Below are 975,175 nucleotides of genomic sequence, written 5' to 3'. Positions count from 1 at the left end.
GCTAGCGACAGTCTAGAATAATGTTTCATCCATATTGAATAAGTTTTAAATCGTTAGTTCAAATTTTTCTTTATGTCAGTAGGGTAGTTTCAACGTAACACAATATGTATTATTTTGATCTAGAAAATGTATTTTCGACATGTAACATGTGACATACGCGAACTTTGTCATTTCTCTTATTAGAGTTTTTTTTGTCCTACCCACGTCTCGGAACGTGGCCGCGCCTCTGCTGTAATGCTACGTTTAGACAAGGCAAGTGAATTGAGCAAGTCGCTTGAATCGAACGCGAACTGAACGTGTAAACACCTTAGTTCAATTCACTTGAACGAAAAGAAAGTTGAACATGTTCAACTTTTGGCAAGTCAATTGAATTCAACTGAGTTGTTCAATTCATTTGCTCTGTCAAAACGTAGCATAAGAGGCGAACTTCCCACACAGAAAAAATAAAGAGCCTAAAAAAAAAGTTTAAAGAACTCAACTTTGAGTACGAAGTTCAAATTTTTAACTCAATATTAGGTAGTTTTCTCACTCCCTCTCATGAATGTTATTATAAACAAAGAGAGCTGCATCGACCCAACGTGTGCTGTTCCGTGGAAGAAGCCAAATTTGAGTTGTTTTCACCATAGTCTCGAGTGAGTGAAAATAACATAAATTTGAGTTGGTGAAACTTCATAGTGGGTGAAAATTCAACACGGGAGTAAAGGCAAAGTACTCACCGGATTTTTTCGCATTTTACTTATTTTTGGCTTCTTCCACGCAAGGTCGGATTTGAGTGAAAGGAACCGTCAAGTGAGTTGTTTCGCGGTTCCGTGCAGCACTGAAGAGATTTCTCTGCTTATTTTCATAGGGGCGTAACTGTATTTTGTTAATAACTCAATTGTTTCAAAAGCTACAACCGTGATTATTGATTTTGGTGCAAGATACAATCATCCTTTATCACACCAAAACATTAAATCATCGACAAACTAGCGCAATTCGGTACAATAATAAAAACAAATCGACGAAGAGAAATCGATTTATATAGTTACGTCCCTATGAAGCTAAGCGCGAGATTTAATAATGTGCGTGTCGAAGTTTCTTTTCTTCATGGCACGATCCATTGACGAATAAGAAGCGTTATCGAAAGCTCCTTCAATATCCAAGAAAGCACAAAGTGCTATTTTTTTTACCGATACTTTAGATACCACTGTATGAAGTGCAGTAATTGTTGACTTACCAGACTGGTAAGCAAACTGGAACTTAGACAGTCGATATTTAATCATGTATTTTGAGTTGATATAATCACTCAACACCTTTTCCATAGCTTTCAACAGAACTGATGAAAGACTAAAGGGCCTGAATGATTTAGGATGCGTCTTATCTCGCTTTCCTATTTTTGATATGACAAAAACGTCTTCTTTCCTCCATGAAGATGGAACATAATTCAGTCTTAGACTTGCCTTGAAAATCTCAATTAAAGGCGAAATCAGCACTGATTCGCCGTTTTGAAGCATTGCTGGAATTATTCCGTCCGGTCCTGCAGATTTATAAGGCTCAAAAGATCTCGCTGCATTCTTTACCCTGGCTTTCGTAAATATATCGTCAGTCATGGCTTGTGCAACATTTTTCGCATCAACAGACATTTTAGTTGTTCTTGCTGAACATTCATTCATTCATTTATTTAGTCTACATCTAAACAGATAACACTGAATCAACAATTTGACGCCACAATACACGGTTCGAGGCCGCATCTCTCCATCCTCGAATACGCCCCACGCTCGCCAAGTCGTTCTGCACCTGGTCTGCCCATCTCGCTCGCTGCGCTCCACGTCGTCTCGTACCTGCCGGATCGGAAGCGAACACCATCTTTGCAGGATTGCTGTCCGGCATTCTTGCAACATGCCCTGCCCATCGTATCCTTCCGGCTTTAGCTACCTTCTGGATACTGGGTTCGCCGTAGAGCTGGGCGAGCTCATGGTTCATTCTTCGCCGCCACACACCGTCTTCTTGCACACCGCCAAAGATGGTCCTAAGCACCCGTCTCTCGAATACTCCGAGTGCTTGCAAGTTCTCCTCGAGCATTGTCCATGTTTCATGTCCGTAGAGAACAACCGGTCTTATTAACGTCTTGTACATGACACATTTGGTGCGGTGGCGAATCTTTTTCGACCGCAGTTTCTTCTGGAGCCCGTAGTAGGCCCGACTTCCACAGATGATGCCCCTTCGTATTTCACGACTAACGTTGTTGTCAGCCGTTAGCAAGGATCCGAGGTAGACGAATTCCTCGACCACCTCGTAGATATCCCCGTCTATCGTAACACTGCTTCCCAGGCGGGCCCTGTCGCGCTCGGTTCCGCCCACAAGCATGTACTTTGTCTTTGACGCATTCACCACCAGTCCAACTTTTGTTGCTTTACGTTTCAGGTGGGTGTACAGTTCTGCCACCTTTGCAAATGTTCGGCCGACAATGTCCATGTCATCCGCGAAGCAAATAAATTGACTGGATCTGTTGAAAATCGTACCCCGGCTGTTACACCCGGCTCTCCGCATGACACCTTCTAGCGCAATGTTGAACAACAGGCACGAAAGTCCATCACCTTGTCTTAGTCCCCGGCGCGATTCGAACGAACTGGAGTGTTCGCCCGAAATCTTCACACAGTTTTGCACACCATCCACCGTTGCTTTGATCAGTCTGGAAAGCTTCCCAGGGAAGCTGTTCTCATCCATAATTTTCCATAGCTCTACGCGGTCTATACTGTCGTATGCCGCCTTGAAATCAATGAATAGATGGTGCGTTGGGACCTGGTATTCACGGCATTTTTGAAGGATTTGCCGTACAGTAAAGATCTGGTTCGTTGTCGAGCGGCCGTCAACGAAGCCGGCTTGATAACTTCCCACGAACTCATTCACTAATGGTGACAGACGACGGAAGATGATCTGGGATATCACTTTGTAGGCGGCATTAAGGATGGTGATCGCTCGAAAGTTCTCACACTCCAGCTTGTCGTCTTTCTTGTAGATGGGGCATATAACCCCTTCCTTCCACTCCTCCGGTAGCTGTTCGGTTTCCCAGATTCTGACTATCAGTTTGTGCAGGCAAGTGGCCAGCTTTTTCGGGGCCATCTTGATGAGCTCAGCTCCGATACCATCCTTACCAGCTGCTTTATTGGTCTTTAGCTGTTGAATGGCATCCTCAACTTCCCTCAAGGTGGGGGCTGGTTGGCTTCCATCGTCCGCTGAACTGACGTAGTCATCTCCACCGCTGCCTTGACTTTCACTGCCTGTACTCTCAGCGCCATTCAGATGTTCCTCGTAGTGCTGCTTCCACCTTTCGATCACCACACGTTCGTCCGTCAAGATGCTCCCATCCTTATCCCGGCACATTTCGGCTCGCGGCACGAAGCCTTTGCGGGATGCGTTGAACTTCTAATAGAACTTGCGTGTTTCTTGAGAACGGCACAGCTGTTCCATCTCCTCACACTCCGCTTCTTCCAGGTGGCGTTTCTTCTCCTGAAAAAGGCGGGTCTGCTGTCTCCGCTTCCGTCTATAACGTTCCACGTTCTACCGGGTACCTTGCTGCAGCGCGACCGCCCGCGCTGCGTCCTTCTCCTCCAGAATCTGTTTGCACTCTTCGTCGAACCAATCGCTCCGTCGACTTCGACCCATATACCCGACGTTGTTCTCCGCTGCGTCGTTAATGGCTGCTTTGACTGTATTCTTCAGTCGCTCTAGGTCGCACCGCGGCGGTCGTCGGTACCGAACATTGTTGATGACGGATAGTTTTGGGCGCAGTTTAACCATCACCAGATAGTGGTCAGAGTCGATGTTAGCGCCACGATATGTCCTGACGTCGATAATGTCGGAGAAGTGCCGTCCATCAATCAGAACGTGGTCGATTTGTGATTCTGTCTGCAGTGGTGATCTCCAGGTGTACCGATACGGGAGGCTGTGTTGGAAGTAGGTGCTGCGAATGGCCATAATCTTGGAGGCGGCGAAATCAATTAGTCGTAGGCCGTTTTCGTTCGTCAGCCGGTGAGCGCTGAACTTTCCAATAGTCGGTCTAAACTCCTCCTCTTGGCCAACCTGAGCGATCAAATCTCCTATGATGATTTTGACGTCGTGGTTTGGGCAGCTGTCGTACTCACGTTCCAGCTGCGCGTAGAATGCGTCCTTATCATCATCAGTGCTTCCGGAGTGTAGGATATGGACGTTGATTATGCTGAAGTTGAAGAACCGGCCTTTAATCCTCAACCTGCACATTCTTTCATTGATCGGCCACCACCCGATCACGCGCCTTTGCATATCGCCCATCACTATGAAAGCTATTCCCAGCTCAAGTGTGTTGCCGTAGCTCTGGTAGATGGTATGATTACCTCTAAACGTTCGCACCATTGATCCCTTCCAACAAACCTCCTGCAGCGCTACGATGCCGAATCCACGGTCCTTGAGCACATCGGCGAATATGCGTGTGCTCCCGAAGTTGAGAGATTTGCAGTTCCACGAACCGAGTTTCCAATCGCTAGTCCCTTGTCGTCGCAGTGGTCTTCGCCGATGGTTCCGGTCCGTACTCTCTTGTTGATTGTTCGTTGCGTGAGTTTTTTTTTGGCTGGCTTGCAGGGCCTGACACCAAACCCCCTAAATTTCCTGAGGACCATTCCTCCTTATTACCGGTGGACCATGGTGCACAGTTTCACTTAGAGTCCCTCGCTGGCACTCGGACGATGATCAGCCGCCCCTAACATGGAGAACAGACGCTGTTGTGAGCCGATCCTGACATGGAGAACAGACGCTCAGTAAGATTTGCACCTCCGGAGAGGAGCAAAGCCCCCCTTCCCTGTTAGCATACGACCATAGTTACCACCGGGGTTGGTTACTCGATCTTCCCTAAGGTTGCTCGTATACCGGCCAGCACCACGGGGAGGTAGGGATAGGAGCTGCTGGGTAAGAGGCTAAGGACCGCAAGATGGGGTCTATTTTATTCCTTCAGGTACGCGAAGTACCAATGGTACGCTTTACCCAGCATTTGCCGTGCCTCTAGCTGAACATCTTTGACTTTCAAACGAACCACTTGTTGTTGGGTCTACACACATAATCGATCCAGGAAAATGGGTTTCCATAATCAACTTTAATGTTTCACCAGAAGTTTGTGTGGAAAATCCATCCTCTTTTTTCAGTTTCCCTAGTTCATTAGATTCCTTAGCAAAATGCACCGAATTTCCGAAATTTGCACTTTAAGAGTGATAGCTAAAACCCAAGCTGCATTCCATTGGTTCCCTGTGCAATTTCGCAAGTTCTAGTCAATCACGGAGTAGCAACTACGAATTGTACGGTCATCCTGCTCATGCTCTCATGGTCATAAATGTTGCGACCGTCTTGCCAAAATCAAATTTTTGCTTAATAATAATAAGTTTATTCTATCACAAGTCTTCATTTGTGGCACCCTGATGCAGTATGTATACTTTGGCGCAATTTTACTTATTAGAAGATCGTTGAAATGTAGACTGCATCTGTTTTTTTCAACATGTCATTCAAAACGGAGATGATCATTATCGAAAACTGTCTAACTGGAGAAAAAACAACAAGCCGAAAATAAAGCTGATAACATGTCTCTCTAAAGTCGTTTCGTACATTTTCTATACATCGATACAAACATATTGATCGGCATTATCCATTTGGGTAATCACTTCTAGTTTTGTATCCTTGCTTCTTTCTTTTTTTTTCCGATTCGTCACTGGTTCACGGATATGATCACATCGTCGTCTGATCGTTGCGCGCTCGAGCGAAAGGGGCTTCTGGTTTGTGCGACGTGTCCCGAATCGGGGGACATTAGATCTCGACCGAGCTAAAACAGTATCCAGAAGCCAAATCATTAGAGGCATGTGTGCATTTTACCACTGGCAGATTGTCTTTTGTTATCAGTTCACTGCACGACGTCATGGACGGACTCTGCGGCGGGGATATCAATTTCATCCGGCGACATGTCTGCGCCTAATGGGTCATCCGGGAAACTTTTTGTCTGCTTCCAGTCGCGGTCTTAGTTAGTTGCAATTCGATTGCCAAACGGTTCAGGATGGATAGCTTTGACGATTCCACGGAGGACTTCCTATCCAATGGGTTTTATCAGTTTTATACCGAATTCCACGAAGATCTGTTCGACGTGTTCCTGCCTGGAGACAATCTTGTGGTGGAGACGATCGAGTCGGAGGTCGTTGAACTGGAGCATGCGTCAGCTGGAAAGGAACTTGTGGATGTGGGCCTAGAAGCGCAGGTGGAAAACTTTATTTTGGATTACAGCAGCATTGAGTTCAATCAGATTTGGGATAATGACTATCAACTACCAGATCGAACATTTCTGTGCGATGGCTCATGCGATGCATTTCTGCGAAAAGGAGAGACAGAATTGGAACAAGTAAGAGTTCCGAATGAGCAAGATACCGCCGAACTAACTCCGACGAATTTCGTTTGTCCGTTTGAGTCCTGTCGAAAAGTGTATGCCAAACCGGTGCACTTGAAGGCCCACCTCAGGCGACACGTGGGCGATAAACCGTACCAGTGCAAGTGGAACGGGTGCAAGTGGCGGTTCTCGCGTTCCGATGAGCTGGCTCGGCACTTCCGTTCCCATTCAGGCGTTCGACCGTACAAATGCGACTTCTGCCCGAAGTGTTTCTCCCGATCGGATCATCTGGCCAAACATAGGAAAGTGCACGAGCGAAAAATTGCGGCCGGGAAGTCGAAAGCCGTTTGGATCAGTTTGCCACGAAGCAAACCGGGGCGGAAACCCAAAAGTGCAAGCAAAGTGTGATAAAGATTGTTCCTTGTTTTTGGTTTCAATTTTTGGAAAGAATTATATTAAAATTGGAATAAATATAATAACCTACTACTTTATCTTTCTTAATTCAGTAAAATTTTGTAGGCTTCGTAGCCGTCTGGTTAGTGTCTACGAAGGTCAAGTTTGGGCTCATTTTCCACCTCAGTTGCCAAACTATTCGTAAAAGAAAATTTTCGGAAGTGCCAATGGACGTTGCATGCTGGTCCGTTGTCTGGTGTTGTAATTCCGTCAATTAGAAATGTTCACTTGCCATAAGACGAGTTTGTACTATTCCATTGAGTTCCACTACCTAAATAATAGATTAGTGGGTGGAATTAAATGGATAGTACAAACTCGTCTTATAAGTGAATACATTGCGCTAAAAGCTCAAAACAATTTTATTAGTGTGATGTTTTGTTTCATAATTAATATTAAATAATAATCTACTGGGTATTATTGTTCCTCTCTAATCGGTTACTTCGTTTGTGATTTTTTTTTCCCTTGCACTCTTACTATATGACCAGCCCACTATTTTTGACTTAAAAAAATAAAGCTGAGTGATTATTCTATGATTCATTTATGTCAACATGTCGTCACACAATTAACATATGATGCCATCGCTAATTACATAACGGCACAGTTGGCATTTTTTAACTCCACATAGGGACCCGACAGGTATTTCCGTCCATTGTCGTTGGGGCTAATTCCAACGAAAGCAACGTCAATTTTCTAGAGCTCCACTATATCAGAACGTTTCTTCTGAGCTTTCGATTTAGTACGGATGAGTTTGACAAAAAAGTGTCTCTTTTATTGGTTTTCGAGACTTTGACGAAAAGATATTATTTGAACAAAAGATTCTCAAACGAATTGAAGTTAGTTTGCTGTGTTGTACAACCTTAACAATATCCATTCCATGCACCTCGTTCGTACAACTAAATAGTGATTTATGAGACGCCGCCAGATGCCGTTTTTCTGTTTATCGTCGAGTAATGTCCGCAGCACATTACTCTCAAATTGTATGGAAGCTCTCCGATTAGCCTCCTTTAACTTCTAAGCAGAGGCGTCGCGTGATCAATTCTTCAACCTGTGCACTATTTTAATATTTCGAGAAAAACACATAAAAGGGACCTGTAATGATAAACAAATGATTTTCCAGCGCGCAAGGATGTTATCGATCATTTAGTAATCTACGACCTGTTAAGGCGAGTTGAAGAAAAACCTTCGCACTGAAAGTCCACCATACAACACATTTTGAAATTAGACCTCTGGGATGAGTTATTGACCAACTACTAAATGATAGAACGCAGATTACTAAATGATCGATAACATCCTTGCCAGCGCGTTTCTCAGTATGTTTGCTTATTTTGTTGCATCTAACTGGTTCTTAGCTACTTCTTATTTTCTGAATTAACTCAAACTTAACTAAGCTTCAAAATGATTTAAGTAAAATTAAAAATTACTATCATTATTTTAGACTACTCAAGATATTCCGATATATAGAATTCTCCTCAGTGTAAATCTTCTTCTTCTTCTTCTTCTTCTTCTTATTGCCATTACATCCCCACACTGGGACAGAGCCGCCTCGCAGCTTAGTGTTCATTAAGCACTTCCACAGTTATTAACTGCGAGGTTTCTAAGCCAGTTTACTATTTTTGCATTCGTATATCATGAGGCTAGCACGATGATACTTTTATGCCCACGGAAGTCGAGACAATTTCCAATACGAAAATTGCCTAGACCGGCACCGGGAATCGAACCCAGCCACCCTCAGCATGGTCTTGCTTTGTAGCCGCGCGTCTTACCGCACGGCTAAGGAGGGCCCAGTGTAAATATTCTTATCCAATCCCAATCCAAAATTGGTCAAACATTAAAAAAGTTATAGCAATTTCAATTTGGGGTCAATTTGACCCCAGAGCACAGACAACGTAAGTTTTTTGAAAAAAGTACACTGTAGCGCATATTTTCAAGATTTTTCAAGCATCTGGGAGACAGATCTCGGCGAGTTTTACCAAACTACCAAAAATTAGGACAATCGGTTGAAAACTAAAAAAATGGCAGCCACTCAAAGTGGCCTGGGGTCATATTGACCCCAGAGCACAGACAAAAGGTTAATAGTTATATGAAGCCACCGAAAGAAACAGGAGTCATCTAAGCGGTTAGAAAAAAGTACCTAATTTTAGGTACATTTTTTTCTCTTGCACCTTGGGGTCGTACACTTATTACTAGGGGTGGTGGAAATTCGCGGCAAAATTTTTAAAATTTCGCGGGCAGCCAATTTAGAAAATCTGAAAATTCGCGGCAATTTCGCGGTAAATCATATTTCGGTACAAAAAATAAAAAGACAATGTAGGTTCCATATTTATTTAAATTGTTGCGTTTATTAAATTCATTTTTTTTTTTAATTATTTCTTTGCATTGCTGGTCAAAAGCCAATTTTTTTCCGTTAACCTGATCTGTGATAGAGCGTTCATCCTGGTACTGCCCCACGAAGTTTCTTGCGATTGGTGTTAGTCGGCGGCATAAAATTTAGGAGAGTACACAATCCAGCTTATCGCCCTTTTTGTAGATGAGATACACGCCACCTTCCATCTACTTTTGCGGCAGAACCTCATCCTCCCAAACCTTGGTAATTGCCCAGTTCAGCGCTCTAGCCAATGCTTCACCACCGTATTTAAACAGCTCTCCTGGTAGCTGGTCAACTCCAGGGGCTTTGTTGTTTTTCAGCCGGCCGATCTCCTCCTGGATTTTCTGGAGATTCGGGAGCTGGAAGTCGTATGTCCTGCGCGCAGTCTCCCAGGTTCATTACCATACCGCCACCGTTGTCTGCCACATCGCCATTCAGGTGCTCTTCGTAGTGCTGCCGCCTCCTTTGGATCACCTCACGCTCGTTCGTAAGAAGATTCCCGTTTATGTCCTTACACATATCGGGCTGCGAGACGTGGTCCTTACGTGAATGGTTTAACTTTCGTGCGTTATGTTATAAATTACATAACGAGAAAAAGCCAAATTTTTAGAAGACAAATTTCGTTCAACCTCCCATACAGGTATTAAAAATCTTACAATGCATTGTAATGGTTCAGTTAGTTTGATTGAAAATTCTCTGTAAACTTACTTGATCTGAATTTGCCTTCAATTTCATGTTTTACCACTCAGATAATCCCGTTAAAAATTGAAAACAGTTTCCCTGATTTCTTGCAAAGAAATTCGACAATGCGCAACAGCAATCTCAAATAATTAGTTCAATATGTTATAAAATAAAAATCTCCCATCCCATACGGTTGTAGAGGGGTATGTCGAAGCACAATAGACTGACGATACCCTTCCATTCTTATACCTATTACTTGATAAGTTTAGAACTTGGCCGCCAGGTGGTGGTATATTTGAATTCATTATTTTAGACTACTCAAGATATTCCGATATATAGAATTCTCCTCAGTGTAAATATTCTTCATATTCTTCAAGACGAACTGCAGTGGTTCGTTAGAACCTAACCTCCAGATTCAAATAAAACTTCGCATAAACTCGTTGCGAGTCAGAGGTGTTCTCGGCTTTCAGTGGGTCTGTGACTGCATCATAAATTCCTTTACATCACCGATAGACCGTAGGAACGTGGTCAGCGCCACTATTGACCATTTAAAATAATGGAGCTCTCGGACTGTGCGCATACTGAGGTTGAAAACCACATCACATGCCTACATCAATCGGTACCCTTTCTAGCAACTGCTAAATGGTCTTACAAATAGTTCATGCTGATTAAGCAAGTTTGTTAGCTGTTGTTAGCAAGTTTGTTTAAAAACGAATTTTTAATATATTAGAAAGTAACAAAAACTAGCAGGTACTATGTCCAAGAGCTTGACGATTGCTTCCCAGGCCATCTGCGAGTTGTGGGACTTGCCTAGGATGTGATGGGGTTTGGGCCCTGTTAAATTCCTATAAAAAGCTGCATGTATCCGCAAGTAGGCCCCACCAAAGCGACCGTGTGCCGCTCAAAGCGCATAAGCCCAAGTCCTGCTGTTAGGTGGGACGCTAACAGCCCTGACACGACGGCCCTCCGACGAGACAGGAGGTTTGCGCAGGCCCAATAATCCGCCTGGAAAACCAATAATTACGAACAACATAAGAGATAATGCGACTCGATATAATCGGCAAAGACCTAGGCGACGAATAAAGGATCACGATTAAAAGCTTGGAACACGGAACTGCAAGTCGCTAAGTTTCGCAGGTTACGACAAGATGATCTACGATGAATTACATCCCCGCAACCTCGACGTCGTGGTGCTGCAGGAGATTTGCTGGACAGGACAGAAAATGTGGAAAAGCGGGCATCGAGCAGCTACCTTCTACCAAAGCTGTGGCACCATCAACGAGCTGGGAACTTGCTTCATAGTGCTGAGTAAGATGCGCCATTAGAGTGATTCAAATTTTGACTTTTTTGCTCCCCTATGCTTAAACGATGACATTTGCCATTTTAATAATCGTCCTAAATTTTAAGCTAATTTGGATGTTATTTGCCTGAGCACAAGCAGTTTGAAGCTTGTATGAAAATTACTATGAAAACAGTAACTTTTGTGAAAAACCGTTCCTCATCATTGCCCATTAAGCTCTAAAAAAGTATGAATACGTTAGCAACATAGGAAATTTAACTAGGGAAAATATCGTCGATGTTGCTAAACGATTTGATGCTGGCAACAAAAGTTATAAGAGAAATACTGAATTGTGGTAAATTCAATTTAACACGTAAAAGAATAACATCAATATCAATAATGAGCATTTCTGTTTTCTTTATAATTTTGCTCACAAAAGTCAGATTGCTTCGCAACAACAACTGACTTTCAGCGTAGGATCTATTCTATGATGCCGATGCGTTAAATATATTCAAATAGATTCTGGGCTGCTTCACGAAACGATCCTTTACATAAGTGGTATTTCTCATAGTAATTTTCATATAACCTTCAAACGGCACGTGCACAACCAAATAACATCAAAATCAGCTAAAAATTTGGGAGAACTATTAAAATAGCAAAAACAATCGTTTAAGCACAGGGGAGCGAAAAAGTCAAAATTTGAATCACTCTAATGCGCCATCGTGTGGTTAGGTGGCATCCAATCAACGCAAGGATCTGCAAGCTGAGGATAAAAGGCCGTTCCTTCAACTATAGCATCATCAACGTGCACTGCCCACACGAAGGGAGACCCGACGACGAGAAAACGAGAAAACCGTTCTACGCTCAGCTAAAGCAGACATACGATGGATGCCCACCGCGGGACGTCAAAATCGTCATCGGTGACATGAACGCACAGGTAGGAAGGGAGGAAATGTATAGACCGGTCATCGGACTGGATAGTCTGCACACCTTATCGAATGACAACGGCCAACGATACATAAACTTCGCAGCCTCCCGCGGAATGGTAGTCCGAAGCACCTTCTTTCCCCGCAAAAATGTCCACAAGGCCACATGGAGATCACCTAATCAAGAAACGGAAAACCAAATCGACCACGTTCTGATCGACGGTAAATTCTTCTCCGACATCATGAACGTCTGCACTTACCGCAGTGCGAATATTGAATCCGACCACTACCTCGTTGCAGTATGCCTACGCTCAAAACTCTCGACGGTGTACAACACGCGTCGAAGTCGGACGCCGCGGCTTAACATTGGGCGGCTACAAGACGGTAGACTAGTCCAAGAATACGCGCAGCAGCTGGAAGTGGCACTCCCAACGGAAGAGCAGCTAGGCGCAGCGTCTCTTGAAGATGGCTGGAGAGATATTCGATCCGCCATTGGTAGCACCGCAACCGCTACCCGATCAAGAATGCATAACAAAATTATAACAAATGGAGTTATTTATTTCAGAAAAATATTGTAACAAAATGTGTTATAAATTTTGCTGGTTAGTTGTTAAAATAACAAAAATTATATCAAAAATGCCTCTAGCCATAACATAATTAAAACAAAGGTTGATACCTTCATATCAACATTATAACAAACGTTGATATAATTTTTCTGTACAAAAATCTACTTTCAAGGTAATTGCCTACATCACGGATAGAAATCTGGTACGCTACCACGCCGGAATTCCATCCATAATGTAGACAATTAACTTTGTTCCAGCTATGCATCAATATCGAGCGGGTTCAAGTTATACTGAAGGTGATTACCTCCGATTTTTTTTCCAATGCCTACAAAAAATGTAGGCAATTATTTTTTTAAAATAGGGTAAATCACTACTTGGGCCTATGGACCCGGTTCCCGGCTCACTGCACAGAAAACTAATGATTTATACTGTTTGGATGCCGTAGGTTAATGATTGATAATTTTAAAAAAGTCTCCCATTTATTTTTCACAATACTCAATATTTTTCAATCACTTTTTTTACTCCTAATTGATCCAATTGTAGAAAACAAAAATGTAGATTTCAAAATTCGCTCTCCGATGCCACACCACTGAGCCGGAGTGAATCTTTCCACTTTTACAAAACGGTATCATCGAATAAACACCTACCTGAAAATCATCACAGAGCTCGATACAACCATTGCTTGAAGCTGTTAATCACCACACCATAATTCTAAACACAAGCACTTCAATTATTTCTATTTGTTCGTTTCACTAGAACTTATTTAAACATATTAGAATACATTTTAAAATGTATTATCAAACCGAACAAAAATTCACCTCGGCCCAAGAACTTCTAGCCGCACCGTGCTGCCAAAAGGCCAGAATTATGAAAATAATCCTTCATCTTTAATAGGAAAATTGTCTAATACGTTGACGCTATCATGTTATTTATAATTCTCTCGATTTCAAAAGGTGGAAAAAGTATTGTTTTTAAGTATTTGGAAGAAATTTTGATGAGTAAATATATCTTCTCAACCAAATAAAAATGATTATAAATGATACCATCTGGCATCTTGTTGTCGTGGAACGTGCATATTTTTGTTTACGTCGCATTTTCTACCGTCCCGAGAGAGAATGAGAGTAAAATATTGAGAGATTGAGCGAAATTTTGCTTAGGCCGGGAACCGGTTTTGAAGTGGGCCGGAAATTAAATCGCTATAACTGAAATTAGTGCTGGACCTCGTTAATTTAAATCAAATAAAAGCTTTTTTGAACGATATTTAGCTCGAATAACTATTTTTTAAGCAGAAGTGAACCCCAATGCAGTATAATACAGACCACAAAATTCAGCAGAAGTTGCTTCCTGTCATAAATATCAATTAAATAATGCAGTCGTACGCATGTTCGGCCGGGAATGGGGTAAGAAACCCTATTCATAACTAATGTTGTTATAATTTTGATATGAAATAAAACTGGCCGAAGACACATTTTTTTCGAATTATCTAATTATAACACACGTTGTTCTAAATAACAATAATTGATAGAATTGAGTTACAATTTTGTTATTCTTTCCTGATCGGGGTGGGTCGCATGTAGTGGCTGTGCTCGGAGCAGTTGTGTGTTGAAAGCGGTTTCGGGGCGGTTAGGATTGAGTTTTAATATAAACAGATGTAGGATTGAACAAAGTTATAACCTTCAGGGTTCATATTGTGGAGACTATTGACAGCCATAGTTCCGGTATCAGCAGTGGTATTCATAACTAATACTCAGAGCCGTAGTGTGGACTCCCAGCGCCCTTGGCGAAAGTTCATTGGGCGCCCCTTTCTTACCAAAAAATGTGCAATAATCAACATTAAGGTCACTCCTGACAGAATCCAAGTTTCAAAGTGCTCGCGTTTTCGGGGGCACACCACTCGATACGGAGGCGGCGGACAACTGTCATTTTTGTTGATTCAGCTTTGCTGCGTCGCAGCATGCGTGAAAAAAATAAAAATTACAGTTGTACGTTGCTTCCGAGTGGCGTGCCTCCGAAAACGCGAGCACTTTGAAACTTGGATTTTGTCAGGAGTGACCTTAAAAGAGCAATTCGATCTTTCCTACCCAAAAGAAGTAAGAACAAATGTTCAGATAATTGAAAAACATTCAATATTCAGCGGCACTTATACCTGAAAGTTTACGTGGATTACAGTAATTTCCCCCAAATGGAAGAACATTAAATTTGTTCAAAGTTCTTTACAGAAATTTACAAAGTATAACACGGAAAGGCGGGGCTTAAGAAACATATACGTATCAAATAAAATTTTCAGATGTTCACAATCATCAATTTTTACCCGATGCACTAAGGGTTTTTAAGCCCCTGAAACTTATGCTCGAATATGATTGAAACAGATAGCTAAATATTTAAAAAAAAATGCATGAAGTCTAACTCAGTGCGTCGGTTGAAAGTCGGAATCGCTATCTGACGTATTCGGATCAAGAAAATCTAACTCTGATGTGGATGTGTCGACGGGTTATTATACCATACTGCTGTTTCAATTTGGACAATAAAATCTAACTCCAATAAGATGGCCGGTGTTTAGAATCGCCATCGAACTTAATGGAATCAAGGAAACCTCTATTCCATAGTAAATTAGTTGAAGGCAGGAAACGCTATCTTACCAATTCGGAGCAAGAAAAATACAACTCTGGAGTGGTTCTATCGAAGATTTGGGTCCAGGTGTGTACATAGTAGTGTCAATGAAAATCTGCTGGAATGAGCGGAATGAGTCTGTTGATTGTCGGAATCACGACATGCTATAGTGGGTTGGTTGGTGGCCGAAATCGCCGTAAGACATATTCTGGTCAAGACAAATGTTACTCTGGTATGGCTCTGATGGTGGTTTGCAGACACTGCTGTACATAGTTGGGTCAAAACATTCCAACTTTAAAATACGTCCCAATTACCATAGGAAGCAAGAGTACTAAGAAGAAAATAAAACTCTGGACTGAAACTAAAAAATTTAGTTGCCAAAATCCCACTATGCAGTTGCTCTATCAAAAACGTCAGATAGCTACAAAAGAGATTATACACGCAAAAAAAAGCGTTCCCGAATTCGTGAACCAGCAAAAATACACCGTGATTTAGTTCATGGATTCGGGAACAACAGTCACGTTTTCCAGAACGTTCCTGAAAACGTGACTGTATTCCCGAATCCGTGACTCTTGTTCCCGAAAAAATACACCGTGAACTCGTTAGTTCACGAATTCATGAACGCTTTTTTTTGCGTGTAAACTATCGAGAAAGATTGCGAAGGATTGTCGTTGTTGTCGCTGTCCGGAACATCTTTTGTTGAATGGGTTTAACGGGAGCAAAATGCCATTGCAAAATCCACACGGTTTGACAATTCTGTACTCAGCATATTTTGGACAGCAAAACTGTGTTCTTTAATCACAGTTCTACTGATTTCCGGGAATCGGAAATGGCACTTCAGCCATAGCACCATTTGAATTTCAATGAAATTTCTAATAGCGTTATTCTTGATTTCGGCGCCCCCTAGATGCTGGCGCCCTTGGCGGGGGCCAATCCGGCCAACCCCACGCTACGGCGCTGCTAATACTACCTACAACCACCGTCAATACAGGAAGTCTGTGCTCACATCGTGATTACTTCAAGGACAATCCGAACATCCTCTGTGAATTGCAGATAAGTATTGCGTTTATATTTTAATTGCACTGAGCTCGTACATGAATTGATCGATGAATGAATTGACTTGTCACATATTTAGATGCATCATGAATAATCAATATCATTAGTAAATTTCAATATTCCCGTAGATTAGAAAAGCAAGTGCATAAATTACTATTTTATGGCAACATATCACTACGAAACGGGACCCTTCGGAGCCTTAAGTAAGATCTCGGTCCGGTTGCATCTAAGGAGATCTTAGTGCAGTGCACACCGGACGTGTTGCCCGGTAGACGTATCGCTCAGCGGTATTTAAATAAACGCAGATAGGCTATGGTCAGAGGGCACGTTGATATTACAAGAAGAATAAAATATTAAATTTAATTCAAAACTGCATTAGTATTAGCGCGGATTTGAATAAAATCATCGTCATTATCGGTTTGATTACGGTTTATAGAGCCTTAAGGAAGGAAGGGGCTACTCTTCTTATGTTGCACGACAGTTTTGACTTCGCAAGGCAAGCAAACCGATGGAGACGCGTGGCTATTCGTACGGTACATCGTATGTTTGCTGATAGGAATAGGGATGTTGGAGTTTGTTCCCTCAATTTGGCCTATCTGAGATGTACGGTAATAATGTGAATATTGTGTGTTTTTGCAAAATATCTACTTGTCAGTGCTCGTAGTGCACATGAGAACCAGACGCCGCAGTTTGGCTAGAAGTATCGCGGATCTTTCGGATAGTATCTATAGTATAACAAGACTTTTTTTTTTATTTTTTCAATATTTTCATGTCTAAAAATATTTATTTATAATATTTATATTGAACTTTTCAGTGTGTGGTTGGGATTCTCAGAATTAATTCTTCTTTTCTGTTTTTTTTCGTTATTTTAGTGGTTTGCTGTTTTTACCGCCGGTTTTTTCTCTCAACACACCTGTAACACTCTGTCTCCTTTCACTCCTTCAGATACCCTTCGTCTGCCTTCATGCCCAATAGATGTAACTAGAGTGTTTGTGAATTCTGTATTCGCATGTTTGGAATCAGTAAGCAATAAACTCGAATATTGATGGAGAAGGGATATTTTACGAGGGTGCAGCTCGTTTTTTTTACATCTGCGCGTTTTGTTCAGAATCGATAACAATTTATACTTGACGCATCTTCTGTTCATGATCTTCTTTCTTCGACTTTGTTATTAATGATTGACATATCTTACAATGTTTTTTGCATCAAAAAATGAAAAGGTTTGAATAGAACAAACTGACATTGATACGTTTTTCGTTAGGAAGAATATAAGAAACAATTAGATGTGAATGTTTGAGTTTCGTTTCCATCGTTCAATTTTCCACCGATCCTTATCTTTGCGTTCTTAATTTTGAGTTGAATTTTCACTTGAAACCTCGAGAGATCGAGACACTCTGCGTTGATTTAGATTAATTTTTGTTTCTTTTGGTTTTGTGTACTCAGAGAGGGTCGATAACCATAACTAACATTACGAGTTTCTCAAATACTGTACAATACTCTGCATTAATTTATACTGTAATCACTAAGAATTTTGATAAATTCAAATTAATATGCTGTTTTCTTCACTCTCTTCTGCATATATCCATTGATTTACTGCCTAGTTTCTACAAATAATTCTTTGATTTTGTTCACCGTGTTACATAAGGTCTGCTTTGCGGATTTGTTTCTTTAGTTATAATTTATTTTAAATTACAGTAGACTTATAATTTAACATTTGTAGCATTTTTGTTTGTGTAACTGGTTTCCGCTCTCATTTCACTAAGTAATGTGTATGTGTGTGTGTCTGCGTACAAAGATATTATTCCAACTACTCATATATACGACTGACTTGGTGAGTGTGTTTGCTATTCTCTATAAGCTATAGATAATGAATGAACTGATACAGCTGCTGTACGTGTCTAAAGATTCTTGAATCTGTATTCCTTGATGTAAGTCACTTCTTTTGTTCGGGCTTTTAAAGGTTCTATGTTACATTCAAATGATGACAGTTACCGTTCCAAAATCTTGGAAATTTGTGATGTTAGTCACGAGTTTTGCTGAATTTCGATGTAACAGGAAACAAGGAAGGTTGCTGCAATTTAAGCTACTCTTTGTCTACACCTTTCGAGTGGTTTAGTAGATAACCTCATAGACGGTGGCCTTCTTATCGCCGGAGCCGGTAACGATGTACTTATCATCGGTCGATATATCACAACTAAGTACTGACGAGGTCTCCTTGGACTGAAATGAAGCAAAATGAGGTATAACGTTAAAAAATACTCTATATCGCACATCAAGAATAAATTCGAAAAAATAATTGATAGCCAGCTCATTCTAACAGAACTAACTCCCCAACCAGCCGGAACTGAGGAACGAGACTCGATGGACGACACACTCACTTCCATCGATAAACCGGAAGGCTCTGCCCATAGCAACTCATTCACCACCGTCGAATCTACTCCTCAGACCTTGACCAACGCTGACTCCCAGGATAGTTCTCGGATCTCATCCGACCCTGTCTTTCTCTCACCCCTTCCGATCAAGAAGAGAGTGAATTTAGGCGAGGTTACGCCGAAACCATCGGCAATCTCGGAACGCTCTGCCAACTCGACACTCACCAGTGTCGCAAAAGTTCGGTTATCCCCTTAAACTTCTGGCATCAGACTTGCCGAGAAGAGGAGTATCGCTAGCACATCGCCAGAATCTCTCTCATCAAGACCGATTTCCGGGAAACCCGGGGATCTCCACCCGGGCGATAAGTCCCAACTATTTCAGCGTCCTGGGCTCTCCGCGCACTCCAACCCGAACAATAAGTCTCACACTCACCGTTCCTCTCCCACATCCGGTGGTACGATCAGAGCAGGCCTTCCCGGTTGCATTATGTAACGCCTAGAGCAGCGGTTCTCAACCTTTTTCTTGATAGGTACCCCTTCGAACTTTTGCATTAATTGAGGTACCCCCTCTCGAAAGTAGGCTTCCAGTCCTCTTGAAAAAATAATTCCGAAGCCTTTGAAGGGAAGATCCTTTCAGCTTTTGAATCCTTATCCAAGAGGTAGGTTTCCGCACCTCTTGATTAAAGGCTTCTGAGCCTCTTGTAGATAGGCTTCCGAGCCTCTTGAAGGCGGTTCTCGAGTCACTTAAAAGGGAGGCTTCCTTTGCATCTTGAAAGGACGCTTCTGAGTCTCTTGATAGTATGCTTCCAAGCCTCTTGAAAGAAGAATTCCGAGTATCTTGAAGCGAGGCTTCCGAGCATCTTGAAAGGAGGCTTCCGAACCACTTGAAAGAAGACTTCTGAGTCTTTTGAAAGCAGGCTTCTTAGCCTCTTGAAAGAAGGCTTACGAGCTTCCGAGCATCTTGACAGGAGGCTTCCGAACCACATGACAGTAGTTTTCCGAGCCTCTTGAAAGCAGGCTTCCGAGCCTCTTAAAGGAGGCTTACGAGCTTCTTGAAAGGAGGCAACCTAACCACTTGAAAGGAGGCTTCCGAGCATCTCGAGAAGAGGCTTCCGAACCTCTCTAAAGGAGCTTTCCGAGCAACTTGGAAAAAGGCTTCAGAGCATCTTGAAAGGAGGCTTTTGAGCCTCTTGAAAGGAGGCATTTGAGCCTCTTGAAATGCTACTTCTAAACCTCTTGAAAGAAGGCTTCAGAGCCTCTTGAAAGGAGGCTTTTGAGTCTCTACAAAGAAAGGTTTTTGATCTTCTAGAGAGAAGGCTTCTGAGCCTCTTAAAGGAGGCTTTCAAGCATCTTGAAAGAAGGCTTCCAAGTCTCTTGAAAGGAGGCTTCGAAGAGTCTTGGAAGGAAGATTTTGAGCCTCTTGAAAGCGACTTCCGAGCTTTTTGAAAGGAGCCTTCCTAGCCTCTTGGAAAGAGGCTCCGGGGTCTTTTGGAAGAAGGCTTCCTAGCCTCTTAAAAGGAGGCTTTTGAGCTGCCTTCGAGCTGCTTGGAAGAAGGCTTCCGAGAAGCGTAGAAGGTCACAGGCTTGTCAAAAACTCCTCGCCGAGTAGAAAATGAGCAAGAGCAAGAGTTTTTTTTGAGGAGCACAAATAAGCATTAAAACTCACAACATTGTGCATCATTAAACCAGAGCTTGTGCGTCGCAAAACAAGAGCGAGTCTATCTGTTCATCTTTTTCTTATTGTACGTCACTCATTCACACTCACACTCAAAACAGCCTCCAAGATTTTTTCACATACAAAGCGTCGCTCCGGAGGCTCAATGAGAGCTTTTTCGCCCGATGCCTCACTCACATGTGTTTTTATTTTGCTTTTCTTCACTCTGTTTTTTTTTGTTGCTTTTTACGCTTCCACTCAATTGTGAGGATGCGAAGGCAGCATTTTGCTGATGATGATTTGATTTGACTCTAGCGAGTGTGAGGAGTTGCTTCTAATCCTCTTGCAACGATGCAAACGAGCTTTAGTGAAAAATATAACAAATCGTTTTGTTCATTCGACGTTTTGTTCGTTTGATCTTTTGTTCCGTAGCCCTTCATACATTGTGCTGATTGTGGAAGGCAGGATTCAATTGGGATTCATTCATTGCATTGCATGTTATGTACAATATGAATTTTTGAAATAAAAAATACACAATTATCAAAACTTTATCAAAGATATGGAAATGCTAATATCATCTTCCAAACTTGGACGTACATGTTCATGATAGAATTAGAGGCGAAAGTATAGAATTGATAGTTCCGTTAGGATACGGCAGGCATGAAGAATGTTTTTATAGAAGTCGATTTGAAAGCGAGCGGAGGGCAATATTTGTGATGGCACATATCACACGACCTTCCTTCTGCCAAGCTCCCGTATGAAGGGGGAGGGAAGAATATCAGTGTGGAAGCTGATATATCTCCACTGGCAAAAGGAAGGTGGTTTGACTTGCTCATATGCCATCGCGTGCGGAAGGATTTGCTATCGACGAGTACTGTCTCCAAATTTCTAATATGACATCAGCATTTAGTCGAATAGGATTTTTATTGCACAGTTCTGTTTTCTCTATTAGCATTTCCATATAATTGTAAATCGTTTAACTTCACGTAGAAGTAACACACACGAAATCAATCATTTAGTTTATCAAAGAGTTTTGATTGGATTTGAAATACGTCCGCCATGTCCGAGGTACCCCCTAGGGCCAGCGAAGGTACCCCCAGGGGTACATGTACCCCAGGTTGAGAACCGCTGGCCCAGTAGATCCAGTTTTTTCTCGTCATCACCCGCGACGCATCGAGCTCCGAGCCAGCCAGTGGATCTCCTTCTTCCTCTTGCTACGGGCTTTCCAGGATACCTCCAAGATCAGCATCAGGTACGGTAAGAAACCCCCCTAGTCTTTTACCATCCTTTTTCCCAGCTCCGGCCCTCCCGCTGGAGGTCAAGTTTTGTCTCCAATGGAACATAAATAGGTTTTGGAACAACCTTCCAAACCTCGAGTTGCTGATGCACCACTTATCATCATGAAACATCGCTCTCCAAGAGGTTAACCGCGTATCCAACACCCTCATGGATCGAACCCTCGGAAGCAAATACCGTTGGACCAGCAAGGTCGGGAACAACTTTAGGCACTTCGTAGCCTAACCGTAACCTAACAGTAGTAGTAACTGCTCGATGTCCTCGATATCGACGAAGACCTGAAGATTTTGTGGTGACTGGTCCCCTCCCTGCTTCTTCTTGGGGATATGAACGCCCACCATCCTATGAGAGGAGGGTCAAGGTACGACCCTCGAGGCACCGTGCTAATCGAAGCGTTCCAGGAAGGTGACCTCGTCACACCCAACCTTCTTCAACCTTCCTACTTCTCAACGGACACTCTGCAGCGGCCATTGATGTTCCTGTGGTAAGTAGGTCCTTCTGCCGCGCTTCTCCTGGAAACCCGGCACCGAGCTGTACGGTAGCAATCACTACCCGGTGCAGATTTCCACCAACGCTCTTGCGCCGAGCAACCTCCCTCGTCCCTCACCGATTTCACCGATATGATTCTCACTGCTGCCCAGCGAGCCATCCCCCAGTACAAGCAGTGGAAAGACTTCGTTGACAGCATCAACCCTTCCCAAACCACCGCCGAACTGTGGAGGCGGATAAAGGCGATAAGCGTTAAATCGAGGGCGATCCCTATCTACCTTGACCAGGGCAACCAAACAATATCTGAACCCGCACAGGTTGCCAACACTCTCGGGACATCGGCTCCTACGGCTCTGCATCCGGAAAATTCGCCGAGAAAACTGGCATCCCCCAAGGGTCGGTTCTTGCAGTCACTCTATTTCGGCGTTCTATTCGGCGTCCTACCGGCTAACGTCCATCTTTTCGTGTATGCCGACGACATTCTCCTAGTCGAACGAACCAGAATAAAATGTCATTTAACGCTGGGCTGCTGGGCGGTCAATGGCATTTAACGCCGGGCTGCCTCCATCGGATTTGTCATGAACGCCGGAAAGTGCATTCGGGGCCACGTCTGCTATGGCCGCCATCAACTCGTAGGTCCATCCATCGTGCTCGGTCGTGTGTGGCAGTGAAACAGCACTTGCCGTTTACTATACAAAGCAAATATTCAAATGCTTCTAAACCACCAAAGTAGGCCTAATGTGCACCACAACCGATGGTCGCATTATTATTAATCAAAGCAATCGGGATATATTTTGATAGAAATGTAGTGTACTATCAAATGACATAAGGTGTCCAAAGTGGATCCCGCTTGCCTACACTCTACAGTCAGATTAAACTCCACAGGTCGTGATACCATTTCAAATCAGAAAATTGTTCGTGTTTTCGGAGTGGATATCGATCGGTGACATCATCTTCCTTCCACATTTCCGAGCAGTTAATGTGGCCTGCAAGTCCCAGATTAGCTTGATGAAGACTTTGGCCAAAAACACCGTACAAACAACAGGCACACTAGATTAAGAGTGGGCCAAGCAACGATAGATAGTCGCCTGCTCTATGGCGTGGACTGGAGCTAACTTATCTGCACGGACAAACTTTATGAACGTCAGTACATTCAGGAAATAGGGAAAGCAGCTGTCTAGCGTACTGGGGTCGTGGGATCAAAGCCCATCGAAGGGGCGGTTACCCTCCAATACCTTTTCCGAACTAAATCTATCACATGTTGTGCATATGCATAATCGAGTTTCAGACATAGTAGTTTATAAACGTGTTATTCTCCGTCTTCAACAATTACGTTCATCTGGCTCTGGACTTCTCCCTTCTACTCCCTTCTACTCCAGCCGAAGTAGCTTGTGTCGACGCCGGTATCACCCCATTCCGACATAGGGTCCTCACAGCCTTGCTCACAGCCATTTGTTACAAAGCCGCTTCCTTTGTCGCTGTCCTAATTCTTAAGGAACGTGTCCGAGACCGATCTCCCCGCAGTGGCGCGGGTCCACGGGCATGGAGCAAGAAGCTTGCGAATGCCTCCCGCCAGTATCGACCACACCATCGCCACCCGATTCTAAAGAGGAGACAACACGGAAGAGCTAAGGAGATCAGTCCTAGAACTAATAGCAACACGGTTCCGCAACCATGAGGTCCGATATACGGATGGTTCCGTCTCCAGTCGAGGTGTCGGTTTTGGAGTTTCCGAGAGCTGCGCCCGCCAGTGCAATGTCTTTTCAACCGAATCCACTGCCGTTTTGTTGCCTCCACACACTCGGCCGATAAGCCGATCGTAACTATCACCGACTCTGCAAGTGTTGTTGCCGCCCTTCAGAGTGAACATCCCAAGCACCCGTGGATCTAAGGAATCCTTACCGGCATGATACCCAGTACCACGTTCGCTCGGATCCCCAGCCATTGTGGCTTCAGGGGGAACGCTGCTAATATGCTTGCTGGTACTGGACACCTAGGGCAACGTTACTCTAACTCCGTTCCGCTGGCCGACGCGAAAAACTGGACAAAGAATGTCGTCGGTCGCTTTAGAGCTTCAGGAACTCAATCTCTCTATGAAAAATCAAAGGTTCTACAGATCCTTCCCAAGTGGAGGAAATCGTTAGTTCCAAGTTCCGGACCGGACATACCCGGATCTCCCTTAATTTCGGCGGAGGCCCATTTCGGGTCCATTGCGATATCTGTGACGTAGTCAATAGTGTTGAACACTTTGTTTGCCGTTGTCCCAAACACGGGTCCGCGACGTTAGGCATAAGGACGGTAGGCATAAGTACATTAGGTATAATGGACGTTTTCTTTTTGTTTTAATTGGCTTTTTTCGGTGACAGTTAAATCAAATCAGCTCGGAGGTTGCCAGCTAGTAGCGTCTGATGATGGCTGAAGCGTAGTAAGCCAAAACGCGTAACGCTAAATTGCTGTTCTGATTTAATTGTCACCGAAAAAAGCCAATTAAAATAACAAATAAGTGTCCAGTCCACGGTGATTAAAACCTCGTCAGTGTAATGAACGTTTGGCATAATACTGCCTTTTTTATGTCATAGGCTGTTCTTTGGGTCATGTTATGCCTAACGTCCGTTATCCCTAACGTCCATTACGCTTAACGTCCGTTATACCTAACGTCCATTATGCTTTACGTACTTATGCCTAACGTCCTTATGCCTAACGTCCTTATGCCTAACGGTGTACACACCCAAACACGGCCATACCAGGGAGTTATACGACTTCACGGTCAGTATTAGAAACGCACTTGCTGACGACGAAGCTGCGATCGCAGCCCTCATCTGTTTCCGGTTGGACGCAGGATTATATTTCGATATTTAGTTCCTTCCTCGGGTCCCGAACACCTTGATTCGGGGATAAGTCCTATTGCCATGGGCGAACAGGCCGTCTAAGAATATAAATCCCACCTACCCAGTGATCGCTTGCCTCCGTTCAGCTAGGCGAGTGGGCTTCAGCCATCAATCTAAACACCGGTCTTACACGCCAAAATATATGCTGCCATATCGTCGATGTGTTTTCATAAAAGAAAGGTCGAATGAACCAAAAGGATTTTCTGTCGGCAGCTAAATTATGGCTTGTAAACGTTATGATTACTGGCATGTATGAACTAAACCCAGTCCTTCAGGCATAGATTGTTTACCACCAGAAAACAGTGCACACTAGGAACCGGAAGAAACAGCAGACGAGACAGCAGAGAACAGGAGCATTAGGAGTAAGGTTACGGGAGCAATGTCTTCTGGACCACCGCACCAGAGGGGCTTTCGGAGCTACAACACAACAATCTTAACCTAAAACCCCGTCATCATACCACGTTATACGTCTTTTGTGTTGTTCTTCTTTTAAATTTATTTTATTACTGCGATCACCAAGCAATTTTTAAGTGACAGTCTTAAGTTTCAATTAATCGGCGAAGCCCTTGGTTGGCTCGCAAGGTGGCCCTTCCGGCCTAGCCTTCCTTTATTAGCTGTAATTACCTAACTCCTGGCGGGACTCAAGGTTGGCTCGCAAAGGGAATCCTTCAGATTCTTTGTAGTTTTGATCTTGCTTTTAAGAGCTTGAGCTTGAGCTTGATTAACTGCTCATAGTTGCTACCAGATCAGCTTTTCTTGTACAGAGAACCCAGTGACTAGCACACATATTCAATGTACAAGTACTGGTGATCTCATTTGTTAGGTCATACTGGCGCCTGCCACGCCAGAATGCAAGTCAATGTAAGGAAAGGGGAGGAAATGATGATGCAATCACTCGCCCACTGCAAGCCGAATATACCTCTGCACTTGCCACGAGTTCATACGGAATTTATTGGAATTTTTGGGTTAGGTTCGAGAGGCAGAGGTCCGTCTTGGTCAACGAGCTGCCAATGTGATAGATAGGAGAAAGCAACTGATGGAATTTCTAATTGGATGTAGGAAACGAGCTTTTTAACTCATTTCCAATTCTAGCAGATACTGCTAGATTAGTCAAGTTGAAGGTAAAGGAATAGAAATGGAAACAGTATGGAAGTCCATTTCCAGTTCTAGCGATTGCTAAAACATGATAAATATAGAGAAAGATACAATGTAGGAGAATGGAACGGGCCTGGGATTGAACCCACGACCTCCTGCGTATGAGGCAGAAGCAGGAGCCATATGACTACCAAGCCCGCTGGTGGTGTTGACCTTGATTTTAAGATTGAAAGAACACCCTAATAAAGATAAAAAGAGCATTCATCCACCCGAATAAACAAAAAAACTTTCTTTTTGCATAAATAAGCCGTTACACGAAAATGTGTTACCGCTCATCTTCTCAAACTTGTGATTGCGCTTACCGCTAATTGCTCTTGAGTTACCGGTTGCACTCTTGAAGTTCTTTTACAAGTGCGCAATTCTAGTCGAGTCGAAATAAATACCCAGGAAAGCGTAGTCAAAGTCAACCGTTACTCACCTGGAATATACTGGCGCCGTACGGCGTACGCCAAGCGTTCAGCAGATTATCCTTGCCGGTCGAGACGAACCATTTGCCACCGGCGGCAAATCTCAGCGATAGCACGCAACTCTCGTGTAAATGCAGCTGGTACTTATCCTGTTTCGAAGCGTGTAGCACCTCCACGTGCGAGTTCTCCATTCCGACGGCGAGCCACTCACCTGTTTCGTCAAAGACTAAGGTTTTACATTCGAAACCATTTTCCAAAAAACTAAAATTCAGCGGTATGCTTACCCGTCGGGCAATAGCCCAGCGAAAAGATTTGCGAACTGAAGTCATGTTGCTGGAGTTGTCGTCCCTCTCGCAGGTCCCACGACCGCACCGTGTTGTCCAGACCTCCGGTCCACAGCCGGACGCCATCGGGGCTGATATCGATACAGGAGGCGCCGTCTGTGTGACCCTGGAACTGCCGCACCAGCGTTTGGTTGTGCAGGTCCCACACGGCAATGTTGCCATCGCTGCAGCAGGAGAAGCATACCTTCGAGTCGGGACTGATGGCCAACGCGTAGCAGGCCGGAGCCGCCGAGGTGAGTTCAGCCTTGATTCTCGGTGTCGGACTCGCCAGGTCCCAGATGGATAGGTTCGATGCTTCACCGCCAACGATCAACGTCCGGCCGTCCGGTAGAAGCTTCACCGATCGGATATAGTTATCTCGTTGCTGCAGAGGTAGGAACGAATTTCGTTAATGTTGGGGAAGTTAAATTCTGATTAGCGAAGTCTTACCAAGCAATCCAGTTGACTGACAGGACTCTTGCTTCCGGGCTGGGAGATGTCCCAAACTTTGACACATCCTTTTCCGCCGGTATAGACGTATTTGGTAGGGTTGGAGATGGTAACGGCACACACGACTTCACCGTGCGAAAGGGTGTTTATCTGGCGGGCATGTCGTGGAATTCCGGGTCCTGTTAATGCGTCGGCAGGAAATGGTACTGGCTGAGGTCCACCTTCACCGTTCATGTGAAAAGAATAGGCACTGAACGGACAATAAAAAATTTGAAAAAAAAAACAAGTTAGTTGACGGAATTCCAAAGCTTCGAGTTCTACTCACGGTTTACCACTCGAGACAGGTAGAGGGATTCCGTTCGTCCGCAGCTGGGCGTGTGGATCAAACGGGATTGGCTGTCGACCGTACGCATCAAGCGGTGGTCGCACGTATGGGTCTGATGGTCGTTGATATGGTGAAGCCGGATAACCGCCGGCCGTTGGAGGTACTGCTGCTTTGGGGACACCCGGGGTGGAAGAGTTGGGCGTAGGTACGCGTACCTTCGCACCAGGGGTGCCAGGTTTGTCGAGCTGTAATGTAGCTCGCGATTAGTAATGATACAGTTGAAGAAAATTGTTTAGATCAGCTGATTGACTTACATCTTTAGTTTTGAGGCTAGGGGTTGATCGAGACGAGCTGGAGCCGGAGCGGGAAGGCGGCCTGTCATTCACACCTTTTAGACTGCTGGAACCGGCTTTGTCACTTCCGTTCAAACCTACACTATCACGATCTCGGTTCTCGAGTGACGCATGGTCACCGTTTGGGCGCGGGGATGGAGTACCCTGCAAGCATTTTAAAACGAGCGGTCATGATTGAGTGTTAATGTAGGTGAGCCTTTTACTAGGATCGTGGAAAACGTAAAACTACATTGGGCGGGAAACTCTGATCTAGATCCAGTAGATACTAGGGTGATCTAGAAATTAAGCTTCTTAGATTTTAGAGTGCGTTTACGTGATTAACAACAGAGCGAGCTTGGCATAGTTGTGACTGATAGTTCACTATGGGATAGTGGTGGTAGTAACACATGAGCGTTGAAAAAATAATATTGTTTCGAATAAATTAGTTGAACAAAGTAACGTTTGCGAACTAAGGAAGTTAAACCAAAAAAGTGAACTCAAACTCCGTACTCATAAAGGATTTGTAGATAGTTTCCTCTTTGTACATAAACCGCTTACCGTGTCATTGGCGACGTCCACTACCAAGTCCTGCTCGTTTTTATCGGCGTCGTCCTGTAAAATAATATGAGGAATTTTGTTTGATACAAATCGAATAACAAGTGTAGAAAAAAATAACAACATAAAATACGGTTATACAGGCTATTTTGCAATCATTATTATTTTAACTTAAGATAACTTTAGTTTTGATTGAATGATTCGTTGCATAATTGTGTTATGCTGTTTGGTGTATTTTGATAATAATTGAACGTTTCAGAAACTCATTTAAGTTTTCACCATATCGACATACACATCGCAGGTGCTCGCTCTGTTGGTAGTCAATATGTTTTGGAAAACAATATTTTCCCGCCCGATGTTCTCTGCACATGTTAAATTAAAATCTGCTGGCCAGACATGAAAGACTCACATGGTTAAGTTTTTCCTCTTTCCGTCGCTTTGTTTCGCTGTCCAGGTCCAGGGGTGAACGAGGTCGGTACTTTTCACGATCGGCAGGAGATACGGAGTTGCGCTGAAATTGAACAATAAATTACGTTAATTCTTCAGTTGATGCGTACTATTTGTAAATAGAATACCATTGACAAAAATAAACAATATAGGTATCTACCGCTTGTTTTTTGGTAACGAATATTCAAAACCAAATTTCAATTTGTCCAATTAAATCAATGAAATCAATGAATCAGTAAACAGTCACTTCGCTGTTAGCTGTTCAACTTTTTTTTTCTGGAACAAGATTATGATTTTTTATATGTTAAGGCTTCCCCAGACCTAAGCGATTTCATCGCCGCGATTCTATCGTTGGGTCGCTGCAGGCAATGTTTGATTTACGCTTCCATACCAACGGCGACAGAATCGCTGTCGCCAAGCGATAGAATCGCGTCGTGCCTGCAGCGACCCAACGATAGCATCGTGGCGACTAGTTGTCGCCGTCGTGACGATGAAATCGCTTAGGTCTGGGGGAGCCTTAATGCTGAACAAGCCAGTCGTCACGACTGTTCTTATTTATCGCGTGCCATGGAGACGCATGGTTTATTATTGAATATTGTTTCGTTAAAATGTATTATGCTAGTACATATGTAAGGCGATACCAGCTATTAGTCTAATGGACCTCATACACGCTCCGACATGTTGTACAACTTTAACTCCGACCCAAGGAAATTTGGTTCCGTTGGAGCAACGTCGATCTGTGGGCAAGTTGTAATGTGTACAAGTTGTTGGACAATACAACTTGCCTACAGACGGTGTGACTTTACTCCGACCTAATCAAATTTACTGGAGGCTGAGTCAGAGTTGTACAACATGTCGGATCGTGTATGGGGCCCCTAAGACATTTTTTTAAAAAGTAAACAATAGTAAACGAATCAACAGTTCGCCAGTCAATGCGAAAAGATGAAAATCGCCGCCAACCGCAAGGTCATGAGGCCAACTGATGTGTCCCTCTGAGCAGCAATAAAGCAATTCCTTGAAATTGTCGGTAAGTTTTGAAAGAATTTCCAATAGAAATTTATAAAAAAAGTTCAATGGAATAACTAGACTTTCTCACGTCGAGTCAAGTACGAGCATCAAAATTCAATCATGTGCACAGTGGCTAAACTCGTATTTTTAGCGCGTTTATTTAATAGTACCATCATCGGGGTGACAATGGGTCAAATGGGGATGAGAATGGGTCACTGTTTCAACTACTTAGAGTGCTTGTAGAATAAATTAAATGTATCTGAGGGCAAGCAGGGACTATGTCCAAGGGTTTGACGATCCCTCCCCAGGCCATCTGCGAGTTGTGGCGCCTGCCTAGGATGTGGTGGGGTTTGACAGTGGGCCCTGTTAAACCTCTATAAAAAGCTGCATGTATCCGCAAGTAGGCTCCGCCAAAGCGACCGTGTGCCGCTCAAAGCGCACAAGCCCAAGTCCTGGTGTTAGGTGGGACGCTAAACAGTCCTGACACAACGGCCCTCCGACGAGACAGGAGGTTTGCACAGGCCCAATAAGCCGCCTTTAAAAACAACCATTACGAACGACATAGAAGATAATACGACTCGATACAATCGGCAACGACCTAGGCGACGAATAAAGGATCACGATTGGAAGCTTGGAACATGGAATTGCAAGTCGCTAGGCTTCACAGGTTGCGACAGGATAATCTACGATGAATTACATCCCCGCAACTTCGATGTCGTAGCGCTGCAGGAAATCTGCTGGACAGGACAGAAAGTGTGGAAAAGCGGGCATCGAGCGGCTACTTTCTACCAAAGCTGTGGCACCACCAACGAGTTGGGAACCGGCTTCATAGTGCTGGGAAAGATGCGCCAACGCGTGATTGGGTGGCAGCCAATCAACGCAAGGATGTGCAAGCTGAGGATAAAAGGCCGTTTCTTCAACTATAGCATCATCAACGTGCACTGCACGTGCACACGAAGGGAGATCCGACGACGAGGAAGAAGCGTTCTATGCGCAGCTGGAACAGACATACGATGGATGCCCACTGCAGGACGTCAAAATCGTCATCGGTGACATGAACGCTCATGTAGGAAGGGAGGAAATGTATAGACCGGTCATCGGACCGGATAGTCTGCATACCGTATCGAACGACAACGGCCAACGATGCATAAACTTTGCAGCCTCCCGCGGAATGGTAGTCTGGTGCACTTTCTTCCCCCCGCAAGAATATCCACAAGACCACATGGAAATCACCTAATCAAGTAACGGAAAACCAAATCGACCACGTTCTAATCGACGGTAAATTCTTCTCCGACATCACGAACGTACGCACTTACCGCAGTGCGAATATTGAATCCGACCACTACCTCGTTGCAGTATGTCTGCGCTCAAAACTCTCGACGTCGGAGTCGTCCGCCGCGGCTAAACATTGGGCGGCTACAATACGGTAGACTAGCCCAAGACTACGCGCAGCAGCTGGAAGTGGCACTCCCAACGGAAGAGCAGCTAGGCGCAGCATCTCGCAACCGCAACCGCAACCGCTGCTAGCCACGGTGGCTTCGGATCAGAGAAACGACTGGTATGACGGCGAATGTGAGCAGTTAGTTGAGGAGAAGAATGCAGCATGGGCGAGATTGCTGCAACACCGCACGAGGGCGAACGAGGCACGATACAAACGGGCGCGGAACAGACAAAACTCGATTTTCCGGAGGAAAAAGCGCCAGCAGGAAGATCGAGACCGTGAAGAGACAGAGGAACTGTACCGCGCTAATAACGCACGAAAGTTCTATGAGAAGTTGAACCGTTCACGTAAGGGCCACGTGCCACAGCCTGATATGTGTAAGGACATAAACGGGAACCTTCTTACAAACGAGCGTGAGGTGATCCAAAGGTGGCGGCAGCGCTACGAAAAGCACCTGAATGGCGATATGGCAGACAACGCTGGCGGTATGGTAATGAATTTAGGAGCACGCGCGCAGGACATGCGACTTCAGCCTCCGAATCTCCAGGAAATCCAGGAGGAGATCGGCCGGCTGAAAAACAACAAAGTGGAGTGGACGGATAGTGTCGTATGTCCCATCTACAAAAAGGGCGAGAAGCTGGATTGTAGCAAACTACCGCGCAATCACATTGCTGAACGCCGCCTACAAGGTATTCTCCCAAATTTTATGCCGCCGACTAACACCAATTGCAAGAGAGTTCGTGGGGCAGTACCAGGCGCCCGCTTATGGGTGAACGCTCTACCACAGACCAGGTGTTCGCCATACGTCAGGTATTGCAGAAATGCCGCGAATACAACGTGCCCACACATCATCTATTCATCGACTTCAAAGCCGCATATGATACAATCGATCGGGACCAGCTATGGCAGCTAATGCACGAAAACGGATTTCCGGATAAACTGATACGGTTGATCAAGGCGACGATGGATCGGGTGATGTGCGTAGTTCGAGTTTCAGGGGCATTCTCGAGTCCCTTCGAAACGTGTAGAGGGTTACGGCAAGGTGATGGTCTTTCGTGTCTGCTATTCAACATCGCTTAGGAGGGAGTAATACGAAGGGCAGGGATTGACACGAGTGGTACGATTTTCACGAAGTCCGTCCAGTTGTTTGGTTTCGCCGACGACATTGATATCATGGCACGTAACTTTGAGAGGATGGGTGAAGCCTACATCAGACTGAAAAACGAAGCTAAACGGATTGGACTAGTCACCAACACGTCGAAGACGAAGTACATGGTAGGAAGAGGCTCAAGAGAGGTCAACGTAAGCCACCCACCACGAGTTTCTATCGGTGGTGACGAAATCGAGGTGGTTGAAGAATTCGTGTACTTGGGCTCACTGGTGACCGCCGATAACGATACCAGCAGAGAAATTCGGAGGCGCATAGTGGCTGGAAATCGTACGTACTTTGGACTCCGCAAGACGCTCCGATCGAATAGAGTTCGCCGCCGTACCAAACTGACTATCTACAGAACACTTATAAGACCGGTACTGCCGTAATCTGGAAAAGTGACGTAACAGGCATTTTACAACATGCATGTTTTTCATTTTTCTGTTAAAGAGCTCGATGAGTAGTACTCGTTAACACCATTTTTGGAAAATGGCGTATACGTCACTTTTTCAGATTACGGCAGGGTAGTTCTCTACAGACACGAGACCTGGACGATGCTCGTGGAGGACCAACGCGCACTGGAAGTTTTTGAAAGGAAAGTGTTGCATACCATCTATGGTGGGGTGCAGACGGCGGACGGTACGTGGAGGAGGCGTAGCCAGAATGTCGGACTGTAATCCGGTGAAAATGGTTCTCGACAACGATTCGACGGGAACAAGAAGGCGAGGTGCGCAGTCAATCTAATACGCATAACAAAGTACAAGTAATGAACTTTAAATCTATACCTCAACTGTAGAGTTGTAAGCGAATGTAAGGAATGTTTCATCAAAAGCCATTTCCTATTATGCAAAGCAGAAATCAATCTCCCAGACCGCATCGTGCTTTCTTGCTGTGCGGTTCTTTTCTCTCTTTGCGAAGGAAGTTTTTAATACTACCAGAAGCTATTTTAATTTCAACAGTGCTTCTCAGCGCTATTTGTACCTACTGATCCCGTTACGATCTTTGCAAGGACCCGTGCCTTCGTTTTACGTTGGACCCGTTTGCGGAAGTAACATTCCGACAAGCGGTGGTAATCCTGCAGGGACACCGTTCCGGGAAAAAACCTCTTAGAAGGTCACGTCTCCACGCTCAGCAATGAGCATTAATAAAAAAGGGGAAGGGGGAGTCGCTAATGACAATTCTATTTTTGCTGATGAGCAATTTGGTTTTCGCCATGGGCATTCAACCACTCATCAGTTATTAAGAGTTACGAATTTAATTCGACTCAACAAATCTGAAGGATATTCGACTGGATATAGAGAAAGCATTTGACAGTGTTTGGCATGAAGGTTTGATTGTAAAATTGATTAATTTTTATTTTCCTATTTACATTATTAGACTGATCCGAAATTATTTATCAGAATTGTAAATCTGATAGATTACCTGTAAGAGCTGGTGTTCCCCCCTGGTGATCTCACGAGATCGATCAAATCCCTTAGACCGAACATATGTGAAATACTTGTTTTGCAGGCTGTTATTGCTTTTAAGGTCTCCAAACATCCTGGAATACAGCCCTTTAATCTCCATGGAATATATCCCTTTTATCTACGAACGTAACATATACACAGCAGTCTGTAGATATGTATTTTATTGAAGCACAGTCCTGTAGAGTTCAAACTAGAAAATTGTATTATGGTTTTGTGTGTATTGAGTTGTACAGATGTTCTAAGTTGCCCAAGGACTCCGCGGAATACAGGCCTTTGTATCTACAAGCGCAACAGGTTGAAGGATTTTTCAAATTGGTTCAGACTCTTAACCCTCAAAACAAGTAAAGGGAATACAATATAAAGCTCTATGAAAGCTATACGAGCTCCATGTAATAAAAGCTTCAAGATGTACAAGTATACTGCAACAATATTTATTTAAACATTATGTACATGAACATCCTCAACAAAATCATCATTCATTTCTTCTAGATCGATTAAAATATCTGCTAGGGAATTTTTCTCTGTACTCGAATCTGTTGTACTGCAGGAGCTTTCAGTCACTAGAAAACATTGAACATCTTCTGGATATTCCAGATTAGATTTATTTTGAAGTCGGTTACCTAAGTTGAGGGAGCTTATCAAAGGATCCGACGAGTTCATAGCACGAATGAAAACGTCATGGAAATTGTGAAAGTAAAAGTTTGTTTTTTGTCCGGTCGTGTTTCCTCACACGTAAAAAAATGGCAAAAAACCATTCGAAAATACTTATACTCTTCATTATGCCACCTAATGAATGATCCCATATCAAAAAGCTAATAACATTCATAAGTTAATGAAAAGTATAAGTTTTGGAATGTATGTGACTAATGCGCTGTATAAGTTTTTTCTTATACATATCATAAAGCGCCTGCTTTGGCAAAAAAGTATTAAAAATATTATTAATAAATAACATTAAATTTTTTTACGTGCAGTAAGCGGATCGGCCGTTCATCGAAATTTGGTTTTGCTTTGTGCGGAAGGCAAAACGATCGGCCGGTCGCCGTAATTTTGCTCTGTTTTGCGCGGTGAGTAGGTAAATAAATCAGAAAGTAAAAGTTTGTTTCTTGTCCGGTCGTGTTTCTCCAGTAGGCGGATCGGCCGGTCGTCGAAATTTGGTTTTGCTTTGTGCGGAAGGCAAAACGATCGACCGGTCGCCGTAATTTTGTTCTTCTTTGCGCGGGTGAGTAAATAAATCAGAAAGTAAAAGTTTGTTTCTTGTCCGGTCGTGTTTCTCCAGTAAGCGGATCGACCGGTCGTCAAAGTTTAGTTTTGCTTTGTGCGGAAGGCAAAACGATCGGCCGGTCGCCGTAGTGTGTTCTGCTTGCTTTGTACGGAAGGCAAAACGATCGGTCGGTCGTCGTAATTTTGTTCTGCTTTGCGCGGGTGAGTGAATAAATCAGAAAGTGAAAGTTTCAGACAGCGAGAGTGTTTTTTCCTATCCCATAGATCGCATCACTTACCAAAGTGAATCCAGATAAATTATCCTTTGTAACTAAAACGATATCCTATCCCAAGACAATCGTGGAGATGCAGAGGTATACTCAGCCTCTAGTAGGGTGGTCGGTATTGGCCTTTTTTGTCAAATACCGGTATTCGGTATTTGATGGAGTCAATACCGGTAATACCGGTAGAATACCGGTTTTTGTGAAAATTACAGGTAGTAAAAGAAAAGCTTTTGATTTGGACTTTTGGATGAAAAACAATATTTGTTGACAAACTTCAAATGTTAAAATCATTGCTTGTTGAGCTGGGCAAAGCGAAACTTAAGTAGACATTACATACTGAGCGACTCATCTCCCAATCCGCATTGGATTTTGTTAGCAATGTTGCCTGATAATGCCCTCTTTGGTCCTACTTCGGTTAGTAGGATGAATGGTTCCAAGACCGTCAAAAATCAGTGTCAAATACTTGCCCTTAATCCCTTCCGATTCATAGTAGGAGAATTACTTACGGAAGGATCCTGACGTCAACGTATTTGCCACCAGCAACGTAAGTGTTTTGCTCTGCTACAGTCTCTTCACAAATGAATCATTTGTTTGAGAAACTGCATAAGTCCATTTTACACAATTTCGAGAAAACAACAAAAAACTGTTTTTGAACAAATTGGCACCGAACCTTTCGATTTCTTCAATACAGATCAATAGTTTTTGGCAAAACTCAACACCCTGGGGCACTTCCAGTGCAAAAACTGTAAGCAGTACTCCATAATTGCTCTTCAAAGTGCGTGGACATATGTAGTTTCTCAAACAAACGAAAAAAATTTCATACATTCTTGAACAAAAATTTTTTTTCGTATTTTTTGCCAGAATACGTATTTTTGGAAGAGGATTCAGAATATGTGAAAATCTCATTTTGGCCAAAAATGTTACATATGCAGTTTCTCAAACAAACGGTTCAAATTGTTCTTTAACTTATAAACCAGAAAATATCCATAGAGGCATCTTCATCATACCGATCGTCGTATGGTCGTTGTCTCAGTTTCAACGATCGCATCAGGAATGATTAGACGCTTCAAGATCCCATACGCTTGCCTAATCAAAGTATCTCTGGATGACTCGAAGAATATGTCAAAATTGTTTCTGATTATTGCTTCACGGCAGAATCATTCAAAAAAGCAAAAAGATCGGCTTATTTTGATCGTTTTTCTTGGATTTATTCCTTAAAAGCATCGAAATAGTGGCGGAAATTTCTGTATCTTGATTTGATAATTGTTCCAACGTAAATTGGAACGCCACGTGAAGAACTCACAGAGCAGTAGTTCCACAACAGCTTGAACAGCACAATTTCATACATTGCGGGAAAATTCTCGGCGATATCAACGATATCAACATTGAAGAAAAAGTCATTCACAGTTTTACAGATGGCTAAGAGAATGGAGCAACATGTTTGATTAATGACGATGTTGATCGATTTTTGTTGTAGCGTAAACGTCCTCAATGATGCTTACCTGAGCAAAATTACTCATGCGCGCATTTAATTGTTGTATTTTTTGCTCGATGAGTCTTTACTGCTTGTAACCGAATATTTGTCCCATCTATGCTGGATTTCCTGTTTATATAGGACAGATATGCGATTACAGACAGTTGAGCTGATATAAGTAGGTGAAAATTATTCGAGATTTTTTATACTGACAGCAAAATTTGAAATACCGAAAATACCGGTATTTTCCGTCTCTAATACCGGTATTTTCGGTACCCAAAATTGGCCGGTAATACCGGTATTACCGGTTTCGGTACTACCGGTTAGATCACCCTAGTCTCTAGTAGCAACGAGAGTCGGACTAACAATCCTTCCCTTCCTATATGACCGTAAGGACGTGGCCGGCGCCGTTATTGACTTTAGATATTTGAGCTCCCGAAACTTGTACATTGAGAATGGGTAGCTAGTCCCAAGCCCCATTTATTGTGTTCTCTGTACAATTTCGCAAGTTCTAGTCAATCACGGAGTAGCAACTACGAATAGTGCGGTCATAATGCTCATGCAAATGAAAACGTCATGGAAATTATCCTTACACCTCATACCACACGACCCTCTCCAAAGCTATCATAAAGGCTTTCTGTACAAGTTGTTTTCTTTTCAGGTACGCTTCCTTTAATATCTTTGGCTCTGGCTCAGCATGATAAAATTCTTCTAATTCAAATTCTGTGTCAAGTCATTCATCATTTTATAAGTCAAAGTAAGTTTTGAACCATGCTTCACCAAACACTAAGTAAAAACTCTTCACGTGATTTACCTTCGCAATCACAGCTCATGATTCACTCAGATAGAAATTCATAAATGCTATTTATTTATTTCACCTAGGTACATGTCAATATTGTTCGAAAGATTTCCCTAGGTACAGACATTTTCGTTTCTTGTATGTACATATTGTTTTTAAATTAATATCATTCTATGAAATTATTTCAAATGAAGCCCAGAAGATTTACGTAATCCTCAAGAGGCCAGTGTTTCTTTCATATTTAATTACTTGATAGAAAAGATATTTTAGTTACTAGATAAAGATTGTCGCTTCGGTTCCCTTTGTTCTGCTGTCCGGAACATGTTGGGTATCAAGCTGTCAAATCGTATGGATGTTCCTTCTTTGACATTTAGTTCCCCTATCTTCGCCAGCAAAAGATGTTCCGGACAGCGATGACAGCGACAATCTTTATCTAGTAACTAAAATATCTTTTCTTGATAGATAATGAGTTACATCCTCTTGGTGAGCCTGCGCCTAATGGAGTATCATATAGCTGCATAAGCTATCGTGTACACGGCCTACCACGAAGCCAACGGCACCTTCCGTGTTATCTACTCTTTCTATTTTATTTGGCATACGTATGAAATTGGTATCCAGCCCATCGCAGTCTGCCGTGTATTTAAGGGATACCCATATTTAATGTTTCATGACTTTTTTCGAAAAAGTGATCGGAATCGTAGATTTGCAACCATAAGCAGCTGGATTTTATTTTAATGCCTTCTGGGAGGACCAAAGAAAGACGTAGGGGTAGTCGCTAAGCGAAACTTTTTTGTATGGAACTTTTTGTATGAAAAAAATATATTTTTTTCGTCGGGTCGTATTGGATGTTTTATCTCCTATTTTCCCACAAAAAGCCACTGTAGCCGAAGATATTGGCAGTTGAATAATGCATTGATTTTTCAAGAACTAAAAAGTGTCTGGTTCTGATGTCTATGTCTTGATAACCATATGGCTTAGAGTGCTGATACTCTGGGGTTTAATGCTCCAAAACATAAGCATTTAGTAGGTCAACTAGAATTACGAATCGAAGAAAGTCGATATTTTTATTTTCGGCCACCTGATAGTGCGGCGCCAGTCATGATCAATGACAGCTTCGGAGATCGGTTGATCGACTAAGCAGAGGTGGCTGCTAGGTGGAAGGAACTCTTTGAGTTATGGTTGAATGGACAATCGGACAGAGAGGGAACAAACAGAATCAGGAATGAGGATGATGGACAAGCAGTGGAGCCATCAACGCTAGACGAAGCGAGAAAGGCTGTTCGAGGGCTAAAGAACGGAAAGGCCGCTGGGGAGGACGGTATACCGGCCGAGCTTCTAAAAGTTGGGAGTGACTGGCTGAACGAAAAAATCCACTAAGTGATTGAAATGATTTGGGAGGGAGAAGAAATACCTGCGAGCTGGCTTCATATTGGCTTAATCATATGTCCTATCTACAAGAAAGGGCACAGGCTCGATTGTGATAATTATCGAGATAAACACTCCTCAATACCGCATACAAGGTAATCTGCCGTACCACTCAGTGAAACGGAACGAACTGTGGCATAAAACGCTAGAACATGGCTTCCCGGCAAAGCTTATTAGCAGTACTGCAATTTCTCAATTACAGTGAGAAATACCAATGTCACGCAATATTTACGTATCTGCACCTTCCAGTTTCTATAGAAACGCAACAATGGAAAGGCATGCAACAACAATCTCAACCATATGTATCTCCTGACAGGGCATGAAAGTGTGCAATATTTGTTTAATACCCTTTCATGACTGCTTTTTATGCGAAATTGATCAAAGAGCCCACGATACTTCCATTTGGTTATCTGAGATAGAAAAAGGGGCTTTGCTTTCTGTCTTATGACGATCACGACCTTTTGCAGTACCACTCATCAGGCTGATTCGTGCGACGCCATATCGAGCGTCAGATAATTAAGATATGATATTAAAAAAAAAACCGATTCAATAGATTGTATTTAAAAATCAACAACTCACCATTCGTTCCTCGGCGGACGGACCCCCGAGGGGCACCTTGAGATCCTCCCGGTGCAGGTCGGGTGGCGCTTTCAGCAAACTCTGCGGCGCACCGTGTGGCAGTCCCATCGGGCCGCCAAACGCCGTCAGTGGTCCGGCCAGCGCGCCAAGCCCTGGTATCGGTTGCGGTGGTCCTCCCGGGATTTGCTGTGCGTGAATCTGTTGCTGGCGAGAGACGGAACGCAATTGGAAATTAATTACCATCAACTATTGTGGCTATTGATAGCGGCGGTGTTTGTGAACAGTGTGTGTATGTGAATTTTGGTGTGATGTTCGAGAGTAGCGGGGATGGGGATGGTAGCGTGAATTCCAGAGCCGGATTTAAACAGCCGATGAATACAAACACAATGCAATGCAGTAGCAGTGGTAGCAATTTGGAATGGTAAGCATGCAATCGGTAGCGGATAATTATATTGCGAAAATGATTCAATTGTTGTCATGCTATTATCATAATGCGTCAATAAAGTATCACTTTCATTTCATTGAAATTACGGTTAATTATGGTCGTGCATCAAAGTTTTGGTATTGACATATAATATACAGAACTAACATCCTTTCATGATATTTCATGGAAACTGAAAGTTGTTCATCTGTTATATACACAGCCTCTATATGTAAAGTTACAAAGTTGCGGAATTAAGAGGATTAGTATTTTAGTATAGCTCGTCTCATATCAAGAGAAGACATTCCACTAAACGAGCTAACAAAATTATTTTCTTTCCTTGTACCCACCAGTACCCAGCCATCCCCTTTTGTTGCTTGTTTATGACATTAGAGTTAAAGAAAATACATGTCCTACACACAAACGTTAATTCGATCAGCTCGTTAAGCTGTAACCGGAAGGCACAACATCAAACAATAATTTGTTGAAAACCAACAAGTATCGAAAGACACACACACTCAATATGAAAACAGGTCATGCTTACAAAGGTTGTACATAACTTCTGCACAGTGCAGTTCGCGGAACACAGCGAACATCAAACGGTATGCACGACACTTTAAATATGAATGACAGCAATTAAACTGTTCGTTTAAATAATAACTAAAAACAATCATAAATGCAAATGGTACACCACACATGAATTGGGTAAGAGGCGGATACCCGTCCCCATGCACCACCAGCGATGTCGTGGCTCGTTCGCACATGATGCCTCGCCAAAATCGACCAGTTGCATCCGTAATTCTTCTACGGATGGCTTGTGGAAATGTGTCCCATCCATGACAACATTTATGCATGAACCCTCCGGCAGTGAGTGGTAATCATGCCGCGAAATGGTGAAGTTTGGTCGCGGTTTTCCACACACACACGCACACGGTCATGAATGTGGCGATTTGATTAAACACACCGACAATGGAACAGTGACTCTGCGGCGAGGGTGGGTTCGGTCGATTGATTGATGATGATGAGTATGGCAGCGAGACACTCATTCATTTTATGCGGTTTTCCGGGCGGGTAAATGCGGATCAGGGGCGTCGAGGGGATGTTTCAGCGGTATGGGCGATCTGTTTATGGCGCGATTTTTCACGGGTGCAATATTGGATAATGAGTGGAATTCATTCATGTGCGGTTGGGGATTGAACCGAGCGTGCTTTGAATGGTTGTTATTTTTGTTTTATGGGGTAGGCTTTTGTAATAACTGGTTATTTGGCTATGATATTGTTGCGTTTGATAAACTGGATACGTATGAATGTCGCAGTGAGCCGTTAAACGATGGATAAACATAAATTATTTGAATTGGTTTTGAGCACAAATATATTGAGTTGATAAAGGGGTGTGAGGATAAGTAAGTAGGATCATAAAATAAAGAACTTGATGAAAATTATCATTGCGGTTTGGTGATCACGATTGTTCACAATCGTAAATTATCAAGCAACACAATGCTCAGTTATTAACTGCAGAAGGGCTCAATAAATAGGGTAAAATGCCCAATAGTAGCGGAATTTTGCTCTTCCTGTCATAAGGAAAAAAAATTTTCAACATTTTAATTCTGCTTGATATCTAATACCAAGTTCTGCATCTCCTCTTTACGATGGAACTGTACCGGTTTTGGCCATGTTCCTAATTTGGCCAATTTTGCGAATAACTCCAAAAATAAAGCAATTCGGGAGGGTTTTATTAGTTCCAACCAGAGATATATCCCTCACGATTCAACGCTGCTTTTGACTGATCGATTATTTTGGAAAAATATGTATTTTTCAGGGTTGGCCAAAATAGGCACTAAGTTGGCCAAAACCGGTGCACTTGCCCTACATACATAAAATTCTTAAATACACGACGTTATTCGTTGAAATTAACAACATTAAATTAACAATAATAGGAAATTGCTTCATTTGATTTTTATGTTCCGTTTCGGGACGTTTTTCTTCCCTATTATGGACCCCTCAAAATATTCCTATAATGGACACTCTAGTGCTTCTTCTTCTTTTTATTGGCATTACATCCCCACACTGGGACAGAGCCGCCTCGCAGCTTAGTGTTCATTAAGCACTTCCACAGTTGTTAACTGCGAGGTTTCTAAGCCAGGTTACCATTTTTGCATTCGTATATCATGAGGCTAACACGATGATACTTTTATGCCCAGGGAAGTCGAGATAATTTCCAATCCGAAAATTGCCTAGACCGGCACCGGGAATCGAACCCAGTCACCCTCAGCATGGTCTTGCTTTGTAGCCGCGCGTCTTACCTCACGGCTAAGGAGGGCCCTCTAGTGCTTATTTTTTTATAAAATCAAGTGGAAACAAAAAAAAAATAAAGTGTTATATAGCGTAACAATATTTCAAACCTAGTAGAATAACATCGAATTGGTTAGCCTAAAAGATTTGGCCTTGTTCGTGTGCTGAATATGCATACATACATTTTATATAGGGTAGGGAAAGAATAAATAAAATTCCTCGTAGAATCCTGCATGTATGTCAATAGCCGTGACATTGAGTTTTGATTGCACGAAATTTAAACTGTGGCAATCAGGGATTCAGGGATTCAGTCGGTGAAGTCTTAGATACATACATAATTGAACATCTTCTTCTATCTTCTTCTATCTTCTATATAACAAAAATGAAATGGTCTGTGTTCGTATCCGCATAACTCAAAAACGGCTCGATGGATTTTCTTCATTTCTTCAGCAGGTATGATGGTTATCGTTTCCGACGGGTTTATATGATATTTCCTCATCCGAAAATCATGAATAAGGTTGAGTAAATTGTGAAAAACTAAAACAAAGATTCTTATGGGAATTTCTCATAGGCATTTCGAAACGCGCATTTTCGCCTACTATGTAGGACAACGTCTGCCGGGTCAACTAGTAGTCAATAATGATCAGTTGGACTGTACATCGAATGGAACTTAATGCTAGGAAATGCTTAATATCTTCCGGATAATGTTTTTCATATTTTCGGTGCACAACCACACAAACGGATAGACAATACCAGACAGACAGACATTTGTTCAATTTGTCTAGCTTAGTCGAATACTAAGGGTCTTCGTACCTAATATCGAAAGTTTAGTTTTGGAGTGAAATTATTGCGTTTTGGTACAACTTTATTGTGTATCGAATTCATATCTTATTTTTAAATGGCATAGAGGGAGAGGCCCCACAAAGCCACTGTTGGCAGAACGGGTTAGATGTTCGAAACTAGGCATAAGGTTATGAGAGTGTGGATGACTGAAAATTTCCACCTTTGGATGAAACCTCTATCGATTTAGTCATTTAAATTTGTTTGCCAAATTATGCTTCAACAAGCTTCAATTGACCATAATTTATGCATCATGTTGTAGTGCATGCTTCGTTCCATCACCAACATCTGTTTGACCCTTGTAGTACCGGTACTTTGGATGTCAGGTCAAAGAAACCTAGATGTTAGTCACGCGAACAGGAACGACATTAGCAATCTCATACTTTTGAATCAACTATTTAACGATGCATTACTCTTCCGCGACACTAACCTACGATGTACCATGCGCCTCCACTGAATGCACTGTCAATTAAAACAACGAGGCAAGCGGCTGTGTGATGCAAAATTCCACAAGATCTGTCATTCAAAGCCGCGATTTTTTCGTTTCGTTTTCGCAGTTGCTTGCTGATTGTAGTGCTTCATTAGCTTTTCCACACTGTAGCGAAACGACTTAACATCGCTATTTTGTCGCGTTACAACGCGAAACCAAAAACAATTCTTACAATATTGTTTAAAACTTGGCATATACCTAGGCCGTGAGGAACCGAAATCCGTATAGCACCAACACTTTTTTACTTCCTGAGCTAAAGGGTGCTTAAGGGAAATAATTTATATCATTCCCTCCCATTTTTCTTATCCTGATCATATACATAACAGTAAGCTTTCTGGTTATTAAAATGGAAAGTAGGCTCTGAAACTAAATTTAACAATTAAAAAACAAATCGCCAGTTTCAGGTGCTATTTGTTCGCGTGTTGGACATAATTGTGCCGAAAGTAACTGTGTTTAAATGCAAATCGCAATTAATAGCGAAAGATCAGAACAATGAAAATCAAAGGGATCGCTTCTCAAGATGCGTATTGAACTATTTACAGTGGTAGTCAGTCTGCTTCAATTTTAATATTTAGTTGGAAAATAGCTGTCCACGGTGGACAGATTTCGATTCAGAAGGTACTGATTTCGTTCGTAAATTTATTTTTCTCTGTTTTCAATGCACTTCAGAGGAGCACTTAGCAAATAGAGGCCCTCGTGCACTTGTATCAATGACGAACTTTCTATTTGCATTCAATTCGTATTTTCTAGAAACTTTTTCAAGGACTTTTCATATACTGAACACTTGAGTATGCGGCCCGAGTAGCACAGATGTTCCAAGTCGGTTGCCGCAACTTATATGTGACTGAATTCGGTCACATTCAAGTTGTGGCATTGAAGTGTGCTTCTTGGGGGATTTCGATGCTCCACAGTATAGAGGCATAATTCTAACAAAAAATGTGATTAGTGATTCTGCGACCGAAAATTGCAGTCGCGAAGATTTGGGGAACAATAATAGGCTTCCATGAGTTTTGCGGCAACAACATCAACTCTGTTAAGAAATGTGAATATTATTGATAATTAGTGTTCTGGCAACCCTGCCCAGACGCAGCCGCGTCACAACCAACATTTGGTCGATTAGGTAAATGTCAGTTTAACAGATGATATGACGGTGAGAGTGAGCGAGAAAATAGAGCTAGTGAGAAGAACCTGAGGTAGAGAGAAAAAAGATAAACAAATGGCCGAAGTGAGAATAGTTGATTGATATCGAACTTATTGCAAGAGTAAAGAAGTAGTTTGGAAGTTTGGAATAAAGATAGTATTAGTAGTTGGAGTGGAGTAAGTGGAGTTTGGTCAGCAGATCACAATAACGCACACTGTAGGTTGGTCGAAATACAAATAAACACATAGTAAAATTATAACATTATAAACAGCTGACGGACGACAGTACAGTGGTGCTGAAACTATTGCGGAAAACCCACGGAAGAGTAAGACGACAATTAGACGAACGATATATAAACGAGTAGGACAGAGGTAAAATACGGTACACGCTAAAAATAGACAAGAGACAATAAATGAAGAGTTAAATTATTTGATAGAAAAGGTCAAAGAGGACGATTGAGACGGAAGTCAAAGGAGGAAAACAAATTCAAAATTGTGAATCCTGTAATAAAAATTAAAATAAACTTTTAGTTTGATCATCCTTTTAAAGGTTGATGCCCAAAAACGGTTTCGTTTAAATTCCGACCGTTCGAACAAAATCAAAAAATTTATATCGGATTACATCGGAATGGCTTCCTCTCCTTTGAAAAATGAGCATTGTTTGTTCTGCTCAATGTAGGAGTCGATGTCGGAAGATGTGGATTGGGTTTAATGTGGGAAATGTAGGTAGTGGGCTCATTTCTCCTGCGCTGGCGTAGACCAGGCCCAAGTAACCATTAGCACTATATTACGCCAAACCGCCATATAGAGCCAATATACGGCTATTTAAAAACTTATAAGCATTAAAGTAGCACTATATGGCCGATTTGGCGTAATATAGTGCTTATTGGTTACTTGGGGGAGGTCGTGAAAGCAGATTGGTGCTGTCTAGTGTGTGTTTCCGCTGGTACTCAGCAGTTGAAGGTTCCGGACACGAGGAGCAAGACGCGAGGTGGTAAGAAGGCCGGCCAAAAGAGCGATGGATCCGAGCAGGGAGTTGGTTCCGATGCAGATACGACTGACAAGCAGTTAGGAGAGGAACAACTCGCCAAGGAAAAGGCCTTTGCAAAGCGGATGGAGACGCGTAAGAAGCTACTCGCCAGGTAAAAAGCGTGGAAGGAAGAAGAGCTGAGGCAAGAACGGGAGATGCGTGAGCTGGAGCTACAGGTGCAACGCGAGGTACAAGAACAGCAGTTACAGCAAGAGCAGGAAATGTTGGACGCACAACTGGCTGCGGAGAAGGAATTTTCGGAAAGGCGGGATGCGATCCGGCAGCAATTCGACAGCAGTGTCAAGAGGGTTAACGCTTTGAAGGACCAAGACGGTGCTGTTGGCGGGACGAAAGAAGAACAGCCCAAGCGGAAAGTGGAGAAGTGGGACGTCCACACCAAGAAGACGATCGAGCAGCTGTTGACCACAGACTTTCAGGGAGCATATCCGAAAGGAACAGACCTGCCGTGCATGGGAGCAGTTATCTGCAAAGTTAATGTGAAACCTAAGTCTACGAAGAGAGTACCGATACTCGCTAACAGTAGAGACGAATCGGACGAAGAAAGCGAAACCACCGAAGAGTCGGATGACCAGGTGGAGAGCAGCCACAGCCGGTGTGCAAGGCAGCCGAAGCCCTGATGGGCCGGGGCGTGAAATCGATCGTATCTCGAAACGGCAGCTAGCCGCTGGCAAAGCCGTGTCTCAACATCTTCCAAAATTTCGTGGAGAACCGGAAGTCTGCCCGTTGTTCATCAGTAGTTTCGAGCACACGACAGCGGCATGTGGGTTTTCGAACCTGGAAAATTTAAAGCGGCTGCAGGGTGATGCAATCGAAGCAGTCAGGAGTCGGCTCGTTCTGCCAAACTCGGTACCAGATGTGATAAACGACCTTCGAAATCTATTCGGGAGGCTGGAGAAGTTACTGAAGACACTTCTGACCAAAGTCACTGCACCGAGAAGTGATTAACTGGAGACCTTTTTCAAATAAAAATTTAATTAAACTTTTACAGTTTGATCATCCTTTTAAAGGTTGATGCTCAAAAACGGTTTCGTTTACAATCCGACGAACAATTAGGATTTTTTGAAATACCATCAGATGCTTATCTAGAGCACTCTAGTTCAAATGGCATTGTTAGGAATCCTAATATATTAGAAGTAGAGGGCGAACTTCCAGCATAGTTAGAGTGGTTGAGTTTCCTTAATTCGGGCACGACTGTCTAGCGTCACGAATTCACAAACAGAACGATACGTTATGATAGCCAACGATTGGCATTTGAAACGGTTGCTGAACAATACATCAGAAGCTTGACGAGCGAATAGGAGATGCCAATGTATCTACGTCAACAGATTGTGGGAGAATATCGAAGCAGCTGTGACTACAACAGCGCAGGAAGTGTAAGGCAGTGCACAGCAACGCCAACAAAATGGTTGGTATGATAAGGAGAACCAGCAAACGATGGACGAGTAAAATGCTGCCAAGAGTCGGATTCTAGTAGCTGGTCCCCGATGTAATAGAGAACGGTACAATATAGTAAGGGCAGAAGAGAAATGAATCCACTGCAGAAAGACAAGACAGCGTGAAAAGAGTGTGGTAGTTTAGGCGCAGGAGAACAAGGATTGAAACGATATGCGGAAGCTTTACGCGATTGTTAATGGGCCGCGTTCCAGTACCCGTCATGTGCAATGACCAAGAGGGGACTTTGCTGACAAACAAGACTATGGTGGTAGCCAGGAGGAAGGTGCACTTCCAAGTTATGTTGAACAGTGAAAATCAACGTATATTAAGGAGCAGGATGGCCGACTGGCTGGTTAGATGGCTTCATAAGCCCGATCTATAAGAAGGGCACATACTAGAGTATGCCAATTACAGAGGGACAACTCTTCTGAACCTAACTTACACAATTCTGTCGCGACTTCTGTTGGCCTGCGGTTCCGGGAGTACAACTTGCAGACTCACTCAGTATTAGTATGAGTTTTGATTGTCGTTTCGCCAGAATGGTCGTTTGGCCGAAATGGTCGTTTGTAATGAAGGGCCGTAAACTGTCATTTGGCGGAACGGGTCATACAGACGAAAATGTTATTTGTTAAACGAATAATATGACCAAAAAGCCGACCTGCTCGACAAGATAACGTCTTCAGCCAATCTCTGCCAAACGACCATTTCGACCAACCGACTTTCCGGCCATAGGTCCAGTTCGGCGGCATGTCGAAAGCTTCCTTTCAAGAGACTCGGAAGCCTCCTTTCAAGAGGCTCGGAAGCCTCCTTTCAAGAGGCTCGGAAGCCTCCTTTCAAGAGGCTCGGAAGCCTCCTTTCAAGAGGCTCGGAAGCCTCCTTTCAAGAGGCTCGGAAGCCTCCTTTCAAGAGGCTCGGAAGCCTCCTTTAAGAGGCCGGAGAAGCCTCCTTTCAAGAGGCTCGGGAGCCTCCCTTCAAGAGGGTCGAAGCCCTCCTTTCAAGAGGCTCAGAAGCCTCCTTCAAGAGGCCTCAGAAGCCTCCTTTCAAGAGGCTGGAAGCCTCCTTTCAAGAGGCTCAGAAGCTTCCTTTCATGAGGCTCGAAAACCTCCTTTCAAGAGGGTCGGAAGCCTCCATTTCAAGAAGCTTGGGAGCCTCCTTTCAAGAGGCTCGGAAGCCTCCTTCCAAGAGGCTCGGAAGCCTCTTTCCAAGAGGCTCAAAGCCTTCTTTCAAGAGGCTCAGAGCCTCCTTCAAGAGGCTCAAGCCTCCTTTCAAGAGGCTCGGAAGCCTCCTTTCAAGTGGCTCTGGAGCCTCCTTTTAAAAGGCTCAGAAGCCTCCTTTCAAGAGGCTCAGGAAGCCTCCTTTCAAGAGGCCTGGAAGCCTTCTTTCAAGAGGCTCAGAAGCCTCCTTTCAAGAGGCTCGAAGCCTCCTTTCAAGAGGCTCAGGCTTCCTTTCAAGAGGCTCAGAGCCTTCTTCAAGAGGCTCAGAAGCCTCCTTTCAAGAGGCCTGGAAGCCTCCTTTCAAGAGGCTCGGAAGCCTCCTTTCAAGAGGCCCGGAAGCCTCCTTTCAAGAGTCTCGGAAGCCTCTTTTCAAGAGTCTCGGAAGCCTCCTTTCAAGAGTTTCGGAAGCATCCTTTCAAGAGTCTCAGAAGCCTCCTTTCAAGAGGCTCGGAAGCCTTCTTTCAAGAGGCTCAGAAGCCTCCTTTCAAGAGGCTCGGAAGCCTCCTTTCAAGAGGCTCGGAAGCCTCCTTTCAAGAGGCCCGGAAGCCTCCTTCAAGAGGCTCGGAAGCCTCCTTTCAAGAGGCTCGGAAGCCTCCTTTCAAGAGGCTCGGAAGCCTCCTTTCAAGAGGCTCGGAAGCCTCCTTTCAAGAGGCTCGGAAGCCTCCTTTCAAGAGGCTCGGAAGCCTCCTTTCAAGAGGCTCAGAAGCCTCCTTTCAAGAGGCTCAGAAGCCTCCTTTCAAGAGGCTCAGAAGCCTCCTTTCAAGAGGCTCGGAAGCCTCCTTTCAAGAGGCCCGGAAGCCTTCTTTCAAGAGGCTCGGAAGCCTCCTTTCAAGAGGCTCGGAGTCCTCCTTTCAAGAGGCTCGAAAGCCTCCTTTCAAGAGGCTCGGAAGCCTCCTTTGAAGCAGCTCGGAAGCCCCTTTTCAAGAGGCTCGGAAGCCTCCTTTGGAGAGGCTCGAAAGCCTCCTTTGGAGAGGCTCGGAAGCCTCCTTTGGAGAGGCTCGGAAGCCTCCTTTGAAGAGGCTCGGAAGCCTCCTTTCAAGAGGCTCGGAAGCCTCCTTTCAAGAGAGTCGGAAGTCTCCTTTCAAGAGGCTCGGAAGCCTCCTTTCAAGAGGCTCGGAAGCCTCCTTTCAAGAGGCTCGGAAGCCTCCTTTCAAGAGGCTCGGAAGCCTCCTTTCAAGAGGCTCGGAAGCCTCCTTTCAAGAGGCTCGGAAGCCTCCTTTAAAGAGGCTCGGAAGCCTCCTTTGAAGAGGCTCGGAAGCCTCCTTTCAAGAGGCTCGGAAGCCTCCTTTCAAGAGAGTCGGAAGTCTCCTTTCAAGAGGCTCAGAAGCCTCCTTTCAAGAGGCTCGGAAGCCTCCTTTCAAGAGGCTCGGAAGCCTTCTTTCAAGAGGCTCGGAAGCTTCCTTTCGAGAGGCTCGGAAGCTTCCTTTCGAGAGGCTCGGAAGCCTCGTTTCAAGAGGCTCGGAAGCCTCCTTTCAAAAGGCTCGGAAGCCTCCTTTCAAGAGGCTCGGAAGCTTCCTTTCGAGAGGCTCGGAAGCCTCCTTTTGTATGGAATTTTCGAGAAAATCATTTTTAAACAGCAGATGCAAAAATGTTGATGGTGGCGTATGTTACAATTGATCAGACCAGCTATGGCAGCAGATGCACGAACACATATTTCAGGATGCACTTATATGGTTGATCAAAGATGGATCTATGATGCGCATAGCTTGAATTTCTGGGGCATTCTCGAGTCCCTTTGAATCGCGCAGAGGGTTATGGTAGCGCAAAGTGGCAGAAGATCTCACATGTTTTGGACCCCGCAAAAAGCTCCGAGCGAATAGAGTTCGTCGCCGTACCAAACTGACTTTCTACAAAACGCTTATTAGACCGGTAGTCCGGAAGAAACCTGTTGCACGCCATCTATTGTGGGGGTGCAGATGGCAATTGGTACGTGATGAAGGCGAATTTACGCACTGCAAAAATCGATCGACTGCGGTGGGCCGGGCACGCTGCAAGAATGTCGGACAATAACAAGTTGAAAATGGTTCTCGAGAGCGATTCGACTTGTACAAGTAGGCCAGGTGCGCAGCGATCAGAGTGGGTAGATCAAGAAAACGATTGTGGACCCACCGTAGACTGCTTGGCTGGCGATGTGCAGCCATGAACCGAGCTGGATGGAAACGACTCCGCTCTTAGTTTGAATGAAAAAAAAAACAACGTACAAGCTCATTTCTTTTCCGAGAATTCAGTTTTTTTTGTTTATTCTTCTGATATGGGCACCGCCGAGTTTCGACTAACTAAAATGTCAGATAATTTCCTTACACTGATTGCTTTCTAGTTCCAGTGGATTATCCATAGTCCATGAACGAACATTTGGTGAGAAATTGTTTGCACTTCAATAACGCACCAGTTATTTTGCCTCCCATCGCGTGAGGCGCAAAAGAAAAATGGAAAAGCAATATTTATTCAGTACGCGATGACAAATGGGAAACAACATGCGAACAGGATCCGCCTTTGAACTATTGGAGCGAAGACCGAGAAGGATGGTTGAATGTCGTTACCGTTCGCGTGACTAAAATCTGATATGCCACGACCTAGCGATTTCAAGTGCCGATACAAAAAGTGTAAAATAAATGCTTATCGTCGAAAATAACATGAACTTATAGGGTAAAAAACGGTATTGGCAGTGTACCCTAAACATGTTTGCGTAATCCGGTAAACATACATCACTTATGCACATAACTAAGATCCAAACTTACAATTTAAAGTTTAGGATTCCAATCAGTTGTTTGTGTAAAAGTAGAAATATTTGAGGAATTATTAATCGAAACAAATGTGCACCTGCGAAATCCTTGCCATTATTGCATTGCTAAACAAAACAGCACATAGAGAGCAAAGTTTTACCTACTGTTTTGGATCGTGTGGTTTTCCTCTTTATTGTGTATTACACGACAAATTTCCAAAATAAACCACTTAACACATCCGAACACCACTTAATTATAATTAATTATAAAATATATATATATATTATAAAATATATATATATAAATATATTCGTCCTAAAATTTTGAAAAATTTGTCAAAACATAATACCCTCTATCCAGATTCTGATGTTAACAATAAATTTTATTCAATAGTGATAGCCACAATTTGTTTTGCGATGTGTAAAATTGCTTTTGGCTATCTGCCTACATGACTTAAACTTGATGCGAAAATTATCAACTCAACAAACTTAATTTTTGTATTAAGCCTGTTTCAATTATTTAGAAAAACTGTTCCAAGATTGAGTAGATGCAGACGAGCGTGCGACCCTTCAATATAAGTGCCTTTTTCTACTGACAGATATTCACAAACAGAATTTAACACCAATACAGAAGCTCCGTCTCTGGTTGGCAAATGAAGCAAATTAATTGCTAACAATAGAAATTGCATTGCTAGTTAAAGACAGGTGGACCTGTTACTTTATTAATTAAATTACCAATACTAAGTAATCCGTAATGTATAATAGACCTTTGGTCGAAGAAGGTGATTATGTCTTTTTTCTGCCACGAACTTCTTCTAACTCACTTGCTCACTTGAAAAATGACAAGCTTCTAACTTCTAAAACCACCAAAGAGAAGCTTGTCATTTTTCTATCCATAATTCTAAATTCTGTAAATTCTGTTTTACACGAGGGATACGAGGGACACATACAACTCAAACCAAAATTATTCCGAAGTAATGCTCAATACAAGTATGAACAATAAACTACCTGAATACATTTGTAAAATAAAGCCGCCTGAGAGCAAAATTGAATTGAGACCAGATTATATCATAATGTGGTTATACGATTATAATTATGCCGGCAATTTAGTTCATGATCCACTATATACTACGCTTCGATAGAATCCATAGCAGCAGGTGGGCGAGAGCCACCCAAATGGAGACCATTAGCATCTGTTTTGTAAGTTAATTGATATGGAATGCGACCGATAATTGAGGTTTTGCTAATTATGTTTGAACATATTTCTTCTTTGTTACGATGTTGGCCGGTTGTGTATCTTAGTTAGATGGCGAAAGACTAATAGAAGCAGATTAGAATGCAGTTAACTCAACTCACGTTTAGCTTTACACTTGACTGTCGACGGTAATTTCAAAAGCATGCAGTACCACGAACAAACGAAAAATACAACCCCAGTACAGCTTTCAGATTCACACTGCACATTGCCTGCGGATGATTCAACAAACAAACCAACCAACCACCCCATAACATATCATAATCTATAAAGCAATTTCGCATCCGACCGGGTCAACCCCATTTCCTTGTCGCCCACGGCCGGCTGTTTCAGCCAACCCTTACCCAACCGGCAACCCACCCAGATGGGAGAACGGGGAGGCAGGAAAAAACCCATCACGGGAAATGTTATAAACGAGGTTTATTTCATTACATTATATTTTACTGCCACACATATTTCTCGGGTCGTGTCCTGCCCAACAACACCGAACCATTGCCTCAGTCTGTGTTGTTGGTTGGATGGTCGTCGGTCCGACTAACTGATGCTTTGTGTTCGCTTCCTCGTCTTCCAGCACCCCTTCCGTCCCACATTCGTCCGAGGACGATTCAACATATTTGGAAAAGAAGAGGTCTCCCCAATAATATGGACCCGCCGGGGAGGTTGCCTACACACATCGCACGTATCCTCCGTTCGCCAACAGAGAGCTAGCAGCAGTCAACAAACCATCACCGCACACCGGCAGCGCGATGGAAGGAGAACGATTTGTTTGTGATGGAGCCGGAGTGGGTTGAGGCGACACAACACACTATATTCGGTAAAGGGATTCACAAAGCGGTGGTGGGGGTAGCTTCGCTTCACTATTTATCGGTTGACGGGTTTCCAGCATTCGGGTGCTTGCTACTAACTTTTAGGGGTTGTGAATTGTCGTTATTATTATTGTTTGTGTCCTCGTTGCTGTTGGTAGCGGTAAAATGGGGTTTCCGCATTTTGCGAGAGAAGATTGGGCGGGAAAGCATCATAAAGTAAAAGATTCGTTCAGATTTGAAGTTACAAGTTGCCAAGATTTTTGACGTGAGACTACGTCTGTCTTTTTCGTTTTTCTTGGACCATTCGATCAAGGAAGAGTGAATGCTTCATACCCGATGTACACTTCGTTTTTTTACGCGGATCGCTTTTTACGCATTTTTTTTCACCCGGATTTCGGTATTTACGCGGTTTTTTAGGCGTGTTTTGGTATTTCCGCGGTTTACAGTGCCACACTCTAGATCGATTAATGTACGATCCTTCTAAATTTCTTTACAATTGATCAAGTTGTTTGCATGGTGGTGTTCGAACTATTCCAGGAGAAATGTCTGTCTTTCTTTATATACATAGCTACAAACACAGCTGATCCCAAGACGATTGGTAAGGAAATCTTGCAAACCGTTTCATCCGTTCGTGAGTTATATTGCCTCAAAGGAAATGTAAACTCATTTTTATATATAGAGAAAATTATCTACTACTAGTTGATCCTGCAGACACTGTCCTGCATATTAGGCGAAAATGCACACTGTGAACTGCCGAAAAGTTCAGTTTATTTCTGTTAATTTTCGTTAATTTTCGCGTTTTCCTCTGAAAGAAGCATTTGACGGTAGCATTTTGCTTACGTCTATTGGTACCAGCTAGGTACCAGTGGAGATGCTCGGAATCTACTTCGCTGCTGCAGTGGAAGCGTTCTGGGAAACATTCTTTGGCGTTTTTGCTGATTCCTAATGTCGTTTTCGGTTTTAGACCTGGGTCAGGTCCGACCCCGACTCTGAATAACCGAACGAAAAACGAATCGGGATCGAGTCAGTATGATGGTGTTAGTGAGAACTCAAGCCCTATCACCTGTTTTGTTTTCATTTCGTACTCTGAAACAGACTCTGTTGAATTTTATTATTAGTGTTATTTTTTTTCTTGTTTTATGAATTATGAGGGAAATCAGATGTTTCTTCTGTCAATTGTTTAATTTAAAAAATGATTATTAATCCATCAATAAATTTATGTGATTAGGAGCTTGTGATAAATGACGACGGCAATGTGGATTGCCGTAAAAGAATTTTGGCGCTTTGGAACATTGCCGGCAATTATGCCAATCCGTGTTTTCCGATAAATTTTTATGCTGATTCTTTAAGGCTTTTTGGGTAACAGTGGTTACGTTACAGTAGATTTGAGTTATCAATTATGTCATTCAAATGGAACAGAACAAGACAATATGGAAACATTTTGTAAAAAATCCAATACAAAATTTATTGGGTTTTTTCTATTTTAAAACATAGAATCAAATCGCACAATTTTAACGGATTTCGATTATTAGATGTAGATAATCGAATTATTTTACCTATAAATAATCAAATTCGAATTTTAGTAACAGCAACGACTATAGTCTATATAGGGTTCTTTTTTGCTATTTTTCCCCAACTCCCCCGACTCTTTGGGATAAACAAAAGATATTTTAGTTACTAGATAAAGATTGTCGCTTCGGTTCCCTTTGTTCTGCTGTCCGAAACATGTGTGGTACATACCTGTCAAATCGTATGGATTTTCCTTCTTTGACATTTAGCTCCCCTATCCTCGCCAGCAAAAGATGTTCCGGACAGCGACGACAGCGACAATCTTTATCTAGTAACTAAAATATCTTTTGGATAAACCGTGATTTCGTCAGAAATGAAAAAACCAATATACAAGAGAGGCACATAATTTTTCACTACATAATCTAAACTAGAGATTCAACATAATAAATATCAATGGGATAAATTATGTAAGTCTATGTCAGTTTTTTAACGAATTACAACTAAAAATCCACATCCACTCAAAAATTATGCTCAATTTAATTATGTTCCTAAATAGACATTTGAATTAATTTATAAATAATTAGAAAGAACGTATCATTGCGGTACGCTATTTTACAATTGAGTGAGCAATTATACCTAAAGTATATCTTCGAATACCCAACCAAATAGTGAATAAATAGCAGCTACCTTCTCGTCACTGCATTTTATAAATCACATTTTCAACCAAATTTTCAACCCTCATTTTGTTTATAATGGAGCTACCATATGAGGTAATCAGCGAAAAATATGTTGATATCAAAATCCGATTCACCATCAGAGAAACATGAAGACAGCACACAATTAAAATAATCCATTTTTGCGTGGAAGACAGCAATTTAACAAATGAAACAAATAAAATCAAATATCCATCTGTGTTATTTACGTTTTCATTTTCCTTTGGCGTAAACATAAACACCAGTTTGACAGTTTGTGTTCGAATGTATTGGTGAACCTAGGTTGGATCTCGATAAATCGGCAGAGCGAACCTCATTCATTTTGGGTCGGATCTGGTGCGGATCGCGATCCAACCTGAACGAATAACCGAACGTTTTGACAGCTGTTAGAGCGGATCCGGGGCAGAACTAGGTTCGACCCAGCAATAACCGAAAACGACATAAGTGTCTGCCGGAGTAAACGCAACGTCCGACGCAACTCACGAGAAGGAATAATCTTCTTTGTCGCGCCGTCGCCATAGTGTCTACTCTGGCTTCCCCCTAGGATGACCACCAAATGCTGTTGACAGCTCCAGCTTTAACGATGGGCTTTTCTATTATGAGCCACCGGGGGCTTAGACTGACTTCGTGGCGGGTGCTTCATTGTTCCAGTTTGCGTCGGTAATGTCTGAAGCGGTACATTATCAGCAATGGTTGCGGTTGTTGGAGGTGATTGCTGCAGAAAATTCATTCGCAAAACGATGGCGACGGCAGCGGATTAAGAGAGGGTTTATACTGATATTTCGAAGTAAAATACCAATGTACTAAAGAAACACTAAGTAAATTTACAAAACTAGACCAAAATTTAAAAAGGGCTAGACCAAAACTAGACTAGATCAGAAAACTAGACCAAAAAATATAAACAGCCAAAACTCATTCTGTATATTTTGTAGTGTATATTTTTTCACATAGCCCCATTGATTACCTAAACCTTTGCCAAAGACACCAGAATGATCGGACAAGCCGTTTTCAAGTAATATTTTTTTTTAAGTGTTCAAGGTGTTTTTGCTTAGGCCCTTGTCAAAAGTTACACCAGAGTTAAAATGGCAAACCAATGATGCAGATAATGTTTTTGGCCATAAAGGATGTATATTCAATTTCAGGGAAATAAAAAAATACAAATATAAACCGACTTTCGATTTCACAGAGAATTGCTCTCTTTCCATATCCTTGCCCACATACATAGCTATATACATAGACAAAGAACGGGAAAGAATACATTTTGGCTGTTACTTCCTTTTCGAATGTTGGTCTAGTTTTGGTTTCTACACAAGGTACAAACCTAAAATATTTAAAAGACTATTATTCTTCCATTTACTTCCAATAGAATAATAGTCTTTTAACCTTGTAGCATTTCCCCTAAGACGCTCTAAAATAATTAATCACTAAAATATTTTCAGAATTTCTCCGAGTATACATGCAGGAATTCTTCCACAGATTCCGTAAGAAGTGGGTCATGAGATTCATCCAGGACAGGAGTTCTCTCTGCAATTCCTGGGAAGTTCATCGCGAACTCGTCCAGCAGTTTCTCCTAGAACAAAACTAGAAGCAATTCCAGTGATTATTCTAGGGATTTCGTCAATAATTCCTGATGAGAATCGTTCAGCAGATTCCAAAAGAAGCTCCTAGGAGAAATCCAGCATGAATTCCTAGAAGAATCTCAGAACAATTGTCTGAAGAAATCCTTTGATCGACTTTTAGAAAGGGATACGGAATGGCGAGCTTACACCCGGGAAGGGGCACTCATAACTCATAACTCGACCGCCAACTAAGGGTTGCGTACATAGCTGGTAGTGCAACATAGACACTTTTGTTCTTCTGACTTTAGTTAAAGTGAGGGGGTGCGACATCCCGACCAGTAGATATAACAGAGTTTGTTATAAAACTGTACATTAGTAATTTAAAAAAAATTGTAACAAAATTTCTTCTAGTTTCAACATAAACGTTACTAAATATGTTCTCAATTGAACCAAAAATACAACTCGATATGTTACGTTCAGACACTGAAGACGACCTTACAGTTGCAGGGCGACCTTACAGTTGCGATTCTTTGATCAATAGAAAAACCCAGAAGAATCCACCTAGCGGTGATGGAGCCTTTCTCGTGTGTTATAAAAATAGTATTTTGGCCGTAACTTTTGAGCCCATAGTCCGATTTGGCCAATTTTTAAATCCTGTCCCATTGTTTAGGACAGGATTCTGCGTCGAATGCAACTTGTGAATGCAAGTAAATCAGTTAAGGATAAGTGACTTAAAAACGAGTGAGAATTTTGTACGTGCTTCTTATGTAAACAAATAATAATTTTGGCCATAACTTCGAAATCCATAGTCCGATTTATCCAATTTTCAATAGGAAATAATGGGACAAGATTCTGCGTCGAATGAAACTTGTTGCGAGCAAATCGGTTGAGGATAAGTGCCTAAAAATGAGTGAGAATTTTTCTTGTAAAAAAATATATTTTGGCCATAACTTCGAAGCCTATAGTCCGATTTGGCAAATCGGTTACGGGTAAGTACCTCAAAAATGAGTGAGATTATTTTGGGCACACACATACACACACAGACATCACTTCAATTCGTCGAGGTGAGTCGATCGGTATATAACACCATGGGTCTCCAGGGCTCCTATAAAAAGTTCGTTTTTGGAGCGATCATATAGCCTACATATAGTATACGTAACTTTGTATACGAGAAAGGCAAAAATTAAATAATTTATGTCACGCGATGTTTTAAATGATAGAGCGTAAATAATTTTATGGCTCATAAATAAACGAATTCTTGCATTACTAATAGCCTATTCAAACTCCAAGCTTTATCACTTGATAGTGATTTGATGTCAAAGTTGACAGATTTAAATTTAACTGAGAATAAAGTACATGACGTTCAATATCAAGATACATTATTTTATCAATTGATAGAACACCTGAATACGCCATGAGACGTCTCACTTCTCACTTCTTATCTCATACTTTTTACTGTAAAAAGTGAGTTGTACGAGGTAAGTAGTGAGACGTCCACCTTCTCACTTTTCACAGTGAGAAGTGATGATGATGATGATGATGATGATGAAGATGCCGCCACATACCCCTACAAAGCTTTGAGCTGGAAGAGTTATATTTAAGATAATTAAATAAGTAGTGAGTAATAAGGCGTGAGAAGGGAGTAGTGAGACTCACCTCTTCCTTCTCACATCTCACTCTGAAAAGTGAAAAGTGCGTTGTGAGAAGTGAGACATGAGAAAGCTAGAAGTGAGAAATGAGAAGTAAGAATTGAGACGACGAAAAGGGAGATGTCTTATTTTTGACTCCTCATTTCTCACTTCTCACTGTGAAAAGCAGTAATGCGAAATAAGAAGTGAGACGTCTCACTACTCACTTATCACTTCTCACTTTTCACAGTGAGAAGTGAGAAATGGGCAGTGAGTAGTGAGACGTCTCACTTCTCACTCCTTATTTCTCACTTCTCATTGTAAAAAGTGAGTAGTTAGACATCCCTCTACTCACTTTGCCCTTCTCACTTTTTACAGTGGGAAGCGGGAAATAAATAGTGAGAAGTGAGACGGCTTACTTTTCACACCTCATTTCTCACTTTTTAAATCACTTATTCGGCCAAATGAATTATTCTGCCGAATAACCAATTCGGTCTAATGACATATATCTGTCTTATGACCTGTTCGACCAAATGACACGTTCTGTTAAATGTCCGAATCAGCCAGATGGGTTTCGGCCTAATGGTTTATTCGGCCTAGTGGCATTCGGCCAAATAGGTTTTGGCCAAACGACCCTTCCCCATTTTCTCGAAATTCTTTTCAGAAGCCCGATATCAATTTATGAGGTGTATCAAACTTTTAGCGCTTAAATGATTCTATAACTTTGTCTAACAGGACATTGCTGTTAAAATAGACGTGGGTGGCAAAATTATTATTCAAATGACAAGTGACATTTTGAAAAGATTTCACTATCAAGTGTTATAGGATTATTAAAAATTATGAAGATATTTTGACTTCTTAAAAAAGTTTTAGACAAATTAGTAAAATGACATACAGGTGACAATTTACAACAGTGGGAACGAGCAAACGAAGAAACGAGGAATTTTGGATCGCGGAATGGCAGAAATGTTTTCAACCAAAAAAATATCTTACTAAAACCAAGCAATGATGGTAATTGACCTTTCCCGTCGAAAAGTTTTATTCGCTCAATCGATTATTTAATCGAGGTTAACTTTCCCAGAGAACTATTTTTTTTGACAAATCTAACGGTTTTTAAAATTTAAAAGAAGATATAAAAATATGCTGTTCTTCAAACTTGCCTGATTTTGAAACAACACCAGGCGAACCCTTCAGCCGAAAGTGCTGCACGCGTACTTTTTCAGTTTTTGTTTTCGATTTTTTGAAAGATGAATCAAATAATTGACTAAGACTATAAAACGAGATACACAGACGAACTCTTCAGCCGGTGTACGTGTGCAGCACTTTCTCAGTTTTTGTTTTCGATTTTTTTAAAAGACGAATCAAATAATGAGAAGACTGAGACTATTAAAAGAGATACAATTTTTGAAGGGAAAGGTCAATTGAGCTATGACAATACAAAGGACTAGATGGCAAATAGTTGAAAAAAGCAGCCTGGAGTACTGGAAGTCACTATGGAGTAGAACTGGATAAGACAAAAGGTCGGAAAGATGGAGCGTCTCTCTAACGCTCAACCGAGCGGACAGAGTTGATTACAATCAGCATAATTACGTGCGACAACCAGCATGCTTAACTCAGTTCCAGCGGTCCCAGGTGCGAATACGGACATTTTTTTATTCTTTATTATCGTGATAACGAATCCGGTCAATTGGAAAGCAAAATAGACAAAGTGTTATTCCCCAAATCAGTTAGTAATAATATTCCAATTGTTAGGTCTACAGAAGATCTATCAAATATCGTGTAGTTATCAACCAACATTCATACGACATATTATTAGGATGTGTTGTGTTCGGATCCCAAAGTATTGCTTACTTTTCATACACTCATATGGAAAACATTAACATTTTGAATTTTCGAGAGAGTGTAAATATAAATCCGCGATTTTCGCGACAACATTTAAAGGCACCTGCAGTTGAGGTCGAAGTACATATCTGTAAAGATTACAACGTGGTGGAATTAAATAGATTAGTACTTAACTCGTCCAATGACAGGAGCAAAACTGCTTGCATTTGGTACACAAGGTTTTGTAGGAGCCCGGGGCCTTGGCGACAAAGCAAAAACAAAATACCAGTCCGAAAAGAACGCGGCGCTGTGCGTCGTTTGGCCAAAACCCATTCGGCCGAAAGCCATTTGGCCGAATGTCACTAGGTTGAACAAACCATTAGGCCGAAACTCATCTGGCCGAAAGTCATTTGGCCGAAAGGATTGTTTGACCGAAAGGGTCATTTGGCCGAATAGGTCATTTAGCCGAACAGGTCATTTATAAAATCAGAAATTAGGAATGAGAAGAAAGACGTCCCATTTCTCACTTTTCATTTTTCTCTTCTCACTGTAAAAAGTGAGAAGCGCGAAATGAGTAGTTTTCAAATGACCATTTCGGCCAAATTACTTTCGGCCAAACAACTTTCGGCCTAGTGGCATTTGGCCAAATGGCTTTCGGCCAAACGACCCTTCCCCCTGTTTATACATTGCTCGAAAACTGGCAGCACGGCTAAGACTAAAACAATCTTACACCTCTATCAAGCAAGCCTGTTTGTCCGCTAGAAATAGAAAAAATCATCTGGTTCGAATCTTTGCGTATATCTATCAGTTCTAGACCAACATTTGAAAAGGGTGTAACAGACAAAATTTATTACTTCTGATTCTTCGTCTACATATAAAGCTATATATGGGTACAAAGAACCAGCAGGAATAATTTTTGGATGTTACGCCCTTTTCAAATGTTGCTTTAGAGTTGTCCCGAATGTAGCCTACAAACACAAAACTACAGCATCGGCACCTCATGCGATGCCGTTTCAAAATAGTGTCTCTGTTGGGCGATTGTTCGTGGGTGGTTTGCCCACTGAGAACGGTAAACGAATAACTGGAACATACCCCAGCAGGCTGTGACTAACGGAGTCATTTCGGTGTGGAACATTGTTGCACATTTGCTGGCAATTGTTTACAGATAATTTATTTGATTTTCATGAGCATGAGTTTTCATAATCATGAGCAAGTACACTTGATATTATAAAATATGCAGATGAAATCCTAAACTCATGATTAAATGAATAAAATAACAAAAATAATAAAAAATCAGACATTGTGTGACTCTAAAGTCATTTTAATCCGGTAATATTCCACGGTTATTGCCTATTCCTGTCCATTTTTTTTGTCTTAATTAGAGAGACTTTCAATGCTTACATGTCTCTAACTATCCATCAATTTATCTATCTATTCATTTGTCCAACCATCAATCAATCTGTGTATCAATTTTTCCAATAATCCATCTATCTATCTATCTATTTTCCTATCTAATCCATCTTTCTAATTATCCATCATCATTTCATCTGTCCACTTGTTTTTTTTTTAGATTTTTCAGTTTAGTTGTGAAAATGTGAAAATTGTCGTTATATTATAGATTCCACGTCTACATACATAACTATATACATTGACAAAGAACGCGAAAGAATAAATTTAGGCTTTTATGCCTTTTTCAAATGTTGGTCTATATCTTAGACGATAATTCTATTCGCCGGTATCGAACCACCATAAACGTAGGAATAAAGCTTCACCCTAAGTCGATAGACAAAAGGACAGCGCTGAAAGGCGGATGAATTCCGTGAAGTAATAAAAGCGACTCCACAGTAATCATCGTCATCATCATCATCAGCGCGATGACTCGATGCCTCACCGAAGAAGACTGAACAGATACGGATCGTCTTATTCACTCCCGGTAGAGCGCCTCTCCGTCGGCAGTTAGCAGCTACCGGTCGACTAGCGGAGAAACAACGGGAAACCTTCAAGAGCAGATCTCGAGGAAGTGACTCTTTTGTGTGTACTTCCTTTGCTATAGGTGGGAATGGTACCGTGCTGACGACGACGGCGGAGGACGGAAGCATCTGCCTGATCTATCCTGCAAACATTGTGGAATTCCACTGACTGCAGTCTAACTCCGCTTGTAACGCTAGCAGAGAGGAAGAGAGTGAGTAAGTTTTCCAGGAGTAAATTGAAGCAACCGAATAAGTGGACGAGTGCTACACTGCCACTGATGAGGCTAAAGTGATTTCAAGACTTTTGCTTTCCCACCCACCCATCGGGCTATGGCAAGGTACCGATGGAGCGGGATGTGGGCGGTTTCGGTAAAGTGAGCCATAAATGTGAAGCGTTTCGTGTTCTTGGGGGTGTCGACTGACTGGTTGGTTGATGGCTTGGCGGTGGCTCCTCGGTCGGTCGTTTGTAGCCGAGGAACGAAGGAATCTTACTACGTTGTATCCATGTCTATGCTGTAGACCGACACCGACCGACCGACCAACCAACCCACCGACGATACAGTCAAGAAGGAAAATGATTATGTGCTTTTGGCGGAGCTAAGTTTGGAAAGCTGTGGGAAGAGAGCGGACTGCAAACATGGCAAGCAGGATAATAGAGAAACTTATGGAACGTGATGATGTTGTTAATTAAATGTTGAATGCGGACCAAGTGTGGGGAATCTTTTATTTGGGTTAGGGGATTTAGCTGATAGCTGGGTGTGACGAGCTGAAGATGGAGAACGATGAGCTTTGATACGAACCATAAAGGGTTTTGTGATAGGGTTATCGAGAAAATTGCTTGATTATGCGGATAAGCAGCGTAAGATGTTAAAGACGTTTTGTGTTGGCGAAACATTCAAATCTGAGAGGAATTTGTATAAGATGGGATAAATGAATATACAAACAGCAGGTATTCTCAATGCTTTAGAACTTTCTTTTCGAACAGATATTTTCGTAAGACTCTGTTTTCACAAGCTGCATTGTGAATTGGCGAAGAGTTGGTTTTAAAAAATAGATTGCGAAAGTTCAGCTATGTGCCTGGTGTTGGAAATTTGATCTCATCAGTAGCCTTCAGAGCTGGGGAGAGGTCCTTCGAAGCTTAGTAGGGAAAAGCAGCTGTCTAGCGTACTGGTTTTGTGGGGTCAAACACCACCGAAGGATACATAAGTTAATTAGTTCAGTGCGTGTTGGCTCTTGTTTCCGAACGGCAGAACGATCGCGCGATTTGGCCGAAATTTTTGTGTTTTAGTTTTGTTTTTCCTTAGGGACGGTTCGTAAGTAAATTGATGGAATATATTTTATTATTTTTACAGCATATTACATTGTTATTGACAAAAGCGCTCTATATTGTCGAATAGAAGCTCCCTATTATTCACCTTTCCCACTAACTGAAATTTTCCTTCCTGAGGAACATCTATGAAGGTAGTATGGGTTCCTCGGGGCATCTTCACTAGTAGACAAGTTGAACTAACATTCCTTCCCTTCCTTTCAGGATTGTAAGGACGTGGCCAGGTATACAACTGCTACTATATAGGAAAAGGTACTAATCCCAAGTACCCAATTTGCGATAATATATAGTTAGTATGAATTGCTCAATTCAAGCTCTGTCTGGTGGGGGCGGGTGTCGCAGGAGAGGTTCTCTTCGTCGACTTCCCCTCATTTGAATGGAGGTGACGGGCAGGGAATTTCTTTGCGGTTTATCACCTCAGAATGCAAGTTCGCATTGTTTTTCTTTCGTTCTGGGTGTGATAAACCACAGAGAGATCTGCTCTCTTGTCACTTTTGTTTAGGGGGAGGGGAGGTCGAGACGGGAGAGTCCTCTCTTGCCGCATATTCCAGATGGACTTGAATTGAGCATTGTATAGCCACCCACGATTTGTACAATCACATATGCTATGCTATGCTATGCTTATGCTCAAACACCACTGAAGTTGATACATTTTATATTTTTCTGAACTAATTCTTACACATGTTTGTGCCAGTAAACTGCACAAATCGAGTTTCAGACATAGTGAATTAATTTCCACACCTGGGTGGATTTTGCCAGATACACCGAATAAGCCTTCATAATTAACTTTTGATTAGTACTGGAGGTCTAAAATGGATCGAGAAACACCTGGGAATCCATCATTCGGTAAAAAGCCAATGAGTAAGGAACTCATTCAAGGAGATACGGAAGGTATTGAATCTGTTCAAGCGTCAACTGAATCTTTCGATTCGCAATCTATTTCCATCTGGTTTGTCTAAAAAACGATGAAACGTGACTTCAAAAGACTTCAACCCACTGAACTGGCCGGTACTTCGCCCAATTGAAAAAAAATGAGTTAATGTGAAGTCCAAGCTTCGTAAAACACCTATGGTATTCGAGACCGAGTTGAATTTAATGAAACAGTCATGGAAATGATTTATCAAAAAAAAAAGTCGGCCACACTCACGTACAAAAACCTTGGTAGAGAGGGTAATCAATGATTCAGTTATGGAATAGAAACCTGACCGATAACAAGTGTTACGGCCTCAAACTGTTGGAAGAAAAATTAATAGAAAATGAATTTCAGTCCGCTATTTTGGTATATGTCCTGCCTTTTTATCGTGTACAGTCTTTACTAATTCCATTTTGACACATCCATCGACAAAATCCTTCAAAGTATATCGACAATAAAATGAGCGCTTCGCAAATAATACAAAATAATCCAACAGCTCATTAACCTCCAATAAACCACGTGTTGATTGATAACGATAAGGCTTCCGCACTTGGCTTGATAAATGGACGTCCACCGGCAAACACGTTATTTGCTGAATTCCCTTTTACCACCCCGTTCACCATTTGGAAAATTTTCACGGTGATCACCTCATTATGTATTTAGTGGTTTCGGTTGAGCCATGTTGAGCAGCGAAGCCGCACAGTGATGCCAAAATTCTCTAACTCATTCGAAACATTGTACTATGTTTTTTAAAAGGTATTTCTTCGTATAGTGATTCGTGTTCAATATCCATCCTCACATATTTTGCGTTTTCATGATAAATAAGCTAATGAGAAATTTTTATAGGCATCCCGTAAATATTTTCTCATGCTATGCACTTCCAGCACTGAAGTGTAACAAAGCGTAAACGATACAGTTTAATCCACCTTCATGTTTGTTGATAGTTTTTGAAGCCACGGGGCTTAGCATTCCAGATGTACAGTGGTTCCACTCTACATAGTTATAATCATCGATTCATCAATATGTACCGTCAATATTCGTCAATGTTTCAATACGTTTATTGAGCTATTCTGGAACAATGCTGGGAAAGGATGATACTCGACAATAATCCCCACCAGAGGCGCCAAGCGATACGATCAAATAATGGAAATAATGAACATTCAAATACTGGAACAAACATACAGGCATTCGTTGAAAGGGATGCAAAAACACTACAGGAAAAGGAAGGGTCAGAAAGGGGACAGAGATTGAGCTGATTAATTTGCAATGAAATTATCATGAAGTGTTTCTGGTTCGGAATTCCTTTCCGGTGAAATCGGAGAGCGTTTACAAACAAAAAGTTAAATGGAAACAGTAAAATGAAAACGGGATTCATTGTTGGATTGGGGAATAATGGGGAATTTATATTGACTACGAGTATTAAATCGTGTATATTTATTAATCCTATCTGAGGTACTCAAGGATGATTAAATGTTTAATTATACTTCGAATCTCCAAAAATGACCTATTGTATTCAAATTGTATTATAAAAAATATGCCAGAACAAATACGAATTCCTTCGTTTGTCTTGGTTGACTTTAGATAACAAAAGAGGTGGGATATAAAGAATAAATGAACAAATTGATTAAATCGCAAAAACCCATCAATTTTCTTAAAGAATTTTCTGGAAAAGTTTAATATTTTATTATTTTTCGAATAACATTTTGTTGGATTTCCTCCTCAACAATCAAAACAGCCACAAATAATGGAAGGGGTTGATGGCAGAAGAAGAAAGAAATATATTTGATTTAGAGTCCTGAAAATGATTGAAATAAGCACTACTCGAATATCTAAAAATATTTTCCAAAAGTTTTCCAAAATTTAAACTAAAAACATGTTTATATGTGTTTTTGAAAATAAGTTTTTTGCCTCAGATATTTTCAGATGCAACAATTCAGCTTCACCGTACTAAAAATGTTTATCTCAAGGCATCATACAGAGTGAAATCCGAGAATAACGATGTAACTACATTATTTTTACGTCTTTTACGGATAACCATTTCCGTACGGAAATATATGTCGAAAACCAATATCTTTTACAATAGGCTTACTTCAAATATTTTTTTCACAGAGCAGCCAAAATGGATTTTAATTGTAGATCAATAAATATCGCATGTTATTGAGAATCAGAGAATTCCTGACAGAATTTGGATAGTTAGTCAAAACATCTGCATGATTAAACACCTATGGACAACAACATGTGATGAGAGTTTGTTGCTTGGAAAGTGCTTTGTTTCGTTATGGTTATTTCGAAGTGTTACATGAAATATCGGCTTGGGAAACCAAATATTAGAAAGTTGATTCGATAATTTTGGCCAGCAGCTGCTGTTGAATTTCTGTACTGTTGAGGCTGCTGCTTTAAGGAGACAAAGCAGGATAGTTTCTGGCAATTTAGTGCACACGTATTAAAACAATTATTATCGCCAAAATATAAGAGAGAAAAAAAGAGAAAAGGTTTTCATTTTTTTGTAAACAAACCGAAACACTCTGCGTAGGAAATGGACTGGGATCAGGAAACGGGCCAGGGGCAAAGAAAAATCTTGCCATAAAGTACAATCTTTCGGGAACAGATTGTTACCGAATACAGAACGTATTTTTCAAAACTAAAGCAAACAACCAATCGAATGTGTACTTAAAAATTCAGATTTCAGCATTCCAAAATCCTATGTTGAAAGAACACTAAATCATGGGAAAACTCAAATGACAAACAAAAACTTCTCGTTAAAAAGGAACCGAACGTTACGGTGGGAAGGCGACTTATGATGCGTAACTTACCCCGATGATGGCATTCAGCTCCGGCATCGTGACTTGTTTCGCTCGTTCCACTGCCTGTGCGACTTGCTGTTGGTGTTCGGTGGCCAGAAACGGCAATAGCTGTCCTATGAGCGCGTTCAGGCGTTTGGCAATTTCCGTCTGGAAGTAAAATAAAAAATATTGTTTTCAAATTAGTTGTTTTGCATATGAGGTAGAGGATCGATAATAAATATTGAGCCATTTAGCTGAATTATTTGAAATTTTGAGCATATTTTAGATAGCATCAGCTAGCTGTTCGTCAATAGCTGGATGCTGCATTCAGTAAGATCAGTAATAATTAAAATTGCGTGGATAAACAATTCAAAAGATTTTTTCTTAGATATTAAAAAAAAATCCCATTAAAATTTAAAACTCAAGTGCCGGAGGATTCCTCGCAGGAATTCAGAAAAGTTGTTTACATGTTCCGCATGTTTTCCTCTGCGTCTCCACAAGAACCACAGGAAAGATTATCATTTAGTCAGTAGGCATCGTTGGTCTTCCTGGATTCACTCTGATAAACGATGCGGCTGTGCCATTTTTTTTAAAAAAGGATTCTGGTTCAACTATGATCTTGCTACACAAAGCAGGAAAATAACTGAACTTCTGCATACCGAGCAGGAACACGGTGGTCGAACGCGTTCTATGAAGCTGATTTAACTTCCTCGACCACAGGCGTTAAAGTGACATAGATACTCAGAATCGTTCTGACTTTGAGAAAGCTCTATGGGAACCGATCAATGAACACTTCCTCTGTACCATGCATGCCTGGTATGGCAAAATGCAAACCATGTGAGAGGATCGCAGTTTTGGAAGACTGAACTGACGCTGGCGGCACTTGTGTACACACACTTGCCTGATGGCTACCGGGTACAAACTGCATGGGAAGATCGTACGCGTCTCACCGTCCGGAGAAAAGCGCATGTCCACCGAGTACCAAATAGACCACAACCAATAGACCAATTGAGGTGATGTCTGTGTGTATGTGTGTGTGTGTGTGTGTGTGTATGTGTGTTTTTTCCCCAAATAAATGGTGTGTGAATCTACCTGTCAGACATCCTCACACCCAGGAAGTGTGTTAGAATACCTCCAAACGAGGGAGGCAGGGACTGCATCCCTGACCCAAGCTAAAACCGTTTCCATTGCCCGCCAAGCCCATCGTCCTCTTCGGTTCAACCAAAAAGTAATGCTTCAGTAAGGGGCAAATGCTTGCAGTGCATAACGCACCCTCGAGGTTAGCTGCGTGTTCTTGCAGTATCGAACATCGTGAGCTCCGCTTTTTTAGAATAGAACACCATGGTATCGTGCCAGCGCATTGCCGGCTTTCCAGGTGGCCTTTACCGCATTCCTCTCATGTGTCCCTCGGAAGAGTGTGGAAGGGTCACGACTTCGCGCCTGCTTCCTCTGCATGACTCAACAGGTATCAAGAATGATGATGCACCCCAAATTGACCCCTCTCTGCGATAGGGGTCATTCGTCCAGCATTGGTTGTGAGGGACTTGCCGACGCAGTGTGCTATACGCCTGCCTCAGCCTTTGACGAGAGAACCTCCTGTATCCGTCCGCGGGCTCGTAAACTACCTGAAAGCTAGCTGACTGACGCCGCAAAAGTGACGATACCATGTTTGTTCTTTCACGCGGCTACTCACTCGATACAAAAGGATCGGAGTTCGGACCACAGGGGCAGCGGTATGACCCATGCAAGCTGACTCCCGATCCTCTTGGACTACCTCTTATTTTGCGCCTTGAACTAGCTTTTTCATCGCTTGAGTCCACGCGCCACCTTCTGTAGTAGCTCCGAGATTACCCAGTCGATAGCAATGATAAAACGGCGTTCCAGCCAACTTCATTCTTCACACATCCCTCCGAAGTGACGGTGGAGAAATGTCATATCGATGTCATGGGACTCAATTTGCTAAGTAGAACTTTCCTCACAAGTCACGTTTACAATTATTTTTTCCATATTAACATGTAGCCCTCAAAATGACCCGAAAACTTTTTCTAATAGGTAATTTCTCTAAATATGATATTGGCGGCGTGAGAGCCAGCGAATTAGTGTCCAGATGACATTAATGTCATGACATTCCGTGACATTTTTTAATCCTTCGCTCCTCATGGCTCACATTTTGTATTTAGAACAATGATCTGTTCGACAAAGTTCTAGGACCCTTTAAGTACTACATGTTAATGAAAAATCTGAACTGTAGATGACTTTTGGAAAAAGTTATTACGAAATTAGTAATAGCAATGACATGACATTTTTTGACATTTCCCATCACTGCTCCGAACTAGGGGTTGTCCGGGGTAGTGTCCAGACCACATGTGGCAAAGCATGTGGTCACGCATTGCGCGAAAACGTGAGCACACGAAATAAACACGTGTTCCGCCGTTTCCTCTAAACCTGCGCATACCAAACACTCAGAGCGAGGCTGAGTAAGCCAGCTGGTGTTACCTGCAGAATTTTACTCAGTAGCACGCTTAAACGCTACATCGAACCCCCATGGGGTGCCATGCTCACATTTACCGAACAAATCAAACAATTGGGAGGGTTCGTGTAGCATTGTGCCTTATGTCCCTTCCAATCCGTAGCGCGTCGGCAGAGATTACTTCTGGTCAGGGCCTTTGCAGTCCCATTGTTTGTGCTTCTAAGCCCAGGTACTAGCTAAAACTTTCTGGTTGCTTGTATATGCCTACAGGGCATACCGACCTCATCCCACCCTGACGTCTCCCTTGTAATCCTGATCTTCACTCTTGGAGGCGTCTGCCGTAGCATAGCCAAACCAATGCCATACTCTGCATCCCTGCTTGACCTTTTCCGACCTTTTCAGTTCCACTTCACACTGTCGCCGTAGTTCCTTCCAGACAAGTTCTTCGACTCTGGTGATCTCAAGTCCAGGTCTTTAACCTTGTAGATTCACCTCCGCCGTGAGTGCCCTCACCTTGACCGTCTCGCCTAGGGACTTCCGGCTGTCAACTTCTTGTAGGTAGCGCCTTTTTGGTGAGAGACGCTCCGCTTCAGTTTGAGGTGATCATCTCGCCCATCCGGATACGTCTTTATTCGACGTACGTCGGTTACAAAACACGAAGGCTTGACGTCACTCCTCATCGCCTTCAAGACGTCCGTTGAGGTGTGTGTGTTTGTGTGTGTGTGTGTGTGTTTGTGGGTGTGTGCGGGTGTGTGGATGTGTATGTGTGTCTGTGCGCACTCCCACCAAAAAAAATCTACACTCATATTTCGGGTACTCATCCTTAACTGATTTAGATTCGCAACAAGTTGCATTCGACGCAGGAAATACTCGTACCATTGAGCCTGCAATAAAATTGGCCAGACTGGATTAAGGGCTCCGCGTTGCGGCCAAAATACTATTTTTATAATGCATGAGAAAGGCTTCATCACCGCTAGGTGGATTAATCAGGGTTTTTAGATATCGAAAACTATTTTTGATTTAGAAACCACTTCGTATCAGAAAACATTTCTCTTTGCAGAACAATTCAGATCGATTTGGATGATTCTCGAATTTTACAGTCTTTTTAATTTTTGCAGAGAATTCTCTCACCTATTCAGAAAACTATAATTTTCAAAATCTAGGCAATTTTATTTTATGACATTTCGATGCAGATTTTGAGCCGCTTTCGAACGTGAGCAACAACAGAAAACCCATGTTATTCTGATGACTCATAAAAAATGCTTTACAATTCCAAATTTTTGTTCATCGGTAATAAAATATGGGGAAGGGTTGTTTGGCCGAAATCCATTTGGCCGAATGCCACTATGCCGAAAAAACCATTAGGCCGAAACTCACCTCAATGAAAGCCATACTTGCACAGAAAAGTCATTTATAAGCGTAAAGAGTCATTTTGGCCGAAAGGGTCGTTTGGCCGAAAGGTTCATTTGGCCGAAAAGGTCATTAGGCCGAAAGGGTCGTTTGGCCGAATAGGACGTTTGGCCGAATGAGTCATTTGAAAAGAGAGAAATTATGAATAAGAAGAGAGACGCCTCACTTCTCACTCTTCATTTTTCTTTTCTCACTGTGAAAAGTGAGAAGCGCGAAATGAGTAGTAACCCGACTAGAACAGCATAACAAAAATTGAACATACCTCTTAACATATTGTGATATTTATAACTATTTTGATATAAATTTGTTCTCAGTAGCTTTATCTTCAAATTGTAACAGGATTATATCATAACATGATTTGAAAATGCTGTCACCGAATTGCCGCAACAGCAGGCACCAAAATAGATGTGTGCAAAGTCTCCCAGCTCAGATATCACAACGCTGATATAATTGCAGTACAGTTTTGTTTGTAATGTCGTTAATTTCATGTTCTCGAAAATATTCTTGGTTCAAATAAAAACAAATTACTATGATTGTTGATCACAATCTGAGACCTATCAATGACCTGTAAAAAGTCCAACTGCACAGAAACAATATATTTTGTATCTGATCTCCTGTTATAAATTTCTAACAAAATATGTTAGTTTTGATAAAATTGTAACAAAAATTAGATAGTTTTTTGTTTCCAGTAGTGTGTAGTTTTGATAGAAATTTAGATATTTTAACAAATATCCTGTACCATGTTTCTAAATAAATTTTGTTATAAATATTTAGTATAAACAGGCCAAATATAGGATGATATAATTTTGATATGACCCTATCGGTAAATATTTCACTACACGCTTACTGCATTACTCGCTTTTCACAGTGAGAAGTGAGAAATGAGGAGTGAAAAGTGAATACACACTACTCACTTCGATCTCCTTTTTTATTTGCAGTGAGAAGTGAGCAATGAGGAATGAGAATTGAGACGTCTCTTTTCTTACACCTAATCTCAATTTTCATATGACCTATTTGGCCAAATGTCTTATTCGACCAAACGACCCTTTCCCCAAAAATATCTCAAAGCATTTTCGAATATTATTCTCAAATGTCTTAGGAATGCACGAACCGTCGAGATCTGGTGATATATGGGAAAAAAATGACTTTTTGGGATTGAAAACATTTGGCGTAAAAAATAGATTTCGAAAAAAATTCAAAGTTCCAAAAATTTACTAGATCCCAAAAAGCCAATCATTTTCAAACAATTTTTTTTCGAGATAACACCAGATCTCGACGTTTCATGCATTTCTACAACATTAAGCATCAATAAAAAATTTCAAGGTAAACGAAACGAGCCAGCCTTGGGCTGCAAGTCCCTCTAATAAAGATATAAAAAAAATAATTTCAGGTCCCAAAAAGTCACTTTTTCAAAACAATTTTTTCGAGGTTATACCAGATCTCATCGTTTCATGCATTTCTAAGACATTAGACATAAAAAAATCGATTACAAAATTTGACCGTGTTTCATATTTTCCCGGGAAATTTTTCGTATTTCAAAACAGTCAAACATTGACCGCTTTTGTTATTATTAGTTTAATAGTTAACAAAGTCCAATTGAACTGAGATTTTGCATCATAGGGACTTTTATCTAGGTATTGAAACTTTTGAGCTTACTTAAAAAAAACATTTGACTTGAAAAAATACATCCCACCAGCTCTTGTTATGCCTATGGTCGTAGTTGAAAACAGATTATAAGACGATTTATAGTCGAAACGTCAGGAAACATCTAAAACAGTCGTTTTGATTATCCAATACAACAGTGCCGTTAGAAGTAGCTTCGAAATATTTACTATGCTTTCTACAATTAATTCAATTATTTACGATTATGTTTGTAAATAATATTAGAGAAGTAGATTTGATTGTTGACAGGTTTGCGATTTCAATCGAAACGGGTGTTACAAAACTTAATCAACCATACTTTTCACCATTGTAAAGAGTGTTTTAGCCGGTCCAGACATAGTGTGTAGGTTGGTGACTCTTATAGTATAAGTATGGCAAATACTGTAGAATGGATTATGTTTGATTCATTAGTTTTGACAAATAGATTGAATTTGTCTCTAATTTTTGAATGCAAGTGATCGCACGGCGCCTGTTGAACTAATCAACTTATAGGTACACTTCTGGTCAAAATTTGCTTTTCAGCATATGTTTGGGTTATTCAGTAAAACATAAACATTCAAGACACAGTTTAGTCTGTCAATATTCAAAGGCCTTCAACATTACAGACACTGCAATTGCTTCCTAATCTGAAAACCCCTCATCACCACCCGAAAATTGGTAGCATTGTTGTTGCTTTCCATTAACAATGCACCCCAATACGCCCCCTAAAACAAATTTGGATCAATTTTAGACCATGACAATTTCCGAAGAGTACGCTCACCAATTTAGTTCTTTGATGATGACTATACAGAAACGATGATGATGATGCCTCCTACCCGCATCTAAGTAAAAACAAAATCGATATCAGACCTCCGACCCGCTCGGGGAAGGCTAATAGTAGTCAATGCCCATGGAAAGCCACGCATGGGGTCACTCAAGTTGCAGGCCAGGCTGCTGCCATGGTAATCGATTTGGCAATATCGCACACCCGACCCGCACTTTCTCTCAGCGTGTGTTCGGTTTCCCGATGCACCATATTATGAACAAAGAACTCACAGCGAACGCTCATCACACGTTTCGATTCTATCGTTTCACAGGCCGTTCTGGAATTCAGAACAATTTTGAGGAACGCCACACACATGACTCCAGTTTATCAGGGTTGACCTTTGTCTACCGAAACCAAACATTGAAAGAACAGAATTTAATAATTGCCTTAAAGTTTATTTTTTTCGTTTCATAGATTCATCATACAGAAAGGGGGTCTTCAGTTGTCCAGTTCATTTAGTAAGCTCTATAGACACAGCTCTTCGGAATGTTAAACTTGTAGGTCTTGTCCGATGAATATCTGGTAAGAGCTGGTTTATTGCCGCGGGCAATATCGGATTTCAATTTCTTCGCTTCGGAGGAGTCCTTATCGAAGCAGTGGACATCGACGTACTTGCTGATCTTGTCCGTGGCCATGCATTTGGAATGACAGACTGGAAGCGGACGCAGCGTGGAAGCATGTTGATTGCCCTGTTCGATATACTGATGCTGGTGCTGAACCGGACATTCCTTCAGAGTGTGCTCTTGGCGGTGTGGGTGATATTCCTTTTGTTCGTTCTCTTCGGAGCTGGAGCTGGAATCGGAAGATCTATCACGAGAGTTGGATTCCGATGAGGACGAGGACGAAGAATCGGAAGAAGAGCTAGACGAAGAGCTGGACGAATCTTCGACGTTGTGGTTGTAGAAGCGATAGCGAGGGTGAGAATTTTCATGAGCGTAGATGTAGTTGCCGTGGTAAATCTCATGCTTAACACAATGTTCCTTTGCCTTTTGATGATAAGCGTAGTTGAAGGCCTTCGCTGGTCCGGAGCAGTTGTAGCCGGTGATGGCGTATGAAGCAGCAAAGAATTCAGGTTTGCTCATATAGCACTGGTCGGGAGTGACGAATTCATCAACGTATTCACCATTGTTGGTTCCGCACAGACCAACAAAGTTGTTGTAGTAAGAATAGTCCGAGAAGAAACGAGCACGGTATCCATCGGTGGCGAACTTCAGTTTTCCTCCGAAGAAGCTTACTTCCAAATCCTTGTTAGGATAAGCAAAAGCATAGAAGAATGGAATTCTTTCGTAGCCTTCCCTGTATTCAAAGTGGGCAATGTTGTGCTGGCTGATGTCGTAGGGACGTCCGTTGAATGTCACGTATGGAACATCTCCGTTGTTAGGGAACACTTCAATGTAGTTGTCTCCGAACAGGAACTTGAAGTACAGCTGTTTGTCAGCTCCACGGCGGGCCAGAGCAGCAAACTGTTCGTACTCTTCGAATCCATTCTTGTACTTGTACTCGAAGTCAGAGTTGTAGAAGTGAGATTGCTGAGCATAGAAGTCGTAGTCGGGCTTAACGGTGTACAACACTGTATGCCAGCAATCACCCATATCGTAGAAATATTTCTTGTCGTCGAAAGTGTAGAAATAATCGCTGGAGAACGAGCATGACGCTGCAAAAATAACAATAAGTTAGTAAACAATAAACGAATAGCTTTGACAAAACTTACGGTACTGGGGTTTACGAAGCTCGCACCGGCAAACTGCTCGTAACCAGAGAGTTCATGGTAGGGACGATCGCGTCTCTTGTGCGATGGTAGGCGATGCAGGAAGTACGGCTGGTAGCGCGGGAAGAAAGTATACTTGAAGAAGTATGGGAAGTACGTCGAGTAGTCGTTTTCTACAGGGTAGTTCATGACCTGGAATGCATAGCTTGATCCATAGAACGAGGCATTGTAGTAATCACCATAAGGTGCCCATTCGAATTGAGCCCTGATTTGGTTTGGCTTTCCGTGATAGAAGAAGTTTGATTCGAAGTATGGATAGAAAGCATACTGGAAGTAGTTATAGAACTTGTTGGTGAGATTCTTAGCAACGATACCGACGTCCTTGTATTCGCACGAGTAATCGTAGAAGTCGTAGTAGTAAGCCAGATCGATAGCCTGTTGGCATTCCTCGAACTGGTAATATCCATTGGCCATTTGTTCTTTGCAAGTCTTTGCAACATCGGAGAAGCGCAGGTAGTCGCGATATTTACTGGTCTGCTTCTGCTTTCCCTTAACTGAAATGTGGGCTCCACCTTCGGGTATCAATGATTCACTGCACAATATGTCGGGTACCAGAGTAGCGTCTCCATAATACTTGTCAATGTCCGAGAACTTAAGATATGGAACTCGGGGGAATTCACTTGTAGCTGTTGCGCAGAGCTGGAACTGTTTTCCCTTGAATGGAATATCCTTGAAGAATGATTGGCTGGCGAACATTGGGCTGGCATAGAAGTAGTACAACTGACGAGAGGTGTAATCTACTGGACTATCGGCGAATGCGGTGGAGAAAACAAATTCACTCTTCTGCTGTGGAGCGTAGAACTCGAAACCAAAGTCGGGCTAATTGACAGAAACTGCTTCTAACAATTGGTAAGTGCAGAATTGCGTAAGAACTGTTCCGAGTGACGTTGGTCGCCCGCACCGTATACGAAGGGTCAGTATAATTTGATTCGTAGTAGCTTCCGGAGTGCGCGCGGCGTGGTTATTGCTTTTGGTGCCTGGTTTCCTTCGAAAGCCAGGCAACGAACCCCTGATGAGCGAAGAATTTGAACGATTTCGCATGAGAGCGTTGAGCATCGTAGTACAGATTCACCTGATGGTATTCATATGGTTGGTAAATGAACGGATGGTTGACAGCAGAGACGAAGTCGTGCTTCTGGATCATGTTCCAGAACTGTTGCATGCTGACGAGGTCAGAATCGTATTTTGCGTGGAGTCGTAGAGCAACACCGGTCATATCTTGACCGAAAGTGTGCTCCAAGGTCTTGGTGGTTTGATCATCGTCGTGCACAATTCTGGCATTCGGGTTTTCAGCAATGGGGCGCATATCGGTGATGTCTTTGAATCCTGTGTAGGGCCATGAGCTCAAGTGGAACAACAAATGATCTTCTTTAGGATCCTGGAACTTCATTTCCATCTCATACTCATCATTGACAAAGTCCAAATCCAATTCAACGTTGAGGGGAAGATATCCTTGCAGTTTTTTCTGGTAGCCAGCAATGTAGCGTTGGTGATCGAATGGAGTGATGAATCCAACCTTGGCATCAACCATGCGGTGGTACAACAAGTTCACATCTACAGATCCGTTCAACGACTGAGGGATGTAGAAGAAGTCATCATTTTCGTTTTCAGGATGACCAGCTGGCTGTTTGTAAACTTGCGGGTGAGTCCTGGCAGTACCCACCCTTTCGACCACAACAGTTGGAGCTTTCAGTAGTAACAATGGAAAACCAAGCTACAACGGCCAGGCAAGAACAACATCTTGCTGTTGGTAGAATTTGGTGAGGTCAAAGGCGTAGCCATCTTCCAAATCTTCAAACAAATGTCTCAGTTTATGCGGGATGTTTTCAATTGTCTGGTTATCGAACGCGTGGAAGATGTATCCATTGAATAACCTGAGCAAAAATTGTCCTTGCAATTTCTCAGCTTCTCTGGCATCAATGTTGAGCAGTTTGGCAATACGAGGTGCGGTGAACATGGGCGGTTCCTTATCGTTAAAGTCCTTTTTCTGCCCGTGGTACTTCTGGTAGTATTCGCTATCCTTGTTATAGTAGTACTGCTTGTAATATTTGGAGTATTTGTCAAAGTTGTAGAAGTTTGTGCTGTAGTCAGCCGATTTGTAATAGTCAGCAAAGTTTTTAGTGCTGAATTGCTTCTCAAAGAGATCGAAGAAAGCTTCCATGCTCGAAAGTTCATGTAGTAAAAGTGGAGGTACTTCCTTTTGAATCCACCCATTTGTTGCTTTCACGTAGTAGTGATAGAACATACCCTTCGGGTAACGATGGTCATCGGAAGCGATTTCTCCGTAGTACATGCGATAGGAGAGATCAAGATTCTTCACAAGTAGCTGCGGATGTGGTTGGTTAGAGAACTGAGGGCTGGCATCTTCTGCCATCAGGAATGGGAGAGCAGCCTTGGCGTTGTTGGCAAGTTCGCAATTATCATCATAGTCATCGGCCATAGCAGCAGTTTCAATGGCGGACTTGACGGCAGATCGTACGTAGGGGCTTGGGTCGTAGTGAGTGAATTCAGCCATGCGCTCACATGAGCTGGTGGGTTGGTGCGCATCAACATATAAACAGCAGTGCTACGTATTTCGTTGGTATCGGCGATATTCTGGTAGGCTCCGAACAACGTCTCTACGAGATCTTCTGGTACGCTTTTCAATTAATGCGTCAAGACAAATAATTATATTCAAACGGTCCGCAACAGTAAGTTCAATTGTAGAGTTAATTATTGGATCGAAGATTGACATCACCTCAGGATGGCCAAGGTTTCCAAGAGAGCGAATGTAGACTTGTTTTTTGATGCTGTCTTCATTGTGGATGGCCTCCCGCAATTGGTGTGAAAACCAAGGAATAATCTTGTGTTCGACGATCTTGTAATCGGCATCAGCCAAACGTCCGAAGCTGAATACTGGGTAGTAGTTGTAGGCTGAGCGGTCGCTTACGTGAGCTCTGTTGACGAATTCGGAGAACGCGAACAGAGCAGTAGTATTCAAATATTCCTGGTGCAAGACGACATCACTGGTTACCAACAGGAAGAACTCGTGCATGAGCTGTTCAGTTGGGAAGCGGATGGATTGGGCCAGAGTAGAAACCACAATAGCAGCTTCATAACCACGAAGTTTCTTCTCTTTGATGAAATCACAAATCAGTTTGAAGGCGGATGGAGTGCCGGCTTCGGCAAGGGCGTCACGCATTGCCACCCAAGCGTCGGAACGCTTGCTGAACTTCTTATCAGAGAACTGGGCCACTTGACGTTCCTTCTGGGAAACGAAATATTTCTGAGCTAACTCGTACATATCTTCGTATCCCATGGCACGGATTGCGCGAGTAAGGATGTTGAATTTACTCAGTGTGTTGGCCTTTGGCAAGGTGGATGGGTTTTGCAGGTCATTGGCGATTTCCTCGACAAGATTGCCGACCGTTCGCAGGGTGTCGACATTTCGTGCATAGAAGATGTTGTATCCCTTGTATCCGGTGAAGAATGGCAAGAACGGGGCTTCAGGAGCGTAAGTGAAGTTGGTCGGTATTGGCTGGTAGTAGATTTCTTCGCTGCTCAAAGAGTAAGATTCCGAGGAAGAAGACGACGAATCAGACGACGATGATGAGTCGGAAGAAGAAGATGATGATGAGGAGCTGGAATCGGAATAGGTGCCATTGCGGCGCTCATGGGATTCCGAAGAGCTAGATGATGAAGAATCATCAGAGCTGCTGGAATCGGACGAAGTATCGTTCAATCGACTCAGACGGTACTGATCCAGTTTGTAGGCTTCGTAGTACTTCTTTTCCTTGATTGCGTTCAGATCACGGCGGTTACGGTTTCCACGTTTCTCAACACGATCCAGCTGAGCTTTGTATTGTTCAACTGGGCTTACTTTCGGGTTTTCCTCAGACTCGGAGCTGGAGCTGGAGCTGGAGCTTGATTCTGATGAGGACGATGAAGAGGAAGACGACGATGACGACGACGACGACGAAGATTCAGTCTCGTTGCCCGGGCGAACGTTGTTTTTCTTATCGCTTGACAAGTTGTAGCTGTAGACTAGATCAACAAAGACTTTCTGATCCTCAGCAGGACCCATTGGGACCTTATCATACATGTGAACATCATGAAGCGTCAAGTTGACTTGAGCGAACACAATAGCTGGTTCCTTATTCACAAGAGAAGGAGCTACGGCGACCTTGTTGATCATGCTGGATGATTGAATGGTGAAGTTGTACCAGTTTCCAGTTAGGTACATGTAAGATACCAATGATTTAGAAGCAACATTTCCCATTTGGTTTGTGTTGGGCCTGAAGTCGCTGTATCCGGTGAATCCAAAGTGGTATCCCATGCGCTGCTCGCAACGGTCGAAGTTTTGAGTCTTGATGACTTGAATGAACTGGTCATCTTCTTCGCGCAGTTGGTGTCGTGGAACCCAGTATTCGTGAGACTGGATCATGTAGGCGGGGATCAGATTGACGTCGTAGTGAGTTTCACATTCACCAGTAACTAGCGGCTCCATAACCTTGTAGTGACCGTTCCATTCACCCTTGGATGGATGAACAGGCTGGCTAGAGTGCATTCGGTTGGCACCACGGGTGTCAACTTGCAACTGGCTGGCCCAAGCCTTCAGGATGTTCACTTCATTGTTAGGTACGGTCCGCTCGACGTACAGTCCCTTGATGACTCCCTTGTGGTACCGAATTCCGAATGGCTTGGTGCTCATGGGCATTGGGCGGAAGTTGAAATTTCTATGCATGTTGGTGTCATATCCGTGTGGCAGACGCTCATTGAACATGGCATATTCGGGCTGTTTGACGTAGGCAACGACATAATCCCGGCTCTTAGGACGAACAACCAAGTATGCACGGGTGAAGACCCCAGTCCATTGGTCGTCCAGTTCCGCCAGAGCGGTCATGGTCTTGGACGTCACATTGTAGACGTACTCGCGGTTTGGCATCCACGAGCTGAACTCGAATTCAGTTACATTCGGACGGTACTTGTAGAACGCAGCCTGGTAGGCGTTCTGGTACCCGTATTCGAATCCATTCTTATAGCCGCTGAAGTGGTTCTCGTACTCGTAGGCAGCAGTGAGTCCCGCTGTGAACGTAGAATAGAATAGTAATCAGAGCTCGACGAGTGTGGCTCTTAGAACACTTACCCAAAGCGAGAAGAAGTAATTTCGCTAACATGATGTCTTCAAGGATCCAGCTACTTCGCCGTCTGTGCTGTTGTCCTCCTCGTTAAAATGGAAACGAGAAGTGATACCATATGTGGCGTTCGAAGGGGTTTATATTTGAAATTGACTGCTGACTTTCTTGTGCATTTTTCTGCTCCCATCAGCAATGAATCGCAGCATCCTTTTGCGATGATAAGCATTCGGTCGGTTCACCGTTCGCTCTTTAATCGGCGCAAGTGATAAGATGCAATGCACCACAGGTGGTAACAGCGTAATCATACCTCAGTTTGCAGATAATCTGATTTTTTAATGTTTCATTGAAAGTGTAGTCCATGTAGATTGGATTGATAGAAACTGGATTGTGACACCGTTTTCTAACAACGAACGCTGTTTGATTTCACGGTCATTGACATAGCATGTGAGATTGGCGTAATCGGGGTCACACGTGATCACAGTTTGTGTACGACAGGAATCCTGATTCGCTTAGATTATGAAACTATAGCTCTGTGTGCTTTACCATTGAACCATAAACGTTTTTTTTTCAAAAAATATGCAGTTAAGAGATTAAAGAAAATATAACTCGGATTTTTAGATAAATATCAATTTTAGCGGGCAACAATAGAAATACGGAAATATTCTTTAAAATCCGTAGAGTTTTTTTATTTTTTGATATCTTTGCGATTTTCTGAAGCAATTATCATCAACTAATTTGCTTCCAACAATTTATATTTTACGAGGAATCCTGTCCCTCTGTTTCTAATTGATAATATGTGAGAGCTGCGTTTACGTTATGGACAAAAGCTCATTAATTTTTAAGCCTCACCATCAACTGATTTGCCTGCAAAAACTGGCATTCGGTGGAAAATTTTGCAATGAATAGAGGAGCTATGTTTAAAATGCACCAGTCAGCTAATATGCGCCATGGCAATTTCTGAGTTAATAGACTGAATATAGTTACAAAACCGTTGGCAGCTGACGTCAAAACATGTTGTCGGATCACTCAATTAAAAATATATGGTAAGATATCCTCGATAAAATTCTAGGCTTCCGTTTCGCTAAGGTTTTTTTTTTTCACTAGATAAAAACATTTTCTCAATAACTTTAACATATGCCTAGAAGAACAAATTCATAATGATTGTGCCACGTTACTAAACACTTAACTTTACTACATTTTTCATAGAAAAATACAAATTTAAGAAAAAGTTTACATGGTGGCCGAAATGCGCCAATCAGATATGCTTGACTGTGGATGTCATAGTTTGATAAGGGCGTATGGCATAAATGATGTATTCATAAATTATAGTATATTAACAAGTAAGAAAAATTAGAAATGAGCGATGGAAAATGAGAAATTAGAAACGACAAAGGAGAAGTAGAAATCAAGAATTTCACTCCGCTTTTCGCACATTGGCGTGAGAGTGAGAGTCATCCACCGTATTTCATAAGTCATAAGAACGAAATTAGTTTTGTCATACGATGCAGGATTGAAAAAAAAAACAATGAAGTTTGTTTGAATAAAGCAGTGAATCAGTGTTGAAACGAAAAATTTGAAGAATAGAAAATTAACAAAAAGCCTCATTGTTTGATGCAACAAAACGTAACAGTTCTTTCAATCGTACAAGGATTCTTCTGCGACCTGTATGAAAAAACTTTTCAAAATTTCTACGAGGAATTTCCCGGAATTTCCACTAAACCTTTTCAGAATTTAAGCATTCAATTTTCACATTTTTACGAAAAGCTGAAATTCCGGTTATAAATGAAGAAGGGTTTGACTAAAAATTTCATTTGGCCAAAGCGAAAAATCGGCCAGGAAAAACCGTTGTCTTCTAACACAGGCTGTTGGCCAGAAATTGTCGTTTGACCGAATGAGTCAACAGGTCGGAAATGTCGTTTGGTCTTGTAATGATCACGTTTGACAGAAAGGGCCATTTGGCCGAATGGATTATACGACTAAATGGCCATTGAGCCAGATGGCCATTTCGGCCAAAGAACCTTTTCGGCAAACAGTATTTCCGGTCAACCATTTCGTTTATTTATAAGGCTCAGTCATGTTTAACACTTTACGGAGCCGTTAAGCAGTATTGTACATTATTACAAAAATACGTTTTATCGACATAAATTCAATATTATCTAAAACTAATTTTTTCAGAGCATTCGCCAGAATCCTAATTTTTTCTTCTTCACAGCACAATAATTTCACTTGCCGTTCCTTTTCATCTTCGATCCACGCGTACTGATGGAATTTCTACACTTTTCCTTCCTGTTCGAATGGGTTGAATTCGGAAACGACAGGAGAGCATTCTGTTTATTGGTAAGCTGGGGACTTCGTTTTTCTTCCTGAGATTTGCTTACGGCAAGCGTTTGTTGTCGCTTTGGTTCTTTTTTTCCTACTTTTTGGTAAAGTGATTACTTTTTCAACGGTCTTTTGGTTAAGCTCCGGAATCCACTTCTTCTGATCTCCGACGACGGTAAAAACCTTCCTTCCTTGGCAACTTCATGAGGGATTATTCTCAAGCGCTACTTTTTCTTTTTTCTGCCCACTACCTGGGTAGAAGAAAATAGCAAAAAATAACAAGTTTTACCATTAATATATGAAATAACAGAATGGCAGAAATCTGATGTTAGTTTGTTTGATAGGAAGTTGCATAAAATATAACTAAAAATAATAGCAAAAGTTGTTCGAGAGTTCATTTTATATTAGTAAAAGAGCAAACCAATAGCAAAAATAGGGATATTTATAGAAAGTAAAATATCAAAATCAATAGTTATTATTGATATGTTGAAAATGCAAATGATAAATGAATAACTCAAACTTTTGTTATAGATTGCAAAATGTGTTTCTCCGTATTTGTTGATTCTGTTTATTCCATACAATAACATCTTAATAACAAATTTTACTATTATAAATAAAAGAAGAATTTGCTGTTAGGATGCTATTTTATGTTGTTCATGACATATGAATATAGGTTTATTTGCTTCTGTTATTTCACCTCTACCTGGCATGGTACGCGCGTTCTTGAATCATCGGACATACCTTTTTTTAGATGCGTATCCGACTTGCAGACTTGCGTATCCGACTTATGAAAAAATTTCAGTTTCAGCCCCTCAAAATATATTCGTCCTTTTAGCTTTCGAAAATATAGTTCCTCCAGAATCGCCTTTTCCACTTTTAATGTTACAAGCCGATACCGAACACCAGTACATATCGGAGTTTGGTACTCCGCAGGGAAACGCTTCTCGTATCGCACGTTTTACTTCCTTCCATACTTCCCGGGTAGAGGTGAATAACAAACAAATAACATAATAATAACAAATTTTGCTATGATATTTGATTTAGTTATTCCCTTATATTATCAATAAATAACATAAAGATAACATTCCAACTTTAACAAATTTTGACATTATAATAGTAAAATAAAGTTATTTTATATGTTATTGTAAGAAGGCAGCAGGAACAACAAATGAAGTAAACACATTTTGCAATCATAGCAAAGTTTGTTATTCATTTATCATTTGCATTTTTCAACATACCAATATTAACTAATTTTGATATTTTTCTTTTTCTTCAAATATTTTTGCTATTGGTTTGTTATTATAATAGCAAAATGAGTTATTCTATAAGAGTTATTTGCATTAGAGCAATGTCATGTTATTATTTTAAGTTATTTTAGCAACTATATCAAACAAAATTAATATCAAATTTTGCTGTTATTTCAGTTATTTCATTTAGCATATTAATTAGTGTAAAATTTGATATTATTTTGTTGTTTTCTTCTACCCGGGTTTGACATCACCGATCCCGGGTAGAGAGGTGAATAACTTTCGAACAAATAACATAATAATAACAAATTCTTGCTATGATATCAGATTTAGATTATTCTTATGTTATTGGCATAAATAACATACAAAATAATATTCCAACAAACAAATTTTGTTATAATAGTAAAATAACAAGTTATTTTATATGTTATTGTAAGAAGGAGCAGAACAACAAAATAGAAGAAACACATTTTGCAATCATAGGCAAAGTTTGTTCATTCATTTATCATTTGCATTTTCTCAACATACCAATAATAACTGATTTTGATATTTCCTTTTTTTTTCAAATATTTTGCTATTGGTTTGCTATTATAATAGCAAAATGAGTTATTCTATGAAGTAATTTGCTAGAGCAATGTCTGTTATTATTTTTGCTATTTTAGCAACTATAGTTCAAACAAATTAATATAGATTTTGCTATTTCGAAGTTATTTTGATAAATTAATAGTAAAATTTGATATTATTTTGTTGTTTTTCTTTCTACCCGGGAGACACATTCCGGGTAGAATAGAAAATAGCAAAAAATAAATAAGCAAGTTTTACCTATTAATATATAAATAACAGAATAGCAAAATCTGATGTTAGTTTGTTTGATGTAATTGCCAAAATAAAAAAAAATAATAGCAAAAGTTGTTCGAGCCGAATATTGCTAAAGAAATAACTCATATTTTGCTATTATAAGAGCAAACCAATAGCAATAAATATTTATAGCAAAGTAAAATATCAGATTCGGAAGTTTTTCGCTGTAGTCTTAGGTAAAGCAAAATAAGTTTACTTCTGCATCCTATTGATGCAGAAGTAATACTTGTTTTTGCTGGGTGTTACAAGACTGCTACAGCCGGAAAAGCTACTCCTGTTCTGTCATTACATACCCACAGTCGTCAAGCATTAATTCGTAAAATATCAAAATCAGTTATTATTGATATGTTGAAAATGCAAATGATAAATGAATAACAAACTTTGTTATGATTGCAAAATGTGTTCTCCATTTGTTGTTCTGTTATTCCATACAATAACATCATAATAACAAATTTTACTATTATAACACTACCCGGGTTTGCACCATCACCTTTCTCCCGTTGCTGTAAATAAAAGGCAACGTATCATCATTGTTTTCCAATGAATACTTTCATCGCGTCTTCTGTTTTGAAGCGTATAAAGACTTCGACTTCTCGTCGGATACTTTGGTATGCTGTCTCCATCATCCACATTATAACAAAACTTGTAGTTGGGATGCTATTTTATACTATTTATGAATAACTTAAGAATAACTAAATCTGATATCATAGCAAAATTTGTTATTATTATGTTATTTGTTTGTTATTCACCTCTACCTGGGATATGCTGATCTCCTTTTATCGATTTAATAAATCGGACCATATCAGCAAGCGTTGGCTGATTGGCACTGTCCGGGAACGATCAAACGCGTCTGTGCACAACGAGATGTGATCGTCCACTGTATTTTCGGTCAATTGACCTACACCCAATATTTTGAAACACGGTTGGTATTCTTTAAATTTCCGGTTAACCTGATTTTTCACTGCTTTTGGAATAGCACCAGAACTTTTTTGATTTTCCTTGTGAATTTTTTCATGGGGTTAGAATTGATTTAGTGGCTGAATAAAAATTGTATTGCTATCTTTTTCTATTCATCGGAATTTTACGTTCAATTTCTGTCAAAAGCCAGGGACAACTCAAAAACTATGAGTAATCCTGCTTTTGACGGAAATTGAGTAAAATTTCTCGTGGGGAGAAAAGAGATGGCAATACTAATTTTATTCGTGAAGTCACTGAGAGTAGGTGAAAGCGTGAAGGTCATAATCGACTAAAACCCACCCGTGTAAAAAAGAACTGGGTGTATTTGACCAAACGACGAATGACCTAACGATATTTTCGGTCGTATATCCATTTCTTTAAATGACATTTTCGGCCAGATGGGTCTAATCGATTTATTTGGCCCCAACGACACCTTTCGACCAAATGACCCTTACTGTCGTTTGGTCAGAAAGATTATCTTCGACGGAAAACCATCAATTCGAATGTCAGCTTTGGACGAATAACAAGGTAAGTCGAATTCCATTTGGCGGAATTATGTAAACGATTGTAAAGAAATGGTCGAAAATGGTTAGACCGAAAATGTAATTTGCTTAACAAAGTTGTTAAAGCAACCCTACAGTAGGGCTGAAAACTACCGTTTGGTCGAAAATATCGTTTTGCCGAATAGATCATTTAGCCGAAAATGACCTTTCTGCAAAACATTTCGACACCTAAGGCAAAATAGAATTGAAAAACGGATAATTCTTCAGAATTTGCACTCGAAGTTCTACTTTGTTTTTTCAAGAAAATTTGAACGTGATGATTTGGAGATAGCTATCGGGAAAATCTTCGGACTTCGATTTAGCAACGCCGTTACTTTTATGTGTACTTGTCGTAGCGCAAAATGTTGCAGTTTTGGTAAGCATAGCACTTTGCATTTCTCTGAGCACTTCTCTTTCGGTTATGTTGATAATTCTCCAACAGTACATTATCACTAAAATAAAAATGCATTAAAATGAACAAAATGCAATGCCACCACTAGACTACTTCTGCTTGCGAAAGTAAAACAAATTGGTTATTCGAAAAACTTTTTGTAAAATATTTTTCATTACATCCGCAAAAGCTCTCGATCTGGAACAATAACAAAGTTTATTTTGACTCTTGTGGATTTCTGGACAGTTTTCAATGCGGAATATGGAAAAATGACCTTTCTAAAAAATTTACTTCTATAATCTTTGCAAAACATTTCTGAACGAAAATTCTCTTTTTCTTCTATCTCCATTTTTCGTGGTATTTAAGAGGATTCAGTAAGTTACCCTACCGGGGTCACGTTACCTCCATCGCGCTGGAGGGGCTGCCATCTTAGGTATAGCCGATGCGATACAGCGATACAGCAACGCTGGTGAACAGCAGACGCTCGAGGAATGTAGCCACGCCTTATATATAGTGCGGATGTCAGAAGGACAACAGTGCATTGCAGGCTAGCACGCAACCCTTAGCTGAGGGGTCTTTGTCATAGTTCAACCCTGTGGAAGCGTAGAGATAAAGGAACCAGTGCGGACCAGAGCTATGTTGTACGCTCCTTTCTTGGATACGTCAACCCACCATTTTGCAGCCCAGTTATTCAGCCGCAATGGAAAAATTGAATAAAATCAAATATTCAACTGTTTCTTCCACACATTTTATCCCAGAATACACCAAAGACGTACCCACACACCCAATTTGGGAAGTTGAATTTTCTTCCAGAACCACACAGCTCTAACGTCTACTTGCATATAGAAAGACATCGAAGACGTAGCAACTCACTCGGAGGTTTGATTTTCCCTCAAAGGATCCAAACTAAATTACCAACCAAGGGGAACTGTCTAATGTTAGTCATCTAATGCGCATGCGATACAAGCAACAAAAGAGAACCAACGACAAAGCTCTGTTTTTGCTCGGAGACCCTTGGCCGGAGATAATAATAGCAAATATCCGGAAACAAATTGTCCGCAACAAAAAAAGAAGACAACTTTGTTGCTAGCTTTTCATTCCGTTATTCTGCATTATCTCTACAGCAAATTTCTGGTTTTATGCTTTTCTGCTTTCATGGAAATATTTGAGAATCTAACTTCTGATTACAAAAAATAGTGTGTGTCCGTATTCTCGAGCATACTAAGGCAATAGTGATTCTCTTACTCATATTATGTTCAGGTTTTGAAAACGGTTTTATTTTGCCAGGTGCGTTTGTCAGTAACAAACTCTATTGATGTCAAAGGGTATATTGTTAGGCGTTGACGAATATTGATTCCCTGATTCCAGCATAATGGTTTCGACCTTCAAAATAACTTTTCGAATTGCACAGCTTTCGAGATATTCAACTCAACTTATAACCTTTTGTACACTGGGGCCGCCAAGCGAATGAATGCCAAACTAAATTGTATTTCAATATAATGGTTTCGACCTTCCAATAACTTCGTAGAAAAACTTTTCAAATTGCACGGATTTCGAGATATCCAGCTCAAATTCTAGATTAAATTGATAATCAACAAAATGAGCCCATCAATTTTACATAAAATGTTACATCTATAAATGAGCAATTATTCACAGTAAACAATTCTGCAACAGCCCTGCGTTGCCGCCGTTCGCAAATGAAAATTTCAAACATACCGTCACTCCGGGTAAACCACGAAAAAAATAGAATGCCGTACGCACTACAGCAAAAGAAAAAAAGACTTTTGCATTAACACTAAAATTCGTTCATAATTTTGATATGAAGGTTCACAGTACTCACCATTCCTCGCCATTGTCAGAGTCCTGTGGTAATCAAAATCGTAATGCCCCGCAAACACGAAACACTTTGAAGCTTAGATTCCATCAGGAGTGACCTTAAATAAATTACAAACACTTATCTCTTTTTCTCTATTTTTTTATTTCTCTTTTCTTTTTTTATATTTATTTCATGGTGCACTCACATGCACTCTCACCAAGATCATTTTACACCGTCATTTGCGCGTTTTGCCCCAATTATTTTAAGCTGTTTTGATATACGTTAGAAAAGTCTATAAAAATCTTGTTGTTCCAGATAGTAGATCATTTGCAGAAATGTAGCTAGTCGTTTAAACTTCCATCTACACGTTGGAATGTTTCGATATTCTTGAAAAAGCTTAAGAGGTGCATTTTGAACGGTTCTCCCCTAAACCTGGACGAATTAGAAACCCTTTTAACAGTTCTATTGGAAACAAGAAGGCCGCTCCAACTATATCTTATTTTAGTTTTCTAGTGCTCTTAGCTTTTGAACCTTCTTCTTTTACCCATCATGAAGGGATTCTCTGCTTTACAACTGTGAGCACACCAACCCTGCAGAATCCTGGCGGAGGCTGAAACTGTCAAACCACAAACTGGACTCTCAATTATCCAGCAGCAGTGTGGTTGCTCTGGTTCCGTGAAGAAATTGTCCCGGTTAACGGCAAAGGATAGTATGGCGATCATGCCATCATCATCCGGTGGTAATGATTATGTGCGTGTTTGCTCCCGAAGAACCAATGGTCCTTTTACGATGTGGTGCAGTGCCGCTGATGCACCCAACGGCTGCACATTTGCGGCCATATGTTCATATGCATGTTATCCTATGATGTTGGAGTGCGAAGCCGATAAGCAATTTCTTCGAAGCGCAAATGAAATAAATCATTCATATCCTTACCTCACGAGTGACTGCAAATGTGTGAGGCGAAAACGCGTTCGGATGGTGGCAATGGTTTCGGCGTCTATTCGGTGGGTCGTGCAGCATGTTCACGCCGAGATCTCCGGCCACTTGTATGCCATACCTTTGAATAAAACTTCAAATATATCAAAACACTTTTCGGCTTCCTGTTTATCCGTATAGGTCACGCTGGAAGGATACAGGAATAAAAGTACCGACCAAGAAACCATATCCCAGCCGGCAGGCTATGGCACAGGTCTTTCCAAAAAGCCATTAGTGGTTTGCAACAAACGACAAAAAGCGAGCATCAAGAGCGACAAACAGGAAGTAACACCATTATGTAGCGCAATGCATAAATAGCGCATTTGTCGGTTGAGGGCAATCAAAACATGGGTGAAGCTGAACTGTGTGCGCGCTTTCAGTTACAGGTTGAAATGTATCGTTTCACTTGTCGATGATTCTCGGATCGATTTCCTTTAAAGGGCAAAATTGAGAAGAAGCGTTTTCTGACATAATTGTCGATGTCAAGATATGTACATATATAGGATGTAAGGTGTTAGGAAACTGCGTTAGAACCCGTAAGATTTGGTCATAATTTTGTATGGAAATACAGATATTTCAGATAGTTTGTAACATTCAAATTCTAAGCCCAGAATAATTTCTTCTTCTGAGCCAGATTTACCACACATGCAATTTTTTCTACCGGCTTACCTGTTGAAATTAAAAAAAACAGATGAATAATTTTTGGCTGCTTCTCCAACGACCCATTGGGTGAGGTAATCAAAATATCATTTCAACACTGTTCATCAACCACAACATGTAAATATATTTCCCCATTTCGCTCCCATATGAACCTTACCACTTTCGCAACGTAACCGATTAATTTGCAAAAATAAATTAAAAATTGATCCTGCCCTGAATGTGGCAATGCGATACATGTACCCTGTTATTGCCAATTGATTGAAATCTGTCCATGCAAGCAGAGCCAAAAAGCAACAAAAGCAACGTTCCGGTGTGCATTGAATTCTACCGTCAACCGAACCAGCACCGTTTCATTGCGAATGACAAAAGTGGCTAACTGCCCAACCACAGCCAGCAAAGTGTGAAGCAATAAAATTAAAAATAAATAAAATCACCTCATTGGCTTCCAATTTTGGAAATTGCACGGGATCACAGGAGCCCGTACTGAGTCTCTTCATACGCGCGCCGTCCCACCGCCGCTGGCTGACAATAATTATAAATCAAACCGTAAAATTTAATTGATACAACTATTTATTATCATTAAATTATCAAGCTGCCACTTGGGCTCGAGTAGTGAGCGAGTCTGAGTTGCACAAGTGGACCGGAATCATAAATAATATGATCAACAATGCCATTTTTTCCGTTACTGTAATCAGAATGTGAGAATATGTAATCTGCTAAAGATAGAGTGAACCTGTAAATTTCACAATTTATGAAGTACATCACAATTCGAACAAAACCTGTAAATAACATAAAGTTATTAATTGATTTAAATTTACACGTGCTGTAATTTCATGATTCATATGTTTAATGGAGAATAAAAAATAGGGCCAACATGGGGAATCGAACCTCGTTAGCCATTCGTTAGAATCGTTACTCGAACCTCGTTAGAATCGAATCTAGTTAGCCACTCGGGTATATCCACTTCTTGAAAGAGAGTCAATCCAGGTATAATAGGTTAAGCGTTCTGGTGATTCAATTATTCTTCATCATAGATTAAACGATAGCTTAAATTTACATGACATGGAATCTTTTTTCGAATCGGAACTGTTGGAGATTGCTTTCGAATAAAACATCACAGATGTCACGTCGGAATGAACAAAAAACATAGAGGCACAGCGATGAAGTGCAGCTTCATAAGCTGTTTTGTTTTCGTATGCAAATATATTTATTTGGTTGATGCTTATATGAAATAAAATGAGGTGCTTGATCGCGGTTTGCACTTGAAATGCAGTGAAACTTTAACGTTTTGATTTATTGTGACAGTCACTCCAGCTCAGTTCACAAGCTCGTTAACCAAGGTTTCTGAGTAGAATCAAAGTAAAATTAAGATATATTTAGATTGAAATTACAATAATATTTATCATTTTATATCACAGAAACTTGAAATTATGATCTGGTACACATTCTGTTATCAGAACCAGGTGAGTAGTATGCAGGTAGCAGAAACCAGTTCATACTTCCGCCCGGATTAGGAGAGACTGATACTCCAAAGCGTCTTCAAACCTGGGAAACACGTCGATCTAGTTTCTGTTGATATTTCGAAAGGATTTTTCTCTTATTAAAATCCTCATCTTTACGATATCAACAGATTACAATTCTATCCTAATGATCATGAGTATGAGCATGAGCATGGTTGACCGCCATGGTTGCTACTCCGTTATTGCCAGGCCAGCTGTGATTACCTAGAGAACTAACAGATGATATTTGATATATATGATATATGATATATATAACAATCCGCAAAGTATCAAAAACAAGTGATCAATAATTAAAGAAAAGCAATGCAAAGCCGCCCGTGTCCGAATGCAAGAACAATAGAATGGGTAGGAAAAATCAATTGGCGTGACCTTTGCTGCTTTGATGGAAACCGACGAGTCCATCTGCACTTCCGAAATCGCTGGAATATTGGATTGAGGGGTAGGGAAGGTAGCTAGTTTGAAGGCACAAAGCAGAACCGAGTAGTTCAGATCTTTTGGATCGTTTTTTTGCACTTCAAACGCGTTCCATCATGCACTAACATTTTCTGCGTTAGACTTAATCCTAAATTAAAAAAACACGCATTAATAAAGTTTAATAAAAACTTTTTTTTTTGTCACACACAAGAGCAGAACAAAATAACGTGAATCTCGAGAGATTGTTCTGTGCTTTTTAAAAACACGTCTGATCGCGCACTAATCATTTCCTATTCAACCGCACGAAAGCAAGAACAAAGAACGCAGATTTCGAGTTCATTCTGCGCTTTTTCAAAACGCGTTCGATCGATGCACTAACCATTTTTAATCAACCGCCCAAGTAACCCGAATCTCAAGATCGATCGATCGATCACGTACTAATTGGATTTTGCAGATTATAATTTTATCCCAATGATAATATTCAGTCTTAATTTTAGTTAGCTTTACTTTTATTTTACAAGATTCTGCGGAACGGCGACGAAAGTGGAAAATTTGACACAAAATATAATACTCCAATCCTGCCGTTTCCGTCGCCGTTCCGCTTCATTTTGTGTGAATGCCTTTATACTAAAGTTCCTGGCCAAATGTTGAATTTTTAATTTCAGCCTGTGCTGATAGGTAGATCTCTTGAAAAGAATAGATCGAGAAATATGAAAGTCAGAATTCATGTCATAAAAGTATTGAATGCTCTGCACGCCTTACTGGAAATGGGCAATATTTTGCATGGAAAAAGAAGAAGAATTCTTATTGGGAGCTACTCACATATGAAGCGTCCACTACTTTTGATATTAATAGACCCCTCCCTCCACCCTCGCTTTTTGTACATACCTAATATATGCACTGTCACAAAATCTTAGACCTCTCCCATCCTAAAACTTGTGACGTCCTTTTTGAACGACCCCTAGGCAGAAATGATGAGAACGGAGACACCGACTAGGAGCATTAATTCTAAGAGAGGACTACAAATGTGGACAATCATCTTTAGATTATAATAGATAGGAAATTAAGAACGATCTAGAAATTTTTCGATGGAAACTCAGAAGCCCCAAGCCTATGAACTTACAGCGATCTTCGAATCTTGGTAAAGTCGAAGTATCGTTCCACAACAGATGATTTGTAACACAAATTTAACAATTTTGCGATTCTGCACACAGATTTGAATTCGGAGATTACTAGGTTCCCAAACAACAGATGGTATTGGTCCAGAAGAAACTGCGATGTCCGAATTTTACTTTCTATCATACGATGATTGATCTTATCGATGACTGCTGGAATACTCGAGTATGAATCTTGTCAGTCAGCTGTTTCTTTTCAATACTTCAGAAGAATATGAATGGAAGTAAATAAACTAATGTCAGATTATTGCTCGTCGAGCACTTCGGCATAAAACCATGCTAATGTTCAGATATGTAATGCAGACAGTTATGAGAAAGAAAGTTTCATACCACATTTTCGAACAATTTAGAGGCTGCAAGCAGTGCAGCTATTCCACGATAGTTTTTGACTTCCCTATTGTTGCCGGAAACCGCACTCGAACCCCACTAATACGCATGACTGACGCTGGAGTGAGGAATGAGGGTTTCTCTGGTAAAACCCTGGTGAGAAGACGTCTCACTTCTCACTCCTCATTTCACACTTCTCACTGTGAGTGATTGAGATTTTTCACAACTTACTTTGCGCTTCTCGCATGTTACAGTGAGAAGTGAGAAATAGGGATTCAAAAGTGAGACGTCGGTCGACTTTACCATGTTGGCCAGAAAGAATATCCGCGAGCAGGTAGCCGCAAGGAGGCGGCACCGGCTCTCAGGCTCTAGTCTCCAAAATCAGTGGGCAGCTGATCCGACAACATGTCTGCAAGGTCCTTGGTACTCGATCGACCAAGATCTGTCGTTTGGCCCTCATTTCAAGAGCGGATTAAAAGTCGGCTACCAGATCAAAAGATTCCGACATAGTTAAAGAGCCCGATCAAAACAGCCAAGGACACATAACAGCTCGGACACCGTGTTGCTGAACACCGAATTTAGGAATCGTGAGCACTGACAGTTCCGTTTCGAGAGAAGGTGTCGGCTTAGGTGTTACTGGGAATATCCATACGTTGTCGGAGAGCCTTCCGGAAGGATGTAGCGTCTTATCAGTGCGAAACCGCAGCTGATGTTTATTACCGCCACCATTTGACAAGCCCAGGTTCTAATCTGACCCAGTTCGCCAGTTCCATCAGTGCGCTGCACCCACATGGAATCAGGCTACACTCGCTTCACCGAACAACAGTCGACAACCTTCGCGCCTAGATCTCCAGGCATAACTGTGGGGTGCCAGGAGACATTTTGAGATGGAGTTGGACACCAAGATCGGCGTTCCACGATATCGAGTTCCCTGGTTTACGTTAAGGCCACTGGATCAAAAAGAACTAAGAGCCAGCTTTCATCGTCACACGCAGCTATGGAAGGTCAAATAATCCACGGCAGCCTGGAACGACATGCCAGTTTCGAGGACCAAGTCATCTCCACCTCCACGTCGACCACACCCGGTTCCTCCTCAACTTTGAATTCTCATCGTTTTGCCTCATTTTACCACCAACCGACCAACTCCTGTATTTATGTATATGCGGGAATACGAAGGAGTCACTCTAAAATTGAAGCCACGTGTGTTGCTTCAGAAGAAAACTACTGATTCTAAGCAGATATGTTTTCGACAGCTACATATATGAATATTGCTATCGCCTAACCCTCGGCTCTAAGGGTTTCATTTTTCAGTCGGTTTCGTGGATAAAGTTTGGATTCCTGGAAATCCGTGCATCCATAGTTGGGCATTCAGCCAAAGCTTATGGTTGAGATTCCTCACCGTGGAAGCCGGGGTTGTTATTTTTTGTCCTGTGTTTCCTATCAACTTTATTTTCCAACGCCCTTCTAATTTTGCAGGGTTTTGCCCTTCTCCGTACAACGAAGTTGCACCGCAAGAGCTATCATTTCCACTCGAAAAGGAACTTTTTATAGAAGCCTCAGGAGACCCACAGTGTTATTTACCAAGTCCCGACTCAGCCTCGACGAATTGAAGGCACATGTCTGTCTGTCCCGTGTATATGTATGTGTGATAACGCTGTGTGGCATGTGTATGTGTGTGCACAAAAGCTAAGAAACATCAGACCCAACTTTTCGTTATAGTAATCTTTAACCCGATTTTCTCGCAACTTAAGTTTTTTATTACGACAGGGGACAAAGGGCAAAACATACTGCGCATATATAAACAATAAAGACGGATCCATAAAAAAATTGAAAACGATCCACCAAAATGAAGCATCTGAATGTTCCATAAAACGCTACCATAAATCCATTAAATAGATCAGGAGATTCCATAAAGAATAATTTTTCGATCCATAACTAAGCTAAAATTTAGCAATTTATAGGAAAATATGTTCCATTAACATGGCCAAGAAAAAACAATACCGAGGTCTTGCTATTATCCATGAACGTATGACAAATGATCCATAAATCTTTGAAGAAATGATCCACAGAAAAACTATATTTTAATCCATAGAACTTTAAAATTGCGCATTTTTTTATCGTGATGATGATCCATGAAATTTCACTAATATGATCCATAATTTTAGGTGCATTATGACCCATAATTCTGGCCATATGATTCATAACTTTGTTCAAATGATCCATAGTTTTGGTAATATGATCCATAAATTTTACTAAATGATCGATAGATTCTAAAAAATGTGTGGATCAGATAATATAGTTTCATTGGCCTTCTTTCTTCAAAGCATTATGGATCCCATTATCAAAATTATGGGATCATATAAACAAAATTATGGATCATTATAACTAAAGCTTATGGATCATCAATACTGAAATTATGGATCATCATCAGGATAAAAATGTAAATTTGTAATTTTATGGATCAAAATATGAGTTTTTATGGAGTCTTTTTTAAAGATTTATGGATCATAAAATTATTTTTTATGGAATCTCTCGGACTATTGTATGGATCTATGGTAGCGTTTTATGGAACATTCAGATGTTATTAACGGATCGTTTTTGCACATTGAACGGTGCAAAGTAAGGGCTGCCTTACATCAAACAACTGAAAACCGAAATACGCCGCTTCAAAGTTACGAGGTGATAATGCAAGAAAGAGACAAAGATAGAAAAAATAACTTTGGTGTGTAGTGCTTCCCCGAGGTCATAACTTAAGGCTCTATAAACCGTTATCAATCCGATAATGGCGATGATTTTCTTCGAATCCGCACTAATACTAATAAAGTTTTTAGACTAAATTCAATGTTTTTGGGGCTATTGTGCCAAGCTTACCTCCATCATAATATATTCATAGCATTTTCCATATTAATTTTCCTTATCCAAATAAACAATTACTAAGAAATTGCAGGGAAAAAGCTGGCTACGCTTTTTCCTGGGCCAGCATTCGTATTAATGTTAAAAAAGCGATCTCGTCAGGGGCGGAATTGAAATATTCTAAGCAGCTTATCATTGATGCCACTAACGGAGATGATCGCGTTGTAACTGACCCAGACCAAGACGGTTTAAAACCCGTTGGTTTATGAGTGATTACTCGAGAGACTCTGAAAAAAGTGACGTTTGCGCCAAATTACAATATACAAGATTCCCATTTTTCTTTTAAAGGGCTCGAAGAGTATTACTCGTTTACACCATTTTTGGATACTTTTTCAGATAACGGCAACGTGGAAGTCGTTGTTTTTAGGAATTATAGGAACAAATTATGCCAAAAGCCGTGGGAGTTTCACGATTGAACGCGATTCGTTATCGGAAGCGGATCCGGGTACTTAGATCTATTTTTGTGCGGTCGGAAGAAATGAAACTCCCGTGCTCCCCTATCGAAAGAAACACAAAATGATCGCACTTTGATCATAAGAAATGAATTAGTTCTGCTTTGCGCTGCTGAGTAGTAAGTGCTTTGACATAACTTCGAACAAAATAAATTATTTTGTGTCCTTACTAAAAGGCAACTTCCTATACATTAACTTCTAACGAACTATCCCTTTCCGTGGCGCTCACGGGGATGCAAATGATATCTCGGTCCCTTGTAGCAATGAGTGTCGAACTATTTTCCGTAATCCTAAATTGACTGTGAGGACGTGACCTACATCGTTATTGGTCTTGAATCAATGAAACTCCAAAGCATGTACACGGTGAGAATATTTTCCAATCTCAAGAAGGCGTATTTGAAATTGATGAGCTGTTGCATGATTTTGTTGTTTCTTGGCCAATCGTGATAACCTTAACTTCGGAAATGTACCATAAAAAAAATTTTACTTTTCACTGGAAATGTAATCAATAAAACTAAATGTAAATGCAGATCATGTAATCGTTTTTCTCTAATGTAATTATGCGTTGAAAATCATGCACATAAACAGAGCATGAATTAAACCGTATAAATACCAGCACCTTACCATGTATGACTACACTTTATTGAAAGCAATACGCTTTATTCACCCTGAAAATTCATTTATAAACAATTAAGTTTACGCTTGATATTATGTAGAACCCGAAACTAAAGATGGCCCACGCTTGCGACGATCTCGGTAAACAAAACAAGAACAATTCCATCAAGGCGGCTGCCAAATTAAGCGTGAAAACCTTCGTTTCGACCACCGTCCTTACTAAAGTGAAAGATTTTTCATTACTGACTACAAAGCAGCATCCATGATGCTGCATTTCATCGGTGTATGCTTCATCAGGCGTTTACTTAAATCGATAGAAAAACTTTAAAATCTTGCACTTCATTCAGTCAGATATTTTACGCCCTTGACGATGCGCATTCTTACTACTCCAAGTGCATGTAACTTTACATTACACCTAGCCAGGAACCCGATCACGACAGGTTCGATACTATATTTGAATCGCCATAACTCAGAATCTGCACCACTCTGTATGGGCATCGTCGGTTTCAAGAAGTAAGAAGACAGGTAAGAGTGGTATCAGAACGGGCTATCACTCCCGCGGACCTAACTTCGAGTTCTCGTGTAACCGATTTTTTTTTATTTATATAGCATGGAAATATAGAAAGCGTGAAATTTAAAACAACAGATGATAAGTGATGTAAAGATAAAATGAAATGGAAATTTCTATCGTTTATCATGCTCCAATTATATGCATGATATTTGATGTAAATGTTACATGCATTCAGCTCGAACCAAATTGTACAGATCCAATCAAAGCTAAAGCTAAGCTCTAAATTCTGCCGACAACATACTAATGAAGCTTGTTGATTGAACGAATCAAAAGATTTTTAGGGGAAAGGTCAATTTAGTAGAAATTTTATCCCGTTACTTCAATTAGATTTTAATAACATTTTGTCCAGAATTTATTATAATCACATTTAGAAAGAGATGGTCCGTGCACCATGGGACCTGTCAAAACTGTCTTCTTCTTCTTTTTTTTACACGGATTCCTATAATGTATGCTGCGTTAATTTGTGCGAGAAATAAAACCACCATCCTAATAAAGAAAACACCATTTTTTCCCATTCTGTACCTCTGTGCGATAACAAACGTAGCGTAGACGCGACGACGACAACCGGCCGGGGCTGCCAAAGGTTGTTGTTCATCTGCTTTCGTTTAACTTTCGCATGATTTCTGATTTGCATACACCATTTGGGGATAGGGAGGAGAGCTCAGCCCGTATCAGCAGCGCCGTCGTTTGCTGATGAAATTAATTTGCTCGACGACCAGAAGCCCGATTGGTTGCGATTTACAGCACTAGGGCGGACGATGAAAACGATTGGATGGGACGGACCTTGGTGGTGGTGCCACCCAACCTGTCCGTCCAGTCAGTGTCAGCTCATTATCTCTGTGCCGCGCGCGCTGAGGGTGTAGCCATCACGAGCTGAAACTGCTGCGTAAATTGGTGAACGTTTACGTGCTTCAGGGCTTGTGGTCTGACCGCAGAATCCAGCGAAGAAGTGGGTGGTTTGTCAACTTGGTTCAATATTGCACGACACACGCAACCGTGCCGATCGGTAATTATTCCGCCGGACGGTTGCACCAGAAACATGTACCACTGTTGATCACATTTAAAAGTAACAATTTTTTTAGTTTTGGCCCAAGGATTAGTTTTAAGCAAAAAGCAGCTGTAACTTCCTTACCCAACTCTTCATCTGAGTTCCATTCAACCAAAGCGCTTAATAAAGGGATGGAAAGTGTGCATTGTTTGTTGCGTGATTATTGAATATTGTCACATAGTTTAATTTAATTAATTGATAATTACTTGTTGTGTTAATGTTAAGACATGGAACCCAACGTCTGCCGTCAAGCCTTAACACATCGTTAAAACCTTTAAGTCTATGGTAAAACTGCCTTCACCGTTGATAGATACAATATTTTCGATTATATTATACACTCCGACCATAAGCGTGAACTATTCTCTGAATGCATGCCCACGTTAATGAGCATAACTCGATCGTCTCATATATAATTTATTTGTTCAAGTTCATTGAAATGATAATGAGGGATGTTTTATTCGCAAATGTTTGTATCTGTGCTTGCAGAGCCAGTAACTTACTAATTTTGAAAAGATCAATTTATAATATATATTGAGATCATAAAACTCACTAAACTGTAGATTAAATATTTACACGCGATGTATAAATTACCAGGAAGAAGACGACGACACGTTCCAAGAAGGTCAGATAACAAAACTTCGAAAGTGATTTGAATTTTGAACTCAACAGGCGACGTTCGTACTGAAGAAGAATAAGAAATGCACAACAGCGTGACCGCAAACTTCCATGAGCACTTAAGTGCAGTTAGGTACGCTTGCGAATGTTCACCAGCTGGAGCCCGTAGTTTTTGATGACCAGGGGTGGATGGGTTTTGGTAAATAAACCGTAATGCTTCGTAGACCGGAGGCATGATTGATGACTTACTAGTCACGATCAAATAGATTGCTATTGACTGGGTTAGGGATGGGGAGGGTATGATGAATCGTCATACGTTTTGGTTGAACTACACTTATGTTCTGGTTTGGTTGATCACATGTCAGTTTTTTTATCGAGCAATTTGCAGAATGAAGTAGAGGTGTAATGACGCATAGTGTATTTATAATTCCTTTTCCGCCATAACGTTGATCAATACTTATTGAAGCTATCGGTTATTAATCGCTTTTGGGCCCTATCTAACATAACCAAAACCTGCTGTGCCTTTTTTAGTTCGTTATGAAAACCTATGTTTTATTCTTATTTTTTATATTTAGATGCCAATTTTTGCATAATTTGTAAAGAGCGACACATCTATGTAAAGTTGAAACTTTAGTCCCCTAGGAATTTGCCTAGACGCAAATCTATTTGAGTGAAATATTATTCTAATGAAAATGTTTCAATACATGTGCTGAGCAGAATGAATCTCAGAAAGGGCGTAGCCATAGGGGGGCCGTTGCCGTCCCCTGAATTATGTAAACTTTGATGAGTACTAAAAAAACGCTTACCATATAATAGTAGGTATATGATGTACATACTATGGTAGTGGTTTCATTCAAGAATTTACCACCGTTTCCTAAAACTTTCTATGGCTACTCAACAATCAAAATTTTAATATATTTATATCCTTCTGATTTTTTAAATTTTCCAAACTATTCAACTGTTTTCTGAAGATTTTTTAACAATTTTCAAAATGCTGATTAATTCTTCACGAAAGCTCAACCAAATTGAAATTATGTTTTATTTAGTTGTATCTCTATTTGATTTAAGGTTGTTGATTATTGTCTGCTAAGATCCTGTTGTTTCGTTCAATCATCCAACACAGTGTCATATTCAACGGCAATGAACGTCAATAAAATGCAAAACGTGAGAAAATCAAAGATAAGTATCATTCCAAAAAGAACCATTTCACTTCCATTTTACCCATTTCTATTATCAGTCGTCCGTGTGCTAAAGACACGATTTCTAAATGCACAGTTGACTGTGTATGAGTTTTCGCACTATCTTATAACATAGGCAGGTAACTTTACTCGTAATGCAGCACTTCTTTTTTAAACTGCTAATCCGATCACCACCCGGTTCCGGTTGTCGAAAATAATCAGGTTTCAGATAGAGATTTGTGATAAAAACACTCAAAGCAATTCTTGGAAAACCAGTAATTTATTATTGTGTACTTCAATTTCAGTAAGAATTTCCTAATGAATTCCTTAAGGGATTTTTAAAAGAGAACCTGAGGGGATGTCAAAAAATCCTGATGGAATTTCAATACAAAAGATTTTACTTCAAAGGAATTCCCCCTAAAAAAGGAATTTCAAAAGCACTCTTATGCAGAATTCTAAAAAAAGATTTTTTAAGAATTCTCGAAGGTGCATATCTAGGAATGTCTAAGAATTTCCGAAGGTGCATATCTATGAATGTCTCAGAAAATATGTCTAGAAATAAAATATCCCAAGCTGAGATGTATGTTCAAAAATATCTATGCGATATCTATGTCTCCAAAACGTCGTGGAGTTGAGGACATGCGATCTACCCGATCATCCAAGTCTTGAACGATGTATTCATGCATCGTTGAACATCATCAACAGGAGTCCATTGAGTCTTGAGTCGATAGAGTTTCACTCATTACTTTTACAAAGTTCTACAGTCCTTTTTGGTTCTCCGCGAAACGATCCTGGAGCTGTATTTTAATGTGCACGTGTACATTAGGGCAGTTCACATTTAAAAATGTTCAATTTCAACTCCATAAGTCTATTAGCATCATTTTGATAATATAGGAGTCCTGGCTTAAAATTTCAGGCAATTCAGTCGGTATTCCATTTAGGGGTGGCGCGAATTCAGATTTATGTTTATATGGAAATTTGTATGGGAAAAACTTAAAATTTAAAAAGAAGAATCTTCAAGTGGTTTTATGAAGGAATGTTCTGAAGGAATTAACTTTCCAGAAAAAAAAATCCTAAGAAGTTTTCTAAAAATTCTTTTGAGGAATTACCAAGTGAACTTCTAAAAACATTTCTAAGTAAATCCTCGAAGGAATTTCAAAAAAGATTTGTAAAGGAATTTCCAGAAGTATTTACGAAGAGTATTTCCAAAAGAATTTCTAAATACTTTGCTGAATATTGAAATAAAAATAGCACTACTATGTTTTTTACTACTGCCATCAGGGGAGTGACAATGGGTCTGGGGGGTGAGAGATGGGTCATCGCTCTCACCACCGGCAGCCCTGGAGGTCGTAGAGCAAAACCATTCAAAAGGTCTTTTCATGCATTTTGAGTCTTCTTGCCCTCAGATACATTGCAATCCATTCTACAGAAGCATTTTAAGTAGATGGAAACAGTGACCCATTCTCACCCCCATTTGACCCATTGTGTCACCTAACGGCAGTAATATTATTTCTTAAGTTGTGACCAAATTAGTAATTTTAGTTCCAGAATGATACAGTAGAATTCTGATTTTCAACTTTTCAGTACATTATATTGATATTAAGAGAGACCATTTTACATTTAGGCTGGAAAATTCATAAAAAAGATTGCAGAAAAGTAGAAATACACTGGATTTTGTTTTACGCGATTTACATTTCTCTCAATTTTCCACTCATCCTAAATGTTTAACATATATTAATTATCGTGTGATTTTCTTTGATTTATTTCTGGATTTTTGAAACATGTTGCAGAAGAGTTTGGTAGCAGCGATTGAAGTCACACGATCAAAATACTGAAAAAAATCGTGTAAAAACAAAATCCTGTGTACCACCACTTCAGTTTTCATTAATGTTTAGGTGCTGTTTGTAAAAGCCATCTTAGAATTCATGATAGAGTACTTTGTATTGTGATGACAATAGGAGTCATATTTTCCTATGTTTATATTGACGAATCATTAACTTTTGGAGTTGCGAATTAACGAAGCAATTACAACACAAAGGTTTTGTGGGGTTTGAGTAAAGATTACCTTAAGCGTGTGATTACATATTACCACCTCAGCGTGTCAATCGGTAAGCAGCAAAATGACTCTCGGCCTCTTCTCGTCCAGATCTCCGTAGCGTACACACGCACCGACGGAGAGCTGCTGTCAACTACATTTCGCTCCAGCCATTTGGAGCCACACATTTTGGCGATCCTGCCAGGTTGTTTTTATGAATCCTGACGCCTTTGATTTTAAAAGGTGGTAGAATTCCAAGTGTTTAATGTTCGAAAAATACAGTATTTAATGGTTTGAAAAGAATTATAACCAAAGTGGTTTGTGTTGCAACAAAGCGCGTCGGGATGACCATGGAAAATGGATTGTGGTTTGGAAAGCCACAAAGCACGTCAGGATGACCGCTGGAAATGGATTGTGAGATTTGGAAATTCACAAGGTGCGTCTGAAAAACTGCCGAAAAATAGTTTATGATTTGTAGTGTAAAATCTAAAAGCGCGTCTGGGGAGACTGCAAAAAAGTGTGTTGCCGATCTAGAAAATTCCAGGATAGAGTCCTGGAAGCATAGATTTTAGATTAAAATAAATTTAATTTGAAATTTATGCCATTGACGAGTATACCATGAGACCACAAGTTAAGCTTATTCTAACTTGGAATCTGAGACATATGGAGAACCATCATATGCTGCACAAAGTTGTTTGGACCGGCGAAAAACATTATCTTGAAGTTTTATTTTGCAGGATTCACTGGCTTAGTAGTTTTATCAGGAATTGCCCGTTGGATCAGATATCCGAAAACCCACGACGTTTAAAAAGAAACGTTGCCAGCTTTCACAAAAGCTGGAGTTTGGAGATTGAAATAAATATCATTTCAGGCGATTGGTTGGAAGTTGCTTATCGACATGATTGAAGGTCGGACTAAGGTGGTGTTACTATACATGAGCCTGATAGTTGGGAAAAAATCAGCAGAGATAAGTTGTTTTAGATTATTGCTGCAATCTATAATGCGTCTTGAAGATCAATATCATAACACTTTTTCGTACCAACTTAGATTACCATTTAAAGCAGTGACATTCTATTGACTTCAATATAGTTGTTTCTGCCGATTGAAAAGACAAAGTTTATTTTGGAGTTCAGTTTTCAAATGCATTAATAATCGGTTTTTTTTCAAATGTTATACGTTCAAATGCAAAGTTCATCTCCGTCTCACAAAAAAAAGTTTTGAAAAAATAAACATTGCGTCCTATGCTAAAGGATTTTTGTTGTTGCTTTTTTGTGAGAGAAAGAAAAGGAATGTGGGGTTTGAGTAGAGATTACATAAGGCGTGTGATTACATATTACCACCTCAGCGTGTCCAATCGGTAAGCAGCTAGCCATGACTCAAAACCTCTTCTCGTCAGATCTGGTGGCGTACACACACCGACGGAAGCTGCTGTCAACTACATTTCGCACCAGCCATTTGGAGCCACACACAGTTTTCTAAAATTCAGGCCTCCGACCTTATCCTCGTTGATACTCACAGCGATTAAAGATTATTTTACCTATCACCAAAGTTTCAACTATTTTTGAAAACCAGTCTTGGTGCAAATCACACAAATAGTATTGTCAACCACATCAGATTAAGAACTTTTTCGTTCGGAGGAACTGTTCATCCACTTACTTGTGCCAAGGTAATGTAACCTTCATCTTTTCAAAATTGAAGCTTTTTATGTTTCAGATAATTCGCTTGCTGTTGGACTGCTTCTAAAGTAGGCGCTTTTGTCTGCGCTCACTGCTTGCGAAAGTTCAGTATTTCAATTTTGTTTGGCGAGAGAAGTTTTTTAACTGCCCGGTCAAATGTTGTGTTGACAATTGTTTTTTAAAGACTTTTAGGCCGTGAGCCGGAAACTATAATAAAAATTGCAACCTTAATTGCCCTAAAAGATGTCAAGCTGTCGTCCGTTTATTGACCGCAGTTGACCCCGGGTCCAGTTTGTGAGAGGGATTTTCGATAACATAAACCACAAAGCTGAAAACCAAGAGCATCGGAAAGTTTCGGATAAGGGTAGGGTTTTCCATTGGCTGTAAGATCACCTGTGGAGAGTGTACGAGCAGAGTGAAAGAATCGAGAACCGGAGAGGAAAAGATCCCGATCGTGTTAGTTTGGTCTATTTGTTTCGAATTCTATCAACTAGAAATTTTTAAGTGCATGGAGCACCATAGCTGGCAGCTTTTATGGCAGCGATGAGGCAGACAGGTTCCCTGGCTGATAGACCCCCAAGGCACCGGAGACGATTACCACTTTTACGCTTTAACTCTTTTACCCTCATTCTCTTTTCACATCCAATTTTGCAGGGAGCTGAAAGATCAAGGAGTTAAAGAGAGTGAGAAGAATTATGAAGAAGAACGGTTTTGATTAGGGAAGATACACCATCAATTGTAATTACGTCGTGTCAAACTTTGATCCTACAATACCCGGCCCCATGCAGTGTTTTAACTGCTGGGATTTCGGCCATACGGATAGGAGGTGCCAGACCAAGCACCAAATGTGCAGAAAATGTTCGGAACTCACCCCATGGCCGAAAATAAAAGTGTTTCAAACAATAAATTTTACCTCAAATGCCCAACCAGTGACTATGCCCTCTCCGGAACAACTTGTCCGCTCTACCAAGCCGAAATTCAACGAATGAGAGCTGCCCATGGATATCGTATTCCACAGGTTTAAAATGGACCAAAAGCTTTTGCTAATGGCGCTCAGGGAAGCAATGAGGAGCAGCTTATACAAATATCCAGCAAGGATTGACCTTTAATCATCCCAAATTTACGGAAGGGTAAGGATCCATCGAGAATCTGCATAATTTCCACCGCCAGCCTGCAAACCAAAATCCTCTTGAAGATCAAAAGACCAGGATCGCTGTGCTCTTGTGCAATAACAAACGTCGCAAATAGCTACGCTTATCCAATTTGTCACCAGCTTACTCTCTGCTGTTATGCCAGCCCAATCTGTCTCTGTTATGACTGAATTGGAATCCATTAAAATTCCAGATAACCAACCCACAATCCCGACAATTTCTGCCACCAAAGAATTCGTCATACCTGGGTCTAATAAAGACAATCATTACACACCACAACCTGTTCGGACCCTGCAAAGCGGGTGCATCCGAGAAGATTCCAGATCAGACGCTTCTGTGCCAACCATCACTCCTGTAATAAAAACCCCCAAACGGCAAAAATAGTAATGTTTAGTGCACTGACGTCAACCCATCACATAAAAAGTTAATACTCAAGCAGGTCTAGTTAATGCTTTGCGGTTCTTTTGAAGAAATTCTTCGTCATCCTAAAGATTGCACCTAATTTGAAACACAATTGAGAAGTCACATCTCTAAACAAAGCAATAAATCTCTGTTTACCTGCGAAACCGATGACCTGCACGTTTAATGACAATCCTTCTACCAATCCGAACCGGTGGTGACCTGAAGCGACCAACTAGCTCTCTTTTTGAGACACAGCAGAAACGTCAATAAATGGAAAACCATAAATATTTCTTTGTTACCAAAATAACTTTGGCTTCAAATAAATGAGACATCCACATAACGCATAGATGTTAACCCTATTTAGCCTATTCTTAATGTTACATCTCAATCCATTAATATTTTAGTCGTTATGCCAAACTGCACAATTATATAACAGTATATGAAATGCATCAGTCGTGACCCCTAAGGTTGGGCGCGAAAGGAGATTCCTCCCACTTCCTCCTTTTCTTAGATTTACGCTAATCTTAGTGATGAACTCAAATTATATATAAAAAAAAAACAAAAAAATAAAGAAATAAAAAAAAACTTTTAAAATAGAGCTTGCCGCGCCTTCTGCGTCCCTTCAAGTTTTCGTTGCTAAAGCAGAATTCAAATCCACATATCTTGATGGTATCCAATATTGCAATTCCTGAGCGGCTTTGGCACTTGATTTACTGCTTTAGTCCCGTCAGCTGGAACCGGGAGGTTTTCTTTAGAAGATAGCCATTATTTGAAATTTTCCTAAGATCGTTACACGACTAAACGATTATGTAGGATCAATTTTCACTAATAAAGACGTGCATTATTGCAGGATTTGAATTTTCACAATCTATTCAAAAAGAATATACTACACTCGACCTTGCTGCAAAATTACCCGAAAACAAAGATCTACTTTAACAGTTTTTTAGTTTGAGTTTTGTATTTTTTGAATATCCCTTCGGAAAGTTCCTTCAGGATTGATTGGTTTTCCACTGAAAAGAAGTTTTGCTTAAGGTATTTTTGGAGGAACTTTCCTGGAAAATATGGTTAAGTTTCAGAAGGGGAATTTCGAAAGAGAATTCAAAAAGAGTGGCCAAAAGACTTCCTCGCAGAATATTCTAAGCTATTCAGAAGAGTCCCGAATGACGAAAACGAATTTCAGGAGGAATCTCCGAATGAATTTATTAAGAGATTTCCGAAAAAAAGAAATCCTGGGATTTTCGAAAAAAACATCCTGATGGAATTTGCGCAAAGAATTTGATAAACGTGATCCCATGGGAATTTTAAGTATTCTTGGACAAAATGGAATTTTTTGAAAGAATTTCTCAAAGAAGTCACTTCGAAGGTTCAAAAGAATTTTGAACAGTTGCTGAAATTAATTCCTGTGAAATGGCCGAAGTAATTATTGGAGAAGTTTTCAAAGAATTACGTGGATCATTTTCCTTTAGTTATAGTAATAGAAGTTTGCGAAGAAAATATCTCAAAAAAAAAAAATAAATAAGGAAAAGAATTTCCAAAGAAATTTCCGGTGTTCTTAATCAACTCTGAAGAACATCCAAGAATTCAGTTTTCAGAAGTTTTCAAAGACATTCTGGAATTCGTTATAGAGGAACGAGTTCGGCATTTGCTTCATCCTCATAGCTCCATTTCCATCCCAACCAAAAACCAAGCAATTAAAAGGAATTTGAGTTTGTTTTTTGTTGCATTGCACATGGATTTTTTCAGCAGTGAGCGTATGTTAGCAAAAAGGAGCGACAAAGATTGGTCTGTTTTGCGATGAGATCGATGTTCATGCTTGTTCATGTTTTTATTTGGTGACAGGCCTCCTGTGTTTCCTTAACCGCACCTGTACTCGAGGATCTACTGTGCTTATTCTACCGTACAGAATCCACAACATAATCCTATTTTTAGACATCCATAATTTTTATAGCTATTGACGTTACCAGTTCATTGGATTTGGCATCATTTATCTGAGGAACATCGGAGGAATTCACTCCGAGAAGAACAATTTGTCCAGTCGTCATCAGGCATCGTATCGGTGAGACACGTTCCCAAAAACGCCACCGTTACCGAACTGCGGCAAGACTTGATACAAGGGTTTTAACGATGGAACTTGGAATGGAACTTGGAGATCAGAACCCATGAGCATTCCACCCACACCCAATAATATTTTTTACATGATTGGGTATTTATTAATTTCATCAAGTTAACCTGAACATTCACAGCTTTTGAAATACCACCTGAATTCTCTTTGATTGTTTGTGATTTTTTCGTGGGGTGTCAGTCATAATCGACGGTACTTATATGCCGATGATTAGAACATTATAGAAACCTTGGATTGATCCCGGTAGAATACCTTCCGGTTAAAATTTAGAACATTATGGAAGTTACCTTGAGCATCTGTTCAAGAAAATTGGGTTCTATATGTTGTGCATATGCTTATTGAATCGGATTGGGTAATTGTTGTTGAGGACATTACCAAAAAAGCTTTGGTTGATCAGTAAAGCTTGGGTTGAACTTGAGAAACGTTTTGGAGTACCTAGAATACCTCGTACTCATGGGAAGGGAGTTCAACTGAGTGAACATATGCTTATATGATGGATTGAGTGTATGCCGACGATTATTAACATTGTAAAAGCCTTGAGATGACCTGCTACCAGATGCTTTGGAGGTTGATCTTAGGGGACTTTTAGGTACATTTTGAACATCTCGTATTCGAGAGAAAAGCTGGATTTACATGGTGTGCATATACTTATTGAACCTGAATGGCTAGGATAAAGATGTTAGGGACATTTACCAAATCCTTGGTTGACCCGATACGATACCTTGCCCAAGTTGAGCTTGAGATCGTTTTGGAGTCCTTTGAACATCTCTGTATCTCGAGAAAATTGGGTCTACATGATGCGTACATACTTATTGAACTGGTGGGTATATGCCGAAAATTGTATAAGCATAATCATAAGCATTGCATAAGCCTTGATTGATCAGGTAGATAGCGTGGGCTGAACTCAAGAACATTTTGAAAAACCTTGAACATCTCGTATTCCTGAGAAGTGATCCTGGCTCAACTTTCAGGGTTGGCTTCAAACTTAGACTGTAGTATTCAAAAATTATCAAACAATGTGGTGTAAGAGTTCAAACATTTCAGATTCATTTTGATTCAGAAGCAAGCTCTTCCCAGCGTTTCGGATATATGGGTCTTTAGGGTATAGTCAACATGACCTTCTAACATTTTTTCCTATGAAGTCGACATTCTTATGAACAATTCTAGACCAACATTTGAAAAGGGCTGTGACAATAGCCAAAATTGCTATTCCTTCTTATTCCTCGTCTACGTATACAGCTATGTATGTGGACGAGGAATAAGAAAGAATAAACTTGGCTATCCTAACACCCTAAATGTTAGTCAAAATTGCCTCTTTATGATTTTTCACATCCAAAACTAAAACGTTGGTATATACTTATTACAATTCCGTCCCGGAGGGGTTAAAGTGTTTTCCAAAGTATTTCTAAATAAATTTTCAACTGAATTCTCCAAAAAAATCTCAAAGGAATTTCGAAAGAAATCCTGATAGTCACTTTTAAAATTGTTTCTGACGGAATTTCCGAAGAAATTTTAGAAGGAACTTCTCAAAGACGTTCCAAAGGAATTTTGAATGACAGTTATAAAAAGAATTTCTAAAGAAATTCGTGGAAGAATTTTCAAAAGAATCTTCAAATGATTTGCTGAAGGGAATTTGCGTGGAATTTTCTACTGGAAGTGAACTTTCCAGAAAAAAACCCTAAAACTTTCTATAAAATCGCTTTGAGGAATCACTCACATAGATGAACTTCTAAAATCATTTCTAGTAAATCTCCGAGGAATTTCAAAAAGAATTTTGAAAGAATTTCGAAATTTTTACCAGGAAGAGTATTTCCAAAGGAATTTCTAAAATATATTTTTAAAAAGATCCCGAAGGAAATTCTTGAAGGGTTTCTGAACAAATTTTCCAAAAAAAGAAACCTGTAAAAGAAATTTTTCAAAATAGATCTCTTAAAAAGATTTAACAATAACAATTCGTCAAGGTGTTTCCTCAACTTGTTTTCTTAAATAATTTTTAAAGGAATTTCTAGAGTGAAATTCTGAAGGAATATTTCGGAAAATTCGATTCAATTTCGGGAGATTTTTCAAGAAATCCTTGGAGAAGTTTCTAAAGGAATTACTTGGAGGAGTATCCAGAAGGAATTCAGGGGCAACAGGCAGGACTATGTCCAAGGGGCTTGTGATCCCTCTGAGCCATCTGCGAGTTGTGGCGCCTGCCTAGGATGTGGGTGGGGAGTTTGACAGTGGGCCCTGTTAAAGCCCCTCTATAAAAAAGCTGCATGTATCCTGCAAGTAGGCTCCGCCAAAAGCGACCGTGTGCCGCTCAAGCACAAGCCCAAGTCCCTGTAGTGGTGTTGAGTGGGACGCCTAACCAGCCCTGACACGACAGCCCTCCGACAGACAGGAGGTTGCGCATGCCCAATAAAGCCGCCTTTACCCCAAAACAACTATTACAGACGACATAGAAGATAATACGACTCATTCACAATCTGCAGCAGCCTGGGGCGACGAATAAAGGATCACGATTGGAAGCTTGGAACATGGAACTGCAAGTCGCTGAGGCTTCGCAGGTTTGCGACAGGATAATACCACGATAGATTACATCCCCGCCCAACTTCGATGTCGTGGCGCTGCAGGAAATCTGCTGGACAGGACAGAAAGTGTGGAGAAAAGCGGGCATCGAGCGGCTACCTGCTGCAAGCTGTGGCACCACCAACGAGCTGAGAACCGGCTTCCATAGTGCTGGGAAAGATGCGCCAACGCGTATTGATTGGGGGCAGCCAATCAACGCGCATAGTAATGTAAACAACAAAGCTGAGGATAAAAGGCCGTTTCTTCAACTATTAAGCATCATCAGCGTGCACTTCCCACACGAAGAGGTAGATCCGACGACGAGAAAGAAGCGTTCTATGCGCAGCTGGAGCAGACATACGATGGATGCCCACTGCAGGAACGTCAAAATCGTCACCGGTGACATGAACGCTCAGGTAGGAAGGAGGAAATGTATGAACCGGTCATCGGACCGAATAGTCTCTGCATACCGTATCGGAAACGACCAACAGCCAACGATGCATAAACTTTGCAGCCTCCCGTGGAATGAAGGTAGTCCGAAGCACTTTCTTCCCCGCAAGAATATCCATAAGGCCAGAACACGCCGATCACCCTAATCAAGTAACGGAAATACTAAATCGACCACGTTCTAATCGACGGTAGATTCTTCTCCGACATCACGAACAGTACGCACACCTACCGCAGTGCGAATGCGGAATCCGACCACCACCTCGTCGCGAAGGTATGTCTGCGCTCAAAACCTCGATGATGATCGCACGCGTCGGAGTTGTCCGCCAGTGGCTTAACAACGTATGGGCGGCCCTGCAAGACGAAGAACTAACCCAAGAGACTATGCGCAACGGCTGGAAGTGGCACTTTAACGGAAGAGTAAGCTGGGCTGCAGCATCTCTTACGAAGATGCCTGCGACCGTCGATCCGCTATTGGAAGCACCTGGCCACTGCCTAGCCATACGGTAGCTCCGAATCAGAGAAACGGCTGGTATGGACGGCGAATGTGAGCAATTTAGTTGAGGAGAAGAATGCGGCGTGGTGGTGCTTAAGCCGCAACTTCCACGCGAGGGAAGCGAACGACAAAGGCTGATATAAACGGGCGCCAGAACGAAGACAAAACTGATTTTCCGGAGGAAAAGCGCCAGCAGGATGAAATCAGAGACCATGAAGAGACGGAGGAACTGTACCGCGCCAATAGTCACATCTTTGAAAGTTCTATGAGAAGTTGAACCGTTCACGTAAAGGGCCACGTGCCACTTTGTACGATATGTATACGGACAGCAACGGGAACCTTCTTGCGAATGAGCGCGTGAGGTGATTAAAGGTGGCGGCGCTTTTCTGAAGCGCACAAATGACGATATGGCAGGACCAACGGTGGCGGTACGCGTACGATGGACCTGGGAGAACCGCGTTGATCAAGGCGGCGATGGGATTGGATGATGTGCGTGCCTCGAGTTTCAGGGGCATTCTCGAGTCCCTTCGGAAACCTGTAGAGGGTTATGGCACGGTGATGGTCTTTCAGTCTGCTATATATTCAACACTGCTTTGGAGGGAGTAATAATGAAGGGCAGGGATTGACACGAGTGGAACGGATTTTCACGAAGTCCGTCCAGTTATTTGGTTTCGCTGGACGACATTGATATCATGGCACGTAACTTTGAGAGGGCCGGAGGAAGCCTTTATCAGACTGAAAAGCGAAGCTTAAACGGATTGGACTAGGTCATCACCACGTCGAAGACGAAGGCTACATGATAGGAAGAGGCTCAAGATGTCATCGAGCTACCCACTACGAGTTTCTATCGGTGGTGACGAAATCGAGGTGGTTGAAGAATTCGTGTTATTTGACAGTCACTCAGCTCGTTCACAAGCTCTTACAAGGTTTCTGATAGAATCAAAGTAAAATTAAGATATATTTGATTGAAATTACAATAATTTTATCATTTATATCACAGAAACTTGAAATTATGATCTGGTACACATTCTGTTATCGAACCAGGTAGTATACCAGGTAGCAGAAACCAGTTCATACTTCGCCGGATTAGGAGACGTACTCCAAAGCGTCTTCAAACCTGGGAAACACGTCGATCTAGTTTCTGTGGATATTTCGAAAGGATTTTTCTCTTATTAAAATCCTCATCTTTACGATATCAACAGATTTTCTATCCTAATATCTTGAGTATGAGCATGAGCATGGTTGACCGCCATGGTTGCTACTCCGTTATTGCCAGGCCAGCTGTGATTACCTAGAGAACTAACAGATGATATTTGATATATATGATATATGATATATATATTTAATCCTCAATGTCAAAAAACAAGTGATCAATAATTAAGCAATACTGAAGCCGCCCGTGTCCGAATGCAGAACAATAGAGGAATGGGTAGGAAAATGTTGACGTGATATTTGCTTTGATGGAAGCCGACGAGTCATCTGCACTTCCACGAGAAATCGCTGGAATATTGGATTTAGGGGGTAGGGAAGGTAGCTAGTTTGAAGGCACAAAGCAAGACAAAATGATTCCGATCTTTGGATCTTTTGCACTTCAAACGCGTTCCATCATGCACTAACATTTTTCTGCGTTGAACTTAATCCTAGAATTAAAAAAACACATTAATAAAGTTTAATAAAAAACTTTTTTTTTGTCCGCACAAGGCAGAACAAAATAACGTGAATCTCGAGATTGTTCTGTGCTTTTAAAACACGTTCGATCGCGCACTAATCATTTCCTATTCAACCGCACGAAGCAGAACAAAGAACGCAGATTTCGAGTTCATTCTGCGCTTTCAAAACGCGTTCGATCGTGCACTAACCATTTTAATCAACCGCCCAAATCTGAATCTCAAGATCGATCGATCGATCACGTACTATGGATTTTGCAGATTATAATTTTATCCATGATAATATTCAGTCTTAATTTTAGTTACTTACTTTTATTTTACAATTCTGCGGAACGGCGACAAGCGGAAAATTTGACACAAAATATATGTCAATCCTGCCGTTTCCGTCGCCGTTCCGCTGTTTTGTGTGGATGCCTTTATACTAAAGTTCCTGGCCAAATGTTGAATTTTAATTTATGTGCTGATAGGTAGATCTCTTGAAAAGAATAGATCGAGAAATATGAAAGTCAAATTCATGTCAAAAAGTATTGAATGCTCTGCACATACTGGAAATGGGCAATATTTTGCTGGAAAAATTCTTATTGGGCTACTCATATGACGTCCACTACTTTTTGATATTAATAGACCCCCCTCCCTCCACCCTCGCTTTTTTGTATACCTAATATATGCACTGTCACAAAATCTTAGACCTCTCCCATCCTAAAACTTGTGACGTCCTTTTTGAACGACCCCTAGGCAGAAATGATGAGAACGGAGACACCGACTAGGAGCATTAATTCTAAGAGAGGACTACAAATGTGGACAATCATCTTTAGATTATAATAGATAGGAAATTAAGAACGATCTAGAAATTTTTCGATGGAAACTCAGAAGCCCCAAGCCTATGAACTTACAGCGATCTTCGAATCTTGGTAAAGTCGAAGTATCGTTCCACAACAGATGACGTAACACAAATTTAACAATTTTGCGATGCACTGATTTAATTCGGAGATTACTAGGTTCCCAAACAACAGATGGTATTGGTCCAGAGAAACTGCGATGTCCGAATTTTGCTACTACCATACGATGATTGATCTTATCGATGACTGCTGAATACTCAGTATGAATCTTGTCAGTCAGCTGTTTCTTTTCCAATACTTCAAATATGAATGAAGTAAATATTAATGTCAGATTATTGCTCGTCGAGCACTTCGGCATAAAACCATGCTAATGTTCAGATATGTAATGCAGACAGTTATGAGAAAGAAGGTTTCATACCACATTTTCGAACAATTTAGAGGCTGCAAGCAGTGAGCTATTCCACGATAGTTTTATACTTCCCTATTGTTGCCGAAACCGCACTCGAACCCCACTAATACATAGGCAACTGGTGAAATGAGGTTTCTCTGGTAAAACCTGGGAAGAGATCTCACTTCACTCCTCATTTCACACTTCTCACTGTGAGTGATTGAGATTTTTCACAACTTACTTTGCGCTTCTCGCATGTTACAGTGAGAAGTGAGAAATAGGGATTCAAAAGTGAGACGTCGGTCGACTTTACCATGTTGGCCAGAAGAATATCCGCGGGCAGGTATGCAAAGGGCGGCACCGGCTCTCAGGCTCTAGTCTCAAAATCAGTGGGCAGCTGATCCGACAACATGTCAAGGTCCTTGGTGCCTCGATCGACCAAGATCTGTCGTTTGGCCCTCATTTCAGAGCGGACAAAGTCGGCTACAGATCAAAGATTGACATAGTTAAAACCCGATCAAGGCTGTAAAGGACACATAACAGCTCGGACACCGTGTTGCTGAACACCGAATTTAGGAATCGTGAGCACTGACAGTTCCGTTTCGAGAGAAGGTGTCGGCTTAGGTGTTACTGGGAATATCCATACGTTGTCGGAGAGCCTTCCGGAAGGATGTAGCGTCTTATCAGTGGAAACCGCAGCTTTGTTTATTACCGCCACCATTTGACAAGCCGGTTCTAATCCTGACTGATTCCGCCAGTTCCATCAGTGCGCTGCACCCATGGAATCAGGCTACACTCGCTTGCGAACAACAGTCGACAACCTTCGCCTAGATCTCCAGGCACTGTGGGGTGCCAGGAACATTTTGAGTGGAGTTGGACACCAAGATCGGCGTTCCACGATATCAGTTCCCCTGGTTTACGTTAAGGCCTGGATCAAAAAGAACTAAAGGCCAGCTTTCATCGTCACGCAGCTATGGAAGGTCAAATAATCCACGGCAGCCTGGAACGACATGCCCAGTTTCGAGGACAAGTCATCTCCCACCTCCACGTCGACCACACCCGGTTCCTCCTCAACTTTGGTCTCATCGTTGCCTCATTTTACCACCAACCGACCAACTCCTGTATTTATGTATAGCAGGAATACGAAAACAGTCACTCTAAGAGTGAGCCACGTGTGTTGCTTCAGAAGAAAACTACTGATTCTAAGCAGATATGTTTTCGACAGCTACATATATGAATATCATACCTAACCCTCGGCTCTAAGGTTTCATTTTTCAGTCGTTTCGTGGATAAGTTTGATTCCAAAATCCGTGCATCCATAGTTGGGCATTCAGCCAAAGCTTATGGTTGAGATTCCTCACCGTGGAAGCCGGGGTTGTTATTTTTTGTCCTGTGTTTCCATCAACTTTATTTTCCAACCTAATTTTAGGGGTTTTGCCCTTCTCGTACAACGAAGTTGCACCGCAAGGCTATCATTTCACTCCGAAAAGGAACTTTTTATAGAAGCCTCGGACCACAGTGTTTTACAATCGACTCAGCTCGACGAATTGAGCACATGTCTGTCTGTCCGTGTATATGTTGTGTGTTGTGTGTGTGTATGTGTGCACAAAGCTAAGAAAAACATCAGACAACTTTTCGTATAGTAATCTTTAACCGATTTTCTCGCAACAAGTTTTATTCGACAGGGGACAAAGGCAAAACATACTTTTGCATATAAACAATAAAGACGGATCCATGAAAAAAATGAAAACGATCCATAAATAACATCTGAATGTTCCATAAAACGCTACCATAAATCCATTAAATAGATCAGGAGATTCCATAAAGAATAATTTTCGATCCATAACTAAGCTAAAATTTAGCAATTTATAGGAAAATATGTTCCATTAACATGGCCAAGAAAAACAATACAATTCTTGCTATTATCCCATGAACGTATGACAAATGATCCATAAATCTTTGGAAAATGATCCATGAAAAACTATATTTTAATCCATAGAACTTTAAAATTGCGCATTTTTTTATCGTGATGATGATCCATAATTTCACTAATATGATCCATAATTTTAGTCATATGACCCATAATTCTGGCCATATGATTCATAACTTTGTTCAAATGATCCATAGTTTTGGTAATATGATCCATAAATTTTACTAAATGATCGATAGATTCTAAAAAATGTGTGGATCAGATAATATAGTTTCATTGGCCTTCTTTCCAAGCATTATGGATCACTATCAAAATTATGGATCATATAAAAAATTATGGATCATATAACCAAAACTATGGATCATATTACTGAAATTATGGATCATCATCAGGATAAAATGCGCAAATTTGTAATTTTATGGATCAAAATATGATTTTTATGGATCATTTTTAAGATTTATGGATCATAAATTATTTTTATGGAATCTCTCGGACTTTAGATGGATCTATGGAGCGTTTTATGAACATTCAGATGTTATTAACGATCGTTTTTGCACTTGAGAACGTGCAAAGTAAGCTTTACATCAAACAACTGAAAACCGAAATACGCCGCTTCAAAGTTACGAGGTGATAATGCAAGAAAGAGACAAAAGATAGAAAAAATAACACGGTGTGTAGTGCTTCCCCGAGTCACCTTAAGGCTCTATAAACCGTAATCAATCCGATAATGACGATGATTTTATTCGAATCCGCACTAATACTAATAAAGTTTTGAACTAAATTCAATATTTTGGGGCTATTTGCCGACTTACCTCCATCATAATATATTCATAGCATTTCCATATTAATTTTCACTTATCCAAATAAACAATTACTAAGAAATTGCAGGAAAACGCTGAAAACTGCCTTTTTCCTGGGCCGGCATTCGTATTAATGTTAAAAAACGATCGTCGGGGCGATTGAAATATTCTAAGCTTGTTATCATTGATGCCACTAACGGAGATGATCGCGTTGTAACGACCCAGACCAAGACGGTTTAAAACCCGTTGGTTTATGAGTGATTGCTCGAGACTCTGAAAAAGTGACGTTTGCGCCAAATTACAATATACAAGATTCCCATTTTTCTTTTAAAGGGCTCGAAGAGTATTACTCGTTTACACCATTTTTGGATACTTTTTCAGATAACGGCAACGTGGAAGTCGTTGTTTTTAGGAATTATAGGAACAAATTATGCCAAAAGCCGTGGGAGTTCACGATTTAACGCGATTCGTATCGGAAGCGGATCCGGGTACTTAGATCTATTTTGTGCGGTCGGAAAGTAAACTCGTGCTCCCTATCGAAAGCAAAATGATCGCACGATCATAGAAATGATTAGTTCTGCTTTGCGCTGCTGAGTAATTTGACATAACTTCGAACAAAATAATTATTTTGTCCCTTACTAAAACAACCTTACATTAACTTCTAACGAACTATCCTTTCCGTGGCGCTCACGGGATGCAAATGATATCTCGGTCCCTTGTAGCAATATGTGTCGAACTATTTTCCTTAATCCTAAATTGACTGTGAGACCGTGACCTACATCGTTATTGGTCTTGAATCAATGGAACTCCAAAGTATGTACAGTGAGAATATTTTCCAATCTCAAGAAGGCTATTTAATTGATGAGCTGTGCATATTTGTTGTTTCTTGGCCAATCGTGAGTAACAACTACGAAATGTACACAGCAAAAAAATTTTACTTTCACTGGAAATGTAATCAATAAAACTAATGTAAATGCAGATCATGTAATCGTTTTCTCAATGTAATTATGCGTTGAAAATCATGCACATAAACAGAGCATGAATTAAACCGTATAAATACAGCACCTTACCATTATGACTACACTTTATTGAAAGCAATCTTTATTCACCCTGAAAATTCATTTATAAACAATTAAGTTTACATGATATTATGTAACCGAAACTAAAGATGCCACGCTTGCGACGATCTCGGTAAACACAAACAATTCCATCAAGGCGCTGCAATGCAGCGAAACCTTCGTTTTCGACCACCGTCATACTAAAGTGAAGATTTTTCATTACGACAAAGCAGCATCCATGATGCTGCATTTCATCGTGTACTTCATCAGGCGTTTACTTAAATCGATAGAAAACTTCAAAATCTTGCACTTCATTCAGTCAGATATTCCCCTTGACGATGCGCATTCGCCTACTCAGTGCATGTAACTTTACATTACTGCCAGAACCCGATCACGACGGGTTCGATACTTTATTTTGAATCGCCAAACTCAGAATCTGCTACTCTGTGGCATCGTCGGTTTCAAAGAGGAAGACGGTAGAGTGGTATCAGAACGGCTATCACTCCGCGGACCTAACTTCGATTCTCATGTTAACCGATTTTTTTATTTATATAGCATAAAATAGAAAACGTAAATTTAAAACAACAGATGAAGTGATGTAAAGATAAAATGAAATGGAAATTTCTATCGTTTATCATGCTCCAATTATGTGCATGATATTTGATGTAAATGTACATGATTCGCTCGAACAGTGTACAGTCAATCAAGCTAAGCTAAGCTCTAATTCTGCCGACAGCATACTAATGAAGCTTGTTGATTGAACGAATCAAAGATTTTTAGGGGAAAGGTCAATTTAGTAGAATTTATCGTACTTCAATTAGATTTTAATAACATTTTGTCCAGAATTTATTATAATCATTTGAAAGAGATGGTCCGTGCCATGGGACCTGTCAAAACTGTCTTCTTCTTCTTTTTTTTACACGGATTCCTATAATGTATGCTGCGTTAATTTGTGCGAGAAATAAAACCACCATCCTAATAAAGAAAACACCATTTTTTCCCATTCTGTACCTCTGCGATAACAAACGTAGCGTAGACGCGACGACGACAAGCCGGGGCTGCAAGTTGTTGTTCATCTGCTTTCGTTTAACTCGCAGTTTCTGTTGCATACATTTGGGGATAGGGAGGAGGCTCGGCCGTATCAGCAGCGCTCTTTGCTGATGAAATTAATTTGCTCGACGACCGACGATTGGTTGCGATTTACAGCACTAGGGCGGACGGAAAACGATTGGATGGAACGGACGGTGGTGGTGCCACCCAACTGTCCGTCCAGTCAGTGCTCGCTCATTATCTCTGTGCCGCGCGCGGAGTTGCCATCACGAGCTGAAACTTACTGAGAATTGTGAACGTTTTACGTGCTTCAGGGCTTGTGGTCTGACCGCAGAATGACGAAGAAGTGGGTGGTTTGTCAACTTGGTTCAATATTGCGACACACCTGTGCCGATCGGTAATTATTCCGCCGGACGGTTACCGAAACATGTACCACTGTTGATCACATTTAAAGTAACAATTTTTTTAGTTTTGGCCAAGGATTAGTTTTAAGCAAAAGCGCTGTAACTACATACAACTCTTCTCATCTGAGTTCATTCAACCAAAGCGCTTAATAGGGATGAAGTGTGCATTGTTTGTTGCGTGATTGTTGAATTTGTCACATAGTTTAATTTAATTATGATAATTACTTGTTGTGTTAATGTTGAACATGGAACCCAACGTCGCCGTCAGCCTTAACACATCGTTAAAACCGGTCTATGGTAAAACTGCTTCACCGTTGATAGATACAATATTTTCGTTATATTTACACTCCCGACCATAACGTGAACTATTCTCTGAATGCATGCCCACGTTAATGAGCATAACTCGATCGTCTCATATATAATTTATTTGTTCAAGTTCATTGAAATGATAATGAGGGATGTTTTATTCGCAAATGTTTGTATCTGTGCTTGAAGCAGTAACACTAATTTTGAAAAGATCAAATTTATAATATATATTGAGATATAAACTCACTAAACTGTAGACAAAATATTTACACGCGATGTATAAATTACCGGAAGAAGACGACGACACGTTCCAAGAAGGTCGGATAACAAAACTTCGAAAGTGATTTATTGAACTCCAACAGGCGACGTTCGTACTGAAGAGAATAAGAAGTACTTTCAACAGCGTGACCGCAAACTTATGACATGAAGTGCAGTTAGGTACGCTTGCGAATGTTCACCAGCTGGAGCCGTAGTTTTGATGACCAGGGGTGGTGGGTTTGGTAAATAAACCTGCTTCGTAGACCGGAGGCATGATTGATGACTGCTAGTCACGATCAAATAGATTGCTATTGACTGGGTTAGGGATGGAGGGTATGATGAATCGTCATAAATTTGGTTGAACACACTTATGTTCTGGTTTGGTTGATCACATATTGATTTTTTATCGAGCAATTGCAGAATGAAGTAGAGGTGTAACATGTGTATTTATAATTCCCTTTTCACGCCATAACGTTGATCAATACTTATTGAAGCTATCGGTTATTATCGCTTTTAGGTCCTATCTAACATAATCAAACCTGTTGTGCTTTTTTTAGTTCCTGATGAAAAACTTATGTTTTTATTCCTATTTTTGTATATTTAGATGCCAATTTGCATAATTTGTAAAGAGCGACACACCTATGTAAAGTTGGCAAGTCCGATTTGCCTGACGCAAATCTATTTGAGTGAAATATTATTCTAATGAAAATGTTTCAATACATGTGCTGAGCAGAATGAATCTCAGAAAGGGCGTAGCCATAGGGGGGCCGTTGCCGTCCCCTGAATTATGTAAACTTTGATGAGTACTAAAAAAACGCTTACCATATAATAGTAGGTATATGATGTACATACTATGGTAGTGGTTTGTTCAAAAGAACACCGTTTCCTAAACTTTCCTGGCTACTCGGCAATCAAAATTTTAATATGTTATATCCTTCTGATTTTTTTTAAATTTTCAAACTATTCAACTGTTTCTGATTTTTTTTAACAATTTTCAAATGTTGATTAATTCTTCACAGTTCCAAATTGAAATTATGTTTTATTTAGTTGTATCTGTTTGATTTAAGGTTGTTGATTATTGTCTTGCTAAAATCCTGTTGTTTTGTTCAATCATCCAACACAGTGTCATATTCAACGACAATGAACGTCAATAAAATGAAAAACGTGAGAAAATCAAGATAAGTATCATTCAAAAAGGGCAGCCATTTCGCACCATTTTTCCCATTTCTATTATCAGTCGTCCGTGTGCTAAAGACACGAGTTTTAAATGCAGTTGACTGTGTATGAGTTTTCGCACTATCTTATAACATGAGCAGGTAACTTTACTCTAATGCAGCACTTCTTTTAAACTTAATCCGATCACCACCCGTTCGTTGTCAAAGTAATCAGGTTTCAGATAGAATTTATGAAAAAACACTCAAAGCAATTCTTGGAGAAAACCAGTAATTTATTATTATTATGAATTTTAGTAGGAATTTCCTAATGAATTCCTTAAGGATTTTTAAAGAGAACCTGAAGGATGTCAAAAACATCCTGATGGAATTTGTGCAAGATTTGCTAAAGGAATTCCCTAAAGGAATTTCAAAGCATTCTTGAGCAAATTCCTAAAATAATTTTTTAAGAATTCTCGAAGGTGCATATCTAGGAATGTCTAAGAATTTCCGAAGGTGCATATCTATGAATGTCTCAGAAAATATGTCTAGAAATAAAATATCCCAAGCTGAGATGTATGTTCAAAATATCTATCGATATCTATGTCTCCAAAACGACCTGGAGTTGAGGACATGCGATCTACCCGATCATCCAAGTCTTGAACGATGTATTCATGCATCGTTGAACATCGTAGCAGGTCCATTGAGTCTTGAGTCGATAGGGTTTCACTCATTACTTTTACAAAGTTCTACAGTCCTTTTTGGTTCTCCGAAACGTCCTGGAGCTGTATTTTAATGTGCGTGTACATTAGGGCAGTTCACATTTAAAAAATGTTCGAAAATTTCAACTCCCATAAGTCTATTAGCATCATTTTGATAATATAGGAGTCCTGGCAAAATTTCAGGCAATTCAGTGGCCATTTAGGGGTGGCGCGAATTCAATTTATGTTTATATGGAAATTTGTATGGGAAAAACTTAAAATTTAAAAAAGAATCTTCAAGTGGTTTTATGAAGGAATGTTCTGAAAGTCTTTCCAGAAAAAAATCCTAAGAAGTTTTCTAAAATTCTTTTGAGGAATTACCAAGTGAACTTCTAAAACATTTCTAGTAAATCTCGAAGGAATTTCAAAAGAATTTGTGAAGGAATTTCCGAAGTATTTTACGAAGGTATTTCCAAAAGAATTTCTAAATACACTGAGCGAAATAAAAATAGCACCACTATGTTTTTTTTTACTACTGCCATCGGGAGTGACAATGGGTCTGGGGGGTGAGAATGGGTCATCGCTCTCACCACCGGCAGCCTGGAGGTCGTAGAACAAAACCATTCAAAAGGTCTTTCATATTTTAGTCTTCTTGCCCTCAGATACATTCAATCCATTCTACAAGCATTTTAAGTAGTTGAAACAGTGACCCATTCTCACCCCCATTTGACCCATTGTCACCCCCAACGACGGTAATATTTTCTTAAGTTGTGACCAGGTAATTTTAGTTCAGAATGTAAGTAAATTCTGATTTTCAACTTTTCAGTACATTATATTGATATTAAGGGAGACCATTTACATTTAGGCTGGAAAATTCATAAAAAGGTGCGAAGTGAAATACACTGGATTTTGTTTTACGCGATTTACATTTTCTCAATTTTCCATCATCCTAAATTTTAACGTATATAATTATCGTGTGATTTTTCTTTGATTTATTCTGGATTTTTTGAAACATGTTGCGAAGAGTTTGGTGGCAAATTGAAGTCACACGATCAAAAATACGAAAAAAAATCGTGTAAAAACAAAATCCTGTGTACCACCACTTCAGTTTTTCATTAATGTTTGGTAATATTTTAGCAAAAACCATCTTAGAATTCATGATAGAGTACTTTGTGATGACAGTAGGAGTCATATTTTCCTATATTTATATTGACGAATCATTAACTTTTGAGTTAAATTAACGAGCAATTACAACACAAGGTTTTTTGGGGTTTGAGTAATTACCTTAAGCGTGTGATTACATATTACCACCTCAGCGTGTCAATCGTAACAGCAAGCCTTGACGCCTCTTCTCGTCAGATCTCCGTGGCGTACACACGCACCGACGGAGAGCTCTGTCATCTTTCCTCCAGCCATTTGGAGCCACACATTTGGCGATCCTGCCAGGTTGTTTTATAATCCTGACGCTGATTTTAAAAGGTGAGTAGAATTCAAGTGTTTAATGTTCGAAAAAATACAGTATTTAATGGTTTGAAAGGAATTATAACCAAAGTGGTTTGTATTGCAACAAAGCGCGTCGGGATGACCGCTGGAAAATGGATTGTGGTTTGGAAAACCACAAAGCACGTCGGGATGACCGCTGGAAATGGATTGTGGTTTGGAAATTCACAAGGTGCGTCTGAAAAACTGCCGAAAAATAGTTTATGATTTGGTAAATCATAAAGCGCGTCTGGGAGACTGCAAAAAAAGTGTTGCCGATCTAGAAAATTCCAGGATAAGTCCTGGAAGCATAGATTGTTAAAATAAATTTAATTTGAAATTTATGCCATTGACAGTATACATGAGGACCACAAGTTAAGCTTATTCTACAGGAATCTAGACATATGGAGAACCATCATATGCCACAAAGTTGTTTGGACGGCGAAAAACATTATCTTGAAGTTTATTTTGGGATTCACTGACTTAGTAGTTTTATCGGAATTGCCCGTTGGATCAGATATCCGAAAACCACGACGTTTAAAAGAAACGTTGCCAGCTTTCAAAGCTGGAGTTTGGAGTTGAAATAAATATCATTTTCAAGGCGATTGGTTGGAAGTTTAACATCGACATGTTGAAGGTCGGCTAGGTGGTGTTACTATACATGAGCCTGATAGTTGGAAAAATTCGGCAGAATAAGTTGTTTAGATTATTGCTGCAATCTATAATGTGTCTTGAGAGATCAATATCATAACACTAGGTACCAACTTAGATTACCATTTAAACGTGACATTCTATTGACTTCAATATAGTTGTTCTGCGATTGAAAAGACAAGTTTATTTTGGAGTTCAGTTTTCAAATGCATTAATCGGTTTTTCAAACGTTATACGTTCAAATGCAAAGTTCATCTCCGTCTCACAAAAAAGTTTGAAAAAAAACACTGCGTCCTGCTAGAGGTTTTTTTTTTTTTTGTTTGTGAGAGAAGAAGGAATTGGGGTTTGAGTAAGTTACCTTAAGCGTGTGATTACATTACCACCTCAGCGTGTCAATCGGTAAGCAACTAGCCGACTCGGCCTCTTCTCGTCAGATCTCCGTGGCGTACACACGCACCGACGGAGAGCTGCTGTCAACACATTTCGCACCAGCCATTTGGAGCCACACAGTTTTCTAAGGAATTCGAGCCTCCGACCTTATCCTCGTTGATACTCACAGCGATTAAAGATTATTTTACCTATCACCAAAGTTTCAACTATTTTTGAAAACCAGTCTTGGTGCAAATCGCACAAATAGTATTGTCAACCATCAGATTGAACTTTTCGTTCGGAGGAACTACATTCATCCACTTACTTGTGCAGGTAATGTACCTTCATCTTTTCAAAATTGAAGCTTTTATGTTTCAGATAATTCGCTTGCTGTTGGACTGACTAAAGTACGCTTTTGTCTGCGCTCCTGCTTGCGAGTTCAGTATTTAATTTTGTTTGGCGAGGAAGTTTTTAACTGCCCGGTCAAATGTTGTGTTGACAATTGTTTTTAAAGACTTTTAGGCCGTGAGCCAAAAACTATAATAAAATTGCAACCTTAATTGCCTAAAAGATGTCAAGCTGTCCGTTTATTGACCGCAGTTGACCCCGGATCCAGTTTGTGAGAGGGATTTTCGATAACATAAACCACAAAGCTGAAAACCAAGAGCATCGGAAAGTTTCGGATAAGGGTAGGGTTTTCCATTGGCTGTAAGATCCTGTGGAGAGTGTACGAAGAGCGAAAGAATCGAGAACCGGAGAGGAAGAGATCGCGATCGTGTTAGTTTGGTCTATTTGTTTAGAATTCTATCAACTAGAAATTTTTAGTGCATAGAGCACCATAGCGGCTTTTTTATGGCAGCGATGGCGGGAACGGAGTTCCCCTGGCTGATAGACCCCCCAAGGCACCAGAACGATTACCCTTTTTACCTTTAACTCTTTACCTCATTCTCTTTTCACATCAATTTGCAGGAGCTGAAAGATCAAGGAGTTAAAGAAGTGAGAAGAATTATGAAGAAGAACGGTTTGATTAGGGAAGATACACCATCAATTGTAATTACGTCGTGTCAAACACGATCCTAATACCCGGCCCCATGCAGTGTTTTAACTGCTGGGATTTTGGCCATACGGGTAGGAGGTGCCAGACCAAGCACCAAATATGCAGAAAATGTTCAACTCACCCCATGGCCGAAAATAAAAGTGTTTCAAACAATAAATTTTACCTCAAATGCCAAACCAGTGACTATGCCCTCTCCGAAACAACTTGTCCGCTCTACCAAGCCGAAATTCAACGAGTGAGCGCTGTCCATGGATTATCGTATTCCACAGGCTTAAAATGGACCAAAAGCTTTTGCTAATGTCGCTCAGGCAAGCAATGAGGAGCGGCTTATACAAATATCCAGCAGGATTGACCTTTTAACATCCCAAATTTACGGGAAGGGTAGGATCATCGAGAATCAGCGCAATTTATACCGCCAGCCTGCAAACCAAAATTCTCTTGAAGATCAAGAACTTAAGGATCGCTGTGCTCTTGTAATAACAAACGTCGCAAATAGCTCACACTCAACTTTCAACAGCTTACTCTCTGCTGTTATCCACTCAATCTTCTCTTTATGACTGAATTGAATCCATTAAAATTCAATTAAGCAACCAATCCAACATTTCTACACAAAAATTCATCATACCTGGGTCTATTAAAGACAATCATTCCACACCACAACCTGTTCGGATCTTACAAAGCAGGTGCATCCGAGAAGTTCCGGATCAGACGCATCTGTTCCAACCATCACTCCTGTAATAAAAACCCCCAAACGGCAATATAGTAATGTTTAGTGCACTGACGTCAACCCATCACATAAAAAAGTTAATACTCAAGCATTCTAGTTAATGCTTTGCGGTTCTTTTGAAGAAATTCTTGTCATCCTAAAGATTGCACCTAATTTGAAACACAATTGAAAGCATCTCTAAAAAAAGCAATAAATCTCTGTTTACCTCGAAACCGATGACCTGCACGTTTAATGACAATCCTTCTACCAATCCGAACCGGTGGTGACCTGAAGCGACCAACTAGCTCTCTTTTTGAGACACAGCAGAAACGTCAATAAATGGAAAACCATAAATATTTCTTTGTTACCAAAATAACTTTGGCTTCCAAGTAAATAGACATCCATAACGCATAGATGTTAACCCTATTTAGCCTATTCTTAATGTTACATCTCAATCCATTAATATTTTAGTCGTTATGCCAAACTGCACAATTATATAACAGTATATGAAGACATCGGTCTGACCCTAAGGTTGGGCGCGAAAGATTCCTCCCCTCCTTTTCTTGAATTTACGCTAATCTTATGATGAACTCAAATTATATATAAAAAAAAAAAAAATAAAGAAATAAAAAAAACTTTTAAAATAGACCCGCCTTCTGCGTCCCTTCAAGTTTTCGTTGCTAACAGAATTCAAATCACATATCTTGATGGTATCCAATATTGCAATTCTGGCTTTGGCATGATTTACTCTTTTAGTCCGTAAGCTGGAACCGGGGAGGTTTTTCTTTGAGATAGCCATTGTTGAAATTTTCCTGATCGTACGACTAAACGATATGTAGTGTCAATTTCACTAATAAAAGACGTGCATTATTGCAGGATTTAATTTTCAATCTATTCAAAAAGAATGCTACACTCGACCTGCTGCAAAATTACCGAAAACAAAGATCTACTTTAACAGTTTTAGTTTAGGTTTTGTATTTTTTTGAATATCCTTAAGTTCTTCAGGATTGATTGGTTTCACTGAAGGATTTCTTAGGTATTTTGGAGGAACTTCTGGAAAATATGGTTAAGTTTCGAAGGAATTTCGAAGGAATTCAAAAGAGTGGCCAAAAGACTTCCTCGCAGAATATTCTAAGCTATTCCAAGAAGAGTCCGATGACGAAAACGAATTTCAGGAGGAATCTCGAATAGATTCATTAAGATTTCGAAAAAGAAATCCTGGGATTTTCGAAAAAAACATCCTGATGGAATTTGCGCAAGATTTGATAAATGAATCCCATGGAATTTTTAAGTATTCTTGGACAAATGGAATTTTGAAGAATTCTCAAAGAAGTCACTTCGAAGGTTCAAAGAATTTCGAAGAGTTGCTGAAATTAATTCCCTTGGAATGGCCGAAGTAATTACTGGAGAAGTTTTCAAAGAATTACGTGGATCATTTTCCTTTAGTTATAGTAATAGAAGTTTGCGAAGAAATATCTCAAAAAAAATATGAAAGAATTTCCAAAGAAATTTCCGGTGTTCTTAATCAACAAAGACATCCAGGAATTCAGTTTTCAGAAGTTTTCAAAGACATTCTGGAATTCGTTATAGGGAACGGTTCGGCACTTCATCTCATAGCTCCATTTCCATCCCAACAAAACCAAGCAATTAAAGGAATTTGATTTGTTTCTTTATTTTTGTGATTTTTTCAGCAGTGAGCACGTATGTTAGCAAAAAGAGCGACAAGATTGGTCTGTTTTGCGATGAGATGGAAAGTGTTCTTGTTCGTTTTTTTGTTAGGGCACTCTGTGTTCCCGCACCTGTACCGAGATCTACTGTATTCTACCGTACAGAATCACACATAATCTATTTTGACTCCATAATTTTTTATTGACGTTACCAGTTCATGTGTCATTTATCGAGGAACATCGGAGGAATTCCTCCGAGAAGAACAATTTTTCAGTCGTCATCAGGCAGCCGTATCGGTGAGACACGTTCCCAAACGCCACCTACGAACTGCGGCGACTGACAAGGGTAAGGATGGAACTTGGAATGGAACTTGGAATCAGACCCATGACATTCACCCACACCAATTTTTTTACGATTGGTATTTATTAATTTCTCGGTTAACCTGAACATTCACAACTTTCGAAATACCACCTGAATTCTCTTTGATTGTTTGTGATTTTTTTCGTGGGGTGTCAGTCATAATCGACGGTATATGCCGATGATTAGAACATTGTAGAAACCTTGGTTGATCCGGTAGATACCTTCGGTTAAAATTTAGAACATTATGAAGTGCCTTGAGCATCTGTTCAAGAAAATTGGGTTCATATGTTGTGCATATGCTTATTGATCGATTGGGTAATTGTTGTTGGGGACATTGCAAAAGCTTTGGTTGATCCAGTAGAAAGCTTGGGTTAACTTGAGAACGTTTTGGAGTACTGAATACCTCGACTCATGGGAAAGGAGTTCACATGATGAGCATATGCTTATATGCCGGATTGGGTGTATGCCGACAGTATATGTAAAAAGCCTTGGATGACCTGCTGAATGCTTTGGGTTGATCTTGGGGACTTTTTGGAGTACCTTGAACATCTCGTATTCGAGAAAAGCTGGATTTACATGGTGTGCATATGCTTATTGAACCTGAATGGCTAGATAAAGATGTTAGGGACATTGCAAATCCTTGGTTGACCCGATAGATACCTTGGATTGAGCTTGAGATCGTTTTGGAGTCCTTTGAACATCTCGTATTCGAGAAAATTGTTCTACATGATGCGTACATACTTATTGAACTGGTGAATACCGAAAATTGTATAAGCATAATCATAAGCATTGCATAAGCCTTGATTGATCAGGTGATATGGCGTGGGCTGAACTCAAGAACATTTTGAAAAACCTTGAACATCTCGTATTCCTGAGAAAGTCCCCCTCAACTTTCAGGGTGGCTAAACTTGACTGAGTATTTAAAATTATCAAACAATGTGGTGTAGGATTCAAACATTTCAGATTCATTTGATTCAGAAGCAAGCTCTTCCCAACGTTTCGGATATATGGGTCTTTAGGGTATAGTCCAACATGACCTTCAACATTTTCCTATGAAGTCGACATTCTTATGACAATTAGACAACATTTGAAAAGGGCGTAATGCAAATTTTTCTTCTTATTCCTCGTCTGATTACAGCTATGTATGTGACGAGGAATAGAAGAATAAACCCCCCTTTCAAATTTGTCAGAACCACTCTTTATGATTTTCACATCCAAACTAAAACGTTGGGCATATATGACCCATCCGTCCGAGGGGTTAAAGTGTTTTCAAAGTATTCCTAAATAAATTTTCAACTAATTCTCAAAAATCTCAAGGAATTTCAAAAGAAATCCTGATAGTCTTTAAAGGTGTTTCTGACGAATTTCAAGAGAATTTAGAAGGAACTTCTCAAGACGTTCAAAAGAATTTTGAAGACAGTTATAAAGAATTCTAAAGGAATTCGTGGAAGAATTTTCAAAAGAATCTTCAAATGATTTGCTGAAGGAATTTGCGTGAATTTTCTGGAGAAGTGAACTTTCCAGAAAAAAACCCTAAAGCTTTCTATAAAATCGCTTGAGGAATCATAGATGAACTTCTAAAATCATTTCTAGTAAATCTCGAGGAATTTCAAAAGAATTTTGAAGGAATTTCAAAATTTTTAAAGGTATTTCCAAAGGAATTTCTAAATATATTTTAAAAGATCCCGAAGGAATTCTTGAGGTTTCTGAACAAACTTTGCATCTACACGTTGGAATGGTTCGATTATCTTGTCTATATCGGTTTAAAAATCGAAAAAGCTTAAGAGGTGTATTTTGAACGGTTCTCCCCTAAACATGACGAATTAGAACCCATTTTAACGGTTCTATTGGAAACAAGAAGGCCGCTCCATCTAAATCTTATTTTAGTTTTCTAGTGCTCTTAGCTTTTGAACCCTAACTAGCACCCATCATGAAGGGATTCTCTGCTTTGCTTTGTAGGCTACAACCCTGCCCCAATCCTGGCGGAGGCTGAAACTGTCAAACCACAAACTGGACTCTCAATTATCCAGCAGCAGTGTGGTTGCTCTGGTTCCGTGAAGAAGTGTCCCGGTTAACGGCAAAGGATGGTATGGCGATCATCACCATCATCATCACGGTGGTAATGATTATATGCGGTTGCTCACCGAAACCAATAGTCCGTACACGATGTGGTGCAGTGCCCGCTGATGCACCCAACGAAAACTGCACATTTTTTGACTGTGTTCCTATGCATGTTGTCTATGATGTTGGAGTGCGAAGCCATTAAGCTGATTTCTTCGAGCGCAAATGAAATGAGCTCATTCATATCCCGCCTCACAGTGACTGCAAATGTGTCAGGCAAAAACGCGTTCGGATGGTGGCAATGGTTCCGGCGTCTATTCGGTAGGTCGTGCAGCGTATACACATAGAGATCACGGCCACTTGTATGCCATACCTTTGAACGAAACTAAAATATATCAAAACACTTTTCGGCTTCCTGGGCTATCCAAATAGGTCCCGCTGGAGGATACAGGAATAAGTACAACCAAGAGCCATATCCCAGCCGGCAGACTATGGCACAGGTCTTTCCAAAAGCCGGCTAGTGGTTTGCGACAAACGACAAAAGCGAGCATCAGAAGCATTTCGGCTGGAAGCAACACCATTATGTAGCGCAGTATAAATAGCGCATTTATCGGTAGGGAGCAATCGAAACATGGGTGGCTGAACTGTGTGTAGCTTTCAGTTACAAGTTGAAGTGGCCATCGTTTCACTTGTCGATAGTTCTCGGATCGATTTCGCACACAAAGGGCAAATTGAGAAGAAGCATTTTGCAGCATGATTGTCGATGTCAGGAATGTACATATATAGGAAATGTGGTGGTAGGAAACTGCTGGAAAGATTTGGTCATAATTTTCACAATATGGAAATGCGAATATTTTTGATGGTTTGTAATTCAAATTTGAGCTTGGAATAATTTCTTTATACAGGCCAGATTTACCACACATACAATTTTACTATAAACTTATAATTTGAAATTAAAAAAAAAACACGGATGAATAATTTTTTGACTCTTCTCCAACGACCCATTGAGTGAGGCAATCAAAATATCATTTCAACACTTTGTTCATCAACCACAACATGTAAATATGTTCCCATTTCACTCCCATATGAACCATACCACTTTCGCAACGTAACCCGATTAATTTGCAAAAATAAATTAAAATTGATCCTGCCCCTGAATGTGGCAATGCGTAATACCCTGTGGCCAATTGATTAAATCTGTCCATGCAACAGAGCGGAGCAACAAAAGCAACGTTCGGAGTGCGTGTAATTCACCGTCAACCGACAGCACCGTTTCAGCTGCGAATGACAAAGTAGCTAACTGCCCAACCACAGCCAGCAAAGTGTGAAGCAATAAAAATTAAAAATAAATAAAATCACCTCATTAGCTTCCAATTTCAGTGCACGGGATCACAGAACCCGTACTGGAGTCTCTTCATACGCGCGCCGTCCCACCGCCGCTGGCTGACAATAATTATAAATCAAACCGAATTTAATTGATACAACTATTTATTATCATTAACAATTATCAGCTGCCACTTGGGCTCGAGTGTGACGAGTCTGGTGCACAGTGGACCGGAATCATAAATAATAGGATCAACAATGCCATTTTTTCCGTTGCTGTAATCAGAATGTGATTTTACATATTCTGCTAAAGATAGAGTGAACCTGTAAATTTCACAATTTATGAAGTACATCACAGTTCGAAGTTATTTACACGTGCTGTAATTTCATGATTCATATTTTTAATGGAGAATAAAAAAATAGGGCCAACATGGGGAATCGAACCTCGTTAGCCACTCGTTAGAATCGTTACTCGAACCTCGTTAGAATCGAATCTCGTTAGCCACTCGGGTATTTCCAATTATGGAAAAAGAGCTGATTCAGGCATAATAGGTTAAGCGTTCTGGTGATTCAATTATTCTTCATCATAGACTAAACGATAGCTTAAATTTACATGACATGGAATCTTTTTCGAGTCGGAACTGTTGGAGATTGAGTTCGAATGAACAAAAAACATAGAGGCACAGCGATGAAATGCAGCTTCATAAAGGCTGTTTTGTTTTCGTATGCAAATATATTTATTTGGTTGATGCTTATATGAATAAAATAGGTGCCAGTCGCGGTTTGCATGAAATGCAGTGAAGTTTGTTTTGATTTGTTTTGACAGTCACTCAGCTCGTTCACAAGCTCGTTAACCAAGGTTTCTGATAGAAGCAAAGTAAAATTAAGATATATTTGATTGAAATTACAATAATTTTATCATTTATATCACAGAAACTTGAAATTATGATCTGGTACACATTCTGTTATCGAACCAGGTAGCAGGAACCAGTTCATACTTCGCCGGATTAGGAGACGTACTCCAAAACGTTTTCAAGCTGGGGAAACACGTCGATCTAGTTTCTCTGGATATTTCGAAAGGATTTTTCTCTTATTAAAATCCTCATCTTTTCGATATCAACAGATTACAATTCTATCCTAATGATCATGAGTATGAGCATGGTTGCTACTTATTGCCAGGCCAACTGTGGTAACCCAGAGAACTAACAGATGATATTTGGGACTAACATTATCCTCAATGTGTAAAAACTAGTGATCAAAAATTAAGCAATACTGAAGCCGCCCGTGTCCGAATGAAGAACAATAGAGGAATGGGTAGGAAAATGTTGACGTGATATTCGCTTTGAGCCGACGAGTCATCTGCGCTTCCACGAAAAATCGCTGGAATATTGGATATAGGGGGTAGGGAAGGTAGCTAGTTTGAAGGCACAAAGCAAGACAAAATAATTCTGATCTATGGATCGTTTTGCACTTCCAAACGCGTTCCATCATGCACTAACATTTTTCTGCGTCGAACTTAATCCTAGAATTAAAAAAACACATTAATAAAGTTTAATAAAAAACTTTTTTTTTGTCCGCACAAGGCAGAACAAAATAACGTGGATCTCGAGATTGTTCTGCGCTTTTAAAACACGTTCGATCGCGCACTAATAATTTCCTATTCAACCGCACGAAGCAGAACAAAGAACGCAGATTTCGAGTTCATTCTGCGCTTTCAAAACGCGTTCGATCGTGCACTAACCATTTTTAATCAACCGCCCAAGTAACCCGAATCTCAAGATCGATCGATCGATCACGTACTAATTGGATTTTGCAGATTATAATTTTATCCTAATGATAATATTCAGTCTTAATTTTAGTTAGCTTTACTTTTATTTTACAATTCTGCGGAACGGCGACGAAAGCGGAAAATTTGACACAAAATATATGTCAATCCTGCCGTTTCCGATGCCGTTCAGCTGTTTTGAGTGGATGTCTTTACACTAAAGCTCCTGCCCAAATGTTGAAATTTTAATTTATGTGCTGATAGGTAAAGAATAGATCGAGAAATATGGAAGTCGAATTCATGTCAAAAAGTATTGAATGCTCTGCACATACTGGAAATGGGCCATATTTTGCTAGAAAAATTCTTATTGGGGGCTACTCACATATGACGTCCACTACTTTTTGATATTAATAGACCCCCTCCCTCCTCTGTCACGCTTTTTTGTATACCTAATATATGCACTGTTACAAAATCTTAGACCCCCTCCTATCCTAAAACCTGTGACGTCCTTTTTGAACGACCCCTAGGCAGAAATGATGAGAACGGAGACACCGACTAGGAGCATTAATTCGAAGAGAGGACAACAAATGTGGACAATCATCCTTAGATTATATCAGACCGCATCGTGCTTTCGTGCTGTGCGGTTCTTTCTCTCTTTGCGGAAGGAAGTTTTTAATACTACCCGAAGCTATTTTAATTTCAACGGTGCTTCTTAGCGCTATTTGTACCCACTGATCCCGTTACGATCTTTGCAAGGACCCGTGCCTTCGTTTTACGTTGGACCCGTTTGCGGAAGTAAAATTCCGACAAGCGGTGGTAATCCTGCAGGGACACCGTTCTGGGAAAAAACCTCTTAGAAGGTCACGTCTCCACGCTCAGCAATGAGCATTAATAAAAAACAAGAGGAAGGGGGAGTCTCTGAATTCTCCACTTCCTTCAAAGAAACAAGGTTTCAAGACCGTCCTGCCAAAGCGCGGAAAAATAGAAGGAAGCTGGAGAATTCAGATATTCCTTCTAACTCTAATATCGGAAATAATTCTTCTCCAATCGAACTGAGCAATCAGTTCGATTTGATTAATGATGAGGTTGAGCAAATCGAATATACCTCTAGCCCAGGTGATTCGATTCATGCGAAAAGCAAAGGATTCCGCCAATTGTGGTATCTGTTGCCGAGTTTTCTGGCTTCCGGAATGAGATTTTGAGTAACCTTCAGGGGATCAAGGTTTCATTTCAGATTGCTAGGAAGGGTGACTGCCGCGTTTTGCCGGGATCCTTTGACGATCGCAAACGTCTTCTTCAGTATTTAACTGAGAAGCGCCATAAATTCTTCACATACGACGACAAAACTGAGCGATTGTTCAAAGTCGTCTTGAAAGGTCTCCCCAGTGATGATAAATCACTGGATGAGATTAAAATTGAAATTTCTCAATTACTTGGATTTTCACCAGTCCAAGTAATTAAGATGAAAAAAAAAATCCCACTCTGGTACTTCCCAGAGGGGCATTTCTCAAGAATTTTATTTAGTTCATTTTAACAAAAGTGAACTAAATAATATGAAAAGTTTGGAAAAGGCCTGTATTATGTCTCATGTCCGTGTTACATGGGAACATTTCCGCAGGCCTGGGGGAAATTTCCAAAACCCCACCCAGTGCCGTAAGTGCCAAAAATGGGGTCATGGAACCAAACATTGTCACATGGATGCTAAATGCATGATTTGTGGTGGAACCTCTCACGCCAAGGACGCATGTCCTGTGAGAGAAGATTCCAATAAATTTAAATGTGCAAATTGTGGGGGCAATCATAAATCCAATTTCTGGGAATGCCCTTCACGCAAAAAAGTTTTGAATTCCCGTGCAAAATTGATGACGGGAAATTCCAATCGGATCCCAGATTCGACGGGTAGAAATTTTTCAAACGCTCAAATTTCGAAACCAGTTACCGGTCGAGCAATTCATACCCACCACAATTCACAAACAAATTTTGCCGCTCGTCAACGGGTAGCAAGCACTTCAGTAAATTCCAATTTTTCGAATGTACCTACGTATGCAAACATCGCTGCTGGTAGACAAAATTTCTCTTCTCAAAATGAGGTTTATACCCATGTCCCAACGAAAAATAATGGTCATGTTGCCGATTCAGGTAGCATGACTGCTTCCGATTTTGATTTTTTAACTGAACAATTGCATCACATGATTGATGCAATGTTCAAAGCAAATACCATACCAGAAGCTGTTCAGGTTGGTATAAAGTACACACAAAAAAATGTTATTGGACTCCGTTTCAATGGATCTAAATAATTGTGTGAAAGTTCTAAATTGGAATGCCCGCTCTCTAAAGGGTAAGGAAGATGAATTATTCAACTTCCTAACAGTTCATAATGTGCATATTGCCATTATAACTGAAACCTATTTAAAACCAGGACTCTCCATTAAACGAGATTCAAATTATTTTATCTACAGAAATGATCGTCTTGACAGCGCCTGTGGTGGGGTCGCCATTGTCATTAATAGACGTATCAAACATAAATTATTTTCTTCGTTTGAAACCAAAGTTTTTGAAACCTTGGGAGTTTCTGTTGAAACAAATTTTGGTCAATTTTCCTTCATTGCAGCCTATTTGCCTTTTCAATGCAATGGGCAGCAAAAGAATTTGTTGAAAGCTGATCTTCAAATTCTGACTCGCAACAAATCAAAATTCTTCGTAATTGGTGACTTCAATGCCAAACACCGTTCATGGAATAATGCTCAAAGCAATTCCAACGGCAAAATTTTATTTGAAGATTGTTCTGCGGGATATTATACTATTCAATATCCCAATGGCCCTACTTTTTTTTCTTCCAGTCGAAATCCTTCTACAATTGATTTAGTTTTAACGGATTCAAGTCAGCTGTGTGGCCGATTGGTAACTCATGCTGACTTTGACTCTGATCACCTTCCTGTGACATTTGAAATCTCACAAGAAGCCATTTATAATCCAATCAGCTCTACTTTCAATTATCACAGGGCTGATTGGGATTTATATAAAACGTATATCGATAGGAATTTTGATGTTGATATTCCTCTCGATACCAAAAGTGATATTGATATTGCTCTCGTATCTTTGACAAATTTAATTGTCGAAGCCAGAGGCGTTGCAATTCCAAAATGTGAAATTAAATTCAACTCCATTATTATTGACGACGATCTTCAGCTACTGATCCGTCTAAAAATGTAAAGGCGAAGGCAATACCAAAGAACTCGCGATCCCGCGTTGAAAGTTATTTGGCGAGATTTGGAAAATGAAATTAAAAAACGTTTCGCTATTCTGAGAAATACCAACTTTGAGAATAATGTCTCAAAGTTGGATCTCAGTTCGTAACCCTTTTGGAAACTAACGAAAATTATTTAAAAAACCTCAAAAGCCAATTCTAGCGATTAAAGAGGGAAATCAAATTTTAATAACAAATGGCGAAAAGGCTCAAAAACTTGCTCAGCAGTTCGAGAGTGCCCATAATTTTGGTCTAGGTCTCACTAGTTCAATTGAGGATCAGGTTACACGAAGCTTCGAAGACGTTCTCAATCAAGGTAATGTTTTTGACCCTTCGTTGGGAACTAATTTGGATGAAGTGAGATCTATTACTAGAAAATTTAAAAATATGAAAGCCCCGGGTGATGATGGTATTTTCTACAATTTAACAAATGTTTTCAATTGGCATACTTCCCAGATAAATGGAAAAACGCCAAAGTTGTTCCAATTTTGAAGCCGGACAAAAATCCAGCTGAGGCTTCTAGTTATCGCCCAATCAGTTTGCTTTCTTCAATAAGCAAACTGTTTGAAAAGATTATTTTAAATAGAATGATGGTTCATATTAATGACAATTCTATTTTTGCTGATGAGCAATTTGGTTTTCGCCATGGGCATTCAACCACTCATCAGTTATTAAGAGTTACGAACTTAATTCGGCTCAACAAATCTGAAGGATATTCGACTGGAGTTGCTCTTCTTGATATAGAGAAAGCATTTGACTGTGTGTGGAATGAAGGTTTGATTGTAAAATTGATGAATTTTAATTTTCCTCTGTACATTATTAAACTGATCCAAAATTATTTATCAGATCGCTCACTGCAGGTTAACTATCAGAATTCTAAATCTGATAGATTACCTGTAAGGGCTGGTGTCCCCCAAGGCAGCATACTGGGGCCCATTTTGTATAACATTTTTACTTCTGACCTACCTGATTTACCACCAGGGTGTCAAAAATCTTTGTTTGCAGATGACACAGGTCTCTCAGCCAAAGGGCGTAGCCTTCGTGTCATTTGTAGTAGATTGCAAAAAAGTTTGGATATTTTCTCCACTTACTTGCAAAAATGGAAAATTTCCCCGAATGCTTCCAAAACTCAGCTTATAATTTTCCCACATAAGCCGAGAGCTTCTTATTTGAAACCTTCTAGCAGACATATTGTCACTATGAATGGGGTTCAATTAATTGGTCTAGCGAAGCTAAATATTTAGGACTTCTGCTAGATCAAAAATTAACTTTTTAAAATCACATTGAAGGCCTTCAAGCCAAATGTAACAAATATATTAAGTGTCTATATCCACTTATAAACAGAAAATCAAAACTTTGTCTTAAGAACAAACTTTTGATTTACAAACAAATTTTTAGACCTGCCATGTTGTATGCTGTGCCAATATGGACTAGTTGCTGCAATACCAGAAAGAAGGCACTTCAGAGGATTCAAAATAAAATTCTGAAAATGATTCTGAAGTTGCCTCCGTGGTATAGTACCAATGAACTTCATAGAATTTCTAATATTGAGACATTGCAACAAATGTCCAACAAAATAATTTCCAATTTTAGACAAAAATCGTTGCAATCTTCTATTGCAACGATTAACTCCTTGTACCCTTAGTATAAAATAGGTTAAGATTAGTTTAAGTTGAAAACATTGTAATTCCTACATGGTTCAATTCAACCAGAGGAAAAATTCTAACTGCCAGAGGCAATTGAAATGTATTAATAATAACTAAAAATAAAACATAGCAAATAAGGATGATAGTGTTAAGAAAACACGGAACACCTAGTCTAAGAGATGAATGCATGTATCTAATACTAATATTAGCAAATAAAATTAGTTAAAAAAAAAAAAAAAAAAAAAAAAAATCGTTAGATTATAATAGATTGAAAATAAAGAACGAAAGCACTAGGCCGAACAAACCATTAGGCCGAAATCCATCTGGCCGAATAGGACATTTGGACATGAGAGGTGAGAAGTTAGACGGCTCACTACTCACTTCTCATTTCTCACTGTTCATTGTAAAAAGTGAGAAGTGAGTAGTGAGACGTCTCGCTTCTCACTTCGCACTTGTAACTTTTACAGTGAGAAGTGAGACGTCTCACTTCTCACTCCACATTTCTCACATTCGCTGTGAAAAATGAGTAGTGCGAAATAAGAATCGGAACGTCTCACTACTCACTTCTCACTTCTTACTTTTTACAGTGAGCAGTGACAAATTAGAAGTGAGTAGTGAGACGTCTCACTTCTCACTCCTCATTTCGCACTTCTCACTGTGAGTGATTGAGATTTTTCACTACTTACTTTGCGCTTCTCGCATTTTACAGTGAGAGGTGAGAAATAGGAAGTGAGAAATGAGACGTCGGTCGGCTTTACCTCGATCGACTAAGATCTGTCGTTTGGCCCTCATTTCAGAGCGTTCAGAGTCGGCTGCAGATCAAAGATTGACATAGTTTAAACCCGATCAAGGCTGTAAAGGACGCAAAACAGCTCGGTCGCCGAGCTGCTGAACACCGAATTTGGGAATCGTGAGCACTGATAGTTTCGTTTCGAGAGAAGGTGTCGGCTTAGGTGTTACAGGGAATATCCTTACAGTGTCGGAGAGCCTTCCGGAAGAATGTAGCGTCTTATCAGTGGAAACCGCAGCTTTGTTTATTACCGCCACCATTTGACAAACCGGTCCTAGTCCTGACTGATTCCGTCAGTTCCATCAGTGCGCTGCACCCATGGAACCAGGCCACACTCGCTTACAAACAATAGTCGACAACCTTCGCCTGGATCTCCAGGCACTGTGGGCTGCCAAGGACAATTTGATTGGAGTCGGACACCAAGATCGGCGTTCCACGACATCAGTTTCCTTAGGCTTAAGCTTAGGTTAAGGCCAGCTTTCAGCACTACGCAGCTATGGAAAGTCAAATAATTCCCGCCACCCTGGAACGACATGCCCAGTCGCGAAGACCAGCAAGTCATCTCTCACCTCCGCGTCGACCACACCCTGTTCTTCCTCTACCTTTTTCTTTATTCCTCTCTTTATTCTTTAATTTATTCTCCAACCTAATTTTAAAGTTTTTTAAAATGTTGATTAGTTTTTTTTGTTTGCGGAAGGCCGTAGGTTTGACTAAGGGTAGGTTTTTCAGTCCCCTTCCCTTGCCAGCCTCTACTTTAGCACTGGCGATATCATAAGAAGTGAAGAACTGAAGATAATTCAAAATTCACGGAAGTAAAGAATAAAATTAAATCAATTGCCCGTTTTTTGTCATCAATCAGAAGTTTCGTTTTCAGGATCTTATCCATATTCCAGAACTGCCTTAAGGTGTGATCTAAAGTTACTTCCATTTCACGATTTAGTTCAATCAAAAAACGGCAGCCAGACATGCTTGAAATCGTGTTAAAGCGATCGTCGGGGCAATTGAAATATTCCAAGCTTGTTATCATTGATGCCACTAACGAAGATGATCGCGTTGCAACAACCCAGACCAAGACGATTTAAAACCCGTTGGTTTATGAGTGATTGCTCGAGGCTCTGAAAAAGTGACGTTTGCGCCAAATTACAACATACAGGTTTCCCATTTTCTGTTAAAGAGCTCGATGAGTACTACTCGTTAATACTATTTTTAGATACTTTTTCAGATAACGGCAGCGTAGAAGTCGTTGTTTTTAGGAATTATAGGAACAATTATGCCAACCGCCGTGGGAGTTAACGATTGAACGCGATTCGTATCGGAAGCGGATCCGGGTACTTAGATGTGTTTTGTGCGGTCGGAAAGTAAAGAATGCGCGTTTACTCGTGCTCCCTATCGGAAGCGGAACGATCGCGCGATTATCGAAATGATTAGTACTTCTTTGCGCGGGTGAGTAAATTACTTTGACATAACTTCGAACAAAATAATTATTTTGTCCCTTACTAAGGCAACTTCCTATACATTAACTTCTAACGAACTATCCCTTTCCCGTGGCGCTCACGGGGATGCAAATGATATCTCGGTCCCTTGTAGCAATGAGTGTCGAACTATTTTCCTTAATCCTAAATTGACTGTGAGGACGTGACCTACACCAATCAATGAAACTCCAAAACATGTACAGTGAGAATATTTCCCAACCTCAAGAAGACTATTTAATTGGTGAGCTGTGCATATTTGTTGTTTCTTGGCCAATCGTGAGTAACAACTACGAAATGTACAGTCAATCAAGGTAAGCTCTAATTCTGCCGACAGCTATGGGCAGCATACTAATGAAGCTTGTTGATTGAACGAATCAAAGATTGTTCACTACTTCAATTAGATTTGAATAACATTTTGTCTAGAATTTATTATAATCATTTGAAAGTGATGTTCCGTGCCGTGCCGTGACCTGTCAAAGCTGTCTTCTTCTTCTTCTTATTTTACATGGATTCCTATAATGTATGCTGCATTGATGTTTGCGAGAAATAAAACCAACATCTTAAAAAAAACACAATTTTTCCCATTCTGTACCTCTGTGCGATGACAAACGTAGCGTAGACGCGACGACGACAACCGGCCGGGGCTGCAAAGTTGTTGTTCATCTGCTTTCGTTTAACTCGCAGTTTCTGATTTGCATACATTTGGGGATGGGGAGGAGGCTCGGCCGTATCAGCAGCGCCGTCGTTTGCTGATGAAATTAATTTGCTCGACGACCGACGATTGGTTGCGATTTACAGCACTAGGGCGGACGATGAAAACGATTGGATGGAACGGACGGTGGTGGTGCCACCCAACTGTCCGTCCAGTCAGTGCTCAGCTCATTATCTCTGTGCCGCGCGCGCGAGGGTGTGGCCACCACGAGCTGAAACTTGCTGGCAAATTGGTGAACGTTTTACGTGCTTCAGGGCTTGTGGTCTGACCGCAGAATGACGAAGAAGTGGGTGGTTTGTCAACTTCGTTCGATATTGCGACACACCTGTGCCGATCGGTAATTATCCCGCCGGACGGTAACCGAAATATGTACCACTGTTGATCACATTTAAAGTAACAATTTTTCTAGTTTTGGCCAAGGATCAGTTTTAAGCAAAAGCAGCTGTAACTACATAGCCCAACTCTTCTCATCTGAGTTCATTCAACCAACGCGCTTAATAGGGATGAAGTGTGCATTGTTCGTTGCGTGATTGTTGAATATTGTCACATAGTCTATTTTAATTAATTGATAATTACTTGTTGTGTTAATGTTGAACATGGAACCCCACGTCGCCGTCAGTCTTAACACATCGTTAAAACCGGTCTATGGTAAAACTGCGTTCACCGATGATGGATACAATATTTTCGTTATATTTACACTCCCGACCATAAGCGTGAACTATTCTCTGAATGCATGCCCACGTTAATGAGCTTAACTCGATCGTCTCATATATAATTTATTTGTTCAAGTTCATTGAAATGATAATGAGGGATGTTTTATTCGCAAATGTTTGTATCTGTGCTTGAAGCAGTAACACTAATTTTTGAAAAGATCAAATTATAATATATATTGAGATATAAACTCACTAAACTGTAGACAAAATATTTACACGCGATGTATAAATTACAGGAAGAAGACGACGATACGTTCCAAGAAGGTCGGATAGCAAAACTTTAAAAGTGATATGAATTTGAACTCCAACAGGCGACGTCTTATAGTTCGTACTGAAGAGAAGAATAAGAAGAACTTTCAACAGCGTGACCGCAAACTTATGACATGAAGTGCAGTTAGGTACGCTTGCGAATGTTCACCAGCTGGAGCCGTAGTTTTGATGACCAGGGGGTGGTGGGTTTGGTAAATAAACCATGCTTCGTAGACCGGAGGCATGATTGATGACTGCTAGTCACGATCAAATAGATTGCTATTGACTGGGTTAGGGATGGGAGGGTATGATGAATCGTCATAAATTTGGTTGAACTACACTTATGTTCTGGTTTGGTTGATGTGAGGCCACATATTGATTTTTTCTATCGAGCAATTGCAGAATGAAGTAGAGGTGTAACATAGTGTATTTATAACTCCCTTTTCACGCTATAACGTTGACCAATACTTATTGAAGCTATCAATAAAAAATTAACCTGGAAAACGGTTATTATCGCTTTTGGGTCCTATCTAACATAATCAAAATTGCTGTGCCTTTTTTAGTTCGTTATGAAAATAGTAGTTTGTGCAACTAGTTGCAAAAAGATGTTATTTTCAGCATGAGTTGTACGCTACGAGTGTTGAAAAATAGAATTTTGCAACGAGTTGCACACGCTATTTTTTGCAATGACGATAAATGGACTTTAATATGGTAAATCTGTACCAAAACAGTTCAGACTGATTTACTTCACATGATCAATCTTACCAAAATATCATGCTGCTGCGGAAAACAAACGTATTCCATGTTATTATGCCACATCGTATGTTCGATAGACCATAAAGTGATGGATAAACCTGCCTTTGGAGAATTAGATGTCATGTCCATCAAAGTATTTCATTTATTACGTGACTATTTGAACACTCACCCAAGCTAATTGAGCTAAATGTAGTCATGTAATTATTGTTCTATTGCTGGTTTTCCATTATAGCACCCAAGTGAGTGCTATAATGGATTTCATGCAACCCATTTGAGTTGCATAATGCTCATTAACGCACCCATTTCATTGGTAAGGAAAAGTAGGCCTTTTTATCACTCAAACGCCAACTGTAAACCAGGTAATATGATCTGTAATTGCAAAAACCTATTTTTTATTCCTATTTATTATATTTAGATGCCAATCTGCTTAATTTGTAAAGAAAAGACAGCAATTTACCTATGTAAAGTTGGCTTAGTCCCCACGCTTTGCCTAGACGCAAATCTATTTGAGTGAAAATATTATTCTAATGATAATGTTTAAATAAATGTGCTGAATAGAATGAATCTCAGCTAAGGCGTAGCCAGAGGAGGGCAGGGGTTGCCGTGGCCGTTCCCTGAATTATGTGAAGATTGATGGGTAATAAAAATATTCCCATAGATATATAATAGAATATGGTAGAGGTTTGTTCAAAAGAACACCGTTTAGGGAACATGACTTGCCAAATTGAATATTTACCCTAAGGGACGATTCAAATATGATGTCCACTTTTTGAGATTTCTAGACCTCTTATTCTCCCTCTGTCACGCTTCTTAGTGTAGTACATGTACTGTCACAAAATCTTAGACCTCCTGTGACGCCATTTTTGAAATGCTAAAAATGTTGTGTAATAATAAAATATTACAATTGGAAATGAATTGAATATTTATGGATCGTTGTTCTAATCTATGGGCAAAAAAATGTTCTACCAAAGGAATTCCTAGACAAATTTCAGAAAGAATTCATGAAAAAACCCCGGAGCAATTCCTTCGGAAGTTCCTTCAGGATTGATTGGTTTCACTGAAGGATTTCTTAAGGTATTTTTGGAGGAACTTCTGGAAAAAAATATGGATAAGTTTCGAAGGGAATTTCCGAAGGAATTCAAAAAGAGTGGCCAAAAGACTTCCTCGCAGAATATTCTAAGCTATTCCAAGAAGAGTCCCGAATGACGAAAACGAATTTCAGGAGGAATCTCCGAATGAATTCATTAAGAGATTTCCGAAAAAAGAAATCCTGGGATTTTCGAAAAAAAAATCGAAAAAAAAAGAATTCCCATGGGAATTTTAAAGTATTCTTGGACAAATGGAATTTTTGAAGAATTCTCAAAGAAGTCACTTCCGAAGGTTCAAAAGAATTTCGAAGAGTTGCTGAAATTAATTCCCTTGGAATGGCCGAAGTAATTACTGGAGAAGTTTTCAAAGAATTACGTGGATCATTTTCCTTTAGTTATACAGTGTTGACCCGATTTTGTCACTCCCCGATTTTGTCTACCCCCGATTTTGTCTACCCCCGATTTTATCACGTTTTCGACCCGATTTTATCACGTCCCGATTTTGTCACGTTTTCGACCCGATTTTGTCACCCCAAAAATTTTTGTCATTCTTTTTATTTTCGTAAATAATACCAAAAACAGCATTGATTTTCATGAAATAACTTTCACCGCCTGTAGTTTACTACGAAAGACTTCTGAGTACCTGGGAAATATTCTGTAAGCAATTTCAACAAGAAATAACGGGTACCGTTCACGCATTTGGCCTTTCCAAGGCATAAAATGATTCATGTTTGAGGAATGAATTAAAAAAATGGAAATATTTTTTTTTCCAATTTTGTCACATACCCTGTTTTATCACCCCAAAATTCACCAGGGGGGTGATAAAATCGGGATATTACTGTAGTAATAGAAGTTTGCGAAGAAATATCTCAAAAAAAATATGAAAGAATTTCCAAAGAAATTTCCGGTGTTCTTAATCAACGAGTTTCGTAAAGAATAGCCCTAGGAATTCCTAAAGAATTTCCAAATGAATTTCTGAAGAAATTTCCGAAAGAATTCTTAAATCAATTTAAGGAGGAATTTCAAAAAAAATTCTAAAGGCAAAAATTAGCATGGAAAGAACTGAAAAGGCTTTGAAAAAAGTTATCGGATGTCCTAGGATATCCAAACTTTTCTGGAGTGCATATCTACGAATGTCTCCGAAAATATTTCTCGAAACAAAATATCCTAAGCTGAGATGTATGTCCAAAAATACCTATGTGATCATAAGACATGAATTATCCGAATTTTGAATAAATGTAAACTATTTCAGGGTCTCCAAAACGTTCTGGAGCTCAGAACATTCGATCTACCTGATCAACCAAGCCTGAACAATGTATCTGTGCATCGTTGAATATCCCAGAGGGTCAATTGAGCCGATACAAGTTCACTCATTACTTTTACAAACCATTACAGACCCTTTTAGTGGTCGAAGCAGAGGAATGCAGTATTAAAATATTTTCTAGGGTACACCGATGGGTCTTTCGAACAATTTTCCAAGGAATTATGCTTGAGTCAATGACCCTTCCAATGGTCAACTGCATTACAGACCCTGGTTCTTCAAAACGTCCTAGAGTTCGATCATCAACGTATGAATAATTTATGATATGATATTCCAGAACCTCCATCGAGTTTATATTACTTCAATCATTTTTTATACTAGCTACTGGAGGCCTTTTTGGTTTTCAAAGACATCCTGGAATTCGTTATAGGGGAACGGTTCGGCACTTCATCTCATAGCTCCCATTTCCATCCCAACAAAAACCAAGCAATTAAAAGGAATTTGATTGGTTTTTATTTTTGTGATTTTTTTCAGCAGTGAGCACGTATGTTAGCAAAAAGGAGCGACAAGATTGGTGCTGTATTTCTCTGTTTTGCGATGAGATGGAAAGTGTTCATGTTTGTTCATGTTTTTATTTGGTAGGCACTCTGTGTTCTTAACCGCACTTGTACCGAGATCTACTGTGCTATTCTACTGTACAGAATCCACACAGAACCTATTTTCAGATATCCATATTTTTTTTATTATTGACGTTACCAGTTCATGGTTGTCATTTATCGAGGAACATCGGAGGAATTCCTCCGAGAAGAACAATTTTGTCAGTCGTCATCAGGCAGCCGAATCGGTGAGACACGTTCCCCAAAACGCCACCGTACGAACTGCGGCGACTGACAAGGGTTTGGCGGAGGAACTTGGAATCGAACCCATGACCATTCACCCACACCCAATATTTTTTTTACACGATTGGTATTTATTAATTTCTCGGTTAACCTGAACATTCACAGCTTTTGAAATACCACCTGAATTTTCTTTGATTGTTTGTGATTTTTTTCGTGGGGTGTCAGTCATAATCGACGGTATATGCCGATGATTAGAACATTGCAGAAACCTTGGTTGATCCGGTAGATTCATTCATTTCATTTATTTAGTTAACATCTAAACAGATAACACTGAATCAACAATTTGACGCCACAATGCACGGTTCGAGGCCGCATCTCTCCATCCTCGGATACGCCCCACGCTCGCCAAGTCGTTCTGCACCTGGTCTGCCCATCTCGCTCGCTGCGCTCCACGCCGTCTCGTACCTGCCGGATCGGAAGCGAACACCATCTTTGCAGGGTTGCTGTCCGGCATTCTTGCAACATGTCCTGCCCATTGTACCCTTCCGGCTTTAGCTACCTTCTGGATACTGGGTTCGCCGTAGAGTTGGGCGAGCTCATGGTTCATTATTCGCCGCCACACACCGTCTTCTTGCACACCGCCAAAGATGGTCCTAAGCACCCGTCTCTCGAATACTCCGAGTGCTTGCAAGTCCTCCTCGAGCATTGTCCATGTTTCATGTCTGTAGAGGACTACCGGTCTTATTAACGTCTTGTACATGACACATTTGGTGCGGTGGCGAATCTTTTCGACCGCAGTTTCTTCTGGAGCCCGTAGTAGGCCCGACTTCCACAGATGATGCGCCTTCGTATTTCACGACTAACGTTGTTGTCAGCCGTTAGCAAGGATCCGAGGTAGACGAATTCCTCGACCACCTCGAAGGTATCCCCGTCTATCGTAACACTGCTTCCCAGGCGGGCCCTGTCGCGCTCGGTTCCGCCCACAAGCATGTACTTTGTCTTTGACGCATTCACCACCAGTCCAACTTTTGTTGCTTCACGTTTCAGGCGGGTGTACAGTTCTGCCACCTTTGCAAATGTTCGGCCGACAATGTCCATGTCATCCGCGAAGCAAATAAATTGACTGGATCTGTTGAAAATCGTACCCCGGCTGTTACACCCGGCTCTCCGCATGACACCTTCTAGCGCAATGTTGAACAACAGGCACGAAAGTCCATCACCTTGTCTTAGTCCCCGGCGCGATTCGAACGAACTGGAGTGTTCGCCCGAAATCTTCACACAGTTTTGCACACCATCCACCGTTGCTTTGATCAGTCTGGTAAGCTTCCCAGGAAGCTGTTCTCGTCCATAATTTTCCATAGCTCTACGCGGTCTATACTGTCGTATGCCGCCTTGAAATCAACGAACAGATGGTGCGTTGGGACCTGGTATTCACGGCATTTTTGAAGGATTTGCCGTACAGTAAAGATCTGGTCCGTTGTCGAGCGGCCGTCAACGAAGCCGGCTTGATAACTTCCCACGAACTCGTTCACTAATGGTGACAGACGACGGAAGATGATCTGGGATATCACTTTGTAGGCGGCATTAAGGATGGTGATCGCTCGAAAGTTCTCACACTCCAGTTTGTCGCCTTTCTTGTAGATGGGGCATATAACCCCTTCCTTCCACTCCTCCGGTAGCTGTTCGGTTTCCCAGATTCTGACTATCAGTTTGTGCAGGCAAGTGGCCAGCTTTTCCGGGCCCATCTTGATGAGCTCAGCTCCGATACCATCCTTACCAGCTGCTTTATTGGTCTTTAGCTGTTTAATGGCATCCTTAACTTCCCTCAAGGTGGGGGCTGATTGGCTTCCATCGTCCGCTGAACTGACGTAGTCATCTCCTCCGCTGCCTTGACTTTCACTGCCTGTACTCTCAGCGCCATTCAGATGTTCCTCGTAGTGCTGCTTCCACCTTTCGATCACCACACGTTCGTCCGTCAAGATGCTCCCATCCTTATCCCGGCACATTTCGGCTCGCGGCACGAAGCCTTTGCGGGATGCGTTGAGCTTCTGATAGAACTTGCTTGTATCTTGTGAACGGCACAGCTGCTCCATTTCATCGCACTCCGCTTCTTCCAGGCGGCGTTTCTTCTCCTGAAAAAGGCGGGTCTGCTGTCTCCGCTTCCGTCTATAACGTTCCACGTTCTGCCGAGTACCTTGCTGCAGCGCGACCGCCCGCGCTGCGTCCCTCTCCTCCAGAATCTGTCTGCACTCTTCGTCGAACCAATCGTTCCGTCGACTTCGACCCATATACCCGACGTTGTTCTCCGCTGCGTCGTTAATGGCTGCTTTAACTGTACTCCAGCAGTCCTCAAGAGGGGCCCCATCGAGCTCACCCTCTTCCGGCAACGCTGCCTCGAGATGCTGCGCGTATGCAGTGGCGACATCAGGTTGCTTCAGTCGCTCTAGGTCGTACCGCGGCGGTCGTCGGTACCGAACATTGTTGATGACGGATAGTTTTGGGCGCAATTTAACCATCACCAGATAGTGGTCAGAGTCGATGTTAGCGCCACGATATGTCCTGACGTCGATAATGTCGGAGAAGTGCCGTCCATCAATCAGAACGTGGTCGATTTGTGATTCTGTCTGCAGTGGTGATCTCCAGGTGCACCGATACGGGAGGCTGTGTTGGAAGTAAGTGCTACGAATGGCCATATTCTTGGAGGCGGCGAAATCAATTAGTCGTAGGCCGTTTTCGTTCGTCAGCCGGTGAGCGCTGAACTTTCCAATAGTCGGTCTAAACTCCTCCTCTTGGCCAACCTGAGCGTTCAAATCTCCTATGATGATTTTGACGTCGTGGCTTGGGCAGCTGTCGTACTCACGTTCCAGCTGCGCGTAGAATGCGTCCTTATCATCATCAGTGCTTCCGGAGTGTGGGCTATGGACGTTGATTATGCTGAAGTTGAAGAACCGGCCTTTGATCCTCAACCTGCACATTCTTTCAATGATCGGCCACCACCCGATCACGCGCCTTTGCATATCGCCCATCACTATGAAAGCTGTTCCCAGCTCGTGTGTGTTGCCGCAGCTCTGGTAGATGGTATGAATACCTCTAAACGTTCGCACCATTGATCCCTTCCAACAAACCTCCTGCAGCGCTACGATGCCGAATCCACGGTCCTTGAGCACATCGGCGAGTATGCGTATGCTCCCGATGAAGTTGAGAGATTTGCAGATCGAGTTTCCAATCGCTAGTCCCTTTTCGTCGCAGTGGTCTTTGCCGATGGTTCCCGTCCGTACTCTCTTGTTGATTGTTCGTTGCTTATGATTTTTTAAAGGCTGGCTTGCAGGGCCTGACACCAAACCCCCTAAATTTCCGGAGGACCATTCCTCCTTATTTCCGGTGGAGCATGGTGCACAGTTTCACTTAGAGTCTCTCGCTGGAACTCGGACGATGATCAGCCGCCCCTAACATGGAGAACAGACGCTGTTGTGAGCCGATCCTGACATGAAGAACAGACGCTCAGTAAGATTTGCTCCTCCGGATATCAGTATACGACCATAGTTCCCACCGGGGTTGGTTACCCGATCTTCCCTAAGGTTGCTCGTATCCCGGCCAGCACCGCGGGGAGGTAGGGATAGGAGTTGCTGGGTAAGAGGCTAAGGACCGCGAGATGGGGTCTATTTTATTCCTTCAGGTACGCGAAGTACCAATGGTACGCTTTACCCAGCATTTGCCGTGCCAGATCCGGTAGATACCTTCGGGTAAAATTTACAACATTATGAAGTGCCTTGAGCATCTGTTCAAGAAAATTGGGTTCACATGTTGTGCATATGCTTATTGAATCGGATTGGGTAAATATCAATGTTGAGGACATTGCAAAAGCTTTGGTTGATCCAGTAGAAAGTTTGGGTTGAACTTGAGAACGTTTTGGAGTACCTTGAATACCTCGTACTCATGAAAAAGGAGTTCACATGATGAGCATATGCTTATATGACCGGATTGGGTGTATGCCGACGATGATAACATTGCAAAAGCCTTGGATGACCTGCTGAATGCTTTGGGTTGAACTTGAAAACTTTTTGGAGTACCTTGAACATCTCGTATTCGAGAAAAGCTGGATTTACATGGTGTGCATATGCTTATTGAACCTGAATGGCTAGATAAAGATGTTAGGGACATTGCAAATCCTTGGTTGACCCGATAGATACCTTGGATTGAGCTTGAGATCGTTTTGGAGTCCTTTGAACATCTCGTATTCGAGAAAATTGGGTCTACATGATGCGTACATACTTATTGAACTGGTGGGTATATGCCGAAAATTGTATAAGCATAATCATAAGCATTGCATAAGCCTTGATTGATCAGGTAGATAGCGTGGGCTGAACTCAAGAACATTTTGGAAAACCTTGAACATCTCGTATTCCTGAGAAGTGATCCCTGGCTCAACTTTCAGGGTGGCTAAACTTGACTGAGTATTTAAAATTATCAAACAATGTGGTGTAGGATTCAAACATTTCAGATTCATTTGATTCAGAAGCAAGCTCTTCCCAACGTTTCGGATATATGGGTCTTTAGGGTATAGTCCAACATGACCTTCAACATTTTTCCTATGAAGTCGACATTCTTATGAACAATTCTAGACCAACATTTGAAAAGGGCGTAACAGCCAAAATTTATTCCTTCTTATTCCTCGTCTACGTATACAGCTATGTATGTGGACGAGGAATCAGAAGGAATAAATTTTGGCTGTTACGCCCTTTTCAAATGTTGGTCCAGAATTTTGCTCTTCTATGATTTTTCACATCCAAACTAAAACGTTGGGCATATATGACCCATCCGTCCCGAGGGGTTAAAGTGTTTTCCAAAGTATTCCTAAATAAATTTTCAACTGAATTCTCAAAAAATCTCAAGGAATTTCAAAAGAAATCCTGATAGTCTTTTAAAGGTGTTTCTGACGGAATTTCCGAAGAAATTTTAGAAGGAACTTCTCAAGACGTTCCAAAAGGAATTTTTGAAGACAGTTATAAAGAATTTCTAAAGGAATTCGTGGAAGAATTTTCAAAAGAATCTTCAAATGATTTGCTGAAGGAATTTGCGTGGAATTTTCTGGAGAAGTGAACTTTCCAGAAAAAAAAAACCCTAAGAAGCTTTCTATAAAATCGCTTGAGGAATCACCAGATGAACTTCTAAAATCATTTCTAGTAAATCTCCGAGGAATTTCAAAAGAATTTTTGAAGGAATTTCCGAAATATTTTACGAAGGTATTTCCAAAGGAATTTCTAAATATATTTTTAAAAGATCCCGAAGGAATTCTTGAAGGGTTTCCTGAACAAATTTTCAAAGAACCTGTAAAGAAATTTTCAAATAGATCTCTTAAAGATTTAACAATAACAATTCGTCAAGGTGTTTCTCAACGTTTTCCTTAAATAATTTTTAAAGGAATTCCTAGAGGAAATTCTGAAGGAATATTTTCGGAAAATTCCGATTCAATTTTCGGGAGATTTTCCGAGAAATCCTTGGAGAAGTTTCTAAAGGAATTCTTGGAGGAGTATCCGAAGGAATTCGGGGCAGCAGGGACTATGTCCAAGGGCTTGACGATCCCTCCCCAGGCCATCTGCGAGTTGTGGCGCCTGCCTAGGATGTGGTGGGGTTTGACAGTGGGCCCTGTTAAACCTCTATAAAAAGCTGCATGTATCCGCAAGTAGGCTCCGCCAAAGCGACCGTGTGCCGCTCAAAGCGCACAAGCCCAAGTCCTGGTGTTAGGTGGGACGCTAAACAGCCCTGACACGACGGCCCTCCGACGAGACAGGAGGTTTGCGCATGCCCAATAAGCCGCCTTTAAAAACAACTATTACGAACGACATAGAAGATAATACGACTCGATACAATCTGCAACGACCTAGGCGACGAATAAAGGATCACGATTGGAAGCTTGGAACATGGAACTGCAAGTCGCTAGGCTTCGCAGGTTGCGACAGGATAATCTACGATGAATTACATCCCCGCAACTTCGATGTCGTAGCGCTGCAGGAAATCTGCTGGACAGGACAGAAAGTGTGGAAAAGCGAGCATCGAGCGGCTACCTTCTACCAAAGCTGTGGCACCACCAACGAGCTGAGAACCGGCTTCATAGTGCTGGGAAAGATGCGCCAACGCGTGATTGGGTGGCAGCCAATCAACGCAAGTATGTGCAAGCTGAGGATAAAAGGCCGTTTCTTCAACTATAGCATCATCAACGTGCACTTCCCACACGAAGGGAGATCCGACGACGAGAAAGAAGCGTTCTATGCACAGCTGGAGCAGACATACGATGGATGCCCACTACGGGACGTCATAATCGTCATCGATGACATGAACGCTCAGGTAGGCAGCATTTAGACCGGTCATCGGACCGGATAATCTGCATACCCTATCGAACAACAACGGTCAACGATGCATAAACTTTGCAGCTTCCCGTGGAATGGCAGTCCTAAGCACTTTCTTTCCCCGCAAGAATATGCACAAGACCATATGGAAATCACCTTATCAAGTAACGGAAAACCAAATCGACCACGTTCTAATCGACGGTAAATTCTTCTCCGACATCACGAACGTACGCACTTACCGCAGTGCGAATATTGAATCCGACCACTACCTCGTCGCAGTATGTCTGCGCTCAAAACTCTCGATGGTGATCAACACGCGTCGGAGTTGTCCGCCGTGGCTTAACATTGGGCGGCTACAAGACGGTAGACTAGCCCAAGACTACGCGCAGCAGCTGGAAGTGGCACTCCCAACGGAAGAGCAGCTAGGCGCAGCATCTCTTGAAGATGGCTGGAGAGATATTCGATCCGCCATTGGAAGCACCGCAACCGCTGCACTAGGCACGGTGGCTCCGGATCAGAGAAACGACTGGTATGACGGCGAATGTGAGCAGTTAGTTGAGGAGAAGAATGCAGCATGGGCGAGATTGCTGCAACACCGCACGAGGGCGAACGAGGCACGATACAAACGGGCGCGGAACAGACAAAACTCGATTTTCCGGAGGGTGATTGAGACCGTGAAGAGACGGAGGAACTGTACCGCGCTAATAACACACGAAAGTTCTATGAGAAGTTGAACCGTTCACGTAAGGGCCACGTGCCACAGCCCGATATGTATAAGGACATAAACGGGAACCTTCTTACGAACGAGCGTGAGGTGATCCAAAGGTGGCGGCAGCACTACGAAGAGCACCTGAATGGCGATATGGCAGACAACGGTGGCGGTATGGTGATGGACCTGGGAGAACGCGCGCAGGACATGCGACTTCCGGCTCCGAATCTCCAGGAAATCCAGGAGGAGATCGGCCGGCTGAAAAACAACAAAGCCCCTGGAGTTGACCAACTACCAGGAGAGCTGTTTAAACACGGTGGTGAAGCACTGGCTAGAGCGCTGCACTGGGTGATTACCAAGGTTTGGGAGGATGAGGTTCTGCCGCAGGAGTGAATGGAAGGTGTCGTGTGTCCCATCTACAAAAAGGGCGATAAGCTGGATTGTAGCAACTACCGCGCAATCACATTGCTGAACGCCGCCTACAAGGTACTCTCCAAAATTTTATGCCGTATACTAACACCAATTGCAAGAGAGTTCGTGGGGCAGTACCAGGCGGGATTTATGGGTGAACGCTCTACCACAGACCAGGTGTTCGCCATACGTCAGGTATTGCAGAAATGCCGCGAATACAACGTGCCCACACATCATCTATTCATCGACTTCAAAGCCGCATATGATACAATCGATCGGGACCAGCTATGGCAGCTAATGCACGAAAACGGATTTCCGGATAAACTGATACGGTTGATCAAGGCGACGATGGATCGGGTGATGTGCGTAGTTCGAGTTTCAGGGGCATTCTCGAGTCCCTTCGAAACCCGTAGAGGGTTACGGCAAGGTGATGGTCTTTCGTGTCTGCTATTCAACATCGCTTTGGAGTGAGTAATACGAAGGGCAGGGATTGACACGAGTGGTACGATTTTCACGAAGTCCGTCCAGTTATTTGGTTTCGCCGACGACATTAATATCATGGCACGTAACTTTGAGAGGATGGAGGAAGCCTATATCAGACTGAAAAGCGAAGCTAAACGGATTGGACTAGTCATCAACACGTCGAAGACGAAGTACATGATTGGAAGAGGCTCAAGAGAGGTCAATGAAGGCCACCTACCATGAGTTTCTATCGGTGGTGACGAAATCGAGGTGGTTGAAGAATTCGTGTACTTGGGCTCACTGGTGACCGCCGATAACGATACCAGCAGAGAAATTCGGAGACGCATAGTGGCTGGAAATCGTACGTACTTTGGACTCCGCAAGACGCTCCGATCGAATAGAGTTCGCCGCCGTACCAAACTGACTATCTACAAAGCGCTTATAAGACCGGTAGTTCTCTACGGGCACGAGACCTGGACGATGCTCGTGGAGGACCAACGCGCACTGGGAGTTTTCGAAAGGAAAGTGTTGCGTACCATATATGGTGGGGTGCAGATGGCGGACGGTACGTGGAGGAGGCGAATGAACCACGAGTTGCATCAGCTGTTGGGAGAACCATCCATCGTTCACACCGTGAAAATCGGAAGACTGCGGTGGGCCGGGCACGTAGCCAGAATGTCGGACAGTAATCCGGTGAAAATGGTTCTCGACAACGATCCGACGGGAACAAGAAGGCGAGGTGCACAGCGGGCAAGGTGGATCGATCAGGTGGAGGACGACTTGCGGACCCTCCGCAGACTGTGCAGCCATGGACCGAGCTGAATGGAGAAGTCTTTTATGTGCAGCACAGGCCACTCCGGCCTTAGTCTGATGATAAATAAATAATCCGAAGGAATTCTTGGATAATTTTAAGAATTTTGGAAATTGCTTCAGGAGCTCCTTTGGAAATTCCAATAGAAATTCCTAGAACTTCGTACTAGGAATTCATGACAGAAATTCTGAAAGAAACGCTGGATAAGTTTCGAAGGAATACGTGGATAAATTTCTGAAAGAATTTCCGAAGGACTTTGTGGAGGAAGATAAGATAGACTTTCTGTAAAATTGCCGCATGGTTTCCCGAAGGATTCTCTGGAGGAATTTCCGAAGCAAGTCCTGATAGAAATTTGGATGGAAATCCTGAAGGAATTTTTGAAGGAATGTCTGAAGGAAATTCCCTCAGAAATTCAGGAATTAAAAGTTTTTTGAAAAACTTCTCAAAGAAATTGTTGAGGCTTGTCCACTAAAATACTAAACAATTACAAGACAGTAAAATACAATTTAAATTTTGTAATATTTGAAACTGCCTGAAAACATTTCAACAACTCAATAACTTCTCCAATATAGTTCTTACTACTGACGCCAAATGAATCGATTTCTCCAAAATTACTGGAGCCAGAACTCCGCCAGTGGACGTTTTCCATTATTCTATAAAGGATTTGGTTGCAGGGTTTTCCAGAAGCTCATCCGGATCCGTTTTGTGACTTAGCGTTATGCTCGAGTTCTAACACTTGTGTACACAGTTTTATCACACAAAACAACAAGCGCACGCCACCCTTTGGAATGAATACTCAAGCAAAGCTAAGGTTACCAGTTTTGAAATATTTTTGTCGTGTAAAACCCTTAATTATCCAGTAGCTAGTCGACACTGGGATTTGCGAAATTCTCATGTGTCCCAAGCAGGTCACATTTGCTGGTTGTCGAATAAGTTTGAAAAATTTTCGAACCTAAATTGAAATAGTTCCCATGTACTAATAATCATGAATTTATATATAATTTTCAGAATATGGAATAATTTTAAAAAGATATTTTTGTAAAGTTTTTCAAAACCATGATCTTGAAAAATTGATCCCTACCTGTCCGAAATCCTGACTATGCTAATGAATCTCTACGGCGTTTTGAGAAATACATTTCCTGACTAATAAAATTAACTGAGGGACGTTTCGGTTACTTTATTAATTCATTTTCAGTGGATAAAAAGGATTAATCCATTAAAAAAGGATCAATAAAAGTAACGAAACGTCGAATCAAAAATAATACAGCGTTATAGTCGGTCTTCAGACTGCATAGCCGATAAACACTACACCCGTCCGATAAATTTGAAAAAATAATTAATCTAAAATCTTCCAAATCCCATCACACAATATCTCTGCTATCATACCGATTCGATCCCCATCCCACCACAGTCAGAAACCCCCGGGCGTAACTTTTCAATTTCATTTTTCATTCCATGTCCAATCCACTATCATCCTGTCACTCTCACCATCATCCCAACAAAGCACCATTTACCATGGAATTTTTATTCGATTGTGTTTTAAATATTTCAATTATTCCATTGATATTAATTTCAACCAACATGCAAACAAATATGTGCCACCCGCTCCGCCCACCGGGCTTTTATTCACTCTAAATAAAAAATGCAAAGCTGCCACCAATGCAAACCAGCAGTCTCCACTGTAGTAGGTACACCTTTCAAGCACACCTGCTGCTGCTGCTGCCGCACGCCACCACAGTTCAACGAAAAGGCACTCGGATGGCAGTGGACGATGGGTGAACATTGATTTTCAATTTTTATATATTCATTTGTTTCACCGACAATAATTTGTTTCCATTTCGCACCATTTCGATGGCAGCTCGCTCCCCCGGTGCAGATTGAATGGTCGTCGCCGATGAAGGGCGGGCACGCAGGACGGGGAAGGCGATTTGTATAAATACTTTTCCACAGATTGCCATTGACTGTAGGTGTGAGAATGGGCCGGCGGAGGTTAACTACCACGAATGGGATTGGGGTTGCGTTCAATGGTTGCACGAATCCCAATCACGCAAAAATGTGCACACGGGTGGGGAGGGGACATTTGTTGGGGTAATGGAAATGAAAATAAAAAAAGTAAATCTACTACTGTTGGATGGTGTCTGTTGAAATATGAAGTCTGTAGAGAAATGCGCCAGGGCACTGATTGAATTGCGAGACTGACAATTCGGTAGCATTGATATTGTAATCGGCGTATATTTTTTCTGTGCTGGCAAAAAAAGGTTGAGTCGATTAAATGTGTTGTGGAAAATAATACTGGAAATGCATATCAGAAGGTGAGAAAAAAAAATGGAGACGCATTATACTTTCGAATTAGGTAAATATAGTTTGATCCTTGAATCAATTCGCTGGATGATGATGGAGGAATAAAATGTGTATTTGAACTTTAGAAAAACTGAACTACTAGTTACATGGCCCTGCTCTATAATCCTAATCCCCTTTTTCCTATTGATTTTTACAATCTATCCTAGATTCTTTCGAAATGTTTTAGTTAAATATATCCGATCGTGAGTTAGACGGTGACAAGTGACATTAGTGACAAACTTCAAAAGCACGACATTTTTTCGGCCAATTGACATATTCTGACTAATGCAATTCGGACAAATGTTAAATTCGGCCGAACAGCTTACGGCTTAGTGGCCTTCGGCCAAACGACTCTTCCCTAAAATGAATAATAAATGTGGGAAATCATTTGCCATTTCTGTTACCAACTCGAACCAAAATCTATTTTCTCATCAAACTGCAGCCCATCATAATTTCCCATTCCACTGATCCGAACTCGGTAACAGCTCGCTAACCACTTTTCGTTTTATTATTTTTCAATCAAGCTTCCCTCGCTCCAAACCCACACACCCCAAACATTTTGCACCGCAGCAAGAAGATCACCACTTAATTTCTTCCACAACTTTTCTCTCGCTAACAACTGTCAGGCGGCACGACGATGATGGCGGCGAGACGACCCTTACTGTGTATTAAGAACCCACCAAGACGGGCTCTGGCGGGGAGCGAAAATCTGTCCTTCCAATAAAAGCTCAACCAGCAGTACCCCCGGGGCGCACAGAATGAACTTTTTCCAACCGACGGCGATGACGATGACAACGGCAGCTGAGCAGACGGAGAAAAAGCCGTAGCAAATAAAATAAGAATCGATTTTAAGGACTATAAAGTTGCCGCAGCCGTATTACCACACCGCCGCGTACAGAGGCTAAGAGTCAGGAGGTTCTTTACTCGCCTCTCAATTTCTTTGAGCAAGAAAATGATGCTGAAGAAGATGGAAGATGAAAAAACAACTAACTGCAGGAGCAAGAACGGAACCCCGGAGGGAAATAAAAATTTATCATCTTTACCCTCGTCCTTAAACTGGGGAAAACTTTTCCTTTGCTATGTACATTGCCGGTATATACGAACAAGTGTTAGTGGAAAAAGATTTTATGCCTTCCGCGCGCCGGGCTTTTCTACTGGTTTTCCTTACGCTTTATACAAAACACACGCTACGAAAATATTTTCACATTATAGCGCTCTTGGGCGGCCGCTGGCTGTGCGGTTGGCAGTCACTTCGTAGTTCGATGCAAAGGAAATTTTTCCCGTTGTTTCTTGACCGGCAGTAAAGTGATTTTTTCCTGTTTTTGATGTTATTTTTTCCAATATTAAATATTGATTACGTAAATCTGAAGCTGGAGAATTAGATCTGCAGTTGGGGCATGTCGCTGTTAATCGACGATTAACAAGCTATTCCGAAATGATTTTGAACTTAAAGGCTCAACATTATTACAAAGACTGAAGATTGAAGACGGCCTCATAGTTAAGGTCGAAATACGTATCTGTAAAGATTACAAAACGTAGTGGAATTAAATGGAAAGTACTAAGTTTTGTTATAATTTTGTGAGTAATAAATGCTTAATCAGAGCATTTTAAATCACATTTATCACTGGTTTCTTAATTATAAATCACTGAAGCTGTTATAATTGTATAGTAATCTAATTAAATTTTACCCTCCTAGTTGAGGTAGTACATCTACAGGATAGGACATTATTACATTCAGCAGAGAGAGCATTCAATTGAAAACATTCATTTGCAATAAACTTACCTTGCATAACAAAAATTATATTCGGAATTTTCTCAAATGAGGAAAGTAACTACTTAATGAATGCTGACCATTTGCTACAAACCACATATCCGGTTTGTTTGACCGGTGAGTGTATAAACATTCGATGGAACTTATTGTTTGCTGATTTTGTATAACACAGTTTTTCACTGAATGCTTCTCAGCGGAACGGTTTTCTGGATCAAAACTTATAATTCTGGAATTCAGAGAAAGTATTTTTTTTATTTTTGTTATTTGTAATTTAATACCAGTTTTAAGCGATCCAGTAGATAAAAACCTTAATTTCAGGGCATAGAAACCTTATTTTTAGGACACAAAAATTTGATACAAATGAATGCCAAATAAACGGTATTACATAGATTAGTTCCTTCTCATCGAATCTAACTAGTATTCTTCTTAGAAAATTGTTTAATGCATTGGTGGAGTTTTAATGGAAGTTGGTTCCAGGTTATAATTTCTTTGACGAGGTCATTCTTCCTCATAAAGGTCTTGTGTCATGGAATCAAAATAGCACTGGGTATTGCGTAAGAAGCTTTGTAGCTTAAAAGTAGATCTTTCAGATGCTGCTGACGGGTTTCTTTGCGTTTGGGGTTGTAATACTGGTGCAAATCTTCGAAAAGTACGAAGCGCTTTTAAGACTTTGGCCGTTGCGTCGTTCACTAATATGACCCATTTGAGGAGCTTTGCTTATTCATTCGTAGACAAAGATAAGTAACGCTATCAAAAGTAACTATTCTATCATAGATCCACAGAAAACAATGTCAACTTTAAGTACAACATTTCCAGTTGCTTTCTTTTTTTGCGCTATTCGGACGTAGCAGTCTGCTCTCGGTAGAAACGCGGTACCCGACTAGAAGGTCATATCAAAATTATATCCACATATGTTATTATATTATACTAAATTTTTATAATAAAATTTGTTAGAAACTTGGTGCCTGAGCTAAAATATCTAAATTTATATCAAACATTACACTACTTGAAACAAAAAACTATCAAATTTTGTTACAGAATCTGATACAAAATACATTGTTTACAATGCAGTTGGAAATTTTTACAGACGGGTCTCCAGATTGTGATCAACAATCATAAATTTTTGTTTTTGTTTGAACAGGATTATTTAAGAGCATAAAACTAAGTTCATTATAAAATAGGCCACCTTTTTAAATTATATTAGCGTTGTGGTATCTATGACTGGGACACTTGCTGCATCCATTTTATTGCCTATTTTTGGGCAATTCGGTGTTAAGCATTTTTTAAATCATATTATGATAAAGTTTTGTTATGACATTTAAAAACTGCCCGACTAGAAGGTCATATCAAAATTATATCAACATATGTTATTATGTTATATTAAATTTTTATATTACAAAATTTGTTAGAAACATGGTGCAGGATATTGTTAAAATTTCTAAATTTCTTTTTATCATAAAAATATCATACTTTGTTAGCAGTTTATAACAGAATCAGATACAACATATATTATTTACTGTGCAGTTGGAAATTTTCACAGGTCGTGATAGGTCTCCAGATTGTGATCAACAATCAGAAATATTTGTTTTTGTGCGAACAAGAATATTTTTCAAGAACATGAAACTAACAAACATTACAAATAAGACAACCTGTTCAAATTATATCAGCGTTGTGATATCTTTTACTGGAGACATCCATTTGAATTGCCTATTGTTGGGCAATTCGGTGTTAAGCATTTTTTAAATTTTATTACGATAAAATCCTGTTACAACATTTGAAAGATAATGGCTACTAAGAACAAAATTATATCAAAATAAGTTATAAATATAACATTATGTTAAAATTGTGTTCAGTTTTTGTTATGTTCTTCTATTCGGCTAGCTTGTGCTTTTGTTAGATATGGTTTTTGTTCGATCTCGAAATAGTGGACAATGAAAGTGTTTTGCCATAAGGGCAATTCTTATTCCCCGTAGGAGCTCCTTCTTCGATGTTTTCACCAATATGAACAAGAATACCGAACCATTTTAAGTATAGATGCAAAATTTACAAACCCTAGCTGGATTTCACAATGATCTCTTATTCAAAACGATAAGATTTTCATTTTCTAACGAATTTGAAAAATGTTTTAAAAATAGGCCTGGGGCAAAACGCCCGAATGGTGGTGTAAAATGACTCAATTGCATGTGAAATAATGGTGAACGCACTGTTGTTTATTTTTCCTTAATGGATTGAACGAGAATCTTACGGTGGTGGAAGAGGTGAGGTGGATGAATCGCAAATCGTTAAATTTGAGTGAATATGAAAGGATTTTGGGGTCAGCGACGTTAGGCATAAGGACGTTAGGCTTAAGTATGTTAGGCATAATGGACGCTAGGCATAATTCTGCCTTCTTTATGTCATAGGTTGTTCTTTGGGTCATGTTATGCCTAACGTCCTTATGCCTAACGTACTTATGCCTAACGGGGTATAAAAAAAATTGCATATGTACGCATCTTTGATCACCCACCGGAAATACCCGATAGCATTGTGATACCAGTACTCGCAAGATTTGGAAAAGTAGGAAAAATATTTCGAGAAAATTTCCCAGTGGGATTGGGCCTCGATCACCTATACACTGGTGTCCGGGATGTATATATGCAGGTGGGAAAAGAAATACCACCATCTTTGCAAATAAGTAGATGGAAAGTAAGGATTTTCTATGATGGGCTGAAGAATAAATGCTTCTTGCGCAAGGGACATAAAAGAGATGCGTGTCCACAACGGAAAACAGGAGTTTCAATAGGAAGATGTTTCGATAGAAAGAAGCTAGATGTTGTTTCCTATGGTGGAGTCGTGGGATCCGGAACGCCGACGTTATCCGAGGAAATGGTCGTAATCGAGGAGGAAATTGTCGACGAAACTTTGGATGAAGTTACAGTAGAATGCGGAACAGTGGTGATTCATTATAGCGAAGAACAAGAGGAAGCGGAACAACGGAAAGAAAGACAGGAGATAGTAATTGCTGGTTTGACTAAAGTTGTTACCCTAGTGACTGATGCAAGCGAAAAGAGAGCTCAATACGTAGTGATGGAATCAACTTCAACGGAAATGTTACGTCCGTAAAAAATACGGCGAAAAAGTAAAAAATGATTTTGTATAGTTTTATATTATGTAAAATTGATATCAATTTATCATGAATGATTCGGCTCCGTTAAGTGTAATTCACTATTGAGCCTATTAAACAAACAAATATGAAAAAAAGTACAACATTTACTTTTGTGAAAATGATCGCCTTGGTCTTCTCCAGAAAAAGAATTTTTGGTGTCCATTGTCCTGCTATATCTGCATATAGCATGGTTGAATTGGAGTGTCCGAGAAAGGCTGTTAATATAAAGGAATTGGGCATAACTAGGACCCCTGTGGTGTACCATCAGTAGGGTGGCTCAGATTAGTATGGGAAAAACTTTGTTCAGCTTTTTTGATGGGCCACCCTCTTATTCGGTTCTATTTGATGCCCTGATGCTCTGGACAAAATTTCAGCCAAATCGGCCAACGTTTGGGCGGTGCTAAACTCGTTGGAAGTTTATATGCAAAAATGTATGCAGAAACATCCAAAAACAGTGAATTGCAGTTGGACGGCACAACTTACGATGAAGAACTATGATACTCATTCAGATCTTGAAGAATTTAATACAGAATGTTATGCAGAAAACCGCGAGAAGATTAGAGTTTTCCCGGCTAAGTTATTAGCATTTCTCTGAAGTGGGGTTTGAGCAAATTTCGTTTCTTTTACCTTTGAAAAGAAATAAATTCACACCTACAACACTCCAGTAAAATGCTAATATCTTTGCCTAAAAAACTCTAATCTTCTCGCGATTTTCAGCATAACATTCTGTATTTAATTCTACAACTTTGACCGATTTGGCTGAAATTTGTCTAGAGCATCAGGGCATCAAATAGAACCGAATAAGAGGGCGGCCCATCAAAAAATTTGAAAAAGTGTTTTTTGAGCCACCCTAACCATCAGCTTATGGAAGCTTGGTGATAGTATGTCACTATATTTAACAGCTTTACATCTCAGGCAAAGGAATGTGCAGATTAGATCACAAGCTTCATGATATAAAAAGAATTCGTCGTATTTCTACTTCAATTTCCTGTGGTCCACAAAATTAAAAACTAGGAAAAATCGACTAACACCATGACCGTACAGTCTGTCCTGTCCCCGGACTGGTTTTAGGCGAGTTGATCTGGTATAGCTTCATCATTGTTGATATGTTTGATTATCTGCTCCAGAAAAGCACGATACTCAGTCTAGTTTTTGGGCTTCAAGAGTTCTTGGCCTCAGGATAGGCTCTCTTCCAAATAACTGGGAATGTTTGTGCATCTGTTATAGACAGGGATTGAATTCAAAAGAGAAAGAAAGAGACTTTTTTTTGCAAGCTGTCATGATAAAGAACTGATTCGGGAGGCTATCCCTCGTGATAAATTTCTTTTAAAAAGCTTCAAAGCTCAGCTGTGTAGTCGTTAACATAAAATATGCGAAAACAAAGCGAGAATCATCACTTCTCTGTAGGGGCTGCCTATCCGATTCTGTTTTTTCGCACTTGTATACAAGTTTGATAAATTTGTTATCATGGCTTGTTATGATTCGGAGCAGTTTTTGCCTATCTTTTATCGTTGTTCGTTATCTTTTGAGAGCGATTTCTGAAAATTGTGATTGTAGCATTATTAAGATGTATAAGCAAAAAAATGGATTTCCAATTTGCTCCTTCTGCGTTTTATTGAGCCTCCGTAACATTCAGAGCAGCTTCCGGCAAACTAAATGACAGAACTCAGTTTACTGAATGATTGAACACATTCTTGGTACAAGAACCTAATCATCGACGAAAGAAAAAAAAAACAAAGCTGGGGAAGAGTTGTCTGTTGTCGGTACACTTTGGGTCTTGTTTTATAACTTTCGTCCAGATTTTTATGGTGGGAGGTGAAATTTGGGTAATGAGGAGTGAGAATTGAGAAGTGAGTTATGAGGAGTGAGGAGTAAGAAGTTGTTCCTCACTCCTCATTTTTCACTTCTCACTTCTCACTGCAAAAAAGGAGAAAAGCGAAATGCGATGTGAAAAATGAGAATTAAGAAGTGATAGGTGAGAAGTGCAAGATGAGACGTCTCACTTCTCACTTCTTACTCCTCATATCTTACTTCTCACTTGTCACCTGTTAAACAGGATCAGAGCAGTGCGTATATGAGACTGTCAACTCACACTTGCGCTTTTGAATGCAGATTAAGAAGCAAGTTTATCGGGAGAGAAAATTAATCCGTATCTACGTCAATTATTTTTACGATTAAAATATATTAAATGCCTTAGAGTAAACGTGTAAGACAAAACAATATTCATATTCAACATTGTTTGGTCTGCGTGGTTTATGGCCATAACGGATGTTATAGTAACCTAAAAAATTAAATCAACGGAAACCGCAATTGAGACATAAATAGGACCCCGCTTCCGCAGAAACATATCCGTTAATTGAGGTAAATTGCAGGCAGCAAGCTTATTACCAGCACCGATCAATTGCTTCCACCCAGATATTGCCAGAAACGGGCGACATAAACTATTCCATTACTCACAATTACGAAACAGCAACAAACGACAGCCACCATGAGGCCGCGTCCTGAAAAGGTTACCGCAATGTATTGCGCTGCTACGGAACTGTCCAACAGCAGCGGGGGAAGCTCATTTCCGGACTCGCCAAAAGCTAATAGATGTAGTTACCGGCTATAATGACCCTCAGCCGCCATCTCCCAGTTGGAGGAAACTCGTTCGACCGGCCTGGATCCACCCGACTGTTTTGGTGCCCGGAGGAGAAAACAGAAGTAAGCAACAAAATCACCCATCCGGCAAAACTTTCACGGCACTTTTCCAACTGTAATTGAAGCAGGCAAATGAATAATTGTTTAATTAGAGAAAATATGCTCTCGACCAGAAAAGAACTTGTGTACCGTGCACGTAGACCATTAGGAAAAGTTTTACTGCTCCCCGCCGCCGTTGCGTCACGTTGCCATCCTGCTATCGTCATCACACCCCGCAGTCCGCCAGCCGAGAGCAATCGCGCCAGAAATTCAACAGCTTTCCCTTAGGTTCGGAGCACTTCACAGGAAGAGGGACGGTGCCGTTCCAAGTCAATAAAAGATGTGGTAATTAGAGAAGAAAAACTTTTTTCTGTTTCTTGCTTAAGCATTAGGAGGTGCGTAGTAGTTTTTGCTACGGTATCCAAAGGTAAGCTATACTGACTTTTGAGAACAAACTTTTGAATCGATAAAAAAGCAATTCTATTCAATGATTTTCTACAAATGATTTAAAAATTTACACTTATTTTTTTTAACGATTGTTCGAATGTTTAAAGGTAGTTTTGAACAGAATACATCCGAATGAATACATTTTTAAACATTCATGCCCTTCCCTACTACCTGCCATGGGTTGTCATTGTCTTGCTACAAAATATCGAGCATCGAGCGAGCCACGACTTGTGGGTTGGATAAATCGCCCCTCCTTCGGTCGATTTCCCCGAGGGAAATGTCGTTAGGTGTGGTGCAGAAAATAAAACTCTCCGATTACACAACCCAACCCGGTCCCTTTGGACAAAGCCCAGCAGGGGCGGGGGTCGGAAGAATCCAAGCAATTGGAAATGAAATTGAGTTTATTAGTAAATTAATTAAGATAAAAACAGGAATCGTTGTTGGGCTCGTACGTATGTACGCTACAGTGAACTTATTCTCTGGGAGGGTGTAGTTTTCGCTTGCAGCCTCAATGTTGGGTGTTTTTTCTGTTACAGGGATGCGATGGAAAATTGGAACCCTATAGAGGTGAAAGCGAAGGAAAAAACATACGCAAATCGTGCAAAGGGCGGAGGGGATTGCGATCCGTTACAGGAGGAAAGCGGCGAAAATGAATTAAAAAACACAGCGTATTGAAAAAGGAAAATGAAAATTCTGCGAGGATGTTTAAATCGGTAGCGATGGGCGTTCATGCTGGTCCATCGTTACACGTGGATCTAGATTGAATGAAACGCAGAAGTAAAATAGTAAACAAATTGGGGTGGATTTAGCACTCTACTGCTTAAATTTGAGTTTAATTTAGATAAAAAGGTTAATAAACCATACATTGTTTTCAAAGTTTTGCTTTCTAGTATTATAACATTAGTGGTTTCTGAATACTTATGGGTCATTTTTGGGTCATATGGCTGCATTTTTGATCACTAAGACTTTTTTTTATAATTATGTTAGTTACAGACACTTCGGGGTCACCTTTATTCTGCATATTTGAAAAATTGACAGGTTACTTCTTTTCTCTTAAGGGTTACTTCTGGTCACAACTGATCTTCTGCATCAATACCAACTAATCTGGCAGTGCATCTCAGAAGGAACTTTCAAATTCAAATCTTCAAGCCATCTCCTTGAATTTTATTTGTTTTTCTCTGCAGGTAAGTGGCAGTAAAAAGCCATTTCTATCGCCGTGGGAGTGCTAAGGTGAATCGTGTCTTAAACCGAGAAAGAACAACTATCTGCGAAGGTGTCCACAGCTCGTCCGAGATCAGCTCGCATTCCGAGGGTTATATAGGTTCCGATCTTAATCCACTGAACTACACAGTATAGCGGTTCATGGAAGCCAATGCCTGTCCTTAGCGCCACCCGAAAACAGCAATGACCAGAAACAGAGAATTGAATTCAGGCTACAATAGTAGGATCTGTCGTGTGTTCAAGTTCAAGATATTATTCCAGGAATTCCTCCGGATGTTCCGACAACAATTCCTATAGATGTTCCGTTAGAAATTCCTTCGGAAGTTCCGTAAGGTGTTTCCTTGGAAGTTCCGTAAGGAGTTCCTCCGGAAGTTCCGTCAGGAATTGCTCCAGAAGTTCCGTCAGGAATTGCTCCGGAAGTTCCCTCAGGAATTACTCCAGAAGTTCCGTCAGAAATTTCTCCGGAAGTTCCGTCTGGAATTGCTCCGGAAGCTCAGTTAGGAATTCCTCAGGAAGTTCCGTCAGGAATTCCTCCGTAAGTTCGGTTGGGATTTTTTTCGGAAGTTCCGTCAGGAATTCTTCCGGAAGATCCGTCAGGAATTCCTTCGGAAGTTCCGTCAGGAATTCCTTCGGAAGTTCCGTCAGGAATTCCTTCGGAAGTTCCGTCAGGAATTCCTTCGGAAGTTCCGTCAGGAATTCCTTCGGAAGTTCCGTCAGGAATTCCTTCGGAAGTTCCGTCAGGAATTCCTTCGGAAGTTCCGTCAGGAATTTCTCCGGAAGTTCCGTCAGGAATTCCTCCGGAAGTTCCGTCAGGAATTCCTCCGGAAGTTCCGTCAGGAATTCCTCCGGAAGTTCCGTCAGGAATTCCTCCGGAAGTTCCGTCAGGAATTCCTCCGGAAGTTCCGTCAGGAATTCCTCCGGAAGTTCCGTCAGGAATTCCTCCGGAAGTTCCGTCAGGAATTCCTCCGGAAGTTCCGTCAGGAATTCCTCCGGAAGTTCCGTCAGGAATTCCTCCGGAAGTTCCGTCAGGAATTCCTACGGAAGTTCCGTCAGGAATTCCTCCGGAAGTTCCGTCAGGAATTCCTCCGGAAGTTCCGTCACGAATTCCTCCGGAAGTTCCGTCAGGAATTCTTCCGGAAGTTTCGTCAGGAATTCCTCCGGAAGTTCCGTCAGGAATTCCTCCGGAAGTTCCGTCAGAAATTCCTCCGGATGTTCCGTCAGGAATTCCTCCGGAAGTTCCGTCAGGAATTCCTCCGGAAGTTCCGTCAGGAATTCCACCGGAAGTTCCGTCAGGAATTCCTCCGGAAGTTCCGTCAGGAATTCCTCCGGAAGTTCCGTCAGGAATTCCTCCGGAAGTTCCGTCAGGAATTCCTCCGGAAGTTCCGTCAGGAATTCCTCCGGAAGTTCCGTCAGGAATTCCTCCGGAAGTTCCGTCAGGAATTCCTCCGGAAGTTCCGTCAGGAATTCCTCCGGAAGTTCCGTCAGGAATTCCTCCGGAAGTTCCGTCAGGAATTCCTCCGGAAGTTCCGTCAGGAATTCCTCCAGAAGTTCCGTCAGGAATTCCTCTGGAAGTTCCGTCAGGAATTCCTCCGGAAGTTCCGTCAGGAATTCCTCCGGAAGTTCCGTCAGGAATTCCTCCGGAAGTTCCGTCAGGAATTCCTCCGGAAGTTCCGTCAGAAATTCCTCCGGAAGTTCCGTCAGGAATTCCTCCGGAAGTTCCGTCAGGAATTCCTCCGGAAGTTCCGTCAGGAATTCCTCCGGAAGTTCCGTCAGGAATTCCTCCGGAAGTTCCATCGGGTATTCCTCCGGAAGTTCCATCGGGAATTCCTCCGGAAGTTTCGTCAGGAATTCCTCCGGAAGTTCCGTCAGGAATTCCTCCGGAAGTTCCGTCAGGAATTCCTCCGGAAGTTCCGTCAGGTATTCCTCCGGAAGCTCCGTCAGGAATATAATAATAATAGTTCTTTTATAGCCAACGGGCAAAGATATTCGGCGGCGGATTCATTCAAAGCGGCGGCGCAAAGGTCTATTTTTAATGCACTTAAGTTTATCAAATTCATTTCCGTTATTTCTTGCCGCTTGCCACGCTCAGAAGTTCCGAAGTAAAACAGTCTTATTTTTGTCCACTGAAACTCGATATTCTCCTCAAACACTGGTTTAGAAACCTCGCAGTTAATAACTTTAAAAGTGCTTTATGGATGCTGAAGTGCAAAGTGTCAATGCCTCACATACAGGCTTCGGAATTCTCACTCATATGAATAAAAACCTGCGATTAATCCATTTAGCGGAGTGTGATTTTTCATGGTCCCTCTGTGAGGAAGTATTCTCACACAACATTTTTATCCGGATAGAATGGCGGGTGATAAATTCGTGAGCGCCGGATCGCCGGATAATTTAATTCTAATCCACAAATTTTCCTTCTCGTCGCCTCATCAGATAAATTTTACAAGCATATTTACAAAAATTTAGGACCGCAACGGGATTCGAACCCAAAACAATTTTAAAATGTTCAAAACGACCACTAAAACCACACCACCACATGAATTGATTGAAAGCAAAGGGAAAAACTGCTGTTTTGCACCTTTTGCTTATCGTGACGCATCTTCAGATTCAATCAGCTTGGAGAGGCAAAGTAAGCAGCATTTGATTTTCGCGAAACATGGGAAGAAGGATAACAATTTTTTGCACCATCGCTTGTGCCGGAGTTTATCGCACTGTAATTTATCCGGATAAAATGCATGGTGGAGTGATCTGTTGTCGCGTGAGTGAGTGAGAAATCCGAACCCTGCTCACATATGAAATGCGATGACATTGCATTATTGTTTAAAAAACTTGGGAGTTTCTAAATGTTTTAGTAGCCGAGAACAGTTATCGAAACAATCAGATATTTCTGATTTTGATGATTTATGACTCCAATCAGAAAACGAATAATACGTAAGCTTATGTCGGAAGGCTGACATATATATAAAAAAAAACAAAATTTGAAAATTTTACTAAAAGCTGAAGACAGAAAAATGGTAAATATTTATTTTCTTTGCGCTTGCAAATCCGTTATCCTTTTTCTAGAGATTCATGTCCTTCTAGCAATCGGGAAAAATGCCAGCCAAATCTCAGGGGACACCTTTTAAGGTAAAATCCACAGCTTTACATGAATATTGAAAAATATAAGCTCAAGTATTTATTATGTTAGCTAATATGAATTTTAACATTAAATAGTACGTTATCTAAAATACGAAGATCAATAAAAAATACTTACGAAAGTCTTAGTATTGTAAAGTATTGCGACATACCTGAAACAAAGGAATGAATGTAGTCATTATTATGGAAAATGTCTATTTGGAGTCTCTATTTGAAATCATTAATCACTCTCATCAGTCAACACTATGTAAAGCAAACATTGATTCGTCTATTGGTTTTCGCTTTTCAATGCTTAACCAACATCTTATTTCAAATAAACTGTTACACTCATCCATTTTTAAACACCTACAGAGGTGAAAGATATCTTAATTAATTAGTCGAGAACATCACGCCGACAGACAACAACCCCCCATGACAAAACCCGGCAAGGTCATTTTCCAAAAGTAAAAGTACAAACAAGTTTATAATTCCTGCGGAAAACGCATTAAAACCGACTTTCTCCCCCATCAACCAAGAGGAAGCACAAACTAACAAAAACAAATTAAATTTCCCACTTTTCCCATTTTCCGAGCTCGCTCACTTAAACACGCCAACGAGCAGCAAAGCAGCGCTAATAAAAGAGCGTTGAAAATCCACAACCACCCGCTCCGTTTCCCACCCGTCTCCACCCGCTGATATCAAAACAAAGCAGAACACAAAAAAGAAGGACAGACACCGGGCGAACAGAATAAATTTTGTATAATTTACTTTGGCCCTCTCCCCTCCTGTTTTCCAACTGGAGGCGGTCATAGCCTACACACTCTCTATAGGATGACCCGACTCGACGCGACGAGAGCCTTATCTTTCCTCCCTTACTAATTTAATGTATTCCCGACCGACCAGACCCCATTCCCGTTCCCTCCCCCATCACCACCACGGAGAAAAGCGAAAAAGTTGCGAATCGCTGTGTAAATAAAACAGTGTCAAATTGTGATGAAGATTAGATAATATACATTTCCTATTCCGACAGAGTTCACCTACATAAGACCGGAAAGCCACAGGAGCCATACCAACCAGCCAACCAACCAACCAAGCGTTCCACCAGAGGAGCACCCGCCCCGGCCCGCCCGGGGACGACGATCCGTGAGGATGAGGATGACGTGAAAGCTTTATAAGCGTGTCGCCGTGAGGTGGAAGAACCGGGAGAAGCGAACGGTAAACCGCTATACACATTCCTATCTCGACTCAATCTGACATCGTTGAAATTCAGAGTCGCTCGTCTTCAGCAAATAAACCTCAACCCACCACAATGATCCCCACCACCACCACCATCATCATCATCATCACCGTCAGTAGCCTCACCCTCACCTCATCCACTACGTCTACCACTCCGCCGCCTTCGTCATCAACAGGAACAGCCTGATCCTTCGTCAGAAAAACTTTCTGCGGCAAGCAGGGGCGTGCGAGAAATCTTTGTATAAGGGATTGCTACGTAGTGTAACTAGGGGTGAGGGTTATTTATTTCATTATATTTCCTGGAAATTACAAACTTTTTTTTTCCAAAAAATTAAGCTTCATTTATTATCGTAGCTTAAGGGCCGTATATAGAGATATATTGCGTTGAAAGATTGAAATAAAGGTTAAAAGGTTAATGAAATTTAAAACAAACCCAGAGACCTCCGATTATAATTATTTTTAGATCTACTTCAATAGTACATATACAATTTGCCACTGTTTTACAATTTTCTTCCATCCCACAATTTTGCGATTCGACTGTATCATTACGAACGGTGTAGAATTTGTTTTAATAATATCAATAAATATTCCTTAAATTTTACTCGTAATATATTCTAAAGCATGTTGTTCCACAGCGCTTGTCTCAATTTGCACACGCCGATGATAGACTCAACTGATGGCTGTCATTATGGCAGCAGCGCCTTCGTCCTCGTTTACAGACACAGCAAAAGTGGAACCTTCTGTTTTCTGCTCGGGATAAACCTCCAGCAGCGTAAACACTTGAAAAAGTTCTCCAACAACCACCCAACCTAACTCAACCCAGCTCACATTCCCAAACCACCGCGCAGATTCACCGATCTGATAATACAGCACAATAACACAGGCACTTCAGCCGAGTTTCACCCCCCATGCCACCACCCGACCGACTGACATCACTTCATCCTTTTCGTATCATTTTCTCTTCTTTTATATTTAATTTCATAAACATGATCCCCCTTCCCCCCGCCAGCATGTGTACGTGCCGGGACGTTGACGACGACAACGATGTTCTCGTCCTCGTAGTCCCCAGAGGGTTTTCTCAACGCTGGCTGTTGATGCCGCACTCACCGCTGCTGTAGCCAACGAAATCCCAGTACAGTATAAGGTACCCTCGGGGCTTACGAAAAGGAAAAAAGGATCAGCCAGCAGCCAGCAACAACTGAGGACACGGTGGTGGCGGAATCGGAATGCGGGAGCTAAGCCGGGGAAAAGCCAATGGCATAACAACCGAGGGTGTTCTTTGGTGGCAGTGTTTGTTGGCTTCTCTTCTTGTTGGCTTCTGCTTGTTTGATGAGCGGGAAAATTGCAGAAACGCGGGAGAGCAGAGCAAGCGGAGCAGAGGGAAATCGTTCTCCTCGGTTGTGCGTCCTTGCTCCCATACGGTGTGCGGGGGCAAGATTCGCCGCTAGCGGAAGCAACCTGAAACAGAAGTGGGTGGTACAGTGGATTTCTACGAGGTCAAAATACTGGAAATGGCAATTTGACAAAACTTTTGATAATCGTCCTGGATAAAGTGCACACGCTAATACTTGTAGACAAGTTTTAACGTTGAATTCCTATCGAATAATAAATTGATCAATTTATATTTTTTAGGAAAGAATTCCTAGATCCCCAAATTCTTAAATTTCTAAATTCCTAAATTCCTGAATTCCTAAATTCATAAATTAGTAAAATCCCTAAATTCCTAAATTAGTAAACTCCTACACTCCTAAATTTCTATTATATCCTCTATTTCTATTTTTAAATACGTTTGAAATAAACATAATGTTACATTTGAAGCAAACGAAAACTATTTTTAAATCAAATATGCATTTTAAGTTGCTTCAACCACCGAAATTATTGAATCAAACATGGATATTATTGTTTTGGTTCGACCGCAAAAATATTTTCCTATCAATTATTGCAATATTTATATCCTGGTAGCATTTGACTACCATATTCCACAATTGCTAACGTTCACATTTCATTTACTTACCTTATTGAACCTGAAAAACATCCTCATCAGCAATTTGGAAGCAAGAAAAAACTTGCTTCCCTTTCTTTGCTGGAATCCAATCGGACCTGACCCGAACTGAAGTTTTTGTTTACTTTTGCAAGAGCGAGCGAGGGGCTACCCACTAGTGCACGCATAAAACAAACAGGCATTAAATTTAATTTTCAAAATAAATATGTTTGATTCAAACATATTATTAGTTTGTGAACAAACATGAATATTTTTGAATCAAATGGATGAAATTTGTATCCACATTTGTACAAGTTCCTAAATTCCCAAATTCCTAAATTCCTTGATTTTTTAATTACCATATTCCCATATTCCCATATATTCAATTTCAAATTTATAAATTCCTAAATTTATAAATTCCCAAATTCCTAAATTCCTTAATTCCTAAATTCCTAAATTCCTAAATTCCTAAATTCCTAAATTCATAAATTCCTAAAATCCTTAATTCCTAAATTCCTAATTTCCTAAATTCCTAAATTTCTAAATTACTAAATTCCTAAATTCCTAAATTCCTAAATTCCTAAATCCCTAAATCCCCAAATCCCTAAATTCCTAAATTTCTAAATTCCTAAGTTCCTAAGTTCCTAAATTCCTAAAGCTCAAATTCCCAAATTCCTAAATTCCTAAATTCCTAAATTCCAAAATTTCTAAATTTCTCAATTCTTAAATTTCTATATTCCAAAATTCCTAAATTCCTAAATTCCTAAATTCCGCAATTCCTAAATTCCTAAATTCCTAAATTCCCAAATTCTTAAATTCCTAATTTTCTAAATTCCTAAATTCCTAAATTCATAAATTCCCAAATTCCTAAATTCCTAAATTCCTAAATTCCTAAATTCACAAATTCCTAAATTCCCAAATTCCTAAATTCCTTGATTTTTTAATTCCCATATTCCCATATATTCAAATTCAAATTTCTAAATTCCTAAATTTCTAAATTTCTAAATTCCCAAATTCCTAGATTCCTTGATTCCTAAATTCCTAAACTCCTAAAATCCTAATTTCCTAATTTCCTAAATTCCTAAATTCCCAAATTCCAAAATTTTTAAATTTCTAAATTCCTAAATTCCTAATTTCCTAATTTCAAAAATTCCTAAAGCTCAAATTCCCAAATTCCTAAATTTCTAAATTCCTAAATTCCAAAATTTCTAAATTTCTCAATTCTTAAATTCCTATATTCCAAAATTCCAAAATTCCTAAACTTATAATTTCCTAAATTCCTAAATTCCCAAATTCCTAAATTCCTAAATTCCTAAATTCCTAAATTCCTAAATTCCTACATTCCTAAATTGCTAAATTGCTAAATTCCTAAATTCCTAGATTCCTCAATTCCTAAATTCCTAAATTCCTAAATTCCTAAATTCCTAAATTCCTAAATTCCTAAATTCCTAAATTCCTAAATTCCTAAATTCCTAAATTCCTAAATTCCTAAATTCCTAAATTCCTAAATTCCGCAATTCCTAAGTTCCTAAATTCCTAAATTCCTAAATTCCTAAATTCCTAAATTCCTAAATTCCTAAATTCCTAAATTCCTAAATTCCTAAATTCCTAAATTGCTAAATTGCTAAATTACTAAGTTCCTAGATTCCTCAATTCCTAAATTCCTAAATTCCTAAATTCCTACATTCCTAAATTCCTAAATTCCTAAATTCCTAAATTCCTAAATTCCTAAATTCCTAAATTCCTAAATTCCTAAATTCCTAAATTCCTAAATTCCTAAATTCCTAAATTCCTAAATTCCTAAATTCCTAAATTCCTAAATTCCTAAATTCCTAAATTCCTAAATTCCAAAATTCCTAAATTCCTAAACTCCCAAATTCCTAAATTTCAAATTCCTAAATTCCAAAATTCCTAGTTTTCTAGGTTCCTAAATTCCTTAATTTCTATATTCGAAAATTCCAAAATTCCTAAACTCCTAAGTTCCTAATTCCCAAATTCATAAATTCCCAAATTCCCAAATTCCCAAATTCCAAAATTCCTAAATTCGTTTATTTCTTAATTCCCATATTCCCATATTTTCAAATTACTAAATTCCTAAATTCCCAAATTCCTAAATTCCTTAATTCCTAAATTCCCAAATTCCTAATCATGTACTTGAATAATTCCTAAATTCCATTCCATTCTTAATTTTTTTCTCGGTAGGTTTGACGTGTTGAAAGACTTGTTTTGTTGTTTATTTTCGGTCTACTGTAACAGAGATATCTCAGACGCTTAAAACGGCCATAAGGCCAAATGGTTATTACGAAGTTAGTTCCCTTCTTCTTTGTTCTTTCATCTTCCTTATTCCTTCTTCTTTCTTTGGTTTATTTTTTTTTGTCTTTTTCTTCTTTCTTCCTTCTTCTTTTTTTATTCTTCTTTCTGATTTTCTCTTCCTCCTTTTTTATTTTCCTTCTTCCTTCTTTTTTCTTCTTCCTTCTTTTTTCTTCTTCCTTCTTTCTTCATTCTTCTATTTTCCTCTTCCTTCTTCCTTGTTCTATCTTCTTTTTCTCTCAACTCAAATTCTAGAAGCTTAATAATTTCGAAATTCCTAAATCCCATTTCAAATTCTTATTTTTTCGTGGTGATAAATAGTTTTTTCGTTTTGTTGTTTATTTTGGGTTTCAGACAATTAGGCCTAAGGTCGTTATGCCGAAAGTCATTAGGCTGAACGGTTATTAGTCAGCTGAGAAGTAAGTTTTTCCCTCCTCCTCCTGCTCCTAAATAGTTTTTTCGTTTTGTTGTTTATTTTGGGTTTCAGACAATTAGGCCTAAGGTCGTTATGCCGAAAGTCATTAGGCTGAACGGTTCTTAGTCAGCTGAGAAGTAAGTTCTTTCCTGCTCCTTTCCTTTCTATTGTCTTCTTGTGCCCTTTATTTTTATTCTTATTTCTTACCTCATCTTTCTATCTATTTCTTTTTTATTTCTTCCCCTTTTCTTCCTTTTATTTCTTATGGCTGTTGCTTTAGTTCTTCGTCCTTCTTACTTCCTCCTTTTTATTTCTTCCTTTTTTCATCTTCTTTCTTCCTCCTTCCTTCTTTTTACCTTTTTTATTAATCCTTATTTTTAACTTCTTTTGACCTTCTTTATTGTTCCTTATTCTTTTTTCATTTTATCTTGTTCTTTTTCTTCTTCCTTCTTTTTTTACCTTATTCCTTCTTCCTTTTACCTTGTTCTTTTTTCTTTCTTGCTTCTCCCTTCTTTCGTATTCCTTCTTCCTTCTACCTTCATTCATCTTATTTCTTATTAACTCCTTCTTCCTTCTTTCTTCGTCCGTTTTTTCTTCGACTTTATTTCTCTTTCCTTCTTTCTTCTTTTTTGACGTAAACTACGTCTAAGGGGAAGACTTGGATTAGGATTTATATATCAATCGATTCGCAAACTCTCCACCAATTAGCCAGTATGTATAGTATTAAAACTTCTGAATATCAACGCTGAACTATTGAAAATTTTAGTTCTTTTATGCATTATGCATTTCCAATGCAGCGCGTTCCAATCCTTGGCAATTGCCTACTTTTAGGGTATTATCAATTGAACTGTGGTGTATGAATGGGGTGGCCCAGCTGCTAGACAGTGAGGTCCCTACTCCCTCACAGAGTGGGTGATGTTGCTAAAGCAGGATAGTTGTGTCGATGGGATAGTCTCTTCTCTTCTATATTGAGCGGAATAATTGGTTCAGTGTACTATATTTGGTTTCACGTAGTTTACATCGAGCGGTCGTGTCTTGTATACAATCCCAAATTTTGTTTTCTCTCTTTTTCCATCTTCCTTCCTTAAATTTCTTTCTTCCCACTTCTTCCTTCCCTCTTTCCCACATTGCACTTCTCACTACTAGCTTCCCATTCTTTGCTTCTCATTTTTCCATTCAAACTTAAAATGTTTAAATATCAAACGATAACTTTTGAAACAAAAACTAAATATACAATTTATCTGTGACGTTCCATTGTTATTGCTCACATGGTTAACAATTAGTCATCAGTAAATGTTTAGATATTTATTCGAGGTGACAACCATTGCAAATTAATTTCTTAATGTAAATTTGGAACAAACAAGCACATTTTTTGCACCATTTTATTGCTAAATCATTCGGAACAGAATGCAGGCAACTAATTGACATAACTTAAGACCCTTTCGAGTTTCCTTCAATTCACCCAAACAATATCCCGTTGTGCCAACAGCTCACATCACAACCCACACAGACCGGCTCGCTACTCCACCGCACGACAGAAAACGGAACCAAACAAGCCGACATGCAGTCCATGTTTCCTCCGGTATAGTCCCAGTCCTACGTCAGCGTCATAAGTGGCAATACGGTCGGACGGTCGTCGGTGGTAGAACCATAACAATTTCAACACCAACTTTTATCCGTCTTTTTGGTTTGCTTTCACTTAACATTACACAACATCATCAGCAACTCTCGGCCGACCCACCACCCCATCGCCGACACTGGGTTTTGTATTGCTGTCTATGTTTTTGCCGTTTGTTGATGTTGAACTGTGTTTAAGCAGCCACAAGCCCTGCTCGGATACGGAGGGAAAGTGCCACCTCCAATGAGGGGATGTTTAAGGACGGAGTTTGTGCAGCTGGGAATGGGGTTTGGTAAGATGAAAAGTGGGCGCTGATAATCACACAAACATACACGCGGGATGCTCGATGGATCGTGTTAGGGGTTGAATGAGGTTAGCTTCGAAAATATCTGTTTCACCGAAAGATTTTCCACAGTGCCAATCTTGTGCTGCCGTTGTTAACTTACTCTGGTTTTCCAAGTTGATGAAGGTGAGAAAAACGGTAAACTCCCCAGCTTCGGTCCCGCGGGGCCTGCTCATGCACACAGACACTTTTGTGGAGAGCACGGAAGACAGGTACGAAGCGCCACTTTTTCCACTCATTTCGCAATCCTCTGGCGGCGCGGCGGGTGCTGGATGGTGATTTACCGCCAATGGAAATTCGAGTCAGTGGGGTTCAGGAGGATGGGAAATTGCACGCTTATTTGTTCGAGCGTTTCAGGCGGGCGCAGGTAAATATAAAAGTTAGACCAGCTGCCGAGGGAACTGAGGGATCGGAGAAGGAGCCGGAAGGAAAAAAAAAGTTGGCAAAGGTGGAAAAAAGAATTCATTACGGAATAGCTGGAAGGGGACCGGGCAAGGCTCGACCTTTTTTTTCGAAGGCTTTTGTGAATTGTTGACGAGAGTTCAGGAGACCAAACCATCTGAAGGAAATGGGGACTGTTGGGTGAGAGTTCCTGGCAAAAAGTACGTAAACTAGGCGACGGAAATGGTAGCGGACGTAAATGGAACTTGTTTTCCATTATTCTCTCCTCAATTTATTATCTGTTTTTTGTTGCCGGTCAGTCATGGGACCATGCGCTTAGGTTTATTATTGGAGTAGTACAGTATACGATGTAACATGTAACATGTGTTGCCAAACTCTGCTTATTCCACATGAGCTTACTTCTTGATAACATGATAACAATTTAGTAACCAGAATAAATGATTACCAGTTCGGTGAGAGCGTAATAGGTGGTTGTATTATTTGAGAGCATGGAAAACTTTTTTTTTCGGGAAAACAAAGAGAGAAGCGAAGACACATCGCCAACACTGGTGAAAGAAAAGCTGATTAAGATTAATTTATTTGTGCGGAGTGGTGGTGTGCTTTGGAGCACGGCATTTTTCCAAAGTTTGTCTTTTGTGGGATAAATTTACTGGAAGTTTCCCTGAACGGATCAACACCTTCAAAGATTAGCCTTAGGTTGGATTTGAACTATATGTATATTATAAACATTTAATATCATTTGTTCTATATATTTTTGTTATGCATTACTGATGACTTTATGATTTGACATAACTAATATTTTGACGTAATCATTGATAACAGAATTATCTAACTGCTACTGTATTCAAATCTCATTTGGGTAAAAGATAATTGGAAACGAAATCACAAAAAAAAAAGCTTTTTGCATAAATTAAATTATCAATGACCGCAAATTGCTCAACTCCTTACCGAAAAAGTCTAGAGAAAAAATCATCACAAAGGAAGCGCACAAATCCAAAAGACGCAATTTGGTTCCGGAAAATACAGCCAAAAAAGTGAAATCCAACTCCAACGATTCAACTCATTCAACCAAACGGTGCTCTCGGCACTACGCTGTCAAAAGCCAGAACAAAATAACAAAAGAACTACTTGCTGCCAAAGGAGCAAAATTTCAAAGGACTTCTCGTCTGCTTTTGAGCGCATCTCCACCACCCGGTATGATGACAACGTGGGCTGAAGCCAACACTGAAATGTGGCGGCAACGATGATGAGCTTTGCTGCTTTCACTCCATCCGACGAGGGGCGGTGATACCTTCCTAACCATCATCAAAGTTAGCTTTCCGCTCTGGCTGGTTGGGTTGGTGGCGGAGCAATGAGAGTGCAAGGTGCCACAAAGGAATGAAAATGATTCACTGCTCAGATTACTCATCTCTTGCAAACGTTTCGTTGCAAGTATTTTCTACGACAACGTGAGGCCTTCAACAGTTTGTCCCGAAAGGCAAACCTTGCTTAAAAAAATAAAATTATTCTTAGAGAATACAAAATAAAAACGTCAGAGCCAGAAATTTAATTCAACGAAAGAATCGACTAGGAAATTTCCATAAAAGAATTTAAATCTTACTATCATATTTCTAGATATTCTATACACCAAAAACTTATTTTATCGTTGAAAATGTAATAAAAAATGCAGAACAAAAACTTAGAAAACAAACAAGAAGTCATAAAAATATTAAAATATATTATGATTAATTATGATTGCTTGTCATAAGTCGAGTCAAGTACGAGACACTGAAGACGGTCTTACTGTTGAGGTCGAAATACGTATCTGTCAAGATACAATTAAGTGGTGGAATTCAATGGGATTGTACAAACTCGTCTTATGACAAGTGAAGACATTCCACTAAAAAGCTCAAAATAATTTCTTAATTATGATTGATTAATTCATTTAGCAAGAAGATTTATAATTCATTTTTTTCATGAGGCATAAGTGTTTTAGTTGAAGTTTAGTAGAATTTCAAGACACAATGAAAGAATAATAAACAATCACAACGTAAATGTTCAAAAGATTGTTATACTGAAAATTACAAAACCAATAATAGGGGAAACTGGACACACATGATCCCCACTTTTTGTTTAGCATATTTCTCGATGTAACATGCACATATCTGCACGCTTCTTGATGGACTTGATAAAGAATTTAATAAGCTATTCAAAAACGTCATTGGAAGCAATTATTTGTTCATGAAAGTTACCAAAAAATCGATTTTGCCGAAAGATAGAAAATTTGGCAATTTCAAAACTTGCGGGAGACTTGATCCTCATATATGGGGAAATTGATCCCTTTCAGAGCTGAACATGTTTAGGTTCTTCCAAGTCTAATGAAAGGTTGAATTGTCTAGCTTCAAATCCTTACAATTCTTCATAGTCTGCCGTAATATCAGTCGTGCGAAAATTAAATATTGTTAGTATTAAGCTAGGCAAGTATTTTAGTTCTCGAATAAAGTAATAGTGACAGATAAAATGTCTGCTATAGCAACAAAATTTGCATGGTGATGATGATTTATCTGCAAACCATTCACTCCACTAAAAGACTCCACTAAAAGACAGTAAGACTATAGGCATATCACGAAAACCATGATGTTCCCAAGAGGATCTCTCTTTGTGATTGATACAGTTATGATATACCAAAAATGGTTGATCGATACATAAATATATCTTTGTAATTTTAGAATCTTATTATTCTTTAAATCTCTGAAAATTGGCCACACTGCAAATGCCATGGCCAATGGTAAATATCCCTGAGTACCTGTTTTGGGACCAATAGAAAAAGAGTGTGATACCTTCATTCGGGTCGACAATGGGTCTGAGAGTGAGAATGGGTCATCGTTCTCACCGGCAGTCTAGAGGTAGTAGAGCAAAATTGTTCAAAAAGGTCTCTTATATTTTGGTCTTCTTGTCTTCAGATGCATTCAATCTATTCTACAAGAATTCTAAGTAGTTGAAACAGTGACCCATTGCCTCTCCCGACGACTGTACATCGAGATCGCCAGGCTACTATCAATACCACAACCGCGATCATACCAGGATGATGACTTCATAAATACATCAATATGCTACTGTCACGCATCATCAGTTTTGTAGTGCGTGTTATTATTACACGACTGCGATTTCTCTTAAACGACTGACCAAAAGATGTTGAATGAGCCTATTATTAAAAAATCTTTAAGAAGATTTACAAATAAATGGTGATTGTAAGCAAACTTCTCCTAGTTCAAACGGAAAAAAATTTAATACCAGATCGAACAATACTGTTTTTAGGCCCTGTGATTTGTTGAGTATTTAAAAAGCCTAATTTACACTCTTTTTCATTGAAAATAATGTTAGAATGCACTTAATAAAACTAATCAAAACTTAGTATGTTCATGTTCAACTACACTTTTTTCTGGTTAATGAAATAGGCCAATTGAGAAATTCAAATTGCGCGTGTATTGTCTGATTGACAAATTTAAAAAAAATAACATTATTTATACTTTTTAACTAGAAAGGAATTTTAACAGATCAATTAGTTACATACAATACAATAATATGCGACGGTATACAACAAACGCCTTAATATATGCAATATCGGGATCAAGTGTGTCCAAACTGTGGGGGATCAAGTGTGTCCATGTTGAGTATTTATCTTGTTTTGTTTTTGTATTCAATGGAAAATAAGCAATAGTTAATTGAGTGAATTTATTCAATTCTACAATAATAACACTTTGTCCAGTAAAAATTTGGTACGTTTTGGTTGGACATATTCAAAGTTATTAAACTTTTCTCCTTTGAAGAAAAAAAGGATTGAGAATGCTTAAATAATAAAACCTCTCTAAAACTCATATACATAAAGTAACTAATACCAAATGTTACTCAGATTCAATATTCTATCTAACGGATTCGTTTGAACATATCACTGGTATAAAAATGTGATTAGTTTTCGAGAAAACAGGGGGGGATCATGTGTCCCCGGGGATCATGTGTGTCCAGTTTCCCCTATGGTTCAAAACATATGTTTTATTTTGCAAAATCGGTTGGATGAAAAGACATTTAATGAATAGAACTAGACTGTTTTTGATAAATCTGTCATCTCCGATCTTGCTTTTGAACGTTTGGTCCCTTTTGACTGTTTTATCTTCCATTGAATCTTTTTCCTCGTGCCTCTTGGTTCCGACCTTTAATCATAGAATCCCCAATAATGTCGTTTTGTCTTTTAGGATCTTTGGGCCGTCGTCATTATCCTCACCGTCGTACTTGAATGACGTTTTCCCTTTTGTTGTCGAGCCACCCACAATCATCGCCCTTTATTTAGGCTTCTAATTTGAAGCGGCGAATTTTTTCATCCTCATCTCTGCTATCCAAGTGAACGCAATAACCAACAACAAAGACTACCGCAAAAAGTGTGAATTAAGCGTCTCTGGAGAGGATGGGCTCTCAATCAAGTTTCCACTTTATTAACGCCTGAGTACGAACGTCTTGGTACTGGTTCTGTTGTCTGCTCTTCGCAGATGCCACGTGGTGAGAACCAGTGATTTACTCGGAAGTGAGTGCATGTAGAATGGTTCAGTTAGTAATGGAGCTTTTTTTTTATTTCTGTTTGTTTTTACAACGGTATAAAGCATAATGAGAAGTCTACCAGGAACTTTCTGATATCAGATATTTATCAAAACAAATGGTAAAGATTTCTACATTTGTATGTATGTTTTTTTATATCTTTATTATAGAGATTTGCAGCCCTAGGCTGGCTCATCTCTGGTTATATGTATGAGAGTGGGGAGCAGTTGTATGGAAAAACGCAAACTTCATCCGATCAAGTAAGATCAAGGTTTTTCTGGATCGTTTTGGCACCCCAATCAACTGTGCAAAATATGGGCTCGGTTGGTTGCAACCTCGCATGCCGCATCGCGTTTTAAATTTACATGGAGATAAGTATGGAAAAACGTACTTTTTCACATTTTATCTTTTAGTGGCTTCTATTTATCATCAATCACGTGACTCAATACGTTAGCATAGTCTGAAAGATGCCGAAAGACTTTGGCGAAGAAGGTATGTAGCTGGAAGGTCTACAAAAATTGTTATTACGTTTCGAAAAATGATTGTTTAAACCATATGCAAAAAATCAATGTTTCTGCCAGCACTACCCGGCAACCTATGGTTATCGAAAATCAAAACCCATCTTCCTTCTTGCCGTTTTTTTTTCTTTGTGATATGATTCCGGATAGCTCCCATCAGCTCTAAAGCTCTATAAGATCAATTATTTTGAAATAACACTCAGTTGAATTATTGGTCTACGTAGTTCGGCAGTGCTGGCAGAATAAACCATGTTTTGCAAATGATTTGTACACTCAATCTTCGAAGCGTTATAACTTTTTTTGTAGACGTTCCAGCAACGTGCCTTCTTCGGAAAAGTTTTTCGGCATCATTTGAGTTATACTTTAACGCAATGTGCCATTTGATTTACGATGAACTGAAACCTCTAGAAGTAGAAATGCAAAAATATGCGTTTTCCCATTCAAATTTCCATACAAACTTCAATCGCGATGCGGAAAGCGAGAAAGCAACTAATCGGTCCCAAATTCAGCACAGTTATTCAGGACCCAGAATGGCTTCGAAAAACCATTGATTTGAAAAAATGACCATGACGCCCCACTCTAATATGTATGTATATGTAGTTATTGAGCTCAGAAAAGGACTACGCTTCCGAGTATAATCCAGAGGTCGAGAGATAAGATCCTTAAAAATTCATATTGAAGTTTTCTGCATTTGAGAAGTATTTTCAGCAGTCAAATTGAAACTCATTCTATGCGCATTTTTTATCAATTGACTTTCTTTAACAACCATAATACTGCTATAGCACTATCATGTCGAAACGAGAGTGTAATCAACCTGTGCAACGGGAAGGACTCATGATCAGTACTCAGATCCCAGGATCCTTAATCTTCTCATATGTTTGAGATATTTTGTGGGAAAATCGGTGGATATGCACAACATTGTGGCTGAGTAAGTTATAACGCCAAACTTCGACAAAACATGAAAAAACTCAAATAACTTCAAATGTGTTGGTGATGCAGTTTAACTTGTTTTATACATCTATGCAAAAAAACTCAAGAGAGAATCATTATCGTTTTGTAGCACAGTACTAATCAGGTCCCACGGTATACAAAAAATAAGTGTGTCTCTCTTTCAACAGAATGGTTATAGATGCCACTAGCTTGTTTATCCCAATAACGATAAGCGATCCCGGAGTTCTTTATTGGTCAATGGAAAATATCAGCATGGCGGAAAACCCTCGAGCCTTCCAGAAATCCCATTTAGCCTATTTACATCGATATCCATATGTCGTTGGTCAGTGACCCTCCCTTCAGCCGACATTTTAACCCTTGCCAACTTCACTGTCGTTTACCATGTAGGAGCTTCATCATAATCTGACCAATGATAGCAGCAAGTCAGCCACATTCGACGGGATTGAATGCTCCTCTTAAAAAGCTTTTACCCTGTTTGGGATAAATCTAGTTCCTGTGGGCAGTTAAAATATGTATATGTGGAAGAAGCATTCCTACCATATATAATTTACCATCCTCAAAGTCGAGTATACTCCGTTAGGTATAATGGCCGTTGGGAATATCGGACGTGGGGCATAATGGACGTTAGGCAGAATTAGGCCTAACGTCCATTATGTCGAACGTAATTATGCCTAATGTCATTACGCCTAACGTCTCTGACCCTCCAAATACAATCTCTCGTCCACAGTGTGCATGACAAATTTCGGCCCATAGTCTTTATGACGTGTTGCTAGTCGTAGGTTGTTAAACAATCCCCTCTTTTCAGGGTTTGTTTATCAATGTAAAAGGAGACAACTTTCCTATTTTCTGATTTTTCATGAATAGAAAGTATACAGATAAAAAGTTGTTGAAATTTACACGAAAGTAATGCACATGGTAGCCACATGGCTTCCCAGGGTTCGGAAATACATAATTTTCTATCTCTCTCACCTATGTGGCTGACAAAACAACTATCAACGCACCCCCAGTAAGACTTTCGGTGTTAACCTCCAGTCGAGTGCAGCTTTCATCGACTCTCCTGTTAAGTCTCCTGGCCAAGCCAAGGCTACAGAACGTTACGTCTATGAACAACTTCACTCATTCGGAATGGGTGCTGGTTGAGTCGTCATTGACTAGCACCACCTTGAGTGTCTAATATGGTGCAGCGGTTCTTCAAGCATTGGAGTCACCTGCTAGGATATTTGATTTCCGAACCACGAGGTCGAACAATAGCCATTGAGCCATTTGGTGAATTTGGATACTGAACCTTCTTGATGTCCGGAATAAACGCAGCGCTGAAATCGCGTCTGACCATCATCTTCTAATTTCCGAGATCTGATTACGCATTGCTCGGATTCAGCAGCGGGAAGAGAGACTCGGACGACGATTCAACACACGCCGACTAGACGATCCAGCTATGAAGAGTTCGTTCGTTGAAGAACTAGGAACTCGGGCAGCGGATGTTACGGAATGTGGCAGCGTTGAAGAGCAGAGGGCGGCCTACAAGATTGTTTTTATCGAAACATTTGAGAACAACGTGGGTGAGCTGCGCACTCACAGGAAGGAGTGGATTACAGATGCAATCTGGCGGAAAACTTAGGAGCGTAGAGAAGCAAAGGTCGAGATAGAGCGGGCAAGAACCAGAGCAGCCAAGTACGAGTCCCGTCGACGGTATTCGGCTCTACAGAAGGAAGTTAAACGCTGCTGCAGACGGGACAAGCGAGCATGAGTAGACTCCATGGCCAACGAAGGGGAGAAAGCTGCAACAACTGGCGATATTCGCCTCCTCTACGATATCTAACGGCACCTGAGTGAAGTAAGGAGAATCAGTTACTCACCAACTTGACTGATCAGCAGAAACGTTGGTTCGAGCACTTCGAACAACTTCTTTAAGTTTCGACGCCCGACCAACCATCAACATCTCGGCAAGAGTCGCCAAGGGTGCGACGTACCACCTGCGTCAACTCTGAAGCTCCATTCTTCTTCTTATTGGCATTACATCCCCACACTGGGACAAAGCCGCCTCGCAGCTTAGTGTTCATTAAGCACTTCCACAGTTATTAACCGCGAGGTTTCTAAGCCAAGTTACCATTTTTGCATTCGTATATTATGAGGCTAACACGATGATACTTTTATGCCCAGGGAAGTCAAGACAATTTCCAATCCGAAAATTGCCTAGACCGGCACCGGGAATTGAACCCAGCCACCCTCAGCATGGTCTTGCTTTGTAGCCACGCGTCTTACCGCACCTCCATTGTTGCAGGAGATTAAAGCAGCCATCCGAAGCACGAAATCCAACAATCGCATATCAGCAGAGCTACTTAAAGCTGACCTAATGCTATCTGCGCAAATGTCGCTTTAACTATTCTTCAATATCTAAAAAATCGCGACTTTTTCGGCCGACTGGATGCAGGCATGGTGTCTTTGTAAAGGTCCCAAAAAGGGGGATCTGACTGTGTGCAACAATTAGCGGGGCATCACATCACTGTGCAATGTTCTCAAAGTTCTGTGTAAAGGTATCCTGAATCGGATAAAGGAGAAAATAGACACGACGGCTCTATCTGACTCTTCATTGACTACGAAAAAGCTTTCGATCGTCTGTACCTGTGGGGCTTCCCTATATGCAAGGGAGTTTCGGCCTCATCGAAGCGTAGTACGAAGGTTTTGCATAATGGAGCTTTTTCTGACCCCATCTGGGTAGTTGCTGGAGTGAGGAAAGAATGTGTTGTATCTCCGCTACTGTTTATCATCGTAATCGACGAGATCATGGTGCTCTGAATATTACTATGGAGCATCTAAACGACTTAGGTTTGACTGATGATATTGCTCTACTAGTGCAACGGCGCTCTGGTATGCAGAGTAAGGTGAACCTCAGTGAACGCTCCTCCACGGCGGGTCTTACCATCAACGACAACAACACTAAATCGTTGGATGTCAACAGCCCCGTTGATGTTAAATATCGCCACTCAAATGGTGTTCTACAAAAGTTGCCACGATCCGATTCTTCACAATCCTATAGGTTGGGACTTGAATCGAAGCAACTAAAACACCTTTCAACAAAAGGTGCTTGGAACATGCTTACTGGGCATATTGACCGGCTAACCTTCAGTTTTCGGCACCAGGAACAGTTCACCTGTCCTGGTGCCTCTGACGCTCTGTCCTTTAGTTTCCTTGCCTGGTTGGAAAATATTGGCTAACACCACCCACCCTGAGGTTTAGTAGCCTGGGCCGCACAGTTGCCCTTCCCACGTTTGGGCACCCTCTCTTAATGATTGGGCGCCATCTCAAGCACGGCCGTAATGATCAAACGTCGCTTGGCCTTGACGTTATCGGACTCACCCCCAGGTTGCTGTTTGACGCGCCTGAAGTGCACGGCAGTCCGGTCCAGGTTGACACTTGAGGCGAAATCAATCACCTCTTGCGCCTTAACCGTACCTCCGAGGAAGTAGAGGGCTTCAGCCTGCGAGCTTACCTATGCCTTCTCGCTTCCAATCGACCTCGTAGTAAGTGCATCTTGTTCTAGCTTTCCAGATTGAAGTGACTGTCGATTTACAGAACTGTTTTAGATCCTTACTAATATTGTTTCGACCGCTCGCGAACCCGATGAGCTCATCGACGTTTAACCGGATCGCGGATAGTGGCCCGTCGATTGTGTTGGAAGCCAGAGTTTCACTTTGACTATGAACTCTCGTCGCTGAGGGAGTGCTAGCAAAGTAATCGCTAGCCCTTCTAGTGGGGAAGACCTCGCTAGACTAATTCTTGTGAAGGAATCTTTTGCTGCGCTCGTAGGTCTTCTATTTTTTACACTTGGAGAATCAAATATTTCGAACAGGGCCCTTTACAGTTGCCATCGAATTCTAATGAAATAGTCGTCTTTATGATCTTATGGTATTCTATTAGACCTATTCATGTTTTCAAAAAGTATTAATAATTCAACCGGTCAGCCCAGAATCAGAATTGTTGTGCTAAAATAAGCCTCCTGTCAAAATTTCAGCGAATTTGGATAAGAATTCAAGATGGCTCAAGTCGATTTAGTGTTTTGGGCTATTTTCAATTCTAAAAAAAAAACTAGGTATGTAAACGCCAAAAACCATCGCTACAACATCTTAACGGAACTTTTTTGGTGAGCTCTACAAGTCTTGTCAACTTCGCGATTCGTTCCGTTTACATTTTGACCATGTTAAAGTGATTTCAAGCTTTTAAGTGCATAAAACACTGTTTTCCTTAAAAGTCAGCTGAACATTTGACAGAAATTTCAAAAATTTACACGTTAGGATTTCTTCAAACGAGTTTATCGAACAAAGAGTACGTTTTGAGACAGTTTCCGCTTTTAACATAATTGCATAAGATCTTTTTGAGATACGGGACTACACACAAAATATTGTAATATATTTGTTGAGAAACTAAAACAAAACATGATTTTATGAGTGATTTTTTAAAGATTTTTTCTAATAAAACTAAATCCTTGCGATATGAATGAAGCGAAAAAAATGTTCTTTCCAATAAACAAAACACTATCGACAAAGTGGTCGTGGCATGTGAAATTACACGAAAAAAAAAACAACTAAATTCACCGAGTGGTGATACTGCCTTTCTCGCATTTAGCTAAGACACCAACCTTATATGTCGCTTATATAGTTCGATTCCATTTTCTTTATAACTTTTAAACGCAATGGTCGATCGTTATCAAATTCAATAGTGATCAACAAGGCTTTGTCCCCTTTTTTTTTTTTTATTCCTTTCTTTATTTGGTAGGCACTCTGTGTTACTTATCCGCTACTGTGCCGTGATCTACTGTGGCATTTCTGCTGCCAGAATCCACACAGAATCTATTTTTAGATTTTCCATTATCATTATTGTTGTCGTTGCTTGTCCATCTCATCGTGAATCCATTGTGTCCGTTTGTCCATGTCGTCTATCCAATGATCGTTGCATTGTTCGGTTGCCATTTATCCGGGTAACGTTGGAGGAATGCCTCCGAGAAGAACAAGTTGTCAGTCGTCATCAGGCAGCCGTGACGGTAAGGCGTGCACCCCAGAACGCCACCGTATGGGCTGCGGATCCGGCGACTGACGAGGGTTTATGTGAGTCTGGGAATCGAACCCAAGACCATCCGCTTGTAAGACGAACTTGTAGCCAACTACGCTACAGGGACCCCCCTAAGGCTTTGTCTCCTGTCGAATGCAAATTGCTGCGAGAAAATCGGTTAAGAATTGCTATGTGAAAAAGTGGCTAATGTATTCGTTTTTCGTGTGCACACACACACATACACACGGACAGACAGACATTTGTTCAGTTCGACGAGCTGAGTCGATTGGTATATAACATCATGGGTCTCCGAGACTTCTATAAAAAAAAGTTCGATTTTGGAGTGAAATGATAGCCTTTCGGTACAACTTTGTTGTACGAGAAAGGCAAAAACGCAATGTTGTTAAAATGTTTCAATTAATTCATCGTTATTATCAACAATTTGTGATACTGTTCAATTCTTTTAATACCAAAATTTACATCAACAAGTTTTATCATCAGGGCGGATCTGAATAGCAAAAATACTAGCTATCAATATATTTAGTTATCTTATCAGAGTTTTATGCTAATCTTGAATGCGGTTATATGCTCACTTTGATTAACCGACAAGTGTTAAGCAAACCTTAGGAAAATGTTTTGAACGCTTTCTCTAGAGTGGGCCTTTTCCATTTTTTAACAAATTTATGACTGTCTCGAACCAAGATTGTATTAAAATTCGTATTATATATGATTTTCAGGCACAGGTTTTGATGTGTGCTTCAAGTGCACAATAAAATTAATTTGGTTACTTGAGCGTAGTTATCAACTAGGTGACAGAAGTCCCAGCAAGGTTGTTCTTACTAGCATCAGTCTCAATGCGCTAATGCGCTCTCTTGGTAATGTTGCTCATTTAGTCACCTGGTCTTGTCAACTTCGGTTGACTACCCATAGTTTGCACCCATCGGTTGGCTGTCGAACGAGTATTAATTTAACCGGTCGTTCAACAGGACTTCTTCCCGCTTCTTCGATGTTGTGGAGCGCTCTTGGAATTTTGAGTAAATTGAACTATGATAACTGAATTGAATTCAACACCCATATTGTCCTATTCGTATTCGGGCATGCCGCAAGTGATTTTACATAGTTCTAACATGTCTTGATTAGAACTAAAATTGATAAACTTCTTCCAAGAGTTCCGTCCTGCTAAATTGTACAATTTTTCTAATGTCCTGGGCGAGACATAAGTATTTTTTATAAGGTTTTTCGTGCCCACCTTCCCTCTTATAAGATTTTTCCCATACAAATTATTTTTTTTATATGGAGAGTAAGAAGGGTTCCGTAGCGTAGTTGGCTATACCTTCCCCTTACAAGCGGATGATCCCAGCCCCTCGCCAAACCCTCGTCAGTTACTGGATACGCAGCCCATATGGTGGCGTTTTGGGGAACGCACGTCACCGTCACGACTGCCTGATGACGACTGACAAATTGTTCTTCTCGGAGGCATTCCTCCAACGTACCCGGATAACCGACCATCGAACAACGATCATTGGATGCACGACAAATGAACCCAATGGACTCACGATTAGATGGACTGGCAACGGCAACAATAATGAGTAATGTTATTCTAAAAATAGATTCTGTGTGGCGTCTGTACAGCAAAGTACCATAGTAGATCTTCGGCATAGTAGCGTTTAAGTAACACAATGCCCAACAAATAAAAAAAGGAATAAAAAAAATGGGGAGTAAGAAAATGACAGATACCCCTCCCCACAAGTGCTTTCGTAATTAGTGTACGGGATTTGAACTGCCTTATCCATTACATAACTATCTTCTGGGGCGCTATTTTGACGCACCGAATAAGTGTTGAATTGATCCATGCATCAAAATTTCCATAATAAATTGAAAAAAAAAAACACTAGTTTTCTAGTACAAAACATTAGACTCTTGTAACGAGACTCGAACCCAGAACACCAACGAACACCTAGGGAAGTGCCCATTCTGGCAACAACGCTATATAATGAGTATCGGTAGCCGGTTATTTTTTACACAAGCTCGACTTGAGGAGAGTTATATGAGAATAGAATACGAAGATTTTTTTTTGTCACATATAAACATGATTATCGCACCATGAATTATTTTCTCCTTTCTGCTAAACAATTTTCGATGGAAGTTTGCTACATCCTCTGCTCTGAAATTGAGGGGAAAGCTCAGCAAATATTTGCTGAACGCAAACAAGTCGTTGTTTTCAAGGTTAACTTCAACACCTTAATGTCGCTTTTATTTTTATTTTTGGAATTGAGGCTATATTATTCAAAATTCATTTTTGTTCACTATAAAAAAAACGGTGTTACATATCCTAATTTTGAACATGTTCATATATATTTTGTCTTCAATGCCTTCCTTAAATGACGAGCATGAGTGCATGATTCATATTAGGACGCATAACAGCCGCGTAATTCAAGTTTTGACTAAATGTCTGCATAAATTAGTGCACAATTCGTGTTCCCTAATACGAACACGCCAATTTGTTTGTGTTTTCGCGATATGTAAATATAGATTGCGTGTTTTCGAGAAGTACGCAGAACGATCACGCGATCATCCGAAATTATTTTGTTCTGCTTTGTGCGGTGAAATAATTAATTACCAGGTAATATTGTGTTAGTTACAAAGCATATTTTATCTGAATTCACTTTGGTAATCGATGCGATCTATTAGATGGGATATACTCACAATTTTGCTCACGTTCCTATCGAACAGGCGTCTAACCTAGAATACGATTAAATTAGTAACTAGTGCGAGTTTGGCCGTATTCTAGGTTAGCCGCCAGTTCGATAGGAACATGAGTAGGATATTTACAATGCGTTTAAGTATATCCTTTATCATAGATCGCATCGCTTACAGAGATAAATCCAGATAAAATATCCTTTGTAACTAACACAATATCCTATCTCAAGACAATCGTGGAGCGACAGAGATATACTCGGGGTCTAGTAGCAACGAGAGATGGACTAACAATCCTTTCTTTCCTATAGAACCGTAAGTACGTGGCCGGCGCGGATAGGCCGGCCGTTGGGCATAAGGACGTTAGGGATAAGGACGATAGGCATAAGTACGTTAGGCATAATGGACTTTAGGCTTAATGTACTTTAGGCATAATGGACGTTAGGCATAAAATGACCCAAAGAACAGTCTATGACATAAAGAAGGCAAAATTATGCCTAACGTCCATTATGCCTAACGTCCGTTATGCCTAACGTCCGTTATGCCTAACGTCGCGGAATCTGGCTGGCGCCGTTATTGCCTGAAAACATTTGAATTTCCGAAAAGTGTACATTGAAAATGGAGAGCTAACCGCACGCTCCATGTATTGGTGTCAGACAATTTGGCCGAAGCCGTTTGGCCGAACGGGTCGTTTGGCCGAATAGTTAAAAGAAATTGACCTCAGTTTACGAGTGGTCCTTCATCCTTACTCCTTCTTCCTTCTTCTTTCTTCCTTCTTTCTTCTTCCTTCATCCTTTTTTATTTTTCCTTCTTCCTTTTTTTCTTCTTTCTTTCTTCTTTGTTTCTTCTTCCTTCTTCCTTCTTCCTTTTCCTTCCTCTTCCTTTTCCTTCTTCTCCCTTTCCTTTCTTCTTCCTTTTCCTTCTTCCTTTCCCTTCTTCTTCAGAGATTCAGAGATGATCTTGCTTCGTATTGATTGCTACTTGCTATCCCACTTATCACTTCTTACCAATAACTTCACACTACTCATTTGTTACTTCTCTCTGCTTCTTGCTTCCCATTACAAACACTTCTTGCTTCTCTCGTCTCACTTCTCACTTCATAAGGAAACGTATTTCAACTATTCGACCAAACGGCATTCGGCCAAATGGCGTTTGGCCAAATGACCCTTTCGGCTAAATGGCATTCGGCCAAACTTCATTCGGCCAAATGACCCTAAACCCATTTATTTGTACAGGGAACTACAATTTCGCAAGTTCTAGTCAATCACGGAGTGGCAACTAAGAATTGTACGGTCATGATGTTCATGCTCATACTCAACGTCTTCGTAAATTGATGAGCACGAAACTTAAATAAGAACATCCCAGCAATTATAACGAATCTGTATACCAATATAAAATGAAATGCTGTAGCAGATATTTTCGTTGTTGTTTCCGACGAGATTATATGATATTTCCCCATGCGAAAACCATGAGTAATGTTGAGTTAATCGTAAAAACTAAAATTGAGATTCGTATGGAAGTTTTGCATGGGCAGTTCACAATGCGCTTGCCTACTATGCAGAACAACGACGGCCGGGTCAATAAAGTAATGAATAGAAATTGTATTGTCCATGATCATATCAATATTTTGCCTTTTTTGCTCCTGATTAACTGATTTCCACAAATGTATCGAACATTTCTGAGTGGCCAATGAAACATACAACATTGAAATAAACCAGATCGATAGACACCACAAACGACATAAGCCGCAATATCTTCGTTCTTCCTCCCTTTAATCTGATTCCGTATCTAATTGGATTATTATTGCTTAATATACACATACGCAGTCCACTACCACTCCCATCTTAACCGCTACAGCATTGAATATCTAAATGTGCCTCCAAAGTAACACGAGGAAGACTAAGACGTTTTGCTTCCGCTATTGTAGGCGAACAGAAATCTTACACGTACCAGAACCCATATCAGGAAACCTCACCGACATAACTCTTCACGGTTTCTTCCGTTATCCACACCGCCCCCTTCATTCTGATGGATAAACAACACCAGTCGACAAGATTTCACAGCCCAACTGATTCCATCATGAACCCGCACCCCACAAAACTTTCCCCACTCTATACTGGGTGTAATTCATTCCGTCTTGTGTTCTTCAACCCTCTATCTAACTGCTCCATTAAAGCTCCAACCCTCAGCACATCTTGCGTACAAAGCCACAGCAAGAACTTGTCTACGAGTTGATTATTATTCCAACTTTGAGTTCTCCCACCCGTCGTCGTCTCGGCTCGGAGCAATCTAGAACTAGTGTCATCGTCATCATCGTCATTGAGCAAAAGGAGCTTCCGCAGCGTAAGGAGTTGTTTCATTGCTTTCCGTCTTTCCGTGGACGCTGCTGTTTGTTTTTGAATGTTTTGAAGGTGTTGTCATTCGAATTCCAGCCTTGTAGGCAGGAATCGCCGCATACATTTCCGGAGCAGTATAGCAAGAAGTGTAATCTTACCATTTCATTTGATATCTGGAGAAAATGTTCACATAATCTAGGATTCATCACATATACTATAATTGTACTGCAAATTTATAATAAATTTTGGAAATGTATCATCAAGTTATGAGCAATAGATTTCCAAATAAATCACTCAAAAATACTTGGAGATTTAAAAAAAAGGTACCTTTCTGCCTTTCTCGTACACCAAGGTGTAACGAAAAGGCTATATATTCACTTCCAAGACGATTTTGTGATAGAAGGTCCGGAGACCAATCGACTTAGCTCGACGACGAATTGAGATGATGTCTGTCTGTGTGTGCGTGTGTGTATGTATGTGCGCAAAATAAAACTCACTCATTTTTTAAGCTCTTATCTTGTTTGCAATAAATTGCATTCGTCGGGGAATCCTGTCCCATTTTTTCTTATTGAAAATTGGTCAGATCGAATTGTGGGATCAAAATTTATGGCCAAAATACGATTTATATACGAAAAACACTCTAAAAATTCTCACTTATTTTTGTTTTAGTTTATCTAATGTACGAGAAAGGCACAAACAGATCGAAGCATGTCGCGACTGAGTGAAGACGTTTAAAATTTCTCGCGTCAAATTTTCCAAAAAGTATTAATCGGTGAATATAACAAGTACCTTCACAAACATGAATTCTATTGATGAAGCAGATCAAGTTTGGGTTTATCAACCGGATAACCAGAGCATGTCAAGTCTGGCGCCATATTTCAATAGCTTGAGGGGCCGCTACCTGCAATTGTGAATCTCTCGTTGACTGACGGAGCGTTTCTAAGCTGCTGAAAAAGGAATATGTGTTTCCAGTTTGTGAAAACCTCTAGAAGACGACCGTTTTTCAAGTACTACTACAGAAGCTTGCCTGATGCGTGGCTTCGATGAAAGATTCTGCGATGGAGAAAGTTGGAAGACATGAAAGGCATCTAAAAACTATCAACACTTGGTAGAAGGACGCATGAACCGGAACATCGGATAAGCAAGTTGCATAACAGGTTGCTCAATTATCTAGACTGGTCAAAGGATTTTGGTGAGCTCATTCTGATTTGTTCGTATTGTTAGTTTAGAAATGTACATACGTCGTTTTCTCTTATTTCTTCTATTGAAGAAGCTATTGGTTCAGAGCACTCATGGGTTCTAACATCTTTCCATATGTCTCTACCCTCTATACATAAACCTTTATCTGGAAAATTGTAACAGTAACTACTAGAATCGTAAACGAAAGTTCTTTTCTACGCTTAGCAAATCAATTAAATTATAGCGTTACAATTTTTTTTTAATATTCTTTTTGAAGTGATTTTTTTAAATTTGATTAAAATTTCATCACTGACATAAGTTGCTCTCGTACCAAATTGACAATTCCTCGGGTATAGAACCTACCCCATATTCCAATAAATTGCAATGTGCAAACTGCAAACTTTGTACAAGGAGTAAAAAATTATTATAACATATAATATTTCTGATTTTATTTTTGTGTAGTACAGTATTGCCAGCATTATCTGAATAAGTTTAAATCACAGTAGATTTAATTTGAATGGGGTGGGCTCCGATTGGCTCTACATTCCAACTGGAACTTGACCTGCTTTTCAACTTAGTATTGGCATTTCCACAGTTATTAATTGAAGGCTTTCCGACTCGCCATCTCCGGATTGGCAATCCTACGCTTTTGCATGCAAGGCTAACTGGAGATTCTTGTTGTTTACCCAATTTCGTTTTATCAAACTTTCGGGATTTCTAGTTTTTCTAGGTTGAGCAGGTTGAGTTGTTATAAATACGTCAATAAATCAGATTTTTCCTTATCGTTGTCACATTTTACAAAAATTATGTTCTAAATCTAAATCAAGTTTGTACGAATATTTTATTTAAGTACTCAGAGGTGGTGTGAATAATGTTGGCCAAGACTGATGTGTTATATGTGAATTTTTTTTAACGCGGATTTTCTGTTTCAAATAAGGTAGTTTAAAATTTTACAAGATGATCGAGATTACGATAAAAAATACGCAGCTGTTGTAAGTAAGTAAACGTTGTAACTTTTTTATCGCCATACGACACTAATTTATAATAATTACACCGCAATGTACCTTATACTATGTTCGCACTACGGCCTGAATAACATGTATTCAAATTATCGACAAACTAAAGCTCATCAAGATAGCCGAATAACATGTTACAAGGCCCTAGTGCGAACATAGTATTATCATATAAAGTGTTCAGTGTGGCGTAAGGTATGTAATTGAGCACTAGGATGCAAATAAAGAATGCGCGTAGTAATATTTAGTATATGCTGAATGTGGGTGAGGGTAAGATTTAGAAGTAATCGTTGTGATACAAAATGTAGAGTGCTTGATAGATCGCGTTGAAGTGCGCGTCGGTTTGTGAGATTTTTTCTTCGTCGCGAGATAACGGAATAAATATAAGTTAATAAATCGTAAAGAGTGCAAGTGTGTTCGTATTTTATGTTGGACGCAGTACGGTCGCGCGGTTATCAAAATATCTGATTCCGCTGTGTTGGCGAGTAAATTGGAAAATGAAACAATCAGTTCAGTGCAGATTTGTTCGTGTTTTTTATTGGACGTAGAACGATCGAAGATCGCGTCCAGACGTGCTTTCTTCAGTGAGCAGAATGATCGGCCGGTCATCGAAATTTTGTTTTGCTTTGTGCGGTAAGCAGAACGATCGGCCGGTAACCGAAATTCTGTTCTGCTTCATGCGTGTGTGTAAATTATTAAGAAAGTAAAAGTTTAAATCGCGTCTAGGCATGTTTTCTTCAGTAAGCAGAACGATCGGCCGGTCATCACTCATCATAGTTTTATTCTGCTTTGTGCGGTAAGCAGAACGATCAGCCGATCACCGAAATTTTGTTCTGCTTTGTGCGGCCTTTAAAAAAATAGTATTGTTTTCATAGATCAAACTACACGCTATACACGGCATACCGTTTACCAAAACGAACCCTGCCACACTCCCTATCCTATATATCCAACATCCCAGTGATTTCTCGTGGAAGTGCAGATGACTCGTCGGCTCCTATCAAAGCGAGTATCACGTCAACAATTTCCTACCTATTCCTTTATTGACCTGCATTCGGACACGGCCGGCGCTGGTATTGCTTATTTTTTTGGGTCACCAGTTCTTACACATTGAAGATGATGTTAGTCCCAAACTTCATCTGTTGGTTCTCTGTGTAACTACAGCTGACCTGGCAATAACGGAGTAGCAACCGTGGGCGGTCAATCATGCTCATGCTGTACGAGAATGGCACAAACACCAGGGTTTTTTACTAGCATTCAATTTTTTTACAAGCATTCAAAATTTTGAATGAGGCAATCAAAACGATTGTTTTTGTATCATTTTGTTCCATATTTATACGGTTTTATTCTCAAATTGTTGTCATTTGTAAACATTTCTTAGGTTTCAAATATGTTTTGAAACAACTTAATATTAAACAGTGTCTCTTTCAACTTTAGGACAGCACGGTCTTGCTCTTTATTCAATGATATTACAGAGAGGCACTTGATAGTTTTATCTTAAACATTAAGACACACAATCAATCATTTTGAGGACAGAAAAAAAAACTTGAGTGCAAGTTTTCAATTTTTAAATTTATATTTTTTTAAATTTCAATCTATTTTTTTTATTGATTTTCCACATTGTTTGTATATATAATTCTATTAAACTATTTTACATGGTATTGTATAACTACCATTAGACAATAGTAGGAGAAATTAAATATCACCTTATTACTACCACAGTCAGTGCATCGAAATATTAGCGCAACTAACGACCAACAATGGTTCACTTGACTGCCAAGCATGCCAACCACTTTTCAAAACTTGACAGTTTTCTAACTCGCACAATCCCCATCCCACAAGCCGCAACAACGCTTACCAGCAAAAGCGGAGGCATCATAGGCGACCGAAATTCCCATTCCATCTTCCTCCATTCAATCGCTGAAAGTAGGTACTATAGGTACCGGATCCAACTTCTGTGGAAATTGGTTGCGCTACACATAAACCCACACTAATTTTGCTTTCCCCCTCCTGTTTGCCGCCGCTGTCGTCAACCGACCAACAAAATCCGTGTCAATTTCCACTCGCACCGAAGAAATCCCTGCTTGCTGTTTCCGGCAAACTCATAGCACGTCGTCGTCGTCGTCGCTGGGTTGGTCGGAACGAGCGCAATTAAGCAAATACATTCCGCACCGACCTCAATCACACAGTCACCATCCTGCAACAGTGGGGAAATTTTCACAGGATCGGAACAAGTTGACTTTCGGTTTTGGGGGTGGCACGGCAGGGATGGTGGGTTCTCTTCCCAAGCTGCGAGACTCGATTCTCAATACGGTTGAGTTAAGTGAGAGTGAAAAAGAGAGCGATCCCCAAGCAGAATCGAGCGTCAAAGCGAGCAAGAAAGCAATTTAAACGAGTTCATGATTTTCCTACTTTTCATGCTTTCACAGCTATTACTGTTATTTTAATTTAATAACCCTCGCCTTCACTTCGCTCGCACCAAAGGTTGGTCGGTGGGGTGGTAGATCAATTTACAACAGTCCTATCGGGTGGATGAGGATAGGAAGTGGATGTTTTCCGTCGGATGCAGGAGCTCCCAGAATCCGTCGAATCAATTAGAACTGTATCTTTGACCGAGGGTTTATGGCCATATTGTATCTGAACGGTTGAGAACCACTGCTTTGGGGCGCTTATAAAGGATGCTTGAGAATATTATAGCCACCCACCATCGCACAGCTCGTCGACGATGGTTCCGTCGAAATGGTTCTCTGGAATGGGGGCTATTTGAGCGTTGGTTCTTGTCGTCATGGGTCGTGTTTAAGCTAGCCAAGACAGTGTTGCCAGTTCGGTGCGATAGGGGTAATTTCCGAAGCGGATGGGTGTGAATCGGTTAGCGAAGTTTGGCTTCCACCGTTGTCGTCTTCGTCGTCGTCACGCTAAATCTGATAAGAGTGAACGCGAAAAGGAAAAGGACTCCGGTGCTGGTTGGTCTCACCTCATCGCAAGTTACCGCATCAAGTTGTCTGCCGACAGGGGAGTAGGGAGTTTGTCTTTTCGTGCCATGACATTTATTTAATTTTATGTGATTATCTTATTTACAACAGGGAAAACAAGACAGAAAGAGTGAAAGCTGTGGCGCTTTATTTGGTGAATTCTAGGAGCGGAGGAGTTGTTTGTTGATGGGGACCGATGTTCATTAGGAAACCCGATCTAGGATTCGATTCGGTTGGACTGAATTACATGATTAATGCAAATAGCGATGGCAAAGTTGGTTGCTCTCTAATTAACTTACCTGTTTGTGCATTTCAACGTTCAGGCCGTACGACATTTCGTAGTACTGTAATGAGTAGAAAAAGAAATAGTGAGTTGAAAATCATTTAGTAGGCATAGTTATTTTTTGGGAAAGTTTAGAATAAGTTTATGGCATAGCCGTTATAGAAATGGTGAAAATACTAGACACTGAACTTATTTTTTTGTGCTTGTAAAAACAAACGTTATTTGAAAACAAAACTATATAAAGTTTTTCCTTTACGAACTGATCCGTAATACAAAAATCGAGATAATCAGATGACAATAATCGTGCAAGATAAAATCACGCAATATAAACCCACGTCCAAGCATAATTCAATTATGTAATATGGCAGCGGTTCCCAACCTTTTTCTTGGGAGGTACCCCTTCGAACTTTTGCATGATTTCAGGTACCCCCTCTCGAAAGTAGGCTTCCAATCCTCTTGAAAACATAATTCCCCTGTCATAAGACGAGTTTAAACAATCCCATTGAATTCCACCACTTAATTGTATCCTGACAGATACGTATTTCGACCTCAACAGTAAGGCCGTCTTCAGTGTCTTGTACTTGACTCGACTATTTCGACGTACAAGACACTGAAGACGGCCTTACTGTTGAGGTCGAAATACGTATCTGTCAGGATACAATTAAGTGGTGGAATTCAATGGGATTGTTTAAACTCGTCTTATGACAGGTGAAAACATTCCACTAAAAAGCTTAAAATAATTTTCTTATCAACATAATTCCGTTATGCTTTTGAGCCCCTTTAGAGTAGGCTTCCGCGCCTCTTTATTAGAGGCCTCTGAGCCTGTTGTAGAGAGGCTTCCGAGCCTCTTGAAGGCGGTTTTCGAGCCACTTAAAAGGAAAGAACGCTTCAGAGCCTCTTGATAGTATGCTTCCAAGCCTATTGAAAGAAGAATTCTGAGCTTCTTGAAGGGAGGCTTCCGAGCCTCTTGAAAGGAAGACCCGATCAATAATGCATAACAAAATTATAACAAGGGGAGTTATTTATTTCAGAAGAATATTTTAACAGAATGTGATATAAATTTTGCTGGTTAGTTGTTAAAATAACAAAAATTATATCAAAAATACCTCTAGCCATAACACAATTAAAACAGAGGTTGAAACCTTCATATCAGCATTATAACAAACGTTGATATATTTTTTTCTCTACAAAAATCTACTTTCAAGGTAATTGCCTACATCACGGATAGAAATCTGGTACGTTACCACGACGGATTTCCATCCATAATGTAGGCAATTTAACTTTGTACTTTGTTCCAGCTATGCATGAATATCGAGCGGGTTCAAGTTATACTGATGGTTATTACCTCCGATTTTGTTTCCAATGTCTACAAAAAAATGTAGGCAATTATTTTGTGAAAATAATCATAACTAATGTTGTTATAATTTTGATATGATATAAAACTGGCCGAAGACACATTTTTATCGAATTATCTAATTATAAAACACGTTGTTTTAAATAACAACTATTGATATAATTGAGATATAATTTTGTTATGCATTCCTGATCGGGGATGCCGAGCCTCTTGAAAGAAGGCTTCCGAACCACTTAAAAATAGACTTCCGAGCCTCTTGAAAAAAGGCTTCCGAACCACTTAAAAATAGACTTCCGAGCCTCTTGAAAAGAGGCTTCCGAGCCTCTCGAAATGAGCCTTCCGATCCTCTTGCAAAAAGGCTTCCGATCCTCTTGCAAAAAGGCTTCCGAGCCTCTTGAAAGGAGGCTTCCGAGCATCTTGAGAGGAGGTTTTTGAGTCTCTAGAAAAGGAGGCTTTTGAGCCTCTAGGAAATAAGGCTTTTGAGCTTCTTGAAAGAAGGCTTCCGAGCCTCTTGAAAGAAGGCTTCCGAGCCTCTTGAAGGAAGGCTTCCAAGCCTCTTGAGAGGAGGCTTCCGAGCCTCTTGAAAGGATCCTTCCAAGCCTCTTGGAAAGAGGCTTCCGAGCCTCTAGAAAGGCTCTTGAAAGGAGGCTTCCGAGCCTCTTGAGAGGAGGCTTCCGAGCCTCTTGAGAGGAGGCTTCCGAGCCTCTTGAGAGGAGGCTTCCGAGCCTCTTGAGAGGAGGCTTCCGAACCTCTTGAGAGGAGGCTTCCGAGCCTCTTGAGAGGAGGCTTCCGAGCCTCTTGAGAGGAGGCTTCCGAGCCTCTTGAGAGGAGGCTTCCGGGCCTCTTGAGAGGAGGCTCGAGGCCTCTTGAGAGGAGGCCTGAGCCTCTTGAGAGGAGGCCTGAGGCCTCTTGAGAGGAGGCTCGAGCCTCTTGAGAGGAGGCTTCGAGGCCTCTTGAGAGGAGGCTCTGAGCCTCTTGAGAGGAGGCTTCTGAGGCCTCTTGAGAGGAGGCTTCCTGAGCCTCTTGAGAGGAGGCCTGAGCCTCTTGAGAGGAGGCTTCTGAGCCTCTTGAGAAGATGGCTTCCTGAGCCTCTTGAGAGGAGGCTTCCAGAGCCTCTTGAGAGGAGGCTCTGAGCCTCTTGAGAGGAGGCCTGAGCCTCTTGAGAGGAGGCTTCCGAGCCTCTTGAGAGGAGGCTTCCGAGCCTCTTGAGAGGAGGCTTCCGAGCCTCTTGAGAGGAGGCTTCCGAGCCTCTTGAGAGGAGGCTTCCGAGCCTCTTGAGAGGAGGCTTCCGAGCCTCTTGCGAGGAGGCTTCCGAGCCTCTTGAGAGGAGGCTTCCGAGCCTCTTGAGAGGAGGCTTCCGAGCCTCTTGAGAGGAGGCTTCCGAGCCTCTTGAGAGGAGGCTTCCGAGCCTCTTGAGAGGAGGCTTCCGAGCCTCTTGAAAGGAAGCCTTCGAGCTGCTTGGAAGAAGGCTTCCGAGAGGCGTAAAAGGATGCTTCTAATCCTCTTGCAACGAAGCAACCGAGTTTTAGTGAAAAAAAAAATGTTTTCATTCGACGTTTTGTTCGTTTGATCTTTTGTTCCGCAGCCCTTCATACATTGTGCTGGTTGTGGAAGGTAGGATTCCATTGGGATTTATTGATCGCATTACATATTATGTACAATATAAATTTTTGAAATAGAAAATACACAATTATCAAAACTTTATCAATGATTTTTGATTGAAATTGTAATATGTCCGCCATTACGCATTTTTGTCCGAGGTACCCCCTATGGCCAGCGAAGGTACCTCCAGGGGTACATGTACCCCAGGTTGAGAACCGCTGTAATATGGTATGGGACTATTCAGCATAGGGGCCCTCCTTAAAGCAAGACCATGCTGAGGGTGGCTGGGTTCGATTCCCACTGTCGGTCTGGGCAGTTTTCGGATTGGAAATTGTCTCGAAAATTGTTACGTCCATTCCACAATAAGTGAAATAGTTGACCATATGAAAGCTTGAAAATGCTAATTTTGAGCTATTTTTCACAAGCAATACAGATCAATATGACTCGAAAACGTAAATTTATCAGTGTAGAAAAAATGGGCCTCATTCGCTGCCAACGCATTTACCCAGCTAGAAAAGATCAAAGACTTTTCGCGTTCTTATCGATTTACTGTGCCTTTTTTGTCTGCTTTTCCGAAGTTCAACGGACAGCCAAACAGATTGCGAGAGCAAATGCGATGGAAATCATGAAACATGATGATGAAGAAAAAAATCAATGAAACTCATACCACCGGATTGGACTCAAGCTTCCAACGATGGCAAGAAGTCAAAATGCGTAATCTCTGACTGATTTAGGGTGGTGGTTGTTTCTTGAGGGGCAAGAGAATTCATCATCCTCATAGCACAGCCAACCAGTGTGGTAAAAACGCAATGAATAAGTTTGATGACGGTGAGGGAAATTTGATAACTTTGGCGTCAGATTTGATGTCGATAGAACGTGCAACGATAATAAGTGTTTACGTTGCTTCTATGTTTGATGATTACGGATGTGGATTCGTTGTACTGAAAATTATTATCCCCTCTCATTCGTATTTGGATTGCCGTTATTGGGCTTTTTGTTCTCCAGTTAGCCATGCGAGCAAAGGTGAAGGAATACCAATCTGGAGATGGCGATTTCGAACAGCATATTTTCAAAAAAAAAGAAAAAGAAAAGACACGAATATGAATAAGTTTCCTTGAAAGTCGGAACGTTATTTCCAATTTCTCATATATGTGTCATTACTGGATATACTGACCGAAGTGAGAAACTCAAATATTTCAATCACTCTAATAAAATAAATTTAAAAAAATAAGAATAGGATAGACTGAACTTTGATGAATAAAACAGGATAAACGCAACATCGTTGATGAAATAAATAACTTTTAAAACGGGATATGCGAAAATTGTGAGATTAGTGGTCGAATAATTTGTGTACACTCAACTCTCTTTTCACGGTACTTATTGGGGGGACGTAAAAATAATTTTCGTTTAAATTACTACTTTTCATTTGATTCCACTATGTTTTGTTATTTTTACAGATACGTAATTCGACCTCAACTGTGAGGCCATCTCCAGTGTATCGTAATTGACTCGACTTGAAAAAAACAATCGCCGCTAAGTACTTAATCTAATCTTATTTGACTACTTTATTAAACTACTAGCAGACCCGACGAACTTCGTTTCGCCTAAAATTGATTCATTCTCTAATTAGTTCTCGAGTTATGCAGTTATTTCTATTTCATTTGTATAGGAGCCCCCTTCCCAGAAGGGGAGGGGTTTAGGACCACCACAGAAACATATCTTCCCTGCCAAAACCTCCACATGCCAGATTTGGTTCCATTTGCTTGATTAATTCTCGAGTTATGAAGAAATTGGTATTTCATTTGTATGGGAGCCCCCTTTCCAAAGCGGAGAGGGGTCTCAAACCATCTTAAGAAACTTCGCCCGCCCCAAAAACCTCTTTATACAAATTTTCACGCCGATCGATTCAGTAGTTTCCGAGTCTATAAGGTTCAGACAGATTGAAATTCATTTTTATGTATATAAAGATACAACTAATTGGAAAGTACTAAGCTCGTCCTAGACAGAAGACATTCCTCTAAAAAAGCTTAAATATTTTTTCTTAAATTACTAGTTTTCTTTATTTAATTAATTGATTTTTGGACTATTTGAAATACGATACATAATCATAGCAATTCTAAGACCCAAACTGGATATGTTATTATCACATGTTCCAGGGCTTCCGAGAACTCCATGGAGCTTAGGCTTTCAGGCCTCTACGCAAAAACTAACATCTATAGGTATTTTTGATATGGTACATACTCCCAGCGGTCTAAACATCAATATTCCTTGCGATTCTTTAATCAAATTGGACGTGCATTTAACATTTGTTTTATTCCAAACCATCTAAGAATTCCAAGGACTGGAGTACGGGCCAGAAGGTCAATACGCGTAACGAAAGATCTGTTTGTTTCTTTTGGAAATGAAAAATGCTCTTAGAGATCATTTGAACCAAATTGGATATGGAAAGAATGCATGTTCCATTCCATTAGCCATGCGTGAATTCAAAGAAGGAGAATACAAGCCTTAAGGTCAATACGCGTAACGAAAGATTTATTTGCTTTTTTATAATTTAAGTAAGCTCTTAGTGATAATTTGAGCCAAATTGTATATGAAATGAATACATGATCCATTCCAGGCTATCCATGAATTCCAAGAATAAAAATACAGTCCTTAAGGTCAATACACGTAACGGAAAATCTATTTGCTCCTTCTAAAAATGCAACAACCTCTTAGTGATTATTTCAATAAAATAGAATATGAATGGAATGCATGTTTCATTCAACGCCATCAAAAAATTCTAAGAATTGGAGCTGTACTGTACCTTAAGGTCAATACACATAACGAAGGATCTTTTAGGAATTCAACGTGCTTTTAGTGATTATTTAAATTAATTAGGAATTGATTCCTTCACTGTCATAAAACGAGTTTAGCACAATTCCATTTAATTCCACCACATCGTAATACTTTTACATATACGTATTTCGACCTCAACTGTAAGGTCGTCTTCAGTGTCTCGTACTTGTCTCGACTTAAGTCGACTTGCCGACTCGGCGGTAAACAGGAGAACGGTATCTGGCGGCGTCGCATGAATCACGAGTTGTACCAGGTGTATAAAGGGCTGGATATAATTAAGCTTATACAACACGGCGCTACGGAAGGCTGGACATGTTGATCGTATTCCGGAAGAACGTCAAGCGATGATAATATTTAGTAGAAAACCCGGAAGAGGCTTCAGGCTTCGTGGAAGGCCGTGTACACGATGGCTTTTTGCAGTTGAAAAGGACCTGAGGGCGCTCAATGTTCAGGGCGACTGGAATCGATTGGCTTAGGATCGAGTCCAGTGGAGAAGGATACTCCATTCGGCGTAGGTTCATCGAAGAGCTGTAGTCCATCAAGCAAGTAAGTAAGTACTACAAAAGTTCAATGAAAAATAACGTTACGAAAGAAATAACAGTCCTTTGGGTACGCATGACCACATCAATGCCAAAGCTGCAGTGAATTTTTGAATGGACTGAAAAGAACAACTGATGAACGCTCATCCCATTCAGTTCTATGGATCGCATAAGCATAAACGATCAAAAAAGGCAAAACGCTCTCAATGAGCTGAAAGTCAATACCTCAGGAAATTATTGGTTGAACTGGGATGCAACAATAGTTGAAGGTATATCCATTTTTTTTTTCTATGGACTACAAGGGCATTCATCATTTTTGGAAATCTATTACAGTCCAATCTCCATGAGTCGATGTTCTATGACTCGATATCGACTCATGGAAGCAAATTATGCCATACTAAACAAATATTTCTGGGTTACTGTGATGGTCCTTTCAAACCGTTATTCAAGGAATTTCTATTCCACTTCTCGATATTTCCATAAGTCGATGGTCCTTTCAATATCAACTCATGGAGGTTTGACTGTAGAGACTTCTGGTTATGCGTGTAGAATTTAAGTCATATGCTCCAGGGAATTATTGGATGACTCTTTGAATCAAAAAGGGCACAAACTATTGTTAAAAGAGAAAACTGTTTTTTTTTTTGTTACGCGTGTAGACCGGGGTAGGAGTTCTTGGATGACCTGGAATGGAAAGGTTATTGAAGGCGGCTCCAGGCGTAAGGATTTAAAAGAGCATGAATCATTAAAAAAAATAGACCTTTAGTTACGCGTGTAGATCCAAGGCCTATATTCCAGTGATTCTTGGAGCACCTGGAGAAAAATAGCTATTGAAGGCATATTTAATTTTGTTTAATAGATCAAATAGAGCATGAATTATTTTCAAAAAGAGATAACAAACCTTTTGTTACGTGTATGAATTTCAAGGCCTATACTCCAGGGAATTCTTGGATGGCCTAAAATGCAAGGTTTTTGAAGGCGCATCCAATTTGATTTCATGGATCAAATAGAGCAGGAGCAATTTGAAAATATATGAACCATCTAGTAACTTGACCTGAACAGAAAAGTTATTGATGGGGTATCCTATTTGATTATAAAGATCATGTAGACATCAACACCTATACTCCAGGAAGTACCTGGGATTAAACATTCATTAAAGGCATTTCCAATTTGATTCTACGGAATTAAAACCCCTTTGATTGCGCATGTAGACGTTAAGGCCTAGAATTCAGGGAATTCAGGGACAAACTAGGACGAATAAATAATCCAAGACGAATCCAATTTTTTTCAACAATGTTAAAATAGCGAGAATATCCGTTTAGTTACGCGTGTAAACCTTAAGTCCTATTATCCAGGGAATTCTTGAATGGACTGGAAAGGAACAGCTTTTGAAAGGATATACCCTTTGGTTCACTAGATCGAATAGGACATGAACTATTTGAAAACGAGATAGCAGCCTTTTGGTTAGGCGTGTAGACTTCAAAGCCTATACTCCAAGAGAATTCTTCGATGAACTGGAAAGAAACAGCTATTGGAGGCGTATCCTATTTGTTCACTAGATCGAATAGGGCATGAGCCATTTAAAAAAAGAGATAAGAGCCCATTGGTTACGCATGAAGACCTTAAGGTCTATACTCCAGGGAATTCTTGGATGATCTGAAATGAAACAGTTATCGAATTTAAGCATTAACCATTAAAACAAAGATAAAAGCCTCTTGGATACGGGTGTAAACCTTGTTACCGAATGAGGTGACAATATAGTCAATTACTGGCTCCATAAACATCTCATCATCTCATCTGGTAAAAAAAACATCTCATCAAAAAAAATATACTAATACACCCCTGGACATTTTTCACATGCGGCGAAATGAAATCAGGCAACCCGCATTTTAGAGCGAAAAGGCGACAACCCTAGAACTGAACGAAAGTGGCAGCGAAGAGAGACGGGAAAAATGAATCGGGGAGTCAGTAGTAGACAGTTGAAGCGTGCAGTTCAAAGGGAAGAAGCGTCATCATGTCTATTTTTTGGTACATGACTTGATTTGACCATGGTGCCAATCCGGCCGGATTTATTAAGGGGGGGTCCTGGGTCAGATGCAGTCAAAAACGGGTCATTTTTTTTTAAACCATTGATAAATGAACGAATCGTGGTCAATCATCATTGACCAGCATCAAAAGTTAGTTTTGATACATTTGAATCACCAGGACATGGTTCCGGATGTTCCGGGAACCTGGTTCCCTGGGGTATCCCTGGGGTGGTGGACACTTTTCAAGTGGACACAACCCAGTCTTGCGACATATCAAACTTCATGGTTTTGGAAGAGAATCCAAATAGATGAGTTTTTGGGAGGTTTTGGACACATTGGCCACATCCGGAAGTGTTCCCGGGATCCTGGTTCCCACAAGGAAGTGGACAAATTTCGATTAGCACCGAAACCCATCTTGCGACATATCAAACTCTATGATTTTGAAAGACAAGCTCAATAGATCAGTTTTTGAGAGGTATTGGACACAGTGGCCACGTTCGGAAGTGTTCCCGGGAGCCTGGTTCCCTCAGGGAAGTTGACAAATTTTGATTAGCACAGAAACCCATCTTGCGACAAATCAAACTCCATGATTTTTAAAAACAAGCTCAATAGATGAAATTTTGAGAGGTTTTGAGCACATTGGCCACGTCCGGAAGTGTTCTTGGGCGCCTGATTTCCTCAGGGGACCGGACAAAGTTCGATTAGCACCGAAATCTTGCGGCATGTCAAACTCCATGATTTTAAACGAAAAGCAGAAGACATGAATCTTTGAGAGATTTTGGACACATTGGTCACGTCCGGAACCCATCTTGCAACTCATCAAACTCCATGATTTTGAAAGACAAGCTCAATTGATGGGTTTTTTTTAGAGATTTTGGACACATTGGCCACGTTCGGAAGTGTTCTCGGGAGCCTGGTTCCATCAGGGAAGCGGACAAATTTCGATAACCACCAAAACCGATCTTGCGACACATCAAACTCCATGGTTTTGAAAGACAAGCTCAATAGATGGGTTTTTGAGAGATTTTGGTCACATTGGCCACGTTCACCACGGAAGTGTTCTCGGGAGCCTGGTTCCATCAGGGAAGCGGACAAATTTCGATAAGCACCGAAACCCATCTTGCGACACATCAAACTCCATGGTTTTGAAAGACAAGCTCAATAGATGGGTTTTTGAGAGATTTTGGACACATTGGCCACGTCCGGAAGTGTTCCCGGGAGCCTGGTTCCCTCAGGGAAGCGAACAAATTTCGATTAGCGCCGGTACCCATTTTGCGGTATGCCAAACTCTGAGAGGTTTTGGACACATTGGCCACATCCGGAAGTGTTCCCGGGAACCAGGTTCCCTCAAGAAAGTGGACAAATCTTGCCTAGCACCAAAACCCATCTTGCGACATATCAAACTCCATGATTTTGAAATACAAGCTCAATAGATGAGTTTTTGAGAGATTTTGGACACATTGGCCACGTTCGGAAGTGTTCCTGGGAGCCTGGTTCCCTCAGAATAGATGGGTTTTTGAGAGATTTTGGACACATTGGTCACGTCCGGAAGTGTTCTTGGGCGCCTGATTTCCTCAGAGGACCGGACAAAGTTCGATTAGCACCGAAATCTTGCGGCATGTCAAACTCCATGATTTTAAAAGAAAAGCAGAATACATGAATTTTTGAGAGATTTTGGACACATTGGTCACGTCCGGAAGTGTTCCCGGGAACCTGATTCCCTCAGGGAAGCTAACAAATTTCGATTAGCACCGAAACCCATCTTGCAACACATCAAACTCCATGATTTTGAAAGACAAGCTCAATTGATGGGTTTTTTTTAGAGATTTTGGACACATTGGCCACGTCCGGAAGTGTTCCCGGGAACCTGGTTCCCTCAGAGAAGTGGACAAATTTTGATTAGCACCGAAACCCATATTGCGACATATCAAACTCCATGATTTTAAAAGGCAAATTGAATACATGATTTTTTTTGAGATTTTGGACACATTGGCTACGACCGGAAGTGTTCTTGGGAACCTGGTTCCCTCAAGGAAGTAAACAAATTTAGATTAGTACCGAAACTCATCTTATGACGTAAAAAAATGAAGTTTGATATGTCGTAAGATGGGTTTTGGAGCCAATAGAAATTTGACCGCTTCGCTGAGAGAACCAGGCTCCCGTGATTACTCTCGGACGTGGCCAGTGTGTCCAAAATCTCTCATAAATTCATGTATTGTTCTTGTCTTTCAAAATCATGGAGTTGGACATGCCGCAAGATGGCTTTCGGTGCTAATCGAAATTTGTCTGGTCCTCTGAGGGAATCAGGCTCCCGGGAATACTTCCGGACGTGGCAAATGTGTCCAAAACCTCTCAAAAAATCATGCGTTATGCTTGTCTTTCAAAATCATGGAGTTTGATATGTCGCAAGATGGGTTTCGGTGCTTATCAAAATTTGTCCACTTCCCTGGTTCCCATGCTCCCGGGAACACTTTCGGACGTGACCAATGTGTCCAAAATGTCTCAAAAATTCATGTATTCTGCTTGTCTTTTAAAATCATGGAGTTTGACATGCCGCAAGATTTCGGTGCTAATCGAACTTTGTCCGGTCCCCTGAGGAAATCAGGCGCCCAAGAACACTTCCGGACGTGGCCAATGGGCTCAAAACCTCCCAAAATTTCATCTATTGAGCTTGTTTGTCGCAAGATGGGTTTCGGTGCTAATCAAAATTTGTCCACTTCCCTGAGGGAATCAGGCTCCCGGGAACACTTCCGACCGTGGCCACTGTGTAAAAAACCTCTCAAAAACTCATCTATTGAGCTTGTAAGGACTGTATTGAAAATAAGTTATCCACAATATTTTATTCTAATAAAATAGGATAAATTTTAAAAATTTATTAAGAATTGAATAGCAATATATTTTAATTCTGTTTGTTAAGTTTTATGAAAAAATATAATACTGAATAAATATTGCACTATTCCAACATTTATTCAAGCATTTTTCTTCCTGGTCACAAATCGGCATAAAATTGCCTCGTTTTATAACATGATTACTTTCTGGTCCAAATTCCGGTCACTTGATTTTGATTTTCTTCCTTTTACGACAGGTTAGTGAACGTGTAGTATTCCCCAAGCTTGTTGACCATGAATTTTTACCTTTGGGGGTGGATAGCGAAACGCTTGGTCAAATTATCCATCTCGATGCCCTTCTTACGGAGCCATGTGTCCAAAACTGGAATTTCGATATCACTTTCAATTTGCGATACATCGGAAACAACAAATTTTCAACAAACAAACTAATTCTGATTTGATACTTAACATATGAATACATCGATTGCAGGGTAAAACAAACCAATACCTTCATGAGCTTCTAAGTAGTAACACTTTGAAAATGGATAACTTATTTTCGATACAGTCCTTATTTCAAAATCATGGAGTTTGATATGTCGCAAGATGGGTTTCGGTGCTAATCGAAATTTGTCCACTTCCTTGTGGGAACCAGGATCCCGGGAACACTTCCGGATGAGAATTTCATGGCAATCGGACGAAAAATGAGCCTACACGGGTTATTTCAATTTTGATTTCTAGGTCAGACCGAAACGGGTTAAAGCAATGGTGGATATTATCCCTTCATTAAAAATAGGCGTTTGCCAGTACTAAAGCAATGGTGGATATGATTCCTTCTTTAAAAGTATCCCAATCAGGAGAGAATAACTAATTTATATCATATTGTGTAACTGAGTTCAACAGTTTTTCTAAAATAGGCTGTTGTAAACGTGGTTCAGGATGTTGTAAAATAACTAAATTTTCTATCAAAACAATGAAACATAACTAATTCTGTTATTATTTTGTTAAGAAAAAATGTGATAATAATTTATCATAACTCGATTATAACAACGGATGTTATAAGCAACAAATTATGTTATAATCTTGTTTTACCTTCCTAGTCGGGATGCGCTTGTCCAGATTAAGGCAATGGTGGATGTGATCATTTTTTTGAAAATAGGCGTTTGCTAGAAATTAAACAATGGTGGATATGATCCATTTTTTTAAACGAAGGCGCTGGCTCCGATTAAGACAAGGGGGGTAGTCATTAGTTAATGATGCTGAATCCCCGTTATGCAAAATTACCTTCTTTATATAATTCTGTTTCTATGTTACTATTCCAATAATAATCGGAATTTCCAGTTTTACTATTTCTGGGGAATGATCTATTCTGGGGAATGGCTTTCTGGTATATGGTCCATTCTGGCAAAAATCATTCTGGCAAATTGATTCTGGCAAATGGTTTTCTAGCAAATGTCATACAATCAACCAAATAGCCCTTTCGGTCAAATGACCTGTTCGACCAAACGACATTTTCGGCCAAACGACATTTACGGCTGAATGACCCGTTAGTTCGGCCATATCTCGTATTTCGCCCATTAAGTAAGTATTCTATTTTTGAAGGATGGCGTTTCTTTATTGCACACTGAGCAGTTATTTCGTTACCCTCCTTCGGTCATCGCAGATCTGCCACTTCTGATGAAATTGGAATCCCAACTTAACATATGACCACATAATATATTTTTAAAAACATATCTTACCCACTTTCATTTGACAGATCAGTGATCTTGAACATTTGTTATATAGAAAGGACCATAAAGTAAAGGAACATATACTTTGGAAATAAAATAACAAATTTTTTTAATGATATGGAAATGCTAATATCATCTTCCAAACTTGGACGTACATGTTCATGATAGCATTAGAGGCGAAAGTATAGAATTGATAGTTCTGTTAGGATACGGCAGGCATGAAGAATGTTTTTGTAGAAGTCGATTTGAAAGCGAGCGGAGGGCAATATTTGTGATGGCACATATCGCACGACCTTCCTTCTGCCAAGCTCCCGTATGAAGGGGGAGGGAAGAATATCAGTGTGGAAGCTGATATATCTCCACTGGCAAAGGAAGGTGGTTTGACTTGCTCATATGCCATCGCGTGCGGAAGGATTTGCTATCGACGAGTACTGTCTCCAAATTTCTAATATGACATCAGCATTTAGTCGAATAGGATTTTTATTGCACAGTTCTGTTTTCTCATTGCGTCCGTCTCGTCGCAACCAACTTGGCTGCCTCGGAGAGAACAAAGCAGAGAAAGGCACTGCTGCTGTACCGTCGACCAATAACAGCTGAATTGATGGATGCCCCCACCGAGGGTAGTACACTAAATTAATGATTTCGTGTGTGTTACTTCTACGTGAAGTTAAACGATTTACAATGATATGGAAATGCTAATATCATCTTCCAAACTTGGACGTACATGTTCATGATAGCATTAGAGGCGAAAGTATAGAATTGATAGTTCCGTTAGGATACGGCAGGCATGAAGAATGTTTTTTGTAGAAGTCGATTTGAAAGCGAGCGGAGGGCAATATTTGTGATGGCACATATCGCACGACCTTCCTTCTGCCAAGCTCCCGTATGAAGGGGGAGGGAAGAATATCAGTGTGGAAGCTGATATATCTCCACTGGCAAAAGGAAGGTGGTTTGACTTGCTCATATGCCATCGCGTGCGGAAGGATTTGCTATCGGATTTGCTGTGCCATCACAAATATTGCCCTCCGCTCGCTTTCAAATCGACTTCTACAAAAACATTCTTCATGCCTGCCGTATCCTAACGGAACTATCAATTCTATACTTTCGCCTCTAATGCTATCATGAACATGTACGTCCAAGTTTGGAAGATGATATTAGCATTTCCATATCATTGTAAATCGTTTAACTTCACGTAGAAGTAACACACACGAAATCATTAATTTAGTGTACTACCCTTGATGGGGGCATCCATCAGTTCAGCTGTTATTGGTCGACGGTACAGCAGCAGTGCCTTTCTCTGCTTTGTTCTCTCCGAGGCAGCCAAGTTGGTTGCGACGAGACGGACGCAATGAGAAAACAGAACTGTGCAATAAAAATCCTATTCGACTAAATGCTGATGTCATATTAGAAATTTGGAGACAGTACTCGTCGATAGCAAATCCTTCCGCACGCGATGGCATATGAGCAAGTCAAGTCAAGTACGTCCAAGTTTGGAAGATGATATTAGCATTTCCATATCATTGTAAATCGTTTAACTTCACGTAGAAGTAACACACACGAAATCATTAATTTAGTAAATTTTTTTAATTTAGCCACCTTAGAAACAAAATTATTTCGAAGAAAATCGGTCTGTAGGGTAAGTACATTTTGAACCCAAAACTACCCCAGCAGGTTCGTTTATTCATTTTGTTGTGTTGAATTGCCCTTTTATTCATTCATTCAAATAACTAGCAACATCTATGTCCTCGCTTGATATGACTACATTTAAGTGCATGATTTTCCGCTTATTACGCGAAAACACAACGATGATTCGAGCTCGAGCCTTCCCTTTTTCCAAACGGGTCGGAACCATCATCATCGTTAGAAGAGGAAGCTACGAAACTGGAAATAGTCGTCCCCAGAGTCGTTGTCCTGTCGCCGCGGCCGCACCGCCGCCGCTCGCTCGCTTCCCTCGTTATTTGCCATAGGACTAGCCACAACCTCGACCAGCACGGGCCGGCACACGGCACCGTCATTCCACTAGGGCGCTAGGCTGGGTGGAAAGGAAATCGCATAAAATAATAATAACTTTATATGAGCACCGAACCCATCCGGGAGGGATTCTTGTTGATTTTTTGCTCTTTTTTTCGGGGCCAGTTGGAGAACATTTTCGCAATTTTTCTCGCAATCATTTTCACATAAAGCTCCAAAGTTGGTGAAAATGAGTGCCATTTGGCGACACGGTGGCACGGCACGGGGAATGGTTCTTAAATTTGCATAAAATATATGCATGGGTGAAGCTAGCCAAGCGTGTCGAGCCAGCAGCAAGCTGTAATAAACTTTATGAGGGTGTCGTTTTGATGCTACGAAAAAATATGACAATTTGGAATATTGAGCCAAACTTTGCGTCGTCAACAGCGGAGCGGTTTCTGACGTGATATATTTTTCTATTAGCTTTCAGTGTACGCGGAATCATCTGGCACTTTTGTGCTGTAATTGGCGTTGTTTCCGCTTCAGTAGTTTCTATTCCATTTCCAGCGTACGTTGGCTATGGTAACGCAGCGCAAAATTGCTATCCAATCAAATAAAATATTTTCTATTTCTATACATCGATCTCTGTGAAAACAGAGCGAACTCTGTGATCTTTTATGTAAATAAATCACTTGAAAATTTCAATAATACCATATTAACGAGGAAATATCGTGGAAGGCAGTTTTACAGCGTAAATTTGGTGGTTTAAGTTATTTCGTTTTTCGTTCATCTACCTCATTACCTACTGATTGAATAAAAACTGTCTCACTTTTAGTGCCCTTCTCCCATTGCATTGTGCAAGTGGATTAATCACGATTTGTTTTTGCTTCCCAACCGATCGATGTGCTGCCAACCAACCAGCATCAATTGCATGGATCTGTCAGCCGTCGAGGTGGAACTCGATTACCATCCTAACTCACATTTTCACCATTTTGCAATGGCAGTTGCATTCGAACGACCAAATGCGCTGGGGAAAATCCCCCAAATCCAATCGATTTCAAAAGCAAACGACGACCATGAAAAAAGGAAAAAAAGAAACACCAACTCTCGGGAAGCAACAAAACCATCAATCATGTCATCCACCCGAACCCGAAATCAACCTAACCTCCCGAGCAACTCCAGCATTTTCCACCATCCGTCAGTGCGGTGGTGGTGGTGATGAAAAAAAGGTGCGGGAAAATCCGAGCTACTTTTTCATCCGATCCTATTCGACTCACCCCCCTGGAACACTTTGGCATGACATGTTTCGGTATTCCGAACCGGGGATATGACTGGTGTGGACCGACGACACGGGTGAGTGGGGGCGCAAGATCGAAGAGGGATTTATCGGCCGCGTTAGATGTTTTGGGGTTGAGAGAGAATATTGGTATCGATGTTCGAATTCAACTCAATTTACAGCGCGATTTTCATCCGTTCCCAAGGGGTGGTGATAGAAAACTTGATGCGACCCGAGAACGGAATGAACTGGAGGGGATCTGTTTTTTTTTGCATATTGTGTATATTAGCATACCGTATGGAAGGGAAGCTTTTTTCGGATCTTTAAAGATTGAACAAAATTGTTTTTTAGTCTTCAACCAATACTTGTTTTTATACTTTTGATTAAAAATCTTTTGTTTGAATAGAATTTGTCGTCACTCGAAATTTGTTCTACAATCGGTGTTTCAGACAATAAAAATGCTTTGATGAGTGTAGATGGAAAAAGGATGATATAAGTCATCATTTACATCAGCTCTTTGGAATTTTTATCCCGCTATTCATACCTCAGACATCAGACATCTACGGTGAGCTGATATTATAGCCAGAATGTCGGAATAGAACCTGGGGTTGGTTTTTGATAATTATCAGTGGAAAATAGGTTCGCTGCGTGCAAGTTTGTCAGGTGGAAAACGATTTGTAAATTGAATGGCACACGAATGGGTAAAAAAAATTATCAACTGTAACATTTTATGGATTACTTTTATTACCAAAAAGATACCGCCAATTTGCCCAGGACTAAGTAATGCAATATTTGGATTGCGTAAGGTTTTCTGAGTATTCGAGAAGATTCATATGGTTCCGTAATGTGTTTAGACTACTAAAATACGTCAATATAAAGACTACTAAAAACGCATTTTCACACTTTTTGTTCTGGAAGAACGAATCAATCCGAACGAAAACTTTATCAAGTCATAATTAGCTACACGCCATTCCGTTGACCGTAATCATCCAATCAACACAAAAATCGCTTCCGGACCGAAATCATATTCTTTCCTACCATATTCCTATTTACCCTAATCACCACTTTTCTATCAGGAAGAAGAAAAAATACAACCCAATGCCATGATTGACATCCCAAAGCATCTTTATTTCTTTTCGCTCGGATCTATTCACTACCCGGCAGCTCGACAAAACGATGAACGGCGACCGAAAAAAGGAAAATACATTATCGACATGGCTGACTGACTGACACAGTGCGTCGGCATGGTGAGGAGGCGAGGAGCCCATCTCCATCCAGGATCAACTTTCTCCCTGGTAGAGCTCTGCAAGAGATCTTTGTCATCTCGTAAATACATTCATCTTTCTTTATTCGCCTCCACCCTTTCCAAGCTTCTTCCGTGCTCTGATCCTTGAACCTCCCGAACAGCCCCAGGTTCCAGCTTCAAATATTTATTCAATCTGCTTCATTCGTACCCTCTTCCGCCCCGAGGCAACCAAGATCCATCAACCGTTCGTTGGGGGGTGTTGCAAGAGCTTAAGCTCAAGTATTTTCGACTTTCCACCCAAATGGCATTCACACATAGCTATGGTTCCCCTCATCCCATTCGTTCGCATGATCATAAGTGTTTGTGTGTGCGCTTGAGATGGGTGGTGAAGAAAAGTTACATATTTTCCCTCGAGCATAACGAACACACGATTGGGTTTTACCCCACTGTTGTGGGCTCGGGAAGGAAGCGAGTAACATTCTTGTGAAAAGACATCGACTTGTGTGCAGAATGTGAAAAACATTCCTTCCACCTCTCCTAATCCCCGACCGAAGGATCTCTGAAGAAGGCAGCGAGCAGAAACCGAAATGATATATGTAAATAGAGATAAGTTGTAAATTCATATAAAATTCATACAATCTCCCTAAAGGATGCTGCAGCAGCAGAAACACTCCCAACAGCACCCGTTTCCCCGCTTTCCTTCTCCCCGTTCACATTATCTTTCACTCTTGCGTGACTTCTGCTTTCTCCAGTCGTTCAAGTCTGATGAAGAAAAATGGAAAGGACGGTCTTTACATTTTCATTTCTTATTTCCTTTCGACCACCCTACCCCGCACGGTTGGGCAGAATCGTTCCTTCGACTTTTCCACCACCTTCTTATCCTTTTGATGCACAACAACATTTCCGACTGATTCCAGCCACCCGATTTTTTTTTCCTGCCCCGCACACTTGTCGCCTTCCTGATGGCATGACAATTTGCTCTTTACATTCCTTCTTTGAAAATAAAATAAATTGTATTTGCTTTTTAGGGGTGTTTTCCGCTTTGGGAGACTTCTCCGCTAGGTCCAGTTCCGTGTCGCTTCCTACTGCTCAATTTAGAAGCCCAATTGCGGGGAAGTTGAAATTAGAAAGAGGCTCTTTAAATTTCCGGACTAATTTGACAACATTTTCTTTTTTTTCTTGGTAGCTAAACTTTTGACTAAAAAAAAGCTTTAAGTTCAAAATTTGAAAATCCGTGTAAAAAAAGTTTTATAATTTCTCGACGAATCATGCAAAATAGAGCAACTTTGCAAACATTTTGTGTGGAATTTTTTTTACACGGCCGTGTAAAAAAATTCGTGTAAAAACAGAATCGGGTGTATAGTCGTCATAAGTTTTGGATACCATACAAACAATCAAGGACCATACATTCACGGTATTCAAAACGTACAGCACCATCAAATAAATCACGCTGGTTGTTCTTAACTGCGTGCTTGATCCAGGACCAGTTAAGTCCAGGAAAGTTAACAGGATTAAAAATGAAATAGAAAACATAATATTCGAATGAGGTACAATGGTACATGTTTGAAAAATCGTATTGAAAAAAAAATACCATGCGCCTCCATTCTGCGCTTCGTTTTACAGCACTTGACCTGGAACGCACTAAAACTAACGCAGCCATCAAACTTTGAGTGATAAATCGGTAAAAAAGAACCATCTCGATACACAATGTAACCCAAAGTGTTATGCATCATTCCATCATCCGACGGAGCCCGAAAATCCATCGGTCTTTGTGTTCCACGTACCACCCTGCATTGCCAACACATCGTTCACACACGTGATAGATCTCCATCAGGGCGCGAAACGAATGACTAAAATAAGCACCGCTTCACCGACGAACTTGGGAGATCGGCGTAGAGAAAGCTTGTTCGCAGAACCAGCCCAGATCACCCAACCGGGTGTTGTCGCGTCGCGACGGTAGGACTAGTTTCTAGTTCGGAGGAATGGGTTTACATCATTCAACAAACCACTGACGACTATACGTTCCCATGGACGTATATCATAGTTGCATCCGAGTATGCACCACGTTTCTGCCTTTATGTAGAACTTTTTTCCACCACTTTACCAGGGGGTAGTTTTTCAACAAACTACCAACCGACCTCGGTTTGCATGGCTGTCTTTCTATTTGTTCAGCACTTTTCCACGCGTTCTATATGGTGCAGAGTGAGGGCACTGCTTTGTACACACTCTACCCATTCGCGTGTGCTATCAAAGCGTGTTAGAATCTTCCTTTTGCGATTCGTGACCATGGGTAGCATAGGCGTTATAGAGTCGAAGAGTTTATCATATTGTGATTCACAGTAACTGACTAGTTAAAGCTTTTGTAATACAAAAGTAATTTGTTGAAATAAGTTTTTGCAGAGACTTGAAAAAATCCGAATTATAAATAAAAATCATTACAATTATGCATTTTGCATACAATATCTGTTTAAGAAGCTTAAATTTTTTGAAAAGAAAACTACACACCAAAAAAATTTGACTTTTACTGGTAATGGAATCAATGAAACTAATGTAAATACAGATAATGTAATCGTTTTCTCAATGTAATTATGCGTTGAAAATCATGCACATAAACAGAGCATGAATTAAACCTCATAAATACATCACCTTTCCATTATTACTACATTCTATTGAAAACAATACTTTATTCACCCTGAAAATTCATTTATAAACCATTAAGTTTACATGATATTATGTGAACCGAAACTAAAGATGGCCACGCTTGCGACGATCACGGTAGAATGTAAACAAAACATTCAATTCCATCAAGGCAGCTGCAAATGCAGCGGAAAACCTTCTTTTTCGACCACCGTCATACTAAAGTGAATTTTTTTCATTACTACTACAAAGCAGCATCCATAATGCTGCATTTCATCGGTGTACTTCATCAGGCGTTTTCTTAAATCGATGGAAAAGCTTAAAATTCTTGCACTTCATCCAGTCAGATATTTCCCCTTGACGATGCGCATCCGCTTACTCAGAGCATGTAAATTTACATTTCCTAGCTAGAACCCGATCACGACGGGTTCGATGATGTATGATTGAATCGCCATAACTCAGAACATGTTACTCTTTGGGCAACGTTGGTTTCAAGAAGTGAAGACGGTTGAGTGGTATCAGAACGGGCTATCACTCTGCGGACCTTAGTTTGATTCTCATGTTAACCGTTTTTTTATTTATATAGCATTAAATAGAACATGTAAATTTAAAACAACACATAAATTTGAGATGATAAGTGATGTAGAAATAAAATGAAACGTGAATTTCTATCGTTTATCATGCTCCAATTATGTGCATGATATTTGATGTAAATGTACATGATTCGTTCGAACAGTGTAATTGTACACGCGTAATACAAAGCAGCGGCGATTGTTCCCAAGCGCAGCTCGTAGCTTACAGTTGTGATGAGATTTTTTACAAAATCTGGCCCACTTGATTGACGGGTGCTAAGATGACGGGTACATGCACGAACACGGATTTCCGGATAAACTGATACGGTTGATCAAGGCGACGATGGATCGGGTGATGTGCGTAGTTCGAGTTTCAGGGGCATTCTCGAGTCCCTTCGAAACGCGCAGAGAGTTACGGCAAGGTGATGGTCTTTCGTGTCCGTTATTCAACATTGCTTTGGAAGGAGTAATACGAAGGGCAGGGATTGACACGAGTGGTACGATTTTCACGAAGTCCGTCCTTTTATTTTCACACCAGCCGGTAGATTTAAGCGTAATACTCCGTCATACATGATATTCCACAATGCAGGGAATCAGCTATAGCTGCCTAGCTAGCGTTATTAAATGCATTCTTTACATCTAGTGTAATCAATGCACAGTACCTAATTCCTCTCCTGTCCAAACCACGCGCTGTCTTAGCCATTTCCGTTACTGACCGAATTGCTTCGATTTCATATCTGAACATAGCTGGAGGGGCAAGAATCGCGTGCTTAAGGACCAGGTTAGGAATATAATCCAGCCCTGGTGCCTTGTTTAGCTTAAGTTTTCTTGCAACGACGATAAGCTCATCGTTAGTCACTAGCGGTACCACGTTCACTGACTCGTACGGTTTCCGATCCTGGCTAACATCTTCGGGGATTTCTCAGCAGGTGTGCTGTTGTGTGTGTCATCACTATCCTTTTGCATCCCCCCATGGAGTATTATTGGCCATCCTACACAGCTTTTCAAAGCAGGCTCTCTTACTACATTTGATTTCGTAGTTCAGAGCTCTGCTCGCTGTTTGGAACACCCGGCGTCTTTCTAGCCTGTTCGCTTCGGTTCTAGCACGTCGCAACCTTCTTTTAGCTCTAAGACAGGTTCTGCGAATATCAGCTATCGTGCTCGTCCACCAGTGCACCGGCATAGTCCTCCTGGGCATTGTCACGTCACATGCTCGTGTTAGGACATCGGATAACTGATCACCACTAAGGCCTAGATCAGCTTTAAAGACCCGCCATGTGGTTGTGTTGGAGGTATAGTTGATGACGAATTTCCTGATGGTCACTAGCAGTATACCCTTCGTGAACCCTCCATTCAGGCTCCACCGTTCATTCCGCTCTGCAGATGGCCACATCGATGCATGACTCGCCATTCGGTCCTCTGAACGTTGACGCTTGGCCCTCGTTCAGCAGGACTACGTTCAGTACCGCTAGAGACTCTAGCAGGATATGACCTCTAGCGTTAGTGAACCGAGAGGCCCAATCCACTGCCCACGCGTTGAAGTCACCTGCTACAACTAATGGTTTAAGACCAGTTAGTCTCGCTACAAGATTATCTAACACCTTAGTATACTGCTTGGCCTCGCAGTAGTGGTTGAGATTTAGCTGAGCTACTTGCATGACTGAGCCCGTCTGGAGGCCGGACAGGCCTACCCACCGGATGGGTGTTTGTTGTCTGTGCCAAGACCACCGATCAAACACCTTCAGCTCCACACCTCCGGCAAACCCGCCTCCGATCACGACCTTTGCAGTCATATGACTTATGTCCGTAATCGAAGCACTTGAAGCAGGCCTGAGGTTGTTTGTTTGCACTCACCGAGCATACCGACCAACCCACCTACAGCTTGGCCTTATCCAGTACCTTCTTGGCGTCAGACACAGGTACTTGGAATGAGGCAACCTGCGTTCCAGCATAACATTTCCGCAACCGAATCGCGGTATCCTGGATTTCAACGCTACACTGATCTCTCAGTGCAGCTACCAGCTCACCGGCCTCGGTAATTTCGTCCAGGCCTCGGCATTGGATTACCTCTATTGGGCATAGGACACACATCTGAGCGCCTCTTCTGCCAACTTTTTGTACGTGGAACAGCATTCCACTTCAGGATGAGGATCATCTCATCCTTCTGCGTTCTGCGGATGCAGTTGACATCATCTCCTAGGCCAGTGAGCTTTTTATCGCCCCGCAAAGCCTTCAGAACGTCTGCATAGCTCTTACTATCCTGCCGTAATCTGGAAAAGTGCCGTAACAGCCATTTTACAACATGCATGTTTTTCATTTTTCTGTTAAAGAGCTCGATGAGTAGTACTCGTTAACACCATTTTTGAAAAATGGCGTATACGTCACTTTTTCAGATTACGGCAGTATCAGCCTTGACGATAATTGCTTCGCCTCTGTCCTTCCTGCTGTGACCAATGGAAGGTGTACCCCATCTACGGACACTCCCCTTCTTGTCCAATGGCGCCTTCGCCTCCTCTACCGCTTTTTGCTTCTTCTTCGCCTTTTTGGGATTCACAACTTCCCTCCAGGGCAGACCTTCCTCCCGGCGAACTTCGGTAGACCTCGTAGGAGGAGGGACTGGTTTCCGTCGTTCCTTAGGGCCGGCAACCTGCTCAACCTTATCCCGACGGATTTTAGTAGCCTTCTTCTCGTGCAATACCAGCTTGGCGCTAGCATCCTTCAGGTCAGTTGCCATACTTACCTTACTAAGCTTCGAAGTTTTTTTCCAAGTTCGTTTATTTGGTAGGCTCAGGCGTGTATAACACTTTACGGAGCCATGGTTCTTTGCGATATATACAATCAATATCATTTATTTCAATTAGTAAGAGAGAGGTAGAAGCCAGCGTACTCGTTGTGACTCGAGGTTAGTTTACAATGTTTAAGGATGGACGGGGCTAAGGATTTTGGATCAGGGAATTTTTGCTTCTCATCCGGGTATTTGGCGTCAGGGACGATGTGGCGTGTCGTCGTGCTCGAGGAATGGTTCGACTGGGAGCATCTTCCGGATGGCAAGAGCTATGGTGCTCTATGGAACAGAAAGCAGAGACTAAACACACAAAAAAACTTTGAAGAAAGAAAAAAAACAAACTATTAGATTTTGATATCAGAAGCACAAAGAAAACTATAAATGGCCTGCATATAGACCACATCACGATCTCCCAAAACACCTCGAACTTCCCTGAAGGGTTGTTTACCTCGGGCCACTAGGGTATCCAATAATTGCTCTCTGGAGGCGTCATTTTCCGAGCAGGACCAAACTACGTGATCGATGTCATCATAACCTACATAAGTTGCTATCGACAAGGTTTATTCTGTACAGATGTGCGTTTAGTGAATAGTGATTAGACATAAGTCTCGACATCACGCGAATGAAGCCTCGACTTAAGTCCTCACCTCTGAACCACGCTCGCCCAGAAACTTTTGGAACTATAGAAAATAGCCACCGTCCAAGTTCGTTGTGTGTCCAATTTCTTTGCCAACTTTGAAGAGTACTCTGACGGACTAATGGGAAAAACTCGTTGCTCGAGAATTGTCTATCATAAACCTCACCTTCCTGTGCGCCCACCTTTGCCAGCGAGTCTGCCTTCTCATTGCCGTAGATTGAGCAGTGAGAAGGGACCCAAACAAAGGTAATCTTGAATGATCTTTCGACCAAAACACGCATCTGCTCTCTTATGTTTGTAAGAAAGTAAGATGCGTGCTTAACAGGTTTCATCGACCGGAGTGCCTCGATAGAGCTAAGACTATCCGAGAAGATGAAATAATGGTCTACGGGCTGATTCGAAATTATCCCCAAAGCGAAGTTAATTGCTGCCAGCTCAGCAACATAAACCGAACACGGTTCCTGAAGTTTTTGGAAGGTGGTTGAAGTAACATTGAAAACACCGAAGCCAGTGGATCCGTTAATGCGAGAACCATCAGTGAAATATCTGTTGTTGAAATTGACATGTTCATATTTTTCAGAAAAAAGTGAGGGAATAGATATTTGTCGAAGATGATCTGGTATTCCTTGAATAGCATGTTTCATGGACAAATCGTATACAATTGAGGAACTGTCGTTGGTGAAGTGAACTCGAGGGGGATTATAACACGGAAGACAAAGATCTGATGATATGTAGTTGAGATAAACTCTAAGGAATCTTGAACGACAAGTTAGTTCAAGCATATTATCGAAGTTATCTAGAACAAGTGTGTTACTTGTTCCACATTTGAGCAGTATTCTAAGTGAGAGGGCCCAGTAACGTTGCGTTAAAGGAGGGACTCCAGCAAGCACCTCCAGGCTCATGTTATGCGTTGAATGCAGGCAGCCAAGGGCAATACGCAAACAACGATACTGAATTCGTTCCAATTTGATCAGGTGGCAATCAGCTGCTGAGAGGAAGCAGAAGGAGCCATACTCTAAAACAGAGAGAATAGTCGTTCTATAGAGTTTGATGAGGTCTTCCGGGTGAGCACCCTAGCTTCGAAGTTGTTCCAGTAACAGCCATGCGTCTGCGGAGTTCTGCAGTCTGGCTTTCTGTCAGCTGCTTTTCTTCTGTAAGGACTCGAATCTTTGACTCGGCTTCCTTGCTGGCCTCCACCACTTGGCTCACTGCCAACTCTTTCTCCTCGGTAAGTTCGTCCCGCCGCCTTACTTGCCTACTTACCTACTTGCCTACTTGCCTTACTTACTTACTTACATTGGATCTAGCAGGTCAACGTCGCCTGGTTTCGGTGCTACACACAATCGGTGGATAGAATGTAAATATTCGGACAGTATAGTGTATAGTGTTATACTGTACTTGTCCCAACACTGTTTGCAAATATATTATATTAACAATATGGTTCACTTCGAGTTTTTCCATACAACGAAATGGCGAACAATTTGCCGGTGATAACAACATCATCTAGCGAGCAAAGAGGAATCTAAACCAGCCCCCTGAAACGGCTGTCATCTGCATACAACATGATTGAAGCCGAAAACTTGGTGCTAAACTTGGTGCTAGCTGTCAAGCAGTGGCTTTAAGCACGGAACACAGTGACGCATGCGACAATATCGCTCGAGAAGAAATTTAATTCGAATAAAAAAAATAAAAAACAGTTTTTTTTAAACGCTGAAATATGTTTCATTAATGTATTGCAATTATCTCTGATTCGTTAATTTCAGATACACATGTTTCGTTATAGCGCGAAAGTTATCAGCACTGTATTTGTCACAATAACAAATTCCAAATTATTGATAATAACAAATTTGTCAAGTCTGCCTAATACTCATGTCGATATCTTAACGGTTTGATAGATGTCTGAAGGTATTTGACAAATATTTGGCATTGTGTTAAAGAGTGCATCGTTCTGTTGAAAAAAACAAATTTTTGCAAGTAGAAAAAATAAGACTTTTATTTATTTATCATCAGACTAAGGCCGGAGTGGCCTGTGCTGCACATAAAAGACTTCTCCAGTCTGCTCGGTTCTTGCTGCACTTCGCCAAACATGCAGTCTGCGGAGGGTCCGCAAGTCGTCCTCCACCTGATCGATCCACCTTGCCCGCCCTAGTAACATTTTGGTTTTATGATGTTTTTGTAACACCCTTGAAGAGTGAATTATGGTCTTCAAGAGCCTTATAAAACTTAAAATGTTACTTGAGCGCTGTGCACCTCGCCTTCTTGTTCCCGTCGGATCGTTTTCGAGAACCATTTTCACCGGATTACTGTCCGACATTCTGGCTACGTGCCCGGCCCACCGCAGTCGTCCGATTTTCGCGGTGTGAACGATGGATGGTTCTCCCAACAGCTGATGCAACTCGTGGTTCATTCGCCTCCTCCACGTACCGTCCGCCATCTGCAACCCACCATAGATGGTACGCAACACTTTCCTTTCGAAAACTCCCAGTGCGCGTTGGTCCTCCACGAGCATCGTCCAGGTCTCGTGTCCGTAGAGAACTTAAGGTCTTATAAGCGTTTTGTAGATAGTCAGTTTGGTACGGCGGCGAACTCTATTCGATCGAAGCGTCTTGCGGAGTCCAAAGTACGTACGATTTCCAGCCACTATGCGTCTCCGAATTTCTCTGCTGGTATCGTTATCGGCGGTCACCGGTGAGACCAAGTACACGAATTCTTCAACCACCTCGATTTCGTCACCACCGATAGAAACTCGTGGTGGGTGGCTCACATTGACCTCTCTTGAGCCTCTTCCTATCATGTACTTCGTCTTCGACGTGTTGATGACTAGTCCAATCCGTTTAGCTTCGCTTTTCAGTCTGATGTAGGCTTCCTCCATCCTCTCAAAGTTACGTGCCATGATATCAATGCCGTCGGCGAAACCAAATAACTGGACGGACTTCGTGAAAATCGTACCACTCGTGTCAATCCCTGCCCTTCGTATTACTCGCTCCAAAGCGATGTTGAATAGCAGACACGAAAGACCATCACCTTGCCGTAACCCTCTACGCGTTTCGAAGGGACTCGAGAATGCTCCTGAAACTCGAACTACGCACATCACCCGATCCATCGTCGCCTTGATCAACCGTATCAGTTTATCCGGAAATCCGTTTTCGTGCATTAGCTGCCATAGCTGGTCCCGATCGATTGTATCATATGCGGCTTTGAAGTCGATAAATAGATGATGTGTGGGCACGTTGTATTCGCGGCATTTCTGCAATACCTGACGTATGACGGACACCTGGTCTGTGGTAGAGCGTTCACCCACCCCACCCTGGTGCTGCCCCACGAACTATCTTGCAATTGGTGTTAGTCGACGGCATAAAATTTGGGAGAGTACCTTGTAGGCGGCGTTCAGCAACGTGATTGCGCGGTAGTTGCTACAATCCAGCTTATCGCCCTTTTTGTAGATGGGACACACGACACCTTCCATCCACTCCTGCGGCAGAACCTCATCCTCCCAAACCTTGGTAATCACCCAGTGCAGCGCTCTAGCCAGAAGCACCACCGTGTTTAAACAGCTCTCCTGGTAGTTGGTCAACTCCAGGGGCTTTGTTGTTTTTCAGCCGGCCGATCTCCTCCTGGATTTCCTGGAAATTCGGAGCCGGAAGTCGCATGTCCTGCGCGCGTACTCCTAGGTTCATTACCATACCGCCGCCATTACCATACCGAAAAAATAAGACTGCAAACCAATTAACTGATTGATCAGCAGTGATTTATTTTTCCTCCGAATTTAAGAACACTATTCTCGTTGGAATCTGAAGCAAAATAAAAAAAAAAAACGCTGGTATCTCCAGCAGTTTTCTGTTCATGTTTAAATTTTATTTAAATAAATAAAATAATTATTTATTCTGTTGCTCAGAAATGCGTCGTAATTGCAAAGTGCATTGATCCAAATTCCGTAGTTAAAATAACGCGTTCAATCGCCAAAACATACAAAATTTGAATCTCGTGATTCAATCTGCAGAAAATACAGGGGTTAGACAAAAAGGTTGAGATAGGTAAAAATAAGTCGAAATTCATATTAGCATAACTTTTTGTATAATAATCTGATTTTGATAAAACCAGGACCATCAGAAGCGGACACTCTTCTAGTATACTGTCCCCCTGCAAAACCTGAGATTGGTCCTTGGCCACCGGAAATGTTCCGGGTTTTCCAAGGGTATGTTTAAGATGTATTTTTTCCACTGCTTGTCATTTTATGTGACGTTAACTTTCATCATGTTTTATGCTTTCTCCGAAAACTAGAACTAATATGCCGGCCAATGGTGGCTGTAGAACGAGAATCCATCTAAACTACACAGAGATACGACCATTTCTGTAAAACGGTACCGGGAACATGATGAAATGATAACAGATAGGAATAATGCAAGTATGAGTATCTGACTTCATGGATTTGCGAGACGATGATTACAGAAACATTTCCAGAATGATAGTGTCCACTGCCACCATTATAGCAGTTTCCATGGGCTTTCCAGGAGGGGCCGGTTTTGGCACCATCTGGACCCATGCATATATGGGTGTCAAAATTCATGTTTTCCTAAGACGATGAATATAGGATCTTTATTAGAGATATATTTTGAGGACTGTAAGACTCTTTGGCCAATTTGTAACAGGTTCCGGAAGTTCTGCGAAAGTGACATTTGTTCAGGGTGTATGGCCAATCCCGTATCGTTTTCACGAAAATGGCCATATTTCTGCGTATACCTGCGGTTTTCAGAACATTTTTTTTTTTTGAAAAAAAAAAGTTTCTTCTAAAAAATTTGTCTCTGGGGGGGTTTTATGCCCAAAACCACCCCCGTGGCTACGCCACTGATGATGGCAGCAAACGTCGTAAAAAATTACAAGAAGCAGAAAAAACGCATTTTTAACATACCCTCAGAAAACCCGGAACACCACCGGTGGCCAAGGGCCAATCAGAGGTTTCGCATAGGGCCAGTATACTAGAAGAGTTTCCGCGTCCGATGGTCTCAGTTTGATCAAAATCGGATCATTCTACGCAAAGTTATGCTGATTTGAACTTCGACATTTTTTTGCCTATCTCAACCTTTTTGTCTAACCCCTGTAGAACAAAGCGGTGCAACAGTTTTGAGCTTTTGAATCTGAACTTAAATTAATCTGAGGCAGCTGTTGGGAAAATGCATGTTTCAGATTCATATTAAAATTATTAAAACAATTTGAATCACTACTAATCTGATTTTATTCTTGGATTACTTAGGATTCTTAAGATTAACTCATAATCGATAAAAATTCAAATGTTATACATTTGCGACATGAGCAGTATGGTTAGGTTTCTCGTCAGCTAAAAGAACTTTTTTCCGGTGCATGAAAAGATATTTTAGTTTCCAGATAAACATTGTCGCTGTCGTCGCTGTCCGGAACATCTTTTGTTGGCGAGGATAGGGGATCTAAATGTCAAAATGGAAAAATACATACGATTTGACAGGTAGGTACCCAACATGTTTCGGACAGCAGAACAAAGGGAACTGAAGCGACAATCTTCATCTTGTAACAAAAATATCTTTTGGTGCATGATCATTGGCAGCTCGATAGTTATTATTTTTAGTCTCTTGACTTTAACGCTAAGTCAATTATGCTTCAAAAAACTATTATTCTGTCAACACACAAATGGTCCAGTTTAAAGAAAAATTTTATCCAAAATGCGACATCCACTTCCAGTTGGATCAGATCAAATGTAAAGAAAAAGGTTCCAATAGTGTTTCATAAAACACCTGTCGATGACACGTACAATGACTAGATTAATTTATCTTAGTTTCGACGCCCACATTATAGTGAGCTCAAGTTTGTAACCAAAGAGTTAATGCGTCAAGATCAAATAGATGAATTAAGTTCGTCAACTGAAAAGTAGTTGCTGTCTCATATCTCATGGAGGCAGCTCAATAATTATCTTATAATATAGATTTACGTTTTAATGGTTTTGGGAGGTGCATCAGCCTTTTTTAAGACTGGGTATTTTTTAAATCTTCGAACTGGCAGTGGCAAAAGTTTAGGGTAAATGTTGTATTTTGGATCCCTAGAGGAAGTGCTATATCCGCTTATATCTTTCAAATGAGACGTGTGATACAGCCTAAAATCACAAAATTTCATAGATGAAAGTCTTATTTATGAAAAGGAAGTTTGAAATGAACACCGGATGTTTATAAATCGCTTAGATTTTTAACTATCTGAAATGAAAATATTCTTCGTTTTGGAAAGTGCAACATATTTTGGACCCCCAAATGTACACATTTTGGACCCCCCCTTTTAGTCTGTTCAAAAATGAATCTTCAATTTGCACAGGTCATTTGAGCTAAAGCAAAGTCTTATCTTTCGATTGACATGCATCAATGAGAAGATTGCATCGATTTAAATTTCCAATTTCAACATGAACTGATTGTGTTCGTTCTGAGATATTCAATGATGTATGCTTTGAAGCGTGACGCATTGTAACGCTTGCCTTCTTGAAAAAATTGATTTCATCAACATTTCATCCAAATATCGTTATTTTCGCACATGAAACTAGTCAGCAGGGGCATTGAATTTAGTTCAGATATCAATAAAATGTCAACAGGAGGGTCCAAAATATGTAGGGGTCCAAATCAAGTTGGTTACTCTAATTTTCCGGTCCAGGCATCCCTAAATTGTCAAAATCGAATGATAATTGTGGTCATCTACAGCATCTTACGAGCGCTAACGGCCGCTTATTTTGGAATGTCTAGAAGTAGTTTGATTTAAAACGGAAAACAGTACGAGGTTTGACTTTTCTCATATGTACTGTGTATCAAGTGTGATATCACAAAATAAAATTTGATATCGAAAATTTGCGAAAAAACTGCTAACTCCTCGTGCAATTTTTTTCAAATATTATCCTTAGACTTCCTCTTCTTCATGCAACCTTTATTCGCCAATAATGATAAATTCATGAGGATGATGATGATCGCTGCGATGACAAACGACACAAGACAAAAGTCAAATAGATTGCACCTTACCAGAACATGTTAAATTGTGGCGGCTATTGAAATTAATTTATTGTTTTTTTTTTTTTATGATGATTTCGGCTGATTTTGATGATAATTATATTGTGGCAGCTATTACCGCACGTAAAATGCTGGATAAATGAAGAAAACAGAACAATATAACTTAAGTTATTGAAATTTAAATTTTCACGATCGAAAATCATGTTGCGATACATAATTAAATACCCGCGCGAAATATACGGTACAATATGAACGGAGCTTTAAACTTCAAGAACAGCACTAGCGCCACACCAACAAACGGTGGCTTCAAGAACTAGTGCTTGTTTCACGGGGTTGATCTAAACATGTAGCTTGTGCTGGAAAACCCTCCTGCCATCTTCCGGTGAGTAGTCATACAGTTGTTCGATGACATTTTACAGTGTGGGGATGTCCATACATTTTTCAATAAATCGATTACCGGAATATCGACTTTGTTAAATGCAAACACTACTGTAAATATTTCGATGAAGCAGTGCAAAGCAGACAAACTACACCTTTGCTTCAATCGTTCAAACTGTGAAAGCCGTTCCGCAAACATTAAAATGATTGTTCCACTGTAAACATTTCTATCATTTTCTTCAGCAAGAAATTTGATTAATTCTTTCTGAATATTATCGATATTATTCCAATGCATCATTCTTCTTCCTCTTCGGTGTCCTAAATTCCTACTGGAACTCAACACCTGCGTTGCAACTTATTATGAATTGAAAACTTTTTGCTGCCCACCATTGATTGAATGAATATGTATCTTGAGTGGAAAGCCATGAAGATGACACTCATCCGATTGCGTTTTGTTATGTTGCGCTTATCATAATGGGTATGATTATTTTGTTACATTTAGACATGGAAAGTGAATTGAACAAGTCGCTTGGAATAAACGAGTCCAAACACCTTCGCTCAACTCACTTGAACGGACAGTAAGTTGAACATGTTCAACTCTTGGCAAGTAAATTGCATTTAACTAAGTTGTTCAATTCACTTGCCCTTTCAAAACGTAGCATTACGGTGAGATATTTCGGCTAAACTTAATTACGCCTATTTTATTGTGCTTTCTCGATTTCGTATCCAATATCAGATATTTTTTGGGATTTAATAGATTATTTTCGATACTTTCGCAAGAAAAACTAGTTGAACGTACCCGACCTTGCTCGGGATTATACTACAGTCGCTCTCCACATCTCGATATTGAAGGGACCATCGAGATAAGGAGAGATCGAGGAATGAAAGGAAAATTTAAATGGGTACTAGATCCAAAACAGCTTGTTGCTATGAAAAACGACTCATCTGTATTGTTATCGTCCAAATATGGTCTAGTAGCCTAAAAATTTGAACATATCGACATAAGGAGAGTGAATCCAGAACAAAATACGATTACAACACATCGGGATAGAAAGATTTCAAGATAGGGAAGTTATCGAGATGTAGAAAGCCAAAATGTATGTAGATTGAAGGGACCGAGGAAACCATCGATATAGGGAGAGATATCGAGATATAGAACATCGAGATTTACAGAGTCAACTACACACTTAATTTTTTTTACCGGGATCTCAGCAAAATGTTGAACTTTTACCGAGAATCGCACAGCCGTGCCCCAGCAAACATGTTTTTTGCCGAGATTTCTGTCAAAATTGCTGGAAACCAGCAAATAATTTGCCGAAAATCAGCTAACAAACGCTATTGCGTTTGTGTATATTGTGTATATTTTGCATTCTTACTGTCTATATTGCCTCAAAGGAAATGCAAACTCATTTTTATATAGAGAGATTGTACCACAAACGTAATTATGTTTGAATTGTATTTATATCAGACTCTCATATCGGGCAGTTCACAAAAGTACGTTTCTCTCTGTCAAATCATATTCACAAATTGATAACAATTTGGGAATTCTCAAAAATGGGATTATGCATGCGAGTTAATTTGAAAAGAAATCATCATTGATTTTATAAAACCAAGATAATTCAACGCGGTGTGTGACAAAAAAAAGAGCATCGCTAATACTTTCACTACGTAAAAATATAGCTCTTATGGGCCAAACACATGGGAAAACTGTCAAAACGCACGCAAACGTGTCCATTGTGTTTGACCCTTTAAACTTTCATTTCGTGACTATTTGAAAAAAATCTACCGAGGGGTCCCAAACAACTTTTTTTTTTATGGAGATTATGCACTGGTTCGATATCTTTTTTACATATATACCCAATTCTTTCTCAACACCTGCCAAAATTGAAACTTGTTATGCGAATGAATAAGTTTAACTGGTGTCATAAAATTATTCAAAACGATTGATCATGGTAAACAATAATCTACCATAGTAATATAAAAGCCTTCCTTAGCCATGCGGTGATATCCCAAGCAACATTACAAGTTTTATTCCGTTCTAGGGATGGTTTTCAAATATCAATTTAAAATAATTGTAACAGCAATATCCCTGATCTCCCTTGAATATATTGATATTTCTCCCTAGTATATTTATAATGCAAATCAACTACCAAAAAAGTGTTTTACGTGGTGAAAACATTGTCTTATCATGAATCATTGGAACGATTAATTGAGATGCGGTTTACACTGAGTGAAAGCTGTTGAGTATTCCTTTTAGCTATGTAGGTTTTCTTTTAACCTGCGCTTGATGGGGAAACGTCATTAACAGTACAACGAAAAAATAATTTTCCCCATACTAATTTGCATGCAAACTTGAAACAGCTTGTGCTAAATCAGTTTTAATCCAAATGAGCTCAAATTTAGGGGCCCTCCTTAGCCGTGCGGTAAGATGCGCGGCTACAAAGCAAGACCATGCTGAGGGTGGCTGGGTTCGATTCCCGGTGCCGGTCTAGACAATTTTCGGATTGGAAATTGTCTCGACTTCCCTGGGCATAAAAGTATCATCGTGTTAGCCTCATGATATACGAATGCAAAAATGGTAACCTGGCTTAGAAACCTCGCAGTAAATAACTGTGGAAGTGCTTAATGAACACTAAGCTGCGAGGCGGCTCTGTCCCAGTGTGGGGATGTAATGCCAATAAGAAGAAGAAGAAGAGCTCAAATTTCAGGGGAAACTCAGAACATGGTAAAGAATCAGATGAGCACTGTGGATCAAAATCAATTTTTTGAACCACCCTAATGCTCATCTCACAAGTAGGTAGAATATTTTGATCATATCATCCTTGAAAATGTGATAAAAATCGTTACGTTTTCAAAAATCCTTAAGTCTTGAATGTCGGAATTCCATCGTTTTTCGAGCTCAAACAATCATTTTGTAAACTCTTATGCATCTATAAATCTATAAATCATAAATCTATAAATCTCTACGAATTTTGTTAATTTACATTTAAATTCAAAAAGTGTATCAAAACATAAGTTAATTGATCAGGGTCACTTCCTTGCTGTTAAAAAATACCAGTGAGTTAAACCATTGCCTAGCGGTAATGTTTGCTAGCCAAATGTTGAATTCAATAAATTCGGCTCCGTAAGTGTGTGTGTGTATAACGATCGTCATATGTTGGGTAGTTTAATTATAACGTGTATCGTGTATCGTGGCGCCACATGTGGGGTCGCCAGAATTTCGTGAGAGTGAATCATATTGTTAATATATTATGCATCTCGAGATAAAATAGAATACTGCGGCTTCCTGCTGGTTGCTTCTCAGGTAATCGCAACGGTCACTAAACACAACAGTGTCAATGAAAATCTCACCCACTGTATGCACTTGCCATGATAAACACTCTCCATGTACTCAGTGACTCCGGTTGCCTCTCACTAATACAATCGAACACTGTTGTCATTTCGCGAAAAGCACGTGGTTTTGTTTTGAGCGGGAAAATTCTGCCTATCTTTTAACACGGCGGCTATCTTGACGTTTACCTTCACAGTCGAGCCTGCGAGTGTAAGACCGCCGCAGCATTCTAGAAAAAGATTAGCGCGACAATAGTACATTTGATAAAAGTGTTGCAGTCAAATGAGCAAACAGCAACATGGTGTGCGAAACGGAGAGCGAGTAGGTGCACCGGCATGGTCCCGCCGGATACAGTTCAACGAGCTTATTATACTTATTATATATAATTTATTATACATTTCCACAAAAATATGCCTACCACACTTCTGCTACAACATTTGATTTTCCATTTGCATTCGATTAAACATAATCGATTAAGTTTGCAAAAAAAAAACATTAAGCATCCCTACTTTTTTCATGATGACATTTTGAAGTGTGTGTAAAACGATCGTCATATTTTGGGTAGTTCGATTTACGTGTGTATCGATCCTTTCGGACGCAAGTTGGTGCCACATGTGGTGTCGCCAAAATTTTGTGAGAGTGAATCATATTGTTAATATAGTATATTTGCTTTTTGATAGGCATGCTGGGTTGCTTTCGGTTGGATGACCTTGTGGACTAATTGACATGAATTCCAGAACAATTTGGATCAGGCGTAGTTTCCCTTCTAGAACAATTGATCTGAACTTTAAAACAATATATAAAGTCTAGAACAGCGGTTCTCAACCTGGGGTACATGTACCCCTGGGGTGCCTTTGCTGGCCCTAGGGGGTACCTTGGACAAAAATGCATAATGGCGAACGTATTACAATTCTAATCAAAACTCATTGATAAAGTTTTGATAATTGTGTATTTTTTATTTCAAAAATTTATATTGTACATAATATGCAATGCAATCAATAAATCTCAATTGCATCCTGCCTTCCACAACCAGCACAATGTATGAAGGGCTGCGGAACAAAAGATCAAACGAAAAAAACGTCGAATAAACAAAATGATTTTTTTTCACTAAAGCTTGTTTCCTTTGTTGCAAGAGGATTAGACGCATCCTTCTACGCTTCTCGGAAGCCTTCATTCAAGCAGCTCGATAGCCTTCTTTCAAGAGGCTCGGAATCCTCCTGGGCACTTCAGAAGCCTCCTTTCAAGTAGTTAGGTTGCCTCCTATTCAAAGGCTCGTTGGCGTCCTTTCAAGAGGCTCATAAGTCTCCTTTTAAGAGGCTCATAAGTCTCCTTTTAAGAGGCTCGAAAGTCTCCCTTCGAGAGGCTCGGAAGCCTTCTTTCAAAAAGCTCAAAGGCCTCCTTCAAAGTGGCTCGGAGGCCTTCTTTTAAGAGGCTCGGAAGCATCCTTTCAAGAAGCTCAAAAGCCTTCTTTTCTAGAGGCTCAAAAGCCTTCTATCTAAAGGCTCAAAAGCCTCCTTTTTGTAGAGGCTCAATAGACTTCTTTCAAGAGGCTTGGAAGCCTCCTTTCCAGATCATTTTAAGATGCTCGGAAGCCTCTTTTCAAGAGACTGAAATGCTTCTTTCCAAGAGTCTCGGAAGGCTCCTTTTAAGAGGCTTGGAAGCCTCCTTTCAAAGGCTCAAAGTCCTCCTTCCAAGAGGCTCGGAAGCCTTCTTTCAAGAGGCTCGGGAGCCTCCCTTCAAAAACTCGGAAGCCTCCCTTCAAGATCCTTTCAAGAGGCTCGGAAGCCTCTTTTCAAGAGGCTCAGAAGCCTCCTTTCAAGAGGCTGAAAAGCATCTTTCCAAGAGGCTCGGGAGGCTCTTTTCAAGAGGCTCGGAAGCCTCCTTTCAAAAGGCTCAAAAGCCTTCTTTCAAGAGGCTCGGAAGCCGTCTTTCAAGAGGCTTGGAAGCCTCCTTTCATGAAGCTCAAAAGCCTTCTTTTCTAGAGGCTCAAAAGCATTCTTTCTAACGGGTCAAAAGCCTTCTTTTCTAAAGGCTCAATAGCCTTCTTTCAAGAGGCTCGGAAGCCTCTTTTCAAGATCCCTTCAAGAGGCTCGAAAGCCTCCTTCCAAGATCCTTTCAAGAGGCTCGGAAGCCTTCTTTCAAGAGGCTCAGAAGCCTCCTTTGAACAGGCTCAGAAGCCTCTTTTCAAGAGGCTCTGAAGCCTCTTTTCAAGAGGCTCTGAAGCCTCCTTTGAACAGGCCCAGACGCCTTTTTTTCCAAGGTGCTCAGAAAGGGGCTTTCAAGAGGCTCGAAACCCTTTTTTCAAGAGGTTTTGAAGCCTCCTTTCAAGTGGTTAGGTTGCCTCCTTTCAAGAAGCTCGTAAGCCTTCTTTTAAGAGGCTCGGAAACCTGCTCGGAAGGAAGTCTGTTTTCAAGTGGTTCTGAAGCCTCCTTTCAAGACGCTCGGAAACCTCGCTTCAAGAGGTTTGGAATTCTTCTTTCAAGAGGCTTGGAAGCATACTATCAAGAGGATCAGAAGCCTCCTATTAAGTGGTATTAAAACCGCGTTCAAGAGCCTCGGAAACCTATCTACAAGAGTCTCAGAAGCCTTTAATCAAGAGGCACGGAAACCTACTTTTAAGGGATTTAAAAGCTGGAGCTTCCCTTCAAAGGGTTCGGAATTATTTTTTCAAGAGGATTGGAAGTCTACTTTCGAGTGGGGGTACCTAAATTAATGCAAAGTTCGAAGGGATACCTCTCAAGAAAAAGGTTGAGAACCGCTGGTCTAGAACATTAATTTGGACTGCACGTAATGCGCAAGGACTCGAGGGACTTATAGGGACAGGTTGGGTTGATTTCATCGTAACTGACCTGGTAGACCTAAAGATCTGAATTCCAAACAATTTGGAGAAGAAAATTATTTTAAGCTTTTAGTGGAATGTATTTACCTGCCATAAGTTTGTACTATTCCATCCATAGTGGAATTACTACTTTATTGTACCTTAGACAGATACGTTTTTTGATCTCAATAGTAAGGCCGTCTTCAGTGTCTCGTACTTGATTTCAAACATTAAAAATCAATTCAAATTTACAGAATACGAGACATAATCGAATAAGCGTGATGGGAATGGGATGAAAATCGATTTTCTGATTCACCGTACAGTCACGTATTGCACTTTTTTTTGAGTTTTTGAAGGTTGATCAACCGATTTCTGAACAAATAGAACAAAACCTGTGAAATTCCGTTAAATTTGATGTAACAAATTGATGACAACATAAACTTATAGGTTGTTGTATATTTATACGCATTGTGCATAGAAATTCAGTCCGCAGAGTGAGAGCCTACGCCCTTAGCCACTCGGGCATTAAAAATGAGCTGATCAAGGTATAACAGGTAAAGCGTTTGATGTTTCAGTTATTTTTCATCAGACTAAAGGTTAGCTTAAATTTACATGACAAGGAAACTCCTTCGAGACAGGAATTTTTGAGACTCAGTAAGCTGAATGCATCACAGATTTCTTGTCGAAATGTGTAAAAAGCCGTGGGTTATAACTATGAAATGCTGTGTCGGGATGGCTACATTATTGGAAAATCGGAATATATCCATTTGGTTAACATTCATATGAATAAAATAGGCGCCAGCTGCAGTTTGCATGAAAAGGAATTAGGTTTGATTTGATTTGTTCTGACAGCCACGTGCTCGCACACCAAGGTTTCCGATGGAAACATGTAAAATAACGACATAATGAATTGAAATATAAATGATTTAACCGTTTTCATAACAGAAACATAAAATTATGATTTGATTTTTATTCAATATTTGATTTACATTCAATGATAAATTTCGTTGTGTCTAATTTTCATAAAATTTTTCTGTGTATCATTCAACTACACATTCAGTTCTTTTCGCTAAAAAACTACCCCTTCGGTAAGCAGTTAGCTAATTATCTCTATCAATGCGAAATTTTCAGAGAAACTCAGCAGCAAAACCCTGCGAAGATAAACGCTCTTTGTATCTAACTCATCATTGGCATCTCATCAAAAATTATACAAGTGGATCTTGTCGTGTCTGCCAACAAAGACCTCACATGATTCTGCACCGAAGACCCAAAAACGTTTCAATAGCAAATTTATTGCACCCAGCAAACTAACAGATCCTCGGCAATCGAAAGATTATCCTAGTCATCGGTCCAAGCTCCACAAATCAGCCATTTTTTTAAGTCCTTCGCCAATGGTGATGAGCATATTGTTTGAAGAAGCATGGTAATTCTTATGAACTTCAATAATCTGAACGAAGCTCATGAAGTTATTAAGAACATTAAAAATGCTTATCAAAATTAATTTCTGATAGACTTAAAAATAAACTTAAGAGAATGTTGAGAGTTTTTTCAAGTGCGATTGAGTTCATAAGAAATAGAAGGAAAGCTACCTTGTGGATTTTCGGAAAACCAAACGTGTTAAAGATAATGTGTATCATTGTACATTTTCATAAAATTCCATTCGGAAGCCAGTCACTGTGCGTCGGCGGGTGGTGAAAAGGGCATGACAAAAACCAGCCGGTTAGCAGAAGAATGAAAAACGTAAGTCCCATTCCGAGCGGGGGTTGGTTTTCGATTGCATACTGCACCTTGCACCGCTATCCAATGCCGCCATGCATCATCATCGTGCTCATCATTGAAACATGTTTCGCGGGGACGGGGCAGTCATCATCGTCGTCATTCTTCCCATGTGCCAGTCAGACGGATGTTGCACCCAACCAAAGCTCGTTCAAAGCCACTAAAAAGTGGCACTATAACCCGCCCCCGTTTTGTCCGCCTTGCTGTTCGCGTTTCTTGCAGGACCACACCGCGCCGTCGAACGCACTGTGTCGTCCATAGCCGTCGTTCTAGTCGTTCGTCGAGAGTAACGATGAAGTTGAACGTTCGAGTGCGCAAAAAAGAACGTTCACACCATCTGCCCACCACCTCCAGTTGGGAACTTCAGGACACGACCAGCGCACATTTACCGAGTTATGTACTCTGGCGTGCGCTTCTGCCATCATCCACCGGCACCGCCAGGAGTCCAGCAGGGCTATCCGTTTTTCCAGCATATGCCATGTATTCACAATGAATAAAAGTGGTTTGAAGAGTGCTGGTTGCTGGTAGCTGGAATACGCCGAGAGACGGGCAAGTGCACTCTCTTACAATCCGTACGTGTGGGAAGTATATTTTTCGTTTCCCCTTGCGACCCAACCTACCGGGGCCGCCCGAAGTCTAGTTCCGAGGAGCAGTGCAGTTACAGCAGGGCATGGTTGCTGTTTCGCTGTTGGCACAACATCAACCGTGCCGGGATCTGGCCATGCTGTGGGAAATGCGAGAACACTTGCACACATCGCCACCCGACTCGGGGGGATGATGAAGGGACTTGTGCACTGTGCATAGAGGCACCGTCGTCGTCCATGGCATGGAAGTCATCGCTGATACGCTGGTTGGCCCCGGAATCAACGCGCCTGGACTGCCCTATATTAAATGCAACAAATTTATTATTATGAATGTGAATATTTATGGCACCAACCGCAGCTTCTCGATAGGCAACCCTATCCCCATGCACCGGAGGCGACAATGGTGGGGCGTTCTCTGACGCTGTAAGTGGTGTGTGAAAGTACATTATTACTCTCCCGGCTAGTGGATGGTATGTGATTTAGTGGGTTTGAAAGGTATTTTTTCTTGCTAGAATGGATGCTTCCTGTAACCATGGAATTTTTAGAATGGTTCGTACAAGGTCCTTGGATTTGTTTGCGTGATTTAGCAATGTAGCACGCATTTAGAATGGCTATCCCGGTATTATAAATTACTATTGTTTTGTTTTCAACAAATTTGGTTGGATCAACATGCACATTTGAATTACAGGATTGCTGAATAGGGGTTTCGTTAACCATGATCATGGATTCGAGGCCTGAACAGCATTCAGGCGGAGTCATAAGTACCCACAAATTCTAGCACAGAATTCGACAGGAATCTTGAAACAACTGAATCTGTTGAAATACCGTCCATGAGATAGGAATCCTTGACAATATTATGTCAGAGTTCTGTTTGAATCCGGCCAAACAGGAATCTATCGGGATCCTAAGTTGGATGCTACCGTGATCCTGAATATGTTTCTGTCAAAATACTGGACATATGCGGACAATTCGGCACCAACATTTCAAAAAGGCGAAACTGGTTTTGTAAACAAGAGCTTCTCACGTCGCTGGTGGCCTAATTTGAGCCCACCCACAACATCCAGCACCATTGATTGAAAGGACAGGATTCGCTGCTTTCATCAGTGGCGTTGGATTGTGTGAGTGGGCTCAAATTAGCCCACCAGCGACGTGAGAAGCTCTTGTTTACCAAAGCAGTTTTTCCCTTTTTAAATGTTGATGGCGAATTCTGAACATATTTCTATCTGAATCATGCACACATTCCTGTCGTACTCCTGAATATATTCCTGTCAGATTCTATCGGAATCCTGAACAGGATCCTAAACAGTATTCTGTCGGAATCCTAAACAGGATTCTGTCGGAATAGAATTCTAACAGAAATTTGCTTAAATCCTTAATTCCTAAATAGTATGCTGCCGTAATCTTAAACAGGGAATTGTAGGAACCCTGAACATATTTCTGTCTGAATTCTTAACATATTTCTGTAGGATTCCTAAATAAGATTTTGAGGAAAAACTGAATTGGACAAGATTTTGTCACTAATCTGTATCTGTTGGAATCCTGAACACATTTCTGTCGGAATCCTGAATAGGATTCGGTTAGACTCCTGAACAGGATTCTTTTGGAAATGCGAGCAGGGTTATTTCGGGATTATGAATAGGATTTAGTCGGAACTCTTAACAGTGTTCTGTCAGAATTCTGAACAGGAATCGGTTAGAATACTTAGCATATTTCTGTTGGAATCCAGAACAGGATTCTGTCCGAATCCTGAATTCAATTTTCACAGGAATCTCCCGGAATCCCAAACAGGGGATTGTTGGAATCCTTAACATAATTTTTTTTTGATTTCTAAACATATTTCTGTGGCAATCTTGAACTGGATAATGATGAAAACCTGAACAGATTTCTGACGAAAGCCTGAACAAGATTTTGACACAAGTCTGAACTTGAATCTTTTGGAATTATTAACAGGATGCGACAGGAATACAGAACAATTTTAACAAAAATCTGCCGCAATCCTTGGCAGGGGATTATCGGAATTTTGAACATATTTCTGACTGAATTCTTAACATATTTATACGGGAATCTTGGATAAGATTCTGACGAAATCCAAGAACCAGATTTTGTTACAATCCTAAACAGTAATCTTTTAAAATCATGAACAGGAATCGGTTGGAATACTGAACATATTTCTGTCTGAGTCCCTAACATATTTCGGTGGTAATCCAGAATAAGATTCTGACGAAATCCTAAATTAGATTTTGACGAGATGCTGAACAGGATTCTGCCCGAATTCTGAACGGGATTTGGAATGACGGGATCCTGTACAGGATTGATCAGATTACTGAACATATTTCTGTCGGAATCCTGAACAGAATTCTTTTGGATTTCTGATCAGGATTCTGTCGCCATCGAATCGTTAACATAGGTCGACTGTCGGAATCCCTGAACCGGAATCTGTTGGAATTCCTGAATAGGATGATGTTAGAATCCATGAACTAGGTTCTATCGGAATGATGAACAGAATTCTGTTCAAATCCTGAGCAGAATTTTGTTTGAAGGAGATTTGAAATCCTGAACAGTTTTCTGACGGAACCCTGAACAAGTTGTCGTCACAATGCTGAACATGAATCTTTTGAAATCCTGAGCATATTATTGTCGGAATTCTGAATAGGAGTCAGTCGGGATCCTAACCAGGATTCTGTAGGAATGCTTAACAGGATTCTGTCGGATTCCTGAACGGGATTATGTAGGAATTCTCGAATCCTGAACAGGATTCTGTTCGAATCCTGAACAGGATTCTGTTCGAATCCTGAACAGGATTCTGTTCGAATCCTGAACAGGATTCTGTTCGAATCCTGAACAGGATTCTGCTCAAATCCTTCGGAATCCTTATTTGAATTATGAAAGCAATCTGCTTGAACCTTAAATAGGATTCTGCCGGGATCCTAAACAGGGGATTGTCGGAATCCTGGACAGGATTCAGTCTGATTCTTAAACTGGCTTTTGTCGAAATCCTATTTAGGATTCTTTCATATACAGGAATCTGCGGAACGTAAAATGCGACTTTGCCGGAATCCTAAACATATTTGGGTAGGAATCCTGAATAAGATTCTTTCGGTATTCTGAATTGGATTCTGACGAAATCCTGAACAGGACTCTCACTAAATCCTGAACAAATTTTTGTAACTATCCTTAGCAGAAACCTGTCGGTCTGAATACTGAACACATCTTAATATCTTAATATTTGTATCTTAATATTTGTGATCAACTAAACTGTGCTATAAATATCGCATACAATGAATATAATTTAAAAACTGAACGTGAAATCAAGACTAGTCCAAAACATTTTTTCAGTTATGTGAACACTAAATTAAAATCAGCCAATTTTCCATCGAAACTTTATTTAGATGGTAGAACAGGTAATGGTCCAGAGGAAATATGTAATTTGTATGCCGATTTCTTTAAAGAAGTATACACTACCCACTCAGAAGATGATCGAGATAGCAACTTTTTCGATTTTATCCTGAGTTTTCAAATGACGTTTGCGTCAACCATCTGAATGTACACGAAATTTGTGATGCCCTGAAACATCTAGATGGGTCTAAGAGCTCCGGACCCGATGGAATACCTCTAGTGTTTATTAAGACTCTAGCAATTGAACTTACTGCTCCATTATTTTGGATTTTCAACATGTCACTGGAATCAGGATGTTTTCCGTAAATATGGAAAAAATCATTTTTAGTTCCAATTTTTAAATCTGGTATAAAATCCAATGTTCGTAACTATCGTTGTATTGCTCTTATATCTTGCATACCGAAATTGTTCGAATCAATTGTTATTGAAATAAATATTTGTTCAAATTAAAAATCGAATCACATCTAAGCAACACGGTTTCTTTAAAGGTCGTTCGACAGCCACAAATCTAACAGAATTCGTTAATTATTCTTTGGATGCAATGGATAGTGGTCACCATGTAGAAGCCTTGTACACAGATTTTAGCAAAGCTTTTGATCGCGTTGATTTACTCATGCTTTTGTTCAAACTGCAGAAGATGGGAATTCAACCAAAACTTCTTCATTGGCTTGAATCGTATCTAACAAGTCATGTACAAATTGTAAGATACAAAGGAAAATTATCAACCCCAATACAAGCCTCTTCTGGAGTTCCTCAAGGATCTCATTTAGGTCCATTACTTTTTATTTTATTTGTAAATGACCTCCCTCTTGTGCTTCATAAATTGTGTCTGTCTACATTTATGTCTGTCTTAATTTATGCAGATGACAAACTGTCGAGGATATCGTTACATTCAAAGATGAAATATTGGTATTCCATCTTCTTCTTCTTCTTCTTATTGGCATTACATCCCCACAATGGGACAGAGCCGCCTCGCAGCTTAGTGTTCATTAAGCACTTCCACAGTTATTAACTGCGAGGTTTCTTAGCCAAGTTACCATTTTGCATTCGTATATCATGAGCTGCGAAATGGTGAGTTGACATCCGGGAAGGGGCGCCTAACATAGCTCTGGTCCTCACAAGTTCCAATACTCACGCTTCCACGGGTCTTCCGATGACAATTGACCGCCAGCTAAGGGTTGCGTACTTAGCTGGTAGTGCAGCCTGGGCACTGTTGTCCTTCTGACATCAGCTAGAGTGAGAGGGTGCGTCCTGTGGGGTCTGCCTAGGATGTGGTGGGGTTCGACAGTGGGCTCTGTTGAACTTCTCTAAAAAGCTGCATGTGTCCCCAAGCAGGCCCTATCAAAGCGACCGTGTGCCGCTCAAAGCGCACTAGCCTAGTCCTGGTGTTGGGTAGGACTTAAAACAAATTTGACCCGACTGATCGAGCGTCTGTCCACCAAGGAGGTGCGGCTCCATCAGCGTCTGTTCTGGCATCCAGCGGCTGAGTATGAAATGCTATTCCCCGGAAGCTATACCTAAGATGGCAGCCCCATCCCGGTGGATAGGGAACCTTGGGCCAACAACCTACTGTTCCCGAAACATCAATTTGTTCGAGATACCGATAATGAAAGAATACGGACTGATTTTACGGCGACGACTCTTAGCGCGAAACAACGGACACGAATAGGAACATGGAACGTTTTAACCTTAGCCCAGCAGGTTAAATTGGCACAACTTGCCAATGAGGCACGCCGCATGAAGCTTGAGATCCTGGGACTGAGTAAAGTCCGTTGGCCAAACTTTGGAGAACACAGAACGCCGTCGGGACAAGTTCTGCTATACTCTGGTTTACGAGGTGAACACGCTCCCCGGCAACGCGGAGTTGGCTTCCTACTAAGCGCTCAGGCACACTCTGCGCTTATGAAGTGGGAACCTATAAGTGAAGGATAATCGTTGCCAGATTTAGAACACGGGTCCGAAACCTTACTATAATCCAATGTTATGCGCCAACCGATGCTGCCGATCTGCAAGACAAAGAGAACTTTTACAGTCAACTCAATGCCGTCGTAGATAGAATTCCGAAGGGTGATATCAAGATCTGTTTGGGCGACTTCAATGCGAAGATCGGATCCGACAACTCGAACCATGAGCGCATTATGGGACGCCATGGTCTCGGAGAAATGAGCGAAAACGGAGAGCTGTTCGCAGAATTTTGTGGTAATATCGACATGGTGATCGGGGGATCACTCTTCCCTCATCGACCGGTTCACAAGGTCACGTGGGTCTCCCGTGACGGCTTTACAGAAAATCAAATCGACCACATATGCATCAGCCGAAAATGGAAACGGAGCCTTCTTGATGTACGGAATAAACGTAGTGCCGATATCGCGTCTGATCATCACCTCCTCATCGGCGAAATACGCCTGCGCATTGCGCGGATTCGACGGCAGGAGGAAAGAGTTGGACGACGATTCAACACACGCCGACTGGAAGATGCCACGGTGAAACGGTCCTTCGTTGAAGAACCGGAGACGCGTGCTGCAGATATTCCGGAAGGTGGCAGCGTGGAAGACCAATGGACCGCCATCAAGAATGCCTTCATCGCCACCAGCGAGAACAATCTGGGCGAACTACGCACCCAGAGAAAACAATGGATCACCGATGAGACCTGGAGGAAGATAGAGGAGCGAAGAGAAGCCAAAGCCGAGATAGAGCGATCAAAAACCAGAGGAGCCAAAGTTCTAGCCCGCCAACGATACGCGACTCTTGAGAAGGAAGTAAAACGCTCATGTCGACGGGATAAGCGAGCGTGGGCAGACTCTCTGGCCGACGAAGGAGAGAGAGCCGCCGCAACCGGGGACATTCGCCTCCTCTACGATATCTCACGACGCTTAAGCGGGGCGAAGATGAATGCAACGATGCCTGTGAAAGACGCGAATGATCAGTTATTGACCGACCCAACCGACCAGCTGAAACGCTGGTTCAGGCACTTCGAACAACTTTTTCAAGTGCCAGCCAGGCCATCACCACCTCGGCATGATCTGCCTAGGATCCGACGTATAACACGCGTCAATACCGAAGCTCCATCACTGCTAGAGATTCAAACAGCCATCCAAAGCATGAAATCGCATAAAGCCCCAGGGGTCGACCGCATATCAGCCGAGATGCTCAAAGCTGACCCCATGACATCCGCTCAACTACTGCATCGTTTATTTCGTAATATCTGGGACACCGCAACTTTCCCGGTCGACTGGATGCAAGGTATCTTAGTGAAGGTGCCAAAAAGGGTGACCTGACTGTATGCGATAACTGGCGAGGCATTATGTTGCTGTGTACCGTTCTCAAAGTTCTGTGCAAAATTATCCTAGCCCGGATTCAGGAGAAGATCGATGCGACTCTCCGGCGGCAGCAAGCCGGATTCCGCGCCGGAAGATCCTGTGTGGACCATATTGTCACGCTCCGCATCATTCTGGAGCAGGTCAACGAATTCCAAGAGTCCCTTTACTTGGTATTCATTGACTACGAAAAAGCTTTCGACCGTCTCAATCACGAGAATATGTGGGGCGCCCTGAGACGCAAGGGAGTTCCTGAGAAAATCATCGGCCTCATCGAAGCACAGTACGAGGCCTTTTCGTGTAGAGTGCTGCACAATGGGGTCCTGTCCGACCCTATCCGGGTCGTAGCTGGTGTGAGGCAAGGATGTATCCTATCACCGTTACTGTTCCTCATCGTAATCGATGAGATTCTGGTAGGTGCGATTGACCGTGAACCAAACCGCGGGCTGTTATGGCAGCCTATAACCATGGAGCATCTAAACGACTTCGAATTGGCTGATGACGTTGCACTCCTCGCGCAACGGCGCTCTGATATGCAGAGTAAGCTCAACGACCTTGCCGAGCGCTCCTCTTCGGCAGGTTTAGTCATCAACGTCAACAAAACCAAATCGTTGGATGTAAACACGGCGACTCCTTCCAGTTTCACAGTAGCCGGGCAACCAGTGGAGAATGTTGAAAGCTTCCAATATCTTGGTAGCCAAATGGCGTCGGACGGCGGTACCAAGATCGACATAGGCGCACGGATCAAGAAAGCAAGGGCTGCCTTTGCGAGTTTAAGAAATATCTGGAAAAACAGGCAGATAAGTGAACGCACCAAAATACGAATTTTCAACTCTAACGTGAAATCTGTGCTGTTATACGCTAGCGAAACATGGTGTGTATCAGTGGAGAACACTCAACGGCTGCAGGTGTTCATTAACAGATGCCTGCGGTATATATTTCGGGCCTGGTGGCCTCACAACTGGATCTCAAACAATGAGCTCCATCGTCGTTGTCACCAGAGGCCGATAGCAACAGAAATTCGGGATCGGAAGTGGGGCTGGGTCGGCCACACTCTACGTAGGGGCGGAAACGAAATCTGTAAACAAGCATTAGACTGGAACCCAGTGAGACATCGCAGCAGAGGCAGACCCAGAGGCTCATGGCGGCGAAGCCTGAATAAAGAAATAAAAGAAGTCGACCGAAATCTAACCTGGCAACAGGTTAAAGCGATAGCCGGGCAATGCTCAGGATGGAGATCTTTCAAGTCGGCCCTTTGCACCACCGGAGGTGTACAGGATCCGTAAGTAAATTACGATCTTTACGACATCGTCAAATATTCTCCGTAAATTATCATCGAACAAACTATGCAAAAAATCGCCCAATGAATCAAATGATATTCACTTATAATAAACATTGTGACACTATTGACTTATCGATGTCCAAAACACAGCTGAAACAGATCTTCTCTCGTATTATAAGCTAATGACACTTTACAATAAGTTTAAACAGTATCAACATTATTTAATGTTATTTAGAATAGTTAAGAATACAAATGTAAATAGGTCTACAATTATTGTCACGTCACCCCCCTGCCAATCATCCACTGTGGCGAATTTGTGCTGCGATCATCATTATGGTCACTCAATCGTTGACCAATACAGCGATACACTGACCACCAGCGCAAAGAAGGATGGAATAGATGATAAACAAAACAACAATAAATTGTTCCTCATGCTGCATTAAGAGTTGTTAGAATAAGTTAATTTCTATCTTAAACGTATACTTAAAACTATTGTGCTACTCATATTCCTAAGACTAAAGTGCCAATAACTGCATACAGGTAACGAACGAAACAAATACTTAGGTAGAAAACATGCAATTATGATATATTAAAATTAACCTAAATTGATTGCAGACCTATGTAGATTTTACACCCGATCTATATATGATAGCTCGGAGACAATCAGGAAACTTTGCACCGTGGTTTGCACAGAAATGTGAGTAATGATATTAATTTAAACAGGCATCAGTAAACATATTTATAATGAATTTGTAGCCAAAGTGTGAAGCATAGCCAGATCCCAGAGGGTGATAAGATCCCACACTCTAAAGTGTTCACCAAAAAATGTAAGCTAGTGATAGGGTAGCCAGATCGATTTTCCGCTAATAAACTCATTGCTTAGCTTTAAGCTTACCATCACAAAAGCGGGTTTGCTTAAAGGAATTTGGAACCTTTCCCCACCACAACATTCTAAAAGATTTTTTGTACGTGGGTAGCAAGAATGGACGGACATCACAGCCAAACGGGATTCACGTGTAAGTTATGCAGTCAGCTTGATTCGTCGGGAGCCCATATGATTGCCTGCGATCAGTGCCGTCAATGGCAGCATTTCGCTTGTGCCGGCATGATCGAGTCCATTCAGAGTCGTCCATTCATCTGTGGACAGTGCCGAGAAAGCAATGCTGCTGGTTCTATGATCTCTTCTCGATTGCGGTCTCAAACCAAACGAGTACCGTCAGCTAAGGCGCCGGAAGGCAGACCAAGCGCGAATACTTTCGGGAAGGAAGCGTCGATCCAAAGTGGGAGTAGTCGATCGTCGGTCGTTAGAGCCCGAATAGCCTTGATCGAGGAAAAAACGAAGCTGAAAAGGATTGAGCTGGAAGAAGAAGAAGCCTTCAGAAAGCTTGAACAGGAAGAAGCCGAAAGGAAATTAGAAGAAAAGAAACGCCAGTTGGAGGAGGAACGGAAGCTGAAGGATGAAGAATCAATCCTTCGACAGCACAAGCTGGAAGCAGATAAAGCGCGTCTGTTAAAACAGCAAACGATTCGCCGAGAGTCGTTAGAGAAGAGAAACGAGTTGATGTTGCAGATTTCCGAACGTGGTAGTGTGATAGAGTCGAGTAGAAGCTCTAGAGAAAAGGTCTCGGACTGGTTGGTGGCCCACTCTGCACATGGGAAGACCGGTTGGGAAACACTGGGTAATCGGAACGATGTCCCAGCTGAATTGGTTCCTCCGGCCCCCAAAAATGTCAGGCCAATAACCATCGATGTTCCTTCCAACAGGGCATTCGTATCGAAAACATCCGTATCACAAGTTCAAACAGCTGCAAATTATGTTCACCCCATACATCCCACCGACTCAACGGTCGCAAAGGACATTCTGGAGCCCAATTCTCGCTCAACGAATTACGGAATCCAGTGCCAGACCGTACGATCGGCTACCATCCGTGAGCCCTTCCAACAGCTCACGACGTCGTCAAGGAAATTTCAAGCATTCCCGCGTCAGTATACTCGTGTCCTCCGGCAATTCATCGGTCAAACGCTCCAGCTTATTATGTAGATGCAAATGTCCACCAGAGTTGTTATCAGCCAGAACCAACTTCCAGTACCCCCATCCGGTATGGCGCAATAGCAAATCCCCAGCCGGAGAGTCATCGTTCCTTCGTTCCTGCAAATGAAGGTCGTTTGGAATCGGAACATCAAAAACCATCATCGAAAGGTCCAGATAGGTCACAGAATTCCCATCTATGGACGCGGAATGAGGCACCAGGGGTTCTCAACTCGCAACAAATAGCCGCAAGGCAGGTCGTAGGCAAGGATCTGCCGACATTCAGTGGGAATCCGGCGGACTGGCCGATGTTTATTAGCAGCCTAGAGCAGTCAACAGTGGCGTGTGGATACTCAAACTCCGAAAACCTTGTACGTCTGCAAAGATGCCTCACAGGACACGCGCGAGAAGCAGTTCGCAGCAGACTGTTACTTCCCGCTAACGTACCACAAGTCATTAGCACCCTTCGCACGCTCTATGGTCGCCCAGAGCTGCTGATTCGTTCGCTACACGAGAAGATCCGCCAAACGCCTGGACCCAAACATGATCGTCCGGAATCCATTCTGGAATTCGGGCTGGCAGTGCAGAACTTCGTGGACCACCTTCAGGCGGCGGGCCAGGAAGAGCATTTAGCTAACCCAATGCTCATGCAAGAATTGGTCGAGAAGCTGCCGGGGCCGATGAGAATGGACTGGGCCACTTTTAGGGGCCAACAAGTGCGAGCTACAGTGTCAACCTTCGGCGACTTCATGGCTAAGCTAGTTAGCGCAGCTAGTGAGGTCAGTTTTGAGCTCCCAGGACTTTCCAGAGGAATAAAGGCGGATAAGCAGCAGCGACCAAGGGAAAAGGCTAGAATCCAAGCCCACTCTACTGAAGCAACTTCATTCCACAAACCAGTTACCGGAGATGCACGCAAGCCAGCGAAGGTGTGTGGAGTTTGTGAAAGCGAGGGCCACAGAGTGGCTGATTGCTTCAAGTTTAAGAAGCTTGACTTGGATGAGCAGTGGAAACAAGTTCAGAATCGAGGTCTTTGCCGAACGTGTTTCAACAACCATGGAAAATAGCCATGCAAATCATGGAAAGGATGCGAATTCGATGGATGTCGACTAAAACACCACACTCTTCTTCATTCTTCAACCCCTCCAACAACCTCGACACACTCGGTGAATGTATCGTCGGGTACACAAGCTGCTGACGGTGGGAATACGCTTTTCCGAATTCTGCCAGTTGTGCTCCATGGAAATGGGAAAAGTCTAGCTGTGTTTGCATTCGTGGACGAGGGTTCACAAATTACGATGCTGGAGGACAAGATCGCGAAAGAACTTGGTGTTTCTGGCCCAAGAAAACCTCTCACTCTTCAGTGGACAGGGAACGTCAAACGCAACGAACAAAGGTCTGAAGAAGTTAATCTGGAAGTAGCGGGGAAACACAGCAGAGTTCGCCACGAGTTGCGTAATGCGCGGACCGTTAGTTGTCTTCTTCTACCTACGCAGCGTTTTAATTACAAGGAGATGGCATCGCGCTTCCCGCATCTGAGAGGACTTCCAATTGAAGATTACGATCTAGTGCGACCAAAGCTCCTAATCGGACTAGATAATCTGCGTCTCGGTGTTCCACAGCGGTTACGTGAGGGAGGACCGTTTGATCCTATAGCAGCTAAGTGCCGATTAGGTTGGGCAATATATGGCGCATCAACAAAGACGCTGCCGAGAGCGATTGTTAACTTCCACACGGCTGCGGCGCCTACCGTGGATGATCTACTAAACGAACAACTTCGAGATTATTTCACTCTGGAAGAAAATGGAACTACTAATCCAGGAAAGACGATTGAGTCAGACGAGGACATAAGAGCGTGGAAGATACTGGCGGATACAACAAAGCGTACAAAAACTGGGTTTGAATCTGGCCTCCTGTGGAAAGTTGACGATCCACAGTTCCCGAATACGTACCCCATGGCCATTCGCCGAATGAAAGCGTTGGAGAAGAAGTTGCAAGGAAATCCTGCATTGATGCAGCGAGTTAGCGAGCAGTTGTGCGACTTCGAGCGGAAGGGCTATATACGCAAAGTCAGCCAGTCAGAAGCGATCTTCATCGACTCTCGGAGGACTTGGTTTCTACCTCTAGGCGTCGTGATCAATCCGAAGAAGCCGGCGAAAATTCGGTTGATATGGGATGCTGCGGCAAAAGTTGGAGCGGTTTCCTTCAACTCATACTTGCTAAAAGGTCCGGATCTTCTCACACCCCTGCCAAAAGTTCTCAGTGGTTTCCGATTGTTTCCTGTGGCAGTTTCAGGGGACATCAGGGAGATGTTTTTGCAAATAAAACTGCAAGCTAGCGACAAGAACACCCAGATGTTTGTATATCGCCACAAGCCTGAGGAGCCGGTTCAAATCTACGCTATTGAAGTCACTATGTTTGGTTCCACGTGCTCTCCGTCTACTGCGCAATTCGTCAAGAATACAAACGCCCAGCATTACGCACTCCAGTACCCTCGTGCGTCGGCAGCAATCATCGACCACCACTATGTGGACGACTATTTGGACAGCTTCATGACAGTTGACGAAGCTGCACAGGTGGTAAACGAAGTCAAACTTGTCCACTCAGGAGGCGGGTTCGAAATACGCAACTTTCTATCGAATGAAGGCGAAGTACTGAGGAGAACTGGGGAGAACGAACCAGATTCATCCAAAGATTTTGTTCTAATGCGTGCAGAAACTACCGAATCAGTTCTAGGGATGAAGTGGATCACAGCCGAAGACGTCTTCACGTACAGTTTTGCTATGCGCGACGATCTACTGCCTGTTCTCGATAAGGATCACATTCCGACGAAACGCGAAGTCCTGAAAGTGGTCATGAACCTTTTTCATCCCTTTGGGATTCCTGTCTTTCTTCCTAGTTCACGGCAAGGTATTGATGCAGGACATTTGGGCATCTGGAATCGGTTGGGATGAACGAATCAGCGATCAGCTCTACACCCGTTGGCGTCTATGGACCAACTACTTTCCGCAATTGGACACTGTGCGGATTCCTCGCTGCTATTTTCGTGCTCCATTTCCCACTAACTTTGACGGTGTAGAGCTCCATGTTCTCGTCGACGCTAGTGATTCCGCTTATGCTTGCGTTGCATATTACCGCCTCGAAACGGAGAACGGAATTCATGTAACGCTGATCTGCTCGAAGAACAAGGTGGCACCTCTCAAGGTACTATCGGTCCCTCGCTTGGAGTTGAAAGCAGCGGTCTTGGGAGTTCGGATGCTGGAATCAGTGCACAGTTATCACACTTACCCTATTCGTCGAAGGTTCCTCTGGAGCGATTCAAGTACCGTGCTGGCATGGATTCGGTCTGAACATCGTCGATGCAATAAATTCGTCGCCGTTCGGATTGGCGAGATTCTTACCGCAACAGATGTCCGCGAATGGAGATGGGTTCCCTCCGGGTTAAATACGGCAGATCTCGCCACTAAGTGGAAGAATGGACCAGATTTTTCGCCAGACACTCCTTGGTTCGACGGACCGTCGTTCCTCCACCAGCCAGAAGACTCCTGGCCACAACAAGTGCAAACAATAACCACCAGCGAAGAACTGAAAACTATTCACACCCATTCTACGGCTGCATCGTTAATCGACCCCTCACGGTTCAGCCAATGGCTACGTCTGCAACGAACGATGGCGTTTGTACTCCGGTTCATCAACAATCTAAACTGTAGACGAAGTGGTGTTACACCACAACTTGGCATTCTCTGCCAAGACGAGCTGAAACGTGCTGAGGAAGAACTGTGGAGGGTAGCACAAGGTGATGCCTTCCCGGAAGAAATGTCCATCCTCTCGGAAACCCAAGGTTCACCTGATGCGCGTCACAGACGCGTAGCTAAATCCAGCCCGATTTACAAGAACTGGCCATTTTTAGACGTACGTGGAGTACTACGTCTTCGTGGCCGAATTGGTGCTGCCACATTCGCACCAACCGAAGCTAAGTACCCTGTGATTCTTCCCCGACAACACATAATCACCCTCCTAATTACAGACTGGTACCATCGTCGTTTCCGCCACGCCAATCGCGAAACCGTCGTCAACGAGATGAGACAACGCTTCGAAATCTCCAAGCTACGCGCCTTGGTCGAAAAGGTCGCGAAAAACTGCATGATATGCCGACTGAAGAAAGCCGCGCCAAGTCCTCCCGCAATGGCTCCACTTCCTGCGGCTCGTTTGCAACCATTCGTTCGGCCATTCAGCTTTATTGGGTGGATTATTTCGGACCGGTATTGGTCAAAGTAGGAAGGAGCCATGTGAAGCGGTGGGTAGCTCTGTTCACCTGCCTTACGATTCGTGCCATACATTTGGAGGTAGTACACAGCCTGTCTTCTGAATCCTGCATAATGGCAGTACGACGCTTCGTAGCTCGTCGCGGGTACCCGGTCGAGTTCTACTCGGATAACGGAACATGCTTCCAAGGTGCGAGCAAGGAACTGCAGAAAGAAGAGATAACGAAACGGAATAACGCATTGGCCACAACGTTTACAACCGCTCAAACTCGATGGTGCTTTATACCACCTGCCGCCCCACACATGGGAGGCGCATGGGAGCGCCTCGTTCGCTCTGTAAAGGAAGCTATAGGAAACCTAGCAGAGGCCCCACGTACACCGGACGATGAAGTTCTAGAGACGGTGCTGCTCGAAGCTGAGGCTCTCGTCAACTCACGCCCACTCACTTATATTCCTCTGGAGTCGGCGGATGAAGAAGCCCTCACCCCCAACCATTTTCTTCTGGGGACTTCCAGTGGCGACAAATGTCCAGCCAATGAACCTGTGAGTAGCCCGGCCGTATTACGAAGCAGCTGGAGACTGTCTCAAGCAATAGCCCAACGGTTCTGGGCAAGATGGATCAAAGAGTATCTACCAGTAATCACACGCAGATCAAAGTGGTTTGAAGAGGTTCGGGACATTCAACCGGGAGATTTAGTATTGGTTGTTGGTGGAACGGCGAAGGACCAGTGGATCCGCGGACGAGTGGAGACGGTGATTCCTGGACGGGATGGGAGAGTACGCCAAGCAACAGTCAGGACGGCAACTGGAGTGCTACGACGGCCAGCAGTGAAATTGGCAGTACTCGACGTTCTAGATAGGAGTGAACCAATCGGATATGTCGCAGAGCAACAAAAACGTGACTAGGGTTCACGGGAGGGGGGATGTCACGTCACCCCCCTGCCAATCATCCACTGTGGCGAATTTGTGCTGCGGTCATCATTATGGTCACTCAATCGTTGACCAACACAGCGATACACTGACCACCAGCGCAAAGAAGGATGGAATAGATGATAAACAAAACAACAATAAATTGTTCCTCATGCTGCATTAAGAGTTGTTAGAATAAGTTAATTTCTATCTTAAACGTATACTTAAAACTATTGTGCTACTCATATTCCTAAGACTAAAGTGCCAATAACTGCATACAGGTAACGAACGAAACAAATACTTAGGTAGAAAACATGCAATTATGATATATTAAAATTAACCTAAATTGATTGCAGACCTATGTAGATTTTACACCCGATCTATAGATGATAGCTCGGAGACAAATCAGGAAACTTTGCACCGTGGTTTGCACAGAAATGTGAGTAATGATATTAATTTAAACAGGCATCAGTAAACACATTTATATTGAATTTGTAGCCAAAGTGTGAAGCATAGCCAGATCCCAGAGGGTGATAAGATCCCACACTCTAAGGTGTTCACCAAAAAATGTAAGCTAGTGATAGGGTAGCCAGATCGATTTTTTCGCTAATAAACTCATTGCTTAGCTTTTAGCTTACCATCACAAAATCGGGTTTGCTTAAAGGAATTTGGAACCTTTCCCCACCACAACAATTATGATTGACGACAATAAATAAATAAATTTCTGTTGGATTCCTGAACAAGAATCGATCTGAATCCTAAAGAGGACTCTGTCCAAATTCCGAAAAGGAATCTGGCGGAATCCTGAACAGGATTCTGTTGAACTCCTGAATCGGATTCTGTTGAAACTTTGAAATCGGTTTGGTTGGAATATAGTTTCATGATGTTGAACTAACATTCTTCCAGGAATGTGGTCAGGTAAACTACTGCTTATGTGTACGAAAAAGTACTAACCCCAAGTACCAATATGCGACAATATATAGTTGAGTATTTCATAGCCACCCACGACGTTAGGGTCAAACTAGGCCATATTTCGCTTCGGATGCAACCTGTTGCGAGAGAGTCGAATAATGTACATGTACAAACAATCATACAGATATCACTATGGGTCTCCAAACCTTCTATTAAATGTTCGGATTTGGATCCCATAGCTTTAGTATACAAAAAACGCAAAAACAGAAAACTCCATCTAGCAAGGGCTGTGTCTCCCTAATGCATAATAGAAAGTAATTAGCAGGTTGGAAAAATCAAAAACAGCACTTCGGAACGCAACAGCCGATCTATTCATTTGAGGATATGTGCCTCACTGGTCGTCACTACTCACAGCTAGATATTAACTCAATCCGTCGATCCTTCTATCGTAAATCGTATTTGAAGTTAACATATAGCATTTCGATACACCTTTGTATACGAGAAGAGGAATTACATATTGATATACACGAAAGGCCAAAAAACAATTTCTTTAACGTATTTCGACAAAAACTGAATGATAAAACCTTTCTACTTTTTCCATTTTAGTTTTCCCTTAAGCGAAAGTAAGAAGTAAATAAAATTCAATATTACCACAGATCTGAACCAGTGCAGAATTCAAAGAGCAAATTCAACAAACAGAAATGATGTCGACCTCAATTGATTCTAATCCGAAAACGATCCTCCCCACCCCACCGTAAGAAGATAAAACCAGGATGGTGGAATTGATTTACACAGGAGACTCTCAATAGTCCGTACCCGCCATTGGCATTGTGAAGATGCTCCAATCGTCTCCAGCTTAGTAGCTCTCTTTTCAAGCCACACTGATGGCTGTCGTCTTTCACCGAGAAGAGTGGGTGATGATTTGGCTTCCGGGCATTCCGATGGGAACCGGACGGAAACACTGACGACAGAGCGGAATGTTATAAAACAATCAAAACGATTTGAGTGGAAAACTAAATACCTCCACCGGTACAACTGGCTTCTATAGAAGTACTGCTCATGACGAAGATACGGATACGGAACCGAATGATCTGGTTGTGCTGATGAGGAAGTAAAGAGTGAAAATATGGCAGACGGAAAGCCAACATAGTCTTGTTTTCCGAGTTCGATATGGTGTTCGCCGGTTGTGAATCAAGATTCATGCGGTCGCTCGGTGGTGGTGTACAAAAGCAAGTGGTGGAACCCTTCTCGAGCAGGATCGTCGTCGTCATCGTCATCATCGCCTTCGGAACAAACATGAGCCTGATGAACAGCAGTTGTCGAGAGCAGTTCAAGAGAAAACTCACATGCCGGGCTGCTCAGTAGCTCCGCCGGGGCGCTGACAGGGAGAAACCGCCGGAGCAAGGATTGTTAAATGGGTTTTCCCAGTCGTGTTATTCGTTTTGGAAGTTCAATCGTTTAACAAGTCGTTCCGGAGAAAACTGTTTGAGGTGGGTGTTCATTCACGGAATGGGGTGTGATTATCTCGAGAAAACTTTGGCTCTTGGCTTTCGTCGAAACTCAATCGGTACAAATTGGATTGCATCGCTTCTGGTGGTTTTGATGGGTGAGAGTTTAGATAGATTTGCTTTGGGATTAATCGGAATGTTGTTTGAGGTGTTTTAAGATTTTTGGTACGTTTTAGACCATGACTTCTATTCAAACCAAGGAAAATATTTTCTTCAAAACGAAACAGCTGAAACCGGGCAAAAAGTGTGTAAGGTCGACAGTTTGGATTCATTGTTGCGTGCGGTTGATGCTGAACATAAAATTGAATTTGAAAAATGATTCTTTCTGCAATCAACATGCTACTAAAATCACTTGAAGCAATTTTAGTAATCTTTTTTTTCCAAGATATGTTTTCATACTAGGGTAAGACGGTATAATATGCCCCCCCTAAGGCAACTCCTTGATAACTTTTTACTTTTCAACGCATTTTATGCAAACTTTGTGTTATTTGGTAGTCCAGGAAGTCGCAAATGCATTGCCCGTGAGTAGTCATATAAAAATATTACAGATAACACGTAATAAAACTTTTTTGAAAAGTCGTGAAAAAATAAATTTTAAAAAGTGCCTGGGCAATACGCCCCACCTCAACCAAAGACGTTTAATAGCCCTTCATTGGTATTTTATCAATCCCATAATAAAAAGGCTACAAATCCTTATGCGTTTGGCATTAAAAAACCAACATAGGTCCGTTCAAGTAGGTGTGAATTACATTTCAATATTTTCCATACAATTTGGAAGCAACTGCTGCAGGCTCGCTGCGCTTGTGTCCAGTTGGTAAGGGCATATCGTCCTGCCTACACTGGGGCGTTTTGGCCAGTGAAACATGTTTTCGAAAATCGTTACATTTTTGAAGATGGAAGCAATTTTATATCATATTAACCACTGAGAAAAGTAATTTTGTTGCCCAACTGAGTGTTCCAGTGCAAGTTTTGCGGACAGTATGCCAGAGTCGCTCCAGAATGTTGAGCAAACAAACATGAAAAGTTACATCAAAACTGTAACTTTTTGTATTTTGCTATTATTTTCATTGTGCAATACAAAAATACTTCCACATTCACAAAGTATGATGGGTTTACAAATACCTATAGGTACCAACCGATTTTAACCCTTAATTAGTTATAGTTTTCTAGAAATCAAAGGGGGGCGTTTTGGCCAGGTAGGGCGCATTATACCGTCTTACCCTACGTTTTAGCCTTTGGTAAAGCTGATATAATGGAAATGGGGGATCAATGAGCTCAATGAGCTCTCAATTAATAGCTGTGAAGAACACTAAGTTAACAATCGACCATAAGGTCAACCATAAGCTAGTTTCCATAAAAAACACTTTCCAAAAAAGCTTGAAAAATGTATGAAATAGATAGCGCCACCATAGAAGTTATGTCAATATTTCTCATGTGTTAAAATTCATTGCGGTGAGATTTAAATTGCTGAATGGTTCATTACAAAATTGAATTCACCCAATGTGTAGCAAATAAAAAAGTACTTAAAAAAAATTCAACGGAACCGAGAATCGAACTCGCCTCTCCCGTATTGCTAATTTTTGCCTTTGCTCGAAAGCTAACCAGCCGAGTTTGTCATATTTCCAAGTCATGGAACGTCATTGTGGATGATGGTGTTCCGCTGTGTGTCGTTGGTGCTCGTTGAAAGTTAGCGACAATACTGGCATGGTGGTGTGGCGACACAAGGGAAGACTAATAAAATAAAGCAATTGAGAAGAATGAGTCGTATAAATGTTTCGGCATTACGGGTCGTTCGCTTTTCATACTACCCCGCAGCATTCCCTACGGGTGGCGGCGGTGTTCCGGCTCCGGACCACTACCGGAGACGAAAGTGGGAATGGGTGGTTTTCCCCCGAACAAGAGGATGAAACTGAACTGGCAATCAACACTAGGTTGTTTGAATCCGATTCGGTTTGGGGTGAGAGGTTGAGTTTCTCTTTTTTGTGTCGTTTCGATGTAGCCATACGAAACGGAAGCAGTCGAATGCTGCCAGCTAGGAACGGATCAGGAAGCGTTGGGGAGGGATAAGAGCAATTACAAACTTGGACTTACCATGACATAATGTCGCTGCATTTCAGTTTTCTCGCTGGCGAGTTTATCACATTCTAGCTTCAATCTGTGAAAGAGAAACAAGAGAGCAAAGCAGAGCGTTAGAGTGAGTGGCAGTACGGGAGCGAATGAAGAAGCTGAGCGAGCGCTGGGCATACCCGACCTCTGGCATGAATGGAGCCGGAAAATGGGGCGAATTAATTAAGATTTATGTGCTTGTTTTCGAGAAGGGTTGTTGCAAACTTTGGCAGGAATGATTTGAAATTTAATTTGTTGGACGTTGTTTGAGCAGTGGAGAACGGGAGAGAACGAAAGCGAGAGCTTCGGAATTAAATGAACAATTTTGCTGAAGGGACTCCGGGATTTAGGCGACCGCTGTGAAGAGTCTAGTCGAGGGTGGAATGATGCTTCTGGCGCTTCAATTATTAATTATGTCTGGTAATTAAAATAAATCTGCACGATTAGGGTGATATGATAGAGAGTGAATTGCGAAATGCAAAACTGTTGGAATATGAGCTGTAGGTTTTCTTCAGCTCATGTGAGTAAGAATTGTATTTAGGGTTTGAAGGCGAAGAAACGTTAGAATTTACTTCAACAATAATTGCATTTAAACAGAAATAGAAGTCTTTGCAAGGGGCTCCATACACGATCTGACATGTTGTAAAACTTTGACTCCTCCCCAGGAAATGTGGTTCGGCCGGAATAAAGTCGGACCGTCTGTGGGCAAGTTATACTGTCCAACAGTTGTACAACTTGCCCACAAACGATCCAAATTTCAACAAGTTGTACAACATGTCGGAGCGTGTATGGGGCCACTAGAGGATCTTAGATATGTAGCAAATTATTTTGTTGGTCATAAATTTTCAACAATTATAGTGCTTAATGAACAAGCTGCGAGGCGGCAATGTCCCAGAGGGGGATGTAATGCCAATGAATAAGAAGAAGAAGAAGGTATTACAATTAATTATGTTTTTTACGCATATTTCAATAATATTTATATTCAATTATAATAATCAACATATCTTACTATAGCTCATCCACTTCTCGAGCAACAATTGAAACTACAATAGAAGATTTTTTCTAGCTTCTATCTCAGTGGCGGGATCCCGCCTGTTCTGCTTTCTTCCACTATATTTTAACAATTTCTCACAATCCTCTTGCAAGAGAAAAGACTCATGTGAATATAAAATCGTTTTGAGGTGTCTATGTTTTTTAGATTTAACAGATTTATTGAAAGGGTATAAAAAAAAACGTTCTTTGAAAAGAGGTTATAAGAATTCTCCCTTATTGCAGGATTGCAATCCTGCAATTAGGGAGAATTCTTATAGCCTCTTTTCAAATAACAAGCAATCGATTGCTTGGGCTGCAGAACTAAACAACAACAAATGTTCAAGACAGAAAGCCAACATATTTTGAATGAAAAATATTCAAAAATTTAGCACCTTCATTCTTTTATCAAACAATATATTTGTAGAGAAAAAAAAATCTCCTGAATATGTTGAAACACTCGAGTTTGTATAACAACAATTTATGAACTATCGTACATCCAATAAAGCTAAATTGTATGTGTATGAGAGTCTGTGCGAAAACCAAATGGCACGCTACCACGCCGGATTTCCATCCATAATGTAGGCAATTAACTTTGTTCCAGCTATGTATTAATATTGAGCGGGTTCAAGTTCTCCTCCGATTTTTGTTTCCAATGTCTACAAAAAATGTAGGCAATTATTTTGTGAAAATATTCATAACTAATGTTGTTATAATTTTGATATGAAATAAAACTGGCCGAAGACACATTTTTATCGAATTATCTAATTATAACACACGTTGTTTTAAATAACAACAATTGATAGAATTGAGTTATAATTTTGTTATGCATTCCTGATCGGGTACGGACGTCCCACAACGCAGAATTCTGATATTTTTGCATGATGCGCCCTATCAATGCAGAGGAAGGAATTCAGACACTTTATATCCTACCTAATGAATGTGGACGTTCCACTACGTAGAATTATGATCATTCAGATCAACAATTGCACTACTCTTCTTGCAGGTGTCCCACCGAAGCATAGGCACACTTCCCACTATTTTATATCAACACAGGGCGGGCAAATTTCAAGCGACCCTATCTGGTATTCATCGACAACGAAAATTTCCGCAGTATGCCAGCGCTCAAAGCTCTCGATGGTCTACAAAATGCATCGGAGTTGAACGCCTTGGGTAAACATTTAGGGGCTATAAGACACTTTCAACGGAAGAACAGCAGTTCAGTGCAATGTGTCCCCGGATCAGAGAAACTATTGATACGACGGCGAATGCGAGCAGTTAGAGAAGGTTAAAAAGGCATGCTACAAACGGATGCGGAACATACGAAAAACGATCTTCAGAAAATCCAGGAGGAGATTGCTCGGTTAAAAAACGACACAGCCCCTGGGATTAATTGACTACTAGGAGAACTATTTAAATACGTTTGTTAAGGCACTAGCTGGAGCATTACATTGGGTTATTACCAAAATTTTGTAGAAAGAGTTTCTGCTGCAGGAGTAGCTGGAAGGTGTGGTGTGGCTCATCTACAAAAAGAGCGAAGTTCCTCCAGGAATTCCCCCCGAAGTTTCTCCAGCAATTCTCCCGGAAGTTCCTCCAGGAATTCCTCCGGAATTTCCTCCAGGAATTCCTTCGGAAGTATTTCTAAGAATTCTTCTAGAAGCTCCTCCAGGAATTCCCCCGAAAGTTTCTCCAGGAAGTCCCCCGGAAGCTCCTTCAGTAATTCCCCCGGAAGTTCCTTCAGGAAGTCCCCCGGAAGTTCCTCCAGGAATTCTCCTGGAAGTTTCTCCAGTAATTCCCCAGGAAGCTCCTCCAGGAAGACCCCCGGAAGTTCCTTCAGGAATTCCCCCGGAAGTTCTTCCAGAAATTTCCCACGAAGCTCCTCAAGGAATTCCTCAGGAAATTCCTTCAGGAATGCCCCCGAAAGTTCCTCTAGGAATTCCCTCGCAAGTTCCTCTAGGAATTCCTCCGTAAGCTGCTCCACGAATTCCCTCGGAAGTTCCCAGAAAATTCTCCAGGAATTCCCCCGGAAGTTCTTCCAGGAGTTTCCCAGGAAGCTCCTCCAGGATTTCTTTCGGAAGTTCATCCAGGAATTCCCCCAGAAGTTCCTCTAGGAATTACCCCGGAAGTTTCTCCAGGAATTCCCCCGGAAGTTCCTCCGGAAAATCCTACGCAAGTTCCTTCAGGAATTCCCCCGGAAGTTCTTCCAGGAATTTCCCACGAAGCTCCTCCAGGAATTCCTCCGGAAGTTCCTCCAGGAATTCCCCCGAAAGTTCTTCTAGGAATTCCCTCGCAAGTTCTTCTAGGAATTCCTCCGTAAGTTGCTCCACGAATTCCCTCGGAGTTTCCAGGAAGATTCTTCAGGAATTCCCCCGGAAGTTCTTCCAGGAATTTCCCAGAAAGCTCCTCCAGGAGTTCCCCCGGAAGTTTGTCCAGTAATTCTCCCAGAAGTTCCTCCAGGAATTCCTCAGAAAGTTCCTCCAGGAATTAACCCGGAAGTTGCTCAAGGAATTCCCACGGAAGTTCCCGGAGCTTCCTACTGGAATTCCTCCGGAAGTTCCTACAGGAATTCCTCCGGAAGTTCCTACAGGAATTCCTCCGGAAGTTCCTCCAGGAATTTTCTCGGAAGTTCCTCCAGGAATTTTCTCTGTAGTTCCTCCAAGAATTCCCCCGGAAATTCATCCAGGAATTTCTACGGAAGTTCCTCCTGGAAATCCTCCGGAAGTTCCTCCAGAAATTCTCCGGAAGTTCCTCCAGAAATTCTCCGGAAGTTTCTCCAGAAATTCTCCGGAAAATTCTCCAGCAATTCCCCCGGAAGTTCCTCTAAGAGTACCCTCGGAAGTTCCTCCAGGAATTCCCACGGAAGTCCTCCATGAATTCAACCGGAAGTTCCTCCAGGAATTCCCCGGAAGTTCTTCCATGAATTTCCCTGGAAGTTCCTCCAGGAAATCCCGCGGAAGTTCCTTCAGGAATTACCCCGGAAGTTCTTCCAGAAATTTCCCAGGAAGCTCCTCCACGAATTCTCCCGGAAGTTCCTCCAGGAACTCCCGCGGAAGTTCCTCTAGAAATTCCTCCGTAAGTTGCTCCAGGAATTCTCTCGGAAGTTCTTCCAGGATTTCCCCCGGAAGTTCTTCCAGAAATTTATCAGAAAGTTCTTCCAGGAATTCCTTCGGAAGTTCCTCCAGGAATTCCTCCGGAAGTTCCTCCAGTAATTCCTCCGAAAGTTACTCCAGGAATTTCCATGGAAGTTCCCGAAACTTCCTCCAGGAATTCCTTTGGAAGCTTCTCTAGTAATTTCCCCGGAAGATCCTCCAGGAATTATCTCGGGAGTTTCTCCAGGAAATTCCTCGGAAGTTCCTCCAGGAATTCCCCCGGGAGTTCCTCCAGGAATTCCTCCGAAAGTTCCTCCAGGTATTCCTCCGAAAATTCCTCCAGGCAATGACGTTAACGATCATTCAGTAATTTGCGTTCGATCATTTGGTAGTTTGTCAATAATACATTCCAGAAGCTGAATTTCAAAATATTTTGTATGGTGGACTTCTAGTGCGAAGGTTTTTCTACAACTTTGTCTAATGGTTCGTTATTATAATTCAACTAAAAACGGAGTTAGAGCGCTAGTTGCAGTAACGTAAACTGAATGATTGTAATTTTGTTATCATTTAGTCTAAGTTACTGAAACTATAGCTATAACTCCGTTACTAGTTGAATTCAAACAACGAATCATTAGGCAGAGTTGTAGAAGACCTGCGCACTAGAAGTCCACCATACAACATTATTTGAAATTCTGCTTCTGGAATGCGTTATTATCAAACTACTTAATGATCGAGCCCAAATTACTGAATGATCGTTAACATCCTTGCCTCCAGGAATTCCTCCGGAAATTCCTCCAGGAATTCCGCCGGAAGTTTGTCCTGGAATTCATTCAAAAAATCTTCATGGATTCCTTCAGAAGTACCTAAATAAATTCTTCAGGGTGTTTGCTCAGGGAAACTCCGAGAAGTCCTGTAACTCATTGAATAATTATTCATAGAATTTCTCCAGAAACACTCTCTGGAGCTCCTCCAAGATCACTTCATAAATTATTTCGCAAACTTTACAGAAATTATCACGAGGAATCTTCAGATTTTTCTGCTGAATTCCTTCAGAAGTTCACATGGAATTTCATTAAACCCACCTCCCGGGGATTCTTTCAGAAAAATGTACAGAAATTCTTTAAGAGCTTCTTCTGGAAATTAAATTGCGTAATCTAGATCTAAAAAATCTTACGCGCATTCCTTTATGAATTCTTCCAGAAATAGCTTCCCTAAAATTCCTCCAAAGATTCTTTCGGAAAGTCGTTCATAAATAAATCATTCTGGAAATTAATTCTCCAGAAATTTGCTTAGGGAGGATCCATTAATTACGTAACGCTAAAATTGATCATTTTCAGCCCCCTTCCTCCCTTTGTCACACTGTATGAAGCATCTACAAATTTTGTATGGGTCGTCACACTTCAGGTAACCCCTTACCCCTTCCAAGCGTTACGTAATTTATAGATGCTCCTATAGGATTTTTTCTGAATTTTTTTTCAAGAACTCCTTCACAAATTCCTTCATGAATCTCTCCGGCATTTCCCCCAAAATACTTCGAAAGTTCTCCCGCTTTAAATTCAGAGACTTCTTTAGAAATTCTTCAAGAATCCTCTCAAAAATACCTACAAGACAACCGACGAAATTTCTTTCAAGAACTCTTTCAGAAATATCTCTTCATGTTCTCCTGGAAAATTACTTAAGGAACTGCTCCAAAAAATTCCTCTTCATGAAAAATTCACGACGTAATTTTCGTGGTAAAATAATACGGTAATAAAGGTTTTGATGATCAATGCACGAAATATTTCTTGAAGTATTTCGCAAATGAATTATTGTCTTTAAACTCTTACATAAATTCTTGGATGAATTTCGTGTGGATTTCCCGATGGACTTCCTGAAAGAGTTTCTTTACAAATACAAGAAGTAGACGTACTATAGTATTAACTAATAAAGAGTTTCAAAAAAAAAATATATATATAAAATTTTGAAATATTTAAATATTTTACTTTTTTTCTTGCCTTCTTACTTCTTATTTCTTACTTCTCACTTCTTTCTTCTTATTTCTCACGTCTTACTTCTTACTTTGTACTTCTTACTCTTACTTTTTACATCTTACTTCTTACTTCTTACTTCTTACTTCTTACTTCTTACTTCTTACTTCTTACTTCTTACTTCTTACTTCTTACTTCTTACTTCTTACTTCTTACTTCTTACTTCTTACTTCTTACTTCTTACTTCTTACTTCTTACTTCTTACTTCTTACTTCTTACTTCTTCCTTCTTACTTCTTACTTCTTACTTCTTACTTCTTACTTCTTGCTTCTTCCTTCTTCCTTCTTACTTCTTACTTCTAACTTCTAACTTCTAACTTCTAACTTCTTACTTCTTACTTCTTACTTCTTATTTCTTACTTCTTACTTCTTACTTCTTACTTCTTACTTCTTACTTCTTACTTCTTACTTATTACTTCTTACTTCTTACTTCTTATTTCTTACTTTTTACTTCTTACTTCTTACTTCTTACTTCTTACTTCTTACTTCTTACTTCTTACTTTATACTTATTACTTCTGACTTACTACTTCTTACTTCTCACTTCTTGTTTCTCACTTCTTACTTTTTACTTCTCACGTCTCACTTTTCATTTCCCACTTCTCACTATTCATTTCACACTTCTCATTTCTCACTTCTCATTTCTCACTTCACACTTCTCATTTCTCACTTCACACTTCTCATTTCTCACTTCACACTTCTCATTTCTCACTTCACACTTCTCATTTCTCACTTCACACTTCTCATTTCTCACTTCTTACTACTCAATCCTCACTTGTCTCTTCTTACTTGTTATTCGGCTTAATGACTTACAACTGGAGCTCTAATGCTGTGCTCCTTCGACGAGGCCATCAAAAACCGGTATCAATGAAAAATCTTGAGCACAAATGGAGGTGGATCGGTCACACATTGCGAATGAGCGTAGATGAAATTTGCAAGCTTGCCCTGGAATGGAATCTGATTTTGGGCACCGTAAACTGCGTGGTTGACAACGTGCAGCCATATAACGAGCGGAATAAAGACGTCCTTTATGTACTGTACAGGCCACACTGGCCTTTGACTCAATAAACAATAATAATAATAATACCTAAAAATAATTTTCCTTATTATTTCATTCAATCTATTTTACAAATTTATAGAGCAAGACTATGTTGAAAGAGGCTGGGTAATTGCCACTCCGGACTAGGAAATCTTCGGGTTGGAAATTTTTTCGGCATCGCTGGGCACTAAGTATCATTATTTTAACCTCATGCAACAAGAATGCGAAAATGATAAGAAGAGGTGCTAAATGAACATTAGGTTACGTTTGGTAATGTCCCAGTAAGGCAAAAAAAGCATGTAATACCAAATAAGAGGAAGAACTTCTCTCATTATAAATTTAATGAGACCTACATTAATTCTTTGAAAACAAAACAATTCCTGATATTCTACATATTTTACAATTTGAAATTCACATTCGCTTATAAACACATTTGATCAATTATATTTAGCAATTAACCACCACTTTCATTACATAATTAATTGAAATATATCTAACGGTATTATTTTTCAACAAAACATTCGATACAGCTCGACACACAAAATGAGGTAAAACTTTATTTCACTACACCATCCTTCCCAAGCGCAAACAGCACCACAAAGCGGCAAAAGAGCAAATTCAATAAATTACTTATTTCTTTATCGCTTCATTGAGCTCGGAACGAGCCAACAGTGCTACCGCTATTGTACTTCCGAACCATCAACTCCAACCCTTACCAATCCCAATCAATTTTCCCGCTCCACAATCTCACACAGATCGCTCAACACATTAAAGAACCCCACCGCAAGCATCGAGTCTGTATCAATTTTTGCTCCGTCTACGTGACTTGTCCATCTTTGCCCTTTCTCCGCCGCTGCTTCATCGCCGGACAACCAGTCGCGAACCTGCAACAGGACATGACAAACAAGACAAACAGGATGGCCGCACCCACCCTGCAATCCTTTCCGTACCGTCGACTTCGTCGTCATCGTCGTTGGTCACACAATCCGGTCCGGAGGTGCACTAACTTGGCTGGAATTGTTTTCCGATCCCTTCCTCCGCCTTCCGCCAGTTACTCGTCACATCCGGGTTTATATAAAACTGTGCAACCCGTTCCGTCTATTTACGGTTCAAATCGATCCTCTTACACTAACCCTTCTCCCCTTCCATATACAATCAGCAGGTCCCAATCTCAACCGGCGACTATGGCCGGTGGAAGCAATTTTCCAGGGAGCCATTTTTCCTCGATGCGATGTCGGTCGAGTTCCAAAGTAGTCGCTTCGGAAAAACGTCTGTGTGTACATTTCCCAGTGAGAGCCGGTTGCGGTCGGTTGGTCGGCTGGCGGGGTGGCATCAGGCAAACTACTAGTACTAAACTCAAACAATCAACTTCGCTTCGTTACCTCCTTCTTCTGGCCGAGCGGGAGGATGTTTGAGGGCACCGTCGTCGTACCTATGTAGGTACCGACACTGACTGGCTGGACGAACTAAATGGCGGTGGCTGTGCGCCCACCCAGAACTCGGGGACTGGCTTGTGTTCAAATTTCCCAACTCCAACGTGCTGGGGTGCTGCACAACTGTTCGGCGGTCAGGTCGTGGCCCAGAGCAAGGGGGAAATTTACACCGAAAACAGCTTTAAATACGAAACTGTGGCAAACGGTTGCGGTCAGGAGATTGGGTGTACACATTCTCGCATTATTGTTATTGTCCGGAAAGGTGGGGGTTGGTTTTTCGCTTTTTAGTTGTGCCACTTGGATTCTGAGGAGGGGTGGTTGCACAGTAGTGGAACAGTGGAGCTTTGTTTGAACGGAATTGGGAAGAATGTGGCAAATGGCTGTACCTCTCTGTTTTAGGTGGGGCCATTTCGTACACCATGTTCCTATTTAATGGTGTTAACAAATTCGAGTTGGAAGGTGTCGGTCGGCAAATTGGAAAGTGGTTTTGAGGAGCTTGAGTCTGATTATGTGCGGCAGATTGAATCATACGCTCCGACAGGAATGCATCGAATAGTTGTCTTCTTGATATGAAAGCATCGAATAGTGATGGAAGAATGGAAGCGCATGGTTGTTTGACGAGATATTTGCTTACAGACAAAAAATCAACTGCTCAAATATTCTCATTTGCAATTTATAGTTTTTTTATTGTTATTTTTGGCAGCATAAAGTTGATATACGGCCGAATCCTTATATACAGTTGGGAAAGGAAGAGAATATCTGTGTGGTGGTTATTGTTGCAATTTGACACTAAGAATACATCTGCATCTCTACAGTTATCATGGGAAGAAAGCATTGTGTGGAAAGCCGATGCATGAAGAAAAAAAATCCGTGGAATGTGCAACAAATATACTAAATCCAATATGGACTAATTAATGGCTATGCTTTTGTTCGAAGCAGACATTATCAACAATCACTCGTGTCGTGTTCATTCAACAAGTAGAATGAAATACGTTCAAATACCGACTTAAAATGTGTAAAATAGACAGTTGCCTTGGATCGGTGGCTGCGCATCTCCATTTACGCGGTCGAAATGGATCCACAATTTATATTCCACCTGATCGATCCACTTGCTTGCTGCGCACTGCTTCTTGTTGTGTACGATGAATCGTTATGGAGAATTATTTTCAACGGATAATTAATCGACATTGACCCACAGTCGTCATTCGTCTCATTGACGAACCGTCTTCAATCAAGATGATTTAGATTTAGCAGTTTTCTTTCAAATACTCTAGGTGCTCGTTAGTTTTGTCACGAGCATTGTCTCTTGTCCGTTGAGGACTACTGCGTTTTGTAGATAGACATCTGATACGACTGGGAACTCGTTTTGGTTGAAGTGTCTTGTCTCCGAAATTCTTTTCTGGTATCGTTCTTGGCAGTCATCAGCATACGAGCCCATCAACCATCTCGATTTCGTCACTACCGATACAAACTGATGGTAAATTATGTGTCGTTTACGACTTAGTTATGTTCAAATGCGATGCTCTAAGTCCTCAAAATTCTTCCATCGTTCACACCGCCAAAATCGGACGACTGTGGTAGGCGGGGCACGTAGCCATAATCTTGGAATTCGGTCTGGTGAAATTAGTTCTCGATTTACGAATACTGCGTGAATAGTGGTGTACAGCCATGGAGACGACTTTCATGTACTACAGAGGCCATTAAAAAAAATTTAAATTCTTCGATAATGAGCCAACAAAATTAAAAAAAAAAAAAAAAAATTAATCAATATCTTCCACATAACGTACATATTCACATATGAGTTTCCATAACATTGTAAATTAACGTCCAAGTCGGGTGGTTAATCCCCGGAAATAGGCAATTAACTTTGATTGAACTGAACCTGAGTTGCGTGCTCTTGCCTACGCAATGCGGTCGGGTCTGAGCTTGACGACCGACTGGCAAATGCTTACACAACCTCACTTGATCAGTACCGTTGCTGATGAAGAATGTGTATAGCCGCCAGACATTCTAAATACTCACGCTCCTCTAATGTGGACGTGTACAATACACATGTGGAAGTATTGGCTTGAGAAATGGATTGCGAGTGATTTGACTATGCGTCCAATTTGGGAATCTCGAGCTCGTTCAGTAGCCGCTAGGTTGCGAAGGCCGACGGAGGTCCTTCGTAGCTTAGTTGGTTAAAGCACCAGTCTAGCGTACTGTAGGGTCATGGGTTCGAGTCCCATCGAAGGGAAAGTGGGTACCTCAATACATTTTCAAATCAATATCTTCCACATAACGTACATATTCACATATGAGTTTTCATAACATTGTAAATTAACGTCCAAGTCGGGTGGTTAATCCGACTAATAGGCAATTAACTTTGATTGAACTGAACCTGAGTTGCGTGCTCTTGCCTACGCAATGCGGTCGGGTCTGAGCTTGACGACCGACTGGCAAATGCTTACACAACCTCACTTGATCAGTACCGTTGCTGATGAAGAATGTGTATAGCCGCCAGACATTCTAAATACTCACGCTCCTCTAATGTGGACGTGTACAATACACATGTGGAAGTATTGGCTTGAGAAATGGATTGCGAGTGATTTGACTATGCGTCCAATTTGGGAATCTCGAGCTCGTTCAGTAGCCGCTAGGTTGCGAAGGCCGACGGAGGTCCTTCGTAGCTTAGTTGGTTAAAGCACCAGTCTAGCGTACTGTAGGGTCATGGGTTCGAGTCCCATCGAAGGGAAAGTGGTTACCTCCATACATTTTTCAAATCAATATCTTCCACATAACGTACATATTCACATATGAGTTTCCATAACATTGTAAATTAACGTCCAAGTCGGGTGGCAATTAACTTTGATTGAACTGAACCTGAGTTGCGTGCTCTTGCCTACGCAATGCGGTCGGGTCTGAGCTTGACGACCGACTGGCAAATGCTTACACAACCTCACTTGATCAGTACCGTTGCTGATGAAGAATGTGTATAGCCGCCAGACATTCTAAATACTCACGCTCCTCTAATGTGGACGTGTACAATACACATGTGGAAGTATTGGCTTGAGAAATGGATTGCGAGTGATTTGACTATGCGTCCAATTTGGGAATCTCGAGCTCGTTCAGTAGCCGCTAGGTTGCGAAGGCCGACGGAGGTCCTTCGTAGCTTAGTTGGTTAAAGCACCAGTCTAGCGTACTGTAGGGTCATGGGTTCGAGTCCCATCGAAGGGAAAGTGGTTACCTCCAATACATTTTTCAAATCAATATCTTCCACATAACGTACATATTCACATATGAGTTTCCATAACATTGTAAATTAACGTCCAAGTCGGGTGGTTAATCCCCGGAAATAGGCAATTAACTTTGATTGAACCAAAAATTTTAAAGTAAGTGTGGGATGAACTTGTGACCAGGAGTGTAGGTAATGTTTTATGACAAAATTACTAAATTTAGATAGGGTGGAAGCAAAGAAAAAAAAATACTTCTACTTCTTCAATTCACAATTTCAAAAACAACTATTTACGGTATTTAGAAAGCTCATTTTTTGGTAACATAAGATGGTCGATAGCTCCATTTTCAAGCATGCTTTAAGCCTTCTTTATCTGAAAAACACATATACCTTCTTCTTCTCCTTCTATGGCTCATTTATATATCATATGGATCATATGTATCTGCTCATACTTCTACAATAGCGCCAAATGACTGCTTCTTCTTCTATGGCTTTACATTCCATCTGCAATTTGCCCTTTAGTTCAACTTTTTTTCTTTTTAATAATCTTTCAATTCTACATAATATATAAAAAAAATTGGAGATGTTCGACAACCTGTTCCAAAAAAAAAACGTTTTTTTGATTCACCATACAACACGATGCTGAGTAGCCTTGCGTCTCCATGAGCATTTAAAAGCGACCCAGTAGTTCAAAAGTTATGATCTAAAATGTTTTTTTTTCGAAGATGTTGATTTTTTCGACCACCCTATATTGAAATTGGTAAAATAAAAACATGGAAAAAGACTTGTCATAAGACGAGTTTGTACCTTCCCATTTAATTCCACCATTTGATTGTACCTTACAGGTACGTATTGTACAGGTACGTATTTTGATCTCAACAGTAAGGTCGTCTTCAGTGTCTCGTACTTGACTCGACTTAGGAAGGTACAAACTCGTCTTATGACAAGTGAAGACATTCCACTAAAAAGCTCAAAATAACTTTCTTAATGGAAAATGAACAATTTTACTAAACATTGTGAAAATCCGAGAGATGGTATATGTGTTTCATGAGGGGTCTCCAGTAGGGCAGTTCAAATTTCAAAAATGTTCGAAAATTCCAACTCCCATATGTCTATTAGCATCATTTTGATAATATAGGAGTCCTGGAAAAATTTCAGGCAATTCGGTGACCATTTAGGGGTGGCGCGAAGTCAATTTATGTTTATATGGAAATTTGTATGGGAAAAACTTAAAATTTATTCAAGTCTGCCTACAATTGTCTAATTGTGATGAATTCAAATAAAATTCCCTCCCTTTTTGGAAACTATATAAATGAGACCTCCGGATAACACATTAGTTATGAGTGGATTGAACGGTTCTATTGACAGTGTGAATATGAGATAAATGGCTAAAGTGGTGTAATTAGCCTCAACGCAGGAGTGGAAATATAAATCAAAATTTATGAGTTATCCACTGGTTGAGCTCAAATAGATTCCAAAAATGGAGGTTGGGGATGTTTATTTGAATTCATCATGATTTAAGAGTTGTAGGGGGATTTAATTTTTTTAAAGTTTTTCCCATACAAATTTCCATATAAACATAAATTGACTTCGCGCCACCCCTAAATGGCCACCGAATTACCTGAAATTTTTCCGGTACTACTATATCATCAAAATGATGCTAATAGACATGTGGGAGTTGGAATTTTCGAACATTTTTGAAATGTGAACTGCCCTAGTCTCCAGTTTGCCAATCCGGAGTTAGCGAGTTCGATTTACGGTCTGGTATAGGATGTTTTCGAGTAGGAAACATTCTCGACACCCTGGGCATAGTGTATCCATTGTACATACTCATGTAATGGCGGGCCTAGAAAAGCATTCAATTAATAACTGAGGGAATGCTAATAGAATACTAAGTTGAAAAGCAGTCCAAGTTCCAGTTGGAATGTAGAGCCACATGAGAAGAATAAGAAGATAGCTTAGCTTAGGTTAGACTGACTGAACATATCAATGGTTACTACTCCGTGATAGATCAGAACTGGTTCAAATTGCACTACGATCCAAGTGAATAGTGGTTGATCAATAACGGTGCAGTCCAAGTCCTTACAGTCAGTTGGGAAAGGGAGGGAATGTTAGTGTGTGGTTATTATTGCTACTAGATACCGAGAATATCTCTGCATCTCCACAATTACCACGGGAAGGAAGCTGTGTTAGTTGGGTGGAATAATCAGTAACATAGAGCCTCGAAGGATTGAAAAATATATCTAACAAAATTTTGTCGCAAAAGGGTCACCCAGCCCATCACATTAATACAAGCATCTAGAGACCATGCGAGTCGAATAGTTCACAATTTAGATCTGACGACCCCAAGGCCGTAGGCTGGTGGTGATAGCGGGGGACTTCAACGCTTGGGCCGTGGAATGGGAAGCCGATCCACGAATCAACGGGGGCAGATCCTGCTGGAATCACTGGCCATGTTGGATGTGGACTTGGCTAATGTCGGTACCAAAAGTACCTACAGCTGGAACGGTGCCGAGTCGATTATCGACGTTACGTTCTGGAGCCCTGGGCAAACGAGTAGTTCGAACTGGAGGGTAGATGATGGCTACACTCACAGCGACCACCTGGCGGTTCGCTACAGTATCGACTATACGACCAGCATTCAGCGGACGGAAGAAGGGGCGAGGCCTAGTCCTCGTATGTGGAAGACATCATACTTCGACGACGAGGTGTTTAAGGAAGCGCTCCGCCGCGAGCACAATACTCTCGGTCTGAGCGGCGAGCAGCTGGTAACAGTACTATCGCGTGCATGCGATGCCACCATGCCTAGAAATGTCCACCCTAGGAATGGGAGACCACCGGCTTACTGGTGGACTCAAGCAATTGCGAACCTGCGCCGCGCCTGCCTACGGGCAAGGAGGCGGATGCAGCGAGCACGCACAGAAGAGGAGCGTGTTGAACGACGGGTGGCGTTCGTGGCTGCTAGAGCCGCTCTGAAGACTGAGATTAGATCAAGCAAAAAAGCCTGCTTCGAGGGCCTGTGTCAAAGTGCCAACGCGAATCCAAGACATGTGGGGCGATGGCCCCTACAGAGCGGTCTCCAGCGATGCTGGAGAGGATCATCGCGGGGCTCTTCCCACGTCACAACCCAAGTCCCTGGCCTCCCTTTGTGGAGCTGCCGCGGGCCAGGGTGGCTGACGAGGGAAGAGTAACGGTGGCGGAACTTGCGGGGATTGCACAGTCCCTTAGTGTAGGTAAGGCGCCAGGACCGGATGGTATTCCGAACCTGGCCATCAAAGCGGCCATTGCTGAGGATCCCGAGATGTTCAGATCTGTCATGCAGAGATGCCTGGACGAGGGAGTCTTCCCTGAAGCATGGAAAAGGCAGAGCTTGGTTCTATTGCCACCACCGGGGGATCCGTCGGCATATAGACCAATATGCCTGCTTGATACGGCGGGGAAGGTGCCCGAGAAGATCATCCTCAACAGGTTGTTGATACGCACGGAGGGTGCGGATGGTCTATCGAGTAACCAGTTTGGCTTCCGAAAGGGTAAGTCGACCGTAGACGCTATTTTGTCGGTTACCAAATCCGCGGAGATAGCTATCCAGCGTAAAAGGAGGGGAGTTCGCTATTGTGCAGTAGTGACTCTCGACGTGAGGAATGCTTTCAATAGTGCCAGTTGGGCAGCTATTGCAGATGCGCTCCTGCGTCTTGGAATTCCCGAGTACCTGTACAAGATTCTCGGAAGCTACTTCCAGAATCGAGTACTGGTATACGACACGGAGGCGGTGCGGAAGTGCGTTGACATAACCTCAGGTGTTCTGCAAGGTTCCATACTGGGTCCGGTGTTATGGAACATCGCGTACGACGGTGTCTTGAGGTTGAAGTTCCCGGTGGGCGTGGCAATCGTCGGCTTCGCTGACGATATTACGCTGGAGGTCTACGGCGAATCGATCGAAGAGGTGGAGTTGACTGCAGCCCACTCGATCGCAATTGTGGAGGAGTGGATGAGTTCCAGGAAGTTAGAACTGGCTCACCACAAGACTGAGGTGGTTGTTGTTAACAACCGAAAGTCGGAGCAACAAGCGGTGATAAGGGCAGGCAACTGCACGGTCACCTCTGAACGCTCCATCAAACTCTTGGGGGTAATGATCGACGATAAGCTCACCTTTGGGAGCCACGTCAATTACGCCCGCAAGCGTGCCTCCACAGCTATAGCGGCATTGTCCCGGATGATGCCCAATAGCTCTGCGGTTTATGCCAGCAAGCGCAAGCTTCTGGCTAGCGTTGCTCTGTCCATACTGAGGTATGGGGGGCCAGCTTGGGGCACGGCCCTGCGTATTAACTGCTACAGAACGAAGTTAGAAAGTACGTATAGGCTCATGTGCCTAAGAGTTGCGAGCGCGTACCGTACCGTGTCGCACGATGCACTTTGCGTCATCACCGGTATGATGCCTATTGACATCGTTATCGGTGAAGACATAGAGTGCTTCGAAATGCGCGGCACGAGAGGCATTCGTAGGACTGTCAGGTTGGCCTCAATGGTCAAATGGCAGCGTGCGTGGAACAGTTCCACTAAGGGTAGATGGACACATAGGTTGATACCGGAGATAGGACCGTGGGTCAAGAGGCGCCATGGGGAAATCACTTTCCACCTGACCCAGGTCCTTACAGGCCATGGTTGCTTCAGACAGTACCTACACCGGTTCGGACACTCGGTAGGTTTAGAGGAAACGGCGGAACACGTGTTGTTCGTGTGCCCGCGTTTTCGCACAATGCGTGACCACATGCTTGCCACATGTGGTCTGGACACTACCCCGGACAACCTAGTCCGGAGGATGTGTAAAGATGAATTTGGCTGGAACGCCGTTTTATCGGCTATCGTCCAAATCGTCTCGGAGCTACACAGAAGGTGGCGCGTGGACTCGAGGAATGGCTAGTTCAGGCGCAAATAAGAGGTGGTTCAAGGGTTCGGAGTCGGCTTCATGGGTCATGCCGGTGCCATGTGGTCGAAACCGATCCTTTTATCGAACAAGTGGCCGCGTGAAGAACAACATGGTATCGTCGCTTTCACGGCGTCGGTCAACCGGGCGGGTTCCGAGCCCGAGGACGGAAAGGGGTCCTCGTCAAGGCTGGGGCAGGCGTAGGCACCGCGTCGGCAAGTCCCTCTGTGTGCTGGCGAATAGGCCCTATCGCAGAAAGGTCAATTTGGGGTGCACGCGGCATCATCATTCTTGATACCAGTCGTGCAGAGGGAAGCAGGCGCGAAGTCGACCCTGCCCACCTTCCGAGGACATATGGCGTGGTAAGGCCACCTGGAAAGCCGGCAATGCGCTGGCACGATACCATGGTGTTCTTCTAAAAAAGCGAGTCACGATGTTCGATGCTGCAAGGACACGCAGCTAACCTCGAGGGTGCGTTATGCACTGCCCCCCCCCTTTGAAGCATTACTTTCTGGTTGTACCGAAGGGACGATGGGCTTGGCGGCAATGGAAACGGTTTAGCGGGTCGGGGATGCAGTCCTGCCTCGTTGGAGGTGGCCCCTTATCCCGCACTTCCTGGTCAACCCAGGATGTCTGTTGAGCAGATTCCCCCTCCATTGCTTAGGAAGGAAAAAAAAAAAAAGACCCCCACTATTTAAATTCTGTTAGGGTGATTCATCACATTTTCATTCAAATCATTTGAATTTTATATAAATGTTTTCTGAACCCATTTAGTCCATCTAGCCACATTTCGGGACGCCCTAAAATGCTGATTGGGGGAAGTGGCCACTTTTTGATCAGTTCCTAAACTTGGCTTGCGACGTGTCTCTAACTTCATGATTAGCATTAGCATTGAGCAATTCCCACAATGTCGTAGGTGGTACTAGCAAAGACTATTGTATGAGAGTAGCATCACTTTATTAATGTATCACGTATTACCACAGATATTGATTTGGGACTAATCACTATCTCTTTGATGGAAGCAAGGCACTCTCCAATAGTCGAGATCTGTCCTGGCCATGTTCTTGCGAATGCTGAGGAAGGGGAAGGATGGTTAGCTGGACACCTAGTTAAGAAAGATGCAGAGAACCCTACGACCTCTCATAGGTGCCACAGGAGGTTTTGGGATTGTGGAAGGTTATAATAGTAGGAATCGTTTTGGTAGAACGTGATAGAAAGAACTAAGATAGAAATACAAAGTAGGAAAGGGACGAGCCTGGAATTGAACCCACGACCTCCTGCTTATGAGGTAGAAGCGGTAGCCACTAGACCGCCGAGCTCGTCTGCGATGTGTCAAACTTCATGATTTTGTAAAAAGAAGCTCATAGAAATGTTTTCTGAGGCCATTTACGTCATCCGGCCACATTCCGGGGCATTCTGGGTGAAGTGGCCAGTTTTTGATAAGTTCTAAAACCTGACGTGCGATTTATCGAACTTTAAGATTTTTCAAAAGAAGTTCGTAGAAATAGGTTCCATCTGGGGAAGTGGTCACTGAAACCTGACTTGCGACGTGACGGACTTCTTGATTTTACAAAAGAAGTTAATCGAAACGGTTTTTGAAGGCATTCAGTTCTTTGGAGAAGTGGCTATTTTTCAATAAGTTCTCGATTAACCATTAATTAATATAGGAACAACTGAATAGTAAAATCTGTTATTGGTTTGTTTGATATAGTTGCTAAAATAGCAAAAATAATAACAGAAATTGTTCGAGAAAATAGCTTATGAAGAACAATATTCAAAAAAGATAATATCAAAATCAGTTATTATTGATATGATGAAGTTCCAAACGATAAATGAATATCACAATTTGCTATGATTACAATATAAGTTCTCTATTTGATGTAGTTTCTTCCTTACAATAACATGATTATAACAATTTTTGCTATAATGATTTGTTCTTGCGATGCTATTTTATGTTATTCGTGAATAATCTTAATATATCTATCTATATTCTATCTATAATATATAAAAATAGAAACATAGAATACAAATCTGTGTAATGTATATTTGTATGTATGTTCGCTAACTACTTCCGAATCACTTGACCGATTTCAATCAAATTTGGTACACATTCTCTAAAGGGTGTACGGAATCAAATTGCATCACTTTGAACTACTCGCCAAAAATTAGTCTATCAACCGATTGTCATGAAATTTTCAGGGACTGAAATACAATATAGAAACTTTGACTACGTATCACTGTTTCACTGTAATTCTTAAATACATCCAAATGCTGAAGCTTTTTTCTTAAATGAACTCATAAGATTTTGTACATGTACCTAACTAACATTTTTCATCCTCAAACAAACCATATTTTTTGACGCCTCAAACTATTACAAAAATCTAAAACAAAAAATCAAAAGTGCTGCAGTGTGGTTCGGCCTGAACAATGAGATTGATGCTCTATCAAAATCTGACAAATATCAGTCCAAAATTAGATTTCAGCGCTTTTCTTATTTTTTTGATTTTGGTTTTTAACTATAGAAGCGACAAAGCAGAAAGTTTTTTGAAAAGTTTATCTGGATTAGTCAGATAAACGAAAATATTAACGTTGGAGTTAGAAACCAATACGAAATGTTGACGCGAAAGGCCAAATCAACATTTTATGTTCCGTAATGATCAATTTCGGAGGCTTCCGAAGCTCGTGTTTTCATTCCAGACCAGTATATTTCGATCTGCCGCAATTCTGGTGATTTCGGGGTCAAAAGCACAACATAGGATTACTAACATCTTTTTATAAGATGTGGAATATGGAGGTGAATGCGCAAGATTTATTTTCACACGTCCTGTTCCTTCGGCTGTATTTTCGAAACTACTGGAAGTTTCGTAATGAAATTCACGCAGTGTGAATAACACATGCTGAAGCCGTCCACCACAAAATTTTGTTAAAATCAGCCCAGGCGAAATGTTATCGACTTCTGAAAGTGATGCAATTTGATTCCGTACATCCTTTATCCTCAGGGGAAAATAACAACGGAGCGAGAAAGTGATTAGGAAAAGGGGGACGGGTAAGGGGAGGGAATTTGCATAGGGAACGAACAATCCAGTGTTATTTTTCAACCCCCTAGACCGATTTCAACCAAGCTTTGTATACATATCGACTATGAGGAGACGATTATATGGAATTCTCTGTACTAAGGGGACGATTATAGGAAAAAACAAGCTATAATGGAGATGATAAGGGAGATGGAAGAAGAGGAAATTAAAAGGAAATGGGAGTGGGAAGAAGGAGAAAGGTAGAAGGAAGAAAAAAATGGAGAAGGCAGAAGGAAGAAGAAAAGAGGAAGAAAAACGAGACCAATGAAAAAAGAGAAGGATGTAGGTAAGAGGAAAGAAGGAAAATCATATAAATAGAGTTGCATCTATGTATCGATCTATCTCTCTGTCAATCTATCTGCCTATGTGTTTGATGCTGCAATTAGACTTTTGAATTGCATAATTTACATTTCAATCCCGATCAAAGCCAGGTGCATAAAGCTAGTATGAAAATAAAAATAAACAGATATCATCACAAAATCTGTTATTGACGTTCTCCTCTACACGGGCTGAATTCTTGCTTGCGACATGTCAAACTTTATGGTTTTTATTCAGGAGATCTTTCGTCTATGCAGTCTGATGGTTTCAGAACAACTTTTTGAATTTTGTCCTACATTTCGACATCGGGTTTTGCCAAGTCATGAAGTTTGACACGTCGTAAGCCAGGTTTCAGATCTAATCAAGAAGTTACCACTTTTTCCCGGGAACCAGCATTCCAGGATGTATCGGAATGTGGCCAGATGGAGGAAGGAAGGAAGAAGAAGGATAAAGTAGAAAAAGAAGAAGGAAAACGGAAAAAGGAAAATAGAGGAAAGAAGAAGTAAGAAGAAGAAAGAAGAAACAAGCACGAAGATGGAACAAGGAGAACGAAGAAAGAAAAAGGAAGAAGGTAAAAGAACTGAAGGAAAAACTTTTCACTTCTCATTTCTAACTTATCACTTCTGACTTCTTTTTCGGTCTAGATACCATTGGCCATGAAAGGCCTGATTTTGATTTGTCCAAATAAGATGTACAAAATTCTCCAAGTCATTGTTATAAGCGACCTCAGTGTACACGCCATTCATGGCCATGCGTATGAATAACATTAAACAATTACAATATTTTCCACAAAATATTCTTGTTCCACAGAAAATTATAAATTTTCTACAAAATAATCAATAAAAAGCAATGAAGAATTATGAAAATTTGATAAAGAAATATAAAAAGCCATAAAACTGAGCATTTTTCCATAGATTACCCCTTCTATAACAGCGTTTGAAGTTCATGGAAAAATTTCATCAGATTTATTTTTTTTTTTTTAATGGAAATTTGTATTTTTTTATTGCTCTTTATTTATTACTAGCAGACCCGACAAACTTCGTTTCGCCTGAAATTGATTTATTCTCTGATTAGTTCTCGAGTTCTGCAGAAATTTCTGTTTAATTTGTATGGGAGCCCCCCTTTCCAAAGGAGGGAGGGGTCATGAACCATCTTAAGAACCTTCCCCGGCCCCAAAAACCTCTGCAGACAAATTTTCACGCTGATCGGTTCAGCAGTTTCGGAGTCTATAAGGTTCAGACAGACAGAAATTCATTTTTATGTCTATAAAAGAAGATAAGAAGATTTCGAAATTTCTTTCAGCCTTGGCAGTCTGTAAAAGCAGATTGCCAAGGCTTGAAGAAATTTGTAAAGCTAAAGATTTATTTATGAAAATTTTGTATTTTTTCGTTTGAACATTTAGATTTTTTTTATGGAAAATCCTTCTTTTATAATTGCAGTTTTTGCTGTTAAAAGTGCTATTTTTTCTGTGGAAAATTCTTAATTGTTTATAGAGCTTTTGCATTATTTGTAGAAATTTTCTATTAATGTTTTGCTTTGCTTATTTTCTGATTTCTTTATTGGAAATTTCCTATTTTTTTGTAAAATTTCTAATTTTTCATGGAAATTTTATTTTGCTGCCTTCTCAAATCAATTCGATTTTTTTATTTCGTTCTGCATAAATGTTAGGAAGAGTCTTACAAGCTGGTTTTAGCACATAAACCTGAAAGTTATACTTGCAGCAATAGTTTAACTATTATTCAAACATCTATCAGCACGCTGTATTGACTAATTTTTATCCATCATCAATCGCTGATATTGTTTTTAAGGAACATTTTCTCGACTTGTACAGATACCGAAGTTGCTTAAAAGCTTCCTTTTTTTTTCATTTATAGCGACACTACTGTTTTAGCCATAAGAAGAGAGAATTTTCAATGTGAATGTTACTCGTCGTAATAAGGAAAGTTGCTAACAAGCAACCAAATTGCATGCACGACCTCTTAATCGACTAGCTGGGTTGCTAATTCAGACAAGGTTGTTTTATGGCTGTATGGAAGCTGCATAAACGATAGGTGAAATATATTCAGCACAAATTAACTAGCAGGTAGATATTTAGGAAACAGTCGAGTGGAAGCTTAAGGAATTATTCGCGGTGGCTCAACTTTCATTCAGCATTTGCTGCTTTTATTCGAAAATGATACTGCCCGAGGCTAGAAAATAAACCTTCTAGCACCAAAATCGTTATTTGGGACGATTGATCGCACTGATTAAATTGCTCACTGACCTTACAAAACAGTACAAAATCATCCGGATCTCGGAAATGTTCCGCGTCCTCAACGAAACACGTATGAAATTTGATTTTAAATTTCAAGGAATAATAACATCTCCTAACAGTCCTAATAACATATTCCTAAAATTTTAGATCATAATACATTAGATACATTATTTACATTTCCACTAGATTTTAACTTTTCCCCTGTTCACATTTGTCACTCTGACACCTTCCACAATAGAACTTTACCTGAAAACTGGACGTATTTTATAAACATGACGTTACAGGGATAAAAGGACATTTTTATAATTATGCGTTTCTAATTACCCCTGCATGGACTTCTTATCTTCACCCCTTCCTACATTTCCCCCAGCTATAAATTCAGCTGTGGACAATTCGGTACAAATCGTTTTATACAGCATGTTTGGTGGAACAGCACATCTAACCATAGCAGCCCTGATACCATAGCATCAACCGAATTTCCACTTCAATTAGCCTCCGGTGGACCATTCTCGCTGCATTGTCCAACCGGCAACGCAGCGCAGCGACGGCCGCTTAGCATCAGTCCTTGCATTGTTATTACTTTCGTACCTACCTACATAATATGTACTTATGGAGCTGGTTCTGATCCCGGTCCTGTGGGTAAGATATGTAGTCTCCAATCAAGTGATGGGATCAGAAGCGGCACGATGACGATGATTTGTCCTTGGTGGATCGACTCCAACGTCCAAGCTCGAGCTGGTCGGTCGGTATGGCGATTGGCGTTTGTTCGGTGCCTCGGAACCGGACGACGCAGGATGGCGTGCATAGATGCGTTGCACTTGGTCGGAGTAGGTTAGTCAGTTGTCCTTTGGCGTCGAATTACACGCGCCGTCGCTACTGAACCTGGGGTCGTTGATGACGATGATGATGATGATGATGATGATGATGATATGGTACGATGGTTGTTCGCTCGGAGTCATCCACCGGAATGGGTATCTCGGATGGCAATTCCTATACGGCCTGAGCTCCTTTATGTCAGTGCGGTGAGTTGTAATGGAATAAATGAGTAGTCACGACCAGCGCGCGCCTCACGTTCGTTTAGCACCGGGCGAAGGACAGTAGCTACGTGGATGGTTAAGGGAGATTGCGTTCTCGATGGTAGGCTACCGGAAGCTTGTTCGCTTTTTCAACCGTACGGGATAATAATGAAAGGATACGGAGGCGTTGCTCGCTGAGTATGATGCTGGGATTATGTAGCCCAGTTTGGCATGGACTTCAGCAACATTCGATGATAAATTAGATAGGATAGGTGGTGTTTTGAAGCAGCTTAATCTGACAGTGGTTTGGAAACATATCGGATATCATACTACTGCTCCTCATCAATTTCGATCGTCATAGAAACGACTGATAACTTGAAATTCATATCGTTTTAAGCTTGTATGTACCTCAAAGTGATGATAAAAATTTAATCCATTTAAGCTCTGCTAGGGGAAGCATAACAAACCGGTTCAAATCCACTGATTCATCAGACTATACAAAGCTAAACAATTGATGGATATCCTCCCGTCCACCAACGGAGGAAAATAAAGCCAAATCAAAATCGAAACAAAATATACACTCGCTTCAAAAATAAAAATAAAAAACACACAAAAACAAAATGAATAGAAAACAGCTACCGGTCGGTGCCATATTCACCCCTTTCGAAAAAAGTTGGAACTTTCGCAACGCAATGAAGTTCCTCCCTCTACCATCGAAACATGTACGACGGCTGGTGGATATCTCACTTCAGCAAATATTCCAAACCTTTCCAGCCAAGCGGCCTGCGAAAATGTGCCAAACGAAACGTATAAAATCTGTTGAATATTTAATTTAGCACATTTGCGCAAATATTTGCCGATGATTTTCCCTCCCGGCTGTCGCTTCAGGTTTGGATTTGGCTTCAGGTCCGAACGGGGGGAAAACCTACCAACCTATACCTTTCCAGTAATCAATGAAACAAGCCTTCTCCTGCCGCGTGTGGTACTTTATCACGATGAACAATAGGGAACTATGTTGGATAGGAAATGTCAACGAAAGATGAAAAAATAATAGACTCGTGTGGTTTCCGTTGTACTGTTTTGGAAAAAGTTAATTTACAATGTATCTTTACAGCTGTTTATAACTTTGAAAAAACTTTCGGAAACTTTGTTTTTTGAAGCCACAAAAAAATCTGTTGAATATTTATTCGTAATATTATTTGTAAAAACGTTAGAAGCCTCTTCTAAAATACATTAAAAAAACGACTTCTGTGAACCTTTTTCTGGAACTTTGTTTTAGCAGATTTTTTATGACTCCAACATGATCTGATCAGTAATTTTTGCACAGCAAATCAACAAATGATGTTGCATCCGATTTTTGAGCACCCGGCATTAATCCACCAAACGGTAAGGCTGCCTTTCTCTTGTAGTGTTATTAAAAATAGTATTTCGGCCAAAACTTTTGAGTCTATTCTCCGATCTGGCCCATTTTCAATAGAAAACTATCTAAATCGAATGCAACTTGTTGCTAGCGAACCGGTTAAGAGTAAGTGCCAAAAAATGAAGGAGTTTTTTGCGCACGCACAAACATACACACGTACACAAAAACAATATCTCAGTTCTTCGAGCTAAGTCGATTGGTATGTAACACTTTGGGTCTCCGGACATCCTATAAAGAATTCGTTTTGGAGTGTTCCTAAAGCCTTTCGATACACTTACTGTACTGCCGCCCTAAGCATAGCGATTCTTAATAACTTGAATGGGTTATTGGGAAGTCTGGCCATGACATCTGATTACTTGTTTGAATTTTTTTTACAAAGTATTTCATCATTAGAGAATGTTGGTACGTGATTATTGTAGATGGTGCTGTGAAATGATGATCTGTAACATAGAACTGGATTCACCTGGGATTGCAATGTTATCTTTCTCATAATTATAATATTGTGAACGTGATAGTTTTGTTACCAATAAGAATTATATATTAATTGCTCATCTCCCACTCGATATGATTATTAATTATCGACAAACACATGCACTCTCCCCTCGTTTACGTGCGGCCATTCGGTTGTCGAGTTTTCGTAACCATTATTACTTCCCGCATTTTTCCTTGCTCTCGGTAATTTTTCATCCTTAGTATTTCAAAACGCTAATATCTTGCCTCTGAACATCCGTCACTCGGTGCACCTCCCCAGGATCCCTTTCGGAAAATTTATTCATAAAAGCAAAGCACAACCCCTATTCATTCGCGTGATTTCACCCTCGTTTGTTGTGCTGGCTTCAATCGCCGTCCCAGTTGATCGCATCGCGACGACAGCACAACGACGACTCAGATTATAACAAAATGCGAATGTTATGGATTCTGCTCGTTATGTATGTGTGTTCCTGCTATTCGAGGGCGCCCACCTCACTGATTGTTTTCGTCACCCTACAATTTTCCATATCCTTATTATTCTGCCTTACCATCCGTCGTACTCCGTCCCGCGCCGTCTTCTTGCTTCCCATGTTGTCGCACAATGTTATTTGGTCAATAAATACATTACACACCATGCTAGCCCAAGACCGAGCATAACCCACACGCTTTCTCGCCCTGTTCAAACCGAACCGTCGTCATCGTCGTCACTCGTCGAATCATTACCATCGTCATCCCTGGCTGTGCGCGTCAGCACCCTCATCTAGAGCTCACAATAATCTAATGGAATCTATTACAACACCCCACCCTAGCCGGAGCGCCAGTCAGTGACGAGGACAACGCTTCTAGCGCCAAAGCAGAGTCCTTCTCCCCTGCCCCTTCCGCTTCGCACCGATGAAATCGAAACGAAGCGCTTAGCCCTCAGCTTGGAGTGAGCCACAGAGGAGCGACACAATTTGATCGTTCCTTCTTGTTTAATTTTCCCTTCGTCGGGCTTCCTGCCATTCGCCACACGCACCATTGTTCGTTCCCTATTATTCCATTTAACCAAATTTCACTCATTTAGTCCTTGATAATCATATTTCACCCTTGTCGTCGTTGTAGTAATTTGGTTCGTTCGCTCCGTTGTAAGACGCTTGCCCTTGTCTCGGCTTTCCTGCACCAGCTCGAGTCGGCCTTGCCTCCACAGTCGTCGGATGTTGTTATTGTCGCATGGATGCCGTCGTATAGCCGTTGCGTTGTCGCCATCAGAATTGGTGCGTTTTTATTTCAATCTAGATACTGACTTCGGCACGCGGATTGTAGCTCCGCTACGACTTTTGCACACTTGTCGAGTCCTTGTGCTGCGCACTTCTAGACTACTGGAAGTGGAGTGGCACTAATTCGAGGGTGATGCCTTTGGGTACGTGCAAAAAACCCGTGTGCTTCTGATAGGGAGGATTAAGGATTGCTTCATGCGATTTTTATTGTTTTGCTTTCTTTGTGTGGTTCGGCTCGTAACGATTTAATCGTACAACAAGAAGAAGATAATCATTTGTGGGGTGATTATCTTCTGAATGGGAATACGAATCGAGAAGCATAACTTTTTGAATATTTTTGCAGATGAGATTTCAATTGTGTGGCCCATATTCAGGCATCCACATGCGAATCGAATATCAACTATCAATATCCCAATTACAAAACTCAAAATTCAAATTTGAATGTTAATCCAATTTCAATATACAATAATCAAGATTTGAATCCAAAAACTAAATTCTGCATCAGATATATAATATCTTGCTCCAGTATTACTAACCCTTACCTTGTTGAATTTCAACAACAAGCCAATCTAATGTTTACATCAATATTTCAAATAAAGCATTTAATTTCAATATCCAGATATAATATCACAATCAAATTCAATAAAAAATGAACCACGAGTTGCATCAGCTGTTGGGAAAACCATCCATCGTTCACACCGTGAAAATTGGACAGCTGCTGTGGGCCGTGGACGTTGCCAAACTGTCAGAGTTTAAACCAGTGCAAATAGTTCTTGGCAGCGATACCACGGGCACAAGAAGGCGAGGTGCGCAACGAGCAAGGTTCCGTTTACTTCAGTAGTTTTCGAGTTGGGCAGAAATTTCTATTATGTTAAGAAAATTATTTTGAGCTCTTTAGTGGAATGTCTTCACTCTTCACTTAATTGTATCTTGACAGATACGTATTTCGACCTCAACAGTAAGGCCCTCTTCAGTGTCTCGTACTTGACTCAACTTGACTAATAACAAATAACAAATAATGACACACTTTGTGCACACGAATTTGATCGAAACACGAATCAACAGAATGAATTCGTAAAAATCGGCATACCGATAAGGCATAATGATTTTTTTTTCTCATAGTTCTTTTATTTGATAGGCTCAGGCGTGTATAACACTTTGCAGAGCCATGGTTCTTTGTGAAATGTACAATCGATGTCATCTTGATATTAGGTTAGACAGTACTCGTTGTGACTCGAGGTTAGGTTTACTTCTATTTACTGTCTCGGTGAATTCCTGATAGTCTATTGGGAATCCCGGAGGATTCTTTGGGAATCCCGGAGGATTCTTTGGGAATCCCGGAGGATTCTTTGGGAAGAATGACGAATCCCGCAGGATATTTTGGGAATCCCGCAGGATTCTTCTGGAATCTTGAAGGATTCTTTGGAAATCCCGAAAGATTCTTTGGGAATCCCGCAGGATTCTTTGGGAATCCCGCAGGATTCTTTGGGAATCCCGCAGGATTCTTTGGGAATCCCGCAGGATTCTTTGGGAATCCCGCAGGATTCTTTGGGAATCCCGCAGGATTCTTTGGGAATCCCGCAGGATTCTTTGGGAATCCTGCAGGATTCTTTGGGAATCCACAGGATTCTTTGGGAATCCCGCAGGATTCTTTGGGAATCCGCAGAATTCTTTGGGAATCTCGCAGGATTCTTTGGGAATCCCGCAGGATTCTTTGGGAATCCCGGAGGATTCTTTGGGAATCCCGGAGGATTCTTTGGGAATCCCGGAGGATTCTTTGGGAATCCCGGAGGATTCTTTGGGAATCCCGGAGGATTCTTTGGGAATCCCGGAGGATTCTTTGGAAATCCCGCAGGATTGTTTGGGAATCCCGTAGGATTATTTGGAAATCCCGCAGGATTCATTGGGAATCCTGCAGGATTCTTTAGGAATCCCGCAGGATTCTTTGGGAATCCCGCAGGATTCTTTGGGAATCCCGCAGGATTCTTTGGGAATCCCGGAGGATTATTTGGGAATCCCGGAGGATTCTTTGGGAATCCCGGAGGATTCTTTGGGAATCCCGGAGGATTCTTTGGGAATCCCGGAGGATTCTTTGGGAATCCCGGAGGATTCTTTGGGAATCCCGGAGGATTCTTTGGAAATCCCGGAGAATTTTTTGTGAATCCTGGAGGATTGTTCCGTCGGTAGCGCTGCAGCAAGGGACCAGACAGAACGTGGATCGGTATAGACAGAAGCGGAGACAGCAGACCCGTCTTTTTCAGGAGAAGAAACGTCACCTGGACGAAGCGGATTGCAAGGAACAGCTGTGCCGAGCTGGACTGTGAGAATTTTTGGAGATTACTATTTTTAATTCCGCCTACAAAGTGGTATCTCAAATCTTCTTCCGTCGTCTTTCACCAATAGTGAAATAGTTCATGGGAAGTAATCGAGCCGGCTCAGTTGACGGCCGCCGGGCAACGGACCACATCTTTACTGTACGTCAAATCATCAAAAAATACCGTGATAACCAGGTCCCAACGCACCACGCACCTTTTTTTTTTTTTAACTAATTTTATTTGCTAATTATCTAATACATGCATTCATCTCTTAGACTAGGTGTTCCGTGTTTTCTTAATACTATCATCCTTATTTGCTATGTTACGCTTTTAGTTATTATTAATACGTTTCAATTGCCTCTGGCAGTTAGAATTTTTTCCTCTGGTTGAATTGAACCATGTAGGAATTACAATGTTTTCTACTTAAACTAAACTTAACCTATTTTATACTAAGGGTACAAGGAGTTAATCGTAGCAATAGAAGATTGCAACGATTTTATCTAAAATTGGAAATTATTTTGTTGGACATTTGTTGCAATGTCTCAATATTAGAAATTCTATGAAGTTCATTGGTACTATACCACGGAGGCAACTTCAGAATCATTTTCAAAATTTTATTTTGAATCCTCTGGAGTACCTTCTTTCTGGTATTGCAGCAACTAGTCCATATTGGCACAGCATACAACATGGCAGGTCTAAAAATTTGTTTGTAAATCAAAAGTTTGTTCTTAAGACAAAGTTTTGATTTTCTGTTTATAAGTAAATATAGGCACTTAATATATTTGTTACATTTGGCTTGAAGGCCTTCAATGTGATTTTTAAAAGTTAATTTTTGATCTAGCAGAAGTCCTAAATATTTAGCTTCTCTAGACCAATTAATTGTAAAATAGCGTTCCATAGTTACCATATGTCTGCTATAAGGTTTCAGATAAGAAGCTCTCGGCTTATTATAAATTAAGGTGAAAATTATAAGCTCAGTTTTGGAAGCGTTCTGGGAAATTTTCCATTTTGCAAGTAAGTGGAGAAAATATCCAAACTTTTTGCAATCTACTACAAATGACACGAAGGCTTCGCCCTTTGGCTGAAAGGCCCGTGTCATCTGCAAACAAAGATTTTTGACACCCTGGTGGTAAATCAGGTAAGTCAGAAGTAAAAATGTTATACAAAATGGGGCCCAGTATGCTGCCTTGGGGGACACCAGCCCTTACAGGTAATCTATCAGATTTAGAATTCTGATAGTTTACCTGCAGTGAGCGATCTGATAAATAATTTTGGATCAGTTTAATGATGTACAGAGGAAAATTAAAATTCATCAATTTTACAATCAACCCTTCATGCCAAACACTGTCAAATGCTTTCTCTATATCAAGAAGAGCAACTCCAGTCGAATATCCTTCAGATTTGTTGAGCCGAATTAAGTTTGTAACTCTTAATAACTGATGAGTGGTTGAATGCCCATGGCGAAAACCAAATTGCTCATCAGCAAAAATAGAATTGTCATTAATATGAACCATCATTCTATTTAAAATAATCTTTTCAAACAGTTTGCTTATTGAAGAAAGCAAACTGATTGGGCGATAACTAGAAGCCTCAGCTGGATTTTTGTCCGGCTTCAAAATTGGAACAACTTTGGCGTTTTCCATTTATCTGGAAAGTATGCCAATTGAAAACATTTGTTAAATGAATTAACCAAAAGGATAAAGAGCTCTCAGGAAGTTTTTGATAAGTATGTAGAAAATACCATCATCACCCGAGGCCTTCATATTTTAAAATTTTCTAGTAATAGATCTCACTTCATCCAAATTGGTTCCCAACGAAGGGTCAAAACATTATCTTGGTTGAGAATGTCTTCGAAGCTCCGTGTAACCTGATCCTCAATTGGACTAGTGAGACCTAGACTAAAATTATGGGCACTCTCGAACTGCTGAGCAAGTTTTTGAGCCTTTTCGCCATTTGTTAATAAAATTTTATTTCCCTCTTTAAGCGCTGGAATTGGCTTTTGAGGTTTTTTAAGAATTTTTTGTTAATTTCCAAAAGGGTTTCGAACTGGGATCCAACTTCGAGACATTATTCTCAAAGTTGGTATTTCTCAGAATAGCGAAACGTTTTTTAATTTTATTTTGCAAATCTCGCCAAATAACTTTCAACGCGGGATCGCGAGTTCTTTGGTATTGCCTTCTTCTCACATTTTTAAGACGGATCAGTAGCTGAAGATCGTCGTCAATAATAATGGAGTTGAATTTAACTTCACATTTCGGAATTGCAATGCCTCTGGCTTCGACAATTAAATTTGTCAAAGATACGAGAGCATTATCAATATCACTTTTGGTATCGAGAGGAATATCAACATCAAAATTCCTATCGATATACGTTTTATATAAATCCCAATCAGCTCTATGATAATTAAAAGTAGAGCTGATTGGACACCACGCACCTGTTCATCGATTTCAAAGCGGCATACGATAGACCGTGGAGCTATGAAAAGTTATGGACGATAACAGCTTTCCTGGGAAGCTTTCCAGACTGATTAAAGCAACGGTGGATGGTGTGAAAAACTTTGTGAAGATCTCGGGCGAACACTCCAGTTCGAATCGCGCCGGGGACTAAGACAAAGTGATGGATTTTCGTGCTTGTTGTTCAACATTGCACTAGAAGAAGTCATGCAGAGAGCCGGGTATAACAGCCAAGGAACGATTTTCAACAGATTCAGTATTTTTTGTTTCGCCGATTACATGGACATTATCGGTCGAACATTTGCAAAGGTGGCAGAACTCTACAACCGCCTTAAACGATAAACAACAAAAGTTGGACTGGTGGTGAATGCATCGATGACAAAGTACATGCTAGTGGGCGGAACCGAGAGCGACAGGGCCCATCTGGGAAGCAGTGTTACGATAGGCGGGAATACCTAGTGCCGGGGATACCTGGATAGGTGCCATGAACAAAAACGCTCATAAGTACGGAGTACGATAGTCCTCTACGGACATGAAATATGGACCATGCCATGCTCGAGGAGGATTTGGAAGCAATAGTAGTATTCGAGAGACGGGTGCTTGGGACGATCTTTGGCGGTGTGTGGCGGCGAAAGATGAACCACGATGAATACAGTAGATTGGTTATTATATCTCGGGTACTTATTCAAAAGGACGTATGTGATTTTGTAAACAAAGATTCAAACGTCGATTTGTCCAATCTGATGGCACTCCCACGCAAACCAACACCACCAACAGGTAGCCGAAGCCTCCCCCTATCTGTCTATGGTGATGGTTTGCGTGGGAGGGCTATCAGATCGGACAAATCGACGTTTGAATCTTTGTTTACAAAATCACATACGTCCTTTTGAATAAGTACCCGAGATATTTCGTCTAAGCTCAGTAGCGTCTAATAATATTAGAATGTAAACAAAATAGAAGTAAGTATAACTGAAGGGCTAATGTGGCCAAGCACTCTTAATCAAGACCAAAGGTTCAAAACTAAAATGACCTTATTGAAATCATTTTTTTGAAGAAAAGGGCCAATTTGTTATCCAATATCAAAATCTAAATGCAATATCCAAATCAAGTATTCAAATCAAACATCGAAATATCCAAAACCAATGCCCAAATTTAATAGGACGAACATCCTCAACTACTCTCATAACTCTTAATATCCAAGTTCGATCTTCAAATTTATTCAATATTCAATCCAAACCAAACATCTAATACACAAATTCATCGAATGAATATACCCAATAAGAAAATGTGATTTACGAATAAACGATACAAAAACATGCTGTTGCTGCATGGGGTGGACTGGTTTCTCGAATAACTCACATGTCAAATAGAAGTTCCTATTAGCCATATGTAACTAAATTAGGTGGCATTAAAGTTTTTGCAACAAAACTTGTCTGGAATTGTGTCGTTAGGGTTGGTAATATATTGGAAAGTAGCAAATAGGAAAAAACGCCAGGGAAAAGAGACCACAAAACAAAATATAATTGAAATATAAATACCAGCAAGCAGCGACTGGCGCGCAAGGTCTGGCTTTTGTTGAATATGAATGTGCTGCAAAAAAGGTAAACATGGAATACAATTAGGCGATTAAGGGTGTTTTTCCCTTCGTCTCTGCTTGGGCTTTTGTAGTAGTTTATCGGTGCACGTATTTCCCTGTCTGCGCTACAGCTAATTCGATTGTTTGCCTTACGGCCGGATGAAACCCGTGACTATAGATCAGAATGGACAGGCGAAGCAAATCCCGGAAACAGATGGTACAAATTGAAGGGCCAGTTGCATCAACCAACGTGCTTCGGTGTCCAAGCTGTGGCAATTCAATTTGTGAAATCACAAAACTCGAACGGACACCCAATGCAAGGGCTGGAATCCTTCGGGGAGGAATTTAATATTAATTAGCTTTTAATCAGCATTATAAGCCCGGAAGTTTATTGAAATCGGCTCCAACCCAAAGCCACCATTATTGGCGTTGGTTCGTGTGTGCGATTGTGAGCGCATTAATTCACACTTCGGGCAGCATCATCGTCATTATTATCGTCATCATCGCCGCCAACAACAGCCATCAGCCACATAATTATTATTGAATGCAGTCGTATTTGCTAGTTGAGCGAGTTTGAATACGCGAGTATGCATACCCTTAAACCCCACTTTGGAAGCCGCCGAGGATAATTTCCGACCCATATCAATTTCATCGCCATTTCATCCCACATTTTCCATTTTCAATTGACTTTATGATGCCACCGCTTCGGTTGGCGATGCTGGCCAGGGGTGGTGGTGGCGACGCTCAACAGGATTGAAAATTGTCGGCAGCTGGGTCATAATAACAATTAAATTAACGACTCTCGTGTATGTGGGTTGGTATGCAGAGGGAGCGGGCTGCTACCTGAAAATCATATCGTTGGCATGTGGGACGAAATTGAACATGATTCGGTAAAGCAGATATCCCTAATAGGAAATATTAGAAGTAGCACTCTTATGTATCAATCTAATGGTGGTGTTGCTTTTCTGATTATATCCAAGAAATTTTTTGTATGCTACGTTCTCGCCACATCTTATGAGCGCAGAAATCGATTGTAATCAAATTTAATACACAATGTTATGTAATGGAATGTTTATTGTTATTGGATAAACAGAACGACTTAATTAATGTTATTAACCGTTGTGTGGCCAGCAAAAAAAAACACCCTTAACAGGCCGGCAGGGTACCCGGGTACCCACGAAACGGAAATGCTTATATCTCTGGAAATTTGATACCGATTTCAACAATTTTGGGCTTATTCGATTCAGAATTTTCTCTTCTATAAAGATGTTATCAGGATGAACCGATCCGGTCAATTCGATTTCTGGAAAGTCCGGATTTCCAGGAACATGTCCTGCATAAATGATACTGATCGTGGATTTCGGTAGCTAATCAGCTATATGGGTATCAAACTTCTTGATATTTCATCACTAGATTGATTTTTATCGATTTGAGTCCATCAGAAGTGCAGACTTTCGATTGACCATTCTAGAACAGGTTCCTAGAGGGGTCATAAGTGTCCATGAACATTATTCAATGGACATCAACAATATGGGTATCAAACTTCATGAAATTAACTCTTGCGTATGTCCTTCATGATCCTAGGCTCACCAGACAAGTTGAGTGGCCATTCTGGAACAGGTTCCAACAATACGGGTGTCAAACTTCTTGAAATTGTCTCAAGCGTTTATTTCTTATCTATTTGGGTTAATTTCCAATTCCGGAAAAAGTTCCCTAAAGAGTCAGGAAAGTTCATAAATATTTTCAGAGCCGCATTTTGTTTTAAATCAATTTATCTAGCAATGTAAGTGCAAAATCAATGCAAGGACCACTCATTGACGCCGGGTGACCAGCAGGAGACCCACCATAAGATTTCTGACACTCGGAGATATGATCGATTCCAGAAATTCTTCTAGACAGATGTGACTTTTCATAAACCGTACATCCAGAGCAGTGGTCAATTATTGCAGTTCGTTCTAGAAGCTTTCGAAAATCGTTTGTAGTAGCAGTATAGAAGCAGAGTCTTTGCTCGCGCTTAGAATCATAGGGGCGTGACTGTATTGATCGATTTCTCTTCATCGATTTTATATTTACTTCAGGTAGAAGATGCAATCATCTTTCATTACAACCATGAACTCGTCGAAGATAAATCGATCAAAACAGTTACGCCCTTATAATTCTAAGCGCGAGATTGCGAATATCATTCATTGATCCCGAGTGGCCACCAAGAAGTCCTCATGAAATACCGGAATTCCCGAAGCAATCGTCATTTCTTACATTTTGTTTTCAACAGTTGCGTAATCGGGAACATTTTTTTTGTAACAAAGTAAAAAGAGAAGGAGAAGAGAGCAGGTTTGGTAGTCATAAGGCTACTGCTTCTGCCTCATACGCGGGAGGTCGTGGATTCAATCCAAGGCCCGTTCCATTCTCCAACTTTGTATCTTTCTTTATGTTTATCTCTAGCAATCGCTAGAACTGGAAATGGACTTCCATACCATTTCCATTTCTATTTCTATACCTTCAACTTGACTATTCTAGCAGTATCTGCTAGAATTGAAAATGAACTAAAGAGCTTGTTTCCTACATCCAATTAGAAATTCCATCAGTTGCTTTCTATCTATAACATTGGCAGTACATTAACCCGAAATGACCCGAAAATTCCAATAAATTCCGTACGAACTCGTGGCAAGTCCAGAGGTATATTCGGCTTGCAGTGGGCGTGTGATTGCATCATCGTTTCATCCCCCTTCTCTACATTGACTTGCATTATGAATCCACTGATAATCTGTGTGAAAAAAAAAATCTGTATCTAGATGCGCTCCCTCAGTAGATAAAGAAACTGGCTAGTCTTATCAGTTTCTTCGTTCCAGTTTCTAAATCTACCTGTCTGGCCGTGAAGGCCGATCAACGACGGATGAGATGTTTAACCTGAAGATGATCCTTTATGAATATCGGGAGTACAACTTGCAGACTCTGTCTATTGATTTTAAATCAGCGTACGACTCAGTGAGAAGAAATTAGCTGTGACAGATAATGTCTGAAGATGGTTCTCCGGCAAAGCTGATTACGATGATACGTGCAACGCTTGATGACTCGAAATAAAGTATTCGGGTTGCAGACGACGTATCAATCGCGTTTGTGGCCGTGGAGAGATTGAAGCAGAGTGATGCGCTTTCAAATTTATTGTGAACTAGCAGACCCGAGGAACTTCGTTTCGCCTAAAATTAATTTATTCTCTGATTAGATCTCGAGTTATGCAGAAATTTCTGTTTCATTTGTATGGGAGCCCCCTTTCCAAAGAAGGGAGGGGTCTCGAACCTTCCCGGGCCCCCAAAACCTCAGCATACAAATTTTCACGCCGATCGGTTTAGTAGTTTCGGAGTCTATAAGGTTCAGACAGACAGAAATTCATTTTTATGTATATAGATATGTATATAGATATTGCACTCGAGGGGGTGATTAGGAGATCTGGTGTGCAGAAGAATGACACTATCATCACATGGTCGCATATGCTCCTGATCTTTGCGGACGACATTGACTAGATTCGATCGCAGGGCAGTAGTGGAGGTTTTTGCCCTAATCAAGAGGGAGCCGGTGAAGATAGGCTAAATCATCGACTCTACCAAGACGGTGTACATCTTTACATGACATGTGACATGTGACAATAACGTTTCCTGTGAAGTGAAAAGACGTATTGCTGCTGCGAAAAGGGCTTCCTCGAATATTGGAAACGAAATTTGCTCTGATTCGTAAGGATGTAAAAAGAGGCGGACAGGAAAGCTTTTGACGACTTCGAATAAAAAGTGCTACGTACAATTCTCGTTGGAAAACTAGAAAAAGATGTGTGGCGCAGACGCATGAATCACGAGCTTTATCAAGTGTATAAAGAAGAAAATATTGTGAATCGTATAAAATACGGCAAACTCCAGTCGGCCGGTCACTTAGTGCGAATGTCGGAAGAAAGAATAGCAAAAACAATATTCACTAGAGATCCGGATAGAGGCCAGTGACTTCGCTGACGGCCATGAACACGCTAGCTGCTGCACGCGGTGGAAATGGACCTGGGAACCCTAAACGTTTATGAAATCTGGAGGAACATCACCCAAGATTGACAATTGTGGAGCTCTACAATACGTCAGTCAAAAGTTGTTTAGTGTCTTCACTTGTCATAATACGATTTCGTACTATCCCATTTTATTCCATCACTTGAAGTGAACGAACGATTTATTGAAAGTCGCAGCATTATTGGATGTATTGTGGCTATCCGTTTAAATTGCATCAATTATGCTCTCACATTTCTCAACAAACGATTTCTAAAAACTCACAACTTTCTAGGACGACTTAAAAATTGGCACATCATCGAAAGTTCCGAAGCTTCCAGATGCTCACCTAACGGCCACACGGTGTCAATGAATGATCCTCCAATTGTTTTTATCGCACACAGCTACTAGGGCGAGTTTCTAGAATTGATTACCTTTTCGGCTATTCCGGAGCTTCTGGAGCACCTAGCTTCTAGTGGCCTCCCGGGGCCAACGTTCGGTTCTTGAAATGATATTGGTCTCATTTTGATGCATAAATCGTTTTGTGAAACAGTACGGTTTACGAGGATGAATTTAAAAATTGGCTCTTTTCTCAGAATGCTCCGGAGGACCATTCGGTGTTTTGCTCTCACGTTCATAACAAACCGCTGTATTCTAGAACGATTTTCAAGAATTTGTCTTTACTATGGGTGCTCCGGACCTTCAGTGCCAGATGACCAATGGTGGTCAATGCCTTGTTCATGCAATGATTTTACTCTCACAATGCTACAACAAGTAATAGTTTTTAGGACGGATTTCCAGAATTGGCATTACGCCAACAATAGATTTATAAAAAAAATCGCAACTTCAAAATATAATCTTCTACACCGGGTCTTTCTCCTGATGTTCCAGCACTTTCTAAAAACCACTTAGTGGCCATCCGGGATGAATGAGTAGTCCTTGTATTGATTTTGCTCGCTCATTGCTACAACACTAAAATTCTAAAAAGTCTCAGTTTTCTAGGATAAACTTTCAGAATCTGCAACTTCTCCGGATGTTTTGGAGCTTTCGGTAGTTCACTTAGTTGCCTTCTGGTGTCAAAGGGTGGTCCTTGCAATGATTTTGCTCTCATCACACGGATTACAAAAAAACTGCAGCTCTCTATTTTTTTAAATTATATTTATTTATATTGACAAGTATTTATGGCCACTTAAGACCCTACGGGGAACCTGTACTGGAATGGAAACTATAAAGTCAGCACGTCTGGTGGCTCTAAAACAATCAGAAACAAACTGCTGAGGCAATTTCAAGACGTTTGATGCCCATATTGTTGAGGTTCCATTGAAAAATGTTTATGACCATTCTTGGCCCCACTGGGAACCTGTTCCGAAATGGCCACTCAAATTTTCACACATCTGTTGAAATCAAGATAATAAACAACAGTTTGCTGTGGAAGTTTCAAGAATTTTGACATCCATATTGTTGGGGATTCAATGAAAAAGGTTTTTGGCCAACCTTTACCAAACACCCCCCCCCCCCTCTCCCTTCACGACCCGGGAAACTTGTTCCAAAATGGCCACTCTGGAGTCAACTTGTCAAGAACACACGCTGGAAATAATTTCAAGAAGTTTGATACCCATATTGTTGATATTCCCTTGAAAATTGTTCTTGGCCATCTATGACCCCTCGAGGAACCTGTTCTGGAATGGCCAATTGAAGATCTGCACGCCTGATGGGCCCAAATCAATAAAAATCAACCTGCTGATAAAATATCAAGAAGTTTGATACCCATATTGCTGATTACCTACCGAAATCCAGGTGCAGTATAATCTATGCAGGACATGTCCCTAGAAATCCGGATTTCCCGGTGATCCGAGGGACCGGACCGCTTCGATCCTAAAACAGCATGATAAAGGACAAAATTCTGAATCGAATGAGTCCAAAACGGATGAAAACGGTTAAAAATTGTCAAAGATATAAGCATTTTAGTTTCGTGGGTACCCGGGTACCCTGCCGGCCATTTAAAGGGTAAAAAAATGTCGGAACCCCTCCCTCCACCCCTCCTTAATCAAAATTTCAGTTAACCCGTACAATCGATTTTGGCTGTCATTATTGTGGATATGACAGAGTTTCAACCTCCTACTATGAAAATTCATTTAGATATCGTGAATTGAATTCCAAATAGGTACCCGGGTACCCAGCCGGCCACACAAGGGTTAAGCATGAAATGTTATGATACAAAAATGTTATTATTAATAAAAAACTGATCATTTGGAGGTCGAAGCATAAAATTGTTATAAAAAAATGAAGAAAACAATTGTACAAATCTACAAATTTTCATAACATTTGTGATTCGACCTTCACAAAATAAGCTTTTTGCCTTTCTCGTACAACTAAGTTGTACCGAAAGGCTATCATTTCACTCCAAAATCGAACTTTTGATAGAAGTCCCGGAGACCCATAGTGTTATATACCATTCGACTCAGCTCGATGAGCTGAACAAATGTCTGTCTGTCCGTGTGTGCGTGTGTGTGTGCACAAAATGCCATAAAAAACATTAGCCAAATTTTCACATAGAAACTCTTAACCGATTTTCTTGCAACAAGTTGCATCCGACAGAGACTAAAACGCTGTTGATTAATCTGGGTTTTTTAATTCTAACAGCTTCAACAAAAATTCTGATTTAAACGACAACCACCCTAACTAACTTTGTGCCAAAAAAAAAGGCAATAACTGATTACAAACAATTTATATGAAGAACTAGTCGTCTATATTGATCCATAGTTTATGTCTGGAAAGTCGAAACTCTAACTAAACAAGAACACAAAACAAATTGCCAATACTCACGAATGATACTGTGCCTGCAGGAAGTTGAACTCCTCCTTTATCCGTTCAAGCGTTTCTGCAATTGTGAACTGTCGCCCCTGAGGGGGAGGACCCTGTGAATGACAAAAAGAAAGGAATTCATTAGACCGAGCACGCACGAGCCGCAACAAAAAAAGAAAAAGCCACCACCACATTAGCCGGAGTAGTCTCCGCACTTAATTACCCGGCACCATACACTCATTATCGATTATTAATTGCCCGCCTATAGTTATCGGGAACATAGTTCAACACAAATATTCCTGCCGACAACGTAGAGATGGCTATCAAAGCGAGCTGCACCCCACCCGCACGCAGCAATTTCGAAATTCGATTCGAAACCAATCATGTTCAAGTGTGTAAATGTAATTATCCTATTAGGCTCCACACCAATCACCGCACGATAGGTGAGGTGCCCCTCTCGTTTCAAAGAGCACACAGACACATGCGTTGTTCATACAATAATCGTGGATTTATAATCATAATTCATTGAACTCTAATTAGCTAAGCTGTGCTGCTATCGTCAACAATTTAATGTGGGTGGGATGGGGATTGAAAATGCAACTAGTGTTCCGGATTGAAAGGTTGGGAGTTTTGAAGTACGAAATGTCGAGATACTTCTGGCTATCATCAGTCAGTGCTACAAAATGTCAACCGATTTTTTTTTTAAATTTTTCACGACTACAGAAATCGACTTATTACTATGATTGTGCCAATTTCGAGATTTTATGACCACAAATTTGAGATTTTCAAATCTGTGGGTTCGTTGCTAAGGAATTATCGTTGAATTTGTTGAGGCCATATTATACCTCCATGGTGCAGAATACCAACTGATTTTTACAATGATAATGTCCCTAAGGCACAGTGTTTTCTAACCCAAGAATTCGTGACCAAAAATATGTTGGTCTTGAAAGAATGATTTTAGAGATAAAGTGATTTCGGAGAAGTGTTTCAGTATATTAAATGTTTCAGTAAGTTTAAGTAAGTTTAAGATGTAGAAACAGTTGCTATAAAAAGTTTTGCTATATTTAATTTCAGTTCTATTTGCTACAGAAGTCGAGATATGGATCGTTATTTATGAACGACAGTTTTTTCACGATACTTTCGTCAATATATTTTTTAGATATTTCAAATTTTCTATAAAATATATTGACGAAAGTATCGAAAGTTTTCGTCCGTCGTGATAAAAAACATAATTTTTTCAAAGACAGTTTCTTTTTATACTATATATAATAGCCCTGTTTGTCTGCCCGGTGGCTAGCCAACCAGACGCGCACGCGGGGAAATTCTCACAAAAAATAAAATATTTGACACTTCAATTCTTTTTTACTTTCAGATGCTTGAAACAAAAACAGTGACAACCTTAGACAACCAGACACAGTGTTTGATGAAAAAAATCACAGACAACAGACGTTGAATAACACATGAACCGTTTATATTGAAAAAAAAAAGACACTTGCCAGGGGCGCTACTGCGTCCACAAATAAACTAGTATTCAATATTGATGAAGCTATTGAGATTCCCACGTCCGAATGTGTGAGTGGCGATAAAAGGAAAACAAACACTCCTAGATGGTGCAACTCAGAAAGATTGGGTAAAAATGAGTATATTTCCATATATTGTTTTACTCTTTTGAAATCATTGTGATAACCCGATCATTTTTGAGGTTATGAGCAGAAGGAAAACAAACATGTTTTTACACATGACGAATTGTACATTATAGTGTGCGAGCGCTAAACGTCACTCATCTCTATTGACGATTCTCGGTTAAAAAATGAGCATTTTGACATGAACTGTATACATTTAAGGGCAAAGTGGGACAGAATTTCAATTATGAATGAAAAGTATAACTCAAGCATTACTCAATAACTTTTTAAAACATTCGAAAAATCTTAAAATTATATTGACAAAAGTATCGTGAAAAACCTGGTTTTTGGTGGTCGTACATAAATAACATTCCATATCTCGACTTCTTTAGCAAATAGAAATGAAGTTTTTATAGCAAAACTTTTTGTAGAAACTGTTTCTACAACTTTCATAAATTTTCTACAACTTTTTGCGAGAAAGTTTGTCAAGCCTGCATGTTCATTAGTACGGACAGATGGAGACGTATGGCTAATCGACTTATATGACTATTTTTCATTAATTCATATTCATTAAATCGTTAGATTGCTACAACATATTAACGAGTGCTGAAACCAACGATTTGACAAATTAACGAATGATAAGAAAATTATTTTGAGCTTTTTAGTGGAATGTTTTCACCTGTCATAAGACGAGTTTAAACAATCCCATTGAATTCCACCACTTAATTGTATCCTGACAGATACGTATTTCGACCTCAACAGTAAGGCCGTCTTCAGTGTCTCGTACTTGACTCGACTAAGTCGAGTCTAAGTCGAGTCAAGTACGAGACACTGAACACTCGACTAAGTCGAGTCAAGTACGAGACACTGAAGACGGCCTTACTGTTGAGGTCGAAATACGTATCTGTCAGGATACAATTAAGTGGTGGAATTCAATGGGATTGTTTAAACTCGTCTTATGACAGGTGAAATTAACGAATGTTTTGTATAACATTCAACTGATGAATTGTACAATTTTTCATCGGAAACACTTTATCATAATTTTGCCCAACATTTAGCGAAATGAAACTTTTTTACGGAATAATATTTGATAGATCACCTACACCTTTTCGAAAATGCTTTTGGTTGTAGAATAATAAATTGAAGAGAATTGAACGAAATGAAAGAAAAGTTAATAAAGCTTCGATACCTTCCTAAAGTATGTGAGTCAATATGACCCGGATCGCATTTTCAAATTGTAATCACTTTTGAACGCAACAATGTGAACGTCTGAAACTTCTAGGCTTTTCCTATTCCGTGGAAAGCTACATTCTTGTACGTTGACCCACTTTGTACGACGTTTCTAAAGGGCATACAAAATGTTTGGGTCATATTGATCCGGATTTGACTTAGCAATATCTCACGCATTTCTCTTAAAATTCACTTGTCAATTTACCAAATTAATCAGCCACACCTACATCCTGTAATCTTTGGAGGGAGGATAGTCGGTTGGTCATTATTATGTGGATGAAAATTGCACAATAATACCGCGCATGGACGATTTTATTACTGTTTTTTTAGCCCAATACTATTTCAGAGATGACGAATAACGAATGCAGTCAATATTTTTACAGATGTTCTAGGTTCTCCAAATCATTCTGGAGTTCAGAACCTTGATCCACCAGGCCCACAGTAGACCTATGCGCCGATTGAAATATTATCGGCGGCGGGGTGATAGATCATTTTCAATCAGTGGCGGCGGTGTGCCGGGCGTCACCCCGTTGGTGATGTATGATGGATTCCTCCGTATTTTTTCGGACATATTTTCAGGAATTTATCCAAAAGTTACCCAAGAATTGCCGCCGAAAGTTCCTCTAAGAATTACACCGGAAATACATCCAGTAATTCCACCGGAAGTTCTTTTAGGCATTCCCTGGAAGAAATTCCTTCCGGGACTCCGCCGAAAATTCCTCAAGGAACTCTGCCGGAAGCTCCTCCATGAATGTCGCCGGAAGTTACTCCAAAAATGCAGCCGAAAGTTCTTCCAAGAATGCCGCAGGAAGTTCCATCAAGAACTCCGTCGAAAGCTCCTCCAGGAACTCTGTCGGAAATTCTTCCCTGAAATCCGTTAGAAGTTTCTCCAGAAATTCCACTGGAAGTTTCTCTAAAAATTCCACTGAAGAAATTCCTCCGGGAACTTCACCGAAAACCTCAGGAATTTCCCCGAAAGTTACCCCAGGAATTCCGTCGGAAATTCCTCCAGGAATTCCGAGCCTCTTGCAAGGAGGCTTCCGAGCCTCTTGCAAGGAGGCTTCCGAGCCTCTTGCAAGGAGGCTTCCGAGCCTCTTGCAAGGAGGCTTCCGAGCCTCTTGCAAGGAGGCTTTCGAGCCTCTTGCAAGGAGGCTTCCGAGCCTCTTGCAAGGAGGCTTCCGAGCCTCTTGCAAGGAGGCTTCCGAGCCTCTTGCAAGGAGGCTTCCGAGCCTCTTGCAAGGAGGCTTCCGAGCCTCTTGCAAGGAGGCTTCCGAGACTCTTGCAAGGAGGCTTCCGAGACTCTTGCAAGGAGGCTTCCGAACCTTTTGCAAGGAGGCTTCTGAGCCTCTTGCAAGGTGGCTTCCGAGCATCTTGCAAGGAGGCTTCCGAGCCTCTTGCAAGGAGGCTGAGCCTCTTGAAAGGAGGCTTCCGAGCCTCTTGCAAGGAGGCCTGAGCCTCTTGAAAGGAGGCTCTGAGCCTCTTGAAGGAGGCTCTGAGGCCTCTTGAAAGGAGGCTCTGAGGCCTCTTGAAAGGAGGCTTCCGAGCCTCTTGAAAGGAGGCCTGAGCCTCTTGAAAGGAGGCCTGAGCCTCTTGAAGGAGGCTTGAGCCTCTTGAAAGGAGGCTTCTGAGCCTCTTGACAGGAGGCTTCTGAGCCTCTTGAAAGGAGGCTTCCTGAGCCTCTTGCAAGGAGGCTTCGAGCCTCTTGCAAGGAGGCTTCGAGCCTCTTGCAAGGAGGCTTCTGAGCCTCTTGCAAGGAGGCTTCCGAGCCTCTTGCAAGGAGGCCTGAGGCCTCTTGAAAGGAGGCTCTGAGCCTCTTGAAAGGAGGCTTCTGAGCCTCTTGAAAGGAGGCTTCTGAGCCTCTTGAAGGAGGCTTCCTGAGCCTCTTGAAAGGAGGCTTCTGAGCCTCTTGAAGGAGGCCTGAGCCTCTTGAAAGGAGGCTTCCGGAGCCTCTTGAAAGGAGGCTGAGCCTCTTGAAAGGAGGCTTCCAGGCCTCTTGAAAGGAGGCTCTGAGCCTCTTGAAAGGAGGCTTCTGAGCCTCTTGAAAGGAGGCTTCTGAGCCTCTTGAAAGGAGGCTCTGAGCCTCTTGAAAGGAGGCTCTGAGCCTCTTGAAAGGAGGCTTCTGAGCCTCTTGAAAGGAGGCTTCTGAGCCTCTTGAAAGGAGGCTTCCTGAGCCTCTTGAAAGGAGGCCTGAGCCTCTTGAAAGGAGGCTTCTGAGCCTCTTGACAGGAGGCTTCTGAGCCTCTTGACAGGAGGCTTCTGGGCCTCTTGACAGGAGGCTTCTGAGCCTCTTGACAGGAGGCTTGAGCCTCTTGACAGGAGGCTTCTGAGCCTCTTGACAGGAGGCTTCTGAGCCTCTTGACAGGAGGCTTCTGAGCCTCTTGACAGGAGGCTTCTGAGGCCTCTTGACAGGAGGCTTGAGCCTCTTGACAGGAGGCTTGAGCCTCTTGACAGGAGGCTTGAGCCTCTTGACAGGAGGCTTCTGAGCCTCTTGACAGGAGGCTTCTGAGGCCTCTTGACAGGAGGCTTCCGGGCCTCTTGACAGGAGGCTGAGCCTCTTGACAGGAGGCTTCGAGCCTCTTGACAGGAGGCTTCTGAGGCCTCTTGACAGGAGGCTTCTGAGCCTCTTGACAGGAGGCTTCTGAGCCTCTTGACAGGAGGCTTCTGAGCCTTGACAGGAGGCTTCTGAGCCTCTTGACAGGAGGCTTCTGAGCCTCTTGACAGGAGGCTTCTGAGCCTCTTGACAGGAGGCTTCTGAGCTCTTGACAGGAGGCTTGAGCCTCTTGACAGGAGGCTTCTGAGCCTCTTGACAGGAGGCTTCTGAGCCTCTTGACAGGAGGCTTCTGAGCCTCTTGAAAGGAGGCTGGAGCCTCTTGAAAGGAGGCTTCCGAGCCTCTTGAAGGAGGCTTCTGAGCCTCTTGGAAGGAGGCTCTGAGCCTCTTGGAAGGAGGCTTCTGAGCCTCTTGGAAGGAGGCTTCCGAGCCTGTTGGAAGGAGGCTGAGCCTCTTGGAAGGAGGCTTCTGAGCCTTTGGAAGGAGGCTTCCTGAGCCTCTTGGAAGGAGGCTTCCGAGCCTCTTGGAAGGAGGCTTGAGCCTCTTGGAAAGAGGCTTCTGAGCCTCTTGAAGGAGGCTTCTGAGCCTCTTGGAAGGAGGCTTCTGAGCCTCTTGGAAGGAGGCTTCTGAGCCTCTTGGAAGGAGGCTTCTGAGCCTCTTGGAAGGAGGCTTGAGCCTCTTGAAAGGAGGCTGAGCCTCTTGAAAGGAGGCTTCTGAGCCTCTTGAAAGGAGGCTTCTGAGCCTCTTGAAAGGAGGCTTCTGAGCCTCTTGGAAGGAGGCTTCTGAGCCTCTTGAAAGGAGGCTTCTGAGCCTCTTGAAGGAGGCTTCTGAGCCTCTTGAAAGGAGGCTTCTGAGCCTCTTGAAAGATGCTTCCTGAGCCTCTTGAAAGGAGACTTCCGAGCCTCTTGAAAGGAGACTTTGAGCCTCTTGAAAGGAGACTTGAGCCACTTGACAGGAGGCTTCTGAGCCCTTGACAGGAGGCTTCCTGAGCCTCTTGATAGGAGGCTTCTGAGCCTCTTGATAGGAGGCTGAGCCTCTTGAAAGGAGGCTTCCTGAGCCTCTTGGAAGGAGGCTTCTGAGCCTCTTGAAAGGAGGCTTCTGAGCCTCTTGAAGGAGGCTTCGAGGCCTCTCTTGAAGGAGGCTTCTGAGCCTCTTGAAAGGAGGCTCTGAGCCTCTTGAAAGGAGGCTTCTGAGCCTCTTGAAAGGAGGCTTCTGAGCCTCTTGAAAGGAGGCTTCTGAGCCTCTTGAAGGAGGCTTGAGCCTCTTGAAGGAGGCTTCTGAGGCCTCTTGAAAGGAGGCTTCTGAGCCTCTTGAAAGGAGGCTTCCGAGCCTCTTGACAGGAGGCTTCCGAGCCTCTTGACATGAGGCTTCCGAGCCTCTTGACAGGAGGCTTCCGAGCCTTTTGAAAGGAGGCTTCCGAGCCTCTTGAAAGGAAGCTTCCGAGCCTCTTGAAAGGAGGCTTCCGAGCCTCTTGAAAAGAAGGCTTCCGAGTCTCTTGAAAGGAGGCTTCCGAGCCTCTTGAAAGTAGGCTTCCGACTCTCTTGAAAAAATGTTTCTGTTCCTTTCAAAAGGAATCTTACGAGCTGCTTAGAAGAAGGCTTCCAAGCCTCTTGTAACGATGCTACTGAGCTTTTCGGAGGAAGGCCTTCATCATTTATTTTTTCCCTTGAAAAAAAGTTTAAAACCGACAATTTTTTTTACAAAAATACTGGCAATGCATTTTAATCAATGCAAACACATGCAAAACGATCGAAAAAATGTGATCTATTTCCCTTAAGAGCTTTTTTGACCTTTCTGATGTGATTTTTTTTCATAAATATTAAAATGCACGAGAAATCACTGCTAGGTGGATTAATTTGGGTTTTTTTTAAGTCCTGGTGGTGCTGGTGCAATGTGCAAGATTTAACGGCTTTGATATATTGATCACCATGCATATTATATACAATACCATGTTTTGAAATAAAAAATCATGCAATTGTCAAAAATTTATAAAAAATTATAAGTTTTTATTGGATGTATTCCGTTATTACAAATGTTTACCCGAGGTAGCCCTTGGAGACCTCGAAGGTACCCCGAGGGTTACATGTACCCCAGGTTGAGAACTGTTACTCTAGGAAGCTCCTGCGGAAATTACTCCAGGAATTCCTCCGGAGGTTATTTCTAGGGATCCGGAAACATCTTTAGAAATTTCTCTTGAATCCAGAAATTCCTCTGATTATTCCTTCCGAACTTTCTCCAAGAACTTCTTCAGCTATTCTTGCAAAATAAATTCTCCAAGAAATTCACTCGGAAATTCCTTCATAAATTCCCCTTGGAGTTTCCAGAAATTCCCAGAAGAATTGTTCATAAATTACTCCGATAACTCTACAGAAATTATCCTGAGAACTATCCAGAGATTTCTTCTGAATTCCTTTCGAAATTCACGTGGAATTCCTCTAAAGCCACCTCTCTTCTACATTCCTGGAATTCTTTCAAGAACTCTCCCGTAAAACCGTATAGCTTTTTATTTCCTCCAAGTATTCGTAGAAATATTCGTTTGCTAATTCATCTGGCAAATCCCCCAAAATAATCCCCCACGAAATCCCTCATGAAATTATCCTTCTAAGTAAGAAATTCCTCTGGAAGTCGATTCCCCCAAAAGTTCTCCAGTAATTCATCCAAAAGGCCCTACAGGATTTTTCTCAAGCTCTTTCTCAGCAAAAAAATATATCCACCAAAAACTGCACCGGGAAATTACTTTTTCAGGAAGAATTTCCGTTTAAAAAATGTTTCTGGGAGTATCTGAACCGAAGGAGGTTACCAAAGTTTTTCTTGACAAATTTTCTGAAGTATTGCCTCATACATACCACCACCTAGTGGCCAAGGGCAGTTCAAAATGGGTAGGATTTTCAGATATAAGCAAAATAAGCATATCACAGTTTTTTACACTTTCTCACGAAACCCCCTATCCACGAGGTACCTGCCCACCTATAGTCAATGCTCGGTAACATTCTGGAAGATGATTAAATTATCTCTTGAAACAGCCTAAAAAATCCTAAATTGGCCAAACAACAAAAAGTTACAGGAACTTCAATTTGGGGTCAATATGACCCCCTAGCACAGACTATAAGTTTTTTTGAGCACAGACAAAGGGTTAAAAGCGTTCATTATTTATGGAAAAGATTACCAACTATATTAATTCTTATTTAAATTTTCTTATTTTGCTTTGTTTATTATTGATTTTTTGTGGATTGTTGTTCATTTTTTGTGGAAATAAAAATTTGGTCGAAAGTTTTGTAATTGTTGTAGTAATGGAAATTTTGTCTTTTTCTAATGGAAATATTTAACTTCTTTATGTAACATTCTTCTTATATAATTGTAACTTTTACTTTTTTAAGTGCCAATATATTTTTGTTTCGTAGAATATTCTTTATGGTTTATGGAAATTTTATTTTGCTGCCGCTTAGATTTTTTAAGCCACATGGTCATATGATAGGCGAAGGTTTAAGAAGCAACATTAGTTCAAATAATTAACAAATAAATGAATTCTCGGCCATACTAATGGATAAGAGTCGACCTCGCCGTCTCAAGACTGTCAATTGAATGCCATAGGCAGCTCTGCACATTCATATAGAACCCGAATGGTAATCTCAATCAACAATCCCACCTTGGTGCTTATTATCTGCCGTTGACCCATCAAATCTAAACAATCACAGCGATACCCCCGAACATAACTACATATACACACATGCAATCCGCAGCATAGCGCGAAAGTTCCAATTCACACACCCACTCTCTCCCATTAGCTCGTTCTCTCGTAAAATTGCATGTTTGAAATATTTACAAGCACAAATTAAATATAATTATCGCCCACCTTCAAATTGGCAGTCATATTAACGACTTGTTTGCTGAGCACTGGAATTGTGGTGGCTGGTTGATGTGTAAATCCGTGAACGGGAGAGGGATGGGGATCCGAGCACCGATCTGGCACCCCTGTCGGCTGGGAGGAACGATGTCGAGCTGTGACACGACGACGGTTTAAAAATTAATCACTTTCCACGAAAACGACTGTTTCCACTGGTTGACACTTTGATTCACTGAAACACTGATGGTTGTTGTTACCACCACGAACAACGACCACGGCTGCCACCACACAGCGTAAAACCAACTTTATATCATCATTTATTACGGGCCAGCTCAGCCACTTACCCTTCTTCAATATCCACCCAACTCGGAAGTGGAGGACAATAATTAAACTGATTAATTCGTCCGATGGAAAATGTGCTTTATTTTATTATCGTAATATTGATGTTTTATTCATGCACTATATAATATTGATAGGGAGGGAGATCACACTTGTGCAGATACAATTGGAAGCTACTTCCTACGCTTCGGTGACCGGTAACTGTTTCCAATGTGATTATGTTTAATAAATGATTGAATTATGATGTGTTCCTTCCTGCCGTTGTCAGTCCCTTTGGGTTGAAAGGGCACACTGCTGAAGGGGGGAAAACTTTTACTCTCGATGATTATTGACCCTCGTCACCCACCACCCACGCGGCCCACAACACTGGCTGTCGTCAAACGAGCACGACGAAAACGATTCAAGCGAAACAAATTGTGACACTTTTTCCGCCCCAACCAAACACTCTCGCTTTTGTTGACGTACACTCTGGATATTCACTGCTTCGCAACCCCACCCAACAGCACCGTTGGCACCTGGCCAATTCAATTACGGACCGATATTAATCCAATTTGAAGTACGATTTTCCACCGAATTACACACTCGCAGCACCAGTTTTGTGTGCCGTAATCCGTCTTCGGTCAGTTCTACGATGACCTTCTTTATTTCTCAATTTTCTTCGGCGGCGTTCAACCGCTTCTGATACTTGGTACCAATTTTCCTCTTTTCCTCGTGCTGTTATCCTTTTGTTTGTATCCTTCGGTCGCTTGCATGGTTCTTCTTCCACGAAACAAAAAAACAAATCGCGCACACTAATACAGCTGCAGTAGACCTAAGCAACGAAAACGCGGATTCAAATCACCAAAGCGTGAAGCGCAAATCCACACTTTAATTCAAGCTTGTTTATTACAAAAACACACGGCATCCAGCGCCAACATCATCGACCGCTACAGCGAGTAAACGACTCAAGGATCCTTCCTGCACCGGAGTTCGCACACAAATGAAATACGTGCGGATGCGGTCGTCGTCACTGTGTTGTCGTGAAAGCATGCGAAAGGACAACGCCGATGGGTGGTTCTGGCGTGTTCTCTCCCGCTCACAAGGATCTGTTCGCGTGCGAGACGAGGGCTCTCTTGCTAAAAATATGTTGAACAGCTGCTGGCTGCTTTTCCTGCAGTAACTGAGCACATAGTTGCCAGATCTTTTGCCAGATTTTTTACTATAGATCAATCATTAGTTATTAATTAGGTAGGTAGTGAGCTTTGAATAATGTCCCAAAAATACAAAAAAAAAATCAATATTAGGATTTTCATTCAAAATGATTCATACTTCGATGTGCATTAGAAACGCGGTGATAATGGTTTGTTTATTATTTAATTTATTGATGGATTTTGAATACCTATTGTTGTTGTTAACATTACTTTATTAGGGATCCGCATAAATTAAACTGAGCTTTATGGAATTCGCAAATAAAACAAAAATTATTTATAGACGGACTTAGGGCTGAACAATTCCAGATATTGAGATTGTCATATCCGTGTCATCCTGACTGTCGTGATGATCACTTGACCTACGCGGTGTTTGAAGTGAAGTGTTCGAAACAAGATTCGAAATTAACGTTCAGCTTCAGAAGGCGAATGCAAAGATGAAAATTTCACGAAAATTAGGAAGAAATTATAAGTTTGAAGATTTAAAAAAAAATGAGGAAAAAACTAGAATAAGCTAACACAATATGATAAAACATGATAAGGCACGTGACCCACAAAATCGATTATTTCTCTTTAATTATATACGCCAAAATTGTCCTGAGAAAAATAACTGATTTTCCGCCAATTTTTAAAATCACTGGCGGAGTTAAGCTGGTGCACGATGGGGCATGTGACCTTTGGAAATTTCTTCGAGAATTCATTCTGAAATTTCTCCAGGAATTTATTCGAAAATTGCTTTCAAATATCCTTCAGAATTGTTTTCCAGTCCAGGAATTCTCTCCAGGACTAATTTAGAAAATTCGATTTTTGTTTCATTTGAGTTTCTTTCAGGGACTCCTTCCGAAAATCCTATTGAATCGTTAATTCATCAAGAAATTTCTTTAAAAAAAATTATTCAGAAATTACTTTGGCAACTCTTTTCATTAGTAAAACCATCTATCTGAAAATCTGTTGGACAATTCTTCCGAAAATTCACTGGAATAGTTTCTAATAAGATTCCTAAAGGACTTTTCGAAGGAGTTTTTAAACGACTGTACGAAGGAATTCCTGAAGTAATTTCCTGAAGATGCTATTTATTTTCCAACAAAATTTTCGAAGAAATTTTCGATGAAATTTTAAACGGAATAGTCAATGAATTCCTAAAGAAATTTCCAAAGAAATTCCAAAAGGATATTTCAAAGAATTTACTATAAGCAATTTGTAAGGAATCTAAGGAAATGCTCGAAGGTATTCCTAAAAAAAATCCAAATTATTTCTCAAAAAAGTGTAAAAAAATCCTAGAAATTCTTTTAGGAATTTCTAGAGAATTCTCCGAAGACATTTCCGAAGATAAAACATCAAAGGAATTTTACAAGAAATTATTAAAGGAATTCTGAATGTTTGGAGGAATTGTCAAAGGAGTTTCCCAAGAAACTCGTAGATAAATTCTTGAACAAATTCAAAGAAATTTCTAAACCAATTTTTGAAGATATCTCTACGCCTATTTTCAAAACCTATAAAATCCGAATGAATTCTAAAAGAAATTTTCGAAGGAATTTCCGAAAGATTTCCCAAAACATTTTCCGTAGGTATTTCTAAAGCAATTTCGGAAGGTAATTTTGTATTCATTCTTTAAGGTGATTATAAAATTAGTCCCGTGGTGAATATTAAATTAATCACACGTTTGTTCTACTCCCATCTTCAATATGTAAAATATGACATAATTCATTCCATACGGTGCTGAAATTTGAGTCGATTGTATAGCATAAGTGAGCGAATGGTTCTACGATTGAATTGCCACTATGTGGGTTATAGTTCTCTCAATCCATTCTCTCAAAAAAAGCACGTGGTTTCCAAGATAGCCGATTTGTGGCTTTGTTGCATTACCACCTTAAATTCCGGAGGAAATTTAAAAGATTTTCGAAGTTATTTCCGGAGGATTTTTCAAAGGAATCCCTGGGGAAATTTCTGAAGAAGTCGAGAAGCAATGCTCAAAGTAATGTTTGAAATTTCTTCAAGATTTTCCTTGAATTATGCTCTAGACTATTCCTGAGGGAATGTTTTCCTAAACAAACTCCCGAAGAAATTTGTTGTGGAAGTTTTGAACTGATTTCTGAAGAAAATTCCGAAGAAATTTTCGAATTTCCGAAGGAATTACTTCATCATTTCCGAAAGATATTTTGAAAGAAATCTCTAGAGTGTCCTACTCTGAAGCACTTTCAGAGTGAATTGCTGAAGAAGTTTCCAAAGGAATAACCTTGGGCTAAATAATAATATCCAAGAATTTTTGGAACAATTTCAGAAGGAATTCTCGAAGGAGTTCCCGAAGGAATTTCCGAAAGCATTCTAATAGGTATTGCTACGGAAATTCTATTCGTAATTTCTTCCTTAAAAACTTTAGGACTTGATCGAAAAAGCGCTTAGGAACTCTTACGAAAATTCCTTTAGGAATTCCCTGTAAAAATCCTTTTAAAAAACATTGGAAATTAAGAAATAAGAAAATCTTTCAGAAATTCCTTTGCGAACTACCTAGTTTCGAAAATTCCTTTAGTTTTTTTAATTCCTTTATGAAACCAGTCGATTTTTTTGGGAATTTATTCGGAAATCCCTCCTGAAAATCATTTAGATATTTCTACATGAATTCCTCCAGAAATTCTTTCGGGAACTTCTTCAGAAATTTCCACCAGGATTATTTTTTTAAATATCCGGTGCAAATTTCAAGCTTGGTCAAAAATAGCATTACCTTACTCGACGTTGGCTGACTTAGACCTGAAAGTAACCCGACATCTGACCCGACTTTTGCCCATTATTTACTAGAAATTCGTTTGACATAGAACATGCATAAAACCTCCCTAACTCAATATTTTCCAATACCTCGTAAGAATCCTAAGAATCATGGGAATTGAAGAAAACAGTATGTACAATGTCTCTAGGTAATAACATTAGACTCCATAAGATGATGTCATACCTACATGAATACTCATGATAATTTATTAAATTATTTCGTTAAACCTCCAAAACTAAAATTATTTTTCAAAGTGTACATTATACTGAAAAAAAATGTACGCTAAAGGGTGTATTCGATAAAAATGGCCCACCGAAAATCTCCTATAACTTTTGAACTGTATGAGTAAGAAACCTGAAAATTTGACCAAATCTTATTCATAGTGTATTGTTTACATCTGCAGAGTTTCATATTTATTCATAGTTCCAACCATGTAGTCGGAACAAGAAATTGCCAGTGAAAAAATTGTGTGCACCTACAATCAAAATCCGGAGGCGTCCCACCGATCGATAGCAAAACACTTAGGATTGCAAATTCAACTGTATCTCGTGTAATAAAAACCTTCAAGGAGCATCTGAGTGTTCAAAGGAAGGAAGGGAGTGGTCGTAGAAGCAGTCTAATGAACATTAAAATAACTAGGAGTGGTAGAACAGCTCAAGAAGTTTACAAACGAAATGTTGTTTACAAGTCCAAGGTGTCGGTTGGTTTCGTGCATAAAACCCACGAAACGTGCTGGGTTACATGTTTACAAGGTGCAAAAAGCCCCAAACCAAAAGCAAAACACCACTGCAAAAACCCGTGCCCGGAAACTTTACACGAAGTTGTTCACCACATCCTGTTGCATCGTGATGGATGATGAAACCTACGTCAAGGCTCAATTCCGTCAACTTCCTGGGCATGAATATTTCGTTCCCAAGTCCAAAATCGATATTCCGGAGGATGTCCGAACAAAGAAGTTATTAAAATTTGCTAATAAGTCAGGCCATTTGCGGATGTGGTGAAGTAAGCGTTCCCTTCATTACTTCCGGAACATTCAACCATACGATTTACACCGAATAGTATCTCAAGAAGCATCTTTTGGCATTCATTAGAAAACTCAAAGTATCAACACTGTTTTGGCCTGATCTGGCGTAACTACGCTCGTAACGTATTGCAGTAGTACCGAGCAAACGAAGCTAAATTTATGCCATAAGATATGAACCCACAAAACTCACCGGAACTTCGCTCAAATGAAAAACTCTGGGCAATTGTGAAGACGAAACTTCGAAAACATCCTAAAATTATTAAAACAGATGAACTCGATTTATGCATATGCATAACATATGATAGATTTTAGTTCGCAAAAGGTATTGGAGGGTAACACTCTCCCTTCGGTTGGGCTTGATCCCACGGAACAAGTACGCTAGACAGGTGCTACTAAAGTACGAAGGACCGCCGTCGTCCTCCGCATCTTAGCGAGAACTGATGAAACAAAATTCCAGCACCATGCGCGTAGCCGAACTGAAAAATGGATTGCGAGAGTTCGGCTACGTGTCTGGTGCTGTGAATTTGGTTTCATCAGTACCCGCTAAACTGGTGGAGGACGACGGAGGTCCTTCGTATCTTAGAAGGGATAGCACCTGTCTTAGCGTACTGGTTTCATGGAATCGAACCCCACCGAAGGGAGTGGTTACTATCCAATACCTTTTCCGAACTAAAATCAAACACATGTTGTGCATATGCATAAATCGAGTTTCAGACATAGTAATTCTTTCAAAAAATTCTATAATAAATATCTAAAAAAATCTTCTCCGGAATTTTCTCTTCAGGAATTAATTAGCATTAGCATTGAGCAATTCGCACAAATTCGTAGGTGGTACAAGCCAAGATTATTGTATGAGAGGAGTATCACTTCATCCGTTACCACAGATATTGATTTGGAACTAATCACTATCTCTTAGATGGAAGCAATGCACTCTCCAATAGTCGAGATCTGTCCTGGCCACGTCCTTGCGAATGCTGAGGAAGGGGAAGGATTGTTAGTTGGACACCTACTTAAGAAAGATGCAGAGAACTCTAAGACCTCTCATAGATGCAACAGGAGGTTTTTGGATTGTGTGGAAGGTTATAACAGTAGGAATCGTTTCGATAGAACGTTAAACACAGAAATAACTAAGATAGAAATACAATGTAGGAAAGGGACGAGCCTGGAATTGAACCCACGACCTCCTGCATATAAGGCAGAAGCGGTAGCTACTAGACCACCGAGCTCGTCAGCAATTTAACTCACACTACAGTACACAAATGTGCCATATGTCTTGAGGAAGAAAAAGACAAAACTTTTGAACTTCCACATCCGTAAAAGCATTAGACGCGGAACTTTATAGAAGGGGGAATGGTGAAATTTTTGCAAGAAGATTTTAAAAAGGAAGCATGAAATGAACTCACCGCGTGACCCATTACATTTCTGTCCATCTATTCATCCATACGGAATACAATTGGTCCCAGCATTTTTTTTCATACGTTGATCATATCCCGTTCTGATCACAGGCGCCACAGTCTCGGCCTATATTGCAGTCGTAGCGCGATTTCCGTACTTAAGCTTGCTGGATTCGTTGTTTTGAAAACTATCAGTTCATGTTGTAGAAAAATCGATCGAAAATTTGCTCTGCAATTCACCGAGCCGATCTTTCCATTGGTGGAATGATTTTTTTTTTCATGTTCATATTGTGCATTTAGATCAAAACTGTTTGTATGACGCTGATGAACTGGCAGCAAGGCCCACTTCCGACGAGATTTACACGGAAAAATAATATAAACATGCAGCACTATCACAAAATCGAGCTTGTTTTGTTGCTGACAACGTCGCTGTCACCAAATTGAAGTTCAGAAGTCGATTTCCACACTTCCGAACGCTCTTCCGACAATGTGTTGCTAGCAAATTTTAATTTTGTTCTGACGTTCATGATATCGGAAGTAAGTTCGGAAGTTAAACGTCGGAAGTCGGAATACAATTTAGTGCTGGCGACACAATAACCCCACAAGCAAACAAAAGGGGATTCCTCGTTGCATACTGCGACCACTGCGAATCAGTTCAATTTGCATAGTGGTACGGGGACCTGTGGGAACGGAAGACAGTTGAAGTTTCTACGTCTGTATGCGGAAACCGATAGACCTTGCACACTCCCAACTACTGGACCACTAACAGGTCGTCACGTGTGATGCGTTCTGTTCTCTAAGTTCTTCGATTTGGAAGAAATTCACGAGTGAAGGTTATTACTATATGCGTACTTGCGGCTGACAACACGGGCGACTGGCTGGCTCATTTGGACTTTCTTGAGCAACTTTCTGGCTAATTTCTGTACAATCTCATCGAAGAGGAGCGTACAACCCAGAAGCGTACACCTTATAGAAAATTGATGCAGTTTTATCCCTAGCTGCTGCTGGTTTTCCGAGATGCACTTCCACTGCATACTGGGCCAGAAAGGATTCAGCCGGAATACACCGTTTTTTCCGGCTGCGGGAACTTATTTTGATAAAAACAATTGAAAATTACGTGAGCAGAATATTTTGCGTCTTTTTGTCAGCACGGCACACTTCGATCATTTTCTCTTCAGGAATTAATTTAGCAAATTTTCAGCATTTCGGAAGTTCTTCCAAGTGTTCCATTCCTACCGTGATTCCGCCGGAATTCCTTTCAGAAACTTCCGAACGAATTTCTTAAGGAATTTCCGAAATTTTTTAATAAATCTGTACATTCCTCCAAGAATTCCTTCAGAGTTTCCGGCAGGGATTCTTTGATAATGTATCAGAAAATAACTTAGGAGATAGATCCAGAAATTCTTTTCGAAATGCATAAAGCTAACCCTTCAAAAATTTCTATAAGAAAATCTTAAAAAATCCTTAGGGAATACTTGCGTCTTGAGAACTTCTTCAAAATATCCTTAACGAATTATTTAATGAATTTTTTGATCGGAATTCCAACACCCAAAACAATCATCAGAGAATGTCATACAATGAACTCTCTCTAACTCGATATTTTCTCTTACTCGATTAAATTCAAAGTCCCTTGAATTCTGCATACTGCGTTACCTCCGTAAGTCGTTATCCCCTCACTCGATATTCTCTAAGTCACCTTGCTTACTAAATGTTGTCAGAGTCAGTTCACATGCAAAATACCCAAGTAACAATTTCCATGCTTCTTGGATTTATTTAATTCTTATAGCGGATTTATTATATGTAGCAAATGCCATAGCTAGTAGCTCAGTTTTATTGTCGATATTATTGCTATCAACGAAACCTCTTATAAATATGCTGAAAAAGCTTCAAACGACCTTATGAGCAGCTCTACGGTCATGATGCAGAGTGTGATAAATCCTATTTTCAAAGCTCGATAAAAGCTACAATTTTTGGTCGTAATGTGGTCAAACGAATTAACCCAATAAGAATATTTGCATTGCAAAGAACTTATGACGGTGGTTAATAAAAGCAACATTTTTCTGATTGATATTTGTGATGGCCATATTGAAAATGGAGACGCATTTTAAGTCAGTGAAATTTATCACTGAAACTCATAAGACGACCTTAAACACTTCTTTGATGATTGATTTGCATTACAAATATATTAGAGTGAAACATCAGTTGATTCAATTGAGATTCACGATGTTGCAGTTATAATTATTGTAACTACTTTATTTTGAGAGCGCGTGTGTTTAATCTTATTTTTTCACTAGCTTTCACAATGAAATTGAACGCGCACCTCATTTATTTAAATAGAAGTGAATTGAAAAACAATCTTAAAAAAACTATTTCTCTTTTATCAAGCAATATTTTTGACAGCTGCCCAGCCAAATTCCCTTTTTTTGCGGGTGGTTTAAAAAGGATTTCTTTATACTTTTTTTTGAAGGTTTATAGTGGTTATCTGGAGAGGGCCATAGTGGAGTACAGAAGGTTTTATTGTTAGATCTTATAATTTTGTGTGTGTGTGTCATCTTCTATCCCTCACCCAGCTGGGGGTGTTGGTCAAATAGTACTACGAATAATTTGATCAGATCTCATGCTCCGCAATGGTGCCCTTTTTGTTACGAAGACTAGTACTGCAAAAAGGATTCACTTCTGAAGCAAGAAAGGCTCCTTCAAAAAGTGCAGGGAATGGGATGTACTAGTTGTTCATAACAGGTACAGCAAAACTTCACAAGGACGCCCTTATTCGTACTAACTATTCAGGGAGTAGAAGGTCGAGAAGAGCCACCGTTGCTAACTAAAGTGTGAACCGAATACCTGGGACTCCCACAATATCCGCAGCAATAGAAGCAAACGATGCCCTGTACGTATTTAGTGGTACTTTTTCAAATGAATTTTTAGGTTTTTATGAAGCTAGGTTTTTCGTCGCAATGAAGAAAGTAAATAATTGGAACGTGCTCTCCGGTTAGTTACTCCTCCATCCAAATAACTTCCTTTGAACATGTTTCCTGCGCTTCGCGTTTGATCTCTCTTGATCCTACTTTGCTCCCATCGGAATTGTGGCCTCAATGCTCTAGTGCGGATGGTTCGGCGGCTGCGAAGCTGCTCGTCACTTTTGTAGTCCTTATCAATCGTATAGTTGCTAGATCAATCAAAATGACGACAACGTTATCGGAAGACTGCCGTTGGTTTTGTTGCAATTTTTCCGTTTCACGTTGGAATCCTAGTCTAGTATACTTCTAGAAGGTCCATAACGCTTACAAACGTAACGCTTAACGTAACGTAATACAGCTATTCGCCATCACAATCTGCTACCCCTCTCAAATCCAGATATTTGCACTTTTCCGGCCAAAACGAAATGACAGAAACTGCAGCGGTTGAAAAAAAAAAAATCATTGGTAGATCTTATAATTTTATATTGAACACCATTCCTAGGGCGGTATATACGATGTCGGGCAATTTGGCCGAATGCCGGTTGGCCCAAAAGTTAAAAAACTTGTATTGTGAGTAATGAGTACTAGGTATTAGAAATGTGCAGAGAGTAGTGAAGAATGAGACATTTCGCACATCTCTTAGTTGGAAATAGGAAGTGAATAGTGAAAAGTGATAGGTGAAAAGTGAAAAGTGGGAAGTTAGAAGTAAGAAGTGAGAAGTAAGAATTGAAAATTGAAAAGTGAGATGTTAGAAGTGAGAAATATAAGAGGTCAGAAATGTGAAGTGGAAAGTGAATAGTGAAAAGTGTAAATTGAGAAGTTTAAAATAAGAAGTGAGAAGTAAGAAGCGAAGACTTAAAAGTGAGAATAAACGAATTCGAAGTGAGAAGTGTGAAGTGAGAATCACAAATAAAAAGTGAGAAAAGAAAAGTTAAAAGGGAAAAGTAAACTGTGAAAAGAGAGAAGTGAGAAGTAAGAAGTATGAACTGAGAATTGAGAAGTGAGAAGTAAAATGTGAGAACTAAAAAGTAAGAAGGGAAAAGTGAGAAGTGAAAAGTAAGAAGTCAGAAGTGAGAAGTAAGGAGTTAAAGATAAGAAGTGAAAATTTACAAATTCGAAATGAGAATTATGATGTGAGAAACGAAAAGAGAGAGAGAGAAGAAAAATAAAAAGTGAAAAGTAAATTGTGGAAAGTGAGAAGTCAGATGAAAGAAGTGTGAAGTGAGAAGTAATAATTGAGAAGTGAAAAATGAGAGGTCAGAAGTTAGAAGTGAAAAGTTTGAAAAGTGAGTAGTGAAAAGTGAGAAGTGAAAGGTGAAAAATTAAAAGTGAGAAGTAAGAAGCGAGAAGTGAAAAATGAGGGACGAGAAGTGCGAAGTGAATGGTGAGAAATGAGAAGTACAAAGTGAGTAGTGAGAAGTGAAAAGGTGGAAAATGAGAAGTGCTGATTCCGAACATTTCATTTCTCACTTTTCAATTCTAACTTTTCACTATTCATTTCGAACATCTCACTCCTCACTTCACTTAATCAGGAAATTAATTTCAACTTTTCGGCCAAACGGCATTCGACTAAATGGTATTCTGTCAAATATCCCTTTACTATATTTCTACATGTTATGAAAAGTTTTTGATATTTTGGAAAAAAAATATAAATATATTTTGTATCTCGATACATCTCTAACTCGATGGTCACTTCAATATAGAGTAAGGAAGAGTTCATTGTACTTTCCCAGAAATTTTTCCCAGTAATTCCTTGAGAAATATCCTAGGAATTTCGTGAGAACATCATCCAGGAATTCTCCGGAAAATTAATTAGTCTCAAACCTTTGGATATTCTTTTGAACAATTTCCGGTAACCACATCAGAATTTCATTCAGAAATTCTTTTAAGAATAGCTCGGAAATAACTACAAGAGTTCTTTCGGAAATTTTATCTGGAAATTCTTTAGAATTTCCTCTTCCGATAATTCCTTATGTATTTCCTATTTCATTTTTTAATAAACTTCCTGAAAAAACAAAATTTCCGAAATGATTACTGCAGGAATTTCGGAAGAAATTCCGTGAGGCTTCACTGAAAGGATTTCCGAAGGGTTTGCTGGAGGTATTTTTTGAGGAATTTTCGAGAAATTTACAAAGGCGTTTCCAGAGAATGTTCAGAAGGACTTTCTGGACAAATGTCAAAAGGAATTCTTGACGTCTTCTTCTTCATCTTACTGGCATTACATCCCCACACTGGGACAGAGCCGCCTCGCAGCTTAGCGTTCATTAAGCACTTCCACAGTTTTTAACTGCGAGGTTTCTAAGCCAAGTTACCATTTTTGCATTCGTATATCATGAGGCTAACACGATGATACTTTTATGCCCAGGGAAGTCGAGAGAATTTCCAATCCGAAAATTGTCTAGACCGGCACCGGGAATCGAACCCAGCCACCCTCAGCATGGTCTTGCTTTGTAGCTGCGCGTCTTACCGCACGGCTAAGGAGGGCCTTGACGTAATTTTCTTAATAATTCCTGGAATTAATTCATGGCGAAGTTTTCAAAAGAATATCTGACAGAAATTTTTCAAAAATTTTTTTTCAAGAAATTCCTAAATCAATTTCCGAACAAATTCTTTAAAAAATTTCCAAAGCAACTGCTAAAGAAATTTACGAAGTATTACTCCTGAGGCAATTTTTTGAAGATATCCCTAAAAGAATTTCTGTTGATATTCCTAAAAGATTTTCCTTAGGTGTTTTCGAAGAAATTTTCAAAAAAAAAATAAAAGGCATGTCAAAAAAAAAAAAATACAGAAGAAAATCCTAGAACACTTCGTAATGTATATTCCGAAGAAAATTTCGAAATTGTCTGAAGTGTTCAATTTCTAAAGGAATTTCTGGATATATCGCCGATGTTATTTTCAATCGATTTTCTGGGGAAATCCATAGATGAAATACCGAAAAAGATATTTTGAAGAAATTTAGGATATTACAGAGGAATTATTGGAGACATTTCCGAGGGAATAGAATTTCCGGTGGTTTCCGAAAGAATTCCTGAAATAATTTTCGAAAGTGTTCTGGCAGTTTTCTTGAAGTTTATTGGAGAAATCCTGGAGGTATTTCCTTAAGAATTATAAAAGATATTTACGAACACAAATTCAGAAGTTACTTCCTGAGAAATTCTTGAGAACATCAGAAGAATTCTAGTCAGTAGTGAAACCCGGATTTGACTCTGGAATTCTTTGCTAGAAACCTCTCCAGCATGTCGCAATTACAGTCTATCCATTATCATACAAGAATTTGATTTTTTCTGGAAAATATTCCAATAAAAATCTTGTGACCTTTTTAATTACAGACGATAAAGTGCACTAAAATTTCTTTATAAATACTTGAAACTGCTTGACATTTTCAAATTGATTTCAGGCCCCAATTATAGTTCGTACTACTGACGCCAAATTATAAATGAACCAATTACGCCAAAAATGATGGTGCCTCACTATTACTAGAACTAAAATTGATATCAACGAGACGCCATCAACACTGCATGCCAGTAATGAACATCGTTGAATAACTTGTTGTATTTCGTGTTCGGTTCGGATCATCTCGTGATGGTCACGACATTTTGCAAGACTGCTGAGACTTTTCATAGATTTTTGTGTAATTATTTATGTTACAGTGATTTTATGAAATGCTTTCTTCTGCAGCATATAGCAGGAAAATACTGTTGTTCGACATACTCATCCATCATGTATATTTAAAATTTCTGGCATCACTTTTTCCGTCATCTTTGTGTTCTCACGATCAATCGTTTCTCAATGCTACTACGGTGCCATATTGAGTAAATTCGCTCCCAACTTTCTTCCGCTCTCTGCCCATTGCACCCAAAATTCAGCAAACTCGCTTCCACTTTGTGCTCATGAATGAAAGTTGTTGAAATGTATACTCTCTTCCGCACCCCTGTCCCCTCTGCCATCACTTTTCTGGTACTGCCACTTCCAACAGCTTGATACGGAACCCCGTGATCCCGTGCTCCCAGATGCGTGTGTGAGTGTTATTTTATTTCTGTTTTTTTTTCTTTTCTCCATCGTCCTAGTCGTCGACGCCGTCCTTGCGAACGACTCCAAGCTCGAATCACCTCATCCCAAAACCAACTCGGCTGTCGTTGTCAGGAAAGGACGAATTAGTGTGGTTTGAGGTTCGCGTTGACTGGAAAAGGATCTGCTGCAGCAAGCACTTCCCTTTCCCTTCCCTCCGCCTTTCAGCGCCCTGTCGAGCCCAGGTTTTGACAACTGTGCGAATAGCTTGAGTCTTTATTGAAGGCGGCAGAAGGGACAGGAGCGTCTCTTACTCTCCCCATCGATACGATCGTTGTACCTTTTCCGACCCGACACTGCTGATTGCTGTACAAACATGGCAATGGCAACAGAAGAGCATACACAAACGCATTCGTTCAGCCACACGAGGATGATTCTCGGGACTTGGTTTGAATGATGGCTAAGCATGGTGTTGTATAGGCTGTGGCAGTGGTTCAATAATTGCTAAATTTTGTGATTTACTGGCCTACGCATACTTTAGAGTGATAATAAGAAATTCATATTTATATTCTAATAACCGACTATGTTCGGATTAAATAACTACAAATTAGATCTGGTGAAGCTTTGAATTTTTCACACCTCGAAAACCAACAAAGAATCATTCAATTTATTGAAGACATCAAATAATCTGCGCATATTATTAAAGCAGTTATTCTTCCAACAAACCATGGTACCCGTTGTTCAAATTAGGAAACACTGACCCACGTAGCAGAGGAACCAAAGTGCCACCACCATGCTTGGCAGCATTCTACCAGAAGCTAGAACTGGGATGGGTATCGCGCTGCTGTGCGCCTCGTCACCCTGCCAGGGGATGCTGCAAGGATGGAGAAACGGCGGAAAAGGACGAGCGCAGCGGATACGAATCCGAGCGCAATCATCATCGTCATTGAGCCGTGCGCTGGGAGATGGTTGTGGAAGTACTCACAGCGCTGTTCTTCTATCAATCCGAAAGCAGTGAAACTCGACGGCAGTAGGACGTCGAACGATACAACGGCGATAGACAAACAGTACTGCACCACCGGTTATAAGCAAGTGAGAGAACAGAAAAAAAAATCTGTACTAGAAAGCATCACACACCACGTAGGTATTATGGGTAGGAGGTTCGGTCACGATGGCAATGGATCAGCGCCGGGGTACGGCTCCTGTTCGCAAAAGCAATCGATGATGCCTACGAAAGTGCGTGCTATGCGCTGGCTGCTGAATAGCTTTTGCCTCGAACTTCTGCCCTCACTACGCAACGCTGCATGTTGAGGTTTCGCGTTGGCAGTGAACAGTGATCCAGAGAGGCGAAAATGATAAGTTTTTTGTATGTGTTGTGTTCTTCGTGCACGCAAATGTGACGAGACATTTTTTTAAAGGGAAAAATGGTGTTCGCTAATCGACTCAGTCAAGTGATAACTATTTGTTCATGTGCAAAAAAAGCAAGACATATTTTGGATACGCCGACTTGGCCGAACAATATGCAATTTCTTTCGTAATATGCATTCTGTCCAAATTTGATGCTATTGGCAGTCTAATGTTGCATTAAGAAGGAGAAACAGATAGATAATATAAAAAAATGCACGAGAAAGCATACGCAGAAATTTTTGAAAATCTACTCAAAAATTCTAGAAGCAATTTAATTAAAAACGATAAGCAGTACGGGGTTGAAAGTTTATTATAATCAAAATCAAAATCAAAATCACTTAATAAAATTCAAAATCGAAATAAGGCGGATATTATACAATTCAATAAAGACTCAAAAAATTCAAGAATTCCTGCAATTCCTCCGGAAGTTCCTCCAGGAATTCCTCTGAAAGCTCCTCCAGGATTTCCTAATGAAGTTCCTCCAGGAATTTCTCCGGGTGATCATCCAGGAATTCCTCTGAAAGCTCACTCAGAATTTTCGTCTAGAAGATCCTCCGGGAGTTTCTCCGAGAATACCTCCTAGAATTCCTCCGGAAATTCCTCAGGAAGTTCCTCCGAAAGTTCCTCCGGGAATTCCTCCGGGAATTCCTCCGGAAGTTACTCTGGAAGTTCCTCCAGGAATTCCTGCGGAAGTTCCTCCAGGAATTCCTGCGGAAGTTTCTCCAGAAATTCCTGCGGAAGTTCCTCTGGGAATTCCTGCAGAAGTTCCTCTGGGAATTCCTGCGGAAGTTCCTCTGGGAATTCCTGCGGAAGTTCCTCTGGGAATTCCTGCGGAAGTTCCTCTGGGAATTCCTGCGGAAGTTCCTCTGGGAATTCCTGCGGAAGTTCCTCTGGGAATTCCTCAGGAAGTTCCTACGGGAATTGCTGTGGAAGTTCCTCCGGGAATTGCTGCGGAAGTATCTCCGGGAATTCCTGCGGAAGTTCCTACGGGAATTCCTGCGAAAGTTTTTCCGGGAATTCCTGCAGAAGTTTTTCCGGGAATTCCTGCGGGAGTTCCTCCGGGAATTCCTGCGGAAGTTCATCCGGGAATTCCTGCGGAAGTTCTTCCGGGAATTCCTGCGGAAGTTCCTCCGGGAATTCCTGCGGAAGTTCCTCCCGAAGCTCCACCAGGAATTCTACCGGAAGTTTCTCCAGTATTTTTTTCGGATTTTCCTCCAGGAATTCATCCGGAAGTTTCTCCAGGAATTCCTCCGGAAATTCCTTCAGGATTTTCTTCCGAAGTTACTCCAGGAATTATTATGGAATTTCCTCAAGGCATTACTTCAAAATCTCCAGTAAATCAGGGACTGATCTTGAAATATCTTCGTGAGGGATTCTTGAAAAATTCCCGTATTTAATTTAGAAGTAATTTTCGATTTGTTTTCCCTTAAAAATACATTTCTTCTGGATGAAATTTCAAAGTAATTCTCATGGGAAAAAAATCTGGATGATTTCTTTGTCGATTCTCTTTTTGTAGATTTTTTTAAAAGGATTTATGCAGCTAACAGCACTATTGATTGCAATTCGAAAATCTTTACAGTATGTATTTAATTAAATAGTTTACGAAGCTTTAAAATATGGCTGCATATTTTGCCATTTTGTTGGATCGTGTGATAGTGATATAAAATCCGGAAAGCTGGAGTGGATAACTGAATGATGACACCAACATTGGTTTGTGGGAGTAGGTGCTTCCTGATGTTGCTGCTGCTGTATGTTTGGGATAGGTAAATTGATCACACAGCTCAGTTTAAAATTGTTTCGAAGGGGTGGGCTATGAAGACAAGCTAAGCTGTAACAAAATTTCCTAGATTTTGGTATGTAAGGTAAGACACCCAGAAATCGCCTTCCCCCCAGTTTTCGCCCACCTATTTCAAAACCTTCATTTCTCGAAAACTAGTTGATGGAAACAGATAAGTACAAAACATAATTCATTGATGCTTGTATGGAAAAACTTTAACTGTAACTGTTTTCAACAACTAGTTTACGAGAAATGAAGATTTTAAAATAGGTGGGCGAAAACTGGGGGGAGGGCGATTTCTGGGTGTCTTACCCTATCTCAAGCGATCTATTTTACGCTTATACATAATGTATTTTGGTTTGGGTTTTCATCCAATCAGACAAGGCCGATTTTATTTCAAGTAGCAGTTGCTTGCTTAAACTGGTCATTTAAGTACATACTTTCGCCAAAAGAGTTTGTTTATCCAATTGAAATCCAAATGCAGAGGCCAGTAGGACTTCAATGATCAAATATGTAATAGCAATAAGATGCACGAGTTCATAGCAAACCACGCTCATGGTGACTGGGCGTGAGTATTGGTTCGGTGTAAGAGTTTTTTCGTGTGGGAAATTTAGCGACTCTCCGATTGCTAGACGTTTAATATACGAATACAGAAATAATAGCTAAGCTCAGTGAATAAAAGTTCAAAGCTGCAGAGCCAATGCAGTTCTAATAACTGTTACATAAAACCTAAGGCAAGCCGTGACCGTGGTAATTTGAACTTTGCGAACTTTGAGCCATCTAAATTTAATTATGATTTATCTCTTATATTTTCAATTATAATCAGATATTGTCCGCTTGGGAGGTAAACACCCGTTAAAGTACTCCCAAGACAGACAACAAAGAAAAGTTGACAATGAAGTAGGAGCCACATGCCAAACACCATATTTTTTGTAAATCAATCCCCCTGAAATGTCGTCGTATTATATCCTTTTTATGTTTCCCACCGCACCACATGATCTTCTTCTCCAGCGCTCTTTGACATCGCCGAGAATTTTCTTACCAGCATCAAATGGGAACAAGCATTCCGAAACACTCCGCAATAAATGTACATAAACTCACAGCTAGCGCCGGTTTGTTTTCAGAAGAGAGCACCGCAGCCTTCCGTTTCCTATTTCGAGTTTCACCGGAGGTCGGGTGCCAAGCAAGTAGCAGTAAAAATGCCAACTTGATGAGAATGCCAACCCACCTACAGCATGCTTCCTCAAAAAAGGCAAGCCAAAGCGAACAAAAAAAGGATTTCATGCTTTCACCATCACCACGCGTTCCATCAGAAAAACCCCCATCCCATTACGAAAACCATCGTTCATCTCACTTTTTATGGCACCTCGCTCGAAAGGGAGTCCCACAAGTTAACGACACGCAAAATTGAAGGAAGGGTGACACGGCAACGGGCAACCCAATTCTCCCACTTTTCACCTTTCCCTCCCAGCTTCCATCGGGTGCGACTCCTTCCGCTTCGAAATCCTTTCCCTACTTTTTTTTATTTATCACAAAAACACAAAATTAACACAGAAACCTCTAACCCCGCGGGGAAGGGTTTTGCTCGTCCGCCCGAGTAGGTACGTTATGGGATGATGTTTGGGGATATGGAATCTCGCTTTTCCACGGCTCATTCCGAGCGCTCCGAGTGCGAGTTTTGTTTTCCACACCAAGAACAATATGACGGGTGCGGGATCTGGTCTAGCCTCCGGAAGTTAGCACACCGGAGGCGCCGGGGTAGGATTGGAAAACAGCTTATTCGCTGTGTAACAAGCAGTTGGTGACGGATAGTGAGGCTCTCCGTGGAAAGTTTGGCCGAAATTAATAATTTGAAAAATTTTGTAACATTTGATCTATAGGTAGGTTGCCTCCTAGGTGCTCCTTCTAGCCTTGGAAAGACTATTATTTTTTCCCTTATTTTGGCTTTTGTTCCTCTTTTCATCTGAATCGGTGTTTATTGTTGAACTGATTCTGTCGTGCATAGACTTTTTTTAGTATAATAAAACTTTCCCCATTCGCCCAAACGTAATCTTAATTCTTAATGTTACTTAATGCTAAATTCAATCTTCATTGGCTCATTCATGGTTTCCAAGGGGATTTGAAATAATATGAACTTTAGAAATATTTTTATCTTATTTAAAATGTTGATTAAAACAATTTATTCATGGGAAAATGGAATAAAAATACGATGATAACTTCAACAACATCGTGACGTGACGACAGGCGGTCACAGCTTTGGTTCGGGGGAACCTCAAACGGACAGTGGACAGGCATAACAACATTCTGCAAAAAACGATCACGAGATTGGATAAGTCTCTCGGCGGAGAATCACAGGTGTTTATGTGTGTTATGATCAGACCTTAAAAAAACAAAAATCCATAGCGAGTTATAGATAACTCGTATGATCATCGAGGTCTAGTCCATGGACATTGCGTCACTTGAATGCCACTCGAAGCCGATCTAAACTTCAGTGACGCAAAAAAAGTGTTCAATCGTCCTTAATTCCTGTATGAAATTAACGTTTCGTTTCGTAACACGTTAAAGTCCTTAATTGACTCTAATTCCAAACTATCTCCTATCGACAAATAGTTGTTTCTGGTTACTTCCATTTCAAAGGTTACTAAGAAGGTGGTTGAATCAGTAGAGCAAACTGCTGTTATTTTTCCTGTCGCCTGAAACCTGCTGGAAAATCTGCAATAATTACTTTAGATTGGGAACATTCCGAAGAATTTAAAGAGCAAACAGCTTAACTAAAGGAGCACTTAAAGTGTCAACGCAATGTTTCAGAACAGAAGAAGGAATGCCGTCAGGGCCGGCAGCTTCAATTTCTTTGTTGCAGCTATCACCATGTTCACCAAGACGTCCTGAATTATCGTGGGATCACCTCTTTGTACGCCTGTTCTAAGCCGTTCGAAACAATTGTTTAGAAGTCACTGTTTTCGTGCTCTAGACTACATCGACGCCGAGCAAAATGGATTTTACCCGAAGCGATCAGTCTCAACAAATTGGATGCAGTTCACCTCCAACTGTTTGCGGTGCATGGATTCGGGGTGGCAGACCGAGGCTGCGTATATGGATTTAAAGGCGGCATTCGATTCAGTGCACCATGAAATTCTTCTCGCTAACCTGGAGCAGCTTGACCTTTCATCAAGCTCTGTACTTTGGTTCCGATCCTACCTGATGAACCGCTCAGTTCGAGTTAAGATAGGCTCGTCAGAATCGGAAATATTCTGCAACTACTCGAGAGTTCCGAAGCGCAGAAATCTTGGTTCTCTGCTTTTCTCGATTTTTTTAAACGATGTCTCATGGTTGCTATCCAGCTGTCGCTTGTTTTACACAGATGACACGAAAATTTACGAAGTAATAAATTGTGACATGGAGCTTCAACATGTGGTGCATACCGTAATCCGGGGGAACATTGATCACCGGGGATAAGTTTCACCATTTTCAAGAGAAGAATAAAATATTATTTCCTGTTATCACAATTACTTATTGTGAGTTAGGCATCGTAATCTTGACTAAATTTGCTACTGAATGATATAATGTTCGGATGAATTTGCATTTATTTTACGCCAAAATTTGAACAATAAAAACAACAATAATTTTTGAACTCATAGCAAGCTGACAAAAAAGCACTCAAAACACGATGACGCTTGACGATCTCTCAAGGCCATCTGCGATTGTGGTGCCTGCCTAGGATGTGATAGGGTTTGACAGTGGGCTCTGTTAAACCTCTATAAAAAGCTGCATGTATCCGCAAGTAGGCTCCGCCAAAGCGACCGTGTGCCGCTCAAAGCGCACAAGCCCAAGTCCTGGTGTTAGGTGGGACGCTAAACAGACTTAACACGACGGCTCTCCGACGAGACAGGAGGTTTGCGCAGGCCTAATAAGCCGCCTTTAAAAACAACCGTTACCTACGACATAGATGATTATACGACTCGATACAATCGGTAACGACCCTTTCGGCCAAATGACCCTTTCGGCCAAATGACCCATTCGGCCAAATGACCCTTTCGGCCAAATGACCCATTCGGCCAAATGACCCTTTCGGTCTAATGACCCTTTTAGCCAAATGACCCTTTCGGCCAAACGACCCTTTCGGCCAAATGACCCTTTCGGCACATAACATAAGTGGATCTTCGAACAAAATCCAATCCAAAAGTTGACCCCCTTTCGATGAGCCAAAACTGTTATAATTGGGAACGGGAACATCGTTCTGTCATTTTCAAGTATAAACAAATATCATATGACCAGAAAATTTTAACACTTTTTTACAAGACTACAAAGATCAAGATCTGTAGCCGAAGTAGAATGATATTTATATTTCTATCATCAATTTTATACATTGTTTTTAAAAATTACGGATTGCATCCAAAAGAAAGTCTCTCCTATGCTGTTACTAACCAATTTATATTTAATGAAATCTAATTTGATTTATTTGTAGGGTAAACTTCTATTTTCAGGCGATTTTTGATAAAATGTTCGTCTTTTATCCATTTTAACTTATTTATCATACGAAAATAAAATTCCTCTAAAATTGATATAATATTTTCGAGTCAGCATGGCAAAAATCTAGATTTTATTCAACATGTGTAGAAAAGTATATTCCTTAGAACTGTTCTACATTAGGAACGAATCTGTATATACGCAGTCTTCGGTTTTTCCGAAAGGATGACGAGGGATATACCAATGTTTGTCTAAGATGCGCAACAATCACAAAATAGATAGATTAGAAGCAACATTTTAAATTATCAATCGTACGAAAGCAAACTCGCGTATCATAATGCAGGAGAGCATCGCAACTGTGAGGTATTTCCAATTTGGATATCATATTAAATGAAAATGTGATGATTCAACATTGAAATCAAAATAATCTTTATAATATTAATATTAATGTCATCTCTATTCATGGCATTCTTTTCATTATTAGAACATTGCTTTTATGTTGATAGTATTCCGAATACTCTCTACCATAATGTGACCAGACGTCGCTGCATTTTTCAACTTCGTTTTACAAATTTATTACAATTCATACAGCCTTACAAATATTTTTCCATTTTTTTGGGCCAAAATCTATGCGAAATGCACTTTTGGAGGATCCATTTTCAAGCCAGTGACGGAATCCAGATAGGCGTCCCGTGTGTCGCAGCATGCGTCACATTACTCTACCAAAAGTAGAGCAATTTCAACGACATGTAAAAAGGAAACAGAAAACACCAAAACTGTGCATTAAACATTTAACTGAGGGTAAATCCAGGTGAGGCATCTCCTTTTTAAAAATCGATATTTCTTCAAAATAATCCGGATAAATGAAACTCTACTTGCTGTTATTGATAGTTTGAGGAAATATAGTGTAGAAGACTTTTGAAAGACAAAAAGTCGGTTACATACATGTTAGAAAAAAAAAGGCAAATTCGGGTGCAAAGCCACACCACTGGGAGAGACGCCACACATGGGAAATGTTTGAGAAATGCGATTAATAAATAGGCTCATAGCAATTTCAACCAAACACCAAACAAATTCATGGTTTACTGGTTAAGAACCCGTGCGCGGCGTACGAATGGATTTTTTCGAATTTTTCGAATCACTATCAATACAATATAAAATCAGTTACATACCTTAAACTCCTTTCTTTTCTACTTTAATATTGTTTACTCCTATCTCCAATTAATTATTAACGCCACTAGGAAAAATCTTTTGTTTAATTCCAACGCGAATCGTATTCAGATATACAATATAAGTCGCGTGACCCCTTGTTAGATCAAATACTGTTATACTATCTTCTGACGTTTCGATGTTCCGTATAACAAATAAAAAGTGTTATAAAGGTACAACTTTTGCTACCCGAGTTACACATATGTTATGTGCTTTCGGCCTAATAACCATTTCAGCCAAAGACTCTTTCGGCCAAATGACTTTCGGCCTAATGGTCTGTTGTGCCAAATGGTACATTCGGTCAAACAACTTTCGGCCTAGTGGCATTCGTCCAAATGGCTTTCGGCCAAATTACCCTTCCCTTCAAAAGTGATATTTATAATGCTCTCGTATGCTGCGATATTTGTGTGATCGAATTGGAAAAGGAAATTAGATACATATATAGATATAATAAGAATGCCTTTCCTTCTACATGGTGCTTCACAAAATTCCTTGTTTTTCAAAAGTATAAATGTATTCAATTCGATGCCTACACAGATCAAACGTGCAGCAACACTAACACAGTTTGAGAAACAATGTATTTCACACGTCAAAGCTGCTTTTCGACAAACTTTAAATCTTGACGAAGTTGCGACCAACGGATTCATTTCATTTATTTAGTTAACATCTAAACAGATAACACTGAATCAACAATTTGACGCCACAATACACGGTTCGAGGCCGCATCTCTCCATCCTCGGATACGCCCCACGCTCGCCAAGTCGTTCTGCACCTGGTCTGCCCATCTCGCTCGCTGCGCTCCACGCCGTCTCGTACCTGCCGGGGTTGCTGTCCGGCATTCTTGCAACATGTCCTGCCCATCGTACCCTTCCGGCTTTAGCTACCTTCTGGATACTGGGTTCGCCGTAGAGTTGGGCGAGCTCATGGTTCATTCTTCGCCGCCACACACCGTCTTCTTGCACACCGCCAAAGATGGTCCTAAGCACCCGTCTCTCGAATACTCCGAGTGCTTGCAAGTCCTCCTCGAGGATTGTCCATGTTTCATGTCCGTAGAGGACAACCGGTCTTATGAGCGTCTTGTACATGACACATTTGGTGCGGTGGCGAATCTTTTTCGACCGCAGTTTCTTCTGGAGCCCGTAGTAGGCCCGACTTCCACAGATGATGCGCCTTCGTATTTCACGACTAACGTTGTTGTCAGCCGTTAGCAAGGATCCGAGGTAGACGAATTCCTCGACCACCTCGAAGGTATCCCCGTCTATCGTAACACTGCTTCCCAGGCGGGCCCTGTCGCGCTCGGTTCCGCCCACAAGCATGTACTTTGTCTTTGACGCATTCACCACCAGTGCTTTGATCAGTCTGGTAAGCTTCCCAGGGAAGCGGTTCTCGTCCATAATTTTCCATAGCTCTACGCGGTCTATACTGTCGTATGCCGCCTTGAAATCAACGAACAGATGGTGCGTTGGGACCTGGTATTCACGGCATTTTTGAAGGATTTGCCGTACAGTAAAGATCTGGTCCGTTGTCGAGCGGCCGTCAACGAAGCCGGCTTGATAACTTCCCACGAACTCGTTCACTAATGGTGACAGACGACGGAAGATGATCTGGGATATCACTTTGTAGGCGGCATTATGGATGGTGATCGCTCGAAAGTTCTCACACTCCACCCCTTCCTTCCACTCCTCCGGTAGCTGTTCGGTTTCCCAGATTCTGACTATCAGTTTGTGCAGGCAAGTGGCCAGCTTTTCCGGGCCCATCTTGATGAGCTCAGCTCCGATACCATCCTTACCAGCTGCTTTATTGGTCTTTAGCTGTTGAATGGCATCCTTAACTTCCCTCAAGGTGGGGGCTGGTTGGCTTCCATCGTCCGCTGAACTGACGTAGTCATCTCCTCCGCTGCCTTGACTTTCATTGCCTGTACTCTCAGCGCCATTCAGATGTTCCTCGTAGTGCTGCTTCCACCTTTCGATCACCACACGTTCGTCCGTCAAGATGCTCCCATCCTTATCCCGGCACATTTCGGCTCGCGGCACGAAGCCTTTGCGGGATGCGTTGAGCTTCTGATAGAACTTGCGTATATCTTGAGAACGGCACAGCCGTTCCATCTCCTCGCACTCCGCTTCTTCCAGGCGGCGTTTCTTCTCCTAAAAAAGGCGGTAGTCGAGCTCACCCTCTTCCGGCAACGCTGCCTCGAGATGCTGCGCGTATGCAGTGGCGACATCTGGTTGCTTCAGTCGCTCTAGGTCGTACCGCGGCGGTCGTCGGTACCGAACATTGTTGATGACGGATAGTTTTGGGCGCAATTTAACCATCACCAGATAGTGGTGTGACCAACGGATGTTTATGTTTAATCTGTACTATTTCTTATTTATTGAGGCATTTATTGACAACAACGATCGCCTCGATGATGGATTTTGTATCGTTGACGTAATTATAAATTAAATCTTTTTTGTGTAGTCTACAAAAGCTTGAGCCTCGCGCGCGTAATACAAATATAAGTTGTAATATAATTTATTCCAATCATTGACATTTTTTACCTATTTGCGCGATTGATGAAAGTGAATTTTGAATGACTAGTAATGAGTGGAAAAAGATTATTGGTCTTGGCAACCTGGTAGATTCTCTTTATATGCGATGGAAGTCGAGTTTTCGATATCGACGGGAGGTATCACAAGCTTAGGCGTTTCGTTGTCGAAAGTCAAAATAAATGCTTTTTTTATTTTTATTTTTTTTATTGTCTGGCTCGAGGCTGGCTCGTCTCCGAAACAAAATAAATGCTAAAAAATACCACCGAGGTGTAGAACGCGCTTTTGTTGATATGACGTGATTCTTTGTAAAGCAGTTCCTGACGGAACTTTTGAAATCTGTGCGAAAGGTATCACTACCGGTGTTTGCTGAGTGGTGTATTAGAACTGCAGTTCATTTCTTAAAAGTTTAGTTTTTTTATGTATATATGATGTTTAGATAGACAGTATTAGAATTTATATCTGTAAGGTAATCTGATCGTTTTTTCGTTATTGGCAAATGATTAAATTGATCTTAACCCTCAAAAGGCCGGGACGACAGTCAACTCCTTCAAAGTGCTTGTTCTCAGTAAAGCGTTGACCAAATTTCATGACCCCGGACTTTTCTCAAAGGGGATTAGTAGGGCTTTCTTTTGACATAGACGCCCTGCTAGACCCCTCCCCGCGTTCATGAGTATCGAAAATGTCTGTGTTTTTTCCTTATTTTTGCAATGATGGCCAGCTTTGTTCAATAATCAAGTGCAATAAATTTCTGGCGTCATAAAATAAAGTAGATACATGAAATATATCAAGTAGAAGTGATTTTGAAAGATTCCAAGTTATCTGATTACTGTAATTACCGAAATTGAAAGCCATATCCCTGATCTAAGATTTATGGTCATATTTCTTAAAATCTTATCACGAAATAAACCAGACAGGAGGGAAAAATATCACAAAAAAACTGTAGACATATGAGTAATCAATTTTATGTATTGAAGATACTATTTTGGAACATTCCAGTTCATCCAAAATATCCGTGAGTTCAGGTCTTGAATTCTACCATAGAAGCGAAATGTAATGTGCACATAAAAATACTCCTACTCAGTTCAAAGATATTAAATGACTCATGGGAAATTTTTCTGCGTGTCTCATAGTGACATTCTAGAATGCGCGAAATGTTCTGAAGTTCAGTTCAGCTTAAGACCTACGTAACAACGGCCTCGAACATGTTTTCGGCAGCTATCAAAACCTTTCCCAACAGATCTTTGGATACCTGCCAAGAAACGTTATACCGATCTTTCTGCACTTCAGTACACTGCAGGTCATCCAAAACGTTCTTGAGTTCGGGTCGTCAGATCTACAATCAAGTAGAAGCGCAACGGTTGTTTCAAATCAAGCTCAGGTCATCCTGCCCAGTTCAAAGAAATCAAATGAGTTATGGGAAATATTGCTGCGTGCCCCAGAATGCCATTCTAGAATGCGCGAAATGTTCTGAAGCTCGGCTTAAGAAGCACCTTGAGTGTTTTGAAATACAGAAAGATCGGTATAACATTTCTTGGCAGGTATCCAACGATCTGTTGGGAAGGGTTTTGAATTTTGATACGCAGCAGAATGGTACGCAGGAGAATTTTTCATAATTCATTTGATTTCTTTGAACTGAGCAGCACGACTTGAGCTGAATTTGAAACAAGAATTGCGCTTTTATTTGATTGTAGATCTGACGACCTGAACTCAAGAACGTTTTATATGGCCTTCAAAGTATTTAAATGTAAAAAGATCAGTATAAAATTTCTTGGCAGGTATCCAAGGATCTGTTGCGAAGGGTTTTGATAGCTGTGGAAAACATTTTGAAGGCCGTTGTTGCGTAGGCCTTACGAGCCGAACTTCATAACATTTCGCGCATTTTAGAATGTAATTATAGAGCAGGTAGACAAATTTTCAATTAGTCATTTGGTTTCTTCGAACTGAGCAAGACGATCTGAGCTTGATTTGAAATAACCATTGCGCAAATAACCATCTACTTGATTGTAGATCTGACGACCTGAACTCAAGAACGTTTTGGATGGCGTCCAGTATATTGAAATGCAGAAAGATCGGTATAACGTTTCTTGGCAGGTATCCAAAGATCTGTTGGGAAAGGTTTTGATAGCTGCGTAAAACATTTTCGAGGCCGTTGTAACGTAGGTCTAACGACCTGAACTCAAGAACGTTTTAGATGGCTTTGAGTGTATAGAAATGCAGAAAGATCGGTATAACGTTTCTTGACAGGTATCCAAGGATCTGTTGAGAAGCTTTTTGATTCGCCTAAAACATTTTCGAGACCGTTGTAGCGTAGGTCTTATGAGCTGAACTTCAGAACATTTCGCGCATTCTAGAATGTCATTCACGCTGCAAATTTTGCAATAAGTCATTTGATTTCTTTGAACTGTGTCGGAGACCTTAGGCTTGATTTGAAACAACCATTGCGCTTGTACATGATTGTAGATTTGATGACCTGAACTCAAGATCGTTTTGGATGGCCTTCAGTGTATAGAAATGTAGAAAGATCAGTATAACCTTTCTTGGCAGATATCCAAGGAGCTGCTGGGAAGGGTTTTGATACTTGCCGAAAATTTTTTGGAGACCGTTGTTACGTAGGTCTTAAGAGCCGAACTTCAGAACATTTCGCGCATTCTAGAACGGCATTCTGGGGCACGCAACAAAATTTCCCATAACTCATTTGATTTTTTTTTTAACTGGGCAGGGTGACCTGAGCTTGATTTGAAACAAGCATTTCGCTTCTACTTGATTGTAGATCTGACGACCTGAACTTAAGAACGTTTTGGATTACCTGCAGTGTGCTGAAGTGCAGAAAGAATGGTATAACCTTTTTTGGCAGGTATCCAAGGAGCTGTTGGGAAGGTTTTGATAGCTGCCGAAAACATTTTCGAGGCCGTTGTTGCGTAGGTCTTACGAGCCGAGTTTCAGAACATTTCGCGCATTCTAGAATGGCATTCTAGGGCACGCAGAAAAATGTCCAATACCTAGTTTGATTTCTTTGAACTGGGCAGGATGACCTGAGCTTGATTTGAAACAAGCATTGCGCTTCTACTTGATTGTAGATCTGACGACCTGAACTCAAGAACGTTTTGGATGACCTGCAGTGTACTGAAGTGCAGAAAGATCGGTATAACGTTTCTTGGCAGGTATCCAAGGATCTGTTGGGAAGGGTTTTGATAACTGCCGAAAACATTTTCGAGGCCATTGTAGCGTAGGTCTTACGAGCTGAACTTCAGAACATTTCGCGCATTCTAGAATGTCATTCTGGGGCACGCAGAAAATATTTCAATAAGTCATTTGATTTCTTTGAACTGTGCCGGATGACTTGAGCTTGATTTGAAACAACCATTGCGCTTCTACTTGATTGTAGATCTGACGACCTGAACTCAAGAACGTTTTGGATGGCTTTGAGTGTATTGAAATGCAGAAAGATTGGTATAACGTTTCTTGGCAGGTATCCAAGGATCTGTTCGGAAGGTTTTTGATAGCTGCCGAAAACATTTTCGAGGCCGTTGTTGCGTAGGTCTTACGATCCGAACTTCAGAACATTCCGCGCATTCTAGAATGGCATTCTGAGGTACACAGCAAAATTTCCCATAGCTCATTTGATTTCTTTGAACTGAGCAGGATGATCTGAGCTTGATTTGAAACAAGCATTGCGCTTCTACTTGATTGTAGATTTGACGACCTGAACTCAAGAACGTTTTGGATGACCAGCAGTGTACTGAAGTGCAGAAAGATTAGTATAACCTTTCTTGGCAGGTAACCAATGATCTGCTGGGAAGGTTTTTGATAGCTGCCGAAAACATTTTCGAGGCCGTTGTAGCGTAGGTCTTACTAGCTGAACTTCAGAACATTTCGCGCATTCTAGAATGTCACTATGAGACACGCAGAAAAATTTTCCATGAGTTATTTGATATCTTTTAACTGAGTAGGATGTACTCTGAGTATTTTTATGTGCACATTACCTTTCGCTTCTATGGTAGAATTCAAGACCTGAACTCACGGATATTTTGGATGAACTGGAATGTTCCAAAATAGTATCTTCAATACATAAAATTGATTACACATATGTCTACAGTCTTTTGTGATATTTTTTCCTCCTGTCTGGTTTATTTCGTGATAAGATTTTAAGAAATATGACCAAAAATCTTAGATCACGGATATGGCTTTCAATATCGGTAATTTTAGTTCAGATAACTTGGAATCGTTCAAAATCTTTTCTACTTGATATATTTCATGTATCTACTTTTTTTATGACGCCAGAACTTTATTGCACTTGATTACTGAAGAAATTTGGCCATCATAGCAAAAACTAAGGGAAAAACGCAGACATTTTCTATACTCGGGGAGGGCACCTATGTCAAAAGAAAGCGCTACTAATTCCCTTTGAGAAAAGCCCGGGGTCATGAAATTTGGTCAACGCTTTACTGAGAACGAGCACTTTGAAGGAGGTGACTGTCGTCCCGGCCTTTCAAGGGTTAATTAACTATAATAGAAAACTCGTCTAGCTCAAACCTATATAGGGGTATGTCAATCTACATTCTGTTTCTCCTTTCTTCCTCTTTCTAACTTTATTCCTTCCTTTATCCTTTTTCCTTCTACTGTCTTATATCTTCTTTCTTCATTCTTCTTTCATATTTTATCTTTTCTTCTACCTTTTTCTTTCCACTTTGTACTTTCTTTCTTCTTCCTTCTTTCTTCTTTCTGCTGGTTTCTTCCTTATTTTATTCCTTCTTTTTTCTTTTTTTTTCTGCCTCCTCCCTATTTTATCATCTACCTTTTCTAATTTTATCATATACCTAACATCTAACATCTACCTTTTTGACTTCTTTCTTCCTCCTTTAAACTACTTTTACTTTTTCTTCTTCCTTAATCCTTCTCTCTTATTTTCTTTTCCTTCTCTTTTCTTCCTTCTTACTTCCTCCTGTTTCCTTCTTACTTTTCTTCTCATTTCCTTCTTTTTGTTCCTACTTCCTTCTTCTTCTTTTTTCCTTCTTCTTTCTTTCTTCTTCCCTATTTTTTCAGACATCTTCCTTCTTCCTACTTATTTCTTCTTTCTTCCTCTTCCTTCTTCCTACTTCCTTCTTCCTACTTCCTTCTTCCTTCTTACTTGTCATAAGACAAGTTTGTACAATTCCATTTAATTCCACTACTTATAAAGTACACTATTTATAAAGTACACTACTTATAAAGTAGTGGAATTACATGGAATTGTACAACTCGTCGAATTCAGAGACTCCCCCTTCCTCTTGTTTTTATTAATGCTCATAGCTGAGCGTGGAGACGTGACCTTCTAAGAGTTTTTTCCCAGAACGGTGTCCCTGCAGGATTACCACCGCTTGTCGGAATTTTACTTCCGCAAACGGGTCCAATGTAAAACGAAGGCACGGGTCCTTGCAAAGCTCGTAACGGGATCAGTGGGTACAAATAGCGCTGAGAAGCACTGTTGAAATTAAAATAGCTTCGCGTAGTATTAAAAACTTCCTTCCGCAAAAAGAGAAAAGATCCGCACAGTACGAAAGCACGATGCGGTCTCTACCTGTTTTTTCTTCTTTCTTCCTTCTTTTAACTACTTTTATTTTTTCTTCTTCCTTCGTCCTTCTTTCTTCTTTTCTTTTCCTTCCCTCTTCTTCCTTTTTATTCCCTCCTGTTTCCTCCTTACTTTCAATCTCATTTCATTCTTTTTCTTCCAACTTTCTTTTTCTTCTTCTTTTTTCTTCTTTCTTTATCCTTCTTCCTTTTTTTTCTTTCTTCATCCTAATTTTTTCTGACATCTTCCTTCTTTCTACTTATTTCTTCTTTCTTCTTCTTCCTTCTTCCTATCTCCTTCTTCCTTCTTACTTGTCATTAGACAAGTTTGTACAATTCCATTTAATTCAACTACCATTACTCGTCTTATGACAAGTACACTGCCGTTCTACGCATAATTGTCCCATGTTACCTTTGATGAAAAAATCCAAACTCGAGTCAATTTGTCCCACCAATTTAAGAATCGATTCGATCCTGAAATTTAACAAATATTTTTGGGATGTTATGAGCGTAGGCAACACTTTTCCAGGGCATAAAATGAATCCATATTTATTTAAATGGTTTTCAGCTTCTATTATCATCAGACAACAACTTCATTTTTTCAGTGGGACAAATTGACTCGAGTTTGAGATTTTTCATCAAGGGTAACATGGGACAATTATGCGTAGAAGGGCAGTACAGGGGTTAGGCAAAATGATTGAGATAGGCAAAATTTGGCCCAAATTCAAATCCTTATAACTTTTTGAAAAATTGATGAAATTGGACAAAACCGGAAGCATTCGACGGCAAATTTAGTCAAGATTTGGGAACATGCACGGTCACGAATACTGGCCACCGAATACCGGAAATGTTCCGGATTTTCGGAGGCCATGTCAAAAACACATTTTTTCTGCCGCTCGTATTTTTGTGTGGTTTGAAGTTACATCGATAAACACTATTTTCCTAGAAACTAGATCTCATTGAAAATTGAATGCGGGTGGTTGCGCTAAGATCCGTTGAAAAACATCCGAGATATGGCCATTTCAGTAAACCTGGTTCCGGATACTATGGTCAATTATGTATATCCTTCCAATCACGTATATATTATCCGGTACCATATCAATATTGGTATCAATCTTCAAGATTTTTCTTGGAGATGCTTCAGGAAGCATATGCAGGACGATCAGTTGCCCTGACCACTCTGTAGTAGGTTCCAGGTGCCCCGGGGGAAGTGGCCAATTTGAAAAACGTTCAGAACCCTATCAATATGGGTATCAAACTCCAAGATTTTTCATGAAGATGCTTCAGGAAGCATATTCAGGATGATAAGTTGCTCTGACCACTCTGTAGTAGGTTCCAGATGCCCCGGGGGAAGTGGCCAATTTGAAAAACGTTTAGAACCCTATCAATATGGGTATCAAATTTCAAGATTTCTCGAGGTGATACTTCTAAATGCATTTTAGAACCAGCAGCTGTCATGACCACTCTGTAGTAGGTTCCAGGTGTCTTGAGGAAGTGACCAATTTGCCAAATGTTTGAAACCATATCAAAATGAGTATCAAAGTTCAAGGTTTTCCATGGATATGCTTTTTGACTCTCCTGTCGAATAGAGTTCGCCGCAGCACGAAGTTGACCATCTACAAAACGCTCATTAGACTGGTCTGTTACAACTCGTGGTTCATTGGCCTCGACTACCACCTCCGTTGTCTTCCATCTGCACCCCACCATAGATGGACCGCAACATCTGCAACTCCAAGGGCGCGTTGGTCCGTCGCCAGCAACATCCAACTTTCGTGGCCATAGAATAGTGTTTATCGATGTAACCTCAAACCACACAAAAATACGAACGGCAGAAAAAATGTGTTTTTGACATGGCCTCCGAAAATCCGGAACATCTCCGGTGTCCGGTGGCCAGTATTCGTGACCGTGCATGTTCCTAAATCTTGACTAAATTTGCCGTCGAATGCTTCCGGTTTTGTCCAATTTCATCAATTTTTTAAAAAGTTATAAGGATTTGAATTTGGGCCAAATTTTGCCTATCTCAATCATTTTGCCTAACCCCTGTAAATACATTCCACTAAAAGCTTAAACTAATTTTCGTATCAAAATTTCTTCTTCTTCTTCTTCCTTTTTCCTTCTTCTTTTTTCTTCCTTCCTCCTTCTTATTTTTTTCTTCTTTTTTTCCTGCTTCCTTCTTTCTTCATCCTTCATCCTTCTGACATCTTACCTTTTGATTCCTGCTTGTGCCTTTTTGCTACTTACTTTTTCCTCCTTCCTTCTTTCTTTTTCCCTTTTCCTTCTTTCTTCTTTTATCTTGCTTCTTGCTTTTCCTGCTCTATTTTTTCCTTTTACTTCTTCGTTCTTTTTTTTTCTTTTTTTAAATAATGGCCCGCCACTCTACCCCACACCAAGAAGCTCTAATTTGATCTTCCTGGTAATGGATACAACTATCTCAGCTTATTAACTGGCAACAAAAAAGCAAAACATATTCGAATAATTTTAATTTAAAAGCTGAGAAGATAAACAATTATGAATCTAAATACGAGAGTGAAAATCACTCTAGCATTTAGATCCTGTTTTAGATTGTATACCTTTTTCGTTATTCCTTTTTCTTTACTGCACACAATTCACTTCTCAGTACTCATTTCTCACTACGTATATCTCATTTCTTACATTTCTTACTTTTCATTGTTCAATTGGGAATTGTTGGAAAGCTTGTCCATGATAGATACCATATTTAGTTAGGATATGCGGAGCGTGAATACTCTCAATCGGTAAGTTTTACACAATTTCAACTGTTTTGAAGTCCATATTAAGCACTATGAGCTTTGCACACGATCGAGTTAGCGCCTGATTATTTAAATTATTGAAATATAAAAGGTTTTTTTATTATCTTTATCAAGGAGAGTTTCAGCCGTAGGCTGGTTCGTCTCCGATATAAAAAATTAAAAATATTAGGATTGAAATCTTGGAATCCATAAGATTAAGATAATTGTCAATTTCTACAGAGTTTATCAATAATTAAGGACAATTATCATAAGGGCTGCAATTTGCAATGTTTAAACACTTGAGGTTATTAGTGTTAGAAGCCGAAGATTAAAAGTGACATTTTGGTAAAATTTTAGTTAGGTAAAACAAAAAACGGTTTTGTTGGGTCGTTTCATCTGTGGTTTGTTGAAACACATATTGAAAGCAGCGTTTATTTTTACGTCAGCTTCAATGCTACGAATATATTTCAAATTAGATAAATTTACATATAATCACTTAATTATTAAATATCTTACATGATAGTTTCCTTACTTCCACTGAAACAATCCAACTTAAATCCTTACTGTTTTCTCTAATACTTCATTATTTCCAACTAGCCCAACAGTGTCGCCAGTTTCACTGCAACACCTTAAACCATTTTAACAGGTTTGATTTTAGCACTTTGTGGGAATGTAATACCAAGCGGGCTTGGTATATGGCTACTGCTTTTGCCTCATGCGCAGGAGGTCGTGGGTTCAACCCCAGGTCCGTTCCATTCTCCTACTTTGTATCTTTCTCTATATATCTCATGTTCTAGCAATCGCTAGAACTGGAAATGGACTCCATACCGTTTCCATTTCTATTCCTATACCTTCAACTTGAATATTCTAGCAGAAATCTGCTAGAATTGGAAATGAATTATAAAGCTCGTTTCCTACATCCAATTAGAAATTCCATCAGTTGCTTTCTCCTATCTATCACATAAGCAGCTCGTTAACCAAGACGGCCCAACAAACATTCACTAGTTGAACTAACATCAGTGTGATGATTTAATTCAGCGCTGTGTTGAATTATGTCTGTACTATTTCTTATCACAACTTCTGTTCAAGCGTTGTTCACACAATTTTGGCGAAGTTATACAACTATAACATCTCATTTTGAAAAACAACTTTATTAACTTATTCGTTAAACCTTTAATAAGCATTTTACTAAGCCTCAATTCAGCTACATGTGAATTCTTCGAAAATAATAACGCATAGAAGGTAACATCAGTAAGATCTTTAATGAACGTATTTTGAAGCAATTGCTATTTTCATACAGATATGTTCCGATTTTATCACGTTCCGATTTTGTCACGCTCCGTTTTCGTCAACAAAATTATTCCGTTTTTATCAACAAGAAAATTCAATCATTTTTTTTAAGATTTAGCTTTTAAAATTAAATAACTTGGGTTAGTGTCTGGCCAAATGTTGTATCTATAGTATTTCAAGCACTAGCGATAAAAAAAAGCCGTAACTAACAAAACAAGTTTTCTCTTAAACGACTTCTCTCCATCGAAATAAAAGAGACAAGATGCGGGTTTGTTTACACTTTATTTCTTCATGACGAAGGATTACATTGTTATCTGGCGTTCTTATATAACCGAAAAATCGTTGAGAAACTTTTTCGGATGTTCTAGGCCAGCGGTTCTCAACCTGGGGTACATGTACCCCTAGGGGTACCTTCGCTGGCCCTAGGGGGTACCTCGAACAAAAGTGCGTAATGGCGGATGTATTACAATTAATATTCAATATTATTGATAAAGTTTTGACAAATGGATAATTTTTTATTTCCAAACTTTGTCTTGCACATAATATGTATGACGAACAGTAAATTAAAGCCAATTGAATCCTGCCCTTCACAACCAGCACAGTGTGTGGAAGGCTGCGGGATAAAAGATCAACAGGGTAACACGTCGAATGAATAAATTCTAGACCAACATTTGAAAAGGGCGTAACAGCCAAAATTTATTCCTTCTGATTCTTTGTCCCCATATATAGCTTTATATGTAGATGAAGAATCAAAAGGAATAAATTTTGGCTGTTACGCCCTTTTCAAATGTTGGTCTAGAATTAAACAAAAAATATGTCTACTTGATCAAAACAAAATAATGAATTAAATGCTAAGAATATGCTTCTGGACTAAAATCTAGAGTCTAAAGGTTCTGAAGCCACCATTTGAGAGGCATGAAGGCTTTTTTTTCGAAAAGTCAGTTGCTTCATTGCACTACGATTGTTAGCATCCTTCTACGCTTCTCAGAAGCCTCCTTGCAAGCAGCTCGGAAGCCTCCTTTTAAGAGACCTCCTTTCTTGAATGCTTGGACGCCTCTTTACAAGTGGCACGGAACCCTGCTTTCAAAGGGCTAGGAGGACTCCTTTCAAGAGGCTCGGAAGCCTTCTTTTCAAGTGGCTCAGAACCCTCCTTTCAAGAACCTTAGAGGTTTCATTTCAAGTGGCTCGGAAGCCTCCTTTCTCGAGGTCCGAAAGCAACATTTCAAGAGGTTAGGAAGCTTCCTTTCAAGAGGCCCACAAGCCTCCTTTCAAGAGGCCCGGAAGCCTCCTTTCAAGAGGCCCGGAAGCCTCCTTTCAAGAGGCCCGGAAGCCTCCTTTCAAGAGGCCCGGAAGCCTCCTTTCAAGAGGCCCGGAAGCCTCCTTTCAAGAGGCCCGGAAGCCTCCTTTCAAGAGGCCCGGAAGCTTCTTTCAAGAGGCCCGGAAGCCTCCTTTCAAGAGGTCCGGAAGACTCCTTTCAAGAGGCTCGGAAGACTCCTTTCAAGAGGCCCGGAAGCTTCTTTCAAGAGGCCCGGAAGCCTCCTTTCAAGAGGTCCGGAAGACTCCTTTCAAGAGGCTCGGAAGACTCCTTTCAAGAGGCCCGGAAGCCTCTTTTCAAAAGGACCGGAAGCCTCCTTTCAAGAGGCCCGGAAGCCTCCTTTCAAGAGGTCCGGAAGACTCCTTTCAAGAGGCTCGGAAGACTCCTTTCAAGAGGCCCGGAAGCCTCTTTTCAAAAGGACCGGAAGCCTCCTTTCAAGAGGCCCGGAAGCCTCCTTTCAAGAGGCCCGGAAGCCTCCTTTCAAGAGGCCCGGAAGCCTCCTTTCAAGAGGCCCGGAAGCCTCCTTTCAAGAGGCCCGGAAGCCTCCTTTCAAGAGGCCCGGAAGCCTCCTTTCAAGAGGCCCTGAACCTCCTTTCAAGAGGTCCGGACGCCTCCTTTCAAAAGGCCCGGAAGCCTCCTTTCAAAAGGCCCGGAAGCTTCCTTTCAAGAGGCCCGGAAGCTTCCTTTCAAGTTGCCTTGAAGCCTACCTTCAAGAGACTCGGAAGCCCTCAATAGTCATAAAAGTCCTATAGGAAGCTGTAAGCCTATTTCTACGCTTCTCGGAATCCTCTTTCCAAGCAGGTCTCCTTTCAAGTGGTTCGGAACCTACCTTGTAGGAAGCTTGATGTATAAACTAAACTTGTATTGTTAAGAAAATTATTTTGAGCTTTTTAGTGGAATGTCTTCACTTGTCATAAGACGAGTTTGTAAGAGTGGTGGAATTCAATGGGATTGTACAAACTCGTCTTATGACAAGTAAACTTGTATTGGGAAGTTTCACGGAATAATGAAAATTTGAGCCAACTTCATGGAGAGCCATATATACCGTTAGTTTTGAGGTCTATTTTTCACATCTGTTATAAGTTACGCTTATTTACATTCACAGAAAAAATAGGGGGTACCTCAATTAATGCAAAAGCTCCAAGGGGTACCTCTCAAGAAAAAGATTGAGAACCGCTGTTCTAGGCCGTCCAAACTGTTCCGGAGTACATATCCTCGAATGTATTAGGAAATATGTCTACAAACAAAACTCCTAAGCTGGGATTTATGTCCAAAAATATCTATGTGATCATAAGACATAAATTGATCGAGTTTTGAATAAACGTAAACGTAAACGTAAACTATTTCAGGGTCTCCAAAACGCCATGGAGTTCAGAACATGTGATATACCCGATCAACCAAGCCTTGAACGACGTATTCGTGCATCGTTGAACATCTTCGCAGGTACATTGAGCCGATAAGATTTCACTCATTACTTTTACACGCAAATATAGGTCTTTTAGTTTCTCCAAAACATCCTTGAGTTCAAATCAGTTCAGAACATGTGAACTACCTGATCAACCAAGCCCTGAACGATGTGTCCATGCATCGTTGAACATCCCAGCAGCTCCATTTAGCCGATAGTATTTCACTCATTATTTTTACAAGCGGTTACAGGCCTTTTCGGTTGTTCAAAACGTCCTTGAGTTCAGAACATGTGATCTAGTTGCTCAACCAAGTCCTGAAAGATGTACCTGTGTATCGCCAAACATCCCAGCAGGTCCGTCAAACCGTTAGAATGGTTCTTATTACTTTTACAAGCTACTACAAGTATTTTCTGTTCTTTAAAATGTCGTAGAGCTCCGAACATGTGATCTACCCGTTCAACCTAAATGATATATCCGCGCATAACATCACAAACATTCCAGTAGTTTGATCGAGCTGATAGGATATCACTTAATTCTTTTACAAGCTACAGTGGATCCTCCATGAGTTGATGTTCTAAGACTCGATATCGACTCGTTGAAACAAATGATGCCATACTAAAATATTTACACGGTTACTTTGATAGTCTTTAGTCTTTTCGAACAATTTTCCAAGAATTTCTGTTCCACATCTCAATTCCGACTTTATTACATCTCTTCAAAACGTCATGGGGGGCAGCAGGGACTATGTCCAAGGGCTTGACGATCCCTCCCCAGGCCATCTGCGAGTTGTGGCGCCTGCCTAGGATGTGGTGGGGTTTGACAGTGGGCCCTGTTAAACCTCTATAAAAAGCTGCATGTATCCGCAAGTAGGCTTCGCCAAAGCGACCGTGTGCCGCTCAAAGCGCACAAGCCCAAGTCCTGGTGTTAGGTGGGACGCTAAACAGCCCTGACACGACGGCCCTCCGACGAGACAGGAGGTTTGCGCAGGCCCAATAAGCCGCCTTTAAAAACAACTATTACGAACGACATAGAAGATAATACGACTCGATACAATCGGCAACGACCTAGGCGACGAATAAAGGATCACGATTGGAAGCTTGGAACATGGAACTGCAAGTCACTAGGCTTCGCAGGTTGCGATAGGATAATCTACGATGAATTACATCCCCGCAACTTCGATGTCGTAGCGCTGCAGGAAATCTGCTGGACAGGACAGAAAGTGTGGAAAAGCGGGCATCGAGCGGCTACCTTCTACCAAAGCTGTGGCACCACCAACGAGCTGGGAACCGGCTTCATAGTGCTGGGAAATATGCGCCAACGCGTGATTGGGTGGCAGCCAATCAACGCAAGGATGTGCAAGCTGAGGATAAAGGCCGTTTCTTCAACTATAGCATCATCAACGTGCACTGCCCACACGAAGGGAGATCCGACGACGAGAAAGAAGCGTTCTATGCGCAGCTGGAGCAGACATACGATGGATGCCCACTGCGGGACGTCAAAATCGTCATCGGTGACATGAACGCTCAGGTAGGAAGGGAGGAAATGTATAGACCGGTCATCGGACCGGATAGTCTGCATACCGTATCGAACGACAACGGCCAACGATGCATAAACTTTGCAGCCTCCCGCGGAATGGTAGTCCGAAGCACTTTCTTCCCCGTAAGAATATCCACAAGGCCACATGGAAATCACCTAATCAAATAACGGAAAATCAAATCGACCACGTTCTAATCGACGGTAAATTCTTCTCCGACATCACGAACGTACGCACTTACCGCAGTGCGAATATTGAATCCGACCACTACCTCGTCGCAGTATGTCTGCGCTCAAAACTCTCGACGGTGATCAACACGCGTCGGAGTCGTCCGTCATGGCTTAACATTGGGCGGCTACAAGACGGTAGACTAGCTCAAGAATACGCGCAGCAGCTGGAAGTGGCACTTCCAACGGAAGAGCAGCTAGGCGCAGCATCTCTTGAAGATGGCTGGAGAGATATTCGATCCGCCATTGGAAGCACCGCAACCGCTGCACTAGGCACGGTGGCTCTGGATCAGAGAAACGACTGGTATGACGGCGAATGTGAGCAGTTAGTTGAGGAGAAGAATGCAGCATGGGCGAGATTGCTGCAACACCGCACGAGGGCGAACGAGGCACGATACAAACGGGCGCGGAACAGACAAAACTCGATTTTCCGGAGGAAAAAGCGCCAGCAGGAAGATCGAGACCGTGAAGAGACGGAGGAACTGTACCGCGCTAATAACGCACGAAAGTTCTATGAGAAGTTGAACCGTTCACGTAAGGGCCACGTGCCACAGCCCGATATGTGTAAGGACATAAACGGGAACCTTCTTACGAACGAGCGTGAGGTGATCCAAAGGTGGCGGCAGCACTACGAAGAGCACCTGAATGGCGATATGGCAGACAACGGTGGCGGTATGGTAATGAACCTAGGAGCACGCGCGCAGGACATGCGACTTCCGGTTCCGAATCTCCAGGAAACCCAGGAGGAGATCGGCTGGCTGAAAACAACAAAGCCCTTGGAGCCCTTGACCAACTACCAGGAGAGCTGTTTGAACACGGGGGTGAACCACTGCCTCGCGCGCCGCAGTGGGTGATTACCAAGGTTTGGGAGGATGAGGTTCTGCCGCAGGAGTGGATGGAAGGTGTCGTGTCCCATCTACAAACAGGGCGATAAGCTGGATTGTAGCAACTACCGCGCAATCACATTGCTGAACGCCGCCTACAAGGTACTCTCCCAAATTTTATGCCGTCGACTAACACCAATTGCAAGAGAGTTCGTGGGGCAGTACCAGGCGGGATTTATGGGTGAACGCTCTACCACAGACCAGGTGTTCGCCATACGTCAGGTATTGCAGAAATGCCGCGAATACAACGTGCCCACACATCATCTATTTATCGACTTCAAAGCCGCATATGATACAATCGATCGGGACCAGCTATGGCAGCTAATGCACGAAAACGGATTTCCGGATAAACTGATACGGTTGATGAAGGCGACGATGGATCGGGTGATGTGCGTAGTTCGAGTTTCAGGGGCATTCTCGAGTCCCTTCGAAACCCGTAGAGGGTTACGGCAAGGCGATGGTCTTTCGTGTCTGCTATTCAACATCGCTTTGGAGGGAGTAATACGAAGGGCAGGGATTGACACGAGTGGTACGATTTTCACGAAGTCCGTCCAGTTATTTGGTTTCGCCGACGACATTGATATCATGGCACGTAACTTTGAGAGGATGGAGGAAGCCTACATCAGACTGAAAAGCGAAGCTAAACGGATTGGACTAGTCATCAACACGTCGAAGACAAAGTACATGATAGGAAGAGGCTCAAGAGAGGTCAATCAGAGCCACCCACCACGAGTTTCTATCGGTGGTGACGAAATCGAGGTGGTTGAAGAATTCGTGTACTTGGGCTCACTGGTGACCGCCGATAACGATACCAGCAGAGAAATTCGGAGACGCATAGTGGCTGGAAATCGTACGTACTTTGGACTCCGCAAGACGCTTCGATCGAATAGAGTTCGCCGCCGTACCAAACTGACTATCTACAAAACGCTTATAAGACCGGTAGTTCTCTACGGACACGAGACCTGGACGATGCTCGTGGAGGACCAACGCGCACTGGGAGTCTTCGAAAGGAAAGTGTTGCGTACCATCTATGGTGGGTTGCAGATGGCGGACGGTACGTGGAGGAGGCGAATGAACCACGAGTTGCATCAGCTGTTGGGAGAACCATCCATCGTTCACACCGCGAAAATCGGAAGACTGCGGTGGGCCGGGCACGTAGCCAGAATGTCGGACAGTAATCCGGTAAAATGGTTCTCGACAACGATCCGACGGGAACAAGAAGGCGAGGTGCACAGCGGGCAAGGTGGATCGATCAGGTGGAGGACGACTTGCGGACCCTCCGCAGACTGCGTGGTTGGCGAAGTGCAGCCATGAACCGAGCTGAATGGAGAAGTCTTTTATGTGCAGCACAGGCCACTCCGGCCTTAGTCTGATGATAAATAAATAAATCAAAACGTCATGGATCTCAGATCATTTCACTACCGAATTTTCAAAACGGATTTGACCTATCCAATGATCCAACTTATAAATGATGTTAGATATGACACCCTAGTGAAACCATTTAGCTTATATGACTTCAATCATCACTAGCTAGAACCATTGCAGGCCTTTACGGTTGGCTAAAATATTCTGGAAGTCGAATTGTTTTATGTAATCGTCCAAGTCCGTTATACGCCTCAATAAATAAGTCCGCAGCCAAATTGCTCGACACAAACACCTCCTTAGTTATTGTGCATCTAATAGATATCTTTATCTTAGCTCAAGATAATTTTGGATGACCTTGAACATCTTCTTCTTCTTCTTTTGCTATGGCTCTACATTCAAACTGGAACATGACCGGCTTTTCTACTTAGTATTCTATTAGCATTTCCTCAGTTATTAATTGAAAGCTTTTCTATGCCCGCCATTGCATGAATATGTATCTTGGGAGCCAAGTACAAAGGGAACGCTATGCCCAGGGAATCTAAAATGATTCCCAAACGAAAAAATTCTAGACCGGACCAGATCTAACCATGAACAGCTCGTATTCCAGAAATTTGTGTTTATATTATACCTATTGGAGATTACCAAAGACATTGCAAAAACTTTGATTGATTGATCTGGTAGATACCTCGAGCTGAACTCGAGAATGTTTTGGAGTACCTGGAATATCTCAAATTCAAGATAATTGAGATTGCATGGTGCGCACATGCTTATTCAAACATGTTGGGTACATATCGATGTTGAGGACATTGCATGAAGCCTTGGTTGTCCGGTAGATACTTTGGGTTGAACTTGGGAACGTTTTGGAATACCTTGACCATCATTGAGAAAACTGGATTTAAATGATGCGCATTTAATTTGACTGGACTGGACGCATTGGACTGGATTGGGTATATGACGATGATGATGACTTTGCATAAGCCTTGGTTGATTTGGTACATATCGTGGGCTGAATTCGAAAACGTTTTGGAGAACCTAATGCATCTCGTATTCCAGAAAACTGATCACTGTCATGACGTTCAAGATGACTAAACTTGATTGAGTGTTCAGATTTATTAAACAATGTGGTATAGGATCCAAATATTTCAGATTCATCTGCAAGCTGTCAGAAGCAAAATCTTCCCAAGGTTTTGGATATCTATTTCTTCAGGTCAAACTTGACCTCCAATATTATTTCTGGGTAGCCGACATCCTGATGAACATTTTTGCTGAAGAAAGTGGGGACCTAGCTCTGTTTTGTATTTTTCCACAGCCAATCTAAAACGCTGGGCATATATGGCCCATCCGTAGCAAAAGGGTTAAGGAGGTAACATATTTTAAAATTTATTGTTATGTTATCACCGTATTCCACATTATCTTAGGTAACGTCCATAAATTACGTCACGCGGAAGTGGAAGGGAGGGGGTTTCTAAAGTGTGACTACTCATATCAATTTATATGAAATTTCATACAAAAAGTGGGGCAATGAATGAAGGAGGTATTGACAATGATTAATTTTCTGTAACATCATTTATGGACGTACACTCCTTGCTTGTCAAGAACCTCAACCAGTCACAATTGATGATAAATATATATTTCCTATGTCTTTTCACTAGCCCTTTCCACCCACTAGCACGTATACGTGGTTTATGTTCAGTCCTTTAGCATTTAAAAATGTTAGAACCTGAAAATCTCACACTTTACAACCAATAAATCATTGAAACTAAAATTTTAGCTTAAAAAATCGTCTATGAAAATTATTCCGATTTTGTCACTGTTCCGATTTTATCAACTGAAACTGATGGACCGTGTTGATAAAAACGGAAAATACCTGTATAATCATTTTAAAATTTTCCTAAATCGGGTCTCGAACTGCTGTCATTTGATCATCCGCCGGTAACGTTGTCATCCGCGCCATCCTTGATTTGTTAGATATGGCTCACTCAATGCATAACATAAATAATCTTATTGCTGAATATGAATCATAATTGGACTCTTATTCAATAAGTCGATCTGTCAAACTACAGTTTGTTAATAACTGTACAGATTTTTATTTCAACCATTGTTCAGCCAGCCAGCACACTAGGAAAGATACGTAAAAATAATGTCGATAAACATTAAAATAAAATCCGTTCCCAATGCTATTTATGAATTTATGAAAATAAAATCAATGTATATTCGGCCTTCCTCAGAATCTCTTGATAATCGGTTGCGATATGATTTTCAAATGCTAAGATTATTCCAATTTCGCCGCAATAAAGATCAACATCCATGCGATAATATTGCAATATAATCCCATGGGATTCCACACATCAAAGATTCAATAATTTCCCGATGTTATTCAACGACGTTATGTCCGGCTTTTAGTAAATTTCGTTAGTTAGTAAAAAAATAGTTCAGCATGAAAGCATGATTTTTTTTATTGCTCCAGCAGTTTTATTCGTTATAATCTCCGACACTTTAATAAATCACGAAAATAAAAAGCATGTCTTGAAAATAAATCTTTATTTTTCTATAAATCAAATTTCCCAAATCTAGATTCCAGATTTTCTCTCAAACTGAAAAAGCATGTTTTTCTTCCACTGTGCGATAGATCAGATAAATGTGAAATCCAATGGTTAAGAAGGACAAAGGTTAAGAAGGATGTCTAATGCCTGCTTATTAACTTACTATTCAAACTCAATTCGACCACCCTTTCAGAGCATCACATCATAGTCAAACAGAGAACTTTAAAAATCATTAGTTCAGTACATTGTTAAACTTCCCCAATGTGCTGAAATGTGATAAAACGAAAACGTAAGTTCGACTTCAAATAAAGGTAGTAAACAAATAAATAGGCCATGTCGAATAATAGTTAGATTAAATGCTGAAATGAAATCTGTCTAGCAAATTATTCAGCATCCATTTTATTCAGCTATGAAGATCACTAATAAACAATAATTTAACCTAGATGCTTATTTGTAGCTTGTCGTTGTTTGTTGGGGGACCTCTGCCTCTCGAACCTAACCCAAAAATTCCATCAAATTCCGCATGAACTCGTGGCAAGTGCAGAGGTATATTCGGCTTGCCGTGGGCGAGTGATTGCATCATCATTTCCTCCCCCTTCCCTACATTGACTTGCATTCTGACGTGGCAGACGCCAGTATGACCTAACAAATGAGATCACCAGTACTTGTACATTGAAGATGTGTGCTAGTCCCAAGCAAACATCTGTTGGTTCCCTGTGCAAGAACAGCTGATCTGGTCATAATGGAGTAGCAACTACGAGCAGTCAATCAAGCTCAGGCTCAAGCTCAAGCTTTGTGGGAATGTAATACCATAGTTTCTACGAAAATCATAATTTATTTTAAAATCCTCAGAAAATTAAAAAAAAGACAGGAACACATAAACACACAGGAACAGCATGAGACAACGGACAGGACACATAACACCCAATGAACCAGTGAAGAACTTTTCGATCACGACAGGTTTCCTCCTTACCGGGGCGGGAATCGAACCCACACTCCATAGCACATGCGCCTAGACAATTGACGTCGTTAACTGCACAGCCACGAAGCCCAATGATTTGTTGAACTATCATACAATTTGTTTAAAACGATACATAGGTCACAGCTCAAATTTCATTTTTTTTTCGAAAACTCCAACCTCCGACGTGTGTTCATAAGTATGCATTTGATTTAAAAAATTTGTATTATAAATATGTTTATGATACCCGAAAGGGGCCTCCTTAGCCGTGCGGTAAGACGCTCGGCTACAAAGCAAGACCATGCTGAGGGTGGCTGGGTTTATTCCCGGTGTCGGTCTAGACAATTTTCGGATTGGAAATTGTCTCGACTTCCCTGGGCATAAAAGTATCATCGTGCTAGCCTCATGATATACAAATGCAAAAATGGTAACTCGGCCTAGAAACCTCGCAACTAATAACTGTGGAAGTGCTCAATGAACACTAAGCTGCGAGGCGGCTCTGTCCCAGCGTGGGGATGTAATGCCAATAAGAAGAAGAAGAATGATACCCGAAAACCTTCTATTGAACAAGGTTAGTTATGGAAAAATACTAAACTACAAATATTTCACTCTTCAAAACTATACACGGAGGAACAAAAATTACTCAGTTTTCAATATTTTTTATAAATTTGTAGAATTATGAAATTCATCTTTGAACCACATTTAAACATGCATTGAAGTTAATATTATTGATCGACATAAAGAACTTTTTAAAATCTGAACAATGAATCGCATACAGTAGCTGGTTTCCTACCCTCACTAACGTATATGTGATAATAGCCAGAATGAGTTAACCACCTAAAGTTCGTATGGCGAAAAACATCTAACGCGGGCTTCTCAACAGTATTCATTTTCATTTATTCAGACTAAGGCCGAAGTGGCCTGTGCGGTATATAAGAGTCTTCTCCATTCGGCTCGGTCCATGGCTACACGTCGCCAACCACGCAGTCTACGGAGGGTCCGCAAGTCATCTTCCACCTGATCGATCCACCTTGCCCGCTGCGCACCTCGCCTTCTTGTACCCGTCGGATCGTTGTGGAGAACCATTTTCACCGGGTTATTGTCCGACATTCTGGCTACGTGCCCGGCCCACCGCAGTCGTCCGATTTTCGCGGTGTGAACGATGGATGGTTCTCCCAGCAGCTGATGCAGCTCGTGGTTCATTCGCCTCCTCCACGTACCGTCCGCCATCTGCACCCCACCATAGATGGTACGCAGCACTTTCCTTTCGAAAACTCCGAGTGCGCGTTGGTCCTCCACGAGCATCGTCCAGGTCTCGTGTCCGTAGAGGACTACCGGTCTAATTAGCGTTTTGTAGATTGTCAGTTTGGTACGGCGGCGAACTCTATTCGATCGGAGCGTCTTGCGGAGTCCAAAGTATGCACGATTTCCAGCCATTATGCGTCTCCGAATTTCTCTGCTGGTATCATTTTCGGCAGTCACCAGTGAGCCCAAGTACACAAATTCTTCTACCACCTCGATTTCATCACCACCGATGCCAACTCGCGGTGGGTGGCTCACATTGTCTTCTCTTGAACCTCTTCCTATCATGTACTTCGTCTTCGACGTGTTGATGACTAGTCCGATCCGCTTGGCTTCCCTCTTCAGTCTGATGTAGGCTTCCTCCATCTTCTCAAAGTTACGTGCCATAATATCTATGTCGTCGGCGAAGCCAAATAGCTGGACGGACTTATTGAAAATTGTGCCACTCGTGTTAATCCTTGCTCTTCGTATTACCCCTTCCAAAGCGATGTTGAATAGCAGACACGAAAGACCATCACCTTGCCGTAACCCTCTGCGGGTTTCGAAGGGACTCGAGAATGCCCTGAAACTCGAACTACGCACATCACCCGATCCATCGTCGCTTCGATCAACCGTGTCAGTTTATCCGGAAATCCGTTTTCGTGCTTCTCAAAAGTAGGAACTTTTCATGAAAAACTATTTAGTACCAGTTATGTAGGAAAGTGTCTGCTACTACACCTACCAAATACTGTTTCGATTAAGGTGCTCATTTTCGAGATACATATTGAACTTTAGATGCCTTGCGCCATAGTGATTTCCGAAAGTTGACTCATAGTGTGCCGCTGTAAACACGCTCAAAGTAGGCGATTCATTAAATATTATTATCATCCTACTAGAAACAGCAACCCAACTCTATGACGCAACGCTCATGGAGACGCATGACTGGCTACCCCGATTCGCTAGTTGGCTACCATGCTTCGGTCAAATGAAGTTTGTCCCACTATTCCGGAACCTCGGCCACCGTTCCACCAACGCAATGCTAAACAACAATATTTTCCCGTCACTTTTTGCCCTGCATCCAACTCAACCGGCAAACACTGATCTGCTTCAACCACGATGATTCTTCGTAACATGACATGCAGCTAGCTAGATGGCTGGCATATAGTGGTAGGCCCCACCATCGTCGTCGTCGTCGTCGCGGTGGTGAAGTGATTCCGCTCCCAGACTTTGGCTCCGTAGCACAGGGACAATGGTTCCCAGTTTTGAGAGCTGGGAAAAAAGAGCCACTCCACTATCGCCTCCAATGCTGGCACGTTATGCGAGAAAATCATGGAACCGTGCGGGGATCAAAGGTGGCAGTGGATTGGGGATCCTTCTCATCTATCCATCTATCCGGTGAGTATCTACCAGAGTTGATGGGAGTTTTCCCATCCAAACCACTGGATCGAAAACGCGCGCGGTAGCAGAAGTTGTGAAAAGTGGAGTGAATGACGGTGCTGATGATGATGATGATGAATCTCGCTAAGTGGAAGGATGAGTGGAGATGCTTTTTTCCTCTTTGGTGTGTTTGCCACGACAACGACGAGAGACTACGACAAGGATGATGAGCCTCAAAAGCCGAGGGTAGGGAGCGAAAGCATCATGATGGGTTCACATTCATCACCATTTATTCATTCCACGGAAGCACATCAGCTTGGGCATCGTCAGTCGGTCGGTATTCATGTCATGCTCCAAGTTGAATGGCTGGAGGAGGTGGCAGGGCGATGTGGGATGCGGCCACGCAACACGGATACTCAGGGATTCAGAAGCTGTCTATTTGCAAGATTAGGTTTGGTGGGTAAGTTGATTTGTTAGGTCGAAATTGCTAACGAAATACAAATCAAATCAAAATACCTCCCAACTCAATTTGGAATGCGCTGTGCTGAACCACATCCAGGAGAAAGTTAAGCTATTAAAACTTGGGCTACGAAAAAGGGAACGATGATTTCCATTCTCTGCAGCACAGATTCTGCCGCCTGCTCAGTAATAGAACAATAATGAAATAATATAGTCGTCGTTTCCCTCGTGCGGAAATAGCCAACCCTCGAGACCAAACCAGCAGGAGCAGGAGCAACTGGGGAAAATAGTCAACCGACAATGCTATCATCATTGTTGTCTGAGTTTTTCCCTGTTCGGAAAATCTTATGCATCATCGTTTCCACCGTCTTCGCTGCGCTAAGTATGTTCATCTTTCAACAGATTATTTGCCGAACGGTGATGGGCCTAGATGGGGGCTTGCTTGGTACCAACACTTGGGGACGTACGATAAGAATAATAAGAAAACGAGTATTTCGCTAACATAGGACTAGCCATCGTGGCTATATTTACATGGTCAGTTAAAAAAAATCACATTGAAAAGTTTTGTCTAAGAAATAAAAAAAAAATCGGGTTTGCTATAGAATCTAACTTTTGTTATAGCTGTGCTTCTGTTTAAATGTTGACAACGACATCCATTAGAGAGGACAATGTTGTTGTCATTGGCTATAGATTAGATTTACATCGCTGTTCGCGGCTACAAAGCAAAACATACTTGAATGGTCTGCTCTAGATAACTTCTGACTCACTGCATGACCGTCTTATTTCCTCATAAATGTATGAAGTTACCATTTATTCGAAACTTCCAACATTGAAACCTTGCAATTGATAACTGTGGGAGTGCTCAATGAATACTAAGCTGGTGACAGCAATGTCCAATGATAGGATGCAAAAAATAAAATGAAAGATGTCCCTAAAATTCACGGTATTCAATTTCCTTTTAAACGCCTCTGATCACTTCACGGTACCAGCAGCGAAGTCAACCAAGTACCGAAGCGAGAAAACTTGAAAAGTGACGTTGATGATATGGAGCTCACTTTTCGAGAACAATTTCCCCTTTCCGCTCGATTCATCCTCCTCCACCCTAAACATCCGTAACCACACCGCTATCGCATCTGCTGCCATTTCCCCTCATCACTACTGCTCCCTGCTACTATTACCGGTTGTTGGTGCGAATCGTGTTCATATTCTCGACACACATAACAACCCTCGGTGAAGCCCTTTTAGTTCTGCCACAGATAACAGATATTTAGGCTAGAACAAATTTTATCGAAAATCCTGTGTAAACTTTTGAATTGATATACGTTGGCCCACTACTGCCATCTACTCAACTGATTGCGGCTGTACATACGAACGCAGCGGATTAACAACCGTCGAACGCAGCCAATGTATTTGACAGCTGCATTTGGGCTGCGTTTTCAATAACAATGATCCTTGCTCCATCTCCCAATCGATTGCCAAACGCGGTCCCAATTTAAAATACATTTGAATTAACGGTTGCGGATGTTTACACACGTATCGGATGCCAGCCTCAATATCTGTTATCTGTGGTTCTGCTTTCTTTTCTCAAATCCCTCCGCATAGCGGCGCACCACTCACCTCGTGAAGCCCCCCAACCAAAAGTCTTATTTCATCGTTTCCGACCGGCTGGTAGAGCGTGTGCAGCATTGTGAAATCAAATGGCGGCATCGTCGTCGTCGTTGAATCGACTGAAGAAAGTTTCTTGAAAAACACTCACCACTCCGACGAAGCGGAGGACGAGCAAAAGGATGCTCCTTCCGGAGCTTTCGTCTTCACCGCTAGCACTCGACCAGCCCCACACACATGGTCGGAAAATCGCTTCAAGCATTTCACAGCAAATTGAGCCTCAACAACTGGAGTCCCCCGTCGACGGGACGGACGGGAGAAGTCTGGAGTCTGTTTCTTGGTTTATGGTTTTCAGTGTTCTTCCACAAAGACGACGGTGGCATACCGCATCATAGACAAGAGTTCGGGTTTTAAGAGGCAGACAAGTGATGCACTGGGAAATTGAGCTGAGAGTTCCGGTTGGAAGACGGTTCGCATTGATTTGGAACTTGTACTAGGGATTAACGTTAAATAATTCGGCACATTTGAAGCGCAATCAATACCAACATGAAGTACATACGTTTTAAATCAACGACTATGTATTTAAGTAATTGCATGCATTGAGTTAATCAAACAGGTTGGCCTGTGTGCAGATTGAAAATTAAATGGCGGTAGCGTAATAGTTCTTTTTCAGCTATCGCTAGGCAGGTAGGCGTGACCTGATTTCAAGTGTCAAAAATTCTTCGGTGGAACTTTCGGAATTCCGGAAGTTCATCCAGGAATCTTCCGGAAGCTCCTCCAGGAATTCTTCAAGAAGATCCTCCAGGAACTCCTCCGGAAGTTCCTCCAGGAAATCCTCCGGTAAGTCCTCCAGGAATTCCCCCGGAATTTCCTCCAGGCATTCCTCCGGAAGTTCCTCCAGGAATTCCTCTGAAAGTTCCTACAAGAATTCCTCCGGAAGATCTTCCAAAAAAATTTCTGGAAGTTCCTCCAGAAATTCCTCCGGAAGCTTCTCCAGGAATTCCTCTGGGAATTCCTCCAGAAGTTCCTCCAGGAAATTCTTCGGGAAACTGCTTCAGGAATTCCTACAAAAGTTTTACTAAAAATCCTCCAGGAATTCCTAAAAAAAATCGTTTTTTTTCAGAATTTCTTCGGAAGTTTGTTCAAGAATTCTTCCGGAAGATCCTCCAGGAATTCCTAAGAAAATTCCTTCAAAAATTCCTCCGGAAGCTTCTCCAAGAATTCAGACTTCCTGCTGAACTTCCTCTGGAAAATCATCCGAAAAATCTTCCCGAAGTTCCTCCATGAATTCCTTTAGAAGTTGCTCAATGATTTGTTTTAAGTTGCTCCTAGAATTCTTCCGAAGGTTCCACCAGAAATCAGTTGGGAAGTTCCTCCAGGAATTCTACGGAAAGTTTCTCCAGGAACTCCTCGGAAAATTCCTCCAAGAGTTCTTTCTTTAATTCCTACAAGAGTTTAATAAAAATTTCTCCATGAATTCCTCAGGATGTTTCTTCAAGAATTTCTCCGAATTTTTTTTTTCCAGGATTTCATTTGGAAGTTCCTCAGGGAGTTCGTCCGGAAGTCCCTCAGGTAATTCCTCCGGAGCTCCTGAAGCAATTTACAAATTCCCTTTTAAAATTTCTTCGTCCTCCAGGATAGTCCCGATAGTCCCGGATAGTCCTTCAGACATTTTCCATGAACTCCTACCGAATCTCACTTAGAACTTCAAAATATTAAGGAATTCTTCCGTAAATATCTCTAGAAATTTTTCTATGAATACTTAGAGATGTCCAATCGCGAATTCCTCCTAAATTTTGAATTTTTTTTAGCAATAAATTCCTCCAGAAATGCCTCCAGGTATTTCCCAAAACATTATTCCTAAAAATCCGTTTCCAGAAGTTACTCTGGACATTTCCGAATAAATAAAAAAAAAAGACAGGACCACCCTCTTCGACCAGAGGTCGCATAGACTAAATACTTAACACATTAACAAGAAAACGTCCTGACCGTTGTCTTGTTAAGGTGTCACACAACACCCAGTGGACCAGTCGAGAATTTTACGCTTCACGAAAAGTGTTGCACCCTACTAGGGCGGGAATCGAAACCACACTACACGACTCGCAAATACGATTTGACGATTTTCCCCAAACATTATTCCTAAAAAATCGTTTCCAGGAGTTACGCTGGATATTTCCGAATAAATAATTCATTTATTCAGACTAAGGCCGAAATGGCCTGTGCGGTATATAAGAGTCTTCTCCATTCGGCTCGGTCCATGGCTACACGTCGCCAACCACGCAGTCTACGGAGGGTCCGCAAGTCATCTTCCACCTGATCGACCCGCCTTGCCCGCTGCGCACCTCGACTTCTTGTGCCCGTCGGATCGTTGTCGAGAACCATTTTCAGCGGATTATTGTCCGACATTCTGGCTACGTACCCTGCCCACCACAGTCGTCCGATTTTCGCGGTGTGAACGATGGATGGTTCTCCCAACAGCTGATGCAACTCGTGGTTCATTCGCCTCTTCCACGTACCGTCCGCCATCTGAACCCCACCATAGATGGTACGCAGCACTTTCTTTTCGAAAACTCCAAGTGCGCGTTGGTCCTCCACGAGCATCGTCCAGGTCTCGAGTCCGTAGAGGACTACCGGTCTAATGAGCGTTTTGTAGATAGTCAGTTTGGTACGGCGGCGAACTCCATTCGATCGGAGCGTCTTGCGGAGTACAAAGTACGTACGATTTCCAGCCATGATGCGTCTCCGAATTTCTTTGCTGGAGTCACCAGTGAGCCCTAGTACACGAATTTTTCAACCACCTCGATTTCGTCACCACAGATAGAAACTCGTGGTGGGTGGCTTACATCGACCTCTCTTGAGCCTCCTATCATGTACTTCGTCTTCGACGTGTTGATGACTAGTCCAATCCGTTTAGCTTCACTTTTCAGTCTGATGTAGGCTTCCTCCATCTTCTCAAAGTTACGTGCCATAATATCTATGTCGTCGGCGAAGCCAAATAGCTGGACGGACTTATTGAAAATTGTACCACTCGTGTTAATCCCTGCTCTTCGTATTACCCCTTCCAAAGCGATGTTGAATAGCAGACACGAAAGACCATCACCTTGCCGTAACCCTCTGCGGGTTTCGAAGGGTCTCGAGAATGCCCCTGAAACTCGAACTACGCACATCACCCGATCTATCGTCGCTTTGATCAACCGTGTCAGTTTATCCGGTAATCCGTGTTCGTGCATTAGCTGCCATAGCTGGTCCCGATCAATTGTATCTTGTATCATATGCGGCTTTGAAGTCGATGAATAGATGATGTGTGGGCACGTTGTATTCGCGGCATTTCTGCAGTACTTGGCGAATGGCGAACACCTGGTCCGTAGTGGACCGTTCGCCCATAAAACCCGCCTGGTTTCCCTTGCAATTGGTGCTAGTCGACAGCATAAAATTTGGGAGAGTACCTTGTTGACGACGTTCAGCAATGTGATTGTGAGGTAGTTGCTACAATCCAGCTTATCGCCCTTTTTGTAAATGGGGAATACGACACCTTCCATCCACTCCTGCGGCAAAACTTCCTCCTCTCAAATCTTGGTAATGACCCAGTGCAGCGCTCTAGCCAATGCCTGACCACCTGCTCTTCGTAGTGCTGCCGCCAACTTTGGATCACCTCACGCTCGTTCGTAAGAAGGTTCCCGTTTATGTCCTTACACATATCAGGCTGTGGCACGTGGCCCTTACGAGAACGGTTCAACTTCTCATAGAACTTTCGTGTGTTATTAGCGCGGTACAGTTGCTCCGTCTCTTCACGGTCTCGATTTTCCTGCTGACGCTTTTTCCTCCGGAAAATCGAGTTTTGTCTGTTCCGCGCCTGTTTATATCGTACCTCGTTCGCCCTCGTGTGGTGTTGCAACAATCTCGCCCATGCTGCATTCTTCTCTTCTACTAACTGCTCACATTCGCCGTCATACCAGTCGTTTCTCTGATCCGGGAGCACCGTGCCAAGTGCAGCGGTTGCGGTGCCTTCAACGGCGAATCGAATATCTCTCCAGCCATCTTCAAGAGACGCTGCGCCTAGCTGCTCTTCCGTTGAGAGTGCCACTTCCAGCTGCTGCGCGTATTCTTGGGCTAGTCTACCGTATTGTAGCCGCCCAATGTTAAGCTGCGGCGTCCGACTTCGACGCGTGTTGTACACCGTCGAGAGTTTTGAGCGCAGGCATACTGCAACGAGGTAGTGGTCGGATTTAATATTCGCACTGCGGTAAGTGCGGACGTTCGTGATGTCGGAGAAGAATTTACCGTCGATTAGAACGTGGTCGATTTGGTTTTCCGTTTCCTGGTTAGGTGATCTCCATGTGGCCTGGTGGATATTTTTGCGGGGAAAGAAGGCGCTTCGGACTACCATTCCGCGGGAGGCTGTGAAGTTTATGCATCGCTGGCCGTTGTCATTCGATACGGCTTCTTTCTCGACGTCGGGTCTCCCTTCGTGTGGGCAGTGCACGTTGATGATGCTATAGTTGAAGAAACGGTCTTTACTCCTCAGCTTGCACATCCTTGCGTTAATTGGCTGCCACCCAATCACGCGTTGGCGCATCTTACCCAGGACTATGAAGCCGGTTCCCAGCTCGTTGGTGGTGCCACAGCTTTGTAGAAAGTAGCCGCTCGATGCCCGCTCTTGCACACTTTCTGTCCTGTCCAGCAAATCTCCTGCAGTGTCACGACGTCGAAGTTGCGGGGATGTAATTCATCGTAGATCATCCTGTCGCAACCTGCGAAACCTAGCGACTTGCAGTTCCATGTTCCAAGCTTCCAATCGTGATCCTTTATTCGTCGCCTAGGTCTTTGCCGATTATATCGAGTCGCATTATCTCTTATATTGTTCGTAATTATTGGTTTTCCAGGCAGCTTATTGGGCCTGCGCAAACCTCCTGTCTCGTCGGAGGGCCGTCGTGTCAGGGCTGTTTAGCGTCCCACCTAACACCAGGACTTGGGCTTGTGCGCTTTGAGCGGCACACGGTCGCTTTGGTGGGGCCTACTTGCGAATACATGCAGGTCGGACAATGGGCTCAGTAATTATGCCCAAAATACCTTTCCCATTCGCAAAAAAAAAACGCGAAAAATTTTCAAGCACTAACCCTTAACCAGCTTACTCGCAACCAATTTCAATCGACAGCAAGGGCCTCATACGCCTGTCACTGGCGAACAAAGCTCGTGTACTCTGCATCGAAGCTTAGAACCACTGTTAGGGCGCAATCGTTAATGCGAACATTTTTATATTCGGTTAGTTACTGCAAATAAATTCTTTTTCGAGTCCCTTTAATCAAGCAGGTATGTTAAACATACCACATCGTTATATTGCTACATGATTGAGTGTTTAATTTTGATAAAATATCGAAAACAAAAGTGTGCATAAAAATTCCCATAAAAAGGTGGTAAAGAATTAACACTGTTGTTTACATTTTAGAACCAGCACATTTCGGGGTAGGGATTCAGTGCTCCGCCTTCTCCCCCTGATCGACAGAGAATCCTGTCACCTTGTTCGGCCACTGCGGATTATGGGCTCAAAAGTATGGCCAAAATACTATTATTGATGATGCACGAGAAAGGCACTATTACCGCTAGGTGGATTATCTGTTTTTTTTAAATATATTTTGAAAATGTATCCAAGCTTATTGAGTACTATTGGCGTAGAAACATTGTTATTTAAGCTTCATTGACATGTGGTGTCAGTTGATAAGAAGATGAACTAATTATGATAATAAAAAATCAAGTCAAGTACCGAGACACGGCGTTACTATAAATGACGAAATTCGTGTCTGTAAAGTTGTAATCCAGTGTCGGAATCAAATAAAATAAAATGGTGTGAACTCGTCCTTATGACAAGTGAAGACAGTCCACTAAACAGGATATACCTACAAATGATTTTCTACTTAAAAAGGAAGAGCAAAGGGAACTTCTGATGGTTGCTGATTTATTCCTCCTTTCTCAATGATTAAACTATTCAGGATGACTGAGAAAGGAGGAGTTAATCTGCACCAATCAGGTTGAGAAGGTGTTAGATAAGCTCAAGTAAATTACCATGAAAATTAGTATGTTGCTATCTTATTGTTGTTGTTTATGCTACTATGTCTGCCAATACCCTTGTGAACCAATCTGGTTCAATCTTTATGCAGTATTCTTAGCACATTCATCTGTATCAGAAATTATTTCATCATCCTAACCCAAAACATCATCAACATAATCTTGAAATCATTCCCCACTTCACCTTTAGCTCAGTATCGTCTATTGCACAGAAAGCAAAACGATGGTCGATGTTTCCATAAACCTTTTCGATGCGGGGCGATAACGGGAGAGCTAGTGGAAAGGGTATCCTATCCATTTTACATGCGTCCTGTATCGACACACAAAACTACACATACCGATTGGGATCGGATGTATCGGCAGCGACGATGCCGACGGGAGGAAATCGACCGGCTGGAAAACAGCCTCCCCACAGCAGTGGCAGAGAGATAGGCAGAGGCGATGGGACGAGTTGAAACGACGATTATTTGATCGAATGAAAAGTTAGTTAAACATACAATGAATAAGATATGAGCCACATATGGATACGTAAAGAGGATAAAACCATCATCCTCTGCGGTGCGGTGCAGGCTGCATTTTGCTCTTCCTACTGGGTGCCCTTCGGGAGCAGTAGAATTAGGTATGGATTGCGGGCCGCAATGAGCGTTCCAAGGAATGGGTGTTGAACCCTTTGCTCAAAGCAGCATGTATGAATTACGAAGTGCTGATGTTTTGAACGCTTTTTTATACTTGTATAAACCACAATTTAGTAATGAATCCTTCAATTATCGCTCATATTATAACAATGTCCTACTGTATGAACTCTGCAGGCGAAATTGAAACCAAAACGGGTACACAGATTGTTTGTGAAGAACTGAAGAGCTTTTAAACAAAGTTTAAAAAAAACAGTAAATCTAATAATTACTGATTATGGATCGACTGTACGTTTAAATTATATTTATCAGTCCTATAATTTTGCAACGAGTTTATTATTTATCCGACGTTAAGACGCGGGTGTTGTGTCTTTATTAATTATAAGTTCTAGTATAACCGACGCAAACTTGTAAATGATCCATGATTACGAATTCGGTGTACTCTAGGACCAGAACCACTACAGCTCCTGTGCACATCACCCGTAGGCACACAATGTTAGTAGCAAGCACATGACTTCAACCTTTGCCAGATGGTGCCCTGCTCTCTGAATATCCTTCCCCGTACGTCGACGTGACCAACCTGCCGGTCGGTGGTTGAGACAAAAGTCGGAAGCAAAAGTCCTCATCGTCATCGTAGAGACCCCTCACGGGCCATCATCCTTCGCAGGCATCGAAATTCTCCATCGTCGGAATCGACATCGACGATGCACTTTCCTGCACGAACAAAATGTATATGCTCCGTAATAACAATGAGACTGTTAGCAATATTTACACCTATTTGCTTCAGAGCTTGATGCACGTAAAATGGAAATCAAAAACATTTCAATAATCCTGTGATTTTCGGCAGTACTGAACTGCGGATAATTCTTCAGAATTTCCAAGGGAATTTTATTCAATCTCAATTTTTATCTAAAGTTCTACGGGAAGTTGTTCTGATTTCCCAAGGAAATAATTGATGAACCGGTGCGAAAAAAAATCACTCTAATAACGGATAATAAAACCCTACGAGAAATTATTCTAAACTAGCAGACCCGACGAACTTCGTCTTGCCCAAAATTGATTGATTGAATAGTTACCAGCATTCACCATTCTGCTTTTTACACAATTTTTGATCAAACATTTCCAATTGATAACATATGAAGACGAATTTGGAATTATACGTTACACTTCTCAATGTATTTATTTAGTTCCGATTAAAATCACATTTATTTTATTACTTAAATTCAGTTTAATTTAATGCCGCTTGATACACTACATTTCTTGTTTTATTGTCCGGTGCGTACACAAACAACGTTGAAGGTCTGCCTACGCGTCATTGCGAACGCTGAGCGAGTTGGAAATTGAATACGCTTGAATTCAAACGGCAAATCAGTTGGAGTTATCGGTATTCTCGGGATTAGCACTTTTTTATTTTTAAATTTTCCTTTGAGCAACGTTGCTTGAATGACATTATTCTTGAGTTGATTCACGACCAACCTTGTTCTGTTGCACATTTTTGGTTGATTCAGATTTCGTAGCATCATTATGATAGATCCAACTTTAAGCTGCAAATTGTGCGGTGGTAATCCAAGCAAATCCAAAGAGTTTAAGAACTCCGTTGGATAGTTGGTTGCTTCGTCCAAATTAGTCACAACCGATTTGTAAGAATGTAAGTTTCCAAAAATTGCATTTTGAATTACCAAATTCAAAGAATCCACTTCATTATTTTTCGCTGCAAGAATTGCACGTGCACTCAACCAATCGTGGTTTGAAATATTCTGGTCGGTGTTAGGAAACACTTTTGAAATAAGCTCCTCTTTCGTTGATGCGAACTGACAAAAGTTTGGTGGAAAAGATATCAGTCCGGTGGCAGCGTCAACCGGTATCGATCCATTCCTAATCGCCAACAATTGGAAAATAGTTCGGCAGAAGGATCATCTTGTAACGTTACTCGCACTCGTTGTCAATCGCAATTTTGACACATAACGCCACAAATACAAAAGCTTCAAGCAAGCATTGATTTCATCGGCTGCCGTTGACCGGGGAATGACAGGGAGTGTTTGACGAAAATCACCCGCCAGCAGAATCATTGCGCTTCCAAAAGGTCTTGAATTATCAGGCAGATCTTTCATTGTGCGATCAAGTGCATCCAGTGATCGTTTGTATGCCATAGTGCATTCGTCCCAGATAATAATTTTACATCTTTGTAACACCTTGGCCATCACAGAAGTTTTTGAAATGTTACATGTCGGTTTTTCAGTCACTTGAAGATTTAACGGTAGCTTAAACGCAGAATGAGCCGTTCGACCTCCTTCTAGCAATATGGCTGCAATTCCTGCTCTTGAACGGACTGAAGCTAACAGTAAAGACATGAGGAACGTTTTGCCAGCTCCTCCAGGCGCATCGATTAAATTGTCTTTTGCTGAGTCAATAACGGAACATTCGTTTGAACTTCCTGGCTCAAAGCATCTCGATCATATTCTTGTTCCCGCGAAAATTCTCGATTGAATGCATTGTGCACAGCACGATTAGCTGTTCGCATACCTAGTTGACTCAATAAATGACCGCATATGAGTAAGCACATATCTTCTATTAAAATCACTCATCATTCGCGTGCTTGCTCTACTGATTCCAGTGATTGCAAGAGCCGATTACAACCGAATGGAAAGGATGTTGATCAAAAGGTATTGAGTGCAGTAGGTGCCAATTCTGTGTGGAGTACTGTGTATGATATATAGCACACATTCTACGGTGCCTTCAATTCAAGCCGCGTGTGTATAGTGGAAAGAAATTCACTTCGACTATGCCGGAGCGATTAGCGATTTGGGTATACACATGCGTTTGTAACCAACATCGTTGTAGTCGAATGGTAACGCTTTTCTCCAAAACTAATTGGCGCGTCTAATATAAAAAAGCTTAATTTATCGGATACATATCGCGATAGTGCGATAGTGATATCGCGATTTACATTATAAGTGTTTCTTCACAAAAGCATGTACTCCCCTCTCGATAACAATTAAATTTTAAGTAAATAAAAAATGTTGTTTTTTCCATAGTCTTCTCACAACATAAGGTTGAGCCATGTCCGTGTGAGAGAAATGGTTTAATATATAGATAATAAGATGATAAAAATAAAAATAAAACTCGTGCAAAATGCATCATAAATCGATTTATCGATAATGTTCAATTTCGGTTTTAAAAGTTTACCAGTTATATCATAACATTCTTCCTTGTAAAAAGATGAACAAAACGAATATAGAACCGTTCGAATCGGTCTACCCATTCCTGATTGATGCGCGGTCGTACAAACACCAACTTTGTTTTATATATATAGATTTACCCGGAGTACTCCATTCTTCTCAATTTCTACGAGAAGATCTTACGAATTTCTAATAGGTTTTGACGTAAGATTACGTCTCTTAGGAAGATAGGGGGGTCACTCTGCAGATTCAAATTTGAGACCGTCAGCCGTCTTTCAACATATTTAGGCACATACAGCACTGTTAATAGTCGGTTAACCAACCAATACCGTACGTGCATCACAAGCACAGACATCAAAATCGTGCAAATGACAGGCTGGATTCCAATTCTCAGTTCAATGAAGATATCAACTAAATCAAACACGAGGGCCTGTGGCATTGAAGGTTGAAAAACGAATATTTTCAGAATCTTCGTTTTACACAAGAAAAGGTAGAGCCTTGAAACATTTTTTTTCAAGTGCGAATCATAATCGCTTGACAACGGTTTAACTTCTTCGTTGATAGCAGCGCAAGCGCTTGGCGGAGGGAGACGCTTCAATAATTCATTTGCATGGATGACGTCTCAAATCATAGAGTGGTTGACGTCAGTATCAGACATATTTTTATGTTTTCGTTTGTTTCAGGTTTAGGTTTTGCTGTTTGCGATTGGAATTTGGTTCATTTCAGAACCAGCATTGTTCACACGAGAAGGTTGAGTCAAACTAATTGTTTTTCAATATGGGTTCTTTCTAAAATTATGTAACGCTAAATATGGTGATATGGACACCCACCCTCCCTCTCGTAACACTTTTTGTATGAAAGGAGTAATTATTTTGTATGGATCGTAACGCTAAGCTTGACCACCTCCCTCCCGCTTCAGCGTTACGTAATTTGTGAAAGGCCACTATGCCAATTATAGTCGCTTGGCGATGGCAGTCGGTAACAGCGCAAGCGCTCGTCGGAGGCGGTAACTTTTCGAGTGCCTTACGTTGGCGTCAGTATAGCAGTGAAGTGGAATTATCTTTCCAAATTCTGATTTTCTGCGTGCGTGGGACGAAAACCCCTCTCTTCTGTGAGCGCTCCTGGGTCCTGAAACGGGCCGTTTTGGGTGGATCTGGTCATTTGGCCAAAAGGGTCGTTTGGCTGAAAGGGTCGTTTTGCCGAAAGGGTCATTTGGCCGAAAGGGTCATTTGGCTGAAAGGGTCGTTTGGCCGAAAGGGTCGTTTGGCCGAAAGGGTCATTTGGCCGAAAGGGTCATTTGGCCGAAAGGGTCATTTGGCCGAAAAGGTCATTTAGCCGAAAGGGTCATTTGGTCGAACGGGTAATTTAACCGAAAGGGTCGTTTAGACGAAAGAGTCATTAGACCGAACGGGTCATTTGGCCGAAGGGGTCATTTGGCTAAAAGGGTCATGACCCTTTCGGCCTAATGCCCCTTCCGGCCAAATGACCCTTTTGGCCAAAAGATCCTTTTGGCCAAATGACCCGTTCGGCCAACCGACCCTTTCAGCCAAATGACCCGTTCGCCCAAATGACCCGGTCGCCAAATGGGCCCTCCTTAGCCGTGCGGTAAGACGCGCGTGGAAGTGCTTAATGAACACTGAGCTGCGAGGCGGCTCTGTACCAGTGTGGGGATGTAACGCCAATAAGAAGAAGAATAAGAAGAACCTTTTCGGCCAAATGACAGTTTCGGCCAAAAGACCTTTTCGGCCAAATGACAGTTTCGGCCAAACGACCTTTTCGGCCAAATGACCCGTTTGGCCAGATGGGTTTCGGCCTAATGGTTTGTTCGGCCTAGTGGCATGGCTCTCGGCCGAATGGGTTTCAGCCAATCGACCCTTTCCCGAGTAAGTGAAAGTTGGCGTGATGAATCTCGCAATTGGTGATCGTTTAGAGTTTGTTGTAGTGTGCTAGACGGAAGGGAGGCCTCATCCGCGATACGCTCGAAGATGTCGTTTATGAAGCTGTGCATGCTGCACATCGCTTTCGACGTCGTTCGGTGCTGTTTCTGTACCTTGCAGTTTTGAATAGAAGATTCTGAAATGTAAATAGTTTTGTTAATTTTGCACCTACACGTTGAAATGGTTCGGTATTTTTGTTTATATTGGGAAAAACATTGAAAAGCTTACTGTCCCTTACTAATTATTTGATGAGTAGAATGTCAAGCGATTGCTGAAGATAGATAAAAAGAAATGAAGCAAAAATTAAGGGCAAGGACGTGATATGCCTCTATTAAATGTACAAACCGAATCGATTGATTTTGCATTAGCGAGCATCTCAAATCAACAGGCAATATGTAAATGATGTGCCTGTAATTCTCATGTTCTCGCCATAATTATTATAAGAGAAGAGCAATAATAATACTAAAACACCTAGTGGGGAATAAAGTGAGTCTAAATAAAGCATTCGCATTTTTTTTGGTTACATTGATAGATAAAGTGCAACGTATGTCTTATTTCATAATAGAAATAAGGAAATTAACTCAAATATTTTCAAATGCCAATAATAAAAAAAGGAAATTAATCCACCTAGCGGTGTAGGAGCCTTTCTCGTGTGTTATAAAAATAGAATTTTGGCCTTAACTTTTGAGCCCATAGTCCGATAATGGTCAATTTTCAAAAGCAAATAAGATAAGGAAATAATAGGACACTGCGTCGAATGATAGAGTAGAGTGGGGTAAGAGTACGTTTTCGATTTTTTGAAGTAATAAAAAAAGATAAACTAGCAGCCAGGGTTGTGTTCAATCATTCTCACACGATAATGATTGGAGTTATCATTTGATAACATCTCAGGTGTGACAAGTAGGCGAGTTTTCCTTGGCGATAACTTTTCAAATTTTGGAATCAGTTGATAATAAACACAAAATTATCAATTAAATTTAAACCTTTCCAATACAAATTTAATGTCAACAATGAAGGTCATTCAGATGATTGGCATTGTGTTTTATTGTTAGGTAGAGAAATAAGTTCAAAAAGTAACGGTAAGTGCTTAAATCGAGATACAATTGTCGAACGATTCTCACTCGCTAGCGAGTTTTTATCAATTGATAATTTGGATTTGTGATCGCATGAGAGTGTTGCTCATCCTCGATTATTTGAAAATTTGATTTTTCCCATGCCTGCTAGCAGCACTGCATCAGTTTGACAGGTATTCCGGCCAACTATTATCATGTGTAATTGTATTGTAGAGGATTCATACAAATAGTGTAAGATAGGGGGAAGGGATGATGAAATAGCCAAATTTTACGTTACGCGATTGGTGGACTTTCTTTAAGGTAAATGCCTTTGTATACGCCACGCGAAACGTGATATATATTTTTACATCTGTAGTTTTTTGTATACATAAAAAAAACAATAGTTTTTCGTATGAAAGTGCACATTTTTAGGACCCCCTCCCCCTTTAAGAGTTACGTAATCTTTAAACATTCCCTAATATATGCTCATTAAACATCAATTAAATGTTATTAACTCTTATTTGTGTTAATATATACTTGAAGCACATGATTGGATAAATGCGTACTCTTACCCCACCCGATGAGCACTTTTACCCCACCGTTGGGGTAAGAGTGCGTTTTTCACTTGTCTTGCAATAAGAGTTCTACTAAAACGAATCTCAATAATTTCAATATTTTTTCCACTGGGTAATATAAAGGAAGAGTATATGAATCATCGACACTGATTTGATATGCAGAAGCTTGCTTCATAAGGGCCACATGATCGATTGAAAACTAAGTGCGTACTCTTGCCCCACTCTACTCTACATGTTGCGGGCAAATCGGCTAAGAGTAAGTGCCTACAAATGAGTGAAAATTTTCCTTGTAAGAAAATGTATTTTAGTCATAACACCGAATTCCATAGTCCAATTTCCAATACGAAACAATGAGACAGGATTCTTTAGGAATATCAGGTAGTGTGCGACGCTTCGCTGTAGATCGAAGATGGATAGGAAGCAGGCGCCAGTTGGTTGTAGTTGCTCTTGGGTAGATTAAGGAATATTGTTATGGATGTATTGTAGATACCTATTGTTGAATAAAGAGAACTACAGCTACTGGCAGAGTTATCAGTCAGCATCAGCATTGGCATCAATGCAATATTATGTACCCCTTGAATCATTGTCAAAAACAAAAACAACAATACCTGTGATCATCACACTGGGGCGGAAAGAAAATGGCGATAGGCAAAATGATGCGCGGGAAAATTTGGGATGTTCTTGGGAAAAGGATATAAAAGGCCACAAGCCCCTTGGAGAGCTCTCTTGTAATTTCGATACTGGCCCGGAGGAACGAAGAAAGCGGCAGCGTCGTCACACAGTCAAAGTGACCACGCGTTTCAAACAGTTATTTTATAAAAGTTGAAAGTGAGATCAATTAGAGAAGCCACACGGTTACGTCTTAATTCCTCTAATTGAACTATCAAGTGAGATTAGTGTGTACTTAAAGCCTGTTCTAGCGGTCTTTAATAAAGAAAGCGTATATACGTCGCGAGTGAAAGCCAGGTTGTTGAGAATCCAACCAGTAGCGGTGCTGGTGTAGTGTAGTGCCGAACAGTTTACTGTAGTCAATAGACAGAAGCCACCGGACGACAAGACCGCTAGAAGATTACCGCATGTGATTCCGACCTAAAAGTTAGTAATCCCACTCGATTCTGCAAAGACTCGCGTTAAGTAGTGCACACGGTACCGTTCCCCGGGCCCACAGTGAAACGTTAGGCCATTTGTTACAAGGCCAAGTTGCCGCGGAAGCAAAACTGGACGCCCTGTCCGAATTGCATGTGGAAGCTGATTGGTGTCCCTCGCCGGCTGCGTACGTCCCAGCCGCACACCCCTCCTGCCTGAAGCCCGCCCCAGTTCTACAAGTCGACCAACGAGCATCGGCCGCAACGAATAGTGAACATAAAATGAGCAAGTACCTACATAAATGAATAAAATGAACATGCGTTCCGTATCCTCACTGTTCCTTTAGAATGTTTAATAAACAAATTTAATGTGCATGGTCCAAGCAAATCAAGCCCTTTTTTGTTATGATTGAATGTAATCCATAAATGCCCAATGTACCGTCTGTTCATGAAATAAGCAAGGGTGAGTAAAACATTAATTTAAGTTTGTCCTAGAGATCACTGTAGTGAATACGACCCAACAAGTGTGTGGCAACCACTGTCTTGAGATACGGCTCCTATAGAGCAGTGGTGCTTAACCGACAGGAGTTCTCAAGACACCAGTGGTTGGCAACGGACTTTTTAAATGACTTTCAATTTATGAATGCGATTTACCGTCGATGTCCCCAACCCGTAGCGCTGGGTAGACACCTTTGCGTGGTGTGTTACGGGGAAAGATCTACAACGGTTACATGGCCAGCTACAGGCAAATCCTGACCCAACGAATACCTTTCTCATTATCCAACTCCGTGGTAATTATGAGGGTGTCGCTAAGTCGGTAGCCTCTCGTTAAGTAAGTACCACATCAACACTTCCTTCCTCTCCCTAGTTACGGTGAAGATGGGCGTGGCCTGGAGTAGTAATCCTCATGCTTTTGTTATTTTTGTTTAAGACTGGAATCAAGGGCCACGCCTTCTTGATTTCTGATAGTATTCTAAATAAGGATCTCAACAGTAAAACAAAAGTGTCACTAGTGTCCAATCTATGAATTACACCGTAACAATGCTAATGCTAATTTACCGTCGATGTCCCAAAATGTCGAAATTAGCTTCGAGAAATATTATTCCAGCTTGAGCTTGAGCTTGATTGACTGCTCGTAGTTGCTACTCCATTATGACCAGATCAGCTGTTCTTGCACAGGGAACCAACAGATGTTTGCTTGGGACTAGCACACATCTTCAATGTACAAGAACTGGTGATCTCATTTGTTAGGTCATACTGGCGCCTGCCACGTCAGAATGCAAGTCAATGTAGGGAAGGGGGAGGAAATGATGATGCAATCACTCGCCCACTGCAAGCCGAATATACCTCTGCACTTGCCACGAGTTCAGTAGCCATATGACTACCAAGCCCGCTTCGAAATAAGTATCACGCACTGAACTGATTAATTTTATTGCCGGCCGCGCAATGCAGAACACAATAATTCGGCCGACCGCGCGATCGTTCTGCTGTCCGAAACATGAGAGATCACGCACTGAACTGATTAATTTTATTACCGGCCGCACAATGCAGAACACAATAATTCGGTCGACCGCGCGATCGTTCTGCTGTCCGAAACATGAGAGATCACGCACTGAACTGATTAATTTTATTACCGGCCGCACAATGCAGAACACAATAATTTGGTCGACCGCGCGATCGTTCTGCTGTCCGAAACATGAGAGATCACGCACTGAACTGATTAATTTTATTACCGGCCGCGCAATGCAGAACACAATAATTCGGCCGACCGCGCGATCGTTCTGCTGTCCGAAGCATGAGAGATCACGCACTGAACTCTTAGCTTCGAGAAATATTATTCCATGTGAATAACTAGTCTCTAGTTTATTCGTGAATATTCCTACTTTATGAGAGTCCTTTCGTTTGGCTATCCTCACCTTACCTTAGCTGGTTGAGGTGGATGCCACCCGACCGGAAAGTGGTGATCCAACAAATGCGAGCGAACGAAGATTCAGTGTCGGAGGAGAAACGAGGCGTGGTGCTGAGCAAATGCAAATATTATTCAAAGATTCATCCGATACGATTAAAACATTTATTGATTGGAAGTGTCTCCTTCGGGGCGTGGTGGTGGTGATGGTTTCAGATCCGGACGAAGCCGCCCAAGAGGCAATAGTTCTTGAAAGAGGAAATTGATACCACACACGTCTGGACTGGAGAGTTTGTCGTGAGAGGTAGACGAAGTTTGTTTTAAGCAATGTTTTTCTGTTACGATTTCTAATCTCCTCTGCGGTTTGTTTGAATTTGCATCAACTGTGGCTTACCGGAAAAGGGCTAGGGGTTGGGTCTTGGATTAATATTGATATTCGTTTGATTCGCCTACTTGACTTTTGGGGTTGTGTTCATTTGACTTACTGCATTTGCCAATGTAATCGATAATGACTTACCTGGAAAGAAAGAAATATACATTTATTAGATTCATTAGGAATTGTTAAAGAAGATTCTGATCAAGACGATAACAAACTTAAGCTTTCAAAATACTCTTCCATATTACTCTGCGCTTCAACTGAATACCCAATTTGATTCCGATAATCAGATTAATTTGTTGATCAGTATCTGAATTCAAATTGAAATCCAAATTATGTCGATGTTCTATTTTGCACCCGATCAGTGTATTAAACCAACCTTGAATGGAACGGGCTGTTGTTGTCAGAGGGGTACAACAAGTAGGTTATCATACCGTCGCCTGGAAGCAAAAAAATACCAAATAGATTCTTGTTTGTGCATCTATCAACCTCAAGCGGTTGGTGGTTGCCATAATAATCATCATAATATTTTCACAATATTTTCCGGTCATCCGTCTTTCTCGTTTCATCCAAGCGAAGCACACCAGGACCGTTGCAAAAAGAATTTGATACCAATAAAAATATCCACAAACAACCAACACGACAACGGTAATCGGCAACAGACTACAGCTCCCCAAGAATATTTCTACTGCACTCTTCCACGCACCTCTTACAAACCCTCCACAATCCCTGGAGGTTACAACAGAGCAATCCAAATCAAGGAGAAAAGCAATCTCCTTCCGCACGACTTGCCATTACAAATGTTCGGCGCTCACATTAGCATATTATATGCGCTGAGAATCTCCACTACGCGAACCCAACCCGGCGGAAAAACCGAGGACGAAGGAAGCGAACTGGGTTCAAGCTAAATTGAATGAGAATTTATCCCTCGTTCCTCTTCCCAGCAGACACTCAATGCTCAACCTCAAGGTGATATCCGCTCGCATACGCTTAAGGGATCGCATTTTTTCTCCGAGGGTTTACTCCCCTCACCCTCGAGCAGTCCATATTTCAATCCAACGACCTGTCGCCACGCCACACTGAAAACGGAGCCTGAAAAGCTTCATGGAAAAGCGTGGAAAATTCCCACATAAAAATGTATACCTAGCTATCTGTGCCACTGTGCAAAGTACGTCGGAAGTGGTACGATGACGAGAATAACTAAACGGAAGACACGTAATAGAGCCCGCACAAACATCTTAGTACTAACTACTTGAAAATTCATACAGAAGTTGGTGAATGACAAAAATATTGCAATAAACAATATAAGAGGGCAATTGCACACACATATATTTAAAACTCTTATTGGATATGTATTCAAATTGGATTGAAATCTGAATTTTCTATTCAAATATGGATTTGAATACGGACACATATTATATGGGTTGGATGGATCTTGTGGATTGTATTACCTTATCCAATTTATAGCTACATATGGCAGTATGGATTCCTGCAACAAGTCCTGTAAAGCTTATTGTAAATACGCAACTAAAAAAGGCTCTGATTTTTAGGTGCTTAAAGTATGTGAACTTTAAATTATGTTTTATTTGTTTCTAGACTTATAAAGCTTTAAAACTACAAATTCCATACGAACGAATTTTATCATTATTTTTACTCTCTTCCTTTTTTATCGATGCATAATAAGGAAAACTGAACAAAATATTCAACACAAACAACCCTTTTTGCCCCATGGGGATATGACTTCCGATTTACTTTACCCCTTTTCCTTGCTGTGCTGCTTTCCGTAGAGCGGAAAGGGAAAATTGAATCCAATGAAAATATGCTGACTGCACTCGGTCGAATTTGGGGCTGGCAAACCCTCCGGCACCTTTATCATCACCGTTATCGGAATCCGTTCGGAAAGAAACCAAAAAATTCACCCGATGCCGCTGAAAAGGGAAGTGAAAAGGATCAACAAAAATCGGTTGGGATCGGCAAGAGGTTGCCCATCGAAGGGCGAGGCAGTGGTAACGATGGTAACGAAAATTGAGCTGTTTCCAGTTGTTGGAAACGATTGCTTTTGCAGTGCTTGTTTTCCGGTTCTTTAGTTATCACGTTGATGGAAGTGAAGGAGACGGTTCCTGAATGTAACTAAAACTTCGAGGCTAGGTGGAACTATGCTGTACCGCTTTTCCAATTATGACTTCAGAATGAGTAGAAAAACACCCGCGTTTCAGGCTTACTTCTATAATTCTATGACTACAAAACCCAGATCAATCCACCTAGCGTTGGTGGTGCCTTTCTCGCGCATTAAAAAAAATAAGAAAAACACATAAGAGAGGTCGAAATAGTACTTTAGGAGGGGGATAGATTTTACTTTTTCCATCAATTCAGATGCATTTGCGGTCATTGGAATGCATTGCCGCAACCTTAAAAAAAAATTTTTTTTTTCGTTTTTGAAATTTTTTTCCCAAGGGGGGACAATGTTTTTTCAATAACTTTGGAACACAATGATCGATCGAGCCAATTTTCAATAGGAAACAACTAGACCGCAATCCGCGTCGACTAATGCTAAGTACGAATAATGCTAAGTACCAAAAAGTGTGTCTCACATTTTTGTACACACACACACATACGGACATCATCTCAATTAGTCGAGCTGAGTCGATTGGTATATAACACTATGGGTCTCCGAGCCTTCTATCAAAAGTTCGGTTTTGGAGTGATCCTATAGCCTTTACGTATACTTTGTATACGAGAAAGGCAAAAACAAAGGAGGTGTCAACAATTATAAAAGTGTAGTGCTCTCGAAAAAGCCGTGATGAATACGTCTCACTGAATAATGAGTATGCCGCCATGGTCATTTTTTCAAATCAACAAATTTTTCGAAACCATTCTGGGTCCCAAACAACTGTGCAGAGTTTGAGCGCGATTGGTGGCTTCTTCGCTTTCCGCATCGCATTTGAACTTTGTATGGAAATTGGTATGGGAAAACGTATATTTTTGCATTTTTACTTCCAGAGGTTTCAGTTAAAAGTAAACCAAGTGGCACATTGTGTTAAAGTATAATCCAAAGAATGCCGAAAAACTTTACTGAAGAAGGTACGTTGCTGGAACGTCCACGAAAAAAGTTATAACGCTTCGAAGATTGATTGTTCAAACCATATGCAAAAAATCGTTAATTCTGCCAGCACTGCCGAACTACGTGGATCAATAATTTAAATCAGTGTTATTTATATGTTATCTATCCAAAAGTAACAACTACCAAAAAGCAACTCGAACAATTAAACGATAAATGAAAAGTATAAATCACCTCACATTTTCCTCAAGAGTTGTTTACCTCGGGCCACAATAGTATCCAATAGCTCCTTTCAGGAGGCATCATTTTATGAGCAGAACCAATTTTTGTAATCAATGTTATCGTAACATTACGTTTAGTAACATCACTCGGATGAAGCCAAGTGTAATATCCCGACTAGAAGAGCATAACTAAAACTTAACACATTTTTAACATATTGTGATCTTTATAACTTATTTTGATACAATTTTGTTCTTAGTAGCCATTATCTTTCAAATGTTGTAACAGGATTTTAACATAATAAGATTTAAAAAATGCCTAATACCGAATTGCTCAACAGTAGGCAATTAAAATAGATGTAGCAAAGTCTACTGCCATAGATATCACAAACGCTGATATAATTTGAAAAAGTTGTCTAATTTGTAATGTTCTTAGTTTCATGTTCTTGAAAAATATTCTTGTTCAGAAAAAAACTAATATTTCTAAATGTTGATCACAATCTGGAGACCTATCACAACCTGTAACTGCACAGTAAACAATGTATTTTGTATCTAATTCTGTTATAAGTTTCTAACAAAATATATTATTTTTATGATAAAATTGTAACAAAATTTGATAGTTTTTTGTTTTGAGTAGTGTAATTTTTGATAGAAATTTAGATATTTTAACAACATCCTACACCACATTTCTAACAAATTTTGTTATAAAAATTTTGTATAACATAATAACATATTGTGATATAATTTTGATATGAGCTTCTAGTCGGGAGATATCACAACGCTGATATTATTTGAAAAGGTTGTCTTATGTGTAATGTTGTTAGTTTCATGTTCTCGAAAAATATTCTTACTTAGACAAAAACAAAAAATTCTGATTGTTGAACACACTCTGGAGACCTATCATGAACTGTAACAAATTGCAACTGCACAGAAACAATATATTTTATATCTGATTCTGTTATAAATTTCTAACAAAATATGTTATTTTTATGATAAAATGTAACAAAATATGATAGTTTTTTGTTTCCAGTAGTGTAATTTTTGATAGAATTTTAGATATTTTAACAACATCCTGCACCATGTTTCTAACAAATTTTGTTATACAAATTTAGTATAACATAATAACATAGATTGATATAATTTTGATATGTCCTTCTAGTCGGGATATCATGTTTTTGTTTTGCCTATTCCTGCACTATAAATCTCGATCTCAAACAACAAACTGCTGTTACTCACATAATTTGCTGAAAACTAACAGATACAACAATTTGCACATAAATAATCAGTTTGGGATAAATTTGAAGGGTTCTTGTGGTAATTGCACCAAAAACTCACTGGATTTTTATAAAACAAGCGTAACTGTCGTAAAAACTTCCCAAAACTGAATCCTCCGCTAATATCAACATTTTACATGTTATTCTGAGTAAATTCTAAGGGCCAAGAGGTTCTTTCTAAAATTTTAGAGAATTTATTATTAATTCTGATGATCTGGGGGGTTTGAAATTATGGGGAATTTATTATATAGAGACAGGAGGGGTTTCCAATGAAGATCCTAAAGAGTTTTCAGTTGAATTTTTGGAAAGGCTCCCATTGAAGATGCTGGAGGATTTTTTAGTGATGCCTCCGAAACCTAGTAGAATTCTGAAAGGAATTCCTGGGAGATATCGCTGAAGTAATTACCGCAGGAACTCGTTGATGATTACCTGACGGAATTCCAGGAAAAATATGTGAATTCTTGCAACAATTCCAAAAGTAGTTCCAGAAGGATTTCCATGAGAAGTTCTCCATGAATTCCAGTAGGAATATTTGAAGAAAGTCCAATAATAGTTCCTATAGCAGATCCTGGAGGAACTTCAAGAGAAATTTGAAGAAGAACAGCTGGAGAATTTTCAGGAAGAAGTTCGGGATGAATTTTTTTAAATTCTACTTTGTGCTCCTCCTGAAATTACTTGTGGAGATCTCATCCAGGAATTCGTCGTGACTTCCTCCAGAAATTCATCTAGAAATTCTCCAGAAATTCATTCTTAGTTCAGAAATTCATTCTAAATTCTCCCAGGAATTCATTCTAAGTTACCTCAGGAATTCACTTTGTATTCTCCCAAGAATTCCGAATTCCCCAAAAAAAAATCTTTCTGGATTCCTCCAGCAATTCATTCCGAATTGCCCCAGGAATTCCAACAGGCGTGAGTTATTCCAAGAATTCCTGGAGTAACTCCAAGATACGTTACTGGAGTGACTCAAAGATGAACTTTTGAAGAAATTCCTCTATAAGGAATTACTGGATCAAATCCGGGATGAATTGTTGGAGGATCTCCAAAAAGGAACTTTAAGAAGAATTCCTGAAAGATCTTTAGGAGCAATTCCTAAAGGAACTCCTGAAAATTAAAGGAGAAATATTTGTAAAAAAAATCCAGAAGGAAATCCTGCGGGAACTCCAGGAGTAATTTCTGGAGGAACTCTTGGAGTAATTTCTGGAGGAACATCAGTAGTAAATTCCAGAGGAGCTCCAAAAAGAATTTTCAGAAGGATTCCCGTAAGAACTCCGAAAAGATATTCTGGATAAACGCCAGGTAGAATTCCTGGAGAAACATCAAGAATTATTTCCGAAGGAAAACGAAGAAAAATTTCCGAAGAATTTCGGGGGAAATTCATAATGAATTCCTGGGGAATTCAGAATGAATTCCTGGAGGAATTTAGAATGAATTACTGGGGGAATTCAGAATGAATTCCTGGGGGAATTTAGAATGAATTCATGGGGGAATTCAGAATGAATTCCTGGAGGAATTCAGAATGAATTTCTGGAGGAATTCAGAATGAATTCTTGGAGGAATTCAGAATGAATTCCTGGAGGAATTCAGAATGAATTCCTGGAGGAATTCAGAATGAATTCCTGGAGGAATTCAGAATGAATTCCTGGAGGAATTCAGAATGAATTCCTGGAGGAATTCAGAATGAATTCCTGGGGGAATTCAGAATGAATTCCTGGGGGAATTCAGAATGAATTCCTGGGGGAATTCAGAATGAATTCCTGGGGGAATTCAGAATGAATTCCTGGGGGAATTCAGAATGAATTCCTGGGGGAATTCAGAATGAATTCCTGGAGGAATTCAGAATGAATTCCTGGAGGAATTCAGAATGAATTCCTGGAAGAATTCAGAATGAATTCCTGGAGGAATTTAGAATGAATTACTGGGGGAATTCAGAATGAATTCCTGGGGGAATTCAGAATGAATTCCTGGGGGAATACAGAATGAATTCCTGGGGAATTCAGAATAAACTCCTGGGGGAATTCAGAATGAATTCCTGGGGAATTCAGAATGAATTCCTGGGGGAATTCAGAATGAATTCCTGGGGGAATTCAGAATGAATTCCTGGGGGAATTAAGAATGAATTCCTAGGGGAATTCAGAATGAATTCCTAGGGGAATTCAGAATGAATTCCTGGGGAAATTTCTAAACTCCTAAACTCACCTCCCATTCACATTCTGTTTCTTCATACTTGTTCGTACCCTAGCGAATGGCTTTCAATCTTTTGATTTGCAAATAGTAACTTTTGTTTATCGATTATCCCTCATACTAAATAAATCAATACAAATCCTTAAAAAAAATCCTGAATTTAAAATTCCTAAATTGTAAAATTTGATGTGTCGTCATTACTTTAGTTTGCAGTTTTCAGCCTGGCTCTTGCGCCGCGATTCAACTTCGTTTCCCTTCGTGATCATAATCTTATCAACTGCACACAACATCCAAATTCTAGTCCAGTTTTTAGGTAGGTATAAGAAAATGATTTATTTTTCTTGCTCATTCTTCACAAACGGGAATTTTAGAAACACAGATAAAACTAACTATCGATGAAACAAATGTTAAATTTCATTTGGCATAAAATGTTTGATGGTTTCAATTCGCACGGCTTTCATACAAGCAGTGCGGTACGACTTGCAAACAACATATTGCAACTTGTAAGTGTTGCTAAAAACGTGGAACGGAATATTCCGGCTGGTTCTCAGCGGACAATGTACGGATTTACAATTTGTAGTCGCTAACGAAATCCTGATATCTTACAGATTGTAACTGGAAAGAATCATAACAATTGAACTAAAAACACCTGAGATATATCGGGGCAAAGTTGCCGTTTCACACTTTTTGCAGGGGTTGGTACTTGCGGTGTTAAAGAGGTTGAAATTGAAAAAATGGCAGAAGATCTCTTCGGACATAATTGCAGTGAACAAATGAAGAGTTTATATAAAGTGTTAGATTCGTTAAACAATGTTTAGAACACTGTACGGACAATTATAAGGCTTTTTTTCTGATAATGAGCTCAATGAAAAGATTGTTTTTGTTGAATTTTTTACTGAAAAGATTTTGTCTTTGTTTTCTTTGATTTGTTATTTTCCATGCATTCTTTTATCCCTTTTTCTTGTTTATTATACTTTTACAACTGCTACTACTTTCGATTTTGTATTGAATACATCAAAGGGATGCACCTTTATCTGCACAATAGACAATAATCGTACCTAGGAACCAAATCCGTTCGCTCAAATGATTAATTATTATTTTCGTGGAAATATTCATATATCCCGAGAACGACTAGTGGACGTCTTTCTGATCATCACCAAGCTTCCCAATTGGCCGCCCAAGCTAGGCACAATTCACCCCCAAATTATCACCCACACTCGCTCGCTTCCCTTCTGTGCGGACCGCCAACGATGATGCTTCCTACGATGACGACGACGACGACGATAATTTGCAGCAGAATATTTATAATCCCAAATAAACACGGAGCGCAGCACCCGCCTCAACTGCTGCTAGCGGCAAATGTGCGTTCGTTCTACCGATCAACCAATCCAACCGAGCCCGCCGCGAACTCGAAATAAGTGCATGAGTAGGGTCATTTGTCTCGACCAAGTGGAAACACACTCATCCCAAAATTCCAATTCAGTACAAATTGGGTGGCGGTTGTTGTCGTGGGGTGGAATGGGTCGCGTGTCCTCTCGGAAAATAGCGCGAGAGCAAGTGCCACTGTTGTTGGCGATGATGATGATGGTGATGATAATGTTATTGCTGGCGACAGTGGCGTAAATAAGGGAATATCACACCCCATAGCAAAATTTCAGTTTCATTTCAATTCAATTTAATTTTCTTCTAATACATATTGCATTAGATATATCTATAGTGATTGGATAGTCAATGTGGGTCTTCAATTATTCTTGCAAGTTTCAGTGAGAAACACAGAAATTTCATACATACGACATAGTTTATTGTAGTTTGGATTTATGTTGTACAAGTCTGGGATAGGCGTGCATTTTGGAGCCCCATCCTTGTTACGCCCACTGCTGTTGAATACGGCTGGCGTGTTTGGTCTGTTTATTTTATTTCCAATTCCGACTGCTCGTCTCCACAGTCCATATTCACAATTCGGAAACGGCAATACTGGTCTGCGTTGCGTTGAATCGGGGATGCGGTCATGGAAAGAAATGCGAAGGGTAATGCCCGGAACACATGCTCGAATTTTCATGTATGGCAAGAGAATCGTTTCATGGCTCGGTAAGTAATCATAAATTCATTTATTTTCGTAGCTCTGCGCTCGGTTGAGTATATGTGCTCACACTTCAGGGGCTTCTGGTTTTGCGTTTCTTTCCAAGAGGAATACCCCTCGTTCACTGTATTTTGGGTGCCACCGGAGAGTGGGTGATGATTTCTGATCTCACACATAAGCGGACAAAACAGGCTCATTGAGCAGAGCAGAAAATATATATTTATAAATTAATTAGTCCAGTAATTACCCTCCTCGAAGAGCAACACTGGCCAATCTCACCCTTGTCGTTCGGATGTGGCATGGTGACAAACGGCATAACAATTTATCACTCTCCCAATGAAAGGAAGAAAATGATTGTATAATCTTCTACTTAATTCGCTCCCATTCCCTTGGCCGGAAGGAACAAAAAAGCGAACCAAATCCTCCCCATTAGGAAAAAGCCAACCAAAGAAAAGCGCCCAAGTCATCCAACCGACAAACGAATGGCACTGAACCATAAATACATTCATCCCATCCAGCGCGCCACCACCAACCGAGACACCGTCGTCGTCATCGTCGTCCATGTCGACCGGAGCCGAAGCAAGAAAATCCAACGCCTGCCCCCCATCTACCGCCCCTTCGAGGACATCCCATTAGCAGTAAGTTGCCACAGGAGCAAATCTGTCCAAATTTTCTTTCAGCACCACCAAACCAACCAACGAACCAACAGCCCCCACACCCACTTTGAGTTTTCTTTTCGTTTTATTATCCCACTTCCAGCAGCTTATCTTAATAGAAGAGATCTGCCGTCCGTCGTAACCAACATTGCCGCTGCCGCCGCCGCCACCGGCACCGCACCATCTCCGAAAGATATCTCACTCCACTGACTTCCAGGCGGGCGTCCGTTGGATTGCTTGTTTGGGTGAAGTGCTGAAATTGGTTGGGAAATGGAACGAAGAATGAAAACATGATTCGTCTTTTCTCCGCTTTGGCTTACAGATATCCACCCCGACCAGGCCAACCATTGCTGAGAGGGGGTTCTTAGAACGCCATCATCATCATCATCATCATCATCATAATCATTGCCGTCGTTGTCGCTGTTTTCCTCGACGTCGTCGTCGTTGTCGACGTCGTCATCGTGGTTGTCATCACACTTGGTTATTTTTTGTATCTTGAGCATAGTTGTCGGCGAAATTTGTGGAAAACAACTAAGAGGAACTGGATTTCAATGGGGGGATTTTTATTATGATTTCACGGAATTTGGTTTTATGGGCATCAAAGGCAAGAACGTTCCATAAGTTCATGATTGATATGATGGCTGTTGATTAACGTACTTCGCTGTGGGAAAATTGTTTTTCGGCTTAATCATCAAAGATAAAACTGTAGGGGACGGTAGGTTAATACGCACCCCTGGAGCCAACACCAATTCCAATCACAGGACAAAGTCTGCTGGAAGCGTGCGTAAAACAAATTTCCGTTCGCCATCCCTCTTTCACCTGTCTGGATTGGGAAGAGTTAAGGCTTACTTGTTCGACCCGATATCGAAAGCGTTGGAATTGTAAATAAACCGCCAGAACATAAAAATACACCTAGGAGTTGCAGGAAAAATTAAACAAGCCAAGCCATCAAAAACGAAATGGCTAACCGTTAGATCCATCTGGCCACTTCTAGAGACTCGAGGCTCATTCTAGGAATGAATTCGCAGTACGAAAAGCAAGGTACAATAGTCATACGCACATTGGCTATTTAAAAATATAAACATTTATTTGCATTTCCATATTCTCATTTTTAGGACTTTTTTTGTGCAGAAATGATTGAATTAAAGCAAAGTTAAACCACCAAATCTCTGAAGAAGAAAATTCTTGAAATTTTGGATTCGAATGAGGTATCTTGAACAAATCACGCGTATATAAACGGATAACGGGGCAACATGATAGCTGCCTTGAAAATTCTACAGAAATCTGCTTCGAATTTCTTTTTCTGGTCGTTTTCTATGCAGCTAAAACAGCATGGTTAGAAAGCAACATTATTTTTTACTTGGATGCCATCTGGGCCTTGGGAATGACGGCTTAGGTTGCGTCCACCGTCTATTTCCCTTCTGTAAATGGAACTTTATTTTAGATAGTTCGCCTGTTAAGAATAACATTTCCCAGGAGCCTTTCAGTAGTAATTACGAAGTTGTTACCTTCTGTTGGGTGTTTCTCTATCACTGTCTTAAATATCTAAGAGAGCTTTAATATAATAACAGATTTTACTGCCACGTTGGGAGTTCATTTTTAGACGTTTTAAATTATATACAAACCCTTTGTTGGACACCTGAGAGTCAACAATGTTGACTGCATTGTGGAGAAAGAAAGGGAGGGCCTCGTAGGTTACCATTCTTGGCACAACTCTCCGATCTGATTACTATACAAAACCACTCTTTGCCATCTTCTGTTCGTTATATCGAAACGCTTCTTCTTCGTTCCACCGGATGGCGCCTATTTCTCTCGCAAGCCTTCGTCCAGCGTATTCACGAATACGAAGGTTAGAGGCATTACCTCACTCTTATGGCAAAATCTCATTGCTATCTGTCAGACTGTGCGTGAAACATGGCCGCCAATCACCCCCTACTTGTCCCTCCACAGTAGACTGGCCCAGATTACTATGGGGAGAACCAGTAATCTGGCCCAGATTACTACGTCACTAATTCGATCTGAAAATTGGTTCTGATTGCTCGATTGACCTCAGAATTGCAAAAACGGCAGTTGGTATGCTACAGAACAATTTCACAGAACATTGCGTGATGATTAAATGAACTTTTATATAATTTTCGGCTGATGTATTAGGAGCTGATTTGTGTATTTTTGGGTTTTTTGATCGAATCGCATCAGCCGAAACCTATATAAAAGTTCATTTAATCATCATACAATATTCTGTGAAATATTTCTGTAGCATACCAACTGCCGTTTTTGCAATTCTGATGTCAATCGAGCAATCAGAACCAATTTCCAGATTGAATGAGTGACGGAGGTGTATTTTCCTATACATTTTGGCTGAAATCCCCATACAAACTTCAAATCAAATGCGCCAGCTTATGCAACAAGCGATTAAGCTGAAATTTTCAGAGATTGATTTTCTCACCCAAAGACACAATCCTGGGGGGTGCCCCGTGGAATTAGACAACTTTTTGTTTCCTGGGCCAGTCTACTCCACAGTAAAAACCCATAAGGAACTGTCAGACTGTGCGTGAAGAATTTACCTTCGTAGTCGCGAATCGACGTGAGGAAACGAAAATCACGAAGGAACAGAAAATTACGCATCTCTCAATATAAAAAAATGTGGAATTTTATTTTGATCTACACTTAGATATACATTAAGGATTTTATTATTGACTAATGTCAAAAACTTTTCAATTCTGAACAATTGAAAATAACAAATAATAGTCAAAGTACCCGCCCGGTGTTGGGCATCAGAAGGCTAAGAAAATTGTATCCGAGACACGACCGCCAATTGGACGTAGGATTACGTGAAGTGTAAAAGATTTTATTTTGAAATTCTGAATATGTTACCTGGCGTTGATATTGCGGTATTGCGGACCGTGCCCTCGTTATGTTGGCAGTGCCCATGCATTTAAAGGTATTGTTTAATCCTTCCGATACCCGCAGCCCCATGACTTCACGGTTGAAGCATCTCGTATGTCCAAGATAAATATTGTCTATCCGGAACAAAGTTAGAACGTTTACACCGAAGTTGGATTTTTCTCCAGATACAGGCAACTCTCCCAACTTCGGAAGTAGTGCGCTGGACTCGCCTAAAGATGCGTTAAACAACGCATCAATTAGTTTGACATATAAAACTTCGGAATAAAGACCGGTTCGGAAGTCCTGACTGCTGGATTCTAAGTTGGTGCTTTACCGACAATATCGGGGAAAGACTGGACAGGTTTCTGATTTTGTTCCGGTGCAAGTTCCAGACACTTGTCTTCATTCCACATGAGTGTATGTTGTTGTCCAATGCTGTTTGTCCGATCGCAGCCAAGTTTTCTTCATTGAAAACAATTCCATTCCGCCTTTAGAGCGGTGTAGTAACCAGATAGTCCAGCCATGCTTTAACGGTACCTTTCTTCAGGTAGCCGGACAAGTAACTTGATTTGTGTAATATAAATGCACACGTTGATAGCATAGTCGTCATCCAGTTGGCGAGGAACTACGCCTACCATTACACAATGGTTCGAGAGCAGCCAAAACCTCAAAAATCTAAATTCGTGTTTCCGTTAAAATTATATTTTTCTCATTTTACAGAATACTTACGCGATTCAAATTCCAAATTTGAAGTAGTTCTGTTGAGTTTTGACTTTGTTACATCATTTTGAATTGAACATAAATGTTGATTTTCGATTAAAAACGCTGTTTGACATAGCGTTTAGATCAGCATAGTACGGCTTCAATTACATAACTAATCCCAATATTGTTTCAAGACTGCATTGTCAGGATCTTAAATAGCATGTCTATGTCAAATATAGGTGACAGAACACAATTTTAGTTAACTTTGAATACAAAATTAGTTTGAATACTCACAATTTTGAGATTGAACTGCTCCAAAAGTATAGGTGCCATTGAGTGCTCGTAATGATTCTATGCTCATTACAAAGCTTAAAGTAATAGCTTTCTATTAAGCACTATTTTGTTTTGCGAAAAGTTGTGATAAGCTGTTTTTTAACCGTTTTGGTTTGAAATGCGCATAGTGTTTTTTGGTCTGTTTCTAACTGAAACCTTACAAATGCGTATTTTTTATTCACAAGAACATTAAAAATGCCTTTTTTAAATTTTTAGATTGAAGCTGAAACTATAGATATAATAATTATATATTATATTCAAAACATATGTAATGAAAGCCTTATCCAGCATTTTACGCGCGCTAATGGCTACCACAATCCAACTCAGTTTTTGGTAGGGTGGAAACAGTTTGAAGTCTGGCTTGTGTCGTATGACACAAAAACGATAAGTTTTCATCATCATAATGATGAATTCATGATGATGATGATCACTGCTGTGTCATACGACACAAGCCAAACGTCAAATCGAATGCATCCCACCAAAAAGTGAGTTAAATTGTGGCGGCCATTACCGCACGTAAAATGCTGGATATGAAAGCTGAAAAATTAAATGATATCGTAGCATAATTATTCAATGACGGAATAATTTATATACTTTTATTTGAATATTTTTCTTGCTGTTTTAAATGGAATTATTTGGTAGTTTTCTTCTCAAACGACTAGAAGATACCACTCACAAAGTTTCTTATTTCCAAAACTTTCTCCTGACATCCGAAAATCCACCAGTTTTAGATTTTTTTTACAAGAATTTTATTCCTGGAATTTTGTTTATGTCTAATAATCTGGAATACGTAATCATGCTGAAAACTTTTCTAAAGCAGAAAATGAATTGAAAATTCTTAGTATTGGAAATTGGTATTGTTCAATACTTTTCCATCAACATGATTCTGCAATACATATCTAGAGTTTCAAGTTCTAATGTTTGAGCTCGAGCTAAAATGTAACACACTCTTCTTGCCAGCAATAGAGAATGTTGGTACTGAGATTTGAACTGCAAAGCTGAATTTACTCTAACTATTATCTTATAGAAAAGACAGGTTCCTTTAAATGAGCAAAGAAAAGTCTGTTTAGAGTCAAGATGATGAAGAATGCAATTGTAAAACCTGTCCACGTTAAATTTCGGACACTGAGATAATGTCCAAATGTTTTTCAGCCATTTTATCAATTTGGACGAAGATGAAAACGTGCTAAATGCATCACATAAAGCGGATAGATTCAGCTATGCAAAAATTTATCTTCTCTGCGGTTTGTGAAAATTTTAAAAATCGTATTGGAAGATGGGTGTCCGAAATTTAACGTGGACAGGCTTTAAGTACACAGTTGTTATAAAAGTTGTTCGTTTGTCATTCAAATTAATTCTTTTCAAATACCTACAACTTTTTGTCAAAAATATTTCATAATTATGGATATTCCAAAAAATATTATTTGTCTTAGCACATGCACAGCCAGTTTTATGATAAGAAAATTATTCATATCTTTTTTCACTTTTCATAAGACGAGTTTGCGCTATTCCATTTAATTCCACCACTTGAGTCAAGAAGGAGACACTAAAGACGGCCTTACCGTTGAAGTCGAAATTCATAACTGTAAATTAACAATCAAGTAAAATTAAATGGAATAGTATGAACTAGTTTTATGGCAAGTGAGATCTTCTTTGTTGCGCAACAATCTGTTTTCAAAATTCGAATTTAGCAGTAAAATGAAAGTATTTACTGTTTACAGAGTTGCCGAAAACGGCTGTATAGTGTATATTGCCAAAGTTGTGCTTCCAACACCCACGTTCAAGTCTATATGTGACAAAAACCATCAAAATATCATAATATAAACATAAGGGATATTTTTAGGGACATTTTGAGGTTTTGGCCAACCTTTGTTCTGGAGCGAACCACTGTGCATTAGGGCCACGTCGACTAGAATGTTGATAATTTGACCGATAATTGCCAAATTACCTGTTGCATGTAAATGAAAATAGATTAGCAAAATCATATATTTATTTGATGTAATAAATTTTTAAGTAAAATAACTTTTTCACAAACCTGCAATATGCCGCAAACGACGAAACTGCATGAAATCGATCCTGGGAGACACCAGTCTTGTGGTGAAAGAGTCCAGCGGAGGCAAATTGGACGGAAACTTGGGATATGTAAAGCCATTTGATTGCGACAATGTGGGAATTGATCCGCGGTTCAGGCTTGTTCGACACGTAGCACACGCCGAAAATCCTTCCACCGTTTCGAAATAATTTGTCGTAAGTAGCACGGCAGCATTTGAGTTGGAGATTGGTTTCAAATCATTCCTGAACCAGATTCTAGCACACACATCACATGCGCAACCAAAATCGTTTTCCACGAATCGTTTCTGGAACTCCCAATCAGCCCGATCGAAATTGGGTTTGTCTTGTGTTAAAAGTGAAGAAAATATGTTCGCCATCATCAGCGACAGCAGACACGTTTTCTTCAACGTCACCACGCTCATCATCGACATCTGATCTTGCGGACTGCATCACAACATTTTCACCGGCGTCGGAATCTTCATGATCACAGTTAACAACTGTATCAGCACGGATTAAGTTGAATTCTACTCGAAGAAATTGTAACACGGGAACATTAATCCTTATTGACAGACAGATATAGGGGAACTGTTCCGATCTCCATCTCACTGTACATATATCCATCTCATCGCTAAACAAAGAAATACGTCACTAAATTCGTCGTTTCTTTTTGGCAACATGCGTGCTCACTACTGAAAAAAATCACAAAAATAATAAACAAACCAAATTCCTTTCCATTGCTTTGTTTTTGATGGGATGGAAATAGGAGCTATGAGATGAAGTGGTAAACCGTTCCCCTACATAATTGACAGATGCATTCGCATTTAAAATGACTGTACCAAGTACAATAAGACATGTAGAAACATAAAAGATTAAATGAAAAGTTATGGCCAAGCGTACTATAAACAACAATAGCATAATAGTATAAAATTCAAGTAGCATGTGTTTAGGATATATTTATACAAAACACACTATCTCAGTCTCAGCTCAAGCTTCTCCCATGTAATATGATGGTTATGATAAGGAATCTATGACAAAAGGTCGAAAGGACAAAAGGTCGAAAGACAAAAGGTCGAAAAGACAAAAGGCCGGAAGGACAAAAGGTCGAAAAGACAAAACGTCGAAAGGGGCAAAAGGTCGAAAGGACAAAAGGTCGAAAAGGACAAAAGGTCGAAAAGGACAAAAGGTCAAAAAGGACAAAAGGTCGAAAATGACTAAGGTCCAAAAAGGACAAAAGGTCGAAAGGGACAAAAGACAAAAAGTAGATGAAGAACAAGTTGATAACAAGTTGGGTGTATTCCGAAAGAATTTATGAAATGCATTTAACTTCAAGTAGAAATAACACACTCATAACATCAATCAAAGTTGAAGAATGAGCAATTTTCAAAGAAGGAGTAATTACTATGAAACAATATTATGAATATCTAGATAGTTCTGTTAGAGATAAAAAAATTGTTGATTTAGGAAATGAATAAAACTTGTATTGCGCGAGACAGAGTTGTCCTATACAATTTGCAAAAAAGTTGCTCTTTTATTTTAAGTGGACTTATTTGTGGACGCAGTAGCGCCCGTGGTAAGTGTTTTTTGTTCAATATAAACGGTTCAATAATTCATGCATTAAAAAAAATCAAAATTTTCAATGTCTGTTGTCTGTGATTTATCTCATCAAATGCTGTGTTTGGTTGTCACTTGTTTTATTTTCTGCATCTGATAGTAAAAAAGAATTGAAGTGTCAAATATTTTATTTTTTTGTGAGAACTTCCCCGCTTGCTGCGTTTGGTTGGCTAGTCACCGGACAGACAAGCAGGGCTATTATATATAGTACTATACTATTTTTAGCAATTAAATGAAAATCATTCAATGAGTGCAAATAATAGATGAAAATCTATCAACCGTCCAAGACGAATTAAGTACTCTCCATTTAATTCCACCAATTAATTTTCGATATCTTTGCAGATACGTATTTCGACCACAACTGTGTAGTCGTCTTCAGTGTCTCGTTTTTGACTCGACTTTTCAAAGTCACAGTCAAAGTCGAGTCAAGTACGAGACACTGAAGACGACCACACAGTTGTGGTCGAAATACGTATCTGCAAAGATATCGAAAATTAATTGGTGGAATTAAATGGAGAGTACTTAATTCGTCTTAGACGGTTGAATACATTCCACTAAAAGAGCTTAATATATTTTTTCTGAAAATCTATGTTTTCTGAATGTCGCTTCAATCTGTCAAAAGAGTGTACTCCGTAGCCACACAGGCGCACGCATTGAAAATACACCGGCGTGTAATATACGCCGGTGTATTTGATGTGCGACGTGCACCATTTTGATAAATCGAAGTGACATTTATAAAACTCATCATCCATCTATTAGTTGTACTCACTGAATGATTTTTATTTATTTGTTAAAAATTGTGAAAAATAAAAGATCAGAGTTTTTGCTAACTGTGTAGGACAACTCTGGTGCTAGATTGACTCTCTCCGTTTCAGTTCCTTGTCCATTTCAACCTTTTGATCTTATTGATCTTTAGTTTCTTTCGACCTTTTGTCCCGTTCGACATTCTGTCCGTTTCGACCTTTTGTCCCGTTCGACGTTTTGTCCTTTCGACCTTTTGTCCCTTTCGACCTTTTGTCCTTTTCGACCATTTGTCCCTTCGACCTTTTGTCTTTCGACGTTTTGTCTTTCGACCTTTTGTCCTTTCGACCTTTTGTCTTTCGACCTTTTGTCCCTAACCCATGATAAAAACCATTTTGTTTTCCACAATACGCCAATCACAAGCAGCACCACAGCTTATGATCTGTACTTTGAAAAATCGGCTCAATTTTCTCTCGTATGAAATTATGATTCTGAGAAGTACCCATTCGTTTCCAGTAATGCACCTTCCCAATCACAAGCAGCGACAAAACCGAAGCAGAATCTAGAGAAAATTTCATTTCATTGCTATTGCTACTGACCCCAATGTCAGCCAATCGATAAGTTACCGCTAAAACGCGATAGACACCATCCATGCGAATCAATTTTCGCAGCATCCCCCTCCGAAGAGCGCTTGCGCTGCTGTCGACGCCAAGCGATTATAATTTGCACTTTGAAGAAGTAAAAGAAGAAGACGAAGAAGAGTCCCTGGTTATGTACGAAAACACTGGCATCGAATAAAAGAAAGGCGGAGCAAGCAAGCCGATGCCCAGCGATTATAATTTGCACTTTGAAGAAGTAAAAAAAGAAGAAGAAGAAGAAGGAGAAGAAGAGGCCCTGGTTATGTACGAAAGCAGTGGCATCGAACGAAAGAAAGGTGGAGCAAGCAAGCCGATGCCAATGATACGGCTCCCAAAGGGGCGTGGCCTCGGACTCCATGCAAACGTATTCTGACCAGCCGAAGTCTGGTGTTCTAGGAAAATCGGCAGGACAATTGCATCGCAGCGCCAACCAGACATCACCGGCGGTGGAATGGCTGCGGAAAAGGCAACAGCAACGATAATTGCTACGAGCGGCAGCAGCAAGGCTCAGAGAAACATCATCAAGGACGTCTCATCGAAGGCGTGGAGCATTATAAACAGCATCGTAAACGACATCTTCGTGCGTGTCGAGCAGTGTCGAGGAAATCAAAAATTTGTAATGAATTTCCACTACTGATGCCACTGTCAGCCCATTTATGATTTGCCGCTGGAACACGATAGACGTCATCCATTCTAATACATTGTTCTGCAACGTCTCCATGCAAGGAGCGCATGGGCTGCTACTGACAAAGAATTTTGTCCATCACCAAGTGATTATGATTTGCATTTTTTGCAGATTTTTGTCTCGGCTCAAATTCTATCGTGTAAAAAGGTTTTTGTTTGTAATGTCGCGCCTTTCCAATTATAAACAGCAAGTTTACCGATATCAGAATCTTGGGAAAATCTCATTTGACTGCTAACGCAACTCAATGATGTGAGACGTCATCATTGTTTACTTCCCGCACTTTTGCTGCTATCTATTCCAACTTTCTACCGTCGCCAAGCGGTTATGATGTGCACTTTGAAGAAAATATTTCGGCTCTACCTTCTCTTGTGTACAATGGTAGATTTGACAAGAATCGATTTTGATCCACAATGCGCCTGTCTAATCATTCATAGCAAACAAACAATAGTCCGTATCTCGCGTAAAAATTTCACTTTTCTGCTAAATACCCACTATTAAGAAAACATTTTCAGGCCACCGGTATCCGGGGACGTAATCGATGCCATTTTTGCAATCAACTCTTTCTTCTCATAAAATTTTGGTCCTGAGAAGAACCGATTTTCTTTCCAAAATGCGCCACTAACAGTAACTAAACGATAGTCCAAAGATTGTTGCTTTTGGCGATGGCCTCTCAATGTTCCGCTTTCTGCTGAGACTGCTGCTACGGGCGTCGTCGTTGTGCCCGCTCTCCGAGAAAATTTAATTGAACTGAGGATTGGAGTCGAGCCCGTAAGTTGCACGATTTTGATGTCTGTGCTTGCGATGCGCATACGCGATTGGTTGGTTTACCGATTTTCAGTGCCTAGTAAAATTCAATTTTTCAATAGTTTAGCACCTTGAATGCATTTTTTCGATAGTTGAGCAAAATCTTAAAGAGTTTGTCAATCGATTAATACCAGAATCTTTGAAATCGGTTGAAAGACGGCTGAGTTATTAGCCCATACTTCCTGACCACTTTTCGTGACGGTCTCAGATTTGAAACTGCAGAATGACCCCTCTATGTTCCGGAAAGACGTAATCCTACGTCAAAAAAAGTTTTAAGGCCAACAGTCTTCTTCTTCTTATTGGCATTACATCCCCACACTGGGATAGAGCCGCCTCGCAGCTTAGTGTTCATTAAGCACTTCCACAGTTATTAACTGCGAGGTTTCTAAGCCAGGTAACCATTTTTGCATTCGTATATCATGAGGCTGAACACGATGATACTTTTATGCTTAGAACAAAATCGATATATTTTTCCATACAAATGATAAATTCCTGTCATCGTTTGTAGGAGTTTTTGATTATGTTAAAAAATGAAAAAATCACAACGAATCAGGTTTTCAGACGTAAAAATGGACATAAAAACTCGCACCAAAGAGCCACTTTTTAACGGGGAACACAGATTGGCATCAAATCACTACACAAATCCGTATTTTTTTTTTTGAATGAGTAATTGTGATATTTCACGGTGTTGCACTACAACAATCACAATTTCCCGAAGGACGGGAAGAGACAGACGACACACCGCCACAAGCTTTTTTAATCGCCCATTTTTTTCTGAGCCTTCAGATGGGGAAGGGTTGAAACCCATTCGGCCGAACAAACCAGTAGACCGAAACACATCTGGCCGAAAGCCATTTGGCCGAAAAGGTCTTTCGGCCGAAAGGGTCGTTTGGCCGAAATGATCGTTTGTCCGAAAGGGTCATTAGGCCAAAATGATCGTTTGACCGAAAGGGTCGTTTGGCCGAAAGGTTCATTTGGCCGAAAGGGTAATTTTGCCGAAAGAGTCATTAGGCCAAAAGGGTCATCAGACCGAATGGATAATTTGGCCGAAAGGGTCATTTGGATGAAAGGGTCATTTGGCCGAAAGGGTCATATGGCCGAAAGGGTCGTTTGGCCGAAAAGGTCATTTGGCCGAATAAGACATTTGGCCGAATAGGTTATTTAAAAAGTGAGATATTGTCTGGTCTCTTGTCCGCTACACTTGTGGTTGGTCATCAACGATTTTATGGTCTTGGTCAGATGAGGGGCTTCTATTTTTACGTCGAACGGCACCTCATCTGACCCACCATGGCCATCACCTTCGCCTCTCCCCGGCGACCTTTGGGGTGACCGATTAAGGCTACTTCGTCTAGCGAAATGGTCCTCCTTACCGCCAGACAACGCTCCAACGTCTACTTTCTTTTACTTTGTTGAAAGAATAATTGCTGTTTGGTCCTCCTTGCAGCTGCTGTGGAATCCTGTTGGTGTCGTCGCTTTATTGATCCCATGGTTATCTATACATACTTTGCGGTACGAAGGGAAGCCATGCGAGAGTTGACACTTTCGTGTTCAGAGCCAGACCATCGCTAGTCAGGAATGAGCATCTGAGCCTACCCCACGCAGTTTGACAACTGTGTGACAGTATTGTACCACGTGCTACAAGGACCGCCACGGTTTTATGGGACGGGAGACAGCCCGACCATTAGCCCATTCGCCGTTTCAGGTCGGTGTCATCCCCTACTAAGAGAATGGAATGTCCAGACTATAAGCCCTCGCTTCACAATATTGCAATACTCAAGAACACAGTCGAATAACAGGCATCCATTACACCATAATCTGGATCTTACTGTAATCAACCCTGATGTGCCACCGATGACCCTCCCTGGGGATTATCTGTCCATTCCCAATGTGCACGTTTTGGAAACTCATGTAGTTTCAGGCAAGTTCAGTTAAATGTGAATAAAAACGTGTTTTTATTGGTTTATCTTGCGTAACACACAAAGCGAAAAAAAAATCGATCAACACACTAATTTATTTACTTTCCGACCGCACAAAACAAAACTAAGCAACTGGATCCGGGCCCGATACGAAACATGTTCAATCGCGAACAAAATGATCGCAATTTACACCAGTTCCGATTAATCACGGAGTAGCAACCAAACCAAAATAAACTAAGCTAAGCTATAGAAGAGTGGAAAACAAATACATAGTCCTACGTCAGCTTTGAGTACAACCCTTCCGAATTTTGTCCACAATAAAATGTTCTAATCTTGTTCAAAAACCCTGTTAAATCCAGCAAAAAAAAATACTAAAAAAATAAAATTAAGTATTTTTAGAGTGTTTTGGTCATAAAAAATAGTATTTTGGCCATACCTTCTGATCCCATAGTCCGATCTGGTCAATTTTCAATAGCAAACAATGAGACAGGATTCCCCGTTGAATGGAATGGAGCCTGATGCGAGCCATTCGGATAATTGGATAATTCTAAATTCCAAAAGGTGTGTCTACGAAATTTGTACACATAAACATGTGTGATGCCTGCCTCAGTTCGTCGATGGGTTTATAACACTATGGGTCTCCGGGCCCTAGAAAAGGCATATGACTAGGTTGTTTTCCATCATACATTACATAGGACATGTTATTTGCAATAAAACGCATAAGCCCCACTTAAACAGATATTATTTCACAACTGAAATGGGATCAGCAACTAATGAGTGCAAAATACATAAATTTTCAGGGAGAGGAGAGTTTAGCTTTTTCTTCTGCTACGTAGAAAAAAGCGTAAAAATAAATCACAAATATCCTTAAGTAATTAGTTTATCGTTCTTGTACTGATCTTGTTGGAACCATAACGATGTTTTTTATTATTATCATAGTTCTATTATTAACGTCCCATGAGGCCGCACACCGCTACGCATACGCTACAGCACATCTCAAAGGACCAAGCACACCGGAACAGATGGGGCATAATACTGCCAACACGCTTCAATTTCAGCATGTTTACATCGGGAAAGCTAATTAGCGATTCATAAAGTAAATTTTCACAAACTCTGTTATTATTGCTTTCTTGTGCTTCCAACGGATGAGTCGCTACTCGGTATAAAGCGTTTGTCCGGAGCAGCAATTCCCAAGTAACTACCAATGGGAATTGGTAACCCAGGAACCAATTTGAAATTTGTTAATTCGTGTTTGTCAATCTACTTGCTGGCTTAAAGATGTTGTTTCCTTTCGAATAAGTTATTGTATTTTAAAAGAGGAGCCAGCCTCGTATGTATGTTTTTTCATCTTTTCATCTCATCTGTGGCATTACATTTCCAATTTGGGAATATTCCCGCTTTGCGGCAAAATAGTAAATGAGAAATATTTCTAATGATAAATATTTTTACTACGAATAATTTTTAGATATTCTGAGCTTTTTTGGCACTGTACTAACCCCTTCTATTTTGCATCAACTTCAACTAGGGTAGAATACGGCATTGGCAGGGTGCGACAGTTGTTGGCACCCTCAACGATATTTGCGTTTTCCAGCAAACATACACTATTTATGAACATAATTTTAATTCAATCACACAATTTCAAGTCTAAGCTTCCATTTGAATAAGTTGTTTGTGTAAAAGTAGCAAGATTTGATGTTTTAATCACCGAAACAAATTTGCACCTACGAAATCCTTTCCATTATTGCATTGCCAAAGAAAGCAGCGCAAGAAAAGCAAACTGTTACTTACTTTTTTGGATCGCCTGTTTCTCCTTTTTATTGCATATGACACGACAAATTAAGTACGTGAACTACTTTTTACACTTTATCACAACTTGATTATCACCAGAAAGAGCAAATTTATGCAATATTTGCTTTAGGTTTCACTAAATAAAATTGGGACTGTTCGTTTTCTTTGACAGCAGCACACTTCGGAATAGAGCGAGAGAATGTGTTTGTGAGCATATCAAACACACGCTAAAAGGATACCACGCACAATTCTATGTGATTTTATTTTAGCAAAAATACGAACAAAATATCTGGCGATAGCATTTATTTAAAAAAAAGTGTTACAAATACAATACAAATGCTTCTATTCAGATTTTTACGCAGACCATGAATTATATCAAAAGTGATAGCCACACCGTAACCCTTATGTGGCTGACAGGACCGTTTTCCTTTTGCAACTTCAATACTTTCCAAGCTCATCAAAAAAATCATAACCATTCCCGATCCTACATAGCGCATTTCAACCATAAATAATTGCCTACTTTTAGGGTATTATCTATTATTCAACTGTGAAATGTAGTGTAAGAATGGGGTGGCTCCAGCGGCTGGATAGGATGGTGCTGCCCATTATTCAACATATGAAGATTCACGAGGTGGAATATATTGTTAATCTACTATACTACCAGAACCGACGAGCTTCGTTTCACCTAAAATTGATTAATTATATATTTTTTACATTATTTAAAAGACGGTTAAGTATTCGAAATTTGCAAATTTGGATTCCATTTTTGCCTTTCTCGTATACAAAGTATACGTAAAGGCTATATGTTCGCTCCAAAAACGAACTTTTTATAGGAGTCCCGGAGACCCATAGTGTTATATACCGATCGACTCAGCTCGACGAATTGAAGTGATGTCTGTGTGTATGTGTGTGTGTGTGTGTGTATGTGTGTGCGCAAAATAATCTCACTCATTTTTCAGGCACTTATCATTAACCGATTTGCTCGCAACAAGTTGCATTCGACGCGGAATCTTGTCCCATTGTTTCGTATTGAAAATTGGCCGAATCGGACTATGGGCTTCGGAGTTATGGCCAAAATATATTTTTTTACAACAAAAAATCTCACTCACTTTTTAGACACTTACTCTTAGCTGATTTACTCGCAACAAGTTTCATTCAACGCAGAATCTTGTCCCATTATTTCGTATTGAAAATTGGACAGATCGGACTATGGGTTTCGAAGTTATGGCCAAAATCCACTTTTTCACATGATAAACACGTACAAAATTCTCACTCATTTTTCAGGCACTTATCCTTAACCGATTTGCTCGCAACAAGTTTCGTTCGACGCGAAATCCTGTCCCATTGTTTCGTATTGAAAATTGGTCGAATCGAACTATGGGATTCGAAGTAATGGCCAAAATACATTTGTTGACAAGAAAAATTCTCACTTATTTTTTAGGCACTTACTTTTAGCCGATTTGCCTGCAACAAGTTGCATTCGACGCGTGTGTGTGTGTGCGCAAAACTACTCAAAAAATGTCACTCATTTTTCGGGCACTTATCCTCAACCGATTTGCCCGCAACAAGTCTCATTCGACGCAGAATATTGTTTCATTTTTTCCTATTGGAAATTGGTCAAATCGGACTATGGGCTCAGAAGTTATGGCCAAAATACAAATTCATACGAAAAATCGCGTAAAAATGTCACTCATTTTCGGGCACCTATCCTCAATCGATTTGCTCGCAACAAGTTGCATTCGATGCAGAATCCTGTCCCATTGTTTCCTATTCGAAATTTGCCAGATCGAACTATGGGATCAGAAGTTATGGCCAAAATACAAATTCATACAAAAAAAATCGCGTAAAAATGTCACTCATTTTCCGGGCACTTATCCTCAATCGATTTGCTCACAACAAGTTGCATTCGACGTAGAATCCTGTCCCGTTGTTTCCTATTGAAAATTGGCCATATCGGACTATGGGATCGAAAATTATACCATTTTTGCCTTTCTCGTATACAAAGTATACGTAAAGGCTATATGTTCGCTCCAAAAATGAACTTTTTATAGGAGGCCCGGAGACCCATAGTGTTATATACCAATCGACTCAGTTCGACGAATTGAGGTGATGTCTGTGTGTGTGTGTGTGTGTGTGTGTGTGTGTGTGTGTGTGTGTGTGTGTGTGTGTGTGTGTGTGTGTGTGTGTGTGTGTGTGTGTGTATGTGTGTGTGTGTGTGTGTGTGTGCGCACCAACCCAAAAAATGTCACTCATTTTTCAGGTACTTATCCTTAACCGATTTACTCACAACAAATTGCATTCGACGCAGGATACTTTACCATTGTTTCTTATTGAAAATTAGTCACATCGGACTATGGGCTCGGAAGTTATGGCCAAAATACAATTTTTCATAGGAAAATTGCGTAAAAAAATGTCTCATTTTTCAGGCACTTATCCTTAACCGATTTACTCGCAACAAGTTGCATTCGACGCAGAATACTCTCCCATTGTTTCCTATTGAAAATTGGCCGGATCGGACTATGGGCTCAAGAGTAATGGCCAAAATACTATTTTAATAATGCACGAGAAAGGCACCATCACCGCTAGGTGGATTAATCAGGGTTTTAGATTAATTTTCGATTAAAGCAGAAATGTGTACTTTATTTGTATGGGAGTTCCCCTTACAGAAGAGGAGGTGTCTAAGACCATCATAAAAATTTTCATCGTTCCCAAAAACCTCTACATACAAATGTTCATGCCGTTTCCTAGTCTATAAGGGCAGACAGACAAAAAATCATACTTATGTGTAGAGATGTCGTAATATTTTGATTAATCGATTAGTAACTAATCGATTACTCTCGGTTCTTGACGATTATTGAATCGATTCATCGTTGAGTAGTAATCGATTCAAAATTGATCGATTATCACAACGATTGATCGATTATTCGAAGTAATCGACATCTAAACGTTGTCGTGAAACCCCGATTAATCGATTATTAACTAATCGATTACTATCGATACTTGTCGATTATTGAATCGATAATTCGTTGGAAAGTAATCGATTCAAAATTAATCGATTATCACAACGATTAATCGATTTATCGAAGTAATCGATTAATTTACGACATCTCTACTTATGTGTATAGATTTTGTTTTACGTAGTTTACGTCGAGCGGTCGTGTCTTGTACACAATCAACATGATTTTTTTAAATGAAACAAACATATCATGTAAGGACCGCAAAGAGCAAGTTGTATATTTGAAACTGGTTGATAGACTTTTGCTTACGACTCTAAGGCATTACAAAAGACAAAAGATGTAAATCTTGGTAGCGGACAAAAAGCATATAAGTTCCTTTCTCCAAAATGGTCAACATTATTCAAATAGGTTGAAAATGGTAAAAGTTATGAAAATGTCAATATCTGGGTACACGGGTACCCTATCTGCCATTCACGTCTGTTTTTTGTTGGCCGCATACACTGAGCTTAATTACCATCTAGATTTTATGTGCAGCGCACATATATTTTTGCAATCAAGCTTTGCAAATATTTTTTATTGGTCATGCACATAAAACTTGAAAATTTGGTGGCTCTTAAATTTTATGTGCAACGCACTCAAAAAATGAATGCACATCAAATACAATTTATTTAGCTTTTCTAATGTTTTTTAAATGCAGCCGCAAGTATTATTCGTGTGCCAGCTTTATAAACCAAATGAATTCTGTTTAGCTCATTTCTCGATTATAAAACAAAATACAAAAACAAAATGTATTCAAATAAGTCTTTTTTATTTTCCACTAGAAGAATAAATCGGTGATACAGATAGGTACTTACAATGTAGCACTAACAACAGAACAAGAAAAAAATTGCTTGCCGTTGTGGGAACTTCGAAGCATCCCTTGTAGTTCCAGACGGTGGATAGTATCCACTGTTTGAATGTGGATGTGGGTAATGTTGCCATGGCTGAATGGGAATCGGTGGAGTATCGTTGTTTTCTACGGGGGTTTGTGGATATTCGGCCTTTTCCCGAATTCAATGTGACTCGGCGTATGGTTGTTGGTATAGTTCCAGCAGCTGATCACAGATATTCTCCGGAATTGCCATGATCACGTTCTTAATATCCAACCACTTTAAATAACCAGACTGCTTCATGATCTGATCCGAAACCGTGAATTTGCGAGGTAGATGACCAAGGTAGGACGATAATTTCTGGTTCTCACAGCAGTAAAAAAAAATCGTTCACAAAGTTCCACATAAATCATGCAATTTTGATGATGTCCTTGTACTTCTTCGAAATCTCCTCCACCTTACTGGTCACAACACGCTATCAGACAAATAAACGACGCTGGTAATTTCCACCGGTTAATAAGCACGCAACGCGGCAATGGGGCAGAAAAAACTATAAATTAATGCTGCGCACACGTATACAAGGCAGGAATTGGAACAAAACTGAAAAATGAAAACTCATTAGTAATTATTATAGATATTAAACAGAATTTGCTTACATTTTGTCGCCAGAAGAAAATTTTATCCACCGACCAACATTTCACCAGAAAAATATCTATTTTGGTTGCCATTGAATTTTATGTGCAGGTATTGATAATTATCAACTATCGATCCTTGCACATAAAAATCATTGGCAGGTCCAATGGCATATAAATAGATTACCTTTATATTCCATATAGTTGGCTTTTAAATATCCTTGTTGGTAGAAAGATTTCAAATGCTGCACATGAAGTCGTGGTAACTCCAGTCGAATCTGTTTTATATGATTCATGCACATAAAATATAATGGTGATTTGATCTCAGTAAACTGGTTAAATTGGTTTTACAATGTGTTTAAATGCTTTTGCCTATCTTTCTACATGACATAAAATTGATGCCAAGGCTAAAAATTCATGTTTTGTTTTAAACCAGTTTTGATAAACAATAAAGTTTGTTCCAAAATTGAGTGAAGCGAGATGAGCGTGCGGCCGATTAATATGAATGAATTTTACTACTGGAGGATATAAACAACCAGCATTTGGCACCAATACATTACCAGTTTTCTACTTCCATGTCTAGTTGCTAAAGGGAGCAAACTCGTTGCTGATAATAGAAATTGCAATGCCAATAGAAGAAATGTTGACCTGTTACTTTATATTAAATTTACTGAGTTTGTGGTAAAAGCTGTTATATTTAGTGAACACCAATCATCAAAGAAAGAGCATACAAATGTATACCAGTTGAACTGTACCTGTGTTTTAGTGTAATTATTCATTATTTTTATCATTCAATTTGGCGAATGTCTTAGACTGCCAAGAATAGGTATTTTCCCCTACTTGAAAATCTGTACCAGGAAGGAGTCATTTGCATATAGCGCCACTGCCTCCTGCTTTTTAGCGATGCTGTTATGCTGCTGCGACTTCGCTAATCATTGTTGGACGGAGCCTCAGAGGAAGACTCGTTCAGGTGTAGTTAGCTGGTCTCGACAACCGCTCTTTTGGCGCGGTTCCATTGTTTCTTGGTTCGCTTCTCTTCTTTATTATCCTTCTCGCGTGTTGTAGTGCCATAATCAAGAACACGATAAAACAAATTCGTTCGTCGCACCTCTTATTGAGCATCCAATTTCTGATTGTTCTACACCGCGAGGAATTTTGTGCACCTTCTTCGTTCACGCCGAACTATAAAACCAAGGGGAGCACTGACTGCTTTGCCAGGGTAATTCCCTTTGTTAGCAGGGGTGTTTTAACCTCTTGTGCTTAGATTTGTCATTATTTTATTTCCGAACATATTCAAGGTATTTGATCATGAAGAGCTTTTCTATCAATGAGACGAAAAACGTCGGAAACCCTGTGTAGGAGATTTGGTTCAACTTTGGATGCGTTTCATACCCTTTCACTACCATCAACGAATATTAATTTAGTGATTCAATTCGCCATCCTAAGAATTGATATTCAAAGCATATTTTTAAGACGCTCGTTCCCCACCTAAAAATGATTTCTCGTTTTATTGAAACTATTTCATGGCATTTATATGGATGTTTAGAATCTTTTTATTGTTTAAGCTAAACAAATTCAAAAACACATTTTTTATAATTCGATTAGATTAGAGAACAAATTAGAGGTGAATTCTAAATTAATCTGTATACCAGAACAAATCCCAACTTCCTCTAACGTAAAATCATTGACTACCAACTGAAACGACCACCGCCATCGTTGCCGTTGTCAGCCAAATGGGTTATAATAACATTAAGCATTAAACAGTCATTATCGTTTACGATCTCATTCTCAGCCGTGTTGGGCAACCGAAATCTCCGCCACTCCACATGGTGTCCCTTGTATGGCACCTCCGGGAACCGGCAATTTCTTGCACACTTTGGAACTTCTCAACTTCTTTTCACCGCCGATCGGGCCCTCGGCTTCTACAGCCACAAGAAACTGGCTGGCCGTGGCTGTAAAATTACCGCACTACAGATGGGCAAGGCTTAATGATAGGGCGGTTGAAAATTTGTTAACTTGGAGACCACATGTAAACATTTTATTGAAAAGCAGATTCTTGAATATATTACTTTTATTATCATAATATCATAATATCATTAGTAAAATAGGATTTCGCGTTCATGGGTTAAACTCATTGATTTAATTACGATTAATTAATAATTACGATTTTTCAAATTCACATAAATTGGAATTTTGAATACCTGCTAATTTGGAACCGCTCTAAAAAAGCACACTTACATACCAACGATCTTTGGTGCGAATCTGAACGTGTGCGAGTAGAAATAAAGCCACCCGGTGGTAGATGGGGATCAACTTGAGTGATGGGTTCGATAAGAAGGTGATTTGCGAGGTGTTATTTGGTTTCGTCTGCTTACGGATGGTCAATTTTTAGCAGGCGATTTTGCCGGAGTCGTTCTGCACATGAAAAAGAAAGCCACTCCTATGTAAAGTGCTTCAATTTGTTCAAAGAGACTGCAATAAATCAACAAACTCGTTTTGGCGGTAAGGTAATACATGTTTGTTCTTGATTAGTCTTTTTACTTTATCGCAAGAGGGATAGAGAGGTAATCGAGTTCTTGGAAATGTTTTGACGTAAACAACGTCTAAGAGGAAGGCTCGCATACAGAGTGCAACATAAAATTTGCAAAATTTAAGACCGTCACGAAATCATGTAAGATTTTGAACGATAATAGCGCCTTTATCTTTCGGTAAATATTCTAGATTTATATTCCAAACGACTCGGAAACTCTACGCCAATTAGCAAATTTTACTGAAACTTTTGATTGTCAACGTGAAACTATTGCATCCCCAACACGGACATCAGTTTTATGTAAGTTACGGTCCTTTTGGCCCACACCGCTTTATTTTCTCTATGCATAAAAAGACCCGTGTTTCGGGTGCGCACATCATTTTCGTTCGAACATTCCCAGAGACGTGACGCTCCGTTGGTAGCAGTGAGGCGATAGTCGGGCGGATGGCAGACCATGGGATCGGATAGCGATCCCAACGGCTGCCACATCGATGGCGTCATGGATGACGATGGTGGAGCGTCGGTCGTTGCTGATAGTGACTGAAGACATAAAAAAATAATTCTTTCAAAACCGATCTGCCGACGCCGATTTATTCCCAATAATGTCCGTTTCAATCACAAACAGCAACAACTTGATTGCTACTGACGCCAGCATCAGTCACTCGATGAATTGCCATGGAAATGCTAAAGACGCCAGCCATGTGAATACATTTTTGGAGCGTCTCCCTTTGACGCGCGCTTGTGGTTCTGCTACCGCCGGAAACTTTCTGCCGATTCTGGGACCGCTCTCCGTGACATCTCGAACAAAATAGCTCGCGCGCGCGGGAAAACATCTTTCTTGTAATCAATTAAGAAGGACCATTAGCCTCGCCTCATTGTTGTAGTAAAATTCATTTCTATTTTTCAATTTTTTACATTGGTCGTACGTTTAAAGTGTTTAGCCGACTTGGCCCTTCATCTTAAGTTTTTTAATTTTTCTAATTTAATTACTATTTATAAATCTAGGATAAATTTCGCAGGATGGCCTTGAAGAGGCATTGATTTTCTAGTTTTAAATTTGATAACCTAACTACTACGTACACTAATATTTACATTGGAAATTTGACAACCTAGATTGGAACTAGCGCCCTAATATCGGCCTGCTCCAAGGCTAATCAACAGGCCCTTAATCAATCGTTACACTCACCAAAGCGCTCGTGAAGTGTTTTAATACCAGCCAGACTTTGGACCTCGGAGTTTCGTGTCCTGGGAGGAGTGTTGAGGATCATTCTCAGGAACTTGTTTTGCACTCGTTGGAGCTTCAGATCTGCCAGACTGGCATGCCGTATTTGATGATGGTTTGCTTGTAGACATCAAGCTTATTTTTCAGGGACAATGACGATCGCTGGTTGATGAAAGGGTATAGTAGTTTCAACAAAACGTTATACTTTGTTACCGTCTTACCGACTCGAGTAGTCGGTGATAAATTGCTTTTTCAAACAGCTTGGATAACCCTGACAGGAAGCTGATGGAACGATAGCTTTTTAGAGAGGAAGGATCCTTCCCAGGCTTCTGGATGCGGATGGCTTTCAGACTTTCGAGACGATGGGAAGTAGCTGAGTCATATACACTGATTGAAGATCAGCGAAAGGTGCTCAAAGAATGGAGCACTCATGGGTTTGAACACGAGATTTAAGGATGCTGGGGCCTTAATGTTGTTTGATGATTTGAAATAGGTTGTCGATTTGCCAGCTGAGATCTCCAACTTCTCCGTGAAGTCGTTTGTAGTCAGATGGATGTTGTTTGCAAGCTCGCTGACAGCTGCTTCACGTGGAATGCTGATGTTCTGTCCAAGACTGTGTGAGCTGACGAAATGGCGACATATTTCGGTTGCCTTCTCTGCAGGAGTTATCAAGCGATCCTTAGAATCATTGTTGTCTAGTGGGATCAAAGGTGGAATGGGCCGATGCTTGGTTTTTAGAATTTTGGTTAGCTTCCAGATCGGCATAACACAGTCTGGGCGCGAGTCTAATTGGAAAAATCACTATTTGCGTGGTCCACCATTTTGGCCGGGATAATTTTGGTCATGCAGTTGCACCGGGTCTTAAGCGCAGACAGCCTAGTACGTTGATACTGCCTGCGAGTGACATTTCGCAGACGGATCAAATCTTTGGTGAGTGTATCGATGGCTAGGGTGTTGCTTACCTGCTGGGCATTTGGAACATGCTGTTCGCGGGCTAGAGAAAGCGCCTCCTGGATAGCTTGCAGGTGTTCGTCGACGTCTTCGGGTGACACTGAATCCTGAGCAGCACAAGTCAGACAAATATGGTTGCAGCAACTTGGTTGTGACTGAATCCGATCACATATGAGTTGCAGTAACCTATGTGGAATATGTGCGCTGCTAGGGATCCCGCTGGTAGTCGATGCTCTCGTCCACGCACCGTTGAAACCGACCCCAGTCGACTTGGTGATAGTTTCACCGGGTTAGCTCGGGCCGATTCACCGAAGTTCCAACTTCCACCACCACCGGATAGTGGTCCGAGCTGAGCTCCTGTAAGACGACCTGCTGGAAGACGCGATCGTTCATTTTCGTGATGAATATGTTGAGCGTTGCATGGGCCTCGGACTGTGTCAACCGGGTAGGGCTCAGGATGCAGTAAGGAGAGGGCGACAGTGCGTGCTCAATACAGATTTCACAAATGGCGATCCTGCCAGGAGCCCCTTTTTCTAGGTGGCAATTTTTCCTCCTTCCATTTCATATTGCTGTTAATGTCGCCCATCACACACAAGTGCAGTTGCAGTTAAATTAGTTACTAGGCAAAAAAAAACTACAGGTAGGTATACGTTTTCAAAAACTGATGCACAAGGATACTGGTGCTGGTTTCTCAGAGTTGTAGAAAACTCGACCGACCAAGGGCTACTGTTTTCATTTGCACGGGGGAGTTTTCCGGGAGCAAGATTGCTCACTGGTTCGATCCGGCCACTGGTGCTGATCTTCAGAGTTGGAGAAAACCCAAGCGAGCCAGGGCTAATGTTTTTGATTTGCACGGGGGAGTTTTCCGGGGGAGTTTTTCATTGTCATGATAACAAACTTTTGGCTAGGCTGCCACAATAAATCTGCTAGACGTCTGTATGAACTCCTGCGCAGATCTATGGAGACGATTTAATGCGTCAAACAAGCAAAACTGCCATGTTGAGGAGCTAGCCAGTTTGGTTTGATTAAAATAAATCTAGCAAACCATGCGCCTCATAAACGATTGTATTAAGGATTTTCAGCAATTCCATGGAAACCAAAGAGGAGGAGAATACCGTACACATACTTACTTGCGGCAGGCAGCCTAGTACGTTGGTACTGCCTGCGAGTGACATTTCGCAGACGGATCAAATCTCAGGTTGTGTGCTGGGCGACAGTGCGTGCTCACCCGGCAGTTTGAACACCGAGGAGGACGACTCTTTATTCAAAGCAACGCCTGCTTTGTTGCGTGTAGATCAGGGATGTATCGAGGAGTGCATAAACACTATGCGTTACGTATGTACGATAGGGTTATCAAGCCGCCTCTCACAGCAGTAGTGGCCTTCTAGCCGTTTGAGACGGTGTTTCCCTACGATTGGTGTTTTGCGTTCAGGTCTCCGGCGATGATGAGCTGCCCCTGCCACTAAGTGCCGTCGTCGACTTGTGTGGGGCAGTAAGCCACGATGAACATGACTACTCCGACGGAGGTGGTGACTTCCACTCCAACGGCTTCAATTATTTTGAGCTTGAAATCCGGCAACAGGTGGCAGGCGATGTTGCCCACAAGGCGATTGCCACTTCTCCTCCTTTTTTTCAATCATGAAAAGGCCCAGAGTGTAAATCTGGTTGAACCGGGATTTGCAGCTTCGAAGCCGAGCCGCAAGTTGGCTGAATATCGAAGCCAGCTGCTCCGGGGTGTAGATCGGAGCGGAATCCTCCAGGGGTAGAGGGTGCTCATCTGGCTGCCGGCGGAATTCAGGACGAGGAAGCGGCGGTCACGACTTGAGACGGTGACTTCTGGTCACGGCCACGGAAGTCGTCTGGGGTGGGTTACAACCACCTCTTTTCCCAGGACCGGCTCTTTGCTATTCTGCTGATCAGGGAACAAATAAACACTACACAGCGATTTCACTTTTTCGTAACTATTTTCATTATCACTTACCGTGTGGCGTGTCTCGTGTAAGGTGATGGGCTGGCCAGCGATGACGGCATGTTCGAGATAGAATAGGTTGGGCGGCGGAGTACTCTGCAGGCACTGCAGACCAAACGACGTGGTCCTTTCGGCCAAGATAGCTGCCGGTGAACGATGTCGCTCTACGACGCGGTGCGATTTCCCACACCTCTGCGATAAGTAACGATGAGTCCTGACTTTAATATATTAAGCAACCTGATTCCAACAACACTGGATGTGGTATCTACCACTCTTAAGGCAGCAAAGATGCTGTTGTTTGTAGCTTAGGGAACTTTTTAACTTTTAACTATTTATCTTTCGGTAGACTTGATCCGATCACTATGACGGTTGGAGCTGAAAAGAGTGATCTTCTTACCCAGTAGCTAAGACTCATAAGACCCCTCCTTCCCTCATGCAACCTCATCCCATTCCCTTTTCTTGTATCCTTTCCGCAGCTCCAATGCCTTCCCAATCCCTTGTCATCCCGTAGATCATTGTATCGAGTGTTTAATGTGTGAAGTGTGCTTAACTTAATGATTACTGCATTAAGGATCTGGCTTTCTCAGTCTCTGGGTTGATAAAAACGGCTATATTTTGAATTGCCCGACGTTTCGGCAGGATGTATTCTGCCTTTTTCAAGGGAAAATTACTAAAAATAACACATTGCACAATTAGTAAACTTAACACATAACAATTATTGAACGTAAACTTACTCAGTCAACCGTTTTTCGTTTTAAAATATGTGTCTGTTTCATGTTTTTGGGCTTCTTGTATGCATCACTTAATAAATATACATAATTGTAGGACGAAATTTTAAACATTTTAACATGATACTCACAATTTTGGACATTGCTCAACGACTATTTTAAAGATGGTGGTGAGAAGTTTTTAACTTATTTATCGTCTGCTCTACCGATGTTAGAAATGTGTCACATACACAACACTCCTAACATGGTAAACTTTCGTACTGATGTAGATGGACTAAACTCATCGTATGCTGGTATTTTACATACAGTTAAAACAAAACTCTCTCGCAATAGAAAATCGAGTAGAAATTCACAGAGCACCACAACAGCAGTCGACATAAATGATTAGTCGATAAACAAGTTAAAAACTTCTCACCACCATCTTTAAAATAGTCGTTGAGTATTATTTAGTGTGCAGTGTTTTTCCGTTCTGTTAATCAATTTATTATTTTCAATGTCCAAAATTGTGAGTCCCATGTTAAAATGTTTAGAATTTCGTCCTACACATAATAATTACATTATTTAACTTGGCAGTTGGTTTATTGGAAGTGGCTTATTCAATTTTTTATTACAGCGGTTTTCTCTCCTTTGAGTTCATATTGAACAGCAGTAATAGAGAAAATAGGGTAAACGTACCAGAATGGTAACAGCTTCTTCCGTTTTATCTTGGGACCCAGCAGATTGCTGGCATCACCATCCTTGAGCGAGGAGTACTTGTTGCTCAAGAGAAGCTTTTCACTTCCCTCGTCGGCAGCAACCTCCTTCGATGGACGGTTTCGCGTTTTATTCGCGATCGAATTGTCCGCGGTATCTTCCATGACGGGTCCGTGAGAAAATAACACTGAAAATATTGTAGGGGAAGAGGCCCCAAAACGCCCTCCCGATGCAAAACGCCTTTTGTGGTTTCCCTCATTTTTACCGTCATTAATATGTCCGTAACAAAACTAGATCTAAAATTATGTAGGATAAGCGAAGAAAGTTTCAAAATAGTGCATGGGAAGGTCGGAAAAACCGAAAATTTCCACATTTTGAAGAAACATCTAACATTTTGGCGAGGCAAAACGCCCTAGTGGCAATAACCTACAAAGTACTTGCGTCTCCACGGACTATCCATACTAGAATGATGATTCGCCGACGCGTGGTACTTTGTTCCCTAGGAGCCGCCAGCTGAAAGGCGTTTTGCCTCCTGAGTTTTCCGGCAACAAAATATCACCACTTTTTTGAAATGTGAATATTATCAATATGATTGAGATTTTTGATAATTTTTGAATGGCATCAACTAGCTATCTTGTTTTACTGATGCATAATGTAAAAATACCCATGAATAGCGTTACAAATAAGACAATAGAGCAGTGTTTGCTTAGGTAGGGCATATTGCCCCCCCTTCCCCTACACGCTTGTATAGTGTTCTTTTTCACGTGCATTGAACGTGTTTCATCACTCACCAATTTTATGTACAATCCACGTTCGATTCTGTATTAATGTTATTGAATTTTAACCACTTGCAAAAACTGTTTAATTCAACGTGTTTTGAATATCGTTCCACCAGTTCATGCATTGGCGAAAACAGGAACATGGCGCTCAGTGATAATACCTCCTGGGAGGATTTAAAAACAGTTTTCGACGTTCTTAAAAATTGATTTACTTTGTTACCACATATTCATCCATTCCGATTCAACATTTTCTGGAAGAGTATGCACATTTACAAAGGTGAGTTAAGGCCTGAATTTTATCGGAATTTATTTATCAAACAAAATCTTATTTCCAGAGTGTATTGATTATGCGATTACGAAAGTTTCATGTGGGAAAACGATTTTTCAGACGAGCCGCTCAACACGCAACTGAGATGCATGTGGTAAACTATAAAAAAAATCTGCGGAAGTATCTATAAGGATTTGATTCTCAGATTGTCTTCGAAAACTGCAGGCTATAGGCTGGTGAATCAGTGTGAAAGCTTTAGGAATATCTAGCTAAATTATAGCAATAATCAGAAACAATTTAGCTAAATGATAACAACTAGACAAAATTCCAATTTATCGCAAATATCATCATGTATTTCAATTGTATTAACAACAATAAAAGCAAATAGAAAATATGTTTATGTTGAATAATTATTTTGTTGGTTCGATTTATTCAATGTTTTCCTGGGCAAGAAAATGTAATCCCTTAAAATTGAACGTGAAACGCTTTTGAAATTGTCTACTATTCCATGTCAATTTAACGTGTTTCGCATTATCATTCTTCAAGCAATTCAAATGTATCTAACGATCTGCACTTTGACATTTGGAACTGGAAATACACGATATTTCAATGTGTTCATCAATTAGTGAAAATTCATGTGTAAAACCAGTTGAGTGAACGTGTACAATATTTTCAGTGAACGCCAACGCGACGAAGCGAAAACGTAAACACAGTGAACGAACGAGAAACCCGCCTAATTATTATTGGTATGGTGCAAATATTATGTGCAACCATAACACTGACCAAAGGGGCGGGGCTACAGGCCTCATTTTCTCTATGTATAAAAAGACTCGTGTTTTAGGCGCACGCGTCATTTGCGTTCGAGCATGTACGGAGAGCGGAAACGACGCTCCGTCGGTAGCGGTGAGTGTGCATCGGAGACGATCGTCAGGCGGAGAGCAGACCATGGCGTCGGGTGGCGATCCCAGCGACAATGGCTGCCGAAGCGATGGCATTGGTGGCGTCATCGATGGTAGAGTGGCGGTGGTTGCTGATTGTAATTTGAGATATTGAAAATAAACTGGTTCTTTTTAGGACCACCATTATTTTTGGTTTTGTAGCATGCATATGAAATGCATATTGTTGAAGGTAATTAATTCTTTTCATTGGCACAATTTTATACAAGGGAATGTTGAATCTGAACGAAATTTCTCTAACACATTCGCTTGGCAATGGAAGGCAGTTCAACCGTAAAGATTCCGCCGATCGTAGACAACTTTTCTTCAAAGTGCAAAACATAATCGCTAGTAGAAGAATCACAAGGCGTATGATTACTAGAGAAAATATATTCAGCAGGGTGCGTCTCTAGCGACTCGATGGTAATTATCCTCAATTTCTAACATTTTAATGGTTAAATATAGTAAAGAGTGCAATTTCTCATGACAAAATGAAATTTGCAATAGAAGGATAGGACTTACGTCTTTCTTTACTATACTGGGTGTCATTTAGATTTTTGGAAATCGAGAGCGTTACGCTGGAAGGGAAGATTTTGATCGTTACTAGCGCGTTTATCTATCGATGGATTTTTAAGATTTATATATCAATCGACTCGGACACTCTCCACCATTTTGCCTATTTCATTGAAACTTAAGATTATTAACGATAACCATTGAAAACTTCAATTCTTGATAAAGCCAGTAAAAATTTCATATGTAACCAATCCCGTGCATTCCTAACACGGACATCAAAATGCGGTATGTCACGGGCCTTCGTGTCTACCGGAAGATTTTCTTTGTGTATAAAAGAAACAGTGCCTGCCGTGTGCGAGTCATTACAGTTTGTGACAGCAGTGCGTACTGACGTGCTTTTTACTCGCGCATTTTTCGTTTCGTTCGCTGTTTACCTACACATCGACAGCATGCAGTCACTAGCGGTAGAACTGCCGGTGGGTCTGCGAGTATGCATGAAAAAAGTGGGCGCGTTTTTTTGTCATTCTGTGCTGTCAATATGATGGTCGGATGCAGTGGTGTCGGTTGCGATGGATGCAATCGCCCATCGCATGGCTCGGAGCTCACGGCTAGAGGCCGATGATGACTGAGGCAGCGAGGGCAGCGGTGGTGAATGAAGAAGAATAAAATTGGATAGATTTGGTCTGCTCATCCAGGTGATTGGTTTCATAATCCACATGATCCCGGGATGGGTACGAGTCATGTTATATGACTGACCATTAGGGCAGTTCAAATTTCAAAAATGTTCGAAAATTCCAACTCCCATATGTCTATTAGCATCATTTTGATAATATAGGAGTCCTGGCAAAATTTCAGGCTATTCGGTGGCCATTTAGGGGTGGCGCGAAGTCAATTTATGTTTATATGGAAATTTGTATGGGAAAAACTTAAAATTTATTCAAATCCCCCTACAACTCTTAGATCGTGATGAATTCAAATAAACATTCCCAACCTCCATTTTTGGAATCTTTTTGAGCTCAACCAGTGGGTAACTCATTAATTTTGATTTATATTTCCACTGCTACGTTGAGGCTAATTACACCATTTTAGCCATTTATCCCATATTCACACTATCAATAGAACCGTTCAATCCACTCATAACTAATGTGTTATCCGGGGGTCTCATTTATATAGATTCCAAAAAGGGAGGTTGGGGATGTTAATTTGAATTCATCACGATTTGACAGCTGTAGGGAGACTTGAATAAATTTTACGTTTTTCCCATACAAATTTCCATATAAACATAAAATTACTTCGCGCCACCCCTAAATGGCTACCGAATTGCCTGAAATTTTGTCAGGACTCCTATATTATCAAAATGATGCTAATAGACATATGGGAGTTGGAATTTTCGAACATTTTTGAAATTTGAACTGCCCTACTGACCATATGTTAAGTTGTGCTTGGTACTACACGACACGTACATTAAAACATGGTTATACTATAACAGTTCTGATTCCCCAGCAAAAAAATCAACTACACTGATGAAAATAAAAATTTGATTAAAATAATTAGATTAGAAAATTTCGCTGTATTACATGTGAATGTTTTAAAAAATTCCGCAAAAAATAATTTCCAGAAGAATATTTAAATAAACTATCTTATTCTTTGTTTTTCATTTTCTGAGAAGTTGTATTATTAAACTTGACGTAGACTCGGAGTTTGGAATCAAAACATTAAATAATTTTTCGTTGATGTATTAGCAGTACCTCCTCTATTTTAGTAGGGTTACTGCTCCTTGACTTATTGTTTCTTATTGTTGTGATTTTTTTTCACCAGTAAGCACGCATGATTGCAAAAAGAAGCAACGCAATTGGTGCTGTATTTCTTTGTTTGGAAAACGGGACAATTCCCCTAAAATAGCACATTTTGCCCTTGTTTGTAGATTTTGTAAATAGAATTTTTAAACTTCAAATACTATCATCAATAAGAAATCTATAAATGCCCTGCATTTGCTTGAGTAATTAATAGCTTAATAGTTAGAAACAAAGCAATTCTAATTATGTATTTAATTTTTAGTTTTATCTCCAGAAGTTTTTTAGTTAAACAAATTGCTAATAATTCTACACAGCATGGAAGTTGTCGTTTCCAATATCAATACAATAATCAAACTTCATAGATCCAAAAATACGAAGTTAAATGTAAATACGTTACGTGTATACAAGTCCTACGTGTACTCGCGTTCATGTTGAAAACATTATCCATTGCTTGTTTTTTCATTTAAAAAAATGAAAATAATTCAAAAACTTTTGAATTTCATGGTTTTTTAACAAATTTAAATTAACACGAGAAATTCGTTTGAATTTAAATCTCATCGGGACATTTGTCTAAATCCCCAAGGAATGTTTGACTGAATTTCCATAGTATATTGCCATAATTTCTATTGGAAGGTCGCCTAAAACTATATAGTACTAATATTGTATTATGATACCAGTTACAGAAAGTTACACATTTTCTAACGAAACTGTTAGAATAAAGAAAATCAGAACCAGGTGAGATCTTATACGTTGGCCCTATGTACCGCTAGATGTGTTCAGGACTTTTGTGTAAGTGAGTGGAATGCTAATTTTCCAATATTCATACAATTTAAAACTCTACGAAAGAAGCTTGAACTACAATAAAAAAAATCTTTAATTAATTGCTAAGCAAAAGCATGTTCCTTATCCAAATTTCAAATCATTCTTTCAATGCTAATTGAATCATGGGGTGTGTGAGCTCCAGAAGCTGTTATAAATTTTAACATCCAAATTAAAATTTATACCTGCAGATAACTTCACTACAGTTAAGTCCATTCCCATCACAGTTCTTAGGAACCATCACAAAGAGACCACTAAGCAAAATCCCAGAACTCATCATATTTTAACCGAGCAAAGCGTGGAACAAAATAACGATAATAATTGCTATCAACAACAATAATAACGGTCGGCTAAACACGGCGCAAAGGTTCCAAACGGAACATCTAAAGAACAGTGGAAACAAGACCAACAAGCTTCTCGCAAGTCTGAGGCACATATAAAATGAGCCCCTCTGACTAGCCTGGCCCAGTCAGCGTCAGTGGCTCCGCGATGCGCGTACACACAGAAGCGGCCATCAACTGGACTCCACGTGGAGTGGTGGTGGTCCAAGGAAGAGGACCCCTGACTGAATGAGAAATGTATCAAACTGAGTAAGGAGAGATCCTCCACATTCCAGTTGTATGAAATTGCATGCAATTTTCTACAATTATTCCTGGATATTCTTAAGCTACACGATCATTAGCTGTCTGACATTTGGTACCCATTAGCATCAGCGATGACTCATGGTGTCAGACATGTCTTTGGGGAACGTCCATAAATTACGTGGGGCATATACTCAATTTTTATGTTGCTTAATAAACGTATTTCAGAGTTCTTCTTGCAAACTAAGGGGGCTACTTTGGCTCTTTGATTTTCTTTAAAAATAAACGAAAAAAAATTCAAATTCGAACCAAAAAGTTGGAAATTTGATACTAATTTACGTTATATTTCTTGTTTCAAAATGCCTAATGTAGCCCCCCATTTGTCAAAAGAAGCACGACGGTAACTGGTAAGCAAAAATGGAGATGCAGAATAATTGATATTGGTAATTTTTGTAAAATTAAGAAAGCCGTTCGACATAGGTTCATCGTATATTTTAATTTAAATTCTGGAGACGAGTAAGCCTCGGGCGGACAGTCTCCCTAACAAAGACAAAAAAAATAGATTCTAAAAAAAGTTATAAGTATGAAAGAAATCTGTTTACAGCCCAGTTGATCGAGTTATCCATAATAGGAGACTACCACCGTCAGTTGGAATCGACACTCACTATCCATCATTATTTCAAATTTGCTCTCGTACCACTGTGTATTTGTTCTCGTATTCGCCATTAGTGCTCGCATGCCACCCTGACATCAATCAATCCAACTCGGTTCCAACTTGAGCGGTGTCATGCCGGTCAAGTCGATGATATTATTGTGTAATCAAAATAACCACCCCCCAAACTACTACTGCACAAATATCGAACTTCCCGTAGGTGCACCCCCACAGTGCCTTGCATGTGCAAACATTCGATAATGATACAAATTAGCGGAATAAACACACTCATCGGAAATGAAGTCAGGTTTCAGTACATTCCGGCCACTGCTCCGTGTCTTCTTGTACCGCACCATATCCCATCAACGTCAACCACAATCAAACAGAGTGTATACAATTTTGCCCCCTCCATACCCCGCCACCGTACCCACGATGATGGTGATGTCGCACGAATGCATTGCGTCCATCACGGGTGGAAGCTTCTCTCCTGAGCTTTAGTTGCTGTTTGTGCGCCTCTAATACACCTAATAATGCCCGCGAGGGCGTTTGTGTTTTATAATCAAACCGTGTCACACAGTGGAGGTATTTTAAACAAACTCCGGTTGGAATCTGTTGTTTTCGACCGGAGGTCGCACAAACTGCACACAACACCCAGGACCAGTAGAGAATTTTTAGCCTAATGAAAAGTTTTCTCTTTACTAGTGCGGGAATCGAACTCGAATCGGGCTCTCAAAAACGTTAAGACGACTGAAGTTCCTCCAAGAATTCCTCCGAAAGTTCCTCTATGAATGATTCCGGAAGTTACTCCAGGAATTCCTCCGAAAGTTCCGGCAGGTATTCCTTCGGAAGTTCACCCAGGAATTTTTCCAGAGGTTCACCAAGGAATTTCTCCGGAAGTTCTTCAAAAAATTCCTCCGAAAGTTCCTCAAGGATTTCCTCCGGAAGTTCCTCCAGGAATTCCTCTGGAAGTTCCTCAAAAAATTCCTCCGGAAATTTCCAGGAATTTCTCCGGAAGTTCCTCCAGGAATTCCTCCGAAAGTTCACCCAGGATTTTTTCCTGAAGTTCACCCAGGAATTTCTCCGAAAGTTCCTCCAGGAATATCTCTCGGAGTTCTTCCCGGAATATCTCCAGGAGTTGCTTATGGAATTCGTTCGGAAATTCATCCAAGAATTCGTTCGAAAGTTCCTCCAAGAATTACTCCAGAAGCCTCCTCCAGAATTACTCCTCCTCCAGGAATCTCTCCGAAAGTGCCTCTAGGATTTCTTCCGGTAGTTCTTCCAGAAAAATTCCAGGAATTCCTCCGGAAGTGCCTATATTAATGCTTCAGGATGTTTGCTCAAGAAAAACCCGAGAAGTCCTGTAACTTCTTAAATAATTACTTATAGAATTTATCCTGAAATTCTCAGTACATTCAAAGTTAATTGCCTATATGCCGGGTATTAAGCCACCCGGAGTGGAAATTAATTACTATGTCTGAAACTTGATTATGCATATGTACAACATGTGATAGATTTAGTTCGGAAAAGGTATTGGAGGGTAACCGCCCCTTCGGTGTGGTGGCGGTTACCCTCCAATACCTTTTCCGAACTAAATCTATCACATGTTGTACATATGCATAATCAAGTTTCAGACACTTAAATTCTCTCTAGAGTTCCTCTAGAAACTCTTTCAAGAACACTTCATAAATTACTTCGCAAATGTACATAAATTACCATGAGGATTCTTCAGATATTTCTTCTGAATTACAAAATTCATAATTTTACTGAAACCACCTCCCGGCAATTCGTTCGGAAAGTTGTCCAGGAATTCTTGTAGAACTTCTTATGAAAATTTAAATTGCGAAATCTAGATCTAGAAAATCTTACGCGCATTCCTCTGGGAATTCTTCCAGAAATTCCTTCCCCAACATGCCTCCAAGGATTTTCCCGTTTACAAATAAATTATTCTGGAAATTAGTTCTCTGGAAATTTGTTTACGAATTCTTCCGAAAAATTTTCCAAGAACTCCTTCACAAATTCCTCCAAGAATCTCCCCAGCAATTCCCACGGAAACTACTACTACTACTACTACCTTATAGGATGTTTCCGGGAAATTCCCTTGAAAACTCATCCGAAATATCATAAGGAAAATACTCCGAAAATTCTCCCGCCTTTTCTTTAGAGACTTCTTTAGCAATTCTAAAAAATTCTCTCAAAAAATACAAAAATATCAAAAATAAAAATTCTCTCAAAAATACTCAAAAATATAAAAATACGAGAATATCCGCGATAATTCCTTCAAGAACTCTTCTAGAAATATCTCTAAATATTCTCTTGGAAATTTCTCTATTCGCAACGGATTTTTTTTTGAATATTCGAAGGACTTCATAAAAAATTTGATGATCAATCTATAAAATATTTCTCGAAGGAACTCGCAAATGAATTCCTGGTTTGAAACTCTTAAGAAATGTTTATGTAAATTCTTGAACGATCTTCGTGTGGATTTTCCGATGGACTTACAGAAGGAATTTCTAAAAAAGTTTCATTAGAAAATCTAGAAGTAGACGTATTTAGTTCATAAAGGATTTAAAAAAAAAGATTGTTGAGTTTCCAAACAATTTTTAAATTAAATTAAAAAAAAAATTCAGACCGAAATGTTTCAGTACGTACTGCCGAAGAAGTTCTAGGAACAATTCCTTGAATTCCGTAAGCACAATTCCCTTGTTTGCTGAGTAAATAATCGTCAGGTGCATTATGTTTGAACAAATATTGTTTTGTTTGACCAAGCATACGTTGAACAACTAGGGAACTAGTGGACAATTCAGGCTAAATAAGCCACGTTTTTAGCAGAAAAAGCTTATTTTTAATTAAATAAGCTCTTTATCAACTTTCAAAACTGTTAGGTCTGGACTTTATTGGAAATGAGAATAAATGCTGCATAATTGTGAAGAAGATAATTGTCATATGAATTTGGCTAAAATATGTATTTCCGACAGAAGCTAGATAAATATCGGCGCGTGGTATGGTACAAAAAATATTCGACAGCGTGGTCAATTTTCATACGGTGGCGCGCCGATTCATTTTTGACGGCGGTGGCGGTGTGAGAAAATCGTTGGCGGCGCACAGATCTAGATAAAACAACTTTAGGCTGAATGTCCTCACACAATTTTTTTCCACGAGTCTTGTGACAAGTAGTGCAGTGTGACCATCCCCTTTTGATAATTATCGAATACTAATCGTTTAAACTACAATTCCTAATTGCAATTGTCAACCTAATTATAACGATTATTTTTTGTTGCCATTTTGCATTCACAACCATGGAATTGGTTTTTATTCTGGTTCACTTGTTTATGACAAGACCGATGTTGAAAAATCCCCGACTACTAGCAGCACGGCGAAAGCAGTAACAAATTACCCACCAGGGAAATAACGCCGCATTGTGCTTGCCGGTGCTTGTCAAATTGATCAGCGGTTCTCAACCTTTTTCTTGAGAGGTACCTCTTCGAACTTTTGCATTAATTGAGGTACCCCCTATGTTTTTTTGCTATAAATGAAAATAATCTGAACTTTTGAGATATATGAAAAATGGACCTGAAGACTAACGGAATTATGGCTCTCCATAAACTTTTCTGAAATTTTCATTTTATTTGAAACTTTCCAATTCAAATTAAGTTCATATATCTCTCAGAGCATCTCACAGAACTTCGTTGACTATTGCAGGCGTATTGAAAAGAGGCTTCCGATGCCTCTTGAAACTAGAATTCCGCGCCTCTTCCGAGACAATCTTTCGAGCCTCTTGAAGAAAAGCTTCCTCTCTTGAAAGGCGGTTTTTTAACCACTTAAAAGGAGGTTTCCGAGCATCTTGAAAGGAGGCTTCCGAGCCTCTTGAAAGGAGGCTTCCGAGCCTCTTGAGGCTTCCGAGCCTCTTAAAAGGAGGCTTCCGAGCCTCTTGAAAGGAGGCTTCCGAGCCTCTTGAAAGGAGGCTTCCGAGCCTCTTGAAAGGAGGCTTCTGAGCCTCTTGAAAGGAGGCTTCTGAGCCTTTTGGAAGGAGGCTTCTGATCCTCTTGAAAATAGGCTTCTGAGCCTCTTGAAAGGAGCCTTCGGAGCCTCTTGAAAGGAGGCTTCTGAGACTCTTGAAAGGAGGCTTCCGAGCCTCTTGAAAGGAGGCTTCTTAGCCTCTTGAAAGGAGGCTTCTGAGCCTCTTGAAAGGAGCTTCCGGATCCTCTTGAAAGGAGCCTTCAGAGCCTCTTGAAAGGAGGCTTCTAAGCCTCTTTAAAGGAGGCTTCTGAGCCTCTTGAAAGGAGGCTTCTGAGCCTCTTGAAAGGAGGCCTGAGCCTCTTGAAGGAGGCTTCTGAGCCTCTTGAAAGGAGGCTCTGAGCCTCTTGAAAGGAGGCTCTGAGTCTCTTGAAAGGAGGCTTCTGAGTCTCTTGAAAGGAGGCTTCCTGAGTCTCTTGAAAGGAGGCCTGAGCCTCTTGAAAGGAGGCTTCTGAGCCTCTTGAAAGGAGGCTTCTGAGCCTCTTGAAGGAGGCTTGAGCCTCTGGAAAGGAGGCTGAGCCTCTTGAAAGGAGGCTTCTGAGCCTCTTGAAAGGAGGCTTGAGCCTCTTGAAAGGAGGCTCTGAGCCTCTTGAAAGGAGGCTTCCAAGCCTCTTGAAAGGAGGCTTCCAAGCCTCTTGAAAGGAGGCTTCTGAGCCTCTTGAAAGGAGGCTTCTGAGCCTCTTGAAAGGAGGCCTGAGCCTCTTGAAAGGAGGCTCTGAGCCTCTTGAAAGGAGGCCTGAGCCTCTTGAAAGGAGGCTTCTGAGCCTCTTGAAAGGAGGCTTCTGAGCCTCTTGAAAGGAGGCTTCTGAGCCTTTGAAAGGAGGCTTCTGAGCCTCTTGAAAGGAGGCTTCTGAGCCTCTTGGAAGGAGGCTTGTGAGCCTGTTGAAAGGACACTTCTGAGCCTCTTAAAAGGAGGCTCCTGAGCCTCTTGCAAAGAGCCTCTTGAAAGGAGGCTTTTGAGCCTCTTGAAAGGAGGCTTCCGAGCCTCTTGAAAGGAGGCCTTTGAGCCTCTTGAAAGGAGGCTTCCGAGCCTCTTGAAAGGAGGCTTCCGAGCCTCTTGAAAGGAGGCTTCCGAGCCTCTTGAAAGGAGGCTTCCGAGCCTCTTGAAAGGAGGCTTCCGAGCCTCTTGAAAGGAGGCTTCCGAGCCTCTTGAAAGGAGGCTTCCGAGCCTCTTGAAAGGAGGCTTCTGAGCCTCTTGATAGGAGGCTTCCGAGCCTCTTGAAAGGAGGCTTCCGAGCCTTTTGAAAGGAGGCTTCCGAGCCTCTTGGAAGGAGGCTTCCGAGCCTCTTGGAAGGAGGCTTCTGAGCCTCTTGAAAGGAGGCTTCCGAGCCTCTTGAAAGGAGGCTTCCGAACCTCTTGAAAGGAGGCTTCCGAGCCTCTTGAAAGGAGGCTTCTGAGCCTCTTGAAAGGAGGCTTCTGAGCCTCTTGAAAGGAGGCTTCTGAGCCTCTTGAAAGGAGGCTTCCGAGCCTCTTGGAAGGAGGCTTCTGAGCCTCTTGGAAGGAGGCTTCTGAGCCTCTTGGAAGGAGGCTTCTGAGCCTCTTGGATGGAGGCTTCCGAGCCTCTTGGAAGGAGGCTTCTGAGCTCTTGAAAGGAGGCCTGAGCCTCTTGAAAGGAGGCCTGAGCCTCTTGAAAGGAGGCTTCTGAGCCTCTTGAAAGGAGGCTCTGAGCCTCTTGAAAGGAGGCTTCTGAGCCTCTTGAAAGGAGGCTTCTGAGCCTCTTGAAAGGAGGCTTCTGAGCCTCTTGAAAGGAGGCTTCTGAGCCTCTTGAAAGGAGGCTTCTGAGCCTCTTGAAAGGAGGCTTCTGAGCCTCTTGAAAGGAGGCTTCTGAGCCTCTTGAAAGGAGGCTTCTGAGCCTCTTGAAAGGAGGCTTCTGAGCCTCTTGAAAGGAGGCTTCTGAGCCTCTTGAAAGGAGGCTCTGAGCCTCTTGAAAGGAGGCTTCTGAGCCTCTTGAAAGGAGGCTTCTGAGCCTCTTGAAAGGAGGCTTCTGAGCCTCTTGAAAGGAGGCTTCTGAGCCTCTTGAAAGGAGGCTCTGAGCCTCTTGAAAGGAGGCTTCTGAGCCTCTTGAAAGGAGGCTTCCTGAGCCTCTTGAAAGGAGGCTCTGAGCCTCTTGAAAGGAGGCCTGAGCCTCTTGAAAGGAGGCTTCTGAGCCTCTTGAAAGGAGGCTCTGAGCCTCTTGAAAGGAGGCTTCCTGAGCCTCTTGAAAGGAGGCTTCCTGAGCCTCTTGAAAGGAGGCTTCTGAGCCTCTTGAAAGGAGGCTTCTGAGCCTCTTGAAAGGAGGCTTCTGAGCCTCTTGAAAGGAGGCCTGAGCCTCTTGAAAGGAGGCTTCTGAGCCTCTTGAAAGGAGGCTTCTGAGCCTCTTGAAAGGAGGCCTGAGCCTCTTGAAAGGAGGCTGAGCCTCTTGAAAGGAGGCTCTGAGCCTCTTGAAAGGAGGCTCTGAGCCTCTTGAAAGGAGGCCTGAGCCTCTTGAAAGGAGGCTTCTGAGCCTCTTGAAAGGAGGCCTGAGCCTCTTGAAAGGAGGCTTGAGCCTCTTGAAAGGAGGCTTGAGCCTCTTGAAAGGAGGCCTGAGCCTCTTGAAAGGAGGCTCCTGAGTCTCTTGAAAGGAGGCTTCTGAGCCTCTTGAAAGGAGGCCTGAGCCTCTTGAAAGGAGGCTTCTGAGCCTCTTGAAAGGAGGCTTCCAAGCCTCTTGAAAGGAGGCTTCCAAGCCTCTTGAAAGGAGGCTTCTGAGCCTCTTGAAAGGAGGCTTCTGAGCCTCTTGAAAGGAGGCTTCTGAGCTTCTTGAAAGGAGGCCTGAGCCTCTTGACAGGAGGCTTCTGAGCCTCTTGAAAGGAGGCTTCTGAGCCTCTTGAAAGGAGGCTTCTGAGCCTCTTGAAAGGAGGCTTCTGAGCCTCTTGAAAGGAGGCTTCTGAGCCTCTTGAAAGGAGGCTTCTGAGCCTCTTGAAAGGGGGCTTCTGAGCCTCTTGAAAGGAGGCTCTGAGCCTCTTGAAAGGAGGCTTCTGAGCCTCTTGAAAGGAGGCTCTGAGCCTCTTGAAAGGAGGCTTCTGAGCCTCTTGAAAGGAGGCTTCTGAGCCTCTTGAAAGGAGGCTTCTGAGCCTCTTGAAAGGAGGCCTGAGCCTCTTGAAAGGAGGCTTCTGAGCCTCTTGAAAGGAGGCTTCTGAGCCTCTTGAAAGGAGGCTTCTGAGCCTCTTGAAAGGAGGCTTCTGAGCCTCTTGAAAGGAGGCTCTGAGCCTCTTGAAAGGAGGCTTCTGAGCCTCTTGAAAGGAGGCTTCTGAGCCTCTTGAAAGGAGGCTTCTGAGCCTCTTGAAAGGAGGCCTGAGCCTCTTGAAAGGAGGCTTCCTGAGCCTCTTGAAAGGAGGCTTCTGAGCCTCTTGAAAGGAGGCTTCTGAGCCTCTTGAAAGGAGGCTTCTGAGCCTCTTGAAAGGAGGCCTGAGCCTCTTGAAAGGAGGCTTCTGAGCCTCTTGAAAGGAGGCTTCCTGAGCCTCTTGAAAGGAGGCTTCTGAGCCTCTTGAAAGGAGGCTTCCTGAGCCTCTTGAAAGGAGGCTCTGAGCCTCTTGAAAGGAGGCTTCCGAGCCTCTTGAAAGGAGGCTTCCGAGCCTCTTGAAAGGAGGCTTCCGAGCCTCTTGAAAGGAGGCTTCCGAGCCTCTTGAAAGGAGGCTTCCGAGCCTCTTGAAAGGAGGCTTCCGAGCCTCTTGAAAGGAGGCATCCGTGGTTTTCAAAAGAATTAGAAAAAAAGAATGTTTATAGAAAAAAAGCTTAAAAGAAGGCTTCTGGGCCTATTGAAAGAAAGTTTCCGAACCTCTTAAAATGCGGCTTCCGGGCCTCTTGGAAGAAGGTTTCCGAACCTTTGAAAAAAAGCTTCAGAACCTCTTGAAAGGTGTTTTTATTCAACATTCTGTTTTAATCAGGTAGATTGCACAGAAGATTTTCAAAATTTGTTCGTTCGAGGTTTTGTCCTTTTGATCTTTTGTCATGCAGCCCTTCATCCATTGTACTGGTTGTGGAGGACTGGATTCAATAGGCCATGATTTACTGATCGCCATGCATATTATGTACAAGACAAAGCTTTGAAATAAAAAAAATACAAAATTATCAAATTTTTATCAATAAGTTTTGATAAAAATCGTAATTCATCCGCCATTACGCATTTTTGTCCGAGGTACCTCCAGGGGTACATGTACCCCAGGTTGAGAACCGCTGAAATAGACGAATTAAATTAATCTTTCAAAGTGGTGGCAAAAAAGGACAACTAGATGTCTTATTCCATCTCTGTACATGTTTAAAAACTTTTCAAGCAAATCTAAAACGTGTTTTAAACAATTCTACTCAAAGTGAATGTGAATAGAAATTACATACTCCAACCCTAATGTGTATCCCAAACATTTTGTCAAATATTTTTTACTGTATTCATTTTTTGAGAGAAAGAATTCAGGTATGGTTGAAATAAATTTATTAGTTCGATTTCAAAAGGAACAATTTAAACCTGCCATGCGGTCACTGTGTTGCTTCACTCTCTAATATTGTTGTTGCTGTTGTTTGCCACTATAGTGTAATTGTTGGTGGTGATGACGTTGATAATGACTATTGAACTCGTTCCCTGTATACAAATCGTCGCCATGCTCCTTCGATATGCCGTGGTATTGCACGACGCTTTGATAATGCTGATAACAATGGGTGGCACTAATGGGAAGGCGTCGAGTGCCGGCAGTGACAACAATGATGATGACTGGTCGATATGGGCTCGGAAAGGTGGAATTGCGAAAATGTTTGATTGCACATTTTACTTTGTTTGCGCGGGGTAAATACATATGTTGGATGTACAGATGATCGGAAAGCAAGCTGACGAGTGGAATCAAGTGGTGCTCTGGAAGCAAATGAGGTTTCAATCATATACGCTTAATTATGATGACAATCCTTTTATAAGATGAAATTTGATCAAGCAACTGACAACAGGAATACTACTGCGGTTATTGTTAAATGAAACATAACACTATTGTGATAAAGATTAGAATTAATAATCAACAAACGTAAAGTCCCGTAACGTGGCAGCGTACTGTGTATTGAACATGTATCGACAGCTAGTTCTAAAATTGGCCTATTTTGTGTCACGTAAGTTGTGAATAGCACTTAGGGTGCTGCATAGAGAAACTATCAACTGTATCCTGATAAAGCTGGATCAAAGTTAATTGCCTATTCTCCAAGTATTGGACCACCCGACTTGGACATTAATTTACAATGCTCTGAAACTCTGATGTGAATATGTACATTATGTGGAAGATTTTGATTTGAAAAATGTGTTAGAGGTAACCACTTTCCTTCGATGGGACTCGAACCCACGACCCTCAGTACGCTAGAATGGTGCTTTTAACCAAATTTGGGAATCTTGGGCACATTCAGTAGCCGCTAAACTGCGAAGGCCGACGGAGGTCCTTCGTAGCTTAGTTGGTAGCGTACTGAGGGTCGTGGGTTCGGGTTCCATCGAAGGAGAGTGGTTACGTCCAATACATTTTTCAAATCAAAATCATCCACATAATGTACAAATTGTCTTTTGATATATTTTTTTGGAACAATTGCATGTGTTGATTTGCCGCAGCAAGTGATTCGAAATAACTCTTTCTCCATTGGTTGCGAGCTGCAGCTGTCAGGCAAGAATTCCATGTTCAAGTCCTTCCAAGATGTTTCGATTGGGGAAACTGTCGAAACGTACGCATATCTATCTATTGTATATCTATTGTACATAGAGTTTCTCTTTTGTTATAACTTCATTTCATAGCCAGAACGTCTTTTCAGGTGTTCATGTTTTGATACAATAGATTGTTGCTTTTAATAGTGTTTGTAATTTATTGATGGTGTTTATTACTGTTAATAAATTTAACTCAACGAATAATAATGGTTCGACAGTTTTTTCGTTAACTTGGTCGAGCTATGTCTAACTGATGGTATTATTAACAAAATTATTTGTAATCTGCCATTAAAAACTTCATATTTCAGCAACACTTGTTCTATCTCCGACTGGACGGATTTCCAACGGGCTGTTGTTCTCAATCTGCCACCAATAGGGGAAGTGCACCGGTTTTGGCCAACTTAGTGCCTATTTTGGCCAACCCTGAAAAATACATATTTTTCCAAAATAATCGATCAGTTTAAAGCAGCGTTGAATCGTTAGGGATATATCTCTTGTTGGAACTAATAAAACCCTGCCGAATTGCTTTATTTTTGGAGTTATTTGCAAAATTGGCCAAATTAGGAACATGGCCAAAACCGGTACACTTCCCCTATGCATCTCCTCCCTTTATCCAACTTCCATTTTCAGTACACTCGGTCTCTGAAGCATGGCTAGCAACTGCGTGTACGTATGTGATGCGTTCACAGAGGAGCAATTTTCAACACTGTGTGCTCTCGTTTCCCATTCATTCTCCAGCAAACCCACCATCATCTCCGCCTCGATTGCCCATTCGATTTAATAAGCTTTTATTGATAAATTAATTCGATGATTTTCGAACTAATATATTTCGTTGATTGGTTTGCTTTTTCATTCATGCCTCCGGGCCGGGAGCCCCGTGTTCCACCACGAACGCAGCTCTCGAACGCTCGATAATTTTCACTGCCCTGGCCGGAGCAGCAGCCGGTCGTCGATGCTGGCCCCACGATCATCGTAATCATCACCATCGAGCAAGCGAGCTATTTGTTTTACTCACTCGTACGGCGATTCTCCTCTACGACTTCCCCTTTCAAACCTCCACGACTGAAATCAGATTGGAAGTGCGACTCGATTGAAAGCAGCTCCAACCCCACATTTCTGTATACCGTAGCCGCACATGACTGAGGCTTGAGCAGCTATACGAGGAGAATCCACTGTGTCTCACGGTTTGCTGTTTTCCAATAACATCGTGTTGTTTGTGGTTAGATGTTTTCAGATTCGAATATGGAGGATCGCTTTGGCGAGAAAACTCTTTTGAAACAGGAATGTTAGTGAAAGATACACGGGTAAAAATCCGTAACCGAAAACATGACTAAAAAGTCATTATTTCATAAAACTTGTTTGTTCATGGACTACAGCTCATGATTTCATGACCGAAACAACGATTCCCATAGCATTTTTTCTCAGACTACGTTCATAACCGCTCAAAGCGTTATCAAAACTCTATCTGCTTTTTTCATAAATAAAATATTATGACTTTGTGCAATGTTTTCATGACTCTGAGTCATGAAATCATGAAGCTTGGTCATGAAAAATGACGCTGAGTAGTGGAAACATGATTCAGAGTCATGAAAACATGACTCAAAGTCATGAAAATATGTCAAAAATATCCGAGTTTAGCGTTACGCAGCTTGTATAATTGTTTTTTTTTATTCTGTCAAGGCGTCCCTTGCAGATGTTCTCGGGCCGTGTTTTCGTTTTCAATTTAAAATAGTTAATCAATTAATCTAGTTTGCATACGGTAGAAGATTTAGTTGTTAATTTTAGCGGAGTACGCGAAGTGTGCGATTGCGTTTACGTCATCACTGCTCCCGTTATTTGTATTTCGCCCAGCGTTCCGCGTTTTGTATCGTGGCTAATTGGAAAAGTGTCTTTTGCAATCCCGGTCCGGTTGCTTGTGCTTTCGCGGACAGTGTAATTAATGTGTATCTATGATTGCATAAAGTGTTTTTTCGTTGATTTTGTTTTTTTTTGTTCTGTTGATCGGTGCTCGTGTTTCATACCGTTCTTATGTTACTGTTGCTTCATAGGAATTAGGATTCGGTCAAATAGGTCAATCGTGGTGGAAATTATTTTCTGTGTAAGCAGGGCAGATTCCCGTTTTGTTCCCAAGATTAATAATATAATACAGAAAAAACAATTCGCATCCCAGGGACGCAGTGGCGTGGCACCCAACCAGATACCGGAAACCGAGACTCCACTGTTCCCGTATAGCTCTTCACAGATGTTGTAGTCAGTAATGCATTCCAACTCACGATTTTTATTCTTGGATTTAAATCGACGCCCTGGGATCATTAATGACAGATGCCAGATTCATGAATCATGTTTCTACGTCATGATATCATGACCCGAATTCCCAATTTCCGTCAAAAAATTCGGAACCATAAGTGACAGATGCTAGATTCATGAATTACGATTCTGTTTTCATGACTTCAGTTCATGGTTCCGGAGTCCATGCTTCATGGTATCATGACTCTGTTGGTCACTTTTCGCCACAAAATATGTAAAACGTAACGCCAAGCTAGCGTTACAGCCAAATGAGTCATGATTTCATGACCTTTTTTCATGGTGTATTTTCATAACATAAAAAACACATTTTTCTTGAAATCATGACTCATTTTGCCACTTTTTGGTTCCGGATTTTTACCCGTGTATTTACTGAAAATCATAGCAAATCAAACTCTATTTATTTAACTTCGGAGTTGACTTGTAATGATTTTAATAGATAATTACTGTTTTGCTTAAAGATTATTATCATTATGAAGATATGGCGACCTTTTTTGATTTAAAAGAATTAATTTGGATTTACACGTGGAGTGTTTGGTAAAATGTGCCAAATAAACAACGACTCGCTTTATTTATTCTCTGAATCCTCATTATGATATAAATCAACTGCTTAACTCAACCAATTATCGTTTGTTGCGAATTGTTAGTTTAAACGCCGTTGCACCTTCGAGTGCTAAGTTGAAAGACAGATTAGAGAGCACATCGTCCTGCTTCATTCTATCTAACGCCACAGTAGAATCACAGAAAATTCTGATGCTCGATTTGCGATTTGCTTTCAATATCGCACGAGTTAGCCTTATCAGCTTTGTCGGAAAGCCATGTTCTAGCATTATCTAGTTCTAGCACAATTAATTTCGTTCCACTGAGTCGTATGCTACCTCGAAGCAGCGCAGAGTTTCAGATGAACTTGAGATTGATGAAGATTTCTGCTGAAAAAAATACGCAGGTTGACTAACAATTCTGATTAGTTATTCCGGGTGAAGTAGAACTCATTTGTAGCTGAAAATATAGCAAGGTAAATCTGAATACCATTCCTTTCTGAGGTACCGTCAACTGGGGGGAAGATGATCATTGAGGTGAAGATGATCATTTAATGTGTCAGTCAAAAGCGCCAATTTTTTTTATGAAACGGTAGTCAACAATATTCTCCGTTCAAGTAATGTTACCGCTAGGTGGAAATCCGAGTTTTTCGATCATAATCATGAAAATGTATTTTGTGGAAGAAAGAGAGAGATAGTCTTAAATGACGCTATTTTCGTTTCAAATATTGACTTCTTAGACTTCTTTACGTAGTAAATTCAACATTCATACAAATAACCTAGTGTATTTTGACTACTAGGTTATAATGGATTTAGTAGAGCTGTCTTGATCAACTTCACCCCAAACCAGATTATTCAAAAATGTGTGATAATTTAATTTATTTTAATAAATGCGAACGCATTTCAGAAAACTAAAGTTGTTGATTATTGCAACGTATAGCAGTACATGTTTTGAAAATATTTGTTTCGATTTAAAATGTAAACACACATTGTTATTGCATGTTTTGACATAAAAATGATCATCTTCCCCCCAGTTGACGGTAATGAATAATTAATTTTCTGATGCTCCGAACTGCCTTATTTTTTCTTAGGTAACGTAAGAAATTTATCAGAATCATCCGAATTATCTTTTTCACACAACGTAGAAAATTCCCTCATCCATTGGAAACACCTCTCATCAATTGTAACTCCATTACAGATAGCAAACCCATAAACCGACGTAAAACTACTCAAACAGCAATCATAGATAAAGCTCCAACAGCAGGTCGGTAACAATTGGGTCATAAAGCTCACAAATTTGCATTGAAACGAGGGGGTTTGCCCGTGAACATGGGAACCGGGGAACGCCTCCCCTGCACCAACATCAGCCACTGCACTGCTCCGGTAATCCCCACATGCACAATAATGTATGTAAATTGAATGATAATTGATATTGATATGACATGCCAGATATCCAGTTAATTGAGCGTAGAAAATTGCACTTGCACCTCTCAGACTGCATCAAGCCAACGGCGACCACAAGCTTATTGCATGGTTTATGGAAGAGAGAGAGACAGAGAGGGAGACTGATGTTAGGCTAGCCATAGGAACTACAAGGGTGGAGGGGGGTGGGGCTTATCGATTGCTGTCTGCTGTTGTAGTCGGCCACTATTAGTGCAGAAGCGAGTACGGGTCGGCTGGAGGTGCTATTATCGAAGTTGTATCCAACAATTATGAAGCCGTGAAGCAACAAAGTTGTTCACGATCTCACAGGTGACGTGACCGACCATTTATTTTTTTTGTGTCTGGCATACCTACTGCTAAATATTTTTTGTTGTATTTAATTGCGGTGAAGCTAAGCTTTGCTTTGAATACACGAATGTGATAGTCGTTGTTAATAAATAGGGTAAGACATCCATAAATCCCCAGATCCCAGTAATCGCTCATCTACTTACAAATATAGTACATGGGATAGATCATGCACAGTAAATATTTTCATGTTTTCAGAAAGTCTCAAAAGTGCCGGTCAGCACCGAATCATAATTCTTATGCTAAAATAAGCCTTCAGTCAAATTTTCGGCAAATTTGTTTGGAGGCTGTTCGGCCACATTGAGAGTTGACGTAAAGTCAATGTCAACTTCTCTTCCCGAACAGCCAAGATAGCTGTGTGGTGTCGGCAGCCAGTTATCCAGTTGTAAAAGTCCACCCCCTAATTCTCGGTATGACGCGGCTTTATGCTTACCGTACCTACAAATGAATGGTTAGGAGGGGGGGGGGGGTCGAAAAAGAACCTAACCGCAAACCGAGCCTGTGAAGCACCAGGGCACCCTTCACAGTATTGAGCCCTTACTGCGCTAACTGGACCTATGGTGTAGTTGACTTTTTGCTTCTCCGAAATAATTGACTACTCTGGCTGAGGTTAAATAAGGGTGGGATTATGAGTTTTTATTTAGTCAACAAATTGACACCTATATGGATTCGCTTTATGCGTTATACACATTGTACTCTGTGGTTCGTCTTTGAGGTTCTTGATAAGATACCAATTTGGTTTCATCGTTGCTGTTCATGTTAATGCTGAAGTTGTGGAGTGTCTTATCCAGTGTTGTGTTGAATCATTATCAGACGATAATGATCGCAATTTTCATGTGAAAACTTTTCACGTGAAAACAGTAGGCGAGTTGTCACCGGCGACAACTTCTCAAATTTTGTACTCAAGCGATAATAAACACAGAATTTTCATTCAAACATTAATCTTTACTAATATCAGCTAATTGTCAACAGTCCCGTTATATCTTCTATTTGGCGTTATGGTTTCATGGTAGTAAGAAAAAAGAGTTCAAAATGTAACGGTAAATGCTTCAAATCAAGATACGATTTTCAAACGATTCTTAATCGCTGGCGAGTTTTAATCACTTGATAATTTAAAAGTCGAACGTCTGTTCACCAGGAGGTGCGGCTCAAACAGCGTCTGCCTGGTACCCAGGGGCTGATTAACGAAATGCTGTATCGCGTCAGCTATACCTAAGGTGGCAGCCCCATCATCGCGATGTAGGTAACGCGACCCCGGTAAGGTAGCTTATTGAAGCCTCTCAAATACCACGAAAAATGGAGATAGAAGAAAAAGAGAACGTTATTTTTGGCAACCGATCCGGCAACGAAATAAGGACTATGATTGGAAACTCGGTACCTGGAATGTCAGGACCCTAAATGAACCTGGACGAGTGAGCCTTCTGGCACGTGAACTGCAGAAGGTTGGAGTGAACGTGGCTGCTATTCAAGAAGTCCGATGGCCTAGATCCGGAGAACGTGAATTCCGAGCCGTGGACCCCACGACCAACACTGCATTCAAGTATAACATCTATCACGGTGAAAAAGCAGAGCATGGAGTTGGTTTCGTAGTGATGGGCAAGCAGATGAAGCAAGTGATGCAGTGGAAACCCATTAGCGAACGAATCTGTGTGTTGAGGATACGGGGCAAATTCTTCAATTACAGCCTAATCAACGTTTACGCACCGACAAACGATAAATCCGACGACGTGAAGGACACGTATTATGAATGTCTTGATAAAGCCTATGGAGAGTGCCCAAAGCATGACGTGAAAATTGTTATCGGAGACTCCAACGCTCAGGTCGGTAGAGAGGACTTTTTCCGTCCCATAATCGGTAGGGAGAGCCTTCACTCCGCTACCAATGACAACGGCCTACGGCTAGTAAATTTTGCTGCTGCCAGAGGGATGGCCATCAGTAGCACCTACTTTGCACGAAAGAACATCCGAAAGCACACCTGGAGACACCCAAATGGTGAAACTTGCAACCAGATAGACCATGTTCTGGTGGATGGGCGCCATTTCTCGGATGTTATCGATGTGCGGACATTCAGAGGTCCGAACATGCTCGGAGACGAGCCAGCCTCGGGCTGAAAGTCTCTTTAATAGAGATACAAAAAAAAAAAAGGTCCGAACATTGACTCTGATCACTACCTCGTTGTCAGTAAAATTCGATCACGGTTATCAACTGTATCGAACGAAAGATCACAGCGAACGATGCGTTACAATATCCAGCGATTGTCGGCGGAAGGAGTATCGGCTGAGTACCGCCAGAAGCTCGACGAACGGATAAGTGCAATCAACGTTAGCGACAACATCAACGATCTATGGGAGTCGATCCATGGAGCGGTGAGCACAACAGCACGAGAAGTGGTAGGCACTGCACAGAGGCGACCCAGGACGGGTTGGTTCGATGTTGAGTGTCAGAGAGTGACAGACGAGAAGAACGTTGCCAGAAGCCGGATGTTGGTGTCGGGTACCCGATCGAATAGAGATCGGTACAAGGAAGCAAGAGCAGTCGAAAAACGAACCCACCGCAGGAAGAAAAAAGAGTACGAAGAACAAGTTATTAGTGAGGCGCAGGAAAAAATGGAGCAGAACGATATGCGGAGGTTTTATGAGTCTGTCAATGGCGTGCGGAGAATGACAGCGCCATCTCCCGTCATGTGCAACGACCAACAAGGGAATTTGCTGACAGATAAAACTGAAGTGGCTGCCAGGTGGAAGCAACACTTCGAGACTTTGTTGAATGGAGGAAGTGACGGTGCATCGGTGAACAGAATAAATATTAGCGACGATGGACAAGCTGTGGAGTCACCTACACTAGATGAGGTTAAAAAAGCTGTTAAAGAGCTGAAAAACAGTAAGGCTGCGGGGAAGGACCCGCTCCCGGCTGAACTTCTCAAACATGGCAGTGAGCAGCTTTATGAAGTTCTGCACCATATTATGTCGAAAATATGGGAAGACGAGGAAATGCCTGCTAGCTGGTTGGACGGCCTCATTTGCCCTCTCTTTAAGAAAGGGCACAGACTGGAGTGCGCCAATTACCGAGGAATAACCCTCCTTAATTCGGCGTACAAATTTATGTCCCGTATTCTGTTCAACAGATTGAGACCGCTTGAAGAGTCCTTCGTCGGCGAATACCAAGTAGGTTTTCGTGAGGGCCGATCAACGACGGATCAAATGTTTACCCTGAGACAAATCCTTGATAAATTCCGGGAGTACAACTTGCAGACACATCATCTGTTTATTGATTTCAAGGCGGCGTACGATTCAGTGAAACGGAATGAATTATGGCAAATTATGCTTGAACATGGTTTTCCGGCGAAACTGATACGGCTGATTCGTATAACGTTGGACGGATCGAAATCAAGTGTAAGGGTTGCGGATGAAATACGATTAGGGATTAGGGATGACGATTAGGGAGCGATTGGGAGAGCTGGTGTGCAAAGAAGCGGTACCATTATCACAAAATCGCATATGCTCCTGGGATTTGCGGACGATATCGATATTATCGGAATTGATCGCCGTGCCGTGGAAGAGGCTTTTGTGCCTTTTAAGAGGGAGACAGCGAGGATTGGACTCACGATCAATACCAGCAAAACGAAGTACATGGTCGCTGGCAATCAACGTGTGTTCATTAGTGATGGTGGTAGCGAAATGGTGCTGGATGGTGAAAAATTTGAAGTGGTAGAAGAATTTGTGTATCTTGGAACATTAGTGACGTGCGATAATGATGTTACCCGCGAGGTGAAAAAGCGTATTGCAGCTGCAAATAGGGCTTATTACGGACTTCGTAACCAGCTTAAGTCCCGTAGTCTACAAACGAAAACAAAACTCGCGCTGTATACTACTCTGATTCATCCGGTGGCTTTATACGGCCATGAGACATGGACGTTAAAGGAGGCTGATCGGAGAGCTCTCGGAGTGTTTGAGCGTAAGGTGCTGCGGACAATACTCGGCGGTAAACAGGAGAACGGCATCTGGCGGCGTCGCATGAATCACGAATTGTACCAGGTGTATAAAGGGCTGGATATTATTAAGCTTATACAACACGGCAGACTACGGTGAGCTGGTCACGTTGTTCGTATGCCGGAAGAACGTCAAGCGAAGATAATATTTAGTAGAGAACCCGGAAGAGGCCGCAGGCTTCGTGGAAGGCCGCGTACACGATGGCTTTTTGCAGTTGAAGAGGACCTGAGGGCGCTCAATGTTCAGGGCGACTGGAAGCGATTGGCCCAGGATCGAGTCCAGTGGAGAAGGATACTCCATTCGGCGTAGGTTCATCGAAGAGCTGTAGCCCATCAAGTATCAAGTAAGTTATTTAAAAGTAAGATCGCGGGTGAGTTTGATCACCCTCGATTTTTTGAAAATTTGATTTTTCCCATCCCTGGTCTTATCTTAATTCACAATGGCTTCAGTTAAGATACCTCAAATCAATCTTCAGCATAAAAGAACAGCAACGATTAATCTTTGTAGACTTATGCAAATTGGTAAATCCCAAGTGGCTTTGGTGCAGGAGACCTATTTTCGCAAGGGTACTTTCTACCTTGGTAACCTAGTGAACCCGGTTATTGCTGTAAAGAAATGGGTAACTCTCGATCAATGCCGCGTGCATGTGTGCTTGTTAACAACGTTATCATTGCTACCCTTATCTCTGAACTAACAACCAGAGATGTATGTGCTGTCACAATTGGAACCCCCGTCAGGAAATACGTCTATTGTTCGGTTTATTTACCACATGATAAAACATCCCCTAAGGATGATGCTAATCCTCATCACATCATCTGGGGTAGCTTGGATATCAGACTGTGAGGCTCCAGCTTGATGGAATAGTACCGAGCTTAACATAGGCTATCGCCCAACCTTTATGGTATCTAAAAGAGCAGAGGTGTTAGACATCGTCAATCACGAGTTGACGAATTGGCATGTGTCAGATGACCATCGCTACATCTACTTTGATCATTTGAATGTTCCTTCGCAGACCTTGCGTATTAGAAATCCTCGTTCAACAAACTGGGATCTTTATACAGAGTTGCTCTCTACCAAATTTCATGGATATTTATGTACCTTCTATAGAAACTCCTACCGACTTGGATGATGCAGTTGATACTGCAACGTTGCACATCGTGGAAGCTTTCGAAGAAGCTTGACTTTTGCGTTCTGTAAAAACCTCAAAAGGAACCCCGTGGTGGAATTCCGATTTGGCTAAGCTAAGGAAGCAGTGTAGAAGGAGTTGGAACAGACGCCATTCAGCAGGGACGGATTCTTTCAAGCTGGCTCGCAAAGCTTACAAGAAGGCTCTACGATCTGCTGAACGATCCGGCTGGAAAAATCTTTGTGCAAATGTTTCCAATTTGAGTGAAGAAAGTCGATTGAATAAGATTCTTGCGAGATCCAAGGATTTCCAAGTTGGCGAAATTCGCAAGCCAAATGGCGACTACACTTCTTCTGATAAAGAATCGTTAGAGCACTTATTTGATACGCACTTTCCTGGATGTGTCGATATAATATCTTCGGATGATCCTGATGTCTTTCCATGTAGCTATGGGTCTTGTGCTCAAGCTCGTAGAATCATAACTACTGAATCGATTCAATGGGCACTTAACAGTTTTGCTCCATACAAATCTCCAGGATGGGATTTATGCCGTTCTACTTCAGAGAGGTTTTGAGCACATCAAACATGTTTTGAGAAAGCTTTTAGTATGCAGTTTTGGCTACTAGGTATATTCCCATATCCTGTGGGGATGTCACTGTAAAGATTATCCCAAAAGGAGGACGTGCTTTATATGAAGAAGAAAAGAGTTCATCAGTATGGCCTCATTTCTTTTGAAATGCTTAGAACGTATTATCGATCATCACATTCGTGATGACTGTTTTGCAAACATGCGTGAAAAACGTTATCGTAATGGTATTCGTCCATTACATCTTTTTGGTTCTGAAATCAATGTAACGGATCAGGTAAAGTATGTGAGTTCAGAATCAAAAAGGCTTGTATGGCTTTCGGTCAATGCCGACGAACTTTTGGTAAAACTTGGGGTCTTAAACCCAAATATATCAAATGGATTTACACGACAGTTGTGCGACCAATTTTGGCCTATGGATGTCTTATGTGGCGGCAAAAAGGGGAAGTGAGGACAATTCAGTCTAAATTAGGCCATCTTCAAAAAGGATGTGCCTTTTGGCATTGACTGGTGCGTTCTCTTCAACTCCTATGGCTGCTCTCGATGTTCTCTTCGATGTGACCCCACTACACATACATCTCAAACAAGAAGCATTTTCTTGTACTTTCCTATTATGGGTACTCGGTTTTATGGAAGAGAATCCTGTAAACCGCAGTTCTACACTCACTTCGTTGTTAATGTTACCGATTATGATAGAAGTTTTCCTTATAGCACAATTCATCTGGCTGTTTGTAGAGTATGTCGGACAGCATTGTTTGTTACACTGACGGCTCCCTCCTCGAAGGTAAGGAAGGTGCAGGCGTCTATTCGCGTCAGCTGAGATTGGAACAGTCACACTCACTGGGTAGACACTGCACTGTCTTTCAGGTGGAAATATTTGCCATCATGTGTGGAGTGCAATAGGCACTGCAGCAACGCATTATGGGCAAAGTAATATACTTCTGTTCAGATAGCCAAGTAGCTATTGAAGTTCTCGCTTCAGCCAACTCAAGGTTGAAGTTATTAATCGCAAGTCGAACTCAAATTGAGGAACTGAATTCAGTCAACACTTTATACCTTATACGGGTAACTGAACTGCATATCAAAGAATATTGTGGCCAAATTTCATAAAATTTGGTCAACAAAAACCCCTCTGACAATAATAGAACAAAAACTGCCGAAGCCATCATCTCGCTTACTTTGATTATTTTGAAAATGTATTTAAAAAATATAAACCGAATATTTCCTGGCCCACCAGCAAGTATGTAGTTATCCTGGGAATTGGCCCGTGACTTGAAAAGGTTGGGCAGGCCTGCGCTACGCCTACTTCACCGTAACTTGGATGGGGAAGGAAGTGTTGATGTCGTACTTATCTAATGACAGGCCACCGACTCAGCGACACCCTCATAAGAATCACGGTGTTAGATATTAAGGACGGTATTCGTTGGATCAGGATTTGCCTGTAGCTGAGAATGTGACCGTGGTGGATTTCACACCGTAACACACCACGCAAAGGTGTCTACCCAGCGTTACGGTTGCTGTGGAGAGGCGACTGTAGATATAAGGTTACTAAGATGTGGCTGTCACTTTCAAGCTTGATTTGTGCAACTCAGCAAAAGTACATTTATCGAATGAGGCTTCCGAATTGAATTGATACTACATATTTTTAAGGAGGCCCTCCTTAGCCGTGCGGTAAGATGCGCGACTATAAAGCAAGACCATGCTGAGGGTGGCTGGGTTCGATTCCCGGTGCCGGTCTAGACAATTTTCGGATTGGAAATTGTCTCGACTTCCCTGGGCATAAAAGTATCATCGTGTTAGCCTCATGATATACGAATGCAGAAATGGTAACTTGGCTTAGAAACCTCGCAGTTAATAACTGTGGAAGTGCTTAATGAACACTAAGCTGCGAGGCGGCAATGTCCCAGTGGGGGATGTAATGCCAATGAAGAAAAAGAAGAACTACATATTTTTAAGGAAATGTTGATGTACTGTTTTGACTCAAATCAATTATTTCGGACTCTTGGTCTTAAATGGCCATTTCAAAACGGTAGGTAGCTAAAAATGTATTGGACGATTCAGCGACATGGAGTTGGAGATTTCGAAAGTAACTGTTGGGTTTGAATTTACCTGAATTTTGAAATGTTATCATTTTACACCTTCCATACGCCGAAAAGGTGTCTACCTGATGGCAGCCAGGTGATGGGACCACTTCGATGATTTGTTGAACGGTGTATCAAGGAGCAGGATGGACATAGTCGGTGACGGCCAAGCTGTGGAACCACTAACGATGGGTGAGGTAAAGAAAGCTCTAGACGAGCTGAAAAACTTTAATGCTGCTGGGAAGGACGAGGTCCCGGTCGAGCTTCTCAAACACTGAAGTGAGCAGCTGCGTCAATCATTCCTCCACATTATCCTGCCGGCTGGTTAGATGGCCTTATATGCCCAATCTATAAGAAAGGACACAGACTAGAGTGTGCCAATTACAGAGGGATCACCCTCCTGAACTCGGCGTACAAAATCCTGTCGCGTATCCTGTGTAACAGACCGAGACTGCTTGAGGAGTCCTTCATCGGCGAATACCAGGCTGGTTTTCATGAGGGCCAATCAACGACGGATCAGATGTTAAGTCTGTGGATAATCTATATAATAAAAATGAGTTGAGATTTAATTCGCGAACGGGTTGACCGATTTGCAAGATTTTTTCCCTAATCGATTCGTTTTGAGATTCACAAGGTTTGTATATACAAAAAGTTAATGAATTTAAAGGGGAAATATAAAAAAATAATAGAATTTAATTTTAGGCCAGCTGTTGAGGAAAACAAAACAAACGCACGGATATTGATCTAGAGTGCGGTGCTGCAAATAAGTTCATTGTGACATTTGCAACACCCGGGCAAAGCTGGGTATCTTCCGCTAGTCCTTTATAAATTCCGGGAGAAAACTTGCAGACTCACCACCTGTTAATTAATTGCAAAGAAGCGTACGATTCAGTGAAAAAATGAACTATGTCAAATAATGTCCGAACATGGTTTTCCGGCGAAACTGATTAGACTGATACGTGCATCCAGGGTCGAATTTGACCGGAATGTGGCCCCAGTTTTCGGGACCCTCAAAATGTACATAAAAGTTGATTTGTGGAAGCCTGGGGCCATGCCCCCTAAACCGCCCTAAATCTGGTTCTGCGTGCAACGCTTAATGGCTCGCAATTAACCATTAACTCCACCAAGACAAAGTACATGGTTGCGTGTAGAGATAGAGGAAGACCTAATTGTGTTGGTGCTGAGGTATTACTTGATGGGGATGTGTTTGAAGTTGTTGAAGATTTTGTTTACCTTGGAACGCTTGTGACATGTGACAATGACGTTTTCTGTGAAAAGTGAAAAGGCTTGCTACGGGTTACGTAACCAGCTTAGATGCCACAACATGCAGACAGAAACGAAAATTGATCTGTATAAAACTATGATTCTACCAGTGGCCCTTCACGGACATGAAGCGTGGACGTTAAAAAAGGCGGACTGGAGAGCTTTGGGGGTTTTCGAGCGAAGTGCTGCGTACAACACTCAGAGGGACACTAGAAAATGGTGTCTGGCGCAGACGCATGACTCACGAGCTGTATTAAGTGTACAAAGAAGAAAATATTTTGTGTCGTATAAAATACGGCAGGCTTCAGTTGGCTGGTCACTTAGTGCGATTGTCGGAAGAAAGAATAGCAAAAGCAATATTCAACAGAGAACCGGATAGAGGCCGACGACTTCGTGGAAGGCCACGAACACGCTGGCTGCACGCGGTGAAATCGAATCTGGGGACCCTGAACATTCGGGGAAACTGGAGGAACATCGCCCAAGACCGACGATTATGGAGCTCTACAATACGGCAGGCATAGGTGTATCGACGCTGAAGCCAACCAGGTATCCAGGTAGGTATCGCCAGCAAGCGCAAGACAAAACTCCTCCGAACTCGCCATGGCTCCAAACATTTGCATAATATTGTGCAATCGCTGAGACCCGGCAAGCAATGTGTATACACCTTCAAAAGATAAAAACCGTCGTTTTACAGGATTCAAATCTAAAAACATTGAATAAAACTCACAAATAATAATAAAAAGAATAGTTTATCAATGCCATTATTATTGAGAATCAATGCCATCGTCACACAAAATCATTCTTAAGATCAATCCCAAAGAGATCGAAACAGCAAGCACTAATCAAAATAATATCCCAAAATTTACTACCTATAGCAGCTTTTCCCACTTCCTACCCCTCGGCCGAAAAAGATCTATATCATAAAAATGATGAACCATCACACGATATTTCCTTTTATTTATCCCCACTTTTTTCCCATGCGGCAAATTATTAACCTCGCCACACATGAGCAGCACCATCGACCCAATCAAGCAACGTATAGCACATGACACATGGCCTTCCAACGATTCACTCATCATCGCCGTCGTGGTCGTCGTCTATAACGCCATCGTTTCATCGTTGGCGGCAAACTGATGGCGGTTTTCTCTGCACGGCTCCACCTGCTGGCAGCCACCTCCCCCTTCCCAACCGTAATTCCCTTTTAGCACAACGAGTTTCCCATCTTTCTTACGTCGTCGCACTAAACAGCGATTTCAGTATACATTTTTTTTGCTCGTCTTCGTCAGGTGGCAATAAGAGGAGCCAGCAGCAACGCCGAGCTTCGTGTGCGCTTCCCACATCAGAACCACGACCCCAACGAGAGTGGTTTCACCCGGCTCTGCTGGCTGCATGCTTTCCGAATTTCAACACCCAACACCCAGCGCATTCCTCGTCGACCGTATACACATATAATCAATGAAGTTGAAATAATAAACCTATAATGTATCGATTTTATCCTACCCTCCGCGTGTCGCATGTTTCATCGTATCATTCGGTCGTTTTATTGCCTTTCTCGTGCTGTGGGATATGGCGAATGGCCGTACGGTCACTGAAAAGAGTTCACTAAATTGCCACTGAAGTGGAGTAATCGAATTCAATTATTTTTGGACAAAGCTACACAACTTCGATTGTTAATTGTTTTTATTAGACGAATGGTTTTGTTTGCAATCCGATTGTAGAGTATTCAGTTTGATCATCGAAACAAGAAACACCCGCACTGTAAGGAGAATTAGCTCAAGATCCCATGTCCCAAACCGGCAGGCGAAGGCGACGCGGACGACGAAAACGAAGTCGTGTACAATGTCAGATTGGTGTGATCAATTTAATGGGCTTGCCCTTTCCCCCCAACATCCAAACCAACGAACGACAAAGTCGACAACGATTGGCGATTGTTTGCTTCCCCATTTGCTTTGTGTTTGCCACCGTCACAAGGCGATTCTGTTTGGAATCTTGGAATGGAACAATCAATCATCGAGGGGGGACTTAGCAAATGGGTAGAGACGGGAAAAAAAATGGAAATTGGTCTATTAGTGATTCCTACGGGTAGGGAACAAATGTATCGAAATGCAAATATTGTTGAATATGGAGATTTCGATGCGGAGTGGTCTGATTCTCAAACAGCACTGAAGTCTTCAAGCCGCTTTAGTGCTCACACGGAGTTGCATGCTCCTCCAGCGGCTTACTCATTGTTGTGATAGCTGCCCTGCAAGGCGCATGCCCTTTACCCACACCACGCATTGTAGCGGAGATGGCGACTAACAGTGCGAATGATCCATCAGGGTTGTAATTGCTGAGTCCTACTAAAATAAGAATTATTTCTTAAATATTTTTTTCAATTTGGGGTCGTTCAATAATGATGTCACAGGTTTTAGGAGGGGAGGGGGTCTAAGGTTTTGTGACAGTACATGGACTAGATATACAAAAAAGCGTGACAGAGGGGGGGGGGAGGGGGTCTAAAAATCCCAAAAAGTAATGGACGTCATATTTGAATCGCCCCTTTCCACTATAGAAATTCCTTTATGTGGAATGCGTATTGGAATTTCCAATGAAAATTCTTCCAGATTTGAACACAGTCAATTAGGACAAGGTGAGGAAAATTAGTTCGACACTCATTGCTACAAGATACCGAGGAATCCTCTGCATCTCCATGAGCGGAATAGTATGTTAGTTGGGATGGAAATCTATTGGATATCTTGGTAGTCTTGGTAAGCGACAAATTATTTATTTTGAACGAAATAGATTTTTTTTCATTCTCGCAACGACTACAGGGTACAGTGCGTATTTACTTGTTTGATGGCTACTGCAAACTCTTCCAAATTTCCACGGAAAAATCATTCACATTTTCAGGACATACTCGGAAAACTTTTTGTACTGGGTTATGAGATATTCATTGGAAATTCCACGGAAAGTTCATTGGAATTTCGAATATCTCAGGATTTTTTTAAGAAACTTCCATAAAAAATTCATCAGAATTTCCTCACAAACTCTTTGGAACTTCATCGGAAAATTCTTCAGAATTTCGAAGAAAAATCCTTTGGATTATACACGGGATATTCTTCGAAACTTCCACGAAAACTTCTATAGAATTTCCTCGGAAATCTCTTCGGTATTCTATAGAAAATTAATCGAAACTTGTACGGGAAACTCTTCGGATATTGGGCGGGAAATTATTGGGAACTCCTGCGGGACATTATTTGAAATATCCATAGAAAATTCTTCAGAATTTTTTTGGAACATTCCGAATAATTCATTGTGAACATTTGGAACTTGAAATTATACGCAGATATTTAAAAAAATCCGAAGCGAATACATTTTTTTTCGGGAAAGGGCCGTTTGGCCAAATAGGACGTTCAACCGAATAAAACATTAGGCCGAAAAGGACATCTGGCCGAATAGGACATTTGACTGAATAAGTCATTTGGTTGAATACTTCATTTAGCTGAATAGGTAATTTGGCCAAACAGTTCATTTGAAAACCTTTAACTATTTCATTCTTCTTTTTCTTGATTCCCCCTTTTTTCTACGCATTCTCTTATTTCTTCTTCTTCTTTCTTCCTTCTTTCATCTACTTTCCCCCTCTTTACCTTTCTATCTTTCTTATTCCTTATTTCCCCCAATTTCCCTTATTTCTTATTCCTCCTTCTATCTTTCATCTTTCTTCTTACTTCATCATTCTTCCTTTGTTTTCTTCTTCTTCCTATTTACTTCTTCATCCTTTCTTCTTCTTTCTGTCTTATATCTCACCACTCGCTTCTCACTCAACATCACGCTTCTCATATCTTCTCATATCATTTCTCACTTCTCATCTATTGCTTCTATTTTCCTCACTTTTCACTTCCTACTTTTCACTTCCCAACTTACGCATCTCGCTTCTCACTTTTCATTTCTCACTTCCCACCACTCACTTCTCATTTGCTACTGCACACATCTCATTACTAAGTTCTCACTTCCATTTCTCAATAATCACTTCTCTCTACCTTGTACTCACTTTAAACATCTCATTGTTTATTTCGAATATCTCACTTCTGCCTTCACTTAATGATGAAACAATTTGAACTATTCGGTCAAACTACATTCAGCCAAATTGACCCTTTCTTTCAAAAGTGACCCTTTAATTTACCATTATAATCACCAATTCTATAATTCATGAATTCGTTAATCCAATATCTTGAATTCGGCCCGTTATGCAAACACAAGGCAAGGTCAGGATGGAATCGGAGCTGAGCTCATGGTCCCGGAAAAAAATGTTAACATGCCTGAACAAACTGATTGTCAGAATTTGGAAACAGCTACCGGAGGAGTTGAAAGACGGGGTCTTATGCCCCACCCACAAGAAAGGCGACAAGCTGGAGTGTGGGAACTTTCGAGCGATCACCATCCTAAATGCCGCCTAAAAAGTGGTATCCCAGATCATCTTCTGTTGTCTGCACCAATAGTGAGTGAGTTCGTGGAAAAATATCAAGCCGGTTTCGTTGACGGTCGCTCGACAACGGAGCAGATCTTTACTGTACGGCAAATCCATCAAAAATACTGTGAATACCAGATCCCAACGCACCATCTGTTTATTGATTTCAAGATGGCATACGAAAATTTACTAGAAAAGCTTTGCTGGGAAACTTACCAGACTGATAAAAGCAACGGGGACTAAGAGAACTTTGGTGTCTGTTGTTCAACATTATTGCGAGAAACGGGTTTATGAGTCGGGGTACAATTTTAAACATTTCCAGTCAATTTATTTGCGTCGCGGATGACATGGACACTGTCGGCCGAACATATGCAAAGGTGACAGAACTATACACCCGCCTAAAACGTAAAGTGATAAAAGCTGGGAGCAGTGTTACGATAGACGGGGATACCTTTGAAGTGGTCGATGATTGCGTCAACCTTGGATCTATGCCAACGGCCGATAATAATCTTGGTCGTATAATACGAAGGCGCATTATCTCTGGAAGTCGGGCCTACTCTGGCTCCAGAAGAAACTGCGGTCGAAAAAGATTCATGCACCCACCAAATGTGTCATGTGTCAAAACGCTCTTTGGCGGTGTGTAACGGCGAAGGATGAACCACGAGCTCTATGACGAACCCAGCATCCAGAAGGTAGCTAAAGCCGGAAGAATGCGATGGGCAGGGCGGGTTCCAAGAATGCCGGACAACAACCCTACAAAGCTGATGGCAGATACAAGACGGCGTGGAGCGCATCCAGCGAGGTGGGCTGACCAGGTACAGAACGACTTTGCGAGCGTGGGTCGCATTCGAGGATGGAGAGATGCGGCCTCGAACCGTGTATTAGATGTAAGCTAAATAATTTTAAATAATGCTCGTGATTTAACATGAGGCAATATCATAGAAACCCGTCGAAAATTATAACAAAAGTATCTGCGGAATGGAATGAAGGAATAAAGAAAATCTATTCAGCCATTTTCAAGTAATGCGGATGCGAAAAAAAAAAACATTTTATTTTTAGATACAGATTTAACGTTAATCGTCGTTATTTCATAGAAAACTTGTTAGGAAGAGGACCATTTAAGCGCAAAATAACGCAAATTTCTGGATATCAAGCTTTACGGTTGCGTACCTTACATAAACATTATTTTATTGCAAATTTGTTCCAAAACGCGAAATGCAAAGATCTTGCAAGAAGATTCCAACCAAAATGCAAGCAGCGAGCTGTCAACTATTGTGCATCTCGAGATAAAATGGAATACTGCGGTTTCCTGCTGGGTGCTTCTCAGGTAATCGCAACGGTCACTAAACACAACAGAGTCAATGAATATCTCACCCACCGTATGCACTTGCTATGATAAACACTCTCCATGGACTCAGTGACTCCGGTTGCCTCTCACTAATACAATCGAACACAGCTGTCATTTCGCGAAAAGCACGTGGTTTTGTTTTGAGCGGGAAAAATCTGCCTATCTTTTAACACGGCGGCTATCTTGACGTTTACCTTCGCAGTCGAGCCTGCGAGTGTAAGACCGCCGCAGCATTCTAGAAAAAGATAAGCGCGACAATATTAGGCTTTTTTTTCGAAGCGCGCCAAAAACAGTGATGCCAGACTTTCAGGAATGACTTTAATTGTATAATTACGACAATCAAAAGATATGTTTTTGAGGTGAAATTTGTAGTGTTTTACCAAGTATTTCACTGTTTTGAAAATTTTATATTTCTTGGAATATACACGTAAAAAAATTTAATGTTGTTTATTATTAATATTTCTAATACTTTTTTGCCAAAGCAGGCGCTTAATGACATGTATAAAAAAACTTATTCATCGCATTAGTCACATACTTTTGGAAACTTATACTTTTCATTAACTTATGAATGTTATTAGCTTTTTGATACGGGCTCATTCATTAGGTGGCATAATGAAGAGTATAAGTATTTTCGAATGGTTTTTTGCCATAACATATAAGGTTATTTTTTTTACGTGTAGTGTGGCTGAAAACTAAAGATTTTATTTGACTGCACGCAGAAAAAACTACGTTAAAAACAAACATATTCTAGGTAAATCCAAACATAAATTCAGTTTGTCCTGGCATCAAATATAAATATGTTTGGATTTGGTTCGAAGTGTGCCATGAGTTGATTCGGATGTTTTTTCCCAAGTGTAAAATTTTTTTAGAGTTTTTTTTTTCAATCACAAATATTAGGCCGCTGGTACCCAGATGATTAAAAAATAATTAAAAGTTCTGTTAAGTGCTACCTTAATATTCACGATGAATTTTTGGAGACTTTTGTTTGTGGCTAGGAGAACTGCTATGTCATCAAAATTTGTTTCAATCCTGGATATCCCGAAGACATGAAGGACGAGGAAAGCCTCTCGGAATAAGTTGAAGTACGAAGCTAGATATCATCGCCAACGGAATCCTGTGAGTTCTTTCCGATTTACATATAAATCTTTAATCATAGAGTTAAATGATTTAATCATAACCAATTTAATCATTCATTGGAAGCTTTATTCAATAACGCTCTATTTTAACATTTTTTTTTCATTTTTCATTTTTCACCCGGAATTGTTTTTCATAAATTTAAATTTATTTATCTTCCACACTAAAGAGTTTATCTTTTCGGTGGAATAAAGTTTTATATTTAATATTTTATGACATGAATCAATGTTTTCGTACTATACTGACACATTTAAGAAATCAAATATTTAAAAAAACATGGTTTTAGGTTGCCACGTTTGAAGGTTGAACTATAATATCGGGTCGATGGATACCCTGGGCTATGAATTATAATTCTTCAGGAGACGCATATGGTAGGAATAATTCTGTATTACAGTCGGTCTCATGGGTCATTGAAGTTCAGTCAATGTAATTTGTTATAAACATCTTTCAACGTGATCTTCAATGGCTCTATGGTGTTTGAGTAATGCAGAATGGTTCATAGGCATGGTTTTGCTTCGGGAGGATGTAATCCTGTGCTGGTAGGATTGTACGAACTGGGCTTAATAGGAACGCATCTAGTACCGTTCCGTAGATGGAATAAAGCTGTGTAAATTTGGGACTTACATTGACACGTACTCTCCTATACGGTTTTTTCAATGATCAACAGGGCGCGTGCTACCGGTCGTGGATCGAAGCTAAGGGAGGTAAAGTATAATTCGACTGAATTTATTGAATAAAGATAAAAGGAACTTTAGTCAGTCAGTTCTACTTAGCCTCCTATTGCGTTGTAACTGTATACTGTTAAAGGCGGTTATCAGCTGATACAAATTTTCAAACGCCTTATAGAGGGAAACACGGCTTTGGCAGGTTTTGTTCTGTTATTGGCAGGGGGGTTTTTGTCGACCAAATTTTATGAAATTTGGCCACAATATTCTTTGATATGCAAAGAACGTTTAGGCCAAATTTGAGCCTAGTCAGTCATAAAAAAAACTCCCCTGTCAATGGTGGAGCAGGGCCTGCCAGGGCCGTCATTCCCCATATTACCGCAACTTAATTTCTCTAGAGTAATTTCTTTTTCTACCAAAATAATTATTAGTGAATATGAATGAGCAAAAAACTTTGATTATATACTGTTTTGTTAGAGTTAGAGTCCAGCAGAATATCTATTCATTATTATGTGGATGATTTAATTAAAGCACTAGAGTCCTCCAAAAATTTATTCTCATTATGTAGTTATATTCAATGTCATTATTAAAGATGTAAGTGGCTTCATCAGTGCTATGAATGCTGATTTGGGGTATTTGATATATAAACATTCATCTTAAATGTAAACATTGTGAAGTGAATACGATACAAGGCATTTCTTTTTATCTATCACAGGCTATTTATTTAAAAGTAACTTTTAAGTTTTAAATTCACAATAGAACCACCCCTGAAAAGGTCAAGCAGATGTATTTTGAGTAACTTTCTTTGTAGTAGCCAGACTTCGTTTATTTTGTTTTAGACTGTTTTTCACAACATCTATGGACTTTCTGCACAGGATTCTGTTTTTACACAATTGACATTTTTTCAATTTTGCAGTCATCCCAAATGTTTAACGCATCGTAATTACCATGTGATTTTGCTTTGAATTATTTAAGATTTTTTTAAACATGTTGCGATGATTTTGGTGACAAATTGAAGTCACACGATCAAAAATACGAGCGAAAAAATCGTGTAAAGGAATAATCCTGTGTATATATATTTGATACACAGAACATTTTTCTTCTAGTAAATAGAATAAATTGATAGGGTTTTCAACATGCTTCTCTTTTTTTGCATTTAAGAATTCATTGAATAGTTCGTCATAATAGATGACGACTCATATAAGCATTAATATCCCGGTTAAAATAATTAAAAGCATTTTTTTTTTCATATTATCAAAGTTGCATGGATCGCATCACTTACCAAGGTGAATCCTGATCCGTGTAACTACCTAACCCGCCCACTAATAAGAATCCTTCCTGTGGCAACTGTGGAGATGCAGAGGTGACCTCGGTCTCTAGTAACAACAGATGTCACACCAACTATTCCTTCCCTTCCCAGATGACCGTAAGGACGAGGCCAGCGCCGTTATTGATCCTTTAATTACTGAACTCTCGGTCTGTGCACATTGAGGTTGGAAAGCTAATCCCAAGCCCCAACTATTGGTTCCATGTGCAATTTCGATGGTTCTGGTCAATCACGGAGTAGCAACTACGAATTGTGCGGTCATCAAGCTCAAGCTCAAGCTCAAGCATCAAATATAAATATGTTTGGATCAAACATATTGTTGCGTTTGAAGCGAACGAAAACTTTTTTTGAATCAAATGTGCGTTTCAAGTTGCTTCAACCAGCTAAATGTTTGAAGCAAACATGGATATTATTGTTTTGGTTCGACCACTCATAATATTTTGTTATCAATTCTATTAATTTTCATATTATGGTAGCTTTTGACTACCAGATTTCACAATTCAAAACGCTCATATTTCATTTACTTACCTTTCTGTACCTGAAAAACATCCTTATCGGCAAGAAAACATCTGCTTCTACTCTTGCTTCTACTCCTCTGCTGACTTCCGATCGGAACTCGAGTTTTTGTTTACTTTTGCAAGAGCGAGCGAGGGGCTGCCCACTAGTGAATGTATAAAACAAACAGGGATTTAATTTGGTTTTAAAAATAAATATGTTTGATTCAAACATATTACCATTTTGGAAATAAACATGTATATTTTTGAAGCAAATGAATGAAATTTGTATCCGTGTGTAAGATATCAAAACATTTTTATTTTCATTGCCAACAACACTGGTTGCAAGATTTTCAGGCCGTCCTCAACATTTACTAGCCAGATTCCATGCATTTTGACATTCCACTGCAACCTGCAATATTCAAAAAATCCAAAATGGCCTACGAATTAAATATGGCCGCATCAATTTTTTATCATTGCAAATTGAGGCCGCACTATTCCTCTTCCCAATGATGACTTATAAGATCGGTTAAGAACTGTTTGACTTAATGCATTTTTCGTGAGCCAAGATTTTTCAAAAATAGGGAGCTCCATTAAAATGATTTCGTGCATAACTAACAAGGGGTTCATCGTTGAAGAACTGACCTCGGATCCTGCATATACTGACCAAAAGCTTTCGAATGAACAAAAAATCAAGCATTTTCAAGAACCTCGTGGCCCAAAGATTGGCCTTCCAGTCATATTTGCATTATTACAGCATAATATAAACATTTTTCTATGAAATTCTATCGGGAGAGCCTACCTTACATTCTGATGATTTGATTAGGGTATCCAATCATGGTTTGAGCCAAAAGGCACGGATCAGATGAGCCATCAGAACAATGTTCATTTCATTATACAGACATGTTGCAATACTTATATGAAAGCTTGGTTCATTATCTTTCTAAAAACATCCTTGGTCGCATATTTATGCTTAGTTTCATTGAAAAATTACATAACTTTGGTTCGTACCATGGTTTGAAACACACTGCTTATGTTGTGAACTAAATACGTTTCATGGTTTGATGTGCTGGCAGCTGCTCCTAAATATAATACTAATTGCATGCATGAAACGCTGTGTCATGAAATGCGTTCGTTACGAGCTTTTTAAATTGTGCCACTAGTGGGGGGATTATATCGTAAATTCCGGACGTTTTCAAATCACTGCATTTTACTACTTAAACAGTATGTACGAAATTTTATGTGACCTCTATCACTTCCAGTGTACCTAAATTTATTTTCGAGACCACGAAACGATACGAAATCAAGGTCAAATTAATTCAAATTTTTTCGAAACGAAACGATTTTTTTTTTAATTTCGTTATCTTTGCAGATACGTATTTCGATCACAACTATGTGGTCGTCTTCAGGAGGTTACTCTTAGACGGTTGAATACATTCCACTAAAAAGAGCTTAAAATATTTTTCCTTGATTTTTTTTCGCGGAATATTTGTTGATTTGCTTATGTACGCAATTTAAAATAAATTTTTGGAAGTCAAATAAGGCTGTAATAAATATTTAATTTAAATTATGCCCTACATGTCTCCGAAAGGTCGAGGGTGGGCGGGAGTGCGTGGTGGAAAATAAAAATAAAATAAAAACAATCAAGAAACTTCTCGGATTTGTTAAAGATTGTTTTGAAAATCTTCAAAATCACCCGAATTCTTTTTTTGTTGCCCCCTCAAAATTCTATTTTTGGGCAAAAAAAAAAAATCCGAAGGTACACGGAAGAAAAAAAGTACCCAAAATTGAGTATTTTAAACTTACTTTTGAGTTATTTTTCTCTTCTCTTTCATCCACCCTTTCTTTTGTTGTCAAAACAAAAGAGCCAAACAATCCAACGACGCCAGTTCAATACGGGAAGCCAATTTTGAGTTTTATTACCTGAGGTCGAAATTGAGTGAATTAAACTTACATTTGGGTAAATAAATTTTCCGTTGGGTACTTTTTTAACATAGGAGTAAAGGCAAACTACTTCGACCCTACTTACTCAATTTTGGCTTCCCGTACGGATGTTCGAGGTTGGGTGAATTAAACTCACTATTGGGTAGTTTATTTCTTCCGTGTAGGGAGACAACTGTTATGCAATAAATAGAGTTTTAGTAACAGAAGAAGCAGGTTATGGAAGCGGTTTCAAAGGAATTTATCGTGAAGCGTATGCCAACCGAATATGATCAATTTTATTTTTTTTCTCGTGATGAGCACTTGACGGATATAATTCTGTTAAAACCCTTATTTCAGCTTGAAATTAATTGATTACGAGCTATCAAAGGTTCGATAGCGAATCCGATCATCGACCGATCCACTTTAGAGGTGACTAACCATCTGAAATTATTTTTTGTCAATGCTTTCTTTTTAACAATGCAGCGAATTTAGACAGTTTGTCATAGAGTTTATAGTTTGAGGTGGTAAAGGATGGTTGCATCTTTCTTTCAGAAGCAACCGTCATGGTTGTAGCTTTGAATCTTTTGCGTTATTAACGAAAGATAAAATCGACGAAGAGAAATCGATCTATGCAGTTACGCCCTTATGAAACTACGCGCGAGATATGATTTGACACGATTTGTCATGTTTTTTAAATCCCTCAAGACTTTACTTGTGTTATGTCGTCTGTCTTTTTCCGTCCGTCGTCTGGACAGTATGGGATGAACCATGAGGAAGGCAATCATGAGTCTTTACTATCAGCAATTCTACAGATCTTTCAATCCGTTCTGGATTTCGTTAATTCGCTGGATAGGGGCTGTAATATCACAAATAAGTTATATGGAGAATATTTAATCTCCTAAAAAAAATCTTTTGATTTTTTTAGAGGATTTTAGAGATTTAAATCGTAGTTTAATATGAAATGTTGCACATTTTGTTTTTTAGAGCCTTCTTCATGCTCACTTAACTCTTGAACGGTGTGTTTAAGGCCTAACTGAAGGTAAAGGCTTTTTAGTAAGAAAGACGCTTGGAATCCACGACTTTGTCTGCTAGACAAAGTTATCAGTATAACCAATTCTTATAACGAACATTTACACTCTAAGCCTGACGTACTAAAAATTTCGTAAAAACCGACCCATTTTCGTTAGAAATAGGATAACCCAAAAATTAGGTAAAAGATTCTTTTCATTTTCTGTTGAATATTTCCAACAAAACAACTGAAGACGTTTTCTAGAAAAAGAATGATATTAGTTTAAATTAGTTAAGAAATTCCGCGAAATTCCGTGGAATTTGGTTTCGAGCCACCTGAAACGAAATTTTTCGAAACACCGCATATGCTTACTAAATATGCCATTCATACTGATTAAGGTTCATTTCCTGCAGGCCTTGGAAAATTCGTTTAAAAACGAATGAATGCTTCGTTTTCAGCCCACAGTGAGGATTTCATCTCGGTGCACCGATTGATGTTCGATCTATGACGTGCTGCCAAGTAGTGCCGAGGAGGCATCGTTCAGTCGGGCAGCGTGGAATGAGAATGCTTCCTTCGTTCATCGTCATCGTTTCAGATGCGAGTGAGTGTAAAACTCAGTATAAGTGAGGCAAGAGAGTTAAATATTCTCTGCACTAGCGGGTGTTTGATTTCACTCTCCCACTGTTCTGTACAACAGTGGCATATGGAGCGAGCAAGCATTCTTCACTAAGCACTTTGAAACTGTTCTCTCATGAAACCATCTTTCTTGGGAGTATATCTGGTGCTGAAGCATCGGTCCTCATCTTCATTGCTTCATTCATCCAATCCCTGATTTCCTGCCAATAACATGGTAATTTCGACCGATTTCAAAATGGTTCAAACCATGATACGATTTTCACTAGTTCAAACCTTGATTGGATACCCTACATGCATGGAATGATATGGAAAGTAAAAATAGATGTTTTTTACAATTTTGTAAAAAAGAAATACGAGAGTGTCCATAATAGGAAAATTTTGGTTGGTCCATAATAGGGAACAAGAACATCCTGAGACGGGACATGAAAATCAAATGAAGTGTCGACTGTAGGGAAGCAATTCAGACTTTGAATGGTTAATTTAATCGTTATGTACTTGAGTGTTTGATGTATGTATTGAGAAGGGGAAATACAAAACTTGATATTAGATATCACGCGAATTTGTTATGTTGTAAATTTCCACTCCTTATGGCAGGAAGAGCAAAATTCCGCTACTAGGGGGTCCACAATAAGGTATTTTACCCTATGTTGTTATGCTCTTTTTTGTATGAAGCGTTAGAAAATGACGCCACCTCCTTATCGCATTATTAGTGTACAGTTCTTTTGGTTCATATCATTAATTCTCAAAGTACTGTTCGATAATTATTTTAAAATATCAACACGCTAAAAGTTCTCAGCGTATTTACAACCACCTACAGCTTCAACCCAGGGTCCTCGAATGACACGAAGATTTTTCCGGTGTTGTAGAGAAAACAGCATCTCTCTCAACTTTACGAGCAGGTCGCCCTTATTCTCTGCCAGAGTGCCATTGTGTGTCTTCTATACTAGAAGGTCAGTACACATTTATATAGAAGAGAATCGGGCATAATGGACCCAGGGAATGAAAATCGTTCTTTTCTGTTATCTGTTATCCAATTCGTAAAATAATATGTTAAAATAATATGTTATTTTTAGGAATGTATAGAAACATGTCTTCACAAGAATCGTGAATGTACTTGATTCAATTAAGAGACACTGAAGACAACCTTACTGTTGAGATTGGAATATAGATACTACAGAGTGGTGGAATTAAGTGGAATAGTACTAACTCGACTTATGACAAGTAAACAATTCCAAGTTTATTTGGAGTATAAATGGGAGTTATGGCAAACTTTGTTGCTCATATCTAATGTTGATATAATTGAGATAATATTGCATATCGTACTTAAGTTACTAGTACAGATTATGCCTAATATGCAAAAGCCCCTAGCAATGCAACGTTATTCGTAGTTATCCCATAGTACAAAGTGAAAATAGAATTGAAATGGCGCATCCGGTAACATCCTCCCTTAGCAGCCAAACACGCAACCCCACCCACCCACCGGCTGCTCGCTCTCTGATTCAACTGGCTTCAAACCAATGTAGGAATCCGTGACTTACCCGGAGGAGCGGTGCGGCATTCGCCGGAAAACCCCAAAAGGATCAAGAGAGCAATCAGGTAGTGTGTTTTTCGCTCGTTTGCAAATATGTCTGTATTAATAATGTCTGCCATGTTTGCGGCGCACATTCGGACTGCTTCCGAAATGATGTCGGATTAGGACGGCGCACAGGGGTCGAATACCCGAATTGGATCCGTCGTTTTTTGCTTCACTCGAATAAGAAAATTGTCAAGGCCTTTCTCGTACAACAGTGTTTTGTTATATAATCTGGCTTCTAGTAATATTCCTTCGACGGTCCTTGATAGGGTAATGGAAGCAAGCACCAGTCTAACGTACTGAGAGTTGTGAATTCAAACCCCATCGGAGGAAAATGATTATCTCCAAAACAAATTTTCGAATTAAATCTAACACTTGTCGAAGAGCATTGAAAGCATTTAGGATGAAGCCAAGATAGTAGGTATGTTTATGATAAGTAAATAACATAATTTTGGTTGGTTATTTTTCTATGTCTAAAGTATATTATCTTATCGTGTTTTGGACGATCATACAAAAATCCGTTTTTGAAGTCTTAGTACAATTTTGATGGCTAAAGCATAGAATACTTTCTCCCGGAAGCATCGTGCAGGGCTTTAATTTTTATCCACATTTGCTTGGAAACCCGCCACTGTAGTAACAACCACATCAGTAAGGCAAAGCGCAGCCAGTGAGTGGTGCCAGGTGGGAAGGTGTACAAGACTGCGTGGTGCTCCTCATCTATGCTGCCGTGTGTTCTTAGCTTTTATACTCGCTGATTTGTGACAAAAGCATTCAAGAGCTGCTTGTCGAATGGGTGACGACGGTGGAGGGATGAGTTCCCCACTTGAGATTATAGCGAGAAAGAGATGAGGCAATAACAACACCATTCGGTTGCTGGCAGCTGCGGTTTGGGATGTTCCAGCTTGGGAAACGGTTTCTCGGTAGCGAAGCGAGAAGTGGATCATTGTCTGGGCTGGGGATGGGAGATGAGATTGAGGCAGTAGAGTGGGCAGCGAAAAAATATCATATTGAGGTTAAGAGGAGGTGAACCAATGTTCAGAAAGCCGGAAAGTTATCCCGGTGAGATTTGTCCTTATGTTTGGCTCAGAGTGATGCCAAATTTCGTACTTTCCTGTTTTTTTTATAATACAAACTCCAGCTCATAAGTGGACGACTTACCTGAAAGAAGGAAAAAAATATGCATCAGAATTGGTTATTTTCAAGAAAAAGAGTAGAATAAAATATACTGAAAGTGTTTCCATTAAAAAGCAATAAAAAAACAGATTCTGGAAAACAGTTCCAAAACAAATAAACTTTGCAGAAGAGTGAGATTTTGTACTTATTCGCATGTCGAGTCAACAAGTGCCAATGGTTTTAGCGTGTGAGAATTTGTGTTGTGTTGTTTTTATTTTATAGGTCACCCAAAAGTACAACATGCATATTGCGTATAGAGGACTGAAGGGTTTCGAGAAGCGTGAAGATTTGTACAACTGAATAGAGATTTACTAAAATGGTTATCGGGTCGTCGGGATATCGACGATGAGGAGAGAGCAGAGATTCCTGCTACTGCCAAAACGTGGTAAAGCAGCAGGTGACCCGTCAGCTTTCCGAGAAAATCATGCACATAGAGAAGATGGTGGATATGTTTAATACGGTCAGGAGTACCGTTACGTTGGGATATGGATACTCGGAAGTAGTGCGTAACGGTTTAAATTCGGTCATATCGCCAGGCTCAGTACAACACTGAAGCTGACAATATGGTTTTCCTGACTTCGTACCTCAAGGTGTCAGGCGACCCGTGCCGAGGGGAAGAATGACCTGGCGGGTGAAACAATTAGCCAGGTCGTTAACGGAGCCTGTGGAGGTTCCACAGAGTGAGGGCTGCTTCGGCGGCAAGCGGGTGGCAGTGGGCGGTACCCACACACCCTCAAGTGGTGCACATGAGGTGCAAGCGAATGGGAGCAGGAGTGTCGGGGGGTTGATGCTTCTGCGGCACCTCAGAAATTGGAGACGTGTAAGGTAAGTGGTGCCACTCCGTTGCAGGAAGGGGTGACCACCACACTGATTGAGGACTATCTGGGCTTCGAAATACCAATAGGTGGGTACTGCCTGCAAAGTACCTGTCTGAGACCCTATTGGCAGAATCAAAGCCCGGGTAGGTGAGTGTTAGCACGTGTTAGGCACGCGTGACGTGCCGGATATTCCACGTCCAAACGATGTACAGCAGGTGCACAGAGTGGATACAAATGGGAGATGGGGGTATTACAACCCCCACTGAGTGAGAGACTGAATGTCAAGAGAGTGGTGCACAAGAGGTGCAAGCGATAGGGACTGAATGTATGAGCGAGCACACAAGTTAGACTCGCATGGTACGTGTGGTCAGAGTGACTGCTTAGGCCAGCGGTTCTCAACCTTTTTCTTGAGAGGTACCCCTTCGAAGTTTTGCATAATTTGAGGTACCCCCTCTCGAAAGCAGGCTTCCAATCCTGTTGAACACATAATTCCGAGCCCTTTTGAAGGGAAGCTCCTTCAAGCTTTTGATTCCCTTTAAAGTAGGCTTCCGCGCCTTTTTATTAGAGGCTTCTGAGCCTCTTGTAGAGAGGCTTCCGAGCCTCTTGAAGGCGGTTTTCGAGCCACTTGAAAGGAAGCTTCCGTTGCATCTTGAAAGAACGCTTCTGAGCCTCTTGATAGTATGCCTCCAAGCCTATTGAAAAAAGAATTCTGAGCTTCTTGAAGCGAGGCTTCCGAGCCTCTTGAAAGAAGGCTTCCGAACCACTTGAAAGTAGACTTCCGAGCCTCTTGAATAGAGGCTTCCGAGCCTATTGAAAGGAGCCTGATCCTCTTGGAAAAAGGCTTCAGAGCGTCTTGAAAGGAGGCTTTGAGCCTCTTGACAGAAGGCTTCCAAGCATCTTGAAAGGAGATTTTGAGTCTCTAGAAAGGAGGCTTTTGAGCCTCTAGAAAGAAGGCTTTGAGCTTCTTGAAAGGATGCTTCTGAGCCTCTTGAGAGGAGGCTTCAAGCCTCTTGAAAGGAAGCTTCCAAGCCTCTTGAAAGGAGGCTCTGAGCTCTTGAAAGGAGGCTTGAGCCTCTTGAAAGGAGGCTTGAGCCTCTTGAAAGGAGGCTTTGAGGCCTCTTGAAAGGAGGCTTCTGAGGCCTCTTGAAAGGAGGCTTCTGAGCCTCTTGAAAGGAGGCTTCTGAGGCCTCTTGAAAGGAGGCTTTGAGCCTCTTGAAAGGAGGCTCTGAGCTCTTGAAAGGAGCTCTGAGCCTCTTGAAAGGAGGCTTCCGGAGCTCTTGAAAGGAGGCTTGAGCCTCTTGAAAGGGAGGCTTCTGAGCCTCTTGAAAGGAGGCTCTGAGCCTCTTGAAAGGAGGCTTCCTGAGCCTCTTGAAAGGAGGCTGGAGCCTCTTGAAAGGAGGCTTCTGAGCCTCTTGAAAGGAGGCTTCTGAGCCTCTTGAAAGGAGGCCTGAGCCTCTTGAAAGGAGGCTCTGAGCCTCTTGAAAGGAGGCTTCCGAGCTCTCTTGAAAGGAGGCTTCTGAGGCCTCTTGAAAGGAGGCTTCTGAGCCTCTTGAAAGGAGGCTCTGAGCCTCTTGAAAGGAGGCTCTGAGCCTCTTGAAAGGAGGCTTCTGAGCCTCTTGAAAGGAGGCTTCTGAGCCTCTTGAAAGGAGGCTTGAGGCCTCTTGAAAGGAGGCTGAGGCCTCTTGAAGGAGGCTTGAGCCTCTTGAAAGGAGGCTTCTGAGCTCTCTTGAAAGGAGGCCTGAGCCTCTTGAAAGGAGGCTTCTGAGCCTCTTGAAAGGAGGCTTCTGAGCTCTTGAAAGGAGGCTTCTGAGCCTCTTGAAAGGAGGCTTCTGAGCCTCTCTTGAAAGGAGGCTCTGAGCCTCTTGAAAGGAGGCTTCAAGCCTCTTGAAAGGAGGCTTCTGAGCTCTTGAAAGGAGGCTCTGAGCCTCTTGAAAGGAGGCCTGAGCCTCTTGAAAGGAGGCTTCTGAGCCTCTTGAAAGGAGGCCTGAGCCTTTTGAAAGGAGGCTCTGAGCCTCTTGAAAGGAGGCTTCTGAGCCTCTTGAAAGGAGGCCTGAGCTCTTGAAAGGAGGCCTGAGCCTCTTGAAAGGAGGCTTCTGAGCCTCTTGAAAGGAGGCTGAGCCTCTTGAAAGGAGGCTTCTGAGCCTCTTGAAAGGAGGCTCTGAGCCTCTTGAAAGGAGGCTTCTGAGCCTCTTGAAAGGGAGGCTGAGCCTCTTGAAAGGAGGCTTCTGAGCCTCTTGAAAGGAGGCCTGAGCCTCTTGAAGGAGGCTTCTGAGCCTCTTGAAAGGGAGGCTTCTGAGCCTCTTGAAAGGAGGCTTCTGAGCCTCTTGAAAGGAGGCTTGAGGCCTCTTGAAAGGAGGCTTTGAGCCTCTTGAAAGGAGGCTCTGAGCCTCTTGAAAGGAGGCTCTGAGCCTCTTGAAAGGAGGCTTCTGAGCTCTTGAAAGGAGGCTTCTGAGCCTCTTGAAAGGAGGCTCTGAGCCTCTTGAAAGGAGGCTTCTGAGCCTCTTGAAAGGAGGCTTCTGAGCCTCTTGAAAGGAGGCTTCTGAGCCTCTTGAAAGGAGGCCTGAGCCTCTTGAAAGGAGGCTTTGAGCCTCTTGAAAGGAGGCTTCTGAGCCTCTTGAAAGGAAGCCTTCAAGCTGCTTGGAAGAAGGATTCCGAGAGGCGTAAAAGGATGCTTCTAATTTTCTTGCAACGAAGCAATCGAGTTCTGAAAAAAATCATTTTGTTCATTCAACGTTTTGTACGTTGGATCTTTTGTTCCGCAGCCCTTCATACATTGTGCTGGTTGTATTAATTGGGATTTATTGATCGCATTACATATTATGTAAAATATAAATTTTGAAATAGAAAATACAAAAATCAAAACTTTATACACAGGATTTTGTTTTTACACGATTTTTTTTCGCTCGTATTTTTGATCGTGTGACTTCAATTTGCCACCAATCTCTTCGCAACATGTTTCAAAAAATCCAGAATAAATCAAAGAAAAATCACATTACAATTAATATACGTTAAACATTTAGGATAAGTGGAAAATTGAGAAAATGTAAATCGTGTAAAAACAAAATCCAGTGTAAATGAATTTTGATTGAAATTGCAATATGTCCGCCATTACGCATTTTTGTCCGAGGTACCCCCTAGGATCAGCGAAGGTACCCCCAGGGGTACATGTACCCCAGGTTGAGAACCGCTGGCTTAGGCAGTGCACACTAGTTCAAAAGCCACCTTTTAATTGTTTACGTAACATTTGTACTAAAAAACGTACATTAAGGACTTTTTTAATCGATTAAAACTAATAGTGTAACAAGACGCAATTAATTGCAGCGGATCATGTGGAAAAATTTTCCATTACGCTTGCGTGGGGATCACCAAAACACATTATTCCTCTTGGTGGGATAAAATCGGCATGTATTAGTTTGCGGCTTTTGTCGGATGAATTTCGATCCTGCTGTGTACAATCGAGAAAAAACAATCATGAAAGCGTTGCGTGAGCTGCTCATTCGTACGGATTCAATGGACACGCGCCTCGGAAGTTATGGGGAAAATCTTCGCAAAATAAATAGGACTTTATATTGCACCCCACAGCAAACGAAGACGTCATTCAGTTCACTTCCTAATGATAATTTTTCGGAACGTATTGACGAAATAAATTTGGATGATACCACGGAAGATCATGTGAACCGCTCTAGGTCGTGCGATGACACTTCCTTCTTCGAAGTCCTGGATGAAGTGAACACTTCCATCGCCAATATTCCGGATAAGTTTGTTGTTGGGACCAATAAGCGTGTGCAGATAATCGAGAAACCATCAACCAGTTCTGGATTCAGCAGGAATACAGCCCATACAACAGTTTCTACTCCAGCCGCTCCAACTGAAAAGAAAGGACCAATAAGTCAAGTACCACCTGCTGCTAGAAGCATAAATCGTTCCGTTCCCATTGACGCCACTAAGGATAACGGTTTTCGCGGCGGTTCATGCAGTATTCCGCTAAAAGTGGCTAACAAAGATCAAGCCCCGAGTGATGTCGAATCCTTCTACGTAACTCCGTTTGCTCCTGACCAGGAAGTTGAGGAAGTAAAAAAGTATGTCATTGAGATTTCCAACGTCGATGCTTCTCTAGTCACCGTTACAAAGCTTGTCCCTCGCGGCAAGAACATAGACGATCTCTCTTTCGTTTCGTTTAAAGTATCGGTCTGCAAATCGGTCACAAGTGTGATCGGTGATGCCTGGTATTGGCCCGATGGCATCAGTGTCCGACCTTTTGCACCTAATCAAAAAAACGGATCAGCCACTCGCCTGCCGAATCTACAATAAGAATTACAGCATCACCCATCCATCGTTGGAAACTGGGACGCACGACTGCCCAAAGTCTAATGGAAGCCTCGGACCCCCCCATCACAGTCGAGCCATTCCAGTCAACGACCAGCAGCCGTCCCGGTCCTGTGTTTGGAGTCGGTGAAGAGGTCTTCCAAAATCCTAACACGGGCAAGTACCTTTCTTATTCGAACTTTTCGTGTCCTGAAATATCTACGACTTCCAGCCAAACCATCCATAACCAAATAGTCGTCCAGCCACCGTTTCATTCCACCTCGATAAACCATCTTTGGAAACTGGGACGCACGACTTCCCGAAGCCTATTGGAAGCCTTGGACCCCCCCCATCACAGTCGAGCCTTTCCAGCCGACGACCAGCAGCCGTCCCAGTCCTGTGTTTGGAGTCGGTGAAGAGGACTTCCAAAATCCAAATTCGGGCAAGTACAGTTCTTTCTTGAACACTTCGTGTTTTGAAATATCTACGACTTCCAGTCAACTTTCTCCGGACGAATCAAACCGTACTGTTTGCATCGAGTCACCGGGACGCACACTTGCCGCAAGCTCTATGGAAGCCTCTAAGCCACCCATCGCAGTTGAGCCCTTTCCGTCAACGACCTGCAGCCGTCCTGGTCCTGCGTATGGTGTCGGTGAGGAGGTCTTCCAAAATCCTCGCGCAGGCAAGTACCCCAATGTTTCGCATTATTCCCGTATTGATTCGTCCGCCGCTTGCAGTTCCACACATCCGATCCAGAAGCCACATAAACGACTGCTGCTTTACTACCAAAATGTGGGCGGCTTTAATTCCATGGTCGAGGATTACCGCCTTGCAGCATCTGATCAGTGCTTCGATATCATAGTTCTCGTTGAGACTTGGCTGAATGATGACACGCTTTCCAGCCAGATATTTGGTCCTGCTTACGAGGTTTTTCGATGCGATCGAAATTCCAACAACAGTCGTAAAACAATAGGTGGCGGTGTACTGATTGCCGTGAATTCTAGTCTTAAAGCAAAAGCTGTCCAAAAATCATCGTGGGACTGCCTCGAGCAGGTTTGGATAACGATCGAACTTAGTGACCGTAAACTGTTTTTGTGTGCGCTATATATCCCACCTGACCGAGTCCGGGATACAGAATATGTTGAAGCTCACTGCAGTTCGCTTTTTAATATTCTAGAAATAGCAACTGCGCTTGATGAAATCATAATTTCATCCAACGGCTATCTCTATCCAGACATAGATCATTCCTCTCTACACACCGGCGCGGTAAAGCTTCTCGATAGTTATAGTTCAGCACCATTAGTTCAAGTTAGTTCCATCGCCAACGAGAATAATCGTCACCTTGATCTCTGCTTCATCAGTGATCATAGCACAGCTACATCTTCACTGATTTTACTGCACTGCTAGTAAAATCAGTGGCACACCATCCGCCGCTGCTCGTCGTGGTCAACCTCGGATTGACGCATGATTTCAATACCTCTTATGAATCCGTATCTTTCGATTTCCGCAAAGCCGACCATCATAACATCACTGAGCTACTATCTTCCATCGATTGGCGTAACATTCTGGACCTAGAAGATGTGAATATCGGAGCGCAAACTTTTTGCAATGTCTTGGCGTACGTCATTGATCAACACGTTCCAAAGAAATTTGTCGTAAGATAGTTAGTCCTCCATGGTACTCCAGCTCGCTGCGACGGTTGAAAACTACTAAAAAAGCTGCTTTACGGCAGTTTTCCAAGCATCGTTCAGTCTCACTGCGCAACCATTATGTTAGGCTCAATTATGAGTACAAGCGAGCCAGTAAGGAGTGTTACTCTCGATATCAGCTTAATATTCAACGCAACCTCAAATCGCATCCTAAACGCTTCTGGCAATACGTCAACGAGCAACGCAAGGAATCTGGATTACCTTCCTCCATGACGCTCAATGACAACACGGCATCTACGACCCAGGACATTTCCGAGAAGTTTTCGAGCGTGTTCTCAAACGAGGTACTAACAGCCGTGGAAATTGAGAACGCTGCGATTACTGCTCCGACCGTCAACCAAACTCTTGGCGCCTTCGACATTGATGCAACGATGGTTATCAGTGCTTCTTCTCGGCTTAAATGTAGCTTCTCTTCGGGACCCGACGGTTTTCCCTCGGTTCTACTGAAAAGACATTTGAACGTTTTGGTGTCTCCGATACTTCTTCTCTTCCAAGCATCAATCAATAGTGGTATTTTTCCTGCTTGCTGGAAAACTGCAAACATGTTTCCGGTTCACAAGAAGGGCAACAAACGCGATATCAATAACTACCGCGGGATCACTTCGTTAAACGCTGTTTCCAAATTATTCGAGCTGGTTATTTTGGAGCCACTTGAAACCCATTGCAAATCGTTTCTCAGTAACGACCAACATGGCTTCACGTCTCGGTGACCGACAGCTACTAATTTGCTTTGCCTGACTAGCTTTATAACCAATAGTATGGTACAAAGTGCGCAGACCGATTTGATTATCACGGACCTGGCCGCTGCATTCGCTAAAGTGAATCACGACATTGTGATTGCAAAAATGAACAAGTTCGGCAATAACGGTAGCTTCTCCATCTTAGAATACTGTTCTGAAGTCTGGAGCCCAAACTACAACAATGGCGTTGAGAGAATCGAGTCGGTACAACGCAGGTTTTTGCGCTACGCACTACGCAAATTACCATGGAGAAACCCTGTTCCTCTGCCGAGTTACCACGATCGTTGCCAACTAATACATCTGGAGCCCCTGTATGTGCGTAGGAATACGGCGAGGGCTTTCCCAGACAACCAGAATGCATGCATAATAGATTTGTTTTTCTGTTATGCGATGCCTATGCGCACAAATTTCATCGCTTACCAGTCGCGAAAACACTTTTTACGTACAAAAGTGGAGGCGATATAAGTGTATTTCTTATCCGACGTTGCACGGAAGTGTATGCGATGTGCACGATTTTTTTGCGAGTTTGTTCGTTATGCATTGCGATGTAGTTTGAGATAACAAACTCTGTTTGACAGAAAATCCGATTTCATGTGAGTTTGATTGCAGGAATATGTGATGTCAACAAATGAAGCTGGAATAAACTCGTAAAATAGCCTACTGTGCGGGAAAATTTATAAATAAACTGATGAGCTTTGCACAACAATGCGAATCTGATGAAACTTGGATCGGTAAACGATTTTGATCGTGCATTCTTATGCGATGTGTGGTTGTCTGGGTTGTTCATCGCCGACGCTCTTCAAGGTCACTTAGACTGTCCAACGATTCTTGGGCATGTGAACATTAACGTTGCCCCTCGGTCTTTGAGAAATAACCTCATGCTCCGTTTACCTTTCCAACTCACTAACTACAGCATGCACGGTGCGATTACTGGATTGCAAAGGATCTTCAACAGAGTGGCTTCAGTGTTCGACTTTAGTGTTAGTCGTCCTAATCTTAGACGAAGGTTTTCCAATTTGTTTGCTCTTCGTACATAGTTCTACTTTTCGTTTATTTTGTCACTTGTTGAACCATTAAGAGCCTGTACGCTTTAGTATTAGTTTGAATAGCATTATATAAAATCATTTGGGCTGTAAGATGCCTGTTGATAAACACATTAAATAAATAAATATTTAATTGTGGGGTGCCAGTTCAAAAAAGACGGAACAAAACAAAACGTTGTGCATTCGCTGGCTTTAAACCGAACCTTTCAGATTGTGGCTGTTTGGTTTGGATAGATCATTGATATTTTCTTATCCAAAGGAAGCATAAGAAATATGTAGTATATAAGATCAGGTCTATGAATTATCGAAAAAAAATAATGACGTCTCAGCAGTGTGTTATAAGCAGTAATTAAATTTCCGATTTGAATATACTCTTTTGTTGTGGTTTCTTCCAAACGTGTTGGGAGCTATCTTAGGTTCAAGGATGCTTCATTCCATCTCCGATGTAAACAGTTTGGAATGATCGTGCAAAAGCGGGAGTGAGTTCAGTTTGCTGAGTATTGTTGAGACTAACGGTCGAGACTGGAAATCTCGTTCGGGTCACGACAATGACGCAGCCGGTAGTTAATTAAAACTATGTTTTTGTGATTGTGTTTGTGCTCCCCGAAATCAAAATTGTAGTGGATTAGACAATCGATCAGGTAAATATGTAAAACCGAAGTGAAAGAGCGAAAATACAACAAAAAAAGACAGATTGTTTACGTCTCCGGTAGGCTCCCTGACGGAAGGGCAGAGGAGTAGGCCGGGAGACTGAAAAGTGCAAAAAAGAGGGCACAATAAGTATACAAAACAAATATTTTATTTAATAATTCACGTGATTTATTGATAGATTAATACGTAACACACCTGCGTAACGCATACAAAGTGAAATTATAGACACTTGCGAAGGAAGGGTCAAAAAGACAGATTGTTCACGTCTCGGGTAGGCTCCCTGACGGGAGGGCAGAGGATTGGATGCGAATTGAATTTCAATTGAATTTGAATTGGATTCAGAATGGATTCTAATTGGCGATGGACTGATTGATTTAAATTGGATTTGCATTGGTTTTAGATTGGACTAGATTTGGATTGGATTGCATTTGGATTGAATTTTCATCAGATTTAAATAGGGTTTTTTGGATTAAGATTAAATTTCGGCGGAACTTGGATTGGATTTAAATTGGATTTGAATTAGATTTAGATTTGGTTTGGATTGGATAGGATTTGGATTGGATTTTGATTGGATTTAAATCATTTTCAGAATGGATTTGGATTGAATTAGATTTGGATCGGAAGTTAGATTGGATTTTTATTGAATTTGAAGTGGATTTGTAATAGATTCTAATTGGTTTTGGATTATATTTAGATTGAATTTGGATTTGATTGGATTTCATTTAAAATGGTTTTAGATTGGATTTAGTTTACATTTGGATTGGATTTAGATTGGATTTTGATTAAATCGCATTTGGATCGGAATTTGGATTGAATTTCAATTGAATTTGGATTAGATTTGCATTACATTCATTTGGCTTTGGATTTGAATTGATTGATTTAAATTGAAGTTGCATTGAATTTGGATTGGATTGGATTTGGATTGGATTTAGATTGGATTGGGATTGAATTGGATTTGGATCGGAATTTGGATTGGCTTCACCCAAAAAACAGATTTTACAATTATTGAGCATGAGCATGAGCATGAGCATTATGACCGCACAATTCGTAGTTGCTACTCCGTGATTGACTGAACTTGCGAAATTGTACAGAGAACACAATGAATGGGGCTTGGGATTAGCTACCCATTCTCAATGTACACGTTTCGAGAGCTCAAATATTTAAAGTCAATAACGGCGCCGGCCACGTCCTTACGGTCATATAGGAATGGAAGGATTGTTAGTCCGACTCTCGTTGCTACTAGAGACCGAGTATACCCCTGCATCTCCACGATTGTCTTGGGATAGGATATCGTCTTAGTTACAAAGGATAATTTATCTGGATTCACTTTGGTAAGCGATGCGATCTATGGGATGGGAAATGACACCAATACGAGTTAAAAGTTAAAAAAAACATGCACGCCCGGTGGCATATGCAAGCTAAGGCGATTCGCGTTTTGGACGACCGCACGGAAGCGCAGCACTCTGTACTCACTTGTTCGATGGCTACAGCAAACTATTGAAGAACTCGCGCTTTTCGACCGCGCGCGACATGCGCATGAGCCAACGAACACAAGATAGATACTTTATTTCTTTCCCTACGACTAAAACACGCACTGCACTTACTTGTTCGATAGCTACTCTTATTACCAGCCGCGCAATGCAGAACAAATATTTCGGCCGATCGCGCGATCATTCTGCAGTCCGAAACAAGAGAAATCGCGCACTGAACTGATTTTTATTACCGGCCGCGCAATGCAGAACAAATATTTCGGCCGATCGCGTCATCGTTCTGCAGTCCGATACAAGAGAAATCTCGCACTGAACTCCCAAAAAACAGATCTTACAATTATTGTATAAAAACGTGGCATATACAAATCTGTAAGATTTTTATACAGAAATTGTATTAAAATAATACGAATCTGTATAATTTCAATACAACGATTGTATTAAAATCTTCCAAAAATTGTATATGCCCAATTATTATACAGTTTCTGTAAGGTTCTTATGCAGAACTGTATTAAAATCTGCCATCCGCTGGTTGGGTGTTTTAATTGAATTAGGATTGGGTTTGCAATGCATTCTTTTTGGCTTTGGATTTGGATTTAAGTTTGATTCAAATTGAATCACAAGAAGGCGAGGTGCGCAGCGGGCAAGGTGGATCGATCAGGTGGAAGATGACTTGCGGACCCTCCGTAGACTGCGTGGTTGGCGACGTGTAGCCATGGACCGAGCCGAATGGAGAAGACTCTTATATACCGCACAGGCCACTTCGGCCTTAGTCTGAATAAATAAATAATAATCAAATTGAATTAGGATTGGATAGGATTTTGATGTCATTAGGAATGAATATTTTTTTGAACTGGACTAGGATCCGAATTTGGATTGGATTTTCATTGAATTTGGATTGTATTTCAATCAAGTTCAGATTGGATTTGTTATGGATTCTAATAGGCTTTGGATTGAATTTGGTTTTGAATTGTATTCGTATTTGGACTTATATTGAATTTGATTTAAATTCGATTTGGACGGTATTGGATTTAGATTGGAATTTGAATTGAAATCAAATTGAATTTGGATCGAATGGATTCTTATTGGCTTTGGATTTGGAATGAAATTGATTGATTCAAATTGAATTTGGATTGAATTTGGATAGGATTTTGATTAGATTTGACTCGGATTCAGATTGGATTTGGATTCAAATTGCATTTTGATTGAATTTGTATTGAATTGGATTGAATTTTGATTGGATTCAATTTGAATTTGTATTGCATTTGGATTAGACTTAAATTTGATTTGAATATGAATTGGATTTGGGTCTTTAGTAGCCTTGCGATCAAAGGCGTAGGATTGCCAATCCGGAGATGGGGAGTTCGATTCTCGGTCCGGTCTAGGATGTTTTCGGGTTGAAAACTTTCACGACACCCTGGGCATAGTGTATTCTTGTAATTGCCACACAAGATACATACTCATGCATTGGCGGGCATAGAAAAGCTTTTAATTAATAACTGAGGAAATGCGAATAGAATACTAAGTTGAAAAGCAGTTCCAGTTGGAATGTAGAGCCATTGAAGAAGAAGATGAATTGAATTTAGCTTGGATTTGGATTAGGTATGGATTAGATCTGGATAATAATTCAGCAATAATAAGGATTGGATTTTGTAGGAATTTAATTGTTTTTCTCATGATTTCAGTAGTTTCATAGATGTTTGAATTTTAATTTACTGAGCAATGAAAAAAATGTGAAGTAATCGATGTGGATCAAGGATCAAAAATATATAGCAATAATGTCATTTTTCGTTCATTGTGTATCTAGAGAGTAGAGGAGAAGGAGAATGTAGTATATAAGATCAGGTCTATGAAATATCGAAAAAAATAATGACGTCTCAGCAGTGTGTTATAAGCAGTAATTAAATTTCCGATTTGAATATACTCTTTTGTTGTGGTTTCTTCCAAACGTGTAGCGAGCTATATTAGGTTCAAGGATGCTTCATTCCATCTCCGATGTAAACAGTGAGTGAGTGAGTTCAGTTTGCTGAGTATTGTTGAGACTAACGGTCGAGACTGGAAATCTCGTTCGGTTCACGACAAAATATACTTCAACTCTTCTGAAGACACCATGACTCAAAAATGTAGTTTTCAGGCCGAAAACTAAAAAACGCACGTTTTGGGGGCTTTTGAACCAGTGTGCAGTGGTGTGATCTGGCTGCCAGGGATGGATTGAATGAAGTCTTGCTAGGCCTGACAGAAGTGTCGGGGGGCAGATACATCTGCGGCACCTCAGAAATAGGATACATGAAAGGGTCTGCCTCGTAGCTGAGGTAGGAGCGGCATGGAAGCTACAAACCTAGGGTCGCCGCCGGCTTGGTAGACAAGTGGTGCCACTCTGTTGCAGGATGGGGTGAACACCATAATGAATGAGGACTGTCTATGTTGTTAGATGGTGGCATGGGGTACCTCCTGCCAAGGATGTTATCGATCATAAAGTAATTTGCGTTCGATCATTTAGTAGTTTTTCAATAACTCTTTCCAGAAGCTGAATTTCAAATTGTGATATATTATGGACTTCTAGTGCGAAGGTTTTTTTACAACTCTGCCTAACAGTTCGTTGTTACAATTCGACAAATAATGGAGTTATAACGCTAGTTGTAGTAACTGAAACTAAATGATTGGAATTTTGTTATCATTTAGTCTAAGTTACTGTAACTATAGCTATGAAACCGTTACCAGTGGAATTCAAACAACGAACCATTAGGCAGAGTTGTAGAAAAAAAAATTGCACTAGAAGTCTACCATACAACACATTTTGAAATTCAGCTTTTGGAATCAGTTGTTGACAAGCCACTAAATGATCGAACGCAAATTACTAAATGATCGATAACATCCTTGCCTCCTGCAGGGTACCTGTAACTCTCTTGCAATCATTCGAGCGGCATAGGCAGGTGAGTGTTGGGGCACAAGTGGTACCAGTGTGTCTTGTGCACATGTAGTGCATGGGGAGTGCTAGGACAGTTGAGGCGCATAAGTGCGCTTGTGTACGTCATGTAGGGGGCGCAATGCCCAATAGTCATCCGCCGAAGTATTGCTTAATTGCGGGCCGGGGGAATGACTGGAGAGAAAGGAGTTGGTTTTAGTGGGTTGGAAGCAGAGTCTCTTAATTCTCGTGTATACATGGATGAGACAGTGTGCCATGAGCTACAAAAGCTCACGTAGCACCGATTCAGTGTGACGAGAGAAGCTAGCGCGCGCATGAAATAACTAAGTGAGCGTGTCTCAATGTACGTCTCATGAGACTCATCTCATGCGCTAGAAATGCATAGCTGGCGTTACTTAGGCGACGATATTATTGAATGAAAATTTCCCGCCCAAGCTGTTTTACGCATCTCCGCTGTTGTTTGCAAAGGTTTGCCATGGCAAACAGCGCATGAGCTGATCGCATTGAGATGTCTCAATGCGACTCACCAATGTTAATGTGAGGTACACAAGCTTCGTGAGACTCGCGCGCGCTAAATTTTATGTGCGCGTAGCAGTCGTTGCTCAATCTCATCCTTTTTTTGTACGCGTGCATGATGTCTGGTTGGAAGTGGTGATCCCATCCCCACACTACCTGGGTTCGCCTCTCCAGGTGTCTGGTTGCAGATTTCCATTACCTTCGTTAAAAAAGGGAGTACCGACGACGGATTGTTCTTCGCGGCAGTAACGCTGGATATAAGAAATATTGTATTTGGTCTTTATCAAAAACTAGTTGAACGTTCTTACATTTTCCTAATTTTGCACTCATCCTAAAAGTTTAACGCATAAAAATTATCATGTGATTCTTCTTTGATTTATTCAGCTTTTTTTTTTAAACATGTTACAACGATTTGGTGGTAAATTGAAGTCACACGATTAAAAATACGAGCGAAAAAAAATATAAATCGGTTAGACACCTGTAGTGCCGGTGCTTTGGCTGCCAGATTGAAGTAACCTAGATGTTAGTCACGCGAACAGGAACGACATTGTAGTAGTAACAGATTAGTAATTGAATTATGTGAATGAAATCGACATTCTAATAGTAGGCGTCAATTAATACAGAAATATGAGATCGATTGACAGAGTGAAATGAGAATTTTGGTGCAATACCTAGAAAAATTGGTGCAACACCTATTTATCACTAGAGCTTCTTGTTCTGTCGGGACATACTTGTAAGTTCATAGCCCATGACAATTCAGATATTCGACGAATGTCTAAGGCATTTGCTCGGCCACGACATGGCGCAGTTAGTAGCTGGCCGTGCGAAGGTATTTTTTTTGTGTAAAAGAGAGAAATAGATTGCAAGAGAGGAAAGAAAAAAATAGAGAAAGGAGGAGAAAAATAAATTGCAAGAGAAGAATGAAAAAAGAAGAGGAAAATGTGATGTAAAAAAATAGAACTGCTCTCCGGTGGAAATAGACGTAGAAGCAAAAGTATAAAATGGTCTGGACAAAAGACTAGAGTAGAAGAGTAGAAGAAGTGCTTAATTTTGGGCCATCAGTTTTTTACACATTGAGGATGATGTTAGTTCCAAATATCATCTTGCTGATTCTTCGTGTAATCACAGCTGGCGGAGTAGCAACCGTGGGTGGCCAATCATGATCATGCTCCAACTCATATAGGTATCACTAAAACAAATCGTGTACATATCTAGAATTGAGGCATTCCACGGGGGCATGTCAGTCGATCCTGAGCGACCATTTCGAAAATATTTGAAACTCTGCACAGTTTTTCAATTTCATCTAAATCGTCATTTTTCGATATCAAATCTTCATATTGAGTCACGACTAACTTTTCAAAAGGGTGTATGTGAAAATGGTTCAAAAATATTTAAAAAGCTGCACAGCAAAAACGGAATGTTCGATTGTTATGATTTTTTCAGCAAAGTTAGACAACTAAATGGTGATTCTTAAGAAAATGTGCACAGTAAAAAAATTGTTTTGCCTTTAAGAATATCATTTTTGTCACAAAAACTCAAATATCTCAAAACCCTATCTTTTTTCGAACGTAATTTTTTTAGGGAAAACGGTCCATTATATTAGCTATCTACCATAAAAATTTGGTGATGGTAAACTAATAAACAAAAAAGTTATGACATTTCAAACATTTCACAATTTTCACATTTAGTAAAAAAATTTTTTTCTGTGTAAGTTATTTCGAGAATTGCAGTTTGATGCAGATTTTATTGTTAAGGGACGTGATTTAAACAAGTTGTTTTCATGATATTTTGATTTAATTATTCATAGCATCTATAAGAAACTTAGACACGATCCAGTGTTGTGATCAAAAGTATTGATAGTGTCATAATTTTCATTGCACGTGACTGGCGAAAAATTCTTTTAATAGTGTTGAAACCTGTTGATAATAACGTTGATAGAAACATATCAGAAATGTTATTTTTAAGACAAAAGCTGCAAAATCAAAGATTTATATACACGTGTACGTCTATAGTTTACCTGCAAAAATATACCTCTTAGAGAATAGACTTTATGATCGGGAGGAAACGGGTATCTTCAACAACAACAAATGCATGATAGGTACATACCATGACAATGCTCACGAAAAGCAAAAAATTACTACTACTAAGGTTGTTAAAGATCTTATAGTAATTTTTTCTTCAGTCAAGCAAATGACACCAAACTAGTCAGTAAAAACTTAAAAGTGATTTTGTTTATTGAAATATTACGAACAACATGAGTAGCCGCTTTCTCAACTGTTGTAGGCCGTTTGATGGAAAAAGTGTTCAAAAGAGTTACGAAATCTCACCGAAAGCACCATAGATAAACTGAAAGCGACTGGTTATGCTCCAATGTCCACATTGAATACAAATTTACGCATTTGCACGTCCTGCCGTCTAAACGTTGACAAAAGAGCAATCTGTATATCATCGGTTGAGCAGAGCGCAGGAAGTTCGAAAACGACAGCAACTGAGGAATTGCCAGATGTATCGACAACAACTGAGGAATTACCAGAAGTATTAAGTGCTGAGAGCCTTGCCACCGTACCATCAGCGAAATCTGTTTCAACAAATCAATCGGAAGATGAGTGTATCCAAAAGGTCAACATCGAACGCTTTAACGAGGGCATAGCTGGGATAAAAGTGACTCCGATTAAATGGAGTAAGATGGACTACGTTTATTACCCGGAGAAAAATACCGTGAAATAAACGAAGCTGTACGAAGAAACCTCTTCAAATTAGGGACCTGATGATGTGGAAAATACAGACTACGATGAGGTAATTATAAATATGAAGGAAAGGTTCTCGAATGCAGCCACGACAAGGAAAGAAAAATTATTGATTTTGTCGATGCTGCCAAGTTCGTGGTCTATTCAGGATGCCATTGATGAGTTCAAAACCAATAGAAATACAGTAAAAGAGGCAAAACAATTGAAGAATAACTGTCTTTCAACCAAAAATACTAGGTCTAGTACTGCATTAACAGATGAGACAAAAGAAATAGTAGTTCAATATTTTGAAGATGATGAAGTAAGTCGAGCTATGCCTGGTCAAAAGATTATGTATCAGTAAAAAGATGGAAAGCGTCAAGCAATCCAAAAACGATTAATGATGACGACTTTGAAAGAAGCGTACACACGCTTCAAGGAAATTCACGATAATATTAAAATAGGGTTTTCCTCATTTGCAAGCCTTCGGCCAAGGCAATGTAAGCTTCTTTCCAATTCAGGAACACATAATGTGTGTGTGTGCACAACCCATGAGAATATTAATCTTATTTTACATAGTTTGAAAAGAATCAATTTAACAAAGGATATTAAAATGTTAACTGGTAGTCTTTTGTGTGAAAATACAACATCAAATTGCTATCTACGATCTTGTTCGGATTGTCCAGATTCTTCATCATTGGAAAATACTTTATTCGCTGAGTTTGAAGAAAAATATATTGATCAGTTATCATTTGAGCAATGGGTGACCACGGATAGGTGTGACATAGAAACTATTGTAAAACCTGTAGATGAGTTTGTGTCATATTTTTTCTTGAAATTAGAAAGTTTAATCCTCACGATTTCATTAAAACAGAACAATCCAGCTTTTTGAAAAATACGAAAAAATCATTACAAAATGGTGAATTTTTAGTCATTTGTGATTTTTCTGAAAATTACAGCTTTGTATTGCAAGATGAAGTGCAGTCCCATCACTGGAACGTACAACAAGCTACAATTCATCCATTCGTTATTTATTTTAATGGAAGTACGCAAATTGAACACTTAAGTTTTATTATAATTTCCGAAGATTTAAGACACGATTCAGTATCCGTAAACTTGTTCATTGAAAAATGATTAACTTTTACGCGTTGATAAGCATAAAGAAGTCAAAAGATATATTTCATGTCTGATGGAGCAGCGTCACAGTACAAAAATCGTAAGAATTTTCGAGCCTATGTCAATTTAAATCAATGTACGGAATTGATGCAGAATGGCATTTTTTGCTACATCACATGGCAAAGGTCCTTGTGATGCTATTGGAGGAACAATAAAGCGCATGGCCACAAGAGCAAGTTTAGCCAAAGAATGTGAGCATCCAATTAAATCTGCGAAAAGAACTTTTGATTGGGCAAATCGTAGAAAAGAAAAGATTTAACCAAATTATCATTTTGTTTTACTACTACTGAAGAGTACGAAATAAAGGCTTCAGAGCTCAGCGAGCAATTTAATAACGCGAAAACGATCCAAGGAACCCAAAAATTTCACTGTTTCATTCCATTGTCGGAAAATAAAATTAAAGCAAAACTACTCTCAAACTGTGCTGATAATAATTCAAAAGTGTTCGATATTTTAAAAATTTGAATAAAATAAATAAAAAATAAGTATTAATAAACTGTTTTCATGATATCATAACCCATACCAAAATTCAAACCCAAAACTCTTAGAGTTTCTATAACAACATTGTGTAACTGCCACATTTAATTTAATACTTAGGATAATATTAATTCATTTTTATTTATTTATACATATAATATTTATACATATAATATACATAATATCGATGAATACATAAATATGGAATATCATACAAACAACTTGTTTAATTCACGCAAGGCCCTTAACAATAAAATCAACATCAAACTGCGATTCTTGAAAAAAAAAAAATACACGGAAATTTTTTTTTGTTTACTATATGTGAAAATTGTGAAATGTTTGAAATGTCATAAGGGGCCGTCCAGAAACCACGTGGTCATATATGGGGGGAGGGGGGGGTTTGGAAAATGACCACGATAAGCCACATGGGGGGAGGGGGGGTTTTGCTCTCGAACCACGTGGTTTTTTTTACACGAAAAACTTTTGGTGAATAACAATAGCGGTGTAACAAATACAAATCATTAAAATTTAATGATTTGCCGATTCCCACGTAGTGTCTTTTCAACTCAGTGTTAAAAAGACGTAGGTGTGCATCGAGAAAAACCGGTAACGCAACGTCAGTCTCAACGCCGTTAGGGCGTTCTGCGTTATTTGACCATCTTAGCCTTAGATCCTATTTCCATAAAAAAATAAACGAAAAAGCAGGTTGCTATTCAGTTTCAATTTCAACAAAAAAAAAATTCGCCGCGGATGGTTTTTGGCATCACGCCGCCGACACTTTTGCATCAACGGACTGCAGGTACAATTTTGAAAATGATCATGTTTTTACAATAATCCAAGAAAAAATCTTAAGAAAAAAACTTCAAAAGAATTTCTTGTGGATATTCAGGAAAAATCCAGTAAAGAAATTTCCTGTAAAAACTTTTACATTACTTCATACAATCCTGATAAAGTGCTGGCATTCAGAATGAACAATTCTCCCTGAAAAATTTTGCTTGGAAATTTTGGTACAAATTGTTAATGAAAAAAAAAAAACATCTCCAGTGTAAGTTCCGAAAAATTTTCCTTAAAACTCCGATAAAAATTCCATGTGAATTCTGTCTGAAAATTAAAACAATCCCATGGGAAATACATATAATTTTCGGTGGAAAAACATGTTCATATTTTCATATTTTTTTTACCATTCTAATGAATTTCTTCGACAAATTCTTCCGAATCTGCACCAGAAATTCTTCTTCATTTACAAAAGAAGTTTTTCGAACATTTTAAGGAGTGCACTTCAAAATGTTCAGTCTCCAGTTAGCCTTGCAAGCAAAGGCGTAGGATTGCCAATCCGGGTGTTTGCGCGTGGGAAACATTCTCGACACCCTAGGTATAGTGTATTCATCGTATGTACTTGCTACACAAGATATATAATCGTGCAACGGCTGGCATATTAAAGCATTCAATTTAACTGAGAAAATGCTAATAGAATATACTAAGTTGAATGTAGACCACCATCAGTTGGAATGTGGAGCAATAGAAGAAGAAGAAAAAGAAGACAGAAGACACATGAAACACTTTGATATTTCCGTTGATTTTTATTTTTCGAGGCATTATTTAAAATTTCCCCAGAAGAGTCTATGGATTATCTCCAGAAGAACCATTGGTTTTTCAAAAAATAAATCTTTAGAATTCTCAAGGTTTATGTTTTTTGAATTTGCAGCATAAATTCTTCCAAAATTTCATCGGGAATTCATTCTTCTTCGGGAAGTCATTTAGATTTCTTTGTAGGTTCAGCTAAATATTGCTTTAAATCTTTACCATGCAAAGATGCACAGGAAATGATTTTGAAATTTTAAGGAACTTTCACAGAAAATTACCTAATTCATCAGAAAATCAGGAATTCCTACTGGAAATGCTTCAAAAGTACAATTTTTTCGTTATTTCCACTTGTAAAAACATCGGAATTTCTTCAGAAAATTCATGATTGGTGTTTCAGATGAACTTTTTTCGATTTTCTACTGGAAAATTTTAGGAATTTCCAATAGTTGGCATATTACGAAAAATTTCTTTTGGAAATTAAAAAATAACTACTGAAAATTTCTAAGAATTTCTTCTGGAAAATGAAAAAAAAAATCATTGGTGATTTAGAAGAATTTCCTTTGAAGATTCATTAAAGTTGCCCAGGATTCTGAAAAAAAAAATTTGAAGATTCTGTAAAAAAAAGTAAGAAGGATTTTTTTTTCTAATTTATACTGGAAATTCTACGGAATTTTATGTTTATTGGAATTTTCATCGTAAATATGCATTTCGGATCCTTCTACGGATTCTTCTAGTTCTTCAAAATTTCTATCGACGTTTTTCGGAACTCTTCCACAGAATTTCGGAAAAAATGTCGTTGAAATTCTAAAGATTTTTCTTGTCAATATTCCGGAGGGTTTCCCTTGCAACTTCAGGATAATTATTCTTGAAAATTCAGAAGATATTGGAATTTAAAATTAATCCAAGCAATAAATGTAGGCAATAATTTAGGCTTAAGAAGCCTAGTTTTTTATGATATTGAACAATTGGGATAACTGATCGAAAAGTTTAATAATGCACCTAAATTTTCTAAATGCACAAAATTCTAGTAGTGCGTATGAAAAAGGTTATGACATAGCTTGTGACATAGAGAAGCTTGCATTTAAAAAATCAACATGAAACTTTTTTTTTATTTCTTTATTAAAGAGGCTTGCAGCCCAAGGCTGGCTCACCTCTGGATAAACATGAAATTCTAAATAAAATGCTTTTTAAATTCATAAAAGGGTCTTAGAACTAAGGAGATTCCTGCGAGTATATAGTAGTATATAGTAGCTTGTAGTGTCTATAGTAGCTTGTATAAATAATAATTGAAGTCATATCAACCCAATGGACCTTCTGGGATGTTATATCATACATCATTCATAAGTTGGTTAATTGAATAAATCGAATGATCCGAACTCCAAAATAATAATTGGTCTAAATACATTCATTCCTCTATGAGTCGCTTTTGAAAGGACCATTGACTGAAGCATATTCGAGATGTGGAATAGAAGTTCCTTGGAAATTTATTCGAAAGAACCATCAGAGTGACCGATTAAATATTTTTAGTATGTCATCATTGGCTTCCACGAGTCGATATTAAAATAAAATTTCAATGAGGAATTAGAAATTTTGAGAGATGAGCCAGTTCTGGACTGAAAATCTCTTTAATAAAGAAAAAAATAGAAATTTTCCATAATAAAATAGGAAATTGCCAATATGAAATCAGGGTATGAGTATTAAATAAATATAAAATTCCATAAATAGTTGAAAAATTTCCACAAAACAATAATAAATTAGCACTTGTAAAAGCAAAAATTGCAATTATGAAATAAAAATTTTCATAAAGAAATCAAAATGTTCCACAAAAAATTTAAAAAAAAAATCATGAATAAATCAATATTAGCAATAAACAATTACAAAAATTTTCACAAAATAAATATTTCTTTCAACAAAAAAATATTTTTTCTCCACAAAATCTCTATATAATAAAAATGAGTTGAGATTTCCTTCCTTACGATTTAACTCGCGAACGGGTTGACCGATTTGCAAGATTTTCCCGTAATCGATTCGTTTTAGGATCCACAATGTTTGTAAATATTGCAGTTTGCGTTGAGTTTGCCAAATGCACGAAGTTGCAGCAAACATGCAAAAGATCTTGCATACAGTGTTGCTGATTAATTTATCTTTCAAGAAGATTAGGTTATAATCGAAGTCGTAATGATTTGCCATTCTATTTAAGCAACATATAATGAGCTCTTACTCCACATTTAAAATACTGTGATAGAAAGTTATGTTTTTACAGGAAACTAAAATAAAACTAATAAATAAAGTGCCAATGTTTGACATACTTCCCCTGAAAAGTAAGTAAACCAGGTTAGCACCACTGCTCCGATGTACACATCAAACTAAAACTAACATGAATCCAATGAATAACACGCCTAAAACAGACGAATCAGCATGAATTTTGACAGCTCGTTCCTGTGCAAGTTTATTTGCAAATCGCAATACAAAACGATGGTGAATTTAACGGGGAAATGTAAAAAGTAATTAAAATACAATTTTTGGTCAGCTGTTGAGGAAAACAAAACAAACGAACGGAAATTTATCTAGAGTGCGGTGCTGCAAATAGTTCATTGTGACAATTGCAACACTTGAGCAATGCTGGGTTTCTTTCACATCAATAAAGAGCAATAAAAAATAAGAAAATTAAAAAAATACTCAAAAAATAATCAAATTGATAAAATTTTCCATGAACTTCAATTGCTTTTAAAGAAGGGGTAATCTATGGAAAAATTCTCAATTTTATTGCTTTTTTATATTCTTTAATGGAAAATTTTCTTTTGTTTCCAATGCTCTTTATTGATTTCTTCGTGGAAAGGTTTTAATTATTTAATACAATTTAATAAATTTAATAAAAAAGATAATAAAAAAATATTTATTTTGTGGAAAATTTTGTAATTATTTATTTCTAATATTGATTTATTTATGGAATGTTTGTATTTTTTACGTGGAACATTTCGATTTCTTTATGGAAAATTCTTCTTTTATGTTTGCAATTTTTGGTTTTAAAAGTATTAATTTTTTTTTTGTTTTGTGAGAAATTTTTAATTGTTAATGGAAATTATTATTATTTGTAGAAAATTTAATTTTTTTTTTGCTCATACCATGATTTCTTTATTGGAAATTTCCTAATTGTTATGGAAATTTTTTATTTTTTTTTAGGCTGAGCAATAAATGAAATCGCATCGGCTCAATAGACCTGCTTGGATGCTTAGCGATGCACGGATACATCGTTCAGGACTTGGTTGATCGGGTCGTTTCAAAACTCCGTAATATCATGTCTTAGGACATTTTGTTTCTTGACATGATTTTTGATACTTTCGAGGATATGCACTTCAGAGCAGTTTGGCCTATGACACCCGAAAAAAGGACGACTTTTCAGTTCTTTTCATACTAGTTTTGCCAAGATCAAGTGGAAACCCTAAATATGTACGTTAAATCCTTTTTGCAACGTCCTGAAAGAGTTAAATGTCAAATTATAACAATAAATTCTAGAATACCAAAAGGAATCCAAAGATATTAAAGACTGTAGATTTAAAATGAAAACTTGCATTTTAAGCCAAAACTGTATAATTCAGGCAAAGGAATATAAAGGACATTGTATTACGGATCTGATTAGAATCATAGAATCTTGGCATAATGAAGAGAGTTTTGAGATTCTGAATAAAACGTGTATGCCCTTAGAAAAACCTATTAATATTGGAAGGTAAACTAATATTGATGATTCTGAAAACAATACTAGAATTTCTACAGGAATGCTACTCAAAAGAAACAACAGTAGGAAGTTTTATTTGCATCTCTAAGATTATATATTAACTTTGTGATTCTCTGATAAACTTTTTGTTATAAGAGTTCAGGTCAGATTCTTCGCTGAGGTTAATATATCTTTAGAATTTCCAGTACCTCCAAAGCTACGGGAAATCCCAAATACTGTTAGGAATCTATAGTGATATTCAGTGATGAACTTCATAATTACCTATTTTAAAAAAATCACCGACAAAAAATTTAAAAAAAAAGTATAGGGATGTTTTGGAAAATGTCTAAACCATTACAAATTACATTGCGAGTTAAAGATATCCTAATACCTGATACACATTACATCATCGAAATATTCGAATTCATGAAAATTTATAATTTCCATGCTGGGTTTAGTTTGATTTTGAATTAGTTGAAATTTTCTATCTTCAAAATTGATCGGATTAACCATATGTTTTAGTTAATTGATTTTTTTTTAATTTCTTGTCCTTGAAAAAAACCACGTGGTCAAAGGGGGGGGGGAGGGGGGGGTCTGCCGAATGACCACGATAGACCACATGGGGGGAGGGGGGGTTGAAAATCTTCAAAAATATGACCACGTGGTTTCTGGATGGCCCCTAACTTTTTTGTTTATTAGTTTACCATCACCAAATTTTTATGGTAGATAGCTAATATAATGGACCGTTTTCCCTAAAAAAATTACGTTCGAAAAAAGATAGAGTTTTGAGATATTTGAGTTTTTGTGACAAAAATGATATTTTTAAAGGCAAAAAAAATTTTTTTTTTACTGTGCACATTTTCTTAAGAATCACCATTTAGTTGTCTAACTTTGCTGAAAAAATCATAACAATCGAACATTCCGTTTTTGCTGTGCAGCTTTTTAAATATTTTTGAACCATTTTCACATACACCCTTTTGAAAAGTTAGTCGTGACTCAATATGAAGATTTGATATCGAAAAATGACGATTTAGATGAAATTGAAAAACTGTGCAAAGTTTCAACTCAATAGAAAATCATGAATTAAAAATTTTCTTAAATTTTGATGCTGTTGCTTGGAATCGCTCAATTATAAATGTGTATACAAGCTGTTCAATCGTAAAACCATCGATTTGAAGCAAATGTTACTTCACAACTAGATTAACATCGTCCAAACGCTTCCACAACCTTGTTTACAACTGATTTCTGTATTCTTCCTCTCATATGCTTAGATCAACATCACGTCAGTAGTTTCCTCCCACTAGCTACTATGGATGGAATTGTATATAAAGGACAAATGATAATAATTACTATTCCGTGATTTCCGAATATATGACAATTGTGACATAACTCTTCCATTATTTGTTATTTACTTCATGAATACATACTTGTTTACTTAAACCAATTGAGGACAAGACCGCTGGTCTTGATTGGGTTTTCAACAGTGCACCAGCGTTCAATCCCTTCGAAACAATTCGTGAAACGTTTTTTTCTCTTTCCAATGTTCTCATTAATTTAAATTTTATTTAGCCACTGAGTATGCCATAGTGCCGCCCCGTATACAAACACAACAAAAAAGGCGATGAAAGATCGCCGGCTGCTTCTGCTGCTCGTCAAAAATCATGCAAACTGACGCTTTTTATGGCAAATCGGACTGGCCCGTGTCCTCCGTCATCGGTCTTCCGTCTCCGTTTCATTCCAACTGGACGGAGAACACAAGCCGGTGGGCAATAATTTCGCAGGGTGAACTTTTTCGCCTCTTTACGCACGGATCAATGCGCCGGTGGCGACGGCGGCCTGACTTTGATGTATCTTTGCTTTATCATGTGTTTTTATTCAGCCGCTCGTGGAACCATTGACCATGCTGGTACGCTATTTAGAGAAAAGACAAGCGTTATTGGGCATCCCGGGGAAGATTGTTATATTTAATATATGTTTGGACTTGAGTACAATTCCACAAAATATCACAAATGTCATTTAAATAAATGAGTATTCTACAACGTTGAAAATCAGCTCACCACTTATGCAAAAATGTGAGCTTTTTTTAAGTACATACAAAAATACTAGTATCTATTTAACTTTAATAAAAAATAACAAGCAGTGTACCTGAAAAAATAACATGTTACAAAAAAGTGTTTGAGGCGGTACATGTAGAGGAAATCGCCAAATGTTGAACGGCTAATTTTTTCGCCTATTGTTGAACGCCCATAAGAAATGCACGTGCGTTCAACAATAGGCAAGAAAATTAGCCGTTCAACATTTGGCGATTTCCCCTACTTGGTGTACAAAAAAGCAGGAATTTAAAAGATTTCTAAAGATGTTTGATTCCAGATGAAATGTCGTTTGGAAAATTATTAAAATATAGTGTCATATGTTTTTCGTAGAACTTAATCTGCATAGATTCTAAACTCCATAATTTTTTTGACCGATTTTCAGCCACAAATCATTTAGTTTTCCCAAATTGGAATAAATTGAATTAGTGCCAATAAACTGTAGATGAATACACAATTTATACATTCGACTCATTACGCATCAACGAACGAGTACAAAAGAAACCATAGCGGCAATCCTTTTTAGTAGACTACCTCCATTCCACTGTTGGACGTGTTACGGTTCCTAATCAATGGTATTTTGCTAATCCGTTCGGAATGATAATGGAATATCGGATATGTGAACGATGTACAAAGCCGTAATAAACAAATCGCGTCAACTTCAGAGACTGCCTAAGATTTACGAGTTCAATAACATTTTTCGTCGGTGTCAACTGATCACACCCTATAAACTTTTTCATAGCGACATATGATGAATTTGAAATTCAATTAGGGACTTGAAATAATAGGATAGGAAGATGGCAAAAGAATTGCCTAACTTTTTCAATTCGCATCATATAAGATCCTGTCTCAATTGCCGAATTGTTTACATAGCATGAGGCAATTAGCAAATATCTTATTTTTTTAATAGATATCTTATCGAATAGCAAAATAATTGTCAGATAATCAGATAATTTTTAAATTTTAAACTGTCATGTTTAAGTTTTGTTCCTAAGGAGTTTTATTGATTTTCTCCATTTTAATATTTATTTTTTATTATCCCCCCCGCTTGACCTTTCCAAACCAGTAGGACAAGGGTACTTTCTACTTGACGTGCACCGAAACTAATTATGAATTTAAAAACCATTTTGACCTTGAGCTTGATTGACTGCTCGTAGTTGCTACTCCATTATGACCAGATCAGCTGTTCTTGCACAGGGAACCAACAGATGTTTGCTTGGGACTAGCACACATCTTCAATGTACAAGTACTGGTGATCTCATTTGTTAGGTCATACTGGCGCCTGCCACGTCAGAATGCAAGTCAATGTAGGGAAGGGGGAGGAAATGATGATGCAATCAATCGCCCACTGCAAGCCGAATATACCTCTGCACTTGCCACGAGTTCATGCGGAGTTTGTTGGAATTTCTGGGTTAGGTTGGAGAGGCAGAGATCCGTCGTGGTTAACGAGCTGCCAATGTAATAGATAGGAGAAGGTAACTGATGGAATTTCTAATTGGATGTAGGAAACGAACTCTATAGTTCATTTCCAATTCTAGCAGATTACTGTTAGAATACTCAAGTTGAAGGTATAGGAATAGTAATGGAAACGGTATGGAAGTCCATTTCCAGTTTTAGCGATTGCTAGAACATGAGAAATAATGAGAAAGATACAAAGTAGGAGAATGGAACGGACCTGGAATTGAACCCACGACCTCCTGCGTATGAGGCAGAAGCAGTAGCCATATGACTACCAAGCCCGCTAATTATGAATTTAAAAACCATTTTACTTAAAAAGAAAAATTATCGAAAGCTACAAATATTAGATCAACTTAATACAAAATACATGTAAAAAAAAACTATTAAGCTCAATCACAACAATAAAAAAATTGATTTTTTTTAACTAGCTGTACGAACCCGGCCTTGCCAGTTTGATTTGCAGCTTGCATCCACAGGGTCATTTTCGGGGGAATGTTTTTTTTTAAGAACGTCTGGGTCATTAGGAATAACTTGGAACCGTGGAAGAGACTCTTATAGATAAAGTAGATCAATAATATATTCTGATAAATGTAGACTGATGGTAGGAGTTTTTCGGAAATATAGACGAACGGAACGGCAGATGACATGCTATATTAGCTTATTTTTATTTTTATGCTTGTAAAAATGGTATTACATCCGACATTGCCTTGTAACAAGGTTACAAGAAGGGATTGTTTAAAATAAAATAAAAATGGTTGGACTTTCCACTCCTCGGGTTAAAAGAGAGCCGAAAGTCCAACACTTGCAAATAGGGGTAAGATTTGAATTTTAGAATTGTTATCGACCGCAATGCTATGGATGGCGAGAATTTGAAGCATCCATTTTTTACGGATCGCGAAGCAGATCACATCGCTCCGCTCCAGAATTGGACAGTATGGCCAATGGTCTAGAAAAAAAGATGATTTGCTAAATTTGGAAGTAGATGTATGTGTGGGAATCTCGCGGTTACGCAATGGCCAAGGTAAAGGTCATCTATTTTTAGTCCGAGTATCGTTCTTTCTCGAGTCGATCGGCATAGTGAACGGACGTAGGTCCCGAAGATAGTGGAAGCAAAATATTACTAGTTGTTAGCCAATCGCAAGTTATATTGTTAGTAGTATAAAAAGCAAAAAGCTTCCAATATTATAAATGTTAATTTATATTGTATCCCATAGATATCGAGAATTTTCCAAGTGGTTGAGGACGTGATAAAAGGCCCAAGTGCGCCTAGTTATTTTTACTGGAAATGTGAGTTTTTGTAAGAGAGTTAGTGTTTCCTATTTTAATGTTCAATGTCTGTAGATTAACGAAAGGTCAAGTGTATTTGCCTACGAATCGGAATTAAGTGATTGAAATTGCTCGAGGACAAGGTAAATGTTCGACACAAATATTCTAGTCCATGGGACCGAAATTTTAATGTTGTGTGTTATCGCTTGAAGGACAAAATATCCTTCAAGCGAAGGTGTTTCGTCCGTGTAGGTGTAGGGGGTTACGCACGTCGCGTGGCCTCTGGGAAGGTCCGAAGACTCGTCCGCTTGTAACTGGTCTCGCGACGGGTTAGTGATCAGGCCCCAGTGCATCTACGGGCCATCGGAAGTGACCACTGCTTCCGGGGTGTCAGCCGGTCGTCAATAGCCGGCCACACTCCATTGTTGGCCTCGAAGCAGCGCTCGCGAGTGGAAGAAGCGGGCCCGCCAACCAACTACCCTGGTGCGCACGGGTCGTAAGTCGAGACACCCACCACTGACAGCATCGCATCGAGCAGCAGGTATCCTTCAGCGAAGCATCACAAACAGGTCAGAGATCTCATTTCTATTGTATTGCAAAATATTTAAAACCTTGACCACCGGTACCGCCCCAAGGGGGATTAGAATACTGGGGTCGCTCCCCATAGGCTAAATAAATAAAAAAGGGACTTGCCACAATCGAGAGTTGAACTCAATTACTTTGAAGGGTCGGTAAAGAAGAGCCGAACCCTGTAGATTAAGCGATCTATTGAAACCAAAAATACATTTTAATTCCGCCCGCTCGAACTGTTGAACGAGGAGAGAAAAGCGATAATCGAGTTTTTTTTTAGTTTTGCATGCTTTATTTTGATTTCCCGTTGACCATAGACAATAGAGTTTGGAGAGTGTGAGGTGGTACGATTCGCCGGTTCGGTTGTTTTTTTGAAGGACTCGTCTTGAGGAGTCTCGCCGGGATACTAATCTTGCCTCTTCGCATGCAGGTGAAACTTTTTGCCTGCTTGGCGCTTAAGCGAAGTGATTACTCCAACCGATTCGGACGGCGAAGCTAGCTGACCGTTACAGCCTTATTCCGATGAAACGCCTATTTTAATAGAAAGGATCAAACCCATCATCGCCTTATTCCGAGCAAACGCCTACTTCCAAAGAAAAATCGAACCCACTATTGCCTTATTCCAGGCAAGCGCCTACTTTTAAAAAAGGAATCACATCCAGCATTGCCTTATTCCGGACAAAAAACTATTTATCGCCTTATTTCTGACAAATTAAAAAAAATAACATCCATCATTGCCTTTATTCGAATAAATATCTACCCCTGAAAAAAGAATTACATCCACACAACAAAAGAAAACACATTAATCATTGCTTTTTACTGGGCAAGCCATGGTTCCAATACACTCAAACCTCCATGAGTCGATCTTCTATGACTCGATATCGACTCATGGAAGTAAACTATGCTATATTAAAAAATATTTTCTGGGCTACTGTGATGGTCCCTTCAAACAGCTTCCCAGGGATTTTTTATTCCACATCTCGATATTTACATAAGTCGATGGTCCCTTCAATATCGACTCATGGAGGTTTCACTATAGAGGAATAAAAATTATCATTGCTTTATACCCAGCTCATTCATGCTTTCCACGAAAGTATTATATATGTCTTTTCAGTGACGTAGCCGGAAAATTCTCCATTGTGTTCGATTAAGCAATTTGAATATTTCATCTCTAATACTGATTATGGATTTTATTTAGCTTTGATTCTGCCCGATTTAACGTTTCGCGTCTCTCAAATACAATCAGAATCTCAGTTTCTTTCCGAAAGTTAAATAATACGCAGTAGATGCGTGTTCTTTCGCAAAAAATTAAAGTTCAGACACACTTGTTCCAATCGATATAGTGCAAGATCAATGCTGAATTATTAGAGTGCTATGAATGAAAATAAATCATTTCATATACTAAGGGTCATATACATATTCACATCTGCGTTTTCAGAACTGTAGTGATTGAGAAGGGTATGATAAAATATATATATAAAATGAATAAAAGGGCATATAGATTGGTGATGAGTGCCAGATGAGCGAAGTTAGCTTTCAGTTTTGTGATGTTTTTCGCGGGAAGAAGATCCAGCAGCAGCTGGAGACGGCTGATTCGGATGAGGCCGTCTCCTCCGTACACGACAAGAGCATTGTAAAACATTTCATATGATCTCGTTTCATTTTGAAGAATGGGAGTTTTTTTTTATTTTAATACATTTAGGCCGTTACAAATATTTAATTAAAATTATGTCCTACTGGTCTCAGGAAGGTCAAGGCGGGGGGGAGGGGGTTGTAAAAAATCTTCAATATACATAAACATGAATTTATGTCTGACCTTATAGACTCCGAAAGTACTCGACCGATCGGCGTGAAAATTTGTATGCAACCGGAGATGGTTCCCTAGATGGTTCGAGATCCCTCCCTCCTTTGGAAAGGGAGGCTCCCATGCAAATGAAACAGAAATTTCTGCATAACTCGAAAACTAAGCAGAGAATAAATCAATTTTAGGCGAAACGAAGTTCGTCGGGTCTGCTAGTAATAAATAAAATGAAAAAAGTCAAAAAACTTCTCGGATTTGTCAAAGAATGTTTTGAAAATCCTCAAAATTATCATAATTTTATTTTGTTGACATAATTGTTTTTAAATATTTGTATCAGCCTTACCCATAATACTTAACCGCAGTTGCTCATTTTCGAAATGTTTTGCAGGGAATAAGAGATAGGTATCTATTAAGTCATAAATTCATTTAATTTCATCTGGATTATCCACTTCTTAGCAAAAATATTTTACCAATGAAGAAAAAGTCAAAACCAAATCAAGTTTATAGTGAATCTATATACATTAAAATGAATTTCGGTCTGTCTGAACCTTATAGACTCCGAAACTACTGGACCGATCGGCGTGAAAATTTGTGTGCAGAGGTTTTTGGGGCCGGGCAGGTTCTTAAGATTGTTCTAGACCCCTCCCTCCGTTGGAGAAGGGGGCTCCCATACAAATGAAACAGAAATTTCTGCATAACGCGAGAACTAACCAGAGAATAAATTAATTTTAGGCGAAACGGAGTTCGTCGGGTCTGCTAGTTTTAAATAAAACTAACTGAATGGTTACAATGCATTGTGAAAAGCACAACATCATCGAAAAAAAAGCACGTTTGTCTGACACAACATAGGCCTTCTCGACTTATCTCCTCAGAGGTCACTCGAACGGTCGCTGGCTGAAATCTGAAATCACGTCAGACACATTATATGCCAGCATAACATACTCAATATTTTTACATTAAAGGTATCAGTGTATCGTTGTTGACTTTACAAATTGAGTTACAATTCAGAACAACATTGAACCCCCAGATGACAGCATTCCACTGAACAAAATGTTGGAGAAATGAAGATGAATGCTAGAAGTCGATAAATCGCCTGTATCTTCCGAAAATTCTCAGAGAGCTTCCGGATTATAATTGGAAGGCCGTACTCATAAGTTCTATTTAGCGGCGCATTAGATTTAATTAGATTTTAATATATGGAGATTTGAACAAACATTTTTTTCTTCTAAAAATTACTGATACCGAACGTTACCATCTTTTCTTTAATTTCATTTGTGTTTGTTAATTGTAAATCCCTCTGTAAACAAAAATTCTACTGGGATTTGCCAATTTATTATGTTTTTTTTTGTATTTTAATAATCCACGTTTTGCTATTAGTTTCATTTGTACAGTATGTCCCATAAAAAATGCGAAAATCCATACCTCAGTTTCAAATAAGTTCATTTCATAGAAAATTTAAAAAAAATCATAATTTTATTTTAAAAATCGTTTTTAAGCCTTTCATGATTACATTACTAAATATGTCCACCATTTTTCTCGATCACTTTCTTCAAACGGGGACGAAATCGCGAGCATACCTTCTGAATGTATGAGTCAGTCATCGAGGCCCATGCCTTGGTAATGGAAGCTTTTAGGGCGCCAACACTGGGGTGAGAACGTTCACAAGCCTTAGCCGTTGGATGCAATTGCCCCGAAAACCATGACTCCGGCCGGATGTTTGGTTGTGAACTTGAAGTTTTTTTCTAGAACATCCTCATTCTTCTTCGGAGAAATAAACCTTACTATACGTGTGTTAGATACGGGATCGATGGTGAACATTTTCTTATCGCAGAATACGCTTCTTTTTTAATGCTGACACCAAAAATTTCGAGCGCTCCAGCCGTAGTCGTTTGATTCGGTCCGTTATAAGGTGGCGCTTTACTCTTGCCCTGGACGAACATTTTAAGTCATCTTGGACCAACCATTGGCGTTGCATGATAGTTTTTGAAACATTGGCTTCCTTAGCCAATTTTGGGATCGATCTGATAGGATTTTGCCTCACTTTGTCTCTCACTGATCTGATGATTTTCGGTGTGCGAGCGGACCATGGACGGCCCCTTCCCGACCTCCATGGTCCATCAAGAAGTGAACGTTGGATATGGTAAACGGTAGCCAGGTCGCATCCCACAATCGTTGCAATTTGTTTTACGGGCTAGCAGCAAACTACCCGAGCAGCACAAGTAGGCCAAAAATGTTGCAGCCACTTGATTGCGACTAAATCTAGTAACATTTAAGTTGCAGTAACCTTTGTCAAATATGTGTGCTGCTAGGGTAGTCATGACCTTGTTTACGTACATGTTTCTTAACTTTATTACCCGCAAACCACTGTTTCGTTTACATCGTCTCAGAGTATACAGTCAGATGATTACATACACGCATTAAAACAGTAAACATAATGCTGTGAGCTACCCAAAAATAAGTATTGCCAACTTTCGCATTTTTATGGGACATACTATAGTAAGTGTCCACTACCAGAAAAGTCCCTAGGATTTCTTTCGTAAAAAAAAGTCAAATGGCATTTATGCCAAATGATCTCATGCCTAATGGCGTTATGTCAAATGGCTTCATGGGGAATTATACACTCTTAAAGAACCTCGGATAAAATAAGGAATAGGGAATTTAAATTATGCGTAACCTCCATTAGGCCTAACATGCATTATGTTTAACGTTATTATGCTAAACATTCTCACGCATAAACTCACACTCTACACCACCCACAAACCTTCTTCTTCTCCAAATGACCGTCCCACTCCATCTATAACTGGATTGAGGATAGAATTTGTGTGTCTCAATAGTGGTGGAAATCGGAAGTTATACTGAATTGTTTGTTTTCTAAACAGCCCCAAACTCAACTAACTTTCCGCGCTCCAAAGGCCCCCTCTATAATTGTTTCCTTGGGATAGAGAATACGTGTAGTTTGAATCGATCCATGCTTTCAAAACTTATACAAAACTGTTCGTTTCATAAATACACCTCTTTCTCACTTCCCTGTATAACGTGAGGAAGGGCCGTTTGGCCGAATACCGTTCGGCCGAATGCCATTTAACCGAAGGCCACTAGGCCGAAAGTTGTTTGGGCTCATACACCAGTTCATTCAAAGTTAATTGCCTATGTTCCGGGTATTAAGCCGCCCAGAGTGAAAATTAATTACTATGTCTGAAACTCGATTGATGTCTATGCACAGCATGTGATAGATTTAGTTCGGAAAAGGTATTGGAGGGTAACCGCTCCCTTCGGTGGGGTTTGATCTCATGAAACCAGTACGAGCGGACCGTGGATGGCCCCTTCCCGACTTCCGTGGTCCATCAAGAAGTGAACGTTGGAACTAAAACTAAACAATACTAATCCTCCTACGCTCCCTCTCCCTATTCCAATGATCCTACCACCATTACTTTGGTTGTGTCTTTATACAGAGAATTAGTGTTACAAAATTGATGGATATCGGCCAAGGTGTTCTTCTTCTTCTTATTGGCATTACATCCTCCACTGAGACATTGCCACCTCACAGCTTCATTAGGCACTTCGAGTTTTGCATACGTCTAACATGAGGCTAACACATTTATGCCCAGGAAAGTCGAGAAAATTTCCAACCCTAAAATTTCCTAGACCGAACCGGGGTCGAACCTTTAGCATGGTCTTGCTTTGCAGCCACACATTTTACCGCACGGCTAAGGAAGGCCCCTCAGGGGCTCAGAAGTTTGGGATCAATAAGGGGTTCAGAAGTTATAAAGAATTGTTTGTTTTCTGAATAATACTCCTGCCCTCCTCCCCCTTTTTAAAATATCATTCCACATTCCCCTCCCCCTACTGTTATACCCTCAAGATATAAAATGTTTGTTCCAAATTTGGTTGAAATCAGTTAATGGGTTCATAAGTTATGCTGCAACATACATACAAACATGCAAACATTGACATCCAGAAATGTTATTCTCTTCACATCTGCTCTGCATAACACGATTTTTGGCTTCTTAAATTTAAGAAAATTGACAATAGCGGGCTTGGTAGTCATATGGCTACTGCTTCTGCCTCATACGCAGGAGGTCGTGGGTTTAATCCCAGGTCCGTTCCATTATCCTACTTTGTATCTTTGCGTTTCCATTACTATTCCTATACCTTCAACTTGAGTATTCTAACAGTAATCTGCTAGAATTGGAAATGAACTATAGAGCTCCTTTCCTACATCCAATTAGAAATTCCATCAGTTACCTTCTCCTATCTATCACATTGGCAGCTCGTTAACCAAGACGAACCTCTGCCTCTCCAACCTAACCCTGAAATTCCAACAAATTCCGCATGAACTCGTGGCAAGTGCAGAGGTATATTCGGCTTGCAGTGGGCGAGTGATTGCATCATCATTTCCTCCCCTTCCCTACATTGACTTGCATTCTGACGTGGCAGGCGCCAGTATGACCTAACAAATGAGATCACCAGTACTTGTACATTGAAGATGTGTGCTAGTCCCAAGCAAACATTTGTTGGTTCCCTGTGCAAGAACAGCTGATCTGGTCATAATGGAGTAGCAACTACGAGCAGTCAATCAAGCTCAAGCTCTTAAATTTAAGAAAATTGACAAAAATTTAAATAAATGTTATGCTTCTTTTTTTCAATGATACCTGGTGTTAAATTTTTTTCGATTGTTCGACTGCGATTGTTCATAACGGCCCACCTATATTCTACATATTTTATTTCAAGCTGGAAACGTTCAAAGGGCATTTTTTCACCATATAATGATTTCCAGTTCCCCGCGATGGCTGATAGCCAAGCCAATTACCATCGAAACTGATAACGACATCAATAGACATCTGGAAGCATGTAATCAAATTGGTGGATTGCCGTAATGGTTGATAGTCTTATCTAATCGATAGACTTTAATAAATCATCGAAACGTACTCTTCCTTTTATTCGCATTCCTATATTTATCCAGCCACCTATGATAAAAATCGGATGTGACCTAATTTTTCGGCTGGATATAGTTTAAGTGGGGTTACTGCTGCTGGACTTCCTCTTAAAGCTCCTACTTATGTTCCCTTCAATGTCAAGCAAGGCAAAGTTGACGGTATTTTCTATAAGTTTTATTTATTGGGCAGACGAATGTTTACGTGGATGCTACAAAGTTTCGATCAAATTTCCCGTCAGTCAAAAGGGGTTGGGGCGCATTTATCTCCCCCGAAATAAGCTAGTGAAAAAAATGCATGCTTTTTTCGCAGATAATATTCCACTGCGAAGTCTAAATCCAAGCCTCCTGGGAAGAATCCCAACGTGGGTGATAAAGCTTATTACTTTTGAAATCGTGAAACGGAATAGGAACGAGGGGAGAGCAGATGTCTGATGCGACAATCGAGATAACAGCAAAGCTTCGGCGCGTGATGCACGAATATAAACGTATTGTAGGTTGATACCGCTGATGTCACGAGTGTTTTCTTTCAGTTTGATGTCGTTGATCGTGTAGGACAATGCAATTTGATGTCGTAGAAGTTCAATCAATCAAAATTGATTGCTTCGATAATTCTTTTTTGCTTGTTTGAAATTAATTACCAACTCTGATATATTTTAATAACAAAAATTATTATCAAAGCTTTGAGTAAATTGACTTCTGATTAATTCTGTCAATTTGTTTAGATCTTTTCTAAAAAAGTCTACTCTAATGTAAATATTCAATAAAATACACTTCAAACTTTCACCTGTATCCAAGCGAATCCATTTATTGCTACGTTCAACAAGTTAATCTCGCAACATCTCGCGTATGTAAATGGTTTGGCAGCTGTCTGTCGCGAATTTGCTTTAGCACACTCTCCTTCTGTCAGTCAGCATTGACTGGAGGTACCTTCACTGCTTTTGCGTCTCAAATGCTCAGCAAGTTGTCCACTCATCCATATTTATGTCCGACTGTCTGGCCCGCATGCAAGCGCAATCAGCAGCTAATGGGTACGAATCCGCTACTGAACACCATCATCAATCCCGAAGTTTTGAAGGACTCTGACTGCTGACGACACGGCAATAATGGTTCGAAAACAAAGATGATACCATTGGGCGGGAAGCATATTGCGGTAATACCACAGTGTCCAGTTGTGTCATTCCATAAATGGCATCTTCCCTTCGATTGTAGTTTTGTACGTACTTCACTATAGAAAAGATGACCAATTCATATTTGGCAACCTTTATCATGGTTATTCCTCGATTTTTGCATCACGCAATCAAGTATATCAATCCACATGTGACATATGACGAAAACGGGATTCATGATGGAAATACTTGACTATACCCTGTCTAATATGATACACTCGGAACGGCTAGTCCCAATCGTGGCCGTCGTCGTCGTCGTCGACGACTTCATTCGTCTCCGACTGATGGCAAGAATTAGGTTGAGGGCGTAAGAGGCCACGCTTAACGAGAATCATGTTCCGTCGTTCTGCTACTTCGTCGTAGTCGTATCTGCTTTCTGAGTGGCTCCTCAGTTGGCCACTGATGACAGAGCCGGATTCCACTGTTTGCGATACAAAGTGTTCGTCTGCGGTTAGAGTCACCTCGGCAGTAGTTCCATCAATCAGCCTGAGCAGTTGGTCCCTGGTTGGCCATCCCCGGAGAGCTTGTGAAAGATATTTACGCTCGACACACTGTGTATTTATCTAAGTTATTTACATTCTCTGGTTTTAACAAAATAATCATAAAGATGTGTCAATATTTGCACACTCGGCAAAAGCAGCTCATCGTCGTCGTTGTCACATTTGTTTGCCGTAACTTCTTCGCTCCTCACGTTGCGTCCCAAGAGAATGCCTTCCTTCCCACTAAAGAGTGTAGTTACCGTTGTGTTTCCTCTTCCAGCTTCCTCGAGCCGCGTGTTGACGTTGTCATCTAGTGATTGTCATGCAGCAAATTGCGAGCGAATGTGTCTCTATATGTATGTTCAACGATATATAGTAGGTACACTTGTTGAAACATCTATGTCGACACCCCGGCTTCGTCTCTTCTGGCTCAGTGAATGAGACACACATTTAGTCTAATTAGAACACTTGTAAACCTGTCGGATCTTTCTAATCTACATGAAAAGTTCTGCCGTGCAGATTGGGAAGCAATTTGATTTTGGGTGAATCTTTAACAATATCGTTGAGTTCATAAAAACGGTCAAAACTTGAATTCACATTTAATTAGGTTAAACTTAACATAAATATCTACAGAAATTAAAAAAATCAGGATAATTTTACTAACGCTTTCATCGGCATACAGCAGATCTCTGATAAAGAATGCATAACAAAATTATATTAAGGGGAGTTATTTATTACAGAAAAATATTGTAACAAAATTTGTTATACATTTGGCTGATTAGTTGTAAAAATAACAAAAATCCCTCTAGCCATAACATAACTATAACAGAATCGCCAAGCGATTCGAATCATAATGATCGTATATCGACCAAGGGCTTGACATTTTCTGAATTACGTAAGTCAATGATAACCATTATTGGATTGGTCCAACGCCTTGAAATGGCCGATGAAATCAGTTTGATCTCTGCCGGAAAACCTAGTCGTCGTTTCGCAGCGTTAAATCCAGTATTGGTAGATGCCCTGTTAAGAGTAGGGAGTAGACTCGAAAATGTTCACTTGCCTTATGATACTCGCCACCAACTATTACCCCCTAATAAAAGTCCAGTTTGTGAACTCCTCATTCGCGATATGCATCTAGAAAATTTACACCTTGAACCGTCCGGATTAATGTCGCTGTTGCGACGAAGATTCTGGTTGATTAACGCCAAATCAACCATTCGTAAGGTATTGAAAAGATGTGTAACATGTTTTCGAACTCGCCCTCGCTGTCTTCAACCCATGATAGGCCGATTGCCCGAGGCTCGTGTTGTTCCGTCCATTCCATTATTTCGAACCGGTGTAGACTTTGCGGGACCGGTGTACATAAAGGTTGGTCTGCGAAAGACCATTGGAGTAAAGGCATACGTCTGTTTCTGTATATTCGTGTGCCTTTCTGTTAAGGCTCTTCATTTTGAATTAGTTTCTGGCCTGTCATCCGTAGCCTTCATAGCAGCTTTACAGCGATTTGTCAGCCGCTGGGGCTTAGTAGAAGAAATTTATTCTGATCACGGTACAAATTTTGCTGGTGGGATCTTCATGAACTGTTCTTAATGTTTCGAGATGATTAGTGAATAAGAAAAATTGATGATTTTTGTTCCGCCCGAGAAATACCCTGGAAATTTATCCCACCTCGTTCTTATAACTTTGGAGGGCTATGGGAAACAGGGGTGAAAAGTACAAAAATGCATTTGCGCAAAGTGTTGGCCAATGCCTGTCTGAATTTCGAAGAGTTGTACACCGTCCTTACGTAAAATTGTTAATTCTCTGGACACTCATGAACCATCTGCCTTAACACCAGGCCATTTTCTCATTGGTCGAGAGTTGATAGCCATACCCGTCACGTTTTATACCTCTGATCCCGACTAGAAGGTCATATCTAAATTATATCAACATATGTTATTATGTTATACTAAATTTTTATAACAAAATGTGTTAGAAACATGGTGCAGGATGTTGTTCTTCTATCAATTCAATTCTATTCTATCAAAAATTGCACTACTGGAAACAGAAAACTATCAAATCTTGTTACAATTTTATCAAAAAAATAACATGTTTTGTTAGAAATTTATAACAGAATAGATACAAAATATATTCTTTTTGTGCAGTTGGATTTTTTTTACAGATAATAATTGTAATAAGTCTGCAGATTGTTGTCAACAATCAGATATTTTTGTTTTTGTCTAAACAAGAATATTTTTCAAGAACATGAAACTAACAACACTACAAATTAGGAAACCTTTTCAAATGAGATCACTATAGCGTTGTGATATATATGGCTGATAGACTTTGCTACATCTATTTTAATTGCCTACTGTTGGGCAATTCGGTGTTGAGCATTTTTTTATCATATTATGATAAAATCCTGTTACAACATTTGAAAGATAATGGCTACTAAGAACAAAATTGTATCAAAACAAGTTATAAATATCACAATATGTTAAAACTGTGTTCAGTTTCTGTTATGCTCTTCTAGTCGGGGTACCACTACCATTCTTCACTGCTGCTGCTCCAACTACCGCTTGATAAAGTCCATCATTGGTTGCTCATCTGAGCCCTACCCAGGCAAATAGTGTAGTATCCTTGTCCCGATCCATTTTTTACCCTTCTTACATCCTAAGAAGGGTATAAAGATCGCTTGAAGAACTGACTTTTTATCCGAGGCTCGGAGACCCAAGTCGTATATACCAGTCAACTCAGCTCGACGAACTGAGCACATGTATGTATGTGTGTGTGTGTGCGTGTGTGCGTGTGTGCGTATGCGTGTGCGTTACAAAAATGTCACATCAAGATCTCAGCTGTCCGTGGACCGCCGTCCGTGGATTTGCACGATTTTAACACTAAACGAAAGCTATGACTTTGTCATTGTACGAGTTTAATTTTTTTTGCAATCGGACATTTGGTTCCAGAAATATGTGAGAAATACGAACATGAAGTGTATTTTCAGAAAACTAACAAAATAATGTCACATGAATATCTCAGCCGTCTGTAAACCAATTTGCATGATTTTATCTTTAAACGAAAGCTATGACTTTGCCATTGAACCCATTGTATTTTGTTTTTGCAATTAGACATTGGGTTCCGGAGATATCTCTGAAATACGAACATAAAGCATTAGATGTATCAACTTCACACATTGGTAAAATATGTCCCATCAAGTTCTCATCAAGTTAAACGAAAGCTATGTTTTTGTCATTGGACCCATTAATTTTTTTTCTGCAATCGGAAATTCGGTTTCAGAGATATCTGTGAAATACGAATATGAGACATCCCGACCAGTTAGTCATAACAAAATTTTATCACAATTATATCAATATGTGTTACAAATAACAGAACTTGTAATAATTTTGTTATAAATTCCCTGTCAAAGTTGGAGGAAAGAAAATTTCATGGTCGTCATAACATGATTATAACATAATGTGTTAGGTTTTTTTTCCGAAAAAAGAATTGCCTACATTTTTGGCAGATAGGAATTGGAAAAAAACGAAGGTACCACCTTCAGTATAACTTGAACCTACATTCAAAGTTGAAGCAGCAGGACAAAGTTAATTGCCTACATTATGGATATTCTTTTTCAATAACATAATTTGTTATAGTATAAGATATTTTCACCGCTTTTTATGTAACACATCGAGTTATATTTTTGTTCGAATCATAACATATTTAGTAATATTTTTGTTAAAACTAGAAGAGATTTTGTTACAATTTTTGTTATTTTAACTACTAATGGTACATGTTTTATAACAACCGCTGTTATGAAAAACGGCTGTAACAGAATAACAAGTTCTGATATAAATCTGTTACTATCTACTGGTCGGGATATTTTCAGACTACTAATGAAGAATTGTCACACCAATATCTCAGCCGTCTATGACCCGATTTGAACTCTTTTGGGCTTAAACAGAAGCTGTAATATTGCCATTTAAGGCGGCAAATCAAATCTACAGTCTTTTTGTATTTTTTTAAAATTGTTAAATTTCCAGAAATATCCCTTATTATTTTGAAATCGATAAAAGCATGATAATATCAGTTATTTTATATTCAATTTAAGGTCATATACATAGAAATTGTAATATGCACTGAGCACACACAACCATTCAAAAGTGTAAGAAGGGTTGCGTTCACTGTAGGTGGATTAAGTCGGGTTTTTTTTTTAATTTCAGTCCAACGGTTCGAAAGCAGATGGTTCCATACTAAAAATATGTTCTCGGTTACTCTGCTTTCCTGCGCGGCTACAATACAAAACCAAGCTGAAGATGGCTGGGTTGTAATTCCGGTTGCAGTCTAGTAAATTTTAAGATTAAAAATTTTCTAGACTTCCCAGGGCGTAAATGTATCATCGTGTTAGCTTCATGATAAACGAATGCAAAAATGTTAACTTTGCTTAGGAATCTCGGAAAAGTTCCAGTGAGGGATGTAATGCCTATAAGAAAAAGAAAAAGTTACTAGGATGGTCATTTCGAATTATTTTTCAAGGAACTTCTGTGCACACTTAACAGTTCTGAACTTTCGAACACAGTGAACGCAAAAAAAAACCTTAGCTATATCGAATGGACATTGCTGGACACCTTCTTGTTCATTGTGCATCTTGAAATCGAAAACATATGCTTATTCAACCAGATTGGGGATATTTTAAAAGATCTAATTGATCTTGTAGGTGAATACCTTGGCTGAACTCGAGAACATTTTTGAGTACCAACATCTCGTTTTCGGGAAATTCAGGTTCATATGATGCGCATTTACTTATTGAATCCAGTTTGGATTTGGCGATGATAGAGGCATTGCAGAACCCTTGGTTAATCTACTAGATATCGAGGGCTGGCATAATAAACAATTTTTTGCATATGGCTTGAACATCCAAACTTGGAAGCGTTATAACTTTTTTCGTGGAGGTTCCAGCAACGTACGTTCTTCAGCAAAGTTTTTCGACTTCTTTCGGGTCATGCATTAACGCAATGTGCCCCTTGGCTTACGATGAACTGAAACCTCTAGAAATAAAACCCAGCGGTAATGGTGCCTTTCTCGTTTCTTCCGAGTGAGTAATTTCTACACTCTTTTGGTATGAGCGCATAGTCTGATCCGGCCAATTTTCAATAGGAAATAATGGGACATGGTTCTCCGTTGCGAGCAAATCGGTTAAAGATAAGTGCCTGAAAAATGAGTGAGATTAGTTTGCGCACACACATACACACACAGCAATCAATCGAGCCCAAATTCTGCACTGTTGTTTGAGACCCAGAATGGTTTCAAAAACCATTGATTTGAAAAAAAAAAAAGACCTCAACGCCCCACTCTAGTATATACCGACGACGAGGACATTGCAAAAGCCTTGGTTGATCTAGGAGATAACGTGGGCTTAACTAGAGAACGTTTTGAAGTATCTTGAATATATCGTATTCCTGAAAATTGATCACTGCATCAGGGCACTGCACGGAAACATCTCTTTCTCTTTCGTTCCTCATAAATTTTGACGTTTACTGGCCTTGTTGTTTTCTAATTTCTTTGCAATGAGAAAGAGATGAAGCAGTCCGTGCAGTGCCCTATTATTCACCTTACCCACTAACAATAAGATTCCTTCCCGAGACATCTATGAAGGTAGTATGGGTTCCCTGCATCTTCACTAGTATATGTTAAACTAACTTTCCTTTCCTTCCTTCCGTGATTATAAGGACGTGGCAAGTAGGGGTTCTATTCCCGGAAACGATTTCCCGGGAAATCAATTTTCCCGGGATGAACACTTTAGTGTCCCGGATTTCCCGGGAAATTATTATGTTGAATTATAAATTAGGGTGGGTGTACCAATTGTCGCCATACATAAGAACAACTATTTTCAAAAAAATAAGTAAAAGGCATGTGGGTGGACTTTATATATCAATCGAAAGGTTTTACTTCCTACTCCTTAGAACAGCTGTGAAAACCACAATAAAATGTGTTATAATCATCAAAATTGATTAATCCATAATAGGAACGCATGCACCAGTTGTGGCACTATTCTTAATTTTGGTTCCTTATTTGGCAAATCCCATTGATTTCTTATGGGATTGGCCAAATAGGGACCACTAGTGCGACAACTGGTGCAAAGGACGTCAAAAAATAAGCAAAATCAATTTTTACAATTATGCTTTGCTTGTTTTGGAGGAGATCAAAGCTTTTATCGTATCATATGAATATGCTTTATCGATATGAACTTGGTTTGCGGTGATTTGATTGGCCATTTGGCATATAAAGCACTAGTGCGACAACTGGTGCTATAGCCACAACTGGTACATCTAGCCTATTTACCAATTTTTGGAGACGACTTTGATCTATGGTTAAAGTATTTGGAAATCCTTTTCTTATTTTGAAGGACGGAATTTGATGAGGGACGGAATTTGATGAGGACGGAAGGAATTTGATGAGGGAGTATCAATGATATTTTTGATTAACACTGTTCCCATAATGAAATTTCTATTTTATAGCATATTTCGCTTTAAAAGTTGATTGCTCCCCATATTATAAAAAAAAAAAAGTTTTTGTCTGTAGATGCTACAGTATTGTACTGTTCAACCCTAATGCATGTTGAAGGGAGACGAAGCAAAGCATAAGTTTCCATCGTTTGTTTATTTATTTAGTATCACCGGGCATTACGAAGTCGAAATAAAAATCTAGTATTTGTTAAAATGTCTTAATAGCAAGAACAAAGTTATTTAATTGTGCAGACCGACAAATTTTCTCCAGATCGCAGAGATTTACGCAAGGCAGTGGCGGCTTTGGTAGGTTTATTGTCAGAGGTATATTTTTAAAACTTTCAATACTTTTTGATTCAAACCCCGATAAGTGTTCCAAATAGACTCATGTTCCGAGCACTCGTTTTTGTTTTGATATATGTCCTTCTTTGTCTAAATTATAATGAACTATTGAGAATTTACTGTCTGGATATATCAGAGTACAAAAGTTAACATATTTTAGGTCTTTACTATAAGGTCATTACAACAGAGTAATAACAAAAACTCGCCAAACATATGCAATGTTATGCGTTTCTGGTGCTGCTCAGATTTCACACAAAGCTTCACAGAAACAATCATTTAATATTGATTGTTAAGATTTGTAAGGTACGACCATAAAACGCTCGTCTGAAACTATTTTTTCGGCATTTGAAAAAACGAGCAATGGGTAATGTTTTCAACATAACCGCGAGTAGACGTAGGACTTGTATAAACGTAACGTATTTACATTTAACATTTAACTTTTGGATCTATGGAGTTTGATTATAGGTATTGATATTGGAAACGACTACTCCCATGCAATGTAGAATTATTAGCAATTTGTTTATTCAGAACTTCTGGAAATAAAACTAATAAATAAATACATAATTAGAATTGCTTTGTTTCTAACTATTAAGCCCTTATTTACTCAAGCAAATGTAGGGCATTTATAGATATATATGATAGTATTTGAAGTTTAAAAATAATATTAATGAAAAAAGGAATACAGCACCAATTTCGTTGCTTCTGTTTGCTTACTGCTGAAAAAAATCACAATAATAAGAAACAATTCAAGGAGCAGTAACCCTACTAAAATAGAGGAGGTACTGCTAATACGTCAACGAAAAATTATTCGATGTTTTGATCCCAAACTCCGAGTCTACGTCAATTTTAATAATACAATTTCTCAGGAAATGGAAAATAAAGAATAATATAAAGTTTATTTGAATATTCTTTTGGAAATTATTTTTTGCGAACTCTTTTAAAACATGTAATAAAGCGAAATTTTCTAATTTAAAAAGGATATTAACACTATTGATGTTTGTGCATCATTTGATTGGCAATGCCTTCTGCGAATGAATGAAAATAATTATTTTCAATTAAATTTCTATATTCACTAGCGTAGTTGATTTTTTTTGCTAAGGAATCAGAACTGTTATAGTGTAACCCTGTTTTAATGTACTTGTAGTTTAGTACCAACCACAACTTGACATATGGTCAGTCATATGCCATGACTCGTTCCCATCCCGGAATGATGTGGATTATTAACCAATCACTTTCCCTGGATGAGCAGACTAAATCTCTCTGGGCTAATTTTATTAATTATGGGCTAAAATTTTTTTTTTTTTTTTTTTTTTTTTGAAGGTTTACTGGCGGGACTCTGAATAGAGTAGAAACCTCTGCACCAGGCCTTTGATGATACCGTTGCATAATTCCGTTCGAAGCAGTTTGCCAGCCGTACACGGAACATGTCGTCCAAGAAGACGCTGTTGCAACTGAATCAGAGGGAATTACGTTCATAGATAGTCAGAGAGGTCTCATGCTAACTAACATCGTAATCTTTTTAAGTCATTTTTGTCGTTTTCTTGTCAGAGTCACATTATTTAGCCAGTTTTTATGCTATTTAGACGTCTATTGTCATTGTACGCGTTCAAAATCAACCGAAGCAGTTTATCCGACTCACATGGAACATGCTGCCCAATGCTTCATCGTAGAAACTAAGACGGAAGTTTTTTTTATCAAATATAAGAAAGTGTTCAATTCCCGATTTATAAAAAATGACAAGCTAATAACTTTTGAAGCAGTTTTCCAGCCGTACAAGGATCATGTCGTCCATTAAGACACTGTTGAACTGGCTCAAAAGACATTATATTTACAACTTTAATAGATATTCTCTCCCATTATCTCATTCTTAATTATATAGATTGATGTGTACGATGTCATTTTTGTCTTTATTGTCAGAAGGTATGGGTTCCTCGAATTGCATTGTTTACCTAAGTTATTGGTTCTTCATGGTTTTTGTTCTGTGTCAATACTATCAAACACAATGTAAGTTGTCTTGTAAAAAGTGGAAACTGATCGTGCATTTGGTCTATTTTATTGTTATTCCTTTGTCAAGGTAGTCTAAGACTATTATTATTCGTTTCTAAACTGTCAATATCTATAAAGTACTAATGATCAGCTATGAGTCAGCTATAGGATTCACTTTTCGGTGGCAAAGTAAAGCTTCATCACGCCTATTCCCTACTATTAGTAAAAATTATCGAGAATGAAGCCGTCATAAGATTGTTCATATACCATCATTATAATGTGTGGTATTTTTTATTATGGCTCTTCGAAGTGAGACATAACAAAATAAGACTGGCACCACGTTCCTAGTTTTAAAAAAACTTCTACTCAGTGAATCCAGTAGTCATTTCCCTACGAATGTCTTGAATACATTGTGTATCAATAAATGCCTAGCTAGCTAAGTATAAGCGTGGCTACGACTCATCGTCACAGGGAACGCATCAGAAAAGTATTGCCGAAAAGAAGAGAACTCACATCATTATCACTGATGAAAAAGGCCTCTGCCTGACTGCACTACCATTCAAGGCTCTAAGACACGATGTCCGTTGGATTACATGCATATGCCGTAAATTGGTGCGTCAATGCCAGATATGTAACGCGGCACCGAACAAAAATAGTCAACATGTGATACCACCACGACAGGATATGTCTTTGGTTGCCATATCAGTGCTAATGGCGTAAGCCGACCCACCGCGGCAAGGTAACATATCCGAGGGGAAGGTTTAATTATGGGCTAATATTATTAATTTAATATTCTTCATCCACCACCGATGCCCTCGCAGCCTCTAGCCGTGAACTCCGAGCGATGCGATGGGCGATTGCATCGATCGCAACTGATATCACTGCATCCGAGCATCATCAAGCACAGAATGACAAAAAAGTGCGCCCACTTCTTTCATGCATATTCGCAGACCCACCGTCAGTTCTACCGTTGGTGACTGCATGCTGTCGCTGTGTAGGTAAACAGCGAACGAACGAACGAAACCAAACAAAAAAGGCGCGAGCAAAAAGCACGTCAGTACGTGCTGCTGTCACAAATTGTAATGACTCACACACGGCAGACACTGCTTCTTTTATACACAAAGAAAATCTCGCTTAACTTTTCAAAAGGACCTAAGTAACATTTTTTTCACGAATTAATTTGAATACTGCAATCAATAGCTTTCATGTTGTTCTGTTGATTGCGCTATTCTAATTAATTCATAAAAAAAATGTTACTTAGGTCCTTTTGAAAAGTTAAGCGAGAAATCTTCCGGTAGACCCGAAGGCCCGTGACATACCGCATTCTGATGTCCGTGTTAGGAATGCACGGGATTGGTTACATATGAAATTTTTACTGGATTTGACAAGAATTGAAATTTTCAATAGCTTATCGTTAACAATCTTAAGTTTCAATGAAATAGGAAAATCAATGCTTACATACTTCAAATTCAAAGGCGAAATGTGCTCAAGTGTTCGTATCATGGTTCGTATTATAAATCAAATTTGACCAGAATTTTGTTTGCATTAAGAAGATATACGGACGAGTACCAGAATGGTTGATTTTAGAAAACTTCCGGCAATAACAGAACAAATCCTGTCAAAGTTGTCTTCTCCTCTATATCAAGGAAGAATCAAGGAATCATCTGGACACAGCAGATCTTACTCTCTAACGAGAGCAGATGCTGAAACTTTGCCATCTGATGCTCATGATATAGCGAACGTTTTGCAGACAAAGGTAACGCTTATCAAACTAAACAGAGAAAATTTTTCAGACTTTTCAACAACATCATTTTTGCATCATTGCAGCAAGTATCAATTTCTTGAGGTCAAGAGTATATTTTTATTCTAAGTTATTATTTCACGATACGATTGCGCATAATTGTTTTATTTTCCGGGATCCCGGGAAATCCCGGAAGTTAACATTTTATTTCCCGTTTCCCGGGAAGTTGATTCCCGGGAAAATGGAACCCCTAGTGGCAAGGTATACAAATACAACTGCTACTGTATAGGAAAGGGTACTAATCCCAAGTACCAATTTGCGACAATCTACAGTAGATTGCTCAATTGAGCATTGTATAGCCACCCACGATTTGTACAATCACATATGCTATGCTATGCTAACTAAACATGATTGAGTATTCAAAATTATCAAACAAAGCGATGCAGGATTTAAGTATTTCAGATTTATTTGCATGCTCTCAGAAGCAAAATCTTCCTAAAGCTTCGGATATCTAGGTCTTCAGTGTATAATCACACTTGACCTCCGATATTTTTCTTGTAAAGTCCACACCCTGATTAACATATTTTTTGAAAAAATAAGGACCTAGCTCTTTTCTGTTATTTTAAACAGCCAATATAAAATGCTGGGCATGAATGAGTCATATGACCCATTCGTCCCGAAAAGGTTCAAGAAATTTATTTTCGGATCTTTTGGGGTCAACTTATGGTCTTGGGAAGAACCAATTTATTTTTAATAATGCGCATTTTTTTAATAGAGAATTACCAAAGGTCGTACAGACTGGACACATTACACCTTGCATTAGCCAACGGACGGGACATTTACTCAATAACCAGTGGACTAGCGGAAAATTCTCCGCTTTACGAAAAGTTTTCTTCGGGAATCGAACCCACACCCCACAGCACGCAAATACGCCCAGACGACTGATGCCCCTAACCACACACCACAGCCCACAATAACCGTCCCATACGCAATGCAGCGGAACGGCGGCCGCAGTATTTAACAGATAGCCCATATATTCATGCCGTTGAATGACAAAAGCAAAATCAGAATCATTAAAGAAATTTACACTTGACTATTACTAGCGCCATCCATGCAAATAAATTTACGAATATTAGAATATTGAGGCAAATTTCACGCGGCTGCCATTAACGACATCCATGTGAATAAATATTTGCGGCGTCTTCATCCGACGCGCGCTCGTGATTCTACCTCGGACGGCAATTTTTTGATTTGCATTTGGAATAAAATTCGTCTCGCCTCAACAATCCCTTGCATATAATGGCGGTTCTGAAAAGAACCTATTGATCGTAGCGAAACAGGCAACCGAAAGTCCGAACTTAACTTTTTTTGACATTCGGGGACTTGTGCCGTTGTAAAAAGTACAACACCTTCGAAAAAAGCACGCTTCTCGTTCACTACAGAACCGGGACTGCGTGAACGGTCCAGGACCAATCGAGTCCCGGAAGGTTAAACTCAAATTTCATTATTTTATTACTCTGTTTTACAGTTTTGTACATAGTGAGTGGTTGAACTTTGATTCTCGCTTTTCTTCTCTTTTAGTTTACAATGATTTGTTTAATAATATTTCGGTTTTACATTTCGTCCTTTACAAGGAATGAGCTCAGTTTAAAAAAATTGATATCCTAAATAGCTAATTCCATTAATATTTACACCATCAATTTGATAACCTACCCGAGTAGCACAATTTAGAACAATTTAGTTGCACTAACTCATATGTTACTGGATTTGGTCGTACATATGTTAAAGTTACTCGTTTGTGACAAGTTTGCTGCTTGGATAGTTTAGGAATATATCCCAAATGTTCTGCTGGTCGGATGTCTGGCAACGCACAACCCTAAGCCTTTCCTTGCACTCACCAGAGCGCTCATGTAATATTTTGATCCCGGAGGACCTCTCAAGATCGTGTCTTGGGAGGAGTGTTGAGGATCATTCTCAGCTCTCCCATTCTGGCATACCGGATTCGATCACGGAGAGGATGGTTTGCTTGTAGGCAGCAAACTTATTTTGCAGGGACACTGACTACCGAAGGGTACAGTAGTTTCAATAAACCGTTTCATTTCGTCACCGTCTTGTCAACCTGTTGCCGGAAAATAAGCTAGTCGGCCTCATTGGCCCATTCCACAGTCGTGCCATTGAGGATGAATCCACAGTCTTCAGGCGGAACAAGTTTGGAGCCGTGTTGATACAGATCTTCCAGTTGGTGAGCTACTCTGTCAAGGTATCCAGCCTTCGTTGGAGTCTTGACACTAGCGCTCTGATCACTGATGAAGGTGTCATCTCCGAACAGAGACAGAGTGCCACCTTCTGGAGGCTCTGGCATATCGGAGGTGAACAGATTGAAAAGCAGGGGCCCGAGGATACTGCCCTGGGGGACGCCTGCGACGATATTGTGCGCATTGGAACTCGCTCCGCTGATTGAGACCCGGAATGTCCTTGCCGACAGGTAATTGTTGATGATTTCCACCAAGTAGCTGGCAAAATTGACCGACCGCGTCGGAAACCAAACTGTTCCTCGAACAAGATGTTGAGATTTTCGGCAGACTCGAGTAACCGGTGATGAATAGCTTGGATAATCCTGAGAGAAGGCTGATGGGACGATAACTTTTGGGGGAGGAAGGATCCTTCCCAGGCTTCCGGATGGGGATGACTTTCGCTGACTTCCAGGACGATGGAAAGTAGCTGAGCCGGAGACACTGATTAAAGATCAGCGAAAGGTGCTCGAAGAACGGAGCACTCATATGTTTGAGTTCGAGATTCAGAATGCTGTCGAAGCCTGGGCCTTTATGTTTTTCGATAATTTAATATAGCCAATTCGTCAGCTGTGATCTCCAACTCTTCCGAGAAGTCGTTGGGAGTCTTATGAAGGATGTGTGCATACTCGTTAACGGCTGCTTCGTGTGGACTGATGATGTCCTGTGCAAGATTGTGTGAGCTGACGAAGTGACGACCTATTTCAGCGACCTTCTCTGCAGGAATCTTAGAGCCATTATTGCCTACTAGTATCAAAGGTGGAATGGGCTGAGGCTTGGATTTTAGTATTTTGGTCATTTTCCAGAACGGCTTTGACTAGTCTGGGAGATTGCGGATCTTATTCAAGAAATCGTTATTTTTTGGGTCCCCCATTCTGGCGTTGATAATTTTTGTGATTCAATTGCAGCGTGCCCTAAGCTCAAGAAGTCTAGTACACTGAAACTGCCTGCGAGTGATATTCCGCAATCGAACCAAATCTTTGGTGAGTGTATCGATGGTTAGGGTGTTGCCTACCTGCCGAGGCGTCGGTACATATTGATCACGGGCCACCGAGATCACCTCCTCGATGGAACGCAGCTGACGATCAATAGCTTCAGACGTTACCGGCCGCGCCTCGTAGTCGACATTGGCGTCCACGCACCTTTGGAACTGACCCCAGTCGACTCGATGGTAGATACGCCTGGACCGCTGATGCCGATCAACCGAGGAGCCCACTTCCGCCACCACCAGATAGTAATCCGAGCTAAGCTCCTGGTACACGACCGGCTGGGAGATGTGATCGTTTATGTTGGTGATGTACAAGTCGATTGTCGAATGGACGCCGGACCAACTCAGCCGAGTGGGGGAATCCGGGCTCAGGATCGTGTAGTGACCTTCCGCCATATTGTTGCTCTAGATGGTACCGTTTTGATTGCCACGACTGTTGCCTTAGGGATCGTCCACAAATTACGTAACGCTTAGAGGGAGAAGGGGGGGGGGGTTGAGCGAAGTGTGACGGTCCATACAAAATTTTGAAATGTTTCATACAAAAAGTGTGACATAGGGGGGGGGGGACTTTGTCTCCGCGTAAGCTTGACGATGTTCCTCCGAAGGGCGGCCGATAATCCATCGTTGGCTTTGGCTTGAGTTAGGAAGCTCACCTCCGTTTTTAGATGCGTTTCAGTGATGAACACCACGTCAATTTTCTTCTCTTCAAGTAAATCCTTTCTCTCTGTGGCTTTGCTATTGAGACCTGCTCGAAACGAGTTTTACATCCGCGCAGCCGAGTGGTGACATTTTCGTTCCCCGGCTGCCGACGGATTCCAGGAGGAGGGAGCAGAGGCCATTCGCTGGAGGATAGAGCCGGTGGTGCAAGAGCTTGAAGCAACGCAGCTGCTACTGCCAGTCGCTTGTGGGGTTGCAACTGTGAAAGGTTTGGAATCTCTCGTCAGATAGTTTGCCTCGGTTCAGGAACACGATTATTCTTCGGCAGAGTCCTGATGGAAGCCTTCTACCGGATTTCCAAGAACTCCGCTCGCTTTGGTCAGCCCTTTGTGGTGGCCCGATATTTGTCGCCACAATTGGCACATTTATGATCGGCCATCTCCATCTTGTCGCACTCGTCGGTCGGATGGGGTTCGCCACACTTGTTGCAGCGCGGCTACATACGACATGGTGCCGTGTCCGAAGTTGAAGCAATTGGTGCACTGCTTGACGTCGCAATGCACGGGCCGATATCGCTCCCAGTCAACTACGGTGTAATTCATAACGCCGATCAGCTTCAGGTCCTTCCAGGTTGTAGGGCTGTGATCCAGATGAATCAGGTAAAGCTGGTCGCAATAGCTCCTCGCTTTGTCGTAACGAGCGATCTTGTGTATGGCCACTAGCTTCAGGCCGCAACTTTCTAGCTCAATTAGGAGCTCTTCTTCCTTCATGTTGTGGAGTCCTCGCAGCAAAGCCTTGGGCGGCTTCGTGCCGGGGTGATCATGAGTGTAGTACTCGTACTAGTGGACCTCGAGAAACTCAAAGACTGATTGATGACGGCATCACTTTCACGCCCTCGCTGCAGAGCCGAAAAGTACATTTCAGCCCCTTCGCAATCAGTTGGCGAAATTTCGGACGCAAATCCGGCGGATCACCCTTAACGAACACAGGCGAGCACTTCTTCTTGTTGGACCTGTGGCAGTTGCGGATGCTGCTTCTTACGCTTCTTCGGCGGATTGAAAGCGTCGTCAAGTTCGAACGACAAAAACACGTTGCTTGCCAGAATATTCTTCGAGCGGTTTCCCGCGCTTTCATCTGTGCTGCGCTTTGACACATTGGCAGCGACTGAATCGGCCACCGAGTCTCCCACGCCAACGCGACGAAGCGAAAAAGGTAAACACAGCGAACGAACGAGAAAAAAACACTTGAAAAAAATGCACGTGCAAAAAGCACGTCCGTACACGCTGTTGTCACAAACTGGAATCTGACTCGCACGCAGCAGGCACGCTTCTTTTATACGGCACTGCACGGACGAATCTCTTTCTCTTTCGTTCTTCATGAAATTTGACGTTTACTGACCTTGTTGTTTTCTAATTTCTAATTTCTATTTAGTGATGAACTCTTAAATTTACTGAAAAATTACTCTAATAAAGATTTAAAAAAATCTAATTTCTTTACAGCAAGAAAGAGACAAAGCAGTCCGTGCAGTGCTCTATACACGAAGAAAATTTTGCGGTAGACCAAAAGCCCGAAACTTAAATCGATATGATGTTTGTGATAAAAATCTAGGATAGGATGTGACAATTGAATTGCGACTGCCTTGTTGTTTTCTCAGTCGATTGCTTCGACGAGGTGGTAGCTAGTGCTTCCGAATAATTTTTATGCAAAATCCGCCAAACAAAATGTAACAAATTCATGTTTTCTCGTTCATTCCTTCCATTATTCATAATAAAAGATGCTATGTACTATCAGAAAAAAGTTCTAACATGGAATTAGATGAGTTTTATAATGAAATGGGTAAAAAGTTGATAAATAATTCTTAAAATCAAGTGTTTTAAATTAGCATAACACTACACAGAAAAAATAAAGAACCTAAAAAAAGTTTAAAGAACTCAACTTTGAGTACGAAGTTCAAATTTTTAACTCAAAAGTAAGTAGTTTTCTCACTCCCTCTCATGAATGATATTATAAACAAAGAGAGCTGCATCGACCCAACGTGTGCTGTTCCGTGGAAGAAGCCAAATTTGAGTTGTTTTCACCATAGTCTCGAGTGAGTGAAAATAACATAAATTTGAGTTGGTGAAACTTCATAGTGGGTGAAAATTCAACACGGGAGTAAAGGCAAAGTACTCACCGGATTTTTTCGCATTTTACTTATTTTTGGCTTCTTCCACGCAAGGGCGGATTTGAGTGAAAGGAACCATAACGTGAGTTGTTTTGCGGTTCCGTGTAGAGAATCATGCATATATCATTTGTAGTATAGTATAAATTAATTTTACCCAAAGAATCAAAAATCAAACTTTTGAATTTTTTCATAAATTTCAATTTATTTACCCAGCAACACGCCCAGGCTAACAACGAGCTGCCCTTTTGAAAATGTTATACCGCCGATCGAAGTAATAGATTGTCATTTTCACCAAGTCAGCAACCGGCACGATAATGACAGAAAATCGGTACGATTTTTACTGACTAATTGGCACATCCTATCCTAGATAAAATGAACGGGATTGTTTGGATCTGAAATTTTTACTGGGTACGACAATAATTGAAATTTCCAATAATTCATCTTAAATAATCTTTTGTTCAATGAAATTGATAAATTGATGGAGAGTTATCGAGTCGATTGATATACAAACTTCCAAAATCCATTAAACATGAGTGGGCTATTAAAATTCAAATTCTACACACTTAATTCTATTTACCGAGCTCGGTTATCAAATTACCGATTTCTCAACAGCTGAGCTCTCGGCAGTTACCTCAGTAAAAAGTTTGAAGACTTACCGAGGTCCCGGTTCTGCATGCCCGGTGGTGAAATGTCAATTATAACCGAGTTGTTCTGTACAAAATAACTGAGCGCTCGGTAAAAAAAATACTGAGGGATTCTGCAAAAAGTAATGCGGTAATATTAGTAATAAAAGGAATGTAAATAAGTAAATAATAAAAAACTATGTTGAGAATTTTTTATTTTATTTATTATTTAATACATCCATTGAATACACAATATTCATTCAATTACAATTTATTGTTTTGAACGGTTCAATCCAGCAATCGGAGCAGCGTCTGCAAAAACTGTCGGTACGATGGTCATTGCGGGTCATTGTCTGGAACTTTATGAATATAAGTTAATATCAAACCAATTTTGCAAACTGGTAAAAGGGTAAAAGTTTCCTAATGGGTCTTACAGGCAAAACATTTTTGAACTTGCCTGAAACCGGAACCAAATTCGTACCAGTAGCAGTGCGTTAACTGAATACAAAACACATGTATGCAAAACGGGCTGCGGAACTTTTTGCAAAAAAATATGGCGTCATGTCAAGCGGCACGTGGTTCGGAACTGAGTGCTCGGTATCTACTATACCGGGTATTCAGCAAAGCGCGTTGATTTTTACTGAGTTATCGGTTTATTTTTTGACAAGTACAGAATATTTTCTTACAACTGAGTTGATCGGTAATAAATATTACCGAAACTCAGTATTTAATTTTAAATTACTGAGAGATCGGCAAGAATTATTGCAAAACTCAGTAAATTCACCAAAATCAACTGAGCACTCAGTAAAAATCTTGTTTTATCGTATAAAATCGGTAAAAAATATTATAGAGCTTAAATTCCTCGATTTAAGTGTGACATGATTTCGAGACGATCCCCAATTTTATTCTGTTTTGACAACCAGTACCTTTGGGACTTTCAATCAAATGATGAGGTATCAATATCAAAACATAATTACTAGTGTCAAAATAAAAGAAGAAAATATGAAGTATCATACGAAAACAAAAACCATTCGATTTTGGCAATATAAACGTTCCGAATAGAATGGGGTCTGTATTTATTTTATCGAAGTTTCGGTGTACATATATTATAAGGATTTCTAAAATCCGGTGACAGTCTCCCGAAAAAAAAAACACGTCGTCACTTTGTAAAATGGTGATTAACATTTCTGTATAACAAACAGTTAATGACAACAACGACAATTTCAGGGAGCTGATTGCAAGATTGCCGAAGAGATGAAATCCACCAACCAAACATTAGCAAGCACGTTCGTCAACGCTAAAATTGAGTGGGTTTTCAATGTACAGTCCAGTGCGAATAGTTTTTTATTCTTAAGAAGGCCATCCAATTGGTGGGCTGTGCATATCTGTTGTTTCTTGACCCAGAAGCTATAAGTGTACAATCATTCAAGCTGAGCTAAATGAAATTCGTTAGAATTTTCTCGGAAAATTCGTTAAAATTTTCCCAGGAAATTCGTATATATTTCGTTAAGAAATTCGTTTCAATTTCCTGAGGAAACTTGTTTTATTTCATCGGGAAATTCGTTGGAATTTGCTCAAGAAGTTCGTTGAAATTTCCTTGGAAAATCGAGAACCTTATTCAAACGAAGATTGTTTTCGTTCATAAACATGGAAACAGTAACAGTATGATTTGACAGAGACAAGTTTTCCTCATCGAGCAAACCTCCTCAGTGGTAAGAAAGCACAATTTTTCTCACGTTCGACAAAAACCCACTCAAAGCTAATTACAACTTTAATTACTTGCCCAAGCCCGCCCGAAGGCTTGCAACCGCTAATCAGTCTTAACGGTCAGCCAACTTTTCACGTGTGCAACTTTGTTGCTCTGTTTACATCGTGTTCCACGCTTCAATTTATGCCGCCCTGCCGCTACATCCTTCCAAGCGAATGTTGAGAAAACTCCGTCTATGCCACTGCACTGCCAGAAGGTGATATCTACGATGATGACGAACCTCATCACCGCCGAACCGCTGACCATCCGAGAAGGTGTGAGGTAAGCATGGAAAAGTGAATACATTTGAACGGAATTTGTACAATGCAATGTTGATACACCCCCTCGTGTCGTGGAGCACACTGCATTGATACTCGTCGCATCCATGGCTGGGCACAGACCGAGCGGAAAAGTATAACGTGTCTGGCAAGCGCGTTGGAAATGTTATTGAAGCATAACTGCAACCAGAGCGTGAGCAGTTTTGGTTCTGAGTTAGGAGAAACTTCTTATCTGTGAGTAGCACATCAAAACCTCAAATTAAAAAGATTTATTGTGATGGAGGGATTCAATTTGATATGGACAATTGAACATAAGATCGATGGCACGTATTCTTATGTTTAGTCGTCACGATTTGTAACGACTGTAACGTACAATGGAATGATGCGATACGCCTAGCACTTGAGCAGAGAGGGATCCTCCAATTATTTTTCCTATCATTTTGGGTGACTAATACATTAGAACATCTAATTGATATACACTCAATTATTACAAATAGTCGTTGTCTTATCACTAATTCAATCAGCAAATTATTCGCTAGAAGGAGCTGTCGGCTACCGATAGTCAAACCATTCGAACAACCAATCAAATCAGTTGTTATCTCAAACTTTGGGAACCCCTTGCTGCCTTCAAAATTGAATTTAAATACGTATTTCAATCTTCTTGTTAACGATTCTTGACAGCACCAAATTGTTTCACGCCTCTAAGATGTTATCAGCAACGGCGTGTACAATTACTTACCACTCCTCCGTCTCCTCTCTTATCATCGATAATAATTAATCACCGCCGGCTGGAGCGCCCCGAGCGATATCAGTGAAACGACAAATTTGTCGCTTTTCTTACACACTGTATTGAATCGGCGAGCTGATCATTTCACATTTTTGCCGCCACCTCCTGATAACGGCTACGCCTTTTTCCATTTGTGATGGCTTGGATCGAACAAGATGTTTTCGCTTGTTTCCTGGGCCAACATCATTCGAAGAACCCATTCGATAATTTGGTCTGACCTGTTCGAACAAGCAATACTTCGTCCGAATCTTTTTTTGTAGATAGTGTGTTTAGCATGGTTTTACTTTGTATCCGGGCATCTTACTGCACGGCTAAGGGAGACATTTAATTATCGAAATAGTAGTTGCATGCCATTTTTTGATTTTCTGTTTGAACACTTCCCACACTTTGGCATTGCACTCTCGAAAATTCTTTTTAGACAATAAATGTGTATAACAACTGAATCATTTGTTTGAGAACCACATGTGTTACATATGCAGTTTCTCAATCAAACCGGCACGATCCTCAATAACACAGTTCTTCTTGCGAACGTCCCACCACCCCAGAGGAAGTAGCTCCTGAATGCGGGTGTCCCACAACGCGAAAATGTGATCATTCCGATCCGCAATTAAACCATTAAGGTTTCCCCAAACACACGCGACGCGACAGTCGCGACGCGATTCTATCGCTTGGCGACAGCGATTCTGTCGCCGTTAGTATGGAAGCGTATATAGAACATTGCCTGTAGCGACCCTACGATAGAATCGCGGCGACTAGTTGTCGCCGTCGCGGCGATGTAATCGCTTAGGTCTGGGGGAGCCTTTATTCTTTTGAGCGTCCCACTAACACAGAGACAAAACCTCATGAATGCGAGCATTCCACCAGAATAATCTTCTTGGCGTTCCACCAAAGCAGTGGAAAATCACTTGAATGCGAGCACCCTACCACGCAGATTTGTGATCATTACGATCCTCAATAACACTGATCTTCTTGCGGGCGTCCCTCTAACACAGAGGAAAAAGCTCTTGAATATGGGCGTCCCATAACGCAGAATTGTGATCCAATCACAGCTACACCAAGTGTAAGCTAAATAAATGCAATACGGGTTGATTGATCGTTCTTTACAAAATACGTTTTGATATTCGGCAACAAAGAATTTCTCCAAGCGAGCCATAGGGATATCCATTCGAAACCAATTCGATCACACTGCATAGTTGATTGCTTCATTTAATGTATGGAAGTTTGGCCTAGATTTGGCCTTCCGAGAGGCCTTACAATTATTCATTTTTTGAATAATTCTAGTCCTGGACGCCTGACCACGATGTTCTTTGCCTAACAAAAAGCCATCACTGGCTTACAACTCAATTACAATTACCATCCATGCGCTAACCTGAATTCACCCGAAAAAACGATTTTTCTGAAACCAATTGTCGAAATGCTCAAAATCAACCATTTAGTCGAGTCGGGATGTTAATATACCGCCATTTGCAATAAAAATAGTTTACCATAATATCACTTAGTATAATGGCATTTGCTCATAACAAGACGCAAGAGTTTATGCATTTGAAGCGCGCATTTGCACGGAAAATGCAAAATGATCTTAATATTTCAACCATTTGGTAAAATGTCGTTTGGTATAATGCCTTGAGGCATGATTAGCGAATACATTTGTTTTACACCTGTCAGAGTCGTCATTTACCTCATATTCTTATTTAGCTAGTGATCGTAAATTCTATTTTAACATTGTCAGTGCAGTGTATTGAAAAGCAAATTCATATCATGGTTTAAGCAATGATCAAAAAGCCTTTGAATAGAAGACAGTCTAATGTCACAATTATCAAACTGATGAATAAATAAACTCACCGTAGCTGACGGGTGTCGCGCCGGCGCCGGATACATTTTTTCCTCTGATTTTATACGCCTCAAATTATTACACTTTACACAGCCGCTGTTGATAATTGGAATGGAATGGGTTTCCTCAGGCCGACACCTTCCACAAGATCCCCCTGTGTGTGATGCCTAATTGAATTTTCGGCTATTCTCCGCCGCTTGCACACCGGTGATGATGCTGCTGCTATTGTTGCCGTTGATCCACTTACTACTTCCGATCGCACGAGATTGACGTCGTCACTATGCAATCGTGATCGCCGTCCTGACTCTCTTCTCACGCCTTCATCTTCTTCGGTTGCCCACCCGACGAACCGGTTTCTCACTACTACTGGGGCCCAATGCTTACACGAAAATAAAACCGGAGCAAATCGAGAAATAATTTCTGCACCTACTCTTGGTGGTGGGAATATTTCTTCTTCTTTCTTCTCCAGGGCTACGCACTTTTATTACGATTAATTATCTTTTATTGCCGACCCGACCGAACACATTCGGCGTCACTGATGCCGTTTCGGACGAACGAAACAGAGAATTGAAAAAGAGCGCACAATCAATCAATTTACCAATCAGCGAGTGATTTTCTCCAGCACTGGTTTTTATTTTCTTCTTTCGCACTCGGATTGGTAACCGCTAAAATTTTATTGATTCACTTTTTTTGCCAGCTTTGGGCAAGGGGACTGGGGTAAATTTCCTATTTGCTTCAGCTTAACATATTTTGCTTATTACTAATTAGCGGTAGACTCCGGCACCACATCACCCGTTGCTGCCCAACTGGGTTACGTTACTGTTGAACTTCTTCATCGGAAAGGTGTTTTTTTTTCGGGGTAAATCGGATCAGGTTTAATACGGAACAATGATCGCACGCAGATTGTCGGCTCGCAGTTTCACTGTGGGAAAAAAAGATAAAATAATGCTAATCAATTTGGGTGGTCTGGTATTAACCTTTGTATTAAATGTATTTGATATAACAGATCCCTTGTACTTGCCACACAAGATACATACTCATGTAATGGCGGGCATAGAAAAGGTTTCAATTAATAACTGAGGAAATGCTAATAGAATACTAAATTGAAAAGCAGGCCATGTTCCAGTTGGAATGTAGAGCCATTGAAGAAGAAGAAGATGGTGGAAAACTGGAGCAAATACAGCAGAATAGTTCAAGGGGTTAACCACTAATTCAATAATCCGCTCCAATTCAGAATATACAAGCCAAATGCATCACCTTACCGTAGATCCAGCAGAAGTCTCTGCAGACATTCGTTCCACATGACCAGCTTACTGTAATCTACCGTATTTCATCAGCTAGAAACACACATGGCGTATATACACATATACCTAAATCATCCGTCAGGCACCTTTATTTTAAATTACGCTGAATGTTAACCCTTAAATGCGCAATGTTGTTTTAAAACAACAAACCGGAAATACGTTTAATATTAATGATTTTAATAGTTGTTTAAGTTAAAAAATATTTTCGACGATTTCTAAAAAAAATCGTCTTGTGCCTTCAAGGATTAAGCATAGCATTTTCGCCTTGAACACATCAAGTGCCTAATAATGTGCCTACTATCTTCTAGTGAACTCTCGCTTACTTGATGCTATAACTAGTAGCCTCATAGGTAGCGAAGTTTGGGGCAAGTGTGTCACCTTAAGCGAATTGTTCTGTAACTTTAAAAAACTCCTAATTCTGTCCAAATAAAAGAGACAAAATATACGAAAACAAGTTTGGAAACATGTTTCCAAAGCAAAACCTAGCTTATAACATTTACCAGCGATTTCTCCTTCTTTGTTTCATGGGCAGTTCTTTACCAATTTACCAGGCGAGCATTGTATGATTTTTATCAGTTTTCGGGACGGTGAAGCTAAATTATTAATACTTGTAAGATCGTGCAATTGTAATACGTATCGCTTCTGTCAAAAGAAGTGCGATCCTCCATAGTTTGCAGAAAAGATATTTTAGTTACAAGATAAAGATTGTCACTTCGGTTCCCTTTTTTCTGCCATCCGAAACATGTGTGTGGTAAACTAATCTAAATATTACTAAATAATTTAGATCCCCTATCCTCGCCAGCAAAAGATGTTCCGGACAGCGACAATCTTTATCTTGTAACTAAAATATCTTTTGTTTGCAGAAACACTACGAACTTTGGTTGAGTGTGCGGGTGCACGTTTGAAATAAACACAGTCTTAGTTTTGATATTTGCTTCAGTGTCGTACAATGAACTATTGCGCCGCCACCCAACGCGACTTTCTATACATTTCCTTCCCAACTAATCCAAATTTTCTTTCCAATGTCGAGCAGGGAGATACAGAAAATAATCAGTCTCTTGTTGAAATAAGTGTCAAATTAATTTTCTACACCTCATCCTGTATTAAATGTAATATTAAATATAGTCCAAAACATGTACAATTGTACAGTAATTATATATTTTCGTTTTATACATAAAAAATATATAAAACTATTTTCGAATCCTTGAGAAAGATCCAATAAGTATCGAAACGTTGGAAAAAGAGAACATATTATAGTTGTTTTTCAGTCAAAAACCAGACTGAAACGCCAAATATATCACCGAAAAGTAGAACACTAAATCAAATCTACATGAATTATTTCACATTTTTGTTAAAGAAAGGGGATTCAGCCTAGCGAAGTTCCATGCAAAATGTCTTAAATGACCATTGTTCACGTTATGTAATTAATGGAATTTACGCAAGCACTAGAAGTACAGAATGACCACTAACTTTTCCGGCGACCACCACGACGCAGACTGCCGCGAAACCGATGAATGACGTTAAAACGAGTAATTTTCTTTGGTTTTGCTCCGCTTCGCTGCGCTTTTTGCCGTTTCAACCGGCCGCTAGTTCACCGCCGTACCAAGCCTGTCTTGTTTATGCTATTTTGTCAGCCACCCATATCCTCGGAGTCGCTGTACAAATCTGCACTCTAAACAGGAGCTACATAAATTTGATTTCAGGATTTTTTTTGAATTTTCAAACACTCCGAATCCTCTAGTAGACTGGTGTGGATAACCCTTCTCCCTCCTTAAATGTCTACGTAGATCGTCAAAAATATTGGAAACAATAGGACACAAAAACATGCTTCAATAAATCTTTTAATTTGGCATTACATCCTCCACTGAAATGGCCAGAGCTTGCAGAAATTGCAATTCATTGAATTCTAAGTCGCGAATGATGCAATCGATCAAGACCAGCGATAGGTAATGTAAGAACACGGATTTCCGGATAAACAAATACGGTTGGTCAAGGCGACGCGCGCAATGGATCGGGTGATGTGCGTAGTTCGAATTTCAGGGTAATTCTCTAATCCCTTTATAGATAACAACAAGGAAGGTGATGGTCTTTCGTGTCTGCTATTTAAGAACAATTCTCACGGAATCCAAATTTAAAAGTACTCACGTTATCTATAGCCACTTTGTACGGAAACAACGCACAACTGTCATTTTTATTATTTCACGCATCGCAGGCTGAAATAATAAAAATGACAGTTGTGCGTTGCTTCCGTATTGAGTGACGTGCCCTTGAAAACGCGAGGACTTTCAAATTTGGATTCCGTGAGGATTGTCTTTAACATCGCTTTGAATAGAGTAATACGAAGGGCAGGGATTGACACGAGTGGCATGATTTTCACGAAGTCCGTTCACCTATTCGGATTTACCGACGAAATTGATCTTTAGGCACGTAACTTTAATTTTCTTTAATGCTCAAAATAATTTTCTTATCATGTAACTTTGAAAAACTGAAGGAAGCCTACATCAGACTGAAGAGGGAAACAAAGTTGATCAGACTATGCGTCAACGCGTTGTAGAGTGCGATAGGAAGAGGCTCAAGAGAAAACAACTCGATCCACCCAAAACGAGTTTGTTGGTGACGAAATCGAGGTGGTTGAAAAATTCGCGTACTTGAGCTTACTGGTGACTTCCAAAAACGATACCAGCACCGAAATTCGAAGACGCATCCAGGCAGGAAATTGTACATACTTAGGACTTTGCAAGACACTAGAACTCGCCCCCGTACCAAACTGACTATCTACAAAACGCTCGTTAGACCGGTCCCCTCTACGGACTCATGAAAATCAACACACACTTGAAGTTTTCGAAAGGGAAATGCTGCTTACTATCCATGATTGGGTGCAAATGGCAGACGGTACGTAGAGAAGCCGAATCAACTACGAGTTGCATCAGCTGTTGGGAGAACCATCCATCGTTCACACCGCGAAAATCGAATGACTGCGCTCACAGCGAACAAGGTGGATCGGTCAGGTGGAAGACGATTAGCGAACCCTCCGTAGACTGCGTGGTTGGCGAGGTGCAGCCGTGGATCGAGCTGAAATAAGTACACTTATAAACCCTACTCCATATTCTGATAAATAATAATGCTGGACTGGAAAGGTGAATAATTATTATTGGAAACAAATCGGTTCTTTTTAGAACCATCATTCAATTCAAAAGAAGGTTGAGCCGGAACTATTTTTTTTTTTTCAAAGTTCAAAACCAAATCGCTTGGCGACGGTAAAAAGTTGCAATCGGTAACAGAATCACAAGTGCTCGCATGGATGACGTCCATAGCGTTTTACCGAGAAATCATCGAGTGACTGACGTTGACATGAGTACCTAGCAGTGAAGTGCTATTTTCTGATTTTGGTTTTGTTGATGATTGGGAAGGCGCATTATTGGGAATAAATTGATCCTTGTTTGGGCCATCATTGTATACAATAGAAAGTTAAAGGAAATTTCTCCAAATTAGGCACTAAACACAGCCGCAGAGCATTCATGACGACTAGTGAAAAACATACATTCTATTTCTTTAATAATATTTTTTGCCGAAAAGCCGCATGGAACTATGGAAGTCGGATGACTGTAGTTCAATCGCAACGATGGTATGGATAGCGGTCACAGCAGCTTTAGATTAGCGTCAGCAAGCATATATTCAGAATAGGGAAGATCCATTAATTACGTAACGCAAAAATTGGCCCTCCCCGTATGTCACACTTTTTATATGAACCATAACAATTTTTTGTATGGATTGTCACACTTCGGTCAACGCCCCCTCCCCCCTCTGAGCGTTACGTAATTTATGGATGCTCCCATATCAAAATTGAATAATTTACACCTTACGTAATACTACGTCGAACTGGCGGTTGTGCCTAGGACACAACCTTCTACTTTTTTACGAAGTGGTAAAAAATATTATAGACAATAAAAAACAATATCATCACTGAATGAATAAATCAAAATGACTTCTATTTGAAAATATATACAGGTTTACCTCGATTATATGGACCCTCGATTATATGGACCCTCGATTATATGGACTTCGATTATATGGACTTTTTACCTCGATTATATGGACATTTTTTTTCGCAAATTTTTTTTTTGTGTTTTGGGGTTTTAAAAAGATGTTGAATATTGTAAGTCATATTTTACATTGATTCTATATTTATTATGGGACATTGGGGCAAATAAAGGCCCGTAAGGCATGTTGTGATGTTATATATGAAGATGCACTCTGAGTCATATGTTCGATTGACTTGATTGATTTACCATTTTCGCGTTGGAAAATTTCATTGTATATAATGATAAATATACAATTCTTTAATCTGCAACAGCCACGGCCACGTCCTTACAAATAGGTGGTGAAAAATAATGCGTATTTTTGGTGATCTCTGCCATACGAAAACGTGAAGTGAATTGTCAGACTGACAGTATGCGGAGCAAGTGATAAGATGAGATTGTCATATTTAGCTGTTAGATCTTTGCTTCCAACCTTTTTCTGCTTTTGGTGCATGGAATTAAGTATAGAAGGACGGATGATGCATTAACATTTAGCAAACCGGACCCACTGAGACTGATTTTTCAGGTATATCCACGAAACTGGAAGAGTTTATTTTAATATGTGATACATAAAGTTCCAAATGGTTTTCAAACCTGGCATTATTTCTTCTGGACGAACTTGATAATTATTTGAATGTAAAAAACTGAAAACTCTTCAAGCAGTCTTTATGTTTAAATAAATGTTGTCGAATATCCTGGTATCACATTTGTTCAGCATAAGGCTTAAGGATTATACTGACGCTCAACGGTAGGAAAAGAAATTGAATAACTTTAGAATGTTCTTTTTAGCAGTTCTTAAATCAATTGCTGCTAAACCGTTCAGCTAAGCGTGATCCTGAAACGCTCATGCAAACTCGTTCATGCTGTTTAATGTGAGCGATGTGTTTTTCGTTAGTGTTGTACAAAATACAACAGCGCGCGGTGGTGAAATTTTGAATGCAATCTCAAGTTTTGTCCGGGATTTTTATGAGGGCCTGCCACTGTGCGTCGTTTTGAATTTTAAAACCCGTTGCAAAATACAGCCCTGCTTTAATATACGAACATAGTCCAAAATAGCCATAACACTTTATCCTTTAATATTCCACTTAGCAGGTGTAGGTGCACTGTGCAATTGACCTTTCCCATCAACAATTTTTATCCGCTCAATCGATTCTTCAATTTTTTGAGGACAACTTTCCCAAAGAAACCATACTTTTTGACGAATAGTGCTGGTTTCCAAGCTTGACCTAACATTCGCCCGATTTTGAATTAAAATAAGGCCAATTCCTATTCTTCAAACGTGCGATTTTTTTTATTCTTTCCGATTTTTTTATTCTAAAATATGAATTCTGTGAAAAAAGTGGAACTTAAATAAGTCAAAGAATTGACTGAGACAATAAAACGAGATACATTTTTTGGCGGGAAATGACGGGAAACGGGAAAAATTGGTTCTTGTAAAAATGACACTGATACGTGGATAGAGCCCCTTATTTACATTGATTTAAATTCTTTTTAAGAATATCAATCAAACGCAACTTGTTGCAAGGAGATCTTTCAAAGATAAGTGTCGGAAAAGTGAGACTGTTTCTACGCGATTTTTGCATAAACAAATGCATTTTGGCCATATCTTCTGAGCCCATAGTCCAATCCGGCCAATTTTCATAAGGAGACAATAGGACAAAACTTTACATCGGTTTCAATTTGCTGCGATCAAATCAAAAGAAGACAAGTGTCAGTCCTTCTATAAAAAGCCAGTTTTTGAAGCTAACATATACCTTTCTCGACCACTTATTGTTTGCTTTGTTGCTGAAACAGGAAGGCACTGTAGTTAGAATTCGTGAATAATTATATTAGTGTGCTGGGCGAAGTCTTCATTAGTAATGTAATATTAGAAACAAGCGGTTAAAAAAAAGGTTACGTTCTTATAGAAAAGCATAATCTACTAAGTTGTCATAAAATGAGCCCAAACATGCGGATTAGACTGTAAGGCAATATATGGATATTTTCTTTCAACTTTTAAGACTTATTTAATCGTGTAACACAAATTTTGAGAAAAAAAAATTTGCTTCGATTATATGGAAAATTCGATTATATGGACTTTTTTGCATCGAAAAAGTCCATATAATCGAGGTATACCTGTATATTGTCTCGTTTTGTGTAAGCGACGCTTAGCGTGAATATTCTTTCTGCTTGCTTACTGTTGTTTGTGCTCCAGCTTCGTTGCCCCTTATTTTGTTTACACGCGGAATCAAGCTAAATGTTGGCTTTTATCTTCTTTCATTCCCGTTTTCCTCAGTGACACACCCATTCTCTCGCCACTGAATTGGATTTACACGATTGTATGCTAATTGGGACCCTTGAGCACTACCTTTGTCACTATTTCCAATATCTTCTTACACACTTTCTTCCATCAGCCACCTGGATTTGATCCGACCAGCAATAAGCCGCGAAACATCACGACTCACGAACGAGCATGCACTGAGATTCCTTGCGAGGACATCCACACTGCAGACTGGACAATGTTGATAGAAAATCTCAGATATGAGCAACGTTTCGTTAAAAAGTTTACAAATAGTGGCAATAATTAATAATCGGATAATCTCGGATTAACATAATATACATTATATTAATAAGAAAGAAATCCTTTTCTGTGAGTTCTACTCATCGACCGACAGCTTATTTTGAATTCAAAAGCTATTTGTGGTGATTTTGTAGCACTCAACTATTTTACATTACTTTCGAATACTAGCAAAAAATATCATTAATATAGCCTTTAATGGTTTAATTATTATTTGTATGCTAAGTAACCAACAACAGATATTAGTATCAACGGAACTTTTATTGTCCATTGAACCGTTCATTGTCTAGTCGTTCTCTGCAGTCAATACCAACCAATTTGAAAAATTTCGATATTCCGACTCTCCGAGCAGCGATAGTAATTCGCGACAATAGCCGGCAACGTATAGCTGCAACAAGCGAAGAGTGCAAATTAGCTTCCCACCGCAAACAGCAGCAACAACTCTCGGTAGCAAAAAGCAGTAAGCAGAAGTGGCACCGAATTAATTAATTATTTATTATGACTTTTTATCCGTCGACACCTTTTCCCTCGACGGGGCCCCATCGACATAACGACGATGGGGCCGGTAGGAGGGATTCAACACCATCACGGGCGCTGAGTAACGGTCGAGCGAACGAGCGCGCCAAGTCAAGCGAAGTCGCGCGAATGACGCTGTGTGCTGTTCAGATACCACAGCTTCAGTCACCGACAAGCGCGCTGCTGATGCTGGTACGCTACGATGACAACCGGCAGGTAGGTGGTCATCACGAGAAGCGGACGGAATGACGGATCTGAGCAATTAATTACGTGCTCACGTGGCGCTACACTGCCTGCATCGACAACTGCAGGCACCACCACTTCGGTGGTGATCTTCTTTTCGGTCTTTTGCTGATGGAATCAAAGCCGAGGATCGACACTAGTAACTGTTGATTCTCGTAATGCTGGGTAGACACCTTTACGTGGTGCATTACGGAGTAAGATCTTCCACACTGTGTTCTAGTTCTTAGTATTCTTGTTGATACTTATGAGTGATGGTCGGAAGAGTATGGAACGACTATAATTTGATTTTAGCTGACCCACCTTTTACTCCTTTTGGATGGAGTCAATGGAGTAAATTGTTAAAACGAAACTCAATCTTATGCTGGTTTCGAAGCCAAAGACATGAATCTCGGAATTAACGGACCAGACTGCGCGTTTGTTTTCTATTGGACATAACATATGTAACACGATTTACTTTGACATAACTTCGTGCAGCATAACTATTTAGTCGCTTTCTAAGGCGACTTCCTTCATACTTATTTGATCAACTATCCAATTCGTGGCGCCCACGGAGTTACAGAGGATTTCTTGCTATCTTGTATGTGGATTTTTTTTTTAATTTTTTTTTTATTTTCTTGATTGGTGACTTGTGAGGGAAGTCAGTTTTTATTTTCTTTTTTTGAAAAAGATGTTTAATAATTTATTTATTTTATTTTTAAACTTTTTTTATGGTTTCTTACCCCATTCCCAGCCTAACATGCGTACGAATGCATTATTTAATTGATATTTATGACAAGGAGCAGCTTTTCCTTAATTTTATTGGCCGTGTAATACTGCAATGGGATTCACCTATACTCAAAAAATAGCTATTCTTGCTAAACGCGGTTTGAAAAAGCTTTTAATTGATTTTAATTAACATGGTGCAGCACTCTTTTCAGCCACAGCGATGGCTTTTCCGGCATACCCCAAGTCTCTTCGGCATACTCAATCTCTCAACATGAAGTGACTAGGAATAAATTCCCAGGAGGTCATCATTAGTCTTTCCGAAAGATCTGGAACACTTAGAGAAAGAGAAGTAATCACTTAAGAAAATATAACGAAAAACTTTAACTCTTAAAGTTCTGTGGAAAATTCTAAGAAATCAAACCCTTCAGAGTCTAGGGAAGGCCATCTAAGAAATTGCCTTCCAAACCTTTTACTTGATTCCCAGGTGATCCTGATTATTCGTGATCACTAACTGGAAACCGCAACTCTATGAACTCTTTAAGATGACTGGAGACCGGTTCTTCTGATGCCTAATACCACGTGGTCAATGAAACGCGCCTGCAATTATTTTGCTTTCTGAGTTCTGAACTGATTAGTTGAATAAAGTCCCAGCTCTGTAGAACAAATTTGAAGGTTTTTCAAATCTTTCGAAACTTCCGAAAAAAAACATAGGGTCGAAGCATAATACTACAAAGGTTTTGCTTTCACAATGATATAAAAAAAAAGATTTTGAAAAGTTCCGACACAAGATTTAAAATTGGCAACTTCTCGGAACCATTCAAATGATCAATTGGTGGCAACCCAGATGATCAAATTTATTCCGGAATTTCGCCAAACTTCATTTGTTTTCGCTTAAACCAATTTTTCGGTGAAATTTTACCAATAACCAATACAAATTAAAAAAAAAAACAGATTTCAACATTACCAAACTCCGCGAAATTCAGCGGAACTTGGATTCGAAACACCTGAAACGGATTTTTTTTCGCAAACATTTATTAAACACTAGCAGACCCGACGAACTTCATTTCGCTTGCTATTGTGGAACAGTTGAGCTATCAATGGAACCGAGCAATCTTTTGACTAGTATGATAAGGATAAATCTGGAAAAAAGGAGGACATTTTTGGTCAAAAGGAGGACGGGATGACATTGTATGCAAAAGGAGGACATGTCCTCCTAAAGGATACCATCTGGTAAGCCTACATATGACGCGTTCGGCTAAATTACGTTTTCAGCCTATTCGACCTATTCGGCAAAATAGTCTGTTCAGCCAAACGACATTTTCGGCCATATTACTTTGGCCAAAAGACATTTTTAGCCAAATGGCCCTTTCTGCCGAATAACTTTTACGGCCAAATTACATCCTCGTCCGTATGATCCATTTGGCCAATTTACTTTGTCTGTCAAACGACACACAAACACCATTTGAGGATTATTCGGATGCTCACCCTGACGCTCCACTGCTATGCATCGAGGTGTCGGTAGCGGTAACTGAATGAGCCTACGCTACGGTGCTCCTGCCTAGACATGCGCGACTCTCTCTCAACCGAAGCAGCCCACGCACTACCATACATCAGTACTGAGGGTCGTGGGTTCGAGTCCCATTGCAGGAACAAACAAACGGACGTAACACTTAAACTCAATGTACGATAGATTCCGGTAATCCGGAGGAACATTGGTCACAGGGGTAACATTGATCAGTTTCACTATTTTCAAGAAATGAATAAAATACAATTACTTATTGTGAGTTAGGTATCTCAAAATTGACTAAATTTGCTGATGAATTATATAACCTTTAGATGAATTTGCATTTTTTTGCCAAAATTTCAACAATTAAATCAACATTAATTTTTGAACCCACAGCAAGCTGCAAAAAAGTACTCAAAACAAGTATAATAACAAAAAAAAATAAGTCGAGTCAAGTACGAGACACTGAAGACGACCTTACTGTTGAGGTCTTAGACGATTTAATACATTCCACTAAAAGAGCTTAATATATTTTTCTGAAAATCCGTCAAATCACTTGTTGCACGGTAAAAATTTTTGGTTTATTTTTTCGGTATGAATGTTGATTATTAAAATCAACGGGAATATGCAACTTTAAACGAGTGTTACATGCCGCTATATTTTTTAAACAAGTTTAATGATAGTTTGAAGGCATTTTGTCATATATTTATGTGAATTCGAAATATTTTAGATTTCTTTAATATTCTTGATATCAAGAAATATCAACACTTTTCGTACAGTGCATGCCATTTTGAAGTTTCCGACACTCAGTCTGCTTCTTCTTCTTTGCTCCGCAAAATTAGAATTTTTCTCTTTTCTCGCAATAATACGCAACGATCCTCCTGCCTAGGCATGCGCGATCCATACTCAATCTTCGGCCGTGCCTCGAAGTGACAATAGTGGTGACACAATGAAAATAGATACTAAGGTATGGAAATCCATATATTGTTTGCGTGCCTTTCGTGTATGGCGAAAAAGCTTTCACTACTACATTCGAACTACTACATTCGAACAAGCTCCCATAAGAAGCCGTGCAAATATGTACGTCACCATTTGCTGTTTACATTTTTCATCATCTACTAATAAACTTGCATTTGGTCTTCTTCCTCACCTTCTATCTATTCTCATTGGTGGTGACGCACTATGACACTCCTGCCTCAGCACAAGCAGATCACTCTCTCTTAGACGAAGCAGCCCACGCACTACCCTACCATACCTCAGTACTGAGGGTCGTGGGTTCGAGTCCCATCGAAGAAATGTACATATTTACATCTGAGTTTTCAGAATATAGTCAACTTCCATCAACTTAATAACTTCAGATCGCAGAAGAAAGAAATGTAAAATTAGGAGTGTGAAATGAAAAGTTGTGAATAAATGAAATTCATTTCATTTCATTTATTTAGTTTACATCTAAACAGATAACACTTAATCAACTATTTGACGCCACAATATACGGTTCGGGGCCGCATCTCTCCATCCTCGAATACGTCCCACGCTCGCCAAGTCATTTTGCACCTGGTCTGCCCATCTCACTCGCTGCGCTCCACGCCGTCTCGTACCTGCCGGTTCGGAAGCGAACACCATCTTTGCAGGGTTGTTGTCCGGCATTCTTGCAACATGTCCTGCCCATCGTACCCTTCCGGCTTTAGCTACCTTCTGGATACTGGGTTCGCCGTAGAGCTGGGCGAGCTCGTGGTTCATTCTTCGCCGCCACACACCATCTTCTTGCACACCGCCAAAGATGGTTCTAAGCACCCGTCTCTCGAATACTCCGAGTGCTTGCAAGTCCTCCTCGAGCATTGTCCATGTTTCATGTCCGTAGAGGACAACCGGTCTTATTAGCGTATTGTACATGACACATTTGGTGCGGTGGCAAATCTTTTTTGACCGCAGTTTCTTCTGGAGCCCGTAGTAAGCCCGACTTCCACAGATGATGCGCCTTCGTATTTCACAACTAACATTGTTATCAGCCGTTAGCAAGGATCCGAGGTAGACGAATTCCTCGACCACCTCGAAGGTATCCCCGTTTATCGTAACACTGCTTCCCAGGCGGGCCCTGTCGCGCTCTGTTCTGCCCACAAGCATGTACTTTGTCTTTTAAGCATTCACAACCAGTCCAACTTTTGTTGCTTCACATTTCAGGCGGGTGTACAGTTCTGCCACCTTTGCAAATGTTCGGCCGACAATGTCCATGTCATCCGCTAAACAAATAAATTAACTGGATCTGTTGAAAATCGTACCCCGGATGTTACACCCGGCTCACCGCATGACACCTTCTAGCGCAATGTTGAACAACAGGCACGAAAGTCCATTATCTTGTCTTAGTCCCCGGCGCGATTCGAACGAACTGGAGTGTTCGCCCGAAATCTTCACACAAATTTGCACACCATCCACCGTTGCTTTGATCAGTCTGGTAAGCTTCCCAGGGAAGCTGTTCTCGTCCATAATTTTTCATAGCTCTACGCGGTCTATACTGTCGTATGCCGCCCTATGCCGAAATCAACGAACAGATGGTGCATTGGGACCTGGTATTCACGGCATTTTCGAAGGATTTGCCGTACAGTAAAGATCTGGTCCGTTATCGAGCGGCCGTCAACGAAGCCGGCTTGATAACTTCCCACGAACTAATTCACTAATGGTGACAGACGACGGAAGATGATCTGAGAAATCACTTTGTAGGCGGCATTAAGGATGGTGATTGCTCGAAAGTTCTCACACTCCAGCTTGTCGCCTTTCTTGTAGATGGGGCATATAACCCCTTTCTTCCACTCCTCCGGTAGCTATTCAGTTTCCCAGATTCTGACTATCAGTTTGTGCAGGCAAGTGGCTAGCTTTTCCGGGCCCATCTTGATGAGATCAGCTCCGATACCATCCTTACCAGCTGCTTTATTGGTCTTTAGCTGTTGGATGGCATCCTTAACTTCCCTCAAGGTGGGGCTGGTTGGCTTCCATCGTTCGCTGAACTGACGTAGTCATCTTCTCCGCTGCCTTGACTTTCACTGCCTGTACTCTCAGCGCCATTCAAATGTTCCTCGTAGTGCTGCTTCCACCTTTCGATCACCACACGTTCGTCCGTCAAGATGCTCCCATCCTTATCCCTGCACATTTCGGCTCGCGGCAAGAAGCCTTTGCGGGATGCGTTGAGCTTCTGGTAGAACTTGCGTGTTTCTTGAGAACGACACAGCTGTTCCATCTCCTCGCACTCCGCTTCTTCCAGGCGGCGTTTCTTCTCCTGAAAAAGGCGGGTCTGCTGTCTCCGCCTATAACGTTCCACGTTCTGCCGGGTACCTTGCTGCAGCGCGACCGTCGCGAGTGCAAGCAATGTAAACATGATGGGTGATTCATATGTGCGATGTTAAATTGCACAAGCACCCGCCTGCATTCTTCGGTCAAAATGTTGCCTTCCTTATCCCTGCACATCTCGGCTCACGGCTTAATCTTTCTCGTGAACTAATAGAAGAGGATCACCCTGAAAACGAACTTTTTTATAGGAGGTCCATAGTGCTATATGCCACAAAATTTTATTGAGATTCCACTGCGATGCAACTAGCGACGCTTGGAAAACGACTTCTGCAGCTAGACCGTACTTTTCGTATCCGTGAAGTTGAGGGCCGGCTATACATACTTCCTATTCAAGGTGAACGTGACCATTTTCCGATATAAGAAATGACATTGCGACGCCAACGGAATTAAACCACTGCGGCCTTCTTATGACTCAACTACTGATTTTAGTAAATTTAGTTATTGAATAGTCCGCGTCATGGTTCTCTGATCCTGTCAGTCTTGTGAATAGGGAGTGGTGCCGCCGCTCACCTGCAAGCTTCCACACCGGCGTTCTTGGTGGACTGCTTTCCTAACTAGTCCAAGTGATTTGTTCACTTCTCCAGTTTGCAAATGGGTGCAGGAGCGAAAATTTAACATGAACCAGGAACGGCAATATGTTAATAGTAATTACTTGTTTTCTTAGGCCACCAATTACTTCATCCAACAGCCGCCGGCAATGAAATCGATGATGATGATCATGTTTTCTTCAATTGTTCAATCAATCAATTTGAACCGCATTCAGCGAGAAAACCGTGACTCACTAAATTGAATTTCCGAATAGGGTTACCATTCGGCACACTATGGTTGCCATTTTGGCTTATACGTTCTTTCCGGAAACTGACGAATCTAAACAAATGTTTAACACAAATAATCATTTCGTAACTGTTTTTCTCCTGGAGCATTGGATAAATACGTAACCGCACCAGACATACCCTCGCATAGCTTCTCTTTCACGGCCACTTAAACTCATAATACTTGCTCACTCAGCGTTAGCCAAACCATTTAACGGAGCAGTTCGAATCTGGCAAACAGAAGCAGCAACAGTTAAAACTTGGCCAAGAGACGTAGGCGGCCGGCGGTAGCACCGAGAAGGCATGTTTCGTTTCACACTCAAGTGTGCCGGATCCGCTTGTAAACTCTTCCTCTCCTACTCGACATTACAAATCGATCCCGACTCGCTCGAGGAGGTGACGCTTGTGTAGCTTATTTATTTTACTTATTTTCCCACTAGTGAAATTTAGCAACTTCAAAAAATGGGGACAAAGCCGCTAATTTAACGCTTCGGCAATTTTTCACACATCACAACAATGCCCTTGAAATCGATGCCAATGTTTGCTCTAGTTGGTTCAAGCGATTGTTATTTTAAGGACATCATCATTTACCGCCAAGCGAAGAGATTAATAGCCCATCAGGAAACCGCACAATTCATTTTAATTAACTAATTGAGAGAGTGAAGTAGAAGTGCTCCGAAGAGTCAATTAGCACTCTCCACCAACTCACGTGCACTTGCACACCAGCTCCATTGAACAGAGAAAACAATAACTGCTCTCGCACTACTCGACAAAACGACATTACCCTTTGCTGCTTTCGATTCTCCATAATCGAAAAAAAAACAACTAAAGCAAAACGACCGGTGTGAACAAGCCCCACAATATGTTAAACGCTTCTCACCTCTCTTCACGCTCTTTGCTCTTCCTCTTTGTGCTTCGCAGATGGCGCTTCCGTTGAAAAAAGCAATCTTCTCGTAGTCGTCGCTTCGCTGCCGTAACGACAGACCTTCGTGTATCGTGTCTACCCACAGGAGAGGATAAAATTCACACTTTACCACACACTGATTGCCTTTCTCCCGTTTCCTATGACCCCTCCCCTCAGACATCCACAAATTTGTTTCCACAATCTAACCTCTCCGCAAAAAAGACACACTTTTGCGCATTTGCATAACAATTCGTAAAATAGCTACAGCTATTCGAAAGCAAATATGCGACTCTCAAACGTTTCCTCTCAAAGAAACTCGCACAATTTGACACCTTGGTCATTTACCCGAAAAATCACCGACAATAATCGAATCAAATTGGACGACCCCCCCAACTCCGCGCCATCTCCCGGGAGCCGCACTCCAATGTAGTGCCAGTAATTGACACACCCCTCGCTAACAAACCGCCAAGATGGTCGGCAGTGATGATGATGGCCGTGAACCGTCGTAAATTATAACACAAACACGAGCCGTGCAGTGAATGCGTGAACACCGCGCGTGACACTTGCCAGAAATTCCGACGAACGAACGAGCGCGTTGATTGGCTCCCATAAACAAACCTCCGACGGAGTAGACGAACGCTCGCAATGGGTTCGCAAGTACGACTGAGCGCACGTTTCATGCCTATGTGTGCCGGTATGCTCCCCGTGCGATCTCCCATTCAAGAGAAAGAGAATACACGCGGGGAAGCACGACTACACGAGTTTCAAATATTCCGTGTGCACGGGATGAGCTTCGAGAGAGAAATTGCGCTGATTCACGTGTGGTACTTGTGTTGGGTCGTTGGATCATGTATTTAAGATATTTTAATTTGGCTAAAGTATTACCAGCAGATTTGATTTTTAAAAGGCGTAGCTAAGAATATTCACATAATAAATATGCAGCAATGACAATTTTGTTAGATAATTATTATCAATGAAATTGATGTAGCCGACTCTAACATAGTCGACTGACCGACTGTATGTGTTTGTGGAAACGGTCGGAGAATTTGTTGGTAAACAGAGAGAAATAAAGATGGCCGTCTTTTGAAACTTTATCCTCTCTGTTGTTAATACTCTTTGACACAGCGCTCAATTGGCGAACGCTTGGAAATGACAGAACAGATCGTTTGACCGATTTGCAGGGGTAGAGCAGTCAGATAAATGCGAAAACCGAATCTTGTTATCATTGAAAATACTGTTTAATGCTGTGATTTTGTGATGAAAACTTGCGTACAGAAATGATCATGTGAAGCATTGAGTTGGTTGATTGATTGCATACAGTGTTTGGGGAATGTACCGCGAAAAACTGTTACAGTCTGCACCAAACAAACAGTTCGCCAAAAAATGTCACAATATTTTTTAACCTTCAATCTTTCTCTGCCGCAGGCTATTTCTTGTTGCGGCTCGTGCCGCGTGCGCAGCAGCGCAAACAGCAAGTTAACACCGGTGGCTCAAAGCTTTTAAAGTCTGCTAGCTGCTACTACTGATTCTTTAGTCTCAATCTCTCAATTAAGCGAGAAATAATGAAATGAATCGAATACCGAAGATAAGTTATGAAATTATTGTACGAAAACATTCTTTGGGAGGGAAATAACCGGTCTACAGAACTGTCTGACTTTCGTCGGCGATGCTAGGCCTTCCCGTGGATTTTTTTTGACTACTTCCCGGAATTAATGGTTTAAAATAATGTCTACCATTCCCATCCCTGATTGCATGAAATAAAACTTTCGTTTTTACCGGATCAAATATTTATAAGCTCAGGCATAATGGACGTTTGGCATAATTCTGCCTTCTTTATGTCATGGGCTGCAGTGTTGGTAAAATCACTCATAAATCTCAATCAACGAGCCCTCCCGTGCGAACGAAATCGTCTGTGATTTTAAAGGAATGCATCACACTTGAGTTTTTCATGCTAAAACGCATCGTTTCACTCATTTTCCAAAAAATCGTTCTGATGCAAAAATGCATTTGAAATCATTTTGGGGGCAATTTATTGTTTGTACATGGAAGAGCATCTATTATTTTATGCGACAAACGAAAATTCACTTTTTTTAACGAAGTAGAACTAAAGAAAACCTACGATGATTCAAATGGATGATTCAACTCATTCATGAGTTTTTAGGAGCTGAAGTTTGATTTGAATCGTCCATGAGTTTTGAGATTTTGAGTTTTTACCAACACGGGCTGTTTGTTTGGGTCATTTTATGACTAACGTTCATTATGCCTAACTTCCGTTATGTCTAACATATATCATGCCTAACGTACTTATACCTAACGGGGTATACCCCAGGTTAGGATATTTCAGCTGCTAATCGTGTAGCGTCGTACTCAAATTATGGTTCGTAGGGGAGACTATCGAAATTAGATTTTTATCGCAATTCGTACGTTAAACCTGATTTCGCTAATAGTGCGCTAGCACGCGCTATAGTCTTATTAGGAGCTAAAAGTCGATAATAGTTTTGGACTTATGTGAGACGCGCATATAAACTAGCAACCCTATAACCAGAGACCGATGGAGTAAAAAACTGTCAAAATGGTGTGAAATTGTGAAAATAAAACAGGCATTACTTGAACAGTTTGCTTGCTTCTTATGGATGAAAATCAGATGGGTTATATACAAGATACGACCACCCGACGTAAACTACGTAAAACAGATTATAAGATAATTCTTTTGATTACCATTGTCACTGGTTTGAGCATGAGCTTAGAGTGATTCAAATTTTTACTTTTTCGCTCTCTTATGCTTGAACGATAACATTTGCTATTTGCATGAACCTCCTAAATTTTTAACTGAATTGGTTGTAATTTGACTGAGCACGAGCAGTTTGGTACTTGTATGCGAAATTACTATAGAAATAGCCCGTATGTGAAAGATCGTTTCGTGAGGCGGCCCATTAACTATTTACATATAACCAACCCGAAGACTTCATAGAATATTTTCTAATCTGTAAGACAGTTATTGTTGCGAAACGATCGGAGCAAAGTTAAAAAGAAAACAAAAAATGCTCATTATTGATATTTATGTTATTCTTTTACTTCTTAAATTTTCCAACGATTCAGTATTTCGCGAGTCTGTTCTACACCGATCGCGACCCAATTACAGTCGACTCTCTACATCTCGATGTTCTATATCTCGATATCTCTCCCTATGTCGTAGTTTTCTCAGTCCCTATCATGGCCGGATTTAGCCGGAAGGGGCTCCGGGGCCGACAGTTTGTGGGGACCCCAAAATGTACAGAAAACGTTGGTTTTAGTACATTAGATTTGTGGGAGCCCGGGGCCACGGCCCCCCGGACCCCCCCTACATCCGGCCCTGGTCTCTATGAACTACATCCATTTTTGCTTTCTACCGGCAATCCGCCGAAAAAGAGAAAGAAGCAGCAATCGCAGCTGCCGTAGGTGCAAACTGAGCGGATGGAAAAGTGCCCTCCTGTTTTCGTTAAGGGCGATCCACCGGATTTGCTGCCGAAAATCCGCCAGCTTATTGCAAAGGGCCTCAAGCAGACATCATGTACGCGTACAAAAAAGGATGAGATTGAGCAACGACTGCTACGCGCACATAAAATTTAGCACACGCGATACTTGTGTACCTCACATTAACGTTGGTGAGTCGCATTGAGAAATCTCAATGCGATCAGCTCATGCGCTGTTTGCCATGGCAAACCTTTGTAAACAACAGCGAAGGAGCGTAAAACATGCTTGGGCGGGGAATTTTCATTCAATAATATCGTCGCCTAAGTAACACCAGCTATGCATTCCTAGCGCATGAGATGAGTCTCATGAGACGTACATTGAGACACGCTCACTCAGTTATTTTATGCGCGCGCTAGCTTCTCTCGTCGCACTGAATCGATGCTACATGAGATTTTGTAGCTCATGGCACACTGTCTCATCCATGTATACACGAGAAATAAGAGACTCTGGCCTCAAGTGCACGTTCCGGCTTTGCAGCGAGGGAGTCAAGGTGATGCCTGCTAATCAAGATCACCACAAATCTATCGTGGAGTTCCTACAGGTCCACAAGTATGAGTTTTACACTCATGACCTCCCCGGCACGAAGCCGCTCAAGGTAAGACGTGCGCTATCATCTCGGCGGATCCGGGTTTTGTTTGATTTCCCTAATGGCGGCAGAACGCACAGGCTCCATCACCTTCAAGGATCTGAAGCTGGTCGGAGTGATTAACTACACCGTCGTCCGCTGGGAGCGATACCGTCCCGTGCACCGTGACGTGACACAGTGCACCAAATGTTACAACTTCGGCCATAGCACCCTGGATTGCCACATAGCCGCGCACTGCAACAAGTGTGACGAACTGCACCCAACGGGTGAGTGCAACAAGATGGAGGTTGCCGATCCAAAGTGAGCCAACTGTGGCGAAAAACATCGGGCCACTACGAAAAGCTGTCCGAAATGCGCGGAGTTCCTGGAAATCCGAAAGAAAGCATCCACCAAAGCCCATCCGAAGAGGAACCGTATTCCAGTGATCGACAAGGTGAACCTTCCTGCTATCACGGCTTCCCGACGAGCGGTACCAGTACTTCTACCGTTGCAGCCGCACAAGCGACTTGCAGCAGCAGCAGCATCGATTCAAGGCCCAGCACCACCAGCTCCATCCTCCAGCCAATGGCCCCCGCTTCCTCCTCCTGGATTCCGTCGGCACCCGGAAAACCAAACTGACTCGCCGAAAGAATCTGCCCCGCTCTACACTCCGGAGTAGCTGATGCCGATCTTTGCACAGCTCGCCATTCAGCTGCGCGGCTGCAAAACCCGTCTTCACTATTGGCATGTTTATCATTGAAAATGGCTGCTAGGGTGAACCTGGCCAACCGGAACGCTTGCTCGTTCAAGAGCAAAAGCATCGAACTGGCTGATTTCCTCGAGGAGAAGGAGATCGACGTGGCGTTCATCACTGAAACGTACCATAAACCGGAGGTCCACATCCCGACCTTCCGAACTGGCTATCGCACTTCGATGTAAAATAAACTGTCGCCTGCTGCCAAGCTTCCAGCTGAGTATGATCGAGGCCATCGGAGTCGAAGTGACCACTTTCGTCGGCACAATCACGCTCATCGCGGGGTACTGTCCAACGCTAGCCAAAGCCGGCGATGGATCATCGGCATCGTTAAGCTTATGCGAAGACAAGCTCAGTATATGATTGCCGGTGACCTGAATGCCAAACATCAAGCCTGGGGCAACAATCAAGGCAAGGCCATTACACGAGGAAGGCCATTACACGTTCTTGAGTCCAGATTCCCCCATTCGGCTGAGTCGGTCAGCCCAACAAACATTCACTAGTTTAACTAACATCAGTGTGATGATTCAGTTCAGCACTGTGTCGAATTATGCCTGTACTATTTCTTATCGCAACTTCTGTTCAGGCTTTGTTCACACAATTTTGGAGAAGTTATACAGCCACAACATCTCATTTTGAAAAACAACTCTATTACCTGATTCGTTAAACCTCCAATAAGCATTTTATTTAGCCTTAATTCAGCTACATGTAAATTCTTCGAAAATAATAACGCATTGAGAGTAACATCATCAAGTTCTCCATTGAATGTATTGCAATTGCTATTTTCATATAATCATTTTAAATTTTTCCTAAATCGGGTCTCGAACTGCTGACATTTGATCATCTGCCGGTAACGTTGCCATCCGCGCCATCCTTCATTTGTAAGTTATGGCTTACTCAATGCAAAACATAAACAGTCGTATGGCTGAATATGAATCATAATTGGACTCTTAAACAACAAGTCAATCTGTCAAACTACAGTTTGTTAATAACTGTACAAGATTTTCATTTCGACCATTGATAAGCCAGTCATAACCATTCAACACTGGGAAAAAATATAAGAAAATAATGTCAAAACGATAAAATAAAATTCGTCTCCAATGATGGGGCTTATGAAAATTTAATGAATTTATGTTCGACCTTGCTCGGAATCTCTGAATAACCGGTTGCGAAATGATTGTGCCATCAATACCACACATGCAGCGAGTAAATAACTACACATATCAACATTTATTACATATAGAAACATATAGAAAAATAACTAGTACATAGGAAATCTGTAACAGACAACCAATATGGTCGATTTTTTGAGAATTTGTTTGTGTTTGTTTCCGCATAAAGTTACAACAACTGCATGAATTTTCTTCATTGCTCCAGACATTTTGTTCGTTGGAATCTCCAACAGGAATCAATTATGTATTACGAAACAATTATGCATTGCCCCACGAATATAAAAAGCCTGAGTGTTCTTGACAATGATTCCAACATTGTCTTGAAAATAAATTATTATTTTCCTATCCAAATATCATCAATTCAAGCCTTCGTGATTTTCTTTCTAACGGAAAAAGCATAAATTATTATAATGTTTTCTTCCACTGTGCGATAGATCCGGTAAAGGTGAAATCCAATGGTTAAGAAGGACAACGGTTAAGAAGGATGTCTAATGTTTGCTTATTAATCTACTATTCAAACTCAATTCGACCACCCTTTTAGAGCACCACATCATAGTCGAAAAGGGAACTTTAAAAATCATTAGTTCAGCACATTGTTAAACTTCCTCAATGTGCTGAAATGTGATAAAACTAAAACGTTAGTTCGACCTCAAATAAAGGTGGTAAACAAATAAATAGACCAAGTCGAATATTAGTTGGATCAAATGCTGATATGAAATCTGTCTTGATACTAAGTGAAACTTTATGGAAACCGGTTGAGAACCCCTGTAACGGTATTACCATAGGAGCAGTGGTCCTCAACACGGTTTCACTTCAGGGTCGTTTTCCAACTCGATTCTCCCGGATATTTCTTCCTATAATTGGTGGCAAGGCGGACTATACAGAACAAAATGGCGGAGAACAAGATTTCTTTTAAACAATTAACGTGAAACAACTACAGTTAGAATTTAGCAGGCCATACAAATTTATTAAAGCTAATTTCAATGGATTGACTCAAAAAAACTTTTAATTTGAATTATCAATTTATTTTTTTTTCTTTCGTGAGCTCACCGTTGCGGCCGATGCAGGAATCGTTGGCATGCATACTGGACGACTCCTCCACAGAAACTCGAAACTGCTACAGCTATTCTTCTTCTTCTTAGGGTCTTCTTGGCTTACTCACAGGGAATCACTTCTATTAATTCTCGGCTAGAGAGCGTTCACGTGTCGGTGTGGCCTATGGTGACGGAGGCCAAAGTCCCTGTCCGGGGAGTGGTGCAATTTCGCGCGCGTTTTCACATAGTGGCTAATCAAGCGAGCTTGCACCCCATAGAGGCCGGAAAGCCACAGATTTGTCAGATACCATTGTTCTTCATTCACACTACTTTCCGGCTAGCCACTTCTTACACTGCAGTCTACTGTCCACCACTTGCTCGCTTGATTCCAAAGTACGGTTTTATAATCATCGAGAAACTAGCGCGGTCAGAATTAACTTTAAAATACTTGGTGCACTTTTCCAACCGTTAGTGGTGATATCACGATGATCCGTACTTTAGATTTAGTTTAACTATAGGTGAAACCTTTTAATGGTATTTTAAACTGTGGATTTTGTTTTTTAACTATAGGTTCTATCACACCTTTTTCGTTTTAATTTTAGATTGTAAGTTTTAATTTTATAAACTTTTGACAGTTCTTTCTTTTTAAAACTTTTGGAACTATCGCGGGTACTATGTTGACGAACTATCCCGCGTACCGACACTCTAACTTCACTCCTCCGGACTTTAAATTATACAAGAGACTGACCCTATTGGGAGATCCCTTTTTATATCATTCCCTCCTCCTTAATTTCATGCCAATGACGTGGCAATTTCCAGACGATGATGATGGCGGCCAAGAAGATGATCATGATAGTAGTAGCGATGATGAATACACGAACACTAACAGGAACCTTACACTATAAAATATTTTGGTTGATATCCTATACTAATTTACATGTTTACTCCGACACTGGCTGCATGCTAAGCCTTAACAATTAAAAATACCCTAACACTTGTTTCCGCACAATAATTAATAAAAATTACAAATAAATGAATAAGCAATTGAATAAATAAAATATGGATGAATAAATAAGTAAAGAAATAATCAAATGCACAAAATAAGTAAATAAAGAAAACTATGTGAACAGAAAAATTGATATATAAATAAATAAAAATAAATAAATAAATTAATGAAAAAATAAATAAATAAATAAATAAATAAATAAATAAATAAATAAATAAATAAATAAATAATTAAATAAACTAAAGTCGGAGTAAAAGAAACGAACAAAATAAATAATAAATCTGAAGACATCAACCAAAAGCTACTGAACACAAAATAAATATCACTCAAACACTACAAAAAGTGGAGACAGACATTTATTGAATATTCAGACATTTACAACAACACAAGACATTTATAACAATGTTTTATTTGGGCTAAACCACTAACTGGCCTTCCCACCAAGTATTCTATTGTGACCCGAAAATGAACGGTCACAGTCTAGCGAATTATTCAGCATCCATATTATTCAGCTATGAAGATTACAAATAAGCAATAATTCAACTTAGATGCTTATTTGTAACTTGTCGTTGTTTGTTGGGAGGTGTCCACGCAACCCTCGACCTATACATAACCAACATGAACAACCACGTCTCTCAGCCGGTCGTCTACCAGGAGCTCAGTTCGGATCACTATCCGGTGGTGGCGGAAGTGGGCTCCTCGGTCAATCGGCAACAGCAGTTCCGGCGAAACTACCACCGAGTCGACTGGGGCCTGTTCCAAAGGTGCGTGGACAACAATGTCGACTACGCGGCGCGGCCGGTAACGCCTGAAGCAATCGATCGGCAGCTGCGTTCCATCTAGGAAGCGATCTCAGTGGCCCGAGAACAACATGTACCAGCGCCTCGGCAGGTAAGCAACTCCTTAAACATCGCTACACTCACCAAATATTTGATTCGATTGCGGAATGTCGCTCGCAGGCAGTTTCAGTGTACTGGACTGCCTGAGCTTAAGGCATGCTGCAATCGAATCACAAAAATTATGAAGGCCAGAATGGTGGACTTCAAAAATAACGATTTCTCGAAAAAGATCCGCACTCTCGCAGATTAAGCTAAGCCTCGGCCCATTCCACCTTTGGTCCCACTAGACAATAATGGTTCTAAGGATCGCTTGATAACTCCTACAGAGAAGGTCGCTGAAATAGGTCATCCAGCTTACACAATCTTGGGCAGAACATCGTCAGTCCACACGAAGCAGCCGTCAACGAGCATGCCAACAACATCCATGTGATTCCCAACGACTTCTCGGAGGAGTTGGAGATATCAGCACATGAGTGCTTCGTTCTTTGAGCACCTCTCGCTGATCTTTAATCAGTGTCTTCGGTTCAGCTACTCCCCATCGTCCTAGAAGTCAGCGAAAGTCATCCCCATTCGAAAGCCTGGGAAGGATCCTTCCTCCCCCAAAAGTTATCGTCCTATTAGCCTTCTCTTAGGATTATCCAAGCTATTCGAAAAAGCTATTCATCACTGGTTATTTGAGTCTGCCGAAAATCTCAACATCTTGCTCGAGGAACAGTTTGGTTTCCGACGCGGTCGGTCAACCGTACACCAACTAACTCGGGTTACCAACGTCCTCAGGCGGAACAAGTTTGTCTCGAAAACACGCATCATGGCCTTACTCGATGTCGAGAAAGCATTTGACAATGTATGACATGATGGCCTGGTGTACAATACAACGCAACAATCTCCCAGTTACCTGGTGAAAATCGTCAACAATTACCTGTCGGCAAGTACATTCCGGGCACAAAACAGATAGACATCATAGAACAAACTGCAAATTTCAAAGTTGGCTCTTTGTGTATCAACAATCGACGAACGACACTCCCGTATATCCAGGGCGACAGAAAGAGAAAGCAAAGCAAGCGATGCTGCTCTGTCTTATGTGCGTTGTTCAGTAAAGCTTGACTTCTACCGCTAGGTTCGCTAGCGTTCCAAAATAATCTAAGGACCGCATTCCACGGCAAACATGCCTATATGTTATGTGTTCCGGGTCTTAATCCCCTGCTGTTTAAACTGTTCACCTTCGACATGCCAGAACCTCCAGAAGGAAGCATTCTGTCTCTGTTCGCAGATGATACCTCCATCGTCTACAACGATAGAGTGATCAAAGCGATTGTGGCAAAACTCCAACGAGACCCTGAATGAATACCTCACCAGCTGGAAGATCTGTATCAACGCGGCGAAGACTCAGGTCATCATTTTCCCCCACTCTAAATCCCCTAAACATGTTCCGCCTGTGGACTGTAAAATCATCCTCAACGGCACGACTGTGGAATGGGCCAATGAGGCCGACTACCTTGGCTTGACCCTCGACAGCAAGCTTATTTTCCGGCAACAAGTTGACAAGACGGTGACAAAGTGTAACGTTTTGTTGAAGCTACTGTACCCTTTGATCAACCGTCGGTCGTCATTGTCCCTGAAGAATAAGCTTGCTGTCTACAAGCAAATCATTCTACCTGTGATCGAATATGGCATGCCGGTCTGGGGGAGCTGCGCTAAAACTCATCATCTGAAACTCCAACGAGTGCAAAACAAGTTCCTGAAGATGATCCTCAACACTCCCCCCAGGACACGAACTTCTGAGGTCCACCGTCTGGCCGGTATTAAAACATTACAAGAGCGCGTTGGTGAGCGCAAGGAAAGGTTTAGGGTTCGTTGGGCCTTTTCGGACCAACCAGCAATTAGGGCGCTCGTTCCAATCTAGGTTAACAAATTTTTATTGTAAATATTTAGTGTACATAGTACAGTAGCCGTTCGATAACTGCAAAATGTTTACTTTTCAGTTAACGAATACCGTTCGATAACTGCAACGCATTCTAGACGTCAAACGGTTGCCAGTCGACGTCAGATGCAATAAAAGTGCATGTAAATGTGCAGCGCAATGCAGCTGTCATAGAGATCGACATCAGTTTGAGGTTTAGCGGTCCGATAACTGCAAAACTGTTGCAACTATCGAATTGCAGTTAAAAAGCATTGCAGTTAAATGACTTGCAGTTATCGAACATCTACTGTAGTTAGGTTCTTCTTCTTCTTATTGACATTACATCCCCACACTGGGACAGAGCCGCCTCGCAGCTTAGTGTTCATTAAGCACTTCCACAGTTATTAACTGCGAGGTTTCTAAGCCAGGTTACCATTTTTGCATTCGTATATCATGAGGCTAGCACGATGATACTTTTATGCCCAATTATTTCCAATCCGAAAATTGCCTAGACCGGCACCGGGAATCGAACCCAGCATGGTCTTGCTTTTAAGGTCACTCGTGACGGAATCCAAGTTTCAAAGTGCTCGCGTTTTCGGGGGCACACCACTCGATACGGAAGCAACGCACAACTGTCATTTTTGTTGATTTAGTTTTGCTGCGTCGCAGCATGCGTAAAAAAATAAAAATGACAGTTGTGCGTTGCTTCCGTTGTAACGAACTTCCTTTTTACGATGTATTGTTCACGCACAAATGAAGTATGAAGCGTTCTAAGCCGACGGCGCGGCACTGGTTTTTCGGGTTTTTTGTTCAAACACTCAATCACGATTGGAATAAGACCTTTTTATTTATGTAACACTATTTAGTTCTTACAATTATACTTTTCTTCTACTATGTAACACTTGTTTCTTATAATTACACTTTTTCCCTAGAAATTAAACTCAAATATTATCCATTTCAACGGATTTCGCACTATTTTCCGTATGTAGTTTTCACAAGTTTCTAACACTTGTTTTCGATACTTATCAAGAGACTCTTACACCGATTTTCGATTTTACCGCGACGGACTTTTTAACTGTTCACTTATGCTTTTTCACAAAGTTAATTAATTTAAACTTAGATCTCGATTCGTGCACTAGTCACGAGTGTCGAGGTGTCTAAGGGACAACCCTGATTCAATTGGAGTGTTCGGTAGGCCGGCTAGGGAAACCTAGAAAGCGCCGAATTCCAATAAAGGTGCTGCTGAATATTTGGGACTGACCCCCTGATTCAATTGGAGTATTCGGTAGGCCGGCTAGGGAAACCTAGAAAGCGCCGAATTCCAATAAAGGTGCTGCTGAATATTTGGGACTGACCCCGAGCTTGGAAAAGCGCACGGTATATATAGTCAATCCGAGTTCTGAATTTCATAATGATTTCATGAATTGCATCAGACTGGACTTTGGACCCCACGAAAGATCCGAGAATCCTTAAATAACGTAATCATTTTCTTCATCCCACATTTATCTGTTCAGACTATGTGGTTTTAATTTCAACTTCGTAAATATCCTCAATTTTTTTAGCATCCATTGATTACCTAACTTTGCATTCTTTATGGATGCTCCCTAAAGTTCTTTTTCACGAAATGCTTAATCAACTTATTTGAAAAATCCATAAATTCCGAAACATCTTCCTTTTTATTCCAAATTTTTTCAACAGTTATTTAATTTCTTGTCATAGATTACCCAATTCAGCCTTAATATTGGACTTCCATACTTTACGAAACTTTGCCGCCTTTTTTTGGATGTTCCCTTTGAAATTCTCTTGGAAAAATTCTGTTCTCTTTTCACTCTCTAAAACTCTCTTATTTCGAGCACACATTCAAGTGGCTACTTCAATTTACTAATGTATTAATTCATATAATTTTTTGTATAAAATGAGTATCTCTAAGTCCTGCCCCTTTCTTTACACTTAAACTTGAACATTGCTGTCTCACAGAGTAATGTTCAACAAGTCCCAAATGTTTTATAATGCATGATACTACTAAACCAACGAAGTTGTGAAAACATTCACTTAAAAATCTGTATTCGAACCCAGCATGGGTTCTTTGTAAAACAGCGCATCATACCGCCGAGCTATTAACAGCTACCGCTTGTATTACTCTTTGATGTTAAGTATACTCTTAAAAATCAATCAATCAGTTGTTTTCTCTTTCTTTCAACTGGGCTTTGAATTAAATTCCCCTTTCCCTAAAGAATCATTACCCCTTCGGGTCGGCTCTTCCTTTTCCCGAACCACTAAGACCCCAATATCAATATTTCTTTTCAAGTTTATATTGGTAAGAACAAAATCATGTTCTCTCTGTTTTTCATACTGGGCAACAAACCCCTTTAAATCAATACACCTGTATACGTGTATGTAGATTCAATGAAGACTCTTATTGTCTCTATCATTTTGGCTAAGTTATTATTCCGCGCTCCTCACCCAAACAAATTCTTTCCTTAGTGTCCTATACATATGCGCCAATGCATCATCATCAATGACGATCGCGGCTATGTACCGCTATATCGTGCACTGTCCAATACGTTTGAACATGTCAATCCACCGCGCTCCAGTTTAGTAAATCTGACTAAGCTGTTTTCGACGGTTTCGCCAAACCGTGATAAGGGTATGCGATATTTCACATAGCTTTTAAATTGATGAAAAGTAAATTAACCCAACAATTCCTACATGCAACATTTTTAATTTATGTTGATTGCTTAAATTACTTTGCGTTGAGTAATTGAATATATTCGGCCTTGTTTTTACAATATCTCACTGCCATCGGTATTTAAAATTGTTTTAGGAAGGTGTCGGCACATAAGGCTGTGCACCGTATCGAGTGGTGTGCCCCCGAAAACGCGAGCACTTTTAAACTTGGATTCCGTCAGGAGTGACCTTAAGCCGCGCGTCTTACCGCACGGCTAAGGAGGGCCCCTTAGTAGTTAGGTTATCAAATTTAAAATCTAGCGCCTCTTCAAGGCCATCCTGGGAAATTTAAACCATATGTTAAAACACAACAACTTTACAATGATATGGAAATGCTAATATCATCTTCCAAACTCAGACGTGCATGTTCATGATAGAATTAGAGGCGAAAGTATAGAATTGATAGTTCCGTTAGGATACGGCAGGCATGAAGAATGTTTTTATAGAAGTCGATTTGAAACCGAGCGGAGGGCAATATTTGTGATGGCACATATCGCACGACCTTCCTTCTGCCAAACTGCGATATGTGCCATCACAAATATTGCCCTCCGCTCGCTCTCAAATCGACAGTGGGAACCATCAATTCTATACTTTCGTCTCTAATTCTATAATGAACATGCACATCTGAGTTTGGAAGATGATATTAGCATTTCCATATCATTGTAAATCGTTTAACTTCACGTAGAAATAATACACTTAAATCATTAATTCGTGTTACAATAACTTTTAAAAAAAATCTGTATATAAACACCAAAGCTGAAAGGCCAAATTGGCCAACCACTTAGTATGTAAGATGATTGTAAACCGCAAAATCTGACTTAAATAAAATGAATTTTTACTACTATTACTGTAGACGATCGAGTTTATTGACGGACGCGGAAAGTGACGGATCACTCTAGAGGCAGGACGCTTCGGAATCGCTCTTGGATGCAGCTAGAGCTATTAGCGATGGACGGATCGCTTGGGCAGCAGCGAAGAGGAAGACGATCGGACTGCGGACGGCGGCGTCAACCTATGGATATCTCCGCTTCATTACGGTGAGCAAGCGGGTTGCACCGCCCTCTGCTGGATGAAGCGTTGAGTAACATGTAAAAGGCTCTTTGTCAGAGCCAAGCATTATTGTTAGCCATCTTAGCCATCTTGTAAAAGTAGCGCGATCCTTCCAGCAAATGAGAATAATATGACGAAAGACTACGACAATTGGTAGTCAAGATTGAAGAAAAAATTTAAACTCAGTTAGTGAATATGTTTTAGAAGTGTTAAAATCAAGGAAACAGTGGGAAAAGATCAAGTGAAAAATCAAGTGGGTGTGTTTGCTCCGAACGATCGGAGTTAGTATGCGTTCGATAAAAATACGAATGTCGGCCTAGAAAAAAAACAGTTTTCAGCGTTTTTCCAGCAATTCAATCATGGAGGTAAGTGGGCAAATAAGCACCAAAATATTGAATTTAGTTCAAAACTTTATTAGTATTGGTGTGGATTCTAATGAAATCATCGTCATTATCGGATTAATTACGGTTTATAGAGCCTTAAAAGAACCGCAATGTCAGTCACTCACCGATCCAAGTGATGAGCTGACACGTTGACTCACGCACTTCGAATACCTGCTACAAGTTGACGATCCGTGTCGATTTCTAATCGGTTTGATAGATATCCGGATAAAAATGACAAGATTTAATATTTATCACTAGGACAAACAGTGGACTACGGGCTTCAGCTTGGCAAACTGCTCTGTAGGAGTTTTATAAGCAATCTGTATAGAGCGATTGTTATCGAATGGAATCAAAGGAGAAATGAGTCGAGGATTGAATTTTGGTTAAGACTCAAATTACCGTCATCCAGTCATTGACGAGAAAGACAGCCACGTGCTCGTACTACCCCCTGTAATAAAACCACCCACCGAGGAGAAAAAGTAGTCTCCAGCTCGATGGGGGAAGTATTTTTGTTTCAAAACTTATATATCAGAGAGCGTGAGAGTAAATCGTCGATTTCCCCTCTTGGGAAAAATGTTGCAAAAGGCAGTTTTTTTTTGAAAACTAAAGCGAAATACAACCGAATGAAACATGCACCGGATGTAATTATGTCTTCGCTATTGGATGATGTAGTTTTGAAACAAAAATACTTCTCCCATCCAGCTGGAGACTACTTTTTCTCCTCGGTGGGTGGTTTTATTACTGGGGATGGTACGAGCACGCCCAAGTAACATTTTAAGATTTATCATGCTCTATAAAAGGTTTTCATGACCAGTCGCTAATAAAACTAATAACTCCACCAAAACCTCTTCCTAACATTATTAAGATAGCCTTCCGGCCTAATGGACCAATATAGAAGAAGTTATTAAAACCGTATTAAGAGTACTAATAAAACTGCAATAAAACATTGTATTGAATTTGTTGATACTCTATAAGAGGTTGTCGTGACCATCATAAGAGTAACAATAAAACTGTTTAAATTTCATATTATGGATTAAATTTATTGTCATTCCATTGCCTTTGTTTTTATTTTCACTAGATAACAATGTCCCCTGATGTGTGGAAAATGAAGCTTCTGATTTTAATTTTAATGGTTGATGTTGAAAATGAAGTATTGTTTAAGTAGTTTATACAGCATAATGACATGCGCAACGAAATTTATCGTGAATATTGAGTTTGTAGAAGCTTAAAATCAACGCGCCTCGAAATTATCAAATAATCACATGAAAATAGGAAATTAAATAATTTTCTAAATTGCTCAAAATATTTCAATTTCAAATAGTTTTCAATAAAGCAACTGTGCTTCTTTCAGAAAACCTCTGAAATAATTTAATTCCACTAATGAATAATCAATTTGATCGTAATTGATGTATTTTTTCAATCACGGCTATAACGTTGATCATTATTTCAACATGGCGACATTCCTTTTTATGAAAACAAAAAATCTGACGATAAATAGCTCAATGGCTTTTGTGATAACCTCAATAATTCTCTTTGGCTACTTCATGACCGTTTTATACTTGGTATAAAACTTTGTCAAGATTACACTTCTCTACAACAGATGGCTTTCGGTTTGATAACATGCAGCCTAGTGGCTGAGGCGGGAAGCACTTTTTCATCCTACGGGCTCACGATGCCAGCTCTCCTCGCAGCTCTCGGCAGATTTGCGGATCCGTATAAGAAATTTACGAATGCTAGTAATTTCCTGAAATTAGTGAACCTGCGAATATATGGAATACTAGCAGACCCGACGCACTTCGTTTCGCCTAAAATTGATTTATTCTCTGTTTAGTTTTCAAGTTATGCAGAAATTTCTGTTTCATTTGTATGGGAGCCCCCCTTTCCAAAGGAGGGAGGGGTCTCGAACCATCCTAAGAACCTTCCCCGGCCCCAAAAACCTCTGCACACAAATTTTCACGCCGATCGGTTCAGTAGTTTAGGAGTCTATAAGGTTCAGACAGACAGAAATTCATTTTTATGTATATAGATTACCCATTCGTATTTTTGGTGAGATTTGTAGTGTGACGGTAATTTGAGCCTTAATCTCCAGAATGGCTTACATCAAGCTCTATCTGGAATAAGGGCGAATGTCGCAAGAGAAGATTCTCTTCGTCGACTTCCCCTCTTTTAAATAAAATTGACAAGCAGCTGTTTTCTTTGTGGTTTATCACCTCAGAACTATAGAAAACAATGCGAACTTGCATTTTGAGGTGATAAACTGCAAAGAAATCCTCTGCTTGTCACTTTTATTCAAATGAGGGGAAGTCGACGAAGAGAATTCTCTCTTGCGACATTCGCCCTTTTACCAGATAGAGCTTGACATAATCAAATTTTATCAAATCTACCGAAATTAGCACAGCCGAGTTCTCAGCAAACATATTTTTTGTCGAAATTTCTGTAAAAGTAACGTTTCGTTCCAGCGACAGCAAATAATTTGTTGAAAATCAGCTAATAATCGTCATTTTTGCCGGAATATCAGTTCTTTATTTCGGAGAGGGCCTAGGGCTGAAAATCTCCTAAATGAAGATAATAATAAAAAGTTCTTTGTTTTACCTCGTATTTTGCTGAGTAGACAGCGGTGTGGATTTTCCCGAGCTGCAGTGATAAAAACTGAGTGTGTAGCTATCTGGGAGAGTGTTGCTTTTATTTTTGAGAAATCACTTATTGTGAGGTCCACCAATCATTCTCGTTTTGTTAATTTTGATAATTCCTTCGGCTGCAACGTTTCTTAAGAGCAGGTAGCCCTGTACATTGGTACTGCCTACTGCCTGAGACATTTCGCAGACGAGTCAATTCTTTATCGAGTGTATCAATAGTTAGGGTGTTGCTAACCTGACGAGCCGTTGCAACGTGCTGATACGTGTTGTTCACGGGACTGCGAAAGCGCCTCTTGCATGGCGTGGAGCTGCTCGTCGATTTCCCAAGGTGTGCTCGGACTTGATGATATAGTTTCGTTGAGATTGCTGATACCGATTATTCGATAAATCTATTTCCATAACCAACGGATAGTGAACCAAGGTGAGCTCCTGGTAGACGACAAGCTGTGAGATGTGGTCGTTCATGCTTGTGGTGTATGAACTCCGAACCGACTCATCCGAGTGAGAGAATCCAGGCTTAGGGTCGTGTAGTGGCTTTCCTCCAAGTCGTAACGTAAAAGAAAATCACTCGGAAATAAACGAACAAAAGCAAAAGCGTCCGAACGAACTTCTATCACTGACTAGATTCACGTATTCCTGGTAGTCCGCAGCGATACATATAGGATTCTAAGGATTCCTGAAATTAAAAAGAAGTTCTTGATAATTGCTTGAAACCATACAAGATTTTTTAAGATTTTCTAAAATCTGTAATCACTCCTGGAAGCTTCTCAAGATATTTGAAGATCAGAATTCTTGGATGTATGTCATATGTTTTTTAAATCCTAGATGTACCCTGAATACAATGTTGTCCTAAAAATAGAGATGTAATTAAATCATGTGTGATGTGTTGAATTGGTTTTAATTATCCTCTTAAAACATATACACCCAGGTTTTTTACACGGTTTGGTTTTGGTCGATTCACCTCGACCTTCAGCGTCAATGAAGCTATGAGTTAACCCCACGAAAAAAATCACAAAAAATCAAAAAGCTGTGAAAGCTGTGAAAGCTCAGGTTAACCGAGAAATTAATGAATTCCAACCGCGTATTGCCTGATTTTCTCAAAATTGCACGCGGCGAACCCTTCATGAAAGGTACCGCCGCGCTTTCTGCACCCCGTTTACTTGATTCTTATGGGTGAATAGCATTGCGGTGTATCGTTTGGCGCGGCCGTACCTTTCGACAGTCATTCGCCACGTGAAGTTTTGTGCAAGTACCCATTTGGGAACACTACAAACGCCGCGCTGTGTATCATATCCAGAAAATCTGACAATAATAAAACCTTGTGTGTAGGAAGATATTTCAACTGAGGAGCATCGGGCAAAACGGGCAACGGAAGATCTCTTGAAATACAGCAGGACTTCTGAAAAGGTTATGAATCATTCTAAAAGTAATTTCGATAGAACTGATAATAAAAAGAACGCGCCAGTGCAGTGTAAACACTGTTCAGGCATTATACACATCACGACCCGTGATTTAAAAACTGATGCAAGTAATACAAAGTAAATTAAAAAATGTGACTTCCTCTATTACTACCAGCGCCATCTCGGATCGCCTAGCATCACCACAGCTTATCGTTTATCACTCATTTGAAGAAAAGATTTCGCTTATACGTTATCCGTGTGTGTTGTGTTCTGCGTTATTCCGCTTGACGACTTCCGTTAAACGTTGCGTCTTACACTAATTCATGTAAGTAGTGGTGATTTTATGATGATACCGCTCTCACCATATACGGCAAACGTTCCGTTCAACGGGAGACATTTTGCTTTTGTTATGAAACAAATTTGCGAAGCAAACATGCGCGTTTCCAATGCTTTTTTTGCTCGCCGCTACCACACGAATCGAATTCGTTAAATCTTTTGAAGATATCATATTATAAAGATGGGTACCTTTGTAATGCGCTGAATACTTATATTTTCGGTTGTAATCCATAGATTTTTTTTCACTAAACAAGCTTCTTAATCGATGGGATGACTCTGTTCGATCTTCTCGTAACGTCAGTCGAACTCAATTTTAAAAGGGCCTAATTAATTTTGATTACAGCTATATATTCATCAAGTCGCAACTAAGTACCATTCAACTGATGATTATTTCTATGGCTGTTCTATTTGTGAATTTCTGCTTTCCTTTCAAATGGTTGTCTATGAGTTTCAACGGATGTCGTTATTCTTACACAAATCAATTTTGCTCACACTGCTACATTGGCAGCAACAACGAGCCGTTAGCAACAATCGAGCTTAGCGGTGTACCATTCGACGCTGTTTCATGTGCCTTCTATCTATATGTGGTGGTGCGGTACCGCCTTGTTTCGACTGTGGGCCTAAGATCTGACTCAAGGGGCTTGTTGGCTATCCGTTACCAGCTGGTACGCTCAGTTGCTCGCTCGCTTTCGTTGGGTTCGCAGTGAGAAAACCAAAACAAAGTTGTCCCTCCCCCGAAGGGTTTCGCTTTCTTTGCCCAAGAGTTCAAGAGTGTCAGTCATTTTATGTGACCAATAATAGACCAAGCGCGATTCTTTGTTGAACCAGAATTACCCAAGAACAAAAGTTTCTGCATCAGCGTTGGAAAAAATCTATGGATTTTTTTGTTCTGAAACGAGAATTAGTCGTTCCTGGATCGCATTGGGTGATTTGAAGGAAGCCCTGGGGGTTTATTTTCGTGCGAAGTGCAGGTCGAAAAGTTTCGGAAGAATTTACACGTTCAAATAGTTACTCTCGGTTCGAAGTTAGAGAGTGATTTTTTGGTGCACTTCCGGTACGGTACGCGAACTTTGTTGAAAGAACTTGACCCGAATATTGAGGCTGAAAGTTTTGAGTGGATTCAGTGAGGATACACAGTGCAGTGGCCACCCAGTAGAAACCATCTGTTCGATTTTGTATATGTATGGTTAATATACGGGCTACGCGATTTGGAATTGGTGAGATTAGTTTTGTTCCTGATACTACTTTTGACCGCTTTAGAACGGACAGAAAAGGCGCTGCAATCTGCCTCAGTCGCTGAGAACCGTGGAAGAATGTCATAAAAGAGGTATAATGTAACACGTAAAAAAGAAAAGGAAATAAGGTTCAAATTATTGGCAATACAAGTGACCCGAACCGAAGAAATCAGGAGAAAATCGTGATTGGAGGCGAACAATAGAATTGAGGAATCAGAGGAGTGCGATCGAAGAAAAGAGCTAAAAATAAAACACCGAGGTGACGGAAATCTAAGAAGCGATCCCGTGTATACGGTGCAAGAGTTGAAAGTGCGAAAGAGAAAGATCTAGAATCAAATTTGGATCCGACGTAGTTCAGCGCAAAGAAGAAAAATCCCCGAGGTTCAGTGTTGAGTGTTTGCCACCGATAGTGTGTGTTGTTAGTTATATTACTATCCAGAGGAAGCATTTCCTAGTGTGAGTTGTACAACATAGAATACAGCGCAGATGGCGATGCTGGCGATAGCGATGGATAACAAAGAGAACGTTTTCAACGCAGCTCGTGATGGCAAATTGGTTGTCCTGAAGGTAGGTCGTCCCGTTCCACCGTGATCTTCGTCTCGTTGGTGTGCAAAGATGTGTTCCTGTGTGGTGGGTTTGTTGTCGTCGTCCAATTATGCGTGGATGCCACTAGTAGTAGGGTTCAAGGCAATTCACTCACTCTGCAAGAGCTGATATCCAAATGGATAGGAAAAACGTGACGGAAATGCATTTTGTGCATTTTATATCGTGGTCGGATTTGATTGAGTGATGGATGGGATACGGGCACGTTGACTGTAAGCAATAACGTATTTTTATCTTCAAGTGAGAATCGTTACATAATAATATCGTTCACCCGTCCTGAGGAGCAGGAAGTAAAATAATTTTCGGTTATAGTTAGTCCGTTGTAGTTATGATCAAAATGTTTATAAGAGATTTGTCATGATACAATTTCTCATCGTGCAAATTTTCCTTCATCAGAACTATATTTCGTGTTTCTTCGATTTGATTTGGACAGACATCCACTTGTTAAGAGTAAAGTTGAATCCAATGCATCTAAGAACTGCAACTATATTTTTTGCACCCCTTTTTTCATTTGTTCGGCCAGTAAGTCATTCTGATTTAGATTTATGGCCAAATCACAGAATTTGTATGACAACCCAAGTAACCAGAAGTTCGGATAACAAAGGCCATTTTGGCTTAATCAGCTCTCATTTTAAGTAATTTTCTGTATGGTGGGAGCGTAAAAGTGAACTTTAAAGTTCCGTTAAGGATGCTTGGAACTTGATATGAACCATAGTGAACCAATTAGTTCGGTTAAAAGTAAATTTAAGTAAAATCTGAACTTCTGGTTGCTTGGGAAGGGAATACCTAGAAATCAACAACTGAAAAATAAATATTTTATTTGTTCGAAAAATGTAAATGAGTGAATAAAAATGTAAATATATAATGACAAAAAAAATCGAATGTACCACAAACAACAATGATTTTCAAGAAATATCGAAAATATCTTTCTCCGCCTGTGGTTTATTAGAATCATTTCTGAGTACCTGGTACCTGTCAAGAATTTTTGAAAACAAAATAACGGGTTCCGTTAATGTATTTAGCCTTTTCAATGCATAAACTGATTCATATTTGAGAAACAAATGAAATTTTTTTCCAATTTTGATAGCTTCTCTATTAGAGTGATTCAAATTTTGACTTTTTCGCTCCTCTATGCTTAAACGATGACATTTGATGTTTTATAAATCCTCCTAAATTTTCAGCTAATTTGGATGTAACTAGACTGAGCACGCAGAGTTTCAAGTTTGTATGAAAATTACTATGAAAACAGTCACTTTTGTGGTAAACCGTTCCGCATCGTTGCTCATTAGGCTCTAAAAATATATAAATACGTTGCCAATATAGAAAAAATTTGCAATGAAACTGATCGTCTTTGTTGCGAAACGATTCTATGCTTGCAAGATTAGTTATTAGAGAAATAGGGGTAATGACGGCTTTGGCAGGTTTTGCTCTATTATTGGCAGGGGGGTTTTTTATGACTGATTATGCTCAAATTTGGCCCAAACATTCTTTGCATATCAAAGAATATTGTGGCCAAATTTCATGAAATTCGGTCGATAAAAACCCCCCTGCCAATAATAGAACAAAACCTGCCAAAGCCGTCTGTTCCCCTACTAAATCGTGGGAAATTCAATCTAACACGTAAAAGAATAACACCAATATCAATAATGAGCATATTTGATTCATTGATAACTTTGCTTACAAAAGTCAGATCGCTTCGCAACGACAACTGGCCTCTCGCTTAGGAAGTATTCTATGAAAACATCGTGTCGATTACATTTGAATAGTTAATGGGTCGCAACACGGAACAGTTTTTCACTTATGTGGCAATTCCTATAGTGATTTCCATACAAATTTAAAACTGCGCGTGCTCAGTCTAGTTACATCCAAATTAGCTAAAAATTTAGGAGGGTTAATAAAACATCAAATGTCATCGTTCAAGCATAGAGGAGCGAAAAAGTCAAAATTTGAATCACTCTAATCTCTATATTAATGTAGTGGCACAGAAAAACAGACTGATACAAACTGTTCAAAAAATTATCGTCATTCGCTTTTCAGAAAACACTACTGCCATCTGTTACCAGAATCGCGAGAAACACAGTCGGCCATGATTATTTCCCATTTGACGTTTGCTCCTAACGCATACATTTATATCAATCATCATCATCATCGTCATCAACACAGAAAACATTCAGCAGCATATACTGCTAATCAAATGTCAAAGCGATTGAACACTAGCGCCTCTCTTGGCACAATCGCGTAGCACAGATGTATTTCAAATCAACCGTTGAACACGTGAACAATGTTGAAATGAGAAGTTTTACGTCTGTTTGTCTGTGGTAGTGGGATTAATTATATGCTATTTCAGATCTTCCTTATATGCTTCTCTAATTTTTATTTCACTTTATGTATGCTATCTCTTTAATTCTTAGCTTAGCTTAGCTTAGCTTAGACTGACTGTACATATTAATGGTTGCTACTCCGTGATTGATCAGAACTGGTGCAAATTGCACTACGATCCAAGTGAATAGTGGTTGGGATTTACCAACTATTCTCGAAGTGCACGTTTCAGCAGCTCGCAAATGTTGATCAATAACGGCGCCGGCCAAGTCCTTACAGTCAGTTGGGAAAGGGAGGGAATGTGAGTGTGTGGTAATTGTTGCTACTAGAGACCGAGAATACCTCTGCATCTCCACATTTACCACGGGAAGGAAGTAGTGTTAGTTGGGTGGGGTAATCAGTAACATAGATCGGGATTCACCATGGAAAGTGATGTGACCTATGAAACTTCTACACAGCAGTATTAGCATTTCCCTAAATTTGTTCAATTGTTCATTCTTCGCAAGAATAAACAATCATTCGCTCAAAGTGAGCAATTGTTCATTTGAATTTCGGATTAGGCGCCCGCGTTATCATTTCATTAACGTTTTCTTACGTAAAAAAGAAACGGAATTAAAATTGAAAATAATTGATGGTAATCGGAAAGCTAATGTTATTCAGCAACCCTTATTTTATCTCTATTTGACGTTAATTAAGAATGTAAATTTACGTTCATTTTACATGCCGTTTGTCCCGCGCGTGTGTGTGTGTCACTTCCCTTGACCAGTATACCATAATCAGGATCTCACTGGTATTAACCCTGATGTGCCGGTTGGCATTCGTGTTGGGCTTGTGCGCTTTGAGCGGCACACGGTCGCTTCCCAGTCTACATAAAATCGCACATGGTGCAATACAAGATGCTAAATTGGAGACGATATACATACATGTTGTGTGGAAAAGTACCTCTATCGCCTGCACTTCAGCATCCTACACGACACCATATACGTTCATGTGTTGACTGGGTTTGATAGGGCCTGCTTATGGACACATGCAGCTTTTTGTAGAGGTTTAACAGAGCCCACTGTCAAACCCCACCACATCCTAGGCAGGCCCCCTAACTCGCAGTGGCCATGGGAGGGGTCGTCAAGCCCTTGGACATAGTCCCTGCTGCCCCTTATGTATGCTATCTCTTTAATTCTGCTGAAAAATCGAAGCCTTCACCTACGTGTTGATGGTGCTGATTTGCGTGGGAGTGATTCAGATTCGTCAAATCGACGTTTGAATCTTTGTTTACAAAAGCAGATAAGTCGTTTTGAAAATTTGGTTCTGAATTGTGCGTTGCTGAATAGTGTGCCCTTGAAAACGCGAGCGCAATTAATTTTGGATTCCGGTGGCTTTTCTTTAAATCTTTGCACCTGTTAGCATCATGTAATTCCCGCACAATTCTAGAGATACTGCAGATTTTTTTTTTGGGCCAATCGCTTCCAGTCGCCCTGAACATTGAGCGCCTTCGGGTCCTCTTCAACTGCAAAAAGCCATCGTGTATGCGGCCTTCCACGAAAATATAAATAAATAATAAATATTATCTTCGCTTGACGTTCTTCCGGCATACGAACAACGTGTCCAGCCCACCGTAGTCTGCCGTGTTGTATAAGCTTAATAATATCCAGCCCTTTATACACATGGTACAATTCGTGATTCATGCGACGCCGCCAGATACTGTCCGCAGCACCCCGAAAGCACTCCAATCAGCCTCCTTTAACGTCCATGTTCAATGGCCGTATAAAGCCACCGGAAGAATCAGAGTAGTATACAGCGCAAATTTTGTCTTCGTTTGCAGGCTACGGGACTTAAGCAGGTTACGAAGTCCGTAATAAGACCTATTTGCAGCTGCAATACGCCTATTCACCTCGCGGGTAACATTATTATCGCACGTCACTAATGTTCTAAGATACACAAATTCTTCTACCACTTGAAATTTTTCACCATCCAGCACTTGTCTAAATAGTCAGGAATTAGACGTTTGATGTCCCCGCCACTCTTATTAGTTGGAATAGCTCCAAGGGACATCATTAAAGCATTCCTTTGCGTGCAAGGAATGTTGCTACAGTACAGCCGATAATATGGTGGTATCGGTTAGTGAGGCAAGCGTTTTACCATTTCGATTGTCCTGGCTATCAAAAAGAATAAGAGAATCGTCAGACAGGATTGAAAGAACAAGTTGGTTGCTTCCAATTCCACGTAGCGATTGTTTTTTCAAATACACGAGTAAAAAGTTTTTTTTTTTTCGATGCACTATTGTCCGAGCTGCAGTATAGGATGTTCTGCGATTTCTAATCAATTTTAATGGTAAACGAAACACAGGGATTCAGCGCATAATTTGTAGGATGATTTTCCACAAGAACGGTTTCTTTGGAGCCTCGATATCGACTCATGGAAGCAAATTATTCCATATTAAAAATTTGTTTGTGGGTTACTGTGATGGTCCCTTCAAACAGCTTTCCACGGATTTTATATTCCATATCTCGATATTTTTATGAGTCGATGGTCCTTTCAATATCGACTCATAAAGGTTTGACTGTATTGGAAACCCTGGCAATAAAGGTTTCAAAACACTTAGAATGCTTCAGAAACATGTTTTCACGAGTAGTTCAACCATTGGAAAGTTTGACTGTTCCAGGCCTACCGTCCTATGCCCCAAAAACTTATGAAAACATGGTTCCGAAACATTTCCAGAAATGATGATGTCCATTTTTCCAGGTGTGACCATTTTATGCCACACGGGAAGCTATCCCGTAATGACAGTTCCGAGAACATGTTTCCATTACGTTGATAAGTCAAAACTCTTGATTTTAATACGAGATTCGTCACTCAGGATACTTTATTACGTTTATATAACTTCCACTTATCCGATCTTTGAGGCGTAGCCTAGTTAATCCATAATTCCGGCGACAAGGTAAGCCGGATCGGTTCTTTTCGACATGGTTCGGATAAAGTTTTTAAATCCATACCAAATTAAATTCTCCAAAATGGTTTAATTTTGACGAAGTTATGGTCATTTTAAGTATATGAGTACCCGGATATCTTTGTCATTACGTTGTGAAAGCCCCTCCCCTTCATTTTGCTGGATTTTTATTCTGAGATCATCCGACAAACCTATGTTTAGTTCGAAGAAGATGTCACTGAGCATTAGGGAGTGAGTGCTAGTAATGGACCCCTTAACGACAAAAATTTACTTCAGTGGCTGCGCTAGAGCGAGCCTCTTGACTAATTGTAGTTCTGCTGCACCAGATGACATTTTTACCAATAAAGAAAGCATTTTATACTTATGTAGCTAGCATGCCTATTATGGTCCGAGTTTGTTTACATACGTTTTATGGTCCCCCCATTTGATTTACATATTCCATTCCCACATGTTCCTTGTGCCTATATTGGACCCCCCCCCCCCCTTGTGTGCTAGTAATGGACCCTTTAGTATGTTTACATTTACAAATTAGTTAGTATAACTAAATTTCAGTTACCCTGTCTGTAACTAATGTATGGAACTGTTGTCCTATTACATGAAGCAACTTCTCCCAACGGAAGTTTGTAGAAAATAGTCGATTCCAGCGTTTAAATTGGGATTTGGTACAGGGGGTCCATTATACGCACGCGGTCCACTACTAGCACTCACTCCCTGATTTCCAGCGTTATTTGAAACTAAACAAATGTTTTACATGTAATTGAACGTGAGTTTTGGTTAACACGAATTTTGGCGTTTGGTTAAATCTTCACTGATTCTAATAGGACCAGGAGCCATAAGGCATCGGCAGAAAAGGGGGTTGGGGTTCCAAACCTTAGGGTCCAACTAAGTGGCACACAAAATACATTTTAATTCGGCCTTTTGCATCACTCGAGGTGCACAGAATACATAAGAAAATACTTAAGTAAAATTTGAAGTGCCGCGATGGCATTGGTAGAGTCAGATAGGTTCAGAATAGGTTTATCCGCAGGTGTAGTTGCAGCTATGAAAATGGCTGCAGCTGCAGCAGGGAATACGTTACATTGCATTGCGTGCACCGGCTGTTGGAGACTGCTAAATTTCTCCCCCGAGACCTCTATTCCAACTTCCATTCGAGACACCCAGCCATCGATGTGGTTGGGTTCGTATCCAGCGTAGTCAGCACCCAGCATCTTGGCTGCAGATCTTTGGAATGCTTCCGAGTTGTCTTCACTTCACTTCACTCTAGCTACTTGGAGAGGACAAATGTCGATCATCATTTGCAAAATGTGGTCCCCTCGAGTAAGGAAAGAGATTCTGCGTTCTCCAGAGGTCTCAGAAGCAAAGAAGGAGGCCTTACGGCGCATTGTCGCCTGCAAAATTCTCCGGAAAAAGACTTCTAGTAGTAACGGAACTCTAAATAGAAGACCAATATCCGTCTACTGAATCCAGAGTGCTTTGCTGACCAAAGACCATACAGATCTTCAAGAATTGAATTCAAGAATACTTTGAAGTACCGTTGACGTTCTGGGAGTATTGTGACATGTACATGAAGAAGAAGATATGTTCCTTGTAGCTATTCTAATTCAAAAATCTGAAACCCTATTCATGCATTTGTACAGCATGTGAAAGATTTATTTCGAAAAATGTATTGAAGGTCACCACTTGTTTCGGTGGGGTTTGATCCCAAGACCCCAGAATGCTAGACAGGTGCTTTCCTTTCTAAGCTACGAAGGACCTCCGTCGTGCTCCGCAGTTCAGCAGGTACTGATGAGACAAAATCTCAACATTAACACACTTTTTTCAATTCCTAACTCCATAATACTACTCTAAATCTCCCAAATTCCTCCACAAATTCCCACGAAATTTCTTCAGGAATTTACTTGCTTTTTCTATCAGAACTTGCTGAAAATTTTTATAGGAAGATTTCTTCACATTCCTTCAAGCATAGCTTCGTAAATTTCTATAAGGGCTTCTTTGGAAATTTTTTCAGGAATTCAGAATCTACTGCAGAACAGGGATTTTCTTTCGGGAAGTTGTCCGGGTTCTGTGCAAAATTATCCTAGCCCGGATTCAGGAGAAGATCGATGCGACTCTCCGGCGGCAGCAAGCTGGATTCCATGCCGGAAGATCCTGTGTGGACCATATTGTCACGCTCCGCATCATTCTGGAGCAGGTCAACGAATTCCAAGAGTCCCTTTACTTGGTATTCATTGACTACGAAAAAGCTTTCGACCGTCTCAATCACGAGAATATGTGGGGCGCCCTGAGACGCAAGGGAGTTCCTTATAAAATCATCGGCCTCATCGAAGCACAGTACGAGGCCTTTTCGTGTAGAGTGCTGCACAATGGGGTCCTGTCCGACCCTATCCGGGTCGTAGCTGGTGTGAGGCAAGGATGTATCCTATCACCGTTACTGTTCCTCATCGTAATCGATGAGATTCTGGTAGGTGCGATTGACCGTGAACCAAACCGCGGGCTGTTATGGCAGCCTATAACCATGGAGCATCTAAACGACTTCGAATTGGCTGATGACGTTGCACTCCTCGCGCAACGGCGCTCTGATATGCAGAGTAAGCTCAACGACCTTGCCGAGCGCTCCTCTTCGGCAGGTTTAGTCATCAACGTCAACAAAACCAAATCGTTGGATGTAAACACGGCGACTCCTTCCAGTTTCACAGTAGCCGGGCAACCAGTGGAGAATGTTGAAAGCTTCCAATATCTTGGTAGCCAAATGGCGTCGGACGGCGGTACCAAGATCGACATAGGCGCACGGATCAAGAAAGCAAGGGCTGCCTTTGCGAGTTTAAGAAATATCTGGAAAAACAGGCAGATAAGTGAACGCACCAAAATACGAATTTTCAACTCTAACGTGAAAGCTGTGCTTTTATACGCTAGCGAAACATGGTGTGTATCAGTGGAGAACACTCAACGGCTGCAGGTGTTCATTAACAGATGCCTGCGGTATATAATTCGGGCCTGGTGGCCTCACAACTGGATCTCAAACAACGAGCTCCATCGTCGTTGTCACCAGAGGCCGATAACAACAGAAATTCGGGATCGGAAGTGGGGCTGGGTCGGCCACACTCTACGTAGGGGCGGAAACGAAATCTGTAAGCAAGCATTAGACTGGAACCCAGCGGGACATCGCAGCAGAGGCAGACCCAGAGGCTCATGGCGGCGAAGCCTCAATAAAGAAATAAAAGAAGTCGACCGAAATCTAACCTGGCAACAGGTTAAAGCGATAGCCGGGCAACGCTCAGGATGGAGATCTTTCAAGTCGGCCCTTTGCACCACCGGAGGTGTACAGGATCCGTAAGTAAGTAAGTGAAGTTGTCCGGGCATCCCTCTAAGCATTTTTCTCCGGGTATTTCTTCGGAAAGTCAATCATTTTTTTTAATGCCGGCAAGGAAACCTTGGAATTTTTTTCATGAGTTCCTTCGGAAATTAAATTGCTCCACGAGTTTCTTCGAAAATTTAGTGATCGGATTAATATCCTATCATTTCATCAGTATATTTTTTGTAAATATGATGGGATGATTTGCAATGACTGGAATAATTTCTTATATAATTATTGAGCAATCTCTAGGGTGAATATTCGAAAGACCCGAAAAGTATGAATCGATTTTTTTTTTGGAAATCAATTTGAAAAATACCTATGTTTACATGTGTTTTAATGTGGTTTCGGTTGTTGTCTCTAAATTTTATTTGTCGAAATTCTGCAGTAATCGTGAAATTGGATTCTGACGTAACCAATTTCTGCTAACCTGAGACTTTAAGCTGCACTTATTGGCAAAACAAATAAAAGTTCAAAAATGCAGAACGTTTTTATCGATGGTTACTTGAATTGTTGAATCCTATACATGCGGAGTCCTCTTCTACCTATGAAACGCGTCAACGTGAGGCTGCAAAAATAACATGAAGCACGAAAAATTGTTTTTCTAATAATTCTACGGGTTACCCACGTCTACTGCCTATTTATTTTCAGTTCTCTATATTGTATTTTTTTTTCACATTCATTACCAACAAGTGTTTGTTTTGTTTACCATACTCTTCATGTCGATTGCTGCCCTTCTGGTTTTTTTTTTCAATACCCTCCGAAATATAGATTCCGTTCAGTTTGAGTATCTCCTCACCACTATTGCCAACCCTCAAACTAATTGTGCTTAGCAACCTAAAATATGAAAGGAGAAAAATGCAGATTGGCGCAACTTTGGCCCTGCTTCGCTTCGAATTGCACAGCACCCCTAAACCGTTCGTTGTTACGAGAGTGCAGTTGCAGTAGGTATGTAGGTAGGAGCTAGGTAGGCTACAGTTTGCAATGCTTCATTCCAGCCACCAGCCAGTGCTGTTGTCGTTGATCGTGACGACACACCACCACTACACTAGACCAAGCAGCGACTAGTGGCGCACATGCTGAATGTTGGCAAAGGTTGGAGGAGAGCGTGAGCAAATGGAACAAAATATGGATTGCAACATCGCTTTGTGCCACTACAGGCTGTACTAAACGGCACACACTAGCCTGAAGATGGTTTAGCGAGGCACCCCTCGGTCATATGAGCAAACGCACTTTTTGTCTGCTGTAAATATGACTGAGTAGGATTTATTGACTTTTTCGCAAGCGTAAAGAAAGATTTTGTTTGTTATTAATTGCTTATCGCCTCGCCCGATTTCAGTGAACTGCTGCTCCGCCGATGGACTAAGAGAGGAATTTTCTTGTTGATTTATATATAATGTCAAAAATCCGATGACCCTAATTAGCCATCAAATGGTGGCTTGCGTCGAACTGATAGTCTCTTTGTTTTGCCCAGTTGCGTCTAATAAAATTATAAATAATTGCAAGCTGAAGAAATTTCGATGTGATTATTTCAATTTTGCATGCTCTCAGAAGTCAGAATGCCTCTGGGCTGCAAAGCAAACGCCCAAGCGTTATTCTCAACTAAAAATTATGGTAATTTTTTTGAAAAGTATGTGACAAATAAAAGTGATTCAGAGTTTTGTTCATTATACAAACATGTGTTTCAAAATAATAAAGGATAAATTAAAAAGCTATCCATACATCAATATGATTCCCTATTATTGAATCTTTCATTGAGTTATTGAGTATATTCCCTATCCAATCAAATAGATTTGCGACGGTCAATCAAATAGATTTGCGACGGTTTTAAAGCTATTCGAAATAGTTCACACCTCTACGTATTTCAGCATCTGTCCATATCGACTGACTGTGGTAATTTACGGGTGCGAATCAGACAGCAGCCAAACCGACTTGTGAAGTATTCGGTCATTGCAATCGAAACTGTCCTGGGGTACAGAACAATAATTGTTTATTTGATTCGGGCGCAAAAAAATCGTAATAGCAGTGTGATAACACAACTGATAGGAAGCTCGCCTTCTATCTAAGCACACGACGACTAGGGCTCGGTTCGCCGGCATACACGTTTCACTATTGTGGTGTGAATGTAATCATAACAAAATTAATACGGTGGCGACTAGACAAGTGGTACGGTATTGCTTTTTTTTTTTGCTGATTGTTCAGTATCTCGACCATGTCTTGTGTGAATTGAATTCGACCGTTTCTTGCTGCAAGTTCGGGAGAAGCACTGTCACGAACATGCGATGCACCTCTAGTTGGTTCGGAAGGTCCCATGATAAGATAAGCATTGAGTGACTTGACCGATACGATGGAGTGTGTAAATCTTCTTCCAATGAAAGATTTGTAGAAAGGAATATGTACCAATGAAATTCATATATGCTATTCTTAGAAAAACCAAAAACATAATTTCTACTTCAGTGCAATTTGTAATAACTAACTTATTTGAATCAACTCAGATCGAAATGGAACTCAAGACCAGTGTGCCATCTCAGCTGATGATCCAACGAAAAATCAACGGAAGGTATTATTTTTGTGTAATTCGGTTATCTTATAATAAGGGGCTGTAATAATATAATAATAAACCACGTAGACTCTCAAGGGAGGGGGTTCTTGAAAGTCTGTTTGTCTACGAAAAAAAATTCTTCTGTATTGAGTTGGTGAATTCTACTAAGTTTTCTACAAAATCCTAGCATTTCCACCAAATTCTCTGGAGATTTCTCGAAAAAATGTTTGTAAATTTCACAAGAAATTCTTTAAAATTTTCTCGGGAAATTATTTTTAATTCAACGGAAAATTCTTTAGAATTCTTCGAAGAAAAGCCTTTAAAACTTCCAAAGAAAATTCTTTTGAATCTCCAAGGGACGGTCTTCGAAATTAGCAAGGCGAATTTTACGAAATATTCACGAGAAACCCTTTAGAATTTCCGCAAAAAAATATTGGGAAAAGTTGGCGGAGGATCCATATGAATATTTTCGGAATTTCCACGAGCAATTGATTGAAAATCCTCGAGAACTGTTCGGAATGTTCACGGAAAAATCTTCGGATTGTATGACATTTTCCAATTTTCATTGAAAACACTGCATGGAAGAAAATTGTTCAACATTTCCACGGGTGATTATTTGAATTTCCCACCAATTTTTTTTCTTGTTTCCGAAAAAATGCAATTTCCACAGGAAAGCCTTTGTAGTTTTCATGGAAAATTATCTTAAATTTACCAATATTTCCACAGAAAATTATTCTGAAATTCTTGAAAATTTCCACAGGAAATTCTTTGAAATTTTCACAGAAAACTGATCAAAACTTGCAGTCCACACAAATTATCAAATTTTCTATGGAAATATTCTACATTTTCACGGAAATTTACTCGGAATTTCAAAATTCTTTGGACTTCTTCGAATTTGAACTGACGTGTTAAATAAATAAAAAAAAAAGATCGGCGGCGTAGCGCACACCTCTAAGAGGAATCGGATCTACCAGAAATTCCATTAGTTGACTTCGAGATCTGATTTTAGCAGCCATAGACAGAGGATTAAATTTGATTTTGTATCAAATTGATTTTTATATTGTTGATTTTTTTTAGTTCAAAATTTAATTTTTGTTGCTATATTTTTATACTTAAACGTATTTGAATAACTGAATTACTTAACACGTGATTGATCACCATATTATTTCGATTATTACGATCGTAATGTGGTCATGGTGCACTATAAATATGTTCTTTTTTTATTTTGGAAAAGTCTACGTAGACTTCAAGGAGATGAGGAGGGGTTTTGGAAAAGTCTATGAAATTCTACTAGGGGGAAGGAGGGGGGTTTAAAAATGGAAAATTTGGTCTACGTGGTTTGAGCACAGCCCCTAATATAGATTGTTTAGAAAACTCCTTGAAAGTTCTATGAAACTTTCCAAGAAGTTTTACATTCTTAGGTCCGTTGTCCACGAAGCTTCTTTTCAACGCTGCGTGCACGCATGAACTTATGTTCGACTCACGATTTTCCGCTTCAAGAATTGCCCCGGTTTTCAATATTTTTCGATAATATTGATATTGGATATTGGAACCAAGTGATTGTCAATCACTCTAGTCCCCGTTTTGCGGTACTTTTTGACGTAAGACGTAGGATTTTCTGTACCGGGGTAAACTACAATTGCAAAATTCGCCACGAAAATATGATAGACTTTGAACGTTAATATCTCAGCCGTTTCTCGACGAATTATAATTGCACCAACAGAGAGTCAATATTTGACTGTACTATTGGGTGGAACCGTATGCAGAGCAAGACTCAAGCCAGTTTGGTGGATAACTACATACATACATACATACATACATTCGATCAAGCGAGAGTCAACGCTTATTTGTTTTTGTAAAATACTGATTTTCAAATATTTACTATCGATAAATAGTAAAAAGTTTAGAAATTGGTAAACCAACCAAACTTGCGGGTTTCGATCTAATCTTCAGTTCGAACAAGATTTCACGCAGAGCGGAAGCAGCGGAGCGGACGCTATAGCTCTTTGGTCAGCAGCAGTGGCGAGTAGCTGTCGCCGACAACAGCAGCACTTATCTTTTGCAACGATGACGCCTGTGGTAGAGGTCCTATCAGATTACAATTTACAATCATTGCGTAGCCGTCCCCGACCACAGCAACACGAATAGACCTGTGTGCCGCCACGCTGCCGCCGACACATTTTAATGAACGCTGACGCCGATTAAAGAGTCGGCGACGTGCAGCCAACCGGTGTATGGCGAATTTCATATTGCATCTCTCTCATCTCTCATCATCTCTCTCATACACACAACCACTTACTCATTCACTTCCTCTGCCTCATTAATTATTACTCACTTACCCACTCTTACTCTCTCATCCACTTTCACACACGCATTTAATCTGAATCACTGGCTATCTCTTTCTCGCTCTCTCTTTCTCGCTCTCTCTTTCTCGCTCACTCTTACTCGTTTACTCACTCACTCTTACTCGTTCACAGCCTTACTCTTAGTCACACACTTACTCTTACTCACTCACTTATTCACTCATTTCCTCCGCCTCACTAATTATTATTCACTCACCCACTCTTATTCACTCTGACACACTCTTACTCTCTCATCCACTTTCACACACTCATTTACTCTCAATCACTTGCTCTCTCTTTCTTACTCACTCACTTTTACTCACTTACTCTTACTCGCTTACTCACTCAATCTTACTCGCTCACTCCCTCACTACTAGTGGTACTGGGGTACTGGCTCATTCGGGGTAATGTACCATTAGGGATAATGGCATTCGAGGTAGTGACTCATTCGGGGTAAGGGCCTTCGGGGTAAAGCTGTGCACCGCCGCGCCACGCCGCCGACATTTATTGACGTACGCCGACGCCGGTCAATGTGTCGGCGGAGCGCCATACGCCGGTTGGCTCCACGCCGCCGAATTTAGTATTTCACGCCGATGATTGGCCGACACATAAATCGCAACCAAGGCAAGCTATCAGGCATTAATTAAATAGCTATTTTACGTTTAGCAGATTTGTTTGCTTCTATCTCTGTCACTTTTACCCGCATTGACGTGTTAAATGTTAGGTCATCCAATAAATCGAGGTCCTATAAATCGAAGAGCGTGGCGATGAACCTCTAATCTCATGAGTAACTGCATGTGGAATAACCGCATTCTGGTCGCATTGGGTGGTTCATCATCTTTTTATAGGTTTGAATGTCACATATCTTAATTACGGTCTAATGCTAATATGCGCGACTACAAGTTAAATGTTAGATTTGGATTACCAGTCTGGTAGGATTTTTTTAACTTCCCTGGGTATGGAGTTTCATTGTGATATGCGAATTTAAAAATAATAACTTGACTTCTGGAGCTAAAGCACGTGAACATTTCTTCCACTCTTCCTTGTACTTAAATTACCAGAATTGTTCTGAAAAAACTGGTTTCGATTTATAAATAATTTCCAAAGAAATTTCTTGGTTTTCTTGAAATAATTTCCGAAGTAAGTCCTAAAGGAAGTTCTAAAGAAATACCAGAGGAAAATTCTTGGAGTCTTGAGGAATTTCTGGATTTATCTCCGTAGTAATTTCTGGAGGATTTTTCTGACGGAATCCCTGGAGAAAATTCTGAATTCTTTCAGGAGTATCTTTGGAAATTGCTCTAAGAGTTCGTACGGAGATATCTGAAAATTCGTCCTAGAATTTTGGAAGGAAATTCCGAAGGAATTACTATATAAATTTACGAGGGAATGCAGGCCTGGTAGTGGGTCACCTTTTTCGGGCAAGTCACTAAAAAGTCTCTTTTTTCTACCATTTTTTTTGCAAAAAGTCACTATTTTCAGCTCTTTTTAAACTATTGACTAAGATTTTTTTTAAATAAAGCTTTATGTATCCGTCGGATGATGTTTTGATCATGGCGGAAATGAAATTACGGATCTGAAAAATGATCGCTCAGAAACTTCGCCAGCCATTTAACTCGCTGCTCTTATTCGCTTTTCACCGGTAGCTAACGGAAGGTGTTTTACGTCACAATTTTTAAATTGGTATACAATCATGCAAGCAGGAGACCTGCCGATTCCGATTTTGTTTTAAAGCTTAAACTTTATACAGTAGGGGAAGGTTGGAAGACGTTATTTCTTGGGAGACTTGACCCTTGGGAGACTTATTTTACCGAAATCGCATATCTGTCCCATCTTTGCTGGGTTTCCTATTCATACAAATATGTGATTCACGGCAGTAAATTAGTATTGTTGTAATGTATTTTTATTATAGTTCCTCTAAACAAATGATCGTTATGTGGTGAGTTATTTTTTGATTGACAACCTTATTTACTCTATTATTTACTGTGTTTTGTCCCTCCTAAAGGTTGTTTTAAGTGGCTACGCAAAATTTGAATAACTTCTCCTAATAATGACAAAATGCTATCATTATTTTCACAGCATATAGCCGTAAATGTGCTTCACTGATAAAAATGCCAACATCCCACCACATTTTCAGGATAATTGGATTTCGCGTTGTTGCCACAATATGAGAAGATTTGATCATTGAGACTTGAGAAGTATGCCAAAAAAAAATTCAAGAGAACATAAATTGTTCTCAAGTGGCTATTTTTTGTAGATGTGACAGATGTAATGAAGGGGTTGCACTAATAAAATATTTATTAGGAAGATATCATAGAGAGATAACCAAGTCTCCCCAATTTTGAAGATTGCATGCGCTATCAAATTCCATAGCAAAAATCGTTTATGAATAACCACAGCAAGTTGGAAAATTTGCGTATTTTGGAGAGAAATTATTTTAAAATTCAGAAAGCATGATCCTGCAGGTCGTGCTTTCAATCTCAGGTTCGTTGTACCTGAATCGTTTTCGTTTTCTACCAAATCGATCCGTACTGTTGTTACTTTTGCACTTGAAATTCCAATAACTTCCGTGACATTTATGACAAATCGTAGAGTTCTCTGCATCTTTCAGCTAATCCGATGTTCAGCTAATCCAGTGAACGTAATTTTCACTCATTCTCACAAGAAAAGAATCTTCATTCACGCAGATTTTTGCCTAGAAATCATTTTTCGGAAAAGGCAAATAGGACTTATGGGTTATAACCATGTTTCGCTCACTTCCAGTGGCGTAAAAATTTGATCTGTTCCCAAGACTACTCATAGTTTTGAGTAGTCATGCTTTTGACTGATATTTAGTAATATTCCCGTAGGATTCAAAGAGAGGGCAATACAATGTTACTTAGTCACTGAGTAGATTAAAGTTAGCGTGTACAATTTTCTTTTCTCTTCTGAGTTCGTTCTAAGAGAAAAGAGTGGTGAATGAAAGATATTTTCCGCCACAAATTACGAAAAAAAAAGAAACGCATTCAACCCAAAAACGCTTGATTTCGTCTCATCGAACTTGCAACTGAAACTGAAAGTCCCTATTTGGTCACTTTTTCTGCAACTGAAAGTCACTATTTGGTCCCTTTTCTCGTCAGCTTTGGTCACTAAAGTCACTATTTTGAGCGCCATCGGTCGCTACCAGCCCTGGGAATGGAATGTCTTATGGAATACAAGGAGAAAAATCGTGTGGAATTGTTAAAATAATTTCCGAAGGAATTTTGTATGTATGTATGTATGTACGTACGTAGTTATCCACCATCCTGTCTTGAGTCTTGCTCTGCATACGGCTCCACCCAATAGTACAGTTGAATTTAATTACCCTTTTGCTTACAATGCACTGCTGCATGAAGGGCAAAAAACGGAGGTGGCGGACCCGTGAACAGAGACATTTAGATAGAGAGAATCTCCTTTTAACTGTGTAATCCAACTGACTAATAAATAGATTCGCAATCCTTTTTGAGCTTTCCGAGAGATGACTTCTTTGAGGAAAGGCGCGCCAAATCCATTACAACTTCGGGGAAGTGTACCCATCTACATGGGTAGAAACTTTTAGAAGTATTCCAAACAGAATTTCTAAAGAAATTCCTAATGTAATTGTCAGAATTAAACTTAGAACATTTTTTAAAAGAATTTCCAGAACAATCCCCAAGAAATTCCCATAGGTGCTAAGAAGTTACGAAGCAATTCCTTAGGGAAATTTTAAAGAAAAACCTGGTTTAATTTGTGAAGATTTTTTTTAAAGGAATTCCCGATCGAAATTCTGACGGAATTTTTGAAGGTATACTAGAAAGAGTTTTTGATGACTTACCGAATAAATTGCTGAATGTATTTCCCAGGGAATTATCAAGAAAAAAAAATCTGTAGAAATTTTCGAAGGAACTCTTGCAGTAAACTCCCAAGGAATTCTTGAGAATATCCGAATATCCTTAATCTCGATATTTTGGGAGTTATTCTTGGCATGTAGTCTTGGTTCTAGAGTCAAAACTGAGTTTATTTAACTACTGTCTGGATTTTCAAAGAGGAAGGAGGAATATAGGAATTTCTATGTAAATTCCAATAGCTATTTATTTGAAAAATCCATTAAAATCTCAATCAGATTTCTTTCTGATATTCCTTTAGAAATTCATTTAAAATTCTGTTCGAAAATATTTTCTCTTTTGGTTATTCCTTCAAGAATTGAGTCGAAAACTCCTCCATGAATCTCTTCGAAAATCTCTTTCGAAAAGCCACCAGGATTGGACATTCATCCAGGGATTCCTTCAGAAAACCCTCCGGAAAGATCTTTGTAATTTTTTTTCTTCTGGAGTTTCTTTGGAACTATCTCTAGGAAGTCCTTAGGAAACTCCTTCAGTAAACCATACAAAATTCCTGCAGAGATAGTTCCGGAAAGCATTTGGAGGATTTTATAAGGGAATTTTCGAAGGAATTTCCAAAGGTATTTGAGTATTAAACTTATTTTCAATTAAAAAAAATCCCGGAAGAATTCTTAAAGGAATTTTAAAAGAAATTTTAGAAGGTCTACAGGAATTTCTGAAAAAGTGCCCAAAGGAATTGGAATTTCCGGAGGAATGTCAAAAGAAAAAGAATTGCTGGAGAAAGTCCTAAATAAATTCCAGCGAGAAATTTCGAAAAAAATGTCAAAAATATCTCCCTAGAGTTTCCGAAGAAATTCCCTGAGGACTTATAAGAAATTCTTTAAAAAAATTATAAAAAAAGTCCTTAATCAAATTCCGAAGGATTTTTCCTAAAGGAATTTCCGAATGTATTCCCAAAACAGTGTCCGTAGGTATTCCTATAGAAGTTCTTGAAGGATTTTACATGGGTATTTCCGAAGGAATTCTTGAAGGAATTTTCAAAGGAATTCCTGAAAGAGTTTTCGAATGAATTTCTGAAGAAATTCCCAAAAGACTCCGTAAAGAAATTTCCGAAACAATTCTTAAGGGAATTTCCGAAGCAATCCTTAAATGAATTTCCGAAGCAAAGTAGTTTCCAAGGATATTCCTGAAGGAACTTTTGGAGAAATTTTGGAAAAAAAATCCGAAGAAATTCCCAAATAGATTTTTATGGGAATTCTTGACGGAAGTTCTGTATAGGAATTCATTAGGGATATTCTAAATTATTTTTTTTTGCATAGGGCATATTTGAGGGCCTAGCCATAATTTTTTTTTTCAAAGTCTCAAAACAGTCGATTTAAAAAAAAAATACTTTAAATTAAAATTAATTTAATTAATTAAATTAATAAATTAATTATTTTTCAAACTAATTAATTAATTAATTAATTAGTTAATTAAATTAATAAATTAAATAAATTAAATTAAATTAAAATAAAAAAAATAATTTTCAAAGTTTCATGTATTTTGAGTCCTTTGGTATCAGAAAACAAAAAAATCATTTCCCTCTTGTGAGAAAAAAATAAAGTCTTGATTAATTTTGAGCACCCCTGCATAGGGGGATATTTTTGGCTACGAAAACGTTTGCGTATCTTCCGGTGTTAAAATTCGATGAACAAAATGTTCATCATCTGGAAAAATTCTCAGTCCCAAAAATGTTCTGAGAAAAAATCAATTTTTTTCAAAAACATTTTTTTTTAGATAGCGTAAGATCTCGACGTTTCATGCATTTTTAGGTCATTTGGTATCAAAAATAAAAAATCGATTTTCGAATTTTCCTTTGGTCTCCACTTGGGAAAATTTTCATGGGTAAAAATTTCAAAACTTTTATGAAATCATGTCCGATTGAGCTCAAATTTTGCATGGGATCATATTTTGGGGTAATGAAACTTGTGAGCAATGTCGTTTTTTTGAAATTCGATGACAAGTTTTTTCCCACACATTCCATTGGTACCCTACTATATAGTCGTGACAAACATAACTCAGCAGCATTCCAGCCAGCCTGTTTTTTTCCCACGTGATTCCCCTGCCCACCAATAGCTTTGCCCTGATTTATGACCAAAATGTGACCGTGAATGTCCACCTTGTTTTGTTTAGATGACGCTTCTGCAGACAATAATAGCTGAATGTGAATCCTAATCGGATCAAAGCATAGAGTCTCACGTTCCACATGTGTTGCGCACATTTGACCACCCCCGGTGAGGACAACGCCCAGCAGTGTACGCAAACGGAACCGGAAAAATACAACCGCGTGGAATGGTAGGGCACGTGACGACCGTTCGCAAACGGACGGCGACGCGACGTCATGAATGGGAAGCGGTCCTGTGTCCATCAGGGTCATGCATTGACGGCTGCGTACTGCACAAACTAAACGTGGGTAGATCATGTGTGAGGAAATTAGAAAATCTAACAACGGTTCGAAGCAATCACCGGCACGAGCAAACGCATTTCTGTCAACAAATACTCTTTAGATTCAGACAAAAACAAACATTGCATGGGAAAACCAATGTCTAATTTTAAAACCGACACAACAGCTTGTCTGCTTCAGATAGCACTTGGAGTATCGAAAACAAATGTCAAATTACTTGTATTCCGATTTACAGTGTTTGTTTTCAAAATGCAAAGCTATTCTGTATCTCAGTAGCATCCCGGAAACGAAAAGACGGCAGAAATTACAAAATGGAAACAGTATCAGTCACCATGTTACAATTATTTTGCGGAGCCATGAACTAACGACACGTGACAGCTAATTGCAACTTATGCTACAGAGCGCGTGAAAACCATACAACTCTATTGGTTGCACATGTTCCAAATGGGGATAATAAGAACCAGAGCAAAATAATTTGAATTTATCACGATTGCTATCTTCAAAGAAGAATAGATTGAAAAATCTAATCATGGCAAACATTTATTGGTAGATGCACTAGCAAAATAGAACAGTGTCCCGAAACACAACACTCTCGACCTAAATACAATGGCAGAGATGAAAAATCCTACGGCGTCATTTTGGTATGAAATCTAGGTCGTGCGTGCAATTTTGCGAAATGGTACTCAACCGCACGTTTGGTGGATTTGACTTGAACATTGTTAATACACATTCATTCTTCCTCCTGCATTGAAATCGGGACGCAGGTGATCTTGACTTGAATGATTTCGTTCCATTCACGAATATCGAATATTTTGGTGTGTTATTTGTGGATTTGACGTTCGTAGAAAGCCAACCCATTTCACAAATAAAGGTTCCCCCAAACAAACGCGATGCGACAGTCGCGACGCGATTCTATCGCTTGGCGACAGCGATTCTGTCGCCATTGGTATGGAAGCGTAAATAGAACATTGCCGGCAGCGACCGAACGATAGAATCGTGGTGACTAGTTGTCGCCGTCGCGGCGATGAAATCGCTTAGGTCTGGAGAAGCCTGAATATATCCAATCATTTTCAATTTATCAGTTTTTCGTTGTAAAACCGAGGTGTGAATGAATTCATTAAAATCTGTTATCTGAAAAATCCTGGCTGCCTAATAAAATTTGATATTTGTTAACTCGCTTACTCAACTGGGTCAGTGTTCAATGCACTACAATGATTCAGTTACATTTGTTTTCACCATAATAACAAAACCTATTATTTATGCATCCGTAAAACGAAGAATTCTACTTAAAAATCTTAATAAATCAACAATGTATTTTATTAAAAAATCATATGAAATCAATGAGTACCCTTAAAGCTTGTAGTTTTGATAAATCCAGGGATTCATAATATTTTTCTTTAAAATCTAACTATAATCTAACTAACCTTCAATGAAAGAAATGAAGGTTAGGAATATATTTTTACTGAAGTACATTTTAAGGGTTGTTTAAATAAAGTCAAGCATGGCTACGAATGGTACTTGACATATAAGTAACAGACGAAAGAAAAGTTTCGCGATAAAAAATCATAAAATTGAACTGACGTGCACACCCGTTTAGGCAATTGCATTTCAGCTACATCAAACTCACCTCGTATTTGAAACTGTTTCACCGTTGAAACAGTCATAAACCAATTCTAATCCTTCCCAATAATCTCCTCGAAACGCATCGCAATGTATACACTGTCGGGATTTTAATTGTGCAATAAAATTTAGTTCATTATCACATAACATGTTCACCAGCACCACTTTGAGCGGTTCCAATCCGGAGCCCATTGCGGGTGGGAACCACGCACTCGCCGCAACGCCGCCGTTTGGTTCATGGGGTTTGGAAAAGTTGTCTCGACCGGCAATTGCAACGCTGCGCTGCACAGACAGCTTGCAATCAAGCAGCGATGACGAAGACTAGGCCACAGTCACGCTCAATTAGTCACGAACGGTCGCTGTTTCGTTCGTATCGCGTGAATCACGATAAAATTGGGAGAAAAAAAAAGTCTATCGAAACAAACAATTTCGCACTGAGGAATTACGTACACACGAAGAATGGCCATGGGAACTGGATATGTTTTTCTGTCAATTTGTGGGAATAATTTGGACTGGTTCTTTTGGGCCCTTTTAGTATCTTGAATGCTGGTAGTTAAGTTTTACAAGTTTGTAAAAAAATGCCTTCACATGTGGATGATTCACTCCACAAGGTGACAACCGCACCTTCGCACGGCATATCCGTGTGTTGCGGCATGTGACAGTAGGCTCGTCATGAAAGACTAAAATCCATTTAATGCTTTTCCACATTGAGTACGTTCGTGTGATGGGCTAAAAATAATACAGTCATGAGGTTCATCGACGCAATGCGTGTAGTAGTTACTTTATGTTTTCCATGCAAGTTTGTTTAATCACAACTCAGCAATCAGCTTTGTTAGGATTTCCAGCAGGTTTCTGGCTATAATTTGTGTAGCTTGCGTTTGTCATACCCCATTGTCCTCAACATTGTCATCTAATGGCAGAGTATCTCTCTTCTCTTTCTAAGTTTTGTAATGCTCTTTAGTAATCTGATTCCTTCTTTTTTGTTTCTCCCACAGGTATGTTCATATGATAAATCCATCTGGTTTCATGTGGTGCCAAGGATGTCATCGTGTAAGAATTTGTGTTCTGTATTCGAAACGAAATGTCGGTATTTTATTTAAATGTTTAAAAAATCAATTGTTTCATATCTCTATATAAAGATTGAGAAAAAAAAAAACATCTCCATATAAAAACGAGTTTACAATTTTTATTTTTTTTTTAAATTTATTTTTAATGCCCTCCTCTGACTCCCATACCAAAGAGCTCACATTCTGAGCCCCCTGGTAATGAACACTTACTATCAATCAAATTAAAACGCGGGGTAGAAACTACTATCATGAATTAAGGTGAATCCCAGAGGAACTTAGCTCCTTTGAAGAGATTCCCGAAACAAAATCAAAAACTATATTACAACAAAATGATAACGATGTGGCTTTACTTAATTATACATACTATTGAACTACAATTAACATAAGATGCAGGGAAAAACTAGCAAGTGCTAGAAAACCCGCATTCGCAAACGGTCGACACGATTAGAAAAGAAATTCGTTTACATTCCTAATTACATACTGCTTCAACTTGTTTTTAAAAATGATGTTATTTGTTATTGATTTCAAATCTATTGGAAGCAAGGGCATAGCCAAGGGGGGGGGGGGTTAGGCCGGGGGGAAAGTTATCCACAAATTCCTCTGAAAATCGTTCGAAAATCCTGCTCATGTAGTTGTAATTCCTCCTTATCTAGAAACCCCCCACTCATTTTTTTTAGGAAATTCACGAGGAAATTCCTTGAAGATATCTTTTCTTCTCTCCAAGATTTACTTCTAGATATTTCTTCGGCTATTCTCTCTTCAGGACTTCAGGCAGAATCTGGCGTTTCCTTCAGGCATGCATTCGAGAGTCAAGAATACATACGGAATTTCTTCCCAAAATTCTACCAGAAGTTTCTTATCTATAAGAAATTCCTTCGGAAATTCTCCTAGGAACTTCTCCGGGCATTCCTCTCGGAACTCTTCCTTTAATTCCTCCGGGATTACTTCCAGGAAATTTTCCGGGAATACCTCCAAACATTTAATAGCGAAATCATCTAGCATTCCAATCTGGAATTCTTTTCGCAATTACTTCAGAATATCCTTCAAGAAATCCTCTAGAAATATCTTCATGAATTTCTCCTGGAATTCGTCCAAGTATTTCCCCAGAAATTCTTACAGGTATTTTTTCGGGAGTTTCTTCTCCAGGAATTCCTTCAGGAACTTCTCCGGGAGATTTTCCGCGGAAGTGTACTAGAATTCCTTCTGGACTTCACTCGGAATTTACTCGGATATCTGCCAAGAGTTATTCCAGAAATTTCTTCGGAACAATCCGCAGAGATTTTCTTCAGCAATTCATCTGGGCATACTTTCAGGATTTCATCTGGGAATTTCTGCATTAACTCCTCCTGGTATTTTTCTGGGCATTCCTTAATATATTTTTTCGGAAATTCCGTTAGGAACTTCTCTAAGAATTATTTCAGGACTTCCATGTGGGAATTCCTCCGGAAGTGCTTGTGGGATTTCCTCCGGGAGTTCTTCCAGGAGTTTTTACAAGAAATTCTCCGGTAATACCTCCAGGAACTTTACAGGGAATTCCTGGAAGATATTTGGCAGGAATTTCACGGGAAATGAGATTTCGGATGTTCCTTCAGAAATATTTTTTCTCTTCCTCTAGGGTATTCCACCGGATGTTCCTCAAAGTTCCACCAGTAGTTCCTTCGGGAATTCAATCAGGCTTTCTTCCAGGAATTCATTTAGCATTTCTTTAGGCATTTATCTACAAATTCCTCCAGAAGTTCCTCGGAGAATTTCTCTGGGAGTTCTTACGGGAATTCGTCCGGGAAGTTCTTTTAAGAATTCTTCTAGGAGTTCCTCCTGGAATTCTTACGGAAGTTCGTTTGGGAGTTCATCCCAGAATTCTTACAAGAGTTCCTCCAGGATTTCCTCCGGAAATTCTTCCTGTAGTTCTTCAATAAATTCCTCCAGAAGTTCCACCGGCAGTTCCTCCGAGAATTCCTCTGATAATTTCTCCGGAAATTCCTATTGAAAATTCCCAGGGAGTTCCTCCGGAAATTACTCTGGGAGTAATTTCCGACTTTTTAGAGAAACACCCGGAGAAACTGCCGGTGGAACTCCCGGAGGGATTCTCATAGAAACTGCTGGTGGATCTCCCGGAGGAATTCCCGAAGGAACTGCCGGAGGAGCTCCCGTAAGATCTCCCGTAAGAACTCCCGGAAGAATTTCAGGAGGAACTCTTAGAAGAATTCCTAGAGGACCTCCCGGATGAGCTCCCAGAGAAACTATCGGAAGAACTTCGGGAGGAATTTCCAGCTTAATTTCTGGAGAAAGCCTAAATGATTTCCTGAAAAAAAGCCAGAATAATTTCCTGGAATAGCTTCTGGTGGAACTCCCGGAGGAATTTCCGGAGAAACTTCCGGATGAATTGCTGGTGGAATTCCCGGAGGAACTCTCGAAGGAATTTTCTGGAAGAATTTCTGAAGAAACTCCCGGGAGAATTTTCAAAGGAACCCCGGGGAAACTACCAGAAGCATTCTCGGAAACAAGAGAATTCAAAAATTTCCAAAAAATTCCCCCCCCCCCTTCTCGAAATCCTGGCTACGCCCATGGTCGTTTAAGACCTTCAGCATCAATGAAACAATGAGTTAACCCCACGAAAAAATTCACAAAAAATCAAAGAAAATTCAGGGGGTATTTGAAAAGCTGTGAAAATTCAGGTTACCCGAGAAAATAATGAAATCCAACCGTGTAAAAAAAACCTGGGTGTACTTGGTTCTTTGTAAACGACCAGAATTACCTACGAAATTCTACATATCCTTAATGTTCTGCTTCTAGAAGTGATTAGGCTTCCAGTAACTCAGGAACTCATATGGACAGGATTCAAACATGCAGAGATTTTCATATGCCTCTAGGAATTGAAAAAAAAACTACCTAATTCAGTAGTGAGTAGTGATACTGCCTTTCTCGCATTTAGCCAAACTTTTAAATGCAACGGCCGATCGTTATCAAATTCAACAGTGAGCAACTAGGCTTTGCCCCCTGTCGAATGAAACTTGTTGTTGTCTAACGTTTTTCTTAGCTTTTGTGCACGCACATACACACATAAATACGCACGGGCAGACAGACATTTGCTCAGCTCGTCAAGCTGAGTCGATTGGTATAAAACTACTAGAATCGGGGCCTCATTGCGCATCTCCTTTCGACAGCGCTTTCGTATGACAGTTTGCATGATTTGCTCGTTTCGAGTCGAGATGCGCAATAAAGAAAACTTGCTTAACTTTTCATAAGGACCTAAGTAACATTTTTTTCATGAATTAATTTGAATATAGCAATCAATAGCTTTCATGTTGTTCTGTTGATTGCGCTATTTGCCGAGAAAAGGCAAAAATTGTTCCGAATCATAACAAGCCATGATAACAAATTTATCAAACTTGTATACAAGTGCGAAAAAACAGAATCGGATAGGCAATCCCAACAGAGAACTGATGATTCTTGCTTTGTTCTCATTTTATGTTGGGGGCCGCACAGCTGTGTAGAACAAGTTGAAATGCATCATCAGAACCAGTGCTCCCCGCGTTTGGAGCTTTTTAAAAGAAGTTTATCATGAAGTATAAGTCTCCCGAATCAGTTCTTTATCATGACAGCTTGCGAAAAAAATCTATGCTACATATCGTATACGTGTAAAGATGTTAAGAGACTGTTTCATTCTCTTTTGGATTCCATTCCTGCAATAGACGAATTTAAGTAAGAAGAAGAATAAGAAGAAGACAACTGACAGTGTATATGTAGTACATGTTAGGAAGTTTATTTCATTTTTTTTGTATTTTTTCCAGAAATGTATCTTTCATATAGATCTGATCTTTTTCTGTATCGCACACCAATCAGATTTTTATTACATTTTGTCTAGAATTTATTATAAGCATTTAAAGTTATCTTGCTATGCTGCGCTGTAAGATCTGTCAAAGTTAACATCGTCGTTTTCCTTATTTTTACTTGGATTCGTCTATAAGTTTGTTTACATATTTTGGCAAGATATTTTTATCAAATTTAAACAATCCGGTGGATATCTTTCACGATTAAAAGTGGAATACGTCACTTGTCATATAACGAGTTTGTACAATCCCATTTAATTCCACCACTTAATTGTACCTTGACAGATACGTATTTCGACCTCAACAGTAAGGTCGTCTTCAGTATCACGTACTGTAAGTCGGGTCAAGTACGAGACACTGAAGACGACCTTACTGTTGAGGTTGAAATACGTATCTGTCAAGGTACAATTAAGTGGTGAAATTAATTGAGATTGTACAAACTCGTCTTATGACAAGTGAAGACATTCCACTAAAAAAGCTCAAAATAATTTTCTTAAGTTTTAAGATTGTGAGCGATGTGTATTTAATTAAATACATGTAAAGAAGCAAGAGGCTCATTTTTTTTTTGTTTATAAGAGTTCTAAAAGCGCGAGCGCGAGTGTATTATCAATGCTGATTCGTATTACAATATAAGCAGAATGAATCGAAATGGTATTCAATTTTCAATTTTTCAACTGCCGTGTATATCTGCCATCTTGATGATTATAGGAGATTGCAACTGGTAGAATAGATATTTTGACGTTGGCTTTCTCAGTCTAATTTAATTAAGACTGCTAGTTTGGCTTAGCCCGACGTTTCGGTCCCGTGTATTGAACCTTTTTCAAGGGATAACTAGAAACATTAAACATTTTATAACATGGAAACATTAACATGAACATTTGTTTAAACATACGCTGTCGGCCGACTCTCGTTACATACAGAATGAATGCCTTAACTGGGTAGTTGGAGCTTCTTGTAGTTGCCTAATATTACATTACATCATTACAAATTAACGATTATCAGAACATTACTTAGCATTATACAAACATGTGAAGAAACACATACACATTTGATATTAAAAATTAATTAGAAGACAATATTCACTGCACATAGACTCAACGCATACACAACTTGACGGTACTAAACGGTGGGTTTAAAAATTGAAGACAGATGGAGTTATATCCATCATGGCGATTGTTGGGTTTGGCCGATGGTATCAGTGATAGTATTACGGGTAGTATGGCGGGATTGTTCTCTACACATAAGTGTTGTCTTCACTGTGTGCAGAATACCAGCGTATGTGGTGTTGAGGTTGTCAACGTCTGTACGATAATTTACCGTATGTGGCGCGTTTTGGATGTGGCACATCTCTAACACTGGCAAGACAGTTAGTCGTAAGAATGAATCATTATCATCATGGTCAATGAATGTATCACAAAAAAAACTACATATTGGAATAAACAGATTGACATGGAATTTATCTTCAACTAATATTTCATAACTCAATTGCCATAGATTCTAAATACATCATTACTTACGTGGTAGATACGCGTGTATCATAATCCCCAATTTCTTTCTTTCTTCATATTTACGAAATATGCAATGTACTTTGGCAATTTCTACTCCTCAAATTGGCATGAGTGTGTTTGCAAAAAAAAATAGCAGCATGAAACCATTCGCATGAAACCATTCGCATGTAATAGATTATTAAACATCTTAGTGATTATTTTCCCAACTTTGGAGACATTTCAATGGTTTTTGTGTTTTATTCGAGACCTAATAACCATTAATCCATAATTGGTTCACCTTTATGGTCAACTGAGGAGCACTATGGTCATATCTGGTACATATTCACCTAGTTTTGAAACTTATTTTAAAACATTTGTATGCAGTTCACATGAAAACAGAGAATTTTATCTGTTTTCGGAATCCTTTAACTACTATCTCGTTAGACTCTCTAGACGTCATCCATTCGTTGAGAGAATGCCGTGGCCAAAACTGGTATACCCATTTAGGGTAAGACGGTATAATATGCCCCCCCTAAGGCAACTCCTTGATAACTTTTTATTTTTCAACGCTATTTATGCAAACTTTGTGTTATTTGGTAGTGCAGGAAGTCACAAATGCATTGCCCGTGAGTAGTCACATAAAAATATTACAGATAACACGTAATAAAGCTTTTTTGAAAAGTCGTGAAAAAATGAAATTTAAAAAGTGCCTGGGCAATACGCCCCACCTCAACCAAAATCATTTAATAGCCCTTCATTAGTATTTAATCAATCCCATAATAAAAAGGCTACAAATCCTTATGTGCTTGACATTAAAAAACCAACATAGGTCCATCCAAGCAGGTATGAATTACATTTCAATATTTTCCATACAATTTGGAAGCAACTGCTGCAGGCTCGCTGCGCTTGTGTCCAGTTGGTAAGGGCATATCGTCCTGCCTACACTGGGGCGTTTTGGCCAGTGAAACATGTTTTCGAAAATCGTTACATTTCTGAAGATGGAAGCAATTTTATATCATATTAGCCACTGAGAAAAGCAATTTTGTTGCCCAACTGAGTGTTCCAGTGCAAGTTTTGCAGATAGTATGCCAGAGTCGCTCCAGAATGTTCAGCAAACAAACATTAAAAGTTACATCAAAACTGTGACTTTTTGTATTTTGCAAATATTTTCATTAAGTAATACAAAAATATTCCCATATTCACATAGGATGATGGTTTTACAAATATTTATAGGTACCAACTGAATTTGACCCCTAGTTAGTTATAGTTTTCTAGAAATCCAAGGGGGGCGTTTTGGCCAGGTGGGGCGCATTATACCGTCTTACCCTACTCCCTGTCTCGGACAAATTTTCATTTTGTGTTTGATTATTTTGTCGATTACCTAATAAAAAAATGTTATAAGGGAACGGTTCGGCACTTCATCCCATAGCTCCTATTTTCATCCCATCAAAAACATAGCAATGAAAATGAATTTGGTTGGTTTCTTATTTTTGTAATTTTTTTCACCAGTGAGCACGAGTGTTAGCAAAAAGAAGCGACAAGATTGGTGCTATATTTCTTTGTTTTGCGATGAGCTGAATATATGTTCAGTGAGATGGAAAATGGAACAGTTCCCCTATTTGAAACATCTTTGGCCAACTGGGCTTTCGAACTCTGAAACTTTTTAGCAAGATTCGAGTACGTGAAAATATTGCCTATTTATTTTGTTTGTTTCCTTTAGTAAGAAATGGGATTTCAACAAAGATGCTAGGAGACCACGCTACGGCTCTGTTTAGAGCTTATTTATTTCGATTAAACGAGTTCTCGATAATTGAAATTATAGTTCTGCCAGCTTCTGTTCGATCTTCCAATGATAATGAGAATCATTACACGGTACTCTTACCAACAGGTTATAACCGGCGTGTTAATTGCCTCTCAAACCAGACGGAGTATCTCGTCGATCCAGTCCCAAACTGCCCTATCATGATCGGTCATGAATATAAATAGACAATACATACACGAACATTTAATGGACGGGATGTCCACGCGTTAAAAACGAATGTCTGTCTATCGCTCCATCACACATGATCTACTGCAGCGAGCTGTGACTTCCTTATTGGCGAGCTGCGCTAATGTTGAACTTGTTGAACGATAAAGGTGGCCGTACATTACTGAACGAACCCACTTCAGAGCGGCGGGCGACACCCGATACCGGTCGTTAATCTTCTTCCATATGTGGACATAATACCAATTACCGCGCTCTAACGGTGCGATCGACGGACGGCGACAAAAAACAGCCCGAGCAGAGGAAAATAACTTCACCATACTTGACTCGAGTATAGTTACAATATAACCAAAACTCGCTGCTATTATCAAACGGAGAACAGAAGGTGACTTTTGTATGGGAATCAATTACGATTTAATTTCAAAACAAGCCTTCACATTTTTTTTTAAATTTTGATTTCACAGTAGTATTATTACTATTCGCTGCAAGAAACCGTACTATGTTCCAAAAATCATTTAAAATTATTCTCTTTTTCATCGGGAACAGATGCCCGTAAACTTGACTAGCAAAAACACAACAAAATGCCTAATGCAAGAACTTTTGTTTTTATTCTATCTGCGTTATCACGCTTTGGTTGTTTGGGACATGATGTGGAGACATGATACGAGGCTATGCATATGGGTGTCTATTCCTGTTATTAACCGCGTAGCAACCGAACAGGAACGCGATTGCACAAAGGTCATGAATCGACAACTAATCGAAAAGCAAATGTTTGCGTGAGTCAGTCGAATCACCTCCACTGATATATTGTGCGGGTTAGTTGAATGATTGTGCTCTTTCATTGGAAAACTATATGTACCTCGCCTATGGGTGCCTTTGTGCTGCACTGCTACGTGAGTTCTGTCGAGTAGAATCAACTCCTTGTCGAGACGACATTTGTGTTCAACACGGTTGCAATTAATCCTATACCGATGTGTGTAGTTATGCGCTTACCGGACGACCACTGACTGTCTGGTTTACAGATTAACAGCAACGACCACCGTTGATCGGGAAGCTGTTGACCTTCACGGCGCAGTGGAAGAAAAGGCTATGTATCGGCTTCCGGATATACTCGTTCGTTCCGCATCAAGTTTGAGGGTACAATTAAGTAATTAAGTTTGAAATCATATTTGATCGATTATGCCAAATGCACAAATGTCCTGTCACCTACCTCCACCCCCTTCAATAATCAGTAGGAATTGGCATTGAGATTGTATTCCGTTGAAATGAAATGCCCATAAGTTACGTTCAAATGTCGATAGGGAGAGTTTTATTATACAAAAAGTTCGGCGTAATTAATGAATCTTCTCTTAATCTATATCACATCCATCCTGTGCCAATATTTGCATTTCAACTTTAACCCAGTCGTATTACCGGTTTTCTAACCACGTAATCATTTCACGATTCCGACTGATTCGAGAATAAATAACATCAATGGTGCTTGTCAGATTATTCCCGCATATTTAAAAGTTAGTAAACAACGTGTTCCTATCTACGCGTCGGTATTCTATAGTTTGAATGGTAATGGTATTCACCTGTATTGGATAAAGCAAATTTGCGGATCACCTTTGTGCTCAAATAAACAACCGTAAATATCATCCAAATATGGTGCGACCCATTAATGACCCAACCCGGAACCAGGGGTCGTTCTAGGATGATCACGATCCCGGAAAACAAATCCCTTTCAATACCAACGTATGTAAACAAGCGCTCACCGCAGAAAGACAATCCAATCAAATCTCTTCACTCCATGGGTGCGTTCCTTATTTGGCCACAGTGAACGATCACGACCACACTGTCTGGTCCGAGTCCGGGTCCCATCATCTGAGTTTTGCTTTCCTCCATCGATCGACCGCACGGTTCGATCTAGCTTGCTCTGGGTCCCACTGTTTATCTGTCTGTCTTCCGGGGTCATCGACGGTAAATACACAAATTGATCGGCGGCGCGCGATTGCATCGGATACACAATTGGCAATTGATGTTTTGCCCGCTATAAATAGCTTCAGTCGTCGATGTCATCATTTTGAAAGTGGGAGAGGTCACTTCGGTGGTTCGTATCTCTGAGTAGACATCTTTATAGCGTATTCAGACAATAAGCTTTATATTTTGAAAAAGAAAAAAAAACAGACGATATCATGGTGGGTGCGATTAACCACGTAACAATCCGTTGATTGTGGAAAATCGAAGGAAATTCCCGATTTGCCTGTGGTAAATGACAGGAATTTTCCGCTGCAGCTATTCAAAGGATTTTTTTTGCATGAAATTTCGTAAGAATTTCCTTTAGATATCCAGAGCGATTTCGAAATTTTCCAGGCGAAGTGATTGTAATTATGGCCCGATAACTGAATGAAACAACATCAGGAACATCCGAAGATGCTATATCGACATATCCAGGGAAGTGCGTAACAAATAAGTGCTTTACCGCTTCTTCGTCAGAAGAAGTGTAGTCGCCATTTGGCTAACGCCAATCATTGTATCTCGCAAGAATATTATTTAACCGATTGGCTTTACTCAAATTGGGAAAATATGCCCAAAAGTTTTTTTTTTCATCTGGATCGCTCAGCAGCATTTTTGAAGGCTTCCCGAGCCAACTTGAAAGACTTCGTCTCGGCTGAATTACGTCTGTTCAAATTCTTTCTGCACTGCTTCCTGAGCTTAGCAAAATCTGACTTCCACCATTGGGTTCCTCCACCACAGGACGCAAAGAGCAAGCCTCTTTGAAAGCTTTCACGATGTGCTATGCTGTAGTATCAACGGCATCATTCAAGTCGGTAGGAGTTTCAATGGATAAAAGATATCCACGAAGACCACCTGAATAGCGTTGTGGCAGACAACGATGGCGGTACGGTCACGAGCCTGGGAGCACGCGCAGGACATACGTTTTCCACCTCCGGAGTCTCCAGGAAATCTAAGAAGAGATTGGTCGACTGAAAAACGACAAAGCCCCTGGGGTTGATCAACTACCAGGAGAGTTGTTTAAAACCGGTGTGAGGCACTGGCTAGAGCGTTGCACTGGATAATTTGATTTCGGAGGATGAGATTCTGCTGCAAGAATGGATGGAAGGTGTCGTGTGCCATCTTCAAAAAGGGCAATAAGCTGGATTGTAACAACTACCACGCAATCACAATGCTGAACGCCTCCTACAAGGTACCCTCCCAAAGCCAAAACTTATGCCGTCGACTACCATCAATAGGAAGACAGTTCGTGGGTAGTACCAGGCAGGATTCATGGACTAACGGTCTACCATGGACCAGGTGTTTGTCATGCGCCGTGGCCACACATCATCTATTCATCGACTTCAAAGCTGCATATGATACAATCGATCTGGACCAGCTATGACAGCTATGGCACGAAAACGGATTTCCGAATAAACTGATACGGTAGACCAAGGCGACGATGGATCGGGTGGTGTGCGTAGTTCGAGTTTCAGGGGCATTCTCGAGTCCCTTCGAAATGCGCCGGTAAGGTAATGATTAGGGGTGGTGGAAATTCGCGATTTCGCGGAAGCCGCGTAATCCGTGAAATTTGATGTTAGCCGCGAAATTTAAACATTTTCGCAAAAAACCGCGAAATTAACCTTTCCCGTCAATAATTTTATTCCATTCTATCGCCTCAGTAGATTTCTTGACCTAGTCAATACCAACTCGACAAACAACGCATTTTTTGGCGACTCGATTTTTTTTTTCAAGTGCAGAGTCCGAAATTGGTCGAATGTTGAGCCAAAAGTAAACTGCAGAACAATTTTGTTTTTCTTTCAAATTGTAAAAATAGTATAGACTATTTAGTATAATAGACTTTAAAAAGTGAGTGCGTGATCTCTCATGTTTCGGACAGCAGAACGATCGCGCGGTCGGCCGAATTATTGTGTTCTGCATTGCGCGGCCGGTAATAAAAATAATCAGTTCAGTGCGTGATCTCTCATGTTTCGGACGGCAGAACGATCGCGTGGTCGGACGAAATATTGTGTTCTGCATTGCGCGGCCGGTAATAAAAATAATCAGTTCAGAGCGTGATCTCTCATGTTTCGGACGGCAGAACGATCGCGTGGTCGGACGAAATATTGTGTTCTGCATTGCGCGGCCGGTAATAAAAATAATCAGTTCAGTGCGTGATCTCTCATGTTTCGGACGGCAGAACGATCGCGTGGTCGGACGAAATATTGTGTTCTGTATTGCGCGGCCGGTAATAAAAATAATCAGTTCAGTGCGTGTTCTCTCATGTTTCGGACAGCAGAACGATCGCGCGTTAGCCGAATTATTGTGTTCTGCATTGCGCGGCCGGTAATAAAAATAATCAGTTCAGTGCGTGATCTCTCTTGTTTCGGACAGCAGAACGATCACGTGGTCGGACGAGATATTGTGTTCTGCATTGCGCGGCCGGTAATAAAAATAATCAGTTCAGTGCGTGATCTCTCATGTTTCGGACGGCAGAACGATCGCGTGGTCGGACGAAATATTGTGTTCTGTATTGCGCGGCCGGTAATAAAAATAATCAGTTCAGTGCGTGATCTCTCATGTTTCGGACGGCAGAACGATCGCGTGGTCGGACGAAATATTGTGTTCTGCATTGCGCGGCCGGTAATAAAAATAATCAGTTCAGTGCGTGATCTCTCATGTTTCGGACAGCAGAACGATCGCGCGGTCGGCCGAATTATTGTGTTCTGCATTGCGCGGCCGGTAATAAAAATAATCAGTTCAGTGTGTGATCTCTCATGTTTCGAGGCGGGCTTGGTAGTCATATGGCTACTGCTTCTGCCTCTTACGCAGGAGGTCGTGAATTCAATCCCAGGTCCGTTCCATTCTCCTACTTTGTATCTTTCTCTTTATTTCTCATGTTCTAGCAATCGCTAGAACTGGAAATGGACTTCCATACCGTTTCCATTACTATTCCTATACCTTCAATTTGAGTATTCTAACAGTAATCTGCTAGAATTGGAAATGAACTTATAGAGCTCGTTTCCTACATCCAATTAGAAATTCCATCAGTTACCTTCTCCTATCTATCACATTGGCAGCTCGTTAACCAAGACGGACCTCTGCCTCTCCAACCTAACCCAGAAAATCCAAAAAATTCCGCATGAACTCGTGGCAAGTGCAGAGGTATATTCGGCTTGCAGTGGGCGAGTGATTGCATCATCATTTCTCTCCCTTTCCCTACATTGACTTGCATTCTGACGTGGCAGGCGCCAGTATGACCTAACAAATGAGATCACCAGTTCTTGTACATTGAAGATGTGTGCTAGTCCCAAGCAAACATCTGTTGGTTCCCTGTGCAAGAACAGCTGATCTGGTCATAATGGAGTAGCAACTACGAGCAGTCAATCAAGCTCAAGCTCAAGCTCTAGACTATTTAGTATAATAGACTTTAAAAAGTATGGATTCTTTAGGAAAGTTAGAAATTCTCAAAAGGCTACTTCCCAATTCACATGACCTGCAATGCTCACATTATGGGATTGATCGGTGAAATTTGGAGAAAAAAGTTTTTCAACGTTGATCGTCTCGTGGCATGTTTCAAATCTATTTTTTCTCATTCGGCCTCTTTCCGTTTTCCTCAGCACTTCAAAATAGCGGTGAAATATCTGTCTATTCCTGGAAACTCGGTAGATGCTGAACGTAGTGTCTGCCAGTACAATTTAATCAACACTTCCCAGCGCCAAAAGTTAACGGGAAAAAAATTGGCTTTTGACCAGTTATGCAAAGAAATAATTAAAAAAAAATATTTGAAATTAATAAACGCAACAATTTAAATAAATATGGAACCTACATTGTCTTTTTTATTTTCTGTACCGAATATCCCTAGTGATGATCTTCCGTGTCTGCTATCCAACATCGCTTTGGAGGAAGTCATACAAAGGGCAGGGTTTGACACAAGTGGTACGACTTTCACGAAATCCGTTCAGCTGTTTGGTTTCGCCGACGACATTGATTGATATTATGGCTCGTCACTTCGAGAAGATGGATGACGCCTACATCAGACAGAAAAAGGGAAGCTAAGCGAAATGGACTAGTCATCAACACATCGACGGGTGGTGACGAAACCGAGGTGGTTGAAAAATTCGTGTGCTTGGGCTTACTGGTGACCTCCGAAAACGATTCCCACAGTGAAATTCAGAGACGCATTGTGCCAGGAAATCTTGCGTACTTTGGACTGCGCTAAACGCTCCGATGGACATAGAGGTCGTCGTTGTACCAAACTGACTATCTTAAACTGTCTGTGTACCGATAGTCTCCACGGGCACGAGACATGGACAATGTAATGTTGAAGTTTTCGAAGCAAAGTTCTGTGTATCATCTATACTGCCTATGATCGCATATCAGTCCCATCCTTGCTGGATTTCCTATCCATATGGGAAAAGTATGCGATCTTGGGCAGTATGCTGGGTGCAAATTGCGATAGGTATGTGGAAAAGGCGAGGGGCCCTCCTTAGCCGTGCGGTAAGACGCGCGACTACAAAGCAAGACCATGCTGAGGGTAGCTGAGTTCGATTCCCGGTGCCGGTCTAGACAATTTTCGAATAAGAAATTGTCTCGACGTCCCTGGGCATAAAAGTATCATCCTGTTAGCCTCATAATATACGAATGCAAAAATGGTAACCTGGCTTAGAAACCTCGCAGTTAAGAACTGTGGAAGTGCTCAATGAACACTAAGCTGCGAGGCGGCTCTGTCCCAGTGTGGGGATGTAATGCAAATAAGAAGAAGATGTGGAAAAGGCGAATAAATCACGAGTTGCATCTGCTGTTAGGAGATCCACCCATCGTTCACAAAGCAAAAAGCGGAAGTCTGCGGTGAGCCGGGTACGTAACCAAAATGTCGGTGAAAATGGTTCACAACAACGATCCTACGGGCACTACCCAACAAACATTGGAGGAGAGTAAAACGCTCATTAAGTCCAAAATAGTCTTCTTCAGCTAAAATAAATGGCTTATTCAGCTGACATTATCTGTTGTGGATCGACCAGATGGAGGACGATTAACGGACCTTCCGTGACCTGCTTGACTGGCGACGTTGGACTGTGTTGAATGAAGACGACAAAGGCCACTCCGAGTCCAATTATCTCGACCTATCGGAATAAATTTCTAAATAAATTTTTGCGTGATTTTTTTTTGGCGTTTTAGTTTTATGTATTCAAAACGATGCAATGTGTTTTGTTTTGCCCGACGTTTCGGTCTTTTATTTGGGCCTTTTTCAAGGGTAAAACTGTCTATCGTTTTTCGCTTCTATGTTTGCCGTTCTTCATGTAGAGAGGGCTTCTTGTAATTAATTTAAACATTTAGTGTGGACGACTAAGGACTTTGGCAATACTGCCGTTTTACAAGACTTGCACTACACAAATAGACCGGACAGGAATCCTCTAGACATACCGAAAGGAACCTTTAGGGAATGTTCTCGAGAATGTTCCAGAGAGTCTGAAGATAATGTTCCAGGAATTCCAAATCCTCCCGGGATGTCGAGGGGAATCATCCATGGATTCCGACGGGAGTGTTTCAGGAATTCCGACGGGAATGCTCCAGGGATTCCATTGAAAATTTGCTAGAGATTGCGAATGGAATCCTTCAGGAATTCCGACGAAAATATTTCAGGAACTCCAAGGAATCTCGTAGGCAATGTTTCTGGGATGTAGAATGATTACGGAGCAATCTGTCGAGAGACCCCGAAGCAAATCGTCGAGGGACTCCGAATTAATCCTCCAGGGATTTCAATAAGAATCCTCCAACCATTCCGAAGGGAATCCTCCAGGGATGTAGAAATGTAGAAAGAATGAACCCCCTAGGATTAGTTAGTTAGCAGTGATTTCAAGCATTGTGAATTACTGAAAAATTAAGGGATTCCGGAGCAAATCATCGAAGAATTTCGAAGCAAACCGTCGAATGATTCCGAGGCAATTCTTCAAAGGACTCTGAAGTAAATCGTCGAGGGACTGCAAACTAAATCTTCGAGGAATTCCGAAGCAAACCGTCGATGTATCCCGAAGCGAATCGTCGAATGATTCTAAAGAATTCCAAAGCAAATCATTAGAGGGATTCAGAGGCAAAGCAACGAAAGCCTCTGAATTAAATCTTCAAGGAATTCCGAAACAAATCGTCGAAGAATTTTGAAACAAATCGTCAAGGAAAGCAATCTCCTAACGATTCCAAAACGAATTTCCGAACGATTCCGGAGGAATTCCGAAGCAAATCCTCCATGAATTATAAAGGGTATCCCCCACAGATTACCAAGGGTATCCTTCACCGAAACCGAAAGGAATCCAATGTGAATTCTTCTGGATTCTGGTTGGAATACTTCGATGATTCTGATGGGAATTCCTTTCGGACTCTAATGAGAATCCTTCTGGGATGCAAAAGGGAATCTTTCTCAGTAATGAGAAACAAGCTCATTAAGGTGACTCGGGAAGGTACTACACACCGTGTAATTTTTCCTATCTTTTGTCTCTTTATACCATTGTCACTGTAAATGTATCGGCATATAGATTGCGAGTAAGCACGCGCCGGTGATACTTATCAAAATCATATTTGTTTTAGAAAAAAAATTAAACATTCAATGATGAAAATGATGACGATTTGATGATTGTTCGTGCTTCCCGTATCACCTTAAATGATGGATTTTGTCTTTCACTCATTTCATTATGATAGGGTTCAATAGGAAATAACTCTTTTGTCTTCAAACTTTTTCAGTAATTCATTATGTTATATATTTACAATTCATATAACTGCTAACTAACTTGTCTAATCCTAGGGAGGCTAATTTTGTTCTAGGGAGAGCTGTGGACCCACCCCCCCCTTATTTACGCCAATGAGTAGCCTAAAACCTTGAACATATCGACACAAGGAGTGTGAATCCAGAACATCGAGATTATCGATTAATCGAGATTAAGAATTATCTTCTCAGTTCGCCTTATACCAAGCAAACGCGTTAATTTGAAGAAGGAATTGTTTCTTCTTTTTCCCTTATGCCGGGCATACGCGTTGATTTAAAGAAGGCATCAACTCTTCTAATTGCCTTATACCGGGCAGACGCTAGAACAAAAGTTATTTTTCATAGCCTAAAATAGTAGATAGCAAAAAAAAAATGTTTAATTATGAATCAATATTCACTTGAATATTTTCAATACTTTCACTATTTTTACACCCAAAATTTATTATATAAGCAGTCTAATGAAACTATAAAGCTTTGTTTGATATTACCTTTTGTTGTTCGATGAAAGTTGGAAGCTACCATGCGAAGGAAATGGTTCAAGAAGGCATTATTCACTCTGCTAGCTTCGTGCCGGACAGATGCGTTAATTGCAAGAAAGCATTATCTCATATCTCGTACAATAGCACCTTCCCAGATAGTAATGTCGTAATTCTGGGAGGCAGTTCCTGAGGGAAACTATGGCGGAGCCCAAGGTTAGTTTAGTCGGTATTATCTGTGACTGGTCGAGTCCGACACTGTAGTACACTCCCGTGTGGTGGCTTGGCATTCTCTTTTGTAAAACAAACAAAAGATAATATTGGCGCAGATTGACAGTCCAGCTTAATTAGAAGTAAATCAAAAATGTTGGTTAAGCAGAATCTTTATTGCGTTTCTCTAAGTAACTCTAAGGGTCTGTCTAATTTGGAGAATGAAACTTAAAAGTGACAGTTCGAAAATTCAAAAAAAAATCACCCGGTCATACGAATGGCTGGTGCTATTCAGCAGATCCAATAGGACATCGATGAAAAATGATTCTGTATCTGTCAAAAGTAATCTTGCTCTGCGAGCAGGGTTATTCGATAATTATTGAAAGGTCACTTTTAAGTTTAATTTCAGTTTAATTATCCAAATGAGACAGACCCTAAGAAGTAGATTTTTCCGCTTTGCAAATATTTTCATTTTGCGATTCATTGGCAACTGTATCGAAATATTATCGTGGTACCGTCATTCGGGGTCGCCAGGTTTATGTTTTTCCTTTCGTTTTTCATATTTTTCATTAGCCTGCAAGAGAAATATTAATTTTGATCCGTATCGCCATTTTGTAGAGCAGCGGTTCTAAACTTGGGGTGTATGTACCCCTGGGGGTAACTTATTAATAAAGTTTCGATTTTTTTTTATTTTCAAACTTTGTAACTTTCGAATCCTGCCCACCACAACCAGCACAGTGTGGGAAGAGCTGTGGGGTAACAGAACAAAAGGTCAAAACGTCGAATGAAGAAGTTTTAAAAAAATGTAATACCGGATTGAGACAAAATGTTTACAAATATGATAAAAATATGCTACCTATCTAAAATCTTGGATTTAATGGTTTGGAAACCTTTATTTGAGAGACACGATGGACTCTACCGAAAAACTCAGTAGCTTAGTTGCAAGCAGCGTGGGAGGCTCCTAGATGCCTCAGAAGCCTCCTCCCAAACCGCTAGTAAACCTCCTTTCAAGAGGCTCTGAAGCCTTTTTTCAAGAGACTCATAGAGCTCCTTTTAGAAGACTCGGCCTCATTTCAAGAGTCTCCTTTTAAGAAGCTTGGAAGCCTTCTTTCAAGAGGCTTTGAAGCCTCCTTTTAAGAGGCTTGGAAACCTCCTTTCAAGAGGCTCGGAAGCCTCCTTCCAAAAGGCTCGGAAGCCTCCTTTCAAGAGGCTCGGAAGCCTGCTTTCAAGAGGCTCGGAGGCCTCCTTTCAAGAGGCTCAGAAGCCTCCTTTCAAGAGGCTCGGAAGCCTCCTTTCAAGAGGCTCGGAAGCCTCCTTTCAAGAGGCTCGGAAGCCTTCTTTTGAGTGGCTCGGAAGACTCCTTCCAAGAGGCTCGGAAGCCTCCTTTCAAGAGGCTCGGAAGCCTCCTTTCAAGAGGCTCGGAAGCCTCCTTTCAAGAGGCTCGGAAGTCTCCTTTCAAGAGGCTCGGAAGCCTCCTTTCAAGAGGCTCGGAAGCCTCCTTTTAAGAGGCTCGGAAGCCTCCTTTCAAGAGGCTCGGAAGCCTCCTTTCAAGAGGCTCAGAAGCCTCCTTTCAAGAGGCTCAGAAGCCTCCTTTCAAGAGGCTCAGAAGCCTCCTTTCAAGAGGCTCAGAGCCTCCTTTCAAGAGGCCTGGAAGCCTCCTTTCAAGAGGCTCGGAAGCCTCCTTTCAAGAGGCTCGGAAGCCTCCTTTCAAGAGGCTCGGAAGCCTCCTTTCAAGAAGCTCGGAAGCCTCTTTTCAAGAGGCTCGGAAGCCTTCTTTTGAGTGGCTCGGGAGCCTTCTTTTGAGTGGCTCGGAAGCCTCTTTTCAAGAGGCTCGGAAGCCTCCTTTCAAGAGGCTCGGAAGCCTCCTTTCAAGAGGCTCGGAAGCCTCCTTTCAAGAGGCTCGGAAGCCTCCTTTCAAGAGGCTCGGAAGCCTCCTTTCAAGAGGCTCGGAAGCCTCCTTTCAAGAGGCTCAGGAAGCCTCCTTTCAAGAGGCTCAGGAAGCCTCCTTTCAAGAGGCTCAGAGCCTCCTTTCAAGAGGCTCAGAAGCCTCCTTTCAAGAGGCTCAGAAGCCTCCTTTCAAGAGGCTCAGAAGCCTCCTTTCAAGAGGCCTCAGAAGCCTCCTTTCAAGAGACTCAGGAAGCCTCCTTTCAAGAGGCTCAGAGCCTCCTTTCAAGAGGCTCAGAAGCCTCCTTTCAAGAGGCTCAGGCCTCCTTTCAAGAGGCTCAGAAGCCTCCTTTCAAGAGGCTCAGGAAGCCTCCTTTCAAGAGGCTCAGAAGCCTCCTTTCAAGAGGCTCAGAGCCTCCTTTCAAGAGGCTCGGAAGCCTCCTTTCAAGAGGCTCAGAAGCCTCCTTTCAAGAGGCTCAGGCCTCCTTTCAAGAGGCTCGGAAGCCTCCTTTCAAGAGGCTCAGGAAGCCTCCTTTCAAGAGGCCTGGAAGCCTCCTTTCAAGAGGCTCAGGCCTCCTTTCAAGAGGCTCAGGAAGCCTCCTTTCAAGAGGCTCAGGAAGCCTCCTTTCAAGAGGCTCAGAGCCTCCTTTCAAGAGGCTCAGAAGCCTCCTTTCAAGAGGCTCGGAAGCCTCCTTTCAAGAGGCTCAAGCCTCCTTTCAAGAGGCTCAGAAGCCTCCTTTCAAGAGGCTCAGGCCTCCTTTCAAGAGGCTCAAGCCTCCTTTCAAGAGGCTCGGAAGCCTCCTTTCAAGAGGCTGGAAGCCTCCTTTCAAGAGGCTGGAAGCCTCCTTTCAAGAGGCTCGGAAGCCTCCTTTCAAGAGGCTCGGAAGCCTCCTTTCAAGAGGCTCAGAAGCCTCCTTTCAAGAGGCTCGGAAGCCTCCTTTCAAGAGGCTCGGAAGCCTCCTTTCAAGAGGCTCGGAAGCCTCCTTTCAAGAGGCTCGGAAGCCTCCTTTCAAGAGGCTCGGAAGCCTCCTTTCAAGAGGCTTATTTTCAAACTTTGTAACTTTCGAATCCTGCCCACCACAACCAGCACAGTGTGGGAAGAGCTGTGGGGTAACAGAACAAAAGGTCAAAACGTCGAATGAAGAAGTTTTAAAAAAATGTAATACCGGATTGAGACAAAATGTTTACAAATATGATAAAAATATGCTACCTATCTAAAATCTTGGATTTAATGGTTTGGAAACCTTTATTTGAGAGACACGATGGACTCTACCGAAAAACTCAGTAGCTTAGTTGCAAGCAGCGTGGGAGGCTCCTAGATGCCTCAGAAGCCTCCTCCCAAACCGCTAGTAAACCTCCTTTCAAGAGGCTCTGAAGCCTTTTTTCAAGAGACTCATAGAGCTCCTTTTAGAAGACTCGGCCTCATTTCAAGAGTCTCCTTTTAAGAAGCTTGGAAGCCTTCTTTCAAGAGGCTTTGAAGCCTCCTTTTAAGAGGCTTGGAAACCTCCTTTCAAGAGGCTCGGAAGCCTTCTTCCAAAAGGCTCGGAAGCCTCCTTTCAAGAGGCTCGGAAGCCTGCTTTCAAGAGGCTCGGAGGCCTCCTTTCAAGAGGCTCAGAAGCCTCCTTTCAAGAGGCTCGGAAGCCTCCTTTCAAGGGGCTCGGAAGCCTTCTTTTGAGTGGCTCGGAAGACTCCTTCCAAGAGGCTCGGAAGCCTCCTTTCAAGAGGCTCGGAAGCCTCCTTTCAAGAGGCTCGGAAGCCTCCTTTCAAGAGGCTCGGAAGTCTCCTTTCAAGAGGCTCGGAAGCCTTCTTTCAATAGTCTAAGAAGCCTTCTTGTAAGAGGCCCGAAAGCCTCCTTTCAAGAGGCTCGGAAGCCTCCTTTCAAGAAGCTCGGAAGCTCGGAAGCCTCATTTCAAGAGGCTCGGAAGCCTCCTTTCAAGAGGCCCGAAAGCCTCCTTTCAAGAGGCTCGGGAACCTCCTTTCAAGAGGCTCGGAAGCCTCCTTTCAAGAGGCCCGAAAGCCTCCTTTCAAGAGGCCCGAAAGCCTCCTTTCAAGAGGCCTCAAGCCTCCTTTCAAGAAGCTCAGAAGCCTCTTTCAAGAGGCTCAGAAGCCTTCTTTGAGTGGCTCAGGAGCCTTCTTTGAGTGGCTCAGAGCCTCCTTTCAAGAGGCTCCAAGCCTCCTTTCAAGAGGCTCAGAGCCTCCTTTCAAGAGGCTCAGCCTCCTTTCAAGAGGCTCAGGCCTCCTTTCAAGAGGCTCAGAAGCCTCCTTTCAAGAGGCTCGGAAGCCTCCTTTCAAGAGGCTCGGCAGCCTCCCTTCCAGAGGCTCTGAAGCCTCCTTTCACGAGGCTCGCAAGCCTCCTTTCAAGAGGCTCAGAGCCTCCTTTCAAGAGGCTCAGAAGCCTCCTTTCAAGAGGCTCGGAAGCCTCCTTTCAAGAGGCTCAGAGCCTCCTTTCAAGAGGCTCAGGAAGCCTCCTTCAAGAGGCTCAGGCCTCCTTTCAAGAGCTCAGAGCCTCCTTTCAAGAGGCTCGGAAGCCTCCTTTCAAGAGGCTCAAGCCTCCTTCAAGAGGCTCAAGCCTCCTTTCAAGAGGCTCAAGCCTCCTTTCAAGAGGCCTGGAAGAATCCTTTCAGAAGGCTCAGAAGCCTCCTTTCAAGAGGCTCAGAAGCCTCCTTTCAAGAGGCTCAGAAGCCTCCTTTCAAGAGGCTCAGAAGCCTCCTTTCAAGAGGCTCAGAAGCCTCCTTTCAAGAGGCTCAGAAGCCTCCTTTCAAGAGGCTCAGAAGCCTCCTTTCAAGAGGCTCGGAAGCCCTCCTTTCAAGAGGCTCGGAAGCCTCCTTTCAAGAGGCTCGGAAGCCTCCTTTCAAGAGGCTCGGAAGCCTCCTTTCAAGAGGCTCGGAAGCCTCCTTTCAAGAGGCTCGGAAGCCTCCTTTCAAGAGGCTCGGAAGCCTCCTTTCAAGAGGCTCGAAAGCCTCCTTTCAAAAGGCTCGGAAGCCTCCTTTCAAAAGGCTCGGAAGCCTCCTTTCAAGAGGCTCGGAAGCCTTCTTTCAAGAGGCTCGGAAGCCTTCTTTCAAGAGGCTTGAAAATTTCCTTTCAAGAGGCTTGGGAACCTCCTTTCATGAGGCTTAGAAACCTCCTTTCAAGAGGCTTGGAATCCTCCTTTCAAGAGGCTTGGAAGCCTCCTTTCAATAGGCTCGGAAGCCTCCTTTCAAGAGGCTCGGAAACCTCCTTTCAAGAGGCTCGGAAGCCTCCTTTCAAGAGGCTCGGAAGCCTCCTTTCAAGAGGCTCGGAAGCCTCCTTTCAAGAGGCTCGGAAGCCTCCTTTCAAGAGGCTCGGAAGCCTCCTTTCAAGAGGCTCGGGCGCCTCCTTTCAAGAGGCTCGGAAGCCTCCTTTCAAGAGGCTCAGGCCTCCTTTCAAGAGGCTCAGAAGCCTCCTTTCAAGAGGCTCAGAGCCTCCTTTCAAGAGGCTCAGAAGCCTCCTTTCAAGAAGCTCCAAAGCCTCCTTCCAAGAGGCTCGGAAGCCTCATTTCAAGAGGCTCGAAAGCCTCCATTTAAGAGGCTCGGAAGCCTCCTTTCAAGAGGCTCGGAAGCCTCCTTTCAAGAGGCTCGGAAGCCTCCTTTCAAGAGGCTCGGAAGCCTCCTTTCAAGAGGCTCAGAAGCCTCCTTTCAAGAGCCTCAGAAGCCTCCTTTCAAGAGCTTCAGAAGCCTCCTTTCAAGGGGCTAAGAAGCCTCCTTTCAAGAGGCTCTGGAAGCCTCCTTTCAAGAGGCTCGGAAGCCTCCTTTCAAAAGGCTCAGCCTCCTTTCAAGAGGCCCGGAAGCCTCCTTCAAGAGGCTCAGAAGCCTCCTTTCAAGAGGCTCAGAAGCCTCCTTTCAAGAGGCTCGGAAGCCTCCTTTCAAGAGGCTCAGGAAGCCTCCTTCAAGAGGCTCAGAAGCCTCCTTTCAAGAGGCTCAGAAGCCTCCTTCAAGAGGCTCAGAGCCTCCTTTCAAGAGGCTCGGAAGCCTCCTTTCAAGAGGCTCAGAAGCCTCCTTTCAAGAGGCTCAGAAGCCTCCTTTCAAGAGGCTCGGAAGCCTCCTTTCAAGAGGCTCGGAAGCCTCCTTTCAAGAGGCTCGGAAGCCTCCTTTCAAGAGGCTCGGAAGCCTCCTTTCAAGAGGCTCGGAAGCCTCCTTTCAAGAGGCTCGGAAGCCTCCTATCAAGAGGCTCGGAAGCCTTCTTTCAAGAGGCTCGGAAGCCTCCTTTCAAGAGGCTCGGAAGCCTCCTTTCAAGAGGCTCGGAAACCTCCTTTAAGAGACTTGGAAACCTCCTTTCAAGAGGCTTGGGAACCTCCTTTCATGAGGCTTAGAAACCTCCTTTCAAGAGGCTTGGAATCCTACTTTCAAGATGCTTAGAAACCTTCTTTCAAGAGGCTCGGAATCCTCCTTTAAAGAGGCTTGGAATCCTCCTTTCAAGAGGCTTGGAATCCTCCTTTCAAGAGGCTTGGAATCCTCCTTTCAAGAGGCTTGGAATCATCCTTTCAAGAGGCTTGGAATCCTCCTTTCAAGAGGCTTGGAATCCTCCTTTCAAGAAGCTCGAAAGACTCCTTTCAAGAGGCTCGAAAGCCTCCTTTCAAGAGGCTCGGAAGCCTCCTCTCAATAGGCTCGGAAGCCTCCTTTTAAGAGGCTTGGAAGCCTTCTTTTAAGAGGCTTGGTACCCTCTTTTCCAGAGGCTTGAAAGCCTTCTTTTTTAAAAGACTCGGAAGTCTCTTTCAAGACGTACGGAAGCATACTTTCTGGTTGCCCGGAAGCCCCCTTCAAGAAGTTTGGAAGCCTCCTTTCAAAATGCTCGGCAGCCTTTTTCTAAAAGACTCGGAAGCATGCTTTTAAGAGGCTTGGACGCCTCCTTGTAGAAGCTTTGAAATCTCTTTTAAAGTGGCTTGGAAACTTCCTTGTAAGCCTCGTTTTTGGAAGCTTGGTAGCCTCCTTTCAAGAGGCTGGGAAGCCCCCTTTCAAGAAACTTGGAAGCCTTTTTTCGAAAGGCATTGGAAGCCTCCTTTCAAGCGGCTTTCCAGAGGCTTGGAAGCCTCATTTCAAGAGACTCAGAAGCCTCATTTTCAGGAGGCTTGGAAGCCTCCTTTCAAGAGGATCGGAAGCCTCCAAAAATCCTCAAAGTCTTGTTGGAAGTTTGATGAATACTCGTTCACGGGGCAAAGAATATTTCTGACAACCTCTTGGGGAGCAATAAATATCGTTAGTTTTCAGGTGCGTTTGTCATATATTTTATGAGTTACGCTTATTTTCATTTACAGCGAAAAAATAGGGACTACCTCAATATACGCAAAAGTTTAAAGGGGTTCGGTTGAGAACCGCTGTTGTAGAGGATGGACGAGGACGAGTATTAGAATACAACCAGGTTGATTTCAGAGTTGAATAACAATGACTATTTATTGTAGTCTTATGTCAAAGTACATAATCTCAGAACTACTGCGATCTTACACATGTGCATTTAAATATGCTGATGATACTGTATAGATATACGAGCCTTTTGAGTCTTGGAGAAAAGATATGAGATAAACAAAAGTTTTCAAACTACCTTCGAATTTTGCCCTCATACACTAGCTCACCGGATTAGATGTTTCCCCTCTACCTTCCTCACTTATGACCGCCTAATAGTGAAAAATTCGTCCCACAGCCCAAAAAATGCCTCATTTAGTTGCACATAGTAAACGAAGATATTATGTCACTAACTCTTACCGATCCGCGTTTCCCATGGGTAATGTAGGCCAGCTCAGGTCTTCCATGACTCTTTTGCACTCCACTCTATCCATCATACAATGGATGGTTGTTCGCCTGAACTAATTGCTTTATTTTGCGTCTTTTTTCTCCACCTCTATTTATAGGTAAGCGAAACGATTGCATCTTTTTATCTCCCACATGGTTCGCTTCGGTGCACCACATTTTAGAGAAGAGCTTCAACCTAGAGATAGATCGTTCATTAATCGGTGTCGTCATCATCAGCAGCGCTACCAACTGATATGTAAGTAATCGAAATTTGAAGTGAACGGACGAAAGGGATCCACATAAAGTCTTAAAGTCATAAAGGACATAAAGGACAATCAGTTGAGGTAGGTAAAGTTCTTGTAGCAACGTAGAGATGATCCTCACTGTGAATCGAAAGTAGTTAATAAATCTACTCACGATTTTCTAAAGATTCGGGTTTTCGTATGTAGGGGGAAAGACGGCTTTGGCAGGTTTTGTTCTATTATTGGCAGGGGGGTTTTTGTCGACCAAAATTTATGAAATTTGGCCACAATATTCTTTGATATGCAAAGAATGTTTAGGCCAAATTTGAACCTAGTCAGTCATAAAAAACCCCCTGCCAATAATAGAACAAAACCTGCCAAAGCCGTCATTCCCCCTAATATAAGAAAAATTAAAACCACATCCAATTGAAATCATGACACTTCAGACGGTTTGATTTAACAGTGCCATGAAGGTGTCATAAATGTGTCTGATGTTGCTGATCAACTGCTCACTAAAGCTCAAAAATACAATAGTCCAAGCTTCGCTAAGGGTAATATTACCGTGATAAGCTCGGAAACCAATGGAACCACACTTTTTTCTCTCTAGTTCCCTTATCAAAGCATAGTTTGAGGAAGCACGTCCTGATACGACGGTGATAGCGAGATAATGCTGATTTCTGATGACGGAACTTGGAACCTCGTTGAGAAAATCTGACGTGTTTACATCGTTTTAGCGAATGAGATTAAATGAAATAAGGTTCATGGTACAGATTAATTGTCTAATCAAATCAAGAACGAAAATGAAATTGTTCATTCTAGCTACATTTGTATCAACTAAGAAACAAAAATAATGACAACCTAACACGAACACGAATCAAAGCTACGGGCGGCAAGCCCGGTCCGGTGAATCCTTCTCGTGCAAATATGACCGTCGGGCGGATTTTCCCATAACAAATTGCGTGAAAATGAAAAGCTTCACGCGTCAACGCCTGTTGAAAGGCCATCGGTAAATAGCGTGTGCGCTATTTTAAGCACAATCCATACCAGACGCGGATTCACCACCATCATGCACGAACAACAAACACAGAGCTCAGCCTAGCCGCTAGATCACTAACTAATATTACGTTCGTGGCTAGGTATCTGATGTTGTTGGGTGGGAAGCGCTTGTTGCGTTGAACGCCGAGATGCCGGCGAATCGTTTGACAACATCTATTTCGCGGCCCTCCCGGCGGAATTCATGTCGTAGCTCGTATAGATAACTCTGTTTAAAATCAATCAGACATCAGAAAAATATATTAAGCTCTTTTAGTGGAATGTATTTAACCGTCGAATTAGACGAATTAAGTACTCTCCATTTAATTCCACCAATTAATTATATTTAATATATTATATTAATATACATTAATAATAATATATATAATATATTATATATAATAATAATTGGTGGAATTAAATGGAAAGTACTTAATTCGTCTATTTCGACGGTTCATTCAGACATGTACGTGTGAAACTGATAATTAAAAGTGAATTTCGTACTGAAAAAAATATTTAATGCTCTTTTTAGTGGAATGTAACCGTCTAAGATGAGTTAAGTACTCTCCAAAGAATTAAATAGAATTTCATTTTTTTTGGGCAATATTGAAATTAGTGACTGAAACAGAGTGGAATTGATCTACCTCGTGTTTCTTAGGCGAACTAGTTCGGTTCATAACTTTGGCCTTCTGCCATGGCTATCGGAATATCGAAATGAACTTATGAAGGCATTTCTAACAAAATGTTTTAAAGAATTTTGGACGGAGTTTCTAAAGGAATAGTCAAAGGGATTTCCGAAGAAATTCAAAAACAATTTTTAGTTAAAAGTTAAGTTAGTTAGTTAAAAGATTTTTCCGAATTTCCAAAAGGGTTTTCCAATGGTTTTTCAGAAAAAAACTAAAGGCATTTCTTAAGAAAATCTAAAAGGAATTCTAAATTGTCAGAGGAAAAAATTTCCGGAAATTTTTTTGAGGAACTCCTGCATTAATTCCAAAAAAAAAATTGCAACGAAATTAAAACTCGAAGAAATTTTTGGAAAAATGTTCGAAGGAATCACTGGATTCATATCCGGAGGATGTTTTGCCCAATGCTCTGGGAATTTCAGAAGGAATGTCTGGAGTAATCTTGAAAGGATTTTTGGAGAGATTTTAGAACAAGTTACTGGTTGAAATTTCTGAATGAATAACTACCTGTGACTATTTTTGTAATTCCTGGAATAAACGTAGAAAAAAAAATCTGGAAAAAAAATCTTCGGAAATTCCAATACCTACATATTTTTACGGAAATTTTATTTGGAATTTCTTCCTAAAATCCTTTAGCAATTGTTTCGAAAATGTATTTGATAATGTAACTCCTTCGAAAGTGCTTTTAGGAATTCCTTGTGAAATTCCTTTAAAAATTCCAATGGAATTTTTTTCAAAAAATCCCTCAGAAATTTTATTAAGAACTCAGTAAATGGATTTTTTTTCGAGAATGGATTCGCCAAAATGTTTTGGAATTCATTTAGAAATTCCTACAAGAATTCCCCCACAAAACCATCCAGAAATTCTTTCGGGAACTTCTCCAGGAATAGTTTTAAAAAATCCGGAACAACCTTCAATCTTGGATCTTTGATACTAATACCTTAACATTGGCTGATATAGATTTGAAAGCAACCCGACATCAGTTCTGAATTTTTCCCAATATTGACTAGACATTTGTCCGACATAGAACGTGCCTAAAACCTCAATATTTTCCACTACCTCGGGAGAATCATGAAGATTGAGTGAACTTAATAAAACAGTAATCACAAAGTCTCTAGGTGATAAAATAAAACTAAATCCGATGATTTGATCCCTATATGAATGCTACCAAATTATTTCGGAACAAATACTTGAATTTTTTTTACGACGCTTGTTATATCAGAGAAAAATGTACGCTATATCGAGTGACGTTATAGAGAGTGTACGTTATATCAAAGACAACCTGTAGTTCTTCATGGCTTCCACAGTCAAGCATATCCGATGGATGCAATGTTAGAAAAATTAATATTGAAATCACTGCTGCAAAGTGTCACCGTTCAAGTCACGCAAAGCGTGATAATAAGAAAATTCAGGACATGTGTCAAGTACTCAATTGTGATGCTCAATGTGGATCTCACATGCTGGGTGTCAAGATTTTTTTATGTACAGGTTATCCGACTTGTCAATATCCTCAACTCAGCCATCTTGGATTTTACTATGGAATTTATGCTCGTTTGTTTACGTTTTGCACTGAAAATGTATGTTTCCCCCCCCGCGCACATAGGAGTAATTTCTTGGCTAATTCTTGGCCAAAACTATTTTTTGCGGTTATTAGGGCCTGATATTCCTAGGACGAAGTAATAATTACCAATTATGGCTAAATCTTTCCACTTAACAGTGTCAAATCAGATAAAAATCTCAAAATACATATGTTTTCAAATAAAACCTCGCGTTTTATGTAAAATTTCTTACTTCCGGTACGTGAACTATTCTAAAATGGTTATATTTCACAAAGTAGCAAGAAACCCGTAGTTAAAACTCTATCCTTAAATGGATTTTCTAACATTTACATAGGAAAAAAACATCTAACTCATTTTAACTTATTCGGACTCAAGATGCCAAAAGAAAAATGGTTGTATAAATTCGCATCACAAAAGTAAACACTGTTTTCTGCTTGAACACTTGTCAGGTCCAGGAGATGCTGTGAATATAAATAAAAATATATCCATAATTTGCGTAACAAAAAAAAAGTTTCGCAAATTCTGACCTTGATGACCCAGAATATCCCAAAATTACATCAAATTGATTACCATGTCCGAGTCGAAGCACACAAACTATCATAGCTAGCCATGACGAAACTATTATAATAAGGTACCGTTCATAAATTATGATCACTTTAATGAAAACGGGTTCATCCTAAATCTAGGTTGTAACAGATTTCTCTACAATGCAGAATTTATAGATAAGCGATTTTAATATAAGATTTTCAAAAAATATCAACGCGCCTCATGGGAGACCATTTTCATTTTTCATTTCATTTATTTAGTTAACATCTAAACAGATAACACTGAATCAACAATTTGACGCCACAATGCACGGTTCGAGGCCGCAACTCTCCATCCTCGGATACGCCCCACGCTCGCCAAGTCGTTCTGCACCTGGTCTGCCCATCTCGCTCGCTGCGCTCCACGCCGTCTCGTACCTGCCGGATCGGAAATCATGGGAGACCAATTATTCTATTTATGTCTTAACAAAATGCATGCTAAATAGCATGCTATTTACATTTTTTTCACTGGATTCGTTATATGTGGTAATTTATGAAAAAATATTGGAATTTTGTTTTAAAATGATGAAAAATCGCATTTTATTCAAATAGCTCAAAAACTAATTTGCGGACGTTTGCGGACGAGTTTTCACGTGGAATGCTTAGTCCACATCTTGAAGTGACACCCAAGTGATTTATCTCTGCCGGATCTTGCCGTATAGATTACCTTTTCTTCTGAAGAAAAACATGTGAAATAGAAAAAAAAACAGTGATTTTTAAGTGGTCATCACCTGAACCATAAAATTTATAATTTGACCATAAACATGAACAAAATGGAGACATACATACAACTATAATCTATTCATTGTGTACTAATAATAGCTCGTTGATAACATTTATGTTGTGTAAAAATCAGATTTTCCAAATACGCCACAAATCTATATATATAAAAACCAATCTATGTATGTATGTTCGCTAACTACTTCTGAACCACTAGGCCGAATCCACCCAAATTTGGTACACACGTTCTCTATCCTCAGGGGAAGTTAACAAAGGGGGTGGGGGGGTCATTTAGGAAAGGGGGAGGGGTTTTGTTTAGAAAACGAACAATTATGTGTAACTTTCATCTCCCAGGACCGATTTCAACCAAATTTTGTACACATATTCACTATAAGGAAACAATCATATGAGAGATTTTGGGAAAGGGGGAGGGGTCTGGAGGGAGGGTATTGTTCAGAAAACGGGTAATTTAGAGTAAATTCTGAACCCCTGCACCGATTTCAACCAAATTTGATACACACATTCTCTACCCTAAAGAAAAGATAACAAAGGGGGTGGGGCGGTCATTGTAAAAAGAGGGAGGGTATGGGGGGGAGGGGTTGTCTTTATAAAACGAGCAATTCAGTGTTACTCCCAACTTCCAGTACCCATATCAACCAAATATTGTACACATATTCACTAAGAGAAGTCGATCACATGGAAGTGTAATTTGGGAAAAAGAGGAGGGGTCTGGGGGGAGGGGTATTGTTCAGAAAACAGGCAATTCAGTGTTTCTTTTGAACCCCTGGACCGCTTTCATCCAAATTTGGTACACACATTCTCTATCCTAAGGAGAAAATAACAAAGGGGTGGGATGATCATTGGGAAAAGGGGAGGGTAAGGGGGAAGGGTTGTCTTTAGAAAAAGAGCAATTCAGTGTAACACCCAACTCCCAGGACCGATTTCAGCCAAATTTGGTGCACACATTTTCTATCCTAAGGAGAAGATAACAAAGAAGGTGGGAGGGTCATTTTGGAAAAAGGGAAGTTATGGGGGAAGGGTTGTCTTTAAAAATGAGCAATTCAGTGTAACTCCCAGGATAAATTTCAACCAGATTTGGTACACTTATTCTCTATTTTTGGAAGATGTTTATTGAAAAGGTGGAAGGGCCAAACAAAGATATAAAAATATATTGATACAAAGGTTCAATTCTATGACCGGTAGATCTACCTCTGTGGGTTTCTGTGCTACAGCATTGGACATTTTAATTCTATAATTTACTTTTCAGTCCCTAGCAAAGCCGGATACATATAGCTATTAGCTATCTATATATCTCGGATACTTATTCAACGTATGTGACGTATGTGATTTTGTAAACAAAAATTTAAACGTTGATTTCTGCAATCTGATAGCACTCCCACGCAAACTATCGCCACATACAGGTAGGGGAAGGTTTCGGCTACATGTTCGTTGTGTTGGTTTGCGTGGGAGTGTCATCATATTTGACAAATCGACGTATGCATCTTTGTTTACAAAATCACATACGTCGTTTTGAATAAGTTGCCGAGATATATAAAACTCAATGTTTGTATGTTTGTGTGTATGCTCCAGCCTAACTTCTGAACCCATTATTGTATTGTTTAGTTATCGATCAATTCAACCATTTATCGAAATCATGGTTTGCCCAACGTGAAAAGCAATGATTAATGTGTTTCCTTCTGGATGGTGAATGTGATCCCTTCTTTAAAAATAGACGTTTGCCCGGAATAAGGCATCGGTGGATGTTTTTCCTTCTTTAGAAATAGACGTTTGCCCGGAATAAGGCGATTATGGGTTTGATCCCTTCTTCAAAATCAGTCAATGTTTTCAAATGAAATCTGCCTTCTTTTGATCAAATGATGAAGTATCGATAAGAAAACGCAATTATCCTGTTGACCAATTGGTTTATTCATTTTCCGATTGTGAAAAAAAAAACTGCGAATCAAACTGGCAATTCCGAGCAAGGCCGGGTACATAAAGCTAGTAAAGTATATAAAATCCAATTCAATACCTCAATTTTGAGCCCTAATTATATTTTTTTACAAAATTTTGGGTCACTTCTGAAATAGTCACAGTATGCAGAATGCTTTTAAGTATCTAAAAAAAAAATGAGAAGGTACAAATGTTGAAGAAAAAATTTTGGGTTTTGTCCACGAATTTGTTCTAGTTACTCTTCTGTGCCGCGCTGGTTATTCCCATCTACTGACGAAGTCGGATAACCTGTTCATAAACAAATCTTGCTTGGTGTAACGATCACCATGAAAGTGACATTTTAGTTACTAGCGCTTGGTCACTCACCATATCTTCACTTCTTCTTGTCATATACGTGTCATCTTGACTATCGTGATGATCACTTGACATATGCGGTGTTTGGTTCGAAATCAATGCTCATCAGCAATGGAATAATCCACTTAGCGGAAATTAATCGATTTTTGCTGTAATAAAAATGCATGAAGTAAAATAGAACTTTTTGACTTTTTGTGCAATATTTTAAGAGGTGCTGTAAAAAGAAAAGCACATACATAGTTTTTCCAAATTTGATCCAGACTATCTTTTGAAAAAGGCCAATTTTTTTCAAATGGATACAATCAAAAACGAAACGTGATTATATTCCCTACCAACCGTCCATACATCGCAAGCTTGACACTTTTAAGGGAAAAAAGTTTTTCTTGTCGGAATTGATTTTTTTTTTCAGTATCAAGGAGTGTCAGTGGATTTAATGTATACATACATACATACATATATTAAAATATTCCTGTACAGTCAAGCAGAGTACAATATTTAGGTCGTAACTAATCGCAACGGATAAAAATACACTGAAAATAATTTTGACAAGAAAAAGTTTTTGTTAGAAATTTTTTTTCCTTCAAAATGCCCAGCTTGCGATGTGTGGACGGTTGGTAGGGAACATAATCACCTATCGTGAGGCACAATTTTATTCAAATTAAAAAGGGGTTTTTTTTTGCAAATCGATTTTTAATTTTTAAAACTGATTTTTTTCTGTTTGGGGCTCAATTTGAATTGTTTCCGATAACTTTATTAGAAACTTTGACTGATTTTGCGATAGTCACCCATATAATTTTTTTTTGTAGGATGCGTCGTTTTTTGATTGTATCCATTTGAAAAAATCAATAACAAAAATTTGGCCTTTTTCATAAGATAGTCTGGATCAAATTTGTAAAAACTTAGTTTGAAGCCATTCATAAATACGGCCCATACAAATTTCAGAACCCTTCCATACAAAATACGTTACGAGAGGCCCTTTCCAAATGTACAGCCTTTCCGCTGCAGTCAGTTTGGAAGAGCACTAACTGTCGCTTTGCATGCTATCAGTCGCTCCATGCTGCTTACTTCTCCTTCAACCCGAAGTGTCGTAGCGACGACATACACGAATGCACGATGCACGCTGTTGCCAAACTTTCAGCATCACAGCAGCTAGTTCGACATTGTAGCGCCGTGGATGTAGTGAGGCGGATGGGCTGTTCATTGTAAATGTTGTCTTGTGTGCTTTGACGCTCATTCGTCGTCATCAAGACAGCCGGCATTACTCGAAGAGATTCTTCGGTTTTTTCGTATGAACTGTCAATAAAACAGTTTGCTCGCGGCTGTCATGGGGTGTCTACCTAATGTGTGTTAGTAGAGCTGATTTGACGCTCCAGCTAAATTTGGTACATCCTACTCTTAACCATCCTCAATTTTCTTTTCTGCTTATTTCTTTGGTTTTCTGATACCAAGAGATACAATTAAATTGATTTCACAAAACAGCTGTAAAAATGCCGATTTGCTCACATCTGTTCAGCACGCGCGCGGTTCTGGAACGCTCATACAAGCTCGCTCGTGCTGTGTACCACGAGCGATGTTTTCTTGTTAAATAGTGTTGTACAAAAATACGCGCGTGCTCGAGTGTTTAAATTCTAACTGTCCGGATGTAGGGTACAGCGGCTGGATTCCGAAATTGATTACAATTTAACGATATATCCAGCAAAGTTAATTAAAATATGGTTCATTTTTACCATCTCCATATAATCATAATGCGTCCAATCAATTTTAATATTATTGATTCAAACTTGCTTGTTTATAACATGTGGATCCGATATTCCTTAATGGCAAAGGCTTCCTTTTCTTTTGAAGGGATTTCGGCAAGTATTGTTTTAAGAAGTGTCCCGGTACTAAGAAGTGTCCGGCGTGCGCTGGGGGATCTCTTCCTTTACGTCCATGTTTTGTCCGATAAAAAGTATTTAATGTTGTGCTTCTGAGTCACATATAAAAGTGAAGGACAAATTTGAAATGCTACTTAATAACTATTGAATTACTACGCAAACTCAGTTTTCACCTTGTATAAATGATAAATTTTAAATTATTTTAAAACGGTTCACGATTATGTAACATCGATTCTAGACAGAAATGGTTTTCTAATTTGATATCCCTTCTCTCCATAGGATGCGTCCCTTTTAGAGCTTTTTGGAATTGTGTCATTGGTGGAGGAAGGACGTTTTTGAATGGTTTAATATTACTAACTATTTTTTTTTGTGGAAAAGTTTCATTTGATTTTCCATAAGATTTATAGAATTTGAGAAGATCTTTCTCGTAGAATTTCTAAAGGAATTACCAAAAAATCGTCCCGTAGTACTTTTGTGGATTTGCTGGAACTGTTTTCTGTGCAACTTGTTTAACAGGGTGGCCACTGAAATTCGCTTTTTAAATTCCCGTTTTTTCGCTTTTTCCGATAAATTTCGTCAAATTTTCCCGGTTTTTATTTTACTCAAGTAAAGAATTCAGGGTAAGAGTTTATGAACTGTAACTAGGTATTTTTATTTGTGACAAAACCGGAAGTCAATACTTTTTACTTTTCGATACGGATGCAGGGGTACACTTCCCAAGTTTGAAAAACGAGCGCTTCACGAAAAATGATAGACTTTCGTAGCTAATAAGATATTTACATTCCAATCGATTTTCCACACCAATTTTTCGTAAGCATCATTTTTTATTCATCTTTTATTTGGAAGGCTAATTTGCCGTGAAGCATTATGGAGCCGAACACATGTTTTATAATACATTTTTTTATGATTCCATTACAACATTGGTAGTTTTGAGGAACCGAAAGTCTCGTGTTTTTTTTCAAGGTGGTAACAATAAATTCCTCCAGTTATTTGATGGTACGAATATGTTGGATATTCCATTAGTTCAGGCTATACATTTTAAAGTAGTTTCGTATTCTACTTCTACAGTTTGTACAGTCAATTAAAGGGCGAACCTTTGAAATAGATACAATAAATTAGCAACAACGTTATATGCGAAATGCTTTGATCATCATATTTATCAGCACACTAGCACCGCGCAACGGGGGCATAACGACCTACTTCAAAATGACCAGTAGAGTAGAGTGGGGCAAGAGTGCGCGTGGGGTAAGAGTACGTTTTCGATTTTTTGAAGTAATAAAAAAAGATAAACTAGCAGCACTGCATCAGTTTGACAGGTATTCGGGCCAACTATTATCATGTGTAATTGTAAACGATTTGAATAAACAACAAGGGAGATATGGAGTTAGATAACTTTTTGGTCATTTTGCTAAAAATAATTGGATTTCCGCAACTAGTATTTCATTACCATATATACGTTCAATCAGGTGAACATTATACCATTTCGATAACCTATTGTATAGAGTACTTTATGGTACAGAACACCAATCTGGTTGGTTTTCCAAGAAGTCAAAACCATTACTTGAATGATTTTTGGGACTGTGGGGTAAAAGTACGCAGTAACCGGTGGGGCAAGAGTACGCATATGAATCTTCAAGTTATGATGTCAAACCCGTATCTCCGGCCGATATTAGACTTCTTCCAAAGCGTAAAGATCCACAACTAAGAAAAAAGGGATATAATTTGAAACTATCACAAGTTTTAGGATAAGTTGAAGTAATTCGGTGTTAGAAAGGACTTAGCGAACAAAGCACTGAAGCAAAATAATGAAATTGTATTAGGACTTGTTGTACACCTAAACATAGTACGAAAACACAATTTCATCTAAATGATAATTTCATTTAATCAAAAGAAACATTCATAAATTACGCAACGTTTAGCTGGGAGGGGTTGCAAGATGTGTGACGATCCATATAATTTTTAGAGGATTTATACAAATTGTGTAAGATAGGGGGGAAGGGTGATGAAATAGCCAAATTTTACGTCACGTGACTGGTGGACTTTCTTTAAGGAAAATGCTTTTGTATACGCCACGCGAAACCTGATATATATTTTTACCTTTGTAGTTTTTTGTATTTATAAAGAGCAATGGTTTTTCGTATGAAAGTGCACATTTTTAGGACCCCCTCCCCCTTTAAGAGTTACGTAATCTTTAAACATTCCCTAATATATGCTCATTAAACATCAATTAAATGTTATTAACTCTTATTTGTGTTAATATTTACTTAAAACACATGATTGGATAAATGCGTACTCTTACCCCACTCGATGCGCACTTTTACCCCACCGGTGGGGTAAGAGTGCGTTTTTCACTTGTCTTGCAATAAGGGTTCTACTATAACGAATCTCAATAATTTCAATATTTTTTCCACTGGGTAACATAAATGAAGAGTATATGAATCATCGACACTGATTTGATATACAGAAGCTTGCTTCATAAGGGCCACATGATCGATTGAAAACTAAGTGCGTACTCTTGCCCCACTCTACTCTACAAACTTTTACACAAGCACGCGAATGAAGATAAACGTCTGTTCTCTATGTTAAATCGATGTTTTGAACAGAATTTAGGAATGAAGTAAGTTAAGCAGTGTGTAACTGGATCATAGTAAATGGTATTGCTTTTCTAAAAATCAAAAAAAAATATAAAGCAACTAATTTGAACAAATTTAACCCGAAGACTCAAGTCTTTGTTTCCGATAAAAATCATCATTTTGTTTTCTAAATTGAATCTAAATCTAGAAATCCGACTCGTAGAATAATCAATTATTTTTGTGTATTCAAAAGTTTGAACGTTTCCTTCCGTAACAAGTTGAAAAATAAAATAGAGTATATGTTTCACCATCAAAACCTTCTGTTTGGGGCAGTTGTTAAAAAATACTAAACTTCTTTAGAATGTTACAGACGAAATCATGAAGTATCAAAAAAATACATTTTTTAATGATTTGTAGAATCTATCTATCTATCTTCTTCTTCTCTTCTATATAAATAAAAATGAATTTCTATCTGTCTGGACCTTATAGACTCCGAAACTACTGAACCGATCATCGTGAAAATTCGTATGCAGAGGTTTTTGGGGCCGGGGAAGGTTCTTCAGATGGTGTGAGACCCCTCCCTTCTTTAAAAAGGAGGGCTCTCATACAAATGAAACAGAATTTTCTGCATAACTCGAGAACTAAGCAGAGAATAAATCAATTTCAGGCGAAACGAGGTTTGTCGAGTCTGCTAGTTAGTAGCTAGTAAATAAAGATAATTTCAAATAAACTCTTGAAAATTTGTTATTTCTATATTCATTTTATTCGAATTCTATAATTGCATACAAAAATACAGAAGAAAATAATAGAAGTACCTCGTCTAAAGGCGAGTCTGGGCATTAGAAAAATAATTTAAAGTTTAATACATTCAAAAGAATGATTATTTCGATATTCTATCCAATGTTCGCATCATAACACAATACTTATAATATATATCAATCGAAATGTTATCAAAAAATCTAGTGACAACATATACTTAATTTTTGTACTTCATACACATTATGTACTAAAACCAAATAATTCAGTTAAAATCCGTCTGAGTAATTAACATTATAGAGTTTTTTCCTGAAATCAACTTCATTAAAAACTATGAAAAATTTTGAATGTAACTTGACGAAGCAATATTTTCCGGGTACTTGTTCACTTTGCCAGTTTTCTCGCTTTTTCCCAATGACTCCAATTTCCCGTTTTTCCCGGTTCGTTGGCCACCCTGCTTTAAGAATTTCTTGGGAAATGTTGGAAGAATTTCCTGAAGAAAAGACGTGGTTAATTAGGTGACAATTCGATTCCGATTTGTTTAAAAGTCTACGTAGACTTCATGGAGCGGGAAAAAGGGGTGGATCCAAAAAAAGTCTACGCAAGTCTAGTAGGGGGGAGGGGGATTTGAAAACGTGAAAATTTGGTCTACGCGATTCATGGACAACTCCAAATAGAAAGAATGAAAATATTGAATTTTTATTTCAAACCCCTTCTCCCACCTAGTAGACTTTCGTAGACTTTTCCGAAACCCCTTCCCCACCCCCTTGAAGTCTACGTAGACTTTTTCAAATTTTACAAAATATCATATGTGATTGGAAAAAATATGGAAATCAACCACGTTTTCAGCAATTCAGCTATACAAATCCATCTACAAATTCATTGTGAACATTACAGTAAAATTCAAATTTCAAACATAACAAAATCAAACTGAACAAAATCCAGCACAATATTTATTAAAAAAAATCAAATTCAATCCTCTGCTCATAGCTCCTGAAACCAAAGCTCGAAGCCAATTAATTTAATTTCTGTTGAAGGTGAGGTGTGCGCCACCCCCACCGCACTTTCATCGGCGCGCCGCGCCACTGCTTAAAATCTGTCACGCATCTGAATTATAATTCTTCATGCCGGTTCAAATTTGTAGAAAACCCAAGAATTTTCAGAATTTCGAAAAATTTCGAGTTTAAATGCCGAGAATATCAAGTTTACATTCCAATAAGTTTTTCGTGGAAATTCCGTAGAATTTCTCGATTGATAACCAGAACTCTCCGTGATAATTCCGATGTCTTGAAAATTCCATACAATATCCCGATGAATAATCATCCGTTGAAATCCCAAGAATTTTTTTCTAAATTCCAAAAGTTTTCCCGTTAAAATGTCGAGTAATTTTCCGAGAAAATTTATAATTATTTCCCGTTGAATTTCAGCATGTTTTTCTACGATATTTTGAAATTTCTTTTGCAAAGTAGGAGCGATTTCCTGAGGAAATTTAAAAAAATCCTTTGGACATTCCAAAGAGTTAAAATAATTTTCGGTTCAACATATGGAGAATTGCAGTTGACTTTGTGGTGAATTTATCGTAAAAAATTCGAATAAATTTCATTCAATTACAAACGCTTTCTTACAAGAATTGCAATATTTTTTTGTGGAAACTCAAAAAGTTTTTGGTGGGAAATTCAAATAATTTCTCGTGAAGGTTTTCCACAATATCTTTTTCCATCGATAATCAAAAATAATTTGCATTAGAACTGCCGAATAAATACCGTGAAATTTCGAAGAACTCCGCTTATATGTATGTTCCTAGAATTCCTCGCGAAAATTCTAAAAATTTCCGAAATTAAAAAATATTTTCCGGGGACTTCGCAGAAAATCTTCAGTGGAAATTCTGACGGGATTCTCAAAGAAATTTTGGAATGTCTTTTGGAAATTCCAAAGACTTCTTCTTGGCTATATACCAATCGATTCAAATTGCACTATGGATTCGGAAGTTATGGCCAATTTGTTACAGAAAAATGACGTAAAACAAAATGCATTCAACACAGAATCCTATCCCATTGTTTCCTATCTAAAATTAGTCCAAAATACATTTTATTTACAGAAAAATCACCTAACAAAATATTACTCATTTTTTTGGCCCTTATCGTTCACCGATTTGCTCACAACAAGTTTCGTTTATTCCTATTGAAAATTGGCCAGATCGAACTAAGGGGCTCCGAAGTTATGGACGAAATTTAGTTTTTTTACTCAAAAAGTGCGTAAATTTTTCAAATAGTATTATCCATTACTTTTGTTGAATTACAGTTATTAAAAGCTTAATACCTTGATATATTATTCCAACAGTGACTTGTTTGATGCTGATTGCATAGGTCATACTTGGTTTTCTAAAATGTAATGAAAGTATATTCAGATTAATGCTCGTAACATGCAATAAATAATCAACTACCAAACTGAATAGGCACTCAAAATAGTTTTATATGCACTCTGAATATTTCGAAAGTACTGTGGATTTTGGAAATTTTATAATAACTTAAATTTTTCATTTTTTCACTTCTTTTTTTTAATTATATAAACGCATTCAGGCTTTTGATTGATTATTTTTTGCACAATTCAACTTAATAAAATGTTATTTTCAATATTTTGCAACGTTATTACAAACAAATATGTACTCTAAGCCATTAATTCCTTTTTGTGCTGTTTAAACCACCCCAATGATCTTTTCTCGTTACATATTATAATCAACAAAAAAGGCATCTACACCAATAGGTGGGATAACCTTTTTTTAATTCGTTTCTTTTATCTCACAGCCCTAGCGAAAGATTTAACTTTAAAACATAATATTTTGTTATGTCAAGAAACCAGAAGCGATGACTAACAGATCAATGGAAAACTGAGAGAATCGATTAAAAAATCACGGAGATAATGAAATAAATTTTCACTTTTTTCTACACGAATGTATCCTTGTTAGTTTTTTTTAGTGGATGTATCCTAGTGTTAACCAATCTCTAATAAAATTTTATTGCGACCTTAAATTGTTTGACATTTGCTATGAAATTTTTTCGTCTTTTGAAATATATAAGCATCCCAAGTCCAGTTGAGTAATGGAACATTCTAGCGTATCGGATAAACCTGTTGTTAGCTGTACGGCTACAAAGTAAATGCAAACTCAATTTTGTATGTAAGTACTTGTAGTAATACGGGCGGTGGATTTAAAGAAGGGAAATTTAATAAATTAAGATAATGTAATTAGAAAACCAATAAACCGTTTTGTACTTAATTTATTTGTACCCATTGAATGAGTAATCCGTTTTCTTTAACAATCTTGTTCGCTTGCATCGAAAAAAAAAATCGCCTTGTAACGGCATTGCGCAACACTCTTCAAATGGGCGGAGCCTAACATACTCAATTATTGATATAAAACGAAGAGTATCACCATTCTGCGACATTCACTCAACGAACGCGGTGACGGACGGTCACACCAGTGGGTCGGCGCTTCCCCAAGTAGCAGTAGGTCGGACGGGCCTAATTCCTCCCACAGAAGGGAGAGTATTTAAGCAGTGGTGCATTAGCACCACGGCTCATTCTTCAGACGGACGCGGTGACGGACGGTCACACCAGTGGGTCGGCGCTTCCCCACGCAGCAGTAGGTCGGACGGGCCTAATTCCTCCCACAGAAGCGAGGGTATATAAGCAGTGGTGCATTAGCACCACGGCTCATTCTTCAGACGAACGCGGTGACGGACGGTCACACAAGTGGGTCGGCGCTTCCCCAAGCAGCAGTAGGTCGGACGGGCCTAATTCCTCCCACAGAAGGGAGAGTATTTAAGCAGTGGTGCATTAGCACCACGGCTCATTCTTCAGACGAACGCGGTGACGGACGGTCACACAAGTGGGTCGGCGCTTCCCCAAGCAGCAGTAGGTCGGACGGGCGTAATTCCTCCCACAGAAGGGAGAGTATTTAAGCAGTGGTGCATTAGCACCACGGCTCATTCTTCAGACGGACGCGGTGACGGACGGTTACACCAGTGGGTCGGCGCTTCCCCACGCAGCAGTAGGTCGGACGGGCCTAATTCCTCCCACAGAAGCGAGGGTATATAAGCAGTGGTGCATTAGCACCACGGCTCATTCTTCAGACGGACGCGGTGACGGACGGTCACACAAGTGGGTCGGCGCTTCCCCAAGCAGCAGTAGGTCGGACGGGCCTGATTCCTGCCACAGAAGCGAGGGTATATAAGCAGTGGTGCATTAGCACCACGGCTCATTCTTCAGACGGACGCGGTGACGGACGGTCACACCAGTGGGTCGGCGCTTCCCCAAGCAGCAGCGGCATCAGTTCGGGTAGATTCTATCCCCGTCCTGTAATAACGAGTTAATTAAATAATTTTCCGAATTTTCCAATGGATGGTCAACAGCCTCGAGAGGCCACGCCTCTACGTCCCGGCAAGACACCATCGGAAAATTACGACAATGGCGCAGCCGGTACAAGAACAAAATCTCCTAATCGGTAAGTGTAAAAAAAAGAGAAGAAAAAAAATAATAAAGAAAGAAAAGGATCTGTAGTCGAGGCAGTTTCCTTAGAAAATAGGAGCTCTGATAGTCAAGACAGAGTGTCCTACATTGAATTGACCTATGAGCTCTGATAGTCGAGGCAGAGTTAGTAGCAATAGGTTAATACATGCGTGTTTTTTTTTGTTGTTTCCACAGAAAACCAAAAGCTAAGGTCACTAAGAAAATGTTACAGGAACAACTTTCGGCCTTGAAGGCCGAGTTGGCTACAGTGCGTGCCGAGAAAAGAAGGCCATTGAGGGCACAACCACAGAGGACAACGATTCAGTGAATTTCAAACCAAGCGAATGTTTTGAATCACGACCCTCCACATCATCAGGGAACGAATCCTTGTTGGCTACTATGAGCAACATGTCGTTCGGGTCGCTGAATATTCCAGAATGTAGACCGTCTGATGGCGAGACTGATGTCGACAAAAAGGCGTATGAACACTGGAAGGAGATACTTACGGCGTCTTTCAATCTGGTCCGAGCTACCGATGAGCGTTCGAAGATGGACATCTTTCGAATAAAAGCTGGCCCAAAACTACTAGAAGTGATGCAAGGAACGTCATCAACAACAGACATGCCAGGCGAACAATCGCACCCCTTCTCTAATGCAATGGCTCGATTAGATCACTATTTCGGATCGAGAACCTACATCATAGGCCAAAGAGGTAAACTGATGAATACAACACAACACAGTGAGGAATCCAGCGTGTCTTTCGTTCGTCGGGTTGCGGCGGCCGCAAAGTTATGCGGATACGCATGTGACGAGGAGATGGAGGCGATGGTTCGTACTATTGTCAAAGGTACCTCCGATAGCCGGGTACGTGTTTTAGCCCATCGGAATTGGGTGAACCAGGGTGACATGAACAGCCTTATCTCAATGGTACGTGATCGGGAAATGGAAATATTCAACGAAGAGGAATATCAGAAATTGACCCGCCAAAACAGTGCGACAGTAGCAGCGGTAATGGAAACCCCAGAACAGAGATTACCATACCGACGTGGTACAAGATTACGATTCAGAGGCGCCCAGCGTGGGCGAGGAACTTTTCGACGAGGATCAGCTCAAATTCAAGGTAGGACACGTGCTTCATGCTGGCGTTGCGCAAGTATGTACCACGATCCCGCAACTTGCCCCAATCTTGACAAAGTTTGTCACAACTGCAAGCGCCGCGGACACTTGGCCCGTATGTGTGCTTCCCAACCTGCGTTTGGAATTGGATCAAAGCGGGCATCTAACGACCCAGGAGATGGAGAACCCAAGCCAAAGATTGCTGCGATCAAGCAAAACGGCGAAGAACATGACGAAAAGGTAAATATGAATGTTGATCCAGAATAATTGTTACACAAAGCTATTTCATCTGACACTTGAAGAAAAATGTTAAAAGTTGAAAAAGACAAAATAAAAGCACAAATGTTGAATTTACAGATAAAGCGCGTTTGATATTTATTTGATCTCTTGCCCCTTGTTTTTTTCATCTGACTTAACTGCTAGATAAGGCGACTTATATTCCGAACTTGGTCTATATTTTGATTTCATTGAAGCCTATTTGACTTCAAATCAACTGTCCTTTATTTTGGGGTTGGATGTCATCAAGAACCATCCAATATGTGTTAAAACACCAATATTCGGAATATGGGTTAAGTTATTGATTCGAATTAAAAAAACTATATTAAGCAATGATTTCTATAAGGAAAAATATTTACGTATCATATGGTGTTCAAGTAAAAAGTTAGATGAGATAGCATAATTCCAAGATCGTAGATGGGTTTTAACACTTCAAATTCTAGGTACAAGTGTTCCCACCGATCACGTCAAACGAAGGTAACCGAACCGAGGAAATTATATGCGCAGTACCCTCCACAAACCTACCTACAGAAGAAGATGCCTGCATTGTAGGGCGTGTAGCTGGGACACGTGTTATATTTTTTATAGATTCCGGGGCTCAAGTAAATACCGTAACAAGAAAAACACTTGATAAGATTCTATCTAATAAGTCCAAATTGAACACGGTGGTTGATCTATGCTACTCCTCGGATAAAAGGTTGCGCGCATATGCATCACAAGGAGAGATCAAAGTGATAGCAACCTTTTCAGCTACATTATACGTATCACGGGACAGACCAGTGTATATTGAAAAATTCTACGTTGTAGAAGAATCAAGATCGTTAATGAGTTTTAATACAGCCGCACGATATAGTCTACTGGACGTTGGCTTACGAGTTCCCATAGGAACATTTACGAATATCTGGAAATGTGAACTAGCATTGGTGGATAAGGTAATGGACGCCACAGTGGAAGAATTCCCGAAATTTAATATTCCGCCAGTGCTGTTGCATTATAACAAAGACTTGCCTCCCGCTAGAAACGTATACACTCACATACCACCTGGGTTTAAGAGGTTAGTTCAGTTAAAGCTCAACGAACTATTGAAATCAAAAATTATCGAGCCTGTGACTGAATAAATGGATCGATCGTTCTGCTCGTCATTACTGGTGGTACCCAAGGCTAAGGATGACATTCGCTTGGTGATTGACCTGAGAGGCCCAAACAAATGCATATATCGTACGCCCTTCAAAATGCCAACTTTTGAGGCAATACTTATGGAACTGCATGGAGCTCGATGGTTTTCGACCATCGACTTGAAAAATGCATTTTTTCACATAGAATTAGACGAAAAATGCCGCCATTTAACAAACTTTTTTTCGGGCGAAGGTCTATACAGATGTCGGCGGCTTCCATTTGGATTGTGTAATGCGCCAGACATTTTCCAGGAGGCAATGCAGGCTATCATTCTTTCTGGATGCAATGGCACAATAAACTATTTGGATGATGTACTTGTTTTTGGGGAAACAATAGAAGAGCACGATGCAAACCTCAAAGAAGTGCTGAAACGACTAGAGGACCATAATGTCAGAGTCAACGAAAGTAAATGCTTGTTGCGGCAACAGGAAGTACCTTTTCTAGGATTTCATTTGTCTGGAGATGGATGGAGTGTTGAAGAAGAGAAAATAAGGTCGATCAGGAATTTCCGCAGACCACAGAACCAGGACGAAGTCAAGAGTTTTCTAGGCCTAATAAACTATATTGATCGCTTCATACTCCACCGAGCAGATCGAACTTGGCGATTGAAGGAGCTAGCACGAGCGGAGAGTTTTTACTGGTCCAAAGATTTAGATCAAGAGTTTGAATATCTTACAACTACAGCATGGACGCAGATCAAAACTCTAGGCTACTATAACCGGACTGACGAAACGGAACTTTATGTTGATGCTTCACCTCATGGTCTGGGAGCCGTGCTGGTTCAAATGAACAAGGATTCAAAACCTAGAGTTATTGAATGCGCATCAAAGGCGTTATCTCCAGCAGAACAAAAGTATCCCCATACCCAGAAGGAGGCCTTAGCTATGGTATGGGGAGTGGAAAGGTTCTCTAATTATTTGCTAAGCATCTCATTCAAAATCCGTTCGGATGCCAAATCTAATGAATTTATTTTCGGCGGAATGCACCGAATCGGTAAAAGGGCTGTATCGCGAGCCGAAGCATGGGCGTTGAGGCTGCAGCAATACGACTTCACAGTAGAGAGCATCCCGGGCAACGAGAATATAGCAGACGCGCTATCTAGAATGGTAATAGAAACTAAACCAATCGAGGCTTTCGACGACTCGTCCGATCATCACTTGCTCTTTGCATTAGATGTGGGTAGCATGGAAATCAACTGGAATAATATTGAATTAGAAGCTGAAATCGACACGGAGCAGATGGAAGTAAGAGAATGTATGATGCTGGCCAAATGGAGCAAACACTTGCAAGCATATGAATGCCATGCCAAGCAGTTACGACTGATGGGTGCGTTAATATTTAAAGAAGATCGAGTAATTTTGCCTCAAACTTTGCGAACTAAGGCTCTTGAGTTAACACACCAAGGGCACATAGGAGCAGCTTCAATGAAACGGATCTTGAGAAACCACTTCTGGTGGCCAGGAATGAGTGGAGAGGTTCAGAAATTTATCGACAGCTGTGAAACATGCCTGAGACTTTCGAAGAAAAGCGCGCCACTTCCGCTTGTCAGTCGAGAGTTACCGAATGGACCCTGGGAAATTCTCCAGATAGATTTTTTTTCAGACAGAGATTTTGGATTAGGAGAATTTCTTGTGGTAGTAGATACCTACTCTCGATACATTCATGTAATCGAGATGAAAAATATAGACGCAGAAACAACTAATACAGCGCTCACCAAAATATTTGAAATATGGGGTTATCCCCTGGCAATGCAAAGCGACAACGGTCCTCCGTTTCAAAGTGAGAGGTTCACTAAAACGTGGGAAGAAAGGGGCGTTAAAATTCGTAAGTCCATCCCTCTGAGTGCGCAGTCCAACGGCGCTGTGGAGAGACAGAACTGTGGAATAAAGAAGGCGCTAGCAGCAGCTCGTCTGGATAAAATAAACTGGAGAGTAGCCTTGGATCAATACGTTCACACGCACAATAAAATACGCCCCCTTTCGCGTCTTGGGGTTACCCCATATGAACTGCTAGTGGGCTGGAAATGGCGCGGAACCTTTCCTAGCCTTTGGGAAACTAACGCCCTGAACCCATTGGACCGCGCAGACATTCTCGAGAAAGACGCAGTATCCAAACTGAAAAGCAAACAGTATGCCGACAGACGTCGAAATGCAGAACTATCGGATATAAAAGTAGGAGACACAGTTTTAGTAGCTTTGCAGAAAAAGCAGAAGTTGGACCCTACATTTTCAGAAGAACGCTTTGTTATAGTAGCTAGAGATGGAGCTAAGGTCGTAATTCGCAGTCAACGAGGCGTGCAATACTCTCGGAATGTACAAGACGTTAAAAAAGTTCCGACATGTCTTGAGGTGTCTCCGAATACTAGCCTAGAGAAGCAAGGAGAAGAAATAGATGGGAGACAGGACTATGCAGAAAGTTATTCTACGGTTGATCTGGAAGATGACATAATTGAAGACGAGGGCATCGTCCAACGACCAAAGAGATTAACTCGGAAACCAAACCGATTCAAAGATATGGTGTTATTCAGTATTTTTGAATAAGGCAAGTTCTATAAATACTTATCTAAAAAAAATAATAATAATAAATAAATGAGATTTTTTCTTATCTACTATTAGGAGGACTAATTGCAGCATCGGCGAATTAGACAAGAAAGTGGGATTCACCTGCAGCGTTGAGAAGGATGCATGCAAGCCCTGATAACAACTTTAAACAAACCGTGACTGGCGTTGGAATTATTTCAATATAACAAGAACAGAATGTTTGAAAAAAGATAACATTAACAATAAATAAAAGAAGTTATTTTGTACCGATGAATTCGAATAGAGAGTAGAGGACTAAAGTATTGTAGTAATACGGGCGGTGGATTTAAAGAAGGGAAATTTAATAAATTAAGATAATGTAATTAGAAAACCAATAAACCGTTTTGTACTTAATTTATTTGTACCCATTGAATGAGTAATCCGTTTTCTTTAACAATCTTGTTCGCTTGCATCGAAAAAAAATCGCCTTGTAACGGCATTGCGCAACACTCTTCAAATGGGCGGAGCCTAACATACTCAATTATTGATATAAAACGAAGAGTATCACCATTCTGCGACATTCACTCAACGAACGCGGTGACGGACGGTCACACCAGTGGGTCGGCGCTTCCCCAAGTAGCAGTAGGTCGGACGGGCCTAATTCCTCCCACAGAAGGGAGAGTATTTAAGCAGTGGTGCATTAGCACCACGGCTCATTCTTCAGACGGACGCGGTGACGGACGGTCACACCAGTGGGTCGGCGCTTCCCCACGCAGCAGTAGGTCGGACGGGCCTAATTCCTCCCACAGAAGCGAGGGTATATAAGCAGTGGTGCATTAGCACCACGGCTCATTCTTCAGACGAACGCGGTGACGGACGGTCACACAAGTGGGTCGGCGCTTCCCCAAGCAGCAGTAGGTCGGACGGGCCTAATTCCTCCCACAGAAGGGAGAGTATTTAAGCAGTGGTGCATTAGCACCACGGCTCATTCTTCAGACGGACGCGGTGACGGACGGTCACACCAGTGGGTCGGCGCTTCCCCACGCAGCAGTAGGTCGGACGGGCCTAATTCCTCCCATAGAAGCGAGGGTATATAAGCAGTGGTGCATTAGCACCACGGCTCATTCTTCAGACGAACGCGGTGACGGACGGTCACACAAGTGGGTCGGCGCTTCCCCAAGCAGCAGTAGGTCGGACGGGCGTAATTCCTCCCACAGAAGGGAGAGTATTTAAGCAGTGGTGCATTAGCACCACGGCTCATTCTTCAGACGGACGCGGTGACGGACGGTTACACCAGTGGGTCGGCGCTTCCCCACGCAGCAGTAGGTCGGACGGGCCTAATTCCTCCCACAGAAGCGAGGGTATATAAGCAGTGGTGCATTAGCACCACGGCTCATTCTTCAGACGGACGCGGTGACGGACGGTCACACAAGTGGGTCGGCGCTTCCCCAAGCAGCAGTAGGTCGGACGGGCCTGATTCCTGCCACAGAAGCGAGGGTATATAAGCAGTGGTGCATTAGCACCACGGCTCATTCTTCAGACGGACGCGGTGACGGACGGTCACACCAGTGGGTCGGCGCTTCCCCAAGCAGCAGCGGCATCAGTTCGGGTAGATTCTATCCCCGTCCTGTAATAACGAGTTAATTAAATAATTTTCCGAATTTTCCAATGGATGGTCAACAGCCTCGAGAGGCCACGCCTCTACGTCCCGGCAAGACACCATCGGAAAATTACGACAGTACTTAGCTTAAAATAATTATTTACTCTAAGTACTGAAATAATATGTTAAAATATTCAATACATGTTCGTTAGGTGAATTTATCAATTAATTCGAACTCTTTACTGTAAATACTTCCATAACCATACTTCCCAGAAACAATTTTAAGACACTCCTCAGGAAACTAAAAGCATGAAAGTGATCCAATTGATCAATTGATACTCTGTTTCGGAATTGAATTACGAACTAATTACGTTCGAAGATGATAATTACTTTGTTCTGTACTAATATGAACATCTTTATTTTTTGAAATTATTTAACCCGCGAACAAATGACTCACATCTGTCGGTCTACGCAACCGCCGTACGGTGCGATGGAGTACCTGGTACCTTATACCTGAGAGCTATTAACATACATAGCAGCACTATTGCATCGGCCACGGATGGATTCGCAATGAACGAAAAGCAGTTAGCGAGGCAACAGTTACCTCTTTACTGCAGTAGTCAACATCCGCAGCAGCAAACGAAACGCATGTTAAGCGCACGAAAAATGTGCCGAACGAACAGACGCAGCTGTCGGGAATAACGAACGACCCGAAAGCAAATGAATGAAACTGTCTTACAACGTCACCCGAGAGCAGCGTTAACTCTCGTAGGATTGCGTGTATGTGACTGTCGCATATGAACCGATAGCACGGCTGTCATGGTTGAGCAAAGGCGACAATCATTGGTAGGCTGTAATGATGCGGTACTTTTGGAAAGCCTGCGAGAGGGTGGGTGGGAGCTGAAAATGGTCCATTTTAGCGTTATGTAATTTGTGAAAGTACCCTTAATTTAACTATTCAAGACAAATTTTTCAAAACCACTTATCTGCTTTTGTAAACAAAGATTCAAACGACGATTAGACGAATCTGATAGCACTCCCACGCAAACCAACACCACCAATAGGTAGGTGAAGGTTTCCGCTACCTGTTGGTGGTATTGGTTTGCGTGGGAGAGCTATCAGATTCGTCAAATCGTCGTTTGAATCTTTCTTTACAAAAGCAGATAAGTCGTTTTGAAAATTTTGTCTTGTATCGATTCATCCGATTTATCAATTAAAAACGACGTCAGTCCAATCAAACGACAACAAAATCAATCAATAACGGTGCTCACCTGCACTTTTGACAGCTGACTAACCTGATGCTCTTTATGGCTCTCAGCTTGTGGTTGTCAATCTGGGTGTCACGTTTACCTAAGGTACTCACGTGTCAGCTTCTACATGTCACGATGCGCTTGCAGTGATTGTCAGTAAAGAACATCGTTTAAAAGCGTGGTGGCTTTTGTTTTCATATTTGAGCATCTGGTGATGGTCACGACATTTTGCAAGACTGATTGAAATGTGTGTCTTATTCAGTGGCGTAGCCAGAAAATTAGTCTGGGGGGGTTTTCTGAATATTTTTTTTTTCGAAAAAAATATTTTCTTCCAAAAATTTTGTCTTTGGGGGGGGGGTTTATACCCAAAACCACCCCCGTGGCTACGCCACTATCTTATTGTAAAAACCAGATTATTCCTTCACATAAGACCGCTTGAAATCCACACACCAAAAATTCATTTTTAAAATCCGACAGATCCTTATTCTCAAAGTACTCGTGCAATTAATTTTTTTCTCGCACGCGCTTTTCTTTCGGAATTAGCGCAGCGCTAAAATCGAGTATGACCATCGTCTTCTTATTGGCGAGATCCAATTGCGCATTGCTTGGGGCTACGAAATGGTGAGTTAACATTCAAAAAAGAACGCATAACATAGCTCTGGTCTTCACAAGTTTAAATACTCACGCTTCCACGGGTCTTCTGATGGCAATTGACCGCCAGTTTAAGAGATGCGTACTTAGCCTGGGCAATGACTGTTGTCCCTCTTTTTTATAGAGGGATGAAGGCAAATCTGCAATCAAACACTTGAAATTATCACTCAGGGAGTAGGGTTGACAGATGGCTGACCCACTAAACCAACCCAAGTAGCGGAAGGTTACTTGAGTTACCCTCTCTGCTAATACCCTGGTTCCCCTGCGTCCTGAGCGAGTCCCCATTTATGCTCACACAGGCACCCATCCCGTATAAGGCTTACTTGGGTGCTCTTTCTAACATACCCTCTGACACACCCTGACACTCTTTCTGACGCACCATATGAGTCTTACTTGCATGCTCACCACTAACATTCCGTTTGAGTCTCACTTGGGTGCTCAAGCTCACCCTTTACTCACCATGTGAGACTAACTTCAATGCTGACCCTACCATCTGATTTACGCTCTAGCACGCCCATTTGAGACTTATTTGGGTGCTCACTCTAAAGCACACCCTGCCACTCCTCCTGACACACGCTCTGACATACCATGTGGGACTTACTTGGGTTCTCACTTCTGACATACCACGTGAGGCTGACTTGGATGCTCACTCTACTCTCCTCTGCCATGCCTCGAGGTGTCGATAGCGATAGGCACCAACAGTTCTACGCTACGACCCTCCTACCTCGGCCCTCGGCATGTGCACACCTTCTGACTGCGGTTGCTACCCGCTGCGACACTCTTATCTCGACTGACGTGTTAGTCGACTGCTGCTCGGTGCACCAGATTCTCTGCAAGCTGCAGGCAATCTGAGTGGTTGCAGTCGAAACTGCATTCCACTTCTCTACCGCTTGGCATATCCTCTGGATAAGGGTATCCGGGGTTGTGTCCCGACCGCAAACGTCTAACCTGGTTCTTCTTTCGACGTCGAAGCGAGGACATACGAACAATATGTGCTCTGCAGTTTCATCAACACCTGGGCAGTCAGGGCAGACGGGGCTCTCCGCGTGCCCTAACATGTGGAGGTACTGCCGGAAGCAGCCATGGCCTGACAGGAATTGTGTCAGTTGGAAGTGAACTTCCTTGTAGGGTCTCTCCACCCAACTCGATTTGTTAGGTTTCAGCCGGTGGGTCCACCTACCTGGTTACCCCCAGAGCTCTCGCCCAGGATGGACAGCCGTACGTCTACTGGCACACACCTTGGAACTGTTGGACATCATCCTCGATAATGCCGCAACAGCAGTCAAAGCCCTTTTGCACGCATAGTCGACATGGTTGGCGAAGGTCAGCTTGTCATCTATTACGACCACAAGGAGCTTCAAACTCCGCTTTGATGCGATCGCGACTTCTCCCACGTGAATCACTGCATGTTGAATCGACTTGCGGTTGTTGACGACAACCACATCCGTCTTATGTTGAGCGAGCTCCATCAGGCCTCTAGCGCTTATCCAATCTTCCACCGTGCTGATCGCGTGTGCTGCGGTCAGTTCTACCTCGGGAATTGACTCTCCGTAGACCTCCAAGGTTACGTCATCGGTGAAGCCGACGATTTTAACACCAGGAGGGAACTTTAGCTTCAGAACCCGGCATACATAAGGTTCCACAATACCGGGCCCAGTATTGAACCTTGCGGGCTCCTGCGGTAATAGGAACGTTTTTCTGACAGGCATCGGTCTCGTATAATAGTACAAGGTTCTGGAAATAGCTTTCCAAAATCCGGCCCGGCAGGCTAAGCCGGTATAACGAGAGCGCGATGGCATCCAAGCATCCATGGCATCCCAAATCTGGACTATTTTATGGGTGTAGCATAATTTCCATCCAACGATATTCATTTGGGATTGGGACTTATCACTATTAGATAAGAAGTGAAGGCATTCTCCGAAAGTCGAGACCTGCTCTGGCCACACCTTTGCGAATGCTGAGTGAGGGAACGGATGGTTAGATAGATGACAACTTTGAAAAGGTGGAGAGAACTTCACAACCTCCTGTGAGTGGCATGAGAGGAGCGGGAATTGGTAGTCACCATACCCACCGAACTTGTCATATCAACACCACTTATGCTCTGTGATGACTTAACGGAGCCTGTTGCATAAGCGAAATCCGTTACAACATGCTAATAACTAGCAATGTTCGCATCCAAGTGTAAATTGTATATACTAATATAAGATCGACTTGTTACCTGTGCGCCGAACCATTTTGAGCCGGCGGCGGCGTGTATGGTATTTTTGAACGGCGGCGGCGGCGTAGCCGGCGCCACGCCGTCATCATTTTCGGCGGCGGCGGCGGCGGCGTCGATCGGCGCGGTTCAAAATTATTTCTTGAAAATAATACAGAATCACTCTGCAGTCTAACTTCAAAGAGATATCCAACAATATCGTAACAAATCGACGGGTAATTCGGCTTTCATATGTTGTTTTTTTTGAATGAAAATTGTCCAAGGATGGGTAATAGCTAAATAAATTAGAATTATCATAATTATGCGAAGAAATGGTGTTTATTCATTGTTATGATATCTTCAAAAATACAGCAATTTTCATAGATTCAAATTTAGTTGCCAAGAGACGCTCGGCACATTTCATAATTGTCGTGCACGAAAATAGTTTTATTAACATTCGCCGGATGTATTGACGATCTTCTTGCCGAAACTGTTAATCCAGCCACATTAAACACTCTTTCACTTGGAGTACTCGTCGCTGGCACGCATAGATACTTCGAAGCCAGTGTAGAAAGCCACGGAAATTGTTTCTGCCTGTCGCTCCAAAATTTAACGACGTCGTTTTTAACCTGTGAAACATTCACCGAGGAAATGTAGGTCTGACATTCTTGCTCTATTACCGAGTCCGTGAATTCGTGCTCATGTGAATGCTTAATCGCCAATGCACAGATCGAAGTTGTTGACGATGGTTGAATTGCTTCCGGCGTAACGATGGCGTTAGACAATTCGACGCCGTTATCTTTCAGCTCTTTCAGCACCATGCGCGCAAGAAAATCTGATTTACTTAACGATTTCTTCATCAGAATTTCGGTTATGCTTTTCAGATTAACAAAACGAGGATCGAGAAGGGCTGATGCTAACATTATGTCTGAAATCGGGAAACGTCGTTCAAACTGCTCATTCATGCTCTCTTTCATTTGGACAATCGCCAAAGAATCGTCGTCGCTTGCTCGGATACAGGCTTCAATTTCCGATCGCAACAAAAGTGCGACGTTGATTGTTGCATGTTTCTCAGAAGATAGTGAAGTAACGATCGTCTGTCGAATTAAAAACACAAAAATATATTGATAAAAAAAATGATTAAAGTTCCGTGTGCGTTGAATAGATTCATGCAATTTACCTCAAACGGTTGCAAAAAAATGATCAAATCCTCAACTAATTTCCATTCACATGACGTTAGTATTAATTCTGGTTTATCGATCCGTCCAAGTATGGTGTTTATTCCACATCTGTTCAATCCAAGGCTTCGTAACATATTGAGCAAGGCATGCCAACGTGTAACGGTATACGTTTTAAGCGTTGGAGAAGGTTTAGGTGGACCATGGTATACCTCTCCAACGTGATCTGGTGGATCGTCATATTCCTCTTGAAACAATATCGGATACTGTTCATCCGCTTCCAGAATATCACCAGAGCTTTCAATTGAGACAAAGATTTCAGGGCAATGTTTGTTCATTTCCGCTTGAAGCTCTGTAGCATCGAGCCTTCACGATTTTCGAAGCTTTTTTCACAACTTCTGCTGCGCGTGAGTTATTCTTCAACCCTCCATTTATTATAAGATTGTGGAGTCCATGTCCCAAACATGAATGATTCGGAATGCCAGCAAGTTTGCACGCTAATTTTACATTCGACCCCGCATCGGTTACAGCGTACAGGATTTTATCTTGTAAACCGAATGATTCGCGGACATTCATGATAACGTTCTTAATATTCTCACCGGTTTTTTTTTCATCCATTGGATTTGTACAGAGTGTTATTTTCGAAAGACTCATGTCACCTGAAAGAAATATACGTGCATTCAATTATATACTGGGCAAGTGTACTAGTTTCGGACGATTTGATTCCTGATTTGGCCACCCGGAAAAACATGTTTTGACGTAGGACTACGTATGTGTTTTCTATATATGATATATTTTAAACGTTTTGATAAGCAAGGATATTCATTAATTTTATACAGTAATATTTTAGCCTTTTTGAAGGATTTTAGATTTTCTCTGATCATTTGATCGAGGAAGAGTCAATGCTTTAATTCTAGCATTTCAAAATATTGACTAAAGTCGATTTAAAAGTTATAAGGCCATAAGCTACGTAGTTCTAAGTCGCATTTGCAGACAAACCGTTTGGGCTGTACCATTGACTTTTTGAGTGGATTTTTCACTAATCATAAGACGAGTTAATACTTAGTTTACTTGCTTTTCTACTTAGTGTTTTGTAAGTATTTCCACAGTTATTACATAAAAGCTTTCCTACCCTAGTAATATTTTGGTTTTATGCTGGTTTTATCACACTCTTGCAGAGTAAATTATGGTCTTCAAGAGCGTTATAAAACTTAAAATGTTAGCTGGGTATGCAACTCCAATGAGTCATTCTCGACTCTCTTAAACATCATAAACAGGACCAAGAAATGAATTCACCGTTCTCCGAATGGAGATTGCACGCCTTTGCTCGCCAGGCAAACTTGAGACCCCAGTTGGTCTTGCGTATCTGTAAGGAGATTGTAACTTTACAGATACGTATTTCGTCCTCTACAGTAAGGCCATCTTCTGTGTATCATACTTGTCTAGGCTAAGATGGCGAGTCAAGTACGAGACACTGAAGACCACCTTATAGTTTAGGTCGGAACACATATACAATACAGAGACAGACTACAACGGTGTGGAATAGTACTAACTCGTTTTATGACAGGTGAAGACATTCCACTAAAAAAGAGCCTAATAATTTTCTTGTAAAAGTGGCTAAATTCGAATCTACGACCGAATCAATATAGATAGGAATCACAATAATACGTATTAAAAACCTACCATCCATAAAATGATAAGTGAACGTAATGTACGATCTACGTCTATAGCCATCCGTCCATAAGTCGAAGGTAAGGGTTCCAAATTTACCAGAATTTGAGATCTTTTCCTTCACAAAAGTCATCATTGAACCATAAATATCGCTCAATGCTTCTCTTGAAACCGTCGTACGGCTGGGTAGATTTTCCTCTTTTCCAATAACACCATATTTCTACAGAAATAAACATAAATATTTATAGCCGATAGTTTCTACTTTATTTAATGTCCATTGAAGACTGCACACACCTGAATACTAACGCAAACTCATAAATTCTTACTGATAATCATGTGTATTCCTAGATGCTTTAAAGTTTTGGTATTCATATCAGGAAGCCTACTTAAAAAGTTACTATACTATGTCTCCAAAGGAAATAAAAATTATAATAATTATGTTTTAATTATATGAAATTGATAATAATAGGAACGGCACCACGAAGAAAATATTCAGTCATATTATTAAGTAGTTTGTAAACAACAGTCATCAACTGGACAAGTAATCGTTGTACTTTTACTTACTCTCATAAAGTCAATCATGCCCCGGTCAGATACTGCACTAAATGGCTGCAAATCGCAACTAAACCATAGAGCTAAGTCTCTTGCCAGCAAATACCTTGCTGATTTATTCGTTGATGATGATGACGAACCCGGCCTTGGGTTGCTAGAGAAAAACTTTTCAATGGTTGCATCAGTCTCCACAACACCATGATCTTCTCGAAGATGACGAGTCAAGTTTCCAGTGCTAGCAGAACTCGAATACGATTTCACGGAGAACCTATTTATAATTAATCGGCAAATCAATTAAATAATGTTTTTCAAAAAAAATGTACTGCAAAATAGAAGCGGCCTTCGTACGATTAAAATAAGCCATATTTGAGTTACTGCAATCAAATCATCCTCAATTGTGCCAAAGCACCTTACTTTTGCCTTTTCCCAACTTAATTCACCGAGTGGTGATACTATCTTTCTCGCATTCAGCCAAGACTTCAACCTTGTTTGGTGCTAATATGGTTTGATGTACCATGGCCTTCATAACTTTTAAACCAGTGGTCCCCAGCATGCTCACTATTGAGGGCCGCATTGCAATTTCGAACTGGTGAAGCGGGCCGCAGTATATTTACAATATTTGTTTTTTTATTTCAAATTTAATTTTAGTGCAACATGATTTTTATAAATAAAATAAAATTTGAACAAAATATTTTATTCCCGTAAATCTCTTTTGACTAACATACTTGGAAGGACATTCAGTTCTGCAGGTTTTATCGCCATAGCTGACTGACCGTTTCTGCCCATTCAGACTTGATATACGAGAAAATTCTTTTGCAACACCATCTTTTCGGTTCAGTTAGCAGAAAATATTCTGTGCTGTTTGTTTCCAAATGATTATATGACCTTATGTATTTATTTTTAAGGATATATTGTTCACTTTAAGTTGTCGGGCAAATGACAACGACTAAAATAAAAATTGAAATTTTTCATAAAAAATAAGATAATTGCCTATGAAGAAATCAGTGTATGAGCAATAAATTAATATACAATTTCCACAAATAATTGAGAATTTTCCACAAAACAAAAATAAATTAGCACTTTTAAAAGCAAAAATTGTAATTATGAAAGAAGAGTTTTCCATAAAAAAAAAATTAAATTTTCCACGAACAAAAAATACAAAATTTTCATGAATTAATAGATTTGAAGAATTTTACATAAAATAAATATTTTGTCAATTTCCTATTTTATTTAAGGAAAATGCTTTATGGAAATTTTATTTTTCTGCCAATAACGGCAACATGTTTTAAAACAGTTTTTGAAGCCAGATAATAATGCCAGCAGTGTTGAATAGAAATCGAATAAATCTGCATTCCGAGCCTTGCTTTCGTGCAAATTGCTTGATCAATTCCTGAAACCTTTTCTTCAACAATATCGGAGATTGGAAAAAAATAAAAAAAAGTTCTATATTTTCCGTAGCTTAAAGTACATTGGTGTGTCAAGTGATAGTCTGCGTGTTTTCTGGAGTTAATAATCCAGCAATTATCCAGTTGAATTTTGCCGAACCATAATTTATTTTTATGAGTAAAAGCATTCTTCTTACGGAGCAGTGTAAGGCAACAATAATCTTACATGAAGTTCAACACTAAGCGAAGAAAAAACACACATTTGCTATTTTTATAGCCCGGGACAATGATAACAGACAATGATAAATTATATTGATGTAGTGATCAATTTAATAATTCATGATAATAACACGATTCATGCTTCATTTATCAACAATGGTGCAATCTTGACAGAATATCCAAATGCAACGAAAAAAAGCGCAATGAAAAGCTTCTTTGGTCATATAACGTCCAACAATGGACCACATGTAGTGTATTCTCTGAAATCCTTCGCGGGCCGCAGGAAAAGGCTTGGAGGGCCGCATGCGGCCCGCGGGCCGCACTTTGGGGATCACTGTTTTAAACGCAACGCATTAATTCACTTAATTCAGTGGTGACACTGCCTTTCTCGCATTTAGCCAAGACACCACCCTTATATGGCGCTTTCATAGTTCGATTCCATTTTCTTAATAACCTTTAAACGCAATGGTCGACCGTTATCAAATTCAATAGTGATCAACTAGGGTTTATCCCCCAAATGCAACTTGTTGCGAGGAAATCGGTTAAGAATTACTAAATGAAAAAGTGGCTAATGTTTTTCGGTTTTCGTGTGCACACACGCACACACATACACACGGACAGACAGACATTTGTTCAGCTCGACGAGCTGAGTCGATTGGTATATGACATCGTTGGTCTCCGAAACTTCTATAAAAAGTTCGATTTTGTTGTACGAGAAAGGCAAAAAACCTATTGATTTTCATAATAGATATAAAAATTCAAAAATCTAAAAGTGCTAACATTAATAAAGCTAGAAATTTAAAACAATCAAATGGATCTAAGAAATTGAAAACCATTTATAGATCCAAAGGATCTAAAAAATTGAAATGAAGGATCTAAAAAATTTAAATTTAGATAAAACCAAAAATCAAAAGTCCCAAAATCAGAAAATAAAAAAAAATGAATTCTTCAAACCTTACGTCATTAAGCCTATAGCATAGATCTGTTTAAAAGCTTTGTAATAGCTCCGTCCAGAACTTAGTTTTTGGTAGTTTTGTAAAAGCATGTTTTATGCAATATTTAACGAACAAAACAGTTTGGTACCCCACAATACCCCGCAGTAAAACATCATGCACTACACTGTTGAACTCCTAAACTTTGAGGACCATGAATAAAATTCTGCCCAAATTCACCTTTTAATAAGATACATGAATTTGAAAAATTGCCCATTTTTACCTTTCTTGTGTACTAAGTATACGTAGAAGCTATATGATCGCTCCAAAAGCATTTAAAAGAAAGCCCGAACACCCACAGTGTTGTATACCGATTGAATCAGTTCGACAAATCGAGGTAATGTCTGTGTATCCGTGTGAGAATGTCTGTATGTGTGTGTGCAAAAACGATCTTAACCCTTTTTAGGCACTTACCCTAAAACGACTTACTCGCGACAAGTTTCATTCGTCGGAGAATTTTGTTCCATTGTTTCCTATTGAAAATAGGCTGCCACCAAAATACATTTACTTATAATACACGAGAAATGGTAAACTTATACATATATGATACATTAGTGATTATAGTGGAAGTAAATGGAAGTTTGAAAAAAAAATTTAACTTTGTAACATTTTCCCTTAAGACGCTCAATATTAATTATTTCATTACTCAATAATGCCAATTTATTTAAATTTGGCGGCGAATACAATTTACATACCTAATTCCGCCCATTGCCTAATACTCCATTGCACAGTGACGTCACACACGACTTTTGACAGGTACTGGTCCTGTTGTTTACAGACGACTTTATTTTAATTTTGAGATACTTCTATCATTCTTTGGATTTTTTGATCGGTAATTACCTAAGCTTATCGATAATTACCAATATTTGAATACGGAATGTACGGAACGTCTACAACATTGTGAAATAGGCAGATTTAATTTGGATCAAAAAAATTCTAAGTCCGAAACGTAAACAACAGGACCAGTACCTGTCAAAATAGTGAGGTTAGGTTTGCCGCGCGCAATGACCTATACCGTGGTTTTCATAAAAAATCAGAATCTGGCTATCATGGATATCGTATTATTTGGTGAAATGTTCAAACATATTAGGTCACGGTAACATTTTAAATGGGAGTGTTATGTCTTAACGTTGCGCCTACTTCAAGAAAATTAAAATAAATAGATACTATGCCGAAAATTTATTCCATACTCCATCAGAAAAAATATTTTTCTTTGCTATGTATGTTTTGATGATAAATTAATGCAGGATGCATAATTTTGGCCAAAAATATCTCCTTTTTTTCCTATTGTGGAATCCAAAAATAAAAAAAAAAACCTTGATAAATCCACCTAGCGTGATGCCTTTCTCATGCATTAGATATACTAATTTTTTGAGTTTTTTTTTGCTATTTTTATCGTGTTTTATGTATGAAAATGATATTTCATCCATAACTTCTGGGGCCATAGTCCAAATCGACAAATTTGTCCCAAACAACAGGACAGGATTCCCCATCGAATTGAACCTGTTGCGATTAAATCGGCCAATGCCAAGTTCCAATTACTGTATCTACAAAATTTTGTACACATACACACTAGAGCGCTTCAAATTTTGACTTTTTTTGCTCCCTTGTACACCCAGGTTTGGTTTTAGTCGTTTAAGACCTTCAGCGTCAATGAAACAATGAGTCAACTCCACGAAAAAAAAAACACAAAAAATCAAAGGAAATTCAGAGGGTACTTAAAAAGCTGTGAAAGTTCAGGTTAACCGAGAAATTAATGAATCCCAACCGCGTAAAAAAACCTGGGTGTACTTAAATGATTGTTTTTTTTATTTTAATAGTCATCCTAAATTTTTAGCCGATTTGGATCAAGAATGTTATCGATCATTTAGTAGTTTGTCGATAACTCATTCCAGAAGCTAAATTTCAAAATGTGTTGTATGGTGAACTTCTAAAGTGAAGGTTTTTCTGCAATTCTGTCTTATGATTCGTTTTTTGAATACCACTAGTAACGGAGTTATATCCATAGTTTCAGTAACTTAGACTAAATGATAATAAAATTCCAATCATTTAGTTTAAGTTACTGCAACTAGCGATATAAAATTCAAATAACATGAGTAACTGAAATTAATAGAATTTGACATGTAATCCTTATAGTTTTGAAATATTCCTAGCAAATGCTGCGAAATTAAATTTAATTCAATGCTACGAAATGTACTTCTGAAACAAATGAGCACGGAATTTCTCGAATATAAAATTTTGTCGTCTCGATTTTCGTATGGGAAATTATTAATATTCTTTGCTATTTTTTTCTATACGGGTGGAACGCTATCCGGCAATGTTCCAATAGTAATATATTACTAATATAGAAAAAGTTTTGCAATACTGGCATAATACTCACAGTTTGAAGTATATTAGGAAGACTTTTTTCACTTTATTGATGGTTATTATGATTCTTCGTAATGAACGATTTGAGCGTATAGTCATGGGCAAAATTGTGTTAGAAAATGTGTTATTAAGCTAAGCAAAAACAAATAGACATGGCATTCGAGAGTTTCCCAACGAACATTGATTGACTGCCCAATTCAGATGATTAGATGACTTATTTGTCATTCGTGTCATTCGCCATCTGGTTCGTGATATGTTCATTTTATGGAAAAACAACTGTTGTGTTAGTCCTCGATTATGATTTACCTATATAACTCGAACTCGAAGCAAAAAAAAATATAATGATGGTCCATTTAAGTTCCATAACAATGCATACAGAAAAAAAATATGCCAAATTTGGAGGAAGATTGCAGGTTTTATCAATTGATTAGACTTTTTTTGTATTTCTTCATGTAAAACTGACATGGTAAAAAAGAAAACTGACATGGCACGCTTATGCAAATAGGGACAGTTTACGAAAGGCGTAAATCTTACATGTCAGCATAGGAGGAGGGGGTGTGGGTTTGAAAAACCCAGAAAAATTTCTTACGTAATTAGGTAACGGTCCTTCATATTTGTCGGCGATATTAGTGTTATTGTAAAAAACTTAATAAACATTCATGATTAACACTGTCCATACAATCACTTTTAATTAAGTTATGATTATAATAGGTAAACTTTATAACTTTTTCTGTTTATCGAAATGGCATCTGTGCTACCCATAATCAATAAAATACGATTACAATAAGCTGTGGAAAATAAGCTATTGAGATTTAAATTTTTGTGTATTTATAATTTTCCCCTATTGGAAATATTCAAATCATTTTTATTCTTTGCAACTAGAACTTACTTGCCGAACACCAAAGACTTATCGATAATTGGATCGTTCTCAATATCTCCAGACAGAACTTCCTGCAAATCAACACCGGCCTTTTGTTTTGCTTCGGCCAAACACAAATTGCAGAAAACTTTTCCGGTAACCAGGTGATGAGTTACACCATTTTTTACACATTTCAGCGCACCAAATTTTTTCCAGACATCGCTGGTTCGATTTCCATTATTTGTATCAATGTAAACACTCGCGATCGGAATTTTATCAATATTTAAGGAGGACATTTTATTATTTTTAAATTTTCACACTCGAGAGATTCCATGAATTTTAAACACGTTACTGTAACCCGAAAAAATGCACTCCGTTAAAAAAAATGACAAAGCAGATGATCACCGTCTCGTTCAGATTGATTAATCATCAAAATGTCATTACTTGTCATCAGTAATAAATTTAGTTTTCTAATACAGAATGAAAATTACTGAAGGGGTACATACACGGGGAAAAAAAATCATCGGCTGGCTTGAAATTCTCCGGCGGCGCGGTTGAAAAAATGCAGCGGCGCGCCGTTCAAAATTGGTGGCGGCGGCGGCGCTTGAAAATAGGCGGCGGCCGCGGCGCGGCGCGGCGGCGCACAGCTCTACTTGTTGTTTGTTGAGAATCTGTGGTGTATTATTGATAACCCAAGAAGATAAAAATATCAGTAGGGTAACGGTACCAATAGTGGAGGTATTAGTAGATCCACAGAAGAAAATATTTTTTTTTTTTGAAACTGATAATTATGAGAAATTTACAGTTTTAATATCTTAGTCAATAGATAAACTAATAAATTTGCTAACAAAAATGAGATAGATGCCATTTAACATTAACAATTACCAAATATTGCTTGCACCACTATGGGTACACTGTTCCTTTTGTGGCGGTAAAAATTAATTTTGGTTCCTATAGTGGTTCTATTCATTGGTTTGTTATGAGACTCGCCACTATTGGTACAGTTGCACCACTATAGGTGCAAAAATGTCAATTTTGTTAAGGAAAATCATTGTTTTCAATAGTTTTTCAAGCGAAATCTTAGAATAAGTTGCACAGGATATTTGAAGCACGACGCATCAACTGAAACCATCGTAAAGTGTATAAATATGATAAATCTAATTAAAACCCCACTACCTCCACTATTGGTGCTACATCCACTAAGGGCACGGTTACCCTAATGCTCGTATTTTCCCTCTGTGCTACGTCACGCTTAAGAGACCAATCACACAAAAACATCTATGACACATCTTCCATAATTAGCAAAAACATTAGCATCACAAACAAAACAAACACATTTATTATTTTCCAAAATAGTGTACCTAAGAATTATTTCAGTCGTATCCACCTAAAAGTTACGTAAAAATAAAATGTACTTTGTACATATTTTAAGGAAAATGATTCTAATTCAATCAGTATTATTCAAAATTTCACATTTTGTTACTGGTTGGAATGTCATCGAAGTAAATATGTAGTAGGAACCTATGTGGTATGCTGCATTCATGCTATATTTGAAAAGGTATAATCATTATGCAATCAATCTGCCCGTCATCTCGTTTTACCTTACACCACGTTCCATTTGCGAAACGCACAAACACTTGGAGCAGCTGAGGTACGAAACAAAAAAAATAGATCAAATGCACAGCCTGATCTCGCAGTTGAAGTTACTTGTTCGCACATTCGAAAGGGAATCTCCTCGGAGCGAGGTTGTTGTTTTCGAGCGAATTGCGCTAACGTTTGCCCAACACCCAAGCCGCCAGCACCGCACCGCAGCGATTCAATAGGGAGCAATTTCCATTGCGAAAATCTCGTCAATGCGCGCGAACGGGCGCGTGTCGTTCGAATTTTGAATTAATTTTCAAAAGCTCTAAGAGCCAGTTGCAATCCGCAGTCAGTCAGTAGGTTACCATTCATTCGGCCAGCAGCAGCCGGCGGCGCAGAAATCAACCAAGGAGAAAAGTGATGCATTTTGCTACGACTGGCAGTGAAGCGAGCGACCGGCGCGACGGCCCACTCCACCAACTCTGCTAGTTGGGGGGCCCTGCAATATTTTACTACTGGAGCTAGTCGAATGCCGCCGGCGAGCGTTTCGGAGTAGGAAAGTTGTGAGCAATAGGTGCTTCGTAGGGAGGCTTGCGGTCGGTGTTGTAAATTCATGTGCAACCACACGTGAGAAACTGGGACAGAAAAAGGCATACAACCGTGAAGATTCTGCCGGGAGATGACGAAGGAATTTCCTGAGGAAATTGGAAGGAATTTCCTGAGGAAATTCGAAGGAATTTCCCGAGGAAATTCGAAGGAATTTCCCGAGGAAATTCGAAGGGAATTCGTAGCAATTTCCCGAGGAAATTTGGAGCATTTTCCCGAGGAAATTCGAAGCAATTTCCCGAGGAAATTTGAAGGAATTTCCCGAGGAATTCAAAAGAATTTCCCGAGGAATTCGAAAGTATTTCCCAAGGAATTTCGAAGAAATTTCCCGAAGAAATTCGTAGGGATTTCCCGAAGAAATTCGAAGGAATTTCTCGCGGAAATTTGAAGGAATTTCCCGAGGAAATTCGAAGGAATTTCCCGAGAATTTTTGAAGGAATTTCCCTAGGAATTTCGTAGGAAATTCCAGAGGAAATTCAAAGGAATCTGCCGGGGAAATTCGAAGGAATTTCCCGAGGAATTCGGAAAAATTTCCCGAGGAATTCGAAAAAATTTCCCGTGGAAATTCGAAGGAATTTCCCGAAGAAATTCGAAGGAATTTCCCGAGGAAATTCGAAGGAATTTCCCGAGGAAATTCGAAGGAATTTCCCGAGGAAATTCGAAGGAATTTCCCGAGGAAATTCGAAGGAATTTCCCGAGGAATTCGAAGGAATTTCGAGGAATTTCGAAGGAATTTCGAGAAATTCGAAGGAATTTCGAGGAATTCGAAGGAATTTCGAGGAATTCGAAGGAATTTCGAGGAAATTCGAAGGAATTTCGAGGAAATTCGAAGGAATTTCGAGGAATTCGAAGGAATTTCGAGGAAATTCGAAGGAATTTCGAGGAATTCGAAGGAATTTCGAGGAATTGAAGGAATTTCGAGGAATTCGAAGGAATTTCCTGAGGAAATTGAAGGAATATCCTGAGGAAATTCAAAGGAATTTCGAGGAATTCGAAGGAATTTCCCAAGGAAATTCGAAGGAATTTCCCAAGGAAATTCGAAGGAATTTCGAGGAATTCGAAGGAATTTTGAGGAATTCGAAGGAATTTCGAGGAATTCGAAGGAATTTCGAGGAAATTCGAAGAAATTTCGAGGAAATTCGAAGAAATTTCGAGGAATTCGAAGGAATTTCGAGGAATTCGAAGGAATTTCCGAGGAAATTCGAAGGAATTTCGAGGAATTCGAAGGAATTTCGAGGAAATTCGAAGGAATTTCGAGGAAATTCGAAGGAATTTCCGAGGAATTTGAAGGAATTTCGAGGAAATTCGAAGGAATTTCGAGGAAATTCGAAGGAATTTTCTGAGGAAATTCGAAGCAATTTCGAGGAATTCGAAGGAATTTGAGGAAATTCGAAGGAATTTCGAGGAATTCGAAGGAATTTCGAGGAAATTCGAAGGAATTTCGAGGAATTCGAAGGAATTTCGAGGAATTCGAAGGAATTTTGAGGAATTCGAAGGAATTTCGAGAAATTCGAAGGAATTTCCCGAGGAATTCGAAGGAATTTCGAGGAAATTCGAAGGAATTTCGAGGAATTCGAAGGAATTTCCGAGGAAATTCGAAGGAATTTCGAGGAATTCGAAGGAATTTCGAGGAAATTCGAAGGAATTTCCGAGGAATTCGAAGGAATTTCGAGGAATTCGAAGGAATTTCGAGGAAATTCGAAGGAATTTCGAGGAATTCGAAGGAATTTCCGAGGAAATTCGAAGGAATTTCCTGAGGAAATTCGAAGGAATTTCGAGGAAATTCGAAGGAATTTCGAGGAAATTCGAAGAATTTCGAGGAATTCGAAGGAATTTCGAGGAATTCGAAGGAATTTCGAGGAATTCGAAGGAATTTCCTGAGGAAATTCGAAGGAATTTCGAGGAATTCGAAGGAATTTCCCGAGGAAATTCGAAGGAATTTCCCGAGGAAATTCGAAGGAATTTCGAGGAAATTCGAAGGAATTTCGAGGAATTCGAAGGAATTTCGAGGAATTCGAAGGAATTTCGAGGAAATTCGAAGGAATTTCGAGGAATTCGGAAGGAATTTCGAGGAATTCGAAGGAATTTCGAGGAAGGAATTTCGAGGAATTCGAAGGAATTTCCCAGGAAATTCGAAGGAATTTCCTGAGGAAATTCGAAGGAATTTCCGAGGAATTCGAAGGAATTTGAGGAAATTCGAAGGAATTTCGAGGAATTCGAAGGAATTTCCTGAGGAATTCGAAGGAATTTCGAGGAATTCGAAGGAATTTTCGAGGAAATTCGAAGGAATTTCCTGAGGAAATTCGAAGGAATTTCGAGGAAATTCGAAGGAATTTCCTAGGAAATTCGAAGGAATTTCCTGAGGAAATTCGAAGGAATTTCGAGGAAATTCGAAGGAATTTCGAGGAATTCGAAGGAATTTCGAGAAATTCGAAGGAATTTCCGAGGAATTCGAAGGAATTTCGAGGAAATTCGAAGGAATTTCCAGAGGAAATTCGAAGGAATTTCGAGGAATTCAAGGAATTTCGAGGAAATTTCGAAGGAATTTCGAGGAATTGAAGGAATTTCGAGGAAATTCGAAGGAATTTCGAGGAAATTCGAAGGAATTTCGAGGAATTCGAAGGAATTTCGAGGAAATTCGAAGGAATTTCGAGGAAATTCAAAGCATTTTCGAGGAATTCGAAGGAATTTCGAGGAAATTCGAAGGAATTTCGAGGAAATTCGAAGGAATTTGAGGAAATTCGAAGGAATTTCGAGAAAATTCGAAGGAATTTCCGAGGAAATTCGAAGAAATTTCGAGGAAATTCGAAGAAATTTCCGAGGAATTCGAAGGAATTTCGAGGAAATTCAAAGGAATTTCCCGAGGAAATTCGAAAGAATTTCCCGAGGAAATTCGAAGGAATTTCCCGAGGAAATTCGAAGGAATTTCCCGAGGAAATTCGAAGGAATTTTCCGAGGAAATTCGAAGGAATTTCCCGAGGAAATTCGAGGGAACTTCCCGAAGAAATTCGAAGGAATTTTCCGAGGAAATTCGTAGGAATTTCCCAAGGAAATTCGAAGGAAATTAGAAGGAATTTCCCAAGGAAATTCGAAGGAATTTCTCGAGGGAATTCGAAGGAATTTCCCGATGAAATTCGAAGGAATTTCCCGATGAAATTCGAAGGAATTTCCCGATGAAATTCGGAGGAATTTCCCGAGGAAATTCGAAGGAATTTCCCGAGGAAATTCGATGGAATTTCCCGAGGAAATTCGAAGGAATTTCCCGAGGAAATTCGAAGAAAATTCGAAGCAACTTCCCGAGGAAATTCGAAACAATTTCCCGAGGAAATTCGAAGCAATTTTCCGAGGAAATTTGAAGGAATTTGCCGAGGAATTCGGAGAAATTTCCCGAGGAATTCGGAAGAATTTCCCGAGGAATTCGAAAGTATTTCTCAAGGAAATACGAAGAAATGTCCCGAAGAAATTCGAAGAAATTTCCCGAGGAAATTCGAAGGAATTTCCCGAGGAAATTCGAAAGAATTTCCCGCGGGAATTCGAAGGAATTTCCCGAGGAAATTCGAAGGAAAGGAATTTCAAATTGAGTAGTTTTGGTTATCCTCAGACTGAGAAAACCTCATCCATAAAACAACTATAATTCCAGTCGATAACAACTATTTTGCTGGTATTTCTAGAAATGCGAATATTCAAATTTATGTTATGAAATTTCCGAGAAAAAAACTAAGTTCATTCAATTGCCAAGTTTAAACTAAGAATATGTATCGCTAAATTAAATCCATCTCTTGGTGTCTCTTTGAACGTTACAGAACTAGAGGTCGTCGTCGAAACAACAAACCACGTGCTCCCTAGCGCCTTTATGTAGCGTTGCCCCCTCGTACAATACAATGTTTGATCAATCGTGCAGCACCAGCACGGAGGAAAATTGATGAGTATTCCCCCAGTGCACCTCATGGGAAACTCCGGGTGCAGATTTCCGATGGTGTACCACCGAACGAAAAGCGAAAGTGAAAAATAACGCCGGGACTGTTGTCTGTAGAGCTCCATCACAACACAACACAACTACAAAGTCGGCTCCGATGCCGGGTGGTTTGTTTGGCTCGGTTGGGACACCTCTATGGCAAACGATTGGATTTTTAAAAAGAATTGAAATAAAAATGTGTAATAATGTAACTATTCGGCGCTATTATTTCATTAGACATCGTCCCGAGGCACCGTTCGATGCGGTGCGGCATAGAGGTGAAACAATGCCAATGGCGGATGGGGAAAATGGGTCTGTAGGCTTCTAGAGTTGATTGACTTGATCGTTCACGTTCAGATACGCGCGCGGGGTTGAATCCAAACCAAAACAAAGTCGAAACAGAGTCGATTGAAGATTAATCGGTGATGGTAATTATGATGGCGATGACTTCATTTATGAAGGTACGCATTTAACGGTACCTATGACTATTATATTTTTGATGATTGGGTTGTTGACCATAGAAAATTATTTAGTATTTAACAACTCATTAGATTGAGTGCACAATCATAATCGTAATATATTTATTACAAACGACGAAAAAAAAAATCTGTAAATTTTGAGCTTGGAACTCACTCACTTTCTTTTTGGAGCGAACATATAGCCTTTACATATACTTTGTATACGGGAAAGGCAAAAAAGGTAATGAATGTAAAGAAAGATTCAAAACTTTTATATTGTGATCTCTAAATACTTTTATCCATTTCCCATTTTGAAACATCAGACGGAATACTAATATTTTGTTTTCTTTTTTAATTTCAGGTATACACGAAGACGGTGCCCATTATTCCAGTTGAATATACGATAAATACGAGTTTCTGAGCTACAACGTTGTTTCAAATCGACTTAATTGTTTCATATGAAACTAGAACACAGCAGACAGCATTCAGACATAAAAACAGCAAGGCAACCAGGTTTTGATCAAAATATGAGCTAGATTGTCCTTGGATTTACTTCAATCATGTAAATTATAAAAAATGAATAAAAACAAAAAATAAGTATTTCAAAGGACCAAACCATAAAACAGTCGGTGCACAAGCAGCTCCAATGCTCCAACCCTCCCCATTTTAAGCTATTGCACATTAATAGAGAAATGCTTCATCATGTTCTTCTTCACCATAATTTTCCCATTTTACCATTTCATGCACGGGTCTTCTAATCATGATGTAGCAGAATAAAAAACTTTCCATAGAACTGGTTAAACTTCAAAGCAGAGTTGATCGAAACCCCTGCAAAGACTAGAATTATATTTCCCTTCTACCCACCTTATTTTCCATCATCATTTTTAATCCCGGCAAAAATGCAGTTGACAGCATAATAACATGCTTCCATTTTACATCACCGAGAATCGATATCCATCTACTGAAGATTGCATGATGGTTCCAACCGGTGATACACCCATTCTTCGTAACAAACCATCAGAGGTAAGCTTTGTATCGCATGTACGTCTACTCAGAGCTATTACACAGTCTACCATCCGATCCTTAAGCATACTGACGTGACGTGATATATCAACTTACTTACTGCAAGACGTCTGAGAGGAGCAAGAGACCGTTCTATTCGGTTCGTTGAATTCACCTTTCCATCACATCCCACGCCACGCTCGCATATTATTCACAGGTTATGACTTCCAAAGTCAGTTCACTCGACGGCAATCGTATCAAAACAGTACAAAAAGGCAACAGGATTGAACTCGTTTGCCGGCGATTATTATTAAGAGGACATGTCTACGAATGCGCCATATCATATTGATTCATCAAATTGATATTTGCTATGCATTTTAAACGACTTCGACATGGTTGATGTTTCGACCATTTCGGAACGCCACCAAAGATTCGCCTGTTTTACTTGAGCTTGAGCTGGGGCAATCGATGACTTACATGTTTGATTTTTTTTTTCTTCAATTTTCAACGGGGGTTCGAGTCTCTATAAGCTGAACCTTCTCTCCAACTTACTGCCCTCTCATACCGATGTAAAACGACGTTCAATGTCTATTGCGCTTAGTTTGGGGTTTTGATTCGCTCTTTCTTTCTCGGTGCATGGCGGCGTCTGTGGCTGTGGGCCGGTGGTCTCCGAGGCTGCGCTACCACTGTTTGCGAGTTAAATAACCAGGTTATGGCATTTTAAAAGAGTTGCACCAGACACATTATTACAGTTTTAGGTCGTAGATAGATAGATACAGGTCGGTCGGCATGCCCGCCACCGCCGCCGTGCTGCCGGCTAACTGACTCACTAACTGACTGGTTGTTACCTCCTGCCCTTGGCTTTTTTTCTGATTTCATAGGAAATTGTGCTGTTCAAGTGAACCACCGCTGTGGGGAATGGTGCAGTTTTCAATTTGAATGGGTTAAGTGAGATTGGCACAATCGCTGTGCATTAGATATGGTGGGAGCGAAATGCCATACGTATTATGATGGTATGTATACTATTTTTTGTAAATTTCTGATGAGATGTCAGTATGGGTACAAAGAAAGTGGTTTAAATCTGCTGAATATCAAATGGACACAAATTATTCAGATAAGTTATTTAGGAAAATATGGGAAAAGTTCTTTTGCTTGTTCATAAAGAATTAATTTTTGGATAAGAAAATTATTTTGAGCTCGTTCCGCTTCCGAGACACTGTAGATGACCTTTCTGTTGAGGTCGAAATGCGTATCTGTTAAGGTACAATTAAGTGGTGGAATTAAATGGGATTGTACAAATTCGTCTTATGACAAGTAATTTTTGGAGTTAAGTTTCATTTAGACAAACATACAGAGTTGTCCTACAATTTAAGCAAATAATCTTCTCTTTTATTTTTCATCCATTTGAACAATTAATTAAAATTCCTTCAATGAGTGCAACTCAAAGATGTACGTTTGAATTTCCTAACTGTCATTTCGATATGTCAAAATCGTGGACGCCGGAGCCAACCAACTGAGAAATTCAATATAGATCAAAGTGACAAACTTTCTTCGTCATAGTTGTTGATCCGATTTGTTTGTAATGCTTTAGTAACTATTATTTCGGGACCGATCGCGATTTGGGCGTAATATGTTCTGTAAACAAACATTGTTTTGTAAATTACTCTCGCTTATATTTTCTTCGTTTTAAGATGTGTTTCGACAGTTCTCGAAAGTCATCACTTTAAAAGAGTCCCAGGAGCAATTTCTAGGAACTACTCGAAATCTGTGGCAAGTTTATCATCGTAAAATAACTCTTACAAATAAACGTTTGAAAGAATTTCTTTTGTACAGTTTCTAAAGATTCTTCTCAGAAGTATTTCTGAATAAAAATGTTTTTCAATGCTCACGAATATCTAGACAACCGGTGGGACGTGGCTCCGAGCCCCCACAAATCTTATGTACCAGAATCAACCTTTTCTGTATATTTTGGGGCCCCCACAAGCTGTCGGCCCTGTGGCCCTCTTCCGGCTAAATCCGGCCTTGAGTGCAAGATTATAGCTGTTTAATTAAAATGCTTCGAATTAATCATTTCATATGTTCTTAATTCATTTTGAAGTATGGTAGATTTTTTTTCATTTTAATTTGGATTTTTTTTTTGAAAAGCTGCAGTAGCCTATTTTTTAAATGTTTCCACGAAATCGGGGAAAACTAATACCGTGGACCCCCGATAATTTGAACGGTACATCATTTAAATTAACGGGGTTCATTTTTAGTTTGAACTTCTGGTTACTCTATTCGCATAAGAAAAACTGGTTTCTGGCTGCTCTCTTTGTTGGTTTGTTTTGATTCTGCGTTCCATTTCACGATGTTCCATTTTTCTTTCCTCGATTCCACGTGCTAAATGACGTTTGATCCATTTTTTATTTGAACGATGTTCAAACGAACGGGGTTCAAATTAAAGAGTGTTCAGATTAAAAAAGGTTAAATTACCGGGGGTCCACGGTAGTATAAATTCCTTCGATGTCATCGGCATTACCCAACCCTCTGTAAAAAATGTTCCAGAAATAAAAAAAAGGGAAAATCAAGCTAACACATTTTAATCCAAATTAGCTGTATCATTGTAGGAAGCACAAAATTATCGGAAGAAGCAGTTTTGTTGTACATAACATGGACCAGCATACTATACTTGGTATCATGCGAGTTCCGGAAGGTACAATTCACTCGATTCAAATCTAGATCAAATAGAAAAATATTAGCAATAGTTTTAATTTTAAGGGTAAACATTTAAGTAACAGTATTCATAGAATTCTTCTCGTCTATGCTTTTTCGCTTTTCTCGTATACAAAGTATTTTATGTAGAACTAGTCGACCCGGCAGACGTTGTCCTGCATAGTAGGCGAAAATGCGCGTTGTGGACTGCCTATGCGAAATTTCCATACGGTTCTTAGTTTTAGTTTTTTACGATTTACTCAACCTTATTCGTGATTTTCGCATAAGGAAATATCATATAAACCCGTCGGAAACTGTAACGAATGTTTCTGCTGAAGAAATGAAAAAAATCCATCCAGCCGTTTTCGAGTTATGCGGATACGAACACAGACCATTTCATTTTTATATATAAGATAATGGCGGTAGTTCGAGGATTTTTAAAATAATTTGTTGTAATAAACATGAATGCATATTACATCAGCAGAAGCCATCACGGCTGTAACTTTTAAAACAGTTGAATTATTAACGACAAGATAAAATCGATTAAGAGAAATCGATCAATATAGTTGCGCCCTTATGATTCTAAGTAAAAGATTTTAAAATTTTCAATTTAGTTAATTTAATTCTCCAACTTGATTCAAACTTTTCGACACGTATTCTCACCTTAAAAGTGGGCTCGTTTTCAGTATCTCTTCCTTGACCTGACAGCACTAACTCACCTTATAAGCAGCATTCCGCTAAACCAGAGCTTCCCAAACTTGTGGGTATGCGACCCCCCTAGCAAAATTCTATATGTCTCGTGACCCACCTATGAAAAAATGCATTTTATAAAGTAGTATCAAGCATTAGAATGTCATCTGTTTCGGCAAGTTTTACTAAAATATTCTCGTTACCTTCATGTACAAATGCAAACAATGACAAACATGATATTGTTTGTCAAAATGTTTTTATTTTACTTCATTAAGGGGACAGCTTTTAGGCATAAATGTTTTCTAAAATAGCGTGGTGATAAATATTTAAAATAAAATGCGGTTTGAACTTGAAATTATGTTCCTGAAAAAAACTATCAAAAGGTTCGGCATTCGAGCTGCAATTAATATTTGTTCTACGCGACCCACCAACAATCCGCTCACGACCCCCCTGGGGGTCGGGACCCACAGTTTGGGAAACCATGCGCTAAACAATTTATTGCATTTATTTGCCCATTAAAAGTCGATATTGGCCTACCTCTTATTAAAGTGCACAAAGGATTTTCAGATTGTTATTGGAAGGCCTTGCTAGTTAGTCCTTTGAATTTTGAATAAGTTAGGACTATGTGTGCGTGAGGTGATCCAAAGGTGGCGGCAGCACTACGAAGAACACCTGAATGGCGATGTGGCAAACGAAGATGGCGGTATGGTGATGGACCTGGGAGAACGCGCGCAGGACATAATCTTACCGGCTCCGGATCTCCAGGAAATCCAGGAGGAGGTTGGCCAGTTGAAGAACAACAAAGCCTCTGGGGTTGACCAACTACCAGGAGAGCTATTTAAACACGGTGGTGAGGCACTGGCTAGAGCGCTGCACTGGGCCATTACCAAGATTTGGGAGGAGGAAGTTTTGCCGCAGGAGTGGATGGAAGGTGTCGTGTGTCCCATCTACAAAAAGGGCGATAAGCTGGATTGTAGCAACTACCGCGCAATCACATTGCTGAATGCCGCCTACAAGGTACTCTCCCAAATTTTATGCTGTAGAGTGTCGACTAGCACCAATTGCAAGGGAGTTCGTGCGGCAGTACCAGGCGGGTTTTATGGACGAACACTCCACCACAGACCAGGTGTTCACCATTTGCCAAGTACTGCAGAAATGCCGCGAATACAACGTACCCATACATCATCTATTCATCGACTTCAAAGCCGCATATGATACAATCGATCGAGACCAACTATGGCTGCTAATGCACGAACACGGTTTTCCGGATAAAGTGACACGGTTGATCAAAGCGACGATGGATCGGGTGATGTGCGTAGTTCGAGTTTCAGGGGCATTCTCGAGTCCCTTCGAAACGCGCAGAGGGTTACAGCAAGGTGATGGTCTTTCATGTCTGCTATTCAATATCGCTTTGGAAGGGGTAATACGAAGAGCAGGGATTAACACGAGTGGTACAATTTTCAATAAGTCCGTCCAGCTATTTGGCTTCGCCGACAACATAGATATTATGGCACGTAACTTTGAGAAGATGGAGGAAGCCTACATCAGACTGAAGAGGGAAGCTAAGCGGATCGGACTAGTCATCAACACGTCGAAGACGAAGTACATGATAGGAAGAGGTTCAAGAGAAGACAATGTGAGCCACCCACCGCGAGTTTGCATCGGTGGTGACGAAATCGAGGTGGTAGAAGAATTCGTGTACTTGGGCTCACTGGTGACTGCCGAAAATGACACCAGCAGAGAAATTCGGAGACGCATAGTGGCTGGAAATCGTACGTACTTTGGACTCCGCAAGACGCTCCGATCGAATAGAGTTCGCCGCCGTACCAAACTGACAATCTACAAAACGCTCATTAGACCGTTAGTTCTCTACGGACACGAGACCTGGACGATGCTCGTGGAGGACCAACGCGCACTTGGAGTTTTCGAAAGGAAAGTGCTGCGTACCATCTATGGTGGGGTCCAGATGGCGGACGGTACGCGGAGGAGGCGAATGAACCACGAGTTGCATCAGCTGTTGGGAGAACCATCCATCGTTCACACCGCGAAAATCGGACGACTGCGGTGGGCCGGGCACGTAGCCAGAATGTCGGACAGTAATCCGGTGAAAATGGTTCTCGACAACGATCCGACGGGCACAAGAAGGCGAGGAGCGCAGCGGGCAAGGTGGATCGATCAGGTGGAAGATGACTTGCGGACCCTCCGTAGACTGCGTGGTTGGCGACGTGTAGCCATGGACCGAGCCGAATGGAGAAGACTCCTTTATACCGCACAGGCCACTTCGGCCTTAGTCTGAATAAATAAATAATAATAGGACTATGTTTTTAGCATAAGTTGTATTCGGCGGGCGTTGCCCCTCTCCTCACCTTATACCGGGCAGACGCGTTCTTTTACAGAAGGCATTTTCAATTCCTTTCGCCTTAAACCGGGCAAATACATCAATTTGAAGAAGACGTTATCTTTCCATTCGTCTTATACCGAGCAGACGCGTTCTTTTAAAGAAGACATTATGAACTCCTTTTGCCTTATACGGGGCAGGTGCAAAAGCATCAATTTAAAGAAGTCGTTACATGAACACTAAGCTGCAAGGCGGCTTTGTTCCAGTGTGGGGATGTAATGCCTATAAGAAGAAGAAGATGGTACACATTTAAATCATTTAACAGATTTCGGTGAATTTTGCTTCAATTCACCGAAATCTCAACAGCAGAACGGTTCGGTAATTACTTTACCAAATTTCCTGCGATTTTTCTTTTGTTAAACTGTCAAAATTAACGAAAATCTGTAAAATTATTCACCGAACAGTTCTGCTGTTGAGAATTCGGTGAAATTTCACAGAAATCTGCGATTTATTTTAAGTGTGTATCAATAACAGAATAAGATATTATTGAGTTAAGTTCTCCTGCTCGGGGACTAACCACGTCCTTACATTCACGGATGGAAAGGAAGGAATGTTAGTTCAGCATCTACTAGTGAAGACATTTCCCCGAATATGACATTTCCACGAAAATAGCATCTGCCTGAAAATAACATTTCCTTAAAAAACGATTTTGTTAACAATTAATTGCATATTATACGGCAACTCGGCGGTTCGAAAACCATTTGTTTGTTAAATATCTTGGCTGTGCATATGCACAGCACTTGTTTCGAAATGGACAAATTGATATGAAATTTGCGAAAAAGAATCCACGTGTCTTGGAGGGACTCGAACCCTCAACCTCCTACTCTCTAGATAGGCGTGATAACGCCTACACAACAAGACCATTTAAAGGTCACGTTTGCGGAAAAGATATCAGAATCCGAGTACCAACCTCCACAGCGGTTAGATCTTTTTTACAAATTGAATATCTTTCGGATGCTTAATTTGTCTAATCTTCACATGTCGAATCATGTCGATCTTGTTGAAAATAACATTAATTCGAAATGGCCGGTCACAAAATAAAGGAACCACATACATTTGGGCCTTAAACTGGACAAGCTTTCTGCTATCAATACATCCCTTCCCGGATTTTTTCTTATTCGGGGAATAAGTTTGCGGCGAGCTGTTCCTTTGGTGCATTTTATGCCCAACGTCTGTTATGCCTAACATCTATTAGGCCTATCGTCTATTATACCTAACTGAATATTCCCGTTCTCTACGTTGGCTGTGGAAAACAACCAGCATAATATAGCTATGGTACAGCTCTACCTTCATGAGAGCCGTAGATCTCATTTCTATGGGCCAGTCAGCTCTCGACAAGGACCGGTAAACGAGACTCTGATAGCTATTAGGTCCGAGCCGTTTCCTCACTTCGTCGCAATGTTGGCCGGGAAACCAGGAACCAGGTTTTGAGGAAAACCAACGGCACTTATCGTCAGTAGCTCGCTATTCTGCATGCAATGAACTGCCTATATTTATTGATGACCAGCATTTAACCAAAACATCGCCTTTGGCTTGAAATGGAGTGAGTCTTCAATTGAACTACCACAAACTAACAGACATATGTAACACATTGACCGTTTTTCATCAAATTCATCATTTAAAATGACCAGTAAAACAGTAAACGATGAGTATTATGTCTGTTTGTCTGAAAAAATACCTTTGTCTTCGCATCCACGAGCACACACTCACATAATGTCAAAAATGGCCTTTTGACTGAAAATGTAAAAAACCGAAAAGTTCGTTTGACCGAATAGCCCATTCGCCTGAACGAGTCATATGGTTGAAAACGATATTTAACCGAAAAGAGACGTGAGAGAGAGACTTGGTGAGACGTCTTCAACGCTGAACGAGTCAGCAAATCTATTCGTCGTTCATTCAAAGCGTTTTTTTTTTCGTTTATTCAAAGCGTGTCGATCAATAACTCGCCACACCCAACCGGCGGTTGTTAGATTTTCTAACAATTCTGTATAAGAATCTACCAACACCTGTATAAGATCTGGGCATATGCGAAATTGTTAGATTTTTATATAAAAAAATGTAAGAAAGGCTTACTAAATTGTTAGATTCTTATACAATATTTGTATAAGAATCTAACAATTTCGCTTATGCCCAGTTCTAGTAGATTCTTATACAGAATTGTTGGAAAATCTGACAACCGCCGGTTGGGTGCACCTTTGGTTGAATCCAACCTGAACGGACTGCAGACTTACGATCTCAACCTACCTACTTCAACTTTAACGGATTTGGATGTCCGGAAGAAACTTCGGGATGTCAACAGCTCCAAAAGAACAGGGTAAGATGGACTCTTACAATAATGTTAAAAGTTTATTTCTGCTGAGAGGTATGGCCCCTTCTGAAACATCGAAATAAAATGTTTTCAATACAAGAGATATGTAAGCGATAAGATGATTAACAGAAGCATCTACCCTGCTTGGTCACAATCAAGCGAGTTATCACCCCCACGTGTCGTACGGTCCATTACTTGGCAATCAACCGCCACCGGCAACGGTGACAGTTCGAAACGGGAAAAGAAAAATTGGATTTACAACGGATTTAACAGCATTATCACGTCCCTGCCTGCTGTCACGTCTTCACGGCCGGCATCGTAAATTCGTTTCCACGCTAAGCATCCGCCATCCGTTTTGCATCGTGCAGTTTTGGAACTGCATGTGCAGAAATGTTTACCGGCTAGGGTGGTTCGGAAAATTGCTGAAATATCAACATAATTCAAATTATGACTATTAAATAAAAAATGAGAGCTGATTAATTTGGCTACTGAATGTGCATAATTTGAAAAAAAAACTAATTTAGTGTAGCTTCAAGCAGCGTTTGGATGTTTATACTGAAAAATAGTGCTTTCACATTCTACCATAAGTATCTAAGTCTAGGCTTGTACACCAATGACGAATCAATACAAAATTTAATCTCTTAATGCTAAGGATAAATTCCAATACAAGGTTTTATTAAAACTAATACAAAAACAAAATAATTACTGTTACAAAGCCATTTAAATCATCTTTATTACCGTTGAATTGCGGTAAGTTTATTCGGAATTTTGGATAATATCTTCACTTACATTTCCCAGCAATAATTCTTTTACAAACTTAAAACACCTTGTCTAAAGGCAGTCCACCCTACTGCTTCCCTATCGGCAAATGGATATATGGTTGCTTGTATTGGAATTGCAAAATCAAATTACTTACTGATGATTTTCGGAAATGACACATTCGCATGATTTTGTTACTTCGGATGCTTACTTTTTCAACCGAGTGATGGGAAACGAATTCGATTGGAGCAGTGAATAATAATATCGATAACGATAGACGTACTTTGAATTTATGTTTTTTGTTCGGTGACGTCACCTTTAATTCATTAAACTTTACTGTGATAGTAAGATTATTCAAAGATCATGAAAAAGATTTTTAAATTATTTTAATTTTTAATGCTTCTGATAATAAATGATGATTGATTAATCAAATTACTAAAAAGCACAAATGTTTTTGTTTGATCAAATTGATTTAAAACTACTGAATGAATAGTTGAATAAAGAAAGTAGACGATTAATAGTTTTAACTTGAATCTAATTATAATAGTTCACGGTTTCAAATCACATAACTTTCTGGGACTTGCAGGGCAGTTTTGCCTGACAAAATAATCCAAATTATAGGGTCAATTAATCTTCATATAGGGTAAAACGTCCTATCGTTGTGGTATGCCCTAATGTTGCGGTAGTGTTAAAGTAGTCCATTCGGGATATAATACCATTGAAAACAATTGTGGGTACGCTAAAACTCTTCAGATTAACCACTAGAACAGCTTTTGTTTGACAAAATTCCGTTCAAAATGATGAAAAATCAGCATTTTTCGTTAAAAATTTGAATCCTTTGAGCCTATTATTGCGGTCCTATTGTTGCGGTATCGCTCTCCATAAGAATTACATGCAATACCGGAACAATAGGACTGACCTACAAAAAGTATTGCAACGATAGGCAACTGCGTCCTATTATTGCGGTAGTTTGTTTTTATTGTGATAAAAACAAAACAACATAAGTTCAGCACAATTGACGTAATTTTTACAAAACTATAGTTTACGAGCATCCTATTTAACTATTACAATGTGAAAATCGACCAACAGGTAATTTTTGAGAATTTTTGTAATCAATTTTGTTTTTACACGGTGCTTAACCCCTCCATAATAGGTCGTTTTACCCTACTCTTTTTTTATTGAATTTCGTCAAGTAGCTGATCAAAACGGCCAATTAGAGTCAAAATCCAAAAAGAAAAGAGTTGCATCTGCCACCAAGTTAATCAAATATCAAACGCATAACCCCAAAACTAGTTATGTTAACCTTCCTTAAGGGTCGCAACAACCGGAATTCGACACAATGGCTGCTGGCTAGTACAGCCGAACCAACCGCGGCGCTAGCTAACCAAGGTCAAGGAACACAATGTCTAGATCTTCCTATCTTCCAAACTAGTTTCACGGTCAGCAGCAACGGTTGTATTAGCTTTTATTCATGCAAATCAAGGTGAAAGAAGCCAAACCGGTCGTGAATTTCGATTCATCACCACTTCTGACTGGTTTAATGTTGTTCAGAAGTAATAACCGACCGGCGGTTGAACGATGCCTGGCTGCTATCACGTTAATGGCCTTTTTTATTCGATTATCGAACGAATCCACCAAACCTCGGCAGGTATCGTAACCAAATTATTAATTGATCGATGGGGGTGGAACCAGCAACCGCAAAAAATCGCTTCTCAGATTCATTTTTTTTGCGATTTTGATGCCATGAGCATTGGCTTAGCAAGTGGGGGCTATTCGGGGCCAAGTCTTAGACACAAATTTACATTATTTTTTTTCCTATGCTATTTTTACTTCAAAATTAACTACATATTATTATGAGGCTCGATGGGAGCCTTTTTTAAAGGTGTATAAGAGCCAACACCCAGAAATCGCCTCACCACAGTTTTCGACCATTTATTTTAAAATCGACTTTTCCTGACAAATTGGGCAAATTTTTGAAAACTCGGATGAGCAGCTGAAATATCTCAATCATTGTTCCAACCCCTTCCATCCTAAAATTACCCTTATTTTGAAAAATTTTGTCGCCAGAACTGCGGCTCCGCAAAGGGTCACACACACGACGAAACCTACCAAATTAATAAAGTGTCTAAGACGAATTAAGTACTCTTTATTTAATTCCACCAGTTAATTTTCGTTATCTATGCAAAGATAACGAAAATTAACTGGTGGAATTAAATGGAGAGTACTTAATTCGTCTTAGACGGTTGAATACATTCCACTAAAAGAGCTAATATATTTTTCTTAATAAAATGGTTAAATGTTTCTTTGTGAATAAGTTTGTGTACACAAAATCCAAGCAAAACATTTATCAAATCATTTTAAAAACCTAAAAATTCGTTTCAAAATCTAAAAATTATCTCGTAATAAGCTACGTTTGACGGACAGCAAAGTCTTAAATTTTAAAATGGTCGGGTGTTTCGTTAAATCTTTTGATCTAAAAGGTTGTCGTCTTGACTCATCAGAAACGCAGTGTCAATACTAGAACAAATTATCTGTTGTGACGAAATCAAAATGGTCGATGATTTTTCGTAAACAAACTCACTGGTGACCGCCAAGAACGATACCAGCAAAGAATTTCGGAGACGTGTCGTGGCATGAAATCATACTTTCATCAAGACACTTCAATTGAAAAGAGTTCGTCGTCGTCGTTCCAAATTTACCATCTACTAAATGCTCATCAGACCGATAGTCCCCTACAGACACGAGACCAGAACAATGCTCGTGGAGAGCCTCCACGTACTGTGGCGGGCCGTAGCCAGAATGTTGAACAATAACCTGTTGAAAATGTTTTTCAATAGTAATGAAACTTATATAAACAAAATTTCATGATCGCAATTCACCGTTTTGATTTTTTTCAGTACCACAATTTTATTCAAATAAAGAGTTGGTTTGCATGAAACCTCAATCGGGAAATCCAGGGAAATGGATCCTGAACTTCTGTTTACCTTGAAAATAGTGCCGTGGATAGTTACTACTCCGTACATCTAATACTTCTAACATATCCGTAGTTATGAAATCTCTCATAATCAAGAGAGGACCCCGAAAATATAATTCAAAATAAAAAAATCGTTTACACAAAGAATACGTGCGCATTAAAAGTTATCAGAACCGGTCATTTGGTTGAATATATCATTTGACCGAATAGGTCATTTAGCCGAATAAGACATTTACTCGAATATGTCATTTGACCAAATAGATTATTTGAGGTCAAACTTCTCACTTTTTAATCATCGTTTCTTACTTATGAGTTGTATGAGCAATGATGAGTCAGAAGAGAGGCGTCTCTCCCCTTCTTACTTCGCTCTTCCCAGTGAGAAGAAATAAATGAGAAATGAGGATTGAGAAGTGAATCGTCTCACTTCTCACTCTCATTTTGAAATGAGTTTTAAATGAGAAGCGAGACGTCTCACTACTCACTTCGCACTTCTTACTTTTCATAGTGAGAAGTAATAAATGAAGAGTGAGAAATGAGACGTCTCTGTTCTCACTTCGCCCTACTCATTTCTCACTTTTCACTGTGAAAAATAAGAAATGCGCACTTCTTTTACAGTGAGAAGTGAAAAATGGTTAGTGAGAAGTGACATATACATATTCGGCCAAATGTCCTGTTCGACCGATTGACCGATTCGGTCAAATGACCCGCTCGGCTGTGTTGAACTTATTCTAAAGATTAAATAAAACAGCCTTAAAGAAGAAAAAAATATTACCCGTTCGGCCAAGGGTGTTGGTTGGCCTAATTATGTTTTGGGCCTAGTGGCATTCGGGCCAATTACTTTAGGCCGAATGTGTTTCGGCCAAACAACCCTTCCCCAATTCAATTAACTCAAATAACTGGCTTGCTGGTCGCATAGCTACCAATTCTGCCTCATACGCAGGAGGTCACGGATTCAATTCCAGGCTCGTTCCACTCTCCTACTTTGTATCTTTCCATATATTTCTCATGTTTTAGCAATAGCTAGAAGTGAAAATGCATTTTATTCCGTTTCCATCATCTTCTTTTCTATACCTACCATTTTATTAATTTTAGCAGTAACTAATAGAATTCAAAATGAAAGAAAGCTCGTTTTGGCATCCAATTAGAATACACCATCGTTCATTCCTATCGCATTGGCAAAACGGTTAACCAAAAACTTAATTAATCTCAGCACCGGTGATGGCTAACCCAGACTTAGTCTGCCGTTCTGTGTCCAAACGAACGCAAGTGACACGACAATCGTGGGAGTTCTTACGCAGGTCCAAAATGGGCAGGAAAGGGTGATCGCATACCATTCCGAAAAACTAAAAGGTGCGGAACTGAATTATCATGCAGCTGAAAAGAAGGGTTTAACCGCCTTACACTGCATTGATAAATTCAGGTGTAATTGATAAATAAATTACATCGAAGGCACACGTTTCACCTTGATGACTGATTCATCCGCTTTGACCTTCAGCATGAAGGCCAAATGGAGGTCATCATCACGTCTGAGCAGGTGGAGTATTACTCTGCAACAATACGACGTGGAGGTGAAACATAGGAAAGGAAAGGACAACAGTGTGCCAGATGCCTTATCTCGATCCATGGAAGCTCTAGACGTAGAGGATAAGGACGAGTGGTACATTAATCTGTACAATGCGGTAGAAGAAGATCCAGATAAGTATATGGACTTCCGGATCGACCAAAACAAGCTGTACAAGCTAGTGTCAGCCCGGTCAGACGTTGTGGACTATAGCTTTCAGTGGAAAGAGTGCGTTCCAGAATCTTCTCGTCTTCAAATCTTGAAGCAAGAACACGATGGCAATCTGCACATAGGCTTTGAAAAATGCTTGGAAAAGTTGAAAAGGAGGTATTACTGGCCTCGAATGAGCGTCGACCTCAAGAAATTCCTCAAGAACTGCGTTCCTTGCAAAGAAAACAAGCCTTTAACAATTTCCACGGCACCAGAAATGGCCCAATAACGTATAGCAACAAAACCCTTCCAGATCATTTGCATGGACTACATCCAGTCTCTACCGTGGAGCAAGCAGGGAAATGCACATTTATTAGTCATTCTTGACATCTTCTCTAAGTATTGCCAGCTTGTCCCGGTAAAGAAGATCTCATCGAGTAGTTTGTGCAAGATCGTAGAAGAAATGTGGCTGCGAAAGTTATCGGTACCCCAATATCTGATTTCCGACAATGCAACGACATTCTTGTCGAAAGATTTTCAAGAACTACTAAAAAAAATACGAGATTCGTCATTGGGCAAATTCTCGTCACAGAAGTCAGGCAAATCCAGCCGAACGTCTGAACCGCACAATCAACGCGATGATTAGATCATACGTCCGATCAGATAAACGACTGTGGGACACTAAAGTGTCTGAGTGACTGCATCATAATTTTCCTCCCATCCCCGATAGACCGTAAGGACGTGGCCGGCGCCGTAATTGACCGTTGGAAAAAGTCTAGAGCTTGGCAAGCAACTTCCATGCTCCATCCATTAGTTCCCTGTGCAATTACGATTGTTCTGGACCGGGTCAAACACGAAGTAGCAACTACGAAATGTACAATCATGAAAAAGAAAAAAATTTCTATCAACTCAAATTTTTGGAGGACACTCAGAACATAAGACAGATTCGGGGGTGTGGAATCATTTTTCGGTACCGCCTAAATATATATGCATTGTTTGACTTCTAAATGTATTAACATAACCAAAAGTTGTTATCATGTACAATTAGAAAGATAACGATAACAATTTAAAATTACTTCATCCATGTATCGTATGCCACCATTTCAAATTAAACAATAGAACTGGGCATTTGTTTTTGTTGGATTCTTTGAATTAAAAGCTATTTTAACCGGTAATCGAACCATAGGTAATTGAGCCTCCAGATAATCGAGTCTGACCTGTTGTATCATCTAATCCAAACCGATTGGCTTCGCCAGGGTTAACAAATCACAATGGAATTTTTTGGACGGGAATCGATTTTAGATTTTTGCTGGTTTAGTATCAAGCTCCATTTTCAATAGAATTGTTCGTGAAGCATGCAATGATAAGATTTTCAATTTTCAGATAAATTACAATGAGTTAAACGGATTTTGGGTTCAGCGTCGATGTGTCAGACCGTTTCGGTGATTTTTATACGACACCATGGGTGAGCAAATGGTATTCACAGTTTTACCTCACGGCTGAACGGCGGAACCGCATGTTCCATCACAATATCTGGCATAATTTGTTCGGCGATGGTTGGTTAAAAATAATGTTAAACTTATACTAGTGAAAATTAATTGACTCATTATTCTAATTATTTTTTTTAATTCCAACTGACAATTTCTTTTTAAAATAATCACTAAGTTCAACGACATTAGCTTGTTACCGTCCACGATAACAATGGACCATTTATTCAGCCACTCGCTTTTATGAACAATAAGTTATATTTACCCAAAATAGAAACCCCTTCAGAATTGTCAAGAAAAAAGCTAAACCTACTAAAAAACGAAATCGGCTCCGGGCTTTAGCCCTTTAGTCTAAATCTCCATTTAGACCCCACCAGAGTGTATGTAATTAAGAGTGGCGACATGTGGCGCATTTGACAGGTCTCCTGTTCGTTTGGAACACGATTTTGTATGGGAATGACAGATAAATTTTGTTCCAATTCTGACAGTGTCGCCACTCTTAATTACATACACTCTGGACCCGTCTAGTTCCGGGGCGAAGAACGAAAAAAAAGCCGAACATAGAAATACGGGTTGAGCGGAACAAGGGAGAACAATTCAGAAAGTGAACGACATCAGACGTGCTTCAACGACGGGAGAAAAAAAAAACTTGGTAGGTGATTTTTTATCGTCTTTTTCCTTGACTGTTTCGGTGAAGTGCGAGTGTTTAATACTATAGGAAAATCGACGAAGTGCCCGGAAAGGTTGGGCAAGTGTTTCTTGCGCCTGAAAGTCGGTGAAATTCATCTCTGGCGAACTGGAAAACCACGTGCCGGTACAGTTTTAAAACCGAACCCAACACAGCCTCTGGCCTCCTGAATCAAGTCCGGCTTAAGGACTGCCGAATCCATCTCCAGAAGGTCTGGAGATACTAATCCCGCCGACCGAACGTAAGAAGATTTATCACCAAATCAACCCCCCCCCCCCCCCCCTTCGGCATCAAACAATCCAATCCATCCGAAGAGAAAGTATCATCGTGTCCCACCTATCAAGCACCATCGAAGGAATTCCTGCAGCAAGTGCCAAACCCATCCTTGCTCGGAGGCCCAGAACAGTGGATCCTGGAAGCAAAGTGCCCGAAATGACCGAACCCACACCCACGTGGATTTCAGCGACAAGTATCCCCTCCTCGATCGAAAGCCCCGAAAGGAGGATCCTCGAAGCCACACCTCCGAACCCTTCATAGCTCAGACCCGGTGTCGACCCGAGCCTGCCCCGAACGATTTTGAGCCCCACTGGGCCGAGAAGCCGGCCAGTTCCTTTCGCCGGTTACGTACCTCTGGCTCACCTGAAGAGCACTTGCAGCGGCCAAAGCGACGTCAGTATTTGGTGTATTGGCAAGTCCCAATAATTCTCGGGCCATCGAAGATATGTACGGACAAGATTTCGTACCTCAGTCATGTGGCGTAAATCAAGCATGCCACCATGGGCTCCAGCCCACCTATCGACAGCATCAGCTATACTAACCTTTAATAACCCTATTCAAATGAACTGAAACTAACCTTCTTACAATAACATGAGCTTTCAATTAAAAAAAAAATCAAGTGAAATGTATATATATAATGATGATGAATATATATAATGGCTTATTCCTATTCGTTCATAAAGTGCATGACTGTCCGTTGGTCCATAAAGGCCTTTCCTCTGTCCGCTTCGTGGTTGCAAGTGTGTCCCTTCGAGCCGGTTAAGCGTCGACCCTGAGAATAAGAGGTGAGCTAGTTAGGGGCGTAAGGACGTCCACTGCCCAGACGTAGGGACGTCACCAGCAGTTACAAGCTATGTTACCCAATGCCTTTGATTTTTTTTTTAAATTTAAAAAATAACGAAAGTGAAATCCGTTTGCTGTTTTCCAATATATATCCAGATACCTGTATTACCATTAGTTCTGCAGTATGAATGAAATTCATTCGAGACTCGAACATTCTCATCGGAATTCAATCAGAGGCTGTTTTTCTTCTTTTCTCGTACAATAAGTATACGTAATATTTGTAACTATTTGTTTCTTCTAAATAATATAACAAAATCGACTAGTTCTCGTCAATATAAATAAACATGAAGCTGAAAAGCTGTGTCATGTCTCTAAAGAAAACCCCCCTAAAACGCCAATGGTCGTGAAGCGTGCGCTATTTGCTTCAACATTCCAGCAACAACCGGGCGGCTTCGGGGAAGACCTTGGCCTCGATTTTTACTTTCAATCAGAAGAAGCGCTTAAGTGGCAACGGAACCGACCCGAAAACTTCGACAATAAATCTGGCAGCAGCAGCAGCAACGCATCAGGCTGGCTGCTGCCGTTGCGGAATCCAGTCCACCTGTAGATGAAGGGCGACGAAGAGGGGTGTGTTGTTAAAATGCGTATTACGTTAGCGAGGTATGATGGGGGCATGATGATCATGGTTGTGCGTTTCCGAGTGCGAGTGCGTTGAAACTAATTCGGCATCCGATGCCGGTCGGTAGATCCCGCCGCGGTAGACGGTGTGAGGTGTTGAAATTGTAAACAAACGATCGCGCTCACGAAGGGTTTGCTGATCGGAAACGCGACAAACGTTCGAGCCCACACCTCTTGTACATGCCGCTAATTAGTAAGGTATTGCCCAACAATATTGATCGACGGCTAATGGCTATAAGTGCCGATGAAATCGATTATTGATTTATGCTAGATTGAATCGAAATAAACTAATTGGTCAAATATTGTACCGCGCATAACAAAATCTACTCCTCCGCTTATTTTTAGTTGCAACGAAAAATAAGCGCCAGATAGTCGCCTAAGAAAAACATACCTGAAGAAAAAAAGCTACTTTGATATTTTTGAAAATTTGGCCGCCACGTGGTGGATTATGGCGATGAATGCTTTGATAGCACGTGCTTTTTGTTCTGCGGAGAAATTTTACACATCTATGAGAGCCTTGGAAAATGATCACAAAAGTTGTCATTTTGTTGCAAGGCACAATATATTTAGTAGGGAAGATCGGTGCTGGTTGGTCGAGTGGCTTTGGTCAATAGGCTATAAGGCACGTTAAAGTCGTTAAAGTGATAGTGATGAGGTATTATACACTATATCATACTTGAAACACTAATCTATATTCAACCGATTTAAAAAAAATTGGTATGCTGGAAAGGCTTTTCACTTTTGTGTTTGTAAATGAACCGGTGCCAGCGAAAGTGGTACATAAACCATTTTTGTCGATTTTGTGTTTTTTACACCAACGGCTTCTGTTAGCAAAGATATATAGTAAGGGAATAATGAAAAAGTGATTTTCGACAACTAAATCAGGAGATACTTTTTTAATTTCTGGTAGGGTAACCGTACCCTTAGTGGAGGTAGCACCAATAGTGTAGGTAGTGGGGTTTTGATGATACTTATCATATTTATACACGTTACGATTGTTTCAGTTGATGCATCATGCTGTAAATATCCTGTTAAATGCAACTTATCTTAGGATTTCGCTTGAAAAACTATTGAAAACAATGATTTTCCTTAACAAAATTGACTCTCTTGCACCTATAGTGGTGCAACTGTACCAATAGTGGCGAGTCTCATAAGAAACCAATGGATAGCACCACTATGGGAACCAAAATTAATGATCGATCGATTCTCCAATAAAAGCAGCTAAAGAAAGAGAAAATGATATTAAATATGAGTATACGCTGGCGGAGAGCGAGAGTTTCAAAAAGTTCACTTAAAATGTCAAAAAAGACTGAAAGGTGAAGAGTTAAGATTTTTACGTGCCTAAATATTAAAAAAATCATGAAGACTACCACCGTACGGGCTTCTTTTGACTCCGGGGGCTAGTTTAGATGTTTAATTTTCTAAACATAAATTAAAGGAAAAAAAATATAAAATTTAAAACAGAAAGCTGCCATTCGACTATCAACAAGACACGCGAATAGTAATAATGGCAATTTTAAAGTAATTTACTTTATAATTCTAGTTTCAAAATGTCAAAACTGTCAAACACGAAGGTACCTTTTTCCTTTTTTTCCTCATTTTTTCCATCGATGGAAATATGTCACAAATGTGCCCAAGACTTGTATATTTATAACCGTGTAAACCGTTTTTTGAAAAGTCTAACCAAAATGAGTACAAACATTCCGAAAACAAAACACGACCAACCGACTTCCCCTAATTTATTAAGTTTTATTGAACCCTATAAACATGATCAATCCCTACATCTTCCTCCTGCTCTACTCTTTTAAAATTTTATTATTATTATTATTTTGCTCTGCTTTATAATGCCCAAGAACATCAATCTTACACCAAATACAGAAGAAAAAAAATCATCAACAATATTCTAGGCAAATCCTTGCTTACAAGTTCTTACCATCTGTTTACATTTTCTAACACTGAACTCAAGTCAACCACTGATTTCGGCGATTTCAAAATGCAGTCATGGATAGAGTTTACCAGGCTCTAGAACATCAATCTTGCATCAAAATCAGAAACAAATCATCAACAATATTCCACCCCAGTCTTTGCTGACTTTGCTCTCACTCTTTGTTTACATTTTCTAACACTGAACCCAAGACAACCACTGACCTCGAAATGCAGTAGTGGATAGAACTTACCACGCTCTAGAAAATCAACCCTGCATCAAAATCAGAAATAAATCATCAACAATATTCTACGCAACTCATTGCTTAGATGTTTCTCTCTTTGTTTACATTTTCTAACACTGAACTCAAATCAACTTATTATCTCGGAATGCAGTCATAGATAGAGCTTACCAGGCTCTAGAACAGCAATCTCTCATCAAAATCAAAAACAAATCATCAACAATATTCTACGACAGTATTTGCTTACATGTTCTTACTCTTTGTTTACATTTTCTAACACTGATCTCAAATAAACCAATGATCTCGGAATGCAGTCTTGGATAGCACTTACCATGCTCTAGAACATCAATCTTGCATCAAAATCAGAAATAAATCATCAACAATATTTTACGTAACTCATTACTTACATGTTTCTCTCTTTGTTTACATTTTCTAACACTGATCTGAAATAAACCAATGATCTCGGAATGTAGTCATGGATAGAACTGACCAGGCTCTAGAACATCAATTTTGCATCAAAATAAGAAATAAATCATCAACAATATTCCACGCAACTCATTGCTCACATGTTTCTCTCTTTCTTTACATTTTCTAACACTGATCTCAAATAAACCAATGATCTCGGAATGCAGTCATGGAACATCAATCTTGCATCAAAATAGAAATATCTCATCAACCATATTCTACATAACTCATTGCTTACATGCTTCTCTCTTTGTTTACATTTTCTAACACTGAACTCGAGTCAACCTCGGAATCTCGAATCACGGAATGCAGTCTTGGATAGAACTTACCAGGCTCTAGAACATCAACCTTGCATCAAAATCAGAAAAAAATCATCAAAAACATTCTACGGAACTATTTACTCTCATGATTTTACTCTTTGTTTACATTTTCTAACACTAAACTCAAATCGATCACTGATCTCAGAATGCAGTCACGGATAGAACCTACCAGGCTCTAGAACATCAATCTTGCATCTAAATCAAAAACAAATCATCAACAATATTCTACGCAAACTATTTGCTTACATATTCATACGGTACACTCTCGGGGGAATGATTGTTTACCCTATCAGGAATACCCTCTCGGGGGAATGATTGTTAACCCTCTCGGGAGAATTATTGTGTACCCTCTCAGGGGAATGATTAATTACCCTATCAGGGATACCCTCTCGAGGGAATGATTGTTAACCCTCTCGGGAGAATTATTGTGTACCCTCTCAGGGGAATGATTGTTTACCCTATCAGGGATACCCTCTCGGGGGAATGATTGTTAACCCTCTCGGGAGAATTATTGTGTACCCTCTCAGGGGAATGATTGTTTACCCTATCAGGGATACCCTCTCGGGGGAATGATTGTTTCCCCTATCAGGGATTACCTTTCGGAAAAATTATTGCCTAGTTCACACTGATCATAACATACCGACTTGGCCATTGTCGTGTCCTCAGGAGACGGCTGCATCCGAATCAGCCATCTCCAGCTGCTGCTCAATCCGTAGCAGCTCCGAAGCACTACTGCTTCCTGCGAAATACATCACAAAACTGAATGCTCACTTCGTTCAACTGTCACCTCTCGCATCTAGTACTCATGACTATATGTCCTCTTATTCAGTCAATATATTTACTCATACCCCTCTCAATCCCTACACATATATGCATACATATATGCAAAATAATAAAAGCAGCAAAGCTGGGTTCGACAGTTCACAACTATAACAGACATAAATTATGAATTGAATCGCAAGTCATATTCGAATTCTGTTATAACTAATTTCGCTTGTTTGTTTAAAAAATGTTTAAATGACCTACTGTCCGACATTCTAGCTACGTGCCCGGCCCACCGCAGTCATCCGATTTTCGCGGTGTGAACAGCTGAGCTGATGCAACTCGTGGATCATTCGCCTCCTCCATGTACCGTCTGCCATCTGCACCCCACCATAGATGGTACGCAGCACTTTCCTTCCGAAAACTCCCAGTGCGCGTTGGTCCACCACGAACGTCGATCAGGTCTCCTGTCCGTAGAGAACTACCGGTCTTATAAGCGTTTTGTAGATAGTCAGTTTGGTACGGCGCGCGGCGGTGAACTCGATCGAAGCGTTTTGCGGAGTCCTAAGTACGTACGATTTCCAGCCATGACACGTCTCCGAATTTCTCTACTGGTATCGTTATCGGCGGTCTCCAGTGAGCCTAAGTTCGTCACCACCGATAGAAACTCGTGGTGGGTGGCTTACATTGGCCTCTCTTGAGCCTCTTCCTATCATGTACTTCGTCTTCGACGTGTTGATGACTAGTCCGATCCGGTTAGCCTCCCTCTTCCGTCTGTTGTAGGCTTCCTTCATCCTCTCAAAGTTATGTGCCATAATATCAATGTCGTCGGCGAAGCCAAATAGATGGACGAACTTATTGGAAATTGTACCACTCGTGTTAATCTCTGCTCTTCGTATTACCCTTTCCAAAGCGATGTTGAATAGCAGACACGAAAGACCATCACCTTGCCGTAATCCCCAGCTCGTTTCGAAGCGACTCGAGAATGCCCTTGAAACTCGAACTACACACATCACCCGATCCATCGTAGCTTTGATCAACCGTGTCAGTTTATCCGGAAATCCGTGTTCGTGCATTAGCTGCCATAGATGGTTCCGAACAATTGTGTCATATGCGGCTTTGAAGTCGATGAATAAATGATGCATGGGCACGTTGTTCTCGCGCCATTTCTGCAGTACTTGGCGAATGGCGAACACCTGGTCCGTGGTGGAGCGTTGGCCCATAAAACCCGCCTGGTACTGCCCCACGAACTCTCTTGCAGTTGGTGCTAGTCGACGGCATAAAATTTGGGAGAGTACCTTGTAGGCGGCGTTCAGCAATGTGATTGCGCGGTAGTTGCTACAATCCAGCTTATTGCCCTTTTTGCAGATGGGACACACGACTCCTTCCATCCACTCCTGCGACAAAACTTCCTCCTACCAAATCTTGGTAACGAGATGATCGGCTTGGAGATCCGGAGCCGATAAAATTATGTCCTGCGTGCGTTCTCCCAGGTTTATCACCATACCGCCATCTTCGTCTGCCACATCGCCGTTCAAGTGTTCTTCCTAGTGCTGTCGCCACCTTTGGATCACCTCACCGCGGTACAGTTGCTCCGTCTCTCCACGGTCTCGATCTTCCTGCTGGCGCTTTTTCCTGCCGAAAATTGAGTTTTGTCTGTTCCGCGCCCGTTTATATCGTGCCTCGTTCGCCCTCGTGCGGTGTTGCAGCAATATCGCCCATGCTGCATTCTTCTCTTCCACTAACTGCTCACATTCGCCGTCATACCAGTCGTTTCTCTGATCCGGGGGCACCGTGCCAAGTGCAGCGATTGCGGTGCTACCAATGGCGGATCGAATATCTCTCCAGCCATCTTCATGAGTCGCTGCGCCTAGCTGCTCTTCCGTTAGGAGTGCCACTTCCAGCTGCTGCGCGTAGTCTTGGGCTAGTCTACCGTCTTGTAACACACGAGAAAGGTTCCATCACGGCTAGGTGGATTAATCTGCGTTTTTGGTATAGATCAACGACGTTTGTCAGTGACGAATTCCCGAGTCTCGGTAAAAAATTATGTTGATTACTTCGATGTTTACTTATTTTTACTGAACAAAACATTAAATCCGTAACTTGCTGAACGGCTCAAAAAGTCGGTAGAAATGTATACAGCGCCACCGGTGAAATATGAAAATTTACCGACTAAATTTAGTATTTAAAAAATACTAAATGCGATTATAGAGCTTCTCGCTCTTGTTTTGTTGCTTATTTCTTACCTATTGAGCTGGAAAACCATTTTGTAAATAATTTCCGTCGTGCTGGTTGGACATGGTTTGCATAAGTGAGTTATTTTGTGTTTTACAAAACTCGTCCACAGATTGCACAGCTGTTGAAAACAAGTTGAAATGCATAATGAAACCGGTGCCCTCTGCCGTTGCAACTTTTTAAAAGAATTTCTCATGAAGTAAAGCTTTCCGAATTAAATTATTATTATCGTATTGAACATCTTTCATATTATACTACATATCGTAAGTGATGATGATAATAAGTGAGAGATTTTCTTTTCATCCATACTCTGTCTGACATTAATCAATCAAAATCTTCCAAAGTCTTTATTTCTCCATACCACCACATACCAAAAATAAACATTGATTAAATATACTGTCCAGTCAGTAAAATATTTTTCCTAAAAGCAAATCCTCATTTACTGACTAGCTTTGTTATGTTCATTTGAGTGCCCCGTAGTCCAAAAACTCAAAATATTTACCTGTGTAGGGATTTGATCGTCAGATTTCAAAGGGTTCTATTAGCCCCTTGCTGAAGAACTAACGTCTTTGTTTAAAAAGTGCCGGCACATCGGCATACTAAATGTTCAAAGTCTTCTTTCTGTATGTCACGAAAGTAACAAGCATCTTGAAGTTTTTCTATCAGCTTCAAGTGATAATGGTTCGGACACTGGCCTATGATAAAGCCTGTGTACAAGATTTATGATTTTGCGTGTGACTGAAATTTCCGGAGCTACTGCCTAGCAATAAACGTGCTACTCCAATTGGTTACAACCTTCGAATCTTTAGAATCTTTAGTATTTTAAAAAAAAAATCTGCGAGAATTCCACAGGAATTGCGTCTCCGTGGATAATTGTTCAAAATGAGAATTCCAACAAAAAATTCTTCGGAAATTGTTCAGAATTTTCTTCAATAAATTCTTAGGGAGTTTTACAGGAAATTCTTCGGAATTTTACAGATTTTTTAAAGTTTCTATGGATAATTGCTCGGAATTTACACGAAGACTTTTTCCAGAAATTCCACTTATTTTTTTTCAGAGTTTCTACGTTTCACTAAAACTGTTTCCAACATTTCAACTGGATTTTGTTTCAAAATTTTGAAGTTTTTTTTATATCTACGGAAAGTTCTTTTTAATGTCCGTAAGTCATTCTTCGGAAATTCCACGAGCATCCACGATCCACTAAATGAAGAATCGTTTGGCCGAAAGTCATTCAGCGGAACACCATTTGGCCGAATGCCAGTTCACTGAATAACACGTTAAGCCGAAAGCCATCTAGCCGAACTTCATTTGGCCGAAAGGGTAATTAGGTCGTAAATCGTTTGGCGGTACGATCGCACTGGTAATTTGACCGAAAAAGCCTTATGTCTTACTAGGTCGTTTAACCGAAATGATCGTTTGGCCGAAAAGTGCGTAGTTGAAAATTCCATTCGGCCGAAATGGTAGTTTGGCAGGAAAGACTATTTGGCCGAAAATGTCATTTCCTGAACAGGTGAACGGCTAAAAAAATCAACCCGTTCGGCCAAATGACAAGTTTTGGTTCATCTGAATAATCGTTGTTCGACCGAAAGTAATTCGGTGGAAAGCCTTTTATCAAATGCAACTTGGCTCTATAACATGTTAATACGAGAGTCATCTAGCCGACTTCCATTTGGGCGAAACGGTTATAAGGTCGAAAACGGTTGGGCCGGAAATGTGATTTGGCTGAAAGCTGCATGCGGGCGAAGTGGTCATACGGCCGAATTGATAATTTGCCCGAAAGATCATTTTTCCGAAAATAGAGTTTGGCCAGAAACGTCGTTTGGTCGAAAATGTCATTTGCTAAATGGCCTTTTCTTCTAAACGGGCACTTCGGCCAAGCGGCATACTACTAGCCATTTTTTTATATAAGTATTCCGGAGCACCATTAAGTTACATGCGTCATAATATCAATGCTGTAGTCAGATTGTACTTACAAATGTTTTAAAAAAAATCTCGGTGCTTTGAAATGAAATTCTTAAATTGAGTTCTCCATATAAATAATGGTGTTATTGATTGTCAACAGAGGTTATGAACTATACACTGTAAACCCGACAATACTCATTAAAGAGTAAAAAAGCCCCAGTTTTCGCTGATATATGAATCTGTCAAAATAATGGGTACTTTAGATTTTTTGATAATGTGTATTTTTTCCCCATTTTAATGTTCAAAGCTTTTACCCATTAATGGGTGAAAAACAACTTGGTCACATTGTTGGCACAGAGGAATCACAATGGAGGCTGAAAGTATTTCAGTGAGTATTAATATTATTTGATTTTATTGATGTTATAATGATTTAATAAAATATAATTGGTTTGTATTTCAGCTGATAGAAACTTCGTGAATATTTCATTAGTGCCGGAAAAAGAAAAAAATACCCACAACTGGTGCCGACGGGAATCGAGATTATGACACGGGAGTAACGACCACCTTTGCGGCAGGATGATCCTTCGGTATATTGCTCCTGTTATCGAATCCCTTCTTCGCGATGGTATCGGAAACCAATGTCAGCACATAGAAACAATTGCCGATCACCGACATCACAGGGAGCAACTCGCTAGGCTAGTGTTTATTACCCAGAAGCGCACAGTGCCATTCAAAAGCCCCGCCAGACGGTAAATGGTTTCAGATTGCGGATCCCGGAATTCTCTATACGGAACAAGCTCCCGAACGACAATTGACGCGTCTCCGATTCATAATGCCACTGCCTCATTTCTACCGAAAACAAAGGTATCAGAAGTTAACGAAATATGTGTTAATATTTATAATGTGCATGTATGCTTACAAATAAATAAATAAATAAATACCATAATTTTGATGCGAAATATGAATATAATGTCTTTGTACAATAATTTGGTTATAATCTAATTTAAATTTTTTATAATTTTCGGGAATACTTTTTTTAAATAATAAAGAGTGATTTTTACACATTTTCTTGAAAAACGTTTTTGAAATAATGGGTAAAAATCACTCGGGAATTTGACGTATGAGCGGTTTACCCATTAATGAGTAAACGCTGTTTACTCTTTTAATGAGTTGAACTATTTAAGTTCATAATGGGTACTATTTTACCCATTAAAGAGTACTTTGGTGGCACAGTGTAGAGAAAGATTTTCGCTTCGGTTCTCTTTGTCTTGCTGTCCGAAACATGTTGGCTACAGAACTGTCAAATCGTATGGATTTCTTGCATTGTCCCTGGTGGTTTTGCTGCAATTGGATTACCACACACTTTTGTATTATACATCCTTCACAGTAACATTAGTGTTGGTGATTCTGGTCTTGATGAACTTAATTGGCCATTTTTATGAATGTCGTTGATTGTGGGTCCCATAGAAAAGCGAGAAAGGCACTATCACCACTAGGTGGAATAAATCTCTGATTCTCAAATTTCATGGGCGATTCAAATCAAGCGCGATCCCTTCAGACTCATGGCCCAGAGAATCGCTCATGATTCGAATCTCGATTTGCATCATTGCATGATTTTTACGTGTTCTTCATTGTTGAATACATTGATTTTACTTGCCGATTGCGTTTTGCGATTTTTAGAGCGGAATCATTTTCGGCGAGTGAGCGAAGCGATGCGATTCTGTCCCAGAAACTCAAGCGCGATGCTCTCCCTACAGAATCGCAAGCGAGTTAGCTCGTGAATGAAGCCTCGATGATAGAATTTTGAGTATGATTCTACCAACACTGGGAATAATATGGCTTTTTATTAAAAGAAATGCCTAATGAATACTGCGAGGCGGCAATGTCCCAGTGGGGGATGTAATGCCAATGAAGAAGAAGAAGTAGAAGAAGATGGGTAAAAATATGACTGCGGATAATCGAGTCCACCACGTGCACCCAAATCGGTTAAATAAGCATATGATCCTAATTTGGTCTGTATTAGCTTGAAGGATCTCCTGAGATGTTCAACGCTGAACAAAACGGTCGTTCAAGGTTTAGTTGTTTGGGTAGATCGCATTTCTGAACTGCAGGACGTTTTAGATACTCATAAATAGTTTACGTTTATTCCAAACTCGAAAATGTTTTGTCCTATGATCACAAAGATATTTTTGGACATATATCTCAGCTTAGGACATTTTGATCCTAGATATATTTTATAATACATTCGGAGATATATACTCCAGAACAGTTTGGATGGTGGCCTAATGCATCCAAAAAAACAAATTTCAATGCCATTCAAGTTTTTTCTATATTAGTTTTGGCAGGATCCAGCGAAAATAACTCAAATTGGCACGTTAAATACAAGTCGTCCTAAAAGGGTTAACGAAATTTTGATAAAACGCTCAAAGGCCTTGTACATAAAAAATATTCAAATTGGAAAAGAATAATGAGAACTCACATAGTGGAAAGAAATTCTGTGACTTCCATTTCTATATGATATCATGGATATTTCACCTTTTGCTTCTACCCTGGTTTACACTCGAAACGAACCTGCATACAAGTGCAATCTTCTAATCACTTTGCTAGCAACGCAAAGCAGGTCTTCTAGATAAGATCTGCTTTCACCATTAGTTCATCCTTAAGGCAATTGTATAACAAGGCAATGCACCATAAAATCATTATTTGTCTGTGCATCCATCCCGCATACAAAGCGAGACATATTTACCAGGCCAATATTTATCCCAGCGCGAACAACAAGTTCTTGGAACTTCACTACTGGTTGGAGTCAACTTCTAACGCCGTCGAGGCCGGTCATTTGTAGTTACCCCCTTCGTTCGCGCAAGAGTTCACTTTAACTACACACAATATTTGCTCATTAATGGGTATAAGTGTAGGTATCTTGCACCTCTAGGACTTGGTAGACCATGGAGACGACGGCAACGAAACCGGTTCTAAAGATTAAAATTAAACATAATTACAAGACTATTCCAGAGCTGGCTTTTAGCGGTGACGATGGCAGCGAATGCCGATGGGCATCCGTTCTCCAGCAATGTAATTTGCAGACGTTAGAAGTCAAAATTACCTAGAATGAAAAATTAAATTATTTATTTATAATTGTTTTGAGATAATAGATCTAATTACGAATGTTGGAAAGCCGTTTGCACTTCTATTACATTTGTTTTAGACAGATACAATCCTTTGAAAACTGTGTTTAAAAAAGGAAGCCATTGTAACTGTAAGTTTGATTTTATTTCATGAGAAAGATAATTCAATGGAATAGTATGGTACGGACTGTTTTTCAGGATTTGACATTGAAACAATCGGGTTTATATTTGGACAATATTTATACAACAATTAGCCTTAGTGCACTTCAAAGATAGATGGTACACTCATATGCCACAGACAAACAAATATTTCTCTAAAAAAAACTATTTCTTAGCTATTTCGGCCACTACCGTAGCGGCGTAAAATTAAAATATCGGAATACTATAAGCTAGACTCACGCTGTGAAGTTTGCAATCAATGAAATTTTAACCAAGCTCAGTTTTTGTTCACAATCGATAAGAATTGCAGTAGTGTTAAGTCTGTTCATCTGCTCGGTGTGTATTTGTTATTGGCGGTGGGTATTGGGTTTTTGCATGCAAACCCGTAGCATGCATTCTGCTCGGCAAACTCATTGAGTGCAATTGCAGAGTGGTTGGGGTAATCGCGCGGCAACTTTCCGAAGGTTGCCATTTAATCAAAGGTCAACGGGTGCTTAGAAGCGATCGTGGGGTGGTGTAATTAGTTCGACTTTGGGAAAGTTGTAGCTAGGCGTTGGGCTTCTGGCGGGGAGTTGTTCAAATTGAGTAATTAAAAAGTCGAGCTTTGAAATCATCACTTGGTCATCTAAATAGCAAGCACGACTAATTTATAGTTTTCTCACTGGACACAATATTATGAATTACAATGTCTTGTTTGATGTTTGAGATGTGTTTATTAGTGCGTGAAGTTAAATGCATTTAAAAATATTTTGGAAATGCTAATACCCTCTTCCATATTTTTACATATTACATTTCATGATATAATCAGAGGCGCCTGACAGTTCCATTAGAATACGGCAGGCATGAAGAAATTTATTTTGAAAAAATGTTTTTAAAGAATGCGGAAGGAAATTTTGGAGACGACATAAATCAAACGATCTTTCTTCTGCCGAGGTTCCATTTAGCCCGCACGAATACTTCTACACCCAGCGTAGCCAGGAAAATGTCTTATAATGGACGATAAATCGAACCCAGATACCTTCAGCATGATCTACTTTGTAGCCGCGCGTTTCACGGATAATGTCCCTGACATTTAGTCGAACCGTAATTTAAACATCATGTATGTAGTAAAGATTTCTAATCACTCTCTGCATTGTTTCCAATCTAAAATCTGAAAACCGAATTGAAATAAAGCCAAGTGATTAGAATCTCACGTTCCACATATGATCTATTTCCGTCTTGCTATGAAACCTAATCCAATACAACAATCTAAAACAACATCGTCAGCCGCCGCATGATCATGATCGAGGAAGAACGAAACGAAATTAAAAATAAACTCGAACCTCTTCCCGATTTATTCCACCCAACAGCGGAAAACTATATTTCAGCGCATGGCATATCTACATTTGGCACAGTATTTAAAATCAGCAGAGACAGCTGTCCAACTGATGGCAGTCGTTTTCGAAAGCCAGAAAATTATTTATAAGGGTCAAAGAACTCCTTCAATTAGCGTTCGGTGTACCACCGCCGAACAGGCCGCCAAAGAAATTCCCTAATTGAGCAAATAATCCGGACGTGCTTCCGTTCGCCCCGTCGGAAACGTCCGTTCCAACATTCCCGAAAACGTTCGGCACACCGTCGACTATGTTGATCGTCAAATTGGCCACATTTCCTGGCGGGAGCCGAATGATATGATTACCAACTTGAATGAAGGATTCACTCGTTACGGAGGGATCCCCCGGAACTGGAACCGGCGTTAGAGGGACCGCCCGACGACCCCGAGTGATGGTAAGACCGTTGATGATGGTTCCGTTGTCAGTCATGGCACTGGTGTTGAGACGGTTTCCGATGGCAATGTTCGCCATGATTGGACGAAGCGTCGATGATGAGCTGCTGGAACTGGCAGCGCTGCCACTTGTTGTGGTAGTTGGTAGGAAGTAGTTCCACGGAAACCAGAAGATGGGCACACTCAGCGTGGCTGGGAGCTAGAAAAAAGAAGTCCGTGATTAGACGCGATGTATCATCATCGTGTACCACAAAAAATTACTACACATAATGTGACAGCAGCGATAATACTGAGTCTGAGGGAGATCATTCTGAGCCATACTAACAGACTCCGAAGTAGACAACAGAATTATATACGCAACCCTGCACTTGACCAATGAGCGACAAATATTTGATCAAATGTTCCCCTAGGCTGTAATATTCATATTTCAAGGGTCGCATAGATAAAAACCGATGCATTTGGAATACATAATGTCTACAGATGGTTCAATCTCCTTGCATTCATAATTGACACGGCAGTGTTCCATTAGCATTTACACAGTTATTATTGGAAACTTTTCCATGCATGCCATTGCATAACATATACTATGTCCAAGGCGCTCTTTCTAGGGATTCGTCCTTCTGTGAAGCGTTGAGAATATTTTCCACCCAACAACTTTCTACATTGAACAGAAAATTGAACCACATCCAGATTACTGCCCACGATTTCTTAGTTGGCGTATCAACCATTCGAAAATTTAGCAAATTTCACTTATTACGCGTTTATTAGAGTAAATAAACCGCTGCAACATCGATACGATGCTTGTTCCAGACCTTATTTAGACGCTTGCGAGTTGAAACGATTTAAATTTGCGATGTTTGTCTCTAAATTATTCGAAATAAATGCAAACGTGCAATGGATCTTACAACTATGAAATCAAGGCCATATTAGCAATCCACCACCTTTGCTCGAAAGTCTATTTCTTTGCCCTGTAATGTTTATAAATAAACTAGCTGTATGTACGAAATAGCGAAGTTAATTTGTTAGTTGCTAATCTGTTAAGAAAACCGAATTTAAATCAGTTCCAATAAAAATTCATTTCAAATCCTAATCCAACCCGATTCCCGAACAATCCCAATCCCATTCAAATTCAATCCAAATCCGATCCAATTCAAATTCAGTCCAAATCAAATCCAATCCAATCCAAATCTAATCCTAATTCAATCGTAATCCAATCCAAATCCAATCCAAATCCAATCCAAATCCAATCCAAATCCAATCCAAATCCAATCCAAATCCAATCCAAATCCAATCCAAATCCAATCCAAATCCAATCCAAATCCAATCCAAATCCAATCCAATCCAATCCAATTCCAATCCAATCCAAGTCCAACCCAATTCAAATCCAATCCAATCCAAACCAATCCAAACCAATCCAAACCAACCAAACCAATCCAAACCAATCCAAACCAATCCAAACCAACCAAACCAATCCAAACCAATCCAAACCAATCCAAACCAACCAAACCAATCCAAACCAATCCAAACCAATCCAAACCAATCCAAACCAATCCAACCAATCCAAACCAATCCAAACCAATCCAAACCAATCCAAACCAATCCAAACCAACCAAACCAATCCAAACCAATCCAAACCAATCCAACCAACCAAACCAATCCAAATCCAATCCAAACCAACCAAATCCAATCCAAATCCAATCCAAACCAATCCAAACCAATCCAACCAATCCAAATCCAATCCAAACCAATCCAAATCCAATCCAAATCCAATCCAAACCAATCCAAACCAATCCAAACCAATCCAAACCAACCAAATCCAATCCAAACCAATCCAACCAATCCAAACCAATCCAAACCAATCCAAATCCAATCCAAACCAATCCAAACCAATCCAAACCAATCCAAACCAATCCAAACCAACACAACCAATCCAAACCAATCCAAATCTAATCCAAATCAATTCCAAATCCAATCCAAACCAATCCAAACCAATCCAAAGTCCAATCCAAAAAATCCAATCCAAACCAACCATTCCAACCAATCCAACCAATCCAAACCAATCCAAATCAAACCAAATCTAATCCAAATCCAACCCAACCAATCCAAATCCCATCCAAACCAATCCAAACCAATCCAAATCAATTCCAACCAACCCATCCACAGCCAATCCAACCAATCCAAACCAACCAAATCCAATCCAAACCAATCCAACCAACCAAACCAATCCAAACCAATCCAAACCAATCCAAACCAATCCAAACCAATCCAAACCAACCAAACCAATCCAAACCAATCCAAACCAATCCAAATCCAATCCAAACCAATCCAAACCAATCCAAACCAATCCAAACCAATCCAAACCAATCCAAACCAATCCAAACCAATCCAAACCAATCCAAACCAATCCAAACCAATCCAAACCAATCCAAACCAATCCAAACCAATCCAAACCAACCAAACCAATCCAAACCAATCCAAACCAACCAAACCAATCCAAACCAATCCAAACCAACCAAACCAATCCAAACCAATCCAAACCAACCAAACCAACCAATCCAACCAAACCAATCCAAACCAATCCAAACCAATCCAAATCCAATCCAAATCCAACCAAACCAACCAAACCAATCCAAACCAATCCAAATCCAATCCAAACCAATCCAAACCAATCCAAACCAATCCAAACCAATCCAAACCAATCCAAACCAATCCAACCAATCCAAACCAATCCAAACCAATCCAAACCAATCCAAACCAATCCAAACCAATCCAAACCAATCCAAACCAATCCAAACCAATCCAACCAATCCAAACCAACCAAACCAATCCAAACCAATCCAAACCAACCAAACCAATCCAAACCAATCCAAACCAATCCAAACCAATCCAAACCAATCCAAACCAACCAATCCAAACCAACCAAACCAATCCAAACCAATCCAAACCAATCCAAACCAATCCAAACCAATCCAAACCAATCCAAACCAAACCAATCCAACCAACCAAACCAATCCAAACCAACCAAACCAATCCAAACCAATCCAACCAATCCAAACCAATCCAAACCAATCCAAACCAATCCAAACCAATCCAAACCAACCAAACCAATCCAAACCAATCCAAACCAATCCAAACCAACCAAACCAATCCAAACCAATCCAAACCAATCCAAACCAATCCAAACCAATCCAAACCAATCCAAACCAATCCAAACCAATCCAAACCAATCCAAACCAACCAAACCAATCCAAACCAACCAAACCAATCCAAACCAATCCAAACCAACCAAACCAATCCAAACCAACCAAACCAATCCAAACCAATCCAAACCAACCAAACCAATCCAAACCAATCCAAACCAATCCAAACCAATCCAAACCAATCCAAACCAATCCAAACCAATCCAAACCAATCCAAACCAATCCAACCAATCCAAACCAATCCAAACCAATCCAAACCAATCCAAACCAACCAAACCAATCCAAACCAATCCAAACCAATCCAAACCAATCCAAACCAATCCAAACCAATCCAAACCAATCCAAACCAACCAATCCAAACCAATCCAAACCAACCAAACCAATCCAAACCAATCCAAACCAATCCAAACCAATCCAAACCAATCCAAACCAATCCAAACCAATCCAAACCAACCAAACCAACCAAACCAATCCAAACCCAATCCAAACCAATCCAAACCAATCCAAACCAATCCAAACCAATCCAAACCAACCAAACCAATCCAAACCAATCCAACCAATCCAAACCAATCCAAACCAATCCAAACCAATCCAAACCAATCCAAACCAATCCAAACCAATCCAAACCAATCCAAACCAAACCAATCCAACCAACCAATCCAAATCCAATCCAAACCAATCCAAACCAATCCAAACCAATCCAAACCAATCCAAACCAATCCAAACCAATCCAAATCCAATCCAAACCAATCCAAACCAATCCAAACCAATCCAAGTCCAATCCAAACCAATCCAAACCAATCCAAACCAATCCAAACCAATCCAAACCAATCCAAATCCAATCCAAACCAATCCAAACCAATCCAAACCAAACCAATCCAAACCAACCAAACCAATCCAAACCAATCCAAACCAATCCAAACCAATCCAAACCAATCCAAACCAATCCAAACCAATCCAAACCAATCCAAACCAATCCAAACCAATCCAAACCAACCAAACCAATCCAAACCAATCCAAACCAATCCAAACCAATCCAAACCAATCCAAACCAATCCAAACCAACCAATCCAATCCAAACCAAACCAACCAAACACAATCCAAACCAATCCAAACCAATCCAAACCAATCCAAACCAACCAAACCAATCCAAACCAATCCAAACCAATCCAAACCAATCCAAACCAATCCAAACCAATCCAAACCAATCCAAACCAATCCAAACCAATCCAAACCAATCCAAACCAACCAAACCAATCCAAACCAATCCAAATCTAATCCAAACCAATCCAAACCAATCCAAACCAACCAAACCAATCCAAACCAATCCAAACCAATCCAAACCAACCAAACCAATCCAAACCAATCCAAACCAATCCAAACCAATCCAAGTCCAATCCAAACCAATCCAAACCAACCAAACCAATCCAAACCAATCCAAACCCAACCAAACCAATCCAAACCAATCCAAACCAGTCCAAACCAATCCAAACCAATCCAAACCAATCCAAACCAATCCAAACCAATCCAAACCCAATCCAAACCAATCCAAACCAATCCAAACCAATCCAAACCAATCCAAACCAAACCAAACCAATCCAAACCAATCCAAACCAACCAAACCAATCCAAACCAATCCAAACCAATCCAAACCAATCCAAATCAAACCAAACACAATCCAAACCAACCAAACCAACGCAAACCAATCCAAACCAATCCAAACCAATCTAAACCAATCCAAACCAATCCAAACCAATCCAAACCAACCAAACCAATCCAAACCAAACCAAACCAGTCCAAACCAATCCAAACCAACCGAATCCAATCCAAACCAATCCAAACCAATCCAAATCCAATCCAAACCAATCCAAACCAATCCAAACCAATCCAAACCAATCCAAACCAATCCAAACCAATCCAAACCAATCCAAACCAATCCAAACCAACCAAACCAACCAAACCAATCCAAACCAATCCAAACCAATCCAAACCAATCCAAACCAATCCAAACCAATCCAATCCAAACCAATCCAATCCAAACCAATCAAACCAACCAAACCAATCCAAACCCAAATCAAATCCAATCCAAACCCAACCAAACCAATCCAAACCAATCCAAATCCAGTCCAAACCAATCCAAACTAATCCAAACCAATCCAAACCAATCCAAACCAATCCAAACCAATCCAAACCAATCCCAAACCAATCCAAACCAATCCAAACCCAATCCAAACCAATCCAAACCAATCCAAACCAATCCAATCCAATCCAAATCCAAACCAAACCAATCCAAACCAATCCAAACCAATCCAAACCAATCCAAACCAATCCAAACCAATCCAAACCAATCCAAACCAATCCAATCCAAACCAATCAAACCAACCAAGTCCACCCAAACCCAAATCAAATCCAATCCAAACCAATCCAAACCCAACCAAACCAATCCAAACCAATCCAAACCAGTCCAAACCAATCCAAACCAATCCAAACCAATCCAAACCAATCCAAACCAATCCAAACCAATCCAAACCAATCCAAACCAATCCAAACCAATCCAAACCAACCAAACCAATCCAAACCAATCCAAACCAATCCAAACCAATCCAAACCAATCCAAACCAATCCAAACCAATCCAAACCAATCCAAACCAATCTAAACCAATCCAAACCAATCCACATCCAATCCAATCCAACCAAACCAATCCAAACCAATCCAAACCAACCAAACCAAACCAATCCAAACCAATCCAAACCAATCCAAACCAAACCAATCCAAACCAATCCAATCCAAACCAATCCAAACCAACCAAACCAATCCAAACCAATCCAAACCAATCCAAACCAAGTCCAATCCAAACCAATCCAAACCATCCAAACCAATCCAAACCAATCCAAACCAATCCAACCAATCCAAACCAATCCAAACCAATCCAAACCAAACCAATCCAAACCAATCCAAACCAATCCAAACCAAACCAATCCAAACCAATCCAAGTTCAAGTCCAATCCAACCAATCCAAACCATCCAAACCAATCCAAACCAATCCAAACCAATCCAAACCAATCCAAACCAATCCAAACCAACCAAACCAATCCAAATCCATTCCAAATCCATTCCAAATCCAATCCAAATCCAATCCAATCCAAATCCAATCCAATCCAAATCCAATCCAAATCTAATCCAAATCCAATCGAAATCCAATTCAAATCCAATCCAAATCCAATCCAAATTCATGTCTAATCCAAATCCAATCCAAATCCAATCCTAATCCAATCAAAATCCAATCCAAATCCAATCCAAATCCAATCCAATTCCAATCCAAATCCAATTCAAATCCAATCAAAATCCAATCAATATCCAATCCAAATGCAATCCAAATCAAATTCAAATCCAATTCAAATCCAATCCAAATCCAATCCAAATCCAATCCAAATCCAATCCAAATCCAATCCAAATCCAATCCAAATACAAATCCAATCCAAATCCAATTCAAAACCAATCCAAATCCAATCCAAATCCAATCTAAATTCAATTCCAATACAAATACAATCCAAAACATTTCCTTATCCAATCCAAATCCAATCCAAATACAATTCAAATACAATCCAAATCAAATTCAAATCCAATGAAAATTCATTTCAAATCCAAATACAATTAAAATCTAATCCAAATCCAATTCTTATCACATGCAATCCAAATCCAATACAAATCCATTTCAATCCATTTCAAATCCAATCCAAATGGAATTCAAATCCAATCCAAATCGAATTCAATTGAAACACGAGTCAAATCCAAACACAACCCAAATCTTATTTAATTTACAATCCAAATCAAATCCAAATCTTACCCAATCAAATTCCAAATTCAATCCAAATCAAAACTAAACCTAAATGTATCCCAATTCCAATTTTGAATAAAATTCAAATCCATTCCAACTCAAATACGAATCCAATTCATATCTCATTTAATCTAAAAACAATCCATTCAAATCCAAATCTTACCTAAATCAAATCTAATCCAAATTTAACTTTAATTTAATCAAAATCCAACGTAAATCTAGGGTAAAATTTATTTCTTCACAATTTATCATTGAAATGCCGTAGTTAATTCAATGCATTTAAATTTAGAGCACAATGACAATAAATGTATCTTGCTTTATTGGCTGTAACATACCTCCAATCTGAATACAGGCCAATGCTAACTGATTCAATTACAAGCATCACAGCATAGCATTGTTTCTACCAGGCTTTTCAGATGGATTGTTTACTTGCCTTAACTAGACCCGTGGAAAGCATAGAAGTCCATTAAGCTCAACTCAATGAAAGTAAACTGCATTCAATTATCTACGATGGATGTGATGCTATTTGCAGTAATAGAGGAATCTCTGTCCGCTGATGGAGTGCGCTACAGAAGCCGTTTCGAAGGAAAGGCTTGCTGTACAATTTTCCTATCCGAATGAGGCACAGTGGCTCGAAGCCGGCACATTGCGCCAGTAATAATCCATTACTGCAATGATCTTTGATAAACATCCAACAATAAGCGGCGGATTTGTTCGACCGGTGGTACGTTTTTGATGTTAACCATTCTGAGCCTCCGCAAATTGCGTCCCAGTACTCTGTTTGTAGTAATTTTACGAGCTGTTAACTCCGCAATTGCAACACGCTGGACCACTCCCCTCGTGTGCCGAGACGGTCTAGCCGCCACCACCGTCTCAGCCACTAAATTTCAATCACAACCGCAATCATTTCGTGACGGTGAATTATGCGCTCCACGGTTTATTACAAGTGCATACAAAACTGGTTGACCAACAGGGCCAGCCTGCACGCATCATGCCGGTACCTACCCCTCACATCATGCGGCGAAACTGCGAACAAATTGGTGGCAAGTAGTGCTCTGGATTTTTATGTCGATATGGTTCGGAACTCTTTGATGGAGCCTGTCCGTTGTGCGATTAGATGAAGAATGGCAGTGCATTCATCAGAGGCTGGTGCACGGCCGCACAGTAGCATGAACAGAAGGTCGTATGTTGAAATCTGGAAAGACAAAAGAGCGATTGGGAGAGTAGAAGGTTCATTAATTTTCATATCATCGTAAAAATTATTAATAATTTAAAATTATTTCATAAAGCCATTACACCATATTGACCAATAAGTAACATCAGAAATTAATAAGAAATACTAATTTTGTTTTATTTCTCTTGTTTCTTCCAGGTAATTTTTTGACCGAATTTCTATGCAATGGAAGGATGAACTGAACCGGATATTATGTTTATTCATTGGTAATTCTTTTAAGTCTAAAATCTACGGCTGATAACTGTTAGAGTTAGGGTGAGTTTTAAGTAATTTATTCAATGTATATGTCTTAGTCTTAGATTATTGTTGATTAATCATACGGACTGATGATGAATTTTAAGATCTGAGGTTTTCACGGGCAGAACCTTAATTTTTCTTGTTAACTGTTGATCAGCTTTATTTTGTACGACATAAAATGTTGGTGGTTCTTCTACAAGTATCGATAGATGTACGGATTTTTAGGTAGCTTGGAATCCTTCCTCCAAACGCAACGAACTTAAGGACATAGTTGGAAGAGTACCACGATGGCAGTCAATATGGCACCGGACCTTCCACGGGTCAACCCCACACCTCCCGCACTCCTCTCCCACCAACATTCGAATGCATCGAACAGCATCGAACAAAAGTATAATATTCAAATTACTAACCTGTTCACAGCATATTTATTCACTTCCCGTGATAATGAACATGTTTCTCCAAAGAATCCTATCTATTTCGGCTCGAATAATATCATAAATCAGCAGTTTCGTGCCAATTAAATAGCCGTTCGCGATTTGGTGGGGTTATCACTGCACTTCACTTCTTCTCAAAGGGCATTGAAAAAATCAAGTTTTCACACACTTCTCCGCACAGGAGCAGCCCGAAATGTTGATGGAATGCAAATTAAACATCACTTTATGAACTCAGTCACTTGTTTGAAGCGAAAACTTAATAAAAACTGCTATTTTTGACCGGAAAAAAACACTAAAAACGGTTCGCGGAGCGAATGTAAACACCGGCAGCGGCAGCAGCAAACTAATAATTAGGGTGGTTCAAAAATGATTTTACTCCGCCGCGCTCAGTCGATTATGATTCATAATTTGGTTGTCATCCGATGGTTTGGGTTGGTTTGAATAGAGGCTTACCGTGCACAGGTCGTTTCAGGTTTGTATGACAGTTGATATGGCGAGGTTGAATTTTACATTATTTTGATTGTGGCACTCCGTCATTGGGCGCTGGCGAGGGGGGAGACCATATGACTGGATGAAATATTCAAGAGCTTTAATTCCATAGACAATGGACATTGAATGGTCATTACAATGGTTGGGAGTCAATTTTAATCGAGGTTGCGAAAAAAAATTCAGCATGATAATTAGGCTTCTCAGAAGGCATCAGTGAAACGTGTAATTCAACAAAATAGCCAGAACTTGTTTGTGATATCTATCGCACCAGGGGCAGATACTTCATACAAAAAGTGTGATATTGGGGTGAGCGGGGTATGAAATGCTATTTTTTGCGTTACATAATCAATGGATCTTTCCTGCGGTGCGGTTTTCGTTCAGTGAAGTCTCTGGAATATTGCTTTGAGCTATGTGGGTTCTCTTTCGCCAGCGTTTGGAGGAGTTTGAACCACCCTACTAATATTCATTGTTTTTTATAAATACGACAGCAATACTACTACTGTATGTGACAAGTTTTATTGTACCAATACTTTCAAAGCTTTGTTTTGGTACTCAACCCACCTTCACCTTAAAAACTGCTTCTATTCAAACACTGGTCCCTCTCGATATGTGGGTCTTCCCTTCCACCAATTGTGTCTTACTTGAAAATCGCGACATAATAAGTATATGGAGTTCTCGTCATCTTCGTCGTCGATTGTCGCCAACATTGCATTGTGCAAAGAATTGTATCGGCGTGAAACAAGCATGACAAAATAACGATTGGCAACAATGCAATTGGTCATCATCGTTAGAGCGTCGGATTGGTAACCGTATTGTTGTGTTGCATAGTCGGATTGATACTTTCTTTCCGATTACTCAAGGCTACGAGCGTCATATTTCAGCCCGTGTGTCGATGTGCAACAAGTCGTAAAAATTAATCGACCCATTCTAAACAATATAATTACTGATTTGATTTGTGTTTGCATTCATCGTTCGCCTTGAAAAGACAGGAAAGCTGGAACAATGTAGTACTGTGCTTAAACGTTCATTTGATTATTTCAAAATCTAACTTATTGAGCTTTCAATAGTTGTCGTGAAATGTCTGAACTAATAACCTTTCAATAATAATAAGAATAATAATAACATGGTGACGCACAAATATTGATATTACAGCTAACGTGATTGATAAACATGTCCCTGCATTAGCTGAGTGTCAATACACTTCGTAGTTGAAGTTCCGTGTTTGACTAAAGCTTGTATAATTGTACAAAGCATCAATCAAATGAAGCTCGGGAAGCTTTATTGACTTGATTAATGTCATGATTTATTTTGCGTTTCAGTCATTTTTTGAAAAATTATTTAAAACGTTTTTTCGCCATTTTAAAATTTAAATTATATTTTAAATTTTATTGGAAGTCGAGCTGCTTTTCTAGACCTTTGCCCACATTATTTTATTTATATAAAACCCTAATGTCATGATAACATACTTTCGTTTTTCGAAACTAGCTGCAATGGCGCTTTATTGTGGGTTTAGTGACCCCAAAGTTCACGATGGTTTAATGAAATTTGGATTTTTGAATGCATTTTTTAAATGATTCGATGTAGAAATCTCCAAAATTCTAAACTTTAAGAGGCATCGTGAGTGAGGTTTCTGAATTTGTGTCATACTTATCATGATTCACTACTAGGGGGAAATTTCTATTGTTGGCATCCTAAGCCTTCCAAAAATCAACTCAGCGAAACAAAAATATCAATCAAGTTAATTTGTGTTTTTCTCCATATCACATCCACTCACCACTCACCTCCTCAATATTGTTTTGCTAATCAGTCGCCTTGATGAACCTTACAATGGAATTCCATTAGCAGATCCAGTGAGTTTACCCTGCCAGAGACAGAAGTCACAGCTATTAGAGATTTATTGTTCGATAAATCACCACTGTGGTGTTGTGTAACTTATATGGAATCAGATAACGTTCAAGCATTCAAGGTTTCGCTTTCGTTCCTAATGCATTATTCAACAAGGATTCAATCGATAAATCTTGTAATTACAAACAAAGCACCTACATCCATCAGCTTCACTCCATTGGAATAAATATAGGCATTAACATAAACAATAATACGTAGTATTTTCTTTGTATCGGCGTAGAATCTCGCACCCCAAGTTGCTCGATTTCAATCTGATATCATGCAGTTAGTCGTCGTGCAACGTGTCTCATTAACTGGAATTCCCTTTTCTGGAGCCTGCATGAGATGAAAGCAACCACGGCGCCCTGTTTTCGTTGCAATTAATCCGAAGTGCATCCAATAGTTGACATTACTCCTATATTTTCCGATGGCATTCTTCTTAGCCGTTTACATGCTTTTACTTATGGCATATTGTCTGTTCTCAATTTATTGGTTCTGAGGGGCCGTCCAGAAACCACGTGGTCATATAGGGGGGGAGGGGGGGGGGTTTGGAAAATGACCACGATAAGCCACATGGGGGGAGGGGGGGTGTTGCTCTCGAACCACGTGGTTTTTTTTAACACGAAAGTAGCCCACGTAGCGTCTTTTCAACTCAGTGTTAAAAAGAATTTAGCATTAAGCATCGAGAAAACCCGGTAACGCAGCGTCGGTCGCAACGCCGATGCATATCTGAGTTATTTGGCCAACTTAGCTTTAGATACTATTTCCACAAAAAAAATAAACGAAAAAGCAGGTTGCGTTTCAGTCTCAATTTCCACCAAAAAAAATTGGGAAAGAAAAATGAAAAAATATTTTTTTAAAATTCCGCCGCAGATGGTTTTTGGCATCACGCCGCCGACACTTTTGCATCAGCGGACTACAGCTACAATTTTAAAAACTGTTCATGTTTTTACAATAATTCAAGAAAAATCTTCAAAAGAATGTCTTGTGGATATTCAGGAAAAATCCAGTAAAAAAATTTCCTGTAAAAACTTTAACCTTACTTCATATAATCCTGATAAAGTGCTAGCATTCAGAATGTTTTTGAACAATTCTCTGGAAAATTTTGCTTGTGAATTTTGCTACAAATTGGTCATGAAAAAAAACAAAACATCTCCAGTGTAAATGCCGAAAAAAATTCCATGTGAATTCTGTCTGAAAATTCAAAACAGTCTCGTGGGAAATACATATAATTTTCGGTGGAAAAAATGTTCATATTTTCATATTTTTTTTACATTCTAATGAATTTCTTCGACAAGTTCTTCCGAATCTTCACCAGAAATTCTATTTCATTTCCAAAATAAGTTTTTCGAACATTTTAGGGAGTGCACTTCAAAATGTTCAGTCTCCAGTTAGCCTTACGAGCAAAGGCGTAGGATTGCCAATCCGGAGATGACGAGTTCGATTCTCGTTCCTGTCTAGGATGTTTTCGGGTTTCAAACATTGTCGACACCCTAGGTATAATGTATCCTTCGTTCTTGCTACACAGGATATATAATCGTACAATTGCTGGCATTTAAAACTTTCAATTTATAACTGAGAAAATGCTAATAGAAGAAACTAAGTTGAAAAGCAGACCAGTTGGAATATGGAGCCATAGAAGAAGAAGACTTCTAAATTTTTCAAGAAAAAATCTTCTGAATTTTCATGAGAAATTAAATAGCCAATGCCACATGAAACACTTTGATATTACCGTTGATTTTTTGGTTTTTGGATTTTTGTTTTCAAATTTGGAATTTTGAAAAGAAATTTTTTACGCTCTTTGTGAATTCTATCACATTTTTTAAATTTTCCAAATATTTTTTTTATTCGAGGCATTATTTAGAATTTCCACGGAAGAGTCTATGGATTATCTTCAAAAAATACTTTGGATTTTCAAAGAATAAATCTTTAGAATTCTCAAGGTTCGTGTTTTTTTTAATTTGCACCATAAATTCTTCCAAAATTTCATGGGAAATTTATTCTTCTTCGGAAAGTCATTTTGATTTCTTTGTAGGTTCAGCTAAACATTGCTTTAAATCTTTACCATGCAAAGAAGCACAAGAAATGATTTAAAAATTTTAAGGAATTTTCACATCAGAAAATCTTTAAAATTTTGATTTAATTTTCTAAGGAATTCCTATTGGAATTGCTTCTAAAGTACAACCTTTACAAGTACTACAAAAGTACAATTTTTTCGTTATTTCCACTTGTAAAAGCATCGAAATATCCTCAGGAAATTCATTATTGGTGTTTTAGATGAACTTTTTTTCGATTTTCTACTGGAAAATCTTAGGAATTTCCATCGGAAATATTTTGGTATACTCCAAATAATTTCTTTCAAAACTGCTGAAAATTTCTAAGATTTTTTTGAAAAACGAAAAAAAATTCCATTGGAAATTTAGAAGAATTTCCTTTGAAGATTCATTAAATTTGCCCAGGATTTTGAAAAAAATCTTTAGAGATTCTGTAAAAAAAGTAAGCTGGATTTTTTTTCTAATTTATACCGGAAGTTCTTCGGAATTTGATGTTTATTGGAATTTTCATCGTAAATATGCATTTAGGATCCTTCTACGGATTCTTCTAGTTCTTCAAAATTTCTACCGAACCTGTTTTAGGAACTCTTCCACAGAATTTCGAAAAAAAAGTCGTTGAAATACTGAAGATTTTTCCGTGGAGACTCCGAAGAATTTCATCTAACTATTCTGAAGGGTTTCCCTTGCAACTCCAGAATAATTATTCTTGAAAATTAGGAAGATCTTGGAATTTAAAATTCATCCAAGCAATAAATGTAGGCAATTATTTAGGATCAAGAAGCCTAGTTCTTATGATATTGAATAATTAGGCTAATTGATCGAAAAATGTAATAATGCATCTAATTAGAACATTTAGGTGCATTTTTAAATTTTTCGATCAATAATGCACAAAATTCTAGTAGTGCGTATGAAAAAGGTTATGACATAGAGAAGTTTGCATTTAAAAAATCAACATGAAATTCTAAATAAAATGCTTTTTAAATTCATAAAAGGGTCTTAGAACTAAGAAGAGTCCGGCGATATGAAAAAAAGTGGCAGTGTTCCAGAAAAAACACTCCAATTCCTAAAACAATCTAGGGTAATAAATAGTGTTATAATAACGATTGAAATTGAATTCCAAAACAAATCTCAACCCTTTCAGGACGGATGGGTCATATATGCCCAGCGTTTTAGATTGGCTATTAAATCACAAAAGAGAGCTAGACCACCATTTTCTTCAGTAAAATTGTTCATCTAGATATTGGTTTTACAGAAAAAATATGGGAGCTCAAATTTGACTGACCCTGAAAACTCAGTTATCCGAAACTTTGGGAAGATTTCGATTCTAAGAGCATGCAAATGAAGTTGAAATGTTTGAATCATTCTGAACACTCACATAAGATGGGTCATCCTGAACGTTAAGCCAGTGATTGCTCTCAAGTTCAGCCCACGACTTCTCGGGTGATCAATCATGACATTTGTAATGTCCTCATCATCGGTATGTACCCAATCCGATGAAATAAGCATATGATCCTAATTTCCATTAACATGAGATCTAAGAGACAGACAAGGTACCCAAAATTATCTTGAGTCAACATCAAGCTGCACAATGACTATGCCTTTTTTGTAGGGCCTTAGAAGCACTGGGTTCACGGACTTGAATGATTAAGTAGTTCAAACATTACGACTTCCAGGACGTTTTTTGAAACCTAAAAGTTTTGTATAACCTAAGTCGAGTCAAGTACGAAACACTGAAGACGACCTTACTGTTGAGGTCGAAATACGTATCTGTCAAGGTACAATCAAGTGGTGGAATTAAATGGGAAGGTACAAACTCGTCTTATGACAAGTAAAGACATTCCATTAAAAAGCTCAACATAATTTTTTTAACTAAAAAGTAGTAGCTTGTACAAATAACAATTGTCATATCAACCCAATGGACCTAATGGGACATTATATCATACATCATTAATAATTTGGTTAATTGGATAAATCGAATGATCCGAACTTCAAAATGATAATTGATCTATAATACATTCATTCTTCTATGAGTCGCTTATGTAAGGACCATTGACTGAAGCATATTCGAGATATGGAATAGAAGTTCCTTGGGAAATTATTCGAAAGACATCAGAGTGACCGAGAAAATATGTTTAGTATGGCATCATTGGATTCCACGAGTCAATATCAAAATAAAATTTCAATGAAGAATTAGAAATTTTGAGAGATGAGCCAGCTCTAGAGTATTTATTAGAGAAAAAACAGAAATTTTCCATAATAGAATTGGAAATTGCCAATAAAGAAATCAGGGTATGAGTATTAAATAAATATAGAATTACTGCAAATAATGCAAAATTTCCATAAACAGTTGAAAATTTTCCACAAAACAATAATAAATTAGCACTTGTAAAAGCAAAAATTGCAATTATGTATTTAAAAAAATCACCAATAAAGAAATTAAAAAATATAGGGATATTTTGGAAAATTTCTAAACCATTACAAATTTTTCTCGAAATTTTTATAACATATTCGCGAGTCCGCATTTTTTTTGTATCCTCCTGATGCATCGAAGGTATGCGAGTTCTAGATAACCTAATACCTGATACACATTACAACATGATAACATCATAAAAATCTTCGAAATAATGAAAATTTATAATTTCCATGCTGGGTTTTAGTTTGATTTTGAATCAGTTGAAATTGTCCATCTTCAAAATTGATCGGATTAACCATATGTTTTAGTTACATAGGGTTTTTTTTTATTTTTGTACTTGAAAAAAAAAACCACGTGGTCAAAGGGGGGGGGAGGGGGGGTCTGCCAAATGACCACGATAGACCACATGGGGGGAGGGGGGGTTGAAAATCTTCAAAAATATGACCACGTGGTTTCTGGATGGCCCCTGATGTACCTACTTCCACAGTTATTAGTTAAAAGTTTCCGATGCCAAAAAATCCCCTCAACTAGATATGAAACGAACCCAACACTTGCCGCATGGCAACATCCGATGAATTACCGAATAATCTAATCGGCGATCTCCCTGATAATGCCTCGCTTAGTTTCATCATCTGAGGAAGACCGAGTGAAATAATCTCAAACAAAGCATTCACCGGTTTCTACTTCGGGATTGGTATAATTCATGGTAAGTCATGCACACCAGACCGGTCCGTGCGTCGTCGTCGGTGACAAATGTCAAACGCTGCAGCTAGAAGGTGGGGTACACACATTCCATGCAAAGCGCGGTTTACTGCAGTTGATGTTTAATTAAATATTAATGCCCATACACGTAACAACAGCGAATTTACGATAGAACTCTGTAGTCCGAGTCATCGAACAGCAAATCCCTTCTGGTGTGATGATTTATGAACTCGTTAGTAGCGCGAGAATTGAATAAAATTAGACTAATGTGCACATAAACTGCTGGGTCTATTGCAAACTGCAATGGAAATGAGGAAATTTATTATTAACAACTATTATGCCGTAAATCGGAGCGAGTTTCACTGTATTCTGGAACAGAATTTACTCAAAGATGCTTTCATAGTGATTTATGCTCAATATTCCAAATGACGCAAGTAGTACATCTACGAATCTCGTGTTGGTAATTTGTTGCCACCGGCGATTAGATAACCGATTGCGAGTGGACGAGCAAAGTGATATTCTGTAGTTTTTTTTAACATCCCTCTGTTACGATGGACAAATGTATGCTAACAATTAGACGTCGGGTTCTAACAAGTATTCATTTGATTCATTTCAACAGAAAATTTAGAGCTATGTGCCACCCATGTGGCCCATCAGGAGCTCCTCAAAACTTTAAGTTGTCCGTTTTCTGAAACGATTGATTATTCACTAAAGGATAATCCTCGCACTATCTGTGGTTTTACTTCTTCCTGCGAGGTGGGGGGCGGTGCTCTCAATAGGTATGAATCGTTTGTTGGTTCGCTGTTGGGTTTAGTTACAGTATTTTACAATCGTGTGTTCGGCTAGTGAATTGGGGTTTTAAATCGGTGTACATAGTTCATGTGAGTGAGTGAGTGAGTGAGTTTTCCCATAGCTGGCTCAAAAAACTTCAACATCCATATATTTTGAACAAAATCGGTAAACTTGCTAAGACGGAGATGGCTATTCAAGGCATACGGAGTTTCCAATTAGTAACTGAAAGTATTCCTAAAAACATAAAAGCTAAAAGGCAGAGTGAGTTCCACTAGAAAGAATTAATATAGCCCTGGAAAGAAGATTGTCAGATTAAAACAATAATAACGTGATAAGCCACCAACACCCTCTGTGAGCATTTCTATCATTTATATAAATATTGAGAAAAAAATACCACCCCGCCCCCTCTATGATTTGAAAAGTCAGTTAGCAGTGATATCAATTTTCAACATATAGCATAATGAATTACTGAAAAAGTTCGAAGACAAAAGTGTTATCTCTGATATTCACCCTATCCAGGCCTGGTAGCGGGTCAATTTTTAGTGACTTGTTTCGATCAAGTCACTAAAAAATTTCTCGATCTCAAGTCACTAAAGTCACTTTTCCTCGGAAAAAGTCACTTTTTCAACTGTTTTGAAACTATTGAAAAGATTTTTTCCATAAAGCTCTATGTATCCGTTGGACGATGCTTTGTTCATGGCGGAAATGAAATTATGGATCTTGGAAAAATGATCGCTCTGCAACTTCGCCAGCCATTTCACTTGCTGATCTTATTGGCATTTCACCATTAGCTAATTGAAGGTGTTTCACGTCACAATTTATAAATTGGTATACAGTCATACAAGCAGGAGACCTACCGACTTCGATTTTATACAGTAGGGGAATGTGGGGATACTTGATTCCTTGGGAGACTTGACCCCTTGTCATAACAGCACAATTCAAATCTATTTGGTTGCGACGACTGAATTCGGTTGCTTATGGGTCACAGAAACTTTTGTGTTACATGTGTGCTGTTCGGGTGGGAGAGTTGATTCTCCCCTGTTTTACCGAGAACTAAAGTAGTATTATTATAGCGCATCTTTAAAATAGATCCTCTACACAAATGATCGTTATGTGGCGAGTTATTTGACAATCTTATTTACTCTATTATTTACTGTGTTTTGTCTCTCCTAAAGATGTTTTCAGTGGCCACGCAATATTTCCCAATAATGACTAAATGCTATCATTTTTTCACAGCACAAAGCCATACATATCCCAAGTAACATTTTAAGTTTTATTCCGCTCTAAGAATGGTTTTCAAGATCAATTTATAAGATCTAACAATAAAACCGAGTAATACACGGCAACCATCTGATGACCACTATAAGAGTAAGATATTGCCAAGTGGCCCTCTCCAGATAACCACTATAAACCTATTATAAGAGCATTTAGAAACCCTTTTTAAACCACCCGCAAAAAAGGGAATTTGGCTGCGGCAGCTGTCAAAATGTTGCATTAAAAAAAAGAAACAAATCTTTGCAGGAAAATAATAACAAAATGGATTGTTGATAAAAATTATGATGATGACAACAAAATAATATCTTATTTCAGGTTGTTTTTTCGATTCTTTACCATTGAAAAGAAGTGCGCTTCCGATTTTATGGTCAAATGTTGTGAAAAAAATAAGGTTGAACACCACGCGCCGGCCATATAACGAAGTTCAGAGAAATATATCGAAAATTTTGATTTTCGATATATTTCTCTGAACTTCGAACTTCGACACTGAATTTTGACACTAGGGTGTCCACTAAATCGATTAGTATTTTTGCCCAAACTATTAATTAATAAAATTATTTATCGGAAAATGTATGATAAGCGGTGAAAATTTCGTTGAATCATGCATTTCAGTGATATATTTCACTGACTGTGAAATGCTTTTCCGTTTTCAATATGGCCATCATGGAATTTGATCAGAAAAATTTTGCTTTTATAAAACACCGTCATAAACTCTTCGCAATACAAACATTCTTATGCGGGTAATTCATTTGACCACATTATGGCCAAAAATTGTAGCTTTATTCGAGCGTTGAAAATTGGATTTATTACGCTCTTCATCACTACCATAGATCTGTTCATATGGTCAATAGGCATTTGACGTTTGAAGCATTTTTCAGCAGATTTATGGGAGGTTTATTGATAGCAATAAGAGCGCCAATAAAACTGAGCAGTCAGCTTCGTGATTGCTGTCATAAGTCCGCAATAAGAATTAGATAAATCCAAGAAGCATGGAAATTGTTACTTGGGATACTAAATGATCTGATAAAAATGCCAACATTCCACCACAATTTAAGGATATTTGGATTTTAAGTTGTTGCCTTAATATTGAGTAGATATCATAGAAAGGAGATCAAGTCTTCCCAATTTTAGAGATTTCATGCGCTGTAAAATTCCATAGCAAAAATCGTTCATGAATTCACAGTGATCGTAATTTTCACTCATTTTCACGAGAAGAGAATGCTCATTCACGCAGATTTTCGCCGAGAAATCATTTTTCGGGAAAGATACGGAACATGATAACCATGTTTCGCTCATTTCCAGTGACGTAAAACTTTTTTTACTCATAGTTTTTAGTAGTCCTGCTTTTGACTGATATTGAGTAAAATTTTCTTGGGATTAAAATAGAGGGCAATACAATTTTACTTAGTCTTTGAGTAGATAAAAGTTAGCGTGTACGTTTTTCGTTTCTCGTCTGAGTTCGCTCTAAAAGAAAAGAGTGGTGAGTGAAAACCACAAATTACGAAAACAAAAGATTCTCCTTCATCCCAAAAACGCTTGATTTCGTCTAATTGAACTTGCAATTGAAACTAAAAGTCACTATTTGGTTACTTTTTCGGCAACTGAAAGTCACTTTTTGGTCCCTTTTTTCGTCAGCTTTAGTCACTAAAGTCACTATTTTGAGAGGTATCGGTCGCTACCAGCCCTGCTATCATAATCAAATGAGTGGAAGACAAATAAGTCTGTTTCTCATTTCTGCTTGAACATGGTTTTCCGGTGAAACCGATACGGCTGATTCATATAACGTTGGACGGATCGAAATCAAGAGTAAGGATTGCGGATGAAATATCGACGTCATTTGCTACCTTAGACGGATTAAAGCAGGGTAATGCACTCTCAAATCTACTGTTCAATATAGCGCTCGAGTGAGCGATTAGGAGAGCTGGTGTGCAAAGAAGCGGTACCATTATCACAAGATCGCATATGCTCCTGGGATTTGCGGACGATATCGATATTATCGGAATTGATCGCCGAGCCGTGGAAGAGGCTTTTGTGCCTTTTAAGAGGGAGACAACGATGATTGGACTCACGATCAATACCAGCAAAACGAAGTACATGGTCGCTGGCAATCAACGTGGGTTCATTATTGGGAGTGGTTGCGAAATGGCGCTGGATGGTGAAAAATTTGAACTGGTAGAAGAATTTGTGTACCTTGGAACATTAGTGACGTGCGATAATGATGGTACCCGCGAAGTGAAAAGGCGTATTGCAGCTGCAAATAGGGCTTATTACAGACTTCGTAGCCAGCTTAAGTCCCGTAGTCTGCAAACGAAGACAAAATTCGCGCTATATACTACTCTGATTCTTGAAATAAAGACGTTAAAGGAGGCTGATAGGAGTGCTTTCGGAGTGTTTGAGCGTAAGGTGTTATATTTACCACCAAGTATTATCCGGCGGTAAACAGGAGAACGGTATCTGGCGGCGTCGCATGAATCACGAGTTGAACCAGGTGTATAAAGGGATGGATATTGTTAAGCTTATACAACACGGCAGACTACGGCAGGTGGACTGGACACGTTGCTCGTATGCCGGAAGAACGTCAAGTGAAGATAATATTCAGTAGAGAACCCGGAAGAGACCGCAGGCTTCGTGGAAGGCCGCGTACACGATGGCTTTTTACAGTTAGATGAAGATCTGAGGGCGCTCAATGTTCAGGGCGACTGGAAGCGATTGGCCCAGGATCGAGACCAGTGGAGAAAGATACTCCATTCGGCGTAGGTTCATCAAAGAACTGTAGCCCTTCAAGTATCAAGTAAGTATCTCATTTCTGTTGAAGATTCCTGAGTGGCAGTTAAATTTTTCTTGGTATTAATTATGAAAAGGCATCCTATTGATTTGGAAGCATCAAAGTAAGCTTGAAATGAACAACAAAGAGCCACCAAAATATCAATCAAAGCAATCGTGGTACTTCTCTAGCTGCCAAAGACATGTGGTCAACCATCACGGACTGGAGTGACAGTTTATCAGCAGACTTCCGCTTGCCTAGCAGTATGATAATATCAACAATTCCCATCAGCATTCGAAATGGATTCTCATCAGAATCCGAGAAGAATTCTCATTGGAAACTCTAAAGAATTCCTTTCAGAATCATCGAAGTATTCCAACCGGCATCTAAAAGAATTCACACTGGATTCCTTTCGGTATCGTTGAGGAATACCCTTGAGAATCTGTGGGGGATACCCTTTATAATCCATGAAGGTTTTGCTTCAGAATCTCTCAACGATTTACTTCGGAATTCCTCCGGAGTCGTTCGAAGATTTGTTTCGGAATTATTCGGAGATTTGCCTTGGAATCCCTTGAATATTAAATTCGGAGTCTCTCGACGTTTTGCCTCGGAATCCTTCAATTATTTGCTTCGAAATCCCTCGACGAATTGCTTCGGAGTCATTCGACGATTCGCTTCAGAATACATCGACGGTTTGCTTCGGAATTCCTCGAAGGTTTAGTTCGGACTCCCTCGACAATTTATTTCGGAATTCCTCGATAAATTGCTTCAGAATCATTCGACAATTTGCTTTGAAAACCTTCAATGCAATGGTTTGCTTCGGAATCTCTCAACGATTTGCTTTAACATCCCTGGAGGATTCCCTTCGGAATCACTGGAGGATTCCCTTCGGAATCACTGGAGGATTCCCTTCGGAATCACTGGAGGATTCGTTAGGGAAGATCCATTAATTACGTAACGCAAAAATTAACCTATTTCAACCCTCTATGTTACACTTTGTCTATGAATCATTTAAAAAAATTGTATGGATTGTCACACTTCGGGTAACCCCCCTCTATGGGGCCATACACATATTACGTAAGCACTTATGGGGGAGGGGGAGTCGGTCAATATCTTACGCTCCATATAAATAAAAAATCATTTATTTGAAAAAAATCTTACAAGCGGGGAGGGGGTATCGAAAAACCCAGAAAAATTGCTTACGTAATAAGTGTACGACCCCTATCTAATAGATTCTCATTTGAATCCCTGGAACATTCCTTTCGGACTTCTTGGGGCATTCCTGTTGGAATGACTAGAGGATTTTTATCGAAATCCTTAGAGGATTCCCTTAGGAATCCCTTGAGGAACGTTTTTCTTTCCATTTTTTTCTTTCCATTTGAGACAGATAGAATATTTATAAAATATGCAAAAATATTCACTGCCTCGGTGGGAACCTGACGGCGATCCATCAGATATTGTCCTTTGAGTGTGCGAGACAAAGCCAAGCGCTACTACACTTAGACGTAATAGCCATACGCTCTCAATTTTAGTCGTTGTAGCAATCATCGGCAGGTAAACAAACACACTTCGATACTGTGGGCTACAACAGAAAGCACGTGCTTGAGAAAAGAGAATATGGATGAGTCGCTTATAATGAATTTGAATGCAAGCAAAACAAACCTTCAGCTCTACCCGATTTCACCCAAACCAGCAAAGATGCCGCCGAAGCTACAATCACCCAAAAAAGTCATGGTGAAAGGCACTCCGCGAATGGTAAAGCTATGTCCATTTAGAATCCGGAATAATAAAATCATCTGTATCTCGGTAACGGATTGACGTACAAATAAGGTTAATACATCAAAACAAGGGTAATTCACTGTACTTTAAGGAAAAAATATTGATATAAATCTTTCTTCTTGTTTCTAGTGAAAATTCGCACCTTCTTCTTTACTCCTCTCATCAAAAGTTGCACACCTCCGGAGTCAACTTCCTTGGCACATTTGTTCCACATTTTGGTCATCTGAGTCGCGTCCCGAGCTGGTTTTCCACTTTTCTTAAGCTTCCGCTTCATTACTGCAAAAAATGTCTCGATGGGCCGGAGCTGTGGGCAGTTGCGTGGATTTAGGTTTTTATCGATGAAATCTTCGTTATTATCGCGGTACCACTGGATGGCTTCCCGGCTGTAGTGGCAACTCGCCAAATCTGGCCAAAACTTCACGGGACCTTTTTGGGCTTTATGGAAGGTAGACCGCGGTTTTTGAGACATTCCTCCTTGTACAGCTTCGAGTCCATCGTCTTATTCGTCACAAACACATAGGTCTTTGCTCCACAGCTGCATATCCCTTGCCAAAATCATCTGTTTTTTGTTTACAAGTTTGTCCAAAAAGCAAACTTAAACTTCGCAGGAACTACTCCTCGTGCCGTCGCCATGTAGAATTTTTGGCTAGGAAGCTGTCCGAAATCCATTTTGACGTAGGTTCCATCGTCGGGTTATTAACGTGGGTGTGCAGATTTTTTTCTCTCCTTTCGGCTTCAATCTGGAATAATTTTTGACTCGCTGCACGAAACATCGTGAAATTTATACCACAGCAAGTGGGCGCCTAGGTAGACAAACCGCTGTAAAAGAATTCTTGCAGCGGTCACTTTCCGTGCCGCTGCAATACAATAAATGATTCCGGATTCTAATGGACATAGCTTTAAAAGCAAGGAGAAAAGCCCTCCAAGCTTCCCGCTGGTCATCCAGGCAAGTTAATCGCGTTGCAGTTGTACAAAGAGAAACATTACGAATGTTTGGCTAACGCACTCTGGGAATACTTCGCAACATTAGTTTCGGTAAGCCAATACACACCTGAGTTCCAGAGGACCATCGTCACAAGATCTTTATTTCTGCCAAACTTTCGAGTTCCCCCGGATGCTAAACCAGCTTTGCGAGAACTGGACACCAAGGTCAGCGGTTCTCAACATCCGTCCCTCTGGGGGATACCAAAACTTGGATAAAAAGGTATTGTGGGAAGACTGGAACCGCAGTTGGAGATCATCTACCAACACGCAACTCCGCAAAGTAAAAGGCACCACCTCTGCTTGCACAGACCTCCCAAATTTTACCGCAGATCATCTCCCGGCTCCGAACTGGTCACACCAGGACCTTTTCGAATACACTGTGAAGTCTGCGATGTTCCTAACTCAGTAGAACATTACCTCTGCCAGTACCCCAAATACTAAGCCTCCAGGGAGGCGTATGGGATACCCACAAGCATGGGGACCTATATCATAACACCTAAAGACACATCATTCCTTCGGTTCTCCCGATTAATGTTTTGGGTGTAAGATCCAGTATCCGAGGCGCACGGACACTGAAGCAAGTCTTCGAGTTTCTACAAAATTGATTTATTAAAAAAACAATCAGCTGGGCCCTCTCCAAAATTAAAATTCGTCTACAATATTTCATCCCTCTTCGTATTTTCTGGCAAATTCCTCAAGTTGTTTGTCGGAATACCCAAAAGACTATCGCTGAAACGCAGCGTTATGAGTAGATTTCAATTTTGATATGCATATTGTCCTGCCATTCAGGCGAACTCAAATCAAATTTGCCGTCGGATTTCTTTTCCGTTCTAAATTATTTTTATTGACCACAGGGTCGAACTCTGACGATTTTGGGGTTCTGCCGTCACATCAAGCAAGAATAATAAGGTCCCGACTACAACACCAACGGATTGGTTTTCAGTTGGACCTGAGGGGGGCTACTTTGGTCGCCTCCCCTTAGGCTGAGTGCCCTTCCGGCCTCGGCATCACCATGACAAGTGAAGAACTGACTATCAAAGTCAAAACTCACATTAATAAAGTGGAAAAAACTGCAAGCTTTTCTGTGCCCGTCATTGCATGAGAAAGTATGTGTCTTCTGAGGCAAGCACAATGGATACCTATGTTCAGGATGTCGCGAATGTTTCTCACCATACCAGACCGGGAATCGAATTTCTAGATTAACCATTAGAGTGATTCAAATTTTAACTTTTTCGCTCCCCTATGCTTAAACGATGATATTTGCGGTACGTATAATCCTCCTAACTTTTTAGCTAATTTGGTTATTATTTGATTGAGCACGCGCAATTTGAAGTTCAAGTTGAAGTATGAAAATTATCATAAAAATCGTCACTTATGTGAAAACACGTTTTGAAAGGTGTTAACAATTTTAATATAATCATTATTGATATTGACGTTATTCTTTTACGCGTTAAATTGAATTTCTCACTATTCAATATTTCCCTAAAAACTTTTCTTGCAAGCGTCAAATCGTTTCGCAACAGAGACGATCTGTTACCTTGCAGGATTTCATATGTTGCCAACGAACTCAAATATTTTTAGAGCTTGATGAGCAACGTTGGGGAACGGGTTTTTCACAGACATTACTGTTTTCTTGGCAATTTTCATACGAACTCCAAACTTCACGTGCTCAGTCAAATTACTTCCAAATTAGCTAAAACTTTGGGAGGTTTATCGCAACAATAAATATCATCGTTTAGGCATAGGGGAGTGAAAAACTTCAATATTTGAATCCCTCTTTTGGCCATCCTAGGGTAAGACACCCAGAAATCGCCCTCCCCCCAGTTTTCGCCCACCTATTTAAAAACTTTAATTTCTCGTAAACTAGTTGTTGAAAACAGTTACAGTTAAAGTTTTTCCATACAAGCATCAATCAATTATGAAAAAACCTAAACTTTAACTGTTTCCAACAACTAGTTTTCGAGAAATTAAAGTTTTAAAATAGGTGGGCGAAAACTGGGGGGAGGGCGATTTCTGGGTGTCTTCCTCTACGTCTCAAAACAAAGCAATGAAAACGTATTTGATTTGTTATTTATTTTTGTGATTTTTTTCAGTAGTGAGCATGCATGTTAGCAAAAAGAAGCGACAAGATTGGTGCTGTATTTCTCTGTTTTGCAATGAAATAAATATATGTTCAGTGAGATGAAAAACGGAACAGTTCCCCTATTTGACGACTAGACATTTGTAAATTTCTTAATATATTTGTAAAGTGTCAGCAATCGCAAATCTCGGGCACTTATTCAAAAGGACGTGTGTGGTTTTGTAAATAAAGATTCAAACGTCGATTTGTCCAATTTGATAGCACTCCCACGCAAAACATCACCACAGACAGGTAGGGGAAGCCTTCGGCTACCTCTTGGTGGCGTTGGTTTGCGTGGGAGTGCCATCAGATTGGACAAATCAACGTTGGAATCTTTGTCTACAAAATCACATACGTCCTTTTGAATAAGTACCCGAGAAATATTCATTTGGAAACATTTGAGTTTCATAAGAATAGAGTTCCAGAAAATATAAAGTATTCACGATGGTTGAACATGCCTTGTCTAGTTCATAGAAATTACAAAACTCACAGTCAGTAGAAATCTGTTCTCTTTTAATACTTTTCGGATAACATTTTGCGTGTTCCAATGCCCGAATTTATCTCAAATCTAGCTTTGAAATAACAGTTCAAAAATATGAATAATTCTGTTCGAAGATGGAGATTAACTTTGTAAGACACATAACTACTTCCGGAAAAAAAATGTTTTGTTTGAAAACTAAATAATGTTCATGACTTATAATTTCAAAAAATTTTGATTATTAATTCAAGAATGTGAATTATGTGGACGTTTGTTTCCGGTATTTAGGAACAATGGAGTCATGTACACCGCCGGGCGGGACTACTTCTAACCACATAGTCTTTTTATTTTCATACGAAGGTTTTAGTCTGATTTTAACCAGAGATAAACCTCGAAATCTGTCTAAATTATGTATCGTCTATTGTCTAAGTCTATTTGTCATGTGGAACATTCGTATTTAAATTCCCCAAAGGAACGTTGTCGTCAATAACATCATGCTGAATATATTCTGAATAATCAATGAATTCGCCAACCATCGAAATCATAAGTTGCAATTCTAACTCCTCAATCCATTTCCTTTTTTCAGGTAATCTCTCCTACTTGATGCCGTTAACACAAAACTTCCCGATTGCCATCATGCTAGAAAAAACGGAACAAACGGGTTCAAGGTTCTAGCACACTGAAAATAGCTATAAATCATAGAATCAATACCCGCCCTCGTCGGCAAGGTTATCCTTTCGCTAATTAACTTGGCATAAATTAAACACACTGGGTGCCCGTTAGGTAATCCTTATCACAATCGCACCTCCGTATGCAAAGTGAGGTAAGTTCGTCTTTGGTAAAATAAATTATCGTTCTTTCCTAATCTTCAAGTTCGCATCGGAACTTAGCGGGAAACGGCAATCAAACAGCAATCACAGAGACTGTGTCAAGGGCGCAACAACCATCGTCGACGTCGCCGTCGTCGTTGAATTTGGGGAGCACGAAAAAGCGAAAAACTAGAAGCACCTGCACCCCAATACCAACCAATGGGGTGGAAATTCGTTGGAAAAACACCCTAAACCTACTTTCGCTTCACGTGGGTCTGGTACTGATGTTTTTGAATGAAACGAAATGATTTTCATATAGTGATAGTGCTGTGTTTGGCTGTTTAGTTTTCCGGCTTTCCCTTGTCGTTTCTAATCACAATCGAAATATATTTTCCTTTTTGTTTCCATTCGTTATTTTCGAGGTTCTATGCGTGACTCGCGGGAAAATATGCTGAACGTATTACGTATTTCATTCCGATCATGCAAAAGGCGACTGACCTTGTCCGGGTGGAGGTCACACTTCATTCGATTGAATTCATGACCGCTAGGGAATAACTAATTACTAATAAACTTCTCAAGCAAGGCCTCGGAATAGTCATCACTCGTAGATTAAAACACTCGAAGAAAACCATCGCCGACGGTGACGACGAGGAGCGTAATCTTAACGGGGACGACCCAGATTTTTGCGGCCCAAGAATTCCAATCAATCGAGTTGACTTGCTGATGTAATTGTTTACACTTGTAGCATCATTCGATTATTGACGGAGATTTGATGAATCCGGGCTGTCTGGGTGTGGCCATTTGTTTGTTGACTGATCAGCCAACGCAAAATGTCACAAATGTCGTACATAATGTCACATAAAATGACGAATTTGGAAGCGATATACTAGCTTTCCATCTTAGGTGCTTTCATGGCGGGTGTTCTAGGAAGTGTTTTGAGCTACTTATATTGTAGACTAGCGCAGCAGCATAGCATGGAGAAGTGTGAAGAATTCTCGGAAATGTATACTGCGGGCTGTTTGTTTATCAACATTCACCACGTGCTCGGAAATGAGATAACCGCCTCATTCGCGTATATGTAGGTCTGGCATGGCAGCAAACGTCTGCAGAGAAATACGAAAACGATTATGTTGTTTTTCTTTCAAATAATATGACAATTGACCCATTTATAAATGTTAGGTACATACTAGAGAAATGCTCAGTGATGGTAAATTGATTATTTATTTCAATGCACCCTGAATTATTCGTACGCAATACAATAACTATCTTATTCAGTGGACGACATCAGTCGTCACGAAAACATGAACCGCGTTTAAACAAGTGCAGTTTTCCCGTGTGCAAGTTCGCACTCAAACATGCATACTAGATCCAAACCGAGTTCATCATAAACCGAACCAAAATCGCACCCGGTTTGAACACGAGTGTGCGCCCAAGTTCAAACACACGGGTTTGAACATGGAAGTTTAAACATCAATTTACACACAGCATGCTGTCCATCTGTTCATGTTGGTCAAGTGGTTTCTCTTCTTAAGTAGTAGTGATGAGCTAGTTGTAACTCGTTTGGCGCTCACTCTGGACACTAGTGTTTGAATCCTTGTCTTTGGATTTTTTTTAGGAATGGCACATGAATAGTTTTAGTTTTATAAATGCCACTTTTCAGTCCTTGTCAGGTGGTTTGCACTTAGTCCGATATCTCAATATTACAACAATTTGTTTACTCAACATTTTGCATACAATCTTCAGATATTATTCTTAATGTTATTCTTAATGTTGAATATGATGTGCATTTTTCCGGTAAGACAACCGGCAGCCTTCAATGTAATGATTATTTAAAGTGTCCTTGCGTTTATGTTCTAAACGAGGTAAAATACATAAGTCTCTGTTCGTCTGTCCAAAATGTAGCCCCTAATTATTTTATATCCGTTACATATGCAAGTATGCATTTTGTTTTGTTAGATACGATGGGATTTGCATATCGTGAATAAAATATAGATAATCAACATCAAAAGCTCTAAGACACAATTTTAGTGGGGGAGGGAGGTTGTTAACCAAAAATTCAAATTGATAGAAATTTAAAAAGATAGTAAGGGTCTGTTCATGATGTATTCTATATTGCTATGTATAAAAAATACGCCGATGACATTATGCAATACAAAGAAAATTCACAAACGATGGAGCTCCAGGTCAGAAATGAGCCCACAAATCCTTAAACATAAAAGTCTTATAAAAGATAAAATCTCCAATTATGACAATCTAAAAAATTAAGAAACTGGAATTAAAGCCCCGTTGATCATAAGGCTCTTCAAAAAGGTCGAAAACCCTCTCCCTGGAATAAAGAAATCTCTATGCAACCCAGAACTTCGCTTCAGATTCTCGGTATATTTATCAAGTACTACCGCAAAGTAAGTAGAATGAATATAAACGTGTCAGAAAAATCTTATCCCAAAATTTTAGAAATATGAACTAATCAGTTTTTTGGTGATTGCAAAATCCCGAAATCCTAAGAAGAATTGCTTTCAGAACCTCGAAAATGGAACAAAAAGCTCCGCTCAGAGCAGATTCGAACCTAAGACGTCCTGAATGAAAGGCCTGAATCAAGACCTCACTACTATAAACGCTTCGTTAGGCAAGTGCGAAAAATGTGCACAACATGCTTCAATTTTTCAATCATATCTTCATTGAAGTTTGGTTAAATTCTCTTATTCGAGATATGAATAACAAGGCTGGGAAACGTGAAGAATCAACAATAGTTTCCTTAGCAACCCGTTCATTTACCCAAGCGTAGCATTCTCGTGTGCAAGCGCACATGTTTGAACCCAAGTTTAAACTCAATATTTGAACATTGTACATTGCGCCTGGGTGTATCGGAGTTCAGGCTCGTGTTCAGATTGCTATGTGCAAGTTCGAACATAGCAAGCATTGTTTGATTGGGTGCACAAACTTAGGTGAACATCTCAAACATGTTGCACCTTGAAGACTGGACGACATACATACATAAGAAAAGATGTGTTCCTATCTGCCTAGAATCAAGCCGCAGGAAGCGTCTTCAATTGTCAAATCCACAACCGTACCTTCGAAATGACTTTCACAATCTTTAGCGGAAATAGTAGGGGAGACTGGGTAGACTTGATCCCGTTTTCTGATTTCCGATGGATCACAGCCAAAAATAAATAAACATACACTATAAGAAATATAGTATTTAACTTTACTGATGTATGACAGTCCGTACATTATTGTTGGTATTGATACACAATCGATTTTTTAGAGTGCTGTCAAAAGTCTACTTTTAAAACATTCGAGGGAAATTGATCCCTCTTCAAGAACTTGCTTTGATAAAATTAGAAAGGTGGCCTCAGATTTTTTAAATATTTTTCCTTCAAAATACGCGCAATTTTCGAATTGCTGTGCGTATAAATGAACGATTTTTGTTATTGAATTCGACAGCACATGCAATTTTAAAATTTGGGGAGACTTGATCCCCTTTCTATGAAATCTACCCAATAAATAATGTTTCCTGCCAACCCTTCATCAAATCTGTCAAATCTACAAAAAAAAAACAGAAACCTGAGAACAGATTTATATTTTTTTGAATTTTTTCGTCAAATTTTTATATGGGGGATCAAATGTCCCCATATTGAGGCAATAACTTCATATCCAAATATCCTAAAACTTTGATGGAATGTTGACATTTCCACCAGTACAAATCATTAAGCACATTTATGGCTTTGTGCTGTGAAAAAACGAAAGCATTTGGTCATTGTTATGAAAAGTTATTCAAATTTTGAGTGGTCAATAAAAAAAACTTTAGGAAGGTCAAAACATACAAACCGCCCTGCAGAATAAATAAGGTTGTCAACCCAAAAAATAACTCACCACATAAAGGTCATTTGTCTAGAGGATCTATACTAAAAAATACGCTAGAACGAAACTACTTTAGTTCTTGATAAAACAGGAGGTGATCAAGTCTCCCGGGGATCAAGTCTACCCACCTTCCCCTACTGGGGGATTTAGGGTGCGAACAGATTATGACCTGTTAGAGCATTCAGGCCTACATATGTAGAGTTCAGCCCCAATAGAATCTCTGCTTTTGATGATGATGAAAGAAATGCTGGCATATCGAAGGTGAACAGATTATACAGCAAGGTTCCGTGGATACTACTCTGAAGGATACCTGAGATGCTGTCGATTGCACTGGAGTTCATTTTGTTGATGAAGGCATACGTCCTCACCGATAGACAGCTGTGCATGATTTTCACCAGATGGTTGTTGAAGTTTTTACACCACCCATCAGAGCGTATTCCGTATTTATAACTCATCTGAACCACGACCACGACGGAGGTAAAACTGCTCCACGAGCCGGATGTTGTGAATTTAGTAGACTAATAAAGCTGGCAATGTGCTCAGATAAGCCTAGGATGAAACTGGTGAGACGATAGCTTCTGTGACAAATACCTCTCCCATCTCGAAAGACCAGACCAGAAGCTGTACCCCAATAGAATCCATCGGACCAACCTGGGTACCCTAAGATGGTTACGGAAGGGGTAGTCGGATGGGGAGTCGGGAGTCGGGATGTCGGTAGACCAGACACCAATACCCCACCGGAACGACCGACCTGGTATCTAATGGACAAAGATAATAAGTAGAGCCCCGTTGCGGACGTCCTTCCCACACCGGAACTGGGAAATATCTCTCAGCGCAATATAGCAAACGCAAGTCGCAGACTCTTCGGAGGACTCTAAGGGAATGAAAAGTGTCTAGACTGGTGTTTAGGGACGTTTTGTGAGGACGTGTGAGGGACGTTTTCCAGCGGTGTGAAGATAGTGTAATCAGAAGAATACAGAAGATGACTCAAATTGATCTTCAGCCTTTCTTCCATCTCTGGAATAGTTATCTCTTCCATCTTAATGGCATGGGATTTGAACAACATCAACTCGACGGTATCCTTCGGAATGGTTACGACTTTTGTGGTTAGTCTTGAGCCAGTTGAGAGGCAGCACTTTGCTGGTCCGCCGTCATCTTTGAAATCAATTTCTGCTGTAAAAATTTAGCCAAACCTTCCAGCTTGTCGATTAGTCTCTCACGATGAAACCCGTAGAAACCCATCGACATAACGCCGTAGATCTCTTTGGCCACGTTGTCCTCCATTTGTTTCAGCGCTGAATGTATTTGCAGTACTCCTCGAAGCTTGGACGCTTTTCCGTGATACGTTCGATCTCGTCAATGTCGGTACTATTCATCAATGTCATATATTTGTCGAAATCTTGCATTCGCAGTTCTGGACCGATTCGTTGTTCCTCGAGAATGCCGTAGATACGCAATTTGCACTCATTTATTACTTCACTGGATATCTCCGGCTACATTTTATAAATAATTGTTGATTATTTTTATTAAATTACCCCAAAGGAAAATCAATAACATGAATGTCATCTATAGAAGTGTAATGTATACCGGTAAAAGTCATCAAAACGCTATTGCCGAGCTCCAGGAGAAACTGGATAGAATCATCTGTCTTTCTGGAACACTCCTCGGATTTCACGACAAACCTTGTAACGATTTTGTCAACAAAATATTAAATTTGCGCATCTTTAATTATGTGTCAAGATTTGTTCATCACGACACACTGTGAATTGCGCATCTCAATGTTCGCTACAATACGCTGCATCAAGCCTTCTCACACAAAGCAAAGCGAACGATCGGTACCTAGCGCGGGTATAAAAGAAGCCTCCATGCATCGAATCGGGGCTCAGTTCACTACAGTCGATGGGCGAAAGTCGACTCTAAATAAGCATCCCGGGACAAACAGCCAGCCTTGGCTTTGGAGGAAGCCGTCGCCGGGAGAGCAGCCAGCATCGTTAAATTGCTGGTGCGGCAAGCAGTCGACGCGGGCCATAGGTAGAAGTCTGCCCATCGCTGGTGCCGTGTGGAGCGTTCAACGAGTGAACATGACCAGACGTGCAGTGCAGCAGTTCCGCAACAGCCTCCCACCCACCACCAACGTGTAGAATGTTGGAAATTGCAAATGTTTTTGCAACCAACTACAATAAGAGTTATTAAATAGTTTTCCATCATGTGGTGCGTCAACGATGGGGGCGAGTGATACCATACGCACAATGCAACTGAAAACCGACGTAAGTTAAGTGCAAATTAGAAGATCACGCTGTGTAATTTTTGTGAATTTTACTCCGCAGCGCGAAGCGGTCGGTTTTTTTTTGTTCGGAATTTGGATCCGATGAGAAAGTGTACGTCTAGCTTTGTAAAATGTGAGGAAGTTTGATTCGGTTAATAAATTTCGTGATTTGTTTGAAGTTTGGTTGACGAATCGTTTAGTGTTGAAAGTGAATATGATTGAGCAGATTCCGCAATAACGGTTTTCGGACCACGACGTGGCCGACTAGCAAGCTGGGCAAATTAAAATGAATCTTGGCAATTCCTTTCGAGGAATTGGCGCAAAAGCCAAGTTTTTAAGCGGAATTTGTTCGTCTTCACTATTTTTAAAATTTTATGTTGACTCCACCGGAATAAACCGTTACATTTGGCGCCCAACGTGGGGCACAATAGGCTAAATAAGGTCATCTGGTGGAGTTTTGTGTAATTTTGAATAATGTTATTTTAGGAAATTTTTAGTTTTCACAAAGTGGTGAAATATGTTTTTTGTGTAAAATAAAGTCTTTTGTGAAAGATCAGAAGCATTATCAGGTCATTAAAAGTCTTCGATGTAAGTTTCGGAGCATTCAATACAAAAAAAATCTTCTGCGAAAGATCAGAAGTACTCAAGTCTTCGACAGTTAGTTTGGAGCATTTTTGTAGTTTAAAAAGTCTTCTGCGAAAGAACAGATGCATAAAAGTCTTCGGCATTTGCTTGGAGCACCATTTCGTAGCATTAATTTTTTTGGTTAGGTTTAGTATTATTTAAAAATATAAAATTTCCTAAAGCAAATTTTCATTTTTCACCCCGGGAAAAAATGAATGTAACGATTTAGTCAGCAAAATATTAATTTTTCAATTTAATTTTGTGTCAAATTGTGTACACTTTGACACACTGTGCATTGCCATCGGAAACAATGCAAACGCTGATTCAAGCCTTCTCACATACTGCAAAGCGGATAATTCGTACCTAGCGCGGGTATAAAAGAAGCCTCCATGCATCGAATCGGGGCTCAGTTCACTACAGTCGATGGGCGAAAGTCGACTATAAATAAGCATCCCGGGACAAGCAGCAAACTTTGGCTTTGAAGGAAGCCGTCGCCGGGATAGCAGCCAGCATCGTGCAGTTGCTGATGCGGCAAGCAGTCGTCGCGGGTGCTGTAGGTAGAAGCCTACCCATCGCTGGTGCCTTGCGAGTGGATAGTCAACGAGTGAACTATGCAGACTAGACGGACAGTGGTTCGCCAGCACTTCCCCACCCACCACCATCGCTCAACGGTTGGGATTTGTAGTTGTTACTACAACCAACATTATAAGAGTAATTAAATAGTTTTTACAACATGTGGTGACGATGTGGGCGAGTGAGATCATACGCATCTTGTAACTGAAACCGACCGCAAAGCGGTCGGTTTTTTTTTGTTCGGAATTTGGATCCGATGTGAAAGTGTACGGCTAGCTTTGTAAAATGTTGTGAGAAAGTTTGATTCGGTTAATAAATTTCGAAATTAGTTTGAAGTTTTGTTGACAAATCGTTTAGTGTTGAAAGTGAATATGATTGAGCAGATTCCGCAATAACGGTTTTCGGACCACGACGTGGCCGACTAGCAAGCTGGGCAAATTAAAATGAAGCTTGGCAATTCCTTTCTAGGAATTGGCGCAAAAGCCAAGTTTTTAAGCGGAATTTGTTCGTCTTCACTATTTTGATAATTTTATGATGACTCCACCGGAATAAACCGTTACAACCTATCAGGTAACCTCTAACTCCAATCTATCTCCCCGAGATTCTCCCGAAGCCTTCAACATCAACCATGATAACTGGTTCACTCCTACAGGAACAAACTGCACTATCTCGAGCTACTTACTCACGACAAATCCCCGTGGGTTATCTGCCTTCAAACGGTCTTTGGACCGCAAATTCGGTGGAAGTACAACTGAATATATAAGATCAGAATCAATTTCCGACACTTGGTGACGATTGGGGTTCTATGGCATGTCCCTTTTGACACCATTGACATCAGTGATAATTTTCTAGTTACAGGGGCTCGTCTCCGTGGTTGTAATAGCATTGCAATCGCCGTTATCAACGCGTATCTTTTTTCTGTGATTCTGTTCATGGTGTAAAACAGAAAGTGAGTAATATCGTCAGCCCTCCCTCTCCTCTTCCTCGGAGTCTTGACGGCTCGCTATCCTATATGGGGTTGTTCTAGGACTGATCCTCGCGACGTTGCCCTTATCAAAGTCTTTGAGAATGAAGACCTGGAAACTCCTAACGATGGCTTATTTCAACGGGCATTCTGCTACTTCTTCCTACATAACTCGGTAGAAACTCATAATCCGGCCTCTTTTCCCGAGTTCATGCTGTCCTGGATGATACCAAGGTTCCCATTCCGGTAACCAGCTGTCGTCCCAAGGGCCGAGCTCTCAGATGGTGGTTCAACTTTACCCTTGCTGGGTAAACAGCATTTCTCAACATAATCAACCAAATATGGAGTAAACAAATTGGCAAAAGAGTCCAGTAATTCCGATCACGAAAAACCAGGTATCAGGTCGGAATCTCTCCAGCTTCAGCTACCTTTTGCCTCTTCAAAATAGTCGAAAGACATGTGAACTGTATTCGGAAGAAGTTGGAAGATGACAGAAGATTGTATTTCCAGCAAAATGCGTTCTGTGCTGGTTATGGAACCAGCACTTACTTTGCTGGTTTGGGGATCGTACTCCATAATGCCTTCGATCAAAAGGAAAACACGCGGACCTAGTCTCGTTGAATACTTCGAAGACATTTAATCGCACCTAGACCCACTTGGTGCTGAAAGATTGGGTAGACCGAGGGCTTTCAACATATCTCCGGTATTACTAAGCTCAAAGGAACTCTGCGTCCAGAACCTATCTGAAGGACGATCTGGCTATGACCCTATTTTAAGTCGCCATGAATGGGGTCTTCTGGGTTTTCCTTAGCCGTGTCGATCGTTCTGCTTACTGAAGAAAACAAGACAAGAATCGACACAAATTCTTACTTTCTGATTAATTTTATTTAAATTTCGATGACCGGCCGATCGTTCTGCTTACTGAAGAAAACACGACCAGACTCGACACAAATTTTTACTTTCCTGTATTAGCCTCATGATATACTAATGCAAAACTTGACTTGGTAACTTGTCTTAGAACCCTCGCAGTGAATATCTATGAAAATGCTTAAAGAATACTAAGCTGCAAGGAAGAAATGTCCCAGTTTGGCCGATTGATATGAAGAACCTATCCAGATCCCCCGGTAGTCGCGGTCCTCCTCAGTTCGGACGTCATTCCCACACCGGGACTGGGGAAAGCCCCCGGTACCGGGAAATAAACGATCTTTCCTTCTGACCAGCGCAGTGCCTATTTTCGTTGAGGCAACTTTCAAGCCATCTTTACAACCCCTACGCTTCTACAGGAGGTTCGACTTTGTCTTAGGTGGAACATTAACGGTATTTGGAACAACTGGCCCAACCTGGAACTGTTTACCAACGACAGTTAGCTCTGAATTGTAGCTCTCCGGGAGGTCAACCGTATCTGACCAGCCTCTATAGAATGTCCCTTAGACGTACGTATGAGTGGGTTATCAAGGTAGGTAGCAGCATCCGGCATTCAGTGGCAATTGGGATCCTTTGGGACATCCCCTTTGACATAATTCAGTTCAGTGAAGGCCTTCCAGTTGTTGGCGTCCATCTCCTTTGTAGCATTTCAGACATTAAACAAAAGGCGATTGACATCATCAGTAAGATACCTTCTCTCTTCTCTTCTTGGGAGATATGAAGGCTCTCCACCTTTTCCTGGGAAGGTACAAGGTTGGATTCTCGTGGTATTGTCTTACTCGAATCCTTCGAGGCGGCAGATCTAGTGCCTATCACCAATAATGGTTCAAACGGCGATTTGACTTGCGTCATCGATGTGATCACCGTGCGACGGTCCCTTCTGGTCGTACCAAAGTGGGAGGTTGTTTCCGACACTTACGGTAGCAGCCATTTCTCAATTCGGGTGAGACGTCAGCAGTGACCAGTTCACCAACAGGCCGCAAAAGCGCTAAGAGTCCTTTGATAACAACATCCGACGCGCGTTATAGCATATGTACTACTCGGCTAACGCTTCCGGACTGTTCCATAATCGTCATCGATGCCGCTGATTCATCGGCTCGGCCCGAACGTATATCTCAATGTTGGTGGTCAGACGAAAGGCGTCATGTTGTTAAGGCCAGAAGGAAGGCACTCCGAGTGCTCAGGAGACCTCACATTGATGATCCGGGAAAGGTTAGTGCATTGGAAAATTAAGCGTTAGCGTTGTTACGGTATACTTCGTAGATTGGACACTAGTGATACTCATGTTTCTTATGGAATCCTTATCCAGATTGCTATCGGAAATCAAGGTGGGGAGTTACCCTTGATTCCAATCTAAGATAACAATGGCATAAGCATGAGGATTACTACTCCCGGCCACGCCCATCTTTACCGTAACTAGGGATAGGAAAGGAAATGTTGATGTAGAACTTACTTAACGAGAGGCCCCCGACTTGGCGACGCCCTCATAAGTTCTACGGAGTTGGTGGTTTGGTAGGGTAAGGTAGGTCATGGAGGTTTGCCTCAAGCTGGCAATTCGACCCACAGACTATGTAGTTTACCTGTTTTTATTTAAACTCTTGCCAGCCGGCTGTCGAAAGAGTATGCTAATATCAATTTTATTTACAGTTTATTCTTTAAATAATTTACAGACGATTTCTTAACCTCAATCTATCAACAAATATCCGTTGAACAAATCTAAATTTACCAAATTTGTACTTTCTGCTCAGTGAGCAAAACGATTCTTCTAGGTTCATCGAATACAAAAATCAAACCATGCCTTTTAAAGATAATTATACTAAACTTTTTACAAAGTTTTATTTCAAGTATTTTCGCGATTTCTGATATAAAATTCAATAGCAAACAATCAAACAAAATTAAAATATTCTACAAATATTAACAAAACTATACCGTTTTGACTCAAATCCCGAACATAACACATATTCCGAACACTGGCGTTTCGACGTGCTAGATTTCAAAATTTCATCGGAAGATCAAGATTACAATCAAATTCAACATCCATCCCATGGAAAGAACCACGCGATTAATGACGAAACGGTCATTAATATCCAGGTGCTCGAAATAGGAGTCATGTTCGGGATTTGAGTCAAAACGGTACAATATCAAACTTGAATTATAGATAAAAAAAATCATGAATTGTACTCTTTTGTACTCTATTTTCACTTTTTGTAAATGTACTCTTTTTAGTCAAACCGAATCTGGTAACACTAAACCTGCCTTGTCCACCGTAACCTCATCAGTACCCTGTCGCCGACTTTCAACCAGTACATGAGAGTTGCTTCTGGATTGCTTCCGTCCACACCTGCCTATCCGCCTGTGCCAAGGTAGGCATCCTGCCATTCCGCCTGCGTGTGCTGCCCTCCATCTACCGCAAAGCTGAATTCACTTATTCCACATCCTCTTTTTATTGAGGGATCGGTTCTGCGCACTATAGCTGATTTCTCCCTTATGGCTCGGGTCTACTGGCTTGAATCAAGGAGCTGGTACTCCTCTTCAGCCACCAGCGCAACGTTTCCAATGGTGCACGGAAGGGTCGGTTTCAAGCCGTGGAGTTGAAATCGTGGTCACTGGTCCCAATATCACCATTTTGGACCATTTGGTAAACCAACGCCAGTACACGACTTTTGCATGGATTCCAGGGCACTGCGGAGTCGCCGGTAACACCATCGACGACCTCCTTGCTGATGTCGGATACCAATGTCAATGTTTTACGACGTCCAATCCCCCTGGCGGACACAAAGCCATGGAATCATAAGGTTGTCTGAGAAGATTGGTATTGCAGCTGTAGGGTCGGATCTCCACAACGCCACAGCTACGCAAAATTAAAGGTTCCCCATAACTTTGAAGTGGGCCCTTTTCGCAAAATTAACGATATCTGTGAGGTTGTCAACACCGCCGAACATTTTTTTTGTGTCGCTGCCCCAAGCACCAGGCCCCAAGGGTGGTAGCGTGATGTTGTTCGCCACAGTACGCACACTTTTACGGTCCGAAAGAAATTTTACACTGTACTTGCTCTAACGTGAGAACCTGCGACGGTTTTTCGTTCCGTGCTCAACGTGTGACGAGTTGGACCAGATACTGCTGGTCGGAGTATTCCCGGGTTAAGTCCGAAAGAATTTCCTCTTCCAGTTGTTTCCGCCTACAGCTGCGAGAAACCCCTTTCAGTGGCGAGAACAATGAAAAAATGAATGAGATTGAAAATTTTGCAGAAACCAAATCTAGGACATAAGGTCTAGGTATCTAGGTATATAATATCGAAAAAAGTTATCCACTTTACTGCATTGTGATATTAGCAATCAGTAAATTTCTTAATATAGTATACTCTTTTGTTGTGTACTTATTTTTAATGAGTAGCGAGCTACCTTGGTTTTAAGACATATTGATTCAATCTACCACGAAAACATTTCGGCGAATCAGTTTCAGTATTGTTGCGACGAACGGACGAGCCTAGAAACCTCGACTGGGTCACGACACCCAGGAAGGACTTTGACCGAATCCGGGTAGGATTCTGACCGAATATAGAATCGTTCTGATCGCATCCCGGAAGGATTGTGACTGAATCCGCATCCCGCAAGGATTGTGACTGAATCCGGGGTATGATTCGGAATGGATTCTGACCGGAACCGTGAAGAATTTTGATTGAATCCGGGAAGGATTCTGACCAAGACTCTGACCGAATCCGGGAGAATAATGACCGAATCTGAGAAGGATTTTGAACGAATCCGGGAAGGATTCTTACCGAATTTGGGAAGGATTCTGATTGATGCCGGAAAGGATTCCGACCGAATCCGGAAAGGATTTTGACCGAATCCGAGAAAGATTCTGACCGAATCAGGGATGAATTTTGATTAAATCCTGAAAGTATTCTGACTGATTTTGTCTTAATCTGGGAAGGGCTCTGACCGAATCCGGAAAGCATTCTGATGGAGTCCAGGAAACATTCTGACAGAAATAGGAATGGATTCTGATTGAATCGGGGATGGATTCTTATTGAATCAGGGATGGATTCTAATTGAATCCGGGATTCATTCTGATCGAATACGGGAAGAATTCTGATCAAATCCGAAAAGGATTTTGACCGAATCCGAGAACCATTCTTATAAAATTCGGGAAGGACTCTGATCTAATCCGGGAAGCATTCTGACCGAATCTTGGCAAGATTGTGATTGAATCCAGGCAGGATTCTGACCTAATCCGGAAAGGATTCTGACCGAATTTGGGAAGTATGACTGACTGACATCGAGAGACATTCTGACCGAACTCTGGCAGGATTCTGATCGAATCCAAGAGACATTCTAACCCAAACTGGAAAGTATTTTGTACCAATCCGGGAGGGATTCTGACCGAAGCCGGGAAAGATTCTGGCGAAATCAAAAAAATAATTTTAACCAATTCCAGGAAGAATTTTGGTCGAATTGCGGAAGAATTCTGACCACATCCGAGAAGGATTTTGACCGTATCCGGGAAGGATTCTGACCGACTCTGGGAAGCGTTTTTTCAGAATTTGGGAAGCATTCTGACCAAATCCGGGATGGATTCTGATTAAATCTGGAAAGTATTCGAACCGAATCCGGGAAGGATTTTGACTGAATCTGGGAACGATACTGCCCGAATCCGGAAAGCTTTTTGACTAAATCCGGGAAGAATTCTGACCGAATCCGAGATGGATTCTGATTGAACCCAGGAAGGATTTTGACCGAATCTGGGAAGGATTTTGACCAAATATGGAATCGTTCTGATCGAATCCCGGAAGGATTGTGACTGAATCCGGGAAGGATTCGGACCGATTTCGGCGGGTGGATTCTGACCGGAATCGGGAAGATTGAATTCGGGATGGACTCTGATAACGACTGACCGAATCTGGGAGAATAATGACCGAATCTGAGGGTTCTGTACGAATCCGGGAAGGATTCTGATCGAATTCGGGAAGGGTTGTGATTGAATTCGGGAAGGTTTCTGATCGAATATGGGATGGATTCTGATTGAATCTGGGATGGATTCTTATTGAATCCGGAAAGCATTCATCCGAATTCGAGAAGTATTTTGACAGAATCCGGGAAGGATTGTGACCCAATCCGGAATCATTCTTATCAAATTTTGGAAAGGATTCTGATCTAATCCGGGAAAGATTCTGATCGAATCCGGGATGGATTATGAATGAATTCGGGACGGATTATGATTGAATCCGGGCAGGAATTTGACTAAATTTTGGAAGGATTTTGACCGAATCTGGGAAGGATTTGCACCAAATCTGGAATCGTTCTTCGAAGGATTGTAACTGAATCCGGGTATGATTCGGAAGGAATTTGGAATGGATTCTGACTGGAACCGGGAAGGATTCTGATTGAATTTTGATTGATGGGTTCTGACCGAATCCGGGAAACCGAATGAGAATAAAGACAAATCCTGGAGAATAATGACCGAATCTGAGAAGGATTCTGACCGAATCCAAGAAAGATTCTGGCCAAATCCGGGATGGATTCTGAGTTTGCTGAGTATTGTTGCGACGAACGGACGAGCCTAGAAACCTCGTCTGGGTCACGACATCAAAGTCAATACTATTCCTTGCCAGAATGCGTCTCCGAAATTCTCTACTGGCATCATTTCGTCCTTGTGCACGAACTCATAATGTCTTCTAGTCGGCAAAGCCAAATAGCCTGATGTTAACTCCTGTTCTTCCTATCACTCCCTCTAAAGCACTGTTGATCAGCAGACAGAAAAGAGCCTCGCCTTGCCACAATCCGCTGCCCGTTTCAAACAGACATGAAGTCGTGCTTGAAACCTGAATTACGCATATCACCCGATCGATAATCACATTGACTAATCAAGTCAATTGGTTCGGAACCACAGCTGATGTATGTCTGGTACTGTCCCAAGTCTCACGAATTCTTTAGTACATACCTGAAAATCTCTATAAAACGTATGAATTTAATACATTAAATGCAAATAGAATTAATTGACTGTGTTGCCCTTGAGCCAATCATTCTAAAGTGCTATTATTGTTCTTTTCGTGTGCTTTTCTCAACACTTGTCAGGATACATGAGAAATTTTTGTATTTTTGTTATAACATATGCCAAACATCTGGGCTGAAGGATTTCTTCGTTAAAGGTTAGGACTCCAGGATTGGTATGTACATATATGAACACCAAATAATTATATGCACTCAAGCAAACACCCACATTTAACTGTACCCGGGTATCATTGCAATGACCTATGAATAAATTTTATAACTACATTCTTATACCTAGCTGCACTTGTCCTCTCGATAAGAAAGGAATTTCTTCACGGGTGTTTTTTGTTTGTTTAGCTCACACTTCCTCGCTTGGATGATCCGCCATAATCTGTTTCATTTTTTTTATTGTTTGTTGTCATACCTCGGGTGATTGCACGGCTTGGCTGCTGGTGTCACCAACCAGCAGAAGTATAGTCGTCGTGTGTCGCCCATAGATTCACTTTTGATTGCACTTGAAATGCAATTTGAGCAAACAAAGCTACCGCGCCACAATACCTAGCCATTGAAATCGAAGAACGAGCTTTGTTGCTTTGTTGTTCCTCATACGAACCATGCGACATCGCAGTTACCTACTTGGAACCGGTTTCAATCGAGTAATTTTATAAATATAAAACGAAGCAATTAGGTTTTAGAATGGATATTTGTATGACTAAGTAATTTCATGTACCTACCGAACAGTACGAAATTTTCGTTTTATGTTTGACACAACACATGCTTACGCAAATTCCAAAGATTCATTTACCTTTTTAATCTACGCGTAAATCGCTTCAACCAGCATCAACAAAGAACATTCCTCCCAATAGCGGCTGTCAGACTTGATCTCACCATACCGAGCATATCACCCTTATAAGGCAGCTTGCCGTTTGTTCGCGCAATCAGAGAGTTTGTTGATCTCTGTTCTCGCACCATCGACTCACTGCACTGTACTTACGGTGGTGGCGTGTGCTCCGCGGCCATACATCTACGTTCGAGTTCTTCGAGCCCGAAATGAAAACATGTGTGTAGTAGGAACGAATGCTCACACAAGGCAATATGCGGAAACCCTTCGTCGGTGGCAGCGTTCACCGTGCGTCGCAAGAACGTAGCGTGAAACCCCGCTGAACTTGAACTTGACCATTCCGCCCGGTGACGGCAACGAACGACAACGCAGGAGATGTGATCACACGCGTAAATATCAAAATAACTGCCATGGATACAGTTTTAAGTCCATGGCCACTACTGTAATGGTCCGTTGGGTGTGACACGTCCAATCGACTGCCGGAACCTGAACACTGTGAACAGTAATCATTCGTCAAGGTTTTATCCTACACGGTGAGCGGCCCTATTTGAACAAGGACGTATAGTGATTCTAATGCAATTCAATAAATTCTGTCACGCTCCAAGGAAGTTGAATGCATTGGTCATAGCGTAACAAAGAAAACGTTCAAACTTTGGGAAATTATCGACATGGCAGCTCAAGGGTGTACTGGAATAAATCATTTCCGACATCACTGATCTACTGTACTGTGGGGAAATCATTGGCGCGCCACCCGTATTCTCGTCTCGAACATTATTTAGTACTCAATCACATTTAAACCGCATTACTTAATGAGATATAAATACGACTGAATAAACTGCAAAGCAAAACACAGTTCTAACAGATTAGGAAGGCCTAAGAAGCCTTAATGTTTCAAAACATGATGCTTGATAAGGCAGTCATTTTTTTTTAAATAAAAGCGCTTCCTGGAGATTTATTAGAAAATAAATTAATAGTGCAAAAGGCGCAAACGATTACTGAATACACCAGATTCTATTTTTACACGGATTTTTTCACATGACACGCATAACACATAACATTTGATTACATTATTAAGGAATTCTTAAAACATATTGGAGTTTTTTTTTAATTAAATAAAAAATGCATTATTTTATAAGAAGTATTCTGATCAATATAAAAAAAATACGCATAAAACAATCACAAAAAGTTCAGAACAAATTAAAAAAACCCAGATTAATCCATCTAGCGGTGATGAGGGGCCCTCCTTAGCCTAGCGGTAAAATTCGCACCTATAAAGCAAGACCATGCTGTCTATAAAGCAAGACCGGTGGCTGGGTTCGATTCCTGTTGCCGGTCAAGGCAATTTTCGGTTCTGAAATTGTCTCGACTTCCCTGAGCATAAAAGTATCATTGATTGTTTTGAGAGTTCTTCGAGGAAATATTTCGTGAGAAGTTTCAGAAATTCCTTCAAGAATTCTTCCACAAAATCATTATAAAATTCTTATAGATTGTTTTCGTGAATTCTTTCAAGATTTCCTCCCAGAGTTCTTCATGAAATTTCTTCGGAAATTCTTCCAGGAATCTTTTCTTGAATTATTCTATGTATCCTTGTTGAATTCTTCCAGGAACTCATTGGGGGATTCTTTCAGGCATTCCTTAATAAATTCTTCATGAAAAATTCCAGGCTATGTTATAAAATGTCATCGGCATGTCACTTGACTTATTTATCCAGATCTTTTGTAGAAGCTTGTTTCACTTCATAATTTTTATGAACCCATAATGCCCAATATTTTTGCCCAAATGTACGTGGCTCTAATATTAAATCTGAGGTTAGAGAGTGGAATCTCTCCAAAATAAAATGTAACGTGTCATTTGGCATAATGTAATTTGAATGACATTTTGCCTCGCGCCCCAGATTACGATTTAATTGCTACAAGCTCTTCATATTGAATGATATGCTGTCTAGCTTTTGTAAAAAAGTTCTCGGAAAATTATACAAATGAATGCCAAAGACATTTTACAACACTGATTCCAGGTATGCATTAAGGAATTCTTCCAAGATTTCCTTCGGGAATTCTTCCAGAAATTTCTTCAGAAATTTCACAAGGAATTCATCCAGGAATCCTCCGGTATTTCCTTTGGAACTTCTTACAAAAATAATTTAAAAATTCCTCGGGAAATTCTGTATTGAATATCCGGATGAATTATGAAGGAATTTCCAGAGGAACTTTTGGAGGCGGGAGTAGAGAAATTCCGTAATTTTCGGGAATATTCATTGGAAGATTTTTCGGATGAATTTCTTCAGGCATATGTGGAAATTCTAGGAGTAAGAGGGAATATTTCCGAATCGAGCTCCAGGAGTGCTTTCAGGAGGCTTCCTAGAAGAGTTCCTAAAGAAAGTAGTAAACAACTTTCAAAATCAGTTTTAGGAGGAATTGTTTTTGGAGGATTTGCAGAAGCAGCTCCTGGAAGATTTTTGGGAAAACCCCATTTAGAAATTTCTTGACCATCTGCAATATTTTTAGAAAATTTAAACTTTGGAATGACCCTCCTGTCTTACCGAAAGACAAAATTCTACGTCAAAAAACTTATGTAGGAATATCAATTAACCACTTGAGCTTTTTGACTTATTTGAGGTTAATTTCCAAAAGAACATAACGTTTTTAAAGCCTCTAATTATTTTAAAAATTGAAGAAAAATGAAAAATAGCTTCATTTCTGAACTAGCCTGATGTTGGTTCAAAATCGGTCAAATGTTCAGCCAAACTAAAAAACAGCCTTTTGTCAATTTTTAGTTTTGAATTTTTTAAATAGTTAGAGACGTAAAAAAGCATGGGTTCTTTGAGATAGTTGACCTTAAACATATCATCGATTGAGCGAATAAAAACGAGAAGGGTCAATTGGAAGTCAAAAAACATGTGATAGGCCGTTTGGCCCAAACTCACAATTGTAACCAAGCAGGATGCCTGAAGTCTGCATTTCTTCTCGAATACAACCTGTTGTGAGGAAATCGGATAATGCTTAGTAAATACCCAAAAGTGTGTCTCAATATGTTTCAATATATGGAAATTTTGAACTGTTGTACTTTTACAACATGCGAGTTTTCATGTTATGAAAGCTGTTGTGAGTCCTGGAGGGTTAAGTAAATTTTATTTTATGTTGAGTTGCTTCAACTTCAATTTAGGAAGACCTCCTTGCAAGAGGCTCGGAAGCCTCCTTGCAAGAGGCTCGGGAGCCTCGAGAGGCTCGGAAGCCTCCTTTCAAGAGGCTCGGAAGCTTCATTTAAGGAGGCTCGGAAGCCTCCTTTCAAGAGGCTCGGAAGCTTCATTTAAGGAGGCTCGGAAGCCTCCTTTCAAGAGGCTCGGAAGCTTTCTTTCAAGAGGCTCGGAAGCCTTCTTTCAAGAAACTCAAAAGCCTTCTTTTCTAGAGACTCGTAAGCCTTTTTTTCTAGAGGCTCGGAAGCCTCCTTTCAAGAGGCTCGGAAGTCACTTTTCAAGAGGCTCGGAAGCCTCCTTTCAAGAGGCTCGGAAGCCTCCTTCCAAGAGGCTCGGAAGTCTCCTTCCAAGAGGCTCGGAAGTCTCCTTTCAAGAGGCTCGGAAGCCTCCTTTCAAGAGGCCCGGAAGCCTTCTTTCAAAAGGCCTGGAATCTTCCTTTCAAGAGGCTCGGAAGCCTCCTTTAAAGAGGCTTGGAATCTTCCTTCCAAGAGGCTCGGAAGCCTCCTTCCAAGAGGCTCGGAGGCCTCCTTCCAAGAGGCTCGGAAGCCCTCTTCCAAGAGGCTCGGAAGCCCTCTTCCAAGAGGCTCGGAAGCCTCCTTCCAAGAGGCTCGGAAGCCTCCTTCCAAGAGGCTCGGAAGCCTCCTTCCAAGAGGCTCGGAAGCCTCCTTCCAAGAGGCTCGGAAGCCTCCTTCCAAGAGGCTCGGAAGCCTCCTTCCAAGAGGCTCGGAAGCCTCCTTCCAAGAGGCTCGGAAGCCTCCTTCCAAGAGGCTCGGAAGCCTCCTTCCAAGAGGCCCGGAAGCCTCCTTCCAAGAGGCTCGGAAGCCTTTTTCCAAGAGGCTTGGAAGCCTCCTTCCAAGAGGCTCGGAAGCCTCCTTCCAAGAGGCTCGGAAGCCTCCTTCCAAGAGGCTCGGAAGCCTCCTTCCAAGAGGCTCGGAAGCCCTCTTCCAAGAGGCTCGGAAGCCCTCTTCCAAGAGGCTCGGAAGCCTCCTTCCAAGAGGCTCGGAAGCCTCCTTCCAAGAGGCTCGGAAGCCTCCTTCCAAGAGGCTCGGAAGCCTCCTTCCAAGAGGCTCGGAAGCCTCCTTTCAAGAGGCTCGGAAGCCTCCTTTCAAGAGGCTCGGAAGCCTCCTTCCAAGAGGCTCGGAAGCCTCCTTCCAAGAGGCTCGGAGGCCTCCTTCCAAGAGGCTCGGAAGCCCTCTTCCAAGAGGCTCGGAAGCCCTCTTCCAAGAGGCTCGGAAGCCCTCTTCCAAGAGGCTCGGAAGCCTCCTTCCAAGAGGCTCGGAAGCCTCCTTCCAAGAGGCTCGGAAGCCTCCTTCCAAGAGGCTCGGTAGCCTCCTTCCAAGAGGCTCGGAAGCCTCCTTCCAAGAGGCTCGGAAGCCTCCTTCCAAGAGGCTCGGAAGCCTCCTTCCAAGAGGCTCGGAAGCCTCCTTCCAAGAGGCTCGGAAGCCTCCTTCCAAGAGCCTCCTTCGACCACCGTAAATTGTGCCCCGGAAGTGAAGTTGAATGTGCACCCTGAACCCTCCGGCAATCCCATCACTAATCGGACCCCCTGGACCATTACTGATTATTCAGGAATCGTATTGGGATGTGTACCAGACTATTACCTGATTCCATCACGACGCAGTAAGCTGGCGAGCCCTTTAGCGCCGGTAGTCTACGAGCCCCAATCGTTATCATTGTACCACACGCCGCGGAAGTGCCATAACCATAGTCTTGGAGGTGCGGGTCTATATTCTGAAGATATTCTGCAATATATACACAGGTTTCTGTTTTTACACGTTTTTTTCGCTCGTATATTTGATCATGTGACTTTAATTTGCCACCAAAGTCTTTGCAACATGTTTTCAAAAAATCCTGAATAATTTAAAGAAAAATCACTTGGTGATTAATATGCGTTAAACATTCAGGATGAGTGCAAAATTGAGAAAATGTTAATCGTGTACAGACAGACAGAATCCTGTGTACTTGGAAAGATTCATAAAGAAGGAAACGCGTATCTATCAAGTTTCCGAAACAACGAATGAAATTGGTCAATCAGGTATCAGAACGTCGGCTCAGGAGGCACGTTCCCCTCAATTTGGGAGATTTGTGCCATCGCCTTCACTGGCCTTTCTCATCATTTACCTGACGGAAAAGGAAGTGAAAAGGGGAAAGGAAGAGGAAGTGAAGTTGGAAAGGAGAATGGAACCATTTATAGGAAAGCCAATTATGTAGACGCATTCAGCTAGGGACTAAAGAGAGGTGTCACAAAAACACAGAGGACGTAACAATGGACGAACGTCAAAGACCAAACACAGAGTGCACTGTAAAAACGCATAATGCGAATTCATATAGGTGACAATCACAAAGTACATTGTAAAAATCGCATAATGCGAATCCATATAAGTGGCAATTTGTTGAAAACTAAGTAAAACACATATTCATAACCCCATTCTTATTGAACCTCACGTTGAGATTGAACAAGAGTAGCCGAACCCAAACGTCAAGAACGAAACACAGAGTACACTGTGAAAAAACGCATAATGCGAATCCATATAGGTGACAATTTGTTGAAAACTAAGTAAAACACATATTCATAACCCCTTTCTTATTTAATCTCACGTTGAGATTGAACAAGAGTAACCGAAGCCGAACGTCAAGGACGAGACACAGAGTACATTGTGAAAAACGCATAATGCGAATCCATATAGGTGACAATTTGTTGAAAACTAAGTAAAACACATATCCATAACCCCACTCTTATTTAACCTCACGTTGAGATTAAACAAGAGTAGCCACTGTGAAAAACGCATAATGCGAATCCATATAGGTAACATACACAAAGTACATTGTAAAAAACGCATAATGCGAATCCATATAGGTGACAATTTGTTGAAAACTAAGTAAAATACATATCCATAACCCCACTCTTATTTAACCTCACGTTGAGATTGAACAAGAGTAGCCAAAGACGAACGTCAAGAACGAGACACACAGTACACTGTGAAAAACGCATAATGCGAATCCATAAAGGTAACATACACAAAGTACATTGTAAAAAAAAACGCATAATGCAAATCCATATAGGTGACAATTTGTTGAAAAAAACTAAGTAAAAAAACCATTTTCATAACCCCACCCTTATTCAACCTCAAGGTGAGATTAAACAAGAGTAGCTGAAGCCAAACATCAAAGATGAAACACAGATTACACTTTGAAAAACGTATAATACGAATCCATATAGGTGACAAACACAAACTACATTGTAAAAAAAAACGCATAATGCGAATCCATATAGGTGAAAATTTGTTGAAAAACTAAGTAAAAAACATTCATAATCCCACCCTTATTCAAACTCAAGTTGAGATTAAACAAGAGTAGCTGAAGCCGAACGTCAAAGACGAAACACAGAGTACACTGTGAAAAAACGCATAATGCGAATCCATATAGGTAACATACACAAAGCACATTGTAAAAAACGCATAATGCGAATCCATATAGACAATTTGTTGAAAACTAATTAAAACACATATTCATAACCCTACTCTTATTTAACCTCACGATGAGGTTGAATAAGAGTAGCCGATTATCTCGGAGAAGTAAAGAGTCAACTACGCCATATCTCCGGTTAGCGCAGCGAGGGCTAAAATACTGTGAAGGGGCCCTGGTGCTTCACAGGCTCCGTTTGCGGTTAGGTTCTTATTAGACCCCCCTAACCATTCATTCGTAGGCACGGTAAGCATAAAGCCGCATCACACCGAGAATTAGGGGTCACCTGTATGGTGGACTTTTACCACTGGAACAGGCAATCCGTAATGTTATTCTTAGCCAGATAACCAGCTGCCGACACCACACGGCTATCTAGGCTGTTCGTGGAGAGAAGTTGACATTGACTTTACGTCAACTCTCAATGTGGCCGAACAGCCGTGAAAATTTGATCATGTGACTTTAATTTGCCACCAAAATCTTTGCAACATGTTTTCAAAAAATTCTAAATAATTTAAAGAAAAATCACTTGGTGATTAATATGCGTTAAACATTCAGGATGAGTGCAAAATTGAGAAAATGTTAATCGTGTACAGACAGACAGAATCCTGTGTACTTGGAAAGATTCATAAAGAAGAAAACGCGTATCTATCAAGTTTCCGAAACAACGAATGAAATTGGTCAATGTTCAATGCGTCATAAACAAACACTTTCGAAAAGAACTTTGATTCAAACGCAAACGATAGAAAAAAACGAGAAAGGCAAGAATCTCTTAGGAATTTTAATAATTTGTTGTTCTCATCAGAGGTGGAAACCTTGATGAAAAATCGAATAGAGTAACAGACGTAACATTTGGTTAAATGAGATTTCAAAGTATTTTAAACATCAATGCATAAACGGTACTGTCGTTATATACGGTACGTATTGGATAAGTACCCAAAAAATGTATGTGTAAAAAAATATGTTGGCCATAACTTCTAAGCCCATAGTCCGATCCGACCAATTTTCAATGGGAAACAATTGTATTTTGAACATAACTTCTAAAACACAAAAAAAAACAAAATTCTGATGAATTTACATAATTTTCTTTGCATAAACGACTACGATTAATATGGATCAAAAAATATGCAACAGTTCATTCACCTAAACAATAATTAAGTAAATTATAATTGTAAATGCTAAAAGGACACAAGTCTGAATCTCAAACTCATATGGTATGCTATTCCACCTTGGGTGACAATTTAACAAACATCTAATTGAAGACATATACCTATGCATCTATGTCAAATAATGGTCTGATCAGAACAGAATAACACATCTACCCATCTAGGAATCATTTGAGCAGCGCCTTGCCTCACTTTCAAACATAAGACTAAAGACAAAGAACGGCAGATTTGATGACCTGCTCGCTTGTTGCTATTTTTATAGAGCGCCGCCGCCGCCGCTCATCGATTCATCAATAACAATCATTCCACTCGGTCGGTCGGAACAGGTTTCATAATTCAGGAAGCTGTGACCGCTGCGACTGAAACCGCCAAGGTCACGGTGGATGGTTGGTTCATTGGACACAAATCCCTCTAGGCAAGCGGTTCTCAATTTTTTTTCTAGCTGTCACCTATCTTTGAAAAGTAGCTCCTAAGGTTTTGCTAAAATTTGAGAAAATAGGTACAATTAAGATTTTTTTATTAAAATTGTGAAAAATGAAAAAAAAAATCTTTAATCAAGTCAAAAGCTTATCGAAATTTCAAATACCTACTCATTCGATTTCGACCCATTTATGGAATGCATTATTTTGTGATGGAATATTGACATAAAGAGGCCGATAACAGAAACCAGTATTGCAACGATTAGCTCCTTGTACCCTTAGTATAATATACTATACTATACAATAATATACTATAAGGTACACTGGGGGAAGTGGAAAAGGAAAAATCGATAGTGCATGTTTGAATTAGTGTAAAACCAGTTTAAATGATCTAAATGGGTTCAATTAAAATAGGCTATCAAAAACAGTCAATTTTGCACCAACTGTGTGGTAATTCATACCATTTTGGCCGCTTGAAATTTATGGAAATAGCTTTTAAGATTAGAAGTTATTTTTCCACTTACCCTAGTGCGATGGGGTATGTGGAAAACCCATGTTACCTCGACCTTCAATAGTGATGAGTAGTTACATATAACTAAAATCAATACGATAATTGCTCTGAGTATCTTTTGTGGAATAATTTCACCACCTTAACGGAATAGATCCTCAAGGAATTCTCGTAATAGTTAGGGGAGGGCTGGTTTTTCCTTCTCGAACACTAAGTGTACGTAAAATCTATATGTTCGTCCCAAAGATAAACTTTTTATAGGAAAAATGGGCCTTACAGGGTAGTAAACTGATCAACTTAGTTAAACGAATTGAGATGATGTCTGTATGTGCGTATTTGTATGTATGTGTGTGCGCAAAGCACGTACAAAATTATCAGCTATTCTTAAGCACTTGTTCTTAACCAATTTGTTCGCAAAAAAATTGCATTCAACGGCGAAACTTGTTATGAATAAAAATTAATGTGAATTATAGAATATATTTACCTATCAGTGCTATTTCTAACTTTCTTATACATTTTTTTCATATGTAAAACATGTGAAAGGCATCAATACCGATAGGTGGATTAATCAGGTCTTTTCTACTTTATATTAGTCCAATCGCCACTGAAATCACAATGATAACAAAGAAGGAACATATTAAAATTCAAAGTTATCGAAATAAACCCTGGAAAGAAAAGAAGAAAGAAAATGCGTAATTAGAACATTATCCACTTCCCCCGCAGTGTTTGATACCTGGGGTAAGTGTAAATTCTTTGAATTATTTTTTAGTGTACCTTATAGGTTAAATTTAGTTTAAGTTAAAACATTGTAATTCCTACATGGTTCAATTCAATCAGAGGAAAAATTCTAACTGCCAAAGGCAATTGAAATGTATTATTAATAATTAAAAATGTATCACAGCAAATAAGGATGATAGTGTTAAGAAAACACGGAACACCTAGTCTAAGAGCAGAATGTATGTCTTAACTAATTAGCAAATAAAATTAGGTAAAAAAAAGAAACTAGCATTTTAATTGGATTGGACAATCCATTGAGTTATGGAAAATCGCTCCAATTTCAATTGTAGAATATTTTTATTATAGTTTGGGAATCACTGCATTGAACTGACGGATAAACAAACTGTACTCGGCAGTCGGCGTACAGTTCAGACAGTTAGCGATGAGTTGCGAACAAAATGCAACTCGTTGCTTCAACATTTTGTCGAGTCACAGTAGATAGAGGAAACTTGTTTCAACGATTCTACGACTTTCGGTGGGCACATGTGGGTTGAATTGCAACAAGGAGAATTATGATGATGGTCAGCACTGTTATTGGTCAAATTGTAATGCTTTGAGTTAATTCTTTTTAGTTCAAAGGATTGATTTAAATATTTCCATCCTACTGGATGATAATTTCTATAAAGTCTTCCAATTATTGTTTTATTCTCTTTTACGTATTCTATCCTGAAAGTATCTATCATTCATTGTATTTAGCTTTGTTCACAACTCCCGAATTGAATTCAAACTTAAAAATGTTATTTCGATAATTCAAAATTGCTTATCGGTTATTTGAAAATTAACGAACTGTCCTTTCTAAGTTTGATAATGTTAATTTTATGCCAAGGGAAGTCGAGAAAATTTCCTAGACAGAACTGGGAAGCAAACCCAGCCACCCAGCATGATAATTCCTCGTACCTGCACATCTCACCGCTAGGCAAATGGGTCCAATAGCTATCCATTATCAATGTAAACGGTTTGGAAGCTCATGTACTTTCAATAATGGCGCCAGTCAGGTTCTGATGGTTATATAAAAATGACAGCTTATTATTAGTTCGGCCTCTAGTTGAGATACCTACCTACCTGGTTGGTAACAGCGTCGATACACATATGCCTGGCGTATGGTAGAGCTCCATAATCGTCAGTTTTCACCTTTCAACAAATCTTCGGAGTGCTCCTTCCACCTGGCTGCCACCATAGTCTTGTCTGTCAGCAAATTCCCCTCTCGGTCATTGCACATGGCGGGCACTGGCGCGCCATTGACAGTTTCTATCCATGTTCTCCTGCGCTTCAGCTATCACACTCTCTTCGTGTTGCCTTTTTTTCTGCGGTGGATTCGTTTCTCTACTGCCCTTGCTATACTGTACCGCTCTCTGTTGGAACGGGTACGAGCCACTAGCATTCGACTCCTAGCAACATATTTCTCGTCCTTCACTCGCTGGCACTCCTCATCAAACCAACCATTTCGTTGGCGTCGCTCCTATCCGCTCGTCCAACTTCTGGTGGTACTGTTCAGCTACTTCTTCAACTGACAAGCGTTGGATATTGAAACGCATCGTTCTGTTGTTTCATGAATTCGTAACGCTGGAGAGTCGCGCCCGAATTTTTGCAACTACAAGATAGTGATCAGAGTCGATGTTCGAACCTCTGAAGGACCTTACATCTATAACATGCGAGAAATGTCGTCCGTCGATCAGCACGTGGTCTATCTGTCAGCATGAGCAAGTGTCTCCACTCGGATATTGCCAGGTGTGTTTGCGGATATTCTTACGTGCGAAGTAGGTACTGCTTATTGCCATCCCTCTAGCAGCAGCAAAGGTTACAAGTCGCAGACCATTATCGTTGGTAGCGGAATGCAGGCTTTCCGTACCAATGACAGGGCGAAAGAAACTTTTTCTTCCGATCTGCGCATTTGCACCCCCGATGACATCGTGTGTTGGGCACTCTCCGTAGGCCTTATCAAGGCTCTCATAGAACTCATAACCTTCACGTCATCAGGCTTATCCTTCGTTGGGGCATAGATGCTGATCAGGCTATAGTTGAAGAATTTGCCCTTCATTCTCAACACGCAAATGCGGTCGCTTATTGGCTTCCACCGGATAACATGCTTCATCTGCTTCCCGATCACCATGAAGCCAACTCCTCGTTCTGCTCTGTCACCGCCGTTATAGTAGATGTGGTACTTGAATGAAGTGTTCGCGAAGGAATCTACCGCCTGGAATACTTATAAGTTTTTAAATAGCCGTATAGTGGCCCTATATGGCGATTTGACGTAATATAGTGCTGGTGGTTACTTGGGCAGTTTTTCACCTTTGCTCACATGCTAATGTGCTAATCGCCCATAAATTTACATTTGTGTTAGGGAAAACGTAAGGTGAGGGGTATGACGATTATTGTGGCAGCCATTTTTGGACTCTATCGTGATTGTCCTTAAATCTACAATTTGACGTTATGGTTTCGTGATAGAAAGGAAAAAACGTTCGAAAAGTAACGGTAAGCACTTCCGATTAACCCTTTCAGGACGACTTTTTTTACATTGATTTAACGTACAGATTTAGGTTTTTCCACTCTAGTATAGAACTAGTATAGAAAAAACTAAAAAGGTGTTGAAATATTTTTAGGATGTCCTAGGCCGTCCAAACTGTTCTGGAGTACATATCCTCGAATGCATAAAAAAATATCTCTAGAAACAAAACGTTCAAAGCTGAGAATATGTATATATCTATGTGATCATAAGACATGAAATTATCGAGTTTTGAATTAACGTACAACCGATTCTGTTTTTACACGGATTTTTTTTACAAGGCTGTGTAAAAAAATATCCCTTACAAAATTTTTACAAAGTTGCTCCATTTTGCATGATTTGTCAAGAAATCATAAAACTTTTTTACACGGATTTTCAGGACCTCCAAAACGGCCTGGAGTTCAGAACATACGATCTTACCGATCAACCATAGACATGTGCGCCGAAGTATTTGTGAACGGCGGCGGCGTAAGGCCATTTTTACACCGGCGGCGTCGGCGGCGTCACGCCGTAAGCAATGTTCGGCGGCGGCGACGGCGGCGTGAATCGGCGTGAATAATTTTAATCTGATAAAAAAAAAACACGCAGCAAGGCCTATCTTGCTTTTATTGTATTTTAGGGTCTTTGTACAATTGCTACAGACAGATTGATAGGGTGAACATGCTAATAGCTATAACTTGTACCTCCACAGCAAAAGTTTACATTACATCCTCCACTAGGATATTGCCGCATCACAGCACATGAATTCACTGGAAAGTACTTCAGATATAAATCCAGAAATTCGTTTGGAAAGATATTCCTCAGAAAATTTGAAAAAGGAATTCGGAGAACTAATTTAAAAATACCATATGAATTTCTTCAGAACTTTCTCCAAGAATTCCCTTGAAAATTTATTTGGGTGTTGCTTCGGAAATTCTTTCCAAAATGTTTCCAAAAGTTCCTTCAGGAATTTCCTTGGAAATTACTTTAGGGATTGCTTCGGAAATTCCTTTACGGAGTCTTTTGGCAATTTCTTCGGAAATTCATTTGAAAACTTTTTTAGAAATTCCTTCGGAAATTCCTTTGAGAATTCTTTAAAAAATACCCATGGAAAATCCTTCATGAATTTCCATTGGAATACCTACGGAAATCCCTTTAGGAGAAATCCTTCGGAATTTGATTTAGTTTTTTTTTAATTCCTTCAAGAATTTCTAATAGAAATTCTTCCAGTAATTCCTTAAAGAATTTCTTCGGAAAGTCTAAGAAGATACTTTTGGAATTCTTTCGAAATTTCCCTCTGGAACTTATTTAGAACTTTCTCCAGGAATTCTTTCGCAATTTCCTATAGGAATTCCTTCGAACATTCCCCGGAAATTCCTTTAGCAACTCTTCCAGAAATTCCTGTAGAACTTCGGAAATTTCTTTTAAAATTCCTTAAGAATTCTTTCGGGAATATCTTCATAAATTTTTTTGTGAAATTTTTGGAACTTTCGTTTGTAAATTCCTTTAATTTTTTTGAACCGTTGAAAATAACACACAAATACCTTTGGAAATTTCTTCGAAAATTCCTTTATAAATTCTCCCAACTTAGAATTCTTTCCGGAATTATTTCTGAATGAATTTTGTATGGTTTATTAAAAGAATTTCCTCCTGGAGGAAATTCTGAAAAAAAATACCTCCTGGAGGAATTTTCGACTCAATTCTTGAAGGAATAACCGAAAGTAAACCTGAAAAAAAATTCTAACAGAATTTTCAAATGAATTTCAAAAAGGTAAACCAGGGCTGAAAACCTCTATAATAAATTTTGTTTGACTATCATCGGCTCTTTCTGTCTTATAAAGCAGATAAAACGTTGTTGTGTTTATTTTCCGACATTTCGGTGTAGGGTAAGATGCGCCCCACCTGGCCAAAACGCCCCCCTTTGATTTCTAGAAAACTATAACTAACTAAGGGTAAAAATCATTTGGTACTTTGAAACATTTGTAAAACTATCGTACTATGTGAATGTGGAAGTATGTTTGTGTTACATAATGAAAACAATAGCAAAATACAAAAAGTTACAGTTTTGATTTAACTTTTAATGTTTGTTTGCTTAACATTCTGGACCGACTCTAGCATACTGTCCGCAAAACTTGCACTGGAACACTCAGTTGGGCAACAAAATAACTTGTCTCAGTGGTTAATATGATATAAAATTGCTTCCATTTTCAAAAATGTAACTAGTTTCGAAGATATGTTGCACTGGTCAAAACGCCCTAATGTAGGCAGGACGATATGCCCTTACCAACTGAACGAGCGCAGCGAGCCTGCAGCAGTTGCTTCCAAATGATATGGAGAATATTGAAATGTAATTCACACCTGCTTAAATGGACTTATGTTGGTTTTCTAAAATCAAGCACATAAGGATTTGTGACTGTGGCTTCTGAAATGTTTCACGATGCTATTCAAGCTATATCCCACTTACATTTTCGATAAAAGCTATGTCATACAGGATACACACATATACAACAAACAGTAGCCTCTAAATCCCTGAAGAAGGTGAAATATACACCGAAACGTCGGAAAATAGACGCAACAACGTTTTAGCTCAGGCCTGCCCAACCTTTTCACGCCACGGGCCAATTTTTAGAATTCACACTTGCTGGCGGGCCAGAAAATATTCGGTACATGACTTTTTTTGAATTTTCAAAATTATCAGTTTTTTTTTTCATTATCGATCGTTGCATGAGGAATCCATTTGAAACATTTCAGGTAAATTATTCAAATCGGTAAACGGTGTTGATAAAATGGGAATTTCGTTACTTTACCAGCATATTTGCATGAACTGTTTCCAACAGGATGATGGAAATGTACCAGATTTCAGCAACCCACTGTGCCAAAATGCTTCATGTTCAAGTCATTGAGATGTTTGGCGATATCTGCTAGAAAATCCAAGTCACTCATCTATTCAGGATCATTCAGCTCGAGTGAATAATGAACTTCGCAATAATACAGGAAGTCTTCGTATTCGTCATTTCCGTCAACATCATTTATAATTGGTTGGGTTGAGATCCCTAACGTTGATAACGTTGATTGTCTTAATAACAAACGTCAATACTTGAGGAATATTGATCGTTTTCGCATATCGATTCTATTGGTGAATATGCAGTATGGCAGGGAATATCGCCATATCTTTGTGATTGCTTTTCCATGCTTAGAATTGTCACAACGCCATTGTTATTTCCTGTCATTGATTGCTGGTGCTGCATCAATCGTAAGGTCACTTAAGTTTTCCAAGGAGAAAAATAGTTCCTTCGCACAAGTCATATCAGCCCTCAAGGTTTCCCGTTAGTTGTTCCCTGCATAGGGTTCGAAGCTGCCAATTTCTCTGTCACTCGAAAAAGACCATCAATTCCTCTTATGATCAAAGCCAATTTTGTCACATTTCTATTAATCTTTATTACAGAAGCTTGCAGCCCTGGGCTGGCTCACCTCTATGCCACGTTTTTCACGTCAGTATTTTCATCGTTAGCGAGAGAATGTCACGTAACGTAGCTTTCAAATCTTCTGCGAGAACTTTTACTCGTTTTACCGTGTTCCGCGCAAACTAATGCTTCTGAAGGAGGCTATTTCCTTGAGACTTACGATGTTGTAAACAACAACCGAAATGCTTTCCTTAACAAGCTCTCCGTCCTGGAAAAATTTCATCCGTTTTTCCAAAATCCTACTAACAGCAAAACTGGCCCGTACTGCATTTTCAGACTGCGTATTTTTTGAGTGAAGAGAGTTTTGTTTCTATAATCCATAGTACCAATAATTAAAATCAATGAATGTAAATGTGCCCTACCTTTGAAATTCTACCATCTTTTGTTTCGTACCTGAGCCTTCTCAAATATCATATTCCATAGAATGCTTGGATCCAGATTTTATTCTTTCAATATAGCAAAACTTTCTGAACAAATTGAGCAAACCGGTCTTCCTTTTTTTCAACGTGAACGTAAACTACTGGTGCCAATCTTTATTGGAAACGTTTCAAGATTTGATTTAAAACTTACGTATTAAATAATGAATAATAAAAATAATAATAAAAAAGAGCTTCCCGAGCCAGCTAGAAAAACTGGCGGGCCGAATCTGAGTTTATTTTTCTTACGCGCCGCGGGCCACAAAAAATGAAGCCGAGGGCCGCATCCGGCCCGCGGGCCGTACGTTGGGCAGCCCTGACCTAGAGCATCCCGTGTTCAAGAAAATAGGATTAGCATAATGCGTATATACTTATTGAACCAGATCGGGTGAATACCAACAATGAGAACATTGCAAAGGCCTTGATTGATCTGATAGATACCGTGGGCTGATCTCCAGAACGTTCTGGAGTACCTTGAGCATCCCGTATTCAAGAAAATCAGATTTGCATGATGCGTATATGCTAATTGAACCAGGTTGGGTGAATACCGAGGATGAGGATATTGGCCAAAGCCTTGATTGATCTGTTAGATACCGTGTGTTGAGCTTCATAACGTTTTGGAGTACGTTGAGCACCTCGTATTCAAGAACATAGGATTTGAGTGATGCGTATATGCCTATTGCACCGGATTGGGTAGATTGGGTAGATTGGTTAGATACCGTGGGCTGAACTTGAGAATGTTTTGGAGTACCTTGAGCATCTCGTATTCCTGAAAATTTATTATTTATACAGGCATGACGTTCAGGATGGCTCAACTTGTCTGAGTATTGAGAACTAGGACTCAAACATATCAGATTTATTTGCATGCTCTCAGAAGCGAAATCTTCCCAAGGTTTCGGATATCTGGGTCTTCAGGATATAGTCAAACTTGACCCCTGATATTTTTCTTGCAAAGCCAACTTCCTGGTGCACAGTTCTGCTGAAGAAAGTGGTTACCTATCTCTGTTCTGTGATTTCACACAGCCAATCTGAGACGCTGAGCATATATGACCCATCCGTCCTGAAAGGGTTAAGATACGATTTTCAAACGATTCTTACTTGCTGGTGAGTTTTTATCAATTTATAATTTAAAAGAAAAATAGATTCTTCCCATCTCTCTCTGTGCTTGCCGTGAATGATGAATGAAGAAAAGCGTTAATGACGTTATTAAAATATCTTCAGCCCATCTATAACATATGTTAAGGGCTTAAAAGCCAAACGTAAACTATTCTGAGCACATGTTGGCTCGTTCATGCAAGCTAATGGACACAGCATCTGCGAGCGAAATCTTTATTTTGAGGAAGGGGGGCAATATGCCCTTACTAAGCAAAGACTGCTTTAATGTCTTAGCTGCAACAGCTTTATGGGTATTTTTGTTTCATGCAACAGTTAAACAATATAATTAGCAAATGACATCTTAAATCTGTAGAAAATCTCAGTCATATCGATAATATTCAAATTTTCAAAAAAAAAAAGGGCTGATATTTCGTTGCCGGAAAACTCGTGAGGATAAACGTCCGTTAACTGGCAACTCTTAGGGCCGATTTCTTCACCTCCGCTTAGTGCCTAAACCAGGTTTAAACGTATGGGTAAGCAACGCTTAAGAGTTAAGCGGAGGTGAAGAAATTGGCCCTTAGGGAACAGCACAACACGCATCGGCGAATCAGCATTTTGATATGGCCGGTACGTGGAGACGCGTAGTACATTGTAGCACATAACATATAGGCATGTTTGCCGTGGAATGCGGTCCTTCGATTATTTTGGAACGCTAGCGAAGTCAAGCTTTACTGAACAACGCACATAAGACAGAGCAGCATCGCATGCTTTGCTTTCTCTTTCTGTCGCCCTGGATATACAGGAGTGCCGTTCGTCGATTGTTGATACACAAAGAGCCAACTTTGAAATTTGCAGTTTGTTCTATGATGTCTATCTGTTTTGTGATTGTAGGTTAGACCAACTAGGGCTTTTTGCCTGGCCGAAATGTTAAATGTTCCATCAAAATGTGGAAAATTTCGGTTTTCCATACCTTTCAATCTATTATTATGACACTTTTTTCGCCTAACCTATATAATTTTAGGTCTAGTTTCGTTACGGCCATCGCAAACATAGTAAATATGAGGGAATACCGGCGTTTTGTATCAAAGGGGCGTTTTGGGGCATCTTTCTGATGCTTTATCGCTTGCTATCAAAAATAGGATATACTGATTATACGAAATGTATTTCAACAAAAACACTCAGGAACATTGGCTTCAAATAGGGTAAAGTAACCAATAGTGGACCCCCAACCAATAGTGGACCCTCCAGCCATTTTTGCATTATTACTGCACAATGTCAACTTTTCGCTATGAAATACTATCGGGAGAACCTACCTTACAGTCCTATGATTTGATTACATGCGTTGGAAATGCTATGGAAAGTCAAATTAGATGATTTTTTACAATTCTATAAAAAATAAACACGAGAGTGTCCATTATAGGAATATTTTGGGGGGTCCATAATAGGGAAGAAGAACGTCCCGAAACGGGACATGAAAATCAAATGAAGTGTCAACTATAGGGAAGCAATTTCCTATTATGGACCCCGAGGGGGTCTACTATAGGGCGAATTCAGTTAGACTTTAAAATGATAATTTCAACGAATAACGTCGTGTATTTGGGTGTTTTATGTATGTATCGTGAAGAGGGGACGCAGAGCTTGTTGTTAGATATCAAGCAGAGTTAATATTTTGAAAATTTCTAGGCCGTATGACAGGAAGAGCAAAATTCCGCTACTAGGGGGTCCACTATTGGGCATTTTACCCAACTCACCTGAGGGCCAGGGATTGAATGCAAAGCGAAATGAAAAAATATCGACGTTTTTCACAAATTGTTATGACATGAACTGTTTCGGAGGGCTATACCACTTGATAAATTCCTTTAAAGAAAGGTTCTAATAGCGGGAAGCTCCAATTCTGATGATGTATATCAACTTGTTTTTCACAAATGTGCAAAAAAATATAGTCCCCAACGGAAAATGAGCGAGAATGAAGCCTTCTTTCATAGCTTCTCGGTTGAGGGCTGCTTGTATACAAGTGGGCTAAACTTGTTCTCATGACTTGTAATCATTCGAAGAGGTTTTAGCATCTCTTCTATCGTTGTTTGTTATCAATGGAAAGCGATTTCTACAAACCCTGTGACATTATTGCAAGCACTGTCAAGATGAGATCTATGAATTATAAAATTAAATGTGTATTCAGTTAAGTGGTCAATCATGTCATCATATTTGGGCAGCATTCTGCACTTTAAAATTAACGAAACTACCACTACTTGATCACGTCGGCGAGACGTCGGTCTATGTAGGGGAAGGAGGGGCAATATGCCCTAGCTAAGCAAACACTGCTCTATTGTCTTATTTGTAACGCTATTCATGGGTATTTTTACATTATGCATCAGTTAAACAAGATAGCTAGTTGATGCCATTCAAAAATTGTCAAAAATCTCAATCATATTGATAATATTCACATTTCAAAAAAGTGGTGATATTTTGTTGCCGGAAAACTCATGAGGCAAAACGCCTTTCAGCTGGCGGCTCCTAGGGAACAAAGTACCACGCGTCGGCGAATCAGCATTCTAGTATGGATAGTCCGTGGAGACGCAAGTACTTTGTAGGTTATTGCCACTAGGGCGTTTTGCCTCGTCAAAATGTTAGATGTTTCTTCAAAATGTGGAAATTTTCGGTTTTTCCGACCTTCCCATGCAGTATTTTGAAACTTTCTTCGCCTATCCTACATAATTTTAGATCTAGTTTTGTTACGGACATATTAATGACGGTAAATATGAGGGAAACCACAAAAGGCGTTTTGCATCGGGGGGGCGTTTTGGGGCCTCTTCCCCTATAACAAATATTTGACTATCAGACAAATTCAGACTAACTATTACATTCAGACTACAATGGTCTCATGAGTTTTCTGGCAAACACATTTCCACACGCACCAAAACTCGGCGACTCGTTGGGCTGTTTATATTTTTCGGCCAACTTCGAATTCTCATAGTTCTCGATTATATATGAGCTTCGTTGTTTCGCCAGTCCAACCGAACGGCCCGATTCCTTCCTACAATTGACTGATTAGCACTTTTCTAACACACCTCTCGAATATTGCGTCGAGAATTCTATAGAAGTGAACCAACTCCATGGCCAAAAAAATTATTTCGAGGGTAAATATTTGTTCCTCCCCGGTTGTGCAGCGTTTCGTTTCGACGTCGGTTTCGCTACAAAGTTTGCGGATTCTGTGGGCAACGAACGTCACCCGACGAGCGAACTTAGTCCCGTTCCGCGTCGATCAGAACAAGCAGTCAGTGGAATATTCCTCTGGATGCGTCAGGTGCGCCCGGCCCATTCGATTCAATCGCTTACCAGCGATCGATGAGTCGTGAGATAAAGTGGTTTGGAAAGTTTATGTTTGAAGATGATTGAAAGCATATAGAGGTACCGCATCTAGTTTCGTTGGAAAAGTGATAGTTGACCGAACGTGTCGGGAGTGACGACATTTGAAGTGAAGTGAACTTTCGATTGCGTGATAGGACAACTGCAGTACCGGGATCGACATTTACAATGACGAAGTTCCCGGATTGAATGTAAAATCCGGATGGGTGATTCAATAGAAAACAAGTGTTTCGGTCTCCAGTAGAAATCAAGTGGTGAAACAGATAGCTGTGTCAGTGTGCACTGTGCAGGTTGGTTAGCAATTAGCAAACAAGTTCAAATGTGCGACAACGTGGTGCTATGCTTTAGTGCAATTTTGAAGCTGCTTCAATGGAAAATTCTGAGGAGTTACATTGCATCTAAGGTGATTGTGCTCCGGATTCTGCTCATCGGGATCATTGTTCTGCGTTCAAGGCTTGGACTGAAAAGAAGTAAATGGGAAAAGTCGATGTGGCAGGTAAACAATCACTTAGTTCAATAATACAGTCGATACATATAGATCAGTCATTTTTCTAGCAAAATGATTTATTAGGCTTTTCACCATTATTTACGTGATAGCCTATAACTAATGTTTCGTCAAATGTCATAAGTTAATCGGTAACAGACCACGAGAAAACGAATCACAAAATATGGCCGCGAATCCTACCGCTATGACATGTGGCGCTCGCGGAGATGAAGGGGATTCCTTGGTCTCTTGAAGCAATGAGTGTTGAACGAATTATCTTTCTTAATCCTAATTGATTGATTGAGAATAGCGAGAAAACTGTTTATTAACAAGGATGAATAATATTTGTATCAGTATCAATAATGCTACAGATACCCTTCGAACAAATGATTTTTCTAATTTGAGAAGAAAGTATTAGCTATTATATAACCACCACTCTACTCGCTAAACAGAACCATGACTTAATGTTGGTTGTTAACAGAGTTGTAGTTCTACAACTTGTTTATCACAATCACCTTGGAACCATTGTTTGCTCCTTTTCATTAAAAAATATTGTTAAAAAATGTCAATTTGAACAAAAATTTACACCTTATTGGACGACCTTGATATTAAAAACCTATCTACCCATCAACTTCCGTCAAAACTAGACGGAAATTGAATCGTAAACCAGTTCGAGAAAGGCTCGAGGCTCTGAAAAAACGAGTTAAGACTTACTTTACCTTATTCCAATGTTCTGGTCAGCTGACATAAGAAAGCATGCATCGCATATCCAAATTCGGAGGTTGTTATTATTGCGCAATGCCCAATCGTGCATAGGCCACCATACATCTATAAAGAATGATCAACCGACCGGTTTCGCAGCCGGTAAACTAGCGGTTTTTACTATTTTGATTCGATGTCTGTTTTGGACAAACACCCACCCGCCTTCCAGCACACGACCCCTTGCTCCATCAATGTGTTGTGGTGGAAAATGTAATATGAATAAACTTCATCTCTATACCATTATAATAAGACGATAATTGCCTAGTCCCCATAAGTTGAATGTCAATTATAATGATACATCCGAAGCTTCAAATTTGTTGGTCGTTTCTGTGTTGGATGTGTTTATTGAGTTTAATGCATTAGTCTTCTTGATTGATCGGAACAAACTTATAATTAATGAAGCAGAATACTGAGAGTTTCATTTTTTAACACATTACCCATCCAAAATAAACACAAAATAAGTTTTTTATTCATAACGCGACCGGCTTTGAAACAAAATGGCTAAAGTATCTTATTGACAATGAATTGAAACGACTTGTGAAGAAAGATTTAAAAAAAAAATCCAATGACAAGACGGAACCAATCGAAATCAGAATGTGATTGCTCTTTGGATTCTTTACAATCCAAACGAATGATACTAATATTATCCCCAACAGCACTTTCCTTTCGAAAACTCCACGTGCGCTTTCGTCCTCCACGAGCATTGTCCAGGTCTCGTGTCCGTAGAAGACTACCGGTCTAAGCAGCTTTTTGTAGATAGTCAGTTTGGTACGGCGGCGAACTCTTTCCGATCGGAGCGTTTTGCGGAGTCCAAAGTACGTACGATTTTCTGTCACGATACATCTCCGAATTTATCTGCTGGTATCGTTATTGGAGGTTACCAGTGAGCCTATGTACACGAATTCTTCAACCAACACGATTTCGTCACCACCGATACAAACTCGAAATGGATGGTTTACATTGTCCTCTCTTGAGCCTCTTCCTATCATGTACTTCGTCTTCGACGTTTCGACGTATTGATGTCTATTCCGATCCACTTTGCTTCCTTTCTCAGTCTGATGTAGGCTTCCTCCACCTTCTCAAAGTTACGTGCCATAATATCAATGTCGTCGGTGAAACCAAATAGCTGAACGAACTTCGTTAAGTCGTAGTTGTTCTAATCTAGATTATCGCCCTGTTTGTAGATAAGGCACACGACAGCTTCCATCAACTCCTGCGATAGAGCCTCGTTCTCCCAAACCTTGGTAATTACTCAGTGCAGCGCTCTAGCCAGTGCCTTATCACCATGTATAAAACAGGTCTAATGGTAGTTAGTCGACCCCGGCAGCCGGCCCCCGAGCAACACATCCGTCATAACCGAGTTTCTTCAACATTATTTATTATTATTTATTCAGACTAAGGCCGAAGTGGCCTGTGCGGTATATAAGAGTCTTCTCCATTCGGCTCGGTCCATGGCTACACGTCGCCAATCACGCAGTCTACGGAGGGTCCGCAAGTCATCTTCCACCTGATCGATCCACCTTGCCCGCTGCGCACCTCGCCTTCTTGTGCCCGTCGGATCGTTGTCGAGAACCATTTTCACCGGGTTACTGTCCGACATTCTGGCTACGTGCCCGGCCCATCGCAGTCGTCCGGTTTTCGCGGTGTGAACGATGGATGGTTCTCCCAACAGCTGATGCAATTCGTGGTTCATTCGCCTCCTCCACGTACCGTCCGCCATCTGCACCCCACCATAGATGGTACGCAGCACTTTCCTTTCGAAAACTCCAAGTGCGCGTTGGTCCTCCACGAGCATCGTCCAGGTCTCGTGTCCGTAGAGGACTACCGGTCTAATTAGCGTTTTGTAGATTGTCAGTTTGGTACGGCGGAGAACTCTATTCGATCGGAGCATCTTGCGGAGTCCAAAGTACGTACGATTTCCAGCCACTATGCGTCTCCGAATTTCTCTGCTGGTGTCATTTTCGGCAGTCACCAGTGAGCCAAAGTACACAAATTCTTCTACCACCTCGATTTCGTCACCACCGATGCCAACTCGCGGTGGGTGGCTCACATTGTCTTCTCTTGAACCTCTTCCTATCATGTACTTCGTCTTCGACGTGATGATGACTAGTCCGATCCGCTTAGCTTCCCTCTTCAGTCTGATATAGGCTTCCTCCATCTTCTCAAGGTTACGTGCCATAATATCTATGTCGTCGGCGAAACCAAATAGCTGGACGGACTTATTGAAAATTGTACCACTCGTGTTAATCCCTGCTCTTCGTATTACACCTTCCAAAGCGATGTTGAATAGCAAACACGAAAGACCATCACCTTGCCGTAACCCTCTGCGGGTTTCGAAGGGACTCGAGAATGCCCCTGAAACTCGAACTACGCACATCACCCGATCCATCGTCGCTTTGATCAACCGTGGCAGTTTATCCGGAAAACCGTGTTCGTGCATTAGCTGCCATAGCTGGTCCCGATCGATTGTATCATATGCGGCTTTGAAGTCGATGAATAGATGATGTGTGGGCACGTTGTATTCGCGGCATTTCTGCAGTACTTGACGAATGGCAAACACCTGGTCCGTGGTGGAGCGTTCGCCCATAAAACCCGCCTGGTACTGCCCCACGAACTCCCTTGCAGTTGGTGCTAGTCGACGGCATAAAATTTGGGAGAGTACCTTGTAGGCGGCGTTCAGCAATGTGATTGCGCGGTAGTTGCTACAATCCAGCTTATCGCCCTTTTTGTAGATGGGACACACGACACCTTCCATCCACTCCTGCGGCAAAACTTCCTCCTCCCAAATCTTGGTAATGACCCAGTGCAGCGCTCTAGCCAGTGCCTCACCACCGTGTTTAAATAGCTCTCCTGGTAGTTGGTCAACCACAGGGGCTTTGTTGTTCTTGAGCCGGCCAATCTCCTCCTGGATTTCCTGGAGATCTGGAGCCGGTAGAATTATGTCCTGCACGCGTTCTCCCAGGTCCATCACCATACCGCCATCTTCGTCTGCCACATCGCCATTCAGGTGTTCTTCGTAGTGCTGCCGCCACCTTTGGATCACCTCACGCTCGTTCATAAGAAGGCTCCCGTTTATGTCCTTACACATATCGGGCTGTGGCACGTGGCCCTTACGTGAACGGTTTAACTTCTCATAGAACTTTCGTGTGTTATTAGCGCGGTACAGTTGCTCCGTTTCTTCACGGTCTCGATCTTCCTGCTAGCGCTTTTTCCTCCGGAAAATCGAGTTTTGTCTGTTCCGCGCCTGTTTATATCGTGCCTCGTTCGCCCTCGTGCGGTGTTGCAGCAATCTCGCCCATGCTGCATTCTTCTTCCACTAACTGCTCACATTCGCCGTCATACCAGTTGTTTCTCTGATCCGAGGGCACCGTGCCAAGTGCAGCGGTTGCGGTGCTACCAATGGCGGATCGAATATCTCTCCAGCCATCTTCAAGAGACGCTGCGCCTAGCTGCTCTTCCGTTGGGAGTGCCACTTCCAGCTGCTGCGCGTATTCTTGGGCTAGTCTACCGTCTTGTAGCCGCCCAATGTTAAGCCACGGCGTCCGACTTCGACGCGTGTTGTACACCGTCGAGAGTTTTGAGCGCAGGCATACTGCAACGAGGTAGTGATCGGATTCAATATTCGCACTGCGGTAAGTGCGGACGTTCGTGATGTCGGAGAAGAATTTACCGTCGATTAGAACGTGGTCGATTTGGTTTTCCGTTTCTTGGTTAGGTGATCTCCATGTGGCCTTGTGGATATTTTTGCGGGGAAAGAAGGTGCTTCGGACTACCATTCCGCGGGAGGCTGCGAAGTTTATGCATCGTTGGCCGTTGTCATTCGATACGGTGTGCAGACTATCCGGTCCGATGACCAGTTTACCTGTGCGTTCATGTCACCGATGACTATTTTGACGTCCCGCAGTGGGCATCCATCGTATGTCTGCTCCAACTGTGCGTAGAACGCTTCTTTCTCGTCGTCGGGTCTCCCTTCGTGTGGGCAGTGCACGTTGATGATGCTATAGTTGAAGAAACGGCCTTTAATCCTCAGCTTGCACATCCTTGCGTTGATTGGCTGCCACCCAATCACGCGTTGGCGCATCTTACCCAACACTATGAAGCCGGTTCCCAGCTCGTTGGTGGTGCCACAGCTTTGGTAGAAGGTAGCCGCTCGATGCCCGCTTTTCCACACTTTCTGTCCTGTCCAGCAAATCTCCTGCAGCGCAACGACGTCGAAGTTACGGGGATGTAATTCATCGTAAATCATCCTGTCGCAATCTGCGAAACCTAGCGACTTGCAATTCCATGTTCCAAGCTTCCAATCGTGATCCTGTATTCGTCGCCTAGGTCTTTGCCGATTATATCGAGTCGCATTATCTCTTATATTGTTCGTAATGATTGGTTTTCTAGGCGGCTTATTGGGCCTGCGCAAACCTCATGTCTCGTCGGAGGGCCGTCGTGTCAGGGCTGTTTAGCGTCCCACCTAACACCAGGACTTGGGCTTGTGCGCTTTGAGCGGCACACGGTCGCTTTGGTGGAGCCTACTTGCGGATACATGCAGCTTTTTATAGAGGTTTAACAGGGCCCACTGTCAAACCCCACCACATCCTAGGAAAGCCCCACAACTCGCAGATGGCCTGGGGAGGGATCGTCAAGCCCTTGGACATAGTCCCTGCTGTCCGCGAGTTTCTTCAACATATTCGGTCTAAATTGTGCTGCTCGGGCCGAAGTCTTTCTGGAGTTCCTAGAGATCTGGATCCGGAAAACGTATGCCCTGCATGCGGGCTCCTAGGTTCATTACCATACCGCCACCGTTGTCTGCCACATCGTTATACTGATGCTCTTCGTAGTGCTACCGCCACCTCACGCTCGTCCGTGAGAAGGTTCCAGTTTATGTCCTTAGCCATGTCCGTGGCCCTACCGTGCACGGTTTAACTTCTCATAGAACTGTCGTGCGCAGGGTTTCCAGAAATTGCTCTCAACAGATAACGAACAACGATAAAAGAGAGGCAAAAACCTCTTCGAATCATAACAAGCCATGAAAACAAAACTATCGCACTTGTAGGGGAACTGTTCCCTTTTCCATCTCCACTGAACATATATTCATCTCATCGCAAAGAAATACGGCACCAATACAAGTTGGAAAAAACTGAATCGGATAGGCGCCTCCACCGATGGGGTTTGATAAAACGCTTTGTTTTCATGTTGAGGACCATATTTTTTCACACAGTTGTGTAAAACAAGTTGAAATGCATCATCAGAACCGGTGCCCCCGCAATTGGAGCTTATTAAAATAAATTTATCATGGGTTGTAGCCTTCCGAATCAGTTCATTATCGTAACAACTACCAAACCGAAAATTGCGTAGACCGGCGCCGGGGATCGAACCAAGCCACTTTCAGCATGGTATTGCTTTGTAATCGCGCGTCTTACCGCACGGCTAAGGAGGGCCTCATTTCCTAAAGATAGTAAGCCTCTATCTCTGGAAAACAAAACAACAAATATGCATAGCTCACCAATCGAATAGCCTTCTTGGGATTAGAAAATCATTCTCACTATAGGGTCACTGTACCAGTTTTGGCCATGTTTTCTCTCCAGGCCAGTTTCTCTCATAACTCCAAAAGTAAATAAAGTGTCGAGGATTTTGTTAGCTCTAACAGGAGATACAAGGGTTATACAAAAAGGTTAAGATAGGCAAAATTTTGTCGAAGTCCAAATCAGCATAACTTTGCGTAGAATGATCCGATTTCGATGAAACCGGGACCTTTGGACGCGGAAACTCTTCTAGTATACTGTACCTCAGATTGGCCACCGGAGATGTTCTGGGTTTTCCGAGGATATGTTAAGAATGCATTTTTTCTTCTGCTTGTCGTTTTATCTGACGTTTACTGCCATCATGTTTTATACTCTCCCTGGAAACTAGAACTAATAAGCTGACCAATGCTGGCTGCAGATCGAAAATTCGTTTGGTATACGCAAAGATATGGCCATTTTCGTAAAATCGGTACGGGATTGGGCATACACCCTGAACAAATGTCATTTTCGCAGAACACCCGGAACCTGTTACAAATTGGCCAGAGAGTCTTACAGTCCCCATAATGTATCTTTAATAAAGATCCTATATTCATCGTCTTGGGAAAACATGAGTTTTGCCACCCATATATGCATAGTTCCAGACGGTGCCAAAACCAGCCCCTCCTAGAAGGCCCTTGGAATCTGCTATAAGGGTGGCAGTGGACACTATCATTCTGTAAATGTTTCTGTAATCATAGTCTCGCAAAGCCATAAACATAGATTCCCATATTTGCATTATTCCGATCTGTTATCATTTCATCATGTTCCCAGAACCGTTTTTACGGAAATGGCCATATCTCTGCGTAGTTTTGGTGGATTCTCGATCTACAGCAACTATTGGCCGCCATATTAGTTCTAGTTTTTGGAGAAAGCATGAAACATGATGAAAGTAAACGTCACATGAAATGACAAGAAGTGGAAAAAAATGCATTTTGAACATACCTTCGGAAAACCTGGAACATCTACGGTGGCCAAGGACCAATCTTAGGTTAGTATACTAGAAAAGCGTCCGGTTCTGATGGTCCTGATTTTATCAAAATCGGATTATTGTACGCAAAGTTATGATGATTTGGATTTCGAAATAATTTTACCTATCTCAACCTTTTTGTCTAACCCCTGTATATCCCTCATCTTTCTTCGCTGTTCAAACTGATTAGTTTTTGTAAAATATGCATTTTTTAGGGTTGGCCAAATTAGACACTAGGTGGCCAAAACCATGATTTGGATCAAATTCAAGATAAATACTGATAACAGTCACGACCTTTAGGATAATGAGAAGAAAATAATTTTGAAACTCTTTGATACAAGAGACCGAGGAATCCTCTGCACCTCCAGGAACGCCACAGGAAAGGACAAGTTGGTTAATCTTCCTAATGTATTCGGGTCAATATGGCTTGCATCGCACTTACAAATCGTAATAACTTGTTAACACAACAATGTGAAGTTCTGAAACTTCTTGACTTTTCCTATTTCGTGGAAAACTATGAACAACTGAACGTTAGTCTACTTTTACGACGTTTTTGACGAGCTACAAAAAGAATTCACACATTGACCGAAGAGATTCTTTGGAGATTCAATGCTTTTGAACCCATTATCACTTACTAACTTCATACCGATACCTATGGGCTGGCACCGCCGTCATACCTGGCAACCAAAACGCTCACGAGACTCGCCGATGAGAAAAGGGAGGCATCACAGGCATATCCGAAAGCAGTGCCGCTGGTTTCAAAATGCTGCTCCGTCGACGACTTTATCAGTGGCGACGATACCGTGGAGGAAGTAATCCACTTTGCGAAACGAAATGACTAGTCTGATGGCTAAAGGTGGCTTTCTGTTGCGCAAGTGCACATCAAATCGCCTGGAAGTAATGCAAGGTCTTCCGCAAGATCAAATCGGAACGCAATAGTCAATAAAATTCGACCCGGGAGAAGCTGTTAAAACCTCAGGTATTACGTGTGGGAACCAGAATCTGACTGCCTAAGGTTCAATACCAGCGTCAAGGAAGGCGAAGGTCATCTGACAAAGCGGAAAATTCTGTCCTACTAATTGTCCCTGTTGTCATTACTGCGAAGATTATAATACAAACACTATGGCTTATTCCTATTGGATGGGACGACGAAGTACCCGCGGATCTCCAGGAACTTTGTCATGAGTTCCGATCAACCAGCAGCCTGCAAGGTCGATCGGTTCGTGTTCCTGCCGTTCCTGCCGGCTACAAAGGGAAATTTTTAACTCACTTCTAGGAGGATCTATAACTGAACTTTACATTTCAAAAGATGCATCTCTTCATTCCTGAAAGCTTATCAGGTAATGCTGAACCTTTAAATTAAAAGGTTTCAAAGTTATTTAATTTTGATCGTGATATTGAATGTTTTGAACTTCAATACATTGAACACTACTTCTGAATGTAACATACCCTACCCACTCTTGCCTACAAGAGGTTTCACATGTCAGTTAGAGAAGAAAGCTAGGACTTTCAGATGCCACCTGAACCAACTGCGCCATTTTGCGCCGGAAGGAGTTACTTATGGTAAAAGTTAGTCTAAAAATTATAGAAAAACTTGAATAATTTTAGTTTAAATGGTAGAACTTCTCTTTAGTGATCGAAACGCGTAATTCGTCGGCCCGAATAACTTTGTAGAAGACCACCGAAAATGTAAAAAATCAGATTGAAAAAACTGTTTTTAAAGGGGCCATCCTCAGATAACGCTCATATTTCGATACCTTTAATAGATAGAGCTTCGAAATGTTCTACAAAGTTTCTCGTAATACACTATACCTTTTCTGAAGATCTATCTATGTTTTTGGTGAGAAGAAAATTTTCATCTCACTTTTAGGTGGATTAATTATCAAACTCATTACATCAAAAGATGCATCTTTTTATGTCTAAAAACTTTGTAGAAGGCTCGGTAGAAGGTACCAAATATCCAAATCTAACAGTTTGGAAGTTATTCAATTTTGATCGTGAAATGAAAATGTTGAACTTTTACCGAGATTCGCACAGCCGTGCCCCAGCAAACATGTTTTTTGCCGAGATTTCTGTAAAAATAGCTGAAAATCAGCAAATATTTTGCCGAAAATCAGCTAACAAACGTCATTTTTGCTGAAATATCAGTTTTAAATTTTGCTGGCGCACGGTTGTGCGGATTTTTGCCGAGCTGCAGAAATAAAAACTGAGTGTGTAGGACAGTGGCGTAGCCATAATACCCCCAGAAACAAAAAATTCGGATGAATTTTTTTTTTCGAACCCTCTCAAATTAGAAATATGTTCAGAAACCACGCAACCACCCCCTTCTCCCCCATCAAACCATCTCAAAAATATATTTGTGACGATTTCTAGTCAATTTCGATGCTTCCACAATTTGAATACAACAGAATTGACTGAATTCAGGGCCTGATTCAGGGGTCACAGTGGGCTACAAAACCAATTACAATGAAATATGCATGCGGATACACAGACTTTACAAATCTGGAGTATTAAAAACTTAATTCTCCATTGGCTTTTTAAAATTCTTATCAGGGTCGGATTCAGGGGTCAATATGGGAAAAACATGGGCAATAACAACAATTACATCGAAACTGCAAATCCGGCTGGTCAACCTTCATGAAAACACAAAAGAACTTAAATGAATGCTTCTTGAACTTGAAATATATCTTCTGATATTTCGATCAGGGTCGGATTCAGGGTTGAAAATGGGCAGAGCGGGGTCATAATATCAATTACAATGAAACTGTGCATGCGGCTCTTCTAACTTCATGAAAATACTTCTGGAGCTCAAAAAATGCTATTTGAACTTGAAATTGACTTTCTCAAATTTCGATCAGGGCCGGATTTAGGAGTCAATTACAATGAAACTGAACGTTGAAAATACATCTGGAGCTCAAAGAATGCTATTTGAACTTGAAATTCAGCTTGAAATTGAGCACTAAGGCAAGATTTAGTAATCAAAATTGGCAAAGGGGGGCATAATTCCAATTACAATGAAACTTAGCATGCGGCTGCTCAAACTTCATGAAAATACTTCTGGAGCTCAAAGAATGCTATTTGAACCTGAAATTGACCTTCTGAAATGTCGATCAGGGCTGGATTTAGGTATTCAAATGGGCAGAGCGAGGCCATAATTCCAAATACAATGAAACTGGGCATGTGGCTGCTCAAACTTCTGGGGCTCAAACAATGCTATTTGAACTTGATATGACCTTCTAAAATGTCAACCAGGGCCGGATTCATTGGTCAAAATTTATTTATTTATTTATTTTATTTATTAATTTCGTCAACCGTCGTAGACTAGTACATATAAATATACATAATTTTCATTTCTTAATGCTAATATACATAAATTGTGAAATATTTACCATATATTTATAATAACAAATTAACTAGAGATTAAATAGTACAGATAAAAAATGTTATATCTTTTGTCTTATGTGTTGCGATTTCGAATTCTATTAAAATATGTTTTAAGATTCTGCCGAGACATTGTAAAGTCGATAGCTTCGCAGTGTTGATTGTAAACGTTCATTATTCGATTCAAAGGTCCAAATTTGGCATAATTTGTTCGATGATAGTTTGTTATAAATAAGGTGCGATTACGAAGTTGCCTTGAAGGAATATAAAAGTTTAATTTTGATAAGATTTCAGGTGAATCAACACGTTGCGAAACGATATCATTTACGAAGGAAACCATTGCTATTTCACGCCGCTCTTTCAAAGTCTGTATGTCAATAAGCATGCAGCGTGCTTTGTATGATGGGAGTGGAAATGATGTCCAGCCTAATTTACGAAGAGCAAATAGTAAAAATGGCTGGCAGAGCGAGGCCATATTTCTAAATACAATGAAACTGGGCATGCGACTGCTCAAACTTCATAAAAATACATCTGGATATTAGAGAATGCTATTTGAACTTGCAATTGATGTGTGATTTCGACCAGGGCTGGTTTGTTTGTTTGAGCAGCCGCATGCCCAGTTTCATTGTTATTGGAATTATGGCCCCGTTCCACAGAAGGACCAATCTTCAAAAAGACGGTCAAAAACCATATTTTCAAAATGATCCAAATTGAAAACTTGGGTCATGGGTTGTTAGTAGAATACTTGACGATGAAGTAAACATAGTTTTGAGTCATTTTATTCGGGTGGATCAAACCTTTACAGTCAATACAAGTTGAGCATGTTGTCGATTTTTAATTCTGTTAAATCTTGTAACATTTATCTTACTGCTTCATTATGTTGGCCACAACGTATACATCATCCAAACCTATTATATTTGGCACCATTACAAAGTGTAGTCCAAAAACTAATAAAGCCACGCATATACGTTCGTAAATTATTTTTGATCGCGCAGAAAGTACTCGGTCTTTATTATGTATAAAATTATTATTGTATTATCTTCTTGCTGTATTCATTGTGAAATTCAAGAAGGTACCCATCGGTACCCATAAATAAAATTCACACTGTAGTTTCATTTTTTTTGTCAGGAATCCAATCCTGCAGAAATTAGGTTCCGCCACCCTCCGCCCGCAAAGTTATTTTGGTTTTACTGACAGTGGTCGTTTCGGTCTTGCCAATCAATTTTGATAAAAAGCAACGCACAATATGTTTTCTCTTCTCCTTCTACTTCTCATTTGCCCCAATACAATGATGCGACATCAGCTGAAAATTGTCTAGGGGTTGTACACTTATTACGTAAGCGTTATTTTTGGGTTTTTTCAATATCCCTCCCTTCATGTAAGATTTCTTACATACAAATGATTTTTTATTTATGACAGTTCCCCTCCCCCATAAGGGCATGCGTAATATGTGTACGGCCCCCTAGTACCATTCGTTCTTGTCTCATGCATACTTTAATTGAGAAAATTCCACGTGATCATGAGTTTTTACAGGCACTTGCGCACTCATTACAGGCACTTGAAAATATTGTTAAAGAAAGTAGGACAAACTATCAAGTCATGTCTTTTTTAGTCGCAATGCAGGGAGAGTATCTTGTTTGACCCCTACATCTGATTTTCCATACTTACTCTGTAAAAAGATCATGAGTTTTTTACATGAGCCGTAATATCAAGAAACGATTTGCGCCTCTACAGCTTTACTTTGTGTGACGATACAAAATCCATTCTATATGTTTACAAATTCTTATAATGGAATACAATTTTACGTTAGCACTGCAGTGAGGTGGCAGAAATTGGTAATTAAAGGTAGCAGTTAATATCTGTGAAAGTGCTCATAGAAATAGAACTCTACACTGGCGGCGCCAGCCATTGATATTTGATGAGGCACCACTTGGTGCAAGCACGTTGTCTTTGAGAACGTTAGCGTGCCTGCGACGACTGGTGACCCACCTCTCGTTCCGGTAGTGGATCTCTAGCTTGCGGGTCGGTGATGCCGAGAAGATGAACTATCCATTCAATGAAATATCATAATATGTGGCCTGCTAGACCATTTTATTCACTTCTAACATTTTTGACCGTCTTTTTTGGAATTGGTCCCACTGTGCGTTCTGCCCATTTTGACTCCTGAATCCGGCCCAGGTCGAAATTACAAAAAGCCAATTTCAAGTTTAAATCGCATTATTTGAATTCCTGATGTGTTTTCATAAAGTTTGAGTAATTGGTGTTGTTGTCTATGCTCTGTCCATTCTGACCCCTGAATCCTGCCCTGTTCGAAATTTCAATTTAATTTCAAATAGTATTATAAGCTTTAATCTTTTGTGTTTTTATGAAGTTTTAGCGGCCGTATGCCCAGTTTCGATGTAATTGGTGTGATGGCCCATGCTATGCCCATTTTGACCCCTGAATCCGGCCCTGAATAACGGGAAAAAAGATTTGTGCTGTTTGAATTTAAGAATTTAGGAACTTGGAGATTTAAGAATTTGGGAATTCTGTAATTACTTACAATTTTAGAAATTTTAAAATTTTGGAATTTGGCAATTTACTTTATTAGGGATTCATGAATTTATGAATTTGGGAATTTGGCGTCTTTGTAAATTAAGAATTTTTGAATTTAGGTATTTACGAACATATCAATATAGGAGGAGCAGTGCGGTAAGACGCGCAGCTACAAAGCAAGACCATGCTGAGGGTGGCTGGGTTCGATTCCCGGTGCTGGTCTAGGCAATTTTAGGATTGTAATAAATTGGGCATAAAAGTATCATCGTGTTAGCCTCGTGATATACGTATGCAAAAAAATGGTAACTTGGCGTAGAAACCTCGCAGTTAATAACTGTGGAAGTGCCTAATGAACACTAAGCAGCGAGGCGGTTCTTTCCCAGTGTGGGGATGTAATGCCAATAAGAAGAAGAAGAAGAAGAAGAAGAAGAAGAAGGAATATAGGAATTCATGAATTTAGGAATTAAGAAATTTGGAAATTTAGGAATTTTTCGAATTTATTAGTTGAGCAGTTTAGGAATATGGGAATTCAGGTATTAAAGTTCTTCCAGAAAGTCTTAATGAAGCTCGTTTAGGAATCCAATCTGAAGCCTTTCAGAAACCTATTTACATTCAGAGGAATCCCCCGGACACTCAAGGAACTATACAAAAAGATCTTTGAGTGTTTCTCCAGAAATTCCTTCTGCAGTTCCTCCGAGAATATCTCCTGAAGTTCAGCCAGAAATTCCAGCAATTCTTCCAAAAATTTCTCCTGTAGTTAACCAAGAAATTCCCCCTGAGGAGCCCATAGCAATTCCTCCTGGAGTACCCACACAATTACACCCAGAAGTTTTTTTCACAAATGTGTCATGAAGTTCCTCCAAAAAATCCTTCTCGAATTTGACCAGAAATTCCTCCTGGAGATCCTACAATAACTGCACCCAGATATTTTTTAAAGTTCCATCAGAAAACAGGGAGTCCATCCAGTCGGGAAAACCGGGAAAAGCGGGAAAAAACGGGAATTGGACTCGACCGGGAAAAATGCGGGAAATCATGAAACCAATCGGGAAATTGAACTATCGATCAAATCAAAAACATTAATAACCAAATTTATGAACTAGCCCCTAGCCTGTGTAAATCTTATGGAAGGTGGTCGCGATCCCTCAACTTTGGTAAGCTATGGTATAAAGTTTTGATAAATAATTTCAGATGATTTTTTCATGGAAACCGATTAATCTGAGCGGAATTAGAAGTATTCAAGAGAAGACTGTGGGTGAAATTTAACAGCTTATAAATGATTTTTTATTATTTTGTTCAAAAAAAATCTGTAGTTCTGAAAGAATGTTTGGTAATTTAGAAAATTTTCATTAATTTGAGATTTTTTTTAAATCCTGATTATTTCTCTAACTTTTTACATATAAAATAAATAATAAGTTCCATAACATTGAAAATTCTAATATTGCAATATTGGGTGGAAACTTTAAATGTGGTGAAAAATCGGCATCAATAAATAATATTGAAAAACAAAATTCTTAAAAGTCAAAATTCCTTTTAAGAAAGTGTTTTTGAGCAGTGAAAACAAAAATTTTTGTTAAGAAAGTTATTTTGAGCTTTTTAGTGGAATGTCTTCACTTGTCATAAGACGAGTTTGTACAATCCCACTGAATTCCACCACTTAATTGTATCTTGACAGATACGTATTTCGACCTCAACAGTAAGGCCGTCTTCAGTGTCTCGTACTCGTACTTGACTCTTGAAGTCAATTCAAGTACGAGACGCTGTAGACGGCCTTACTGTTGAGGTCGAAATACGTATCTGTCAAGATACAATTAAGTGGTGGAATTCAATGGGATTGTACAAACTCGTCTTATGACAAGAGAAAAAAATTTGCCTAAGAGGGTTGAAGATTCTAGAGTAATTTAGGTTATTTGAGGTTAATTCTGTGTTGATGAATTGAGAGGAAAATTTAAGGTTAAAAGACTATTATTCTTCCATTTACTTCCACTATTAACTTTTTTATGTATCAACAATCAGATACGCATTTCGTTTCCTACTTGGAAACTTCTTCAGTGTTTGTTATCGACTGAAGAAAAACATTGCTCATTAACTTTAAATATGGTGTGTAGGTAGAACTGTAGGTAAAAATTAGGGCATGTCGCTTGTACCGATTCGTCGTCGTCCCGTGGGTAGTAATCTAAACAGCCAGGTATATCCGTTTCCTTGATCTTTGTTAAGTAAGTTTATTTGTTTTTGTTTGTAAATTTCTAAGCTTTCCGCTACGTCAAGTTTCCAAGGATTTTGTATTTGTCTGAGAAGTGATATGTTGTCTTTGGTTAATTGATGATCTTCGTTAAATATATGTTCGGCTACTTTAGATTTGAAATGATAATGTATACCTTTTTGTCTTTGTTTGCTTTAGTTACTTCTGCCAAATGTTCTTTGAACCTCGTGTCTAGTGTTCGTTTTGTCTGTCCTATGTAGATTTTGTCACAGTGTGGGCATGATATTTTATAAACTCCAGATTTTCCTAATGCGTCAACGGGGTCTTTTGTGCTTCCAAGTAGTGTCTTCAGTTGGTTGTTCCTGCTACTGAAAACTAATTCGATACCAATTTTTCTAAATTTAAATTTAGATTTAGATTAACCTTGTAGCATTTCCCCTAAGACGCTCTAAAATAATTAATCAGGAAAATTTAAACCTAAGTCACTTCAAAAAGAAATTATGTTTCTGCTTTTTCTGTTCTATCAATCAAAAGTTATTTAGGATTTTTTTGAACTAATTGTTTGGCTTATTGAAGATATTTGCGGCCCTATGCTGGCTCATCTTTGAAGATTGTATGTTCTAGAAATAGAATCCACAATAAATTATTGTAGATTCTAATTCCTTCGATTCCGCATGTGACAAAACTGAGATTGATTCATATTGAATGGATCTAAGAGATTCCTAGTTCTCCCTCTAATAAAACAAACATGAAAAATAGCTAATTTATTGCTTAGATCCGCTATTATGATATTTTAGTATAAGTTCCTCCAACCGAGAAAAAACCGGGAATCTAAAAATCGATTTTAAATGGACACCCTGGAAAATCATTCTGGAACTACTCCAGTGATTCCTTCTTTGGTTTCATCAGAAATTTCTCCTCGAGACCCTTTAGGAATGTCTCCTGAAGTTCTTCTAGGAATCCATCCTGAAGTTTCACAAGCAAATCCTTTTTGATTTCCTCCTGAAGTTGCTCCAGGATTTTTTCCTGTAGTTACTCCACGAATTCATCAGAAGTTCCTCCACTATTTTATTCTGGAGTTCCTCTTCGTGTTTCTACAGGAATTCCTCCTGGAGTTAGAGGTGTGCGCTGGTCTAGAAATCGTAGGCGGCGGAGTTTGTCGTGATTTTGCCTGGCGGCGGCATTTTCTCCGAAATTTCCTCAGAGTTTCTATGGCAGAAACTTCCGCAGAATATTCTTTGGATTCCCGAACAGAATGAAATAACCGATTTGTAACAGGTCGTGTTATTAAGTTATGTACATTTTAACTTTAAGAATCTAACAGATTATATTACCATTTAGAAGTCAAAATATCAAAATTGTTAACCAAAATAATGAAACACATCTGTTATTTGATAAAATTTTTACTCGAAACGAATGGCAGTTACTAAATTAAATCAACAGTTGTTATTTATATCTGAAGTTGTTATAAGATTAATATAATTTTGTTTTGTCGTCCTGGTCGGATTTCACTCGAGAAATTCCTCGATTTTTTTGGGATATTCTTCGGAATTCTCGTGGACGAATATTTTTCGGAATTTCTTCCATGAAATATATTTATAAACGAAATTCTCTGAAATTCTCACGGCAATGTTTTTGGAATTTCCACTGAATTTTTAGGTTTTTCACAAAAAAAAATGTACTGGAAGTTTGAGAATTTTTACGGGAAATACCAAATTTATAAATTTACTGTTGAAAGATTTTTTTACTTACATTTGTCACTCCTAAAAGCTTAAACCGACGTGATGTTCGCGGAACGCGGATTGAGCTATTCCAAGAATTCCTGAGTAAACTCCTGGAGTAGCTCCAAGATAAGTTTCTGGAGAATCTTAAAGGTGAAATTTTGAAGAAACTCCTGGAGAAGCTCCAGGAGGAATTCCTGAAGGAACTTGAAGAAAAAATCCTGAAAGGACTTTATAAGGAAAACCTGGAAGAGCTCCTGAAAAATCAAAACAGAATTATTTAGAAGAACTACAGGAGCAATTTCTAGAGGAGCTCCAGGAGGAATTCCTGGAGGAGCTCAAAGAACAATTTTTGAAGAAACTCCAGGAAGGAATCTTGGAGGAGCCCCAAGAAGAATTCACGGAGAAAATCCAGGTATAATTATTTTAAGAGCTGAAATAATCACACTCTCTCTTTTCCAATGATCCACTCCCCCTCTATAATACTTTTCTTAGGACAGAAAATATGTGTTCCAAATTCGGTTGAAATCGGTCAAAAGGTTCAGCAGTTACACTGAGTTGATGGATAACTTAACAATACCTCAAATCCCTCATACCCCTTGCTTTTTCTCCAATGACTCCCATCTTGGTGAAAACCGATCAAGGGATTCAGAAGTCAAACTGAATTATTCGTTATCTAAAGAATACCTCTCCCCCACACCCCTCCCCTCATCTATCTTCCAAACATTTTGTTTTATATATAGCGTAAAGTGCCCAATAGTGGACCCCCAACCAATAGTGGACCCTCCAGCCATTTTTGCATTATTACAGCACAATGTAAACATTTAGCTATGAAATTCCATCGGGAGAACCTACCTTACAGTTCTATGATTTGATTACATTGATTAGAAATGCTATAGAAATTTAAATTAGATAAATATTTACAATTCTATAAAAAATAAACACGAGAGTGTCCATTATAGGAATATTTTGTGGGGTCCATAATAGGGAAGCAGAACATCCTGAAACGGAACATGAAAATCAAATGAAGTGTCGACTATAGGGAAGCAAATTCCCATTATGGACCCCCAGGGGGTCTACTATAGGGCGAATTCAATCAGACTTTGAAATTTTAATTTCAACGAATAACGTCGTGTATTTGAGTATTTTATGTATGTATCGTAAAGAGGAGATGCAGAACTTGCTATTAGATATCAAGCAGAATAAATATGTTGAAAATACCTACTCCCTTTGGCAGAAAGAGCAAAATTCCGCTACTAGGGGGTCCACTATTGGGCATTTTACCCTACATATCTAAAATCAACCGCAGGCTGACCATCTGATCTATCGCTAATCGACCCGCATGCAACCTGACCTGGGGTGGCATTGCCGGCATTGCGCATCTCGACTCGTTCGTAACTAGCAAACCATGCAAACTGTCATACGAAAGAGCTATCAAAAGGAGATGCGCAATGAAGCCCATGATTGGAGCTCGCCGACGAAGGTAGTTGTCGTCCATTGCCAGTGCGCTTCACTGACAGCATCGCTCGGGTACATCCCAACAAGCTGAAAAGTAAAGCTGAAAAGTAGTCTGGTGGCCATCATTCAAACTACTGCAAACCTGTCATTCAAAAGGCTGGTGTTTGGCCTCTTGTGTTTTTCATGGTCATGATTTCTCTATGCTTATCAGTTGAATCACTTCTCCAAATTGTCCTCTATAGACTAATTAGTTTTTGATCACTCATCAGGTGAGCCTGGTTTTACTAAAGTACTCAGTGGGCAGAGATTCCCCAAAGGTGCTAATAGCACTTATCGATGGGTTTGATTCAATAGGTATTATGGCTTTTCATATTTCATTACCTCTAAACTACAAAGCGATGTACAATATCCTCGGTCAAGAACGGCGGCGACCAGAACGAAAACAAACACAAAAATGCCAAACACGTGAATTCAAATTTATTTTCGATTTTTCAACACAACTGCAGCGCCAATCGGTATGTTTGAACCATTAACCCGGCAATTTCAATCCCTACCACCACCACCAACTCACCATCAATCCGACGGTGATCACTTTTACTGATTATTTATCGTCTGTGCTTGTTGTCTGATTCGATTGATTTTGCGGCGTCGTTTGGCAATACCACGGTTACCAGAACTGGGTAGATAGGTCTAGGTGGACTTTCATTTGGCGTCGTTGATCGTTTTCGTCGTCGCAATTGAAAGTCACGTCAGCATTTCTGGTGACAATGTATATACAGTATAGCGACCTATAGCAAGCGACCGGTAATTATTTATAGACACCGAACTGTAACTGTCAATATTTATGCAATGCATGTGCTGTGATGCGCGGTCGGTGGCCGTTGATTTCACGCGACTAGAACTTCCCTGTTCTCAGTTGCACTTGTTTGTTATTAACATCACTTCCTCATAATCAGATGATGCGTCTAATCCAAGTACATGACATTTTGTAATCGTTTATTTCGTTTCAATCTCATCTTTTACAGCGATACATCAGCGGGCGGCCCCAGAATGAAATCGAAATGTTGGTAACGGCAAAGACAGGTGGCGCCACACCACTGCTGATCGCCTGCAAAAATGGCCGTTACGATGTAGTACAATACCTAATCCAACGGTGCCACGCCGATGTCGAACAGCCAGGCTCAGGTACTCTGATCTGATTAGATTTAAACGAAATGCATTCAAGCATTTGCCCATTTTTTTTTTGTAGTGATATTCGACGGTGAAACGATAGAGGGTGCTCCGCCTCTATGGTGCGCCTCTGCTGCCGGCCACACCAGCGTAGTAAAACTTCTAGTCCAGCACGGTGCCAAAGTGAACAGTACAACCAAGACAAACAGCACACCCCTGCGAGCGGCTTGCTTCGATGGTCACTACGAAATCGTAAAATATTTAGTTTCACACGGTGCCGGTAGGTGTCACCGTCGAGTCTTCGTATGTAGATTTCCATGGTGACGCGCTTTTTGACATTTTTTTTTCCAGATATTGAGGTGGCGAATCGCCACGGCCATACCTGCCTGATGATCGCCTGTTACAAGGGACACTACAAAATTGCACAATACCTTCTATCGCTCAAGGCGGATGTGAATCGGCGTAGCGTGAAAGGCAACACCGCCCTGCACGATTGCGCCGAGTCCGGTTCGCTAGAAATCCTCCAATTGCTCCTACAGCACGGTGCTACTATGGATGTAGATTCCTACGGTACGAGCTTCAGTTGTTCGCTAATCACATACTCAGAGCTTATTTTTAAAAAAACATATTTTCAGGAATGACACCCCTGTTAGCAGCCAGCGTCACAGGACACCTGCCCATAGTGGAACACCTCATTAGTTTGTCATTCGTAAAACGAGGAGACAGGATAGCTGCCCTTGAACTCCTAGGTGCTACCTACGTGGACAAAAAACGTGATATGCTCGGTGCCCTCTCTTTCTGGAAGCGTGCCATGGAAGATAGGTTCGTCCATCATTCCATATCGTCCTCCATAGTCCAACTAACTCAAACTTGAACTCTCTTCCCAGATATAACAACAGCCCAGTCCTGCCGAAACCCGAGCGTGAACAGGTCCCCGCCTACGACTTCGCCCAGGAAGTGAATGACCTTAGCGCCCTGGACGAACTGGTGATGGATCCGGACGAGATGCGTATGCAGGCGCTACTCATACGTGAACGGATACTCGGACCAGTCCATCCAGATACCAGTTATTACATTCGCTTCCGAGGTGCCGTCTACGCTGACTCAGGTCGCTTCGACCGGTGCATAGAACTGTGGACGTACGCTCTGTCGATGCAGCAGAATATCCTGGAACCCCTTAACCCTATGACGCAATCATCGCTGCTGTCATTTGCCGAATTGTTCAGTTTCATGCTAGGCGAAGCCGGTCGGCCGATCACCCGGGGCCGAATTGTGCCTCCGATCGAAACTCCCGATATGTTGATCATTTTCAAGAAATCGATCCGCGAGGTACAACTCGGCCAGCGGATGCTGGAACAGATGCCATCCCAAGACCGGGACAGCACAGCGCTGAACCGGGCGCTCGTCATTTCACTGCATTTGGCCTGCCTTCTGGCACGGTTACTCGACGAAGATGAGGAAATTTGTTGTGATAGTATGAAGCACCAGATACTGCGTGCATTCTACGAATTAGTCAGTTTAAAGGTAGGCGTTGAAATAATCTATTACGCACGGAGTTCGTAATAATAAGCTTTACATGATTTTAGGTCGTAGCCAAATCCGGGCGGACAGCGCTACATCTTGCGTGCTACAAGGAGGCTGCCCTGGTTGGCCGCTATCCGGCCTGCCAGCTGCCATCGCCACGGCTCGCCAAGGCACTGCTTCAAGTCGGTGCCAACCCGAACGCACAGGACGAAGCCGGCAATACCCCCCTGCATTTAGCTGCACTAACGCGACCTTGCCCGGCCGATTTAGCACGAACTCTTCTGGAATACGGAGCGCATCTAGTAAGTAGTTTTTTTATATACATATTTATGTTGTTTTTATGCGTATGAATATGTTGTTAAATTAGGTTTCAACTTTTCTGGAGTACTAGCACATACCATATAGGCATCTTTGCCTTGGAATGTGGTCCTTCCATGATTTTGAAACACTAGCGAACACTAGCGGTGGCAATCAAGCTAAGCATTGGACAGAGCAACAGAGCTTGCTTTTTGTCTCTCGCTTTTCGCCTTAGATAAACTGGAGCGCCATTTTTGATACACAAAGAGTCCACTTTAAAACTTGCAGTTTGTTCTATGACGCCTTGTTAGGGTTCATTTTATCTTACCTGTATGTAAAAAATGTTTGAATGGAATTGTGTTCGTACCATTTCTACCATTTCTAGAAGCATCCACAAAAATTTCTTTAATTTGATTGGAGGAAAGGTGTTGAGGAGGACGATTACTTCCTAATCTAACTTATATTATGCAATCTCTAACAAATCAATCCATACAATCATGGAACTTCGATCATTGCCAACGGTAGCGGTAACGATAACAAAAAGCGATAAACGAAAATTTTCTCCTGCAGCATTACATACAGATGCCAGAAAACAGGAAAGAAACACCCAACTTGGTGACAGAACTTAAAATTACTAAACTTACATTTAGCTAAGTGAAAAATTCTGTCCTCATCACCTGAGTTACAACGTTTTCGTCGGGGAGCCATATTAGACAAAAATGTTAAAGACATACAAAATAGACAATAAACACAACCATCAATGAATTAAAATAGCTAACGATATATCTGTGCCCCGAGAGAAACGTCCAATATGTTGCCCATTCCGATATATGACGAGGTTTCCTTATAAGATTTTGGTCCAATATCAAATATCGCAAATGTGTTTTCACTGCGTTTTGCATTTTGTCGACAACAGCCAAGTCGTTGTAACATACAAGGATGGACAAAATAAGTAGCATAAGCAAATTTTGGGCAAAATTAGATATGTTGTGTAACTATCTTAGTTATTCTCCGATTTTGACAATTCAGGCATGCCTCAACTAGAAATTTAATGCAGTTTCACGGTATGTCTATGGAACCGACTATGGTCACCGGATCCGGGTTTTTCGGAGGTAGGTTCAAAACCGTAAATTTGAGATGGATGTTAGGATAAGTTAAGGTTTAAAATTGAAAAATATTAGTAACCACAAATGAAGTAGGGCTTTTGCCGATTAGAACCATATATTGGGATTTGGAATCGGACCAGAATCAAGTGAAATGGACCATTGACGGCTCTTACCGCTTTCTGGACCTACGGATAGCCCCCGTTGAACCTATGGAAGGGGACATTCTAGTTATAGCACCAAAACCAGTCAATCGACGGTTGTTCTTACGGTTTTCGATCAGGAATCGAAGTATGAATATAAAATGGATCATTGACGGCTCTGACTGCACTCAGGAACTACTGATTGTTGGAATATCAGGTAGTGTGAGACGTTTCGCTGTAGATCGAAGATGGATAAGAAGCGGGCGCCGGTTAGTTGTAGTTGCTCTTTGGTATAGATTAAGGAAGTTTGTTATGGATTATTGTATATATACCTATCTATATATATAAAAATGAAATGGTCTGTGTTCGTATCCGCATAACTCGAAAACGGCTGGATGGATTTTCTTCATTCCTTCGGCAAATATGTTCGTTATCGTTTCCGACGGGTTTATATGATATTTCCTAATGAGAAAATCACAAGTTAGGTTGAGTAAATCGTGAAAAACCAAAATTAAGATTCGTATGGAAATTTCATATCGGCAGTTCACAACACGCATTTACGCCTACTATGCAGGACAACGTCTGCCGGGTCGACTAGTTGTTGAATAAAGAGAACTGCAACTACTGGCAGAAATATCAGTCAGTAGCCTGCCGTGGTGTAGAGAGGGAACTCTAGTTGTTATTCTTTGTGAGGGGGTTCGGCCGCATAAGTCGCGTGGCGCAGTGGGATCATGGATCAACCACGTAAGTCTTGAGTAGCGGCGGACGGAATTCATCAGGAGGTTGGAACGTTCGGTAGGATGCTGGCTGGTCAGCAGAACTCCAGGAGGAGCATCGGAACATTCAGGAGCTGGTCAACAGAGGGTGCTGTGCAAACGTCGGATAGAGGCCATTTGTACGGGCAACGGATTGGGCCAGGAGAGGAATTGTTCGGCGAGGAGGAGCTCTGGACGGGAGGCTCGGTGTTACAAGGAGCCAAGAGAGTTGCGAGGCGTGCACACTAAGGAGGAGTGTTGGAATATCAGGTAGTGTGCGACGTTTCGCTGTAGATCGAAGATGGATAAGAAGCGGGCGCCGGTTAGTTGTAGTTACTCTTTGGTATAGATTAAGGAAGTTTGTTATGGATTATTGTATATACCTATTGTTGAATAAAGAAAACTGCAACTACTGGCAGAAGTATCAGTGAGGGGGTTCCCTTCTCCGGTCAACACTGATTGCCCCGGGATTACCTGTGGAAATTATCGTATTTTCGATCAGGAAACGAGGTATGAATATAAAATGTCAGGATTATTTTAAAAATACTACTCAAATAATTTATTTTTAAGTTTCATTACTGCCAGATGATACTTAGACCTTCAATCTGAATGCAATCAAAGTTATCAAGAATCTATTTTATATTCATTATAAGAACCATGAAATGAGAGCCGTAGAGTGACTGGTTTTGGTGCTAAAACTGGAATGATCCGGTCAAAGACGTCAATAGCTCCTTTTTATATTCATACTTCGCTTCCTGATCGAAAACCATGGATAAGGCAAATGTTATACCCGAGCAAAGTTGATTAAAAAAATGAGATCAAATTGATATTGAGTTCTGCTGTTGAGATTATATTGAAAACAAAATTTGTTGTCTTATTATTTAATAAAAAATGATATCGAAACATATTTTCAATATGCATTCCTCAGTTATCATAATGATAGAAGTTTTACATAAAATTAAGTTGTCGATTATCTAATGTGAGTTATTTACATGGCTCTTACAACAGTCGCAGATTTTGCGATTTTCGCGGGTTTGCTCTTCCAGTCGCGAAAATCGCGGATTTATATTTAAACCCTCTCGAAAATTCAAAATGGTAATGGGGTCTCCAGTAGCCTCATTCGACTAATTTGTCTAAAACTGTTTTTAGTTGTTGAATTCAACGGAATCCATGAAGTCGAGACACTGAAGACCGCCTTACTGTTGAGGTCGGAGTACGTATATGTTGCAATCAGCTGCAATCAAGTGGAATTAAATGGGACAGCACCAACATTTATGACAAAAGGCCTGAAATAAAGTTTGTTCACATAATAAGTTACGCCAAATCGCAAATCTTTCCCGAATTTGACATTGTGCTTCCGAAAAAAGATTTCAAGAATCAAATGAATGCTAATAACATTTCACAACACTGCTCGCGCCTGAGCATATTACAGAAATTTAGACTCCATGGTAATATACAGTTGGTTGCAAATCCGAAGATCCACTGCTCGCATTGATGGGTCAATAGACGATGCAATCCCTCCGACTGAGTACTTGTATGTTCATGGGGAACATAATCGCGCAAGTCCTGTATTTCCATCTGCTCCAATATGATCAGTTCAGCTGCTATGCTAAGTATTCTTCGCTTCGTGAACCATATGTTGGCTAATTTGTTAAACAATCCGCAGACCTTACAGTCATTTCTATCCGCCTCCGCATCTGTTTATCAAAGAGTTATTCAAGCTTTGTTGGGTAGGATTTAAGGACCCCTCTAGAGAATCAGTTTGATAATATCGAGTTCTTAAGAATTCTAGTCTCTTGGTTTCTAAATAGTTAACACATTATAAGTGATTGCTCTTCAAGATTATCATAAACCAATTTGTGATTTATGTGTGACCTAACGACATCTGAACAACCTACTTAGAACCTGGGGTGGCATTGCCTCGATAAACCAACCAAGAGTAAACCAAGTAAACGGTTATACGAAACAGCTGTTGTATCGAGATGCGCAATGAGGCACCTGGTATTTTTCGATTTTTCGATTTCATGTCGGATGTGTAGAATTCAAACTGGCGGCTTTCCATTTGTTCTACCATTAGTTCTGAGTCGTTGTGCTTATCACACTAGAATCAAATTCATACAATCGCAGGCTTCGAAACCCTTCAATTGACTGAAATAGCATTTAAGTATTTTGGCTGAATTTGAGGCCATTTGTGGGTTGCGACTTTTTTTATTGTAGTCGCGGATTTCATTTTGTTAGTCGCAAATTTCGCGGATTGAAATTTGGTTGTAACAGCCCTGTATTTACGAAGATTAAAAGAAACCTGCAACCAAAATATAGACTATTCCAGAAATTATAAGCACACTTGGTTTCTTAAATATTTTGATTTTTTTTTTCAAATTTTGAACAAGTTTTGGCTACGTATAGCTTATTATCTTGTCTACTTTCTTCTATTATCGAGCTTTGCAGATTTTATAGAATATAAGTCATGTTTTAGGATATTTTCCTTCACACGGCTTTGAGGTGTTTGCAGAACACAGTTTCAAGTGCTTTCTTCATATTTCTCATCAATATCCACACTTAATCCATTGCATATGGTCATTATAGGGTAAAAGCACTATATTCCTCCACACTAAACTTACGTTTATCTCTAAAATTGACGCAGAATTCTAATTATTGGGGAGGTTTCGGTATTACTATGTAAAACTAGTTCTTCTCTAGCACATCTGATTTAATAATGATGATAAATTATTGTTAATTCATATAAATATACCGTTTAATTAGCAAGTATTCTGATTCAATTTTCGCCACACATTTTTAATTTTCGCCACCCCCATGATCTAGTTTTCGCCACCCCTTGCTCGTCCTCTTGGAATGGTGGTTTGAACTTCAATTCACTAACGCCCTGAGCTTAGGCAACACGTATTGCGCGTTCAGAAAATCTGTCGAATCCAAGTAAAAATAAGAAGAACACAACCGATGCTGATGATGGTGGCAAAAATTAACTCAGGTTTAAATTTCAGAACTGTGAAAGGAACTTCGCCAGTAGCAATAATTGAAATCACCAAATTTGATGTTCTAAATTTCGCCACCTTTTATTTAACTAAATTAAGACAAAAACATGAACTTTTTACCGTTAGTAATCACATTTTATGAATAATTCTTATGATTGTGTTTGTATATACGAATAAATTAGAAATGAGATTGAACGTTTCCCAGTTATATTTTTACTGTAATTACCGATATTAAAAACCTTATATTCCTTATCTAAGAGGTATGGTCATATTTCATGAAATTTTGCCACGTAAACTAACCAAATTGTGCCAGACAGGAGGGACAAATATTACAAAAAACTGTAGACATAATGCAATCAGGTTTTATATGTTGAGGATACCATTGGAGACATTACAACTCATCCAAAACATTCATGAGTTCAGGTCTTAAATTCTACCGTAGAAGAAAAAGGTAATACGCTGAGTACATCCTGCGCTGTTCACAGATATCAAATGATTCATGTGACAGTTCTCAGCGTGCTCCACAGTGATATTCTAGAATTCGCGAAATATTCTGAAGTAAGGTAAATCACTACTTGGGCCTATGGACCCGGTTCCCGGCTCACTGCACAGAAAACTAATGATTTATACTGTTTGGAGGCCGTAGGTTTATGGTTGATAATTTTTAAAAAGTCTCCCATTTATTTTTCACAATACTCAACATTTTTCAATCACTTGTTTTACTCGTAATTGATCCAATTGTAGAAAATAAAAATGTAGATTTCAAAATTTCGCTCTCCGATGCCACACCACTGAGCCGAAGTGATTTTTTCCACTTTTACAAAACGGTATCATCGAATAAACACCTACCTGAAAATCGTCACAATGTTCGATACGACCATTGCTAGAAGCTGTTAATCACCACACCATAATTCTAAACACACGCACTTCAATTATTCTTATTTGTTCGTTTCACTAGAACTTATTGTCGGCGTAGCACCAAGTTAGAATTCGGAAGTCGGGACTTCCGAACCGAACTTTCTTCCGAAGTTTTATTTGTCAAACTAATTGATGCGTTGTTTAGCGCATCTTTAGGCGAATCCAGCGCACTACTTCCGAAGTTGGGAAAGTTGCCTGTATCTGGAGAAAAATCCAACTTCGGTATAAAAAGCGGTATAAATTTATTCCGGATAGACAATATTTAAACATATTAGAATACATTTTAAAATGAATTCTCAAACCGAACAAAAATTCACCTCGACATAAGAACTTCTAGCCGCACCGTGCTGCCAAAAGGCCAGGATTATGAAAATGATCTTTCATCGTTAATAGGAAAATTGTCTAATACGTTGACGCTATCATGTTATTTATAATTCTCTCGATTTCAAAAGGTGAAAAAAATATTGTTTTTAAGTATTTGGAAGAAATTTGGATGAGTAAATATATCTTCTCAACCAAATAAAAATGATTATGAATAGTACCATCTGGCATCTTGTTGTCGTGGAACGTGCATATTTTTGTTTACGTCGCATTTTCTACCGTTCCGAGAGAGAGAAAGAGAGTAATAAGTGTAATAACCGAGATACTGCATATAACCGGAGGTGGACAAACGACGAATTGCAAGAGGAGTTAAAATTAAAACACATGTTGTTAAGTTGGATGTCGCAAATCAACTGCGATCATCGTTTATTCGATAGAGTATATCTGACGATTACTCTTTATCTCTCATCATTCTCGGGGTGCGTTCGTAGGGCTGATACAACAACTCCTACACCCTTTAGTTTTCTGCCTATGTCTACTTAATCAATTAGATGTTTGCATTTACAATTTCAGAACAGAACAATACGTAGGAAGTCTCAGAGAAGACATTTACTCGTAAATTATGTTTTATATACACTACATCTTTTATTACACAATAAAGTTATAATAATATAATGACTTCTAAAATATCTATTTTGTCAACTTATCGTCATTTTAAACATCATTAAGCACAAATACATACAAAATATCCACAAAACTTTTTTTTTTTAAATCCCTAAATATTCTCCTACGTATTGTAGGTATAAGATTATCACAAGCGAATACAAACCAAAGCGTTTTTCTCACATAATATCTTTTTGTCCATTCGTAATAGCTATGGCCATGGCGCTCATTCTTCCTTGAGCACCAGAAACAATAGTCGTGTTCATCCATTGCACAAAGAAAATCAAGCACAGCTTTAATTATTTCTCTCTATCCGTAACTAATGGCTAAGGATTCTACATTTATTCTTTGGAGTCAATATAAAAACAACAGAAGTGCTTTTCTCTATCACAAACAAAAATGTACAAATTACATGGTAATCTACGTCATACCAAAAAAATGCAAAAAACATAACAAAAATACGAACATATCATAACGTGACTACAACACAAAAAAATCTTTCTCAAAAAAATGTATATAGTGTTGAAAAACAAATGCTTCACAAACCGAAACGGGCAAACACGCAGAGCATTGATCAGATGAAAATCATGCAAAACCCGCCAAACGAAGCAAAAAATCACATCAAATGTCGACCTTGTGAGGTTTTCACTATAAAATAATAATTAGCGCCATTTCACACGCAAAAGCAATTTTTCACGCTATGCTATTCCCACACATACACTAAAACATTCAAAACTACTTTGGCAAACATTTTAAAATTGTGAAGTAAAAATAGTCCAATTTGCGCGGTAACACTATTCACCAAACAACTTAAGTAGTTACTCCGGAAAAAATCACGCCAAAAGCACCAATGCCGGCGGTCGTGAAAATACAAAATAATTGCGCGCAGTGCACGCACAATAAACGCCTATTTCATCCTCGTCGCCACTGTAATAACCGAGATACTGCATATAACCGGAGGTGGACAAACGACGAATTGCAAGAGGAGTTAAAATTAAAACACATGTTGTTAAGTTGGATGTCGCAAATCAACTGCGATCATCGTTTATTCGATAGAGTATATCTGACGATTACTCTTTATCTCTCATCATTCTCGGGGTGCGTTCGTAGGGCTGATACAACAATAAGTTGAGAGATTGATCGAAATTTAACTTAGGCCGGGAACTGGTTTGGAAGTGGGCCGGAAATTAAATCGCTATGACTGAAATGAGTGCTGCACATCGTTAATTAAAATCAAATACAGTGATCGTTCGCTAATTGGGGCACGACCTCACCCCAACTAGCGAATGCCGTTCGCTAACGGATAAAATGAATTAAGCTATTTAGCTTACTGTTTATTCCTTCTGAAGCTTTTACAAATTTTATTTGTTACAGGGATTATTAATAAATTCAGCTTAGCTTGCTTTTTAAGCATTGCAATGATTTTATGAAAAATAAACTTTTGAATGCTTAACAAGCTCACAGTGTTAATATTGAGACTTGAGAAAAATATTCATTATCATTTTGTCGTTCAGCAAGGTAGGTCGTATCAAAGCCATATTTCTTGAGATTTTTTTCAGGTTGTTCCAGGGGATTTTCTAAACCAATATGTCGTCATTCCAGTCCGGCTTGAGTCAGTGTTTGCACAGTCGGCGATAACTCCGAAACTACGCATTATTACACTTGTTCCGGAGTGCCACCGAATCGAAAAAGCAATCCGCGAGAGGGGCGACAGAAATTCTCCAAACCGAAGATTGCCGAAAAGACGGAATATCTGAAAAAACATTACCGCATTTCTTGTGCGGAATTTGGCGTCTTTTTTGTGGGATGTACCATCTTTTCGGGATATTCGAGGCTAGTAAAATTTGTGGCGTTCTCCTTGGCAATCCCAAAAATACAATTGGTTTTCCCATATAATACCCAAGCACCTTGTGAGCAAGTACTCAAGTTACAATTAGGCTGCAAAAATTCAAACCGAAATTCCCCTGTTCATAACTACAATTGCTCCTAAAGCGATCTATTTTTTTTTTGCTTTTGGTATTTTACGCTTTCATCCCGCTTGATTTTTTGTTTTCATTTCTATCTTGGAACAACAAACCTGTCAAAAAAGAAGCCTCGCGTATATTTGAAAGGGAATAAGCATTCCAAATGATTAAACGCAGATTAAGCATTGAAAAGCTTACCTTAAAAATAATCATTAGAATGAGTGGATAGACGGAATATGGTTTTAGATTAAAGTTTAAGCTATTTAGAATATTTATATTTATCCGTGTGGGGCGTTTTGACAAGCGTCAATGTTGTTTACTTTTTGCGTTGAACAAAGGAAAATTTTACGCGCCAGAAAAAATCGATCCCGCCAAACACGGAAACAAAACGTCAACGCGTTTCTGACATCAGATTCTGACGTTTAGCTGCTTTTTAATTGGGTTTCGCCCCAATTAGCGAACCCCCAACTAAAGAACGCCCCAACTAGAAAAAACCCAATTAGCGAACGTTCACTGTAAAAGCTTTTTTGAACACATAGCACGGATAGCTATTTTTATTTAGAAACGAACCTCAATGCAGTATTATACAGCCCACAAAATTCAGGAAAAGTTGCTTCCTGTCATAAATATCAATTAAATAATGCGGTCGTATGCAAGTTAGGCCGGGAATGGGGTAAGAAACCCTATAGCTCGTAGGGCATGTGTAGCAGAGACCTCCAAAATTACCTCGGCATCAATCAAAGTTCTTCTCGACAGACCCTTAGATGCCTGTCAAGAAATGTAACAGTTCTTATTATGCATTTCAATGCACGTAAGGCCATCTAAAACGTTCTTGAGTTCAGGTCATCAGATCTACAATCATGCAGTAGCGTAATGCATGTTTTACACCAAGCTAAGGTCATCCTGCATAGTTCAAGGATATCAGATGATTATAAGGAAATATTTGACATGAACCACAGTAATATACTAGAATTCGCAAAACGTTTTGAATTTTAGCAGTAACGGCCTTGAAAAATTGATACCAATTAGATCTGTGCACCGATTGAAATTTTGTTAGCGATGGCGACGTCACGCCTTTGGCGCGGTGTAAATTTGTTTTATAAATTAAAAAATATTATGTTATTTTTTCAGAAGAGCCTGAACGCCGGAGGTTCTTCCAAAAAATCCTCCGGGAGTAACTCAGAAATTCATCCGGATATTCGCCTATGAATTCCTCCAGAATATTCTCCAGAAATTCCTCCGGAAGTTCCTCCAAGAATTCCTTCGGAAGTTCTTCCAGGAATTCCTCCGGATGTTCCTCCAGGCATTCCTCCGGAAGTTCGTACAGAAATTGCTCCGGAAGTTCGTCCAAAAATTCCTGTGGAAGTTTCTCCGGAAGTTCGCATAGGAGTTCTCCAGAAGTTTGCCCAGGAAGTTTTCAGGAAGTTCACCCAGGAATTCCTTATGAAGTTTGTACAGAAATTTCTCCGGAAGTTCCTCCAGGAATTCCTGCGGATGTTCTTCCAGGAATTCCTCCGGAAGTTCCTCCAGGAATGCGTCTGAAAGTTCCTCCAGGAATTGCTCCGTAAGGCCCTCCAGGAATTCCTCCGGAAAATCCTCCAAAAATTCCTCCGGAAGTTCTTTCAGAAATGTCTCCGGAAGTTCCTCCAGGAATTTCCTCCGAAAGTTTATCCAGGAATTCGTCAGGAAGTTCTTCCAGCAATTTCTCCGAAAAATCCTCTAGGAATTCCTCCGGAAGTTTCACCAGGAATTCCTCCGAAAGTTTATCCGGAATTTTCTTCGTAAATTTCTTACGAAGTTCCTCTGGAGCTTCCTCCAAGAATTTCTCCATAAGATCCTTCTAAAGTTTCTCCGGAAATTCCTTTGAGAATTCATGTGGAAGTTTCTCCAGGAATTCCCACGGAAGTTCATCATAGGAATTCCTAAAGAAGTTCGCAAAGAATTCTTAAACGTTTCTGGAGAAGTTCTGAGGAAATGGTAGACCAAAGTTCAAAGAAAATTCTTAAATAACTTTCCACTGATACACAAAATGCATTTTAGTAAGAATTTCTGAAGGTGTTCTAAGAACAAATCCTTAAGTCCCACCTGATTTCAAAACTGTTTTGGAGAGGCAAAGATGCATTAAGGGAAGATTTTGTATGGATTTTATGGACATTTTGGAAACCGTTACTGCATATGTATCAAAATGACCTAAGCGTGATTTGGCATCTGCATTACCCTTCTTCATGATTTTGAATCTGACAACCTGAAGTAAAGAACCATTAGACAGAGTTGTAGAAAAACCTTCGCACTAGAAGTCCACCATACAACATACACTACCCGCCAAAAGTATGGAAGCGCAAAAATAAGTATTGCAACACCTACTTTGAATATTGCAACACCCCCAAAAAAGTTTAGCATCACTTCAGAACTCCCATATTCCCATCGGATCTTTTCCATTTAGAATAATGGGACCTTCAACAAAATTGTTCACGACGATAAGTGCATTAGGCCGGACGTCAATTTACCTCCCTGGGTGCCTTGGCCACCGGGTGGACATCCGGATGCTCCGGATTCTGGAACACGTGTGAAGTCACAATTTAATAAATGCATTCATTCCAGCGAGATGCGGTTTTCATCATCGTTCGTAATCGCAATATGACAGGAAAATCAAAGCTGACTGACGTTTGCTTGACCAGTTAGTGGTAGCCTCCCACTGATTCTCCGGGAGTTCCGGTACATCCGGTAAAGTGATCAATTATTGGGGGGAAATGCTTATCTAATCTTCCGGTCAATGTCATCATATAGTGCATATACTCCTGTATATATACGATTGTGATGCATCACCAGTGCTACGATGTGCACGTATTACCTGGCAATCTAACTGCATTGATTGTCTGCCTTTTCAGAATTCCCAATAAAATTCCGTTGAAATATCACAAATGATGGTAATTGTTTGTGGAAAGGGAAAGAAAAGTGCAGTGGGTACTGGCCAAGTTCCCCTGGCGGTGCTAAAATGATAAGCGGGAACAATGCCTAATTTCAGTTAAATCGTTTAGTATCATTAGTGATTAGCACACGTTATTATTTTATGTCAGGCGGCTGACCCATGCTCGACCAAAATAGTAAAATTTAGCTAGAATACTTTAATTTTGTTTGATTGTTTGCTATTGAATTTTATATCAGAAATCGCGAAAATACTTGAAATAAAACTTTGTAAAATGTTTAGTATAATTATCTTTAAAAGGCATGGTTTGATTTTGTATTCGATGAACCTAGAAGAATCGTTTTGCTCACTGAGAAGAAAGGACAAGGTTGGTAAGTTGAGATTTGTGCAACGGATATCTGTTGATAGATTGAGGTTAAGAAATCGTCTGTAAATCATTTAAAGAATAAACTGTAAATAAAATTGATATTAGCATCCTCTTTCGACAGCCGGCTGGCAAGAGTTTAAATAAAACAGGTAAACAACATAGTCTGTGGGTCGAATTGCCAGCTTGAGGCAAACCTCCATGACCTACCTTACCCTACTAAACCACCAACTCCGTAGAACTTATGAGGGCGTCGCCAAGTCGGGGCCTCTCGTTAAGTAAGTTCTACATCAACATTTCCTTTCCTATCCCTAGTTACGGTAAAGATGGGCGTGGTTGGAGTAGTAATCCTCATGCTTATGCCATTTTTATCTTAGATTGGAATCAAGGGTAACTCCCCACCTTGATTTCCGATAGCAATCTGGATAAGGATTCCATAAGAAACATGAGTATCACTAGTGTCCAATCTACGAAGTATACCGTAACAACGCTAACGCTAACGCTAACGCTAACGCTATCCGGTAAAGTGATCAATTATTATTATTCGTCCCAGGAAGCTGCGATTTTTTCTAAACGGCTTGTGGAGGTATTGTGAGAGAAAAATCAATGAAAGCATCACTAATTGACCCCAGGTGGTCTCCCAGTATTCCTCCGGAAGATCCGGAAACATCCGGTAAAGTGGTCAATTATTTAAATTCGTCCCAGAAAGCTGCGAGTTTTTCTAAACGGTTTGTAGAAGCATTTTCAGAGAAAAATCAATGCAAGCATCACTAATTGAACCCAGGTTGTCTCCCAGTATTCCTCCGGAAGATCCGGAACATCCGGCAAAGTGGTGAATTATTAATATTCGTCCCAGAAAGCTGCGATTTTTTCTAAACGGTTTGTGGAAGCGTTGTGAGAGAAAAATCAATGCAAGCATCACTAATTGACCCCAGGTGGTCTCCCAGTATTCCTCCGGAAGATCCAGAATATTCGGTAAAGTAATCAATTATTTAAATTCGTCTCAAAACGCTGCGATTTTTTCTAAACGGTTGGGGGAAGCATTGTCAGAGAAAAATCAATCCAAGCATTACTAATTGACCCCAGGTGGTCTCCCAGTATTCCTTCGGAAGATCCGGAACATCCGGTAAAGTGGCCAATTATTTAAATTCGTCCCAGAAAGCTGCGATTTTTTCTAAACGGTTTGTGGAAGCATTGTCAGAGAAAAATCAGAGCAAGCATCACTAATTGACCTTAAGTGGTTTCCCAGTGTTCTTCCGGAAGATCCGGAACATCCGGTAAAGTGGTCAATTTTTAAATTACGTCCCAGCAAGCTGCGAGTTTTTCTAAAACGTCTGTGGTAGCATTGTGAGAGCAAAATCAATGCAAGCACCACTCATTGACCAGTGGATAATCTAGTGAAGTGGTCATATTTAATGGTTTTATAATGCATCCCAGAAAACTGCGATTTTTCCTATACCGTTTGTACAGGCAAACCTCAATGAGTCGATAATAAAGACTCGTTTAAATATCGAGACGTGGAATAGAAAATCATTGAAAATCTGTTTGAAGGGATTATCACAGTAACCCAGAATATTTTTTTTTCAATATGGCATATTTTGCCTCCATGAGTCGATATCGAGTCATAGAACATCAACTCATAGAGGTTTGACTGTAATAGTAATGCCAGAGTTAAATCAATGCGAGCATCTCCCATTGACGCCTGGTGGCCACCTAGTAATCCTCCGGGAGCTTTAGAATATCCGGAGAAGTGGAAAATTTCTGTAATTCAACTCAGAAAGCTGCAACATTCTGAAAATCGCTTGTTGTAAAAATGTCAGAGCTAATTCAATATAACAACCAGTCGTTCTCCTCGGATGGTCCTCTAGAAGTTCTGGAACATTCGGTGAAGTGGTCCATTTTATAAATTCGTCTTAGTAATCCTCCCTCGTAAGTTAGATGTAGCAATATGAAAGCAAAATTTCACTGAGTGGTCCTCAGGAATAGACCTGTGCGCCGCCACCATCAAAATGAATTGTATGAAAATTTACCACGTCCAAATATTTTTTACAACGCCGATGGCTATTGTAGGCAATAGGATTATGGATTTCGAACTTTTTTCCAAAAGAGCATTAACAGTAAAGTCAAGTTCAGTTTTCCAGTTTCGTCTAACTCCTGTCAGAAATACATATTTTCCACCATGTTCATATGACATTTTTCCACTTCTAATGATGCAGAATATAATCTCATTTCCGATATAGTTTATAAATCGGAATCACCCAAAATTATTTCAAACAATTTTGTAAAAATTTCTTCAAATTCAAATCAGGAATATCTTCGAGAATTTCTTAAGAACGTTGTTAAAAAAATCCTTCAGGAATTCCGTTATGAATTCTTTTAGGAACTCCTTCAGATATTCGCATAAAAATTCTATCGTAAAATCTTTCTGGAAAGGGAATTTCCAGGAGCTATTCCTGGATTTTTCTTGAGAATACCTTGAGAAATTTTTGGGGGAATTTCGAAACGAATCTATAAAGGGATATCTGGAACAATTCTCCACGTAATTTCCGCAGAAATTCCTGGTCATTTTTTGGCAGAATTCCTTGTGGAATACAAGCCCTCCTTGTGGAAGAAAAAGTGGAGCATTTCTGGGAGTATTTTCAGGTTAACTTCTTTATAATATTGCAAGAGTATTTCCTGAAAATAAATCGTGAACGGTTTTCTGGGTGATTTCTGGGAATTCCTGAAAGAACTTCTAAAAATTTCCAAACGGTTTTCTGGCGGAAAGCGGAATGCGAAATTTCAGGATAAAATATCGGAGATCGGAGATAGGTGGGCTTAAAAGAATTCCATGTGTATTTAGAAACGAATTCAGAGGAAATTTCTGTATAGTTCTCAAAGTAATTTATGTAGAGATTTTGGGGATTTCTGGAGTAGGTCCTAGTGGAATTTTGGACTCCAGTGGAATTTCCGGAGGAATTCCTGCAAAAATTTCAAGGATTTTTGGAAGAACGGACGGAAAAACATTTGGAGGAATTCCTGGAGAAACTTCCGGTACACTTCCTGAAAAACTCCCGGAGGTATTCCTGGAGGAAATTCTTGAGTAGTTCATGGAGGAACTTCTTAAGGAATTTTCCGGAGGAATTCGGAGGGACTTCTGGAGGAATTCCTAGAGGAACTTCTTGAGGAATTCCTAAAGGAACTTCTTGAGGAATTCCTGGAGAAACTTTCGGAAGCAGTCCTGGAAGGTGAAGGATCTTCCGGAAAAATTCCTGGAAAGAATTTCTGGAGGAACTTCCGAATGAATTTCTGGAGGAGCTTCCTGAGGAATTTCTGGAAGAGCTTCCGAAGGAATTCCTGGAGGAACTTTCGAAGGAATTCCTGGAGGAACTTCCGAAGGAATTCCTGGAGGAACTTCCGAAGAAATTCCTGGAGGAACTTCCGAAGGAATTGCTGAAGGAACTTCCGAAGGAATTCCTGGAGGAACTTCCGAAGGAATTCCTGGAGAAACTTCCGAAGGAATTCTTGGAGGAACTTCCGAAAGAAATTCTTGGAGGAACTTCCGAAGGAATACCTGGAGGAACTTCCGAAGGAATTCCTGGAGGAACTTCCGAAGGAATTCCTGGAGGAACTACCGAAGGAATTCCTGGATGAACTTCCGAAGGAATTCCTGGAGGAACTTCCGAAGGAATTCCTGGAGGAACTTCCGAAGGAATTCCTGGAGGAACTTCCGAAGGAATTCCTGGAGGAACTTCCGAAGGAATTCCTGGAGGAACTTCCGAAGGAATTCCTGGAGGAACTTCCGAAGGAATTCCTGGAGGAACTTCCGAAGGAATTCCTGGAGGAACTTCCGAAGGAATTCCTGGAGGAACTACCGAAGGAATTCCTGGATGAACTTCCGAAGGAATTCCTGGAGGAACTTCCGGAGGAATTCCTGGAGGAACTTCCGAAGGAATTCCTGGAGGAACTTCCGAAGGAATTCCTGGAGGAACTTCCGAAGGAATTCCTGGAGGAACTTCCGAAGGAATTCCTGGAGGAACTTCCGAAGGAATTCCTGGAGGAACTTCCGAAGGAATTCCTGGAGGAACTTCCGAAGGAATTCCTGGAGTAACTTCCGAATGAATTCCTGGAATTCCTGGGAGGTCTTCCGAAGGAATTCCTGGAAGGTCTTCCGAAGGAATTCCTGGAAAGTCTTTCGCAAGAATTCCTAGAAGGACTTCCGGAGGAATTCCTACAACTTTGCCACAATTGGCTTAGAAAAAGTCGCAGCTTTTTAGGACGAGATTCAAGAATTGGCCACTTCACCGGATGTCCCGGATCTTCCGGAGGAACAATACGAGGCCACTTGGGATCAATTAGTGATGCTTGCATTGATTTTTCTCTGGCAATGCTCCCTCAAACCGTTTAGAAAAAGTCGCAGCTTCCTGGAGCGAATTTTAAAAATTGACCACTTCATCGGATGTTCCGGAATTTGCGGAGGACCACTGGGAAACCATCTGGGGTCAATGAGTGATGCTTGCATTGATTTTGCTCTGATAATTCTGCCACAATCGGCTTTGAAAAAGTCGCAGCTTTCTGTGACGAATTTCAAAATTTAACCACTTTACCGGATGTTCCGAAACTCCCGGAGGACCACTGGGAGGACGCCAAGGGTCAAGCAAGCGTCAATCAGCATTGATTTTTCTGTCCTATTGCGATTACGAAAGATGATGAACATTTGGCATGTCGCTAGAATGAATAGATGTATTAAGCGGTGACTTTACACGTGGTTCAGAATCCGGATAATCCGCGGTCTACCTGGTGGCCAGGGCACTCCAAAGAGCTAAATTGTCCTCTTTCGCAATGCACTTATCGCCGTGATAAATTTTGTAGAAGGTTCCACCATTCTAAATGTAAAGGATCCGACGATAAATCTTCACGAATATGTTAGTTCCGGAGTGATGCTAAACTTTTCGGAGTGTTGCAATATTCAAAGCAGGTGTTGCAATACTTATTTTTGCGCTTCCATACTTTTGGCGGGTAGTGTATTTTGAAATGCAGCTTCTGGAATGTGTTATTGACAAACTACTAAACGATCGAACGCAAATTACTGAATGATCGTTAACATCCTTGATCTAGAGATCTGAAAGAAATTTTCATGGAACATTACATGCATTCCAATTTGCCGTCTATTTCTTATAATTTCGGAAACAGTCTATATGTTGTTGCTGTTATGAATGCTCATGAGAATAATCGAATCGAATACTCATTTTCATATCACATTAAAAATCTCATGATATTTAATTTAGTTATCATGTTGATTTGATTGACAGCAAAATTTATTTTCCATATGATTCCACAGTGTAAAAATATGCTCTCATCTCTGCAGGCGGAGTTAAACTGGGGCTCCATGGGATACGTGTGCTTACTGTTCAGCACTTCCACAGTTACTAACTGCAAGGTTTCGAAGCCATTTTTGCATTCGTATACCATGAGGCTATGCTTTCATGCCCAGGGAAATCTATACAATTTCCAATCCGAAAATTGCCTAGACCGGCACCGGGAATAATCCAGCCACTCTCAGCATTGTCTTGCTTTGTCGCCGCGCGTGTTATCGCTAGGCTAAGGAGAGCTTAATCCTAGAAGCCTAGAAGTTATGGCTAACGAATAAAATGTCAAAAGTCTCCGCTTTATTTTGAGATCCAAAACTAATCACATAAAAGTGAATACTTTAATCGTATTAACATTCATCCTACTTTTAGATATATGGTCAATATCTGTTATTGTAAACTACCGTGGGGAGCCAAAATCCGTACAGCACCGAAGTCCGTCCACTGACTGTCACATTCAGATACTTTCATTAGAATATGCTCTACTTGTCCCAAAACGCCCAGACACCACTGAGTATATGAAGGGTTTGATATATAGACGTGTTTTTTGTTCTTGGCGACAGATATTAAAGTTCTTATTGGCATTACATCCCCACACTGGGACAGAGCAGTTTAGTTTTCACTTCCACTTTAAGCATTAAGCACTGCGAGGTTTCTAAGCCAAGTTACCATTTTTGCATTCGTATATCATGAGGCTAACACGATGATACTTTTATGCCCAGGGAAGTCGAGACAATTTCCAATCCTAAAATTGCCTAGACCGGCACCAAGAATCGAACCCAGCCACCCTCAGCATGGTTGTGCTTTGTAGCCGCGCGTCTTACCGCACGGCTAAGGCTAAGTACATAAAACGGGGTGGAAATATCCTGAATTAATCTTTGAAGGAATTCCTTAAAGAATTTTCAAAGGAACTGACCTTTCCCGTCAAAAATTGTAACTCGTTTTATTGTCCCAGTCGTTTCTTTGATTTATTTAAGGTAAACTTTCCCAAAGAACCCATATTTTTTGAAAGCTCTAACTATTTTTAAAATCGAGAACACAAACCGGAAAAGTGCTGCTCGTGTGCACCGGCCTGCAAAATTCACCCGATGTTCGTTCAAAATCGGGCCAATCTTTAAAAAAACAGAACTTTTTCGATTTGAATTCCAAGAATTGGAGTTCAGGCGTTACGGTCAATACACGTAACAAAAGATCTACTTGCCCCTTTTAGAAATCAAAGCTCTTAGAGACCATTTGAACCAAATTGAATTCAGGGAATTCTTGGTTGAAGTGGGATGCAACAATAGTTGAAGGCGTATCAATTTTTTTTCCATGGATCACAAGACTACTGGTTACGCGCGTAGAACTTAAGTCATGTACTCAAGGGAATTTTTGGATTGGTAAAAGAGAAAACAGTGCTTTTACTACGCGTGTAGACCTTAAGACCCTTTTTCTTTTTTTTTTTTTATTGACTTTATTAAGGAGACTTTCAGCCCGAGGCTGGCTCGTCTCCGGGGTACCATTTTTCTTCTTTTTCTTCAATGACTCAACGTTCCTACTGTAACTTGGCCTGCTTTTCAACTTAGTATTATATAAGCATTTTCTCAGTTATTAATTGAAAGGTTTTCTATACCCGCCATTGCATGAGTATGTATCTTGTGTGGCAAGTACTATGGATACACTATGCTCAGGGTGTTGAGAAAGTTTCCAACCCGAAGACATCCTAGACCGGACCGAGAATCGTACTTGCCATCTCCGGATTGGCAATCCAATGCCTTTGCTCGCAAAGCTATTGGAGACCTTGATACCAATACTTCAGGAAATTTAGAATGACCTGAAACTGAAAAGTTATTTAAGTTGGTTTAATGGATCAAATAGAACATGATCCAGTTACAGCCATTTGGTTTGTGTGTAGATTTTAAAGTCTTGGTTACGCGTCCAGGGAATTCTTGGATGAGTCGAATCAAAAACGAGACACTGAAGACGGCTTTACTGTTGAGGTCGAAATACGTATCTGTGGAAATTACAAACCGTGGTGGACTTAAATGGAATAGTACTCAATTCGTCTTATGACTCGTCCCATTGTTTAAAATGTTACATCCTGAACGCATTTTTTTCAAATCACCCAAATTCTGTTTCAATTCTCCTACCATCCATTTCAGGACACGCGAAATCTGGACGGGGACACGTTCGAATCGCTGCTGCAGAACCAACGCCTCCACGAACTGGTCAACCCCCTCAAGCACACCCGTCTGTCCTGTCTGGCCGCCCGGGTCCTGCAGCGCCACGCCATCGAATACCACAGCCAGGTGCCCAAGTGTTTGTACGAGTTTATCGATTCGCACTAAACGAGATGGATAATTTCCGGAAGGATTAGATCGTTTCGTTTTATTGTAGCGTTAAGAATGACGAGACCGGGTGCGTGTATCAGAGTAGGAATGAACTTGTTTTAAAACCATTTAGCGATTTTAAGTTCCCGCGAAAGTGCTTCTCGCTTCCCTCACAATTTCACTCATTCGGTGATGCTTATTCGATATGATGCCCCCTACCCTATCGCTGTGAAACCATTTTCATTGAATTATCATGACGACCATCAGCTGCCGATTTGAGCGAGCAATGCAAAACGGACAAGAGTGATGAGTTTCAGTTACTTTTAATTCAGGAAGCGAGCCCAGCATGACTCGGCTGCGAGTTTCGAGTGCATATAGCAGGAAGGTTGCATTTCTTAACTAATGAAACAGTTCGCCATTATGTATGAAATTCGCAGCGCGAGAAAAAGCATTCAGAGTCTGAACCATTGAACGAAGAATGAATGCTCGATGAGATGATTTTGATTCTACTTCGTGTTCACACAGTAAGATTTTTCTGTTTAGTTAAGTTAGAATTCATATTTTGGCCATTTACAATTTTACGCATGTTTGAAATTGTGAATGAGACGCATAGGCGTCGGACGAAACGTGTGGTGATAATTAAGGTTGAGTTGTATTTTAATGTGAACCAACTAATTGAAAGTTTACATTTTCGCTCATTCAAGTTATTTTCCCGAGCTTTATTATTCTAGTGAAACTATTTTTACAGTTTGTACCGTTTATGTTTTAGATTAGCGTTTAGGATGATATTCTGCATGTGTATCTTCATTTAAGTTCTCAAGTGTTCAGGAAACGAGTGTATATGTTTTAGTCTCCTATTTGCAATGGCAATTATAAATGTTGCAATCTAACTATCATCGTGAAAGCAGCCGGTTTATCTGCTAATCATCATTAGAATATAGGAAAAGTTGGTTGATATACGCTCCGCTGGATAACTGTTCTAGATGCTAGTATACCTGCGAGAATATGTAGAATACTCCCTAGTTAGCAAAATTTCATAATACACATTATCAGTCCTATTCGGTCTCATACAAGCAGCAATAATAGCATCACATTTTTAGGCATAACATGAATCGATATACGAATTTCCCTAATACTAGGGCATCGATTTCATGATTTACAAGATTTATTTGACAAAAGTTGGTTATATTCAAATGTATCTCAATTCGTGTTCAGGACACGTGAATCATGAATGCGAAGCACATTTCGCATTCTTGATACGCTGGTTTGCAAATCGAACAAGAAAATATTTCTCGACACGAAATAAAGCAGACTTAACATTTTGTTTCATAAAGGCCGCTTACTAGCTACTATAATAGTAATGCATCTATTTCAACGACTGTTGTACTTTTTGAAATAACAAGGATTTCGAGATTTTTCGAAAATTTCGATTTCGAGAGGATTTCGAAAATCATAAAAATATGTGTCAAAAATACAGTGATTGACCAATTTTAGAATACATACAAGCCGCCATTGCCGACGTTGGAAACCGATCAAACAAATTTAATATTTCGAAGACAGCATGAAGTTTGATGCTTAATTGACTTTGAACAGTACAGCGTCCCATACTCGGTAAAAGCGGTAGTGGTATGTTGAAATCCATCAACATTGCCCTTCTGGACTCTCCAGGAGTAATGGCAAATGGAATTGTTATATCTTCGAAAAAGTTTAAAGGTGCATATGATAGTTTCGATTTTGGTATTATCTTTCGTTTACTATTGTCTTTATTTCGCGCACAGTCAAAATGAGAAAATATTATCATTTGACAAGTTCTACAGCGTTTCAAGTAGCAAAGTCGACAAAAATAAACATCTTGCAAAACAATCGCCATTTCAATATGTTACAATTAATATAGAATGTATCATTTTATCCGCGTTGACAAAGGGAAGTGTATATTTAAACCAAACTATGGAACTATGTAACAGTTTCATTGAATAAATAAACGCATATAGAGGGAAAACCAAGTGAGAGCGAATAGGAACCACATTGATAACACTCAAAAACCAGAACGATTATTAGTATGAAAAATTATACAAAATAAAAAATGTTAAAAATGAATGATTGTATTGTTAGCTTTTATTATTAGACAGTAGAACGAAAGAAATCTCTATTTTAAATGGCTCTTTGAGTTGATGCGACCTCTGATTATCATTAGGTTTGCCGCTCTCAAATTTGAATTTCTTTATTCAGAAATTTGTTATAGGGTATATGGTTCAAACCTTGACCTAATATGCTGCCGTTGAGCACATACATCGTTGTAAATCTTTCTTAGCCTTTCTCGTACACTAAGTACGACTATATACTACTATATAAAGGCTATATATATTCGTTCCCAACTAAGCCGTGCGGTAAGACGCGTGGCTACAAAGCAAGACCATGCTGAGGGTGGCTGGGTTCGATTCCCGGTGCCGGTCTAGGCAATTTTCGGATTGGAAATTGTCTCGACTTCGCTGGGCATAAAAGTATCATCGTGCTAGCCTCATGATATACGAATGCAAAACATGGTAACCTGGCTAAGAAACCTCGTAGTTAAAAACTGTGGAAGTGCTTAATGAACACTAAGCTGCGAAGCGGCTCTGTCCCAGTGTGTGGATGTAATGCCAAGAAGAAGAAGAAGATATTCGTTCCAACAACAAACTTTTTATAGGATTCGCTGAGACCCATAATGTTATAGCTCGGCGAACTGAGATGATGTCTGTCTGTGTGTGTATGTGTGAATGCATGTGCGTTTCTCGAGGAAATTCCAAACAGTTTCTGAGCAATTTTCCTTGGAAATTCTGAACAAATTCTAGAGGATACATTTTTTTCGATTTACGAACAATTTTCCAAGGATATTCCGAAGAACTTCCCGATGAAATTCTGAACTATTTCCAAGGAAATTCAGAGCAATTTTCTGAGTAAATTCTGAATCATTTCCCGAGGAAATTCCAAACAATTTTCCGAGGATATTTCGAAGTATTTACTAAAATGTTTAACTATGTGGGATTTCTTCAAACTTGCAGAGGGATTGAGGCATTCAATTCAATTGGTAATCAAATTATAATAAGCTGTTTATTCATCTTCAACGCTATACATTGATCACTTAGGCGCAATAGGAAATGAGAACCCAACCAGTAGGATTTACCTTTCTACCGAGTGGACTTTGCCACTACAATTCCTCCCGCCTTTAAAACAGAACTATATGTCGTTAACAAGAACCGTTACTTACTTGATACTTGATGGGCTACAGCTCTTCGATGAACCTACGCCGAATGGAGTATCCTTCTCCATGGACTCGATCCTGGGCCAATCGCTTCCAGTCGCCCTGAACATTGAGCGCCCTCAGGTCCTCTTCAACTGCAAAAAGCCATCATGTACGCGGCCTTCCACGAAGCCTGCGGCCTCTTCCGGGTTCTCTACTAAATATTATCTTCGCTTGACGTTCTTCCGGCATACGAACAACGTGACCAGCCCACCGTAGTCTGCCGTGTTGTATAAGCTTAATAATATCCAGCCCTTTATACACCTGGTACAATTCGTGATTCATGCGACGCCGCCAGATACCGTTCTCCTGTTTACCGCCGAGTATTGTCCGCAGCACCTTACGCTCAAACACTCCGAGAGCTCTCCGATCAGCCTCCTTTAACGTCCATGTCTCATGGCCAGGGAATCAATATTCGAGCAACGCCTAACAATATACCTTTTGTCATCAACCGAGTTTGTTACTGACAAACGCACCTCGCAACAAGCCTTTATCAGAACCCGAACATAATATGACAAGAATTGTTTGCCTTGCATGCTCTGATATTTCCTTGAATACGATGCTATTTTAGTAATCAGAGTAAGATTCTCGAATATTTCTATAAAAGCAGACACTCCGATATCAGGAATCCGAAATTTGCTGTAGACATAGTGCAAAATAACGGGATGAAAAGTTAGCAACAAAATTGTCTTCTTTCTTGTTGCTGACAAAAATGTTCGGATCTTTGTCATTATTATCTCCGACAAAAACAAAGCTTTGTCGTTTGTTCTCTTTTGTCGCTTGTTTCGTATGCGCATCTACGAAAAATTGATTCCCTGCTCATGGCCGTATAAAGCCACCGGAAGAATCAGAGTAGTATACAGCGCGAGTTTTGTTTTCGTTTGCGGACTACGGGACTTTAGCTGGTTACGAAGTCCGTAATAAGCCCTATTTGCAGCTGCAATACGCCTTTTCACCTCGCGGGTAACATCATTATCGCACGTCACTAATGTTCCAAGATACACAAATTCTTCTACCACTTCAAATTTTTCACCATCCAGCACTATTTCGCTACCACCACCACTAATGAACCCACGTTGATTGCCAGCGACCATGTACTTCGTTTTGCTGGTATTGATCGTGAGTCCAATCCTCGCTGTCTCCCTCTTAAAAGGCGCAAAAGCCTCTTCCACGGCACGGCGATCAATTCCGATAATATCGATATCGTCCGCAAATCCCAGGAGCATATGCGATTTTGTGATAATGGTACCGCTTCTTTGCACACCAGCTCTCCTAATCGCTCCCTCGAGCTCTATATTGAACAGTAGGTTCGAGAGTGCATCACCCTGCTTTAATCCATCTAAGGTAACAAATGACGTCGATATTTCATCCGCAACGCTTACACTTGATTTCGATCCGTCCAACGTTATACGAATCAGCCGTATCAGTTTCGCCGGAAAACTATGTTCAAGCATAATTTGCCATAATTCATTCCGTTTCACTGAATCGTACGCCGCCTTGAAATCAATAAACAGATGATGTGTCTGCAAGTTGTACTCCCGGAATTTATCAAGGATTTGTCTCAGGGTAAACATTTGATCCGTCGTTGATCGGCCCTCACGAAAACCTGCTTGGTATTCGCCGACGAAGGACTCTTCAAGCGGTCTCAATCTGTTGAACAGAATACGGGACATAATTTTGTACGCCGAATTAAGGAGGGTTATTCCTCGGTAATTGGCGCACTCCAGTCTGTGCCCTTTCTTAAACAGAGGGCAAATGAGGCCGTCCAACCAGCTAGCAGGCAATTCCTCGTCTTCCCATATTTTCGACATAATATGGTGCAGAACTTCATAAAGCTGCTCACTGCCATGTTTGAGAAGTTCAGCCGGGAGCTGGTCCTTCCCCGCAGCCTTATTGTTTTTCAGCTCTTTGACAGCTTTTTTAACCTCATCTAGTGTAGGTGACTCCACAGCTTGTCCATCGTCGCTAATATTTATTCTGTTCACCGATGCACCGTCACTTCCTCCATTCAACAAAGTCTCGAAGTGTTGCTTCCACCTGGCAGCCACTTCAGTTTTATCTGTCAGCAAATTCCCTTGTTGGTCGTTGCCCATGACGGGAGATGGCGCTGTCTTTCTCCGCACGCCATTGACAGACTCATAAAACCTCCGCATATCGTTCTGCTCCATTTTTTCCTGCGCCTCACTAATCACTTGTTCTTCGTACTCTTTTTTCTTCCTGCGGTGGGTTCGTTTTTCGGCTGCTCTTGCTTCCTTGTACCGATCTCTATTCGATCGGGTACCTGACACCAACATCCGGCTTCTGGCAACGTTCTTCTCGTCTGTCACTCTCTGACACTCCACATCGAACCATCCCGTCCTGGGTCGCCTCTGTGCAGTGCCTACCACTTCTCGTGCTGTTGTGCTCACCGCTCCATGGATCGACTCCCACAGATCGTTGATGTTGTCGCTAACGTTGATTGCACTTATCCGTTCGTCGAGCTTCTGGTGGTACTCAGCCGATACTCCTTCCGCCGACAATCGCTGGATATTGTAACGCATCGTTCGCTGTGATCTTTCGTTCGATACAGTTGACAACCGTGATCGAATTTTACTGACAACGAGATAGTGATCAGAGTCAATGTTCGGACCTCTGAATGTCCGCACATCGATAACATCCGAGAAATGGCGCCCATCCACCAGAACATGGTCTATCTGGTTGCAAGTTTCACCATTTGGGTGTCTCCAGGTGTGCTTTCGGATGTTCTTTCGTGCAAAGTAGGTGCTACTGATGGCCATCCCTCTGGCAGCAGCAAAATTTACTAGCCGTAGGCCGTTGTCATTGGTAGCGGAGTGAAGGCTCTCCCTACCGATTATGGGACGGAAAAAGTCCTCTCTACCGACCTGAGCGTTAGCGTCTCCGATAACAATTTTCACGTCATGCTTTGGGCACTCTCCATAGGCTTTATCAAGACATTCATAAAACGTGTCCTTCACGTCGTCGGATTTATCGTTTGTCGGTGCGTAAACGTTGATTAGGCTGTAATTGAAGAATTTGCCCCGTATCCTCAACACACAGATTCGTTCGCTAATGGGTTTCCACCGCATCACTCGCTTCATCTGCTTGCCTATCACTACGAAACCAACTCCATGCTCTGCTTTTTCACCGCCGCTGTGATAGAGGTTATACTTGAATGCAGTATTGGTCGTGGGGTCCACGGCTCGGAATTCACGTTCTCCGGATCTAGGCCATCGGACTTCTTCAATAGCAGCCACGTTCACTCCAACCTTCTGCAGTTCACGAGCCAGAAGGCTCACTCGTCCAGGTTCATTTAGGGTCCTGACATTCCAGGTACCGAGTTTCCAATCATAGTCCTTATTTCGTTGCCGGGTCGGTTGCCAAAAATAACGTTCTCTTTTTCTTCTATCTCCATTTTTCGTGGTATTTGAGAGGCTTCAGTAAGCTACCTTACCGGGGTCGCGTTACCTACATCGCGATGATGGGGCTGCCACCTTAGGTATAGCTGACGCGATACAGCATTTCGCTAATCAGCCGCTGGGTACCAGGCAGACGCTGTTTGAGCCGCACCTCCTGGTGAACAGACGCTCGAGGCGTACCTTCTCACTCTAGCTGATGTCAGAAGGACAACAGTGCCCAGGCTGCTCTACCAGCTAAGTACACAAGAACAAGAACCGTTACTAAACTGATAATTGACTTTTGCGTAAACTACATCAGCAATAAAATAAAATCAGACGGCAATATTACAGAAGCAAGTACAGAAGCATGCCTTAACAAAATTCAAACATGGATTTCCAAACTTATATGCAAACTATCCGAAAATTCACTCAATTCAATTGACGAATCCAAGAGATAAAAAGAAGAAGACATGCGATGGTGGGAAACAACAAAATCGTTCATGGCGAAGTATACGGCGGCGATTTTAAAATGCTCGTATAAAATTCTAAAGGTATTCTAATTAAAAACTAATGAATGTAATGTGCGAGAAAAATGAAAAGCTATATAGATTTAGAACACATTATTCTAAAAAAAAGTTTTTTTTCGTGTAATGCACCTAAAATATAGATTTCCATTTTTCTCGCACTTTACATTGATTAGTTTTTAATTAGAATTGGTTTTTAATTTTATACGGACATTTTAAAATCACCGTCGTATACTTCGCCATGAACGATTTTGTTGTTTCTCACCATCGCATGTCTTCTTCTTTTTATCACTTGGATTTGTCAATAGTACACAACTTCTTATTTCCTACGCTTCTTCGGATGGTTGGAGCTCGAAGCGGCATCGTTTGTGATAGATTTACAGCGGTTCATCCTCGTCACACATTCGCGCCTCTATGTTTTGGCGCAACACTATTTGCATTCCTTTACGCTACCTGCGCTTTATAATGTACTTTGTATTTTTCTCTAAATAAAAACCGATTGTTGTAACCGCGTGTGTTTTTATGAACCGACTAGAAAACGTTCCGTTCCTGGTTCAATTCCTTTTTGCCGACTTGGATCCACTGCTGAACCTGTCCCCTTTGACCCACAGGTTATGGGCCCGGTGGAGGTTTTAAGGAAGGATCGTGATTTTATGCAGTAAAAGCGAAAAAGTTTGTTCGTCGCCGGTTGGCGCTCGGAACGGAAAGTGCCGCTCGCGTCACGTGTACTATAAAGTGCGAAAGTGTATTCGTGTTGTTGTTGTTCGGTCGGTATTTGTGTGGTTTGAGAAGCCAGGCGATGGATACCATCAGCAAGTTCTCGAAGCTGAATAACTAGAACTGGCAGTCCTGGAAATTCCGGATGGAAATGCTCCTGACCAGGGAGGAGCTGTTCTATGTCATAGATGAAACAGAGCCGGTTCCTGTAACAGCTAAATGGACGAAGGATGACAAGAAGGCGCGCGCAACAATGGGGTTGTGTATTGAGGACAACCAGTACAGCCTTGTCAAGTCTGCTCAGTCGGCCCGTGAGTTTTGGGACTGTTTACAAAAGTACCACGAGAAAGTCACCGTGACTTCTAGGGTGTCTCTTCTCAAAAAGTTGTGCAACTTGAACTTGCGAGAAGGAGGAGATGTGGAATCACACCTTTTCGAATTGGATGAACGTCCGATCGTCTAGAAAACGCAGTCCAGGAGTTGGAGAATCAGCTTAAAATCGTCATGATCCTGAGGAGTCTGCCGGACTCGTATAGCGGTCTCGACGAGTTGGACGAGTATGAACGTCGGAAGGAGCGATCCGGACATGGATCTTCCGGCGAATTGAAGGCGATGAGAAGCGGCGTGAAGCAGCTCAGTTCAGCGAAAGACAAAACAGAGATTGTGTCCTTCTTTTGCAAAAAGTTGGGTCATATGAAGCGAGACTGTTTGCGGTGGCAAGCGTTGAAGAACAAAAGTGACAAATAAAAGCGAGATGAGAGAAAAAGTGATCGGCCTAAGGCCAAGCAAGCAGCGGAGAAGAGCTCTAGTGCGGTGCTGTTTATGGCCGGAGAGAAGAGGCAAAGTTGCTGGGTGGTAGATAGTGGCGCCAGCAGCCACATGTGCAACGACAGAAGTGTATTCACATCGCTCAGCGAAGAGAGCGCTCCGGAAGTAATTCTCGCGGACGGAACTGTAGTGCAATCGGCCGGATGCGGTACATGTGTGCTAACTGGTGTTGATGGATCCGGTGGATCGGTTGAAATTACACTGCAAGAAGTGTTGCTAGTGCCGTCGTTGAATAGCAGTTTGCTTTCAGTGGCGAAATTATCCGATAAGGATTTTGTTGTGGTCTTCCGTAAAAACGATTGTGACATTTGCGATCGATCTGGTAAAGTGAGAGTGAAGGGCGTCCGCTATGGGAGCCTGTATCACCTGAAGTTGGTAGAAACAGTGATGAAGACTGAAGCGAAGCAGCACAACGAACTGTGTCAACACCAGTGGCACTGCCGATTTGGTCACCGCGATCCGTCGAGTGTAGATAGAATGAATGAAGAGAAGCTAGTGGCTGGCATGAAGCTGAAGGACTGTGGTATCCGATTGACATGCGAAACGTGCTTAGAAGGGAAGTTGGCAAGGACGCCAATTCCAAAAACGGCTGAAAAAAAATCGACGCAGATTTTGGATGTGGTCCACACGGACCTGTGCGGCCCAATGCGGATGGAAACACCCAGTGGCAACCGATTCCTGATGACAATCATCGACGATTTCAGCAGGTATGCAGTCGTGTATCTCCTTGCCAGGGGCTGCAAAATGGTGGGTTGACATCAAGGAAGGAGCGCCCAACAGAGCTCTGGTCCCCACAAGTCCCTATCTCACGCTTCCACGGGTCGTCCGATGACAAAAGACCGCCAGCTACGGGTTGTGTACTTAGCTGGTAGTGCAGCCTGGGCACTGTTGTCCTTCTGACATCAGCTAGAGTGAGAAGGTACGCCTCGAGCGTCTGTTCACCAGGAGGTGCGGCTCAAACAGCGTCTGCCTGGTACCCAGCGGCTGATTAACGAAATGCTGTATCGCGTCAGCTATACCTTAGGTGGCAGCCCCATCATCGCGATGTAGGTAACGCGACCTCGGTAAGGTAGCTTACTGAAGCCTCTCAAATACCACGAAAAATGAAGATAGAAGAAAAAGATAACGTTATTTTTGGCAACCGACCCGGCAACGAAATAAGGACTATGATTGGAAACTCGGTACCTGGAATGTCAGGACCCTAAATGAACCTGGACGAGTGAGCCTTCTGGCTCGTGAACTGCAGAAGGTTGGAGTGAACGTGGCTGCTATTCAAGAAGTCCGATGGCCTAGATCCGGAGAACGTGAATTTCGAGCCGTGGATCCCACGACCAATACTGCATGCAAGTATAACATCTATCACAGCGGCGGTGAAAAAGCAGAGCATGGAGTTGGTTTCGTAGTGATGGGCAAGCAGATGAAGCGAGTGATGCGGTGGAAACCCATTAGCGAACGAATCTGTGTGTTGAGGATACGGGGCAAATTCTTCAATTACAGCCTAATCAACGTTTACGCACAGACAAACGATAAATCCGACGACGTGAAGGACACGTTTTATGAATGTCTTGATAAAGCCTATGGAGAGTACCCAAAGCATGACGTGAAAATTGTTATCGGAGACGCTAACGCTCAGGTCGGTAGAGAGGACTTTTTCCGTCCCATAATCGGTAGGGAGAGCCTTCACTCCGCTACCAATGACAACGGCCTACGGCTAGTAAATTTTGCTGCTGCCAGAGGGATGGCCATCAGTAGCACCTACTTTGCACGAAAGAACATCCGAAAGCACACCTGGAGACACCCAAATGGTGAAACTTGCATCCAGATAGACCATGTTCTGGTGGATGGGCGCCATTTCTCGGATGTTATCGATGTGCGGACATTCAGAGGTCCGAACATTGACTCTGATCACTATCTCGTTGTCAGTAAAATTCGATCACGGTTGTCAACTGTATCGAACGAAAGATCACAGCGAACGATGCGTTACAATATCCAGCGATTGTCGGCGGAAGGAGTATCGGCTGAGTACCGCCAGAAGCTCGACGAACGGATAAGTGCAATCAACGTTAGCGACAACATCAACGATCTATGGGAGTCGATCCATGGAGCGGTGAGCACAACAGCACGAGAAGTGGTAGGCACTGCATAGAGGGGACCCAGGACGGGTTGGTTCGATGTGGAGTGTCAGAGAGTGACAGACGAGAAGAACGTTGCCAGAAGCCGGATGTTGGTGTCGGGTACCCGATCGAATAGAGATCGGTACAAGGAAGCAAGAGCAGCCGAAAAACGAACCCACCGCAGGAAGAAAAAAGAGTACGAAGAACAAGTTATTAGTGAGGCGCAGGAAAAAATGGAGCAGAACGATATGCGGAGGTTTTACGAGTCTGTCAATAGCGTGCGGAGAAAGACAGCGCCATCTCCCGTCATGTGCAACGACCAACAAGGGAATTTGCTGACAGATAAAACTGAAGTGGCTGCCAGGTGGAAGCAACACTTCGAGACTTTGTTGAATGGAGGAAGTGACGGTGCATCGGTGAACAGAATAAATATTAGCGACGATGGACAAGCTGTGGAGTCACCTATACTAGATGAGGTTAAAAAAGCTGTCAAAGAGCTGAAAAACAATAAGGCTGCGGGGAAGGACCAGCTCCCGGCTGAACTTCTCAAACATGGCAGTGAGCAGCTTTATGAATTTCTGCACCATATTATGTCGAAAATATGGGAAGACGAGGAAATGCCTGCTAGCTGGTTGGACGGCCTCATTTGCCCTCTCTTTAAGAAAGGGCACAGACTGGAGTGCGCCAATTACCGAGGAATAACCCTCCTTAATTCGGCGTACAAAATTATGTCCCGTATTCTGTTCAACAGATTGAGACCGCTTGAAGAGTCCTTCGTCGGCGAATATCAAGCAGGTTCTCGTGAGGGCCGATCAACGACGGATCAAATGTTTACCCTGAGAGAAATCCTTGATAAATTCCGGGAGTACAACTTGCAGACACATCATCTGTTTATTGATTTCAATGCGGCGTACGATTCAGTGAAACGGAATGAATTATGGCAAATTATGCTTGAACATGGTTTTCCGGCGAAACTGATACGGCTGATTCGAATAACGTTGGACGGATCGAAATCAAGTGTAAGGGTTGCGGATGAAATATCGATGTCATTTGTTATCTTAGATGGATTAAAGCAGGGTGATGCACTCTCGAACCTACTGTTCAATATAGCGCTCGAGGGAGCGATTAGGAGAGCTGGTGTGCAAAGAAGCAGTACCATTATCACAAAATCGCATATGCTCCTGGGATTTGCGGACGATATCGATATTATCGGAATTGATCGCCGTGCCGTGGAAGCTTTTGCGCCTTTTAAGAGGGAGACAGCGAGGATTGGACTCACGATCAATACCAGCAAAACGAAGTACATGGTCGCTGGCAATCAACGTGGGTTCATTAGTGGTGGTGGTAGCGAAATAGTGCTGGATGGTGAAAAATTTGAAGTGGTAGAAGAATTTATGTATCTTGGAACATTAGTGACGTGCGATAATGATGTTACCCGCGAGGTGAAAAGGCGTATTGCAGCTGCAAATAGGGCTTATTACGGACTTCGTAACCAGCTTAAGTCCCGTAGTCTGCAAACGAAAACAAAACTCGCGCTGTATACTACTCTGATTCTTCCGGTGGCTTTATACGGCCATGAGACATGGACGTTAAAGGAGGCTGATCGGAGAGCTTTCGGAGTATGGTATCTGGCGGCGTCGCATGAATCACGAATTGTACCAGGTGTATAAAGGGCTGGATATTACTAAGCTTATACAACACGGCAGACTACGGTGGGCTGGTCACGTTGTTCGTATGCCGGAAGAACGTCAAGCGAAGATAATATTTAGTAGAGAACCCGGAAGAGGCCGCAGGCTTCGTGGAAGACCGCGTACACGATGGCTTTTTGCAGTTGAAGAGGACCTGAGGGCGCTCAATGTTCAGGGCGACTGGAAGCGATTGGCCCAGGATCGAGTCCAGTGGAGAAGGATACTCCATTCGGCGTAGGTTCATCGAAGAGCTGTAGCCCATCAAGTATCAAGTAAGTATCTCCTTGCCAGAAAGTCGGAGGCAGCCGACAAGGTCATCGAGTATGTCAGGTATGTACAGAACTTGTTTGGTAGAAAGCCGCGAGTCGTCTGCTCTGACGGAGGCGTCGAGTATGATAACAAAAGGCTACAAGCATTCTTCGCGGAAGAAGGGATTAGATCGCAGTTCACTACCCCATATACGCCGCAACAGAATGGGGTAGCAGAAAGGCGCAATAGGTATTTGCAAGAAATGGCTACTACCATGTTACTCGATGCAAAGCTAGACAAAAAATATTGGGGCGAGGCGGTACTGGCTGCCACCTATCTGCAGAATAGATTACCTTCACGCTCGGTAGATACAACTTCTTTTGAGAAGTGGTTTGGCCTGAAACCTGACGTTAGGCACTTGAGGGTTTACGGGCCACAGGCTTGGGTTCACATTCCAGATGTGAAGCGTAATAAATTTGAAAGTAAAGCACGCAAATTGACGTTCATTGGCTACTCAGAGCAACACACAGGCTATCGTTTTGTAGATTTAACGACTGAAAAAGTTATTAGTCGTGACGCTAAATTTTTGGAGTTCGATTGTGTGTCCGACATCGAGAGGGGCGACTCGTTGAGTGACGGAGTTGAGTGGCTTCCTGCATCGGAGAATGGACCATTCACGCCAGAGATTGAACCGATGGGCGATAGTGTAATTGCTAGGATGGGCAGCACGTGGACTGCCAGGACAAAGGCCTCGGCAAGCTTGGCTAAGCAACGGCCTGCCGTGTGAGGCTGGGTATCACAACTACCTCTTTTATCGGCTAGCTCGATCTGGAGAACCTCTTTTGGTCTCAAGGTCGGCTGGAGTATTCTCTACTATGCTAATCAGACCTCGGATATGTGGGGAGTAAATGAAGTAAATCACAAAGTCTTGTGTATCACAATATTTTCGTATATTTTCCCATTCTTTTACAGACTGTGTAAGTGTGTGTCAGTGTAGTGTAGGTCTTTTACATATACTTGACTGGCCAATAGACAGTTCGATGCACGGTTACGATGACTGCTGGTGGAGACGAGCCTCGTGCTCGTAGTGGAGTCCGGAATGGTTCTGGATGATTGGCGACCGGTTCAGGGTCGTCGGACGGGCAGGGCTCACAGACGTATACCTTGGAGCAACTTTCGACCTTACTCGGGAGATATTCACAGGCACTGTTTCACAGAAACTTGCCACTTCTCTGTGAACACTGGGTGGTTTGATACCGTGGTTGTCAGGAAATGACATAAACCGGGTCCTAACAGGTATATGGACTTCATAAGTAATATTCCATAGCAACTGATAACTAATTATACCTGATTCTACTTTCACTCGTTGCACCTTAACCAAAAAACGGCACTATTTCACCACTATCTCAACCTTGAAACTTTTTTTATGAGCTATAAAGCTCACTAACGTCTGCCTTGTATAAAGTCCACTTTAGAAAAGAGCTCAATAAACTTTCGTCTTCTCTTTAGGAAACTTTTGTGAACCTCTCTATTTGATTTAATCTCGTATTCTGTCTACCTCTGCATCCACTGAACTGTATTTCTTATTCCATGTTAAATGTAGTGTGTAGTGTGCTTAACCTAAGACCTAGGGGTATAGTTTTATGGCATTTTTATTTAAATTTAAATAGGATTAGATTTACACGGAGTTTATATATATATAAATAGGTAGGATGAACAAACTTTACATTAATTTACAGGCTTATTGTTACTAACGGTAACACTACCACATACTCCCTCTAGAAAATAAACTTTATCAAAGATAATGTTTATTTTCATTAAAACATTACCAATCAAATTAAGCCCAGGTTTGAGACAACACCTTGTGTGTTTAACTCGACTAATGGGAAAAGTAGCATTATGAACGCGACATTCAACAAAATAGCAAATTTGTTCCTTAATTTCGAACAAGTACCATTTTACGCGCTTTACCCTATTACTTTTTCTGGGTATGTTTGTATTTGCTGCTATAAATTCAACTAATACTTTTCTCCGTTTTGCTTACTGATAGAGCTTCTCTCAAGCAACACAATAGCCATTTGCTTTCCAAATCGCTTTGTGCGGTACGCTGTATTAAGTGTTGTGGCAAAATACTGGGATAATTTAGTGTTCTATTGCGAAGTTAATCTACCAAAATTGCCTCCTTATTGAGTGCGGAGCGGAACCGGTTAAATTTGCTGCTACGCACATTGATTGCCTGCATTTATCTGTTTTAATCACCCTGATCATTTCGACAATTTCAATGAGCACGCTACTCGCTTAGGGGCAATGGCAGAAGAGGGAGGGGGGCGATAGTCTGGACTATGGACAAGGAAACATATTTGCACTAACACCTAACACGCAAGCTTGAGCTTCTATCTAATATCTCTCTGCTTTGTTTACTTTTAGCGATCGATCGATATTTCTGTATGGACAATTGACCATAGACGAACTATTGGACTGAACTATTTATCTTGGACGAACCTATCATGACTCAGACGAGCAACAAAAAAAATCAAAAACAACTCGACTGACGTGACCCTATGCTATTTCGTGATTCCGGGCTTAAGATCAGCAGCGGAGAATACCCCTATGTTCTTCCCCTGATCGTCGGCAAGCTCATAAGAGTTAGTTCCTCTACGCGCGACAATTGTACATGAAACGTACGCTGGGCCTAATTTAGCATTATACGTATCTGCAGCAGAGGATTGAGTGAAATTACGACGATAGACGTGCTGGCCAACTTGGTACACCGGTGACGGTTTATTGTACCGAAGATTGTAATTGCGACGACTGTGCTCATGTGCTTTCTCGAGATTCCTCCGAACGATCTCAGCAAGCTTACTATCAACAGATTGCTTCTGTTCGACGCGTTCTTGGTGAGATAAGTCTCTCACATCAACCTCGCGTCGGTGTTGATCGCCAGCAGAGACGATCTCGTGACCAAAAACTATTCGGTACGGCGAAAAACCGGTTGATGAGTGTAGAGTGTTGTTTATTACATGCTCTACCTCCGAAATACGTGTGTCCCACAATCTCTGATCGGTTTTAACGTAGGTTCTTATGGAAGCATTGATACTACGGTTAAGCCTTTCCACCGGATTGGCTTGACTGTGGTGTCTAGCATTAGTCCAATGTTTTACTTGGTACCGCTCGAGAAAATTTTTGAAATCATGACTGACAAAACTCGACGCATTGTCGGAAATGAGAATTTCGGGAACCGAAAACCGTCGGAACCACTGTTCCTCAAGGACTTTGATCGTTAGGCTGGTCGAGATTTTTCGAACTGGTACTAACATAGTCCACTTTGAATACAGGTCCATCATAACTAAGAGATGCGCATTGCCAGACCGACTTCTCGGCAATGATTGAATATAATCAATGGACAGAATCTGAAATGGTTTAGTTACTAGCCGGGGTTTACCCATTTCAGGGTGCTGCGAAACATTGGTGGGTTTTGCTTCTTTGCACATCCGACATTGTTGGACGTGCTTCTGAACTGACGCGGACATTTTTGGCCAAAAGTACAACTTTCGCACACGGTCTAGTGTTTTCTCGTAGCCGCTATGCAAAGAATTGTCATGCTCTTGCTCTAATACTTGACCACGTAAGTCAGAAGGAACGCAGAGCTTCCATTGATGGGTGTAGTCTAATACATCGGTTTTAGTAGGAACAAGCTTATAAAGCTTCCCATCTTCGATTTTATAATCGAGGTTTCCCTCAGGAGACTCTCTCACTTTTCTTGTGAGATCGGAGTACCAGGTATCTTCTGAGTCCGTAACATCTAAACACTCGACGGCTCTCGACAGAGCATCGGGAATGATGTTATCTTTTCCGCGTCGATGCTTTATCTCGAGATCGTAGCTCTGGAGCTCGATACTCCAGCGGCTCAATCGCGAAGATGTTCGCCACTTACCGCGCATGATGTATGTGAGCGCAGATGCGTCTGTAACGACAACAAAATGTGTACCCTCTATGTAGGGACGGAATTTATCAATAGCGCACAGCACCGCTAAACCTTTCTTCTCAGAAGCCGCGTATGCTTGCTGCGCTGGCGTAAGCTTCTGAGAAAAGTAGGCGACGATCTTCTCACCGTCGTCGTGCTGCTGCGTCAATACTGCCGCTATCGCCGTATCGCTCGCGTCACTTTGGATTTGGAATGGTCGTGAGAAATCGGGATTGCAGAGAATAGGAGCAGCTACTAAACATTCCTTAATATTAATGAATGCTTTCTCCGCTTGCTCATTCCATACAATGGTTTTTGGCTTTTTGCGAAGCAAATTCGTGAGAGGCGCAGTGATCTCACTAAAGTTGCTAATAAAGCGACGGTAGTAATTCGCCATGCCTAAATAGCGTCGAAGTGCGCGAATTGACGTGGGTCGCTCATAATTCACGATCGATTCAATTCGATCGGGGTTCGGTTTTAAGCCATTGGGTGTGAGCAAATACCGAGATACGGAAGTTCATTGAGACAAAATTTGGATTTGTCCAAGTTGACAGACAGATTAGCGTTTCGGAGACGACGTGCTACTTCTGTTAAACTCTTTAAATGACCATCGAAAGTTTCGCTTACAATGACGATGTCGTCAAGATAAACGAACACTTCTGGTTCAAGTTCCCCATACCCCAGTACTTCGTCCATCAGCCTCGAGAGGGTGGCAGGGCTATTGATGAGACCGAAGGGTAATCGGGTAAACTGATACAAACCTCTGCCTAACACCGAGAAAGCAGTATATCGCCTCGATTTGGGTTCAAGAGATATTTGCAGAAAAGCTTTCGTGAGATCGATTGTCGACAACAGCTACATATCCCCAATCGGCTCAATATGCGGTCCTGGTGAGGTAAGGGGTATGCATCGCGTTGGGTGCGGTCATTTAAACGGCGAGTCTTACCTCTCCGTTTGGTTTTGCAACTGGTACGGTGTACTCAAAGACCAGCCGCTGTGACTTCTTTCAACGACCTGTTGAGCAATCAACGTGTCCAGTTCGCAGTTAATTTTCGATAGCATTAGCGGAGATGTTGGGTATGGGTTTATGCGTATGGGTGATCAAGGGAGTCGTATCAAGATACTCTCCCTCTACCGCGATTTTAAATTGTCGTTTCACTAACTCAAGCTGATTGATCTGATGATCTGTGAGCTCGAGCTCTTTCTCGGGCTGGTCAATCTCGTCTACCTCCACTGTCGTCTGTACTGTGGGACGAATATTGAAAGCTCTCCAAAAATCGCCTGCTCCGAGAATCAATCGTCGGTGCAGTTTTGGTGCGACAATCATGGGAATAATTCTCACTTGGTTGTCGAAACAGACAGGTAAATCCACACAACCACTAACAGGGATTCTATTACCTGCTGCGTTGATTAGGGTGGTATTAGATGGGCGTATTTTAATTTTAAGTGTTTGTAATAGTTTTTCGGCTCCTCTGCCTAATACAGAGCGTTCTGCCCCGCTATCGAGGAGGCCAATTATCTCCCTTCCCATTATTTGTATTTTTACGAATGGACGTGCGTCTCCATCGTTATATATGAAAAGCTCTTCCAGCTCTGGTGATTCGTATGAATCAGTATCGGAAAAAGGAATGAAGCCATTATCTCGTAAGCTTTGCGAAACGTCTGTATTGGAGGGATTTTGACGGAAAAATTCAACTTGCCCTCTCAAGCCGAATTCTCCGCGTTTTTTGAACAGACTGGGCAAGTACTAGTGAATACATTACTGAAACCACAAACTCGGCAGAATCGTTGAAGCTTCTCTTTGCATTCACTGTAGTGGTGCCCTGATTTCCGACAGTTATAACACACGCCAATTGGAGGACGTTTATAGTCTTCGGCTAAAAGTTTTAGCGTTCCACTACTCGAACCTTCCATCGCGTCTGAGGACTTACTGTTCTGCCTGGCCTCTTTACCATGGTCTGGTTGGCGTGGTTTTTCGGATTCGGGTTTGGTAGTTTTGTTAAACGATTGTTTAGAGTTTTGAAATATTCGGGTAGGCATGTTATTCGACGAAGAATCCTTCTTGGATTTGTCTTTTGTCCCTGAAATTTCGTTTACTTGTGGGTTCCTTGCCTTGTGGCTGTCAGACGGTCTGTGGTACAAGTACCAGTTATTTTCGTCTACAGTACGACCAAAACGCTTGAGCTTAGACAGACTACGAATGTTTGCCCCAGTCATCGCATTTTTATATTCATGACGCATATTCCTCCAAACGATATCAAATTTACGACGATCGGATATTGATTTCGTCATGGAGTGGAATATTTTCTGCATCTCGTGAAAGTAATCCACAAACCTTTCCCCGCGACCTTGGCGACGGTTTGTCGCTTGAATTTCCAATTGGAAATCCAAGTCTGGAGGCAAAAATTCCCTCTTGAGCTCCCGTTTCAATTGAGACCAGTTTCTAAACTCTTTGTTTTCATAACCATCGAGAAACCAGTCTCTGGCTCTGCCTGAAAACAGATGGATTGCTGATCTGAAAAGTTCCCTATCCTCTACCTCTTCGGCACGAGCTCTCATTTTAATCTCTTTAAGAAACTCCGAGAGCTTTCTACCCTCGTCTCTACCATCATATTTCAACCTCCATTCAGAAATGGGAACCCGTCTAGTCGACCTAGATCGTCCCCTCTTAGCTTTCCTCTTTCTGTGTCGTCGGTGACCAGCAGAGCTTTCGGAACTCGGCTGTGACGATGATCTACCACTACTACTACTACTGTTCGTTTGATCAGAACTCTCTGAGTCAGTACTTTCGTACTTCCTCGAACTCTTCCGCTTGGACTCTCGCGCATGTTTAGATCGGGATCGGGGAGTATAAACTGATCTCCGCGGTCGTATTTTAGTCGATTTTCTGAGTGGCGGTTCCAAGCTTACGTTTGAGCCATCCGAAGAAAAGCTCTCCTTTTCGCTTGTGGAACCTCTGATTGACTTTTTATCGTCGAACTTGACCTTCTCTAATTGCTTGGGTATTGCACCACTTGACCTTAAATGTTCATGGGTGATATTTTTCTCGGTTGACACGGTGTTTAGATTTTCGTTCAAATTTGCCAACAACTTTTCTAGCCTAATTTTGCTCTGAATTTGCCGTTCAGCTTCTTTAAGTTTTTGCTGTTCTCTTTCTATGTCTCGCTGTCTACGCTTCTTTTCCATTTCTGACGACTGTATTACAAAGTCTTTAAAAGCCTTCAACAACTTTGGGAGGTCTTCTACCTGTCCATTCTCATATTTAGTTAATTCACCTAGTATCTCTTCTGTTCGTCTGACTGATGAATCTAGCTCTTTCTCTTTCGTTGCAATCAAAAAGTTCCTACGTTCGTTGCTCTGAGCCTCTTCGGACTCGATCGGAGCAATTGATTGATTCAAATCTTCTATCTCCGTTCTCACCTCTTCTAGCGCTTTTGATAATTCTACCTCCACATCTTCATCTTGAGTTACCGAACTCGTTGACGGAAAATACTGCTTGCAAATATGGTTAACTTCTTTCTCTAGTCTAGCTGTCTCTGCGGCGAACTTGTGAGAATCCGACGCTGAGTGTAATCGTGAGATTCGCACTCTGTAATGCACCAATCTTGTGTACAATTTTTCCCTATTTCTAGCATCCAGTTTAGGATTCTCTAACAGGCCTCCGATTGTGACCAGTTTGGAGAATATCACTCGCAATTCATCGGATGTGGTTGTCCAGGTACCACTACCTACCAACACTGGACTACTCAACGCTTTTTCCTGCCTCAACTGATCCTTCAACTTGCGTCGCTTCACGCTCTCGTGCTCATTCAAATTGTACGAAATCTTCCGAATGAATAATTCATACTCAACCTCATCAATACTCAAGTGTGACACATCCATCTTATGGTACTGTGTAGTAAGCTCCATGTTTATTTATTGTATTACAATCAATGAAAAAAATGAAAATTTGTTATTCTAAGTCACCGCACTTGCGGTATAGTATCGCAGTTACTGTATGATCAATAAAGATTATCAAAATTTGTTATTCTAGGCCACCGCACTTGCGGGAAAATATCGCAATTACCAATTCTATGAAACTTTCAATCAGTAAGCAAAATTTGCTACCAAAGCTTTATCGAAATCGAATCAAGACCCGTTTCCAACTAATCTACTCTCGGAATACTTGTTTAAACTTCTCTCCCTCGTTCACTTCTTTGCTGAAATCTGTCCGAATGCTCTCTTCACCAAACGTACGCGCACTAGTAAGCCGCCTCTGAGAGGTTCTATTATATCAGGAATATAGGGTTAGTTACCGTGTATTGCTGCAAAATTTGTTAAATTTGTCTTCCCTACTCTCCGTATGAAAAAAATAATGCCAATTATTTTTTTGAGATCTGATTAGCTTTTCGATTGATTTAGATGGGCGCCATTTGTAATTGCTAGGATGGGCAGCACGTGGACTGCCAGGACAAAGGCCTCGGCAAGCTTGGCTAAGCAACGGCCTGCCGTGTGAGGCTGGGTATCACAACTACCTCTTTTATCGGCTAGCTCGATCTGGAGAACCTCTTTTGGTCTCAAGGTCGGCTGGAGTATTCTCTACTATGCTAATCAGACCTCGGATATGTGGGGAGTAAATGAAGTAAATTACAAAATCTAGTGTATCACAATATTTTCGTATATTGCCCTATTCCTTAACAATCTGTGTGGGTGTGTGTCAGTGTAGTTTATTAACATATACCTGGCCGGCCGGCAGACAGTTCGATGCACGGTTACGATGACTGCTTGCAGAGACGGGCCTCGTGCTCGTAGTGGAGTCCGGGAATGGTTCTGGATGATTGGCGACCGGTTCAGGGTCGTCGGACGGGCAGGGCTCACAGACGTATACCTTGGAGCAACTTTCGACCTTACTCGGGAGATATTCACAGGCACTGTTTCACAGAAACTTGCCACTTCTCTGTGAACACTGGGTGGTTTGATACCGTGGTTGTCAGGAAATGACATAAACCGGGTCCTAACAGGTATATGGACTTCATAAGTAATATTCCATAGCAACTGATAACTAATTATACCTGATTCTACTTTCACTCGTTGCACCTTAACCAAAAAACGGCACTATTTCACCACTATCTCAACCTTGAAACTTTTTTTATGAGCTATAAAGCTCACTAACGTCTGCCTTGTATAAAGTCCACTTTAGAAAAGAGCTCAATAAACTTTCGTCTTCTCTTTAGGAAACTTTTGTGAACCTCTCTATTTGATTTAATCTCGTATTCTGTCTACCTCTGCATCCACTGAACTGTATTTCTTATTCCATGTTAAATGTAGTGTGTAGTGTGCTTAACCTAAGACCTAGGGGTATAGTTTTATGGCATTTTTATTTAAATTTAAATAGGATTAGATTTACACGGAGTTTATATATATATAAATAGGTAGGATGAACAAACTTTACATTAATTTACAGGCTTATTGTTACTAACGGTAACAATAGCGATGCTGATGATGAAGTTGATGAAGCCGATGACCAAATGAACGACGACGATGAAGATCAAAGTGAGAGCGAGCAGTTTTTTGATTTAAGCTGGACTTCCCAATTAAATGATCCTCTAGATGTTAAACGAGAGACCGAGGAAAGCCACGGTGAAGGTGAAGCGAGCAGCCGTGTCTTTCGTAAAACCCATAACAAGTTGCCTGGAAAATATAAGGATTTCTCGGTGGGTGTAGCCACACATGCATTGATTGAACCAGCGACATACAACGAAGCAGTGAACTGTCCAGAGCGAGATTTTTGGAGAGAAGCCATGGACGACAAGATCTTATCGCATAAGGAGAATGGTACCTGGGAATTGGTAAAGCTGCCATTAGGAAAGAAGGTGATCGGGAGTCGCTGGGTGTATAAGGCGAAAGTGAACGAGTGTGGACAAGCCGTGCGGTTCAAGGCGCGTATTGTGGCTCAAGGGCACACACAACGATTCGGTGTGGATTTTAATGAAGTGTTTGCGCCGGTGATACGCTACGCCACATTAAGAACACTGTTGGCTCTCACCGGCAGAGACAAGATGATTATAAAGCACCTGGATGTGCGTACAGCGTATTTATATGACGATAATATCAGCGAAGAGACGTACATGCGTCAGCCCCCTGGCCAGTGTTGGGAAATGTACAGTAAAACACTGTGATTGTTGCCGAACTCGCTGGGCACACTGATGATGAGGCTTGTGTCCATTCCCTCGATCGAAAAGCGAATTAAGAAGAATCATTTTGGTCTGCCATCGCGCCGTGCTGTCGCAATAGGTGAATTCAATTTATTGAAAAGTAATTTTCTTTCTAAAATTAGTTTATCTTGTTTTTAAATAATCATTAGCAACTAGTTTCCATTAGGTGAGCAGATAAACTGTTTGATATGCGAATCTCATTTTAACTGTTTAATTTGATTATTTAGGAATTAGCGCACATAATCGCCGGAAACATAACCTCGATATTGTTTATTTCGAAGTCACTGAAAATGTAAGGCTATAAAACTCAATGTAAATCCCAACTAAATTTACTTTAATAAAAATTTCAGCTTTGTAGCTGCTCTACCGGCAACTAACAAAACAGTGTCCTTTCGAGTTTCCACAACAAACTACAAAGATTTTCACACCCACAGTAGGGTTGAAAATCCACCAAAGACAAAATGCAGATCGCTTCGCAAGAAAACACGAATTGCAAAAAGTGCACCAGACCGGATGATGCCGAAAACATGGTCGGTTGTGATACATGCGACGCCTGGCAACACTACGGATGTGCAGGCGTGTCGGAATCGATCGCTGGTTCCAATCGATCATGGAAGTGCGATGGGTGTCGCCTGAAATCAATACCAGTAGCCGAGGCAGTAGGCAGTCCAAGTTCGACGGCTTCGGCGTACACCTCCGCTTCAAGCAAGAAGTCACGACAAGCTCAACTTCGTCTTGAATTATTGGAGCAGCAAAATGAGATCAGGATGAGGAAATTAGAAGAAGAAGAGAAATACTTAAAAGAAAGGTTCGAACTACTTATGCGAATCGAAGAAGAGGAAGATGCTGCCAGCAGTAGAAGTAGAGTAAGTGCAAGGTCCAAGCGGGATAGATTGGAGGAATGGTTGGAAGCAGAAGTACCGGCAGCCTCGAAATGCTTGGAAAGAGAATGTGGCGATCTGGAGGTTATACACGATCAAAGCGGAAATTCCCGAAGGAGCATACAAGCAACCGCCGAAGAATTATGGATGACAGCACCTACACTTGAAACGCAGTCAGTTTCAAGAGAGGTGAATAATCTAAACCCCTTCTTATCGCAAACTGTGTCCGCTCCAGCAGCGATGAAGAATCCTCCAAATGTTGTTCATCCGGCTCACACAATCATGCATGATAGTTTGAGAGTACCTCCCGACGAGCCTCCCGCTGCACATCTGCAGCAGAACCACTACTTTCTTTCGGAGAAATTCACCAGACCAGGTCCAGTAAATGAAAAAGGGCCAACCATGCCCATGAATACTCGTCAAACTATTGCTGACGACGTGCTTGTTTCTCCACGCCACGAACAACTTGGTATGCCCTTAACGTTTCCGAGAAAGCGAGCAATACTCGAGTCAACGCAGGCAAAACCTCAGATACACTACCCGAATCCAGAACGCTGCGAGACAGAGCCAGTCGTGCTCGGACCAACAGCAACTCAGCTTGCTGCTCGGCAAGTAATGGCACGGGACCTGCCCTTCTTCTCCGGCGACCCAGAAGACTGGCCAATATTTTACAGCAGCTTCAAAAACTCCACTGCAGTCTGTGGGTATAGCGACGCTGAGAATCTGGCCCGATTACAACGGTGTCTGCGAGGAAGTGCACTGGATTCAGTTCGAAGCCGACTCCTTCTACCTTCATCAGTTGCCAGCGTGATGGCAACACTTCGGATGCTGTTTGGAAGGCCAGAGATTCTCATAAACTCTCTTCTACGACGGGTGCGATCGTCACCGGCACCCAAAGCCGACAACTTAAAGTCGATAGTCGACTATGGATTAGCGGTTCAAAACCTGATCGACCACATGATTGTATCGGAACAGCAGAACCATCTGGCAAACCCATTACTACTCAACGAATTGGTTGAAAAACTACTAACACACTTTAAGTTACAGTGGAGTAGCTTCAAGCAGACACAGTTACACATTGATTTGAGGACATTCAATGCTTTCATATCGAATCTCGTCTGCTTGGCGTCGGACTTGCTGGTGAATTCCGAAGCATTTCTCGGTAACGCAAAAGCATCTCGCTCAGACAAGCACAAGGAGAAACTTTTCGTGCATAGTGAAGGGTCATTAAACGAAACGGAAAAAGAGCATCTTGCTATGCAGCAAATTCAAGACCGACCAGCAAAAGGCTGTAGCTACTGCGAGGAAGAAAGTCACCAGATTGCAGGTTGTCATTCGTTCGAAACTCTAACCATCGACGCCCGCTGGAAGTCCATCCGTAGTAAAAATCTATGCAGAACATGCCTGGTGCCACATCGGAAGTGGCCTTGCCGCTCTAAAAAGGAATGCGGAATAAATGGATGTCGATCGCGTCACCACCAACTATTACACACCCAGAATACCCATCAGTTGGAGCAAGTATTACCCCATACAGGAGATGGCGTTCAGGCTCATCAGAATCATCACCGTAGCCAGTCTGTCTCGATATTCCGCTACATCCCGGTGAAACTGTTCAGTAACAACAGAGTAGTCCGTATTTTCGCCTTTCTGGACGAAGGGTCTAGCTCAACACTACTCGAAGCCCAAATAGCAGAAGAGCTGGGACTAGATGGGCCATCCGATTCATTGTGGCTATCGTGGACAGGAAATATTTCCAGAGAAGAGAAAGGATCCAAGCGCATTAGTGTAACCATTGCCGGTGATAACCTGAAGCAAAAGTACACAATCGATAACATTCAGACCGTCGACGAGCTAAATCTACCAAGACAGTCATTCGACTACGAGAACCTGGCTGGTCAATTCCCACATCTTGTCGGATTACCTCTTAAAGGTTATACCAACATCACTCCTAGAATAATCATTGGTTTGGAGCATGTGCGACTCCTCACTGCTCTAAAAACACGCGAAGGAAGGAACGGAGGGCCAGTAGTAGTAAAGACTAGATTGGGGTGGTGTGCCTTTGGCAAAGATTCTGGAAAACTCCGATCATCATCGGTGCATCTAAATCACCACGCGCTTGACACCATGTCTAATCAATCGCTGCATGAAGTAATGCGGAGCTACTTTGCAATAGAGGAAAGTGCGGTTTCGGTGAGACCGGAAGGAGAAGATGACAAACGTGCCATTCAAATTCTCGAACGTACTACGGTTAAGAAAGACAATTATTATGAGACCGGTCTACTCTGGCGAATGGATGATCCGACGTTTCCCAATAGCTTGCCAATGGCGATAGGTCGACTGAAGAGCTTAGAGAGACGTTTAGCTCGGGACCCAAAACTAGCGGCGAATGTTCAACATCAGATTGCGGATTACATAGAAAAAGGCTATGCGCACGAAGCTTCTGAAGCAGAACTACAGAATTCTGATTCCCGACGCGTGTGGTATCTTCCGTTGGGAGTTGTCGTTAGTCCGAAAAAACCCGATAAAATAAGGCTCATTTGGGACGCAGCGGCCAAAGTGCAAGGAATCAACTTTAACGACCTCCTGCTCAGGGGACCCGATTTGCTTGTATCACTGGTGGAAGTCATTCTTCGGTTCCGAGAGAGAAGCATCGCAGTGTGTGGTGACATCTGCGAAATGTTTCACCAGATCAAGATTCGGTCAGAAGACAAGCAATACCAACGGTTTCTCTGGCGTAACGAACCAGGGCACAAAATCGAAGTGTACATCATGGATGTTGCCACATTCGGCGCAACTTGTTCGCCCTGCTCAGTACATTACGTGAAAAATAAAAACGCTGAAGCACACGCCGCGGAGTATCCACGAGCAGCAATGGCAGTTATTAAAAATCACTACGTCGATGATTTCCTCGACAGCACAGACACAGTGGAAGAAGCCATAGAACTAGTGAATCAAGTAAAAACCATCCATTCTGCAGCAGGATTCAAAATTAGGAAATTTCGATCAATTGCACCAGAAGTCGTTTCAGCTGCTGGTGAAACTGAACAACTATCGGGAAAACCAATCAACGGAGAAAAACAAGTCGCCGGTGATCGTGTACTAGGGCTAATCTGGGACCCAGCTGAGGACGCTTTTACGTTCGATGCGTCCGGTATCGATAAACAGCAACTGCGAAACGGATGTGTAATCCCAACAAAAAGACAGGTGCTTCAAGTAGTGATGAGGATATTCGATCCTCTCGGTTTCGTTTCACACTACACGATTCATGGAAAAATTCTGATGCAAGAAATTTGGAGAAGCGGGACCAACTGGAACGAACCAATATCCCAATATTCCAATATTCTGGATTTTTGGTATCGGTGGTCAGAACTCCTAGCGCAGATAGGAGAAGTGAAAGTGCCGAGATGCTATTTCGGGGAAGCTCCGTCCAATTCATTACAGGAACTGCAAGTGCACATATTTGTTGACGCAAGCGAATCTGCTTACGCATGCGTGGCATACTTGAGAATGAACTGCGTTGGGGGTATACACTGTGCATTCCTAGCATCCAAGACTAAAGTAGCTCCTCTCAAGCCTCTTTCAATCCCGCGGTTGGAGTTACAGGCCGCTATGATAGGAGCAAGATTGTTACAGACGGTTTGCACCTCCCTAAGTCTTCCGGTCAGCAAAAGGTATCTGTGGACGGACTCCACAACGGTGTTGGCTTGGCTCCGCTCAGATAGTCGCCGATACCATCAGTTTGTTGGATTTCGAGTAGGCGAGATATTATCGCTCAGCAGCATTGACGAATGGAAATACGTACCATCCCGATTAAACGTCGCTGACGAGGCCACCAAATGGACCACCGGACCAACGTTCCACAACCACAATCGCTGGTTTTCTGGACCCTCATTTTTAATGCAAGACGAACGCGAATGGCCGATGGAAAAACATTCTTTCTCGCTTAACTTTTCAAAAGGTCCTAAGTAACATTTTTTTCATGAATTAATTTGAATAGTGCAATCAATAGCTTTCATGTTGTTCTGTTGATTGCGCTATTCAAATTAATTCACGAAAAAAATGTTACTTAGGTCCTTTTGAAAAGTTAAGCGAGCTTTGAGCGAAACTACTAGCGAAGAATGGTCCAATGCACCGAATGAACACAATGACGTTTGAGACGGGCGCTGTTTACTAAAAATGAACACTTGCATGAACTCGATGAATGAAAAAGTATTCATTCTTAGTAAACAGCGCCCGTCTCAAACGTCAATGATGAACTCGGTGCATTGGACCATTGCGACCCGTATTTTTTTTTTTCTTTTCTTCGTTTTTGGCTCAGACCTATCGATCCGTACAGCCAAGGCTTGTGAATGTTTTTTTTTTTTTTTTTTCTTGAGCAAGGGTAAACGGAAATCTGCAACCAGACACCTGAGGAGGTACTCAGGTAGTGTGGGGATGGGTATGTCATGTAACTCTTACCCGACCCACTAAAACCAAAACCCTTTCGCCAGTCCGTACCCCGGCCCGCAATTAAGCAATACATCAGGGGGGGGACTATTGAGAACGCTCACGCCTATGCTAACGCACTTGACGTTAATACACACAACATCGACTTCAGGGGTGGCTACCTCACCACCCGTCGATCGCAAGCTATGATAGTAACCTAACGGTCCGTATCATAATCTCACGTTGGAGACGAGCACCCGACAACAACCACCGCGCGTGAACCGCAATGACCTCTATATCTACATACTGAGGTCCCCGCAGCCCACCCGCGACATGTTGGTTGTCGGGGTGAGCAAGGTGTTCACTGCATCACAGGTGCCCTTACTGCACTCGTTGGTTTTGTTCAAGACGCCACCACCGCTGCAGTTTCGACATGATCTGTTGAGATGCTGTGTTCACCGCATTCCATATAGCTTCTTCCCGGCACATCCTCTCGACGAGGTTGTCCGGGGTTGTATCCATACCACTAATAAGCAGCATGGTATTGCGTTCTACCTCGAATCGCGGGCATGCGAACATCACATGCTCTGCCGATTCTACCTCACCTACACATTCAGGACACTCCGCAGAATCTGCGAAGCCAAACCTGTGTAGGAATTTCTTAAAGCAGCCATGTTCAGACAACACCTGTGTTAGGTGGAAGTTGACTTGACCATGCTTCCTATCAACCCAGTTGGACACATCTGGAATCAGTCTGTGGGTCCAACGACCTTTGACTGCGGTGTCCCATGCTCTTTTGCCTTTTAGCAACGAAGCTGCTCTCTTGACACGTCGCACTTGCACCGAGTCCCTTTCGTTGTAGCACTCCACATCCTCCTCTAGGAGTGTGTCTATCGGCATCATTCCAGCTATAACGCACACCGCCTCATATGATATGGTGCGATATGCGCTCGCGACACGTAAGCACATCAGCCGGTGTACTCTGATCAATTTCTTTACATTGTACTCGGCTTTTAGTGCTACGGCCCATGCCGGCACGCCATAACGGATGATAGACAATGCTACGCCAGCTATCAGCCTACGCACTTGACTATGCACCGCCGATCTGTTGGACATCATTCGTGATAAAGATTTTATCGCCAATGAAGCCCGCTGACATGCATAATCGACGTGGCTCGTAAAATTGAGCTTATCATCGATCATCACGCCCAGATACTTGAGAGACCTCACGGAGTTAACTGTGCAGGGCCCTACTCTTATCTTCGCTTGCTGCAACCCATGACGGTTATGCACCACCACGACTTCCGTCTTGTGGTGTGCAAGGGACAACCGCCTCGAGTTGAGCCATTCCTCCACTCTGCCAATCGCGTATGAAGCCTTCAGTTCGACTTCGTCGAGAGTGTCACCTGCTACTTCTAGCATTACGTCATCCGCGAAGCCTTCTATCTTTACTCCGGCCGGGAGACTTAAGCGCAATACTCCGTCGTACATAATATTCCACAGAACCGGTCCGAGGATCGATCCCTGTGGAACACCCGCGGACACTACGATCGACTTTTGACCAACATCAGTGTCGTATAACAACACCCTATTCTGAAAATAGCTTTTCAGTATCCTGCACAGGTAATCCGGAACTCTCAATCGGTGCAGGGAGTCAGCAATTGCTGCCCAGCTAGCATTGTTAAACGCGTTTTTTACATCAAGTGTAATCAACGCGCAGTACCTAATACCTCTCCTGTTTAAACCTCTCGCTATCATGGCCGTATCCGTTACCGCTCGAATTGCTTCGATGGTAGAACGGCCCTTACGGAAGCCATACTGGTTGCTAGATAAGCCACCAGCACACTCTGTATAGGCCGACAATCTATTCAGAATGACCCTCTCTACCCGAGCAACACACATGTTGTAAATCAGTTGATGATACTCATATATGACCGAATTTGGTCATACATGAGTTATTGCAACCAAATCAACGTGAATTGTGCTGCTAGGGTAGCAGCTTTCCAGCTGTGTCGAGTAGGCAAATTGGTCTATATGCCGAAGGATCCCCCGGCTGTTTGCCAAGCTTCGGTAATAGCACCAATTTCTGCCGTTTCCATCGATCTGGGAAGTTTCCTTCGTCCATGCATCTCTGGAGGCAGCTCCTGAACATATCTGGATTGGCAAGAATGGCGTGTTTAAGGGCCAGGTTTGGAATACCATCCGGGCCTGGCGCCTTATTGAGCTTAAGTTTTCTTGCTGCTACGATAAGCTCTTCGTTAGTCACTAACGGTACCACGTCAACTGACTCGTAGGGAGTAGCGGGCCAGTTCGATGATTCATGCCTCGAAACAACCCGTCTACTATTTTGGCCAACATCCCCGGAGATTTCTCAGGTGGCGTGCTATTGGTCCTAGCCATCACCATCCTGTATGCATCTCCCCATGGATTGTCGTTTGCCATCCTGCACAGCCGCTCGAAGCAGGCTCTCTTACTACATTTGATCTCGTAGTTCAGAGCTCTGCTCGCTGTCTGGAACACCCTGCGTCTCTCGACCTTATCAGCGTCTGTTCTGGCACGTCGCAGCCTTCTCTTTGCTCGAAGACAGGTTCTACGAAGGTCTGCAATTGTGTCAGTCCACCAGTACACAGGTTGCCGGTTTCCGGGAGGTTTGGTCCTCCTAGGCATCGTCACATCGCATGCACGGGTTAGTACATCGATTAACTCGTCGCCACTTAATCCCGTTGTTCGCGTCTCCCATCGTAGTGATTCCTCCAAGAGTTCTGGGTTGAACTGCGAGGTGCGCCATCCTAGATCGGCTTTGCCGATCCGCCTTGTGGCTACGTGGGTATACCGGATCATAAAACGAATTTCCTGATGATCGCTGGAGGTATGCCCCTCATGAACCTCCCATTCTGGCTCCACCGTCCATCCCGCGCTGCAGAAGGTCACATCGATGCATGAATCACCGTTCGGTCCCCTGAACGTTGGCACTTGGCCTTCATTCAGCAGGACTACGTTTAGTACCGCTAGCGACTCTAGCAGGGTATGACCTCTGGCGTTTGTGGACCGGGATCCCCAGTCCACTGCCCACGCATTGAAGTCGCCTGCTACAACTAACGGTTTTAAGCCAGTTAGTCTTGCTGCAAGAATATCTACTACCCTAGTAAACTGCACTATACTCCACCTGGGAGGACAGTAGCAGCTACAAAAGTAAACACCGTTTACCTTTGCTATAACGAAACCCTCATCGTCAGGTGATGATATTATCTCCTGAATGGGATATCGCCCGCAAGTCCAGATGGCCACCATCTGGGACTTATCCGCAATCCAACTACCGTTACCGGCAGGGATGCGATAAGGATCGGACAGCAAGGCTACATCAGCTTTACACTCAGTAACCGACTGTTGTAGCAGCAATTGAGCCGCCTCGCAGTGGTTCAGGTTAAGCTGTGTTACCTGCGTGTCTGGGTCCTTCTAGAGGCCGGACAAGCCTGGACACCGGTGAGGTGTCTGTTGTCTGTACCCGGGGGACAGATCAGACACCTTGGTGCAGCCTGACAGGTGCGAGCTTGGTGGCCTTCAGCTCCACACCTACGGCATAGCTTACTGCGATCAGGTCCTTTACAGTCATAAGACTTATGACCGTTGCCAAGACACCTGAAACAGGTCTGAAGTGGTTGGCTTATACTTAGCGGACATACCGACCAACCCACTTTCAGTTTAGCCTTATCCATTACCTTTTGGCCTCAGCCTGAGGTACTTGGAATGAGGCAACCTGCATTCCGCGAAGCATTTGCGTAACCGAACCGTAGATTCCTGGATCTCGACATTGCACTGATCTCTCAGTGCGTCGACCAGGTCTCGAGCCTCGGTTACTTCATCCAGGCCCTTGCACTGGATGTTCGAAACTGGACATAGGGCTCTTACTTGAACCCCATCGCCCAGGACTTCCTCTGTCAACTTTTTGTACTCAGAACTCTTCTGAGCAGCATCCCGCTTCAAGACGAGAATCATCTCGCCTCTCCGCGTCCTTCGGATGCAGTTGACATCCTCTCCTAGGCCAGCGAGTTTGTCATTAACTCTCATGGCCTTCAAGACTTCGGCGTAGCTCTTATCGTCAGTACTGACGATAATCGCCTCACCTCTATCTTTACGCTTACCACTGACATGGGAAGGTTCACCCGTCGTCTTCTGGGCTCTACCCTTCTTAACAGTGGCGCGTATCGCTCCGCCTGCCGCTTTCTCTGCGGTCTGCTGTCGTTGTCGTCTCGCCTTCTTGGGGTTCACGACTTCCCTCCAGGGTAGGTCTTCCTCCCGGCGAGCTTCAGTGGTCCTCACTGGTGGAGGCACTGGGTTCAACGGCTTGGGATGGCCATCCTTCTGCTCGACCTTCTTCCTTTTCGCTGACTTCGGGGCTGCGGAATTCTCGACAGCTGTTTTCAGGTTCGCCTCCTGCGTAACCTTACTCAGCTTCGGAGTCGCTCCCGTTACAGCCATCCTTTTGCGGAGTTCCTCGACCTGGCTCTCCGCCAGTCGTTTGCCCTCGGACAAGAGACGAATTTTCAATTCCGCCTCCTCTTTGTCCTTATCCGCCTGCTTCCGCTCCTTGACGAGTTTGCGGAGCTCTTTCTCTGCACTCTTACTGGCCTCTAGTAGGGACCTCCACTCCGTTTTGGCCTCAACTACTAGGGCACAGAGTGCCTGTACAGCAAGTTTCAAGTCCTTGCTGTAGTTAACCCGGATGTCTAGGAAGGACATAATCACGTCGGATACTTCCGTGACTACTTCCATCGTGTGACCACCGCGTTCTTCGTGGTTCGCCATCACAGATTTGATGACGCGGGTCAGGGTAGGGCCGTCCATCTTTACTTCAACCGGCACCTCCTCAGACCCTCCACGGGCTTCACCATCGCCTTCCCCGGCGATCTTTGGGGCGACCTTTCCAGGCCGCTGCGTCTGGTGAAAGGGTTCTCCTTACCACCATTCGCTTCACCTCCTTCCTTCGTCGTTTTTGTTTAATGGGATTACTCATGTCTGATGGGTCCCCCTTGCGGCTGCTGTAGAATCCTGCTGGTGTAGTCGCCTTCACGATCCCATGGTTATCTATACATACCTTGCGGCATGCAGGAGGCCATGCGAGGGTTGACACTTTCGTGTTCAGAGCCAGATCAGCGCTAGTCAGGGAAAAGCATCTGAGCCTACTCCCACTCAGCTGCCAGCTGAGCGACAGAATTGTACCGCGTGCTGCAAGGCCCGCCACGGTTTTAGCCCATTCGCCGTTTCAGGTCGGTGTCACCCGGCCTTACTAAGAGAATAGAATAACCAGACTACCAGCCCTCGCGTTCACAATATCTCAATATCCAAAACAAGACCAATAACATACATCCAGTATACCATAATCAGGATCTTACTGGAATCAATCCTGATGTGCCAATGGCACTCCCTGGGCTTGTGCTTTTGAAGCGGCACACAGTCGCTTTGATAGAGTCTGCTTACGGGCACTTGTGGTTTTTTGGGAGGGATTTTAACAGAGCCCACTGCTAAATCCCACCACGCCCTAGGCAGTTCTCCCTGACTCACAGACAGCTGGGGAGGGGTCGTCAAGCCCTTGGACATGGTCCATGCTGTCCCTACTGTCCCTGCTGCCCCCAAGGCTTGTGAATGTATGTGTTATCAACTGTCACACTTATCGAATATCGACCACGACTTTTGATATCCCATGTGGCAAATTTTGTACTTTTTGTTTCGATAAGCTCATTTTATTTTATCGACATAAATGATAATCCAGCTTTCCACGCTCGGTAATGGCGGCTTGTCGCTGTGTAAAAATCAATCGGTCACTGCACTGTTTGACACTAGCTGGAGGAAAGCTCACTGGCGTTCCTGGATGAGGGGAAGGGAAAAAAGGCCTTTTCGCCAGTGAGTTTTCCTCCAGCTAGTGTCAAAAAGTACAGTGACCGATTGATTTTTACACACCGAAAAGCCGCCATTACCGAGCGTGGAAAGCTGGATATTCACTTTTGTTTTTTTTTGTTTGTATATTTATTTATTTATACTTCTCAAACATTTGCGTTGATTGTTCTCAGGTATTTGGCCAGTGATTTATAGTTATCAACGTTAAGGTCAGCTAGTAAAACTGGTAAATCGACTTTTTGTTCAAGCATGTGATGGTATTTTCTAGTTAAGCTATGTTTAGAGCAGTCATACAGTATGTGTATTAAATCTTCTGTCGTTTTACAATGTTCGCATCGGTCGTCTCTTATCAAATTCCAACTGTAAAGTCGTTCTTTAGTTGCAGTATGTCCGGTTCTAATTCTTGTTAGTCTTATTATATCTAACGTTTGGAGGTCAAAGTGTTTAAACCATGGTTTTAGTGTAACTGTCTTGGCATGTGTATAGTGAAATTTTCCCTTTTCTGTTGATTCATGTGAATATTTATCCTGCCACATTCTTAATGTTTCTTGTTTGAATATTTGTTGCATGTCACCTATAGTGTAGCTGTAATTTTCTTCTACATTCCTTGTAATTCCCAATTTTGCGGCATTATCTGCTCTGTCGTTTCCTATATGACCTATATGTCCTGGTATCCATTGAATTTTTATTGTCTGTATTTCTAATTCCAATATTTTACTTTTCAACTCCTCTATTAAGTAATTATCCGTTTCATTTTCCTTGTTCAACAGCGTGCATGCACTTTTTGAATCTGTAAAAATGTTCAGTTTTCTTTTCTTTACAATATTCTATTGCCTTTAGTATAGCAACAATCTCTGCGTTCATGATCGTGAATCCTGTTTTAAGTTTTCCACTGTATGATATCCTCTCTTGTGGATCATATAGTAACCAATCCCTACTAGTGAATTTATTACCCAACAAACAACGACAAGCTACAAATAAGCATCTAGGTTGAATTATTGTTTATTTGTGATCTTTGTAGCTGAATAAAATGGATGCTGAATAAATTGATAGACAGATTTCATTTCAGCATTAAATCTAACTAATATTCGACATGGCCTATTTATTTGTTTACTACCTTTATTTGAAGTCGAACTTACGTTTTCGTTCTATTACATTTCAGCACATTGGGGAAGCTCGGGGGAAGTTCAACAATGTGCTGAACTAATGATTTTTAAAGTTCTCTATTCGACTATGATGTGATGCTCTGAAAGGGTGGTCGAATTGAGTTTGAATAGTAAGTTAATAAGGCCCGATGCCCACGTAGCGTCTTTTCAACGCTGCGTGCACACGGCGTTAAAAGGACGCATGTGTGCATCGGGAAAAAGTGGTAACGCAGCGTCGCCGCACCGATGCACACCTGCGTTTTTTCAACGGCACGTGCACGCAGCGTTGAAAAAACGCTACGTGGGCATCGGCCCTAAGCAAGCATTAGATATCCTTCTTAACCTTTGTCCTTCTTAACCATTGGATTTCACATTTATCTGATCTATCGCACAGTGGGAAAAAACATTATGTTTTTTCAGTTTGAGAGAAAATCTGGATTCTAGATCTGGAAAATATGATTTATAGGAAAATAATTATTTGTTTTCAAGACATGCTTTTTATATTCGTGATTTATTAAGCTGTCGGAGATTATAACGAACAAAACTTCTGGAGCAATGAAAAAAAAATCATGCATTCATGCGGAACTAAATTTACTAAAAGCCGGCTTAACGCCGTTGAATAACATCGGAAGATTATTGAATCTTTGGTGTGTGGAATCCCAATATTATCGCATGGATGTTGATCTTGATTGGGGCGAAATTGGAATAATCATCGCATTTGACAATCATATCGCAACCGTTTATCAAGAGATTCTGAGGAAGGTCGAATAAACATTGATTTTATTTTCATAAATTCATAAATAGCATTAAGGACGGATTTTATTTTATCGTTTATCGACATTATTTTTACGTATTTTTCCTAGTGTGCGATGGTTATGACTGGCTGAACAATGGTTGAAATAAAAATCTTGTACAGTTATTAACAAACTGTAGTTTGACAGATCGACTTATTGAATAAGAGTCCAATTATGATTCATATTCAGCAATAAGATTATTTATGTTATGCATTGAGTGAGCCATATCTAACAAATCAAGGATGGCGCGGATGGCAACGTTACCGGCGGATGATCAAATGACAACAGTTCGAGACCCGATTTAGGAAAATTTTAAAATGATTATAAAATCATAATTTTAAAATGAAAATAGCAATTGCTTCAAAATACGTCCATTGGAGATCTTGATGATGTTACCTTCTATGCTTTATTATTTTCGAAGAATTCGCATGTAGCTGAATTGAGGCTTAATTAAAATGCTTATTAAAGGTTTAACGAAACAGTTAATAAAGTTGTTTTTCAAAATAAGATGTTGTCGTTGTATAACTTCGCCAAATTTGTGTGAACAAAGCTTGAACAGAAGTTGTGATAAGAAATAGTACAGGCATAATTCAACACAGCGCTGAATTAAATCATCACACTGATGTTAGTTCAACTAGTGAATGTTTGTTGGGTATTGATCCGTCTGTATAAATATGGTAACCTGTATTGTATTTAGTTTGTATTAATTCTGATACTATTGTTTTTTGTATGCTTTTTGGTAAGTTTTTCTTTTTTAGACCTTTAATTTCGTCGTAAACAATAATTTTATTCCTTATCTGATCTTTTTCCTGTTTTAGTTCAACTTTTTTTTCCCATTTGTAAAAAGTTAAAATTGTTTACTGAAGCTGTTTTTTCTAAGTATGAGGCGTGTTTTGGAATGTGATTCATATGCATTATTTCCCATAAATTAGATACTATTGGACTATTCTCATAGAAGATTGTTCTTGCTATTTCTTTGAGTGCTAAATGTTCAGCTCTAAGCTTTAGTGGTAATTCCCCTGATTCGTATAGAACGACATGGTTAGGAGTTGATTGCAATAGCCTCAGCGAGGTCCTGATTGCTGAATGATGAACCGTTTCTAGTTTTTTAAATTCTGTTTTGGACGCTGCTGCTATTATTGTTATTCCATATTCTATTTGAGGTCTGACTAATGCGTTTGTGATCCGTAACATCTGTTCCGGATGTGCTCCACTTTTCTTTCTGCTGATCATTTTCAGTATATTAATTTTCTTTTTAGCCTTTACTATTGTAGATTTGATGTGTGTTTTGTAGTTAAGCTTGTGATCTATTAGTATACCTAATATTCTGTGGTTTTCTTTGATAGCTATCGGGCTGTTATTTATGTTGATGTCTATGTTAGGATCAAATTTGTTTTTAAACACTATGGATGCAGATTTTGTTGGATTGATTTCTAATCCTAGGTCTTTAAACGCTTCGTGGATTCGTCTTAGAAAATTATTCATTCTGTTAGCTGCTACTCCTGTACTAAAACCTTTTGTCATTGCTGTGAAATCATCTGCAAATTGTATTAAAATTTCGTCCTGTCTAACTATTGTATGAACTATTTTTGTGTAAATATTAAAGAGTATTGGGGATAATGGACAACCTTGTGGGAGACCGAAGTTTGTTATTTGTGTTATTTCTGTGTTATCATTGAATTTTAGTATTACTTTTCTTTCTTTTAAATAATAGTATATCCAGTTTATTATTTCAGTTGGTACTTCATATTGTTTCAGTGCTATTAGTAATTTACTGATGTTCACATTATCGAATGCTTTTGTCAAATCAATAAATGTGGCTATGATAATTTCTCCTTCTCGTTTTGCTTGATGTATTTCAGAAATTAATGCGTTGACACATGTTAGAGCTGATGTGTGTTTTTTAAATCCGAATGATTTGATTGGTATTATATTATTTGTATTTAAGAAATCCACCAATCTAATTTTAACAATATTGTTAATGAGCTTGAGGAGAATATTTAACATTGCTAAGGGTCTGTAAGATTCATGTGAATTCGGGTCTTTCTCCGGTTTCAAAATTGGAATTATTTTTATGGATCGCCATTCAATTGGAATTCTACCGGTATCTAATACTTCGTTTAAAATTTCTGTTATTCTGATTTTCATGTTCAAATTCAGTCGTTTCAAGATATAGAAAGAAAAATCGTCAACTCCGGGAGTTGAATGGTCTTTTTTGCTATTAATGATTTTATCAATTTCTAAAAAATCTATTTTTATTTGTCTGTTAGTTGGTGTTGGAATGAAATTTAATTCTTTTAGCTTCGGAAAGTTAGTTGTTATGAATTGTGATGCCAATTGTTTATCCGTTAGTAGGTTATTATTATTTTTTGAGGGTCTACCACCATTTATCATTTTTACTGTATCCCATAATTTTCTCTGGTGCATTTCCGGATTAATTGATTCTGTTAGTTCTTTCCAACTTTTTCTTTTTTCGATTCTTATTTCTCTTTTAAGAATTGCTCTTGTTTTCTTAAATTCCAATAGGTTATCATATGTATGGTTTGTGTAAAAATCTACTAGTTTTTGATTTTTATCCTTCCATAGCTGTTCTATTTTCTTTGTCCACCATTTTTTCGGTGTGTTTGGTTTTTTATGGTTATCTATGGTAAATTTTGATAGTTGGATACTTTCTTCTATGAGTTGAGGGAGATCTTCTGGTGTGTGGATCATTTGCGGTTGTAGATTGTTTATTTTGTTTATTGCTTGATTCTTATTTAAATATTGTGCATTGTGTTGTTGTGGTGTATTCGAGCTTTCTATTTCTATTTTGATTACTTTATGATTGCTAAAAAAATCTACGTTCAGTACTTTCCATTCTATTTTACTGGCTAGTGTTGATGTTGCAAAAGTTAGATCTATTGCTGAAGGTATTGTATCCGGTGGTTTAATGAGTGTACTTGTGCCGTCGTTTAGTATAATCAAATCTCTATTTTCCATTAAATGTTCTATAAGTTCTCCTCTCGGGCAGTTTGGATGGTATGGATTCCACATTAAGTTATGAGCATTAAAGTCTCCTTTTAGTATCGTGGGTTTATTTACTTGTTCAATAATATCTAGTATTTTTTTCAGTGGTGTTTTTATATCGGTATTATTAACGGGTAATGGTGGGATGTATATAGAAATTATTAGCATTTTAGGTATTGTATTTATAGTTTCTATAGCTATTACTTCAATTGGTTTTAGATCCGGTAATTTAATTTGCTTAAAACTGATATCTTTATGTATGAGGAATCCAACCCCTCCATAACCGGTAGGTCGTACTTCTGTTATGAATGTATATCCTGTAAATTTGTATGTTTCATTTGGTTTTAACCATATCTCGTTAAGTATAGCAATGTCAATTTTTTCTTGGTTCATAAATTGTTTGATCACTTCACGAGTATCCATCGGCCGGATACTCGTAACGTTATTTTGGATGATTGTTAGTTTTCTGTTATTTTGTAAGTCCATTTTTAGATTGTTTAGATATTTATTTCTGGATTAATTATTGCATTTAGTTCATTGCTGATATTTATTATTAACAAATCTTGTTCTATTGTATCTGTTTTTTGTGTGTTCTGACTAATGTTGTTTTGTATGGCTTTAATCTTGTCTACTATGTTTTTCAAATTCAATTGTTTGATTATTTCTTCTTTGATGTGTTGTGTGATTCTTTCTATTTCAGATGTTCTGTGTGGGTTTTCTTCGAAAGTGTGTTGTGGTTCAGGGATAATTTCTGCTTGAGGAAATGTGTATTTTTGTTGTATGTTTTTCTTTTGTCTTTTCTTGGTTGAGCAAAGTTCTTTGAGAGCGTTTCATTTTCAATTTCGGGGAGTGACGGAAATTGTTTCTCTGATTCCAGTCGATATTGAACTGTGCTTATGTTATTTCTGGGGTATTTTTTAGTTGCTTCGAAAAATGAGGTTTTGTTTACTGCCATGTCAACTCTGATTTTGTCTTGTCTTCTTCTTTCTGGGCATTCCTTGTCGTTAGCTTTATGTTCGCCTTTGCAGTTCACACATGTAGTTGTTTCATTTTGACATTCTTTTTCTGTATGTTCATTTCCACAGTTGTTACACCTTGGATTCTGTGATTTGCAAAATCTTTCCACATGACCAAATCGCCAGCATTTATTACAAACCTTCAATGGAAAAATGTATGGTTCACATCGCGCCGGTATTCCGTAGATCATTATTGAATCTGGGAGATGTTGTCCTTTCGCGTAAATTTTTATCGAGTATGTAGGAGTGAATTTGTTATCAGCTACTTTTCTGTTTATTCGTTCCACTTTCTGAATTTGTATATTATAAATTCAGTAGAAAATCGAATTATAGCCGCTATTGAAATTGGATTTTTCTCACAATCCATACGTTAAACCTAATTTCGGAAGTAGTGCGCTGTATAGAACATGGCCAAATGAAAACAGCGCACCACTTCCGAAGTTAGGTTTAACGTACGAATTGTGAGAAAAATCCAACTTTGTTAGCGGCTATAATTCGGATTTGCACTGGATTGATAATATTACCGGAGGATATGTTGTTCAAGATCTCATCTTCATTGAGAGTTGGGGGCACATTTCTTACCACACCAATACTCTCTTTGAATCGACCTGGAACAAATACCGTGTATCCGAATTCGTCTGTGAGCAATTTAGAGTTTATTAACTGTTCTGCTTCTCGCGGTTTGTCATACGTTATTTGAAATCGACCTCGTCCTACTGACTTCATTTCTCGATAATTCTTAACGCCAATGTTCTGCAGCATTTTTGCTACTTCCATTGGGTGTGGGTATTTTTCTTTCTGATTGTATTCCTTTTCAGTTCCATTTCCGTCTTTTTTCTTTTTTTCAATTATGAATGTTGTGTAGATAGTGTTCTTGGTCCAGTTGTCTATGTATTGTCCGTCTATTTTGTCTTTGTTTGCTCTAGCGGTCTTCCCTGTGGTTTTTGCAATGGCGCCCGTCGCTTGATTCAACGAGTGATCACGTTTGGTCTTGCTCAAATCCGCCATTTTGTTTCCGTTATGCATTTCATTGTCAGTTGTCTTGTTTCGTTTACTTTTATTTGTTTCCTCGTCACTGTCGTTTTTCCCTGAAGTTTTGTTCGATCAGGTTTCCTTTTTTCTATTGCAGTTGTTGGAGGAGCCATCAATTGTGGATCTCCTCCATTGTCATCTTCGTCGTCGTCCCAATTCATCTGCTCATTACCATGTGTTTTCGCGACTGTACTTTTTTTTTCAACTTAACCTTGACCTCAATAACTACTCACTAACTTAAACCTTAGAAAAATCACAAATGGAGAATATTTAACTTACTTGCTATTATGTCGATATGATCTTATCACTACAATATGTACAGTTATTTACAGATTTGGGTATTTCAAAAGATTGTTTGGAAAAATCACGTTTCGCGCACCAAATTCACAAGCCTCGTTGATTTCATGATGTTGCTACTTCAACGGCCAAGGAGCGAATGTCCCGTATTTTTTCACCGTCAAAACATTGTGGATCTGCTGATTGACGTTACTCGTTTTTCCAATTGGATTCGGCTTGTCAGAACTGTCGCTTTCGTGCATCGGGCCGTTGACAAAATGCGGAAAATACGTTCTCCCCAAGGAAGTGGGTGTGTGCTGCAGGGTCATGAAATCCGTAAAGCCGAGTTCACACTGATACGACAAGCCCAGACGCAAGCCTATCCCGACGAGATAGAAACATTAAAACAACATGGAATCGTCAGCAAGTCCAGTTCAATATACCGACTAAGCCCATTTATGGATTCTATGGGTACTATCCGCATGGGGAGTCGAATCGAAGCAGCACCAGAATCGGCGTACCCAGCAAAGTATCCCGTTATACTTCCTAAACAGCATTCCATCACTACACTCATTATCGACAACATGCATCGACGCCCGCTACATGCCAATAATGAAACAGTCCATAACGAAATGCGCCAGCAATACTATGTCGCCAGTCTGCGTACTTTGATTCGCAAAGTGTCTCGAAATTGCCAGTTTTGCAAAATAAGGAAAGCAGTTCCCAAACCCCCGATGATGGCATCGCTACCTAGGGTTCGACTCACGCCGTTCGTGCGTGCATTCACGTACGTCGGAGTGGACTATTTTGGACCGGTGGAAGTGAAAATCGGCCGAAGTCTGGTGAAGCGGTGGGTGGCTCTATTTACTTGTCTAACTGTGAGAGCCATCCACCTAGAAGTTACCCATAGTCTATCATCACAATCATGTATCATGGCTTTCCGACGATTTATCGCAAGACGAGGCGCACCACGTGAAGTATATTCGGACAATGGAACGAACTTCATAGGAGCAAGCCGTCAGTTATCCGAGGAGCAACACAAGATGCAACAAGTGAATAAGGACTGTGCTACAACATTCACGAATGCCCATACCACCTGGTATTTCAACGTTCCTGCTGCGCCACATATGGGTGGGCCGTGGGAGCGATTAGTAAGATCCGTGAAAACAGCTATGAAAGTAATTTCCGATTGTAAGACACACCCCAGCGATGAAGTGCTTGAGACGGTATTACTGGAAGCGGAAGGAGTAATCAATTCTCGTCCGCTAACATACGTACCACTTGATGATGCAGACGCCGAGGCCCTGACCCTAACCACTTTTTGCTGTACGGGTCCAACGGTGTTAATCAGCCTGAGTTAGCATTAATAGACGAAAACAGTAGTCTTCGAGACATCTACAAAGGCGGTCCAAAGGACAGTGGACAAATTCTGGAATAGGTGGGTGCTAGAGTATCTTCCTATGCTTACTCGACGTACGAAGTGGTTCGAGAAGGTCAAGCCCCTTGAGCCGGGAGATTTAGTTGTAATTATCGACGAAAACATTAGGAATAGCTGGACAAGAGGACGCATTTTGGAAACGACTAAAGGATCCAACGATCAGGTCAGAAGAGCAAAAGTGCTCACAGCCAACGGGATAGTTTCTAGGCCGGCGGTTAAGCTGGCGCTGTTGGAAGTGGAGCCAAGGGAGACAATTAACAAGGGTAGCGATCCGGGACCTGGAGAAGCTCACGGGGTGGAGAATGTTGCCGAACTCGCTGGGCACACTGATGATGAGGCTTGTGTCCATTCCCTCGATCGAAAAGCGAATTAAGAAGAATCATTTTGGTCTGCCATCGCGCCGTGCTGTCGCAATACGTGAATTCAATTTATTGAAAAGTAATTTTCTTTCTAAAATTAGTTTATCTTGTTTTTAAATAATCATTAGCAACTAGTTTCCATTAGGTGAGCAGATAAACTGTTTGATATGCGAATCTCATTTTAACTGTTTAATTTGATTATTTAGGAATTAGCGCACATAATCGCCGGAAACATAACCTCGATATTGTTTATTTCGAAGTCACTGAAAATGTAAGGCTCTAAAACTCAATGTAAATCCCAACTAAATTTACTTTAATAAAAATTTCAGCTTTGTAGCTGCTCTACCGGCAACTAACAAAACAGTGTCCTTTCGAGTTTCCACAACAGTGATTATGAGAATGTTTACATTTTATCCGGTCAAATTTCACGCACCGCACAAACCGAAACAATTTTCAAAAAAAAATGTACGCCTCATTGTGACATTTTTTTCGCTGATGAAGCAAACTGTTTGTTTGTTGTTGCCTGCTGCTGCGTGAGAGTCGAGCCGTCGGTGCGGTCAGCATTTGCATGAGATTTCTTGTTTCGGTTCGTGCGCAGTGCAAACATTAACATTAACATTGCCACATTAAGAACACTGTTGGCTCTCACCGGCAGAGACAAGATGATTATAAAGCACCTGGATGTCCGTACAGCGTATTTATATGACGATAATATCAGCGAAGAGACGTACATGCGTCAGCCCCCTGGCCTGGCTACATGGTTCGTGGACAGGAGGAGACAGTTTGTCGTTTACGACGGAGTATTTACGGTCTCCACCAATCAGCTAGATGCTGGAATAAAAAGTTGTCCAAAGTTTTGGAAGGAATTGGGTTCGTTGCAAGCTCCGCCGATCCGTACCTATTCATAGCTAGGAGAAATGGATGTGATCGTCTATGTCGACCAATGAAGAAGAAATAGCTCGAGTTTATGGCCAACTCAAGGAACACTTTGATATCAACTCTGTCTCGGTAAGGTTAAGCATTTCTTGGGCTTGGACTCAGAAGGAATGTACAACTCGAGCGTGCAGTCGTATATCAACAGACTCATTCAGGAGTTCGGCATGAAGGAAGCTAAAGTAGCACGGACACCGATGGACCAAGGATATCTCAAAGACATCAGCAAGTGTGAAGCAATGAAGGACATCACGAAGTATCGCAGCCTAGTCGGTGCCCTGATGTACATTGCGGTCTGCGCACGACCTGACATCTCTGCCAGTGCCGTAATTCTGGGCCGTTAGTTCAGCGGACCGTCTGAACAAGATTGGACGGCAGCGAAGCGGTTACTTCGATACTTGAAGTATACTGCAGATTGGAAGCTTAGGCTAGGTGGATCAAACGAAGGTGAACTCGAAGCTTTTTCCGACTCGGATTGGGCGGGAGATCCAAGAACTCGAAAGTCTACCACAGGGTTCGTCGTCTTCGTTGCAGGAGGAGCTGTCTCTTGACGTGCCAGGAGGTTCTTTGGATGCGGCGCTTGCTCGAGGACCTGGGCGAGACTCAGGAAAAAGCCACCGTCATACACGAAGACAACCAGGGTTGTTTAGCCTTTGTACGAACTGAGAAGAACAACAGAAGGTCTAAACATATTAATACGAAAGAGTGTTTTATTCGTGATCTGTGCGAACGAGAAGTGATCAAGCTGGAGTATTGCCCGAGCGAAATAAGACGTGTTCACCAAACCATTGGGGAACGTGAAGCATCACGGCTTCGCCACTTCTATCGGTCTTCATGGCAGCCGAGGACATACCGCAGAGGAAGAGTGATAGATTTACAGTGGTTCATCCTCGTCACACATTCGCGCCTCTATGTTTTGGCGCAACACTATTTGCATTCCTTTACGCTACCTGCGCTTTATAATGTACTTTGTATTTTTCTCTAAATAAAAACCGGTTGTTGTAACCGCGTGTGTTTTTATGAACCGACTAGAAAACGTTCCGTTCCTGGTTCAATTCCTTTTTGCCAACGTGGATGCACTGCTGAACCTGTCCCCTTTGACCCACAGTTTGATCCTGCAGTTCGAGTGGATTGATCATCCAACTGCGGCATGCGTGGAAGATTCTCCTCAAACAAAAAGGAGTCGGCAGCGCTTCCTCGTTGTCTCTTTTTCACTTGCTGCTGCTTGAATAGTTGAATAAGTGCTGTTGGTTGGCTCGATAGAAAAATCTGTCGGACTCTCTCCATTTAAAACAAACCGATGAGAAAATCGGTGGCGAGAGTCTCCAGTAATTTTGATCTGACGCTTATGCGCAGAAACGATCCTGCCGCCCAACGAGATTTTTTAGATGCTTAATATTGTTTTCTCTTGCTTTATTATCCATCAATGCATTGTAACCGTTCGCGAATGGTTTCGAGGTGATTTTAAACTCGGTGGCTTAAGCGCCACTCTCGAAGAGAGACCACCGGTCGTGTTCCCTATTTGCCCGACTTTTACAGACCCTTTACCTCTAGGGACTCTCGAACGGTCGCTGGCTCCAAAATTACTTACGCTTAATATTCTTTCCCTACTTCCCACCTACCTGAACTCGCTCAACCCACTGAAAAAGAACGGAAAGCAACTTTCGAAGACAACTTTAAACTGTAGCCACGGCAAACGCAATGGGAGTGAATTTTCCCAGCCCCGTGAAACGCAATACAACTAAAACTCAAGCTAACTTCTTCAAATTACTTAACGGCATTTATTCTACTATTCGGGTTGGACGTATCGGTACGGAATGGAAAAAGAGAGCTAATCATGGCCATGAAAATACAAGCTCACATACCTGCGCAGGATTTTGCTGCACGATGCACTGATGCGAATACTCCGCCGGGAAGATGGCGACGATGTCCTCCGACCAGGTTGTGGCGATTGCGGCCGATTGGCTTTGCCGCAGATGCTGCAGATTGGCGCGCAGCGATGGAGGTCGAGCTCGAGCGATATGGCCGAAACTAAAGATGCGGAGGGAGTGGCGGCTGGACGGAAGGCTTCCGATTTCGGGATCGAGAGTGGTCCGGAATAACCGTTCCCTCAAGCTAGTAGCTTCCTTTCCCTAACGACCCGGCTTCGCGTACCTTTCCGGTTCACCGAGCGAGGACTAAAAGGAAGACTACTAACCGTCGGTTCGGGTTCGGTCCAGCGTACGATTAATGACGACGTACGGGGACCGCACTCTCGGGACTGATCCACGGGAATTGGCTTGGGGATCTTACCTTCGACGGTTGATTGGCGACCGCCGAGTTTTCGCTTTTGAACGAGCGACTTCACTCCTCCTCCGTTTAACTACCTTTACAGGCGGGCCTTAACGCACGCTCGAGCTCTCGATGTCCGTTGGACGAAATGGCGGGCCCTGTAGACGCCACACGTATTCCCGTACCCGACTCCGGTCGAATACACGAAATCCAGCCCGTACCAAAAAGCGCAATGCGCTGGAAAGTCCAACGCGAATTCGTTTTATTAACAAAACTTTACATTAAACATTTAAATTCGTTTTACCTTTTTGTACGTTTCACTAAACTAACTCGGTGTTCGCGGAATTCAAAAAACACGTCCTAATGACGTCTGCTACGTTAACTGTTAATTTTAGAAACTTGATTAAAATAGACACAGAATAATTCACTCCAATCACACTTTACCTATTAGTCAAACTAGCCAAACTCAACTTAATTTACTGAAAAATTTCGTAGCCTACTCGCAAACACTTCTGATTACCAGCCGTTCACTTAGCGAAATGATCGAGTTCTTGTCTGAATTTTATAAAGAAACTTATCCTTTTGAAAAGTCGTCAATTATTTTAAATTTGCGCCTAATAAATTTGAAATGGCGACAAAGAGTGCGCGCCTTCGGTGAGTCGATAAAAAACGAGCACATGAGAACACTACAACAGTACATGGTCAATTTCTATTTGGATAATAATTTAGGCAAGACACAAACCTCGTAATCGACATACAAATAAAAATTCAAATTTCTTTTCGTCCGGTTTGCAAATTATTTACCTACGTAATGTAATGTTTCACTATTTGATTAATTTCAAATAACTTTAATTTATGATTTTACTTAAAAAGAGAAAAACGTCATAAATTCTTATTTTGACTTAATCACAAATTGATTGTAAAACCGTAAAACGTTACAGCATTTACAAATTGAGCCGGCTGTTCAGGACAGGATAAGGTGTTTCTCCAGTTGCAGTAGAGAACGTCTATAACCAACTGCGACCCATCAGCGGTATCAAAAGAATGGTCAAATAATTAAATAAGCTCTTTGACTCAATTCTATTATTAACGCATTTGCCCAAAAGTACACGCGGCGCTCCTCACAGGAAACGACGCACCGCGCTTTTTGCTGCCCGTATACTCGATTCTTATGGGGAGATAACATTGCGGCGTTTCCTAAGGTGCGGTTGTTCCTTTCGAATGTGGAACGCCGCGTGGAATCTTGTGCAAATGCGCTTTTGGAAACATTACAACAGCCGCGGTGTATCGGATTGACAGCACCCTACAATATTTGCACTAACCCCATAAAACATTTGACAGATGGGAAATTTCTTGATACACCGACGAAGTCGGGTGCCGATGAAACCAACTGATTTTAGCACCAACTTAATCAGGTGTCAAGGAAAACATCTGTTTTTATCATCGACGAAATTGGGTGGCGACCAAGGTCTCGACGAAACCAGTAGATTTTATCATCGACGAAATCGGGTATCGTGGAAATCGACCATCATGAATACCAACTAAATCTGGTGCCGACCAAATCATTTGTATGGATAACCTATTTTGTCGGGTGACTCTCAGACATTATTTATATCCACGTATCAATCAATGGATTAAGTAGTGTTTATATTCCCGATTAAATCGGAATAATGGTTGATAGATTACATTTGCTTAGCGTACTGTTTACTTATGAAGATGTTGTGATTAGTAAACCAAATATAATTATTAAAATTAGTAAAATGTGAATATCTATCACGTAAATTGCAACATGTAGTGCAATATGATGGCAAGTATGTGTGTTTATGTTGAGAATGTGTGCGCGTGTGTGCGCAAAAAGTATCGCAAAAATGTTCGGCAATTATCCTTAACTCGCAACAATTTTCGACGGGAAATTCTGTTTCCTATTGAAAATTGACCGGAACGGACAATGGGCTCAGAGGTTATGGCCGGAATATATTCTTTTATATTTTTTTCGTGTAAAATTTATTTTTCATTACAGCTTCTTATACAAAAACGGGTAAAGGTCTAGCCTATTTTTGGGTACTTTATCTTAAACTGATTTGCTCGCAACAGGTTTCATTCGACAAGGATTCCTATCCCATTATGATAAATTAGTCGGATCTATATGGACTCTGAAGCTATGGCCAAAATACAATTTTTAATTCAACAAATACGTGAAAAGTCTCTGCCAGAGATTATGGAGGCTGGGTGAAACTACTTTCGAAGGCAGGAATGTATCTATTGAGAATGGTCTAATAATGATCAATTTTGAGTCTACATTCTATTAAGGTAATGTTTAATGTTTTTCTTCGTGCGTATTTAATTTTAAAGTATTGATAAATCATCTCTCTTTTTTCGTCAGCCTATTTCCTTACAAGTGACAAACATTGGCGCCAGGAAGACGACTTCCATACCCGGGCCGTATACGATCGTCAACGCATGGGCCGGCGCATACGGCTTTTTGCCCTAACTGTATAGGATGGCGTAACCAATTATTTAATGTCTTGCCGGGATGTGAAGCAGCCTCTGCAGAACAACTCAACCATCGGCGATGTCAACTAAAATCGCCCAACTAAATAAAGATAAATCACCCTATTTCGTCGGGTTATGTTTGTTTTCTGTTTTAAACATCCGATTTATAGCTTAATTTGGTAGAACAGAAACAACCGATTTCATCGAGAATCGTCCATTGTTCTTTATAATATAATTACTAATCGAGCAATTAACTTACTTTTCATCAGCCGATTCCGTCGGCTATATTTTATTATTGAATTAAATAAGTTGATTAATCAACCGATTTCGTCGGCTATATTTTATTATTCAATTGAATCAGTTGATTAATCATGCGATTCTTTAGGTTTTCATCGGTCGATTTCGTCGGTTTAATTGATGTTGTGCCCTAGAATACGTTAGCCGATTAATCTGCCAACTAAGTTGCTTCAAATCAGTTGATTTGGTTGGCCGATTTAATGTATCGATTAATCGCTAAACGCCCCTGTAAAACTCCCATAAGCGTCTGTGCAACAAACAACCGATTAGTCGGCTGCAAAGTAGGCCGATCCAACCGACGAAAACCGACTAAATCGGGGGAAAAGTAGGTGGGATGTTTTATGGGGAAACCCTTCACTTTACCCAAGATGCTTAGCCTGTTACCATCTATAACATACAGCCTTTTCCGACTGCCTTCAACGTGGCATTTATTCAGATATTATTGCGCTTTTTGCACTTTATAAGAGTTCTGCGAGATTTTTTTCTCACAGTCATCTTTTTCTCACACTCAATACACTCACAGAAGTTTGATTTTCCGTGTATAATATTTGTGTGTGAGTGCTCAATCTGAAAACAAACAGACGTCAAATCATGGCGGGAATCGATTTAGTGTACACGCTTACATGTGACTCACAAGTAATGGGTTATAATTGGGTAAATTTTAGTAACAAAAATCGATCAACCCGAAATGAGAGTGAGTGTGAGAAAAAGAAGCGGGCAAAACACAATCTACACATAACTCTTCAAATTGGTGAAATCGGCAATACGTATTATGGATTCTTCTCTCAAGTAAATCCACAATATTTTGGTTCAGTGCACGATTATATTTGCACACATTGCATTAACAGTGGGTTTGTTTTGATTTTTGTCATGATTCATGCATCAGATTCTGTCAGTGCAGCGCTCGGTTCGGTTGTTCGGTCAGTGAGTTATCAGATTACCGGTCTGCAGTAATTTTTCTGTATCAAAAATAAATTAAAATGTAATCTTACTAATAGTGATAAAGGTCAATCTCATCGGTTACAGTTTTTGCATTATTTCGCAGTTATTAATGTTGTGCCTTGTACACATGCTTTCGTTATTATAAAAATAGTTCCCTCAAAAAATGCTCTTCAAAAATATATTGCTCGTTTCACGTAGGAGTACCTACGGAAGCAAATATTACATCATTTCGAGACGCGATTATTCATCTAAAAAATCGACGGAAACCGCAACACAACAGGAGCCTCCAACGGCTGGCCAGTATGAATATATAACCATACAGGAGCCGGAATCGAGTCGACACCAAGCACGCAAATCATTCAGTTCCGGCAGCAATGTGGCCATCCGACGAATTGGTTTCCTGGATCTGGCAAAGAGTAAACTGTACGAGGCGCAGTCTTTCTACAACGAATTCAGCGGAATGAGCGAGGTAATTGCCGCCCAGAGCAAGGTTATTGAAATTCAGGACCAGCTGCAGCTAGTGCAGGAACGCCGAAGGCACATCCTACTCGAGCTGACTCTGATAAGAAAACAGATGCAGGATATTCATGTGGAACTGCAGAAGAGTATGCGCGGCGAGCATCGTTACGTAGAGCTGATCAAGGAGGAGTTTGATGTGAGTAATCCGAGTCGATTATATTTTTTTTTTCAAACTAAATCGAAACGATTTTATTTTAGGTGATAGCCCGTGAGAAGGAGAAAAACCAAATCTTTCAAATTGTAGACCAAGAGGAGCGGGAGCTGTTTTCGCATTTGACCGCAGCGGTTAAGACATCCCACGAAAAAGAACGAACACAGGCCAACAACGTGAAATACTGGTCGATTATTGGTTCGTGTGCGGGTGCCCTGCTGGGAATCATCGCCACATCCATCAACTACTACTACAGAAATACGCAGTTTGAAACCATTAAAAAGACCACTAGTGATGGCGTGGGGCGACTTATGGTAGTGGATGAGAAACTGAATGGTCTATGGGATTCAACTAAATACATAGTGGAGTATGTAGCACTGAGGAAGAAGGAAGATGAACGAGAGCGCCTGAGGGTGGAAGAGCAAAAAAAGAAATCAATCGAAGGCTGGGGTAGTTACGTGAAAAGAAACACTTTGCGGGTTTACAGATATTTTATACCAAATAATAATAAATAGTTGCAGGCATTTATAACTTTTGAATTAGACTGATTTAGTATTCCTGTATATTTCTATACATATCCAGCTTTTCATCATGTTCCACTTTCCATTGAAACACTCATACATATATACGTAATGTAGAGCTCTATAATCAGCGGTATTTGGCGATGTTCCTCTAATTTCCCCGAACATTTAGTGACCTCAGGTGCAAGTGCGGTTCCACCGCGTGCAGTCCACGAAGTCGCTGGCCTCTATCCGGCGCTTTGTTGAATATTGTTTTTGCTATTCACCCCTATTCTTGTTTACCGTCGAACGAAAATTTCGAAAGAATGCGATTTGTTCGAATCGCTTCCCCACACTCTAACTTTCACCTACTCAGTGACTGAGTAAAATTGTACTGCCGTCTCATTTCTTCCCACGGAAATTTTACTCAATTTCCGTCAAAAGCAGGATTACTCATAGTTTTGAGTTGTCCTGCTTTTGACGGAAATTGAGTAAAATTTCCGTGGGATATAACCAATGAGCTAGACTTTACTAAGGTGGTGCAGATCAGCACTGCGTGCCACTAGTTGTCTCTTTTATTCTCCCGCTGTTCTTATGCAACGCAAATAGTGACGTCACTATTTGCGTTGCATAAGAACAACGGGAGAATAAAAGAGAAAACTAGTGGCACGCAGCGCTGATCTGCGCCACCTTAGTAAAGTCTAGTCCCTTGGGATATAACGAGAGAGCAATAGAGCTTGCTGACGTTAATCATCTTTCTCTTGCACTCGCACGGAGGAGATAGGATTTGTTTTCATCGGGAAACGCTTCCGAAGCGTTTCCCGATGAAAACAAATCCTATCCTCCCCATGCGCTTGAAAGAGAAGGATGAGTAAACGTCAGCAAGCTCTATACAATTTTACTCTGTCACTGAGTAGGTGAAATTTAGCGTGCATTTGATTTTGCTGGCGTAAACGAGAATACGCATCAACTTTTGTTCGAAGGCGCGTTCGTGCGTAAACAAGAATATGGGTGATTCTTCCGACTAAATGACCAACCCACTGGAGTCTGCCGTATTTTATACGACTCATAATATTTTCTCCTCTGTACACTTGATATTGATATATTTTCTCCTCTGTACACGTGATTCATGCGTCTGCGCCACACACCATTTTCTATTCTCCCTCCGAGTGTTGTACACAGCAATTTTTGCTCGAAAACGCAATCCGAACACTTGATTTCGGGTTATCAAGCGTTCCGCCTAATCAGTTTCGCCGGAAAACCATGTTCAGCCATTATCTGCCACAGCTAATTTCTTTTCACTGAACTGTACGCTACTTCGAAATCAATGAACAGGCGGTGAGTCTGCAAGTTGTACTACCGGAATTTATCAAGAATCGTCCGCCCGACAACTTGCATGGTATTCGCCTACGAAGGACTCTCAAGCGATAACAGTCTGTTGAACAAAATGAGCGAAAGAATTTTGTACACTAAGATCTGCAGAGAGATCCCTCTGTAATTGGCACACTCTAGCTGCGCCCTTCCTTATAGATAGGGTATATGATGCCGTCCAATCAGCCATAAGGAAGGCAGTTCGCACTGGCGGAGACAGAGGTGAAGCGACAGTGTGAAGTGGAGACGCCCACCGCAGCCATTCGGCTACGGAAAGGTCCGGCAGGGACGCAGGTAGCATTGGTTCGGCTATCTGCAGCGGACGCCTCCAAGGTAGTCAAGTTAGGGAGCGTCAAGGTGGGATGGTCGGTGTGCCCTGTGGGCATATACGAGCAACTAGAAGTTTGCTTCAAGTGCCTGGAACCGGGGCACAAGCAATGGGACTGCAAAGGCCCTGACAGAAGCAATCTCTGCCGACGCTGCGGATTGGAGGGACATAAGGCACAATGCTGCACGAACCGTCCCAATTGTTTGATTTGTTCCAGCAAAGCTGAGAACAGCAAGCACCCCATGGGGGGTTCGATGTGCTCGGTGTTTAAGCGTGCTGCAAAATCACAGTGCAGGTAACGCAGCTGGCTTGCTCGGCCTCGCCCGAGTGTTTGGTGTGCGCAGGTTTAGAGGAAACGGCGGAACACGTGTTGTTCGTGTGCATACGTTTTCGCGCTTGCCACATGTGGTCTGGACACTACCCCGGACAACCTAGTTCGGAGGATGTGTAAAGATGAAGTTGGCTGAAACGCCGTTTTATCGGCTATCGCCCAAATCGTTTCGGAGCTACACAGAAGGTGGCGCGTGGACTCAAGGATGGCTAGTTCAGGCGCAAATAAAAGGTGGTCCAAGGGATCGGAGTCGGCTTCATGGGTCATACCGGTGGTCATGCTCTGTGGTCGAACTCGATCCTTTTATCGAACAAGTAGCCGCGCGAAGAACAACATGGTATCGTCGCTTTCGCGGCGTTGGTCAACCGGGCGGGTTCCGAGCCCGAGGACGGAAAGGGGTCCTCGTCGAGGCTGGGGCAGGCGTAGTCACCGCGTCGGCAAGTCCCTCTGTGTGCTGGCGAATAGGCCCTATCAGAGGTCAATTTGGGGTGCACGCGGCATCATCATTCTTTATACCAGTCGTGCAGAGGGAAGCAGGCACGAAGTCTACCCTTCCCACCTTCCGAGGACATAGGGCGTGGTAAGCCCACCTGGAAAGCCGACAATGCGCTGGCACGATACCATGGTGTTCTTCTAAAAAAGCGAGTTACGATGTTCGGTGCTGCAAGGCACGAAGCATTACTTTCTGGTTGTACCGAAGGGACTATGGGCTTGGCAGCAATGGAAACGGTTTAGCGGGTCGGGATGTAGTCCTGCCTCCCTCGTTTGCTGTTGGAGGTGATCCCTAACCCGCACTTCCTGGACAACCCAGGATGTCTGTTGAGCAGATTCCCCCTCCATTGCTTAGGAAGAAAAAAAAACACAGACTTCACCTCAATTCGCCGAGCTGAGTCGATCGGTATATAATACTATGGGTCTCCGGGCCTTCTATAAAAAGTTTGTTTTTGGAGCGATCATATAGCCTTACGATCATTTAGTCTATACGAGAAAGGCAAAACATATTTAAAAAAAAAACTACATGGTGAGACGGTGAGTTGAAAAGTCCACTAACATCCCTCACTTAATAAAGGTAGAAACGAAGATGGTTTGTTGATATTGTGGATGTAGTATATCATCGGTAAAAGGAAAAATAATACAGTCGAATAAATACAATGTTCGGTTAAATTATCAATTTGTAGAATAAATGTTCCATGAAAAATTTAATGCAATCTCAATCATTGTGAGAGTTTATTAATCGTAATATTTTCATACTAAGCTACGATTAAGCCTTCTAAGTACAAAAACAAAAAAATTATATTTATTTTTTTTGCATTTTTTTATATTTCAATAATATTTGCACCAAATTTTGAGATTCTGTGATTTTTTTGTCAATTTGTTTTATAATTCTGTATATATTTTTTTTATAATATTTTAAGGATTTTTTGGAAAATTCATCGAGATCTGGATTATAGAATGAAGGACGCATGAGCTCAACATCGGTTTTCAACAGGAACTACAATATTCTGTGAGAAATTCTTGTAAGTTTTCGTCAGAGTTTTATATTTCTGTAATTATCCATAGTTAGTTCGAATGGACCCTAAAATGATCAAACCTAGAAATTATTCAACTTTTTTTAAATAATTATGAATATTTTTTAAATTATTTTATATAGGTTCGTTACTATTTATTCCACTAGTCTATAAAAACAACTATTCTTCCTTATTCCATAATTTTATGTTATCTACGTTCTGCACAAGATTTTTTTATGTACATAGGTTATCCGACTTGTCAATATCCCCAACTCAGCCATCTTGGATTTTTGTATGGAATTTATGCTCGTTTGTTTACGTTTTGCACTGAAAATGTATGCCCCCCCCCCCCGCGCTGATTATTCCTATCTACACGGTTAGTTTGGTTCACCTATTTATGGGTACTTGTTCTACGCATATATGGGTAAATTTCATTTCACCTATTTTATCGGTAAATTTTACCTAAAAAATTAGTAATATTTACTCATATTCTGAACAAACCGACTTTACCCATATTTGAGTGATTGCATTTACCCATATTTGGTTGAAAAAAATAAACATAAACAAATCCGGATTCGTGGCTGCCGTGTCGTTGTCGAAAAAGTTCAAAGATGTAGCTCGTAAAAAAAAGTGAAATAAGGTAACTATAATATTATCAATTGTTATTATTCGCTAATATTGGCTCATATCCTTCATGTGTTGAATCTTCTAAACGATAATCCATTTGTTTTCTTCAGTTCTGACAATCGGTAACAGCAGATTGACCTGCTTGCAATCGGCCTCGTCGATGGGACAGCAGATTGCCTGAACAGGAAACAATTCCCGAATCATCGTTATCGTTATGTCGTTCCATCATCGTTAATTCCTGCCAATTCCTGAGAACATCGGATACAACAAGTACATTGTGCTGTCCACTCCGGTCGTTATTGCACCTGGTTGATATTGGTCTGATCCGAAGGTCATCGCATAGTCGCAAATAAGACAATCTGTATATGCCATCGCTCCCCATCATAAACGCGAAGGCCATTGCTTTCCGCCTTCATTAGTGGGAGGCACTATAGCTTTTATCAATATCTTCCGTTGTCCGTGCAAAAACGAAAGTTACTACTATTCCGGAAATGTTTTATAAGAACTGAATCGAGGACCAATTTATTATCGTAAGTAGATACAATTTATTAATCTTTTTGTAGTTAGAACTTTCATCTCTTCAACAGTTGGTTGACAAGGTGGTGCAAACATGTGCAGAGCGCTTCAAAATCTCCGAGAGCAGCGGACCAACGGTCCTAGGGGCACGGATCTATGGAATGAAGAAGCTCGCCAAATCAGCAGTGACCACTACAGGTAAATATTGTTAAATGATAAGGTATCTAAGGCACTGTGCGCCTTCTCCATCGAAACATTTTTTATATACTTTCGTGTTTCAGCAGGCCACCCGAATCACCGTGTTAACCACCATACGAATTACAGAAATCTGTTCTGGTACATGCTGCAAGCAGGAATCAGCACTTCATGATGCCATTAGGATATCTTGCTTGCAGAGGAATGGCACTTTCATCGCTTGAACCAGGAATCGACCACATTGGATTGATCAATAACCGTAATTTCAAGTCCCCGGGAGAGGGAGACAGCGTGGCGAGACCGTATACCGAGACCATATATAATTTGAATAGGCAATGCATTTTCAGATGGTTTATGAATATTTATTTTTTTTACTTGTCTTTATTTTAAGGCTTGAGCCGTGTATTCAAATAAATTACAACTATTATTTTTCTACAGAAGTTCAATTACTTTAATCATTTATTTTATAAGAAAAACAATTGTAATGTCTCAAACAGAAAGACGAGAAAATCACCCAAATATGGGTAAAATTTACCAATAAATCATCACTTCTCTAACTACCTATACATGGGTAAAATTTGGTTTACTCATATTTAGGTAAAAGTGAATTCACCCAAATCTAGGTATGTGCACTTTTTGGCGATTTTAGGTACTCTTCACCCATATTTGGGTGGACTGAACTAAGCGTGTAACTACCTATACATGGGTAAAATTTGGTTTACTCATATTTAGGTAAAAGTGAATTCACCCAAATCTAGGTATGTGCACTTTTTGGCGATTTTAGGTACTCTTCACCCATATTTGGGTGGACTGAACTAAGCGTGTAGGAAAGGCATATCTATTAAGTCAGAGACGATGTTATTAAATAGAGACACGCGGAGAGAATAAAAGCAATTCTGGCTTCACGGCCAGCAGACAAAAATATCCTGTGCGATTGGCACCATAGAAATTTGTAAGAACTTGAAGTGACTCTCAGTATGAGCAGTTGTTTTGTTTGCTCCAACCATATATCCTGCCACGTTCAGCACCATTGCCATATACTGCAACGACAAATATGATGAAATGCAGTAATAAACTTGGTATAAGAACTCCAAAAACAGCTTAATTTAATTAACTTTTCAAACTTTTTCATATTTCCTATAATGTTGATTACAATACTTATCTCGCATTTAGCACCGATCGATAATGTTTGTTTACTTTGCTCGTTTGGTACCGCGTTTGACGGTTCGTTTGGTACTTTCGGCTTCACTCTGCGCGGGTCTCTATCTATAAACAACGTCTCTGTATTAAGTAACAAGCTCGGTAACAAGAGGCCGAGTTTTGTTGAGCAGTGAAATCTAAACATTTTTTTTTTGTTTATTAAGGCTGTGAACCATTCCACCGATTCGTTTAACTTTTAGTTAAAATTTGACATTCCGATGGTTATTTTCCCATCGTGGTTAAAATTTTACTCCGAAGCCGACCCATTTGAGTTTTGACAGATTGATAGTTATTTGGAACGAAATGGATTTGGCGCCAATTTTCTCGTGAACAAAGTTTAACTATCGAACTGTCAAATCTAACCATGCTCCGGAGCAGGGTTATTTTTAACCACAGCGAAATAACCATCGAACTGTCAAATTTTAACTAAAAGTTAAACGAATCGGTGGAATGGTTCACAGCCTAAAGAGACTTACAGCCCGATGCAAATCTAAACATCTATAAACCTTTATAAGAATTTGATCAAATGTTTTGCAGCATACTTGAATAATATCCAATTGATTCTAATCTCTGATTTCTATATTGGAAATGTTTTCAAAAGAGTTATCGTTTGAACTATCTTTTGCTGGATTAAGGAGCATACAATTTTGGGGGCCAATTCGATATTGGCAATTTATCAGCGAAGACATGCGCAATGAAGAATGAGGAAATATTTTTGTGGTATGTAAAAGTTTACTATTTTGTAATTCAATTTTCAAATTTTCTTGTGGGGGCACAAGTGGGTCTGGCCAGTTAGTTAGTGACTCAAGCCACAGTTAGTGACTCAATTCTACGGCACTGTCACTTCGAGACGATTAACTACTGCACTTGGGGTTCGGATGGTCTCTCTAGGTTATCGACCATTCACTCCGGTCAACGTAGTGAGGTTTCCAACAGGCTTTCACTTGTTCACACGCGGAACACTTCGAACTCTGGGCTTCACGATTACCGACAATCGACACGGTACGTCTATCTTTTACGAGCACCGAGCACCAAGAGAACTTCTCTGCAGTCCCGTAGTGTTATGCGGAAGCTCGGTACTAAGCTTTTTCATTCTCCCTTTTTTACATCTTTTCTTCGCAACTCAGGTTTAGTACCTCGGGAGGCTGGGTTACCAACGTTTTTTTCCGACGGCGTGTGTAAGAAAAGATATTTTAGTTACTAGATAAAGATTGTCGCTGTCGTCGCTGTCCGGAACATCTTTTGCTGGCGAGGATAGGGGAGCTAAATGCCAAAGAAGGAAAATCCATACGATTTGACAGGTATGTACCACACATGTTTCGGACAGCAGAACAACTAAAAACTAACTAAAACTAAAATATCTTTTTGTGTAAGGCAAGATTATATAAGAATAATTCTAGCTCCTATATCTTTACGCTTTAATTTTCTAATATTTATGGAACATTGAAAATGTAACAAGGTGTAATAAATACTGTGTAATAATTACTTGTTTAATTTGAATATCAGATTCATACAGCAAACCCTTCAACTGCCAAGTGTTGGATATTGAAACGCATCGTTCTGTTATTTCGTGAATTCGTGACGCTGGACAGATTACAATTTTTGCATCGTGTGTTGGCCTTATCAAGGATCTCATAGGACGCATCATTCACGTCATCATGCTTGTCGTTCGTTAGGGCAAAGATGCTGATCAGGCTGTAGTTGAAGAACACTTGCATGCCACACAAACCCGCTGACTCCGAACAAGACGATTAATTGATCTGCAATTCGATATATATTTTCGACGGATTCGTACGGGGGCTGTCGCGAAAGCAATTTGTCAGCTGATTTCTTGCTGTTTCTTCCCGTTCGTACGTATCAAGTACGTTGACATGTAGAAGAACAAAATACATACTATTTCTAATAGTAATTATGTACCTTATTAGCTCTACTTATTTGGATTTGGTTGATGAGGTCACCAGACAGTGTCACTCCGCCAACACTTCTGCTAGTTTCTTTTCGTTTGAGGGGATCAAGTGCGTCGACCTGTAAAAGAACAAAAAAAAGTATGAAAATACTAAATAAGACACCAGGCTGAAAAAGCCAAAGCCATCGCCACGTGCTCCAAGACAGATTCGTGTTTCAAATATTCCCGCGCATAATATGCGAGGGTGTCAACGTAATCCATCAGATGTCGTTAGTCGTTTTTAGCACATACAGCTTGAATACAAACTCTAAAACAATTATTTTCCTGTTCCTCCGTCCGTCAGTATTTGACACCTGTCACTCGACGATAACAAAACACACATACATCACTAATGTTGCGTGCTCGATCTGAAGTAGATGCAAAACCGTCGATGGAACGCACACTTGCAGCTAGGGGAGGACGAACAGCGTGCAACAACGCAACGACATAAAACTGCCAATCCAGAGAGAGCGACAGCGGAGAAAATCGGAACGGGATAGCTCGGTCGTGCTCCTTCGGAATCGTTTCAGTTACTTCGGATCAGCTGACGGGATTGGTCGTGTGTCCCCTTGTTCGTTCGTTCGTTCTTTCAACACTGTTCATTCAGCATTGGCCAGTCAGTGGTGAATGTTCTGCCAGTCGGAGGCCACCAAATCAGGCAAGTAAGGACCAGTCCAGTTCTTGTCTGTGGAACAGTTGATCAACTACAGGGACGGCTAGCTGTCGCGGGATGTGATATGACAGTAGTCTGCTGAGACGGGACGGTGTAGTGTTTGTTGTGTCCTCTGGGAACGGGACGGCTGAAGTTTTGTGTTGCCGTGCGGTGTGTGCACGGCTCGGAAGAGAGGAAGATAGAGAGGCATCTCGGTCAAACTGAAGAGATGAAGAACGAGATTGATTAGCGGTTCGTAGCAATCATCGAAGTCGTGGCCAGTCAGTTTGACCTTTTCGAGTGGTGTTTTTTTGCCTCGCAATTCAATTGAAGTGTTTACTGTGCGTCGGAATTCGGGGTTCAGTGCTTCTGAGTTTGGAACCGTTTGAAGAGTGATTTGACCCCGCGCCAATTGAACTGGTTGCGGTTTGTGGCAATCAACGGGCGAATAACTCAGCGCTTTTAAGGTGAGAGTGTTTTCAAATTCGGGAGAAGAAAAAGGGCGAGCTTATATCGCTGGTCGTCAGATTTTTTCCAAGGTACAGACAAAAAATCCGGACCTCCGTGGCGCCGTCTAATGTTCGATGTGTTAGTTGAGTAGTGTTTTTTACCCACGAAAATAATAAATAAGTTGGATATCTGAAGCGCAATCTGAATATTGCCACTCAATAAAGGTGTCAGTGTTACGGTATTCTCATTGTTTGTCGCTTTTACAATTTGCATTCATTTCGGCACCTGAGCAGGGAGATTTGACGTTTTTGCGATCACAACACAACCACATTACCAGCGTACATCGCCGTACTTCATAACATTCACGTTACATCCTAATGTTATAGTTGGATGTATCGTGATGTTAGTGATTTGACGTTCTGCTTTGATGCGTTTTTCTGCGTGTCGCGAAAAAGTGCTAATAGATTATTTGCATCACTATCGTATCGTGTTCCCCATAATTCAACAGTGTTAGTGTTTACCGTATTAGAATAACAACATCAAGAACAAAGTAATATCAACAATAACAAGAGAAATCACAACGAGAGCTGGATCCAGGAAGAAGAAGCAAACAAAATAATCATCGACGATTTATAATACCGACACACACCGAGCCAGGAAGCGCCCACCTAAGAAGGAGGGTACGTTGGCACCGGAGACGGAGTGAAGGCAGCTCAGGCTACTCTTGTGGTCGTGTGGATTGTATTCATGTAAAGGTACGTGCGTTCGTTCGCGAGAAGTCGTGGTTGAGGTCTTCGTGATCCGATGAGGAGAGGTGCCGTGCCTCGTTTGTTGGGAATGTGTACCTAGTTATAAAATTTCTATGAGGAAGACAGACGGCGAACAAACGACGATTGGTTGGTCCGCCACAAACAACAAGCAATCAGGCATACACATAATCCGTGTTGTTGGAGGCAAGTGAATTTTTAGCATTCTGATTTTATTGTTGCTGGCGCTGAGGCGGTGCACGAACGCACGACATCATCAAAACTACCATCGAGAAAGGTTTCGTGAGTAGAGTGGAGTTTTTGGAGCTAATAAAAAAACAGATAGGTGGGCCTGAAAGGTTCAGTGGTTACGTTTGTGAATTTAGATCTGTGGTTTTGAACCGATGGAAACATGAAAGTCTTGTGGATTTATTTAGGATTAACACGGAAAGATGAAAGTAATCCTATATCTTATTCTTTATGATGCAATTGCATTAAACTTAATCTATGCAGTTTATTTAAATTTAATAACGATTGTACCAATACTCAATTCATCGTTATTATTTTTTGCATAATAGCAAAATTATAAGTAGGTAATTTCTAATGCCAATTGTTAAAAAGATAATGTTTTCGATTAGCAAATTGAAAACAATGGAGTAGCTAAAATTACGACTTAAGCAGCACTCAAAATGATTGTGCACTTTGAAAAGTCGTGTAACCTTCAAAAATCAAACTTATATAGGCCTAGTAAAACTTACTCAAATAACAAATGCATATTGAATAGAAATGTGAAATTCACATGAAAACGTAGAAAACAATATCCACACATTTTTCTAGTCAATTATACTTGAAATGAATTAAACTAATTGAACATTTTACAAAAGCATTTTAAATACGATTTGAAAAACAAAATGCTTATGAATGGGATACATTTCATACTTCATTTTTTGACCTCGTCCGCTTCTTACTAACGCATCACTTATTTTTACTAACGTGTCACTTATGTCGAATTCGTTTTTAAAAAGTTCCAACCTAGGTTGGAACCAGTTCCAACCTAAGTGCTGTCAAAGTGTTTTTTTATTCGCTCAGGTTGGAACTAGGTTCGCACTAGTTCCAACCCCAAAGCTGTCGGGTTCGCACTGTGTTGTTTCACGGTTTCGCACCAGGTTCACCAATACAACTGCACTTCAACTGTCAAAACCATATGGGTGGAATAAACAAGCCGAAGGGAAATACAAACCAGAGTAAAAACGAAACTGTTTGTGCATTTAATAGAGAATGCGCATCGAAAGCCGTTTTACGGAAATATTTTATTCCGTATGATATTTGTCAACATTTGAATTATATTTAAATTCCCTTAGGACTTTTTTCAGTAATCCCAGGATAATTTGTTTTAAACGGAAATATTATATTGCAATTTGTTCTAAAATTCCCCCATTAATTATTTATTTAAGTAGTTCTTCAAAAAATCATACGGAAATTCTTCAAAGAATTCTTATAATTCGTTCAGCTATTCCTCCTTGAAGTCTTGTATGCATTCCATTGCGAATTCTTCCCAGAATGCATTAGAGCAATATTTCAGGCATTCCTTCATAATATTTTTCCAGAAGTTCATCTGGAAATTCCTCCAAGAGTTCCTACGAAATTTCTTCCAAGAATTTCTCTGGAAGTTCCTTCAGGAATTCCTCTGGAAGTTCCTCCAGAAATTCCTCTGGAAGTTCCTCCAGGAATTCCTCTGGAAGTTCCTCCAGGAATTCCTCCGGAACATCCTTAAGAAGTACCTCCGGAAGTCCTTCCAGAAATTTCTCCGGAATTTCCTTCGGAAGTTCTTTCAGAAATTCCTCCGGAATTTTTTCCCGCAATTCCATCAGGAATTCCTTCGGATGTTCCTCCAATAATTTTTCCGGATGTTCTTTCGAAAGCTCTTCCAGGAATTGCTCCGGAAGCTCCTCCACGAATTTCTCCGGAGGTATTTCTGGAGGGACTTCCTAAGAAATTACGGGAGCGACTTCCGAAGGAATTTTTGGAGCGACTTCTGGAGGTATTCCTGGAGGAACTTCTAGAGGAACTTTCGGAATGAATTTCTGGAGGAACCACCGGAGGAATTCTTGGAGGAACAGCTAGAGCAATTCCTGGAGGACCTTCCGGAGGAATTCCTGGAGGAACTACCGGAGGAATTTATGGTGCAACTTCCGGATGGATGTCTAAAAGGGGCTTCCGGAGGAATTTCTGGACGAACTTCCGTAGGAATTTCTGGAGGAACTTCCATAGGAGTTTCTGGAGGAACTTCCGGAGGAATACCTGGAGGAACAGCTGGTGGGATTCCTGGATGAACTTCCTGAGAAATTCCTGAAGGAAGTTCTAGAGGAATTCCTGGAGGAATCTCTGGAGGAACTTCCGGAGGAATTTCTGGAGGAACTTTTGGACGAATTCTTGGAGGAACTTCCGGAGGAATTCCTGGAGGAACCACCAGAGGAATAACTGAAAGAAATTCTGGAGGAACTTCCGGAGGAATTCATGGCGGTACTTCTGGAGGAACTCCTAAATGAATTTCAGTAGGATTTCATGAATGAATTTCCAAATGATTTACTGAAGGAACTTCCGAAGGAAATTTTTAAGGAACTTCGGAACTTTCCTAACGAATTCCCGAGTTCCGAACGTAACTTCAGGAAGAAGAGGAACTTCTGAATAGATTCCTGAAGAAATTTCCGAAGGAATACCTGAAGAAACATCCGGAGGAATTTCGGAAAGAAACTCCGAATAAATGCCTGCAAGAACTTGCGGAGGAATTCCTGAAGAAGCGAAAAGGAATAGAGAATCTGGGGTAGATATATCCATCCAAAAGTAAATTTCGTAATTCGCGAAAATCAGAGCGCGTACTTAATCATTTTTATCATGATCTGATTCGTTGTGGCCCACAAATTGCCAGTGCACTGGTAAAGTCCGGTATGGTGTCGATCATATGTTTCGAATCAAAACAAACAGGATACCACGCACACCACCATATCCAATGACAGATGGAACTGAAAACGTTTTTTTATTCAGGGTTCGGGTTGGCACTGACCCAGGTTTAAAAACGAATTCGGCATTAAAATGTATGGAACAATTATAAGAAAATTTAAAATCACTATTTTCTATGAATTTGAAAACACATAAAAAAGGCTCAAACAATATCAACATAATTCCGGAAGGCTGGAAAAAAAGCATTTTTTGACACATATTAGGTCAAGTTTAAACAAAACAGCAAATAGTTTTAGCTTCAACGAAAAAGTTGGATAATCGAAACTGAAGTTCGAACACATTTTTGTTTCTTCTTATGATATCCGGATTCATTGTAGTTCAGAGAACAGATTTTATTGCGTTTGCCATTTTCGGAATCTTATTTACACAGAGCTCTAATGGCTCAAGGTTTTCAGCAGGTCCACCAAATTCATATCTTCTTAATTCTTGATTGAACTCATGGTTGACTGACTTGCGCTGGTTTAATTTACTCTTTTAAACTGCACTGTGAGAGATGCAGTGAAAAATACGACGAAAATCAATAGGCATTTGGGAATGGACCCGCTACCAAGATTAATAAGATTATTAATGGAGAAAACAATAAGGGAGTGAAGCTGACAAAACGAGGGAACTACAACACATTTTGGAAACAGCGAATATCAACAAGCAATCATCAACATGAACTAGGCTGACCAGATCATTTCGGTGAAAAAACGGGACAAACGCGCTTGTAAAACGGGGCATTTTAAAAAACTTTGTGATAAAATTTAAGAGCTGTGAAAATTTTAAAATTTATGGCCTAATATTTTAGAGTGAATCATTCACCACCATAACATTCTATTATATTAAGTTAGTTGTGAAAAAGTACTAAACAACAAATATTTCACTCTTCAAAGGGACGCGGACAAAAACACAAAGGAACAGAAAATAACTCAATTTTCAATTTGAAAAAAAAAAAATTTGGAATTTTATTTTAATCATTCATTATGTTTTTTTTTTACCAATATCGAAAACTTTTCCAGTTCTGAACAATTGAAAATAACAAACAATAGTCAAAGTACACCAAATCTAATCAATTTACAAGCTTTTTTGATCGAAATAGATCTAAATGATGCTTAAAGTTGACTCACACTTCGGGAATCTTGTCCATTGATTTTGTTCCCATGTGCTCCCAAAAAAAGCAGGACTCATGCAATTTCATCGCGAAAAGTAAAAACAAATCCTGGCCAATTTGTAGTCTGGTTTACAGCTTGGACTCTCGGAGATTTCCGCCGGATTGTATTTTAAATCGAGCCGAATTCCTAATTTTTCATAACGGAATCCCATAAATCTCGTCCACACACATGGGAGCGAAATATGCAGACAAGCTCCTGAGGTGTGAACTACCCTTAAGGTACGTGGGGACCTTAAATCCAGCCTTTAATCTGACCAAATTTTCCTACCTACCTAGTGCCTACTTCGAAAGATTCAAAAATAATAATCGAAAATGAACTTAATCTGAAAATTAGAATGTCTGTCCCTGCGCTTCATTTTATTGACGTTGGGGCGTGACCTGATTTTCAGGAAATACTTACTAATTTCGTTCAATCCACTGATCCACAATCTTATATCAGCAGATAGCGAAATTGGGATCAACATGGAACCACGAGCTGGGGATAACTTTGCGAGTTATAGAAAAAATTGGAAACCTGATCCACGCAACAAAGTTCGAGTGTACCACTCGATCTTGAAACGTGTTGAGTATATAGGCAAAGATAACGCAGATGATGTTTTAAATTTACAATTCGGACGACCATTCAGCTGGATTTCGTGTGCCGAGCAACATAAAAGCCATCAAATACTGATAACAATATGTAGATTAAATTAATGATTTTGTGTGTGATCAAAAATCATTAATTTAGTGTACTACCCTTGGTGAGGGCATCCATCAATTCAGCTGTTATTGGTCGACGGTACAGCAGCAGTGCCTTTCTCTGCTTTGTTCTCTCCGACGCAGCCAAGTTGGTTGCGACGAGACGGACGCAATGAGAAAACAGAACTGTGCAATAAAAATCCTATTCAACTAGATGTTGATGTCATATTAGAAATTTGGAGACAGTACTCGTCGATAGAAAATCCTTCCGCACGCGATGGCATATGAGCAAATCAAACCACCTTCCTTTGCCAGTGGAGATATATCAGCTTCCACACTGATATTTTTCCCTCCCCCTTCATACGGGAGCTTGGCAGAAGGAAGGTCGTGTGATATGTGCCATCACAAATATTGCCCTCCGCTCGCTTTCAAATCGACTTCTATAAAAACATTCTAATTCTATCATGAAACATGTACGTCTAAGTTTGGAAGATGATATTAGCATTTCCATATCATAATATGTAGATGTTCGATAACATTGGTGGACAGGGTTTGCAGAAATCGCTCTCAATAGATAACGAACAACGATAAAAGAGAGGCAAAAACTGTTCAGAATCATAACAAGCCATGATAACAAATTTTTCAAACTTGTATACAAGTGCGAAAAAACAGAATCGGATAGGCAGCCCCCACAGAAAAATGGTGATTCTCGCTTTGTTTTCGCTCATTTCGTGTTGGTTACTGCACAGCTGTATAGAGCAAGTTGAAATGCATCATCAGAGCCAGTGCTCCCCACATTTGGACATTTCTAAAAGAAATTTATCATGCGGTATAGCCTCCTGAATCAGTTCTCTATCATGACAGCTTGCGAAAAAAGTCTCTCGCGGTATGCTACATATCGTATATGTATACATGTATCATGTATGCAGAGATGATACGTGAGAGACTTGTTCATTCTCTTTAGGATTCAATCCCTTTTGGTGGATATAGGTAAGCCACATATTGCAAGGGAGCTTAGACGGAATCTGTAAGCAAGAGTCCCTGATAGTAGGGGAAATGTTCCGATCTCCATCTCACTGTACATATATCCATCTCATCGCTAAACAAAGAAATACGGCACCAAATTCGTGGCTTCTTTTTGTCAACATGCGTGCTCACTGCTGAAAAAAAATCGCAAAAATAATAAACAAACCAAATTCCTTTCCATTGCTTTGTTTTTGATGAGATTGAAATAGGAGCTATGAGATGAAGTGGCGAACCGTTCCCCTATATAAAATGGGGAATGGGGAAATATTTAGGCCGGTGGATATATATGCTGTTGTTTTCATTTGAAATACTCTTGGTGACAAATGTATGGTCTATAAATGACATATTTCGTACCAAGATAAAAACAGTGATGCAAACGTTTAAAATTAAAATCGCAAAACTATTTTTTTACGCTTCCTCAATATTTTTGGAAAATTGAAGGGGGGTGGCATAAAATAAATTTAATATTTGTATCGGCCTAATTTGCAAGATTTACATGTTTGACCATGGGGATTATGTAATTTCATAATAAAATATAATAAACTTACGAATTGGAGTGAATCGACAGGTGAAATCTGATGGCAGAGTGGGCACACAATGGACACACGGCGTCAGTACTTTCGGAAATAAGCTGGGAACAGAAATCACACGTGGGTAAAAACTACTTTTACGAGTGGGAAACTTTTATTGAATTAAAGGATTAAAAAATACACTTGTACACGCGTCGATGGTTTGTTCGATTATAGACCAGTGCATGATGACGTAGGTTGACAGTTCACAGAGCTTTTTCACCGGGACTTAGCCTCTGGCGAAGCTTCCGATAAAATTGTTTCGTCATTTTATTCGCATGTAGATGTCCTTTGCGATTGATTTCATGCTGAATGCAAAGAATATCATTGAAATATTCGGAGCGCAGCAATTTTAAACTAAAAATATGAATTTTAATTTTCTCCTCATCGATTTCTCTTCTAACACCTTGTAAACAAGCTCTGTGAACTGTCAAATAAGTGAGGTTAGATCAAGATCTTGCATTGGTCTATAATAAGTAAAGGCCAGTTCACATTCTACCGTTAGACGGTTAAGGCACGTGTACACAACTAGTTAAACAACTGTCGAGGGGTGAGCCTGTCGAAGATGTGCTTATTGTCTCTCAACACTCCTCCTCAATGAGTCTCGACTTCATCTGCTGTTCGTCAGTCCGAGAATTTGACAGAAACGGTCGTGCTTTTGCGGACCAAGGGGTTTTGTAAACACGTCCGCTACCATGAACTCCGTTGGGCAATACTTCAGCTCGATCTCCTTTCTCTGACACAGTTCGTAGACAAAGCGTTCACGAGTCTCGATGTGCTTCGATCTACGGCTGCACCTCTCCGTCCGTACGAAGGCCAGACAACCTTGGTTGTCCTCATTTAGTAACGTAGGCAGAGCTTGCTTCTCCCCGAAGTCGCTGAGCAGTTGCCTCAGCCAGATGGCCTCTTGACAAGTCTCGCTCAGAGCGACGAACTCGGCCTCCATGGACGATAGCGTTACACACGATTGACGACGACTCGCCCATGAGATAACACCGCCTCCGAATACAAACACAAACCCGGATGTACTCCTCCTGCTTTCAGGGTCGCCCGCCCAATCGGCATCCGAATGCCCAATCAACGGTTGATCTGCATCACTTCCCAGTCGTAGACACCAGTCCTTTGTTAATTTTAGGTACCGCAACACACGTTTAGCGGCAGTCCAATCGCTTTGGCTTGGAGCGTTGAATTGTCTTCCCAGGATTGCCGTACAGGCTGCGATATCGGGCCGCGCCAGCACAGACAGGTATAGGAGCCCACCGACTAAGCTGCGATACTTGGTGGGATCCTCGAAGACATCTCCCTCGCCGATCGTTTTCAGGAACATCGGATCCATTGGAGATTTTGCGATTTTCGCCTGATCCATACCGTGCTTTTCCAGTAGCTTGCCAATGTAGTTGCGTAGATGGATCTTGAATATTCCTGCCTCCCGTGTTACTTCCATGCCCAGGAAGTGTCGTACTTCGCCTAACGCTGTCAACTCAAACTCCTCCTCCAATGCTCGCCGGATTTTCCCCATCTCTGCTTCCGTGGCAGCAATGAGGAAATCGTCCACATAAACTAACAGGAACGACTGGTTTTGTCCCGATCCCCGCACAAACATACATGGATCAGCGTTAGACGCTGTGAATCCCAGTTTCTTCAGTACTTGTGTTAACTTTTGATTCCAGCATCGGGCTGATTGACGGAGTCCGTAGATGCTTCGCTTAAGCTTACAGACAAGCTCCTCCTTTCCGGGTACCTCGAAGCCGGGTGGTTGCTTCATGAATACCTCTTCGTCAAGCACACCGTAGAGGTAAGCTGTCTTAATATCAAAGTGGTGAACTGGCATTTCCCGCTTTGCAGCTACCACGAGAAAAAGTCCTTAAAGTCACAGCACGAGCCACAGGCGCAAACACCTCTTCAAAGTCGACTCCCGGTTTCTGAGTGTAGCCTTGCGCTACCACACGTGCTTTATACTTCACTATCTCATTCTTCTCGTTGCGTTTGATTTTCAGCACCCATTTAGAACCAACAACCTTCCGCCCACGGGGCAGCTCGACAAGACTCCAGTTCATCGATCATTGCGCTCCGCCATTTCGACTCTTTCATGGCTTCTTTGTAGTTGTCCGGTTCTTCGTTGGCACTGGTAGCAAATCCGACGACTTCCTCCAACACGTAGTCTTCAAGATACCGCGGCGGATTGCCACGATTCTGCCTGCGCGATCGCCGAAGTCCTGTTGCAGCTTCTTCGCCTTCTTCTTCCGCTTCGTAGAACTGTTCATGTGCTGAATCTTCATCTTCTTCGTTCTCCACGCTGCCATCGATCTCCTTCTCCACTTGCTGTTCAGCGTGCTTCTCTGCTCGCGCTGGTTCACTAACCGCGACAGGTACTTCAACCGACGATGTCCCGTTCCCTAGTTCCGTAAACTTGGCGTCTCTGCTAACCGTGATAGCGTCGGTCTCCGGGTCGACGAACCGATAACCTTTGTGTTCGTTTGAATAGCCGACGAAGATCAGCTTCCGTGCCTTGCTTTCCAATTTGCTGCGCTTCACTGAAGGTACGTGGACGAAGGCTTCGCTGCCAAACACTCGCAGGTGTCCGAGTTCCGGTTTTCGTCCCCACCACAGCTCATATGGAGTTTTCTGAATTGATCTAGAAGGGAGGCGGTTTTGGAGGTATGTAGCAGTGAGTATGGCTTCGCCCCAATAGCGCTTATCCATGTTTGCGTCCAGCAGCATACAGGTAGCCATTTCAGTGAGCGACCGATTTTTACGCTCGGCCACTCCGTTCTGCTGGGGCGAGTAGGGGACTGTAAATTGCGGCTTAATACCCTCGGCTTTATAGAATCTCCGCAGCTGATCGTTATTAAACTCCCCGCCTCCGTCCGACCGAATGACCCGTGGCTTACGGCCGAACAAGTTCTCAACCCAACGCACATACTCCTGGATTATCCCTGCAGCCTCCCATTTATTTTTGAGTAAGTAGGTAATAGTAAATCGACTAAAGTCGTCCACAAGGTTCATTACGTACCTGTTTCCGCTGGGTGAGACAGTTTTCATCGGGCCACACAAATCAGTGTGCACGATATCCAGATCACCGCCGGGAAAGGAGCTCTTGTAGCTTTCCCCTCCAGGCAGCACTCACACACTAGCTTCAGGCCACAGTCCGTTACCTTCATGCCGGTTCCTAGCTGCTCCTTATTGATCCGCTCCACCGCTGCCTAGTCACGATGGCCCATTCGGCGGTGCCACTGGTGCTGGCAATTATCATTGTGCTGATCCATGGAAGCCTTCATCGACGATCCGGTAATCTTCAGATGATACAATCCGCCGTAACGACCACCTGTCGCTACAACGGCCTTCTTCGCATCGACGATTTGACAACCGTTCTCATCGAAACACACTTTCAAATTCTTCTGAGCCAATCTTGAAACCGACACTAGGCTCGTGGATAGTCCAGGTACAAATTTTACATCACTCATGTCGATTTTCACTATTTCATCTTCGCCATCCAGACCGAACAACACTCCACTTCCTTCGCCAAGCACCTGCGTTCGCTTTCCGTCCGCCAGTGTAATCCACCCACCGGCAAACTCTTTCAGCGAAGTGAAGAAAGCCCTTTCGTTCGTCATGTGGGCGCTGGCGCCGCTATCGATAATCCAAGCTTGACGATCACCATCATCTGCGGTAAACGCCACACTTCGTGGTTCACCATGTGCCGCTTTCGCCTTTGCACCACCACTTTCCTTACCAGCGACGGCTGGAGCCGAATGTCCACCATGCTTACTGGCGGCCTGTAGCTTTCTGCAGTTTCGACGAAGGTGACCTTGCTGCTTGCAGAAATTTACAGAAAGTTGCTTGTAAACGCACGATTCGGAAGAAGTACTTTTCAAAATGTATGCTGGACATATTCATGAAGATGTTCGCTACGCTGAGAAACATCTCTTGCCACGGGTTTGGATACATCCTTCTACTTTTGACGTAGGACTTACGTCTTTCTTTGCTATACTGGATGTCATTTAGATTTTTTTTTTAATTGAGTCAAATATACTTAATTTTGAATAGAAACTGACCAAAAGTTAGGTAAATTTTACTTAACTTATGTAAACATGAGATTACTTAAAATTGGGTTTCCACAATTTACTGTCTTTGTTGAGTGGTTTTGCTCTTCATTTTATGACAACAAAGGGAAGAGGGATGGAGATGCGAGAGAAAAAAACTACCTAAATATATTTTTTTAACCGTTTAAGGTTGCACTATCCCATTTTGTAGTTCATTTGGCTTGATTGTTATCTTACATTTCTATAGATCTTTTGCCTCAGATATTGTATTCAGAGCAATTTACTTCTTCACCATCCATTGCAAGTTTTTAATAAAAATTATGAAGCCAAATATGTTTCTCAATCAAGTTTCGGACAGTTGATTCCAAAACACCCAGGTATTTTATGCGATTTGGTTTAAGTCGATCAAGACCTTTGGATTCAATACAATAAAGGAGCGTCCACAAATTACGTAACGCTTAGAGGGGGAGTGGGGTTGAGCAAAGTGTGACGATCAATACAATATATTCAGATGTTTCATACAAAAAATGTGACATAGGGGAGAAGGAGGGGGGGTTAAAAATGCCTAATGTTTGCGTAACGTAATTAATGGATCTTCCCTAATGAGTTTACAACACGAAAAAAAATTACAGAACATTAAAGAGAATTCAGATGTATTTGAAAATCTGTGAAAGTTCTGGCCAAGAAACTAATGAATTAAAATCGCGTAAAAAATCCGGATGTACAGGAAAAATGAAACATTTAAGAAACCCCTGTAGAAACTATTACTCAACCTGTTAAACTACTTTCTAATAATGGATGTCAGTAATAACTTTTAAAACCAGAAATGGTTCCATATTTACGACCGCTCTGCAGCTGTTTCGCGTAACCGAGCTGTCAGGTAAATTCACTTGGTTTAAATTTAAAAACTTTTTTCCACCCCCTTCTTTTGCTCGAGAGTTAAATACCCAAGCCGTACGTACACGGTGCACCAAAACAAGTTTCGTCCAATCGTGTTCGCCACAAATCGCACCGAAGGAATTCACTTAGAACGAAGAACTCTCCCCAAACGGAAAGAAAATAATTCCCAAAACTAGCCAGCGATTCGTTCCTGACCTGCACGCAGTGCTGTTTTCCAAGGGAAACCAGTGCTACCGTCAGAAGGAGTAACTTGCATACACTTCCTCAAAATTGACCTTTCCCATCAACAATTGTATCTCGTTTTATTGTCTCAGTCAATTCTTTGACTCATTTAAGGTCAACTTTCCCAACAACCCATATTTGTTTAAGCATCTAACTATTTTTAAAATCGAAAACAAAAACTGAAAAATTGCTGCACGTGTGAACCGGCATGAAGAATTGGCCTGATGTTAGGCCAAACCAAAAAAGCAACTACCTTTTTGATTTTTGTTTTAAATTTAAAAAAATTAGAGACATCAAAAATATGGGTTCTTTGGGAAAGTTAACTTTACACGTATAGAATCGTATAGAAGTAGATAATCATTTACAAGTATAGAATCGATTGAGCGAATTTTTTTTTTGAAGAAAGGTCAATTGCTCGGATTCGTCCTAAACCTAGCTAACCTATTCATAGGATTCCATGATACTGGGGTCGTTTAAACGTGATATTTATAACACGGATTTCGAAATTCACGGGGTTTAGTTTATGCGGTACATATTCCAAAAACATACCTAGTGCATACGATAGTAAATGTAAATGTAAATAAAACAAAAAAATCAAAATTTAAAATGACCCCATATGACGATACAATCAAACTAAAATCGTACATCAAACAGCATAATTAAATTTTCACAGCTCGGCTAGTAACACCAAACTAAACCGGACAAGTAAAGCGAACGTAAAAGTAAAGCAGCACAAAAACGATCAAGACCCGTAGAATTCAGCAGGGAAAACAATGGCGACGGCGAGCGGACGACAACTACGACGACCCGGTTGTACTAGCCGTTGCAGATTTCACACAACACAACACCAACAGCAACAACAACAACTCGTACTACAAACTACAACTTAACTTTGTCTTGTAACAAGTGTACACAGCTATACAAAGCTGCATTCGTGCAACCTACAAGGTGCAACATTGCTCGCAAAATGAATTTGAAAGATGCACACGTGTTCTACTTGTGAAGGGGGAAAAATGATATAAAGTGCTCAGCGGTTGGAAAAAAGTGGCACAGTAGCGGCCAAATCACTTCAATTATTTATTTTTAACATTTATGAACAATTAGTTTGATCATATAGCGAAGTGTTTAGTAAACTAGGTATAACGGAACATAACGGAACGAGCACGTTATTGGAAACTTTATTGTTTTAAACACGTTCCTATTGTATTGTCTTATCTAAAATCATCAATTTATCCATATATGGATAACGTCTCAGCTAGAAGGAAGCAATTTTTAGGATTTGACAAATTGCTAATGCCAAAAATCTAGACAAACTATTCTCTTTTCCTTTTTATAGTCGCACTCGCAAGCACTATAATGCACTGGTTTATTTTTCATCTTTTTCAACAGAACGAATATGGGTGGCATGCCAAAAACAAGAATTAGTTTTATGGCTTATGATGTAAAGAGCGGTTGCTTGTATTTGGAAACACTTTCAAAATAACACTCCGCATTATTTTTACTCATAACAAAAACTTTATACATATAACAATGCCGCGTACGTCAATTCTGCTTGGTAAATGATGTACATTTTTGATAGCGTAGCTGAAATTTTTTAAATCTGCCGAGGTGCGCATTAGCTCATCTACCCTAAAGATATTTTCGCTTCTTTTTTCGGTCCATTTGTATATGAGTCAACGAAAACAAGCAAGAATGCAAACTTCTTTAAAGCTGGCAAAAAAGTATTTTTTTTCTACGGAATTTAAATTTACAATCCGGTTCTCTGCGGATTGTATTTGGATCGTGCACCACTGCTAAGTTTAGTAGGTCGTTTGAACATTATGCGTAATATCGTCGAAAATGTGTAGCTTTCCATAACCTGACTTTTGTTCTACTCATTAAGGAGGAAGTAAGATTGGTAACCATCAACAACACGTGTTTTAAAACGTGAGTGTTTGTGCTGCCACTCGGTGCTATAACTCGGTGCTGTACCTTCGATGGTGGCTCGATTGGAAAACTCTTTCCTTCATCCAATCTTTCTTGCATCTTAACTTCGAAGCATTGACGATTATTTGTCAGCGTTCCAACCCGTGAAAGTAGGAATTAGTGAGGGCTGTGCGTTTACATCTTCCTGTTTATGAAATTATTCACGAAGAAGGTATTGTCTGTTCGCCTAGCTTATGTGCTTTCTCTACCCTAGACCTACCCACAGCATACCGTACTCACATTGATTTTTATAATCTTTGTACGACCATTTCCATTTGAGCTTTCGTTTCTCTAATGTTGATTCAAAACTGTGAATCCAACCGAGAGAGGCTATTCTTATGAAAAGCGCATTTAGTACAACACTGATTCCATAATCTCATTAAACGTTGTCCGCGTTGCACCGCTCGGCGGGTTATCATAATCGGTCGGGGTAGACAAGCAGTGCATATAACAGGAGTCAATAATTCAATCTTCGTTCGGTGGAAATTCGAGCGATTGATAGATTGAGAGTAGTAGAACAGCACTACCAGTAAGAAACCTCGTGGATTCAAATGAACTCTGTTTACGTTGTTTGATTATTCGCATGGAGATTACTATCAATGTCTGATTTATACAGTTCCTGATAAGCCAATTATGTACCGTAAGATTGAGTACCGTCCTTTGGGGTGACATTGGACCTAGGGGTAAGATTGGGCCAAAAACGAAAAATGTTTCCACTCCTAATATCTCAGATTCACGTCTAACAACCCGTAAAACAAGTTCCAAGATATCTTGGCTGTGCATAAGCACAGCACATGTTTCGAAATGGACAAATTAATATGATTAATTGCATATTATTCGGCAACTCGGCCGTACGAAAACCATTTTTTTGTTAAATATCTTGGCTGTGCATATACACAGCATATGTTTCGAAATGGACAAATTGATATGAAATTTGCGAAAAAGAATCCACGTGTCTTGGAGGGACTCGAACCCTCCTCAACCTCCTACTCTCTAGATAGGCATGATAACCCCTACACAACAAGACCACTTAAAGGTCACGTTTGGGGAAAAGCCATCAGAATCCGAGTACCAACCTCCACCGCGGTTAGCTCTCTTTTTTGCAAATTGAATATCTTTTGGATGCTTGATTTGCCCAATCTCCACATGTGCTTTACTGTTGTATATCCACAGTCAAGCGAGTGCACAATGCACATTGTTTATTAAACGAGAGGATCGCACTCCATGCCCCCTAGCAACGGGCTGGGCGGGCTGATATAGAATGCAAATCAATCGCACTCTGCTGTGCCATAGGCTTGCTTGGCTAAAGCATTTGATGAGTTTGGGGTTGGTGGTGGAAGTTGGTACTCGGATTCTGATGGCTTTTCCGCAAACGTGACCTTTAAGTGGTCTTGTTGTGTAGGGGTTATCACGCCTATCTAGAGAGTAGGAGGTTGAGAGTTCGAGTCCCTCCAAGACACGTGGATTCTTTTTCGCAAATTTCATATCAATTTGTCCATTTCGAAACATGTGCTGTGCCTATGCACAGCCAAGATATTTAACAAAAAATGATTTTCGTACGGCCGAGTTGCCGAGTAATATGCAATTAATTGAAGTTCCAAGAGCTGATTGTAATCGTACTGTTATGCTAGGAATTTGAATGTTGAATGATTTTTGTAGAAAATACCATACAATTTTTTATCGAAATTTTAAAAAACTCTCCGGAAAACCTAGGAGAAAACTCGTGCGGAAATTGCGAAGGATTTTCCCTTTGAAACGTTTGGTTGAATATGTCGCGTGACTGGATAGACCACTTGGTAGAAGACTATCTAGCTTAAAGTTATTTGGCCTTTGTCATTTGGTCAAACAGTTCATTTGGCTGAAAAAAATAGGTTGGCCGAATTGATTAATTGCCCTTTGGTCGAAATGACATTCGGCCAAAAGTGTCGTTCGGCTGCAGCCCACTTTGGTTTCCACGGGAACTACCGTTTTGACCCATATTCCGAACAATCGCTTTTAAATGGCCATTTTAGCTTTATTCTCGTTATTATTTCCATTGGATCTTATATACGTTTGTAATCTTGATCCTCAGTACGGAAAACCAATGAAAAACTTAGTTTATGGGCACTAAGGCGCCAGTGTTCGGAATATGAGTCATGTTCGGAATTTGAGTCAACACGGTACTTTGAAGTTTTGAGAATTCTTTGAAATTACCAAGAAGAGCTCTTTGGATTTCTCAAGGAATTTTTTTTTTAATTTCAGCGGAAAATTCTTCGGATTTAACATGAGAATCTCTTCAAAATTTCTATGGGAAGTTGTTCCGAATTTCCACAGGAAATATATTCTTAGAAATTTACACAGAAAATCTATAAACATAAAAAATGAATTTCTGACCCTTATCCAGTATTTGCGCTTGTTAATGGCGGCCAGGTGAGTTCTAATAAGTGCCTTTCTGACATTCAAGAGGTAGAAAATATTTACATATTTTTAACAAAGAAGGCCTCGATATATTAAAAACATAATCACTCATTAGGATCCTAAAACCAAACAAAGAAAATGTCAAACATTTTTCTTCAATTCAAGGATTTGTTATATTCCTCGCGCTTAGTTTCATAGGGGCGTAACTGTATTGATTTCTCTTCGACGATTTTTTTCTTTTTATTATAGTGCCGAATTTCGCGAGTTTGTCGATGATTTAATGGTTTGGTGTGATAAAGGATAATTGTATCTTGCACCAGAATCAATAATCACGGTTGTAGCTTTAGAAACAATTGAGTTATTAACAAAATATGAAATCGATTAAGATAAATCAATCAATACAGTTACGCCCATATGAAACTAAACGCGAGATTTCTTATTAGTGATAAAAGATCAACTATGTATTTACACCCAAGTTTTTTTACACGTTTTTTTTGCGAGGTTTTTCTGCCTTTCTCGTATACTAAGTATGCGTAAAGGCTATATGATCGCTCCAAAAACAAACTTTTTATAGAAGGCCAGGAGACCCATAGTGTTATATACCGATCGACTCAGCTCGACGAATTGAGGTGATGTCTGTGTGTATGTGTGTGTGTCTGTAGGCACCCACCCAAAAAAAATGTCATTCATTTTCCAGGCACTTATCCTTAACCGATTTACTCACAACAAGTTGCATTCGACGCAGGATACTCTACTATTGTTTCCTATTGAAAATTGGTCAGGTCGGACTATGGACTCGGAAGTTAAGGCCAAAATACCACTTTTTTATAGAAAAATTGAGAAAAAAATGTCACTCATTTTTCAGGCACTTATCCTTAACCGATTTACTGGCAACAATTCGAATTCGACGCAGAATACTTTCCCATTGTTTCCTATGGCCAAAATACTATTTTTATAATGCACGAGAAAGGCACCATCACCGCTAGGTGGATTAATCTGGGTTTTCACACGGATTTTCGAATTAACACGGTTTTTTAGACGGATTTTAGAATTAACGTGGTACTCAGCTGAAAATTTTCTAAGTCTTTTTGAATGGAAAAAACTAATAATTTATGGATGTGGGAACGATTCTTTTGCAGAGTATAAAACTGCATACGATATAAGTAGGGTAAGACGGTATAATGCGCCCCACCTGGCCAAAACGCCCCCCTTTGATTTCTAGAAAACTATAACTATTTAAGGGTCAAAATCAGTTGGTATCCATAAGTATTTGTAAACCCATCATACTATGTGAATGTGGAAGTATTTTTGTATTACACAATGAAAATAATAGCAAAATACAAAAAGTTATAGTTTTGATGTAACTTTTAATGTTTGTTTGCTCAACATTCTGGAGCACCGGTAGCATACTGTCCGCAAAACTTGCACTGGAACACTCAGTTGGGCAACAAAATAACTTTTCTCAGTGGTTAAAATGATATAAAATTGCTACCATCTTCAAAAATGTAACGATTTTCGAAAACATGTTTCACTGGCCAAAACGCCCCAGTGTAGGCAGGACGATATGCCCTTACCAACTGGACACAAGCGCAGCGAGCCTGCAGCGGTTGCTTCCAAATTGTATGGAAAATATTGAAATGTAATTCACACCTGCTTAAATGGACCTATGTTGATTTTTTAATGTCAGGCGCGTAAGGATTTGTAGCCTTTTTGTTATGGGATTGATAAAATACTAATGAAGGGCTTTGAAACGTCTTTGGTTAAGGTGGGGCGTATTGCCCAGGCACTTTTTGAAATTCATTTTATCACGACTTTTAAAAAAAGCTTTATTACGTGTTATCTGTAATATTTTTATATGACAACTCACGGGCAATGCATTTGCGACTTCCTGGACCAAATAACACAAAGTTTGCATAAATTGCGTTGAAAAGTAAAAAGTTATCGAGGAGTTGCCTTAGGGGGGCATATTATACCGTCTTACCCTATTGCCGGAATGGATTCGATGAGCAGAAGCCGGAAATCGATGTTTGGCGCCATTTTGGAATTTAAGATGGCTGACTTCCGGTTTGATTAACGACCGGAAATCCATGCAATATGGGTATTTCCAGAATGAGCTCGACGAGTAGAAGCCGGAAATCGATGTTTGGCGCCATTCTGGAAATCAAGATAGCCGACTTCCGGTTCGATAAAACGACCAGAAACCCATGTAATATGGGTATGGCCGTAATGCGCTCGATAAGTACAAGACGGAAATCGATAATTGACGAAGTTGTGGAATTCAAGATGGCCGATTTCCGGTTTGATAAAAGGACCGGAAACCCATGCAATATGGGTATTGCCGGACTAGGCTCGATCAGTAGAAGCCGGAAATCGATGTCTGACGCCATTTTGGAATTCAAGATGGTCAACTTCTGGTTTGATTGACGACCGGAAACCCATGCAATATGGGTATTGCCATAATGCCTCCGGAAGTTCTTCAAAGGAAATCCCTCGGGAGTTCCTCAAAGGAATTCTCTGGAAGTTCCTTCAGGAATCGCTCAGGAAATTCCTCCAGGAATTCCTCGGGAAGTTCCCCCAGGAATTCCTCCGGAAGTTCATCCAGGAATTCCTCCGGAAGTTCCTCCAGGAGTTCTTCTGGAAGTCCCTAAAGGAACTCTTCCGGAAATCTCTATAGGAATTCCTCTGGAAGTTTCTCCAGGAATACCTCCGGAAGTTCCTCCAGGAATTCCTCCGGAAGTTCCTCCAGGAATTCCTCCGGAAGTTCCTCCAGGAATTCTTGCGGAAGTTCCTCCAGGAATTCCTCCGGAAGTTCCTCCAGGAATTCCTCCGTAAGTTTCTCCAGGAATTCCTCGTTAGCCAAGTCCTTTGTGCTAGTTATCCCGACGGTATCATAGTTTAAAATGTTGGCTGTTAAAAGCACTATGAAATTGAAAAATCTGTTGCTTCTAGCTAAGATTAGACGAATTACAGTATATATGTTTATTGGCAGAATTTGTTCGGACTGATGATGGTTATTGGTTACTAAACGGATCAATGTTTGGAAAGTTGCAATTGTTAGCCCAGCTTCAAAATCGATTTATTCGAAGAAAATTGCTACCGACTTTGTATACTAATAGCATTATATAACAAATGAATAACAGTAAATATGTTTCATTTCATACAATTTTGCCTGCTCATAACGAAAATAGAGAACAAAATCAGTGAGAATATTTTCCCGATGTTCGTGGTAACCTTTCGAACCCCAAAACGTACCTTTACCTTGCCTATGAATATGTATGCAATGCTTAAGAAACCACTAGACACTATTATTATATTCCTACTGTTTTTAGTAATCCATCTTGTGCTTAGTATTCATCTGGGAATTAATAAAATTTATTTAATAACCATTCTGATTGACTACTTGATGGTCTACTTGATGAGTTCTAATGTTTTCTACCTCTCTAATGTCTCTAATGGCCCTCCTTAGCCGTGCGGTAAGACGCGCGGCTACAAAGCAAGACCATGCTGAGGGCGGCTGGGTTCGATTCCCGGTGCCGGTCTAGGCAATTTTCGAATTGGAAATTGTCTCGACTTCCTGAAAGTATCATCGTGTTAGCCTCATGATATACGAATGCAAAAATGGTAACTTGGCTTAGAAACCTCGCAGTTAATAACTGTGGAAGTGCTTAATGAACAGTGTCTGCAGTGTGGGGATGTAATGCCAATAAGAAGAAGAAGAAGAATGTCAAATCACGGGTCACTCACGCCGCCTTTACCGAGCGCGTTTTATAGAAAGCATTTTATACCGAACTTGGATTTTTCTCCAGATACAGGCAACTTTCCGAACTTCGGAAGTAGTGCGCTGGATTCGCCTAAAGATGCACTAAACAACGCATCAATTAGTTTGACAGATAAAACTTCGGAAGAAAGTTCGGTTTGGAAGTCCCGACTTCCGAATTCTAAGTTGGTGCTACGCCGACAATAGACTCGGAAACTGCTGAACCGATCAGCGTGAAAATTTGTATTCAGAGGTTTTTGGGGCCGGGGAAGGTTCTTAAGATGGTTCGAGATGGTTGAAAAAAGGGGCTCCCATACAAATGAAACCGAAATTTCAGCATAACTCGAGGGCTAATCAGAGAATATCCCGTTACGCTGGGATATCGATACTCTGAAGTAGTGCGTAACATTGTAAATCCGGTCATATCGCCAGGCTCGGTACAACACTGAAGCTGACAATATGACGTCCCTAACCCCGAATCTCAAGGTGTCAGGTGACCCATGCTGAGGGGATTAATAGCCTGGGGGGTGAAACAATTAGCCAGGCAGTTAACGGAGCCTGTAATGCTGGGTAGACACTTTTCGTGGTGCATTACGGAGTAAGATCTACCACACTGTGCACACCAAAAAATAATTAAATTTACACGTCATGTAAATTAGAAATGATGTAATAATAAATTGATTGAATTAGGAATTTGATTGAATATTAAGTTAATTTTGTAATTGCTGTAATAATAAATTAATTTAAACCTGAATTCGATTGAAAATTGAGTGTATTTTAATGCACATAATTAGAGCACCGAAAAACACATAATTTTACATTTTAATCCACATGTTTTTACAGTACAGAGTATTTTTCAACTGCTACTTTAAAAATAAATGGATATACGTCGAATTTTCAATCAATATTGATTTAATTTTCAATCGTCATGTAAAAGTAAAGTAACATGAGAAAAAATATATAGCGGATGCTACAACTGCACTTCAGTTTTTTTATCACTCAGTGAGGGATGGTACGTTTTATTTGTTCAGACAGAATTAACTGAAACTTTTAAACAGTTAGTTTGGAAGACGAGGAAAATGTATACGCGAGTCAACAATTTCCTAAAAGTGTTTTAAATGTGCAATTATTGTGTGTGTGAATCGAATTGAATTGAATTGAATCGAACACGGTGCAAATTTTTCGAGTCGTATAAAAGGCATTTTCGTTAGCGACACTACAATTTGAAGTCTAGCAATTCGTTTCAATGCGTTGATTCAAAATGTTAAATCGATGGCGAAACATACACGCTTACATTCCGGACAGTCGACACGCTTACATTCCGGATGCGACATATTCTGCGTTGTCGAACTTTGCAGTAATGGAAGCTGATTCTACTGGTATTATTAAAATATGTATCGTATAACTGAATAAATAAATAATGAAATTTTATTAACTCGCCATTTTATTTAAACAATACTATCACAAATATTTTAAGTTCTTCATCTATTGAATTGAAATTTAATTGTTTTCACATATTTTTGGAATTCTATTTTCTCGTCCAGAAATATTCCAGAAAAAAGGACTAAACACAACATTGGGTTTTACAATTGTGGGCTAGATCGTCCATTTGAGTCAATAGATTTTCTCTGCGAAAAGCTTAAAATCTAAACAAAAACCGTAGATGAAATGTTATATTACATCATCGTTTAAATTCACATGATCGTGTAAAATTAAACGTTTGGAAGATTCAATTCACATGACCACATTTTCAATCCGTGTAAATTTAATATCTAACTCATTTTTGCGTTTATTTTTATGCTCCAAATATGTGCATGAAAATAAACGTAAATTTACACAAAAATTAATACTGTGTGCTCTAGTTCTTACTATTCTTGTTAATACTTATGAGTGATGGTTAGAAGAGTATAGAACGACTATAATTTACTTTTAGATGACCCAATTTTTGCGCCGTTTTGGATGGAGTCAATGGAGTGAATTATAAAAACGTAACTCCATCTTAGGCTGGTTTCGAAGCCGACGACATTAATCTCCAAGCTCCAGAGCGCTAATTAATTAGGAAAGAAGCGGATACGAATTTGGTGGATCTGCTGAACCCTCTGACTGATTAGAGCTCTGTGTAAAGATGAGATTCAGAAATGCCAAACGCAATGAAATCAGATCTCTATACAAAAACGAATTTGGAACTCATAAGAAGAAGCAAAAATATGTTTGAACTTCAGTACCGATGCATGGTCTAAATCAGTATTATCCCGCTTATTGTTGAGCCGAAACTGATTGAGGCGCGCTTTTGAGAGTTGGTGTAAGCCATTTTTCGAAGGGTATAAATAGTGGTACCTTGAGAAATATATGAATAAAAAACGACTACTTCTTTTCTTCTCTTCTCTAGAAATGGAGCAGAACGACATGCACTAAACAAATGACACGGGTATACTACAAAAGTTCAATGAAATGGACGCAGTGGTTCATCCCGAAAAAAAAAATAAAGGAAAAAAATCAGAGAATGAATCAATTTTAGGCGAAACGAAGTTCGTCGGGTCTGCTAATCCTTCCTAATTGTAGGAGTTTGTGACTGGTAGAAGGGATGCTTCTACGTTGACTTTCTCACCTTCTTCTTCTTCTTATAGGCATTACATCCCCACACTGGGACAGAGCCGCCTCGCAGCTTAGTGTTCATTGAGCTCTTCCACAGTTATTAACTGCGAGGTTTCTAAGCCAGGTTACCATTTTTGCATTCGTATATCATGAGGCTAGCATGATGATACTTTTATGCCCAGGGAAGTCGAGACAATTTCCAATCCGAAGATTGCCTAGACCGGCACTGGGAATCGAACCCAGCCACCCTCAGCATGGTCTTGCTTTGTAGCCGCGCATCTTACCGCACGGCTAAGAAGGGCCCCAATCTAGATTAATTAAGACGACTAGACTAGAGCCAACGTTAAAACAGATTTTTTTTTGGAATATCCACGGAAGGCTCTCTAGAATTTTCACGACGAAAAATTCTTCAAAGTTTCAGCGGAAGAATGTTCAAAATGTAGATTTCAACAAAAAAAAAGTTTTGGTTTTAACGGAATAATGCTCGAAATTTTTAAGGAATTTCTTTGGATATCTACAGGAAATTCTTAGAATTTCTTGGGAAATTCCATTGGCCGAAAGCGACAGACAGCCGAACTGCTAATTTGCCTAAAAAGCCGTTTGCCCTAACAGGTCGACCATTTGGCCGAAGAAGTCATTAGGCCAAAAATGTCGTTTGGCATACGGCCAAATGTCTAAACGGATCATGTGGTCAAAACTGGCCACTCGTTTGGTTGAATGGCCCTTTTGACAAATGACCATTAAACAAAATTCCGTAACCTCTACTTATTAAGTCGATACTGGCCTTTAGGCCAAAAGTAAGCGTGAGAGTAAATCGTCGATATCCCCTCATATATAAAAGAGCGTGAGAGTAAATCGTCGTCCCCTCTTGGGAAAAAAATGTTGCAAAAGGCAGTTTTTTTAGTTTTCAAAAAGCGAAATACAACTAAATGAAGCATCCACCGGATATAGTTAAGTCTTCGCTATTGAATGATGTAGTTTTGCTTCCCCCAGTCAGCTGGAGACTGCTTTTTCTCCTCGGTGGGTGGTTTTATTACTGGGGGTGGTACGAGCACGTGGCTGTCTTTCTCGTCAATGACTGGATGGCGGTAATTGGAGCCTTAACAGGTCATTTGACTGAAAATGCCGTTCGGCCGATGACCATTTGACCAAATATGCAATTTGGTAAGAATGGTGATTTGGCAGAAAGAGCCATTTTGTCCAAAAATGTCCTTTTAAGAAAACAACCATTTCGGTCATGTGGCAAAAAAATGCCGTTTGGCCGAAAAGGTTGTTTTGCAGAAAGGACATTTTCGGGCCAAATGGTTCTTTCTGTCAAATGGCCATTCCTACCAAACGGCATTTTCGGTCAAATGATCTATTCGGTCTAACGATTTTTGACGGCCAAAATGACCAAAATGCAGTTCGGCCGAATGTCCCTTTCGGCTATATGTTGCTTTTGGCCAAACCGGACAAACCATTTTCGACCTGATAACAGATCCAGATCCGTTTTCAATACGATTAAAAGGATTTGGTTAGATGACTTTTGGCTTAAAGGCCAGTATCGACTTAAAAAATAGAGAAGTTACAACATTTCGTTCAATATTCATTTGACCAAATGGCCTTCTTCTTCTTCTTCTTCTTATTGGCATTACATCCCCACACTGGGACAGAGCCGCCTCGCAGCTTAGTGTTCATTAAGCACTTCCACAGTTATTAACTGCGAGGTTTCTAAGCCAGGTTACCATTTTTTTGCATTCGTATATCATGAGGCTCAATGAGGCTAACACGATGATACTTCTATGCCCAGGGAAGTCGAGACAATTTCTAATCCGAAAATTGCCTAGACCGGCACCGGGAATCGAACCCAGCCACCCTCAGCATGGTCTTGCTTTGTAGCCGCGCGTCTTACCGCACGGCTAAAGAGTCCAAATGGCCATTTCGCCCTAAATGTCATTTGGTCGAAAGGGTGGACATTTTTGACCATATTATCCGATCAGTAATTGACATTTGACCGTATGACCCGTTGGGCCAAAATGACATTTTCAACCAAACGACCTGTTAGGGAAAACGACTTTGTTGGCCGTATTTTACTTTGACCCAATGGAGTTTCCCAAGAATTTATTATTATTTATTTATTGAGACTATGGCCGAAATGGCCTGTGCGATATATGAGAGTCTTCTCCATTCGACTCGGTCCATGGCTACACGTTGCCAACCACGCAGCCTACGGAGGGTCCGCAAGTCATCTTCCACCTGATCGATCCACCTTGCCCGCTTCGCACCTCGTCTTCTTGTGCCCGTCGGATCGTTGTCGAGAACCATTTTAACCGAAATTCTGGCTACGTGCCCGGCCCACCCCAGTCGTCCGATTTTCGCGGTGTAAACGATGGATGGTTCTCCCAGCAGCTCATGCAACTCATAGTTCATTCGCCTCCTCCACGTACCGTCCGCCATCTGCACCCCACCATAGATGGTACGCAGCACTTTCCTTTCGGAAACTCCAAGTGCGAAACCCCAAGAATTTCTTGTGGATAATACACTAGTCGTAAGATAACTGCAACACATATTGTTCACGTGTCAGTTCACGTTCGATAACTGCAACGCATTTTAGAAATCAAATGGTTTTCAGTCGACGTCAGATGTTTAAGAAGTTTAATCAAATTGCAGTTAAATTACTAGCAGTTATCGAACGTCTACTGTACCAAGAATTTCTCGTACAAATCCAAAGAAATTCTTTAAAAGATCTGAGTAATTTTCCATTGAAATCTACATTTTGAACAATTCGAAAATTCTAAAGAATTATTGTGTTTGTAAACCTTTTATTTATATTTTTGTACAGCAAACAATAAGCCATTTCAATCGATAGCATGACACTAATATTTATAGAATGACATTTGACCCATGCAGCATAAGAACAAATTTTTAGTCCCAAATAAATTTAAAATGCAAATTAAAAATAGTTCCGGAGCTCCAAAAATTCTGAAAAGTTGGAGCTCGGCTTAGTTTTTCCTGCAGATTCACAATATGTAAAAACGTCGATACCCTAACAACGCCGAACTCCATTTTTTCAGAATTTTTGGAGCTCCGGAACAATTTTTCATATGCATTTTAAATTTATATGGGACTACGAATTTGTTCTTATGCTGCATGGGCTAACTGTCATTCTATGAATGTTAGCGCCATTCTATCGATTGAAATGGCTTATTGTTTGCTGAGCATAAGCATGAGCATGATGACCGTGCATTTCGTAGTTACTACTCCGTGATTGACCAGAACAATCGCAATTGCACAGGGAACCAATGGATGGAAGCATGGAATTTGCTCTCCAACCTCAATGTGCACAGTCCGAGAGCTCTATAATTTTAAATGGTCGATAACGGCGCTGGCCACGTCCTCACGGTCACGGGATGGGAAGGAATTGATGATGCAATCACTCGCCCACTGCAAGCCGAGAACACCTCTGCACTCGCCACGAGTTCATGCGGAATTTTATTGGAATCTGGGGGTAGGGTTCTATGGCAGAGGTTCGTCTTGGTTAACGGGTTGCCAATGTGATAGTAATGAAAGGGTGGTATATTCTAATTGGATGCCGAAACGAGCATTTTCGCTCATTTCGAATTCTAACAGTTACCTGCTAGAACTAGTTAAAGTTGTAGGTGATTGAAATGGCTTATTGTTTGCTGTACAAAAATATAAATAAAAGGTTTACAAACACAATAAAAATATGTTGGAGATCAGAAAAGCATGCTTTTTATGTTAAGCTTTATAAAACCACATTTTTTTTGCTAAACAACCCAATTTCTGTCTGTCTGAACCTTACAGACGCGGAAACTACAGAACCGTTTGGCGTGAAAATTTGTATGCAGAGGTTTTTGAGGCCGAAGAAGGTTCTTAAGTTGGTTCGAGATCCCTCTTCGCTTCGCGGCTCTCATACAAATGAAACACTAAGTTCTACATAACTTGAGAATTAATCAAGCAAATGGAACCAAATCTGGTATGTGGAGGTTTTGGAAGGGAAGATATGTTTCTGTGGTGGTTCGAAACCCCTCCTCTTTCTGGAAAGGGGGCTTCCTTACAAATGGAACAGAAATTTCGGCATAGCTCGATAATCAAAAAGAGAATGAATCAGTTTTAGGCAAAACTAAGTTCGTCGGGTCTTCTAGTACAAAATAAATGTTTGTGCTAACTTATTTATTTTGGGCGAGTCGAATTTCGATGGGACAACTAGTAAAGAATTTATTTAAAGTTCTTAGATGACATTTATTAAACCAATATTAGAATCTGAAACAGAAAAAATAATAAATTCAGTAGATAAATTTTTATCTAATCGACAAAATCCTCTCTTTTTTTTCTTTCCAGGTATCGATCGAACTTCCGAATCGATTTCAAGGCACATAAACGTTTACCCATTTCATACATCATGGATTTATCGTCACGAGTGTTATACTAACCGCTATAAAGCTGGATAATGCAGATCCAACGACAACGGTGCTGATGGAGATGATGATGATGACGTTGCGATATTTATAAATTAGAACCGAACTCGAACTCGAACGGAACGATGCCAATGGTGGCGCGACGTGCAATAGCATCATCACCTCAACGCAGTGGATCGCATATCTCGTGGTCGTCGTCGTCTTCATCGCAATGAACATCGTAGTCTTCGCACATCCAAGCCCCGTATTATACAGTTCGAAGTAAACAGTTTGCGCCGCCGTGCGATGAGATGAGGGCCGAATGGAAAAACCCGTGAAAAATTTGTTGTTAATAATTGAAGAGTCCTCAATCCGCCGCCGATGACGATCCAACCCAGTGAACGCGGAATCGCACTCACTCGCTCGTGTTGCTTCTGAGGAGAGCTAAGCTGTGTCGTAAAGAATAAGTGCTCCGCGAGGAGGATCCCCGTTCCAAGAGGTTGGAAAGAGTTTGTGGGTGTTTGTGTGCGCGCGCGAAAATTGGTTTATAACGCTCTGGTGCGGATTGCGAAGGCATTTTAACCGCGGTCGGGCGGTGCCGATTCTGTTTGGGTCTTTGTAGTAATCGTATTTCATTCAACTGGAGGTTTGTTTTATGTTATGAGGAACATTTTTCAGCTCCCGCAGAATCATCCTCAGGTGGGTCGTTCTCGCGTTTCAAGAGCGTGTCAAGAGAAGCTAAACGGTTCTGAAAAGTGCGGTCCGTTTCGATAGGTGTTCGACCTTTCACTACGAGTTATTTGTTTGTTTTTGTTATTGTTATTGTGTTTATAGCCATTATCTATCTGCTTTGTCAGTGAGCAGTCGCCGGTGAGTCAGTTATACAAAGTGGTTCGTTGTCTACGAGATATCATTCCATGGATTTGCCACAACGGAAGACACGAGAATCGGAACTTATCAGACCTTATCGACGGTTTAATTTGCTCTGAAGGTAAGTATGTAGGTATTTCCTACTAGTTGACAACAACTCACAAACAATAAGAGTCATAAATTACCAAGATGCTAATCATAACTCCATTGTTATCAAATCATTCGGACGTGATATTTGGTAGGTGTTAATGGAACCTACAGTTGCGATTATTGACGTAAGTGATAATTATTTTCGCCTAATTTATGGTACAACACATTTGAACCGGTGCCAGCGAAAGTGGTACATAAACCATTTTTGTCAATTTTGGGTTTTTTACACCAACGGCTTCTATTCTCAAAGATCTAGTAAGGGAATAACGAAAAAGTGATTTTTGGCAACTAAATCTCGAGATATGCACATTTTATTTTCTGGTATATATCACAAAGGCCATTTCGTTGGTGGTGGCTGGCCCAATTATTACTTCCGGTCTTTTACTATACTTAGTATAGTAATAGTCAAGCATTCGTTCTACATATTACTAATATGGGGGTAAGCGTGGTAAATTGTTATAGAATTTAAAAAGAAAACGAATGCTAAGACCAAGTGCCACTGGATGACTCCAAACGGGCCAGTATAATGTGGGGTAGTCAGGGTTTAACTAAATTAGCTAATAGTATAACTTATTTTGCCACGCACCAATTTCAGTATAATTTGTTTCTACGAATCAAATTCCTAGAAGTTAGGTTTTCAGCATTACTTAGCGCAAGAGAGGTGTTAAACTCTGCGTTAAACTGAATCTGATTCGCCAATTCGGGGCGTTATCATGAGTGATCAGCACTCATGGAACACATTGTTTAACGCGAATGTCAGCCGGGTTCGATCAAAAGTGTAAGATTTAGTGTAATTAGTTTAATTATTTTTATTTTTAGGCATCAAACGTTAGGAGCATGTTTTCAGCGTCGCACAGCCCAGGAGAGGTGTAAGCTCACAACGGTATAGTGTAGGCCGTCCTCGATTGGGGTCCTGTGGGTCGCATGTAGTGGCTGTGCTCGGGGCAGTTATGTGTTGAAAGCGGTTTCGGGGCAGTTAGGATTGAGTTTTAATATAAACAGATGTAGGATTGAACAAAGTTATAACCTTTAAGGTTCATATTGTGGAGACTATTGACAGCCAAAGCGTTGAGGATAAGCTTTTAGTTAGCAACTGAATTAATTTATCCAATTTGGAATCCTAGATTGAATAGTAGGTATGGACAATAATAGAAACTATATGCAGTTATCATTTTATTAAGTATTGAGGATATGTTTTTGGTTAAGTTGAGTATCAGATGGGCATGTGTGATATCCATTAATAAGACAGAATTATTAGAACTGTATTTTTGTCTTTGTAGTAAGATTAATTACTTACTAATGTTTTGCGGGCCGGCGAGTGAAAGCGGCCCAATTCTTTATCTACCTCTTTCCAGACGACCAGTGATGAAGAAAATCTTATTGTTCCGGTATCAGCAGTGGTATTCATATTCATAACAACCACCGTCAATACAGGAAGTCTGTGTTCACAACGTGATTACTTCAAGGACAATCCCAACATCTTCTGTGAATTGCAGATAAGTATTGCGTTTATATTTTAATTGCACTGAGCTCGTTCTAATCTGATCGATGAATGAATTTACTTGTCACTAATCAATATCATTAGTAATTATCCCGTAGATTAGAAAAGCAAGTGCATATATTTCTATTTTATGGCAACATATCACAACGAAACGGACCCTTGGGAGCCTTAAGTAAGATCTCGGTCCGGTTGCATCTAAGGAGATCTTAGTGCAGTGCACACCGGACGTGTTGCCCAGTAGACGTATCGCTCAGTGGTATTTAAATACAACGCAGATAGGCTATGGTCAGAGGGTGCGTTGATATTACAAGATTACAAGATTACAAGATTATATCACAAAGGCCATTTCGTTGCCAGAAAAAGTGGTACATGTAGAGTTCCACCCACTAAAATTAGCTTATTCAAAAGAAAATTCAGCAACATGACTGTTTTCACAACAGATTTTAATCCTATATTGAATTTCAAGATAGTTTACAGCCGTTTAGAATGATTTTTAAAATGTACATGTACCACTTTTACTGTCAACGTTTTTCGGTTTCTGTTTCCTTTTGTTCCCATTAGTAGTGGTACATGTGCAATTTGTTCTAATAAACTTGAAATTTGTCATAAAATTCGCTTATTTTTCACTACTATCTTTAGGCACATCAATCATAACATTTTGGTGCAGTTTAGTTGCAAAAAATTGCAAATATGAATTTATTATTCGATGTTTTTGGGAAAATGAGTCTCCTGAAAAATTTACTCAATGTAACATGTACCACTTTCGCTGGCACCGGTTCATTTAAAGTACCGTTTTGACTCAAATCCCGAACATGACTCATATTCCGAACAAACGCTTTTAAATGGCCATTTTATCTATGATCGCGTATTGTTTCTCCATAGGATATTGAATTCGTTTCAAATTTTTACCAATGGCGGAGGTATATTCATAAAAGAAAATATTTTTCAAAATAGATAATTATGCCAAATTTACAGTTTTAATATTTGCCAATAGATAACTAATAAACTAAGCTAACTAATAAACTAAGCTAATGACAATGATGCTGTGGGGAATGAGGTGAGTCGGGAAAAAAGATTCGTATTTTTGGTTACATTTGATTCAGTGTTCATTTCTTGGAGCGTAAGCACGCTTTCCAATTTTAGGCGTTGAAGACAAATTTTCCGCTGATTGAAGAGCGAGGATTTGTAAGGTTACGACAATGACGCGGTCGTTGCTCCCTCCTAGGTAAGAAACTAGACTAGATGGATATGCGAAAAAAATGGTAAAAAAGTAAGGTAAGCCATAATATATGAGGCAAAAGAAAATGATAAGCCTCAAAGAAGCAAAATAGCAAAACAAATAGATAAGCTATAAATTTGACCATCAGAAGAGAATAGTAAGCCTCAAAAAAGAAACGGAATGGCAAAAAATAAAGATAAGCCATTATAGGTAAAAAAAGAAAGATAAGCCTCAGATGGAAAGACAAAATGGCAAAAAATAATGGTAAGCCATAGAGAAAAATGATAATCGCATGACAATTTGGCAAAAAAAAGGTAAGCCAAATCACTTCCTCGGTAAAAGACAATGAGAAGTAATTCGAGATTTGGTCAATGTTGTAAAATTTTCCAATTTGCAAAAACAAGTGGTATGAGGACGACGTTGAAAGAAGTAATGAGCATTCGAAAAATATTGGTCTTAGGTTTGACGTTTTGAGCAGCCTGACAAAGAAAAATAATCGTTGGATTACAAAGTAGGCGTGGATGGTCGCAACAAATTCAGATTACTGTTTGATGCGATTCTACAACTTACACGGTGGCGAATGTTAATGATCAACTTAAAGTGTATTATCGTGGTATCTGTTAGGAAAGTTGATTTTTTTCCATGATGCAGGTACAACTATATTCGGAATTCAACCACTATACAGCGCTAATACATAAGAAATTACCTGTTATGTTGGATATCTCGTAATCAGAGAGATTTAGAAAGTTGCCGTGTCTAGGACTAGTAAGTTGTCAAACCATTTTGATAAAGACCAGTTTAGTTTGGATTTTAACCAGTGGGTGGTGCTAGTGTACAACGAATTACACATTAGGCTGGATATCTCGTTATCAGGAAATATAAGGAAGCATACGTCTGCTACAAAGTTGCTATGCAGCGCTCGTGCTCAAAATATTGCCTTAGACATCTTGAAAAATGGATTAAAAGAGTTATGGTAGCGCTTATTTACATTATATACGTCAAGTTGTTCTCTAGGCGCTTGTTTACATTATATACTTCGGAATTAGTAGTTTTCATTCATGTACAATTTTCAAACCGTTTTATGGGGAATGGTGGTAAGGATTTGGATTGGATTTGGATTGGATTTGGATTGGATTTGGATTGGATTTGGATTGGATTTGGATTTGGATTGGATTTGGATTGAATTTGGATTGACTTTGAATTGGATTTGGATTGGATTTGGTTTGTTTTTGGATTGGTTTTGGATTGGATTTGGATTTGGATTGGATTTGGATTGGATTTGGATTGGCTTTGGATTGGCTTTGGATTGGTTTTGGATTGAATTTGGGTTGGATTTGGATTGGTTCTGGATTGGTTTTGGATTGGATTGGATTTGGATTGGATTTGGATTGGATTTGGATTGGATTTGAATTGGATTTGGATTGGATTTGGATTGGATATGGATTGGATTTGGATTGGATTTGGATTGGATTTGGATTGGATTTGGATTGGATTTGGATTTGGATTGGATTTGGATTGGTTTCGATTGAATTGGATTGGATTTGGGTTTGGTTTGGTTTTGGATTGGATTTGGATTGGATTTGGATTGGATTTGGTTTGGATTTGGATTGGATTTGGATTGAATTTGGATTGGATTTGGATTGGATTTGGATTGGATTTGGATTGGGTTTGGATTGGATTTGGATTGGATTTGGATTGAATTTGGGTTGGATTTGGATTGGTTCTGGATTGGTTTTGGATTGGATTAGATTTGGATTGAATTTGGATTGAATTTGGATTGGATTTGGATTGGATTGGATTGGATTTGGATTTGGATTTGGATTGGATTTGGATTGGATTTGGATTTGAATTTGGAGTGGATTTGGATTGGATTTGGTTGGATTTGGAATGGATTTTAACCCTCTAAGACCCGGGACGAACGGATTTTTTTCAAATGGCTCGCATTCAGCACCTGATCGTCGGAATTCCTCGCGGTTTCGTTTGTGCTCAATGGGAATAACTATATTTTTGCTCTAGAACATTTTCAAATAGAAATTTTTGTTCAGGTCCGAGTTATTGCTAAAAATAAGTGTGCGCGGGGGTGTTTTTCCTACAATTCAAACATCTCTTCAATATTCTGGACGTGTTCATGCCCAAAATTTATCAAATCACCCATCAAACCAACCCAAAAAGATATTTGTAAAGATTTTAAGTCGATTCCGATGTTTTCACCATTTGAGTAGGGCAGGATTGACTGAATTCAGGGCCGCATTCAGGGGTTACAATGGTAGAGTATGGGCTAAAAATTCAATTACAATGAAATTTGCATGAGGTAATAAGCATGCGGCTGCACAAATTTTACAAAGCAGGAGGTTTAAATATTTAATTTTCAATTGAAATTGACCTTCTGAAATTCTTATCAGGGCCGGATTTAGGGGTCAAAATGGGGGTGACCAGGGGCCATATCACCAATTGCAATGAAACTGGGCATGCGACTGCTCAAACTTTATGAAAACACATCAGGAGCTTAAAGAACTCTGTTTGAATTTGAAATTGACCTTCTGAAATTTTGACCAGGGCCGGATTCAGGGGTCCAAATGCGGAGAGAAGGGGCCATATCACCAATTGCAATGAAACAGGGCATGCGACTGCTCAAACTTCATGAAAACACATCAGGATCTCAAAGAACTCTGTTTGAATTTGAAATTGACCTTCTGAAATTTCAACCAGGGCTGGATTCAGAGGTGAAAATAAGGAGAGCGGGCCATATCACCAATAGCAATGAAACTCGACATGCGACCGCACAAGCATCATGAAAACACATCAGGAGCTCAAAGTATTCTGTTTGAACTTGAAACTGCTGTTATACAAATTTCAGAAATTTCTCCGGAAAATCCTCCAGGAATTCCTTCAAGAATTTCTGCCAAAGTTCCTCCCGGAATTCCTCCAAAAGTTCCTCCAGGAGTTCCTCCGGAAGTTCCTCCATAAATTCCTCCGGAAGTTCCTCCAGGAATTCCTCCAGAAGTTCCTCCAGGAATTCCTCCGGAAGTTTCTCAAGGAATTCCTCCGGAAATTCTTTCAAGAAATCCTCCGGAAAATCCTCCAAGAATTTCTGCCAAAGTTCCTCCGGGAATTCCTCCGGAAGTTCCTTCAAGAATTCCTTCGGAAATTCCTCCAGCAATTCATTCGGAAATTCCTCCAGCAATTCATTCGGAAATTCCTCCAGGAATTCATTCGGAAGTTCCTCCAGGAAATCCTATAGAAGTTCCTCCAGGAAATCATCCGGAAGTTTCTCCAGGAATTCCTACGGAAGTTCTTTCACGAAATCCTCCGGAAAATCCTCCAAGAATTTCTGCCGAAGTTCCTTCGGGAATTCCTTCGGAAATTCCTCCACGAATTTATTTGGAAAATCCTCCAGGGAATCCAATAAAAGTTCCTCCAGGAATTCATCTGGAAGTTCCTCCAGGAATTCCTCCAGAAGTTCTTTCAGGAAATCCTCAGGAAAATCCCCCAAGAATTTCTGCCGAAGCTCCTCCGGGAATTCCTCCGGAAGTTCCTTCAGGAATTCCTCCAAAAGTTCCTCCAGGAGTTCCACCGGAAGTTCCTCCGGAAGTTCCTCCATAAATTTCTCCGGAAGTTCATTCTGGAATTCCTCCAGTAATTCCTCCGGAAGTTCCTCCAGGAAGTTCCTCCAGGAATTCCTCCGGAAGTTCCTCCAGGAATTCCTCCGGAAGTACCTTCAGGAATTCCTCCGGAAGTACCTCCAGGAAATCCTCCGGATGTACCACCAGGAATTCCTCCGGAAGTACCTCCAGCTCCTCAGTTCCTCCCTCCGGAAGTTCCTCCAGGAATTCCTCCGGAAGTTTCTCCAGGAATTCCTCCGGAAGTTCCTCCAGGAATTCCTCCGGAAGTTCCTCCAGGAATTCCTTCGGAAGTTCCTCCAGGAATTCCTCCGGAAGTTCCTCCAGGAATTCCTCCGTAAGTTCCTTCAGGAATTCCTCCGGAAGTTCCTCCAGGAATTCCTCCGTAAGTTCCTCCATGACTTCCTCCGTAAGTTCCTCCAGGAATTTTTCCTTAAGTTCCTCCAGGAATTCCTCCTGAAATTCCTCCACGTATTCCTCCGGAAGTTCCTCCAGGAATTCCTCCGGAAATTCCTCCAGGAATTCCTCCACGTATTCCTGGAGGAACTTCCGGAGGAATGCCCGGAGGAACTTCCGGAGGAATTCCTGGAGGAACTTCCGAAGGAATTCCTGGAGGAACTTCCGGAGGAATCTCTGGAGGAGCTTCTGGAGGAATTCCTGGAGGAACTTCCGGAGGAATGCCTGGAGGAACTTCCGGAGGAATTCCTGGAGGAACTTCCGGAGGAATCTCTGGAGGAACTTCCGGAGGAATCTCTGGAGGAGCTTCCGGAGGAATTCCTGGAGGAACTTCCGGAGGAATTCCTGGAGGAACTTCCGGAGGAATTCCTGGAGGAACTTCCGGAGGAATTCCTGGAGGAACTTCCGGAGGAATTCTTGGAGGAACTCCCGGAGGAATTCCTGGAGGAACTTCCGGAGGAATCTCTGGAGGAACTTCCGGAGGAATTTCTGGAGGAACTTCCGGAGGAATTTCTGGAGGAACTTCCGGAGGAATTTCTGGAGGAACTTCCGGAGGAATTCCTGGAGGAACTTCCGGAGGAATTCCTGGAGGAACTTCCGGAGGAATTCCTGGAGGAACTTCCGGAGGAATTCCTGGAGGAACTTCCGGAGGAATTCCAGGAGGAACTTCCGGAGGAATTCCTGGAGGAACTTCCGGAGGAATTCCTGGAGGAACTTCCGGAGGAATTCCTGGAGGAACTTCCGGAGGAATTCCTGGAAAAACTTCCGGAGGAATTCCTTGAGGAACTTCCGGAGGAATTCCTGGAGGAACTTCCGGAGGAATGCCTGGAGGAACTTCCGGAGGAATGCCTGGAGGAACTTCCGGAGGAATTCCTGGAGGAACTTCCGGAGGAATTCCTGGAGGAACTTCCGGAGGAATTCCTGGAGGAACTTCCGGAGGAATTCCTGGAGGAACTTCCGAAGGAATTTCTGGTGGAACTTCCGAAGGAATTTCTGGTGGAACTTCCTAAGGAATTTCTGGTGGAACTTCCGAAGGAATTTCTGGTGGAACTTTCGAAGGAATTCCTGGAGGAACTTCCGAAGGAATTCCTGGAGGAACTTCCGGAGGAATTCCTGGAGGAATTCCGGAGGAATGCCTGGAGGAACTTCCGGAGGAATTCCTGGAGGAACTTCCTGCGGAATTCCTGGAGGAACTTCCGGAGGAATTCCTGAAAGAACTTCCGGAGGAATTCCTGGAGGAACATCCGGAGCAATTCCTGGAGGAACTTCCGAAGGAATTCTTGGAGGAACTTCCGGAGGAATTCCTGGAGGAACTTCCGGAGGAATTCCTGGAGGAACTTCCGGAGGAATTCCTGGAGGAACTTCCGGAGGAATTCCTGGAGGAACTTCCGGAGGAATTCCTGGAGGAACTTCCGGAGGAATTCCTGGAGGAACTTCCGGAGGAATTCCTGGAGGAATTTATGGAGGAACTTTCGGAGGAACTTCTGGAGGAATTCCTGGAGGAACTTTTGGAGGAATTCCCGGAGAATCTTCTGGAGGAATTCCTGGAGGATTTTCCGGAGAAATTCCTGAAATTTGTATAAGAGCAGTTTCAAGTTCAAACAGAATACTTTGATCTCCTGATGTGTTTTCATGATGTTTGAGCAGTCGCATGTCCAGTTTCATTGCTATAGGTGATTTGGCCCGCTCTCCATATTTTCACCTCCAAATCCTGCCCTGGTTGAAATTCCAGAAGGTCAATTTCAAATTCAAACAGAGTTCTTTGAGATCCTGATGTGTTTTCATGAAGTTTGAGCAGTCGCATGCCCACTGCCCAGTTTCATTGCTATTGGTGATATGGCCCTTGCTCTCCCCATTTGGACCCCTGAATCCGGCCCTGGTCAAAATTTCGGAAACACAATTTGAAGTTCGAGCAGAACTCTTTGAGCTCCTGATGTGTTTTCATGAAGTTTGAGCAGTCGCATGCCCTGTTTCATTGCAATTGGTGATATGGCCCCTGCCCTCCACATTTTCACTCCTGAATCCGGCCCTGGTTGAAATTTCGGAAGATCAATTTCCATTTGAAACAGATTTCTTTGAGCTCCTGATGTTTTTTCGTGATGTTTGAGCAGTCGCATGCCCAGTTTCATTGCTTTTGGTGATATGGCCCCTGCTCTCCATATTTCCAACCCTGAATCCGGCCCTGGTCAAAATTTCAGAAGGTCAATTTCAAATTCAAACAGAGTTCTTTGAGCTCCTGATGTGTTTTCATAAAGTTTGAGCAGTCGCATGCCCAGTTTCATTGCAATTGGTGATATGGCACCTGGTCACCCCCATTTTGACCCTTAAATCCGGTCCTGATAAGAATTCCAGAAGGTCAATTTCAATTGAAAATTAAATATTTAAACCTCCTGCTTTGTAAAATTTGTGCAGCCGCATGCTTATTACCTCATGCAAATTTCATTGTAATTGAATTTTTAGCCCATACTCTACCATTGTAACCCCTGAATGCGGCCCTGAATTCAGTCAATCCTGCCCTACTCAAATGGTGAAAACATCTGAATCGACTTAAAATCTTTACAAATATCTTTTTGGGTTGGTTTGATGGGTGATTTGATAAATTTTGGGCATGAACACGTCCAGAATATTGAAGAGATGTTTGAATTGTAGGAAAAACACCCCCTCGCACACTTATTTTTAGCAATAACTCGGACCTGAACAAAAATTTCTATTTGAAAATGTTTTAGAGCAAAAATATAGTTATTCCCATTGAGCACAAACGAAACCGCGAGGAATTCCGACGATCAGGTGCTGAATGCGAGCCATTTGAAAAAAATCCGTTCGTCCCGGGTCTTAGAGGGTTAATTGGATTTGTTAAGGATATGGATTGGATTTGGATTAGATTGATTTTTTTTAATGGTTTAGTAAATCAATGGTTTCAAAACAGAATTATCTGAGCAGTTTCAGGACAGCGTCAATGATGAAGAGCTACAAAAAATAAATTCGCAGCTGTCATTGATATATAAATAACTGCGCCGGTATGAAATAACGAATTCTTGTTTTCGTATTAACAACTCCAACTAATTTGCTTATCGAAAAAAAAACAGTGATAGAGTAGAGACGGTGAATATTGTGGGGAATAAAGTGAGTCGGGAAAAAAGATTCGTATTTTTGGTTACATTTTATTCAGTGTTCATTTCTTGGAGCGTAAGCACGCTTTCCAATTTTAAGCGTTGAAGACAAATTTTCCGCTGATTGAAGAGCGAGGATTTGTAAGGTTACGACAGATGCTTGTTTAGTGTAGCAACCCTATAACTAGAGACCGGCGGAGTAGAAAACTTTCGAAATGGCAACGTACGGAAGAAAAAAAGTACCCAAAATTAAGTTTGTACTTTTGAGTTATTTTTTCTCTTCTCTTTCATCCACTCTTTCTTTTGTTGTCAAAAACAAAAGAGCCAAACAATCCAACGACGCCAGTTCAATACGGGAAGCCAATTTTGAGTTTTATTACCTGAGGTCGAAATTGAATGAATTAAACTTACATTTGGGTAAATAAATTTTCCGTTGGGTACTTTTTTAACATGGGAGTAAAGGCAAACTACTTCGACCCCACTTACTCGATTTTGGCTTCCCGTACGGATGTTCGAGGTTGGGTGAATTAAACTCACTATTGGGTAATTTATTTCTTCCGTGTATGAAAATGCTTGAAATCGTGAAAATAATACAAGCAGCACTTGAACTATTTGCTTGCTTCTTATGGATGGAAAATGTAAACAAGTCAAATTGGAACCGCTTGTGACGGTTCGATTGAAAATAAGATGGCGTTTTTGCCGATCTCTTATTCTAGTATTTCTTGTTTAGTGGAATGTCGTCATTTGTCGTAAGGTTTCAGGTTATAAGCAGGGACGGAAATGGTTGACATTGCTGTTTATCATTCAACCTACCATGCAGTCAAAGAAAAAAAATAGCCATGACAGCCGCTCAAGCTTTTACTATTTTCTCCTCCTCACAATATTATTGTTCCCGAACAATAATTTTACAAGGTACAATCCCTAGTAGCACAATTCTGACTGATTTGGTTGCAGTAACTCTAATGAGTCTAGATTTGGTTGCACATAAGTCACAGAAAGTGGTCTATGACAAGTGTGCTGTTAGGGATCGGTTTTGGAGCATGAGCATGATGACCGTGCATTTCGTAGTTGCTACTCCCGGATCGACCAGAACAATCGTCATTGCACAGGGAACCAATGGGATTTGCTCTCCTACCTCAATGTGCACAGTCCGAGAGCTCTAGTATTCTAAATGGTCGATAACGGCGCTGACCACGTCCTCACGGTCTATCGGGGATGGGAAGGAATTGATGATGCAATCACTCGACCACTGCAAGCCAAGAACACCTCTGCACTCACCACGAGATCATGCGGAATTTTATTGGAATTGGTGGTTTTCTAGGTTCTGTGGTAGAGGTTCTGTGTGGCCCTAAATGACCGGAACGAAATTATGATAGCGACTCTCCGTAGATGTGTGTGCACCCCGTGGAAATCTGACTAGTAGAGGCAGAGTCATGGCTTGCTGCTCGCCGATTGACACGCTGAGGTGTGAATCTATAAAAACATGCTGAAGGCATTGAGCAACCGCTTAACTCAATTGAAAATTTTGAATTGAAAGATTGAAAAGAAAGCTATATCCCTGTTAGTTATAAGAAACGTCGCACCGTCTATTGAGCAAATTTACTACTTTGTGATTCATTGAACCTAAAAAATGTTTTCCACAGGGGGATTAAAACATTTTAAAAAATCACTTTGATATAATTTTAATTAGTTTCAATATAACCGATTTTCAGATTGTACTTTTTACAACATGCGAGTTCTTGGACTATGAAAGTAGACCTGTGCGTTTGTGAACGGCGGCGGCGTAAGGCCATTTTTACACCGGCGGCGGCGGCGGCGGCGTCACGCCGTAAGCAATGTTCGGCGGCGGCGGCGGCGTCGGCGGCGTCACGCCGTAAGCAATGTTCGGCGGCGGCGGCGGCGGCGTGAATCGGCGTGAAGAGTTTTGAGCTGAGAAAAAAAAAATCACGCAGCAAGGCATAGCATGTTTTTATGAATTTTAGGGTTTTTTGTACAATTGCTATCTCCACATATCTCCGTGTATCTCCACAGCAAAAGTTTACATTACCTCCTCCGCCAAGACATTGCCGCATCACAGCACATAAGTTCATTGGAAAGTACTTCAGATATAAATCCAGAAATTCGTTTGGAAATTCCTCAACATATTCCTGAGAAATTTCGAAAAAGAGATTCTAAGAATTAATTTAGAATTTCCCTAATGAATTCCTTCAAAACATCCTCCAAGAATTCCCTTGAAAATTTGTTTGGGTATTTTCTCCAAAAGTTTCTTAAAGAATTTCATTGGAAGTTATTTTAGGGATTGCTTCGGAAATTCCCTTACGGAGTCTTTTGGGAATTTCTTCTGAAAGTCATTCGAAAACTTTTTTAGGAATTCCTTAGAAAATACCCATGGAAAATCCATCAAGAATTTCTATTGGAATACATACGGACACTGTTTTAGGAACACAATCGGAAATCCCTCTAGGAGCAATCCTTCGGAATTTTATAACTTTCTTTTTTTATAACTTTTCCTTCGGACATTCCACCAAAAATTCCTTTAGCAATTCTCCCAAAAAATCCTGTTAACCTTCTAAAACTTATTTCTTCCAAAGGAATGTGCAAAGGAATTTCTGAAAAAAATGGTTTTCTGAAGGAATCCCTGGATGAATGTCCAAATTAATTCCTAGTGGCTTTTCTGAAGAGATTTTGGAGAAAATTCCTGGAGGAATACTCCATTCTTGAAGGAGTAACCGAAAGAGAAGCTGAAAAGATTTTCGAAAAGATTTTTTAAATGAATATCTGAAGGAATATCCGAAAGAGTTCTGAATGGAATTTACGAAGGAATTTTTAATGGAAAATCCAACAGCTATTGGAATTAACATAGAAATTTTTCCTATATTTCTCCAGGAATTTCTTCGAAAGTCCGGACAGTAGTAAAACAAACTCAGTGTTCAAAACTTCATGCCAAGAAAAACTTCCAAAATATCAATAATTTACTGCAGGAGTTCCCTCGAAAATTTCTACAGACTTTTTTTTTCGTATATTCCTGAAATAATTCCCTATGGAAAACATCAGGAATTAATTCGGTAAGTCATCAAGAAACTCATGCTAGTATACCTTCAAAAATTTCGTCAGGAATTCCTTCAAAAAACATCCACAAATGAAACTCTTTGAAATTTTTCTTCGGGAATTGATTCGGAACTTCTAGAGACCTTGGGAATTTTCTTAAGGAATTCTTCTGAAAATTCCTTAAAAAATTCTTCTAAGATTAAATCCGACAATTCCATCAGGAGTTCAGAAATTATTTTTGAAATACTTAGTACTTAGAACCTAGGATAGGATGTGCCAATGAATCGCCTGCTTTGAGCGTGCTTACAGCGGCACACTAGGAGTTAACTTTCTGAAATCAGTATGGCGAAAGGCATCTAAGGTTCGATTTCTCAAAATTGAGCACTTTAATCAAAAAAATATTTGGTAGGCATGGTAGCGGACACCTTCCTACATAATCGGTACCAAATAGTTTTTCATGAAAAGTTTCTTATTTTGAGAAAATCCGCGTTAGATGACTTTCGCCATACAAATTTCTGGCGGTTAACTCTTGCTGGCTATTTTGCGCATATACTATAGCGCCTGTATGTGACAGCGGCGGGTAGAAAATCAGCCACTGCTAACAATTCATTAGTCATTAAAAATCGTACCGATTTTCTGTCAAAATCGTACCGGTTGCTGATTGGGTGAAAATGACAATCGATTACTTCGATCGGCGGTATCACATTTTCAAAAGGGCAGCTTGTTGTTACCTTGGCCGTGTTGCTGGGTAATTAAATAGAAATTTTTGACAAAATTCAGAAGTTTGTTTTTTCATTGTTTGGGTAAAATTAATTTATGCTAGGCTGCAAATGATGTATGCATGATTTTAAGAGCTATGCTAATTTAAAACACTCGATGAGACGCATTATTTACAGTTGTAGGAAGACTTGAAAAAATTTTAAGTTTTTCCCATACAAATTTCCATATAAACATAAATTGACTTCGCGCCACCCCTAAATGGCCACCGAATTCCCTGCAATTTTGCCAGGACTCCTATATCATCAAAATGATGCTAATAGACATATGGGAGTTGGAATTTTCGACCATTTTTGAAATGTGAACTGCCCTAGTGTGCAGCTATTGTTGCTACTAGATATCAGGAAAACCCGTACATCCTCACAATACCACAGAAAAGAAATTTCGTTAACTCGGTAAGGTAGGCGAACAGAAGTATAGATCGAGGATTCACTTAGAAAAGTGATGTAGTCTATGAAGTCATTATGTGTTGTAGTCTTTGCCAGACCTCCTGTCTGTAAGGCAGAAGCGGTAGTCACTAGACTGCCGAACTCGTCTCCAAAAGTTGAGAGTGTAAACAAGAATATGGGAGAAAAATCGCAGAAATATGCGAATATGAAGCAATTTATGATGATTGCAGCACATCCGGATGTCTGGTAGCAGGCCTATGAGAAGAAGAATTCTGAATCTCTGAAAGAGTTTATGGGAATCTGTAGGAATCACAAATATACATAAGTTTGCAAGAAATCTTAGAAGTTAGAAAGAAAAAGGTCCGAAATTCGGAGTAACATTACTCTTGAGATTTCTGAAATCCCGTAAATAGTACTGAACTGCCGCTAACCGCAAGTCAGACTTATCTGTATATGGACGCCATATCCAGATAAGTCTGACTTGCGGTTAGCGGCAGTGAACACCTTTAAAGATTCTTGGACTATCATAAGGTTTACTGGTAGATCGAAGCGATGTTTCTGGAGATTTCTAAAGGTTCGAATTCCTAGAAGTTAGAGACAATTGGTTAAAACCATCCAATAATTGTCTTAATAGTCATAGGGAGTTTTATAACTCATCTGAGGATGTTCGAAAAAATCTTGTGAAATTCGAGAGGATCTGCGGAAAGCCACTGAAATTCTATTAAAGTATTCTAAAGATTTGATAATCCAGTTTTGTCCTACCCACGTCTCGGAACGTGGCCGCGCCTCTAAATAACATTCAAATCTGCAAAAAGATGATGAAACACCCAATGCGATCAGAATGAAGTTATTCCACATAAAGTTACATATGAGATTAGAAATTCATCGCTACGCTTGTTGATTTGTAGGTCTGTAGCCAAGAAGTTCTTGGATGACCTAACATGACCAAAGCAAACAAATCTGATAAAGGTATAATAGCTATTTAAGGTCACTCCTGATGGAAACCAAATTTTCAAAGTGCTCGCGTTTTCGGGGCACACCACTCGATACGGAAGCAACGCACAACTGTCATTTTTGTTGATTTAGTTTTGCTGCGACGCAGCATGCGTGAAAAAATAAAAATGACAGTTGTGCGTTGCTTCCGTATCGAGTGGTGTGCCCCCAAAAACGCGAGCACTTTGAAACTTGGATTCCGTCAGGAGTGACCTTAATTAATACCTGATAGGTTGTCTTGGTTCGGCAGATGCAAATGCACTGCGTACTTTGATTTTTGTGTTGGCCAATCATCGGCGTGAAATACGAAATTCGGCGGCGTGGAGCCAACCGGCGTATGGCGCGCCGCCGACACCTTGATCGGCGTCGGCGTACAACAACAAGGGTCGGCGGCGGCGGCGCACAGGTCTATATGAAAGTTGCAGCGAAACACGGAAGGTTAAGGTTATATATGTCTAGCAAACACCTTGCGTTGCTCGCACGGAGAAACTCATTAATGAGTTATGCCGCCGAACTTAAACAAATAGGTAATTTTTTTTGCAGACCGAACGAGATGGCACAAAAAAGTACCCAATAATACGTGCAAAAAATAACCTTATATGTTATGGCAAAAAAACAATCGAAAATACTTATACTCTTCATTATGCCCCCTAATGAATAATCCCATATCAAAAAGCTAATAACATTCATAAGTTAATGAAAAGTATAAGTTTCGGAATGTATGTGACTAATGCGATGTATGATTTTTTTCTTATACATATGATTAAGCGCGTACTTTGGCAAAAAAGTATTAGAAATATTAATAATAAATAACATTAATTTTTTTACTTGTGGGTAAACGAAAATCTCCGTGCGGGGTTGTTTTTACGTTTTGCGATCAAAATGTCATTTTTAGAGTTGATTGCGGCGCCGCACTCTAGATCAATTTTGTGCAACCGCACACAGTTTTCAACCTTTTCCGTCAAATTTACCAACTTTTTATATATACATTATACAAACACTGCTGATCCTAAGACGAAGCAATTAGAGAAGAAATCTTACAAATTGTTCCTTTCGTTGGCGAGTTAAAGAAATGCAATTATATTTTTATATATAGAGAGATTAACAGTCTGTATGAATTATTCGAAGATGGTACACCATATTTAAAGTTAGCAATCAATGTTTTTCTTCAGTCGATAAACAAACACTGAGGAAGTTTTCAAGTAGAAAACGAAATACGTACCTATCTGTTGATACAAAGTGATTATAGTGGAAGTAAATGGAATAGTGAAGTCTTTTAACGAATTGGACCAGATGCTTTCTGAGCTTAGTTCCGGAACAGATCAATACAATGCACATTAGTTGTTAGCATTTTTTCAGACGTCTTTTATAAAAGTCCAAGCAACTTTTTCCACAAGTTGTTCTGTATTCTGGATTGTGATTTATCCAAACTATCACTAGAAACCACCTAATTTTGTTCCAGAAAAGGCGATCCATATATGACTCATATTTTTTATTATAAAAATTTATATGAGCAAATGACTACGCGGTGGAGTGGGGGGTATCCAAATCTGACCAACTGACTTCCACGTGGTATATGGACAGCCCCAAAGCCGTATCAACTATAAGAACTATAAACTTTAAGAAGGACATTCGACTGAGGACTATTAAAGTCGCTGTTATCATTCGTTTTCAATAGCATCACATTTCAACGTCTTCAGATTGTTCGCCGATTTAAAAAAAAAATCCTTGTGAAAAACCAATGTTCGCATTTTCCTCTTGTAGGCTCTCAACCGTCATCAACGATCAAAAAGCCTTCTGCCAACGCCCATTGTCGGGCTCCGTGCCTCCGAGCAATGCTTTTTGTCAACACTTTCCGGATAAATATGACTCAAACGACTCGGACAGATCGGAACAAACAGCAGGAAAGTTGAAAGGACGGGGTACGACAAAAGGACCCACCGACAGTTGTAGCCGTGCTTATTTATGACCTGATAAGTTACGCTGGTGTACTTTCCATTTTAGTCTCTTCTCCGCCCGTTCGTGAGCTATTGCAAGCTGCAGCGCTGTATGGCCATAAAGTTGCACGAAAATCAGAGGAAAAGTTCCATGTGACCCCTTTTCTTCTCGGTGTCCCCGCGGTTTAGACTTTTGCCGGAGCTGAAGATTCGCGAGCAGAAGCCATGACGCTGAACCCCTATCGGACGCCACACTTCTTCCATGTGCCCGTTTTGGAGCTCTCAGCGCAATGCGAAAAGATGCAAAACTTTTCCCAAAACTTATTGAGGCAGCTTTTTTCCTTTTTTGTGCTATTAATGGTCAAGTTCTGAGGGGAAATTGCTTCCAGAACAAAGCAAGTTTAAATAGTGGGTTCCTCAGTGACAGCTGCGTGTCAAGCTTTAAGGTGTACGTACAATGTCATTTTATTTTCTATCCACATAAAATGATACATCGAAAACTTCAATCCGGTTTTCATAGCAAATCTGCGTATCAAACCTTCAATAACGAAAAGAATGAAGTAAGTTTGCATTTACGATTAAACTACTTCTACCGCTCAAAATTCCACCTCAAAAAGCAAGCGGTAGATAAACGCGGTGGAAATGTAGGACGAGAATAAATCTTCGGCATACTTGAGAAAGCCTACCGCATCGTGCTTTTTGTCGTCAATATTGCAACCCCTTTGAATGTGTCTCTCTGTCAGAGATGCTAGCGAGCGAAGCAAGGCTACGTCGCGGTTGCACATTTTCCGAGGAATTCAATTGCGAATGAAAGGTTTTTCAAGAATTGTTGAATGGTTCTTTTTCTATTGCTTTATAATACTTGGGTGGGTGGCTGCCTCAACTGCATCTTTGCATATTTTGCGAAATCGATTTTTTACTGAAATGTTGTGAAGCTTCCATCGTTTGTGTAGTTGTTAGGGGAATACAAATCGAAGAGTTATGTGGACCGAACCTTCAAAAATAGAAGTTATTTGTAATAACATTCTTCGATAGCTCAACATGAAATTCTTCGGAATTTCGCTACGATATTTAACAAATTTTCACATGAAATTATTCGAAATATGCCCAGCAGAATTCATACATTCACATTCATCATTAAATATTTATTCAAAAACACTTGTTATGACGCTATAATTTTTAAAATACTGAACAATTGCTCAAAAAAAGGCGTACGCCATAGTTTGGAACTCTTCCTTAAAAAAGGAAAGGTCATCCACAGTATTTTACCCGTCTACCACCTGGAACTACTATTTCGCTTAGTCACAGTTAAAAGCTTCAAGAGGCTCGGAAGCCTCCTTTCAAAAGGCTCGGAAGCCTCCTTTCAAGAGGCTCGGAAGCCTCCTTTCAAGAGGCTCGGAAGCCTCCTTTCAAGAGGCTCGGAAGCCTCCTTTCAAGAGTCTCGGAAGCCTCCTTTCAAAAGGCTCGGAAGCCTCCTTTCAAGAGGCTCGGAAGCCTCCTTTCAAGAGGCTCGGAAGCCTCCTTTCAAGAGGCTCGGAAGCCTTCTTCAAGAGGCTTCGAAGCCTCCTTTCAAGAGGCCCGGAAGCCCTCCTTTCAAGAGGCCGGAAGCCTCCTTTCAAGAGGCTCGGAAGCCTCCTTTCAAGAGGCTCGGAAGCCTCCTTTCAAGAGGCTTGGAAGCCTCCTTTCAAGAGGCTTTGTAAGCCTCCTTTCAAGAGGCTTGGAAGCCTCCTTTCAAGAGGCTTGGAAGCCTCCTTTCAAGAGGCTCGGAAGCCTCCTTTCAAGAGGCTCGGAAGCCTCCTTTCAAGAGGCTCGGAAGCCTCCTTTCAAGAGGCTCAAAGCCTCCTTTCAAGAGGCTCAGAGCCTCCTTCAAGAGGCTCAGAAGCCTCCTTTCAAGAGGCTCAGAAGCCTCCTTTCAAGAGGCCTGGAAGCCTCCTTTCAAGAGGCTCAGAAGCCTCCTTTCAAGAGGCTCAGAGCCTCCTTTCAAGAGGCCTGGAAGCCTCCTTTCAAGAGGCTCAAGCCTCCTTTCAAGAGGCCTGGAAGCCTCCTTTCAAGAGGCTCAGGAAGCCTCCTTTCAAGAGGCTGGGAAGCCTCCTTCAAGAGGCCCGGAAGCCTCCTTTCAAGAGGCTCAGAAGCCTCCTTTCAAGAGGCCTGGAAGCCTCCTTTCAAGAGGCTCGGAAGCCTCCTTTCAAGAGGCTCAGAAGCCTCCTTTCAAGAGGCTCAGCCTCCTTCAAGAGGCCTCAGAAGCCTCCTTTCAAGAGGCCTGGAAGCCTCCTTTCAAGAGGCCTGGAAGCCTCCTTTCAAGAGGCTCAGGCCTCCTTCAAGAGGCTCAGGAAGCCTCCTTTCAAGAGGCCCGGAAGCCTCCTTCAAGAGGCTCGAAGCCTCCTTTCAAGAGGCTCAGGAAGCCTCCTTTCAAGAGGCTCAGAAGCCTCCTTTCAAGAGGCCTGGAAGTCTCCTTTCAAGAGGCTCGGAAGCCTCCTTTCAAGAGGCTCAGAGTCTCCTTTCAAGAGGCCTGGAAGCCTCCTTTCAAGAGGCTCGAAGCCTCCTTCAAGAGGCTCAGGAAGCCTCCTTTCAAGAGGCTCAGAAGCCTCCTTTCAAGAGGCCTGGAAGCCTCCTTTCAAGAGGCCTGGAAGCCTCCTTTCAAGAGGCTCAGGCCTCCTTTCAAGAGGCCTGGAAGCCTCCTTTCAAGAGGCTCAAGCCTCCTTTCAAGAGGCTCGGAAGCCTCCTTTCAAGAGGCTCAGAAGCCTCCTTCAAGAGGCCTGGAAGCCTCCTTTCAAGAGGCTCAGCCTCCTTTCAAGAGGCCTCGGAAGCCTCCTTTCAAGAGGCTCAGAAGCCTCCTTTCAAGAGGCTCGGAAGCCTCCTTCAAGAGGCCTGGAAGCCTCCTTTCAAGAGGCCTGGAAGCCTCCTTTCAAGAGGCTTGGAAGCCTCCTTTCAAGAGGCTCAAGCCTCCTTCAAGAGGCTCAAGCCTCCTTCCAAGAGGCTCGGAAGCCTCCTTCCAAGAGGCTGGAAGCCTCCTTTCAAGAGGCCTGGAAGCCTCCTTTCAAGAGGCCTGGAAGCCTCCTTTCAAGAGGCCTGGAAGCCTCCTTTCAAGAGGGCTCGGAAGCCTCCTCCAAGAGGGTCGGAAGCCTCCTTCCAAGAGGGTCGGAAGCCTCCTTCCAAGAGGGTCGGAAGCCTCCTTCCAAGAGGGTCGGAAGCCTCCTTCCAAGAGGGTCGGAAGCCTCCTTCCAAGAGGCTCGGAAGCCTCCTTCCAAGAGGCTCGGAAGCCTCCTTCCGAGAGGCTCGGAAGCCTCCTTTCAAGAGGCTCAAGCTCCTTCAAGAGGCCTGGAAGCCTCCTTCAAGAGCTCAAGCCTCCTTTCAAGAGGCTCGGAAGCCTCCTTTCAAGAGGCTCGGAAGCCTTCTTTCAAGAGGCTCGGAAGCCTTCTTTCAAGAGGCTCGGAAGCCTCCATTCAAGAGGCTCGGTAGCCTCCTTTCAAGAGGCTCGGAAGCCTCCTTTCAAGAGGCTCGGAAGCCTCCTTCCAAGAGGCTCGGAAGCCTCCTTCCAAGAGGCTCGGAAGCCTCCTTCCAAGAGGCTCGGAAGCCTCCTTCCAAGAGGCTCGGAAGCCTCCTTCCAAGAGGCTCGGAAGCCTCCTTCCAAGAGGCTCGGAAGCCTCCTTCCAAGAGGCTCGGAAGCCTCCTTTCAAGAGGCTCGGAAGCCACCTTTCCAGAGCCTCGGAATCATTTTTTCAAGAGGCTCAGAAGCCTTCTTTTAAGAGGCTCGGAAGCCTTCTTTCAAGAAAAACAAAACATAAACAATGCCATATTTTAAACTACTCAGTAGATTCTGAGAAGTTTGAGAAGTCTGAAGATTGATTTATTGTGTAGCTCCATGTTAGCAATTTGTAACCTGAATTCCGGGTTTCCGGAACTGGTTCCGTGACCATCGCATGGCCGGTTTTACTCTACAAATAAACCATGGCATTTTCTTGATTACCCTCCAGATTTTGAGAAGTCTTTTGTACCGGAAACTTTGGATTCAGAAAGCTGTTCAGTGGTCATCTGGAAGCCAACTTATGGCTATTTGGCTATTGTTGACCACCTACGAATGTCTGCGTATCGTTGCTAATGCTATCATACTGATAAAAATATTTTGCAATACACATATTTTTTAAATACCTCTAAGCTGCTTTAAAAGATCATGCCTTCAATGTTCTCGAAAGGATTAAGATACAATAAAGCCTATTGGTGTCACATTCGAGCACAAGTTCGTAGAAATCTTTTGACGTTAATAATAAACCGTAGCCGTAAATTTATTTTATTCATAAATTTGAATTGAGATCCGTTAGGCGATACTTTCAAAGTTATTAACACCACAGACCACGTTTAATTGAACCGAACACACATACTTTCCAATGGCTCCCTTTGTCTCCATGTAATACAATCGAAACCGCACAAACAGTTTCCTCCACATTTAGGGTCACCAAAACCATTCGAGGTTGAGTTATGGAGCTTTTCTCTGAACTGCTGGTGGGGCACAAACGGTGGCGTGTGGTCCTGGCATTCGTCTTCATCGGCCGTCGTCGTCGTCGCTTGGTCTGGAGGGAATTTTGTGATAAAATATTCATACGCAGGAGCCGCAGCATCATCATCGTCGACATTATTATTATTATCATTGCTGCTTAATGCTCCCACTCTCCCACTCGGCACAGGCGACGGATCGGAGGTGACGCATTCAAAGGGAAAGTTACATTACCGTCACAACGGTAGACGGAAAACCGCTTTTCATCATCCTGCGAGTTTCGAGCCTGGGAATGAATGGGGAGGCGGGGTTGGTTGACTGGTTAGAGCTGTATGCCACCACCATCGGACGGAGGAAAAACTGGAGGACCTTCGCGACGCTCTGTATGAAATTTATGAGCACCTCGACACGACTCGGAAATTTGAGAAACGATCACGCGGAGAAATATTGCTCCATATGAGATGTAATGAAATTTGGCATGGCTGAACACGTTTTATTGGGAGCAACGACAGCAATTTTCACGGGTGCTTGGCAGAGAAGGGCTCGTAAATAATCCTAGCAATGTCTAGAATTCACAAAATTCTCAAGAAAATCCAATTCAATTTTCTTAAATTTGTTGAAATGATTCAGAGGTCGGCTTAGGCATCATTCGTTATTTGCACATTCTTGAGTCGTCAGTATTCTATAGAAATAAAGCAGTTTGGGATGGAAAATGAGAGAATAAAGTAAATAATGTTTAAAATAGATTTAATGAAGAATCTAGTCCTGTTTTAATTAATTAAATGTCGAATAATGCATAGCGTTTCGAATGTATGGTCAAGCTACTTAAGTAGCATTGACACCTCGATTAGAATGAAATTCTGTTGAATTTGAATCGACCTTGTTTGGCATTATTGCTTTCGAGTCTGTTTCGGATAAAAATATTGTTCAAGAATGGCACGTCTTTCGCAAATAAACCTGACATTTCTCTAATATATTTTCATAAATTACTTCGATTTGGAGATAAGTCCTATTTTTTTATAAGAACATAAGCATACTTTTTTCAAGACGCTTCAAAACTAAAACTAGTTTAATGAGAAATGACGAATATTCTAGAGATTCGACAAAAATCGTCCGATCGACCATTTTTCAAAAAAAAAAAATGTTTCGAAGAATCATTATTGTGTTTCCTTCAATTTTTCGAATTATGTTTGTAGATAATTAAACGACTTATGGAAGTTTTGTTTGTACAAACTTACACAATTTGTGCTCGGCTGTCATATTTTGAAAATCCAATCCAGACTCGAACCAAATTAACTTAAATATTTTAAACCCAAACCGGACTCGAACTCTGAGTGGTAAATTTGATCAAAACCGAAACAAACACGTAGCCTAAGAATGTTATATCCGGCAACCTGTTCCAACCCAAAATATTTTAATTCATTATTCCCGCACTTTAACCGAACCCGGGATTTTTCGTTGCCAAACGGGTATCAAACATTTTCTATTCCTCCCTAGGGCGAAACGTACCCGATCAGAAAACAGGTCACAGCGGTAACTTATGCATCGAAAAATCATTCAAACCCGACCTTTTCTACATCCAACAAACCCATGCTCGACCTGATCCCGACCCTTGTCTAAATGATTTCTTTACGAAAGAGTAATGGAAATATGGTTACATTAAAATCTAATGCGGTAGGTACTAATGGACACTTTCACAATAATTGGACCGGTACCGATGGGCTGTGACAATTCGAATCGATTATATTTATTTATTCTATTTTATCGATTCACATATCTTGCGCTGAGAATCATAGGGCCGTAACTGCATTGATCGATTTCTTTTCTCCAGTGATTTGTTTCTTTATTATCGTGATTTTTTATAATTATATATAAGTTTATCACGAAAGATTTTATTGTTCGGTGTGCTAAAGGTTGGCTCCATCTTGCACCAGAATCAACAATCACGCTTGAAGCTTTTGAAACAATTGAGTTATTAGCAAAATACAAAATCTTATTAAGAGAAATCGATCAATACAGTTACGCCCCTATGATTCTCAGCGCAAGATGCTTTATCTTATTTCATAATAGAGATTTGGTGTCCTTTCAGTTATGTTTTGTTTCAGTTATTATTTGATACGACTACAACATTTTTCAATTGATCTTACAGAAAAATACTATACTTCTAGTTCTCCGTAATTAAACAACCTATCTAGAATTTTTGAAGTCCATGAGCTCAGTGGTTCAGTGTTGGACGCTTCTAGTTATTCTAGATCCAGCATGATTTTCAGAAGCTTGTGCAGCTGTACTTGAAGCCAGGCTGTGACTCCGTGTATAAGGGTTAGGCGGAATACGATCTTGTATAAAAGTAACAGGCTTGCGGAATTGGGCGCCTTACTATTTATTTATTTTATTTATTTATTTAGGCCAACAGGTAAATTTATACCACAATGACTTCAGAACTACACTATATATAAATCTAACATAAAATACGTTAAAAACTACACTTATTTGTTTCCCTAGACATGTTAAAATCGAACACAAAATAACATGTATTAAACAAGCAGAACATACTACGCAACGGTTCATGTATCCCATAGTCGGTTCTTGCGGTGGGAATACTAAAAAAATGAGTGCATGCGAAGATTGCGAGTATTGCGACAAAGGGCGTTTATGTTAAACGCACTTAGCAGAGAATGAACAATCTATATGATCTTGTAACAAATCGCCGATAAATTAGACTTTTACCACGTTCCGCCTCGCTTCAAGCAGATCCAGATTAATCAGCTTACATCGACTAGGATAACTGGGTAGATTAAGCGAGTCCCTCCACCTGAGGCGACGCAGTGCGAAGCGGATGAATTTTCTTTGTAGAGCCTCAATTTGTTGAATTTCATTCTGGTAATATGGGGACCAGACGGCAGACGAATACTCCAAAATAGGACGCACAATGGAGCAATATAGTGCCTTCAGACAGTATACGTCGTAGAACTGCTTTCCAAAACGGAACAAAAATCCTAGCTGCGATGAAGCTTTTGACACAATATACGAAACGTGGTCCTTGAAGGTTAATTTAGAATCGATGAGTATTCCCAAGTCTTTCACTGTTCATTCACGCTTCAGCAGTATCTCTCCAATTGCATAGTCGAAATAGTAGGGCGAGTGTTTGCGTCCGAACGAAATAATCGAGCATTTGGAGACGTTCAATGACATTCGATTAATGTGACACTATTCGGCAATGGTTTCCAGTTGTAGTTCCAGAAAGGCTGTGTCATTAGGTTCTTTTATCGCAAAATATACCTTTAGATCATCGGCATATGACAGTTTTAGACACTTCAAAACAAGATGCACATCGTTCATGTAAAGAAGGAATAAGAATGGACCGATGTGGCTGCCTTGAGAAACACCGGACCCAACTAGAAACGGTGAAGAAACTTGGTCTCCGATTTTAACAGACATGCTGCGGCCGATTAGATGCGAGCAAAGCCAAATAAGCATGTTACCATTCATGCCAAGTTTGCAAAACTTATAAAACTGCAATTTCATGATTCAGTTTATTAAACGCCGCTGATAAATCCGTGTAGATGGCGTCAACCTGATGACCAACCTGTAAAATGGCGCATACTTCACTTTTCAGATTACGGCAGTGTAGCAGTAGTAACATCTTGTGAATTGAGCTGCTCATTGTTGAAAACGTTGCTAAATTGTAAACGAAACATGTCTGCAAAACTTTCGGTAGAGTTGGCTTCATTCAAACCGTTAGTCATCGTCGGAGGCAATCCGGACTCTTTCCGTTAATCGCTCACGTAACGCCAAAAACTTTTAGGGTTGGCTTTGAAGCGACGTTGCAGATCATCCTGATGGGCATTATACAAATAGGGGAAACCGCCAAATGTTGAACGGCTAATTTTATCGCCTATTGTTGAACTCCCATAAGAAATGCACGTGCGTTCAACAATAGGCGACAAAATTAGCCATTCAACATTTGGCAAATTACCCTAATCGTTATATTTCGTGTACTCAGTATTAACTTTAATTTATCGCGATCTTGTGGATTCTGTTCGATGTTTGTTGTGTTGTCTTAAAGCTGTCTGCTTGAGCCTATCGATTTTTTTTGTTTAAGAAAACGATTAGACCAAGCTGGTTTGGCCGGAGCTGGACGATTAGTTTTAGGCACAAACTGATCAACAGCATAGAGCATAATTCCGGACAGAGTCGATGCTGCCAAATTACAGTCACAGTCTTGAAATATGCCATCCCAGTCGACGTGTTATAAAAAATCGTTCATGCCAACGAAATCGGCCTTATTGAAATCATACAAAATGCTTTCAGAAGAGTCTCGAAAATGCTGACAAGGGCTAATATTCAATCTTATCATGGCAGGAGCGTGATGTCTGCTGATTTTAACAAGCGGCGATGGGGCTTGTTGAACTGTGCAATCTGTACAAAGTTCATTGCTAACGAAGCATAGATCGAGAATGTCATTGTTCTCGTTTTCGATGTCCATTATTAAATAATAACCATTATTAAATAACATTTAATGTCGTAACATCCATCGCTGACTGCCAACTTATAATCGGCAAGTGAACTGTTGATTCCAACTATAATGTTGATGTTCCTCCAGGATTTCCTCCTCGGGTTCCTCCAGAAACTTATCTTGGAGTTTCTCCAGAAAGTCATCTTGGAGTTTTTCCTAGAATTCCTCCTGGAGTTGGTTCAGAAACTCCAAGATAAATTTCTAATCTAATCTAATCTCATACTTGCGTAGCCAATACTTGAAAGTTTCCTGGAAAATGACGGTTTCTGAATTCCGTCATTTTTCTTTTCATAAGGCCAGGCCAACTACGCAGTATGTACCGCAGAGATGACTCCTAGATATTGAGCGACTTTAGGAATACCTAAAGTCACTCAATAGCTTGGAATCGAGGGGAAAGGAAGAAAGCGTGGACCTCCCGTACCAAACGCTTCCAATAATATATGTACCTAATATATAATAAAAATCGTGTACGTGCTATGTATGATGTATATCTGTATGTGTGTATATTAGGGTGGCTCAAATCAGTATGGGAAAAACTTTTTTCAATTTTTTTGATGGGCCGCCCTCTTATTCGGTTCTATTTGATGCCCTGATGCTCTGGACAAAATTTCAGCCAAATCGGTCAACGTTTGGGCGGTGCTAAACTCATTGGAAGTTTATATGCAAAAATGTATGCAGAAACATCCAAAAACTGTGAAATGCAGTTGGACGGCACAACTTAGGAAGAAGAACTATGACACTCATGCAGATCTTGAAGAATTTAATACAGAATGTTATGCAGAAAACCGCGAGAAGATTAGAGTTTGCCCGGCTAAGTTGTTAGCATTTCTCTGTAGTGGGGTTTGAGCAAATTTCGTTTCTTTTACCTTTGAAAAGAAATAAATTCACCCCTACAACACTCCAGTAAAATGCTAATATCTTTGCCTAATAAACTCTAATCTTCTCGCGATTTTCAGCATAACATTCTGTATTTAATTCTACAAGAACTGAATGATTATCATTGTTCTTGATCGCAAATTGTACCGTCCAACTGCAAATCACTGTTTTTGGATGTTTCTGCATACATTTTTCCATATAAACTTCCGAGGAGTTTAGCACCGCCCAAACGTTGACCGATTTAACTGAAATTTTGTCCAGAGCATCAGGGCACTAAATAGAACCGAATAAGAGGGCGGCCCATCAAAATTTTTGAAAAAGTGCTTTTTGAGCCACCCTAGTGTATATGAGTGTGTATGTGTGTTTATATGTGTATTGTACACTGATAGACAAAAGTATTCGTCATGTTTTAATAGAGTTTACTATGAAAACATGACGAACACTCACGTCCATCAGTGTATGTATGTATTTGTGTATATATGTGAATGTGTGTGTGTTTTTGTGTGGGTGCATGCGTGTTTAAATAAATTTACAGGTTTTCAAAACCTTACCTCACCTCAATAATTCTGATGCTGAACATGTTTACAGTTTCAGTTGCGCGGCGATAAAATGCACCTAAGGCTTCCGATTTTAGAATTTCAGGAAAGGAATTTCAAAATTCTAAACAAATCACCTTCTTTGTTAGATCCTATAATTTACGTTAAAAATATTTTTGATTTATGAAAATTTGGGAAAACTGGACTCTCGAAAAATGGAAATTTCGACCGAAAAAGTATCCCCGGACCGACTAGTTTTATGTTTGACGACATTCTCGGCAGATATACCAAATTTCGCGAGGAAATTTTATATCCGTTGCAATCTGCTACTCACAACGATTCGATTGGTATATAAATTTTGCCATATTCCATGGAAAATGTCGAAATTAGAAGCATTTTCCTGAAAGAATGTTGAAAATTTTCATCTCTCACCGCTGATAAACGATGATCGCGCGATGGCCAACACAAAGGCACGCATAGAACAAAACAGAACTAAAATATTACAATAGATTTGCCTCGTCTCTATATCAGCGAGAGCTGACAGAGCATTAGATCGTAGCCGGAAGCATTGTGCGTCTCGAATCAAAAATTGTTGGTGTAAAATATTGCACCAAAGTGATGTGGAGTCGACATGCGCAATGAGGCCTCAGGACGTATTCTTGTTGGCGATAATGTATTTTTTATTTTGCGTGAGCAATTATTTGTAAATTCCAGAAGCTAAAATTATGTTAACAGATTATAATTTTACGCATAAAAATTGACAACTTTCTGATCTTTCATCATGACTCATGAACCGCTTTTGAACCGCGGCAGGCAATCATTTTATTATTCTTTTGCAGTTCGGGAAAATTGCATTTTGCGAGTTGAGTTTATCTTAGAATTTGCAAGAAAGGTCAATGTTGTTGTCATTGGCAATGTTTCAGTTCCACATTTACTGATCCTCTGCAAATAAATCATGAATATCACTCAGTCACTCATGTGTATAGAAGCCCAACGTAAACAATTTCCATCCCGTTCGGCTGCTCGCTCTAGCCTTGACCTAGGCCCAAGTCAGATTCCTGTTGACTTCTTTTATTTCTTGATCAAGGCTACGTCGCTACGAGCCCTTGGATCTGCCTCTGTTACAATATCCAGCTGATTTCCAGTTCACCACCTGATTGCAGATTTCGTCTCCACTTTTTCGTAATGTGTGGTCGGCCACCTCCATTTACGCTCTAGAATTTCTGCTGATATTGGTTTTTGAAAGCATTGTCGATGAAGGTTAACATTCGAGATCCAGTTGTTAGGCCTGAATTATAAAACGTAGCCATCGGTTGAGGAACACTTGTAATTTCTGTGTGGTGAAATTTAGTGCATTGGCAAATCTGATTGAATTCCCATAAGTATCGTAAACTCGAAAAAGTCGTCCTACCCAGAGAACCGTCAAACGCGGTACCAATGCTTCATAGTAAGAGGATGTCCACGGTTCGGTAAAAGGAGGAGGATGAGCAGCCCACGGTTCTGTAAAAGGTCAATTTCACCCACTAAAATCTTGTCGATAACGATGAGGATTATTAGCGCAGATGGTATACATCATTGCCTCACTCCAGCGACTACTCGATTGGGATTTGACTAAGTTGCGTTATGCAACTCACAATTTTTTCCCCTCACCAAGATTTGTCTGAGACGTTGAGACCTCCAATCGGATCAAAAATGACCTCACGATTCCTCAAAACATCGAAGCAAGTTTTGATTTTCATGCAAATTGCGTGGTAGGTGCTCACCAATTCTCCAGCTTGATGTTCAGCCTGACATAAGATATTTTAGAATCTGTAAGATTTTTAAAGTTGTTTTCTTCTACAAATTTGTACAAGAGGTGAAAACGAAGATGTCACAGATCATATTGTTTTTATGCATAGTGTCTATGGGATTACTCGTTGGATTAGTTATTTTGGAATTCATTAGATCTAGAAAGATGCCGTCTCCTACAGATTTGTTCAAGAGATCTGAACAAAACGGTCGCAGACCACATTATTTCGGAACTTATCCGCTTTGCAGCGCTAGTGTATATGTGAATGTTAGATATTGTGGAATCCATAAGATTTATAATGTTGCCTTCTTCTACTAATTTGATCAAGAGGTCAAAACGAAGCTGTCGCAGATTATTTTATTTCGAATCTAATCCGCTTGACGACGCCAATGTTCATGGAAATACTGATTGATTTGGATATTGTGGAATCCGTATAATTTAGAAAGTTACCGTCTTTTACAAATTTGTTCAAGAGGTCAAAACAAAACTGCCTCAGATCATATTATTTTGGAACACACCCACTTTGCGGCGCTAGTGTATATGAAAAAAAAAAACGTTGGGTTGGATATTGTGGAATCCCTAAGATTTATAAAGTTGCCATCTTCTACAAATTTGCTCAGAAGGAAAAAAGAAACTATCGCAGATCCTATTATTTTTGAACTCATTCGCTTGGCGGCAGACCTTCAATAATCGAATCAATCGGTCAAGCCCATCGGCCTACTTTATCACCCTCACTCACCCTCACTATTCATATTCGGTTGAATACTGACAATTTCCGATCGAATATCTGTCAGTGAGTATTTATTTGGATTTGGTAAACTAATCATTTACTGTAAAATATGATGATTTAAACAATTACCCACATAGATCTGACAACGAAATTCAACTGAGGGACACTTTTAGCGCCAAAAGTCAATATAATCAAGGCTAATTATGTTTTCTTCGAACACAATGACCATTCTCAGTAGCAATCATATGAATTAATTTGTGAAGAAAAAAAACTGAGTAAATCATTCTATGTTTTGCATAGTCATGCGACGTTCGTTAAAATTCGGGACGAAGCTGTTTCATGAAGGTGAATATTTTATGCTCTGCTTGGCATAGCCAATGTATATAAGAATACTCGTTGGATATTGGATATTGTAGAATCCATAAGATTTAGACAGTTGCCGCTTTCTACAAATTTGTTCAAGAGGTCGCAAATCGTTCCTTTTTAAAATTCCTCCGGAAGTTCCTTCGGAAATTCCTCCGAAAGTTCGTTCGGGAATTCCTCCGGAAGTTCCTTCGGGAATTCTTCCGGAAGTTCCTTCGGGAATTCCTCCAGAAGCTCCATCGGGAATTCCTCCGAAAGTTCCTTCGGGAATTCCTTCGGTAGTTCCTTCGGAAGTTCATTCGGGAGTTCTTCCGCAAGTTTCTTCAGGAATTCCTCCGGAAGTTCCATCATGAATTCCTCCGTATGTTCCTTCGGAAGCTCCTACGGAAGTTCCTTCGGAAATTCCTACGGAAGTTTCTTCGAGAATTTCTGCGGGAGTTCTTACGAGAATTTCTCCGGGAGTTCTTACGAGACTTCCTTCGAAAATTTCTTCGGAATTTCCTTCGAGAAATCCGCCGGAAGTTCCTTTGGGGATTCCTCCGAAAGTTCATCTGGCAATTCTTCCGGATTGTCCTTCATGAGTTCCTACGGAAGTTCCTTCGGAAATTCTTACGGAAGTTCCTTCGGAAGTTCCTACGGAAGTTTTTTCGGAAGTTCCTACGGAAGTTCCTTCGGAAGTTCCTACGAAAGTTCCTTCGGAAGTTCCTACGGAAGTTCCTTCGGAAGTTCCTTCGGAAGTTCCTACGGAAGTTCCTTCGGAAGTTCCTACGGAAGTTCCTTCGGAAGTTCCTTCGGAAGTTCCTACGGAAGTTCCTTCGGAAGTTCCTACGGAAGTTCCTTCGGAAGTTCCTACGAAAGTTTCTTCGGAAGTTGCTACAGAAGTTCCTTCGGAAGTCCTACGGAAAGTCGTTAGGGAGTTCCTGCGGAATTTAAATATCATCAGGTGAAACATACAAATAAATACAAATGTGCGAAGCTCGAAAGAAAAGCCTATGAAATTTACAATTAAAAATTATCAGGTGAAACATAAATAAACATAAATGAGCAAAAGAATGGTTTATAAATATTGGAGCCTTATTTATTTAAAATTTCGGCCTTTTTTATCATCTTACTTTTTAACTTTTCGATCTTTTGACCTTTGACCTTTTGTCTTATAACCATAAGTTCTATTTTTTGTTCGTTCGACGTTTTGGCTCAGATTTTTGTTTCGACCTTTTGTCCCTTCAACCTTTTGACCATTCGACCTTTTGTCCTTTCGACCTTCGACGTTTTGTCCTCGTCCTTATGATCTTCGACCTTTTGTCCTACAACCTTCCGCAACAGTGGAATTCTTATTACTCGATGTACTGTACTCCGATGGTCTGTAATATTCTATAATATGAAGAAGAACAAATTGATATTGTATGTATATTTTCATAACACCCAACCAACCAACCAACTAACCAACAAACACACACGCACACAACCACGAGCGCGCGCAAAGCTCTTGCATCAAATTATTTATTCCTTTTAATTATTTATACATTTTCGAGCGGTAATGTTCTTTTGAATGATATTTATAATAAAATGTTCTTCGATGAAGGTCTCCAGATCTGGCTTTATCTTCTTCATATAAAACTCTTCCTCAATACTAACTTGAACTGACAAATTATCATTATGATCGCTACCATTGAAAAATATAATGACGCATTGACTTGCTTCAAACAAATACATGCAGCATTGGGCTTCAATGATGGTTGCTCCATCAGCTTCAGGTGCACCATTTTTAATACGAACACCGAGGTTTGGAAGTTCAGTTGCAGCAACAGTTAAAGATTCGTACGTTTTTTTCTTGTGGTGTAGTTCTACGATTTTCGATAGAAAAATCATTTTTCCATCAGTAGATACGCCTGGATGAGAAATAAAAATTAGTAGGTATAATAGGTGGATGTAACGTTTGATGTTTTCACCTGATACAATCCCGCATATGAATGGAAATTCCTTTCGAACTCTAAACGATGGTCCTGTAAATTGTTGTTGGTATAAAGTTGACATATGATTTTTAGCATAACTTGAAATGTTATAGATTTTTCGGAAGATACGTTCGTTATGCGCCACAGAAGAACAAATGTCAGCTTTCTCATTGAATTTCTCTTTTTTCCTAGTTTTCACAATGTCAGAAATGTTCTTCGATATTATTCGACCTTTTGAAATTTGCGACAATGTCAGCACCGATACATTTGTGGCCGAAATATCATCATCTATCTGAAATAAATTTGTTTTTTAAAATATGTATAGAAATCATGATTAGGTATTGGTTTTTTTAAAAGGTTTCCGATATATAACATATTTCGTGAATTTTATCGGAAACCTATATTTGCATGCAGCTGATCTTCAAAAAGATTTCACCAACTGTAAAGTTTGAAAAATGTTTCACCTAACTACCGAAAATAAATTTGTCAATTTGAAAATGCCGCTGTTTATCGAATATTTGACGGCTTTGCTTAATTTTTCCAGCATTAGACTCGTACATGTTTGTAATTTCCAGGAACATGTTGTTAGAAATGGAATTTTCCCTGTGGCCGGAGTCATCCCGGGGGTTTGTGAATGAAACGAGATTTGACAAATGAAAAGAATTAATTTTCATCAACTTTACACAAAATCATTGTCACTATTTACAGGCGTCATGTATTAAAGCAGAAGAGTGCTTCGGGAGGTTCGGATTGTGGCCATCCGATTGATTACGGATGAAGCCGCCGAGGGAAATGGCTGAAATTAGAACCATTCTGATTCAGGAAATAACTTCATGAAATTTAAAGGACTTTGCGAATATGCCATTTTTGTTTTTTGTCCACTTTGCAGCCGGTTCCGGGAGACCCTTTTCTGGGAGTCCCTGGAGGATCTGGGATAGCGGACAATAATTGAATTATTCTGGACCAGGCAATACTGGCACCCCCTGGGACTGAGTGAGTGATTGAACGTGTTTCATAACGGACGCGGTTTCGGATGTTCAGTTTTCTTTTGTGCTTTCGAAAAGTATAAATCAATTAGCTTTCGAATGAACATGTTTCGTATCAGTCCAATTGATTTCATCTTAGACTTCTTCTTCTTCTTCTTATTGGCATTACATACCGCACTGGGACATTGCCACCTCGCTGCTTAGTGTTCATTTATCACTTCCACAGTTATTAACCGCGAGATTTCTAAGCCAAGTTACCATTTTTGCATTCGTATATAATGAGGCTAACACGATGATAATTTTATGTCCAGGGAAGTCGGGACATTTACCAATCCGAAAAATATCTAGACCGGTACCGGGAATCGAATCCAGTCACCCTCTGCATGTTCTTGCTTTGTAGCAGCGCGTCTTACCGCTAGGCTAAGGAGAGCCCCATCTAAGACTTCTATCACTGATTCCTGGGGGCATATGTAACCATAAAAAATAAAACCAAAACGTCATATTAGCAATGGCATTTCAACTTCATGAAGTATGATACCCATATTGCATGGTTTGGATTGATTCTATTTTTAGCCACAATTCCGGGTTATCCTGGCACTTCCGGAACCGACTGTAAAGTGGTTAGTTGAATTGAAAAAAAAAATAACAAAATTGTAATTCGCAAACTCAATTCTAATGAATAAAAAAGCAAAGTCATTTAAAATTCATGCAATTTGATACCCACATTGTCTGGTTCGAATTGAGTTCTTTTTTGACCCCTAACTCGGGTACCCCAGGAATTTCCGGATCTGGCTACAAAGTGGCTCGTTGGATTGAAAGGAATAACGAAAATGTGTATTCGCAATGCCATTTAAAATTCATGAAGTTTGATACTCATATTGCCATAAAGCACTCTTCTACTCTAATACATGATGCCTGGACATAGTGACAATTATTTTGTGTAGAATTGAGGAAAATTAGGGGAACGGTTCGCCACTTTATCTCATAGCTCCTATTTCCATCCCATCAAAAACAAAGCAATGGTAAGGAATTTGGTTTGTTTATTATTTTTGTGATTTTTTCAGCAGTGTTGACAAAAAGAAGTGACGAATTTGGTGCCATATTTCTTTGTTTAGCGATGAGATGGATATATGTACAATGAGATGGAGATCGGAACATTTCCCCTACTTCTTTTTATTTGCCAAATCTCGTTTCATTCTTGAACACTGTATCAATCCTATTACCTGAAACTCCATTTTTTTCCGCAACACAGATTCGGCTTCCTCTTCCTTCGATAAGACTGCTTCAATATCAGGTCCATAGTCTTTTTCCTTGATATAGAGTTTAGTGCAACCACGACGAAAACCGTTTTCTTTTATTCTCTTGGTTTGATTACGTTTACCGTCACGCTTCCGGACATGCTTCAAATATGAAGTGGGTGTTGAATGCCTCATGAACGAACCGAATGCTTCTTTTGCCCATCCATATCCTTCGTTAAACTGAAGGATGGCTAATAGTACCCGTAGTGAGTAACTCCCTCGGCCACATAAATTCAGCCGTTTTCCCATAATAAATTTTACAATCACACTCATAAAATTTTCCGCCACATTGGTTGACAACCCAAGTCTCAGCCTGTCTGCTTCTGTTGCAACGCTCTCCATCAAAGATTGAACAGCAGTAAACAATCCAATGTCTGATTTCATTACATCCAGACATTCGTCATCTGTCTGTTGTTCACAAAAATATGACCTGCAGTTCTCGTGACTGCCAAACACGTGGTTCAATGTATTACGAATGTCGTGTCGTAGACCATCAACATCGGTTGCTCCTTGTGCGGCGCAATGCAATATGGCAGAATGCACACCTGCGCAAATGCGGTCGATATTGTTTCTTAACAAGCTTCGAGGAATATCGTTTTGACTTTTGCCGGCAAACTGCAAAATATTATCGTTAAAATTGTGTCTGTAGAATGTAATTTAATAATTTGAAAAACAAACCCATTGGCTCAACTTCTAATTATTTTTATATTAAAATGGATTTTAAAAAAATAAAAAAAAGTTACGACATTTCTTAGATGCCACAGGAAGTTTCAGAATTTTTAATATGTTAGTATGCAATGTAAAATAGTACGAAACGTGTGAAGCAACGTAAAAACATATGGCTCTAATTGTGAAATATTGATTCCTGGCTAAACTCCAATAGGGTTATTTCTGAAAACGTCTCGTTACTAGAAGTGTGCGCCACCACGCCGAACCGCCGACGACAGTTTTTAGCGCTAGGTCGATTTTTTGAATCGGCACTCGCCTGTTAAAAATCTACCGCGTCATTGATCTAAAATTTCTCACGTGGGTTCAAATTTGTGGTCAATATTATTCAATATCGTTTTATTACAATGCTGGATTAGTAATTCCTTACCTGTGAAATTTTCGCAGAAATTCCCGAACTAATTCCATTTTTTCCCGGGAAAAAACAAGAACGATTTCCAGCGCAATTCTAAAAAATCTCCGTAGAATTTCCATTGAATATTAAAAAAAAAATCAAAAGAATTTTCCAAGAAAATTTCGTTTGAAATTTTGTGTTATTTCCTTGGAATGATTGGAGATTTCCTAAAAATTTTTGGGTGAAAATGTTAAGAATTTTGAGAGGAAATTGCGATCAATTTTCCATTGGAAATCTGATGCATTTCCCAAAGAAATTCTAATACTTTTTTAAAATAAATGTGAAAATTATTCCAAGGAATAACAACAAAGATTTTCTCGAGACAATTCCTTGGGTTTTCCAGAAAATACCGAGAGTTTTCTTGTGGAAATTCCGAGGTATTTCTTAAAGAAAATTCGATAAATTTCCCGAGAGAATCTCAAAAAGTTTTCCGAGAAAACTTCATAGAGTTTCCGGGGAGTTTCTTTGGAATTTGCCCGGAAATATGTTTTGGAGAAATTTCAAAATATTTTCAGCAGAAACTTCAGGTAATTTTACAAGGAAATTTCAAACTGTTTACCATGGAAATTCCAAAGAATTTCCCATGGAAATTATTCGGAATTTCCTCGGAAAAATTCTTTAAAAAATTCGCAGAGAAATTCCTAACAATTTGTCGGAGAAATTGTTATGAATGTTTAGTAGAATTCCGAAAAAAAATCCTCGATGAAATTCCTAAGAATGTAAATAAAATAAAAAAAAAATGATCGATGAAATTTCAAAATAAAATTCAAAGAAATTGTTAAAAATAAAAAAAAACAAGCAATTTTTCAAGCAAATTCTGGGTTCTTCAGAATTCCTTCAGATTTTTTTTAAACATGAAGAAATTGTTCAAAATATTCAGAGTAAATTCTGTAGAATGTCACGTTCAAAATTGCAAAAATTTGCAATACATTTTTTCCAAAAAAATTCAAAGAATTTCGTTGCGGATTTGAGGATTCTTTTGCAGAAAATCCCGTGGAAATAATCAACAATTTTCAGGTAAATTTCCGATGAATTTCCCTTGGAATTTCTGAAGTATTTCACGACAAAATCTTGAAAAGTGTCCTGAGTAAATTCCGAAGAGTTAAAATTCTTCGTTGCATTTTCCGAGCAATTCGGAATAACTTCTTTAAAAAATGAAGATATTTTTTTTTATTTTGCGGTAATATCTATGGAGGAATTATGACCAATTTACCGGATATCAATAGCAACATAACCACGCCGCCGCCGGGTTAAATGACATTTGGTGTGATGTTAAATAACGCGGCCGCTGCCAAAAATTTTCACGGCAAAAGCCATCACCGACGATTATCGGAGCGGCGCACACTTTTACTCGTAACCAAGAAGAATACACCACTAGCTGTTCCAATCTGTCAAATTCACGATTCAGTCATCTTGGATTTTAGTATCCGAGAGCCAACGAGTTTGTTTACGTTTTGCACTGAAAATGTATTTTTCATCCCGTCTTCTTCTCTCCCATAAATTTGGAAGATTAGAACACCTAGTAGTGTATTCAGCTTGCTCGTAACTGAACATGTTTTCATTATACTGATGTATGATTACTTACGGTGTACAAATGTTTTTTCAAGTTTTTTATTGTATGATTTTTGCAGTTTGCCTTTTCCAGCTCTTCACCATAAACGCATTTGTTTTTTAATTGGTCAAATACGGACGAATCCCCATCGCCGACAACAGTTCTCCCTTTCAAACCCAGACTCAATATGTGATTAAAACCTTCCACCAATATTGCTGGCTCTATCGCCCCAGCTGCCCCATCAAAATTTTTGAAGCACTTATGCTCATTTCTTTTTTCGTTTTTTTCATCATTAAAACACTTGATGCAAAAACTATTTTTAGTGTCGCCATAAATTACTTTTTTTGTTTTTCCGCCAATCATAACGGCGGCACCGGATTTTGAAGAATACCTGTGAACAATTAAATGTAAAGAAATATTTGAAGAATAAATGAAATATTCGGAGAATATATAAAATATATGTTTATCATCACCTTCCGCCGTATGACCGAACAGGCCAACTACCATCTAAATATATTGTCGTACACGGCATCCCGTTCTCATCGTATTCGTCTGCCAAATTCTTTTCTTCACTAATTGCCTTCTCCATACTTGCTGTGGCCATCATCTCTACCTTATCAAAAATGTCATGTTCCGTTTTCATGAAGCTTTCAAAGCACATAAATGGACTGCCCAAGTTAGCGAAGAATTCCTCACCATGTGCGTGGGTTTCGCCAGCAGTTAAAACAGACCACACAACTGTCTTTTTCAAATTTCCAGGATTGTCAGGATTATCTGTGCCTCCTTTGAACAATTGACCGCATGTTTTACATTGTATATATAATGTTGACACCATGTTTCTAAATTTCTCGTCTATCAATGTAAAATTTGGACGTTGACAATCATCTCGGTGTTGGTTTGTTAATGAAATGACCCAACGAAGCATATAATCCAAATCGACAAACCTGTAACCGTCAATTGACTTCCAGTTGCTGTCCTCAGTTATAATTTCATGGCAGTTAATGGCCTTGTCCGTTGACAATCTGAAATATGTTTTTACCATTGTTTACATAAAACGTCATTTTCTATTTAAACTTGTATTTTAATAATTCTCAATGTTATTCTGAAAAATAGGAAAAAGCGCCCGAAGTCGGGTGAAAGGTTTTCCCACATTTTTTGCATATCTCGTATACTAAGTATAGGTACGTAAAGGCTATGATCACTTCAAAACCAATCTTTTGATAGAAGGCTTGAAGACCCATAGTTATATATATATAAATCCACTCAGCTCTACGAATTGAAGAAATGTCTGTTCTATTTGTATTTTTTTATAGAGGGATGAAGGCAAATCTGCAAACAGACACCTGAAAACTAGAGTATGGGGATGGCAAAAGGCCGACCCACTAAACCCACCCAAATAACAGACGGTTGCTTGGGCTCTTCTAATGCCCTGATACCCCCTCAACTGCCTTCCAGTATTACTTCTGGAGGATAGACTAAGAGTACTCCTCCCAAAACGGCACGTCCGAGCCATTTGGCGGCTCGGCCCATTTGACGTTTTTTTTCAATGTTGTGAAAACTTATATGTGAATAAGTACATTATGTGGAAGCTATTGATTTGGAAAATGTATTGGAGGTAACCACTTTCCATTCGATGGGACTCGAACCCATACCTGGAATGTGATTTACAACGGGGTGCTGATGCTGAAGTTGCCCAAAGGTATAAAGATTTACGGATTCGCAGATGATGTCTTCCTAACGATAACCGGTGAGTCACTGGAGGAGGTGGAAATGCTGGTGGCGGCGACCGACGCAGTAGAAACCTGGATGAATGGAGTCAAGCTGCAGCTGGCTCATCACAAAACGGAAGTGATGCTGGTCAGCAACTGCAAAGTAATCCAGCGGATGCAGATTACCATCGGAGGGCACGACATCCCGTCAGTGCGGACTCCGAGACATCTAGGTGTGAGGATTGATGACCGGTTGAACTTCAACACCCACGTGGACTATTCCTGTGAAAAGGCAGCTAAAATGATCAGTGCGTTAGTAAGGATCATGCCGAACGTCGGCGGTCCGAAAGGCAGCAGTAGGCGTCTTCTTGCGACAGTATCATCCTCGATGCTTAGGTACGGAGTTCCAGCCTGGTGAGCTGCGCTCAAGACGAAACGTAACCGGAGAAAGCTGAAAAGCGTGTTTCGTCTAATGGCCATTCGAGTTGCGAGTGCGTACCAAACTATTTCGTCGGAGGTAGTTTGCGTTATCGCAGGGATGATTCCAGTCTGCATAACCCTAGCAGAGGATATCGAGTGCTACCAACGGAGGGATACCAGAAATGTGAGGAAGGCGGTGAGACTGGACTCTATGGTGAAGTGGCAGCAGGAGTGGGACAATGCGGATAATGGAAAGTGGACCCATCGGCTTATCCCCAATGTGTCGCCGTGGGTGAACAGGGAGCATGGTGAGGTGAACTTTTACCTTAGACAGCTCCTGTCCGGACACGGTTTTTTCCGTCAATATTTGCACCGGTGTGGCCATGCGTCATCGCCATTCAGCCCGGCGTGTATCAACGTGGAGGAGCACGTGGTATTCGACTGCCCGAGGTTTGCGGAGGCACGTAGAAGAATGCCTGCCATAAGGGCGGACAACATCCCAGAGCGAATGTGTCGCGATGAAGGTACGTGCAATGCGATAACCAGAGTCGTGACGCAAATAATGTCAGAGCTGCAGCGTCGATGGAAAAGGGACCAGCAAGTAAGCGTCGGTTTGGAGGGAAATCCAGCACAGTGAGCAGTGTTCGGTCTCGAGTCGTCGGAGCGCCAGCAAACCGGAGGTCTTCTGCCAACCGGAATCACCGGACCGACCTCGGCACTCTAACCTCAAACCTGCTGAGGAAAGAAAAAGGAAGTGCTTCGGGTATGTAGGGCACCGCCAGTGTGGACCCTATCCACCACCGGAACTGTCGGACCACCTCTGCAACCCGAAGACGAAGTCGGCGCAATGCGCGAAAGCGTCCCCTGCGATAGCCGCCGGTAGTCGGGGCACCATCAGTGCAGTAGTTTCCTTCACCGGAACTGGTGGACCACCCTCGATGCCGGGGAAAGTCAGGAGTGAGGAGTGAGGAAGTTTGTGGCACAACTGCCGAGGGATCGAAACAACGTAGCAGTGGATCTCAGCAAGCCAGTCAGTGAACTAGCCTAAGCTAGGGGCCGGAAGTGCATGAGCGCCTTACAGGCCATAATTGCTTCAGACAGTATCTACACCGGATCGGAAAGGAATCGGAAACACAGGGTTAGAGGAAACGGCGGAACGCGTGTTGTTCGTGTTCCCACGTTTTCGCACAAGGCGTGACCACATGCTTGCCACATGTGGTCTGGACACTACCCCGGACAACCTAGTCCGGAGGATGTGTAAAGATGGAGTTGGCTGGAACGCCGTTTTATCGGCTATCGTCCAAACCGTCTCGGAGCTACACAGAAGGTGGCGCGTAGACTCGAGGAATGGCTAGTTCAGGCGTAAATAACAGGTGGTCCAAGGGTTCGGAGTAATTTTTTGTTGTTACCAGTCATCTATCTCCGGCATCTATTCTGTTCCATGTGTTGTGTTTACATTTCTTTGTTATGACATTTTTCATAAGACGAGTTAGTACAATCACTTCACCATAGGCTGTATCTTGACGAATACGTACTTGACTCGAGTCGAGCCAAGTACGAGACACTGAAGACGGCCTTACATTTGAGGTCGAAATACGTATCTGTCAAGATACAATTAAGTGGTGGAATTCAATGGGATTGTACTAACTCGTCTTATGACAAGTGAAGACATTCCACTAAAAAGCTCAAAATAATTTTCTTATGACATTTTTATTGAATAACCCTGTCCTTATTTTCTTTTTTTTAACGTATGATTTTGCTTGTAATTTATGCGTATACATCGAATATTTTTAATCACACACCACCTTCAGCTCCAATAATTTGAAAGCTTCCTAGACTGTGTCTTCATGTTTCATCAAGGTTCTATAAAGATCGAATTTCGTTCCCGTCTGTACTGTATGACATCTAGGTAACTTAGGCCCAAAATTGGTTACGTACGCCGGAGGTAACCCTAATAGCAGCATACATAGTTCACGGGAAACAATCATTGTTAGTCGTTACAAGCATTTTGAACATTTCTAAACATTCAAACACAATTCCTTCAAGCACTATCTCACACAATAATGTATTTTATTTCGACAAAGCATTGAATTTTCCACATGAATTATAGAGTGCGTGATTTTTTTGTGATGTTTTTGCTGAAACTGTACTTATATTTTATATTTTATACTATAACAACGAAGTGTCGTGCATAGCACCTATTATCGGGGCGTATGCATTGGTCGATTTATCTGCGTCGATATTTTATTCTAATCAATGTGAGTTGCGGTAGTTTGCCTTTGCCGAAGATTGAATGGTTTGGTTTGATAGGGGATAATTGCATCTTGCAGTTCAAGCAATAATCAATATTGTAACTTTGAAATCATAAGCATGAGCATGAGCATGATGACCGTGCATTTCATAGTTGCTACTCCGTGATCGACCAGAACAATCGCAATTGCACAGGGAACCAATGGATGGAAGCATGGGATTTGCTCTCCAATCTCAATGTGCACAGTCCACAGCTCTAGTATTTTGGATGGTCGATAACGGCGCTGGCCACGTCCTCACGGTCATTGGGGATGGGAGGGAATTGATGATGCAGTCACTCGCCCACTGCAAGTCGAGAACACCTCTGCACTCGCCACGAGTTCCTACGGAATTTTATTGGAATCTGGGGTTAGGTTTTATGGCAGAGGTTCGTCTTGGTTAACTGGTTGCCAATGTGATAGTAATAAAAGGGTGGTGTATATTCTAATTGGAGGCCGAAATGAGCTTTTTGGCTCATTCCGAATTCTAACAGTTACCTGCTAGAACTAATCATAGAAGATATAAGATGGAAACGGTATGAATGCCCATTTCCAGTTCTAACGATTGCTAGAACATGAGAAATATATGAAAAGATACAAAGTACTAGGAATGGAACGGGCCTGGGATTGAACCCACGACCTCCTGCGTATGAGGCAGAAGCGGTAGCCATATGACCACCAAGCCCGTTTCAATATTGTAACTTTTAAATCAGTTGAATTATTAACGAATTGTAAAATCGATGTAGAGCAATCTACCAATACAGTTTCTCCTCTAAGCGCGAGAAGCTTTTGTTGAGCCGCGGTTTACAAAATTCTCTTCCTTGAAACCAAGCATCAATTATCAGTATGTAAGAGAAATGTTTCGTTTCAAAGATGTATGTGTAGGGAAGCTATAGTGAAAACTTTTCCGCCATCCACGAATGTCAAACACACATAACATGGATTACATCACCTTAGTATCTGCACTGCCACCTAAAAAACACTTTGATTATTTATACATCGCCGATTTTGATTAGATCGGATGACTTTCACAAACACAATAATGCGAATAAAAATGTATAATGCGAACCCATACAAACGGGCGCGGAAAAGACAAAACTCGATTTTCCGGAGGAAATGTACACAGACAAATCCAGGAGGAGATCGGCCGGCTGAAAAACAACAAAGCCCCTGGAGTTGACAAACTACCAGGAGAGCTGTTTAAACACGGTGGTGAGGCACTAGCTAGAGCGCTGCACTGGGTGATTATCAAGGTTTGGGAGGATGAGGTTCTGCCGCAGGAGTGAATGGAAGGTGTCGTGTGTCCCATCTACAAAAAGGGCGATAAGCTGGATTGTAGCAACTACTGCGCAATCACATTGCTGAACGCCGCCTACAAGGTACTCTCCCAAATTTTATGCCGCCGACTAACACCAATTGCAAGAGAGTTCGTGGGGCAGTGCCAGGCGGGATTCATGGGTGAACGCTCTACCACAGACCAGGTGTTCGCCATACGTCAGGTATTGCAGAAATGCCCCGAATACAACGTGCCCACACATCATCTATTTATCGACTTCAAAGCCGCATATGATACAATCGATCGGGACCAGCTATGGCAGCTAATGCACGAAAACGGATTTCCGGATAAACTGATAATACGGTTGATCAAGGCGACGATGGATCGGGTGATGTGCGTAGTTCGAGTTTCAGGGGCATTCTCGAGTCCCGAGTCCCGTAGAGGGTTACGGCAAGGTGATGGTCTTTCGTGTCTGCTATTCAACATCGCTTTGGAGGGAGTAATACGAAGGGTAGGGATTGACACGAGTGGTACGATTTTCACGAAGTCCGTCCAGTTATTTGGTTTCGCCGACGACATTGATATCATGGCACGTAACTTTGAGAGGATGGAGGAAGCCTACATCAGACTGAAAAGCGAAGCTAAACGGATTGGACTAGTCATCAATACGTCGAAGACGAAGTACATGATAGGAAGAGGCTCAAGAGAGGTCAAGGTAAGCCACCCACCAAGAGTTTCTATCGGTGGTGACGAAATCGAGGTGGTAGAAGAATTTGTGTACTTGGGCTCACTGGTGACCGCCGATAACGATATAAGCAGAGAAATTCGGAGGCGCATAGTGGCTGGAACGTACGTACTTTGGACTCCGTAAGACGCTCCGATCGAATAGTGTTCGCCGCCGTACCAAACCTGGACGAACCGAGACCTGGACGATGCTCGTGGAGGACCAACGCGCACTGGGAGTTTTTGAAAGGAAAGTGTTGCGTACCATCTATGGTGGGGTGCAGATGGCGGACGGTACGTGGAGGAGGCGATTGAACCACAAGTTGCATCAGCTGTTGGGAGAACCATCCATCGTTCACCCCGCGAAAATCGGACGACTGCGGTGGGCCGGGCACGTAGCCAGAATGTCGGACAGTAATCCGGTGAAAATGGTTCTCGACAACGATCCGACGGGAACAAGAAGGCGAGGTGTACAGCGGGCAAGGTGGATCGATCAGGTGGAGGACGATTTGCGGACCCTCCGCAGACTGCGTGGTTGGCGAAGTGCAGCCATGGACCGAGCTGAATGGAGAAGACTTTTATGTGCAGCACAGGCCACTCCGGCCTTAGTCTGATAATAAATAAATAAATGCGAACCCATCGCAGATTCATGCTTGTGAAACATGCCGGTATCAACAACACCGTGCATTTTTCCCGATTATGTTGAGGTATTATCATGAAGTTAAAAAACAAAACATGTAACAAATTCACATAATACAATTTCATCAAAAAAAAAATCCTGCTTATAAAGGTGGCTTTCTCGCACATTTGAAATATGTATCGATCCAATCAACCTGGAAACAATGAGATAGAATTCCCCGTTGAATGCAAGCTCAAGAATACCGATTGAAGATAAATGCCTAAAAGATTCAATTCTTAGAGCTGAGTCGATTGAAATATAACACTAGTGGTCTTGTATCAAAAATTCGCTTTTGAAATGAACATATGGATTTTTCTTTACACCAGAAAAAGAATAAAATGACTAGAAATCTATAAAAAAAAGTTTGGATGCTGAGTGCATCCAAACGATATAGCACGTAATTTTGAGAAGATAGATGAAGCTTCATTCAAATTTAAAAAAAAAAGATCGGGGCTCGACTAATGTCGCAGACAATATAAAATAGGTAAAGACACTAAAAAGACTGTATGAACCATTCAGTTGTAGTCTATGAATTAGTGTACTTGGGATCGATTCAATAATTGAAATTAGTAGACAACGGTTAGAGTGTATATTTTGAGCATACCGGCTTGTTTCCGCATCACAATCACTTTCACAATAATTTTCTTCTTCGTCGTCACTGTTTTCCGTATCGTTCTCTATGCTAAAAATACTACGTTCACTCACACACTGTAATTCACTGAATTTTTCCATATTCTCACATCTTTTCTCCCATACACTAGTGCCTTGCACCTGCCTTTTCCTCTTAAATGGCATCCTTCCTGCTTTAAATTACTTACTGGAATCAAAGGGCAACGTTCAAAGCGAATAACCAGTATCAAAATTATAATTAGCAAGGTAGTCGTGTGATGTTATAAAGCACAATATGTACACAGACAAACAGACACAATAGCTAGTATATTTTTCTGATAAATCCATCGCTCGGTCACTTTACTACCATCTCCCTGACCTAGGGCCGTTTTGTTGTATATATCCCGCTTACTCTGTATTGTTTCATGATAAAAAGCTTGGTCTGTAGAGGCCATGGCGCATTTATATAAATTGATTACGGGGGGGCATGGTTGTTTGTAACGGTTTGAACAAAAAAAAAATACGGATGAGTTGCAATAACCACAGATCATTGAATTCATGTGCAAACCAAAGGCTTTTTCTCAACCTTTGCGCAACACATCGAAAATGAATAGCTTTTTTTACTCTAATACAATAATCACTCAGAAATGAACTACACGATTATACGAGTGGTTTTATGAGTTGGGTCATTTTACGCTATTTGCTCCTATAAAATTTAATCGATGATAAACGAAGCATGTTGATTGACGATATGCATTTTAAACAGAATGAATGAGAAAACCTAATAACGGCGATGCAAAACTAATCGTTTGACAATGCCGTCACAGTGCACTTACACGAAATTGAATTCTGTTTTTTTTTTGCTTTTACAACGAGTCCAACGTGAACTCAAGGTCAACAGTCGCAACCACGCTGCTCTGCTTCACTGCCGCCGCAATGTACTTTGCGAACATCTAATTGAATTGTCAGTGCGTAAAATGCGAACTCTTGGCGCGCAGATAGAATACAAAAACCAACCCAATTGAATAGTCGCAACCACGCTGCTTTGCTTCACTGCCGCCGCAATGTACTTTGCGAACATCTAATTGAATTGTCAGTGCGTAAAATGCGAACTCTTGGCGCGCAGATAGAATACAAAAACCAACCCAATTGAATAGTCGCAACCACGCTGCTCTGCTTCACTGCCGCCGCAATGTACTTTGCGAACATCTAATTGAATTGTCAATGCGTAAAATGCGAACTCTTGGCGCGCAGATAGAACACAAAAACCAACCCAATTGAATAGTCGCAACCACGCTGCTTTGCTTCACTGCCGCCGCAATGTACTTTGCGAACATCTAATTGAATTGTCAGTGCGTAAAATGCGAACTCTTGGCGCGCAGATAGAACACAAAAATCAACCCAATTGAATAGTCGCAACCACGCTGCTTTGCTTCACTGCCGCCGCAATGTACTTTGCGAACATCTAATTGAATTGTCAGTGCGTAAAATGCGAACTCTTGGCGCGCAGATAGAACACAAAAACCAACCCAATTGAATAGTCGCAACCACGCTGCTTTGCTTCACTGCCGCCGCAATGTACTTTGCGAACATCTAATTGAATTGTCAGTGCGTAAAATGCGAACTCTTGGCGCGCAGATAGAATATAAAAACCAACCCAATTGAATAGTCGCAACCACGCTGCTCTGCTTCACTGCCGCCGCAATGTACTTTGCGAACATCTAATTGAATTGTCAATGCGTAAAATGCGAACTCTTGGCGCGCAGATAGAACACAAAAATCAACCCAATTGAATAGTCGCAACCACGCTGCTTTGCTTCACTGCCGCCGCAATGTACTTTGCGAACATCTAATTGAATTGTCAGTGCGTAAAATGCGAACTCTTGGCGCGCAGATAGAATACAAAAACCAATCCAATTGAATAGTCGCAACCACGCTGCTCTGCTTCACTGCCGCCGCAATGTACTTTGCGAACATCTAATTGAATTGTCAATGCGTAAAATGCGAACTCTTGGCGCGCAGATAGAATACAAAAACCAACCCAATTGAATAGTCGCAACCACGCTGCTCTGCTTCACTGCCGCCGCAATGTACTTTGCGAACATCTAATTGAATTGTCAATGCCTAAAATGCGAACTCTTGGCGCGCAAATAGAATACAAAAACCAACCAAATTGAATAGTCGCAACCACGCTGCTTTGCTTCACTGCCGCCGCAATGTACTTTGCGAACATCTAATTGAATTGTCAGTGCGTAAAATGCAAACTCTTGGCGCGCAGATAGAATACAAAAACCAACCCAATTGAATAGTCGCAACCACGCTGCTCTGCTTCACTGCCGCCGCAATGTACTTTGCGAACATCTAATTGAATTGTCAATGCGTAAAATGCGAACTCTTGGCGCGCAGATAGAACACAAAAACCAACCCAATTGAATAGTCGCAACCACGCTGCTTTGCTTCACCTCCGCCGCAGTCTACTTTGCGAACATGAAATCTAATTGAATTGTCAATGCCTAAAATGCGAACTCTTGGCGCGCAAATAGAATACAAAAACCAACCAAATTGAATAGTCGCAACCACGCTGCTTTGCTTCACTGCCGCCGCAATGTACTTTGCGAACATCTAATTGAATTGTCAGTGCGTAAAATGCGAACTCTTGGCGCGCAGATAGAATACAAAAACCAACCCAATTGAATAGTCGCAACCACGCTGCTCTGCTTCACTGCCGCCGCAATGTACTTTGCGAACATCTAATTGAATTGTCAATGCGTAAAATGCGAACTCTTGGCGCGCAGATAGAACACAAAAACCAACCCAATTGAATAGTCGCAACCACGCTGCTTTGCTTCACTTCCGCCGCAGTCTACTTTGCGAACATGAAATCTAATTGAATTGTCAATGCCTAAAATGCGAACTCTTGGCGCGCAAATAGAATACAAAAACCAACCAAATTGAAAGTCGCCAGCACGCTGCTCTGCTTCATCTCCTATATGGTGCGCAATAAAACGTAACACTCCGAAGTACTTTCGTAACTCACAAAAAATAATCCAACAGAATAGCCACGAACACGCTGCTCTGCTTGACCGTCGTCCTAGTGAACAACATGATTGTTATCATCATATCGTGTAAAATCTAAATCACTTCAATAAAGCAAATCTAATTCTTTTATCTTTTTGTTTTCTCCCGTTCGCCTCTGTCCAAGGTCATCGTTCGCTGTTGTTGATCAGCGGTGAGAGATGAAAATTTTCAACATTCTTTCAGGAAAATGCTTCTAATTTCGACATTTTCCATGGAATATGGCAAAATTTATATACCAATCGAATCGTTGTGAGTAGCAGATTGCAACGGATATAAAATTTCCTCGCGAAATTTGGTATATCTGGCCGAGAATGTCGTGCAAACATAAAACTAGTCGGTCCGGGGATACTTTTTTCGGTCGAAATTTCCATTTTGTCGAGAGTCCAGTTTTCCCAAATTTTCATAAATCAAAAATATTTTTTAACGTAAATTAGCCTTAGGATCTAACAAAGAAGGTGATTTGTTTAGAATTTTGAAATTCCTTTCCTGAAAATTCTAAAAAATCGGGAAGCGCGCCCAGGTGCATTTTATCGGCCGCGCCACTGAGCTTCCCCTTAAGCATTTACATAGGCTTGATCGCAATATTAGAAAGGGCATTGCCCTTGATAACAATCGATCAGCCCTAGCAAGCACGAACATGCGCACCTCTTCAGAATCTGCAGCACTTTTTTATACACTACACATTTGTTTCGACCGCGGTCACTGCACTGGTTCTATCGTTCTACTTTTAGGCGAATCACCGCACAAAAGTAGAGCGCAAAAACCACCCGCACTGGAAGACGGTCGAAACGAGACTCCGCAAAAGGAGGACATCTGGTTTTTAATAAAAAAGGAGGACATGTCCTCCTTTAGGATACCATATGGTCATCCTACTCTGGCCGCACCCTTATCCTTCGATTGGCATGTATCAATGAGAAGATTCCTGCGTTTTAAATTCACATTTTCGACACAAACTTATTATGTGCGTTCTGAGATTTTCAATTATGTATACTTTTAAGCGTAACGCATTGTAACGCTCGCCTTCTTGAACAACTTGATTTCCTCGAAATTTCATCTAAATATCGCTATTTTCGCCCGGAAAGCCAGTGAAACAGATACTGAACAATATTATTTTCCTGAATGGAAGTGGAAGAATTAGCAGCGGCATTGATTTTAGTTCAGAAATCAAGAAAATGTTGCCAGGAGGGTCGAAAATGTGTAGGGGTCCAAATCAAGTTGGTTACCCTATTGCTGTATGATTTAGTGTTTGATTTTGATAAAATATCGAAAACAAAAGTGTGCTTAAAAATTGCCTCGCCATAACAAAAAGATGGTAGAGAATTAACACAGTTTACATTTTAGAACCAAATCCAGATGTCGCATATGTCGGGGTAGGGCTTCAGCCTTCTCCCCTGGTTTGCATCCAGTTTTCTGCGAGCGGTAATGGCCGCCAGCTTGCATGCGGGTTAGTCTCTGATTTGATGTTTGTGGAGGTCAAATGCACTCACCGTTCGAGCATTTTGATAAATGTGGTATATAAAAAGGCTTGAATTCACTTAATCAGCACCTTCTTATATGCCACATTGGTCAGAATGCTCGGATCGGTGGGTGCAGTGGACCTCCACAAACGTCAAATCAGAGACTAATCCGCAAGCAAGCTGGCGGCCATTACCGCTCGCGGAAAACAAGATTGCTACGAAGCGTGTCTGAAAGATCGTTGGAAAATGGATTGTGGTTTGAAAAATCACAAAGCGCGTCTGAAAGACCGCTGGAATAGTAGTTTGTGTAACTAGTTGCAAAAGGATGATTTTGTCAGCACGAGTTGTACGTTTATCCAACGAGGCTTGCCGAGTTGGATAAATACTACGAAAAAGCTGAAATAATCGAGTTTTGAAACGAGTCGCACAGGCTATTTTTTGCAATGACGAAAAATGAGCTTTGTTATGATAAATCTGTACCAAAATAGTAAAGACCGATTTACTTAAATAATGTTGCTGCAGATAACAATCAGATTATATGTTATCATGCTGCATCGCATAGCTCTACAAGCCTTGAAGCGATAGATGAACTCGTCTTTGGAAAATTCTGATGTTATGTCCATCAAACTATTTCATTTATTACGCGACGCAGAGAATACACTATTTGAACACTAACCCAAGCTAATTCAGCAAAATGTAGTCATGTAACTACTGTTCTGATGTTGGATTTTCATTATAGCACCCAAATGAGTGCTATAATGGATATTATGCAACCCATTTGAGTTGCATAATGTTCATTAAAGCACCCATTTTGTTGGTATGGAAAAGTAGGCCGTTTTATCACTCAAAGACGAACTGTAAACCAGGTCACGGCGTGTTCAGTAGAACAATATTATCACAAAAAAAATGAGCATGGCTAAAATTTCAACTACGTGAAAATATAGCTTCTTATCCTTTATTTCCTGGGTATTTTGAAAAAATCTACCGGGGGGTCCCGAACAACTTTTTTTTTCCTTTCCAAGTGGAACCTGCATTCTAATCTAATACCAGCTGCCAGTCACGAGTCCCCCGAGTTGACTCGTTATTTATTTTTTTAACTATTTTTCATGAATTAAATGCAAGGAATGAATATTCTTCATGTTCTTTTATTTTGAACCTAATTTAAAAGGCTCAAATATGGAAAAGCATGACGAAGCCAAAATTATTAAGTTCAACATTTGGCTAGCAAACATACTGCTTCGCATGGGTTGAACCCACTAATATTTTTAACAGTGTTTGTTTAGTTTCAATTTTATACTTTTTGGATTTAAATGAAAATTAGCGAAATTCGTAGAAATTATTCCAGATAATTGAGAAATTTCAAATTGATTGTTTGAACTCAAAAACCGACAGGATTCCGACATTCAAGACATAACGATTTCTGAAAACCTAATGATTTTTTTATAACATTTCCAAGATAATATAGAACTATTTTAACCTACCGAGATAAGCATGCCAAGACCATGCTGCAGGTGGCTGAGTTGTATTCCCGGTTCGGTCTAGGAAATGTTTAGGTTGGACATTTCCTCGGCATTTCTATGTGGGATGGTTTTATAAAGATATTTTTGGTTTTGAAAGTAAGGAATACATTTTATTCTATGGAGTTTTTATAAATATTAACGGGGCTTAATAATTAGTAAAGCTTTTCCAAATTACGCTTCTGATCATTGTTGGGCTAGATTTTTTCCACTAGATAGATGAATAAAAGTAAAGCTCATCGATTACTTCAAAGTCTGGTGGTTGTACAAGAGTGTCTTTTTAGAAGAAGATGCATTTGATGCATAGGGCAGGAGATTGATTTTCGTTTACTGGTTAACTTTTCTGAACTCTTAGGCAAATTAGATTTTATTAGAGTCATCCCTTCAGCACGATTTTTGTGTCTAAAAATTCAAACTCTTCTCCAAAAACTCCTAAAACTACCCTGGTTCTGATCGTCCAGGTTTTGTGTTTGCGTTTTATGTTGGTGGTATTCGGCTTGACCAAATAATTGAACGTTATTGAAAGTGATTGCCAAAAGCAAAATAGCAATAATGCGACAACACAATGGACTAATTTTTAAACTGGTAATGAATTTCGAGTGAAAATAATCGTTTCGAATGAGTATTTCTCCAAGCTCACGCAGTGCAATATCATAGAAAGTTGCATGTTTGCCACAACATTTGTAGTAAAATGAATTTGCTTGTCTGGATGAATCACTCGTTCTCATCAACTATGCATCGCAGCGATATGATCTCTAGGACAAAATACAGTACCTACATATTTTTAAGTTTTTTTTATACCCATGTCACTTTTTGTTGAAATCAGAAGAGATTTTATTTTAAACTAAAAGCTAGATATTTACTTCCATTTTTGCCTTTATTGTGACTCATTTTTGCGCTCATCTGTTTACCGTATATCAATTGAAATCTGAGGAGGATTTCTATGAGCATGTTGGATAGTTTTTAGTGATAAATTGAAGTTACACAATCAAAAATGCGACAGAAAAAAGTGTAAAAAGTGAATTATGTGTATCTACATTACTTCTCCTTCTTCGTTTTGGCATTACATTCCCCACTAAGACATTGCCGCCTCACAGTTGAGTGTTCAATCAGCACTTCCACAGTTATTAACTGCGAGGTTTCTAAGCCAAGTTACCATTTTTTACCATCAAATTTACCACCAAAGTTTCAATTTTGGTATATATTTGGGAAAGAATTGGGTGTATATGTGCATAAGATGACAATGCAGAGCATAATCTCCATCCAAGCCTTTCTTAGCTGTTTGCAGGGGATAACATAAATATATCGAGTTCGGCTGTGTCATGCACTTTGAGCTCCAACAAACTATTAATTTAGACTATAACTTGGTAATTTCGGTACCCCTGAGTTTATATACGATTATTGGAATAAAAAAATCCAGGAATCTCATTTTAAATGGGACGCGATAAATAATAATCGTTGGTCTTCCAACTACAAAGATCCGTTTCAGGGAGAAAAAAAAAGTTGATCGAGACCCCTCGGTAGATTTTTTTCAAATAGTCACGAAATGAAAGCTTAAGAGCTATATTTTCACGTAGTGAAAGTTTTGGCGATGCTCATTTTTTTGTCATAAAGGTCCCCCATACACACGCCGTGAGGTATTATGATCAGGAATTGCAAAAAATGTATTGTTGTTTGCAAAATAATGAAGCGTGTTAGGATGACCGCTAGAAAATGTTTTGTGGTTTGGAAAATCATAAAGTGCGTCTGGAAGGCCACTGAAAAATTATTTGTGATTTGGAAAATTATAAAACGTGTCTTAAAGACCGCTGGAAAATTGATTGTGGTTTGGCGCGTCTTGGAGACTACCGAGAAAAGGGTTGACGATCTTGAAAATCCCAAGGTGAGTCATGGAAGCATTGGTTTTGATTATACGTTTGGCGGCATTAGTGTACATGATACTACCAGTTAGGCTAGTTTTAACGAAATCTGTGAGATATGGAGAACTATCGTATGCTACAAAGTTGTTTGGAAGGCGAAACACATTATCTTGAAGTTTACTTTGGAATTCACTGACTTAGTAATCATAACATAATTACCAGTTGGAACAGATATCCGAAATTCAAGAAGTTAAAAAAATGTAGCCGGCATTCACAAATCAATTAGGTTGGAGTTATTCCCAACAAACAAATTTTGGGCTTTAGACCTTTTGTCCATTCGACCTTTTGCCTCTTCGACGGAAGTGCCAAGCAAAAATACTTTGTGGTCAATTTCTCATCCGATTTTCTCGCAAGCGACGAGGATTCTTGAATCGAGTTTATCCGAATGTGGATTAAGGGCCTGTCCACCTAACAGAGCTGGTTCAGGCTTTTCTAATAATGTGCCATTTTTCTATAATATAGCATAACAAAAGAGACTAACGCTGCTAGGTGCATTAATAACGGTTTTTGTGTGTTAAGTTTTCATAGAAATTCAGAGTATGTAATTTACGGTGGAACATTTCTTGCGTAGATATTTGGAAGCGTTTTCTGTGAAAATTCGAAAGAATGTTGTTAGATGTTCAGAGGTTCTGATGTGAGATGTGAAAATTTGGAAAGATGATTATTCATCAATCTCAAATAATTAAACATAGACAACGCATTTTCGTTTGAAGTACATTTTTCTGGAACCATCGAAGATACATGTAACAAAAAAATACAACCGCTGCACAATGAGAAAAAATGTCCACAAAGCGAATAAATTCAATATCTCGGTTCGGTATGGGCGGATTGCGCTGAAATTTTGACACAAATCGTAAAATTTGCTGGGGAATAGTGCAAAGGTGGTTAGCCTTACTGCACTTAGCTGCACCTTATTTGCTATGGAATTCGTCAAGTTCGAAGTTGCAAATAATCGACAAAACATAACACATTTGACCTCAAATTTAGCCAAAAACCGTTTTATGTGAGCTCTGTCTACGTACGGTGTTGGGAATTATGATCTTGCTGATTTTACCCCAGTCTTCAAAATGCTTACTAATAACCTCACATACCAGTGTCATCAATTTTCTAGGGAATCGAGTGGAGTTTTTTTTGTCCACCGCACCACTAAAGATGCTAAAATATTGCTAATTTTACCCCACGATCTATTATTTTCTATTACCTTATAACTATTACCAAAAAGCCCGAGGTCTTCCGGAAAGCTTAACAAATAAGGGGCATAAGGGGAAAACGATGTCTTGGAGTACAGTGAACTTAACTACCTTTGCACTATTCCGCAGAAAGTTCCTCGATTTGCGTCAAAGTTCCAGCGCAATCCGCCCGTTATGGACATTTTTTCCCATTGTGTCCTGGGGAAGAGGCTGGAGTCCGCTAGACAAATAAATCCGATCGGAGTTCCATTACCGTTACAGACTCGGAACCCAATAAAGCAATACTAATGCCCCACCGTAAACCTTCGTTGTCATTCGAGTTTCCACGATGCAGTCTAAACCGCGTTTTTTTAGGTATGGTTCTTTTGGAGGGATGTGTCGAAGCACAAAAGCCTACCGGCAAAATAGTATTTCCACTAGTTTTAGCTGTACCTACCAATGTTTCACGCTCGTTGTTGTTCCTAGCCGGTAGCGCGCTCGCATAAATTGAATTTTACCTCCCACGTTTTTTGGGATACAACAGCAAAAAACGTGGAAACTGTCGACGTTGTAAATACACCCGCCTGATGAATTGGTTTAGTTAGTATATTGGATTTTAATATTTTTTTTTTTGCAAAATACGGAAGATACGGATGTTTTTTTTAGTATGTAGATTACGTAGGTAATGCTTGTTTGTAGGTGCGCAATATTTTTCAGTTTTAATCCGGATTGATGTAGATTTGAAATAATTTGATTTAATATCTACAACTAGAATCAAGGATAACAATATATCTCGTTTCCTTATGGCAAGTGCTTTGTCATCCGTCAAATACCGTTGCCGTTTATGAACTGAGTTCCCATTTTCCCACTACCACAAACTTCTCAATACCCCGTTAATTGCGCCATAAATTCCTTTCCTTACGATTTCCTCACCAACCAACGGGAGGAGCCCGTGCCCAAGAAAAATCCCCATGCAGTAGCCTTTATGTGCAATGCGCTTTTCTCATCGACACGTTTTCGCTCCAATTCCACCCCGCCGCCATCCAGCAGGCGTGCTGACTGCTGCTGCTCGTAAAATCGGCAAAGGAACACCACCGTGCTTCTCCACTTCGCGTCCTTCGGTCGAACAGAACAGACGCAGCCAGATACGATTCCGACTTACGTAACGACCGTTTCGTTCCACATTGTTCCGTTGTAGGTCGACGAAGGAAGCGAGACTGGAAGGTCGTTGTTGGCGTCGACGACGACGACGACGGCGGCGACGACAACGATTCCGTATTGAAGATATTCGCGGGGCCATAAATTAAAGCGCACTTAAGTGCCGCAGAGTTGGAGCCAAAATCTATCGGAGTTCGTCGGTTCGCCCGAAGTCATAAAGGGATAAAATCGGAGCTGGTGGTAAAAATCGAAAAATCGTTCGCCAGCTTCGTTGCCAAACTGTGAATCCCATATAGAGACACGCACCTCACTTATACAAAAGGATCAGTAGCGGACCGGAAATCGCAGTCTCACATCTTGTTATACAGTTGTTCAGAGGCGTTTTTTTCTTCTATAATTCGTTCTATTTGTAGTTCAGTCGTATTCGTGTCATTTTGTCTTCTAGTCTATTTGTTTTGTGTTCTTTTTTTTCTCGAAACAGTCTTGTTCCGGCAAGAAAAATCCAATATTCGTCTCTCTGCGCATTTTTCGATACGAAGTACGTTCTGTTTGATACAGTCTTGCAAAATGTCGTGACCATCACCAGATGATCAGATATGAAAACAAAAACCACCACGCTTTTAAACGATGTTCTTTACTGACAATCACTGCAAGCGCATCGTGACATGTAGAAGCTGACACGTGAGTACCTTCGGTAAGCGTGACACCCAGATTGACAACCACAAGCTGAGGGCCATAAAGAGCATCAGGTCGGTCAGCTGTCAAAAGTGCAGGTGAGCACCGTTATTGATTGATTTTGTTGTCGTTTGATTGGACTGACGTCGTAAATTGGATAAATCAATAGTTAAATTAAGGGTTCATTCACAAATTACATAACGCTAAAATGGACCTGGGGGCTGAAAGCCCCCACCCACTCTCTCGTAAAGTATTTTGTATGGGAGGGTTCTGAAATTTGTATGGGCCGTATTTGTGAATGGCTCTAACTAAGTTTTTACCAATTTGATCCAGACTATCTTTTGAAAAAGGCCAATTTTTTTTTATTGATTTTTTCAAATGGATACAATCAAAAAACGACGCATCCTACAAAAAAATGTTATATGGGTGACTATCGCAAAATCAGTCAAAGTTTCTAATAAAGATATCGGAAACAATTCAAATTGAGCCCTACACTGAAAAAAAATCAGTTTCAACAGTTTCAAAATTAAAACTCGATTTGCGAAAAACGCTTTTTTGTATTTGTATGAAATTGTGTCTCAAGATAGGTGATTTTGTTCCCTACCAACCGTCCATGCATAGCAAGCTGGGCCCTTTGAAGGAAAAAAAGTTTTTCTAACAAAAACTTTTTTTTGTCGAAAATATTTTCCGTGTTTTTTTTTTCGTTGCGATTCGGTTCCTCCTGAATATTGTACTCTTCTTTACTGTACAGGGATATTTAAATATATGTATGTATATGTTAAATCCACTGGCACTCCTTGACACTGAGAAAAAAAATAAATTCCGACAAGAAAAATTTTTTGTTAGAAAAACTTTTTCCTTAAAAGTGTCAAGCCTGCGATGTATGGACGGTTGGTAGGAACATAATCACCTATCTTGAGACACAATTTCATACAAATCAAAAAAAGCGTTTTTCGCAAATCGAGTTTTAATTTTGAAACTGTTGAAACTGATTTTTTTCAGTGTAGGGCCTAATTTGAATTGTTTGATATCTTTATTAGGAACTTTGACTGATTTTGCGATAGTCACCCATACAACATTTTTTGTAGGATGCGTCGTTTTTTGATTGTATCCATTTGAAAAAAATCAATAAAAAAAATTTGGCCTTTTTCAAAAGATAGTCTGGATCAAATTTGAAAAACTAAGTATGTACTTTCTTTAATAGCACCTCTCAAAATATTGCACAAAAAGCCAATATAAACAATAAGAACACTTAAATGTTCCTAAAATTTATTTTGGCTTCATGCATTTTTATCACAGTAAAAATCCATTAATTCCGCTAAGTGGATTATTCCATTGCTGTCGAGCGTTGATTTCTGAACCAAACACTGCATAGGTCAATTGATCATCACGATAGTCAAGATGACATGGATATATATGACAACCACAACATCAGGAAAGTTTTCCTATCATTCATGCTGGTGATCACAGGCAGAAGAAGGAAGACATGGTGAGTGACCAAGCGCTAGTTGCTAAATGTCACTTTCATGGTGATCGTTACACCAAGCATGTGAGATCCATATTGAGCATCACAATTGAGTGCTTGACATGACCTGATTTGTTATTGTCACGCTTTGCGTGACTTGTACGGGTGACACTTTGCAGCACTTGTTTGATATCCCTACCGTCTTCCTCGATTGTGTGTTCGTTGGTCTCTGTTTTATGAGTTACGGTAGCCCTTGGCGTAGCACGCTCCAATTCGCTCGTTTCGCTCATTGGTGACGTAGAAATCAGTCTGTGCTGCATCCGATCAATCCCACTCTTATCAAAGAGCCGTTTTAGACGAAAGATAGAAACTCCATTGGTGGTGGTTGGTCGCCTTGCTTCAGTCAATTGCCGTGTCAGGCGCGATTCGTAATTTCCGGATTCTGCTCTTCTGTGGTTAGGACTGTTTGAAGGGCATTGCGTTGCGTGTGACCTCATGTCGGCAGCAGCGGTTAGGAAGTGAAACACCATAGCATGATGTTTGATTGATGCGTACATGCCACCATCATCTGAGGTCGTTTCATTCGCATTAAATGAGATACATGTTATAACTAATGCACATTCTGTACAAGCCAGCTTTGGATATTTATTAAAATATTTATGAAACCATACCACCGTAATAAAATTTGGAACTATATATCGTTTTGATCTTAATGTATGCTAGTTTTCTTAAAGTCCTGAATTCCTGAAATGAAACTTCTTAGGCGCCTCTAATGGCGTATTGATTCGTTTTAAAGTTATTGCAAAATTTTCAAACGTTGTAACATCGTGAATTATTGCACATTTATGGTAGCATTTATAATATCAAACTTTGTAAGCTCCCTAAAAGCTTTCAGCTATCCCAAACAAAACATGCTTCCAATGGAATTCAAATCCCTAATCACTAATCTAACAACAGCGAATTTCACTTCTATCTTCTCCCGCTCCTACAGCGATGTTCATAACGACACGTGTTTATCTTGCTAAGGGATTTCAACTGTCAGGCCTTGAACCACATCTGGCGAGCGTGCAAAGTTTTCCCCATCCAAGGTTGGGGAAGGCGGTACTTGATTAAATATTTCCCTAAACCTCTGTTACTCGCTACTGCAACCAGATGATAGCCATGGGCCTGGGAAGTGAATAGAATTCTCGTGAGGGCACCCTTCGGGTACATCCCCACTAGCAAGCAGTGTGGATGCTGGAATCGGTGGACGATTATGAGCTTCTCCCTCCACACTACAAATCATTTTCTATATCGCACGTAGGGTAAGACGGTATAATGCGCCCCACCTGGCCAAAGCGCCCCTCTTTGATTTCTAGAAAACTATAACTAACTAAGGGTCAAAATCAGTTGGTACCTATAAATATTTGTAAAACCATCGTACTATGTGAATGTGGAAGTATTTTTGTATTACACAATGAAAATAATAGCAAAATACAAAAAGTGACAGTTTTGATGTAACTTTTTATGTTTGTTTGCTCAACATTCTGGAGCGACGCTAGCATACTGTCCGCAAAACTTGCACGGGAACACTCAGTTGGGCAACAAAATAACTTTCCTCAGTGGTTATATGATATAAAATTGTTTCCATCTTCAAAACGTAACGATTTTCGAAAATATGTTTAACTGGCCAAAACGCCCCAGTGTAGGCAGGACGATATGCCCTTACTAACTGGACACAAGCGCGCGAGCTTGCAGCAGTTGCTTCCAAATTGTATGGAAATTATTGAAATGTAAATAAAAACCTGATTAAATGGACTTATGTTGGTTTTTTTAATGCTGAGCACACTAGGGATTTGTAACCTTTTTATTATGGGATTGATGAAATACTAATGAAGGGCTATGGAACGTCTCTGGCTAAGGTGGGGCGTGTATTGCCCAGGCACCTTTGAAATCCATTTTTTCACGACTTTTCAAAAAAGCATTATAACGTGTTATCTGTAATATTTTATATAACTACTCACGGGCAATGCATTTGCGACTTCTTGCACTACTAAAGAACACAAAGTTTGCATAAATTGCGATGAAAAGTAAAAAGTTATCAAGGTTTTGCCTTAGGGGGGGCATATTATACCGTCTTACCCTACTTCCTAGCGGAGCACCATGACGGACGGCTGCCGAACCGGCCCATATTGAGACGTGAAACGCACGCACGCACGCCGCCGTTGTGCTCCGCAGATAAATCAATTGATTGATTGCGTGGCGTCTGTCCTCTCGAGTGGTGGCCGCCGGCGTTCCGTTCGGACAATAATCCGTGATCATGCATTTAGATATTGCGGGAAATTGCGGATATTGGACCAACATAGTCGTACGAGCCGAGGGCGCAGATGTGAAAACTTGTCTCGACCATCGAGATTTAGTTAGATTGGTTCTAATGTATCACTGATGTCGTCGATGCCGATACTGGCAACGCTTCGGAGTAGAATCGATTATTGGGAAAGTTGTTTCCAATGGAATGGGGATATAGTCGGTTAATATTTCATGGCGCTACCATTAAGGGCATGATGAGAATATCAATGCTTGGTGGGGTTAGTGTTGCAAATGAGATACAGCAGACGCTATTGTTTTGGGAAAATTGAGTTTGGGGATTGGTTTCAAATCTCACTCCAATCGAACACTTCGGTGATGGATGTTTGCCTTTTAGCTTGTTACGATTGGATTATTTCGATGCACGAAACTGATTTGAGACGACTTTATAGTGTTTTTAACTGATCACTTCTTCCAGTGACAAATAATTGAGATCGATTTAAATCCATAATGCGTAAACCTAAATGTTTTCTAGATAGGGGCATACACATATTACGTAAGCACTTATGAGGGTAGGGGGTCTGTCACTTTCTCACACACCAAAATTATAAAAAAAATCAAGAAAAAATACTTACATAATAAGTATACGATCCCATAGATGGAAACTATACAAATGGAAAACCATATGCTGGCCATATTTGAACCTACTACCAAGTAATACAAACCAAATAATCAAATGAGATTGAAGCGCTCTGTGTTTACCATTTATCGATTTAAAAAAAAATATGTTGATACAGAAAAGAGATACATATGTGACGGATTTTATGAAATGAATAAGTGCTTTAGGTTAGCTTAGGTACATTTTTGAACTGATGGAAACACTACGATAAATATGACAATGCTTTTTTGTGTCAACATAAATAATACAAGTTTTATCTAATATATTTTATTTTCTTTTTTCAGGTATGAACTATATTTCAAATCCGTAAGTACTTATCTTTTTTACAATGAAGCTCCTAAAAACTCATTGCCGCTTTTCTAAATTATTTTTGAAAACTATGCATTTTACTCTAAGACAAGTACGGGCCATAAAAATGCAAAATGTCAAAAACATAGTTACGTAGTTAGGTATTTGGTTATCTTACTACATTTTTTTCTTCATGAATACATTCACTAGATAAAAATGTTCGGAATCGGAGAAGCAGCCAACAAGCTATGATAAAACACCTCGAGCGTTCTCTGTTATTTATTGTTTGTGTTTTTTTTCTGTGTAGCTGTGTGAAATGAATTCAAATAGGGTTACTACTCCTGGACTTCATCTCATAGCTCCGATATTCATCCTACGAAAAACAAAGCATTGGAAAGGTTTTTGATTTGTTTCTTATTTTTTTGATTTTTTCAGCAGTGAGCATGTTAGCAAAAAAGCGGCGAAATTGGTGCCGTATTTCTTTGTTTCGCGATGAGATGAATATATATTCTGTGAGATGGAAAAAGGAACAGTTTCCCTACATCGTTATCATGGGATATAACCCCATGGTCTTCCTAAGCAGTGCGGTAAGGCGCGCGACTAAAATAAGGCCATGTTGAAGGTGTCTGGGTTTGATTACCGGTTTAGAAACACCAAGCATGTGAGATCCACACTGAGCATCACAATTGAGTACTTGACACATGACCTGGATTTTGTTATTGTCAGGCTTTGCGTAACTTGAAAGGTGACACTTTGCAGCACTGCCACGCAGTCTACGGAGAGTCCGCAAGTCATCTTCCACCTGATCGATCAACCTTGCCCGCTGCGCACCTCGAGAATGCCCCTGAAACTCGAACTACGCACATCACCAGATCCATCGTCGCTTCGATCAACCGCGCCAGTTTATCCGGAGATCCGGGTTCGTGCATTAGCTGCCATAGCTGGTCACGATTGATTGTATCATTTGCGACTTTGAAGTCGACGAAGATGATGTGTGGGAACGTTGTATTCGCGGCATTTCTGCAGTACTTGGTGAATGAGGAACACCTGGTCCGTGGTAGAGCGTTCGCCCATAAAACTCGCCTGGTACTGCCCCACGAACTCCCTTGCAATTGGTGCTAGTCGATGGCATAAAATTTGGGAGAGTACCTTGTAGGCGGCGTTCAGCAATGTGATTGCGCGGTAGTTGCTACAATCCATCTTATCGCCCTTTTTATAGATGGGATACACGACACCTTCCATCCACTTCTGCGGCAAGACCTCCTCCTCTCAAATCTTGGTAATGACCCAGTGCCTCACCACCGTGTTTAAATAGCTCTCCTGGTAGTTGGTCAACCCCAGAGGCTTTGTTGCTCTTCAGCAGGCCAATCTCCTCCTGGATTTCCTGGAGATTCGGAGCCGGTAAAATTATGTCCTGCGCGCGTTCTCCCAGGTCCATCCCCATACCGCCATCTTCGTCTGCCACGTCACCATCAGGTGTTCTTCTTAGGGCTGCCGCCACCTTTGGATCACCTCACGCTCGTTCGTAAGAAGGTTCCCGTTCATGTCCTTACACATATCAGGCTGTGGCCCTTCGTGAACGGTTCAACTTCTCATAGAACTTTCGTGCGTTATTAGCGCGGTACAGTTGCTCCGTCTCTTCACGGTCTCGATCTTCCTGTTGGTGCTTTTTCCTCCGAAAAATCGAGTTTTGTCTGTTCCGCGCCCGTTTATATTGTGCCTCGTTCGCCCTTGTGGGGTGTTGCAGCAATCGCGCCCATGCTGCATTCTTCTCTTCCACTAACTGCTTATATTCGCCGTCATACCAGTCGTTTCTCTGATCTGGGGGCACCGTGCCAAGTGCGGCGGTTACGGTGCTACCAATGGCGGGCGAATATCTCTCCAGCCATCTTCAAGAGACGCTGCGCCTAGCTGCTCTTCCGTTGGGAGTGTCACTTCCAGTTGCTGCGCGTATCCTTCGGCAAGTCTACCGTCTTGTAGCCGCCCAATGTTAAGCCGTGGTGTCCGACTTCGACGCGTGTTGTACACCGTCGAGAGTTTTGAGCGCAGGCATACTACAACGAGGTAGTGGTCGGATTCAATATTCGCACTGCGGTAAGTGCGGACGTTCGTGATCTCCATGCGGCCTTGTGGATATTTTTGCGGTGAAAGAAGGTGCTTCGGACACGCTTTCTGAACGCACAAAACAGAACCTCTCACCTGGATCTCAAGAAAATTCTGTGTCCGTTACAAAACACGATCAATCGCGGACTATTTATTTATTCTTCGACCACGCAAAACAGAATTTCACTCCCGAGTCTGGGCAATTTCTGCGTCGGATACGACACACGATCAATTTCGCATTAATTCATTTGATTTTCGACCGCACAAAACAACTGAACACCCGGATCTCGAAGAAAAATCCATGTCCGGTACAATGCACGATCGATCTTGCACTAATTATTTTCCTTTCCGAGCACCCAAAACAGAACTCAACACCTCGATTTAAAAAAAATCTGCTTCCGATACGAAACACGTGCACTCTGTGGTCATTTATTGGAAAATGTATCTCGGAAAATTAGTCGAAAGTAAATTTCAGCAGAGCAAATCGTAGGTACAATGAACGAAAGGACTCATGTTGCATTAGTTGAAGTGTAAAATTAGCAAAAATTTTACTGATATTTCATATATAACTTTTCTTATTGGTACACTTACCAATGAGTATCAAATGTAACGAAATTTCTAAAAAATTCTCGTGGAAACTAGGTAAAAATCCTTGGATTTCTCGAAAAATAAAACGAACAGATTGTCGAGAAAAATCCATTAAATTTTCAGAGAATACTGAGATGAGTTTTCCTAGAAAATTCCAAAGAATTCCCAAGCAAATTTGAAGGAATTTTACAAAGATATTCCAAACATTTTCTGAAAAATTTCTGCGGGGGATTTCAAAGAATTTCCCGAGGAAATTCCAAAGAAGTTTCTGTGAAAATTCCGGAAAATTTTCTGAGAAAAACCCAAGGAATTTTCGAAGAATTTTCTGAAGAAATCCCGGAGAATTTTCGGAGGAAATTCCGAACAATTTATCGAGAAAATTTCGAAGAATTTTTCAAGAACATTTGGAACAATTTTTCAAGAAAATTCCGAAGAAATTCTCGAAGAAACTCGGAAGAATTTCACAAGGAAATTTCAAAAGAAGAAGAAAGAAGAATTTTCAATAGAATTGCTAAAGAATTTACCTATTTTTCGTTCGGAATTTTGTTTTTTTCTATAGAACTTCCCTACAATATCTCAATAAAATTCCGCAGAAGTTTCCGAAAATTCCGAAAATTTTCCGTGAAGATTCCGAACAGTTTTTCGACGAGATTTCAAAGAATTATTCGAGAAATTCCCAGAGAAATTTCCAAAAACTCCTTAGAATTTCCCGAAGGGATTTTGAAGATCTTCCCGAAGAAATTTTCTGAAAGTTTCTGAGAAAATACCGAACTGGAAAATATTTAAGAAGCTCCCGAGGAAATTTCGAAGAAATTTTTGAATATTTTGCGAGAAAATTCCGACAAAACTCCCGAGGAAATTCCGAAGAACTTTTCGAGGGAATTACACAGATTTTGCCGAGGTAATCTCGATGAATTTATTGAGGAAATTTTGAATTATTTCCTCAGGAAACTCCTGAGCAGTTCTATAGGGACTTTTGAAGATTTTTCCGAGAAAATTCCAAAGAAACTCTCAAGGAAATTCATGAGAGTTTCCTGAGGCTATTCAGTAGAATTTGTCGAAGAAATTCTGGAGATTTATCCTATTGAAGAATTTTCCGAGGAAATTCTAAAGATTATTCCGGAACAAGTCCAATGAAAAATTCCGAAGAACTTCCCGAGAAAATTCAGAAGATTTGTTTTATCGAAGAACTTCATTAGGATATTTCGAAGAATTTTTCGAGTAACTTCTGTCGAAGTTCCTAAGAAAATGCCGAATGAATTTCTCGAGGAAATTTAGAAGAATTTGACGAAGAAATTTTTGAAGATTTTTTTGGGTTAATTCTAAAGAAATTCCGGATGAAATGATTTCTTCTGGGAAATTCCGAAGAATTTTTCGATGAGATTTCGAACAATTACCCAAGGGAATCTCATGTCATATGCAACGACCAAGAAGGGAATTTGCTGACAGATAAAACCGAAGTGGCTGCCAGGTGGAAGCAACACTTCGACACTTTGTTGAATAGTGGGAGTGATGGTGCATCGGTGAACAGAATAAATATTAGCGACGATGGACAAGCTGTGGTGGAGTCGCCTACAGACTTAATTTTTTTTACCGGGATCTCAGCAAAATGTTTAACTTTTACCGAGAATCGCACAGCCGTGCCCCAGCAAACATGTTTTTTGCCGAGATTTCTGTCAAAATTGCTGATAATCAGCAAACAGTTTGCCGAAAATCAGCTAACAAACGCAATTTTTGCCGGAACATCAGTTATTTATTTTGCTGACGCACAGCTGTGCGGATTTTTGCCGAGCTGCAGGAATAAAAACTGAGTGTGTACACTATATGAGCTTGAGCTTGATCTTGAGCTTGATTGACTGCTCGTAGTTGCTACTCCATTATGACCAGATCAGCTGTTCTTGCACAGGGAACCAACAGATGTTTGCTTGGGACTAGCACACATCTTCAATGTACAAGTACTGGTGATCTCATTTGTTAGGTCATACTGGCGCCTGCCACGTCAGGATGCAAGTCAATGTAGGGAAGGAGGAGGAAATGATGATGCAATCACTCGCCCACTGCAAGCCGAATATACCTCTGCACTTGCCACGAGTTCATGCGGAATTTGTTGGAATTTCTGGGTTAGGTTGGAGAGGCAGAGGTCCGTCTTGGTTAACGAGCTGCCAATGTGATAGATAGCAGAAGGTAACTGATGGAATTTCTAATTGGATGTAGGAAACGAGCTCTATAGTTCATTTCCAATTCTAGCAGATTACTGTTAGAATACTCAAGTTGAAGGTATAGGAATAGTAATGGAAACGGTATGGAAGTCCATTTCCAGTTTTAGCGATTGCTAGAACATGAGAAATAAAGAGAAAGATACAAAGTAGGAGAATGGAACAGACCTGGGATTGATCCCACGACCTCCTGCGTATGTATGAGGCAGGAGCAGTAGCCATATGACTACCAAGCCCGCCTAAAAAAAAACTGAGTGTGTACACTATATGAGGTTAAAAAAGCTATTAAAGAGCTGAGAAAGACTGCGGGAAGGACTAGCTCACGGCTGAACTTTCCAAACATGGCAATGAGCAGCTTTATGCTACTAGCCTGCTAGCTGATTGGACGGCCTCATTTGCCCTCTTTTTTAGAAAGGTCACAGACTGGAGTGCGCCAATTACCGAGGAATCACCCTTCTTAATTCAGCGTACAAAATTATGTCCCGTATTCTATTCAACAGATTGAGACCGCTTGAAGAGTCCTTCGTAGGCGAATATCAGGCAGATTTTTGTGAGGGCCAATCAACGACGGATCAATGTATACCCTGAGACAAATCCTTGATGAATTTCGGGAGTACAACTTACAGACACATCATCTGTTTATTGATTTCAAGGTGACGTATGATTCAGTGAAATGGAATGAATTATGGCAAATTATGCTTGAACATGGATTTTGGACACTATTGTTTTTTTTTTCAATAAATCAAGCAGTTTGGGTTAAATTTTTATTTTTCAACAACAAAAACACTGTCTACATTCACACATTGAAACATTAATCATTTTAGCTGTGGCGAAACCCATTACTCTCATAAAAATTGCTTAATAATTACTCAATTATTGAGTAATTTTTAAGCAGAGTGCTAGAGTTGCATCAAATATTTCAACTGCCAAGATGTAGGCAATTAGCACTACATTTACAACATTAATTCGAATTCAACATATTGAATCGAGAAAGGCATAATCACCACTTGGGGATAAATTTGGGTTTTTTTCAATGTTTGCTTCGACCTAATGGATAAAAATAATGAGTTTAATTTATATTTTTTTGGGTATGTCTAGTTATTTTACACATAGAAGACAAGCTAGGTGGTCTAGTGACTACCGCTTCTGCCTTATAAGCAGGAGGTCGTGGGTTCAATTCCAGGCTCGTCCCTTTCCTACTTTGAATTTCTAATTAAGTTCTATCTGTGTTTCACGTTCTACCAAAACGATTCCTACTGCTATAATCTCCCTCACCAACAATTCGAAAAACCTCCCGTGACACCTGTGAGAGGTCGTAGGTCTCTGCATCTTTCTTAAGTAGGTGTCTTTCCTTTTCCTCAGCATTCGCAAGGACGTGGCCAGGACAGGTCTCGACTATTGGAGAGTGCATTGCTTCCATCTAAGAGATAATGATTAGTCCCAAATCAATATCTGTGGAAACGGATGAAAGTGATTCTACTCTCATACAATAGTCCAGGCTTGTACCACCTACGAATTTGTGCGGGAAAATGGTAAATGCATCATGAAACAATCATGATTATCCTTAAACAATTGAAAAATGCTCCCTAAAAAATCTGATCGTTTTTCCTCAAATTATTGAACAAATTACCTTGGAATATATAAAATGCTCCGTAAACATTTGAAAAGTGTACCGTAGAAACGAAAAAAATGTACCGTAAACAATTGAAAATGCTCCTTAGAAAAACAAAGATTTGCTATTTAACTAATGATAATTGCGCAGTATATTGATATAAGAATTATTGTAAAATAGTTGAAAAAGTACCTTGAAATTGGCTGTCATAAAGTAGAATCTTATGCACCATTGTATAGCCCCTGGAGTATGAAGCTGATTGTTTTGTTTGGTAACCCTATTCAACAGGAAAATGCTCCGAAAACTAAGGAAAATGCTCTCTAAAAAGAAGAAATACTCCTTAAACCAATAAAAAATGCTACTTAACCTGAGAAAATGCTCCTTAAACTAAAAACAGTGCTCCGTAAAAAAATGAAATGCTCCATAAACTTATACAAAATGTAATCTTAGCCTACAAGCAATTCAAAGCATTGTTGAAGAAATTGTGCACCAGACTGCTCATAGACAAACAGACGTCCCATACAACTGCACATCGCATAAACATGCTTGACGATACGAATTTCATTAAAATCACATTGCATATAATGCTAATAGGTTTATTCATCAATTTTCCTGCATAACCACAAAAGATATCTTAGTTACAAGATAAATATTGTCGCTTCGGTTCCCTTTGTTCCGCTGTCCGAAACATGTTGGGTACCGAACTGTCAAATTGTATGTATTTTTCCTTCATTGACATTTAGCACCCTATCCTCGCAAAAAGATGTTCCGGACAGCGACAATTTTTATCTTGTAACTTGAATATCTCTTATAACCACCCACGGCTTAGGGAACTCGAAATTGTCGAAATCTGCGCTTACAAAATTTTCTAAGGAACATTTTTAATTGTTTACGGTACATTTTTTTCGTTTTTAGCGTACACTTTTCAAATGTTTACGGAGCATTTTATATATTTCAAGGTAATTTGTTCAATAATTTAAGGAAAAATGATCAGTTTTTTAAGGAGCATTTTTCAATTGTTTAAGGATAATTTCATCTGTTTTAATGGACAATTTTTGGGCTGCCAATTTGTGCGAATTGCTCAATGCTAATGCTATTGTCTAGTTATTATTGTACACATAATTTTTGGAACTAAGCGTTGACCGATTTGCTTGCAACAAGTTGCATTCGACGGGGAATCCTGTCCTATTACTTTCTATCGAAAGCGGTCTGTGGGATCAAAATTTATAGCCATTTTTTTATAATGAGCGAGAAAGCCACCATTACCGCTAGGGTGATTAATCAGGTTTTATTTTTTTAATTCAATAAACGTAAATCAATGAGAAAAAGGAAATCCATTCACCTGAAGTGCAATTTTCAACTTTTTTTATGTGATTGTTTTCAATATGCTCCCTAATGCACAAGAAATGCATGATCCTTGCTACACCCAAAACAAAAATTTGTGACGTTCTTTGCATTAAGCGTTTTGTATCAAATCTCGCACGCAAACTGCTCAGAGAATGTTATATTTGACACGCCAGCTCATTGCATTAAATCGGTTTATTTTTGACTCAACACATCTAAACGATTCTCGTTGGTTCCACCAGCAACTGAGATATGCATCGTATACAGCGGTCTAACTTCGACTCACACAATTTTTTGCGACTCCGTTTAACTTGATGACGGACAAGGACGCAGATAACCATAGCGCCAATTCCACTAACATCTCCCTACACTGAGGAAAATGGACGTATGATTTTCAATCAAACGCCTTATGAAAATTTGCCACAAGGAATCGGTATGAATTTCAATAAGTTGCCTTATGAATGATGATTTTCATTTGAAAAATGTGAAGTGCGGCAGACTGGGTTCGAACCATGGACGTCGGGGTCGGGAGGCCAGTATGTAGACCACACGCCCATCGACACTTGATTACTCAGGAAGGTAACTGCGTATAAGAATCACTGTTGGTGGAATAATCAGTCGAAGATCAGTTATGAATTTCGATAGTCCAGTTAGCTGAGTGTATGCTACCTCTATTACCATTCTACTTGTGATTATGTGATGATTATCACTTTCATATACATACAGAACGAGGATTATGATAGTCTTCTATCACTGCTTCCCTCATCTTGTGTATAGTGCAGATGGCTAACCCGTCAGTCTAAAAGCGCTAAACTTGGTGGAGGGCTTAGGTTCAATTCTCGTCTTCAGCCGAATTTTTTTGTAAGAAAATAAAGTTGGCGAAGAATATAAGGAATCGTTCCTCGACGGAAGTTTAAAAATAGATTCTTTGTAGACACAAACACAAATCTAGTTATTTTTTCTCGTGACCAGAGACCTAATGCAATGGCTTGATATATTGGTGTAATGCAATCAGTACATGGGCCTCAGCTTAATGCAATCTGTGCATGAAATTCATGCAAGATTGTCATAAAATCATGCATTCTATGGTTGTTTGTAGGTAGATTGATCTGAGTTTTTAGTGCCTATTGGCTATTAGAATAAACAAATTATTCCTTTTCTTTAAGGTCACTTCTCACGGAATCCAAATTTCAAAGTGTTCGCGCTTTCGGGGGCACACCATTCGATACGGAAGCAACGCACAACTGTCATTTTTGTCGATTTAGCTTTACTGCGTCGCAGAATGCGTGAAATAATAAAAATGACAGTTGTGCGTTGCTTCCGTATCAAATGGTGTGCCCCCGAAAACGCGAGCACTTGGATTCCGTAAGGAGTGACCTTACACGGAAGAAATAAACTACTCAATAGTGAGTTTAATTCACCCAACCTCGAACATCCGTACGGGAAGCCAAAATTGAGTAAATAGGGTCGAAGTAGTTTGCCTTTACTCCCATGTTAAAAAAGTACCCAACGGAAAATTTATTGACCCAAATTTAAGTTTAATTCACTCAATTTCGACCTCAGGTAATAAAACTCAAAATTGGCTTCCCGTATTGAACTGGCGTCGTTGGATTGTTTGGCTCTCTTGTTTTTGACAACAAAAGAAAGAGTGGATGAAAGAGAAGAGAAAAAATAACTCAAAAGTAAGTTTAAAAATACTCAATTTTGGGTACTTTTTTTTCTTCCGTGTAGGTTTAGGTACTTTTTCTTAACGGCTTCGCCTACTTTGCTTCAGCTATAAAGGTTCCCGCAAACACAAGCTTAGATTGCTTAGATTGAAAACTTCCTGCAGCGTGTGGGGGGGAAACTTCCTGCAGCGTGCAGGGGGGTCTGTCATTTTCTTACGCTCCATATAAACAAAAAATATTTTTTTGGAAAAACTCTTACATGGGGGGAGGGGAGATCGAAAAACCCAGAAAATATGCTTACGTAATTAGTGTACGACCCCTAAGCAGTCGAAATGCCGCAAAAACCATTCTCGTCGACTCCGGTCGACAACTCACATTGTCCACTATTTAAGATATCCGCGAAATTGTTGTTACCCATTTTCAAAATTTTCCTAGAATTCAGAAATCCCAAACAGGTTACGTCCCTTTGAATAGGTTATTCATGCACGGTATCATATTTCCTATTTGCCCGATTTAATTATCGTCAGCATGTTTTCTTTCCTATGATAACCACCTACGCCAAGAAAACGACTATCACAGGAGGTACATACATATTAGAGTGGGGCGCAGTTGTATGGAAAAACGTAAACTTCGGCCGATCAAGTGAGATCAAGGTTTTTCTGAATAGTTTTGGGACCCCAATCAACTGTGCAAAATATGAGCTCGATTGGTTGCAACCTCGCATGCCGCATCGCGTTTTAAATTTACATGGAGATTAGTATGGGAAAACGTACTTTTTTACATTTTTGCTCTTAGCGGCTTCAATTTACCATCAATCACGTGACTCAATACGTTAGCATATAGTCTGAAAGATGCCGAAAGACTTTGCCGAAGAAGGTACGTAGCTGGAAGGTCTACAAAAAATGTTATTACGTTTCTAAAATTGATTATTCAAACCATATGCAAGAAATCAATGTTTCTGCCAGCACTACCGGACAACCTATGGTTATCGAAGGGCAATACTCATCTTCTTTCTTGTCGGATTTTTTACTTTGTGAAATAATTCCGGATAGCTCCCATTAGCTCAATAGCCCTATAGGATCAATTATTTTGAAATAACACCCAGTTAAATTATTGGTCTACGTAGTACGGCAGTGCTGGCAGAATAAACGATTTTTTGCATATGGTTCGAACACTCAATGTTCGAAGCGTTATAACTTTTTTCGTGGACGTTCCAGCCTTCTTCAGCAAAGTTTTTCGGCATCTTTTGGGTTATACTTTAACGCAATGTGCCACTTGGTTAACGGTGGACTGAAACCTCTAGTAGTAGAAATACAAAAATACACGTTCTCCCATACTAATTTCCATACAAACTTCAAACGTGATGCGGAAAGCGAGGAAGCAACCAATCAGTCCCAAATTCTGCACAGTTGTTCAGGACCAAGAATGGCTTCGAAAAACCATTGATTTGAAAAAATGACCATGACGCCCCACTCTAATACATATCCAATTAACGTATTCGCTTCCTGTCGCAAGAAAAACGTGGTCATGCATTTACCGTCTCGAAAAATGATTGTGATCGAACCCAAGGCTGGCTTAATTGAAATACTGACACGCTTACCACTTAACCACCGGGTCGCTATAAATATCATATTCAAATGAAAATATGAATATCGTTACCAAATCCATAGCAGCATCGAAACGAAATGATCAATTTTTGCGGAATGTTCCCGGAACTTATGCACGCTGCTGCTCACCGTGCAAAATTTCCATTCCAGACGGCATTATGACCGGCGGAGCACAATAGAGCGCATATCGTCGTCGTTGCACAGCGAAACTAAAACATGTTTCAGTGCTTGTTATGATTGATTCGAAAATTCATCTTCACTCGATCCCCCATTTTGTACCAATCAATTTGCCTCAATAATAATACTCACTCACCATGCAGCCAACAACGGGTGCAACACCGCCGTAGGTGGGTGGTGATGGCGGCAGCAGAATCGGATCGTTCAGAACGTGCACAAACAAACGCGTGCCATTGCCGAGGAATCTCATACGGCATCACACCATGGCAAAATCGTTTGGCAATTTATTCTTCAAAAATTGAATTGAACTTTTCACTACTATTATAGTCGTTGTTTTCATCCTTATGGTAGTCTATGGTTTCCGTTCAAAATCGGATTCGGATCTAATGTTTAGACGGAATAACGTACGTGTGAAATATGATTAGTTGAATTATCACGAACGAATGTACTGTTTTCAGTTTGATGATAAAAACGCCTTTGCAATTTATTTATTTTCTAAATTATTGTAGTTATTTATCGTATATGAGGAGACAGCGAAGCATTCACACATTTCAGCATTGAAAGAAGTACTGACTGATTGTATGTAATTGTTTTATTGACAATATTGAAACTACGGAGATGATAGAAAATTTCGCAATACGAAATTGAATGCGAGTTTTAGCCGCATTTTCAGCAATACCATCATTCAAATGAAATGAATTCTGTCAAACGACTAGTCTCGCTCACACTTCTTCGCCAGCATTCGTTTGTGTCTGACTGTGGATATGAAGCTACAAGAAAATGAAATTTCACATAAAGGTCTCTTCGATGCATCCTACGATGTTCGTTCCTCACCCTTCCCACCATCCGATGCATATGGTGAAAAGCTTCAATAAAACTTCAATACACGGTACATTTTCAACGAGTCTGAAATTGAAGGATTTCCTTCTTGCAAGAAAGCGGAGACAAGGACGATGGCGCTTTTTTTGCAATACTGACTGACATACCGTTGGCGTCGCAGACTCTCCGTTCAGCAAAGTTTAAATGCATTTCCACTCTGCTACGGCCATAACCGATAAAAATGTATGCCACCATTTTTCGGTTTCTGTTCATAAACGTAGATAGGAAAATGCAGTGGGTATGTGCAAACTTTCATAAATATAAGAGGATGTTCAGACGAAGGTGAATATAGATTCAATTGGATGCCGTTTTATTTGATTTAATAATGTCATCATGCCGGTTTTATGGATAGAATAATTAGGTACTCCATTATTCACCTGTCATAAGACGAATTTAGTGCAGTTCCATTTGATTCCACCACGTTGTATTCTTTACAGAAACGTATTTCGACCTCAACTGTAAGGCCGTCTTCAGTGTCTCGTACTTGACTTGATTTGGTCAACTTAGTCACTCTGAGAGCGTCAGTTCTCGAGGTACTTTTACACAGGACTCTGGAAAGACCAGAGAGGTCCACATACCTCCGTGGGTCGGACTTACACCTGGGTTGGGGTGCTCGGTTGAACCAAGCTAGACCTAGATCTGATGGTACAGCCCTCTATTTCTGAGAAAACAGATGGGGACTGACTGACTTGCGGCATCACTAGCCAAGGCATCTCATATGCACACTTTGTCACCGGAAAATCACATATTCTTATGAGTTTTGTATCGTGCAGATTTTACAAACGGACCGGAAGGTCCGCCAAAATTATGAGAAATTCGGGTATAGCCGGTGTGAAGTCGGGAGATGACTTGCCGATGCTTGTGGAGACTGCGCATGTCGTTCCAAGGTGCCGTTGATCCTTTGATATTCTGTAGCCGCGCAGTCCTGGAAGCTGCTTATTGGTTCTCCCAATCCAGGATCCAGGCTTTAACGTTAGCCGGGGGAACCGACGTCGTGAAACGCCGGCCTTGGTTACCGAGTCCAGCAAAAGTGTCCGCATTGACATCCCCTGGCACCCCACAGTGACGCTGGATCCAGGTGAAGGTTGTCGACTGTTGTTTACAAGCGAGAATGGCATGGATTCATGGGTGTTTCGGATGGTCGCTTTACAGTGCAGCGATGGCACTGGCGGAATCACAAGGACTAGAACCGGTTTGTCGGAGGGAGTAGTAGTGGCAAAAAGAAAGACACACTATAGATTGTTCCTAGGAACGCCTAAGCCGACCGCCAGTGTAGCGGTACTCATGGTTCCTAAACTCGGTGTTTAGCAGCTCGGCGCCCGATCTTCGTAGAGCTTCCATGTGATCCTCTGTTTTAAAGCGTCTCGCTATGGAGCGGTTCATGTTGACTGTGGTGGAGTGCGATCTGCTCGCTCCGTTTCAGTGGACTCTAACCACTGGGGGGAAGGGGGACACTGACACCGGTCATTGTGTACAGGACCCGATCCCCTTGAGTGAGGAGAGTGATCCAATGGTTTCGTAGCGCATGCGGCGATTTTTAAATATCCGCCTGCACACGATTGCGAAATGGAAGGACACCTTTGGCGCAAACTGTCTCAGCGGGTGGAAAGGGAAGAAGTCCGGAAGGTATGCGCAGGTTGAAAACTGGATAGAGTACGCTGAGAAGCTCCCAACGTACTAGCTACAGATGTCAGCTCCAGTTCGTACAGCATTCTGCTGTCAATCCACGCTTTGCCGATACGTACCGAATAACCCTATTATAGGACAAGCGGACTTGATATGGTTTTAACTAGGTTAATCCTCAATCTGCTGCTGGATTTGTACTCGGCTAACGAAAAGGGCTGTTTTTTTAGGCCGGCGATACTGAAAACTTCTGCAGCGCAACCCAAGAAACATAATTTCTCAGTGAGTAACAACAATTGTGGTGTAACTTACTAAATGTCTGAATTATTCCCAACGCGTTGTATATGGAACTCCTTTGTAACACTAAAGCGCAAGAAGTAGAGCCTATTTGCAACATCCTTCGGCTGCAATGAAATTAAAAAATTCAAAGGTACAGCCCAATCGGGTTGTACGCAAAGGTGACGTTGAACTACGTAACTTTATGTAATTTACAGGTTTTCGACTTTTTTGTTCGATGAGACCAAAAGCAAGTGTTTTTCAAGTCCAGTGAATTTGTTTTCGTTGTTTATCCTGTGCTCCTGAGATTTCGTGAGCATTATGAACCCTGGTGATGTATATAATTTTTAGACCAATATTTGAAAAGAAGACGGCTCACTACCCACTTCGCGCTTCTCACTTTTTACAGCGTGAAGTGATAAATGAGGGGTGAGAAGTGAGACGTTTCACTTCTCATTCCTAATTTCTCACTTTTCAAATGACCTATTCGGCCAAATGTCCTATTTGGCCTAATGACCCTTTCGGCCAGAGGACTTTTTCGGCCAAAGGACCCTTCGACCAAATGACCCTTTCGACATAATGACCCTTTCGGCCAAACGACCCCTTCGGCCAAATGACCCCTTCGGCCTAATGACCCTTTTGGCCGAATGACCCTTTTGGCCAAATGACCCTTTCGGCCAAATGACTTTTTCGGCCTAATGTGTAATGACCCTTTCGGCCAAACGACCCGTTCGACCAAATGACCCTTTCGGCCAAATTATTTTCGGTCAGATGGGTTCCGGCCTAATGGTCCGTTGGGCCTAGCGGAATTCGGCCAAATGGCTTTTGGCCGAATGGGTTTCGGCCAAAAGACCCTTCCCCCATCAATAGCCTCAATGGCGGTCATTGATGATGGTGCTGAGAATCATCAGCGGTCGAGTAGGTAGCAGCAACTGTGATTTTTTAGCATCGGTGACGTTTGCATAAGTAAGTGGTAGTCAAATTTGTCTCACAGGATTCAACCTGTTGAGTGATTGCTGATAGGGATTGGAGATATTGAATTTTGATTGTTGCTTTCGACTGTGATTGATTATTGACGACGGTATTTTTCGGCTCTTTCAGTCTTTATGATAAGCTAAAACGGGGTTTGCGTCAACTTTCCGACGTTTCGGTGTTTATTACACCTTCTTCAGCCTCTAAATCCCTGAAGAAGGTGTAATAAACGTCGTATAGTTGACGCAAACCCGTTGTAGCTTATCATAAAGACTGAAAAAGCCGAAAAAACCGTCGTCGATATTATTGAAATTTATGGAGAAAGTAAAAGAGTAAGTAAAGTTCGAAAATAAAACAGTTCGATCGTAATGATGCCGTTGGTAGCGGAATCACAAGCGTGTCGGAGAGAAGCGCTGCAACAAGTTCATTCGCATGGTGACTGAACAAAATTTAGATGTCGTCCGAAAACAAATTTCTGCAGCAATCCGCTGCAGACGGCCACCAATACTGACGCCTTCGAATTATCTTCAGTCATCGTACGAATAAATTCATTGGAGTGTCGTTTTCCGGCACGTACTTAAGATTCTTATATTGACGTCGCCAAGCAATTATGTTTTGTACTTTGAAGAAAATAATCTTGAATCAATCTTCTCTTATGACGATTATGTTTTGCACTCTGTATAAAATTCATCTCGGAACCATCTCGGATTACATTTCCAATCACTACAGCAACCGCACGTCGATGGCCGCTGCTCGGACCGATACGGACGCCATGATTTCGTTACAGACGCCAAGCGATTATGTTTAGTTCTACGAAGAATGTTTGTTATGCAAGCAGCACAAATCAAGCAATTATGGTTGCAGCAACTTAACTGTGACTGATTCTGGTCACATGTAAGTTATTGTGATCTGTGTCTAACATGTGTGCTACTCGGGTAAGAATCTACTTTCACTTGTTACTGTTCTCAACAATACGCATTTGGAATCACTGACAGCACATAACCGAACACAGAATCATGCGAAAAAAATTCACTGGAGAATTTGTAAGTCACTAGCGGTTGCACTTTGGAAAAACGATTTTAACTTCACCTTCTTTAAAAATATAATGATGATCTTGAAAAGAACCGTTTTTTTTTATTATATGCCTCACTAACACCAAACAATCGACCGCGCGACCGCCATCTGATTATTCGCCGCTACAGACGCCGTTGATTGCCAGATCCGCCAACGATCACCTCCGATGCTGATTGGTACTCGGACGTGGATAACGCGCTGCTGCTGGCGGGACCGCCATCGATCGTAGCGATTTTTTTTTTGCTGCACACCACCACCGCTGCAACAGCCGTTCTCGCTGGGACCGCTTATCCGTGAAATCCTGAATGAAAATGACACACGTACACAAAACACGAGTCTTTTTACGCACAGGGAAAACGTAGCAGTGGGCCAAAAGGCCCATACCTTACATCAATCTGATGTCCGCGTTGGGGATGCACACACTAACTTTTTCTATTTCGAGCTCGGCAAAATTGGGCACCGCTGTAGCTCAGTAAATTTCAAAACTGAACTTCGGCAGAAAATTTCGTTTATTACTGATTCTCAGCCAAATATTTGCTGTATCTCAGCAACCGAAACGTCACTTTTACTGAGATCTCGGCAAAAATCATGTTTACTGAAACTCGGCGGTGCCCACCTCGGGAAAATAAACAAAAAATGCTGAGATCTCGGCGAAAAAAATTAAGTGTGCATGAACGGGATTGATTAATTTTGAATTTTCTGCCGGGCTTCGAAAGAATTTCAGTAGTTTAAAGTTGATTTTTAGTAGTTTAAAGTTGATTTCTGGAGAGTTTCCGAAACGATTGATAAGAAAATCTCTAAAATCCATTGAAAGATAAAGACGGTATTAGCGTTTGAAATCTCTCCTAATTGTGTGACGCTCTCGATTTTGAAACTTCCGTTTTACACCCTGTATCTGAGTCTTCCCCTAGTTTACATCAAAAATAGAAAAAGAAACCAAGTAGAATGACCGTTACGTTAGACTAAATGAACACGTAACGTTTGTTGTTTCTACGACTGAAACGAAATCATGAAAACTATTTCCAGTTTGTCTTCAATTTTCAAGTATGTAGTCAACATCTACATTGTCCTCAAAAGTTCGTATATGAACGAATAATCCAAAATTAAAACAACCATTTTCAATTGCATCATTATAAATTCATCTATTCTCATCCAACAGTTCAGCTATTTTCAACATAAACATAGCGGGTTGACTAGAACGCATTCCCATCCCAATGGCATCGAAACGGCCGAACCGATTTTAGATCAGATATGGGTAGGTGTAGGGGGCGCTGTAGGCGGCTGCGATGGCAGGAGCGGCAGCATAGGCAGCCGGAGCAGCGGCGTAGGCAGCTGGGGCGGCAACGTACTTGGCGATAGGTGCAGCAGCGGCATACGCAGCCGGTGCAGCCACATACCTGGCAACGAGGGGGGCGGCCACCGGAGCGGCAGCTACGTATGGCGCGGCAATGTTGTGGTTCACGGTGTGCGCATTGTACGATGTGGCGTACGGGGCGACAACTCCTGCGGCGGCCAGTGGAGCCGCAACCGGGACAACTGCGGCCGAAACCGAGCTCAGGACGCAGATGGCCAGACAAATCTACAACAATAATTGGGGAAGGATGAGAACGATGTTGTTTTGCGTTGAATAAATCTGCGGCAATTGGACTACTCACCACAACTTTGGAGTACATGGTCGATTGCGGGTTTGCGTTCAATGCAAGTTTAGTTGATCGTAGTTGAACTGATACTGATACGGTTAGTCCAATCCGCGCCGAGTATTTATATGGCAAGGAATGCACAAATCTATCGAATCGTTGAACCCCTCTTCCTGCGATCAACCGAAATGCGAGGCGACTTGTGACAAACTCCAAAGCTCGCTTCTAGTCCTCGGGCTTCTTACAGCTCAAGGAAGAGCACGTTCGACCGTCGAAAAATCGCTGACCGCCACCGCAGCGTTTGCAGGGATGTTGCTCTCACCCGCCGGTTCGGTTGCGAGCATTGCAATAAAACGTGTATTGAATGTCAGATTAGCGTGCTGCCCGCGGTGACGAGACGGAAACATGTGTTAAGGTGAAACGATTCAGAAGCTATTCTGATGTTCTAACTGTGTTGTAATTGTAAATATTGCATTAATTAGGTATCTCTTGCATTTGGTAAAAGCTAAGTAAGTCAATCTAGATCAGTATTTGAAAGTCTCGAGTAAGCAATTATGATATCGTGATTATCATAACAGCCATTCAGTGCTCATGTCTGGCACTCAACGTTAGATGCCTCTTTTACGATTATGAGTCCTGCTGAACGTGTATTGTGGCACTAATATGCAATTGTGACGATTATCACCCTGGGATGTTTGTTCCTAAACGATTATCAGGTAGTTCACTCATAGGACCGCATATAGCAAAAAGATGAGCCGGTAACGAATGGAGTACCAGTCAGAATTTGGGAATTGTTGTTTTTCGCATTTCAGCTGGCTTCTGTGACGCTAATTCCAGCTTGGGCTAAGTGTATGTAATAAAATTTTATTAGATCACGTCGATGCTGCCTTCCCTGGCAATGGTAGCCGTAGGAAAAAACAACTACGGCTGCTTTTATTGCGGTGGTAATGATGTAGTCGCAGTTAAGACGCGCCTCTGTATCGAGATGGAGTACGTAAAATAAAATAACGATAATTGATTTGTGCCAACTAATCATCATAACGCTTAGATGAATGCAGGAGAACATCAATGTCAATGGGTACATTAAACAGGGAAATTGAGAAAGCATAATTTTATTGTTATCTATAGAATTCTTCGGAATCTGCAAGATCAATGTTTAAATGGAAGGGACTTTTCTTAGCATAGGCAGCGATGCGCGGCTTCAAACGATACCATGCAGGAAATAAATAAATAATACCATGTTAATCAATAATGTTATTCTGTTAGAATTGTGATATGCTTGAAAATAGTATTCAATCAATTTAAGATAAAATGTGTCTATGGAAGCTTATATAAATAGAAGGAAATCGAATATAATGTTTAGAAAACGCAGCGACTGGTAGGTACTTGATTGAAGTTTAAAAAAATTCTAGATCAAGAAACCCAGCAGTCCGCAAGTGGGGTCCCATCGAGCTCACCCTCTTCCGGCAACGCCGATAATGTCGGAGAAGTGCCGTTCGGCAATCAGAACGTGGTCGATTTATGGTGGATTCTAGGAGGCTTGTTTTTAATAGTCTCCAAAATCTATATTTTTATTCATGACGGCCTCATTTTTCCAAATTCTGAAATGTACCCCACGATAGTACAAAAACAAGGACGTAGTCCCACGTCAAAAAAACATAAAAAATACTATTATATGCCCTTGTGATCTCGAGAAAAGCTCCAATCCGAAAGTTTTTTTTTCATTGTCTTTATTTATTAGGCTCAGCTGTTTCATTAAAACTCTACGGAGCCGTGAACAAAAGAAATTATATAAATGTAACATAAAATATAATTAATAATATGATCTACGAACGCATTTCTTCTTCGGGTGTGTTGTTGAACCGGTACTTGAACCAGAGCCCGACGCAGACAATTGAGCCCGCCGCTGCGTCGCTGATGGATGAGCCAATGCTTCCTTTATGGCGATTGACACCTCCTCCAAAGTAGCATCGTCGGATGTGTGTTTCCACGAATCACTGACTGCCTCTGGTTTTCTGATTTCGGATTTTCTTTTGGAACTTCGATGAAGTCCTCATTCGAGGTTTCCGACGATTCCTGCTTATTTTCATTCCCAGAAACAACGGCAGCGTATGAAGTACACTGTACTTCTTTTTCGGGCTTCTTCCGCTCTTGCTGAGGACAAGAATCCTCCCGATGACCTACTGCTTGACAAAGGAAGCATGTGTCCTTGAGTCCATCGTAAAATATTCTTCCTTTCAGACCTGCTACATCTATTGACGGCGGAATACTTTTTCCGACTTCCATGTATACACCACGGATTCCTGTGCATAGGACCCGATTCCAAGGGGAACTTTTCTCGGACAAGGCGATCAACTTTCCTAAACAATCCGAGAACCTGGGATAAACTTTCGTCTGTAACTTCCGGCGGCAGATCAAATACACGGACGTACCACATATTGATTCCTGCGATGTGCATCCGAAGTTCAACCGACGTCCCACTCGAATAGACAAACTTCCTCGGCTCCGTGTTCTTATTCATTAACTCTTCCAGTGCATCGCGGGAAACGAATTTAACGTACAACGAACGATCGTGAGCTGTTTTGTACACGGTATCCATCAGCAATACATCTGTATCCAGCTGCTTCAAAAAGCTGGCGATTTCAGCCCATGATGGCCGGGGACTGCCCACTGGGAAACGGAACTGAACAGTATTAACAAACATTTTGTCACCCATTAAGTTGATTTAATGCCTCTGCACCACCGACAAGCGAAAAGAATGCGTTCGACCGAATAAAGGGAAGCAAACACGAGTGATTGTTTGCTATATTGAAGGCTACACAACCACAAAGGCTGCAAAGAGCACAACTCTTACGTCTGCACCCAACGACGTCAGCGACTGAACTAGATTCCGAAAGCTTAATAAATCGTTCCGGGATTCGAAGCCACGCCATGTTTTGCTTTGTAGCTGTGCGTCTTATCTGTACCCCTGGGGGTACCTTCGCTGGCCTCAGGGAATACTTTGGACAAAAATGCACAATGGCGGATGTAATAAAATTCTTTTACTGATTTGATAATTGTTTAATTTTTAATTCAAAAGCTTTACATTGTACATGAAATGCACGCCAATCCAATCAGCAAATCCTAGTTAATCTTGCCTACCACAACCAGTAACATAGTGCATGAAGGGCTGTAGCACAAAAAGGTTAAAAACCAAAACGAAGAAGGAACCAATTTTGAAAATCTAATCGAAACAAAAATAAGTATATGTAAAGAATATGCTTCGTTCTGAACTAAAATCCATCCCCATTTGAGAGGCTCAAAGGACTTCTTTCCTAAAAGCTGAGAAGATCCGTTGCATGAAGCTTAAAACCTCCCTTCAGAGCGGCTCGTAAGCCTGCTTCCAAGAGGCTCGGAAGCCTCTTTTCAAAAGGCATTTCGAGAGGCTCGAAAACCTCCTTTCCAGTGTCTCGGAATCCTTTTTTCAAGAGGCTCGAAAACCCTTTTCAAGAGGCTCGGAAGCCCCCTTTTAAGAGGCTTGAAAACAGGTCTGGAGGCCTGGACGGAAGTCTTCTTTCAAGAAGCGCGGAAGTCCCGTCCAAACGGCTCAAAGGCCTCTTTTCAAAAGATTCGGAAGTCTTCTTTCAAGAGGCTCGGAAGCCTCCTTTCAAGAGGCTCGGAAGCCTCCTTTCAAGAGGCTCGGAAGCATCCTTTCAAGAGGCTCGGAAGCCTCCTTTCAAGAGGCTCGGAAGCCTCCTTTCAAGAGGCTCGGAAGCCTCCTTTCAAGAGGCTCGGAAGCCTCCTTTCAAGAGGCTCGGAAGCCTCCTTTCAAGAGCAGGCATTGAAAAAAATCAGTTCACGAGTAAAAATCGGCTAAATTCATGCCAACTTGATGCTCTGCTGCGGCCTAATCGCTGATGCTTTCTAGATCGTTGAAATTTGACGTTCGTTGATTCAATGTTTAAAGATCTTCATCGCTCACCAATGGAAGACAACTGAGCGAGGCAAATCACTTGGTAACCTAACAATGAGTGTTGTTACCGCACGCTTTTAGAAAAATCTTTCCAGACATTAGGAAAATTAAGTCCGCTATAAGAATGGAACTCTGATACATTGCATGGGAGGCTCTGATACTTTCTCTCCTCCATCCCAGCAACTTGAAATCAGAGTGAATAAAGCAGAACACCTGATGTGTTTCAGTTTTATTCTAGTAGAGCAAGCGTAGGCGTAGCTCCAGTCGTAGCTTCCCTGGATACCATACCTTGGCGAACTCTGTTGCTCGTTGTTTACGCAGCAACGATCGCTCATAATCGTTGTTTGGTATCCATCTGAGCAAGGCTGTTCACTCACTGGCATATGATGCTATGATTGAATTAGATCAATGCTCGTCCGCTTCACTCACGCTTTCAATGGCTGTTCAAGAGGCTCGGAAGCCTCCTTTCAAGAGGCTCGGAAGCCTCCTTTCAAGAGGCTCGGAAGCCTCCTTTCAAGAGGCTCGGAAGCCTCCTTTCAAGAGGCTCGGAAGCCTCCTTTCAAGAGGCTCGGAAGCCTCCTTTCAAGAGGCTCAGAAGCCTCCTTGCAAGAGGCTCAGAAGCCTCCTTTCAAGCCTCAGAAGCCTCCTTTCAAGAGGCTCAGAAGCCTCCTTTCCAGAGGCTCGGAAGCCTCCTTTCAAGAGGCTCTAAGCCTCCTTTCAATAGGCTCGAAGCCGCCTTTCAAGAGGCTCGAAGCCTCCTTTCAAGAGGCTCAGAAGCCTCCTTTCAAGAGGCTCAGAAGCCTCCTTTCAAGAGGCTCAGGCCTCCTTTCAAGAGCTCAGAAGCCTCCTTTCAAGAGGCTCAGAAGCCTCCTTTCAAGAGGCTCAGAAGCCTCCTTTCAAGAGGCTCAGAAGCCTCCTTTCAAGAGGCTCAGAGCCTCCTTTCAAGAGGCTCAGAAGCCTCCTTTCAAGAGGCTCAGGAAGCCTCCTTTCAAGAGGCTCGGAAGCCTCCTTTCAAGAGGCTCAGGAAGCCTCCTTTCAAGAGGCTCAGAAGCCTCCTTTCAAGAGGCTCCAGCCTCCTTTCAAGAGGCTCAGGAAGCCTCCTTTCAAGAGGCTCAGAAGCCTCCTTTCAAGAGGCTCAGAAGCCTCCTTTCAAGAGGCTCAGAAGCCTCCTTTCAAGAGGCTCAGGAAGCCTCCTTTCAAGAGCTCAGAAGCCTTCTTTCAAGAGGCTCAGAAGCCTCCTTTCAAGAGGCTCAGAAGCCTCCTTTCAAGAGGCTCAGAGCCTCCTTTCAAGAGGCTCAGAGCCTCCTTTCAAGAGGCTCAGAAGCCTCCTTTCAAGAGGCTCAGAAGCCTCCTTTCAAGAGGCTCAGCAGCCTCCTTTCAAGAGGCTCAGCAGCCTCCTTTCAAGAGGCTCAGAAGCCTCCTTCCAAGAGGCTCAAAAGCCTACTTTCAAGAGGCTCAGAAGCCTCCTTTCAAGAGGCTCAGAAGCCTCCTTTCAAGAGGCTCAGAAGCCTCCCTTTCAAGAGGCTCAAGCCTCCTTTCAGAGGCTCAGAAGCTTGCTTTCAAGAGGCTCAGAAGCCTCCTTTCAAGAGGCTCAGAAGCCTGCTTTCAAGAGGCTCAGGAAGCCTCCTTTCAAGAGGCTCAGAAGCCTCCTTTCAAGAGGCTCAGGAAGCCTCCTTTCAAGAGGCTCAGGCCTCCTTTCAAGAGGCTCAGGAAGCCTCCTTTCAAGAGGCTCAGAGCCTCCTTTCAAGAGGCTCAGAGCCTCCTTTCAAGAGGCTCAGAAGCCTCCTTTCAAGAGGCTCAGGAAGCCTCCTTTCAAGAGGCTCAGAGCCTCCTTTCCAAGAGGCTCAAGCCTCCTTTCAAGAGGCCTCAGAAGCCTCCTTTCAAGAGGCTCAGAAGCCTCCTTTCAAGAAGCTCAGAAGCCTTCTTTCAAGAGGCTCCAGAAGCCTCCTTTCAAGAGGCTCAAGCCTCCTTTCAAGAGGCTCAGAGCCTCCTTTCAAGAGGCTCAGAAGCCTCCTTTCAAGAGGCTCGGAAGCCTCCTTTCAAGAGGCTCAGAAGCCTCCTTTCAAGAGGCTCAGAAGCCTCCTTTCAAGAGGCTCAGAAGCCTCCTTTCAAGAGGCTCAGAAGCCTCCTTTCAAGAGGGCTCAGGCCTCCTTTCAAGAGGCTCAGGAAGCCTCCTTTCAAGAGGCTCAGGAAGCCTCCTTTCAAGAGGCTCAGAAGCCTCCTTTCAAGAGGCTCAAGCCTCCTTTCAAGAGGCTCAGGAAGCCTCCTTTCAAGAGGCTCAGAAGCCTCCTTTCAAGAGGCTCAGGCCTCCTTTCAAGAGGCTCAGAAGCCTCCTTTCAAGAGGCTCAGAGCCTCCTTTCAAGAGGCTCAGAAGCCTCCTTTCAAGAGGCTCCAGAAGCCTCCTTTCAAGAGGCTCAGAAGCCTCCTTTCAAGAGGCTCAGAGCCTCCTTTCAAGAGGCTCGGAAGCCTCCTTTCAAGAGGCTCAGAGCCTCCTTTCAAGAGGCTCAAGCCTCCTTTCAAGAGGCTCAAGCCTCCTTTCAAGAGGCTCAGAAGCCTCCTTTCAAGAGAGCTCAGGAAGCCTCCTTTCAAGAGGCCTGGAAGCCTCCTTTCAAGAGGCTCAGAAGCCTCCTTTCAAGAGGCTCAGAAGCCTCCTTTCAAGAGGCTCAGAAGCCTCCTTTCAAGAGGCCTCGGAAGCCTCCTTTCAAGAGGCTCAAGCCTCCTTTCAAGAGGCTCGGAAGCCTCCTTTCAAGAGGCTCAGAAGCCTCCTTTCAAGAGGCTCCAGAAGCCTCCTTTCAAGAGGCTCAGAGCCTCCTTTCAAGAGGCTCAGGAAGCCTCCTTTCAAGAGGCTCAGAAGCCTCCTTTCAAGAGGCTCAGAGCCTCCTTTCAAGAGGCTCGGAAGCCTCCTTTCAAGAGGCTCAGAAGCCTCCTTTCAAGAGGCTCAGAGCCTCCTTTCAAGAGGCTCAAGCCTCCTTTCAAGAGAGGCTCAAGCCTCCTTTCAAGAGGCCTCAGAGCCTCCTTTCAAGAGGCTCAGAAGCCTCCTTTCAAGAGGCTCAGAAGCCTCCTTTCAAGAGGCTCGGAAGCCTCCTTTCAAGAGCTCAGGAAGCCTCCTTTCAAGAGGCTCAGGAAGCCTCCTTTCAAGAGCTCAGGCCTCCTTTCAAGAGGCTCAGAGCCTCCTTTCAAGAGGCTCAGGAAGCCTCCTTTCAAGAGGCTCAGAGCCTCCTTTCAAGAGGCTCAGGAAGCCTCCTTTCAAGAGGCTCAGGAAGCCTCCTTTCAAGAGGCTCAGAAGCCTCCTTTCAAGAGGCTCAGAAGCCTCCTTTCAAGAGGCTCGGAAGCCTCCTTTCAAGAGCTCAGGAAGCCTCCTTTCAAGAGGCTCAGAAGCCTCCTTTCAAGAGGCTCAGAAGCCTCCTTTCAAGAGGCTCGAAGCCTCCTTTCAAGAGGCTCAGAAGCCTCCTTTCAAGAGGCTCAGAGCCTCCTTTCCAAGAGGCTCGGAAGCCTCCTTTCAAGAGGCTCAGAAGCCTCCTTTCAAGAGGCTCAGAAGCCTCCTTTCAAGAGGCTCAGAAGCCTCCTTTCAAGAGGCTCAGAAGCCTCCTTTCAAGAGGCTCAGAAGCCTCCTTTCAAGAGCTCAGAAGCCTCCTTTCAAGAGCTCAGAAGCCTCCTTTCAAGAGGCTCAGAGCCTCCTTTCAAGAGGCTCAGAAGCCTCCTTTCAAGAGGCTCAGGAAGCCTCCTTTCAAGAGGCTCTGGAAGCCTCCTTTCAAGAGGCTCAGAAGCCTCCTTTCAAGAGGCTCAGAAGCCTCCTTTCAAGAGGCTCAGAAGCCTCCTTTCAAGAGGCTCAAGCCTCCTTTCAAGAGGCTCAGAAGCCTCCTTTCCAAGAGCTCAGGAAGCCTCCTTTCAAGAGGCTCAGGAAGCCTCCTTTCAAGAGGCTCAGAGCCTCCTTTCAAGAGGCTCAAAGCCTCCTTTCAAGAGGCTCAGGAAGCCTCCTTTCAAGAGGCTCAAGCCTCCTTTCAGAGGCTCGGAAGCCTCCTTTCAAGAGGCTCAGGAAGCCTCCTTCAAGAGACTCAGGAAGCCTCCTTTCAAGAGGCTCAGAAGCCTCCTTTCAAGAGGCTCAGAAGCCTCCTTTCAAGAGCTCAGAGCCTCCTTTCAAGAGGCTCAGAAGCCTCCTTTCAAGAGGCTCAGGAAGCCTCCTTTCAAGAGGGCTCAGAAGCCTCCTTTCAAGAGGCTCCAAGCCTCCTTTCAAGAGGCTCAGGAAGCCTCCTTTCAAGAGGCTCAGAGCCTCCTTTCAAGAGGCTCAGAAGCCTCCTTTCAAGAGGCTCAGAGCCTCCTTTCAAGAGGCTCAGAAGCCTCCTTTCAAGAGGCTCAGAGCCTCCTTTCAAGAGCTCAGAAGCCTCCTTTCAAGAGGCTCAGGAAGCCTCCTTTCAAGAGCTCAGAAGCCTCCTTTCAAGAGAGCTCAGAAGCCTCCTTTCAAGAGGCTCAAAGCCTCCTTTCAAGAGGCTCAGAAGCCTCCTTTCAAGAGCTCAAAGCCTCCTTTCAAGAGGCTCAGAAGCCTCCTTTCAAGAGGCTCAGAAGCCTCCTTTCAAGAGGCTCAGAAGCCTCCTTTCAAGAGCTCAGGAAGCCGCCTTTCAAGAGACTCGGAAGCCTCCTTTCAAGAGGGCTCAGGAAGCCTCCTTTCAAGAGGCTCAGGCCTCCTTTCAAGGCTCAGAGCCTCCTTTCAAGAGGCTCAGAAGCCTCCTTTCAAGAGGCTCAGAAGCCTCCTTTCAAGAGGCTCAGGCCTCCTTTCAAGAGGCTCAGGAAGCCTCCTTTCAAGAGGCTCAGAAGCCTCCTTTCAAGAGCTCAGAGCCTCCTTTCAAGAGGCTCAGAGCCTCCTTTCAAGAGGCTCAGGAAGCCTCCTTTCAAGAGGCTCAGAGCCTCCTTTCAAGAGGCTCAGAAGCCTCCTTTCAAGAGGCTCAGAAGCCTCCTTTCAAGAGGCTCAGGAAGCCTCCTTTCAAGAGGCTCAGAGCCTCCTTTCAAGAGGCTCAGAAGCCTCCTTTCAAGAGGCTCAGAAGCCTCCTTTCAAGAGGCTCAGAAGCCTCCTTTCAAGAGCTCAGAAGCCTCCTTTCAAGAGGCTCAAGCCTCCTTTCAAGAGGCTCAAAGCCTCCTTTCAAGAGGCTCGGAAGCCTCCTTTCAAGAGGCTCGGAAGCCTCCTTTCAAGAGGCTCGGAAGCCTCCTTTCAAGAGGCTCGGAAGCCTCCTTTCAAGAGGCTCGAAAGCCTCCTTTCAAGAGGCTCGGAAGCCTCCTTTCAGAAGGCTCGGAAGCCTCGTTTAAAGAGGCTCGGAAGCCTCTTTTTAAGAGGCTCGGAAGTCTCCTTTCAAGAGGCTCGGAAGCCTCCTTTCAAGGACTCGGAAGTCTCTTTTCAAGAGGCTCGGAGACATCCTTCAAAAGGCTCGTGCATGTATTCATTTCGATTGGTGACCAATTTATCGTCATCTCGTCCAGTTGGTGCTCCCCAAACAGACTCATCAATGCACAAGAGTCGGAAACAACGGGACCGCCTGGCAACGAACGAACAATCATCGGTCCTATACAGAGATGCCAGATTTGAAGACATGTCTTCAATTTGAAGACATTTGAATCTCTGTGAAGACATTTATTTCGTGAAGACATTTTGAAGACTTTTCAAAATATTTGAAGACTTATCTACTTATTTGAAGATACTTGAAGACAATCAATAAGCCAGCGAGAGAAAATATAATTTTATTTCTTAGTTATAAATTCTGCGACTTCTATATAGGTATGGTCGGGGTTTAGCCAAATCACACCAAGCGCCAATGAAATATTTCCTATTTTTTGCCAAGGTTTTCATCAAGGCTTGGAAAATTCGTTCAAAAACGAACGAATGCTTCGTTTTTAGCCCGCAGTGAGGTTTTAATTTCGGTGCACCGATTGATGTGCGCTCGATGACGTGCTGCTGGCTGCACGAACAATGGAAGAGGCAAATACAAAGCATTCGTTTTATACCTTGAAAGTGGGGAGTTTTGAACGTGACATCTACACAAGCCGGGTAGTACCGAGGAGGCATCGTTCAGTAGGGCAGCGTGAGACGAGGATGCTTCCTTCGTTCGTTCATCGGCAGTGGTTCAGATGCGAGTGAGTGTTGTGTAAATACAAAACCATATTAGCGAGAAAGAGAAAGAATGCGTTATATACCTCTCATTTACACATTCATTCGCAACAGAAATGCGCAACTCAGTATACGAGAGACAAGAGAGTTAAATATTCTCTGCACTAGCGGGTGCTTGATTTCACTCTCCAGCTGTTTCGTACAGCAGTGCCATATGGAGCGAGGAAGCATTCTTCACTAAGCACTTTGAAACTGTTCTCTCATGAAGCTACCTTCCTCGGGAGTATATCTGGTGCTGAACCATCTGTTCTCATCTTCATTGCTTCATTCATCCAAGCCCTTGCGAGATATGTAAATCTCGATATAACTTAAATACATTATAGTTGATATTATGTAGACTAGTAGGAGCTTAGACATAATATGGGGTAGGGGATGAAATTGGTATGTGCCACTTCAAGCTAAATAGAAACAATTCGAATAAGCAGTCTACTTGGTCTTAAGTGAAGTAACCACTTGAGGCAACCTTGAAATTAGGACCAAAACAGGAAATTTTCCAAATTGTCATCGTCCCAAAGTTTCCGATGTTATGCGTGAGTAATCAGTGTTGATTGTACGTTCTGGGAAGCTGTCGCTGCTAAAAATATCATAAGCTTGTGAAATAGATGTAAAAATCTAATTTTCTTGTTTTGAGTCCATAAATGTTTACCTTCCTGTAATAGACCCTTATCAAATGCTACGCGAGATTTTTCATTTTTCAGCGAGTAAACAAATGAACTGTCATGGAGCTGTCGCTTCTGTATCAGTTTATGGTAACACCGTTTTATTTTTGAACATATCAAGAAAGGTAATTTTTCACTGGTAGGTAAATTTGCACTTGTAAAAATGTTCGAAAATCGATTGTCACCATGTTTTTTGCATCATAGCCGAAATATACTTTTGGTCAAGGTTTTTGGTTAGTTACCCCTTAGTGCGCTGGTTCTCCGCGCGTGGAGAACGAGCAAGCGTACCATGGAGGCCTTATTTCAAAACATTTTTCATTGCGCAAAACTTTAAATTTGACTTCTGGGAGCGCTGTTGTTAGTTATTTATCATGTATTGTACTGCCGCTAACCGCAAGTCAGTCCCATCTGTATATGGACACCATATCCAGATAAGTCTGACTTGCGGTTAGCGGCAGTGTACGACTGGCAAAAGCTTACTATGTGATAATCTGTGGTGTTATCAATCGGAGAAGCACATATTTAGCTGCAATTTGACTGTACGCTGTTAAACCACATTGGCAATATTACGTGAAACTTTGTGTACAAAATTTCACTGATTAATTATTCGTCCTAATTAATCGCTAAGAAACTAATTGTAAGTACATTAAGTTACCTCTTTCTGAACTAAAAATCCAACTAAATTCACCGAGTAGTGATATTGCCTTTCTTGCATTTAGCCAAGACACTAACCTTATACAGAGCTAATATAGTTCGATGTACCATTTTCTTAAAAACTTCTAAACGCAACGGTCGATCATTACCAAATTCAATAGTGACCAACTAGGATTTGCCCTGTGTCGAATGCAACTTATTGGGAGAAAATCTGTTAAAGATTACTATTTGAAAAGTTGTTTAATGTTTTTCTTAGCTTTTATGCATACACATACACACGGACAGACAGACATGTGCTCAACACACTATGGGTCTCCGAGACTTATATAAAAAGTTCGCACTCGGAGTGAAATGATAGCCTTTCGGTACAACTTTGTTATACGAGAAAGGCAAAAAGGTAACATGTTCCATGAACAGGTAGAACGTATAGACGAGGCGCCTCTGTGTGCATCTTATCGCTGCTAAGCTACGGTCGGTCTCGATTATCGACAGTGTGTTTATTTTGAATAAATTATCGTTACCCTACATTCACCTTGATTTATTAAAAGATGTTTCTAGAAGAATAACCCTCTATATTGATGTAGATCTATGACATAAGCAAGAGAAAATTCTTGTTAGATCAAGTACCCTCTTAGAATTGAACCTCATAGACACTAAAACGTTTTAATCGTTCCGAAAAGTCCATCCAAAATGCCGCAAATTGCTGTGCATGTATTCATTTCGATTGGTGACCAATTTATCGTCATCTCGTCCAGTTGGTGCTCCCCAAACAGACTCATCAATGCACAAGAGTCGGAAACAACGGGACCGCCTGGCAACGAACGAACAATCATCGGTCCTATATGCGCTGCGCTGCTAGCGAACATGCAGCGGAGTACTTTTGTCAAAATTCTGAATCGCAAAAGTTGAGTCTGTGGCCTCTCTAAAGTGCTTTGACTGACATTGCTATCGTCCGGGGACAGTGCAGTAGTTGCCGACCAACACAGCTGATCGAACCGTTTACCATTTAGGTATGCTAATTTCGGTCCAAATTTCGCAGCACCAATCGTCCATCGAACAACGGTCGCACACGACATCGAATGCGACAACGATGTCATCCTAATCGAATTGCATCGTCCGTCCGCATATGAATTCGATTCGTGCGAAACAATATGACCATTTCAATTGAAGTCGATGTTCAGGCAATCGGAATTGTGAGGTGGACAAGCCAGGACAAGGTCAAGGAATTTTCGGACTGAATTCATGTGCCAAACTTCTGGGGGTGGAGGATTGAGTATAAAATCATATCTTGAGCGCTCGATAAGACACAGTTTGTCACCTGCAATCAAAGCAAAAACCACCTCAAGCCTCAACATGTTCGCCAAAGTGGTAAGTTCTTGGATTGGTCTATCAACGTTAAATATGTATCGATTCTGATTGAGTTCAATTCTATCGGATTTCGTAGATCTTCTTCGCCGTCCTGGCCATCGCTTGCGTCGCCGCTAAGCCACTGTTCCCAGTAGCTGCCTACAGTGCCTACAGTGCTCCAGTTGTGGCCGCTTCGCCTGCTTTGGCCGCCTATACCGCCCCGGTAGCAGCAGCTTACTCTGCCGCCCCTATTGCCGCTGCCTACACTGCCGCCCTGCCCTATGCCGCCGGGTACCCATATGCTGCTGCCGCTGCTCTCCCCTACACCTCCCTGATCCTGTAAATTCCGACACAACCGTATTTGGATGCCTCTATGATCTCGTTACACTAATTGAATCTTTTCCAGAAAAAAAAATAATGCCAAAATTTCGAAGAAGATTTCTGCGGAACAAAAAATAAAATTTTTGCAACTACAGCTTTGTTTTCTATGATTTCTGTTGGGACAATTTTGAATATCTTGAATTTGATTTTGGTTTTGAGTTGGATGTCACTACTCACCAGGAATCGTTCCGATTAATCCACTTGCTAATGGAGATGATTTTATCATTGATTTTAGTTGAAAAATTGAATCTTGTCATGTCATTACCTTGCTTTACAATAGTTAGGCACATTTTGCACAACTGTTTTGGTTTTGTACCAGAAACGAACATATAGCCTTTCGCAACGCCTCGGTAGTAGTCAAAAATGGCCAAACCAGCAATCTCATTTGCTTCAAATGCCACCGGTTAACGAACTGTAACGTTCGCCCCAAAGAAGCTACCAACCACAACCGCCCTGCAAACATGCCAAGAGCAGGCAATTTCCTTATTCGGTTGGCCCGAACGAGACCAAACCTGCACACTTTACTACTCCACAAATTTCCATCTTCCACTTTGGCGAAGCAGAAAAAAAAGTAATCCAGCCTCAACCGCAGGAACAGGAACTGCGAAAGCATTATACACAGGCAAAGGAGGAAAGTCCTCTTCAAGCAATTTCCCACTCCTTGCCGATAACGATATCAACAAAATACGGTTGACACCCTTGCCTTGCTTGGCCTGGCGTCTTCGTCGTCGTCGTACGGTGCACCACCGGGTCGTTTCGCTCTAATAGCCGGACACAACAATAAACCAGAAATTCGAGAAACATGAGAATATTGCTCCTCCGTTCATATGCTTCGTGCGGTAGGAATATGAGCAGTGAGCACATGCCATCAGGCGTAGGGGGTGGTGATAACTTTGGTCCTACTGGATACAGTCGACGTTCGCTAATTGTTTGTTTTTTGTTTAGCTGAATATCTTTCGGATTTATTCGCAATTTGTAAATGCATATTTTTGAAAACTAATTCCCATGCAGTGCTTTTTGTGAACGATTTTCAATGTTTGTATCGGTAAAAAGACCCTCGCCCACTCCTAAATCTTAATATACGCTTATTTCGCTTAAAACTGAGAGTAGATTTTCAGTTTCTTGTACACACACTTAAATTATTTTGCCGACCTTAGCAAAATTTTAGCCGAGATTCCAACAGCCGAAACCCCGGTAATTTTTTTTACCAAAACTCGGTAATTCTTTTACCGAAGTTTCGTCCTAATTTTAGCGAAATTCGGCAAAGTTGACTTTTTACCGAGATTAACGAGGTAACGATTACCGATGACTCGGTAAAGTTTACCGAAATCTCGGTAAAAAATTTACCGAGATTCGTCGAACTTATTGCCGAGATCCCGGCTGTTGGATTCTCGGCAATCGTAAAATTACGAATTTTGAGTGTGCACGTAGTAGGGTTTATCACAAGACAATGAATACAACCCAAGTGCAATGTTTGAAATAAACATACGTATCAAGTTTATTTTAACGCAACTCATTTTAAAAACGGACAAACGACATATTTTAATCTAGAAATCTTGTTTTCACGCTCAACGCAGGCATACACCCTTATTCGCTAACGACTTGCCCTAGTTGGGCTGATGTGTCATTTAGCGTGTGACAACTGTACATACTTTATCCTAAAAAATATCAATTCCATTACCTTTCGGTACGTATGCGTTTGTGGCAGTTATTTATTTTTTGATAAAATGTTCTTTGAGTCAGAATAATTCAGGCATAACAAAGCTGTTTGTCATTGTATTGGTCTAAATCAGAAATTGGCAGCGTGACAACCAAACTAAAGTAGAATGACATTAATGACAGTTCCATCGTCCGGTGAACTGATGTAGTCGTCTCCTCCGCTGCCTTGACCTTCACTGCCTGTGCTCTTAGCGTCATTTAGGTGTTCCTCGAAGTGCTGCTTCCACCTTCTACAGGTCATTTACAAAAAGAATAAACATGAGCGGGCCCAGATGACTGCCCCGCGGTACTCAAGAGGCAATGTCTTGGATTTGGCGCCATGTACTTTGATGAAAGCCTCGCGAGAGGATAAGTACGATTTTAACCACCAAATGGTCGAAGTAGGTAAACCATGTCGGTTTTAGCTTTTCTATCGCTAGTACATGATGCACCTTGTCTACGCTTTCGAAAAGTCGAAATAAATAGCATCGACCTGGCTTCGGTTCTCCCATTTGTTTAGCACTGGCATTTTCATGAACCCATGTTGATTGTTGATGTTCGTAGATGATGGACTGTACTGCTGGGTATAACATGCCGTGCCGAAGAATCTCAAAAACATTAGCGAAACAGTTCAAGATTGATATCAGACGGTAGCTATCTATGCTATGTATGTTGCCGGATTTGTAGACGGGAACGATTAAATCAAGTTTGCAAGCATCCGTGACAACACAATCGCTTATAGATCGATTGAAAGTTCAAGCAACGGGCTATGCCAGAGATGAAGGTGGGCGGTAAGCCATCGGATCCCGTTCCTTTTGATGTGCCGACCGAGCTGAGAGCTTCAGCATTGCTGAAAGTGACCTGAGCAAGCCGGACGGAATACGACCACATATTTTCAATCACCCCTATTCTTGTTTACGGACGAATGAAACTTTCGAACGAATGCGATTCGTTCGAATCGTTTCCCTATTTGATTTTGCTGGCGTAAACGAGAATGCGCATCAACTTTCGTTCGAATGCGCGTTCGTACGTAAACAAGAATATGGGTGAATGTAGCTTTGATCCAATGGATAACTATTGTCGTCATGTACTGAGCGGAAGAAGCTGGCAAACAAATTTGCTGTTGCGACAGGCGATCTGGAATAACGTGCAACATCAACAGGGATATTGTTTAACCCCATCCGTTTTTAAATATGTATAGGCCCAGAACGAAGAAGGATAGTCTGAGTAGACTTTCCGTATACTCACGCTATCGACAATGCTGCATTCTGTTATACTCATCTTCAATCATCCGCAGATTAGTCACGTTCGCGTTGGTTCCTATTTCGGAAGAACTTAGATTCGGAGATTCCGAAGCTGTGGTGTTCACCATGGTTGTTTGAGCTACTTAGATGGTCGGCAAATTTTGATCGGCACGTTTTCCCGGATGATCTGATCGATGGTGCAATAGAACGCGGTAACAGAATCGTCGATTGAGGCATGATAAAGAACCTGATTCCAATCCGGGGCAGCAATCCGTGCATTGACGAATTGGCAATCCCGCAGACAATCCCATCTGTTGAAGTCGTAGTGAACGTTAGATATTGGCACAGATCTTTCGTCGCGAGAACGACGGTTAAAACTAACGGCTTGTAATGACAGTCAATTTTTAGAAGAGCAGATGGAGACTCGAAGTTTACCGTTCAGAAGATAATAATTATTGATTTGATGGAATCCGGGAAACAACAAGTAGGGGAAATGACGGCATTGGCAGGTTTTGTTCTATTATTGTCAGGGAGGTTTTGTTGACAAAAATTTTATGAAATTTGGCCACAATATTCTTTGACATCCAAATTCCTATTAGGCCAAATTCGAGCATAATTAGTTATAAAAGCCCCCTGACAATAATAGAACAAAACCTGCCGAAGCCGTAATTTCCCTTACTCAGATTGAGCAAGCTCCCGTTGAGTTGAAGCGTTGATAGCCAAATAAGAAGGAAGAAAGAAGAATTATGACGAAAGAAATAAGAAGTAAGGAGAAAGAAAGAAGACGACAGAAGGAACAAGGATTAATGTAGCGAGAAGAAGGAAAAATGAAAATAGAAAGAAGTAAGAAGGAAGAAGGAAAAAGGAGAAAGAAGGATGAAGGTAGAAAGAAGACAGAAGAAGGTAGAAAGTAGAAAGAAGAAGAAAAAAGAAGGAAGAAGCAATAATGAAAAAAGGAGGAATAAAGAATACGGAATAAGAAAGTAGGGAAGAAATAAGGGAGGAGGAAGAAATAAGAAGAAGGAAGGGAAAAAGGAATAAGGAAGGAAAAAAGGAAGAAGGAAGAAAAAACAAGGAAAAAGGAAGTAAAAAGGGAAAAAGAAAGAAGAAGGAAGTAGGAAAAAGGAAGAAGGAAGAGGAATGGAAGAAAGGAAGAAAAAAAGAAGGAAGAAGAAAGAGAGAAGAAGGAAGTGAAAAAAATTAAAGCGGAAGAGGAAGAAATACGAGAGAAAAAGGGAGAAATAAGAACAAAGGAAAAGGAAAAAGAAAGAAAGAAACAGGAAGTAGTATGAAGGCAGAAGTAAGATATAAGAGAGAAGAAGGAAAACAAGAAGGAAGAAGAAAGAAAGAAATAGGAAGTAGGAGAAATGAATATGAAGAAAATTGAAAGAACGGAGAAGGAGAAGAAACGAGAAGGAAGAAGAAAGATGGAATAAGAAAGAAAAAAAATAAAGGATTGGAAGTGGAAGGAAGAAGGAGGAAAGAAACACAAAGTATGAAGAAGGAACAAGACGAAGGTAGAATGAAGAAGCAAGTTCTGTTTCTTTTGACCTTTTGTCCTTTTCGTCATTTTGTCTCTTCGACCTTTTGTCTTTCGACCTTTTGTCCCTAACCCTCATCCGACAGTTTACGTTTGTCTCAATGAAACTTAACTTCAAACACCAATTTTAATAACATCATTTTGTCAGTCAAAGTCAAAATCCGGGTACGTCTCATTAAATACGATCGAATTGGTTCATTCAAATTCGAATTGGTTCATTCAGGTCGTAGTCATGGTGATGTCGAGGCACACACGTATGCGCCGACATATTGATGTCTATTAGCGTCAAAATATTGCGGGTATCCGTTACGCCAACCGGAACTTTGGCAACGTAGTCTCCGATTTTCAATACCAATCAGTTGACATCTGACTATATACGGCGTATTTTGGATTTGGAATGGATTTGGATTGGAATTGTAATAGATTGGATCGAATGTGCATTGGATTTGGATTGAATGTGCATTGAATATGGATTGAATGTGGATTTGGAATTACTGTGCATTTGATTTGGATTGTATTCGGATCAGATTTGGATATATATTGGACTGGATTTAGATTTGAATTGGATTTGATTTGGATTTGGATTGGATTTTTATTGAATTCGGATTGAATTTGGATTGGATTTGTAAAAGATTTGGATTGGATTTGGATTGCATTTGGGTTGGATTTGAATTTAATTTGGATTGGATTTTGTTTGGATTTGGTTCGAATATGGATTTGATTTAGATTAAATTAGAATCGGATTTGTAATGATTTGGATTGGATTTGGATTGGATTTGGATTGGATTTGGATTGGATTTGGATTGGATTTGGATTGGATTTGGATTGGATTTGGATTGGATTTGGATTGGATTTGGATTGGATTTGGTTTGGATTGGGTTTGGATTGGGTTTGGATTGGGTTTGGATTGGGTTTGGATTGGATTTGGATTGGATTTGGATTGGGTTTGGATTGGGTTTTAATTGGTTTGGATTGGTTTGGATTGGTTTGGATTGGTTTGGATTGGTTTGGATTGGTTTGGATTGGTTTGGTTGGTTTGGATTGGTTTGGATTGGTTTGGTTGGTTTGGATTGGTTTGGTTGGTTTGGATTGGTTTGGATTGGTTTGGATTGGTTTGGATTGGTTTGGATTGGTTTGGATTGGTTTGGATTGGTTTGGTTGGTTTGGATTGGTTTGGATTGGTTTGGATTGGTTTGGTTGGTTTGGTTGGTTTGGTTGGTTTGGATTGGTTTGGTTGGTTTGGATTGGTTTGGATTGGTTTGGATTGGTTTGGATTGGTTTGGATTGGTTTGGTTGGTTTGGATTGGTTTGGATTGGTTTGGATTGGTTTGGATTGGTTTGGATTGGTTTGGATTGGTTTGGATTGGATTTGGCTTGGCTTTGGATTGGATTTGGATTGGCTTTGGATTGGGTTTGGTTTGGATTGGTTTGGATTGGTTTGGATTGGTTTGGATTGGTTTGGATTGGTTTGGATTGGTTTGGATTGGATTTGGATTGGTTGGTTGGTTTGGATTGGTTTGGATTGGTTTGGATATGATTTGGTTTGGATTGGATTTGGTTTGGTTTGGATTGGTTTGGATTGGTTTGGTTGGTTTGGTTGGTTTGGATTGTGTTTGGATTGGTTTGGATTGGATGTTGGATTGGTTTGGATTGGTTTGGATCGGTTTGGATTGGTTGTATTGGTTTGGATTGGACTTGGATTGGGTTTTAATTGGTTTGGATTGGTTTGGATTGGTTTGGATTGGTTTGGATTGGTTTGGATTGGTTTGGATTGGTTTGGATTGGTTTGGATTGGTTTGGATTGGTTTGGTTGGTTTGGATTGGTTTGGGATTGGTTTGGATTGGTTTGGATTGGTTTGGTTGGTTTGGATTGGTTTGGATTGGTTTGGATTGGTTTGGATTGGTTTGGATTGGTTTGGATTGGTTTGGATTGGTTTGGATTGGTTTGGATTGGTTTGGATTGGCTTTGGATTGGCTTTTGGATTGCGTTTGGTTTGGATTGGTTTGGATTGGTTTGGATTGGTTTGGATTGGTTTGGATTGGATTTGGATTGGTTTGGATTGGTTGGATTGGTTGGATTGAATTTGGATGTGATTTGGTTTGGATTGGTTTGGTTTGGTTTGGATCGGTTTGGATTGGTTGTGTTGGTTTGGATTGGTTTGGATTGGGTTTTTAATTGGTTTGGATTGGTTTGGATTGGTTTGGATTGGTTTGGATTGGATTTGGATTGGTTTGGATTGGTTTGGATTGGTTTGGATTGGTTTGGATTGGTTTGGATTGGTTTGGATTGGTTTGGATTGGTTTGGTTGGTTGGATTGGTTTGGATTGGTTTGGATTGGTTTGGATTGGTTTGGATATGATTTGGTTTGGATTGGATTTGGTTTGGTTTGGATTGGATGTGGATTGGATTTTGATTGGATACGGATTGGTTTGGATTGGTTTGGATTGGTTTGGATTGGTTTGGATTGGTTTGGATTGGTTTGGATTGGTTTGGATTGGTTTGGATTGGTTTGGATTGGTTTGGATTGGTTTGGATTGGTTTGGATTGGTTTGGATTGGTTTGGATTGGTTTGGATTGGTTTGGATTGCATTTGGATTGGTTTGGATTGGTTTGGATTGGTTTGGATTGGTTTGGATTGGTTTGGATTGGTTTGGATTGGTTTGGATTGGTTTGGATTAGATTTGGATTGGTTTGGTTGGATTGGATTGGTTTGGTTTGGTTTGTATTGGTTTGTGTTGGTTTGGCTTGGATTTGGAGTGGATTTGGATTGCATTTGGATTGAATTTGGTTTGGATTTGGATTGGATTTGGATTGGATTTGGATTGGATTTGCATTGGATTTGGATTGGATTTGGTTGGGATTTGGATTGGATTTGGATTTGGATTGGCTTTGGATTGGATTTGGATTGGCTTTGGATTGGGTTTGGATTTGAATTGGATTTGGACTGGATTTAGATTGGATTTTAATTGGATTTGGATTGGACTTGGATTGAATTTGGATTGGATTTGGATTGGATTTTGATTGGATTGGGATTGGATCTTGATTGGATTTTGATTGGATTTGGACTGGATTTGGATTAGATTTGGATTGGATTTTGATTGGATTTGGACTGGATTTGGATTGGATTTGGTTTGGATTTAAAATTGATTTTTGATTGGAATTTCGACTGGATTTTGATTGGATTTGGATTATATTTGGAACAAGTTTAGATTTGAATTGGAATTGGAATACAGTTAAACCTCCATGAGTCGATGTTCTATGACTCGATATCGACTCATGGAAGCAAATTATGCCATATTAAAAAATATTTTCTGGGCTACTGTGATGGTCCCTTCAAACAGCTTCCCGAGGCTTTTCTATTCCACATCTCGATATTTCCATGAGTCGATGGTCCCTACAATATCGACTCATGGAGGTTTGACTGTAGATTTGGATTGAATGTGCATTGGATTTGGATTGCATTTGGGTTAGATTTGAATTTTGTTTGGATTTGGTTTGAATATGGATATGATTTAGATTGAATTTGAATCGGATTTGTAATGAATTTGGAATTGAATGGAAACTGAATTGGATTTGGATTTGTTTTGGATTGGTTTTAGATTGTATTTAGGGGAGATTTGGAATGGATTTGGATTAGATTTGAAATTGATTTTAATTTGATTTCGATTGGAATTCTGACTGGATTTGGATTGGATTCGGATTATATTTGGAACATTTTTTTGTTATTTAGATATTTAATTGGATTTTGATTGTATTTGGATCAGTGTTGTAAAATGTCATTTGCATTCGTTTGTATAATTTTCCCACAACTTTTTTCAGAAGGTAGCTATCAATTCATGTTGTATGACGAACTCATAGCGGTTAAATAGGCCTACAACTTTGTCTAACAAGACTTTGCTGTAAATATGTAATCTAGGGCGTGGGAGGCAAAATGTCATTCAAATGACATTATGTCAAATGACACGTGACATTTTGGAGAGTTTTCACTCTCCAGCCTCAGATGTTATACTTAGAGCAATATACCCTTGAACATAAATATAGCCCTACTCAAGCGTTATGAGTACATTCAAAATTATGGACGAAATTTGGCTTCTGAAGAAAGTTATGAACAAATTAGTCAAATGACATGCAGATGACATTTTACAAGCCTGATTTGGATTATATTTGTAACACATTTGGGTTTGGATGGGATTTTGAATAGATTTGGAGTGAATTTGGATTTGATTTTAATGGGATCTGAAATGGATTTGGATTAGTTTTGGATTGTATTTGGGAACGATTTGTATTGGGTTTGGATTGGATTTGAAATTGATTTCAACTGGATTTGGATTATTTTTGAAACAAATTTGGATTGGATTTGGATTGAATTGGGAGTGAATTTAGATTCGATTTGAATGAGATCTGAATTGGATTTGAATTGATTTTGGATTGGATTTGGATTCGAATTTTATTTTTATTTGATCTGGATTGGATTTAGATTGAATTTGGATTGTATTTTAGAAGCAATTGGTTTGAATTCGGGAAGGATTTGAGAACGATTTATATTGGATTTTGCTTTAATTAGGATTGACGTTGGATTGGACCCGGGTTGGATTTTGTTTGGTTTTGGATTGAAATTGTATTGAATTCTGATTGTTTTTGGTTTGAATCTTAATTGGAATTGGATTGGTTGATTTATGATGGATTTTGATTGGTTTCGGAGAAGACTTGAATCGTATTCGAATTTGGATTGGACTTGGATTAAATTTGATTAGGTTAAGATTGGATTTGTATTAGATTTGAATTGGATTTGGATTCATCATGGATTTTGGTTTAATTCAAATTGAAAATTGGACAGATCGGATCAAAAGTTATGGCCAAAATACGATTTATATACAAAAAAAAAACGCTTAGAAATTCTCACTCAATTTTTTTAGTATATCTGATGTTCGAGAAAGGCTCAAACACCGGTAGGTGGATCAATCAGGGTTTTTTTTGTATTAGAATATGTTATGTGTTCGACTATGACTATGCAGAAAGATAATCGAAAACAGAACGGTTTTGAAAACATATAAGAATTTCAGCTCCTGTGACCCATTTCTTCAGACTGCCTCGTATTTCATGACCAGTCCGAGGTCACCTTTGCCTATAACAAGCCCTGCCTGTTTATGCTACCAATACCACTATGAATTAGATAATGGATCCATAAGCAAACTTCCGTTTTTAAAAAATCCAGCACGTATTTAGTATCATTCAGTATTAGAAACATTTAAATAATTATTTTGAATCAATCTCACCAAATTAGTCCAAATGCGGAAACCAGACACTTCACGCTCGAGTTAGAATATCTATCGCGTCTCCACTGCCGGAATTCATTTAACTTTGTGTTGGTGGTGGCACCAAAATCCATACTTTCCATATGAAAAAAATAATTTCCACACTGCTCGCAAGCTGCACACTTTAGCAATTTTCTACCGGAACCGGTGTTCAAAACCGTACAAAACTCGAATCTTTCGATCGGATCGAAAGATACGCAAGAAGTCACATTCGAAACTAACACTCCCGGCCAATAGCTAGGCTTGTGAGTGGCCACCAATCAAAACTAGTTAAAAATCGCCGATTGGTTCGAACAGCGGAAAAAACTACGGAAGCAAAAATTTAAACGTCATTACTCGCGCACAGCACACTACGATCTTTTCTCAATTGTATGATGACGTATAAAAAAATCAGAGAAAAACATATCGTATATGCATACAGAGATGATAAGTGAGAGACTTGTTTTTTGCCTTTCTCGTATACTAAGTATACGGTAAAGGCTATATGATCGCTCCAAAAACAAACTTTTTATAGAAGGCCCGGAGACCCATAGTGTTATATACCAATCGACTCAGTTCGACGAATCGAGGTGATGTCTGTGTGTGTGTGTGTGTGTGTGGGTGTATGTGTGTGTGTGTGTGTGTGCGCAAAACTACTCAAAAAATGTCACTCATTTTTCGGGCACTTATCCTCAACCGATTTGCTTGCAACAAGTTGCATTCGAAGCAAAATCCTGTCCCATTGTTTCCTATTTGAAATTGGCCAGATCGAACTATGGGATCAGAAGTTATGGCCAAAATACAAATTCATACGAAAAAATCGCATAAAAATGTCACTCATTTTCGGGCACTTATCCTCAACCGATTTGCTCGCAACAAGTTGCATTCGACGCAGAATCCTGTCCCATTGTTTCCTATTTGAAATTGGTCAGATCGGACTATGGGATCAGAAGTTATGGCCAAAATACAAATTCATACGAAAAAATCGCGTAAAAAATGTCACTCATTTTTCGGGCACTTATCCTCAACCGATTTGCTCGCAACAAGTTGCATTCGATGCAGAATCCTGTCCCATTGTTTCCTATTTGAAACTGACCAGATCGGACTATGGGATCGAAAGTTATGGTCAAAATACAAATTCATACGAAAAAATCGCGTAAAAAATTTCACTCATTTTTCGGGCACTTACCTTCAATTGATTTGCTCGCAACAAGTTGCATTCGACGTAGAATCCTGTCCCATTGTTTCCTATTTGAAATTGGCCAGATCGAACTATGGGATCGGAAGTTATGGCCAAAATACAAATTCATACGAAAAAATCGCGTAAAAAATGTCACTCATTTTTCGGGCACTTATCCTCAACCGATTTGCTCGCAACAAGTTGCATTCGACGCAGAAACCTGTCCCATTGTTTCCTATTTGAAATTGGTCAGATCGGACTATGGGATCAGAAGTTATGGCCAAAATACAAATTCATACGAAAAAATCGCGTAAAAAATGTCACTCATTTTTCGGGCACTTATCCTCAACCGATTTGCTCGCAACAAGTTGCATTCGACGCAGAATCCTGTCCCATTGTTTTCTATTTGAAATTGGTCAGATCGGACTATGGGATCAGAAGTTATGGCCAAAATACAAATTCATACGAAAAAATCGCGTAAAAAATGTCACTCATTTTTCGGGCACTTATCCTCAACCGATTTGCTTGCAACAAGTTGCATTCGATGCAGAATCCTGTCCCATTGTTTCCTATTTGAAACTGGCCAGATCGGACTATGGGATCGAAAGTTATGGTCAAAATACAAATTCATACGAAAAAATCGCCTAAAAAATGTCACTCATTTTTCGGGCACTTACCTTCAACTGATTTGCTCGCAACAAGTTGCATTCGACGTAGAATCCTGTCCCATTGTTTCCTATTTGAAATTGGCCAGATCGAACTATGGGATCAGAAGTTATGGCCAAAATACAAATTCATACGAAAAAATCGCGTAAAAAATGTCACTCATTTTTCGGGCACTTACCTTCAACTGATTTGCTCGCAACAAGTTGCATTCGACGTAGAATCCTGTCCCATTGTTTCCTATTTGAAATTGGCCACATCGAACTATGGGATCGAAAGTTATGGCCAAAATACAAATTCATACGAAAAAATCACGTAAAAAATGTCACTCATTTTTTCAATTTTCATTCACAATTAATTGGGAAATATGTTCCATTAACATGGTCAAGAAAAACAATACAATTCTTGCTATTTTCCCCTTGAAAATATGAGAAATGATCCATAAATCTATCCATGGAAAATGATCCATAAAAAACTATATTTTGATCCATAAAACCTCAAATTTGCGCATTTTTTATCGTGATGGTGATCCATAATTTCTGTAATATGATCCATTTTAGTCATATGATCCATAATTCTGGCCATATGATCCATAACTTTGTTCAAATGATCCATAGTTTTGGTGATATGATCCATAAATTTTGATAAATGATCCATAGATTTTATAAAATGTGTGGATCAATTAATATAGTTTCATTGGCCTTCTTTCCAAGCATTATGGATCACATTATCAAAATTATGGATCATATGACCAAAATTATGGATCATATGGCTGAAATTATGGATCATCATCAGGATATAAATTGCGCAAATTAGAAATTTTATGGATCAATATATAGTTTTTATGGATCATTTATGGATCATAAAAATATTCTTTATGGAATCTCTCGAACTATTTTATGGATTTATGGATCGTTTTTCATTTTTTTATGGATCGTTTTTCCACATTGAACGGTGCAAAGTAAGGGCTGCCGGCACTTATCCTCAATCGATTTGCTCACAACAAGTTGCATTCGACGTAGAATCCTGTCCCGTTGTTTCTTATTGAAAATTGGCCAGATCGGACTATGGGCTTAGAAGTTATGGTAAAATTACTATTTATTGTGAAAAAGAGTTCAAAAAAGTCTAGCTCACTTTTTAGCACTTAGACTTCATCTATTCCCCAAGCAACACAAGTTCAACAAATCTGGTTGCAGTAACCATATTGTAACTGAATCCGGTCATATATAAGTTACTGTGATAGATGTGCAATATGTGTGCTTCTCATGTCGCTCGCAACAGATTGCATTCGACGCAGAATCTTGTCCCATTGTTTCCTATAGAAACTTGGCCGCATCGTACAATTTGGGTCAAAAGTTATGGAGAAAATACTAATTTTAAAACTACAAAATAGAATGCCATTTTTTGCTCTTATGCTCATCCGATTTGTTTGCAACAAATTGCGTTTGGCGAGAATTTTTTTTATGCATATAAACAAATATGAAAAATGATACCAATCCACATATTCGTGTTATTTTAGATTTTTCCAAACCTTTTGAACGAACGAGAAAGGCACCATCACCGCTAGGTGGATTAATCTGGGTTTTCTTTTTAGGATTCAATCCCCGATTATACTAAAAGAGTTGTTGAAATCAAATATGTACTTTTTTTTTTGTTAAATATCTTGGCTGTGCATATGCACAGCATATGTTTCGAAATGGACAAATTGATATGAAATTTGCGAAAAAGAATCCACGTGTCTTGGAGGGACTCGAACCCTCAACCTCCTACTAACCAAAAAAAATGGTTTTCGTACGGCCGAGTTGCCGAATAATATGCAATTAATTCAAATATGTACTGTTTTCAAATTCTTCAAAGCAATATACAGTGTACTGCGGTTTATAGCTTTATTAAATTCTTGTATATGGCAAGTTCTTA

The 975,175-nt window shown here is 40.7% G+C and overlaps 12 protein-coding genes and 2 long non-coding RNA genes across 31 annotated transcripts in view; 8 read left to right on the top strand and 6 right to left on the bottom strand.

The window, feature by feature from the left end:
• The first annotated feature begins 6,028 nt into the window (after window positions 1–6,028).
• LOC134221683 (zinc finger protein 391-like) lies at window positions 6,029–6,781 on the top strand. Its single transcript, XM_062700870.1, has one exon. It carries the CDS (start codon window positions 6,050–6,052, stop codon window positions 6,779–6,781), a length of 732 nt encoding a protein of 243 aa, XP_062556854.1. The 5' UTR covers window positions 6,029–6,049.
• Window positions 6,782–17,968: 11,187 nt separating this feature from the next.
• On the bottom strand, window positions 17,969–533,303 carry LOC134224962 (protein groucho). 8 transcript variants are annotated; one of them, XM_062704655.1, is made up of 15 exons: window positions 532,620–533,303; window positions 516,689–517,599; window positions 299,884–299,975; window positions 260,119–260,182; window positions 200,520–200,564; window positions 67,743–67,880; window positions 39,829–40,032; window positions 28,965–29,066; window positions 28,559–28,612; window positions 27,983–28,165; window positions 27,669–27,913; window positions 27,344–27,593; window positions 26,855–27,278; window positions 26,582–26,796; window positions 17,969–18,529 (listed from the first exon to the last, which is right to left on the bottom strand). In XM_062704655.1, exons 2-15 carry the CDS (start codon window positions 516,722–516,724, stop codon window positions 18,422–18,424), a joined length of 2,160 nt encoding a protein of 719 aa, XP_062560639.1. In that variant the 5' UTR covers window positions 516,725–517,599; window positions 532,620–533,303; the 3' UTR covers window positions 17,969–18,421. The 8 variants fall into 8 exon arrangements, with proteins under 8 accessions (XP_062560639.1, XP_062560641.1, XP_062560640.1 ...); XM_062704657.1 differs by having other exon boundaries at window positions 26,582–26,781; XM_062704656.1 differs by having other exon boundaries at window positions 39,829–40,026.
• LOC134219131 (vitellogenin-A1-like) lies at window positions 74,452–80,983 on the bottom strand. The gene is given in 10 exon segments (XM_062697825.1): window positions 74,452–75,713; window positions 75,771–75,786; window positions 75,789–76,679; window positions 76,682–76,743; window positions 76,746–77,997; window positions 78,000–78,056; window positions 78,058–78,347; window positions 78,350–78,470; window positions 78,472–80,891; window positions 80,953–80,983. Coding segments are annotated over 10 exon segments (6,339 nt in total). The 3' UTR covers window positions 74,452–74,514.
• A 19,321-nt stretch (window positions 533,304–552,624) lies between the features above and the next one.
• Window positions 552,625–783,220, top strand: LOC134223860 (protein fem-1 homolog CG6966). The gene is made up of 8 exons (XM_062703074.1): window positions 552,625–553,760; window positions 759,351–759,510; window positions 759,575–759,775; window positions 759,847–760,065; window positions 760,131–760,317; window positions 760,383–761,019; window positions 761,082–761,321; window positions 780,956–783,220. Exons 1-8 carry the CDS (start codon window positions 553,680–553,682, stop codon window positions 781,139–781,141), a joined length of 1,911 nt encoding a protein of 636 aa, XP_062559058.1. The 5' UTR covers window positions 552,625–553,679; the 3' UTR covers window positions 781,142–783,220.
• Window positions 628,566–629,738, bottom strand: LOC134227779 (E3 SUMO-protein ligase ZBED1-like). The gene is made up of 2 exons (XM_062709460.1): window positions 629,403–629,738; window positions 628,566–629,319 (listed from the first exon to the last, which is right to left on the bottom strand). Exons 1-2 carry the CDS (start codon window positions 629,736–629,738, stop codon window positions 628,615–628,617), a joined length of 1,041 nt encoding a protein of 346 aa, XP_062565444.1. The 3' UTR covers window positions 628,566–628,614.
• On the bottom strand, window positions 629,999–631,804 carry LOC134220278 (uncharacterized). Its single transcript, XR_009981832.1, has 3 exons — window positions 631,636–631,804; window positions 631,084–631,291; window positions 629,999–630,059 (listed from the first exon to the last, which is right to left on the bottom strand). It is a non-coding gene; the product is annotated as an uncharacterized LOC134220278 (long non-coding RNA).
• Window positions 674,949–675,747, bottom strand: LOC134220260 (uncharacterized). 2 transcript variants are annotated; one of them, XM_062699261.1, is made up of 2 exons: window positions 675,650–675,747; window positions 674,949–675,587 (listed from the first exon to the last, which is right to left on the bottom strand). In XM_062699261.1, exons 1-2 carry the CDS (start codon window positions 675,695–675,697, stop codon window positions 675,105–675,107), a joined length of 531 nt encoding a protein of 176 aa, XP_062555245.1. In that variant the 5' UTR covers window positions 675,698–675,747; the 3' UTR covers window positions 674,949–675,104. The 2 variants fall into 2 exon arrangements, with proteins under 2 accessions (XP_062555245.1, XP_062555246.1); XM_062699262.1 differs by having other exon boundaries at window positions 675,653–675,697.
• A 21,317-nt stretch (window positions 783,221–804,537) lies between the features above and the next one.
• On the top strand, window positions 804,538–809,306 carry LOC134221681 (uncharacterized). Its single transcript, XM_062700869.1, has 2 exons — window positions 804,538–808,811; window positions 809,276–809,306. Exons 1-2 carry the CDS (start codon window positions 804,538–804,540, stop codon window positions 809,304–809,306), a joined length of 4,305 nt encoding a protein of 1,434 aa, XP_062556853.1.
• Window positions 809,307–822,824: 13,518 nt separating this feature from the next.
• On the top strand, window positions 822,825–823,907 carry LOC134221680 (uncharacterized). The gene has a single exon (XM_062700868.1). It carries the CDS (start codon window positions 822,825–822,827, stop codon window positions 823,905–823,907), a length of 1,083 nt encoding a protein of 360 aa, XP_062556852.1.
• A 7,322-nt stretch (window positions 823,908–831,229) lies between these two features.
• On the top strand, window positions 831,230–832,488 carry LOC134227026 (uncharacterized). The gene is made up of 2 exons (XM_062708211.1): window positions 831,230–831,934; window positions 831,997–832,488. Exons 1-2 carry the CDS (start codon window positions 831,443–831,445, stop codon window positions 832,462–832,464), a joined length of 960 nt encoding a protein of 319 aa, XP_062564195.1. The 5' UTR covers window positions 831,230–831,442; the 3' UTR covers window positions 832,465–832,488.
• A 4,046-nt stretch (window positions 832,489–836,534) lies between these two features.
• LOC134220493 (uncharacterized) lies at window positions 836,535–837,881 on the top strand. Of its 3 annotated transcripts, none has more exons than XR_009981928.1 (4): window positions 836,535–836,627; window positions 836,725–837,144; window positions 837,202–837,328; window positions 837,412–837,881. It is a non-coding gene; the product is annotated as an uncharacterized LOC134220493 (long non-coding RNA). The 3 variants fall into 3 exon arrangements; XR_009981926.1 differs by having other exon boundaries at window positions 837,415–837,880; XR_009981927.1 differs by having other exon boundaries at window positions 836,549–836,648; window positions 837,415–837,881.
• Window positions 837,882–840,988: 3,107 nt separating this feature from the next.
• The window catches only part of LOC134223602 (furin-like protease 1), an 800,923-nt gene continuing 666,736 nt past the window's right edge, over window positions 840,989–975,175 (top strand). The window contains exons 1-3 of one of the 8 annotated variants that reach the window (XM_062702789.1): window positions 841,000–841,589; window positions 842,081–842,327; window positions 869,899–870,032. The gene's annotated coding sequence lies outside the window, so the exon portion shown is untranslated. Of the gene's footprint in view, window positions 841,590–842,080; window positions 842,328–869,603; window positions 869,741–869,875; window positions 870,033–975,175 lie in introns of those variants that run through there. The other 7 variants (XM_062702788.1, XM_062702787.1, XM_062702786.1 and 4 more) reach the window with 7 other exon arrangements.
• LOC134221857 (cuticle protein 21-like) lies at window positions 947,970–948,606 on the bottom strand. Its single transcript, XM_062701031.1, has 2 exons — window positions 948,510–948,606; window positions 947,970–948,433 (listed from the first exon to the last, which is right to left on the bottom strand). Exons 1-2 carry the CDS (start codon window positions 948,525–948,527, stop codon window positions 948,095–948,097), a joined length of 357 nt encoding a protein of 118 aa, XP_062557015.1. The 5' UTR covers window positions 948,528–948,606; the 3' UTR covers window positions 947,970–948,094.
• LOC134221005 (cuticle protein 38-like) lies at window positions 961,126–961,732 on the top strand. The gene is made up of 2 exons (XM_062700176.1): window positions 961,126–961,278; window positions 961,355–961,732. The coding sequence occupies exons 1-2, from the start codon at window positions 961,153–961,155 to the stop codon at window positions 961,598–961,600; spliced, it is 372 nt and encodes a 123-aa protein (XP_062556160.1). The 5' UTR covers window positions 961,126–961,152; the 3' UTR covers window positions 961,601–961,732.

This window comes from Armigeres subalbatus, chromosome 3 (assembly GCF_024139115.2).
Source record: "Armigeres subalbatus isolate Guangzhou_Male chromosome 3, GZ_Asu_2, whole genome shotgun sequence".
Taxonomy (NCBI): Eukaryota; Metazoa; Arthropoda; class Insecta; order Diptera; family Culicidae; genus Armigeres; species Armigeres subalbatus.
This window is presented reverse-complemented; position numbering and strand designations above follow the sequence as displayed.

What these genes read in the sequence shown, in the direction of transcription:
- LOC134227779 (XM_062709460.1), bottom strand. Translation starts at nt 629,738, where the DNA reads ATGAACAAACATTGCCCTGAAATCTTTGTCTCAATTGAAAGCTCTGGT. An exon ending in TTTTTTTGCAACCGTTTGAG is followed by an intron (nt 629,320 to 629,402) that starts GTAAATTGCATG and finishes TTAATTCGACAG; the next exon opens with ACGATCGTTACTTCACTATC.
- LOC134223860 (XM_062703074.1), top strand. Translation starts at nt 553,680, where the DNA reads ATGGCGATGCTGGCGATAGCGATGGATAACAAAGAGAACGTTTTCAAC. An exon ending in GCAAATTGGTTGTCCTGAAG is followed by an intron (nt 553,761 to 759,350) that starts GTAGGTCGTCCC and finishes CATCTTTTACAG; the next exon opens with CGATACATCAGCGGGCGGCC. An exon ending in ACGAATTAGTCAGTTTAAAG is followed by an intron (nt 761,020 to 761,081) that starts GTAGGCGTTGAA and finishes ACATGATTTTAG; the next exon opens with GTCGTAGCCAAATCCGGGCG.
- LOC134221680 (XM_062700868.1), top strand. Translation starts at nt 822,825, where the DNA reads ATGCGGAAAATACGTTCTCCCCAAGGAAGTGGGTGTGTGCTGCAGGGT.
- LOC134221681 (XM_062700869.1), top strand. Translation starts at nt 804,538, where the DNA reads ATGCAGATCGCTTCGCAAGAAAACACGAATTGCAAAAAGTGCACCAGA. An exon ending in AAATGGACCACCGGACCAAC is followed by an intron (nt 808,812 to 809,275) that starts GTTCCACAACCA and finishes TTTTTGGCTCAG; the next exon opens with ACCTATCGATCCGTACAGCC.
- LOC134227026 (XM_062708211.1), top strand. Translation starts at nt 831,443, where the DNA reads ATGCTCTTCAAAAATATATTGCTCGTTTCACGTAGGAGTACCTACGGA. An exon ending in TGATCAAGGAGGAGTTTGAT is followed by an intron (nt 831,935 to 831,996) that starts GTGAGTAATCCG and finishes ATTTTATTTTAG; the next exon opens with GTGATAGCCCGTGAGAAGGA.
- LOC134221683 (XM_062700870.1), top strand. Translation starts at nt 6,050, where the DNA reads ATGGATAGCTTTGACGATTCCACGGAGGACTTCCTATCCAATGGGTTT.
- LOC134221005 (XM_062700176.1), top strand. Translation starts at nt 961,153, where the DNA reads ATGTGCCAAACTTCTGGGGGTGGAGGATTGAGTATAAAATCATATCTT. An exon ending in TCAACATGTTCGCCAAAGTG is followed by an intron (nt 961,279 to 961,354) that starts GTAAGTTCTTGG and finishes CGGATTTCGTAG; the next exon opens with ATCTTCTTCGCCGTCCTGGC.
- LOC134224962 (XM_062704655.1), bottom strand. Translation starts at nt 516,724, where the DNA reads ATGTATCCGGCGCCGGCGCGACACCCGTCAGCTACG. An exon ending in AGCTGAATGCCATCATCGGG is followed by an intron (nt 40,033 to 67,742) that starts GTAAGTTACGCA and finishes GTCTCTCGCCAG; the next exon opens with CAACAGATTCACGCACAGCA. An exon ending in ACGGCGCCAGTATATTCCAG is followed by an intron (nt 18,530 to 26,581) that starts GTGAGTAACGGT and finishes GCTTCATTTCAG; the next exon opens with TCCAAGGAGACCTCGTCAGT.
- LOC134220260 (XM_062699261.1), bottom strand. Translation starts at nt 675,697, where the DNA reads ATGATCTCCCTCAGACTCAGTATTATCGCTGCTGTCACATTATGTGTA. An exon ending in CTGCTGTCACATTATGTGTA is followed by an intron (nt 675,588 to 675,649) that starts GTAATTTTTTGT and finishes TCTTTTTTCTAG; the next exon opens with CTCCCAGCCACGCTGAGTGT.